At 42.2% G+C, this 1,047,416-nt stretch overlaps 12 protein-coding genes, 6 long non-coding RNA genes and 1 other non-coding gene across 56 annotated transcripts; 7 read left to right on the top strand and 12 right to left on the bottom strand.

Annotated features, from left to right (window-relative positions):
* Positions 1-131,067: 131,067 nt before the first annotated feature.
* GEMIN8 (gem nuclear organelle associated protein 8) lies at positions 131,068-166,599 on the top strand. 2 transcript variants are annotated; one of them, XM_035115701.3, is made up of 4 exons: positions 131,068-131,133; positions 137,844-137,881; positions 142,481-142,919; positions 165,687-166,599. In XM_035115701.3, the coding sequence occupies exons 2-4, from the start codon at positions 137,879-137,881 to the stop codon at positions 165,941-165,943; spliced, it is 699 nt and encodes a 232-aa protein (XP_034971592.1). In that variant the 5' UTR covers positions 131,068-131,133; positions 137,844-137,878; the 3' UTR covers positions 165,944-166,599. The 2 variants fall into 2 exon arrangements, with proteins under 2 accessions (XP_034971592.1, XP_088523864.1); XM_088667738.1 differs by lacking the exon at positions 131,068-131,133 and adding an exon at positions 132,652-132,728.
* Positions 166,600-180,321: 13,722 nt separating this feature from the next.
* Positions 180,322-284,419, top strand: GPM6B (glycoprotein M6B). 8 transcript variants are annotated; one of them, XM_088667731.1, is made up of 8 exons: positions 180,771-181,141; positions 257,560-257,679; positions 273,088-273,274; positions 276,011-276,167; positions 277,233-277,404; positions 279,192-279,265; positions 280,407-280,472; positions 282,541-284,419. In XM_088667731.1, the coding sequence occupies exons 1-8, from the start codon at positions 181,138-181,140 to the stop codon at positions 282,688-282,690; spliced, it is 930 nt and encodes a 309-aa protein (XP_088523857.1). In that variant the 5' UTR covers positions 180,771-181,137; the 3' UTR covers positions 282,691-284,419. The 8 variants fall into 8 exon arrangements, with proteins under 8 accessions (XP_088523861.1, XP_034972724.1, XP_088523857.1 ...); XM_088667732.1 differs by lacking the exon at positions 282,541-284,419 and adding an exon at positions 281,204-281,684; XM_035116836.3 differs by lacking the exon at positions 180,771-181,141 and adding an exon at positions 247,489-247,926.
* OFD1 (OFD1 centriole and centriolar satellite protein) lies at positions 254,230-318,135 on the bottom strand. 12 transcript variants are annotated; one of them, XR_015949518.1, is made up of 24 exons: positions 317,911-318,135; positions 315,067-315,168; positions 314,602-314,802; positions 312,999-313,067; positions 312,386-312,416; positions 307,866-307,970; positions 305,965-306,101; positions 305,216-305,389; positions 302,329-302,435; positions 300,510-300,629; positions 299,204-299,277; positions 299,001-299,092; positions 298,681-298,870; positions 297,656-297,786; positions 297,002-297,113; positions 295,558-296,154; positions 294,801-294,948; positions 293,825-293,946; positions 291,749-291,865; positions 290,629-290,810; positions 288,716-288,880; positions 286,896-286,957; positions 286,347-286,472; positions 254,230-254,248 (listed from the first exon to the last, which is right to left on the bottom strand). XR_015949518.1 is itself a non-coding variant. In XM_035116827.3 (23 exons), exons 2-23 carry the CDS (start codon positions 315,160-315,162, stop codon positions 286,421-286,423), a joined length of 3,084 nt encoding a protein of 1,027 aa, XP_034972718.3. In that variant the 5' UTR covers positions 315,163-315,168; positions 317,911-318,135; the 3' UTR covers positions 286,062-286,420. The 12 variants fall into 12 exon arrangements, 3 of the variants coding, with proteins under 3 accessions (XP_034972718.3, XP_034972720.3, XP_034972719.3); XR_015949519.1 differs by lacking the exon at positions 254,230-254,248 and adding an exon at positions 267,577-267,595; XR_004692681.3 differs by lacking the exon at positions 254,230-254,248 and adding an exon at positions 272,729-272,921.
* A 37-nt stretch (positions 318,136-318,172) lies between these two features.
* On the top strand, positions 318,173-323,797 carry TRAPPC2 (trafficking protein particle complex subunit 2). Of its 2 annotated transcripts, XM_060273497.2 has the most exons (5): positions 318,199-318,280; positions 318,851-318,959; positions 319,355-319,503; positions 320,686-320,767; positions 322,523-323,797. In XM_060273497.2, the coding sequence occupies exons 2-5, from the start codon at positions 318,867-318,869 to the stop codon at positions 322,619-322,621; spliced, it is 423 nt and encodes a 140-aa protein (XP_060129480.1). In that variant the 5' UTR covers positions 318,199-318,280; positions 318,851-318,866; the 3' UTR covers positions 322,622-323,797. The 2 variants fall into 2 exon arrangements, with proteins under 2 accessions (XP_088523863.1, XP_060129480.1); XM_088667737.1 differs by lacking the exon at positions 318,851-318,959 and having other exon boundaries at positions 318,173-318,280.
* A 2,065-nt stretch (positions 323,798-325,862) lies between these two features.
* On the bottom strand, positions 325,863-333,896 carry RAB9A (RAB9A, member RAS oncogene family). Of its 6 annotated transcripts, none has more exons than XM_035115338.3 (4): positions 333,831-333,896; positions 330,684-330,770; positions 328,067-328,108; positions 325,863-327,066 (listed from the first exon to the last, which is right to left on the bottom strand). In XM_035115338.3, the coding sequence occupies exon 4, from the start codon at positions 327,027-327,029 to the stop codon at positions 326,424-326,426; it is 606 nt and encodes a 201-aa protein (XP_034971229.1). In that variant the 5' UTR covers positions 327,030-327,066; positions 328,067-328,108; positions 330,684-330,770; positions 333,831-333,896; the 3' UTR covers positions 325,863-326,423. The 6 variants fall into 6 exon arrangements, with proteins under 6 accessions (XP_034971229.1, XP_034971230.1, XP_034971231.1 ...); XM_035115339.3 differs by having other exon boundaries at positions 333,835-333,896; XM_035115340.3 differs by lacking the exon at positions 333,831-333,896 and adding an exon at positions 333,545-333,593.
* Positions 333,897-338,113: 4,217 nt separating this feature from the next.
* On the bottom strand, positions 338,114-341,669 carry TCEANC (transcription elongation factor A N-terminal and central domain containing). Of its 4 annotated transcripts, none has more exons than XM_035116660.3 (3): positions 341,495-341,669; positions 340,543-340,603; positions 338,114-339,513 (listed from the first exon to the last, which is right to left on the bottom strand). In XM_035116660.3, the coding sequence occupies exon 3, from the start codon at positions 339,503-339,505 to the stop codon at positions 338,450-338,452; it is 1,056 nt and encodes a 351-aa protein (XP_034972551.1). In that variant the 5' UTR covers positions 339,506-339,513; positions 340,543-340,603; positions 341,495-341,669; the 3' UTR covers positions 338,114-338,449. The 4 variants fall into 4 exon arrangements, with proteins under 4 accessions (XP_034972551.1, XP_034972550.1, XP_060129479.1 ...); XM_035116659.3 differs by having other exon boundaries at positions 341,298-341,549; XM_060273496.2 differs by lacking the exon at positions 340,543-340,603 and having other exon boundaries at positions 341,495-341,654.
* Positions 341,670-347,296: 5,627 nt separating this feature from the next.
* EGFL6 (EGF like domain multiple 6) lies at positions 347,297-388,021 on the bottom strand. Of its 2 annotated transcripts, XM_035115536.3 has the most exons (12): positions 387,589-388,021; positions 378,412-378,524; positions 372,364-372,456; positions 369,076-369,195; positions 366,253-366,372; positions 364,306-364,440; positions 362,921-363,043; positions 359,641-359,970; positions 352,836-352,907; positions 351,766-351,852; positions 350,350-350,612; positions 347,297-348,468 (listed from the first exon to the last, which is right to left on the bottom strand). In XM_035115536.3, exons 1-12 carry the CDS (start codon positions 387,666-387,668, stop codon positions 348,358-348,360), a joined length of 1,647 nt encoding a protein of 548 aa, XP_034971427.1. In that variant the 5' UTR covers positions 387,669-388,021; the 3' UTR covers positions 347,297-348,357. The 2 variants fall into 2 exon arrangements, with proteins under 2 accessions (XP_034971427.1, XP_088523855.1); XM_088667729.1 differs by lacking the exon at positions 378,412-378,524 and having other exon boundaries at positions 387,589-387,610.
* Positions 388,022-388,053: 32 nt separating this feature from the next.
* LOC148685906 (uncharacterized) lies at positions 388,054-395,657 on the top strand. Its single transcript, XR_015949515.1, has 4 exons — positions 388,054-388,215; positions 390,729-390,878; positions 392,896-392,960; positions 395,607-395,657. It is a non-coding gene; the product is annotated as an uncharacterized LOC148685906 (long non-coding RNA).
* Positions 395,658-415,366: 19,709 nt separating this feature from the next.
* Positions 415,367-421,574, bottom strand: LOC132591956 (uncharacterized). The gene is made up of 3 exons (XR_009557414.2): positions 421,295-421,574; positions 417,447-417,524; positions 415,367-416,159 (listed from the first exon to the last, which is right to left on the bottom strand). It is a non-coding gene; the product is annotated as an uncharacterized LOC132591956 (long non-coding RNA).
* Positions 421,575-423,841: 2,267 nt separating this feature from the next.
* Positions 423,842-675,340, top strand: LOC118084646 (uncharacterized). The gene is made up of 15 exons (XR_004692539.3): positions 423,842-423,950; positions 425,127-425,237; positions 462,271-462,379; positions 466,656-466,791; positions 472,480-472,539; positions 508,898-509,017; positions 547,252-547,362; positions 592,433-592,499; positions 627,262-627,319; positions 630,844-630,941; positions 653,554-653,716; positions 654,464-654,694; positions 671,403-671,464; positions 672,461-672,557; positions 675,275-675,340. It is a non-coding gene; the product is annotated as an uncharacterized LOC118084646 (long non-coding RNA).
* Positions 480,360-480,433, bottom strand: TRNAT-CGU (transfer RNA threonine (anticodon CGU)). The gene has a single exon. It is a non-coding gene; the product is annotated as a tRNA-Thr (tRNA).
* Positions 507,632-523,704, bottom strand: LOC148685905 (uncharacterized). Its single transcript, XR_015949514.1, has 4 exons — positions 523,348-523,704; positions 521,880-522,041; positions 508,872-508,924; positions 507,632-508,422 (listed from the first exon to the last, which is right to left on the bottom strand). It is a non-coding gene; the product is annotated as an uncharacterized LOC148685905 (long non-coding RNA).
* TMSB4X (thymosin beta 4 X-linked) lies at positions 619,298-621,666 on the bottom strand. Its single transcript, XM_035114293.3, has 3 exons — positions 621,618-621,666; positions 620,177-620,289; positions 619,298-619,773 (listed from the first exon to the last, which is right to left on the bottom strand). Exons 2-3 carry the CDS (start codon positions 620,274-620,276, stop codon positions 619,739-619,741), a joined length of 135 nt encoding a protein of 44 aa, XP_034970184.1. The 5' UTR covers positions 620,277-620,289; positions 621,618-621,666; the 3' UTR covers positions 619,298-619,738.
* Positions 660,707-671,468, bottom strand: TLR7 (toll like receptor 7). The gene is made up of 3 exons (XM_035114294.3): positions 671,241-671,468; positions 669,034-669,118; positions 660,707-666,054 (listed from the first exon to the last, which is right to left on the bottom strand). The coding sequence occupies exons 2-3, from the start codon at positions 669,076-669,078 to the stop codon at positions 662,902-662,904; spliced, it is 3,198 nt and encodes a 1,065-aa protein (XP_034970185.1). The 5' UTR covers positions 669,079-669,118; positions 671,241-671,468; the 3' UTR covers positions 660,707-662,901.
* PRPS2 (phosphoribosyl pyrophosphate synthetase 2) lies at positions 675,329-704,007 on the bottom strand. 2 transcript variants are annotated; one of them, XM_035114295.3, is made up of 8 exons: positions 703,791-704,007; positions 693,423-693,606; positions 691,717-691,731; positions 686,635-686,733; positions 684,254-684,378; positions 681,515-681,688; positions 680,564-680,723; positions 675,329-677,677 (listed from the first exon to the last, which is right to left on the bottom strand). In XM_035114295.3, the coding sequence occupies exons 1-8, from the start codon at positions 703,910-703,912 to the stop codon at positions 677,585-677,587; spliced, it is 972 nt and encodes a 323-aa protein (XP_034970186.1). In that variant the 5' UTR covers positions 703,913-704,007; the 3' UTR covers positions 675,329-677,584. The 2 variants fall into 2 exon arrangements, with proteins under 2 accessions (XP_034970186.1, XP_034970188.1); XM_035114297.3 differs by lacking the exon at positions 691,717-691,731.
* Positions 677,771-691,866, top strand: LOC148685904 (uncharacterized). 2 transcript variants are annotated; one of them, XR_015949513.1, is made up of 3 exons: positions 677,771-679,153; positions 685,853-686,030; positions 688,988-689,328. It is a non-coding gene; the product is annotated as an uncharacterized LOC148685904 (long non-coding RNA). The 2 variants fall into 2 exon arrangements; XR_015949512.1 differs by lacking the exons at positions 677,771-679,153; positions 685,853-686,030 and adding an exon at positions 686,731-687,079 and having other exon boundaries at positions 688,988-691,866.
* Positions 704,008-710,910: 6,903 nt separating the features above from the next.
* On the bottom strand, positions 710,911-1,006,599 carry FRMPD4 (FERM and PDZ domain containing 4). 7 transcript variants are annotated; one of them, XM_088667723.1, is made up of 20 exons: positions 1,006,495-1,006,599; positions 1,001,869-1,001,970; positions 794,034-794,147; positions 771,530-771,690; positions 769,877-769,979; positions 753,213-753,258; positions 743,500-743,604; positions 741,610-741,717; positions 739,302-739,433; positions 735,463-735,582; positions 733,191-733,327; positions 730,457-730,583; positions 727,772-727,861; positions 727,212-727,394; positions 724,176-724,314; positions 722,315-723,379; positions 720,734-722,020; positions 716,600-717,835; positions 714,071-714,192; positions 710,911-711,658 (listed from the first exon to the last, which is right to left on the bottom strand). In XM_088667723.1, the coding sequence occupies exons 2-20, from the start codon at positions 1,001,964-1,001,966 to the stop codon at positions 711,605-711,607; spliced, it is 5,427 nt and encodes a 1,808-aa protein (XP_088523849.1). In that variant the 5' UTR covers positions 1,001,967-1,001,970; positions 1,006,495-1,006,599; the 3' UTR covers positions 710,911-711,604. The 7 variants fall into 7 exon arrangements, with proteins under 7 accessions (XP_088523849.1, XP_088523848.1, XP_088523850.1 ...); XM_088667722.1 differs by having other exon boundaries at positions 710,911-711,598; XM_088667724.1 differs by lacking the exons at positions 1,001,869-1,001,970; positions 1,006,495-1,006,599 and adding an exon at positions 918,222-918,361 and having other exon boundaries at positions 710,911-711,598.
* On the top strand, positions 918,205-930,628 carry LOC148685903 (uncharacterized). Its single transcript, XR_015949511.1, has 2 exons — positions 918,205-918,343; positions 929,428-930,628. It is a non-coding gene; the product is annotated as an uncharacterized LOC148685903 (long non-coding RNA).
* Positions 1,006,600-1,019,975: 13,376 nt separating the features above from the next.
* MSL3 (MSL complex subunit 3) lies at positions 1,019,976-1,038,827 on the bottom strand. The gene is made up of 13 exons (XM_035115973.3): positions 1,038,610-1,038,827; positions 1,034,411-1,034,493; positions 1,033,857-1,033,952; positions 1,032,841-1,032,938; positions 1,031,461-1,031,552; positions 1,030,063-1,030,185; positions 1,029,127-1,029,287; positions 1,027,176-1,027,334; positions 1,026,652-1,026,914; positions 1,025,780-1,025,889; positions 1,025,164-1,025,263; positions 1,024,131-1,024,215; positions 1,019,976-1,021,903 (listed from the first exon to the last, which is right to left on the bottom strand). The coding sequence occupies exons 1-13, from the start codon at positions 1,038,706-1,038,708 to the stop codon at positions 1,021,804-1,021,806; spliced, it is 1,569 nt and encodes a 522-aa protein (XP_034971864.1). The 5' UTR covers positions 1,038,709-1,038,827; the 3' UTR covers positions 1,019,976-1,021,803.
* Positions 1,038,828-1,047,416: the final 8,589 nt, after the last annotated feature.

The following is a 1,047,416-nucleotide window of genomic DNA, read 5'->3' as shown; positions in this document are numbered from 1 at the left end:
CTTTCTAGCAGCTCAGTCCCACAGTTAGCCTTCAACACTGATATGCAACAGATCTCTGTCAGATCAACTGAACTGATAGGATATATGCCTGCCTGCCCCAACCCCCCACCCAGGCTAGACCTCTCAACCCACTATCAAAACAGATCTATGCTGTTCTTTGAATTTTTGTAGCTCAGACCTGTTCTCTACTGCTCCTGACCATTCTCACCATCACCCTTCCAGTGTTTCCATTTGAAAACGTGTTCTTTTGAATGCAACCCTAGTCACAAAAGGCTTTTGTGAATGGTCTCCCTGTTGCCGAGGTGAAACTGATGTACTCAACCATGTTGTGAGTGTGGGAAAGAGAAGGTGATTGGCCCAGAGCCTTTAAGGATCTGTTTGTGTTTGACCACTCAACTGGAAAGTAGTACTTGCAATTTCAGCCTGGGAATCATTTCTGGCGTTATATGAAAAGTTGTGTGGTTTTTGCACCAGGTGAAATTTTGTAACCATTTGCCACATGATTTGGTGAGCTGATCTTCTGCTTATATCATCCACCTAATATGCCAATCACCATTATTTCCCACAAATTGCAGGCAGGCAGAGAAATGCAACGGATATAACTGACATTAGCAATATGGGATGACAACACTATTCCTATCTCAGTTTTGTGAATGGCCTCCATTCTGTGCCAGCTGTAAGCACCCTTGCTGAGACAGACTGGCTTCATGAATGGGGAAACTCTTCAGAGTCTGCACTTTGGGCTCAGAGCTTAATTCTCTTTTGTAAAGCTATAAGAGACCTGGTCACTTTCAACCTGGTCTGAGACATATCTGCTTTGGCAAGAAAAATAAAAGTAGCGGAGGCAATAGTTTATTTTGCTTCCAGCTTACCTGAGATGGAATGAAGTAAATTAAAATGAATCCAGATGCTCCTCTCCCTTTACACTGTCCCCTGTATGATGTCAGATGCAAAATAATTTGTCAAACTATTTCTGGAAAAAACACCCTGAAAAACTCAGATGAAAATCTAGGGGATGGGGAACTAGTGACCTTCCAGAAGCTGTTGGACTGTAACTCCTGCCACCATTATCAGGAATGATGGAAGTTGTAGTTCAACAACATCTCGGAGGGTGGCAATTTCCCAATCCAGTCTCCAGCTGCAGGTTAATAGTTATGCATATCAAGTGATGTCTCTAGATGCATTAAAAAAGATGGTTCCAGCCTATTCAGTGGTGTTCCAATAAGCATCACTATGCAGATTATAGTGTGCATCCAGATGTATATTTCATGAGCTATGCTTGTAGAAGCCTGCTTCTGTGTGTAGATCACACTTGCTGGATTGGGGCAATATGCATTACTTCTTTTAGCATTCTTAATTAAGACTCTCTCCCCTGACATCTGTGTGCTTATAAAACACCCATTCAACAGGGATGAGGAACCTCAAGTCCTTGGTATTTTCCCTAGGCCTCCCTCCAAAAAAAATTCCAGCTTTGTTTGCTTGGCTGGAATATGTTATTGAATTCTGACAATGCTTCTTGCTTGCCTGTATGGAGAATAAAGAGGTCACTGTATAGAAACTAGCTGTCATGGAATGGTTGGACATAGAGGGATGGTGGGAGGAACCAGCTGGGGAACCCCCAAGGGAAGAAGGCTCAGAGCTCGGGGATTGGTGGTGGGACAACAATGCGTGGTCAGAGGGACAAGACTGGGAGGAGAAGATGTCAGAAGCAGAAGAGGTAACAGGGCTTAGCAACTGCTTAATGAGGACCAGAGATGAGTTGCTCTGCTCATTAAGCCTGACACTTCTGTGCAGTTCCTGTTTTTGCTAATAAAGAGTTAACTCCACTTGCTAGATGTGATTTACTGCTGGCTTGCTCCTGCCTACCATACAAAGGTAAAATATGAATTCATTGTTCCGCCCACTTTTGCCTCTGTCCCCCCCCCCCCAGTGGCATACGGCCCTCGGAAGGTTGCCCAGAAGGGAATTTAGCCCTCAGGCTGAAAAAGATCCCCCACTCCTGCCTTACAAGGATCCTATGTTTTCACTGAGAAGACATAATAAACAAAGGCATCTTCATCTGAAAAAGCAAATCAGTTAGAGCACTTTTGCCAAGGAGTGCAGTGCTGCTGCTCTTCTGTTTACACCACAACCTTATTCATATTTACCTGGAAGTAACAGCAGCTCCAAGTAATAGGAGCACCAGTCATAGTACCCAGATATTTGAAAGAAATAAAAGAATTCCATTTACACAAAGAGGCAAGGGTAAATATAGCTAAATGCGTAGTGGAACTGAAGGTAATGAAATGTGTTGCTGCGGTGAACCAGATATATTTTTTTAAAAAATGAATCTTGCCTGCTTCTTGAACTGTATGATAAAAAGTGTAATTGAGCAAAAGAATCTAAAATTAATATCAATTCACCCACCCAGCTTTTAGAAATGAAAAAAAAAACCAAAAACACCGCAAGAGTAATAACTACAGTTCAATTTGCAAAGGCATTAAAGTCACATCCAGGAATAATAAATCTCAGGTTATCTTTCAGGGTAAGGCAATGGCTAATCATTTCAATCACTGATGTCTAATGAAACCAAACATTTCCATTTTTAAAGTAATCATCATCATCCAGGGCTTGCAGTTTGGAGCTAAATCCAACTGCCATCAACACAAAATCCAGGTAGGATGCTAGGGAGATTTCTTGGTGCCAGAGCGTACAAGTCAGGCCCCTTCTCTCTCCATAATCATTGCTGAATTTTGAAACCAACCACAGTTGTTCAAGTGTCTGAGCTGTTTGCTGGGTATTCTTCTTTCTCATCTATTTGTTCTGCTGCTCCCTCCTCAGTCGACTCTGACAATTCTTGCCAGGAGGAACCTCCTCTTTATTTGCCTCATTTCCATCAGGCTGGTAGTTATTTCTGCCCCTAGGGGCCATGACCTGACTACTACTCCCCAAGGCTTTCTTTAGCAGTCTGAGAATGCATGAGCTGACCTCCCCCACCATCACATACCTACAGTGTCAAATACTGTATAAAGTTGTATGTGCCTACTTCCTAAATGTTATTTGTAGTGGTAGATCAAAGTTGAGAGCTGAAGAAAGGTGCTGCCCTACCGAGTCCTGGCAGGCCTTCACCAGCAGTTGGCATTCTTGGGCATATGCCACATATGCACATCGTGGCAGGGGGCCCACTGCCAACCACAGCCAGACTACCAAAGCAGGTAAAGGCCCACCAAAAAGAGAGAGAATAGCTTCAACTCATGCTCTGACAATAGCCTCACCTGTCACTGCTGTATGCAGGAGTAATCTCCCCACTTGGTTCCCTTGCCTGTAGCTTCTACCGCTGGCTCCTTCCATTTTCAGAAATGTGTGTATAGCAGAGGCTGTTACATAGGGTGAGGAGGGGGAGTCATCATCATTCCATGGTGGGGTTTGGACAGAAGGGACGTGGGTGGCAGAGAAAACTGATGCTTCTACACTTCCGGACCACTATCTATCTAGTACCCTTCCAGCAGCACTTCCTCACCACCATTTGCTTAGTCTAGTGTTTCGTAAACTCAGGCTCCTGTTGGAGTAAAACTCCCATCATCCCTGGCCATTGGTCCTGCTAGCTAGGGATGTAGCCCAACAACAACAGCTGGAGAACCACACTTGAGAGGCACTGTATCTTGATCACTCACATTGTCCCTCACCACAGCAGAAGGCACATGAGGGAGCAAGTGGCAACATGGAAAAGCAGCATGGGAAGCAGCTATCACAGATTCTCCAACATAACTCCTTTACTCCGTCCTCTGACTCCCACGTTCTCCCTCAATCTCCCTCACTGTAAGTGATGGAAGTGAGCAAGTGATGATGAGGATGAGCTGCCACCACCACTGCATGCCCATTCCGTGTGGGATGCCAGGTAAGCAAGGGAGGGTCAGTGGAAAGGAGAGGGAGGAAAAGAGGAACTACACATCTTGTCCACCATCAATTGGTGAAAGGCCTGTAAGGGACTTCAATGTGAAGGACACACTCCATCTTCTACGTGGGTACTGAGCACATACAGCCGCTGTCCCCCAACCTGAATCTAGCACTGTTTTTGGATGTCAAATTAGTTTTCATCTCACATGAGAGCAGTTTTATTGGGGCTTTAGCTAACTGCATATTAGCTGAAGCCATTACTTCCAAACACAATAGCACAATGTGAGTCATTACCTTTGCTTGTTTTATTCATAGATCCCACTCTAGGCAACCTTATTCTAAACATGCATATTCTCATTCATCCTTGTTTCTCTTATTTATTAGCATGGGCCCTAAGCAAGGAGAGGCATCTTCACAGAAAGTGTGCAACGTGGAACAAAACTGGAATTCTGATAGGGAAGCAAGCACTCTGTTTTAATATTCCTAATGCAAGATCAGAAGGGGCAAATGACAGGAAATCAGAGCAGAAAGGAGCTGCACAAAAGAGCTGTCTAAAGTAGGACTGATTATGCAGCTAACAAAGAGGTCTTTTGTTATCAGGCTATTAAGATAATTTACCAAGTGAATATTGGATTCCAGAATGCGTCTCCAGGAAAACTCTGTCACAGTTCTTGATTTCATTTCCAGTGATTGCTTTGATCCAGATGGTTCTCATTCATCACTTATAGCCCTGCATAGAACCACAGAGCCACAAAACCATAGAGGTGGAAACAGTGTCTAAGTGATCTGGTCCAATTAACCCAGACCCTAGTGATCAATTTGCCACACATGGCTGGTGGGATGTGCTTGGTGAGTTATAATTCACACAGGTCTGCTACAGGATATGGGGATCAACACAACTCACCTTGCTCTTGGACACCCACCAGTCTGATGGGAGGTGGGGAGATTGCTTCCATATCTAAATATGATAATAAACTAATCTATGACCATATAAGCAAGACCACTATGTTTCTAGTATGTCTACAGCAAGAATTATATTATCTGGTTGGAATACGTTACTACAGGTAACATATCTACAAGTAACATATCTTGGGTAACAGGTCAAATGACACACAGAAGGTGACTTACACTGCAATCGTAACTATGTCTACTCAGAACTGAAGTAAGTGCTATAGAATCCGGTGGATCTTGCTCCTAGGTAAATAGGATTAGGATTGTGGGCCATTAAAATGTATTCCAGTCCCTACACCCAGTGTTGCTGCTAAGAGACTGATTTGTTAACAAAGATATCACTACTCAAAAGTCAGCTCTGCTGTGAGTTTGTTAGGTGGCCTTGAATAAGCACCATCTCCTCACCAAAACCTCCAAATTCAATATGGTATCATAATTATGACTATAATGTATAGCAGGGATGGGGAACCTATAGCCCCCCAGATGTTCCTGGACTCCAACCACTAACTTATTATGGCTGGGGATGATGGGAATTGTAGTTCAACAGCATATGGAGAGCCACAGGTCCCCCACACTTGGTGCATCTAATGTTAAGGATTTCTACAATGTTGTATGTTTTGAATTTTCTAAAGTACTAGATAAATGCTATGCTTTTTCATCATCAAGAGAAGTATTACGCTTTTATCCTTTCATGCAGTACAGTGGCTCAAACACTGCCCTAACTTATCAACAATACACCACAAGCTGATATACGAAACATACCGCAAGGGGTGTTACACACCTGCCACATATACAGCCCAGCAGTAAAGTAACAAATCTCCTTAAAGTTTAACCTCAGAATCCATGTTTCATCCTTTGGGGCTGCCTTCAAAAGAAAAGTACCTGTCTCAAGCATCCTCTGATTTCCCAGAATTATAATGTGGCTTTGCAGCTCCAGCAAGGAACAGCTGATTACCAAAGCCAAACCACAGACAAGATGTCACGGCAGGGATCTGATCTCTGCTATCAATAGAGGAATAAAGAAGTTTGGAACATCACACTGATCAGCTATGAAATGGTAGTGGAAGGGGGGGGGCAGGAATGCAGGCTTTGATGCTCAGAGTAGCCAGCCTTTACTGCCAAGTGAAAGCACACCTATGTTGAGTAAATAGCCATCCTGATTTTGAAAGAGCGACTCTTCTAGGGTATTGCTTTATTTAAAGGCTTCCACTATTTTGCCTACTGACACTGCCAGAAACAGTTGGTGGATTTGCAAGTCCAAACGCACCTCCAGAGTGTCAGTATTTTGCAGGTTCAGGTGCACTAGAACTGAATGTGAACCCCTTGCATGTTCCTGTGAATCATTTGCATTGGGTAAGAAAATATGCTTATTGTACAGCCTGCTGTTCTTCCAGATAACAAATTACCAAATGATCCATATTTGCATCAATTAGTCACACACACACATCCCAAAAAACCCTATGACGCTACAAGTTATTGCTCTACTTTTAGGTCTCATTTGTTTTTGCAGCTAGACAAGTTCACATATTTCATGAGGATGGACACATATGCAGCAATGAGGATATACATTATTCATCACTCTCAAGCCTACAGAGCCAATCAGGTCTAATTGGTTGTGTGCCCTGGCCCTCCCTCCTCCCTCGCTTATTTGGCCACCTTTGTCTCTTGGAAAGTATCAAAGTCTAATTCTGTAGCAATTAATGTCACCCTGGTTTACAAGGCAACCAAAGCAGATATATATGTAACTAGGGCCTGGATCAAGAGCTGGTATTGTCAGGCACCCACAAAGGCCCCTTCCTCTGTAGGGAGGGCACTAGCAACCCCCACAGAGCCCCCTGACCTCCCCTCCTCCTTGCTGTCACTTCCAGTTCACTTCAAGGAAGCTGTAGAGCAGAGCCAGTGAAAGGTGTGGTGGGGAAGGGGTGGGGCTCCTGGTGATTGGTGCTACAGATAGAGCATCATCAAGGCAAGGAGTGCCACGCATAAGTAAATAGTTAAAATAGTAAAATAATAATAGAAACTGTTCTTCACCGATTTTGTAGGTATTGCCTTTAAATCACAATCAGGGTGGGGGGGCAGATCTGCCATGCCCCCATAAACTGCCTAGCTATGCAATGGGCATTCTTCCTCCTGTCACTGCTTGACCTGTTTCACAAGAGATGCAGCAAGTGAGAGAGGGTGAGCAGAGAGAACTGTATAGTTGTACATATTTATGGGTTTTGTATCTATATTAGGGCTTGTGCATGAGCATGTCAATCCAATTTGGGGCCTGGCAAAGGGCTTCAGAGTGGTTCAGTCCAACCCTGGGGCTAACCCATTTCAGATCTGGGCCCTGAATTGACTGGTGGAGGGGCTTGAACAGTCAGCCAGTCAGGATGGGGGAGAAAGAGTTCTTTTTTAATTCTTCTTTTTTTGTCTGTCCTTGTGGGCAGGCTGCTGCTTTTGACAACCCCCAGATCACTGTTTCCTGCTTGGCAGGGGGTTGGACTGGATGGCCCTTGTGGTCTCTTCCAACTCTATGATTCTATGATTCACTCCAGGTGGATCGAGTCCGATCCAGGACAATCTGGAGCTGCCTCAACCTGATCTGACCACATCATCCTGATCCAGTTGAGGATCTGGGATTTAGCCAGATCCGGTGCATGGTCCTAGTATACATCTATCAGCAAGGCACAGTAACCACATGCCCTCCAAGAGTCTCATTTTATGCGGGACATTACAGATTAACAGAAGCTGCCCAGGCTTCTGATCCCAATCTGGGATGTCTCATTTTGGCTCCTGTGCTCTGGCCACTCCAGAGCATGGGACCAAAAGACGGGTGTTTTTTTGTTCCCTCTGTAGTGTGGGTCAGTTGGCTCACACCAGAGTGTGGGAGCAAACAATGGGGAAACAATTGACCCTGCCACTTACCTCCCTTCTTCCATCGAAGAACTTCTGGAAGCTGGCTTCCAGAAGTATGTCCGGGGCACCGGTGGAGGAGGGTGTGGTGGAGGCTGCAGCTTTCCTTAGGCATGCCGGTGGGCTGGTGCAGCCTCCTGCCAGGTCACACCAGCTGGAGCAGCATCTCCTGAGATGGCAGTGGCTAAGGCCTGGGAGGAGGGGGGGGAGAGGAGGAGGCCAGCAGACAAAGCTAGGAGGGGGTCGAGCTGGCAAGCAATGGGGTCAGTGGGAGGGGGGGAATGCCCTTATTTTCCTGCTTGAAATGTGTGTGGGGGGGTAATTAACCAGTGTTTCTATTTACTTGGATGGTGCTTCATAGAGTTGCTATTTAGACTTTATTTTGTATGAATTATTTCATAGTGGGTTTTTAAAAAAATATTTCATTGCAAAAAGCCATGCCGTTAATTCGTTTTTCAAAATGTTAGATCAATAATGAAATAAAAGCTCCTGGGGATGGGGAAAGCAAAAAATTAAAATTGCTTACGAACAAGACATACTTAATCTGCCCACATTTTAGTCAATTATCAGAACGGGTAACTGAGGCTGAGAGGTGAATAATACTTATTTGCAGAAGCACTTATTAAAGGGTCTATAGAAAAATGAGAGAGGGAGATTATTAAAGGTGTTAATTTACTATTTGCTGATATTCTCTGTAAAATAAATTGACTGGTGTGTTGTGTTGTTGTTTTTTAAGTATCTTGTCTGAGTAATAAATTAGTTGAAGCTCCACAGGGGAAAATAGCATCACTCCCCAAAATAACAAGAAGCAACCTTTAAATCTTTGGAAGGAACTATCATTGGCTGATGAATGATTCGAAGGGCAATCCTCTGCTATGTTTAACAGCAATCTCTGAAAGCACATAAACACCTTGTGGTTGGTTGAACATCACACGTTCCTTGCTGATACTCCAAAACTGAAGGTGGGCTAAAAATAATCTTTCCACAAATTGCACATCATCCAAAAAAGAAAAGGAAAAAAAATCAAAAATCCTGGGCTGAATAAATTTAGCAAGGGCATTCCCTTAGGGTTATTCTGGAAGTCCTTAAAAGTACCTAATCCGCAAGCTAACCTGGTAAGGAGGGGGAATGAGCTCCCCACCACATGTCGGCTGCAGCTGAAATGGAAAAGCTGATGACTGTGAAGGAACCCTAATTCAATGTTCCTTTCTTCTTCTTCTTCATATAAACATCTGTTTCTTAGGGCACCTGGACTCAGAGTACCTTGAAAGTATCCAATGACCGTGCTATACCAGCAGCTGCTAATGCAGACAGAATATTGGCCTGATAATGAAATAGGCAATCATGATCCTATGCGCTCCCGGCAGGAGTTGTTGGTTGATGGGAAAACGATACTGCTTTAAACAACTGTATCAATACTGATAGACAATGCAATAGTGTCCATGACAACTCCACCATCACACATCAATCATAGCATTATGTACCATAGACTAGTCAAGCAGAGAAGGAACCAATCAATCAATCTACTGTGAGAGTAAAATCACCCTTTCCTATAACACCTCCATGCTGCACAACATGCTCAAAGCATGCAAATAAGGGATTGCCTGTTTGTGTCAAGGTCTCTTTTGTAGTATGGGTGCACTGAGGCCTGAAAGCATCCTATTGCCATGGTGCACATTCCAGGAAACCTTTGGCTTGATACATGGGACTGGATGGCAGATAAACACATACAATATTAAAACGGCCCATCTAATTCTTCCACCCTTGGAAAGTTAAATATTGCCTATGCAATTGTTCAAATCATTACAGAGCTTCCCACACTCTTCAAGCAAATGCAGTAGGAACACATGGCTCACCAATGGCACATGCACAGGCAGAATGTCATAGTGCAAGCACTATCCAAGACAGCCATTCCGTAGGCCTCAGTTTCTAGGCAGCAGTAATTGGGTCTCCCCTGCCCTTCTAGCCCAATCGTAGCCGCTTAGCAGCAACGGTCTGGTAGTTCAATGGAAAACCCTGCAGTGCTTTGATGTGTAATTCAGTGTGTTGCTTTCAGCCTGTAAAGCCTTGATAACATGGGGCCCTACATCCTACCCTACTTCCTTGCCAATATCTCATCATTGTCTCTAAAGCACTGTGAGCCAGATTTAACCAAGATAACTGGGTAGTCACCCTCCCTACAAGAGGACAATCCATTGGGGAGTTCTCCCTTGCAACTCTTGTGTGAATAAATGAGAGTTGTGCAAGAGCTCTTACATAATACTTATTCACTTCAATCGATTTTGTGCACTATAACTTCCTGGCACTGTTTCTCCCAAATCCAGAGCTCCATTCCATTTCCAGAGATGATGTCACAGAATCATAGAATCACAGAGTTGGAAGGGTTCCTGAGGACCATCTAGTCCCCCCCCCCTGCAATGCAGGAATATGCAGCTATCCTTTGCAGGGATTGAACCAGCAACCTTGCCATTATCAGCACCACGCTCTAACCAACTGAGCTATCAAACATCTTTATCTGTAGAAAACCATTAGATGTGCAAGACTGTTATTTTATATATATATATATATATATATATATATATATATATATATATATATATATATATCTGTGTGTGTGTGTGTGTGTGTGTGTGTGTGTTGGTGGGGGGATAGGCTGTATGCCTAGACCCTTCTAACCCCCTAGATCCAGCAAGTGTTAGAATATAAGCCAGGCTAAATTTCTAGTGAGGTGATAGCCTATGTAATGGGTCCTTAAGAGATCAAAGGAAGTGGCTCAGCAACAGAGGTCAATTGGGTTGGCCCCTCAATTGGCTGCTGGTTAGAAAGACAAAAGTGAGAGTAGAGAGCTGAGGTGTGTGGTTTAAAAGCTAGAAGCAGGTGGAAGCCAGAGAGAGAGAGAAGCTTGATTTCTGCTTGAATCCAATGATGTGGCTATGGGCGAAGCAAGATCCTTTTGGGGTGTTAATGGTGTGAACCCTTCCATCATAGGTTGCATATATCTGTAAATAAACCATATATCATAAAGACTCTACAGTCCCCACTATAACTCATTCCAAAGGAGCCTAACCCTAGGTAAGCGCTGTGAACCCCTGGATTCTCACACTGCTCAGAGATTGGGGTGGCATGCCACAATATATTCATATTTATACCTATTCAATTTATTGATCTTTTAAAGCTCTTTAAAAAAAGAGGCTGCTGCCCATATAGACCTCTTGAGGATTGGGCAGGATATGAATCTCAGGTTTAGAGAAATCATATTTTGCTGTAGCCTAATAAGATCTGAACTATGGATTTGTGTTTAAGCTCAGAAAGCAATTATTCTCACCACAGTTTAATCCCATCAAATTTGTTTTGGCCTTCCCAGGAAGAAAGAAAACAACCACCTCAAAATCATAGCTTTCACTAACAATTGACTCTTGTGCTCTACTGTGAAAGGCCGGTATGAACTTCGAATGTTTTTTTCCCCGTCTAACATTTTACTTCTTTTGCCCTATGACAATGCCTATATAAGGAACAAAGGCACTGAGTTGGTTCTGTAGGAAAAATCCACCTTAATACCTGTGCTTCTGAGTGATTTGCAGGTTTTATAATTTCTTCTTTGCCTTGCATCCTTTTCATGTACCTTTGGGTTGGATATGTTACATTTTTGCAGGAGGGCAAAATAAATATTTTCCATCCTTTTTCCATTTCAGATAATGGCTTTCGGTTTAGTTTGGGCCATTTTCAAGAATTTCCCATTTATCCACTAACTGGCCTGTCATGCCGATAACACTCTGCCATAATCCTCGCTCCACTGCTTTGTAATCCACTGAAAGAGATACTCTGCATTGGCCAAGCCACAGGGCAACTAGGTGAGTGAGCCAATAACCCCTTTGAGAAGGGTATTCAGTAATTCAGCTGCAAGACATATTTGCTGTATAAGCGCCACCTGCTGGTAAACCCATTCCACAGCTAACTTGGTAAGCTCTCTCCCCTTGCTAATACTGCAAAAACACAACAACAAAACCCCCCAAAATGTCACTTCATGAAGGGTATTGATCCATTGCCTAAGAAAGGATTAGCTGCTGCTTTATAATCCTCATAAATTGGTACATCACCATCTGTTTTACCTACAGTCCAAATGAGAGGGGGGTATTACCCCTTCAATCACCACATATTCCTGCAGACTTTTAATTCAAATAGGAACTGCTTGGCATGTAAAACTTGGATGGGGGGGAAAATAACTGAATCCAGCTTTTCTGCTACAGTGTTATTAACAAAATCTGGTCCTGGAGTGAAATCTATTAAATACATCTCAGAAAATAATAATAATAAAATTCTTTGCTGGGTCATTGGCCTGGTTTAGCCTTTAAAATAATTTACTGCTGAAGAAATACAACCTGTGCTGTTAATGATGATTGTCCAACCCGTACAGCACATAGGTGACAATTATTCACACAATTAATATTCTTGTTCAAAAACAAATTTTCACCATTTATCAAGTTTGTGTGAATAAAACAACTACTTACAAAGTGCCATGAAAACTTATAAGCTATATAAAATAAAGTGAACTTGCGATGTCAAATTTTACTAAATTCTTACAACTTCTTGACTCAATTTTTGTTTTTTCTTGTTTTTTAGGTAAGTTCAACAATGTTCCCGGTAGCTGTAAAGTGCAGATGGAAGACAGGGTGCGAGCGTTAAAATTATTTAGGCTCATTCTTCCTTAGCACAGAATGTCAAGCAAGGTTCATATCAGGTAAAGTTGGAAACACCCCCCCCCCCCGGTTCATGTATTTGCTGGAATACTGGGTGCAATGAGTTTAGATTGAAGGCTAAGAAAATGGTCTTGGAGCCCATTATTAGGTCAATTTGGAATTCCTAGATCACGGGGGTACCCATCGGTACCCATAGGGGTAACCACCAGTACCTTCTATGGTACCCAAAGTCAGAAAAGTTTCAGTAAATAGGTTCTCCAAAAAAAAATGTCCACATCTGCCTCTCCTATGTTGAACATCACCCCTTAAACATTTCAAGGGACGTCAGGACTGAATGACTACCTTTCCATTTGATCACTTCTGAACAGAGGACTCAAAGAGCATCCATCTGTGAGCAAGTGTCCCTGTGCCTGATGTAACAGCTGAAGGGGTGAGGACATGCCCACATCATTTTGCATCTTCTTTTCTGGTCTTTTAGAAGTAGCAACCATTATGCCAAACCCCCAACAGCGGCCATTTTGTGTAATGCTATTTCCTCCTGGTGGCACCCTTGTCACGTTCTCAAAAATCCAAATATGCCCACTGGCCCAAAAAGGTTGGCAGCTGCTGATATATATAGTCTCCTTCTCTTTTTTAAGATTTCCAAAGAAAAAAAATGAGAAAGGGTTGTTTTGTCTTTTACATATACCTTTGTTGGGTGTGTGATACTTTTATTTAATTGTCATTTAACCTGATTTATATCCTACCCAATCCTCAAAACCTCTGAGTGGTTTGCATAAAACAATATAAAAATCCATTTTAAAATACCAAAAAAATCACATTACAAACAAATTGACCTAAAAATGTGAAAATATGTGCATACTGTGTGTGTGTGTGTGTGTGTGTGTGTGTGTGTGTGTGTGTGTGTATATATATATATATATATATATATATATATATATATATATATATATATAATTAAATTGCATATTGAAATCACATATCAACATTACATGTCTGGGTAGGCTTGCTTAAATAATTTCTGGGGTTTTTAAAAAATATAGTCTTCAGTATCTTCTGTTCTTGAAGCATTAGGTTTACTCTGAAAGGAACAGTTCCCTCTTGAGTCCTCCCTGGGGGGGGGGAACTCGTATTCTTATATAGCACAAGGTTCATTTCTTTCTTTCTTTTTCCCCCCTCAATACAAAAGGAAAGTATAAACAGACTCTAAGGAACTCCAAGGAGTTAACCTGGTGATGACATGGCATACTCAGTGACCATGGAATGCTAACTGACCAATAAGAGGAGGGCAAGGGGTGAAGTTAAGGATTCTGGAAGAAAGCATCACTGACTGGCTGGGACACTGAACAGGAGCACTCCCCGCTGCAATATTTTGCTGCAGGACCCGCTTGTCCTAACCCAGTGGTTCCCAACAGGTGGTCCGGGGACCCCCAGGGGTCCGTGAGCTATGCCAGAGGGGTCCGCAAGATGCTATTAGAATAAAAAATATATTAAATATATTTTGTATGATAACAGATTTTTTGTTTTGGCCGCTTCCTGCATGAGCAGAGTCTAGCACAAAACTAGAATTAGATGAGGCAGTAGTTCTGCTGTATGCCGTTAGGTGGCGCTTTACAAACACTACTGTTTTGCAAAGAGGCAGCGCGCGCATTCTACTAACGCTCACTTCCTCAAGATGCTTTGCGCGCGTCGGCTTCATTTGTGCGCTACTGCGCAGGTACCCTGTCTTCTCCATTCCCCTCCCTCCTCCCTGGCGCGCACTGCCTCTTTGCAAAACAGTAGTGTTTGTAAACAAAGCGTTGTTTTTCGTGGAAGCTACAGTTTGCGTAGTTAAAAATGGACCGTTGGTTAAAAAGTGGTTCATCTCATTAAGAACTGAAAATTAAAACTAACTGTATACTGATGGAGTACTCTGTTGTAACTGTAAAAAACGTATAAATATAAAATATAAAAAGACTCTTAATTTAGCTCTCACTTTTTAATTTTAGGATTAGGAATTAATGGGGGTCCTTGTCACAATAGCGGCTCGATGAGGGGTCCTCGAGAAAATTTTGTTGGGAACCCCTGTCCTAACCTATGTCCCGTCCCGTGGTTCTTGCATAGCTTGCAGTCTTTTAAAGGCACCATAGCTTTGGGCAAAAAAAGAGAGAGAGAAGTAATGCACTATGCAGATTTCTTATTTCCCCTTATTTTTACTGCTATGTCTTATTATTAAATGCACCTCCAAAATCCTGAGTTTATTCTTAATGTACTAACTGTCAGAGTTTCTTGCTCTTGTATTTGTTGCTCACCCTCCACACTTTTTCTTTTTATCCCATGGAATGGCGTTCACGCTAATCTATCCAAATGAATTCTTGTTCATAATTAATGTACTATAGATATGTTGTAAGACACAAAAACAGATCAAATTAGCACGATGGACTCTGGAACTATGATTAGCCTGTGCAAAGAGACATCACTCTTTGGCCATTCTCCTGAAAAGCAGCCTTGTTCAGTTTTCAAAATAACAGTACTAATATTTTCTCAAATTATAATAGCTGTGTTTTTTTTACATTTTATTTCCTGCAATGATACAACAAGTGGTTTCTTCTCCCCTGGCCCTCTGCAGGTCTCTTAAAAATGATTGCTCAAAGCAGAAAGCAGCAGTGAAACAAATCAGTCTATGCAAACACCCATAGAAGTATTATCATACCAAAGTGTTTTACTGTCACTTGCAAATTAAGTAATTCTACCCTGTGGAGGGACCAATTAGTTACAATCAATTAAAAGCTTGTAAAATCCAGCCATATTGGTTTATGTTATGGGTGCAATTGATTTCCCTTTTCTTTCTTTTTTATTTCCCCCCTTCGACAAGGCCATCAAACTGAGATGCACTACTGAAACTCGTTTCAACAATCAAGATTAATGTGTAAAAACGATACATGGGGAAAATATGAGACATTGTACTACCTTTGTTGGAAGCCACCCAGAGTGGCTGGGGGAACCCGGCCAGATGGGCAGGGTATAAATAATAAATTTATTATTATTATTATTATTTGTAAACTAAGAGAATCCTTAATAAAAATTAACAAAAACAAAAAAACAAAAACAAAAAAAACTGTTCTATTGTCTTGTGGGACAGAAAGATGACTTGGCTCATTATCTCAATGCAGTCTTTATTCAATATTGGCAAATGCAGCACTTTTGGTGAACACTTTCAGCAGCATCAAAAAACAAAAAACAAAAAAAGACCCCCTTTTGGTGACTTTGTTTTAGATTTGCAATGAAAGCGGGCAAAAGCAAGAGCCCATTAAGAATGAGGACAGTAATTCCCGAAGCCTGGTCCATTTGTTCTCAAGGACCTCATCGCCTATGTGTGTGGTTGTGACATTGTTCCATTGATGTTCTGATCTGATTGAATGAGGTCACTTGTCCTTCTCCCAGGAAGAAGAACCCACAAACATAAGGTAAGATTGCAAAGCAGTAGCAGATCAGTAAAACATTGCCAGCACTGAACTGGTTCAATGAAAGCTGAGTATTCTCAGCATTAGGCGGTTTGCCTGGAAATATCAACTCCCCCAAGAGAACTACTTTCACACTGAAACATAAAACAGGCAAACATTAACCCTACTGAGAAGCGCCTCTTTCAAAAACAAAAAAGTGCTATTTTATTAATATATTAATATCCCCCATTCATTTCAATGGGAGTCGTGAAGAAGCTCCCACTGGGTTATGCTATCTGTCATTTACAGAGAGTAGGCATAGACCAGGTGTAGGCAATGTAGTGCCCTCCAGGTGTTCCTGGACTTTAGTACACATCAGCTGACACCGCTGTCCATGCTGATAGGGGCTCATGGGAGCTGAAGTCCACAACCTCTGGAAGCCATCACATTGCCTACCTCTGCCATAGCCCGCTCAAAGACAGAAAATGTCTGCTACATATCCAAGAAAGATGTTACATTTTTTTCTGTATGCCACAACAGCAGCAAGAATATTATTAGCTAAGAATTGGAAGAATGAAGAATTACCAACAATAGATGAATGGCAGAAGAAGACGATGGAATTTATGGAACTGGCAGAGCTAACCGGGAGACTCCAAGACCAGAGGGAAGAAGCGATGGAAGAAGATTGGAAAAAAATTAAAGTGTATTTAAGAAATAATCATATTATTGGAAAGAATTAAAGGAAGTTTAGGAGGTACAGGGAGGTTGTAGAAATAAAAAATGTTTAGATAAATATTGATAGTGAGGTGTAGTTATAAATATGCAATAAGTGTGAGATTTCGTGATATAAGATTAGAAAAAGAATAGTTATATGGTAAATAAGGTATAAGAATAAGATTTAGAAATTACTAAAGATGATATACAATGCAACACAGCTGGAAGGGACATAAGGAAGTCACCAATATTAGATTAGATACAAGTTGAAGTTTTTGTATTTTTTGCTTTTTTGTATTTTGTATTTTTGTATTTTGTATGTTTTTGTTTTTGTGTTTCTGTTTGTTATAAAAATAATAAATTTATTTGAAAAAGAAAAAGAAAATGTCCGCTACAAGGAGATTCTTTGCTTAGCAAGACAGTGGGTTGCAGATTTGCTAATTTGCATTCTTTTCCTTGAACCCATTTCAATCAAGGCTCCAGAGAGTTCACCTGAATAATGGGATTCACACATTCCATCTGAGTCTGGGTAATGGACCCCACTGCTCAGAGGTAACTCACATATGAACCGTCTTGGTCTATGCGAAGAATCTGACAGTCTGTGCTCAACAAGTCACACAAGCCCAAGTCTCTCAGGTTTAATTCTGAGCGGCAGACTCCATTTTGGAGGGTATATGCAGCCAGCTCCTAATAACTGTGGTTATGACTCATCCACCTTATTTTATTCTAATTTCTCTAAAGCATCCTGAGCAAGATTCCTCCTGGGAAGAAACTATCAAAGGCCTCTTGACTCATGGAACTGAGTTGGAAACTTTTTCTGGACATGCATATCTATCCCCTTGAGATTTGAGCTTTTGTCAAACTGCATTGGTACACTCAAACTAAAATGATCATGACTCAAAGTGGTAACTGTAAACAACAGGTTATTTTCAGTATGAAATTGTAAGAAGCATTTCAGGACTCTAAAGAGCAAAAATGTACTTCGGTTTCGTCTTAGCTCCTGGAAAATTGGAGTTTCTTTCTGTACTAAAAAGCAGCACACTGTCCTTTCTAAGCTTGGACACCTTGTCTTGTCCAGATCATGAATCATAAATTGATATGGACATCCATGGGGTCCCTGCAATGTCTTCTCTGACATTAGTTCTCAAGGGCTATTACACCGTGTAAGGATGTTTCAGAATGCCTCAGCACAATAGAAGACTATTGTAGCTTATTTATGAGTTTCTCAACAAGCTTAGAAACTCCTTATAGATGACAGATTGCTACAGCCGCTATAATAGGATGCAAGAGTGGAAGTAGGCTCATACAAATGTTAATGTGCCATATGTAAGCAACATTTTGATTCTCTGCTTGGCAGCACAATTCACAACTCTGTTCAGCAGACTTTGTCGCATGATGTTTCTACCGAAAGGATACCAGTGCTGGATATATATTGAAGACTGATGCTGTATACACCTCTAGAAGCTTTAATTCATCTCATGCTATAAGAACATAAGATGACCCTTCTGGATCAGACCAAAGGCCCATCTGGTCCAGAATCCTGCTTTCTACAATGGCCAAACTATAGATGCTTATGTGAAGGCAATAGCCTTCTCTAACTGCTCCCCCCCTCCAGTATCTGGAGGCATGGTGACTCTGATCCTAAAATGTATCTATCATGACTTGGAGCCACTGATATCCTTACCCTGCATGAATTTTGTCTAATCCCCATTTTTAAACTCATCTATGTTGGTGGTCAGGGACCCAGGTGGCGCTGTGGTTAAACCACTGAGCCTAGGGCTTGCCGATCAGAAGGTCGGTGGTTCGAATCCCTGTGACGGGGTGAGCTCCCGTTGCTTGGTCCCAGCTCCTGCCAACCTAGCAGTTCGAAAGCATGTCAAAATGCAAGTAGATAAATAGGAACCGCTACAGCGGGAAGGTAAACGGCGTTTCCATGTGCTGCTCTGGTTTGCCAGAAGCGGCTTTGTCATGCTGGCCACATGACCTGGAAGCTATACGCCGGCTCCCTCGGCCAATAATGCGAGATGAGCGCGCAACCTCAGAGTCGGTCACAACTGGACCTAATGGTCAGGGGTCCCTTTACCTTTATTATGTTGGTGGTCACTCATGACAACATCTTGTAGTGGAAAATTCCATATGCACTGTATGATGAAGTACGTGTTTTTGCTTTCCCTGGATCTCCCACCATTTAGTTTAATTGGATGAAGACTTGTCCTATTAAAGAGGCAATGAAGCTTCTCTCTGTCCACTTTCTCTACACCAGAGATGGCTATCTCATGGCCCACAGCACAAGTGACAACCAGATTTCCCAGATCTTGCACACTGTATGTGGATTGGGTCTCCTATCCCATCCCACTGCTTGTTAATCAATAGGCAAGACCTGGTGTTCATGCTCATATATTACCAATATGGACAGTTGCTTTGAATCCACAGTCTTGATTTTAAATGTATTTAACAGATATTTAACCTGCCTTTCAGAGTTCCAGCCCTCACAGGGCATTCTACAACCATTATAAATAGTTCAAAAGTCACAATCATATAACTATCAGATAATTATTTTATAATATTTAAACATTAAAAGATAGTAGCATCTAAAAAAACCTTTTCAAACAGGGAAATAAGCAGTCTAAGTTATTGATGAATAAGAACAGTATTCAACAATATCCATGCCTTTTTGAAAAAGAGCAGTATCCAAGTGACAGCATTAGATCAAACAGCATCATATAATGAATAAATTACTTGGCCATGCTTTTCAGTGCCATCCTCTTAATTTTTTTTTCATTCACTAAGTCTCTGATGACCTCTAAGAAATCAATACCTTGAGCAAGTTCATGTTCAATGGGTGACAGCACTAAACTGTTCAACCGCTCTTCACTCATGGTTGACCAGACATGATTCTTCTTTATAAGGGACAGTTCACTGAATGCCCTTTCCCCTTCCACAACACTCAATGCACACTTCAAGAGATACACTCTCAAGCCACAATTTGCCAACGGCGTTCAATAGTCTGCGTGTTCTTCCCCACACACCGAACTTGGCATCAGGCGCAGTTTTTTCAGCATTAAAGTCCTTGCTTTGGTGAAGATGTTAGGTTGTTTGGCTATTTTTCAACCACTCATGACTTTAAATTTCTTAACATGGGATCCATCTATTTCATGTCTGTCACATGCTGTGTTTGCATTTCCATTGAGCTATTCACCACAATCCCAGGATCCCTTTCCTGGACAGTTGCAACAAGGTTAAACTTCATCAGAAAGGTGAACAGGAACATGGTTTTCCCCTCTCCTGCCCCCTGGCAGGGTTCAAAAATCTCATGTCCTCCTTTCCAATCTCATGGCAGTGAACCCCTAGAGGCTGCTACCCTACTCTGTGTAGCTACAGGTTTTGAGTGAGCTGTGATGATACACCTCTCTCGTGAAGATTCTTCCCTGATGAATTGAAATCCACACTTCTGCCATTATTTCCAGAGGGAGGCAACCAGATGTCCTTTATGTGCCTGCAAGTGGGGCATAAAGCTGGTGAATGAAGCATGTTTATGAAAGGCAGCAGATCATGGCAGCCTTTCATATCCATTTACAGTCATACCACGGTTTAAGTACACCTCGGTTTGAGTATTTTCAGTTTAAGTACTCCGCGGACCCGTCTGGAACAGATTAATCCACTCTCCATTACTTTCAATGGGAAAGTTCGCTTCAGGTTAAGTACGCTTCAGTTTAAGTACAGACTTCCGGAACCAATTGTGTTTGTAAACCGAGGTACCACTGTGCAATGCAATGCTATATATGTCTACCCAAGGAGTTTCGTAGCAGGTTAAAAAAAAAAGTTTATGGTTGCAGGCTTACTCTTGGATAGTTTCATTAAAGTCAGTTACTGCTCCATAACAAAGAAGCTGTTGATTGCATCAGAAGGCCACACAGCATCTATTTCACATAATGTTTTCCAGTTAACACAAAATATCAATTTTACCAAGGTCCAATTCTTCCTGGGCTGCTGTGTTGCCCTCCAGACAATTCAAAATGCATTCTGTGCAGTGAGGTTAATAAATATTCCTCACAGGTTCCTGGCTCATGTTTATTTATCACTGACTCTGCCGGGGATATGAATGCTTGGTTATGCGCCTGCGAATTAATCAATGAGGAGGCAATCAAAATTAGTCTTTAAAATTCTGGCAGCTTTTATACTGTTTAGACAGCTTTTATGCTCACTATTATGGAATACTAATTACATTTCAAAATGTTTCCACTAAGCTGAATGGTTTTATTAATTTTGTCAATAAAAAAAACCCATGGTAAATGGTCTTGCAGGAGACTGGCACAATGAGAAACATAGTATTTTTAAAATAGAGTTATATGTACCCCGTTTCTCATTAAGTCCTACTGACTGTTTATCAGCATCCCCTCAGGACAACCGCTGAATTTGGACCTGAAGAGTGCTAATATGCTGTGTGATCTTTTCCGCCCTAGTAGGTTATACTGAAATTGAGACCAGGATTTGCTGCGATATATAGATGAGGGGTGGGGGCTCTTTTGGCCAGATGGGTCAGATGTTTATCTTCCCCATTCCAGCAGACCAACTTTGACAAATGGGCAGGACCACACACCTGTCAATTATCTGACATCATGTTGACATAGGTGATGAATAACTGTGTTGTCCAACCTTTGTGTCAAAACTGGCCCTCCAGGGTGGGGGTGGGTGGGTGATAGAGCCAGAGCAAAACTCCTTGTGTGGGGTGTTCAATCCATCTTTCTGCAGCCATGGCCCTACCTGCCATATCCCCATAATATGACTCCAAAGACATCCCTTGGGAATGTTTTCCATTGCTGCACTGTTCTTCTCCTTACATATTAGCCTCATGCTACTCTAATCCAAATTCAGTATGCTTGCTGTCCATGAGAAACAGGTAGCATTTTCATAAATAGCTTTAAACTGGAGTGATGGGGAACAGAGCTTAACTCTCTGTTGTGGGTAAACTGGTAGAAAACATTATTCAAGATAAAGTTATCAAGCACAGAGAAGGACAAATCTTGTTCATCAAGAAGAATCAACATGGGTTCTACAAAAGCAAGTCCTACCACCTTAAGCCTTTATATTTCTTTGGGTGTGTCAACAAGTATGTGGACGAGGGTAATCCAGTCAACACTGTAGACTGGGCTTTCCCTCACCAAAGGCTTCTGGGTAAACTGAGATGTCATGGGACAAATAAGCAAGGGAAAACTGGGTCTTCCCTGAGTATCTGTAATGGGGCCACTGCTTTTTAAGTGTTTCATGACGACCTGGACCTAGCAATGAGAACAGAATTGTTAAGAAAGAAAGAAAGAAAGAAAGAAAGAAAGAAAGAAAGAAAGAAAGAAAGAAAGAAAGAAAGAAAGAAAGAAAGAAAGGGGAGTGCGAGGACTGGTGACCCAGAAGAGAGATTTTTCTGTTGCAGCACCTAAATTGTGGAAATTCCTGTCCGTAACACGCCCTGGGGGGCCCCACTGCCCCTGGTATGAGACAACCCTCTCCGGGCGTTGTCCGGTGTTGCCCGGGATGGATATCCATCTTCATCCGACACAGGTCGGATGATCCTGTGTGCACGCTATTCATCAGCAGAGTCTGCAGTGACGACTGGAAGTGTGAATGTGAGCATTCTTTATTTTGCAATATTTACAGGGCAAATCATAATGGGGTCTGCTCTCTTCTTCAGCAGCAGACAGACAGAGAGAAACACACTGCACCCACAACATAATGGAAGAGATAATATGTAAGTCCCGTCTCCAGACTTTCCCAGCTCAGGAAAGTGAACACAGACATGTGACATACCAGTCACATATCAGCAATGGAGTAGTGATTTGATAACAATTCCTCCCCCACACACACACACAAAATAGGGGAATATTAGACACTGTAGGCCTCATGAGCTACTCATACCATCCTGCCTTCATCTTTTGTTACTGCTCTCTGAAACTTTTCCAGTTCATCAACAGCTTCTGGAACTGTCATACTCAAAACTGAAATCAATACTGCCTTTGGCACACCACTTGTAATAAAAAGGTGGTTAAGAATTAACCTTTATTGCCACAGCAAAATATACTTCTTGTTGGGGTTTAGATTAGCATTTCACATCTAAATCCATATAGGTGAGTGGTGATGGGTTGGGAGGCGTTTCAGCAGCAAATCTCCCTTGCTGTATCAGGGTAACTATTGGCTCTGGGTAACTACTAGACTGACTTATCTTGTAATTCCTTCAGTAGCACCTTAAAGACCAACTAAGTTTTTATTTTGGTATGAGCTTTCGTGTGCATGCACACTTCTTCAGGTATCTATTTTGCTTCGACTCAGACCAACACGGCTACCTACCTGTAACTTATCTTGTAATGTTCATGATGTGTGTGGCAGCTCCAGAGCTAGCTCAAGACATTTTGCAGTCTGAAGCAAAGGACAAGATGGTAGCCTTCCCCTAAGCATGCACAGGTATTCACTGGTAGCTGAATTCTATTCTGACTCTGGTGAAGGAACGGTTTCTTCTACTGCACTGGAGGGCAGCAGGCTATCATAGGGGGTGCCGGGCAGACCACATGGCATTCACAACTCTGGCCACTCCCTGCACCTTTTGGCTGAAGCTGCTGTTTCACTCTGCCTCGTCACAGGGCTGGCCCTGGGCTGCTCCCATGGTTTTCCATATTATAAAGCTGTTGTGCTGGCTGGGGCTGGTGGCACCTGGAGTCCAACAATATCCAGAGACCCACAAGTTAGCCACTCCTGTTCTAAAGGGGGCTAGCATTTAAGATTCCATACAATAGCTTGCTATGCATGTTATCTCTATATTTTCAGAATGGCAATGTCAAAATGATGGCAGCAACAAAAACAAGCTGCGACTTAAACACACACACACACACCACTAACACATTGTTTCAAAAGATGAAGCTAGAACAACTTCCAAACTATACTATGCAGATTTCAGTCAAGTCACAGGTGCCTGCTCCCTCCTTTAAGTCAACTAATCAATCTTTCTGATCTACTTGTTTACTCTTTATCATGTGCACTGAACTTTCTTGCTTGTTCAAGCTAAATTGTCTCATCTATTATAATTAAAATGTGCGCAAGAGTCATAAACAGAAGTAAATTCTGAAGGATCAGATTGGGGATTCAGCAAACACTCTGAAGACAATGTGAGATAAAGGAGTTGAATTACCCAGAGGAAATATGCAGCCAGAAGATTAAAAAGAAAACAAGCCTTTCTACATCTGAAAGAAATTAAAATATGATTATATGTCCAAATTTATATTATTAGATCATTGAAGACGGGGGCAGCAGGGCTTGGAGATTGTTAGCTACGATGAGACTATTCTCATCGTTTTATTTTGTAAATTCTCCTGCAAAGAGGAATTCTTGGTGTGTGAGCTTTTAAAAACAAACAATGAAATGCTTTTATAAACACAACAAACAAACAAACAAACAAACAAACAAACAAACAATGTTGTATACTATGCATCCAGTGCACTCTCATCACTGGTCTGGGAAGTGGTATGCACACAACATTTGATACAATTTGTATCTATCATGCCATTTCTTAGGAAGTAATTCATTCTGATGTGTCTTGCCCCAAAGCTGCTTCGATCTGAATTGAGAAAAAGGTTAACCTAGCTACATTTTAAACTGGTACTGTGTACACATCCCAAGTTTGCGTAACATCTCTAGGGATTTGGGGGAAATTCGATTTTCTTTACATTTAAATGAAAACTTACCTCATTCACACTTCCTGATACATATGTGAACTGAGACACCAGCACTTTTTGAAAATTGCACTTCTCTGAATTTTGCAATCCAGTTCCCCAGCCAAGTAATGTGTGCAAAAATACATGAACTGGGTGCATATATTAGTGAAAATAACAAACAAAAATGCATTGCATTAGGGGAACTGGCTTTGCAAAAATGTGTACATCAATGCAAAATTGCACACAGACAAAGTTATTAGGATAAACTTCTACCAAAATGCTGATGAATTTTCATGAGAATTTTTTAAATGTTTAAAAATAGGACATGTCTTATTTCACTTGCTTTTATTTACTCCAGTCTCCTACTGAGACAAAGACAGATGATTTTATTTTATTTATTGCATTTCTGTTCCATCTTTCTTCTAAGAGCTCAGGATGATTCTAAACTGTTGCTGCTTTGCAGGCGACATCCAGGCACAAACCAGCTTGTTGTTTAAACTGGATTTGGCCTGCTTGTGCAACAATCCTATCTCCAGCCTTCTAAATTTGGACTTTATGTAGTAAGGAAAGTGATGGGAGAAAATGCACTGGGACATGTGGAACAACAATCATTTGATGTTCCATGTATAACCTCGCTGAATTCAAATAAAAAATTAATGCTAAATCAGTGAACATCATATAACCACCCTGCAAACTTTGTGCAACAAACTAGGATGGATGTTCAACGAACAGATCACCTGGAGGTCATTTAACTCCTAGCTTGACATTCAAAGAACCTTCTTATCTCATTTTTTAAGCAGGTGTGTACTTAAAGCAGGGTACCACTTGTTTTCATTTAATTTTCCTAATTGTTTTGAGATTTTTAAAAAAACTAAAAAAAAAACCCTTGCTGAGTCTAGTTGTACAAATGGCAGACCAAAAAACAAAAACAAAAATTCTTTCGTTACCTTGTGCCCTTTTGGCACCCTGCCACTGTATGCATTATGCCTAACATTTTTGTAATGGGTAAGTAATCAGATTGCTATGTACTGCGATTGCCTGACATCTTAATACACATTGCTCATTAGATGCCTTACAAATGGTCCTCTTTTGATGGAATAATTTGTGCTTTTAAAAATAATAAAAATGACCGCCTGTGTCACAACTCTTCATTGTTCTAATTTAGCATTCCTAAATAAATGACGATGAGTTGCAGAGTGTATACTCGATCAAGTCAGGCTTCCATAAAGTCTCCTTTCATTTGTGTCATCAAACAAATAAAAAGTCACAGGGCCCAAAAATATCTTTCATGTCTACATCTTATAATGTCATGATGGATGCAAGCAATTAGGCAACTCATGACTTGCATTCCCAAAGTAGAACCTCAACTTTTCATCACCACACAATTCCTTAAGTGAGTGATGTGAAGCAGCCAGATACCTATTGCATTATTCCTATAGGTATAATAAAAATGGTGCAGGATAGTTGAGCTTTCATTCTGTGGAGTTCAGTTCTTATGTTGGACTCATCCACACTGGAGCAAAATGTAAATTTGCAGCAGCCTGTCTCCCCATTAATGCAGAGACATCCACATGATGTCCTCCTCATCCCAGAGTTGCCTTGACTTCCCCCCCTTTCAATCTGGAGGTTTGCAATCCTTGGATTATCCAATTTGGGGGAGGGCGGTTGACCCAGATTTAAAATGAGAAAGGTCCAGGACAACATTGGGATACGATGCACATTTTGCTCTGGTGCAGAAAAGTCCCTTGTCAAACTCCACTGGGAAGTCCTCCAACAGAATTCCCACTGAAATGAATGGGACCAGTGAGGTAAGAGAGTTACACTGCTGACTCGTACTTAGCCTGGCATTCACTGTAGCATTTAGTCCTTCTTACCTTTTAAATTTCCCATTACATTTCCCTGTTGCTATAGCCTACTGTTATTTAGTATCTGCCTGCGTGGACCTGATCTCTAAAATGACTGCAATCCCTCCCAGATTTATCCCATTTGGAAGCTTGACAAAATGCCCTCCTCCTCTTTGCCTGATGTCACTGATGAAGTTATCGAGCATCTCCAGTTCCATTGTCTTTATGGACTCCAAATACACACATCAAAGTGCTATGCACCACACATACATGTCGGAAGAACATGTTCCAGGAATATGCTTGAAAATTACATTACCACTGAAAAGCAGTTGATGGCATCTCTAGAAGATTACTGGAAATGTCTGGAAAGAAATACATGCTTTGCATATTTGGAAGCCTTATACAGTGGTACCTCTGTTTATGAACACAATTGGTTCCGGAAGTCTGTTCATAAACTGAAGTGAACTTTCCCATTGAAAGTAATGGAAAGTGGAGTAATCTGTTCCAGACGGTCCATGGAGTACTTAAACTGAAGCGTTCATAAACTGAAGCAAACTTTCCCATTGAAAGTAATGGAAAGTGAATTAATCCGTTCCAGATGGGTCCGCGGGGTTCGTAAACCGAAAATTCATAAACCGAGGTGTTCATAAACCGAGGTTCCACTGCATGTAGTACAGAACATCATGGATGACATCCAATGGTGTCTTCCTGCCTGTGCAACAGGAAATCCGGTTCTGCAATGGGCCTTTTTCTTTCTCTCCTTCCACCTGAAGCCCCTGTCTGGGCCCAAAGTCTGCTCTGGAAAGTCCCCTAACCCCCCCCAACCCCCAACAAAGGTGTGTTAAAGGGGCTGCAGGGGAGATAAGCGGAAAGAGTTGTCCTATTGCACAAGCAGACACCTACCAATGCTTTGTCAAATCTCACTGTATGAGTAAAATGAAATGCAGAATGTGGCGTGTTAAATGCACATATAGACATGAAAGGAAAGAAGTACATACTGTCAGAAAGTTCAAGGGCTTTAAATGTTCACTAGTTTGTGGATCCTACAAATAGTGTGCATAAATCTCCTGACTTCTTTACTACAACTGATTTTTGTGCGAAAAATTGGATACACCATCTCAGCCTAAAACCAGTGTTTACTGCTGATATCAGGTCTGGCAAATGAAGCAGAGCTATTAGGCTATCCTTAATTTAAATTCCTACTTTTTCTTTATCACCAGCATGCAGGTTTTTCTTCCTCAGTAAGTTGTTGTCACTCCAACACTAATTAAATCAGTGTGGGGAAAAACATAAAAGCTTAGGTAAAAATAAATTTGTGTTTTTTTAATAAAAAAATCGGGGGGAAATTCCTGGAACTGAGATTCTCACACAGGGTTTGCCGATGGCTGAAAATGCCATTGTAGAATCTTACAAAACATAGGCACTGCGTTTTACATATTTATTTTTATTATCCTGCTCTTCGGCCAAAAAGGCTCCTGAAGTAGCTTACAAGCAATAGTTTCTTAACAGGAATGCTGCAAACTTAGTTGGAAGGAATGCAGGCAAACTAAGAAGAGCTTCCTTTCTCACCACCCTGGATAACAGCAAGAGGGGGCAGGACCTATCCAACCTCACTGTAATATCGCCTGCTACCACCCATACAGGACGCGGGTGGCGCTGTGGGTTAAACCACTGAGCCTAGGGCTTGCCAATCAGAAGGTCAGTGGTTCAAATCCCCGCGACGGGGTGAACTCCCATTGCTCGATCCCTGCTCCTGCTAACCTAGCAGTTCGAAAGCACATCAAAGTGCAAGTAGATAAATAGGTACCACTCCGGTGGGAAGGTAAACGGCGTTTCCATGTGCTGCTCTGGTTAGCCAGAAGTGGCTTAGTCATGCTGGCCACATGACCTGGAAGCTGTACGCCGGCTCCCTTGGCCAATAAAGCGAGATGAGTGCCGCAACCCCAGAGTCGTCCGCGACTGGACCTAATGGTCAGGGGAACCTTTACCTTTACCACCCATACAGCGCAATTCCTATACTAGAGTGGCTGGTGGGGCAGCATTGGTCACCTGACTTCCTAACATGGAGGTCGCTGGGAGGCAGCAGGGAGGTTGACATGGTTCAGGCAAAATTGCAGAGCCGATCTGATGCCCCTGATGTTGCACCTGAATCAGAAGCACCACCTTCTGAAGCACACTGAAGGGGCCCAATGCAATGACGTTGTGTGCACAGCATCCTGACATTGCTCTGCTCACAGCTCTAACAATGGGGTGGTCTGGCCCTCTCAAAATTAATAAAATGGGGGAGCCCCTCAGTGCCTTGGCACCAGCACCTAGGACCTGAATCATGTTGCCCTCCATGTCACCTCCCCTTCTCCCTTCAGTTACTGGCAATGACCTCCAAATTGAGAAGCCAGTTGACCAACCTCATGCCACGCTGCTCCATCATCTGCTACTAATCCGATACAGTGATTATTTGGGACTAGGCCAGGTTTGATGTTCCTGTGCTAATTCACAAAGCCCTAAACAACTTGGGCCCAAAATACCTCAAGGGCCCTCCGATTCCTTATGCTGCAACTCAATCACCGATATCTTTTGACCACCCACTTTTGGTGGTCTCCCATGTTCCTGAAGCTCAGTCAGCATTCACCAAAGACCAAGCCTTTAGTGTGGCAGGTCCTGACCTGTAGAGTAGCTTGTCAACATAATTCTGGCAGGATTCACCCATCTTCTAGACACCTTTTAAAAACTGTCCTGTTCAGCCCTTTGAAATGTGAATATTTTTACCAACCATCTTTTATTGGTGTTATTGTACTATTGTTTGTTTTATCCTGCACGCCACCTTGTTATATTTTTTAAAATGAAAATGTGGCTTATAAATAGTGAAATAAATAAAATAAATGTCTATTCAGACATGATTCTCATTGAATTCAATGGGGCAGACCCCCAGATAAGCAGGGATATAGGATTGTAGCCTTTGGTGATAAATGTTTGCATTTACTGGGTGGGGCTGCTGTCAAATAGCAGGATTTAACCTTTCAAACTTCCTTCATTTCAGCAGTCAGATGAATATCTCTACCTGATTGCCTCAGATGCCAGGTTTAGAACCTGCAGTGGGTTTCAGTGTTGATGGCTTACCTTGCCCAATAGCCATCATTCACCATGCATTTTGATAACCAACCTTCAAATTACCAGGAAGAGGCAATCTGCAGCACTCCATATGCTGCTGGACTCCAAATCCCATCAGTCCCAACGAGCATGAGCAATGATCAGGGATGGTGGGTGAGTTAGTGTTTCAGAAGCATATGGAAGGCCATGGGATCCTCATCCCTAATTCAGACACTTTTTAAAGGTTTAGGATACAAAGTAACAGATACTTCAGCCTCAGCGTCTTATAAGACGGCATTTTAAAGAGGAATTATTGCCTCCTATTTTAGTTCAAATAGCAAACTTGGTTGAAGGTGTCCTTGTAATACAGCACAGTCACATTTAAGTACCTTCTCGAGATTGCTGTGGTTTTCTATTACCATCAATCAACGCAACACATACTAATTAAGTACATCGCTATGCTCTTGCATGATTTATTAGGTCTTCCTTCATTAATGTGTTTGATCAGAAAAGTAATTAAACAATGAACAGTGGCAGCAACACACACTTTACATCAATTATTAAAAGAAGGTTTCCTAGAATAAAAATCCGATAATTAATATTAACGCTGTCAGGAGTTTCACTTGACGTCAAAATATTTGAACCTCTAGTAGTGCTAATCCTCAGATTTACCATAAATAAACTCTGTACGGCAGTATTAAAATGAACTAGCCTGTGTTTGTTCCTGACATTGACTCTCAAATAATTTAATAGATAGAAGACAGAGCAGATTTCTGGGAACAAAAATGCAAGACCTTATATTTTAAAAAATCATACCTGATCTGTCTCTTCTGTTCATTACAACCAAAGTTCTACAGGAGCATCTATAGTACGGAGGGTAAACAATATGGGCCACAGTCAAATAGCCCAGCATATGGGGAAGAAAGCACAAGGATTCTTCCTAGTGCAAGGGGGCTCTGGAGGATTTTGAGAATCCTCAGAACCACATGCAGGGGGAGAGGGAGGGGGATCATCCTGTCTGGCACGTGGGAATGCTTATATGCTGGCAGAATGATCAGAAGATCCTGGCATTTAATTCCTCCCTATACGATGCATGTGATTTAAAATAACTGTGTGGTGGCTTGAACGGAAGGGAAAATCACACTGCAGATGCCCAGCACAATTATGTGCATGTTTCTTGTACGTTAAGTACATTTAACGGGGCTTGCTCCCATCAGACTTAGGCTGTCAACCTTAAAGCAGACTTTCCTGGGAGGAAGCCTAACTGAACACAATAGACTGTTGCCATTGTTCAAGTGGGATTCAATACATGCTGGGAAATTCAGGATGCCAATTTAAACTGGATTTGTGCTTTCGCATTGCAAACCCACTTCCAAAAAAACAGCTGGACTTTTTGTGGTCAGGAAAGTGACGGGGAAGTGCGCTAGAAAGTGCAGGGTAAAAATTGCTTGACTCTGGATCACAGAACCTCCCCACAAATAAGAAGGAATGCTCTGTTAGCAGCCTGCCTGGGACTCGGCTACATTATTAAAAAAAAACAAAAAAAACTAGCATTTTAAATGTGTTATAAACATGCAACATCAGATGGCGTTGTAGAGCACAAAACATTTCTATGCGATTTTACATAGGTTTTTTCTTTTGTTATAAAGATTTTATTTATTTATAGCGCTTTCCTCCTGTGTGTAGATCCAACCCTAGGAAATTTGTACAAGCAAATTGTGCCGAATACCTTACTTCCAAAGTTAACTTTCACAAGACTTTTCAGTTAAACTAGTTTAAGAGACATTTCCTCTTGCCCGGGATTCCTGAGGACTGTACTTTTTCAGAGGGGGACAGAGATTTCTGTCAGAGGAGGCTCAGCACCCCACCAAACACCCGTGTCTAGCATTCTTTCTTTGTGGGAAGCCGTGGCTGTCAAAGTAGAATAAAGCAAATATAAATTGGTAATTCATCTCTAGGCTTTGACTGTTTTCCATCTAAATTCATGAGTTCTACGAAATAAGTGACTGGGAAAGGGGAACTAACATGGTCCCTGCAGTTTTACACACTGTGGCAGGAGTAAGCTTACCTAGAGTGAGCGCTGCGATGGGAAGGGAGCAAATCTTTGGGTTTTAGCAGACTGACCTGCCACATCACAGCCACACAAACAGCATTATGCCACACATTTTCTAGGGTTTTTTTTTTGGGGGGGGGAGCTGCTGTTGCAAGATTGACCCTACAAACAGCAATCATGTGGTAACACTGAGGAAGCACTGCAGAACAACTAATAAAGTGGAATCATGTGTGGACAGCCCAGGCTAAAGCTACCTTTAATGTGGATATTGTTGCATAAATGACATGTTGCAGGCGGGTCTTCGGTTTCATGAAAGGGAAGCGAATTGTTAGCTATTCATAAAGGTAAAGGTACCCCTGATCATTAGGTCCATTCGTGACTGACTCTGGGGTTGCGGCGCTCATCTCGCTTTATTGGCTGAGGGAGCTGGCATACAGCTTCCAGGTCATGTGGCCAGCATGACTAAGACGCTTCTGGCGAACCAGAGCAGCACACGGAAACGCCATTTACCTTGCTGCTGGAGCGGTACCTATTTATCTACTTGCACTTTGACGTGCTTTCAAACTGCTAGGTAGGCAGGAGCTGGGACCGAGCAACGGGAGCTCACCCTGTTGCAGGGATTTGAACTACCGACCTGATCAGCAAGCCCTAGGCTCTGTGGTTTAACCCACAGCGTCACCCGCCATACACTTAAAGCACTCATATACCACTTTCACAGTCATGACTTCCCCCAAAGAACCCTGGGAGCTGTAATCTCCTTCACAGAGCTATAATTCCCATCACCCCTAACAAACTGCAGTTCCCAGGATTCTTTGGGGGAAGCCGTGACTGTGCAAGTGGTATAAGAATGTTTTAAATGTGCCATGCGGATGTGTCCCACCCTACAATACTTCCAGGACTATAGCTCCCTTTATAAAATACATCTTTCACATTCATTTCACCTTTAATTGCTCAAGTGGAAAACAGCAGAAAATAATAATCTTATCAGTCTTTATTTATGCTTTTCGCAAAATAAATTAAAAACAAATTGCAAAAGAGCACTGTCAATGTCATGTGTAAAAGCATCCAGAATAAAAATATACAAAAAATAACAACAGCCTCACAGCCAAGAGCACCCTGATAATAGGAATATATTTGTTCTTCTCTCCATGTGCCAGGAAAGCAAATATGCTTACTGGATTTATAACTTTCAGGTTAGACTGTGTTTCTAACCGGCCAGCTTTTTTCATTATCTGTCCAAAATTCTTTCCCCCTTTCCCTTTCCTCATTCCTTCATTTCCACTAAAAAGATTTCCGAAATAGCCTGCAGTGTGTCTTTTTGTAAAAACAAACAAACAACAACAACAACCAAAAATACGACACTAAATCAAAAGTTATACAATGAATATAAAAGGCAATTGAACCAAAGATAAAATAAATGCAAGCAGCAAGCAGCAGTCAATAAAGGATTGGTCAATAAATCCAATAGATCTAGTATAACACTGGAAGAACCATCTGACTATCTCAAGCCTTGGTAAATAAAAAGTGCTAACTCGCTGCTTAAGTAACAGTAGTGGATGCACTTCACAAATATGTCTGTTGAGTGTGCCACCACTGAAAAGGCCCTCTCTTGTCACCATTCCTGCCTAATCCCTAAAGGTGGGATACCCACAAATAAAATTTGCTCTGATGCGAACATTAAAGACTGGATTAAATGAGATGGGAGATCGGCATGCTTTCCAGTACCTTAGTCCCCAATAATTTTGCACTTACACATCAAAACCAGCACTTTGAGTTCTGCCTCGAAACAAGCTGGTGGCCCATGTTCCCAGTCTCAAACTGTGCGCAGAGTCTGATCAGTTAAAACTGGCACATCCCAGATAACAGCCTAGCTGCTGCGTTCCAAACCAGCCAAAGTTTCAAGACAGTCTTCAAAGGCAGCAACTCAGATGCAGCACATTAATCTAACTACATGTTGCTAGAGCATGGATAACTGTGCTAGAGGTATCTCTGCCTATTTCACTAGTCTTAAGTTTTCCAAAGACAAAAGGACCGCTTTAGGGAGCTGAGGCATGAAAGTCTTTCCCCACCTACCACCCACCTGCCAAGCAGCTTTCAGGGAGGAATATAAATATTCTTTCCCTTGATAAAGATGAATTTTCAAATTGCACTGGGAACAATGCAAATTCATGCAGCAGCTGGTTTGTGTGTGTGTGTGTGTGTGTGTGTGTGTGTGTGTGTGTGTGTTGTGGTGTCTTTCCTGTGGCTGTATTTGATCCCTTGTTTGTGTGCTCCTGCATGTTCTCCCCTGCGGAATAAATAACAACCTCAACTAAGCATCTCAAACTTGTCCTGGAGGACAACATGCAAATAACTACAGGAGAGCAATTTAGTGGATGAAAACGTTGCAGGAGAAAGGATTGATCTCTTCCATTCAGCACCGCAGCCCCAAACAAATCTAGGGGGGAACAGTTGCTTTTAACCCTTACAAGAAAAGAATGGGAGAGTCGATGATGGATTTCCCAGGTTCATGATGAGTTTACATCACATCTAGATTGGGCCCAATCAGCACTTAAGCAGTAAGTAATATGAGCTCATTTCGTCATATTTTCAAATCACTAGCCTGCCTATGAAGAGGTGAATGAAAGATGCACCAGCTGAATGCATGCCAAAATGGCGGGACAAATGAAAAACTACTTGGAAAGCACAGGGCAAGTGGGAAATCTCTCAGACCCGTGCTTTCCAGGCACAGGGCAAGCAGAAATGTGGATGAGCTTTTAGTCTTCCCAGCATAGAGAGATAAACATACAAGGAGGTGACCACTGACATTTTCAGCAATAAACTTACAGTGCACATACTAAGCTGTCCTGAGTTTTAAGATAGAAGATGATCAAACAGCAGAGAATGGGCAATGCAACCTGCAACCATTTTATATATATTTTAAAAAATAGTCCATGTGCTAATAAATGCAGAGGATGGAGGCAAGTGATGCCACTTAGGCCCCGGCCATCAAGTTCTGAACACTTTCTATTATGATTGGGGTTGGGCAAAACCTCTATTTAAAAACAGCCACAACTTGAAAGCACTTTCAAAAAGGCATTGCCTTTGCAGGAAACTAATATAGCAAGAGGCCTGCCAAGCATGAAAGTGGAAAGAAATATATGTTTGAAGATGTTGCAGTGAGAATGTCCTTATGCTGTCTCTTCCCTAAATTGTTCCTTTCATTCTCGTTTTGTGGCTTCAGTAGGCTGGCAAGGCTATTACGGCTCCAGGTGAATGATGGCACAGGCGAGGGGAAAGCTTTTTAGAGCACTGATCAGAAGAAAACATCACAGACAGCCTCAGATGGGAAAGAGGCAAGCTCTAGGAAAGGTATAGCAGAATCAAACCCTTATGCTTTGTAATATTGCAAAGAACAGAAGTGGCTGCTGGGTTCCCACACCCCACACCCAGTTTTAATTCATGGTGGTAGATGCCATTTCTGCTGTAATGGAAACACATGTTGTGCTGTCCTGGACCTTCAGCCATGGCTCCTAGCCACTACAGGTCTCTTGTGGAATCCTCATGAAACATCTTTACTGAAGAACAGGGGGTGAAATAAAGTAAATATTTGTTAGCCAAGATGTACTTAATTTCTACTGATGTTCACTCACAGGGAAAGGAATAGGGTGGCTACTTTCTGAGCCCCTACTTCCAAGGACTCCTTTCTGAGCCCCATCAGAGGTGTGAGTAGGGCTGCACCTCAGGATGAAAGTCCAGGACACCCTCCCCCCCAAAATCCCTTTCCTTCTTCTCCTTCTGGAAAAGCCAAGGGTTGATCCTGAGACATTCATGCTCCACCACTGAGCCATAGCTCTTGGACCTGGGACCTAAAGCGTGGGCTTTAGCACTTCTGCACCCATCTAGCCTAGTCTAGGAAGTTTTTGAGCAAAGCATGGCTATTTTTCATTATTATTTAGCCACACACTGCCTCTGAATAGACTAGGAATTAGCTATCACGTATAATATCTGCTAAGAGAGATATTAATCTTCCAAGTCATCTGAGCGGATAGCCATTGCTGCTGCCAGCCTTTGTAGATTTATATATATATATATATATATAAAATCCCCATAAAACTTCCAAGGTTCTACTGGAAACGCAATGCCTTGAAGTAAATGTCTACTGGGAATCTCTTTTGTAAATATCAGTTTAAAATATTCTATGAAATTCTAATCTAAGATCACACTACTTATTCAGAAGAAGGTTTTTATATGAATACTTTTTTTGTTCATTCAGGCTCTTCTCAAGGGTGAGACAGAAGGCTCTTTCACTGGCAAAAAGGTCTACAGCATCATGAAATGAAAGCGGTCACAGACCAAAAAAAGAGGACTCTTTGTACCTGATGTGTGCTATAAATCTCTTAGCAGGATGGTACACTAAGCCTACAGATGGCAAGATATGGTTCTTTTTTATCATTCACTTGTAAGACATCTAGACTGGTGGTGAGATGAAGTGCAGCAAGTACAAGTACAAGCAGTTGGAAGTTTAATGCCCGTTAACTTTCTTTTTGCTCAATATTTATGTATTTAAGTCTAGATTATTTCATTTGTAATATTGAATTTATTCTATGTTTGTTAAATGGTTGGTCTTTGCCCTATTTGAATTTCTTGATACATTTTGTAAACCGGTTCCTCTCCCCACCCCACCCCAGTGCTTTGTATTTCAATAATAAGCGGACATTTGTTGTAAACCGCTTTGGACACTGTGTCTTGTGGAAAGGCGGCATATAAATGAACTAAATCAGCCTATCAAACCAAAGTAGTAGTAGTAAAGAGGATCCTGCAATGTATCAGGATCCTGCAATGTACCAGGCTGGTACAGATCCCCTGAAAGTTAAGCAATTTTCTCAGCAATAAATGCACTGAGCTGGTAGGAACCTTACTTCCCGGTAACCTTTATAACCATCAGTTAATAAAATGGCCGCTATGGCTTGTTTCTCTAAACTCAGATTGAAACTGCTTTCCTGAAATCAAAAAGTGAGCTGCATGGGAGGTGACTATTGCTTGCTTATTTATTTATTAAACAAATATAATAAGCTACCAACTGTTCAGGTCCCACTATCGGACAGGGATGATCAAATTACTACAGCCGTAGCTGGATTTTTGAGTGCTGTCCATGCAGAAAGGCTGGGCCATTACAAAGAGAGTTAGTGCTCCTTAATTGGTAGGTGGTGCGGCAGTGTTGGGTTGTAGTATTTATATATATTTATATTCTTCCTGGAGTTAAGGAACTGACTGGGATAAGCCTTGCTCAACTGAGCTTGTATTTTGCATAACTTGTATATAAATTTTATGTGATAATGTGTGGTCTGATATGCCTAATAAAGGATATTTGATTTGAATAGATTGCTTCAGAATATACAGTAAAGCCCTCAAAGTGGTGTACGTGGTAAAAGCAGAATAAAACACATAAATGCAAGCTCTAAGGACAATAAAATCAATCCACCAAATGCCAAAGAATAAAAACATCCATACAAACACTAAGGAGTGTTCACTAAAGCTTTTTCCCCTGCCCACCCCACCGAGATGGATAAGGGGAGGCTTCCTCAGATGCTTCCTCAGCTGTTGCCGCTGGCTCCCTGTGGTGTCACAATTGGGCAAATGGGCTGAAGGGAAAGAAGCAATTACTAGTGGAGGGGGTGCAGGGAAGGAGCAGCCCCAACAGAAGGAAGAGGCAGCTCCAGGGAAGGCAGGGCCATTTAGAGACATACCTGTATGCCTATTTGAGTTGCCAAGATTTTGCTAAGAGCTGTACCTGTCTCATGTACATAAAGGTAAAGGTAAAGGGACCCCTGACCATTAGGTCCAGTCATGACCGACTCTGGGGTTGCGCGCTCATCTCGCATTATTGGCCGAGGGAGCCGGTGTATAGCTTCCAGGTCATGTGGCCAGCATGACAAAGCCGCTTCTGGCAAACCAGAGCAGCACATGGAAACGCCGTTTACCTTCCCGCTGTAGCGGTTCCTATTTATCTACTTGCATTTTGACGTGCTTTCGAACTGCTAGGTTGGCAGGAGTCTCATGTACATAGCTGTCAAAAAATACACAAAAAGGGAAGGGATTTTGGCTCCAATGAGCAGAAGACAGTCTTGCACCCCACATCCCCCATTGTTGTAAGGAGGAGGAACTTCCAGGCATGCAGTCCTTCCCTGCATTTGGCTTCTTTTGGAAGGAGGTCACTCTAAGGCTTATTGTAATTTCCTAATATTTGTGCACCCTTAAAAATACACATACATTATGTGTCCACTGCAGTTCTGCTCCTTGTTACTTTTCGCACAGAAATCTATCTTATCATCCACCCTTCCTCACACAGAGTGCAGGGTGGCTAGCAAACCTAAAAGCAAAATGGAGAATACAATACTCAACACTTAAAGCAATTGGATATATAAGTTATGTGCTCCTGGAGACACCTAGCTTGGTTGTCTTAGGGGATTTTAACATCCATGCCGACACGACCTTACAAGGAGCCGCTCGGGACTTCGTGGAAAGCATGGCCACCATGGGGCTGTCCCTGAATAAGTCTGGCCCAACTCATAGCCACGGACATGCCTTGGACTTGGTGTTTACCTCTATGGATGTTGGTGATCTGACATTAAGTAAAAGCGAAACAAAAGAAGTGCCATGGTCAGATCACTTTCTGGTGCAACTGGACTTCTCCGCAACCCTTCCCCTCTGCAGGGAGGTGGGACCGATTCGGATGGTCCGCCCCCACTACTTAATGGATCCAATTGGCTTCCAGAGAGTGGTAGGGGATGTTTTATCCCATGTCGATGGCCTTTCAGCTGATTCCCTGGTGGCCCGCTGGAATGCGGAGTTAACCAGCGCTATTGACTGTCTGGCTCCGAAGCGCCCTCTCAGATTGCATGGAGCCCGGACAGCCCCGTGGTTTTCCCCGGCGCTGAGGGCGATGAAACAGTCGTTGAGACGGCTAGAGCGCCGGTGGCGGAAAACTCATTTTGAATCAGACCGGACACGGGCTAGAGCTCAACTTCGAGCCTACCAAGTGGCAATGGCGACGGCGAAGAGGACCTTCTTCGCCGTCTCCATCGCATCTGCAGAAAACAGCAGCAGGAGACTCTTCCAGGTGGTTCACAATTTAGCGGAACCACCTGCTCCATCCGGGCCCAGTACGGGCCACATGATCTCCTGCAATGATTTTGCAAAGTTTTTTGCAGATAAAGTCGCTCAGATTCGGGAAGAGGTAGACTCCACCGTGGGAGCACGGCCGGGGCGGGGGAGTGCTAGAGTCCTGTCTAGTCAAGTTTTGTGGGATCAATTTCAATCTGTTACCTCCGAGGATGTGGACAGGCTGCTTCGACGAGTGAAACCAACCACCTGTCTCCTTGATCCTTGCCCATCCTGGCTTATAAAAGCTAGCCAGGAAGGGCTGGGCGATGGGCTTCGCGGGTTGGTAAATGCTTCTCTCCATGAAGGAGCCTTTCCAGACCCGCTGAAAGAGGCGGTTATTAAACCGCTTCTTAAAAAACCATCTTTAGATCCGGCCAATATGGCCAACTATCGCCCAGTCTCAAATCTTCCATTCTTGGGCAAGGTGATTGAGCGAGTGGTTGCTGAACAACTTCAGGCACGCCTGGAAGAAGCGGACCATTTGGATCCCTTCCAGTCAGGATTCAGGCCTCATCATGGGACTGAAACTGCCTTGGTCGCACTGGTCGATGATCTCCGGCGGGCTAGGGACAAAGGTAAGAGCTGTTTCCTTGTTCTGCTGGATCTCTCAGCGGCTTTTGACACCATCGACCATAACATCCTTCTGGATCGTCTAGAGGGTTTGGGAGCTGGGGGCACTGTCATGCAGTGGTTCCGCTCCTTCCTCCTGGGCCGTGTTCAGAAAGTGGTGGTGGGGGATGAGTGTTCAGACCCCTGGGCTCTCACGTGTGGGGTGCCTCAGGGTTCTGTCCTCTCCCCCATGCTTTTTAACATCTATATGCAGCCGCTGGGAGAGATCATCAGGGGGTTTGGGCTGGGTGTCCATCAGTATGCTGATGATACCCAGCTCTACCTCTCTTTTAAATCAGAACCAGTGAAGGCGGTGAAGGTCCTGTGTGAGTGCTTGGAGGCGGTTGGAGGATGGATGGCGGCTAACAGATTGAGATTGAATCCTGACAAGACAGAAGTACTGTTTGTGGGGGACAGGAGGCGGGCGGGTGTGGAGGACTCCCTGGTCCTGAATGGGGTAACTGTGCCCCTGAAAGACCAGGTGCGCAGCCTGGGAGTCATCTTAGACTCACAGCTGTCCATGGAGGCACAGGTCAACTCTGTGTCCAAGACAGCTGTTTATCAGCTCCATCTGGTACGCAGGCTGAGTCCCTACCTGCCCACTGACTGTCTCTCCAGAGTGGTGCATGCTCTAGTTATCTCTCGCTTGGACTACTGCAATGCGCTCTACGTGGGGCTACCTTTGAAGGTGACCCGGAAACTACAACTAATCCAGAATGCGGCCGCTAGACTGGTGACTGGGAGCGGCCGCCGAGACCACATAACACCGGTCCTGAAAGACCTACATTGGCTCCCAGTACGTTTCCGAGCACAATTCATAGTGTTGGTGTTGACCTTTAAAGCCCTAAACGGCCTCGGTCCGGTATACCTGAAGGAGCGTCTCCACCCCCATCGTTCTGCCCGGACACTGAGGTCCAGCTCCGAGGGCCTTCTGGCGGTTCCCTCACTACGAGAAGCCAAGTTACAGGGAACCAGGCAGAGGGCCTTCTCGGTAGTGGCACCCACCCTGTGGAATGCCCTCCCACTAGAGGTCAAAGAGAACAACAATTACCAGACCTTTAGAAGGCATCTCAAGGCAGCCCTGTTTAGGGAAGCTTTTAATGTTTGATGGATTTCTGTATTTTAATGTTTGATGGATTTCTGTATTTTAGAATTTCTGTTTTGTTGGAAGCCGCCCAGAGTGGCTGGGGGAACCCGGCCAGATGGGCGGGGTATAAATAATAAATTATTATTATTATTATATGAATACAGGCAGACCATCCCCTGACCTTTGGGACCATCTTAGTTCCCACAGAGACAAGTCATCTGAATGTTATGGGCTATCAACACTATCTGGTCATGGCTGAGCTATTGGCCAGGTCATCCCACACCGATAGCCCAAATCACAGGAATCTAATACAGGACACACAGGAAAAAGATGCACTGGAGGCTGGTCCATTAGGGTGAATGGGACACTGACTCACTAACCTCAGCCTGCCCTCAATCGGACCTCACCTGCCTGACTTCTTACTTGCATCAGCTTCATTTTCCTTAGCCTCAGTGTTGACCCTGTAGAGCTGAGCAGGGAGAAGGATGGAGACAAAACTCCACCTGTCGATGACCTTGGCTCTGCCTAATGTTGGTCTTCCTGTCTTCTAGAAGCCAGTGGGTGCCGGCCACTACTGCCCCCCACAGAGCTACAACACCCAGCAGCCTTAATGAACTACAGTTCCCAGGATTTCCTCTCTCTTGTGTGTGTGATTTATATGTGCTTTATTTAAATGTCTGGTGTGACAGAGTAGTGGCAGTTCTGTAGCTCTCTTAACATCAAGGGATGTGCATGAATTTTCACCCTTTTGTTCTTCCATTCATTTTCATTATTAGCAACTTCCTTCATTTCATTGTGCGCTTAAACCCTTTCATTTGATTACTCACTCATAAAAACTGCATTTATCATTTATCACATTCATTTTCTTCCTTTATGGCACTGATGCTATCAGAAGTCATTTTATTTCCCCAGGTCTTCTTTCTTCCTGGGGTATTCTGGGGGAACTAGCATCAGCCCAAACAATACATGGCAGTTCCAAACAGCAGACACCATGATTTTGTGGCTGCCACCATTTCTCCCCAGTGTGACCTGTAATGAGACAATTTCAGGGGGATTTTGGAAAGATATAATGGATGGATGGATGGCAGGAGGCAGTCACTGAGAAATCAGCCATCTTGAATGAGTGATGAATGGGTGTGAATTAGGTAATGAAAGTGAAGCCCATTTGCCCCCCCCTTAAATTACCCATGACAGTCATTTTGTAGTGTGGATAATCAGCCCCATTGTTCAATTTTTCAATTGTTCTGAAATTAATGCACACTTCTAGTTGCACCACATACGCACAATTTTAACTATGTGTTATAGCTGCAGAGAAGCTCCAGCTATCAACAGTGTCAACTTTGGAAACGTACTGGATTGAAACGTGTCAACTGAATGTATGTTAGACAATGCAAACTAGTGGGAGAGCAATGGATAACAGAAATGCAGAAAGCAAAGGTCGAATGTTTTGGATGCTGCTCTGATGGGGAAATAACACCACTTGTGGAAGTTGCACTCGAACTGAAACCTGTGAAGATTTTAAAGCTGAAGAGTTGTTAATTTCTTATGTGCAAATCGCTGTCTGAATGTCTTTCTAATTTGGAAGTGTTGCCATTTTCAAAGGATCTGTGGCATTTAAAAAATACTAATGTATACAATTAATATTTAATTGTTAATATTCAGAAGGAAACGGTTTTTTTTCTTCTTCAACATATTCCTTATGCCTTCCTTCCAAATTCCCAATAAATAATTAAAGGAATTGCAGTAAGTTTCCAGCCAAACATCAATAATATGCAGAATCATTTGAATAAAGCCAACTGCACAAAAAGTGTTATTCTTATTGGTGAATGCTCTGCAAAACATATTGAAGACTATTAGAATGATAGAAGAAATGAAAACCATTGGTACGTCCTTCTATTCTACCCATGACATTCTTACCAATAAGTCACATGAGAAAATGCTTCATTAAGGCACAGCAACAGCTCAGCATTCAGTATGTCCTAGACCAGTGTTTCTCAACCAGTGTGCCTCCAGATGTTTTGGGACTACAACTCCCATCATCCCTAGCTAGCAAGACCAGTGGTCAGGAATGATGGGAGTTGTAGTCCCAAAACATCTGGAGGCACACTGGTTGAGAAACACTGTCCTAGACCAGGGATGGGGAAACTGTGACCACCCAGATATTGCTGGTACAACTCCCATCCTTCCTATCCATTGGCTGTGCTGTCTGGGGCTGATGGGAGCTGATCAAACAAAATTACTTCCTTTTCGCTTTTTGATGGAGAAGGGAGTGGAGATGATGATGCAGATGGTGGTCATGATCTGGCATAAACTAGCAAATGCTAACTAGCATTTCAATGAGACAGGTAAATGTACACACTAAAACATCAATGTGACCAACAAATGGATGCTTCATAATCCCTTTAGTTTATTTACAGATGATAGAAATGGCTACTTTTTTAATTATGTCAGAATCAGGAGATAATGAGTTTGTGGGCTTCAGGAGCTGCTACCACTTATTTAGTTAAAGGGCTGGTGCCATGCTATTTTTATTGCAATTGCCAGTTCATTTTAAACTGATTTTATACATGTATATAGTTTTAATTCTATCAATATTCAATTATAATTTAATGATTGATTCTTCTATGTTTTTAGTGGTTCTTGCTTTTATTTGTAGGGTGCCTTGAATCCCTTCAGGGGAAAAGGCGGGGTATAAATATACAACAACAACAACAACAACAACAACAACAACAACAACAACAATTTGGACAGATCCAGGTATGACTTTCTCGCATATTCAGAAAACTTGTGCAAAAAAACCTCACGGGTCCTTTCCAGAACACATGGAAAATAAATGAATGTGGGCATTGCAGCTGACTAGCTGAGTTGCTTAGAGATTTTGTGAGAGATCCAAATTAGCTCTTTTAGATCTTTGCTTTGACGCTGATGTAGCTGACCGTAGACGCCATCCTATGCATACTTCCCTAGGAGCATGCGTCATTGAACATGGCAGGTCTTACGTCTCAGTAATGATGCATAGGATTGCACTGCACATGTGCACTTGTTTCTATGCTCCAAGACATCCGCAGACCCTGAACATTTCTAAATTATAAAAGGGCATTGCAGAGTCGTCACTTGTGTACAATGTTCTCTCCTCTAAAAGGAAACTGATCCCTGTAAAAAGGGGGAGGGGGAAATGCCCAGAACTTCCTGCTTTGCAGAAAAAAACAGGAGTAGAGAACACACACACACACACACACACACACACACACACACACTGGGCAAGTAAGGTTTTTTCCTTTAAAACATAAGAATCTTAATTAGTATGCTGCCACTATCTGACAAACATGACAGTCTCACATTAGGGTATGTGCACATTCCTTCACATCTGGCTTTCTATCATAAACTAGCAGTCCCCAAAGAAAAGCTAGAGCTATATTCTGATATCCACACAAATGGCACAATCTGGTACTGATGTGATGCATTGCACTCACTGCATCACTGAGAGTGATAGCTTCGAAGGACTGAATTATTTATCACTTTTGAACATGGCCATTTTTAGTTCATTCAGCCTTATAATAATTCTGTGAAGTACACTATTAGGAGCTCTCTTTTAGCAATGAATGGAGAACCTAGCTTTAGAACCAAGTCTAGGTTGGTCATTGTATAAATGCTACCCTCCCCAGGATGAACTTTCACTAGAGAGAGCATGGGTGCCCACAGGGAAGGGGGCATGGGCCAGGGCAAAGGCCGGGCCAGGGCAAAGACCTCTTATATACCTGCTGGGATTGACAAGGCACCTGACCCTCACCTTAATCTCATAACTCTACTGACAGGTGATTTGGTCTGCAGCTACAGTGTGGAAATAAAGGATGAGATTGCCTACCAGATACCAGGCACTCTACTATTCAAATTAGGTCCCAGTGTTTTTCTTACACTCCCCTTCTCAATTAAGTAATCAATTTTAATCTAGAATTTAAATTCTCAAAACTTCCTTATTTGTTAATTCAAGCAAGTAAATTACTGCTCTCACTTCATTACAAATAGTATTTCTACCTGCAACACACTTGGGCAAACCTGCTCCTCTTCCTTTCACAGATATTTTGTTGCCATTTGCAACTGTAGCTGCCTCTGATGAGTTATCATTTACAGTCATACCTCCAAACGATTCGACTTCCGAAGGTTTTGACTTCCAAAGTTGACAACCCCGGAAGACTTTTTGTCGTGCGTGCCAGGCGCTCACATTCTGCACCTGCGCAAAGTGGCGCGTGGGGTCGGCGCATGCGCAGAAGTGCAAAATCGCACTTCACACATGCGCAGAAGCAGCACTTCAACAACCGAAGACTTCGACTTACGAAGACGGCCGCAGAACGGATCGTCTTCGTAAGTCGAGGTATCACTGTAACTCTTTGGGAAAATAATAATCACACATCATGTGTATGGAAGTTGCCAAATCAATTAATCAGCTAGAAGGATTACTGTTAACAGCACCAGTTTTTCTATAACTTGATATTGCTGGATAGTTTTGATGAACTGCAAAAGCATTTTTAGTTTGCTTTCTGTTGCCACCCTGGAAATTTTCTTTAGTAGTGCCACTTTGTTTTGTATGATTCCATGCAAATGAAGGAAAACAACTTTTCTGTTTGTATATGTTGATAATATAATTTTGGTTACTGAGAACAAACAAGATTGTACAAAAACAAGATTGGGCACAGGCCTGCCGTCCTGACTGTGACAAAGGTGACCTGTGGCTTGCTTGCTTGCTTGCTTGATTAACAGCTGTTGGAAACTTCAAGGTCCCTGCTCTCCCTTCTTATGGTTTTTGTACTGGACCTGGAGACTCTAATAGAGAGCATTCCATGTCAAGAAGGAGGGCAGTGGGCACCGTATCAAATGACAGGGCAGGAGCTACACGGAGCAGGGCCTTTTCATTGGTGGTTCCCATTTTATGCCTCGGTCTTCCCAGACCTGTTCTCTTTTGGCCTGTATTTTGGAGCTTTATAATTTAGGAAGACTTTCAAAGAACTGGTTGACAAGTCTTATCAGTCGCTGACGTATGAGCGGATTTTATTTGCTGCTCTGGACACATATAGTTTCTTTCATTAAGAATTTTGTTTCAGGACAATTAAAGCAAATTAAAGTAGCACCACTATACAATACCTGTGCCCTGCAACATGGATTAAATGCTTGTTCTTACAACTCTGCCATTTCGTTGCCATTAGTATTTTAATGATTGGTTGCCTTATGTTAGGTAGCAATCATCAGCTCAGTCTACAGAACTTCAAGCAAGGACCAGAGTTCAGTGATAGAGCAGAGGCTTTATCTGCATACCCTGTTTCTCATATTTTAAGACATACCCATAAAATAAGCCATAGAAGGATTTTTAAGCATTCAAGGAATATAAGACATACCCCGAAAATAAGACATAGTGATAGGTACAGCAGCAATGCCGGCCGCGGCAGGAGGAGAAGGAAAAAAATAAGACATCCCTTGAAAATAAGCCATAGTGTGTTTTTTTGAGGAAAAAATAAATATAAGACATGTCTTATAATATGAGAAACACGGTAATGTATTTGCTTCAGCCCCTAGCATCTTTAATTAGAGATCTCAGGTAGCAGAACAGAGGAAGATTAGTGCCTTATACCACAGTGAGTTGTTGCTAGTCCATCCTGGCCTAGATAGATCATTAGTCTGACTCATTGTAAGGCAGCTCTTTATAGATTTCAGAACCTCAGGGTGAATATCAAAGACTGGAGAGCAAAAGTTCCGTCATAATAATTCATGGTGGGTATACACAGTGATTATATCACAATGGCCGGCTTTCCTCCATGCCCTTCAGAAATAAAGGTTGCATACATGCATTCTTAAGTTTTTTGTGGTCTGAATGCATCCATATAGCATTATTATTATAGGAGTGAATGTTGGAACTTACTGTGGTGAGTTCTGTCTCTGCAGGAAGGAAGGGGATCCTGTGTGGGTTCCCATTGCCCACCTCTCTGGCAGGAAGTAAAACTTTCGAGAGGGTATACCTCGTGAGGAGGGCAACCCCCTCGCCAGTTCAATTCATGATTAAGCAAGTAACTGTACAGCCAAAAAATAAACAACTTAACACAGGGCCGGCTCTAGGGGTAGGCTGGGTGGCACGGGGTGTCGAGCTGGCAGGGGGGCACCACGCTGCGCCTGCCCACCAGCCATGGCAAGAAACGGGGCGGGGGGTGCCGGAGCAATCTGCGCACCAGGGCACCAGGGCACCCGACATGCTTAAGACGGCCCTGACTTAACAGAATAGGAAGTGAAATAAACACAACTTATTAGGAGAAATAGTTTTGTGCTTGTGAGAGGTGGGGGACCCCTCAAAGAATAACATGAACTTGGGATAAACGTACGGCAAAGTGCAGACACCTTCCCTAATTCTAGCGCTCAATGACACATGATGCTGCCTTATTGCTTGATCTTCGCACAATTAAATTTCAGGTAGATTTGGAAGGGTACTTTATGTTTTGAAGTAACACACTTAAAAAGATTCAGTGGAATCAGAAGTATAGGGATGGAAAGAGCCTGGAGGTCATCACATACAAGCTGACACAAAAGGGTCCTCTGTCTAAGTAAACGATTGGCTTGTTCTCACCCAAATTATAATATGCCACAGGCAGGAAACAGAGTTGGCCAAGGTGAACCACATCCAGTCAAACGAGCTAAGCCATCTGCTATAGGTGAAGCGAAAAATGTCACTTGCCAATCTGTCTAGTCTTAGCGTTTAATAAATAGAAGAGATGCACATCCAGTCAAGAGCTGCTCAAATGTAATCCCTGCAGATCATCTCAGGATAAAACATTCTAGGCACAGTGAGGCAGCACATTTCCGCAACAAGTGACAAACAGGCAATGGAACACTTCACCCCATAGCTGCCAAGTTTTCCCTTTTCTCACGAGGAAGCCTATTCAGCATAAGGGAAAATCCCTTTAAAAAAGGGATAACTTGGCAGCTATGCTTCACCCCCGCCATGCCTTCACCCCATGCCACCCAAGGCATGGCTGAAATATTACTTGGGGGTGGGCCAATACCCACATAATGTGTTCAGTTTGAGGGAAATATACAGCTAGGAAGGTAAATAAATATAAATAAAAGTCAGAAGCTAGGTTCTGGGGAGATTGGGGTTGGAGAAGGGATTCTGACAAGCAAGTTTTGTGACTTTGCTGGAGTTTCCAGAACCACAGATCTTTTAATCACAGTGGTGGAGAGTGGATACGGGGCTGGTGGGAAGAACTCTCATAGGGATCTGTAAAGCTGATTGAAAAGCATCGTATCTCCTCTGTAGGTAGGTAGCCTAAAGGGACAGCTGAAGTAGCAGTTATTTGCGGCTTTTCCATACAAGTACCATCGTGATGATGCTGGTGTGCAGCCCTGAGCCCTTTTCCTATTTTAACATAAAGCTCATACACTTTACACCTAACTCCACATTCCAGATCTACTGGATATGTTCCAGGGAGTAATTTAGCACAGGTTGCAATGGAGTAATCTGCATCAGGTGGCTGAATCACAACATTGGAAGGGACAGGCTTGAGGGGCGGGTGGTCCTGGGGCAGTTTGCATCATTTACCTCCTCCACCCTGACACCCTAAACGTGTTTGGGGAGTCTTCACCCAACTGAAAAGGCAATCCAACACCATAGAGGTGTTTTGCCCTTTTAGCAGGGTAACTTGCGGCAATAACATTCAAAATGCCTCCAGCCACGATCCCGCTTCCCTTCCATGCTTTGCACAAACTTTCTAGGATCATGGTGTTTTGACACAGAGCCATGAATTTAAAATATATGAGGCTGCATCTTTAAATATTAATAATAGTAGTAATGCTACCAGAATGGGAAAAAGAAAAAGCTGTACACAATCTATTAACGGACTCTAACCCATCAGCCACCGCCTACCATTTTTGTCAATTTCAGCTTGCATATTAATAAGGTATCCCCAACATTTTTGCCCCCCACCCCACTATCCTTAGCATGGAAAAAGGGAAGGCAGTTTCAGCAGATCAGATTCTGTGTTGTGATCTGGTTCTCTTTTCTCATCCAGGCATCTGCTTTCCCATTGATTGACTCTAATTAATATGCTTGTGCTCAGACTCTATAAACCAGCACTGTCAATTTCACTCCTTGTCAATTTGGATCACACCTCTTCTAGCTGCGCTGCTGCTCCCAAAAGCAGATTTGTGGCTTAGATTGCAAGGCAAGGTGTTTATCCTCAACTTGACTCCATTCTCTCTCTCCCTCTCCCCATCTCTCCCTGCCTGCCTGCCTGTCCCTGTTCTTGGTATCACAGCTCTGAATTTCCTCCCACTGTGCCTACAAGGCTAAAAATGTGGTTGAGAACATGCAAGCTACCAAACAAATTGAAATTTAATTGTTTTGAGAAATGAAGCTTCTTTCTGGCGAAAGAAATGATGGCACAGAGATGCCATCTGTGAAATTAAATGGGAATTTACATGGAAGAGTCGGAAAGGCTAGGCAGATTTTATCATTAATGCAAATAATTGCTTTTAAGTGACACACTAAGAATTCCATATGTTTTCGCTTTTGCCTGTGGCTCCATAGTAAACTAATTGGCACTTGAGTGCAAATATATCGTTTTTTCTTTTGTGGTATGTTTGTGAAAACAGTAACATTCTTTTATAAGTCTTTTGATAAGTTAACATTGCTGGCTCTACCACCTCCTCATTGTCCACGGATTTCTTTCTTTGCTTATTATGCTTATAGGCTGAAATGGGCAATCAGTGATCCAAGGTCCAGAGCTAGATCAGTTTCAGACAATTATTTAAGATCACCTACCTGGCCACAATGGGATATCTCTTGCATGTTTAGCAAGGCAGCTGATTTCCATACCTCACTCCTTTCCAGAGCTATGAATGAACCAATGACTAAATCAATGAATGTCAGAGCAGGGGTTCCTAAGAAGACCAGCTGCTTGGCAGCACAAATGGGGAGAACACTGCTGCGCTGCTTTGGGGCTTCCCACAGGCAACTGGTTGGCCATTGTGAGAATATGATGCTGGACTTGATGGTCAATTGGCTTTTATGAATGAATGAGGAAGCAATTGCCAAAAATTCAATGAAGGCTTTTCCTGCCATTAATTCTGTGCTACTTCGGATCTAGGTAAGTGGAAAAAACAGAGGTGGGGGACTTGTGGTTCTTTGGGTATCCCTGGTCTTCAGCTCCCATGATCCCCAATCAGCATGGCCAATGGTCAAGGGAATATGGGAGTTGTAGTACTACAATATCTAGTGGGCCACAGCCTCCCCATCCTTGAGCTTTAATTAGGCCCCATCTTACATTTAAAAAACCCTAAACTTCCATCTAGGGATGAAGCATCCGGTATGAGCAACAGGATGCCAGCTCTGAGTCTCTAAGATTGTTTCATACACAGATTATTTCCCTGTGCATACACACAGCAACAGCATAATGAGTGGAAGCAATCCTTTTGGTTTTTTTTATTTATCTAAAATATGTACATTCCACCCTTCTGTGTGATGACAGATGCCCAATATGGCTGCCAATAAATGAAAATTAATACATAATATAAAGGGTTTTAAAGGCAGCAGTGATTTATAGACTATAGTTAGGGTGGGGTCCCTTAGATGCTGGTGGTGGTTTGGCTGCTTCAGCTCCTGCTCTGCAAAGGTTCTGTAGTGACCACAAGAGCAGAATCTCTTCTCTCCAGTGTGTGCTGCCTAGCAACCCAGGGCCAGGTAGCGCCAGATGTTTTGATCCAGAGAGGCATCTCCTCCGACCAGGCAGCTGGCTATTATCTGCAGCTGCTGGGTCTTGTTTAAGACAGGTAGGGGCTGATAGTAAAGATGGTGATGGTAGAAAGCAATTTTAAAAACACAGAGGGTGTTATCGAATGAAGGCTAAAATCCTAACCCCACTTACCAAGGAACGTGCCCTTCTGAATTCTATTAAACTTATTTCTCAGTAGACATTATTAGGATTGCAGCCTTGGTGATACTCAGATTAGATTCACTGAAATCAATGGGCAAAATACTAAAGTTCATTGATTTCAGTGGGATTACTGTAACTAACATCGCATAACACCCAGGGAATGTCTTCTTGCAAGTCCCTGCACACGGGCAAGCAGTTCCTGTTTTGTGAGCACGTTTAGGAGTTTCAGCTGCAAAACGTACATTAGCCAGATTGTGGCCATTCACAAATCCACATGCAAAGCCTTGTGTCCCCCCCCCTTCCTATTTATATTTTCTTTCTGATTACCTTTAGTACATTTTGGATGCACGGACGCTGTTCCAGAATCTGCTTGATCATTCCACTCACAGAAAGGCTTCTGAAGTTTGGAGGAAGGGTGCAAAAATTGGATTAATAAATTCAGCTCTATGCTCTCTTCCAAAGCACTAGTTCTTGGGGAATGAAAGGAGAATGACCTTTCCAAATGTAACCAGGTATTTTATGTCTTCTTACATGCGCAAGAACTGCTTCTCTCCTTTAAAGCCATATATATAATCTGTTGGGGTCTTCAGCAAGGCACCATGCTTTGGGAAAAAAGCCCAGCTCGTGTCTATTAATGAACACAGGGCATGTACCGTAACTCCACTGCAGTGTGTCCACTTGCCAAAGGCTAGATAAGTTAAAAGGAAGCCCTGTGGGCACAGAAAGATCAAGGAAACACTCAGGAACAACTCCATTTGGAAAACTGCCTGCCAGCACGAGAAAGTGATGTGGAGTCTCATTACACTCAAAGATGGATTAATGTAATATCTTCTGCCCTCTAAATGTTCCACTCAAGAAAATTCTCTGGCTCCATCAATGGATTCAGTCATTCAACCCTCGACAGCCCTTTTTCAGAACGCTGAGGACGAGGCCTGACCTTGAGCATTATTATTTAGAAAGGCAGGTGAATCATTTGGCATGCTAAGCAGGCCATTGCTCACCAACCACAGATTAACCCACATCTGGAAAGATAAATCTCACCGGCACAAGTCAACAGTGGCATGTTGCACAGCTGATGTTGTTCTGTGATGCTATCAATGGAAATAGCCCATTAAAGGCAAGAGAATATTCATGCCATATAAGCATTACAGTTGTGACTTATTAGGTTGACACAGAAATTAAATTCTGTCGAGTCGGCAATGCAAGTTCTCATTACAGTTACCCGTAAGAATGGTTTTTTTTTTCTTTACAGATAAACTTCCTTAAAAGGCTTTGCAGGCTTTTGATTCTTTGGAATCCCTCCTCCCTTGTCAGTCAGCATTACGGATATGTATTAGAGGTAACCTTCGAAGCAGGGAGTGGAGGACAGGGGAAACACACAGCTGCTCTTTCCCCCTACATCATGGAAATATCAGGTTTTCCATGCATTTTATTGGATGAAATAGGCCAGCTAAGTTTGTTGGTTTTTGTTTAGAGCTCTAAACCTGTTTGTCACCTGCTCTGTTGAGGCCTCACTGCCACAAGGATTGGAGCAGCCAAGCCATGCTGCTCAAGGGCCTTTATATAGGACCTAACAACTGACCCCGGCAGTCTGAAGTAGGGATGGGAGGACCTGCCAATTTCACTTCTCTCAGTTTCTCATTTTTCCTATCTTAAATTCCGTTTTCCACATTATGCAGCAATTTGCCGGCATGGGGTGGGGAGGTTTTAAGTCCTAATGAAAATCCATCAACCTCTTTCTACATTATTTTCATGAATATCTTCATTTTTATGTACTTTCCCTTCATATACCGGTATGCACTTTTGTAAACATTGGTTGGATTAAGGCATCACAAAATCCAGGTAACTTCAAATTTTGAAAGAGAGCCATATGTTGATGTTTTTATGACCGTGGTGCTATAAAGTTCATTAGTGGGTCATAAAACACTTGTGGACCCACGCTGCCAAGTTGCAATGGTGCCCAGCCACGTTCCCGCTGTGCCAGTTTAAAATCCTCTTCTTGTATCTAGCAGAGTTACTGCGCAACTGGAACCAGATAGCAGTTTGCCGGTGTCTTCAAGAAAACAAGCACACTGTAGCTTCAAAGACTAACTTAAACTTTATTTACTGAAGCTTAACATAATACATCTAAACCAACTGAACTAAGCTGCATTTTAGCAGCACTCTTATCTCTTAACACTCCTCTCACCTAACTTTCTGCTCTCATGCTCCGACTCAAACTTCACACAGACAGAGAGAGAGAGCATTCTCTTTAGAGCATGATTTATGACTACACGACAATTAGCAATCAGCGCACAGCTGTGGGCTAGCACCCAGAGAAATAAGAACGCCTGAGAGGGTTTTTTAACTCCTTGCTGTCCAGAATCCCAACACCCCCTCTCGTTCGCAATGTCCTGGGTGCGATTTCAACATCAACTCTATCCCATGTTCAACATTTCACAGAACTTATTGTGCTTTTCAAAAGTCAATGGCTTGGTAAACCCGTCAGCAAGGTTTTCCTGACTAGAACAATATCTGAGCCTGATTACATTTGCTCTTACACTTTCACATACATTTTTGAAGCGTATATCCAAGTGTTTTGTTTGTGCTTTAAATTGGCCTGAATCTGCCAATTTTAGGCATGCTTGATTGTCTTCCCATACTGTTACAGGCAGGAAACAATTCTCACATATCTCCCTGACCAGACATGTGTAGAATTCCAGTTCTCTGCACACACCCGAAAGAGCGCTGAATTCTGCCTCAGTCGATGACAAAGCAATGAGGCTTTGACGCTTTGAACGCCAGCCAACCACTGAACCTCCGAACGTTACCACCATTCCGGAGATTGACTTCCTGTCAGAGGTATTGGCCCAATCCGCGTCAGCCCAGCACTGGAGCTGTGTATCACCCTGAGCGGATAATTTTAGGCTGAACTCCTTGGTCTGTTGTAAATACCTAAGGACCCTTTTTATACCATTCCAGGCCACAGTAGAGGGTTTTGAAGCCTCTCGGCTCAGGAGATTGACCGCAAATGCTATGTCGGGTCTACTCCATTGGGACAGGTAAAGCAGACTTCCCAAAGCAGATTGGAACACCTCCTGGTTCTCAAATTCTGGTTTTTTCTCTAACTGGATGTCTTTGAGGAAACACACTTCCATTGGTGTTCTCACACCCTTACAATCTGTCATTTTGAACTTTTGCAGTAATTGCTCTATTTTTGCCTTTTGGCTTAGTAAAAAACTGCCATCATGTTCTCTTTGGATCTGAACTCACAGGACCTAGTTCTTTGAGTCTGAAGTGCTGCTTCAGCTGCCTAGCAAACTCCTGCACCTGTTTGTTTGTCTGGGCAACAAGAATAATGTCATCAACGAACACAAGAGCTAGTTCCTGCTGCGGGCCTGACCCTTTCAGGTACAGGCAGCTGTCTGCCAGACTCTTTTGAAACCCTAGCTTGTTCAGAGCTTCATGGAGACATTGGTTCCAATTTCTGGCCGATTGTTTCAAGCCATAAATGGAACGGTGCAGTCTCCATACCAGTCCCGGCCTATCGCCCTCGAATCCAGGCGGAGGTTGCATATAAATCTCCTCTTGCAGTGGGGAGTTCAAATATGCCACATCAATGTCAAAATGTGCGACCTCTGAACCTCTCTGCGCTGCAACTGTTAGGAGCAACCTCATTGTCTCACTTCTAGCTGTGGGCGCATACACCTGAGAATAATGGACCCCAGGTCGCTGGCTGAAGCCTCTGGCCACCAATCTTGCCTTATATTGTGGCTCTCCACCTGGGGTAGGTTTTAACCTGTACACCCAGCGACAGCCCACTGCCTGCTGGCCAGCCGGCAGGGTTGTGAGTGTGTAAACCCCCAGAGATTCCATGGAACCAATCTCCTTTTCCATGGCTTGTTGCCACTTGCAGAACTCTGCCTGAGGCAATTTCTGCACCTCTGCGAAGCTTTCTGGTTCACACTGTGCAAACCCTGTGTATATATTGGCCATTGAAAAACGATCAGGAGGTTTTCCTTTGGTGGTGCGCTTAGATCGTCTTGGCACCTCAACCAACTCCTCCTCTGACCCAGACGCACCTGTACCGGACTCTGCCTGTGAGTCTGACATACCAGGTGAACCACCACGTGACCTGCTTCTCTTGCCACGTCCCCCTGGACTGGCTCTGGCTGATGGTGACAAGGGAGACCTGTTGCGCTTCTGCCTGCCAGGCCTTGCCTGCGGCGAAGAGAACGGACTCCTGCGGTCTGGCTTCACCTCCCTGTCTAGGCTTGCCCCCTCTGACTTGACACTCTGAACCACATCCTCAGCAGGTTCACTGCCACCAGCTCCATCAGCGTTTTTCTCTGCTGAATCTAAACCACTGATCCAGCTTCTGAGTACCTCAGGGTTCGCATGGATTCTGGTCCAGCCACTCTGTTCGCAAAATTCAGCATTTCGGCTGATTGTCACCTTGGACCGATCACCCCCTGGGTTAATAAACCTCCAGGCCTTGGATCCTGGCTCGTATCCGCAAAAAATCATTTTTCGCGATCTTGGGCCACCCTTCCTGCGCAACGGCCTGGGGATCAATACCCATGCTTCTGCGCCAAATGTTCTGAAATAATGTACTTTAGGCTTTCTGCCGTGAAGCATAAAATACGGCGTGTTTCCTACCACTGAGTTGAACGTCCGGTTCAACGTGAACGCTGCGGCCTTTACAGCTTCTGCCCAATAGCACCTTGGTAGCCCTGAGTCAAACAGTAGAGCTTCCATTGCTTCCTGAAGCACCCTGTTTTTCCGCTCTGAAACTCCATTCTGCTGGGGGGAGTAAGGAGCTGTCATCCTATGCTTGATTCCTTTTGCCCGGAAAAACCCCTGCAAACTAGAGGCCAAGAACTCCGCACCTCTGTCTGTCTGAAACGATTTGACTCGGGTGTCAAATTCCAGCTCAATTGCAATTACCCACTCTCTTATTTCATTGGCTGCCTGACTTTTGTCTTTAAGCGTAAAAACCCAAGACATTCTAGAGAAATCGTCCGTTAGACACAAAATGTAACGGGAATTCCCCATACTAGCCACCGGCATCGGCCCACAAAGATCTGCGTGGACAAGCTCAAATGCTTGCTTCGCCACTCTATCAGATTTTGGAAAACTGGCCGTGTGGACTTTAGATTTCATGCAAGCTCTACACTCCAGGAACTTAGAGCAGTCCTTCATATTGCAGCCAATGGCGCAATCCACCTGCTTGCGCACATACCGCCAGTTTGCATGTGAAAAACGTCGGTGCCATAAATGAAGGCATTTGTCATGTGCGGGAATGTTAGCGCACCTGGCTTCTGCTTTTTTAGACTTAGCACCGCCCACCTCAGCAACTTGCGCCCCCTTTGAGGCGCCACTGTCTGTTTCCAGCACGTACAGACCCTTACGGCCTTGTACCTGGACTAACTGCTCACCATCCTTGGAGATGGTACAGACCTGGTTCCCAAACTGCACCTGAAAACCAGCCTGGTCTAAAGCATAAACAGACAATAACCCACATTCCATGCCATCCAGTACATATACATCAATATCAGATTTTAAACAGGGCATAAACATAACAGCAACTTTTGTAATGTCTCTCTTTGTAGCATCAGCTAAGGTGACTGTAGTCCCAGCTGGAATTTTCCTGCAATTTTTCATCTGGTCACTAGGTGGGGCTAGGTGACTACTCGCTCCACTGTCAATTATCCAGCGTTGTTTACAGTTGGTTTTGGCCTGTCCAACAAAAGCATATGCAGCTGTCCTTTGATGTGTTTGATGTGTTCCAGCACCGCTGCCTCTGCCCCGACGCATCTGGCCTCTTCCAGGACGTGCTCTTCTCCTTATCTCCCGGTTACCATGGAGATTTGCCTTGGGGCAATTTCTCTGCAGGTGTTGCTCAGAGTTACACACATAGCACCTCTTAGCTTCAAACGCATGCACAAAGTTCTCAGCTACTTCTGCACCCCCACGCCTGGGTGCTGGGCAACCTCCCTTCGCAGCTTTCTCTTTCTCTCTTAGCCTTTTGTTCTGATGATCCTCCAATCTGCCTGTCACATAATTTAGATCAAGCTGATCTTGAGGCATGGCTTCCAACGTGAGAGAAAGTGTCTCATAGCTGGGGTCTAAAGAACTCAACAAAATGTAGACTTTCTGCTGCTCTGTAAAGGGTATCTGTAGTTGCCTCAGTTTATTAAACAATGCCAGCATCTGGGATATATGCTGTTTTACGCAGCCCCCTGGCTCCAAACGCAAATCAAACAGCTGCCGGGTAACGTGAATCCTGGCCCCTGCTGTATCACGCTGATATACGCGTTGCAGAGCCTCCCAGATCTCGTGGGCGTTCGTGGCCTGGTCTATGTGCACCATCTGGGATTCATCAATTCCCATGGTTAAATAAGCGACAGTTCTCTGGTCCTCCCTCAGCTCTGCAGCCGCAGTAGCTGGAGGTGCTTGTGCGGGTGGACCCTGTGTACGTGCCCAAAGCCCTTTAGCCACTAAAAAAACCTCCATCTTCTTAGACCAGTCCACCCAATTACTCCCCATCAGTCTTGGGAATGGCACCACGAAAGTTTCCTGAGCCTCAGCCATCTTTCCCCCTGGGGCTGGTGATACTCACACTACTGCCGCTGCACTGTTCTCTCCAGCTTCCAGCTCTCAGCACTCAGCTCCCAGCTCCGGAAAATGGCTTGCTTTCACCAGCGAGTTTCTACTGACCTGTGCCTTAACAGCATGCACAGGCAGGCCTCCAGCTGGGCTTCTCTAAGCTACCGGCTCTTGAAGACACTCCGACCTCCTGTCCTGGCAATCCATCACCTCAGGACGCGCTGCCATCAAAGCGTTGCTATCTTTCCGTGTGCTGGCATAAGCAACCATAACCTGTTGATGTTTTTATGACCGTGGTGCTATAAAGTTCATTAGTGGGTCATAAAACACTTGTGGACCCACGCTGCCAAGTTGCAATGGTGCCCAGCCACGTTCCCGCTGTGCCAGTTTAAAATCCTCTTCTTGTATCTAGCAGAGTTACTGCGCAACTGGAACCAGATAGCAGTTTGCCGGTGTCTTCAAGAAAACAAGCACACTGTAGCTTCAAAGACTAACTTAAACTTTATTTACTGAAGCTTAACATAATACATCTAAACCAACTGAACTAAGCTGCATTTTAGCAGCACTCTTATCTCTTAACACTCCTCTCACCTAACTTTCTGCTCTCATGCTCCGACTCAAACTTCACACAGACAGAGAGAGAGAGCATTCTCTTTAGAGCATGATTTATGACTACACGACAATTAGCAATCAGCGCACAGCTGTGGGCTAGCACCCAGAGAAATAAGAACGCCTGAGAGGGTTTTTTAACTCCTTGCTGTCCAGAATCCCAACATTTTGGTTCACATATTGTTTCAGAAAGTGCGAATTTGGTAGATTTGGCTTTAAATGCTCACTGAATCCAATTTCTCCCCTATCCCTTGTCTGAAGTAGTAACGTCCAGCAAGAACTGCATTGATGTCCATTAACCGCTTGTAGAAAAGAAATGCTAAATCTGATACTAGATTATTATTAAGAAGAATATATTATTAAAGCAAAGATGATTTCACTGAACTGCTTGAACAAAACAACAGTCTTAGATTATTCATAGAAAATTCAAGAAAAGGTGTAAGATGGCCTTTTCTGTGGTGGCCCCTGTCTCTGGAACACTTTCCCTAAGTAAATCAATAGGGCTCCTTCACTGCTTGTACCAAGGAGGGGAGTTAGAACATTTCATTCAGGCTTTTGAGACACCCTAGTTATTTGGTCTGCTGCGAGCTTTACTTGTTTTTTTAGCACTTATTTATATTAGGTGGCGCTGTGGGTTAAACCACAGAGCCTAGGGCTTGCTGATCAGAAGGTTGGCGGTTTGAATCCCTGCAACGGGGTGAGCTCCCATTGCTTGGTCCCTGCTCCTGCCAACCTAGCAGTTCGAAAGCATGTCAAAGTGCAAGTAGATAAATAGGTACCGCTCTGGTGGGAAGGTAAACGGTGTTTCCGTGTGCTGTTCTGGTTCGCCAGAAGCAGCTTAGTCATGCTGGCCACATGACCCAGAAGCTGTACACTGGCTCCTTCGGCCAATAAAGTGAGATGAGTGCCACAACCCCAGAGTTGCCCGCGACTGGACCTAATGGTCAGGGGTCTCTTTACCTTTATATTATAGTTTACTGAAATGTCCTGACCCAGAAACACTGATCTCCTTAGGGAGGAAGAATGGGAAATAATAATAATAATTAATAATAATAATAATAATATGGAAGAACTGATCTGAATGCTTATTCAGATGAGGGTGAGTGTCAGGTTTGAAGGGGGCCTGGGCAAGCATTGCCCTGGTCCGTCACCCACAGTGAGCTTACAAAGAGGTGGAAGATAATGGGGGAGTGGGGATAGACAACAGCAGGAATTTCTGGTGTACACATAGCAAAAATGAAGATGCATCACTCCAAAAGAAGAAGATAAATGGGGGTGCAGATTTACATAAACTGTTTACCTGAATGAGTTGGGGCATTATGGGGTTGAGGTTGGTGCAGGAGCAGCTGCAGGAACACTGAATTGGCTCCACCCTGGCCCTAGAACTGCCTCAGACTTGCCACCACTTTGTCGCACCCCTGTACCATCACAGTACAGGACAGTTCTAGTTACAGGTAGGTAGCCATGTTGGTCTACCATAGTCGAAACACAATAAAAAAATTCTTTCCAGTAGCACCTTAGAGACCAACTAAGTTTGATTTGGTATGAGCTTTCGTGTGCATGCACACTTCTTCAGATACACCAGTACAGGGCAGTGACACCAGTGATGGGAAGCCCGATTATTGGAGACACCCACTTCCCACTAACCACCCCCAGGTAACTGACAGGAATGCCTGTGATACTTTTTATTTGCTCAGGCGAACTTCTCAAGAGTTCAGCTTCCTTACTCCATGCTGCTCTGGTAGCGTTAATGTGCAAGGGGATGCAGAACTAAAAGATGCCTAATTGCCTTCTGCCTGGCTTGATGTGCCCTCACCACAGGTAATTTAGTTAATTGCTGGTATACTTATTGATGTTTAAGCTTGTCTGTGGGGTTCCTATGTAAAAGGCACAGTCAATGTAACTAGAACAACCTAAAGCTGGCTTTGATTTCTTGGGAGGGAGCTACTAAGCAGGAAAATGCTCCCTTTTCATTGCATAGCACCACATGGCTTTAGTCAGGTGTGTGTGTGTGTGTGTGTGTGTGTGTGTTCAAACCCACTTCTGTCCCCAAAAAGAAACCAACAGGAGAAGCTGGAACAATAGGATGCTTCTGCAAAGCTGGTCTTCTGGCACCACATTCTGAGTAGTATGGAAGTGGAGGGGGGTGAGCTGAGGTCACCTGAGGTCACTTATTATTATTGAGGCTGCATAGCGTACCAATGGGAGGGCTGGGTTGGTTTTGCCAGTGCATCTGAACAGCCCCAGCCTCACCACTGCAACACCATACCCTCCAACATTTCTCTGATTAAAAATTGGGACGTCCTTAGGAAAAGCAGGACATTCCAGGATCAAATCAGAAACTGCGATGGCTTCTGAAAATTTTCCAGGGACTGTCCCTGGAAAATAGGGGCACTTGGAGGGTCTGCACCAACTTGGTTTGTGGCAGTAATGCCAGTGTCAGGAGGGGGGCCAGTAATGGAGACAAAAGAGCTGAGGCGGCCGCAATCCAGCAGAGCCCCAAGTAGATAAAAATTCCTTTATTTCAATGGGCTTAAGCGCATGAAAGTCTCCAGCATTTGTAGATACCCTCTATAGTTGGCTCATAGAGAATGAAGAATCTGTAGTGGAGAAACATGAGAATGGTACATGATATGCAAACCATTTGGCCAGCAGTGGTTGGCCAGGAATATTTTCTCTCTTTGTTGTGGCTTGCAGGAAAATTAAGTAGTAATACTGTAAACTGCTTAGAGGTTTTACTCCTATCAAGGGATGTGCACATTGTGTTATTAAATAAATAACTATCCCATGACTAGTTCTTATTTTAGTTTTCTAGTCCTTAAAACGGCCACACAACTATTGCCTCACAGTCTTTCATCTCCCACTGTGATCATTTTAAGGCGATCTACAGTATTTAGCTATGATGTTAAAATCTCACCTTTCTTCCCAGGAGATGTAGGATGCTTATATGTTGCAAACACACATCCACATACTTTATGTCTTCACAGCAACCCTGAGTTGCAGATTACAGAGATGGACTGGCACAAGGTCATTTAGTAACCTTCCTGGTTGAGCAGGGATTTAGTTATAGGCAAATGTATTTATATGACATATTTTCCACAAATACATCTGTGCTCACAGAAGTTCACAAAAAAACCAGTCTAAAAGCCACTGTACATTAACAATGCATAATAAAAAGTATAATATCACTGCAATAGAACACTAAAACAAAAACAACTCCAACGATTAACAGTTCACTTACCACATACAACTTAATTTTCTTTCCATCTCTGGATTTCTTTACCCCTACAATAAAAAATCTGGCCTATAACTTTGATGTGCTTTCAATGCACATCAAAGCATTGTCGCATGTGTGCTCAAACTTAAAATGGGTAGTGGTTGTAGATTTTGTGTGTGTGTGTGTGAGAGAGAGAGAGAGACAGACAGAGCAATTCCACTCCAGCAGAACTGTTTCATCAGTTGTTTGAATTTATATTCTTATTTTTTTGAGCATTCACATAGAAGGCTGTAGTTACATCTCAAGACTGAGAAGCAAAACAAGTTGCAAAGTACTGCATTATTCAAAAGTTTTCTTTCAATGTGGATCATCCCACACAAAAACAACCTACTTTTTAAAATGGCAGAAGGTGGAGGGAGAGAATTTGGGTCTTCCTAGCCAGAGATTCTAACCACCACACCACACTGTATAGTGTACATTGTCTTTATTTAGGTAAGATCTGGTAAGTTAAAACACTTCAATAAATCTTCAGGTGTTATTCTTTTCTATTAGAAACTCCTCAATTTCTGGTTTGTGTCATCCTGGTTTGTTTCTGGTTTGAGAAGATGTGAGATCATCCAATCAATTTGCATCTGATGCCATTGGTCTGGTTGTTCTGCTCATTTAGGCAATGAATGAGGCCCTTTTGCTGTAGGGCTGCTTAAACGGAATGCTATGAAATTTGCAGTGAATGTTCACAGCCTTCCTCACAATGATGCCGAGTGAGTCACACAAGGCATGCAATAGCTTTTAATTTAGTCATGCAAATGGTAGAATATACAGCTGCTCATAGCAATCTGTGTGGATAATAATGTCTGGGTTTTTTTATATTAAAAAATCTTAAAATAATAACTTGAAAAGCTTCACATCCATAGGCTTGGTGTTGCTATTCTTTTTTTTATTTAGGGTAACTGATTTGCACAGGCAAGGGCTATAAACGAGTAGCTGAAAATCCTGCAGTGTTGTGGATATTAAACTGAAAACCATCAAACCTAAAGTCTGCAATTCCTCTGTTGCAATTACTCATTCAGCATTCTTTGGCACAATTGTTAGAGACAAAGACAAAGTTGAGGTAGGGAGAGCGGAGAGGGGAAGCAAAGAAATACCTTAACAGAATGTTAAATTATGAATTATGGAGACCCAAATTTGCATATTTGAGAAAAACAGAAGTTTAGGGGTTTTCAATCATATATATCTTTTTAAAAAACCAAAAAACAAAACCTGTCTTCCTTCATCTTTGTAAAGAAATCTGGGTGAGCAGTAAAGCATCCCTGCTGTGCAGCCCTGGAAATTCACAGAGGAAGGTTGCTTCCTTCTCCTTTTGGTTGATCTCTGATGTTTCTTGCCCCAAAGTGAGCTTCTTTATAGATTTCTAAAGCTTTAAAAATTATTCCTGTTCAGAACAGCACAGATGTGACCTGTTTATGCTGTAAGAATGAGGGGTGGGTGGGGGTGGAATAAATGCTTGAATTCACAAAGTAATGAAGGTGACACCTTTTCATTCAGGAGTTGAGGCTGTAATCTTGTACCTCCTTAGCTGGGAGTAAGCCCTATTAAGCTCAGTGGGACTTATTTCTCAGTAAAGATGGATAGGCTTGTGCTGTGAATGGGTATGCTTTCTCATATAAAGAATGGATGCATCTGTCTCGATCATTTGAGGGGTGGGGATACCCAACTATCCAGAAGATTCTGGAAAAGCAATTCTGTGTTGTGAATGAGGCAGGAAAAAGTAAAGCCGCCATCCTAATTGTGATGATGACAGTGGAAGGACATCCACAGGTGGACACTCTTTGGCAAACAAGCTTGAGCCAACAAGAAATAAGTCTGCAACTGATCATCCTACCCTTTAAACCTATATCAGGGTTTTCATATACCCTTGGTATAGCCATTTGCATCACACTGCAGATGAGGCCAAGATTAGGAAAATATATTATTATCATTTACAGTGGTACCTCAGTTTAAGTACACAATTGGTTCCGGAAGTCTGTACTTAACCTGAAGCGTACTTAACCTGAAGCGAACTTTCCCATTGAAAGTAATGGAAAGTGGATTAATCCATTCCAGACAGGTCCGCAGAGTACTCAACCTGAAGCGTACTTAAACCAAAGTATGAGTGTAATTGGTTCTGGAAGTCTGTACTTAAACTGAAGTGTACTTAACCTGAAATGAACTTTCCCATTGAAAGTAATGGAAAGTGGATTAATCCATTCCAGACAGGTCCGCGGAGTATTTAAACTGAAAGTACTCAAACCAAAGCGTACTTAAACTGAAGTATGACTGTATTTATTAAGTTTCTATACTGTCATTCATCCGAAGATCACAGGGCAGTTTACAAGATAAAAACACAAAATACATACCATAGTAAAAAGCAAAAACAATAAGCACCCCACTTAAAGATACCAGGCGAGCCTCCTTGGGGAGGCCATTCCACAACCAGGGAACCACTGCAAAAAAGGCCATGTTGGTTTTTTTAATCAAAATGTAAAGAGATGAGAGATCCCTGGTTGGATATCCATTGTCTCATCAAGTTTGTCCCTCTGATATATAGCGAAGTCACAACTTTGTTACAGAACCTTTCCCCAACCCCAAGCAAGAGATCAGGCTCCTCAAAAATTATATGAAATCAGCTATTGCTGTTAATGGTGACATTTCATAAGGCAGTTTAGAAAAATGATAAGCTTAATGGAAGGGGGTTCTGCCACAAGGGAAGCCTTATGTGAGCAGTTTCTAAGAAACATGAGAGAAGATTCTACTCTTTTTGGAGCAGTTAACATTTTTGGAAAAAGTGATATTTCATTTCAATGACAATGTTAACTGCCACAGCTGTAATATCTCAATAAATGGGGGAAAACACCAAATGTGCTTGAACACTATCAGAAAGATTCTCTTGGCATTGGCAATTTCTTTTCTTCCTTTAATAGAACCATAAATGAGAGCCTTACTAAAAATGAGCAGAGTCACATTCTAGAAAATATGCCATTGTACCAAAATGAGGACAGCATCATAGGACCCCTGACTTCACTTTGTGAAGAAATGGCCTCCTCTAAAGAATCCTGGGAACTGTTGCTTTTTAGGGGGCTGAGAGTTGTTAGGAGACCCCTCTATTCCCCACACAGAGCTACAATTCTGAGAGTGGTTTAACAGTGAATCCCTCTTCCCAGGAAATGCTGAGAATTGTGGCTCTGTGGGGGGAATAGGAGTCTCCTAATAACTCATGCCACGCTTAACAAACCACAGTGTCCAGGCTTCTTTGGAGAAAGCCATGACTGTTAAAGTGGTATAAGCATAGCTGCCAAGTCTCCCGTATTCCCCGGGAAACCCCCGTTTTTCCAGCTGTCCCCAGCCGAAGAAACAGATTTTTTTGTTTCCCCCCGGTTTATTCTGGCGCGGCGGCCATTTTGGAACTGGGCGGAGCATGCTCAGAAGTGACTTTTGATGCTGCTTTGCCCATTTCCAAAATTGCTGCAGCGTGACTTCTGGTGTGGTGGCCATTTGGAACAGGGCAGAGCAGCATCAAAAGTAGCTTCTGAGCATGCTCCGCCCAGTTCCAAAATGGCAGCGCTACTTCCGGTCTGCTACTTCCGGTCCAGTCCCTTATTTCTCAGGCCCAAACTTGGCAGCTATGGGTATAAGAGCTTTAGACGAATGCCGTGGATTTGACCTTACTCATTTTCTCAAATGGGGCCTCAAAATGCAAAAGGAAGGCATTGGAGAAGTGTGCGGCCACACAAGTGAGCAATGTATGCCAGTAGCATGCAAGGGATTACCACTGAAACAAGACGGGCCTCAACAGAAAGAAATGTTCCTCTAATTTAGAGGAGAGAAAATAAAGGTTAATGCAGCACTCCACTTCATGACAAAAATCAGTAACCTTTTGAGCAGAGCCAGTTCATAAGTCAGCAGCTGAAGATTTGGAAAAGGCTTCTAAAAATCGTATATTACAATACTGCAAAATGCTGTCATAACCCATGACGAGGTTTTATTTTAAAACTCTAAGCCCTTGAGAGGCAAGTAGAAATAGTTTATGCAAAATAAAAGTGCAGGTTCTCTCCCCCACCCAATACACACACTCTTGTATTCAGTGGCATGTCATATTTTATTATACAGAGAAGATGAGATTTATTTATGAGGTACTGCAAAAAGAGCAACATGGCTTTGTAAAACAAGTATTTGGTGCTTTGTGGTGTGTGTAAAAATTGCTGTGTGCCAGTGTCCTCCTTTTAGGGGACACCAGGATGTTTGATGGCAACAATGCAATAGCCTCCTACAATAATTTGACTATTTATAGGACTGGCACGTTTTAACATCCCTTCACATAAGACAAATTTCCATGTTGGGATTTCATTTCATCCAACGCATATTCTAGTTATGGGTATATAAGTCTCTCCTGCATTCTTCATTAGGTTTGTAATGACAGTATAAAACAAATCATTCTGGGAGTGTGGGTGGGTGGGTGGGTGAGGAGCAGTTCTGCAAAACACCAGCAGAGAATTGAAACCAAGGGCAGCAGCTATTCTGTGTTCAGTTATTGCAGTAGGAATATAGGAAGAGCTGTGCTGGATCAAGCCCAAGGCCCATCTCATCCAGCATCCTGTTCTCACAGTGGCCAACCAGATGCTGATGCGAATCTTGAAGGCAGAAGAGGAACAAAGCTGGGAGATAATGGAAGAGGAGGAAGGGGAAAGCAGCAGAGCCGGAGCAGTTGTCTGACACATTATCATTAGAAAGCATTCCAGACCTCCCCCCCCCCATTCTCCTAGGACCTACTTACTTCTCCTACTTACTGTAACAATTTCATGGTGAATACTGGCACCTATTTTTCTAGGGGGGGGGACCACTGGCTGTGTGTACACTCTCCAGTTTCAGAAACAGTATGCTGGGAATACTTGAGAAAACGAGTTGCTCAAAAGGAAAAAAAGTGTCACCAAAAATAGTGAAGATTTGCATAATATTTACATATGCAGATGTATATGTATCTGTACTAATTTAGCTAAGCTAAGTGCTCAATAAATAAACAAAAATCTCATCATAGTGTTGTAGACAAGGACCAAGGCATCTTTGTCCCTGCTCAGGCTGCTGTCCAAGGTGCAACAGTTGATAGGCAATTTCAAGGCCCCTCCTATTCTCATTTTTTATGGTTCTTTACATTTGATCTGGATGTGGGACAGACAGTGCTTCAAATAGAGGGCAGCTTCAAACAAACAGCTGTCTTCTGACAGCCCTTCATGTGCAGGACTTTCCACTATAAAGTAGGACTCAGGGCCACCCTATCTTTTTATATTATTATTAATTTTTATTAAGGATTTTCTTGGTTTACAAAGGTAGTACAATGTCTCGTATTTTTCCCCATGTATCATTTTTACACATTAATCTTGACTGAGTAGAAACTACAAGAGTCAGCTGCTGGGTTCCATCCCACCTCCAGGGCTTCCGAGAGGCATCTGATTGGTCAATGTGGGAAACTAAATGCCAGACTAGAAAGGCCTGTAGTCTAATCCTGCGGGGGTTTTAATGTTTCATTATCCCCTTCCTTCTTTCCTTAGACATACAACGTTCTCATATTTACCATATTTCCCTCTTCCTTTTTCTCTGATCAATATAATCTTCTATTCTTTATAGACTGTCTTCCTTAAAAGGTAAAGGTACCCCTGACAGTTAAGTCCAGTTATGAATGACTTTGGGGTTGCATGCTCATCTCACTCTATAGACTGAGGGAGCCAACGTTTGTCCGCAGACAGCTTCTAGGTCATGTGGCCAGCATGACTAAGCCGCTTCTGATGAACCAGAGCAGCGCACAGAAACACCGTTTACCTTCCCACCTATTTATCTACTTGCACTTTGACGTGCTTTCGAACTGCTAGGTGGACAGGAACTGGGACTGAACAATGGGAGCTCACCGTGTCACGGGGATTCGAACTGCCGACCTTCCAATCGGCAAGCCCTAGGCTCTGTGGTTTAGACCACAGCACCACCTGCATCCCTTACTGTCTTCCTTAACTATGCTTTATTTTATTTTTTTCTACCTCTGCCTCAGAAACTGCACTGTTCTTCAGTCTGTAACTCTCCTTTGGTAGTGAGAGGGAGAAAGAGGCAGGCACCAATAAATGTGATTAAATAAAGGGAAAAACTTCCTTGAAGGAACATGGCCAACACAGATCCGTTCACACTAGTGGGGGAGGGGTTGCCTTCTAACAAGGGATGGGAAGATCTGTCAGTTTCCATTTCTCTCAGTTTCCAATTTTTCCATTTTTTTAGGTTGTTCTCTACATTTCCACATCAGTTTGCAATTTTTAAAAGCAATTCCTCGTGAAATTTCATTGACATTTTAATGTGAAAGTGTAGGATAGCATTTGTTTGGTGCAACATCATCTAACTTCCCTGAAAAAAATCCAAATGTATGTTCAATGAAAAGTGGACATCATTTCACCTCTGCATAAACCTTGTGCAAACAAATCAGGATGAATGATCAAGAAACCAGCCATCTGGAAGTGACCAACATCTACAACACTTGTGAGCATGTAGCTGGAGTTTTTCAAACTGTCACGAAGAGTTTCCTATATACCTCCAAGATCATTCCTGGCAGCAGGTATCAACACCTGTTCTCTCTCTTAGCTCATCCAGTCAACAGCTGCTTCACTAGCAAGGAGAGTTTTAAAGGAGAAATTTATATTTAATCATCCAAGAGAGCAATTGGAACATTCCAGACATCTTTTCCCTTCTTTTCTTTCTTATGACTCCCCACCCCCACCCCCCAAAAAAAACCACACATACATTTTGGCTTAATAAAAACATGCAGCTAAACTGAGCCTCTGATACAAGGTAAGCAGCTGGAACCTTTAAATAGATTTTGAAAGTCAGACCCAGCACAAAATCCACGCTGCCTTGTAAGGAAAAGGTCTGATAGATTTATGCTGCCCCACATGTCAGATAGACTGATGCCAACAATCTAGAGAGCCATCTGCAGATTTCTCAAAGGACGTGGTTTTAGGCTAGCCGGGATAACAGTATAAAGAATGAATTTGAAATGAGTTATAGTAGGCTGTGAATCATTCCTACAATGATCAAAATCTGAAATGTTATGGCATGATAACTCCTCGCTGGTTTGTGGTGAAAGGGGATGCAATGATTGAATGCTGTTTTCTTCATGCGATATGAATGCAAAATAGAAAGTGTAAACAAATCCTTTTGCTCAAACTAGTCACAATCTGACATAAGTTAAACTCAGACTACACTCCTATATGCCCACTAACTTAGAAATAGATCTTATCACAATTGAATTTGCTCGGACTTATGTCTGAAAATACACACATAAAATAAGATTATTGTGATGCCCCACTCTATTACTTTTTTTAAAAAAGTATTTGGTCAACCCAGTCCCAAGCATGATTACAGAAGTCCACTTACCATGCACAGTCAGGCAAGGTTGTGAGATGGAGCCTCCCCACCCCTTTGATCTGAAGGGGAGCATGGCTAGAGGGGTTTTTTCAGGCTGGTGTGACCCCAATTGGTCCTCACACTACCTGGGGAAAGTGGATTGTAGCCTTTCCACAAATTGGCCATACTTACTATGATAAAATAAGTGTGCCCCCCCTCTCTCTCTGGGTGTGGGTGGGTGGGTGGGTGTGGGTGTATTGCATACCTGATGGAAGGGACCTAGCCTTGAGAAAAAAAGATATTGGATCTCACTATACTCTTATGCAACTTTATAATCCTTTGTGAGTCACTCTCACCATAATATGCCACATTTGACACATTTGTCTACCTTTTTCACCTTGTTGAGATGTGAGATGGAACACTGCATGCAATTGAAGTGGTGTGCAGAGAAATCATGGACAGGAACCACATTTATGGGGTAGGGTCATAGCCATTAGTTGAGCATCTGCTTTCCTTTCAGAAGGTTTAATCCCCAGCATCTCCAGGTAGGGCTTGGAACATCCCCTGTCTGAAACGCTGGAGAAACTGCTGTCAATCAGTGTCGAGAATACAGAGCCAGGCAGGAAATTGTCTGACTCTGTGTAAGGCAGCTCCCTGTCTTTCATAGAGTAGAGCTGCCCCTTGGCTCAATAATAACTCACTGCCACCATGAATGAAGGATGCTTTACACTCCAGTAAGATGAAGCACAGATATGGCTAGTGACAAAGTGCTAGAGCCAACAGGGCTTTTGTATGTCTTCTTGACCTGAAGGACCACTGAATTATCCCACTCTGAAGAGGTGACTGAGAACCATTTAACCCCACATGCGAGTTGGATTGGGTTGGTGGAAAACCATGTACAAATAACCTGAATAAGTTGCATTTGCATCTACCTGTGCCACAGCACCTTTCCATCATTGAATTAAATCGTCTACTAGACATTGACTTTGAGAATTAGTCCCATTTCTGCTCGTTGGAAAAGGGGAAACCTTCAAAGAAATTAGACATTTGAGGCAAACTATGTTCCGAGAGCTTCCATATTTTCAATATGCACGTATTTTCACTGACTTCTTGAACAATGCAGCCTATTAAAAATCCTGTGTATACTCCTTGCTTTTAAATTACCCAAAGGTGGAAAAATGGATGGTGCCTATTGGCTTCCAGTAGTAAATCAAATGATGGAAAGGCCCTTCATGGTGCATATAGTTGTTCTTTTCATACCTCTCCATTGTAAGTCCATATACTTTAGTCAGTAAGCTATTTATAGCTGATATACAGCAAGGACATTTGTATGGTGTCAGGTTGTCTGTGACTCTTTTGCCCTCTTTTTTCATTAATGCTTGTTAAAGAATGGAAGCAATTTTATGCTGAAGCTTCCTCTGCACCTAAATAATTTTAACTGCATGATCATCAGAATGCTGTATTATCTATTCCTTCTCTTGTATTAATTATGTTCATATTTGCATTCACAAAGCAGCCTTATCTAAATCCAATTCAAATTGCTATATTTGAAAAGGAAAAAGGTTCTCACCTCACTATTCTCAAAATAATTCCTTGAGGGAATAACGTGCTACTTTCTCTATATTTTATTTAAAGGCCACAATCCACCAGGAAGTTCTCCTGCCCATGCTCCATTGATGAATGCGAGGTGTGCACGGTTGTGTGAGAGACAGCTTCCACAACTTCCATTCATTTCATTGGGAATGGCATACCCTCCAACATTCTTCAGACCAAAATAGGGACATTTTCATTTACAGGGTACATTGCCCAGAAAATTAACACTTTCTGATGCATTTATGAAGTCAAAATGAGTTCAGTGACAGCAATTCAGATACAAGTTGCTGGGAAGTTCTTTTGCACAATTCCATACCTTCTAAGTGCCCAATTTTCCAGGGACAGTTGAGTAGGGTCAGTTGTGAGGAAGTGAGAAACACAGACACCACAGAGGCAACACACCCTTCAGATGAAAATAGGGAACTTCCCAGCAACTTGTATCTGAATTGCTGTCACTGAACTCATTTTGATTTGCATAATTGCATCAGAAAGTGTAAATTTCCGGGGCAATATGACACATATGTGTATGGCCTGCTCCTTTAAAGAGATGGTATGTGAACACTTTTGTACAGATTCTATTCTTTTTCAGTGAAATTGAAAAAGAAGAAGTATCTGAAGAAGTGTGCATGCACACAAAAGCCCATACCAAAATATAAACTTAGTTGGTCTTTAAGGTGCTACTGAAGGACTTTTTTTATTTTGCTTCGATTCAGACCAACACGGCTACCTACCTGTAATCAGTGAAATTGGTTAGTGTCTGATTTTCCTTTACACTACATTTTTTTACTCTAATCTGGGAGTGGGGAACCTGTGACTCTTCAGATGTTGTTGAACATCTGAAGAGCATGGCCAATGGTCAGGAATTATAGGACCTGGACACCTGGAATTTCCCAGTCCCTTCTGTAATTCTAGGAACACTTGGGAACAAGCCCCATAGCTTTAGTGGGAGGTAGATATGCAAAAGATTGCACTGTTAAGCGTATTCCCCAATTAATTGGTTAAAGGACTGCCGCTTTCATTGATACCATAGGAATCTCTTGTGTTGGGGTAATTTTTTATTTTTTTTAAAAAAGAAAATATAGCATTCACATAACAGTCTTTTTAGTCTAAAGTCTGGATTTATACTTTTCGAGCAGCTGCTTAAGAGGAACGGGCTCATATATTTGAATCTGGATACTGTACTTATGGAAAGGTAGGAAAGAAAACCTAAAATCCTGTGCACTGGACAAATGCATTGCATTCTTGCACTGAATTTAATGTAACTAAATTTTTTGAGGGAGTATTAAATGAGTAATTTAAAACTATAGTTAAAGTTTCAGATGAGAGAATTGGAGCCTTTTACAGCATGAAATAACTAATCACTTCTAAGAGGCATTTTTTAAACACCACTTTGCCTGTCAAGAAGTATCTTACATTAGAAGGAAATTGAATCAATAGGAGAATTAATTTGCCACAAGGCAAGCTTATCTGTGGATTTATGGCCTACAGATTATGCCATCTGGAAATGGATGACCTCTTCCTTTAGACAGATAGCCTGTGAACTTGACTTTCCTTTTTCATGGAACCTACTCTTTTCTGTGGGGCTTGTGCTGGAGAACTGAGCACAAATATGTCTTAGAAATGTGTTTTCTCCTTTAGCAGCTGAGATGTGTTAGACTTCCTTTTATGTATGTGAACATTATTAAGCTTTCATTTTGTTTTCATTTATATTGGTTTTGATTTTTGCAATATAAGTCCCTCTGAGGTTCATTTTCTAAAACAAACAACTAATAAGTGCAACGAATGATGATGATGATGAAGATTTAAAGTGAATGATATAACAATCCTTGTTGAATATCCTTCAATGTTTACATTTCAATCTAGACAAATTAATGAATATACTGATTAATGAAGGTATTGATTTGATAACAGCATCCTAAACTGAAAATAGGGAAGAGGAACAAGAGCCTTTAACCTTCCAGACGTTGTTGCTGGACTATGACCCGGCCACCATCCATGTTGGCTAGGGCTGATGGGAGTTGGAATCCCACAACATCTAGAGAGCCACAGATTCTCCATCCCTGACCTGGATGGCTTCAGCTAGCATGGACTTCACCATTCTCTAAAATATCTGAACTGGCTCTCTATGCACATATATTCCTGAAGTGACAAAGAGCACATTGGGCTAAAAGACGTTCTAAAACATGTTCTAAAAGACCTTGCAGATAATACTAATTTCTTGTTTGTCTGCTGTTGAGATGCAAATGACAAGCTTTGGCTATATATATATATATATATATATATATATATATATATATATATAACTTTTGTGTGCAATGCAACAATTAGGGATTATTAATTAGTTGTCTTGGTGAAATGTTTGTGATTTTGTGTGTGTGCTAGGATTTGATGTGCTAGCTTGAGCTTATTTTTTGCCCTCCTTTGCTTCTGTTTTCAATGTGTCTTTGATGCATGTTGTACATAACAAACAAGCCATAAGGATGAAATGGCAAATAAATATTAGAGTTATCATTCTGAGTAATTAAATAAGACTCCCCAAGATGAGGAATGTTAATTATCTCTCCAATGTTCTTTACTTGGTAATTAAGGGCCTGATAATTAGCCAGTTGAAGTCAATGTCAAAACTCCCACTCCTTGCGATAAGAAGATCAGACACATCTTATTATTTTTACTATTGTCTTTGAAATGCAGCTCTTTCAATGGGGATCCTCTTGATTTCATTATTAACACAGGTGGTTCTTTCTTACCCAGGGCCAGACCTGTCATTAGAAAGAGTGAGGTTATCAGCTATAGGGGATGAGGAGTGGCAGTGAGATGATAGAGGACAGAGCTGTGTGCACTCTGCAGCCTGCCTTGCACCCCCTAAGCTGGAGGGTGACAACCCAATGCTACTACTGAGGTCAGATCCACTTGCCACTCCAATCAGCTTCTGCACATGGAGGGAATAATCTTGTCCTTGACATTACAGGAGAAAGGAGTACCAGAAAGAATCCCATTGTGAATGTACTACTCCTTCTGAAGACTACTAAACAGGCACAAATGTTCAAAGAGGGACTCAAGGTCTCAAACTTGGTGGTCTGTCCTCTGGCCAGGAGCTGCGCTGGAGCACAGCATCTGTTCTCCTACACCAGAACCTGAAACAGGCAGACACTTTCATTTCTCCAGTGCAAATATAATAAAGGCACGCATTAGTCCCAGGCAGATTAATTTATATGCCATGCTGTCACATGACTCCACAATGCTGGCGCCCAGACTTCTCCCATCACTGTTTTGCATTTCTGATCCTGCAATTTAGGTTTTCGCTTTCTCAATATGTATGTACCCCCTAATCATTGTGACCCACTGTCTTTCTCACATGTTCATATCACCTACACAAACTTCATTAAGCCACTGAATAAACAACCCTCTTTCTTTCTTTCTAGAAGCCCTAACTTTTCTCTCTCCACACCTTTTCACAAATTACGGGGGGCATCACTTACAACTGCTCATCCAAACACAGGATCAGGTCACCATAAATACTTAAGAACAAGAGGTCGCCTGTGGAGGGTCCTTATCCCCCTGCCAAAAAAACCCCCCATTGACTCTGCTATACATTCCCACAAAAGGACACCTGTCAAATATAGCACTTCTACTTTGTATTTGTGGCATAGTGCCAAAAATATTCTCATTATTGGGCCTCCTATGTGCTGTTTCATATCTGAAAACTCACAAATATGCATTTCTACCTTTTCAGTACAGATGCAGTGTATATCTGCATACATCTCAGTATATATGTTCACTGAGAAGTAACTCCCACTGACTTCAGTGAGACTTTGTTCTCAGGCAAGCACATTTTGGTATGCAGTCACAGGAAGGAAAAGCAGGTTGAATCATTATGCTACAGGAGCCAACACCAATTAGGAGTTAAGTATCAATATACCTGGCCTCATAAAAACAGACACATTTCCAGTTAATTAAGGATTTACTGCTAAATAGCGTTTTTCAAACTGATGTTAACTATTACCCTTGAATTGTTAATACTGCAATTACAGCGTGCACACTGTCTTTTGTATAAAGTAAATCCTCTCTATATATTGTACAAATTGCCTTAATGAATGATCATTCCTCTTGTTGGGCTTTCACTTTTATAGCCCATGGACACGATTCACTTTGGCTTGCCAAGGCCGTGGGTGTGCTCAGTAGTAACTTAGGGTTTTCTCTCTCTTTGAATCCACACACATGCCACATCACAATGTGATGTGGTTTTTACAGCCCATTCTGTTTCAAAAGCAGCTTGGCATGTGGCATGACACGCTGCTCTGGAAAAAAATGCAAACCCAAATTCCTGGGCTTCCAGAATTAATGACTTGGTTCATGGATCACAGGCCATAACTTCTAGAGACAGGCGCTCAAGTGAGAAAGACCTGCTGGGAATAGGGATGAGGGGAAAATTCATTTCACATTTAAAGGTGAATCTAACTGATTTGGACTTCCTAAAAAATATGAGAACTGAAACACATAGGCATGTATCAACATTTGCACTTCTCTGAATTTTGCCACATCGTTCTCCAGCTAAGTAAAGTGCATATCGTAATGCGTGCATAAAGTTTGGTGAAAATATACAAAAATGTTAGCGGAAATTGATTTCCTAAAAATGTGCTTGTTTGGCAAAACTGTACATAGAAATGTGCATATTAGGAGAAAATTGCACTAAAATGCTGATGAATTTTCATGATGTGGAACTTGATTGCAAAGTGATGTGGAAATGGGAAAAACTGAACCTAAGTTTAGAAAAATGAGACTATTAAGACAAACTGAAATTGACAGATTAGCACACCTCCTAGTTGAGACAAAGAGTACTGTGAGTAAGAAGAACAGACTTGAAGAGGAGCTGAAATGAAATGAAACATGAGATGGCAATGGGTTTTTTTAGAGCTGTGTTAATACAATAAAGGAATTTGTCTAAAATTTTGAGGGACAAATATATGTTCATCACTTACAACACAGCTGGTACTGTATACTGTACAGCATTTACTCAAAAGTAAGCCCCAATGTCTTCAATGTGATTTACTGCCTAGTAACTGTATTTAAGACCACAGCCTTAATCTCTCATAGCTTGATCATTCAACAGTTGACTGTGTGAACTACCTCTATTGAGAATCATTATATTACAGGATAAATGAGTGGATGGGTGGATAGAAAGATGTTTGATTGATGAGGACTCTTTCATACATGCAAGACAACAAGTGATGATTATGCATATACTGACTTTGGACATGTCAGTTAGTAGGTCATGGTGCTGCAATGGGTACCATATTGTGTTTGAACTTTAGGAACACAGGTTCAGATCACTGCTCTGCTAGGAGCTTAATGGAGACCCTTCAGTAAGTTATTGTCTGTCAGCTTAACCTACTTCCTATGGTTGTTGTAAGGATAAATGTAATAAAAATAAAAGCACATTTGGAATACTCGAGAGAAATTAGGAATAACAAATATGTTTGCCATTGTTTCATTTGCACTGTGCAATCATCTTCTTAACTCTCAGATTGAAATTATTAGATATTTGCAGTATGTTGGCAGGAATTTGGAGAGTTTGGCAGAAATTGCATTGCATTACTTACTTAGGAATGATTCTTGCATGCATGAAGGACACTTGATCTTTCATGGTTTATCAGCAACTCAGAGCTCAATTGTGAACCACCTACATTAAAAGGCAGAAGTCCAATGTGCTACTCCGTAAAATTAGCAGGAGGGCCCTCAGATGCAGTGGGCTGGCTTATCACATTTTGAAGAATGTAAAACAACACATATTACCATCAAAAGAGAAGGTGCCCTGTAGGACTACGAAACTCGGAGTCTAAAATCATCTAACTGCACCACTAGTCAGGACTGTCAGCCTGGAGTCTACTCAGTGTAACACAGCATTCCACCAGTAAGTGATTCAAGCGGGAACCCTGAAGTCATTTCTCTAGCAAATTCCAAGAGACTATAGAAAGTTCAAAGCACTTAAATTTGACATTTAAGATGAAGGATGAGATCAAAGAAAGCAATGAATTTATGGATTGCCAAAGAGCATTGAAGGTGGTGACCTTGGACAAACTTTTCTATGTGCATTTCTGCATTTACATTTGGACACAGTGGATACTTTGGGAATAAGCCCTGAAACACACAACAGCAAAACTGCCTTTCCAAAGCTAACCCTTGGCCTTTTTGCTTTCAGAGATTAAAAGCTTTGATCCTTCTTTTTCTGGGAGCATTCAAAATCCATTCCTCTGTGCAGCTGTCAATAAATAAACAACATGCATTGTCCTACAGTCCTAGATCATTAGTCTTTCATAAAATGGTAATTTCAGGCAATGAGATAAATCCATAATCCACTGCTTCATCTTTCCAAAACCCCATATTGCTTTATTTACAAGGATTCATTATTGTTCAGTCATCTGGAATATTTATACGGCTTTTTGACAAAAAGCTCTCAAAGCAGATTACTAAAATTTCACTACAGTTTCATTTTCACTCTTCCTTTATGAGTAACTTTAGTCTTCTCATCCTCATCAGGCAAGTTGAATCAGTGACTCCTGGTTCCCAAGACTCTCCATTGGGGAAGCTGGCCAGAGGCGCTTGAGGGTCAGTGCTGTCAAATTTCCTGTTTTGAACCCTCTTGTTGCTCAACAGGCCACAAGGAAGACCTCTCCCGTACAGAGCATGGTCATGCATCCTACTCTACAGAGGAGCACCACATGAGAAGGACTGTCAGAGGAAAGTCATCTATTTGAAGGCATCCTCTGTTTGAAGGGTTGCCTGTCCATTTCAAGTCCAGTTTAGATATAAAAGACCATAAGAAGGGAGAGAAGCGGCCTTGAAGTTGTCCTTTAATGATTTGCACCATGACAGCAGACTGAGCAGGTCTTTTCCACTATGGAGAGATGTACTGTATTTCTAAATTTGCACCTATAAATTAGTATGTGCAAATTTTATGAACACCAGTGCCCTCCTTTTCAGGGGGAAGTTTTTAATATATTTTCTCTCTTTTTTTGGCAATGCATAAGTGACCACCCTACTGAAAATGTTACCAAGCACCAGGCAGAACATGGGGAGTTATCTCATCTGGACAGGTGGTGTCAATAGCTCCTAGCTCTCATAACTTTTGGTGGTGACGGATGTGGGAGGTGCTGGGGAAATAATAATCTGAACAATGGTAGTTCTCACAAACAGTTGGCAATGCCATAAAATTGTGTTTAGACTGTATCATTGCAGAGGGCAGATGATAACTCAATTCCTTCTTCAACCAAATTATTGCCTGCACATGGAATACTAGACTGGGAAAGAAGGGTTCTAGCATATAATTTCCATCCCAAAATGATATTTTTTCAATGTATGGGAACATTTTATTGTGGAGGAGCATTCCCTCCTGTAAGCTTTCATCTGCATTCTGAAATGGTACCATCCATGCATAGGTTTGCATTCTGTTGTTTGTAAGAGTTAGCCCATAACTCTAGTGTGGTTAGAGCCACCATGTTGGCATTTTCTAAAGCAACCAACACACAGCAGGTGTTCATTTCACTGCCCCAATGCCATGGATGCTGGTAGACCAACTGAAACAGAATCCAAACAAGATCAGAGTTCATTCTGCTGGGAGGTACTGTGCCCTGGGAGGATTTACTTTCCTCTGATCACTTGAGTTAGGCTATTAAAGGAATGCTCTAAGATCCTAAAAGTTTACTAAGATCATCCTAACTTCTTTCTCAGGGGTACCCAATATGCCCTCCAGAATCTGTTGGACTACAATGGTCCAACATCGGGAAGGTACCATGTTGACTATCCCAGTCTTTCCTTTCACATACTCATGTAGCAGCCCTGGGTGGGAGAGATAGAGACTGAAAACACACCACTACATGCAACACAACATTCAGTACAACACCAATAATGGAAAAAGGGTCTGTGAACTTGGATTATTTGACTGCTATGATGTGAAGAATGTGTGAAGAGTACCTCAAGGCTTCTTTCCACATTATGTTTCTCTGTCTCACAAAATAGACTCAAGTGGGTGACACTCAGGAGCCCCATCGAAATGAATGGGTGCAAGTAACTTAGTTTGGTACCGTCCCAGATGTTTAAATGGTGCATGTAAAAATGTGGATTTGGAATGCAGCCCTGGGTATTTGGAAGAGTGGCTATCATACAGGTACATGGGTGAAGAGAGGCAGAATTGAGTGAGACTTCCTGTCATGTGCACAGTTGGCGCCACACCCACACTTGTTGCTGCATGGCATGATGTAGATGAAACCCAGAGTCCTTCCTCTTCAGTTGGTGGTTGCTTTGTGTGCAGCTTAGCAAATTTGGGTCACATTTTTGCCACTTGTGCCTGCTTTTTTCCTCCTTTATCTCCTGTGGGTTACTTTTTGATTTTCCTTTTTCTTGAAGATGAATTATATGGGCCATAGTGTTCTAATTCTGTTTGTCCTTGGTGGATCTGTGTGCAACAATGCCTTTGGCAGTTGAAATCATTTTCCTAAGCTCTGTTGAACATAAGCTTTATTACCATCTGTAATAAATAAGTAATGCAATAAAACAGGCAAAAGCATACCCCTGCAATAAGCTATCCGTATCCTCAGAGGCTAGGAACAGCCAGCCCTGCTTCAGCCTCAGGTAACCACAGAGTGGCTGGTGAGATGCTTATTCAATTCTAAGAGAAGCAAACACAGCACTTCTGTTCTCCTAAGTTACATTTTTCAAGGGATGCAATTACATAGTGGCATTTGTTCTCTTTCCTAATTATTACCATTAGTTATTGAAAAGGGCAGAAGTCCTTTTGAATATAAACAGCTGGGTAAATTTAAGTATTCTGCATTACACAAATTCAGTTTCTTCTGCAAAGCAGAAGGATGTGTTCCACTGTTGCTCCTTCCACAAGGTGGGATGTAGGAATGTAAGCCATGATACATGTAATGCAGGTTAAGCATTCCAGTAGCACCTTAGAGACCAACTAAGTTTGTCATAGGTATGAGCTTTCGTGTGCATGCACACTTCTTCAGATACACTGAAACAGAAGTGTATCTGAAGAAGTGTGCATGCACACAAAAGCTCATACCTATGACAAACTTAGTTGGTCTCTAAGGTGCTACTGTAAGGATTTTTTTTTTTTACTACGCCAGACCAACATGGCTACCAACCTGTAACCAGGTTAAGCATGTGAGTGATCTGCTTTTAAGACCAGTCTGGACCTTACATAGATAGCAGGAGCTGCACTGCATGACCAATAATTCCTGGTTGGCACCTGGTTACCTTCGGATACCAACATGGAAACAGATGGAATGGGGTGGGGTGGCTGAAATGCTCCTAAAACCAAGACATAATCAGTACCGGTAGTTAGAGCTCATTTTATCTTGGGTCACCCATGTTGTTTCTGCCAAATCAGTGCTCCCACCGGTCCGTCTGCCAAGTGTGTGTGCCTTGACACCACCTTGGCCCTCTCCCTCTGCATCCCAGTATGCAGTAGTGATGCAGTGGACCAGGAGTCAGACAAAGGTGACTGTCTGCCTTCCGCTAATCATTTGCCCTAGAAGAGGACTGCACAGAAGCACCTGCATTAGGAATGAGTCAAACTGTCTTAGAAAAGAATTCTCTGGCAAAGTTTTGGCTTTCCCCCCTCTTTTTTTAGATCCTCCTCTTGGAGAATTTCAGTGCTCTCTTTGGGAATTGGAACTTTTGGAGAATTTTGGTCCTCCCCCAGAGAATTGTAAACAAGATGGCCTTCTCAATTTTTCTGTCCTTTAATTTTGGGTGCAGCTGCAGATTGGGTTTTATTATTGTTTAATGTTTCTTTGATATTGTTGAAGAACTCAGTGGGTTTGGACCATACACTTTCCAGTCCTCTTCTCATATCCTGCCTGCTTCCTGCATCCAACAACATGAACTGACAACATTAAGTAAATCAAAATGTATATAAAGAGTTTTTTTGAGGAAAAAACACTGGAGAATTCATCCAATGTCTGTGTGCATGGGGAAGCCATTTTGGTTCAGTTTTCCTGTAAGTATCAAATGCTATATCCACATTGCCCTCTACTGAATTATTTCAAGATAAGAAAAGCCTAGCTAGTTCAGATCAGGACTCCACCTAGTCCTGTATTCCATACAAAATGACTCCAAAAAGCATTGCTTTGAAAGTCAGACATACAAGATGCATGATTTGTGACTGTCTGACCTTGCAGAGTTGGAGGGGATCCCAAGGACCATCTAGTCCAACTCCCTGCACAACTTAAGCATCCCTGATAGATAATGTCAACACCTAACAAAAATCAGTGTCAGCATTCAGGTATCAGGGTTCCAAAATGAAATACAAATGTCAGTTCATTCATAAATGGAGGTGTGCCATAGTGGCAAAATGATTAACTTTCCAGATATGCTTTTGTTATGAAGCGCTGCCAATTCTCAGTGAAAACTGCCATTTTCTCAAGTTCCATTACTGATTAGAATGAGGACCAGGAATTGCCACGTATCCAATTTGACAAATATATTCAATCTGGTGCAGGGATACTAGATTGTTATATAATGAATAATTTAATCATATCTGCTACAAAAATAATAGTGTGCCCACCCTAAAAATTATGGGTAGTAGTACATAGTTTTGGGCTGTGATTGATGATTGCATGCCTGGTAATTATTTGGGTTAATTCCCCCACCCCTTGCCAACCAAGGGCTGAGGATAATTCCTTCTGAGACATAGCTACAATCAAAGAATTGCCGTGACCTGCAGGTCAGTCCAATTCTTTCCCTTGCTTTTCAAGGCACTAATATAATGTGTTTCTTGACAAATATTTAGTTTGGGAATTCCACCCTGCTGTGATTTTGGTTTTAATTACTTATTCTATGTGCATACTGTGGAAAGGTCTCACAAGAACTAATGAGGTAATTTGTATACCTGTCAGCATCACTCTTCAAAATCAATACAAAACAGAGGTTCGGGGTAGTGGGAAAGCAGAATCACAAGGGCAGCTGCTACTTCCTCTCCCCCCCCCCCAAAAAAAGATGAAGCCACTCTTACGTGTCAAGTTTGTGCTGGCTAATGTTTGTGGAGAAGGAGGGATGGCAGCCTCTTCCACTTCCAGAACTCTGTAGAGGACATAGGAGCCAACTCCTTGAAGCTGAGGACCCCCCAATAAAATATTTGAGGGGGTCAGTCACCACCTCCCAAAAATGTTGATGGGCATTACCATTCAAATGGTGTGTGTGTGTGTCTGTGTGTGTGTGTGCGCGCGCGCCCGCGCTATGTCTTGTGATCAATTATGCGGGGCAGGGCTTACATGCCCCCCCCAATATTTTATTCAAGTTGGCACCCTTGATAGAAAATAAGGCTATCAATGGCTGCTAGTCAATGCCTATGTTCTACCTCTACTGGTGGGAGACAGTATCTCCCTGAATACCAGTTGCTGGGAATCACAAGAGGAAGAGGCCCTCTTGCACTCAGGTCCTGCTTATGAGCTTCCAATAGACATCTTCTAGTTGCCCTTTGTGAGAATGGGATGCTGGACCAGAAGGCTTGACCCAGCATTGATTTTCTCATGTCCTTGAGATACTTTTGTGGTGTATGTGGTGTTTGAAGGGTTAGAAGGTGATTGACTGCAACCACTGTTCCTCCTCCATTAACTCGGTGGGTGAGGTTTCTGTGGTGTATTTCAGCCTTCTGCCAGTTCAGTTCTGTGTAAGCTGGTCTCGGAGTTTATCCTTTTGTTTAATACGGCAATTATTCTGGTGTTCTCTTGGAATCTGCTGCAATGCATGGCTAACAGAAGTGTGTGCGACTATGCGAGGCGATATACAAGGGACCCACTTAAGAATATTACACCTCTCTTCTTATTACACAACTTTGATGCAACTCACCCTTCCCTGCCCAATCACAATTTCAAGGCCATTTCAGATGTAGAATTGGTATAGGATCAGAGAGTTAGAACCTCTTGACAGCTCTAGTCCAAATCCTCCCCATGCCTGTTTTTCCCCCTCTTTAATATGAAAAGAAGAGCAGAGTTTCAATCACAGAATTGCCATATCTCATCTAATAGTCTCGTATTCTCATCTGGTATACATCACATTTATCCTAGTGTTCTAGCACAGTATAATGTTTCAATAAAATCATTGGAATGATGTATTAGCCCTGTTCTCAAACAGTCCAGTAACTCATTATAAAACTCATTATAAACTATCCTAAATATGGGTGGAATTCAAAGTAGCGCTAAGGAGATCTGTCAGCACAAGCGTTTCGGCTTGTCAAATGGAACCGTCTCCTTTTCCCTCCTCCCATGTGTTCTTCTGGGGGTTCTTTTGACTCCCCAGTCGAAAGATAGGGAGGGGCTGGGTGGAGCAGGATACAGGAAGAGGAGAGGGAGGAAAGACCCATTGCACTAGTGGGACTTGCACTGGCTCCTGCTAGTGCGACTATTTAGTTACATCTGATAGATATGATTTAGATGTTGTCATTGATGATGATGACGACAACAACAACAACGATGATGATCAGACACTCAAGATGTTTAATTTGTCCCTTTTATGAGCAAGGTAACCAGATGCCAAAAGACATGTATCATCAATACTTGTGTGGGCAAAGGGGAGGATTTTCACGCAGGCATCATTTCTGCTGAAATGCCCTTTTATACAACTATTAAAATACAGTGAACCTCATTTACATCTGATCTCCCACGTGTGGGAGGGAGGGAGATCTGACATCTACGTCAACAGAAAAATAAAACATGGGAAGCATCTGTCCAGACGCTCTGCCCAGAAAATATGTAATCTTCAGATCAATTAGTAATATTTTCAAAAACCTAACTTTAAAATTTCCATCCTTGGCTGGATAATTTTGGGCATCGTGCATTCATTGCACCGTCCATTCTTGTATTTTTGCTTCAGTTTCCTATAAAAGGGCTGTGTATCAAGAGATTGGTTAGCAGTTAGCTTGGCAGCTACTAATAAAGCCAACAAGCAGCTTTCCTTCATAAAAAGATGGGTGTTCTAATATCTTAGGGAATTTTACACCTTTGTTAGCCACAGAAGCGCCAAATTTCTGCCCTGAGCAGAAAATGAGCATAGCAGCCAGGTGCCTATGGCCACAAAGTATCTCCTCCTCTTCTTTCCTGCACAATGGGAACTACCATATGCACTAGTTTATCAAGCCTCCATTACTCTCCACAGGTAGGAGCATTGTTTTCCACACAGGAGACACAAAGTAAGCATGCATGCTGCCTATTGTCCATAAACCCCAAAGGCTGGTTAGCTTCAGGTCAGCCACCCATGAAAGCAATAAAGAGCACTGCAGCTTTTGTTGGTGAACACATAAGACTCCATTCCACTTATGGGTCCTCTTGGCCAAAAATGATACCTTGCAGGATCATCTCAGTTCTAGTATGGAATACTGTTAGCTGCTCTAACAGCCAGAAGACCAGTGAAGACATAATGTGGCAGCATGTTTTTTGTATTGTAACATTTGACTTTTAGTAATGCTCCCAAAGTTTCATGGATATATTAATATACGTATTTATATCTTGGAAGGGATGGGGAGTGTGTTTCAATGGCTTCATTTCTCAAGGAGAGGCAAACTGACATTTTGGGGCCAACCCAGAGGACAGAGTGATTAAAGGCAGAATAGAATTCACTTGATTGATTTACCTAATCTCTACATATTTCTCAAGGCTAGAACTTTTGCTTTCACAGTAGGGCATGCAAATATACTATCTGGCTCCAAATTAGATAACTGTGAAAGATAGGGATGAGCTAGCCAATTTTAATGGCATTTATTATGCGACACACATGAACCAATCTCATTACGATCGCTCTTGGCACTGTGAAAAGGAACTTCCGTTATTTTGCACCACTATAGGAAATTGGCAGCATGGCCAACAACGTCACCCTTTATAAATCGAGGACACAGTCTCATTTCTCATACACCATCATTTCTTGAAAAATAAAGGGTGATACGCTATTATATCCGTTTATTCCAATGAGGAAATGAATAAACATATTTTCTTTCAAGTATGAAATAAACCGTAATTGAGATTCCGATTTTGTTACCTTTCTTCGAGATAAACTGAATGGATTAAATGATATCATTATGCATCACCCCCTTGAAAGTAACTAAGAGTCGCCTCGCAGGAGCCTAATGGATGCCATCTGACGTCTATCTACTTTAGAATTGGCATGGGAGGGTTTCCATGACCATCTGTGTGTAAAGGTAGCATGATCAGTTACAACTGAAAGTAGAGCTCAGGACCTTAATGACTATATGCAAGTGGCAATCACAAAACATGCAGTTTTTTCTCATTTGATTCTAACAGCAGCAGAATCAGGGCCAGCTGTAGCGCTGGACAGACTGAGATAGCTGCCTCTGAGAGCAGATATTGAGGGACACAGAGCAGCGAAATGTGTGTGTGTATGTGTGTGTATCAGACAACTGCCCCACACTCCATAAGCTTATCTGAGCTTGGAGAAGGGGAGGAGAGAGGCTTTAGAGTGCAGGGAAGCTAGAGTAACAACTCTGCCTTTCTCAGAGGTGAGCCACTAATGCATTTCAATCTACAGAATGGTAACCAAGATCACAGAGAACGGGACAAACGATAAGGGGATTATCGCTGGAAGAATCTGACTGTAAAAGAGGCTTTACCTGCATGAATTTTTCCACCCGAAAGCTCAGCCAAGGCAGTAAACTAGAAATCTGTTCTTGGCTTCAGTGGAATCTTGATGTCTACATGATATGTGTTTCCTGTTTACAATAGTAAGTAGAATGCGCTTCAGTGGCTTTCTCACAGATAAATACTTCTGATTTATGTTTCTTTTTTGATTCCAACTTTTTTTAAAAAAGGGTGACCTATCGTAAGATATTTCACTGACAAGCAAGGTCAGATCATTAGTTGAATTGAAAGGAAGCCATGACTTATTATAAGAAGGGGCGGAATAATAGTGTTGCTTACATCTAGCATTCATCTGGTATTTAAGCCAAGTGATTGGCAGTCCATGTGCCTGACAGACTTCCATTCTTCTGCTTCAACATACCTTGTTCCTGGACAATAGTTGGAAACAAATGGTTTGTAAAGATGTGAATATAAAAGTTCACATGAATCAGTTCTTCTGGCTCCCTCACAGGGACTAATTAACACTCAGAGCACAAACATGTTTCTCTGGAATAGCTATTTTATGAATTCCCTTCCCAAAAATGTGCATTGTGACAAAGCAACACAGAGTATTTTTCACAGTAGCTTTTGGATTTCGACTGTCCTGCAGGCAGAGAGACGACAGAGCTGCACTACACGGCTTTCTAATGACACACATCAAAAAACTATCAGTGGTTTCTCTCTGGCTGCCTAGGAAGCCACCCAGGATTAAAGAGCTACAGCTTGTCACCTTTAATTGCCATATCATAAAACAGTCTGTAAAGCATGAGACGTTAAGGGATCTCAATCGTTCACTGCCTTTCACATGGGAATGCCCCAAGTTTTGGACAGAGGGCAATGCGCATGATTAATGGAACCCAAGCTGAACAGCAATATGGTCAGCTAATGACCTCCCTTCTGGAAAAGGAGCAGGGGCAAGAAGTACTGTACAAGGATTGGATGTCTATAGGGATTCAGGTGCAAAAAAATGCAGTCATTGTCCAGATTTGTGTAAACTGCCCTGGAAATATTATTGAGGGGTGGTATCAAGATGTGTTTCTTCACTCCCCAGGCTCTCCTCCTCATCACGGAGACTCTAACCTGGGACGTACATTTGCCCAGTGCTTTTTTCCTAGAAAAATAGGTGCCGGTACTAACCATGAAGTTGTTAAAGTGCCACACTTTTTAACAACACAACAAGAGGTGCCAGTACTGCATACCCTTGAGTATCCCCTGAAAAAAGCAGTGTGTTTGCCTGTTGATACACCACTGAAGTCAGCAAAAGATAGAACTGTAGCCTGAATCTTTCTGTCTCGTGAGCTATGGGAACTGATGTCATCTTATTGACTCAAGTTTTATGAAAACTTATAAATAATAAGTAATTTAAGCACATCACCCCTTTGTGTCATCTGTTTGCGGTTCTTTGTCCTTGTTAGGGAGCACTCCTGCTGTGCACTGTACTGTTCTCCCTCGTGTTTTATCAATCTCTTTCTTGTTCCTCATAACATCCTTTCCTAATAACATCACCATGTACCGCAGAAGGTTCCGTTCTTGGGTTTTGTCCTTCCTCATTCTTTTCTCCTTGTCTAAAATCACCTATGAGTTCTGCTCTTCTCTTTTTCCATCCTCACTTTGAGTGATTCCCCCCCCCCCTGTTTCAAGCCCTCTTATTAGTGCTCCTACTATTCCAGCTATTCCATCTCTTCCCCATCCCCCAGTTTATTGGGGGATTTCCCCCCCACACTGACTTTCTCGAGAAAAATGAAAAAGCTGGTACAATTCAGGTGCAATGCAGTTGTGTTTTTTTTAGGAACCCTCCAACTTCTGCTAAATAAGTACTTTTGTTTCAAATCTTCTTGTTAACCAGTGGGAAAATTCAGTATAAACTGGAAGGTCTTAGTGTTACAGGATAGAAGGAGGGTTGTGTTCAATGATGTTTCACTTAGAGTTAGGGATGAGGAGAAAATTCAAGTCAGTTTGCAATGGCGAACCGACCTAATTCACACTTTTACAAAAACAATTTGTGAACCAAAACAAAGCCATCCTTTTATATTCATATTTCTCTGAACTTTGTAGTGCAGTTCTCCAAACAAGGAGCATGGATATCAAGACATATATTAGGGTAAGATGCACATATAAATGCATGTATTAGTGAAAATAACATACAAGAACACATTATAGTATGAAAAACTGCTTTCCAAAAACGTTAGGGGGGAAATGCATAGAAAATGTGCGTATTTGGAAACATTCATACTAAAATGTTAAGGGATTTTCACAGAGACTTTTCTGTTGTAGCAGAATCATGGATTACCTGGGCTAAATAAGTGCCACTGAACTTAATGTATGGCATTGCACTGTTAGGCTGCCAGTGTGAATGACAAAATGCTTCAGAGAATGGAATCCCAGACAGAAAGATGGAGCACAATCAATGTGGTGAAACAAATTGCTGGCTGATCAAGGGATAAAGACAACTTGTTTCTTCTAGTAAGTGCTGAATAATGGCTGCACTCCCTGGCTCTGTCACAGAAAGATTTACCTAGTGCCATATCTCTAGGCAATTACTGGAAAGCAGAGTTTAGCAATAGAAATAAAATAACAGCATTAACACCAAGCTGGTGAAGGAAGGGCCATCTCTCACTCAGATTTGTGTGTGTGTGTGTGTACCACCCTAGATTTTTATTAGTCTTAAAAGTTCACTTAAGAAGAAATGAGGGGAAGCTTGCATCATATTTCTCTATTTAAGGAAGTGAAAAAGCAATAATTCATTGAGGCATGAGCAGGCCTGGTGAGTGAAAGTTCTGCTGTAATGCCCACTCAATTTCATTCAGTGTTTCTTTTTTAAAAAAGAAAAGATAACAGGGAAATAGATTTAAAACATAACTTATAATTTGAGCAAACAAAATATACATGTGGTTATGTGCATATCCAAAGCAGCTACCTGTGAAATCCTTACAATAGACATGGGGAACCTTCAGCCCCAAACCTGTTGGAATAAAACAGTTTTCACCCGCCAGTGGAAGGACAACAAGGAGGGAGCTAGTCTAGCTTCTCTAGGAAGGGAATTCCAAAGACTGGGAACAACCACTGAGAAGGCCTTCTCCTGCATCCCCACCAAAGGTGTGTGAGAGAGAAGGGCCTCCCCTGATTATCTCAGAGCCCAGGCAAGGTTGTATGGGATAATATGGTTCTTCAGATAACATGGGCCTAATCTGTACAGGGCAGGGGGCAAAGCCTAACTATATTCCAAATATAGCTGATATTTCCTCCCTTGACTGCTTTCATACTTCATCTATGAGCTGCTGGCCAAACACAACCAGCTGACAATTAAGTCATACAAAAAAAGATGGAACTGGAACCATGCCTTTGGTCCTCAGTTTTCCAGAAGGCATTAAATGAATGGAAAGGAGGCACAATGCTTAGAAAGGAAAGCACAGAAAACATCCTTCTTGGTTTCAGAAAGGTACCGATTTGCAATTGTAGGCATGCAGACAGAAACACTAAGTTGCCCTGTGCAACTTATGTATTATTATGTAAAAAGGGTAAAGGGGCCCCTGACCATCAGGTCCAGTCGCGTCCGACTCTGGGGTTGCAGCGCTAATCTCGCTCTATAGGCCGAGGGAGCCAGCGTTTGTCCGCAGACAGCTTCCGGGTCATGTGGCCAGCATGACAAAGCTGCTTCTGGTGAACCAGAGCAGCACACGGAAACGGCGTTTACCTTCCCGCCAGAGGAAGGTCATCCCGCACTTTGATGTCCTTTCGAACTGCTAGGTGGGCAGGAGCTGGGACCGAGCAACGGGAGCTCACCCCGTTGCAGGGATTCGAACCGCCGACCTTCTGATCAGCAAGCCCTAGACTCTGTGGTTTAACCCCCAGCGCCACCTGGGTCCCTATGTATTATTATGTATGTATGTATTATTAACAACTTTTATATGCAGGATCTCAAAGCCCCCCCCCACACCCTCCATTTTATTTTCACAACAATCCTGCTGGGTAGGTTAGACCAAAAGATGGAACTTCCTGACAGTAAGAGCTGTTCAACAGTGGAATTTGCTACCAAGGAGTGTAGTGGAGTCTCCTTCTTTGGAGGTCTCTAAGCGGAGGCTTGACAGCCATCTGTCAGGAATGCTTTGATGGTGTTTCCTGCTTGGCAGGGGGTTGGACTGGATGGCCCTTGTGGTCTCTTCCAACTCTATGGCTCAAGATTGTCTATGAGCTTCATGGCCAATTGTGGATCAGAACCTGGCTCTCCCCAGGCTTAGCCCAGGACTGCAATGTCTCACAGACAGTGGGTCTGTCCAGTCTTTGTCCAATAGTTTATCCATTACCCCACACTGGCTCTGTTGCACAGTTTTCTAGGGGTAAACATAGGCAACCATCCCTCGTCTACCTTACCACACAATGTTTCAGCCTATTCCTACCTATGGCCTTGGAGATACCAATGACAGCAAAAACTCGTGATATTTTGAGCTTCTCTTGTGTTTCCATGGAAACAGCGTTTATAGCATTTCAGTTTTATTGGTGGTGGATGGTGGGGGGGAAAGGTTATAAATAATGAAGAGTCTAATGTTGTTTCTCTTGGTCTTGCTGAACTGCTGCAGGCATCAAGACAGATGAAGTCAACAGCAATGGGAGACAGCAGCTGTAAGAGCATTTTAGCAGACTCCATGCTTTATGAGTGGGAAGCCGCATTACTATTAATGCTTCATTAATGTGCTGCTGTTGCGCAGTCGTATATTAACAAATATACTAACTAAAGGGCTAAACCTTTTTCTGAAATAACTGGCAGTGCTGTGCATAATCTAATCTAATTACATAACTCCACAACAATTTTGTTGTTCTTTATTTCCCCCCCCCACACACACACTCACTCACCAGCAATATTTTTCATATGACTGTCAGGAATATCATTAGGAATTTTGGGTTTCTGAACATCCCTCCCATGCAAATTATGCAGGCATTACACAAAACGTCTCAGTTGCATCCACTTTGCAGAATCTCACATTTTTCACACTTTCTCTGGAGAGTGGCTTGTTTTTGTGCCATGAGAAAAACCAGACTCACATTTTCAAGAGGCTACTCTCTCTTCTTTCCTGTTGAGCACATTATTGGGAACGAATCACTCAGATCTATTACACAGTCGACTATATGTTCCTGGTGCTCTGAAATAAGAGTTCCCAAAGCTCCAACAGAACCCAAGACCTGTGGATTCTAAATAGTTATGGAAGTGGGGTGGGGGAAATACCCTGTTACGCATTTGTGGTCTGAAACTCCTCTCAAATCCAGGAGTGCTGAGGATTCTTAGAGACTGTTTAAATTAAAGGCTGCTAACCAGTGGCGTTTGAATGCCGCACCTCCAGGCAACAAAGCCAATAGAAAAAGAGGATGATGATGATTATATTTATTACCCACCCTTTGCTAGCAGGTCGCGGGACAGGTTACAGCCATTTAAAATTAATAAGTAAAAAGAGTTAAAACAAATCACAGTCACAGGAATACAGCAGGTCCTGAAAACACACCAAAGGGGAGTTGTAATATAGCAATATCTGAAGGGGCCAATGGTTAGGATTCTGTTTTAGTTCTTTGTTGGCTTTTAATTGTTCATTTTTGCCTTGTTATTAAGATAATTTGAGAGAGAGATATTTTGTATAACATGACAAACAAATGCTATTATTCTTACTAGAATGTATATCGAGAGGGAAAAGTAACAAAAAGTGGTTATACGACTGCATCCTGAAGGTCATAGACTTTGCTATACACACTGCCGAGATTTCTTGGTAAGATCCACCCATCTTTCATAATCTTATACCTATTTACTCAAATGTAAATCCCACTATGTTTAATGGGGCTTTCTCTTAGGTAAATGTGCACAGGATTACAGCCTAAGGCTCAATGAACTCTAGATCACCCTACTAGCAAATTTTCAAGTAGTTGATTGATATGCAAACCCATTTTAGATTTCAGTCATGTATCACCTGGTATGAATAATGATATCACGTATGTCTTATACTACTGTCATTAATGTCTAAGTGGAGGACTATGAATTTTCAAGCATATTGCCACTATAGGAACATCCAAGTGATACCAAGATCTCATAAAGAAAATTTGTGTCAAAGATAGTCGCTGTAATTTAGCGGACTCTAATGCCTGCTAAATTTTGTATCAATAGTGGGAAGCAGAGGAGATAGCAGGAATCTGGAGGCAGGGTAAAGCAGCTCAGTAAAGAGGCATTGTGGTATAGCAGTTAGAGCACTGGGAGACCAGGTTTCAAACTTGGCCATGAACTTCACTTGGTGATCTTGGACCAGTCACTCGCTCTCAGACTAACCTACCTCACAGGGTTGTCATTTCGGAACCGCAGCTCTTTGACCAATATACTGGCATGCCATGCTCCATTCATTCACACCAGTGGGTGTCATGGGGCACAGCAAACAAATGCCATTGGATAATGTCAGTACTCTCCTGCCCTTTCCACAGATGTGTACTTCTGTCCCCCCATGATTCATTCATGAAAACAGCAGGAAAGAATCATAGACCCCAAATTCTGTCACCTTACTCCCACAACTGCAAAAAGGATTTTTCTGGAAGCAATTAACCAGAAATGAGTGTTAAACTTCCACTGTATTCCACTAGATTTCCAGAAGTGGCTTTTATGTCATGTGAAAGCTCAAATATAATACAGAAATTAACTGTTAGGGAAACATTGGAGAAACTGAATAAATTTCCCTGTGAATTCAGCCTAAAGCTCAACTCTGCCCTTCTCCAAACATTCCAGTCTCTCCTTTCTTTCCTGTTCCTCCCAGATTATTTCTATCTCTTTAACTACAAATACCAACATGCAATTCACCTACCATGATACTATGCTTTTCAACCCCCAAAGAAGGCCACAGTTCTTGGGTGATGGACAGCACGGGATTTTGTGGGTCACAGGTTAAGCAGGCCACATCTAAAACACTATTTAGTTGCTAAGTATTGTTATTAGGAGATTTTAGGTCAGTTGAGGATGAGATAAACATTTAAAGAAAATCAATTCGTTATTACAGGAGAGCAGAAAATGTGGATATTAAACGACTGCGAGACTCTTCCAGCTGTAGATCAACTCATTTAAGCAGCTTGTTAGAATCTATTGCAGTTTTGCTAATTGTGTAGTGAAGCATTGATTTTAGGAAAGAGATAGAGTGGACTATATTAGAAGGCATTTGGACTTTGGCAGCAGTTTAGACTAAGCTGTCAAGACTGCCTTGTACTCCTGTTCCATAGGGGGACCTGTGAACATTTGTTAATTATTGAGGAAGCTTAGCTGTTTGCCTGGGAGACAAGTCCAGATTTCTGAGCACCAGCAAAAGAAAATGAGCTTTGGCATTCTCAGTAAAGAAACCCAGATTTATAATCACCATCATCATCATCCCGCCTAAAGCATTGTTTCTTCTTTCACAGGAAAGGGAAGCATGGCAGAATCTTCATTTCCTAATGTATTGCTTGGATTGCCAAACCATACATTATATAGCTGGAAGAAATCCCATGGGTTTAACCAGTCCATCTCCCTCTCAGCAGCAGAAGTCTTACCTAATCACTTCTATCGGGGGCGGAAAGCAAACCTATCCACCTTCTCCAGTGACAGACACCCTTGAAAAGGCAGCTAAAAATAACTGGGGGGGGGGCCTCATATGTGAACTTCAGGAACGGTTAAAAGCCTGTGTCAGAAAGAGGCAAGCTCCTGGTTTTTAAAGCTGGCAGATTCTAAACCCCACCCTGGTCCAAAAACTGAGCTAAAGAAGAATTCCAGGCTTGCCCTATCTATCCCCTAAGCAATTAAGATGAAAGGACTACTTTGTTCAGTATGCTAAACAACCCTATATGCAACTCATTTCTTTTTAGATGAAAACCTAACAATGACAAGTAAAGATTGTGTGGGGGGGAAAGGGTTTACTAGGTTCATATTTTCAATCTTGTTTTAGTTTGCTGGTCAGGTCCTAAAAGGTAACAGTCTTGAAAAGAGGTGTGCATCTTCCTGGGCATGCATTTTCTGCCCTGTGTCCCATTCACACCAAAGCCCCTTTCATTCATGAGACATCACTGTCCTAGGTTGCCATTCATGGGGCACACTATAGGGCATAGAATGGTGTGCCTCCCTTGTTTATGGTGCCATTCTGTGGTCCATTGCACTGTGGAAAGCAATAAAAATGGGAGCGTCTTTAATCATAAGGAAATACTTGAAAGGTCTTTTAAATCAAGTAGGATTCTAAATATATTTTGTACACATATGCATACCTAGGTCAGTGTCTGCACGGATGGTCTATGGCAGAGTGTGTGATTTATGATTAAGAGAAGATGTGGCTGGATCTCTTTGAACAGTGATGAGAAATCTAAACACAAACAACTAGTAATGACCCAAGGGGGCCCCTGGCATGAGGCTACACTTCTCCCACCACCAGCTGTTTCTAAGGATCCAGCCTATTCCCCACCCCCACATGCAAATTAATGAAGGGATTGCTTCCCAGTAACTTGCACTTGAAAACGTGCACCCCCAGAAACAACTGGGTGTTTTTTTTAATCCCTCCCAGCAAGGACCCTGTTGACCCAAGTGTCCCTGGAGCTGGGCTTCTTCTCAACCAGCCATTTTCACAGATCTAGCACTCTGTGCTTAATAAGGACCTGGGTTGGTTCAGGTTGGAGAAGCTGTGTTGCTGGAAGGACATGCAGGTAGCAGTTGCCACAATCACAATTACTACTCCACCCTGGAAAACGAACATTTGGGAGAAAAGGCTTGCAGCATAAGCACAGCTGTGTTGAGAAGTAATGGGGGAGGGAAGGTATGATACTGCAGGACTGAAGGCACACCCTCTGAAAATATAGTGCAGGCACCCCAAAACTGCGGCCCTCCAGATCTTTTGGCCTACAACTCCCATGATCCCTAGCTAACAGGACCAGTGGTCGGGGAATATGGAGGGCCGAAGTTTGGGGATGCCTGATATAGTGGATAGCTGGTTCTCACGAAAGTTCATAGGGCAAGTGCAATGCAGTAGGTTTTTAAAATGCCGTCACAATAAAGTATATTTAAGGGAATGTGCAGAAGCCAGTTGGGGCATGAGCCCTGTGACTCAGAAACAAACAGGAAGCGCAGAAGGAAAAACACCCTAATGTGGGTTGGGCCCCAATATTCCTAGACTGCTAAATCATGTTCATTTGCACACATATATTGTTCAAAATGTGAAGTTGCTGGTAGGAAAACATGACATCCTGCATTCTAGATCAGCATATGAAAACTGAAACCAACCATAAGGAAACAACCATCACCCACGAACAACTGCAAACACTTGCACCCCAAACTAAACTAATATTCTTTCCCCGTGGAATTTGGCGAAATCAGATTCCACCGAAACTTTCTCTATCCGTGATATTCAGTACGAAATGCAAACCAGGAAACTTTTCACACAGCCTGAATCCAAACAAAATGACACAAAATATCAGCAGGAAATGAAATGATGGCAGTACAGGGTGTATCCTCACATTCCTGGTTGGTTGACAGGTTGGGAAATATGAAGATCGAGAGAAGGAGGGTAAACCTGGGGCGCTCCAGATGTTGTTGGACTCACATCAGTCCCTGTGGTCATGGTCAATGGTCAGGGACGACATGAGTCCAGCAACATCTGGAGGGATGCATCTAGAGAAATAAATAGCACAGTGGCCATATCTGTAGATGGGGACAACTAGTCCATTTGAGCTGAGACATGCAAGCTCAGCACTAACATCACAGGCAAGAATAAGAATTTAAAAGAAAAACTAATGGAACTGAACAAGGATATCCTGCAAGTGAGAGGAAATGCAGGCATTTGGAATGATGTCGAGCTGCGTTTTAAGCAGACGCTTTGCAGGTTGTTCCATTTCTGTTCACTTGCACTATTTTCATTTATTTTTCTTATTTCCATCTCTGTTATCTGACGGGGCCAAACTGTTCAACCTGAGAAGCAAATTAAAAGCTTGCCAATTGCGCCATGTTTACCTCCCGCTGCCTCGTGATGTGATATGATGTGACACACTATACGCACTGCAGTCACATCTGATGTTCTAAAATGGCATAAGTGGGATGTGTCATGGCATGAAATAATAGGAAGTGGATGCATTGCAGATTAATATCTAAAAAAGCAGCAGCAGCAGCAGATGTGCATGCAATGCCTTCCTCAGCAGTGCTTGTGTTCTTGGTGGAACAGTTTCTTATGTCAAACCTCGGCTAAAGCTGGATGTCATTCTCTTTGCATGTATATCAGAACCCGTCAATTCTACTGTGAAGTTTTTAAGATGTTCATTGACCGTGCACAATGCAGATTTCTACACAACATTTAATCGATATGTATTTGTGGTTGGGTTTGTGTTTTTTAATTAAAAAGAAAAGTATTGACTGTAAAAAAAACTTGGAGAACTCAAAAGTGACATATGACTCATCACTTGAATGGGCACCTTCTCTCATAGCAACATTCCCATTTGCTAAGATGGGAATACCATCTCAATCGGAGGTGAAGCTTATAGTAGAATCACCAGAATATAGAGACTAACCCTTGACCACCACAAGATCACTACAAGCCCTGGGTCCAGCCGTTGGAAGGGAGCCCAGAAGGAGGGCTTGGGGTCCCTCCTTTGAGGGAGCCACCCCAGGAGCGGACAGTATGCCCCCCTCCTGCCGCCCCCACCTGCCCTCCTAGCCTTCTATAGAATCAGATAACCCCAAGGGCATCTAGTCCAACCTCCTGCAATACAGAAATCTCAACTGAAGCATCCATGACAGGTGGCCATCCAACCTCTGCTTAAAAACCTCCAGGGAAGAATTCACCACTGCCCTAGGGAGTCCAAGATGGCTGACTTTTTTAGTACTGTTGCCCCAGGTTTGGGATACTATCCCAAAATAGCTACAACTTTGTGGCACTAACTTTGCTATCTTTTAGGCGCCCCCCCCCAAAAAAACCCAGAAACTTAAGAACATTCTAAAACCACCCATAATACCTTAAATGTTTTAAACTTGTGGATTGTATCCAACACTGCCATTCTGTTCATTCAGCAGACTTCTGTATGTGCAACAGAACTTGTCATTATTCTATTAAGGCTCTCCCTTATAGCTTCAGAGGGTTGGGGGGACCCTGTGGGGCAGATTTTGAAGGTGCTCAGGAAGCCCTGCTATAAAGGCAAAATGCTGCTTCCACAGCATGTGACACGGCTTTCTGCTTTTATCTGCTGTTTCTTTTGTTTGTTGCTATTTTCCTTTAATTTCTGTACACTGCCTTGAAATCCATTGACAAAAAGTGGTATATAAATGTTATAAATGAATTATTAATAATAATGCTGATGAAGTCTCTGAAACATGTGAGGGATAATACACATTCTCAAGTTTTTATTTTGATGTCAACATTTCAGAGGTTTTATTTTTTCCATTCCCCTAGGACTTTAGCCATATTTAAGAATTCTAAGGGAAAATAGGGCTGCATTTTTAGCTTCATTGCTTAGGGAAAGTCTCAATCTTATTATTTTTTTCTAATTTCTATTAGCACACTACTATTAGCACACTACTATTGAGAGATACACTATCAAAGGATTCATTGAATTGAGCAAACTAATGACAAGATCTAAAAACAACTGAGAACAACAGGTACAAGGAGAGCCAGCACAGATTGTGCCATTAGTACAACCTAAGAAATGCAGATCCCATAAATGACTCCACTTGCCACAAAATTGGTTTAACTGTAGCTGAAGCAGTAAAACTACTAAAGTCATTGCTTGCACAAACTGCCACTGCCACCAGCTCATGTAGAAATCCAGATATTACAGTGCCTTTGGGGGGAAAAATGGTGGTAATGGAATCTAAGTCAAATACTGTCATTCTTTTGGATTCAAATATTTCCTTGAAAATTCAGTCAGCTTAGAAAACCATCCTTCACACAGCAACCCTTTTGTTCAAACTTCTGCACACCCATCCAAGTAGTCTTCAATGTGTTTGTGCTTCTGACACATGCATTCTTTATATCTGTACCAATGTAATATTTAGCAAAATGGGTATATGCATGCCATAAACAGCCTGAGCCCTATGCTGCACTGTAGCCCTGATACAATATGCATGTGCATCCAACACATTGCGACATAGATTTGAACAATCTAAAGAAATCTGCCTTCCTGATTCCAAATGAATGGACTTTAAATGTGTGTGTGTGTGTGTGTGTGTGTGTGTGTGAGAGAGAGAGAGAGAGAGAGAGAGAGAGAGAGAGAGAGAGAGGAGAGAGATTAGAATTCAAAGCTGTACTAACAAGGTATTCTGTATTTCTGAGTAAATACAATTAGGTTTGGGCTGTAAGTCTCATTGATTTTGGTGGAACATAAATGTGCTTAATGCATCCTTCTATTGTAATGGGTTTCTACCCCCATTAACTGTCCTCCTGCTTTCCCCCTCATGAATTGCAGTGAACTACTGGATTTCTGAGGGAAATAAGGCACAGTAACTGATGTAAACATTTTGTTCGCACAACAAATCTTATATTGTTTAAAGTAACACACCCACACAGACGAAGACCAGTTGAATGGGTCTAATCATAAAATCACCACCCAGCCAAAGAGACATACAGTGGTAACTCGGTTTACAAATGCAATTGGTTCCGGAAGTCTGTACTTAACATGAAGCGTACTTAACTTGAAGCGAACTTTCCCATTGAAAGTAATGGAAAGTGGATTAATCCGTTCCAGACGGTCCGCGGAGTACTTAAACTGAAAATACTCAAACTGAGGCGTACTTAAACTGAGGTATGACTGTATGCAATTACCCATTAATGCCACTGAGACACTGCTTTTCCACTGCTAAGGTAAAGATAAAATGACCCCTGACCATTAGGTCCAGTCGTGACCGACTCTGGGGTTGCGCGCTCATCTCGCATTATTGGCCGAGGGAGCCGGCGTATAGCTTCCAGGTCATGTGGCCAGCATGACAAAGCCGCTTCTGGCAAACCAGAGCAGCACATGGAAACGCCGTTTACCTTCCCGCTGTAGCGGTTCCTATTTATCTACTTGCATTTTGACGTGCTTTCGAACTGCTAGGTTGGCAGGAGCTGGGACCAAGCAACGGGAGCTCACCCCGTCACAGGGATTTGAACCGCTGACCTTCTGATCAGCAAGCCCTAGGCTCAGTGGTTTAAACACAGCGCCACCTGGGTCCACTGCTAGTTGAGTTTAAATGGAAGTATCATTTAGTTGGCCTATTTTGATAAACAATGCCCTTCTCCATCACTAAAATTATCCTGCAATGTTCCTCCAAAAGTAAGTTTTGTTCAGTAACGATTCTCAGCAATATTAGAAAGACTTTAGTTCTTGTAAATTCTGCTCATTTAATTGCTTTCTGATGAGTGTGGGTGGGTGGATTAGTGATTAATAGCCTATTAGCTGCCCAAATGTCAATTCCTGCTCATGAACAGAAGCAGAATAGTGCTATTTTTTTCTTCACACAAAAAGGCAAATAAAGTCGTCGTCTTCGTCCCCCCACTTCCTCACCAGAAACTGATATGGATAATTAAGACAGACTTTTCATAGGGCAATTAGTGGGCTATTTAATTCCAAATCTGTCCTCATCAGGAGGTAATAAACTCTACTCATAGTCCTTAAAGGCCTCAGTAATACTCTGTTTTTCTATTCTAGATAAGCTAGTACTGCAGTTGTTGCCAAAATATCACCACAAATCAGAACTGTAAAGGCACAAATGGAAAACACCAAATACACTGGATGTTGCATAATTTCTCCATAAGACACTTAAGTGGGTGTGCTCTTGCCTTGTGATAAACTTGCTTTGGATAAACTTGGAAATTATCTTGGTTCTTAAAATAATAATAAAAAAATGAAGAAGAACTCGGATAATTTTCTGAACCATTCCAAGATGTGGAAATCCAAGATTCCATCCCTCCATGCCACCGAAACGCCCTCCCTGCCAGCCCCCTCCCTCTCTGGCGGATGACCCAAGGCTCCATAGAAAATAGAGCTAGGGCTAGTGCAGTTGCAACACAACACAGCTAGGAAGAACAATGAAGGGCTGGTGGGAACGGGGAGAGAGAAGCAGTGATTGTTACGTGGTTTGGTGAGCTCTAACTTTTATGAGCCCCTGAAGTTATTGGCCAAGCTCTGTTCAGAAGAAATTCACCAGTATGTCCACCAAAATGTGAGTGAGCAGAGAACAGCAATTCCAGAGAAGTAAAGCAAAGAGGTTTAGCAATGTCTTCACTGCATTCATAATGTACAGTAGTATGCAGGTGTACTTGAAAGTACTTGAAAGTAAGTCTCTTTCTCTTTAACAGGCTTGTTCCCAGGTAAGTGGGTATAGAATGACGATCTATGTTTTGGTTTAGGGCATACCTGCCAAGTTCCGGACGTAAAGATCCGGGATCGGCAGCGCACGCATGACCGGAAGTTGTGTGATGCAACTTCCGGTGGCGCTTCGCCCTTCTATGGGCACCAGAAAATGGCGGCGCCAGCGCCGGAAGTCACTTCCGCACATGACCGTAAACACGTAAAAGCGACTTCCCGCGCCGCCGCCGCCATTTTTTGATGCCCATAGAAGGGCAAAGCGCAACCGGAAGTCGCATCACGCAACTTCCGGTCATGCGCAGAAGCGACTTCCGGTGCCGCCATTTTCTGGTGCCCATAGAAGGGCAAAGCGGCACCAGAAAAATGGCCGCCGGGCCGAAGCCGATTTAAGGGACAATACCGGGATTTTAACCTAAACGGGAGACCGCCGAGAAACGGTAAGAAAAAAGGGGTTTTCCCGGCGGATACGGGATACATGGCAGCTATGGTTTAGGGTTGGTCTTGGGTAGGGATCAGCAATCTTTTTCAGCAGCGGGCTGGTCCACTGTCCCTCAGACCTTGTGGGGCGCCGGACAATATTGGGGGGGGGGGGATGAACAAATTCCTATGCCCCACAGATAATCCAGAGATGCATTTTAAATAAAAGCACACATTCTACTCATGTAAAAACACCAGGCAGGCCCCACAAATAACCCATAAACTACCATATTGATTCTCTTCATCGTACTCTCTCACACACACACTTTTAAAAACCATTTCATTTACTTTGTCCCCTCTGGGGGATTGTCCAGGGCTGTCTTAACCTTATCGGGCACCGTGGTCCAGGGATCCCTCAGGCGCCCCCCACCCCACCCTCACATTTCCCTCCGGAGGGACGGAGACTCCATTTTCCAGAGGCGCCACTCCCCCCCCCCGACGCTGCCATGCCGTACCTTCTGCTTCTCGCCCTCTGTGGGCAGCACCGGCAGCAGTGACGGCGACGCCGGACTCGTGCTCCCCTGGCAGTGCCAGGCATGGCAGGCCATTGGAGGGGGCAGCCTGACAGACGGGGACGCTGCCAGCTGTTCTCCGCCTCCGCCTGCTCTGCCGAAACGGCTGCACGGCACTGCCGTCCAGGGAGCACTGCCTGCCACACTGATGGGAGGCTCGCGGCCGGCTTCCCCACAACGGTGCCCGCAGCCCGAGAAGAGGTGGGCGAGGGTGGCGCTGCCAGCAGAGCACCGCAACTCGAGCCGGAGTGCAGGGAAAGGCTGTCTGGCGGGCGCAGCAGCACGGCGCCCCCTGGTGGCCTGGCGCCCTGGTGCATTGCACCACCCAGCCTTGCCTTAGGGCCGCCCCTGGGATTGTTCCCCCCCTCTGGGGACAATCACACCTTCATTAAAAGACAGCAGGGCCAAGTACAATTGGTGGAGGTGGCATGTGACTCACCAGTTGGCAATTTCTGACAGCCCGTGGCACATTTGCGTGCGGATTGCAGCAGGCTCTGTTCATACACTATGGCAATCCTAAGAGAAATTGTGCGGGTGGTTAGAATTCACTAACTGTAAAAGGTAATGGGACCCCTGACTGTTAAGGTCCAGTCGCGGACTACTCTGGGGTTGCGGCACTCATCTTGCTTTACTGGCCAAGGGAACCAGCGTACAGCTTCCGGGTCATGTGGCCAGCATGACTAAGCCGCTTGTGGCAAACCAGAGCAGTGCATGGAAATGCCGTTTACCTTCCCACTGGAGCAGTACCTATTTGTCTACTTGCACTTGACGTGCTTTTGAACTGCTAGGTTGGCAGGAGCAGGGACCGAGCAACGGGAGCTCACCCCGTCAAGGGGATTCGAACTGCCGACCTTCTGATCGACAAGCCCTGGGCTCTGTGGCTTAGACCACATCGCCACCCACGTCCTGCTCACTAACTGTACTCAGCTGGAATAAGAAAGAAGCAATTATATTTCTAGACTTGGGCTGTGATCAAAACGCACCATTCTGGAAATCAGCTGCATCACCATCAGTAATGTTAGAGTAAAGATGTTTACAATCTGAGTGTTTCAAACTTAGAAGCTGGCTTGACACCAGCTTCTTTTTAACACACACACACACACACACACACACACACACACACACTTTTTAACACACACACACAATATTGAAACTACATGTTGAAATTTTAGGATACATCTTACATTGTTGTGATTCCTGGGTAAATAAACTTGAAACCTGGCTGTCTAAGCAATCTCAGTTCTTACCAAGCTGCCAAAATGTATGACACCTGTAGGAACATGAGGACAGCAGTCTAAATACCCAGAGAACTGCCCAGAGCTTAATGTACAAAGATATCTTCTGACAGTATGTGATGGCATCTTTTACACCTTTCTGTCTCAGCAGACAGGGAGCAACTAAGCCAAAATTGGCTGTGCAAGCCCAGATTCTCTGCTCCGTGGAACAGGTCAAAGGCTGTCACTTTTTGTTGAATAAGTTGTATTTCCTGAGTACTAATACTGACATACTTCTGTGCTGAACTGCTCCTATTGCAAATTGTTCTGATAGTTCAGACACTTTCTTGACGTTAATATGACTGCAATTGACTCTGCAATGGTTTCTGACATGTGAAGAGAGGGATAGCAGGACAGCAAAAAGTATGGGGGAAAGTCATCTGTCCAGGACAGTTTACAATACACACAATGAAGAGAGAGTTGTATTAATAGGGATTGGGTTTGGTGTTTTTTTAGGAAGAACAGCCAAACATCATTAAACCTAAACTTGAGAGATGTCCTTGGGCAAACTTGAAAGTTTCCTGGGACTTCCAGGTATCTGTCAATGATATGTTCAGGCCACAGACTAATTACTCCAAAGCAATTACTTTGACCCCCTCAACAGTAGATATTTGAGGATTGCAGCCTAGCAGCCATGACCTGTATCATCTATTTCATTGTGACAGCAGCATTGTGAGTTGCTTTGGTCATTTGGCAACCTTTGGTGGTGTTCACAACAACCCAATATATTGCAGTCACTAAGTGGTATTTATTACCCAACACAATGAGCCAAAGAAATATATAACAGTGTCATTGTTTAAAAGAGGCACAGTGAAGAATCTGCCCAGGTGTGACACTGTTGAAACTAAGCAGTGACAGGCCTTTTCAGTGCCTAGCTGTGAGAGAGGCAGGGGTAGCTGACGGGGAGGGGCTCTGCCCTGCCCCTCTCATCTCATTAGCAGCATGACTGCACTTAGTGGGAGGGGAGGCGGGATGGGGAGAGGGTCCTAGCTTAGTGGCAGAGCATCTGCTTTGGATGCAGAAGCTCCCAGATTCGATCCCAGGCATCCCCAGAATGGCTCTGTGTGTGCAGCCACACAATGCTGGCCTCCCCAACAGCTTGCCCCTCTCCCTCCCAGTAAGTGTACTGGCATCACTTGTTGGAGGCCAGATGCAGACCAGCACCCCCTCCTTACTCGCTGTCCTTGGGGAGCATCCCTCGGTGAACCCATGGAAGAGCTGGATAGAAATGTAAAAATAACTATTATATTCACCGAGGAGGTGTTTAATTTTGAAAACATTCCCTGTCCTCTTCCGTTTGTATTAAAAACCAGACAATATCATAATTTGCCTCTAGATTGCACAGCCAGAAGGATTTTGCTTCTCGTATGAAACGCTGCGCACATCAGGGTTTAATAATTCTTTGTCTCATCCCTATCTTGTTTCCTTGTGTTGTGCAAATGTGTTGCCAGTCTTCTTCCAAGTGACCCTGCACTGCAGCTGTTTGGTATCAATCCTCCCTTTATAGCCAATGGGCTTACTGCAGCCACCGTGGGATGTTAATCAGCAGAACAGCTGGGCCCAGACAGAATGTAACTGGAATATCGACTGCAATAATGCGGCTCGAGCCTGTATGGATAATGCAATTGGAAAGAAAGAGCATGTTATCAGAGCTTCATGAAGCCATGAGAAGTCATATGAAATCATTTTTATTAAATGTGATGGAAAGAAAACTCAGTTGGTCTAATGTTGTTTCTGTCGAATTCTTCCCGGAAGAGTGAAGAGTGGCCAAAAGGTTTCAGCAACACTTTTCTATAATGCAATTTTTTTATTTGTTTGTTTATACCCTAATCCTACGCAGAGCTTTCCCCAATGTGATGTAGCCAGATTTTCAAATCCAGTTGAATTTATCTGGTACATATTGGCTTTTTTAGACAGACTACTTCCTTGTGGCTATTTGAGCATCCCTACAATGAGCATCTAAGCTACAATTTTCTTGGGTTTAAGGCACAAGAACATAAAAACTAATTCTCTGACTCATCTCTTACAAATTATTCCATTGCTGACCTAAGGGTGCACTAGGGTTGGGTAAGAATACCAAATAATTTGGTTCACAGTGATTGGCAGGGGACTTTTATCCTGCCCCTTCTTGCTAGAACACTACGGGACCAATAATTATGATTGCCAGCTGGAATAGCTGTGGAAGAATTGCCCAACATTCACATCCCTTCACATTCACAGTGCCTGACTACTGAGGTAAAATATATTTTTTTAATGTTAGGCTAATATACCTACTTATTAGGCCCCTCTAGCTGAAGACCCAGGTGGCGCTGTGGTTAAACCACTGAGCCTAGGGCTTGCTGATCAGAAAGTCTGCGGTTCGAATCCCTGTGACGGGGTGAGCTCCCGTTGCTTGGTCCCAGCTCCTGCCAACCTAGCAGTTCGAAAGCATGTCAAAATGCAAGTAGATAAATAGGAACCGCTACAGCGGGAAGGTAAACAGCGTTTCCATGTGCTGCTCTGGTTCGCCAGAAGCGGCTTTGTCATGCTGGCCACATGACCTGGAAGCTGTACACCGGCTCCCTCGGCCAATAATGCGAGATGAGCGCGCAACCCCAGAGTCGGTCACGACTGGACCTAATGGTCAGGGGTCCCTTTACCCTTTACCTTTAGCTGAAGTCTAAGGGCACAATCATCACCTCTGGGGGGCAACAATGGAGTGCAACAAAGCCATCGCTACCATATCCAGAGCCCAGGTGCTCATACTGGCCAGGGTGGAAAGGGAAGGGGAGCACAGCTGTCAACTATCGGATTTGAAAATAAGAGATCAGCAGCAGGCTCACCTGTCCCGGGGACAGTCTATGGTATATCTAACAATCCAGGATAGCAGCGGGGAAACGGCGCTGGAGTAAGGGAATTTCCAGCAAAAAAAGGGGAAGGTTGACAGCTATGAAGGTGAGGGAAAGTCTGCATGTTTGCAAACAATTTTGTATCAGACCCCCTTGGCACAACTTGCTGGTGGCTGCATTGGGCTAGGATGCAGTAGATCCTCAGCAATGCCCCATCCTTATCCTTAAAATGCCCAGTTAAGTAGACTGTGTGTCTGCCTCATTCACTGATATGGGTTTGGATAAGGCTGATCCTGGAATCACTGAAGGAAGAGGCTGCTCCATTGCGAGTGACAACTAAGGAACTACATTCAACCCTCATCCAATGGAGGAAGACCTTCAGGTCTTGTTCTGTCTTTCTAGGAGAGTTGTGTGAGGGGATGCGGGTGGCGCTGTGGTCTAAATCACTGAGCCTCTTGTGCTTGCCGATCGGAAGGTTGGCGGTTCGAATCCCCACGGCGGGGTGAGCTCCCATTGCTCTGTTCCAGCTTCTGCCAACCTAGCAGTTCGAAAGCACACCAGTTGAAGTAGATAAATAGGTACTGCTGTAGTGGGAAGGTAAACAGTGTTTTCATGCACTCTAGCTTCCATCACGGTGTTCCATTGCGCCAGAAGCAGTTTAGTCATGCTGGCCACATGACCCAGAAAGCTGTCTGGAGACAAACGCTGTCTGGAAACAAACACTGGTTCCCTTGGCGTGAAGCAAGCTTACAAGTCCTTGTAATTGTTGAGTACAAGTATGATTTCACTGGACTTAAAACACCTAGTTCTGTGCTGAAAGGTGTTCAAAGTAGCACGGTAAACCAAACAAGTGCTAATAGTTGGGTTGAAAACAATATTTCAAGAATGTCCAGTTACTTGTAACGTTAATCTGATCCCATGAAAAACTAATTTTTTTTATTTACAAAGGGAGTGATAAGAGTTTACCAGAAGAAGAAAATCATTTTAATAAGTGCTTTTCATGCCGTTCTTAATGCAAAAGGGTTTTAAGAACGGTAACTTCGTTTTTCCCCCAATTTTAAACAGATATTACTTTTTAATGCATATGTCCAATATCATTACAGTCACTTTTTAAAATTAAAATGGCCAGGACATCTACATGAGACTTTTCTTTTCTGTTTTTGCTACTGAAAAGGTAATTGCTTTTCAGCACAAGGCATTTTAAGCTTGGTACCATAAGGTGAGTGATATCAGAACAAGTAATCTTGTGTTCCCATTACAGCAAATTAGGAAAGCAGTAGAGCAGAAGAATGACTCGCATGCCTGTCTTTTGAACAGCTTCCAAATCAAAGTATGTAGAAGCATTTTAAGAAGTTGCTGAGAAACCTGTTACAGAAAGGAACTCGCATCTCAGATGTTTCCAGTCTACACTTTTGTATGGATCTCACACACATTTCGATAGTTGATGGCCCTTTGCACAATACGAGGGCACTTTCACAACCCACCTTAGTGAAAGTGGGTACATTGAATGCTGCTGTTCTCTTTGGCCAGTGTGAGAACAGGATACTGGACTAGATTGGCCTTTGGCTGATCCAGCAGAGCTCTTATGATCTTATTGCAAGAAATCACAGTGGCAAAACAATCCATTTTGAAAAACAAATATTGGTGATGGGAAAAGGTGATGGAAAACTACAGTGGGGTAATAGCCACTTGATAGAGACATTGTATAATCTCCACACAAACTTTGTCAAAGTGACTGTTCAATATACTCTTCATTTGGAAGCAACTGTCACCTTGCATTCCTTCAGGAGAGTACTAACAGATATTCATTTCTAGCAGCACCTGAAATGGGAAATGCATTTATTGTTCCGCTCTATATTTCTTTCAGAATCAAAGTTTGCTTTTCAAGTCATTGCTTTAACATTAGTATGCACACCCATTGCAGAATGAGTGGGCTGGAGAAATCAGTTATCTTGAATAAAAATCACATGAAATAATACATTTGCATTGGATGTTCAATGTGGTGCAAAGATCAAACTAGGCCCGAAGAGACCCAGGTTCAAATCCTCACTCAGCCACAAAGTTCACTGAGTGACTTTGGGCTAGTCACCATATTTCAGTCTAAGCTCATAGGACTTTTGTCAGGATAATAGAGTGGTGGTTAGGAGAGCTATGCATGCCACACGGTATGCCTTGGAGAAAATCAATACATAAATAAATGATGGTGAATTGGGCTCCCACAGGCAATAGTAGACTGACTAGGCTAATGCCTATGCAAACGAATCTCAGTCCTGTGCTTAAACCAAAGCAGAATTAATAGCACAAGAATACGCTGTTCCCACATTCCCACAGCATCCCTGGAAACTCCATCCATCACAACACCATCCCACCCCATGACTCAAGCACATAAGCCAGCAACCAGCCAAATGATCCCATCCCATCATGCAATCCATACACCTGTCATATGCAACATCCAGTAGGCAGCCAAGAAGAGACCATAATGCCTTCCCCACTACATGGTGCTAGAGGTATGGGCAATCCAGATATATTCCTGGAGAAGGGTTTTGAGTACCACCTTGGGAACACTGTCTCTGTTTGCACTGCAACATCCTGCCTTTCAGGGCTGCCTCCAGAACTTCCTCTGCACAGAGGCTGATGGGGAAGAGAAACATGTGGCTAATTAGTGGCAGCTCTATGCGGCGCCTGAGCCAAGATTTCTATCCCTGAATACAAAGCAAAGAACAAATCCCCCCAGGAAACCCATTCTTTAAAAACAGGAAACCTTGCTCAAGGCTCCCAAACAATCTGTGAAGGAATGCATGATTACAAATGGAGAGCTCATTTACAGCTTGGCAAAATGCTAATCTTCCCCACCACCTTCTATTCACCATGGGCATTTTTCTTCTGAGATCAAAATAACCCAATTGCTCCTTGGAGATTGTTGCCAGCTGTGCAATCGAAAGGTGGTGCCGAAATGAAGACTTTTTTAAAACATAGTGGCAGGAACACTTGTGTTCAGCAGAAAGCACATATTTTAACCAAAAGGCCAGAGGGCAATAATTCAAGATGGAGAGAAAACCCACAGCATCAGCTCTGAGCTCCCGTGACTCATATGTAAGCCCCACAGAAGCCAGCAGGGGGCACATAAACATAGCTTGTCAGTAGTATGAAAAGCACCCCAAACATATCAAGGAATGGTTTTGGAAATGTTTAACATTTATACTGTTTAACATTTTTAGAGCTAGAATGCTATATCAGCTTGTTATTTTAGGCTGTAAACACTTTGGAGCTGGGAGCTGTCCATTGCGCTTATGATATTCTGTAAAGCTCCATGTTGCACTGAAGGTAAACATCCCCGGGTTGATTACCATTCTAGAGCACAGCGCTGGCAGACTGAGCCAAGACAAAGTCTTCCTGTTCAGAGCTGTTTACTCACACAAGCTCCACTGTGCTAATGGTTCCATGTGCTCCTCTGGCAGCCTCAGCCAGTCGATAAGTGGAGCCAAAGGTTGGAAGGTTCTCTGCAATTACCCCTCTTCTGCCCCCATCTCAGCAAAGGCATAAGGCCAGTTTGGAATGTTAGCCCCTGCCACTTAAGACAAATCGAGCGGCAGGAAAGAGATATAGATTAGCTGTGGGCCAGATTACGCTCATGAACTGCTAATTGGAAAGTGACAGTTTCAACTACTCAAGAGCCATTTCACTATGTCAGCATACATTCCAGCCTTAACAATCTTTAACAGAAGTTCCATTCCTTTTATAGTCTTAGAGTTACTCTGGATTTGAACTAGGATACAGAAACCAAGTCACTTTCCAGAGACACCCGCATGCCTCATTTTTGTAATGCATCAACAGGATCAGACAATACACATACAAAGCTGATAAATGTAAATATTCCTCGTATACAGTGGTGGGGCAGGGGGAGAGAGGTGCATTTTATAGTCGATGTTTTTGTTGTTGAACCCCAGAACAAGTCTCATTAATCTTTGTATACCAAATGCTACCTTAATCTTTTTATTTGCTCATTTATGTTTCATTTCTTTGCATGGAACACACCACAATCACTTACCTTGTAAATACCGTAGTAAAGATAGACAGATAGATAGATAGACAGATAGATAGATAGATAGATAGATAGATAGATAGATAGATAGATAGATGATAGATAGATAGATAGATAGATGATAGATAGATAGATGATAGAGATAGAGAGATAGATATTGTAAATAGAAACAATGGGGATGACAAAGCAATCAGGTTGGGATGGCAGTGAAGAGAAGGTTTTCCATGCCATGATCACTAGTGGCACAGTGGGCAGCTTTTCAGTGTAGTGTAAACTTTTGTTGCGGCCATGACATGAAAAGAAAGCATAAAAAATAATGATCCTGATTTTGATTCTTCTCTCTCTCTCTCTCTCTCTCTCTCTCTCACACACACACACACACACACACACACACTGTACACACACACACAGAGAGAGAGCTTTTCAAAATAAAATAAAATAGTAAATGTGAAAGGTCAAGCTACACACTATTACATGTAGTTTGGTCCTAGATGATATACCAGTCAAAGTGGAATAACTGAGTATGGGTAAAAGAAACAACCTGCTTCCCTACAAAGTTTCTTTTAAAAAAAATCAACCCTCAGAACCTGAAATAGACAGTTCATAGGCATGCTTTGGACAAACTCTCCAACTGGAAAATTAAATGTGTAAAATTGGCCATAACCAATTATTACTGGCACATCCAGGATTTGTATGATTATGCTGGCTTTGTACATATCCTTGTGGAAAAGAAAACCCCGCAGCAAAAGCTGACACAATTGCTTAAGTAAAAAGGCAATTCAGAGGTGGGGGGAAAGTCCCTAACCAATTCCATTTATCACATCACCTCATTCCTTAGGACCATCTCTGCTTCCAACAGACTACACGCTCTGCTAAAACTATGTTTGCATAATTTAGAACCACACTAAAAGCAGTAAAATCTGGGGAATAGGGCAGAATATGACCAGCAGAAAGATAAATGCTGAATGTGGTTTTTTTTAATAAAAACAACAACAACAACAACAACAACAACACATCAATTAATCATTCGGCGAAAAGATGGGAGTTGATGGCATCCCCCTGCACAGATTTAATGAGTTGGATTCAGAATTCCAGAATCTCCAGATAATTTTTTGAAAACCCTCTAAGTGTCTCAGAAGCTTAAGTCAAAATAGTTACTTTGAAATACTGAACGTCAGTAGAACCACAGGCTCCTAAAACTGCCTTCTTTAAACCACTCACATCAGAGTAGTCCTATGGACTTTGATCACTCTACTATGTAGTAAGTAGCTCAAGAAAATGCAAGCTTAGCACATTTCCAAACTGCAGTTTCCAGGAAATATCCTAGACTGAAATCAGTGGGGTTTATTTCTACAGAATGTAGTGTTCCTCAGTTGCATTAAATCACACTCCATTCTAAGCTTACTAAACCTTATCCATACACAACCTAGAGTTTCATAGAACCTCAATCACAGTGGTGGAGAGCCTGTAGCTACAACTCCCATCACCCATGACCATTGGGCCATAGTGGTTGGGGTTGATGGGAGTTGGAGTTCATCAACATCTGGAGGGCCACAAGTATATGGCCTCTTCACATCAGGCTTCACCATTCATAGACCATACTAGACATAAAACACTAGTTCATGTATTTTATGGAACAGATATCCTTCTGCATGGAAAAAATCTCCAGCGTCCCAAGAAATAGATATCCCTTTGAGTTCCTTTGAACCCCATGAAACAGACAACACGAATATGATACCCAGCTTCACAGGCCTTTTGAGCAAAATAGTCAAATGGGGAGAAAAACACAAATGAAGTTCCCACATGGTCCTTGTTTGCCACTTCTTTCCACCTAACACAGACAGTCAAATCACATTCTCAGTTTAATGTACATTCAACCATTTTTAGCATTAGCAATTTGTGCCAACAAAAGTTGGAAAGAAAAATCCCTTGAACCAAGTTCAGTGGGTGAAAGAAAATGCAAGCATTTGATTGCTGTTCTTCAAATACATATAGCCTCTGCACCTGCCATTCTTCATACACACAGAGCTATGCAGTCACTGCCACAGACCACCTGAATGATACTCACAGACAACAAATGGTCTGCAGACCACATTATGAGAACCCCTGTCGTAGCTAATCTCTGAAACTGGAAACAAGCCTGGCTGGAGGAAAAGCACTGAGAAGATGGTGTCAAAGAGGCTTCAATCGCTCCTGACCATGTGCCGTTTCAGCACTTTAAACAGCCCTCCAACCCTCTACCACCATCACATGTTCAGCTTCAGACTCTTATTAGTTTGTGGATATAAAATATCCATATTGGAGAAAGCTTTTACGAGAAGAAGTCACCTTACTAGTCCATGGTTGTCCTTCCAATCCCTTGTATACTCAACTTCTCAGCAATGGTTGTTTGGGTGTCTTATTTTGACCACTGCTCCCTTTTCCAGTGGGGGGCAATGCTCTACACCTGCAACAGAATGAGACGGAAATGAGATGGTAGCGTTCCAAATGACTCACACAATGACACACTGCACATCTTTGAATGCTCCCTTGCATTAAAAAAAATCTCTGTGAGTAGAAAAGCATGGTAACATAATTGGGCTGAACACTTTCCTCTTGCTCTGCTAGTTGTTACCTGCTAGCAAGTTTGTGGTGTTTTATGCTTGTTTGTTTTTACATGGAAAGAGCATTCAGAAATATATTCCTAATATGAATTCTGAAGCAATACAGAATAGCACCTCCAAATTCCTCTACTGCACTCTTCTTCATATCTGGAAATCTATGGACAATGTCCCAGATTCACAGCAGGTTGAGAGAGACAAGAATATGATTCACATGGAAATTTTTCAGTATGTAGTTGGCTGTACAGAAGTTTACTTCGTTCAAATGGAGAGAGAGATTTACACATCATGAGTAGGAGAAATGTTGTTTGATGGTTGATAACTCTATTGAAAGGTGCCAAGAGATCAGCTGGAGGAAAGGTCAGGTATGAGAGCAGGTCAAGCTTCATGCTGATCGTGTCCTCCTCAAAGGTTGCCGCTTCAGAGGTTTCGACTGAAATGTCAACACACATGGCATACTCTTTCAACTGGAGTACATCACTATCAGCTGAAGCTCGACAGCAGTATATTACTGTTACAAAAGTGGCCTGGGGTCCCTTCTGAAAAATGTGAGCTCCCACCTGTTGTTATAGCCCCTCTTTTGTATTGTGGTAAAATTATTGCATTGAAAATATTATTTCACTTCTTTAAAACAAAATAACATAACATTCCATATACCTCAAACAACAAACACACACACACACACACACAAATTCAAATACAAAATCTACATAAATTCCAATCTGGAAAAAAGACAAAGGAAAAAGAAAGGAAAAGAACAGAGCAAAAAAGAAAAAAAGAAGATAAAAAAATCAAGAAAAAAAATCGAAAAACATTAAAACAATTAAAAATTCTTCCGAATGATAACATACCGTTTCCTATGACTCTCTTTGTACCTTGCTTTCTTAATATATTTTATTTTATTATCCATCTTTCGTTGTCTTATTTAATTGAATTCTCTCTTTAAATGATGTTCAATTTAGGCAACTACCAAATCAGTTTTCATACCCTCCTTTTTAAGGTGTTCCTCCACTAGTTTGCACTCTTTTTGTGTTCTCTGCTTGGATATGTTCCTTATAGCAGCTGTCATTTTGTCCAAGTTTTTTTTAAAGAAGGATAAATAAAGATCTTTTTTTAAAAAAAAGTTTTTAATTAAATTTAAAAAACGAAAATATTATTTCACAAATTGTTGTTTTAGGAATTACTTGGTACAAGAAATGGGGAATGGTTCATCCTTCAGATGTTGTTGGAATACAGCTCCCATTATCCTTGACCATTGACCACAGGGGAATTTGAGTCCAACAATATCTGGAGGGCCACAGGTTCCCTACCCCAATTCAAACATTTACCCTCCACATCCCTTCATACCTATAAAACCTGAATATAGCAAACCTTCTCTGAGTTAAAGATATCAACAGATATAGTGGATAACTTGTATAGAGACATCCAGTCTAGATGTGATGTTCACCTTGGCAAATGGACCAACCACCTTTCTTTTGTGAGCATAAACTGAACCACTCAATTCACTGGCACAGTTATGCTTTATAGACCTGGTTAATCAAAACATCCACTCTACTTATCCTGGAGTTAGGGTGGGGGCATTACTAGGCAACATGCTTTATTCAGTTCCATTACAAGAAGTGACTTTATTTTTGCATGGCTACAGCAAATTTGACATATCTTTACAGTGATGTTTGAAGGACAATTTGTGTGTCTGAAAACATTTATTAAACACATAGTTGGTTGAATGTCCTTCCAATAATAAAGAAAAGATGTAATCAAACTACAGTGGAAAAAATCCATCTACATCTAAATCTAGGTCATGTACTCCTCTCCTGTCATATTCCAATCTCTTTTCCAAAGTATCAGAAAAGTGGAATTTTCAGGGCCATGTTTATATGGGCTTGTCCACACTTCCACTTGTGGCATGCCTTGAAAGCATGAGTCCAAGCAGTTTTCTGTTTGACCCACATTTCCTAGGCACAAGTCCAAGCAGTTTCCCCCACTCCTTTCCAAGGGAAAACCCGTCATTTGCTCCAATTGAGTGCTAAAGAGCAGTTTTCCCTGGGGGAAGGCAGCAGAGCAAGAGGAAGTGCAAATAAGCCTTATCTTACATTGACCATCCTTCCCTCCTGCCTAAGAGCAGCCACTGAACTAGCCCTATAACTACTGAATAGTCACTACTTGAAAAGATCACATTTCTGCTTGCACTGAAAACCTTTCAGCATGAAGTTGGAATCCCATTAGGAAGTGTGTACAATTTCTAAAGAAGCAATAACTTCATTAGCTTCTCAGGTTCATTTTGATACATGTCTTGACTGCGTCATGAGCAGCATACCAGTTCATCCCCCACCATTTAGGAAAACCATGATGCCGTGTGACACCAGACAGTGGTTGATACAATACCTCTTTAACATGATTCCTGAGGCTCATTGAGAGCAAGAGGGAAATTGTCTTGTTTCTCATGATCCCATGTTTGTCTTGTTTCCCATGATCAAGTTGTCTTGTTTCCCATGTTTCCCATGATCAAATAGAAATAAAAATCAAATATGAATAATTTGCTACAGAAGCTAAAACTGAAATCAGTAGCCTGATTTTTAAAAAGTTTGTGCCAGCAAAAAGGGGGGGAAATTATGATGGGACATGCCAATAATGTCGCAATGATGCTACATCAATGCAAATGTTTAGGACCAGGATGCAAATATAGCTTTTTAAATGGGTCTTATTGTAAACAACTCCTGTTCTTCTCTGATGCATGTAAACTATAATTAAAATGATGTAGGGTTATTACTGACATGCTGCTGAAACACAAGGTTATCTTGGTCAAGAAAACTCTCTGTGAAGATAATTGTTTCCATATTTTATACCCAAAGGGCTTGCAAGGTTACATGACTGATAACTTGTAGAAATTACCATTACGGATGGGCTGTTTTGCATGTTCCATTGTGATTCAAATCAGTTGTACTGCCTTGACGTCTAACTCTTTCCAAAAAAATTCAGATTGACAAGGTTAATAGGACATTTGGCCTTACTGTTTGAAAGACTAAAGTGAATACATAGTAAAATAACAATTAAAAATACAGGATTTTTTTTTTTGCAAGCTTGAAATAAAATGTTCAAAATTCATAACGGAGAAAGGGTATGAGTTTTAGAAAATCTATAGATATTGCTTATGGATGCAGTACTTAAATATATTTAATGTCTGTTTTAGATCTGACGCACATGCTTATTTATTTGACTAGCCTGATGGAAAACCCACTGCTTTCAGATTAATCAGATATTTGGATATATTGAAGTGCTAATTGCATAGAATTGCACTACAAACAAGGAAAGGAAGGAAAGACAATGACAAGAGGTGTTAGCCATACCACGTAGCTCAAACCATCCAAGACCCAACAGATCCATCACTCTGTCTACAACAAGTGGATGTTTTCTAGAACACATTTTGAGTTACGGAATCAGTGGTATAGTGGTAAATTTTAGCCTGCAAGAGTTCATCTTGACAACCCCCATACCAACATCTCCAAGGAGAGTCCAAAAGTGCAGGCAGTTGTGTTGATCCATTATCCCATCTATCTATCTACCTAGCAGCAATACATAGTACAATACTCATTTATTAGGAGCAACGTACCTGCAGTTCCATGCATAGTTTCCTGGTATTGATCTACCCATTGATCTTAGTGCTGCTTACTTCTGACCGCACAAGATCAACTTGTGAAGCACAATTAGCTTTGGCAAAATAGTTCTTCAGCCAACTAAAATGCAGCTTTTCACTTTTAATTAGAAACACAAACTTGCAAAGAAGTCTTACCATTTAAACCGCTAGAATAATCTAAGTACCTCATCAAAGAAAATGAAAGAAGTTTCCAGCCCCTGCTTGATGGGTTCCCTCATTCTCTGATGTCCTCCATACCAGGGGTGGGGAACCTGTAGCCCTCCAGATGTCATTGGACATCAGCTGGAGACCATCAGCTCATAGATCCCATCATCCCCAACCAACATGGCCAAAGATCAAGGGTGATTATCCAGCAATATCTGGAGGACCACCCTGCTCTATGCCAACCCATCACCAATGAATTTAAAAGTCTCATTATCACCACATTCATTGGCCTTGGAAGCGGGGAGCCCATCAAACACCCTGGTGCTCCAGCAGATGACACCATTACTCCAGCTCTGGAAAACACCATGGTGCTGTGCTCCTCTGCATTTCCCTCCACAACTATATGGGGCTCGTCTTGCTCTCAGCTTTTTGAACTAAAAGGCTTGAATACAACACAGTGGACACATGTTTCACAAAATGGCCACACCTAAAACCACTCCATTGTGCTTTCCCATTGAGCCAGCACAGGCACTTGCTGTGACATGAAGCTCCTCAGCCCGAAATGACTTCCCCAATCATTTTGGTAGATGACGAGACCGTTCCATGCCTACACAGAGGTTGAATGACCCGAACTATGCAGAGCCCTGGGGAATTGACCATATTTCCGTCTAGTTCAGCACTCTGCAAATGGTTCCCTCTGGGACGCCAGCAAGCAGGCTTGAAGACAATAGCTTCCTCCTGCTATTCAGGTTGAAAGCTCTATATAGTCGTTAACATGACTAATAATCTCATCAGTTCATTCATTTAAATACCGTAAATGAGGGTATCTGGAGATACCGAAGCTCTGTGTGAGCTGCAATAAATATGCAAACTCTGGATCAGGTGAAAAACAAGCATTGTTCCCTCATTTGTATAATGTCATACAATATAACTATTACACTGTTTTGTTGTTCGTATTCAATATTTTATAAGCAGTACAGCTTACATATTTTCCAGCAATATTCTTGCTACGGCAAAAAAAAAATTCTGCACTTTGCACTGTTTCATATATTCATATTTACTTAAATATTTATACACTATGGAATTTAGACAAAACATGCTTTTCATATATTCATTTAGGGAAACTCTAAAGTAGGGAAGGCTTGGGCTGATGCAATTGTTCAGGTGGAAGTACGGTAGCTCCAGGATCCTCAAGTGTGAGGCTTAAGGGGATATCTCCCTTACATTAGGAGCTTCCTGTGAATAACTAGCCAATGACCACATCAAATCAGGTGTCGAGAAGGGTTTGTAATAAGCACTAAACCAGTGTGGTATAGTGGAATTTGCCACTTTACGAGCTACAAGCAGCTCCAGTTGACAAAGCGCCTTCACGTTAGCTGACAAAGCGTCGGGGTGAGTTAAGCAGGCATGAAAGGAGAGGGTAAGGAGCACCCAGTTGCTTTGACCCAGCGTGTGGCAGCTGTGGATAAGGTAAATTCCATGCTCGGGGTCATTAGCAAAGGATTTGAAAATAAAACTACCTTTATACAAATCTATACTGAGACCGCATTTGGAATACTGTGCACAGTTCTGATCGCCTCCCCTCAAAAAGTTTATTATAGTGTTGGAAACAATTCAGAAATAGGCAAGCAGACTGATCTATTCTAGAGGATGGAGAAACTCTTCTATAAGGAAATGTTACCGCATGTGGGACTTTTTTAGTTCAGGGCATAGCTGCCAAGTTTTCCCTTTTCTTGCGAGGAAGCCTATTCAGCATAAGGGAAAATCCCTTTAAAAAAGGGATAACTTGGCAGCTATGGTTCAGGGAAAAGGCAAGTAAGAGGTGACATGGCAGAAATTTATACATGACTCAGAAAAAATGGATAGAGGGGAGTTTTTATTCCTCTCTCATGAAACTAGTAGGACTTGCGGACATACAACGAAACTTAATGTTGTGAGAATCAAGACAGGTAAAAGGAAGTACTTCAATAGTTAAACTATGGGAACTAATTCCCATGGGATGTAGGGATGGCCACCAACTTGGATGGCTTTAAAAGAGACAAATTTGTGGAGGCTAAGGCTATGTTCCATCTCTAATGTCAGAGGCAATATGCCTCTGAATACCAGTTACTGGGAATTGCAGGCATGCAGAGTACTGTTGTGCCCAGGTCCTGCTTCACACAGGCATCTAGTTGACCACTATGAGGACAGGATTCTGGACTAGATTGTCCATTGGCCTGACCCAGGAGGCTCATCTTATGTTATTGTGATCCAAGTGGGTAGAGTGACAGACTAGGACCTGGAAGACCAGGGATCAAAATACCACTTTGTCATGAAAGCTACTGGGTGACCTTCAGCCACCAGCTCTCAGCCTAGTCTGCCTCACAGGCTTGTGGTGGGGATAATATGAAGGGGGGGAACCATGGATACACTACCACTGAGCTCCTAAGATGAAAGGTGGTATATACATGCAATTTAAAAATGTAATATTGCTGGTGTAATAATCTTGCAACCCTGGTGTAAAGCAATGCTTCGTCGCTATACTGGTGTGCCATTCTAAGCCTTGGTTTTAGGAGTGGCAATCAAATATGGATGTGCTTTTTAATGTTACATCAAAATGTGGCCGCCATAAATTACATTCAGAAAGCATGCTTACGCATTCCGAGTGTGAATGCCTTCATTCATTGTTTTGCCACTAGCGCACCAAAAACTGAAAGGCATACAAAGAAGAAAGCTTAACACAAAAAAGTGAAATCACAGGAGCTTTTGTGAAATCTATTCGAGAAAGAAGTTGTGATTATATGATGATACAGTAGCTACAATTTCTTAAGGCTTCTGGAAAATGCAAAATCTTATTAAAGTACAGAAAGTTCAACTAAAATTCTCAGTGGACAATAAAACTGAAGAGGGGGTGGTGATGGTAGAAATGATTATGCAATCAGAATGGGAGCGATGGAATTTACATAACCATTGGACGGAAAGCTTTATATAATTTATTTTCAGCCTTCAGTGCTTTTGTCTTTCCCTTGATGCTCTTAATATTCCTCTTATGATGGTGTTTATTTACATGGTGGTTGAAAATGTTTAAGTACTGCTTTTTTATATTAAAGTATCTAAAGCATGTCAATGTATCTGAACTTAATGACTTCTAGTTTTAAACCAAAACCAATGCAGCTTAGAGTAAGAATCCCTTATAAAATAACAAAATGGTATTGTTTTGTTATAAATTGGCAACAACAAGAAGCAATAAAATTAGAGAAAATCATTAAGATAAAGCAAAAGGACAGAAGACTTGACACTGGGGAATCCAAGCATATTAGTATGAGCATAAAGGTAAAGGTAAAGGGGCCCCTGACCATTAGGTCCAGTCGTGACCGACTCTGGGGTTGCGCGCTCATCTCGCATTATTGGCCGAGGGAGCCGGCGTACAGCTTCCAGGTCATGTGGCCAGCATGACAAAGCCGCTTCTGGCAAACCAGAGCAGCACACGGAAACACCGTTTACCTTCCCGCTGTAGCGGTTCCTATTTATCTACTTGTACTTTGATGTGCTTTCGAACTGCTAGGTTGGCAGGAGGTGGGACCAAGCAACGGGAGCTCACCCCGTCGCAGGGATTCGAACCGCCGACCTTCTGATCGGCAAGCCCTAGGCTCTGTGGTTTAACCCACAGCGCCACCTGCGTCCCTAGTATAAGCATACTGTTGACCAATTAGTGAACTCCAAAAGTTAATAAATGGTCCACATCTCATAAACAATGATTTCATATATACATGTACCATTATGAAGCAGACTCCTCTGCAGAATTTCTGTAGGTGCCAATTGAAAGTCCCAAAAGTAATTTAGTACGACAGGCATGCAACTGTCTACCCTCTAACCCAAATGCTCTAAATGATCTCAGGATGGAGATCATTAGAAGCAGTTGAGGGAGAAAGCACAGGCTTCAATTAGCCCCGCTTAGACTGGGGATGTGCATGTTTTGGTAACAATAAAATATCTAGAACATATGGGAAACTACCAAGAAGGAAGGTGAGGCTGGATTTAATCTTAAGTGGTGCTCACTACCTTGTGGGAGACTTCTGTGTTGCTGCATTGATTGGAAATGGTTTCCACTGCACTTTAAGAATGCAAGAAGAGCCTGCAGCAGGATCAGGCCAATGTTCCAGCTAGTTCCAGCATCCTACTCTCACAGTGGCCAACCAGATAGCTATGGACCTGAACACAAGAGCACTCTCAACTCCAGGGGCTTTCAAATTTGACATGCATGTCAGTGAATAACGGCCAGGAAAGTCCAACACAGTCATCATATTTTACTCCACAGTAGGGGACTTCTTAAAAAAACATGAAGGGTTCGGTAAAAATGAAAGTCAAGAGGATCAAATCTTTCCAGAATACTTGGGGGTAAATATAATATATCACAAATTAGGACTGGTACCAGCAAATCTGAGAGAATGTCAGCATTATTAATAGAGTCAAGGAAGCTATTAGAGGCAAAAGGTCTTCCTTTAAAAAATGAAGGTCTTGCCTAAATGAGGAGAGCAAGAAAGGAATTTGAGGAGCACATCACTAAAAGCATATTTTAACAACAATATCCTTAGATGTAACAGAAGTAGGAAACAGATGGAGGGGGGGGTAGTTGGACTGAGGGGAACAGTTGTGGCAAGAAATTAAGTTCTAAATTTCATTAATAAATTAAATATTAAACAGATCACTGGGTCGGGATAGTATCCACCTGAGATAATACTTAATTCAAATGTGAAGATGCTGGTGTTCTCTCTCCCTCTCCCTCTCCCTCTCCCTCTCCCTCTCCCTCTCTCTCTCGTCCTCTCCTTTATGCAGGCCAATCTTAGATGAAACTACCTCATAAAAGTTTTCTTCAAACTGAAGACTATTAAAAGTTATATGGATTGAGGATAATGTTTAAAATCTTAGATACCCCATGGCAATTCATTCTTATGACACCTGGTTTTATATTAAAAGCTCAAGAAATGTTTAAGACTGGAGATGATTAGAACAGAATATTGGAGAAGGAAGAGTTCAAAGGTCACCTAGACATTATGAGAAAGGACCACTTTCATACCCATCACCTGCAAAACTGCCTATCCAGAACACAACAAGTCTTAAACAGAAAGTTCATTAGCAAACAATGCCGGCAGAGCAAGGAGCTCCATATAACCACTTTGGCTATGGCAGGGGTCCCCAGACTTACCGCGCAGTGGGCCGGTGCCCGCCGCGCCGACCACGCGGCGGGCCGGAGGGCAGGGGAGTGCGCGCGCAGCGGGCCGGAGGGCGGGGGAGTGCGCGCCCGTGCGCATGCGCACACGCACACGGGCGGGGGGAAATCGCCGAAAATCGCTTGTGCGCATGCGTATGGGCCTCCCCCGACCCGGAAGTGCATCGGAAATGACCTCTTCTGGGTCGGGAGAGGCCCCCATACGCATGCGCAAAAAGGATTTTCGGTGATTTTTTGCCGATTTTTCTGATCGTCGCCGCGCGCCGTAAGAGCGGGCGGCGGCAGCGGGCGGCGGGGGTCGTCGCAGGCCGGATTGGGAGGCCGATTGGGCCGCATCCGGCCCGGGGGCCGTAGTTTGGGGACCCCTGGGCTATGGGCAACCAATATTCATGAGATGTTGTTGATTTTGAGGTCAAGGATTCTGCCAAGGAGGGCATCTGTCTACTTAACATTTTTTCCTCCCCTCAAATTGTTGTTTTCTTAAGGCATCTTGACATTATTCTCAAAAGAAAAGTCAGCAAACCACAGTTCTTTTTGCTAACAAAAACATTTCCTCCATAGGCCAGGGAAAGCTTGAAGGGAATAAAAGCAGAGATCATCTATTTTAAAACAATGGATAACATTGCCAGCAAGCAGATTTTAAATGCACAAGTTAAAGTAGTTCATGAGTAACATTTCAAACAACACAGTAGCAACAGTCTCCTTATTTCAGTGCTATTAAGTCATTTGTGCACATTGAAACGCCAACTGAAATTTCCTTTATTAGGCAAGCATCTATTCAAGACAGCACCATAGACCCCCCCCCCCCATGGGAATGGAAGTTAATAACCCTATCAGTTGCATAGAAAAATATCTACTTGCTAAGCACTTTGTGGGGTTTTTTTTAAACACTTTGTGAAAAATAAAATTTCAATCAAGCAATGTACAAATTTTAATAAATAAGAACCACCTGCACTATACATTTAAAGTAGTATCATGCCACTTTAAACATTCATGGCTTCCCTCCAAAAACAATGAGGGACAGCAGATGAATGGCTCACCAAAGGGAGAAAACATTTATGATGAGGGCAACCAAGATGATCAAGGGTCTGGAAACCAAGCTTTATGGGGAACAGTTGAAGAAGCTGTGTATGCTTAGCCTGGAAAAGAAGAGACTTGGAGGAAATATTATAGCCATCTTCAAATATCTAAAGGGCTGTCACATGGAGGATGGAGCAAGCTTGCTTTCTCCTGCTCTGGAGGGTAGGACTCGAACCAATGGCTTCAAGTAACAGGAAAGCAGATTCTGACTACGGTAAACATCAGGAAGCACTTTCTGACAGTAAGAGCTGTTTGACAGTGGAATGGACTCCCTTGGGATGTTGTAGATTCTCCTTCACTGGCGGTTTTTAAGCAGAGATTGGATGGCCATCTGTCATGGCTTTCGTTGAGCCTCCTGCATTGCAGGGGGTTGAGCTAAATGACCCTCAGGTTCTCTCCCAACTCTATGATTCTATAATAAAGACACTTACCCAAATGGTGGTCTAAGAACTAGCATATTTATTCCCCTACCCAGTCAATTTTCTTATAGCATAATTATACTCAGAAAATGAGCTGACACTTAGTTTTGGGGTGATGAAAAGAACACTTATCTGCTACTTTTAGAAAAGTCATTTTCTTTGTTGTGGATTATTGTTACACGGGTGGGTTGGGGGTTTTTTAAAAGAAAAATCAACGCTCAGGAAATAAAAATGCTAAAACCTTAAACAATCATGCAAATTAGCAGGAGATGGACGCTTCTGCAATATCTAATTAATGCTCTGGGAACTCATGTCACTTCTAGTTAATTTCAAGTACTTGAGAAAGAAAACATGCTTTCTGATTTTCACGCTTCTGTGTTTTGCAGATCCCCTTCAAATTGGTATCTAAATGGGTAAGCTCGCTTAGGCTTGATTTCGACTGGGACTTGTAATTGCAAGCCAAAGTGGAGACACTTGGGTAAAATGTCTTTTTTCTTTCTCAGGAGCTGTAGAAGTTTTGGTTAGGTTAAAAAAAAACAACCAATCAATCGAGCTTCCAAACCCCATTGAGTCACATCATTGGTTCATCTAGCCCAGCCCAGTAAGCTGACTGGCAGCCGCTCACTGTAATGTATCAGGAAACGGCTTCTCCCACTACGCCACTGCTGAGCCACAAACCTCCAGTAGCAATGGCCGTGCTGCTTCCTCTCCGGTTCCCTCCTTTACAGTGCCTGCTTTGGCCACATAGCAAGGGATGAAAGGGAGGAAGCCACATGCCCCTCTCTCTCTTGTCTCTCTCTGCCTTCCTCTTCAATCATTTCCAGAATCCCTGGTGCTAAGGGGAAGGGATAGTCATCACTACTGGAGCAGTACCCTGTCATTGCAGTAGCCTGCTGGCATGAATCTCCAGAGCAATCTGGGGTTCAACTCGGAACTTGAGCTTTGCCTTCCTTGATTTTGCCTTACTAGAACCTGAACTTTGCCTTCCCAGAAGCTGAGCTTTCCGTTGTGTGACAGTGCCTTGGAAGAACCAAAACTCTTGTCTAGAACCCCCTTCTTGAGCTGAATGACCATCTAGCTGAGGACAAAACACTGCCAGGTATGTGGGTTGATGAATAGGAGGGAGAAGAGGAAATAGTTTAATCCAAGCCAAATAAGAGCCTCACCCTAAGTGCTGCAAGCCAAGGACTTGCAAAGTTTAGCAGAAGTGTCTTGCTGGGTGAGGTAGAGCTATTATACTAGCTTCCTGGTGGGTGGGTTGCTTATAAGGAGAGACAGGTTGGCATGATGCAAACACATTGGCAGAAGCACTGGATTGGTTCCACCAGTGAGTCTGCACCATGACAACCTCCCCACTGCCTTGCCCAACAACAGCAGCAAACCACCTGCTGCCCAGCTAGCACAGCAACTCTGCCCCACCTGGTGTGCCACTTAACTCAGCAACATCTTCTAGTTTGAGTTTGTTAAACAGGAAAGGTGGTGTTCAATCCTTTCAGAGAACCTAGAGAATCTCAGTCTGGAGGCAGCAATGCGTCAGAATACCAGTTGCTGGAGACCATAGGAGGTGAGACTGCTCTTGTGCTCAAATCCTTCTTGTGAGTTATCCACAGGCAAACTGGTTGACCACTTTGAGAACAGGATACTGGACTAGAGGGGTCATTGGCCTGATCTGGAAAGCTTTTACATTCTTAGTTTTGTTTTAATGTATATTGCAGTCTTCAAGAGTTCAGAAACGTTAGGAAAATACACAGGTAAAAGTCCATCTAAGTTGTTATTTCTGATCTCAGTGAGTGGCAGTCAATAGAGCAGGGAGAGGGAATTTGTTCATAAAGCTGTTGTTGGACTGCAACTCCCATCATCCTTGACGATTGGCCAGGCTGTATGGCGTTGATGTTGGGAGGAGGGTCCAACCACATCTGGAAGGCTACAGATTTTCCATTCCTGTGCTTGAGGAGAAGCTTCCTGAATACAGCCATTCAGCTCTGGGACAAACTACCAATAACTGGCCCCAAACATGTACTCAAATGCCATTTAGAAGAAGTAGAAAGGGCCCCAACTGCAAAGGTTTTGAACTTCTGTAAAGCTTTGGTCTGGCATTTTTAGTTTGCAAATTCAGCACTGAAGTGGTCTCCTCCGTCTCTCACATCTTATCCAGACTCTGAGCAACATTTTTAAAATCCCACCTGCAATTTCCACTCTCGGTACTTTAAAATGCCAGGGAAAGTAGATGGTCACACTAATTGTGGCCAGCTGTTACACTAGTTCCCGTGATATGAGAGTCAGGGTCTGTGTGACAAATCATCAGCATTTCAACCAAAACCTATAATCTGAAGGAACACTCTGGCTGAAACCACACTACTGGCATAACTGCTCAGGGGAAATCAGCCCAATCGATAGTTTCAACATTAAGCAAAACAGAGCAACCATTGACATTCAAAATAGGCAAACTGATTGAAATTTGTGAACATGCAAGGTTTATTGCAAGGTTATTCTCTTTTACCACAGTAAACATATTTGTGTGTGTCTATAAATGTCATTTGCTTTGTCTGCATATTTTCTGGTGTGTAACAGTGGCTTGTGCTTAACTGATGGATGACCATAGCTCACAATGTCAAAAATGTGGATGTGTGTGTATTGGCTTTGAAATAGCACTCGAATATAGAAAGCCTAGTCTTGGCTTTCAAATTATGTAGTTTTTATTGAACAACTGTGTGAGAGCTAGCAGGCTGTGGCTCATGGGAGTTGTAGTCCAAAACGCCTGGACAGCACCAGGCTGGGAGAGAGGCTGGTCGAGAAAGGAAGCTGTGAGATGAGATCAACTTGCTACTTGAAACCCCAGGTACATATTTCAGCTCAGCTCACCATCTCCCATCATATTTCGATGTCCATAATACATGACTAACAATGGGCTATTACAAGGCTGTTGCCAGAGTTGCTGAAAGTATATGATGCGCTTAGAAACCTAGAAAGCTGCCTTATACAAAGTCAAACCCTTGGGTCCATCTACCTCAATATTGTCTACACTGACTGGCAGCAGCCCTCCAGGATTTCAGACACAGTTCTCTTCCGATTCTACTGGGTGATGTTGGGGGTAGAACCTAGACCCTTCTGCATGCACAGCAGATGTTTTGCTACTCAACTATGATGGCTTTTTCCTCTCAAGGACTTTTACGTAGCCCTTTTTTCTACACACAGCCCTTTTTCCAAACAGAGTTCTGCTTTGGAGAAAGATAGAAGTAATCATACCAGCCCAATCCTTTTTTTAAAAAAAATGATGAATGCTGCTTCTGAATCCTGGAATCCTCCCCTCAAGTTTTAACATAGGGTAGGAAGCACCGTTTAGGCAAAGCATCACCCAAGTTTCATTCTCACCTTTCATCCTCACAAATCCCTTCTGAGGGGCTGCAGTGGCTGGTGAAGGCAGAGACCAATGAGAAGGAAAACCAGCTAATTCTGGCGTCGTCCCTGTTGGGTTCCACAAAGGTGACACTGAGAATGAGCAGGAGGAGGAATCTGACAGGCAGCGCCACCCATAACAAGGCAGGCGGATGGGGCCTAGCTGAAGCCTAGTTGAGCTTGGTGTGGCTGCAGTCAGACTAATGGGCCAGCCTCCGTGGCTGAGAACCTGCTCAGCTTTTTAAAGATTTTTCTTCCAATCCTTGAGTCTTATCCCTGAAATAGTATAAGGCAAAACATTTCAAGGGTGTTTGAGCCACATTTGTTCCTTTTATTTTCCTGGACACGTGTGTGTGTGTGTGTGTGTGTGTGTGTGGTTGCACACGCACTTCTCCTCATAGCAACAAAACCCAGCCGCCAAGCTACCAAGTTAATGCTGACAATGCTGCCATCTGTTGACCAAAATAGGATACTTTTAATCCAGAACCACTCATAGAATTGTAGAGTTGGACGGGACCCCAGGGGGTCAAGTTGTCCAACAAATCTCAGCTAAAGCATCCACAACAGATGGCCATCCAGCCTCTGCTTAAAAGCCTCCAAGGAAGGGGAGTCCACCACCTTCTAGTGGAGTCTGTTTCACTGTCAAAAAGCTCTTACTGCCAAAAAGTTCTTTCTAATATTTACTTATCATCTCCTTTCTTGTAACCACTAGTTTGGATCCTAGCCTCTGGAGAAGGGGAAACAAGCTTGTGCCACTTCAAGTGACAGTCCTGAAGGTGGCTATCATATCTCCTCAGCCTCCTCTTATCCGGCCTAAACATTCCTAACTTCTTCAACCGTTCCTCATAAGGTTTGGTTTCCAGACCCTTGATAATCTTGGTTGCCCTCCTCTGCACACGCTCCAGTTTTTAAACAACCTTCCTAAATTGTGGTACAGTGGTACCTCGGGTTACAAACACCTCAGGTTACAAACTCCGCTAACCTGGAAGTAGTACCTCGGGTTAAGAACTTTACCTCAGGATGAGAACAGAAATCGTGCGGTGGCAGCGGGAGGCCCCATTAGCTAAAGTGGTACCTCAGGTTAAGAACAGTTTCAGGTTAAGAACGTACCTCCGGAATGAATTAAGTTCTTAACCAGAGGTACCACTGTACCCAGAATTGGACACAGTATTATTCCAAGTGTGGTCTGATCAAGGGAAAATGTTCTGTACTTTATAGAGAAACATTTAATCTCTGTGTACCATTTGTTCAGATATAAAATAAAGCCTGCATACTAAGTTTAAAATCTTAACATTTAAAAGTTAGATTCCCTGTGGAAAGCACATTATTATCCTAATTTTTTTATTAAAAAACCACAAATGTTTAAAGCCATTTTGGAAGCTGCATCTTATCAGCTGTGTGTGCGTTTATAATCCATTGTGCCTTATCTGCTATTTTAATGCGGTGCATTATTTTATGATTTTCTAGCTGCTTTCGTTGCTCTTCTCTTTCTTTCTTTCTTTCTTTAAAAACTTGCAGTCTATCCTGGGAGGGCATATGGTGCAAGATAGAAATTAATACAATGAACAAATAAAGAAACAGGCAGTAAAATTCCAAAAGCAAGGAAGACAAGCAGAGGTGTGTTCATGTACAGACATTAACGAAGAGAGAATAGGAAATAGAAATAATAGTTAATGAAATCGTGTGAGTTTGGTTTCCAGTTTTGTTATCAGAAATGAGAACAACTAAGAAGGAAAGCAGAGCAAATGCTTCTTTATCAAGCAGAGATAAGAAATAAAACAGCAGCATAGTAGGATTCATCGAGACTGTAGGTGGAAAATATAGGGCTGAACTTGGTGCTAGTCCTGCTCAGGCCTCATCTGCACCTTACATTTAAAGCAGTATCGTGCCACTTTAAACTGCCATGCACCCCTCTCCCCAAATATTGGGGACTGTAGTTTATTAAGACCCCTATTCCAGAACACAGAACACAGAGCTGCAGTTCTGAGTGGTTTAACAGTCAATCATTCTATCTGTGGAAGTGCTGCTGGAGACTGTGGCTAGGAGTGCCTTTTAGCAGCCTAGGCTGCACTAGGGATGGCGAAAAAACTCAATTCAATTTGGATTTAAAGGCAAACATACCAAATTTGCAGTTTCTGAAACAACACTTAAACTGGAACACAGCCACCTTTCAAAAGTTCATACTTCCCCAGATTTTGTAATGCCATTCCTTACACCTAGTGTGCAAACAAATGTATAGATTAGTAACAATAACATAAAAAATGCATAATATTAGGGAAATTGCTTTGCAATCATGTATACTAGGCATATTGTATCTTATAAAAGAAACCCAAATGAATAGAATTGCTCATAGCTGATTAATCAGCTACAGTCAGCTCGGTCATGGGTGAATTAACCATGCACATCCAGTCAAATCCAAGTTAGACTTACTTTAACACACTGCACATAGAGCTGCCTTTGAAGAATGTTGCTGCTTGGTTGCTGGTGGGAGCAATTCCACACCAGCTGAACTCATTATTATCAGGTACATTTTGAAGTGCTGCGTTTAACATTTAAGGGTCTATGCAAACAGGTGGGGACTGGGCTATTTGAAGCGCCTGCCTCAGAGGCCCTGCTCATGTGAAATCAATCCAGTGAAATCGATCCAGTTTCAAGGCACAAGGTGAAGGGACTCCTGACCATTAGGTCCAGTCGTGGCCGACTCTGGGGTTGCGGCGCTCATCTCACGTTATTGGCCGAGGGAGCCAGCGTACAGCTTCCAGGTCATGTGGCCAGCATGACAAAGCCGCTTCTGGCGAACCAGAGCAGCGCACAGAAATACCGTTTACCTTCCTGCTGTAAAGGGTAAAGGTAAAGGGGCCCCTGACCATCAGGTCCAGTCGTGTCCGACTCTGGGGTTGCGGCGCTCATCTCGCTCTATAGGCCGAGGGAGCCGGCGTTTGTCTGCAGACAGCTTCCGGGTTATGTGGCCAGCATGACAAAGCTGCTTCTGGCGAACCAGAGCAGCGCACGGAAACGCTGTTTACCTTCCCGCCGGAGCGGTCCCTATTTATCTACTTGCACTTTGATGTGCTTTCGAACTGCTAGGTGGGCAGGAGCTGGGACCGAGCAACGGGAGCTCACCTCGTCGCGGGGATTCGAACCACCAACCTTCTGAGTGGCAAGCCCTAGGTTCTGTGGTTTAACCCACAGCGCCACCCACGTCCCGAGGCACAAGAGACAGGGCCTTTTCTGCACTGTGGAACTCTCTCCCCTTTGTAGTACAGGGTCTCTTAAAAGTTATGGATTTTTGAATGGCTATTTCTCACCCTCAGCTTCTCCAAAACTCTGTCAATGCACCTGCTCAGGGATTTCACAGCATCTCCATGCTTTGTGGATGAAATGAGAGGCAGGGATGGGCATCATCTGCATATTGGTGACACTGAAACCCAAACCTCCAGATGACTTCTCCCAGCAGTTTCATGTAGATGCTAAAGAGCAATGTGGCCAGAATAACCTACTATTGAGGCACACCACAGACTAAAAGGCATGAAGCAGAGCTGGAGTATGTACCACTTTCCTAGTACCATCTTGTTCAGCAATGTCTATACTGAACAGCAGCAGTTCTGAAGGGTTTTAGGCAGGAGTCTTTCCTAGCCTTCCTGGAGATGCCGGGGATCAAGTCTGGGGCATTCCGCATGCAAAGCAGAAGTTCTGCCATTGAGCTACACCCACTCCGCCAAGCAGTGTTGTTGCCGTGATGTGGAGGAGAAGTTGGATACCATGACCCAGTCACATTGGATGTGCATGTCCTTCCACTCTACCAGCAGAAACTCATTGCAAATAATCAAGGCTCCCTGGGGTTTTGGAGGAAGTGGGGAAAGGGCTAAAATCCCAAACCTGAATTTTCTGCTGAACGATGGAGAACTAACATGGCTGTTTGAAGGCGGAAACATGTCAGTTAGCTTAAGCTGGTGATGTCTTAAAAATAAACCTTTAGAACATCAAAGGGAAACTGACAATAGCTTGGTTGTGTCTCAAATAGCTTAAGATTCTGTTTAAGTATTTCTTGTTCCCATGAAAGATGGTTTTGAAGTTTAGAAGCAGGCATGTATTTGAAAGGTGTAATCCTTTTTTACTTTTGGAACACAGATTTAGTAACTGGAGCTGGAGTAAATGTAGGCATAAATGTCTCATTTTTGTCAGTTGTTTTCCTTTAATAAAAGAAACCACAATCTGCGCTTTTGATGTAAGCCTACTTCCCACCAGTTCTCTGAAAACAATAGATACCACATTTTTTCATAGCTGATTTCCTGGTAAAAAGAGCACAGAATGCTTGAATACAGACAAAATGGTTTCTTTAACAGTTTTTTCATTCTTTCTTTTCTGCTTCTTTCCTTCATTACTCTCTCTTCTCTCCCTGTTCCCTCCCTAAAAGGTAAAGGGACCCCTGACCATTAGGTCCAGTCGTGACCGACTCTGGGGTTGCAGCGCTCATCTTGCTTTACTGGCCAAGGGAGCCAGCAGACGTACTTTCGAACTGCTGGGTGGGCAGGAGCTGGGACCGAGCAACAGGAGCTCACCCTGTCACGGGGATTCAAACTGCCGACCTTCTGATCGGCAAGCCCTAGGCTCTGTGGTTTAGACCACAGCGCCACCCGTGTCCCATGTTCCCTCCCTACAGTACTGCAGTTATAAATACAGTATGCTATTCTACATTAAATACCGGTATAAGTCGTTTGTGACACTCCTGAGTCTGTTTGTCCAGGAGACAATTGTTATTGATAGCTTGTTGTAAATGATCATCTCCTAAACTCAGGACTATTAAAAGAAGGTGTTTGGGGGTCATTAGTCCCCCCCTTTTTTTAAAGTAGTGCCATGTTTGCAGAGCTATTAACAGACTGTGAAAGCCAACTCTCCAGTTCCTTGATGTTATACTGCCTCCTGTCTATCGGGCTGAACAGGGTTGATGGGAACTATAGAACCAATTAAAACAAGACCGTAATGATAGACTTTGTTCAATACTCTATTAAAGAAAGTAGAGCGGCTGCCAGGCCTGTAGAGATCAATGATTTCTTTTCAGTTTGCATGCAATTCCACTTCTGTAATTGCTTGGAGACCATTCGGCTGCAAGCAAATGCTGTCTGTATTAGCTTGAAATGTCAGCAGCAATGAACACATCGTCAGAAATATACAGTACAAACATTCAGCTTTAAGTCAGTAGGATTCTCAACAAATGTGCTTACTTATGCAGAGAAGGTCTGCCTTCTCCAACTTAGCTGTTGGGTTTAAACTCTCATCCTCCCAGCCAGCGTTCAATGTCACAAATTAATGGGGTGGTCAAGCAATATTATATATTTATTTCACCCAAAGATGCAAAGATTGCCATTGGCTTTGAGGATAAGCATTCAAAAAGCAGCTCATAACATACCAAGGCATGCCAAGGCTATAAAATGCACCAAAGCAAACATAAACTCGCTAACTAGACCAAAACAGGAGTGGGAAACCTTCCCCACCCCCCTGTTAAGGTCCACAGTCCCTTGGGGGTTAATCTGTCAAAGGGCACATGTTGGTAGTGGGTCGAGTCAGAACCAAGAATGGATTATGTGCCCCTTCTCTCTCTCTCTCTCTCTCTCTCTCTCTCTCTCTCTCTCTCTCTGTTGTGTGTGCTTCCTTTTCTCCCCCTCCTCATTATACACTTGAAATTAAGGTGAAGGTAAAGGGACCCCTGATCATTAGGTCCAGTTGCGGACGACTCTGGGGTTGCGGCGCTCATCTCACTTTACTGGCCGAGGGAACTGGCATACAGCTTCCGGGTCATGTGGTTGTGCAGGAATCCCTGAACAGTTTTGGAACAGAACTCCTCTCTCATTCCTACGCACAGCCTTGTGAAGTGTGGCAATGGTGAAGATTGCCTTTTGTCAGTGATGGGCAGTGATTTTTCCTATAAAAAATGTTTAGGGGCACTCTCATTTTCCTACTCATATTGAAATACTGCCCCGCAAAGAGGCCAAACCTAGATTCACAAAATGTTTAGGGGTATGCGTACCCCTGCGTACCCCCAGAAAAAAATCACTGGTGATGGGTGAGATAGCTTCATCCCCATTCCTGTTTGGCTCGGTCTTTCTGAGCTTCATTGAAACTTTGGACAAAGCTCAGTGTTGTTGCTGTTGTTTGCTTTGGTGTGTGTGTGTGTGCATTCTCTTCAAGCTACAGTATTGTCCTCTGGAAGTCATAGCTTGTAAGTTATGGCACACGAATTCACTTTTTAGTGTGTGCGCACCCACAGACACCAAGCCTGACCATTGGGCTGGGAACCTCTGGCCTTCCAGATGTTGATAGACTACAAATCCCTGCCTGTTGGTCATGCTGACTGAAGCTATTTATTACTATTATTATTAATTAGCTGCCTTTCACTGTTAAGGCGGGTTACGGCATTAAAACACAATGTATTAAAAGCACACACACAAACACAGGAGCTGTAATTTACCCCAGCTGCAATTCCCAGCACCCTGAGCAAACTACAGTCCCCAGAATGTGGGATGTGGGGTGGGTCTTCTTCTTCATACCTGTCAAAATAAGGGATCAGCAGCCTCACCTGTCCTGGGGACAGTATATCTAACAATCCAGGATAGTAACGGGAAACGGCGCTGGAATAAGGGAATTTCCAACAAAAAAAGGGAAGGTTGACAGCTGTGGCTTGGAAAAATGGAGTTTCCCGCAAAAAAGAGGAGGGTTGACAGCTATGTTCTTCTTTGGCGATCACTCGTAGCCAAGTCTTCCATAAACACGGTTTTAGCAATGGGTCCGTAAGTGACTGTGGAGGCCAATTCTGGATCCACACGTCCTTCCACAGTGAGGACATTGGTTTCCAGGCGGGAGTTGATCACGGTGTGGATTTTCCAAGGCAAGCGTGCCTCCTCTTAGCACGTTTCTCCCTTGAACGTGCTTTAAAAGCATGAGGCATGGGCAGGCAATTCTCTTTCCGGGAACAGCGTTACTCGCTTCCCATCCAGCAGATGCCGCCCTCGCCCCGCGAAAGAGACACAGCTCGAGCGCTTGGCTTCCCCGTAGCAACGAGGCTCCACCTCTTCCTTTTCCCCGCCTGCAGGAAGGAAGAGCCGGGCGCGGCGCGGTCTTCAGTTCTTGCTGCGCACCCTGCGCCCTAAGTATGTTTGCCCCGATCCCAGCCGGTTACTTTTGCTTCCTGGGTGGGCAGCGGGGGTGGGGTGGGGGCTTTGCCGCTGCAGCTCCTGAAGCCTCTCCAGCCAGCGGAGAAATAGACCAGGAAGTTCCCAAGGGCAGGCTGCTGCCCACGCTGCTCTGGCCGAGGGGAGGAATCGGATCGTGCGCTTTCCCACATCCTCTTCCTGTCGCCCCATTTACTGGGCGCGTGAAACCTCCTGGGAATTCGCTTCCCTGAGTTAATGGCAGGGCATGCAATGCCTTAGAGACCCAGCCAGACCATTTGGGCCGCTAATCTCTAACTTCGGCTGCGCCAGCCATTCCCAAACAAGATGTTTTGAGCCATGGCTAAGGGTACCCAGTTGAGGAAAGGTGGTCTGTTCTGGGCTCCTGCCCTCAAAATACTTGCAAAATGTATCAAGGATGCTCCTGCTGTTCAAGGTGAAGGGGATTAAGATTGGGCAGCTAGTTTATAAACAGAAGCACTGTATTATTATTATTATTATTATTATATTTTAAAAAATAATTAAGCAGCCCACTTGCTTGGCTAGGGGAAAGCTACCCCTGGTGGACGTCTGCCTCCTAGGCAGCTGTTAATTTATTCCTGGCGTATATTGAGAACAAAAGTGCGATGGCGTGGTTAGATTACAGAACTGAGACTGGAGAGCCAGGTTCAAATTTGTATTCAGCCAGCCCTGAATTTCGCTGGGCGAAGTTGCATATAAAATGGGTGAGGAGAGAACTGTTGCAAGCCACCCTGGTGGAAGGGTGGGTTAAAAATGCAATTAAGTAGATGAAATAAAAAATAAAGTCAGAGGTGCTGTGGGGCATGGAGTCTGGCAAGTTTAGTGTAAGTGACGGTTAAAGTCGCTCTGCATGCAAATTACAAATCTTCAAAACAGAGATACTTGCTTTATTGTTCTACTTATGTTTATGTAAACATCCCATGTATTGAGCAGAACTATTTATGGTTGGTTTCCAGGGCAGGGGTTGTTTGTTTATTTGTTTAGAAATCCAGAATGCAGGAAATGGTATGTGGTATATTTCTTGCGGGTGGCATAATACATATTTTCCATTCTTACGCACATTTATGTCTTGGCCTTGGCATAATAACTCTGCTGTCGTGGTTAGAGCGTTGGACTAGGACCTGGGAGACCAGGGTTCAAATCCCCACGCAGCCATGAAGCTCACTTGGGTGACCCTGGACCGGTCACAGTCGCTTTGCCTGACCTACCTCACAGGGTTGTTGTGAAGATAAAATGGGAAGGGGGGATCATGCCTTGAGCTCCTCTGAGGAAAGGTGCCATATAAATGCAATAATTAAATATAAACCACTAACCTAGTTGGTGGGAAAATAGAGTGAAGGTGACATGGGGCAACTGCTATTTTTAAGTGAGAGATTTTGGCTAGGAACAATTGTATAGTGGTACCTCGGGTTACGAACGCTTCGGGTTACGAACGCTTCGGGTTTTGAACTCCACTCACCTGGAAGTAGCTGCTCCTGGTCGCGAACTTTGCCCCAGGATGCGAACAGAAATCGCGCACCGGAGCCCACATATCAAAGAAATAGGAGATCTAGGTAACATTTTAATTTCCAGTTAAGAAAGCATTGTATTCTCTCTGTCCTGCCCTCCCCCTTTTATGTCTTTCAAAAAACCAAGCAAATGACCATAAATACGGTATTATCCTAGAAGACAATGCAACCAACCTAACTACATTTACTAATTGGATATCTGCCAGTCTTGTGAGGTTTTCGTCGCTACAGTTCAACCTTTAGGCTGCACTCCAGTACCCAATTTCCTGTGAATAAATCCTGTTGAACACACCAGGGCTTGCTTCTGAGTAGACATACATAGGATTGTGCTTGTGTGAGTCAGATTTCCAGTGCCAGTGTTTCAGTAGCCTGAACTACTTGACACTCCTCAAAGCTAACAGAAGCTGAATGAGTTACCCAAATATATATCTGCTCACTTGCCCCTTGCCCCCCCCCAAAGTGTGTGACATATTGCATGGTTCAACTTTTCTTTATGCAAAATTTGGGTCACTTTGGTCCTGGTTTTCCTTTTAAATGCATGTTATGCGCAGTCATGTCATGCTGAGACGAACAGACTTATCTTTTCTGACACAAGAAATGAAATCTGTACAGGATTTAAAGCTGTACAGGGTTTAAATTGGCGCAGCTGTTGGACGTAGCAGTTTCAGAGCATGCGATAATTGATTACATTTACCATCAGATTTAACTTGTGCAGAAATGCAGGGTAAGACTGAATGTTGAGGCCTGACAGAGTTTCTTAGAGCCTCCATTTTGCTTTAGATTTAAATCCCAAGCATTAAAATACAGCAGCCACTTAGAAGATGAATCAGATTTTTCTAGCAATGCTAGCAATTATAGAAATCATAATGGTGAATGAAAGTCCACCGCTGTGTGGTTTTTCTGTTTTTATGAGGGACAAAAAGTTGACATTTGGGCGAGGAACCCACCTCTAGTCTGAGGGAAAAGGTCAGAGACTTCTGATGTCTGTATAATCTAGAGTAGAGCTCTTAAATTGCCTCAGCGGCCTTGTTTACTAGTAAAGTGCTACTTTCTGCAGTTTATGCTGGAGGAGTTCTTCCAATTTGTTACGAATTTGTGCCTCTTTTCTTAAACCAAGTCGCTTGTTCTCATCATGGTGGCTGAAACAGATTAGCAATCTGAACCCTGTCTGCCATTAATCTATTCTCTCTTTCTCCATCCCCGTTAAGCACAGCCAAGACCCACAATTCCACTTCTCAGGAATGTGGTGGTTTTCCCATAAAGCTACAGAACAAGTTCCCTTGCCAGAGTCGTGAATTCCTGAGAGGCCCCGTGTTGGTGTTTATGGTTTTGCAACAGTGGCAATCAGCTGGGATGGAGGAAATGTTGCTTAGAGCAGTGGTTCCCAACAGGTGGTCCGGGGACCCCCAGGGGTCCGCGAGCTATGCCAGAGGGGTCCGCAAGATGCTATTAGAATAAAAAATATATTAAATATATTTCGTATGATAACAGATTTTTTGTTTTGGCCTCTTCCTGCATGAGCAGAGTCTAGTGCAAAACTAGAATTAGATGAGGCAGTAGTTCTGCTGTATGCCGTTAGGTGGCACTTTACAAACACTACTGTTTTGCAAAGAGGCAGCGCGCGCATTCTACTAATGCTCAACTCCCCAAGATGCTTTGCGCGCGTCGGCTTCATTTGTGCGCTACTGCGCAGGTACCCTGTCTTCTCCATTCCCCTCCCTCCTCCCTGGACTCTTATAAAAAGACTCTTAATTTGGCTCTCACTTTTTAATTTTAGGATTAGGAATTAATGGGGGTCCTTGTCACAATAGCGGCTTGATGAGGGGTCCTCGAGAAAATTTTGAGGGGAACCCCTGGCTTAGAGGAAGGATTAAGTGTGTAAAACAATGAGAACTTTTGCCACTGGGTTAATTGCATTTGTATTAAAGTGTTCTGGCACAGCAGATTCCCTTAATATTTTGCAAGGTATCCAGGCTTCAGCCACCAACAGTGGATGAAAACTGCCCTTATCAGCTTCTTTATCAATCTTTTTTGTTTGTCTGAACTTGAGGAGGATACTCTAGAACAGGGCTTCCCAAACTGAAGTCCATAGACCACCAGTTGTCCACAAGCTTCATTCAGGTGGCCCACAGCATCTGTGTAGAAATGCAATTAAAAATCATACAGCATCTAGCAAAGTGCATTACAATACCTACCACAGGTAAAAAAATAAAGAAAAAGAGCCTCAGCAATATTTTTTTTTGGGGGGGGGACAGGTGGGAAGTTTGGGATCCACTACTGTAGGAACGCGGGTGGCACTGTAGGAACCACAGAGCCTAGGGCTTGCCGATCAGAAGGTCGGCGGTTCGAATCCCTGCGACAGGGTGAGCTCCCCTTGCTCGGTCCCAGCTCCTGCCAACCTAGCAGTTCGAAAGCACGTCAAAGTGCAAGTAGATAAATAGGTACCGCTACAGCGGGAAGGTAAACGGCATTTCTGTGTGCTGCTCTGGTTTGCCAGAAGCGGCTTTGTCATGCTGGCCACATGACCTGGAAGCTGTATGCCGGCTCCCTCGGCCAATAACGCAAGATGAGCGCCGCAACCCCAGAGTCGGTCACAACTGGACCTAATGATCAGGGGTCCCTTTACCTTTACCTTTACTGTAGGAAACTCATTGATCTAGTCTTCTGTGATGTATGTGTGGATACATATCCCTGCAGTCATCATCTTAAGCCTTTCATGTGCCTCCACGAGTGGTCTAGAGGGTGGGAATACGAAAACAGGCCTTTTCTGCAGTGGCTCCCCGTTTGTGCAATACTCTCCCCTGAGAGGCTCACCTGGTGCCTTAGTTACATATCTTTAGGTGCCAGGCAGAAACATTTTGTGAGTAGCCCAGTATACCTGAAGGAGCAGCTCCACCCCTATTGTTCAGCCTGGACACTGAGGTCCAGCTCCAAGGGCCTTCCGGGAGTTTCCTCCCTGCCAGAAGTGAAGTTACAGGGAACTAGGCAGAGGGCCTTCTCGGTAGTGGTGCCCGCCCTGTGCAATGCCCTCCCATCATATATCAAGGAAATAAACAACTATCTGACTTTTAGAAGATAACTGAAGGCAGCCCTGTAACGGGAAACTTTTAATGTTTGATGTTTTATCGTATTTTTAATATTTTGTTGGGAGCCGCCCAGGGTGGCTGAGGAAACCCAGCCAGATGGACAAGGTATAAATAATAAATTATTATCATTATTATTCCTCTTCTCCCAGGCCTTTGACTAATTAAACAATCTATGGCCTTTTAAACTGTGAGGGGTATAGTTTTTGTTTGCAGGGAACCAGGCAGAGGGCTTCTCAGTAGTGGCACCTGCCCTGTGGAACGCCCTCCCATCAGATGTCAACGAAAAACAGGTACCAGATTTTTAGAAGACATCTGAAGGTAGTCCTGTTTAGGGAGGCTTTTAATGTTTAATAGATTACTGTATTTTATTTTTCTGTTGGAAGCCGCCCAGAGTGGCTGGGGAAACCCAGCCATATGGGCGGGGTATAAATAAATTATTGTTATTATTATTATTATTATTATGCTATGCATTTTTTGTGGTTTTTTATATTGCAGTTTTATATATTGTGATCTTCAGGTGAAGGGCAGTAAAGAAAATTAATACATAATAAGAATCCACATGGGACCAGATATATTTTTCATTTACATTAGGGATGGGAAATCTGTGTTGGATTTCCATCAGCTCCCACCCTGGATTTATAAAATGAACTCAGACAAGCAGTTCATATAGTTTTGGTGCCACCTTGTGACGGAAATCAAGAGGTCCTGCGCACAGTGGCTTCAACAGCCAGCAGCCGTTCACAAATTAAAACTTTTGAGTCCACACTTACGTTGGCTCCCACCAAGCTGCCAGTTTGTCGAAATGCAAAACGAAAAGTGGAAAACATTTGCCCTTGTCTGAAACTGAGCTCTGCATATTAACTGGGACAATTCAGAGGCGATTCTTTTCGATTCAGTGTATTAATAAAGACGTTTGGTGGGTAGTCAGCTAAGCTTTACTCAGAGTAGAACCCATTGAAATTAATGGACCTAATTTAGTGTTCATTAACTTCAGTTTGTCTACTCTGAGTCAAACTTAGTTGAATGCCACCCTAAGAATAGTCAGGAAACGGGAAAGGCAAATAAAAAAGACTCTCTATCCTAAATGTGGGAAAGGGACCTTGTTACCGGTATACTTATAAGAGCAACCTTCCCAGAGCCCAGATGTGTCATATTAAAGAAATTCAATGAGCATGTATCAACTATGAGAGATGTGGCCAAACTTTAAAAGAGCTGGAGCATGGGAAACAGAATGCTTTGGGACATACAAAATGGAACTGGAGCTTAACGTGCTACAGCTCTGCAGGCTCAGAGTGCAGCAGAGTCTCTGCCGTCTTCTGTTAATAATCACCGCCAGCTTAGTATCCCTGTAGGTTTTTTCTGCTTCCGTTGAAAACTAGGGAGAATGACTCTAAATTCCATCTCCTTAGCATCTTCGGGCCTGAGAAATTTCAGATCTTTTCCCATGCGAGTAGTAGTCTGCAGGCAAGGGTGTATGAACTTCAACACCTTTTGCGGCAATGAGTAATAATCATTCTCTCTTTCTCGCTCGCTTGCTCTTTCTCTCTCAGCTGTACAATTGTGCTAGCTGTGCCTTTGTGCTGCCTTGTAGTAGTGTCCTAATTTGCATTTCAGATGAATGGACACAATCCTGATATCACTCATCTCCTTTCATTCAGATCCACTGGGCTTTAGTGATGGGGGGAGATCCTGCTGCAAAAGATAATTGGAGTTCCTGCTTGCACCCCATGTGGCCAGTATTGCACACCCCTCATTGTTTGAATATAGGGGCACCTACTCAGAGTTTGGCCCCGGACATTTGGGTGATTTGAGTTGCCACAACTACGCCGTAGTGCACTTGAGAGCATGTGCAGAACAGAAGGCCAGAACGGGGAGGGCACCAAATCTTGTTCTTGCCCAGGGCTCCATATTACCAAACTTCACCCCTTAGCCCTGAACCTTCTTGTGTTTTAAAGATCAAAACAAACACCTTGAGTTGAACCTGGAAACCTAACTGGCTACAGGCTTAATTTTGTACTCCTATCTATGTAAACATTTGATTTCTTCACCTTTTTATTTTCTTTTTGCCTTTTAGTTTGTATCGGTCGCTGGTGCACATTCACATAGATCATGGTAAGAATCTTCCTTTCTATTTGTTGATGGTCTTTGGCATGTATCAGCTTGGTATTCAAATTGTGTGCTGCGGTACCTAAATCCACATTAATATATTGTTGTTTGTTCAACACTTTTTACGAAACCTCTCGGAGCACCTTACGAAAGGTTAAAACACAGGAGAACTTCTGTATTTAGACTCCATTGTTACTAAAATTGATATTCACATATGTATAGCCTACCTTGACAAAGGCCCTCTGAAGTGTGAGAAAGGGGAAGAAGCCAGAATAGCCTGGGTGGGATCCTTCTACCACACAGCTCTCAGTAGCTCTGGCCAAGTTGGCTGATGCCTTGCCCAGTACCACCAAAGGGCTACTTACAAATCATAACACCTTGTGTAAAAGGAGGTTGATGGGGAGAGACACACAACAGAGCAGCCCGTCAAGATAACCTGATTGAGGAGGCAGGCATGAAATGAGCAGGCACAAGCATCTATCTCAGCTGCTAATTAGCCAGTGACAAGCATGGAAGGCAGCTACTTCAAGCACAAGTTGTTGATTTTTAACCCCAGTAAAGAGGGCATCAAGGCAGATTTGGAGGAAAGAGAAATGGGGCGTGAGGCGGGTGGGCCTTTGGGACTCAACAAACATTTGTTGGGTTCTTTCTCTGTGTTTATCCCTACAGCATTTGAGTGGTGCTGCAAAACACAAATGCCTCGGGGCAGCTTGCAGCGAATAGTTGCAAAACATGGATAGCAGTTGGTTATAGAGTCCATGGTGCTGATAATGCCAAGGTTGCAGGTTCGATCTTTGTATGGGATGGCTGCATATTCCTGCATTGCAAGGGGGTTGGACTAGATGATCCTCAGGGTCCCTTCCAACTCTGATTCTATGTGATAAAGTGCATGTGCTGCTGAGAACAGTTGAGTCATGTAGGTGGCGTACCTGTATGTAGAGGAATCAGAAATATAGGAGGGGGGATGGATCCTCTGAGGATGGATAAAGCCCCCTCCTATCTTATCAAGGAGAAGTTGATCTCAGGCAGACCTGAGGAAGCCCAAACCTTAGAAGCCCTAACTGAGGAATCTTCCTCTCCCTTCACTCCATTGGAGCCATTTCACAGGTTTGCCTCCAGTGTGGACTTGACAAGAAGCTGCAGCCAACCCTTATTAGGAATTAGTAACTGTGTTTGCAAACGTTTGTTTGCAGTTCTGTTCCACCTATTCATGTGTCCCTCTAAATGACACTTGGCCACTTCTTGCAGGGTATATAAGGAAGCAGCTGGGAATAGGAGTGGGAGCAAAATGCTATTTTTGGCATAATAAATGCACAGACCTAAAACCATGAGTGTTATGTTGCACACATCTTAAGACATGAGATTCTCGAGATAAGAGGTCTGTGAAAAGTAGCACTGCAAGCATAATATACAGCTGTACAGTCGTACCTTGGATCCCGAACGCCTTGCAAGTTGAACGTTTTGGCTCCCGAACGCCGCAAACCCAGAAGTGAGTGTTCCGGATTGCGAACGTTCTTTGGAACCCGAACATCCTCCGCAGCTTCCGATTGGCTGCAGGAGCTTCCTTGGTTTCCGAACGTTTTGGAAGTCAAACGGACTTCCAGAACGGATTCCGTTGGACTTCCAAGGTACCACTGTATACAGCTCAGGAAGGCCATATGTTGTGATGATGAACATGATGATGATGATGATGATGATGTGGGTTGTATCCAATTGAGTTCCTCCACTGATGGAAGGCTCTTTGATCCAGTGAAGACTTCTATGAGCCAAAAGGAGAGAGGGAGGCGATTTTTGCATATTGCCCCTTTCTCTGTGCCACCTGCCATACTGTTCCCCAACCTTCTGGAGCGGATTTTGAGAGGGAACTGCAGAGGAAAGAGGGGAAAATTGAAAATCACTTTCCAGTAACAGAAACCTCGTCTGGGTTACAGAGCCAGTGGAGAGACCCAATTGGAAACAGCCTGATGATGGTGGTGATGTGTAATACAATTGTTTCAACTGATGCAATGTACAATACAATTGATTCAACTGGGCTTTATAGTTCTCTCTCTCTCCCTCTCCCTTTTAAATGTTTTTAAACACCTAGACTTTTTCTTAACATTCCCTGCAGCATTCTGGGGTTTCCCAGGGTCACTTCCACCCCTCCTCCTCCTTCCCTTCCTCCCCCTTCCCTCATTCCCCCTAAAAGAAGTATTTGGCTAAGCATCAGAATCACAATTCTGACTACTTGAAACGATCCTTTGTGTTCCTCTCCTAAATTAACAACAGCTAGGCAAATCAGCCAGCTGTATTCCACTTTCTTTGCTGCAGTCGCCACCAAGATCCGCTTGAGCAACAGTTTGGTTAAAAAGAACAGCTGATAATATTTTGCACTTCAGCAATGCCTTGCTGCAGAGCGGGAATGTGTGTTTGTGTTTGTGTGTGTGTGTGTGTGTGTGTGTGTGTGTGTAAACGGCCACTCGAAACTGTTGGAACTATTGGTGATGTATCCTTAAAAATTCAGTGAGTAAAGCTAACAAACTTTATTAAAACACAGTGCAGTTGCTTTCAAAATGGATACAGTCTTGACTTGGCTATGTGATGAATTCAGAGCTACATAGGTAAAGGTAGCATGTTAGGGAAAAGGTTAAAGTGGTGGACATTTGATGTGGGTCACTTTCAAATGCACAGCCACCCATGTACTTTCTGAGATGATTTAGTTCTGGGACGATTTAGTTCTGAATGGTAGAATCATCACCTGGCATTTTATTTCCATCCAGAATGTGGTATACCAAACCCAGAACCAAATTGATTCGGTTAGATCCAGACTTGGTAATACTTAAGAGTAGACCCACTGAAATAAACAGGGCTTCTACAGCTAAGGCTGCAGTCATAACAAGGAAGTAAGCCCTATTAAATTAAATAAGAGTTGGCATGGTTAGGACTACACTGTACGTCCTGATATCCCCAATATCCTTTTCTGAAATTTTAAATATATACAAAATTGTGAATCCATGAACTTTTTAATTTTAAAAGTTGCATATAAAAATAACTTGGAGCTATTTGCCCTTGTTCTTAAAAGCTGGTTTCAAAAGGCCATTAGGAGCAGTCCAGTGCCATTAAAATAATGGGAATGTTGCCATTGACTTCAGTGGGATGTATATCAAGCCCATTGTCGGGGCTCCGCCCCTCCCCCACCAAAGCCTTTCAGAGATGGGCTGGGAGGGAAGGGAGAGACTTCTACTTGTATTCAAGTATGTCTGACACACAAAAAAGTGCGTCTTATTAGTCCATGGGAACCAGAAAGTGAAACTAGCCATAAACAAAAGGAGACTGACCTCTTAAGACTCATTGTCAAAACTGAATGGCAAGAGTAAACACAATTAGGCTTTTGGAATTCATTTATTCTAAATAGTTTAGGGCGGGATACTCGCGCGATAGAAGTCAATCCTGTCAAATTCTGGAGCGTTTGGGATTTTTGCCTCCAAAATGTAGATTCATAAAGCACGGAGACTCGAGGCTGCTTCATGACCTCGAGTTAATCTTGACAGCTATTTCATGTTGAAATAAGTGTGCAATGTTTCTCGCCATGGTAGTGAATTGGGGTTTTTTGGGGGGGGTGCCTAGTAGGGAGGGGGTGTCAGGGCCTTGGTTCATGTTGCCTTCACTTGATGGAGGATCAGGACACCCCACACACAGATGACATGGCATGTGTTCTTCCATGCCAACGCCAATAGTTTGGAGGATCTGTTCACATGATTTATCTCCTTTGAAAAAGAGGGAGAGAGAAATGGTATGCATGGGGGTCTTTTCAGTTAGAGACCCCCAGGTCATTTGCACAGTGGAGGGGAGAGGCACTAGATAAAGTATAAACTGGGACTGCCTCACTAAATCTCTTGTCAGCTTAAATGCTTGAGGGATCTCTGCACGTTATTTAGCTCTCGACCCATCGCTGTTTAGCTATTTGGGCATCCTTTTTGGCTTAAGCAAATGGGTTGAGTTTGTGCAACCAGGTTCACAAGTGTGTGTTGACTGAGAGAGATATTAATGCTTTATTGAACTGTTGCACGTTGTATCTTGCAGATTAGAGATGGTTTTTTTCCACGGGCAAAGGAGGGTGCACATCTGATTGATTCTTCTGTGTTAACAAATGCTGGATTGAATCGTAGGTTGCCTTGAGCAGAAGAAGGTGGCCAAGGAACAAAAGGATATCCTAGTTATATGAGTGATTCTCTTCTGGCTTGGGTGAATCAAGGGAAATGCTCTCCCTTACTTTAAGGATAGAGTTATAGTAGACACGGAGCAAGGACAACCTGTGGCCCTATCTCTTATCCACTCGGAGCTAGTGAGCTACCCGATTTCAGGCTCCTGGGAGCTTCTGTCCACTTAGGTGATCTTAGGATTGGTGCGAAGCTGCCAGTGCTTTATAAATCAAAATATTTTACCAACCACCTTAATGTGATAACCACATAAAAGCCATGTGTTTGCGACTGAGCTCATAGTAGGGCAGAAAGTTGCAACGCTTTCTGAATTAGTGGCAGGAATGGGCTGCATGAATTAATTGGGAGATGGAGGACATGCTGTAGAAATAATTGCTTTTTAAAAAATCTTTGCTCACGTTCTTAGGGGGATTCAGTGCCTCCAGAGAAAGGACCATGGTATTCCCAAAATGTCTATGCGAGATACTGGAAGCATTACAACCAAGCCATGGAGTGGATGGGCAGGCACCGAAATGCTTACAGGAAAGCCATGGAGTCCTTGTACAATCTGCCATGTCCTCCTTCTGAAAGTCTTCCCAGTGGACGCTACTCTGATTGGGATGGAGGGGAGCCCCTGAGGACCGCGTCCTATTCTGCTTTCACACGAGGGAGCCAACCCAGGCTCCCACCCAGGTCTCAACATGCCCCTCATAATGCTGCAGGCAGAGGGGTAGTGGAGAGCGATTCCGAAACTGACTCCGACTCTGAAGACGAAGGGGATATCGAGTGTGACTTGAGCAACATGGAGATCACAGAAGAGCTCCGCCAGTATTTTGAGCAAACAGAGAAGCACCGGGAAGAGCTGCGTAAGTGCCTTTGACTCATGTCCCCCATGTTATTAATACAGCTACTGCCTTCTCTCTTTCTTTGATCTATAACTATTTATTTATTTTGTGATCGCTTTTTAGCTGCCTTTTAGGTCCAAGCACTCACAGGCCAGCTTAGGTAAAGGGACCCCTGACCATTAGGTCCAGTCACGAACGACCGGGGTTGCGGCGCTCATCTCGCTTTACTGGCCGAGGGAGCTGGCGTACAGCTTCCAGGTCATGTGGCCAGCATGACAAAGCCGCTTCTGGCAAACCAGAGCAGCACATGGAAACACCGTTTACCTTCCCACTGTAGCGGTCCCTATTTATCTACTTGCACTTTGATGTGCTTTCGAACTGCTAGGTTGGCAGAAGCTGGGACCGAGCAACGGGAGCTCACCCCGTCACGGGGATTCAAACCGCCGACCTTCTGATCGGCAAGCCCTAGGCTCTGTGGTTTAACCCACAGCGCCACCCGTGTCCCCCACAGACCAGCTTACACACATATAAAATATAAAAATGGCAATGTTTGGTGAAAAATGCAAATCTCAATAAAATACCATGAAAAACAGCACTGGAAAGTAAATAACAACAAGATTACAATAAAGCGCTAGTAGCAGCTCAGCCCAGAATAACAACTTTTAAAGCAAATCGAGCAATTCTGTAGCAGGTCAAACATGTCCAAGGGGCATACTTTCAAAATCCCACCTCGTCTGAGGAGCTTGGGGTGACAGAATTTGAATCCAGATCTCTCTGGTCCAGGTGTTCTAGCTCACTTAGGTTTTACTCAGAGTACACCCACTGAAATGAATGGGCCTAATTTTAATTGGTCTACTCTTAAGTATGAGTAATGTTGGATTCAAGCCCAAGATCGTAGTTATATACACACACCATATGTTCAAAGTGCTCTCATAGCACTTTTAACAGTCATTGGGTTGCACTAAATGTAGCACTAAGGTGAATATTCTGGCCCCCTCTCCTCCCCATGTGCACACCCCTAAATCTGCTCTGTGTTTTCCCACAACCACCGGGAGCAGTTAGTTGAATGCTGCCCATAGCACCCCCCAAAGAACCCTGGGAATGGTCATTTGTTAAGAGTGCTGTGAGTTTTTTGGAGAACCTTCACAGAGTTGCAATTCCCAGCTTTAAATGTGTCACAAGGATGTTGACCCTGACCTATATCTGAAACACAAAGCTGCATCTTTTTTCTTTAGGTTTACATGCAGGGCATGGGATGGCATGGCATGTTAAAGGAGAGAGGCAGAACTGGCCTAGTGGGCTTTTCTGGGAGGAAAAACCCTGCCATTAAGCAATTCTACCCCTTCTTGAAGTCTTTGATCTAATGGCACTGGAATTCAGAACCTGAATTTGTGCACCTCTATCAGTCTACCACTACAAGGAGCCCCCTGTTAGTCCATTTCTTTTTTTCTTGCTATGCCACCCCACCATCGACCTTATGTCCTTTTGCTGCCTGCACTGCTGCTTCTTCAGTTTCTTTTCCATGGCAGAAACATTCCTAGAAAACCCTCTTCTTGGCTGAGCTTGAAAGCCATAGGGTGCTGTCAGTGTACTTTTTAATACTGTATAGACATATGGATCTGGCACTTTTATGGTTAAGTTTAGCAGATAGTTGGAGCAGCCCAATGGAAATTCCTAGCTGTGTTGTTGGAAGTCTGGAGGAAGCCCTGACATAACTTATAATATGGATCAGCCATTTGCTTTTTTCTTCTTCTTCCTTTGGCTTGATTCCAGGACATCTTTAACCTCTGAGTACTGCAGGAAGTTGGCTTTCTCTCTTTCCAACCCAACTATATTCCACTTTCATAATCGGAATTGTGCTGTATTTGGGGAGAGGAAGCCTTTAGACAAATCAATAGCATCTTGTCTGCGTAATAGTTTGTTAAAATGCCTTGGGGTGAAAAGGGCTTTCGAGAGCTTTTTGGGGTTTTTTTATTGACGTAGTTTTACCATGTGAAGAAGAAGAAGATGAGTTTGGATTTGATATCCCACTTTATCACTACCTGAAGGAGTCTCAAAGCGGCTAACAATCTCCTTTCCCTTCCTCCCCCACAACAGACACCCTGTGAGGTGGGTGGGGCTGAGAGGCTTCAGAGAAGTGTGACTAGCCCAAGGTCACCCAGCAGCTGCATGTGGAGGAGCGGAGACACGAACCCGGTTCCCCAGATTACGAGTCTACAATCATTACTCCCTTGTGCGTTTTATACTGAGGCATTCACAAAATGCAGCGCCTGTTTTCTAGGCTAACAAGAGTCCCTTGCTCAGCAGCAGTTTCGGTCACTAGAGTGTCTATTAAGAATAACAACAAGAGATGGAGGAGGAAGAGTGTCTTTCCGACTCTATTATAGCCTAGAAATGGTGCCCCCCAAGCAGCCCCTTGAGACCTGGGTGTGTGGAAGAGATACACCAAAGCTGCCTTTAATTACAGAGAGCTATTGATTTTGCAGAGTGCAGTTTTTTAAGCAGAACAAAATTTCAGGGCAGAATTTGATTAGGCCAAATGCGATAACCGCATTATCGTGCTTCATCTTTCATTCTCTGCAGAAAACCCCTCGTAATATATTTTGATACTGATGGAACTGTAGACTGTTTAAAAATAAGAAAGAAAAATGCTAGACACCATCACTGTAATCTACACTTCTCCCATGCTCATTGGCTGGAAGAGGTGGGGGGGGGGGAGAGATGGTCTGAAGCAGGGTTGTGCTTGCGGAGGAATCCTTGCACATTTTCTAACCCTGGAAAACTAAAATTCTAGAAAGGCAGGAAGCCTCTATGATCACAGGAGCCAAACTCATAGAGAGTGAGGAGAATGGCAACTGGGGGTGGAGTTTAATGCACCTTCCTCACATCTTTGCTTGACAATAAGAATGACTAAAGAGGGTATTTCTCTTTCCGTTTGTCCTTTTGTCCTGTTCTTTCGAGCCCTCAGCCTATTTTTTCTCAGTCTCAATCCACAGTCTCTAGCCTCTTCACTCTGCATTCATTGATTTTTAGTAGCACACTGACACTGCCCTGGTTCAGCCAACCATGGTCTCCTCTTAAAAGAATGCACTTCTGCTTCTGAACTAAGCACAGTTCCCCATAGCATTAGAACTCAGAAATTGTAGTCCTAAGTGCAGTTAGGTGGTGGTGATCATGCCATGGTTTGAAATCATAGTTTGTTAGCTAACTGCAGCTCCTAAGTTTGGACGTAACAGGGAACTGTGCTTAGTTCAAAAGTTGAAGTTGAAGCCTGTAGCAGGGTGGAGCTTTCTGTAATCCCAATGAGGGCAAATGCTGGGATGACTCTGGTTCTTTTTGCATCCCTAAAATCTACACACACACCCTTTGTGCAACTTACCACTGCTCATTGCCCACTTTACTAGTAGTGGGTGAAAAGTGAGGGCAGTCCAGAAAACTTTGAGGTGCTGTGACAGGTACTGAGGCCTGTGGACCTTGACATCATCACCCTGCAGCAAGACCTCTAGACCAAATCCAGAGTTGTGGACCTCGTCTGGAGTTTTCAGGAGACAGTTGGGGGGGGGGCTATCTTCCAGATTAATTCCCAGAGTTAATTCTGATTGGTAGAGTGGTGGGTTTGCCCATTACTAGTGATGTGTTATGACTTAATACACGATTAGCTGTCTGTGTCCATGGAATGTTCTGGAAAATCCCAAGCGGTTGAGAAGTGTGGTCAAGACTGAATATAATCTTTTTTAAAAAATAAAAAAACACCACAACTTCATATTCTTTGGAGTCAAGAGTAAAGAAAAAAGAACAATAATTGGCCTTAAAATATTTTTCATTCCTTCCTTCCTGCTTTCTGCCCTCACCCCAGGAACCTCTTCAGATTCTGACAGCCTGTGGGCTTCTATACACTGAAGCCTCAGTTCTGTGCGCTGCCTCGACTCCCAACTTTGACAGTGAAGCATTTTTTAAACTGGCAACTCCTGAAACCCTGTGCCTGATTTAGCACTCCAATAAGGATGTGTTGTGTCTCTTCCCCCCCCCCCTCCACCAAACCCACTCTTTTTTACTCTCTCCCTCTCTTCAAACAGCTTTTCTTTTCTTTCTTTGAATTCTTCTCAAGTGCTCTCCAACCCTTTGTAATTCACATCATGTGCTAGGCTCCTAGATGGCCCCCAAACTAGCTGTGCTAACTGTGCTTAGCTGAGCTTTTACAATATACCAAGTTATTTACATCATTGCACTGTAGAGAGTCATATACCGCAGGGCAAAGTGTGGAAACAACTGCTAGAAAGCTACAAAATGATTCCTTCCCAGCAGACCACATCCATTTGCTTGTTGTTGTTGTTTTTCAGTAAGGAAATAAGGCTGCAGTTTTGCACACACATACCTGGGAGTAATCCCCTGTAGGATTCAGTGGGATTTCAAAGTAGACAATGTACATAGCATTGCGGTATAAGACTTTACATCCGCTGATTCTCCCTCCCACCCCCCTATTCAAAATTATTTAATAGCTTACATTATTGCTTTATATTGGCAACTCTTTCTCATTGTTCCTCCAGAACTGGTAATTCTAACCTGCAGGAGACTTTGTGTGGTTGTGTTTAAATGACTTCCCAGAGGCTGTTTATGAAGAGCATGAAGTCATTTTTCCGGGTTATTGCACCTGTCAGATGTATCCAGCATTCTGTTGTGAAGCTTTTCAGAAATGCTGGTTCTAAAGAACACGAGACAGCAAAATAGCCCTCTTAGATTTGCCAAGAAGTTCTTAAAACTGAAAAGAATATAAAACACTGGCAGAAGCTTGCAGAGTTCTCTAATGATGGGTGGCCTCAACTTTCAACACATCCATGCTCAACTTAAGAATTTTCTTTGACTTTGTTTTTCTGCATATTAAATCAAGCAAGACTAAAATAAAAAACATAATAGAAGGCTGCTTATTTGTTGAACAGTAGACCTGATGCCTCCCTGCCCCATTGCAGTAGGAGATTACTAAAGGAGGCTGAGCCCTGAGTTGGGCGAACAATTGGGCATCACTTGCTGCTGCTGCTGCTGCTGCTGCTGCTGCTGCTGCTGCTGCTGCTGCTGCTGCTGCTGCTGCTGCTGCTGCTGCTGCTGCTGCTGCTGCTACATAAGGGCTTTTCTCATTGTGTTCCTTTTTGGAGCAACTGTAGGTTGCAGGACAAGTGAGCCCTGCAGTATATCCAGTCTGATCCTTGTCCTGCCTTGTGTCCAGGCTGAACCTGGCTTTGCCTTGCGCCCGAGTTGGCCTTTGCCTTGCCTCACCATATCACACACAGTGGGATACCCAGAACGTTTTTGCAAATCACGTGTTGCCTTTCTTCAGTGCATAGCGCTATGGCAATTGTTCTTGATCTCCTCAGTATTATTTCTGCCCGTAACTTCTACCAATGTGGGTATCTGCTTTTAAAAAAGAAATAAATAAAATTTGCACATGACTTTTTGCTACCAAAGCCAATGAACAACCACCGGGGGGGGCGTTAATGGCAAGAGATAGTTTGGCAGGAAATTCGCCATGTTTTCTTTCTTTAAAGTAAGGAAAGAGCATGGCCCCAAATACTGTGTTGGGCTCAGGCTACCAAATTAATGTAAGAGACAGCGAACACATTCCACTGGCTATGCTTTGCAGAGCTGAGGTACATGTAAGCGTCATTTCTGAAACAAGCAAAAACGTAATTTAAACAGATTGGCAAGTGGTTGGGGCAGATGCTATATTTAGGGACTGAGGGGAGCTTCGTGTTGATGTCTTCTTGCAGAGAGCAGTAGACAATTCTCAGGATTCTGTACTTTCCCACCATCGGTGTCTTTTCTAAGCTTGGCCTTTTTATGGATTTGCTCTGCTAGTGTCTGCAGCTGCCTTAAGGGCCTCCTGTAATTTTTCTTCCCTTCCATCTTCCTTCAGGGGAGCCTGTGAGAACAGCTGTGGGCGAGGGGAGCAAGCGATATTACTGCCAGGAGCACCTCTCAGGAAAAGTCATTCCCTCCCTCTGAGATTTCTTGTCAGGGCCCCACTCTTGGCCCATAACCTTGAAATCCTGTTTCTCTTTCCTGTGCTTTCTCTTTTCCCAGGAAAGTCCAGCTTTCTCCCAGCTGCTGATTTTACTGTGGTTTGGTTTTTATGAGAGGAAGATCGAACTGCACTCTGTTTGGTCCAAACATTTAAGATTGTAGAGTAGATATCAGTTGCCTGTTCCTCGTTTGTTGCTTCGCATCATGAGACATTTTATGCTTCCTTTTCTTTTATAGTCGTGTATTGCCTTTATTAAAAATAGAGCTCAAAAGCTTGGAAATGATAGATACCTTGAAAAAGGAGAAGAAATAAAGAGGCATCATCAGATGGGGAGGGTATAAATAAATTGTTGTCATTGTTGTTGTTGTTTACCACCCCCCCCCTTCCCAAGACCTGGTGGCCTAACCATTTTTACAAGATGTTGAAGAATACTTCCTTATGTTTTTATCTCATTCAGAAGAGACATTTATTTTGGAAAAAATGTGTCTGAGACTTGAGTAAGCAAGAGAGATTCTACATTTTAATGTTAAATATTTTAATCATAGAATTGTAGGGTTGGAAGGGACCCTGAGGGCCATCTAGTCCAACCCCATGCAATGCAGAATAGGCAGCTGCTCCGTACAGGGATCGAACCTGCAACCTTGGCGTAATCAGCACCACGCTCTAACCAACTGAGCTATCCATGCACTGATGTTAACATATATATTTAATGTTAATCTTTAATATCTCCCTAATGTTAGATTTGGGGACGCAGGTGGCGCTGTGAGTTAAACCACAGAGCCTAGAGCTTGCTGATCAGAAGGTCGGAGGTTCAAATCCCTGCAACGGGATGAGCTCCCATTGCTCAGTCCCAGCTCCTGCCAACCTAGCAGGTCGAAAGCACATCAAAGTGCAAGTAGATAAATAGGTACCACTCCAAGTGGGAAGGTAAACGGCGTTTCCGTGTGCTGCACTGATTCGCCAGAAGCGGCTTTGTCATGCTGGCCACATGACCTGGAAGCTGTACGCCGGCTCCCTCGGCCAGTAAAGCAAGATGAGCGCCGCAACCCCAGAGTCGGTCACGACTGGACCTAATGGTCAGGGGTCCCTTTACCTTTAATGTTAGATTTCCCTAATGTTGTATATCTAACGCCCCCACTGTTAGGTGGTGCTGTCACAATGCCACCCAGGGGACCTGATTGTGTAGCAAAATATGCTTCCGCATTAGTCTAAATTCTGGAAGTCTACTATATATAATCCAGAAATTAAGCATTTGGATGTTACAGTGACATTTCAGATTCCAGGAGAGACAAGTGGGAGGCAACAGCAGTCTTCAAAAGCGAGATCCTGGATTCCAGTCAAGTTTAAATTAGAATCTGTTCTAAGAAGGACCAGATTACTTTAACATGCCAGTTTACTTTAACCAAAAACTTAAGTTTATTCACAGAGCAAATGGAACGTAGAATTTCACTCAAAAAAAAAAACACACAGAGAAAATGTGAATTCTGACTTCTAATGCTTATGTTAACTGATTAGAGAGGCAGTTAATTTAACTCTACACCAGAATATCCTCAGCACCAGGCAGCAGGTTTGAGTTAGAACTAAAAAGTCATCCCCTCTGTCCTTTGGGCAGAAGATGTAACATGGAATCTAGGAAGCATGGCTTTTCTGGTTTGTACCCTTAGCATAAACTTTGCTGTGTATTTATAGGAACTTGTCTGCAGAACTGATGCATGAATGCATGAATGAATAAAATCTTTATTGGTAAACACTATAAGCCGTCACAATTGGTCACAAGGCGTAGAATACAAATAATTAATTTAAAACTGAACAGCAACACCAGCAAAGCAAACATACAAAAATGCAAAAATCTCTGGGTGAAACAGAGGCTGATTACAGACTTTTAGTTATCTGCCGTTTTGTACAAGATAACCTGTTGAATCTTTCTGCAACAGATCCTGTCCAGTGGCTAGGTCCCATGCCACTCTTAATAGTGTTTAAAATTTGAATCGTGCTCTCACTGAAACTTCTCACATGATCTGCCCACCCCATGTGACTAAACCACATCAGATCTTGCCAGCTATGAGCTAAATCAGTTTTGAAGGTAGAATTCATCAGTAATATGTGATGATCTGCCACTTTATAGTAATAAGGCCCATATTTGCTAGTTTTTTAATCTCACCCTTCTTTTAATGAACTTGAAACAACACACATTGTTTGTGCCCCTCTATTTTATTTTCACAATAGTCGGGACCCAGGTGGCGCTGTGAGTTAAACCACAGGATCTAGGGCTTGCTGATCAGAAGGTTGGCGGTTTGAATCCCTGCAACGGGGTGAGCTCCCGTTGCTCGGTCCCAGCTCCTGCCCACCTAGCAGTTCGAAAGTACATCAAAGTGCAAGTAGATAAATAGGGACCGCTCCAGTGGGAAGGTAAATGGTGCTTCCATGCGCTGCTCTGGTTTGTCAGAAGCAGCTTTGTCATGCTGGCCACATGACCCGGAAGCTGTCTGCAGACAAACGCCAGCTCCCTTGGCCTATAGAGCGAGATGAGCGCCGCAATCCCAGAGTCGGACACGACTGGACCTGATGGTCAGGAGCCCCTTTACCTTTACCTTTCATTTCATTTCACAATAGTCACCCAAGGTCACCCGGTGTATGTTATGGCTGTGTGGGGAACTGGACCTTGGGCCATATACCGGTATAGTCCAACATCTGTCCATGTGTATATTCAGTTACAAATGTCACTGTGATTGCTGCTTTCCTCTCCAATGAAAATGGCTCTTTCCTTGCAGAAGAGCAAGGTGTATTTGAGACAGGAAGCTGCCTGATCTTCCCCAAATCAGATTTATTTTGCAAGTGTGTGCTTACTTCTCCAAAGAGAGCTGTTACATTCGTTCCTCGCTACCATAACTTGCCCTTCAACTTTTACCTTCAGTCCCTTGCCAAGTTTAATGTACTTTCTGAATGTAGCTAATTGTTTTAGAATGCTGCAGTGCGTCGCTAAATACAATTAGAAACCAATCTTAAACTTCAGGTTTGAACAGAGTTTTTGTATTGGATTAAATAGTGCCGGTAATGGATATTACAATGTTTATCTAATTCTGTCAAACGTTGTAGTTTGAGGTTTATTAGGAAATGTGTTCCAGATGATTCAGAGCTGCCTTGCCACAGACATCTGAGGATGTTTGCTCCATATTGAGATTGATGGGGAAGCAGGAGAGGAAGAATCCACACACACTGAAAGAGGAGAAAACGCCTGTTTCTTCCGTAGTCCAGTCAGTTTGTAGCTGAGCCAAAAGTTTAAGGGCTAGTTTACAAATTGCTGTTTCTACATAAGGACAGCTCCTAGCCATAGCATCAAGAGTGGCTTATCACTTTGTTCGATACTCGACATCAGGATGTCCTCGATAGAAACCAGTGTGGGAAATGGCTGCCATTTCAGACTTTGTTTTAGGAAAAAGTGTTCCATTCCCACCACCACGGCTGTGTGTTTCAACATTCTCCGGACTCAAGGTGTTCCAGTTAGCAGGGGAGCTTACTGTCCGGCAAAGAAGTCAGGATAAGGTGTCCTTCTGCCATGGCTGCTGGTGCCAAACTGAGCAGCCTCTGCTCCCCTTACCTAGCATGTTATGACATTTTTGAACCAGAGCATATGACAAGTATGGCATCTTCTGCAAGGGTACAGCTTAAGGATGGGAGGTGTCACTGTGCCAGGCAGATAATTGCACTTTCAATATTGGGCTTCTGCTCTGACACGCCATCATCACCTCTACTATTGGAGGCAATTTCGGGAGGCTACAGAGCAGCTAAGATGGAGCAGTCCATGGTCTTGGGGGAGAGGAGGGAGGACATCAGGGCAAAGACCTGTCACAACCCATAGAAAGGCTAACCAAGGCTTTCTGTTTTTAGGCTGGAGTCATTCCAATGTCTGTGCACTAGTAAGAGACTAGTGTGAAGAGAAACTCTTTTCTGAAACACTCGGTTCTGTTGGAGAGTCTTCTGTATTGCCCTAAATACAGGACTAAAGGGTGTTTAATAGATTATTTTATTTCATTCTTCTGTTGGAAGCCGCCCAGAGTGGCTGGGGAAACCCAGCCAGATGGGCAGGGTATAAATAATAAATTATTATTATTATTATTATTATTATTATTATTATTATTATTATTATTATTATTATATTGTGGTGCTGGTAATTCAATGAATGTCTTGGGTTTCTGTGATGTCATGGAAGGTCACCTTTTAACTACTCCAGGGCAGCCAACTTGGTGCCCTCAAGGTATTGCCAGACTGCAGTTCCCAACATCTCTGACCAAGGCTCATGCTGACTGAAGCTGATGGCAGTCGGAGGAACATCTGGAGGGCATGGCTCCCTCCTATACTAAGTGAACAAAGCTGTGGGTGAGCTTTGCTCCCTTGTGCACTCCGTTTTGTGCAAAGAACAAAACCCCTCTCCTAAGCCATCCCTGTAAATGGGGCAGACATTTGTCATGTCTAGTGTGTCTCTCTGTCATGGCTTCTATCTGAAGAAAAAATGAAATGTGTTCATTGTCTTTGAGAGGCCTTTCTGTAGTAAAAGAAGACATGCTTGTAATGGTTACATATTTTTTTTCAGTTGACAGGCTCCAGTGGGCATTGTAGGCTAATATTTCTTTTATTCACTCCAGATCCTGTTTTGGATTTTTGTGTGACACCTCATTCATTCTTGTCAACCTGTCTGTTATTTAAAGACTGGCTGTACGTCCAAGCACACCTGGATGAAGGGGGGGGGGGAGAGACTGAATTGAAACTTGTCGCTTGGGGAGACTTTATGATGAAATATGGCTGGGGACCAGTAAATCAGTCAGACATGTGAAAGCACATTAGCAATACTTGGACAAAGCATCAGCAAAACTGTCCGCTTAGTGATAAAAATGTCACTTAGAATAATTTGCTCTTCATGCTGCAGCTGGATAGCTCCACAGCTGGAAGGCTCATGTTGCCATTGTAAAATGCTGTGACATAATTATATTGTATAGGTTGAAACAGTTGTGCTACTTGGTGGGAACTCTCGTCCTTTGTTTTTCCCAGGGAGATTTCAGAAACTCTGACCAATTCCCTTATTTGTTTGTTTTTATAGAAAGATCCTTCAAGTATAACATTTCAGCTGATGTTCTTGCAGTCAATCAAACTTGAAAGGGGCAGCCTTTCAATCTCCATAGTTATAAAGTGTGATTCTTGGATAGTGTAGTGATCACAAAAATAATGCATTTCAGTAAAATATTGCTCTAATGTCATTGGTCCAATGATAGTGTTACCTGAATATGTATGGGAGGTCACAGTTGGCTCTTGAAACCGAACATCTGTTACGTGCCCAACTGTTACTGGACCATCTCAGTCGGTAGAGCATGAGACTCTTAATCACAGAGTCATGGGTTTGAGCCCCATGTTGTTGTTGTTTATTAAATTTGTATACCGCCCTATACACACAGGTCTCAGGGCAGTTCGCAGGATAAAATCACAATATAAAAACATGAAATACATAATTAAAATAAAAACAAGAACAACTCAATAATTTCTCCCCCCCCCTCATTTTGGGCAAAAGATTCCTGTATTGCACAGGGTTGGACTAGATGAACCTTGGGGTCCCTTCCAACTCTCCATTTCTATGATTCCAGGCTTTGCTGTGGGTCTTTGCAGGCGATTCAGGAGCTTGAGGGTTGCAGAGGAAGCAGGAAATGGCCAGGCCAAGTCAAGTCCAATCAGAGAGCAGACAAGGCCAGGACCTTGGACAGCTCCAAAGCAGCCCTGGTTTGTTCCACCTCTGGCTGGTGAAAACACCCTGGCCCTATTTTGCCATTTGTGAGGCTGGGAAATGGGTCGGGGGGGGGGCTAATCTTCTGAGTCATAGGACAGTAGTGGCCAGGAGGGGCCCAGATAAGATGGTTCTCTATCTTATCTGTTCTCCTTGATGGACCTTTGCCCATTAATTACAATGGGTCTACGCTGGGTATGACCAACACTGGAGACAATCCCAATACTGTATATCGGGGTGGTGAATCTCATAGCCTGCGGGCCCTTGTTACTTTAGAAAAGCACCATTTCTCTCTCTCTCACGTGTAACACCAGCTTTGGAAGGGATTAGATCAACGGACCTGACTAACATGGGTTCTTTAATTTCAGTGTGTCTCCTCCAAGTAGAACACAGTTGACTATGACCCTTGATTTTTCTGTGCCTGTGAGACTCTGAACTTCAGGGTTGTGGGCTTGAGCCCCACCTTGGCCAAAAAAGATGCCTGCATTGCAGGGGGTTGGACTAGATGACCCTCGTGGTCCCTTCCAAATCTACGATTCTGTCATTCTATAAGAACTCTATGAAAACTCTCCATAGATACCAGTGGAGATATCCAGACTTTTATCATAGCACTGGAGTTTCCACGGCCAAACACAAAACAGCAGTAAAGAGAGGAGGGTTCATGCTGTTCTTCCTTTCATATTTTATTTCTTATGATTTATTATTTACTGACTAGTTTTTTAAAAAATAAAAACGGTCCATTATTTTTGCAGGTATGCAGAGGCAGGTATAGCTTGCAGAGCCATGCAACACAGCCTTATGCAATACTCTCCTATTAATATTGCAGAGTGTCGGCTGGGTCGGCTTTTCATGTCAAAAATCCTTCATACAGAACACTCTTCAAACTTGCAATCTTGAAAATTGCCCTCCCAGAATCTCCTCCTAACCCAAACCAGGTAGCATCCTGGCCATACTACGAGCTTCTACGTCTTCGTTGAATTGCATTAATTGTTTTGATGAATTTTTTATTGTTTTGTTTGCTTTATATGCTAAATGTGTTTCATATTATAGCGATTGCAACATTTGTTGCTTTCTTTAATGCTACTGTGATTATTGCAAGCGGCTTTGACCTCATCGTTTGTTGTTGGTTGACCGGGATATAAATATTAACTCAATTCAACACATAGTGCATGTGTTCTATGTTTGTGTGTCAGGGTGCATCGTACCCAAGGCTGGTCAAATTATTGAGGCAGCTAAAGCTGAAAATCCCAGAAGTGCTTCTCCCCTTCAGTGGCCTTAACCATATAATTCACAAGTAAACAGATTAAATAATTAGCATTTGGCTGCCCTTTTGTGACACCCAAAATCAGCTTCTGGAGGCAGACATCTCGCTTCACCTGATATTATGGCCAGCTCTGGAGAGAGTGTTTTGCTTAAGACCTCCTAATGGCAAAATGAGATTGTAGCTCCGTCTTCAGACTTGCTTCCTAAGATGAAGCAAAACAAAGAATTGAGGACAGTAGGACAGTATCCAGGCATCCCTGTGGCCAGATTCCTCCTCTTCCATGTCACACATTTACTGTGTGAGTAAATGGCTATGCACCCATGTTGAGTGGCGGATGCCATTGATTTAACCTGAGGGCTTTTAATTAATGTGTAGATTAAAAAAGAAAGAAAGAAATGAAACCCATATGAAGCTTCGCACAGCTTATCAGTTAAGAGTGATCTGATGGCAAGAAAAACAATATGAAGGACGACTAGAAAGGAGGGACAGGAGGGGGACATAGGATTTCACTGCACAAACTTGTGTGCTTCAATTATAACCCCCTTTGCAAAACTGATGGGCAAGGTGACCGGCTAGGTTGCCAAGAAGCATGGAAACTATTTTATTTTATTTTATTTTATTACTTCCTGAGACCAGCTTTATCCTGATCGGTGGAACTTGCGTTATCCTTTGTCTATGCACCAATAGTTACTCAGACAACTGCTAGACAGCTGGAGGTACTATTCCTGGCGGGAGCATGTTTGTATTTAAAGAAGTAGTAGTTAACAATCACATAGTGTGTTTAACACTTAGAATCTTTTACTGGGGAAATACAGAATATAGTAGGCCATTATATTCCCCCCCCCCAGTTCTGCTTTGTTAAACCTAGCTTCACAAGAATACTCTTTCTTTCATTGTGTGCATATGTGTTTTATGTTTTTGAAAGGCTGGAAAGATACTTTCTAAAACAATTGTCTCGTTTTATGTTGAAGTGACACCCACCCGTCACCTTTACTTACGGATTACATTCTGCTGAAATCAAGTTACTTGAAATCAGCTTCTTCGTTCCTAATTGTGTTTACAACTGTACTGATACTTTATTAATTCAATGATTGCTCTTAAAACGCAGGGAAATATGATTATTGGCCAAATAGTTTCTGGGTTTCAATCATTTTTATTTCAGTATATCGATGCATTATCCTAGTAGAATAGGATAATGCATTATTCTAATAGACTCTGTGCAAAGGATGTGAGTAAAAACACACCAAGATGTGCTGAGTTTAATCCTCCATTAAATGCAGCTACTGGCTTCGTCTGGTATCAGAGCTGTCGACGGAGACAGATTGGAGCCTTGCGGGGGGAGGAGAGACAGTGCAGAGTCAGCTGGTCTACCTGTAATCTTATTGCTGTAGTCTTGATCCTTTCTAAAAGCAACTGTGAATGTCTGATCCTGCATTATTATTATTATTATTATTATTATTATTATTATTATTATTATTAGGGAATAGCTGGAATGTACCGGACCACAGATGTTACAGATTTCATAGTGGCATCTGTGATTTATTGAAGTAAATTGAATGTGTGCTTACCGTCTCTTCTGGAAAGAAGAAGACAATTCCCAGTGGCATAGCATAAGACAAATAATGCTTCTCTGGCCCTTATGGAGGCAAGCAGGAACATCATCATCATTATTAATTATTATTATTTCCATTTCTATCCCACCTTTCCTCCAAGGAGCTCAAAGTGGCTTATGTTTAATCCCCACAACAACCCTGTGAGGTAGGATAGGCTGGGAGGCAATGAATGAGTGGCCTACCGTCACCCTGTGAGCTTCATGGCAGAATTGGGACTTGAACCCTTGTCTCCCAGGTCCTATTCTCTAATATGCTTTCTAATCGGGAACAACCCCTTGACTGTCCAAGGAAAAGCTAATTTTTTTGAAATTTTTCATTTGTGGGGGGGAATGTATTGGCCTGGGGAGGTGTGTGAGTTTATATAATCAAGCTTGCAGTAGTGCAATCAAATCCTCTAAATGTTGTCCTTGGTTCCCACTTCTAAAAGTGGTCCATTTTAGTGCCAGTTACCTGTTGAATCTCCGGCCAGCCTCACTTAGATTTGCTTTTTACTGAGCTGTGTTTTCAAGCTGTGCCCTCCGACGTCCTAGATGGTACTGTACGAAGACAGACTTTGTATATGTGGGCAACTGCAGATGGAAGACATCTTGCACTGTTTAGTATATTGCCCACTATACATTGAACCCAGGAGGCGATTTCTCACCTGACCGTCCATGCAGGAAAGATGTCTCTCCCCGACAGAGAAGGTCCTAAATGCTTCAGTGAACTCATAAAGTCACCCTTTTTGCTTTGGCAGCCATAAAGATCAGAAAGAAGACCCTGGACAAGATAGCAGTGAACTGTAAGGGAGACGCAGAGATCTAAATAGAGACCATTATTTAGGATGTGACACCCCTTTTGCTTGTATTTATTTTTGATTCAGATTTGTCATGGCCAATGGCTAGTACAATAAAGTTATTTGGATTGGATTGGCTTGCAGTGAGAAAAGTGCACAGAGATAATTTCTTTCTCAAATGCTAGAACTGGGGTCACTCATTGGAACTGATGGGTGGTAGGCTGGGGCAGGCAAAGTTAAGTGGAATTAATTGTGGCCCTTGACATGGTTAAGGTGCTTCCACCTGTATCTGGATGAATGAGGTCTAGGTTGCCAAGCTGATACTTGGCTAACACTGGGTTGTATCTAATGCTAGCCCTAAGCAAAGTGGACCCATTGAAGTGAACAAACCTAAGTTAGTAATGTTCATTAATTTCACTGGTTCTGTTCTCAGCAGGACTAGTTGGATTTCCACCCATTGTTCTCTGTTCTCAGCAATGACATCCATTGGTAGGTACATTCTTACAAGCACCTTCTGAACAAGGAAGGTTTCTGAGGTCCACAGAACTTTGCCTATTTCCACCTAATTACACAGGTCAGTTAATCTTCATACTTGGGATTTTCACAGCCCCAACCTGTTGGCAGAAAGCACCAGAAAAGAGCCCTTTGCTTCAAGATTCGCAGCAACATTTGACTGGCTGATCTTAGATTAAAACGTGAACAAGAAGATGCCGCTTGTCAGTTCACAATGGTTTGATAAGAGAAGAGTTAGGCTGACTGACATCAGTATTCCATCATACTGATTTACTGCTGGGGGATTTCCTGCTTAGTATCAGTTTCAGCTATTTAAAATTACAGATCTTTTGAAACACAATACTTCGCCATTTTAAGAAATGGCAGGCAGTGGGCCAATTTGGTTTCACTATCTTCAAATTAGAGATGTTACAAGGACCCAGAAATTCCAGAGTAAACATGGGAAAACCTTTGCGGAAAAGCTCATACTGCCCCCTTTGCCAAGAGAATTAGTAAGTAAATGATATTATTTGATTCTGTCAATGAATAAGAGGAAATTACATTTCAAACACAAATTGGAATGGGATTTGGGGGGAAGTATATTTGATGATGAATGAATCTGATTGTGGGATAATATTGCAAAAAAATTATTAATGTAACACTTGAGAGAGCCTTTTCAAAAGCCCAGTTCCGCTGTTATCTGTCCCCTGATAGAACTGTCAAAATGATATGAAATTCCTAGTACTATACTCAAAAACTCTGCTCTTGCACTATCTTAAATGACGTACTTTGGAAGTGATTGTGTGTTCAGTAACCTCTGCCAGAATCTGTACTGCAGCTGTCTGACACCTGGTGTCCTCCAGCTATTTCTGGACTACAACTCCCATCATCCCTGAGCAACTGGTCATTCTGGCTGGGATTAAGAGGAGTTGGAGTCCAATAATATCTGGAGGACACCAGATAGAGGAAGGCTATGGTACTGTTTCATCATAGAAACAATCAGCCACCAACTCCATCTAATTGGTATAAAACCATTTTGGACACATTTTGCTTAAACAGGCAACTACATAAAAAGGTTTTTTTTTAATCTATATCACATTGGAATGAGTATTTCAATGGTGATGTTCAATTATTTTCTTTATTTACACTTCTGTATGGTTGCTAATCTTTTTGCATTCCAATTTTAAAAGGTGCCCTGGCTGTATTGCACCAGAACCCAAGCCTTCATTGGTTTTACAAACCATTGCTCCCAATGCTGCCAAGCAAGCTAGCTTATTTTGTCCAGGACTACATTTTAATTACTACTTTTAATTGACACGCCTTATTTGGGTAGATGAGAACGATCCTGGCAAACTCACACTTGCTCTGAAGTTCTTGTCAAATGTACACCTTCTAGTGAGACTTGATTTCTCTCCCCCATCCAATGCAACTTTAAATTCCAAGTGTCATTCTAGGTGCATAGACATTAACCCATATGTATTTATAAAGAAGAAAATACGGTGTGTTTTTAAAAAGAAAACATTTTGATTTGATTCCATAGGTGTGTTTTTTTAATCCAAGGATCTTTAAAAGGCCATTAGTTGATTACTCTTTCCAAAGACCCTACAATGTTGCAAAGAAATAACAATTTTGCAGATCAATGCACAGTTATTGCCAATTCCTCTCCCACTCTGCCTGTATTGAAACAGCCATTATGATGATGTCTTATTGACAGCAACTTTCCTTACAGCGGTTTCAATTGTGTGTTTTCCTCTAGGAGTCACTCAGCTTAAAAGGCATACCGTAGTTTGCATTGAATGTACTTGACTTGGAAAATATGGTTTCTGCCATATTGGATTTCCTCATACACCTCTTCCCTCTTTTGCAGGTTAGGTAGCCCACTGTTAGAAATTCCTCCTTGCTTGTTGGTCCAGTAAAACTCTCTGTCTGCCCATCAGCAGGCTCTATAAGCACAACACATTTCTGTTTTGCATTTTGACATTTCCCCTTTAGTTTGGAAAAAAAATTGCCTGGGAAGAACAGTGTGTTGTAATGCCAAACTGATGGTTATTTTGGCCATTTGTGTGTAAATGCATCCTTATCTATAAGGAAAGGAAATGACACGTCTATGAATGGCAAGTTGCCTGCGTTTGTAATCCTTATGGTAGTTTTATCTTACTCATAGCAGTTGGCTTCTACTGCAGTATTGTTGCCATCCTGGACAGCTCATCTATTTAACAGATCATTAAATCCTCATGCTGGCAGTATGATTTAGTGTCCATTCACTGTTAGCATTTTCTTATGGAGGAGTTAGGTAGATCAGCTCCCATCATGGCCAATGATAAGAGACAGTGGGAGTTGTAGTTCAGCAAAACACCTGAGGTTTGAAAGGTTTGCTATCCCTGATTAGATGGGTGCGTCCTGAACAAATAATAATAATAATAATAAACCTCATGGTGCCGATAATGCCAAGGTTGTAGGTTCCATCCCCATATGGAACATCTACATATTCCTGCATTGCAGGCATTGGACGAGATGATCTACAGGATCCCTTCCAGCTGTGCAATTCTATGATTCTATGATGGTGGAAGGACAAAAGTAGGACCTAGCAACAAAAAGTGCTTCTCAAGTGGTACAGATTTGCACACAGAGAATATTAGAAATATACAGGGCAGAGCTATAGCTCAGTGGTAGAGCAGATGTTTTGAAAGCAAAAAGGACTTGGTTCAATCCCCAGGCAAGACTGGGAATCTCCCCTGTCTGAAACCCTGGATACCCACAACCAGCCAGCAATGATGGAATAATGGTGTGAGTATAAGGCAGGTCTCTACATTCCTCTCTTGTAACCCCACCAAACCCGATCTTGTACGTGCCTTGTGCATATAATGCTTTCTGGAAACAAAATCACTTCCTAATTGTAACTAGATGAGGATGGGGCTCTTTAAAGTCATGCACTTTACTGCAATGTGTTTTGGCATTCGGGAAACGAATAAAAATTGCATGCTTCGGAGTTATCCTTCGCTCTAATTCCTGTGTTGCCAGCGATCTTCCATAAGCGTGGTGTAAATAATGCTCTAGGTAGAAATGAATGCTGCCATCCAATTTGTTGGTTCATTTTGTGTGCATTGGCAGAACTTCAGTTTGTTTAATTTGAAATACTGGCCCACAATGAAGTCATTGTATAAACAATGGTGTTCAAAAATCTGTAAGGTTGTTTTTTATGTCGCTACATAGTTCAAATGGCTGTTTCGTATCTGTGGATTAGAAATATAGCCTGTCTCAGAGTTTATTTTAAACATTTTCTGCAATGACAAAAAAAATAAACATCGGGAGAAATTCTCTAGTCCAAAAGTCCCTTAACTGCTGTTCATAGAATCATAGAATTGTAGAGTTTGAAGGACGTCTGACAATCATCTAGTCCAAGTCAGCTTGCAAACACTGGTAAAACATTTTAAGATAGAGATAATCAATATATCTAAAAGCAGCACAGTGGTACCTCAGGTTACAGATGCTTCAGGTTACAGACGCTTCAGGTTACAGACTCTACTAACCCAGAAATAGTACCTCGGGTTAAGAACTTTGCTTCAGGATGAGAACAGAAATTGCAGTGGGAGTCCCCATTAGCTAAAGTGGTACCTCAGGTTAAGAACAGTTTCAGGATAAGAACGGACCTCCAGAACGAATTAAGTTCTTAACCCGAGGTACCACTGTATATAGAAAAGCCATGTCATTCATTGACAGTTGAAAGCTCAGGACTTTACTACAATACAGATACTATACATTTTTACCTCAGTGCTGTCTAGACGGGAAACTTTGTCCTGGCACAAAACAGTGTTCAGCCATCCAAAATTTATTTAAGCACATTATACTGGGGGCTATTAGGCAGAGAATTATTTTCTGGTTTGGGGAAACTTGTGTTAAAAGCTGTGACACAGTAATAAAAGCAAATGGGGAGGAGGTGAAAATCTAAATGCTCTTCAACTGCTTTTCCACCACCAGAAACAATTGTGCTTGTTTGTGCCAATACTGGGGAGATACAGAGAAAATTATGGCAGTATTTAGAGGTGAGGCAAGACTTTCTGTCTGTGAGCGTTGCTTCCCAGCAAAGAAAGGAATCCAGAAATTGAAGTTCCAGATTGTACTGTTTAAATATCTATTGTCCATGGGTGAGGTATAATTTGTCTTGTGAAACAGACAGATTGTCAGTGAGCTGCTACACACAGAAATAGTTTTTTCCACTTCCCCTAGCCTTAAAATATATTGCAGATGTTTTAAAGCAGGTTTTGCAAAACACTTCATTTTGGTATACAATCTGCAGATGATTTCACTGATGAGTGAAATCTGGATGAGTTCTGGTGTTTGTTAATGTGGATTGCACAGTGACCCTCTAAATGGAGCCTTATCTCTCTCTCTATGACTGTGATAAAGATTTTTATCCGAGTCAGTAGCTGTATTGGATTTGAAAATTATTTTTATTTATGCAATTGTTTTTATACATGCTGTTATTATACATCTGTTTTTCAAAGATGAAATAGATAACAGCGAACATCATTACTATTATTATTTTATTAAACACCTTTTAACCACTATCACAATGTGATTTATGTGTAATATCATTAAAAGCAGTTAGAAACACAAAGGCAAGTGTTGGATTTGTGTATTGACGAAGCAGTCACTAAAATGTTTTCGAAACTTCTCTGACTGTTTGTTTGGTTTTTTCCATTCCATTGTTTTAATTGTAGTTTTAATATCTATTGTTAGCCAGTTGGAGAGCTTCTGGGCTGAACAGCAGGGTAGAAATGTTCAAAATAAAATAAATAAAATCAGCCCGTTTCTCATGCAAGATAACAATCTTTCCTGTTCACTGTTGGAGATGGTAACCAAGAACAAAGATGGGCTGTTTCCAGTGTGGCTTTTGGTGCACACAGCTGTTGCTTAAGAAGTTCTACACATCTGGCTGTTTCCTGCAAAGACGCACATTTTTGCAAAAAAAAACCCACCCCACAGTAAAATAGATCAGTGTGCAACCTTTAAGTGATATACATATAAACTTAAAATACAGGCTTATAAAATGTGTATATGCTGATTCTTTTAAAGCTATGTCAGAAAGATCTTTCAGTTGTACAATTAGGTAGAGTTTCTCCCTTTTCCAGCGTGACATCCCTTGTTATTATAATAGAAGTAAAAATGCCATCCTTTTTGAAATCAGCCTTCAACTGGCTTCGTAGAATAAGACTGATTTGTGGATCCAAATTATTTACTGTTTTAATCTGCAGATAAATTTGGGCCACCATCGATTTCCATGGGTGCACAAGGCTGAATATTTAGCAGTCTTAACAAGAAATTAAACTCGCTCAGGCAGTGAAGGATTGAGTGCATCAGCTTGAAGACTGGCAATTCTCGTTTAATACTTTATCACTCTGCTGCTACCACCTTGGGTAGTGTTTAATGGGGGGGGACATGTGTGAGCATTCAGGAGGGTGTCAATTTGGCAGGTGCCTTGACAATGCCAACAGCTGGGTTTCACAAGACAAGCTTAGCTCGGGTATGTGTGGCAGGCTGAGGCTTGTCCTTTCTCTTACCCTGGAGAATGTCAGCCGTTTTCACCAGCAGAGGTTTGGCTAAAGTTACACCGTCCTGTTCTATCATTTCATCGCCACAGCTGCAAAACAATTTAGGCCTGGTGGTCCCATTTTACTGGGGGCGGGTGGGAGGGAGAACCAAGTTTAATTTAACTTCTGTCGTGTATGACGTGTCTGATCTTTCCAGTGCAACATCTGCTCTAATGATTTGTTAACACTCTTATTCTTTTTTTAAGGGTTTGCAACAGGAATAAATGTTATCTCCCCCCCCAGTCCACTTTTGATTCCCTTTGTTATAGTCCTCATCCCCTGCATACTTTCATGTGAGAGCTTCCCCCTCCTTAACTTTAATTTTAAACTACTTTGCAGTGCTCAAGGTGGCAGTTTCTAAAGCATTGAAGCCAATGAAATGCTCAAGAAGATAAGAATGGCAAGAGATTTCTGTTATCTGATGCACCCATGAAGGGCAGCTACAGAAGAATTTTCACCGTGGCAGGTCAAATGCCTGCCTTAATAAGGCTGGTTGTGATGATCAAATGCTGCCATGATGACGAGAACAACAATAGTCTTCCCCAGGCGACATAAAGCAGAGAGAGTTGAGGCCAAATTCCAACAGACTAGATGCAACCGCAGAGGAAGCTTCCTCCTGCATCCTAGCCAGCTCTTGTTTGGGCCACCATTGGGCCACAACCTCCCCAGCAGATCTTAGGAAGCAGGCGTGCTGGCCTGGGAGAAGACAGTCCCTCGGGTATCCTAGCCTCCAGCTATTTATTGCTAAAAACATTGTCCAGTAGCACCTTAGATACCAACTAAGTTTGTTCTGGGTATAAGCTTTTGTGTGCATGTATCTGAAGAAGTGTGCATGCACACGAAAGCTTATACCCAGAACAAACTTAATTGGTCTCTAAGGTGCTACTGGACATTTTTTTCTTTATTTTGACTGCGTAAGACCAACATGGCTACCTACCTGAATCTATCTATTGCTGTGCAGATTATCTGGTGTCCTGTAAAGTGATCTAATTTAGCACATTTATTTTACTTGTATTTAGCAGACAAAAGCGAAACACTCAAAAACCGACAAGCTTGCCTAATATTTGGCATGTATTCATTGTTACTAATGAACTTAGGAAGTGGGGGGGGGCGGGAAAATTCCATGGAAAAACTAAGCACTGGAAAAAAATTCTGTCCTGCATCACTGTGTATGTCTTCAGGTCCACGTATGTGGCCCATGTGTGATTTTAAACCTGTCTGGCATAACTGAGGAGCAGCCTAAGGAGCTGTCTTGTGCTTTGTGCAGGAAAACAGCAGGAGCTTGAAGCAGAACACCAGGACATGTATGTCGAAGCAGACCACGACCTTCACCTATCGACAGGCCGATCGGCACAGCCCCCAGCTGAGAAGCCCGGCGAGAGGAGAGGGGCTGAAATGAAGAAACTCTATGGCTTGGGTGCCAGCAAAATCCAAGCTATGGAGACCACCATGCAACTCAACTTTGATAGGAACTGTGATAAAAAGCAACCCAAGTACTGGCCAATTATTCCCCTGAAACTCTAAGGTTTGCATCCTTTTTCGTTCTAGGAATCTCAGGGCTCCACAAATTGATGCTCGACCGAGCAGACGGATTCAGTGAATGAATCAAGAGTCAGCAAAAGCCCCCTTTTTTATTTTCCTTTCCTCTTTCCAACTCTATTTGAATTTGTCTGCCAGTTTCCAGAGCCCATTCCAACCCAACAGGAAGAGCTGAATTAGTCATTTGTACTGTAGGGGATGGGGAAAATACTCTATAAAAATATATTTCAAGTAATTTGATTTTGGCTTGCCCTGGCCCTGCAGGAAATGAGGAGTAGCATTTGTTTTCACTTAGCTGTGCTGGGGAAAAGGTTAGAGACTGTCCAGATTTAATTTTTTTTACACTTTTTTTAATGTTATCTTAGATTTGCCCTAGATTTAAAATGTGACTTCTTTCCTGTCACTTCCACCAATACCCTGGAGGCAGCTATTGGCCAAGGTACAATATATTAAATGTCTGTAGTTTAACTGCTTGAGGTTTTTCTCAGATGTTCTACCAGTAGAAGAAAGTTCTGTTCGAGACTGAAACCTGGCCTGTGATGTTTCACCTCAGAAGAAACCGTGTGAGCAGCTTTCCCCCACCTCTCCTTTTAGTTTGTTTTTGTTACATGATTAGGCAATAAAGAAGTTTGAGATTAAAAGTGTGTTTTTCAGCTCATTCCAAAGTTGCATTTCCCTCACCAGAAAGCAGGGCAATCTTAAAAGGTCTTGATACTCAGGATGGGTTGGGGGGGGAATAAATATTTCAAAACTGATTCCTGTGCTCAAGGACCACAGTTCAAAAGCCAATCAAGGGCATAGGCTCAGAGGGGGACAAGAATTGTGTCTCTCCATTATGGCTAGGAGCTCACCAACCTACTCTTCTTGCCAAGCGTGCAAGGGAGATGAGGTACAACCCTAAAGACAATTAATTCTGTGATACTGAGATGCCATCTACCCATGCGTACTCATGGACAGATTGTTCCATTGAATAATATTTATATCCCACCTTTCTTGCATTATGAAACCCAAAGCAGCATGTATATTGTTCCCAAGCAGTCTCCCATCCAGGCGTTGACCAAGCCCAGACTTCATCTCAGCAATTTGGTGTCTTCAGACCAATTCCTGGGATCAGTCTACTTCCGGCCCATGGCGCTTTTGAATCTGTTAATCTCCAAGGCCATTCTGGTACATTTCTACATTGATCTGCATTTTTTTTTAAGATTGACCTCTGAAAAATTGCATTGCATGTTTAACATTCCTAAACACAAAATACGCCTTTTTAAACGTTACGACGAAGTACCGCGTTGCAAATTTGCAGGAGTTCTAATTCTGGCTTATCATTTACGTTTTGATCTGCCCATCAATCTGGGAGGTATGTATCAGGTCAGTTCATATCAGAATTTACAAAAACCAAATGCCTCGAGAATCCCTAGCCGTGCGTTTGATTTGGATATATTTGCAGTTCTGTCTCGTGCGTGCCAAAAATATGAACACACGCTAAAAGTGTTAACAGATTTCAGACACCCCTCCATAGAAAAGTATTTCTCCAAAACGCATTGTTTGAAATCCAGGCCACAGCCATGTCTTCCAGGACTTGCTAGTGTGTAATTAACTTCAGTTGACGTTAGCTTGCCTCCTATTCAACTTGCACCAGTTAACCAACATGTTAGAACACACCCTGGATATTAGTAAACATTTTGTAGGCAGGCATTTGTTTGCCAATTTATGTAATTACTATGCCAGCAAGGATTCTAATAAAAAATACATTCGATGTCTCATGGCACATTTTTTTTGTTTAGTTTTTCTTTCTGTTTTTTTGCATATAGATCCTTTGCATCTTTAATGTAATCCAATTCCAGACTTGTAAACATGTTTGATGCCTGTGGTATTTGGTGTACATGTTTACGGATCACATGGTACAATATGTGTCGCAATAATCTCTGCTTCTTTTCCATCACACTTGACTCCTTTAATTGGGGAAAATAGTATTATTTTCCAATATTTACTCAGCAGCACAAATATCCTTTTTGTTGTTTTTGATATATTTATTTCTGCAGACATACACATTTCACACACTTGTTGTGTATCACCTTATCTATGTGTCTGAAGCATAATTGTCACTTAGATCACTATTTTAAGATGCTTTGGGTTGCCCTGGGCAAGATCAAGCAACTAACCAATTTCATAATTAATAATAATTTTTTCTAGAAAAAGGTGTGCCAGAACTCACCATTCTCTTGGAATGGCAATGGCGCCCACCTGAGAGGTGCCGGAACTGAGTTCCAGTGAGTTGCCCCTGGAAAAAAGCCCTGACAACAATAATATTTAGATGTAACAAAAAGCACACTTTCATCAATTCAAATTAACTGCCATATTAGAAAAAGCATACCAAGTCACCCAATTGATCAGATTTTTCCATATTATTCTTTGTCTGAACTAGAGTTATACATACGCAGCATTTTTGCTTGGGCCACCACTTTTTTTGATAGATCCAAGAAATTCCAAAAAAAAATATTTTGGAGTGGGAGAGGCTGAAGACAATTCAATATTAAATTAAAAATGTTTGTTAATACAGAATGGTAGGGGAACTTAGAAACTCAGTGTTCAAGGCTCAGTCTCACATTAGTTCTTAGCTCAGTTTGACAGCTTCCTCCGTACCCCAGGCACAACAAACTTAAAGTGGACCGTGCTTCTCCTTTATCAGTTCCCCTTGACTACAACAGCAGTCTTTTCTTTATTTTTTTCTTGCCTGTTCATGGTGGTTGGGGTCAAATCTCCTTGGCCTCAATTCCGAGGGAGTTTCTCCACCCAAGCTTAACTCTTACATATAGTAATAATAATAATAATAATTTATTATTTATACCCCACCCATCTGGCTGGGGTTGCCCAGCCACTCTGGGCGGCTTCCAACAAAATATTAAAATACAATAGTCTGTTAAACATTAAAAGCCTCCCTAAACAGGGCTGCCTTCAGATGTCTTCTAAAAGTCTGGTAGTTGTTTTTCTCTTTGACATCTGGTGGGAGGGTGTTCCACAGGGCGGACGCCACTACTGAGAAGGCCCTCTGCCTGGTTCCCTGTAACTTGGTTTCTCGCAGCGAGGGAACCACCAGAAGGCCCTCGGCACTGAACCTCAGTGTCTGGGCAGAATGATGGGGATGGAGACGCTCCTTCAGGTATACTGGGCCAAGGCCGTTTTGGGCTTTAAAGGTCAGCACCAACACTTTGAATTGTGCTCGGAAACGTACTGGGAGCCAAAAGGAATGCAATCCAGTATTTCTGACTTTTGACATCAATATGAACCATGCATAGAGTTGAGAGGAGGGGCCTATCTAGACGTCCTGGCAACAGCAAGGCTCATTCTGCTCATTCTGCTAGCTGAAAGGAACAAGCTGCCACCACCACCATTCCATATATAGAAGGGGATTGGACCGGCAGCTGAATCGGCTGCCACAAGCAGCATACTTGTGGGCAGTAGGATAGCACATGGGTGCAGGATAGGCTGGGTGGACCACACAGCTCTATCCAATATCTAATTCCTGCTCACCACTCTGGCAGCTGCTCACTGCCTGTTCAAGTGCTGCAATGCAGCCCCCAGGGTAATTCCTGCATACATTGCCTGGGTGGTGCCTGATGGAATGGTGTGGACTCAGCTGGCTGCTTGCTCACTTTAGACTTCCCCAACGGCACTATTGCCAACTCAGACCAGCAGCAAGCAAGCAATACTGCCTGGGCTTCAGCTCAAGAGGGCGAGAACAGCAGGGAGGGAAGAGCCAAGAGAAGATTTGGCGTCTCCTGCCTGAGCTGGCCACCTCAGTTTGCCTAAGGATAGAACCGGCCTTGTTTCCCACTTAGGCAAGAAAGACCTCGTTCAATCCATTGTTTATCTTGGATTTGGGGTGAATAAAACTTGCTTCCCCAAATCTACAACATCTTCCTTCTGCCACGGCTTTTACCAACAACAGGTTTATTTATTTATTTTGCAATTTCAATGCACAACAGCCATTGCAGCCTAAAAGAATTGCTCATCCTGCTCCAAAAAAAGCTTCAAATTAACATATATATTCATATTCCTCAACATTGAGTAGTATTCTCAAATGGAGCCTGTTCCCTTGGAATTGGTCGAGAATTTTATTTATTTATTTTTTTGCAGTTTCTCTTTATTTCTTTTATCTACTGTCGGAGCAGCTACATTTTGAAGTTGTTACCTCTTGTTTGGGTGCTGGAAGTCAAAACTGAACTTGTGATTTGATGGCAGTCCCCCATTAACAATGGTATGTATAAGCATTGTCTGATGAATTCGCTGCAGGATCCAGTCACAAGAACAGCTGCATTGTTAGCAGGGAAAGTTGTGTCTGCATCATCATCTTTGGTCCCAGCAAAGGAAATGCAAATAATTAGTGGAAGGAGCGTCTGGCAATGTTTTAATGTTCCATCGTGAAAGTCTCTCACAACTCACCTCCGTTCAGCATAAGCTCATTTCTTCTGACTGCAGAACATCTGCCACAGAAAACTTCTAAATAATTAGTTTCTAAAGAAAAGCAAAAAAATAGCTCAGATGATGTACTGAAGCTGTCCTGGGGGAAAGGTACTCTATCTTAGTTGTCCAAAGCAATTAGGTAAATCTTATTAGAAAGAGAGGGGCACAATAGCAGCAATTTTCTCCTGTTATCGCTGTTTTGGACAATTGATTAGTTTTATGGCATGCAAATGTAGCAAAATCAGTTCTTTACACAAGAACACCATTGTTAATTCTTCAATACTTCATTGATGCTGGGTAGAATTAGACAAAATCATAGGCCAAAACATGCATTGCAAAACTGCCCGTCTTCAGTTAAATGGAACAATCTGAATGGGTCCAGAAGGCATGATTTAATCAGAAATGCTGTAATATCCCATGTATGTAATTTTGCAGTGATGAAAAGCAGCTTTGCAACCCAGTATGTATGAAATCACTAATGCAACACAGATTTGACTTGTAAAATTAGCTGACATCACACCATGTTTTTCAAAATCTGACATTACATCAAGTGGGCTTGAAGATGAAATCTCCAAGGAATAAATTAGTGTCAAATAAGGCTGCGTTTTTAGCATACAGTGGGTTAGCTAGGTTATAGTAGCACAACGCACAGAAAGCCAGCATAAAACAACAGAAAAGGTTGCGATAATAGCTCGTTGGGAGAAATGTAGGTTCTTTTGAGGCAAAAAGGAAAAGCCCTCTAAAATGTCAAAAGCTTGCTGGTTTTGAATTTCCACAAATGAATTAATTCAGCAAAAGATACTTTCTTCATTTACTCTGTTGAACAATATTTGTTATTGTATAGCAACAATACTCAGAGAAAATAGCTTTTGTTCATAGCACTACACTCAGTCAGAACAAAACAAGATTGGTTTAAATTTAAATGCCTGGGTGCTGAACTGACCATAGAGAAGGTGTTAGGGGAGCCTCTTTGGGGAAGCTGTTCAATAGCTGAGATCCCAGCACTGGAAAAGCCGCCTCCTTCATGGACATCCACCTCACTTCATTTGGTGAGGTTACCCAGAGCAGGCTTCCGAAGAGGATCTTAAGGTTTGGGTGAAAACACAAGCAGAGCTCTTCTGGATCAGGCCAAAGCCCCATCTATTCCCACATTCTGTTTACACAGTAACCAACCAGATACTTAGAGGAAGCTGACAGGCAGAGGAACAGGACACAAGCACAATAATATAAGCAGAAGATGACAGACTTTCTTCAGCAGTCTTTCACTTGTTCACTTCTTGAATCTTAATTCACTCTCTTCACTGGACTCATAGACACAAGATAAAGACTGCATGCCCTCCAACATTTCTCCAATGAAAACACAGGTGTATTATTATTATTATTCCCTGCCCATCTGACTGGGTTGTGCTAGCTACTCTGGGCAGCTTCCAACATATATAAAAACATAATAAAACATTAAACTTTTTTTAAAAAAGAAAACCCTTCCCTATACAGAGATGTCTTCTAATGGTTGTATAAAATTATACGAAAGCTCATACCAATGACAAACTTAGTTGGTCTCTAAGGTGCTACTGGAAGGAATTTTTAAATTTTGTTTCAACTACGGCAGACCAACACGGCTACCTGCCTGTAACTAGAACAATGGTTGTATAGTTACTTATCTATAGCTTGGGGGTTGCATAACTCCATATCTTCCAACATTCCTCTGGTGAAAATAGGGACGTCCTAAGGAAAAGCAAGACATTCCGGGATCAAATCAGAAACCGAGATGGCTTCTGTAAATCCAGGACTGTCCTTGGAAAATAGGGACACTTGGATGGACTGCATTAGTCCAAAGCTCAGCAAGACGGGCCTTTCAAACATCCACTGTTCCTGTGCAACTACTCAAACTTCTGGTGCCATTATTATTTTCTGTTGAAGGCAATATGCCTCTGAGTACCACTTGCTGTGAATTGCATCTGTGGGCAGTACTGCTGTCCTGGATGTGGGCAATATTAATCTCATTAACCACTGTGAATAGGGGTTGCACATCTCCCAAATAAACATTCATTTTGGGGCTATTCTTAGATTTTTTAAAAAAGAATTTCTTAAAATAAAAAAATGCCCCAACTTGCCATATGCCCGGGTGTGAGGGGCAAGAGATATCGCGAAGCCCCTCCCCTCCTGAGTTCCAGCCCAGCCCCGAGCGAGGCTGAAAAGAGGGAAAGCTCCAGCTCAAGTGGGGAAACAGGAAGTGGTGTCCAAGGCTCTGGCAGGGTAGAAGAGCCATCGTCCCAGGTGGGACAGGAAGGGCGAAGGAAGGGGGGCAGGCCAGTCCCCCCAACTCCGGAACTTCGCAGAAAGCGTCGGGGGAAGAGGATGGGTCTCCCCAAGTTGTTATGCTGGCGCAAGACGCGCCAAAAGCCACTTGGAGGTTCTGATTCAAGCTGAACAGATGTGTCTTTGTAAATAGCACTGCCATTAGCACTGTAAATATTCAGCACCAATAAAAGACAAAATGCAGAGCTGTGTAGAGTCGTTACTCTGAAGTAGCCTTCTCCGGCCACCGTGACACCGGGTTTTCCCAATTCAACAGAAATCTGGCTGAATGTCATTTTTTGGGAAAACCCGGATGTATGGCAGCCATAACTGTGAGAAAAGGATGCTGGACTATGACAGAAATTTGGCCTTATGCAACAGGGCTCTCCTTAAGTTTTTTTTGTTTGTCCCAAATCTGGATAAAATAACCCCATTGAGAGTTTCATCACAACAAAGACTATTTGGGACATTTTGTGGATTCCCTCCAAACCATTTGAGGTTTGATGGCCTTGCCTTGAACAATAAAGCTAAACCCATATGCACAAGCAGTCCAATCCTAATAACCCCAAGTTGAGTTAAATGGGGCTAACTCCTGCATAAACAAAAATGGTGAGGAGTTGGCTGTAGCCTAGAGCTTTAACCATGAACATGTTTTCCTTTCAGTAACCCTCACATTTGTACCACGGCCTGTGACATTAAATGTTGTTTTGCTATCCTCATCTTGAGCACAACATTTAAACCACAAATTCCAATGTAGTTAACATGGAGACAGGTCTGTGCTGTCTTCAAAGGAAATGAAAGGCAGCAGAAATGTTATGCATTTCAGTGGAAACAGCATTTTTAGCATTGGCCGGTACAAGAAGTAAAATCTTTTCCTTTTACTCAGTGGAAGGAATGCTGTCTACTAAGCAAAAGCAGAAGGGTAGGTAATATTATTTGCATAGGAAAAAAAGAACCAAAATAAGCAGACACTAAATATAAAAGAATTTGCAGCTGCTTTTTCCCTTCACAAACCCAGTTCAATCAAGGGTGCTGAAACACACCATTAGCAAACTCCTCTGGCATATCCACCAGTGAGGTGCTGAGTCAGCTTTCAGTTCTAGCTGATTACATTTCCTATATCCATGTCTCTCTCTCTCTTTCTTTGTGGTTTTTCTGGTTTTCTGATGATTACAAGTCCAAAATTACCATTGGAATGCTTGTGCTGACAATTTGCAAAGCAGTAGAGATTGGGCAGGGGGAAAGAGAATTGGATTAAATCATTAGGAATTGAGAGGGAAAGTTTTTTTTAGCTTTCCCTTTCAGAACTGGCACAAAAAAAGAGCCAAGAACGTTGGATAAAGGATCACTCTCCTCACATTTTCCTCACTTGCAGGTGTCTAGAAGACATTCTCCAGGCTTCAGTAGGAATCCTGTAACCGTGAGAAGCTTCATCATGTGTTTAAATGACCCTAGGATATGTGCAGGGGTCAACTGCATTGACGGAATTGGCACCTGATTCATTGGGAACCACCTACACAACTGAACACCTCACCTATGTGGCCAAGTCATTTCCACAAGCTCTTAGCCATTCATAGACTTAGAAACTGCCCATTGTATACCGTAGAGCTGTTTCCAGTTCTTTTAGATTTCGCCCTCACCCCACCCCCCAGCCCCCATAGGGCAAAAGTGAGACGTATCCATAAAAAAATATGAGACCTCTAATTTTAGCACCAGTTCGTTTACCTAGGCTGCAATCTTATGTTGACCATTTGTATTTCTTATGCAGGATACAGAAATAGATTTATTTTTAGGTATTCTTTAGACACTCGTGAGTCACAAATTCATTGTTTTAGCTCCTCTCTGTAGAGATAAGGGCATGCCACTTATTAGTGACAATCTAGTTAGCATGCTGTAATTAACTCTGAAATGGTACTCACTAATTTCCAGATAGAATTAACTATGGTTCATTGGGGAGTGGGGAATTATGCACTCTGTTTAATGTGCAGCCATAATTATTTTAAGCAATCACTGCTCACATTTACCGGTACATACTAAGAAATGATTGAGGGAAATGCAATCTAATACAGTTCTTATGTTCTTTGATTCATTATTTTAATAATAAGTGTTGTTGCCACATGGTTCTTAAGGGTGCAATCCCATACCTACCTACCTGGGAGTAGGTCCCATTTATCTCGATCAGACATTTCTGAGTAGGTATGTATCGGATGGTAGTGTAAATGGTGTTGTTTTTAATTCATTTCTGAAATATGGCTGCTATTTTCATAGATGGTGTCATAGTGAAGACAGCCCACCAAGGAATTCATTAGACGAACATCAGACATGAATATTATGATTTTTCTAAGGTCAATTAAAATTTTAGTGGTACCCAGCAGTTGGAACCAAAAGTTCTAAATGTACCCAACAGCTGGAATCCAAAGTATGATAGCTCATGTTAGAGGTACAGATGTCAACAGAGAGCCTGAATTAGTAATCTTTATCTCAAATGGGTCATCTACTGAGTCCCAAGTGGAGGAGTAAACATTTCTTCATCATATTGCTTAGCAACAGTTATTAGGTGATTAATTCTTAGCAATTGACACTGCCTGAAGAGTGCTGAAGCATTTGAGCTACGTTTGCATTTTGAGCTGTGACTTCCTTCAGAAATGTCTGACTTACTTTCTTTTTCTGGGACTTTTTCTGGCCTTGGCTCCCCCAAATCCTACTCCTTTTGCCCTTCTATTTGTGGCCCTGGGCATAGTAGCTTGTACTGAAAACTTCTGGAGAATGGGCTGTAGCCATGAAAAATATATCTTTATGGTGTCTTAGGGCTGCTTGCAGTTTTTTACCATATGTCTGCCTTCAGCAAATTATGAAATTGCTATGTACCTCTGGCTGAAGTGGTTTCTCTGTGGCTTGCTAAAACAAAAGCCTGAGAAGTAATACAGAGAGCCAGCTTGGCCTAGGGGTTAAGAGTATTGCACTAGGACCTGGGGACTGAGGGTTCTAATCCCCACTCAGCCTTGAAGCTCACTGGGTGACCTTGCATTAGACACAATCTCTCAGGAGTGAGGAAACTCGTGTACACACCTTGACTTCTTTGGAGGAAAGGTAGGGCATAAATACATATAAGTAAGTAAATGAATGAATGAACCTTTCTCTTGATGTCACAGATGACTGCAAAGGAAGGACAGCTGCCAGTGCATGAAGCTACCGGTAGCATGAGTACAGGGCTCTTCTGGAAAGGGCGTAGACAGTCCACTTTTCATCTAATGGGTCTCCGCTTCAGTTTTAAAAATTAAGTTGACTGCAAAACTGTGGGCTACAGAGAGCTTGTTTGCGGCAAGCTGCAGTTGCCATTCCAAATCCTGTTGTGTTCATGTTGAACGCTTCCTGGAGATGGTTGTGTAGGCGTAACAACTGTGGTGTGAAGGGAACCACACTTGTGATTATGAAGCTTAACCAGAAGTTAAATTAATGTTATATGCACAGCTTAAACCTTGCTGTGTAACAAATTATAAGGTTGGAATTAAAAAGAAATCTCAGTTATGTGAGCTCTGTGAGAACAGACCAAATGACATCAGCCAGAACACAAACAACAACAACAACAACAACAACAACAACAACAACAACAACAACTTATTAAATTGAGGGACCACTTTTTCTTGCCAAAGGCAACTCAAAGCAACAGCTTTAATTTCCATAGAAAAAGCCACCCCACCTTCCTGATGTCTTACAACTGCCTATCAACCTCCTCCTCCTCAGCCTAAGTGATGTCCTTGCAGGACTCAGCAGAGAGGAGGATGGATACAAAACTAAAATTGGTTGGCTCTTCCTGTCATTGGCTCTGATTCCACCTATGGTTGGTTTTCTTGTCTTCTGCCCAACCAGTTCCAGTGGGCACCAACCACCACTGAATTTTAAAATACAAAAACTGTAAATCCAGAGCAGATGAACAATAAAATAATGGAGGACAAAGCCAGACTTATTTCTTATAAGGGAAATCCTGATGCTTCTAGATTTCTTTATTCATCGTTGAGAGATTGTCGCTTCAGAGGTGGGCAATACTTCAATGAGCTCCACTTACCCTGCTTTTGCTTTTTATGATTGAAACTTGGAAGTCTCTTTGCTTGTTGAACAACAATATATATTTGAACAGCTGTTCTTTATTTATCCCTTTTAAGAGGTTAAAAAAAGCATGTCTCTGGAAGGGATGTGTGAGAAAATACATATAAATAAAATGTCCTTATTCCTTTTTCTGTGTAATTTATTCCCATAAAGATGAGGCAGCGAGGGACAACTTGGACGTCATTAAAAGAGGATTAGGCAAATTAATGGAGAACAAGGCTATCAATGGCTACTTCCACTGCCAGAGGCAGGATGACCCTGAATGTTAGTTACTGGGATCGTAAGTCAGGAGAATGTTACTGCTTGCAAGGTTCCCCTGGGCATCTACTTGGCCACTGTGAGAACAGGATACCGGAGTAGGTGGGTCTTTGGCCTGATCCAACACGATCCTTCTTATGGTCTTACTTTCTGTCCACCCCTAGCCTACTGGGTGGTTGTTTTTCCACTAGCACTATGACAATATCAGCTCCATCCAAGGAAGAAAGGGGAGAAAGATATGTCCCTTCCAGAAGTTCTAAAGCTAGGACATAGATTTCTCAAATAAGTAATTTGAGATCTGATTTTTCTGTGCATGTCATTGGGACATAAGGGTCCACACACACAGTTTAAGTCTTCTGCTTTTCATAACTATGCAAGTGTTTCCCATCAACACTTGTAGGTGGTCTTTGATGGAATGCTTCCATGCTGTGTTTTCTGGCCCCTTCCGTCAATAACCCACAAGCCTCAATGTAAGCACTGCAATTGCTGTCTCCAACATAGTCTGCCATATTGAGATCTTGAGAAAATAACTCCTTTGAACTGCATTGCAGAAATTAAAATGTGCCTTCAGCATGTGGTAATCGGTGGAAATAAACAGGTTCTTATTCTTCAGGCTACTGGAAACAAATGGCTAGGCTGTGCTCCGGTGAGTAGCACCCACCACAGACAGGGCCAACTTCCCTCCACCAACAACCAAAAAATGCACTAATCGTGGCTGTATAATGGGTTCTTTTTTCCTTAATTGATTTTCCATCATAAGAGGAAATTTGGGTTAAATGTAAAAAAGAGAGTATAGGCTGGCATTTCGATGACAATAGCATTATGTGGACAATGCATTGAACATGTGCATGGATATCACCAATTCCACAATAAACATTTGCATGGAAGCACCCTTTCTGTGGAAACACATCACCTATACTTGACCATGTTCGTAATTATGCAAAGACCCATTTTTCCAACAAAAAGGAATCTGCCAATCAAAGCAGGTCCATTCACTTTGACTGCTTTAGCAGTTTCTTTCTACTATCAGAGTCACAAAATTTTGATGGTGCTTTAACAAAACCCCAACATTTAGTGCAACCCCAAACTTGTAACCATAGAGTGATTGGGGGGGGGGTCGGTCCTCAATGCTGTTTAGACCAACCCCCAATTTTCCCACACTGTACTTTTAACTCGGTAAGTCTTAATGGTTTTACCTGCTGTTTCATTCCTTGAGTCAATATTGCATGGTTTTTTGTTGTTGTTGTTCTGTTTTATTGCTGGAAATTGAAGGGAATTAAACAAATGTATTAAATAATTTTTTATTTCATTTTAATCCATTTTGAAATCACAACACCCATTCCAGTATATGATCTTCCCAGGAACTGCAGTAAGACTTTTCAATTTAATCACATTAAAAGCCACTTTGCTCAATCACCTATTTTTATGAATGTTTTAAATAATAGGTAAAGATGCCTGTGTAGTGATATCTATAAGATCTGGACCACATTTCTGTTTAATAACATTAACTTGCATGCTCCAGTGGCCTCCCCATAAAATTAATCAATGAACCATATAAAATGAGCTACTTTTTTCCTAATTGTACAGAACACAGCATTCCTTTGCCTGCAGGGTTTTGGAATTTTATGTTTTTGCTTCTTATACACTATGAAGCTAACATCTGGTTAAGAATCATGCACTTTCACTATCTATGATCATTATTTCCAGTTTTTCCCAAGTGCTCAGCTCAGCAGTGATAATTTTCAGAACATAATGGAATAACCTTGTAAATATCAATCTCAAAGATGGCTTGCTCTTTCCCTGGCACTCTCTATAATTTGAATTGATATTATGATATGGCATACACACACAATAATTGAACATAATACGGTAGCTGAAAAGTGTAATTGGAAATCACACATTCAGGTGTAGAAACTTCAGGACTATTATCACCCACAGTGTGAACAATGATCTAAAAAGGTAAAATAAAATAAATTAAAATATGTTCTGACTATCAAAGCAAACATAACAATTTGTGTGTGTAACAGCATGTGAACAATTTCTCTCCATGTGGTCTAAAACAGGGGTCAGCAAACTTTTTCAGCAGGGGGCCGGTCCACTGTCCCTCAGACCTTGTGGGGGGCCGGACTATATTTTGAAAAAAAAGATGAACGAATTCCTATGCCCCACAAATAACCCAGAGATGCATTTTTTAAAAAAGGACACATCCTACTCATGTAAAAACACCAGGCAGGCCCCACAAATAACCCAGAGATGCATTTTAAATAAAAGGACACATTCTACTCATGTAAAAACATGCCAATTCCTGGACCATCCGCGGGCCGGATTTAGAAGGTGGTTGGGCTGCATCCGGCCCCCGGGCCTTAGTTTGGGGACCCCTGGTCTAAAATAATAAAAGGTGAATCGGTGACCCCAGGCTAGCAGCATCATTTAGACATCCATCTTAGTCACTTACTGGAATTTTTGCCTTTACTCGAAAGACCATAAGATCAAACAGCAGATTTTTTCTATATTAATTGGAGAATCTGCGCCAGCTGATTTGAACTGGTTTGGTACCATAATTTAGCACATTAGCTTGTCAACATTTCTACTGAGAGTTGTTAGGTGTTCATAATTCTCAGAGTTCCCTAGGAAGAGGGACTGACTGTTAATGCACTCTGAGCTCTATGAGGGAAATAGGGGCGGTTTCCTAATAACTCTCTTCACCCTTAATAAACCAGAGTTCCCAGGATTCTTTGGAGGAAGCCATCATGCCTGTTTAAAATGGTATGATGCTGGGTCACATTGTAACGTGCAGATGAGACTTCCTAGTTTGGTTCGTATTTCTCTGTCTGACAGTGGTGTACCAAACACCTCATTTATGATACAGATAGGTAGCCGTGTTGGTCTACCGTAGTCAAAACAAAATAAAAAATTCCTTCCAGTAGCACCTTAAAGGTAAAGCACCTTAGAGACCAACTAAGTTTGTTATATTGGTATGAGCTTTTGTGTGCATGCACATGAAAGCTCATACCAATAACAAACTTAGTTGGTCTCTAAGGTGCTACTGGAAGGAATTTCTCATTTATGATATTACTCTTATATTCTGCTTTTCCTCCAAGGTTGTCCGTGGTTCTCCTCTCACCCTTTGTAGCCTCACGTCCAGGTGAGGTAAACTCTATGGGCAAGTGGGAGTGATGAACCTCAGTCTCCTCACCTGCCCATCTCCAGTGCTGATAATCTCCAACCAGTGGCACCCCATTACAACAGATGCAGTTTCTTCAAGAACACCCCCTAGCTGCTTTTTATAACTGAAGTACTGACAAACAGAAATTTAACCAGCACAGAATTTCCCCCAAGTCTAGAGATGGGGGAGCTGCAGGTGGAGGGAGGACACAGTGCTGCACCTGAGGAACACCTTTGGCCACACCCACTTCATTAGGTGTGTAGCAGCTCATTGGTGGAGCCTCTGCTGGGCGTGGAGAAGGTCCCAGGTGCCATCTAGAAACCGAGCTAGATGGGCCAATGGGCCGGCTCAACAGTAGGCGCCTTCTTATCTCCTGACGCACCTGAGGGCGCACGCGCGCGCACCACTACAAGCGTGTATTCCTTAGAGGTCCAATGGTGTTACTCGGGAGATATCCTCCCCCAGGAGAGAGAGTTAGCTGCAAGGCGCGTGTAAAGAGCCACGCGATGCCCGGGAAGCTCCAGGCACCTGAAGTCTCCTCGCCCTGCATTGCTGCCCCCCTCATAAAGGCGTCCGAGGCCGAGGGGAAGAGCTGCCTCCGCGGAGCTTCCCTCCTCCCCGGCCTGCGGACCCGCGGCGGGGTCTCCTCTCTCTGAGGCGGCTCCGCGCAGGCCCCGCCCCCTTCGGCCAAGCAGGCGCGAGAGCGCATCCAGGGAGGGAGCGGCGCGCGGAGGAGCAGCTGAAGCGCCTGTTCCGAGAGAGGACGCCACCGGCGGGAGGAGTTTGCTCGTCTCCTTGCAGCCAGCCCGGGAAAGCCAGCCTTGAAGGGCAAGCAGGGAAGTCGCCACTGCCGCCGCCAGCCGAGCCACCTGCACGCCTGCCAGACGCTATGGGTAAGAGAAGGGCTGCTGCTTCGGCTCTTTCAGCGTTGCCTTGAGGTGCTGAGGGAGAGAGGTGCTGAGCATTTGGGAAGAAGTTGGGAGTTGCTTTACCCTTTGAGATCCTTGGGATGCTGAGAGGAGGGAAGGGGAAGCGACAAAATGCAGCCGAGGGAAGGCTTTAACTCCCTTTAACTTCACAGTAAGGTTAGAGCCCCGCTGGCTACAGATCACCCTGCAGAGGAGTTTTCTCTGCTCTGTTAAAGCTTCTGACCAGACACAAAGCAGTGCGAAAGAGCAAGCTTAAGATGCATGTTTTGTTTTGGTACAGGACTTTAAAACTGTAACATGACTTTAAAACTGCAATACTGCCCTGCATATAGTTCATGGACTCTCACACTCTTACTGTGTCCCTTTTTTAAATTGCAACAAAGCAGATCTAATCTGCCTCTGGTGGGTTGGAGCTGTATTTTGGAAAGGGATGATTAGAGGAAAGGCATAAGCAAACCGTTTCGCCTTCTTGAGATCTTGGCTACGGTGTTCACTTTTTTGAATTAAGTGTGTCCACCCAGCCCAAATGAGAATTTATACTTGGCTGTAAGTCATACGTCCCGGCTTGTGTCTTCGTTTAGGCTTGTATGACCTTAAAGCCTGCTTCATTAAACACAATCAATAGATCTACTCTGAAAGTCATGGACCGGGCGGGTGTCCTTGTGGGAAAGGTTTTGCCCGATCTTTGTGTGCAAATGACAACCCTCCCTTCTTTACACCTCCTTTTACTTTACATACCCCCCCCTCCCAGAAAAAGGTATTTAACTACTTTTAAAGCTCTCTTGAGTTATTGAAATAACGATGCACTGGAGCTTAGTCTTGATGGCTAAAAGAATATGGCAAAGATTTCACTAATGCATTCCAGCTGTAGACTGCTTTTTTAAAAAATAAAAAAAGACTCGGGGATTTATTTTTTGGATGAAGTTGTGAGAATTAAGCATGGTATCAGTTCTTTGTGACACGTGTAATAATTTTACAGTCAGCATAAATGTACTAATGCACTCCTGAGATGCTGCTTTACTTATGTGGTCATCAAATAAATAGGTATATAGTACATAGCATATGGAAGGTGTGGTGAATGACTTGAATTAATTTTAGGAAGTCCTTATTTAGTGAAGGTCTGTTATTGCAGGGGGTGGGCAGAGGTAGCGAAAGTGTGGAATACTGATCAGGAAGAGGAGGTATTGTAGGTTAGAGATAACACTGATGTGGCAGGAGAAATAGCCAAGAAAGTTTTTTCCCATTGTGGTGGAGTATATTCACAGTGTATTTTTATGACCAAAACTTCATAGGTATCCTAACAGGAATTTATGCAGAAAAAATATTTATTTAGAGAAGGTCTTTAACACTGGCTGCTCAGAAAGAAAGAAAGAAAGAAAGAAAGAAAGAAAGAAAGAAAGAAAGAAAGAAAGAGAGGAAAGATCTCTAAACATGTACAGGGGGAAAAACACAACTGTGACCGCAATTGTGACCAATTTTAAGGGGATTTCTGGAGTGTGGCAATACTTATAAGTTAAAAAAAGATGTAAAAACTGAAACCAGAAGGGCTTATTCAGAGTTCTTGTTTGATTTTGGTTGTTCTTGTGTCTTTGCAGATACAATTGAGGGGGGGGGCCCTAATATTCTATTTTGGCATTATAAACTTTAATATGTGCAGGATATCTTGGTTCTCAGAATAACTGGAATAATTGAAATTCAGCACACCGGTGGATCTCGGACTATCTATTGTATAGTTTGCTTACAATAAGCCTCTTTGGTTTGGAAGGTTAAAATGAATTCTTTTGGCTCCTGGGTAGAGCAGTTTTGTAAAATGCTGACGCTTCAGATAAAGAAGACCAAGTTGCTCAGTTTTAGACTTTGTATGACCCAATGAACGTTATCAGAGCAAGACTGCTGTTTATCAGTTCATATCCCTATGTTAGTATCCAGATGTTTGTGCTGTGCATCTGGTTTTAGTTTAAATTATATGTCTATATGGTCTTGGTTGGCCAAAGCGGATGTACAGCATCAAATTAGCTGACATTCTCAAACTGCTTTATGGTTTCCACAATTCCTTACACGTTGGGAATGGAGATTAGGCTCCTGAATTGCAGTGCTTGCTTAACTTTGAAAGAAGGGAGGAAGGGAAGGCAGAAGAACTGTCCCTTTTAACCTTGACAAATAGTGAGTGCACTCTCCACTCCAATGAAGTTGATGGGGAAAGTGCCATTTATATTAATGGACTTGTGCTGGCCTTGATCCAGATCTAGTTAAGGACAATTTAGTGCTTCTGGGCGGGGGGGTTGTTAGATTTTTGTATATAAAAATACTTAGCCTGTTCAAATAGGCTTGGATGAGCATTGTGGATCCAGATATTAGATACATTTGTTGGGTGCACAGAAGTTTATTTTGCGCAAGAGCTCAAACAGACTGGCTTTGTATGTATGTGCACGTGGTTCATTTCACAATTCCAAAATGATACAATGTACTCCTATTAACTTTTTTTTAAGCACGCTAAACAGTTTTAAAACTAGTTTCTGCCCATTCATCGAAGATGGTTGCAAGCAATCTGTATCGTTTTGCCCTCTTTGCAGAAGAAATGGGCCACTAAACACAAGCTTGGAGACAGGTCTCATTGAGCTGTGTGCTTAAGAGTTGAAAAGCAAAATGAAACATTGAACTCATTGTACAGGAGCGGGTCAGGTCTGCTAAGCAACTGCAACCTATCCAAGGATACGCGCCTCTTAGTCCTAAAATTGAAAGATTGGCAATTGAAATGGTAGCCAAACCATTAAGGTTCCGGAATGATTTTTTTATTGGCATCCTGTGCTATCTACTTAATTGCTTCTACACATGACTTGAAACTGATTAACTGTTATGGAATTTGGTAGACCATTCTTCTACTAAGATTCATTAATGCAGTAAAACATTAAGACTTTAAACGTTAATTGACTGACTAAATTAAATCATGAGACTAGGGCAGTATTGAAGAATATTGATTAAAATGTGGAAGGGGAGGAGAGAGCCACAAAGAGTACAATCACAATGATAAGCAAGAGTTAGAGAGATGTGAAATGTTTCCTGATTATTGTTGCAATTTGTTCTGATATTGAATCTTGGATATCTTAGTTTTCAGTTTAGATGTTTAATATTACTTGTGGTAAAAAAGGATGTTTTTAAAGTATTATAACATTGATAAAGGGGGGGGACCCTCCCCGGATTAGAAAAACCTTAAGTCATTACCAGCCAGTTGCCAAACTCCCTTTCTTGGGCAAGGGTCTTGAGTGTGTGGCTGCGGATCATATTCAGGTGCCCTTGGAGGAAACAGATTTTCTAGATCTATTTCAATTGGGGGTTAGGCCCTGTTTTGGCAGAGAAACTGCTTGTGTTGCCCTGTATGATGACCTCTTTTTTTTGGGGGGGGGATGTGTCCCTGTTCATTCTCCTCAACCTCTCAGCAGCTTTCAATGCCATTGGCTATGGTATCCTTTTGGAGTGACTCTCCAAGTCTTACATGGATAGTTGTTTCCAGAAAGTGATGATTGGGAGTGCTATTTGGCCCCATGGTTCAGTTTTATCCCTCATGCTGTACAACATCTACATGAAACCGTTAGTGGGGTCATTCAGAGTTTTGGAGCATATTGTCAGCAATATGCTGATGACACATAGCTTTAATTCTCCTTTACATCTGCAGGTGTGATAGTAAATGTGCTAGACTGAGGTCTTGTCTCAGTCTGGATGAGAGCCAACAAACTGAAGCTCAATCCAGATAAGATGGAGGCACTTTTAGTGGGCGGTTCCCTAGACTGTGATGGATTTGGGAGGGGGGTTGCCTGTTCTTGATGGGGTTACACACACTCTCTCTCTGAAGGAGCAGGTACTTTTGGATTTTTTGCTATCACGGCGCTGTGGTTAAACCACTGAGCCTAGGGCTTGCTGATCAGAAGGTCGGCGGTTCGAATCCCTGTGACGGGGTGAGCTCCCGTTGCTGGGTCCCAGCTCCTGCCAACCTTGCAGTTCGAAAGCACGTCAAAATGCAAGTAGATAAATAGGAACCGCTACAGCGGGAAGGTAAACGGCGTTTCCATGTGCTGCTCTGGTTCTCCAGAAGCAGCTTTGTCATGCTGGCCACATAACCTGGAAGCTATACGCCGGCTCCCTCGGCCAATAATGGGAGATGAGCGCGCAACCCCAGAGTCGGTCACGACTGGACCTAATGGTCAGGGGTCCCTTTACCTTTACCTTTAAGGCTCAGGTAGCTTCAGTGGCACAGAGTGGCTTTCATCAGCTTCAGATGACAGCCCAGTTGCACCCCTATCTGGATAGGGATAGCCTAACTTCTGCTGCATTTGCTCTGGTAACCTCTAGGTTATATTGCTGCAATTCAAAGTTCTGGTTTTCACCTATAAAGCCTTAAATGGCTCAGGACCACAATATCTCAAGGACTGTGTCTACCCATATGAACCGACCCCGACCCCGTGCTCATCATCTGAGGCTCTCTTTTGTGTTCCTTCTCCTTGAGAGTTCTGGAGGTGGCAACATGAGAATGGGCCTTGTGGTGGTGGCTCCCCATTTGTGGAATGCTCTCCCCAGGGAGGCTCATCTTGCACCTTTGTTACATAACTTTATACGCCAGGCAAAAAATGTTCCTCTTCTCCCAGCTTTCTAGCTAATTAAATAAGATATGGACTCTTAAATTGGGGTGGGGGTATATTTGCATTTCTGTTGTTTTAATGTGATAACAACAAAGGTTAAAAAAGAAGAAACCTTATATGATCAGTTCTGTAAAGTGTACCTACAGAGATTTGAACCCGGAGACTTAGGGTTGTTTTGACAGTTTTAGACTAGATAAGCAGCATTTGGGAACAGTGACCTACTGTGGGGCAAGACTGAAGTCTTGCTTGCAATAGCAAGCATGTGAAGAAGATAAGCGAAAGGACTGCTGTCCAGAGCAGGATTGGAAGCATCCAGAAACAATGTTGCTTTGGCCAGGGCTGTTAAAGCAACAGTCTTGATCTTTAAGAAGAACGTGATGTTTTAAAACAAAGGCCACTCTAAAACGTTGTTAATGTTCCATCCTGCCTGAAACTGTTAGTTGCGATCAGAACATTTGTTTATTCTATACAGCCATATTGTAAAACATAAAATATCATTGTAAACAATACAAATAATCATTAAATTGACTTGTTAATCAATTTAAACACCCGTGAAGGCCTCTTGGCATGAAAGGGCATTCAAGATACACCTGAAAGCCTGCTAAATCTCTGCTGAGAGAATGTTCCTTCCACAGCACAGGACTAAATGGCACTAAATACCCATCTTCTATTGGACTCCAATCAGGCCTCTGTAACACAAGGGCAACGAACAGTGTTCCTCCCGATGGAGCTCTGAATGCACTTCACCCCACAGCTCACTTATAGAAGTCACACTCTTTCCAATATTCTTATCTACCTGGGCTATTGACTTACCCTTCTGGTGCAAAAGGAGTTGGATAGATTTCACTAGGAAGCTCAGGGAAGTACAGTATAGGATGAGAGTTGGATGAGATACTATTTTCTAATACCAGTGCTTAGCTGGCATAATTGATGCCAATAATTAATGAGAACCTGAACAAGCTTTGATCAGTAAACCACATTAAGGAATGCGCAAACTAACAGGAACTGCCCAGTTATGGTAAGTAGTTACTTGACCCCTGATGTTACCAATTGAGGGGGGGGGGAATGGACTCTTTAAACAGGTCCTCAAAATGCAGTTTGAGTTGTGAATACATTCTCAAAGCACTCTGGATTAGAATAGCCACCTCAACAGGAGCTTCAGTTCCAGACAGGCCCTCATGCTTCTGGTAGCTGTGCAGACACTTGGTTTACCTCTTGCACTGGCAGAGGACGAGGAGTGCGGGGGGGAGCACACCGCCCCCGGCAGCGTGATCCCAGTAGGGTGCCATCGCGGCTGCCCCCCACCTGTGCTGGGCACCCCGCCCCTGCAGGCGGCGCGCCACGCCCCCACAACACGCGTCAGCCCCGCCGCCGTCTGCTCTCCACCCCCTAGTGCCGGAGCTCCGCCACTGACCTCTTGATAGATTTTGAATTATTAGGAAATTTCCTAACTGGCTTATAGACTTAACGACATCAGATGGATTTCTCACTCTCATGTTTGTTTGAATACTAGATCAGGCAAGCCACCATACATTTTTGGGGTTATTGTAGCCTTTGAGTCGAGGGCAGGCGACCCTTTTCAAGTTACTGCAGCATTGCCCAGCAGGGTCCCCTGAACTGCTGCTGAAGGAACATCCAGACTTCAGAGCTGCACCTCAGTTGTTCCCTGTAGACTTTTGGGGCGCCTCCCAGAGGTTTGGATGAAAAGCAGAACTCAAGTATGAATGCCATGCTAAAAGCAAAAAGGACTTGGATATTTCAAGAGAAGGATGTTTTCTTATATACCCCGTTGCTGTCAATAGATACACTGGCAAACCTGCCTTGTGCATGCAAATACCTTTTGTTGACAGAGGATTGTACAACACAGCTCCTCCCTCTAAAGCAGGCTTAGGAAGATCTTGTGCCAGAGGAATACTTGGATCTGGCTGCTTGTTAACTGCCCATGTGTTACTAACTTCCATCCCAACCCCTCCCTTTTCAGTCTAAACCCTGTTACATGCCTGAGAAACAATCTTGTAGCCAGATTCCTTGGCGTGAGACCGACTAAGCTGAATGGGTCTTGAACACTGGGGTTTTCATAAGAGAAGAGGAAATGAGCAGGCCAGTTCCTCCCCCCACTTTTAAAGGACATAGCTGTAGAATACTAAAGAAAAGTTGATTATACAAACATCAGCTCTCTGCATCTCCGTCTCTTCTTGGAAGACTAATGCCACTTTTTGTTTGAGAGAGAAGATGGCACACATTTTTTTCAGCAAACTTTTGAAAAGGTAACTTCAGGAAAATCAACTAAATGGACCTTTGGCCACACTGCTACTGTTGAAAAGTTATGTTAGTTACAAACTCCATGAACAGCCTACTTTTAACTACCTGGAGTTACGGCTCCAACGTTCAGTTTGAACTGGGAAAAGAAAGACAAATCTGTTTGTGTTTAAACTGTGCTTTCTTCTTCTGAACAGCTGGAGGCAAATCCTGAAAGAAAAGCAGCTCTCTTTCTTCCTATTCAACTGTACATTTTGTCCAGGCAGGATTAAAAACCCTTTGTGAGACGCAGTAATGGTCAAATTTGATTAGTATTGGTCATTATAGTTGGCTACATTTCAATTGTGGGATCCTTTGGTCCAGTCCACGCTTAAATCCTTTCTTTTCATATGCATACTTTCCCCCTGATGAACTTAAAAATATTAATTGCTATCTCTCTTTACCTAAATAATCCATTGTTCTTGAAACTTAATTGTGTTTTTGTTTGTTTGTTTCAGATCTCATTTGAATGGTAAACTAAGGGAACCAAGCATTTTTTTTTAAAAAAAAAAAGTCTGTGGTTTTTGTATGTGAACTATCACACAACTGATTCTTTTCTTACAATGTAATGAGTCATAATACGCTTTTAAAGTTAAGCGTGAAAACACACTGGACTGTATTGTTTAAAATATTATGAGGGATCTTGAACTTGCTTTGATCAATGGTTCCTTGAATAAGTTCTCTGTTCAAGTCAGATGACAGAATTTGACACTTTGGATTGTTTTAACTTTAATATATATCATTGCCCTCTGAACATTGTTAGGTTATTTTGCTTGCCTATGTAATGGGAAGATCATAGTGAACACTTGTTCTAAAGTACTAAAGCATTCTGCACTTTCATTTTTTAATGTTCTCAAACTGAGCCTAAATTTCATTGTGTTCAGTTCATGCATGATACCTAAGTTCACATATCAAATCAGCACAGTTACATGAGCATCCACACTGTGGGATACCTTTTAAAGCTTCAAAGGGATGCACTCTGCTGAACTCACAAATGTGAGGGAGGAAGGAAGGATAATATCTAACAAATCTTCTCCTAACATCTGTTCACATCCTTACACACACCCTTGAAGGTTGTCCCCATCTAATCTAATCTATGCAGGGTCAGGACGGGTCACGCAAGGAACTCCCTGCCTAAGGCTGGGATCAATGTTGCCCTTTTACTTACACAGTAACGTAGATAGAGAACATTGATGGCCAATGTGGTTGGTGCCTGTGGGTGCCTGTCTGTACTTCCTAGGGTGCCAGAGAAAGATCTTAGCAAATCATAGAGATTAACTGTAAAGTATTGTGGAGCAGTGGGCAACGCCTTTTCTCCATTGATGTGGGGACACCCCAACACCATTTTGTAGTCCTGCCTCTCTTTCAGATGTGGCAGTTATTGTATACCTCATGGCAGCCATTTTGTGACTGGTGCCCATGGCGCGCTCTCAAAATTCCAGATGTGTTCACGGACCGTAAGAGTTGCTGACCCAGAGCTGCTATTGAATAAGGCTCAAAAAAGATGACTTTGGTTACTACTCTGACGAAACAGAAAATAAAAGGAAGGATGATGAGGGACACTGTACCTCTGAAAAAAGTAAGAGTGTAGTGCTGTCTCCACTGCTTAACTTAGTGGAGGCTATAGTGTGCACTGATCCTGATGTCAGATTTATGTCCATTTATCCATAGGCGTAGGGTTTGGCCTGTTTGTCCAATATAGAGAGCTGAAGGGCACCATTGGCATTTGATGGCATACACAATGTTAGAAGATGAGCAATTAAATAGTCCTGAGATGGTATGTTTGATGTTGTTGGGGCCAGTAATGGTGTTGTCCGGGTGTATGTGGCAGCAAAGTTGGCATCTGGGTTTATTGCAGGCTCTGGTACCAGTGTCCATGTTAAGTCTGGTGGTGGTATTATTGTGGGTGAGGAGTTGTTTAAGATTGGGTGGCTGTCTGTAGGCAATGAAAGGTCTTCCTCCCAGGAATCACAAGACAGAGAAACCAGTAGGAGAACACTTCAGTGTGGTGTAGTGGTTAAGAGCGGTAGACTTGTAATCTGGGGAACCGGGTTCGCGTCTCCGCTCCTCCACATGCAGCTGCTGGGTGACCTTGGGCTAGTCACACTTCTCTGAAGTCTCTCAGCCCCACTCACCTCACAGGGTGTCTGTTGTGGGGGAGGAAGGGAAAGGAGATTGTTAGCCGCTTTGAGACTCCTTCGGGTAGTGATAAAGCGGGATATCAAATCCAAACTCCTCTTCTTCAATCTCCCAGGACATTCTATACAAGATCGCAAAGTAGCTGTTTTATTACAGAAAAATTTCAGAAACAGACTGGAAAGAGAAGTTGCTGAATTGCAACTCATTACCAAGCTTAAAACCACAGAGAGACCTGGTCTGAATAAGGACATTGGATTCTTATCTCATTATACATGATAAAGCTTTCTTTAGCACCTCACCCCTTGCTTTTTTCCTGCGAGACCAATTGCAGTCGTTAACAGTCATCAACAGGTTTACCACTCCTATCAGCCAATCACCCATTCCCACCCCCTTCTGAGTAATACCCCTCCCCACCCTCTGACTATACATAGGGTCTGGTGACTTCTGTTTCAGTGTATCTGAAGAAGTGTGCATACACAAAAACGCTCATACCTACGACAAACTTAGTTGGTCTCTAAGGTGCTACTGGAAGGATTTTTTTTATTTTTTGTTTAAATCATTGTGTAAGTTTGAAAGAGAATAAATGAATACAGAGGATAGAAAGTATCATCTTCCCAAGTGTGACCTTCTGTAAAGTTTTCATTTATGGCTATGTTGGCTTCCCGAGCATGTCATCGTTAGAGGTGACCTGTTCATCCATGGAATTGAATATTATCACCTTCTACCTTTAGTCAGAAAGGTGAAAAACATAAAATTTAATATAAGAGAAAGTGACTTACTGTAGCGCTTCATTAAAACATGGCAGTTCCCAGTCCCATGCTTGCTACACATCTACTAAGCAGTGAGGCAATTTGAGCAGGGATCCTCTGCAGTTTTCCCATGCTGGTTTTTCCCTAGCTAAGGACTCCACCATCTACTAATCAAATGAAGAAAAGCAGTTGGGGGGGGGGGGAGGTTTGCAGGCAATAAGTGGTGGCAGACAAGAAAAGGGTTATGCTTCTTGCTCCACCAAGTGCAACTTCCCAGCAAGTTCCTCCATTACTTCCATTTTGCTCTCTGATAAATAACAAGGAGAATTCTACATTTGCTACTGAATTCCACCACATGGGTCTGTTGTATGCAAGGATGAAAGCGTCTTTATATTTAGGTGTCTCCCTACAACTAACAGGAATCACGGTCCCAATGTTCCATCCTCCTAATATCATTGATTTGATCTATAGTATATTCATGTCTCATTCTTAATTATTATCATTATTATTTATACCCCACTAGGTTTCCCCAGCCACTCAGGGCGACTCCCAATCAAATATTAAAAACACAATACAGCATTAAACATTAAAAACTTCCCTAAACAGGGCTGCCTTCAGATGTCTTTTAAAAGTAGAATAGTTGCTTATTTCCTTGACATCTGATGGGAGGGTGTTCCACAGGGCAGGCGCCACTACCAATAAGGCCCTCTGCCTGGTTCCCTGTAACCCCACTTCTTGTAGTGAGGGAACCGCCAGAAGGCCCTCGGCACTGGATCTCAGTGTCCGGGCTGAACAATGGGGATGGAGACACTCCTTCAGGTATAGCTCAAACCAGCAATAAAGCACACAAAATGCATTAGAACAACACATTCATGTTGATGATTCAGAACTGGAGAACAGTACCATAAAAAGGGAAGATATTCTGGGGAAATAAATGCAGGGTTTGGTATAATCCTGGCAGTGATTTTTTTTTTGCTTAGATTTCAGCCAGCCGATGTTTTTAGGGGGGGGGGAACTACTTGAATAACCCTTCACAAAAAAGTTACATACAACTGTAAACATTGTCTGGAATGCTGATCTGAGGAAATTAAAACTTTGCTTCCCTGTGATGTTTGACACCTATTAACTTCTGTCTAGCTCGACAAGTTGCCAGTAAAAAGGCATCAGTTGTGCACAAATCCATATCTAAATTTTATTCCAAAAGCAGTAATCTGTTTTTAGTCTTCAGGGAGTTGTTCCCTGCTGTGAATAGGAAATGGAGTATAATTCCTACCATATATGATTACTAGATCTTGCAATCAGCTACCATAATTATTGCCACATCTTCATATCCATTATTTTTATCTCACATTTTCATTCCATCCTTCCTCCAAACAGCTCACAACAATGCACATGCATGGAGCTTGCACTTACTCTAACCCAGGCATCCCCAAACTGCAGCCCTCCAGATGTTTTGGCCTACAACTCCCATGATCCCTAATTAACAGGACCAGTGGTCGGGGAAGATGGGAATTGTAGTCCAAAACATCTGGAGGGCCGAAGTTTGGGGATGCCTGGTCTAACCTCACAACAATCCTGTGGAGGAGACCTGGCTGAAAGCATGTGACTGGCCCCAGGTCAACCACTCAGCTTGATGGTAAATAGGGATTTGAACCCAGATTTTCCTAAGCCATGGACACAGTGACTCTTATATTTGTGACAAATTGAAAATAAATATTGCTTGGTGGGAGCAGCTGCTGATGGAAGCTCTGTTTAGGCAAGTACTACTCTTGTGAATTATCCCCATAAGATATATAACAAAGGGATCTGTGGTTTTAACAGCATTATTCCATGGAGGAAAAAAAACATATAAGCACAGCTGGAGCATGGTATTAATCTACACAACACAGGCATATTGAATTCAGAAGAGCAGCAGACTAGTTTCTGTGTATGTCAAATGGATTTCCTTTAAAACAGTGTACCAATGCAGCTGTCCATTTCAGAGGCAGCAGTACAGAATGTAGGATTCAGATTTCCTCCTTGGGCAATTGACTCACAGCTGACGCCCCTTGCATAAAATGCTGAGAGAAGATAGTGCTTAATTGTACCATTTTGTAGGAGAGTTTGGGTGGTCATATTTTGACTTAGTAAGTTGACATATGAAGAAGCCTCCTTGCTCTATATGCAGCACCTGTGTGTGAAGGGGTAAACCAACCAACCAGCCAGGAAATCTTCTTTTAACTAGTTTCTTGTTTTGTCTGAACCAGGAAACTATGGCTAACAGCTTTGCAATGAGTAGACTTCAAACCATGCTTGAATGTTCTGACTTGTTCTGAAGTTGTTGGCCATAATTCCCTGGTTTATAGTTAATGGAGGACCTCCTGTTTGCTTGCTCACTTGTGCAAAGGGGAAAGCAAAGAAGCTTTGTGTGCAGCTGAAAGACTGGTTCATATTTCAGCTTATTATGTCATGCTCTAACAGTCCAAACATGGTGAATGAAAAAGCATGAAGCAAAGTATTAACTGTTTCTCAGAGCAGTCTGGGTGTACCCATCACTGCTCATAAAAGCAGACTAACTTTTGCCTGCAAATGCCTTCCTGGTGTAAAACGTCTTGCTAACATCTCTTCTGAAGTGCCAGATAATGATGTACTTTCACACTTGTGCATAGCTCATTCCCGCTTCATGTGGTTGATGGAGAGAAGCGCATCCTTGTTTTACCTTCTGTTAAAATTGTGTTGGTTTAGCTATGCTTGAGCAGCTCTGGAAACTGTACCCCATGCTGCAATTGTTGCCAGTGGAATTGAGGGTGGAGCCCGTCCATACTTTTGCTTAATGTGGATTTTGCCTACATTAATTCTGGATGAACCTCTAACTTCACACAATCCAGACTTTCACTATGGGACAGTAACATCTGGAAAGGAAGGAAAGTTCTGTCACAAGACACTATTAAGGAGACATAGTTGGTCATTTCCCCTGCATTCTCTTTGGTTTATCTTGAACTCCACCCTTCTCCCGCCATGCCCCACCCACCTTCCTCATCCTTCATGCCTTCTGCTTTAAGGACTTCTTATTCTTGTTTCTGGGAGCAATCTTTTTAAATTTCCAAATGGCTGATGATTTCAGCAGCTGGACATTTATTTATTTTTGTTAGCCCACCCCTTTAATGATTCTTTTGCACTTTTCATAAAACCACAGGCTTGCAGTCATGACTTGTTAGAGAGAGAGAAACCATAATCCTAGGTTTGAATGTAGCACTTAACTGCCTATCTCTTTCCTGGTTTGTACCCCACTCATACAGGAGAAGGACTGAGGCTGAAGCGATCAGGCGTGGTCAGTGCACCACATCCTTGGCTTAGCATTATGTGGAAATACTGTCATTGTTTCAGCACTGACCTGTGGAAATGCCCAAGAAGAGCCATAGCACAGACATGCCCATTGCAGCAATCTTATTGATATAAAATCTAGCTGTGTGTGTGGATGGAAGCACTTAGAACAGGCATCCCCAAACTGCGGCCCTCCAGATGTTTTGGCCTACAACTCCCATGATCCCTAGCTAAGAGGACCAGTGGTCAGGGATGATGGGAATTGTAGTCCAAAACATCTGGAGGGCCGAAGTTTGGGGATGCCTGACTTAGAAAATCTTCTAGTGGTCCAAATGCTGTCATGCATCATGTCTCTCTGTTTTCTTAAGAAAGGTGCAAGAGATATAATAGAATCAGGCGTGCACGTTATTTTGCAGAGCCCCTGGTTTCAGACAAATTGATGTAAGTTTATTAATCAGTTGGTTGTTAGTAGGGAGTCGTATTCAGACAAATGTAAAGTAGCCTTTCTTATGCTTACTCAGTATGGGGATAAGATGGAGATAGTAGTCAGGTTTCTGCAACACACAATGAAGAGTCGTGAATGTTATACAACACTAACAAGTGTTAGATGCAGGTTTTTGATGATTTTTTTTTGTGCCGAACCCTACTGAAATCTTGTAGTAGTAGTAGTAGTAGTAGTAGTAATAATAATAATAATTTTTATTATTTGTACTTCACCCATTTGACTGGGTTGCCCCAGCCACCCTGGGCAGCTTCCAACAAATTTAAAAACATAATAAAGCATCAAACATTGAAAACTTTCCTTTTCAAGGCTGGCTTAAGATGGTACATATGCCAATAAATATTTGAGATCTGAGTAAGAGATGTACTCAGTGCTTTGTTTCCTGGGGATACACAGTTCCCACCTCCCAAAGGTTCAAAGTGTGGCACTTACTGTAATAATTTCATAGTGAGTACCGGCACTTTTTTATTTTTTAGTTGCAGTCCTTTAAAATGTTTCAGTGGACCCATGAGATGAATCTTACAGAACTGTGGCTTCTATCCATTCCATTTAATCTATAGAGGGCACCTAACGAATCTTCACTGTGATCTGGCAACAACTATTCCACCAGGCTATTGCAGATGGAGATACGGGACATTGCCTCGGCTAGCAACTTTTAGAGCAGGGGTCCTCAAACTAAGGCCTGGGGGCCGGATGCAGCCCAATCGCCTTCTAAATCTGGCCTGTGGACGGTCCGGGAATCAGCATGTTTTTACATGAGTAGAATGTGTCCTTTTATTTAAAATGCATCTCTGGGTTATTTGTGGGGCATAGGAATTCATTCTTTTTTCCCCCCTTCAAAATATAGTCTGGCCCCCCACAAGGTCTGAGGGACAGTGGACTGGCCCCCTGCTAAAAAAGTTTGCTGACCCTTGTTTTAGAGCCTCTACTCCTTGAATTCTTCCCATTATAGCAACTCTGTAACTAGGAACTACTGCCTGAGTTTTCTTTCCCCTCTTCTCCTTCCCAGTCACTTTGCCTTTTGTTTGTGCCTTCCAAGATTATGTCTGATTCTTGGTTTTTGTAAGATGCTTTGGGGACTTTTTTTTCCCCTTCAGAAGAGTGGGGGCAAAATGCTTTAAATATGTTGGCTGTTAACTTGAGCAATAGTATGTCAATCGGTTAGTTAAGTACCGGCACATCTACTACTTACTGGCATGTCTTCAGCCTGTTACAACAAGTTTAATGAATGGTAAAGGATTGTAACCCGCTCTGGAACCTTACAGTGAAGGGCAGGTATTAAAATAAATAACATAGAACGTGAGTGGTCCTTAACATATAGTATGAGTCTGTACATTGAAAATTGGCATTTTATCAATGTGTATAATGACAATTTCTTATGTAAAAGTTGCTCTATATGGAAACAAACATGCACCCTGTGACCCCTTTGATGAACTTGGAATCTCTTTATTGCACTTACAAGCTGTATTGCACATGCTCAACATATATCACGTAATTACTTTTGGGTATTCTGCCCATCAGACTATTGCTCCATACTTGTTGAGGCATTCTTTTCCCATCCAGTCCTCTTCTCAGTTCAGAATTGAATTAGTCCTTAATTCTCTTGACTAGTATATACAGGAATTAGCTGGTTGCAGTTACAGTACTGCTTGATTATTTTTAAAAAAAAGAAATGTAAGATGTGCAGTGAATATGATCTTCCTTTATTATTACATCAGATGAGCAGAGTGGTACCTTTATTGAAAATGTAATGTCTTACTAGTGACAGTTTGTGAGGGAGAAGTGGGGGAAGGCAGAGGTAATGGGCTGAATATGAGGAAATGCAGTTATTGGTACCTAGATGCCATTTAAATCAAGACTAAAGAGTTAAGCCAAAAGCTGGCGGGTTTTGAGTTCAGATAGAGGACAATGATGAGGCTGGTAGCAAAAAAATTATTGGAAGGAGCATGTAAGGCTTAGCATTGGGAAATATAGTAATTTAAGTAAGGTGGGAGGCTTGGCTAGAGAAAGGTAGTATAATTGTAAGAGCGAAAAGTGGGAAATGAGGACAGAAAGATAAGGTTGGAGATGTTCACGGGGAGCTTTGAAGGTAAGGACAAGAAGTCTGTGCTGAATCTGTGGAGGGGCATGATTTTGGCAATGCATATTTAACGGAAGTGAAAGAAACTAAGATGAAGGGAGAATTCTAGTAGTCAGATCAGTGTTGACCAGAATTTTAGTTAAAGGGGGTGTGGCAAACTGGTGTATCTACCCCTCTGGCCAATTGGTTCAGGAGAAACATCATCCTAGCTGAATCCCAGCTTACCCCCATCCATACCTGTAGCTGCATATTGAGCATCCAGGGACTGAAATGCATGTGATTTTGGGTTCTGGGTTAGACTCAGCCTGACCCCTGTGTTTTTCTCCCTCATGGCTTGGATTTATGGCCTACTTGAAATGAGGCTGCACTTTAAATTTTAATACTGTATTTTAATCTGTATTTTTAACTAATTTTTTTTTATGTTTTATTGTGGTTCTGTTGGTGTCAGCCACTTATGGCCTACTTGAAATGAGGCTGCACTTTAAATTTTAATACTGTATTTTAATCTGTATTTTAATTAATTGTTATGTTTTATTGTGGTTCTGTTGGTGTCAGCCGCCCTGAGCCCGGTTTTTGACTGGGGAGGGCGGGGTATAAATAAAAATTTATTATTATTATTATTATTTAGGAACATAGAAAGTTGCCTTATACTGAGTCACTTCATGTATTTCTCTAGATCAGTGTTTCCCAACCTTGTGCCTCCAGCTGTTTTCGGACTACGATTCCCATCATTCCTGACCACTGGCCTTGCTAGCTAGGGATGATGGGAGTTGTAGTCCCAAAACATCTGGAGGCACAAGGTTGGGAAACACTGCTCTAGATGACTATTGCCAACACTGAATGGCAGTGGCTATCCAGGGACTCAGGCAGGAGTCTTTCCCTGTCCTGGTTTGGACATGCTGAGGATTAAGCGTGGATTGAATTTCTTCATGAAAATCTTGTCTTCTTCCATTAATTCATGTCCTTTCCCTTTGAGCCACAGCCCTTTCCTAATAAGCCCACCACCGCCACCAAATGACTAGGGAGCTTTGAGAAACTTCAGCTTAGGACACTGAATACCATGGAGGAGATTGTATATGGACATTTCTTATTTTAAGGTTGAAGACAGGAAGACCTAGTTTTAGTATCGGTATTCGAAACTCTCATTGTTCTAAGTGCATTTTGCAACAGGGAATTTCATTAGCGCGAGCACTTTCTGAGCTCTGGGCGCAGTACTGCGCCTAAGATTTCAGATTAAAACTGCAGAGTGGAAGGAAAGGAGCACCTTTTTCTGCCTGCACACTTCCAGCTACTCTCTGAAGACTGGAGAAGAGAATATTAGCAGGGTGGGCAGGGGAAGGACCAGTCACTAGACCATGTTGGGAAATGAACGTGGTAATATTTTAGCTGCAGTTCATTCATTTTCAGCTTTGTATTCTTGTTAAAAAAAAAATACGTGCCTATTCTGTCATTGTGCCCATAACCTAGGTTTAATGTTCCATTTAGCTCCTAGCTTTCATACCTCTGTTTCTAACACTGCCTGGTTTCTGTGGAACCTGTTCGGAAGCATCCTCCCTGTGTCCAGTTCAGACATACATTTTGCTTTTCAGGGCTTATTGGTTTCTAGGCTGCACTCCCAGCAGTGTTGCATGCATCGTGCTTCCAAATGAATGGTCCTGTTCACTGTTCCAGCAGCATAGGGAAATCGTGTGCTCCCTATGTTCCAGCCTAGTAGAACATATGTCGTGTTTGCTTTTTTAAATCAGCGTTGTTTGTTTTCACAGTAGTTAAGAAGTTGACATTGGCATGAATTCCAGTTCTGTAGGAGATGGAATTTAAACAAGTTAGTTGAAGCAGGGTTGCTATCCAGTTCCCTGAACTTACAAGAAATAATCTTTAAAAAAAATCACATCTGAAATAGGAACTCTGTTGTAAGATTTGCCAGTGCATTTCCTCTTAATGTGCTGAAATACAATACTGTGGTAGGACGTGTCTTGTCCTTCTGATTCTTTATTATTTGTTGAACAGTACAATAGTATGATGAAGTTGGCTCTGTGTATAAAGAAGGTAGCCATAATTGCTGCTTATATTTACAGATGTGTGTTCCCCATACTATCTTTAGGCAAGCCAGCAAGAAAACATCTCCCACACTTAATAACTGTTTTCCCAAAGGACCACAGGATGTGGGGCTTTCCCATAACAACAAATATCCTCATCTTCAGTTTAGCTCCCTTCTACATTGTAAAATATTTCAGTTTAAAGGCACTAGATGAAGTTGGCATTTGGCTAATATTTTCTGTCAGAATCAAGATTGTGGCTTCTGGGGACCTCTGAGCCCTTGAGAGATTTAAAACCCGCCCCCGCCCCCAAATGTGAGTCTTTCTTTCTAGCAGTTCAAAAGCATACTACCATGAGTAGATAAATAGGTACCACTGGGGCAGGAAGGTAAATGGCGTTTCCATGCGCTCTGGAACTCGTCAGGGTGTTCTGTTGCACCAGAAGCAGTTTAGTCATGCTGTCCACATGACCAGGAAAACTGTCTGCAGACAAACGCCGGCTCCCTTGGCCTGAAAGCAGAGATGAGCACTGCACCCCATAGTTGAATTTGACTGGACTTAACCATCCAGGGGTCCTTTACCTTTACCTCTGAGATACCTAGTTAAGCTTGGTAATATTTCTCATATTCCATAATCTCTGGACTGCTGCCATCAAGCACTTTTCCTTCAGCTTGTCTGCTTTCTCCTACTCTTCTCCACTTCCCAACTATAGGGAAAAGCAGCTGAGCCCAAGATAACAAGGAAGCAAAATAAACCCCAGAAGAATCTATTTTCTTCTTCCTGGTAACCTATTGAACAAGAGAAGGGTTTGGGGATTTTGTCATACCACCCACAACTTGTTACTGATGCGTTCACAGCAGTCATCTGTTTAGCAGGTTTGCCACACACAAGGGCATCCTATACCAGATGTGGGAAGTTCTTGCTGTTCCCAATGCAGCAGCTTCCTGCCTGGATCCGGCTTCTGAAACAGAAGGGAAATTCATTTGGGGAAGTCTGTTCCATGGATTGTCCTTGGTGATTTGTCTTTCCACTCCCGAGCCCATATATAACTTCGCACGGAGAGATAGAAAATCAGGAGAGTTGTATTTACAAGTAGTTTTCTATTATCTAGGGGGCAGCACTCAAAGTTGGGGTGTCATTCCATTTCTTTTCATATGGACCTTGAACTTGTCCCACTTTTGTTCTGGTGAACATGACTGAGTCTATCCTGATCATCCTGCTTCTCCTCCTCCCTGTGGCCCTCCAAATGTTGTTGGCTTCGAATGATGGGATTTGGAGTCCATTCACATGGTTTAAGGAGTCCTGGTTTAGGAAAATGGAAAAAAGCGCCATTTCTCCACTCTTGAAAAGTTGTTGTTGTTGTTGTTTATTTTTATTTTATTGAATTTATATACTGCCCTATACCCAGAGGTCTCGGGGCGGTTCACAGAATAAAATCTCTCGTTCCACAAGTCAGGACAACAAAATAAGACAACATGTTGGGGGCTGGGATACCCTAAGTATAAGCCAGTTTCTCTCCTCTCTGAACTTGTAGGAGTTTTTAAAATCATATGAAATAGAAGTCTAGTAGCAAGATTTTCTGATGCATTTCTTTTTAAATATTATGATACATAATATGTTGCCCTGGCTTCTTCTAGTAGTTGGTTTGGAGGGATAAACATGAGTGCTAGTTCACACGTAGTGCTAAGCCAGAGCTGTGATTTGTTTCTTCTTGCCTTGGCAAGAGGACTGGTGTGACAGACATGATTTGAGCAGTGTACACTACCAACCTGCTTGTTTATGGTAAGCTGTAGTTTGTTTCAGATGCCTCCTGTTCTCTCTATTGTTCCATATCCCCACTTGTATCTTGCTCTGATTGCAACTTCTGAGTTCTAAATACTGGCAGGTATCCCCTGCTATAATTCTGTAATCATTCCAAATTAGTACCCTGCCTTAGTTACGGTACTTAAATCCTTATTTGTAGACGTATACATGAATTGTATTAAATTATGGCATCTGTCTAAATGACTGCATTTTCTGAAGTGGGAAGAGTCGCACAATCCCTGACATCACTTTAAAGTCATCAGATAGCAGTGTGAGAAGGGGGAGAACTGCAGGCAATTAGACTTGTCATCACCAAATGTGGCCGCTGCTTGTATTATCAACTGCAATAAAGATTGAGAGGACTGAGCCTTCCACCCCTAGCCTCACATCAATGCAAACATATACATTATCTGGGGTAGTAAGGGAAGGACTGTAGCTCAGTAGGCTAGAGCATCTTCTTTGCATGCAATTCCGGGAATCTCCAGGTTGGGTTGGGAATGCATCCTTTCTGAAACCCTGGAGAGCTGCTGCCAGTCAGCACTGAGCTAGGTAGGCAAATAGTGTGACCCGCTGCAAGGCAGCTTCCTATGTGGGATGCACTTTCATAGGGTCTGACTATTTTATGGGGAGCACATGCTTGCTGCTAACCATAGGCTCTTTCAGTAACACCTGTAGAAGAAATGTGTGAAATGGCAACATTGTGTTTGATGTTTCCCTTTCCCTGCTGATTAGCTGCTGCTGCTGCTGCTTGTGGGGCGGCAGAGGAAGTTGGGATAGGTGAATAGGCCGACATCATCTGACACATTTTTACAAGTTGCCATTGGGAGGACATAAGAGATGCCTAGGGTACCACCTTTCTTTCCTTCAAAAATCAAAAAGACAAAAAGGAAAGGAAAGAGAAAAGAACAAGAAAAGTTAAAGAGTAAAAAGAAGAGGAGGAAGCTGAGAGATATATCAAACACAAATATAAAAGTACAGTGGTACCTCAGGTTACAGACGCTTCAGGTTACAGACTCTGCTAACCCAGAAATAGTACCTCGGGTTAAGAACTTTGCTTCAGGATGAGAACAGAAATTGCAGCGGGAGGCCCCATTAGCTAAAGTGGTATCTCAGGTTAAGAACAGTTTCAGGTTAAGAACGGACCTCCAGAACGAATTTAGTTCTTAATCCAAGGTACCACTGTACTGTATATGTATCCTTCTATCATCTTCAACCCACATACAAAGAAGTGAGCCTTCCCATCTCTCGCCTGAAGAAGCTTCACTCTTCCTTGTCCTCACATTGGGTTCCACCAGCTCATCAGGTAAAAGAAAATTCTGGTTAACATTGCAACAGCATGTTTCAATATTAATATTGGTGAATGGAATCTCTCTCTCTCTCTCTCTCTCTCTCTCTCTCTCTCTCTCTCTCTCTCTCTCTCTCTCTCTCTCTCTCTCTCTCTCCCCTAGCTTTAACATTAAAAAACAGTTCAGTTGCAAAATTTACAAAGAGGTTTCTAAGATTACTTCTTATTAGAAAGATACATAGCAAATCCCTACTTCATTCTCCTGTGATCAGTAGAAACTATATTTCAGAGAGAATGGGAAAATTTAAAACACTTCATTGCTTGTGTTCTTCCTTGCATTTCAATTAGTCTCTTTGTTTTATATCTGTTTTGAAGCAAGAAAGGACCTTAGTTCAACTCTGCCTTGTTCTGAAACATGCAGAGTTTGTTCATTAGCACTGCCAGTTTTTTGGATTGGCATCTAAGATGGCTTGGAATGGATACAACTTTCTATGTCCCTTGATAGTAAGAAGTTTAGTTAGAGTTGTCTGCATGAGGGGAACAAAAAGCATGTAAGGCTTGTATGTGTTAAAGAAAAGTTTAAAATACATTTTAGGTCTTAACTATGAAATAACTCTGTGTAATTGGATTAAAAAAATATTGGGTCAACAGCCTCTCAGTAATTTTTAGCTCAAAAATGTCCCCTTTGGCAAACAATCTGCATAGTAAAATATAAAGAGCTAGTAAGAGGGCTGTAATTTGTCCACCACAGATATTTGGATTTAAATAGATTTCTAGGGAGCTATCCTGATCCAGTGAATTGGTGTAATTGACTGAGGACTGCAGGTAGTTATAATGAGGTTATCCCTTATCAATGTGCTTTAATTAGGGTTGTGATTTTCAAACTAAGACCTGTTCCATATTGACTTGTCTGTTGTGGAACCCATAGCATGTTATGGGGAGACTCTGGGGATTTTTTGGGGCATACACAATTCATGCACACAAGGGTGCCATCAGGATTTTCTGGGCACAGTACATTGTGTGTGGGTTGGGCCTTCCACCCCACCCATAGTTTTGCTGGCAAAAATCGCAACTGGTTTAGCATGTTGTGTCAAGTGCTTTCCATGCTCCAGAATGCCTGGAAATCACAGCTTTTAAGTGTGGTGTCCTTAGCAGACACATTATTTAGGTAATGTGGTATGAAATCCTATGTCGTTAGTTTAAGCTTCACCACTACCTTGGAACCGGATAGCTGTTAGTAGCAGAGGAGTGGACCCAAGTCCCAGACTTGTTTGTTCACTGAAATGGTCTTTGTAGATGAATCTACTATTCCAATTTCCACGCATGTGAAAGATGCAACTGTGGGAATCATGCACATGGTTTTAGCCCTGAAATGGAGATATTTGCACCATGGAAATTAGTTTGGAGTCTGTAATCGGTTATTTTCCAAGAGGAGACGATAATCCTGGTGAACCACAGTCAGAAGCAGGGACACTGAGCTTCAGGAACTTTCTGGTCTGCACAGTAGTGCATAACTTCCAACATGCTGCAGAGGAAAATCGGGACACACGTCTTTCGGGGTTGAGTCACATGGCACGTGTCTTTCTCTAAGAGAACTCAGAGAACTGTAGAGTTTGGCGGGCTCCTTGGGGTCATCTTGCCTTAACCCCCTTGTAAGGCCAAAATTTCCAACTCACCCTGGCAGGGCAGGTTTCTTGGAGGCTGAGAGCACACCTTCTCCCCTTAAAGCCGGCTGCTGGTGAGGAACGCAGCCAGTCAGGAGGCAGAAAGGAAGTGGTGGAGGGAGCTGGAGCCTGCTTTCACTTCCTCCAGTGTTGGGCGGAGGTAGCAGCTGTCTAGGCAGCACCACTTGGAGACTGTAGGCGCTCTCTCAGCCACTTGCCTCCCAGCCACGTGCAGTTTCTGCCACCACACACTCTTCTCCACTCACTGCCTGCCCTTGGCACATCCCCACCACCATGCTGAGGTAGCTGACATGCAAGGAAATGCAGGCGCCCAGCAGTGTCCCGAGGAGTTTGGCGGTACCTTCTGGGTACCTCCACTGCCTCCACCACCTCCAAGGGCGAGGGCTGTGGTGCCAAACTCAGGGATGTCCCAATTAAATCAGGACAGCTGATGAGTATGGTAGTGTCCATTGTTGTATCTATTGCTGTGAGCTACTCAGGGCTGCGAAGTGGAGGGAGACCAAAGGGGCAGGATTGGCCTCCTAGAGGAATGCAATTTCCCACTCTCCGATTTAGACATTTTTTCTGGTCATGACCGCTGGGCCTTTGCCTATTCAATAGCTCCCTTCCCTCTCCAGCCTAGTCTTGTTCTCAGTGTCTCTGCCTCTGTTTTTATCTAATCTCCCTGCCCATCTACTTCCTTCCCTATCTGCCTGCCTTTGGCTCCCATTCATTTTTTGTTCTGCCTTTCTCTGGTCAGGCTGTTCAGCTCAGATCCTGGCCTGCAACTGCTTCCACTGCCATGACTGTTCTGTGGATTTGCTTCAGCTTACCACCCCAACACTAGTACACATTTTGCTGGGAATTGCACCTTGAGCTCTCATTATGCTTAGCTGCTTGTGGCCCAGTAATGGAAATCGATATTGAGATGGACTGATCTTTCCGTGTCATGGGAATGTGTAGACTGCTGCTCTTCATGGATTTTAGAACAAGTTCATCCAGACTTTCTGGATGCAGACAGACATTTGACGTAGGCTGAGAAACTGCACCAAAAATATGTGTGCAAATTGTTTCTTCCAAGTAATTGTGTGTTTAGGACCAGACTAATACTAATAGACTATCATCCATCATGAGTAGCTGGCTGAACTGAACATCTCGTGCTAAAGCCAAAATTATTGCATTTTTGGTACGCTCACACACACTTTCTTCCTATGCTACTGCACTGAGGGAAGCCAAGAAATAACTTAAAATCTCAAAGAAATTTCAAATGAGGTCATCACAATGATATAAATCTGACTAACATACCAGTACTTTAAAGTAACTGTGAGGGACAGAAGCTATAGGCAAGTCCCTCCCATCCTGAGTACCAGCTCATCTCCCAGCGCCAGTACCAGTGGGGAGGGAGAGAGCTCTAGCGGAGATTCAGGAAGTGGTGTCCGAGGCTCAGGCAAGGTAGCGGAGCCCATGCTCAGCGTGGGAAGGGAAGCGGGAGGCAAGGGAAGGAGGCCGATCCCGCCCGCCCCGGAATTGCGCCGGAAACGAAGGGGGCGGAGATTCAGTATTCCGAGACTACTTTGATGGAAGAAAACGCCGAACCTCCATTCGGAGGTTCTGACACCTGACTGACAATATGTACACAGTACTGCTCTGCACTGTAAATACTCAGCACTAATAAAAGAATGAAAAGACAACGCGTGGAGGAGTCGTTACTCTAGAGTAGCCGCTAACGCGCCTGTGACAGTAACTATCAAGCCATGATCCCATGTGTGGACTGGGCTAATGCATCCATATTTATCATTTTGTAAGGCAGTGCTATATTATCTCATTACTGCATTTGTGAAACCAGCTATGCCTAATCCGTGTTCCACTATCATCTTGTTTCTAGTGCCTAAAGATGGAAAAAAAAAACCAACAACACGTTGCTTTCCTGGATGAAATTAATATTTTCCTTGTAGGATGCATAGGAGACACTCTGTGCTAGAAATGGATACAGCATTACTATATTCTGTTTTAGTGCTGAGAAACTGATGGGGAACTTCGGAATGAAATTTGGCAGTTTGCCTGGATATATTCAGTTTTTAACAAGTACCGCTTTGTGCGTTGGCACCCCCATGCTTCCCCCCCCCCCAACTTTGGTAGCTGAAGAGACAGGGAGGAGGAGGAGGATAAAAAAGCAGCTGCTAGGAAGAAAATGGGCAGAGAAGGAATGAAAAGAGATGGGGGGAGCAGGGAGCGAGAATTCTTTCACAGCAGCTGTTAGAAGTTGGAGGCATAATTCCTTATTTGCTTCTAAGCTGCAAAAAGTATCTGAAAAACTTTGCTTTATTCTTTCAAACTGCAATACAATTATTTTCGTCCAGCTCACATTCCAGTCATCTGCTAAGCACTATGCTGTCCTTTAAACTCTTACTCTGCAAAAGAAAAAATTGCCATATGCTTCAGAGACGTACATGAAAAGTTCTAGAAAGTTCTCTTTGGGAATTCCAAAGTACCAGACCTTTACACTCTCTAATCCCTCCCCACCCCCATGTTCATGAATGCAGTTTGGTTTTAGAACAAAAACAAAAAAGCTGAAACATATTTCAGAGGTGTAACAATCCTAATCCGAACCAATCAAGGATTATAGGGCTCAAATACTACTGGTATTAGACTGGCCTTCCTTAAAAACTGAATCCTATACCTGCTAACCTGGGACTAAACAGTATTGAACGCAGTGGGGCATACTTTAGAGTATTCAGGTATAAGATTGCACTTTAGATCCTACCTAGCTTCCCCCCCCCCCGTGGTATTTGTTTATGTCTGTTTAGACTGCTGTTGGCCAGGATGTTCAGTTTTCATAAATTCTAGCCAGCTTCTTCTTTTGGTTAAGTGTCCTCCTACCTATCCAGATATTTAGAAAATATCCCCATAACATTCCTCAAAGAAACTGTGGTAACCTTAGATGTCCCACTGTTGTCCTGTGATATCTTCTTTGAAACCTCCTGCTAGAAAGTATTTCCAGGACAATGTGGTCTCTTCTTGTTCTGGACTTTTCTTGCCTATTGCAAGTGCTAATTGAAATGCCTGTCCAGTCTTCTCCTATCACGATTATTCTTCCAATGTTACTTGGGAGTTTCACTGTTATGTATAGCAAGTGGGGCGGGTGCTTTGGCCATATGTTGTTGGCTCTCCATCTTCTATCTGCCCCAGTCAGCATGACCAGCTGTTAGGAGTTACAGGAGTTGTAGCCCAGCCACATCTGGAGGACCACAGATAGTGCATAGGAAAACTTTGGGGCTTCCCCATAGGCATCTTGTTGGCCACTGCAGAAACAGAACATGCATGGGGACATCTGGGTGGCAGACATTGCCTGCTCCCGGCTTTTCACGTATCCAGGTGTTCACCCTTGGCTGCCTTATGCTGGTGCCCTGGGTCAGTGCTACCTGCAAGGGTGCAGGGAGCTAGTCGAACCAGAGCCTATGCAACCACTCACTTTCTGTAATCAATAAAGTTGTGGCCTAAATTCTGCCAAGAACCAAACTAAAATTTGTGTCATGTGTGAATTTATTTAGGGGGGGGGTGTCTCTGGGTCTGAACACGCAAATGGTGGAAGGGACTGCAAAAAGTTCATTTTGGTCTGTTTGTTAGTTGGGTAAAGAAAATCTTCAGTTGCAGTGTACTGCATCGATCAGTTCTACCCACACAGGCCCGGCTCTAGGTATAGTCCCGCTGGCGCGGGGTGCCAGGGCGCCAGGCCAGCAGGGGGGCGCTTGCGGCGAAGCTGTGCTGCGCGCTGTGAGGGCGGGGGCACTGGAGCGATCTCCGCCCCTCAGCGCCAGGGCGTCCAACCTGCTTGAGACGGCCCTGTACCCACAAATGCCCCCATGCAGTTGCACCTCAAGCTGTGCTCATCGCCCTTCAAGGCTCTTTATCTGTGCCTTCCTTCTCAGCTGTGTAGCTACAGCCATATTTGTGACCATTGTCACTAAGGAGTAACATTTCCTTGTAGTACTTCGGTTGCTCATTTCTGCAAAGGTGCAGTAGTTCCTCTACTGGAAACAGACACCAAACTAGACGTGTGGGTTAATTGTAGGAATGCAATTAATATTTTTTTCTGTTATGTAAACAGCAGCCTCAGGACTGCTTATTCCTCTCACTGTCACAGTACCAGTGACAAAGAATCACTTCTCTGTGACTAGTATTTGCATTTCAAGGGAAGCCTTCCATTGGCTTCAGTGGGTCCTTGAAATGCAAATAGAGGCATGTTCCTCCCTGGATGCTACAACATCAAAGATCCCTTGCATATTCTCACAGGTGAAAGTCGGCAGGCAGAAGTTCCATATTGCTTGGAATACAATATTTGTCAAAGGAAACAGTTTCATAAGTGCTGCTGCAAAAGGTGAAGGAAAATGTTCCCTTTCTCCCTTCACCCTGAGCTACTGAAAGCAAGCTCCGCTGTGCTCCTGGAAGAACGGCAGAGTCAACTAAACCCAATGCTTCCTTTCTGAACATCTCCCCCTTTCAGTCATTTTACACCATTATGTTTTTTATTTTAAGTACTGCACTTTCAGGGTGGTGGTGGTGGTGAGCAAACTATACATGCTGCAGGATATCTCTGAACTGAATCTTCTGCATCAAAATAACAGCAGCAGCCACAGGGGCAAATTTGGATCAGGAAAGTGGTGCTGGAGGGTTAGGTCAGGCATCCCCAAACTACGGCCCTCCAGATGTTTTGGACTACAATTCCCATCTTCTCCGACCACTGGTCCTGTTAGCTAGGGATCATGGGAGTTGTAGGCCAAAACATCTGGAGGGCCGCAGTTTGGGGATGCCTGGGTTAGGTTAACCATGCCCTTCCCTATCTCCATAATATGCTACACTTGTGCACGTGGTCCCAAGTGCACACATAGTCAACTGTGTGCACATGCACAGTGTCTCCTACTATAGAGCTTTTAGTCTGAGGAAGAAACATGTGACTTCAGAGGTCTTTGGATTTAGCCTAGGGGTGAAATTTATCTTCCCTCCTAGTAGCCTTTTGGATAACATAAGACTTCAGTTTCTTAGGCTGGTCGGTAGATTCGCTTCAGGAGTTTTAATTGAAGTGCCAGGAAGATCAGTGGTAGTACTTTGGAGAGGAATTGCAGTGCAGATATAAAACTCGTCCATGTGGAAGGATGAGATTCCCATTTGTCATTCTGAGTCTGAATATTTGTGCTGAAAAAAAATTCTGCCTGTAGCCCTGATGTAACATTGTGGTAAATGCTGGTACTGTACGATAAATTATTTTTCTGCTGTGCTGGCTCAGCAAGTTTGTACCACTCTGGGGGAAACGCTTACTTCCCACTACAGCAAGTTGAACGTAGCTATGTGTTCTTTGATTTTGACTTTCATTGGGAATATGAACTTGAGACTATATGGCAGCCTCGTGCGCTTGTGCATGCGCACTTATGTTTCCAGCATTTCACTCTTGCTAGGAAAGGGATGATGTGGGAGGGAATAAGTAACTGCTGTCTCCTTTGAGATAGCAGCAGAGGGAGTTAGCTGTCTGTTGTCCGTGTGCGCAATCTGTTAAGCGGCACATCCTGTTCATCTTATTTTTCTGTTCAACTTATTCTTTTCAGGGGGAGGGGGACAGAATAGTGCATCCTGTTCCAATTGTCACAGCATTTCATTAATTTTAACACAGTGAAAATAAGTAGATAGCTTATATTTCTCCCCCTTGATAGCACTTGAAAGCATAAAGTTACATTTTGTCATACGCAGCCATGGAATTCCTTTATATTGGGAATGTGTGTACACTCCCAATATACTTCAGTGGCAGAGCACTTCGGCAGCAACATAATTCTTAATTTCCTCTGTACCTGGCCTGGGAAAGACTTCTCCTTGAGACCATGGACAGCCACTGCCAGTTAAAATAATCATTACTGGGCCAGTGGTCTGGCTCTGTATACGACAGTCCCTGTGCCCATGAGGTAGATCAGGCATCCCCAAACTTCGGCCCTTCAGATGTTTTGGACTACAATTCCCATCTTCCCTGACCACTGGTCCTTTTAGCTAGAGATCATGGGAGTTGTAGGCCACAATATCTGGAGAGCCGCAGTTTGGGGATGCCTGAGGTAGATGATATAGTTTCTCTCTCCCCTCCCCTGCCTTAATACTTTAAATATTAGAGATACTATGTTTGTTTATATATACTGCACCTAATGTAGACAAAACCTTAGTCGCTATATACCAGTTATGGAAAACCTCCAGCCTGTGAGGCTAATTTGGTCTGTGTCTTCCTTTTCTTAAAGTCACACCCACCTGACATCATATGCAATGTCCCATGCGGGGCAGGTAAAGAGACCGCTACAAAGGAGCAGTTGGGAGCCTTAAAGTGCACTCTCAAATTGTCCTTTTGCAAGCTGAGCTTGTAGCTGGTGCCTTCTGAGGTTGGTTGGCGCCAAATAAAAGCTCACTGTCATTGGTTCAACTTGGGGGCTCCTAAGGAAAGTTGATTCCTGCCAAAAGCAGAGTTTGCGGCCACTGCCGACCAGCTGACAGTGGTGTGTGTGTGTGTGTGTGTGTGTGTGTGTGTGTGAGAGAGAGAGAGAGAGAGAGAGAGAGAGAGAGAGAGAGAGAGAGAGAGAGAGAGAGAGAGAGAGATTGGGGTGACATTAACGAAAAGGTAATTTATTCCTTTTATATAAAAGCTGTTCCCTGCCTCCAGCAAGAAATTCCCTTGGTCTAACTGTTATGATGGCATGGAATGGAACAAATGCTTCTAATTGCTGAAAGAGGGAGAATGAGTCATATAGAGTTGCCTGTAATATAAACAGTGTAGTCGCTGTAAGGGAAGTGGAAAACTTAAGTTTGGTTAGAGAGGAAGATTGCTATACTGGGGCCTAGGGAGAGCGTGGTTTGTGTGTTGTTGACTGGGAGAGAAAATAGGAGAGGAATGCTGGTGTCCGGACTTGAAAGCCTGGTGGGAAAGGGACCTGAAAGGCATGGCAGCTGAGTGAAGGGGTGGCCAAATGCTGGGAGGTTGGTGGCAGTGGATCCAACTATGGGGCCATCAAATGCAAGATGTCCAACACATTTATTTCAAACGTCTTGGTTCATTTCTAGGCATCAACTATTATAACGTGAAAAACAGGGTAGAGTATTGTAATATTGTACCTGGACACTGTAACTCCTGTTGCATGCACAGAATTAAGCGGATACAAAGTGCCATGGTCCACTGCAGATATAGAAAGTACGGGAAATCTGTAGTAGGAAGACTATCTCAGGATAGAGGAAGCCATGAATATTCATCACTTTGTTGACTGCAGACTGCAAGCAGTTCAGAGTGTTTTGCATCATTTTCAATGTGCTGCAAATATTGGAAGAAATTTGGCGGTCCTTAATGAAATCTCACCCCTTGATTTATCTCAGTTATAGCCAAATTCTGGCCTTTCCAGTAGCTTTCTATACAGAGATAAGGGTGGTGAGTCTCCTTTGGTTCTCTCTCTCATTTGAGCATCTTCGTGTAATTTATTGCCTTAGATGCATTGGCTTTGAAAAATATCCCAAATGATAGCTTTTATTGCCTGGACACATTATTCTTCTATAGACATAGTTCATGCCTTCATCCCGAAGCTATTTGGTGCAATGATATCTCAGAGTTTGTAAAAGCTTATACAAACTGGCAGAATTCTGTGGTAAGACAGTTCATATTACAGTAATTAGAACATGGGAAGTGTTAGGAATTAGGGTTTAAACCAATGTATTTGTACATTGTACAATAAGCTTTTAAAAACATTTTGAGTAATGGCTAGCAGCTGAACTGACATTAAAGGAAACAGAGGCATGTGGTTTTTCTGAAAACTGGGCTACAAGTTTAGACTTCCAAAAGGTTTTTTAAGGGTAGGTGATAAGCTGTTTGGAATTCAATATAATAGAGTGCAGTGAAACATAATTAGATTTGTTTTCAGACAAAGTAGCCTTAGCATTAATCAATGTTTGTTTTGAGTATGATGGCTGGACTTGTATAAAATAGAAAGAAAACGTTGCAATGCTGGCTAAAAAGAACACCTATGGTTGAAATGTTAATCACTCCTAGCAGATGGAATATTGTATGTTTTAGAGCACAATGGAAATTATTAGAGAACTAAAGATATTGTTGAGGTATAAGTGTGCAGCTGTTGCATGCCTCTGTAGTATAACTATGTGTGACATTTTGCCAGGTATTTGGGGATCCTGGGCTTCCCCAGAGTCATCTGCATCCTATGGGGTAAGCAGCCATAAGGCCTGTTGTACTCTGCAATTTTGTGCAAATACAGCAAAAAAAGAAGTATGGGTTCAGAGTCTACTTCTCACATGTATATGTCCATGTCTATAGGGCTCCACTGGGAGCAGTGCTGCCACAAAAGGCTTTTCTTTGCCAAGAGTCCACAGTTTCCACTGTTATTGGCACCCAGAAATCTAATTGTCCACTGCAGAAGTAACATTTTGTTAAAAGCTGCTGGCACAATGGGAAGGCAGAAAGCACATCTAGCAAGCAACAGTGTCAAACAGAGTCGAAGGGAAAAGTTAATATGAATGCACACTCTGCTCATTGTTTCTGTTTTATACAACTCTCTTGCTAGGAAACTGGTGCAAAGGGGACACAACTTATGTGTGGTTTTTTGTGTGGGTTTTTTTTTTAGTTGGGAGCAAGAAAGTCCACCTTGCTGGCTACTAGAAACGATGGTTGGCTACTAAGCCCCAGTGAAACGTGGGGCATTATTTTTGTACCCAAACTTCCAGTTGTTACCCACTTCTAAGCTTCTAAGAAGTGTGCATGCCCACGAAAGCTCATACCTATGACATACTTAGTTGGTCTCTAAGGTGCTACTGGAAGGATTTTGTTTGTTTGTTTGTTTCGACTACGTCAGACCAACACGGCTACCTACCTGTAACAAGTTCTAAGCTAAGGTTAGCATAGAACTGGGTGAAACCAACTCTACCTTGCTCACCTACCCAGGTCTCAGTGATACAGACCAGATCAGTCTCCTCATCTTCAATCAGATCATGAAAGCAGGAGGACTTATTCAAAGCCAACCTGACATTCAGCAACAACAGCTGCAGACCCGAGGGATGGCTGATAGGACAACCACAAAGCATTCATTGCACCAGGATTTTGCTGGATTATCTTGAATTCCTGTCTTGCAGCCCCAGACAAGGCAGCAAAACAAGGAGGTTTATTGAGGCCATGACACAGACCTTTATACAAGACAAGTAGGCAACAACTTCAGCTTGGTGCATCACAAGTTGTTCTGGTATTAGAGGATTCCTGCAGCTCCACTCCAGTCATTGGTGTGGCACAGTTTTCTTTTATAGCCCAGTATGGATCGGCATATAACGACCTTGGTGAAAGTATTTGTTTAGCTCCATTATGTTTATAAAATGCAGTGTCTAACTCGGTAATATGTGAAGGTGCACCAGTAGGGGCCCCCAGACACCTACTTTAAACTGGCAAGTAGGAAGACATTTTCATAAATGTAGAAAGATGTTTGTTTTTCAGAAAACTCATGATTTATCTATGCTGAACATTTCAAAAAGTGAAATTTGCAAAATAACTGTTTCAAAAGAACCATGGGAAAGTACTGCTTTCTGAAAAGCAAACAGCTGAGTCTGGTGATTTGCTTTTCATCTGTTTAAGGTAAAGGTAAAGGGACCCCGTGACCGATTCTGGGGTTGCAGCGCACATCTCGCGTTATTGGCTGAGGGAGCCGGCGACCAGCTTCCAGGTCATGTGGCCAGCATGACAAAGCGGCTTCTGGAGAACCAGAGCAGCACACGGAAACAACATTTATCTTCCCGCTGTAGCGGTACCTATTTATCTACTTGCACTTTGATGTGCTTTCGAACTGATGGGTTGGCAGGAGCAGGGACTGAACAATGGGAGCTCACCCTGTCACGGGGATTCGAACCGCCAACCTTCTGATCGGCAAGCCCTAGGCTCAGTGGTTTAACCCACAGCGCCATCTGTTTAGCTGCCTTTTCTTCTTTCTTAAAAGTTAGGTAATATAGGCAATTTGAACTGACATGGGTACTGGTTTAAATATAACTCAGGAGGGTTCTTTTTCCTGGAAATATGTTTTGTCTTTAAAAACAGAAATATAATCTATTTACAAAAGAAGATGTCAAACCATAAATGTGATTCCCCCCCCCCCTTCAAACATGTGTGTGCCTCCTCTCTTGGTAAGCTAGTGTGGAAAAGGTGTATTTTGTAAAATTCAGAATCTCCAAACAATTAAGCCAGGCTGAGATGTCCCTCTTTTGTTCTTCCACTGCATAAATTTAAAATAGGGATGTTGCACTGAAATGAGCCCCATTCTGAAATATATACCCTGTGTGTCATAGTTAAGGAACTTGGAGAATCATGTTTGAAATGCACATTATATTCAGATGGCAGAAATTAGGCCCTCCTTATTGCACCAGCAATGTTGGGCTTTGTGTGTGCAAGTATAACTTGGCATGTCTATATATCCATTGTCACGAATGGACATTGAATTGGTCTGTATTCAGAAGCCTCATTAAGGTATCATCCCAGTAATTGAGTGCATCTGCTTGTCTCTGTCTTTATGCAGCTGGGACCTGGCAAAGGAGAGAATCCAATTAGAGGCTGCCATGCAACAAGTATGAGGGATTTGGCTGTGTGGTGATTCTCCCTTATCTTCCCCCACAACCTAAACCCCAATGTTCTGTGAATGTTAAGGTGGGCCCAAGCAGTTTTTATACATCTGATTCATCTTAAAGGGAAACATACATCAATCTTAGGATTGTCCGCTAGGGCCGCACAGCCCTGGCATCATGGGTTTATACAGTATTTGGCCCCACTGTCTCATTCATATTTTTTCTAATTGCTGCTTAACTCTTAGAAATAATGAAAACATGGATGTAAGGCTTGACCTCAAAGTAATCACGCTGTTCTGGGCTTATGACCTGCCATCTTATAATCATTGTGTGAGCCAAAGTACTTAAGGCTGTTCCATTCCATTTCATCTTCACTCTTTTTATGGTCTCACTGATGACAAATAAGATACATGTATTGCTAAATGCAGTGGCCCTTTGCTCTTCCATTCAGTGCTTGCCTTGTGCTGCTCAGTAGTCTCTCACCCCCACTCCCTCTCACTTGCTGTCATTCACTCGAATGTTGTCACCTGACTCTTTGTTTTGGTGGGCAGGAAACCCAGATCAGATGCTCCCAAATTCCAAAGGTTGTCATTGTTTCCTTTGCCGTGGCATAATAGATCATTGGAGAACCAGGCGTTTCTCCAACTAAGAACTATAATCCTAAGCAATATACAGTAGCAGTACTCCTGGAATTCACAATTTGATGTGCAATAAAACACATGAGATGTTTTAAAAAGTTAATCCGGCTATTAGTTTTCTTCCAGCTCCAGTCATTTCTGGAAAATATATAAAGCACATGACTATAAATACTAGAAATTTACTACAGTGCTAGGAATTGCCAACAGCCCTAGTATTAACTGAGCTGTTAAGTGCTTGCTATCAGCTGACTGTTAATAATTAGGTGCCCAGATGATCATTCATTTGTTCTAAAAATGTCAAACCTTATTAATACATTAAGTGTTGCATTTCTCTCTGAGATATTATGGAAGTCATAAGATACCTACAGTTGTTTACATGATAGAACTCCCTTTTTCACCCTTAAACTGAATGTTCCAAAACTGCATGACCTATGCAACTCAAATAGATGCTTGCATGGAGAATGTACACTTGTACAGTACATTGCAAGTGGAAAATGTTGCTTTTAGAAGTTGACAAGGCTGCATTGTAAAACCAGAAGCCACTCAGATTGTCCATTGTTCTCTTTTTAGTTGGCAGTCAGATGCCAATTCACTGTGTTGTGATTGGGTGCCTTTTAAAATTTGTTTGTTCCATGTCATGAGTTACAGAGCGATGCTTTCTCGCGTCTCTGCAATCTTCGTTAACCACTTGCTGTACATGCTAAAATAGCAATTGTTGGATGCGAAAGCTTTCTGTTGCCTGATTAATTAAAGTTTAATAGATTGATTTACAGTTGAGTAATTTAGAGTGCAATTCTGTACATGTCCACTCAGAAGTAACCCTCGCGAGGCTTACCTTCCCAGGAAACTGAGGATTTACTCAGATTAGTGAAGCAAGAGGAATGATCTGGAGACCATCCATAATATTTACCAACTCCATAGTTTGCATTTTTCCTCTGAGAATAACAGATCAGATGTGACATATGGCATCTCTGTGTTTTTCCCCATGGTGCAAATAGCAGCTTTGTGGGAGGAGTAATTTTGATTGGAGAAAAGAGTGGGGGAAAGGCTTAACTCTCACTCCCCCAGTACTGCAGTCCCAGCTGGATTCCCTGCAGTTGCTATTTTAAACAAATAAAAACTGCAGGAAATCTGATCACAGATTCCCCAATGTCATGCCTAGCTTGGCCCTGAGTAAAACATTGTTTCTAAACTTGCTATGCCTTGATAATTATTCTGGTTGTCATCCTTGTGCACAAGTACAGAGATATGGGTATTACTTACTTCTTCTTTTGCTGCGGGGAGGGAAACTGTCTTGCTCATGAGAGGAACCTTCCATGCAATATTAGTCATCTAAATATTTCTTCAAATGCCTCTTCTAAAACACCTTTTGAAAGTGAAGGACATCTCTAGCTTTCCACAATGTGATTATTTATTTTATTTCAGTTCTGAATAAATCTTCATCAGTGGATAAAACTGTAACTGAAATCACGGAACAGTAAAATCATCCAAATTAGGCTGAAATGAAAACATTTTAGTCCCTTGGAAACTTTGTTAATCATGTTACCTTACTGTTATTTGCCCTAAACTTGATCATAGAGTATTGGGCCCAAGGTAAAGTGATCTTCCTTGAAGAAGGAAACATGTTAGAACATTCACAATATGTCCAACTGTTTGTTTCCTTCTGCATCTTCATAAAACTCCTTCCATTCATTCCCAGTTTGTTGATGGTCCAAAGCAGGCATCCCCAAACTTCGGCCCTCCAGATGTTTTGGACTACAATTCCCATCATCCCTGACTATTGGTCCTCTTAGCTAGGGATCATGGGAGTTGTAGGCCAAAACATCTGGAGGGCCGCAGTTTGGGGATGCCTGGTCCAAAGCATGGGGTTGGATACCATGCCTATCTTGTTTGATAGCTACTGATGTTTGTGGGAGATGAGCCTGAATGTTTCTTGTTCCTGAGCAAAATCCCTTGTTGAGTTTACTAGATGGCATGACCTCCCACTCAGTACTCGTGGGGAAAGGGGTACAAGGATCATTAATGGGTGCTTTGGATGCACTGGCCATTCTCCTCTGCTCACAAATATCCAAAGTATGTGTTGCCGTAGAGGGTGTGTGTGTGTGTGTGATTGAAAGGGAGCACCACATACTCAAAAACCATACTGCCTGCTCTGGTAAATGCATATCTGATAACATCTCATCACAGTCTACTATTCCTGATGTTCTTGCAGGATTTCAGGGAGAGGGAATGCAGGAGCAACTGTTATTGTGAACTTCCCTAGCCATGGTAGGGAAAAGAAGCCTGACATTACTGATCCATTGCCCAGAAATTGTTAGGCTACACTTGTGACTTCAGTAAGGCTGTTTGTTTTTCACAAGTCATTCTTCAGATACAAGACCCTTTTCATAGGACATGATGGAAACTTGGCAGAACAGAGAAAACCAGTGGGACACGGTTATGTCGGGATACAAACTTGATTAGAAGGACAGGGAAGGGTGTGCTGGAGTTGGTGTCATCTTGTGCATCATTGAGTCCAGCAATGCAGAAATCCCCAAAGGAGCAGATTCCCACACAAAATTGTTGTAGGTGGTGATACCAGACCCCAAGAGTAATTTAGTACTGTGGATGTGCTATCACCCCACTTCTAAAATTCTCAGATACTGAGAAGAATGAAATCAAGTAAACATTCAAAAGATGAAATGTTGTAGTAATGTGTGACTTCAGCTACCCTCATATAGATGGGCTATGTATGTATTCCAGTGAAATTTCCATATACTCTAAATGACTGTGCCCTAGAACATTTGAGTCAGTGTCCCCAGACTTACAGACAATGAACCCCACAGACAATGAACCCCACATAGATACCTTAAACCCAGGAGGAGTGAGAAATATATTAAAAAACATTCTGTCCCCTTCTAAAAGGCCACAGAGAGTTGAAGGTCAAATGCCTGGTTATAGAAGGTGTTTTTTTTTTTTGGCCTGGCACCTGAATATATGTTATGATGGTGCCAGGCAAGCCTCCCTGCGAAAAGCATTCCACATATGGGGAGCCACCCCCCAAAAAAGACCTGTTCCCATGTTGCCACCCTCTGGACCTCTCATGGGGGAGGCACACGAAGAAGGGCCTCAGGTGGTGATTGTAGGGTCTGTGTTGGTTTATATGGGGAGAGGTGGTTCTTGAGGTATTGTGGCCCTGAGCCATTTAAGGCTTTATAGGTCAAAAAATTGAATTGGACCCAGAAATTAATTGTTAGCCAGTGCAGTCAGGCCAGGACTGGTATTATACGCTCAAACTGTCTTGTCCTGGTAGAAACCTGTCCGCCGAATTCTGCAGCAGCTGAAGTTTCTAAATCAACTTTAGAGGCAGCCCCACATATAACACATTGCAGTATTAAATCTAGAGGTTACCTGAGCATAGGCAACAGAAGGGGCATGGCTGGGCCACCAGCCGAAGCTAATGAAAGGCACTCTGTGCCTCAGCCTCAAGTAACAGCAATGGATCCAGAAGTCCTCCTCCAAACTGCATACCCACTCATTCAGAGGGAGTGTAACCCCATTAAGAACAGGCAACCTCCCATCCATCTGGTCTAACAGTGCCTCAGTCTTATCTGGATTGAGCTTCAGTTTGTTGTCTGTCATCCAGTCTGTGACGGAGGCAAGACATCAGTCTAGCACATTTACTGCCACACCTGCACATGTAAAGGAGAATTGTAGCTATGTGCACCAGCATATTGCTGACAATGTACTATAAAACTCCAGATCACCCCACTCCCTGGTGGAAAGTATTGTTAAAGATAAAATAACCAAGCATCTAGAACTGCAAGCCTTGCTGAAGCAGAGCCAGCGTGGCTTCTGCAAGGGCAAGTCCTGTCTTATGAACCTAATAGAATTGTATGAGACTGTCAACAAGCATACTATAGTTAGAGGTGATCTGGTTGACATAATGAGCTTGGATTTTCAAAAAGCTTTTGACAAGGTACCTCACCAAAGACTCCTTAGCTGTTATAGAATAAGAGAAGAGCTCTGCTTGTGGATCAGCAGCTGCTTAAGTAACAAGACAAATTCATGGATTAGACAAATTCATGAAGAATAATGCTATCAATGGTTACCAGCCATGATGGCTTGGTTTGGCTTCCATGGTCAAAAACAGTAATGCTTCTGAATACCAGCTGCTTTGTTGTTGTTGTTGTTTAGTCGTTTAGTCGTGTCCGACTCTTCGTGACCCCATGGACCATAGCACGCCAGGCACTCCTGTCTTCCACTGCCTCCCGCAGTTTGGTCAAACTCATGTTCGTAGCTTCGAGAACACTGTCCAACCATCTCGTCCTCTGTCGTCCCCTTCTCCTAATGCCCTCAATATTTCCCAACATCAGGGTCTTTTCCAAGGATTCTTCTCTTCTCATGAGGTGGCCAAAGTATTGGAGCCTCAGCTTCACAATCTGTCCTTCCAGTGAGCTGCTAGAAACCGCAAAAACGAACAGCACGGTTGTGCTCTTGAACTGCTTGTGTTTTTTCCGCAGGAATCTGGTTGGCCACTTTGGGAACAGAATGCTGGACTTGATGGACCATTGACCTGATCCAGCAGGCTGTTCTTATGTCCTGTCCAATATGTCACAATTGCAAACAGGCTGTGGACATGCCCATCCTCCAGGAATTTTTGAAATTTGTTTAATATGGTCCATACCCTCACTGGGAGTCTCTAGTACAGATAATAACTTCTCTTAGCGATGTGTGTTATGAGCTGAAATGTCTAAATTATTTTCGTCCTTACTAATAGGAAAGTGCAGCTGTCAGGCCTGTAAAGAAGTGCCACCCTGTCTTCACAGAATATCCATTCTGTGGTTACATCTCATACTTGCAAAACAAAATGTTCTCAGTAAAAGGCTCTGATGCAGTTGCAATATTTCAAGGCAAGGCTAGAGAGAATTAGCAGTGTTACCAAACTTTCTGAAAAGTGTCTTGTTTTGTGTGGTGGGCAGTAATTTTTAGCTATGTTCAGAAAGTAGAATGAACTCCATTTCAATTAAAAAATAATTTAAATGTATGTAGACAAAGGATTTTATCAGAGAGTTATCAAACTCTTTACTAAGGGAACCCAGCAATTACTGTTTTTCCTCTGCTGATTCTAGTTATTTGTTTCAAACCCTTATAAGGTGTGTAGCTGTCTTCACTGAATAATACGTAGGGCAGATACCTGCACTGACTTTTTCAGGAAGGGAGTCTGAAGAACAGAGACAAATAGCCTTCTAAGAAAAATATATTGCTTATCTCTAAGATTGGCATCTGTACGACTGAAGTAGCACCAAGCTTAAAAAAGGGTTTGAGGATTGTATAGGCTAGCTAACTAGAACATCTTTTTCAGAGGAAAAACTGGTTGAAAGTGTTAATAAGATAAGCTTAACACGCATATAGAAGAACAAGTCTTGCTGAAGAAAGAATCAGCATGGCTTCTGCAAAGGCAATTTCTGTCTCACTAATGCAGAGGTAGGCATTCATCCCCGAGGGTCATATGTATGGGGGTGTCTTCATGCCAGAAAGCAGAGTCCACCAATGCATGAAGATTCAGGACAGACAAAGGAAACTGCTTCTTCACACAGTGCAATATTAAGTAAGATATAGTAATGGCTGCCAATTTATATAACTTTAGAAGAGGATTAGACAAATCTGTTGGAGAATAAAAAGCTACCAGTGGCTTCTAGCATTCATAGCTGTATACTACCTTTAGGAACAGCTGCAGGATGCATCTGAATACCAGTTACAGGGGAACAAGTGAGAGAGATGGTTGTTAAAGGTAACAACTTGCTTGTGGACTTCCTATAGCTTGCTTGTGGGCTTTCTATAGACATCTGATTCACCCCTGCATGGTTGACTTTCAGTCTAATGCAGTAGAGCTTACAAATGCAGCCTGAGACCTTCATTCTCTAAGTCCTAACAGTGTTCTACCCAATAGAAATGGGTTCTTATCCCACACCGTAAGTTTAGCTTCCATAGGATGCAAAATTAAAAGCATGGCATAGACTCATGTGGGTCAGATTCCATAGACCCTTTCCCCCTTTCATCCTTCTGATCTATTCCTGGGACATGAATAAATTCTGCCAGCCATCTTGGCTTTTTTATTTTTAGTTTTTTAGTTACACTTGGAAAGATTAAAACCGTTTGCTCCTTGAATCAAGGAGGCTTGGTAAAATACTTAGTAAAATAACATGTTTACATCTCTGACCTAATATACTTTTATGTTATGTGCTATCTTAAGATATCTTAAAAATACTAGCTTGTTAACTTTTTTAAAATTCTAATAAGGATAGACTTGGTTACCTGCTGTGATATATTTCTAATTTTTCTCCAAACGCAAGTAGATGATGCTGAGTACCATATGCACATCCTGGGCTTGGAGTTCTGTGACTCATAAGTGTCATCTCATGATAAGTGCTGCTGTGTAGTCTTGGCTGCTAGCTTCAGCTATTTAAATAGAAAAGAAAAGATGGGTCTGATGTGGAGTTATTCCAAATGATGATGTTTGTACTCAATCCATCTAGCCCAGGGCGTGAATCCCGTGGCCTTCCACATGTTCTTGTACTACAAGTCCCATCATCCCTGATCTTGAGCATTAGTCATGCTGATGGGAGCAGGAGTCCAGCAACATCTGCAAGGTCAGGTAGACCCCATCGCTGACTGGGGACTCTGCTACACAGCTGCAAATAAAACATTTTAAATGTGCTGTAAAGTCCAATATACAAACGTGACACTGGATGGCAACCGTATGCTATGCCAAACGCAATGTATATTCCCCCCCATTTTTTTTTATTTCACTGTGTTTTTTAAAAAATGTGTGTAGATTCCACCCTAGTCTGTTCAAACACATTTTCCAGAGATCCACATATTTCTATAATGTGGATTGCATGTGGGTCTTTTTGCAGACTCTCCTTGGCTCAGTGGAAACCATTACTTGTGATGATGCCAGCTGAAGAATATATCTAGTCTCTAAAACGTACTACTGTCCAGTCTCTAAAACGTAATACTCTAAATACGTAATACAGTGTGGTGTAGTGATAAAGAGCAGTGGACTCGTAACCTGGTGAACTGGGTTTGATTCCCCGCTCCTCCACATGCAGCTGCTGGGTGACCTTGGACTAGTCACACTTCTCTGAAGTCTCTCAGCCTCACTCACGTCGCAGAGTGTTTGTTGTGGGGTAGGAAGGGAAAGGAGATTGTTAGCCGCTTTGAGACTCCTTAGGGTAGTGATAAAGCAGGATATCAAATCCAAACTATTCTTCCTTCCTTCTCTTCTTTATTGCAAGGTTTCGCTTAACTTACATTCTGTACAGCCCTGTACATTCCCATAAAACTGAATCCCAAACCTCTTTCAGAATGTTCAGATGAGCTGCATGTTATACCCTGCTCTCATAGCAAGCAGTTTAAGAATGGCCTGCCAAAAGTTCCCCAGGTGGATCCCTATTCAAGCTCTGCTAGGGGGCCAGATTCCCTTGGCTTTGGCAGTTGGATTTTGTAGACCTTTCATCTACCTGCACATGACTGGGAAATCCCTAATCTTGCTATGTCCCTGAATTAGCTAAATACAAAAGTTCACATGTTTCAGCCCAAGGGAATATTGCATTCTCTGAGCAAATAAATAAAAATAATTTGTAGATCCCCTTTTATACAAATTGCCCATAGATTTGAGGAGAAAAATCGGCCCCGTCTAAGAACTGAATACTGGGCACATAGTGGCATCTTACCTTGATTAAACAAGAAAATACCTGAGCCTGGGCTTTGGCTTCTTTTAGAATGTATAAGCAAATGAACAGAGCAGCACTGAGAGCATTTGTGAAATTATCTCTAAGGTGTTAAATTTTAAAAAACAAATAAGAATCCTTAAATGGTTTAGGTTGTCACCCTCTTTCCAACAAAATCTAAACCTTCAGTAGTAATGCTCCACTTGGGAACAGGTTCAGCAATTTCAAAGAATAGTACATGTTGAAAAAATTACAAAGCAGATTATCAATTGTAGAATAATATTCTTAATGTTTGCACACTGGTGTTTGAAAGTTTTGGGGGAAGCTTAAAGGTTAATTAAAATATTTTAAAATATAAGTAACTTTGTTTTAGTATAAACCTTGAAGATGAGAAAATTCCTGAAAAACTGACCATGTTTCAGGGCAAACAGTCTTTCTCTAGTCTGCTTTTCTAGTTATTCACATGGTCTTTTAGTATGGGCACTCTGCTGATTTGGTGATGTGTAACTACATTACAGCAATATATGGAAGTCACTATTGATCTACATCACATTCATATCAATAGCTTAGTAATGAAAGCTCTATATTCCTTTCTGTTCCCAGAGCTCCCTATTAATTTAGTGGTGCTTAACTTAGCATCTCTGTCTACATAAAATGTGCTGAATCCCCTATAAATGAGACAAAATTGATTATCATCAAAACAATGTCATGCAACACTGAATTATTGTTCCCTTGTACTGCCCCCCACAGATATCAAATGCTACAGAAATGGACAACTTTGTATAACATTGGGTTCTTTTGCAAGATTTTGAAACAGTATCATTCTTACACATAAGGCAACAATAGTGAATTATGATTGGGCAGCTTATTGCAAACAATAGGAGAGCCTCCATCTCCTATTGTATCAGTTGTTTCAATGAATATACAATGACTTTTTAATCTTTTTTGTCATCTCACGTATTGGGGAAAAAACGTTTAGCTATATAAAGGAAAGCAAACAACTATAGCGTTCTCTAAAAAGACTAGACTTTAACATTTCTTCTTCCTCGATGAATAGGAAGTTGTCATATGTCACTAGCATTTAATTGTACTTATGAATGACATCAACAGAAAAATCCGTCAGTCTGTTGAGTGCACACAAGAGGCAGATGGCACTAATGGCTGGCTACTGGTAGCCAGAGTTTGACTGAAGATTAAGAGCTCAGAGTCATTTGACTACAGCATGAACTCAGCTTGAAATCTGGGCCATGTTTTACCATGCCTTATAGCTCAGCTCCCAAAGCAACTCTAAAGCCAAATTTGAAAATCCAGCCCAAAGATGCAGTGCAATATATATGGGGTGCATGGATGTGTATATGGCAGTCTCTTCTGGCCCCTTGCAGTTGATGGCATGGTGTAGGTTCCAGAGGGGGCAGGGGAAAAGGAGCTGCAGCTTTCCCCTGGTGGTAAAGATGCCAAACCACAGAAGCAGACCTTTTATTGGTCTGCCAGGTTCTTCTGGTTTCTGGCTGCCCACTAAATGTGCACTCTGGGCCAGGCTAGGAGGTGCTGCTATTCATGCCATTATCAGTTGTGTTGAATGGCTTTTTAAAAAGTAAATGGCAGATGCAGTGGTCTCACTCTATATTGGGACCATAAGAAGGGACCATAACTATCACTATCAGGGCCTTGAGCTGGATTGGGGAACTGCATGAGTTGCTAATATCATGAATGGCATCTCATATAGTTTTGTCCTCAGTTGTGAAGTTCTGCATACAGCAAAGCAATTCCATGGCTGATTCATCGCCATATGCCAAGCCTGCTCTCGCTACATTTGCAATAAATCAACTTGTCTTATGATAATTGTCCTCAAATTCATTTTTCACTGTGGTTTAAGATTACGGCGCCATCCAGGACTCCTTCAAGCTACCTGAGCTTCATGAGAGATGCTTTTGTGAGCTTGCTTAAACAAAGTTTTGATCCCCCTATTACCGTAGATTTACAGTCTTGCAGAGCATTCTCAGAAGAAGATTTATGAAGATCAGAATCTTGTTACCACAAAACACATGCACCCACCCACCCACCTAGAATTCACTTGGCATGTTTGACAAATCAAATGTTCCCGTACACACCATAGAAAGCTGGGACTTGTTTAATCCAGACCTCAGTGACTGGCATTGATACTCACTCATGGTGATGCTAGATATTGCTGGTATCCTGGCTCTCCTTGCCAGACTCAGAACTCTTAACTACCAACATGTTTGGAAGTTCTAAATGTTTTATTCATGGAGCCAGTACAGCATCCCAACATGGTTCTACAGATTATAAATGGATACAACATGGCACATCTCTTTGATACATGGCTAGGCTGGAGATAAGACATGAATCCAACACATGCCCACCCCATGCTCTCCTTTTGAAAAGCAGAGCAGGCACAGCTATTTGCACCATTGACTTTCTGACCCTTAGGACTGGGCAAACAAATAAGGTACTCCTCTGTAGAGGCTGGGCATGTGGGGTTTGTTCATGCTGGTATTGTCTCTGCAACTTTGGAGATGGAGTTGGCTCAATGCCAGACATATCCGCAGGCACCTCCACAGAAGGGAAGTGCTCTTCACTGAAGGGGAAGGCACTGTAGCCACCTCAACAGCTTGTGAGATTGCACTTGTGAGGGTTCAGTTTCACAAGAGGAGGATGTGCTTCTGACATCCCATAAGTACATTCCTTTAGACTCAGACTCAAACCACTGGGATGCCGAGACTTTTTCTGGGGTCCCAGATTCTCATCTCCCAACACAATAAGGCCTTTCCCCAAATCATCCTCCAATTGTCCAAACCAGGGGTGTAGCATGGGGGGTGGGGCTGAGGGGGCTGTCGCCCTGGACAGGTTTTTTTTGGGGGGGTGCATCAAGGCACCCTGCCCCATCAAGAGCTGTTGTACCCTTCTTAGCTGAACTCCACCTGGAGGGTGACTGAGAAGGATTCAACAGGCTGCACCCTGGTCCCTGCAAGCCCAGTGCTTCTGTGAGTGGCACTGGGCTCTCAGGGATGGCTCCTTAAGCTGCTGTGTCCTTCTCAACGTGCTGTCCAGCTGGGCAGCACTGAGCGCAGGCGGGGAATGCTCCACCGCTGGTCCAAAGTCCTATTCTTCCTCAACATCCAGTCATCCTCTTCAAGATGTGAACTCAGGACTCACAACAGCTTGGGCAAGCCATACTCCTTAAGCTGCACTTCACATTCTGTGAAATTGGAATTAATGATGGTTTTTATTTTTCCCCATCCCACTTTGTTGTGAAGATGAGTGAGATAAAGAAGCATTTTTCACTAAACCTGGCATCTTTAAGAGCAGGGTGGGATAGAAAGCAAAAGTTGAATAAATAACTTCAGAGAGGACTTATAAACATGTATTAAAATAGAGTGTCTCTAAAAGACAAAAAAAAAATAAGTTCTCGTCCATGGCAACTTCATCAGTGTTGCTTAGCAGCAGCTTTTAAAATAGCTGTATTACTCAGCGGCATCAGCCCACACATAAATGTGCTAAATGACACTTTCTGATTTTGCCATATTGCGAAAGAGATAACCAAATGCCTGAAATGCATCTCTGAGTCTTTGCTAGTGGGTTTTGATGTGACATGGCTTGGAGGCCCTGTGCTGCAGAACAACATGTGTGCACAGACGGCACTACTCCCTGTGGTGCACAAGGCAATCATCCTGCCGCTTGGCTGACAGCCAAGGCTAATGGCTGTGTCAATATGCTAAAGCGCCAGCCTGAACCAGATGCAAAGCCCCTAAAAGCAACAAGCACTGATTCAGAAACTGACCTAGATCATTGTGGTTCTTGCAGGCCAACCCCGCAGAACGCATTCTGGCCATATCATGGCACTGCTGATAACCAGGCAACTGAAGTATCTCTAATTTCTATAGCCTACTGCATGCATATACTTGCTTATTTGAATCCCGGTCGCACGAACCCACCTTTCATGATAGTGGTGAAAAACAAGCAAATTTGTATTTTATTTTTGCCTGGACTATGTAAACAACTATAGATCACTGTTAATGACCCATGAGAGCTTTTGATCTGAAGCAGAAGCATGTCAGCTCATGAAAAGTGTAGCCACTAGATTATCATACATTTTTAAATTTGTGGTATTCCCAAATGTGTTGTTGACTACCCAGTGTTTCCTCAAATTTGTTACGTACAAGAAAGAGAAAATTTTATAAATGCCATTGGCAAGTGCATGCAACCAAATGAACTCTTTAGTTCCTGCATTCCCCACCACCCTGCACTACTGTTTCATCCTGTAGAGCTCAAGCACATGCAGTACCCATTTGCTGGACTTGAAGGATGCAGTGGATTTAGCTTATTTGTGAAGAGAATAGGTACACTTTGCTTTTGATAACGATAGTCCATTTACATGGTACCAAATGGGGCACATGGCAGAGAAGAAATGGAAAGAGAGTTCATAAAGCTATAGGTTATCCTGGAAAGTGTGGAAGTGCAAGGGGCGCACCTCCAGAAATATCTCCATACATGTGTGGAAAAGATCATAGCAATGATTTACCCAGAACTATTGCTGGGTAAAGCATTGCCTATATTCCAATGGTGGTAACACACTGAAATTATGAGCTGCAAACAAGCACAGGCACAATTGAGCCAGCCATTCTGATTATGGGCTTTGGAAATGGAGAGATGTGTACAAATACTAAGGGTCAACATCCTTCTAATTGCATCACTACTCATTATGACATTAAATTGCTGTCACATTAGTCTCTGCAGCCACGAAAGCCAGAAAATTCCTCTTCCGAAAGGGGAGGGAGGGAGAGTAAAAATATACCTAGTGTTCTCAAGACTGTTGGAAGAAAGTGTGTGGGATGAAGTGTGTAGGTTGCCTATGGATTCTTCAGGAGCCTGTGGGCTGTTTAATGGCCAGCCTTGCTCCAAAATGAAAGTGTTTTGCTTTGGAAAACACATTTCAGTACCTACTTTAGCAGCCCAACCAAAGGCTGGAAAAATGCTGCAATTAATACTCTCTAACATTGCCACTATATACTGCTTTTCTGTGAAATGCCTTCACTTTGTTTAGTTCCCAGTTTTAACATGCAGAAATGGGGGTGGGGGATGAAAAAAGGGATTGGTTTTATTGATGTCTAAACAATATGGTGGCCTGGTTAAAGTTTAACCTTGCTAATTTAAAGTTAATGATGAACCGAAAATATATGGTTGCGAAATTACTGGTATATATGTCTCCTGTTAAGTCACTGGTAGGCAACCTGTGGCGCTCTAACTCCTTTGATGTGCCCCCCCCCCAGTCTGAAAAGTGGGAAGGTAGGGAGGGATAAGGGAAGAAAGCAAGACAAAGTGCCACACCCACATTTTGTCTGGGGCCCTCATATGGGCCTTGTCTCCTTTCAAGGAAAAGGTTGCCTGCCGCATGTTCAAGTCATTATTGAAACAAGCTTAGCATGTTCACTATGTAAACTAAGGTGTGTTTTAAGAATATATTGGCAAAAGAAGAGTCGTGCTGGACTGGGCTCATGACCCATCTATTGCAGCTACCTGTTCTCACAGTGGTCCGCCAGATGCTTAAGGGAAACTCGTATTCAGAAGTATACTGCCTTTAACAGCATAGTCATCGTGGCTAGTAGCCATTGCTAGCCTTATCAAAAATGATTTTGTCTAATTTTTGGCAAAAATGCACTATGTTATAGAAGTGGGGCATTCAAGAGCCCTGTGTCATCTCATGTAAGGATGGAAGCCAATTCAGAATGCCTCAAGATTGGTTTCAGGTCAAAGGATAAAAACCCTAACTTCACAAATCTCCAAATAACCTTTTTGTAGAGCATTCTATTTCCCAGAGACCATGTGTGACAAGTACAATGGCTACTCAATTGAAGAACAGTTGACATAGCTTTTGAATCATGCAATGCTTCATGCTGTATCTCTGCTGTATCCACTTTCACATGTCAGGAATTAAGAGAACAGCACTGCCCAGATGTTTATCCCAGTCTTGGATTGAGAATGTGGTCTCTGAATACATAGGCTCCATTTAGCGAACTTCATGCATTTTGGCAGCAGTTATCAAAAGGATCTCTCTCTCTCTCTCTCTCTCTCTCTCTCTCTCTCTCTCTCTCTCTCTCTCTCACACACACACACACACACTCACACTCACACTCACACACACACACCAGTTGGAGACCCCAAGCTTGTTTCTTATGTAGTTATGCCAACTCTTTTATGTTGGGATATAAACCTGGATTAATTTTATTGTTTCTGAAATCAGTGGCATCAAATATTGTGGGTAGTCCTTAATTTTCTCCATTTTTTGTGGACTTGTGGCTGCCCCAAAGGCAATGGAGTGGACCCCCCAAAGAAGTAGGAGCAGAAAGAGTATATCCATTAGTACTGTCTAGTGGGAAACTTTTCACAACTACGTGGCCATACATGTGGTGCATGCACTTCCCTCATTGCACATCTGCCCTCCACTCCTGTTTTCTTTGCCCTTTGGATTTCATGTCATTGCATTTGCAAGTGTTTTGCAGTGGGAACATCCATGCACCTCTACCCATTGGGACATTAGTAAGGGATTTAAGGTCTAATGCTACATCCAGAGGGGAAGATAATGTGCAAATGGTGGTACAAAAGCTTGTGCAAATAGAACAGCATATCTGGATTTCCGTTCACCCACCTCCCCACCCCCACACATTAAATTGAGAAGAGAATTCCATTGTTGTAGGGCAGGGGTGGCCAACTCCCAAGAGACTGTGATCTACTCACAGAGTTTAAAAAGTGGCAGTGATCTACCCCCCCCATTTTGGGGTTCAGGTCAAAGAGCATTTTTTAGGAAGGAGGAAGGCCCTTTTTTCTGGGAGGAGGTAAAATATTGAGCTTTTTTTAGGGGAGCCACAGTTGTTCAGCTTCTTTGGGGGAGCCAATGATCTACCAGTGATCACAATCTACCTGTTGGGACATGCCTGTTGTAGGGCACTGTTGGAGCTAAGCACAATGTATATGACGCTAAACATACCTTTTGAAAGGAAAATGCCTCTTTAAAGGAGAATGCATCTTTTCCCTTCTACAATATACATATTAATACTAGTGTCTAACTGCTTTGCTAGCTGAATTTGGAAGCCTCATATTTAGGGGGGGGGTGTAGTCAAGTTGGGAGCAGTTGTTCAATCCAGAAAGAAGCTTAAAGGATTAAAAAGGAATTAACGTTTTGACATTAGCTAGAAGAGTCTGGGCAATGGACTACTTTCTGTGCAACTGCATGATATTTCTTTGATCAGCATGCTATGAAGGGCATAATCTATACTAGTGGTGAACTCATTTGCCAAGTGTGAGTCTTCACATACTGAAAATGCCGCCCACACACACCCAAGAGGGGAGGTGCCAGCAGGCTCAGGGGAACCCCAAGATTCACAGAAGTACAAACAATCCCTAGGAGAAAAATCTGAGGGGATGGAGACTCCGAGGCAGTACAGTGAGGACTGAGCATGCTCAGTAGCCAAATAACACAGACAATTGGGCTTGAGTATCCTGGAAAACTGTCTGGCTAACTGGCTGACATATTGAATTACAGCATTCTACACTGAAACATTTTGTTGCAGATCTCATTTGTAGTGGTTTAAGTTGGAACCCAAGGAAACAATAGATATCTGCTCCCTCCCCTTGCCTCCACAAGAAGGCTGTTCATTCCTCAATCCGTTCATAATGTGAAATGACTTTTCAATAGTTTCTCCAAGGTCTGTGCTTTTGTTGTGATACACCAGCTCACACCTTGGCAGGATTTAGTTTGAGATGCCAAAGGGTACAATATAATCCTTGGTCAAAACCCTCAGGTGCCTATACATAAGTGCCACACCTTCAGCTCTGAAATTATGGCATTAGAAACTCCTACCATATCTTATCAAACAGTGACTGTTGCTCACTTTCTATTTTGAATGTTGAATGCAATCTTTTCTTCCTCCTCCCCCCCTTGTTCTAAAAATGAATTTAAGCAAGGAAAAGGAAACCTATTGAGAAAGCATTGACGTTTGTTCTCTGAACAGACTATAAATAGCACAACTCATAGGCATATCTCTTCATGTTGCTTTGTGTGAACTCTTTATGTTAAAGGCTATAGCCGGAATCATATGATATGTCCTGGAGGAAACCTTAAAATAAGCATGCAGAATTGCACATGCATAATTAGCCTTGTTGTGCTGCTATGGAACATCTGTTATTTCCAGTGGAATTTTGCAAAAGAGACATTTCCAATTTATTGTGTCCAAAAAGTGCACCTCAGTTACATTCAGTTTTAATTATTTGAGGGCCAAATCAACTGTTAAATATCATTTGCTGCATTTGTATCTCATTATTTTTCCAATGACCCTAGAGTGACATTCTTCTATCTCAACAACATTCTCTAGTCAATGCAGCACAAAACTGCTACTCTTTTGTAATGGCTTAAATTAGATAAGTTCCTTGGATTTTAAATCATTTTGTTCTGCTGGATGAACTACATTTTTAATGGCCATTCATTTTGGGTGGTATAATCAAGTCTTTTTCATTCATTTTTGAAAGCTGGTAAAGGCACTTCCTAGACCCAACCTTATACAGCAGTTCTAGCAGGTGCACAGTGGTACCTCTTGGTTGCGAACGGGATCTGTTCCGGAGCCCCGTTTGCAACATGAGCAGTATGCAACCCGCGCCTGTGCTTCTGCGCACGCGTGGGTCACGATTTGGCGCTTCTGTGCATGCACATGATGTCATTTGACGCTTCTGCGCATGCGCGAACCGCCGAACCAGGAAGTAACCTATTCCGTTACTTCCGGGTTCGGCGCATTCATAACCCGTGTAGTACGCAACCAGCAGCATTCGTATCCAGAGGTATGGCTGTATTCTTTTTTTTTTTTTTTACCCACTGTGTCCTGATTTTTTAAATACCTTGCTTTATCAATATCCTATTTGTTGCTCGTGAGCACCCAAAGAATCTTTCACATACTATTATTCATTTGATATCTCAAGATATAAATATATATCCAAAGAAGTCTATTAAATTTCAATATACAGCTTTATTGTTCTTTTATCAACCAATTATCTTCCTGTACAGATAAACCTTTTCATGAAAATGTCAAATACTTGTAGAAAAAATAGAAGGAAGTACAAAAGTCGGCCTTTCTTCAGCCAGCTATAAAATAAAATATTACCTACTTGCAGAAATATTGCATCAGTTTTACATCTGAGTAAGAACTACTGGGAGGATGCGGGTGGCGCTGTGGGTTAAACCACATAGCCTAGGGCAGTTCGAATCCTCGCGACGGGGTGAGCTCCCATTGCCTGTTCCCAGCTCCTGCCAACCTAGCAGTTCGAAAGCACGTCAAAGTGCAAGTAGATAAATAGGTACCGCTCTGGTGGGAAGGTAAACTGCATTTCCGTGTGCTGCTCTGGTTCGCCAGAAGCGGCTTAGTCATGCTGGCCACATAACCTGGAAGCTGTACACCGGCTTCCTCGGCCAATAAAGCGAGATGAGCGCCGCAACCCCAGAGTCGGTCACGACTGTACCTAATGGTCAGGGGTCCCTTTACCTTTACCTTTAAGAACTACTGGTCTTTGCTATTAATTGTCTCCTTTTAGGGCTATCCAATTCTTTAAATAGTCCAATAGTCCAAGCCAAATGCTTAGTAGCTGGTTTCTACAGCACTCGTAAAAGAGTTGATATTGTTGTCTTATGACTCTCAGAAAGTTCACACATTTGTCAACTTGAAAATTGTTCTGTCCTCATGTGAACAATTATGGAATTGATACATAGTCTGAATGTACTGTGGAACTTAGTCATTCCCAAAGTTTAGAGGTGAGTGTTGAATTAACATAGCCAAAATGTACTTGTGTGATTAAGAACCCTGATCTTCTATACAAGCTGTGTGATGAGAGGGGTGGTAACCCATAGACCTTTTCTCCTTGTTCTACTCTAAAAGTCTTAATTGTACTTTTCATTGGCCTGGTTTGAACATCACTTGAAACCCTAGTTTAACTATGGTTTAATGAAAAAGAGCAGTGTACAGGTGCACAGTTCTTAAAAGTCCACACCTTGCTTCTCTCCTCCTCCTGGTATAGCCACAAGCAATTAACCCCAAGCCTTGGCATATACTGTCATTCAAATCTGTGCTTGTGTTTTGTTTTTCCCAAATAAGCCACAAGCACTAAACCTTGACTACCACTCATGACTTGTTTGGAGAGGAACAAACAACAAGCTCTGGTTTGGACAACACAACAAGCCAAGGTTTGTTGCTCTGTGGCAGGGGAGGAGTGAAGTGACCACTACTTGTTCACATTAACCATAGTTAAACATTACGATGGTTTAATCTGACATGTGAAGAAGGCCATTGATCTTGAGATAAGGATGTAAGATAGAGGCATTACAGCTTGGAAGAGTGGATGATTACATGTTAAGTAATTTTAACTTGCTTAAATACGTAACTGTAAATCTTGGTTAACATGGATGCAAATGTATGGTTTAAAACTGTTTTCACTTTCCTGTCTGCTCAGTATCCTAAATTCTCCAATCTCAGTAAGACAACAGCATATTGAGGTTTCTCAGTGGTCTAGAATTCAGAGATAACAGCAAATTAAAGTTAGCACAAGCTTCCCAGTTTTTCGGCCCCCAATAAACCATGGTTTGTTCAGACCTTCAATCAAATGGTCTGAATTCGGCCAAGCTCTTGCTCAAGCGTTTGTTACAAAACTAGGAACCATTCCCCTTTGGCTTATGGTTCTTTGGCTCCAACCCAAGAATTTGGATGTTAGTCTGGAAAGACTATGCAACACAGTCTGTGTGGCAGAACAACTAGACAAAAACAATTGTTGGTTTGTTTTTTCCCAGGGTCCCACTGACTTTTCTTTGTTCCCCAGCAGCAGTTTTGAGGTTATGTAGCTTCCTTTGATTATCTTTTATTCCTCTTTCTACTGTGATTTTGGTAGGATTTCAGAACACTATATGTAAAAGTAAACTTTCAAGAACAGCATGCTGTGAGAAGGAAAGGGAAGGGTAAAATAACAAACCATTCAAATGTCATTGTGTGTGCCTCTGTTTGGCTAATTCAAACTTTAAATGAGACTGACAATATGAAGTTGCCAATCCCCAAGCATTTAATATGTGACTGTTAATTTATACTGTTATATTTCAGTATACTGTGATGCTAATAGCAAGTGCATACAAAGTTTTACATATAAACAAGATGCATAATTGTGTGTTTTGTCTATCCTCAGTGCAGGGCTTTTAAGATTAATTGCATGTCTCAGTTTGGATAATATGGCGACAAATTGGGTTTGCTACATGTGTAAGACTTGCTGCAACTATGAGAACAGATTTATTTCAAGAGGTCCACAGATTATCCATAGGAAGGTGAAATTCATGCCTAGTGCAAAATGTTTCTCAACAACTAGTAAGACGGGCATTCTGCATTTTAGCAATGTAACAGAAATTGTAGCTACCATTTTACATTTACAGAAGTACATGAGTTTTTACATTATTGAGTACACAAGTATCTGATTATTGAGTTTTATTGTATAAATGATTAAAATGAAATTGTCTAAAGTGGCCTTTGGCTACTGAGTGTTCTGATTAAAGTTCTAGGAAGGAAAACAAAGTGAGTCTGAGCCGAAGAGCATCAGCCCTTTTCCAGCCCTCACCCCAACCCCAACCCCAGCCAGCAGCCTATTGTCCTGCTGAGATGGGGGCAGGCTGACGGCCACCCTGCAGCAAGGTGGGTGGCACCTGGCCGGGTGAGCCCACGTGGTGTCACAAACCCCACCCACCTTTGGAGGGGGTGAGCGGAAATTGTGAACGCTGCACTACTTATGCCTCCCTCTGCCTCCTCAAGTAGCCAGATGAAGAGCTCATTCTAGGACTTTGTGGAAGAAAGTGTTAGGTGCACCTGGTTGCTAGGAGAGCAGAACAACCTCCTGACCATCCTAAGCTCTGTCTTGGAACAAGAAACAGAGTGCCAATATATCATCTCAATACAGTAGATAAGGTATTCCATTCCTTCCACTGATTTTCATGGGGGTTTTCTTAGAGAGGAATAACATGTTGATTTCCTTTCCAATGAGCCTTTAAAGCACACGTTGTACAGTCTCACACTCTTTTTTCCTCTCTATGTTCATGGACTTCTTTTAAGACCAAAGAACAGCAGTGCACCCTGCCAAGTGAAATGTCGTTTCTTAGTCACACAAGGAGATGCACCAATTGTTTTCTTGAACTGGAATGCTGTACTCTGATAAAGATGAGAATCCTTAGTTTGGGAACCCAGCATACGAAATCATATTTCACATGGGTGCATCATAGCTAAGGTAACATTGGCTGTTTCCTATAAAACGCCTTACAAGGACTTAATGGTGCTACTTTGCTGGACTGATAGGGGGTTTAATCCTTGGGGAATTATTGTTGTGGTTGCAGAATCATAAACTCAAGGCCAGTTGGGATGCAGGGTCAATGCACTCTCCTTTGTTTTCTTTCAAGAAAGCCTTGTGTTGAATATTCACCCACAGTTTGCAATATCTTCCCTTCACACGATCAGTTTTCATGCTTAGATGGCAAGCAAGTTAACTGTAAGATTTGTGTCCAAAGCAGCACTAAGTCATTGGTTCTGCTTGTGCAATAGAACTTCTCCCTCTCCACCCCTCCTAAATCTGTTTTGGGGGTTCCCCTAACTTTCTGGAGCTTATTGGGGGGTGGGGTAGGGCATGCACAGCAGGGCGGGGGGGGTGAGAGGGGAAGAATTCCATTGCACAAGAACATATAATTTTGGAAATGGAATGGAGACATCGGATTCCACCCCCAACCTTCTCAGTACTGGCACCTCAGTTAAGAAATCTTCTCTCAGATATGGCTAGTGGCAACTTTGAGTTTTCAGCACCTGCTGAAGTCTCATTCATTCACTGAGGCATTTAGAGGAGGCTGCTGGGTTGTTGATTTTAGGTTGTTCTGTAACTCGTTGTAAAATGTATTTTGTGTTGCTTTTAATGTAGCCCACTCTGGGATTGTCTTGGCAACAAAGAGTGGGTAAGAAATACTATGTTTCAAGACCTGTCAGAATTTTAAATACAGGGTGTATGTACAGCTAGAGCAATCCACTTATGTCGAAAAATCTTGGTGGAAGTGCGAACAAGCAGAATAGCAGAGTCAAGAAGCCTGTGAAGACAGTTTAGATGCATTGTCCAAAGAGACAAAAAAGAACTTAGGAATTGAAATGCTTTAGAATGTCAACAAGCTGGGATATGAAGACACTGTTGCATACAATGATCTGTCTTTGCCAGCACAATACAAAATGTCAGTGGACTTTCTCTGAGCTTTCTCCTTGGAGCACTGTGTGTGAGAGGACTGTCGTACCAAGAGGCCTATGTTGCGGAGAATCGTATGTGCAGATCATGTTAACTGAAGCTTTTACATATTCATTGACAGTGTTTAACAGACAAGACTTTTTAAAAGATACTTGCAACCAGCTTTTACTGATACATTTGACATTTTAAAATGGTTTTCCTGTGTTTTTTTAGGTTGTGTACTGCCTCGTGATGTTTTATAATGAATTCAAGGTTCATAAATATTTATTCACAGCTTCCTTTCTTGGATCATTCATTGGGGTTTAGTCCTTTAGCCTTTATTTTTTTCCACCCATGGCAATGAATACAGCAAAATGATATTGATCTTTGATCAAATCTCCTATCTGAAATGGTCCTTCTTTTCCATGGACCAGCAAACTTGCAACTTTGGGTGGGGAAGGGATACATATACAGAATGGTTGGGGTGGGGGGAAGGATCACTCTCCAAGCCAACCAGGCCAGCTGAATCAACTGGCAATGTCATAGCAAGATGGCATTAATACTAGCTTCCCTGCTGCAAGACTTGTCAACATCATTCTGGGCATATGGCTGTAAGACAACTTGAAACCACTTCGAAAATTGCCGTGCTAGACCAACCCCAAAGAACACATACTGAGGGTTGTATTCTGCATAGCACTATGTGAACGTTCTCTCAGTACAAGGGATTTCTGCTTGTGCAATAGAATGTTCTATCCTGTCCTCCCTGCATGCCCCCCAAATCTGTTCTAGGGGAGAGCACATGGTGTGGAGAAGAGGGAAAGTCCATTTGCACAAATGGAAACCCTTGGATTGAGAGGACGTGTTAGTTGAATACTGCCTATTGTCTGAAGGGGCCACAGGTTCCCCCTCTCTGCTCTAGGCATGGTGACGGCGATAGACATCTTTTGTTGCTTATCCCTTGCATGTGGCACCTGCATAACAGGGAGTTTTTGCTAGTTGTCGCTAACAAGGTGCTACTGCCCTTCCAGACCTCTTTGGCTGCCACTTTGGTTGGGTTTTATGAGCCTGCCTGGTTGTTGATTGTGTAGGCTGGCTTCTGGGTGAGGCAGTGCAAAAGCCAGGGACCCAAGTTAAACCAAACCACCCATCCAGCCCCAAGTGACATCTGTGCACAGAGAGCAGCAGCAACTGTTTCTGCATTGGTTTGCTAGAGGACACAAAGAAGATCCAACACCCCTCCTGTTGCCTTCATACTATTGCAGTGCCAATTTAAAAGTCAGGAACAGGCTGGTGTGTCACCCCAAAAAAAACAACAACCCATTGGATAAAGGATTTTCAATGTTTTTGCTACGTTTATATCCCACATTTCTTCCAGAGTGGCATTTGAATCATCACTAGGAGTCCTTCGTTCCATGCACTGACCAGACCCAAACCTGCTTGGTTTCTGCAAGGTGGAGGTCACCTGTGTTTGGAAGGGCTGTGGTAGAGCACCTGTTTTACCTGCAAAAGGTTCGAGGTACAATTCCCAATCATCTCCAATTAGAGCTGCAGAACCACTTCCAGTCAGTCCACACTTCTGTTTGCCCCATGCCTAGAAAGCAGTTTTCTTCTCGCCCTGCACGTTCTGGGCACAAAGCCAAGTGGTTTCCCCCTTTCCTCCTTTCCTGGGGAAAACCTGCTCTTTAGTGCTGAATCAGAGCAAATCTCAATCCGGAGAGAACCTGAATTGCTGTTTGCTCCAATTGAGTGCTAAAGAGCGGTTTCCCCCGAGGAAAGGCAGTGGGACAAGAGGAAGGAGGCGAAAGCCCAGGACTGAGCTAGATGGACCACTGGTATGGCTTGGTTTACAAAAGCTTCCTGTGTTCTTGCATCTTCAGATAAGACCCTGGGACCAAGTACAATCGGTACTTTATTAACATTGATCATTCTTAATTCTATATAGCGGATAAATTGTATCTACAGTTTACTGCATTCCATTATAAATTAACATTAATTGGTTATATTTATGCCCTCCCCCCCCCAAAAAAACCCTCACTGTAGCGCTTTTCAAAAACAGCAAAAGTCTCCTGTGTTGGAATTGGCTTGGCCTGCAGTGTGGTTTTGATTTTCTGATATTATGCAAACTATGTGACCAATTAAGGTCTGACAATCAACTGATTTCAGTCAGTAACTTGGGGAAGGGTTGCTAATTATGTTGTATAGCCCTGTAAGTGTAGCAGAGTGATATGGAACTGGGGAGATAAGACCCACAAAGAACCCAGCTGGGAGAAAGAAAAATGGCCTGTGACCGTCAGTTTAAATGACTCTCCTTTAAGAGCATAAAAAGAGAGAGAGAGAACCCTCTTCGAGTCATTTGGTTCATATTTAGCTTGTTTTCTTGCTATCATTTTTTATTGTTTGGATTCTGGTAGGACTCTGTCTTGTTTTTGTTTAGTACTTTTCTACTTTTTACTTTATTATTGTCTCATTGCATTGATTGCATTTCCCCAAATGAATTTATTAAACGGATTTGCCCAAAATAGTGGATTTTGTTGCACATATTGTAGCGCAGGAGAGGTGGTTTACAATTCTATTAATGACAATAATTTCCCTCACTGCAAGAAGTGAAGTTACCGGGAACCAGGCAGAGGGCCTTATTGGCAGTGGCACTCTCTCCTGCCAGATGTCAAGGAAATAAAGAACTTTTAGAAGACATCTGAAGGCAGCCCTGTATCAGGAAGTTTTTAATGTTTGATATTTTATTATGTTTTTATATTCCGCTGGAAGCTACCCAGAATGGCTGGGGAAACCCAGCCAGATGGGCAGGGTATAAACTATCTATCTATCTATCTATCTATCTATCTATCTATCTATCTGTTGTTTTTACAGTAAAGTGTCAACACAACTTCACAAAAATAAAATACAGCATAAGAAAATTAGAAAGCAGATAAAATTTTTAAACTCTGAACAATACAAGATACATAAAATGTTCACTCAACAATACAGTAAACTAATAAAGTACCAAGTCCTACCTATGCCACTAAAAGTTGGCCCTTCTATGTACAGTACATGTTTAAATGTGATGAATACTGTAGATAGAACAGGTAGAGAGAAAGGTAGAAAATGCAATGGCAGTTGCAGATGATACTCAACTAAGTCATACTCTATGAGTAAATAAACTGAAACCAGCATGGTGAAGCTACTTGTCCATCAGTTTCAGCAGGTCCAAAGTTGGATTGAACCCTGCATGTTTACATCTGTGCAAAGCCAGCATGGATCACAGATGAGAGAATATGCCAGTTGCCTGCAGCAGCAAAGACAATTGGCTGGCACATCTATGGCGCAGTTTGTTTGCTAAAACACTGTGAGTTTTCTAACCCACAAATAATTTAGCCGCTTCTCATGTACTTTGGGGGCATAGTTGTTACTGAGGTGCTCTCCCTTGAATAGTTACTGGGAGCTGGGCCTTGCTGTCATTTTAGTATCCCTTAAGGTACTGTGGGTTAAACCACAGAGCCTAGGGCTTGCCGATCAGAAGGTCGGCGGTTCAAATCCCTGTGATGTGGTGAGCTCCTGTTGCTCGGTCCCTGCTCCTGCCAACCTAGCAGTTCGAAAGCACACAGTGCAAGTAGATAAGTAGGTACCGCTACAGCGGGAAGGTAAACGGCGTTTCGGTGCGCTGCTCTGGTTCACCAGAAGCGGCTTTGTCATGACCTGGAAGCTGTATGCCGGCTATCTTGGCCAATATGAGTGCCGCAACCCCAGAGTCGGTCACAACTGAACCTAATGGTCAGGGGTCCCTTTACCTTTAAGGTACCTTAAAGTCACTGTCCTCTTGTCTAAAAAGAGAGGTTTTCTTGCCCTGGCTCTGTGAGCAGAAGGCTTAGGGACAGCCCAGGCAAGGAAGTTCTGTTTGTCATTGGGAAATTGTGGGTTCTAGTTTGACACATGGGTATTATAGACGAGGGTAAATCCTTTGGCCCGAACTAAGCCTAAAAATAGGATGTTTCTGTATTGCTGCAGTTTATAGTCTTGTTTCATCCTGTGTTAACTAGAGCCTTCAGGCATTGAGGGGCCTCAAGTAAATGAAGATTGCTCTTTTTATATAAATACAATTGAAGAAGAAAGGAGAACAGCAGCTTTTCTAAACCACATTCCATAGATATGTTTTTTTTTTTTGGCTTTATTTCAGATCAAGTTGTGTTGAACTTCCCATTGAAAACTATCACTAGTTAGCCATTCAGCCATCAGTTCAGGGTGAGGTAAATTGCATTTCATGTGTCTACTGACTAATGCAGTTGGAATGATTTTCTTCCTTGGGCTTCACTTCTCTTTGAAAATTTATCTCCTAATTATTTGAAGTCTAATGCCCTCTTCTAAAATAATTAGGTTTTGTACACTTCCAGACTGTTGCAACTGACAATACAAGAAGGTGGGTAGATGTCTTGCTGTGTACTTAAGCAGTGTTGTGCCTGCCTAGCTTTTTGCGTGAGAAAATGCCAGCATACCACCATTAAGAAAGAAACTTCTGTAAGTATTAAAATGAGTTGCCTAGACTGATTTCTTTAATTCTAAAATAGAATAACTATCACCACAAAGTGGCTCTGAGCATGAAATACAATTATCAATGCAGTAAAGATGAGTTCTAACACCATCACAAGTCAGTAAAATCATCTTAAAGACATTGCATTAAAAAAAAAATCAGTGTTTATCATCCTACTGTTTTCTGTTAGTCAAACTTTCCAACTAAACATATGTCCCTCTTTCATTTTAAAAAAGAAATAAAAATGGGTTAGAGATAAGGCAGACAGATAATTAAACTTCAAACACTGCTGCTACGAAAAGTCTTGCTGCTTTTTGTTTAGGCTTTGAAAATGCAGCAGCTTAAAGCCGCTATTGTATGGAGGGAAAATATGCTAATGTGAAGCACATTTCCCATCAGAATCCCTTTCAGTCATGTCATAGTTGAGATATGAATGATGATAAAAGGGGAAAGAATGGAGAGGCCTGTATTATGAGAGCACTGCTGTTTTGTTGTTATGCATTGAGAAAAGGGATGAATAGAGATGAAGAGTTCAGTCACCCATGAAGACCCATGGCCTCTTGGCTGCTCAGGGATGAGTGGGTTCTCATGGACTCGGTCTGTGCTTCCTTCCCGGCCAGCTCTTCTGGATATCTTCCCTTCTCAGGCATCCCATATCTGGGGCCGCCACACACCTCCCTTAAATACAACAAGGCCATGTACAATTAACTCGTTAAGTTTATGAGCAGGCAAAGTCAAAAGAGGAGACTAGCCCGGCCTGCTAGCTTATTGGCCTTGGTTTTCCTAACAAATGGAAAGGTTAGAAATATATATACAAATAATAATAAAATTGTCCAGTAGCACCTTGGAGACCAACTAAGTTTGTTCTTAGTATGAGCTTTCGTGTGCATGCACACTTCTTCAGATTTTTTATGTATTTCTACTGCGTCAGGCCAACACGGCTACCTACCTGAAATGGAAAGGTTGTATATCCAGATTTGATCACAAATTTTGGAGATTTGAGACTGCAGAAGCTGCTTCATGCATATCTGTGAATGCTTGTACCCAAGCAGGCAACCTTCTTTCTTCAGCAGCCTTTTAAAGAAGAGAGTCTCTGTGTCTATATCACCACACAATTTCAGGCATGTCTTGTCTCTCCTCATGCACATCTTCTCTGTCCACCTCTTCATAAATACATGTGTAATTTTCAAAGAGAAGTGAAGCCCAAGGAAGAAAATCATGTGTTCTTGGCGCCATGCTCAGAATTGACGTGCTAACTCCTGTGCTTGCCATCAATGTATTATTATTTTTCTAAGAGTTAGAGCAGGCATAGGCAACCTTGGCTCTCCAGATGATTTTGGAACTACAACTCCCATGATCCCTAGCTAACAGGGCCAGTGGTCAGGGATCGTGGGAGTTGTAGTTCCGAAACATCTGGGGAGCCAAGGTTGCCTATGCCTGAGTTAGAGCTTCAGGCTGCAATCCTATTCACATTTACCTTGCAAGTAAGCCCCACTAAAAGCAATAGAATTTACTTCTGTGCAGACAAGCATAGAATTTCAGTGCCAGTTATCATAGCATGAAGAATTTTGTGATGCGTTAACTGAGTACCAGAGAAAAACAGGTCCAATTGAGGAACCTGTTTGATGGACTTGAAACATGTCCCACCTCTGATGCGCGGATGGAAATATAATAGTCGCAGATCATGAATTTTGTGTGGCAGGGGGCACAAATATGTGATGATTTTGCCATTGGTTTTAGTGGGAGGTCAAATGCATTTAAGATATAAAAGCAGGTAATATTTATGCAGATTTCTGCCCCGCCCCCAATTTTCTCGGACTCATGTTGAGTTTCCCAAGGAAAGCGTTGACAACCCATGTCTAGAGTAGACAAAATGTTAGAAATAAATACTGTAGGCAATAATCCTACTCTGGCAAGGCAATTTACTAGACAGCCAATCTGGAGATACAGAATCAAGGCTGCTACTCTTGTCCTCAACTCACCCTACAGTGCTTTTGTGTTCAAGTTCATTGTGTATATAAAATCCCCTACTGTTTTGAGATTTGGCAATGCATAGTCCCAGACTAAACATGCAAATTTCTTAGCTTCTGTCACTTCAAGTAGTCCAATATTAAAGTAGACTTAACAAAAAAAAATCACCTGGAGTTTCAAAGAGCATGTTCTACTTGAGTGCATGATACAGTGTTGATGTGAGTGAAAGAGAACTATTAGACTTCAGCTGTCATTATTGATTGCTCCTGATTTGCATTCTCTAGGGCATTGTGAAGGGGAGAAAGAAGAGTTATTTTTTTATGCACACACAGGGGTCCAATCAAGACACAACTTGAGCCTGAGTTTCTTATGCACGAGGTATGAGGGAATGGCAGCTTAGAAGAGGTTGTGGGGAGCGTGGTGATAAGTTGGGAGCTCTGTAATCCAGTATTTTAGTACCGGTAAGAGAATTCGTGAAGAATATTTGAAGGTGGGAAAGTACAGTAAATTGTAAGCAGCTATCAATTATGCAAACTGGTATGTGATCTAATGAAATGAGACTTGATTGGAAGGATGCACACTCCATTTCAGAAAGAGAAGCAGAGGGAGCAAATCCAAGGAAAAAATCACAACAAGCACAGCAGAAGGAAGTGTTTCCCAAGATATTTACAGTATTAAAATGTGAAGTGTACTTGTGTACAGATAGCAGTCTAACAGACGTCTGGATTAAATTCAATGCTGATGACCCACTTTTGATCCAGCAGTGGCATTCGCTAATGCTTACACCATTTTTCACATCCTAGTGCAGCCCTTTACACCCCCTGAAAATACTTATGGAAGGCAGAGGAACCACACAGGTCAGCATAGAAGCTGGAATCGGTGCCTCTAGGTCGGTAGTTGTTCCGTGGGCAGGACGGCATAGCTGGATTTCATCCATCTGTTTCTTTTAATGTCCTGGATATGTAATATACCTGGATTCAAATATGAAGGCCTTGTTTGGATGTTGTGCTAAAATATGGTTTACATTTAATGAACCGGAGTGTTCCTTGGGCTCACGAGCTCCCCTCTACACCTGCAGTGAAGCCACAAGAAGAATGGAAGATTTTATTATTATTTTATTACTAATTTTGGGTTATATGCAGTTTAATTTTATGTCTGAACCCAGAAATGCTGTGGGGGTTAACAATGGTTTATGAAACAGGCATGAAACAGGCATGTTTCAATAAATTGTAGTCTGAATTAGCCATGATGTAACTGACTGCTTGGAAGAGAGGCAGAGTCCTATCTCACTTGCAGAGAAGTTTTGATAAGGAAACAACACTGGAGAAAAATAGTTGCTTCTCTTCTTGCTCAGAGCTCTCTGCCACTGAGCAGCATCCCCACACTCCTCAAAGTCCTTTTTGTTTGCCAGAGTGCTTGGAGGGAGAAGTAGGAGGCTTTAAACATTATTTAAAATTATTTAATCTTGTGGGAAGAATGGTTATTTATCTGCAGATACACACACACACACACAATTACGAAATGCATCCTTAAAAAACAATACAAAAGTATGAAACCAACAAGGCTCTGAAGTTGCTTGCATAGAGGGACAATGTGGTGTTGTGCTTAATGAGTTGGGCTAGGACTGTGAAAGGTACAGTTCAAGTTTCTGCTCAGCTGTGACCCTCACTGGGAGATTTTGGGCCAGTCTATAGTGCTCTCTTGTCTAACCCTCAAGGTGGTTGTGGTGATAGAACTATAGTTTGAAGTAATAGAGTTCATCTATGGAATTTGCTACCACAAGAAGTGGGACCACCTACTTGGATGGCTTTAAGAGGATAAGGCAACATTCCGGTGGAATAGGCTATCAACAGCTACCAGCCATGATGGCAGTGTTGTACTTCGACTGTCAGTTGCTGGGAATCATAAGTAGATGGAGTGCTGTTATGCTTACTTTCTGCTTAGGGGCTTCCCATAGGCTTCTGGCTGGCCACTGTGAGGATGTTGGACTAGATGGGCCACTGTTTTCATGCAGCAGACTCTTCCTATAAGATCGGGGTGGAAGAATCATGAATGCCATCCTTAATTCCTTGGAATAAGCGATGGCTTTAAAAAAAAACACCCCACAATGAGACTGCCATGAAATGGTTTTAGCTGGAAAAGAATGCACTTCCTAATTCTTCTGTCTCGCAATACAACAGCTTCCCTCTCCCTACACTATATTCCGCTAATGTTGGATCAGGGCTTGTTGAAGTTATGGGAAAGGGAGGAGTCATTTCTCTTGGTCTTCAGACGTAATTGTGCACAGACTCTTTGGGGCTGAACTCATCTGGCTACAATGGAGAATAAATTCTCGTGCATGAGGGAAGAAAGCCCTTTGAAGTGTGTGTGTGTGAGAGAGAGAGAGAGGGGAGAGAGAGAGAGAGAGAGAGAGAGAGAGAGAGAGAGAGAGAGAGAGAGAGAGAGAGAGAGAGAGAGAGAGAGAGAGAGAATAATTGGTTACTATCAGGTGACAGATAATCCGTACCATTTTCTGCATGTCCTGTTCCCTTTAACTTTTAGGCAAAAGTTACATTTCTTATGTGAGTCAGTATTCTGGGCCAGTCATAATTTCCCTTCTATTCCACACACGTTGATTTAGACTACCCCTCCCCTTTTTTAATAATGTTGAAGCAGCAAGGTGTAGGGAGCAATCCTCACAGTTGGTTGTGCCATATGTGCCATATAAAATTTCAGATACTGGTACTGACAATGTAAAATATTTAGGCAGAGAGCAGGAGTGCTGATCTAATATACATTTAAGTTGTGCTCATTAATGTAGATATGCTTCTGGAAATTTGAAATACATCTGTTCTAATGTCTTAACTTGCTAGTCCAAGTAGGGTGGTGGCCAGAGAAGAAAATTTGTTTTCTGTTGATGACAAAATTCACAAACTTAGCTCGGTTGTATTGTATGTTATTCTTTAATAGCCTCCTGTAATGCAGACTGATCATTTTGAAAATACTTTGAATTTTGAAGGATGTAAAATTGTGCTTCTTCTCTTTTGTCACTGATTCTCTCCCAAGCCTTGTCATATTATTGTTTCCAAATTTCTCCTGAATTGTGTCACACTTGCTTCCAATTTGGTGTTCCTAGTTTCTGTGGTTTGGCCATGGTTCACTGATGGTATTATTTCTTGCACTTATGGGGGTGAAGAGTTATCTGATCTTTAAGGATACATATCTTTGGACTGGTGCCTGCGAGGGCTCATCCCATCTACCATGGGCTAATGCAGATGTGGGGAACCTTTGGCTTTCTGGTTGTTGCTGAACTACAACTCCTATCATCCTTGGGCCTTGGCCATGCTTGCTAGGACTGATGGGAGTTGAAATTCAGCAACATCCGAAGGGCCAAAGGTTCCCCAACCCTGGGTTAGTGTTTGAAGGAGGGAGTATGTAGGAATCTTTTTTAACATTGTGGTGTGGGGAGAAGTGTAGCTACAGATATAGTGGTGCATCACACAAGGTTTCCTAGGAGGTTGTATGACTGAAAGAGAGCTGTTGCATCTCACACTACCGTAGATGTTCATATCTTGGTAGTCTCCAAGTGATGTTAGAAAATGTCTTTTTAAAAATGGAGTTGGGTTTTAGCAGTAAATATCTAGCTATATCTCATAGGTTTCTCATAGGGAAAGACCATAGGGTGAAACCATAGCACACTGTTCAGATAATGCAATGCTTTGCCATGCACGCAATTTTCAAGGCTCCCGGACACACACATTTGGTGAACTCTGGAAATGGAAAAGGGTTCACAAAAGTAAGGCACCAGTCATGTGTTTTGAAAGGGAAAAAGAACCCATGGGATTAGGTAACCTCAAGCATGTTGAATACTTCATCCCCCACCCATCCACACCCTGGAAGACAGGGGGAGATAAGTGGACACGACAGGTGAGAAGTCCCAGGAGCCATTGTAATTGTGATGAAGTAGGAAAGGGTATCCAACTGTTCTCCTTGATGAATTAGCTGTTCCTTTATGCTGTCTCTTGCGCTGAATTTAGCAGGTTGGTATTTACCTGGGATTTTTGATTTTGTATTTGATAGCTTTGTAGTCTAGTTTACTGCTCTCTGAGGACAGATCTGAGCATTGAAGAAAAAGCTCATGAGACTGTCAGCTCAGAATGCAGGGGGTGAGTGGGAAGAAAACATGTTTGAATGCTGTTGGTCACTGCAGGCAACCTCTGCACATGGAAATCTAGCATGACAGAAGCTCCCCAACTCTCCTTAGATGCTAGGAGTTTATGACTCTGAAGAATACCTTCTAACACACACCACGAAATAAAACACTTCCTCTGGTTTTTCATCATCTGTATTAAACTTGAGAACCCGGTTTGTGTGCAAATGTAACATCTGCCTCAGATCTTTTTCAGACCCCCTGTGCATAGTACAAAACAAACAAAATAACTGGCAAAGAAAATGTTTGACTTTCAAAAATCTTCAAGCCAATGTCTATTACATTGGCTCGGCGAATGATGTGCTATGCTCCGCCATCTCCTGATAAAAATTTGCCTATGACTGGATGAGGACACCCTGTCGTCTTTTTTTAAGCTTCTATTTCAATAAGGACGCTCCTTCGTAAATGGAATATAACTTTGGAACTTGGAAAGTTGAGATCTTATGTACCTCTAGTATTCGTCTCACCTGTGCGCCTCCTCTCTTCACTGGTCATAATAGATTAACTGCCCCAGAGATGTGAGAACCTTCTCACTACCATATAAGCACATGGTACTCACATAGTTATTTGATGGGCATAGATGTGCATTTATTTTCTAAACTGCGTTCAAACCATGCATCCTTCAAGTCAAAACCTAAAACTACAAAGGAAACAGGCATGTTCTTTGTAAGAACTGGGGGCATGTGGAATTAATAAAAATTCCAAGCATAATAAATAGGGGATAATCATGGGAAAGGGAGTCTTGTTGTCATGTGATGCCATGGGCTCTCCTTAGAGATCGCGTATGGTGAGGGGTGAGTGTCATCGCTGAGTCATGCAACAGGAGGGGGCTCTGCTCACTCCCTCAGATACAGCCCCTCTTCTGATGTCACTAATCTATTCTGCACCACAGAATTGATTAACATTCATAGGGAGAACAGGAAAGTAGAGACCATGTGAAAAAAGGGAGGCTAGCTGGATTTATCCCCCCCTTCACGCTCCCATTGCAAACACGAGACAATCGAGCACAGACCTGCTATTTTATAACTGGGGTCTCTGACGTATGGCTGAGTCTTTCCTGGCAGAGATCTTTATGGACCAGTAGGCAGATCGAAACTAAAGCTGACACGACTTTGTGCATTTTGGAAAGGAGCGTAATCTACTGTAGTGAGGAACAGAGCCACTCAATCACTGCGGCGGTAAATAGGAGACAGAAGGGAAGGAAGAAAGAAGGAAGAGAGACTCTTTGCTGGGGGCGGGGAGCGAGAGCATTTTTGGTGGATGGTATAAAGCCAGCCATGGAAACTGCAGCGGAGGAAAATACAGAACAAAGCCAAGAGAAAAAAGGTACCCAGAGGACTGAACAATAGACTGTTTAAATCTTTTTAAGAACCTTAAGTGAAAAGATTTAGGCTATGTTTGTCACTCTCTTTAGAGCAGTGCTTAAATTATCATTATGGCATCTTCTAGCTTCCAGTGGGTTTTATGGTGTATGGCTTGACAGCAGATTAATCGAACAGCCATCTCTCCCAACATTTCTAAGTTGGCGTTTTCAGCCATCTCGAATCCCATGAAAAAACCCGGGCTGTATTTTTTGCAGTTTAGATAAAAACTCTGTGTGTGTGTGTGTGTGTGTGTGTGTGTGTGTGTACACACATACATACATGTCTTATTCACACATTTTGAGTCTGATGGTAGGGGTTTTGGTGATCCAGTATTATTGTAACATGAAGCTTTCTGCCAGTGTAGACATAATGGCTTGTTTTCTTTTTCTTTCTTGTACACCATTTATATGTTGCATTTCTATAATATTTGGGGGAAGAGAATGAGGCAGTAATATTTTGCAAATATTAAAGTGCACAATAGTGTTTAGCAAATGTTCCAATTGAGAGACTTACAGACCAGAAAATGGCAGTGTGGCAAGAGAAATAAAATCTGAATGTTGCTGGTTGTTGTTGTTCTTAATGATCAATGAAACAAAGTTAACAGCCTGCATTATTTCATTCAATTGCACTTCTCTGTAGCAGGCTAGTGTAGTTACGGTATTTAGAAACTTTGCAGCCGTTTACACTTGTATAAAACCACTGACTTGAAAGGGAATGAGCACACACTAAAGGATTGGTTCCAGTATTTTATCTTATTTGAGAAATTCTAAAACTTACAGGACCTGTTATATATGTTGTTACTAGTGGTTTCTTTGTAATGCATCCTAAATTGCTAATGAATACTTCTAAATTAACAGTTTAGAGTGTCCAGAAAAGAATCTGTTAGTTAAATGTACAGTGATGTGATACATATTCTGCAAATTTTAACTGTGTTGCTCAGTGGAACATCTAAAACATACAATATTATAAGAGCTTCAATTTCAATAAAGTAAAATTTGGTGAACAGTTCAACCAGTGTATAAATTAATAGCCTGGATATTCTACCTGAAACATGACAATCCTAAGGAATTAAAACATATCAAAACACTAGTATGCCCATGATGGGGACAAACACCCCAGAAGGTTGTTGCTGTTGTTGTTTCAGTGGATAAAGTTGTTTTTAAAAGGTGCTTCTAATAAAATGAGCCCTCCAAAGTGTGTACAGATCCTTTTTCTTTCCTTTCCTTTTTTTAATATTCTTTACTGAAAATTATTTAAAAGTACACAGATGTACAAAAATATGTTTTAAAAGAATTCTCATACATTTCAACTCATACACATAAGAATAAGATCCTTTTTCAATATTGCTTCATAAGTAGTTGCATTTTGAATTTCAAAAGATACACTCTTCGTTAAGTGAATGGATGAGAAAATTGTGTACCTCCAGGCCAAGAAGTGAATTGTACTTAGAAATGAATGTCCTTGAAATCAATGAAACTTCCACCCGGAGGTCTTTAGGAATGGAGTGTAAGGTATATTCATTATTTCCTTCACCACCCCATCCTTGCAAAGAAAGTTAATTGGTGGCAACTAAAGAACTGCTTAGCCTTTGCACCAGCTTGATGGGATGGATATAATGTATCATCTATCTATCTATCTATCTATCTATCTATCTATCTATCTATCTATCTATCTATCTATCTATCTATCATTATCTACCTACCTACCTACCTACCTCTACATATCTCAATGCCATATTGCAAACCCCTATTGAAAGTTTTCTGTATTCCAGAAGCAGTTTGCTTTGCAACTTGGGATGGGTGTTGTGTTGCTGTTTAAGAAACACAAGTGCGAACTCCCCTTAGGCTCATAGTCTTTTTGATCATGGCCCATGTCTAAAGCATATCAGGACTAGTGCCGTGTATGTGCCTTTAAACATCACCTAAGCTTGCGGAATCGTTCTACGTTTAAGATGACACTTCTGATTTTGCTATTGTTTCCTGACTTTAGTTAGTTTGCTAGATTGCATGGACTTCTTTGGAAGTATACCATTTTCCCTTGATGGTCTGTAAAGGGTGCGGCTTATAAAGTCTTTAAAAGAAAGTAATCACCCACATTATGATGATCCCCTTTGTAAGTGGGTTAGGTCTACAAAGATAAATAAAATATGAATAGTTCCCCTCACCTAAAACTCAGACCAGACTCTGACTATATATGCTTTGGGTATTAATACTATTTTTAAAAAAAATTGATTCCATTTACATTTCTAAATGGCAATTTCAGAGACATTCCCAGCTGAAATAAGGAGGATGTAAGCATTTTACTAGGCTTTTAAATCCTGTCAGGGGTTTTTTTCTCTTTCATTTTTTTAGAATAGAATTTAGATATGCATAATTTCTTTGGGTGGTGTTTTAGATTTTGTTTGTAGTATTTAACACCCAAGGACCTTTATAGATATTACTGTGGGTTGTTTTTCCAACCCCCTTTGCAGTATTATTTACAAGACACATAAGAATTTTGTACTGCTTTCAGGTGTATGACACACCATGGGAACTTAATATGGAGAAAAATGTCAATACACAAACCCTTTCACACTGTTAAAACCTGTATCAGAATCCCTAGATATTTTTTTAGAAAAATATTGCAAATGTTTTCTAAATAATATGACTTTTAAAAATGTAATTATGCCCATTTAAAAGAAAACCTGTCTTAAATTGTAGCATATTTTTTCATTGGTCATCTCTATGAAGCAATTGTTGGTGTGTTATCGAAATGTCCGATATTGAACAAGGAAATATCAGCACACTTGACACTATTAAAATATATAGTTTTGATTATTTTAAATATCCCCTTGTATGCAAATAAAGATTCAAGTGTTGAGGTGATTGAAATAATTGTTGGTACATTTTGAGTGAAATCTTCTGCCCACACCCATAAGACTTCTGCAATTGATTTTCAAAAACAAGTGCAGTGGACCTATTATCCTCATTTTTGTAGCATTCTAGAAACACACAACAGTGTTTCTACAAAAAAACACACACACCACAATGCTTTTTCTTGAATTGTTGAACAGCAATAACCTACTGTCATAGAAAGGAATCCATAGCTGTAAAGATTAGCACACAGAGTGAATAAGTTGGATACCAGAGCAAGTTACTTACACTTTGGTCCTATTGAAATCAACATGAAATTATACTTATGACTAACTTAGGTGTCATTGAAATCAATGGGACTTGCGTGCCATTAACATGATGGTTCTATGCCCATGGTGGCACCATAGTGCATCTACTTTTTCATTCTAATGTACTGTGAAATGTTTTTAAATCCTTGAGACCTTGGCATTTAATTTTTGGTGAATGTGTAATTAAAATACGTTTCAAACTAAGTATGTCTCATACTATAAATCTCTAGAACTGCATGGAAAAAAGATTAGCCAAAAAATACAGAGTGTGATTTGCTGTATCCTTAAGGCTTCCGTTCCTCTGGAGAGGAGCCATTGTGGCATTTGCTGTTCTTTTAATTGGTGAAACTGGGTGACACTCTTGTTAATATGCTGCTTTATTCCGATTATCAAATATCAAAGGAGTAGGGTATGAACATTGTCCGTGGAAATGTTGAGCAGATATTTTACAGGCTGCAAGACAGATTGAGTGCATTTAAAGCTGAAGGTTTATAAATTATTGTAAATGACAGGGTTTATCTTCCAGGCATTAAATTAAATCAAAAAGTGAGGGTGGGGATAGGCGGATTTACTGAGATGGAATAAATGGGTAAAATGAATGCCATTTTGTATCAGCAGAGGAGGAGGAAATACATCCAGATACATATTAACACAGACAAGATGTTTGTATTAATTTGGGGTGGGGATACTATCCCAATAAGTAAAGCACAGGAGAAAAATGTTATGCAGTATTTCTTGTAGATGTCCAGAGCAAACTGGCTAAAAGGTTATGGTATATTTAAAAAGCAAATTCCAAAAGAATTGCTACATTTGAGTAATGTATGAAATGATGCTTGTTTTATACAGCAAGCAAGCAAAACCTGAACACACAAAATACACTGTTTGGGCTGCAGTGCTATGATAACTTCCTTGGGAGTGCACACCATTGAACTCAGTGGTACTTACTTCTGAGAAGACATGCCTATTAAAAGGACTTCAGCATTTGACTATTGACCATCCTGTGAGAAATTGCTGAGAGATTTCAGGTGGAAGGTGCATTGCCATTAAAAATACGGAAAATATGAAATGGTGAAATCGTAGCGAAAAAAAAGAAATAAAATCAGAGTTTTCAGGAATCTAAATTGTAGGCTTACATAGTACAAGCACGTTTAAGTGTGTATATTTGAGATCAGTTTTAATGTTACAGAATCTTTGAATTAACTCCAGCTACTTCTGCTCACCAGCAGTCACAGGTAGGATACTGTTCATGCCCAATCATACTGTTGTCTTCCTATGTGTTTTACATTTTACTGTAGGTCACTGGCACCATATAAAGTTACTTGTATTTTAAGGTTCATTAAGCTTTCAATATTTACTTAGGATTTGTGGCATATTGTGTGATAGCACGGAACCGAGATATGTCAGAAACCATGGTTTAGATCAGGGGTAGAAATTGCAAATTTACCTGATCCTTACAGTGTTTAATAAACTTGGTGAATGCTCATCATTTTTGTTGTTGTTTAGTCATTTAGTCGTTTAGTCGTGTCCGACTCTTCGTGACCCCATGGACCATAGCACGCCAGGCACTCCTGTCTTCCACTGCCTCCCACAGTTTGGTCAGACTCATGTTGGTAGCTTCGAGAACACTGTCCAACCATCTTGTCCTCTGTCGTCCCCTTCTCCTCAATCTTTCCCAACATCAGGGTCTTTTCCAGGGAGTCTTCTCTTCTCATGAGGTGGCCAACGTATTGGAGCCTCAGCTTCAGGATCTGTCCTTCCAGTGAGCACTCAGGGCTGATTTCCTTAAGAATGGATAGGTTTGATCTTCTCACAGTCCCTGGGACTCTCAAGAGTCTCCTCCAGCAGCATAATTCAAAAGCATCAATTCTTCGGCGATCAGCCTTCTTTATGGTCCAGCTCTCACTTCCATACATCACTACTGGGAAAACCATAGCTTTAACTATACAGACCTTTGTCAGCAAGGTGATGTCTCTGCTTTTTAAGATGCTGTCTAGGTTTGTCATTGCTCATCTTTAGAGAATGGGATTAGTTACATAAGTATGGCCAAAAAATAATCAAAACCAATTCTTCCTGGTTTAGCAATTATTCACAGGCATGTGAGCGTTGATGAACACAGTTCCCTTGCCCTGCAAAGGCTATGCTACTTCATTTTACTTTTAAAATGGAGCTGCCCTCTCCAATGAAATGAACATCTCCCCAGACATATTCAGGTTCACACAGAATTCTTGATTTGAGGGATGCTATGACTTCAACTTATCATGTATTGTTTCTCTGCAACTGTCAGGGGGCCCATGATTGATAGGTTGCACCTAGTTGCAATGATGCACAGAGCCATGGAATGACAAAACATGGTGACAGTAAAAATGGCACCATCATGGTCTAACAAGGGTGATAGGTAGAAATGGGTATTCATGCACAGATCACAATTCTAGAGGTGACTGAACAAAGAAACGGGCCAAACATTAGAGTGTGCAGTTGTGCTCTGCACATGCTTCTGTGCTCAAAGGTCACTTCTGCCAAACAGATGGCTGCTGTTTGTCTGCTTTGACAGTGCACAGCACCTGTTTGGGAGGACGGGAGGAGGATTCAGACCCCTTCCATCACAGGTGATTGGTGCTGTCAGCCATCTGTTCAGCCATGCATCACCTGGTGATAAGAGCTGAGCTTCCCCAAAGCATCGCTGCTTTTCTGCATGCATGGATTGCATTTGGAAAAGAAGTCATACAAGAGGAGATTGCTTAGATCAGAGGGGCTCAAATAATTTACAGAGGAAAATGTTAATGAAGTCAATACGCTTACATAATTTAAGTAATATTCTTATGGAAGGCTTTAGCTGTTGCAGCATAACCCTCTGTGGCATACTGTGCAAAACTTGACGTTTATTTACTCTTTATGTACAGAGAGAGAGAGGCCCTTACAACAGGTCTCCCAAGGGATGCAAAATTTGGTGTACCAGCATGGCTAGGACTGTGGGGCACAGGTTTGTGTTAATGGCACCTTCATCTCTTCCTTTTCCATGATGACCCTAGTATGATCTTCTTGCTGTGGTGCAGGAGTCTTTTCCCAGCAGTGATGGAAGGGTTCAGGTGTAGCCTTGTCTTAGCACTGAGTCTGTCCATATGTCCTGCCACAGGCCAAGAACACATTAAAAATCATTTGTTTAAAATAAACCTGTACAAGGGCATTTAAGTAATAGTACACCGTGTTTCCACTTTAGATTACCCCATCCCATCTAGAGAAGAGTAATGCCTCTTAATTGCGCTGTACTGGTCACTAGTTTCCTCAAGGAAAAACTACAACTCTCTGGGCCATAAAAGTGTCTTTAAGAAAGGGAAGGAGCCGCAGGTTGCTTCCATGTTAGCCCTTTTTCTCTGGGATTATTATCTGCTCTCTCACTTTTGAATGTAATCTGGATGTTCTGTTTTTTAAAAAGTGAACAAAGCTTGACCGTTCCAAGTGTGTGTGAGAGAGAGAAAGAAAGAGAGAGAGAGAGAGAGAGAGAGAGAGAGAGAGAGAGTACACAGGTTGTTGTAAGATCACTGCGGTGTTCTCCATGTTTTCCTCCTATGCCTTCTGCCCCACAATCTGATAAATTTTGACTAATTTTCCTGCAATACAATGCAATGGCAACTCCAGCCTGTCAAGTGTGGATAGACAAAGCACTATTAAGATTTTTCCAGGGCTTTTGCGCCTTTAAATTAAACACTTCCTTTTTTCAGGTTCTTCCTGTGTAATTGCTTCCTGTTGATCCCATTCTGAAGGATTTAATGAGTAATTGCCCGTTGAATAGATGCTCTGAATGTTAGTTTCTGTTCACGTCGAGAAATGAATAAGTACCATTTCACTATTAAAATGAAAAGAGAAAGGAAATAAGTAAATAAAGTGTCTCCTTCGGTGGGAACATAAACTGACATCAGGGCAATTCAGAGAGGCTATTCAAGGAGTAATTGCTCACTAACCCCCAGCTGGGATCAATAGGAAGCAATAACAGAGGCTGAACTTGTAAGCAATAAACTATATATAAAGTTGGCAGGGCTGAATGGAACTTACTTGTGAGCAGGCGTGATAGAACTGCTAGTTAACATGGTGCTATGTTTTAATCCTGTGAGGAACCTCCATTTTGATTCTTCCTCCAGCAATTTGTGAAGAAGCAGTGCCCCAGTAATACTAAAGGACGCTAATGTGGAAGCAGTTCGGAGAAGCATAATTACAAAGCTCACATAGAGAGACAACTGCATAACCCATATATGGAAAAAAAAATGCTGCAAATGATCAGCCAGCCCTCCATTTTCTTGTTTGAGATCATGGTCAGCTGCTGTGGCGTCCATTGTTGGCCTAAAGACAGAAGACTGATTGTGCGTTAGGCGGAAACAGCCACAGCTGAATAACATAGACATATGCTCAAGGAAATGTTGATAATTAGCTATCTAAGAGAGGATTTTTCTCTTAGACAGATATAAAAAGTGTATGTATCAAAAATAACTTAGTCCATGGTGGTTAAACTCCTTAGATATTTGCTGCAAGGACTCAGATTCTTTATAGAATCAGCGTTGGCTTTATGAGATAGGTGCAGATGCAAAAGATTTCACTTCCATTTGAAATCCACACACATTTCCTTTAATTTTGTGGTTATATAGCTGCAACCGGGTTGATTTGCTTTTTATTCTCCAGGGAAATCTGAAGCAGTTTAGTTGCCTCAAAACCAAACTGAACTCAAGATTGATTTGCAAGAAGACTTGGAAAAGCTTGAATAGAATATTTAAAGCATGCTCCATAAACACTGCAATGGTGATTTCACAACCTTATTCATTTGAGTGGGATTTCCACTTAAACCCCATAGTAATGAACAGAGATTGTACAGAAGTTATACCATTTGGAAAGCTTGGGTCCTATTTCTCCACAAAACCTGTTGCATGCTCCTTAATAAAGTTTTAATGTCTTAAGAATATGGAACCAAATACTAAAGAACAACAGTGCATTTGAGGAAAGGTCCATCTTGTGTTGATTTCTCCACAATTAAATACACCTGATAATGAAATGCCTTGGTAGTGTTTATCAAAAGCATCTTCCCAACGTTCAGGGCAGTTAGACTTAGATGTTATTTCCTAGTAGAATATAAAGTACTGCATGTTATTGGTTACTATTTAACACTGCTTAACTTAACAACTCCAAGGAGTATGAAGAGAGGGACTTGGTGAAGCTAATGCATAAAATTTTGGCTTAATTTGTAAATCATAAATTATTGTTTGGCTTCTAAATCAGCATTTAGATATTTTGTAATATTTATATTTAATTATTTTTATGTTGATTTCATTGCTATTAGGGATAGAGAAGAAATTTGATTTCGTTAGCATTAAATGGGAAACTACCTAATTCATGCTCCCAAACAAATATGTGAAGTGAAACATAGCTCCTCTTTTCTGAATTTTGCAATGTGTACAAAAATGCAACATAGCATACAAATCTGCATTATATATGAGGAAATTGTTGGCATAAACGTGCATATTAAAACTGCATACAAAAATGTGTTTATTAGGAGAAAATTGCACTAAAATGCTGGTGAATTTCTAAACTGCTTCAGAAATGTGAACAACTGAATTTAAGACGGGAAGAATGAAAAAGAGAGAGAAACCAAACTTGAGAGATTTCTTCATCCCTAATTTATATTGGTCTAATAAATAGCATGCTATCAAATTATCAATGGAACCTGCCAGTGTAACCTCAAACAATTTTGCACAATATGCTACAGCTTTGCCTTATCTACTTGTTTTCTCAAGATGCTAACTGTGTAATACTGCAACAGTTGAAATTGTGCTTTGATTCACCCCCCCCCCACTCCATCTGGGAATGATAATCTTGCTCTGCTGGGTTTAGTGAAAAGTTAAAAATAGTAAATGTAGTTTCCCACAACTAGGATAGAAAAGGTTGCTGTAATCTATCAGCTATAGAATGGATTACAGCCAGTAAAGAAGGGAACAGAGGAATGCATGTGATAAAGGATGGAAATGCCATAAAAACTGAGAACAGCTTTCCCCAACCTTGTGCCCTCCAACTCCTATCAGCCCCAGCCAGCCAGCAGACGGGAGATGTTATCCAAAAAAATATGTGGAGTGAACCAGGTTGGGGAATGCTGTTCTAGAGTACTAGATGCTACTGATATGTCAACATACGAATTTAAATGTGCTCTGAGGAATCTAGCAGGCTTCCTAAATTCTAATAATTGCAGCCCCTAGAATCTAATGCTAGTTATTTCACCCCCTTCTTCTGATTGGTGTGTGGGTGTGGCTGGCTTCTGTTACGAAATCTCAGCATAAATTTATGCGTTCTCGCTCCCTTTCCTGCTTTCTTTGTAGTAAATCTGAATTGAATAAAAGTACTTAAAGTAAAACTGAACTTTGCTGGAGACACTGACTTTTTACCACCTAAAATTGGCAGTGATCACCAGACCAGAAATGGAAATTGGCAGGTACCAATGGATGTACAGGAATTCAAGGCTACACCAGTACCATCATGTGCCAGCATTGAGAGGCAATGTTAGTCCTTTGGGGATTCAAGGTAAATAAAAGGCTGGGGGTCTAATATCTTAACTGGAGAATTTAAATATAATAGCACCATAATAGTCATTTTCCTAGCTGTAGCAAAAATGTTCCTAAATATATATGTTGATGTGCCTGATTCTCACTTGACAGGATATTTTGTTGTCTGTTTCAACGCATTTGTTCAGAACTGTTTTTCAGAGTAAGACATATTTTGCATCACTTACTTGGCTGCTCAGAATAATCTTTAAAACTGCCCATATACAAGAAGTCAAATGGTCTTCCACATAGCCTTTGCAGTCCAGACATTTGACTTCTGTGGTTCTCGAGGGAGTAATATATCCTACTTTAGACTTTATTTACACCCTAGACTTAATTTACACTCATACTTGTTTCTTGGGACTGTTTTCCCATTGGTTCAGTGATTGGTAGTTTCTGTGGAGAGTTGTGAGTTAGGTATCCTTCATAGCAGCCAGCTTTAACTCCGCTCCCTATTGTCGTCGTTGGGCACAAATGCCCATAAGTCCCAGTCAGCATAGCCAACAATTATGGGTGATAGGAGCCATATTTCAACAACAGCTGGAGGGCACCAGGTTGGGAAAAGTTTCATTATAGATATTTAAAATATGTAGTGGTTTTGAATCTGAAGGCATTTTTGACTTGGCCTTCCTCCTTGCTAAAAACAAACTTGCATATTTAATTTGCACCATATGCTCTTTCATAATTTCCCCCCTTCCAAATTCTTTTATCATCCTTAGTGGACAAGAAGGCCTGAAGACCAGAATGTAAGCTTTCCAGCAGTAATGCATAAAGATCTCTGCCTGCTGATTTGCTATGGCACTCAAATTTTACAATCACATTTTTTGCAGCTGGCATGGAACATGTTATTTATTTCATTTTATTTAAGGCATTTCTATTTCACTCATTAGCATTTTTAAGCAGCGCGTTAACTTGGAGGATGAAAATGTCTTAGTTTAAGCAACCAGTAAGAATGTATAGTAAGATAGCAAGGATAAATTTTAAATTGGATCTGAGAAAGCAAGACAAAAAGAGAACAGATATTAGTGTGTCAGTGATTGTCTAATGAAGTTTTGTTGTGCTTAGTCTTGTTTTCTGGGCAGCTTAAAAGCTACAGTAGCCTATTGGTCAACTGGATGTACAGTTCAGTAGATATTTTTTAATTGAGATGTCAGTAATCAGATGCAGATAAATAACATGGATCTGCAAACTATCTCTTCCCTCAGTAATAAAAAGCAGATGGTTTAGATTTTTTAAGCCTAGAAAAATAGCTCCATCACAGTGAATGCTTGCTTTATTATTGATTATGGCTTTGGGGTACATTTTGAGATATGTGAGATCACTGCCTCAGCTGGAAAGATACAGGTATAAGAAAGAAAACCTAGATTGTGGAGGACAGACTTCAGTTTTGTGATATATACTTGTTTTTCTTTTCATCTACCAACAGTAGCCAAGTGTTTACATAGTCAAAGGGAGCAGCATAAACTAGAAGGGGGGGTCTCATTCTCAGCCTTTTCACACTAAAATGCACACCTGGTTTTCCACTAAGCTTTTTTTGTTTCAGCAGCCCAATTAAAACAAGCCTTTCCATTGTTACAGTTGTTAGAACAACTGGAAGTAAGAAACCCTTGGCAGTAAGTAGGGTCCCAGCCTGTCTTTTGCATCCTCCCCAACCTAGGTACTCATCTCCTATGCTAGAGGATTTTTGCCAATTGGCAAAAAAATCTCTTCGGGAAGGAGCCAGAGAGGAACAGATGGGGGAAAAATCACTGTTCTTACCCTGGGTAGGTGTTATACTCTGGAGCTGGGTTGCACCTTATAAAGCCACTGCAGAAGGGATAGAAGGTAACTAATGCTGGAACTTGGCTCCCCTTTGCTTTCCTTATAACAAAGAATCAGTGGCGGACCATAGTGTCTCAAATTTCAATGGTGACTGCCTGATGCCAAAATCTGCCCCCGCCCACCAGCCACTTGCCTTCCATTGGATTTCATGGTTGGGGTTCCTGCTGCAGCATCCCAGAAGCTCCACACTCAGTGCAACTGAACCAGTCACGATTCCCTAGGTCTGCCTTTGAAATTGTGTTGAGGCCCATTAGTTAGGGCTGCCATACACCTGGAATTTCCCTGACGTAGCTGGAATACAGCAGTCGGAAACAGTGTCCGGGCAGAAATCACTTAAATGTCTGGGGAAATCTGGACGTATGGCAACCCATGTTGGAAACCTAGATTTCTGGCAAATTTCCTTAGAATTAGCTCAACAACTTCTCTCTCTCTCTTTAGATTTTGCAATAAAAATTCAACAACTTTGGCCCCCAAAATATGGCAACCTTACCATTAGTAAGGTTGGGTAGTTGCACAAATTTCCTCTATGCCCTCCCTCTTTTCATACCATGCTCCAGGTGGGAGAAACTGTAGGCAGATCTTTGCAGGGCATCTGGGGGCTCCTTATAGTCGTTGCTTTCTCTTCCCCCATAGGATAGGGCTCCCACTCTGTCTAGCACCCTCTACCTCTTCTTACACCAGGTTGGGCAAACAGGGTAGACATTTTACTCATAGATTGTATAGAATTTGCCCTTCGTGAATTATCCCCTCACACAGGCCAAGTCTTTCACTGCTAACCGATTTATTTCATTGATGCCTATTGTCCATGGACTTCCAAGGAGCTGCTTTATGTTATGTTATGGTAAGCAAAGGCAATGAACAAGTTCTGTCCAATTCCAGATGCATATAGCTTTGAAGTGGTTTTTAGATGTATGCTCTTGACTGCAAAATGTTTGACACAGTTGTTGATTCAAGGTCCTTTTAAATTCTTCAGCTTGTAAAGATTTCCTTCCTTTTTTTTCTTTCAGACTCAACATTCAGTTGCAAATGTGAGCAATCTCTTTTATGTGATGGGTTTCTTGCTAGGCTTAAATAAATTGTCTCCATCACAGAGTCATCTTCTCCTTGATCTTCTTTCAAAAACAAACTTTTGAATGGATTAGAAACAGAGCGCAGGGCTTGCATGTCAATGTATTTTTCATTTTTTCCACACTGACATAATAGTCAAGCTATCCTTACAAAGTAAGGAAAGTTGGCAAAATACCCATGTTTTAAATACAGATTTATTTTGAAGGTCACTTAAAACACATCTGTACCTTAATGAGTTTGAAGGTGTAGCTTGTGAAAGGGAATACACACACATTTATCTGCATTGACCTCTGGATAATCTTCTACCTTATTGCTCTGAATGTTTTTGCTTACTGACAGAGATTGGTGTATTCCTTCCCATGTTACAGTCTGCCTTTCCTAAAAGACCCAGTGCGCTCACATATTCTAAAAGTAATGTAGTGAAGTGTCCCTGAGTGAATTCTCCTGTTCAAATATATTGGAAAGCCTTAAAAGAAAAGAAAAAAGGGGGAGAGTCTTTGCAGATTTTTATATTATGGATGTATGTTTTGTATTATTTTATTAATGCTATTGCTTAATACAGGTTTGGCATGACATGTATTGTGAACTGAACTGATAGGCTTTTTAAAACAAATAAAAACAAATATGGAAGCACTTGAAATCTGTTGGATATCCCAGACAGAAAAGTGGTTGCTTACATATAACTGTGTAATGAATATAATTGGAAGCTAGCCCTGAGCTAACTCACCTTACTCTTTCAGTTGGGGGAGAGGCTTCTGTGATGATGCGTTGATGTTTTGTCACGGAATGCACACTTTTGTGATCTTAAAATGGTCTCTGTGCCCTTTGCTAGGAAGGCTGGAGTTGGGTAGGACAGACTTATCCATCGAACACAACCAACAGCAAATAATAATAATAATATACAATGCTTCCCTTTTCTAGTGATATACTTTAAAACAGGATTCTCTCTCTGGTCTGAGACTTTCCCCAAGCCACACCCACTGCCCCACTCTAATCCCTAAGCCTCATTTGCTCCTCACTTCCTCTACAGCACATGCAGAAACTGCCTTCTTGACCACTGGACCTACTATTGGTCTTGTCCCCTCAATCCACCGTAACTTGTCTTTGCATGCAGGGGATGTCTCTGACTCACTGAGGGTTTGAGACCTATTGGCTACACTCACCTGGTTTAGCCGGCCAGTCAAAGCCATTCTCAGGGTGGGGCTGCTGTCACATGCTGACAACTTCAATAGATGACGGGGGGGGGGCAGAGGACAGGGTAATACTGAGAAACCAAGACTGAGAGGTGCTAATGATGGATTGGATGTGGTTACTGGTGCCATGCAGTATCTTAGTGTGTGGTTCCTGGTTGTCTGAACCCTTCAAGTGTTGGTGCTATTTGAAGCAATGTTGTTGTTGTTGTTGTTGTTGTTTCATAACCCACAATTTTAAGCATTTCTCTTTGGTGGGAGTGGGTTCTGAAAGGGCATGTGTTCTGTGAATATTAGGGCATTTTGAAGAAGTTGAGAGCTGTGGGTAGAAAGCCAGTTTGATGTTCTACTGGATTATCATTGTTTGGGGTTATCTGGCCTGATGAAACAAGATGTTCTGTGTACTTCCAGCAGTTGCCCACCCAGGGTTCCAGGCTGCCTGCTGTCACATCGTTTAAAGGGCTTCTTAACCCATGCGCCTACCAGCACTCAGGCATGCAGCATTTACATGCCAGTGGAATACAGGAAGAAGCTGCCTTAAACTGAGTCAGACCATGAGCTCATCTTGTCTATACCCAGAGGCAGAAGCTGTCCAGGGTTGAAAACAGGAATATTTCCCAGCCTTAGCCAGGGATTGAACCTGGGATGTTCTGCATGCATATCAGTTGCTCAATCAGCTCCCTTCCAGGCCATACAGACATAGATGCATCACTGGTGTGTGAACGCTGCATACGTTGGAGCAAGTATTACCGTGTTTCTCCGAAAATAAGCCATACCCCGAAAATAAACCGCACCCCGAAAATAAGCCATACCCAAAAAATAAGCCATAGTGATAGGCAAGGTTAAACTGTACCATACTTAATTTAAAAAATCAGACATCCCCTGAAAATAAGCCACCGTGTTTTTTTTGAGGAAAAATAAATATAAGACGGTCTTATTTTTGGAGAAACACGGTAGGTAGCAGAATCCCTTTAATGGTAGAATTGCACACAAAGAATGACTTTATATTAGCCCAGCACCTCATCTAAATCTATCTTAAGTCTTAGTACTGCTATTTCGGGGTGGGGTGGCTTACCAGCGATAAACTTACCCAAGGCAACTTGTTCCATTTTCTCCTTGCAGAAGTATTTCATGTGGAGGAACAAAAGGATGTGGTATAGCCCAGGAAAGTAATATACAGGCCTTGACCTAATATTTTGAGTTCAAGGCTTTTCAGATTACTCACTCAGTCTACGTCTTCCTAATGCTCTGGGTTGACTTTCCTTTCTTAAAAACAACAACAACAACTTCCTTCTCTAGCAGTTGATCCTAGAAGCAGTTAGGAAATGTGGGGAAACTAGTGAACTCTCTTATTTCTCAAGCTCTTTCCACAAAGTAGTGATATTTCTGGATCGCTACTGAGTTTTCTGTATGTTATTCCTGTGCGGCCTTGTTCTGAGAGCACCACCCAACAGCATGGCAGACCAATATTAGCAATAATAAATGAAACATATTGGCTGAATAGATGTATAGCAACACACTATTCCTATTTCTCTCCCACCCAGCCCCAGTTTAAACGAGAGAAATGTGTATTTTTTGCACAGTATACCTGGATGCCTGATGGAACTATTCTATCAATTACTTTGCCCCATGGAAGCAGCACCCATGTTGAATGTATGTGCTGTAAGTGGCACTGTATGTAATGGCTTCACTACCAATTTATGCATCTTCCTTCTGCCCTAAGGTACAGATAGGGCTGCAACAGCCGTAGGCCTCCCTAGGTAGGATGTTTGGCACAGGTCAGTTAACAGTGGCTGAGGGGACAATATAGGAGGCACCAGGAATGGTAGGATATGGTGGAGAGGATCATTGGGCTAGAAGCTGGCATGGGTGTATATTGGGGCAGGGAGAGGAAGGGTAGAAGCAACAGAATTTGTGAGATGTGCACGGTAGAAGAGAGAAAGTTATGAGAATTTGGGTGGGACTGGCCAGGTATGGGATCCCCACCCTTTTGTTGTTTTTTTTAAAGGCTGTAAGGAATGGAAAGGAAGGTAGCAAAATAGGGGGACATGTTTAGTGAGGAAACACTGAGTATGCAAGAAGGTACTATGCAGAGGAGGGAGGTTCAGGAGCAGGACATGACGTTAGAGTGGCATAGAATGAGCATGCCATACAGAGGTGAGATCTTGGTTTGGATCCAGAGATTGTATTGTGATTAGAACAGAGAGGCAAGTTGTGTGGACAGAACTGCTCGAGAGGCTTTGCAGATCATTTCCGTATGTTACAGGTGGCGAGTTAGGGGCCCATACCTTTCAGTGCTTTGGGGCCCAAAGTCCTTAATTTCCTGATGATCAGACTAACCATAGCAACGGGATATGCTGTTGAATTTACTGTTCTTTAGATGAACGTTTGGGAGCTCTATAAAATACAGTAAATCTGCAGCTTTCAAGTTCCTTTTTAAAGGAGTATGTCAGAAAACATAAATTTGTTGGAAGATAATTGAGCAGCAAATTTCCTCCTGATGTTTTGTGGTACCTTGTGTTGCAAAATAATTTAACCTTTTCAAACACAACAAAGAAGGGCTTATTCAGCTTTGCCTTGCTACCCCAGGTGTGGTAACATTGTCTGACTTTCAGCTCAAGCAGATGGATCAAGAGGACTCTTCTTGCTTATGTTGTCTCATGTGTTGTATAACACAGTATTTTGAGCACTTTTGATGACCTAAACCAGCTAGAGACTTGGATCAATGTTGATGTCAAACATTAGAACAGCTTCTTCCATTTTACAGGCCAGTCTAGGTCCTTCTCTCTCTTAGGTTATTATAATAGAACCCTTTGTCATCAACTGCCAGCTTCATGGCACACTAAATTTATCTGAAAAGGTTAAATAGAAGCATGTAGCTCAGTGTTTACTGCTTTACTTTTTGTAAGAAGGATCCCATTATCACGATTTGAGACAGCAGCCAAGCATTATTGCTGCTATCAAAATGGGAAGATGGATTTGACTGGTTTTGAAGGTATACAGCAGATAATTACAACAACCTTGGTCTGCAACAAGCTTGAAAATCTAAATGAATTGGTATGTGTCCACCAATATGAAGCAGTCATCTTCTGTGGCCACTGTTGTAAGCAGGACCTGTGTTTCTGGAAAAAAATTCTTTAGGCATATGGTGAGCAATCACTTCTGATTTCCAACTTCCCCAGCCTACAATTAATCATGCTAGTTTAATCATGAGGACCTTAACTGTACAGTGTTTATTTTTCTCCAACCATTATCCTTTGTTTGACACCTTGGATGAACTTGCTACTTGTTACTTGTTTCAGTGTTCAAAACTTACTCAATGTGAGCCCATAATATAGGATGCCCTTCCCGTGTTCTACCTTCCTGACAAAGTTGTTCGCCAGCATAGCTCAAAACCAGAAAAATATTGCTTATTATTTGCTATGCATTTACTTTCTTATCTGCCTTTCACCATACGGTCCCAGGGCAGGTTGCAACCATTTAAAAATACAATTTTAAAAACAGCTTAAAGCAAACTGATAATGAATGCCCAGCTGGTCCTTGATGGCTCTTACAAACTGCTTGTTTTACCTTTGCCTCCGAGTCTCTTTCTGTATTTACTGCCACAAACTGTTCTGCACCAATTATTTGGGAATGATGAAGGAATAGGGCTTAATCCTTGGGCACAAAATTGGAGAGCTGAGTTGGCAAGTGTATTGAAGGCAAGGGATTCACGGGATGGGAAGAATAAGAGAAGTTCAGTCATCCTGAGCCCACCTCCCGCCAGGCCTCAACATGTTGTAAAGTTGGAAGTTGATCTCCAGCAACCTCTGCCTGAAACCCCTGCAGAGCATTTATTCACATGCTCACAGTATTTATTTTATTTAATACAGAGACTTCTACCGGTAGTTAAATCATTACATTTTATACATGGCTAAAGATAGTGTTCCATAAGGGGCAAGGGCAAGTCCAAGACTAGCTTCTCATTTAAACTTTCCTTTCCCTGCTGTTTGAAGTTCTGCCAGTAGTTTAATACTAATACACTGTTCCACAGAATCTGCACACCATATTCATATAATATGATAAACTGTAGATTTATATTGGAGCTTGTGAAACAAGAATTCTCCAGTTAGAACTTCAAAACTCAGAATTTCTATTAATTAAGAGCCAACCATTTGTTGGTTAAATTAAGCTTTGTTTGTTCTTGAATTTTTAAGACCTTCTTAACTTGCAGGCTTGTTGCAAACTTTAAAAAAAATTAAATAAAACCATAGATTGTGTTATTGTTATTGTTATTGTTCTGGTGTGGCTGTACATTTATTGTTTTGATGTGTGGTAGTGATCTGTTGGATGCTCTTATATATTTGGGAAATGTCAAGAGTGTAACTCAAGGGTTTCCCAGTGGAGGTGGGCAGCAATCTTGACTGAGGTATTTAGAACTCTTCTTGATATGCTAATCAACCCATGGTGACTTAGAGCAGCCATCCCCAAACTGCAGCCCTCCAGATGTTTTGGCCTACAGCTCCCATGATCCCTAGCTAACAGGACCAGTGGTCGGAAAAGATGGGAATTGTAGCCCAAACATCTGGAGGGCCGAAGTTTGGGGATGCCTGGCTTAGAGCATCCAAATAGTTCTCCGTGTAACTGTGTTGGGACAATTGGCTGTAACTTTTGGTCCCCCTGATGTTGTTGGACTTCCAACTCCCATTGGCTTCAGCCAGAATGGCCAACATCCCATCAGGGATGATGGGAGTTGCATTTATATATTTGTGGAATTTGCATTCCGCCCTTTGACCCAAAGGTTCCCAGGGCGGTGCATAATATTATAATATCTAAATCCAGACAAAAAATAGTAAGAAAACAATTACAAAAACAAACAGAAAACACACACACACAAAAGCAAACAAACAAAATTGCAAACAATCCAGCAGCTGTATCTGGAGGGTCACAGGCTAGCCACCCTCTCCTGAACAACGTTTGTTGCTTTGGGTAATAAGGTGAGTATGGGCAAGGTGCTTTGCCCTCTTTGTAAAGAAGGCTCCATAAATACTTGGCTGTGTGTATGTAGGTGAATGCGGGAATCCATTCTGCATTTTATTCTGTTGACACAATGATAAATAATGACAATTTATTTATACCCTGCTCTACTATTAAAGTGCCAGTATAGACAGCGTTTGAGACCAGACTCACAGCACTAGTCATCTTAAGACAGCGTGTAGGTGGTGATAGTGCAGGATCACTTTTATTTATTGTTTGAATCCACTTGAATCTGCAGGTGACATGCATAACTAAAAATAGCTTTAAAAACAGTCAAAACAACAAACAACTTAAAAGATAGTTTCTAAAACAATACACCCAGCTGGTAAAGCTTATTGGGGGGGGGGAATGTCTTCAGTGGTTTCTATAAAGTACAAGTAATGGTTGCATGTTGTATTCCAACAGGGATACTGTCCCACAGAACAGGGGCAGCCACACTGACAAGTCTTACACCTCCAAGTATGGGTTTTATACTATTGACAGCACCCCTTTGTGCAGGGGTTGCCCATGCTCGAAAAGCATGAGTTTCTCCCAGTGCTTTATGCACCATAGTTAGTTCCTGTTCTTTTTCTTCTATTTGTATTCCTTATAATAAAAAAGTGTGTGCATGTGTGTGTGCACACATCCACTTTAATTTTATACCCTTCCCCAGAGAATACTTTCAGTCCTTTTCTTTTTTCTTTTTTCTTAGTTGGCCTCCTTTTGTGAGTGTGTTAAATCTGCAGCCAGGTTCACCGTTAGCTCTGGGCAAATCACTGAGCTGTTATTAACCTGCTTCCATGGCAACTGCTGCTCACAAGCCTGAGGACAAAAAATTGTTTTTATTCTGAACTGCACAAAAGGTTCTAGTGATGCTTTAGACAAAATGGCCATTGAACGTGAGTTGCATTGATGTGTGTATCTGTACAATTTATATTTAAACTACTTTTACTCTGGTGTGTTAGGGTAGTATTGGACATGCCCAGCATACTTTCAAATTCTGTTTCTAACATCTTCCATCATGTTTTGTAAGGGATGTTAAGGTTTTCCTCTTTTCCAAAAAGTGGGATTCATATAAAGACAAGAGTAGTTCATCTCTCATTGACACTGCTAATATGATACTGTTTGTCCTCATGTTGCCATTTAGTTGCTTCCACACCAATATGATAAATATTGTGTGGTTACGTTTGTTTCAGAATGAGACCAGCAGATAAACCACTTTTTAGCAGAAGAAAACATTTTATGTCATGAGTCAAAAACATAACAAACATCTTTCCAGCAGCACCTTAGAGACCAACTAAGTTTGTCATTGGTATGAGCTTTCGTGTGCATGCACACTTTGCATGCACACGAAAGCTCATACCAATGACAAACTTAGTTGGTCTCTAAGGTGCTGCTGGAAGGATTTTTTAAATTTTGTTTCAACTATGTCAGACCAACACGGGTACCTACCTGTAACTATAACAAACATCCATTTATCTAGATTAGATGTGTTACTAGTTTAAGCACACCACAAATATACTCTACAGAAAGTAAAGTTCAGGCAAGTCTTGATATTCTGCACAGAGGTATATACTGCATCATGGCTTCTGTCTTTTAGCTGTGAAAAGTATGCACATCACCCATGAAAAGTGAACACATGCATGTACTCAAAGCTGTGTGTGACCAGCACTCCCAAGTTTCTTACAGGATAATATTAATATCCCGAGGAAATGACAACCTGTTGAAAATCTCCCAGAGAACAGCATTCCAGCTACTATGGCTGCTGAGGCCGTTATACCAACATTTCCCACAAATATACCATTGCAGGGGTCAGCAAACTTTTTCAGCAGGGGGCCGGTCCACTGTCCCTCAGACCTTGTGGGGGGCCGGACTATATTTTTTTGGGGGGGAAATATGAACGAATTCCTATACCTCACAAATAATCCAGAGATGCATTTTAAATAAAAGGACACATTCTACTCATGTAAAAACATGCTGATTCCTGGACTGTCCGCGGGCCGGATTTAGAAGGTGATTGGGCCGCATCCGGCCCCCAGGTCTTAGTTTGGGGACCCCTGATTGAGAATATCACCTCTAATGTTGCTATAGTGCATCTAGCCATAAGTCTGTCACTTCATAGTTATCCACAATTTCTTCAGGAGTAGTATTGCTACCACCACCTTCAAAAGACCTGGGACCAACTTCTTCTTGAAGCTCAACCACCTATCCCCTCCCTGCCTAATTTTAGAAATCAGGAAGGGGAAGGATTCAAGACACAGGTAGTTGATGGAAACTAACCTTCAACTACCTTGCCCATGATCTCCAGTTTCACCCACTGAAGCTCCTCCAACATCACCAGACACCTCACCAGAATCACCTGCTCCAAGGATGGAATCCAAATCCTGGTTTATGCAAGCAATTTTAACTTCCGAATTCCTCACAAACATGTCACAGCAAGCTTTGGATGAGTCTACTGATGTGTCCTCAGTAATCTACAGCTTCATCTGGACAATGATACTTGCTTCTCACAAGCCTTTGGGTGGATGCCTCCATCCAAGACCTGTTAGAACCAGACCCTGGGGGGGAAACTTGAGCTACCAAGACAACACTAGTACAGGATCTCATACTGTCAGCTGCAACTCCATTGCCCTCATTGTCCAGTGTAAAATCTGCCAACATCTGCCAGTGTGCTCTTCTGCATTCTACACGGAACGAGCAGGCCTGTCTCTGCAAAGCAACAAATGGACACAAATATATCATAAATGGCAATTACAAAAGGCCCGTGGGAGAACTTTTCTGCCTCTCAGGACACTCTGTAACTGGCCCTAATTAAACAAAGCATCTTCAGTGGGAAACTCTAGTGTGCTGAATTACAATTTATGAGGCAATTCCGTTATGGCTTGAAGTACGGCTTGAACTGTTTTATTGCAATTCATGTCTTAATTAGCTGATCAGTGCCAGGATGTTTGTTATCAACATTGCTGTGATATAGTGCAAAATAGTGTTAACTATTTTGTTTTCAAGCTAGCCTTCACAGTTCTTTATACTGTACACATCATTTTCCTCTGACATAAGGGGTGCTGGAGGAATCTGGGAGGTCTGTATCTTGAGCAAACTCACCTGGTCTTGCACCTTCATAAGTAGGTTGAGCTACTTCTTTGAACCCACCCACCCCCATGAAGTTCTGTGAGGTAGTTTGAGTCAGCTGCCTTGTACATTTTTTTTCTTTTTCCCAACTGGTAATAGCTGCTTGGAGTTGCTAGGACAGGTGTCTCCAGTCTGGTGCCCATGGTGCCTGTGAAGGCTTTATCTGGTGTCCAGGCACAGATGCCCCAAACTATGAGCTTTCATTAAAAAAGAAAAGTATTGAGCCCTTCTGGAAAGCAAGTTATTTCTGTGAAATGATAGTGTCGTGGGGTTGCCTTCTATACTTTTTATGGTACTGTTGCTATTAGACTCTCTCTGTGTGTGTCTCTGTATGTGTGTGAAATCTGCACAGTGGGTACCAGGACAAAGCTGACTTTCCACTGTAAGCATAAGGTTGTCAGGGGTGACTGTCTCTCTAGTTTTGTGTTATGCCACCCCATAACAGCTATTTTGTGACTCTTATTTCATCTATCTATTTTAGTGTCTGTCACAAAATAGCTGTTATGGGGTGGCATAACACAGAACTAGAGAGACAGTCACCCAAACAATATTTTACTTTTAAAATCATTTTTTCATATGAAAAAGCTACATAATAAACATTTTTGCTTTATACATTTGTATACCATACTTGAAACAGAGTGGACTGAGGACAGGAGACCCATGGAAAAGGGGAAAGGAATGGAACCTGACTGTTCCTTCCTCTGCTGACATCTCTCTCCCAATGTGCATATATGCTTGCCAATTTAAGATGACACTTCAAGCATCTGATGAAGCAGACCGTGAAAACCTATGCCAAAATACATTTGTTAGCTTTTTAAGGTGCTACGAGACTTCTTTTTTTAACTTCTGCATGGACTTTATTGCTCTATGGATGTGCCCAACTATAATAATTTCTGTGTACAAAGACATCATGTAATGTTTGATTTTATTGGGTAGCAAATAATATATACACCAGAGTTGTACTTACGAGTGCATCTCTTGCCTCCCAGGTTCTCCTTAAATTGGCTTGGATAAACCAACTTTTAATTTTTTTAAAATAAAATAGACTCAGGATGGCACTTGGCTTATTCCAAACCAATCTGGATTTAATCTGAGACTTTGGTACATGAAGCAGATTTCTCCCAATACTCTGATTCTCCGACACACACACAACCTTTGTACACATGACTGCCCCCTCCCACCAATACCCATTCACATTGGGGCTACAGGTCTGGCACAGAGAGGAATGTTTCTCTCTTGTCAGCACCTAGCACCCTGGTTGCCCTGAATTCCTGATGGGAGCTGGAGGCAAACACGTAAGTGGAACAGGTACTGCTTACCTTGCATTTGAAACAACTGTTCCAAGCCACCCTATTTCAAAATGCAATGCTTGGGACTATATATTCTGGCGTCATCTCTAGTGAGAGTAGCATAGCAGTTCTAGGATAATAATTTGGTTAAGTGGTGTCTTGGGCAACTAGATAGTTTATTAGTATGGCGATCAGCAAAATGGCTCCCTCTTCTCTTGAACAAATGAGTGACTGTAAGCATTTGGAGAAGCAGACTCGCAAGTTTTCCAAGTTCTAAGCCAATTCCTTTTATCTTGGGCTGTGTGCTTTTTCAGCCACCGCTTGTTGTTAACAACAGCAGTTCATAAGAACAGCAGGGTGGTTGAGGCACAGTCTGTGTCTTCTCAGAAAGCACCTGGGAGGTCAGATCATTTTAAACTTCCACCATGCCCCAATCTCCCTGTGCATGTGCAAAGCTAGTAGCTGAGAGTGGAATCTGAAACTGAACATTCACTACACTGTGGACTAGACTTAGCAGTTCTGATGTCGCTAATGAATATAAAACTATCCCCTAGAGGACATAGAAATATTTCCAGATACTGAGGGCAAACAAAATATGCAAATAAATCCAGAGGGTTTGCAGCATAGAATCTCCAGTGAAACAGTGTCCCATATGCAATTTAAGGAACTAAGTGGGCTTTTGGGATATTTCTTTTCTACTCTCATGATACACTTCCATGCTTGCTGTATCAGTGATGCTGTAGAATTTGCCATTTTTAGCCATCTAAGACAAATATGAACTGATTCTCCTCTTTTCTTTTTACCTCACCAGTATCTGAAACTCCTCTTCAAGCTATTTATTCTAATTTAGTTGCATCTGAAGTCATGAAGGCATATTCCTCCACTGGAGTAGTGTTGTGCTGTGAAATTAGTTCCCATGCTGGGTTTTGACTCAAGTGGCTAACCTGTGACACATACCCCGGGTTATTTTTGGACACCAGCTCCCATCAGCCTCAGCCAGAAGTCCGGTCAGGAATGGTGGAAATTGTAGTAACAATATCATCCTGAAGGGCCACCCACTTTCCATAGTCTTTTAGGCATTTACTGAAGTGGAAGGGCACCAGTGGTGCTTCTAAGCATGGCATGTGTGTAGCATTTCATTTACCCTAGGGATGCTGCCCTCCAGATGCATTTCCCAGTGGCCTGAGGTGCTGGGAACTGTCGTCCATAGATTCTCCATCCCTATATGTCAATTAACAAGCTTGGGATGTTCTGTATTTGAACATATCTGTATGTTCTTCAGAGAAAGCACAAACTTTTCAGCTGCGTTTACATAGAACCTTTTGAGTACATCACACACCAGTAAACTTTTTAACATCCATGTTGAGTGAACCAGTGTGCTGTCAAATGGGGCCTGAAGTTTTATAAAAGCTGAGTGTGAGTGGATTATTTAAGGCTGTCAAATGAATTTGTGGCTCAGATGAGACTTTTAACTAGAGGGCTTCTGGCTCCCATTCCCCTGCAAAGATGTCTGAAAGGACAGTATAGTGCACTTACGGTAGTTTCAAAGTTTTATTTTTGTTGTCTGTGCTTAAAATAGAAGTGTTAATTTGATGTGTCTGTGGAGAACACACACTCCGTTCTAAAGCATCCTGCACAAGCTTGCTTCATCTGTAGCCTTTGATTTTCATAGAATCTGGGGTGATGTCACTCTTGTACTTTGAGGCGACAGACATAGAGAGGAAGGTCATCTGATGAAAGTAGAAAGTGCAAACCATTAGCTTTGAACAAGTAACTTTGCTAATTGTTCTTACTAGTTTTACCACATGAAGTCCAAATGATGTTGTTCTCATAACTTGCTCTTGTACTTAAATAATGTTGTCTTTGTGTCCCCCTCCCCTTTTCTTTTCTGCTTAGGTTGCTTTGAATGTTGCATTAAGTGCCTGGGAGGAGTTCCATATGCTTCCCTTGTGGCAACTATTCTCTGCTTCTCTGGGGTAGCATTGTTCTGCGGCTGCGGTCATGTGGCTCTCGCCGGGACCGTATCGATCCTCGAACAGCGTTTTTCCACAAATGTTACTGACCATGCTTTGTTATCTGAAGTGTAAGTACAAAACCACTTCTCTTACTCTGTGAAGCAATTGCAGTGATAACTTTAATAATATCAGAGCTAGGAGCGCATGTGTGCATGCCAATTCAGCCTGCAAGGAGGTAAGAGTGGCTGGCAAAACTCAAAATTTGAAGTGAATTTGGAGAGTCTATCTCAAGCAAAACATCTTTTGGATTAGGGCTGTTTTTTATATACAGTATATAGTTGTGAAATTTGTTGGGTGGGTTGGGGAATTTGCAACACTTCCACCAGAAGCCTGCTGCATATATTCAGCATATATTTCGCCCCAAATGTCTTTTCTAGTTCAACAGAGAGAAGGAAAACAAGGGTAGCAATAAATCTCCCAGAGAACATAGTTATTCAGCTCCATAGCAACTGAAGGCAAGAAAAAATAGCTGTTGCCAGGAGATGACAGACCACTAAAAATATACTGGAGAGGTACACAGGAAAGCAATACTGCTAAATCTAAGGATAAAATAATAAATGTTATCACTAACGGCTTGCAATTGAGGCAGTCATGACATTTCTCTCACATGCCACATAACTTCATAGTAGATGTGTTGGGCTATGAATCTAATCTTCTGCCTCCCAGTGAAATAAGCTATATTGGTTTGTGTCTAAAGCATGCTAGTTTTCCTCAACAGGATCTTCCATTGCTGAACTGTTCTTATGGTTAAATTTTCCCGTTATTAACCTCTCATCTACATTATTTAAGCTTAAAACATGTTGCCTCTTCTGTCCTTGGTGAACAGTTTGTCTTCCTTTTCACGTTCTAGATCAGGGGTAGGCAACCTAAGGCGGATGCGGCCCAATCACCTTCTCAATCCGGCCCAGGGATGGTTTTTACATTCAGCATGTTTTTACATGAGTAGAATGTGTGCTTTTATTTAAAATGCATCTCTGGGTTATTTGTGGGGCATAGGAATTCGTTCATCCCCCTCCCAAAAAAATATAGTCTGGCCCCCCACATGGTCTGAGGGACAGTGGACCGGCCCACGGCTGGAAAAGGTTGCTGACCCCTAAAAATTGTTAGCGGCCGTCATTTACTTCACTTCTATAGGAACAGCACTGCATAATTCCTTTGGCATTATGATTTATCTTCTGGATGTCTAGTGGGTCAACTAAAATTCTTTTAATTGTGGTGCATAAAACTGAATCTGAAAGTAACAAATATGGTTTACATACCTCTAGAAGTGCAAACGAATGCACTTTTGCATAGTGCCTTAGATGCAGGGTATTCTGACATTTTGTATGTGGAAAGGGAAACGAAATCTATATTACAGGGTGGTTGTGAGGATACCATGGGGTGCAGTGATGACCAGAAACCAAATTTTGCAGCAAAGGGGGACAATGCAAATTACTCACAAACTTTGGCTACATATTACTTTTAATGGAAAAGATGGCTGGATCCATTACAAAACAGAAATCACTGCAAGTTAATTGCACAAATGAATGGGTAGGTCTTCAGTAGAGCTAGAAGCTGCATTATATTGAGTGATGTGGGCAATGTACCCTACTGCTACTATGAGGAATTTATATTGTGTGGATGCAGTGCACACACTGACAAAAGGCAAAATGAAAGCCCCTTCTTGTTGCTAGATGGCATAGAGGTGTGTTGGTCTGGGTCTCCAGCTTTGCAGCAGTGCTCATTTTGTCTATTTGAGTAGGAGCAGCACCCCTTTAAATGTTTTTCTTGCTGCTGAAACAAAGCAAGAACAAAGCTTCCTTCCCAGAAGAAGCCTGCTGTGGTTCCTTCTGGGATACAGTAAGGGAAAATGTTTGCAGTAAGAAATATTCTATAGTGTCTGGTGAGGGTAGGGCTTGAGGCTATTTAATTATGTGTAAGCATCAGATGCTGCAGCCTTTTTGAAGTTACTGGTGGTGAATTTGGCTGTGTAATAGCTGTAAGGTAAAGGGACCCCTGACCATTAGGTCCAGTCGTGACAGACTGGGGTTGCGGCGCTCATCTCGCGTTATTGGCCAAGGGAACCGGTGTACAGCTTCCAGGTCATGTGGCCAGCATGACTAAGCCACTTCTGGCGAACCAGAGCAACACATGGAAACGCCGTTTACCTTCCCACTGTAGCGGTACCTATTTATCTACTTGCACTTTGACATGCTTTCGAACTGCTAGGTTGGCAGGAGCTGGGACTGAGCAATGGGAGCTCACCCCGTCATGGGGATTCAAACCGCCGACCTTCTGATCGGCAAGGCAAGCCCTAGGCTCTGTGGTTTAACCCACAGCGCCACCCATGTCCCTTTTAATAGCTGTATAGAAGGGCAATAAATACTAGATGTTTTCATCCGAGGATTTGACTGACTAGTTCAGTTCATATGTGAAATTCAGCTTCTCAGACTGCTCCAGTTCCCTTTATTCTTGAATATGAGGTAAAAATCTACAACAGCTTAACCAGTTCCAGTTGACAAGTCATTAAAGAAGAGCAACTGGATCAGAATCTAAACCAGCCTTGGTCAACCTGCTGCTCTCCATATGGTGAAGACTCTAATTCCTATTAGCCTCAACCACCAGCATGGTCCAAGGCCAAATCTTGCAACCTGATGGAAATTATGACCCAAACTACATTGGTTCTTTACGCAACTAGTATATGGTCTCAACTGTGATCTTGCCACTAAGATGTTCATTCTGTCCTTGTGCTCTCAGATGATTAAGAAATGAGACTTTATTTCAGAGTGACAAGAGTCTGATTGCCCCGTTTGTTTCCTTCTCAGAATAAAACTAATGCAGTATGTGATCTATGGCATTGCATCGTTTTTTTTCTTGTATGGAATTATCCTGTTGGCGGAGGGCTTTTATACAACAAGTGCTGTGAAGGAGCTGCATGGTGAATTCAAGACAACCATCTGTGGCCGCTGCATCAGTGGAATGGTGAGCCCATTGCAGGAATATGGATTGCTACTACTCCAGTGGTCCATAGCATTATCTAGTGTTGTTTGCACCAGCTCTTTACGCTCGCCTTTGATAACAGAGAAATCAGTGTCTTTCTAGGCTTTCAGAAAGCCCTAGCTAGAGATGCTAGCAATTGAACCTTAGTCATCCACATGAACAGCAGAGGCTATACCTCTCCCCTTAATGGTCACAAGAGAATTAGATATTAATTCTAGCTTGTTTTCTTATCCCAAGTGAAATTGCCTGCTTTTTCTCTCTCGCATAGTACTTTATTGGAGAGAGGTATAAGGAAAAAATAATTTAGACATAATCCTCTTTTTTACCAAGTTTATTCTTCCAAGAAATTACAACTTTTAAGTGGACCACAGTTCTGTCAAAGTTCTCATTAACACCATTTATAAAAATGCCCAGATTATATATTGTGTGTTTTTGTCCAGTGTTGGGCTTTTTGCAGCCAGGTTGTGCTTTTTGGGGAGGATTTCACTCCCCGCCCCCCACTTAACTGAGAGCACTTCATTTTTAACTTTATAGATTCCGCACCCCCCCCCAACCCAAAATGTAATTAAGTTGTCCCCATCTCTTATTCCAATTTAGCTGGCTGAGGCATGACATTCTTTTCAGCTGGCTCACCCGAGACAACAGGCTGGCACTCCATGTTGTTAGAAGCTATGCCCTCTTATCCTAACTGCGTACAGCAGGAATTGGGAGCTGCCCACAGATATTGTAAGGAAGTCACAGTTCCCAGTAATGAAGTGCCACTCCAATTACAAAGAAGGCATCCCAGAATGACTACTGCTTGGAAAGTCAGGCTGCTTTTTATTTTGCTGACTTAAAACAAAACATCAAGCTTTTAACATCACAACACGGGCTATAGGGAAGGTATCTCTGGAGTGAAAATCCCAGATCACATCAGACATGGAGACTGTGACATGCTCTTGGATTTTAAAATTCAGGAGTGTATGTAGTGTAAATGAGATTAACCCTTGATTTCCTAAATTAATGAGAAAGGGGGTTTCTGTGTGAAATGTGTGCCTGTCTCCTCAGTTTGTTTTCCTGACCTACGTACTGGGGGTGACCTGGCTTGGCGTCTTTGGCTTCTCGGCTGTGCCGGTCTTCATGTTCTATAACATATGGTCAACTTGCGAAGTCATCAGATCACTCCCAGCAAATATGACAGCTTCAGCGGACCAGATCTGTGTGGATATCAGGCAATACGGTACTTATTTTAATCCTGATTAAATGCTTTATCCTCTTTCCTTGTCCTATCTTCAACAGGTTTGTCTTAGCCTTATGAGATGAACCAAAAAGCAACCAAGTATGGAGTCTCTGAACATGTCATTACTTTTTCAATTAATGCAGATTACACTGACCTCTTTCCAGATGCACCCAGTTTAACTGCATTTGGCAAGTCATTTATCTAAAGTGATTTTGTGCCTGTTATCCGCATTATGCTATCAGGCTTAATAATAAAACAATCAGCAAAATAAACTGCTTAAGCAAGCCTGAGCCCATCACCAAATAGTTTGAAAACCTACCATGCTAGTCTCCTGAATTTATCTATATATCTGCATATTCTTACTATTTCTGTAATAATGTGAATTGTGTATGTGCTCGTGCAAAGCGGTTTCATTTATCCTTTTGTTTTGGAATACATTGTCAGAACAGTATGAGGAAGGAACAGGGGTTTAGATTTGTGCACCCAAGAATCACACATTATGGGAGCAGATCTTTTTTACCTGATTAACATCACACACACCATGCAGGTGTTCCTGTCATTAATGCCTATTTGGTGTCAAATACTGTTTAGCCCCCACCCTCCCCTGGGACTGGGATTATTTGTGTGGGATTAGGAGTGAGGGACATGATCACCTCCAAAAAGGAAGGGGAATAGAACACAGGGCAGTTGAACACATAATAGAAGTTGAGTCAATTTACTTCTAGAAGTTCCATCCAGATTCCAGGTATTTTAAGGTTAGTAACATACTTTCTCTGATATTGGCTAAAGAATGGTGCGAATCTTTCAGAAAGGCCGGTGGAAATGAGATGTGCGGGGAGGGCGCAGTAGAGGCGAGCCTGGGAAATAATGGGTTTTTATCCACTGCTAGTCTTCTCAGAGTAAACCCATTGAAGTTAATGGACACAACTCACTTTCATTCAACTTAGTTGGATACAAACCAATAGAACTACTTATAGAGATTACAAGACAAAGTAGCTGTTCGCCTCTGGTCCTGCTGCTTCTGTGCTGCTGTGAGCTATGCCATGACTGTTGAGTTGGCATGTTGCCCAAACCTTGGCTCATAGTTTTTCTCACTCCACATGGCTGAGTGCTACACGCAAACTTATCCAGTGTTTTATAACTCTCATACACATACCTACTGCTGTATAGCTCCCCCCACCCCCCAAAAAGGTCACAGATGAATATATTTGATGAATATCTTCTAGAGTGCAATATGTCAAGGTACTTTGCTGTCACATGGTATACTTCCACCAGGAAGAAAATGGCCTGAAGATCAGTAATGAAGAAAAGGAACAAAGGCTTTAATAAGGCAATGGAGGAAGAGTGTGGCTTGCAGAGATAATTCTGAATAGTTCCTCTGCAATTGATCACAATTGCAATCTCAATCCATGAAGCTTAAGGCAGAGCCTGTAAAGATGCAACCACCCTTTTCAGCAATCCCTTTGCCCATTCAAGCACAGCATATGACAGTGATTAAAAAGAAGAAGAGTGTCCATAGTGACTAAAACAACCATTTGTCCGCCATATGGGAATCCTAGATCTGAGAACATCTCTTGGCAAGGAGAATCTCTCCTGGATGTAGAAAGGGAACACAGTTAAGTGATTTTGTACTTGCTGGTGCCAACTCCAGATTGAACTGGTCAATGTGTGGGTGCTTGTTAAAGGAACACAACTTGTGTGTAGGTGGGTAAGGGAAATGGATTTCAGGAAGGGAGATGACATCAGCTATCAGCTTTAACAATGGCTTTTTGATATTTTAACTTCAGGTATCATCCCTTGGAATGCTGTGCCTGGCAAGGCATGTGGGTCAGCCTTAGCAGATATGTGCAGCACCCCTGAGGTAAACGAGACTACGGCACCCAGTGCTTGTCTTGCATATCTTAACAACTGGGATATAAACAATTGGTCTGCTAAAACATTAATGCTCGTGCCATTTATTTATTTTTTAAAAAAGGTTTCTTAATCATACAGAATGAATGATACAACATTCTGAGGATATAGGTCTGCACTACTTGTTGCAAGGCTAAGCGGTTCTATGGAGAGCGAGTTGAGAGGGAACGGTATTTCTCCTCCCACCCCTTCAGTAGCTGAAATACAGAGTGCTGAAAAATTATTTCATCAAGCCACATCAATTTTGCATCAATATGGTAAACACTAGGATACAGCGTATAGAAGTAATACCACCATATTTTCTTAACAAATCAATGCTTAATTAATATGCCATGCTTCCTTTGAATAAGGAACAACTGCAAAAATAGTGCCATCAAAATACGCTGTCTCCTATCTTTATTGCTAAGGCATCATGCTGACTGGGCATGCATCTCTCCCCCACTGAGTTACAGTGATAGGCATTAACACACAGCTGCCAGTTATAAAAGCAGCTATTCCAGGCAGGTTGGGCAGGTTTGCCTTATTATGCTGTCTTCCATGCCATTCCATGCATGTTGGAAACACAGGCGTACACAGGTTTTTAAATGTGTGGAGCATCCCTCAGTTACAACGGTGGGCTAGAATAATGTTAATAGAGGTTGGAGTGGTGTTGATGGACCTGCCATGGTGGTGGCCCTAGTCTCACTCAGAATAATAATTTTGGATTCGTTCATTCTTTTCTCGTGGCTGGCATGGATAGAAATGGTCCTGAACAAGCTGCACATGAGGTGACCAGCATCCAGTTACTGAGGCTAACATTTTTTTCCAGTCACAATCAGAGGGATGAGTGCAAGTTTCTTGTATGCCTTTAGGTACAACTGGCAGTGTTATGTTGCAGCAACACTGGCACAGACTCCTTGTCTGAATAGCTTGAAGTGCCATAGATTTTGACATTGGACTTGCAGAGTACTCACTATGTCCCCTCAAAAATATTTGTTGGTGCAGTGGCTCATGGAATTGGACCTTCCTCCACATTAAGCAGCCTGCCGAGTTATATTTGTTAATGTGCCATGGAGCTCCTAGGACAATGATTTTCCCCTTTACTGTTATAGTTCTATTTGTCTTACCACCTGTTCATTGTGGCGTGTGCTGGAGCTGGTGCTACTGTCATAGCCCTGGTGAGTACCATCATCCTCTCGCTTTCTCATAAAATAACCACATATTCCCTTTTCAGATGTAATCTTTAAAATATTGTTTAACTTAAACTAAGTAATAATTTTTGTGTTTGTTGGCACCTGATTGTAGTTTTCTCAGGATATTCCAAATAGCAGGCAAGTGCTTACATTTCCCAGTAAAGCTTTGCACCAAAGCAAGCTTTAAAATAGTTCTTTTGGTTTTGTTTTGTTTTTTGCTATTCGTTTACCTCCATCCTGTTGCATGGCCAATTTATGGCATTTTTGGATATAGCTATTTTGCCATTAGTATGTAGAACTTCCCGGGATCAGGACACTTCAGAGGTTCCCTATCTTTGAAAATAGTTTAATTAATACTCCTGTCTTTCCTTCCTTTAAGTCTTTTGGGGAGTATGAAAGGTACCTGAATGTGCTGAAGCTAGTAAGTCTAATTAAAAACAAGACCCATTTGTAGTCAATGAACTGTTGCAGCAACCTGCTTTCAATCTTCTGTTGCCAAATTCATTTAAAGTAATAATTTATCAAGGTACTTCCCACTGAAACAATCAGGGACCCTTGCATAGCTTAGGTAAAGCAGAGCTAGTCAGTTTTGCCATAGCTCTCATTGAAATCCGTGCCTGACACAGTATAAATTTTCATTCTAACACAAAGAACTGCCTAAAAGGCCAATAGAATTTGTTGTCTCTTATACGCTGTGTTTTGTTCTCTTCCACCAGCTGATCTACATGATGGCTACCACATATAACTATGCCGTTTTGAAGTTTAAGAGTCGGGAAGATTGCTGCACTAAATTCTAAATTGCATAAGCCCAGTAAAGAGCTGCACTGTGTAGCTTGAAAAACCACTGACACCCTAGACTAAGGAGTCTAGCTTTTTTGAAGTTTGTTACAGTAAATTGTAAATAGCTTCAGTAAGCATCTTTAAGCATTTTAGATTAATTCAAATTTATTTCTTGTATATGAATAATGATGTGGGTGAGAGCTGGCTATTTTCTATACTATGAGAGGATTGTTATTTTTAGTGATGTTGTAAATCATCCCTTTAAAGGAAGGAGGGCTTTCATTTAACATCAAGCTATATTTTTTTCTAACAATCATCTCTGAAATAATTACTGGATCAATTAAGGGCCTGTAATAAGTTATTTTGTCTCTGCTGTTCACTAATCTGAAAAATAATAAAGCATCTGTTCTACAAATAGATGACACACAAGATACATGCTTGATTCTTGATAACTGTCAGTGCCTACCTTTTAGATTGTTGTCAAAGTGCTCTTCTAAAGTACCACACATTTGCCTCTCTTTACTGTATAACACCAGCCCATTGGGTTTTTACTGGTCAAATGTTTTGAGACAACTAATTAGGCTCATTGAAGAATACCCTTTTCATTAGTTGACATTTTCATTTCCCCAAAAAAATAAGAAACAAAAACCATGCAGTTCTCTAGCAAAAGCATGGAAATTCCACCCCGCCACTGGCCTATGAGAAATAGCCTGTGCCACAAAAGTTGTTGTTTTCTATGTGCTACTAACTTATTTGTCAGTGATCAGCTTCCAAAGTATAACCATGCAGCACACAAAGCAAACCCTTTTATATAAGAAAGCTGCATTTTAGGGGAGAAAAAAACTATTTTTGCCCCAGTGAGTATGGCGGAATGCAACTTTTGGAAGAGGATTACTATAGAAAATTTCCACATTTCAATTTTTCTTTACTCAAGAGAATTGGGGGGGGGGCAGGGAAAGGAAGAAACGACCACAGATTTATCTTGAGTTGCTCTTCTAGGCTTCAGCATGTAAACTTGCAATGTATTTTCAAAGCTTTTCCGTTTCTGTTGTTCTTTCGCATTAACTGCTTTTGTTCCTATTTTCTACTAACTTTTGCCAGTACCTACTTAGTAGAGTTAAGCATGCAAAATTCTAGAGATCTTTAGAAATAATCCTCTTTGCCTTTTTTAATATTTAATAATCTAGAATAACTTTTAAAAATTAATCTTACTAGCTGCCTGCTTTGCCTCTTGACATGCTCACTAGCCATCATGCTCACCCTTCTCTTCCAGATACACTTCCTCATGATACTGTCCTCTAACTGGGCCTACTTAAAGGATGCGAGCAAAATGCAGGCTTACCAGGATATCAAAGCAAAAGAAGAACAGGAGCTTCAGGATATCCAGTCTCGGTCCAAAGAGCAACTCAATTCTTACACATAAATGTTTGCCAGAAGAATTTTGTAGCTCTGACAAATCATCAAGCAGCTGCTCTGCAGAACAGATGCATGTCCAAGCAAATGCAGAAGTATAAAAACTTCACATTCATGCTCCTCTGCCATGATCATAGGGAAAATTTGCAGTGGATATCCTCCATTCCTTTAGCACTGTGGTTGGGGGGGGGGTAGGGAGGGGAGAGAGGTTGTCTCTAGGCCACTTTAGAAAAACCTGTTACCATGTCAAGGATCTTTATGGATATCTCTTGGCAATTATAAAAGAATTACTGAAGGAACACGCTCCTTTCAAAACAGGCTACCACAGTTGGTATCCAGCCCTGCAATGACTAAAAGATTTTAAAGGCTGTATATAATTACACAGATGTAAGTAACTAAGATTCTAGTATGACTAGATAGTTATTCCATTTCTTCTGAATACTGATAGTTGTGCTTATTTGATACGGTTTCAGGAAGTTACAAATAATCTTATTCAGTCTCTGTCAAAATTAAAACTGGATTTTGTGGACTAAATGCCAGAAGTGTTATTTTCTGAGCCACTCCCTTTCCGTTGATGCTGTAATGAGCCACTGTTGTTCTACTGCACTTACCAGAGTAAGCTGGGCGCTGTTGCCCAGTTTTCTTTTAATTTTATACCGTTTGATGGAATGTAGACAGACCCTTGGATCAGGATAATGATCCCCTTCTCAGAAAATAAATGTCAGCTTTGCCTTAATATTTATTTTCTATAAATGTCTGGAGCATTTATATAGCAGTGGGAGATCATTATCATGTATTTTATCAAAGCAGAAAGTGTTACCTTGTTGAAATTATACTGATATAATTGTTTCAAGTGAGCAGATAACAATTTGTAGAACTTAAAAACCCATAGCCATACAGAGCACAGGTCAACCACCCGTCTCAATTTTGGTGCTCAGCACGTTTATAGACAGTGCTTATTTGTTTTAAGAAATTTGGTGTTCATTAAAATATTGGGTGCCATTTTAAGAGTGTTTCCCACAAAATCTGCCTTCTAACATTTTCAGAAACATTCAGTGCTAGCTTGAGTACTAGTGATGGTATCTTTGGTGTGCTTTTTTTAAAAAAAAATATAAATGTTGGATAAACTTTAAGTACATCAGTGAGTTTTAAATCAGTAAAAAAGTCAAGTCATACATCCATGTTAATGTGTGGTTTGATTAGTTTTGAACGTTTGCTGAATATTAACATGCTCCTGTAGATCATACAGAAGTGTATAAAGATAAAGGAAGCACATGTTTCTTTAGAAAGTTTTTAAAGGAAAAAAATATTAATGTGGAAAAAACTTCAGGTATTACCTTGCATTTGAGTTTGTTACATGCCTAATCTGACTTTCTTTTTAAAGAGGCAAAATCTATATAGAGCAGATAAAAATAGCTTAGTGTTTGTTTTTACCTGTTGCATGAAGGAAGCAAATTTCTACAGCAATGCAGGTGATGTTCTTACTAGTCCAGTGTTTGCATAAAGGTAACGGACAGTGTCTTAAAGCCTAATTCTTTTCTAATTCTATGTAGCTATTTACTGGGAGTTTTTTGAAGTTTTGTTTAAGTAGTCTAATATTTTTTATGTAAAGAGCATTAAATTTTGCTATGTATAAATTTTTGTAACCTAACCGTGAATCAATATTTTCTATCAGTGCCAAGGGCTTCCTGTAGTTATATCCAAGTGTTACAATAAATATTTGTAGATAATAGAACCAATATTTGTGTATGCTTATTTTAAGAAAGTTTTGAAACAGTTGTAGCAGTATAGACAGCCATCCCAAAGCTAGTGTTTCGGTGACACATAATTGGAAGTTTTAACATCTACAGTGGAACCTTGGTTTATGAACACCTCGGTTTATGAATTTTCGGTTTATGAACACCGCGGACCCATCTGGAACGGATTAATTCACTTTCCATTACTTTCAATTGGAAAGTTCGCTTCAGTTTATGAACGCTTCAGTTTATGAACAGACTTCCAGAACCAATTACACCCATGCTTCGGGTTAAGTACGCTTCAGGTTGAGTACTCCGCGGACCCGTCTGGAACGGATTAATCCACTTTCCATTACTTTCAATGGGAAAGTTCGCTTCAGTTTATGAACGCTTCAGTTTAAGTACTCCGTGGACCGTCTGGAACGGATTAATTCACTTTCCATTACTTTCAATGGGAAAGTTCGCTTCAGTTTATGAACGCTTCAGTTTATGAACAGACTTCCGGAACCAATTGTGTTCATAAACCGAGGTACCACTGTATTGAAAAATATGGCAACCAATGGACATAGGAAGATAAGACCTTTCCCTGCATCTTATCAATATGTGTGTGCATGTGTGTGTGTACGCACACACAATAAGCTATAACATGTGATATCCTTCAGTGCTAGGGTGCCTCTGGACTGAGTCTGACTTTCAAAAAGTGTGCGCATTATTTGGTATATGGATTTGCCACGATCAGTTTACCTTTGGGGCAAAAAAACACAATATTGTATTTCACAGTTCAGGTTTGATATGGTTTGACATAAACATAAATTTGTTAGTTTCTGTCTCTTAAGAAATGAGAGCAGTCAAATTAGCAAACACAGATATGCAAAAGTATTTTGAAAGATGCTCATCTGCAAGGGTCTGTTCTCAGTAACTGATTTTGAAACAGTACTATTTGCTCAACTTTGTCTTAGGAGAACTGCTGCTTGAGGCATGCCTGGCGTCTCTCATAAGCTCACTCCAAAAAAATCCCATCTATAGTGTGTTTCATTATTGTAGTGCAGCATGGTCAAACTACATGAAGCCAGGATATATTTCAACTTTCAAAATCTCTGGCATTTCAACAAATCAGGTGCCATTGATTAATCTGTACCACCATTTCCCACTAATTACAAAGCTTGTAAAGTGGGTTAATTCTTTCACCACTTTCCCAAGGAACTCTCCTCAAAAATGAGTTGATAATATGATTCAATTTTAGTGAGTTCAGACACAGTTGCCCCAGTTTTTCAGGCCGGTTTCATATTATGACAGCCATTTCCAAAATTCAAACATCATAATAGTGTAAATCATTGTTTACAATACCATGTACTTTTAATAGGAAGTAGTCCCAATTACAAGCACTTAATTTTTAAAGTGTGCTTGACTGAACTATTGCTGATACCCTAGTTTGTTTTTAAAGAGTAGCTAAAGGATGTGCAGCAGCAGGACATTGTAGTCTCACTATTCAATAAAGTCAAAAGCTTCTTAAGCATATTACCCCAAAAGTTAAATGTCTAAACATTGTTTTCATTCTAGAGCTTTGAGCTATGCTTATAAAGACAGCTGGTCAATCATCTGTAAAGTCTGGAAGAAAATATTTCAAATAGATTTAAACACAGAATTTTCTATGACTGCTGCTTTATTTTTTAAAAAAATATTCATTTGTAAAACAAGGTAAACCAACCTGATTTGACTGTTTCCCCCACTGCCTCTATAAAAAGCTATCTTTATTGTACTGGCATATTTTAAACATGTAAAATTGGTTGTTCAAGTAGGAAGCAATTCTCTGAAACATTGTTTCGGTAGCACTGATAGCAACTTTGTGCCAACAAACAGCAATGTTTCACTTTTAGTATGTTTTTCCTGAATTATGCAGATGGTGATATTCCAATGTTCAGAATCTCACCCTAGTTTGTGGTGCTTCCTCTGATGATAAAAAAGTCCACTTTCTCTGGTCAGGTAGCCCCTGCTAATCGATATTCACCAGAAATCATCATCAGGCTCTCCATGAAGAGTGGCTGCAGCACTAAAACTGGAACACAGATAATAATGAATTTTGAAAGTCTAATACACTTCCTTCTTAGGATTCTCATCTACCCTTCCCTCACACACCATACACATCAAATCATAAGTCCCCCAATCAGCTAGAGCAGGTTTTTTTTTAGGGGGAGGGATAATTTGGTGAAATCTCCTTCCCCAATGTCTATCACAAACAATCTATAAATAGAGACCTGCTCAAATAAACTTAGTATGCAATCCATTCTTTTGACATTTGCTTTAAAACTAACATATCTTAATTCAACTGCAATACAGTAAAGATTACCAGACAAGTGTAATTAGTATGCAATTAAAACTGTTTAATGGAAAGGATTTGTTTAAATGCAAAAAGGCCCCACTTGATAAAAAAGCAAAAATAAAATGAACCATACACATCAAGCACTAGAAAGATACATACCTGTCCTCCTTTCCACTACCTGAGAGTTTCTCAGACAATATTTCAGCTTCTTTCTTGAAGTCCTAATAGAGAAAAGAAACTTGTTACTGGTTGCTTTTGTGTGGTCTTCACACTTCTCTGCTACTCAAAAAACATGAATATGATTAGGTACTTAAAATTACCCTAAGTGCTATACAGAGTATAGATAAGACAGGTCACTACCATGATACATTATCATCTAACAGATACAATGCAAAAGGGAGAGGGAATGAAGGCGAACACACACATTCATGTTCTAGCTTGTACATGGCAAGGTGGAATGGCTGCTGGAGTGGGGCAGTTCTTGGGGTGAAGGTGCTAAACGGCAGTTGGTCTTCTTTTCTCTCTGCCTTCAACCAGTTGCAACAGCCACTGATAGAGACGCAATGTTATTGGCTGCAATGGGGGTTTTTTTGTCTTTATTACAAAAATAGCATGCTTATGTCTGAACAGCTTTGTAATGGAATTTGTTATCAGAAATTTTAGTTTGGCATATTTCACGTGTCCTGTTATTGGTTTTCTACCATAGTATGACCTTTTCCAGACAAAATTTTGTGGTCTCCATAGGTCTGCGGGTAATCTTAAACCTGTATGTTTAAACTGTTTAAAACCAGAATGTACACACTAAAGTATTTGCCCACTATTTTTTCTAGTATCATTGCCAAATTCAAATGATCTTGTATTTGTCAAAAGTGATCAGTGAATAAAAGATTAAGAAAGTAGTTTGATGCAAGAATTTGTATGTTACAAGACCAAGCAGAGATCACTGTACTGCAGTGTGATGGACTTACAGTGGTTATCACTGTGTATTACCAATTCAAAATGGCTAACAGAGATCAACAGTAGAACAGATGTGGGGAACCTCCAACAGTTACTGTACTACAAATACCTATTGTTCCTGACCACAGACCAGGAGTTGGGAGTTCAACAGCATCTGGAGGGCCACAGGTAAGCCACCCCCACAGTAGCAAATGATAGCGCTTTCCAGTGATTAGTTCAGATTGCTTATAGCATTCAGTCCTAGATATTGTGATGCACAGACAGGATCTAACATTCTACTGTTCCTTTTTGAATTTGATATCACGCAGCAAAAAAGTGTAGCTATAAACAGCAGGTTTTGCCAAGCTGAACTCGTGTGGCCAATAGAAATTTATTGTATATGCATGAAGCATGACTCATTAAGCCAAAAAGCTATAATCAAGGAAGTATGATGCTTTGGAATCCGTCCTTTTAAGCTAATCATTACTTCAGCTGAAGATGATTAATTCTGGATAACAGCAAAGCAAGCTGCAGAAGTATCAGCTAAACTACAAATAACCACAAGGTTCGCAACAATAATCAAGTACATTAGGAAATTTTTGTTGGTTATTAACCGAAGTAATTTGGCAATACACTGAGTATTAAATGACCTCAAGTGGGGGAAACATAAGGTAGACTTTAAATCCCAAGTTTCTGATACAACAAAAGCTAGAACTCAACATTTTAAATTAATTAGATCTTGTTCTACTCTTTAGTTGGTCGTGTACATGCTATCTTACATGCTTGCTAGTCGTGTGAAAAAGACAAAGGAACTACTGAGATTGTGTGATAGAATACACTCTCCATCTTTGTTCTTGGAGTATGTGAGTTCCAAAACTAATACATCTCAGGTGCATTAAACCACCATCTTGATGACACTAAGCACATCTGGTTCAAAACAGAACCTAGATGGGAGACCTCCTATTAACCACATGCATACTACCTTGGGGTCCATAATGGAAGAAAGCCAGGACATTAGATGTAAGAATAATGGACAACATCACCTCATTTGCAAACTCCTGCTCCCGATTCTGCTGTATTATTTTCATGTATTTTTCCAGCGGATTAGGAATAGCATCACCACCATGCTCTTCAGACTTTGAGATAATGGTTTCCAAATCTGCCACATCTTCATGCTTTTTCTCGGTTTCCACTGACTCTTGCATACACTTATATGAAATCAAAGAACGAACACCGTAAAACATTTTAACAGAGAAGAAAGGAATGCTCCACTTAAATGTGGCCCACTGGTAACATAATCCTACCTACGCATAGCATCCTATACTTTTATAAGGATCTTAAAGGACTATATAAAAGAAACAGCACAAAATTAGTTGCAGCAAATTGCCTACAATAATGTTGTCTCTGAACACACAAGTTAAATCCTCACAGTAATCAATAAGTGGCTTACTTCAACCAGAACTAAACTACATTTGATTATCAAATCCCCCATTTTACAGAAGCACAACTGGCCTCAACTGTTGTGATCCCATGCTATAGAGAACACTATTCCAGCAGATTCAGCAGGCACCCTTGCTATTGACCAGGCATCCCCAAACTTTGGCCCTCCAGATGTTTTGGACTACAATTCCCATCTTCCCCGACCACTGGTCCTGTTAGCTAGGGATCATGGGAGTTGTAGACCAAAACATCTGGAGGGCCGCAGTTTGGGGGTGCCTGCTATTGACTTTCAGGTATCTCTTGAAGGCCTTTTATTAATGTTGAAAGCCCACTGTAGATGCTTAATTTTTGATTTGCCAATGACCTTAACCATTATCTGTATTTTGCTTTCTCAAATGGTGTTTTATGTCTTTAATGTTATACAGTCTTGATATTTTATATGGTGGTTTAGAAATACTTGGATAAAAAAGTAAAACAGCTAAACAGTACTTTTAAAAAGTCAATTCTCCAAGAGAATGTTTCTACTGGTCCCTCTTTCCCCAGAACATATACTGAAAACAACTGATGCAGCTTACTTTCCATCTTTGGTGGTGTCAGATTAATGTGCCATATCTTGGTTTTATTACAGAAATGGTAAGAAATGCTGACCGCTTTGTTCCTCATGAGGAAGTCCACTGGATGGGAAGGACTCCAGCCTGCCATTAGAAGTAGCAGTGCTGCAGCCTCCTATCATCAGAACACCCCAAGACAGCATACTCACAGAAGTGATCATTTATAAAAATTCCTATTCTGCACAAAGAGCTTCAAAAATAGCTGCTCTATAAACCATCTCCTCCTTCCCAAAGGAAATATTCAAAGGTTGTCCAGTTTGTTTTTTTGTAAAACACTTCCCTTTTTCCTAGTACTGAGGCACTATGAATAATCCAACATAATAAATTTGATTTCTGTTCAACCAGGGTGGGTGGGATATAGTGGGGATATAATAGAACAGGGGAAACCCAATTTAATGCAGCATTACAGCAGCTTACTCATATCCCTGGCAAATCAGTATGGTGTTAAAATGGCAGGTGGCAAATAGCTTCTGATCTATCAATCTCCACCAGAAGGAAAACATGAGGGAACCAAAGTTCTGCAGAAATTCTATCAGCCCACTACTGTACAGGCAATGGCCATTCCACAAAACTGCCTCTGAGAATCTGTTGTCTATACAGGCAGCCCCCCGTTTACACAGGGGTTACGTTCCGAGGCACTGCACGCAACGGTTCAATTGCGTTTAACTGAAACCCACTGAAAAAGCCTGCAAACACCCCACTCCCATTCCGCCCTTTAAGTGATGTCTTTATGACATTTCCAGGTCACTTCTGGGTTCGGTGTGATGTGCGTATACAAAACCAAACACATACTGATCGCACATAAATGGGGGACTGCCTGTATCTACAGTCCTAGTCTAGAAAAAGAAAGTACTCTTTAGTTCATAATAACTATTTTAAATCACCAAGACTCTGAAATGCATTACCAATTCTTCATTTGCTTTTTCCAGTTCTCCTTGCTCTCTTTCCAAAGTGTCCTGCCTCTCTTGCTGCCTTTTTCCTTCCCTCTCTTCCCATTTTTGCTGCTCCCGCTCCTCCTCCTCCTCTTCTTCCTCCTCCTGTTCTTCAGGATGCTTTTGTTTCTCCAGGGCTGTTATTTCTGCTCCACCTAATACATAGAGGGCAATATTAAGCAAAGAAAGACAGTTTTGCATTCTGAAGCATTAAATCAAGCACAGTTAAAGTATATGGATGCATATTATTCCAAACAGATAGGTACTTAACAGCACATAGAAAAGACTAATTATCCAGGGAACAGAATATGCCATGTCCTGTACAAACTGTATTCAGCTTCCTTTACCTCCATTTACTGTATATTGGTGATTTTCCAACTCTATGGCTGCCCAATAAACCCTCTACATAAGACTGTGCAAGATCACAAAGCTACAGAAAACCTACTTGTGCCTAGTCATCATGATGGTGCAGTAGGGTACAGAAATATATTAATAGTTAGGATACATTTTGTTGAAATATCACAAAACAAAATCAAATTCCAAGTACAGCAGTTTCAGCTGTATAACAGAAATAGCAGACTTGAGAAGAGGACTGCTGCAGGGTTCCCTGTCACAAATATTACCCTTTCAGCTGCCCCAATATGCAAACAAGAAACGTTACTTCATAGAGCTTCTGTTTCTCTCAACATTTGCCCTCTAGGATCCCTATCTTTCCATACAAATTGTTGAAAGTGGTGCAGTAAGCAGGGAGAATACGGTAGTTACTTTCAAACACTCCCCACCCATCTCGAGTTCCCCTAGGTTCCTTTGTTAAGCTCTATACCCTTGTTGCCTTATCTTCAAACGTCTAACATAATTGTGTGCCTTCCTGTTACAGATATGGAGAAGCTTAAAAATTAAGTTCTTAAGTTGACTGAAGCAGCTCTAAACTGAAATATATTATGAAGATATTCTGTAATGGACAGTAGCCAGTTTAAAATAATACCATTTACTGTGTTTCAGACAAGATGCTGCAAAAGCTTCAGTTTCCATATACTTTGATAAACAAGCCATCTAAAATGGCTATTCACACTTGTTTGAGCTGAAAACTCACTTATGTCCTGCTGTGAAGTGCCCGCTGCTGGCACAGTAGCTGGAACATGGCTTCCACTAACAATGTGAGATGGATGTGACGCATCGCTTTCGAGCTGTTCTGGAATGTCCTCTTGATCTAGAGGAGAAGTAGGAACAATGCCCTCATTATTCTGCAATTATCAAAGCAGGGCAAAGAAATGGACACAGTGTGGGAATGACTGAGTTCAGAATGCATAAGTGTAAGCCATTAATTAAGTGCTCTTCTTGGCCAAGCTAACCATTACCCTAAGAATGAAGAAATTTCAAATGGGCTGTTTTAATCAGAATCATGGGACTGTCTGGCTTGGAAACTAGTTCTTACAATATGTTTCCTAAGCAAAGAGTCAAAACAGCTTCAACTCAATGTGGACTTTGTAGGATTAAAATCCACCAATGAGACACAAGCATGAATGCAAAATATGGGGGGCCTGGTTGCATTTGAGTCACTTCCATAAAACAAAACTTTCAAGTTTCCTATAGTTATGCCTCTTCTCAGGGTGGAGTTTATTAGTGTTTGGTAGGGCTTGCAAGCATCATGTCCTTCTCCAGTTGTTTCAACTCCTCTATCACCATACATAAACACCACTGTAACAGGTTCTGTCAGAAAGCAGCAGTCTGTTATCTTTTAATATCAGGTTTTTCATTATTGTCATTATATACATCTTGTTTTTATAAGGAACAGGAACATCTGAAGGGCCACAACTGCAATCATCCCTAACCAATGGCCACGTAGACTGTAGCTTATGGGAGTTACAGTCCAACACCATCTGAAGTGCCAAAGGTTCTCCATCCCCGATACAGGTTATATCAAAAAATAACCTGGTAATTTACAGGCTCAATATCCAGATGATAAGTTTGAGGTAACTGTCACATGCAGCATGCCACACATCTTACAATTTTTTTGTATAACACGCCCCCCCACCTCCTCAGCCAAGCCTCTGCTGCCAATGATAATGTATACATGTGTACACATGCGCCCATCCATCCTTTCATATCCATCTACAAACACAGAGAATCAACACAAGGAACTGTGTGATACCAGCACAAGCCAATAAGTTAAAGTTGCATGGGGGGGGGGCAAAACTTTAATTTGCACTCCCTCAATAATTCTGTCCAACCAAAATTATACTTTGTATATCCAGTGCTGTAACCCTCTCTTTCATGCACTTACTGGTTTTCCCTGTGCATTATATTCAATTCAAACATTTTCCACTTTCATTAAATCTCATTATTTTACATCACATCTTCTAGGTTTTAAACCAGAGCTTTCCAAACTTTTCATGTTGGTGACACACTTTTTAGACGTGCATCATTTCGCAACACAGTAATTCAGTTTTACAAGCAAACCGGAGGTTAAAGTAATCCCTTTCCAGCCCCGGGAGGAGCGCAAGGAGCATTTGCGCGACACAACTACACACTGCAGCCAACACACTAATGTGTCACGACACAGAGTTTGGAAAGCTCAGTTTTAAACTATCTCTAGTTTTTCATTTCCAGGTTGTGGCAAACATCAGATATACTAGTTACAGGTAGGTAGCCGTGTTGGTCTGCTGTAGTCTAAACAAAATAAAAAAATATTTTGTATCAGATATACTAAAATGTCTATCAGAAGAGTGCCAGAGTTTCCCAAAGCTCTGACTTTATACTTTGCCTATGCCAGCAACGGAGATCTGAAAAGGCCTTACCAATATAACCTGTACAGCTTCTGCATATTTTGCTTTTCTACTAATGTGGGTTCCCAAGCCCAATGGGTAGGTCATACAATGTCCAATACCATTCCCAATAACATTTACACACATACATACACAAGGATTAGGCTAGGCTTCAGTTCTACGCATTTTATATGTTAAGACCATTACACAGTTGCTTGGTAAAAGGGGTGGCTTAAAAGGTACCTCCATTTCGTTAGAACAAGTTGAGAGGTTATGAAAAGCAAACAAAAAACAAAAAACCCCTAAGAGTCATACTTAAGAGATTTCTGGCTTTTAAAAAAAGGTGGCGCCCAGATATAAAATTTCTGCATTGCTTCTTTCTGAAAAATATAGTAAAAACTTACATTTACTGGCAGACTCATCATTTCCAAGGTCGGAGTCATCATTTCCAAGGTTTTTATACAGGAGCTTCTCAGGTTTTGCAGTGTCACTAACACCCTGAATTTCACCTTGTTCTTGATGAAGACTAAAAGGAAGGAAGGAGATGGAGAAAAGTGATTAAATTTAGTTTAGAAAAGTTTCTAAAATGTAAAGTTACTAGTCCTGTGTCACATCTGCAGAGCACACCATGGGCATAACATACAAAGTCATGAACATTAGTTACAAGAAAGGTTTATCAAAGCTCTTTGTTTTGCTCTTGCAGGAGGAGCCTTTATGCACAGTCTTCCCTATGTCAGCATCAATCATCAGAAAACTGAGTTAAGGTTGTATGGAGGGTAAAAACCTTAGCGAGGTTCCTTTGTGAAGTCTGAATGACAGCTTCCATGCTGTCCAAGTGTTCTAATAATTCAGATTTCAGCCACAATATCCAATATCTAAACTCATGATCTCATATTCACAATAGCAAGGTTGCCTCATCATTTTATCAAATTGCATATCACTGTACAGTACTCTCTACCTTCCTCCTGATGCACTATTACCAAATACACTAACACTTAAGGGATACAGCCCTCAAAGTGGAACAACATGGTCAGGATATGGACTCACAAAAGTTAAGCAACCTCTACTCACTCACCACTACCCCCGAGTCTGCATGTTAGAGGTCCACTACTATCTCCATCTTTTTTTGAATGCAAGAGCAGAGCCTTCAGCAGCAAAAAAATAAATACAGCTTGTGTAAGAGTTTAGGAAATGTTTGTTATATCTCCATGTTTCTGTAATGTATTAAAAATGCAGCACACAAAAAGATACTGTAACTACTAAAGTGCCTGAGGATAAACCATGCTCTTGGAAGAATGTTTGATTACGGATATCAACAGGTAACACATAAATATGGGACATGACATAGCTGAAGACCTTTTGCAACTATATAAACATTACCTTAGCTTTTGTTTGCAGGAAGCTGGGGAAGAAGAAACTGATAAATTAGAAGCATGTTCAGGAGATGAAAGGTTGCCTGTTCTTTGAATGGGGGAGAGAGGTTGGTCTGCATTCTGATGAGGGGCAGCAAAAGATGAGGCAACTGTATCTGCAGAACAGAAGGCAACCACATATTACTGTGCAATAGTATCTGAACAGCTACTGTAAAGCAACAAAACGCTTAATACCAGTGATGTACATTGGAAATCGTTCCTGGAAAACCACAGAATACTTTAAGGAGGGGTAAAAACACAGGAACATTGGAAGACTTTGGGTGCTTAAGAGATAGGCTTGGTACTCTCTAACACTGGTTTTCAGATTAGAAAAAATTTGGTTCATTGTGGAAAAAATACAAAAGAATTTTTTTCTGCACAGTACTTCTCAAGTTTATCTCCATGTTTTGATTAAATAGCAAGAGCAAGAGAGTGTTTAATCAGAGTATACTCTGTGTATGTGTGTTTGTGTATGTACATACATACATACATACACACACACAAAGACTACAGAGAGTCAGCAAGTAAAAGACTTAACAGTTTCAATGATAAATAGTGTGGCATTAAAAGGGGTTAGATGAAAAACAGCATTTCCCTATTTGCAGCAAGTAGAAATGGACCAAGGGAAGGAACCATCATGGCAGAAAACTCTTAATATCAGTTGCTCTTGATACCCACACAAAGCAACAACTTCACTCATAATTAATGAATATCAAATTGCTTACCTTCAGAAAACAGCCTGCTACTAATATTTCTCTTTGCTTTGGAAACAGGAGTAGAAGACAGACGTCTAGAAGTAGACTTCTTCCGTGGAGGGGTTAGATGATCTTTCAAGTGATCCCCATTTCCTGGTGTCCATCTATAGTTTTTACTTTTTTGGCAGTGAAAGGGTAATTCTTGTGAATATAGATCATCCTGTGCAAACCAAAGTCTTTGGCGAGATGCCATGGTAAAGTTACTTGCCATAGGTGAAGAGAATGTGGTTTTTGCTGGGCCAGCTGTGGTTTGAATGGCTCTGTATTGGTAATTCCTGTAGGCCTCTTCTAAATATTCAGCTTCTCTCTCCAATTCTTTTATTCTAGCCTTTGTACTAGCTACAAATTCTAAATCAGAATCTTGTGAAGTATTAGGTTTCAGTATGTGGTGATGATGTCTGGGGCTTGTACCATTTCCCATTCCAATAATATCAGCCATTGGCTGTGTTTTCAGGAAAGCACCATCTATATAAATATCAGGAGGTACAGTCTTGTCACCAAACAAGTCAATGACAGAATGATCAACCAAAGAGGGCTTTGGATTCCGATACACTTCATTCTCTAATGCTACAGGCAAGAATTTAATAGAGATAAAGAAAACAATTTAAGACAAATTTTGATTTGGTCATTGTATAATTAGCATGCAAAATTGAAAACTGAATTTACCTTACATTTTAATATAGTTATTCTACACACAAATACAACATGCTTTAATATGGGGGGGATCCTCAAATTTATTTCAGCTTTTTAAAGTTAGTATGATCAAACAAAATGAGTAGAAAATATTCAAATTAAGCTGAAAGTATCAGAGCCACAAAAGATGAGAGTTAGATCCAAAGAGCTGCCCATACCAGAAGGCAGTTACACACACAAGAATGTTTAAAATCAAATGTAGAAGTATAATGAAAGTATTTGCCTAGTCATTTCAAGATTTGAGGAGGAGTATGAGGTCTCTTAAAGCTATAATAAGGTACCCAAGCGGGGGGGGGGGCAAACTACACAGAAAGCCACATTTAAATTGGAATTAACTCGCTCACAAATTATGATTTCAAACAAAGAATGTTGTAACAGAAAGGAATGAAGGGGAGCAAATAAGAAAATCTGAGTTGGGAGCAATAAAATATGGTTATGGAAGGTTTCTGGCTAAAAATTGAATAGACTGTGTTTCTGAACTGTCAGATATTGTCTACATATGGTCAAGATCCTTCTGCATAATAATTTAAAATTTAAATTTAAAATATTTTAAATTTAAAAATTCACAATATCAAATACCAGACTTTTACAAAAAAAACCCAATACATGCCATTTTTCATGTTTATTATTTCAATCTGCTCCAATGCTTAAATAAAATTGCTCTAAACAAAGCCTGATCTTATTCTGTTAGCCCAAAAGTGGAGGAGAGGATTTTTCAAACCTGTCTGTGTCTGTTTCAGTTGTAACTTAAGGTCTTCCATTTGTGCATTTAACTTCCTGATAGTATTTTCACATTCCAACAACTGAGTCTTCAACTGTACACAATGTTCAATCTAAAAAGATTTCAGAGACAAAATGCCTTACTAATTCAAGAGCATTCTTAACACACTGAAGCAACTAATCCATATAATTACAAATGAGCAATCAGCCCCCCAGGTCTCAAATGAATGGACTTGTGGAAGGGAGGCAGGGAGAAACAGATATTTTGATTTTGAGAGTACCAGTTCCTCATCTACAAAAATGAAGAATATGAATGTAGAGTCTACACTTGGCCTTTGTTTGGGAGAATTTAGTTGTCTAATTCCTCAAGTATATTATTAGCACAGTAAACATTTACAACACTAACAATTTACTTAGTGTCATGCAGAGAGTTCTCAATTCAGCAGCAAATACAAGTGTAGAGGGTGTGCACTGCTTTTGCAGGATCAGACTGTATTTTTTACATTGGTTTTAGACTTTAATAATATGGAGTGAGGAAAATGTGGCTGAGGAATTTACTGATTCTATTTTGTTTTTAAAAAGTATTTTAAATAAACTATCTTTGACAAAGGTATTTAGAAAAACGAGCGTAAACAATAACAAAATGGTAGTTTACCTCATTTTGTAACTGTTTTTCCAAGAGCTGCTTATGAGTGTCAGATTCTTCACCTTCAAGCTTCCTAGCATGTTTTGCTCTTTTCAGCTCTGCCTCAAGGACCAAATATTCAGCTGATGGCCGACTCAACTCTATAAATAGGAGGATTTGGAGGGGGGGGGAAATAAAGTTAAAATCTAACCTTGCCAGGAAACACTGCATCTGATGAACAGATACTCTGTAGCAGACCATCCAACTACACTCTTTAAGTGTTCTGTGCTATGATTCAAATGGTTTAAATCCTGGAAAGCCCTGGATGCAGGCAGTCACTATTCTTAGCATTAATCAGGACTTAACAAAAAATTAATAAGGTTCCATCCAATAATCATAAAAACATTGATGTGGGTTTTCCACAATTCAACATGGATACTGAGGACAACAAACCAAGGAGAGGAGCAAATAGTGGACTGCAGATAGGCCTTATGAAGCCCTATTGGTGAATCTCCTTCAAAAACTTGAGTCATTGTTCTGTGCTTTTGGCTATCTTAGCCTCTGGGGCATCAAAATAATCAAGTACATAATATTCACATTGACATTCACAACTTATATTAAGGGCATATAACCAAGCCAATTGAGGTCCCTCTATATCTGAGGTCATCTTTTTAGCTCTTTGCTTGAATCACCATCATTTGTATATAATCAGCAAAGCACATATGATTTAGCCTTTGGCTAGCTGCTACAGATTTTATATCTTGTGCAACACAATTTTTAAAAAGCCCATTGATGTCATAGTCACTATTCAATAGGTGCCAATGACAGTCTTGCAAAGAGATAGGTGCAGATAAATATTTGGGACTTTACATCCTGAAGCACTATGAAAACCCTGAAAAACCCATTTAATTATGACAGAAATTCAAAAGAAAAACAAACAGACATATAACACAGAGAAACAAAAAAGAGCAGACATGCTATTACATTTCTAAAATGTATTTTCTTTGCAAATCTTGCTGATAAAATTTTTCAAAGAATATTAGATTCACACTAACTGTCTCGGAGTTCCAAGTTTTCATTGTGCGCCTCTTCCAACTGTTGTTTGAGTAGCTTATTCTGCACCTGAAGTTCCATTTTCTCTTCTTTTAGTGTTGGATAATCTGAAACTTCTTCCAGTTTTTTTGTCATCAACTGATTTTGCTTGCTTAATAATAAAACTTGAGCCTTGACTGAATCTATTTCCAGCTGGAAATAAATACCATATTAGAAAAAAAGTTAGCAGACCTCTTCCAGGATATAACTAGATAATTTATTTATCTGAATTATGAAGGTAGTAAAAATATATTGCTAAAACAGACATTTTAACTTCAGCTACCTCAAGCTCTTTTGAATGTGATACAGCATGTTCGAATTCTTGCTTTTTTGAATTAAGAGAAATGGTCTCTTCATGCAAAAGCATAGCTTTATCTGGTCAAAAACAGGGAAGTTTTATATTAGACATATTTCATTAAATAAAAGTCAAACATTTGTTTTTGAGTGGTAGGTTTTTTTAAATACAGAGATAGATATAAAAAACACCTTTAATTTTTTTCTCATCTTCAGTAATTTTCTTGGTTCTAGCTAAGTATTCTTCATTTAGTTCAAGCTGATACCTAGGAATAAAAAGTATTGCAAAGTGTTGCCAAATTATTGAAGACTTTTAATTGATTAAGCACTGTCAGCTTCAATTCCATGTGTCTTTATAACTAAAGTCATAGTAGCTTTATCCTGGGTAACTAATAACCATGTTCAATCTTCTGATACAAATCAAGAGGGAGAACCCATATATAAAATTATAGTCCTAAACACAATAGACAGCTAGTTGAATCCAAGCAGTTGAACTAAATTGAATTGCACCCTTGGTTCCTTTTCGTTCAAATGTGGCACAGGAGGGGAAAGGCCAGTATATCTGTGTACCCTGGCCAGCAGCATTTCCTTCAATCATGACATCCCTACAAAATTTAATCTGAGTTTAAATATTTGAGCATCTCCTGATTAAATATTTGAGCATCTCCTTATTAAAATCTAAATCACTAAAACAGCAATTGCTAGCCTTTTTAAGGCAGAGGATCACATTGCCCTTTGGTCAGCACTCCAGGGACTGAAGTATAGAGGTGGGCATATTAATGTGTAAAGTACCGTACTTTTCAGTGTAAAAGACTAGGTTTTTCTCTCTAAAAATCATGCTAAAAAGTGGGGGTCTTCTTATACAAGGGGACTGCATCGGGTGTATGTTTGATTGGTTTCTGCCATGGCTGTCTGCGGCTATTGTGCGTGTTATTGGTTGCTATGTCAAGGGGTGGTGTTTATTGGTCGACGTTGTGGCAATTGGGCAGGCGATTGGCAGCTTCTGCCAGCAAGGGAACAGACAAAAGGTGGATTTTGTGGCATGTGTGGGCTAGTGATTTTCGGCACACCCCCCCTAAGAAAGCTCAACAACTTTGTGCCATCTCCCCCCCCCCATTTTCTTAAATTTGAGTCCCCCAAAATAGGGGGGTCTTATACATGGGGGCATCTTACACAAGGAAAAGTACGGTACAAAAAATATAGGGCAGCAAATATGATCTGGGCTAGTCACCCCTACCCTAGTAGAGTTTCAGGTCATTGCAAGAGGATGAACAAAAAACCTCCTATAGGCTTGCTGCTTCCATTACTCTCCTCTTGTCCATAGGTTAAATGCTCCAAATTCCTTCTCTTCCCATCACACTGACAGACACATCCCTAGTGTATAAAAATGCTCCATAAATGTTTCACTTATTAGTATATTCTGTTCCGTCTTTACTATGCAACTACTTTTCTATGTACATCATATGCAGTCACTGAAGAAGACAGACAAATTACTTACTTTAGGAGTTCGTTCTTTAGCTTCTGGTCGTAAGTCTCTTCAATGTTCTTCACAGTTACCTCTCGATGACGAAGTGCATCTTCTACAGTTTTATTTTTTGATTCTTGAAGGTTTTGAGCTCTGAAGCAAAGAAAGAAAATGCACAATAAAACAATCCTAACAGAACAAATCAGGTGATAGAAGCATTTGAAACATGATGGGAAACTTATTATTACAGTGGAACTCACAACAAAATGCTGCAATATGTGCCTAGGAGTGCTCTTGTCCAAGACCCTGGCCAGTCTAGAACAATAATCTTGGATTAATATTCTAGCCTCTTGGGGAGTGAGGTGCGATGCTGAGGTAAGAAGCAAAAGGATATTCTGCCACCCCATTAGAGGTTTTTTTAAAAAAAGTTCTCTCTTTTTTGTACTTCTGCAACACTAGAGATTTTCACCAAGCTTCCTACCATCTCCCTCATATGTGTATGCAGCCATCTTAAGTACCCACACATGGAGAACTAAGTTTGCTATCTGATTTGTTATTATGTTTTTACTTGGTAGGTTTAAAGTGACTCAGATGACAATGTGTCTTCAGACCCCCACATTTCCCATAATTATATTATAAAGCAATGGCTAATCATATGGACAATAATTTCATATTCACTTCCGTTCTAATCAGTTGTTTATAGCTAGAATAGCAGTAAGGCTGGTTGTTAGCTTCTGCAAATACCCCTCTCCATCCAAACCCTTCCACCCACACTGTGCTTTGCAAAGCTACTTTTAACAGCACAGATGCTACTTCCCATTGCCAATCCCAAACTTATCATCATCTTAATCTCCTTCCCACATGGCACTATTCTCCACCCCAAATTTCTTCATTATGTCAAAACAAAAAACATCCTGGCAGCTTAAACTACCCTGCCATACAACTCTCCAGGGTCACTATTACCCATTCCAGTTTGACTGCAAATGCTGGCAAATTACAAGTTCCACACTCCTTGACACCTGCACTGCATGAGCACAGAGACCTGTATTAAAGCATACTGCAGCAATCACTGGTATGTCAGATAGTTTACAGCATTGCTACCAAGCCCTGACAGATTTAAATGTGGGCTGTGGTAAAGATTAGGCCTTAAATCTGCCAACCCTACTGTTGAACATATACTACTGATTTCAGGAAATCTTGAACAACATTGGCTCAGGAATTAATTATTTAGGACTTCAAATGCTGAAAGTAAAGGAATCACAAGGGAAGATGACGCTTATTCCTCTGTTTCAAAGGTTCACCAGCTCCCTCTTCTGGGTAATCAGAGGGATTTTCATCTATCATTAAACTGAAGGGGAAAGAAAGGGAATTAAAAGGCGACAAACTTAAACTGCCTAATCAGTTAATTATGGATTCAACTATGCTTAAATGTTATTTATTTTATGTATTTAACTAACTAACTAACTAACTAAAGTTACGTAATTATTTGATAGAAATCTTCTAAGCAGTTTACAAACCCATATTCTCCTAAATATAAATCAGGACTAATGGCAAAATATCACCATGCACTGTTGTCAGTATCTCGATGGTTTAATAATAATAATAAAAATTGTCATAACTTCCAGACAAACTGTCAAAGCAATGCCAACTTTTTGATGAAACGCCATAAAACTCAGTTAACAGGGAACAATTCTGCTGCTAAAAGCAGCTGGATAATACTGCTTCTAGAGATGTAACATTACATTTAGTGAAATATGAGTAAATGAAGCTTCATACTAATAGCATTAAGAAGGCCAAGAAAAATATGGGGTTTTCCCCCAAAATAAATTTATATGAATGTTTAGCAACTCACAGTTCAAAAGCTTCTATTCTCTGCTTCAGTTCTACCTCTCGGGATCTTACTGTTTCAATATCTTTCAGCAGGCTTTGCCTTTGCAGATAAATTTCCCTTGCATCAATCTATTGGAAAAAACATATTTGTATTATATGCAGCCCAAAATGTAGCAACAGCAGCATATTCTATGACAGGGGTTCCCAACAAAATTTTCTCGAGGACCCCTCATCGAGCCGCTATTGTGACAAGGACCCCCATTAATTCCTAATCCTAAAATTAAAAAGTGAGAGCCAAATTAAGAGTCTTTTTATAAGAGTCCAGGGAGGAGGGAGGGGAATGGAGAAGACAGGGTACCTGCGCAGTAGCGCACAAATGAAGCCGACGCGCGCAAAGCATCTTGGGGAGGTGAGCGTTAGTAGAATGCACGCGTTGCCTCTTTGCAAAACAGTAGTATTTGTAAAGCGCCACCTAACGGCATACAGCAGAACTACTGCCTCATCTAATTCTAGTTTTGCGCTAGAGTCTGAGATTTGGAGGGCTGTATACACAACTAGCACTCTATTGTTAACTGGTTGCTGGGACTTGCCTGCACTTCGTTATTCAGTTTGCTGATAAAACTAGTTACTACTAGAAGACTTAGCAGTAGTAGTTGTTGTTGTTGTTTAGTCGTGTCCGACTCTTCGTGACCCCATGGACCAGAGCACGCCAGGAATTCCTGTCTTCCACTGTCTCCCGCAGTTTGGTCAAACTCATGTTCATAGCTTCAGGAACACTGTCTAACCATCTCATCCTCTGTCGTCCCCTTCTCCTAGTGCCCTCAATCTTTCCCAACATCTGGGTCGTTTCCAGGGAGTCTTCTCTTCTCAAGAGGTGGCCAAAATATTGGAGCCTCAGCTTCAGGATCTGTCCTTCCAGTGAGCACTCAGGGCTTATTTCCTTCAGAATGGATAGGTTTGATCTTCTTGCAGTCCATGGGACTCTCAAGAGTCTCCTCCAGCACCATAATTCAAAAGCATCAATTATTCAGCGATCAGCCTTCTTTATGGTACAGCTCTCACTTCCATACATCACCACTGGGAAAACCATAGCTTTAACTATACGGACCTTTGTCGGCAAGGTGATGTCTCTGCTTTTTAAGATGCTGTCTAGGTTTGTCCTTGCTTTTCTCCCAAGAAGCAGGCGTCTTTTAATTTCGTGACTGCTGTCACCATCTGCAGTGATCAAGGAGCCCAAGAAAGTAAAATCTCTCACTGCCTCCATTTCTTCCCCTTCTATTTGCCAGGAGGTGATGGGACCAGTGGCCATGATCTTGGTTTTTTCAATGTTGAGCTTCAGACCATATTTTGCGCTCTCCTCTTTCACCCTCATTAAAAGGTTCTTTAATTCCTCCTCACTTTCTGCCATCAAGGTTGTGTCATCTGCATATCTGAGGTTGTTAATATTTCTTCCGGCAATCTTAATTCCGGCTTGGCATTCATCTAGTCCAGCCTTTCGCATGATGAATTCTGCATATAAGTTAAATAAGCAGGGAGACAATATACAGCCTTATTGTACTCCTTTCCCAATTTTGAACCAATCAGTTGTTCCATATCCAGTTCTAACTGTAGCTTCTTGTCCCACATAGATTTCTCATGAGACAGATGAGGTGATCAGGCACTCCCATTTCTTTAAGAACTTGCCATAGTTTGCTGTGGTCGACACAGTCAAAGGCTTTTGCATAGTCAATGAAGCAGAAGTAGACATTTTTCTGGAACTCTCTAGCTTTCTCCATAATCCAGCGCATGTTTGCTATTTGGACTCTGGTTCCTCTGCCCCTTCGAAATCCAGCTTGCACTTCTGGGAGTTCTCAGTCCACATACTGCCTAAGCCTGCCTTGTAGAATTTTAAGCATAACCTTGCTAGCGTGTGAAATGAGCGCAATTGTGCAGTAGTTGGAGCATTCTTTGGCACTGCCCTTCTTTGGGATTGGGATGTAGACTGATCTTCTCCAATCCTCTGGCCATTGCTGAGTTTTCCAAACTTGCTGGCATATTGGGTGTAGCACCTTAACAGCATCATCTTTTAAAATTTTAAATAGTTCAGCTGGAATATCATCACTTCCACTGGCCTTGTTATTAGCAGTGCTTTCTAAGGCCCATTTGACTTCACTCTCCAAGATGTCTGGCTCAAGGTAGCAGTAGTTACAACTAGGTAAATCAGGGACGCGGGTGGTGCTGTGATCTAAACCACAGAGCCTAGGGCTTGCCGATCAGAAGGTCGGTGGTTCGAATCCCCGCGACGGGGTGAGCTCCTGTTGTTCAGTCCCAGCTCCTGCCAACCTAGCAGTTCAAAAGCACATCAAAGTGCAAGTAGATAAATAGGTACCACTCATGTGGGAAGGTAAACGGTGTTTCCGTGCACTGCTCTGGTTTGCCAGAAATGGCTTAGTCATGCTGGCCACATGACCCGGAAGCTGTCTGTGGACAAATGGCGGCTCCCTCGGCCTATAGAGCGAGATGAGCGTGCAACCCGAGAGTCGTCTACGACTGGACCTAATGGTCAGGGGTACATTTACCTTTACAACAGGTATCTTATGAGTTATGGGAAGAGTTCCAGGATTATTTTTTAAGTGGCTAGCAGTGCAAAGGGAATAAGACACAAATATTAGTGCATGGAAGATGCATTTCCACTTTTTCAAATACAGCATCCCACACAATTACTTATGCAGTGCATTTTAATAGCAGGTGGTCACATTTTTCAGCACAAATTGCAGATTAGGAACAAACCACAATGGAAGATATACAGAAGTAACTTGCAAGCAAACTACATACAGTCACTCTCAATACATTTCCCAATATGGCTCTTGATATTGGATAAAACTTCCCAACTCCTCCATTCTATTTAGTTCAAGTTTTTCAAATATTACCTCTTGCTGCTTCTGAAGCCTCTCAATAGCATTTCTTTCTCGAGAGCTCAGAGCCTCTGACTTGGCTCTGTGAACTTTTTCAAATTCTCTACGAAGCTCTGAAATCTCTTTCTGGGATTGTGCTCTCTCGTCCATCTTAATTTTGGCTATTTCAACCTCTTTGAAGTGTCGCAACTGTGGCATTCAAAATAAAATTATAAGTGGCAACTGTCGCATCAAAAGAGTAGATCACAGCTAGATGGCTAATTCTTGTGACTAGCAAATCCCTCCTGTGCAAGAATGTGATAAAGCACCATGGTAAATCCACTGCTCTACAACTAATCAGATCTCCCAATTTTCCTTTTCCTAAAAGCAGTTGTTGGGTGAACAGGCATTTACAGCAAGCACTGCTGCATGCAAGGGGAAAGGATTAAGCCACATTATAGCCCTGATCCAAGTCGCTTACTATAGTTTTTAAAGACAAAGTGATCTAATCACAGATCTGTTTAATGTAAGTTTGGCCGTTAAGTGAGCAAGCAACTGAGACAGAGCATTTAGTTGATCCTGCAACTAATCCATATGATTACTCCTACTAATCATAATGTAAACAGCAATGTCTTGCTCAATAAATGTTTTTGCTTTTCCTTCATGTATTTTGTGTACTCTAAGAAAAAGTAAATTGTTGTACTGACGCAAGCATCAAAATGCAAATTTTCATGTGTCTATAAGACTGACAAAACATCATTGCCTCTCCTCCCATTTCCCTTCACCTTCTGAGACATTTCCTCTTGAAGCTGCTGTTCTACTTCTTTTCTATATTCAACAAGTTTTACTTCAAACGACCCAGATTTGTGGCACTGAGGATACATGTCTGCAAACTGTTCATCAATCAGTTGAAGTTTCTCAGCTATGAAAAAATATATAAAAGGCATTGTTCCATTATATGTGATCATACTGAACAAAAGAAATTTACATTGTTGACATTTTTATAGGGGCCAACTCTCCTACTTCATTTTATTATACTATGATGCCAATGATGATTTATATTTATTGGTTGCTTCACTCATGGGAATGACTCAAAGTAACATACAAACATAATAAAAAATACTAAAACCAGTTACAATAAACAACAACAATAACTCTCCCCATCCCAAATCACACATCTATAGAAATAAGAGACATGTCTTACAGATCGTGCCCCTCCAAAAAGAGCCCACAAATACTTTTTAAAATCTTCAAATTAATGACCTAAAGCTTAGGTTAAAAGGAAGTCTTTGCCTGGTGCTTAACAGATAAATATAGCACCAGACAAAAGTCCTTTTAGAGAGCATTCCACAAGCAGGAAGTAACCACTGAAAAGTGGCAGAGGGCACTCAACGGTGATTGTCAACAGCCTGCACCATTCACATATTACACAAATTAGCCAGGGCCGCAAAAGAAGCACGAGTCATACGAGTCGGAAAATCCCCAAGAGCTACCTGGAATCCATCAGCCTCCAAGGGCAGGCCAACCAAATAGGTCCCCTGTCTCTGCTGAGGAGGAAAGGCTCTGTCTGAAAGCATAAAGCTAAGACTAACCTCTACTAAAAAGAGCGCCAAGGAATAAATGAAAGAGAGAAAACAATATAGAAATAAATCAGATATCTTGCAGCCTGAAACTATGCTCCAGCTTAAATAGATGACACTGTACTCCAGACTACATCTGTATCCCATCCTAACTTCCATTCTATGAATAGATTGCTTGGGCTACCCTAGTATTGTATTTGTGTTCCATCTGTTCATCTGAAATATGTTTTCTGTCCTATGCAGTGTCTTGGAGTACAGTGGTACCTCGGGTTACAGATGCTTCAGGTTACAGACTCCGCTAACCCAGAAATAGTACCTCGGGTTAAGAACTTTGCTTCAGAATGAGAACAGAAATGCCATGACAGCAGCGCAGCAGCAACAGGAGGCCCCATTAGCTAAAGTGGTACCTCAGGTTAAGAACAGTTTCAGGTTAAGAACGGACCTCCAGAACGAATTAAGTTCTTAACCCGAGGTACCACTGTAAGTGATGATAAATGATATTCTGCAATGGCTAAAATGGAAAATAACCTATTTCCCACGACCACAGAGAGAATGCCTGGGCTGCAGTTGCAAGAAGTAGAAGAGGATGATGTGACTGGTGTATGCATTAGTATACTTTTTAACCCTGCAATATTTTTTTTGGGGGGGGGGGAATCTGCTATTTTTGTTCTACACTTGTGCAGCTGGCTAGGTGTCGCAAATTCATTGGACCAGTGTAGTACATACCAATGTAATCACATACCTATCTTTCCAGAGGACTCTCTGTAGAGAAGACACCATTTTTAACGTTTCTGTTTTATCTCAAAGCACCCTATTGTGTTGAAATGCGAACCCATAATCCTGTTTTGATCCACATTTAGAAATTGCAACATATAAATATGTGCAGCTCCTTCTTAGCTAAAAGCTTTCCTAACTTTTTGGAAAGATTGTATGCTTTTCAAAAGTAGCAAGTTGCACATATACAGTATTCCAGTTAGTAAAGCGTTATGTCAGAAGCAGTATGAAAGCAAGGCTACAGAACAGATGCTACAGTATTCTCTTTCTTAAGGCTAAGAAAGTCTGAGGATAAAGTCTGAGGATAAAGCAATTGCGGTAACTCCACTTACCAAGAGATTCTTTACCAGGTGTGGGACTGGTCTGAGTTTCTGTGCTACAGATCTGCTTATGCAGGCTATGGTCTATCAGTTCAGTTAATATCTGTACAAGAAAGCCTTAAGAGATACACCATTAATCACACATCTCTTCTCCAACAAATGACAAGTTTCAAACTCAAGGAATAAGTATTATTTTGCAACAGTAAAAGAATACCAATGAATGGAAGTTGAACAATTCTAAAGAAAAAAAGCTGCCCCTCTTATTTTTAAAATTTCTTCAAAAAGAGCCTATGGTAGCAAATAATACATAAAAATATATTTTTAAAAACATCTGAAACATTCCAAAACAGGTAAAACATTTTAAACATATAACAGGTATATATGGTTGCCAACACCCATATTATGGGGAAGTTGTTTGAGAGTGTGCTTGCAGGCTAGTTCCAGGTACAGTGGTGCCTCGCTAGACAAATGCCCTATAAGATGAATTTTTCGCTTAACGAATAGGTTTTGCGATCGGAGGTTGCCTCGCAAGACGACGAGGTTTTCTATGGCCACTGCTTCGGCTTGCGAAGCGTGGCCATAAAAACCTCCTATCACAAAACCTAGCGAAAGGGGCATTTGTCTAGACTCTAGCAAAAGGGGAACCAGCTGTAGCAAGGGAAGAAGGCGAAGGAAGATCAGCTGAGAGGCACTGCCGGTTGTCGCGAGCAGTGAGGTCTTCCCCCTGCCGCCTGTCCGATCCAGGCGGGAGGCGGCGAGGAGAAGAGCTTCTCCCCGCCGCCTCTCGCCGCGCACAGCCGGCATGGGGCGCAGCTTCGGAGACCTCCGAAGCTGCGTCCCATGCCGGGGAAGGCAGGCGGGAGGCGGCGGTGAGAAGAGCTTCTCCCGCCGCCGCTTCTCGCTGCACACAGCTGGCATGGGGCGCAGCTTTGGAGAAGGCAGGCGGGAGGCGGCGGCGAGGAGAAGAGCTTCTCCCGCCGCCGCCTCTCACCGCGCACAGCCGGCATGGGGCGCAGCTTCGGAGACCTCCGAAGCTGCGCCCCATGCCGGGGAAGGCAGGCGAGGCGGCGGCCAGGAGAAGAGAGATTCTCCCCGCCGCCTCGCACATAGCCGGCATCGGACGGGGCTTCGGAGACCTTCTCCGAAACCCTGTCGCATGCCGCCGCCAGGCCCCCAGAGCCCATAGGAACGCATTGATTAAGTTTCAATGCATTCCTATGGGAAACATGGACTCGCTAGACGAAAAATTGTTCCACGAATTGACCCGTGGAACGAATTAAATTCGTCTAGCAAGACACCACTGTACTCCTGGAGAAAGCAGATTATCTAGACCCATTTCAGTCTGGGTATGAGACTCCATTGGTCTTGATCACCCTGGATGCTCTTTATCAGCAGAGAGATAGGGGTGTACTCTACCACTCAGCTGCTTTTGATACTATCAACAATGCTTTCCTGCTTTGTGAGTTGGGAGCAGGGGACACTCTTATGCAGTGTTACCACTATTTGTGGGGCTGGTTCCACAGATAGCATTAGGTAACAGTTTGTTAGCAGTTATGAAAGGAACCATCTTGTCCCCACTACTATCCAACATCTATATAAAGCTGTTGGGAATGGTCATTAAGGGAGTGCTTCTTATTTCTCTGAATCAGGAGCTGTGCAGATTCAGAATCAGTAACTGAGAGTAGTGGTAGACTAGATGAGGGCCAATAAACAGAAACACAGCAAGATGGAGGCCTTGTGAGTAGGTGGTCCCCAGGTCCAGGAATTAGGCAATTTGCCTGGTCTGGATAAGGCTGCACTTGCTCTGAAGGAGCTGGTCCATAATCCATCATTAACAGTGGAGGCTCATGTGGCTCCAAGGGAAATGAAACAGCCATTCAGAGAAACAGTCTTGCTGCAGTGACCCAGGCACTGGTAACCTCAATACTCTATTAATGCAATGTGTTCTACATGGGGCTGCCATAATATTGGTCTAGAAGTGGTGCAGAATGAAGCAGTTACGTAGGTTACTAGCTGATATGCGTGGGTGCAGACATCTAACACCATTTTTAAAGGAACTGCCCTGGCTGATAATTTGCTACTGCACCAAGTTTTGGATATTAACCTATAAGGCCCTGAACAATTTGGGACCAGGTTATCAAAGTGAACATCTTCACCTGCACAAATCTGCCCATTCCCTAGCATCACCTACACAGGCCCTCATGGATAAGCCACATCCACTTGGATTATCCAGGAAGAGGGCCTTCCCTGGCTGTGTCCACTCTCCCAAACTGTCATCCCTAGAAATAAGGCATGCGCCAACAATGAGGCAACTCCAGCACATACTGAAAACCTTTTTGTTTAGCACGGTTTGCAATGGCTATTTGTATTATATTTTATGATATTGCTGTACACAGGCTTCAGGTGGCCACAAAATGTGCAGTGTTTTGTTTTTCTGTTTAAATATTTATGTATGCTATCCAAAGTTGCTGTTTAAACTCCTGTTCCAAACGGCAGCTTGCCTCTTCAGCAGCAGGATCTGCTTATGTGAAAATGTCAAAGAAACCACTGGTCAATTATTTTAATGTCAAATGTTTCCATCTGTTTCCAACTGCTGTATTTTTATTATTAACATTAAAAAATTAAACTACCCTGGAGGTTTTGAGTTAAATCCAGTTTTGAGTTAACTGTTATTTAAACAATTAAATTGTTTAAACACGTGTGCATAATTTTAAACACACACAGTATCTTTGGACTGTGGCCTACAATCTGAACTTACTTACCGTGTTTCCCCTTTTTTAATACGTACTCATAAAGTAAGCCAGGGCAGCAATTTTAAGCATTTGAGAAATATAAGACATACCCCGAAAATAAGACATACCCCCCTGCCTGCCAGCTCGGGGCCTGGAACCAGCTGCTGCAGTGTGGAACGCTCAGCAGCGGCTGGCAAAGCAAGGAAGCAGAGCGCGGAGATACGTATTAGCTGTAGCGCGGAAATGAGCTGTTCCTGGCTCAGCTGTAGCGCGCGCCTAGCTAAGTCAGCCGTGAGGAGGGAAAATGGCGTTTAAAAACGCCGTTTGAAGTGATTTCAGCCTGCCACCCCGCCGCCCAGAACCGGCTGCTGCAGCGCAGAGCGCTCAGCAGCGCCCGGGTGGAGCGCCCAGCAGCGCAGACGGGAGCGTCCACCGGCGCGGACGGAGTGCTCAGCAGCGCCAGGCGCTGCAAAGCTCCGCACTCACCCCATCCGCCCGACGGGAAAGCGAAGTGGGGAAGAGAAAAAACCGAAGCGGCTCTTTTTCTCTTCCCCACTCCCCCCCCCCGTCGGGCAGATGAAGCGAGTGCAGAGCTTTGCAGAGCGTGCGTCTCCCGCTCGGGCGCTCGCCTCTCCAAGCAAAGTGGGGAAGAGAAAAAGAGCCGCTTCGGTTTTTTCTCTTTTTCTCTTCCCCACTTCGCTTTCCCGTCGGGCGGATGGGGTGAGTGCGGAGCTTTGCAGAGCGCGCGCCTCCCGCTCGGGCTCTCGCCTCTCCAAGCGAAGTGGGGAAGAGAAAAATCAAGTGTGGAAGATCCTCTGTTAATGGTAGAAAATGGGTGGATTTCTTGCCTTTTCCAGTCCTAGAATGCTATGCTTAATATTAATTATGCAAAGCAGTAATATGTATGCAATCATGTGTATGCAAATACCTTTAATTAACATAACTTGCTCAATTGGCATATTTTCTTCTTAACCAAATATTTGAGTATTAGGAGAATTTACAGTTCTTTTGGCAGAGGGTGGTGGAATGGCTGGATGAAATGCATGCATGGGTGGTAATAGGAGAACAAAGATGAAGGGCACAAAGGTGGACCAGGAGGCTAGGAAGAGCCACCCAACCTTACTGCCCTAAGAAGTGTAGCCTTCTGGAGATAAGTGCTCCAATGCAGAAATTTATTGTGGGTGCAGGCTCTCCCATGGGTTAGCATGTTCTCTTGAGCGCATTGATCTTTTCTCTCTACTGAAATTAGTGGAGCATCCTATGCTTATTCGAGTTCTCTGTGTGCATCACATCTCCAGGCTGTGGCTCAGTTGCAAAGCATCTGCTTTGCATGCAGAAGGTCCCAGGTACAATCCCCAGAATCTCCAGGTAGGACTGGGAGAGACTTCCCACCTGAAATCCTGCAGAAGAGCCACTGCCAATCAGTGTAAACAACACTGAGCTAGATTGACAATCGTCTGACTAGGTCTAAGGCAGCTTCTTATGGTCTGGATGGGTATTTTTGGATATTCTCTATAAGAACTAGACACACGTTTTAGAAAAAAGCTAAATTATGCACCTGATGCCATACATACTTCTGTCCATGCATAACTGATGATGGTGATGATGGAGTCATATTTATAGTGGATCACAAACTGGATGTGCCAGAAAGTGTCATGTGTGATTGCACTACTAGAACACCAAGCCTTAAGACATCCCCTGAAAATAAGACACCGTGTGTTTTTTTGAGGAAAAAAAGTTATAAGACGGTGTCTTAAAAAAGGGGAAACACGGTAGAATATATGTACATTATAGCTGTACCTTTTGTATTCTCTTTTTCTGAAGCTGAAATCTGGAAAAACAAAAAAATAATTTAGTCAATTTATACATGAGCTCCAGCTGAAGAGCTGCAAAGTAACTCTGAAGCCCTGCCACTCCCACTGGCCAGGAAAAAAGCTATGGGGCATATCCTTCCCCCTTTTTTGCTGTGTGAATTCCAGGCAGGTGCACCAGAGGAGTCTGAAGATCAGGCAGCATCCCACAGTGCTCCCTTTGTGGCTTTTCTGCAGGCTTCTGCCAGTGGGAGAACCACTAATACCATGTTTCTCCAAAAATAAGACACTGTCTTATATTTATTTTTCCTCAAAAAAAAAAAAAACACCACGGTGGCTTATTTTCAGGGGATGTCTTTTTTTAAAATTAAGTATGGTACAGTTTAACCTACAAGGTTAAACTGCCTATCACTATGGCTTATTTTTGGGGTATGGCTTATTTTCGGAGAAAACGGTTTCGCACTACACAGAGTGCAGTAGGGCCTTCACAGCAGTGCAGCAAAGGGTCTCCACCACCTTATCCTAACCATCTTCCACAGCACAGGTGGAGGATTTTGATTGCTTAACAAAAAATAAGATTGCCAGAAAGAAGATTATTTTACCAGCGCTTTGTAAATATCAGTCTTTGGATTGATCCTCATCAGCTGTAGTAAATCTTGCATGGTGAGTGCCTTTATAAGGAGATAAAGAAACCAGATAACTCTCAATTATACATTTATTTGACAATCCATATTGTCAAAACAAAAAGTTAAACAACTAGGCCAACAAAATCAAAATGAGAATGATTGGGATGTCACATATGCCTTCACTATTTGTATCAAGGCCAATTATTGCATGCCATCATACACACTTTTGCAGTCAAACACATAGGCACTCAGTAGTTAACACATTTTCACAATGATTCTCATTGAGTCTTACAATCACTCACACTCTTGCATACACAAACACAGTTGTTCACACATACACAATGTCTCACCTTCAGAGACTCAGAAACAGTCATTCAGTCATGCATGCACAAAGTCAGACTGCTTCTAAGCCGGATGATCAAACTATAAGTGCAGTAACTGCAATCAGCAGCTTTCATTCTGAAGTTGTTTCTTCTCTGTACTTTAGATGTTTTATAGGACCATTTGACTTTCAGTAGGCACTGAAAAGAAGACCCTACATCAGGCACCCCCAAACTCGGCCCTCCAGATCTTTTGGGACTACAACTCCCATCATCCCTAGCTAACAGGACCAGTGGTCAGGGATGATGGGAATTGTAGTCCCAAAACATCTGGAGGGCTGAGTTGGGGGGGGGGGTGCCTGCCCTACACAGATGAACCTGATCCTGCTGTACATACCCATGATGTGTTCTTCCTGAGATTTCCAAGACTAATTAAAGGTCTGATCCTGGCAGAAACAGATCCTTCTGCCTCTTGCTGCTAGAGAAGTCAACAGGCTTTCCAACACCCACCTTTGGACCATTTGTAGTTACATATAAAATGTACACACACACACACACAGATACTATTATGCTTCTGGGATGGTGGTGTTATAAATTGTTTGAGGATTCTAGGGGTCAATGTGTGCATGGCCTGGTGGGTGTGGGTGGGTGTGTTCCCACACACACACACACACACACACACACTTTGCACATATTATTCATTTTTATTTGTTATTATAGAGCACTGGCATTCAGTAAGATAGTTGGGATTCGCTACTGGGCCACACTTACTTACTTAGTAAAAAATGACAAATTCATTCTTGGACTAAAGATGGTCTAGATAGGTCAGCGTTTCTCAACCGCTGTTCCGCGGCACACTCCGTGAGACGCTGGCTGGTGTGCCGCGACGTGCGGCGACGAGAAGGGTTATTTGCATTGTCACCCGTCGGAAAGCAATATTTCTCCTCCTCTTTCCCAAAGCTCAGTGCAAACGAGCCTGGCGGCCGCCAATACACAACTGACCCGCCGGAAAGCAATATTTGGCAAGTGTTTCTTACAGTCATAATTATAATATAGGGCGGCACAGAGTTAATTTTTTTAACTTTTTAATGGTGGTGTGCCTCGTGATTTTTTTTCACGGAACAAGTGTGCCGTGGCCCAAAAAAGGTTGAGAAACACTGAGATAGGTTGATAGACAATGTAATAACTGCACTGGATAAACAGAACTTCATTTATGTACTGAGCATAATTTCCCACATCCTTCAAAAGAAGGTACTTACCTTATCCTTTTCTAATCCACTTTCTGGATAGAAGACAGACAGTGAATATTCATAGCCACATCTACGCAGGTGATCTGCCACCAGACTGTTAGAAGCACCAATTAACAATGAACTGCATTCACTAGAAACAGCTTGTGGCTGAATTTTTCCACTTAAAATGGGATTCATTAGATCATGTATGAGCTGGTTTCGAAGCTGTGTCTGGCACAAAGAAAAATGTATATTATTGTTATCTGGGATTTCTAGAAGAAAAAGTGAAAAAGAAACATTAAATAAATTGAAAAAAGTTGAAGACTTTGATATGTTAAGTGTACTGAAACCTTGTGTTACACTGGTGTGTATACTGTAATGCTTTACACATTAAACAGTCAAGCAATAAATCAAGAGAAAATCTGGCAGCAATATTTCTTTCAATATATCTTCATGGCTTATATACATACACCTTTGCTTAATTATATCAAATACCTTAAGTGCATCCAAAACACCTCGCTTCTTAAATGTCTGATATAGTCTTCTCCGGAGTTCATCTTGTGACAGAGCCTTAAATTCATCTGAAGACATTAGGATCTGAAAATGTGAGAAAACAATATTGCAATTTTTGCAGACAACCAAATATACAAGCCATGGTAACAGAAATGTTGCCAGCTTTTCAATAACTGCATATCAAAACCTCAAATTTCAAAATTTTAAACTCATAAGTGATTCTTAGCAGCATGCATCAAATCAGCATGTTTATTTGAGTTGCAAATGCAGGGCTATCAATTAGTGAAGTGTAGCTTACATTTACCATCAACAAACATCGTGGCACTTACAAAAACAGTATTCAACAAAGGAAGTAAACAGACATGATTAGTTATATACCTAAGCCACTCTCCTATGTTCTTCTGTTGCCAGCTGTTCTATTCAAAGCACTGAAACTACAATGGCAAAGAACTGGAGACTTGTCAATTTTTTAAAATGCAGGTCTCAAAATTACATCCCAATGGGATAGAAATTTTAAAATGGGTTTGCAAGAAGACTGACTAGGGATTGAGGCAGTGTAAAGGGTAAAAGAAGCAAGTAAGGTTGAAGGTAGGATTGAAACACACATCATAATTAAAGAAGGGTACCTTATTGAAGTCTGAACAGCCTAATGAACTCTCTATAATTATTTTGTTTCTTTAATGCACATGATTCTTTAATGTTATATTCTATATGAATGAAAACCAGTATGTCAAAAGCATACTTTGAATGCCCCTAAAATATACAGAACTAGAATGCAGTCCTATATGTGTTTACCAAGGAACAAGGCCCACAGAATTCAGTGACTTCTGAATAAGTATACTTAGGACCATACATTAAAAAAATGCTCACTTTTACTGTGCACAAAATATGCTAATCAGTATGTAAATTGTAACATTCCATCCCACCTCCCAATATTCTTTCACATTCTAAAATGATCAAGAAACAGAAGTGGGGATTAGGCCAGTACAGCAGATATAATAGGCTCAATTCCCAATGGGTGGGTTGACCAGTGTCACAATGAAGTCAACCCTTGCGTTATACAGCTGTGGTAAGCACAGCAATGCGAGTTGTGTTGCCACAGAGAGTAGCCAGAATGAGGCCCTGAAACAGGGCACTACAAGGGGAGGGGTAGAATTCACTGGATCTTAGTCCCATCCATTCTCTAGAGACGGGTCTGATTTGTGCCCCTCTGCTATGGCAGCTTAGAGCTGCTGCAACAAAAAAGAAAACACCCTCCCTTTTCATCAGTGTTCAAAATTCCCACTGCTCTAGGAGCATTTTGTGACAGGGAAATTAATTAGCGCGAGCAGTTTCTGAGCTCTGGGCGCAATGCTGCACCTAAGATTTCAAATTAAAACTGCAGAGTGGAAGGAGAGGAGGACATTTTTCTGCCTCCCCACTTCCAGCTACTGTCTGAAGACTGGAGAAGAAACCCTCTTAAGAATATTAGGGGGGTTGGCAGGATAAGGACTAGACACCATGTGAAAAATGAACAGAATTATTTTAGTTGTAGCTCATTCATTTTCAGCTTTGTATTCTTTTTTTAAAAAAAGCATGCCTAGACATTCCGTTCTTGTGCCCATAACCTAGGTTTAAGATGCCATTTATCTCCTAACTTTCATATCTCAGTTTCTAAGCACTGCTTTTCATCCTGGTTGGCAAGCCTGCAGCTGTAATTGAGAATTTGTTGTGATCAGCCTCCCAGGGCCGACTCAGATTGTTCTGCCTGTGAAAAATTACGATATGCATAATAACATTCAGAATCAACAGAAAATTGACATATGTGGTGACACAATTGTTTTAAGATTCTAGAATAACAGAACTGAAAGGAATCTGAGATGTCATCTAGACCTGCTCAACACCAGATGAGGAATGCAGGATTACAGCTACAGCACCTGTGACAGCCATCTCTACTTAAACACCTACAAGAACTCACCACCACATAGGTGTAGCCAAGGGGAGGCAGCTGCTCCCCCTAAATCAAGTAAATAAATACAAATACTTAACTAACTGACCAATTGCATCACAGATAGCTCGGTTCCCCCTAACGTAAATCCTGCTCCCCCCACATAAATCCTGGCTATGTGCATGCACCACCACCACCTCCTGAGACAATATGCTCCTCTGTCAAACAGAGGAAGTAAGTTTGTTTGCCTCCCTCTTATTATCTCCATCCAGTGCCCTGGCAAATGGGGAGTGGGGAGCGCAAGAGAAAGAAAATACATCTTCTTGCCCTGGAGGAGGAGCTATTGTCACAGCTGCAGGTATACTAGTTGCCTATTTCATTTAACTACTAGATGCAACCCAATTTAATACAGGGCATGTTAGCAGTGGGGAACCTACCCATTCCCCAATACAGTGTCTGTTCAATTGTGAAACGAACGGGGGCGGGAGTAAGCTAGTCTACAAGTTGAGTCTCCCAACCTTTTTTGTAGACCCTAGGAAACTGCAGACACTTTATAAATATAATAACAATGCGAGTTGTGTGCAGTCCATAGCACATTCTCTTCCGCTTTTTTTTTTTAAACAACCCTTCCTACTAGCCCACCTTTCGCTCCCCGCCTGCTTTCTGGCCGTCCTCGAGAAGCGCACTCCGCTCCCGGCCCGCTTGTTGTATCGCGAGGGCGGCTGCGAAAGGGAGCAGCTACGCTTCTCTGGTAAAGGAGAGGCGCTTCAAGAACCCGGCCAAGCACAACTCTTGAGCCGGGGCGACGGGGCCCTTCTCAGCTCCTCCTCCTCCCGAGTTTCAGGGTCTATTTTGTGGCCAGGAGAGCGGGGAAGTTCTGACACGGGCAGGAAACACACCGAGAAAAAGGGAGGCGGCGGCCGGCCGAGATGTCGCCTCTGAGGCGCGACGAGAGCCTCTTCCAACGGCCTCGCGCAGACGCTCTTCTCAAGGTCCCGCCTCCACTCCCAACGGCCACTCGCTCCCAACCGCCGCTTCCAGACTCTTGTTCGCTCTCGTTGCCGCGGTTACTAGCGCTCAGCCAAGTACGGTAAGTCGCTATTGCAGAACTCTCGCGACAACTCGCCGCTGAGAGAAACGCCCAACAGAATCAACCAATAAAAGGGGCTGTTCTCTATGACGACATCACTACGCGCCGGATGTTTTGGAGGGGAGAGCCTCGCTACCTTCTGTTTTCTCCTCTTCCTGTATCTGCTTTCTGGACCTCAGGTAAAACCTCTTCTTCCTACTCCTGTTAAAACGTCTGCTTGGGAAATAGTAAAACTGGTCCCCGCTGAACGATCGAGGATAGAGGCATTATTGGGGGACACAGGTGGTTCCCCATTGAGGTTGGTTCTGTGCGGTTCATGCCCACTTACCCTGAGACCTGAATATCTGCCAGGATGATAGAATCATATACAGTAATCGCATAGTTGGAAAGGACCTCGAGGGTCATCTAGCCCCTGTGATTTGCAGGAATCTTTTATGCCAATCTGGGGCTCGAACCCACGACCCTGAAATCAAGAGTCACATGCTCTTTTTTGTTGTTGGTATTGGTCTGCCTGGAGATACAATGGAGTGTGCCTCCGGGGTGAAGTTAACTGCTACGTTTGCAGCACTAAAGTGACCACCCCAGGACGCAAGCCTGGGCAATGTGAACGGAGGTTCTGGTCTTCCCCATAAAAGACTCCGCTCTTGGCCTCACTACTGTGGTCCAGAGGAAAGCAGAGCTACTTAGGAAAGGATGGAGAGGAAGACCAGCTTGCCCACTTTAGCTGTATGATCTATGCTCTTTTTCAGGAAGAATATCTTAATCATGTCTGGAAGCTTCTACTTTGTAATTGTGGGTCACCATGATAATCCAGTGTTTGAAATGGAATTTCTACCAGCTGGTAAAGTAGAATCTAAGGTGCGAATTTTTCTATAAATACTGAATTTTTACATAGTCATGAGCATGTCTTAGTCCAGAAAGCTGATAGCTCAGGTTCTGTATTAATTTGATGTCAATAGTTGGTTTCTAATTAAATTTGCTGCCACTGAAAATGTTACTGCCCTTATGTAGGGGTAATGCCTATGTATCTGATTGGTGCTTGATTCCTCCCTCTTCCCTCCCCTCCAGCCCCACTTCATCCCCCAAATCAGGCTGATTCAGCATCCAGTCATACACTGGGTTACCATTTTATGGAGGCAGAAAGAATACTGTCTGTATAGCTGATGCATTACTGACCAAATGTATATTACATTTTGCAGTGCATCACAGCAAGTTATTTTATGCCATACTCAGTTCTGTTTTTTTTTCTCCAGGATGACCATCGCCATCTCAATCAGTTCATAGCTCATGCTGCTCTTGACCTAGTAGATGAGAACATGTGGCTGTCTAATAATATGTACCTGAAGACCGTGGACAAGTTTAATGAATGGTTTGTTTCTGCTTTTGTCACAGCAGGACATATCCTTTTTTGCTGGAACCTCCAACCTGTGGGTATGTCTTGGTCTGCTAAGGGGTCCAATTTGGCATACAGCCATTTTCTCCAAACCATGTCCATCAGCTGACATCACTGATTGTGTCCTACATTAGCTGCAGGATTCTGTTCCCAGTAGGGAACAAGATGGCACAGCCAAGGCAGCAGGCTTTAATCCCAGCTCATCAACTGAATTTGGATCAAAGCCTTGTGCAAAAATGTCTCTTGAAGTAGCTCGTTCATTTACCATACTTCAAAGAGCCTTTTGCAAAGGCTTTACAACAGCTCCTACACTCCTCTTTGAGCCTTCTGGAGGCTCTTAAAGCCTTTTGCAAGTTTCTCCCCTCCCTCTTTCAGTCCCTGATTTCAGAGGCTTAAAGGGGAAGCACGGGGAGACCTGGAAAAGGCTTTGTGAGTCTCCCCATGCTCCCCTTTTAAGCCAATGAGTAAGGCAGATAATGATAAGGAATTGGCTGTAGTCAAATAGGTTCCCCACCCATTTTAGAGCATTTTTGGTTGTTCTGTAGTTAATAAAAGGGACAAATGGATATGATTCATCTTGAGCTAATGCAGAACCAGAGTATTCATTTGAGAATGGGAGGCAACTATGAACTGAAATACATGGTGCCATCTGGAGAGGATTAAAAGTTCCTTTTGGGTCGTACAAGCAGCCCTTCAATTTGTATCCAATGGAAGTATGATTTCATATTTCCAAATGTCATTGCTCACTTGCTTAGGCCATCTTGACCCTCTCATACAAGGTGCACTTGGCTTATGTCTGCCATCTTGTTTCACATACTACAAATCTAGGCAATTCCCTTTTAGTTCAGGAATCAAATTAGAGGACCTTAAGATATGGTCTGACTTGGTACCCTTATCTCTATATTGTACTTGCACTTGTCTGTCTTCATGTTGATAACCTAGTGTGCATGCCTGAGAAGCGAGTGGCAGTCCAGGTAGGGCTACTGGCAGGAGTGAGGGTGGTGGTCTTTCTTCCCCTTTATCCACACATACCTGCTGCCCCCAATAAGTGACAGGGAGTACAGGTTGTGACTGGGGGCAAGCTGTGAGAGGAGGGAAATGATCAGGGATAAAGGGAGGGTGGTTGGCAAACACCCCTAGGCAGCCCCTAGTGTTAAAAAAGTGGTTATTTTCTTAATTTGTTCTACATATGAGATTTATTATGCTTCATGATGTAAGGCAAGAAGATGGAATCAAAAACTTCTTTAGTGATGTCTATGACTTGTATATAAAGGTAAGTATCCATAATAGAGGTAGCTAGCATTGTGCCCTCTGGCTGTTGTTGAACTACAGCTCCCATTAGCGCAAGACACCACAGCTAATGGTCAGGGATTATGGGAGTTGTAACCCAGCAACAGCAGGAGAGCACTATGTCTTCCCTTATTGATCAACTCTTATCTGTGCTAATACAGTGGTACCTTGGTTTAAGAACAGGCCTGTTTACGAATTATTCGGTTTATGAACTCCACAAAACTGGAAGTAGTGTCCCGGTTTGCGAACTTTACCTCAGTCTAAGAACAGAATCCAAACGGTGGAAGGGCACCAGCAGCGGGAGGCCTCATTAGGGAAAGCGCACCTCAGTTTAAGAATGGTTTTGGTTTAAGAATGGACTTCTGGAACAGATTAAGTTTCATAAACCGAGATACCACTGAATAGGAAGCAATGCAGTATTAATATTGGGGGTGTTGGTCTGGAAAAAGCACCCTATCTTACTCAATTTTTACCTAGAGTAGGTTAATTAGCAGTTACTTGTCAAGTCTATGAACAGAACCACATTTAGAAGGAAGCGTAAATTGCTGTTTTAGGCTTATGTTACAAGGACTCCCCCCGCCCCGCCCCCAAAGTGATGGAAAGGGAGATTCCACAGTACAGGTATAACAAGTTGTGTTGACAATGCAGGAAGGCAGGCTGGGCCTCTTCTTATGCTAAGCAACATGTGTCATAGGAGGGAAGGAGTTGTATGCACACCCCTTCTTTCCTGCCAGGTTTTCACAGTAGAAACAAATGATCTGCACTTACTTTGCTTTTCTGGAACAAGAAGCCCTGCTGCCTCATTCAAGGACAGAAAGAATATGATAGCTCACTTTGCACATTGCATTAAACTATGACTTGTGAATGCACACCATGCTAGTCCATGTTGCTGAAAAGCTTAGATTGTGCTCATGGTTTGTTTGGAAAGAAACAGGCCTAGGTTCAGATATCATGGCAAACCTGAAGTTTTTCACAATGGTGGCACAAGCAGGGGAGACGCAGAGAACTCTGTAGCAGTATACTGTGTTTTCACATTGCACCATAGTTTGTTTTAAACTATGGTTTAATATGAAGTACAAACTAGGGCAGTATCAGCCAGCTACGTATGGCTACAGCAGTCATGTAGATCCTGCATTAACCTATTGTCTAAAACGTATTTGGAGATGGTTGATCATAGTGGAAAATAACAGTTGTGCCCACCTGTAGTGGGACTTCTCTCACTAGCCCGTGCACACCAAAATCTGCTTCAGGGTTTGGGGAATCCTGTGAAGATTTTGGAGATACTCAGTTGGAAGAGGAAGTTCCCTCATGTAGTGTTGCATTTTCCTTTTCTTAAAAAACCCTCCTCAACTGAATAGTTATATTTACCTGACTCACAAGCAACACTAAACAAAAACCATTCTCCTCCTGTTGTGTGCTAAGCCATGGTTTGGCATAGCATGTCCAAACCTGGAGTCATGGTTTGTCTTGCTCCAGACAAACCATGAGCTGTAAGCAAAGAGCAATACTTTGCAGTTTGTCTAGAGCAAGATAAATCACAAGACTGGATTCAGATAACGTAATAACCAAACTATGGTCTAGCACACAGCAACAGGAATGGCAGAGGAGCAAAGTGGCTGCAGTTTGGCTTAGCTTTATGTGTGAACTGAACCACTCAAAGTGGTTCAACCGTCCTAGACCTTTTTTTGGCATGTCTTAATTACTAATATGTTCTCACTATGTTAATTTCTTTCCTCAGTTTGCAATGAATCCATTTTATGAACAGAATTCTCAGATTCGATCAACTGCATTTGACAGAAAAGTCCAGTTTCTTGGGAAAAAGCATCTTTTAAGTTGAGTTACTATAACTGTATTAGAACCTAAATAGCCTGCTGTATATCTGACGTTTCTGAAGCTATTAGGCTAATCTTTCCAAAACACACACACTTAAGGTCATCTGTTACCTTGTATGAAAACAAATTTCAGGAGCCTAACAGATGTCTTTATTGTAGGTGATCACTCTAGTTGTGAAACATTTGTATATATCAAAATTAATTTTAAAAATTGAATATTTAAAGCAGCACCTCTGCTAGCTTGGCAAAAGGTTAAATGAAGAAGCTAGGTGTTTTTAAATAACTAAAGCAAGCCAGACCTCAGGATCTTTAGATCAGTGTGAAAGCATTCAGTTCAGGGCTATGTCAGTATTAAGACTAACCAGATAACAGAATGGTGTGTTGAAATAAAAAGGGTATGGATAGCAGAACAGAAACACAACTACCCCTAAACACATAGTTACAAGTGAATCGCCTCAGTTCAACTTGCTACCATTTTATTGGAATAATTGAGCACATAGGTGGGCAGAAACACACTATTTGCTTACAAGTGACTTCATTATCACGTGCACATGTGAATGAAGCAACAGGATGCAAAAAGGGCAATGTGTTTTCCCTGTAAAAAGCATCTTGAGACTTATTTGTAGTAACTTGCTACTCCTCAAGTTTTTACTCAAAGTATTAACACCAAGCAACTTAACTGAAGCTTTAAAGGTCAGAACTAAATCCCACTACTTTGTTTTCTATAATACACTTATTATATTGGGGACAGTCCAATCAAGTTAAGCACTATCCATCCTATTCTAGGTAGATTGAATAGCCTGTATTCTTAATCCTCTAAGTTTGACATCAGTGATGTGTACTGTATATGAAAGACCATATAGCCTTAGCCTGGAAGAGTAAGGAAGAAAGCCAAAAACATCTATAGGTAGTCTGGCTCTCACTAAAGCCTTACATTAAATAACTCATATGTTTCACTTAAGAATTTGCTTAAGCCTATTGAAGTTTCATTGTGCTACATTCCTACTGAGGTGTTACATTTCACTATGTAAACATACAGAAGTGATAGGATAACATATGTGATGTTTGATTCATTTGCAGAGAATAACATTCCAAATAAAATGTAAATTTATAATATATGCATTGATGCTCTCTGAATGGGTCATTAGGTTTTTCGGTTCATTAAACTATTCTGATATTAACTGCTGTCTTGGGTATGTTGTAAGTTAACAGGAGGAATTATTCTACTGAGTATGCTTATCTTTAACCATGTAGGTCTCTTTTCTTTAGTATATGTAAAAAAAAGCATTGGATAACTTGCACAAGTCATTTACAGTAACACAAGTCACAAAACCATTTGGCCCAAGGATTCTGTGACATTGTGTTGTTCAAAAACACACTAAGGGTGGCACCCAAAACTGTGCAGGCAGTGTTCTGCTCGTACAACAGAACTTCAGCTTCCTCTCCCCACCACCCACCAATCTGCTGGATCAGTTTTGGAGAATGCATGAGGGGCTTCAGAAGGGGAGAAAGTTGCTGTTTTACAAGCAACAGTTTGTTGTGCAAGCAAAATGGCAGCACTGGGTACAGCCTATTATAAATAGGCCCAAGACTGAGGTTGGTATTCAACAAAGTTTTACTCTTGAGTGTACCCACTAAATTAATGAACATAAGCTAGGTCCATTGATTTCAATAGGTCTGTGTTGAGTAAAACTTAGCTGAATACCACTCCAAGTTACCGTAATACATACTTGTAGGGTCATTATTTTCTGGGAAACATCTTATTTGAGGAACATAAACGATGTTTTTTTTTTCAAAAGTGTATGTACACGAGTTTAAACACTAAAATAAGTCTGAACAGTAATGAAGCCCTGTAGGTCATATTTACTGATAAAGAGATTGTTTCCTTTTCCACCCAGCTATATACACCAACACACTTCACCCCCTCTACTGAACTCTGCCTGGTGTCCACAGACCTGTAGTTTGACAATATATTCACTGGAATAAGTACATGAGCTCCTTGTCAACCTGCAGCTCAGAGGTCTGTAGGATCCTTCCTGTATTGATGTTAGGCAGATGGGTGGGTGATAGGAAACCTTCTGAGGAAGTATCGCCCTCCCACAAGTTATCCAGTGTTTCTGTTTTCACTGATAACACTAGTATATTGGCCCTCTCAGAGATGTTTATCACCTTAAACAGCATTCATTTTTAATAACTTCACAAAGCTAAGCAAGTATAGGCAAAAGGTATAGCGCTTCCACAAAGTGGTAAAGCAAAATATCTTCTCTATTCAACCATCCAGCCACATACTTGTCTAGCATGCGTGTGAGAGTAGTTCAGATCATATGCCCTTTTCTATGCTAACCACTGAGCATTGCCTAAATATCCAGCTACAGCTCTATTTTCAGTTGATCAAAGTACAAAAAGTCCCATAGATCAAAATCAAATAATTTGTATGAAGTCACGAGCAAGCAGTTGAAGGCAACTGCTCTTTTAATGCTTATGAGAAGATTTGCCTAAGGCATAAGGAATGAGTGAAAAGTTCTCATCCTAAATCCAAGCTGCCCTTTCTCGCACTTACTGAGCTGCATTGTGCTGCAACAACTGCCTGAGAATGGTTGTTATCCATCCCAAGAGCAATCTAACAAAAGGGAGTGCCTAGAGTGGGGAATCTGGCTCTCCAGATGTTTGAGTTCAACTCCCATCAGCCCCAGCCAGTGTGGGCAGGGCTGATGGGTGTTGTAGTCCAACAACCTCTGGAGAGCACAGGTTCACCTTCGCTCATATCAAAAATTGTGGCATTCAAACATACTTCACCTGCTTTAAGATAATGCCATGGAAAACTGCTCAGTGAGAAAGGCAGAGGCAGTGAACCTTTCAACCATCTCTCATACTGGAGCAACTTGCAGCAGAATCCTGTGTTTACTCAAGAGTTAGTCACATTGCTTCCAATACAGATTACTCTCAAGAGAAGTGTGCACAGGATTGCAGCTCTAACTTTTAAAAATGTTGCTACAAAAAATTATTGAATGCTTTCTCACTCGAAGCCTTAAATCCTGTAATCCAAGTAACTGCCAACTGGGGCCAGGATAAACAACTATTTAAGACTGACAATACATAATTAAAATTAAAACCATGCCAAAGGGAAATTTTAGTATCAATGAGAAGCTACATTAAGCCCCTTCTTTTGAAAATTCTTGATACATTCTCCAACCTTATAGAAATCAGGTACAGATGAAAGGGGCAGGAAGAAACAACCAGGCAGGCTCCATGTATGCAGGTTTATTTCCTAACATAAAATCTACAGGCAATTCAGTGTCACTAGGCAAATAGCAAAAGCCCTTAAAATATTTATATTAGCTTTGATTTTTTTAAAAAAAGAAAAATCAATTTAAAGATGAGAACTAGAACAAGACCCTATCACCTACCATTACTGCTTTATGAAAAAAGGATTTTAGTGAAGCAAAACATGGGCTGGTGATCTCATAAAAATATATATGTACACATATAAAAAAATCTATTCTGCATCTGAATTTCAGAACAAGTCCTCCAAGTAGTGCTTCTAGAACTTTCAAGTTTTAGTATATAATTTATTAATTTTCAAATGACACATTTAAATTAAATCAACTCTTCAGCTGGTACCTTCCCAGATGTCAGACTCCACTAACATAGTAACAGGCTACTTATTGGAAATAAGCTTTTCTCTGCTGACACATAAAGCAGTAGAATGTTACATTTTTAATATATTAGTGGCACCCACTGAATCATATTTGATCTATTATTACTTCAAGTTAAGTTATAACTATATATGGCTGGAAAATAAAATAGTCAACAGCATGATGAGCTAGGCTTGGGCTTCCGGTGAAGGTTTACTGTATCAGTTTGAATCAAGTGATCTGACCTATCATCAGTGGCAAGAACTCTTCGAACAGCTTCCTCAAAGGCTGAAGCGACATTAATGGCATCTTTTGCACTGGTTTCAAAGTAAGGATGGTTGCCGTTGTTCCTGCACCAGTTCTGGACTTCTTCTGTAGACACTTGCCTCTCGCTAATATCAACTTTGTTTCCCAGTATCACAAAAGGAAATGTTTCAGGCTCTTTGACATCTGCATAGTAAATGAATTCTTTCTTCCAATTGCCCAGATTCTGGAAGCTCTGAGAGTCATCGACGCTGAAAGTGAGAAGGCAGCAGTCAGAACCTCTATAGAAAGGAGTCCGCAAGCTCCTAAAACGTTCTTGACCAGCCGTGTCCCATATCTGCATTGTGACAAAGTGTCCATCCACTTCCAGGTCTTTATTTAAAAACTCTACACCTATTGTGTGGAACAGCTCTGTATCAAACTTGTTAGTGACGTATCTGTTCATAATCGAACTCTTGCCCACACCTCCATCACCAAGAAGGATTACTTTAAGGAGCGTTGATTTTGCTGACATTGTTGCTTCAAGAACAGATATTTTCTTATGTCCAGTTCTGCAAAATAGAACAGATCTTGTTCATACAAAGAAATTCCCACTTGTTGCACAAATATTTATTTGAGATGGTATTTACTTATTTATTATAGCTGGCCCTTCCTCACAAAAGAGCCGAGGCTAGCAATATTCATAAATACATCCATTAAAATCAGTTGAAAAATAATAAATAGATTAAAATGCAATATAACTGTAAGCAACAACATAGACAGATAAAGCTCTTCTATATGCTAAAGGCCTGCTGTAAATGGTAGCGATTAAATCAAGGGCACTTCAGTTGCTTTCTAAAGCTTAGTCACAAATGGTAGATTGATTTTAATTATATGAAAATCATTCTGTGAATGAGAAATTATCATGCTACACAAACTGACTGCATGCTAACAGCCAGGCTGCCAGTATAAGATCAGGCTTGCTCTCTTCTCCATCCACCCAGACACATCTTACAACCACCATGACCACTGTTAAACTAACTCCATCCTGCTTTTGAACTGACCTTATCCTCATGAAGCATCTCAGAAAACAGTGGTAATTCTAAAATTCCTAACATCTGTCTAAAGGGAAATTTCTGGGATATACCAGTATTCTGCAAAAGAACCACCTCTGCCCTATTTCCTGGTACACCCTCCTCCCCTCGATCTTTCCTCTACTTGAGATTTTAGAAATGCAGAATATGTAAACTGTACATCTAATATTACAGTGGTACCTCGCAAGACAAATGCCCTGCAAGATGAATTTTTCGCAAGACGAATGCATCTTGAGATCTGATGGTGACTCGCAAGACGAATTCATTTTGCGAAAAATTTGTCTTGCGAATCGCCGTTTCCCATAGGAATGCATTGAAATTTAATTAATGCGTTCCTATGGCCAAAAAAAGAAATTTCAATGCATTCCTATGGGAAACCACGATTTGCAAGACGAATTTGTCGCAAAACAAATTGACTCGCGGAATGAATTAAATTTGTCTTGCAAGGCACCACTGTACAAGCATATGAAACACTTACCAAGTAAGTTACCCTTACTGATCAGTCATTGTAATCCAATACCTGTAAAAAAGAGAGACGTATTAACTTTTAGACACAGTATAGCCATGCACTTTAAAAAACAACTACTACTGTTAAGGCCATACACCAGCAAAGGTGCCTTTAGATGTAGTGTTCCACTCTCACCAGCGGAGAAGCCTGCAGACAGAAAAAACATCTCGGGAGGATCCCCCAGTACACCCACAGAAAGCTCAGTAGGTGCAGGTATAACATTGCAGGTGTATCTCTGGTAGGAAAGCTTCAAAGTGGGCAGATCACAAAAACCCCTGGATCTGCAGGGATCGAAAAAGCCTTCATTCCACCAAAATGCCCTATATATCCCCTACCATTTATGTTTGTAAGACGAAAACTTTATTTAAAAGTCAAAATTAGAGAAGAACAAAAAAAGCCAAACTCCCACACCTCCTGGCCAGAGCAAACCAGCAGGGCTTAGGAAGTGGCAGTAGCTCGATCACAGAATAACCCCCCCCCCTTAAGATTACTTGGCAAATAATAAATTATTGTGTAATCATTGTAAGCTTGACCCCCCCCCCCTTTGAGGAAGTGAAACATTCACGTGCTGCTTTTAGAATAACTAGATGGAAAAGAGGAAGCAGAAAAGCAAGGTATGCTTTCACTGTATGCAAGCAAGTTGAGGTTTGGGAGGGAACAGAACAGAAAAATGTAAAGGTGCATTTTCTATAAAAATAAAAATAAACGTGGGTGCAGTAATTTTAAGAATTGACTTTGGGAATATACAATGCCAACTACACAGGCAAAAATGAACAGCTTTGGGAGTCCATTCACAGATACTGAGCTTTTGTGCAGGGCAAGGCAGATATGAAAAAGACTGGACATACAGGACAGAATCACAAACTGAAGAAGTGTCTTCTTAGTATACACCAAAAAGGTTGAAGCAAGTCTCTACAACAGGTGGGGAAACTTTGGCCCTCCAGAAGTTGCTGGACTACAGATCCCATCATTGCTACCACTGACAGGGGCACCTTACCCATAGAGGCTAGTGGTGCGGGGCGCCAAGCTCTGGAGGGCGCCAGGGAAGAGGCGGAGGTTGGACGCGGCACCTCCCAGCATCAGCTCTCAGCCCTTGCCCGCCTCTGCCATGCCATGCCGAAGCAGCGCCGCACCCGGAGCCTCGGTCTGCCGTAGCCACCGCAGCACGAAGCTGCCAGCTGAGCCAGGAGGCGCCGCATCCAGCCTCTGCCTCTTCCACACCGGAGGAGCCACCCTCCATCTGCTGCCCGCCTCCTTCAGCCCCACCGGCAGCGCTGTCCTCCCTAAAAAAACTCTCGAGAGACGGGGGGTGCTGGACGGAGCTTTGCACCATGGCACACCGGATATGCTTAAGACAGCCCTGACCACTGACCATGGTTTTGGGGACTGATACAACTGGAAGACTACAGAAGCCCTACCCCTGCTCTACAATTTTGCTTAAAGTGCACGCCACACTGAAATATGTGAATTTTAGCATAAGCATCAACAGATTTACATATATTAGACTGTCCCCTCCAAAGTCCAGATTATATCATATTTTGATTTGGAATGTTACTTTAATGCCATCATTTGAGCTAACTGCATTTCATATATATTTAGCCATTTAATGTTTTGTAAACCTCCCTAATGTTTTTACCTTTAAAGGTATATATTTTTATTTAAAAAAAGACATTCCAAGCATTTAATTATTTATAGTCTGGTTCTTATGCTTTTTTAATGAAAGTGATTATATACCTGGAAATAAAAACACAAATCTATACATCTCTACCCAGAAGAAAGCAATACCAAATTACAGCACTGCAGCCTCGGTTTAATTAAAATCAGAAGTACTTCTGAGTAATCATTGACAGGATTAGGCTGTACGACTGTTCCTGTTTCTGGTCTATAGCCTTATTGCTTCTCTTATCAAACTTTGTTCAAGTAACCAGATGAAGTAGTAGAAGAAAGGCACTTTGCAGGGGTGTGGGAGTGTGAAAGGTAATTCAGTGTTGGAGGAATGAATCCACTATATTATTTTCCCCAAGTAAAAAAATATCTAACTACTTACAAATCACTTCAAGGGTGCTTTGTAATTTTGGCTTGTAACAATATATTCTGTAGCACCAAATTATTTGTTAAATGAGATTTACTTTAAAGGCAAAGTACTTCAGATGTTTTGTAAAGTATGTAAACAAGTATGTTTGACTACTGAAAGCTAGGGGTTAGGATTACTTTGAAATTCAGAATACCAGCTATCAGGTGTGCTGGACTCTTTTTAAAGTGAGATCTGGGGTTTTGGTCCAATTATTTATGAATGTCTGATTTAATACCAAATAAAGATAGAAACACACATGAGTGTATAGGCATATTTAAAACAGTGGTGTCTGTTGGGTTCCTAAGTTCCCACTGAAGTTAAAGAGGAATTTAAATCATACATGTGCAGGATTATAGCTTATGTGTTTTTCTTGATAGGCAAATCTGATAAGCACTAATTGAAACCGTCCAGTCATGCTTCCATGAAGAAAGCTGGAATTACAGACTCCCATGGTGCAAGCCTGGTCTCTCATAGATAAGAAAATACTATCAGCAGTACAGTATGTAACTTTACCTCATCAGATCCCAAGGCCCCATTCACCATCATCATCTCCCTCTTGTCTGGATCAAGCTATTCCAGAGGAACTTAAAAACTGAAGAGCTGTGTATTCAAGAAGCACTAGTTAGAAGGGACTAGAAAGTTAAGGCCCAATATACTAACTGTACCATATCACAAAATCCATGGGCAGCTATAAACACACACTAAAGGGTAAAGGGGCCCCTGACCACCAGGTCCAGTCGTGTCCGACTCTGGGGTTGCGGCGCTCATCTTGCTCTATAGGCCGAGGGAGCCGGCGTTTGTCCGCAGACAGCTTCCAGGTCATGTGGCCAGCATGACAAAGCTGCTTTTGGCGAACCAGAGCAGCACACGGAAACGCCATTTACCTTCCTGCCGGAGCGGTCCCTATTTATCTACTTGAACTTTGATGTGCTTTCGAACTGCTAGGTGGGCAGGAGCTGGGACCCTGCAACCGCACCTCACCCCGTTACAGGGATTCGAACCGCCGACCTTCTGATCAGCAAGCCCTAGACTCTGTGGTTTAACCCACAGCGCCAACACGCACTACTACCGTATAAACACACACTAGACGTGGAGAACAAACAGCACACATTACAGGAATTTAAAGCTATTTAATCACTGACTCGGAAAATAGGACCATAAAAATCTAAAACCAGAAGGTTTTTGTCCTTCTGATGAAATTAAGCAAAACTTGATGCAGCCCCTTTACACATCAGAACCTGTTCCTCAAAGCTTCCCCAAAGGCTTAAGCATTTTTTTCAAATCTATTTTATCTATAATAGCTTTTGTGCCTACTGTTAGATTCCTTTTCCCTCCTCATGACTGAATTACACGAGTCAGAGCTTCCAATAAAAATATTGGTGAAATTACAATGGCAGGCACAGATCTGCTTGCACTGTGGGGTTGCAGCTCCAGGCCAGTGGAATCAGTAACCAGCTGAAATTTGAAAGTGGCCTTACATCTTGATATTAATAATGGAATATTAATTCTACAATTCTACAATTGTACAATTTTAGAATTAGGTTTAGTCTTTTTTGAGTCTATATTTTGTATTTTAACTCACTTTATCTTATTGTACACCACTTCAATAGCTTCTGGTTGTGAGGCAATTTCTTAATATGTACCGTAAGATAAAATTTAAAAATATGTACAGCTGGGAAAAGATGATATGGCAACCCTGCTGAAACTAGGCAGGTCTGGGTCTGGTCAGTCCCTAGAAACTCCATGGTAAGACACCGTAAGTTCCAAATGAAGGTGGGATAAAAATGTACTAAACAAATACTAATTCTATCCACAAATGAATACTGCAGACACACATAAACATTCTTTAAGCAGCAGGTACGGCGTTTCCGTGTGCTGCTCTGGTTTGCCAGAAGCGGCTTAGTCATGCTGGTCACATGACCTGGACGCTGTCTGCAGACAAACGCTGGATCCCTTGGCCAGTAAAGCGATATAAGCGCCGCAACCTCAGTGTCTTTCGTAACTGGACCTAATAGTCAGGGGTCCCTTTACCTTTACTAAGAGTCATGTGTTCAATAAAACAAGCATCTGCAATTTCCCCACTCCTGGTTGTATGGCAGGAGTGTGTTAATATGACACAACTTTAGCAATAGGTTTGTCAGACTCCTGACACCCCACCCCACCCCCTGCATTAGTGATTTGTGCAATTTAAAAGTGGGATCCCCCACCCCCGCAGCTTGATCTTTTCAGAGATTTTTTTAGAAGTTGACATAAAATATTTCCCCTCTAATTTTAAATTTAAGTTGCAGACAGGCAAGGTTAGCTTAAGTATAAGGAAGTACTTTTTAACTGTAGGTACAGAGAGAGGCAATGTACTAAGCGGCCTAGGAAAACAGTAGAATATCCTTTACTGGAAGTTTTGGCATAATGAAGTTTATCTACAAAGCTTCTTCACCCTAGGACAACTATGAATCTGACACAAGGAAACCAGAGATGTTCAGTTACAGGCTCAGAAAACAGGGCTAAAGAAACTTAAGTCAGACCATTGAATTTTGAAGTTAAGCAGCACTCAGGGTAGTCCTTTACATACCACAAAGTTTCACCTTCATTCAAGTGGCTTTCCAACACAATCAAGAATTACTTTTACTCAATGTTCTGAAAAATTTTCTTAACAGTTTTAAACCAACCCACAGCTGTTATTTTGCCACACAGCTAGACAGACCCAGTACTTCATCGCAATTGGCACTGGATAAGCATAAAGCAAAAGCTCTTTGTTTTCAAGCACAGGTAGGAAGAGTTTATTCACACAAAAAACCAGAAGAGCAGCCAATTAAATGGTATCATACATCATCCTCTCTTGTCAAATGGGAAGGTACGGGGATTTTCCACATGAAAAGCGCCAAAAAAATGAAGGGAGACAAAGGGGACATACATAAGAAGCGGAGCTGTCCTTTGAGCAGTCCAGTGACTTTAATCAGTTCTGTGAAACTGCCCTAGGGAGAAACTGGTCATGTGCCAGCCGATAAGTATAGAAGAGCAGCTATTTCTCAAGCGAACCGCCGCCGCCTGCCTCTCCATCACGGGACCTTTAATCACGCCACCTTTTGCAAGTCAGGCAGGAAAACAGACGGGCAGCATCAGCCGCCTGAGACCCCAGCCCCCGCTCCCCCTCCGAGGAAGTTTCACGAAGCACCTCTATGGGAAGAAGCCTCTCTCGTCATTGCGCAGGAAACGAGCCCATGGCGAAAGCTTTGGACCCTGACACCACCCCACAAAACAACAACGCCCCCCTCTCCAGTACCGCAGTCCTACCACTGGCTTAAAATTAATGAAACATATATACCCATTGCACGGCTGGGTAGCCTGAGGAAGCGACTTAAACTCGGCTTACTTACCCTGCAAAACAACCATTCGTGTTGTTGTTGTTGTTGTTGGGGGGGGGTGTCGCTCGCTCCCTTTTTTGCGACACGGGGAGACCCCAACCACCCTAAAGCCAATAAGCATCCCTCCTCAGCAAGCAAGGCACGAGCCGGCTGCTAGTCCAGCTTGCCCAGTCCCGTAAAGCCCGCCGTGTCCCCCACGAAAGCCCACGGAGACCGCCTTCCTCCTCCTCCTCCTTTCCGCCCGCCGCCCCGAGGAGAGGGGCCCGAGGGTGCCCGGCGTTCGCTCGCGCCCACCTACCTACCACGAAGGCGGCGAGGAACGAGGATGAGGCTCTCTACGAGTCACCCGCAGCCGCCTTCGCAAAGGTGCCAGGGGTGGTGGGGGAGGGGCCGCTTCGGAGGAGAAAAAACAACATGGCGGAGGCTGCGCCACGGGGGCGGGGCCTGGCGTTCACGTGACGCCAGGGGAAGGGCAGCCGCAACTCCGTCCGGTGCGGGCGGGCGGGCTGTTGCTAGGGAGGGGCTGTTGCTAGGTAGAGAGGGGCTCCCCCTCTGCTTCTCACGCCCCACCCCCACCCCGGGGTAGAGTCACCATTTCACGGGAAATGCCACTTAGCAGCAGCCACATATTTGTCCGTAGTCTTGAACGGGCTGCTCTTTTTGGGTCGCCCCTTTTTCCATAAGCTGCGGTGCTGGGGCTTCAAAAAAAGGCTCCTCCTCTGTCTGTCCTCAGACTCCTCATCCACCTTCAGTGTTATGCAGTTGTTTGCACTGTTGACTGCCTCTTGGTTTAGATGTCAACAACTGCGGTCTTACCTGGTTTATCTCCCATCAGATCACTCATTCAAAGCCCCCCCCCCACCGTAGCTCTCAACTTTTCCCCTTTCTGGATGCTTGCAGATGAGTGTTTATTTTGAGATTGGTGTTTCCTCATGCAGACTTTTTTCCCCCCTTTTCACTTGGCATAGTTGGTATCAAAATGCCTGTCTCTATTTTCTCCCTATTTTATCCAGATTTTGCTTTCTGGGCTTTTTTTGTTGTTGTTTTTTAAAGCAACAACCACCTGTTGCCAATTACCTGTTTGCAGTACCTGAATGAACTATTTACAATATCAAGCAATACTGGGGTTTGTTTTCAAATATTCAACAAATATTTGCCCTTCACAAACATTTACATTCAGAGCCTTGGAAGGATGTTCACAAATTGACGATGAAAGCCTTTGTTTACCTAGTCATATTGTCCAATTGGATTCCCATCAACAGTTCAAATAAATCAATTCTAGTTAGCACAATTGAATTTAAACATTAATTGGTAACGGGATGCAGCTTAAAGGAACTCACATGGACTTAACATTTTCTTTCCTCAAATAATGACTACAAGAGCCTAATCACTGTTTATATGCAGTAGTAAGTAAACATACACACACACACACTTTTTCAGTTTCAGGTTCATATCTGCAAAATAGTGATAATGATGTCTAGATGGCTGAAAGAGTTTTGCGGCAACATGGAGACTACCAATTTATTATAGCAGAAGCTTTCATGGACTACAGACCACTTAATCAAATATATGAAGTGTCATCCTGTGTTGCAGGTATACACAGAGAAAGAAAGGAAAATAGATTGTAAGCAGCCAGGTCAGAGGAAAATGAAATGCAGAAAAGTACATATGGTGAGAATTATGTGATTAACATCAGGTCAGGTTTTAAGCAGAGGTTGAGTGGCCATGGCTGTTTTAGTTAAGATTCCTGCAATGCAGGGGGTTGGACTAGACCAGGGGTCGGCAACCTAAGGCCTATGGGCCACAAGCGGCCCATGGGGGTCGTTTAACCAGCCCATGGACCCCCGCCGCCCGCTCAGTCGGCTCCCATGCACCATGCTAAACCGGCATGGAGCAGAGCAAGGACCGCTTTCCACGATACTGGCTGGCTTCCCATTGGCTGCAGGAAGCTCAGTCCACAAGTCACAGCACTGAACCTCTTGATGAATTGTAATTCAGTTGTTTCATATAATTACAATTCATCAGGAGGCTGAATGCCAGTCAGCACAGAAGAGTGTAAGTGAGCTGTGAAGAAGAATCAGGGACAGGACACTCGGTTCCTTTTTCTGAAGAACATAAGATGCCCTTTGCAGCATCATTTGTTAGACCTTTGGGACACTCACTCACGCTCCATGACATAGCATGCTAGAGCATAGCATATTAAGCAGTGCATATTTATTTTGCTAAGATGAAGCACTGGAATAATGTTAGATGATGTGAAAAACCATAGCTCAGGACGAAAGCATATGCTTTTCAGATGCATGGTTCAGATGGTAAGAGCAACAGTGGCAAAGAAAAAAACATTTAGGACACATCATTGGTTAAAGCACAAAGCATCTCTTCTGTTGCTTATTATATAACAGGAAAGCAGAGCCAGCCCACCTATGAGGCAAGGTGAGATGGCAGGATTCATAGGGGCAGCATATCCTAATATACCTCTTCATTCTTCCCTTGTTCCTGTTTATTATTTATTGGATTTCTAGATCGCCCATCATCTAAGGATCTCAGGGCAGTTTACAATACCAAACACAAAAATGCATAACACAGTAACAAACAAAAACATTAAAACCCACACATTGTTTAAAAGGCCATTGATTGTTTAATTAGTCAAAGGCCTGTTGTAGATCTTCACTCATCCCTTCTTCCCTCGTGGGAAGAGGGACACAGCATTTTGTGGGTTCACCTCAGGTGATAAAATGTCTAGGCAGGGGTGGCCATTTGATGCCCTACTCCCCAACCCTTGCAAACGCACCACTTCCAGTGCCCTAAATCCACTGCGCTGGTCCTGCAAGAAAGCTTATAGCTTAAAACTGTCTCCTTCCACTTTTCATTATAAGCACTCTGTTTAAGGGACGCGGATGGGGCTGTGGTGGAAACCACTGAGCCTCTTGGGCTTGCTGATCAGAAGGTCGGTGGTTCGAATCCCCGCGACAGGGTGAGCCCCCGTTGCTCGGTCCCAGTTCCTGTCAACCTAGCAGTTCGAAAGCACGCCAAAAAGTGCAAGTAGATAAATAGGTACCGCTCCGGCGGGAAAGTAAACCAGCTGCTCCGGTTTCAGTGTTTCGTTGCACCAGTAGCGGCTTAGTCATGCTGGCCACATGGCCCGGAAAAACTGTCTGCAGACAAACATCAGCTCCCTCGGCCTGTAAAGCGAGATGAGCACCGCAATCCCAGAGTCATCTGCGACTGGACTTAACTGTCAGGCGTCCTTTACCTTTACCTTTTTTAAACAAATTCACCCCTGTCTAACGATGCAGCCAACTTTGAATGTGGCCTCTTAAAATCATGGTCTCTTATTCTGGTTTGTTGGCCTAAGCCCCAAAAGGAAGTGATCTGACCTTGACAATAGGTTCAAAGTAACCCCCTTCAATCTCCAAATTACAAAAAAAAAACTTGATCAGTTGAAAAACATGAACTCCAAAGTACACCCTGAGGAGTGTGTATAACAGGCTAAATTACACCCATGATTGTCACAGTGGTGATGAAGTAAGTCCTAAGACAGCCTCAGTGAGAATGTCGAGATCCTCCACAACAATAATTTTGGCAGTTTCCAACACCGTACTCAAAACTACTTCTGCCAATTCTAGAAGGGAAACTGAAGGACAGTGGTATGGTTGATATACCAGCAAAATCTCTAATCTGTCTCTCAGATCCGTCACAAAAGTACAAATGCTCAAGATAAGAGCTTGACAATACAGTGGTACCTCGACTTACGAACGACTCAACAACCGAATTTTTGACTTACGAATGGGGGTAATGGCCACGCGCTCACAAATGTCTCGACATTCGGGGGAAAACCGCGGCGGTCTTAGATAGGGATTTTTCGACTTACGAATTTTTAGATAGGGTTGCTTCGACTTACAGATTTTTCCGTTTTCAATGCATTCCTATGGGAAATCGCGTTTCCAATGGCGTTTTTCGACTTACGAAGGTGCCTTTGGAAAGGATTAAATTCGTAAGTCGAGGCACCACTGTATGTAAAATAAGTGCTGTGCTGAATTTCCACACTCAGAAGCTTCAGGGCTCCTTTTGCTTTTCCCTTACACTTTTGATCTTTCCGTACCATTTTAAAGGTTTCCTTCTTTATTGCGATCCCAACCAATCCTGTAATGAACATGAAAGCACCACATAACTTAAAACTCTGGCTACATAACAAAGCCACTCCTTTGTCCTCAGTTTGAACTGATATGAAGGGGAAGTTATATCTCCATTGTCAAGGCAACCACACCACTTTGGCAAAATACAGAATCCTTGTATTGCCACATTGCAAGGACGTCATCCCTGCTCTCAAATGCTTCTTATTCTATTTTGCATCTTTGAGCTACCACTCCATTGGGGGGGGGAGCTAAGGGGTTAGGATTTCAATTAGTGTTTCTAAAGTTCATAAAACTCCTTCCTGTATTTTGGTCCAGCATTACTTAAAATGAGTACAGATTTGCTAGATTTTAAAAATCAGTCTTGATAAAAGTTTTAACTAATATATGCTTGAAATTATTATAGTGACATCAGTCTTAATTGAGAAGTGGGGAGTACTGAGTCATGTTCTGATTTTTTAAATAATATTTACTATTACAATTTATTTACCCGCCCTTCACCCTAAGGTTCCAGGGCTGGTTACAACAATTTACTTTTTACAACAATTAAAACACAACATTAATATTAAAACACAGTATTACACAATATTAAAAATAGTTTTAAACAACTCAAAACTTGATCTCTCAAATAGCTTTATAACCATTTTGCTTCATAATGCTCATCCACTTTTTATTACATTACCAAACATATACCAAAATATACCTTATTCAGATAGCTGCACTTTGGTAATTTCATATTTAATACTTATCTCCTCTGAAGACGTAGGGATTAAAGGATGCATAATCACAAACAAATCCATCTGCTGTGATACCACTGCTCTCCACATTCATTACAAATTACGTAAGTCATCATTTGTTCATCTGGATTTGCATTTCGTACCCAGCCAGGAAGGAAAAGAGCTCCCCTAGCAATTGCAGTAACAGTGCAATCAAATTTTTCACAGCGTCTACATTTTATTTTGTCTGTATGTGTACCACTGATGCTTTGGGGGAGCTGATGCTCCAGAACAGATGATTCTGTATAAGAAGCTCTGAGCTGCTTTAGTTCATCATGTGCCATTTCCATTGTGGACATCTCAGCAAATGTCCTAGGATTCAAAGTCCCTAGAAGCAGGTTACGTTTTAAGTGAGCATTTTTTGGATTCTTCAAGTTAGAAACTTTGCTTCGGATGCAGTTTTTGTATTTTCTGTCGTTTTTAGCATAAAGTACAAAGATATGTTGTTCAACTTCTTCAGCAATCTTGTGGTGCCTTTCACTTGCATTACTTGTTGAGTCAATCAAAGCTTCATAAAGAAGCTCTATACATTTGCATCTCATAGCTGTAGTATGAACCTGAAGTGGGTTTGTTTCACTAACAGAACTCGTGTACTCTTGAAGTGCAGGCTGAATTGCATTGTCTTTTTGCACATTACTTCCAGTATCTTGTGGATGGTTTTCTGATAGCAGGCAACTCTTGGAACTGGCAGGGCCTAATATCACATGCTGATTCAGTTTTCCAGAAGTGTTTGCATCCGCCAGGACTACGTTAAGGTGATCAGAATCTTCTTTTGCATTATCAGGAAATACTGGCTTAACTTGTATGCATTGATTGCAATGATGCTTATAAAGTGTTTTCCACTTCGATAGTAAATGCTTTGCCTTATTTTTCAGTACCACAGAGGGACAGTTCTTGAGGATTCTGAACACAGCTTTGGCAATATCCGTCTCCTGGAGACCATCTACAGTCATATCAACAGTTTCAAGATACACAAGATGACTTCCAATATCTTCGTATTTTTTTTCAGAGAGCAGGTTTTCTATACAATCAGCTCTAGTCATTAGAACTTTTTTGTAAGGCATTTCAGATCCTGTAATGAAAGAAGCAGATTCATCTTTTCTACAGCAACTATAGATTTGTATTGAGGGCAAAAGTATAGCAGAAGAGCTCCGATTCAGATAATTCCTCAGATGACAAAGGGGCTTTCTCAAAACCTATTCTATAAAATGTTCCATAGAAAGGTAGATACGAATGTCATTACAATGTTTGCATCTTCAATAGTGATTAACACACTGGGGCTCTTTAAGGCCTAAAATACAGCGTGCAAACCTTTTAACTACGGTACCGGTACATACGGTAAAATAAAAAGGGCTTGTAATCTTATGCACACTTACTAGGGAATTCACTCACTGAGCTCACCAGGGCTTAATTTTAAGTAAACATAGAACATCTGCACATTATGTAATTGAAGTGTTAATAATTGTGCCCTGTGATATCTTTTAAGCACAGGGTACTGTGATAGGTGTTTCAGCTTTCATAAAGCCATAGTAGAGACGGTCTACCAAGCATAGAACACAACCAAGAGCAAAATGCATCTCATGGGAGCTCTGCAGCTAACAGGAAGAGGAAAAACAGTGGGCTTGGCAACAAATACCCAGCAAACGGTGATTCGAGGGTGTGCTAAATCCTAGTTATATAAACGAACATGGAATCCCAGGACTCCTGCATTTTATCAGGTAGTTATTACAAACTGCTGTTCGCAGAATTCTTAACTCCACCCATGTAAGAAACTGAATGACCGTAAAGCCATTTGCCAACATAATAAAAGCCTGGCAATCCTTGAAAGGAAAACCATTTGCCCCTCAATACTTTTAGACATGGTGATTCTTGAGTCGTGTCACATTTAGAACCGCTTCAAAGATTGCCGTTCTTCATTTGCTCCTTGTACAGAAAGCAAGGCTCGCAGTGTCAAATGGAGGGAACAGATTGGTTGTGTGCAAGCAAAAGCAGAGCTCCAGAGCCTGCTGCCAATACTCTGCTTGCGTAATGTGAAGCAGAGAGGGCCCTTAAGAATGTGCAGAGTACCTTCCACCACAATTTATTAGCATCCATAACTCACTCTTTCATTCACATGGGGAAAGGCGTCTTCAGTGTCAGTGTGACTTCCACAAAGACTCAAGCTGTAAAAAAGAAAGAAAGAAAAGAAAAAGTTTCCCACTTCTATGGGGAAGCTTTCAAACATCTGAAAACTGGTTGGCCAACCAGCGGCAACTTCCACCCTCACTCCATGCTCAGGGAAAAATATTAGAAGTTCTTTAAATGTATTTATTTGGTTTTTCAGATTAAAATTTTACAGTCACATATACAACATACAACATAAAAACAAGATTGCAAGGAATCTCTTTTACTTCCCTCCTCCCATTTGTGAGTCCTATTGTTAATCATTTCCTCCTGCATCTTTTATATTAATCCAAATCTTTTATCTCTCCATTGTGTCCAAAACTCACCATTAAACTACAAGTGATATTCCAACCCTACTAACGATTTTAACTGTTTACAGTGGTCTTTAAGAAAAGTTATACATTTCCCCAATTCCTTATTAATGTTTTGGTCTTCCTGTTTCTAATGGTCATTTTAGCAATTGCATCTCCATGCTTTGGGGGGTGGGGGTGGGATTGGAAGTTCTGCCTCTCAAATAACTCCTTGGCAAAGCCACTTTAGCCTGCCAGGAAAAACAAAACAAAAATAGGTGACAGCCCTGACATTTGAAGGCAGACGATCCATTCCCAGGCTCACTCCTCAGCACAAACCTGGGAGAGAGACCCAAACCCTGGACAGCTGCTTGCAAATAAAATTACATGGGCCTATGCTCACGGTATAAGGCAGCTTCCTCTGTTCGGCGGGCCACATTCCTCCGAGGTGACATCCACAAAGGGCCGGAGCAGCTTCCACCACGGAGGAGGGATTGGGGGCGGAGGCGGGGGCGGGGGCGGGGAGGCCCCACAACACACCGCTGTTGCAAACCTCTTTCCCCGCAAGAGCGTACGTAGCAGCGCGCGCTTTCCGCTTACCTTGCCCGAGCAGCTTCCTCCGCCTTCCCCAGCCCCGCCCTTCTGGGGAAAGGATGCACGGCGCGCGCGCGCTCCCGCTCTCGGACTCGGCTCTGGAGGCGCGCTTGGCACTTCGCGGTACAGTCGAAGTGCACAGGGACTCTTGTTGGCGCGCAGGCGCTGTCTCGCTTTGCCCAAATACTTAACTTAGTGTTGTGGCAGCTCAAACCTACCCCGCCACCAATTCTCGTGCAAGCCGCAACACGTTACTTCGCAACACGTCAAAACACGAAAAGCACAGCACAATTAAGGAGGGTTGTTTTTTTTTGCTGCTCTTAACGATAGAAATACAGACTGCACTCAGACCGTACTCCTCCTCCCCACCGCAAAGAGGTTTATGGAATGAATGAATGAATCTTTATTTGCGTCAGCCATCGGCCATACCAATAAAACTATACGATATACAAAGAACGGAAATAAAAAGCCAATTATATAAAATACATAATAAAAAAATTCCTTCCAGTAGCACCTTAGAGACCAACTAAGTTTGTTACTAGTATGAGCTTTCGTGAGCATGCACACTTGTGCATGCACAAGAAAACTCATAGCAATAACAAACCTAGTTGGTCTTTAGGCGGCCGCTACTGGAAGAATTTTTATTTTGTTTTGTTTCGACTGCGGCAGACCAACACGGCTACCTAACTGTATATGAAATACATGTTAGGGTTTAGAATCAATAGTCAAATAGTGGATCTTATTCTGATTGACCCAGGTAAAAACCTTGCCACCTTTGCTGTCACCTGCTCATCTTGATATGCCAAGAGAAAGGACCTTGTGGCAGTGGTTGGACAACCCGGAATGGACAATAAAAGAGGGGTGATAATTTCATTCCTCAAGTGTTTAGAAAGAGTGCAAGCCAGAAGGGCTTATGTAAAATACAACTACCTTTCCAACCAGTTTAGGAAATTGTACTAACTTCACTTTTTTAGTGCATGCATACTTCTGCAGTTAAAGCTCCATTAAGAAATGATGCTAAAGGTAGTTTCACTTTCTGAGAATTGCAATAAAGACTTCTTACTTTCTTCATTGGGGATACCAACCAAGTTTCTCAAAGGCAAAAAGACCCTTACTGAAATAACTATTTTTTACTATAAAAGCAGTGATCTGGTGCAACATCAGGCGAGAGACAAAACTGTTTTATGTCTTCATCTGCAGGATCGAAGTCTGAATATCTACTGCCCTCTGCTGGTGTTGTATAGTCCAACATTTAGAACAGCTGGAAGCTGCACTAAAATCAGTAAAACTTTGGGAAGTTTTTGCTAAAGGCACTGGTTATTTGCAGGGGAAGCAGAGGATTGCCACGGCTTGCACAATGCATCACTGTATTGTATATCACAATATCAAAATATTATTTACACCTATGCACCAAACAAAGTGGCTTCAAATGTACCAGAATGGAATGGGGATGATAATAATAATAATAATAATAATAATAATAATAATAATAATAATAATAATAATAATAATAATAATTCTTTTATTTTTATCCCACCCATCTGGCAGCCACTCTGGGCGGCTTAGTCAGACATAAAGCTAGGATGCAATACTATACCATCTCACCCGAGTGTAAACTCCATTTAACTCGATTGTGCTTACTTCCAAGTGCACATGTATACTGGCACCACTTCTTTAGCAGAGGTGGGGGAATGGCAGGAGGTGCCCATGAGGGTGTTGCCTCAGGGGTTTCTCCTGCCTAAGGCAGCTACTTCACGCCACTTCAGTGCATGAGGCAGGCCTGGCCAGGACGGAGGAGGCCTGTTAGACCTTCTGGGCTTGACAAGGCGTATGATGCTCAGCTGTCCTGAGCCTACTCCAGCTAAGGCATCACACACCTCCTCCCCAAGCTAGCAAGCCCCACCTGGGCAGTTGGTCCTTGCCTGCCTTCCCTCAAAACTGACAACTGTAAATTCTGGAATCCTGAGTTCAGTGGAGGTATGAGGTATGTTCCATTTTGCCACTTGAGGCAAAACAGGAAGTGCCACCCTGCTCTGCTACACCACCAGAGTGCCAGCTGCCGGTGGCACTGCAGTGCTGGCATTGGAGCCAATTTCCTGAAAGAGCTTGCAAGATCTCACCCAAATCTCGTGAGATCTTCTGCTCTCCTTGACATCTCGCAAGACTTCGATGAGACCTCGCAAGGTCTTGCAGGAAATCAGCACCTATAATGGCACTGCTTCTTTGGCAGAGGTGGGGGCATGGCAGGAGGCACCCATGAGGATGCTGCCTCAGGGGCTTCATATGATTGGAGCATGTTGGCTCAGCTCTCAGTTGACCAATATCTGTGTCATTTTATCCTTCCCTGGAAGAAGACACAGGGAGGGAATAGTTTCTTGGCAGAATTATCCATTTCCCAAATCAAGCAGACACTAGCTGAATGAAAAATCTGTTTGTGACACAGCTGAGAAAATAAATCACTGAGTCTAAAAATTTATTGCCATCATCTTAGGCTCTCTTGTGAATCTAAATCCATTTGCTTGCAATATTATGGAGAACATGCCATTTTTAACCATAGTGCAGAAAGTGCCCATGGACATCAATCCAAACGCAGAAACATTTTTGCATATTATAGTGAGGGTGCAACCAGGGGCGTACCCAGGATCAAAACTAGGGGGTGGCAAAAGAGGGGAAGAGAGAGGGAAGGAAGGAGGGAGGGAGGGAAGAGAAGGAAGGAAGGAAAGGAGTGAGAGAGAGAAGGGAGGGAGGGAGAGAGAGAAAAAAAGGAAGAAAGAGGGGGGGAAGGAAGGATCGAAGGGCTGGAGCTCCCGTCCGCCCCCCCCCCAAACTCAGGCTGCTTCTCGCCCTCCCCATGTTCCGATCTCTGGCTGCAGCCGCGGAGGGGGCGAAAACAGCCCAATTTCCATAACCCACAGCGACTTTTCCCCTTCAGTTTTCGGAGGGAAAAAGTGCGGGTTATGGTCCGTAAAATATGGTTTTTTTGTTTTTTGTTTTGCTTCTGGGTGCAACATTGTGGAGCCTCATGTGAGTTACCACGGACGACTTGACCATAGTTGCTTGTTACATTGGTGGGTACCAGATGAGACAAAGCAAAAAAATAAAAATAAAGGACCCCATCTGGGGCATAGGAGTAACTAAGGAACAGAAAAGGGACATGTGACTCTTCTGATCCACAACTTAAGGAGAAGGATGAGTGGGGAGTTTCAAATGGTTATTCCCTTCCAGCATCTTACTGTCTGGCTTCCTCCTGCTGGTTCCATAATGTATTCTTGTACCTCCCTGCATCTGCACATCTTGCCACAAATTACAATTTACAAATTACATTTTAATTCTCCATATTCCTCCCACAAGCCATCTCTCTCCATCCTTCTGATCTCTTTTCTGATCTCTGTCACCCGTTCACCGAGCAGTTTTCCAGTGCTGGAAAGGCCAGCTGGAGTTGCCGCAGTTGGAGCAGCATAATATCAGGTGCCCATCGCACAGAAAAAGTGATGTGACAGGTGGACAGTGGGCCAGCTCGCAGGCAACCTGGAGAGATCACTAGAACAACAGGAGAAGCCCATGGGTCCCCTGGAGTAGTGGCAGCTGGCAACCATAGATACCAGCACTATACAAACTGCATGATGATATGCAATAGACAAATTAAGATTTCCTTCCATCTTTTCCACTAATTTGGTTGGGTTTAAAAGGGGGTTAGGCAAATTGATGGAGGATAAGCTATCAATGGTTAACTAGGAATGATTGCTATGAATTACCTCCAGTATCGGGACACGGGTGGCGCTGTGGGTTAAACCACAGAGCCTAGGGCTTGCCGATCAAAAGGTCGGCGGTTTGAATCCCCGCGACAGGGTGAGCTCCTGTTGCTTGGCCCCAGCTCCTGCCAACCTAGCAGTTCAAAAGCACGTCAAAGTGCAAGTAGATAAATAGGTACCACTACAGCGGGAAGGTAAACGGCCTTTCCGTGTGCTGCTCTGGTTCGCCAGAAGCGGCTTTGTCATGCTGGCCACATGACCCGGAAGCTATACGCCGGCTCCCTCAGCCAATAACGCAAGATGAGTGCCACAACCCCAGAGTCGGTCATGACTGGACCAAATGGTCAGGGGTCCCGTTACCTCCAGTATCAGGATGTCTCTGCATACCAGTTTCTGAGCATCATGAACATAAATGTGCTGTTGTGCTCATGTCCTGCTTCTGGACTTCTCAAGGCATTCAGAGGGACTTATCTTATGTTCTTGTATTGACAAAAGGAAAATAGCTGCTTTTGCTGTTCCAGAAGAGCTTGTACATTTATACTCCTATGCACAATATCAGCCAAATTCTAATTAAAAGCTGATCAGCATACATAGTTTACAAAGACACACATAAAATAAATGTTTTCTCATGAATTGACTGAATTTTTCAAGTTTGTAATTATCACTTTGTATCACTTAGACATCTTTAGGAAATGTTTTCCCTTTTTAGTTCAAATCTGTCTCCAGATGTGCTATTACACTTTCAAAATGAATCTAGTTATTTATAAAATATAATTGGATAAGTTCCAAGAGCAGTATCTGTAACTCATACACATCATTCAACAGTATTCCTTTTCGCTTATTTTGGTAACCATCCATACATATGAAAATTAATAATTCCTAGGTAATGCTAGCATTTTTTTAAAAACCCCCCCACAAAAAACCATTTATATGTCTTCAGTTTAGAGGAAAATACAGTGGGGGGGCAAATCAGTGTAATTTGTAGATTTTGACATTAAGTATATATTTTCTCCTCCGCAATCATGGATATATATGATCAGCTTAATGATGAATAAATATATATAGTACAAGGCGGAGAGAACCAATACATTGTTTCTCAGCGAAAGGTTGATTTCAATGGCTTCAAGCATATTTATTTCTTATGGCTTCAAGCATATTTATTGTGACCTTCATATTCCCCCCACACACACCCATGAAGCTGCAAAACCACACTGATCCACTTACAAAGTCCTAGCAAGCATGGCCCAACCAATTCACTTTCATGCTTGGGGGAGTCACAAGAATATGTGCACAGCACTGTCTTTCATAATGAAAGAAATAAAAAAGTTTTTGCACATCAGAACTCTTCTCCCAGGCAGTGGCGTAGCTAGCCGCCTGGCTGCCCGGGGCGGCAAACCCGAAGGGGGCGGGGTGTGTGTCGTGCACATGCATCATGACACGCAACGCATGCACACACAGGAGGCATACAACGCACCGGCGCAGCAAACCCCCACGAGCAAGCCACGGTGTGAGGCAGTCTCACTTGCATCGGGGCTTCTCCCCGATGGCGGCCGCCGTGTCGCATGGCAGTGGCCGTCAGAGGTGGTCAGCCCGCCCAGCCTGCCGCCCGGGGCAGCATGCCCCCCGCCCCCCCATTACTATGCCTCTCCTCTGCTCCCAGGTGTTCCTGCAAAAGCAGGAATTGGGAATTATCTGTTTTTGTGACCCAACATTGTTGGCTATGCAAGGGGGAAATGACCTATATGAATGCATATAGTCTCGGTCTGCTTTAACTTGCAACTGTGCTCCATGGGTGCCCAGCACTGTCAATTACAACATAATAATAAACACTAATTTTATTATTTGTACCTCACCCATCTGACTGGGTTGCCCCAGCAACTCAACAATTATTGCTTGGATTACTTTAGGACTGATTTGTGGCCCTATGTGTCTGTGACATCACTTTTACCAAATAATAATAATAATAATAATAATAATAATAATAATAATAATAATTTATTTATACCCCACCCATCTGGCTGAGTTTCCCCATAAAGAAAAGTTTCACCAAAATCAGTATGGTATAGTTTCATTTAATTATAAAAACACTTGCCCCGCCAAATCCACTGGCGCTTTTTTTTTATATAAAGAAAAGCAGCTTTTAAAATAGCTGTAGTTGGATTTACAAGGGAAGTAGAGAAGGTGACTTTTTATTTTAGGGAAAAAAATAAATTCAAACAGTTGCAATATTTAGGCAGTAAAATGATTCCAAAGTCCAGACAAATATTATTGGTGTTTGTGTCAGTTAACATTTAAAGTGTTTTGGGCAGATACTCATCAAGTGACTGTCTGGCCAACATATCCATGTGTTTTTAGAGATATGTATCTCTCTCTTCAGATCCTGAAGCTGAGGCTCCAATACTTTGGCCTCCTCATGAGAAGAGAAGACTCCCTGGAAAGGACCCTGATGTTGGGAAAGATGGAGGGCACAAGGAGAAGGGGACAACAGAGAACGAGATGGTTGGACAGTGTTCTCGAAGCCACCAACATGAGTCTGACCAAACTACGGGAGGCAGTGGAAGACAGGAGTGCCTGGCGTGCTCTGGTCCATGGGGTCACAAAGAGTTGGACACGACTAAACGACTAAACAACAACAACAACAACATCTCTCTCTTATGCTTTACTTATTTACTGCAGCAACCACCAGGCATACACCAGGGTACCCACAGAGCTGTAGCAAACTGTAGGAGTTCTAAGTGTTACAAGAAATGGCATATCCTTTTGAAGATCCTGTTTCACATTCCTGCAGGAGAACTTGGGGAATATACAGCAATAGGCATTTTCTTTCAAAGAAATTATATGTAAAACCTTTTTTTTTGCAAGAAATCTAGGCAAAATATTTTCACATTCTATAAGACCCTGACCACAAATGATATAATACAGTAGAGCTACACATAAACCAAAGTTTAGTATATTTTATATACAAATGTAGTATCTAACTGGAGACATTTTTGTACCTGTCGGTTTATCTGTCTGCACTGAAGTTTGGTTTCCAGATTTGCACTTTATCTAGCTCACAATGATACAAAATTCTGGACCAGGACAACAAATAATATAATAGTATTTAAAATAGTAAGCTCAGATGTCCAATGTCAAATGGTCTTCAGGACACAGACCAGAAAACAGCATAACATTGTCCACTCCAATTTCTCCAGTTTTACCTTTTCCACGTTCTGCCTCAAAGGCGATCTAATAAAATGAGTGGGGGAAACATTATTAACAGAAGTGCAAATTATCAAGAGGTACTAGATGCTCATAAGTTAGAAAACTGAACTGTGCTACATGCACATTATTATTATTATTATTATTATTATTATTATCACCATATCAAAAAATTCACTGAAATAATGAGACATCTTATGCTTCTGTATGGATTAAGATTTTCAAAATAAGATCTAAAGATATAAAATTCAGTTTTACAAACCCAATACAAATAAATACCATATTCAAATTCTGCTCATGTCCTGTAGTATGCTACAATGCAAATATGTCTTCTGTTCTCATGCACATTGAATCAACCGTAACTCTTAAATGGCATTGTCAAGGAATTTGTTGCTTAGTATGTTTTTGGTTTATATTTCCTTATACCGAAACCCCTTTTGATGAGCTAAAAATTAGTGGAATGTATTTGTCACTTTAATGCCTCTCCCTATTTTAAAAGCTAAAACTAAAAACCAAAACCACAACTGCCCCTCTTAACATTCCCATACCATTTCACAAAGCCCAATTCTGCCATTTTGTTATTCCATCTTTGCACAGCATGCCATACTCTTTCTCCTTTGTCCAGATATATTTAATCGGCCCAGTCGTTGGTGGAGATATGGGCAAGAGAAATAAGGTAACAGGCCCAACAAATGTTTCCTACCTCCTCACCTTCCAATGGTCTCTGATGCTAATACTCCAGTCCCCCAATACATTAGAATCATATATATATATATATATATATATATATATATATATATATATATATATATATATACACACACACACACACACACACACACACACACACACACACTGAATTTGCAGTAAGACATTTATCTCTGAAGCCTTGAGATCATCATGCTACAATCAGGTCCAGAGAATAAGAACATAGGAACCACCGTTTGCTGGATCAGACCAACAGATTCATTTAGTCCAGCGTTGTTCTTCCTACAGCAGCAAACTAGATGTCTCCAAGAAACCCACAAGGAGGTCTTGAAGGGCAACAAGACTCTTCCGCTACTTCCCCCAAGCAACTAGTACTCAGTGGCATATTGTCCCTGGACCTTTCTGCGTCCTTTAATACTAGAACCCAGCCACATCCAGTGAAGCTGAATGTTGGAATATTTCAGGGCAGGCTAAAGGAAGTACCTTTGTAATGACCACCAACATGGATGGGTCTTAGACAAATCATAAGAGAACAATGCTATCAATGACTACTTAGCCATGATGGCGGCATACTACCCCCTCCACCATCAGAGGTGGCCTGTCTCTCAATGTCAGTTGCTGGGGAGAATATGTGGGGGAAGAGTGGTGTTTCGATCATGTGCTGCTTATGAGCTTCCCACAGGCATCTGGTTTGCCATTGTGAGAAAAGGATGCTGAACTAACAACAACAACAACAACAACAGTAGTTTCATTATTTATACCCTGCCCAATCTGGTTGGCTTTCCCTCGCAAAATATAAAAATGTGATCAAATGTCAAACATTAAAAACTTCCCAATACAGGGCTGCCTTCAGGTGTCTTCTAAAAGTGTAGTTCTTTATCTCCTTGACATCTGATGGGAGGACGTTCCACAGGGAAGGCGCCACTGAAAAGGCTCTCTGCCTGGTTCCCTGTAACTTCACTTCTTGCAGTGAGGGAATCACCAGAAGACCCTCGGAAGTGGACCTCAGTGTCTGGGCTGAATGATGGGGGTGGAGACGCTCCTTCAGGTATACTGGGCTTTGGTCTGATCCAAGGCACTTCTTACGTTCTTAACCAGAGGTACCATATACAGTAGCCATAATTACAACTTGCCAGCAGTCAGAGCAAACTGCAACTAGTTACACTGGTCATTGCAGGTGGTTTTTGATCTTTAACTTACATTCATTGTTGCTTCAGTCCCTGTGTGGACTTCCATTTGTCCAGTCCTCCACTGTTCATCATCTCCTACACTCTGTGACCAGGAAGGACTGCTGCTGCTGCCTAGGATCACATGTAGTTTCCCTACTCTTTCTCCTGCAAGTCGGTAACTAAAAATCAGACAATATATGCTTTTTGGCTCAAGATCAGTGAGAAGAAGTTTCAAACGACCAACATCCTTCTTGTGACCCACGAACCCCGGCACCGTCATGTAATATCCATCACCTAGAGAGAGAGATATTTGGGGTTTAGAAAGTGAGAAACGGAATGTTACTTTTGTTTCATCTTAAATATTTTGGTTATTTACCACAGGGGAAGGACTATAGTTCAGTGCTCTTGCTTACGCTTTGCATGCAGAAGGTCTCGGGTTCAAATCCTGACATCTCCAGATAAAAATGACCAGGCAGCAGATGAAACCAAAGACATACATTGGTCTGGATCACAAGGGTCTGGAAATTCATGATTTGTTGCACTGATAACAAATATGTTCATGCACTCTCTACTTCCCTCTCACCATCTGTAATACAAATCCTCTGGGGTTTGTTATAAACCAATTTCTCATTACATCTGAACTTGGAAACTGTTGTTTAATGTCTGTCTATAAGATATCTAACCAGGATCACTGGGGCCTCTGATGGCAGGGGGGGCTCTGGAGGGAGGAGGAGGGAGGTGGGGAGAAACTCAACTATGTAATGCAGTGCTCCCCAACCTGTTTATCGCCGCGGACCAGTCAACGTTTGATCATTTTACCGCGGCCCGCTGAGGGGGGACGTTGATTGTTTATATTTTATTTAGATTGTTTTGATTCAATAATTTTAATTTAATTGTATTTAAATGTTCCTTGGGCGGCCCGGTACCAATTGATCCATGGACCTGTACCGGTCCGTGGCCCGGGGGTTGAGAACCACTGATGTAATGGACTGCCTTCGACTGTTCTCTGTTCATGAGACTCTCTTGTGGCAGAAGGGGGCTCGTGGAGGGGGGGGGAGAAGAAGGCAGAATATGTTTTGTATGTCTTTCTTTATTATGTAAAATCAATAAAAATTATTTTTTTAAAAAAGAGAGAGAGAAAAGAAGATATCTAACCAGGATCAAACCATGGTTTATAGCCAGAGATTAAACCACAGTTTCCTGGTTTGGTCATAATGAGAAACAAACCCCGGGGGGAAACGTTGCATTTGAGCATGCAAGGAAAACTCTTGATCTTGGTCCAATACGCCATGGTCTATGTCTGAACTGACCAATTATCTGATATACAAGCACATTTCCTGGGTTTTCTCTATTGATCAAGCTCTACCTCTTAACTGGGAGGGGACACACAGAGGAAGCCAAGCGAGGCCAAGGGATGGGGGAGGCATTGCATATCTAGGAGTATTACCATTATCATGATCTGCAGGATTCCAGTCAAAGTCATCATTTATATCTTGCTGCCAGGCACAAGAGCCTTGCCCAAAGCTGCAGTCCACTTAGGTGAGGTCCAGAAATAGAGACAAGGTATTCAGAGAAAGGAAATACAAGGTGTTGTATTACACATAGTGGATGAAGCATTTTAAACATGCTGTGAAGCAAGGCAAAACTCTCTTCCCTTTCAGTCCTTCTCCCCTAAGATAAGCTATATATATTTATTCACTCAGCTGCATTGGAGCTGTTCATGGACAAACTATTCCCACTTAGCCAGGATAATAATATATTGCACTGAATATATTGCTTCCAGACATAGAACTGTCTGACTTGTTCACACGTTGCTAGCAGTGTGTGTTCCAATATTTGCAAATAATGCAGACATGATGCAGTTCTCTATGTCATCCCTACTACTCTGAGCTGCAAACTAGGATCAGCAAAGCGTGCTAGTTGAACCAATCTCTTGTTGTATCTTTTTGCCCTATTTCCAGGTGAAGTGGAACCCAGTAGAAGGCAATGCTGCCTAGATAAGCTCCGGATAAGCATCTTGGTGTATCAGTGTACCTGTTCTCATATTTCAGTAATATTTCTTGATAAACTGCAGTCAGGCTGAAACCAGCACAGTCAGATTCAATTAAGTTAAATGGTACACATGAGAAACTGGAACCACACACACAAGTAGAGGGCTGACCAGATAGAAGCATAGGAAGATTTATGGGAGGTAACAGATACTATGAGTTTTACTGATGGAGGAACAGGCATGATTGCAGGCCTGTAAAAATATGAGGTTTTATAAACAGACCCATAGAAGATCTTACAAGTTCTTAACTAATCTAAGGCTGCAATTCTGAAGCCACTTACCCAAGAGTGAGCCCAACTGAATTCAATAGGACTTAATTCTGAGTAGATATAGTTAGGATTGCAATGTTGGATTGTGTCTGTCAAAAAAGGCTGTTTATTATCATTTTTTAATGCCCAGTGAAGGATCCCATGAAAAGAAACCACCACTAGATGAAAACAAAAGTAATCCTTTTAAAATCTGCCCACCTTCCAGCTCTGCTCTTTGTACTGGAAGTTTCCTTTGTGCTGGGAGGGGCCCAAACGCAGCAGCTTCTTTAGCTGAATGATTGAAACATATATTGTTAGTTCCAAAACAACAACCAGTTAATACAAATATGAATTAACTGAAATATTTGTACATCACACACCACCAAGCTTTCACAATGTAACAAATTATATGCCACATATACTTACCAGTTGTGTTTACATGACAATTTTTTTTAAAAAAATTAAATTAAAATCTCCAAAACTAACACATGGCTAAGTTATCTCCAGTGTCAAAAACTAACTCATGGCTAAGCTATCTCCAGATAATATCCCTTATTAGATGAAACGCTGCAGACTGTAGGAACTCAAATTCAAATGCACCACCAAAACATGTTCATTCTTTTATGCAATGATCAGGTTTTTGTGCAATGTTTGAGCTACTGATTGGAACATGCATTTTGTGGGACAGGGCAAAATACTGTGTGTTGGCAAAGCAATATTTGTAAGGAGTTATAACTCAAGAGGTACAGTGGTACCTCGGGTTAAAAACTTAATTCGTTCTGGAGGTCAGTTCTTACCCTGAAACTGTTCTTAACCTGAGGTACCACTTTAGCTAATGGGGCCTCCCGCTGCTGCCGCCACGCGATTTCTGTTCTCATCCTGAAGCAAAGTTCTTAACCCGAGGTACTATTTCTGAGTTAGCGGAGTCTGTAACCTGAAGCATCTGTAACCCGATGTACCACTGTATTTCCAATACAGGACCCCAGGACAACCTTATACTTTCTCCTAAAAGCTCAGAGTAGCTTGTGATCCCCTAGGTAGTCTCATCCAGGAATTTTGGGGGGCTATACCCAGTTAGCTTTAGCAGTAGAACTGCAATATGTGCCTAAAGACCACACTCTGAGTTATCACCTCCATGTACATGGATGGGACAAATGGATGGAAGTTTGGTTCAGGCACGCAAACTAACCCAGGGCCTGGTTCGGCAGCAAGCCATCCCCATATAAACATGTGTTAAGGTTCATGGAGATAATTTGGTACATAAGGCTCTTCTTTAGCACTTTGCAAAACTGAAAACTCTTTGGGGCCATATGTGAAACCTTTGACAGATGTTACTTGAAAAGACAAGTACACATGTACAAAGACATAAGAAACCCTCAAGGCAGTTAAATATGCTCAACGGAACGTAGGAAAGATGATCCAGGAAATACTGTATAGAGACTATAATGTATTGCCAAAAGCTTCTCGTCTAGTACCATTGCAAGAGTCATGTTACTAAGACCATGGTATAAATCACCTAGACTTCTGTTACTTGAATTAGAAGGAAGTATACCAAATGTGTAAGCCTCTAAAGAAGTGTTTATTTCATATATCTGTATGAGGTAAGGGAAAGAGCTATGACTAAAATGGAAAGCGACTTAACTACCGTATGAGATACTAAGTTCACTGCACATGGTGGGGATGGGAGCTGTCACAGCAATCACCACGAGTCTTTTCTGACATTTTTCTGCCTTTATTTGCAGTATTTACAACAAGTCATTAGCACGTAATAATCACTCATCAGAGTCACTCAGTTCAGATCTCTGCTGAGGCCTGCGCTGCCTCTTCCAACAACCCAAAAAATGACGATCGCCTTTCAGCCCTCCTCTTTTCTGCACTTCTCACTATTGCTGGGGCAAACCTCTCCCCACCCCCATTCTGAGCTCGAGCTTAACCTTTGCTGCTCCTGTGAACCTCCTGGCTCTCTCGCCTCTAGACTTACTCCAACAGCTCTCCCCTCATCATCTCCCTCCTCCTGGTCCCCCTCCGGGGAACTGGAAACCACTGGCTCATCCCTGACAGTGGGGGTGAGGGAGAGATAACTGAAACACCACCAGTCAGAATTAATTATTACTTCTGAATTACAGAATGCTTTTAAGTGAAGGAAAAATTGCTTGTTGGCGATATTTTATACCTCAATTTGCTGGCATGGCCAACTGTAGTTTCTGAACAACTGTAGAAGAATCTTGATTGTGGATATACCGGTAGGTACAACGGCAATCCTGAATGTAGACTTGATTCAGACATAATGCCAAACCATAGTTTTGCTTTGTCTTCTTTTTGCATGAGCAGGTTTGAGCGGGGGGGGGGGGGGCGGGCGGGCGTTACATGCTTCTTTTTCTCCTCCTCCTCATTAAGATCAATTTTCTTATTTCTGGATTCTCAGCAAACCATAGCTTGCTTTTTCATCTGAATCAGGCAAACTATGGTTTGATCAAAACTTAAGACTCCCTGCAAGCCAGGATCACCAACCACAGTTTGTGCTTCTAGATTACAGACAAACTATGGCTTTAGGAAGCCATAGCTTGTTGGGTTCAAATGTAATGCAAACCATGTCTCGAATCTAAAAATAAATTAAGAAACTGCAGCACTCAAGGTGAATATGGAGAAGGTATGATCCCAAAGTTTGTTGTATGCATAACACAAAACCACAGTTTGGTGTTCCATCTAAAGCATATCAATTAGGTTGCTTAAATCCTATTGATGTTCCTGGGATTCAAGACCTTTAATGCAGCATTTCAGCCAAAATGTCCCTTAGAAACTATGGATATAATCCAGAGAACTGCACAATTTGGCATGTTTGGATTAATTATTCTTAAATAGCAAACATTTGCTCCTCCTCTCTGCAACATCTCACCACAAGCTGTTTTTGATGCTCAGTTTGAAACTCAAAGATATGACATGGGGGCACTGTTGAAGGCAAAAGAAAAAATATATCAGTGAGCATATCTGAGCCCTTGCTTGTACCAAAAGTTGCTGCCTTAAGCCTGGGGGCCTGTGAGTATCAAGGCCTAGTAACAGTTCTAATGGAGGATTTGCATGTAGGACATATCTGAAGGTGAAGCCAGAAATTACTCCTGAAACAGTAATGTTCAGATCAACTGTGTCAGTGACCCCAGTATTTGTTATTAATCACCACTGATGGTGATTTGTGTTCCATTCAAGTGCTTCCTGCTGCCTGATTTCTGTATGTTCTTGGCATCAACTAAAGAGGAGGTCATTTTGGCAAAACATCTGAGGAACCACGAGATTGGGATGACAAACACAGCACAGAATAAATCTTTAGGGCACCATCTGGAAGAGCTTTGGTCAAATTACTTTGTAACACTCTCTGGCACTTCAGCAGGTAAATAAATATAAATTAGACACTTCAATGGAATATGATATAGGACCGATAAAGCAGTATTTTAGCATACAATAACCAGAGCAGTGAGTCATTACAGAACATCCCCCCCCCCTCGGGGATCTCACCCACACCATTAAAAAATGCATTTGATCAAACCTCATGCATCCACTACAACTGTACAAAGCTGGTTTTTAGTGCAAGTTTTACTTATGGAAATACCATAATTTAGTGATAATGGGAGCCTACTATGCTCTGAATTAGTTGTTTTTTTTAAGAGAGAGACATAGGACTGAACACTGCCATTTTATGGTAAGAAAGCTGTCCCAGACGACAGATTGGAGTTACAATAAGTGTAAGAATTCTGCAAGGAGCATTCATTAGTTCAAAAGGTTAATTGGAGTCATGTAAGGAAGAAATCTTAGAATGTGTCTCCACTTTTCATAGCAGAGCTCCATTTTCTTTAAAATACTGGGTGGGAGGGAGGAAACCTTTCTTTCTTTCTTTCTTTCTTTCTTTCTTTCTTTCTTTCTTTTCGGCTGGGATGATTGGCTCTGAGATCATTTTAGGCAGCTTCCTTGTAGCAACCATAACGTGTTTCAGTTCTTAGCTTTGAGTTGTGCGGCACCCTCTCAAGTACCTGCCACATGTTTCTGGCAGCTGCTATGAGCGTTATGGACACAGCAATGCCTGTTTTCAGGCATAACACTAAACTATGGTACTAACTATAGGTAGGTAGCCGTGTTGGTCTGACGTAGTCGAAACAAATTTTTTTTAAAAAAATTGCTTCCAGTAGCACCTTAGATACCAACTAAGTTTGTCATAGGTATGAGCTTCTGTGTGCATGCACACTTCTTCAGATACTAAACTATGGTTTAGCATTATGAGAATAAGCCTTGGCTTCCCCTCCCATTCCCTCCCCTGGTGTGTTTTTTCATCCCTAAACAAGCCAGATTCTCAAACCAGGGCTGCAGCATCTTTCTACAAACTAAAGTTAAAATGAACCACAAGATGTGGTTAATCTAAAACAAAAGTTAAAACTTCCAAAATTCTCCAGAAGGCAGCTCCTTCTTATGTTGCAAAACCATGTTGCAAAACTATGGCTTAACATTAGGTGCTCAAGCTTTGGATTCACAAGTACCCTTCACATTTATCTTTTGGTGCAGTCATGACTCATCTAATCTAATCAGAGTCTGGGGGGCTCTGGCTGATTTTTATTGAGCAAGCCAGGATCATATGCCAGTTTAGACAAGGCTTCTTCAACCTGATGTCTTCCAGATTTTTTGGATTACAACTCCCATCAGCTTCAGCCAGAATAGCCTGGCCAATAGGAGCTGTACTGTACTCTAAAACATCTAGAGCAGTGTTTTCCAAACTTGGGTCTCCAGCTGTTTTTGGACTACAAGTCCCATCATCCCTGACCACTGGCCCTGTTAGTTCGGGATGATGGAAGTTGTAGTCCAAAAATAGCTGGAGACCCAAGTTTAAGAAACACTGGTCTAGAGAGCATCAGGTTGTGAAAAGCTAGTTTAAACTAAGCAGGCTTCCCACATTTGAATGCAAGGGACTGTCAGTTAGCTTAAAAGTGGAAGAGAAAGCTTCTGATCTTCTCTTCATGGCCATACCAGAGGAGGACAAAGTTGAGGAGCAGTAGCATATGAACCTGAAGCTTTTTGCATTTAATGCAAACCATAGCATTATCCAAAAGGCCACTCTATGACATGCTGTTGGAGGAGAACCGAGCCAAAAATAAATGTTCTTGATCCCTCTTCCTTGCTTGGTATATGTCAACAAAGAAACATATTGCAATCACTGAGAAATCATTAAATATCTTACTGTCTGCCTAGTTTTGATAAACGAGGATCATAAGTACCCCTGAGTTTATCCTGGTCCAATCAAAATGCAAAGTCAATCAACAAATATTTGAAAACACTGAAGGCATGTATTGTAAACTGTTTCCTTATTTGTTTAAGCTAACTATGCTCTAAAGCACCAACACTAAAAGGATTTTAAAGGCCGTGATTCAAACAATCTCATTTATCCAGATAGTGTTTTGTTATAGTGATGTGGGCATTTGGATGTTTTCAAGCAAAAGAAATATAATTAGTATAGACAGAAAAACAGTTTGTGCATCACAAAAACGAAACAGTTGATTCTACAAGGATCACTTAAAAAAAACAACCCACACACATATGAATAAAATGGCAGCTTGAAATCCTGAAGATTTAAGTGAAATAAGGGTGGGTTTGCATGACAGATTGTCATGGCCACTGATTTAGTGCTTTCCAACTAAACTAGAAGCAAAGGAAGTGTTTTGAGAAAAGATACACACATCTTTCTTTCAAGGACAGCCCCAAGTTTACACGTGGAAGCCAACCATGCAGTTTGCATAGCCAATTCAGGTCCTGCAAACCTGGTTTCTCTTCCTGATCTACTGCATGTATGGGTGGGGGTAGCAGGACAGACTGGTATCTATATGTTTGCACTGAGGGCTTAGATGCACACTGCATGCATGCCTCATCCTATTTTCAGAGGCTGTATAACCTCTGGTCTACAGTGCTGAGGAAGAAGAGGTGAGAGGAAGTCTGGAATGCTAGGTGCTGGTGTCTTGCAGGAGAGGCAGTGAAAGACTCTTGAATAGGACAAGAAAAATATATACCTGCATTTAATAGGTCCGTAAAGGTTGAAACAGAGGCTTTAACAAAATTCCTCAGTTGTAGTGGGCAAGGGCAATCAGGCAAAATTCTTTTAATAAGGCTCCTCCAAGCTATCTTGGTTTAGTAGTTCTGGTTACAGGTAGGTAGCCGTGTTGGTCTGGATCGAAGTAAAATAAAAAAATTCCTTCAGTAGCACCTTAAAGACCAACTAAGTTTTTATTTTGGTATGAGCTTTCGTGTGCTGAAGAAGTGTGCATGCACGCGTATCTGAAGAAGTGTGCATGCACACGAAAGCTCATACCAAAATAAAAACTTAGTTGGTCTTTAAGGTGCTACTGAAGGAATTTTTTTGGTTTAGTAGTGTAAAATAAGCCAGATTTAAGTAACAAAACATATACCAATTTCAAGAAAGAGCACTATATCACAGTAACCACATGAACTTGTGCACTATATAATCTTGTAATAAATAAGCATGAATATATTTGTCAAATATAGTGGCTATGGCTGAAATTCAACATAGCACTAAGTGGGGTATGTGTGGGGGAATGAGATCTGCTCACAACAATGGGACTTTTCCCTCCTCCCCTCCCCTCCATGCCCCTAACCCTGTTCTAGGTTTCCCCCCCTCCAATCCTCCAGAGCAGATTTAGGGGGCACAGAGAGGTATATGAGGGCAGGAGAGGTGGGGAGTCTCATTGTGTGAGTGGAATTCTGTGTCAGCACACAACAGCTCAGTTGAATCCCACCCTATATCGGAATGGCTTTGTGTCACTCCTATATCCCACAGTTATCAGGGTTCTTGGTAAGTTAAGGGGTTAAACAGTGTACGTGCTATTAAATGGTGGCATTAAATGGTGTAGAAATTGGGTTTTATTGATAAAAGAAAAAACCCATCCCACCATATAATGTATTAAATGCTTCTCCAAATTCATCATCATCTTAGAAACTGGGAGGGGGGGAGCGGGGAATTAAAGATGAAACTTACAAAATACATCTCCTCGAAGTTTCTTCTCATGACCAGTTTGGTTTTCAAGGTCTTCCCTTTCTCCTCCTTTCTCAACTTCCTCTTCCTCTTCTATTTCCCCTTCTCTTCTGACGTCTTGAGTACTTTCCCCCTGTTCTGTGTGCACACCGTCTTCGTAGTCTAACGGTCTTACATGAACTTTAGAAGCTGGGGTCACAGGTGGTTCTGGGATCACATTTTTTATGTCTCCATGCTTCTTCACACTGTTTTTGTGCACAAGCAGCTTCTTGAGTTTCTCTTTGGCAACTCCTGAGATTCTGGGAATGTCTTTCACATAGTTTTCATGAATAACTGGGCAGGGGATGGGGGTAGAGAACCAAGAAAACACAAAATATGCTTGACTTAGCTTACACTTTAAGGGTCTTAGGTTTTAGTGCTTCTCAACATAATGAAACACCAGTTGGCAATGTTTTGATGAAACACCAGTTGGCAATGTTGGAAATGTATTTGAAGTACAATAAATTCAAAGCAATGTCTATTATCTGTAAAGATGCCTCTATGTAGAGCCAAAAGTATACAGAGTAGAAGAATGTTCTCTTTGTCAATCCCATGAAAAAGGTACGTGACTATTTCTTAGTTTTGTGTCTGACCACTGGGTCGGAATAACTTGTCAGCAACAAGTCAAACACAATTCATCAGCATGTATTGTAGTCAGCCAGGTGTCAAGCACCATAGAGCTCAAATCAGCCACAAAGGAAAATAACAAATTCTGCGGAGTATTCCCAGAAGTTGCTCTTCCCTATCAGGAGCCTGCCAATTGTCAATAGAAAGCAAGGACCACTGTCCATGTGGATAAATGGGAATAGCTACATATGGATAGCTGCTTCCAATTATGTCTCCCAGAGGACAAAGTAAGCTTTGGGAACAATCCTTAGCTACTATGGGTGTATGGATCAGTCTTATTTATGGTCCATATCATTTTTGCACATGTCCATTCATTATGGCCATTCTGTCCTGTTTCCACTGTAACCCATGCAGTTAAAAAATCTGCAGGAAAACTAGCATTAAAAAATAAATAAATCAAAACATGCATTTCTAAATACATTTTTATGTTATTTGAGATAAGAACTGTTGCAGCATTCAGAGAAGCATGAAACCTATTGGAAAGCAATGTTCCAATCTGCACATTAGTTTGCAAATCAGGCCAGCTCATACCAGAATTTACAAGCAGTGAATTTCTCAACCATCCCTATTAGCTACCTTTGCCTGTAATAGCACCCAGAAGGCATTCCACCAGTACAGATTTGATTCATTAAGAGGTTAAGATGAGAATCAGCTCTGAGTCTATATGGCTCTGGAATCTCTGGATAACATTCACACTGGCCTGAATCCCCAAGATCTTGCAATGACGTTCTTTGTACTAGAATGACATCCAAGCTAGTGAGAAAAGCAATGCTTTGTGACTTAAACATCAATGTTGACAAAACAGGGCAAGACCATTAAATGAAGCTGAAAAGACAAATATATAGTTATTCCAGCGGCTGACAGATTTGACCTTATGTCATATTTTTAACTTCGTGTGTTTAGAGAAGAAGCTGGATAGTTTCTGCACAGCAAGACATGTCCTTTCCGCTCATGATTAATGTCTGTGACCCATCTGTTCAGGGGAAAATATGATTTCACCATAATTCTAATTCATGGGAATAAAATAGAAAATGTGATATTTCACATAGGCTCATTTGGGTAGCAGCAGTATGGGGAGATAACCTGCTTCAAACCTATATCATACTGTACTCCATATGTACTACTGTACAGAGATAACACTGAGAATATTTGTCTAACATACTTGTTTAGATAATTTCTTCCCAATAAACTAGGACAGAAACAAAAGAAGGCTGTTCTGTTTCACTGGCACATACTGTAACAGCATTCAGTCTTATGAGGCTTTAGTTTCAGTCTTTTAACAAGTTAGAAACTGCAAAGTTAGAAATAGCATTGCAGTTTCCATCTTTCCTATGAACAGTGTTTCCTGGTTAGTTTTGCTGAGATGCCTCCATCTCAGAGTTTTGTTAACCGGCCGCTTACTAGAGAATGGTGTTGTAAAAGATGTTACACTGTGAAATTTAGCCGACATGGTTCACTGAAATCTTTATTCAGGGTACAGGAAGGAAAAATTGACTGGAAACCCCTAATTCCCTACAAATTTCCCCTCAGCAATAAGTAAGGCAAACCCCTAGCGTTTTAATAAAGCATCTGCAGAGGTTTTCAAGACAGAATGAATGCCCAGCAAACCAGAACATCTGCTTGCAGTTCTTACTTTGAAGTCTTTCTATAAGTAATGAAATATTCTTACTGCGCTGCAAAGTTGTTCTGGATTTGGGAAATCAAGGGGGCATGACATGGTGCTCAGTTTGGGGGACTGGATCTAGCACATCCAATCCCTGCAAGTCCACTCATGTCAGATTCCTCAGCCAGACCCAGACAACATTGAAGATGCCACAGTTCATAGGCGGAAACCAATGTTCACTATGTTCACAGTCCTCACCCCACCCCCACCAAATCAGCTTTTTTTTCACCTTGGGTTCTAGCAAGGTAAATCAGTTTGACACGGTAAAAATGTTTGCTCCTCAGGCAATCACGCAAGCCATGTCTAGACTGAACTATGGAAAGGTACGTCAAATGAGATGGAAAGAGCTAATATTCACACTGTAATTGTAAATCCCCCCTTTAGGTGAGATTAAATTCCCACAGTGTGCATCGTTAAATCGGTGTTTAGTATACAGTGTTCGATGAAACCAAAAGCACCATTTATGACGTTGAAGAAATTCTCTGAAAACATTTGTTATGCGATAAATATGGGCCCGATATGGGTCTCTAAGCTGCACCAGACTGGAGATGGCACAGCAACATGGGATAAAACTACCCCATCACCTTTCGCCCTGGCCAGTGTGAGTGGCAGAACTTCAGGTGTTACAGTGCTCAGGCCTTCCACCCACAGATGGGAATTAGGATCGCCCTAAAGTATTTACTAAGATCAGTGCCAGCTCACCCTAAGGCGAGGTAAGGCAACTACATCGGGTAGCAGGATCCACAGCAGATTCCTGTGGATCCCCCCCCCCTAGTGCATTATGTAGCTCTTCACTCACACCTTCTTCCCTAGTGAAATTTAATGATGCTCCTCGACTAGATTCCTGATAGCAGTCAGCTGCTCACAGGATCTTATAGGAAACAAAAAGACATAGTACATTCTGAAAATGTCCCAACTTCCCATCATTTGAGAAAGGTGTTAGAATGCACTTACCAGAGCATTCATATCCATTGCCCCTGTAGCCTGGTTTACATTTGCACTTGAAGGATCCCTGAGTATTGTGGCACTCTGCGTGGAAGTTACACTTAGGTATAGTTGTAGTACATTCATTTATATCTAGAGGAATTGGGGGCGGGCGGGCAGGGGAAAACAAATAATTGAAGACAGAGAGAAGTCAGAGATTTAAAACAAATTAAACATTATTTTCATGCTGAGAAAAGCTGCACCTGTTTAATTCCTGCCTGTCATGCAAGCACAGGAACTGTATCAGATGAAAATGTTGGCAACCTCTTTGTAAGTGCTATGGTTAAAGACTACATTTGTCAATGAATATAAAGAAGGAGGGGATCTTAACAATAAATGAGTATTAATTCAAAAATTATATTTGAACAAACTGCCCGTTCATTGTCTTTCTCTGGTTTACATCACTCTGGGGACTGGAGCCAGACCATTAACGGGGATAAGCATTTGGTCAAAAACTAGTAGGCAGGGGGCAGATAATTCCTAAACAAACTTTTTAAGAATTCTTTTTACAAACTTTGTTGATTTTTTTTATTTAAAAAAAATACAAAGCATAAAGTGTTGTCTGTCAGGACAAATGCATGTACAGATGTTATGTATTGTATGCAGTCATCCACATGGCATCAAAACAGACTTGGAAACTATTTTTCATTAGAAATTAAGCTCACATCCATGGGGCAAACAAACATTAAGATTCCCTAGACTTGATAGTTCACTGATGTTATTCTCTCCTTTGACATTCTAAGCTACAAAGGAATGCTCCATCATTCCTTCAGGTGGTGAGCACCACCAAGCTTGTAGCCAAAACAGGGCCAATGAGAAACAAGGAAGAGATAACAGGTTGGAGGAATTCCCAATGCTTGCAGACGTACAATTTTAAAAAATCAAACCTAAGAAGCCAACACACCCCAAAGTGCCACGAGGATGCACTTTACTGAGTAGCCTCTCAATGTGGGATGATAGCTGAAAACATAAAACTGGAATATTGGATGCAGGAATCGGGGAATGCAAGTTCTGCTTGGTGGGAAAGAGTGGCGGGGACTCTGAAGGAGAGTGCTGCTTTCAGGGGGAGGATACACTGTAATATTGTGTTATAGGTTCCACTTATCAGTCTAGAAAGAGAATATATAAAGAGAGGTGTTTATTTTAATTCATTTGCCACTAGGCAGTAGAGACTCAATAAAGTCCCAAAAGTAATTTCCAGGGCATTTGCTTAGCTTCAATAAGCAAAATTTATACTACAGTTCAAAAATACACAAAAATCAGCCAAGTTTATGAGCAAAGGAAAATATGTGCATATATGTGCATGTGCACACACACACACACACACACACGGAAAACTAGAATCTAATTCTTACCTACACAGTCATATCGGCCACTCACATATTTCAGTTCGTATCCAATTTGACACTTGCAATAATAACTTCCAAATGTGTTGACACATCTGCGGTTGAAAGAACAAACAGCTTTCCCACTGGAGCACTCATTAATATCTAAGATATTAAAATGAAATCTGATAAGGTCAAGGCAACAAATTCTCACCTGTCCCCAAGACCCAATTTTTGTTCCAAATTCTGTCTTAGATGGAAGTCAGCAACAATTCTACATTATTGCCTAAGATATCTGAACCTCGTTCTTAGGCTGTGTAAATAATGTTAGGTATTACCAGGCCAGTTGGTTAGGATTGATTTCTGGAAAGTCAATTAGTAGTTGAGACTCAGAGCTGACACAACATCACATACCAAGAAAAATATGGTATATGTCCACTGTTCTGATACCCAGGCTATGATATGAAGGCACGAAATAGCACAGCAACTTTGTTGAAGCTAAGCAAGTTCGGCCCATACCTGGGAACCCCAATGTATGCTTCCTTGAGTTCCATCAAAGAAAATAGGTGGGATATACATATAATAAATAAATACCCAACAGGTGCATGCCTATTTTATTAAAATTACAGGAATTGAACTCTCAGCAAAATTCACTGATCTCACTGATTTATGTAGCAAATGTTCAAAGCTTTCTAGTCCCTAGTAAATTTAGGTTATGTATTAAATTATTATCCTATGCTTCATTCAAGTTTCTCAGAACAGAAGTGTTTGGGACCTTGCCAAGTCCTTCCCTGCTTCTATTTTACTCTCATCCCTCTTCCTTTCCAGGCTCGGAAGAACTACCCTCTTCTCCTCGTCTCAAGGAGAAGACAGAAACAGTTTATATCAGTGCTTGAATGGGCACAAAAAAGTACAAAACAATTTACACACTGTTCACATGGACTCCTGGCTAGAATTCCCGCCTTCTATAAATACATGAATTATGGATAAATGATTGCAATATACAACAGAAAGTTACAAACTCAGATGTCTATAATTATTTTTAAAGTGCAGTGCTTAATTTGGAATCATCGACTCCCAACCAGACAGGATTATTTTTCTTGCTCCAAGTATAGTGAAGTATTTTATAAATAAAGAAAATGTAAACATAAACAACTAACATGAGTGCATGAGGAACTTAGCTGTTAGATTTCAACTGTGTTTCCTGATTTTAAGCCTCAAATAAACATTAATTAAACGATGGGAGGATGGCAGGGGCAGTAATAATCCCATTTATATAGACAATTCTGGGAGAAGAGGAGCAATGTTTCCTTCTGTGGCATGTTTATCGTTTAACAGCTGAGCCAGGAATCCATAAGGGTTCATTCTATAGTTCCTAAAAATACTCTCATGCCATAAAATCCATGAACAGCTTGCTGTATGACAAAAGTAGCATGCTTTTGCAGAGCTATGCTTCCAGTTTGGTGTGTTTAATGAATAGGCTGCTTGAAAGGTTATGAGTGACTGTAATCACAGCTAAGAGTTCATTTACTGTGCTTGTCAAGATTCACCTAGGTTCTAAAAGATCCCTAGAGCCCATTGGGATGAGGAAGTATCCCCTTTCCAAAAGAATAAAACTTCCAAACCATTTCTCCCAGGGCTTCTCACATAGCTACAGATGGAGAGTGGATATATTAGATGTTTAAAAACATGAAGAAAAACTTCTTTTTAGGGACTTTCAAAAACCCACCAATTTGTGCAGGCAGTTCCAGACCACCTGTTTATTCATCACAATTTGTTTGTGTGAAAGTCAGATGACGCTGCCTCAAAGCTCACCTGCAGGAGTGGGGACAAATAAGGACCTGGCCCACCAAGCCAAAAAGTTTACTCACTCTTGCTCTAAAAGCATAGGCATTCTATGGTGTTCAGCAAGCACAGGGCGGATTCTTGGAACTGCTGTGCTAATGACAGCAAGAGCATAAAAGGATGCTGGTGTACCTATGCATGTTTTTCCATTTGGTGCTAACTGAAGTCCGCTCGATGGACACAAGCATCGCACATCATCTTTCACTTCTTCACAGCCATATTGACAATTCACCATGGCGCAGCTCCTAGAATCTTGAAAAACATGTTACTTGACAAAGCCATAGGTAAAACTGCATAAGAGGGGTTGTTTTATTAACAGATGATATTGATCTTAAAATCTCTTCCCTAAGAGCATTAATGCACCGGCATTGGGGGGGGGAAGGAACATGAGCACATACGTTAGCTATTTGGCTACTGCTATTCCCACTGCCAAATAGACACAAGCCTCTGATGTTAAAAGTGGTTTGTCTCTTTGGCAGTGGGAACCGCTGTGGCAAAACCATACAGCCTGTTTTAAAAACGGCTATATGGGTTGCTGTTCCATGTCACAGGGCACAGTTCAACATAATACCAGCTATCTGTGGAGCTCTAAATAGGTTGGGACCTGCATGCCTGAAGGACCATGTCTACCAGTACATGAGACTCCATGGACCTTAAGTTCTTCATCATATGCCCCAGGTTAGGCACCTGAGCTTAGGCAGGTGGTGACTGGTGAGAGGGCCTTTTCAGTTGTGGCACCTGTAATATAAAAAGGCCTTTCCTTGGTAAGCTTGCCTAATGCTGATCTTGTTTAAATTTTACCCAAGCATTCCAGCATCATTGTTGTTTTCTTAAAAAAAAAAACCTATGGTTTGATCTATATAACAGCTGCTTCGATTATTTCTGCGTTTTAACTTAACATTTTATATGTATATTGGTTTAAATGTTTTCATATGTATCCTACCCTGGGAGTTTTGACAGACACTATGGAAATGCACTAGATAAATAAATAAATAAGCCAACAAATAACAGCGCAATCCTAATAAGGCTGGAGACCAGTAGATCCACCATTGCATTCAAAGTCCTCCCAGCTTGCACCAGCCAGGACAGAAGATGGGGGGCAGGTGGGGAAGAAGGTGGGTTGTTACTGTTGTTGTTATTAGATATACCAGCTCTATGTGAGGGGTTGTAGCCCTTGGGGTACCCCCGGGTCTTGGATCCAGCTGAACCAAAACCTCCAGCAGTTTGCCTGGAAGTGTCCCATTTTGGGTCTTTCTGATGGCTACTGCGAGGGGAAGAACCATCAGCAGCAGCATCGCACCACTTGCCTGAAGCTGGAAAAGCCACCCCCACCCCACCCCAAGAGCTCCTCTCCATTCCCAGAGACAAACCTTCACATCATCCCAACGTATGCACCAGCCCCCAATAGGAGGGGTGGGTATGATTGCCCTAAAAGGCACCAGTTACATATGTGTATCTTCCCTTCTTATACAGTGGTACCTCGACTTATGAACGACTCGACAACCAAATTTTTCGACTCACGAATGGGGGTAATGGCCGTGCGCTTACGAATATCTCGACATCCGGGGGGGGAAACGTGGCGGTTTTAGATAGGGATTTTTAGACTTACGAATTTTTAGATAGGGTTGCTTCGACTTATGAGTTTTTCCGTTTTCAATGCATTCCTATGGGAAATCATGTTTCCAATGGCGTTTTTCGACTTACGAATTTTTCGATTTACGAAGGTGCCTTCAGAACGGATTAAATTTGTAAATTAATCACTGTATTATAGTGATTAAATAGGTTTATCAGGGTATCATCTGCATGGCTTCCGTGGCAACTTAGCTATCTGCTTTCCCCCACTTCTACTCTAAACTGTTCTGTAGCTCGGAAACCACACCTGACAACTCATAAGGAAACATTGCTTCTGGGTATTTATATTTTGCTTTTCAATCTGTCAGCTGCAAGGAAGAGAGTTAGCCCTTATAAAAGGGCAACAAAACTACTAAAAACGTTCTCCTTTTTACTGCTAATACTTCCAAACTAGTAAATTGTACATTTTCATTTATTTATCTCTTTGGGCAGTTTCAACATTGCATTCAGAGAAAATAATCTGGTTAGAAACTTTCTAAATTAGCACCACCCTGCCGGGAAAGCTTCATTTCTCAAGGGGATTTGTAAGTGTGAAATGAAAATCTCTGCAACAGAAAGCTTTGGAAATGTGTTCATAAATCCAAGTCCTCTTTTAAAAGCTCTATTCCGCTTTCAGATGTGGTTCCTTCTGATTTATCTATATGCAGTTTTAAAAAAAGAGGGCAGAGCTAAAAAAAGAAACGCCCCACTACTGGCTCCTAAGGGGTGCAACAACAACAAAAAACACTAATTTGCTGAAGTTTAAAATGCTCCCCAAACTAAACGAGATCTATGTCTCTATATAGTTTTAAGTGTAAACCGTGCTCAGCATATCCTTTAATGCTAATTGCACTGGAGCACTGAAAGATTCCTATGATATTGTTGCACACCACCCCAATCCCCCTGGGTTCCAGGACCTTACCCAGGGTTTGTGTTTCCTTCTGAATGAGGCACAGTGCCGACCATGGTGTCTTTATGATGTATGGTTTATTTACACATATATACAATCTGAACCTATGACTGAGGGGTCCACAGCATGAACACCCCAAGAGGTTCTGCCAGTAGAGAACCCACCCATTTGTCCTCTGGCCCCGAGCCACTTCCTTTGTTCCCTTAATGTCCTATTACATCACCAGGGAGCTAGCCTGGCTTATACTTTAACGCTTGCTGGATCCAAGGGTTAGAAGGGTCTTGGCATACGGTCTACTCCCCACCACCACCTCGTAACAGTATAAATTAACCAGCTGCTTCATACTATGAGGCACAGGTTATTTCATGATTAGTTACAGTATGGACTCGACTCCCATCTCACGTGCTGCATCTTGTTTAATATCCGTCACTTACTTGCGCAGGTGCCGTCGGGCATGAGCATGTACCCATTGAGACAATAGCACTTGTAGCTGCCATGCGTGTTCATACACCTGTGCTCGCAAGGATGTGGCTTCAATCCGCATTCATTGATATCTGCAGAAATCATTGGGGTGGGGGGGTGGGGAATGAGTTTGCAGATCTTTGGAAGAAAACAAAACAGCATACTGCAGTTGCTATTTCACGGCTTAAATTCTCATAGGGAGAAAATGTCTCCAGGATTCGAGCGAGCCAGATTCTTGAAAGAAAGAATTCAGCTGACCATCTGCAGCTAGGCTGTGCGCTAGAAGCACTAGCAGGAAGTTCCCACCGCACCTGACGGAATATAGGGAAGAGTCTTACACCAGGAGATAGATTGTCCTAGGAAGGGAGGAAAGAAAACAGCTGCTACACTGTTGTTTATATGCTAAATGGCCACGTAGACTTGTTTCCACAGCTCAGAGGTTCTCAGTTAGGTATGGCAAATATCTGTAACTGAAAACAAGAAATGTAAACTTCTTCTACAAGCAAACAAGTTAGTTCATTTACCTGGCTGCGGCTGGATGATTTATTAAGGCATTGTAAATCAATGATTAAAGCCAAGCTTGAAGCATCAATTTTATATCAGTGATCTAAATCAACTTTTCTGTTTTGAAGTTCATATACTTCCTGAATAAGCAGGCATACTGCCTGGCTACTAGAACAATGAAAATGCTTATCGTCTGCTATTGATCTTAACCAGTCAGTTATATTTCCTCGTGGTTTCCTTTTATGTAGAAAAGCAGTCTTTAATTCAATCTGATGGACACATTGTCAGGATTCAATTTTCATTTTCAGAGATTACAAATGCGGGTATGCTTTTATTTGTTTTCCTTTTATGCTTTTTTTTTAACAGAGAGATTTTTTTTTAAAAAAAATGCTTTTTAAATCTGTAACGACAAACTGGCATGAAGAAATGCCAGCTTGCCAGTTTTAAATACTTTGTTTTAACCATCTGGCAAATTTGGAGGTCTAGGTTCACTCCTGAGCAAATTTTCATAACCTGAAAATAAATCTTCGCAAAGCAGAAAGATGAAGGGCTGGGGTAGATGGCATTCATGGAGCCACCACGACATTTGAAACAATGCCAGCCAGGGAGGAATGTAGCGCAAAAGGCAGTTTCCCCCCTTTTTGCTGTGGGCTCAGGGACACATGCATGGACTTAAATAGAGGTCCCTCAGTGGACTTTAGCTGGCATCCCATTGGTCTAATTGCACCCAACATCGAGGGACCTGCAATAGGGTGTTGTGACCATCCAAACATTCCCACCCACAACACAGGGTTTGGTTGCCAGGTCACACCACAACATGTGCCCTCTTGTTAGGAAGGACCCGATTTTCCATAGCCTTGCTGTGGTGTGGCTCAGAAGAAGAACATGAGCCGCACATTTCACATGCAAATACAAACAGGCAAGGCAGGACAGGGAGAGCAATTTGGGAGAAAGGGATTTGCAGACAGTATTTTTGTTCCCTTTCCCCATCTGCTGTACCTGCATGAGCCAATTTTATTTTTAATACAGCTGTTTTGCAGAAGAGCAGTTCAACAGAAAACAGCTGTTTTAGCTTTTTCCCCCTTCCCACTGCCAAGGAACCTTCAGCAGCAACCAACAGTAATAGGCATGTGGCACCCTTTCCTTTGTGCTGATGGAGACAAAATGGATAGGTAGAGCTCAAGCGATGAGCAAGTGGAAACAAAGGGTTAGGGTTAGCACCCAGCAAAACATCACCACGTATGTTGAAAAGTCACACCCACACAATTCACTTCTGTGTACCCACACTCAGGTAACCTGAGATTTGACATTAGAACCACCACCACCCCCTGCTTATCCACGGATTAGAAACATCTGAATTAACTGAGTGGAAATGTTAAGCTGCGGACAAAGATGAGGACAAAGCAAAAACATGCACCCATGGGATGCCCTGAATGCAGTTTAAATTGCAGTGTACACAAACATGCATTGCCTAGTGCAAAAATCCATTGCAGGTAATGGGAGGCACATATAGCAGACACTGAGCTCATTCATGTTCGCTCCACATTTCTAGGTATAGGTCCTAAATTGCTGTTTGCTCCAATTCAGCAGTAAAGATTGAGATTTCCTAGGGAAAGCGGCAAGGCAAAAAAAGGGGGGGGGAGGGCTCAGGCATGGACCGCGAATGCAAGGCCATCTGCCTAGAAGGCACAGGAGAAAAGGTAAGTATGGATAAGCCCTCAGTCTAGCCAAGGTTAATCACATGCTCATATTTCTCTCATCAAAATAAATGAAACTTAGAAGCCAAACTTTATGATACTTTGAAGACCTATGAACAGACCTCTTGACATCCTTTTCTTTGATGAAAAGGAGATGAATAAGATTGGAGCCATGGCACTGGGGGCAACTGGCCATTTGTGTGTCATTTCCCTCACTTTAACTGGCGCACAGAGCAGGGGATACACACAGATATATACATATTATAAACGTCTCCCCCTACTTCACTTTGAATACCAGCTTCAGTGAAGGGGTGATTTTAATTCAGGGAAACAGTGCAAAGGGCAAGTACAAAAGGCAGGCGCAGAGGACGACCATTTTTCCACAGCTGCTGTACTGATCCAAAAGTCACACTTCCTCCAGCAGCTGCTTTTAAGCACAGGGAAAAAAGACATGGGGAGGTTTGGCTCTTCTGCCTGTGCTGTCACTTCTTTGCCTACTGCCCGATAGTAAAACATGTAAATTCCATCAGGAAAAATCTAGCATACACCCTTAACGGGACATTGCAGTCACGCAGCTCCTGTAAAGCCATAGTTCTCCTCCTGAGCAGGCCTTCCATTCCGGTCCAGCTTTAATGACATCAGCCTCTGGTGCCTTATTCATGTGGCCTTGCAAGCCAGAGCACAGCTTCTCCTACCCACGGAGAATGCATAGCTCAATAGTGAAATGCCAGAAGTGGCGTTATGTAGAGTTGATTCCAAGATTCCTTAGCCTATAAGTTGTATTTCTTACACTTAGAAAGAGGCGCCAGATGTTCTTATAAGAACACAATGTGCCTATTGTAGTCTCAGGAACCCAAATCACTGCAACTTCATACTCAAATTAAAGGATAGGAGGTCTCTGATCTAAATATAACAGAAATAACCATTTGACCTTTCAAAGGGTCTCCCTGAAATGCAGGGGTGCGCATCTCCGGAAGACTGTGCATGCTGCTGCTGGAGAATAAAGGATGCAACAGCTGAAGCATACCGCTTACAAGAAAAATGATAAATTGTACATACCTTGGCTGCAGGTTTTGCCTGTGAATCCAGGAAAACATTTACATTTGTTTGGCATCATACATTCACCATATTTGCACCCATGTTCACAAGTAGCTGTAGGAGGAGAAGAGAAATAGGAAGTGAAAAAGCAGAAGAAAGATAGCCCAACTAGTATATTCTTCAGTATATATATATATTTTGGAAAACAGTGATAATAAGAAAAGGTTTTAAGAAGACCAAAAACAGAGTTTGTCTAATTCCTTGGTCTGAAAAATGTCCACATGTATTTAGAATCTGGGTAAGTTTTTATTTATTTATTTATTTTTTAAACAAAACCAAATGTGCTCAATACTTTGTACTTTAGCAAATCAAACCAACAGAAACTCACCCCAAGAAAACTTGTAATTTTGTTATATATGATTTGTTCTTTGTAATATACCATTGTCTTTCCCCTACTTCTTTTCTTTCCTATTTACTATGGAATTTAATAAATGTTCTCCAGAAAATGTTCATTTCAACGTAACGTTGCTGATTTGATTTTGTTTTCAATCATTGCCAGATTTGCTTCAGGTTACTGTAGATCCAAATTCTTTCTGGAGTGGCTTCATTTCCCCTGGAAATTATAGTGAGAGCGCAGGAGGAATAAAGAGGCTAACATTTGGACCTGAACACTTTTCCATATCAGAATCTAATATACCACCCAAGCATCACAATGGCTGCTTGCCATAAATCCTACTTTCTGAGAGTTTACAGCTATCTCTCTGAACAACTGAAGTCTTTTCACTTTTATCAGATTTTCTTCCTACAGGGTATGGCTGGGTATGACCAACAGCAAAGTTAATGATGGCTTCCAATATCCCCCCCCCCCCAAAAAAATCCACCCCAATCTGAATTTCAATTAATCTGATGCTTTAGCAGTGGCCTAGTGAAGTATTAGGCATTACATATACAATACACATTCAGACCAACTGGTGACCATGAGCAGTTTTTACTCTTTACCTGTACTGTACTCAGTACCTTTTTTCAATCATGAAGTTGTTATAGTAAGTGCCACACTTTTTAACAACAACAAAAAGAGGTGCCAGTATTTGTATGTCTTTTATTACTAAGCTCATTCATTGCACATTGCCAAAAAAGTGGAAATTCATCACTAGAAAAGGGAGGGCACAGGTATTTGCATATAACCTGCATGTGCTAATGTATATTTATGTCTGTATATGTATAAATAATTACTGTAATTTTAGTAGCAGCTACTCCAGCAGGCTGCTTCGGTGGGAGAGGTGAGAAGCAGGGCTCATTCCATCAGCTCTGCTGAAAGACTCTATCAAGGGCCTCCTGTCCCTGAACTGTGGATTGTTGCCATGCCAAGCACTACTGTTTTGACTTTATTGATGGCAGCTGAGTTTGCTTCCCCCCCTTCCCCTCCACACCCCTTTTCACTGGGTGTTGTATCTTTTAGACCAGGCATCCCCAAACTGCGGCCCTCCAGATGTTTTGGCCTACAACTCCCATGATCCCTAGCTAACAGGACCAGTGGTCAGGGATGATGGGAATTGTAGTCCAAAACATCTGGAGGGCCGAAGTTTGGGGATGCCTGTTTTAGACTGTTAAGCTTGTAAGCAGAGACTATCTTGTTTTAACTCAGGGTTCCCAAACTAGGAACTTCAGCTGTTTTTGGACTGCAACTCCCATCATCTCTACCTAGCAGGACCAGTGGTCAGGGATGATGGGAACTATAGTTCAAAAATAGCTGGAGACCCCAAGTTTGGGAAACCCTGTTTAACTGATACTACCGGTATGTAAGCTGCTCTGGTACACATGCTTTAAATAAATAATTTAATTGAAACAGAAACACATCTCACTGTAAGCACAGAAACCTGGGATCAGGTGACCTGTATGCCTTCTCGGACTGCCACCCAGGTGATGTTATAAATGGGTTAAATTAGACAGTCCTTCAAATAAAGGGTGCCTTCTGACTGAGGACTGTCCTTCTATGCAAATACTTCCATGTGGACCTCTGACTGGCAGCTTCACACTCCTCCTAAGCTGATTGCATGAGGGAGGGGCCACCTGGCTTTTGAGCGAATCCCAAAACATGAAGTAGAGGTGTGAGATGATGAACTAGCTCTGAACTTCTAGAAATTCATGCAGCTAATTGTTTGAAGCACTTGCCTCAACTCTTTCAATGTCCAGCTCCCCACCCTGCAAAAAACTCCAGTCCCATGCTGCATTTTCTCCCATAACATGCTCACATTACCACTTCTGCAGTCAAGGTTAAGTAAAATATGCACCATGTTTCTATATCTCCTATCCATATAGGTAAAGGTAAAGGGACCCCTGACCATTAGGTCCAGTCATGAACGACTCTGGGGTTGCGACGCTCATCTCGCTTTACTGGCCGAGGGAGCCGGCGTACAGCTTCCGGGTCATGTGGCCAGCATGACTAAGCAGCTTCTGGTGAACCAGAGCAGCGCATGGAATCACTGTTTACCTTCCCGCCGGAGCGGTACCTATTTATCTACTTGCTTTTGAACTGCTAGGTTGGCAGGAGCAGGGACCAAACAATGGGAGCTCACCCCATCATGGGGATTTGAACCGCCGACCTTCTTATATACATATCCATATATTTAAATCTATAAGGCTTTTGGTTACAGAATTTAGGTTTCCACTCCCCAGAATAAGAGTGTTCTACATGTGGAATTTAGTTTGTTTTTAGCTGAATTGTAGAAGTCCTTGGCCATTGTTCAGAACTTTCCAAACTTAACATGACTGAATTTCAGAGTCTCCCAAAAAGTTATTCTAAAATCTATTAGACATCAATATCTGGCAATTTAAACCATCATTTGTTCCAAATGGCTTAATGATATTGTGCCAGCAGGAAAAAGGTGTATATTATAAAAATCCTGACCAAAAGTAGTCTAATGAAAGGAACAGTGTAATAAAGAGAAAACAATACAGTCGTACCTTGGTTCTCGAATGTAATCCATTCCGGAAGTCCGTTCAACTTCCAGAAATGTTCAAAAACCAAGGTGTGGCTTCTGATTGGCTGCAGGAGCTTCCTGCACTCAATCGGAAGCCACAGAAGCCGCGTCGAATGTTCAGGTTCCAAAGAACGTTCGGAAACCGGAATACTTACTTCCGGGTTTTCGGCGTTTGGGAGCCAAAAACGTACAAGTACCAAAGCGTTCGAGAACCAAGGTACAACTATACAGCACAGAACGTCTGCATCTTAATTTATATATTCACCATATATCATGCAGGACTCAAACCAGATATCTGCCAAGAGAAGAATGTAAAGCTTTTGAAAAATGGATACTAGTCGGAGATATTCTATTGTTTTTTGGGGGGTGGGAAGCTCTCCTTGCTTTTTTAAAAAGAACTTCACATTATTATCCATTCTTAGCACATCATATACTCAAGAAGCTGAACTGGGGTTATACAAACAATACAAAAAATATTAATAAAGGACTTCTCTATTCAACAGATGGCAATGCTTTCAACTAGAGCTATTATCTGCAACATGCATTAATAAAGGTTCAAGGAGAAAAAGCTCTTTTGGCAGCTATTTTGATTGGACAACAGTCTGGTGAGCATATCAATTATGATGTGAACTTTTGCTCATCTGCCTCATATATTCAAAGCTAAGCTCATCAGGACAGCAGATGCAGCGTCTACGAAAGAGACGACTCCAAGACTCAACATTTTATTAGTTCGTTCAGCTTTGCCAGACTCCAGCTGGAGAAAGATTTCAACCTCTCCCTTGAGTTTTTACTATTTTTTATTAAACTCTTAGCGGTCATTAAATAACCATAGGTTCTTCGTTGAAGTAATTCTCCAGAGGGCTGAAAACAACACAGATAATCCTCAGGTGCATTTGCATTAGGATGTTAGACAGTTAAAAATATAGCAAATACTCCATTTAACGTAAATACCTGAGGACAACATATGCCACTTAATCAAAAGCACCTGGCTATAAATACCTCTGCATGGCTTGCTTAAAGGTTGTGTTTTCCCTGTGGTTTTTTAATTTCTAACACTACAGCTTTGGGGTAAAGACTGAGCATGGAAATCCCATAGTGATCTTCTTAAAATAATAATAATAAAGATTGGTAATGGGTGGAGCTCACGGGTAGAGCCCATAAAAGGTTCTTTTAAAATTTATTCTTAGGTATACAACTACTGCATATGTTCACAGGAATCCTAGCACCAAGCAATACTATACACATATCATACCAGGGCTCCACATATCCCAATGCAAACCAGACTATAACAGTACCAGAATTGGAAAATAACCTGTATGTCTCAAGAAAGTAAGCCAGACCAAACACTACAGGTCAAAGCTCACATATTTATCACACAGCTGAGCATGATGGGGAAAACACATGGAATTCTCAAGGAAATAAGCCTGCAGGAAACACAGTTTGTTTCTTTCTTTCAACAAGCACAGAGAAGATGCTGAGGCCCTTCTTCATGAGCCTCCTCCATGAGAGGTCCAGTGGGCGGCAACATGAGAACAGGCCTTTTCTGTGGTGGGATCTCACTTGTGGAACCTTCTCCCCAGGGAGGTTCACCTGGCACCTTTGTTACATATCTTTAGGCGCTAAGCAAAAACATTCCTCTTCTCCCAGGCCTTCAGCCTATTAAACTGGGGGGAGGGTGCATAGCTGCCAAGTTATCCCTTTTTTACAGGGATTTTCCCTTATGCTGAATAGGCTTCCTCGCAAGAAAAGCGAAAACTTGGCAGCTATGGGAGGGTGTTTTAGTTGTTTCTATGTTATCTATTTTGGTGTTTTAATAGTGTAAACCATCCTGTGATCATCGGATGAAAGGCAATATTGAAATTTAAGAAGATAATTTATAATACTGGGTCTGACCTGAGATGAGCGTTCCTGGCTCTACCTTCCTGACTGTTTAAGCAGTACTCCCTGCCACCACCTTTTCTTTTCCCTAAGTGGGGTGAGGATGCCAGGAGGCACTAGCGAGTCTTCAAATGGTGGTGTCACTGCATTCACTGCCTGCTTTCCTTCCTTCCTTCCTTCCTTCCGTGTCCCCTATCCACCATCTTCAGTAGTACACAGGAGCCCCATTTTAAACTATGCCTGTGTCACATGTGTGCAAAACTGGTTCCACTAGGCCATATCTCCCTGGCACACATGTGCAAATCAAAATGAATGAATGAATGAATGAATGAATGAATGAATGAATGGAGTGTGGCTCTGGTTTATGGCTCTGCTCTATGTTAGCAGCACTGAAGTGACCTGGGCTGCAAGCCTGGGCAGTGTGTATGCCCAGACAAGAAGACCCCACTTTCAGCCTCACTGTTGTTTTCCAGATGAAAGTATAGTATCTGTGGATGTGGGGGGAAATCACCCAAGCCATTTTATTTGCTTCTCTTCTGGCTAGTTGGGCAACTCTATCCTAGGATAAAACTTTTTGTTTTATATTCTGTTCTATTTGTGGACTCTACAAGTCACGCCTTAGACTCCTCCAAGATACGTGGTTCATTTTGTGTAATAGCTGCAGCTCTTTTAATCCATGAGCTATGTTTGTGAAATTGTTATGGAATGAGCCCAGGGAATCAGGTATTTTGGCTACCCTGGAAAGTACCGCATCTGCCCAGGACTAATTGGGGGGGGGAGACACAAGATGAAGCATTATACCATGTTAAAAATAATAATGCAGAAAGTTGCATTTTTTTTCATATAGTATTTGTGATGCTATGTGTTATGGTAATTACTACAATAGTGCTAATATTATATGTATCAGTTAATATAATATTAATGGACTGTTTTCTTCTCATCCATGTATATAAATGGATAGATTATAGTATGTGGCATCTGTTAAATGATTAATAGTTGGTCTGTGCTGTACGGCAAATCAGTTAAAATTATCAGAATACTTTTTTTCTTGCAACAGAACATTTTCACTTAACCCTGTCTTGTCATTTTAAACCATCAAACAGCACTATGCAGCTTTCATTTCTTTATTTTCGAAACCACTGGAAGTCAAATCCATTCAAATTTAGGGATATATTTCTGGAGACAAGGGAATAAAAGGTTTTGCTATTACCTTCACAGAGCCCTTTGCTATTCCTTTTCCAGCCATAGCAGCAGTCAAGCTTAGAGCCATAGCGGCAGATTCCAGGTTGATTCATGGTTAGGAGCTGCCTACGACCTCGTGAGCTGTGCATAAAATAGAACAGATGAATTAATGGATCCCCTACAGATCCAGGACCTGGAAAGATGTTCCATTTCTCCATTGCGTGGGCGGGCCACATTGGTGTTCTGTTGAAGTAACTGAAATTAAACACTCCTGAAGCACCTGAATCGCAAGTGTTATCTGCCTATGTGGTTCACTGCAGCAGAACTGACTTGCTCCCTCCAGCAAAAATGCTGGTTATCTTCTATTTGTTAAGCTTCTAAATCCTCTGCCCCTTTTTCAAGTATTTCAGAGGAACAGGCATGAGGTTCTAAGGCGGCCTTCCATCTATGTCCTGCATATATATGCAAATTTCCTTAACTCCAAAGATTTAAATCAGTTAAGATGTACATCTCTGCCCTTACCAGTCAATGTTGCTGCTAGTTCTCAATTAAATAAACAGGAAACAAAAGCACAAAATCTAATGATTTTCCTCCAGTTCGAATTTGCTGAATTTGAAAGCACACAAAGGCTTTTGGTGCACAGATGTAAGTTTTCAGCATCACACATTGAGCGTCAGCCTATGAAACCTACTAAGAAACCTAGATTCTGTGGTTATAAAACGATGTGCACCCGTTTTCGCAGCCATTTCTGCCACCTTTGCAGTTAAATTCCAATATGAATCTATACATAGCAGCAAGAATAGTGTTCGCATAAAACATTTTAACAAATATCAAGAAAGATGCTGGGGGGAAAAGTTTGTACATAAATAAAATAAGAGGCAAATTGCAAGGTGTCTGTGATTCATTCTCCTATGCCAGGCATCCCCAAACTTCGGCCCTCCAGATGTTTTGGACTACAATTCCCATCATCCCTGACCACTGGTCCTCTTAGCTAGGGATCATGGGAGTTGTAGGCCAAAACATCTGGAGGGCCACAGTTTGGGGAAGCCTATGCTTTGGGGTGGTTTCTTTAAACCAGGCATAGGCAAACTCGGCCCTCCAAATGTTTTGGGACTACAACTCCCATGATCCCTAGGGATGATGGGAATTGTAGTCCCAAAACATCTGAAGGGCCTATGCCTTGTTTAAACCAAAGGCAACCTGAGCACCTGCAAATCCTAGTAGACTTAACCCCTTTCCCTTCTGATCACTTTCCAGGTCAAATCTCCTTCAGCATACTGCCTATTCATGTATGGGGGAGCCTTTATTTGTTCCTCATAAGCAAAGGTTGATTTTGAACTGTGGGGCTAACGTAGAAAGGGTTAAGCCATCCCTTTCTGCCCTCCCCTTGCATCTGTTTGGCGTTCCAGTCTACCCTGGCTGATTTTGGTTGAGGGGGAAAAAATGCAGCGGAGAGAATCACAGAACTCCTCATGATGTTTCCTTTGGCCTTCTCACCATAGAATAGTTATGGACATCCAATTATGAACTTTCTATGAACTTTCATAAAGGTAAAATGAAACCACGGATTGTCCCTGGAGATAAACATGATTAATTCAGCCACAAACCTTATGTGTAGTAGAGCTTCCTTGGGAAAGGAATATGAGAGAAATAAATTGTTTTGTTATGTTTTATATATATATATATATATAAACTTTTTACATGGCTTGGTTAATATGCCTGGATAGAGTTGATAGCAACAGGACAAATCCACTTAATCTTGCTGTCATTCATTCTTAAACAGAGGCTATCGGGAACATTTGTTTTGTGGGTTGTGTTACTATATAACTTTGCTATTAGCAATGGGAAACGCAGAGTGAAAAAAGCATTGGAAAAATAAAACATTCTTATTATGTCTTTAAAAAAAGAAAAGAAAAAATATGGTTTGCTTCCTCCACCCCCCTGAAAAAAATAATCCTTACTATTTTCAAATTTAAATGATAAAGGTTAAATAGGAAAGCTGTACAGTATAGATTTTAAATCCCACTATTATATTATACTTTGTGCTCTATGGTACTATAAAAAAATGTTCACGTCATCAAAGAATCAAAAGCTTCAGCCTGTATGCTAAATCACCAGTGATATTCAGCATGGGATGAAGGAACATTGGACTTGCATCCAAATTGCTAACTGAAATATACCCAGAGGCCTGTAGGATTTTAAGAACACACACACACCTTGAACAGCAGGTGTTTATGCCACGTCATAGTATTTTTTAAATTGTCAACTCAGTTTCAAAAGTGGTTTGCTATGTCAAGGGTGGGGGTATGCATGACTGCCAACTTGTGTGAAGATATAGTTTGCTACTTCCTGGCCATTAAGTACAGGAATTCTGCATGATGCCATGGCTGCCATTATAATTACAGTGGTACCTCTGTTTATGAACACAATTGGTTCCGGAAGTCTGTTCATAAACTGAAGCGTTCATAAACTGAAGCGAACTTTCCCATTGAAAGTAATGGAAAGTGAATTAATCCGTTCCAGATGGGTCCGCAGAGTACTCAACCTGAAGCGTACTTAACCCGAAGCATGGGTGTAATTGGTTTCGGAAGTCTGTTCATAAACTGAAGCATTCATAAACTGAAGCAAAGTTTCCCATTGAAAGTAATGGAAAGTGAATTAATCTGTTCCAGATGGGTCCGCGGCGTTCGTAAACCGAATATTCATAAACCGAGGTGTTCATAAACCGAGGTTCCACTGTACAAGGAAGTCAGCAACAGTTTGACCGAATGATTCTTGTTTCCAAATAAACACGGTGCTATTTTTCTCGAAAAAGAAGTGCCAGAAGTCATCTTGAACCACCTCCCTCTTTCTCTTAAAATGTCAATGGCACACACCTGAGAGGTGCCAGGACTGAGTTTTGGGAAGTTCCAGCTAAAAAAAAAAAGCCCTGAGTAAACACATTTATCATTTCCAGTCTTTTTAAACTGGAAATGATGGCGGGATATTGATGACAATGAAAATTAGAAAAAGCTGCAATGTTGTGCTTCCAAACACTGCTGGTAAACATATTTAGTGCATTAAATCCCCGAAAGTTTCCAAGAGGGGGGGGGGGACACACAACCAAGTCCAAACCTCACAAAAAAGTAATAATAACCAACTGATACTTTAAAAGAAACTTGTGGTTTATTTTCCCTTTTAAAATTAAAAGCAAAAATCACATGTCAGCATCAAATAGCTCCAGATTTTCTTCCAATACGTTTTCAGGCTTAAGGGGAGATACTGTAGACTATCAAAAGGAAACCAGAAACCCTGAAGAGATACTTCTGAGTTGCAGGGGGGTAGTGGTCAATCGAGTAGAAATGACATCTGCATTGCATATAAATAAAACATGCTAAGCACATTAACAGAAAGAAAAGAGTTCCAACATTCCCCACTGCTTAGTCCAGGCATATACATACCAGGATTACTGCTGAACTTCTCACAAGGTAAAATTTAGCAGTATATTTGTGATTCACCAACAGCAGAACCAACTTCAATTTTTTTAAAAAGCCATGCTTGCCAGAATCTGGCAGGTTCCAATTACCTTTGCAGCTGCTAACTGATCAGAAACAAACACATTGGCCTGACTGATCTGCCGCAATTAGTGTGAAGCGACAATGCAGATCTCCATGCATGAAAATCTTCATATACATCTTAAAATGGATTCAACCTACAGAAAAGCTGCCAACCTTGCAGGCTCTGGAATCATTCTTCACACAGCAGGCAAACCATGTGTGTACAATAGGTCCTGTGATAGCACATCACACCGATTCCATCATGCATGCATGCAAAGAAAGCAAAGACTCATATAAAGCGCAACACCTACAAAGTTGGAAAGGGCTGAGAACTTTTCACTCTAGCTTTCCCTTCGACTGCCATTTTTAGTTTAGGTCTGTGCATTTGCTTAGCTTTGGTATTCACTCATTCAGAGTTGCAATGTTGTCAGAGTTGGTCAATTTCCGTGGAATTATGACACATAATTCATGAGGCTTTTCTTACAAGGTCTCAGACTACTTACTTTGTAGGAATTCCATTTATGTCATAAGAACTACTCCAGAGTAAGAAGTTTAAAGTTATTCCTTAAGGTTTTTGACAAACTTGATAGGCTACAAAATTAGAGAAAATGTTTATTTCTTTATTTCATTAAGTTTATATAGTGTTTGATTGTTTTAAAAACCCTCAAAGCTGTTTACAAAAGAAATAAATCAATAAAATTATTAGTATAAACAATTAAAACAATAAAAAATTAAAACCAGCAATAAACTAAACACACACCAGCATTCTGGGTAGATTTGTCTAAACAAAAATGCTTTTAGCAGGCACCAAAAGGAGTACAGTCAAAGCGCCTGCCTTATGTAATATTTATGTCTTTTGAAATCTGCTGCTAAATGCAAATCCTAAGTTTATTGCTTTATTTCCTAGAGGTTTCAAAAAAAACCTTTTATTTATTGTCATTTATCTTCTACAAATTTCCACATTTCCTGTGTTGTTGTTTTTTAAACTTACTCTTTCGAAATTTTGGCCTCACTTTTTCCAAGCTGATTCTAATTGTGTGACTTCCTCCTCTTATTTCCAACCACCCATAGATGGTGATGATTTCTTCATGTTCCTGGTCAAATATTTTTTAACTCATTTATTTAAGGTGCAATCCTAATTAATAGGGCTTACTTCTAAGTAAGTACATACACACTGATTAGAAGGAGGCAGTAGTCTGAATGTTACAAGACGGGTCTGTTGCAGCCATGTGATTCTTGGTTGCAAGACTGAGGTCTGGTCAGCGGAGGTTAATGGAACCAGCAGCATCACGGAAGATTATCTTTTTTTGTTTTGAAGATTATCTTAATGACAGAGGGGTCAACTATCTTTTTTTCCTCAAGGAGGTGCCTCTCAAAGGATGGGTTCTTCAGGAAGAGAACGATTTGGGAGTCAGAGCTTAGTTTACCCTCTTCATCTGGGAAGTGATTTCATCAAAGTGCAGATGTGAAAGTGAGCAATAAACTGGTAGTAAGGGGACTAAGGTGCGGACCCAGGTGGCGCTGTGGGCTAAACCACTGAGCCTAGGGCTTGCCGATCAGAAGGTCGGCGGTTCGAATCCCTGCGACAGGGTGAGCTCCCCTTGCTTGGTCCCAGCTCCTGCTAACCTAGCAGTTCGAAAGCACATCAAAATGCAAGTAGATAAATAGGAACCACTATAGCGGGGAGGTAAACGGCGTTTCCATGTGCTGCTCTGGTTTACCAGAAGCGGCTTTGTCATGCTGGCCACATGACCTGGAAGCTATACGCCGGCTCCCTCGGCCAATAATGCGAGATGAGCACGCAACCCCAGAGTCGGTCACGACTGGACCTAATGGTCAGGGTTCCCTTTACCTTTACCTTTAAGGGGACTAAGGTAGAAAGAGACACAGAGGCCCAACTTGTCCTTTATAAGAATCCTATATTGTGCCGCTGGCAGCCCCTAAAAGAACCATGAATGTGGGAGCAGAATCTCATGGGAGTGTTAATGCTGTGAACCCTTAGCTTATACTCAACCTACATATATGTGAAAATAAACACTTTTACCACAGTAATGCCTCTGGTAACTTCATTTAAAGGAAACCGACTCAAAGTACACACTGAAACCTCTCTCTCTCAGAGCCTATGGTGCATATAGCACAGCTTTATATCTTTGTGAGCTCCAAGTAGCTAAATGATCAACAGCATGGTGTGTTTTATTTATTCTTCCGGGAGAATTTAGAAGAAACTCACATGTTACTCAATTGTCCTTTAGCTCCTTCCACACAGTGCTTGAAATGAAGTAGGAAAACCTCAACTTCCATGGTTTGCCAACCATGCTTCCATTGCCTTATAAAAGCAGTAACTGGAGGGACCAGGCACCTTCAGCTCCCTGTAATTCAAGCACTGCCCCAATACTAGATTTACTGGCTTCAAAACATGTTGATGCAAACTAGAGCAGGGGACCTCTAGGGTCAGGTGAGAGACAAAGGTAGAAAGGAGACAACCAAAGAGGGATGTGATGGAGGAGGTTGCCACATGCTTCTTCAATGTCCAAATGCTTCTGAGCATTCTGCTTCTGAGGAATCGCCAGATGCTGGAAAAGACACTCTTTTTCCATTAGCGGTCTCAAGATGAGAGATTTCCCTTAGAGACCTCTCTTCTTCCAGCTATGCTGATGCTGGGCTCAGAATAGAAACTCCTCCTAGGAATCTTCTTCAAGAGCTTTTCTCACTCCTCCTCCTCCTGCTCCTCCTGGATTGAGGCAGGGGGGTCACCGCCAATTTATTTATGTCAAAATGTGACTTCCCCACTCCCTATTTTAAAAACCTTGCTGTACAGTGGTACCTCTAGATACGTACCCGATCCGTTCCGAGGTGCCATTTGCACCCCAAAAGTATGTATCTAGAGTGGCGCATCTGTGCACATGCGAAGCGCCGATAGAGTGCTTTTGCACATGCACGAAGCGCACAGACCGCTTCTTCGCATGTGCGAAGCGCGCAGGAGTCAGGATGCTTCTGTGCATGCGCGCGCGGCGGAACCAGGAAGTAAACACTTCCGGGTCCGCCGCGTTCTTATCCTGAAAGTACGCAACCTGCAGCGTACTTAACCCGAGGTATGACTGTACAAAGAAAGATAGTGTGATTCTGCTTTCCCTACCCCAAATCCCTTATGGTAGAGAAAACTGTAGTGTGGGGATGGGGATGAATGAAAGGAAGAATGCCAGAGCCCCAATTGGTGTGGAATGCTTCCAGCTCCCATTTTTCTTGAAAGGAGGCAGGAGAAACAGCCAGCAGACAACAGAGGGGAAAAAGAGCTGAGGTTTAGTTAGTTAACAGGAGCAGGAAAGAGTAGAAGAAGCAAGTGGAAGAACTCAGGCAGGTGTACCATTTAAAGAAAGCCCCAGAGCAACAAAATGGGAGGGGATAGCACCAAATAACACTGGGGGTGAGCTTAAGCTGCCTTCCCCCTACCTGGTGCCATCCAGATGTTTTAGGGCTGTGTTGGGTAGGGCTGATGGGAGTCCAAAACATCTGGATGGTGTCAAGTTAAGGAAGTCTGGTTTAGAGCAGGGCTTCCCAAACATCTGAGCTCACTGACGCCTGATGAGCTTAGAAACAAAATTTTTAGAAATGTAAATGAAATATCAATATATAAGCAACCTTTATTAATCACCAATTGTCATTGCTAGGAATCACAACATGTAAGGAATACTGTTGTATTGTGTGGATTCAACTTATTAAATAAAGAGGCTCCTCACTGGCAAGGGAGATGTATTATATATACGGTGCATATGCCCTTTATTTCTCATATGGTAGTTCCTAATCAAAGTTTTTGCACTATACCTCAGAAACTTCTTTTCTACCTCTAGACCCTTTTTGATGCCCTTTGACCCCTTCACATAATCCCATGGATCTCAGGTTGTCAATATTGGCCACTTTGGGAAACTATGGTTTGGAATAAGGGTGGGGAAGCTATGGCTTTTCTGGCAAGCTCAGGAGCAAGCGGGATATAAAGCTAAATGAGTCTATCGATTTCATATGCAGGTTTTTAAAGGTGTACATTTTAAAACATAATGAATGACTCAGACCGCTTCTATAATGGTAATTTGTACTTGTTCTCGAAACTATGTTTTACCAGAGGTTTTTTAACTCACTGACCATACTTATCCACTTTCAGGTTTGATTTTAGTTCACGTATCCCCATGTTTGGGATGCTGCCAAAACATTTTATATACCGTGTGGCCAGGCCAGCAACGCACAGGACAGGACAGTTTCCTGGGAATATCCAATTGCCAACATGCAATTTCAAATGCTGTGTAAGACTGTCTGGTTCCCATGAGGTAGTTATGCTATTGCTTAAGAACACCACCTGCCCCTTTGATTTGGATAGAACTCCTCACACACTTCCAGATCATGCTTAACGTACAACATCTCTTGCAAGGTCCAGCTGCATGTTATGGCATAGAGTATTCTATGGCAAACACGTGAAATCAGCTGCTGGGGAGGCAGGGCACAACTGAGCCGCTCTGCAAGTGGAATAACCATGAAGCAGAATGAGACAATTGTCTCAGGAGACGAACGCAGGAAAGCAGCAAACGGATGCCCCCCCCCAGGTCCACCACTCACTAAATTATTACTCTCTGGTCATGCTGATGACCCACCCAGTGAGGAAGGTGTGTGTGTGTCTTTTCCTCCAAGGAAGACATTCTGGGGGTGGTGGCCAGGAGGGTACTTGTGCCACAAGAGTCAACACACACAGAATGCTAAGGACTCCCCACCCTACCCTGGTCCTTCCTCGGAACAAGGCACTGAGGCAAGACAGAAGAGGTGGAGATAAACTGCCTTCCCACTAATGTGGGAAGGAGAGGAGGAATGGGACAGAGAAGGGCACCACTACCATTCCAGGGGGTTGGACTAGATGACCCTCAGAATCCCTTCCAGCTCTACAATTCTATGATTCTACGAAGAAAGGGAGGGGTGGCAGCAGGAAGAGGAGAAACACGTGTGTGTGTGTGTGTGTGTGTGTGTGCGCGTGCGTGTGTGTGTGTGAGAGAGAGAGAGATGCAATCCCTTACACTGACCCTGGCCCCTCTTCTAAGGTATGCAGCACGCAGACACAACTTCTGATGTTATCTTCTGCACTACTCTCGTGTGGAGCAAAGTGTTAATGCAGCCACACCTTTAAACTACAGTACTGGGTTTTGTTTTTCCCCCAAAAGAGAATTGCTTGCCACCCAAGGTTCTTTCGAACAAAATCCGGCAAGGTGGAAGCCCTGTCTCCTAGATCCACAGGCACGGGCTGTGATCACTTGAAAATGCACTCTGCACGCATTCCCCTCACAGAGCTGCAATTCCCATCTGTATTTCTCACTCAGGCTCTCTGGCACCCAGCGTGAAAAAGCCATAGCAGACCAAGCACTGCAAAGCACCCATCAGAATAAATTTCAGGAGAGGCAGGTCACAGATTGGGCTTCCAGGTGAGTTAAATGCTGGTTTGAACCAGCCCACTCTTTTAATTTATTTAAATCTATTTTATATTAAATTTGTACACCACCCTTCATCCGAAGATCACAGGGCGTCTCGTGACATAAAAATACCAAGCGAGAAACACAAAATATGCATTAAAACAAAAACACTGGCTCCAAAGGGACCCCCATGACCCCCCCCCCTTGCCCCTTTTTGATACTAACCTGACATTTTCAGGGAATCCACCTGCAACAAGGGGCAGCCAGGAAAAAATTAGAAAAGTGTTCCAGGCGAGCAGCACCATGCCTGAGGAAACTGAGGCAGCAACTGGAGGCAGTTGGGTAGAGCTGGGAGGGAGAGAGACAGAAAGAAGTCCTTTAGTTTGAAACTGGAAGGCAAACCTACGCGGGACGATCTAGGGACGCTGCTGCTGCCCACGCCCCCCTCTCTCTGAAGGACCCCGCCTCGCTTCTCGGGGTCTTCTGTTCCTCCGTGGCAGCTGGCTTCGCCGTTCTTCTTCTCCGCAGCTATTGGACTCTTCCAAGCCTTTCCATGGGGCAGAGCTGCCAAGTGCGCAAAGCTGCAGGACCAAGGAGCCCGCCCTAGATCCAGACGGGAAAAGCCACGCTGGAGTCTGAGCTTTGCCTCTCGGGGGTCTGCATGCCTCGGCCTGGGGGCGGGGCGGAGATTTGCATGGGAGACTCCCACGTTGCTCAAAGGCCTTTCCATCCCGCTGCAAACAACGGTTTTATTGCATGGAGAAGAGGTGGGCGACCGGCACTTGCTTGAAATAATCGTAAACACGCTGCTTTGTGCACCTCCAGCTTGGGTGTCCCCAAGCAAGAGATCAGGTAATTAACAAACGAGAAACAAGCAAATGAGAGACAAGCACTGACCATAACAATCAAAATGGGTAAGGGGTTTTCGGGAATAAAGCGTTTATCATATTACTTGAGACAGTAATAGATATGCAGTTTTATTTTTTATTTTTGGCGGCGGATGCAAGGGGAACCTGACCTGCTGCCTTTACAAAAACTGGACTCTAGTGCAGTGCTAGAGCATCTGCATCACATGATGCAGAAGGTCCCAAGTTCAGTCCGTGGCATCCAAAGTTAAAAAGGGCCAAGGCACCTGGAGAGTTGGTGCACATGACTTTCTCCCAAAGGATCCTGGGAGCTGTAGTTTGTTAAGAGTGCTGAGAGTTGTAGCTCTGTGTGGGGTGAACTTCAGTTCCCAGAATTCCGTGGGGGAAGTCATGTGCTTTGAGCATAAGCATAAACTCAAATAGTCTGGACTGCCTTACTGAAGACTCTTCCAAATTACTCCTTTATTGAGCATTCATCCTGATTTGTTTGCATGAAGTTTGTGAGGTGGTTAGGCAATGCCAGCAATTTACTGAGCTGTCGTCATGATGTTGGGAAAAGTTATATGATGTCACATTGAGCGATTGTTTTTCCAAACATTCCATTGCTTTCCCCGTGATTTCCTTGTCACAACAGGTCTGATTTGGGGGGAAGCAGGTTTGTCGTACAACTTGAATTGTGCCATTTGAATTTTGCCAAGATGTAGTTAAACCCTACTCAAAATCAAATCTCCTTAAATAACTTAGAGATCGGGGTATACCTGCACCAGCTCCTTGTTTACCTTTCACTTCATTTAACTATCTCAACTTGCATGAATACCAACATTGCTATATTTCGGTGCTTTCTTTTCAGAATAATTCTGTATTTCTGCTATTAGAGCAGTGTTCAGTGCAGAGATCCACCCTGTTAACTTTGACAGAGTCACTCTACAGCATTAGGCTTGGGACCTCTGTACCTTAAGGAATACCTCTTCTCCTGCAAGTCTGCTCAGACCCTTAGCTCACCTACAGGTGCCTCATCAGAAAGAAATTTGGAGAGTGACAAGGAAGGAGAGGGCTTTCTTAGTGGCTCTTCCCAGTGACGTTTGCCTGGGACAATTCTGAATTTATTCCAGCACCAGTCAAAAACCTTTCTTTACCACCAGGGCATTTGAATGATAGCCAATTGCTTCTCAGAATGGGATCAGCTTTTAATATTAACTGTGTTGTGTGTCAATGGAGAAGAATTTGGCTGGTGACAACAGGACTGCTGCATGTGTCTTCGTTCCAAACTAGCAGGACAAAAAAGTACAATTTTGTGTTCTGCACTGCTGACATAGCAAGAAATTCTCTGGGAAATTGCCTTTCGCTTCCATCCCAGAGACTGAATGCAGCTTAAGTTTCCAGTACTAGGACCATCTCTAGCGAAGGCTGTGGATGCATTCAAGCACACATCTCCATTGAATTGAAATGTTATTGGCGCACTGAGACCTATCTGCCCACAAGTCCCTAAGGACACACCAAGGACTGTCTCTTCTCCTGGTATTTTCTTACTGTATCAATAAAGTTTGAACTCTAGTAAAAGCCCCTTTTGGGATTACATGGAGTTTACATTATGTTCTTCAATGCTTTCCCTGCCTATTCCTTTGCATTGTGTCTACAGGTCATACAAGGAATGGGAGGATGTTCAGGCTTTAAGGATTTGTAAATGGAATCCTCCAGGGCCAAACGAGGCTATATGCTAAATGCATGATTGAATTTAAAGTACCAAGTTCCTCCTGTTTAAATAACAGCAGGCTGTCCTATTCAGGATCAGCACTGTGGCATACAGTGTGGAGGGGTTAACCCTCGCCCTACAGTCCTGACAAAAAACAAAACACTCCAGCTGCTATCCCCCCCCCCGCCCCGGAGAGAAGCTGGTTTGTGTAGAACCCAACACATAATGTCCACCCTCCTTATTTGAACTTTTATTCACCCCCACATTATTATTTTTCAGTTATTTTTTCTGTAAGCCACCCATCCCCTTGGGATCTTCCCAACACTTTTTTTGAATGAATGAAAGAAAAGACTTGTACATGGCTTTCACTAGGAATTTTGGAAAGTATTAATTCATTGCTCTGGACATGGTTTGCCTAGATTTCTGTCACTCTTGCCATCCCCCCTTTATCTCTCTCTCTCTCTCTCTCTCTCTGTGTGTGTGTGTGTGTGTGTTCATTTATTCATATTCATTCATTGTTATTCTAAGTCACTCTGTAACATGGAAAATCCATATACTGTATGGGTAGGTTTTTTTTGCCTATCTGTTTTTCCATATATTACTACAATGAAATGTAGCCTTCTTAACTTCCTTTGAACATCATTCCATGATATTTAAACATGAAAGATGCCTGTAATGTATAGCTGTGCTCTGGCAAGGTTAATGTGCTTCATGTTAACTGATTGTCCCATAACTCAACCCCCTTTGAAACTTAAACCTTACTAATGGCGAGCTTGAACTTCTCTGTCTGTCTGTCTGTCTTACAGAAGAAGGGATCTGGCACTCCATCCCATGCAGGGTCAATCAGGGCCTCCCTGGACGAGAGTGGAGAGATCTGTGTCTCCTCAGCGCTGGCCCTTTTTCAACAAGCTGGCTGAGCCAAAGTATCTGACTGAGGAGGAAAGCAAAAATCATAGGTCAGAGAGACAAGTTGAGGCCAGTACCCAGTATATCAGGACTAGGGAACATATGGCCATCCAGATGTTGGTGAACTACAACTCCATTATCCTGACCTGCCATGCTGTCTGGGGATGATGGGAATTGAAGTCCTATCAGCATTCGGATGGCAGCAGGCATTTCCCATTCCTGCAATAAGTAGGCAGCCCGGGCAAGTGTGAAGAAAGAGGCAGGCAGCAAAACTGGCAAGGGCTTAGGGAAAGGAGCATGTTGTGAGCTGTGTGCAATAGAAACTTTGGCATACAGTCAATTAATAGAACAGAGGCCTGCAGCCCAGAAGCCTGGGGCCTGCAGCACACCCAAGCCACACATCTCTCCTGGGAGTGATGCAGTTGCTCAGGCGCCTCCAGGCTCTGCACTGCACAAAAGGGCAGTGTGGGGCTTGCGTCTGCCCACCGCCTCCCCCTCAGCTGTAGTTTGCCCTGGGCACAGGGTGTGCACGCCGCCCCGGGTGCCCGAGCAGCTAGCTATGCCGTTGGCTTCCCCCAAAGAATCTTGAGAACTGTGGTTTGTTAAGGATACTGAAAGTTGTTAGAAGATTCCTATTCTCCTGACAGAGCTACAATTCCCAGAGTTTCCTGGGAAGAGAGATTGAATTTTAAACCACTCTGGTAATTGCAGCTCTGTGAGGAGAATAGGGCTCTCCTAACAGCTCTCAGCACCTGTAACAAACTGCCCAGGATTATTTGGGGGAAGCCATATCTGTATGGTACCACTTTAAATGCATGGTGCAAGTCCGGCCTTTATCTCTTGCTGGTGGGCCAGAGCCAAATGTCCCCTGTCCTAAGTGCTGTGTACAGCAATACAGTCTTGTTAATTGCCGCGGTTCCTACACAGGCAATGGGGACAGCTCTGTAATGCTAAACAATGGAACTGACATGCTGGATCTTGTGCTCTCATTATACTGCTGTGTAGTGGAATCTGGGATCATGCTGTTAGCTGCCTTTAAAAAAAATGGTCTTTAAAATTGCAGAGACGGGATGGAAAAAGAATGTCCGTCCCTGAATCAGGGCAGTATACAAGGGAGGGAGAGAAGGAAGATACCCTTGGTAGTTTTTCACTGCTGTGTACATGGTTAAGTACTCTTTCAGAAAAGCAGAAAAACCAAGCACCAAAAAACGTTCAATTATCAAAGCTCGTTTACATACACAACACCACTCAAGCAACTGATATTTAGAGGCATAAAGCAGTGAAGGTAGAACATAGCCATCATAACTAGTAGCAATTAATAGCCTTATCTTCCATGAATTTGTCTTAATTATTTTTTAAAGCCATCCAAGTACCCTGGCCATCACTAATGCACTAGATGCACTGATTTAAAGCCTCAACAGCTTCACTGGTGTTAGAAGAAAAGAAGAAATAAAGTTTGGTGTCACCTGGTGATGGCAACATACCTCAAATCCATGGACAACCAGTCCCTGCAGTTTCGCATAGATACAGAATAGCATAGGTGTCATAAGGACACAGCTTTCATTTGCACAGCCTGCTGTCTCTTTCTCCTCTGTGATGATGATTTATGATTTGAACCTAGCCCCGGTGACTGCTTTAGCAGACAGGTAGGTTATATCACCGGCATCCTGTCACTCACAACCACAAGCCAACCAATATCAGGGTCAATATAATGGCAGTCCAGCTGAACAGGCCCGCAACACACATCGTTGAGAGGGGGGCTGCTTCCTAAGAGCCAGTCAATGAAGATTCAGTCAGAAGCATTGCCACACACTGTTTGTACATATTGTGTGGGACGCCCTTCTCCCATCTTGCTTTTAAGGCCAAATGTCCGTACAGTTTAATAAAGTGTTCCATCTAGAGGGCTCCCCGCTTACCCACAATTGTGCGGGCTGCAGAACGTTAACCCTTTCTAGTCCCCCCGCTTCCTCTTCCACCCATTCCTTGCTTTGCTTGGCTCTGCCTTCCAGGTGGCTATTCATAAACATCTGCTCTTTTTTTTTTTGTCCCCCTCGGTGCCTAATGTAGAAAACAACTACTGGATTCATTAAGGACTTTTCATGCTTAGCCTCGACCCACCACCCCTGAGAGAAGTAAGACCTCCCTGCTCTTTTCCTTGAAGTGCCTCATTATTTTTCTCCTCCTGCTCCTCAACGTCTGGTAACGTTGCTCGCCATTTCCCACAGCGCTTGGTAGCGTGCCCACAAGTTTCTTAGTGGGGACCTCTCCCTCTTGCACACATTCCAGTCCTAAAGGCATCGCTTGTTGCATAGGCCCAATAACTAATTGATATTTTAATTAAAATGTTTTTTTCCCCCGAGTGAACACTGAGCACAGTAAAGCCACATACCTGGGGGGAAATATATACAGGGCAAGTTTGATTTCCAGTTTCCGGAACAAAGGTACATTAAAGTAAAAAATAATAATTAAAAATCTGCTAATGCCCATTGTCTTTGGACCACCCTCAAATGCTTGACAAATGTTGCACTCCTCCTGAAGGAGCAGATTAGCACTTTGGGAGTGATTCTGGAATCTGGATCCAGCTCTGGATCCAGTGGCTAGAAGTGCTTTTTACCTACTGCAGCTGGTTCGACAGCTACGGCTATTTCCAGAATGGGAAAGCCTTGCCACAGTAGTTCATGCCCTGGTATACTTCAAGACATGATTACTGCCATGCGCTTTATGTTGGGCTTCCCTTGTGTTGGATTTGCAGTTGGTGCAGAATGCTGCAGCATGATTGCTGCCAGGAGTGAGGCCTTGTCAGCATATGTAGACTCACCCTACTAGCTGCCCCCCCCCCAATTAAATATAGTGGGCCACCTCACGGTACACCAATTAAACGAATGCCTACTATTTACCACAGGCTATCTGGTTGGGGGTCTTGTGTGAGGAAAATTGTGATTCAGGGAGTCTCAGGCAGGAGTTGATCAAACAAGGGCAGTTTTGTTTCATTTAAAAAACAACAACCCAAGAAGTTGGTGAAACAAAGTTGGGTCAGGAGATGCGTTCTTTCAGGTAGAAGTTAACTTATTATTTAAACTAAATATAAAGATGCCAGAGGCTTAAACACAGGCACAGCTTCTCTTAAACTCCCTTTACTCAAAATCAGTTGTTACACTTCCATTTCTGTTACTCGTTTCTAGGTCCTTAGTTCAAGCAGATACTACAGGTCAATGCATTTAACACAGTTTATTAATTTGGTTCACAAGCAAAGGGGCACTGTTTGTCAGTTACCCACTCTCTTAACAATCCTACTCCTGAGGTTTTCTAATGAGTACAACAGACCCAGGGGGTCGCCTCACCCCTGGTTACTGGTTTCGGAGTCTTCTTTACCTAGAACAGGCACATCCAACTCCCGAGAGACTGCAATCTACTCACAGTATAAAAAGACCGGTTGTGAACTACCCATTGTCATTGCCAGTTGTTGTTGACTATGACCGGTTGCAAAAAGCCAACCGTATCTTAGAAAGCTGGCTTGTTTCAGCAAAACATGATTAAGATTAGCCACAGTTTAGGGTTTGGGTGTAAGGCGAAACTGTGGTTAATCTAAAGCAGAATGAAAGCTTCCATACTCCTCTATATAGCTGTGGGAGCCTAAGGCTTATTGCACCTTGTCCTTGTTAATGCTAAACCACGGCTTAGAACTGTGTGCAAGCGCAGCTTTTATGAAAGCAGCCTTGGCCCATGACACTTGCACACATGGAGAGACAGGCCCAGTATTTCCCCTGCAGGAACTCCTTTTACGTAGTGCATTTATTGCTCTTTAAAAGACTGCTTTCCTGTGGAGAAAATCTATTTCCCAGAAGTAGCACTATTCGGCTTAAAAATTATATCTTGGGTCATGATCTAGGAATGGCTTTAAAAACAAAAAAAACAAGAAACCACACAACTACCATAACAAAACAAATGAATTCCAGTGCCAGTTTGCATTTAGTCCTGATTGTTTGAACGAACTCTAGCTCCCAGGTGTGCTGGTAATGGATAAAACAGCACCATGTGAAAAAGAATAACAGGAAATCCAGGAAATGTAAATTGAACAAATCCAGGTCATTTCCCATATAGGTTTACTTTCCTTTATTAGGGTCTGCATGCTATACTGAAAACCACTCTTTTCCTTGGGGGACTGATTGCATTTTGTTTGCCTGGGATGTGGATTGCCCCACCCACCCACCCACTCTTCCGAAAGTGATCAGGTCAATGAGTTTGTGATATGTTCCTAAGCTATTTAAATAGCTGGTCACCCTGTTCTGACACCTTTCAATCTGATGCTTGCTCATAGACTTTTCCTGTTGTTCTCGTGTTCGATGGGCATGAAATAATATAAGACCCACAGAAAATGGTTCTTTGGCTCATCCTGTTTGAAAACGCCAAATATGTTCATCTAACAGAGAAGGCATTTGATATCACTAAACTAATCTAAACTGCACAGTTTTAAGTGGCCTGTCTAAAAACAAAAATGTATGGGGGAAATTGCTTCTTGTGGTGTGCATTCTTGGGTATTCTGATTCTGGAATTCAGCTTGTACATGCTTTGTATGCCAAAACTAACATGTGAAACTGCATGACTGACTGGTTCGCTAATGATGCAGAGCAGACAGAAATATTCAGTCAACTGCGGCGCCTCAACTCTTGTCATACAACATCTTTTTAAATGGCTAATGATAGCTTCCAAATGATGCTTTAGGATAGCTATGGATTCTTCATTTCTCTTGTCTAACCCATAACTTCAATCTCCTTCAGAACACCTTGCTTGTGGGCATAGAAGGCACCTTAAAAATGGAATAGAATCATAAGTATGGTCTATATACAACTTATTTTAGCCGAAGTAAACCTTGTCGGTGGGAAGAGGGGAAGAAAGGGGAAGCAAATTAAAACGGGATCCTGGGGGAGGGAGGATTGAATGTCATGCTTCCATGGGCCTTCCAGAGAAGAATGTTTATTGCAAGTAACAGTAATCATTCTCATCTTGCAATTTAAATGAAACCCAGTTCTCGCACTCCATCCATCAACATACCAGGGATATCATGAGAGTTAGCAGAGAGTTGTTCCAAAGAGCCATATTTAAGTGTTGCCTTGGCAATCAGCAAGAAGATCATTGTGCCTGTACTAATACAGTAGTTATTCTCAATGCCATGAAGAATCCCAGGGTAATTTAGCTAAGCAAAAGCTTCCTTCGCTTTATAGCAGACTTCGTAACAGGACAGCAATTTGTACTGGGGCTGCTTCCACACTGGGAGTGCTTCCACATGTGAGTTTATCATGGGTTTGTTGCTACTCATGAATGGAAGTTTTTCACAGCATCCACCCAACGGCATCTCCATCAAAATGCCACCCACACCCTGTTCCCCGTTTCATCCAAATGGGATATGCAGAGAGTAAGGGTTGCTAGTTTTGGGCAGCATTCCATCCAAATTTAGGCTGCACAATTAAACTTGATTTGGCAACAAATCTCCCCCTCCCCCCAAAAAAGAAAACACAGACCAAGATCATACTTTTTGTGATAAAGAAAGTTATGGGGAAATGCACTGGAAAGTGTTATAATGCTTGCTTGAAGGAACATTGTATGGCGTCCCTATAAACAAATAGAAATGAATGCTTTGCAAATAGCTGGTGTCATCTAATCTCCCCACAAACTTTGTACACAAAGATCAGGATAGGTACAGGGCCGTCTTACAGTACTGTGTTGCAAACACAGTACTGTGGTGCAAAAATCCCTCTGGCGCCCCCTCCCCCCACACATTTCCCTCCCGGTGGGCAGGCTGGAGGGCGGCTCCTCCGGCGGGGAGGAGGCTCCGGGCATGGCAGAGGGCAGCGAGCTGTTGCTGGGAGGCACCGCGTCCAGACTTGCCTCTTCCTTGGCGCCCTCCAGAACTTGGCGCTGTGGTGCCCCGCACAACTAGCTCCTATGGGCAAGACGCCCCTGGATAAATATGCAGCCATTGAGTTAATGATAACATATCCCCGCCACTCCAAACTGGAATGCAGAACTAGAAACAAAGTACAGGCGTACCTTGGAAGTCAAACGGAATCTGTTCCAGAAGTGTTCAACTTCCAAAATGTTCGACTTCCAAGGCGCAGCTTTCAATTGGCTGCAGGAGCATCCTGCAGCCAACCAGAAGCCACAGAAACCGCGCCGGATGTTTGGCTTCCGATAATCATTCGAAAACTGGAACAATCACTTCCTGTTTTTGATCATTCGGGAGCCAAAATGTTCGAGTTTACAGGCGTTCGGTTTCCGAGGTTCCACTGTACAAAGAATAGTAATTGCCACAGGTCACACACCTGCCAGTTCTAACCTTTCATGCTCAACTTAGACCACCCTTAACCCAACCTGGTGCCTTCCAGACGTTTTGGACTACAACTCCCATCTGCAGTTATGAGAACAACAACATAGCCCAGCAATTTCAGTGTGATTGCAGCTAGAAAATGCTTTGAAGATGATCGCCAGAAGGGTGTGTGCATTAAGTGTAATAATTTCCCATCAGGTGGTGTGTTTCCTCTGTCAGCCCCTTTTGCTTTGGGGAAATAGGAACCTGCCTCCCAATAATCCACACTCAGAACTTATTATCTTACAGTTCCCCTAAATGCTTTACATTGTAATTAAATATGCTTGAAATACGAATAACTTTTCAAGACTTTGAACTTTTAAAAACTTCATTTCATATACTTAATCCTCCGCTCTCATTCACAGTTAAAAGGTAAATCTGCATACTTGTGTGTTGCTTTTTTTTTTAAAAAAAAACTCACTCTCCAAAGGCTATACAGTTGCAACTGACAATGTGATTAGCTTGAGAGGCCTTTGTGGATTTGGCTTTTTTTTTTTTGCCTCGTAGATCCCTCTAAAAATAAAAAATAAATAGTAGTCCTAAATATTACAGCAGTCTTGTTCTCGCGAAAGTTAACCCACCCACCCTGATCAGTTGCTTCTTTCTAGATCAACCATTTCAAAGATGAAGGCAAGGCTGAATCATTAGCACACAAGGTGGAAATTGTGGGATATTTTCATGCTCACAGATGCTAGCTTTGTCAAATGTCCTTATATGCAGTTTCATGTCATGAGAAGTTCCACCTACCTTGATGGTGCTAAATGAATAATAAACATATGAATTTTGTCTTGAAGGTCAACACATTTCTTTTAATATAATTTATGGGTTGCTATGTTTTCATTGCAATCTTCTTTAAACCATTCCACATGGCAGTGGTCAACACATGGACAGCTGATCAGGCACCAGTTCACCTCATTGGATCAGATGATTCCCCCCATGTGCCTTCAGATGTTTCCTGCTTGTCATGTTCTGCAGCGTCATGAATAAAGCTTTTGGTCTAGGTGGTGAGCCATTATACTGTAGCTGCTTCGCCATGGGTAACATTTAAGTGGCTGCTGTACTAGGGCTCTTAAAATCATGAACTGAGCGGTGATAAGACTTCAAAGCTCCATAGTATGGCCACAAAGCCATTTTTTCAATGTGAGACTGAAAACCCATTGTTGTTGTTGTTTAGTCGTGTCTGACTCTTCGTGACCCCATGGACCAGAGCATGCCAGGCACTTCTGTCTTTTTTCTGTTAATCTGAAAACCCATTATAGAGGTTCAATTTTACCTGCCAAGCACTTGAAAACAATTCTGGAATTAAACATGCTTTAGAAATCCTCCCCCCATTATATTATTAATATTTGGTATTAAAATGGCTGCATCAAAATTAGAAAGAACATTAAATCTTTTTATAACAACCCTCCTCTCATCTCATTCCAAAGATGGGCATGCCATTCCCAGCAGATACAAAGTCCACTCATGTTTCCTCTAGGTCAAAGTCATTTACTTTCAACTATCCCTTCTTCTTTGTAAATAGAAATAGTACAACTGGCATCCTAGATGGTGATGGTGATTATGATGGTGATTGAATTTATGTCCCGCCCTGCCTCCCAAAGGAGCCCAGGGTAGCAAACACATGAATGATAAAATCATTAAAACTTCTAAAAACAATTCCAACACAGACACAGACTGGGAAATATATCTTCTTAGGCACCAGGCAAAAATGTTCCTCTTCAACAAGGCCTTTGGCCAATTGACATCTCATGCCCTTTTAAATGTGTAGTAGGAAGGGGGATTATTTGTTTGTTTTTGTTTTCAATATGTATTATATGCAGGACACCAGAGCAGTTATAACAGACAGGTATTTTTTTAGTTATGGTGTCTAATGGTCATGAGACCCCCCCCCATCGTATCATTAGCCCCTCAGCATCATATCTCTTGCACCAAATTCCCCAAACAGCTTAACAAACAAACAAGCAAACTGGGGTGAGCATTAAGCCGTTTTGATAGTTCATTGGAGGGAGCTAGCAATTGTTAAAAGGGAAATTTTCAAAACTATGCTTGAACATGTTCTTCAGAATCAATTGCTAGGTTTTCATAAAAGTGATGTATTTTGCAGAATAAAGGATAAATCACTTTGTATTCAGGGACATCTTGATGAATTTCTTGCAACAGTGGTAACAGTAGTTTATGGTTTCGCACTGTAACTAGCACCATGAAAATCCATTTCTGGTCTTGTTTCCAGGATAATTGTGAAAGTCTGATTTAGTACAGTACACATGAGTAAATGGCAACAATCAGTGCATTACCCCTCTGTCTACCCATTGTAAAGTTTGTCTATCTGGCTTTTCTCCAGCATCTTAAGGTTTACCATGTGTCTCTTGCTAGGAGGAGATGATCCGGTCACTGAATTATTACACTGAAATTATTCACCATTCTATTTAAATGATTTATTAGAGACTTCTTTCATAAATCTTAAGATTGACAGGAAAATATCTAATCCAGGCTGTAATAATATTTTTTAGTGGGAGGATGTGGGCTCTTTAAAAACAGGCAAAGTTAGCTTATCTATTCCCCACATTTTAGCAAATTTAGTTCAGTAGGACTAAATTCCATGTAAATGTGATTAGGACAGCAGCCTTCAAGTTCTGGAGCAATATACTGGGGAGATGTAATGACTAAGAAGCCAGTCATCAAACCTACATTGGGCAGTGTGTGTACATCCTAATAACCCGATGGCTCGTGTTTCACTCCTCTCTTCTGGCCAATGGGAAGAAGAAAACATGACCCGTGCCTTCGTGTACAACTAGGGTCTGTTTGAAGTGAAACTAACCATGATGTTCAGCTGAGATTTGTTCTTGACTTGCCAAACATGATTTGATTAAGCAAGCTAAAGAACAATCCCTGGTTCAGATATAACACTAAGCCAGATGCGGATGCGTGTAGCGCTGTGGTCTAAACCACTGAGCCTCTTGGGCTTGCCAATCAGAAGGTTGACGGTTCGAATCCCCATGACAGGGTGAGCTCCTGTTGCTCTGTACCCACTCCTGCCAACCTAGCAGTTCAAAAGCATACCAACGTAAGTAGATAAATAGGTACCACTGCTGCGGGAAGGTAAACAGTGTTTCCGTCCACTCTGGCTTATGTCACAGTGTTCCGTTGCACCAGTAGAGTTTAGTCATGCTGGCCACATGACCCAGAAAGCTGTCTGTGGACAAACACCGGCTCCCTCGACCTGAAAGTGAGATGAGCATCACAACCCCATAGTTGCCTTTGACTGGACTTAACTGTCCAGGGGTCCTTTACCTTTTAAGCCAGATGTTGTGGTTTGTTTCTCTTAGAGGCCAGAGTCAAGAAGTACAGTGGGTGCAATCACCACCTTTCAAGGTAAAACATTGCTGTAATGTGTGAACTGGGCCAATACCTGCAAAGTATATTTGGGGTTATTTGGGATTTTATTATTAAACAATACTGGCCTTAGCTTGAAGCATAACAAAGTCCCTGGATAAAATGGCATTAGAAACCAAGGGATGTCTTTGAGCCAGACCTATTGGCGGTCTGATATGTAACTGGACCTTCTGTGCTTAGCCTGTAAAATGAAAGAGTCACAGTTCAAATAATAATTTAATTCAGCAATCTATTTGACCATGGATACTGGTTGTAGCAGAATGTTGAATTTCCTCGCTTGTGATTAAATGTGAAAACAAGCCAAAACTCTTTCTGGGAGTGAGGAAACAAATGATGATTCAGCTCATAAAAGCCCCCTCTTTCCTTAAAACACTCTGTGCCTGTCTGCTTCGGGATTCCATTTCTTACCCCATTGGCAAACCACAGAATGCTTCTAAAGAGCTTCTTAAGAATGTGCAGTAAAATAATTCAGACACAACATGTAGAGCAAACATTTCATCTTTCAAAAATAGCTTGCACATGCACATTTAATAGCTGTCAATTAGGTCTGAGGGCATTTTCATAACTTTTATCATTATCCAAAGTTATTTTCAATTTAAGGCCTGAGGAAAATGTCATCGTCAGTCACAAACATCACTCCCAGCTCCAGGTGTTCTAGACATTCTGCCTGTAAATGCTTAAACCGTTCTATTGCATTATCCATTAGACTCCAGACAAACTGATTTATCATACAATGAGTTTATCCTTTTGCCTCACTGGGGTGTAGGGTGGCTATGTATCACACGTTACAGAGGATCTGGTCTAACCCCCTGCGCTGCAGGAATCTTTCACCCAATGTGGGGCTGGAACCCATGACCCTGACATTAAGATTCTACCAACTGAGCTTTCCCTCAGGTCTAAAGAAATGGCTTTAACCATGGTTTCAAGTTAGACAAAAGAAAGAACTTCTTTACACAATGCAAAGTTACAGAATTAGCTGCAACATGATGTGGTGATGGCCACTTCCTTAGATGACCCAAACACCAATGGCTGCTACCGGTAGTTGTGCTATTCCAGGTTCAGAGGCAGTAGCTCTCTAGATACCATTCCTGGGAGGAAAGGGTTCTTGCTTTCACGTCCAGCTTGTGGGCCTTCTGAAGATGTCTGGTTGACCACTGGTGGAAAGAAGCAGGACGTTGGAATACGTGCAAGAATGAGCAAGGGCTCTTCTTGTGTTCTTGTGTGCAGCTGCAGTCACAAAGCTGCTTATCCTTCATCTCTAGAAGCCTTTGTGCATGGCCTCTGCTGTAGTAATAATAGCAGACCCTCTTAAGTGTCCCTATTTTCCAGGGATGTCCCTGATTTGGAGAAGCTGTCCCAGTTTCTGATTTGATCCTGGAATGTCCTGCTTTCATTGGAGAAATGTTGGAGACTATGGAGTTATCCAACCCCTAAGCCATCTGAAAGTAATCTTGTATAGGGAAGTCTTTAAATGTTTTATTATGTTTATATATATATATATATTGGAAGCTGCCCAGAGTGGGATATAAATAGTAAAGTTGTCATTACGGAGTGGGACATTCCTATTTTCATCAGAGAAATGTTGGAGGGTATCTAATAGCTATAGCTCTCATGCCAAGTGTAGTCTGCCTGGAGCTCATTCCCAGGTTGAGTGGACTATATGGTAGGGTTGTTTTCTCCATAGTGCAACTGTGGTTTTTAGCATCTTCTATTTGATTACAAAGATATCACCTTAAACAGCAGGATGGGTGTAAAGCAAGAAGCTTGTAATGGACAAGCTGTATAGTATGAACTCACTAAAGTCGACACCAGAACGATGGAAGTAGCTTAATCACAGTTAGAAACGAGTCTATCTCTGCATCCCCAATGTAAGAAGGTGTAACCTCAACCAATCAATTTTCTGGTCATTATTGCTCATTAGTTTGGCTTCAAGTAGTGCTTATCACATGAAGAGGAAATCTGCTGCAATAGAGTTTGAGTAATTACAGGCTGCAACAGGCGATTTATGACTATGCTCTTTGTGTTCTTTTGTAAACACTATCCTGGGGTTCATCACTGGTCCACTCTCAATATGCACTCAAGCATTCCAGAACCAAAGGCCCTGCAGCTCTTAGGCCAGCCAGTTTGCTTTATCGTCAGACATTATAGCTTTCCCTCCCCATTAATTTCTTTCAAAGCAATTTGACTTCTTGCCAAGTATCTGACAGAGGATTCAGTGTGAGGCATTGCTGCCGTTTCTCTAGAAAGTGGTTAATTAGATTCCCTCAGGGCCCCCAAATGAAAAGCCTCTTATCTTTTTTTGTCAGTTTAATTTCTGCTGTATCCATTTGTGCTAGTTCCCCGTGAAAGGGTATTCCTCATTTTTAAAACAAAATTGTTGGGTTTTGCTCTCCCACTACCCTTGTCCATAACATTCTTTCGCATCACTGTTTTCATTCTCACAGTCAGATCGCCCTCAGCAGTCAAGTGCTGTTTGGAATTCTTTCTGTCTTTGGGCCTCTGTTAGGGTTGCCATATTTCAAACAGTGAAAATCCAGGCAGAAAAGTTGTTGAGCTTTTTCAGCAAAATTGCAAAATAATAAACAAAATGTCACCATGTCAGTAATTCAGTTGTCTATAGCAAAGACAGGCTTCCCCAGAGGTTGTTGGATGCCATCTCCCATCAGCCTTAGCCAGCATGGCCAATGGTCAGGAAAGATGGGAGTTTATTTAGTTACTTACTTACTTATTTTATGAATCACTTCCTATGAGGATCCCAAAGCTATTTATAATATAATAACATACATAAAACAGTTAAAACAATGGCAAGTGTAAAACAATTGTGCAACAATTATAATTATAGAAACAGTTTAAAACAAATGCATTTGTGTGCCATGTAGCGTTTGTCCCTTAGATTATGCAGTCCCTTTCCATTCAAAAAGACAAACATTGTTTAAACACAGACACTTTAACTGAACTGGATTCTGGCTCAAGCTAGAGGGTCAAGCACAGTTCTTTCCTTCAGGATATAGTCCTAACAAATGCACCACCGTTGATGGAAATTCAGTGCAATGGCTCACATGTAAAACCACACCTCACTTCGGAGGATTTCCTTCATCAAGTCTTTTTCATATGTATGTCGTTTCCTGTTCCATGCTTGCAAATCTCTGGAAAATCAGCAGACAGCATCAGTAATCTGCTAGCTTCCTTTTGCTAATGTAAACCATACAGTGCAGTGTATGGGAATAAGTCTAAACTTTTGTTACCCGTCATTTACTGGGCGCCTGGCTTGCTAATGGTAGAGGATAGTTGGCTGATACCTTATTGGTGGGTAGCAAATGATAAGAAATGTTCCACTGCATGGCAGTCAGGGGGCTGAGTATTCCCTTTGATATCTCCCTGGCCTCCTTTAGCAGCCCTCATACCAGCCTTTCCCAACTTGGCGGACTCCAGTTGCTATTGGACTACAACTCCCATCACACCCAACCTTCAGCCATGTTGGCTGGAGCTGATAGGAGTTGCCATAGGTTTCTTCCTGGAAGGCAGGGGGTGTAGCTGGTGAGTGCTTCTGAGTCTCCTTGATCATGGCAGAGGCCTTTCTTTAGCTCGGCATAACTAGGTGAATGGTATATCTGTAAATACACCAAATGCCACTGGTGCTTTCCCAAAAGAAACTGAACGGCCCAGGAATGTTTCCCCCTTCACTGAATCGTGAAATATACATTATTCCAGAAGAAGAAAGAAGTTAGAACTCCGAGCTGTGCCTTAGTGAGGAGAGGATGAGAGAAGCAAAGCAACCCAAGCAGAGGATATTAACCGAAATGCTGAGAAAGGTTTTGATATCGCTGCACGGCATAGGATGGCTTCAATACACATCTAAGCCCCAACCCTGCCAATTTGTAAGGGAGTGTTTTAGAGAGGACCCAGATGATTTTTCTGTGCTTTCGCCTGTGCTACTGTTAGTTGGAAGAAGAGTGACACCCAATGGCGAGTCAAAGTTGTGCTTATCTTGTGATTGTTATATAAACCATGGCCTGGCCTCCCCAGCTCCAGGGCTAATTTCAGGCAGATAGCGTTAGCCTTGGTGCCTTTTCAGTTAGTGTGCCAGTGACTCCAACCTGACAGATTTACTTAGTGGCAACTCCCTTTGGATGGCTATTGAGAACAATAAGTCCTGCCACCCTGAGGGCACCCTATGAGAAATCACCTGAAGGCAGATTTTCAGCATCTTGAGATTGGTTCCCCCCCTTTTTTGCCCTTTCCATTGGGTACTTCTCAGTGGGCTTGTGTGTGTGTGTGTGTGTGCGCGCGCGCGCGCCTTTCCAAACCCTGGTGAACCAATGTTAAGGAGTCATTACTGACTTTCCAAGCATTAGGTCTCACAGTGCAAGTGATTGTATTGAAAGTTGCTTTGGAATACCTCATGGGAAGCAAAAACTAAACTACCCTTGAATGGAGGCCTGAAGAGGAGGTGAGCACTGCAGTACCCAGCAGCTTTAAGAAGGGGATAAGTTTTGTTCCATCTTCCATAGCCCATTTATTTGGACCATCTTAAACCATCTGAAGAACACACACCTTTTAGGGAGAGCCAGATGTCAGATGCAAAAGAAAGTACCTTCAAAAGCTGTGTAAAAGAGGGAATTTCAATATGCATGGCAGGCTTAATTTCCCAGAGCTTGTCTTCAGTATTTATGTGCCTGAGCCAGTGCCAGATTTATGTATAGGTTAAGTAGGCTGAAGTCTAGAGCATCTAAATCTAGGGGGCCTCGCCAGCCCGCCCGCTCCCCAGCAGGCAGTCTCCCCTCTCCCAAAATTGCAAACCCAAGACTTCATGTGAGGGCAGGGCAACTCAGGCCTCTAAATTTCGGGGGCCTTGCTAGCCTGCCCGCTCCCCAGTGCCACAGTATCCCCTCTTCCAAAATTTACATGCTAGATTAAAATTGATTACTTCATTGAGAAGGGGGTTGTAAGAAAAACACTCGGGCCTAATTTAAATAGTAAAGTGCCTGGTATCTGGTAGGCAATCTAATCCTTTATTTCCACACTGTGGATGCAGACCAAATCACCCATCAGGAGAACTGTGAGATTCAGGTGAGGGTCAGATGCCTTGTCAATCGCAGCAGGTATATAAGAGGACGACCACCCTGGCCAGGCCTTTGCCCTGGCCACTTCCTTCACTGGGAGCTGGCTGCAAACCTTCGCTGGGGGCTGACTCATTCATGACAAAGAGCAAGTTGATGAACTTGGGTGACCTCATGACTCCCCTCCCTCCTTTATCAAATTATATACAAGGAAAAATTCAGGTGGCCTTTCCTAATGTGGAAGCAATCTTGCAACTAACTGCTTGGGAGAGAGGAGTTTTTCAAGACTCAGAAGAATTAAAAATGAACTAAGAGAGGTTGTCCACACTGAGCATTCTGTACATTGAAAGTGAGAAACTTAGACAAACAATTTTTGATGACATTTTTGATGATTTTGCTATGAGGAAGGCTAGGGGGAGGGACATTTTAGCCTTACTGTATTTCATAGCTGCCAAGTCTCCTGTTTTCCCCCGGGAAAACCCCTTTTTTACCTACCTTTTCCCGGTGGTCCCCCGTATCACTTCATCTCCCGTTTTTCTCCGTTATTTTCTCCTGCCGGCGGCCATTTTTTTCTTTCCGATTTGCCCTTCTATGGGCACAAAAAATGGCCGCCGCCAGCTTCAAAAGCCGCATGTACGCATGTCCGGAAGTGCATAGACGTCACTTCCGGTGTTGGCGGCGGCCATTTTGGTGCCCATAGAAGGGCGGAGCGTCACCGGAAGTTGCATCGGAGCACTTCCTGACATGCGCACAAGCGATTTTCGAAGCCGGCGGCAGCCATTTTGGGTGCCCATAGAAGGGCAAAGCGACACCGGAAGTTACATCGACGCAACTTCCGGTGTCAAATGGCTGCCGGTCCTGGATTCTGCAGTCCGGAACTTGGAAGGTAAGCTGTATTTGATGGTTGTAGTTTACTTCTTAATATGTATTTTAAAAATGACTTTTTAATGACAACATAAAGTAGATTCTAAAAGTCCCACACTGTCAGGTAATCACGATCATATTATTTATACTTCCCAGGCAATTTGTAAACTCAAGGTGTTTTGTTTTTTTAAAGAATAACATAACAACTTTATTTTCCTAAAAAATAATACAAAAGGTTTACAAAGTTCAGTTATTGCAAAAGTTTTTCAGTGTAAATTTTATGCATTCTTTTAAAATCACCATGGTATTTAACAATAACATCTTATGTCTTTTAGAGGAGAAATTTTAAATACCCGTCGCCATGCTTGGCTTCACTCAATTTTGTTTACAACACTCTTCCATTTTCTTCTAGTCGTGAGGGTGAGGGTGGGGTGGGGAGGGGCCTCACAAGTGGAGTAGCCTAGGGCCTCTCTTCATCTAAATCCGGCCCTGTGTGTCTCGCTTTCTGTGTCAATTTTTCCATTAAAACGACTGACCATACTAGTTGGGGCCATTCTGTCATTATGTTGTCACCTAAGTCCTTCCGCCTTCTGGCTTTGTGAATCTCACAGCTGTCAGTGTTTTTTTTTATTTATTAAGTCTATGTGTGATATTTCTCTTGTTCTTCTTCATCAAATATAGCGTTATGGTTCTCTATAGAGCCTCCCCTGCCCCTCAATATGGGAAGAGCTGCATCAGGTTCCTACAGTTGTCATGGGCCTTCAGGTACCCTCTTTCTGCAATCTCACCAGTGTTCGCCATGAGATTTTGAGAAACCTTATTTTTGCTCTCTCAGTCTCACCCACAGGATGTTCTTCCAGAGTTTATACAGATGCAGTGAAATCAATGATGTGGTTCTTCTCTGTGAAAAGGCATCGCTGCAACTCATGTTCTTAGCGCTGTAAATTATGCTTTGAATGTATCAGTGAGAACATGGCCACTGTGCACATCTTATTAAATGTGTTTCCATCCTTTAGGAATACCAAGCTGCGCTTTCTTTACCAGCAGTGGCGAAGCTGCATGCTCTGCTACCGGTGGTGAAGAGCAGGTGGGGGCGTGACTGGCAGTCCCAGGGGTGGTGCACATCCTGGGGGCATGACACATTGCCTGCAGGGGCATGGTGCGCATCCAAGGGGCATGGTATTGTTGTGTATTGAGTCAAAGGATTTTATATCTGTATTATTATTGTCTGTATTTGCATTAGGATAAAGTAACTGCCTTTTGGTTCCAGAGGGTACAGCTACTATTGGTTCATTTAAGCTGCTGTATTTGGATCCTCTGTCTTATTGGTTTCCTCCAAAAGGCAGCACTGTGATTGCTTGATATTGTTCCCTCCAAAATGTATCCCTTCCTAGCTAGTTCCCTGTCCCTATAAATGTAGCTTTCCTCTCCTCAGTCTTCAGTCTTGTTCACTTTAATAAAGAGCTGTTACTAGAGAACTGTCTCCAGCATGTTTTGTCAAGAGAGCTGAAATCACAAACCCCACGTCACAACAACTGGCGACGAAGGTGGGATCCGGAATGCTGAGGAGCGGTTAAACACAACCCTGCCTCAGAGTCCGGATTGCAGCTGAGAACAAGACTCACTGGCCAGCTGAGAAGACGACCCTGCCCGCTAGGACAATGGAGAGTCCAAGGGTATTGGAGCCCTTCCAGCCATCAGAGCCCCACACCTGGGAAGACTACGTCGAACGCTTCGAGTTCTTTGCAGTGGCTCAAGGGATCACCGATGCCAGCAAAAGAAGGGCCACATTCCTGAGCTACTGTGGGCCCGAGACCTTCAAGCTGGCCAAGGCATTACTTGCTCCAGCGAAGCTGAGTGAGACATCTCTCAAAGATATTCTTGCCTGCCTAACAAGCCACTTGGCGCCTACTGAGACCAAGATGGCCCGGCGGATGGAGTTCCATAAGAGGCAGCAGCATGCTGGGGAGTCTGTATCCACATTTCTGGCTGAACTCCGGAAGCTCGCTCAGCACTGCGGCTTCCAAAATCTGGAAGAGACTCTCCTGGATCGGTTTATTGGTGGTCTGAGCAGCAAGAAAGCCAGAAGACGCATCGTGGCTAAAGAAGAGGTTACCCTTGCTTCAGCCTTGAAAGAGGCCACCGCCACGGAGATCAACGGGAGGGCCGTGCAGTTTCCAGCGCAAGGCAAGGCACACGTCAAGGTGAAGATTGAGGGTCAGCAGTGCGACATGGAGGTGGACTCCGGATCCGCATTCACCATCGTGTCGGACCAGACCGCGAAGACATTCTTCCCCAGGGGTAAGTTGCCCCCTCTGGAGCCCTTTCCGGCAACCTTGCAGTCGTACTCAGCAGGCCGCATCCATGTTATGGGAATGTGTGCCGTGAGAGTACAGTTCCGGGACAAACAGGCTGTACTCAAACTGGTGATTGCGAAGGGCAGTCGCCCCAGTCTCCTGGGCACTGACTGGTTCCCTGCATTGGGACTGAGTATCTCAGGGCTTAATTCAATCCAAACCTGCCCTGAGATGAGTGAGGTATTATGCAAGGAATTTGCTGGTCTCTTTAATGGAAAACTGGGTTGTTATAAAGGGCCCCCAGTTGACTTCGAGTTGGACCCCGGGGTGGCTCCAATCCGACTCAAACCAAGGCGAGTGCCATTTGCACTACAACCCAAGATCGAGGCAGAGCTGGATAAATTGGTCAAGCAGGGAGTTCTCTCACCCGTGGACTCTGCTAAGTGGGAGACTCCAATCGTCACACCCCTTAAAGCAAATGGGGAAGTCAGGATATGTGCAGATTACAAATGTACTATCAATAAGGCACTCAGGGGAAACTCATACCCCATTCCAGTCGTATCACATCTGTTGGCTAAACTGGCTGGGGGCAAGGTGTTCGCCAAAATTGACCTGGCACAAGCTTACCAACAGCTGCCAGTAACCCCACAATCAGCGGAAGCACAGACTATTGTCACACATAAAGGGGCGTTCAGAGTTAACAGATTACAGTTCGGAGTTTGTGTGGCCCCAGGGATTTTTCAAGGGCTCATGGAACGCCTGTTAAGAGGTCTGCCGGGGGTCTTGCCATTTTTTGATGATGTTTTGATTGCTGGAAAAGACCCACAGGAACTGGTTGCGCGTGTCCGTGCAGTGTTGCTCAAGTTCAAGGAGGTGGGGTTGCAACTGAAAAAAGAAAAATGCAGTTTTGGGGTGCCAACTGTGGATTTCTTGGGGTTTAAAATTGATGCATCAGGCATCCACCCCACAGATGCTAAGATTAAGGCCATCATCGAGGCACCACGACCACAGAACAAGACGGAGTTGCAGTCATTCCTGGGACTTATTAACTTTTATCATTCGTTCTTACCCCAGAAAGCTTCGGTAGCTGAACCATTACATAGACTATTGCAGAAAAAGAATGTGTGGCGATGGGGGCGGGAGCAGCAGAAGGCTTTTGACTCCTTGCGAGGAATGCTGAGTAGCAGGAGCGTCCTTGCTCATTATGATGAGTCAAAGCCGCTGGTCCTGGCATGTGATGCCTCTCAATACGGTCTGGGGGCTGTGCTGAGTCATAGGGAACCGGATGGGTCGGAAAAGCCCATCTCTTTCTATTCCCGTACGTTGTCGCCCACAGAGCGCAACTATGCTCAAATTGATAAAGAGGCACTGGCTATTGTGTCCGGAATCAAAAGGTTCTATGATTATTTGTACGGTCGCCATTTCTCCATTGAAACGGACCACAAACCACTGTTAGGGTTGTTCAACCCAAACAAACAAACGCCACAAATTCTCTCCCCCAGAATGTTGCGTTGGTCAATATTCCTGAATGGGTTCCAGTACACCTTGACCCATGTGCCGGGGAAACAGTTGTGCCATGCTGATGCGCTGAGTCGATTGCCCCTTCCTGGCGGGAGCAATGAGGATCCTGCTCCGGCGGAGCACATTATGATGCTAGAAACACTTCCGGGGGCTCCTGTAACAGCTACGGATATAGCTGAGAAAACTAGGAAAGATGCTGTTCTCTCCCGTGTGCTCACTTGGGTGGGGAGGGGGTGGCCAGGTGGTCCGCATGAAGAAAAATTCAGGCCTTATGCGACAAGGCAGCACGAATTGTCCATGCATAAGGGTTGTCTCCTATGGGGAGATAGGGTGATAATCCCAGCACCACTGAGAAACAGGGTTCTTGAGACGCTTCACATGGGACACCCGGGAATGGTCAGGATGAAGTCGCTAGCCCGATGTTATGTGTGGTGGCCTGGAATGGACCAGAACATAGAACAATGGGTACGAACATGCAAGGCATGCCAAGAGGTGCGGCCAGAAGTGGCCAGAGCACCAGTCCACTGGTGGGAGCAGTCCAGGACTCCCTGGAGCCGGCTGCACATAGATTTTGCTGGGCCATTCCAAGGGAAGGTCTTTTTGGTTATCGTTGATGCATATTCCAAATGGTTAGAAGTGGCGATGGTCCCTAGCATGGCATCAGCTGCCGTAATCAAGGTGTTGAGGCAGCTGTTTGCTACCCACGGGTTACCTGAGACCATTGTATCAGATAATGGGGCAGCTTTTGTATCCCAAGAATTCAGGGCATTCTTGGCTGATAACTTTATAAGAGGGGTCACATCCGCGCCCTTTCACCCATCCTCCAATGGGCAGGCTGAGCGCATGGTAAGAACAGCCAAAGAATCCATTGCGCGCTTAATGGAGGGTAACTGGTCGGCTCGCATTGCGCGAATGTTATTTTTGCAGCATGCGACGCCATGTACTGCGACGGGCAAGTCGCCAGCCGAGCTGCTCTTAGGTAGAAGACTGGTAACGGTGCTGGATTATGTCCACCCAGATAAAATGCCAAACCGTAATTCAAGAGCAACCCCCCAGGCTGAGACTGACACAACAAGGTATCTCGCCCCTGAAGATCTGGTCTGGGTGAGGAACTATTCACGAGGTCCGCGGTGGGTGGCCGGTGTGATCACCCGGGCTAGTGGACCTGTGTCCTATTATGTGACCTTGGAAAATGGGCAAGTTTGGAAGAGACATATAGATCAGCTGAGGCGCCGGGCGCTCAGCAGGGAGGAGTCAGATAATTCATCCCTGGCTAATGACGCACAGCTGCGAGACCAGAGTGAAAATGGTCCAGAGGTACAGTCACCAGGGGCTTCAGCAAATGAACCAGGGTCTGCTAGTCCTCAGGATGACGAGGTACAGGTCGGGGACCCTGAGATGTCTGGGACTCCATCTGTTCCTGATGAAACCCCTATAGCAGCCCCTCCACCACAGGTAACACCCAATCCAGAACCTGCAACACCTGTTGTCAGGAGATCAGGTAGAAGTTGTAGGACCCCACAGTACCTGAGGGATTACGTCTGCTGTGCTCACTAGGGGGGGAGGGGTGTTGTGTATTGAGTCAAAGGATTTTATATCTGTATTATTATTGTCTGTATTTGCATTAGGATAAAGTAACTGCCTTTTGGTTCCAGAGGGTACAGCTACTATTGGTTCATTTAAGCTGCTGTATTTGGATCCTCTGTCTTATTGGTTTCCTCCAAAAGGCAGCACTGTGATTGCTTGATATTGTTCCCTCCAAAATGTATCCCTTCCTAGCTAGTTCCCTGTCCCTATAAATGTAGCTTTCCTCTCCTCAGTCTTCAGTCTTGTTCACTTTAATAAAGAGCTGTTACTAGAGAACTGTCTCCAGCATGTTTTGTCAAGAGAGCTGAAATCACAAACCCCACGTCACAACAGGTATGCCGCCTGCAAGGGTGTGGCACCGCCTGCAAGGGCATGGCGCATGTTCTGCGGGTGTGGCGTGCCCATAGCTGCCAAGTCTCCCGTTTTCCCCGGGAAATCCCCAGTTTTCCAGCTGTTCCTAGCTGAAAAAATGGGTTTTTTGTTTTTCCCTGGTTTATTCTGGCGCAGCGGCCATTTTGGAACTGGGCGGAGCATGCTCAGAAGCGACTTTTGATGCTGCTCTGCCCAGTTCCAAAATGGCTGCAGTGCGACTTCTGGTGCGGCTGCCATTTTGGAACTGGGCAAAGCAGCATCAAAAGTCGCTTCTGAGCATGCTCCGCCCAGTTCCAAAATGGCGGCAGTGCTACTTCCGGTCTGCTATTTCCGGCCCGGTCCCTTATTTCTCTGACAGCAACTTGGCAGGTATGGGCGTGCCACCTGTGGGGGCGTGGTGCATGGCACGCATGGGGATGTGCGGCACATGTCTGGGGGTCCGCCACGATGGCACCCTACTGGAATAGTGGTGCTGGGGGGTGGTCTGCTCCCTCTGCACTCCTGTTCCTCCACCAGTGTTTACCAGTGGTCAAAAACAGAGTCGTTACTAAGGAACAGACAGTTATTTGCATGGCTTGACTGGTAAGATTGCATTGTGATATTTTATTTACTGTGGCAGGCGCATGTAGCCATTAAAAAAATGTTTCTCAAATGAACAATGCTTTTAGTAATCTGTATCTTGATACTGCCTTCCCACAATAAAGTCTTCTTATGAAGAACATCTTAGAAATTGTTTCCCAAATTATTTTAGCTTTGCCAATTTACAGTCAGTGGTCAGAGACAGATTAAAACCTTGTGTCACACTTCATATGCATCTTTAATCTGCTTAGAGCACATAAAATATCGCAGCAAAGCATGTATGCTATTATTGGGGGGGGGGGCAACAACTGACCTGGCAAATGCTATTCCACAAGAAGACCAATAGATGGCAGCAAGTTCCATTTGTTTATATACAGTAGTAGCTCTGGTTATGAACTTAATCCGTTCCGGAGGTCCGTTCATAACCGGAAACCGCTCGTAACATGAAGTGCGCTTCCACTAATGGTGCCTCCCGCTGTCGCCATGCCGTGGGAATGCGATTTCCGCTCGCATCCCGGGGCAAAGTTTGCAACAAGGGGCATCTACTTCCGGGTTAGCGGAGCGCATAACCCGAAGAATTCGTAAGGGGGACAGTTCACAACACGAGGTACCACTGTACTATCTCAGTGACAGCAAATAAACACTGGGTGAGACATGCTACAAGATTTTGGACCACTCTTGTCCTCCTTTCCTGAAAGGGAACTGTAATCTGTTAGAGACCCCTACTTGAGGTGGTGATGTGTCCTGCATTACAGAGGACAGTACAGTATTCTATCTGAAGGGCTGATTCTTCCAAGTCCAGTTTATAGATGGGGAACCATAAGAAATGAGAGGGGCCTTCAAACCACCCATCTACAGCTAGCAGCAGACTGAGCAGGTACCCAGGTCACCAGATCACAGTCTTTCTCACTATCACACTGTGATGAGATGAATTATGTTTCTTTTAAAATTACAATCATTATAACTTTGCATCTACGCACAACAATCAGTATATGTGAATTGTATGCAAATATGAATCTTTTGGGTGGGGTGAAGGCACTGCTTTTTTTCTTTAAAAAATGTTTAGGGTACAGTGGTACCTCGGGTTACAGATGCTTCAGGTTACAGACTCCGCTAACCCAGAAATAATACCTCGGGTTAAGAACTTTGCTTCAGGATGAGAACAGAAATCATACGGTGGCAGCGGGAGGCCCCATTAGCTAAAGTGGTACCTCAGGTTAAGAACAGTTTCAGCTTAAGAACGGACCTTCGAACGAATAAAGTTCTTAACCCAAGGTACCATTGTACTCTTGTTTTGACTCAAGAAAATCACCATTTTATAGTGATTTATATCGGGGGAAATAAATACAGTAAAAGTACAAAGATTCACAAAATGTTTGGGGGTATGCATACAGCTGCGTACCCCCAGAAAAAAAGCACTGGGTGGGGTATGGTGTTTCCCCCCCTTTCCTTGCAAATGACTCTCTTCTCAATGAACCCTGGCTGTGGAGGGCCTAGGGCAAGGATGGGGAACCTATACGCCCTTCCAGGTGCTGTGGAAGGGCAGGGGGGCAACTGTTTCCCCTAAATCAAGTAAATACATAAAAATACTTAACTAAAAGTAATAATAACCATAATATTTGAAATTGAAATGCTTGCTGCTTTCACTTGAGTGATGAAGCTAAAAGAACCGTGGGCTGTTGTGCTGCCATTGCTTTTTACCCCTCCTATATCCACTCCACTGTGCCTGGGGTTTAGTATACTGCTCATAAGGTACTGCCTATAGCAGAACGGTATTGGAAGGGTGGGAAAGAGACTGCAATCACAAATAGCTTTGTAGACTGAAAGGAGTGCTATCAGTCTCAATACAGGGCATGACCTGACACGTCAAGAAAGATGGCGTTACCCTGGTGTAGTTTAATTTCATAACATATGCTGGTATGTATAATAGTCCAGATAATGAGCAAAATCAGGCATCAGTATTTGGCTCAATCTGCTTGATCTAAATTTAAATTTAAACTTTAATTATTATTTTCACTTAGAACCCGTCCCACATTCATCAATATACCAAGACTTTATATCGTTTCACTGGTAACATAGGGGGGGAAATGAATATTACTCATACTTAATCTAAGCACAAGCACAAGGGCTCCTGATTAGGTATCTGACTGTTATCAGTCAATTCTATCCAATTTCCCCTTTGGTTTTGTTCAAACCAATAATTCACACATTGACCACTAATAATGAACCATATTTCTAGTTACAGGTAGGTAGCCGTGTTGGTCTGACGTAGTTGAAACAAAATAAAAAAAATTCCTTCCAGTATCACCTTAGAGACCAACTAAGTTTGTCATAGGTATCTGAAGAAGTGTGCATGCACACGAATGCTCATACCAATGACAAACTTAGTTGGTCTCTAAGGTGCTACTGGAAGGAATTTTTTTTTATTTTGCATGAACCATATGTCGTAGATATTACTGCAAATTTATTGTGCTATTTCTGTGACATACAAATGACATGAGAAGACTTGATCTATTTATTTGTATCACTTATCCTTTTTATGATCCTTGTTTATAAAACCCATGAAAAGTTATTTTAAGAAAGGTACAGGACGTGACCTTTAACAGTTTCATAAAAAGTGGAACGTTGCTGTTCCTTCCATCATAGCAATGCACTGGTGGAAGAGGCAATGTCTGCAGCGATGCTCATTTTCCCGCAGCAAACAAAGGCACATGAGGCTGAAGTGAAATCTAGAAGGAATAGTGGAACTTTGCTCATTTGTTATGTAGACATGAGCACTCCCCAGAATGTCTCTCTTGGTCCTTAATGCAGATTCAGCTTCTTTAAAAAGACTCCACTGCAGCCAGAAGCGATTAGTCAAAATGGAAAGTGCATAATTCTCCTAGGCTCTGAAATTCTCAGTCTCAGGAGCCGGCTGCTGGTGTGTGAATCTGGTCATTTGTTGTTGTTCTATTGATTCGCTGGCAGCTCTGTACAGCACTCCTTGCCACGCAGAGGGTTGCAGCTGCAAAATTAGATGCACACCCTATGAGATCCCACACCGGCAACTGCTGTAAACGGTGATGTTGTACCCTGAATCAGTGCAAAGCTGTCGCTGATGCAGTTCATTGCACATGCTCGAAAACACCTTTCTCTGCCATTTGCTGCGTAGTAGAGGTTGGGGGCGGAGTGGAAGGAATCTCCACAAACTGCAATCCGAGATGTGCCTTGAGCCAGGAGGGGACGCTCTTTAATCTTCTATGCAATCAGGCTTGGTTCATAAGAGCAGGACGAGGAGCCTGCAGTCTTTGTTTTCTGTTGCAAGGAGGACATAATATTCATTTCAGAGGAACACTACCAGCATTAAGTATACTACCAAAATATACACGTCTAAACATGAAAGACACACACATCCCGCCCCTCATTCTCAGCCCAATGCATGCAGCCCTTTTGAAGAAGACGGCAATAAAGAAACTTAGCTTTGTAACTGAAAGATACTGATGCAAAGGCTAAATAAACGAGACAATATATGTGGGCTTCCCTCAGGCATTTGGTTGCTCGCTGCAAGAAAAAGAACTTGGACTAGAGATGCCATTGGCTCTTACCTTTCTTCAGACATGTTGGGGAGGGGGCCGGGAGATGAAACAAAAGGGGAAGGGAAGAAACAGCACCAGGAATTGGTGTTTCCTGTCTGACCTTATCACTAAGCCATTGCACACAGCCAAAATCATTCAGAGTAGGTTTTCTCTGCCCCAAGATACCTGAGCAAGTGCAGATGTGTGATAAAATGTCCAGTCTGTAACCGCTTAGCATTCTGTCTGACACTACCCTGAGTTGCAAATTACAGGCAACTCCCGATTTACATGGGCATTCAGCATGATGCGTACATGCACGGTCATGCACATATCGGACATGCCTGTAACGGTTGTTGTCTGTAAAATGTATGAAACGCCAGTGCAGGGCAATGTTTATCTAGAGCACTTTTACTAGCCTTGTAACCTCCAGATGTTCTGGACTGCAGGTTCCATCAGCTCCAGACAGCATGAACAACGATCAGAGATGATTGGGCACCTGGAGGCACAGTCAGTCTATGGAGTGTTTGATGTAGACTGGGGCAGCCTAGGCTCAATGCCAGTTCAGCCAGGAAACTGGGTTACGTTCTTTCAGCAGGGTTGTTATGATTATGAAATCCAGGAGGAAGTATGTGCGCTACCCTGGGCATGAAGGGAATTAGAAACCTGATTCAATGAAGCATCTCAAACATTTTTATTTCATAATCTCTCGGTAGGCAAGAGAGCAGGAGGAAATTGCCTTCTTTTGGAGCTTTGATGTGGCAAGTCCCGGTAACATTCATAGATGTGTTTGCTTGCAGCGCTGATAAGTCATGGCTGTGAATGCGCACACGCTTGCAAAAAACTGCCAAATGCTGTCATGCACACCTATAGTGGAAGCAGCAGCAACGGCAGTGGTGTATAAGAACAGCTGTATAGAGAGGCAAAAAGGAAAGGGAAATAATAAGAGGACAAAGGAAAATGGCTGGAGGTATTTCCCTGGAAAACCTAGCAGCATTTATTTCAAAGAAATTACACCATCATGGAATACCTTTCTGAGGGTGTTGTTCATTTGTGCATGCTGTAGCACCATATACTTTTCTTTCTGGAATCTGCAGCCAGCTAGCTCCTGCCCCCAAAAACAAAACAGTTATTTAGCCATATAAGGCAGTGAGTTCCTCCTCTTGTAACCTCATACGTACAGAGAACCACAAAAGGTCTTGTGCTTTGAAAGAAACTGGAGGAATTCATTGTGACTCAGATGAATGGGTCAAGACAAGTTTAGATTTATTTTCTTCCTATACTGGGAGTTTTTGGAATGGATGTGCTTTAGATTGGAAAAGAAACTCCATCTTTCAGTTTAAGTTTTCCAGCAATGTGTTCGTTCAGGATGGCAAATGCTTCATTTGGTAAAAGCATTTGGTTCATTCGATTTAACACAGGAAAGTATATTTAAGTTTTCAGTTTAAAAGTCAAATGGGTAATATTTTCTTTTTTATTCCTCTTTCACATCTGTCTGCCCAAACGCATCCACAAAACATTCACCTCTTTTGACGCTTAGACAATATGATGCTCCTCTTTACTGCCTTCTATTCTGTATCTAGCACAAATTCCTTCTCTTTGCCTTTAAAGCTTCCCATAGCCTTTTCCTATGCTTTCTTTTGACTCAGCTTTTCAGGACTTCTCCCATTTTCTCTTTCTATCCCCTCCTCCCTCATGGTGATGCTATCTCCCTCAGCCTACTTTTGTCCCATTGCCTTTGGCTTCTTAGCCCCTTATCACAACTACAACAAAGCTTTGAAGTTTGCATAAGTGTATTTGCCCACATTCACCACTTTGTAGACCTTTTGGTCAAAAACCAGGTTATAAAGAAACAAACACAATAATAAATCACAGTCAAGCAATAATGAAATCATAACAGTAGCAGCAATGAAATACTTAGCACAGTAAGATGTTGGAACCAGTGAGCTGGATGCAACTAGGTTGTACTTAGCATAGCTGCCAAGTCTCCTGTATTCCCTGGGAAACCCCCGTTTTTCCAGCTGTCCCCAGCCGAAAAAACAGATTTTTTTGTTTCCCCCCGGTTTATTCCGGCGCGGCGGCCATTTTGGAACTGGGTGGAGCATGCTCAGAAGCGACTTTTGATGCTGCTTTGCCCAGTTCCAAAATGGCTGCAGCGCGACTTCTGGTGCGACGGCCATTTTGGAACAGGGCAGAGCAGCATCAAAAGTAGCTTCTGAGCATGCTCCGCCCAGTTCCAAAATGGCGGCAGCGCTACTTCCGGCCTGCTACTTCCGGTCCAGTCCCTTATTTCTCAGGCCGGAACTTGGCAGCTATGGTACTTAGTGAAAGCCAGGATAATGAGTCCTACTAGTGCAATGGGACATTCCCCCCCCCCTCCTGCCTGCTGCATGCCATCCCCACCCCACTCCAATTTGCTCTGCTCAGGAGAATCCCCAGAACAGCAGACAGGGGAGGAGAGGGGGACTTATTCCATCTGGCCAGCAGAAATGCTTGCACTGGAAGAGCAATAATAATAGCAGATATATCCCCTATAGCCTGCAAAATGAAGGAAGGGGACGGTCTGTAGCTCAGTGAGAGCATCCGCATGCAGAAGATCACTGACTATAGTGCAATCCTATACATATCCATTCTGAATTAAGCCCCACTAAGTTATATGAGAATTAAAGGAGGAAGTATTCCATAGTTCTAGATACAGGTAGGTAGCCGTGTTGGTCTGCCATAGTCTGAACAAAACCAAATAATAATAATAATAATAATCTGAAGAAGTGTGCATGCACACGAAAGCTCATACCAATAACTTAGTTGGTCTCCAAGGTGCTACTGGAAGGAATTTTTTTATTTTGTTTTGAGGAGGAAGTATAACACTATAATCTAAATTAGCAAGACTTCCATCCTATGACAGCCATTTTTAAGTGTGCCCATGTCCAGGGTGATCATGTCAAGTCAGTTATCAGTTATGGCTTTTTCTTTTTTGAATTCAGGGGTCATCAACCAGCTGCTATGTTGCCTCTGTGCACCTCCTCCAAACCCTTAAAAAAGGTGGTCTCTCTGCAAGTATTTGCTTCGCTAAGGCAGACATCCCTGGAATGTGGACGCCCCCAGGCTGCTGCTCCAATTTGTCTCTGTGGCTTTGTGTCAACCCCTGTCTTGATGGCAGATCAAAATGCATCTTTGAAACCTTATTGAGATCTACACATGTCCTTGTTTCCTTCTTTTTTAAAATAAAATAAAATAAAATCATGGAACTGTCTTCTGTATATTAACAAAAGCCCCGTTCTGAAAGTTGTACCCCTTCAAAGTATAAAATTCGACCACTTGAATTTTGCATGGGCACAATCCCGCTTATTTTAAGGGTGTTACACTTGAGTAACTAGGTAGGACATTGCAGCCTTTGTGCATCAGCATGGACTATAGTCAAAAGCTCTAGTTACAGGTACGAACTTAATTGGTCTCTAAGATGCTACTGGAAGAATTCTTTTATTTATTTTGTATAGTCAAAAGCGTTCAGCATAAGTAGAAGCTCACATTCCCCACCCCACCCTCTTTTAACGAATTGTAATGTGCAGGCACTAGTCTGGAGTGGTGACCTAGCAAAAACAAAACAAAAACACACACACCCCAAAAAACATTAATGGACCATGACTTTGGAAGAACCTCTTTGTTTTCCTTCTGGCTGCCGGAGACACAAAGCGATGGATGGGCAGTAATGGGAAGCAACTGAGCAATACAGCTGCTGCTGCTGCAGCTGCTGTGGCTCTTAGAAGGAATCTTTGTAGCCTTTACTTTGCCCCTTCCCCCACCAGCATGTGGCTACAGGATACTCTGTCTTTGTTAGCCTCTCCCAGGGATTCCCGATGAATCTCCATTTGAAGCAGGGAGTTTATGGCTCATAAAATACTTGGGTGTGCCGGGCTGTAATAGATCCCCAGGGAGAAGCGGCAGTGTTTGGATAGTGGTTGTGCACACACGTTCCCCCTTAAGGTCTTGTCTCTGCAGCATAGGAAATGGATTATAAACGTCACAAGCAGGAGAACCAATATATTGAATTATAATTCATGTCGAACAGGGCAGACGAAATAATCTGCTCTGTGTTACAGGTTTTCAATATTCTTCCCTTGGCTTGTCTGGAGACATTGAAGAATGTCGCAGTGGTTGAGAATCTACTGGAGGCTTAGAGAGCTAACTCGAGGGGATGTGGCTGCACATACTGCGGCTCCCCCTAATTTTTGAAGGGATATCAATGCATGCAAGCCAGGGTGCAAAAGTTCCACTGAAACAGACCGTTTCACTTTTAACGTTTTAATGAAGAAAATTGAGACACCTGCAACGTTTTGCCAGTTTACCAGTTGCGCATTCTCATGAAGTTTCATCTGACTTTTAGTGCAAATTTCTCCTGATAAAACACATTTTTGTATGCAGTTTTGACTCAAGTAAACATTCTTGCAAACAATTTCCCCTAAAATAATACATTTCTGTATGTTATTTTCAGTCATATATATATATATATATATATATATATATATATATATATATATATATTCTCATTTTTATGCGCATTTCCCCAATATATGAATTTTTGCAAACATAGTTTGGCTGAAAAACCGCAACACAAAATTCATACAATTCTGATTTCCAAAGGATGGCAGCGCCTTGGTTCTTGTATAGTTTTGGAAAGTGAAATTTTCATAGATTCACCTTTAAATGTGAACTGAATTGAATTTCTACCCCATCTCTAGGTGCAAATGGTAGAAATGTTTGTCTCTCACCCAAGCATCTTCTGTGCATGCCAGAAGACTGGAGTGGGGGAAGGAGTTTGTGCTAAATACAAACATTTGCTGGTTAGGCAGCCTAGTCTACTGAACCTTTAAAGTTTACCTCTAGGCCATGAAAACTTGCTGGCTTCTGCAGATCTGTCAGTAGGGCAACCACTCTATTGCTGTTCTGCAGGTTAGTCCAGAATATGTCCCTGAGAGCAGACCTTTGATCATTTTTGTTTGCTGCCCTCTCACCTCACGCAGAAATCACCTTTCCTGCCTCCTGCTTTCGAGTCCCATTGATTTCAATAAGATTTAAGGCAGCTCAAGGACATGTCACCTGACTCTTTGTGACCCTGTGAGTTTGTTTTGCAAGCACAGCCAGGATGTTCTTGCTGTTGACAATGGAACAGCTCATACTTGCTTCTCATTGCTTTCCACACGTGGTTCTCATTACAGTCATTATCAGATTGTGTTGACATTTTCTAACTGATCCGTTGACATTTGTCGTAAAGTTCCACCGTTCTACTAAACGTTCTTTTTCATAGGAAATATTGACTGCTGTTCCACCCCAACCACCAATGCTTTTGTTCATATTTGATCTAGGAAAATACTGTAGTATCCAACCTCAGAAACTCATAATTTATATTTTTGTGTATTTGCTCCCGTCACAGTCAAACAAGGCTGCTTGAGCAACCATGTTAAATATTTTGGTTAGGCAGTTTTTATTAGGTGAGTCCAGGATATTTGTACATTTGGTTTTACTATACTAAGTATAGAGGTTTTGTTTTTGTTTTTAAGCAGCATAAATACTGCCAAGCCAGTGCCTGGATTTATGAAGAATTTGAAAATTTCATTACAGCAACTGCCATCCTTATCCAGCCTCATAACTTTAGCTTCTCATTTCCCCATTTGATTGGAGCATATTATGCTTTCTTGTAGGCTCTCTTTCACCACTCAGGCCTGCTGAGCATAGCCTAGCATCTAAGGAAGTATAATTGGAAGCTGTAGTCTGATTAACTTGAGAGAGCCACTAGAAATATCTGCCCTGAAGAAGAGCACAACATTGTCACACAAAGATCATTCAATATATTAACATCATTAAAAGAACCCCAATTATGTGATGTTTTATTTCCAGTTTGGAAACATTAAATGTGTTTCCAATATGGCGGGTGAAAAGCCAGACATCACAGAATTGTAGAGATGGAAGGGGCCCCAATGGCCATGTAGTCCAACCGTCTGCAACGCATGGTTCTCCATCCAATTTGAAACCACACCAGACCCTGCTTAGCTTTGCAAATGTGCTAGAACAGGGGTCAGCAACCCTTTTCAGCCATGGGCCAGTCCATTTGTTAGGGCGCCAACAGGTTGGCATGCTGAAGGCAGCAGTCAGATGGAGTCTAGGTCTAGGTCCAACAGTCCGGGCCAGGAACCAGCCAAGGTTGGGTATCAGTACCAAGGGTCAGGAGAAGCCGAAGTCAGGAACACTGAAATCAGGAACAGGATGAGCAAGGACAACCATGCACTTCTGCACAGCAGTTGCAGGTGCTGGTGAGGGAAGCAGCTGGCCTTCCTTAAGTAGCCGGTTCATCACCACACCTTTTGCGAGCTGCAGCTGCCTCCAATTGTTCCCTCCGTTTCTCAGCTCTACGCTCTACAGTTAAGAAGGGAGGAGGGGAGGGGGCCTGCCGGCTCCTCTCCTCACAAGGGCCTGATTCTGCCTCAACTCCTTTCTCTTCCTGTTCTGGTCTTCCCTCTTCCCTATCTGATTCTTCCTCTTCTGAGGAGTGCCGCCACCAGTCTTATCCAGGTAGGAACTCCTCTATTTCCCCAGACTCTTCCGTGGTTCCCGCTTCATCTAGGGGGGGCTTGTCACCACTCCTGCTCGTCTGGCTCAAACCATGACATCACCGTCCCTCAAACCATGTGGTGGGCCGAACTATATTTTGAAGGGGGGGAATTAACAAATTCCTATGCCCCACTAATAACCCAGAGATGCATTTTAAATAAAAGCACACATTCTACTCATGTAAAAACACCAGGTAGGCTCCACAAATAACCCATAAATGCATTTTAAATAAAATGACACATTCTACTCATGTAAAAACTGTCTGTGGGCCTGATTGAGAAGGCAATTGGGCCGCATCTGGCCCACGGGCCTTAGGTTGCTTACCCCTGTGCTAGAACTTAGTTGCTGCACCAGGTACCAGCTTGCTCAAAGGCTCAGTGAGGGGGACGTGGCGTGAAACACTTTTAGTTTCACATTGGCCCTTCACCTGCAGCCTAACACAGTCAAGCACATTCAGTCATGAAATGCTGCTGGTGAGGAAGAAGCTTCTATTCAGAATCTGCAGCCTTTACAAACTCCATTGGTAATTCCAGTGCTGATCTCTGGAGCAGTGTGTGTGTGTGTGAGAGAGAGAGAGAGAGAGAGAGAGCGCAATATATTGGGAGTTAACATTGGGAATATGTAGGAATTAGTAGCTATGATTTGCAGATCTATATTCTAAAAACAAAACAACAACCCCCCCCCCTGTGGATAGTAGGCAGAGATAGCTGTGTGCTACTGCAGGTCACATTAACTTTCATATGCAAATTTAAATCTGGGGGAGGAAACTGCTGAATGGTGGTCAATTTATCATTGTGGCATGACCCAGAAGAATGGTGAGCTATTTCCTCCATGTGCAGGGCAAGTGAGCACAAGTATTAATTATGCTGCCTAACAACTGATTCAGCGAGTAAGACCTCATGATACAAAGCTAATGCGGAACTTTGTGGTGAGTCTGTTGCTGTTTTATTATTTTAATGTGAGCAGGAGTATGGAGAATGGGGAGGAAGGTGGTGGTAGTACTTCAAAGTGGGTGTGGTGGTACATAGAAAGACTAATCCACGTCTTTCTTAAGGCATTTCCCTTCAGCTGTACCCAAGGATGGGTCTTGTCTCAGACCCCTTTCCTAGCTAAATGGCGAAATTGTGACGTGGCATGCATGCTTAGTTAATCCAGAAAACATTAGGCAGAGTGACGCACTTGCCTCAGGCAGATCATGCACCAAAGGGGCGGGGAGAGGGGAGGGGGAGCAGCCATGTGGTGCTGAAGAACACAACTGTGCGGTAAGTTGTTTAGAGAGTCTCTTATAGTGTATGAGTAATGTCACAGTCCTCAGCAGCAGCTAGGAGAAAGACACACAACTTTAGATCATCCTCTTAGGGCCAGTTTTAATGTAGCATCTTATAGGTTTGCCGTTGCAGGGCAGAGTGTGCATTGTTTCTTGGATGCGCATTGTTAGAGCACCTGAAACACTGAGGAGCGACTTCTCTCCCAAGTGCTTCCCATGCCCTCCAATCAACACCAGAGGTTTTTTGTGGCATCCTCCACCAGCTATTTATTTTCTTACATTTGCCTCCCGCCTTTTGCCACCCCGTCACGGTAACCAAGGCAGCATTCTAGCGGCCTTCAGGTGATCACCTCCCCAGGCACAGGCTAGGCCTAGACCTGCTTAGCTTTGACAAAGTGGTGATTTCATGTGCCTTCAGACCATACTCTGAGGTCTTTTCTCTTGAAATATGGAGCATGGGTAAGAGAAGCAGGATCCTTCTGGTCATGGCAAGGTTCAATTGCCTGTTCAGTAATTTTCCCTTCCTCAGAAAGCACCATTTAAATTATTTCTGTCACTTGGTAAAGACATGTCTTATCAGGGATGGGAGAGAGCCTAGCTATCAGTTATGTTACTTTCATTGTGCTGCTTTGGCAGGGGGGGGGGGAATCCTTATCTTCTGCTTTATTCGTTATTTGTTGCTGCACTGATATATATATCACCACTTATAATTTTGTTATGATTGTTATCACCGTAATATGCGTCTTATTACACTAGGCCCAAACATATACTTCAGTCATTTTTGCTCAGGGTCTGTGTTCTACAAAGTTATTCACTATAACTCGATTTCTCTCGCAGATATATAGCCATTTCGATGTTGGATTGCCTGGACAAATGCTCATGTGAACACATCCCCTAATTCTATTTGAAGAAGGTTCTCTGCTATCTCAGCTGGCCTAGTCAGACAAGGTCTGTAAATTAATACGTACATAGCAATTACTAAGGATATCGCCTAACCAGACCTCTTCTGCTGGGCAAAAACACATTCATATAATGGTTTTTTGTATGTTTCACTTTCATGTCACACAGTATTATTGCATAGATGTGACAAGTCTGAGATTCACCAATATGTTTGTATGGTTTCTCTGCCTACTCTTTTGGTTCTGTGAGTTTTAATCCTGTTTTGTGACTCAACAATAACAAGACACCTCACACAAGCACAAGCACAATGATCTCCTTCATACCAAACAAAATAATTTGATACACATTTTTTAAATCAATTATTAGTCAGCATAACAATGCTGCTTTGAAAACAGATACATTAGAAGCGGCTTTGTCATGCTAACCACATGACCCAGAAGCTGTACGCCGGCTCCCTCGGCCAGTAAAGTGAGATGAGTGCCGCAACCCCAGAGTCATCCACAACTGGACCTAATGGTCAGGGGTTCCTTTACCTTTAAGAATCTGGCAATTATTATTCATAATCCACATCAGTATAATATTATAGGATAGGGTTGGGAATCTGCATCCCTCCAGATGAAGCTGGATTCCCAACCTGACTATTGGCCATGTTTGCTTGGCCTGATGGGAGTTGAAGTCCAACACATCTGGAAGGCTGCTAGTTCCACCCCTTGCTGTTGAATTACTTAGGATGGCTATTTTGATGGCTGGTTACTGGCATTTTAAGAAATCAGGGTTACTGTCGAACAGTAAAAGGTCAGCTCATGTGATCAGCAGTGCCAGTAACCTCCTTTATTAGGAATAGTTCAACACCATATAATGAGTCAGACATGTACTATGATCATAGAAATTCAGATTAATAAGACTCCAGGAAGCAGTATATTACTGGCAAGGTGTCCTAGAAGATGACAAAGAGAAAACTCTTAAGCTTACTCATTTTTATGCAATACATACAGCCTTTCTCTCTCTCTCTCTTTTTGGTAATATAATTTTTATTAGTTTCCACTTTTACCCCCATACCCAATACAGATAGACAAATAAACCAATGAATGCTAACAGAATCTACCAATCATAATACATCCTTCATATAATTAACAATTACCATTCTTATTCTTTACAAGCATGGAACACATTCCACTTGTCCACCCGCTGCATCTCTCCAGATTTCGCTCTCGGCCTTTCTCAAAGGTCTTCTTTTAAAGCTATCATTGCCAATGTGAGCACCCAGTTTCCACAGACACCTCAAACACTGGGTGCAAATACTTGGCCACTGAAGGGGTCAGGAAGGAAGTTCCATATTGCGCCAGACCTTCCACATGTCCCTATTTTCCAGGGACATCCCTGATTTAGAGAAGCTGTCCTGGTTTCTGATTTGATCCTGGAATGTCCAGCTTTTCCTTAGGGCGTCCCTATTTTCATTGGAGAAATGCTGGAGGGTATGAGGAGTTATCTGACCCCTGAGCTGCCTGGAGGCAATCCTGTATAGAGAATTTTTATTTTTATTTATTTAAAGTATTATGTTTTCTTATGTTTTTGTATATGTTGGAAGCCGCCTAGAGTGGCTGGGGCAACTCAGTAAGATGTGTGGGGTATAAACAGGAAAATTATCATTATGGAGTGGGACGTCCCTCTTTTCATCGGAGAAATGTTGGAGGGTATGAGGCACCACAGCCAGAATATGCCTGACCGTGCAGGCATTTTGCTTTCTTAAGAGAGCAACATTTTTTGTAGCGCTGCCGATGGAAGTGATCTGAGAGGTGTGACCTCTTTGCAGTGTCGGAGACGTTGCTGGGGCACAGCTCTCAAAGAGTTCATATCTCAGTGTCCTTGGTGATATTGCAGAAGAGTTGGGAGGCACACTTTTTCCTGCAGGACAGGCAGCTGAATGGCGAAATGTCATGGGCCTGTACAAGCCACAGCACTCCTGCTTTTCTTTTTCACCTCAGGAGAAAACAACACCACAAACAGAACACACATGAAATAAAGTGACTGCTTTGTACTCACAGAAACTACTCATTAATACTTAACTAAAAAAAACCAAAAACTTTAAGGGCATGGCACTCTGCAAGGTGCACTGAGCCAAACTTCCTGCCCAGGCTGCAATTTACTAAGGCGTTCAGGCAGTTTTGACTAAAAGAACATTACATTCAGTAGAGGCAAACTGGAAAACCTTTTGCTGTGCCAGGTAATCACATATTCAGTGTGTGGGCTGTGACTCCTATTGTCTGACATCTAAACGTGTGTTCTTGGATGCATGCTGGAATATAAAACGGCTCCCTATAAATCCTTGTAATATGGAGCCACAAGACTGCAAATGCTCAGACTGCTTCAGAGCTTGAAAATATATTGTTGGATTTGAAGTGCTGTTACAAAATATTTCTTCACGGTGGGTTCTGCGTGTATATACCGTACAAGTTTCTTCCTCAGGTCTTGTTTTCCTGATACCTTTCATTAGTTCTCACTGTACTGAGTTTGGTGCCTGGAGTTTCCATGGCACATTATCTTCTAAACGGAAATAAGGATTTATTCATTTTATTTAGTTGCATTTACGTCCCGCTGAACTTCCATCAGCCCAAATACCGCAATCCTGGGAACTGAGGTTTCTTCCTCATAGAACTACAATTCCCAGCACCCTTATCAAACTTCAGTTCCCAGGATTCTTTGGGGGAAGCCAGGTGCTTTAAATGTGTGGTGTAGATGTGACCAACAGCATTATTATCACCCTACTGATGCGGGAGGGAAATCTCCCAAAAGATACCCAGCGAGTAAGTCCTCAGTGGCACCTTCTACCTTGTGGGTGAATGGCTGGCTGTCTTGTTGCCTGCGACCATATGACTAGGTTCGACTATTTTTTCCAATTTAAAAGTTGCTGTGGAGGAGTAGTGGCATGCATGAAAGCATGCTGAGTGCCGTACCCTTTTCTTTTAGTGGCACTCACTGCTGTTCTTTTCTACAGTTTGGAATGGCAGCATCATAGGATGCCTTTTCTTTTGTAGCATGCTGAGAAAAAGGTTCATGTAAACTCATTGCCTCTTTGCTAACTACCACAACCCCCCCCCCCCCCCGCGTCTGTCAAAGGTGCCGATTGAGAGGGAGGAAACTGCTCCTTTTCTAAAGAGCACCTCAGCAGCGGCTGCCGGCTTAAAATAAACTCTGAATTACCACATAGGCTGTGTGCTTCTTTGGATTTTAGCAGCCGAGAATGCAAGGATTCCAATATATTACAGGGAAAGGCTGTGGGGTACACAGTGAGGCAGAGTGAGGTAGATGATTCAGGCAGCAGATGCTGCAGGGTGGACAGCAATGGAGTGGTATCTGAGCATATTTCACATGGCCCGTCCTAATCTAGTCAGTATCTCTTGCATGTGACTGCTTAGTAGAAAGTCCCTATTTTTTTAACATCAGTAATCAAGTTTATGGGTAGCGTGGGGAGGGTGGATATATTTTTTCTTGCCTTCCCTTATAATGCTAGAACTTGGATTCACCCAATGGCTGTGAGTCCTGGAAGACCAGCTCCTTGCCTTAAAGGCCTTTTCCCACTTGGCCTGGGAGGACAGGGCCCTGACGGACTCCCGCTACAAAAACTGAGGTTGCTGAGCAGAATCTTGGGCTGGGGTTGTTGCTGCCATTGTTGGTGTGAATTTTTTGTATCTTTTTTGGGAATACCTCTTTGGACATCTGTGGGGTTATATTAACTTACACGTTTAAATTAAGATTTCTGCAGTTATAGTCACTGTATCCAAAATGTGAACTGGTGGTCTGTTGTTTTTACTTTTGTTTTTTTCTTGTTAAATTTGCAAATACAAAATTAATTTTAAAAAAATAGTACTGTGTGTGAGTATCTCGGGCTGCTGCTGGTTACTTCTGCTTCCCATTACTGGAAGGGCAACATTATTATTTCAACAGCCTGCCTGCCCATTAAGTTGTTCCCATTCCCAAGACCGCTTGAAAGTGGGTAGAACAAACAATAGATAGCTTGTGAATTACACATGCAGGCAGAAAATACAGCAGGTGCTGCATAAATATGAAACTGTAACCCGCCCCTACCCATTAGCAACGAAACAATCATTTTCAAGAATCGTCAACAAATTAACCCACATTCCTAACAACTCTTAGTTTATACAGTTGGAATGGAGGGGGGGACACTATAACAAATGATTAGTGCCAGTGTACAAAGAAAACCACACACAAGAGCTCTGCTTTGTGCAGCAGTAAAAGAACACCGAGGTTTTCTTAAGGAACAGGATGCTCATTCCATGCTGCCAAGCAGTGCTATATGTCAGGTCCGCTTCACAGAGGCAGAACAAGTGGTGTTTAAAAAACAAGTATTTTATACATTAATGCTATATTGTGCAAGGTGGGGCAGTACACTCCCATTCTTAATTTCTGTTGCAGAATTACTTTCTTTTTGCTGTTCCTGAACACTGTTGGCTGTTCCTGGTGGGGTGTGAATGGGGGGTAGCATGACGGGGGCGCGTGCGCAGTTATTCAGCAGGTGTTTGAACACACAAGCTTGCATTGGTTGTGCACTTTGTGGCCACATAGGGGGCTGCCTGGCTTTTGGGGAAGGAGAATTTTCAGAGGCAGGACTCACACTTTGCATGCAGATGGTCCCGGGTTTTTTTAACAACAACAAAAGGAGGTGCCAGTCCTCTGTACCCTTGAGCACCCCCTGAGAAAAAGCACTGGGAGATCCAAATCACTGCCTGACTACAGAAGCAAGGCAGGCAAGATGGAATTGTCCGTGATGGATGGTCTGATTGATGTGGCAAACTCACCATTGCTTTTGGATTCCCAGGTGGCAGTAGAGACTGGAGAGTCTGAGGCCCTTACTGCTTGTGACCAGTTCATTTGGTTTATGTGGTAGGGTCCTTTCAGGCCTCTAGTTTTGGACCAAAATTAGAGGGCCAAACTACAGAACCTGAATCTAGTACCCCATGGTGTACGTGCGTCCCCAAATGATGCCACATAGCCAGCTGCAGAAGCAAAACGTCCCGCAGCTGAAGCTCCAGGTCCACCAACCAGGCAACCAGCAGCAGAGCAATGAGGGGGTGGGCTGAGTAATATGGCAAGGCTGGAAGTCACCTTTCTCAAACCTGGTGGCACCCCAATTTTAAGCCAGTCAGGCGGTGAAGGTCCTGTGTGAGTGTCTGGAGGCGGTTGGAGGATGGATAGTGGCTAACAGATTGAGGTTGAATCCTGACAAGACAGAAGTACTGTTTTGGGGGGACAGAAAGCGGGCATGTGTGGTGGAGTCCCTGGTCCTGAATGGGGTAACCGTGCCCCTGAAGGACCAGGTGCGCAGCCTAGGAGTCATTTTGGACTCACAGCTGTCCATGGAGGCGCAGGTTAATTCTGTGTTCAGGGCAGCTGTTTACCAGCTCCATCTGGTATGCAGGCTGAGACCCTATCTGCCCGTGGACTGTCTCGCCAGAGTGGTGCATGCTCTAGTTATCTCTCGCTTGGATTACGGCAATACGCTCTACGTGGGGCTACCTTTGAAGATGACCCAGAAACTACAACTAATCCAGAATGCGGCACCTAGACTGGTGACTGGGAGCGGCCTCCGAGACCACATAACAGAAGGATCTACATTGGCTCCCAGTATGTTTTCGAGCACAATTCAAATTGTTGGTGCTGACCTTTAAAGCCCTAAACGGCCTCGGTACAGTATACCTGAAGGAGCGTCTCCACCCCCATCGTTCTGCCCTGAGATCCAGCACTGAGGGCCTTCTGGCGGTTCCCTCACTGCGAGAAGCCAAGTTACAGGGAACCAGGCAGAGGGCCTTCTCGGTAGTGGCACCTGCCCTGTGGAACGCCCTCCCATCAGATGTCAAAGAGAAAAACAGCTACCAGACTTTTAGAAGAAATCTGAAGGCAGCCCTGTTTAGGGAAGCTTTTAATGTTTAACAGACTATTGTATTTTAATATTTCTGTTGGAAGCCGCCCAGAGTGGCTGGGAAAATAATTTATTATTATTATTATTATTATTATTATTATTATTATTATTAATTATTTAACTGATGTTTGGATAGATATTTTGTAATTGCTCTTTACGTTTGCAAGCTGCCCTGCAAACATAAAACATAAAGTTAATAAAGACAATCTGACTATAAACAGCTTACGATGTTCCAATTGCTCGTGTTTGTCCCCTTTCCCTAAACACACTCCAAGTTTCAGTTTCTGGAGTACAGTTTATCAACCATTTTAATATGGTAGTTGTCTCATTAAACTGGAAGTGCCACAAAATTTCAGATGGAGGGACTCATAATTATAAATGCACTCCTGCCTCCACCCTTTCCTGAGTGGTCATTGAAACAAACTTGACCCTGACAGCAATATTCTCTTCTCCTTTGGCATGTGTTGGCTGCAGTGCAGCCGGTCTTCAAAAGCCCCTATTGACCAGCCAAGAAAGTGCCTGAGGGACCCCATGGAGCTTCAGCCAAAAAGCCTAAGTGAGAGTTCATTGTCCTCCATCAGCACCAGCCTCTAATTCACAAAACACTTCAAAACCTAAAGTAATTGATAATGATGCCATTTTGTCCTTTGTGGGTCTGAGACAGATGGACAGTCACTGTGGGGAACAATAGTGAGTGACCAGAGGCCAGGGAACTGACACTGTCAAATGACCTTTGGAATAAAAGTTCCCTTAACTCTCACAGGGTTTTGTTTATCCTTAATGTGCCTCCTTGCTGATCCCTTCAACATCCAGCAGTTTCATCACTCTTAAGTCCGATGTGCAGAGGTCACCACTTGCCTATAGCCTCCTAAACTGTTTACAACGCGGTCTGAATGGTATCTTTTAAATCCTTCTATTCTTCTTGTGGATTTTTTTTGGGCTCCCTTCAAGGGCAGAGTTGGCTTCAGATAATGAAAGGGTGTTAGAATTTTTATTGTGCTTTTCTTCTCTTGATCAAGCAGAAAATCTTTCACCTTGACTCCTTCTGCAAGAGACTCAGTTGGCATTAAGGAACTTTTTCAACCATTTATTAATTCACGAAGAATTCTTGAGCATTGGAGAAACAGAGATGATGTTTGACTTTAGCCAGATAACTTTTGTAAAACTCAGAACAAATACAAGCTTATTAAAAAACAACAACACACATTTGAATTCTCGCCTAAACATCAATGAAAGAACGGGTAGCATTTGACCTTCAATTGTTCCTGTTTGTCATAAAAAGTGAAGGTTGCAAGGCACAGCTCATACACTCCTTCACAAACCTAGGTCCTCCCTGAACTGTATATCTCATACGAACTGCGGCCTTTGAGTGTCGTGAGCATGGAAGGCAAACAACTCGAGTATGGGTGTATAAGTGCAAGCAACTTCTATGAGTATAGGAAGGACTTGGGGTAGCTGTAGGAAAGAAGGAATCGAGACCATCCTGCTGGACTGTAATCCTTAAGCACACTAACTAGTAAGCCCTGATGAATACTGCAAGATTCTGAGTAAACATACATGAGATTGCACTGTTAAGTCTTAATGATCCTTGTTTTGAAGTTTTGACAAGCTCAGGAACTCAAATATGCTCCTGTATGGGCACAGTGATTGCATTTTTATCATTTTGCTGAATATAGTAAATGCATGATCTTGGTTCTCCTCATGGATATGGTGCTGTTAAGATTCCTTTTCTCTTTTTAGAGACAGAAGGGGTATATAACTTATCTTTGGAGTGGGGTGTTCAAATGGTTCAGCAGGCGTTTTAAAGAAGCAAGTATCAAGGCCTCCTCCAGATACAAAGCTGGTAAGGCAGCCTTCCCAACCTGTTTTGAACTACAGTTCCCATCATCCCAGAGCATTGACCATTCTATACAGGGTTGGTGGGACTTGTAGTCCAAAAGATCTGGAGGGCCCCAGGCTGTAACAGGTCACTGGAGAGCCATTTGTTTTGCAAATAAAGGATACAACATCCTTTCTAAGTAGTTCTATGGAGCTGGGATGTCCTGGAGACAGAGGCATCAATGATAACCTGTGAGAGGTCATGATGTGGTGTAAGGAAAAATTGCCTGCAGGAAAGTAGACACATTGACATCAGAACAGACAACAACTCATCTAGATGAAGTCCATGTGGATCTATCTAGTAGTCATTCCCTGGTTCTGTCACCACTAACTGTTCACACAGTTTCAGCTGTCCTTATCAGTTTGACTAACACGCTTTCACTGCCTTCAGATACAAGGAATTTATGTGAACTAAAAAATATTACTTAAGTCAGGGTGGGGAACTGATATTTTTCCATGACAACTCCCATCATCCCTGACCATTGGCTATGCTGGCTGGAGCTAATGGGAAATTTATTCTAACTCCACACACCCAACTCCCCATCCCACCCACCTCTTTCCCCCCTTCCTCATAATGTCTCAATAAGTAAAATTGATATGTAAAAATGATGCATGAGACACTGCACTACCTTTGTAACCCACGAAAATCCCTACCCCTAATTTAAACAATGTGCCAGCTCTACATTGTATATGCATCAGATAAATAGTATAGCATACAGAGCCAGTGCTGCTACAAGAGATGGCAATTGAGAAACAAGTTCTTCAGACCACGTTTCCTGTGGATGGGTCGTTTTTCTCTACCTGAGGCTGCATCCATTTTTATAAACCGCAAACAGTTCCATCACAGGCACTCTTACTTGGGAGTAAGTCCCATTGAGTTCAGTGGGACCCACAACTGAGTTAAACATGCTTAGGAGTTCACTCGTAGAACTCCAAGAAAAGAGCACGGCTAGCATTTGAAACACATGCATTACAGATTTTCTGCTTGTGTGGGAAAGCCAAAATGACTCTTGAAGTCAGTGGGTCTGGATGTTTGCATAGGGCAGTCACATTTAGCTCAGTGGTAGGCTAATTTATCCCAGTGGACAAAACTAAAAACATACACCAAACACCCAGGTGGTTTCCAGAAATATAAGACAAATGCATATTTATTTTAATTAAAGAGGGAAAGGATCTTTCAGCAATAAAATAAGTACCTTTTTTGTGCTGCAGAAGAATAAAGAAAATCCCCCAAATTGCCATATTTCATCGTTTGTGGAAACAAAGGGTGGACCTTTTGCTCAGCAGCAGGGAGCCCAGAAGACGTCCCTTTTGTTAAAGTTACAGACAGGATAATTAAGGTATGAAACCATTTTGAACTGGGTTAACTATTCCATTTTAATCCCATCTGGCCTCTGAGCAGTTGACCGGCACTTTAGGTTCACAACAAACCCATGAGGCAGGTTATAGTGATAGAGATTGACTTGCCCAAGGCCACCCACAGCCTTCAAAACAGAAGAGAAATTTAAATCAGGGTCTCCCTGTCACATCAGTCATTACACCACAACATTATACCACTCTGGCTCTGATTTTCCCTAATTAGAAAAAGGAAGCTGTTTCCCTTTGAAAGAAAATGGTGGTACATATTATTGTATGTCTTTGAGAAATTTGGAACTGGCATTGATTGAATGGTTGCGTTGTTTATTCAGTGTGATTTTCCTCTTTATATTTCACCCATGTCTTGCTTTCTCTAAAACAAAGATAATTTAAGAAAAGAAGAAGAAGAAGAAAACTAATGACATAATGGACCTGCATAGTATATAATGAAATAGGTCCCTGATTTCCAAAATGAGAAATTCTGGCGCTTAGTCATCATCTCTGTTTTGAAAAATCTGTCCCACCACCTTTCCCAACCTGGTGTCCCCCAAATATTTTTGTCTACAACTCTAATCAGCCCCATCCAGCATGGTAAATAGTTGGGATTATAGGCAGTGCTTTTTTCTGGGGGGATGTAAAGGTACACATACCCATAACATTTTGTGAATCTAAGTTTGGCCTCATTGAGGGACAGTATTTCAATATGAGTAGGAAAATGAGAGTACCCCGAAACATTTTTTTTAATAGAAAAAAAAAAGCACTGATTATAGGAGTTGTAGCCTAAAACATTTAAGAGTACCAGATTGAGGAAGGCTGCTCTGGATGATTAGAGATTGTTTGTAGTTGCTTGGTAAAGAAAAAGAGGTTTTCTTCATGTACTGCATAGCTGATTACACTGAAAACTGCACTGAAAGTCCAGGATCTGGTGAGGTCTAGGACCTAGCTGAAAAGAGTAGAAAATCTACACATGTGATTGAGCTGCCTCATTAAGCTGTTACATTCATTATGGTTATGCATTGCCTTTCCTCTGATGGGCTTAAGGTGATGCTTAAAGTAAAGGTAAAGAACCCCTGACAGTTAAGTCCAGTCGCAAACGACTCTGGGGTTGTGGCGCTCATCTCGCTTTACTGGGTGAGGGAGCCGACAGTTTTTCCGCAGTTTTTCTGCAGACAGTTTTTCCGGGTCATGTAGCCAACATGACTAAGCCACTTCTGGCGAAACCAAAGCAGCGCACGGAAACGCTGTTTATCTTCCTGCCGGAGTGGTACCTATTTATCTACTTGCACTTTGACGTGCTTTCGAACTGCTAGTTTGGCAGGAGCAGGGACCAAGCAATGGGAGCTCACCCCGTCATGGGGACTCGAACCTTCTGGTCGGCAAGCCCTAGGCTCAGTGGTTTAGACCATAGCACCACCCGCATCCCTAAGGTGATGCATATGAGCCTCTAACATTTTGTGCTCAGTCAGCTTTTTACACTGCCAATCACCAAGCATAACTCTGCACAGGTCCTCCAGGCAGTGGGGAGGGACATGTTGTGAGATAGATTAGTCTGAAAGAGTCTGAAAGAGTCATTTAGATTCATGACTGAGTGGTGATTTCAACCTGGAACACCCTAGCCCAAGGCCAAGACCCTAAGCACTATACCATTCTGCTTTCCTTATGACAATGAAAATCATAATTGCTGCCATATGATTACTTGTATCATAGATTCCTATTCTGTGTGATGTCATTGGGTGTGGAGCTAATGGCATTACCACTGCTTAACAGCACAAACATGCCATTTGTTGCTATGTGAACCGATGTGAGGAAAATAACAGCCAGGGAAGAGGAAAAGTCTGCTATAAGTCATTTTTCTCTTAAATGTTCCTCCAACAGGGTTTGTGGGATTTGAAGTTCAATACGCTTCATTTATGAAGTCAAACAAAATCTTACTATGCTGCTATGGAATCCAAAAAGGCAGAGACAGAGGGAGGGACAGAAAGACATAATAGGCAAATATGTTCCATAGTAAAATGTATCTCTGATGCGGTGGGCAGCGGCGTATGGAGCCGCTCAGTCACCCGCGGCAGCAACCCGCTCCGGAGTGCGCACGCGCAACGTCACTATGTAACGTAACGACGCATGCGCACTACGGAGCACGCCAGTGGCATCCCATGCTGACCGTGCATGTGCCGGATCCAGCGTGCGCACAGTCAGCAAGGGGTCACGGTGACCTCACCCTCACCCCGTATGGACTGCGCATGCCCCGTACGGACTTTGTGCAGTCAGCACGGGACGTCGCTGCCGTGTGGCGGCTCCACAGGGCACCGCACACCAGCGGCAGCCCATATGGACTGCGCATTTGCGGGTGGAGGCTAGGGGCGGACCAGGGAGGGCTAAGCTGAGTGTCACCCTCCAGGGTGGCACCCGGGGCGGCCCGTCCCCAACACCCCCTTGCTACGCCCTTGGTGGTGAGCTTTAATCAGGCACAGGTGACAAGTGGGGGAGAGAACTAGCATGAAGAAAGATCTGTCATTGAGAAGATCTAAAAGACTAGATCTCTCCCTCCCTAATCTCTACACAGACCAGAGGAGGGAGGGTGAAAAATAATATTTAAAATGTGTTGTCAGTTGTATATGTGATCTGGCTGTATGGAATTGATCTTGTTTAGAGTGATAGGCTTAGATTGGCACTGTGCTGGTTTGATTATTATTTTTTAATGTTTATTTGATGGTATTTTGTGGGTATTCTTTGTTAAGCTGTTGTTTCTTTATTTGTCACTCAGATAATAAATTAATATCTTTTTTCTCCACTGTTGGAGTGGGGTATAACTGTGCTAACATCCCTATTAAAATGTGAAGATCTGGAGTAAAGACCTACTTTGAGTAAGAGCCAGCTTATACTTAACTATAAACTCTAGTTCAGGCATCCCCAAACTTTGGCCCTCCAGATGTTTTGGACTACAATTCCCATCATCCCTGACCACTGGTCCTCTTAGCTAGGGATCATGGGAGTTGTAGGCCAAAACATCTGGAGGGCCGCAGTTTGGGGATGCCTGCTCTATTTAGTACTAGAAGGAACATTCCTAATTTACACAAATAACCATAGGCTAAAAGAAACACTTAAGGCATACCTGAGCAAGCTCCCTTCAGCAGTGATGAATCTGAACAAATTATCTGAATGTAGATTGTTCTGAAATTCATGTGCTGTTTCTATTAAACAAGTTAATTGAATTAGTCCCAATTTAGGGGGTGCTTCCAGACTGTTGCTATTTCCAGGTACAACTTAATCACAAACCAGAAAATCCAGGTTGCACCATCAAAATTTATTGGGAGGTCTTGTGCAACAAGGATTTAGATTTGGTGGACAGAGTGCCTGAAGAACTATGGATGGAGGCTCGTAACATTATACAGGAGGCAGCAACGAAAACCATCCCAAGGAAAAGGAAATGCAAGAAGGCAAAATGGCTGTCCAACGAGGCCTTACGAATAGCGGAGGAGAGGAGGCAAGCAAAATGCAAGGGAGATAGGGAAAGATACAGGAAACTGAATGCAGATTTCCAAAAAACAGCAAGGAGAGATAAGAGGGTCTTCTTAAATGAGCAATGCAAAGAAATAGAGGAAAACAATAGAATGGGGAAAACCAGAGATCTGTTCAAGAAAATTGGAGATATGAAAGGAACATTTCGTACAAAGATTACCATAATCAAGGACAAAAGTGGTAAGGACCTAACAGAAGCAGAAGACATCAAGAAGAGGTGGCAAGAATACACAGAGGAATTATACCAGAAAGATATGGAGGTCTCGTACACCCCAGGTAGTGTGGTTGCTGACCTTGAGCCAGACATCTTGGAGAGTGAAGTCAAATGGGCCTTAGAAAGCACTGCTAATAACAAAGCCAGTGGAAGTGATGATATTCCAGCTGAACTATTTAAAATTTTAAAAGATGATGCTGTTAAGGTGCTACACCCAATATGCCAGCAAGTTTGGAAAACTCAGCAATGGCCAGAGGATTGGAGAAGATCAGTCTACATCCCAATTCCAAAGAAGGGCAGTGCCAAAGAATGCTCCAACTACCGCACAATTGCGCTCATTTCACACGCTAGCAAGGTTATGCTTAAAATTCTACAAGGCAGGCTTAGGCAGTATGTGGACCGAGAACTCCCAGAAGTGCAAGCTGGATTTCGAAAGGGCAGAGGAACCAGAGACCAAATAGCAAACATGCGCTGGATTATGGAGAAAGCTAGAGAGTTCCAGAAAAACGTCTACTTCTGCTTCATTGACTATGCAAAAGCCTTTGACTGTGTCGACCACAGCAAACTATGGCAAGTTCTTAAAGAAATGGGAGTGCCTGATCACCTCATCTATCTCCTGAGAAATCTCTATGTGGGACAAGAAGCTACAGTTAGAACTGGATATGGAACAACTGATTGGTTCAAAATTGGGAAAGGAGTACGACAAGGTTGTATATTGTCTCCCTGCTTATTTAACTTATATGCAGAATTCATCATGCGAAAGGCTGGACTAGATGAATCCCAAGCAGGAATTAAGATTGCCGGAAGAAATATCAACAACCTCAGATATGCAGATGACACAACCTTGATGGCAGAAAGTGAGGAGGAATTAAAGAACCTTTTAATGAGGGTGAAAGAGGAGAGCGCAAAATATGGTCTGAAGCTCAACATCAAAAAAACCAAGATCATGGCCACTGGTCCCATCACCTCCTGGCAAATAGAAGGGGAAGAAATGGAGGCAGTGAGAGATTTTACTTTCTTGGGCTCCTTGATCACTGCAGATGGTGACAGCAGTCACGAAATTAAAAGACGCCTGCTTCTTGGGAGAAAAGCAATGACAAACCTAGACAGCATCTTAAAAAGCAGAGACATTACCTTGCCGACAAAGGTCCGTATAGTTAAAGCTATGGTTTTCCCAGTAGTGATGTATGGAAGTGAGAGCTGGACCATAAAGAAGGCTGATCGCCGAAGAATTGATGCTTTTGAATTATGGTGCTGGAGGAGACTCTTGAGAGTCCCATGGACTGCTAGAAGATCAAACCTATCAATTCTTAAGGAAATCAGCCCTGAGTGCTCCCTGGAAGGACAGATCGTGAAGCTGAGGCTCCAATACTTTGGCCACCTCATGAGAAGAGAAGAATCCTTGGAAAAGACCCTGATGTTGGGAAAGATTGAGGGCACTAGGAGAAGGGGACGACAGAGGACAAGATGGTTGGACAGTGTTCTCGAAGCTACGAACATGAGTTTGACCAAACTACAGGAGGCAGTGCAAGACAGGAGTGCCTGGCGTGCTATGGTCCATGGGGTCACGAAGAGTTGGACACGACTAAACGACTAAACAACAACGTGCAACAAGCCGGCTTCCCTAAACAACCAAACTTTTGCAACAAGGAAAGTGAACTGGAAAATGTGGGCTAACACTTGCTTGGCCTATCATGACCTAACCTCCTTGCAAACAAATCAGAATGAATGCTGAATAAACAGGTTGCCCAAAAAGCAGCCTTTGTCCCTTTCATATTTCAGCAGTAAAAGTAATATTTAGAATGGAAAGAAGCAGATTGTTACTTATAAGAAACGCAGAAATTACATTCTATCTATTAATAACTTTTATACTTTCTTTCCAAACTCCAGGATTTGTTCAGTAACATTTGTTGATTTTTTTTTACCACCCCATCATTTCCCTGTCATCTCTTAACTTTTCCCTTTTCTACCCACAAATAATCTTATCTTCACATTGGTGGCCAATGTCCAGCATCCCTGCGGGCGTTTCCTTGCACCGTGGTAATTTTAAGACGTTTGCCTTCCAAGCTAGCTGGCAGCCACCACTTACATTAAATTAAAGGAGAGAGGCAGACAAAAGGAAGGAGAAAAAAAGAAACAAAACAAAGAAAAATGACAAAGAAAAGCAACAGTAGCAATCATCATGAAAAGTTGGAGGCCACTGTAATTGCTATAGCATTTCATACTGAAGTCGCATTGATTGTAACTCTTCTATAAATTGCAAGGTGACAGAAGAGATACATATACCATACTGACACATTTTAATCAAATAGTGACTGAAATCATTGAATGGTTACACTAGGCATCCCCAAACTGCAGCCCTCCAGATGTTTTGGCCTACAACTCCCATGATCCCTAGCTAACAGGACCAGTGGTCAGGGAAGATGGGTATTGTAGTCCAAAACATCTGGAGGGCTGAAGTTTGGTGGTGCCGGGGTTACACCCTTAAGGGTTGTAAATTTACCCTTGGTTGAGTCTCACAATGAATAGCTCACAACCTCTTTTCCACCTAGTTTTAAATGTGTTCACAGAACTAGCAAAGTCAGTTGCAAATATAATTGGCATTAGCTTGTGTGTGTGAACCACCATCACTGAAATTCATTGACCACACCAGGAGAATTGGTGTTGGGTAAATATTGGCTTATTTTTTCATTTGGAATAGGTTTGATGGTGCAACTGTTACCATGGGAACAAACAAAGGTCAATAATTAGAATATTAGTCAAGACATTTCCATGTGTCTGTCCAAGAACTGGAAGGAGAAACAAATGAACCAAAACAACAAAACTGATGATAGTAATTTAGCATTTGTTTGTTACTCTGTTTTTATTTTCTCTTTTTTTAAAAAAATACAAAAAAATATGTAATTGTAAAACATGCAATGTTTTGGGCACAAACAGCCCAGTTGGCTGAAAATACCAAATAATGAACTCATCAGTATCATTTTTTATATGCTAGATTACCTTGGGCTCCTGCCAGGAACACAAAAAAGTTATTGCTTAAAGCCTCTATTCTTGGTCTCCAAAAGCTATCAAGGCAAATGCTGAGTGGGTGCATCTGGATCCCATTTTAAACTTCTAATTGAGCTCTTTTGCAGTTTACAAAGGCCGAGGCAATTAATGCCTTTGTCTGTATGTCGTCAGCAAAATATAGACTAATCCCAAGAAGGTGGTCCTGGAAGAGCAACCACCATGAAGACTAAGTAGTAAGTACACTTGCTAGTAGCTTTGCAATTATACCCATCAAATGGTTTAGGGCTGCATCAGTGTCTGTGGAACAAAGTCACAGGGTTAACAATGCAAGATAGGAATCCTAATTTAGGGCTTATCCACACTTCTGTCTCGCTGTTTTTCCTCAGGGGAAACTGCTCTTTAGCGCTCAATTGGAGCAAACAGCAATTTGGATTTTCTCCGGGTTGACATTTGCACCAATTTAGTATGGGGGCGAGCCCTTTAACCTACATCAAATCCGGGGGGGGGGCAATGTACTCTCCGTTGGAGGAGTGGTATGGCCCTAGCCCCGGTCTGGGCATCGGACAAGAGCCATTCCTCCTGGATCCTTTGAACATGGAGGGGCAGGTGGAAGCTACAACCTCTTCTCCAACTAAGACAAGGCTTACCCAATGCCTATCCGCCTTACAAAGTTGTGACGATTGCTATGAGGTAGGCAAAAACCCAATTGGCTGGGCCAATTTGCCAGATGGGAAAAATTCCTGCCCTGCCCTTCGACCGACATTGTCCATGGCAAGGTTGTACCAGCCACAAAGAAAACTAATATGAGGGTGACTGGGTGGGATAACTGATGCAGCGAGAAATAGGCTGAAAGGCCCTGCAAGCTGGGCATTTATTCTTGCTGTTGGCACGGTGCCAAGCGCCATTACTGGAACGCCCCCTAAATTCCTGCCACCATTGGCCAATTCACAGGGGAGGCCTGCGGCCTGCCCACAAAACCTTCCGCCTGAGAAGGGCAAACGAACTTGCCAAAAAAGATACCCAACCAACTGAATAAAAACCACATGAGGTTTGTGTAAAACCCCAAGAACACCTGGATAGACTTGTGGAGATACTGATATTTTTTATATAAGCAAAACACTCGTGGCAAATAGATATAACGGTACCTCTTGTACTACCTCTTTTTAGAAACTTTAGTCTGCTTGAATATCCCACTGTTCAATAAAAGGTTTTATTCTGAACTCTTGCTTCCAATGGAACTAATTTCCATAATTGCCTTCCACTGTTGCACGCTGTTGTTTTGCTCTCAAATTGCTTATCTTTTCAAACCTTTGGGGGTGGAAAGAGTACTGTTTAAAGCTTGATGGATAAAAGCTCTCAGCTCTTCATTGTCCGCTTAGGTAGAGCTTTCTTCCATTTGCTTCAGTCCTCCCAGAAATATTTGCTTGATTTTCTTTAAATAAAAGTGAACGATAATAGAATGGATGTACCTACTGCTGTTATAATTAATTATAAATAATTATAATTCTCTCTTCCAGTAGTAGCTGGTTGGGCTGAATCCTGTCCTGGCTTCCCACGTGTAGAGCTCAGTGTGAGGCAGGCATAGTTGCTGGAGCACCGGATTGGGTCTGCTGCTGTGCCTGCACTGAGCCAAGCCCCCAATTGCCTTGAGCCTTTCTCTCTTGGCAACCAGGAACAGTGTGTGGCTTTGGGAAGCCAGGAGAGCAAGGAAGCCCCTCACCTACAGTCCCACTAGCCACTGCTGCTCTCTCCCTTCCTTCCATCCACTTTCCTTATGTGCAGGAAGGTTTTTCGTTTGTAAACCTTTGGTAATGAACTGGTTTGGAAGTCATGATTAAACCAGGTTTGTCTGCTTCCCTTGTTCTTCAGCCTCAAGGAAGAGACTGGAAGTTTTCACTTCTGTTTTTCAGTAACCATACTTTGTCACCAACATACTGACCAGTATGCTGAAGTTAAGCTCAACTATGGCTTGCTTGAACTGAGCCGAATTCACACCATGGTTTGTGAAGTTGGGTTTGAACTTGGGTTTACTATGCCTTCTCTTCAAAGCATTGTAACAGCCCACAGACATAGAATCATAGAATGATAGCGTTGGAAGAGACCACAAGGGCCATCCAGTCCACCTCCTGCCAAGCAGGAAACACCACCAAAGCTTTCCTGACAGATGGCTGTCAAGACCTCCAAAGAATGAGACTCCACCACACTCCTTGGCAGCAAATTCCACTGTCAAACAGCTCTTACTGTCAGGAAGTTCTTCCTAATGTTTAGGTGGAATCTTCTTTCTTGTAGCTTGAATCCATTGCTCTGTGTCCGCTTCTCTGGAGCAGCAGGAAACAACCTTTCACCCTCTTCTATATGACATCCTTTTATATATTTGAACATGGCTATCATATCACCCCTTAACCTTCTCTTCTCCAGGCTAAACATACCCAGCTCCCTTAGCCATTCTTCATAAGGCATTGTTTCCAGGCCTTTGACCATTTTGGTTGCCCTCCTCTGGACACGTTCCAGCTTGTCAGTATCCTATGTCCTATATGGACATAATTTCCATATTTCTGTTTTAATGTTTTATGTAATGTTTTTCTGGATTCTTTTTCTATTTTGATACTATATATAAATAGATTTATTTATTTTGCTTGTGGTTTCTTTTTGGCTGTGCTTTGTGTGAACTGCTTAGAGATTGTGTTATATTAAGCAGTATATAAGTTATTAAAATGAAAATGAATGAACACTTTAATCAGGGCCTTTGATATTTCCCTCTTTAATTGCCAATTGTAAATGATACTAAGAAAAACACACATGGGAGTTACGTGCAGCTTCAGGAGGCATGATACTGATCCCCTGCTTCCCCTATATTCATTCATTCATACAAAGAATTAATGTTTGGACAAGGTTGATTACTCAAGAATGAATGGGGTTATATCACTTATCCCTTCCCTTTTCAAAAAGAAAAGAAAAGAGATTTCCTTGCTAATCCATATAAACACCAGAGCATCAGGAATGCCAATGCTAATTAAGACAAGAGAGAAGCATTATAAGTCTAGTGGGGGAAAGCATGGAAATGCTGTGCGAGAGCAAAGAGTGTTAATCTGGGAATCTTGAAGTAATCATTTTGCATTTAAAGTAATTTTAATTATGAGAGCTTTATAATTCAGTGCAGGTTAATGGGGGTAAAATTATTACTGTTTTAATAAATGGGTGATAGAGTTTCTATAATTGGCATATTTCCCTATTGTTATCACAACCAAATTTTTCTTCAACCTTTCTTTGCTACCCTTTAATGTTGGTTCAGCCGAGATGTCACACCTGAACCAAACCTAGAGTTGAAACCATAGTTTGCATTCCAAGTATTTAAGTAAGCTTTTTCTCACCTGCCCCCCCCCCATTTTTTTCAGAGGCTACCCCAAACTGCATTGACTTGTTCAGCAGCTAGCAAAATGTCATCATGTGTTGGTGAGCTACCCCAACTGATAGTGTCATGAGAGAGAGAGAGAGAGAGAGAGAGAGAGAGAGAGAGAGAGAGAGAGAGAGAGAGAGAGAGACTTGCTCAGAAACCTTTCGGCAGTTTCCTGTCTTTTCTGCTCAGAAATGCTTCCTCCCCTTCTCCCCTTCTTCAATAGCCTTTTGGAATTTCTCCAATGCCAGTTTCTATTTCTATAGGATAGTATAAAGGTTTTAATTACTAGGATACTCATCTTCCTTTCATATTTTTAAATAGCCAAACCACACTATTTTGCTAAAAAATTAAAAGAAAAATGCAAGGGGAAAAGTAAATGCAGCCTCCTCCAGGGACAAAAACAGGCATTGTGCAATTAATGGCACTTCCAGACTCATTATTTTTGGGTGGGATTTAATCACATACCAGCAAATTTCATTTGAACAATTATAGTTGATTTGGAGGTCTTGCACAACAAACCTGTTTCCCCAAAACATTGGGGTGGTGGTGGTTTGCAGCAAGGAAAGTGATGGGAAAATGTGCTGGAAAGTGTGGAATAGCACTTGGTTTGACACTACATCATCTAATCTCTCCACACACAAAAAAGAATCAGAACTAATGCTCAGTAAATAGCCACTGTCAACTAATCTCCTTGCAAAGAAATCAGAATGAATGCTTAATAAACAGGCCATCTGGAAACATTAAGCTATTCATTCTAAGGGCGATCATGGGACAGTTCATCACTAGTAGCCTAGCTATGCTCAACAGGAGGCAATAAATGGGCAGTATCCACAACATCACATTGATGTGTAAATATTATAGAAGTGTTTGGGGCATGGTGAAAGGACCTGCTGGATAAAAAAGTACTATATTATTAAATACTGTATGGAGCTTTTTCAATTCCATTTATGGTAAGCAATGCCCAATGAGTAGTAAAGGTCTCTAGTGAAGAATCAACCCTTTGAAATGCTTATTTAAAAATAGTATTTTTGTTGATAGTGTGGCTTAGTAGAATTCATGTTTTTGACAAAGTGCCCCAAACATACAGGCATATTTCCTTGTGATGGTACATGCACATCTGATTTTGGCTGTTTCCTCTTTTACTGCTTCATTTGCTAATTTCTGGCATATGAGAATAAACCTGGCTACCAGAAGGGTGCTGTGGTCTAAACCACTGAGCCTCTTGGGCTTGCCGATCGGAAGGTCGGCGGTTCGAATCCCCACGATGGGGTGAGCGCCCGTTGCTTGGTCCCAGCTTCTGCCCACCTAGCAGTTTGAAAGCACATCAAATTGCAAGTAGATAAATAGGTACCGCTCCAGCGGGAAGGTAAACAGCATTTCTGTACGCTTCTTTGTTTTCGCCAGAAGCGACTTAGTCATGCTGGCCACATGACCCGGAAAAACTGTCTGCAGACAAATGTCGGCTCCCTCAGCCTGTAAAGCGAGATGAGTGCCACAACCCCAGAGTCATTCGTGACTGGACTTACCTGTCAGGGGTCCTATACCTTTACCTTTACCAGAAGCACTAAGCTGTCAACACAGACAATACCGCCAGATGTACAAAGTTAACTCAAAACAGAAATATTTTCTCTTTAATCTATTCCCATTGTCATCTTATTCATGAAGGTTTTGGGTAGAAAAGACAGTGTCATTTTTAAGAAAACAGGACCGCCATACTTTAAAGGCCTGATCCCACCAGGACTTAAGAATTTTTCAAGGATTTGGCGAAATTTGAATGGCTGTAGTGTTGAAAGATGTTGTTGAAATCTTGGCTCCCATCAGCTCTGCCAACCAGCAGGGATGATGGAAGTTGTAGTACAAAACATCTGGAAGGCACTAGGTTGAGGAAGAACAAAATGGCACCCTCCCTGCTGTATTCCATGTACAAAATAAGTCTGGGTTCACAGTAGATTCAACACTGGTGACAGACCAACATCCTCCAGGAATCTAAGGGCAGCAGGCTTGCTCAGATGGTCCAAAGTGGGCTGTGTGACACATGCAGTGCTGTCCTCTAATGCCTTGTCCTCTAATGCCACCCCCATCACTTGCCATATGCCATAGGAAGCAGCTACCTCATTCTGGCTAATGACTGTCCCAGCCTTGTGCAGCTTCAGGCAACTGGAACTGTTCCTTCAGCTCATGCTAACGTGGATGAGTGGATAACAGTTCCGCTGGATAGGAGGAGGGGATCAGTCAGTTCTGCAGAGTTGCAGAGAGGTATAACCTGTCAGGTCTGTCTGTGTACTTTTTACATTGAGACAGCATGCAGAGAGACCCTCTCTCACCATTACCTCTTCCCTGAGAAATCCACGACCAAGTGGAAGCCCTGGTGATGTCTGGATCCCTCAGTTGGAGATGGCATGTGAGAAGACTTGTGCTTGCACTGCTTGTGTGATATCTTGGCCTGAGGAGCAGCAGCAGTATCATGCTCCTACGAGGAGCAAAGGGAAGAAAGAGACTTTTCATTCCCTCCCCTTGATGAAACTGCGTGGGTATGATTCCATAATTGACCCATAACTCAAATAATTTACACGATTATGCATCTTGGTCTTCTATGTTTATGCATAATGTACATTTTCTTTTTCGTCACTATAAACTTCCTTTTTCATTAAAAAAGCACACACCTGCATAACATCATGCAAATTTAGCATGCCAACAGAGTATGTCCCACTGCGAATCATGGATGAATAGCTAGGTACAAATACAGCCCTAATATATGCTTGCAAAGGCTTTATGAAAAAGACATTCGAGTCTCCAATTTTTCAATATTGGTGTAGCATAAAAATGTAGACCTGCAACTTTGTGAAAGAAAGAAAGAAAGTCATTTTGCTTCCCTTCCATATATCTCATTTCACTACAAGAATTTCTCAGAAATTAAATTAGCCAGATAGACCCATTAATAATATTAAATTACACCATTCTGCCTTTTCCTGATATTCGCTTGAGAATTTAGAAGTGGGAGGGAGAAATGCCATGGCCTTGTAAAATAAATAAATAAATAAATAAATAAATAAATAAATAAATAAATAAATAAATAAATAAATTCCAGGCTTTAATTATTCCTGAAGTGTGCTTGAGTTTCTAGATAATTCAGTTTAACCCATCACTGGAAAATAGACTGTGAGGGTAACATGCTGTTATTATTATTTTTCTTTTATATATGAATAAACAGAAGAGATCATCAATAAAAGACTGGAAAGAAAGACACTGCCATGCAGAAACAGGGTTTAGTGGCATTTGCACTACACATGATGTAACATAAAAAACAGAACTGAGAAATGTGAGGCAAGTATAGAAGTAGCCGTCTGTAACAGTTGGAGAGGACCAAGAAGTATAGACCAAAGAGTGTCTTTTGGGTAAGGTTTCTCTTCCTGTTTCCAGTATGAATCCACATGTTTCTCTCATCACACAGCACAATGTAAATATTAGTGCAGCACCACATTTCCATTTGACTCAGTTGTGAATGTAAAAGTGTTATGCGGTGTGTGTATTTGTGTGCTACAGTGTCTACACCAGGCATCCCCAAACTTCGGCCCTCCAGATGTTTTGGACTACAATTCCAATTGGACTGTACAATCTTCCCCACAACCCTGAGATTAAGAGTCTCATGGGAGTTGTAGGCCAAAACATCTGGAGGGCCGCAGTTTGGGGAAGCCTGGTCTACACCAATATCTCCCACCCCTTCACATTTTATTCATGGCTGTTGCTTTCCAGATCCGACTGCTGTTTAAGCTCCATTTTTTATTTTGTAGTTGAAAGGGCTTCTTGCTGCATCATTCTAGCTAATTAGGGGCCAGGTAGTCAATACAATGACATCACGACACTCATTGCCAAACAGACTTGGCTGTGTGACATCATAACGGAAGGGGAAATAAACTCTCCTAGAGCCTAACTCAGAAGAGGTTGGGGGAAGGAAAGACAGAACGTATCCCTGTTTAGTATCCATTTTTGGCCTTATCTTCTCACAGGAATAGTATGAGAGAGAACAAGTGCAGATGTACCGGTAGTAACAATGTAGGGGGAAATGGATGTGTGAAGGAAACTTGTCTGGATCTGCCACATCCAAGTCTATGCACCACACTGGATCTTTACTGCTGCTTTTATATCAGCCTCAGAATTGCAAATTTATCTTATGTGCGTGTGTCCTTGGAACATTGGTATTATTCCTTACTCCCTTGTATTCCCCGATGAAACACTGGTGCTGCTTTTTATTTAATCAAGGTTGAACTATATTTGTATATCGACAATACAGAGCTTTTCACTTTAGCCAAAATGCTCCAGGGAAGCAAACTGCTGAGGCTGCTGAGAGATATTGTTCCAGTTTAGATCTGTTAAATGTTTAATCAGTTGCTACTCTGACTTAATTGTAAACATTACCACTGGCTTGTTTGCTTATTGAGACTCCAAAACGAGCAAGTATCTCTGATGCAAGAAGCAAATGGAAAAATTCAACCACAAGGTGTTTTGTAGTTCAAGTGGCACCCATTGGGTGGGTTCTTATTTATTTATTTGGTTTATCATGTTAATGTTTGTTTCAAAACCAGATCTCTATATGTGGAAAACAACGGGAGTACCTAGCATTTGAACACAAGAACCCCTTTGATAGTACTTTCAATGAGTAGTAACCACTGCAGTGCGCCTCTTAATAATATTAGAAGATCTGTGTGGTAGATTTTTGGTACAATTGTATCTTGCCTTTCTTCCACCATGGAAATGAAGGTGGCCTACATGGAATTCCCAGCTAAACAATGACCAGACTCAGACTTGCTTTTCTTCAGCTGGGTGAATGCATCGCTTGTCCTCAAACCACACCCAGGTACTTGGTCGCTCCTTTTTCAACACCATTGTTACCCTCTCCAGAAAACTAGAGCATTTCTGACACAGAGAGGATCCTGTGGTGATTGTAGTAAGTTAGAGACGTTTCCTTACAAGAAACATTCAGATGGTGGTTTAAAGAGGATTCCTGAAAAATAGTGCGAGTGGGTGGAGCTTGACTGGCTGATGGAGCTCCTGCACAAAACCAGTTGATTTTGTTGTATCTGCTTTTTAATAAAAACACTGTGTTAACTCTTGCCTCAGGGTATTGAACCCAAACATATGACAGAGCCCTAGCACAGACTCTTCCTGTATGCTCCAGACCTTACAGCATTGGTAGGAAAGCGCAAGAGAAACACACACTGAAATGATCAAAGTGATCTAAGGACTCTAAAGGGACTGATACTTCATGTTGAAGAACAAATGGTGGGGTGCATATAAGATAGCTAACCTCCTGCTCCCTCATAAAGGTGCTGTGGCTTTAATAGAAATTCAGCAAATGGTACAGTCTTATCACTGCATGTTTATGCCAGAGTGGGAAATAGAATAGCGCGAGTCCCCCTATGCTGGATCCCATCCCATATCTATTATTTTTCTTCTGACCAACAAGGGCAGACTTTGTGGTCCCTACAAAATAAAAAAAATCCAATTGTGCGCCCCCGACGACCCCTGCTGCCCGCTCTCACTGGTGCGCCGTGGTGCAATTGCCTATCTCCGGGTCAGCGCGGTGCCATAAATAGCCCGGTGCCACGCTGACCCGGAAGTGCACCGAAAATGACATCTGCGCAGAAGCCATTTCCGGCACCACCCCACACCAGAAAAGGTGAGTGCACACACGTATGGGAGCACGTTCCCCTGCCCTCCGGCCAGCTGCACAATCGGCGCCGGAGGAACTGGCCCGAAGCCGGGTAAGTTTGGGAACCCCTGCTCTAAGTGGTTTTCAGCTTTAATGATGTCTGCTGCGAAAAAGGTTACTCAATTTGTGACTTATTCACACATTCATTTCTTCTCCCTAGTTAGAGGTGTCTTAAAATACAAAACAACTTTATAACTCAATGCATTAAAAATATTTTTTTAATGAATAGAAAAAGAAGCCCCCAAACAAAAACAAAAACAGCATAATGAAATGAGGACAATAATGCTACCTGTCAGTATCTCCACTATCAGCTGCCAAATGACTTGAATCTAACACCCTCAACCAGGGCAGTCTCGAGCAGGTCGGCCGCCCTGGCGCTGAGGGGCGGAGATCGCTCTGGCGCCCCCGCCCTCACAGGGTGCAGCATGGAGACCGCGCCACCGGGGGTCTACTTAGAGCCGGCCCTGCCCTCAACCCACCTTGAAGGTCGTAAGATAAGTGTAGTGGTGAACCTCCTCTTTGAGGCTGCTCCATAGCCCTCGGGGCTATCACAGTTAAAGCCCTGCTTCTTGCCAAAGCAAGGTCAATGAGGAGACAAGAGCCTCTTAATTGGCAGAAGAAGGCAAAAATGAGAACTGCTCCCTGAGGTCTGTAAGCAAAGGGCTATACACTTTAAAAACGAAAACAAAATGGTGAATTGGTCTCAGAAGCTAACTGGAAATTACGGCAATTGTTACAGAATTGGATGAATCTCCTTCTGCTTTATCTGCCAAAATGCACGCTGCCACTTTCTACATCAATGGAAGCTTCTGAATCATCTACAAGGGTGGCCAAGTGTAAAGCATATTACGGTAGTCGGTCCAAGAGGTTAAGAACGTAAGGAGAGCTCTGCTGGATCAGACCAAAGGCCTATCTAGGTCCACATCCTGTTTCCCACAGTGGCCAGCCAGTTGCTGATAGAAAGCCCTGCAAGCACGTACTTGAGGCCACTAGATATCACGCTGGCTATATTTTCTATTTTGTGCTTAATAGAAGGATTGTTGACAATGCCCTTTTCAGGCACTCTCTGAACTCACGTCTAAGCAGTCATGCGAGGAAGGGGTCAGGGCACTCTGCCAAGCCCTGCCCACTCCAGCACATCATCTTCATTCCATGTGCATCCCCTCTACCAGTTGGAGGTTGAAAATCTGCAGCAGGGAGCCTCCTCCTCTCCTGCAGGGTCCCTGCATGATTCAGAAGCCTGCACAATCAGGGTCTTAAATGATGTGCCAGAGGGGGCAAGGTTTGGCAGTGTGCCTCTGCTCTCTCTTGTTTGATTGCTTACATGAAAACACAGAGAACAGTGCCTGAACAGGGCTAATAAGAAACCATAAATAAATTCAATACAAACCCATTCTAGTATCCTAGAAGCATTTGGGTTTATATTTTCCTGTCTGAATTCAATGGTCCAGGATTAATGTATGAAACACTCGGTGTGTTTTTGACTTTATTTTGTTTAAACTGATGTATGCAATCTATATGCTTGGCTTTGGGGCATTTGTGATGTCAATTATTTTCCACTACATTTAAGCATTAAGCTGTTTGCAGAATGTTTGCATTTAGATCTCTCCATCCATCTCTTGGCACCTCTTATTGAAGCGATTGCCCTAAAGGAATGGCTGGGCAAAACAATTACTGGAGCTGTAATCCCCTCATAGCCCCTTTCAGAAAACATTCCAACCCTTTCAGTTTCCACCTGATTTGAATCGCACAGATTTCCTATCCAACCCTCTCCTCCATCTTCGTTTTTGATCCCACGGTATGTACTGTAGTTTGAAACCCCTAATTCAACACTTAAAAGAAGAGCTCTGTATGAATATGGAGTTCCCCGCTCACTTCAACTGCAAGAATATTATGCATTCGCAACTGGATTGTGTATAATGGGACATTCTTGGATGATGCACACAACTTTGCATGACCATTAGAGTCCCCAGAAGCCTTGGATATGGTGCAATTCAATTAGTTCAAATTATTCTGTATAGGATTGCTGGATTGTTGACAGAAATGTTCTTTATTGTAATAAGCCTCACCCACTGTCCCACTCTGGCAAATGACAGTGCAGTTTAAGCACTGAAATTTGGTTCATTCCCTAGTCCAGTGATAACACAATCTCTGAACAGAAAATTGCCAATTGTAAGGTTTAGTTAATATCTAGAGGCGTGCACTGCACACAATCCACATGAGCACCCCAAGTTTTAAAAGTGTCCTTTTCTGTAGGCGAGCTCAGAGAATATCCAACAGCTTTATAAAAACCCACTCTTAAAAACAACCATTTGGGGATTCTTGGGGAGCACTTTACAAAAGAGGCTTTGGAGCAATGTTAAACATGTGCACATACTCTGCATGTGGCTCTCTGGATATGTAGTGGGCTTAGAACTAAATATTTACCGGCTTGATCCTCCTCCCCCACCCACCCACTGAGGCATCTGTAATGGTTTGGTTGCATGGCTTCCATTTATTTTAATGGGAGTCAGTCAACTATGAATTTTCACAGATGTTTGCTTCTTTCTAGCAGGCAAAATGACTCAGCAGATTTATTGACAGAATGGAGAGAGTTGTAGCTATCTAGACAGATCCATTCTGTGAAATAAAATGTAGAGGCTGATAAACATCAAAGTGTAAAATATGACTACTGTGTGCAGAGGGCAGAAGCTTCAGATGCGGTAAATTCCAGCTGTCAGGGTAATTCAGTATCTCCATGAGCTGATTTGGATGCTATGAAAACATTGGGCTGGATCCAAAGGTGCCCTTTTCTGAATGGAAGGAGCATTTTGGTTCATGGTACTCCCATTCACAGCAGGGGGTTGGATCCAGCAAAAGCTTCTAAGAGATGAAGCACGGAGAAGGCAATTCTAGCCAATTCCTCTTTCTTTCCGTAACCTCCCTGTGGCATCTCCCACACCTTTCAGAAAGGTTCCCTGACCTTACAGCATCAATTGTGGCATGTGGCGCAGGGTGAAGGGAGATGTAAGGACCTCACAAGAGCTCTGCTAGATCAGTGCAAAGGCCCACCTGGTTCAGCATCTCAAGAGTGGCCAACCAGATGCCTAGAGGAAGCCTGAAGGCAGGACCTAAGCGTTCCATGAGTGTTCACAGAATTCTGGGTTCAACCCATTGTATTTGCCCATGATATTGTCATAGTCTGCCTGTCATTGGAGGGGCACTGATGGCTCTCCAAAAAGGAAACCAAAAGGGGAACAGACTGAAAACCATGGTACACTTCTAAATGAATGCAATGTGCAGAGTGTGATGGTATGATAGTGGAAGGTATGAGCATTGTATTAATTATAGGATGAAAGCCAGGGAAGGGAGGGGGTTGGGCTGAACCACTTCCATGTTAGAGGTGGTTTGGTTTCATAGATACACTCTAAATTTTTGTGGTTATCTGATGGCTTTAATGGGGCTCTGGGATAAGAAGTCAGACTAAAGGAGGTGATGGGTGTCATCTATTGTCAACAGAAGAGTGGCTCCCTATGTGGCTGAATTTGAGCGCTTCATAGCTTGAGCTTCGTGCTCAAGCTACTAAGAACTGCACTTGAATTTTTAGCTTCCATGAATAAAATGTGCAGTTTCTTAGATTTCATACCAATTGGCACGGCATGGCTATGTATTGTTTGCTTGTTATATTATTCTTAATATTGTTAATAACTGATTACATTGGAAATGTTGATCAAATATGCCCCTGATTTATATATTGTAACCAAATAAAAATCAATTGATATGTTTTAATGGCCAGTGAAAATGAATTAAAAATGTTATAATATCCATATTATCGTAATGAATTATTTATTTGGATTGCTATGTTCTGAAATGAACTAGCATTTAGAGTGTTACTGCAATGATGTATTGATTTGCATTTCTTGTGGTCACATTCACTGCTGTTTTGAGTACATTTATGTGGAAAAACGGCATACAATTTGAAATAATAGATAAAGATTCTGGTGGTTGGGACATGATTAAAACCACAGCTAATGGCCTGCTTGCTATCTTGCTTGTTGTTGATGATGTATTTTCAAGCATTACATAAACACAAGTCTTTATTTTCCGGTTTGCCAATCTTTAAAGATTTAAGAATACAGTATAAAATGTTCACATATAGAATATGTGTTTAGAAGCACACACTTGCATTTCACTCATTTTACATGTTCCTTAAAGTTACACACTTTCTCTCTTTCTTCAGCTGCTCAAACAAATGCACATAGATTGAGGATGTAGGTGACTGTTATGATTCTATCCTCTCACCCTATACACACAAAAATGCAATTCTTTCTAACTCTATTCCCCACTACCCTTTGCGTTATTTATTTAGAAGATTCTACACTCTGTTTGAATGTCTGAAAAGCCTTTCAAGTCAGTTAAATCACTGCACTGTGAAGGCTTTTCCTAAGGAGAAAATGTAGCAAGCCGTCTCTGTGCCAAGGCAGTGTGGCTGGCTCTTCACCCTTGGAAGGTTCCAGCATGACTAATGGCATTCCAGTAATGAAGGCAAGCTGAGGAGCAGATAAAAGCTTGTCCAGTGTGAGTAATTTCCTGCAAGTGTGCTGAATGCTGAGGCACTGTAACACAGCAGTTCTTTTGGGCTGCCTTATGCTTATACAGAAATTGCATTAATGAAATCTGAAATGTGAGCATTTAATGCTGTAATTCTACATTCCATCCATTCCTCTCTTTCTCTCTCTCTCTTTTTTTAGGCGAAGAATTGACCTTTCTGAAACAATTATATTAAATTATCCTTCTTAGTAAATTATCATGATCTTTCTCGGGACCCCCCATGAAGTAATTCAGCATGTTAAGAAATGGGTAGCTAAATGAGGAGGATGTCTGGGGCAGATTTGGGTCTTTCAAATTTCAGCAGCACCCTGTGTGAGCCCAAAATTTGCCCCCCCCTTTCAATCTGCTCAATTCGCAACAGTCATAGTTGTGGCACCTTGCAGCGCCCCCTAGGCTCAGCACCCAGTGCGGTGGAGCCAGTCGTGCTGCCCTAAATCTTCCTCTGCGGACATAGTTTACTCTTTAGCAAGTTAATTTTGAAAGTCCTGGTCCTTGAAAACATTACATTCATAAGGACCTCAGCTCTTTTCGGGTGCTGCCTCCAAGTGCACAGGAAAGGAGGAGTGGGACTGTGGCAGTGGCCCCGGCGCTTAGCACACTAGCTGGGAAGTCTGCAGAGGCTTCCGACACATGTGGAACTCTTCATGCAAGGGCACTCCACATGATTTGGCATCCTGGGCAACTGGACATCTCACATTGCGTGGAATCCCATGTATGTACAGCACCCTTTGCTAACATGCCACGCACCATATTTTTGGGTCTACAACACCCACCAGCCCCAGCCAGCATGGCTGTACTGGCTAGTACCAATGGGAGCTATTGGTGAATGCTATTGGTGATGCTGTACAGTTCTAAATGCCCAGCAGTCCTGCGGCGAGAAGACCTTATGACTAATGTGCTAGTGGGATGTAGTGCCGCCCCACTCCACATGCATTGACTGTATGCACGGTGAAGGCAACTCCTGAAAGAAGCTACTGTATGAACATTAGTTAAAGGTAAAGGTAAAGGGACCCCTGACCGTTAGGTCCAGTTGTGGACGACTCTGGGGTTGCGACGCTCATCTCGCTTTACTGGCCAAGGGAGCCGGCGTACAGCTTCCGGGTCATGTGGCCAGCATGACTAAGCTGCTTCTGGCAAACCAGAGCAGCGCACAAAAACACCATTTACCTTTCCATCAGAGTGTTACCTATTTATCTACTTGCACTTCGTGCTTTCAAACTTCGTGCTTTCAAAGAGGCTTCCTGTCCCATTCTGTTACGGAGATAATTATAGCAATTCCTTCTTCCCATTTTCTTTCTTGCCTGCAAAAAATATATCTCCTAGTCTTTATTTATTTTTTATGCCGCCCTTCAGTCATACTCCCAGAGCTGTTTACAAAAAGCATGGAACAATTAAGTTGTAAATACAGAAAAATTAAAGAAGAAAGCCCCCCCCCTAATAGTTGTACAAAACAGCCAGCAGGAATAATAATAATAATAATAATAATAATAATAATAATAATAATAATAATAATAACAATAATAATAATAATAATAATAATAATGGTTTTGCCTGGTTCCCAAAGGACAATGGAGAATGTGCCTGGCGGGACATTTCACAGCTGGGGTGACATCACTGGTAGCCACCCATTTCTAGGGATGGGGAGAAAGTCAATTCATGTTTAAAGGTGAACCTACCAAATTTGCACTTTTGGTAATAAGTAAAAATACAGCCATCTTTGAAATTTACACTTCTCCAAATTCTGCAATGTTGTTCTCCAGGCAAGTAACGCATACAAACGTGCATATACCGGTACTAAAGTGTGCATATAAATGCATGTACAGTGGTACCTCGGAAATCAAATGGAATCTGTTCCGGAAGTCCGTTTGACTTCGGCTTACAATTGGCTGTAGGAAGCTCCTGCAGCCAATCGGAAGCCACGTAAGATGCGTTGGATGTTTGGGTTCCAAACAACGTTCACAATCCGGAACACTCGCTTCTGGGTTTGTGGTGTTTGGGAGCCAAAACATTTGACTCACAAGGCATTTGTCAACCAAGGTACGACTGTATTAGTGAAAATAATATGCAAAAAATGGGGAAATTTCTTTGCAAAAATGTATATCTTGTTCAAAATTACATACAAATATTAGCAGAATTCAAACAGAGATGTTGAGGAATTTTCATCTAATCATAGAATTGCAGAGTTGGGAGGTATGCTGAAGATAATCTAGTCCAGGCTTCTTCAAACTTGGCCCTCCAGATGTTTTTGGCCTACAACTCCCATGATCCCTAGCTAGAAGGACCAGTGGCAGGGCTGTCTTAAGGTTGTCGGGCGCCCTGGTGCCGTGATGCGGATATCGCTCCGCCCCCCCGCCCCGTTTCTTGCTGTGGCTGGTGGGCGGGCGCAGCCCAGCACCCTGGCGCCCCGCGCCACCCAGCCTTCCCTTAGAGCCGGCCCTGACCGGTGGTCAGGGATGATGGGAATTGTAGTCTCAAAACATCTGGAGGTCCAAGTTTGAGGAAGCCTGATCTAGTCCAACCCCCTGCAATGCAGGAATATGCAGATTTCCCATATGGGGATTGAACCTATGACCTTGGTGTTATCAGCACCATATGGACAACTTAATTTTCTATTTTTGCTAACTCATGTGGAAATGTGGATCATTGAACTTAAGATTGGGATAACGATAAAACAAATGGACAGGTTCACCCATCCCTAACCACTTCACTGCCAGGAGTCCCTCCACTGATAACTTTAATATAGCAGTAGATAACATATGGAAACTAGTGTTCTTCTGGCATATGAGTCAACCCCTTGAGGAAAAATGTAAGACCAGTGTATGAGTCACCCCCAAATGCTTGTTGTATCCAGTATTTGTTGTGCATGTTGCACAGGCATACGGTATGAATCCCAAGTTTCCTGCAAAGAGCAGCATACAGATATATAGGAAATATAGAGCTGTATTGATACAGAAAAACATTGAAATAGAGCAATAGAGTGACACGGGGCTTTGTGGGGCACCAAATCCAATGGGGGTGAGGCTTTGTTGTAGATATCACACTTTGGAAGGCAGCTCCCTAAATCACCCTGATTCACCTTGCCATTTGATGCACACACAATGCCAATGCTCACTCCTATTAGCCAGCTCTGTGTCCTCATTGAAGCCCTTGTATCCAAACTGAATGCTGGATCAGGGCGGTGGTGTCTTTCTTATAGAATCTTAAGGCAGTTTTAGAAAGAAGATGCTTGGAAATTGGTACTTCAGGCAATGGTGAGGTGGGGGAGATGAGCCCTTTAAACTAAGGTGCACCTGACAGCCTTAATCTTCAGAAATCTTCACAGTTAAGCATGGTCTTGATAACCTTGAGAGATATCCTTCGTGGTGGGACTAACTCGAGCATAGATAATGCAATTTATTGATAAAGCTGCGAGTCTGAGTAGGTCAGCACACAGCACAGAGAAGCTTTTGTACCCGCTGTTTACAGCTCACTTTGTATTCTCTTTCCTCCTCTATAATTCGATCACGGGGGTTGGGTGGGGAATAAAGTGCATTGCTGTCACTGTGTCATTTCCCTCTGACACGTCAAAATTTCTGATGGATTTTACTCTGTAGGGCTCTGTAAATCAGCGACAAGGTCATTGGTGCAAGGGGGGAAGGGTACCCCAGGTACCCCCTCCTTTTCAAAAGCACCCTATTTCAATAGTTTATTTCACTCGACTTAGAAGGCCTTCAATCCTCAACGTGGTTACTCATCTGTATGTCTCACTTGTTTCAGATCCTCTTGCTTATAGGCAAGTGTGTTTAGGAATGCAGCCAAATGGGTTAGTGGGTGATCCTTGCAGGAATGCTAATGAACCTTGCTTCCATGGAGAGAATACAAATCAGCAGACTCAGAGCTGCTATAGAAGGAAAAGGCTTCAAGAAAGTTTGGTTGTCCTCTGTTTACGTGGAGAAGGTTCCCCACCACACACAAACTCATATAGGAAATTGTATATCTATGTTATGCCCTTCCTAAATTTTTAACACCATCAAGTGTAATTTTTTACATTAACATTCCATCCAACATCCCAAGAATTTCAGTGTTGCTGTTGCTGCTTTCTTAGCTCTTAGTCCACAGCAGATGGGTCTACTGGTGTCCTCCTGCAAACATCAACATAGCCTGGGAAACCCACGGCATATTTAGCTCCTCCAAGGTATTGTGTGTTCCAAATGGCTGAGTGTACGTTCTGCCAAGGCTCCTGGCCCTGCAGACAGTTTCAACAGCTCCTGGCCGACAATACATCAGTCTTGGAGTGCCTGGCTGCAGCAGGGTGTATGGAGTTCAGAATTACAACCAGCAATAGCAGGGAGATGCACCTGAAGGAGGAACAGGAAGTAGAGACAGAGGGAGTTGGACAGAGAGGCAAGGAGAGAATATTAGGCTTTGTAACTGCTCTTTGTGAAACAAACTTACAGTGGTACCTCGGTTTACAAACACAATTGGTTCCGGAAGTCTGTACTTAACCTGAAGCGTACTTAACCTGAAGCAAACTTTCCCATCGAAAGTAATGGAAAGTGGATTAATCCGTTCCAGACAGGTCCGCAGAGTACTCAACCTGAAGCGTACTTAACCCGAGGTATGAGTGTAATTGGTTCCGGAAGTCCGTACTTAACCTGAAGCGTACTTAACCTGAAACGAACTTTCCCATTGAAAGTAATGGAAAGTGGATTAATCCATTCCAGACAGGTCCGCGGAGTACTTAAACTGAAAATACTCATGCTGCCCAACGCAGCTGCCTCGCTTGGTCTCACGGCTGGGCCGGCTGTGTATGTACCACAACTCAGCTCACAAGGCCTGCTGCTCATAAAATCACTGCTTGTTTCACACCTTTCTGGTGTACTGCAATTCACCCAGAGATCTATCCCTGCATCCTGATCTACCTTCTACCTCTGTTATCGAGTATGCTGCTTCTCTGCACCCAGTGCTTTTCTGCTGAGTGCCAGGACAAATAAGGCCGGGGGGGAGGAGGTGTCAGCTAAGCATTGTGCCCCATTTCGCTGGATGCTGACACCTGGCCTGAATTCTGGTTTTATGCCACCTAGGCCAAAGCTATTATGGCTGCTCCGACCATTTACAAAGGGCAATGATGGGAGAGTATAGCTGCTGCTGTTGCCCAGTCTCTCGATTCTGGTATGTATCTTGGGCTTGTCAGAGCAGCTTTCTAGAAACAGAATTCTAAAACTAGTGGCATTTTTCGTTGACTTGGTTGCCTTTTGATGGTTGTCCTACGATGGGAATGGTCATTTCCAGCCAGTAACAGACAAAAAGGTTGAAATTTGAGTTCTAAATTACTCAACACATTTTTTCTGAATGCCACCCAATACACAAATGTGTGCCAGGCAAAATATGTAAATAGAAGCATGTCGTTCTCACACATTTTTATTACCAGCATAGTACTGGAAGGTTAGCCATGGCTGAGGGAAGCAATTGCTTCCCTCTCCGCTTTCTGTTTCAGCCTCTGAGAATTTTCCCTAAGTCGGGATCAAACATTGACATTTGGTTGTTGCAATTTCAAAGATAAACAGCTTTAGCCCCATTTCTTCCCCCTACTTTGAATCCCTAGCTGCTGCTGTTGCTGCGGCTGTTGCAATGATGCATCTCATCTGGCTATATTGAGTAACCCAAATTAAAACAATCCTCCTGTCATTCAAGATGAGACGGCTTATTTCCACTGGACTTTTTTCAGAAGTCTTAATCTTTCCATTCAAGTTTTATAAACAACCTTTTGAGAAGTTGTTTTTTTTTTAAGTGCAGTGTAGAAACTGTTTCAGAGGAAACATGTATGGGTATAGAAAAATAATAGCTATGCTTGCAGTAATTAGAAAGATTTGTCCTGGAGGCCGGAGGCCTGCTGAGATGAGTGCCTTCATCCCCAGATCTGTGCCAGCCAGTTGGTTATTTAGCGATGAGCTTGCCCTCTTCCCCACTCCTTGCTGATAGGACTAAAGCAGCTGAGAATGTGTGAAAGTTGGTGCTTTGCTTGGCTGCAATAACTGTGCACTGCTTATGTGTGAGAGTAAGTCTGAGTCAATGATTCACTTGAGCTGCCCCCCCCCTCCATTTTTGCTAGCTACTCCTCTTCACTTATTTGTTCCACATGAGATTTATGAGGGTGGGGGAAGGTGTCTGTGGTGTTAGTAGGGAGGAAAAGGCAGTGAGATAATGCAAGGGCTGGCAGGCAGGAAGTTGCTGACTGGGCCATTGCAGCTCTGAAATGATGCCCTGGGAATATTTGGGGGGGGGGGGAGAAGGAAGCAGAGTGGATGTGCCTCCCTTATTTCTTCTGGAAACAGTGATGCAAGGAAACGACACTGAGTTTATTGGTTGAAGATGAGAGGGCCATGATAAACGAATTAGCAGGACACCTGGTCTTGTTATGTAAGTGGCATGGTTCCACAGAGGCTTCGGTGCATAAAACAGATGTGGGGGTAATGTTGTGTTATCAAGGGACATGCAGAACCAGGGCTGGCTTAAGCGGGTCGGGGGCCCTGGCGCCGTGGTGCACGGATCGCTCCGGCGCCCCCGCCCCACCCCGTTTCTTCCCACGGCTGGTGGGCGGGCACATCACGGTTTCTGCGCGGCTTCGTCGTGCAGCGCCCCCCAGCCGACCTGGTGCCCCGCGCCACCCAGCCTACCCCTAGAGGCGGCCCTGTGCAGAACAGCTCCTAGATGTGTTCCCTGTATTTCTCTGGTCGTTGCAGCTATACAGTTCAACTTATTCTAAGTATCTGGAGCTGGCTACCCTACATTAAAAACTAGGCTGGTGCTGTAATTTAATCTGCAGGACTGTATCTGTAAGATGCCAAATGCAAACATTCTGGGTAAAATTTTATTCATTATATATGAACACCCATTGACAGGCACAATTTCAAACATAAGCAAACCTCTTGTGTTTATTTCCAGCTGCTTCTTGTATCCATCAACTTGGTTTTTTAATTAAAAAACAACAACCCCATAAAGGAATACTACACTGGCAATATATCTCCTACTTCAAAATGCATAGTCTAGCAAAAGATTGTTGGGACTTCAATTAGCAGTTTATGTGCCAATTGACTCTAGTCTACAGGCATTTAGGGGTTAGTCAGAAGAAGGGGTGATTTCTTTAACTACCACGTTATTGTGCTTTAATCTGTTTGATTTACTGTTTGGTTTCAGTTTTATTGCATTTTATTCTGTTCAGTTGAGCTTTCCCCCAGTTCTGTTTCTGTAGTTATTATTACTTCTTCAAGCGTTCATAATAGAATAGCTATAAATCAAGGTATATAAATAAAATACTGTTTTTGTCTCTGGCAGAAATCAATGTCTAATAGGTTGAAGAGAAATGTGATCATGTCCATGATGTGCAATAAAGAAAATATGGCAACTAAATAAATGCTAGCTTGATCCATGCAGCCCATGCCTGTTCGTTTTAAACCACCTTTTAAATAGAATATGTTCTTCTGCCAACAGAGATGATCTTACCTAAGGGGTTCCATGAGTTGAATGACAATACCAAACACATCGTTTGGAGAGAAAAAAAGGGGGAGAGAGAGGAATATGAAGATAGAGAAAAGAAAATGTATGTATTTATTCATTTTGGGAAATTTCAGCACAATTATCTTGAAGCAGCCTACACTTAACATTAATAACACCACAAACACATTTTAAATCAATAATAATAATAATAATACAAATTTAAAAGTAAAAGCACAAAAGCAGCAGGGCCTCATAAACAGAAGATAACATAAATGTGTATCCAGTTTGAAGTTGAAGGAATATTGAGAAAGTACTGTAGATCCATTCTTACATTTATATGCTGCTGCAGATCTGGATCCACAAAATGTAGCACATAAAGGAATCCTAATAAATTGCAAGTCTTCCAAGTCCTGTCTGTAAATCTATGGATCCAAACTACCACTGAGCCTCTATAAGATGAGCCTGCTAGAGATCATGCCAATGGTCCATCTAGTCCAGCCTAAAGGAGACCTGCAAGCAGGATTCGAACACAGGAGCACACTCCCTCCCTGTGGTTTCCTGCAACTGGTATTCAGAAGCATTACTGCCTCTAACTGTGAAGGCACAGCTTAGCCAGCCGTGATGGCTAGCAGCCATCAATATGGTAACAGGGTAGTTTAAATCATGTTGATAACCACTGCCCTTCCAATATGAATGCTAAATTAGAAAGAATGACTCATAGATTGGCTAATTGCATGTTTTGGGAGATGTTATCAATTGCATGTGTGGAAAATCAGGGTAAATGGATACTCATTTATTTTTAACATCTCTTTAGCAGAGGAAAAAGTTAGGCAATTTTGTTTCACGGCCCATGTCACCACAGTTCTCTATCTGTCTCTGTGGCTTAAAAACATACCAAAGGGACTGTGCTGGGTTTCCTGCTGGAGTTTGCATCAAGGGAGATTAGATTGTTTTGTCCCATGTCACACTGGTCTTTACATTTTCAGATAAACATGATACTGTACACTGTAGACTAATATGGTATCAGAAATGAAATGGCTTTCAGGAATTTGTTTATTTATTTGTGGCATTTGCATGTTGTCCCATAGCATGTAGTTCTCCTCCAATAAGAAGAATGCAGATATTAAATAACACAGAATGACATAACATCAAAAATAAATAGATTCAACAAAAATAGCACACGATGCCCCCCAAGATTAAATCACTGAAAGGCCCACTAGCTGCACTAGCTATAGTTTCCTAACCGTCTTCAGAGGCAGCCCTATGTATAATGCATTGCTGTAATCTAACCTTGAGGTTACCAGAGCATAGTCAACAGTAGTTAGGCTATTCCTGTCCAGATAGGGGCATAGCTGGACCACCAGCCGAAGCTGATGGAAGGCACTCCGGGCCACTGAGGCCACCTGAGCCTCGAGCAACAGCAAAGGATCCAGGAGTACCCCCAAGCTACGAAATTTTTCCTTCAGAGGAAGTGTAACCATATCTATCTATCTAGCCTGGTGAACAAGTGATTGCTTCCCCTTGAGCAAGGGTGTTTGTGGTGCTGGGTGCTGGGAGGAGATCAGATATTCTGCATTTTAGTGTAGCTACCGTATGACTTGGTAGCAATATTTTTGTGATGAGTTAGTCCAGGCATCCCCAAACTGCGGCCCTCCAGATGTTTTGGCCTACAACTCCCATGATCCCTAGCTAACAGGACCAGTGGTTGGAGAAGATGGGAATTGTAGTCCAAAACATCTGGAGGGCCGAATCTGGGGATGCCTGAGTTAGTCGGTATGCTGTACACATGAAAGCTCAAATCCTATCTGGAAATAGGATGAGAATTATGGGTAAAGCTTCCTACCAGTGCAAGGAGTGCCTTTCCATAGGTCATGAGTGATGTGGGGACAGCTGTGAATTAAGGTTCACAACAGGGGAAATGTGTTTGCTTGCCGAGTATGAAAAATGACTGAGTGGAAAAAGCCTTTTAAACTAAACAGTCAATATAGTGCCCTCAGGAAAAATGGCATGCTTATTTATTTAAGACTCCTCTACAAAAAAGCAAGGTAACTTTAACAGTAATAATAATAGTAATAGTGATATAAAAATAAAGTAATAAATCAGAACACCTTAAACAAAAAATAAATAATTATCTGCCCCATCTATCTTTAATATTCTACTTCTGTTTTTGATGAAACATTTCAACGTCTTCTCACTTTCAAGGTGACCTACAAATCTGTCTTGATTATTATCATAGCCAAGGCAGAAGCTTATATGATCTAAGTGCACACAGCATTGCCCTCCTAGAAAGTCGATAGCTCTGAAAAAATAATTTGCTTGCTAAGCCATCGATCTGAGACATAGTGATATTGATTTAAAACCAGCTACAACTCTGTATGCATTTGTCTGACATTTTTCTTTTATGGAAGTAAATTCCTACTTCCCTCAGCCCCAAACATAGGCTATATTTTTTAAAAATAATAATAATAATAATACCATCATCATCTCGTATTTCCTGTAAATTACAAATTAGCCTGGTTTCGAAAAACTCTTAGCTCTCTCTAGGTGAACAATTTGAGATAATCCAAATTTAGGGAAATCTTAATCTAATTCAGTGATCAGAGGTCAATCTACTGTAGTCCAGCTCAACTGTTCTTACATCAGGTCCTAATAATGAGAAAATACTGGGTTATGAACTTTGCGAAAACCAAAGGCTAAGCAAGCTAAGAGTTAACAGGTTTCTTTGTTATTGGACAGCATGGATCAACTTATTTAGCTTTTATTTTTATTTAGCCACTATCATATGAGTAGAGGGCATAACCGAGATGTGTGCTAGGCCACAATGAAGATTCAGTGGTTCTAGACCTCATGCTGATAGAATGTTAGCAGCCTTTGCTAATATATAGGAGAGAAAAGATTCTACTGGCCAGAGATTGGGTTTGCCAACACAATTTCAATGGCACCTCCAATCAATAGCTCCAGTTTATTTGTGGTGGTCTCTGTTTACAGATACAAGTTTATCCCATGTGTGCAAATACAAGAACCATATTTAGTCATTTCTGATCATGAGCATCTCTGTATGCCTGCTTTTCAATGGTGTGCTCTCAAACTGTGAGGAGTTTAAAACAAATACATTTCCCTTTTCTATTTGGTTAGTGGGAGCACGAAGTAAAAGCAATTCAATGGTGTTGGTTGTTTCCAGACAAGGAAAGCCCAAAACCTGCAGGAACTACTTTGTAGGAAGGAGGAGGGGGTGGGATTGGTCTGTGGACAGGGCAAAGCTAAGTTTCCTGCCTTTGGTTTTAGCCAGAAATATTTTGTCTGAAGTTGTTTCCACATGGCACTTTATTGTGGACGTAATGCTGCTCACAAATCATCAAAATGGCGCCAGATATGATTTCCCCATTTACCACTCCCACAGAAAATCTGATAAAGAAACAAAGCAATGGGAAAAATAAATTCAGATTAAATTGAGGCGGGGAGAAACCTGCAGCCCCAAGTCCACAATAAACTGCTGTATGGAAGCAGTCTGCTTCCATGCAGCAGTATGATGGCTGTTTGAAAACCAGACCTTACAGGGGCTGATTCTCATGGGGTGTAACTTGCATCTTGTGGATACTGCCCACCATCTTCAAATATTTAATGGGCTGTCACATGGAAGATGGAGCAAGCATGTTTTCTCCTGCTCCAGAGGGTAGGACCCGAACCAATGAATTCAAGTTACCCAAATGGAGATACTGGCTAAACATCAGGAAAAGCTTTCTGAAGGTACGAGCTGTTTGGCCGTGAAATTGACTCTTTTGGGAGGTGGTAGGTTCTCCTTCCTGGGAGGTTTTCAAGCAGAGGTTGAGTGGCCATCTGCCGTGGATGCATTAGTTGAGATTCCTGCATTGCAGGGGGTTGGACTGACTAGACGACCCTCAGGATCACTTCCAACTCTACACTTCTATGATTCTATGACCACAAACTACTTCCCTATGGAGTTCTTCAGTGTAGAGTTGAAAATGGAGGATCCATGTTGTAAGCAGCTCCAATTTCTGCTGAATTGTGTGCGGCAAGCCACTTATTTCTCAACCTCCCCCCCCCCATCTTTAATGTGGTGATAATAGTACCGAGCTGCATTGCAAGGAGTAGTGAAATATTTATGCTCTGAACATTTGAAAAGCCCTATCTAAGTGCTTAGTCCTATTATTGGTTATTTTCTTCTACGTCAAGGTTCGCCAATGTAATGCCCTCCAGATGTTTTGACTCCAACTCCTATCAGTGCCAACCATGGGTGCCACAGGGCAGTATTTTGTCCCCAATGCAGTTATGAATCTGTTAGGAAGTGGTCGTTATGACCAACACTTATTTCTCTACTACATCTGAGCAGTGCTTTTTTTTCCTTAAAAAATGTTTAGGGGTACTCTTATTTTGACTCAAGAAAATCACTGGGAAAGGAGGTGGTAACAGCGAAACTGACCAATCACCGTTCTAGATTCCAACTCCTACTTCACACCGCTCGCTTCCGTCTGAGACTCAGGAAACACCATGACAGTAAGTGAGGCCGCCATCAGGGGTAGCAACGGAACTGACGATTCACCGTGCTATTCAACGGAACTGACGATTCACCATGCTACAGAAGAAACGAAAAAAATATTTTTTAAAAAAGTTTCTTCTCCCGTTAGATTCACAAAATGTTTAGGGGTATCCATACCCCTGCATCCCCCCCAGAAAAAAAGCACTGCATCTGAGTCAGGAGAGACTGTGCAAGCCCTGGACTAGTGCCTGAATGCAGTGATGGACTGGATAATGGTCAATAAACTTAGCTCCCTGATACTTGTAGAAGAAGCATTGGATGTGCATTAGGCATTGATGTTTGCAGAGCAAAGATTACATGAGTAGACTTCTATCGGCATATACTTTCCACATGTTGTAGACCAGGCACCCCCAAACTTCGGCCCTCCAGATGTTTTGGACTACAATTCCCATCTTCCCCGACCACTGGTCCTGTTAGCTAGGGATCATGGGAGTTGTAGGCCAAAACATCTGGAGGGCCGCAGTTTGGGGTGCCTGTTGTAGACCCTGAATCTATAGCGTTCCAAAGCATGTGGTAAGCCTGCACACATAGGCTTTTCCCCACAACCACACAACATATGACATCCTTTCTTTCCTCCTCTCCTTCTTCCACAAGCAACAGACAAAGTGCATATATTTTTAAAGCGAGCTTTTGGAAATATAGGCAGTAAGCTACCACAACCCATAAATCAAATTTTACAAAGCCAGTAAGTTGAAGCAAGGAAGCCAGACTTTTCATTTCATTGCTATTCCCGAATGTTTAATGCAACAGAGAGCTATTATCATTAGCAGTAAATGAAGAGATTGAGCTAGCTGTGTAAAATAGCTCATGAAATTTTCTTATGGGTGGTTAAAAGGGCACTTTCTCTCTTTGCCAGGCACAAAAATGTTCACATAAGTTTGCTAGCTAAGGATCTACTTAAATCATTTTCATGGGTGGTAGGCCAGCCCCCATTATTTTTTTTTGAAAAAATGAACAATGTATTGGTTTCATAGACAAAAACAGATGAGTGTACAGAACCTCATGCAGTCATTCTCTCCAACTTTTCCTTTTCCCGGAAAAGTTTTAGTCTTCCTGTCATTACAGGAAATGTAATGTTTCACTGCCGGTAGGCTACAAAATCACTGCTGGATATCCTGGAATAGATAGATAACCATATGTTTCTACTTATTGGTAAACAAAGATCAGTAAAAGGTTTTGTAGCTTTTGTAGCTGGAGTCTGTCAGGGCCCCACCTTTCCAGGCCAGGTGGGGGGGAAAGCCTGCAAGCCAGGGAGCAGGTTTTCCAGGGCTCACAGCTGAGGTGAACTTCAGACATTCTGACTCCTTTTTAACATGTTCAGCAATTGAGTGAAAATCAGACACTACCCCCTCACACAAACCTTATGCACATTTCAATGTACAGAAAGGTGGCTGGATCATCTGAAAATGGCCATTAATGTTCTCACATCATCACCTCTGGTTACCACCCACCATTGCATATTGTATCATAGGAAGGGGTGATGGGAATGTGTGAGTGTGGGGACCTTCTTATTTGGTGCTAGGGGATGTTTCAAATTTTCTCTTGTGGCTGCCTTAACATATTTTTTACTGATAGTTTTGGGTTTTTTGGTGTTTGGTTTTAATTGTGCCTTGCAAGACACTTTGAGGCTCTCTGGAAAGGCAGGATAGAAACGTCTTAGAGAAAGTCAGGATATAAATGGAGAGAGAAAGAGAACAATGAAGTGTCTTGATAGCTATAAATCTTTCTCCGCTCCCTTCCGACAGCGGAAAGCATAGAATAACAATTTTCTGCCTGGCATTGCATTTGGCAGAGACGGATTTTAGCTGGACTGGAAGCAGCATGGGGCGAGAGAGGTCTGCAGATTAATATTTGGGAATTTGATGCAGGAACAGTGGTTGTACTACCTTGCCATAGGAATATTTTGGCTTCCACTATACTCTGCTCGTATATTTGTAAATATATAAGCAGATATTGCAAGACAACCATAACCCTCCAGTGCTCTCTTATCAAAATAAAATAAACTCCATAGCATTGGACTTATCACTGCTTAAGAGAACTGGAGAGAATTTAGCAATATGTAGGCAAGGCAGATAAAGATCCTTGAGGTTATTTTTTAAAAAAGTTTTAACCCCAACATTTATAATCTGGAATCTGCTTCTCTGTGATCTATATTTATCTTTTCGCTTAACACATAAACAGCTGTTTGATATTGGAACAGCGGGAGAGGATTACGTAGACATCTAATAAACTGGCCTCAATACTGGTATGTGTGTATGTGGTTCATAGTTGTGCCTGATATTTTAGGAATCTGCTGCGATGAGAACTGAGTATTATATCAGGTTTGTTTTTATTTTTTAACTGGTGATTTAAAAATATATATTTATATACTGCTTTATCACTGTGAGAACTGGAGGCTGGATTAGTTGGGCCATTGGCCTGATCCAACAGGAGCCTTCTTATGTTCTTAAAAAGACTGCTTTTTAAAAAGAGAGCCAGTGTGGTATAGTGGTTCAGAGTGGTAGACTTGTAATCTGGTGAACTGGGTTCGCATCTCCGCTCCTCCACATGCAGCTGCTGGGTGACCTTGGGCTAGTCACACTTCTCTGAAGTCTCTCAGCCCCACCCACCTCACAGAGGTGTTTGTTGTGGGGGAGGAAGGGAAAGGAGAATGTTAGCTGCTTTGAGACTCCTTCAGGTAGTGATAAAGCGGGATATCAAATCCAAACTCTTCTTCTTCTTCTTCTTCTTCTTCTTCTTCTTCTTCTTCTTCTGCTTCTGCTTCTGCTTCTGCTTCTGCTTCTGCTTCTGCTTCTGCTTCTGCTTCTGCTTCTGCTTCTGCTTCTTCTCCTTATTCAAAACTCAGAAGGACCGGGGCTCAAGGCTATGCTGCATCTGTGCCCTCTGATCTTAACATTGTGCACCTTAATTTTAGCTGTGTTGGGGCAGGCTATTAAGAATGCAGGTTGCTGCCTTGAGCCAGGTCACACGATTTATCCATCTAATCCTGTACTTTGCAGGGTCTCAGGCAGAGAGAGAGAGAGAGAGAGAGGCGCTTCCCACGATCAGCTGCCTGATTCTTTCAATGTTTGATGCCAAGGACTAAACCTGTTGCCTCCCCTGTTGCTTGCTTTGCTTAGCGAAGCGGAATAGGTCATTTGTATGCATTTGCAGCCCCCCCCTTCCTTTTTTCTTATTGGGTACTTCATCAAACCTGAGTAGTAGTGTAATTCCCTGATTAACACAACTATAAAACACAGAGGAGGATCAGGTCAATTGATTTTCCAGCTGCAGGAATCCTGCAGGGTGGATGGCAGGTATTTATAATCACAACCCCCCACCCTCCTCACAACATAACAATGCATAAAATAGTTTCTCTCCCTTGTGGCTCTCCTGTGCTATTTGTATTCCACCCCCCCAAAAAAGTATACATCAATCTTCTGTGGGGAATGACAGTTGGCTTCTCCCAGCATAATGAGACGGCTTCACAGTCACTGGCAGACAGGAGGCCAGTAAGATAACACTTCCCACAAGCTTTGCATTCCAGCCAAGCTGTTAAGAGACACCCTCTGAATGGAGGGGAGAGAGTGCCGCCTAATGTTGCTGCTGCTGCTGCTGCTCTTGAAAAGAGGATCCATGCAGTCATAGGGAAGAGAATCTGATTTTTTTTTTTGCCCCAGATAACAGTCAAATAGCACCATACTTTCTTTATGGCCCAATGTGACAAATATTGGTTTGTGGCAGTTCCCCTTCCTTTGATTCACTATAATCCAAGATGACATTTGTTGAGACATTACTATACCATAAGGATTGTGTTGCTCTTCCATCCTACTTCTTGACACGCATTCCCTCCCACCAACATGATGTGTTGCTATTAGACATGGGCTTATTATGTGGATGGGGGAGGGGGACCATGCATATGAAAAACTGTGGACCAGAGAGACAGGAGATAATCTACCCTGAGCCCTTCTCTGAAAGCAAACCTTCATGTATTTGTTTTTGCACCTATACTTTGCACCTTGTTTGGGGGCGTAGGTGGCGCTGTGGGTTAAACCACAGAGCCTAGGGCTTGCTGATCGGAAGGTTGGCGGTTCGAATCCCTGCAACGGGGTGAGCTCCCGTTCCTCGGTCCCAGCTCCTGCCAACCTAGTAGTTTGAAAGCATGTCAAAGTGCAAGTAGATAAATAGGTACAGCTACAGCGGGGAGGTAAACGGCGTTTCCGTGCGCTGCTCTGGTTCGCCAGAAGCGGCTTTGCCATGTTGGCCACATGACCTGGAAGCTGTACGCCGGCTCCCTCGGCCAATAACGCGAGATGAGCACTGCAACCCCAGAGTCGGTCAGGGGTCCCTTTACCTTTAGCTTACTGCTATTGTTAGGGTTGAGCTATAGGGAGCAGCTGTAGAGCCAGGGGCCTAGAGTTACACCAGAGAGTCAAATGAAAATAGGAGCCAAAGTCAAGGAACGCACCATAATCAAGAAGTTCATCGTTTCTCTGGCAAAGTGCACTCCCAGACCAAACATGAAACCTTTTATAGTCCTTCCTGTCTAGGAGGACCCAATGGCCAGTGGCTGGGTGTAGCCAGAGCCTGAGAAAACACCATTGCCCAAGGAGATGTCATTGGTGGCTCACCATATGACTGTGAACAGGGGAAGGGCTGCCGTTCTGTGGTAGAGCATCTTGCTTTGCATGCAGAAGGTGCCAGGTTCAGCCCCTGGGATATCCAGGTAAGGCTGGTAGGGTTGCCAGACTCAATACCTCACAGGACTTCTGTGCCTTTAATTGCCCTGCACTCTTTTGAGTCTGGAAACCTTAAAGAGAAACCAGCAGACCCTTTGTTTAATTTCCAAGCAAAGGGTCTGCTGGTTTCTCTTTAAGGTTTCCAGACTCAAAAGAGAGCAAGGCAATTAAAGGCACAGAAGTCCTGTGAGGTATTGAGTCTGGCAACCCTAAAGGCTGGAGAAGCATCCTGCCTGAAACCCTCAAGAACCAGTTGGCGTGTAGACAACACCCAGCTAGATGGACCCATTTGGTGTGAGGCAACTTCTTCTGCTCCCAGTCCCATCTGCTCCTGACAGTCATAATGGAGGATACCGAGAGAAAGATGGTTGTCTTCGTGCTCTTCAGACATGTAGACCACACACAGGCAAAGGCAGAGACAAGCAACCACAACTCCACCATTCCCTTCTAGTTCAGGGGGGAAAGCAGTGGGTGGTTTTGGCTATATGCCTGCACCTGGCAATTGAGCGAAAACAAATCCTAGGCTAAGGGGGCTAGAGAGAGGAAGAGGATCCTCCTCATTTCCTGTAGTTCTAAGACTGAGAGAGGAAGCATCCACTCACCATGCTTGACCTGCAGCTGGCTGAGCAGTCACCATGGCAACCATGGCAGTGGAGACAGCTGAGCTGTGCACACAAACATGTCTTGGGAACTGGCTACCCCACTGACATACTGTTTTCTATGCAGTTTTCTTTGGGTGACCATATACTTTGAGCATTGATCAGCTAATTGATTTCAGCTATGGAAGCTGTACATATGTTGCTGGCAGGGGGGGGGGGCGTGGAGTTGGAAATCAAAGTGGCATTGTTTGAATGATGAATGGAAAACAGATGTAAATAACTCACGGAACTTTGCAGTGATGTTTATGATCGCTTAATTTCTCCACAGAGTCAGCAGTCAAGGAATGATACCTTTCTTCAGCACAGAATCGTTCCAGGCAGTTTTAAGGTATGCATATTGATCACACAGCAAGTTTTGTGACACATTTCCTCTTCAAAAGGAATTAATAGTCATTCCTTCAGCTCAGTCCGACACAAATCAATGCCAGATTCCCCCTCCTTCCCATTTCTGCTCAGCCGTGCAACTCTATACATGTCTACTCAGAAGTAAGTCCCATTGATTTCAATTAGGCTTACTCCCAGATAAGCAAGTACGGGATTGCAGCCTGCCGGCATATGCAAAATCATGAGTGCCTGAAAACTACAGTTGCATGGCCACCCAAGCATGTACATTTCTATTTGGCTATGCATTTGTCAATTTATTCTAAACCTCTCAGTTTAAACTCCTGCCACATTCTGCACCCACAGGGCTCCGGGTGGCTGACAAACCTCTTAAAAATATTACCCGAAGTTATATGCTTGCTCCTAACTCTCTTAAAACCATGAAGTAAATAAGACATACCGTATTTGGGTGTCCAGTTCCACCTGTGTGCCTCTCTGCCCTACATTGGAGGCCTAAGATCGGTAGAGTGGGGCTTGCTGTGTCCAGGGCAGCTGTTTACCAGCTCCATCTGGTACGCAGGCTGCGACCCTATTTGCCCATGGACTGTCTCGCCAGAGTGGTGCATGCTCTAGTTATCTCTCGCTTGGATTACTGCAATGAGCTCTATGTAGGGCTACCTTTGAAGGTGACCTGGAAACTACAACTAATCCAGAATGCAGCAGCTAGACTGGTGACTGGGAGTGGCCGCTGAGACCACATAACACCGGTCTTGAAAGGTCTACATTGGCTCCCAGTACGTTTCCGAGCACAATTCAAAGTGTTGGTGCAGACCTTTAAAGCCCTAAATGGCCTTGGTCCTGTATACCTGAAGGAGCGTCTCCACCCCCATCATTCTGCCCGGACACTGAGGTCCAGCGCCGAGGGCCTTCTGGCGGTTCCCTCGCTGCGAGAAGCCAAGTTACAGTGAACCAGGCAGAGGGCCTCCTCTGTAGTGGCACCCGCCCCGTGGAACACCCTCCCACCAGATGTCAAAGAGAAAAACTACCAGACTTTTAGAAGATATCTGAAGGCATCCCTGTTTCGGGAAGCTTTTAATGTTTGACGGTCTATTGTAGTTTAATATTTTGTTGGAAGCTGCCCGGAGTGGCAATAAATATTGTTGTTGTTGTTGTTGTTCCAAGTTGAGCAAGGAGCTACCACAGGCAGGGGAGGCTTCCTGCTGCAGAGGGTTCCCCTCCAATGTGAGGAAGGTGGTGGGTCACGGAATGGGTACGCAATGGAGAGGGCAGTGGTGCTAGCAAGCACTCCTCTGCTCTTCCTTTTATGATTCTAATTACATGGGGTAGGGATTGAATGCCTGGCTCGGCCTAATATGGTCAAATCAATGTCAAAACCCCAATGAATTTCCATGCCTGATCTTGTTCCTTTCGTTTACCTATCTGAGCTCTTTCCCACCAAAACAAGCCTCTCCCCATTCAGTCTACCCGCTCTCGCCCCAGTCTCTGACCCTCCCATGTTCCAGCACATTACTCAGCTCTCATGGCTCTTAAGAATCAATATGAGTTTTAAGCCTGTGGGCAGGCTGCTTGGACAAGTGAAACCGACCACCTGTCTCAAGGAGGCACTCAAGGAAGATGCAAAGCAGGGCCAGTGAGGAGTGGGGCTTGAGGAGAAGGGTGTGTGGCCTGGGGAGACACCTGAGGGCCAGGTAATGACCCTCTGGCTCCTGGGTCTGAGCTTCCTCATTCCTGCCAAACAGCATTGCTGACTCCCAGCCAGCCAACAAGCACATTACATGCAGCCAGCACCTACAGAAAAATTTCTAGAAAAGAATTAGTTTCCAGTGAAGCACATCACATTTGACGGTAGGAAACGGTTCATTTTTCTCTGTCATTACAGCTGGCTTAAATAATTGCAAGATAAGCAAAGAGGCTAAAGCCACCAAAGGTGAAAATCACATAGAGGTCTAATGTTCCAATATCATCATAAGTTAGTATTAAAAAGTGACATTTTCTTAAATTTAATTTTATCCCTCCATATGTTTTTAATTGTTGGATATCTGAAGTGCTTGGTGCTGGCATTTCCTCAAGACTCACAATCAAATTCGTGTATGGATGGCTTCAGCAGACCAGGATAGGCAAGGAATTCCAGCTATGTCACCCCACCCCCTGTGGAAAAATGCCCTGAATATCTGCATCGATGATGATGATGATGATGATGATGATGATGATGATGAAATTTTATACTGTTCTTTGTGGTTGAGTGCACTGCTATCAATAGGACTAAGTTCACACAAGTGGTTGCATTGTCCACAAGTGTGCTGGCCCTGCTGAGGATCTTTCAAATTCTAGTTGAATTACAAGGTTTTGAGGAATTTAAAAACAAAAACAAATGGGCCCTAATGAGGATCATATGTGTAAGTACACTGGAGAGTTCACAGCTGTTATGTTAACTGGTGTATGCATTCCACCACCAGATGCCAATGCCAACTTAGCTTTGAGGTCTCTGCAGAGCTTTATCAGCAGCCAGCAAGACTTCAGTATTCTGAAGCTGGGGATTTCAACCATGCTGAACGTAAGAAGACTGTGCTCCCAATGTTCTATCAGCATGTTCAATGTGCAACCAGAGGAGACAGGATACTGGACAAGGTCTATTTGAATATAAAATATGGTTACAGGGCTTTACAGCTCCCAGATTTGGGCCAATCTGATGTCTCTATTCCTTGTACCAGCTTACATCACCCTCAGGAAACGGGCTCTCACTATAACAAAGACTGTTAAAATCTGGCCTGAAGGTGCTACTGACCAGCTGCAGGACTGTTTCGAGAGAACAAATTGGGATATTTTCGACCATTCGGACTTGGAGGAGCATACAGCAGGAGTTCTATGCTATATCAATCACTGCACAGATACTGTCACAGTAAACAAATCCATCCGGATTTTTCCCAATCAAAAACCATGGGAAAGAAACAGGGCTTTTAGGCTGGGCGAAGTGCAGCTTTACAGTGCAGCAAGAGCAAACTTGAACAGAGGAATTCAACGTGCAAAGCTGGATTATAGGCAGTGTTTTGTTTTTGTTTTTGTTTTTGTTTGTTTCTTGTTTTTGCTTTTGCTTTTATGGGATAGCATCCAATTTCATTGTAATTACACAATGACAATAAAGAAATCTAATCTAATCTAATCTAAATCCCTTTTTGTGCCCATGAGCAGAGATGGACAGTGAAAGCAATTTTTAAAGAAAGAATTTTTAAAGAAAGGAGACTGGAGCTTTTGAATTAGCCCCAGAATTACTAAGGTCCCCTGTCATCCAGAGCCAGGTACAGATTTTAGCAGCAAATGCAGCAATTAGTTCTGAAGGTATTTTGATTGTCTCTTGACTATGGGAAGTTGAGATGGAAATACCACAGCAAAAGAAAAGGCATTAACATCCACTTCATCCTCTCGTGGTCATTTCCTGACAGGAGGACTTGAGTGGAGGATGATGATGCAGCATTTGCTAATAATAAAATCTAGTGTCTGTCACTTTCAGATCTTATGAAAAGGCCAGTTCAGCAGGCTAAATTGGTGTGGAGGTCTCTAAGTTAGAAATGTATGGCCAACCAGATAAGAGATCACCTCAAAAAGGGGGTTATGTAATTACCAGAATATGCAGTGATTTGACTGGGTAATCAATTATCAAGTTGCATTTTTTGGGGGGGGAAGTGTTTATGGATATTGAATTTGGAGATAATCTCGACACATTTAAATGTATCAAACGCTACTTAGCTACTGTATTTACCTACTTAATAAGAAACTTGGAACCAGTTATTTTCCCATGTCACATGACTGCACAAAAGAGTAAGAGAGATCCACAGCTGGGAGGCCTAGGTGGGGAAATATCTGAGGCCTGAGGAAGGGTTGCCCTCAGCTCCACTTCTTCTCTTCAGAACAGGCATACTGATAAATCTGAAAAAGAAACTGCTGGAAGGATTATGAAAGCCTTTAGAACTGACATTTAAACAAAGGATTAAGGCATGATGTGTATATAAAAGCAGATTTGCTTTGGCATTTTTGTTTACAGACGTTAGATCCAAAATTAACAATGCATTCCAAATAAGCTGTTTGAAAACTCTTTTAAATATGTTAAATAGGCCTTTCCTTGCAGCATTCAATGTGTGTGTGTGTGGGGGGGGGGAGATTCTGTTTCTTGTTCAAGTTTATAAGGACTTGATATTCCTAAATAGGTTTGATCTAAAAGTAAGCCCCAATAGTTTCTAAATTTGGAATGGATGCAACTTCCAAACGATGGCTTAGATCCTAAGATAATGAATGTAAGGGAGTTCACAGAAGAGAGGTTTCTAGTCATCTCCACCCTTGCACCTGCTTGCTCCCCCTGAAAATCTAGTGATCCTCCTGAACGAAGTGGGGGTAGGGGTGTTCAGAAAGGAGAGAATCATTGAAGACTGGACGGAAGTCTGCTAAACCTGGGACAATTGTCCCATCCGAAAAGCCCCAAAGATGCCCTTCCTCACATTGTTATCTAGCCCTCCATGGCAGCTATTTTTTGACTGACACCCACAGAACTCTCTTAAAATCTGAAACATGCCCTCTGGTCCAAAAAGGTTGGCAACTGCTTCCTTACTCTGTATACCAGGGGTGTCAAACTCAAATTCATCGGGGGCCGCATCAGCAGTTTGGTCACCCTCAAAGGGCCGGTAGTATCTGTAGGACTATGTGTCCACTCTTTATTATCATAAATTATTGTCACTGCATTCAATTATTACTGTTTTTTGTAATAATGTAAGTAATAACTAGCTCTGAAAGCAGAAACATAGTCAGAATAATGGCAAGTAGATATTCAAATGTACAATTATTGTACAATTTATTGAAAAATGATTTTTGGTAACTGCACTGGGTGGTGGAGGCTCGCTAGGGTTTCATGCAGGAGCTTTGCAGAGCTACTGGTACCTGGAGATGCTGATTTCCAGGCGCCGAGCCGTGGCAGGAGGAGGAGGATTCAAAGTGCTACAGAGCACTGCTGCGTCGCAGAGGCTTGGGACTCTCCGTGCGGCGCTGCCGGGCGCTGACCCGGCAAGCTGCCTCCTCCTTCTCCTGCTGTGGCTCGGGGTGCTCCACGCAGCGCTGCTCCAGCCGCCTTTCTACCCCCCCAGGCCCCAGCTGTTTGTCGGCGCTTTGTCGGCGTGGCGCTTCAGCAGCAAGGTCCCACTGCTGGGTCCCGCTGGCTGGGGCGCTCGGCGGGCCACATGACGAGGTCTGGCAGGCCGGATTTGGCCCCCGGGCCTTGTGTTTGACACCCGTGCTGTATACTGTTAAAACCTCAGTTGCTATCAAAAATTACCATAGACAGCCTCTGTGATCTGTGGGAATATTTGAACTGTTGCTGCTCATAGGAGCACTTTCCATATGCTGCAAGAGGACTCACACGGAAAGCAGAGTCACACATTTCTGCAGTTGTAAGGGTGGAAATAAGGGACGCAGGTGGCATTGTGGTCTAAACCACAGAGCCTAGGGGATCGGAAGGTTGGCAGTTTGAATCCCTGTGACGGGGTGAGCTCTCGTTGTTCGGTCCCAGCTGTTGCCCACCTAGCAGTTCAAAAGCACGTCAAGTGGACTTCTCTGTGACCTTTCCCCACTGCAGGGAGGTGGGACCAATTCGGATGGTCCGCCCCCGCCACTTAATGGATCCAATTGGCTTCTAGAGAGTGGTGGGGGATGTTTTATCCCATATTGATGGACTTTCAGCTGATTCCCTGGTGGCCCGCTGGAATGCGGAGTTAACCAGGGCTATTGATTGTCTGGCTCCGAAGTGCCCTCTCCAATTGCATGGAGCCCGGACAGCCCCGTGGTTTTCCCTGGAGCTGAGGGTGATAAAACAATCATTGAGACGGCTAGAGCGCTGGTGGCAGAAAACTCATTCTGAATCAGGCCGGACATGGGCTAGAGCTCAACATTGAGCCTACCAAGTGGCGATGGCAATGGCAATGACAAAGAGGACCTTCTTCACCGTTTCTATTGCATCTGCAGAAAGCAGCAGCAGGAGACTTTAAGGCGGTTCGCAATCTATCGGAACCACCTTCGTCACCAGGGCCTGCTTTTGCAAAGTTTTTTTGCAGATAAAGTCACTCAGATTCGGACGGAAGTAGACTTCACCTTGGGAGCAGGGCCAGGGCGGGAGAGTCCTGTCTAGTCATGTTACATGGGATCAATTCCAATCTGTTACCTCCGAGGATGTGGACAGGCTGCTTGGACGAGTGAAACCAACTACCTGTCTCCTTGATTCTTGCCCATCCTGGCTAATAAAAGTGAGCTGGGAAGGGCTGGGCGATGGGCTCTGCGGGGTGGTGAATGCTTCCCTCTATGAGGGAGCCTTCCCAGACCCACTGAAAGAGGCGGTCATTAAACTGCTTCTTAAAAAAACATCTTTAGAACCGGCCAATATGGCCAACTATCGCCCAGTCTCAAATCTACCATTCTTGGGCAAGGTGGTTGAGCAGGTGGTTGCTGAACAACTCCAAGCATGCCTGGGGGATGCGGACCATTTGGCTCCCTTCCAATCGGGATGCAGGCCTCACCATGGGACTGAAACGGCCTTCGTCGTGCTGGTCGATGATCTCCGGTGGGCTAGGGACAAAGGTGAGAGCTGTTTCCTAGTTCTGCTGGATCTCTGTATCGCCAGAGTGGTGCATGCTCCAGTCATCTCCCACTTGGACTACTGCAATGCACTCTACGTGGGGCTACCTTTGAAGGTGATCTGGAAACTTCAATTAATCCAGAATGTGGCAGCTAGACTGCTGAGTGGGAGTGGCCACTAGGTCCACATAACACCGGTCCTGAGAGATCTACATTGGCTCCCAGTACGTTTCCGAGCACAATTCCAAGTGTTGGTGCTGACCTTTAAAGCCCTAAATGGCCTCGGTTAAGTATACCTGAAGGAGCGTCTCCACCCCCATCGTTCAGCCCGGACACTGAGATCCAGCGCCGAGGGCCTTCTAGTGGTTCCCTCATTGCGAGAAGTGAGGTTGCAGGGAAGCAGGCAGAGGGCCTTCTTGGTAGTGGTGCCCGACCTGTGGAACGCCCTCCCATCAGATGTCAAGGAAATAAGCAGCTATCCTATTTTTAAAAGACATCTGAAGGCAGCCCTCTTTAGGGAAGTTTTTAATATTTAATGCTTTATTGTTTTAACACTTGATTCGGAGCCAACCAGAGTGGCTCGGGAAACTCAGCCAGGTGGGCAGGGTATAAATATATATATATATATATATATATATATATATATATATATATATAATTATTATATAAGTGCAAATAGATAAATAGGTACTGCTCTGGCGGGAAGCTAAACGGCGTTTCCATGCACAGCTATGGTTCGCTAGAAGCGGCTTAGTCATGCTGGTCACATGCCCCAGAAGCTGTCTGCGGACAAACGTCGGCTCCCTTGGCCTATAGAGCAAGAAAAGCGTGCAACCCCAGAGTTGTCCACGACTGGACCTGATGGTCAGGGGTATCTTTACCTTTACCTTTTAAAGGTGGAAATATGATTTGCATTGTACAGAGTACCAGAAAGGGTAAAAAGCACATATACCAGAAGTGAAGATCTACCAAGGACAAATATTAATAGATGAAAAGGTGCCACTCAAGGGGGGGGGGTCGTAGATAAGTGACAAACACATGCTTTGTGTGCATAATTCCCCCCAGTGCAATTGGAAGTGGGTAAGATTTCTGCTTGAAACCCCAGAGAGCCACTACCCACCATAGAATCATAGAATTGTAGAGTTGGAAAGAACCATAAGGGTCATTTAGTCCAACCCCTGCAATGCAAGAATCTTTTTCCCAGAGTGGGGCTTAAACCCATGACCCTGAGATTACGAGTCTCATGCTCTACCCACTGAGCTATCTCAGCAGTCAAGATATCACTGAAGATAACACTGAATGGGAAGTATCAATGCTCTGAATCAGTATAAAGCAATTAAGCAACTGGACATATAAAGCAGTATAAAGCACCCGGACAGGGAAATTGCAACACGAACCAGAATTTAACTACAGTCATTGTTTAAGAGCCATCAGTGAGAGAGACAATAGGACATGAACCATTAATACTGAACTAAACAGCGTTCCAGGAGATTTGGCCACTAAGCAGGATTCATTGCATGATTAATTGCACAACTCCCTCTTCTCCCAAAACCCTGTGCTTTTCGAAATATGTTTTCAGATCGACCATATTTCTTTCATTCCTGATTTGGATCTTTTGGTAACAACAAATGGCCTGCCCCATTTTTTTTAGTTCGAGGTGACATCATGCCTTAAGAAGCTGAAGAATTGTCACAAGAGTTTCAGAGAGTTATCTGAAACTTTGGTTTTCCAAATAAGGCATACTCTGCATAGTTCAGCCTCCACCCCCTCCCTTGATTCCTCCAGTTACCAATGATGTTTCCCCCCCTGAGGCATTTGTCTGCTTTCCAGACAAGTAATGAGGACTCAAGATTTAAACCAGCTGTGATCTCATTCAGTACTGATAGAGCTACATTCTTTCTAAAACAGCTTTTAACACCATATGTTCTGGTTGTTAATAGAACAGAATCTTCGCTGAAAGACCTCAGCTACGTGACCAGCAAGTGTCAGTAGCATTTAAACCTAACAAGATTATTTTTTCCAGCATGGAAGTCCATATTAAAATAAAAGCAGAATGAAATAACAATTTTCAACTGTAACCGCATGTTAAAAGTCATGAAATGTGAGTCTCATGCCATCTTCTCTGGGAGGTTTTTTTTTTTTTAATGGTCTCAAAAGTAGGGAGGTGCACTGACCATAAGATTCAGTTTTAACCTCAATTTCATACTTTGGAAATCAGCCTAATGCAGTCTGAAGTGCTTTGAAGGCTGCCCAATTCAATTCAATTCAAGTCCAGATCCTGATTCAGGACAGTGAAGCTTCATCCTTTTCCTATTGGTTATTATGGGGAAACAACAACAACAACACTTATCCCCCCCCCTTTGACAAAGTGGATTACATGTGCAGACATTTTAGCCATTCCCGAATGGACAACGCCTGCCAAATTACAGTCAAATAGGTCCAGGGGTTTTTGTGTGTAGGGTACTTCTAACATTTATTTTAAAGGAATCGTGTATCTCTCTTTTATTGTTAGCAGAAGTAGATGAAATTTGTAGGCATGTTAGCCCCTTCTATGGGGATAAATCCTGCCAGATCTCAGAAGGAAAGACATAGTAATTTTCGGCTAGTAAAACCCACAGTTTGGAAGGTAAGAAATATGTCAAATCAAAAAGAGATCCAGAGATCTTTGTGCTAGGTGTTTTTAAAGTTGGGGGCGGGGGAAGAGAAACTAAAACAGATGTGTTTCCTTTCTTCTGGTTTTGTGGGCAATGATTTTGTTGTGAAAATGGCAGACATTGTTGAGGTGCCCCTAGAAGAGTAATCTGCAAAATATCAGAAGAATGGGCACAAAGACCTGGGGGTTGAGGGGCTTCTTGGAATGGCATGTGATGTGGGGGAAGGTGGCTTCTGCGGGACAAAGAAATGAGAAGAGTTCAGGAGAACTGCCTTGCCTAAGCAAAAGTCCTTTTCTATTCACTTGGATTGGTATCCAAGCCAAAGTAGGATGGTTGCTGGTGTCAAACTGTGAGCTACGAATGAACTATTTTACACATTAGGTGGCAGCAAACCTGAGTTTGACATTGGGTATTCAAGAAATTGCAACTAGTCTTGGCTCTCTGAAATATTTAACAGTTTTTACTAGCGCAATTGCAAAAACATGTCTGTTGTATTCATGGTTTGTATTTTATGACATATGCTTTTTTTAAGTGTACATAGAAAAATGTAAAATTTGAAATGGCCTTCACATTAAGCAAGGAGCATAACTAGAAAAATAGTTTAGAGAACAAAATTATGGTGATATGAATTCGAAAATAATAATAATAATAATAATAATAATAATAATAATAATAATAATAATGAAAGGAACAGATCAATCAGCTGCCAGATGTAAATAGCAATTTGTTCTTAGCCAGAAAAAAAACAACCCATTACAGTGCCACACAGACACAGGTGTGCTCATCAGTTTCTAGATCAGCCTCTTTCTCAGTTGGAAATGGAGTTGCTGGGAATGAAACAAATTTTCTGTATTATTATTATTATTTTAATCCTCTTGTTCCAAACAAGTTGAAATATCATGAAAATTAAAATTAAAATCTCATCCTGTCTCTCAAATTCACTCCCAAAGATTCTGCACGGGAGGCACAAGTATAATATACTGCGCTCTTTAAATCTGAATTAAAATCTGATTTGAGACATAATTTATTTGTGACCAGCTCCCCACCTCTAATTAGCTGTCCTCCTCCAACCCCTGCCCTTGTATGAGGGAGTGCATGTTCGTATGTAAATGCACCATACTTTCATTCAAAACAGCTTGTCTTGCAAACTCTCCATATGAATGCCTTCTCTGTAGGATATAAGGAAACATTCCTTGGGACTCTGGCAAGGGACAGTTGTAGAGCCTAAACCCAAGGGGAAAGAATTGTCAACATCTGCCTGTTACTGCCTAGCAAATGGACAATTATCATCTCCCCCCTGCTTCTGTAAGCCCCGTTAAACAATGGCATGGCGTTGCCTCCTTTGTGTGCCTCTAAGGGTTCCCACCACAGCTTCACTTCTGATATGCTAATAAAGAAGCCATCTTTTTTGTGTTCCTGAAAGGCCCCTTTCCTGCATTCAATCCAAAGTTCGGGCGTGCTGTGTGAGAAGCACAGATCCTAGAAGGAATTCCTCCAGCCCTTTTATAGAAAAAGGAGAGGAATTAACCATCTGCTTGTGTGGGTCCCCTGGAAGAAAATGGCTGAACAAATTGCAACTTGACACAATGGGCTTTGGTATCTTCTTGCTTGACAAGCAATAAGCAAGAGTGGCTCTTTGGCACTTCCATGTCACTTTCTCACTCTGCTCTGCAGAAATTAAGCTTGTGAGGTGAGTGCAAGGATTTTTAAATGAAACAGCAGCATGACGGTCAGGGTGTTTAACATATATAGATACCTTTGCTAATGGCACTTCAGAAATAAAAAAAGTTAATACTATATTCAGCCCGAGATGAAGCTAATTCCTTGGGCTCAGGTTCATTTATGTCAGCTGTGAACATCAAGCCCTGATTTGGGTGCTTACCTCTGCCCTTTCAAAATCTGGTTTCTTTGTTACATGGAAGAGTTCTGTGCAGTGCAGAATCATAGAAAGTCAGGTCAAATGGCAAAATTACAAATGGGCTGTCATATACCTCAGTCTTCATCCAGTTAAGGAATGTAAGGTGCATTCATCCCAACTACTGCAATGTGGGAAAGGGCCTTCATTGTTGTGGCTCCTCAGCTTTGATACTCCCTTCCCCTGGAGGTACTGATGACAGAGACCTTCAGGGATTTCCACACCAGATAAAGTGTTCTCCCAGGCACTAGGAGTTAATCTATTGTACCCAGCCTTGATGCTGGTTCCTGAACTGCTGCATTACTCATTTGGTTATCTATATAAATAAAAATGTAAAATGTCCATGTTTGTGTGTGACCAGTAATCTCCGAAACCGCTTGACCGATTGCGTTGAAATTTTGACACAACGGTGCATTCCAACACGGGAGTGTTTGTATAAACTTAGATTATATAGATGTCACACCTGTCACAGGTAAAAGCATGATTTTGTGTAAAATAGCGCCCTCTATTGGACGTCAAAGGAACAGATGCCATATCCTTTTGTGTAACAATAGTGCCATCTGTTGGACGTCAAAGGAAAAGATCCTATAGAACATTCTTTCCTCCCAGGCTCAGGGAACCCAGTGTGTGGGGGGGAGGGAATTGGAATATAAAACAACAGACCAAGAGTGGCTCAAATACGTGCCGAGGAAGCACGTATTTGTTTTCCTCCCCCCACATGGTCAACAACGTGCAACGATGTTTCCACACTTGCCTACCAACCACGTACACAAGCACACCCCACACACCCCCAGAACTCCCACATCGGGACCCCTGACCGCCTCCATGTTTGACTGGGCCTCCAGCAGCATTGGCAAAATCTCTCTCTCACCCCCCCTCCAAAAGTCCAGCTTCTTCAATAAATTTATTTAAAAGATTTATAAACTGCTTAATTGAAGAGTTTTCTGAGCAGGGTATAAATAAAATGAAGACATTCTGCCACAGGACTATTCTGATTTCCCCCAGTATGCTATTAATTAAAAAACAAAATCAATGCCATGTGAGTTAGTAATAGTGTATTAGATTACTTTTTCATCCATTGGTACAAGTACCATGAAAGGACCAGAAGGATGTGGAATAGACAGTAGTCAAAAGAAGGCAAAGTGTTCAGTCACGTGACCACTGCAGATCAAAGAAAAAGAGGGTTCTAGAAGGTAATGACTGGCCACAGGGCAAGAAAACACTGTGCAGTCCCCTTGTATTATCTTTCCATATCTACTAAGTTTAACAGTTATTATACAATGCCTTTGACGTTTACAACAGCCTCATAAAAGGCAGATGTTGAGCAGGTGGCCTGATTGTAAAATATCAAAAGCTCTCATTGGAGCCTATCAGCATGTTTACAGCCATCTTAATACTGATGATCATTTAAAATTTTGGAAGAACAGTGACCCCCCCCCCCAAAAAAAGAGCGTGGCAGCTCCAAGTGTTCTGTGAACTCAGCAGGATATAATCCCTGAGGAATTCAAGCACTGAATAAGCAAGCCAGTTAAACAGGACAGTGACTTTAAGTGCCCTAAAAGTACTCAGTTTTTGAAGCACCACAAGGAGTGCAGTCCTAGTATATATGCTTACCTGGAAGCAAAGCCAATTGGATTCAAGTGGGGTATATTTCTCAGTAAACATCCTTGGGATTGTGCTGTACCTAAGACTGACATTCTTAGAAGATTAAGTGAGAAGTATCTGCTATATTTTTTGGAAAGGGGCATGTCTGCTTGCCTTCTGTTCTCTTTTGGGTTGGACACCTCCTGAGATATTGTTGCCAAACTTGGCCTTAGGGTTTCCAAGGTGTGGGCAGCTGTCTTCACTGATGTTTGGATGCTGGCTGCCATTTTGAATCAAGTTGACAGACGTCACTTTGGTGTGCCTGGTTTTTTTTTGGCATGGGTTTGATTGCCTGTCGAGATAGCGTTGCCAAACTACGCATGAGGGTTCCCAGAGTGGGGGCAGTTGTCTTCTTCAATGTTTGGCTTCTGAGCACCATTTTGAATCAAGATGGCAGACCATTTAACATTGGCATGACTTGGCATGCCAATTTGGACACCTCCGAAGGTATCTTCACATGATTTTGTTGGATCTTAGGCAAATTTGGCATGACAGTTCCAACTAACATCAATTTAGATGGCTCTCAAGATATTGCCGCCAAACTCGGCACAAGGGTTCCTGAGGTATCCACATGTGGGTCCTGTGTGCCATTTTGAATCAAATTAGCTAAACATTAATTCTCCCTCTTGCCACAAATTGAGTTTGATTTGGGTCAGGTGCTCCCCAGGTCAGATTGGAACCCTAGGCTGGTGTGTGTATGTTTGTGTGTAGAGCCCTAAAACTCACTAATTAAGCTATCAATTTAAAAATCACAATACTTTATGGTTTCTTTTAATTCCTGGGCAGCATAGAACTGGGTACTTCCTGTGTGTGTACGCATGTGCGTATCTAACAAGATACACCACTATCAGATATTAGCAATGTCAACTAGTTGCCATTAACTATAAACTTTAATAATAGCATAATCCCAGAAACAGATTTCATTTCTCTCCTAACATGTTTCAGAGGCATAGGACAGGCAAGGACAGGGGTGTCAAGGCTGGTACGCCCAGACTTCATCATCACCTTCCTCCCGGTAAGTGGCAATGACACCCCTGCAGGGAGACTATTTATAATAGAGTAGGAGCACCATTTCAGTGTTTTGTCTAGACTAGATCATAATCCCACTTAAAGTAGCACATGCTTTAAAACAGGGCTGGCCGCCCTGTGGCCCTCCATAGTTACTTATTTAGAAAAAAACACACCTTTGTATATTTCTTTTCTTTTTGAAAAAGTCAAAGTGGTTTACTACAATGACAATACAGTAAGAACAACACAGAGATTAAAACAGATCACCAGCTGACTGTTATGCAAAATGTCCCCCCCCCCCGAATTGCCTGCATAAGCATAGAAAAGTCTCCAGCAAATGTTTGGAAGTTAATACAGAAGGCACCTGCTGAATGTCTTTTGGAAGAGCATTCCACAAGATAGGATGCTGGGCTCCAGCTTCCTTCAACCCCAGTTGGCATAGCTAATGGTTGAGGAGTGAAAAGAGCTGTAGCCTAAAAATATATGGAAGGCTGCAAGTTAGCACCCTCCTCACCCCCCACTTTAAAACAAATCAAGTAACATTTGTTGAACTCATTGGGTATTTATATATAACACAGTTTCCTGGCTTTTGTTGACTTGTGTCACTGATGTCGTTCTCCAAATGTGAGGGTTTGCCAGTGTGTTGATGAGAAGCCTATGGGCCTCACTATTCTCCCAGCAGATCAGAACTTGCTGCCACATACAATGAGTCATTCAATCTGTGAAAAGATTTAATGACACATAACAGGCAATGCCAACCCACACAAACAGCAGCAACTCTCTGAACCTTGACTTTATTAGATATTGTGGGTGGGAAAAAGCTGTGGAATATATTTTAGAAAATGTCTCACCGATTAATTCAGTAGTACATAAGCTTACATATACACATACGTAGTATCTCAGTACAAACAACAGAGGACCCGAGGGTCTATTTGAGCCCAACCTGGATATGGGAAAATTTACTTTACTATTTAATAAATGGCAACAAATGGTGCAACAGCAACATTTCAGTTGTTATTATTGTTGTTGTTAATGTAGTGGTAGTGGTTGTTTTATTCCCAAGGAGAGAAACTGGTAGGATTATCTACCTCATATGCCAGAATAACTTGGATACTATCAATCAAACATTCGGTCAAACTTGGATGCTCTACACCTTGACTTCAGAACATCTGAAGCATTGAGTTCACTGGGAGCCTACCTACCTTTTCAATCAAACCCTTTAATCTAATTCTCTTGAACTAAGAACAAAATAACCACAAAGGGCAAACATAGTGCTGGCTTCTGTTTAGACACAGTCACTACAGAAATCATTCTTTCTTTGGCAATCACTCGTAGCCAAGTAAGATTGTCTTTCATGAAGATGGTTTTTAACAGTGAGTCTGTATATGACTATGGAGGCCAATTCTGGGTCCACACATCCTTCCACAGTGGGGACATACTGTAGGTTTCCGGACGGGAGTTGATCACAGTGAGGGTTTGCCAAACATACCTTCCTCTTAGCTCATTTCTCCTTTTCACCCCAAGTTTGTGCTTCTTCCAAGTCCACAACAACTTTAGTAAAGGCTGTTCTCCAGTTGGAGTGCTCACAGGCTAGTGTTTCCCAGTTATCAGTGCTTATACTACATTTTAAAAAATATTTGCCTTGAGAGCATGTTTAAACCTCTTTTGTTGTCCACCGGTATTTCGCTTTCCATTCTTATGGTAGGAATAGTGTAGTTGCTTTGGAAGATAATCATGGCACCCGAACAACATGACCAGTCCAACGAAGTTGATGTTGAAGAATCATTGCTTCAGCACTGATGATCTTTGCTTCTTCCAGTACACTGACATTGGTTCGCCTGTCTTCCCAAGTGATGTCTACAAATTTTCGGAGCTACTGTTAATGGCTGAAGAGCTGGAGATGAAATTAACAGCGTCCCTACACCAGTCTCCTGGTGGTGTCAGTCAGAGGCCTCATATTTTGTTTGGGTGGTAGAACTGTCTGCCCCCAATCCCTGTGTGCTATGGAGATTTTGTGGGGGGATATTTAGAGCACAGCTGGGTCTTCTCCTCATCTCTAAGCTCAACTCCTCTATTCATTTTCTTGTCTTAGCTAGCTTCCTTTTGGCCATGAGCTGACAGACATTCTCACTCCTCAGAGTGGCTGAGTAGCACATCCACTGTCTCTTCATCTGTCCAGCTCAGCTGCTTTACTTGCCAGTCATGGCAAAACTTTCAATCCTTTTGGGGTTTGCACAGAATAGAACACACAGCTTGATGGAGATGACTTGGTAACGGTTCTTAGCATCTTTCTGCTTTTCCTCCACTCTCTAGTATTGGCTGAAATGTCTTCATCTCCCACAAGTTGCCTTTAAAAACAAATATAAATCTAAGGAGGTAAACAATCCACTGAGGTGTGAGCATGCTGTAGCATCCACTTTGAAAAGAAAAGAAAAAGGGAAACTGGGTGATGGTGGAATGCCTTTAACTGAGCCTCTTTTATCGTATCCTGTATGAAGGTGTGGTTAACTGGCTAGATTCCTGAAATGGAGCATACCAGGAGGTATGGTTGCACTGCAACATTTTGTAATTACAAGTCCCACTTGTAATTACTAGTCGTGCCATTACATCTACCACTATATTATTATTTATAAAGAAATATGGAAAAACCGCACGCTCTTCTTCAAATTAGAAATCTCCATTGCAGCCTTGAGCATTGCAAGAATCACATCAAAAGTCTCCAGGTGGCTGCAGTATAAATAGAAGGTTTTCCCCCCCTCCCAATTCTAGCACCTAAATCTGCAGTAGTTATCAATATATACCTTTCTGTTTATACTAGGTACTTCATTAATCTCGGTACTATCAGTCTAAAACTGAGAAGTGGAAAATTGTATGCTGCCACGAGTTATTTAATTCCCCCCCCCCATCCCAGTTAGATTCTGTTTGAAAAATAATAATTACTGCACCTTAACTCATACACATAAAAGTACTGAATTGATGTGACAGTAGCATGGCTATGTCTTAACTTGCATATTATTTGAGAGGAAACCACCACATTCCTCTAGCATAGTTACATAATGAAGCTGAACTTTCTGCTTCTTCTGCGGCAATTAATCTTGTTGTGCCTTTGGTGGTAATAATAACAATAATATTTTTTCAATGAACTAGATCGGCTTGTCTAAGACAAGCATATGCCAAAGCCAGCTGAGTCTGAATGTTACCTCTGTTTAGTCACAGGAAATGAGTGTGCTCTCAGAAAGTGATTACCCACCGAGCACAATTCTATTACCTGTGCCAGGGGATGATTCAGACCATTCCTTGGAGAGAATCAGTCTAAAACTGCTTTAGCAGGAAAGCAAGTAGCTAAGAGATAATTGACCCCCATCTGTACTGCGACTTTAAAATTTCATGTTACAAAGGCATGCTAGACAACATGGCATGCAAGGTCATTCTTCCATCTGCCATGAAGCAGAAAAAATACAGCAGTAAAAATAATAAAATATTTACAGAGGTTTGCTTACACCCACTGGCACAGCACATTAGAATGCATCCTTTCTTTAGCTAGATATTCACTTTCGGGCAGACTTTCAAAATTCCTTAAGCTGGTAGCTGCCTCAAGTACAAATACTTGATTCACAATGGACAGCAGAGCTAAAAAGTTACAAGCATTTTATGTCATTATTTTCAATGAGTATTTTCAAAGCACATCTATCAATATGGCCATTAACATATATACCACGGTAAAGTAATCTGGATGAGCAAGCTAACATTTGAATGTGTCTGTACATACACTGTTGTTTCTTCCTGGTTTAAAATAGAATTATTTTAATTTGCAATGCATTCCAACTTCTTATATTCCTTCAAATGCTATTTTTACAAATCAGTTTTGAGGTATTGGAGACTCCCTTTAAACTCTCATTTGGTCCATATTTTATATGCTGTTTTGCTTTGAAGGAACTTAAGCCTCAGCAACCCAGGAGCAGGACTTACCAGCTGGTGGTCCAAATAAGGTAAGGTAAGGTAAAGGTAAGGTAAGGATTCAAATGAACTAGATCGGCTTGTCTAAGACAAGCATATGCCAAAGCCAGCTGAGTCTGAATGTTACCTCTGTTTAGTCACAGGAAATGAGTGTGCTCTCAGAAAGTGATTACCCACCGAGCACAATTCTATTACCTGTGCCAGGGGATGATTCAGACCATTCCTTGGAGAGAATCAGTCTAAAACTGCTTTAGCAGGAAAGCAAGTAGCTAAGAGATAATTGACCCCCATCTGTACTGCGACTTTAAAATTTCATGTTACAAAGGCATGCTAGACAACATGGCATGCAAGGTCATTCTTCCATCTGCCATGAAGCAGAAAAAATACAGCAGTAAAAATAATAAAATATTTACAGAGGTTTGCTTACACCCACTGGCACAGCACATTAGAATGCATCCTTTCTTTAGCTAGATATTCACTTTCGGGCAGACTTTCAAAATTCCTTAAGCTGGTAGCTGCCTCAAGTACAAATACTTGATTCACAATGGACAGCAGAGCTAAAAAGTTACAAGCATTTTATGTCATTATTTTCAATGAGTATTTTCAAAGCACATCTATCAATATGGCCATTAACATATATACCACGGTAAAGTAATCTGGATGAGCAAGCTAACATTTGAATGTGTCTGTACATACACTGTTGTTTCTTCCTGGTTTAAAATAGAATTATTTTAATTTGCAATGCATTCCAACTTCTTATATTCCTTCAAATGCTATTTTTACAAATCAGTTTTGAGGTATTGGAGACTCCCTTTAAACTCTCATTTGGTCCATATTTTATATGCTGTTTTGCTTTGAAGGAACTTAAGCCTCAGCAACCCAGGAGCAGGACTTACCAGCTGGTGGTCCAAATAAGGTAAGGTAAGGTAAAGGTAAGGTAAGGATTCAAACCGCCAAGCTTCTGATCGGCAAGCCCAAGAGGCTCAGTGGTTTAGACCACAGTGCCACGTCCGTCCCATCCAAATAATGTAACCTGGGCTAACAGAGTTGCTTTGGTTTGCATGGAAGCCAAGAACAGATGGAGAGTGTGGAAGGACCATAGCTCGGTGGTAAAGCATCTGCCTAAATGGAAAAGGTCCCAGGTTCAATCCCCAGTATCTCCAGGTAGGGCAGGTAACATCCCCCATCTAAAACCCTGGAAAGCCACTGCCAGCCAGTGTAAACAACAGTGAGCTAGATGTACCAATGGTCTGACTTGGTATAAGGCAGCTTTCATTGTTCTTTGAATGGATTGAATACAATATGAAAGAGAAGAGTGGGCAAAGTTTTGTGGAGCACCTTTAAAAATTATGGAGGGGGAATGTCTTACTTCTGTGATGTTTTCATATATTTTACTATAATCCAGTATGGCTGAGTGGCTAGAAAGATGTTGTGTGTTCATGGTTTAAGGTCTAGAGCATTATTGACCAGATGTCCATGAGGCAGACTGAGGCAGCCACCTCAGGTGGCAGAATCCAAGGGCACCCTGGTGGAGCAGTGAGGAGATGTGGATGCAGCAGCTTTTGGGTTCTGTTAAGAACTCCCAGGGCTCTCACGTGAACCTGGAAGCTGCAGTCGGATGACCCCAGTAAGTGAGGCTTCAGTGGGGGCAACGAGGGCGGTTGATGCCCGGCACATAGACAAGACAGCACCTTCCCATTTTGCCTCAGGTGGCCAAACAGAATGGGCCACCCCTGCTGCCCTGTATTTCATATGAATGGTCCATCTAGCCGAGTATTGTCTACATGGACTAGTGGTGACTAGAGTTTCAGTCTCTGCCAGCCCTACCTAGGTATGCCAGGGATGGAACCTGGAACCTGCTTCATGCAAAGCAGATGATCTACCACTACTGAACTTTTGTACAAAACTTACAAGTATATAGTATGTTTTTATTTTGTAAGCTGCTTTGGGACCAATATGTAGTTGAAAGTGGGGTATGTTTTTATTTATTTTTAATTAATTAAGCATTCCAAGTGCTTCACATGTATCCTATAGTATTCAGGTGTGGCTAAGGTGTGGCCCTTGAGATGCTGCTGGACTCCAGTTCCCATGAGCTCCAGGCATCATGGCCAGTGGTTGGGGGAGATGAAAACCATTGTACAGCAACTTGTGGAGGAACACAGGTTAACCACCCACAACCTAGTTGCAGATCATCCAAAAGTGTCCCTGTTTTCCAGGGACAGCCCCGGATTTACAGACGCTGTCCTGGTTTCTGATTTGATCCCAGAATGTCCCATTTTTCCTTTGGCTGTCCCTATTTTCATTGGAAAAAATGCTGGAGGGTATGTAGTTGTAATCTTTATACAACTGTGCAAGTTAAGAGAGTATTATTGTCCGTCCGTCGCTATTAGGAAATCGGGGATTGAGGGAATAAGAGATGACTTGCTGAATTCAATGCAGAGACAAGATTCAAGCGAGGGACTTCCTGATTTATATCTCAGTCCCTTAGCCACAACTCTCACTGCCCACCTTTGTAAAAAGTACATTTGAACTTGACTATGAACAGTTAAAGAAGGACTCAATCATTTGCCTCTTGTGATTTCCTTCTTAGTTGCTTCTGGGCCAGTTTAATTTTATGAAATGGCTGACTGCCCAAGGTTACTGTGATTAAACCGCACAATCACATTCCACAGTAGAGACAGGCCAGTGAGAGGGGAAGAGGGCAATAAAGATCTACCCCAAGATTACATTCATCTTTTGGGATCCAGTACCCAAACATTTGTGAAACTCTCTCATTCTCACCTCATAAAGCCTTGTTACTATACACAATGTTTTAGAACATGGTTTCTCCTACACATAAATGCATGAATAAGTTGTATTCTATACATGTGAACAGAGAAACAAGCGTCTCATTACAAGTGTAAGATGAAGTGTGTGGACTTCCAGACAATTCATCAGCTCATGGAAGGGTATATCGAAGGGTCAACTTACATTTTATATAAATCACATAATTAGCAACTGTACGGTTGTTGTTTTTCTTTGTTAAATAGCAGCCACAGTGTGAGTTCTCAGGATTGGGGCCTTGGTGTGAGCAGTGTTCCCCCACTCACTATTTAGCGCAAAAAACCCCCAACCTAATTCACAATTGTTAATTATGTGCTGATTGCATGCTTAATATTTTGTTTGGCTCTAAGGCTGCAGTCCTATGCACATTAACCTGGCACAGGCAGACTTTGAGCTCTCAAATTTCAGCGGTGCCCTGTGTTATGCTAAAATCCAGTGTCCTCATCCCCCACCTCCCACGCTCTACTCTACCATACCAGTTGCACCACCCTAAAACCGCCTCTGAAGCTGAGGATAAGACCCACTGAACATAGTACTTATATCTGAGTGAACATGCACAGGATCAGACAATGTGTGCATCCTTCTAAAGTCCAGGAAAGAAAGAAAAACCTAGAGCATAAATTAGACATAAGAAATGTCATTCATTAACTGCGTTCAGGCATAACATGAAATATTGGTTTGTTTAGCTAAACCATGGTTTACTTAGCGTATGGGTTCAACCCTACCTGTAAGGTATGGTTGTTTGGGGCCAACAAAATGAGATCTGAAACCACAGTTAATTCTAACTATGACCTGTTGTTTTCTCTAAATTCACAGACCAATTGCAAACCACAGTTAGAGGTGCCACTGCACTGCCTGATAATAATGCTGCATCTGGGAGGTGGGAGCTAAGAATTTAGGTGAGAAGCTAAATCAGACAAGCAGTTCAAATCCGTGCTTTGCCTCCTGTCCTTCCAGAAACTCAAACTGTGTTGTGGGTTTTTAAGGATGGGTAGCATAAGCCATGGTTTGAGATCTGAAGCCAGCTTTTGTTAGCCAATATAAATAGCAATGGAATGAATTGCATAAAAGTGTAGGGCAGGGAATTGTAGCTCACAGGGCCAAACCCTGGTAACTCTTTCCTCCCAATGCCAATAGCAGCTTCAAAGGAGCAATGTACACCACTGTACGGGAGTCAAGGGTTAAATTCCACCTTCCTGCTTGCTGGAATGTTAAATCCAGGTAATATCAGCATCCTCAGATGCATTACATCTAGTTTGTCCCAGAGTCATCAGGATGAGAAAGAAATTGACCAACACACACTCAATTAGCAGCACAGAGATCTAAAAAGTGGTTTACCTTTGAGTGCACACTTTTTAAAAGACAGCATAATGAGATACAAACTTTTGCAGTGGTATCTTTGTATGTATGTGTTTCAGAGAGAATGCAGATGAAGTTAAAGATTATAATATTGTTGTTTTCCAACAAAATTTCAGACTTGCAGGGAACCAAGACACTGGCTGGGTGCCTGATAGGCACCCATTTTGGCTTCAAAAGGCACACTGTGTAGCAAAGCAGTTAAAATGATAATTATAAAACTGGAGACTGTTGTTGTGTTGTTGTTGTTGTTGTTTAGTCGTTTAGTCGTGTCCGACTCTTCGTGACCCCATGGACTATAGCACGCCAGGCACTCCTGTCTCGCACTGCCTCCCGCAGTTTGGTCAAACTCATGTTCGTAGCTTCGAGAACACTGTCCAACCATCTTGTCCTCTGTCGTCCCCTTCTCCTAGTGCCCTCAATCTTTCCCAACATCAGGGTCTTTTCCAAGGATTCTTCTCTTCTCATGAGGTGGCCAAAGTATTGGAGCCTCAGCTTCACGATCTGTCCTTCCAGGGAGCACTCAGGGCTGATTTCCTTAAGAATGGATAGGTTTGGTCTTCTTGCAGTCCATGGGACTCTCAAGAGTCTCCTCCAGCACCATAATTCAAAAGCATCAATTCTTCGGCGATCAGCCTTCTTTATGGTCCAACTCTCACTTCCATACATCACTACTGGGAAAACCATAGCTTTAACTATACGGACCTTTGTCGGCAAGGTGATGTCTCTGCTTTTTAAGATGCTGTCTAGGTTTGTCATTGCTTTTCTCCCAAGAAGCAGGCGTCTTTTAATTTCGTGACTGCTGTCACCATCTGCAGTGATCAAGGAGCCCAAGAAAGTAAAATCTCTCACTGCCTCCATTTCTTCCCCTTCTATTTGCCAGGAGGTGATGGGACCAGTGGCCATGATCTTGGTTTTTTTGATGTTGAGCTTCAGACCATATTTTGCGCTCTCCTCTTTCACCCTCATTAAAAGGTTCTTTAATTCCTCCTCGCTTTCTGCCATTAAGGTTGTGTCATCTGCATATCTGAGGTTGTTGATATTTCTTCCAGCAATCTTAATTCCGGCTTGGGATTCATCTAGTCCAGCCTTTCGCATGATGAATTCTGCATATAAGTTAAATAAGCAGGGAGACAATATACAACCTTGTCGTACTCCTTTCCCAATTTTGAACCAATCAGTTGTTCCATATCCAGTTCTAACTGTAGCTTCTTGTCCCACATAGAGATTTCTCAGGAGACAGATGAGGTGATCAGGCACTCCCATTTCTTTAAGAACTTGCCATAGTTTGCTGTGGTCGACACAGTCAAAGGCTTTTGCATAGTCAATGAAGCAGAAGTAGACGTTTTTCTGGAACTCTCTAGCTTTCTCCATAATCCAGCGCATGTTTGCTATTTGGTCTCTGGTTCCTCTGCCCCTTCGAAATCCAGCTTGCACTTCTGGGAGTTCTCGGTCCACATACTGCCTAAGCCTGCCTTGTAGAATTTTAAGCATAACCTTGCTAGCGTGTGAAATGAGCGCAATTGTGCGGTAGTTGGAGCATTCTTTGGCACTGCCCTTCTTTGGAATCGGGATGTAGACTGATCTTCTCCAATCCTCTGGCCATTGCTGAGTTTTCCAAACTTGCTGGCATATTGGGTGTAGCACCTTAACAGCATCATCTTTTAAAATTTTAAACAGTTCAGCTGGAATATCATCACTTCCACTGGCCTTGTTATTAGCAATGCTTTCTAAGGCCCATTTGACTTCACTCTCCAGGATGTCTGGCTCAAGGCCAGCAACCACACTACCTGAGGTGTACGAGACCTCCATATCTTTCTGGTATAATTCCTCTGTGTATTCTTGCCACCTCTTCTTGATGTCTTCTGCTTCTGTTAGGTCCTTACCACTTTTGTCCTTGATTATGGTAATCTTTGTACGAAATGTTCCTTTCATATCTCCAATTTTCTTGAACAGATCTCTGGTTTTCCCCATTCTATTGTTTTCCTCTATTTCTTTGCATTGCTCATTTAAGAAGACCCTCTTGTCTCTCCTTGCTGTTTTTTGGAAATCTGCATTCAGTTTCCTGTATCTTTCCCTATCTCCCTTGCATTTTGCTTGCCTCCTCTCCTCCGCTATTTGTAAGGCCTCGTTGGACAGCCATTTTGCTTTCTTGCATTTCCTTTTCCTTGGGATGGTTTTCGTTGCTGCCTCCTGTATAATGTTACGAGCCTCCATCCATAGTTCTTCAGGCACTCTGTCCACCAAATCTAAATCCTTAAACCTGTTCCTCACTTCCACTGTGTATTCATAAGGGATTTGATTCAGATTGTATCTTACTGGCCCAGTGGTTTTTCCTACTTTCTTCAGTTTAAGCTGGAATTTTGCTATAAGAAGCTGATGATCTGAGTTACAGTCAGCTCCAGGTCTTGTTTTTGCTGACTGTATAGAGCTTCTCCATCTTTGGCTGCAGAGAATATAATCAATCTGATTTCGATGCTGTCCATTTGGTGATATCCATGTGTAGAGTCGTCTCTTGTGTTGTTGGAATAGAGTGTTTGTGATGACCAGCTTGTTCTCTTGACAGAACTCTATTAGCCTTTGCCCTGCTTCATTTTGAACTCCAAGGCCAAACTTGCCAGTTGTTCCTTTTATCTCTTGATTCCCTACTTTAGCATTCCAGTCCCCTGTAATGAGAAGAACATCCTTCTTTGGTGTCATTTCTAGAAGGTGTTGTAGGTCTTCATAGAATTGGTCAATTTCATTTTCTTCAGCACTGGTAGTTGGTGCATAAACTTGGATTACTGTGATGTTAAAAGGTCTGCCTTGGATTCGTATCGAGATCATTCTGTCATTTTTGAGATTGCATCCCATTACAGCTTTTGCCACTCTTTTGTTGACTATGAGGGCCACTCCATTTCTGCTACAGGATTCTTGCCCACAGTAGTAGATATGATAGTCATCCGAACTGAATTCGCCCATTCCCTTCCATTTTAGTTCACTGATGCCCAGGATGTCGATATTTATTCTTGTCATCTCATTTTTGACCACATCCAGCTTACCTCCACTCATGGTTCTTACATTCCAGGTTCCTATGCAATATTTTTCTTTACAGCATCGGACTTTCCTTTCGCTTCCAGGCATATCCGCAACTGAGCGTCCTTTCGGCTTTGGCCCAGCCGCTTCATCAGCTCTGAATCTACTTGTACTTGTCCTCCGCTCTTCCTCAGTAGCATGTTGGACGCCTTCCGACCTGAGGGGCTCATCTTCCAGCGTCATAACTTTTATATGCCTGTTGTCTTTGTCCATGGAGTTTTCTTGGCAGGGATACTGGAGTGGCTTGCCAGTTCCTTCTCCAGGTGGATCACGTTTAGTCAAAACTCTCCACTATGACCTGTCCATCTTGGGTGGCCCTGCATGGCATAGCTCATAGCTTCTCTGAGTTATTCAAGCCCCTTCGCCACGACAAGGCATTGATCCATGAAGGGGAAACTGGAGACTACAAAGATCTTTTCTTTGAGGATACAAAGCTCAGGCACGCTGAAGAGAGTGCAAGGCTATCAAATATCAAAGAGATCTTCTCTCAGCTAACTATGGAGGAAGCACCCCAGTGTCACCAAGTGTTGTGCTGAACCGGGGTCATGTAGACCCCCACAGTCAGCGCTGCAGAAACCCTTTTGCTTATACATCCACTCCCCCCTCCCCGCTTTCCAGACATGACACAGAAGGTATTGTGGCTTACCTTCTGCAAACAAACAAAGGACAAATCCTTCAATAGGAATGTTTATATACGTGGAAATGGTAGCAAATTAAGAACAAAAGCTTTTCATACCCTTTAAAATGCATGTACAGTACCTGGTTAACCTCCAAAACCAAAGTGTTGCAGCCAATTCAGGCTACTCAACGCACTGAGCTCTGTGACATTCCAGAGTCAGTTCCCTTGTGGGGAGAGATGAATGGAAACTTGCACCACAATCCAAACCCAAGAGGCATCTTGGGCTTTCGAGATGAGCCCTGGCATAAATCCCAGAACCTGGCTCAGCGGACAGTACATACACCAGCATAAGTCACCCAAATAGGGCATTTTGGGTATATGGCAGGGGCAGGCAGAACAAGGAGGCAGTTTCACCTATTCCAAACCCCTTTCACATGACCCTAGCAACCCAGAGGAACTTAGCCAGCAAAACAATTGGCTGCACAGAGTTTGGAACAGGGATAACATTATCTGGTTTAAGTTACACCAGCTTTCTGTCATTAGGATTGCTCCATGGGATGGTTGCTCCTCACACATGTGAGGCTTTTTTGCAAGTTTTCTCATGACATTGCAGACATCAAAATGTCAACTTGTATTTCCCCCTCATTTAAATCTATATTTACCCTTTGGGGAGACGATCTCTGGAGGATCTCATGTGCTTTGAATGTATGGTGTGGATGTGACTTAATTTTTTCAGCGCACCACACCCACGTGTACGCACACACATCTCCAGATATTTTCCTGCAACTACTACTCAAGGAATATGTCACTTCTCCTTTCACCAACATCTAGCATGAGTCATCCATGAAAATGAATTACTTTCTGGCACATAACATTCATTACTCTGTTTTGACTGCCTCAGAGACTTATTTTACACCCGTATTGTAAAGAACTAGACTGATAACATTTTCTCCTCACTGCAAAAATAATGTCTGAAGACTGGTTGCTACTGACTGTGTGGGCTTATCAACACACTTACCTTTTGCCCTACTCTTTCCAGGCATGGGTCCACACTTAAAAGCTCTGTGTCCGAGTGCTTGGAGTTTTTTGGGTTGTTTTTTTTGTCTCAGAGCTTTTCCTGCAAAAAATCCTCTCTTAATGCTCAGTTGCAGCAAATGTTATTATAGGTTTTCCGTGGATTGCTGTTTGTTCCAGCTGAACATTAAAGAGTGGGGTTTTTTTGTGGGGAAAGCTCCAGAGCAAAAGAAGAGTGTGCTGGGACATGCAGTTTCAAAGCACAGACCATGCTTGGAAAGGGACATGTGGATAAGCCTTGTGTGTTGCATTGCTCCTTGTTTTCTGTATGTTCAGAAGCAGCTGCAAATATCTCTCTAAGGAGCAGAAAAGACTTGCTAGAAGCACATAAAAATGTTGTTTGATGTTTAGTTGGAAAGACTGGGAAGCGGTTGTTTTGGGTGTAACAGAAGGCCAGAAAATTGTTGTTGTTTTTAAGTATTGTTGTATTTTTACTGCCAGACAAGAGGAGATGCATTTGTAGGATTTTCTGCCTCAGGTTGACAAAATAACTTGACTGTGCGCCATGACTTGGGGGGGGGGGGGTGGAGAGTCCCATTTGCTCTTCCACCTCAGGACAAGTGCACAGGCTGGAAGCATCTGCTGTGACAAGTTAAACTATATAACAGCAAGAGGCCTTTGGTATGCATATTTATAGAGTGTGGTCATGTCTCTAACTTTACATTTATAGGCAGAGCAACCCTGATGCGGGTATTTCAGCAGTATTCTGAAAAATCAATAATGCATCTTTGCTGGCAAAAGCCACACAACTGCTAGGTTCTGCAGCCTGTTCTGACAGAATATCTAGGCCACCAACTGGGCCGTAAATAGAAAATTGTTTTAATTTCCCCCCTTCATTTTTAGCTGTTTCAACACATCCTGTTTATGGGGCTTTTAAAAAATCATTTTTGCCCAGCAACATATTTGACAAAAACCTCTTTCTGGCTTCCAAACAACCTATTGAACACAATCTGTTGTTGAATCTGTAATCTCTTTTATAAGGTAAAGGTAAAGGGACCCCTGACCATTACGTCCAGTCGTGACTGACTCTGGGGTTGCGCGCTCATCTCGCATTATTGGCCGAGGGAGCCGGCGTATAGCTTCCAGGTCACGTGGCCAGCATGACAAAGCCGCTTCTGGCAAACCAGAGCAGCACATGGAAACGCCGTTTACCTTCCCGCTGTAGCGGTTCCTATTTATCTACTTGCATTTTGACGTGCTTTCGAACTGCTAGGTTGGCAGGAGCTGGGACCAAGCAACGGGAGCTCACCCCGTCACAGGGATTCGAACCGCCGACCTTCGGATCAGCAAGCCCTAGGCTCAGTGGTTTAACCACAGCGCCACCTGGGTCCCTTAATCTCTTTTATAGCTCTCAATATATTTCTCTCTCATAGTAAAACAGTAAACAAAGAACAATTAAATTATGCCAGAGTGGTGAGCCTATCAGATACAGTACTCAGAAATGACCCCATTTGCTTAGGCTGCACAGACACCATCTATTTAAAGCACATAAGTGTCTCCCAAACACTCCTGGGAACTGCAGTTTGTTAAGAATGCCAGGAACCTTAGCTCTGTGAGTGGTGAACTACAGTTCCCAGAATTCTTTGGGGAAGCCGCGTTCTTTAAATGTGCTTCACTTTTTATTTCTCCAAACACAGCCTGGTTTTTGCAAACTTTTAATACCTCATCAATAACAGTTCCCAATCCCTATACAGTAGTTGCATAAAGAAAGGCTGTTTCTGAATTATTCAAAACTGCCTGTAATAAATATTGCAAACAAACAAACAAACAAACAGCTGAACCCCCATGGAGTGCCAAATATCTAGTCCAGGCATCCCCAAACTTCGGCCCTCCAGATGTTTTGGCCTACAACTCCCATGATCCCTAGCTAACAGGACCAGTGGTCGGGGAAGATGGGAATTGTAGTCCAAAACATCTAGAGGGCCAAAGTTTGGGGATGCCTGACCTAGTCTCTATCCTGGTGGAGCAGGCTCTGGAATACTTTTCACAGGTAGAGTTGAAGCTGTCTGAAGCAGTGAGAAAGAACAGTAGAAGGAGAAACAGGAACTGCAGAGACAGGCAAAGGAGCGAAATGTTGATTTTGTATATTGAACTTAGTTTACGGAGGCCACTTATGCATAGTCAAAAGAAGTGGAAATGCACACTAAAAAAATAGGGAAAGGGTTTGTATAAAATGTGCATCTGCTTTTATATATGCACCAGTACAAATTTTGAACTTGTATGGTGGTTAGAGTGCTGGACTAGGATCTGGGAGACCCAGGGTTCAAATATCCACTCATGAAGCTCACTGGGTGACCCTAAGCCAGGCATCCCCAAATTTTGGCCCTCCAGATGTTTTGGCCTACAACTCCCATGATCCCTAGGTAACAGGACCAGTGGTCGGGGAAAATGGGAATTGTAGTCCAAAACATCCAGAGGGCCAAAGTTTGGGGATGCCTGCCCTAAGCCAATCGCTGCCTCTCAGTCTAACCTACCTCACAGGGTTGATGTGATAATAAACATGGGGAGGGGGATAACAGTGTACACTGCCTTAAGCTCCTTCAAGGAAAGGTGGGATATAACTAGAATAATAAAGAAAATTAAGGACTTGCAAAGTATCTCCTCATATGAGGAAGATTGTGAACAGGTGACCTGTGTCTGCTGAGTCTGCTCTCCACCTGCTAAGTGTCATGGGCCAGGAGTCAGCTTTGCCTGTTGAACAGCAGCCTGAAGGGGGAGAAGGCGGAGTGACTCCACCTGCGGCTGATCAGCCTTCAAGGACACAGAGGAGAAGGAGCTGATGAGAACCAGCTGGCTTCAGCCTTCTTAAGCACAGATTCCAGCAGCAGTCAGATGCTGGTAACAATGTTTGTAGTTCCTGCTGGCCTACCTTGCTGCTTCCTGCTCATCTTGACCCCTGACCACATGATCATTGGATTACCTAACCCCTGGACCATTGGACCATGTGGGATGCTGTTTGCCCAACTCTAGGACTCCACCTGATTTCAGATGTTGACTCTGCCTCCAGGCAAGCACATTTCAGAGACTCTTCTGGTTGGCTAGCCTCCAATCCATGGAGCTCTGCACGTTGTGGCTTAGCAATGAGACTACAACACCAACACTTAATGGTAAGCTTCAAGGCCCCCTTATTTTTAAACAAGACTGATTCTTCACAGCTTCCTAAATAAATAGCACCTTCAAAAAAAGTGTTGTAAAATAAGACCCATGGCCACCCTACTCAAGTGAGAGCCTTTCCTTTTCAATAGGAGGGGTAGGCCCTGCCCTATTCTGGAAGAGTGGTGTTTAGACTTGGCCTACCTGATGTTTCCCTTGAATTAATGCCTGTCACAGTCACTTTGGTGCAATACCCTGAGCTGACTATTCATAGCTCTGTGGTCTTCTTAAAGGCTTTCTGAAGAGGGCAAGCTAGAGGTAGGGGTGGGTGGCCCTGTTAAACCTTTTCCTTTATAAACATCCACACAGAGAGATGCAATATCTTACAAATGGGCTCAAATGATGCAGGAACCTATATCAAAGGATGTTGCAATGAGGCTGGCTACAACAATAGGAAAAAACAGTTTAATGGGGCTATTTAATAATTTGTTAACAGCAGCTGGTTGAAAGATTCAGGAGGACAATCTGATTGGAGCCGCTACTACTAAACTGGTTTAAACATGTCACATTGTGGATCAGTGTATTTGTATTAATTTTGTTGTGTATTTCTAGCAACAGTAACAAATCAGGTAAGTAGCCGTGTTGGTCTGACGCAGTCAAAACAAAATAAAAAAAATCCTTCCAGTAGCACCTTAGAGACCAACTAAGTTTGTCATAGGTATGAGCTTTCACTTCTTCAGATACACTGAAACAGAAGTAACCAATCAGTTTGGTAACTTTGTAAATGGCCCTTTTAAAAATTGCTTTTAAAATCCCACCTGAGTTTTTCCTCCCAGATTAGGCAGGGAAATATAAATGCAAAATGTTAAAATGCTTTTTAAAGGAAGCAGATGTTTCATTCTAACTCATCACAGCCTTTCATTCTACACTTTTCTGAGGACTTGGAATATGTTGCATATTTGATGTAACTTCTGTCAAGTATAGCGCTATCTGTGCCATGTTTCTAAAACTGTGGTTGTGAAATAGCAGCTCCCAGGGTGAATCCCAGAAGTGCTGTTGGATTGTTAAATTAAGACATTCTTTCCATCCTCCCATCTCGGAGTCTTTAAAAATGGTTCAAAATGATCATTGGGTGAAATGCAGTTTTGGATGGATTTTGAACAGAATAACAGTCCAAAGGAGGAGCACACTGTCCCTCTCCAATCCTTGTCTACTTGAAACTTGGTTTCAGAGGCTACCTTCCGTTAAAAAGAGTGAAAGAAATAATATATATGGCTGAGTGTAACATGTAGTTTAGTACTCTTAGGATGCAGTTTGCAATGTGATTGTAGAAACAGTTTGGACTTGGGTTTCTGCCAGAACACCAGAGACTTAGAGAATAGCCTTCTGTTTAGAAAAAAAAACCTCTCTAAGGATCTTGCTTACTAAACCGTTAAACCTTAAAAGAATGGAAAAACTGAATCAGCAGCTATAAGTGGCCGTGTGCTTTCACAGATAAGGCTAGGATGTTTACCTTTTTATGTCTTAATATATTTAACAGACTCACCTAGTCTATTTTTGTGTATTTTATGAAGCTAGTTAAATGTAATGTTTATGAGAAGTTGGATTGCGCCTAGCTTGTGCCAAATTTTAATTCACCATTCCTGTACAGAGATGATATCTGTGGAATGGGAAATTTGCAGTCTGCAACTAATTTAACTGGAGGGCCACTTCAAACATGGGTGGTAGGTCAATCACACCAAAAGGATGAGAAAACCTAGGTCCCTTTAGATGATGATGATGATGACGATGATGATGACGATGATGATGATGATGATGATGATGATGGAATCCGACTCCCATCAGCCCCAGCCAGGATGTCCTATGGTCAGGGATTATGGGAGTTGTAGTCTAACAACAATATCTACCGTAACTATTCCTGTCACAAGTAGGCTAATTGCAAGTTCTACAGCTACAGTCACTGCCACCATTTTTTCCATGCTGCCATTCACAATTAATCCTGGTTGTTAGCTGTGAGCCAGATGCTGTTTTGAGAACTTCATATTGTACAGAGCTAAAAACTGCAGACCTTTCATAAATACAGCTTTGAATGTCATATTTGACACAAATGTGTATTTTTGGCATTGAAAAGGTAATGAGTCTCAGTCTAAGAAGAATTAAAATTGCTGTGAGGAATATGCCTAAACATTAGGAACTTCTTCCTTGAAGGCAGACTAAATGTGGCCCCTCTTAGACTTTGCCCTGTGCAGGGTAGTCCCTGATTCTATATTCTAGGAGAGCATCTCATCCCAGTGAGGCTGAGTACCGACAATGGACCTCAATTTTAAAAAATTGAAACTATGAGGCAATTGAAAATGTAAATAACACATCCAAACCAATACATCTGATAGCCTTCTTGAAATATGTATTTTACAATAACTAAGCACAGGACAGATAACAGTTGTTTGGCTGTGCTGGCACTTGTATACAAGTTTATATCACTTTTAAAAAATAGATTGCTACTGCACAGACCATCCTCGGAGACTTGCTGGTGCTCTGGACATTCCAAAATAAACACAGAGAAAGAGGAAGAATTTTTCTGAGGCTTTAGACAACCCTATCTTTCCCAGCCAATGTTGTAGATTCCCTGTGGACATAATGCCTTTTCAAGAAAGTCTGAAACTTTGGACTTCTGTTACTCAAGATAACCAAATGCCAGGCTTAAAAATACATCAGGAAACACTGAAAAGGGGAAACCCACAAACATATAAAATAGCCTGCTCCCTTGTTTCGGGGGAGAAACACACAAAAAAATGCCTATAATGCTTATTCAAGATGGATATTTAATTAGATTTCATCTGAAAACAACAACTACTAAAGTCCTTACATTGAGAACAAGGCAATATAAGCTACAGTATTTCCACATTTGATTGTTCCTGCAGAATTTAGGTACAGTATCTCATAGTTTCTGTGTTGTTTAAGTGGCAGTCCTAAAGAAACTCAAATTTCTAGAGGCAGTCCTAAAGAAACCCTTTGAAATGAATGGGGACTTTAAAACAAACACTATTAGAACTAGGTTGCAAGGATGAAATCTTAAGTATGTTTATTTAGAAATGAATCCAACGAGCTATAAATAGCAGACATTCTGCAATTCTCCAGCAGGAATACTTATGGATAACTGGTTATAATAAGCCTCCATTCATCAAATGCATAAATAAAACCACATTGGTTTTTAAATACCCATCTGATTGTACACTCATTGGTTGACTAGGAGGAGCAGGAAGACATAGTTTTTATTTTCCCAATTTTGTGGTAAAAAAACACACACAGTAGTGCCGCATTAATTGCAGAAGATGCTTCCATCACTAAGGTTACTGAGAAAATGTTACCAAGACTACTGAAAGCAGAGTTTCGTAGGTGTAGTATCATTAGTGGTTCAGGTCCACGGAGCAGCCAGTCATTGTCCCAGAGAGTGAGTCAGAAGCTTAGCAGCCTGTTATCCTGTGAATGGCTGTGAACTGAGAGCTTGTGCGTATGATAGAAATGAATGGCAAATACTCAAGTGTCTTTCAAAAAGCACTTTAACGATATATTACTTCAGAGTCAGATGCTTCACCAGGATCAAACTACAGTAGATGTGTAATGCATGCAGTTTGTGGGGTATTGATTTTGTTTGTTACTATGTTCTGTATTTTTTTTTATGTTGTAAACCACTCTGTGATGCCCAGATGAATGGTGATATAGAAATGTAATAAATAAATAAATAAATAAACAAATAAATAAATAAATAATACATTAACAGGTGTGCCAGCTGAGCTGAATCTCCAACTGAGCTGGAATGAGGGGCTTGAGTCGGCATAGCCAGAGATTTGTCTATTCTAACCCCCAACCCATCATGCCAACGGCCCTTAGGCTCCATGCAGAAATTCTGCCTTGTGAACTAGCATTTCCTGTGCTGTCTGCTGCATTCTTGCCATTCTCAATGGATACATTTGTAAATATATCGCCCTTTAAGCAAGATACCTTTCCTTGATCCTAGCAGTGTGATTCATGAGCAGAAGTAGGCTTCCATGTAGGAATCTTCTGAATTAGCTCTTGCATGCCCAACGTTGACAGGTATGTACAGGTATGTTGACAGGTATGTTACTCAATACCTAGGGTCATGGTTCTCCTTGTCAGATTGGCACTGCATGGCATCGGTTCCGTCAGCAACAGCACTGTCCCACTTCTCCTTGTTTTCCATGCTGAAAATGCTGACATCCTGCTTGGAGACAGTTCTGTAGTAAAGAGAAGGCACTCTTTCTTATGCCCTTCAGTAGTTACATCTGCTGCTAATAATTCTTCTTCTACCTTGTTTTATGTATGCTTCCTAGTTGAATTTATAAGGTTTTATAACAACTACCAGGACTGAAGATAAACTTGTCAACTGAGATAGAGTGGTTCTCCTCTAGATCTCAGAGTTTACTTAATATACTTTTTCTCATTCAGATTTGATCCAATCTCTGCTTTTGAATAGAACACCATGTGATAAATTGTCAGATATCTCTCTTGGGGTTTACCGCCCACACTTTTCTCTGTGGGAGGAGGGAACCCATCTGGCACCGAGAAATTCAGAGCCACCAAGAAATCAGCATCATCTTATCAGATGGTTGTGTGAAAATTTTTGGGTGCAGAACAGATCATTCCCAAGTAAAATTAATTTCTCTCCCATTGTTCACTGATCATATACTTTAAAAAAAAACAACAAGGAGTCTTGTGGCACATTAAGGATTAACTAATTTAAGATGGTTTTTGTAGACCACAGTTCACTTCACTGAGATGCCTCAGTACACACACACACACACCACCACCACGACTGTGAAATCAGAAGACAAGGAAATGCAAAAGACAGAATGGTACTATATCAAAGCTGAAATGAAAGTCAAATCATTACAGTGGCTATTCAGAAAGCGGGTGGTGCTGTAGGTTAAACCGCAGAGCCTGGGGCTTACCGATCACACTGGAGATTTCCTTTTGACTTCCTTTTTCCAAAATGATCAGTAACAGAGTATCTGTAATGTTTGCATTTCATTTCCCTGTGACCTCACTGCTTACAATTCCTTTACCCCAAACATGTGCACTATATTGCTGAAATTTAGGGTAATGCCTCATACATCTGACAATTCTGTAATACGTTTGCTGGTCTTTAAGGAGCACCAGTTTCTCTGCTGTCTTTCCTCCAACTGGCAAATGCAGCTACCCTTCTAGAAACTGTTAAGATATTGTAATGAGTCTGTGGGTGGAGGCACCCTAAATTACTGTGTTCAGTAAGTGTTAGATCTTTAACCCATCGATAAAATTCTGACTACACTTGCAATTTATGAACAAATTGCTTACAGACATGGACTTTGCATGGACAAGTTTAATGACATTTGGAACACATTTATACAAAATATAGTATGTTAAAAATAAACATATATATGTATGTTGGGATGATAATAATACCTATACATTAGATAAGTATATATGGAATTGTAATTCCTAACTCTTATAATGATATAGTATACCTTTTCTTTTATGTTGTTTGACTATATTGTTCTTTAGAAAATATTTTTTTTTAATATAACAGGTAGAAATAACAGAGAAACAGCTTGAGATGCTGGACAAAATGGAATAGAAGCGGTGGCAAAATAATTTAATGATTGTGAGAATGTATAGAATCATAGAATTGTAGAGTTGGAAGGGACTGTGCAGGAATCTTTTTGCCCAATGTGGGGCTTGAACACACAACCCTGTGATTAAGAGTTGACCCTGAGACTAAGATTAAGAGTCTCATATTCTACCAATTGAGCAGCGCAGAATAATATACAGTCAAACCTTTTCTTACATCCGCCTCTGCTTGCGTCCATTTCGTCCAACATCCGCGGCAAACTCGGACGTAACTGGTGGGTTAGCTGCTGGTTGCGCATGCGCAGAAGCGGCGAACGCCGCCCGCTCCTGTGCACAACGGCGCCTCTCCCAGCGACCCGTTTCAACCTCTGGACAGACCTCCAAAATGGATTATAGTTGCAGGTAGAGGTTCCACTGTAATATGTGAAAAGAGTTCTATTGGATCAGACCTGCCTAGCCCAACATCCTATTGTGGCCAGTCAGATTCCTATGCAGCCAGATGAACAAGCAAGGGCATGGAAGCAATTGCTTTCTCCCCCTGTTGCTCCCAATGTTGCCTCTGGCCTTGGGTGCTTCATATAGCCATCATTACTAGTAACCTTTGGTGGCCTTATCCTTTATGAATTTGTTAATTCCTCTTTTTTAAAAAACAAGGTATTTAAAGAACAAAAGCAGCTAGAAACATAGGGGGAAAGTCCCAATCATTAAGAAAACAATTGAGCATTGATAGTTTTAATTCTATTTATGTATATAACATCTATTAAAAACATACAATCACAGCCACTTAAATTTTTCAGTATGAGCTATTGCTGCAAAAGTAACTTCCAGAAGTTTAGCCCTGTAGTACGTAATTTGTTCCTCACATTTTATATCCTGCTTTTCCTCCAAGGTGAGTTGCTCAGCAATGCTGATACTCCTGGAAAAAGAAAGAAATGAAAAACTACATGGGGTCTGAAACACAGGAGGAGTCTTGACACCTTCCCACCTGCCTTAAATGATGCCTCTGCTGGTAAGTAATAGTAGCTGTTTTGTATCATTCCCAGAAGGGACATGGTTTTCACAGGGACACCATTGCCAAATATCCATCTTCAATGACATATATTTCCTGAATGTAACAAGTATAATGACACACTGTATATATCAAGCGGTGGTGACAGACAAAAGCTGTTAATGGAGTAGAGTCTTTTTCTTCCTTCTGGATCTGGGGTGTTAGCTGCAGTGCTCAGTGATGCCGTTGTCAGCAGAGGTGCTTATGGATAACTATGCTATCCCTATGCATTCTGAAAGTAAGAACTGAATTCTGAAAGGAGCTAATTCTGATAGGAGCAGCATAAGAAGAGCTCATCTCATCCAGCATCCTCTAGCCAGATGCCTGTGAGAAGCCCACAGCCAGATAACTGAGTGCAACAGCACTCTCCTCCCTTGCTTATTCCAAGGAACTGTCATTCAGAGGGATACTGCCTCCGACATTCACTATCATAGCTGTTATGTACTGAGCTGAATCCTAGAACAATAGGATTCAGAATCAGCGGGAGCTACCCAATCCAACTCCAGGTGGAAGTGAATCCTCAACCTGATTGGCCTGCTGGAGCAGCCAATCAGGCGGCTGGCAGAAGTGAATCTGCTACCTGATTGGCCTGTAGGAGCAGCCAATCAGGCTGCAGGCAGAAGTCAATCCACAATATAATTGGCCCACAGGTGTAGCCCTGAAGTAGCCAATCACGCAAGGCCCATTGTGTAAATAATGTATATAAGCAGACGGTTTGGGGACAAGAGCCATTCGTCTTCTCTTCTCCTCCTTGATGACTATGAGCTGAATAAAGAGCATGAAATTCACTCTTGACTCCGAGTATATTTCACTGGCGACGAAGGTGGGATCCTGCTGAGCTGACCGCCACCACGCACTGCACCGCAGCACCGCCACCTGCTGCACCGCTGCATCGCACCGTGCATCCAGGCTTCAGCTCCAGGACCCAAGGAACCCAGAATGGCAACCGACAGCAGCTTCTCGCCATTCAAACCAGCATCAGGAGACTGGGAAGGGTACGCCGCCCGTTTCAACTTCCTCCTGCAAGCGAAAGAAGTCACCAACGATGCCATGAAGAGGGCAACATTCTTCAGCGTCTGTGGAGAGGAGACGTTTGAAATCGCCCGGGCTCTCCTTGCACCTAGAGATGTCGCTACCGTCTCTTACAAAACAATAATGGAACGGCTGAAGGAGCACTTCTCACCACAGCCCTCGGTGGTAGCTTGCCGAAATGCCTTCTACGCAAAGCGGCAAGCCCCGGGGGAAACCATAACTGGGTTTGTGACCTCCCTCCGCCAAGCCGCCCGGTTATGCAACTTCTCAGAATTGGAGAACATGCCTCGTGACCGCCTCGTCGGTGGCCTGAGGGACGAGATGTTGCAACGACGCCTCTACGCCAAAAAAGACCTCACGTTCCAGATTGCTCTGGAGGAAGCCCTGGCAACCGAAGCCGCCGAGAGGTCAACGCAAGAGGCACGACCGTCCCCGCCATCCCAACCGAGGGTCTACCACGAAGACCTCACCGACGAATCCGAATCTGACAGGGAGGAAGTACACCGAGTACAGCGGCGCACTCAAGCAGCACACACACCACAGCAGCCTCGACGAGAAGGAGGGAACTGTGCAAGCTGCGGGGAGAACCACGAGAGGAGGACCTGTCGTTTCCGCAACGCAGAGTGCAGGCAGTGCAGAAAATTGGGACACATCGCCCGGGTGTGTCGGGCTCGACTCACCCGTCGACAAGCATCAGATGACCGACCCAGGAGCCCCAGGTCACACGGCACCATGCACCAAGGCAATTCGACGGAGATCACGGACTACCAGGTATTCCAGTTGCCCCATCCCAGCACAGAGAAAATTTATATAGAGGTACAGATAGAGGGAGCCCCATGCCGCATGGAGCTGGACACGGGTTCAACTCTATCCATAATCTCGGCCCGAACATTAAGGGAACTGTGCCCTAATGGGGGTCCCAAACTAAGGCCGGCCCCATTCACCCTCCGGGACTTCCAGAAACGTAAGGTCCCTACTATGGGGGTGGGGACCTTCAGGGTGCAATATCGAGGGCGAAAGCAACAATTGGACTTGCTGGTAGTTAAGGGCCCCTACGTTAGCTTACTGGGACTGGCATGGTTTGGACCTCTGGGGCTAGCCGTTACCGGGGTGAACCGCACTAGCTTACAAGTGGACGTGGACGCCATATGCAAAGAGTTTCCAGGGGTTTTCGATGGGGCATTGGGACGATATACAGGACCCCCCATTGCCCTACAGCTAGACCCCGCTGTACGACCCATCAGGCACAAGGCCCGCCGGGTCCCGTTCGCCCTGAAACCCCGCATAGACGAGGAATTGGACCGGCTCGTGGAGCAAGGAGTGCTGGAGCCGGTGCCCAACGCCCCCTGGGAAACTCCAATTGTCACACCCGTCAAGCCTAACGGTTCGGTCCGCATCTGTGCAGACTACAAATGCACCATAAACAAGGCTCTCACGGCCCATGCATACCCAGTGCCAGTGGTCAGCCATGTCCTCGCCACCCTGGCTGGGTCAAAAATCTTTGGCAAACTGGACTTGGCCCAAGCGTATCAACAGTTGCCTGTGGACGAAGCCACAGCAGAGGCTCAGACGATTGTGACGCACAGAGGGGCATTCAGAGTTAAGCGGCTGCAATTTGGCGTTAGCGTGGCACCAGGCATATTCCAGAATCTAATGGACTCTCTCCTTAAAGGGATTCCTGGCGTCACCCCCTTCTTCGATGATGTACTGATCGCCGGGCCCACACCAGAGGAATTTGAGGACCGCCTCCGCTCCGTCCTGCACCGTTTCCAGACGGCGGGCCTCAAGGTGAAGCGGGAAAAGTGTTTACTGGGAGTGCCGCAGGTGGACTTTCTGGGATTTAAGGTGGACGCAGAAGGGGTCCATCCAACCGGTGACAAGGTACGGGCCATTTGTGAGGCCCCAGCGCCCAAGAGCAAGCCCGAACTTCAGTCATTCTTGGGACTATTGAACTTTTACCATGCCTTCCTTCCCCATAAGGCAGCGGTAGCGGAGCCCCTACACAGACTCCTAGATAAAAGGGCCCCTTGGGTGTGGGGCCAGCGACAAAGGGCCGCATTCCAGGCAGTCAAGGACTTGCTCGTCTCGAACTCGGTCTTAGCACACTTCGACGAGAGGCTGCCAGTGGTGCTGGCATGCGACGCCTCTCCCTATGGCATCGGCGCTGTCCTGGGACACCAACTCCCGGATGGAAGAGAGGTGCCGGTGGCATACTTCTCCCAGACGCTTGCTGCAGCCGAACGAAACTACTCACAGATTGACAAGGAGGGTCTGGCAATCGTGAAGGGCGTAAAAAAATTCCATGATTTCTTGTACGGCCGGCCCTTTACCATAGTGACTGACCACAAGCCGTTGCTTGGCCTGTTTGCTCCTGAGAAGCAGACCCCCCAAGTGTTGTCTCCACGTGTCCTCAGGTGGTCAATTTTCCTTGCCGGCTACCAGTATGCACTAATCCACCGCCCTGGGAAGGCGATGGGCCACGCAGACGCCCTCAGCAGGCTACCACTACCAGAAACAGGCCCCGACCCAGCGCCTGCGCAAGAGGTTATGACCCTGGAGCTGCTTCCCGACCGACCCATTCAGGCACAAGAAGTTGCGCACCATTCCACAAAAGATAGGGTCATCTCCCGGGTCCTGGACTGGGTGTGGCGAGGATGGCCCAGCAGCAGCCCCGGGCCAGAATTCGCTGGCTACACAAACCGCAAACATGAACTGTCGGCCCACAAGGGGTGCCTGTTATGGGGAAGCAGGGTTGTTGTTCCCCAGCCCCTCCGCAAAAGGGTCCTCACAGCCCTACACGAGACACACCCAGGGGTAGTGAGGATGAAGGCCCTTGCCAGGAGTTATGTGTGGTGGCCGGGGATTGACAGAGAGATAGAGGCCTGGGTCCAACACTGCCAGACCTGCCAAGAATCCCGCCCGGATCCCCCAAGGGCCCCAGTCCAGCCCTGGGAGTCCGCCCGACATCCATGGTCACGCTTGCACGTGGACTTCGCTGGCCCCTTCCAGGGAAAAACATTCTTCATAGTGGTGGATTCCTACACCAAATGGCTGGAGGTCGCACTGGTACCATCCACTTCTACGGCGGCGGCCATCCGGGTACTACGTAAGCTGTTTGCGACCCACGGGCTCCCTGACACCCTCGTCTCGGACAATGGAACCGCATTCACGTCAGAGGAGTTCCAGACCTTCACAGCGCAGAACGCCATCCGCCACATCCGCTCAGCACCATTCCACCCTGCCACCAATGGCCAAGCGGAGCGCATGGTGCGGACCACCAAGGACAGCCTCCGCCGCATGACACAAGGGGACTGGGAATACCGCCTTGCCGCATTTCTTCTAGCACAGCACAGCACCCCAAGCACAACGACGGGCCGGAGCCCAGCTGAATTACTAATGGGCCGGCGCCTTGCAACTAGACTGGACCGACTTCACCCCGACAGAGCTCAGGATGAGGTAGTGGTGGGGAAAGGCAGGAACCCCCGGACATTTGTGGCCCAGGACCCAGTGTATGCAAAGAATTTTGGGGCAGGCCCAGCATGGGTACCCGCCACAGTCACCAAGGTGACCGGTCCCGTGTCGTACGAGGTACTAACGGAAGGGGGGCAATGTTGGCGCCGCCACTGCGACCAGCTACGGCGACGATTCCCAGGAGGAACCCGGGAGGAGAGCGGGACAGAGGGGTCCCAAGGGGACAGCAGGGCAGTGAGGCCTGTAGAGCGAGAGGGGTGGGCAGGGGAAGCAGAAGCAGTAGGCACAGAGGGGCGCCCCGAGGCTGGAAGGACACCGGAACCAGAGCTACAACCTAGTGGTTCAGTGGCGCCAGACCAGACAGCCCTGGCACAGCCAGCAGCCTCGGAACACGAGCCAGAACCAGAACCCCTGACCAAGGAACACCCCAGGCCACAACGCACACGGAGGCGGCCAGCAGACCTTGGGGACTACGAATGCAACTTCCCGGGCAGGACTGGAACTTAGAGGGGAGGGGTGTTATGTACTGAGCTGAATCCTAGAACAATAGGATTCAGAATCAGCGGGAGCTACCCAATCCAACTCCAGGTGGAAGTGAATCCTCAACCTGATTGGCCTGCTGGAGCAGCCAATCAGGCGGCTGGCAGAAGTGAATCTGCTACCTGATTGGCCTGTAGGAGCAGCCAATCAGGCTGCAGGCAGAAGTCAATCCACAATATAATTGGCCCACAGGTGTAGCCCTGAAGTAGCCAATCACGCAAGGCCCATTGTGTAAATAATGTATATAAGCAGACGGTTTGGGGAAAAGAGCCATTCGTCTTCTCTTCTCCTCCTTGATGACTATGAGCTGAATAAAGAGCATGAAATTCACTCTTGACTCCGAGTATATTTCAATAGCTAATAGCCATTGATCATTCTGGCTTCCATGAAAGAAAGCTAGGAACTAGAATGAAGCAAGAACATGCATTGAACATGATACTCAGCTTCTGCCAACCTAGCAGTTCAAAAGCACACCAGTGCAAGTAGATAAATAGATACTGCTGTGGTGGGGAAGGTAAATGGCGTTTCCGTGCACTCTGGCACTCATCACAGTGTCCTATTGTGCCAGAAGCGGTTTAGTCCTGCTGGCCACATGACCCAGAAAGCTGTCTGTGGACAAACGGCGGCTCCCTCGGCCCGGAAGCGAGATGAGTGACGCAACCGCATGGTCGCCTTTGACTGGACTTAACCATCCAGGGGTCCTTTACCATTTACCTCTACAGTATTCTAAGCTGCTGGAATCTAGCAAGAAGCATATACAGTATATGCCTTGTGAGAATACAACACATGTACAGGGAGATCAACATATGCTGTGCTCTGCTTTAATGGCTGCATGCAGTGAAGCTGTCTATAAATCTGCATCATAATATAATAATACTACCACCGGGGGCTGCCTGGTTGGTGGCAGAGCCTTTTCAGTAGTAGTTCCACATTTGTGGAACACCCTCCCTGGTGAAGTGAATCTGTCTTCCTCATTACAGTGGTACCTCGGTTTACAAACATAATTGGTTCCGGAAGTCAGTACTTAACCTGAAGCGTACTTAACCTGAAGCGAACTTTCCCATTGAAAGTAATGAAAAGTGGATTAATCCGTTCTAGACGGGTCCGCGGAGTACTTAAACTGAAAATACTCAAACCGAGGCGTACTTAAACCGAGATATGACTGTATTGACTTTAATGACATTAATATATATATTCCTGTTTACCCAGACATTTGATGGCTGATAAGCCCCAGATCAGTTTTTAAAGAACATTTTAGTTGTTTTTATAATGGTGTTTTAAAATTGTTTCGTTTTTATGGATGCATTTGCCGTCCTGTGCTCTTTTGGGAGGAAGCGTGGGGCATAAATGGAAAAAATAATAAAATAGTAATAATGTACAGGTGGAGAGAGCGGATTCCACCAACCGACCCCACCCTCAACAGCTGTGCACCAACAGCAATGCCCATGTACCTCCAACAACTGCATGTTTAGTAGAATGTCGTGAAGGAGGACAGCCTGTATGAACAAATGCTCTCCTCTCTCATGTTCCACTATAAATGGGTGGCTGTTGGGGCTGGAGGGCTGGGCCTCACTCTCCTCTCCACACAGACTGTATGCATATGGAGCTTAAACTGCAGTTCTGTGAGGTACTCAGACATTCAGCTATAGCAGCAACTATTTTTTTAAATGAATATGTGAACTTTTTTATTCATCTTCACCTATGTAAAAGTTCCCTACCATCCAGACGGAAGTAGATGGAATGATACCACTCAAATCCACCATGTCGTTTTCCTTCTAGCATTTAAGATATTGTTTAGAAAGCATTTCCTTATCAACTCCCAGATGTTTTTTTGGTATCTATCAGCTAGGCCCAGCATTACATGAAGCAATTAATAAGCAGTTCCGAGCACTTACAGAACCTGGCATTTCAAAAATAAAAAATAAAAATTGACTGCAGAAACACCGAGGGGAAGATGAACAAGTGTGGCTTTCACACTGACAGCTGCTGAAAGCTTATGAGATGTTTAAAAATGATCTAGGAAATGCATGTATATAGAGCGAGTACTTCTCTAATGGCTGTAAAAGGCTTCGTAGTGCATTGGAAAGAGCATCATCCCCTCTCCCCACACATTCCTTTGGACTGTAGAATACACACATGCACACTTGTCTAAAAATATCTAGGCCTGAGTTTTCAAATTTTTGTTTTCACCTTAAAAAAATCTGGATTTTCTTTCTGTCCCGCCCCGGCCCAGTCATAGATGTAAGAGCTTATATTTTCTTGCAACCTCAGTACAACACAGCTTTGGCATGTAGCATTTCTAATCTAAAAGCTATGGTCTTCTTCCTCTTTCTGCCAGCAGAAGCAGGGGAAATATTTATCTGAAACGAGAACAGACTATTGTGATTCCTCTGCTTAGTTCTCCATTCACTAATGAAAGAGATAATCCCTGGCCATGTGGCCCAATTTCAGACAATCTTTTATTTTCAAGTTGTTTTGTGTGTGGGTTTTTTTTTGAGATTTTGTGTGTTCCTGTTTGTATCTACTGGGAAGTCCTTGAATAGTAAATAAAATCATTGAGAGGAATGAATCTGCAATGTGTGTGGGGGGGAACCTTTAAACAAAGCAAAACAGCTTGATGCTTGTGGGGGTGTGGGATGGGGGAATTGCTCAAAAACAGGAAGTATTATTTTCTTTTCCATCACATCAGATAATGTCTAATAATTCCATGACAATGAGCCAAGCAGTTTGTTATTTTTGATTGATTAATATTCCGGATGACCTTTCCACAACCTCCTGCTCTGCTGTATTTGTAGCCGTGGAATATGTTTATTAAGTGTGTTTGCTAGAACAGTCCTGCATGTCTTCTCAGAAGTACATCCCATTAAACTCAGTGACACTTACCCCAACGTAAGTGTGCACGGGATTGCAGCAGCCTTTCTGAGACAGGCTATATTTCAATTTCAATTATGCCGCAATTTAGCAAGGGCATAATTTGTGTCAGAATCTTGGATGACATGGCAGATCCAGCCAGGGGGCAGACATTTATCTCTGTGGGATGGAGGTTTCCAAACAGCTGCTGCACTTGTTCCTCTTTATCGTGCAGTTTCAGCAGATACAGGCCGACTCAGAAGGCCAATAGAACTTACTCTCAGGTACCGGTAGGTGTGCAACCTAGCCAGCTAGGAGTGGTGTGTGCTCCACAGTAATCTGCAGGTAAGGACTGATTCACAGTTTGTGAATCAAAGAAAGAACAATGTTAGAGATCCTTAGGATCTTCAACATTGGTCATAGTTTCATTTATCCAGCAAAAGGATCAAACATATCCCCAAATAACCCAGCATAGGAACGCTACATTTTCCTAACAGTAGTGGCCAGTGAGATGGTACTGGTGGGGAATTTTCACTCCCCTGGCTTCCCAACACAGTGGATCAGCCCTGCTTACTGAGAGTGAGGTGTGGGATAATCAGCCTCATATAACCAACATGCTCAAGTCTAATTAACGCGTGAAGGAGTTAATGCCATAGAGTAAGCTGTCCTGCCAGGCTTAGCTAAATCACTCCCTCTCAGCTTAGGAGGAAGTTAGTCAAGCCTATTGTACTTGAGCCATCCTGACAAGCCATTCTTGTGTTCCTATACCAATAATATAGGAACTTTAACCATTGTAACTAAGCCAAGTTTTAAAGCCTGTGCAACATTTCCTGTATGGAAAAGGACATGACTCTGACCTTTGGAGGGAAGGAAACCATTTTTAATTTACCAAATGTGTGGTCATTTTCTATGCTAGGGAAAGAGGGATTGTTTTGGAACTCACAAGGGCATATTTTAAAGGTCTAACAGCCTATATTTCCACTTTTTACTTTGCTGCATGTTTTGTGATTTTTATATGTGCTGGGGTTTTCTTACCAAAGAGTACTCCCCCCACCCAACCTTAATATTGGCATTGAGGGTATACCCACTATTTCCTTGCCACCAACACAAGGTGCAGAGAATCCGCTACTGCTGCCTAGGGTTGAATATAATGAGATGTGTCTGCTGAATCAATGAAAAATAACCATTAACCAGTATACTTTGGTCACTACATGTCAAAGGAGACTGAGGACTCAGCTACATTAGTTAAAAAAACAATGTTTTGAATGTGTTATAAAGATGCAACACCAAATGGTGCCAGAGAGCAAACACATTTTCTATGTGATTTTTACAAAAGGTTTTTTTTAACAGTTTAATTTCTGACTTATTTATAGCGTGTTTTTCCCCTGTGTGTAAATCCACCCAGAGTGTTTCCTGATGGTTTCTCATATTCTCCTCCTTGCTGACACAACTCTAGCCGTCATATGGGCTACAGGTATCAACCTCCATCTTTCTGAAGAACAACCAGTATATGAAACAATCTTACCCATGATTCAGAAATTTAGAAGGATAACCAGGCAGAAGTTTTCAAATACAGTCTTGGAGGGGTAGAAAACTGAAGGATATTTGAGAGATATCAGCTGGATCAGGCTAAAGGCTTATCTATCTAGTCCAGCATTTTGTTCTCAGTGGTCAAGCAGATGCTTTCAGAAACCTATAAGCAGTGTCCAAGTGTATAAAATGATAAAAGACCAGCAATTGAGTGGCAACTAACATTTGAATGGTAATGTAGTTGGTCCTACCCCAACTGCATTTATTTCTCTGAATATGTTGCAGGAAGGAAGTTGCTGATGAACACAGAGCTTATTCCAATGTGTTTGCTTCCGTATAGCCTGAGGTTGTCGGATACAGGAACTGATGTTTCAGGAAGTTTAGTGTGCAGCACTCCCATTCCATTATTACTTCTTGTGTGACACCTTTGTTTTTAGCTGTTCCTATTGTTCTAGACAAGCATTTCTTTATTTTCTCAGAAACTTGAAAACAACTGCAGCCTTTTTGCTGTGTTGACCTTTTCACAAGAAAGGAGAGCCTCAAAAGCTTTTTTTTAAAAATCCATTTTGGAGAACTTGGTTAAAGAGCCATTTCTTAGTTAATGCTCACAGTGCGATTAAACTTTATTGCTTAAGGTTCTCAAAGAGATGCTGTAATGAAGGGCATATTTGAAGATCACTTCTTAGGTTGCATTAAAAAAAAAAGATTAAGGTGGAGGCCTTCTAAAAATGCATGCCAGTGGAGTAATGTGCTACGTGACTAAGGTAATGCATAAAGAAAAGCCTATTTTCCTTAGCAAATTATTATCAGGGGTCAGCAAACTTTTTCAGCAGGGGGCAGGTCCACTGTCCCTCAGACCTTGTGGGGGGCCGGACTATATTTTGAAAAATATATATGAATGAATTCCTATGCCCTACAAATAACCCAGAGATGCATTTTAAATAAAAGGCCACATTCTACTCATGTAAAAACATGCTGATTCCCGGACTGTCCGTGGGCCGGATTTAGAAGGTAATTGGGCCACATCTGGCCCCCGGGCCTTAGTTTGGGGACCCCTGAATGATTATATTTATCCATAATTGTGCCTTACATCACACTAGTGCTCATAGGAGCCAACTCCCCTAGAGGCCAAGGTCCCTTTGGGACCCCCAATAATATATTTGAGGTGGCCACACACACACCCCAGTTGATGACCATTGTCATTCAAATAGTGTGTGTGTGCTGCTTCATTATGATTATGCAGGGCAGGGCATACCTGACCCACCCCTCAGACTTAGAAAAATTCCCATGGAATTCACTGAGATTTACTTCTGAAGTATAAATGGGGGAGAAATTCAATTCATTTTGCGTTTAAAGACAAACACACTTTTTGAAACAATAGGAGAACTAAAACACAGACGTCCTTTGAATTATGCAATACTGTTCTCCAGCCAAGTTATGTGTTGTTGTTGTTTGTTTTTAGATTTATGCATATACATGGGAATAGTTGAGGGAGTTGGGTACGTTTGGCCTGGATGGGAGGAGACTAAGAGGAGATGTGATAGCCATCTTCAGATGTCTAGAGAACTGTCAGGTGAAGATGGAGCAAGCTTGTTTTCTCCTGCCCCAGAGGCTAGGAGCCAAACCAATGGAGTGTGTGTGTGTGTGGTCACATGTATGGGAAGTGAGATTGCAGCAGCAAGCCCTGCACTATACTTGAGCACCTTTATTTGCACATATCTAATGTGCATGCATGTACACAAACCACATGTGCATGTGTGAGTTGGGGATTGCGCCGCCTCATTGTGCATGCTTGATTTACACCAGTTGGATCAATCATGAGGACTTGTGTTAGGTGTTTCCTGCTTGGGAGGGGGGTTGGACTGGATGGCTCTTGAGGTCTCTTCCAACTCTATGATTCTATGATTCTACCCTGCTGCTTTGATCCAGCTAGGACTATATGCATGCAGATGCAGGTCTACGTATGCATAACCCTAGCTTCCTAAGTAACCACACATGCAAATGCATCCTGTCCACATATATCCTCATGCTGAAGTGCCAATTATCTCTTCAGGGACGAGTAAGACATGGGTAGGAAGGGATACAGACATATATCCCTGGCCTTCTCTCCCCTCAGATGGTTTTGTCACTGTTTATTTGCCTAGGGATATGTACATAGCAGCAGCCCGCTGCTACATGTGTATAATGTTGCATCAAGAGGACTACTATATGTACAACACAGCTGACAATTTTTTTTGCCTTCTGCAACAGCTACAAGGTCTGAGGATTTCAGCTGCACAATTAAATACTTCAAAGACTCTGTTTATCAAAGGTATCAGATAACCACCTACGTTCCATGCTCTGCTGGGGCAGGTTTATTATTCAAATTGAATATTTCAAAGACACTTCAACTGGACCATCAAGCCTTTGATGCTATTTGGAGGCTCCATTCTAGGGATACAGTTGGAACAACATCAAAAGTGAGCATTAACTGGTGGCTGGATTGTTGACCCACAAGCTTAAGGAACTAAAAGAGAGAGAGAGAAGCTGCCTTATAGGAAAGCTCTTACATTAAGTCATTTTGATGCAGGAAAGCATATAGCAGAGGCAGTGATTAGTATGCCATGGCCAGGTCTGCATACAACCCAGTGATAAACTTAAGAGGGTCTCATCAATTGATATTATTGAAAAGGAAACTTTTGTGAGAATAGGTATAAGTTTCCTGTCATCTGGCTTCCACCATTCACACTAAAGCTGATTGCGATGTTTTGTGTACCATACACCCTGGTGTGTATGCAGTGATGATGGTACCAGTATATGTATAGTGATGCTGAGAACAGAGGAGCCAAAACAAAAGGACGAAAAGGCCTCATCTCTCTAGCTGAGCTGGTCATAAGTTCACTGAACAGAACCAGTTGCATTTCAACTTGATCAGGCTGCACTGTCCCAAGAGAAAAATTGCATCCATCTTAGCTTGGTAGTGTTTTTGCATTCAAGGGAACAGCAGTTGAGCAAAGCTTCACAAAAGACTTGTAGGAGAAAAATGACAGGAAATACTTTAGGAGTGGGGGGGGGGAGATAAACCCTGGTGTGTTTTTATTCATTTTTTTCAGGTCTCAATTCAAGAAGTTTCATATTGTATATGTATCCCTTCAGCTGTTCCTCTCCATGTGATGGGATTTGTTTTGTTTTCCCCACCTAAAGAAAGCAGAAATCATTGTGGGGTTGACCTTTATCCAGGAAGTTGCCCTCGGCTTGCATGTCTTGCCTTGGCCAGCTGCCAGAAGAGAGGATCATTTTCACAATTAACTGGGGAGGATGTTTGGCTGTGTGTGTGACAATGAAACATTTACTCTCTACAATAAGAGACATCCAACAAAGGGTAATAATCTAACATGTAAATAATGGTGCGTCCACCTACGTTTCTGCAACACAATGGACAAAGGGAGCGATGATGCATCTGTTTTCTCGGGTTTCTAGGTTGCTGTCACTTGGGGAACGGAAGAGAGACCAAATGAACTCTGTGCATCTTTAGCTGAGCTGCAGAGTCCGTTGATTGTGGTGCTGAATTCGTTTCTATGAACTATAAGATAAAGAAAGCCAGCAGAGAACAGTAATGAAATATATCTAACTCTGGTACATTTATTCTCATCTGAGAGAGCCTAGGACTCCATAGCAGTCTCCAGTTGGTCTGAGCCTGCAGGGCCCTTCTTGAAACAATGGCTCGTGTGGAATGAAAACTCCCTTAAATTCACCACCGCGTTAGCAAGCAGAAACTTGGGGGAGGGGAAGGAATTTTTTAAAGTGGTTTTTGTGTGTGTTCATGGGGCACAGGCTTGCCATTGTCAATGGGGAGAGCAGCATGGCTGTGGCCTCTCTTTAACTGCATGAATAAAGATGACTTTCTCATGGCAGCCACAGGCTGGCAGCTGCTGTCCTTCCCCACCAAATAGGCAGCAGTATTCACAATTCCTCTGTTTGCTGGAAATTTGTTCCACAGTATAAATTAAGGCAGGGATGAAGAACCTGTGGCCTTCCAGATGTTGTTGGATTCCAGCTCCCATCAGTCCTGGCCAACAATAGCTCATAATCAGGGATGAGGGAAAGTTGTAGTCCAGCAACAACTGGAGGACCAGAGGTTCCCCACAAAGGCCTAAAGCCATTGAGCACCATTAAAGTTCACCAGTATGTGGCACTGCAGATTTCAACAGGCATCTTCTGTTCTACAGAGGGCAATGGAGCTGCTATTTGCCCTAACATTAAAAAAAGATGATAAAATTGGGGGAAACAACAGTGCCAGTTTCTGCAGTATGCTGAAGAAGCACTTCTTTATCCTGGCCTTTGGCACCTGAGATATGTGTTTTCAGGACCCTTCCTATTCCTGTGACTGTAATTCATTTTAAGGTGTTTTTAATATTTTATTGTTCTAATTCACCGCGAGACCTTCTGGGGAAGGCCAGGTGGTAAATTTAACAACAACAGTTGTATTTCTAAACAAAAGCAAAACAGAGCAATAAATATCTATATGGGGAAGACAATTTCCTACTTTCCCAAAGCATATCGATGGAGATACCGGCAAAATCTCTTCTTCCACACAATGCAAGTGTTTCCAGTCTACAACTACAGTTTACCTACAAATACTCATTCTAATCTATATGCAAAGAAATGCCACACAACCCACTGACTGCAAAATCATCTCAAGTGTACTCTAAAGGGTTTCCTTCACACTGCTGTTGGCACTAGAATGTGAACCAGTTGGGGATTGCCGACAGTTATAATGAGGCAAGGGCCAGTTAGCTCTCTTTAATAGCTTGTTTTTGCTGTACAGAGTTGTTATACATTGTCATCTAAGCACATCTTAGCATACAAAAGGGGATAAAAACATTCACCTGCTTCTCCATTGAAACTGGCTCCCTCCCTCCAGCCCAGACCAGTGTTCACAGACCTGTCCTAGCCTTGGCCACAGGATCAGTTCTGGCAGCTTGAAGTTAGTGCATGAATACTAGTTGCAAGTGCTTTGAGGCATAGGCTGAGTGGACACTGTTTTGATCCTCAGCTATAGGGGAGGGGCAAGATAGAGACCCACCCCACAGTGCCTAACCTCCCAGGTAGATACAGACATGCCCCTGTAGCTCTTGTCTTTACTGTAGGATGAGATTTGTGTTCTTTCCTTTTCCCCTTTAATGAGCACACATGCCTTGCTTCAAATCCAATGTGGTTAAACGTTTATTCAGATCCTCCTTGCTCATCTGGTTTTCTTCTTCTTTTTGAAACGCTGCTGAAGGCAGAGGAAGGGGAAATGACTTCAGAACTGACACAAGGGCCAACCAATCAGCAATTTGCACAGCCACCTTCTATTGAAAAAGAGATGAAGCAGTTGAGCACTGCAAGCTCAGATATTGAGGTAGAGCTAAACATCAAGATCATGTGTCCTGCAGGGGATAGATCAGGCATAGGCAACCTTCGGCCCTCCAGATGTTTTGGACAACAATTCCATCATCCCTGAACACTGGTCCTGTTAGCTAGGGATCATGGGAGTTGTAGGCCAAAACATCTGGAGGGCCAAAGGTTGTCTATGCCTGGGTTAGATCCACACTGGAACACCCATGTATATTCTTGAAATTAATACAGTATTTTATGTTGCTTGTTCTCTACAGTTGGGCAATGAGTCTTGTGACTCATTCCCTTGGTGGTAGTACTAGTAGCACTGACTGAATTGACTAACCAACTGCCTTTCATTGAACCAATTGGGCTCCCATAAACCTTTCCAAATAGTTTAGCTATTTATAGTTTCAAGTGAGAAGCTAATGTTCCAACAAGAGGATGCAATGAGACCTGTCTTGTACATTTCCTAGAGCGGTAGATTAGCCTCCTCCTCCATGGTTGCTTCCGTGTTGCTCTGGTAGCATGTTCATCTTCTGCCCAGGAGCCTAAACCAGTAGAAGTAGCTCATGGTATTCTGCAGGTACTTGCCTGGTCCCCTGATTCTGATGAAGCAGCACCATGGGAACACCATGCAGCACGAAGTGGGGGGGGGGAACAGCTTCTCCTCTTGTTTACACTGCTTCTGTCAGCACTGAAAGTATTCTCCTAGCCAGGTGCTTTAGCATTCCCATCATGCTGCAAATATTTCATCAGTACAGTCTGGAGGCTAAAATAAAATAAAATGCTCGGGGTGAATACCTCAAGGCAGAGCGTTTGCTAAACTGTGGCAAACTTCCTTTCAAGAGAATTTCTTGTTCTGAAAAGTTCAGGTGTCTTCTGCATTTGAAGGCTGCCTCTGTTGCTGTCTTAACTTCTAATTACTATATCTGATTTGGTCATTAATCACTGGGAGAAACTGCATTATGGTACAAACAAAACTTTTGTGCATCACCTGGTAAATATACCCCAGAATAGCTGCTTTTATATGAACAAAACCTTGTGACAACCACACTACCTCCTAAAATGAAAGCTGCAGGAAATGTTTACGTGAAACATATTCATATAGGAACAGTAGCCTCATTTGCACTTAACAATGAACCTTGGTTTGTGGTTTATCAGGCTCTAGTGGTCCACTAATTCACACTGTCCTATCACTCCTGCTTCACTATTCCTTTGGTGGCTTGTTGTCATGTCTGAATGTGGGGTCACAATTTGCTTCTCCCTTAAAAAAAAAATCACTAAATTTTGCTGACTATCTTGTACTTATGGTTTGTTGGGTTGCTGGGTTGTTGACTGTGGTTTGTTAGGGAGAAACAAGCCACAAGCCTGGTTCTGATGGCAAGTCAAGGCTGTGTGGGTTGTTGCTGTAGTTCACATCGTAGGAGAAGCTAAGAGGCAGTGATCGGAGCAATTAGGCAGTGTGCGCTAAGATGCTGCTCAATCCCAGTAAACCATTATCCATGGTTTATTGTTACACACAAAGAATAAACCTATCAAATCAGCCCCCAATTATTTGGACATCAAACATTTTCCTCTTGTTTTTGTCAAGCTCTTGCCCATGTCAGCCTCTGGCCAGCTCATTGTAGCATTTCTGTATGCCACATTCGCTTTGTGGGTTTATTTTTGTCCCTGCACTGTGCTCCTGTCATATGAAAAGTGAAAACGATGGTAAAACATCACGTTCCAGCTTTTCTCAGGAACACACTTCTCTTTTCATGGAGCCAGTTTTTATTTATTTAAAGAAGACAGTCCTTTGAGGGAAGGGTGTTGCTAAAAAGTGATATGCTATGTTGCATGTTCACCTTTCAGCATGGTGTACCTGAGCCAAAATAGGGAACAATATGCTGCTTTCTTTCTTTCTTTCTTTCTTTCTTTCTTTCTTTCTTTCTTTCTTACCTTAGGTGCAAATTAAGTCAAAATACACACCCAAAGTTAATAAGAAGCTGGCTTTCTTTGTCTTGGAATCAGTTTGAAGGAACCTGTTAACTGTGGAATTGTATATCAACCAAAGTAGATTACTTCAGGTTAATTATATACACATCTTGTAAACGATTATGCTTTATTTTAAAAGTATGAAATAGAGAAATTAAGTTCTCCCCCAAAAGGACCTGCCAAGTGCATCTTTAATGATTAAACTCTTGCCACTCCCTCTGCTATGGGACTGCCAATCCAAATATAGGCAGGTGCAGAATACAACTGTTAGGTTTCTCACAAATGCGCAGAAGCACTCATTATGTCATCTCCATTTAATCAACTCCAATAACATCTCACTCCTTTCTGGATCCCATATGGTAGCTACAAATTCTTCGATCTGCTGGTTTTTCAGAAGGGCAGATTGAAACTGCCACAGTTTTTGCAGAGCAGCAGCACGAATAAATTATATGCATCTGGAGCAGTGGGAGTGAGAACGCATGCCAAATGTGACAGAAAGGTTACATCATGAAAGGAAATGGAGAGTTCTTCGGGAGGACATAATGTGTCTTTCCCTTTGACATGAACTTTAAAAACCTAAACCCTTCACTTTCATTTCCATGCATCCTTTATTCATACCCAGAAAATTGGCAGAGCACATGCTTTGTAATAAGATTTCCAAGGAACTGGAAAAAGGGGAGGATTCTGTTAACCAACACTGAAGATTTGTTGAGAACAAACAGAAGTATTAAAAGCTGTACCTGTTAAATATCTTGCCTGACATCCAGCTGTTAAAGACACAGGGGACTCCGGGGCTTTGTATTGTGTGCTGCAAAGGAGCATATAGAAACAGAGGCCCCTAGAGTTCAGCTTCTTCTAGGGCCTTTCAGTGTGTTCATCTATGCTGCAATGAGCCCAAGGACGACTAAGGCAAAATATCTCCATACATACTCAGTGCAGTAGTGGGGAAGGAAAAACAGAAATGGAGATCATTGAACCACGATTTTAAGTGATCACCTACCATGGGATTTCAGACTTTTGTTGTCATGATATGAACATAGCCAGGACATGTGTAGAGTAGCCCCTTTGCTGTCGCCTCTCTCCCGTCCCAAACCAGGAAAGTATCTCAGGGTGGTCTTGCAGATTTGCAGAAGCAAGGTCTGGACTACAGCAGTGGCCATGAGCCAGACTACTGGACTCTTTTCTTGCCAGAACCCTGCCCTAAAGTGAGGTTGGGGACAGGTCATGTTTTTATCAGAAGGCTGAAGGCAGTTTGGCAAAGGATGGTTAAGGATCCTAGGTGATTAGTGTGGAATTGCCATGCTTTGCTCACTGGACCATCCACACATTCCACTCTATTAATTGTTCTGCGATGCTTCCGCAGTGTTGCCACATTTTTGTTATATGGAGGCAGCACTTTTGTGCTGTAGTGCAACAAAAGTAGAGCAACAAACAACCCCCAAGACATTTGTGATATAAGAAGCTACAAGATTTCAGCCAGATGTTATGGGACATGCACCGATTTAAAAGGAAGTATTATGTCTGCCCTAAGACTTTGGCCATGGTAAACAGTCTTGAAAGCAGCATTGCATATAATTGCCCTGATACCATCAAGAACAGAAATAATAATAGTTACAGGTAGGTAGCCGTGTTGGTCTGAGTCGAAACAAAATTAAAAAATTCCTTCAGTAGCGCCTTAAAGACCAACTAAGTTTTTATTTTGGTATGAGCTTTCGTGTGCACGCACACTTCTTCAGATACACTGAAACAGAAGTAACCAGACCCTTATGTATATTCAGAGGGTGGGGGGTGATGGGAATGGGTGATGGGCTGATAGGAGTGCTAAACCTGTTGATGACTGTTGTTGTTGTTTAGTCGTTTAGTCGTGTCCGACTCTTCGTGACCCCATGAACCATAGCACGCCAGGCACTCCTGTCTTGCACTGCCTCCTGCAGTTTGGTCAAACTCATGTTCGTAGCTTCGAGAACACTGTCCAACCATCTCGGTTGATGACTGTTAACGACTATTAATGACTGCAATTGGTCTTGCGGGAAAAAGCAAGGGCTGAGGTGCTAAAGAAAGCTTGATCATGTATAATGAGATAAGAATCCTATGTCTCTGTTCATGCCAGGTGTCTCCGTAGTTTTAAGCTTGGTAATGAGTTGCAATTCAGCAACTTCTCTTTCCAGTCTGTTTCTGAATTTTTTCTGTAATAAAACAGCTGCTTTGAGATCTTGCATAGAATGTCATGGGAGATTGAAGTATTCTCCTACTGGTTTCTCTGTCTTGTGGTTCCTGATGTCAGATTTATGTCCATTTATCCTTTGGCGTAGGGTTTGCATACGAATGTACCATCACAGAGGAACATGTACAGGCCACTTTCCCTTACATTCTCTGGCTTTGACACACATGCCTGACTCCGATGAAGTGCCTTAAATTTGACCCATATCACAATAGTTTGAGAAATCTATGCTTTGCCCTGTTCTTAGCGCCTAACAACTTGGTTCAAATGTGTTTGGAGACTTTAAAGAAAACATTGAATAATGCTTTGTTCCATGTTGAATACTGTTTCAAAAGCAGTGGCCAGAGCGCATGGGGTCTCAGGCGCCCACATAGGGTCTGTGTCCCTTTGGAGAACAGAAGACACTGTGGAGACTCTTGTGCTTTAAGAAATAAGGTTTATTCACCTATTTACACCCTCAGTCTGCATGGAGGGTGTCCAGATCTTACTGCATGGCCCAAAGCATTTCAGGCATTCCTTCCCTCTCCCTCGCCAAGATGGATCTCCACCTTTCTTCCTCTTTCTTCTTCCCAAAAGACCCTTGCTCTCCCCCAGAGCAGTTACCCTGGCAACCTTCCAAATCTCCAGTCTCTGGTCACACCTGGGGCTAGGAGTGCCATTGTCCTGTCAAGGACCCACAATGGCTCTCTTAACAGTCCTAGTTTACCAATATGAGTCTGACCAAACTGCGGGAGGCAGTGGAAGACAGGAGTGCTTGGCGTGCTCTGGTCCATGGGGTCACAATGAGTCAGAGACAACTAAACAACAAAAAACAGTCCTAGTTTAGCCAGGCTATCCAGGAATTCCCTTGCAGCTTATATTCTCCCCTCTTATCACAAATAACCCAAAATCCTAGCATTTATTCATGTTAGTACTTAGGAGGAACACACACACACACCCCGCCAGTTCTGTAACAATACTGTTATGCACTGGGGGTTCACAAACACCACAAGGACCAGCCAATCGGTGCTATTTTGGCTTCTGCTCCAAACCAGAGAAGACGCACACCCACCCACAAGCTAAGTTTGGGCAGGAAGATAATATGTGTGTGCAAAGGAGATCACCACCCCTTTTTATATTCCAGTTCACTTTCTGTCATGGATATGACTCTTGTTTCCCATACCTCAGCACTTCCTCAACCTGGGGCAGATGGGAGTTGTGGTCTAACACATCTGGAGGGTGCCTGGTTGAGAAAGGCTGTCATACCTGAACTTTAGTATAGTAGGGAGGAGTCAATCTAAAGCCTTTTGTGGCTTGAAGGTTGTGTGTGTTTGTTGCTGTTTTCAGTGTGGGGGGTTTGTTTTTTTGCCTTACACATGGAAGTTCATTCTTCCATCCTCAGGCATAGGAAATAACAATAATTATGTGTCACTGAAAATAATGTGCTATGTTAAGATTTTACTAAATAGGGAAGGATGTTGCTATCATGTATTCAGCAGCTAAGGGAAAAAAAACACATCAAGAAACTGATCTTTTAATAATTGAGCTAAGATACTTTTCTGGCATGGTTAATTAATAACCCTTTTCTCCCATGGGTTTGCATCCTGCCCTTCCTTCCTACTGCATAATGTATCACTCCATTGTCGCATCTGAGAACTGATCTACACACTACACACTGAGGAACAAGCAAGTGGCAACTCTCCCCTTGGGCAGCGCAACTTCAGAATGCAGGCAGGGAAATAAATAAGGACCACTTCCTAGCAGAAGCTGGTCACATTTCAATCTGAGTTTGGTGGTGGGGAATTATCTTTCTACTAAGCCGCTGCCCTCTTCGCTTCCACAGCATTTCCCCTCAGCTGTTATCCTTCATGCTCCCTCTGTTCACAGCCCTTAATGCACAGAGATATTTGCCATTGTCTTCCCTTCATTGTCACTTATAATGACATAATCACATTACACATAAGCTTGTTTATTGGATATCCTCTCCACTGAACAAATTTCTTAATAGCTCTTCTCTCAAGGATCTGTCTCCGTGGATACCTCCTATATAAACAACACTTCAGATTGCTGCCGATTCCCTGGGTTCAGGAGATGCTGCTTATCTCTCACTCTCTGATCTTCATTTTGTAAAGCACATGTAAATAAAGAAGACAAGTACGGAATCTTATTTTTATTCATTGTTCAGATAAAAGATCACAGAATCCCCCAGCACCTTTTTTTCAGATACATACATCTTCAACACTGGAGGTAATAAATAGCTGTTCATGACTAGAAGTTGCCTTATCCTCCATGAATTTGTCTAATCCCCTTGTGAAGCCATCTAAGGCTCACGTATCCTCCACATCCAGTTATATGCCCAACACTGGTTTGAGAAGCGGTGCACACACACACAACATTAACCACAATCCATACCTAACCTGTCATTTCTCAGGAAATACTGCATTTTTATGAGTTTTTTTTCCTCCAAATCAGCTTCAATCTGAATTGAGGAAAAGAATGACCTAGCTGCGTTTTACGCCAGTAATGTGTCCACAGCCAAAGTTGGTGACCATGACGACAGATAGTGGAAGCGAATTCTGTATTTGGTAACTATAGGTATCATGGATAAAAATGCTGCTTTTGGTCTGTCCTGAACCATTCAGCTTCATTGGATGATCCTATTGGAGGAAAGGGGAGGAGTTCTTCTCCCTTAATGTTTAGCAGTCCACATGCTTCCCTAACCAGTTTCTGTTGCGCTTAACAATTTTTTAAAAATTGATTTAATGGTTTCAGCAATATGGTTCTCAAATTATTTGCCCACCCCACCCCTTATTATAGAGAGAATAAGAATGCCTTTCCATTATCAAGATGCATCAAATGTGTTAACAAGGGTTGGGGGAGCTTAATTTAAACAGTAATATTTCTGAAGAAACCTTAAAACCACTTGCAACGTTAAAATTGTTTCATCCTTTCGGGAGTTTGTTTTCCTGCCTTGTGCTATCTGATCTTTTTCATTACATTCCTGGCTACTTCCTGCTCTCGAACTTTCACTTGTATGCAAGCATAAGTGGAATAGCTCAAGTGACAATGCTGCTCTGTGAGAAAGTTAGCAAGGAAAAAGGCCATGGCATGAAAACCTAGCTTGTGTTCTCCTGGAATGCTGGCGATTTCTCCTCTCATGCTCTGACTTGTGGTCCAAAGTTCACAGAGAGAGAACGAGAGGGCAGATCTGCAACAGTCTGAAACAGAAAAGCATTTCCTGCTCTGTCCCCTTCAGTGCTTAATTTCTAGCCACAGAGAAGCCAGAGCTCCTGCAACGATCATGCAATGATCTACATAGAAATATGGCTCGCCTTTTTTACTCATAGTGTGGGAAAGGAAGTCAGATTGTGCTCAGAGTCACTTTCATTACCTGCTCTCTTTCATATCCAGGGTGGGGAACCTGTGGCTCTCCAGATGTTGCTGGACTGCAATTCCCATCATCCCTGGTTGTTGACCATGCTGATCAACAGGACTGGTGGGATGTGGAGCTCAACAACATCTGGATGGCCACAGATTTCCCAACCCTCTGGCATCTTGAGTCCTGCAACTGAAAACATTGGCTGGACTTGGCCATGGTAGACTGGGGCCTTGGTCCAGTATACCTGAAGGAGCGTCTCCACCTCCATCGTTCTGCCCGGACACTGAGGTCCAGTGCCGAGGGCCTTCTGGCAGTTCCCTCGCTGCGAGAAGCCAAGTTACAGGGAACAAGGCAGAGGGCCTTCTCGGTAGTGGCACCCACCCTGTGGAACGCCCTCCCACCAGATGTCAAAGAGAAAAACAACTACCAGACTTTTAGAGGACATCTGAAGGCAGTCCTGTTTAGGGAAGTTTTTAATGTTTAAGAAATTATTGTATTTTAATATTTCTGTTGGAAGCCGCCTAGAGTGGCTGGGGAGGCCCGGCCAGATGGGCGGGGTATAAATAATTTCTTCTTCTTCTTCTTCTTCTTCTTCTTCTTCTTCTTCTTCTTCTTCTTCTTCTTCTTCTTCTTCTTCTTCTTCTTCTTCTTCTTCTTCTTCTTCTTCTTCCCTCTGTACCTTCAATGAAATGCAGATGCAGAATCCATTTAAGACTCTGAAACAGATGTACTGCACTGTACTACAGACACAATTCAAGTACACAGCTGATTCTGTCCTCCCATTTGGGGGGCTCAAAACAGCTTCTAAGGGTGATTTGAGGTCTAGAAAATGGCAGGTGGGATGGGTTAACTTCCCCACCCAGCCAGCATCTCTGCTCTAATCAGATAGTTGCATTTCAATATTTTCTGTGTTGCCCTCTTGTGTTTCTTCAGAACTGATCAAAATAACACTAGAAGTAGGTTACACTACCACCAGCTCACATTGGATTGACTTAGAAATTCATGCAAGCTTTTCCAAAAAGGTGGGGGGGGGCGGGAAACGCAGTGATGTCTTGGGTTTCTTTTTTTTTTTTGTAACCAGCCTGACTTCAGAAGTTATCCATCCTACTACCGTGTTTCCCCTTTTTTAAGACACCGTCTTATAACTTTTTTCCCTCAAAAAAACACACAGTGGCTTATTTTCAGGGGGTGTCTTTTTTTAAAAAAAAAAGTGCTGGTACAACTGGGACCCACTGGCTCAGGATGCTCGGTGCTCTCTTCTGCACATTGCTGGGCGCGTTGTTGGCGCTGCCAGTTCCGAGCGCCTGCAGGGTGGGGTGGGGGTGGCAGTGCTTTAAACCCCCAACCCTGTAGAAAGCAATGGAAGTTATGGACTGTAACAATCCTTAAGAGGCGCAGGTCTTAAAAAACCCCTGGTATCACCCTTGAAGCACAGCCTTCCAAAGTCAGGGGGGAATAGGTCTGTTTAGACAAAGGAAAGGATCGGGGGTGATTCTGTGCCCTGGGACCCACAGAACTACTTTAAAAATCCCAACCTGGGGGGGGGGTCAAATAGTGAAGCCCCATAGCCCTGTAGCAACAGAAGGCACATTCTGAAGCACCCGAGCTGTTCGGTTCCATAAAAAATCCAGGAATTGTAAAATTAACAACAATAATGGGGGGGCACTCTATCCAAAGAGTTAAGAAGGAATGGGAAAGTGTTGAGTTATATATGGAAAAATATGGAAAGGAAAGTTAGTTAAAGATAAAAAATAAATAATTATCGCAAGGGGAAAAATAACATCATAAAGGGTAATAATATTAAATATAAAATAGACAACACAACAGAAAAAGCAAGTATATGACTAAATGAGATCGCACAGGAGTGAGGGAAGTGGGGAGAGAGGGAGGGGGGTAAGGAATGGAAGGAGGCAATGGTTGGAGGAGGGTATAGGGGGATGAATTAAAGGAAAATTAAGACTGAGAAGCGCATGGTTTTTGTTTTTTAAAGATGCAAAGGCTTGCAATCAGCCAAAGTATAGAGCCCAACTTCTAGGAGACTGCGATCTACTTGCGGATTTATAAACTGGAGGTGATCTACCCCCGTTATATTGGTGTTCAGGTCAGAGTTGTTTTTAGAGAGAGGAAATATCCCATTTTTGAGGTTAAAGTAAAAGTTCCTGACCTTTTTTTTATAATGAGGAAATGCTGCTAAAACTCCGTTCTTCATTCCACGAAGGGGAGAGGGGGCGGGGCCGGGTGCTCAAAGACAAAAGAAATGGAAAAGGAGATAGCGATCAAATCCAGCCTCGCATTCATGCAGCCGTCGGGAGAGGCAGGGGCTGCAGCCGAGTGCTGCTTCACAAACAAACGGGGGAAAGTGCTTAGAACCCAGAGAATCCAGCTGAAAAACACGAAGCAGCAACAGCAATTGCACACACACCATCCCAAGCCAGCACAGTAACCAAGTCCCAAAAGCAAGAAAGGACTCAGCAAACACTGCTGCGGCCGGCGTTGCTGCTGCTGACTCGGGGAGCTCAGTGATCTCTTCCGCACAGCGCCTATCACTATGGCTTATTTTCGGGGTACGGTTTATATTTCTCAAATGCTTAGAAATGCTGCTATGGCTTATTTTATGACTACGCCTTAAAAAGGGGGAAACACGGTACATTTTCCAAAGGGTGTCTTTATTGGCAGATTACAAGACCACCAGAAAATAGTGGGGACATGTTAGATATCTCATCTTTTATCTTCCTGCAGCCAGGTTGACACCACCAGTGCTGTCTCAGCATATAATAAGGGGAATGATTGGCGATGGGCGTCTGTAGGTGGGAAAGGAAGGAACTAGTTGGGTAGGTGAGCTGGGAATTGTTTCTGGCTTGGATTTTTTATCCAGGCCAGACAAGAATTCAGAGGTCTTGTAATGCTCACCACTTTCTGACCAGATGTCAGCCAAGAATGAATTCATTTAATGCCACAGTGATTCCATTTATAAATGCATGTTGTTGTTTAGTCGTTTAGTCGTGTCCGACTCTTCGTGACCCCATGGACCATAGCACGCCAGGCACTCCTGTCTTGCACTGCCTCCCGCAGTTTGGTCAAACTCATGTTCGTAGCTTCGAGAACACTGTCCAACCATCTTGTCTTCTGACGTCCCCTTCTCCTAGTGCCCTCAATCTTTCCCAACATCAGGGTCTTTTCCAGGGAGTCTTCTCTTCTCATGAGGTGGCCAAAGTATTGGAGCCTCAGCTTCACGATCTGTCCTTCCAGTGAGCACTCGGGGCTGATTTTCTTCGGAATGGATAGGTTTGATCTTCTTGCAGTCCATGGGACTCTCAAGAGTCTCCTCCAGCACCACAATTCAAAAGCATCAATTCTTCGGCGATCAGCCTTCTTTATGGTCCAGCTCTCACTTCCATACATCACTACTGGGAAAACCATAGCTTTAACTATACGGACCTTTGTCGGCAAGGTGATGTCTCTGCTTTTAAAGATGCTGTCTAGGTTTGTCATTGCTTTTCTCCCAAGAAACAGGCACCTTTTAATTTCGTGACTGCTGTCACCATCTGCAGTGATCAAGGAGCCCAAGAAGGTGAAATCTCTCACTGCCTCCATTTCTTCCCCTTCTATTTACCAGGAGGTGATGGGACCAGTGGCCATGATCTTGGTTTTTTTGATGTTGAGCTTCAGACCATATTTTGCGCTCTCCTCTTTCACCCTCATTAAAAGGTTCTTTAATTCTTCCTCGCTTTCTGCCATCAAGGTTGTGTCATCTGCATATCTGAGGTTGTTGATATTTCTTCCGGCAATCTTAATTCCGGCTTGGGATTCATCTAGTCCAGCCTTTCGCATGATGAATTCTGCATACAAGTTAAATAAGCAGGGAGACAATATACAACCTTGTCGTACTCCTTTCCCAATTTTGAACCACTCAGTTGTTCCATATCCAGTTCTAACTGTAGCTTCTTGTCCCACATAGAGATTTCTCAGGAGACAGATGAGGTGATCAGGCACTCCCATTTCTTTAAGAACTTGCCATAGTTTGCTGTGGTCGACACAGTCAAAGGCTTTTGCATAGTCAATGAAGCAGAAGTAGACGTTTTTCTGGAACTCTCTAGCTTTCTCCATAATCCAGCGCATGTTTGCTATTTGGTCTCTGGTTCCTCTGCCCTTTCGAAATCCAGCTTGCACTTCTGGGAGTTCTCGGTCCACATACTGCTTAAGCCTGCCTTGTAGAATTTTAAGCATAACCTTGCTAGCGTGTGAAATGAGCGCAATTGTGCGGTAGTTGGAGCATTCTTTGGCACTGCCCTTCTTTGGAATTGGGATGTAGACAGATCTTCTCCAATCCTCTGGCCATTGCTGAGTTTTCCAAACTTGCTGGCATATTGGGTGTAGCACCTTAACAGCATCATCTTTTAAAATTTTAAATAGTTCAGCTGGAATATCATCACTTCCACTGGCCTTGTTATTAGCAGTGCTTTCTAAGGCCCATTTGACTTCACTCTCCAAGATGTCTGGCTCAAGGTCAGCAACCACACTACCTGGGGTGTACAAGACCTCCATATCTTTCTGGTATAATTCCTCTATGTATTCTTGCCACCTCTTCTTGATGTCTTCTGCTTCTGTTAGGTCCTTACCACTTTTGTCCTTGATTATGGTAATCTTTGTACGAAATGTTCCTTTCATGTCTCCAATTTTCTTGAACAGATCTCTGGTTTTCCCCATTCTATTGTTTTCCTCTGTTTCTTTGCATTGCTCATTTAAGAAGACCCTCTTGTCTCTCCTTGCTGTTTTTTGGAAATCTGCATTCAGTTTCCTGTATCTTTCCCTTTCTCCCTTGCATTTTGCTTGCCTCCTCTCCTCCGCTATTTGTAAGGCCTCGTTGGACAGCCATTTTGCTTTCTTGCATTTCCTTTTCCTTGGGATGGTTTTCGTTGCTGCCTCCTGTATAATGTTACGAGCCTCCATCCATAGTTCTTCAGGCACTCTGTCCACCAAATCTAAATCCTTAAACCTGTTCCTCACTTCCACTGTGTATTCATAAGGGATTTGATTCAGATTGTATCTTACTGGCCCAGTGGTTTTTCCTACTTTCTTCAGTTTAAGCTGGAATTTTGCTATAAGAAGCTGATGATCTGAGTTACAGTCAGCTCCAGGTCTTGTTTTTGCTGACTGTATAGAGCTTCTCCATCTTTGGCTGCAGAGAATATAATCAATCTGATTTCAATGCTGTCCATTTGGTGATATCCATGTGTAGAGTCGTCTCTTGTGTTGTTGGAAGAGAGTGTTTGTGATGACCAGCTTGTTCTCTTGACAGAACTCTATTAGCCTTTGCCCTGCTTCATTTTGAACTCCCAGGCCAAACTTGCCAGTTGTTCCTTTTATCTCTTGATTCCCTACTTTAGCATTCCAATCCCCTGTAATGAGAAGAACATCCTTCTTTGGTGTCATTTCTAGAAGGTGTTGTAGGTCTTCATAGAATTGGTCAATTTCACTTTCTTCAGCTCTGGTAGTTGGTGCATAAACTTGGATTACTGTGATGTTAAAAGGTCTGCCTTGGATTCGTATCGAGATCATTCTGTCATTTTTGAGATTGCATCCCATTACAGCTTTTGCCACTCTTTTGTTGACTATGAGGGCCACTCCATTTCTGCTACAGGATTCTTGCCCACAGTAGTAGATATGATAGTCACCCGAACTGAATTCGCCCATTCCCTTCCATTTTAGTTCACTGATGCCCAGGATGTCGATATTTATTCTTGTCATCTCATTTTTGACCACATCCAGCTTACCTCCATTCATGGTTCTTACATTCCAGGTTCCTATGCAATATTTTTCTTTACAGCATCGGACTTTCCTTTCGCTTCCAGGCATATCCGCAACTGAGCGTCCTTTCGGCTTTGGCCCAGCCACTTCATCAGCTCTGAATCTACTTGTACTTGTCCTCCGCTCTTCCTCAGTAGCATGTTGGACGCATTATAAATGCATATCACACATAATATAGGAAAGCAGCTTTGCAAAGTTAGAGTTCTGCAGCTGGTGAAAACAAGCATGTATTTTACATAGTCCCATAAGATGGAAGTGGGTAGTAACTACCACTACTTCTTCAGCATGTGCCAAAATAACAGGAGGGGGTGGCTGGCGGCAAGGGTTGTTGTTGTTGCTGTAGTCAGGTAGGCATTGTTACTGTCTCATACTTTGAAAAGAAAGAATTCCAGCCAAGAGAAGTCCTACTTTCCCAAGAGCAGGTGCATTTCAGCCCATGGAAATCAAGCTTTCCCTTCCAGAAGATGTTGTGGTTGCTACCAACTTGAAAGGCTTTATAAAAGCATATTAGACAAATGCATTCAGAATAAGGCTGCCAGTGGCTACTGGACATGATGGCTATGTTCTTCCTTGACTTGTTGGAGGAGATATACTTCTGAATACCAGCTGCAGGAAAGAGCAAGTGGGGGAGAGCATTGTTGCACTCAGGCCCTGCTTGTGGGCTTCTGGTTGGCCACTGTGAGAACATGGACTCTTGACCTGATCCAGCAGATGTCTTCTTAGTTTATCTTCACACATCTCACATCTCTGTTTTTAATAAAAGAAGTAGTGGGCTTAAAAAAAACACCACATGAAATAAATATTACTTTGGAGGATTGAAAAGTAATTTGAGTACAAGGTAAGAACAGCAGCATGTGACAATCTAAACAGCAACATTTGAACGAAAGCTCATAAAGAGTTTCGTTCATTTTTCAAAGCAGTCCGAGTGAGAAATATTCAATTACTGTAACTCTTAAACTCTAATGAAATGTGACTCTCTCTAGTTATAATATGCATCAGCAAAGTCTAATTTCATAGACTGATTAACTGATTAGTCACCCTGCCTACTTTGAATATAATTTTCATTAGTAGCTTCTAAAGATGGCTTGCAAATCATCTTACATTCGGAAAGTTCTCTGCAGAAATATACAAATGGAGCAAAAAAAACCCACCCATATTTTGTATATATAGATATAGATATAGATATAGATATAGATATAGATAGTTCATGCATTTACACTTATGATGAAGCAGACAGTAGTTATGCCTTCTGTTTGGCACTTCACTGGATGCAATAATCTCCAAAATTATAGAAACACAAACTTATTCAGTCTCGTTTTTTTTAAAGGGAATGGGGTGAGAGAACAGGAAAGATGCTATCTGTTTGTTTGTTTGCTTGCTTGCTTCTTATAGAACACCCCAGGGGATTAACAAGAAAAAAACAACAATTAAAGTAAAGCCACTCCCCTTTCCCCGGGGGTGGAGTTGTGGGCGGGCATCTGGGACCTCACTGTGACCTGTTAGGGGGCGGAGTGATGCCGTCCGCATCATTGGGACTCCCAGCTGTATCACGCCCCCCAGCTGACCAATCGGGTTAGCCGGGGATGTGGCTGCTACCGTTTAAATCACGGTGCAGCTAGGTGGGGTGGCCTCCTTTCGCCTCCTTCGTTGGACCACCCAGCCCACCCGCCCTCTTTTATGTGTTCTTGACTTTGGCCTTGCTATGGACTAATGTCGGTCGTCTTATTGTTGGAACCAGGTAGGAATTTTTCCACTTGGCAAATTGGCACCAGCCATTTGGTTTTTGCCTACCTTGTAGCAATCGTGACAACTTTGTAAGGTTAGACGGTTAGGAATTGGGTAAGTCTGGCTCATGGGAGGGGAGGTGGTTGCCTCTGCCTGCCCCTCCTCATTAAGGGTATCCCGTTAAAGGGAGCCGAGGGTGTGGATCCTGTCCGAAGCCTGGGCGTGAGCTAGGTCCATGCCACAACCCCATCGGGGACCCTGGGGGGTGCTCTTAATTGATGTGTATCATAGGGCAACCCCTATCGGTGGTTGACCCTTCAGAAACTTCCTGTAGATGGGCAGGAGTCATGATATAGTCGGTTTCACCCAATGCCTAAGGCAAACCGCTCACATCTGTAACCAATGCACACCTATCACCAATAAAGTTGTGGCCTTATTTATTCCATTAACTCAAAATATTTGTTTCTGTGTGTTTATTATCTGAGGGGAGCTTTGGGCCCTGGGGCATCACCACACGAGTGTGTGTGTGTGTGTGTGTGTGTGTGTGAAAGAAATCAAATTCAACACAGATGCAGATTAGGATAGGTATATCCACTTAAATGGGTTGTTGAAAAAGGAAGATCTTCAATAGACGCCATGTTGCCCTAACCATTGGCTTTAGGAGGCATCGTTGGACTGTTCGCACTACTGGAAGAAACATAGCTGTTTGTTTTAAGAAACATTTTTATTCTGTGTTCAAAACAAACATCCATCCATTACGCTGTAATGTTGATAACCTGCTCCTTTGCTCTGTTTTTCAGTGGTGGCAGAGCATAGGACCAGGAGCCTTTGTTGGTGTTGTAAAACAGCACAATCTCCTGCACTGTGAGGAAAGAGGGAGATGTAAAGAGACTGTAGTGCATTGTGCTACGTATATAGCATAGTCGCAAGAGTATGCAGAAAACCTTCAAAGATGAATTTGGGGGCAGATTTGGAGGTTTGGACAAGTTACTCTGAACTTCGAAGGAGGTATTGCAGATTCCATCTGGATATAGATCAAATTCTACATCATCCCAGGTGGTACTAGCTCTGCCCAAGCTCTGCTGCTTCCAGGGTTGAGGGAATTATAGTTTCTATGGGAATCCAGGACCTAAAAAGCCCCACTTAGATGACTCTGTGGGGAAGAATGGGTGGTGATGGAGCTGGTGTGGGGTAAAAAGAATGGGCAACTCCAAGCTTTTCAAATTATTTTATTAAAAAGTAATGGGACCAAATAATAATAATCATTTACAAGAATTTAATTAACCTTGGAGTTGATAGAAATTTGCTACAGTATAACAACAGCACCCAGCTGGTGTTAATTGCACCCAGCAGATGTTTAACTGATCCTCAAGTAGATAACGGCTAGCTTTAAATGCTATGTTTACTTTTAAAACTATAATTTATAGTCTATAAATTATCTATCTTAATCATACAGAACAGGTCCATGGCTATCTTCTTATGGTCTAGCCCTTAATGTTGCAGTATATCTGGAAGTTTTGGAACTAATCTGAAATCTCTATTAGATAAAATGGAAGGATAGCTAATTTTCAGTTATATAATAATGAGAATAATCAAAATTTTGTAGTCCCTTCTTCTGGTAATAAGGTATAATAATAAAACCAGATTATTACACCAAGCACCTGTACTGTAATCTGTTTACCAACTGGAATAATAAATGATAGAGTGAGTGAAAAAACTAAGACATTGAAGCAGAAGGTAAAAAAAATATTGTATATGTGTTTATACCCATTACTGTGTTTTCCATTGAATTTTATTCTGCTTTTAATTTAAAGATAAAGGTAAAAATGCAAAGTAGTCTAGCCTGGTTTCTCACATCCTTAACAAAATCAACAACAGTGCCCAGATAAGACTTCTTGTAAAAGATCTGAAGTATAGTCTGTGATTGTAGTCAGTATGATATCAGGTTTATGGAATGAAGCAAGCCTGTTCCCAAATATGGGAAGAGCCTTTTCATGCATGTCCCTGAATTCTGATTGGACAGGATTATTACATAAAAGTAGTGCATGGCATTTTAACTTTCCTTGCAGAGAAGTTTAGAAATTGGAACATTTAGATCTATCGCATTGTACTTAATGAGCGGTTGGCCTTTTCACTGGTGATGGTCTATTAAGACACAGAAAACCCTGGATTATATCGACACCCTTTTTTTTTTGGCATGCAGAATCTTTTAATGGTGATAGCATATATCGAGTAATGCAGGTATTATAGGAAGCGTACACAGGCTTGCTGATGATTCACTAGGTCATAGTATCCTTATATTATTATGGAAACCAGTATATTGTATATGGTGTGGTGGGGAAACTAGCTAACAAAATTAAGACAGGGGCCTAATAATGGAAGGGGAACCGCTTAAAGTGCAAATCACAGCATGTGGAGGGTTGGGACTGAACATACCACTCTGGTGTAAATGAATATGCCTATTAGAAATTTCAGTTGCTTTTGGATGTTTCTATATGAGGCTGTTGCCTGTAATTGCTCCTGTACTTGTGCAATCAGCGTGTCGTTATCTGCGCTATAGCCAAACTGTTTGGGATTAGGTTAAAGCCTCTTAGATAACTCAGAAATGAATTCCATAGAGCAAGAAGATAACAAACCTAAGCCTGATTTAGTGAAAATAGCAAGGAAGACAGCTATTATTTAACTGTGTGTAGAAATTGCTTATTGCTTCAAAGCATAAGAACTGGTCTGTGTCCAGCAAACTGTCTCCCTCCCCGCCTTTTTTTTTTTTTTTTTTTTGCATGATCTGCTACTGATTTTCATGCATGGAGGAACTGTTGCACTGCATCCTGGATTCTGTTCCTGTGGCATCGTTTGGATGTTCTCCCTGTCACATGGGTGATGCTTCTCTGAGAATAGTGTACATGCAGCTGGTTGACCATTTAAGTGACCCAACAACAAGGATAGGGGCCCAACTGTGTGTCCTAATCTGCTGTTATCAGCCACCTCCCTTTATGAAGCATGAAAAGCTCTCCACGAGGCTCTTAATCTCAGGGTCATCAGTTTGAGCCCCATGTTGGGCAAAAGATACCTGCATTGCATGGGGTTGGACTAGACGACCCTTGTGGCCCCTTCCAACTCTACAACTCTATGATTCTCTGATATTTTCAGGATTAGAATAAGAGAATCACAGAACAGTAAAGTTTGAAGGGACCTTAAGGGGGTCATTTAGTGCATCCCCCTGCAATGCAGGAATCTCAACACTTGGTCCCACATCCAATTTGAAACCATACTGGGCCCTGCTTATCTTTGCAAATGTGCTGCACCCCTAGTGCACCATGCGGTTTAAAGACTGCCTCAAGGCAAATCTTAAAAAAATGTAGTATAAACACTGACAACTGGGAAACCCTGGCCTGCGGGTGCTCCAGTTGGAGAACAGCCTTTATCCCAAAGGTGTCATGGGCTTTGAAGAAACTCGATCCCAGGACACAAGGGAGAAACATGTTAAGAGGAAGGCACGCTTCGCAAATCCACACCATGATCAACTCCCACCTGGAAACCAGTGTCCCCACTGTGGAAGGCTGTGTGGGTCCAGAATTGGCCTCCACAGACACTTACAGACCCATTGTTAAAACGGTGTTTATGGAAGACAATCTTACTTGGAGCCAAAGAAGAAGAAGACTTTCACTGCTCTAGCCTGCTATGGTTTAATCCCTGCTAAACGAACAGATAGTGCCCCAGGTGGCGCTGTGGTTAAACCACTGAGCCTAGGGCTTGCTGATCAGAAGGTCGGCGGTTCGAATCCCTGTGATGGGGTGAGCTCCCGTTGCTTGGTCCCAGCTCCTGCCAACCTAGCAGTTCGAAAGCACGTCAAAATGCAAGTAGATAAATAGGAACCGCTACAGCGGGAAGGTAAACAGCGTTTCCATGTGCTGCTCTGGTTTGCCAGAAGCGGCTTTGTCATGCTGGCCACATGACCTGGAAGCTATACGCTGGCTCCCTCGGCCAATAATGCGAGATGAGCGCACAACCCCAGAGTCAGTCACGACTGGACCTAATGGTCAGGGGTCCCTTTACCTTTTAAACGAACAGATAAGTGCCATATTGTCCTCCCCTCTGCATAGCCCTCCCCCAGCCACTGCTTAGCCTTGCTCTTGTTACTCTCATTGCGAAGGTGTTCAGCTGCCTGCTGCCTGCTGTTATCTCTTAAATGTACCATAATTCTGTCATGCCAAGAGGTTTGGGTTAAGCCAGGGCCTCCCTGAGCAGACTTGCCGAAACACACAGAGTAAGTGACAGCCTTGGCATCAAATGGCAAGTTAAAACAGGATGCAAGGAGTGGGTGTAATGAGAGGCTGTGGCGGGGGGGGGGGCGAAGGTGACAGTGATGGCTGAAGCGACACTACAGGGAGCAGGCAGCCCAGCTGCATACACAATCTAGAAAGGATGTTTTTAAAAAGTTGCAATGTCTTCGCTCCTCACTGTGGTACTGCGTGGTCCTATAAACACAGAATCCCAGCACCTGTTGAGCAGAATATGCTGCTTTCAAATCAAATCAAATACAGTGGTACTGTACCTCTTGCAATGATACTGTACCACCTTGCCTACAAAGGTCCGTATAGTTAAAGCTATGGTTTTCCCAGTAGTGATGTATGGAAGTGAGAGCTGGACCATAAAGAAGGCTGATCGCCGAAGAATTGATGCTTTTGAATTATGGTGCTGGAGGAGACTCTTGAGAGTCCCATGGACTGCAAGAAGATCAAACCTATCCATTCTGAAGGAAATCAGCCCTGAGTGCTCACTGGAAGGACAGATCCTGAAGCTGAGGCTCCAATATTTTGGCCACCTCTTGAGAAGAGAAGACTCCCTGGAAAAGACCCTGATGTTGGGAAAGATGGAGGGCACTAGGAGAAGGGGACGACAGAGGATGAGATGGTTGGACAGTGTTCTCGAAGCTACAAACATGAGTTTGACCAAACTGCGGGAGGCAGTGCAAGACAGGAGTGCCTGGCGTGCTATGGTCCATGGGGTCACGAAGAGTCGGACATGACTAAACAACAACAACTGTACCTCTGGTTACAAACTTAATTCATTCCGGAGGTACGTTCTTAAGCTGAAACCGTTCTTATCCTGAGGCGCACTTTCGCTAATGGGCCTTGCCTCTGGCACGCAATTTTCGGTCACATCCTGGGGCAAAGTTTGCAACCAGGAGCAGCTACGTCTGGGTTAGCAGAGCTCGTAACCTGAAGCATTCTTAACCAGAAGCATTTGTAGGCAGAAGTACCGCTGTACCTTTATTGGCATCACAATATAAAACATTTCAGATATGCTGCTTTCTTTTGAGGTAATACACAGGAAATTCATCCTGGGAGGCTTATCCACACTGTATATAGCACCAGGGTGTTAAATGTAAGGCCTGCTGTCATGCACACACACACCATCTTTTTCAGTTTTGCCCTTATTCCCATTGGTTTTTTTTTCCATTTTACTCCTGTTTCTGTGCTTTTGATTTGCTAACTTGTTTTTCCCTTTTGTTAGCTACCTGAGGAGCAATAAATGCCTTTAAGTGTTTGACTGCAATGAAGCTAGCGTCCCAGAGCCGAGAAATGAATCTTGGGAGACTACTGACATGCTTACTTCCTGTCAAAATGGCTCCTGCTTGCTTCTTTAAATCACCTCAGGGCAAGTGTTTCTCTTGAGGGAGGCAGGCACAAAGACAGTAGTAGCAGTTTGTTTCAGCATGATGGTGTATGGTGTTTGAAGGAAGCGCTCCTACATCTTTAACTTCTAAAAGGAAAGGAATTAGGCATATCAGTGCATCTAAAATGATTACCTCACCCAAGGGCTTCTTCTAGATTCATGTCTAAATTCCTTTTTCAGATTTGTGGATTGGCCACTGAGGAAGACTACAGGGTCAAAATGTGTCTTGCTATGGAAGATTGACTATGGAATATACTTATCTAGCAAAAGCTGTAGATGTTAAGCTACTTTAGAAAATAATACAATACAGTGGTATAATACAGTGTGGTGTAGTGGTTAAGAGTGGTAGACTCGTAATCTGGGGAACCGGGTTCGTGTCTCCGCTCCTCCACATGCAGCTGCTGGGTGACCTTGGGCTAGTCACACTTCTCTGAAGTCTCTCAGCCCCACCCACCTCACAGGGTGTCTGTTGTGGGGGAGGAGGGGAAAGGAGATTGTTAGCCGCTTTGAGACTTCTTCGGGTAGTGATAAAGCGGGATATCAAATCCAAATCCATACTTACGAATAACTCTACTTACGAATGTTTCTACTTACGAATGGAGCTCCGTCCGCCATCTTGGATGCGGTTTAGATAGGATTTTTTCTACTTACCGTGTTTCCCCTTTTTTAAGACACCGTCTTATAACTTTTTTCCCTCAAAAAAACACACAGTGGCTTATTTTCAGGGGGTGTCTTTTTTTAAAAAAAAAAGTGCTGGTACAACTGGGACCCACTGGCTCAGGATGCTCGGTGCTCTCTTCTGCACATTGCTGGGCGCGTTGTTGGCGCTGCCAGTTCCGAGCGCCTGCAGGGTGGGGTGGGGGTGGCAGTGCTTTAAACCCCCAACCCTGTAGAAAGCAATGGAAGTTATGGACTGTAACAATCCTTAAGAGGCGCAGGTCTTAAAAAACCCCTGGTATCACCCTTGAAGCACAGCCTTCCAAAGTCAGGGGGGAATAGGTCTGTTTAGACAAAGGAAAGGATCGGGGGTGATTCTGTGCCCTGGGACCCACAGAACTACTTTAAAAATCCCAACCTGGGGGGGGGGTCAAATAGTGAAGCCCCATAGCCCTGTAGCAACAGAAGGCACATTCTGAAGCACCCGAGCTGTTCGGTTCCATAAAAAATCCAGGAATTGTAAAATTAACAACAATAATGGGGGGGCACTCTATCCAAAGAGTTAAGAAGGAATGGGAAAGTGTTGAGTTATATATGGAAAAATATGGAAAGGAAAGTTAGTTAAAGATAAAAAATAAATAATTATCGCAAGGGGAAAAATAACATCATAAAGGGTAATAATATTAAATATAAAATAGACAACACAACAGAAAAAGCAAGTATATGACTAAATGAGATCGCACAGGAGTGAGGGAAGTGGGGAGAGAGGGAGGGGGGTAAGGAATGGAAGGAGGCAATGGTTGGAGGAGGGTATAGGGGGATGAATTAAAGGAAAATTAAGACTGAGAAGCGCATGGTTTTTGTTTTTTAAAGATGCAAAGGCTTGCAATCAGCCAAAGTATAGAGCCCAACTTCTAGGAGACTGCGATCTACTTGCGGATTTATAAACTGGAGGTGATCTACCCCCGTTATATTGGTGTTCAGGTCAGAGTTGTTTTTAGAGAGAGGAAATATCCCATTTTTGAGGTTAAAGTAAAAGTTCCTGACCTTTTTTTTATAATGAGGAAATGCTGCTAAAACTCCGTTCTTCATTCCACGAAGGGGAGAGGGGGCGGGGCCGGGTGCTCAAAGACAAAAGAAATGGAAAAGGAGATAGCGATCAAATCCAGCCTCGCATTCATGCAGCCGTCGGGAGAGGCAGGGGCTGCAGCCGAGTGCTGCTTCACAAACAAACGGGGGAAAGTGCTTAGAACCCAGAGAATCCAGCTGAAAAACACGAAGCAGCAACAGCAATTGCACACACACCATCCCAAGCCAGCACAGTAACCAAGTCCCAAAAGCAAGAAAGGACTCAGCAAACACTGCTGCGGCCGGCGTTGCTGCTGCTGACTCGGGGAGCTCAGTGATCTCTTCCGCACAGCGCCTATCACTATGGCTTATTTTCGGGGTACGGTTTATATTTCTCAAATGCTTAGAAATGCTGCTATGGCTTATTTTATGACTACGCCTTAAAAAGGGGGAAACACGGTACGAATTTTTAGACAGGGTTGCTTCGACTTACGAATTTTTTCTCCCAATGCATTCTCCAATGCATTCCTATGGGATTCGACTTACAAATTTTTTTCGACTTACAAATGTGCGTTCGTAAGTAGAGGTACCACTGTATAGGGTTGCCATATTTCAAAAAGTGAAAATCCGGAGACAAAAGTTGTTCAAGGTTTTTTTTTGGCAAAATCTCAAGAAGAAGAAGAAGTTTTTGAGCTATTTTAAAGGAAATTTGCCATGGCAAATTTCTGACATGGGTTGCCATACGTCTGGAAATTCCTGGACATTCAGCGACATCTGCCCGGACGCTGTTTCTGGTGGCTGAATCCGAATCTGGGAAATTCTGAACGTAAGACAACCGTAATCCAATATGATTAATGTTACCCATGTTGTGAACACTTTCCCATCAGAGATTTAGCAGGTACCTTTGTTTCCGACTTTCAGGCTTCTCTTGAATACCTTTTTGATGCAGACAGACCTTCATAGCAGCTTCATAGAATGGCGGACTTAGAAGAGAACACCATGGCCCAACCCCTTGCAATGCGGGAACCACAGGTATTTATTATTATTATTATTAGCCAGTGACTTTAATAATTATTTTTCTTTTTAATGGCAATTTATGTTTTAATGTGTAACACGTCCAATATATGTTATGATACACCAGTACAGATACTTTTTATAACTAAATAAAAAAAATACACACTGAATAATTGTGTTTACATGCATAAACTGGTGAATGTGTATTGGGAATTAGACCTAACAGTTAGCAATTGCTGGCTATGACACCTATTTTATGAAGAATTTCTTTTTAAGTTGAATGTTCAGTGCATGGAAATAGATTAGCATTAAAATCTATAGCACACATTGACTTCTGTGTAAGGCACCACTCCAAAGAAGAGAGTCTCAAGAAAGGACACACCGCACATGCTATTTTAAGGCTCCTCAACCTCTGCATGCTCCATTAAGTAGCTGTGGGAGGAAACCAAAGCCTCAAGAATGACAGCTGAACTGCTGCGTACATACTAATGACATTTTAAAAAGGTATGTCCCCCCCCCCCAAAATCTCATCAGTAGCAAAAGTGGGGCAACAGAGGAACATTAAATAAGAGGGATGTTTGCTACACAACGGGGGCTGCCATGGGTAACTAAGCAGGGACAGTTGAAGAATATGTGTGTTGTGTGTTATCAGGAAAAGAATTTGAGGAATTATGTTTATCCAGCAAGCAACATGGCCACTGCGTTGCAGCGAGGAAGGTATTGGGCTTGGTTGCACAACAAGAAGATAAAAATCCTTGCTCAGCCAAAAAGCTCACTGGACAGGCCCCGGGGCAAAGTCACTTACCTTTCAGTCTAAAACAAAAACAAAAAACCTGAGAGAGTTGTTATGAGAAGTGAGGTAAGAATCCCAAGTATTTTCCAAAAGGCCCTGTCTGCAATCCAAGTCTGCAAATTACCTGGTGGTGGTGGTAGTAGTAGTAATAATAATAATAATTAATAATTGTACCCCACCCATTTGACTGGGTTTCTCTAGTCCTGCTCTAGTCAATGGAATGGAGTGGACAAGAATAGGACCTAAGGTGGCCAGGTGGAAAATACCTTTAACTGCTGTGTAAATGAGGAAATTTCCTCTTTCCCCCCTACCTTAAGGGGTAGCGTGTCAATCTTCTTTGTTTTGCACTACCAGGAAGCATGCTATGGAATCACACCATAGCCATTTACTTCCACAAGGCCCCGGGCTTTTTTTAGCCTTTGTTGCAAATGGGCCAGGTTTTATTATTCTGACTGCGTTGGAATCAGTCTATGAATAATGGTGCCTTTACACTAATATACATACACTGATCTTATCAGAGGCACTATCTGTCCTCAAGTACCCTAATGGCAGAACATGCCCCTGCTTTTAAAATCTTGTTTATATTCTCTGTCTTGGTAACTGGAGATCACAAAGGCATTGCTATTAGAACAATCCTGTTTATGTTTCTCCTTTGGATTTTCAGCAGTTGTTAAAAAGTGACACTTTCTTTCTTTTAATAAAAAAAATTATAGCAAGCAGCCTGACAAAAAAATTATTGGTGAAAACAAACCAACAGCATACTATGCTGAGAATGCAAACAGGCTGTCAGGCTGAAAGAGAGAACTATTCCTTAGCAGATACACAGAAGGTTCAGAAATAGAATCCATTGCGTGTTCAGACCTTTAAACCTTCCCCTTAAATGAATTCACACAAGACTCATTATTTTGGTTTGGTTTTTGGCAGAATTTAGGCCACAACTTTATTGATTACAGCAAGTGAGTGGTTGCATAGGCTCTGGTTTGACTAGCTCCCTGCAACGTTGCAGGTAGCGCTGACCCAGGGTTCCAGCATAGGTCAGCCAAGGGTGAACATCTGGAATGGCAGAAAGCCGGGGACATGCTATGTCCACCACCCAGATGTGCCCCTGTACTCAGAAACGGGTACAACCCCTCACAGAGTTGACCAAACCATTGAGTCCCTGAATTCCTTTAACGGAATACTCTTTACATAGGGATGGCGAGAGCATTCTCCCACCCCTATCACCTGAACCAGAGCCTATCCGCAACCTTACAAGTTGTGATGATTTGCTACGTGGCAGGCGAAACCCAAATGGCACTAGCCAGTTAGCCAAGTGGGGGAAATTCCCAACGACGTGCCCCTGTCCCAACGACGGCATAGCGAGGTCAAGCGCACAAGCCCTAAAAGTAGGGAGCGGCGGGTGGGTGTTCTGATGCGCGCACCAAAAGAGGAAGCTCTGGGTCATGTGCATGGGCATATATAGGTCCCTTGATCTGTTTAGCTTGCATCCCATTGGCCTGATTGAATCCAGCATCAAGGGACCTACCAACAGGGTGTTGTGGCTGTCCAATCCTTCCCACCCACAACCCAAGGGTTTGGTTGCCAGGTCTCACCGCAACACGTGCCCTCTTTAAGGGAGTTGATCACGTGTCCTCCCTTAACGAGGGCACGTGTTGCGGTGAGACCTGGCAACCAAACCCTTGGGTTGTGGGTGGGAAGGATTGGACAGCCACAACAAGTCAAACCTGAACAAGTGTTATTTGTGGCTCTTTCATTGCAAAATGCCACATTACAAATGGTCAGATTATGTACTATTATTATACCCTAGCAGTGCTTGAATGCTGCATAATCCAGTGTATACAGTGGTTTATAAGAGTAGGTTATAGTTTACCTTAAATGTGTTAACAGTTTGGAGAAAGAAAAAAAGACCCAAAGGTGACCTTTGCCTTTAAAAATCGAAATGCAGATTCGGTTGTTATTCAGTTGTAATTCAACTGAAGTTATCTCTTTGAAGTTACTTCCTCGAGCTTTACAACCTATGGCCATTGTGGTGTAAATGAAATCTGATGGATAGAATCTTGTTGGAAATTGAATGTGTATTTTAGCATACTGTGGAAAGAGATGAAGAGGCTTAGCTGCTTCCGCACTGGCCATTTACTATGGAATAGGCATGATTTGGTCACTCACTTTTTGCAGGGTATCTGCACACATCTGTGAACAAAACACACCCCTCTCATGTTTTCCTTGTTGAGTTTCCATTATTTTCTGAAGCACAGGCAACCTGTCTTTTTAAAAATCACTGGAATAGCTGTAGATGGCTATCCTGGCTAATAATGGCTTGTATGGCTTGCTGCATTTTTGCTTTCTGTGGCCTGCGTCTCTTCTCTAGGAATCAGCTCTATCACTTTAACCTTTTCCTTTCCAAATAGCATTGCCTTTAAATTTGCAGCAAAGGTTGCAATTATGATGGGGAAGGCAGTTGAGAGGAGAGGGATTGTAACCCTTCCCCAAACGAAAAGCACTTGAGGGGCTCCAGCCCTTGAGGTGCAGAGTGTTTGGAGTCTGAAAGCAGAATAACTATTCTGCTTCCAGCTTAAAGCAGAACAGCACTTGGGGGTTGCTAAGTTGTTCATCCCTGAAAGCACCTTTAGTGTTAATTAATACACTTAGAGAACCATTTATTTCTTGTTTCATAGAACTTCTAGTGTTACCTTTCTTCCCAAGGATGTTTTTCTGCAGCATTAATTAGCAGCTTAATATTCATTCCATTCCATTCCCTCTCTTTCTCTTTCTCTCCCATTGCATTCTATTCTATTCTGGCATGTTTTATTTGTGAAGCATTTATACAAAAAGCTCATGTTTGAATGCTGCTTTATTTTGGTAACCCTGTTTCTTCACTGCTTGAAGAATGAGAGGAAAGTGTGAGGGGAGGCAAGCTTGTAAAACTAAGACTCTGGGTGGCTTTGCAACTTTGGCCTCTAGATTCTGGATTCTATTTACCACACATACACACTCAGCAAGCTGGGGGCATGAGATGACTCTTACACATTCAAATTGCTCCGTATAACAATGCAGACAATGCTACAACCCCCTGTTTATGCCCTTCCTTGCACCACAGCTGCACAAAGCCCTTGTAAGGTAGACCAGTTGTGTCTTAGCTACCCTGTAGCAGCTGCCACCACTACTCTTTCCTGCCACAGCCACCCCCGACTGGAGGGAAATTTGGGGTGCTGAAGAAAATACTAGGGCCCCTGAGACAGTATACTCTGCATTTCACAACCACATCTCTCACTCAGAAAGTATTATTTATTTATTTATTTATTTATACCCCACCCATCTGGCTGGGTTTCCCCCACCACTCTGGGCGGCTTCCAGCAAATACCAAAATACATTAAAATATCACAGATTAAAAACTTCCCTAAACAGGACTGCCTTTAGGTGTTTTCTAAATGTCAGGTAGTTGTTTATCTCCTTGACCTCCGATGGGAGGCCGTTCCACAGGGCGGGCGCCACTACCGAAAAGGCCCTCTGCCTGGTTCCCTGCAACTTGGCTTCTCGCAGTGAGGGAACCGCCAGAAGGCCCCCGGCGCTGGATCTCAGTGTCTGGGCTAAACGATGGGGGTGGAGACGCTCCTTCAGGTATACAGGACCGAGGCCGTTTAGGGCTTTAAAGGTCAGCACCAACACTTTGAATTGTGCTCGAAAACGTACTGGGAGCCAATGTAGGTCTCTTAGGACCGGTGTTATGTGGTCTTGGCGGCCACTCCCAGTCACCAGTCTAGCTGCCGCATTCTGGATTAATTGCAGTTTCCGGGTCACCTTCAAAGGTAGCCCCACGTAGAGCGCATTGCAGTAGTCCAAGCGGGAGATAACTAGAGCATGCACCACTCTGGTGAGGCAGTCTGCAGGCAGGTAGGGTCTCAGCCTGCGTACCAGATGGAGCTGATAGACAGCTGCCCTGGACACAGAATTAACCTGTGGCTCCATGGACAGCTGTGAGTCCAAAATGACTCCCAGGCTGCGCAGCTGGTCTTTCAGGGGCACAGTGACCCCATTCAGGACCAGGGAGTCCCCCACACCCGCCTGCCCCCTGTCCCCCAAAAACAGTACTTCTGTCTTGTCAGGATTCAACCTCAATCTGTTAGCCGCCATCCATCCATGAGTAATGCTCACCCACAGTTGTCTCCCCCAGAGATCAGAGCAACCTGATGGTCTTTTACAACCCTACACTCTTTTAGGGTGTAAAGCAAAGCAAATGGGAGATTACTGGAATCGTGTATTTTTTTCAAACACACACTTCCAACCCCAACAGCCAAATATAAAAAGATTCCCTAAGAATGAAAAAGGGAAGGTAAAGGTAAAGGGACCCCTGACCATTAGGTCCAGTCGCGGACGACTCTGGGGTTGTGGTGCTCATCTCGCTTTCCTGGCCGAGGGAGCCAGCGTACAGCTTCCGGGTCATGTGGCCAGCATGACCTAAGCCGCTTCTGGTGAACTAGAGCAGCGCAGGGAAATGCCATTTACCTTCCTGCTGGAGCGGTACCCATTAATCTACTTGCACTTCGTGTTTTCGAACTGCTGGGTTGGCAGGAGCAGGGACCGAGCAACGGGAGCTCACCCCGTCGCGGGGATTGGAACCGCCGACCTTCTGATCGGCAAGCCCTAGGCTCAGTGGTTTAACCCACAGCGCCACCCGCATCCCAAAAAGGGAAGAGGAGAGGCCAAAGGGAGAAAGCAGGTTAAAAATATCTGGGGCTCTCTAAGTCAGATCTACCTATGTGGACCTAGCTCCTGACAAGCAGGCTGCTTGGTCTGCTCACAAGTGACAAGGCATAAGTGCAGAATTTCCCAATGGTCAAAGATGGACCCCAATGCTAGGGAGGGCCCAAACGGACCCTGATGTGACGGGAGAAAGGCTGTATTATTAAGGACTCCCCCCCCCCCCGCGCGCGCGCATGTTGGTTTGAGTGGCACCTGGCTCCTTTCAACCAATAAGAGCACATGTTGCATTTGGGAAGTAAAGGGAATTGATATCTGTCAGGGAGTGGTAAAGATTATAGACACCTCTTTGGGTTGGCATAGCATAGATCAGGGGTCCCCAGACTTACCTGGCTTTGGGCAAGAGGGCAGTGGAGTGCGTGCCCGTGCGCATGCACACACAGACTTACTGGTGCGGTGGCGTGCTTCCAGGTCGGAAAAAGCGCCGAAAATCATTTGTGCGCATGCGTATGGGCCTCCCCCGCCCTGGAAGTGCACCGGAAATGACCTCTTCTGGGTCGGGAGAGACCCATACGCATGCGCACAAATGATTTTTGGTGCTTTTTTCCAATTTGGAAGTGCGCTGCCGTGCTGCGCACCGTAAGAGCAGGCGGCGGCAGCGGGGGTCGCCGCGGGCCAGATTGGGAGGCCAATTGGGCCACATCTGGCCCGCGGGCCGTAGTCTGGGAACCCCTGGCATAGATGGTCGTTGCCGGAGTCAATCATCACTGGGGTTTCTGAAATTTTCCTGCCAGACAGCACCTTTCCTGAGTTTGTGTGTGGTGGGTGGGAGGGGGGTGCAGGGCAAGAGAAGAGAAACCATGAGTCTTCTTGTGCAAGTGGGTGGACATCACTGGATATTGCCTATGCATGTTTACTCAGAAGTAAAAATTCCACTGGTGCTTCCTCCTACTGAAAACATGTTTTCCCCTGAGATGTAACCCAGTCATTTGTGGAAGATCAGTTTTACGTGTGATGAAATTGTTTCATTGATTTTAGAGTTTGTGTGGATGGCTTTATTGTTTCAGAGTTTATTGAACTTGTAGCTTTTGTTTCTGTGTTTTACCATGTACGTTGTTTTGATGGGTTTATGCTGTGAGACGGTCTATAAATTTGTATAATAACGAAGAAGTAAATCCCATGGGGTTCAATGAGTGAATATTACACTATTAATCTGCTCCATGGGTGCTGCTGTAAATCTAAGCATGAATAGCTCCCACATTTACTTTGAAGGAGTTGTACAAAGTGGAAATGTACAAGAAGGAACTCCATCCTTCTCCAAACGAAGGCATATGATATCTCTGCTGTGTTTCTTTGGGAAACCTCAGGGTGACATGCCAGCAAACTCTTCTGCCAGGTGGTTCATAACACGAACAGCGTATTTATTACTGCAAGAGCGAGAAAATATAATTTGTCTTTTTATTTGGTTTTGTTTGTTTAGCAGTAAAAGACCTCGGGTGGGAGTTTGATTTGAAAAGCTGTTTTCCTTGCTCTTTGAAATCTTATTGGGTGATGTAAGATGACACTGGTAAGTGTGATTCCCTGCTGGGAAGCACAGGAAAGCCCCCAGTTTCAAGCACTTTGAATGAGCTTCTCTGTTGCATTCCTGACCCCATTCTAGGTCTACATAGCACAGAGATTGCACGGGCTTACTTAACATTGTATCAAGTCTGTGTTTTATTTTATTTTTCGTGTATTTTTGTATTTTATATATCTTTTTCATTCTCATAAAATGAATAAATATTATTTAAAAAAATAGAGAGAGGAACCACTGGAAATGAACACAAGCAAACAGGGGTGGGGTGGGGTTTAAACACACATTTAAATTCTAATACAATCTCTTTCTAATATATTCCATCGCTCAAAAGAAACTTCTCATGATGAACAGCTTCCCTCAGAAGTGTGGTGCAGGCTTTGTTTGTTTGTAATGCCTGCCTTAACTCATGAATTAAATAATTAAATCAACATAGAACCATAGAATTGTAGAGTTGGATGGGACCCTGAGAGTCATCTACTCCAACCCCCTGCATTGCAGGAATCTTTTGCCCAACGTGGGGCTTGAACCCACAACCCTTTAGTATTTACTTGTGCAAATCATTGTTTGAAGTTCAGATTTTTCCTACTGCAGTACACTATTTAAAGCATCCAGATGTTGAGAGGCTACAGTTGTGCTGTCTGGGGCTGGTGGGAGTTGAAGTTCAGCAACATCTGGAGGACCGCAGCTCAGTCACCACTATTCTTAAGCATTAAGCTTTCCATTCTTTAGTTTGCACTATTGTTCCTGACCAACATGCGGCTTTCCCATGGCAACTTTGTGATAGGAAGATTATAGGAACATAGAAAGGTGCCTTATACTGATTCAGACCATTGGTCCATCTAGCACACTGTTGTCTACAGTGACTGGCAGCCACTCTCTAGGACTTCAGATATGATGCTCTCCTAGCCTACCTGTAGATGCCACAGGTTGAACATGGGACCTTCTGAATGCAGAGCAGTTGCACTCTTAGTGAGCTATGTCCCTTTCCCAAGGGGCCTTTTGTTGCAACAGAAATGTATTGGCATGTCTCTAATGCCAAGGATCCCTGGGACACTTAGTAATGCTTCACCCGAAACAATTCACTGTTAAATAATAATACAATGCAAAGATGATGGTGTTTGCATCATGAAGATTCAGAAGTTGTTGTCCTCAAACAGCAATCCCTGCCCATGCTAACTGTTAGTAGAGACGTTTAAACAATATGGACGGATTCCAGAGAAAATAAATCCTGACAACATTTGACTGAGGGAAACAATGAAAACAGTGTATAATTTGAGGGAAAAGAAAAAGAGAAGTCCTGTCTTTTAGGGCAAGCATTGTGCAAAACAGGCTTGGATTCAACTGAACATCCAGGGGAAAGCTCCCTCAGCTATGCAGTCAATCAGAGAACATGCAGCCTCCCTGGTTGCTAAAGAACACTTCCGCTCTGTTCTTCTCGAGTTGATTCATTGACATATGAATTCACCCTTAAGTTACAAACTGAATGATCCCTGCTGTTGCACTTCCAGCATGAAACCAAAAACTGGGCAACACGTGACCAAATTCAAACAAACAGGATGTATTTACAACATATGTAATATCAAAAACAAGACTGGAAACTGAACATATCTAATATAATCCACATGAAAACAAATCCTATAGGTCTCTGAAAGTCCCTGTTGATATGAATGGAACCAATATGGCAGAAAGTCATTCAATAAGAAACAAGCTGAAAAGCTTTGTATTGCAAAGTTCCAAAGTAGCTAAAGTAGTCAGCGAACTTGTTGGACAGTGTTTCGTGAGAACTTCAGCGCAGAAACAGAAAATTGACATATTTCATAAACACATCCATCAATGGATAAATATATGCTTGTGGAACAGTGCTCATAGACTCATGTAGTCACTGTGCACTTCCAGCATGAACAACCATACATTGGTGATACATTATTGTTGACTCTTTTTGAGCTACTGTCTGTGTTTCATCTACCAGAGATGACAACCTCATCATTGTGCATATACAGTGGTGCCTCGCTTAACGAATGCCCTGCTTAACGAAATTTCCGCTTAACGAAAGGATTTTTCGAGCGGAGGTTGCCTCGCTAGACGAATTCGTTTTATGAAAAATTCATCTAGCAAATCGCGGTTTCCCATAGGAATGCATTGAAATTCAATTAATGCGTTCCTATGGGCAAAAAAAAAAATGCAAAAAAATTTCAATTCATTCCTATGGGATTCGCTAGACGAATTTTTCATTATAAGAAAAGACCCGTGGAACGAATTAAATTCGTCTAGCGAGGCACCACTGTATATTTGATGTTCCAGAAGAAAGGTCAGATGAGCCTTTGATATTGCCAGGGCTAAGCACAAAAGATAATGCACATGAAAATAAAATAATTCCATGATGGGAAGGGTGGGACAGGTACTGAAAGGTTTAGAATTCCCCAAAAGCTCAACATAACACCAATGATGGTGGAAAATGTGCAGGAAACATCTTTGTTAAATTGAAAGCATATGGAAACACCCATATATCAGGTGAATATATCAAAGCTTGTTTTTTCTCTCATCTGTTTTTTTCTAAGGCCCATACTTGATATAGCTAATATTTGTTTCGCAAATAGTGGGGGAGGTGGGAGCTTCTGTTTAACCCTTTGCCCCTCAACCCTGATGGGAATTGCCTCCTTGCTCCTGCTATTCACAACTGGAGAACTTCAATGGGAGCTATCATTCTACTGCAAATAGCAGAAGTGTGGGGTGGGGGAGTTTATGACTCTTGCACCCACCCACACAGACATCAAATCTAGTTTGGTCCTTAGTTCATATCTGCACAAGCCAGCAAACTCCTTTTCACTGGATGGCTCTTTCACTCTCCTTGGAGGCAGATTTTGAGCTGTTAACCATCTTAAATGGAAGGGAACACGGAAAAGCCCCTCCATCATTATCAAATAAAGGCATATCATTTCTGCAATTGTTCCTTTAGAAAACTTAACAATGGTTTAACAACAAACAGATCTGCAACTGCACTAATGTTTCGCGCAGCTGCCATAGGACTTAAACAATGGGTTTGTTACTGAAAGCACCATAAATCATATTTTGCCTTGCTCACTGCTTTGGGGCTAATTAGAAAGCCATTTAAATGGAAAATAAAGTATGCTGGAAAGAGAAATTGAATTTCTGTGCTACATAATGATTTGACAATAGAACTGCAAATGTTGATCAGAGAAAGGAATGTGCATTCTTGGTTTTTTAAGGCTTCCTTTGTAAAATGCTCCCAGACAGGAACTAACCATATTTTCATTCTGAAGTATCTGTTGCTGCTTGCTCAAATTGTTTTCCCCATTTGTTTGCAAGTGCACAACACTGTATCATCTTTACATATAAGTGAAGGACTGCCATATTTAAATAAACCTCACCAGAAATCACACACTTCAAGGGTGTAAAGATTTATTACTCAAAACTCTGGAGTTTGCTCAGATGCACAAAATAATTGTTCTAATTCACAGCAGGGCTAATGTGAGTCCACCCCACACACAATGGTCAGAGGTAGGCAGACCTACGTAGTATCTGTGTAAAGTATAGATAATGGTCTCAGTAACACATCTGTTTGCTTGGTGTGCTGTTCCTTCCACTATCCAGCTAAGCTAAAGTGCTTTTATTTAAACTAATTTAGTCCTACTCAAGCCAACAGGACATAATTTGCTTAATCATAAATCTCAGCTGAACTGAATTATGGATCAGATTTGTAGTGTATCAGAAGACAATGCCTTTGGGGGAAAGCAATCAGAAGTTGGAACCTAATTAGCTTTTTGTGTCAGAAACATTCCAGAAAAAGATATGGCTGTGCTTCAAGATTCCTAACCTGGACTCACATTCTACATTTCACGTTATTTTGACTAAAATGGGTTTTCAAAACAATTTAAAAACTAGAAAGTGAATTCTTGATTAACAGTATTATTGCAAGGAAAAATTATATCTGGGTTTGTTATGGGCTACTCTCAGCTACACCAGTATTTGAATTAGGAGTTTTGCCTTTGGCAAGCTGTCGCAGGAGCCTTGCCACTCTCCAATTCCGGCTGCAGACTTTGATCATTAGGGAGGGCTCGGTCACAATAACCCTGCTGTCTTGCATACTTACATATCCCAGTCAGATTACTAACCCATGACAAATCCTGTGAGGTATAAAAACTTCCAGGGCAGCCCCTTTACCTGAGCAGTAGGTTAGATAGCTGTGTTGCATTTTCCTGTGGTCTCACTGTCCACTTTTCATCATTATTACTCCTCTTCTTCTTGCTTCTTCTTGTTACCTGAGGACATCCGCTTGCTCTTGAAATTGTTTCTTGCCTGTTCCAGTAGGATGCTAGCAATTGTTCTTAGCTTGCCCAGACATCATATCTGTTCTTCATCACTGGCACCAACATTTTGGCTCCTGAAGCTTGGTCTCTGTTTCTGACCCTGCAACCAAACTCATCTGAAATCATGTGTGAGATCTATTTCACTAAGTATGTGATGTAAATTACATTTGCATAATCATGCAACTGTAATGGGCTTCTCTTCGCCAGTTACTTTGGATGGACAATTGCTTTTCCTACCATGGAGTGAGTTTTAGAAGTCACCTCTAGATCCCTGAACCTGCACACCAGTCTCCAGAAAAAGGAGTGCTGTTGGTAACTTTTTATCCTCGGTTTTCTTTGCGGTTCTTTTGCATCCAAGTGTTAGTGGAATGTTATGCATGTTTCATTATCAATTATGACCTAAGAAATCATTATTAGGTGTTTCTTTCAAACTGATCATGCTCTGGGATATTTAATTTTCCATTAAAACAAAGATAGCACTCCACACTTTTCGTCATGGTGCCTGGAAGAAACAGCATGCTATCAGATGCAAATATCTGATTAATAAAGCCAGTCCAACCAGTCTAACTTTGAGACCTGAGGAAGTTGTTTGGCATGAATTTTTAGTTATGATACATTTTCCGATGACCTAACAATCAAATATGTACTCATGACGATTCCTACCAGTTCTCTGGTCTACAGGCAGCACCACTGTTTCCTGAAACCCACTTAGGCTACAATCATATATTCATTTATGGTACTTGGAATATGCACCACTGAACCTGATATTTGGACATTAGGATCATCACCAAAGTAGCCTCAGGCAATAAGTGGGCTCATTTGGGCTTTGGTTTGGCTGTCCAAGAACAAAAAGGGAAGATACACAAGTGGCTTGTGGCTTGGTCTGATGCCACTCAAAGTGATGCGGATATGCCTTCTGTATTTACAGTCAAAAACCTCGGCACTCATTTCTTAGAACTTCTATTGCTATTCCTAGCACAAAGATTGCATAATATGATAATATAGAGGGTTTTGATTTTGACTCTTCAATGAAGCAGACAAAAGTAATTTAATGGAACAGTTATGTTTTACATCCCTATAACTCAGAATAAATTTATCATCTTTTTTTGGTAGTCAAGTCTATAATTATCTCTTCCCTCGTCTAGATGTCATACGGATGTCATGTGAAACATAGGCAATGTTTTATTGAAGGTGACTTATACTCTGCCATGCATTTGGGCTCCTTACATATGTCCCTGTCACCACAAATTTGTAATTGCTTAGAGACCCCCTCCATGATTTGTAATGGTAGGGTTAATCTAATTCTTTCTTATCTGAGAAAATGCATAGATTAAAAAATAATGTCGTCCCCCATTTTTACTATAACTGAATTATGTCCTCTGGATGAGAACAGGGTCACCACGAAATTCTCTTGGTTCTGTACAATACAATACTTCATTGACATCTTGAATTTGTGCCAGCGTCTTTGCATCAGCATTATAATGCACCTGGGTACTCCCTATGCTGGGATGATACTCTAGGAAGCCAAAATGGTTGGGGTTTGGGACATGGCAGGACCTGGGCAGGGCATAGTTAAACTCCTAGGCTTGCTCATCCCCCTCATCAGAAAAATATTGGGTGGTACTCAACTAAATTTTACTCAAGAGTACACCCATTGAAATTAATGAACAACATCAAACAGTAGAATAGGAAGAAGCTGTTAGAATGGTTGGAGGATTTCTGCTCCCACTGGATAAATTTTCTCCTTGCCCCAGCTTTTCTGCCCACAGACAGGGTGGAGAATTTCAAGTTGCCATTTGCACACACAGCTCTAATGTAAGCAGTTAGTCAAGGGAAGAGTTACAAGGACTTGGTGAGTTTTCCTTGTCTCTATGTTGTACACAAGGAGGATTCTGCTTACACCAGTGTATGACTTTGAAATAACTGGAGGATTTGGTGCAAGAGCTCCTTTTTCCATGACACAATGGTGAAATCGTGGGAAGTTCAAGTGTTCATTTACTCCAAAGTCTGGCTTCCAATTTTGTCACTGCCCCATTGGGATCAGTGCTGGAAGATGCAGGATTCATTTTTAATTCATTGGATGAAATACACAGCATCCTTCTCTTTCTTCATCTCCTCTGATCCACAGTTTGAATTTACCACCATGCCTACATAATATATCTCAGAGCTGAGCTTATGGAAATTCCCTCCCATTACCAACAATGGTCATGATGTTGAAAAACACCGTTCCATGTGATTTAATATTTGTTACTCCTTGCGTTACGAAGTACCTTGGAAAACTCAGCCCTCGTGCAGAAAAAGCCCCCAGACCTGGTTTGCTGGATCATTCATTAAAAGGAGTGGGCACACATTAGTGTCTCTTTCACTTTACCCATGTACAATATTATGCCGTTTCTAATTAAATGTTAGACAGAAAATGCAAAGATAAATGGATGCCTGTTGACCTCCAGCTAATGAAATCCTAGAATAACGTCTGGTTCTCATGAATGTTTATGCTATGTTATCCTCAACCATAAAAAGCCAGAGCAGAAACATGGTGTTGCATTACATTTATATTACATGTAATATTCGTGTTCTTTTATGCAAAATCTCGTTAGGTTTGCTACAGCTTTGACAGTGCCCATTTGCACCAGCAAGCAACTAAGCTGCCCTTTCTGCAGTGTGTCTGTATTGTCCACTGGGTCACACTAGTTGGGAGGACCTTATGAAGTGGTTGCTATGTCTGGCGCCAGGTAGTGGGGGGGGGGGCAAAGAGTCCTAGATAAGAGAGAATGTAATTGTGACATCCAGGATCATGTAGCCTGCACAGTGCAAATCAGAGCCTTCCCACAGAATGGTTCCTCATTCCGAGGTGCTGTGGAGGTGGCAGGGAGGGCGAGCCTAAGATGTAAATGCCACTGCAGGTATCCAGACAAAATAACAAAATCTGTCATGAGCCTTGTGGTCTGTTGGGATTGGGCATGGGTTGGCAGGCTCAGACTGATGAGGAGGAAGCAGAAGGGGGTGGGGGGATTGTGGGAATTGATGGTGAAGATGTAGGCTTTCCTCCTCCTTTTGACTGGGGTCAAAGTGGAGGCATTGACCACTCACTGGAGATGGTTGAACTGGAAGCATAAGAGGCTGAACAGGAGCCAGAAAGGAAGGTTGCAGCCTTGTCACCAAGGACCAGGCACCACCTCTGTAGACAGGAACAGACTCATTCTTCCAGCTGGAGTGTATGTTTACAAACTCTGTATGCTCGCAAGGCAAGAGATTCTTGCAAGCAAGCTCACTGCACCGTGTCTTTAAAAGCTTGGTAGGATTGGCATGGAAACCTGCTGGGACATGTTTGTTGCTTCCACTCAGGTCTGAATTTTTTGCTTGGCTTCTGAACTCTTGACTCTTGATTCCTGCTGCTGAGCCTTTACTTGCAATTATAAGCCCTCTGTTCATTATCAACTCTCTCCACTGCTTCCCCCCCCCCTCCAACATCCAGTGAAAAATCTGGAATGCATAGCAATTTCAAAAGGGAAAGGGGGTGAAGGTGGGTAAATATACTTTCATGACCCTGAAAAAGCAAGCTGCTTCCTGGGAAAGAGTATCATGCAGTAGGTTGCTTAACTTAGCTTTACTGGGGAAGGAATCGCAAAAGCTCTTAAAACACAGGAGAAAATGAACCTCTCTGCACAGATGAAAGGTAAATTATGGACGTGTTTTGTTGAGTGGTTTTGTTGTTGTTTTAACATACCTTGTGTGTGCAACATGTAGGCACAAATCCATAGTCATTGACACTGACATCAACTGACATTAAACTTCAGTTACTTCCTACTACAAGAGTTCCTTCAGCAACTCTTGAATTTACTTTACATGAATTGTCAACAATAGATAACCCTTGTTCAGCTTTAAAGTAGCATTAAATGTTTTCTTTAAAAAATAATAATGGGAGACTAATAAGAATCCCCAGAACATTTGAAGTAATTTAATATGTATTTTGGTGACTGGCGAAAAAAGAAAATTTTAGGGTCCTTTCAGAATGTGTATATTGGACACTGTACATGTTACTTTAACTACACAGCTTTGAAGATGGTCTGGAGTTGTGAACCTATCACCCCCTGTAGAATCTGGCTCAAAATGATATATTAGACTCTGGCTGCAAATGATTTTTTTTTTAAACAAACAAACATTAGATCTGAATTCTAGAAGGGGATCTAACTGCTCCCTCCTTAAGGGCAGTAAGGACCACAGTGTCTCCCAAGAAGGCAGTAACTACCATGGTTCATAGTGAAAGTACAGCCCTGGTTAATTTCAGTAATCAGGAAGAGCAAATACCTACAGAGAAAGTGATAAAGATAAAGGTAAAGGGACCCCTGACCATTAGGTCCAGTCGTGACCGACTCTGGGGTTGCGCGCTCATCTCGCATTATTGGCCGAGGGAGCCGGCGTATAGCTTCCAGGTCATGTGGCCAGCATGACAAAGGCGCTTCTGGCAAACCAGAGCAGCACATGGAAACGCCGTTTACCTTCCCGCTGTAGCGGTTCCTATTTATCTACTTGCATTTTGACATGCTTTCGAACTGCTAGGTTGGCAGGAGCTGGGACCAAGCAACGGGAGCTCACCCCGTCACAAGGATTCGAACCGCCGACCTTCTGATCAGCAAGCCCTAGGCTCAGTGGTTTAACCACAGCGCCACCTGGGTCCCTTAAAGGTAAAGGTAAAGGGACCCCTGACCATTAGGTCCAGTCGTGACCGACTTTGGGGTTGCGCGCTCATCTCACATTATTGGCCTCCATAAAAACTGATTAGATGGCCACACCCATATCTTGACTGCAATTATGATGAAGTCAGTGTGGATATGAGCTATTTTATTCATGGAATGCATCACAAATTGGTCACAGTGAGTTTCCACCAATCGCCACCGTGGGCAGCTAGCATTGTGCAGATGAAATTGGCAGAATGCATTTTCACTGTCACAACTGCCATAGTGTACTCCCTAAAATTAGCTGTGCCCTGTATTCAATTGTATTCACTATGAAGTTCTTGTCATTTGTATTCTAGTTGTCGAATGAATCTTCTGAAACGTTTTAAAAAAACAATAATGTGCATTTCCGTGCTCATTTGAGCCTGAAAAGCCTTGAAAATGTTGTATGTATGATGGGCAAAAGGGAAATTTGGCATACCTGTGTGGCTATGCATATTGCATGTACATTTTCACATATTAAGACTTATTTGCACTTATTGTGCTGATAGGGCAATTATGTGTACAGTATAATATTTGGCAGAGTCAGGTGGCTGAAAACTCTTGAACATACAGTAAACCAAATGTCACAGAAAGCAACTGCAGCGTGCACACAGTATTCAACAGCAACAGGCTGGCTTTCCAAAGTTTTGGGAGTGAAAAGCATCTAAGTCTGGGTGGACTTCTGATCCAATCCAATTTATTATAATTAAAATTTGTATACCATCCTCCATCCGTAGATCTTAGGGCGGTTCACAACCTGTAATTTTAGCCATTTGAAAACTTGGTTGTTTTGCTAATTGTTTATTTTAGCGATAACAAAAATCTGTGCCTAAATAATTCAGAGGAAGAGGAGGGCAATTTTCAAGCCCAGAACTGAATGCTTCCTGATCTTCTACACTTATGAGAAATTCATAAAGTGTTACGTTGTCCTAATTTCATGGGTCTGGTTAAGTAGGCTGTTGTCTGTGGTAGTTGATGTCACAATGATTCATGCAGCTGGATGCTAACTACGGAGAAACATAACTGCTGTTGTGGTATATTATGTCCAAAGGTAATAAATTAATATTTTAAATTTGGCCCCTTGGAAAGGCAGGTTGCCACTTGAAAACTTAGATGCGTGAAATTTGGAACATCAATATATCAAAATGCATGCAATTCAAAGAGAGGTGATGCTAAAATGAACCTTAGGCTGCATACACACTGACCTGTTTGTAGTCCCAAACTGTAGTTTTTCTCAGCTTGGATCCATTCATGCTTGTCTCAACATGCTGCTTTCAATATACAGTAGCTTGATTCTAGACCCTACCACACATACAAGGGGTGTGTGTGCTTACTTTATATACATTTGAAAACCACCCCCCTTATTAGATTATCCGTGCCTTTTCTCCCCCCCTTCTTTAAATTTTATTTAGTTTTTCAGATTTTAGAAATTTACAAACAATTATCCAGAAACCAACATAAAAAGAGAATTCCAAAGAATCTTCTGAACTTCCCTCCTCCCCTTTGTGGGTCCTTATATTTCCTCCTACATCTTTTTTTAAAATTCCAAATCTTTTAAATCTCCATTATACCCAAAATTCAAGATTGAACTACAAGTGTTATTCCAATCCTGCTAATGACTTTAATAGTTTAAAGTGGTTTTTAAGGTAAATTATATTTTTCCCCATTCCTTTTCCACCCTACACATGCCCTAGTCCTAGGTGAATGAGTAAAGAAATGAATGAGAAGTTGATATATGCCCACCCACAACATCATTGTGCAGGTGTAGACACACACACACATACACACACACACACACACACACACACACACACACACCATTGCCCAAACTGTCGACATCTGTTTTCAAATAGATACCCTATGGGTTAATGCAATATCTATCAGCAATGAGCTTTATTTTGGAAATGAAACCAATTTCTCAAGAAGCGCTTTTCAGGGGCAAAACATATGCAATAGATTTAGACTGTGTGTGGACCACATAGAAAAATCAAGTATTCATTCTGGAGTGAAAGGTTGTGTGTATGCTGTTCTCGACTCCTTGGCACCTGAGCTTCTTTCTCCTTACCTCCTCCCTTTGACAAAAAGATATCTTATCTTATCTTATAAACCAGGGAGGGGGACGCTCAGGTTCAAGTGATGAAAGCAGCCCTCCTGGTCCTTCTGTCTGGCCCTTGGGACTATTCCAAGGCTATGCCTCCTCCCAGGCCACAACCCCTCTTCCCAGGCCACACCCCTATTGGTCCTTCTCAGCACATTTATAAGCTGCTTTTGCCTGGCTGGGCTGTGTTCTTGAACTGTGATCATGCTTCTTGCTGTATGTCAGAACCTCTTGCTTTTGCATGGATGAAATGTAGCCTATTGTACAAAGGTATGAGTCACATCTGTTTCTCTAAACCCGGGTTTTGCCTCTTGCCCCACTCACCACTGTCATCTGGCCTCTGGAAGTTCACCTGGGCAAGAAAGTGGCTAGGAAAGTTTTCCTGCTCTTTAAACTCTCCTTCCTGGGCAGAACGCCTGGACTCTGTTGCTCTCAGTCAGGCTATCTGCCCAACATGGAGCTGGATTAACAGCAACCACAGACTACTTTCACTTCAGCAAAGCAAATCAGCTAGAAAGGAAAAACAAATGACATTACGCAGGGTCCTGGCTGGGTGCGACTTCCTCCCCTCTTCTTCAAATACAGCTCAGAGCGCTGCTCCAAGCAGATTGTAGTTGAGAGTCTGTGTCTTGCTAGGCCACTGTGCAGTCTAGTGACACATGGCCAGTGGCGGAGGAACCCTCTCTGTCACCCGGGGCAGGACGCCGAGGGGTGGGGTGAACCGCCCGGTGATGCATGCACGACATCCGTACAGAGTGCGCATGTGCAGCATCCTGTACGGAGTGTGCATGCGCGGCAGCCTCTACAATCACTGTGCGAGAGGCAGCCCATATGGCAGCGCCCATACTGACCACGCGCCCTCAGCCAGTCTACAGCTGGGGGAGGCAGGGGCCATCTTGTAACCCCTCCAGAGTGGCACCCGGGGAGACCCACCCCCTCCGCCCCCCACTTCATAGGCCCCTGCACATGGCATAACCTTCTTTCATCCATTCATGCCTGGCCAAGCTCTGCTTGAACCAAAAAGCAGAATGTCTGGTGTGCTCCTTCTCTCCACCCACCCACCTACCCACCCATGTATCCAGTGCATGTTCTGATGGTTGACAGTGATTCAACAAGCATTTCTTCTTCTTCACTCACTGCATCATCAGTTTCCAAAAGTGCCCTGAAGTATCAGGGAGCAGCTTTTCAACAGCCGTTTGGGCTGCTTTAAAAGATACTGTGGTGCTTTCAGTGAAATCTTTCTGCATGTTTTCTTTTTAATCCTGCCCAAGTTATGTATTCACAGAGCTGAGAGATACAACAACAACAACAACAACAACACTTCTTGAAATATGACTGTATCTGGAGGGTTTAGTCTGGGATGCATCTGGAGGGGTTAGTCTTGGTTGTACTAAAAGTAGACCCAATGACATTAATAGAGACGGCCAATTTAGGTCTATTAATTTTAAAATAAAACTTGGTGGGATAGAACCTTCTGTGTTTCTCTGCTCATATCCAAAGTAGATCAATGTTATTTTACTCAGGGAAGCAAATGAGAGGGAGCAGGAGCCATTTGGCAGGTAGGGCAGAGGTTAACAAGAACAAAGCCCACCAGCCTCTATAATCTGAGTGCATCCTTCATCTACTGTAATTTGAAGATGCTAAGGCTGTTCATTTTTTCCATAAAAAACAGAAGCTTGGGTTTCATTATAACCCTGCTTTTAAAATAAGACCTGCTGTTCTAGATTCCCAGTTTTCCAAAGTAATCAAGATTATTGCCATGGCAACAGCTGGTGGCAAGAGTAGTGTGAGCAGACACACTTCCTTATACTCTCCTGGGAGCTAAGCTAATATGAATGTGCGCCTTTCAAGTATAAATGTTTGTACATGCAAAAATGTGGGTCATGTTTCATCCCCCTCCACCTTTGTCACTGGCTTGAGCTAGAGAGAGTTGACCAAGCTAGGAGGTTGGGGGCGGGGGAGGGGGGGAGGGAGAGGAAAGGTGATGTGGAGAATTATGGTTGACTAAATTAGGACAATGCATGTGTAAATCAGGGCAAAGCCCAGGAGACAGCAGACAGGTCAACTGTTCCACTGGGACAAACAAGGCAGTCTTGTTTTAAAGTAGGTGCATTGTTGTAAAGAAATACACCCCTCTCCTTTTGCGGGGTGGGAAAAGCCCTTCAAAATGATATGCAAGCTATATATGTGAACTTTGGATCTAGCCATTCTCTCTTTTTGACAAAATAAGTAGTTGCTCATAAAGGTGTCCAATTGTCTTCTTGCATATTTGAAATTGAGGTCATTTGTGCACAGCAAGAAACATATATGCAAATTACTTCTATCCTTATTGCTATGCCCAAGAAGAACTAATGAAAATGGTGTGGTTATCTTATAGCGATCGCCCTTCCCCCATTTCTGTATGATACTTTGCCTATTTCCCTGTGAGTCAGATTCAGAAAGCTATTATTATCTACAGTCTACAGAGGGGGAACAATGAAATGTCCCTTAGCTAGGAATTCCCCATGTCCGGAATTTTCTGGACATATCCGGAATAACTGCAGCCGGAAGCAGCGAATTCGCCACAAAAGTTCAACAACTTTAGGCAAAACAAAACAAAATGCTCAACAGCTTTGTCAAAAAAAAGCTCAACAACTTTTCTGTCCAGATTTTCACACAATACCTCCTTGCCAATAGAAAGCATCCCCAACGTGCTAGTTTTCTATGTGCAGGGAAAGTGGTATATATTCAAACCTGTGTCAAAACCTGAAGTAATTTAGTCCAAAAAAGATTGCATCACATGATCCCACGGCATGTGCAGGTCACTTCAATGCACAAAATTACCCCACTTTTGTTAAGTATCCCTAAATCCCTTTAGAGCCGAAAAGAAAAGGAAACCTCACTCAATTTTCAGCAAGGACCTGCCAAAGAACCATGTGAAAACATCAGACCAGGGGAGAAATTGCTCAGTGATTTCCTAACAATGGAAGGCATCCATTTTGTTCTTTGAAGAAGTTGCAATCAGGGTTCAAAGGAAATCCATCTTCCAAACAGGAAGTCGTATAATGATGACTTTCGAGCAACCTAGCCCCTTACATGTGCAGCAGTCACTCACTTAAGAACCTTTTTTTTTTTTTTTGCTTTGATTCAAGCCAAGCTATTATGGGACAGAAACTTAGGTATTTCCTATTTCTCTCTCTTTAAACATACAATTGGTCTGTATGAAACAGATTTTTCTCAAAACAATTAGCTTGTATAATATTAGAAGAGGGTTAATTAAATCAGTCTGTTTTTGTTCGTGGTTTTCCCCCGTTTTCTTTTAAAAGAAGTAAAATATCTTTTGCCCTAGGAAAGTGGCAGGCCTGGCTGAAAATAGCAGAAAATGTGCTGAGGATGTGCTGAGGATGAATTGATAGGAACTACTGCACAGATTGTATATTTAACTGGGGAAGCATCAAGCATGTTCCACACACTTACTATATTCGTGCTTAGCAGAATGGGCTTGCCTTTAGCAGATTGGTTCTGGGGGCGTTGTGGGTTGCACAAGAGGTTTCGAGAGAAACATTTTGTGCCTTTCTCTGAGGAAGCCCGGGCTGTGCAAAATGAACTGAAACTGGGTCTGTCTGGTTTTATTTTCTGTTCTCCTTATTCCTTAGTGATATCATCCAGCAAGCACTGCACAGATCATTGTGCATGCACCACATTCCATAACACAGACAGACACCACCACCATCACAGCAGACCAAATGCCTTTTGGTGTAAAAATGTGTCATTGACTTCTGTCAGAAGTGTTTCTATCAGCAAAGGTAAAGGTAAAGGGACCCCTGACCATTAGGTCCAGTCTTGACCGACTCTGGGGTTGCGCGCTCATCTCGCATTATTGGCCGAGGGAGCCGGCGTATAGCTTCCAGGTCATGTGGCCAGCATGACAAAGGCACTTCTGGCAAACCAGAGCAGCACATGGAAACGCCGTTTACCTTCCCGCTGTAGCGGTTCCTATTTATCTACTTGCATTTTGACGTGCTTTCGAACTGCTAGGTTGGCAGGAGCTGGGACCAAGCAACGGGAGCTCACTCCGTCACAGGGATTCGAACCGCCGACCTTCTGATCAGCAAGCCCTAGGCTCAGTGGTTTAACCACAGCGCCACCTGGGTCCCCTTTATCAGCAAATATGATGCCATTTGCAGGCAACCACTAATTATAATGGTTAAAGAGAAGTGAGTTGTCCCTCTTTTCTTTTTCTTTTGTCCAGACTTTAGCTAGTGCAGGCAGGGCCTGTCTTTTCATAAATCCTTGTCTGGTAGCAAATATTTTTAGGTGCTTTGTTGCAGGTGTTATAATTTCCCTCAGCTGGATGTTGGAGAGCACGCTGCATGCTTCTGCATCAAGGTTTATCCAAAATAAACAATAGTATAGCACATAGTTGGGCTGTGTGCAGAGACCTCAATGAAGGGCATGATGCAGACTTATACGCACAAATAACTGGGAGCAGGTGTGCATCTGCAACAGATTACCCTACGTGTCACAGCAGGATGCAGTTCCTTGATAAACAGGCACAATCCTAACTCTTGCCTCTTCGGAAGTTAGTTCTGTGGATGAGGACTGTAGACTATGGGTTGCAACTCATACAAATCCTGCTCAGAGTAAACCCATTGAAGTTAATGGGCATGCTTAATTTAGGCCCAAGAATCATTGCTTCAACACTGGTGATTTTTTGCTTCATCCAGTACACTGATATTAGTTCGCCTGTCTTCCCAAGTGATGTGTAACATTTTTCGGAGACACCGTTGATGGAATCTTTCAAGAAGTTGGGAGATATGTATGTATATATTATGTAAATATACACAGTTATGGTTACAGTTAATTGTATTTATAATTACAGTTATAGTTATATGGTTATAAAGACCTAGCCAGGACCCCCATTGGTTCCTCAGGTTTCCTGGCCTAGCCAAGTCAATAAGCCACAATACCTTCTCCAGCCACTATATGAATAGCGCTGTGACACAGGTAAAATAAAGGCCTGTTGTCACTTTCAGCCTCCAATCCACTGCCTGGGATCTGCCGCATTTGAATCCCCTGTTTAAATGCCCTGGCAAAGGCTGCTCAAACTTCCTTTTTAGCGAAAGAGCACAATATAATTTGTTGCAAAGTATTCTGAAATCCTTCTTTCAACACTCTGAAATAAATAGATAAACAAAAGCCTTTACAGACAAGAAAACAAGGAAGGATAATTTGCACCAAATATTTAGAGACCAGCACATGAGCAAACAACCTGGCAATTAAACTGTTTTCGGTCTTGATAATGGGCTCTGTAGCAGCTAGTTTCATACTGGAGGAACCTTTCAATATATCTCACAGCAAATAGCAAACAGCTTTTAATAACACACATTATCTAACAATACAGATTAAGCCAACTTCCAATTAACTTTTTATTAATAGTTTTCTATTGAGCAATTAAGCCACATCCATGGATATAACCGCATACAACAATATTGTTAGAGTTTCATATTTAGCTTACTGTAATCTGGGGGTGGGTGGATAGGAGCCATGTAAACCCCTGGTTCCTTTATCTCATAAAAAAAAATCAGTTCATATAAATGGTTTTAGCATATAAGCTTTATTTGAATTCCAAACACATTTAACTGTGTTTTATTTGCATTTTGCCTTTACACATCCCTACCCAATTCAATTTTGAATCTACCGTACTTACTTTTCATCAATGTTGCTGAACCTGATTTTAGCACACACACATATTTATGGCTAACCAGTGTCACTTAAATACTTGTGTTTGAAGTAGAGTACTGTATGTGAGAAATATATGAAGGTCAAATGAGTGAGCAAATAATCATTATAACCCCAAAAGTGAAAACCTTATTGTGGTATAAGATGGAAAGCAAAAAATGAAAAGGGTGCAATTAACTGATCCTATAATTAAAAGTTACCCAGATGATTATCTTCTTCATTATTTCTTTCAGTGGTGGTACAATTTTGCACTCAGGATGCATGTACATTAGGTCCAGTTGCGGACAACTCTGGTGTTCCAGCACTCATCTCGCTTTACTGGCTGAGGGAGCCGGCATACAGCTTCCAGGTCATGTGACCAGCATGACTAAACCGCTTCTGGCGAACCAGAGCAGCGCACGGAAGCAAATTCACTATTTCTTAATGCTGGAAAAGGGAGGATGGGCTATAAATAAAAACAAGGCAACTCAGCCCTGAATGACTGGTAATGCTCCCCCATTCATTACTTCATGTCTTTGTTTTGCAAATTTGCATAGAGCTGCTGCTGGGAGCAAATAATTTCCTGAAATTCATACAAGTGCCCCAAACAGGGTTGTTCGATTCTCAGGACTTCCAAAAATAAATCAAGAGATGAAAAGGGATCCTTTCTCCTCTGAATCTGCCCCCTCCCCAAGTGGGGAGAGAGAGAGAGACCAGTTTGAGTTTGTCCTAAGACTTGCTATACTAGAAAAGGGCAGGTTCACATCACTGCTTACTCCACATCCAGTGTGTTCCCACTGCTAGTTTTTGAAGATGCACTACTAGAAAACTTTGTACATACTTAAGAATGGTGTGTACATTTGAGACAGCCACCATTCATAAATGCACAGATGACAGGAGTTTCAAGGGTGGGGGTGCAAGGGTGGGGGAATCAAAAATATCATGTACATTCAGTGAATACATACTTGCCCCCTTTTCAATGGCTTGAAATGTAACGGGATGGGGTGGGGAAATAACACTGATGCATTTTAAACTGGTCATGTGAACATACCCTTCACTTGTTGTTGTTGTTTAGTCGTTTAGTCATGTCCGACTTTTGTGGCAGTGTATACTTTCTTGTGGGCTCATGCATTGTCACAAAGCATTGTGTATATCAGGCATCCCCAAACTGCGGCCCTCCAGATGTTTTGGCCTACAACTCCCATGATCCCTAGCTAACAGGACCAGTGGTCAGGGAAGATGGGAATAGTAGTCCAAAACATCTGGAGGGCCAAAGTTTGGGGGTGCCTGGTGTATATTTTACCACTCCAGTGACACAGTGCACATGGGTGAGTGGTCATCTGCAGAGAGGGGATGAAGGGACACCACTATCTCCCAACAGCAAGGTTAGATAGTGCAATTGATAAGGTAATATGGACCGTATCTGGTGAAAATGAGAGGGTCTCACTTTGAGTGATCAACCAGAGCCCTGAATCTTACAGGAAGAACTAAATCATACATAGACTAAATCTTACATAGACTAGTACAACCATACCAGCAGATAATGGGTTAAATTTTATGGCTCAAATCCAAACTAAGCTTGTCAAGGATGGTTTAGCCCCATGGAAATCAATTAGTCAAAACTATCTTGATCCATTTACTTCGGCCTCGGCTCAGTATACCTGAAGGAGCGTCTCCACCCCCATCATTCTGCCCGGACACTGAGGTCCAGCGCTGAGGGCCTTCTGGCGGTTCTCTCACTGCAGGAAGCGAAGTTACAGGGAACCAGGCAGAGGACCTTCTCAGTAGTGGTGCCCGCCCTGTGGAATGCAGTCTCACCAGATGTCAAATAAATAAACAACTACCTGAGTTTTAGAAGTCATCTTAAGGCAGCCCTGTTTAGGGAAGCTTTTAATATTTGAATTATTGTATTTTAATATTTTGCTGGAAGCTACCCAGAATGGCTGGGGAAACCCAGCCAGATGGGTGGGGTATAAATAATAAATTATTAATATTCGATTGACTAATCCAATTCAAACCAAAAGGTGGTTGGTTAGTGATGAGTAACTTGGAACCACTGATTTCAGCGTTAAAACGCAGCCTGGATCCAACCCGCTGTGACTATTTTATGGGAACTGACTTATGTGGCTATTGCTTTTGAACTTGGAATGGGAAATTAAATTGAATTTGGAGCAGGGATAATCATAAGAGAGACTCAAAGTCTCTGGTTGTTTCCCCATCCTCCAAGACAGGAAATGCCTAATTTGCTAAAGCAAAGAAAGTGCAGTGTAAGTGCATTTCTCACCTATTTCTGCAATTTAACCAAGCATGTGTTAATGTAAATTTTTCACAGACACTCTGGCTGCCTCTTCCTTTTAAACAGCTACAAATACAGGAAATAACCCAATATAATATAGCAATAATCCCTGGGGATACGAAAGACAGCTTGTGTACCTGGCTCTGCAGGCAATGGTAAAATGCCTTTTTAAAATAAAACACTCAGTGCTTAAAGCAGTAGCCTTTTCCTTGTTAACATAAATGATAAAATCTACAACAGAACTGCATTAATAAGAAGTTAGAAGCTTGAACAAGGAGGGGTGAGCCACATTTTTTTGATGTAGTAAATATTTAGTCCTTCAGAAAACAAACAAAAATGAGTATCAGCCCATCTTGAAGAATAGTTGTCCAAACAAAAGTGTACAACTATTTCTTGTGGAGACAGGGAGGAGAAAATAAGTGGTGTCCCTTTTAGGGGTTCAGCAGCTTTGCGGGACGGCCAGTGTCTCCTTGTCAACGAAGAAGAGCTGGGCATTGGGGGGGGCTGGCTCGGGCTGTTTTAATTCCCTGGGCAGCGGACTTGAGGGAAGCCTGGTGGTTCCCTCAAGCCCCCCCCCCCCGGAGAGCTCTCCTTGCCAGCTTGCCATTGGCCAATTCGGCAGGCTGGCATAGAGCAGGATTTCAAGCTAGAAGCTATAGGCCTGAGCAGCAACAATACAAACCAAATGCACAGCAATTTCAAACTGAAGTTTCCGTGTGTATGTTCCAGCCATCGTTTCTGCCCCTTTGGTTGACATCTTCATTTCACATCCACTCAAAAACAGGAATCAGAACTGCATTTTAAAAGAGGAAGTCAGGTATTAAGGCTTTCCTGAAAAAGATTGAAACATTCCGGGGTTTAGCTTCAGCACTACACTGAGTACCAGGTCCTATCACCACTTAACTGATAGGGTGGTGGGAGGAACATAGGAAGCTTCCTGATACTGAGCAAAACCATTGGTCCATCCTTCTCAGTATTTGTCTACACCAGGCATCCCCAAACTGCTGCCCTCCAGATGTTTTGGCCTACAACTCCCATGATCCCTAGCTAACAGGACCAGTGGTCAGGGATGATGGGAATTGTAGTCCAAAACATCTGGAGGGCCGAAGTTTGGGGATGCCTGGTCTACACAGACCAGCAGTGGCTCTCTAGGGTTTCATACAAGGGACATTCAAAGCCCTACCTGGAGATGCCAGGGGTTGAATCAGAGACTTTCTACATGCAAGCAGGTGCTCAGCCACTGAGCTACTACTGAGCCTTTTGCAGAGAATAGCTGTTTTCTAAATTACTGGCTTGATATGTGCCTTTTCAGAAACAGAAAGAGGAAACATAGAGCCCTCACATGAAATAAAATGGTTGGTTTTTTTTAATATATATATATAAATAATAGAATTGTAGAGTTGGAAGAGACCCCAAGAGCCATCTAGTCCAACCTCCTGTGATGCAGGAATCTCAGCTAAAGCATCTGTGACAAATGGCCATCCAAACTCTGCTTAAAAATATTCAAGGAAGGAGAGCCCACAACTTCCTGAGGGAGACATTTCCACTGTCAAACAGCTCTTACTGTCAGAAGGTTTTTCCTGATGTTTAGTTGGAATCTCCTTTCTTGTAACTTGAAGCCATTGGTTCGAGTCCTACCCTCCAGAGCAGGAGAAAACAAGCTTGCTCCATCCTTCATGTTACAGCCCTTTAGATATCTGAAGATAGCTTTCATATCTTCTCCCAGTCTCCTCTTTTCCTGGCTAAACATACCCAGCTCCTTCAACTGTTCCTCATAAGATTTGTGATCCAACCCCATGGTTGATTAATGATTGATTAAATTGTGCAACTGGGCCAAAGGGATGAGGAAAAGTCTTCCCCATGTTTTGTGGGGTTTTTTTATATTAAAGGGCTGATTTGGTGAGTGAATAGTCAACATTCACAATGAACGTGTTTTAATGGAAGTTCATAAAATGGAGGTCTGGGATTGTGTCTCTCATCAGTAGTGATGCCATAGGCATTATCTGAGCAGTGTGCTGGTGACAGTGCAACCACATTCCACATGGCAACCATATTTTCAGCTGGTTCATCTCCATAGGGGCTGGAATGATTAAATACATTCACCCGGTGACAAAACTGTCAAGAGCCCTGGGAAACTGCAAGAGATCCTTTCCGCCCTCAGAAGCTCCAGCTCTAGGAAAGATGTCTGCAACAAATGAGTAACAGCCGTGCTTTTATTGTGCTATAAACTGTTCATCAAGAACAGCCTTAAGTGGTTTAAACCTGGAGGAAGTAACTCTTGGTTCTACTAGTCTGGCTTTATTGGTTGGCTTACAGAAGACCTTTGGTTAAATCAGTCATGGCATGCTCAGTGGATTCCCGGAGGACAGATCTCTCATCTGATCCATTGTTATGTCTCATGCCTCTTAATTTGTTCCTGTAGTATAATTTGCAGAAGTGTATTGCAGTTGAACAAAGGGCAATAGAAGCAGGAAGGTAAGGAAAACAAAAGCTGAGGAGGGCTAATAGTGTGGATACCCCATCCCTCACCTCCTCCAACAGGTCATGCTAATTTTTGTTTTATTTAAAATATGTTCATCCTGCCTTCTTGCCAAATGTAGCTTGAAAATAAGTGGGGGGGGGGAGCCCATGCTAAAAAAAATACCTGAACTGCTATTACGGTATTTTATCTATACATTAATAGGGATGGCAAAGCCTTCCACATGGTGTTGGACTACAGCTCTCAATAGCTGTGGCCACCATGCATTGCAGGGAGTTGGACTAGACCAGGCACGTCCAACAGGTAGATCGTGATCTACCGGTAGATCACTGGTTGCCTGTGGTAGATCACTGGCTCCTCCCAAAGAAGCTCAACAACTTTAACCTGAACCCCCCAAAAGGGGGTAGATCACTGCTAGCTTTTAAATCTGTGAGTAGATCGCAGTCTCTTGAGAGTTGGCCACCCCTGGACTAGACCCTCAGGGTTCCTTTCAACTCTGCAATTCTGTGATTCTACGGTGTCTAACAACATCTGGTTGGCCACAGATTCCCCATTCCTGTTATGGATAAAATAGTAGCAGTTAAAAGGCTTTTATCCCCCACCCTAGACAAAAGCCCAAACTAAGGACAATTTTAAATACATTGTTTCCAGAGTACACATTTTCTAATCCTGTTTAGAAATGGTTAAGAATAATGTCCTTCATTTTCAGACACACAGCATCCATCCTACTTCTATGCTGATTGCAAGTGGGTATGAAATATCTGCTGCTTTTTCCAGAGTGGATTTGGAATGGTGATTAAGTAGTTGACATTCAGCATTGAGAACTAAACTATTTAAATATTTCAGGGATCTAAGCTTAATTCTGAATTTATAAGGGGTGGGGAGAATAAGGTGTCAGGAGGTATACACAAGTGAACGAAACCTACATTTGCTTTATCTATCTCTCTTTCGATGTGTTGTATTTGTTTCCAAGTATAATATTATGTCCAAAGCTGCAATCCGATGCACTTTTGCTTCAGAGTAAGTCCCAATGAAACTAGTAAAACTAATTCTCGAGTAAATGTGGCCAGGATTGTGCTGCATAAACAGGTTTCTTTTAAAAAAAAATATTATACTACTATATAAACATGGCAACTCCCTCTACTACTTTCTTATCATATTTCACAGTGCTCTGTGGTTGTCTATTTTTTGTAGTCATTTTCCATGAAAAATGAGAAAGCATTTTCCAAAGAATGCAGATCTACAGAGTGTTTGTTTTTGTGGATTAAAATTCCCGCCTGGCACAGTTTATGCACTTGAAATCTTTGACTGCTATATTTATCCAGACATGAAAGAGATGGATAACTTTAAACACAAAAGTGGCCTTTTCTTGGTATCATGGCTCCTGCCTTAATTTAGAAACTGGGGGTAGGATTGACTAATAATTGATCACAGTTCAAGCACTATATTCACAAAATCATACCATTCTTCTGCAGCTTGATAACTTGGAATGGTTACTAACCTCTGGTTCTGCATTCATAACCAACAGGAGCAAATTAGAATCCTCATTCCAATCCATAAAATGAAAAGATGGGGAAATCTACTGTTACGGAGGTTGTGTGCCACCCCCAATCTCTCCTGAGTGGCTGCAAGATTCCAGGTGGTTCCAGGCACTCACCCAGGGTTGTCTTTCCGTTGGGAAAACTGAGGCACAGCAGAAGTTAGTGTCTTTAAGAAATATGGTTTATTGTACACATATTTGCATCAGGAGTCTTAAATGAAGGGGGTGCAGAACATTCCATGTCTCTCATTGCACCTCTCTTAGCTTTTGCAAGCTTGGGACCAGAGCAGCAACCAGTCTGTCATGGAAGCCTACTTCCTGCTTCTCGTCCCTAGAACACCTTTAGATTTCAGAAAGGACAACTTTTCCTGTGACATCACAGGAAACCCCTCCCTACAACACCTTGGCAGCCTTCCAATCTCTGCCCATGCCTGGTTCTCGTGTTGCCACCCTCTGGACCTCTCATGGAGGAAGCACACAAAGAAGGGCCTCACATTATGATCGCAGAGCCTGGGTCGGTTCATATGGGGAGAGGCAGACCTTGCGGTATTTAAATCAGACTTCAAAGTGCTATGGACATATTGGCCACACGTGGTTGCTGTTGTGAGCCCAGTGGAGTTGTGCACTCCACAAATCCAGAAAGGAATAAGTCAGTCTTGTAGAAAAGAAGGGAACGTTCACATCAATAGTTTTGTCAAAATTCAGTGGCATGCTTTGATTTTTAAGACAGTGTTTATAAGACAGTGCATAAAGTAGCTGGTACTGGTTGGGTGAGTTCCATTCAGGCACTGCCCACTCCTTACAGCAAATGGGGATCGAGTGTCATTACTGTTTGTGCAGCCTTCATAACCAGTGTTCCTGTTTTCCTGTTTCTTACCCTGGGAGAAAGAGAAGAGGGTTTTCTCATGGGCTGTCCATCCGTCAAGGCTTGTGTAGGGGAATACTGCCAGATATTCTTCATTATGGGGGAAAATGTGAGTCATGTTTTATCTGGACAGCTCAGATTACATTGTATCAAGTTGTAAATGATTTCTGGGTACATAAAAGGAAGTACACTCATACCTTGGGTTACAGACGCTTCAGGTTGTGCATTTTCGGGTTGCGCACTGCGCCGAACCCGAAAGTACCGGAATGGGTTACTTCTGGGTTTTGGCGCTCGCACATGTGCAGAAACACCAAATCGCAACCCGCACATGCGCAGACGCGGCACTGCGGGTTGCAAACGTGCCTCGCGCACGGATCACGTTCACAATCCGAGCGTCCACTGTACTTATTTGTGCAGTTGAACTATGGAACCCACTCCCACAGGAGGCAAGGATGGCCACCAACTTGAAAGATTGAACAGATTCATGGAGGAGAGGGCTACTTGGCTATGCTCTCCCTTCACAGTTGGAGGAAGCAATGCTTCTGAATACCAGTTGTTGGAAACCACTGGATAGGAGAGCGGTCTTGTACTCAAAAATCCTGCTTGCAGGTTTCCAACAGGAATCTGGTCAGCCATGGGTGAGAACAGGATGCTGGACTACATGGGCCATTGCCCTGATCCAACAGCCTCTTCTTATGTTATGGTATGGGGAGCTAGACATTTATTGCATCTGCCATGCAGCAAGGAAACCTGGGATGTGTTCAAAGTTCTCACCAGCATGGGAGTTCCTGCTGCACAATTGTGCATACTGTATTATTACTGGGTTCACCCGTTGCTGTCAAAATTGTCGCGAGCCAGAACAAAAATCCACAGTTCCCTCAGTTCAAATTATTTTCTCAGCATAAATAAAAGTCTGTTACAGAATGATGTGAGAGACGGAACTACATGGGGTGAGAGAGGAAAAGGAGACAATCATTTCCCACACGTGTTCATTTAGGATATAAAAAAAGGCTTGAATAAGAATGGAAAGATGAGGTCACTTTCTTTTCTTTTTAAGCACATTTTTACAGCTGTTAAAACAATTGCATAGGAAGAAATCAGCATCCTAAAACCCGATCCTCAAAACCTCTGGACTTGTTAAGAGTATACCCTTGGCTCATACCTGCTGAGCCCCCTGGAAGCTTTTCCACTTGACAATGTTTTATTTTCTATTACTGTTGATTTGACCTGCTGACGAGGTCATTCTTGCACATTACATTTTTAAAGGCGAGTGTAAGACGTGCTTGGAGTATACAGTCACACCTCGGGTTGCGATTGCTGTGGGTTGCGCGTTTTCGGGTTATGGATACGCCGAACCCGGAAGTGCCGGAACAGGTTACTTCCAGGTTTCGGTGCTCGCACATGTGCAGAAGCACTAAAATCGCGCAGAAGCGCTGAATCGCATCACGGGCGTGCGCAGACGCAGTGCTGCAGGTTGCAAATGCTGCGGGTTGCGAACGTGCCTCCAGCACGGATCAGGTTCGCAACTCGAGGTTCCACTATACAGTGGTACCTCGGTTTGCGACCGCAATCCATTCCGCGGAGGCGGTCGCTTACTGAAGCGGTCGCTCGCCAAAGGCACGCTTCTGCGCGTGCGCGAATAGAGCGCTTCTGCGCACGCACTGCGCAGATTGCTTCTGCGCATGTGCAAGCTGCGCAGATCGTGTCTGTGCATCCGACACCGCAGAACCCGGATGTAAACACTTCCGGGTCTGTGGCGGTCACTTGCTGAAGCGGTCACTCACCGAAGTAGGTGTAAACCAAGGTTTGACTGTATAGGAAAGGGATGGGTAAAAGTGCAACGAAAATCCAGAGCCAATTTCTCTGTAACTCTCTTCCAACTTACATTTTAAAGATGCAATTCAGGAAGGGTGGGGCTGGTGCTGCTGGGCTAACTAAAGACACAAAGTATTTGTAATGTCAAAACAGCCAGAAGCAAGGCTGACGTATGGAACTGGCATTGGCTGCGCATTGTGCCTCAGGTCCATGTATCATGTGCCTGACTAATGTTAGAGACATTATCATCTGTGCAAAGCTGCAAAGTGTAAAGTGTGGATAAGCCCTGAGACTATGGTTGTTAAATTAAGAGATTTCTTTTACTTCCGTTGCTCACAGTTACATACCCGACTGGTGTTCTTCCTTCCAGAATGCTCTGTAAATTCCTTGAGTGGACCAGTCTATGCTTAGGCCAGAGCACTCAGGAATCCTGGCCTGGATCAAGGAATGAATCTACCCTAGACATTGCCACCAGCTCAGAAACCCTGCAGCAGTGCTGGCTGCAGAGCCTTCTTTAACCAAGTGACTTTGCAAACCACCAATGACTCATTTAGCGCAGGCTGCAGAGAAGCGCAGAAAACAGGAAGTTCCCAGAAAGTCTGTCTGTTTCCTGCAGATCTACCAATTAAAAGTGCACTCTACCATATTCAAGGGCTTCTCTCTTTCACCTTCAATCATAACTACGCACATAGAACCAGGCCTCTAAAATATCAAGCCCATCCACTATTTCAAGAGGAAATCAATTAACTGTCCATCAAGCGGACATGAGGTTCAGAATAATACTGCCAAATTTTATACCTCGGCTAGTCTAATCCTCTTGCTAACAAATTATGCCGCATTCTTGCAAATAATCCTGCTGTGGTGTAACCCAGACTACTGCCTTTTTATTGACCTTGCTGTGGCGCACCTTTAACAGAATTCAGGCATGCTGAAAGCAAGCCAAAGCAGTAAAACAACACATTCATTAGCACCAACTAAAGTTCACAATGTGGCATATAAGCATTGGAGTCACACAGTTCTCCTCTTCAACTGTTGGATGTGCGAACAGTAATGTAAAATAAGTTTCTGGCAGGTGATCATGGTTTTAAACCCAATCTGCAGCTTATGTCAATCTAAAGATGGATATTGGTAAAAGGTCTTGGAAGGTTAATTGGGTTAGAACCATGTCTTGTGCTAAACCTACACAGAGACATGCTGGGGCTGGGAGGAAATGGAACTTTTCCAGGCATGAAGAAATACCCTCCAATATTCCTCAGATGAAAATAGTCTATTATTCTACATCAATATCACTGCTGGGTTTGGGGGGGGGGCACTTTTTGTTTTGTTGTTGCACATAAATATTTTTCTTAAAGTTTTCATGATACAGGCAACCCGCCTGAAGCCCAGCTAGATCCAGCACCAACCCATAACCTTTTTGCCCCCCCCAATCAAACAGCAATCCCACAAGCCTTCCTGTACCCTACCAGCTACACCCTTCTCCCCCACCCCACCAACCCAGGCCCTGCTGGTGCCCAGGTCTCCCCTCCAACCACTGCTTTCTCTTCAAGCCTGACCTTCTCCTTCTTGTTTCTATTTGACATGGCTGGGTGGCTGGGGCCCCATCCGGCCAGAGAGTTGCAGCCTCCCATAGTGGGGACAGTGGCAGCAGAGTCCCCCTTGCCTCATTCCCCATTCCACCTCCTCCTCTTCCCGCTACTGCTGCTGCTCCACTGGCTGGCCGGCTTGGCTCCCTCCCTTGGACCTGACACAAGACTCTTCCTTCTTCCCCGCCACCCAGTCTTCTCCGACTCTCAGGAATGGTGGCAAAGGAAGGGTAGCCTCAGTTGGCAACTCTCTCTTCCCCCCAATGTGAATCCATTTCTGGTTAGCATACCTCAACAAAGGTGGGAAATCAGGATTCTGCATGACAAAGTGGGAAGCTGTGATGGCTTAAGGGTTTTCCTGAGGGCCCTGCAAATTTTGTGGAAGCTGGAAGAGAAGGGTGGGAAGGAAAGAGGCTGCTGCTGCTCAGTTTTAGAGCACAACTTTAGCAAGCAAAAGGTGGGCCCCGCTTCAGGCAAGGGGAAGAAAGACTTGTCTTGTAACTCAGAGCCACACTATCAGTCATGAGAGAAAACAATACTGAACTTGGTAGACCAGGGGTCTGGCCTCAGCTCCAGACATCTTCCTCTTTCCCAAAAGTTGCCTCTCCTAAGCGTCTGGATGTTCAGCGGCCTGAGAGCAGCAAGGAAGCTGGCAACCCTAGCTATGTTTGAATTATAGGGTTCGTTCTTAGGCATGGGGGAGGCTTTTCCGCCTCTTAATGAATCAATCCTGGATGTTTCTTCATTGTAACATTTGGTTTCCAGCAAGCCGCGTGGGAGCCGGGTCTTGCTTCTCCTAGGGTTGTTCTTTTCTCTCCGTGCATAAGACTTGCAGAAAAGCAACAGAGGCAGCTTCCCATACCTTTCCCGACATCCTTTGGTCGATTATGCTGCAGATTTATCTGAGCTATGCCACTTAAATGCTCAAAGGCTGCCACGCCTTTGTGTCCTGTTTCTCCAACCCCCCCCCCCCAACAACCTTTTCACCTCTAACCGTTTTCCCCAGGATGCCAGTAAGTGGAGATCCGGAAATGAAATTTCATTTTGGAATTTCAAGCACTGTTTTGGAAGGCTGCCAGAGCGTACTCAAGAATATAAGGTCTGAAAAGAGGAGGCAAAAGCTTCTTATTTAAATGCAGCTCATGGCTCAGCCCGCGGAAATTCTCTGCTTATAACAATCAATTAAGAATACTGCGCAGAGTATTCTGCAAAGCCCAAGGAAAAGGGAACTACATTCTCTCCCGCCTCCCTCTGCTGCTGTGTCGTTCTATATACGTACCAGCCACAGCTTTAACTCCTCATATGACATGTTCAGCACGGGAAAGAAACGGCTAACCATGTGTTCTCTCTTTGCAAAGCAAGAGAACATCTAACACTGTCAAGCAAGAACACAGAGTACCTTTCGAGCTGCAATTTCAAAAGAAGCCATCTCAACAGAATTGTTTTTTGATTGCTGAACTCTTGTCAAGCAGAAGTTAATATTTCATGAGTTAATGAATTCCGTGAGGGTGAAAAACCCAGTTGGAGTTGTCCTTCATTCCAAAACCTTTTCCAGCAGCAAAGCAGTAATTGTGATCTCACTGACCTTACTTAATTTTGTTACATCTCATCCCCTGAACCCTTTTCTCCAAAGAGCTCAGGGCAAGGGAAATGGTTACCCCACACCCACTTCGTTCATAGACAGATAGATAGATAGATGAATAGATGATAGATGGATATAGATGATAGATAGATATAACATCATTTTCCAATTAACAGTCGGTTAACATTGGACTTCCCCTCCCACCAAAATTCCAAATATTGCTGCCTATTATAGTTATTCTACACCTTATCTCCACCACAATTTTCTCAGAAACAATTTTACTGCTATTCAAAGCCTACTTGCATTTTAACATGTTTACAATATATATTTTTAAACAATACACAAACATTTTCCACTCTTCCTTAAAGTCTGCCTCATCCTGATCTCTAATGCTACTTATAAACTTACCGTGTTTCTCCAAAATTAAGACACCGTCTTATATTTATTTTTCCTCAGAAAACAACAACACTATGGCTTATTTTCAGGGGATGTCTTATTTTTTTCCTCCTCCTCCTGCCGCGACCAGCATTGCTGCTGCGCCTATCACTATGTCTTATTTTCAGGGTATGGCTTATATTCCTTGAATGCTTAAAAATCCTGCTATGGCTTATTTTATGACTACATCTTAAAATAGGGGGAACGGTACCAATTCAGCATATTCCATCCATTTCAGCTGCCAGTCTTCTTTAGTAGGTACCACCGCATCTCACCATTTTTGTGCGTATAGTATTCTCGCTGCAGTTTTTGCATATAAAAATATATATTCATCTACTGTTTTGGTTCATCTACCCCAGTTATCCCTAAGAGAAAGGCTGCTTTTCTTTTGGGAAGAGTCACCTTAAATATTTTCTTTGTCTCATTATAAATCATCTCCCAAAATCCCTTGGCAACAAACTCAGTTTGAGTCACAGCCACCCTGTGAAGTAAGCTAGACTGTAAAATTCAAGCATGCACAACACAAATGCCCCTGATTGATGTCCTATGGTTGACACTTCACGGTGGGAGAAGTGGGTTGTGGGAAGGAGGATAATATAGAGATCATAGGATGAGCTCAGTGAATTAGTTAACCTTTCAGGCTGGAATTCTATGCACACTTACTATGTTTTGTCTTGAGTAAGCAGCACGGGCGGGGGGTGGCGGCTGCTACTGTGCCCAATCACTCAAAATGTGAGAGGTTAGTGCTTTCCCTCGCCTATTTGGCTTTCCCAGTGCTCCGATCTCCTCCTCAACTTGGAGGCTTCATGAATCATAATTGTCAGAAAGGCACCGTGTGTAGCTCACTCGCATACCCATCACATTTTATTCTCTAGTAGGCGCGAAGCACAATGAGCCACATTAATGAAATTGCAGGCGAGTACAGTGGTTTCACAGTTGCGGCCTCATCCATTTCTGCAACTGTATCTAGCAGACAAAAGAACAGAAACTTGCACCTCGCTCTGAGGTAAAAGGAGAGAGTCTCCCTACCAGTCTCTCTCTTTCACTTCCCCCATCAATTGATTGCATTGTCCTTGAGACATCTGCTGACAACAAGGGCTGGTGGGTAAAAGGTGAAAGATGATCCATGCCCATTAGATGTGGATAATTACATCTGAGAAATTGTACATTTCAATTATACCTATAAAGCAACCAAAGTAAACAGGAGTTTATGCTTGTATTTGATTCAGGCAACGGAAAACAAAATTGCAGTGTGACTGCTTATTGCTGTGTATGACTGCATGTGCATTCACACCCACACACCAAATACCTTGCACAGGAAGTTTGCTGCAGTGAAACGCATAAAAATATGGGGTTTTTAAAGGTTTTTCTGCATTGTAAATGTTTGTTTAATGAGGGGCAAAAGGTAATTCAATTATACAGTGGAACCTCGGTTTATGAACACCTCGGTTTATGAATTTTCGGTTTATGAACACTGCAGACCCATCTGGAACGGATTAATTCATTTTCCATTACTTTCAATGGGAAAGTTCGCTTCAGTTTATGAACGCTTCAGTTTATGAACAGACTTCCGGAAGCAATTACACCCATGCTTCAGTTTATGAACGCTTCAGTTTAAGTACTCCACGGACCCGTCTGGAACGGATTAATCCACTTTCCATTACTTTCAATGGGAAAGTTCGCTTCAGTTTATGAACGCTTCAGTTTAAGTACTCCGCGGACCATCTGGAACAGATTAATCCACTTTCCATTACTTTCAATGGGAAAGTTCGCTTCAGTTTATGAACGCTTCAGTTTATGAACAGACTTCCGGAACCAATTGTGTTCATAAACCGAGGTACCACTGTACAGTGGTGCCTTGGTTCTCAAACGGTTTAGTTGCCGAACAAATCGGCTCCCGAATGCCGCAAACCTGGAAGTAAATGTTCCAGTTTGCAAACGTTTTTCAGAAGCCAAAAATCTGACACAGCTTCTGCTTGAGTGCAAGAAGCTCCTGCAGCCAATCGGAAGCCGCCCCTTGTTTGTCAAATGGTTTTGGGAGTTGAACGGACTTGAGAATCAAGGTACCACTGTACCCCCAAGGTGTGCGTGTTTGTGTGATGTGCAGTCCAGTAAATCAAGGGAGGGGTTTTTTGTGGTGCAATTTCTCAGCACTTCTCCCCCAGCTGTTCACATAGCAGGTTCTCTCCATAGGAGAGAGCATGGGTTGCGGCAGGGCTAACAAGACGACCCAGGGCCTTGGGGGGTGGGTCTGATATTGGCTTTGATTGGTGGTTTAATTGTTGCTGGGGATTTTTCCTTGTTGCAATTTGTTGATTGACAGCCCTTGCTTGGTTTAAGCTGAAGGAGCAGTTTGTGCTATCTCTTTGCTGCTCGCTTCGAATCTCCCGCCCACCCTCCGCTTTATTTAGGCCCCTTTGCTTGACCTTGCAGTACCTGTCTAGGTGGTTGCCTGTATTCAGGGGCCTGGTAGGAATTTTGCCATTTGACTGATTGGCTGGTGTCAGGTGGTTTTTGCCTACCATACTGCAATTAGTCACAACTTGTAAGGTTGCGGTTAGTCATTGGTTCAAATAATTGGTCGAGGGGTACGGATTTTGGCTGGGCCTGACCCTCATGTGATTGCTGCTGCCATATAGAAGTATTCCGTTAAAGGAATCCCGGGCTCCACATGTTTGTCTGTTTATCCCCGCTAGGGGTCAGGACCACGCATGAGCCTCGGGGAGCATCTGGGGAGAGGACAAAGAAGGGCTTGTGCCCCCTGCCCCGTCCTCTCTCAGGGGGTGCTTACTTACTGACTCCCCTACTAGGCTAGAGGGAGTCAGATCTGTCCCAGGCGGGAGACAGATGGCTGGGAACCAATGACTAAGCAGCCACTCACATTTAATTGATTGTATTTTAATAAAAAAGTTGTGGCCAAATTTTAATGCCAAAAACCTTAACAAAAATTATGATGTCTGTGTGAGTTATTGGGGGGTCCTCTTGGTGCCTCGGCACGCAACAACACGGCTTAATTAGAGTCAGATTCATTGATAGCAGCAGGAAAACAGAGGTCTACAGATTATTTCAGAAAGTAGGCCAGGTCCTTTGGTGGGTGGCAGTCCTTAAGGCATCCTGGCCCTAAGGCTTTCAGTATCTGAGGCTGTCCTATGGACCACCCCACTATCCTGTGAAAATAGGTGGGCGGTGAATGGTGACTGGAGAGAGGAGGACATACTTATAGTACATGGCTTCCATGGAATGCCCTTCCCAGGGAAGTTTGCCCTTTGTTCCCTTTCCAGCACCAGGCAAGGACATGTTTATTTATCTGGGTACTCTATCACAATGTGACATATAAACTAGCTTATAATGCTAGCTTTATCTGTTCAGCTGAATTTAGGTGCTGGATTTTTGTGCAGATTATTGTGGTATTATATTGATGCTTTCTTATTGTTTTTTCCCTGTTTCCCTGAGAGATTATCACTGAAGGATAACCTTTTAAAAAAATAAAATAAATTAAAAAAATAAGGGAGATAGCCAAATGAATGTCCCAGGGCAGGACATTCCAGAGCCCATGAATGTCAGTACATAACATTTTGGGTATCTTTACCCAGCTTCTTCATCCTTAACCTATAGGGAGGAACCCCCAGCCTTGGCCCTGACATGCTGTGTGCCTTCATGGAACAAATGAGACCACAGTATATATTCAACCCTATACAATAAGCCACGGAATAGTTTGTCACTGACTGATTTAGCTTCATTACAGAATATGGGCTGCCTTGAGTCATGGAAGTAAGCAAAATGCAGTTGTCAGATCAGCAGTGTGTCAAATGGCATGTTTTTTTGTGGGAACGTGTGAAAAATCAGCCAATCACAGGAACATGTTCGGTCAAGGCAGGAGTCATGAATTTTCTTGTTCCCATCACTGATGTGCTTCTCACGCACTCAGGGGACAAAGGAGCACGATGATCTTCTCTGGAGCCTTAAAATAAAAAGGAACTGAGCAGACTTTTGCTTTCTGAAGTGACAGATGGATGTAACTGTAGCTAATCCATAAGAAGTACAGTAGCATAGTGAGGTAGGAAGATCATAGCACTTTCCAGCTGGCCCAAGACATTTTGCTGCCTGAGGCAAAGGACAAGAAGACTTCTTCTCCATATCTCACATACAGAAGCCAGCTGGACCAACAGCTGATTCTTACTGTAATGTGGTGATAGGATTGCATCCTGTACTGCACTGAAGGCAGCAAGGCCTCCTGGACAGACTCTGTTGTATGCAAGCCTCTGTCCTCCAACAGAGGGGGATTTCTTTCGGACCTAGGAGGAATAGCCAGGGCCCAGGGGCTGCCATTTCTGCCCCCCCAGCATATGCTGCCTGAGGCAGCTGCCTCACTTTGTCTAATGGTAGGGCTAGTTCTGATACTTTCTAGTTGCAGGTACGGGAAACCTCCATATAACTTTTTGTTCCCTGGTTCAAGACTCCAAAATGTTGTACGGTTGACTCAGTTGTCTGAAATGCAATTCATGTGGTGTGTGTGTGGGGTGTCTCCCCACCCTGCTGTGCCACTCACACCAATGGCAGGGTGAAAATCACTACAACTATGAACTTTACACCAATAGCTTCTGTGTGGCTCCAAATTCAAGTGGCCACAAACCAACTTGATTAGTGGCTACACACACAAATGAAGACAAAGCTGCCCTGAACCTTCAGCCTTTATGTTTGCAAAGAACATGACAAGGCTGGATAGCTCTGCTGGTTAGAGCATGGTGCTGATAACGCCAAGGTTGTAGGTTCAAGCCCTGTATGGGACAGCTGCGTATTCCTGCATTGCAGGGCCTTGCACCTCAGGGTCCCTTCCAACTTTACGACTATTATTTGATTCTAAGGCACTGCAAAGCAAGATAAGGGCACTGCTTAATTTCCACAGCAAGAGAAAAGGTCACGCCATACTTCCTGGCTGTCACACCTTATGACCTAGACATTCTTCCCTCCAATCCTAGATGTATCTATGAGTGATAGAAAACTACTTTGAACATGCACAGAGGCATTCTCCTCTACACACTATCCCTTGCACAAATTAAGCTTTGGGTTGGCTAGGTCTCCCAGTGCAACTCTTCCCCTTCCCCCACCACATCTGTGCAAAGCTAGTTTTGAAAATACGCTCCAGTGCATGCAGTTGTGATTACTTAAGGTGCCTAAGCAGAGCTCACAAGCATCCAAATATATATTTGTATTATAAATATTGCCTAATAAACTGCCTGCAAACATCAGAGATGGTTTCTTGCTGCTGCTGTAGTTCAGAAAGAAGTATTCATAATGCATACCGTACTTCTGATCCTATCCCGTATTTTATTGCAGCTCCTTCGCTGCTGTTCCCAAGGAGACTTTATTACTCAGTTGACATCATGTTTGCAGTGTGGGTGTGTCCCTGGTACTTAATCCACTTGGGTTCACTTTGTAAACATTCCCGTAACTGATACTTTTAGTTTACTTGATCTTAAATTATTCCTCAGTAATGTAGAAATGAACTGGCCTCTTCCGCATGGGGATTCTACATGGAATTTAGAAATGCTTAAAATACTCCAGTAGAAAGGGAGATGGGCTTTCAATTGGGAATACAGAATTTCGAATATAGCACATTATTATCCATGTTTTACGCATGCGCACGAACTTACTCTTCAGAGATTAATTGCCTTTTTGTTTTTTCGCCTTGGCAATCGAATAACACCCCAAGCCACAATGCTTATATTACTTTGTAAACCCAAGAACTATTCTGGTTTTGTTCAGAAAATTGAACTTTTTAAATGGCACGTCTGTCCACTGACATATTTCCCTCCACTCAGAAACCTCCTTAAACTATTAAGCCAGGTATAACAGAGACAAGATCAGGTACCAGGATAATAGAAAAACCAAGCATAAAAGTACAATAGGATGTTCTGTTTCTATAGAAGTCAAGTTTACATAAACCTGAGGTTTATGCAAGTTTATGCAAATAAGCAAGTTTACATTAACAGTGCTCTTTGCCCTCCTACTACAAGTGCCTATCTTCATCCTAAAGTCTAATAAATGCAGCTGCCAGGTCCAGGGTGCAGTGAGACTTTCTAATATACATGTGTGCAAATCCCACATTTTCAGTTCCTTCTTTTGAATGGTAATACTGGATGGCTGTAGGCCTTTCCTATTTTCCTTAACACTCTTCTCAAGGCATAAATAAGCTAAGCTGCCATCCAAGGCAAGGGCTCCTTTCCTCTGCGGTATCCTAGAACAGCCTCATTTATTTCTACTACCACACAGTTAGGCCACAAGCACAAGACCCTGCCCTTAGGCAACACAGCAACATCTGATAGTGTGCTTCTGGCTGTGTGGGATTGCATTCATTTCCTGCAACAGGGTTCTTTCACAAGCCTCCTAACTAAGCAACCGAAGTCCAGCCTCACCATTTCACAAAAGGAGTTAGACGCCTAGGGAGGTTTGAGGCCATCACCACCCTATTTCCCAAGGCAGCATAGAATCATATAATTGCAGAGTTGGAAGGGACTCTGGGGATCATCTAGTCCAACCCCCTGCCATGCAGGAACATGCAGCTGTCCAGCACGGGGATCAAACCAGCAACCTACAACCTTGGCATTATCAGCACCACACTCTTAACCAATTGATCTATCTAGGCATTCACACTCTACATTTAAAGTACAACCACCCCCACCACCCCCAACCGAAGGTTCTTGGGAACCGTAGCTTTAGGGTGCTGGTAATTGTACTTCTGGGTAGGGTAAACTTCAGTTCCCATGATCTTTTATTTTTGTGGGGGGAGGGGAACAAGCTTTAAATGCAAGATGTGTACACAGTCCAAAAAGCCACATGCATAGACTGTATTCATATATTCTAGCTGTGCAGAGTTACCGGTACTTTTTAAAGGTGAGGCTGGGTTGGGTAGTGAGGGTGGTAATCTGGATGGAACAGTGGCTGACAGGGAAATGATAACCCAGCCATTCAGGGGAAGGGAAGTGTCTGATTCGAGAGCAGCATGTTTGTAGCCCCCTCTCCTGATACAATATGGGGTGCCTTCAGGGCCGGCCATGTCAAATGGCTCTCCAAATGTGGCATTTTTGTTTTTGGTCACACACCCCTCTGTTTCTTCAGCCTTCGAAAACCATTTGTTTGTTTGTTGTGTTTGTTTGTTTGTTTGTTTTGTTTGTTTGTTGTGTTTGCAGCTTATTTATACAGCATGCATTTGCAAAATAGGATCTTTAAGTCTGTATGTATATTCATGCCATATAAACCAGGGGTTCCCAAACAGTGGCCCACAGATCTCCAATAGTCCGCGAGCTACAATTCAGGCGGCCCACAGTGTGACTGTAAAAATACAATTAAAAATCATACAGCGCAGCATATAATTATTTTTTTCTGCCTGCTGTTGAAATTGTAGAGTGGTCTGCCAAGACCCTAAACAAACATCAAGGGGTCCTTGGGGAGGAAGTTTTGGGAACCACTAATATACGTAAGGAGTTTGTTTCAGCTGCTGGATGGATTGTTGAGGAAACAGTCTGCAGCAGACAATCCAAGCCCCTAAATCCAATCCCAGAGTGCTTGTAAAAAACAACAACAGCCATGGGTTGTATTTGCAATTTCTGTTTTACATTTATCTCATTAATAGCTTAGGCTTCTCTCTCTCTCTCTCTCTCTCTCTCTCTCTCTCTCTCTCTCTCTCTCTCTCTCTCTGCCTCTCATCCTAACCTACTTTACAGGGCTGTTGTGAGACTATAGGGGGCGTGTGCAAACGAAAGGTGGTGTGTGTGTGTGTGTGTGTGTGTGTGTGTGTGTGTGAATATAATAAATGATTCATTGTTGTTGTGATAACTGTGGTATTTCCCATTCTTTCTTTTTTCTTGGAGGAAGGGTGAGACATAAATGCAGTAATGATAATGATACAACAATGCTTTCCTTTTTGTTTAATTGATTATAGTAGTCCGCTTCTGCCCTTTCCCATGGGAAGGACAGGGAGTGAGGGAGCCAAATGTATTCCTGTTTCGGTCTTCAGGGCTCCTTGGTCCAGGCTTCTACCCCATCATTTTCCGGCTTCGATTAATTTTATATTGAAGATCATTTCAGGGAGGGGCAGAGATAACAGGGTGAGGTCAGGTTTCCAATGTAAGCCTGCAATTAGGCAGAATCAGTAAGATATTATGTACTGTACTGCACTCTGACCTTCTTTCCCACCCTATTAAGAATCATCAGAGCCATACTGCATTGTGAGGCCCATCTGCCCATCCGCTGCCAGAACCTCTGGAATGGGTGCCAAGTACCTTTCAAGAGGGAAGAATGAGATCTGGCTTTATTTCCCAGCATGCCTGTCACAAGGCATATACATAAATAACTGCCACTTGAAAGGCACTCATCAGGCTTTTGTAGGCAGCCACTCGACCTTTTTGGGGGTTGAGGAAGGTATAGTTAAGTGGGGCAGAAAGGAGAAATAGGGAGAGTTAGTCAAGTAGTTATTGACCCACTCAAGTAGCAGCTCTTTACATACAGGCACCAATAGGCCTGAGCTAGCATAAGGTCTAAAGATGTCCTAAGAAGAAACCTTGTTCTTTATTCTGGCTCAGGATTTTACCACCCCCTGGAAGGTTATGAAACAACGTTGAGAGGTCACAACAGGAAGTGCAATCAGCAGTGAGTAAATAGAGTTTTTCCTTCCTTTTCTATGGTTTTTCAAAACTTCCTTCTCCAGTTCCAAATCCTCTTAGAGCTGTTGCTCTCAAACGTGTGTTGGGGGAGGGCTGAGGAAGGTTTCACATGCCTGGCCTTCTTTTGCAGGGTCTACCTCCTTTCTTGCATCCTGATTTTTCATTTCTGCAAAGCCAGCCGCATCATATTTTCCCATGTGGGCCTAGCTATGTTTAAGACATACCTTTTGTGTGCTTTCTTCTTGGTTTTTTTTTCCAAACTAACTCTTTAAAAACATTTTTAAACCCTTGGGAACTCCTGGGACCTGGCTGCTGATAGAATTCTGCTGCTGCTGCTGCACGAACTAAATGAAAACACAAACGCGTCCTCTTGCAACATATTTGACTGCATGGCGCAATATGTTCTCGACGGCGATGTGCTATAAAAGCTAATCTACCTACCTCATTTTTCATGAAAAACAAGCTGTCAGGAGAGAAATGTCATAACTGAATCTGTCTCTGGAGATGGCTATCAAAGCACTGGCCAAAGGTCAACAAACCAAATTATGCACATCTCATCCTAAGCTCTGTGTGAATTCATGCTGAAACTCTTCTGTTCCTTATATATAACAGACATAAGTGGAATCGTTTCCTCTCTTGAAGCATTTTTCTAGCAGTTTTGATGTAATGTATAAGCTTGTAAAAGAGAATAATCCTGCAGTCGGTTGATTATATATTTGCAACTTCCAAACGGCCAGGTTTTCCAAGCATTCTGCCTGAGCATAAAGAAAATAAAGATATCCTAATCAATAGAAATATTGACATTTTACTCCTATCAAGGTGTGTTTTGTTGGCATCTTTGACCGGTACCATAAATCATGAGCTGGTCTCAGTAGTAACTTTCAAAAGAATGGCTCAAGTAAGATTCAGTGACATACCATGTTTTTTCCTTAAGGGAACGGGCAGCAGCAAGCTTTGGATTTACACAATCCATTCTTCCCTCCTCTGTTCTCCTTCTGTTCTCATCCTGAGATAACCCGAGGTACTATTTCTGGGTTAGCGGAGTCTGTAACCTGAAGCGTATGTAACCCAAGGTACCACTGTACTTTTAGCTCCTGCCCTTTACGTTTACTATTTGATTTGGAGTTTAGAGTTCATATCTCTCACCTTTTCTACACCGAATCCTCCAAATCAGAGTTGACGTTCCTAGAACCTTGTGACTTCTCCAGCTCTTGGCTCCTTAATGCAAACTCTGTAGAAGAGAGTCCTGGGTTTTTGCTTTTGTTTTGTTTTTTTACAAATCTCTAATCTCACATAACATTGAGCTGAGGAAAGAGGGATAGAGTTCAGTAATTTCTATTTGCGTCCCAAATAAAAGCGGGGGAGAGCATGCCATTTCCCAGATAATGAAAGTATAAACAATTCAATTAAAATCCAGTGCTTAATCCTATGACTTTGGGCAGCACATGTTTGATCGGTAGAGCACTTAAGTTCTTAACAGTGTGTACTAGTCGCTAGTGTATCTCAAATGTACACCTAATATTGGAGCATATCTTCCAAATGTACTTTACTTAGCTCAACGTTTCCTTGTTTCATTTCCTTATTTACTAGCATTACAAGCTAGCATGCACAAAGCTTTCATAGGCTGAAATGGATAGGCAAGTCCTCTGCATTCCTTTCCACTCAGTTCACAGCCATTTGCTTTCTGATAAGTGTGCATGTAGCCTTGGGAATGTTTGGGGTCTTAGTTGCGTGTCGAGGTCCCTAAACCACCCCTCAAATAAATTCACACCACAGACAGAATTTTTGTTTTGGTTTTTTGGCATGAATTTGGCCACAACTTTATTAAAATACAAAATATGTGAGTGGTTGCGTAGGCATTGGTTCACCAACTGTCCCCTAAGGACAGAACTGACCTTATGTCAGTCAGGGGAAACCCTCTCGGGAGAGACAGGGAGCCGGGTGTGTCTGGCCCTCCCCTCTCCCTTCAGGCTCCCAGGGGCTCTCGCGCAGCCCCGGGGGTTACGGACAGAGCATGTCGAGCCCCTGTATTCCTGAACGGAATTTCCCCAACACACCGGCATCAACTTGAAGGGGCAGACACAGTCAATCACAACCCCTCATACAACCAACAAAATAACCTATGCCTAACCGCCAACCTTACAAGTTGTGACTATTTCCTATTCAGTAGGCAAAACCAGATGGCACCAGCCAATCAGCCAAATGGAAAAATTCCTACCGGGCCCCTGCCCCAAAAGCAGACTACCCCATGACAGGCACAGCAAGGTCAACACAGAGGCCTAAAAATAGGGAGGGCGGGTGATCCGAAGCATGCAGCCAAAGAGGAGGAACAAACCACGTGCCTGCCTTTTATCCCCCGGGGCTGTCCTTCACAACATGGCAACATGCTCTTTTCCCCAACAACAACCTGGGTCCAATCAAAACGGTGGCCAACTCACAGTCCCGCCCCGGCAACTCAGGAGAAGTTTGCTGGCCCCCACCGCAACACGTGCTCTCCATGAAGGAGAACCCGCAAATATGAACAAGAGAGCAAATTACATGGAGAGATGTAATATCACAAAGGGGGAAATATGAGTGATCCTGGGGTTTTACACAACTGGAAGTTAAAATTGCCCCCCCCCCCAAATCCTTTAGTGGGGCATGCCAGCTTGTCGTTCCTGTGCAAATGTTTAAGATTCCTGCTTCTTGCATCACCATGATTAAGGTGTAAGATAATGTAAAACTAGTACATGTGATCCCAGGAGAGGAAAGAGGAAGCCAGTGTTGGCATGTTATCGTGTATCCTAACCACCTCCCTCCAGATAGAAGTAATTTAGGACTTGACAAGTCTTGTTAAACATCTGTCAAACTGTTAATTTGACTAGTAAAACCATATTCTGGGATAACTGAAGCCTGAAAATTAGTTACTTTTGGAGCCAGCCTAAGACAGGCATCCCCAAACTGCGGCCCTCCAGATGTTTTGGCCTACAACTCCCATGATCCCTAGCTAACAGGACCAGTGGTCGGGGGAAGATGGGAATTGTAGTCCAAAACATCTGAAGGGCTGAAGTTTGGGGATGCCTGGCCTAAGAGATCATTATTGACATTGCCAGGTTGCACCTACTAGCTACTAGATTCCACCAGGCTGGGCACCACCACTTGCACCTCTGCCCACAACCCACCAAGCTCTGCTCTGTTTCTAATGCCCATGATTCATCAAGGTGACGTGCCTGACTAAAACCTTTGTACTGCTTTGGCTTGGTCCCTCTGCTTCACCTGGGAGAATCACCAACTTGTAAAAAGGAAGTGTTGGCAAATCTAGGCATAGCTTTGGAGATATGTAGGACGGTGAAATGGTAGTTTCTGGTGTTTGATACACTCCATGAACTGTGCTATGAGGCCAAGGGGCTTCTGGGGTGCCAGGCTTGAGAATAATTTTGCAGCGGTGCTTCTTCCTAGGGCACGTGTGCCTACCTCAGCTTTGAGTCATAAGAATGATGGGGAGGAGGAGGAGAAGTCAAGCTTTCTCCTGGAGAAGATGCCCAGACCCTGCAAAGGGTTTAATATGAATTTCTAGCTGAGATATAACTTAAGTGCCAGAGGGAAGGAACAAATATGCAAAAGCAAACAAAACAACCACAATACCATTAAACGCCACATGAATATCCTGCATTGATGTTATAGAGTGTCCCTTTCTAAAGCCCATGACTATGTACACCTTGTACATAACAGCAATGGAAATAACCCGCGGCCCATGGTTTTTGTGACTCTTTAAAAAAGAAGTCAAAAACTGTGTTCCATATCAATCAATAAGTACTCCCCGATAAAAATAGACACTGTGTATTCTACCTGGTCTCTTTGTGTTCTCCACACACATTTCTTTTATATGCAGGAATGGGCACCTTGTCAAGTCGGAAAAGCCCGCAGGGCCTTAAACCTCAAAAGAATAAATCTTGGATCATCCAGCAGCTCTGGCAGGAAGCTGGCTGATGATTGCAACTGTATGTACAGCACATCCATGTCCCCAATCGCAACAGGTGTTATTAAACCTGTCGGCAATCTTTACATGGCATATGCATCAAAGCAACCATTAGTAGGAGGGCTTGATTGCACATAGATGGCTCTATATTGTCATAATTTGAAAACGTATATTCATAAAAAAAGAGGACAGGGCAGTCATTCCCTATACCATCTTCTGCATTTGACAGAAAACCGCTGCTGTTGCTGCACACTCTTATGCTCTGTACATATTGGCATTTGCTCTTGCTCCAGCACATTCCCACCACTGGTTTGTGAAGCCGAGTACACACGGCATTAGCCACAGCTTCATTCAATAGCATACCCTCCAACGTTTCCCCAAAGGAAAATAGGGATGTCCTATTCCATCATCATCATCATCATAATTTTATTATTATTTATCCATCCATCTGACTGCCTTGGCCCAGCCATTTTGGGAGGCTTCCAGCATATATTGAAGCATAATAAAACATTGAACATCAAACAAAACCTTCCCTGCACATGACTGCCTTCAAATGAAGTGAACATTGTTATCTGGAAGAGGGTCCCATGAGGTGGAAAAAGGCACATTGATATTAACACCTGATCTTAAATTATTATTAAGGAATGTAATAAAGGGAAATATATCTGCATTGGGATGGGGTGGCAAGGTTTTACCTTCTGTTCTGCTAGATAATAAAGAAATGTTAAATAGGAGTTATAAAACACGAAGGCTTACATTGAACTTGGGATGCTTGAACCTGATACATGCTCATTACATCCAACAATTTATTACCCATTGCTCTAAACTTTGAGGGCACTAGGGAGATGGCTCCATTTGCTAACCAGAGCAACTTTGGCTGCTAACAGCAAACTGGAAAAGCCACCTCATACTGTTAGAAGAGGGGGGTGGTCTGAATATATAAAATTAAGAAGAATAATTGATCCCCAAACTTCTACGTAACTAGACCCATCCGTCCATGATGGATGATACAAGGAGTCTAAATTCACAGCATCATTTTTAGCAAAAGGACTGTATTGTTTACGGATAAGAGGAAAGTATGAGGGCATTGCATCACACTGACTGACAATTTTATCCCACTGACTGACAATTTCTGCTGAGCATGTAGAATTTTGAAGCAATTTGACGGATGGTTGCCCTCCAGTTCCTCTCCATGTATACAGTAAGAGGTACTCTAATGCCAAGGTAAATAATACTTGAGATCACTCTGATAATAAGACCTGTGAACCCACTGTAATAAAAGCAAGGATCCCTCCCCACCCCTCACCGAAATATGCCAGAGCTTCTGGGAAATGTTCATTTATACGAAGCTGCCACAAAAAGTGATATAAAGTGGATATAGCTAGCAAGGAATATAGTGCAGATCCAGTAATTGTGTGGCTGCAGGAGTAGGAAGCGCATATTCACCACAAAAAGGATGGGGGGGGGAACCTAATGAATTCACCACGTTGACGATATCCCTTAAGTGATGCTAGAAGCTATGGCTAGCCATACCATTAGGCACAGTGAGGCAGTCACCTGAGGGTGTTATGAAAGGGCAGCAAGTTGTTAGTTGTTTAATTTATTATTACTGTATTTTTAGTGTCAAGGAGGGGGGAGAGGTGTCTGTGGGATCTGGTGCCTCAGTGGGGGAGGGGATTTGTGCCATTTGCTGCTCCACTTCCGGCAGCGAAATATCTTGGGCCTGGCCTGTGAGACATTGTGTGCTAGAAAGGTAACAGTTCACATTGTTTTGTACCTCCATGCAGAACAAATTTAAACCAAACACAATCACTGCAATGTTAGAGTAAATTTTGGCAAGGGGTCAAACCACAGGATGCCTGAATGAGTTTACATTGCCAGGAAGATTGGAAGCACTAATTGTTTTTATTAGCACAACTTCTCCAGCAGAAATATAATAAACCCTGTCTTAAGGGCTCTTTAAAATATATGTCAGCAGAGACATATTATCAAGAACCTAGGGCTAGACTCTGATAGTACAAGCCAGGGAAATGTTGAGCATAAACACAGGGTCAGTTTCCGTGCTAAGTTTTGGAGGTAGTGACTGCATCATCAGTTGACTTTCCCCAGTAATTTGATCCTTTTAGCCAGGCATCCCCAAACTGCGGCCCTCCAGATGTTTTGGCCTACAACTCCCATGATCCCTAGCTAACCGGACCAGTGGTCAGGGATGATGGGAATTGTAGTCCAAAACATCTGGAGGGCCGAAGTTTGGGGATGCCTGCTTTTAGCCAATCTTCTGAATATTTAGGTTTAAACTGAGATCGCAATTTATCACATCCTGACCCAACACACTTTTTTGGGGGGGGGGATTCTAGGATGTGCTGAGCTGCAATCTCATTAAGTGATGGAACATCCAGAAGAATGCTTGTCTACAAAAATGCAAAGAAAAGAGCATTCCATGGTAAATTTGCTCTCTCTTTAAAAAGGTCACAAATACCAGACTATAATCCTTACATACAGTCCTCCAGTATGGCATAACTACAGATGCCTACTTACAGTTAACTAACTTTATAATTTTCTATAGGCTGCAGGGGCTATAACTACGACTATAACTGGAGGGAGGACGCAGGATGGGTGAGATGAAAAGATCCCCATGCAGATGAGCCTAAGGTGCATTATTATTTCAGTTGGGGCTCAATTGTATTCAGCCATGAGGTAACTCTTGTGACTTCCCTGCATTAGGAAGTTTGGAAATAGAGCCATTTTCCCTGAGGACAATAGCACACGTGTTTTCTTAAGCAGGAGAGTTTTTCAAGTTTCCATGTGCTGCATTAGTCATTTATCAGCCATGAACTAAACAAATGTTGTTCCACACTACATGCTACATCCTGTATTTTACCCGAACCTAAAACTGTTTCTCGCTAGGCAAATCTTGTTTTATCACAAAGAAAATCTGTGAAGGCAGGATGTCTGGATAAGAATTTCTCCCCACCCATCCCCCACAACCTTCTCATCTAGCAGGAGAAATTCCACATTTTTATTACAGGCTTTTCACAACACCCAGAATATGGTACTACTGCTTAAATTCAAGAAAAAAGAAAAAAACACCTGACTGGGTTTTGAAAATATATGAGTTTTTGTATTTGCTAAGTTAAAATGAAGTCCTGGTTTAATGATACAAACTTAGGACTGGTTTCAAGTCTTTGATACTTTTCTCCTCACAGACAGCTACTTTAAATTCATAGATAAATTATTGATCCAAATGGGTGTCACCATGGCACCTCAATATACAGGGTCACCTAATTTAGATCACTTCCTGAAAAAAATGACAATTTCACTCTACTAATATGTTATCAATATATCTGAGGTATATTAGTGGAGTCAGGTGGTGATTTTCAGAAGCACTCAAGAGATTCCAAAAATATTCCACCTTCTTCCACTTCCCTATTAGTTTGAGCCTTTCCTAGTCCAAGAAATTTACAAATCTTCTAGACACCATTATTATTGTGAAAGATGCGACTATCTGTACCCCAGTGCAAGTAGCCATAATCCATGACACATGGAACATTATGTAGTACAACAGCCAAGCAATTTATTACTGTGTCTGTTCTGATGATCCTAAGATCCTTACATATGACGTATTTCTAATTTAAGATACAACCATAAGCCACCAGACTGCAAAAGCAAGACATACTTAGGACACAATTATTGTAACACAAACTACATAAGACAAATAACATAATGTTCCTGGTAGTCACCTACAGCTCTGAACCAAAACAAATACTGCAACTCTTCATAACAGATCTAAAACATATTCTAGAGAACAGCCAAAGTCTCAGAGGGATCAGGGGAGGGGTAGAGTAATGCTGGATACAGACATTATAAACAAGCAACAATACAAAAGAAAACCTATGAGTGAATATTTTAATGTTTCCAGACACTCTGAGTTGCCATTTTCAGAAAGATCAGTTCTGGTGGAAGTTGGGAATGTCACCAGGTTGGGAAGGCTGACATAAGAGATGAGGCAAGAGCTTGTTAACCCATAATGTACAGAATAAACTCTCTCTGGCAGTCCCCACCTCCCTGCCATTCACAGTTTTAGTTGAGTGACACCACCAACAGAGTCTGCAAGAAGTGATCCTCAAAAGGAGTTCAATATGCCCCTAATTAGAACCATGCCCTATTCAGTTAGGTACTTGTGTTCAAGCACTGCTTAAAAGAATGGCTTTGTGTACAGCAATATTTTTACAGCAATATCTTTTAGAGATATAACAGGCACTCTCTCTTTGTAAATCCATCCACAAGGAGAGTGTTTGTTCTGTCAATAAGTGGGCCATATTTCATAGAATACACAAACATAGACACAAACAAATGGTTTATTCCTTGGAATGGCTCCAAGGAGTCCTATGTATGTGCCAACCACAATTCAGTGGAACCAGGTGTAATGACTTAAAAATAATAATAAATAAAACCTCGCTGAATACTAAAAGAAAAACTATCGTTTTATACCACTCCATTTTTTCATCATAAATTAGTTGCATACTATTTATGCCCTGCTGTTTTGTCTAACTAGGAAACTCAGAACTTCTTAGTATGGGATAACAACTGTCTATGATTGGTTCCCGTTTCCGCCTGCAGGAATGGCTGACCTGTTTTCCATCCCTCCGACCTTCATAAGGAATTTGGCGGTTGCTAGGGGAGTAAATGGCAACCCCCCTACCTCTCCGGGGGTTACGGAGAGGGGCCGCTGGCCCGCGATGCCCCCAAACCCACTCCGATTGTTAAAGGAGTGGGGGGGGCTTGGGCTGAAGCACTTATGAGGAATGTCGGAACTCCCGGACGCTAACTTGCATGGTGGGGATTTCCATGATTAAAGAAGATAATTAGGCTTAAATCCATGGACATACTTCAGAAGGAGGGGCAGAAGCTCTGTTTACTGCCGAGGAATTTACGCTGCTGAGGGTGAGGAGTCAAAGGCTGTATTTTATCTGAAAGGAGGATTGATGGGGACGGAACGACAAGGGAAGTGAGTCTTTTTTTTATTTTTTGCATATGAGTTACTTTGTACCTTCCCAGACGTGATGTCCGGGCTTGTTTGGAATGAACGAGAAATAAAAGGTATCTGTGTGAGTTGAATTTTATAAACTGTTGATACTGAGTATATTTTTTGAAGATGTGGAGTTGCTGACGAGAGAAGCCCCCCTCTAGCTGGAGGGAAGGAGTGCCTGGAATGCGTTCGGAGGATTTATGAGATGTGACGCACTTTGAATTTGAACAGCGACCTGAAGCTAAGTTCAGCTATAGGGCAAGGAGAGCCACTAATTTATCAAGAGTCTATGCAGAATGTGATGACTGTATCTTCTGCCTGGAAAAGCTGTAAATTTCATAAAGATCGTTAATCTACATAGTTATGAGAAGAAAATGAAACTGATTTGAGTTTTCTAAGATGGCGCTGCTTCGTGTTGAAAGACCGACGCAACAGGGACGCTCCAGACCAAGAAGATTTATGGGGAGGCTGGACTGATTAACTCACACAGGAGAAAGAACATATGTGAAATCTCGTTTGATATTTATCTCAGCAGCTGGGAAAAAATCGGATGAAAGAGGAAAACATCTATGTGACTGTAAGGGAAAGATCGGGACTATTATAGACTTTGAGTGATGATTTGGACTTTAGAAAAGACAGCAGTGGGCAGTTGCGAGGAATCCCCAATTTCTTGAAGCATGGGAACCCCGAAAATTTTAGATGATTTGGCATAACATTCTGTTTGATTGATATGCATTTGTATAATTTGAAATAATGGATGTGATATAAATGTTTTTAATTGGAAAATTAATAAAAATATATTATAAAAAAACAACTGTCTATGATTGATTATTTATTTATTTTATTTAAAATACATCGAATACATACATACAGTATGTTTTTTTCTAAAAATAATGTTTAGGGGTACTCTCATTTTCCTACTCATATTGAAATACTGCCCCTCATTGAGGCCGAACTTAGATTCACAAAATGTTAGGGGTATGTGTACCCCTGCGTCCCCCCCCAGAAAAAAGCACTGCATACATATATAAAATAAAATAAAACAGTATTTAAAATACATTCTACAACTGCATCATTAACATACACACCCTGAAAACAAAGCAATTAAAAAAAACCAAACAGTTAAAGTATCATTAAAACAATCCAGCAAATATTGAAGTAGCTTGGAAAGTCGTACTGCCTATAAACATAGTACAAGAAATAAAGCCTTGTTTAGTTAAGCACACCGTAGCTTGGCTGTCACTGCTATGCACATACACATATTGTTTTACAATATACAACTTCCCAAAGCCATGCAAACTACAATAGCTCTTGGGCAACTAGACTGAAACCCAAGTATGTAACTGCATTGCTAATGGCAAAGTAAATTTTTGGGCAAGAGATCTTGTTGTATTTCCCTCCCTATCATAATCAAGAACATTATGGTGTGCTCATAGTCTAGTCTTGGCAAATCTGGCAGATATTTCAAAGGGAGAAAAATAATTGAGTGAACTCATAAACGAGTCACCTTTCAAGGTGGGTCTCAGAAGATAAAGTTGCTAAGGAGTCATATCACTACTATACCTGAGTCATCATCAAATAATCGTCTCAGACATTTGTGCAAATATTGCACCTGTGTAAATGCTGCACACACCTCTTAAGCCAGAAGCAATGAGAATTCTGTGTGACATGAAAAGGAGACCTATCCTATGTCTGGTCCAATGATGTCTAAACATATTAGATGCCACAGCACAGAAAAGCTGTAAAATGTGCACAAAGGAATCTTAACAGTGTGTTAGTTTCCAGCGTTTGCTTCAAATGGTTTGGGAATAGCAACCAAAATTGAGCAACATGGCTTATGAGAGCTGGCTCTAGATCTCTCGTGTGCATTAGAATGCCTTTGAACTGAATGCTACTGACACATTCTCAAAGGCTTTCACACAGTTCGCTGTGTATTCAAGAGAGTGCATGTGCTTTTCTTTCACCCCATCCTTCACATGGAGGGGAGAAAACAGCTGTAGGGTGCTCATTGAGTTATAAAGTCATGGCATATCCCTTAGCTACAGTAAGATTGGACTACTCCAGTGTGCTCTACACAAGTCTATCTTTGAAGAACCTTCTATAGAGCTCTTTGCTCTGTAACATGCAAAACCCTCCAAGTCCCCGGAGAGCAAGGGGAAGGAGTGCTAAACAGAACCGATTGAACCTCCTGGCTCCTGTGCATCTGTCACAGCTTCAGCCCCCACCTCCTCCTCAGCTGCCTGTTCTACACCTGCATATCCCCCAACATTTCTCCGATGAAAAATGAAAATAGGGACATCCCATTCCATAATGATAAATTTACTATTTATACCCCACACATCTTACTGGGTTGCCCCAGCCACTCTGGGCAGCTTCCAACATATAGAAAAAACATAATAAAACATCAAACTTTTAAAAACTTCCCTATACTGTACAGGATTGCTTTCAGACAGCTCGGGGGGTTGGATAACTCCATAACCTCCAACATTTGTCCAATGAAAATAGGGACATCCTAAGGAAAAGTGGGACATTCCAGGATCAAATCAGAAACTGGGATGGGTTAACTAAATCAGGGACACTCCTGCAAAATAGGGACACTTGGAGGGTCTGTGTCTGCAGTGTTTTCCATCTCTCTCTGTTGCTTGTCCAGCATCTTCCCATTCTTCCTCTGATCTGTCTTCATTGTCCCACCACCACTTCCCCAGCTTGGAGCCTTCCTCTTCTGAGGCTTCCCTGTGGCAATCTCTGGCTGGAAGCACCCACCACTCCTCATTGTCCAGCCAGTCCCTGACATTAGGTTTCTCTCTTTCATCCAATATCTTAATCTGCTGCAGCTAAGAATATTGGGACAGCCCTGCTGGATCAGACAAAAGGCCCATCTAGTCTAACATCCTGTTCTCACAGAGGCCAGCCAGATGCCTATAGAAAAACAGCCTGTGTCTAGTTTTTATTATTATATTAAATGTGTATTTTAAAGTTGCTTCGGTGTCCTGAGTAAGCACCAGAAGAGCTGCATATACATTTTCATATAAATAAACAAACATATGCACACACACACACACACACACACACACACACGTCACACAATCCATAACCTGCTTTCATCAACATATTTCAGTTGACACTAACAGGACTCATCTGGGGTCAGCCAGTTATCATTTCACCCTAAACGGTTGATCTAACTTCCCTTGAATCCCACAGAGAATTTCACATATTGATTGGAGCAGAGCAAGCCTTCTAAGAACATGTTCCACATCCTTTGATGCAAATTAGTTCTTCCTTAACATCCCTATTAACCCAGCTTTTACTGCAATAAAAGAAAAGTAGGGAAAGAAGGGAAATTTCCCTTTTCTTTTTCATTCATACCATGAGGCAGAAAACGATTGCGATAATAATCTGGTTTTAGTGACTGTGAGTACAGAACAAGGAAGTGGTCTGATTAAGCAGAGCAAAATAGCATGTTCTTCAATGTGTGCCTTCAGACTGAATGCTAACAATTCCCTGTACAGTCTGATCAGCTACGCTGGGGACTTTACAGATAGGGGAACATACACTTGATCAAAGAGTGCTGTGTGCAGCCAACCTTTGCCAGAAGAAATGCTGCTTAGGCAGAAAGAACTGATGTTATCCCTCTTGTCTGTCTCCGATAAAATATGTATTGAGCATACTAAATGTGAGGAGGTGGCCTACTTTTCCTTGCAATACAGAAGAAACACAGTGCACTGCTGGAAACCTGTCTGTTACTAAGTTAAGGGTATTGGATTCCTCCCATAAGGCAGAAACCATCAACAAGAAACAAAATTAACGTGCAGACATGTTGCCTGGGTAGGGCAATTCCTTGGGATCTGATTAAATTTAATGATAGTTTCAGCATGTGTGTGTGCGTGCGTGCGTGCGTATGCGTGTGTGCAAGGCAATGCAGCAGTTGATAAATTATTCATTTTTCTGGAGAACAAAGAACAGGATTTAATCAGAAAATATAAACCGACACAGAAAAGAATCAAACCTAAACTCATGTGAGAAATCGTGTGTGAGTGTGTGTGTGTGTGTGTTCTCTGTGGCTGGAATCTATGGAAATTTCTCCTGTAAAAACTCTTCTCAAACGAGTGGTATTGTGAAAATCTAATCTGCTTAATTGTGCAAGCAAAGGTTGTGATTAATTGTGCCCATAGTCTTCAGCTAACCTTCCTCATATCGCTAGGCTGTGTACACCACACATTTAAAGCACATTTCTCCCCCCACCCCCGCCGCCCAAATCCTGGAAACTGTAGTTTGTTAAGGGTACTGGGAATTATTGCTAGAACTTGGTAGAGTTTACTTTTGTGTAGACATGTGTAATGTTGCACTGCCAGCATGGATGAAGCCAGGGTTTTTGTTAGGGGAGGGCTGGACTTTTGTTGGTGATTGGTCAGTTAGTTAAGCATTTCTATTGTTTTACTGCATATAAGTTAAATAATCAGGGAGACAATATACAACCTTGTCTGAAGCTCAACATCAAAAAAAACAAGATCATGGCCACTGGTCCCATCACCTCCTGGCAAATAGAAGGGGAAGAAATGGAGGCAGTGAGAGATTTTACTTTCTTGGGCTCCTTGATCACTGCAGATGGTGACAGCAGTCACGAAATTAAAAGACGCCTGCTTCTTGGGAGAAAAGCAATGACAATCCTAGACAGCATCTTAAAAAGCAGAGACATCACCTTGCCGACAAAGGTCCGTACTGTATAGTTAAAGCAATGGTTTTCCCAGTAGTGGTGTATGGAAGTGAGAGCTGGACCATAAAGAAGGCTGATCGCCGAAGAATTGATGCTTTTGAATTATGGTGCTGGAGGAGACTCTTGAGAGTCCCATGGACTGCAAGAAGATCAAACCTATCCATTCTGAAGGAAATCGGCCCTGAGCGCTCACTGGAAGGACAGATCGTGAAGATGAGGCTCCAATACTTTGGCCACATCATGAGAAGAGAAGACTCCCTGGGAAAGACCCTGATGTTGGGAAAGATTGAGGGCACTAGGAGAAGGGGATGACAGAGGACGAGATGGTTGGACAGTGTTCTCGAAGCTACGAACTTGAGTTTGACCAAACTGCGGGAGGCAGTGCAAGACAGGAGTGCCTGGCGTGCTCTGGTCCATGGGGTCACAAAGAGTTGGACACGACTAAACGACTAAACAACAACAATTGTTTTACTTGCCTCCCGCCCTCCCTTGGCTACACCCATGACTGCCAACCTCTAAAGCGGAGGTAAAGAGCCTTTTTCAACATGCCTTTGTAAGGAACTTTGCCAATGATGAGCAAGGGCAAGAGCAAAAGTGGGTGGGACAATGGATGAAACTCTCTGAGTCTTACAGTTTGCTACGTTCCAAAATCATGTTTTGGTCCATCCATGCAAGCAGGATGCACGATCACAGTTCAATGATATATTCCCACTAGGCAAAAGGATCACACGGAACTGGGCTGCAGATGCAGGGTTGACCTAGGGAGGTGGAATGACCTTGAAAGTGTGCTGAGGGCCAGAGAGGGAAGCCCAGCGGTCCAGATTTTGCCTGTGTGCCTGAAATATCCTCCCCCTGCTCCAAAGTACCACAGGACTTTTTGCATTCGCATTTTCCTTCTGTGCGTAACACAAGGAAAACTGAAATGATTCAGCGCTCAGTGTTGATCTGCAGAGATGTGGGCGGGAGTTATAACGTGAACAAGTTGCCAGTGGTTACGGCTTGCACTGTAAATAATCTCACTGAATGTCCTTTGCCTCCAGAAATAAGCACATTTACTGCGCAAGGAAGCAAAACCACTGTTCTTGATCCAAAGAGATGATAACCAGGCAATCCTATGCATGTGTCCTCAGAAGGAAATCCTACTGAATTTGGTTGAGCCTACTCCCAGGTAAGCATGTATAGGATTGCATCCTAAGGGCATTTTTCACACATAAAGCCAAAACTGCTGTTGAAGCTCTCCTGCTCTGTTTATGCACACTTAGGTTGCAACCCTCTACACACCTGCCTGAGAATTTAGTGGGATTTACTGCTGAGTAGATATATATGTGGCAGTGCTATTAGGGAAGACAAGCAGTAGAAAGAGAAATAGCCGTCTCCAGATCCAAAGTATGTTGTTGTTGTTGTTGTTGTTGTTGTTGTTGTTGTTTATTAAATCTGTATACCGCCCTTCATCTGAAGAGTACAGGGTGGTGGTTGTTTCGGGTGGAAGTGTGAGGAAAAGACTGGCCATGGATGAAAAACGGTAACCCCATTGTGATGGGGTTAATTCCTTCCCATTTTGCCAGGCCTAATCTTGGAGATGTAGCCTTTAATGCTCCTTTCATTATAACACCTTTGCTCCCTCTTCCCAACCCTGGTCCTGATTTAAAATTTCACCTGCTGTATTTTTATTTTGTTTTGTTTTTTAAACCTGACTAGTCTTTTCAGCTGGATCAGCTTCTGTCTCCTTCTTATCTTGTTTATCTGGAAAGAAGTTGATGTGGGAGGAATGAAGTGTTTTGCTGAGAGAACAGCACATGCAAAACCACCTGGTAACTCATTGTTTTTTTTTGCCAACAAAACAGCACTGGGAATATTATTGACAAAGGCAGCAGCCCTAGCATGGTCATGATCCTTGCATTTACACCTCAGTTCCTCAGGCCTAGCACTGCTTCTGGTTTTCTGCTTCTTCTGCATCTCCAAACTCACTGAAAAAGGCCCATATATACTTCGTGCAGGCCTGGATCTAGGCAGAAGGACCTCTGGGGGCCCCCTCCTCTGTCTGGGGGCTTTGGTAGGCTTTCCTGGCTGTGGTAGCAGCTCTCTGAGCAGTGCTAGGCCACTAGGTTTAGCCACCTTTTGCCATTCCCGCAATACCCCAGCACAATGTTAGGTCAGAGGCACTGTGGGAAATTGAAAAGGGTAGCTGTCTAGCACTGGTCAGAAGGTAGACTAAATCAATAAATAAGGTGGGCTGGCATTAGCAGTGAGTCCCTGCAGCTGTCCAAGAAAGCCAGTTGCTCATGTTGACCTTGGATTTGTGATCATCTGATTGTCCAAGAATATTTGGATACATTGAGCCCTGTAAATCCAGGTGGAGAGGGAGTATGTGTTACTATAATGCAGGAATGGCGAATCTTAGCCTCAGTGCAGTCCTCTAGGCCTCCCTATCTTGCCCTCAGGACTGTCCTCAGACTGCTCACTGTCTTTACAGGCCACAACCCTCACTGGCCCTGCTTTATACCCTGAGTGTTTTGGCCTGGCTGGAACATGTCCTTGAACTCTAATAGCTCCGCTTTCTTGTCTGGATGGAGGATAGAGAGGGGTGTGATCGCCTGAAGAAACTAGCTGACAGGAGTGAGCCAGCAGTAAATCACACTGAGCAAGTTGGAGTTATTAGCAAATATCTGCACAGGAGTGTCAGGCCTAATGACACATCCCCTCAGCTGTCTAAGCCCCCTCCTCTCAACAGTTTGTCCCAAGCAATCTGAGACTGTGCCTGCATGAAGCTAACTTCTCCTCCACCCCTTTCATGCCTTTCTTGGTTCTGGAAGATGAGGAGGGAGGGGGAGCTTTTCACAGCAGGAGGGGGAGACACCTGTACCTCTTCATCAACTGAGTTCATCTCTGCCTCTTGGCTTCCCTCCTCTCCTACTTCAGCTTCTGCCTCTAATTCTGGACTTCTCTTTGCCAGACTCCCCCTGCTCACCATGCCCTGTTACCTCTTCAGCTTCCGACAGCTCCTCCTCCCAGTCTGCTCCCTCTTCTCCCTCTGAACACTCATTGTCATCCCACCACCAATCGCCTTCTTCCCCAGCTGGTTCCTCCCACCATTCCTCTGCATCCAGCCAGTCCATGACACTAGCCTACGATACAAAGATAAGATCCACATCAGTTGCTTCTGCTCCTACTTCGCTGAAATTTCACTTCATGACTCCGACAAAGTCCATACAAGCTTACACCATAATCACATTATTCTCTTTCTTTATGCCTTTAAGATGCTTCAATACCCTTTGTTGTTTTTGCTGCCAGATACTAACATGGCTCCCCATCTGGACATTTGTAATGTGTAGACACCAGTCCCCGACATTTTGAGCAGAACATAGAGCAGGCTGTCCAATAAGCATTTTTTTAAAAATGCACATGGTTGCATTACTTCCCTCTTGTTTATTTAATTTAATTTCTAGCTGCCCCCACCTCTCTCGAAACAAGTTGGCTGCAGGGATTACAAATAAAACAGGACACACACAATAACAACAACATGTCAATTTCCATGTTCTTCCACAGCTGCTTAACCCAGACTCTTGAATGCCGGGCCAAAAAGGAGAGGTTTACATTGGGTAAGAAGTTGCTTAAACTTTGAATGGGAGTAGGCCAGAGCACAGCTGGATATGTGTGTGTTCATGTGTATATGCGCGCGCATGCACATGCACACACACACACACACACACACACGAATGCAACAAGGCTGCCGTATATTTGACCCTTAGGGAGGCACAAAATAGTTACTTCCTTCTGTCTAAAAATATACCAGATTTGTTGTCCACTGTGGATCAAAACAGATGGGCCTCAACCCAGACAGCATTGGGGACTTTCCAGACTGGTTGTTTATTGAGCATTCATGCTGATGTATTAAAAAAAATAATTGTGTGGACCTTATACGGCATTGCCTTCTCATTGAACATTATTCCTGATCAGTTCGTGGGGGGGGGGGTTATATGACACTGCCAGCTTTTGGTTGATAGCTCACACTTCGCAGTGCATAGGAACCCTGATGCATCATACGGAACTGGTTCACAAGTCACAGTACGCCAAACTATAGCTTACCATGACCACTTGAACATGCAGGTAAGGAGCCCACAGCTACTTTGCTCCTTTCTGGTCTGCTTTACTGCACAAAGTAAAGCTAAGGTTTGACCTAGCATCATGCCTTCCGAACCTGGGCCCATGGTTATGCTCCCTCACCAGTAACCACGAGATGTAGCCAAAGAATAAGCCTTGGCACCAAGGTTATATAACTTGTCGTACTGTGATGTGAGAAATGGGCCAGAGTTTGAGGAAGCAGTCAAAGCTTAGGAAGAGGACAATTTCTTGTATTATAAACCCGTTGAAATCTCTGTGCTCTCAGACACAAAGCTGCCTACTGAGTAGAAAGATGGCCTTAGAAAAGCTTCATTGCACTTCCCATCTCATAAGGAAGTGAGAGAGAAACTGTACGGTTAAACTGTGATCTTAAGAAGTCCCCAGTGACTGTGGATCGGTCACTTTCACCCCCAGGGCAAATGGAAAACCTTTTTACTCTGGACAGGGATTCAAAAGAAATGCACTCTTATAAAGGCAGCGACTCCGTCTTGAACTCTAGCCAGGATCATCTGCTTTCATCAGTCATGAGTTGGAGCACATACTTTAATTGGATCAAAATGTAGATAAATGATTTGAACTTTTGTATGAGGATTTGCTGTTTCTCTCCCCCCCCCCCCACATTTACACTTATCTGAACATAAAAAGATATGCTGGATTAAACTAAAGGCTTATTGAGTCCAGCGTTCTGATCTTTTGCACCCATGCCCAGTTTCAAAGCCAGGACATGAGTGCAAAAACACTCACGAGCCCCTGGCACTGGAATTCAGATGCGTAGTGCCTCTGATCCTGCAAGCCAACAAGACAAGTATCCATTGAGTGGTAGCCATTAGCAAGGCCTAGCCCTACTAATAGGCAGGAATGCTCGCTTTCTCTTGTCAAGTGAGATTTCGGCATATCCTGGGAAGAGCCATAGCTCAGGGGCAAACACATCTGCTTTGCATGCAGAAGGTCCCAGGTTCAGTCGTAAACACCTCCAGGTAAGGGGCTAGGAATGCCCTCTGTCAGAAACCCTATATGCAGCATATACTGAGATAGCTGGATCAATGGCCTGACTAAGTATAAAGTAGCTTCCTATGCCTTATTATGCTCTAAATACAGTGTGCACAGGGTGGGTCTTAGGCCAGCGGCTTTGCTGATTGTGTATTATCCCGGCCCTTGCAGAAAAATGGTAGGGATCAGTATGATCACATATTCAACAGCTCTCTAAAGGGCTTCCCTCATCCCACCCTGGGGAACATATTCTGCTGCAGGTGTTATACCAGGGCATATGGGGAGCATGCTTCACTTCCCAGTTCCCACTCAGTTGCTATGAAAAACCACTGGGCAATGCATATCTGGGTGCTTCCTGCAAAAAGATCTGTCTGGTGACTTGCAGAAAGCTTCAGCCTGTCAAGGGATATTATTTGAGCTATTGACGGTGGATATAAATAAAGAAGCTTGATAGAGGGGTTGGCCTTGAGGAGTACATTACCCCCAGCACTCCAGATAATGCACCAGTTTTCTACAGCCTTGTAGACACAATTTCAGAACAGGCAATTATCTTGCAATGGCTGAACTATACAGCCAGTTTACTTCCTTAATTTTATGGCATTGTTCTGTATGAAACAGAAAGGAAAGACAATGCGATTTTTGCAAGGATGCAAATGAGCGTTTTTTTCTAACTGGAAATAACTGCCTCAGAAATGTTTGTTCAAGTGAGTAAGCAGGGGAACAGTCCAGCTTGCTTTTTTTGTAAACTGACAGAAAAACAGAGAAGATCCATACTGTTCAGCCTCTGAAAACTGTTTCTGAATCTGCTTCAAAATGTCCCTGCAAAGTCTGTACTGTACTGTATAAGGTGGGTGTGTGGGTGTGTAGCAGTTTTTGTGAACTTTGCAACAAAGAGAGAAACTTCACCTCTTTTAAAAGATGGGTGGATGTTTCAACTACAGCAGTTGCAACCTGTCAGGCTAGCATTTTGATCTTCAGCATAAGCACTCAGAGGTCACTTTGGTTTTGACAGAATGCAAGGACAGATGGTGAGTGTTTTCGTTCATCCAACATGGGAAAGCACACCATTCCACATAGTGGACTGGGCCTGCACACACACACACACACACACACACACACACACAAAAGCAAATCGCAAATCTGAGTTTTTTCTCTGAAACATACAGAGACATATAAACCAAGGGTAGCCAGTGAGGTGCCCTGCAGATGTTGCTGGACTCCTGACAAAAATGCCCTGATGAAAATAGATTGCACACTCATGAACATGTTCACACTCAAGAACAGGTGAAATTGCCTCTTTAACATACAGTGTAGGTCAGTATTAATTGTTTGTTTGTTTGTTTGTTTGATTGATCTATACCACTATCTTTCAAACAATGAAGATGGCTAATAAAAATTACAGACAAAACTGCACTAAAAGTAATCTAAAAGTAACAACCGAAAAGGTCAGAAGTGGCATAATCATATTTAACAGCAGCAACCAGAGAAAGAAACTCCATGGAGGGGATGCAGGTTTAGAGACAGTGGCTTGCAGAAGGTCGCTTAAATGGTTTCATGGCTGAGGCTTGAAGTCAGGACTTACTGGCACAAAGCTCACCTTCTTAGTCATTCCCATATTAAAATCATATTACTCTGTGCAAATAAAACAACATGCAGCAGCCTCCTTCCAAAGGGTGTCCAACCTTAGTACAAAGAAGTACAAGAAGGTGCAGGTTTAAAGTTCTGAGTGCAGCCAAATTCAGCATCTTGGTCAAGCTCCAGGATGTGGTCTGAAACTGTTGCAGTGCAAAGCTTTCGTTGTGCGATTGTTATCATGTTACACATGCATTGCAAAGACACCTTGACCAAAAGGAGAGGAGGGAAAGAATGATTCTGAAGTTTTGTAAATTGTTTTTTAATCATAGAAGCCTTGTTCTCAAAAGATTGGTGTATATGGAAGTTCGACTGCTGACTATTATTGCTAGTGGCTTCCCATGGGTTTATATGCTCTGCAGAGATAGCTAATCCCTTTGAAAGTTACATTCTGTAGCCACGAACTTCATATGCATTTGGGGAAATCATATTGCTTTTAGTGTGTCTTTATCCTACTATCTCCAAATAGCTTTGGGTAACCCCCCTCCCCAAGAACGGGTTCTTTTCCTTTGTGAATTCTCTCCACACAGCACTAAAAAAAAATCTCTCTGTGGTCATCTTCAGCAATCCCCAAGAAGATGCAAAGTACTTCACATTTCCTTCTCCCACTTCCTGCCATAGTGAAGTGACAACAGTTGGCTGTTGCAGACCAAACCATAATCTCATGCATTAGTCTACCTTGCCACGTAGCCAGGAGATACGGAATGTTGCCTCATAGATTTGCTACTTGTAGCATATGAAAGAGCCCTAAATTGCCTGGAAAGTAATGGCACGAGTAGCTTCACTGTGGCAAACCAACATCGCTGTTGATTTGTATTGGACTTGGTTAAGACTGCCATTTTCTGCCTGGTGTTCAGTGTGGTTTGTGGTGGCACACAAGAGAGTTTGCAGGTGGATGCTCACAATCAACCAGATTGCTACAGAGAAGGAGGCACAATGTTACACATAGCCACCTTGCATCTAATCAGATGATTGTGTGATTGCTCTGTCAGAAATACAAGTTTTTCAGTGGCTCAATAATTCTGCTAAAGATGGACCAGGCAGTGGGTTGTAAAGTGTGTGCTTGGTGAAGCAAAAAGGAAGAAGGAAGGAAGTGAAAACATTGCCACAAATATTCTCACTGGCTAATTGGTCATAAGAATTGCTCCTGGGGTTGCATTGCTGGTTGTGAATGCAAAATGAGAAAGAGGCAGGTTTCTTCAGTTCCCACAATGAGAAAAGCCCACACCTTCTAGAGACTTTAACAACAACAACTTTGGATAAATAAGGGTGGTTATGAAGTATTGTACTGGTTACATTTCTGCCATCTGCTTTGGGTTGGGAGAAAAGTGCCTTTTTTCAATAGCCGAGTAAATGCAATTCACTTTCTGTACATCACATTCTAGCAGTTCTTATGAAAGCTTTGGCAACCAAGACTGATTCCCCAAGAACAGTTTATAATCTGACCTGTTCCCACAAAGAGCACCCAAAGCATGCTGCTTTTAGCTAGAGAAATATTTACATTTCATTTTTGTGTTATTTAGCCAACTCCGCAAGAATCCCATTTTGGGACGGAAACAAAAGTAAACATTTCTCCAATGTCAACACAGACCCCATATGCTCAAGGACATTTCTGATACTCAACAAGAATTCGCTCTGTGGGCTGGTGAGGAGGGGGTAATTTATTTGGGTTTAGCCGTTGAGTAAAATTTTATTTATAGCAAGTCTTTGATAAAATGTGACTCCTTCCTTCATTAGAAAGGAAAACAGAACTGACGTTTTTGTTTTGCTTGTCACAAATTATAAAGATTAAAGAACAGACACATGGTTGACAATAGGTGTCATTTCACAAGCAGAACCAGTTTATAAGCTGCAGAATAGTCTCTAGTCCTGCGGGTGTGTTTTGTACACTGTACAAACATTGCGCACATGGAGCAGGTGTAGCTCGCCTGCAATCCCCTACAGCAAGGGTAGCCAACCTCGTGCCCTCCAAATCTTTTGGATCTAAACTCCCATAATCCCTGACCAATGGTCATGCAAGCTGGGGCTGATGCAAACAGTAGTCTAAAACATCTGGAGGGCTCCATGTTGTCTACCCCTGCTCTCCATGGATGCATCGAGTTTCCACTTGTATAGTGCCCAGTACAATATAGATACTATAGAAATATTTGTTGCTGTTCTTTTCACAAATGATGAAACAGTTGAACTCAGCTGGTTAGAACATGGTGCTGATAACGCAAAGGTTGCAGGTACGATTCCCCGTATGGGATAACTGCAAATTATTGCATTTCAGGGGGTTGTACTAAATGATCCTCAGGGTCCCTTCCAACACTGCAATTCTATGTGGATTGGCAGAATAACTCTACAAAGAGTATTATGCCCTTTTATGAGTGGTGAGCAATATCACTGTCATGCAAATGACCAATCTAGGATGTCTACTCACATCATAGGGAAACACCTGGAAATGCATCTCAGAGCAGATTGAGATTCTGTCATCTGTCTCCAAGCGTCAAAGTATCAATTTGTAAGGATCTTAGCCAGAGAGATCTGTGTGCAAAAGGATTCTCATCCTTGGCCATGAATGGCTAAAACAAATTCATTTTTGGTTTAGTTTAGCACTGCTAGGATGATATGCATTCATTATAATGGATTGCTTGACCTAGCACATCTCTCCCCATTCTTTAGCTCCCTGGAAATGATTTGTCTATTTGAGGCTGTGTAATAGCAATCAACTAAAGTAGACAAAAACCTCACCTTTGCTTTTCATATCTGCACAGTTGCTAAGGAAGTAAGGGTTTCTAAGGAAGTTGCATTATGCCACACATTCCTCTTTGCAGAATAAGAATAATTCTGAAGTCAAAATGCATTAAGTAAGGGGAAGTGCATTTGAATCATTCAGGCAAGAGAATTAATGACTGAAACGGCAGCAGTTTGTTTCATACAATATGTATGCAGGATGCATGCAGAAATCAGCAGCGCTGCATAAGTGTAAAAACCACAGCTAACATTTCTTCTTCCTTCTTCTTCCTTTGGCGATCACACATACTCCCAGTAGCTAACATTTCATATCAAGCCAAAATGGAGAGCTACTTTTCTAGTAGATATGAAGAAGTATCTTAGGCATAATAAAAACCTTATCTACCTGTGCTGAGATTGGGCTAGTGGGGAGCATGGGAGGGAGAGAGCTTGTCATATGCTCCATTAGAAATGTTCTCTACTTATACACAACTAAGGAAATGGTGCCTTTCATTCTGAGTACCCTGTTGAAGAGATTTCCTCCCCATGCAACATAGCAGATAGATGATATATTCAAATGTAGGAACACATACACAAAAAACCCCAAAGCTGTTGGGAAGCCATGCCCAAAACAGGTGGTCCATCTCCAAATGGGAATGATAAATCTGCGTAAAAGTTTCATAAATATGAATAGTCCAGACCAATAAACAGACCAACCAAAGCAATGTCCCTCATTCACAAAGTTGCTCTTGCTTGTTGCTGCACCATCCAAACGTGGTGCTGAGAACACTCCTTTTTAATCCATTTGGGTGGTCAGAATGCAGCTTGCCTAGACGTTGTTTAAAGAGGTTACATTGATGCATAGCTAAGAGAAATGAATGTGAGGCCTGCACTGGAGCTAGCCATTTATGAATATATCAGGTGGTATCCAACTAAGTTTTACTCAGGGTAAACCTAATGACAATGGCTTGTATACCTCAGTGTATGCTGAGGGCCACTGTGCGTATGAATTGTGTGTTGGGTATGAGTAGGGCAGGCTGCTTCAAGCTTCTCCTCTGGGTAACCTTGGTCAGTCAGTGCCACTCAAACTAGACTATACCCCAAGATGGCGAGAAAGTGTTATGTGTGTGTAAAAAGTGATGCGCTTCACACACTAAGTCATATTGTTGCTTGTAAGTCAAGTTCATAATGTCATGAATGAAAGCTGGCATTTATACTGCCTCACACCCTAAACAAAAGCACTGCCTTTTGACCAAAACTGGGTTTTAAAATACCCTCCCCTGCCCTGTCACATATGGAACCAAGTAAAGAATCCAATACTGTACCCTACTTGCAAACTCCCAGTGCACAATGTGAAAAGATACTATTGCTTCATGTGCTGCTTGGGTTAGGAGGGCACGACCTCACTCTTAGTGCCAAACCGCCACAGCCTCATACACAGCTTCAATGCTTTTCAGCTGAGGAAATGCTGCATTGCCTCCACACTTTGGGTTTTAGTCATCGCGCTCTGCATCCTGTTGCTTTCTGATTAAGATCACTAGCAGGGTGGGGTCTCTCAATTGGTATTTTAGGAGTCTCAGCAGAACAATTTCCTGTGGCTTGTTCACAGTTCAAGAGGAAGCAAGCAGGGCTCTCTAGCAGCCCCTTTGTCGATTGCTTTCATTTTGTCGTCAAATTCTTTTTAATGCTCTTTATTAGGACTTGTGTCTCTTAGAACTCTAATTAAACGCTGCGGATCCAGAGAGATGTAAACAGGCCAATCCTGTATTTCCTCAGAAACAACGTTCCAGTGATTTCACTTAAGACTTACTTCTCAGTAAGACAGCAACATATCATATGCCTTGAGGCAAAGGCAAATGGTCTTGGCCCATTGAAATTTTGGATTTTGTTTTTGTCTTTGAACAGCTCTCCCCAACTCCATCTCATATCATAAATTGCCACTTGAAACCCCCCTCCAAATAAAAAGGCATTTACTATGCACCAAGGGGCTTGCTCTGTGAGGAAAAACAACTGTAAAGCTCCCTTGTGAATCTCAGTTCTTGGGTGGATCTTGGCCAATATGCTTAAACGTCTCCATGCATTTGCCAAGAGAATTCATTTTGACATCATTCCAGAGTAATTTTAGGCAGAATTAGGCATACTTAAGCCCATTGATTTGAATGGGTCTAGGTGTACCTAGCTCTGTGCAGGGCTGGGCTGTTAAGCAACCGGTACATCCAGAAGGGAGCAAGTGTGTCTGTAATAACAGTCCACCTACCCATGTTATCCTCCTGCTTCACTCAGCAGTAGAAGCTTAACAAGATTACTTTCAAACTGAACCAAACCCCAAAAGAGGAAGAGACAAATTAAGGAATAAACATAAGCCACCAGGCTTTAGGTGAGGCGGCTTAAATGTTTTACCTTTTTGAGAATGGAGGGAACCCATTGAAATTGTTGAAAGATTAATGAGCAATCACTTGCTTAAAATACATCCAACTTTGAAAGGCAAGATCATATTTGCATGATCTTAAAATACAGCCACTAAGGAGGTTGGAGCCCCTCACTCAATATACTGTACTAAGCACTGCTCAGTGCAGGAGTGGCGAACCTGTGGTCCTCTAGATGTTGCTGGACATCAAATTCAGTAAGCATGGGCAGTGATGGGGATGGTGGGAGTCTGGAAAGCTTGTTCCCCATTCCTAGAATAAGTGGGATTGTGGCATTGAAGACCAAAAAAATATTCATTGGTCCTATGGAAAAGGTTTTCAAACTGTTCTAGGAACCTTGGATATCAATGGCCACCTTATCTGAAAAGGGGGCTTGCTTGTTTTCCTCCTCTGCAATGCACAGCATTGTTAAGAGGTATACTATGGCAGGCACCTTCAACCTTGTCGGACTCAGGACATGGGTCTGAAGCATGCATTTGGGGGCCCATTTCTTATATATTTTGCCATATATTTGCATGGTGGAGATGCTGCTGTTGTGACCTACCTTGGAAGACCAGTGTTTTAGAGCACCCTCATCAATTTGTACCATCTGTAACACCCAGGACTTCCTCTCAGGAGACATGGAAATCAACCCCCCAAATGTAGCATGTTTGAAAGTTGTCACCTTAAGGAATTAACACCATGTCTGGAGCAGCGTGCCATCCAAAGCAGCAGCAGCAGCAGCAATGACATGGCAAGGTGAAAAGTAGTAGTCTTCAAATCATTCACCAACTGGAGGCTGCTGTGATGCACTAAAGACAACCTCCATTGCACAGGCATCCAAAACTGCCAGGTTTTGCTGAACATGATTTTATAAAAGGTTGCAATAAATATATTGCCAAAACACTTGTCCATATAATTTGGTAGTCCAATGCCTTTCGTAACAAAACTTTAAAATATATGTACTGTATTTTAAAAGCACAGTATAGTTCCTGCATAGACCTCTTAGAAATAAATGTGATATTTTAAGTTATTTTTGCAGATTTCCCAATGAATGTTGAATCCTAATATGCAGACTGCTCTGGGCAGACAAAAGCTGGAGGGGAAAAAATGTTTATGCAGGAGTCTATAAAGTCCTATAATCTCATTTTGCTATAGGCACTTATATACTTCCTCCTTTGATAACAATTCTCAAAAAAAATATACCAGATCAGTATAATCCAGATTTTAAAACATTTTATTTTTGCATATTAAAAAAATTGTGCATTCCAATAATTAAAATCATTTGAACAAAAAAAAATGGCACTCGGTTAACTGCATTTTACAGCTTGCGGGACCTTGGTACAGCTTTGCGTATATTCGGGTGTTACTAGATTACTGTAGTCCCTCTTCCCAGGATCTTCTTTCGAGACACATGCAAGCTCTTTCGTGCCACCAGGACCAAGCTGGACAGGCAGATGGAAAGGGCAGCGCCTTCATTCACAGCATCAGTAGTTCTCTCTATTCTTTAGAAAATTTTTGGATGTGAAAGGGGCAGTACAGTCATTCAAACTTTATCCAACCTCTTTGCATCTTACAAAGTTAAAACAGCTAAAAGAAGTAAAATAAGAAGGCAATGCTTGTGGAATGTACAGTGCATAATTTGGAAGGGCCGGTTTCATTACGATTCACCCGCTTGCTTCTCCTGTTCAATTGCTGCAAAAGGGGGAAAGAAGGAGAAAAGAAAGAATAAGAAAAAAGGATTCTGCATTTTGAAATGCAGTTAAATAGGAATCACAATATTTTTTAAAAAAACCTATTCATTTTAAATTCATAAAAATTAGACACTGTTGAATAATTTTTTTTAAAAAATTCCCTTTTGATATATTGTATTTCATGCACACTGTGCTTAAAAGTCCCCTTATTTTCATAAAATATCTTTTATTTTGTGTACTGTATTTAATGCTTCCATTTGTGCATAAATTGCACGGCATCCTGTTCGGCATTGAAACCCCATACACTAAGAGAGGAGGATAGCTGAAGGAGTCTGGGCTCAGCCCTGCCTTCCCTTTGTCTCCAGTGGCCCACGCCCTCTTCTCATTTCCCAAGATCCACTTACTTTCTTTTGAAGGCAGTGGGTTTTTCTCTTGCGTTTCCGTCTTCTTCAACTTAGACTTGTCGAATTTCTCGATTTCAGCCATATCTGGTTTGTCAGACATATCTGCGATTGATCTGCATGCAGACACACACAAAAGAGGGAAAAGAGATGGTTAGAGATTGCACCACCCTTCCTTCCTCCCCCCCACCCCACCCCTTTTCAGAACCGCTTGAATTCACTCCATCTCAGCTCCTCCTTCCTGATTAAGTGCAACACTGCTAACCCCCCTTACTTTAAAAGGCAGGTCTCTATATACTTATATTCATGAGAGCTCATTTTAACTTAAAAAAAATTAAAATTTCACCACTGGAGACTCGGTCTCAAATGATACAGCACGCGGGGGGGGGATAATCGAAAGGCTTTAAAATGAAATTTAAAAAGAAACCTAATTTGTTCCAGGTGAAAATCAATTAATTCGTTTAAAAGAAAAAACAATACTAATTGTTTTAGTGCTGCTGGTGGTGCATCTGCTCCAGTTAAGATCTCCCAACTAGCCTTATTGCATGTGGAAAGAACATTTAGAGAAAACCACACTTAGAAGAAAGCAAGCAAAGGATGATGATGATGGTGAAAAAACGCCTGCGTGTGCGCGCACACAATGCCACCGACCGAAGCGAGCGAGACTATGCTAATCACCTTCTTCCATCTTAGTGTCTGGTCTGCCCAGCACATTTGGAAGGAGTCCTGCATTCTTCCCTCGGCACAAAGAGCTCGAGCTGCAGCTGCAGCCCCAACCACCGCCCTTCCTCTGCCTCTCTCTCGCCCCCTCGCTTTCTCCTTCCCGGAGCCGCCAGATCCACAGCGCCTGCTGCTCGCCGTGAAAACAAAGAGCTGCTCTCTTTTTGTCGCTGAACATGCGGGGCAGCAGCAGCAGCCGATCGTCCGAGGATGCCTCCCTTACCCCTTTCGATCCCCGCCCGCATCTTCCCCTTTCCACCTTTCCGATCACGCCCCAAGTCCCCTCGCCTCCAAGGCTTGAGGTTTTTAAAGCGCGCACACGCACAAAAACGCGTCTCTCCAAGGAAAGCGCAGTAAGCAGGCAAGGAAACCGAACCAAGGTGCCTTGATCTGTCCAACATGCTATTCTCTTCCCCTCCGGCAAATATCAGGGTCCAGGGGGTGGGTGGGCAGGACCTCCTCGCTCAAAATGATAGCAAAATAATAATAATAATAATAGTAACGATGTCTTAAAGCTTGTTTCTCCACGCATTTAAGCCGCCTTCTGGTGCATTCAGGAAGAAGCCCTGGGTGCGTATGCGTTCAACAAAGCGGGTACCAAAATTTCAACTGCCTCGAAAATCCAAGCCTACGGCAACATGCGGACGGGAAAAGGGGTGCTGAGATACCCCTCAAACAACAACCCCCACCACCGGGAAAGAAAGAGAAAAAATCAGAGCCTCACCAGTGATGCGCTCTCTTCAGGTACAATTCCGCTCTTTGCAGCAGCTGCTCTGGACCGTCGTATAAAAGGGCGCTCCCCCTGCGTGACCAGTTATACCCCGATTCTATGCAAATCGCAGTGATGTCATCTTGAATAACTTAACTCTTTCGCCGCCCTTAAAGTTCCCGGCTTCCTCTTTTCTTCGCCCTCGGAGAGAGAGGCATGATGCTACATAGGAAAAGGAAAAGCCAGCGATTAAACCCACACGCGGGGGGGGGGGGAGGAAAGAAGAAGAAAGTCGCATGCAAATTATGATTCGTATACATTCTTGTTCCCCGCAAGGGGGGGGGCTATTTTGCATGCGGGTGTTTCCAGTAAGCGCAATTTTCTTTTCTTTTTAAAAAAATAATAAAATCATGAAAGGCTGCATTTCCTTAGAGAGAGATGCCTTGCACCCGCTGGCTGATAAATGATCACGCCATTCAGGCAGCGGGCCAGTAAGATCCACGGGAGGCCTACCTATGCAGACCTCGACTAGGGATATGCTGCGGTTTTTGCCCAGGCATCCACGAGGCATCCCATGAGCTACATGGAAGGAAGGTTGCGATCTACCCTTTTGTGCTTCCTTTCTTCCAAAAGGGCAAACAATGGCTGCTGGCTGCTCACTTGGAGTGAAACGCAGGCACCGTTTAAATTAACGACTAAGGGTAAAAGTTCCACCCGGCCGGTCAGATATTACCTAGCTTACCTGGCCGGGTGGGGAGGCAGATACACCCTAGCTTACTTGGGGGGGGTGGGGATGACAAGTCATGTTGTCAGACGTGGGTGGGGTTGGGTTAGGGATCGATTGTGTAATTTTGGATACTCTTTTTAAAAAATTTATTTTAAGTATCTGTAAAGATAAGGAAACACCAATATTTTCTTGCAGCTGGCTAATCGTTCCAGTACCCCTGAACCAGCCAGGCATGAAAAGAAATACGAAGCTCAATCCATCCCGTTTCTGAAGGGCATTTCCTTGAAATGATCGGGAAGTTGTGCGAGGAAGCGATGGCACAATATGTTTGAGCGCAGAAAGGAGCCTTGTAAAAAAAAAAAAGACCATTGATGGCTTCGCCTTGTGCTTCTGCTTCCCTGACTGGGGGGTGTCTCTGCCGGCTGCTTCCAGTCATGCTTATGTTGCTCATTTACCCCAAAAGACTGCATACATCTTGCTCTTTTGTGGATTTCCGTTGTTGTTGCTGCTGCTGCTGCTGCTGTTGTTGAGCAACCTCTCCTGACTGATCACATTAGGAAGATTTCCTCATCTTCAACCCACCCACCCACTCAGCCCCCCATCTCCTCCAGATCTTGACTGGCGGCCTCCTGCTGCTGCCTTTGCAGTTTGCTGCTGCCTGCAACCCCTTGCAACCTCATGCGCCATGCTTTCGTTTTTCCCGAGGTTCAGCAGACAATAGCTCTAGTGTAGTGAGGCTGAGGTCTGCCCATCCCCTTCCCTTCCCCCCACCCCCAAGTCCTGCTCCCTCTAACTGGTTATTGCACATCATGCCAGCTTCTTGCATGCTGTCGCTGTCTGTTGCATGGTGGCTGGAGAGATTAGGCTGTAAAAAAGGGAGTGGAGGAAGGATTTCGCAACAGGCAGGCCTTAGCTGAGCCAGATCGAGGTATATTCTTGTTGCGTGCACAAGAATTCAACTGAAGCTGTAGGGAAACATCCAGTCTCTTGTTATGAGAGTCACTAAGGGCTGGGTGTATAATGCTGCTGAGAAGGGCTTCTCCTGGAAGATCAGCAAGAATTAAAAGGAGAGCATTATGGCACACGCAAAAATATTGATGCTAATTTTACTTAGTGAGGCATATGCAAAAACAAAAAAGCTATGAGACTGAGATTCAAGAAACATTCTGAAAAGGACTTTTAGATTAATTTTCTCCAGAGTGACTGTGCCACCTTTCTCCGAAATTATCTGAATTTGTCCATCGAGGATAGGCACACAAAGGTGCAATTGCTCATTGATTAGCACAAAGATTATTGCTTTAAGAGAATGAAAAGTTGGGGGGTGGTTGTTTAAACGGTTACTGGTGGCAACCCAGACTCTGAAGGGTGTGTTCCACACGAAGCATCAGTTTGAATGTTATGCCAGAAGCAGAGGACCTTTCTTCATCTCAAGGGTCACATTCCCTTCTGGCTAACTTCCCAGGGGTCACCTGGAACCTTCTGGGCAGGGCAGGAGGTTCATCGGGAGCAATTTTAGATTTTGCCTTTGTACCTTAGGCTAGTTTCTCCAAACTCGCACCCTCCTATCTTCCAACTAGACACAAAAGAAGCACCAGCTGAGTTAGAGGGCACATTCCAGCCAGGAAAAAAGCAGAATCGGTGGGGGGCGAGGCCTGAGGAGGTTCCAAAGGCCAGTGAGAAGAGAGGCACAGAGGGCTGCATTTCCCCCTTTTCCTTGGTCCTAAGGTTCTCCACTCTTGCATTACTCATTTGATATGGAAAATGTTAATTGAAGGGTGTGTGGGTGTGTTTGCATGCTGCCCCTTGGAAAAAGGAAATCTCTGCAATCAGAAATCTAACCTGTTGCATAGAGCAGTGTTTTCCAACCTTGTGCCTCCATATGTTTTGGGACTACAACTCCCATAATCCCTAGCTAGCAAGACCAGTGGTCAGGAATGATGGGAATTGTAGTCCGAAAACAGCTGGAGGCACAAGGTTGGGAAACACTGGCATAGAGGGCTGGGCTAGGAAACCTGTCTCCCATACATCTAGTTTTCTTTGCACAAATAGGTTTATTTTGCTTTTTAAAAAAAATGAGGGAGATTTATTCAAGGAATTCCCCAACTGCCATCTTAAACTGCTGGAGTCCAAAATCAGTTTTACTGCATGATCTGCTGTTTCTGTAAGCAGGACTGAAAATGTAACAGGAAGACGAGATGGCTTAGAATCTCTTTAACCCAGAGAGGCCGCATTCAAATCTCACTTCTGAGGTGCTCACTTTCAATTTTGTCTCCAGTTGATGAGCAGCCTCAGCCATCCTGGGGAAACTTGAATGAAATGGGGGGGGGAAGGGCATTGAGACAACCAATGAGTAAGAGACAGATGCAGTTTGTAGCAATTCCTGCTGCTGTCAACATCACGGAAAGCTGATGCCCACAAATGTTTCTCCACAAAAAAGGTGGCTGCACATACATGGTCAGGAAGGCTGCTTACATATAGAAAAAATATTCTTGTGTCAACGAGTAGTGGACTGCTGAGATGGCGCGCGCGCACACACACACACACACACACACATACAAAAAAAACAACTTAAAAGATTTTTAATTTTAAGGACAAATTTTGAAATAATGCAGAACATTTTGCATACATACGATACCTTTAAAGCACATTGCTTCCCCCCCCCCCAAGCAAAGGATTCTGGAAACATTTTACCCCTCAGACCTCACAGAGGTACAGTTCATGGCACCCTTAACAATCAACAGTTCCCAGGATCATTTGGGGGGACGGGGGACGGGAATGCACTTTAAATGCTTGGTGCATACTTAGCCTACCTTGAGTAGGATCGTTGGGAGTCAGGGGTGGGGCCAAAGAAGGCCCCTCTATCTTTATTTATGTTTATTTTTGCCTGACTCAGCTCAACTGAGCAAGGGCGATCGTTCTACATACTCAAAAATCTTTAGACCAGTTATCTAAACATCACAGAATTGGCTTGAGAATCACCATTGGGTTTGTTGGCATACTGTGTTTGCAAACATTGCTACAATTCTGTTTGACAGTTTTGCACAGCCTACGGTTGTTTCTACCTACTTTAGAAAGATGATCCTGTATTTGTATGCTTTTTTTTTTTAAAGTGTATTGCAACTTCTTAGGAAACCCCTGAAACCACAAGGCTCACACTTTGTCACAAGAGTTGGCAGCTCTGCTGAAAAGAGAACTCTCTCTGTAGTAATATCTCTTGCAGGCATTCTGTGTACAGTACTGTATTGGAAGGAGAAAAATAAAAGGGCCAAGTCCCTTAACATCAGGGTTGGGGAACTTGTGACCTCCGGGGGGGGGGGGCACTGGACTACAACTCCCATCATCCCTGACCATTGACCATGCTAGCTGGAGCTGATGGGAGTTGAAGTCCAACTATGTTTCCCATCCCAGCCGCAAACACATGACCGAATAACAACAGCAGTAAGAGATTAGCACCAATGCAGTAGTATTATTTTTTTACATTGGTTGTGCATGTGTTTTACTTCCTAGATGAGTAAATCAAGGAAGTTACAACTCTGCCTGATGCATAGTTGTGAGACTGACTTGCTTTTTTAAAAAAAAAATATGAGGGAGATTTATTCAAGGAATTCCCCAACTGCCATCTTAAACTGCTGGAGTCCAAAATCAGTTTTACTGCATGATCTGCTGTTTCTGTAAGCAGGACTGAAAATGTAACAGGAAGACGAGATGGCTTAGAATCTCTTTAACCCAGGGAGGCTGCATTCAAATCTCACTTCTGAGGTGCTCACTTTCAATTTTGTCTCCAGTTGATGAGCAGCCTCAGCCATCCTGGGGAAACTTGAATGAAATGGGGGGGGGGGGAAGACTGAAGTACGGTAGTACCTCTCAGAAGCTCTAGATGAGAAGATTCTTCCCTAACAGCCTTTCTTATTTGTTTGTATCTTGTGCAGCTATTTGATTACAGCCAGTGACATCTCACTCTTTTATTCATTCCTGTGCTTCTAATCACTGAAAATAGCTGCATCATCATCTCTGCCATCACTGCTCTCAATGAGTAATGCACCATCCATACCACACACTCACTACTGCAGTAATCAGGGTTGCCGCGGTTGTGTATAATGTTGCACGCCACCCCAATCTCCGAACGGTGTGAGATTCCAAGGCCAAGGTCACTCACTCAGGGTTCATGTTTCCTTCGGAATGAGGCACAGTGGAGACCATGGTCTCTTTACGATACAGTATATGGTTTATTGACACATATATGCAACCTGAGCCTACGATGGAGGGGTTCACAGCATGAACACCCCAAGAAGGCCTTGCTTCTCCCGTAGCTGCAGCCTTGGATCCAAACAGAAATCAAGTGTGTCTCTCCTCCACAGGCTTCTGCTGCCTGCAGCCTCTACCAGCAAGTTGAGGGAAGGGGGCTCACCCATTTGTTTTCTGGCACAGATCTACTTCCTTTGTTTCCTTAATGGCCCATTACCTTACCAGGAAGCTAACTTGGGTATTCTTTGAATCTGAATCCTTTTAACACTTGCTGGATCCAGGAATTAGAAGAGAGCCCAGGCATACAGCACACACACATCCCAGACTCATAACAATGTAATGCCCAAATTACATAAGTTCTGGAGTACTTGAAAGTTTGCTACTTGTTTTGTCCCTAACAAAAAGATTGTCCAACTCTGGGTTTTGGGGTTCCCCCCCCCCCCGCCCTGCATGGATTGGCACAACTACCTTTGTTTTTATTAATAATTGTGGAATTGTTTCCAACAAAAATTCTGTTTCACAAACATTCTGTATGCTGATGATACAGTACTAACTATTGGCTCTTTCTGAACTGGCCATATGAAAGAAGCTTGTAATTTTAACTGACATTGTAAACTTAATTAAAACAAACTAAAGTTGTTACGTTTGGCCATAAACCAAGTTAAATCTTTTTTTTTCATAGCTCAGGATCACTTTCTCATCAAGTGCCCGAGGAGTAAGATACAAGGTTTAAAATGGAAAGACAGTAAGTCATGACTTGCATTAATTTATATGCTTTGGAAATCAAGAGATGTGCATTTCTGCTGTGGAGGTTTTCATATATAAAACTGCTTGTGTGCTGCCTTTAAGTTGCTGAGGTGTGTGGTCTGGGGATAATAGATCCTTATCATAAATTTATTATGGTCAACAAAATAAAATCAAGATAGAACCATGCAGTGCACCATAATCTTAAACACAGAGCAAAATACAAAGCAAGAAAAGTGCCATAAGTGCCACCAACTCAGAGGCAGGTGTGTGTATGTGTGTGTGTGTGTTTATGTAGGTGTGTGTACACACACACACACACACACAGAGAGAGAGAGAGAGAGAGAGAATCCCCTCCACAAAAAAAGATTATTCCTATTTCAGATGGTTAATTGCCTCCCTGTTCTTTCTCCTACATTAAAGTTTTGTTGTTGTTTTTTACCGGTATTACATTGCACCTGTTGGATTTTATCTCCCAGTGAGTATTTAACACAGGCATCCCCAAACTTCGGCCCTCCAGATGTTTTGGACTACAATTCCCATCTTCCCTGACCACTGGTCCTGTTAGCTAGGGATCATGGGAGTTGTAGGCCAAAACATCTGGAGGGCCGCAGTTTGGGGATGCCTGATTTAACATAAAATTGAACTGACCTTCCTGGTAGCTGGCCCATTAAATGAACGGCAATCATTTGCTGATGAACAATTGCTACAACAGAGTATGTTCCACAGATTCCACCACCTAGTTCAGGCATCCCCAAACTGCGGCCCTCCCAATGTTTTGGCCTACAACTCCCATGATTCCTAGCTAACAGGACCAGTGGTCGGGGAGGATGGGAATTGTAGTCCAAAATATCTGGAGGGCTGAAGTTTGGGGATGCCTGACCTAGTTATTCCAAGGACAACCCTCAAGGAGAAAGTAGCACTAGCATATCTAAGCCCAAGTAACTGAGAATGAAATAATGCCCCTGAATCCTGGAAACTGTAGTTTGTTAAGGGTGCTGGGAACTGTACCTCGGTCAGGGGTAAACTAAAGTTTCCAGGTGTACACAGCTTAAATCTGACGAGATTTAAAATCCTTACGATATTCAACTACTGTACATGAAAACTCCTAAAATGAGCAGTTAACTGAACATAACCATCATTAGAAACGCTTATGGGACAAAGTGAGCAGGTTGTACCTGCATGAAATAAAAAGCCTAAAAAATGCAATATCCCATGGCCCTTGCTCCCCCCCCCCCCAAATCTAAAGCAGAGTCAAGCCCAATGGAAGGAGGTAAAGGCGTGGCAGTCCGATGCAACAAGATGTCTGGGCAACAGATTTGTCCAAACACTGCAATAGCTGTCATCAGGAAGATAAAATAACTACCCTTCTGCTGTTCAAAATACATAAATTTTAAGCCAAAACTTCAGGGCTGCCAGCCAGGCTCTTGCCTCAAAGGAAGATAAATGATACTGAGGTGCAACAATGCCAGTTTTATCTTTTGTTTCGCTGTTCGCCTTCCTCTATACTTCCACTCAGAACTCGGCCTGAGAATTTAGCTATGATTTCCTGTAATCTGGTTACCAGGTTTTTTGATTTATTGCTGGTCAGATATTTTATAACTTGCACAGCTTGTAAATTAGAAATGTTGTTTGAAGTTTACTTGTAGATATTTTCTTCCACTCAAGAGGGCATTCTCAAATCTTACAGTAATTTTGAAGCAATGCGATATTGCCACCATGTTCATCATAACTGCAGCAGCAGGGAGCCTACTGACTCCCCATGTGATGTTGAACTGTCCTGGGGTGATCAGGGATCAGAATCATGCAGGGAGCTTCCAGATACAGTCATACCTCAGGTTACAGACGCTTCAGGTTGCGCGTTTTCGGGTTGCGCACCGCACCGAACCCAGAAGTACCGGAACGGGCTACTTCCGGGTCTCGGCGCTCGCGCATGCGCAGAAACACTAAAATCACACTTTGCGCATGCGCAGAAGAGCCAAATCACGACCCGTGTGTGCGCAGACGCGGCGCTGCGGGTTGCGAACGCTGCGGGTTGCGGACGTGAATCCCACATGGATCATATTCACAACCCGAGTGTCCACTCTATAGGGAAGGCTCCCCCTGCACAAGTTGTGATGGGTGTGGCAGTGATGGCGAGAGGAGCTGCTTTTTTGGGGGGGGTGGAGCTCATCGTGCAGCTCTTGTCACCAAGCTTATTCTTTTCACTGTGAAGATGGCTTTAAAAGGGTGCTTATTTGTCTCATAAACACCCCTTTACACATTTTGTCTCCCCTGTTTCTAAAATAAGGTCATGAAGAGTCACTGCAGAAGAATGCTTTGGTGTATACTCAAACATACAACAAGAACCCAGGTTACGAATGGAGCATCCATACGGCATATGAAAAGGTTCCAAGATCCATACAGCATATGAAAAGGTGGCAATGGAGTATCCAAATGAAAATGAGAAGCAACTCCAAGTGTTGACTCCAAGTTAGTATCTTATCTATGAATGCGATACAGCATTCTACTCACTGAAGAAGCCAGTTCTGGCGAAACAAGGTATATAACCTGGGTAACCTTGTCTCATCTTTTTTGTCACCATCCATTGTTGCTTCTCATTTTCATTTGGATACTCCATTGCCACCGTAATTTGTTACCACATTTGGATGCTCCGTTGTTACCTAGATCCTTATTCATCTACAGTACTTGAAAACATCTTGCAACCTTTTCATATGCCATATGGATGCCCTATATGAGCTGTGTTTAAGACTTGATACTTTTTGGACTGATATTTGGACTGAATCTTGTCATACGTTTTTCTATGATGTTTGAATGTTACATATTCTTGTGTGTATGATTTTGTCATTTGGTGTTACATGTCTATAAATTGGTGACTGAGAAAATCGGCCGGTTACGCTGTTGTATTTCTGTTCTTCCCCCTTGGTGTATACTCATGCATGTGTATTTTAAAAACACACACACAGCTTTGGTCTTTTTGTATTTTAATCCTTGTCTCTGTGTGATGCTTCTCATTTTTCTTACTGTGTAATATTCAGTCTGAAGAAGACGCCAGGGGAACTCAAAAGCTTGCTTATTGCTTGGTGACTTTTAGATGGTTCCAATAAAGATAGGATGACAAGATGGGGGTGGGCTGTGTGTGTGTGTGTGTGAAGGGAATCCCATTTTCTTATCTCCTATAATTCCAGTGCAAAGTTTTCTGATTCCATACAGTTGCCAACCAACTCCAGGCACTCTTGGATGAAACAGGTTTTCTGGATCTATTTCAGTTGGACTATATGCCTGGTTTGGGAAGGGAAACTGCTTCGGTCAGCCTGTGAGATGCCAAAAGAAGAACACGGAGCATATGACTCTGTTGATTCTCTTGGAACTCTCAGTGGTTTTCAGTACCATCAATAGCAGCATCCTTATGGATAGACTGACTGAATTAAAGTTTGAAGGTTCTGCATTGCGGTGGTTCTCCTCCTACTTGAGAAGGTGGTGCTGGTGGAAATTACAATTGCTCTGGCCTTTGGTGTTCCACAGGACTCTGTTTTATCCTCTACATCTGTAGAGATTTGGACCGAAGTATCATCGATATGTGGATGACACACAGCTCTACTTCTCCTGTTCAACTAATCTGGGTGAGGCAATGGGTTTTTTTGGAACCAATGCAGTAATGGACTGAATTAGGGCCAATAAACTGAGGCGCCGTCTAGCTAGGTTTGAGGTTCTATTGGTAGGCTAAATTGAATGGTGTTTAGCTTGCTAAATTGAATGGTGTTTAGCTTGTTTTAGAAGGAACTAAATTCCAATTAAAGCAGGGATGGGGAACCTTTAGGCCCACCAGGCCTTCTTATTTGTTTGTTTTTTCCAGAGTTGGGGCAAATACTCTTTGGTGAGAGCCCCAACAGATATTTACAATCACAAAACATGCTGAAAAGTAAAGTGTGGAAATATAAGTTGTTAGACCTTTAATATACCCCCTTCTAAGTTGCTTCCCAAGTTTCCCACTTCCCTTAGCATAGCAGGAGACCACATGTTTGGTAAGTTAAAACTGATTTACTTACAAACTGTTCAAATGTTTCCATACAGCAGCAAGAAAAGACAAGCAGCAAAACTTAGATTAGTCCCAAAAAGCTAAATGTTTCTAAATTATTTGTACAGAAACACAAAGATGGCTTGCTGGATACAGCATCTATTCATCCAGCTTAGACCTCCTTGCTGGAAGGGCTCACATGGTGGAATAATGGTGAAAAGTGGGAGAACAAAGAGTTTGGTATTCCTTCCTCCCAAGGTGAGGGGATGTGACAGGACATCTTACTCTATGGTCTTAACCCTTCATGCATTAATTAGTGTTAAGCATGTTGGTTATAAGAGGCTGGATATGTCCCACAAATATGATGCCAGATGTTGGATAGGTAAAAACTTGCTTAAGCTGAAAGGAGGTTTCTAGGTACCACGGATCAGTTAAACAACTCTGAGAATTGTAGCTCTGTGAGGGGAATAGGGGGTCTCCTAACAACTACAGTGCCCAGATTATCTGGGGGAAGCCATGACTTTTTAAAGGGGTATAATCTTTAAATGTATGGTACAGATGGTACCTCAAAGAAGTAAGATACCTCTCAGGGCCTAGACTTAGCAATTCTATAAATAATAATACACATTTAACCGGAATCCAGTATTTTATTCCTACTGAAGCCAAAATATATGTTTAAATAAATAAATAGTGGCAATTACTTAATGAGAAAATATCTGTGCATAGACCCTCCCTTGTAATATTTAGTTCAGCTGTGGTGTAATTACATAATTTGATGGCAGTTGGGAAGTTGCTTGTTGTGCAACATCTCACTCATTACAAAATATGACAGGATATAAAAGGGTCCAGAAGTTCATTTTAAGGCTTAGCTTCAGGGATTGATACATTTTGTAAACCGAATACTGGCTGTAGATGCAGATGACCTGCTAATCATTCATTACTTGCGCTGTGTTACTGCATTCTTAGTTTGATTTTAAATCAATTTGTATTCAAACAATTTAATTCAATAGTAGAGTCATGGCATGGTGTGTCCATAAAGCTTCCTCCTAGCATTAGTTGCTAAGAAGTGAGTAATTTGAAAACACATTTCTTTTTGAAAACACAACAACATTTTGTTGTGATTTTGCAGGCATCAAACGTTGTTCTCAAACAGCATTCCATGGACCTCTGGAATTCCTTAGAAAAGGAGTGGCTAAACTTTTAGCCTGAAGGCTGCATTCACCTTTGGCCAACCCTGCAGGGGCAGCATGTTAGTGGTGGATGTGACTAGAAGTGGGTATGGCCACCCCATACTCTCTCACACACAAACACAAACACAAACACAAACAGGCACACAGACCCCCATCATTAGCTGATCCATGAAGAACATCTGAGGTGGAAAAGTATTGGCCAGCCCTGTGCCTACTTGTCAGGAGTGAGTCGGCGGTAAATCACACAGTGCTAATTGGAATTAACTATTTATTAGCAAGAACATGATCTGCACAGACTTGATGGAGTGTCAGGCCTAATGAGCATGGCAGCTCATCCCTAGTAGGTCTTGCCCCATGGATCAGTTGCTGAGACTGAAAAGTCCTCACCTCCCCACAGCCTTCTAAGTCCCCTCCTCTTCAGGGCTTTTTTTAGCAGTCGGATATTGTGCCTGCGATTATCCAACCTCTCCTCCACCCTTTTCATGCCTCTTCCAGGAGACAAGTGGGGAGGGGAGTTTGTCGCAGCAGGAGGGGGGGACACCTGTGACTCTTCATCAGCCTGGCTCATCTCTGCCTCGACCTCCCTCATCCCACCTGCCTGTTTCAGCTTCTGCCTCTGATTCTGGACTTTCCTCTGCCGCAGACCCTCCCAGATCACCAAGCCCCGTTACCCCTTCAGCTTCCGACACCTCCTCTTCCCAGTCTTCTCCCCCTGACCATTCATAGTTGTCCCACCACCATTCCCTGGGCTCTGAGCCTTCTTCCCTTGGGGGTTCCCCAGCTGGTTCGACCCACCATTCCTCTACATCCAACCATTCCATGACACTATATTTGGGTTTGAAGAGACAGGGAAAAAAAGTTGCCGTGGGTGTGGGTGTCCCCAACTGGTGGTTAGCAACCCCTCAGTAGAGACTGATCCATTGGGAGAAGCTAGGCTCTGCCCCACCAAGCTCACACTCTGCCCTCAGTCAGCCCCTACCTGCCTGCACTCTTAGCTGCATCCTGTCCAGGAGTGGCCCTGGGAAACATCTTCCTCCTTAGTCTTAGTCAGGGGTCAGCAAACCTTTTTCAGCAGGGAGTCGGTCCACTGTCCCTCAGACCTTGTGGGGGGCCGGACTATATTTTTTTTGGGGGGGGGGAGATGAACGAATTCCTATGCCCCACAAATAACCCAGAGATGCATTTTAAATAAAAGGACACATTCTACTCATGTAAAAACATGCTGATTCCCGGACCATCCATGGGCCGGATTTAAAAGGCGATTGGGCCGCATCTGGCCCCTGGGCCTTAGTTTGGGGTCCCCTGGTCTTAGTGTTGCCCTTGCAGAACTCTACAGTGAGGAAGATTAGGACAAAACTATAGTTAACTATAACTATAGTTATAGGGACGCGGGTGGCGCTGTGGGTTAAACCACAGAGCCTAGGGCTTGCCAATCAGAAAGTTGGTGGTTCGAATCCCCACGACGGGGTGAGCTCCCGTTGTTCGGTCCCAGCTCCTGCCCACCTAGCAGTTCGAAAGCACGTCAAAGTGCAAGTAGATAAATAGGTACCGCTACAGCGGGAAGGTAAACAGTGTTTCCGTATGCTGCTCTGGTTCGCCAGAAGCAGCTTTGTCATGCTGGCCACATGACCTGGAAGCTGTATGCCGGCTCGCTCAGCCAATAACGCGAGATGAGCGCCACAACCCCAGAGTTGGTCACGACTGGACCTAATGGTCAGGGGTCCCTTTACCTTTACTTATAGTTAATGTGTTCTGCCTGTCCTTGCTTCTGGCTCCACCTGCTGTTTGAGCGCCCTGCCTTCTGCCTGCCGCCAGTCCCAAAGGGCAGCAGCAACCTTTGCCACTCCTGCCTTCAGCTGTGTACAAATTTCTCTGTTTACTCCAGCTCTGGCACCTTCCCACTGTTTGAGGGCACATGACGTTAGCTACAATCCATCTATATCCTGTACTTTCTTGAGAAACTTTGTTGAGTGATCCACTTTCCCTCAAGACAGCTTCCATCCAATTTTAAAACATTGCGGCTAAGCTGAAGGTGTGTACATTCCGGGCATCTGTTGTTGCACATGTGCAGACGACTGCGCATGTGCGGATGAGGGCTTCATTGAATAGGAGCTGGGGGTTACAGGTGCATGGAGATTCTGGCCCCTAAGACCCCACCAATTTCCTGTACAGCAGTGTGAAATGCAACGTGAAACACTGTGAGGGGAAATGACCTCGCTGTGTTTTAAGCCACTGATGTGTGCAAACTTTTAGTAACATAGAAAGAGTCCCATAAGTGGAAACTCAAAAGGAGTGATGCACTTCACCAAAAAGGGAGCTTGCCTACTTCTGTGCCACTGCTCTGCTGGACCTTCGAGGCTTCTATGCTAGATGTGTAAGATTTTTAAAAATATTTTTTATTTGCAGACAAGTGAATGTGGAAATAATATCATAGCTTAGGGCCAGCCCAATGCAATTCACTAACTGAGATGTAAATGTAAATGGTGCCCTATAGCTCCCACCCAAGGTTTTCTTTTCGGCAGCAAAGGCAGAAAATCCCAGCAGTGCCTTCCTTTCTCTACCCTGGGCAGTAAAAACAGAGTAATAACAAATTAAATAACAAACAAATTGCTGCTGTTTCATGACACCCAAAATGGGTGACAAAATGGGTGACAACACGTTTTGTTATATTTCTATTTTTTGGGGGGGGAATACCCTGGGTCTATGATGATTGAAGTGATCACAATAGTTTGTTCAATAACAATAAAGGTTAAAGAAGGCTTCCCAGCTCTCCTTTCTATCTGGAGCAACTGTGCCTCTAATAGTCTTAGGAAAGGCAGAAACTCACAGTAGAAGACATCGTCGTCATCATCATCATTATTATTACTGTCTGCCCTTCACCAGCAAGATCCAGGGTGGATTACAATTTAAAAATTCAGTATTAAAAGCAATTAAAACAAATTATAGTGGCAAGTAGAAGATGAATTCTGTCATGAAAACATGCATCTCAGGTGTCAAAGGCCAAGGTATCATAGAATCATAGAATTGTAGAGTTGGAAGGGACCACGAGGCATAGCTGCCAAGTTATCCCTTTTTTACAGGGATTTTCCCTTATGCTGAATAGGCTTCCTCGCGAGAAAAGGGAAAACTTGGCAGCTATGCCACGAGGGTCATCTAGTCCAACCCCCTGCAATGCAGGAATCTTTTGCCCAGTGTGGTAAAGAATGCACTTATACACTTGCTCTCCATTGCTTACCAACAAAGCAACTTGTTAAAAGTAATAAAACACAATTAAATACATCAACAACTTAAAATAACAATAATATTATCAGTTGTTGTTGTTTAGTCGTTTAGTCGTGTCCGACTCTTCGTGACCCCATGGACCATAGCACGCCAGGCACTCCTGTCTTCCACTGCCTCCCGTAGTTTGGTCAAACTCATGTTCGTAGCTTCGAGAACACTGTCCAACCATCTTGTCCTCTGTCGTCCCCTTCTCCTAGTGCCCTCAATCTTTCCCAACATCAGGGTCTTTTCCAAGGATTCTTCTCTTCTCATGAGGTGGCCAAAGTATTGGAGCCTCAGCTTCACGATCTGTCCTTCCAGGGAGCACTCAGGGCTGATTTCCTTAAGAATGGATAGGTTTGATCTTCTAGCAGTCCATGGGACTCTCAAGAGTCTCCTCCAGCACCATAATTCAAAAGCATCAATTCTTCGGCGATCAGCCTTCTTTATGGTCCAGCTCTCACTTCCATACATCACTACTGGGAAAACCATAGCTTTAACTATACGGACCTTTGTCGGCAAGGTGATGTCTCTGCTTTTTAAGATGCTGTCTAGGTTTGTCATTGCTTTTCTCCCAAGAAGCAGGCGTCTTTTAATTTCGTGACTGCTGTCACCATCTGCAGTGATCAAGGAGCCCAAGAAAGTAAAATCTCTCACTGCCTCCATTTCTTCCCCTTCTATTTGCCAGGAGGTGATGGGACCAGTGGCCATGATCTTGGTTTTTTTGATGTTGAGCTTCAGACCATATTTTGCGCTCTCCTCTTTCACCCTCATTAAAAGGTTCTTTAATTCCTCCTCATTTTCTGCCATCAAGGTTGTGTCATCTGCATATCTGAGGTTGTTGATATTCCTTCCGGCAATCTTAATTCCTGCTTGGGTTTCATCTAGTCCAGCCTTTCGCATGATGAATTCTGCATATAAGTTAAATAAGCAGGGAGACAATATACAACCTTGTCGTACTCCTTTCCCAATTTTGAACCAATCCGTTGTTCCATATCCAGTTCTAACTGTAGCTTCTTGTCCCACATAGAGATTTCTCAGGAGACAGATGAGGTGATCAGGCACTCCCATTTCTTTAAGAACTTGCCATAGTTTGCTGTGGTCGACACAGTCAAAGGCTTTTGCATAGTCAATGAAGCAGAAGTAGATGTTTTTCTGGAACTCTCTAGCTTTCTCCATAATCCAGCGCATGTTTGCTATTTGGTCTCTGGTTCCTCTGCCCTTTCGAAATCCAGCTTGCACTTCTGGGAGTTCTCGGTCCACATACTGCCTAAGCCTGCCTTGTAGAATTTTAAGCATAACCTTGCTAGCGTGTGAAATGAGGGCAATTGTGCGGTAGTTGGAGCATTCTTTGGCACTGCCCTTCTTTGGAATTGGGATGTAGACTGATCTTCTCCAATCCTCTGGCCATTGCTGAGTTTTCCAAACTTGCTGGCATATTGGGTGTAGCACCTTAACAGCATCATCTTTTAAAATTTTAAATAGTTCAGCTGGAATATCATCACTTCCACTGGCCTTGTTATTAGCAGTGCTTTCTAAGGCCCATTTGACTTCACTCTCCAAGATGTCTGGCTCAAGGTCAGCAACCACACTACCTGGGGTGTACGAGACCTCCATATCTTTCTGGTATAATTCCTCTGTGTATTCTTGCCACCTCTTCTTGATGTCTTCTGCTTCTGTTAGGTCCTTACCACTTTTGTCCTTGATTATGGTAATCTTTGTACGAAATGTTCCTTTCATATCTCCAATTTTCTTGAACAGATCTCTGGTTTTCCCCATTCTATTGTTTTCCTCTATTTCTTTGCATTGCTCATTTAAGAAGACCCTCTTGTCTCTCCTTGCTGTTTTTTGGAAATCTGCATTCAGTTTCCTGTATCTTTCCCTATCTCCCTTGCATTTTGCTTGCCTCCTCTCCTCCGCTATTTGTAAGGCCTCGTTGGACAGCCATTTTGCTTTCTTGCATTTCCTTTTCCTTGGGATGGTTTTCGTTGCTGCCTCCTGTATAATGTTACGAGCCTCCATCCATAGTTCTTCAGTGCACTCTGTCCACTCTATTATCAGTACTGGAATGCAAAATAATCTCCAAACTCAGAGCAATCAGAAAAAATAAGTTTCCCCCCTTTTTTCTCTACAATCCCTTTGTAAAAACTGTAGAGTGGGAATTTCACAGCTTGCAAAGAAGGAAGAAGTGGAGCTCAGACAAACTGTTCCCAGCCTATCTCATCTATTTTTGGCTCTATTTCACTCCCCCCAACTCTTGGCCAGTGTAGGAAGAGGACCAACAAAGAGTTCTTTTTTAAATGTGCCAGCTAATAAGTAATTCTGATATATCTGGTATTTACTGTGTAAAAAGCAAGGGAAGCTTTTTTAGTTTTCTATTTATGAAAGAAACTGAACGCTGTGAAGCCACAATCCACTTCTTCTTGAAGGTTCCATTAGTTTGAACTGAATTACTCAAAGTCAGTCTTTGGGTGCCATTCAGATCATTTTTGTTTTGTTTTGACCGCTACCCCATTCATCAGTGGCTGAGGGGGATGGGAGTCATAGTCCAATATACTTAGGAAGCCTCAGGTTGGGGAATGGCTAATTGCATCCAAACACCTTTCTTTCTGAGAAACTCCCATGTGTAGTTTTGCTTCAAAATATCCTGGAATGACACCGTGTCAATTATTATTCGGAAATATAACACAAGATGGAATAAACTCCTTCACGGCCACATTGTTGTGAAAATTTTCTGTCACTCCAGGACGACCTCTATGCTCACTTATTGACTGAAAGGGTTATCCCCTCTTTCTTGACAGAGATTGTGAGAGACTTAGAAAACAGCAACCTCCTTCCCTCCCTTCACCCTGTACAGCCAGTTACATATTGCACTGCAGAGCATCTAAGGATATCTGTTCACATCGGTGGGTATTTCATTTACTTCCCTGACATTTCCGCGGCTTACCTGTGACTCACTTAGACATGGCTTGGGAAGTCTGGGATGGCGGCTAACAGATTGAGGTTGAATCCTGACAAGACAGAAATACTGTTTGTGGGGGACAGGAGGCAGGCAGGTGTGGAGGACTCCCTGGTCCTGAATGGGGTAACTGTGCCCCTGAAGGACCAGGTGCGCAGCCTGGGAGTCATTTTGGACTCATAGCTGTCCATGGAGGCACAGGTCAATTCTGTGTCCAGGGCAGCTGTTTACCAGCTCCATCTGGTACGCAGGCTGAGACCCTATCTACCTGTGGACTGTCTCGCCAGAGTGGTGCATGCTCTAGTTATCTCTTGCTTGGATTACTGCAATGCACTCTATGTGGGGCTACCTTTGAAGGTGACCCAGAAACTACAACTAAATCAGAATGCGGCAGCTAGACTGGTGACTGGGAGCGGCTGCCAAGACCACATAACACCGGTCTTGAAAGACCTACACTGGCTCCCAGTACGTTTCCGAGCACAATTCAAAGTGTTGGTGCTGACCTTTAAAGCCCTAAACGGCCTCGGTACAGTATACCTGAAGGAGCGTCTCCACCCCCATCGTTTTGCCCGGACACTGAGGTCCAGCACAGAGGGCCTTCTGGCGGTTCCCTAGTTGCGAAAAGCCAAGTTACAGGGAACCAGGCAGAGGGCCTTCTCGGTAGTGGCACCCGCCCTGTGGAATGCCCTCCCACCAGATGTCTAAGAGAAAAACAACTACCAGTTAATATTTAATACATTATTTTAATATTCTGTTGGAAGCCACCCAGAGTGGCTGGGGAAACCCAGTCAGATAGGCGGGGTACAAATAAATTATTATTATTATTATTATATTATTATTATTATTATTATTATTATCATCAAAGAGTTGGTAAAAGTCAGTGGGACAGCAGGAGCCTCATAACATTGTGCACCAGATCCACAGTGAATGATGGACTGTGGGAACCAGGCATGTTCTCTTACTTTTACTTTCTGCCCTTCCCTTCTCCCAGGGAGAAAAGAAGGTGGGGTTAATACAATAAACAGCAAAGGGAGGGAAAATGCATTTTGTGCTCCTTTAAAAAAAAAAACTAAAAACCCAATGGGTTCATGACACAGACATACTGTACAGGGTTTGCCATAATGATTTTTGAGATAATATCTGTAAGGCCCTGGGCAATTGATGGCAGCATGAAGAAGTTTTCTGAGGGCAGAGACAGGGCAGGGCGGGTGACTTCAGTATACATTACAGTGGTACCTCGGGTTAAGAACTTAATTCGTTCCGGAGATCTGTTGTTAACCTGAAACTGCTCTTAACCTGAGGTACCACTTTAGCTAATGGGGCCTCCCGGTGCCGCTGTTCTCATCCTGAAGTAAAGTTCTTAACCCGAGGTATTATTTCTGGGTTAGCGGAGTCTGTAACCTGAAGCGTCTGTAACCTGAGGTACCACTGTAAACTATTCTAATGTACTGCAGGCTAGGGAGACCTGGGTTCACATCTCTGGCCAAGTATGAAGTTATTGTGTTGTTCTTCATATTCAACAAAGCTTTCATAAAGGAAAAAGAAAACAACATGAGTTATCCACAAAGATGCATGTGAGCAGACTTTTGCCTTCTCTATGGGTTTCAGAAATGACTGGTTTGCAGAAGTCCTCCTGGGACCAAAAATGATCACCTGAGAAGTAGAATCCACAAAGCCTGCTTCCTGTTTCTGCGGGCTAAAAATGCAGATACGCACTGCATCTGTTGCACTGCATACAAGGGCCACATGAGAAAATGAATTGAGTATCTCCTCCACACCTTAGCGTGTAAACAGAGCTAACTGGATTATAAAGACAAATCCACTGTCAACATTCAGAGTTTATGGAGCAAGAACAATGGGGGAGAAGAATGGGCCATTGTCATCAGCATACTTAGCTTGGTATCTTTGCAAAGATAGGGCTGACTTTGCTTCAGTTTCAGTATACAATGCACACAGAAGCCCCAGGTAGGAGAGCATAGTCCAAAGCAAACCCCCTTTGGAAAAAGAAAATGGCACATAGAATGGGGTTTGCTTTAGCTTCACTGTGTGTGGCTACAGTTTCATACACACCCTATAAAGTAGGAAAGAAAGAAAGAGGACCCCCAAATTTCACAGCAGCCACAGACTGCACATACAGCAAGTTCTTCAGAGATATGCATGCAGTTGTCTGACACAGAGGAGCTGTCCTGCAGCAATGCTGACAAAGCAACGCCACACATTTCTTCACAAGGCTGCCCCTTGCCTGACCAACTACACAGCAATGGCATTTGGCTCTGATGAAGGCCTCCTACAGATCACATTCTTTTCTACGTAACCGCTTTGTAGATAGACAGCGTATATATATATTCTTTCAAAGCACATATTCCCATGTTGTTCACTTACTTCATGCAACACGACAGGGGGCATGTCTGATGGTGAAAGCTGGAATAAAGTGGTGCTGAAGAATATGAGCTATGAGTGAGGAAGCCTGGTTCAAAACCTTACCTTGGTTACAGAGTTGGTAGGAGACCTGAAAGCAAGTCATTAATTTTCAGCCTCAGCTCTTCCATCACAATGTGGGATTGTAAGAGTATGCTACCTTACAGGGTTGTTGTAAAGCAAAGCATATTTTTTAGAAATTCATGCACAAGAAAGAAAGAAAGAAAGAAAGAAAGAAAGAAAGAAAAAAGAAGGAAGGAAGGAAGGAAGGAAGGAAGTCACTCCCCATACATATAGGATTCCTATTATTACTATTTCTTTCTCCCGTCAGTTGGCATGTGTCATTCATGGTCTTGTAGGTACTTCCTCATCATCCTATTTACCATTTATTCAGCATGTTTAATTTCTCATGGATCAAGTTGACAAGGCATGGGAACATGTGCCTTGAAAGCAAATGAATTTTATCATAGGTATGCCACCCATTTCTGAGCTTGATTTTGAAACAGGAACAAAAGGTCTGTTGTTGTTCCCATTTTATCTGTAGGGAACTAAGCTGAGTCACTTCGTGACTTGCAAGGCCATACAATGAGAGCAGCCCGGGATGTTAATTGTGTGCCAAAATGCAGGCAGTGTAAGTCGTGCCGTCTTTTATGGATGGATGCCATTAATGTCCAGAATAGGGAAATGTATCTCCCCAGACATGGGTGGCGCTGTGGGTTAAACCACAGAGCCTAGGGCTTGCTGATCAGAAGGTCGGTGGTTTGAATCCCCGCGACGGGGTGACCTCCCGTTGCTTGGTCCCAGCTCCTGCCAACCTAGCAGTTCGAAAGCACGTCAAAGTGCAAGTAGTTATACAGCAGAGCGGGAAGGTAAACGGCGTTTCCATGTGCTGCTCTGGTTTGCCAGAAGCGGCTTTGTCATGCTGGCCACATGACCTGGAAGCTATACGCCGGCTCCCTCAGCCAGTAAAGCGAGATGAGTGCCACAAGCCCAGAGTCAGTCACGACTGGACCAAATGGTCAGGGGTCCCTTTACCTTTACCTATCTCCCCAGAGGCCTGCGCTTTTGGTGCCGATAAAAGGCAATGTGAAATGTGTGCAAGTTGTACTTCCTGCATCTGAGGAGATGGTAATTATTATTTATTTATAAAGTTTCTATGCTGCCCTTCATCTGAGGATGGCTTGCAATATAAAATATATTGGATATATAACATATAAAACACAATATTTTTTGTGTGTTTGTGTGTGTGTGTGTAAAGATTTGTACGTAACATTTATAAAATATAAAAACACAAAAACATACCATAGCAACAAACAAAAACAATAAGCGCCCCCATAGTATCGTAATAATTATTTATTAAATTTCTATAATTAAGAATATAGAAGCTTAGCTCTGAGCCAAGTCTCCCAAAGACCCCAGTCACTGGCAGAGACTGAAGCTGCGGCATATGACAACTGCTGACAAAGCCTGTTGCCAGCTGATGCGTGGCCTCTTCCACCCATGCAGAATGTGTGGTATCACACACTACTATGTACTTCAGCAGGTCTGGCTGCAGCTGATATATATTTTTTTATATATACATACATACCACACCATAAAGATAAAATAGGAGGAAGCCAGCATGGACTCCCCTTTAGCTCCACTACCCCATGTAGGGTCGTGACCTTAGGTCACATTAGATTTATATGGGTGATAAAGAAAATATGTGCCTCGAGAATTTTGCTGATTGCGGGTCAGAGTCACTGTGTCTGTGTTTGAGCATTGTCTCTTCCCTCTTCATTATTCATAATGAGCCATTGATAACAATCCGGCTGAACTTTAAGGGGAGTCATTTTGCAGGGGCAGTCTTGCGCTTGGTCACTGTGGGCCACCCTTCAAAGGGGTGGTGAGAACTTGGTGACTTTGGACATCTCAGAAGTTAAAAATACTCCATTTCCTGTAGTGTCCAGAGAGCTTTATGAAATTGCTCCTCTCTAACTGACTCTCTAACTCCTCTCTAACTGACTGGCTCACATTCAAGTAAGCACTGGCTTCTATACTTTCAAAGGGACGACAGCCATTCCTTCTTTGCCCTACTGTATGTTGGTAGAAGCTGTCTTCCTTGGCACTTGGCAAAAGCCAGGTTACTCTCACACTGCCGTTTCTGGATGCATGCATGGGTCTGCATGCATGGGTTTGGTTTTTTTGCAACATCTACATTATAACGTCGTCATCAAAATGCCATCCCATATCCTGCCCCGTCCCCTTTTCATGATAACAAACAACAAATAAATAAATAACATGGAACATAATTTTCACAATGACAGTTGTGCATTCTGTCTAGATAGCTCAGCTGGTTAGAATGTGGTTCGATGCTGTGCAAAACATGCAGGAATAAGCAGCGCTCCACAAGAAATTGCCACGCGAAAGCACTCCGAATTTGGCTGCATTTTCCTGACATTCTTACCTGATAATTTTTACATGTTTTGGGTGAACTTTCACACAAAGCAAAAGCCATCTCAGGCAATCTGTCAGACTCTTGTAGAAGTTGAATGTTCATTCCCATGCAAATTGTTTCCGGGGGGGGGGGGGATCAGTTTGAAAACTGTTAATTCAGAAAATTTCTGGAGTTTTGTGCTTCTATTCCACATGATGAAATTTGAGGAGGTATACTAGCATACTGTTCCTTCCTGTCATTTCCAGATCCATCTCTAAGCCCCCCCCCTTTTCTTTTACCACCACTTTCCCCAGGAAAACTTACTTTTAAACACCGAATCAGGAAGAAAACAGCAATTCTGGATGGGTGTATATTGTGAGATGGGGGCTCCACAGGCATCCATGTTTGTTTTGCTGGGTCATATGATGTTATTGGCATCAAAATGTCAGCCTGTATTCCCCCCCCCCAATTTAATCAGGATTTTCCCTTTGTTGGGGAAATAAACAACATGCTATATATATATATATATATATATATATATATACACACACACACACACACACACACACACACACACACTGTTGTCAGTGACCTGTGATATCTTCTGTTTCAGTATATCTGAAGAAGTGTGCATGCACATGAAAGCTCATACCAAAATAAAAACTTAGTTGGTCTTTAAGGTGCTACTGAAGGAATTTTTTAATTCTGTGATATCTTGGTGACTCAGTTGCAATATTAAGCCATTGTCTGGAAGTGCCCTTAGGTCAAATGAAGTGTGGCTTTTAGTTGATCTGCATACAGATTTTCTGTTTCATTTCCTGTGTGGATTTTTGCTAATAGCATCTGTATGCTGTCTGACTGATAATATTTTATTATAAAAGCAAGCAATCGTAAAGTCACTTATTTAATAAATTCATTACTTTAGATTTCAAGCAGATCAATGTTCAAATACTTCATTATCTTTTAATAGTCTGATGCTGTTTCTCCCCCTTCCCCCCCCTCTCTCTCTCTCTCACACACACACACACAGAGAGAGAGAGAGAGAGAGAGAGAGAGAGAGAGAGAGAGAGAGAGAGGAGGCAAAATTCATAACTACAGTGGTTTAAATCAGAAATCTAATTTCAGTAGCAACGAACTGCTGCCACCTACAGGGAGCATGACTGAGGACGTATTTGTTATATTCAAATATTGATACACAAATCATTTTACCTCCAAAACTTAAAATTTGAGCAGCATAAAAATTTGAGCAGCTTTAATCCATAATTAGCCAGCTTTGGACATAAGGCAAAGCTTTTGCATGTCAGAATTCCTATTGTAGCTTTCCATCAGTTATGCGAGAGTGATCAGATAGGCCAGTGGTTAGGCCAAGTTTAATGAAAAGTGAATGCTACATTTACATTTGTAGGGAAGGACAAGAATGCTGTATGATGAAGACAGTTAACAGTGAAATAAAAAAGAAGGCATTTTTTAGGCAGGCATCTTCACCAATCTAAAAGGAGAGTGGGGGCTTTAAACACTGAAGTGTGGTGGTTATTTTGTGATCTAATCATGGCAAGGAACGGAACTAAACACTAGATATAAAAGGGGCATATTTATGGTTCTCCTGAAAATGCACCGTCATGGAAAAATGTGTCCCGCTATCAATATGAATGTTGAAACTATTGGTGGGAAACCTCTGGCCTACAGGCACGATTAGAGCCCTTAGGCTTCCTCATTTGACACATGTGGTCCTTTTGGCCAAACCAGACCCACCGGCCCCACTTGACATCATTACTTTTTGTAAACTGCTTTGAGAGTTCTCCTTGCTTTTTGTTTGTTTTTTACAATCAAGCAGTGCATAAATTTTATGAAATAAATAAAATAAGAAACAGAAATGTGTAGCTCTCTTCACATGATATCACTGGTATACGCTCAGTGTGAGTTAAAAGGAGCTAACCCTTCCTTAGTCTCGTGTCCACGTGATTGCATGTGGAGACCCTTGAACCTAGGCGTAGAAATAAATCCAGGCATGACTCAACATTTTGGTTTGGTTTTTGGCAGAATTTAGGCCACAACTTTATTGATTACAAATCAAGTGAGTGGTTGCATAGGCTCTGCTTCCCAAAGCTACCTAATGTAGCACTGACTCAGGGTGCACCATGAGTCAGCAACCAGGTCCACACCTGGTGGGGGGTCCTGACAGCCGCCAGGCCCTGATTCCCCCATGTGTGCCCTGAACTCTGTAGAGGGAACAACCCTGCTTGGGGGAATACCATCCTGAAGTTCAATGGATTCCTTTAGGAGGAATACCTGGGGATAGGATGGCAAGGGATCATGTTACCCCTATCAGCATGAACCAGAGCCTATCCGCAAACCATACAAGTTGTGACAAATTGCTACACGGCAGGCGAAACCCAAATGGCACCAGCCAATCAGCCAAGTGAGGAAAATTCCTGCCATGCCCCTGCCCCAACAGCAGACTACACACGACGGCATAGCAAGGTCAAGCGAAAGCCCTAAAATTAGGGAGAGGTGGGCGGGTGTTCCGATGCACTGTGCCAGAGAAGGATCTCTATGGACATGTGCAGCGCTTAAATAGTGGTCCATCAGACTCTTTGATTGGCATGCCCTCAGCCCAATTGTGCCCTGTCTGATGGACCACCAATAGGGTGTTGTGGCTGGTCCAATTGTCCCCGCCCCAACACCTAGGCCTGGTTGCTGGGTCCCACCGCAATGCATGCCCTCTCTTGGAGGGAGGACCCGATTTGTCAAAATACCTCTGATTTTTCATCTGTTCCTAAAGCAGATTTAAAAGTTTAACAATGCTTCTGTGCATTGATCAGGTAAACAAACAAGCAAACAAACAAACAAACAAACAAACAAAAACATAATGTGAAAATGTATGTGGAATTCCCCAAAGCTATAAACAAAACAAAAAAGTAAGCCGGGTGAAATTAGTTTCATATCAGTTCTCCCTACCCTCTTTGCAGCCAACAGCTATTAAAAACTGGGGTTATCCTGTGAACCACATGTGACTACAGATGCTCCTGCTTCTGGATGTTTCTGGTAAAGCAGAAAGTGGTAATTTCATGATAAACTAAGAAAGAAAGAAAGAAAGAAAGAAAGAAAGAAAGAAAGAAAGAAAGAAAGAAAGAAAGAAAGAAAGAGCTGGAATGGGCATTTTACAATTCAGTGTATGCTTCATTCTGTGGGGCAGTTTGCATCCTGTTTGGGATCAGGGCTTACAACCACAAATCTGAGCCCACTAGTACCATAATAGCACAGTAAGAGAAGGCCTCAGAGAGGTGATGAGAAAGTACAAAAGCTTCTTTTTTTTTTAAGGTTTAAAAATACTTTATTGAAACTTTAAAATGAACATATATCATTAAAAGACAGATAGATCATAATTCTTAAATCTTAAATCCACTCACTCCACAAAAAAGAAAAAAGCAGAAAAAAGAAAAAAAAGAAACAAAAGAGAGAAAAATTATGTACATATAAATCATATAACTCTTGTAAATCATATAAATCATAAATCATATATAATCCATTCCATTCATACAACTTAATATAACGTTTCACAAAAAATAATAATAATAACAACAACAAAAAAATTAAAAAGAGAAAAGACCGGAGATAGAGGGAAAAATAAGAAGATAAGTTGAGGGTTAAACAGGGGGAAAAAAAGGGGGGAAAGAGAATAAAAAAGAGAAAAAAAAGAAAAAAAAGAACAGTATCAAGAAAAGAACATGATAGTATTGGCTAACCTTCCTACTAATTACTACCCGCTTTCCTTCTTCTCAGCCTATAAACTGCCGTTTCTCCTTTCCCCTATTTTTTTTATAAAATTCTATTCATCTATATATTCTTTCTCACCTTTTATAACTTCAATTTATGCACGTTACTAATCTATTTTCTAAATTCTCTTTTTCCAGAAACTCTTGCACATATTTCCATTCTTCTATTATTTTACATCTAGGAATCTCTCTTATTATCGCCGTTAGTTTTGCCAATTTTAGATACTCTACTAATTTCTCTTGCCAATCTTGGATTGTCGGGGTCTTTTCTTCTTTCCACTTTGCTGCTATTAAGATTCTTGCAGCTGCGCAAGCATATAATAAGATGTTAATTCTATCTTTTGGGAAATCCAATGGGACCATACTTAAGAGGAGTAACTCGGGCTTCTTTTCAAAAGTAAATTTCATCATCTTTTTTAATTTTTCGTAAACCTCATTCCAAAATTTTGCCACCTTTGGGCATGTCCACCAGCAGTGATAGAAGGAACCTGTCTTTTCCCGGCATTTCCAACATTTACCATCTCCCGATTTATAAAATTTCCCAATCTTTTCCGGGGTTATGTACCATCTATAAAACATCTTTAAGATATTTTCTCTAATTGTTATGCATGCAGTAAATTTAGCATCTATTCTCCATAATTTTTCCCACTCACTAATTTGAATTGGTCTTCCAATATCAATTGCCCAGGTTATCATTACTTTTTTTGTCAATTCATCTTTTAATTCCCAATCTAATAAAAATTTATACATTTTGCCTAATGGTTTTTTATCATTATTTATTATTATTTCTTGTAATTTTGACTCCTTACCTGAGAAGCCGATTGCTTTATGTAAATTAAATATACTTTGTATTTGGTTATATTGTAACCAGCTGGAACAATATTTCTTTATTTCTTCATAAGGTTTTAAATTTAGGTTGTTTCCCTCCATCACTACCAGATCTTTATATGTTGGCCATTTCCCATCTCCCCAACTAGGTCTCAACGCTGACATTTCCACGGGGGATGCCCACCAGGGACTCTGTGGTTCCACTAAATTTTTAAACTCTTGCCAAATCTGAAATAATGATTTTTTAACTATGTGGTCTGTGAATTCTCTGTTGTTTCCTTTTTGTTCCATTAATAAGTAATTATGCCAACCTTTGATATTACGAAAACCTTCCACCTCCAACAATTCTTTATTCTCCAAGGTTAGCCATTCTTTGATCCAACAGAAACCCGCAGCCACATAGTATAACCTTAAATCTGGAACTCCCCAGCCACCTCTTTCTTTTATTTCTGTTAATAATTTGTACTGAATCCTGGGTTTCCCTCCTGCCCAGATAAATTTGCTTAAAATTTTTCGCCATTCTTCAAATATCGACTTTTTCCCCACTATCGGAAGAGTTTGGAAGAGAAACATGATCTTAGGCAGCACCACCATTTTTATAGCTGCTATTCTGCCTGAGATTGTTAGAAATAAATTTTTCCACCTTTCCAAATCCACTTTTATCTCTTTCCACAATTTTGAATAATTATTCTCAAATAGGTTTATGTTATTCGTGGTCATTTCTATGCCTAAATATTTCACTTTTTTAACTACTTGCCAGCCTGTCAATTTTTCCAAATTTCCTATCTCTTCTTTTCTTATATTTTTTGTCATAATTTTTGTTTTTTTCACATTTACTTTAAAACCTGAGACAATCCCAAAATCTTCTAATTTTTTCTTTAATTTCAATATTGTTTCTTCTGGATTTTCTAGCATTACTATAATATCGTCCGCGAACGCCCTCACTTTAACTATATGTTTTCTCACCTTTATCCCTTTAATTTCTTCCTCATCTTTGATTTCATTTAATAAACAATCAATAGACATTATGAACAGTAAGGGCGAAAGCGGGCAGCCCTGCCTCGTTCCTTTTCCGATTCCAAACTCCTCCGAAATTCTTCCATTTACAATTAATTTGGCCGTTTGATTTTTATATATAGCATTGATGCCTTTCGCAAAATTCCCCTTGATTCCAATTTTGGTCATTATGTTTTTCATAAAATCCCATGAGAGGCTATCGAAAGCCTTCTCAGCATCTAAAAATACGAAGGCAGCTTTTTTTCCTGGGTTCCAATCTAAAAATTCAAATATATTTAGAAGCATTCTGATGTTATTTGCAATTTTCCTTTTTGGTAAGAAACCTTGTTGATTTTGATTAATTATTCTGTTTAAAACTCTTTTTAATCTCTCTGCCAATATATTCGCATATATTTTATAGTCCACATTTAGAAGCGATATTGGTCTGAAATTCGAGACCAATATCTCCTCCCCTTTTTCTTTTGGCAGTAGGATTATATAGGCCTCTTGCCATGACTGAGGTATATTTCCCTTCTCTAGTGCCTCATTCACTAATTTATGATAAATATCTATTAACTCTTCTTTTAGAATTTTATAGTGTTGACTCCCCAGGCCGTCTGTTCCCGGCGATTTCCCTAATTTTAATTTTTTTATCGCCCAGGTAATTTCTTGTTTCGAAATCGGATCATTTAACAATTTTATTTCCTCCTCTTTTAATACTTCTCCCCTGTACTTCCCCAAATAATTTTTAATTTCCATCTCCTTTCCGGCTTCCCCTTTGTATAATTTTTTATAATACCCAATTAAACATTTTTGTATCTCTTCAATCTTTGTCCAACATTTTCCTTCTTCTCTTACTTTTGTTATGATTTTCTCATTTTGTTTTTTCCTTAATTGCCAAGATAAGAATTTCCCCATTTTATTTCCCTGTTCAAATTGTTTTTGTCTATACCAACTAAATTTTTTCTCCAATTCTTGATCTACCACATTTTCTAATTCTTTTTGGAGTATCTTTATCTGACTTACCAATTTCCCATCTTTCGGATTTCTCCCAAGCTCTTTTTCTTTTTCTTCAATTTTCTTTTTGATCTCCTCTGTTCTTTCTCTCCTTTCTTTTTGTTTCTTACCTTTCTGTTGTATATAAAGGCCTCTTAGGAATGCTTTACTTGCATCCCAAATTGATGTTAATTTTGTCTCATCTCTAACATTTATTTCAAAGAATTCTTTCAATGCGCTTTTCATTTTTCCAACAAAGGCCTCATCTCTTAAAATGTTTTCATCTAATCTCCATCTTTTTGTTTTCTCTCTTTGATCCTCTAATTTAATCATAACTGGGTTATGATCGGAGATTGATTTTGGCAATATGTCACAATCAATTATTCCTCTTGTTAGATTTTTAGTTGACCAAATTGCATCTATTCTAGCTGCTGATTTTTTTTGACTCCGAATAATGTGTAAACTTCCTCCCAGTTGGGTTCCATTCCCTCCAAATGTCTTTCATATCATAGTTTGTGGTCAATTGTTGGAAGCTAGCCGGCAGCTTTCCTCCTTTTTTTCTACTCACATTTGTTCTGTCCAAATCTGGTTTTATGATACCATTCAGGTCGCCTGCCAATATAATCTCCTCCTCTCTCACATTCTCTCCTATCAATTTCTCTACTTGTTTAAAAAAACCCACCTTACAGCCATTTGGGGCGTAGATGTTTACTATTATAATTTCTCCAATAGTTAGTCTAATTCTTACTCCTACTATTCTTCCCTCATTGTCTTGAAATATTTTTTCTGCTTTAAATTTTGGATTCACATATGTCACTACCCCTCTTTTTTTCTTTTTGTCAGCTGAAATAAATTCATTTCCTAATCTTCCATTGTTTAAAATTCTTTCGTGTTTTTTTGAAATATGGGTTTCTTGTATGCAGATTATATCCCAGGCCCCCTTTTTCAACAGATATTCTACTTTATTTCTTTTGCGTTTCTTGTTTAAACCATTTACGTTCCACGAAATCAAATTGAATCTCATTCTTTATTCTTTATTCAATACACTTCAATTTCAAGATTGGCTTTTAATGGCTACTTCTAAAAGCAGAAAATTTTTCTTAAATCAAGAGCAGTTCCTAGACAGATGTTTATGCAGGTTTTCCCCCAAGGAAACAGAAAGTGAGAATAGAGGCAAAAAACCCGGGTCCCCTATCTGGCGCAATTGAATTCAGGTCTATAACCCCTTTTATTCCCCCCCCCTCCTTATAATACATAAAAGAACATTTTTAAATTAACTCAAATTTTCATTACCTCTCCACCCGCCCCCCTTCAGCTCTCAATGCTTCCTTCCCCCTCTTCTTCTTCTCCTAGTTCATTTTTCAATCTTCTTAAAAATTTCTCAGCGTCGTCTTTCGTCTTAATCGTTTTTCTCCTCTCTTTGTAGAAGAAGGTCAGACCCTCAGGGTATTCCCAGAAGAACCATATGCCTTTCTTAATTAAGACCTCTGTTAAATTTTTGTATTTTTCCCTCTTAAGAACAAATCTTTTGGGCGTTTCTTTAAAGATGGCCACTGTCCTGCCCTCAATTATCAGTTCCTCTTGTTTCTTTTTCTGGAGGATTTTATCCTTTAAAAGTCTGGAGTTCAGGATCACCATGCAATCCCCCCGGTCCTCTCTTATTTTTTGACTTATCAGTTCGTATCCTATAAATTTTGTCCACATCAAAGGCAAGGTCTTCCTCTTTCACTTTAAGCCAGGCAGCCAACTCTCTTATAATTTTCTCGTCGATTTGTTCGTTTGGAGATTCCTTTATTCCTCTCATCCTCAACCATAGTGATTTCTGTTTCATTTCTAGCAGAGCAATTTGATCTGCAAGATCTTCCTGCATTTTCTTTATGTTCTGACGTTCCACTTCTTCATCCTCTTGCGTTTCTTTCAGTTCCTTGTTTGCTGTTATGATTTTTTTTATGGAATCTTCTTGCTTGTGAATCTTGGTGTTCAGATCTTTTACTGCTTTGTCTAGCTCTTTGTTCTTTCCATATAGTTCTTTAATTTGGCCTGACATTTCCTGTATCACCTTTGAGTTGTCTTCAATCTTTGTTTCTACTGCCTCCATCCTTGTTTCTACAGCGTCTAATTTATCCCCTAGCGATTTGTTCATCTCAGTGATGAGTTCTTTTATGTCCATCAAAGTATTATTGTCATATTGGGCAGAGTGTCTTCTGTCCGTTGAGGGCTGGGTCCTCTTACTTCCCATCTTTTTCCAGATTTTGTCTTAATGTCTCTATTATATCTTTAATATGTCGCTCCTTTGTTTGTAATTTGTTCTTCTTTTTATCTCTTTTATTCAAGGTATTGGGGATTCCCCTCCTGCAATTCAAAGCGGCGTAGGTGTTATATGTAAAGAGTCTCTACGGTGGGGAGGGGGGGTGGGGTCAGATCTTTTAAAAGAGCATTTTATTCCTGGTTTTCCACCTTCTTTGACTCGCCAGCAGGTGTCGTTGTTCTGAGCTCTTTGTACTTATTGCCTCTTTCCCCCCCTTTTACTATCTTCCGTAAAGAAGGCGGAAATTATGGCTGAGCAGATGGTTTTTCATTAGTCAGTTCTCCACCGCCATTTTCTCTTACCTAGTTTTTCTAAGTTTGCGCTTCCCGGACACCTACTCCCAATTGCCGGTGTTCTTCGCCCCCTCTCTCCTCCCTCTGTCTCTTTTCTTCCTTTAACTTTTCTTTCCTGAAAACTTATTTTTATCTCTCTGTCTCTTTAGCGTTGATTGATTCTTTCCCCCCTTCTGGAGATCGGCCACGTAACTTCTTTTCTCTCCCCTTTCTCTTTCGGCCCTTTAATTGTAACGTATGCTCTTTCTTTCTGTGTTAAATATATTTAAAAGGAGTTCCGCTAGTAAGCAGTATCCCTCCGCGGTAGTAAAATAGTTCCCCGACCCTTCTTTCCGCCTGGGAAGCTTGCAGCATGCAAATTCGAAAGCTGTTTCAATTTCACAGGTCGGTATCTTTTAAATTACCTTTGGTCGAGATGTCCTGGGCGCTGGCTATTTCGAGCTTTGAGGCGCCTCGTCAGTGCGTCTTGAGTCGATGGCGTATGGCTCCTCTCCGTCTCCTCCACCCTTGGTGCTGGGACGAAGTTCCGCCTTTTTACGCCATTTCTCCCCTTTCTCTCCACTCGGTGAGAGACCCGTACTCTCGCCTTCTCTGGGGTGGGTTTTTGGCGCTATACCCCCCCTTTTCGACCGTCACTGACTTTAAAAAAGTCGGAGACCTCGCGGAGCTCCGCTTTTCGGCAGCTCTCCTCTAGCGCGCCCCGACCGGAAGTCGTACAAAAGCTTCTTTCTTTCTTCCTTTCCATCCTCCTAAAACATTTCTCCTTCCCTCTTCAGATGCCAAACAGCACCATAAAGTTCCTGTCCTAGACTGGCTGAAACTCTGAAGACTGAGCACTCTAATGGACATGCAATGCCGACCCACCAATGAGGCAAGGTGAGGCAACTGCCTCAGGTGGCAAGATCCATAGGTGCAGCAGAATGCGATGTAGATCTTTAGGTATGCTGCCTGGCGCTGAACTACATTTCTGTGGCTTTATATCATGCAGAGTTAGAACACACAAGCGGGGAAGTGGGGTAATGATAATAACTAGGCCAGAGCTTTCTGAACATTTCATATGGGTGACACACTTTTTAGACATGTATCATTTCATGACACAGTGATTCAGTTTTCTTGGTATAGCAATTCCATTTTACTAGCAAACTGGAGGTTAAAGTAACCCCTTTCCAGCCCCAGAGGAGCATGGGGAGCGTTTGCGTGATACACCTACATACTGCAGCCAATACACAGTTTGGAAAGCTCTGAACTAGGCAATAGTAATTTGGGGCATAGCAATCTGCTATGTGGCATGTCACCCCTAGGACAAGACCTTTATAGCAACCTTATGACCTGTCCTTGGCAACAGGTCAAGAAAAGCTTTCCCCTGTTGTTGATTTGCTGATGCTGTTTGGCAGCTGTGCATTTCCTCTCCTCCCTGATTAGTCCTTACTCACTGCAGCTGGCTTCAGATTGAGACTGTAAGGGGGAAGCTAAATGGCTTAATGTAAGGGGAGGAGGGGCTTCAACAAGCCTCCTGCTTCCTGTTGGTGTGAAGAGCCAAGCAGAGCCAGCAGGTGGGGAGGAGAAGTTCTGCTGGGGCAATATCTAGCAATCATAGGCAAATCAAGGAACCAATGGTTGACACAAAAGGCAACTGAGGTCACATGGAAGCCAGGCTATTGGTCCATACACTTCTCCCTCTCTCAGGTGCACCTGTGGATGAAAACTCCAGCCTTTGCTCCTGAGTTAGCCCCTCTAACGTCCTGTGGTGATCACAGCCTCCTCACAAACCCCTTGGTGTGCAATGGAGAGGAAGGCAAGGACCCTACAGCATGTTCTTTTTTCTGTCTGCTGGGTGGTTCTAGTCCTGCCTGTTCCCTGAACCCACCCTTGTTTTCCGTTGGCACAAGTGCTGCTGCCTAGCCAGGCATACCTAAGGTGAGTGTGCAACCTTAATTCTACTGTCTTCATTGCTGGGTTCAAACCTGCCACAACTGTTTCCAATTCCAGTGCTCCAGCCTGTGAGCAGCTATGCTGTGGCTTCTCTTGTTGCCCATTATAATGTTTTTAACCATGACTGTTTTTAGACGTGTTCAACTGTAATGGCTTTTAGGATGTTTTAATTTGTTTTAGAGGCACCCTTTGTGTTCTTCACTTGTACATCTGTTTCATAGCTGCCAAGTTTTCCCTTTTCTCGCGAGGAAGCCTATTCAGCATAAGGGAATTTCCCTTAAAAAAGGGAGAACTTGGCAGCTATGATCTGTTTGCCCCCCGGGGCTCCTTGGGGAGGAAAGGGTAACATATGTATTCAATAAGCAATACAATAATTACTGTATTACTCTTTTTCCTTTCTGACAAAAAAGGCCCCTTTGGCTTAGGTGGCATTTCTCCCTTGCTAGGACTTGTCTTAGGACAGCCTAGACGTGCTGTATACCACATAACGCTCTCTCCCAAGTTATTTGGATCCTGTACTGACCTATCCAGCTGTCCTTCCTTGTGTGCTGGCCATTCAGAAGGGGATTGTTGGTTATTTGCAGCTACTATGTGAGAGGGGGTGTATGACAGGGTTCAAAAGCATGGGTGCAGAGTTCCCACTGTTTTCTGAGATCTTGCTGCCTCCTCCCTAGCAATTGCTGTTACAGAGGGTACTTTGGCATCCTTGTGTTGGGTTAGTTGTGCCTTGTGGTTGTGATTGTGATGGTTGTTCTCTTATCACCCTGACTTCATCCATGTATGACACACAAGAAGTTGCATTGACATGTGCTGGTAGTGTTGATGTGGATGCAGATGAGAGTGGCTGGGAGAATTGCTGTAGTTCTGGGTACTTCCACATGACAGTTTATTGTGGTTTCAGTGGTGCTCATGCGTGAACGATTTGCACAGCAGCCACATGATGTTGTCCCCTTCAAAATACCACCCCACATTGTTTTCCCATTAGGCCAGATTTACCGTTTCTGTCAAAAATCCATAAAGTTTTTGTTTAAATCCAGCAGATTAAATGGAGGGAAATATTGGGTGGCATTTTGACGAGGATGCTGCAAAAAAGAGAGTCATGCGTAAAGGAGCTCTGCGTTCTCAATAAACTGCCATGTGGAAGTGTCCTTGGAATGCTACTGTATTTTCCTCAACTTTGCTGCAAGGAGTGAATAGGATCCCAGTTGCACTATGTTGCTGCTGACATGGTGAGATGATAGGATCACTAAAGAGCAGGCATTCCCAAAATGTGGCCTGTGGACGAACCAGTGGCCCACAAGTTTCTTTCAGGTGTGTCTATGGATTTATGGTTGAAGATGGGAGGTGGCACATCCTTTGCATTAAATGTTCATGTTGATTTTTTAAATTGCATTTCATTTCATCTACTGTATTAGATTCCTTTGCCGCATTTCACTCACATGACTCACAAAGCAGTTTACATACATATTTCATTGTTTACTGCATTTATGACTATTCAAAGGGTAGCAAAATGCCATATATAATAACAGACGCAATAAAAATGTAATTAAAAACCACGCAGCATCTAGCGCAGTACATTGCAATGGCTGCAACAGGCAGAAAAAGCACCAAGCCCCTCAGCAAATTTCCAGTGGTTTGTGGGTGAAAAAGTTTTGATAACTGCTGATAGAGGGCTCATCCACACTTCCATTTGTCCGGTGCCTAGAAAGCCTGGGTTTACCTCTTGCTCTGCTTCTTTCTCAGGGAAAACCTACTCTCTAGTGCTCAATCAGAGCAAACATCAATCCGGGAAAATCCCAAATAGCAGTCTGTGCCAATTGAGCACTACAGAGTAGTTTCTGCTCCCCAGGGGTAGGATAATAATAATAATAATAATAATAATAATAATAATAATATATTTATTTATTTATTTATACCCCGCCCATCTGGCTCTCTTTCCCCAGCCAGCTCCCAACAGAATATTGGGCAGCTCCCAACAGAATATTAAAAACACAATAAAACATCAAACATTAAAAACTTCCCTAAACAGGCAGTGGGACCAAAGGAGTGTGGATGATCCCATGTAGAGTAGGAAATGCTGATGTTAAGTCATTGTTAATGGACTGCTGGCATAGCAAGACCATAGGATTGGTACAGAGCAGGAAATGTGACTACTGTATCATACAATCTGTGTTTTGGTTGTTAACTAAAATGCACTGGCCAGCTTCCTCAAACCGGCCACATATACAGTGGTACCTCAAGTTACAAACGCCTCAGGTTACAAACGCTTCAGGTTACAAACTCCACTAACCTGGAAGAGTTACCTCAAGTTGAGAACTTTGCCCCTGGATGAGAATGGAAATCGTGTGCTGGCGGCGCAGCGGCAGCAGCAAGAGGCCCCTTTAGAACAGTTTCAGGTTAAGAATGGACCTCTGGAATGAATAAAGTTCATAACTAGAGGTACCACTGTACTAGCGACAGAAAACACCTTTTGGTTGAATTTAAAGCAGGAGAAGAAGTTAATCTACATGACTAAGAAAAAACAGTAAAAGTTGTTTATAGGCCAGAGAGAGCTTGAAAATGACCAGAATTAGGTTATCTCAAATAGTGACCTTCAATATGTGGGTTCTTTTGACCCACAGTTGGGTCAAAGCTCAAGCAAAGGTGGGTGTCACCAACGACAATATTTTCTTCTTGTTATGGTGCTGAAAGAGCAAATGGAGGATAATGATAGAGGGAGAAAGTTAGACTGGCAGAAGGAAAACAGACAGATAAGGAAAATAAAAGAGAGTCCCATATTGCAGCTTGGAGTTCAAGATGAGAACTGGTTTGAGAGCTTGAAAACTGATTTTGCCTTCCAGATCAGTAGAAGAGAAAGAAGGTTGAAAACAGACTTGGCCCCGCAATACTGGTCTCTATCTTTTCTTTAAAATAATATTTAAAGATCAAAGTGTCAAGTATCCCCATATAAATTAAAAAAATAATACTCTTGTTCAGGTGAAACCCACAAGGTGGACTGATTTTAGGCCATGTCTACATGATAAGTTGTTGTGCTACAACTTGGAATAATTTTAATGAAGTGGAAATACAATAATCCATATATACAGGGCTTTTTTTTGTTAAAGTACTCATCAGTGTGGAATATTATATCTTTTTTGATTTCCATAGCAGCCATTTTGTGCCGGTGTCTACAACACTTTTACCAAGCTGTGAGTATTGGCCGGTGCTTTTTTTTTCTGGGGATACTCAAGGATACACAGCACCTTCCCCCCAATGTTAAAAGTGTGGCACTTACTGTAACACCTTCATGGTGAGTACCCCCCACAAAAAGCACTGGTATCGGCACTTCATTTATTAACCCCCCCCCCAAAAGAGCACTATACATTTAAAACAATGTAGAACACCTGATGCTTTAAACCTCTACCTAGGTATAAACATGTCTTTCTGCTCCCCTACCAAATTTGCAAACAGCTATCAAGAAAAAGAATGTACCAGGCGCACATCAGTAGCGGATGCACTTGACCATATAAGACTGATTCAAATGAACAATTCGACTCTAAAATATTAGATAAGTATACAGTGGTACCTCGGGTTAAGAACTTAATTTGTTCTGGAGGTCCGTTCTTAACCTGAAACTGTTCTTAACCTGAGGTATCACTTTAGCTAATGGGGACTCCCACTGCCGCCGTACCGCCACCGGAGCACGATTTCTGTTCTCATCCTGAATCAAAGTTCTTAACCCGAGATACTATTTCTGGGTTAGCGGAGTCTGTAACTTGAAGCGTCTGTAACCAGGGGCGTACCCAGGATCAAAACTAGGGGGGGGGCAAGCCATGGTCGTTCAGGGGTGGGGCCACAAAGTGGGAACGTGGGTGGGGCTACAGGGCCAGTGGGCCCAATGACATTGCGGCAGCGGCCACTTTGTGCTTCTGGGGCTGGCAGCGGCGGTGGCTACCCTGCTTGGCTGGAGAGGACGGGATGGTCGGGCAGGCGAGAGTGGGTGGCAGGGCGGGCGAGGACGAGGCAAGGCAAGGCACGGCCGCAGTTACGACGGCTCCGAGGCGTTGCTGCATATCAGCATAATATTTCAACCATGTCGTGGGTTCAAGCCCCACCTTGGGAAAAAATTCCTGCATTGCAGGGGGTTGGACTAGATGACCCTTGTGGTCCCTTCCGACTACAAGTCTGTGATTCTATTGATATATTACCATAGTATATGCACCATTCTGCGTTCTTGAATTGTCCTAGGCATAGCAGCCAACTCCTAGAGGCCTAGGTGCCTCCCCCCCCCAATTTCTGGTAAATACCGTATTTGAAAGAGTCATCCCCCCATGTTGATGGGCTTTCTATGTGGGGATTATCTGCCCCCCCCCAAGTATTTTATTAAGGATGGAAGAGGGAGGGAAGGAAGGAAGGAAGAAATAGAGAGAGGGATAACTCACATTTGTGGGTGCCTCTGGGTGATGCTGTGATGCTGGAACTCTGCAGCAAGAGGAAGATACTGGTACGCCTGTACAGGAGCCTTGTAAGCAGCTTTCTCTCTGCTTGATTTAGAGCAGGCACGTCCAACAGGTAGATTGTGATCTACCAGTAGATCACTGGATGTCTGTGGTAGATCACTGCTAGATCACTGGCACCCCTAAAAAAAGCTCACCCAAAATTTTCCTCCTCCCTAAAAAACTATGACCTGAAGCCCTAAACAAAAATGGGCCTCCCTCCCTCCTAAAAGAAGCTCAACAAGTTTGACCTAAACCCGCCAAAACACAGCTTCCCTTCCTTAAAAAAAAACTCAACAGCTTTGACCTGAACCCCCCAAAGGGGGTAGATCACTCCCAGTTTTTAACTCTGTGAGTAGATCAGAGTCTCTTGGAAGTTGGCCACCCCTGATTTACAGTATACAGATGCAGGAGGAGGGGCAGACTGGAACACCACTGTTTTTTATAAACATCACTGTGTCTATCAAAGCTACAGCCCCCCTTTTTTCTTATTCACTTCCTTTTAGCCTTGTAGAGCCACCTCAGTCAAATTGAATCCTCTGCACCCTCATTAAATCGCCAATAGAACTCTTAATGCGATCCCTGAATGCTCATTAACAACTCCCACTGAAGAACAATAGGGTGAAGTGGTGAGCTATCAAATCTTGCCTGAAAGGGGATATCTGCTCCATTGTCATAACTGCTTAATTACCGGTAGCCACTTTGCTTTATTTATTTGATGTGTTTTTGTTACAGCTCTGTCCCCCCCCCAGTAAGCGGAGACCGAGTGGCTCTCGCTAAAGCAAAGCACGTCTCCCGTTTGCCCTTTTCCACTTCAGCTGCCCCCCTGCCCCCCTGGGTACGCCTATGTCTGTAACCTGAGGTACCACTGTACTAGCAGCAGCAGAATCAAAGGAGCAAGAAGTGCCTGAGAAAACAGCACAAACCCAAAGCCCTCAAGGCAAAACAAAGCAAGACTTGAAACCCAGCAGAATAAGAAAGTTTTTAAACTTGGCAGGAGAGATTTCATTACGCTAGTTCATGGTTTTTTCCTCCCCTGTTGGCAAATTTTGCCATAACGTGAGAGATACACAGTATTGCACAAATATATTTTCCCATATGTATAGGATGCAAGAAAGAGACTGAAGCTATGAAGCACATTCTTTCTGCTAAAGAATTCTGCTAAGCAATTCCCAGTAACCCTTTACAAACTGGGCATTGCAATTGGTTGAGGGTTATTGGGAATTGTAATTCAGGGAGGAGTAAACAACAACACCCAGAATTATTTGAGGGAAAGAATGTGGCCTGAATATGCTTGAAAGGTATCGTGAGTACACTTACAGTGCAATCCTAATAATGTCTACTCAGAAGTAAACCTCAACCAAATTCAGTGGGATTTATTCCCAGGTAAGCATTTATAGAATTGCAAAGCAGATGTGTTTAGGATTTGCATTTTGTTAGGGAATTGGAGTATAGCTTTTTGCTCATCTAACATACCCATGGATGGTTGGAGTTCTGCAAATTTATTCTTCTGCAACCAGGAAGAGGTTAAGATAAAGTTTATTGAAAGCTAACACAAGAGTATTCACAACATAGTTAAGTAAAACACTGTTAACAATGCTAACATTACCTTCCACAACAAGCAGATATTTCCACACACAAATAGAAGCCACTCTGGGGACAGAAAAGCAGTAGCAGTTTGTAGTACCACAGAACTGCTTCATGGCACAAAGGGATATACTATTTCTAGTCTTGGACAACTCTTGGACAGCTCAGCATAGTTGAAAATAAGTATTTGTGTTCTGGACCCAGATCTTCCAGATTCTGATGTGGATTGTCCAAATGTCATCGGCAACTAAGATGGTTGGCTAAGAGTGATACTTTTAAAAGTTATTTTTGATAATCCGTTGTGGTGAATTAAACAGCTTCTTATTGTTAGGTTCTACATTAGTATAAGCATTCCAAATAATTATATCAAGAATTTGTATCCAAACCCTGTAAGATAGAACAGTATTGTTAATCTCAAATCACTTTTGGGATCAATGCCAATTGCAGTGGAGGGGAGGAATACCTTTCGGGTTTGGGACCTTAAACTTAAAGAGGACCTCAAATTTTATATTTTGACTTTTGATGTGGCATATTTTCTCATCTTAAAGCTGCAAATCTAAGCCATTAAGAGAAGTAATTTGGTAAAAAAATTATTTGTTTTTTGTTAACTGTTATAGATGCCGTCATATCAAAGAGTTAAAAATGTTCATAAATATTATTAAAATATTTCTGTTTTGATTGCACAAGATCAGACCATGGTGAATAGGTACTCTCAGGCCACCTGAATATGTAAACAAAACACTCTGTTTTATGTCTTATTTTTGCTTTCACATATCACCATTTTTGTTTCTCTTATGGCTAGCGGTCTGAAATGCTGGAAGTAGCCCCCTCTGGGAAGAGGCCTATATAGGAGCTTAGGTGGACATGCCTTGATTATCTTAATTGAGGGCTGAGGTCTACATTCCCTTCTGGGCAATGTTCTGGGGGCTGTGTGCCCTTGGTGAGCGGGGCCAGAGGCAAAATTGGGCAGAGCAACGAGTGCAAATTCTACCTTTCAAACAGTAGGTTAGCTCCTAAGCATAACACACACATCCAGCCTCCATCCGAGCAAGCAAGAGGCGGCGTCAGAGTTCAAGAACCCATTCCAAGCAGGTGGAAATACTCCAGGAAGGTGCCAGGAGGGCTGGTTAAGGAGGAGGGCTGATTAAGAACATGGCTTGGAGAGACTCTCAAGGCTAGGGCACCACATTTGGTCCCTAGGCGAGAGGTCCCTATTCCTGGCTTAGTGCCCCCAATTGAGTTTATAAAATGACTTGAGATTTAAATCAATGGCTTCAAATGTTACCTAGGCACTACACTGCCTAATACACTTTTCAGTCTGAGTAATAATGCATCTTCTAGTTTCTCAAGGATATGTATATACAAGAATTATAAATAGTGGCTTCAGAAGCTTATAGCTACTGTTCTATTTATCTTTCCCACCTCAGATGTTTAAGAGTACAGTGGTACCTTGGTTTATGAACACAATTGGTTCTGGAAGTCTGTTCATAAACTGAAGCGTTCATAAACTGAAGCGAACTTTCCCATTGAAAGTAATGGAAAGTGAATTAATCCGTTCCAGACGGTCCGCGGAGTAAGCGTTCATAAACTGAAGCAAACTTTCCCATTGAAAGTAATGGAAAGTGGATTAATCCGTTCCAGACGGGTCCGTGGAGTACTTAAACTGAAGCGTTCATAAACTGAAGCATGGGTGTAATTGGTTCCGGATGTCTGTTCATAAACTGAAGCATTCATAAACTGAAGCAAACTTTCCCATTGAAAGTAATGGAAAATGAATTAATCCGTTCCAGATGGGTCCGCAGCGTTCATAAACTGAAAATTCATAAACCGAGGTGTTCATAAACCGAGGTTCCACTGTATATACAAATCTGCCACAACCTCCTAGCATATCCCAACATTTAGTATCTAAAAAGTTCAGTTGACAAACTAGGCTTCCTTTGCAGCACTTTTCTCAAATAAGCTAAGCCTCCTATATTCCAGCAGTAGGTGTTGAATGTTCCATGAGCTGCTGCTATTCCATCAAATGTTTAAAAATTTCGCCCGGTGCAAAGGCTGAGATTGAGCCTCATTCCGTTCATTCAGTTCAGTGTGGCTTTAACCTACAGAACTTTTTTGTAGAATGTGACCAAGCTATACCATCTCTTTAAAAAGCTTGTTATAGCTCAAGTCATGGTTTGCTGCTAGTGAATTTCTCAGGCACTGCCAGAAATACCACTGAGACTGAGGGTTAGTTGGCCATTCAAGGACGGACCTGTTACACAATCTTTTCCTGAGGCGGAGATACTTTGAGGTTTGCAAAACCTTTTCAAGGAACACCAGGATGATTACATCAGCTTTTTCATCCACAAGGCGCTGGTGTGCCAAGTAAAAGGTTGTCTTGAAGTTGCCGCTCGAGATATACCTGTTTGTTAGCACGAATACAGTTTTTCTGCTCTCTTGTATACTCTCAGAAAGGTTTTCCAGGACTGGCCGCCCTGGTAGCCAATCTCTGTCTTCCAAACATAGCTTGAATCGTTTCTCTCTGCCATCTTCAAGCTTTTCAAGTAATTCTTTTAGGACCCACTCATTTACAGCTGCATCTTTCTTATCGTAAGCAATGAAAGCATCGTAAATAGCTTTGGATGAAGAGAGGCGTTTATATCCTTTCAAACTGGCAGTGCATAAATGATAGATATACCACACATCCCAGAAATACAAGTGGCTCATTACTGTGACCAGCATCAGAGACATGATGACTGAGACAGTAATTAAGTACAGGATCGAAGAATAGTTCAGCTCGCAGGTATTCTGATCCAAGAAAACCACACTTTTACCTTTCCATGCACCTGGGCCTGCACATGTCACATCTGTTGCTAGTAAAGGAATAGTCACGTTTGTCTTGTTGACCCATGAGACAAACCACACGAGATCACAGTCACATCGGAAAGGATTACCGTGTAAAACTAATGTGTTTAGCTTGTCAATAACGTTCTTGGGGAAGCTGAAATTACTAAGTGTTCTGATTTTGTTAAAACTGAGATCCAAATGTTTCAGCTGAGAGGCACCTTGAAGAAAGTTTTTTGTCAGTTTTCTAATCCTGTTGTTTTGCATGTTGAGGGTTTCCAGGCCCCTGGAGCAGTTGGATAGCTCACGGGGGACTGTAGTCAACTGGTTGTTGCTAAGATCCAAGGTTTTTAGGTTTTCCAGAAGGTAAAGTTTTCCCCAATTAAAACTCTTCATTTTGTTACTTGCCAATATGAACACCTCGAGCATGGGAGGCAAGTTATTGAACACGCCTAAAGGTAAAAAGGTTAGAGAGTTTTCAGAAACGTCAAGAGTCTTTAGGCTGGTCAGGTTCTTGAACAAGGGCCAGAATTCCTCATTCCCATCCTGCCATAAAACATTTAAGCGATTCTTTCTAAATTCCAGAGTTGTGAGTGAACTGCTTGCCATCCCTTTATCAGTGGATGTAGAAATCTCATTCCCGTTCATGAACAACGTTTTGAGATTAATAAGATTACCAATGAAGCCCAACATGTGAGTGATGCCTTCCGCCTTAAAATAGTAACTATTATCACTGAGGTCGAGAACTTCTAGTTTTTCCAGCTCTTTAAAGGCATTTGAATTTAGCAAGTCAATCCGGTTGTTAGAAAAATCCAGGTATTTCAAGTTGGAAAGATATTTGAATTCAGTTCCATTGAGAGTTTGGCTCATAGCATTAGCAGACAAGTTGAGGCACTTGAGGAAAGTGAGGTCCTTGAAATCAGAGGGCTTGATAAAAAACATGTTGTTTCTGCTCAAATCCAGCATTGCTCCATGGCTGCTGCAAGAAGTGTCACCGGCAAAAGGCAATGGATAAGCAGCCTCTCTGTCTTTGCACTTGCAACTTCGGCCATACTCATCGTATCTGAAGTAATGCATATCTTTCAGCACAACACTATTACTTTCAGCTAATGAATGCTTTGGAAGAGAGTTTAAATTACCACTGGATCCACTTGAAATGAGAGATATTTTATTGAAGGAAAGATTTATAACTTTAAGAGCTGGGAAGCTTTTGAACTTAGACACATCAACATTCCTGATGAAATTAGTCCCAAAATCCAGCACGTTAAGATTTTGTAGAGGAATCAAATTGCCTAAAGTATAGTTATTCAGTTCCCAGAAAATTAAACCCCTCAAACCTAAGAATTGAAGATCGGTAAGAGTAGAAAATGTGTCTGGTAGCTTCAGATTTTGGGGATATGACCCCAGATCAAAATTGAAAGACAAATCCAAGCTTACAAGGTTAGGAAGATACTTCAGAAAGTGAGCGCACTCAATTTCTTTAGCCAAATAGTTCTGTGAGAGATCGAGCACTTTAAGTTTCATAGTATTCTTAAACCACTTTGGATCCACTCTGCGAAGGGAGGTGCTGTGCAGCCGCAGAACTTCCAATTGTGTTAAGGAGTCGAAAGCACTGGAATTGATAAAAATACTTGCCTGACCTTCACATTCCACACAGTAATAGGGGGCATTGTGACAGCGAGGGCAGTTGCCGCTTAAGTCCAGGATTTTCAAATTACGAAGGCTGGCTAAATCATCCCCACTAATATTCCGAATTACGTTATTGTAAAGGTAAAGTTCCATTAAGGAGGATGGCAGATTCTCTGGGACTTTTGATATGTTATTAGCTTTTAAGGATAACACAGTTAACTTCCCAAGGGCCTGAAATGCTGTTGCATCAATGCTATAGGAAACATTGCAAGGATTGCGGTAATAGCAGTTCTGACCAAGGAAGAGACTTTCTAGGTTGCTAAGTCCTGACAAATTATTGAGGCTAAAAATGTGGTTTGCTTCGAGACTTAGAAGACGCAAATTTGAAGGCAGATCCAGAGGGATGGCGGATAGTCGATTTCCATCTAAATAGAGTGATTTTAGTTTGTGGAGTTTGGCAAAACTGCCAGGTTTGATTTGGGGAATCGTGGTACACACCTTGTTTTTGGGCCCCAACATAGGAGGCACACAGTTGCACCTGAAATCAATTTCCAGAAGATTCTTGAGGTTGTCAAAATAGCTTTGGGCAATCATTGGGATGTGGTTAATGGCGAGTGTCAGGTTAGTAATGTTGGCAGGCATTTCTTGTGGGAATGTTGGGAATGTTACGAGGCCACGCTCACTGCAGTTTGCTAGCAAATATTCGCTACCAGAAACCATATCGCAAGGCAAGGTTTTGGGGAATTGTGTTGCTGGAACCATCCTTGGAAACAGGAACGTAATGAACATAATGGAGAAAAGCAAACTGCTTGTGTGCTGTAGGTGATTTGCCTAGACAGAAGGGAAAATGCAGTCACAACAAACTCTGCTTAAAAGGCTTCTCTTAGACATTTCAATATTGGTAGCAAAAGCAACAGCGAGTGTTGTAGCACCATAAAGACACACACTAAAACAACGTACGTAGATTGCAGGCTCCTGCTGTGTGAGAGGCTGTGCTTGAAGTATTTATAAAGTTCAGATAATTTCTACAGGATGCACATACCATAGTGGACAGAGATCAGATTTCTACCCCTCTCTCATCATACTAGAAACTATGGCCACCCAGAGAAACAAAATGGTGGGAAATTCAAGGCAGACAAGAGGAAGCACTTTTCCACACTTGTTTTTCCAATCACTTATAAAGCAAGAGGTTGTTTTTTTAATAGAAAGGAGTGCACAGGGAAGCAAAGCCAGCCCTTCCTCTTGCCTTATGTCACTGCACTTGGTTAATATTATGTAGTTCTTCTGCAGCCTGGCTTCAAATGGAAGTGATGAGTCAAGCAGAGAACTGGTTGGTGCTATGGAGTACACAAGGCAAAGCATGGGAGAGGTGGGTTTCACTCCCATTTCAGTCCTTTTTCATGTGCAAACAGAGCAAACACCCTGCCTAAAATGCATGCAGTTGCCCTGTAACATCTAGTCTGGACCCTCGGTGCCACTATAAATGTAATGTTGGAGAGGAGCATTCTCCCATTTCAGAATTATTAATTGCAGCTGCTTCTCAGAGTAGTCAACAAAGTGATGAAACTGACTAGTGTGATCCCTTTTGCGCCTGGGGAAGGAAAATCATTTTGCTGAATGGCAGGCTATATGAGAGGGAGGGAGAGCTTGTATGTTTTCTGTTTCAAGAGCTACTCGTGGTTTTACAAAATCTAAAACACACTTTGGAGACATTAGGAGAGAGTATGTTAGGAGAGAGCTGCTATCCAGTCACTGGTCACGACAATCACATCAAAATACACACATCTGTTGCACGTCCAGAGCTCTGAGGTGCAACTTGGGGGAAAAAAATAGTTGCATGTGGTCAGAAAAAAAAAAGGGTTTACCTATTCTTTTCAAGGTCTACCTTTTCTTTAATAAAACCCTAGTGGTCCACTGTTAGCTTCTAAAAGCAAGAGAACATAGAACTATCTGTGCTGGATTTGAAATAGATTTTATATATGTATTTTTTTAAATTAAAAATGGTTGTATATATCTTTTTTGTTTTTGAATTGATTTATATATGTAATTGTTTTAATCATATTTTAAATCATTTTGAGATGCTTCATAGAAAGCAAGTCATAAATGAAATAATAAAAATAAGAATATAAAACGCTAAGCCACAGTATGTTAGCTCTGCTCTCCTTTCTTCTCTCTTCCTTTGATGTTGCTGTAAGGAGGAGATCGGAAGTACCTGCCTCCATTTCAATGAACTGCAGCTTGTCCTTGGCTCAGTTCACAGGCAACACCAAGCCAAACCATTGCTTAGTGAGAATGCATGGGTGTGCAGGCTCACAGATTGGATACTGCAGCTGTTTTGCTCCCCCAGTCCTACTGCTGCTGCTGCTGCAATGAGCTAAGCCATTGTGCAGTGTGTCATGTGAATCTCTCCTAGACAAACCATAAGCAGTAAGCCATAGAACAAACATTGGCTACAGCTTGTTTGCCTGGGATGAGTCTGTGTGTCAGATGGCAGCTTAAGCCAAGGCATGGTTTAGTTCATGGTAACAGGCCCAGGACCAGAGAAGGAGCAAAGCGGTCACACTTTCCTTGCTGGGGACAAGTACATCTGGGTAATGGCATAATTTATCTCACAGTTATGGGTAGACTGGGTCAATATGTTTGAACCAAGAACTGCAGTTTGTTTTAACTATGACGTATTCCAGAAGTGGGGAAGCTTGTAGCCCAGGGTGGCCAGTTTCAAAAGGCCACTGCAAGCAATAAGCTCAGATGTTTGGCAAGGATTAAGAGAGAGGGAGAGAGAGAGAGAGAGAGAGAGAGAATGGATGATCATGGTTCTTTTTAGCTCTGGATTCTACCATGTGGCCCCTGACAGATTTATCGCTCACCCACCATGACAGAATAAGGCTGCCCACCCCGGTTTCTTTAGACAAGCCAGAATTGTAAACTATGGTTTAATTTTGTATTATCTGGACAAACCATTGCTTAAATTCATAATAGTTTGTCCCAATTTGGGCATAACACATTGGAGATGGGGGGAAATAATTTGCCCTTAATAAATAGTGATCTTGGGTATATGGCAACATTCCATACGTAACACCAAACCATGCCTTTTCTCTTTAAATCTATGTTTTTAATGAGGTTGCTGCTCATATGATTTACCTTTGATTTAAGCACCTGCCCTTGCTGTCTTTATTTGGGTAACAACCTTTTGATTTAGATTTTGGGATTTTACTGTATACAGTAGTTGAATACAGTGGTACTTCGGTTTAAGTACACAATTGGTTCTGGAAGTCTGCACTTAACGTGAAGCATACTTAAACTGAAGCAAACTTTCCCATTGAAAGTAATGGAAAGTGGATTAATCCGTTCCAGACGGTCCACGGAGTACTTAAACCAGGCATCCCCAAACTGCGGCCCTCCAGAAGTTTTTGCCTACAACTCCCATGATCCCTAGCTAACAGGACCCGTGGTCAGGGATGATGGGAATTGTAGTCCAAAACATCTGGAGGGCCAAAGTTTGGGGGTGCCTGACTTAAACTGAAGCGCACTTAACCTGAAGCGAACTTTCCCATTGAAAGTAATGGAAAGTGGATTAATCCATTCCAGACGGGTCTGTGGAGTACTTAAACTGAAAGTACTCGATCTGAAGCGTACTTAAACCGAGGTATGACTGTATTGATAACTAATCTTGCAATTCAACCTCTAATTAGATTTGCAAAGAGCCCAGAACACTATGAAAAATAATTAACTGCACAGGGAGGGAAATGTGGATTAGTAAATGTGAATGCTCAGTTAAGCAGCTTGTCATGTCAGAAGGCAGGTGCTTACCTGGATGCCCATAGGTGTGCACAAGTATTGCCCCTCTCTTTTCATGGTGTGATCAGTTTCTTGCAATGACGAACTAACTGTTGAACTGAGGAGGAAGCAGGAGAGTGCATTTTAGAAATATGTCAGAATAAAATAAATATGGAATTGTTTCTGTGGTAGACTCATAGAACTGTAGAGTTGGGTAGAACTGGGTAAAAAACGATGTGGGGAAATTTTTTTAAAAAAAGTTTTGAAAAATACATTGAATTTTGCATAACTCACTGTCGCCATCTAGTGCCACATTTGTATATTGCACTTTACAACTTTTTATTTGCAGCTGTGTAGCTGAGTCCTTGGAAGGGCCCACAAGGATCATCTAGTTCAGGCATCCCCAAACTTTGGCCCTCCAGATGTTTTGGACTACAATTCCCATCTTCCCCGACCACTGGTCCTGTTAGCTGGGGATCATGGGAGTTGTAGGCCAAAACATCTGGAGGGCCAAAGTTTGGGGATGCCTGATCTAGTTCAACCCCCTGCAATGCAGGATCCTTTTGCCAAACATGGGGCTTGAGCCAACAACTCTGATATTAGGCTGAGTCAAGACGGAAGCACTTTCCTCGCTTTCAGGAATCACTGAATGAGATAACGAGTGATGTTTACGATTCAACACAACTTCTATTATAATGTTTATAATTGTATTTTGACAGTTTGGAAAAATAAATGATTCCAACTCAGAACTGCAGGAGGCTCAGAAAGTGAGGAGACAGACACCCCCTTTAATTTTTTTCCCCAAACAAAATTAGCAACTGCTATTAACAGTGACTTGGCCTGCAGGTGTTAGCAGATGATAATGCATGTCTCCATGCAGTAAGAAGCTTTGCCTGCTACTGTTCTGCAAAGCAAAGTCTTTGGTAAAAGTGCATGAGCAGGCAAAGCTGTGTTGCTGCTTTCTCATCCAATTTAAACTAAGTAGAGATGTGTGGAGGAAGTGGAAGCCTAATGGGAGCATGAGGTGGAGCTGCAAAAATAAGGAACAGTAGAAGTGAAAGGAACTGGCCATACAGAGGGGCAAGGGAGAAGGAGCCGAGTTTTCATGTATCAAATCACTGGGCTCCAGATGTGTTGGATTCCAACTCCTATCACCCCCAGCCAACTGGTGAAGGCTGCTCTAACCTCTGTATGCTTGACTTAGCCAGAGCCAGTCCAAACTGTGCAGTTGGGAACTCCCCCATAGAAGCAGCTAAAGTTTGTTTTCACATCTGCATTGGTTCTTCTAGGGCAGGAATGGAAAACCTGAGGTGCTCCTCATGTTGCTGAGCTCCAGTTGCCATCACCCCCAGCCAGATGGCCAATAGTCAGGGATGATGGATGAACATAAAGACATAAGACGAGCCTACTAGATCAGACCAATGGCCCATTTAGTCCATCATTCTGCACTCACAGTGGCCAACCAGATGTGACTGGTTTCTCATCCCTGTTGTAGGGTGATTTTATTGCCCCTTCCAGTTTATAATAGAAGCAGCCATGTCAGTAAGATAAAGCCAGCTGCAGCGACAATATTTTGTAGACCAGGTGTAGGCAAACTTGGCCCTCCAGATGTTTCGGGACTACAACTCCAATCATTCCTGACCACTGGTCCTGTTAGCTAGGGATCATGGGAGTTGTAGTCCCAAAACATCTGGAGGGCCGAGTTTGCCTATGCCTGTTGTAGACCATCAAACTAGCAAAGTTTTGGGCTTAGAGACCAATCCAACAGGTCCGTCTTCTTGCAAGGATTGTATCTGTCTCACTCTTCTTGCCCAGTTCCAGCTGACTGAATCACAAGTTATAATAAAGCCACACAACACATTATTATTAACTAACAACTCACTTGACCCCTTTTGGTATCTAGATGAGACTAAGGCTGTTATCCTCAATTACTACTGAGTTCAAAGGGATGTTCCGTAATTTTTCTCCAGAGATAAATGTGAGGTTTAGCCTCTGAAGTTTTCTGGTCCCTAACCATTGGTTTGGAAAGTCATTTTTTCCAAACCAACTAACTTATATGTTAACTTCCTGTTTTAAAGATCACTAGTACTCATTAGATGTTTATAAAATACACACCTTAACAGAAGGTAGCAGATAGGAATGGAGAAGAAAATGATACAATTCTCAAAAATACTTATTGCACTCAAGAGCTGCTTCCAGATACAAATGCTTTCAAGAATACAGTTAAAAATTGAACTTACCATTCTATGAAGGGTTTTGCGGAGTGCTGTGTTAGATTGAGAGAACCATGAAATAAGCCCTTCCAACTTCAGGTCAGGTACAAAATACAGGGAGTGAGCACGAGAATTCACCAAGTGAATGATTCTGTCACCTACTTGGGTACTTTTTTCGTTTCTCACCAGGAGACAACTTGCAAAATTAATAATACGTGAGGCAGCTGTCACCAATGCTCACTTCCTCAAAGGTAAAAATAGTGTGGGTTTTGGGTTTTTTTGGTTCTTAAAAAATATATCTTACATTGTCTTCAAAGCACGAACCTGCCATTGCAATGAAAGTGTATCTGGGCCGGGGTGCTTCAGAATGCAGGTTGAGACAAGGCTCAAATGTTCTTCCATACATAAGAATAATAAATAAAACTCCCCAGCATGGGAGGGAGATGGATAGGCTAGAACGCTCCCCACTGACATCTAGATCGTAACTGCATCGTGCTGAGTGAGGAGCATACAGTTCTACAACCCCCCCACGTGCAGGCTGAAGTGGTACAACCCAGACACAGGTTTATGATTTCACGGAGATCTAGGCCATAGTTTTGCCTGCTTATAAAACATAGGTAATATGAATATAAATTGTACTGAGAGGTGTTCATCTGCTAACTTTTATTCTGAGTAGATCCATTGTAGTTAATGTATGTGGCTAAGTTAGGTCCCTTAATTTCAGTGGAACTATGCTGAGTAAGATTTAGTTGATGAATAATCTCCGCTGTGTCGTATCATTGAGAAATGATAACTTCGCACTCATTCAGAGCAATTAGCCTAGGCAAATTTTATATAAAACAGTGTGTAACTGGACAACCAATCCGTCTTGCCCCTAATCCTTTTGTCCCTGAGTCAAGCATCCAAGTAGTATTTCAATGCTTGTGGATAAAATATGTGCTATTGGATTTTGGCCAATCTTTGATACTGCCAATAACTAACTACTGTATAACAACAACAACCCCACTGAAAGCAAGGGAGATCTCAACTGCCAAGTCTTCTTTCCTTTCACATGCTTGCCATTATTTTATTCCTCCCTTCCCCCCTTCCGTGTTTAGAGCAGCTAGCAAGCATCGTTATAGTTTCACTTCTCCGTGAAATGAAACTTAAGTTGTAGAGACATTTACAAGCTAGGCTTTCTTTCCATGCGATAGTCATGCAGGTGTGACACCTCTTGTATAAAAACCTGTAAATCGTGTTTCTTACAGAATCATGTGCTGATTTGAGAAGGATTACAATGGACATCAATAATAGTTCGTCTTATGAAGCCAGTATTTATGATACTGAGGAAATACTCCAGTAAAGGTAAAACTTTCTCTATAGAGCACAGCTCTGAATTGCAACAACTGTGTAAGTTCTGAGGCTGCGAGAAGGGCAGCCTTCTGAGATAATACCTATGAAATAAATAATGGGGATGAAATTATATCCCACCCCTCTTCCCAAAGAAGACCAGGGCAACAAGCAGTGGTGCTTCTTCTTCCTGGCACCATTTTTCTTCTTAGTCCTCAGCCATTCTTAGTCCTTATCTGCCCACTTTGCCACTTAATCTGCCTGCAGTGGTCTTTCTGCCACCCCCTCTTCTCTCTCTTCCAATGGGCTGCCTGGGGGGAGACACAGACCACTCTTGCCAGAAACCTGAGCTTACCACTTGCAAAGGGCTTTTGATAACTGGCTGACAGCGGAATACAGCCTTGATATACCATAGTTAAAACCAGCAGCAGCTCCAAGTTCAAACTTCCTGAGATGGTTTGTGCACAGTGCGAATTCAAACTATGGCCTGGTGTGAGCGTACAAGTGTGCTGACCCCAACAGATTTCTTTCAGAAATAGCTTTTATTAAAGATTTTCTCGGGTTACAAAAGTACGTGCATTGCCTGTTTTCAGGTCATAGGGTCTTTTTCTACATTTTCTCATAAATGTGAGACGTGAAAATTGTATACAATAGAAGGTTGGGGGAGAAGAAAAGTAGGGAGAGAGGGCGGTGGTAAACTTGAATTCTTTTAGTACTTAGTGTATGTGTGCGCCCCCCCTCCCAGCACCATTTGGGTAGCTTTTCTATTTATTTACTAGTTTTCACTGGCAGGGCATGCTTGGTTGCCTTTAGTTGACTGCATTATTTGTTTCCATGAGGGGGGGGGTGTTGTTGGGTCAAGGTAGCCACATTGATTCGTATGCTGTCAGTAGCTCCTTGTTGCGCCGTGTGTGTAACAAAGGGGAGGCCATACCGGGGTGAAGGCGTCCTCTTTTATTTGTCCCTGTGTCAGTTTTAGTTTGTTGGTTAGCTTTTCTAGTAAGGCTGTTTCCCATACAATTTGATACCAGTGGTCCATGTTCACTCCTGACAGGTATCTCCAGTGCCTAGCTATGATGCTTCTGGCTGCTGAGAGTAGGTGGGTTATCAGCTCTTTGTAGTGAGTAGGCATTATTGTCCTGGAAAATATTTAATAGGCTGGAGCAGGCATCCCCAAACTGCGGCCCTCCAGATAGTTTGGCCTACAACTCCCATGATCCCTAGCTAAGAGGACCAGTGGTCAGGGATGATGGGAATTGTAGTCCAAAACATCTGGAGGGCCGCAGTTTGGGGATGCCTGGGCTGGAGCCACAGCCCAACTTAGCTCAGTAAAGTTGAACCATGGCTTATAGTTTGTCTCACAGAAACCACAAGCTGTAGCAGAGGTTTGTTGCACAGCATGTAGAAGCAAAGCAACAGTGGCAATAATCTCTCCAGTCTCACTTTTGTCAGTGCCAGCCCAGCAAGGCATTGGAAAAGGGAGTCTGTGTATCTCTGGTTTGCCCTCCTCACCCACCAAATTTTAGAAGTATCTGTTATTTTACCAGCAGATGCTGTTCTACAGTGTAAGCAAAACTAGTTAAGTCCCTTGTTGAACTGAATTTGCAAAAGATTTGTCTTGTAACATGCCTAAACTGACTGTGCCACATGACTCGTGTGCACTAGGTTGTCAAAGTATTTGCAGGCATGGGAATGGCATGGGGCAGCTGGTTAGGAAATGCATGTCAGTTCCTGCATGAGGAATGCTGTGTAGAGATTTCTCACCCCTCACAGATAACAACTCAGAACTACTTCTTTTATTACCGTAATTCAGAAATAATGGGTTCACTTGCAACATTGTGCGCGTGTGTGCCGATTTGTATATTCAGACTGCTTGACCATGCTTAACAGTATTGCCACATTTCAAGTATGTGCATCTGCTCTCTGGCATGTCGGCACAAGAATATGCATTCAAAAATAAAAAGTAAACCAGATTTTTAAACTCAAATCAAATCTCAGAATGAGAAACATCCCATGCAAAAACCCCTAACAAGGTCATGAAAATTTATGAGTTTACTCATCCGATAAAAAAGTACTTTTCATTAGCAAAACTGTTTTTGTGCTTGTAGCCACAGTTAGTGTGGTTTGCACAATCCACTTTATATTTAGCATGCAAGGGGTGCAAAGCAAGGTGTTCAGGCAGGATACCACAAAGCACCCAGTGCCTGGTTTCACACAGAAGTTTAGAGTTGGAAGGGATCCCAAGGGCCATCTACTCCAACCCCCCTACAATACAGGAATCTCAGCTAAAGAATCTGACAGATGACCATCCAACCTCTGCTTAAAAACCTCCCAAGAAAGGAGAGTCCACCACCATCCATTTTGCTGTCAATCAGGTTGTCAGAAAGTTTTTTCTAATGTTCAGTTGGAATCTCCTTTCTTGTAACTTGAATCCATTGGTTCGGGTCCTACCTTCCTGAGCAGGAGAAAACAAGCTTGCACTATCTTCCATTTGACAGCCTTTCAGATATTTGAAGATGGCTATCATCTCTTTTCCAGGCTAAACATACCCAGCTCCCTCAACCATTCCTCATAAGGCTTCGTTTCCAGACCCTTGATCATGTTGGTTGCCCTCCGCTGCACACATTTCAGCTTGTCACTGCTTCTTGAACATGCTTTTGATAATATTTTTGTATCAGTTTCTGTGACCAGAGTCGCTTAGAATGTGAATGTGTCTATTTATATCCATTTAGGTTCGCATTATTTGCTGCTCCTGAATGAAATAAGAGAGCCGGACACAACTAACAGTCGGTGAGTATAATGCTGTTTCGAGATTTATTGAGAAACTTAAAACACAATAATGGGCAAACCTTTCCTGATGTCATTTGAAACAAACCCAGTCTATAACTTATCAGATATTGAAAGAAAATGGTTTCATTTATTCCAGCTTTGGTATTGGTGGATAAAGAGAGAGATTGAATAAACAATACAAAGAACTAAGGAATCAAATCAAACATTCTTTGGCAAGATAAGTGACAAAAACATTATTACCAAGACTTTAAATCCAAAGCTAGTTAAGCAGATGTAGACTGAAAATGCTTTTTGGTTTAAACTTTACACACTTTTAAGTCTTTTCTGTTTTCTTGTTGCAAAAAGCATTACAGAAGAAATATATGTGAATGTTTAAGAAAGTGGAAGTCATTTTAAAATTCCATACAGATTTTCATCATTGTTCCTTTTTGGGGGCTGTGGAACAAGACCACCAGTTATGGTTTGAAAAGGGATTGCATCCATGAAATGCTACCTTTTGCCACTTACTTCATTCACATAGATTTGGCTCTGTGTTATGAGAAACGCCAAGCTAGGCAGCTGTCTTGATAAACTTTTAGCAATCAGTTTTAACAGTTCAAAATTTGCACAACCAAGTTTTGTACACGATTGTTTCAGTTCCCCTGCAGATGGGGGAGTACACGTGGTCTTGTGGGAATCTTGGTTTTGGAAAGAAAAGCAAAGAAAACCACACCAAATTTTATTTTATACAAGGAAAATGCAGTAAGGCAGATGTTTTTAAATGTCTTTCTTTTTGCCTTCTGCATAATAAATGGACAACTGATTACTGGAAGAAAAGGAAGCTCATGTTTGCACTTTTCAAACAGACTTCCCTAATGCACAACAACTATTAAGAGTTTAAGTGAGGCTTATTGTGAGGGTTTAGGATTGGTCCCTTTTATAACATAGACTAGCACTGAAAATGAAATGTTAGCTGGGAATTAGAGACTCTGGCCCCCTTCACAGCACAGAAGCTGTTGCAGGCGCTGCCCACACCATTCAGGTAATGTCAGCTGGAAGCTCCATATTCGAAGCTCCTCCTTGTGTCAGCATTGCCCCAAGCTTTTCAAGGCAATACTTGTGATATTGGGGTTTGTGGTGCCAAAGGCAGCTGTACTGCATCAGCTCTCGTGTCACAGAATTAACATGGGAAGGGCCCCCAGAGGCACTAGCACAGAATGGCAAAAATAAAACAAAGTTTTATTTTTAAGGATAAAAATAATAAAATTGTAGAGTTGATACATTGCCTTAGGGTTTGGCTCAAGTATTCTGAAGCGCCAGGCACTAAATAAAGTGCTGGAATTGGGAAGTAACAGTTTATTACAGATTGTGTATGTGTGCAGGGTAGAAGGGTGCATTTTGAAAGAACTGCATGTCCTTTGCTGTCCAAGCCAGTGAGCTAAGCATGTGTTGCTCCTCCAGATTGAGGTACCTCATTGGCTGAGACACAAAGAGGGGAAGGGTCATGGCTTAGTGGAGCAGTAGTTTTGCAAGCAGAAGTTCCAGGTATCTCCAGGTAGGACTGGGAATGCCCAGTCTGAAACTCTGGCTATCATACTGCCAGTCAAGTCTAGACAATGCAGAGTGGGATGGACTAATAAGGCTGTTTCCTATGGCTGCAAGAGCAGCCATAACTCAGCAACCCATGAAGCACTGTACTATGCTATCCCAGGTCATAGCTGTTTAGAAGCATTTTGGTGCAGTGATTTCTCAGGATGAGAGGGCAGCCTACGTTCATCATAATGCCAGGGGCACTTTAAGAGGTGCAGAAAATTATTACCCGACCACAAACCATCTGCAAGCTTAAGACAGATTTTGTCAGAAGGGAATTTTGCGGGCCATTTAATCTAAATCTGTAAATGTTTCTGTTCTAAGTGTGGCACAGTTAACTCTCAGCAAGTGCATGCCTCTCAGGTTACGAACCCCGAGCTAACTTCTGGCCTTAGCAAAAATATTGTTTCACTGTTTTTTCTCATATGATATATGCACATCTTAATAAATCACAGGCAAAAAGCATAGTTTTCTCTTTTTAAAAATCCAAAGAGAATTTATAAAAAGTTGTAAGCAAAAATAATACAGATATTTGCCCGGTTTAGTTATTGTCCATATTAAAAGAGGGAACGTAGGTGTGGTTGAGCTGAAGCTTTTCGTAGACATTTTTCTTCATAATGAGCTGCATTATCTGATTGTGTCTCCCCGCCCCCCGAATGCAGCATGCCAAAGGTGGTTTGCAGTTATAGTGGAACGTGGCTGAACAGGTACGACACAGATTCGCCATTGTGTGTTCTTCGGATCGCCTCAGCCAAAATCATAGAAATATCAATAACCTACAAGGAAAAGATAGTGGTGTACTTTGTTATCTGGACATGCCAAAGTGAGTCTCATTCAAAACCTCAATTGTGTTTTTTTTTTTTGGGGGGGGGGAGGAAAGTCGCCAATCAGTGTTGTTGTACTAGCTCTTTTCATAAGACCCTGCAGATACGCTGGAATATCTTGATTAAGTTTCACATTTCCCAAGACTCCAAAAACAGCCATTCTGCAGACTGATGACTAGAGTTAGTAGAGGATACAGTCATAAATTGTCTAAGAGTGGTATGGGTTCATATTGCAATACATTGCACCTGAGAAGGCGCAAGCACCGCTCTGTGAGCTGAAGTGCTATCTGGGCTTGCTCAGCCAGGGGGCAAGAGGCTTCCTGCCTGCCCCCAGCTGAGCAGTTCAAGAAAGCCCCTCCAGCTTGCATGAGCCATAGCAGTATGGGGGCTTTCTAAGGGCTGGGCAATGTATCTTGGCTGCTTCCTCCTCTCCTAAGGTGGGGAGGCAGCAGAGATATATTACAGACATTGTGATATATCAGCATATTTAGCTGCTGATATCTGTTTTTCAACGTTGTGATATACCGTCCAGCCCTACTGATGACATGTGGGTAAGAGACAGAAACTGTGCATAACGGCAATGAGAGTTGTTGCCACTGGAGGGCAGTGAGAACTGATATTTACAACACTTTCCCTCCAAGGCCTGTAGTATTAATTTTTAGTATTTCTCTTGTCGCGTTAACCATGCCCTGACCAGACTTGTTTTGTGGTGTTCCGCAAGGAAGGGGTGCAGTGTGGGATGGGGGCATAGAGCCAGAAGTGCCCACCAAAGGCTGTGTCAGCCAGCCAGGCTCCCCCATGCACTGTACCCAGTGGCAAGGGTTGGGTTGGCGCAGTGGGTTTTGTTTAGCCTCCGTGAACATGTCTGCCCCAGGTGCCATCGAAGGACGCAATGCTGCTGGTGCTTGGTCTCATGTGCCTCCAGACTACACCCCTGAGACAAACAAATACCAAGTAAACTTTATTTAGGGCCCCAGCATCCTTACTCATTTCTTTCTTTGGGGTTTATTAAAGAGTGTTTTAAGCAATCATTTCCCAAATAAGGCACTGCAGAGGCTTTTTAGGTGAGTCACCAGGGATGCCTAGTACAAGCCATAAATCAATTAGGACCTGATTTAGCATGTTTGATATGTATTCAGAATGTAGAATTGACCATAACTATATCTCTCTCCAAGTCTCCAAGCCAAGTCTTAGGATTTATACAGGAGCGGAGGGAGCCTGCTGCAGCCTCACCGGCCCAGCCCTCTGTGGCCGATACCAGCGGACGTGGTATCGGGTTTTCAACATCGTAGTCTGGTGCTGCTGAAACAACAAGCTGCATTGACCCCAGCCGCTGCTCAGGATGACAGGTTGTTCCCAGTGCTGCGGGGCAGAGCGACATTGCTCCCGCCCCTCCAGCTTGCGTGCAGCCATAGCCTACCATCCCAGGTAACAGCAGCCAAGTGCACTCAGGCTCCATTCGGAAAGCTGCCTCTGCCCTGCACGGGCAAGCTACCTTTCTCCAGGGAGGGCATGAAGCCCCCACCTGCGTAGCCCCAATCCTTCTCCTGCTCATTTGCAAGCAGGAGAAGGATTGGGACTCCCCCAACTGGGGAGCAGTTTAACAGAGACCTCGCTGCACTTCTGGTCAGGGACTCCGTAAAACTGCTTAGCTGAGGCAAGGGCAGTGGCACACTCCTCAGCCAAGCAGTTTGAAGAAGTGGAGGGAGGAACAAGCTGTATTGTGCCTCATCGATGCAGCATGTTGCTCCCTCTGTACAAGGGAGTCCCCCTTCACTGAGTCCCCCTGCCTGGACGCAGCTTGTTCTCCCTTGGCACGCTGGTAGCAGAAGGACTCAGGTGCAGCAATATACCGAGTGAAGCTAACACCATGCTCTGCCCAGGCCTAGGAGGCTGTGATGCTGTCATGGGATGAAACAACAAGCTGCATTGGACTATCATGCAATGAAGCTGCCTCACGAGCCAGACTTGAGTGCAACTTCCCTCTTTGCAAATCTGGCCTTGGTGAGGAAGCACCTCATTGCACCTCCCTCAAAAAGATCTACAGTGGTGCCTCGCTTAACGAATGGATTTTGCGATCGGAGGTTGCCTCGCAAGACGAGGTTTTCTATAGAAAAACAAACCTCCGACTGCAAAGTCCAGCGTGCAGCGAAAAATTGCCAGGGCTTTTTGCCGCCTGCCTTCCCCTTGGCCTGGGGAAGGCAGGCGGCAAAACACCCCCACACCGCCGCACTTCGGCTCCGGGGTTCAGAGCCGCTTGTCCCTCCCCCCGCCCGACAGATCCGGCATTTGCCTCTGTCGGGCAGGGGGAGGGAGTAGTGGAGCATCGGACCGTGCCACGAAAAGCTGGCACCGAACGCAACTTCGGAGACCTCCGAAGTTGTGTTCCGTGCCGGGGGAGGCAGGCAAGAGGCGGCGGCGGGGGAAGGTCTTCCCCCGCCGCCGCGAAAAGCCGGCATGGGGCTTGGCAGCGGTGGCGGAAAGGCGCAAGATCGTTCCTTCGCCCACCCCGCCCGACAGAGCCGGATCCGACGAAGCTTCTGAAGCTTCGTCCGATCCGTCTCTGTCGTTGGCAGCAGCAGCGCTTGCTCTCTTGGCTCAGGAAAGCGCCTGCCGCCACCAGTTTAATGCATTCCTATGGGAAACGGTGCCTCGCTAGACGAAATTTTTGTAGGACGAATTAAGTCCTGGAACGAATTAATTTCGTCTAGCGAGGCACCACTGTATCTTGGGGGGTGTCCCCAGGCACACAACTATTTTATCCCCTTAATGTGGCTTGTAAAACTGTTATGTAAAGCTCAAAAAGATGAACTGCTGCTGTAAATCAGCGCACCATACCTGAATCTTGGGACAATGCTTCATTTTTTCGTCCTGTGGGATTGTGTTGGTGACGACGACTGCTTCAAAGGCAGCATTATTGATCCGTGAAATAGCAGGGCCAGAGAAGATCCCGTGAGTGAGAATAGCATAAACCTTAGTTGCTCCTGCAGACACTAATCTATAAAACATAGGAAGGGGGAGAGTGGGAGATGTATGAATGTCAGCACGAATCTAGAGTGCAAGTTTCAGGAAACTACAAGAGTAATTACCCACTCGAGCAAAGGCAGACAGACGCACAGAGCCCGAGACGTGCTTCTCAGGCTCCATGCTCTAGTGGCGGAGCTTGTCTCCAAGGTTCATGTGTGCACATGGCTGCACCCGTGCCAGGGGAGGAGGAGCAAGAGGGCCTGCCCAGCTGCCAGAGGGGCAATAGCCCCAAGTGGCTCCCCCAAACACTACACACCTGTCGTCTGCCTGCCTTCACCCAGGAGGGCAGGCTGCATCTTTCCACCTGGAGCAACTGACCACCCCAGAAGGAAAGACACAGCCTGCTTGCTCGGGTGAAGGCAGGAAGCCCTGATGCCCCTCCTGCTTGCATGAGCCCCAGAGGCTTTGGGGCTTGCTCACTTATCTTGGCTGCTTCTTCCTCCCAACATATCACAATGTTAAAAACCAGTTACAGCCCATCCTGCACAGTTACGATGACTTGGCTGCAAATTTCATCTATATACCTAGGTAGGCTCCGTAGAGTAAATTAACAGGGTATTTCCTAAAACGGTGTATTTCAATTAAGATTGAAGATACCCATAAAAACATACTTAAGTCATGGCAGGCAGAGAAACCAATGTTTTGTGTGGGCAAGATCTCTTTTTCCTGAACTAAAATGAAACCCATACCCCCCCCCAAAAGAAACCTCTGCTGCTACCAGATTCTCTTCAGCATGAAGGTCTCCCTCAGTTTTTTACTTACTTGTCTGCAGCGTGACATATTGTGCCACATGTGTCTGCCATGTCGTCTACAAGAATGGCTACGCGGTTGCTCACATCCCCAACCAAGACCATCCGGTCCACTTCGTTGGCCTTCTTCCTCTCTTTGTGAATCAGGGCAAACTCGACATTCAGTCTGTCAGCAATTGAAGTGACTCTGCATCAAGCGGGAGCAAAACATAGTCAACTCAATTTTTTAGAACCTATAAAAACATTACAACAGCAGCAGATGAAGCAAAATTCAACCCCCACTCCCCTCGATTTAAGGCAGGGCGACATTTATAATCAGGACTTAGATTTGCTTGATGGAGCATTTTAAAAATTAGCTGCATTTGATCACATTAGCTGTCTCAATTTAGCATAATGGGTACGCTTGATAGCGAGAGAGAATCTTTGCTCATTAGAGTGCAGAATTTTGTTAAGTACGTCTCTCCTGGCAAAATGCACATGATGGGCAGCCCTCGCCTGCCTCTAGCACCCAAGTCTTTGTGCATATGGCTGAACCTGTAAAAGCTTGCTTGTGACCCAGAATCCTAGTCATGCAGGATTCCGTGTCCTGTGGATGGAAGCCTTCTGGTATGTGAAGACTCCCATGACCACAGAGGACCTCTGTGCTCTTCCCACAAAGGCTAGGGAGGTTGGGACTACTCAGCACGTTGCTGCCTGTGTTGAATAAAACCAGAGTGCTAATTTCTCAAGGAGGCTTTGGTAACCCACAGACTACCACCAACACACGATGCTGGAGTTGAAAAGACCTGCACTGGCTTCCCATCTGCTGCTGGGCAGCATGTATCCAGAGTAACTTAGAGTATGTACAATCCCAAGTGGACTGCAAGAAGATCAAACCTATCCATTCTTAAGGAAATCAGCCCTGAGTGCTCCCTGGAAGGACAGATCGTGAAGCTGAGGCTCCAATACTTTGGCCACCTCATGAGAAGAGAAGAATCCTTGGAAAAGACCTTGATGTTGGAAAAGATTGAGGGCACTAGGAGAAGGGGACGTCAGAGGACAAGATGGTTGGACAGTGTTCTCAAAGCTACAAACATGAGTTTGACCAAACTGCGGGAGGCAGTGCAAGACAGGAGTGCCTGGCGTGCTATGGTCCATGGGGTCACGAAGAGTCGGACACGACTAAACGACTAAACAACAACAACAATCCCAAGTTTATCACTACCATTATTAGGGGCAGGGTGAAAAGCACTATTAGTGGTTCTCTATCAGCCAGAAGCAAAATTCCTGTCAGTGAGTTGTGCTTTCAGTATAGTGTGCCCGAGTTTCAGGTGCCTGGCCAGACCTAAATGCAAAGGCCTAATCCACGTTTGCCTTGGTGACTGGGCAGCTGAAAGCAGTTTCTACAGATGTCACAGTGGTAACTTTTGCAAGTATGGATTTAGAGGGGTTTAGTGTGTCAAATCCCTAGTCAGCCATGACTTGGTGGCAAGTCACACTGCCTTTCTGCCTCACAGGGTTGCTGTGAGGATAAAATGCAAAGGGTGTGAGCCATGTTTGCCACCATGAGCTCCTTGGAGGAAAAGGTGGTATATAAACATAAACAAGCAAACAAAATGCCAATCAGGTCCCAAGCAGACCTGCCTGGCATGGAAAGAGCTTTAGGCTTTCCAACTTGCTTAGGGGTAAAGGCCCCGCACAGCACTCCAGTTCTGGATGCGGGACATCATTGCAGTCAAACCAACACTTTCATGCTTTGCCAGATGGTCACACGAAGTGGCTGAGGCTCACAGAGCTTTCCTGTAAAATTTGCCAGAGATCACTTCCTTTGTCTGCTCTGGCAGTAAGCGGTAACCCTCCATACATCCTGCCTATATGGGCATCCTCCTCTTTCTTCAAGCTGACGGCACATGCATGTCTGAGCTCTGCAGCCCAGTCACCATATTCGAACTTACATTTTGTACATTTGTAACTTAGATAGCCGTTATAAAAGTGCCTTCATTTTGCTACTGTTAACTGTTTCTTCAAGACCGAGGTTATTTAAGTAAATACATTTTTTACCACTTCACAAAACTGTGTGTGCGATTGTTGTTTTTAAGGGGGAGGAAATAGGCAGTACCAGGGAAAATCCAGTATGCCTTAAAGCATTCTGCATTATTGTTTCTAGGAGGTTACATGAACCTTGCCTTAGCTTCCAAGTTTAAGCTGCAAAGGATGGTACTCTGCTGAACTCGCGTGAGCAAGGAAGGATAACAACAATATATCCTCTCCCAATGTCTAAATCCTTTCCTACACTGGGATGTTCCTGTGGGATCTCACACAAGCATCCCTAGCATTCAGGAGCTGATGCACTCAGTGGGCCTTGCCCACCAAGCAAAGTTCAGAGCTTGAAAATCATCTGGTTGGCCACTGTGAAAACAAGGCTAGATGGCTCTTTGTCCTGATCCAGCAGGACAAAGAAATTATTTTAAGAAGGTAAGATTGCCAGTGAACTGCTTGGAACACACTCCTTTTTTAAAAAAATGTTCCATCTACAGAAGTTAAGCAACCTATCAATCACTTAGATAAACATCAATTGCCAAAGTGGTTTCTGCGCTGTAAAAGGAATGCTGGTGAGATTGTTCCTCCCAGCATATGGTCAGAAGGCTCCTGCGGTCAGCACTTTTCTGAAGCTAAGGATGTAAGCTGCCTTGGCTTCCATAACAGAAAAAAGGTGGGTTCTGCATGTCAGAAACTATATAATACAACAGGTTAGCTGGAGATTGCATTCTACCTTTTTGCTCCTCCTGCATCTGGTGAGACAATGACACAGTTCCTCCAGTCTACAATATTTTCTTTGATCCACTGCAACACAGCTGGTTCTGCATACAGGTTGTCCACTGGGATATCAAAGAAACCCTGGAGATTGCAAGAAAGGAGGCAGCCAGGTATTAATTTACGGAGATACAGATTTTCATACGATTAACAAGCTGCAGAGGTAGGCTAACAACTGCCAAAAACTCATGCAAAATAAGCAAATGAGGAGCTTTCTCTGCCACAGCCACTAGGTAATTTCCTGAGGATTGTAAGCCAGTATTGAGTGGGACCAGTGAAAAAAGTGGGCAGGGTCACAAGCGAAACTGGGCAGAGCAATGGATGAGACTCTTATCTTTGCACCGCAGGCAACACTTCAGCCATGTAGAAGCTGGAAGCTCCCATATGCTCACACATCTTTATCCAGACAAACTAGAGGTACAGTATTGTCCCAGAACAAGGACACATTCCAGCCAGACAAAAGCACCTGAGGGAAGTGTGGAGCAGGGCTGGTGAGGGGTGACACAAGGCACGACCCTGATGAGAGTATATAAAACAAAAGGCAAATACTGTCCAAACATGGGAAGAAGCACATACAACCTTTGCTCCAATATATGTCCAAGCGCAACATCTAAATGGCTGTGGTTGACCATTTTAAATGAGATGCTAGTCATGCAGTCTAGCCTCTAACACTCTTGTTGATATGCCCGTTTCACTGAAATGCTTGAAACAAGAGAGGCAAGGACACCCCAACAGTTGCAAGAAAAAAGCTTATGGAATACATTTCAGCCTGCATCTAAGCAGCCATGTAACAGCCACAGCTTTGTGACAGTGACTAAATTTAGTGACTCCAAAAGGGTGGGTGGTGTTCATTTTAATAAACTGCATCCCAATTCTCATTAGCATCGAGGCTGGTCCTCTGCCTCTCTTGATTCTGTCACTTAAGGGAGCTGCTCTTCACTTCTTTCTTCCTACTGAAAAAGCTGTCACTTTCTGAGAATGAAAGAAGCCATTTGGACCTTCCTACATGATTACGCCCCCTTCACATGCACAGCAAACTCAAGAGTTTGAAGCCCATGGGAGCAAAAAGCAGGTGTCTTACTTGGCCTTGAGAAAACTTCCAAGACTGTGTGTGTGTTGTCTACAGCTGACAGTCAACAACCTGAGGCTTTATGAGAGAGAGCTGGAGAGATAGCAGTTGCTTGTTACATATTTAAAATGCCCCAGCCTGGAATTTAAACAGACCACTGCTGTAACAAAGCCCATGATGCTTCAAAGCAACCCTGGAGACCACAGGATTGCCCAAAGGAAATCACTACACCTGGCTTCAGTTTTAGTAGAGTCAACTGCAACATATGGATCGCTGCAGTGCAGAGCTGTTCTTGAAGGTCCAGATCAGGGTCCCCAAACTAAGGCCCGGGGGCCAGATGTGGCCCAATCACCTTCTAAATCCGGCCCGTGGACAGTCCGGGAATCAGCATGTTTTTACATGAGTAGAATGTGTCCTTTTATTTAAAATGCATCTCTGGGTTATTTGTGGGGCATAGGAATTTGTTCCTATTTTTTATCCAAAATATAGTCCGGCCCCCCCACAAGGTCTGAGAGACAGTGGACCGGCTCCCTGCTGAAAAAGTTTGCTGACCCCTGGTCCAGATGCTCAACAATCGTGCCATCAGCAGCTAGCAGGGTGGATCATATGATGACAGTTGAATATATCCTCTTCACGGGCTGCCAACTTGTCTCCAGGCTCTACTCAGGTTGGTGGCCTTAGTTTTTAAAGCCCTAAATCAGTCTGGAACAAATATTTTCTCAGGAATTGCTTGTCCATTTGAACCGAGTAAAGAACCGCACTCAGCTTCTGAAACCCTTCTTGTTATCAGCCGGGTGAGGGAAAAGGGTCTTTGCCTGTTGTGCTACTCAGATGATGCAGCAATATCCCTAGAGAAGGCCCATACTGCCTACTTTTAAGTAGGCACTGGAGACATGCTGTGAGCATTCAAACTATCATTTTAATGCTTCCACAAGCAAGCTGACTTTTTGTTTACAAAGGTGGGGCACAAATTTTAGTAGACAGATAGAACAAAGGGGGGAATCAAGCTTCTACTCACACAATGGGATTTCACCTTCCTCTCCTCCCATTTACAGCCTCCTATATGCCCCCCCTCCAAAAAAAAAACAAAAAACACTGCACAACCGATGCAGTGGACAGCTGGAGGTGGGAGGAGCAGAAGAGCAAGTGTTTATTCTGCTTGCACACAGACCTACGTAGCTGCACACAACCCAACACATTTTCCTGATGGCAGTACAAACACACAAAGGGAAGCAGCATACAGGAAGGAGAGAAAAAGGAATCCTCATTACCTGTATCTGGGAAGCGTGCAAATCCATGGTGATGATGTGATCTGCTCCAGCAACTGATAACATGTTGGCGACAAGTTTTGCAGATATGGGAGCGCGGCTCTGGAGGGAACAAAAGACAGGTTTTATGAACTTTGGGGTTGTGGGGCAGGTGAGAAGGAAGTCATAAGGTCTCTCGGTTCAAGCGATGCAAGTGGACAGAGATCAGAGCTCTTCCACACTTCTTATAATATCTATGCATCTCTCTATATAAAACAAAATGTTGCAGCTGTATCCTCATCCTAACAGAAGTGCTTCTCCTCAGGGTTCCAGCCTGCCAGCCACACCTTCACCTCTAGCCTCCCTTCCAGTTGCCTTTTTTATATACCTTACACTCAACATCCTGCAGCTCTTAGTATCCACTGAGCATTCTCAGTTCTCATTGGCATCAGGAAGACATTGGCACCAGGTAAGCAGTCCCCAATGTGTGCTTTTCAGGCTTGCAACAAGTATTCAAATCACTTTCTTCACACACTTCAAATGTTACCTGCTGTTGCGCTCAATTCTTGTCCCAACCCAGGGGCAGATATGCACTCATGTTTTTAACGGTAGGAATGGGTTAAGGAAGGGTTGCGGTAACGCAGAGAAAAAAATTACACGTTGCTTTTAACGTTCTTAATGCGTTATTAAAATGTGACACCAGAGGGCGCTGCAGAGCCACCAGCAGCGTTTTGACGAATATAAACCAACAACAAAGTAAGAAAAACGATTTAAATTTAAAGTATGCCCTGTGACATTTTAGAACGATATACCCAATGCCCTCCTAAGAATGTTAGACACGTCAGTGTAGATCCACTCCAGGACTCTGGACACAATTGTTTGGCTTTTCTAAAAGCAAGGGCTTCTGTTTTAGACCTCTTTGGATATTTTTTAAGCCACTTGCTAACTCCAGACATCCAAACTAGTTTAATATAGTCAGGGCCAAACTCCACCTTGTACACAAATGCATGCTGAAAACCACAGCTTCTTATAAGGAAAAACAACTGGGGGGGGGGGGCAATCTGCAGCAGAGACCCTGCACACAATGAACCACTTTTCTCTGCCTTTCCTGTTGTTCCACTGAAACTTCCCTCCCCCAAAACTGCTTTTCTTGGCACTCAAACCCCATTTGCCTTGTGAAGATAATCTGGGGGCAGGGGAGAGATCAGCTCATCCCATTAGTTGTCCCCTACAAACACTTCAACAGTGTTTTTTTTTTTAAATCAAGGGTAGAAAATCTGGGGCCCAACTGATGTTATTGGACTCCAGTTCCCTTAACCCCTGAGCACTGGCCATGCTGGCTGGGGGTGATTGGATTTCATAGAATCACAGAATTGGAAGGGACCCTGAGGATCATCTATAGTCCAACCCCCTGCAATGCAGGAATAGGCAGCTTGTCCCATACAGGGATTGAACCTGCAACCTTGGAATTATCAGCACCACACCATAAACAACTGAACTATCCACCCGGAAGACCACAGGTCCCCAAAGATCTCCCAGGGGAGGAGGCTGTGAGACTCCCAAGAGACCTACTTGTGACAGAGGACTCTGCATTCTTCTCTCTCTCTCTCTCTCTCTCTCTCTCTCTCTCTCTCTCTCTCTCTCTCTCTCTCTCTCTCTCTCTTGTTTAGATTAGTTATTGCATTGTGTTGTATTATGAAAGATCTTAAAATCTTATTTTTAAAAATTCTCCTTCACCCCAAAAGGAAATCTGGTTTCAGGTACCCGGAACAACTAGGGGAGAAACCAGCAGGGCAGAATTTTCAAGGTGTATTATTAATGGCGGCGAGCGCCCCAACCAATTTCAAATGGTCCTATACCCTTGCCCCCCCTCCCCCACATTACATTAAGTGTTGCCTCAGCAAGTGTGTATTTGGAAACATTTGGCTACTGAGGCAACATGTATTTTGGAACTGAACAGTGTGAACAAGTCGTCCCTCTTAAGTAGTAAACACTGACATCATTTCCCCATGTGATGAAGTTTAGCTCATAGGAATGAGGAACCAGATTTAACTGGGAAGTAGGCCTTTCCAAAATGGCATTTAGATACTTTGAAAACACTAAGAAGTGTGGGGGGGGGAATGGAATGCATTCCAGATCACCCCATTTTTTGATGCAAAACACAGTCACAAGTTGATTCCTCTGTAAAAGGTTTGCCTCACCAAGCATGCAATATTTTGGCAGAATGGGACATACAGTATTGCTACTACAGAAATTCGTCTTGCTAAAATGTAGCACTTGAAAATACTTGAAATGCAACTGTTCCACTAAGGGTCAATTCTTCCAAGTACCCCCACGCCCCTAACTTTTTGATTGCTTCTTTTACATTTCACTTTAGGAAGCTAGTCCTAAAATTCCAACACAAATGCAAATGCTCAGGATGCAAAGCAGTTGCAATGCCTGCAGGAAGTGGGAAAAGTCAGGAGAAGAAAGGAGAGTTGTAAAAGGCTGAAAATGGACGAGAGGGGATAGAGAAAGAAGAGACACTCAGAACATAAAAGTAACTGCAGAACAACAGAACTGAGAAAGAACTGCGACAGAAACCACTACCTGCACAGATGATACACAGACAGCAATGTTTTGGGGCTGAGCTCATTTTGGGTGTGGGTTGTTGTTTATTCATTAAAACTGTTGTTTAATGCATTGCAAACTGCTTTTAATAAAGATGTATATGAATTACTGTTAGATTACATGTTAGATTTAACTGAGATGGGGCAATCAGCTTCCCCTTACGCATAGCAGAGTCACACGCATGACACAATCCACCAACTGCTTCTGCCATATGGTACACATTCATTGCAATGCAGTTTGCCCAGAAGTTTTACACCTCTCACAATGAATGAACGGGGGACTGCATAGCAGGCATCCCCAAACTTCGGCCCTCCAGATGTTTTGGACTACAATTCCCATCTCCCCAACCACTGGTCCAAAAGCTACGTCTTGTTAAGACACCAGTGTGACAAGCGCAGATACGGCATCTCTGATAATTAGTAGGAAGTATTTACTTTGCCTCATGGGATGTTCTGGCCTCTCAAAGCCCAACTGTAGATAGGTCACATCCAAGCTATTTATCTGGTTCTCATTAGCAAGGAGAAAAATTGGTCATTAACACTTTCTGAAGATTAAGGTGTCTCCCGTGTGAAGCCATTAATATGTTGTCACTTTTTGAATATTCAGAAAACCACATCCACACACCAGCATAAGATTTACTTCAAATAACAGCTTGTTGATGCTGCCAAATTGTAAGCGCTCTGGGCGGCATCCAGTTTGTGTCAGCCTAACTTGCACAATAGTCTTCTCCTTTCTTTCCTTGAAAGACCTACATTGGCTCCCGGTACGTTTCCGAGCACAATTCAAAGTGTTGGTGCTGACCTTTAAAGCCCTCAATGGCCTCGATCCAGTATACCTGAAGGAGTGTCTCCACCCCCATCGTTCTGCCAGGACACTGAGGTCCAGCACCAAGGGCCTTCTGGCGGTTCCCTCGCTGTGAGAAGCCAAGTTACAGGGAGCCTGGCAGAGGGCCTTCTCGGTAGTGGCGCCCGCCCTGTGGAACGCCCTCCCACCAGATGTCAAAGAGAGGAACAACTACCAGCCTTTTAGAAGACATCTGAAGTGGAGCCCTGTTTAGGGAAGCTTTTAATGTTTAATAGACTATTCTATTTTAATATTTTGTTGGAAGCCGCCCAGAGTGGCTGGGGAAACCCAGCCAGATGGGCAGGGTATAAATAATAAATTGTTGTTGTTGTTATTATTATTTTTCCTCCATCTCTGCCCCAAACTCCCCAAAAACCTGCTCTTCAAGGTTGGATGATACGCAGGTGGAGGAGAAAAAGGGCAAGTGGGTTCAATGTTGGCGATCGCCTTTTAGTACAAACACTGGGCAAGGAGACACTTGCACAATTGGCTTCCACGTCATCTAGATTGCAACATGCCTCCAATCCAAGAGCACCATGACAAAAGGTGCCTGCAGGGAACAGCTTAGCAAGTAAACCCAAGTCACCCAAGTGAACAAGCCAAGTCACACACCACGGAAGAAGGCCCAAAATTTGAGGGCTGTTAGCTAAACTGACCGACAGGGAAATACCTTTGAGGGGGGAAAAGTTGTTCCTTCTCTAATACAGCGAACATTTCCACTTAGCATTTCTTTTTCTGATTGGGGCAAATCAATGCTTCAAAAGGGAACCCAATGAGCCAACAGAAGAACCATTCATAAGTGCTGGTCTGGCTTGTATGTTTCGTGAATAAAATCTGGAAATCAGTTGGGGTTTTTTTTAAAACCCCTCTAAAAACCAAATCCTTGAACCTTCAAGGAGTTAACTACTGGACATTTTGCTCTCTGCTTACAAATTACACTTTAGGATGAAGAGCAAGAGACAAAGCTATTAGTCACAGCTCCTTTATGTAACGCAAACAACAAATATTTCAGAATGACATCAATATTTTTAGAAGATCTGAAACCTGGAAATTTCCAGTTACTTTCTCAGCATCCTATAGAACCATACCCAACTTTTGGGTCTGGACAGGTGAACTTGTCTACCACACTTTTTGGCTTATATGTTTCTAGTGTGTGTGTGTGTGTGTGTGTGTGTGTGTGTGTGTGTGTTTGTGTGTGTGTGTGTGTGTGTGTGTCATGCCTACACAACCCAATTTCCAGTTTTCTCCTTCAAAACTGTGAATAATTTATGCTGCTGCTCCAATAATCAAGGAATTTGCTCTGCATGTGTGGTGAATATCCTATATATATATATATACACATAAGTCTTAAATAGTGGCTTAGATTTAAAACTTTCCTGCTCTGAGTTACTTAATTTTTCGTTTACTTTGGAAAAGGTCTGATATAAACTTCAGTATGAACTTTCTTGTGTTGGCAAAAAGTAGTAATGTTATCTGGAAATGCAAAAATCCCAGTCCCCCCCCCCCTTTCTTGATAAGGGAGGCAGAGCTTGCTCAAATGTAGTAAAATATTATGCAATTTAAACTCAACAAGTTGAGATCAAAATGGGTCAGCTGAGATTCTAATAATCCATGGTACATTTTAAATCAAGATAGCTGTAAAGTACCACTTACCCATCTACCTTGGTCCTATATAGGAAAACACAACAAAAGTCAATTAATGAAATATGCAAATCCTGTTCTCTCATCTGCAAGAATAGGATAAATTTTTAAAATAATTTTAATCAGAATCCCCATTGACCTCTTTCATATGCGGTGAAAAATTTAGTGTTGCAAAAAGAATGTGTATATGGGTTAAATATCAGGTAGTAAGATTCGACATATTGAAAGAAGGATGTTGCATATGATTTGAAGAACTAAAGAGAATATTGCATCCTCAGTGACTTCCCTTTAAGGTAATAAATGATAAAAGTAAAAAATGGAACTCTGAGATCACCTGGATCAGCATCTTTCCCCCCCAACCTTTAAGGCAGCAAAAGGGTCATTATCAAAAACTTGTCATCTTATTGTAAGAGATCTTAAGTAGAAATAAGTTTCATTACTGGGGAAGAATGATCAGCTCTCCAATATTCTAATATGAATAGAATAAAACGTTCCAAAATGGAACAATGAAGCAGGTTTATCTAATTTAAAAAGGGGGGGGGATCACTATAAAGATGTGGGGTATTGTACTCCAAACAAGTTGCATAATATTTATAATGGTAAATCATGACTGGAGATGCAATTTCCCATGGCATTCCCTGCCCTGTCATTCCAAGAGTGTGGTTAGAACTAATTATAACTTATCTCTCAGTCCCAAAACTAATCTCACGTGGTTGTCTAAGCACAATATTTTTCAGAATGTGTTATGCCTCTAACTGATTTGTTCGCAGCTGCAAAAATTGTGGTAGCCAAACACTTGAGCCCAAGAATGCCTATAATTAAAAGAATGCATTACTAAAGTATGGAAAACAGCACAATTAACATAATTGAGTTAAAGAATTAAACTGAGGCAGAAGACACAGCATAGGAAGATTTGCTAGGAGGCATCCTTTTGATTTTTTTAAAGCAAATGTGTAACATTGACATGAATGCATACAATTGTTTATCGGTATCTCAGCATGAAAAATAATGAGAACTATACTGCATACAGTAATAAATTCCTTGCTTCATACTATGCTGCACTATTTTTATGCCAATCACACCCACAGGTACTTACATTTGGATTTTTCAACTGTGTTTGTGGTAGAATTTGCTCAGCTCTCATTTGCAACATTAATATTTGCCGTATCAACTACCAAATATGCCATGTTGATCTCAGGGGCACCATGATGGGTTAGGGAGGAAGAATCCTCTTTGCCAGTTAAGATCAAAATTTACTTGGGAGCAAAGTTGACCAATTTCACTGGAAACTTTGCTTCTAACTAAAAATTCTGCATAGTGCAGGTTTAACTACACTAGGTTGTTCATAATAGTCTAAACCAGGCACCCCCAAACTTCGGCCCTCCAGATGTTTTGGACTACAATTCCCATCATCCCTGACCACTGGTCCTGTTAGCTAGGGATCATGGGAATTCTAGGCCAAAACATCTGGAGGGCCGCAGTTTGGGGATGTCTAGTCTAAACGGAGGGTGGGGAACATTTGGCCCTTCAGATGTTGCTGAACTTAAACTCCTCATCCCTAACCATTGGCCTTGCTTTCTGGGGCCAATCAACATCTGGAGAGCCAAAGGTTCTAAAAACATTTCATAATTTGGCAAATCAGGGCAATTGTACAGGGGCAGGAGAGGATGACTCTTATTTTGATAAGCACCTTCAGAGAGTAACCACCGCTCACCTACCTTGTCTTTCTTATCTTGCCTAGCGTAAGGGAAACATGGGATTACTGCAGTAACTCGGGAGGACGACGCAATCTTGCAAGCATTGATCATGATGAGAAGCTCCATCAAATTGTCGTTTATTTCACCACAACCACTCTGGATGATGTAGACATCTTCCCCTCTTACGCTCTCACCAATCTCTACACTGGAAAGAAAGATGGAGACACAACGATGACATGACCGGGCATGTTAAGTCTATAAAGCAGACAAGTAATACTTAAATTCTGTTCCTAAACAATACATTGTAACTAAGCAGCTTAGCTCTCTGCAGATAATGTACCAGACACAGGCTTACTCGCCAAACTCAAAAATTGCTTTTCAGACAAGAGGGGTCCTTAAAAACCAACAAGTTGTGGCAATGTGATCAGAGGCTTCACGCGTTATCATAGACTTAACCACAGGCTTTGCCTTTATAGGGTGTTGTACTACTTGGCATACTGTTAAGTCTCAACTCACTAGCTCCTGGGAAGAAGAATTGATTGTTAAGCCATTCTGAGAAGTGTAGCTCTCAGCTTCCCAGCAAACTACAGTTTCAAGGATTCTGTGGAGGACGCCATGACTATTTAAAGTGGTGCAGTACTACTTTGTATAGTGCAGACAGGGCCTCAAGAGCGTAAGATTAGTTGAGCACATGCTTCATTATTCCCACTGAAATCAGTTGAGCATAAAAGGGCTTAATTTTGGCTTGATTCTGCCAGGAGTTTGCATCATTTACCTAGTTACAAAAAAATCCACTGTTACAAAAAACTACTAGTTAACGATTAAGATTCCACCCCATCTCTCCGACCCCCCTTGCAAGGTTAAACATCATTCTGCTGTGGTGATACGGATAAAAGGGCAATCAAGCTATATCTTCCCCCAGAAGAACAATGTTTGTTTTATGCAATTTATTAAATCCAGCCATTTGGAACTTTCGGTTCAAGTTCGAAGGGTGACTGGTGCAAAGTGCCCAAACCACTAGACAGCTGAGATTTTATACACAAAGACGCACTTTTAAACCTCCTTATTTCACTTTGAATTTGCACCATTTTATAAAATGCACTGCAGGGACTTCAGCACAATTATCACAACAAATCCCCACCACCCAAAAAATATTACATTCCAAATGGAATCAAAGCTACACAAATCATTACTTCAGCTATACCCTCCTTATGCCATGGTACCTTTGACTCAAATGCACTATGAGTATCGTTCACCTATGACAGAAATAACACACTTATATTTTATTTTGTTTGATTCATAGGTGTGAAGCCCAACAGCTAATGTAAGTTTCATTTGTGGACATGGCCATGGCCTTTAATCTACAGCAGGCATTGGCAACCTCCGGCCCATGGAGGCCGTTTATCCGGCCCACGAGCTGCCCACTCGGCAAGTCCCCACGCCGCGCCAAACCGGCGGACTTGAAGAGTGGCGCCAAAAACAGCATCTGGGCATGCCCAGATGTCAGAAATCACTTCTGCGCATGTCCAGGCATGCGCAGAAGCGATTTCCGATGCCGCGCCGCCCATACCCAGAAGCTGGAAATTGCTTCTGCGCATGTCCAGGATGTGTCCGGCCCACGGACTAGCGTCAGTGGCAATGATCCGGCATACAGCCGGAAAACGTTGCCGACACCTGATCCACAGTATCCAAAAGAGCCGAACCCCCCCCCCCACGCCAAGTCCTAGAGAGAACATTATCGAATGTGGCTCAGTGTGGCAACATGATTCTTTGTCCAAAGGGTAGAGGTCCTCATGCAAGTATTCTAAAACAATTTAGGCACAATTCTCTCTCAGACCCACTCACCACACAGGCCCATGGGTTCTCTTTTCAGCCCACAGGACATTTCTTATGCTAAAGAACTCCCAGGTGATCTAGCCTGGTGCTGATCTGAGCCAGACATGCTTAGCTACTGTCTCCATGATGGGGAAGGTACAGAGGTGAGCAAATGTACACAGATGGGAAGATCAGCTGAACAACAACTACAACTACTACTACTACTACTACTATTACCACCACTACTGAGACCTAGTTGGATGATCTAAGTGACATTAAGCTAGCTCAGTTTATGTCCACCTGGGTACTTGGTGCACCACCTGTCAAGGTCAGAGGAGTAGGCTTGCTATCCTATATAATCAAGTCCTTGTGTCTCTGCATCCAGTCCCTGTGTCTGCGCTACTGCGCATGTGCCCCACGGACACAGGGATTGGACGCAGAGACTTGGAGGGCAGAGACTGGCCCCTCCTCCGCCTCCTCCCGCTGTCCCGAGTGGCGACGGCCTCCTCCACCTCCCTTCTCCTGAGGAGAAGGAAGAGGCCTCTGCCGCCGCCTCCCGCAGCGCGCCTCAGGTAAGCGCGCCGCCCCTCGCTCTCCTGCCTCGCCACTCGGGACAGCGGGAGAAGGCGGAGGAGGGGCCGGTGGGCCTCAGGCGCTCGCCGGCGGGTGGGGTGAGAGCGGGAGCTGCGGCAGGAGAGCAAGGGGCGGCGCGCTTAACTGAGGTGCGCTGCGGGAGGCGGCGGCAGAGACCTCTTCCTTCTCCTCAGGTGAGGAGGAGAAGGCAGGTGGAGGAGGCCGTCACCACTCGGGACAGTGGGAGGAGGCGGAGGAGGGGCCAGTGGGCCTCAGGCACTTGACGGAGGCGACACCTGCGCGGTCCCAGGGCTTCCCCTCCGTTCCCGCCCGGCTAGCGCCCGTTTACTGAACGGGCTGAATGACACTAGTTGTTCATAAAAATGCCATCTCTCTCCTCAGAAGTCCAATCTGAACTGTGTCCGAGTTCAAGGAGATGGCTTGAGGTGTCAGGCTAGAGACAGAAGAGGGAGGTTGATAAGTATACTATCCAGCCTGCTGCACTACAACTTCCCTAGCTGAGCTGGTGGAGGCAGTTTCAGATGTGAAGTTGGGGAATTTCAATATCAGTGTTAGAAACTGAGATATGAAAGCCAGGAGCTAAATGGCACCTTAAACCTAGGTTACAGGATGGAATGTCTAGGCACACTTTTTTATAACAAGAATACAAAGCTGAAAATGAATGAACAGCGCTAAGATATTATGTTCATTTTTCACAGGGTCTAGTCCAGGCATGTCCAAGAGGTAGATCGTGATCTACTGGTAGATCACGGGGTGTTCCTGGTAGATCCTGGTTGATCTCTGCCCCCCCCCAGCGATCTCCCAGCGATCTTACAAGAAAGAAGATTCCACCTCAACATTAGGAAGAACTTCCTGACAGTAAGAGCTGTTTGGCAGTGGAATTTGCTACCAAGGAGTGTGGTGGAGTCTCCTTCTTTGGAGGTCTTTAAGCAGAGGCTTGACAGCCATATGTCAAGAATGCTTTGATGCTGTTTCCTGCTTGGCAGGGGGTTGGACTGGATGGCCCTTGTGGTCTCTTCCAACTCTATGATTCCTTAGAAGAAGCAAAAAAAGCAAAACAACAACAACAACAACAACTTTGGCTTCCTACAAAAGCTAAACAACTCTTGCTTCCTAAGAAAGCTCAAAAACTTTGGGTAGATCACTGCTAGATTTTTTTATGACAATGCGTAGATCACTGCCAGTTTTTTAATACTGCGAGTAGATCGCAGTCTACTGGGAGTAGGACGTCCCTGGTCTAGTCCTTCCCCTGCCCACCCCCCTAATATTCTTAAGAGGGTCTCTTCTCCAGTCTTCAGAGAGTGGCTGGGAGTGGGGAGGCAGAAAAAGCCCCTCCTTTCCTTCCACTCTGCAGTTTTAATCAGAAATCTTAGGCGCAGTACTGCACCCAGAGCTCAGAAACTGCTTGCACCAACGAAATTCCGTCACAAAACACGTCTAGAACAATGGGAATTCCGAACGCTGTTCCAATATCCAATAATTGCAGGATTTCGTGGCCTCCATGACAACCATGGGGATATCTCAGTCCATTGTTGGTACGGTGCATGTAGCTGGACATAGCTTGACCTGGTCATTGCCACAAAATGGATGGGAGGGAGGGCCTCATTGTGAGCCTGCTGTCATGTATGGCTCACTCCCTGGTGAGGTTTAGGCTGAATGTGGCTACTTCATGCTGCAGGGGTGGTCCATCCACAAAGGCTTATGGAATCCAGTGGGTGTTTTTAGAACCCACCCTATTCTCTTGACTATCATTTATTTGAAACTTTTAGTTTCGTATTTTTAAATTGTGATCATCTGCTCTGGAACCTTTTACTGAAGGGTGGGTAAGAAATTTAACTAATTAACAACAACAGCTGCTTCAGCAACTTGCTGTATTATCTGCCCTCAGACCATTGCTTGGGGCAAATGGGACTGAGGCTCCTTTACCATGGGCAGAGTTGAGAGTTCACTACACCTATTATCCCAGAGCTCAGGATCCACACAGTGATTGACAAGAGGTTCAAACAGAAACAATGCACTTTTGGGACTCACTGCCATGAGAAGCTGAATGTAGTGATGGCCAAGGTTTGCTTACACTTGATATCCTTGACTTACGTCCACTAAGCTTGCAATCTTTGTACTTCACCACGCTCCAAACTCAGGCAATAAGCTGTGCCTTTTTTGCAGTAAGCTAAGCAACTGCTTTGGCCCGAGAGAAGGAATGGAACAAGAAAGCAGGAACTTCCCAGGCTGGGCCTGCATGCAGAGCCCTACAACCTCTGCTGCAGCACCAATCACCTATTTATGGGCTGCATCTGGATAGGGAAGGCAGATTCTTTCCTTCTGCTTAATTGGGAAATGCAACTTTCACATTGTACACCATGTAACCATTTACATTTAATGCTGTACTGCTGTAATACCAATATTTCTCACTGAAATGCTATCCCCACATACCCTCCCCTAGTTTTGGGATGTACACCACGCCATTCAATTTGTATGCATTGTATTACTGCGCCTGAACGTAACAGCTCAAATGCAATTATGTGCAATTTTGGCAGCCTAGCTTAGGAGGGCTGGATGCGCTGGCAGCCTATTGACTCTGGAACTTGCCCCCTACGCTGGTCCAACAGAACAAGAGTTTGTTGACCCTCAGGGCAAGGCTTATCAATGTACACAGGCATTTGCCTCAGGGCTTTTCTGGGAGAGGATTACCATATTTTAATACTGAGCCAATTGGTTAATTGTTCACTTCTATTAATGCGTAATGCTGAGCACACACTTGCAAACTCCCAGCGATACTGTTGCAATAAGCACTGAACAAAAAAGAATGCTGCGAGGCCTGTTGGGATATTAATCTGGATGGCCAAACTCATATTTTGCTTGTGTTCAAAAACAAGAATACTTTCACTTAAATTGCACAAGCAATATTTGTTTTTCCAACCACAGTGGGTGGCTGCAGCTCTAAATGTTGTTGGCAGAAAACACGGAATGCTTCACACACATTTAAAGGGACAGACACACAGCATTTAAATGCTATATTTGTGGGGGGAGGGGGGAGTTAACGTATGTGAGCCACTGCATTTATTGTCCAGGTCACATGCAACTTCCTGACATGTGAATATGTGGCAGAAAAACGTGTGTTTGATGACATACAAGGCACTCCAAGGCACAATGTCAACCACCCACCCCTGCTACAGATCAGCACCTTATCATTCCCTACTAAACTGTCAAGTCTTTGCTCTCAGCCTGCTCAAATATCTGAAGTCAACTTGGTCATAGATCCAGTGCTTGAGTGCTGTGCTTGGATGTGGGGAAACCGCAATCCAAACAGCTGGTCAACTAAGATACCGGTAGTATCTCTCAGACTAACTTGAACACAGGATAGTTGCAAAGTTAAAATGGCACTTTGAGCACACCGATGGGATTACACAACCACCATCCCAAGCAAAAGCAGTCTTTTCAACATTCTCAATTATTATTTAGGTCCCATTCTGAATGAGAAGATATTCAAAGTGCTTTTAAAAAAAAGCTGCTAAAGAAATATATCTCATCAGAAAGGAGAGGAGAGAATCACAGTAACTTAAAAATGCTAAATTGTTTTAGTGGCAGGAAATAGAAAGAGCTGTCAATTGGGAAGTTGTGGAGTCTCTTTCCTTGCAGGTTTTTAAGCAGAGGTTGGATGGCCCTTTGTCACCAGATGCTTTTGTTGAGATTCCTGCATTACAGGGAGTCCGCTACAACTCTACAACTCCATGATTCTATGAAAGACTGAATGTGGACTTGCAATGCCAGGAAATCAAATATATTCAAAACAAGAGACATTAAGAATTACGATTTTGTCTCGCAGCAACAAGCTTAAATGCATAGTTAGAACCTGTTCGTGTACGCGGAATGTGCTGCAACGAGCCCACATGCATGCATGCGTTGCCTGTGTTAGCATTAGTGGCACAGCCCGCCAGGAAACAAGGGACAGCAATAAATAGCCAAATAGAACTTAGCTCTTGAGCAGCAAAAAGCAGTTATACGAATGAAACTTCAAAGGGACTAAAATCAGTTTTACACAAATTTAAATCAATGAAACAAATCAATGAAGGAACTTGCACTTTAGCTCAGTTATTTCAACTTTATGTTATTTTATTTTTTGTTTTCACAACTAACCCAATAACACCAAGAGCCATCACTAGCATTGGTGGGGTGTGTGTATGTGTGTGTGTAAAGAAACACAAGCAATAAGCTTCTTTTGTTTACACACGTGAAGCAGATGCGATTAGAGTGCACACAGTGCTTGTTCTAAGCCCCAGGCCAGATCACGTGCTGGAAAATTAGAGAATGCAGCAGCAACAACAGAGAGTTGCTGTGGTCCTCTGAGTCAGTTTAGGACAGCTTAAGGTTAAAATGTTTAGCTTGTATGCTTGAAGTCAATGAGGCTTACTTCCAAGCATGAACTGTTACAATCAGGAGTGCAAGAGAGTCATAGCATCCATACTGTGCTATTCATTTTAAACGTGAATGTTTGCAGTTCCGTAGGATGAACTCCTTAAACCAGGCATCCATCCAGATGTTTTGGACTACAATTCCCATCATCCCTGACCACTAGTTAGCTAGGGATCATGGGAGTTGTAGGCCAAAACATCTGGAGGGCCGCAGTTTGGGGATGCCTGCTTAAACTGATGTCACTTCTCCATTCTAGTGGAGCATCAATGAGATACAAAGTTCTTTGTGCCTTTGACTTATTGTGAGCATGTTTTTTTTTGCTTTCATGCACAAGCAGTACAAGAAAGGCATACTTATCCCTAAACCAAGACTTGCTTAAGTATCTTGGGAGGGACTTCCCTGTATCCCTTGTCCCTCACAGGGACTGGTTGGGCTGTATCCCTTAGTATATACCTAACTTGGGTCCTTAATTAGTGCACTAATTAAGGACCCAAGTTAGGTATATACTAAGGGATACAGCCCAACCACCACAGCTCTTGCACAGAGTAGCATCTCACTTCTAGCTCAGGCATAACTTAGTGTTCAGTTTCCCTGAAATAAACTCGTGTGTACTTCTATATACAGCAGCATGAATAAGCTACAATATTTTGGTTCACCTGGCACATCACTGCTCACTAACTGGAAATGGCTGTTCAGGTTTAAAGCCTTTTGAATCACCTGCTACCCAACCCTTTAACTGGAGATGCTAGGGATTCGGCCTAGGGACAAAGAATATAGGATGACAGGGAAGAATGCCCTGCTACAAAGAAGAAAACCATAGAGTTGCCCATCCTGTTGCTTCCTGTTTTAAATAAAAACTTGTCAATTTTACTTGTACAATCAAGAGCAGAAAAGGGAAACTTATAGGAGTATAGTGGTGCAGCAATAAAATGGTTAGCATATTTGCAAAGCTAAGCAGGGTCCAGTATGGTTTTAATTTGGATAGGGGACTTGTGTGTTGAGATTCCTGTGTTGCAGGAGGTTGCACTAGATGACCCAGAGGGTCCCTTCCAACTCTATGATTCTATAGGAGTCTTCATCTATAAAGTGTCCAATTTTAGTCTCTTAACAAGTTTAGAGAAGCCTCTTAGCTACATTTCTTGCCAAGGTATAATTAGCGAAGAGTTCTATGAACTAAGCCAAACAACGCAGACACCCCTCACAAAAAAAAACCAAACCCAAACCCTGATTCTAGAAAGCATTCTTGAGTTGGTATGCATGCAGCAGAAAATCTTTTTTTCTGTTCCTGTGACATTCTACCAGCCACAACTACATGGCAGACTCATCTGAAATGGTAAGCGGTATCTGACAGAAATAATTATATCTACCCAGGCTCTAAAGTGCTGGGAAAATGAGATAGCACTTCAGGCAAGAGATCTTGGATACTCTACAATGGAAGACAATCAGGAAAGGCTATAGAAGCTGTGATTAACTTTCCCATCTCAAGGAGAAACAGCCACATTCCTATGTCTTATGAGAGGCAACAGAGAAACAGACTGTTCTACGTCAGAGTAGAGTTAGGGGAAAGAGAGAGGAATAGGATATGTATGTGTGATCTAGGACAGCTCGTAAACAGCTTTGGTCCTTGAATATGAAAGGTGTTATTGGACTGATCAAACCACATTTCATATTCAAGGACCAAAGGTGCATGAAGGACCACTTTCTTTTATCTGTCTGGAATCTTCATATGTTCAGCTTAGTCAGAAGTCCACATGTTCCAGTGTTATGAAAGGAAGAAAAACTTTTCTCTATCCACTTTCTCCATGCCATGCAAAATTTTATAGAATTCTATCATGTCATCTCTTTTTGGTTGCTCTTTTCCAACTCTACAATATCCTTTTTGAGGGGAGGTGACCAGAACTGTACACAGCCACACCATAGATTTGCATAATGGCAATATGCTATTGGCAGTTCAGTTTTTAATTGATTTCTTAATGATTTCCTAACACAGAATTTGCCTTTTTCACAGCTGCTGCACATTGGGTCAACATCTTCACTAAGCTATCTATTAAGACCCCAAGGTCTCATTCTTGGTCAGTTCAGACCTTATAAGTGCATATGAAATTAAGGAGAGGATTTTTTGGCACCAATGTGTGTACTTGACACTAGTTTACACCAAATTGCATTTACCATTTTACTGCTTGTTCAGTCAGTTTGCACAGATCCCTTGGGAGCTCTTTAGTCTCTCTTTAACAATTTAGGGCAGTTATTGTAAGCAAACATGGCCACCTCACTGCTCAGCCTTAACTCTAGATTATTTATGATCAGTAGGGCCTTTTAAACACTCTTTTGTCCTGTCACGATCAAGGTTGTCAGAGTGGAGGAAAAGGGCAGCCTATAGGCTTTCAAGACATGCTTACAGGCAAACACAGATTATCGGTGAAGTGCAGACTCACAATCAGATTAACAAGTGACGGTACTCTTACTAAGATATGGTAGTTACTCAGAATTTGTTAATAGTACAACCAGGCATGTGGACTTTCAGATTCTGCATTTAGGCACACTTTGAGAGAGCCAAGAACTGGTGCAATCATTCTAAACAACAGGCTAATAATTCACACATTATGTTTTAAAACGTGAATAAGGCATTTCATGTGTAAACTAGAGATGTGAAGGCCCAGAATGCATGCCTCAAATCCCCACTATGGACAAATGTAAATCATCCTCATCACCACCTCTAGTCCAAACATTAAGCTATAAAAGCAAAGGAAGAAAAAGAAAACCACATGCAAAGGCATATGTAACAGACGCTTCTGAGTAGCTTCACCTGGCTACAAGTGCCTGCTGAATCTACAATTGGGGGCCCTGAGAAATAAAGCATGCAGAGAGAAAAGCGACAAGAGTACATTTTGTTTTGTTCTTCCTAAAACGGGGCAATGAAAGCGTGGCCAGAGCTAAGCATACACTCGAGGCCTCAGATATCTATCTACAGTATCTATTATCTAGTTTGTAGGCCTCAGACAAATATATTAAACCACCCGCTTAGGGCAGAACAATTAATTATCCTGCGACACAGAGGACGCCCTTTTCCCGCGCAGGTTTATGAGCAAACAGGAGAGTGTCCAGTTCGCATTAGCCTTTCCATACTTTGCATACACACACAAAACACGCAACGGAGAGGAAAGCGCGCTTAAGCTTTCAAGGGGCTTCTTTCTCCCGCATCCCCACGCCCCCACAATCCCACTATGGCCGTCCTTTCACCCCTCGCTTTCTCAAGACAGGAAGATCTTCTCCCGCCCGTGTCCCTCTCTACGCGGCCCCCAGTCAGGGCGAACGCAGGAGTTGGAAGGGATCGCGAGGGTCATCTAGCCCAACCCTCTGCAAATGCAGGAGTCACTTGCCCAACGTGGGGCTCGAACCCACGACGCTGGGATTCAGGGCCTCAGTTGTTGTTGCTTTCAGGGAGGGGGGGCACAGGAAATGGCTTGCAATGGAGGCGCTGAGCCGCCTACGCCAGCTCGCCTCTCCTCCTCCTCCTCCACATATCCACCCCCCCCCAACATCCCCAATCCGCTTTCAACGCCTCACCTGGTCTCCTGGTTGCTGAATTTCTTCGTCACCACTTTCCCCAGATCCAGCCCCAGCCGGTCGGCCACGCGCTGGGATAGATCTTGGTGCGAGCTGCCGCTGAAGAGCACGATGTTGGGCATGGCTGGGCGCGCAGGGGCCGCGGCAAGAGCAGCGGTGGCGGCGGCGAAAAACAGGAGGAGGAGGGGGAACGGCGAGGAGACGAAGAAAGAGAGAGAACGGGCGCGAGCGGCCAGCGGGTCAAATAGCCGCGGCCACGCCCCCTCAGCGCCGCGGCCACGCCCCCCACCGGCGTTCGCTCGCGCGCTCTTTCACCCGCGCGCGCCCCTCTCAAGAGGGCGGGGACTAAGTGGGCGGAGCTACCGGGCGAGAAGGACGTCACTCACGCTGTGAGGTGGTGAGTAAGTGGAAGAAGGTTCCTCCAAGCGAGGTTTCCAGTGTGGGGAAACCAGAGATAAGAATGAAGAGGAGCCAAACTTCCGGTAAAGAGTGAAACACCAAGAGCTGTCGAGCGGAGTCGCTAAAGGGATACGAAAGGGGGGAAGCTGAGTTAAACAGGCTGTATGGTTTACATCGGGCACGGAAGATTTGTCGGGATCATCTCAGATGCGCCTAACCTTGTTTCCAATGGATTCTACATTTTTTCCTATCTCTATGGGTGGAGCAGTGCATTGTGGGCTGATGGATATTAGGGAAGGGCGCAGAGCGATCCTAATCCTTTTCCCTCGGGGAGGGAGTCCCTCTGAACTGTGCAGGGGGTTTCTCGCTTGTTTAAATTTACACACACACACAGGGTGGCTGAAGTACCAGTAACAGAACAGTTCTGTATAGAGCAAGTAAAGCTCCTCCCCAAAATCTAAACACTAACGTTGAAACCATCTCATCACCTAAAAGCTTTTTTTGAAGGGTCATTGGTATCGCAGGAGCTCTGCCCATGGCTAAGCAGGAGAGACTTCTTTTTTAGGACGAACTAAAATGGCACAAAGTAAGTCAGCAAAACTTCAGGTCCTTCAGGCTGGGTCACAGTCTAGTAGTGTCATGTGCAATAGTTATAATCCTCATGTTTCTGGAGTGTGACATACAGTACAACAGATAACAACTACCCACTCAAACCACAGACACAGATGGCTCAGTTCCACAATCTGACCCTGCCTGGCCAAAATGGCAAACTGCAGTCTTCGTAGGCGCAGGAGTTGTTAATCAAAACCTATTCCAGAAAGTATTGTAGTACAATAAGCCCGCAACTTATGTTGGGGAGGGGGGGTTAGACTCCGGGGCTCACGCACCTAAAGCCACAACACAATGGGTGCACTGGTGGGTGGGATTGGCAAAGTATTTTTTTTCTCAGATGCCTGCCACCCCTTTTTTGTGTGTGCCAAGCACGTAAAGCTGAATGCACACAAGTTAAATGTGGCAGAATCCAGCCAGCCGACACAGACCTTGGATCATCCCAGTCTCGCAAAGTGGTGCAGGGCTGGCTGGGTGGCATGAGGAACCCCCTTTAAAAATGCACCTGGGGACCATCACCCCGGCAGACCCCCCCCTCGTCTTCATACAAACTTCAAACAAACAACTGTCACAATTCTATTACAATTATTTGCTCTTTAAAAGCAAGGCAGGGTGAGAATAATGTTTAAAAATGCCTCCCAGTCTGAGGCAGCATAATTTATTTTGCCTATTCCTTTGCCGTCATACCTAAGACACGCATAACTTGGATGTGAATAGTCCCTATAAAAGGGGAAAGAGAGTGTGATATGGGCCTTTAAGTAACACATAAGGCAGCTCCCCCCCCCCCCCCGGATATTGCTGCAAAGCACACACCAGACTTCCTAGTAGTAGGGCAGTCTCTGAATTGCTGGGAATTTCAGGTGGGCAGTGTTGCTCCCTGATGTTGGGAAAGTTGGAGGGCACTAGGAGAAGGGGATGACAGAGGACAAGATGGTTGGACAGTGTTCTCGAAGCTACGGACATGTTTGACCAAACTGTGGGAGGCAGTGGAAGACAGGAGTGCCTTGTGTGCTCTGGTCCATGGGGTCACGAAGACACAACTAAACAACTAAACAACAACAAGTGTTGCTCCTGGCATCTGGTTGGTCACTGAGGATAGGATGCTAGTCTAGATGGGTCATTTGCCTGATCCAGCAGGGCTTATGTGCTATGCCACTGAGTTGTGGGACCACCTCTCCACTGTTATGTTATAAATTGGGTACTTCAAACTTGGGCAATTATTCGATACATCTTGCCTTCTACTGCTGGCCTGCAGCCACATCATATGCATACAAAGGTATGCATGCAATTGTAACTTTACAGTGAAAGCCTGTGGAAGCAAAATAAAAAAATTCCTTCAGTAGCACCTTAAAGACCAACTAAGTTTATATTTTGGTATGAGCTTTCGTGTGCATGCACACGAAAGCTCATACCAAAATATAAACTTAGTTGGTCTTTAAGGTGCTACTGAAGGAATTTTTTTATTTTGCTTCGACTCAGACCAACACGGCTACCTACCTGCAAGTGAAAGCCTGTATTTGTCTATTCAGAAGCCCCACTGAGTTCAAAGGGACCTAAAGTCAAACCTCGGTTTGCGACCGCCTCGGGGAGCGACCGCTTCGGTTTCTGACCACCGCAGACCTGGAAGTGTTTACATCCGGGTTCCACGGCGCTCAGATGCGCAGAAGCCTTCAGCAAGCGACCGATTCGGGGAGCGACCGCCTCTGCGGAATGGATTGCGCTCGCAAACCGAGGTACCACTGCACTTCTTACCAAGTGTCTTTAGAATTGCAGCCTTAACCAGAATTGTGGTCACTCTTCATGTTAGCTGGCAAATGTTTCAAAAGGAATCAATAAAAAATAGACTAAGAGAAACAAAAATATAGTAGGCAAAAACAAAGGTTTTTTTTATCCATCTCATGCCAGGACTAATAATTGCTTTGGTGGGGAAAGGGAAAACGTTACAGACACAACTGAACTGTATGTTCAATTTCCTGCATGCTTCATCGTAATTTTGCAGAGCAAATGGTTAGATGTGTATTAACAACTAAGAGCTTCTGAAACTCCCCAAAAATAATTAGATGAATGGATGATCCTCCTCTATTGGGCCTTTCTTTCCTGTTGCCTGCTGAGAGTCTTATGCTTCTCATGTGAATTTTTTTTCTGGAAAGTTTCAAAACTTGTATTGTAAGAGAGAACCTCGTGCTTGTAAACTAAAGCATGGATGAAACAACGTTTCCATAAGCGGGTTTTAAAAACATCTCTATTATAGCCAATTGTGTGAAAGTGAATTAAATATAAAACAAAATTTTTGGATAATGTTCTCTCTTTTCTCTCTCAAAAGTCCTGTTTAAAATCTTTGCCAGGAAGTAATCAAAATGTGTCTATTGTGGGGTTATATTATTTTCCTATTGTTTTTTAGAGTGCGGTGTGGTCCACCAGATATTGTTGGATTCCCAACTCTCATCAGCTCCAGCCAGCATGGCCAATGCTGATGAATGATGCGAGTTGTGGTCCCAGCAACATTTGACGTGCCACAGATACCCAAAGCCTTGCTTTCGAGCAAAGACTGGATTAAGGACTTGTGCCGGTTGAAGAATGATTGTGAGCTGCTTTCCCTCTTATTGCATGAAAATGATTATTTTGAGTCTCTTATGGGATATTGAATCATGGAAGAGCAATAATATCACAGGCTCAAATCCAAAAGAGAGCAGGTCTGGGAAGAGTGAGGCATAAAATGGGCTCCACCAATAAAAAGGCCCTGCTCCGTGTAGCTCCTGCCCTGTCATTTGATAGGGTGCCCACTTTCCCTCCTTCTTGACATAGAATGCTCTCTATTGGAGTCTCCAGGTCCAGTATGAAGACCATAAGAAGGGAGAGCAGGTACCTTGAAGTTCCCAACAGCAGACAAATTGTTTTCCTTCATTTGCAAGGAATCGTACAAAACAAAGTGGCACTACTAAAGAAAAGTTCCAGGGTGGCAACAGAAAGCAAACTAAAAATGCTTTTGCAGTTCATCAGAACTATCCAGCAATATCAAGTTATAGGAAAACTGGTGCTATTAACAGTAACCCTTCTAGTTGCTTAATTGGTTCGGCAACTTCCATGCACATGACGTGTGATGCTAATTATTTCCCAAAAGAGTTAAATGATAACTAATCAGAAATAGCTACAGTTGCAAATGGCAACAAAATAACCTGTGAAAGGAAGAGAAGCAGGTTTGCTCAAGTGTGTTGCAGGTAGAAATACTGTTTGTAATGAAGTGAGAGCAGTAGTTTACTTGCTCGAATTAACAAATAAGGAAGTTTTGAGAATTTAAATTCTAGATTAAAATTGATTACATAATTTAGAAGGGGATTGTAACAAAAACACTGGGGCCTAATTTGAAAACTGGAGTGCCTGGTATCTGGTGGGCAATCTCATCCTTTATTTCCACACTGTGGATGCAGACCAAAGCACTTGCCAGGAGAGATATGAGATTCAGGTGAGGGTCAAATGCCTTGTCAATCTCAGAAGGTATATAACAGGAAGACCCGGCCTGCCCAGGCCTCAAAAGGCTTACAAGATTTTTACAAAGTTCAGTTATTGCAAAAGTTTTTCAGTGTTAATTTTATGCATTTTTTAAAAAAACCACCATGGTATTTGACAATAATATCTTATGTTCTTTAAAGGGGAAATTGTGAATTGCATAATTTTAAATACCCATCATCATCCTTGGCAGGGCCGTCTTAAGCATATCTGGCGCCCTGGCGCGAAGATCCCTCCGGCGCCCCCCGGCCCCGTTTCCCAGCACAGCTGTCTGGCAGGCGCTGCACGCAGTGCGGCTGCCACAGGCACAGCAGCGCGGCGCCCCCGCTGGCGTCCCAGCGCCCTGCGCCACCCAGCCTTGCCATCAGGCCGGCCTGATCCTTGGCTTCACTCAGTTTTGTTTATAACACTCTTCCATTTTCTTCTAGTTGTGAGGGTGGGGGAGGGGCCTCACAAGTTAGTAGCCTAGGGCCTCTCTTCATCTAAATCCGGCCCTGCATCCACCCCTCTTCTTGGTTCTGTGCAAACCTTTTCAAGGAGTTCAGATGTGTATATTTACTCCCAAGTAAGCTTCAACAAGATTCCTTTCAATTTTATTTTTGTTTGATTACTCATTTTAGGAAATGATAATTTTGTAGTCATTTTAGGTTCCATGTAAGGTGAAGAAATGCTTTTTGCAAGTCTAAAGTAGAAAGCGCCCTTCTATTACAATCCTAATGCCGCCGGGCTGACCAGAGCTTGCCAGAGAACTGCCTCTGGCAAGAAAAATGCTCACATACCCCTTAATTTCCTGTTTGTAGATCATGTATAGTCTGTTAAATGGCTCAACCTTAACTATTTAAACACATTCAAGTTCTGAAGGGATCATAGTATCATAGAATTGTAGAGTTGGTAGGGACCCCAAGGATCAAGTCCCACCGATTCTCTTCCTCAGCTTCCCGCCCCTCTCTCTGTCCCTCCAGAATTTCTTTCTCACACAGTAGCAAACCCACAGGGGATCCTATCTTGTGGTTCGTAAATGAGCCTCCTTCAGCTTCATGGGGAAAGAGGAAGGATGGAGCTCACGGCTGCCGTTCACTTTTTCATATTTCTCTCTGGCTGAAGCCCAGACATGCTGGGTGGCTGGGAGCCTCAATAGCACCCCTCTGGAGGCTTCACCCAAGGCAGAAACCCTGGCTAGACCCACCCCTCAGCTATGGCTCTGCATTAGGTGTGGGGAGATGGGCTCCACTGAGGGAATAGACTAGGCTGCTCCTGAAAGTCAGGCCCTTTAGCTATTAGCTTTTGCCAGCAAGGGACAAGCATAAAGGAAGTGATGCAGCATAAATGCTTACAAAACTCCAAATTGCTTTTCTTTCAGAAAGAGCCAGGAAATGGCCTTGGATATATTTGCAAGGTCTGGGACCCAGGTGGCGCTGTGGTTAAACCACTGAGCCTAGGGCTTGCTGATCAGAAGGTCGGCGGTTCGAATCCCTGTTACGGGGTGAGCTCCCGTTGCTTGGTCCCAGCTCCTGCCAACCTAGCAGTTCGAAAGCACGTCAAAGTGCAAGTAGATAAATAGGAACCACTACAGCGGGAAGGTAAACGGTGTTTCCGTGTGCTGCTCTGGTTTGCCAGAAGCGGCTTTGTCATGCTGGCCACATGACCTGGAAGCTATACGCCGGCTCCCTAGGCCAATAATGCGAGATGGACCTAATGGTCAGGGGTCCCTTTACCTTTATATTTGCAAGGGAGAAACAGCAGTAGATGTTAAGCACCGCCACCACCTGCCTACCGAATGTCCAACCTCTACATCAGGCATCCCCAAACTTCAGCCTTCCAGATGTTTTTGACTACAATTCCCATCTTCCCCAACCACTGGTCCTGTTAGCTAGGGATCTTAGGAGTTGTAGGCCAAAACATCTGAAGGGCTGCAGTTTGGGGATGCCTGCTCTACATTAACCATCATTCATGTGTTTGGGGGGACACATTTTTGCTAGTATAACAATTCTGTCTTTATGTGGAAAACCATGAGTCACTGTCATTGTATTGCATAAAATAATATTCTTAGGAGATGACTGCACTTGGATATTTCATTTTACTTTACTTTATATAAGTGGCTGCTTATACAAAATTTATCCTGAAAATATTTAGTCATGAAGTAATTGACATCTATACTGTTCGTACCATCCCTTCAGAGGGTTTAAGCTACTGTTGTTTCCTACTGGTCTTACATCTGCATTTGAAATACCATGACTATCCTGTATTCTCATGAAAAACAGAGGCTACTGTCTTGGGGGGGGGGACAAACACGCTAGTGAACTGCCTCCACTGTTACTGCCAGAAGTTGTTCTACCATCTCAATCATCCCAGGTGAAAGGATTGCAAATTACTATTGGATTCGCCACAGTAATTGAATGCCAATTACCACTGGTAGGGTGTGAATCTTAAAGCAGCTGGAGCTCCAACCAGTTCCAGTTCTCATAGAACAAGGATGTCCCAATAGTCTGCAATCTACTTACAGTATAAAAAAAACTGGCAGTGATTTACCCATTGTCATAAGAACACTGGCAGTGATCTACCCCCAAAGCTGTGAAGCTTTTTTTTAGGAAGCCAGAGTTGGTGGGTTTTTGTTTTTTTTGTAAGGAGATTGCTGAGGGGCCCGAGATCAACCAGGATCTACCAGGAGCACCCTGTAATCTACCAGTAGATCACGATCTACCTCTTGGACATGCCTGTCATAAAACATTAGCAGCAAAGGAACTCACAGACTCAAAGCCAACACAACACAACACAACACAACACAACAGAACACAAGGAGGAGCTAGGTATCCTTCTTAGTCACAGCAACAGTGTTTAAAGAAGTATTAAAACCTTGTAAATCCCTACGGCACTCTCTCAGAGGCTGTTTCTTCTACCTCCCATCATGGAAAAAGCAGGGAAAGAGTAAATTTGACTTGTCAAGGTTTCCTCTTTTCATCACAACGAATGGCAGGATAACTCATCAAGCTTTTCCCAAAAATTCTCAAGCACTTCTATTTCTCACTATCCCACTAACCACTTCTGATGCATCGTGATGTGGGTCAGACAAGCGTGCTTTACAACTGTACATGAAAAACTGATATCAGCATCCTCTCCCCCCTCCCCCGCCCCCCCAGGGAAATGGCTCTAATATTAGACTCGGAAGCAATTACCTTGAGACAGTGCTCCAGGGGCTGTGCATTTAGCCAGGGAAAGGATCAGATGCTCGCCAGTACCCCTCTGCTGTCAGGTTCTCTCAGGAGAGATGACATAGCAATGTGCAGGTGGTTAGGCTGATCTCACGGTTTAAGAGTAAAATGCACAGGGGAAATGAGGACCACAGAAGGCTGGTGCTGTGCCAATAAGTGCATCATAGGCATTCCGATTAATGTATTTGACTCCAAGCATTCCCACAGCATAACTGGGCAGTTTAATTAGCAATTCAATCCCTAGAAACATGTGCCACTAGGACTTATTTTATGGTAAGAATGCTTAGGATTGCAACAACTGACATGTGGCATGCAACTTCCAAGCAAGCCTGAGCCTCTGCACTTTAAAAGAAACTAAACAATGTTTAAGATATATCAGGACTGTGTATAATTCATCTCCACCCCCTTTCTTTCCTTTTTTTGTTTTAAAAAGAATTGAACCAACATTCTCTCTTATTCACGGACGGACTGAAATTTATAATAAAAGTATTTTCATAAGAAGCAATTTATCCAGCTCTTAATGTTTATCTTAATACATTATACGTGATTAGATAAATAAGCATTTGTGCTCATTACTGCATGAAAACTGCCACATCTGTACAATGGAATCATTCCTTTATTATTGTTGCTGTCATTTCTTTCATGGAAGACTTGAAACCTGAATGTGTATTAAGCTTTCAGAGTAAGGCTATAAATGATTTGTGTTAATTGAGTTCTGCGTAGTGCGCTAACAAATCTGAAGTATGAATTAGCTCTCCATTTATTCAAATTGTCAGTACGATTGAATCGCTGAAGGTTTTGAAAGTAAAATGTGTGTGTATACCTATACCTATATCTAAAGGTAAAGGGACCCCTGACTGTTAGGTCCAGCCGCAGACTCTGGGGTTGAGTGCTCATCTCACTTTATTGGCCGAGGGAGCCAGCGTACAGCTTCCAGGTCATGTGGCCAGCATGACTAAGCCGCTTCTGGCGAAACCAGAGCAGCACACGGAAACGCCTTTACCTTCCTGCCGGAGCGGTCCCTATTTATCTACTTGCACTTTGACGTGCTTTCGAACTGTTATCCCTTTTTTAAAGGGAAATTCCCTTATGCTGAATAGGCTTCCTCGTGAGAAAAGGGAAAACTTGGCAGCTATGCTGCTAGGTGGGCAGGAGCTGGGACCGAACAATGGGAGCTCACCCCGTCGTGGGGATTCGAACCTTCTGATCGACAAGCCCTAGGCTCCATGGTTTAGACCACAGTGCCACACGCGTCCATATATCTATACTGTATCTAGCTTCCTTTAAATCTATGGGGCTTCTTTCTAAGAAAGCATCTACATGATGTTAGACTCATTTCCCAATCCAAAAGGTTTAAGGAAGGGGTGGCCTCTGTGGTTATCCAGATGCTATCCCTCCCCCAGCTTCCATCAGCCCCAGCTAGCCAATGGTCAGAAATGATGGAAAGTGGAACATAAATTTAATTGGGAGGAAGGGTGAGATGTACATTTCATAAATGAATAAATTGTCCAGCAACATCTGGGATGCTCCCAGGAGCTCCTTCCCTGGTTTAATGGGTTCCAAAGCATATTAATTCAATGCTGCACAGCGGTCTGTTTGGGTATTTTCACAGTGAAGGGAAACAGTGCACAAGAAAAGATATAGATTTTGCTCTTGCACAGCTCCATATTAGAGCACCCATATTTGTCCATAGTTGGGATCAGATTTCCACACACAAAATTTGAGCAATGCCTACCAGGAAGATCTACTGTGCAGCATGGGAACAGAGCAAATATATTCTGACCCGAAAACACATTCTTCCAGATTGGTCCACAGAGCGCTGGCTCTGTTGGGCCAGGCAGAAGGACTCTTTGATCTGCAAGTAGGTGTTTTACTGTCTGCAACAGTGGCTGGACCAGCAGCAGAGGGAACTCTAATTGATATTGGCTCATTTAATAGAGCAGGTTCCTTTCCAATTTCTCCCCCAGATGCTGTGGTCGTCTCCCTGGAGTTGCTTCTCAAAGAAGACCCCCAAGAGTCTCCCTTTAGCATCATTTCTAGCATTGTGCTAGAAAAGGGGTGTGGGGACCTGGTGGACTCTGGCTCCCAACATTAAAAGTTGTGTTTATTATTTATCAAATTTGTATACTGCCCTATATTCTCAGGGAAGTTACAACATAAAGTCACAATATAAAAAACACAAAATACATAACAAAAACAAAAACAACCTAATAACCCCCTTCCTTCCGCAACACCTTTTAAAAGGGCATTGGATGTCATTCAGCCAAAGGCCTGGTTAAAGAGGAACGTTTTTGCCTGGTGCCTAAAAGTGGATAATGAAGGTGTCAGGTGAACCTCCTTGGAGAGAACATTCCACAAATGGGGAGCCACTGCAGAAAAGGCCCATTCTCGTGTTGCCACCCTCTGGACCTCTCGTGGAGGAGACACCTGAAGAAGCGCCTCAGAAGATGATCTCAGGGTCCGGATAGGTTCATGTGGAAAGAATTAACGCCTTCATCTCCTTTTCCACTCACAACCATCATGTTTGGTAATCTGCAGCTTTTAAATAAAACATACCTTTGTTAAATGCTTGCATTCTTGGGTTGCCATCTTCAGTAGAGCTTTTTTTGATGTGAATGAGACCTCTTCCATATAATTGTCCTGACCCATCCAGAGGCCATCTGCATGGAAGCATGTTTCTGTACATGGAATTGTACATTAAAATGAATTTCCTAGGCTGATTCAAAAGCTGGAACTATGAAATACATCATCAGTCGTGCAATTCAGCTGTTTGGGAGGAAGAGGGGCTGGGATTGTGTCTTCCTCACTCTGCTTCCCGACAAACTGCTGATTGACACACAGTGGTAATTTATCTGATTGGAAAACACAAGCAAGATTGATGTGAAAGGCTGGTGACTACAAGTTGAGCAGTCGGATCTTAGATGTTAGCCTGAGAAGCCTAAAACCTTGAAGACAGATTCTAGCTGTTGAGAAACGCTTGAAAACAGTGTCTGGCATGTACCCAAAGGGCACAAATAGCCTTTAGACAAAAAACTAAGACTTCTCAATAAATATCTCATTTGTTCCTCAGATAACTATGGTATGTTGACTGTCTCTGCTGTGTGTGCTCTGGGATCAGCTGTTTCTATGCAGCAATGTGCTCTCATCCTCTCTTCTCACCAGTGTTAAGCACACGAGTGTGTACACCCCACATGGTACACACCGTAGTTTACTAGCATCCTATGGAGAGAGAAAAGACCATTTGTATGAGAGAACCAGTTTAAGTAGGCACATCAGTTAATGCTGGAAATGGTCCAGATTTATCAAGCTAAAATGGATAAAATAAATGAAGAATGCAATCATATTGCCGTTGATTAATACTTCACTGCATTACTTGTTCTTCGTGAGCTGGAAATATGCACCATATTGTTCTGAATATTGCTTAGATCTGAGATGGGGAGATCTATGGTACTTCAGATATTCCTGTTGGACTCCAACTCCCATCAGCCTGAGCCAACATGGGCTGATGGAAGTTGTAGTCTAGCAACAATTGGAGGACCAAAGGTTTCCCTTCATATACACTGATATGTTCCCAAGCTTTAAAGGTAATCACTGATTACTACAAGTCTGAAATGTTCATAGGATAACTGATGTGCCAGGAAATTACAAGTTGGTTATATGACATCCTTTCAAAGCTCTATATATTGACCCATTTGAGCAAAGAGCAGAGCAGGAAAACAGACCACAAATCACCAAGATGATACAAAGGAGTAAGAAGACTAGGAGATGCCTTAAAAAGCCTATATATAGAAATCAAGTCACTCTGTTCAAACTGTCCAGGAAGTTATTTCATGTAATGCACAGAGATATCTGTGGCGATATTGCTTTTGATTCGTTTTCAAAGGGTTGGGTATCTTAAATCCTCTTGGGATTCAAATGAAGGTGTTCCCCACATATACCAGCTTTCATGACGCACCATCTTGACATGGCAGACTAACCAAAACAACTTTGAGCAAGTGCTTAAAGCCACAGCATTGAAAAAAGTCTCAGTGAGAAGCTGTGCCTAGATGTGGATATAAGGCCAAGCTGCCCTTTATTTTCATAGGAGGAATTGCTACCAGGGAGGATGTGTGTGGAGAGACAGTGGGGCAAGCTTCTCTACCTGTTCTAAACCAGCCCCTTTTACAGGGAACCTTATATTAAAAAAAGCTGCTGTCTGGAATGTAACTTAAGGGCAGTTATTGTCCCTCCCTGAAGGTCATAAGCTGCATTTACGTGTTTGAATTTTGTATTTGCATTAAACATTTGGGAGCAGTCCTGCAGGCCTTTTTGATTGAGCAGTGGCACAGAAATAAACTACCAATGTAACAGATGCATCAAGCAAGCAGTATGAACAAAAGAGTAATTTATTATGCGCATATATATACACATATGTATATATATATATTTATATATATATAATCTATTCAGTCACAATAGTCTCTGGGTTTTAAAATGTATTTTTTTGCTATATTCAATGCTTTAAAAATTATAATTCAAACATTAAATACTGTTATATACATTATGATTCTTAGTTCTAACCATGAACAGTATAGTTCCCAAGTATAAACTTGGAGGGGGAAAGGAAGTAAATCCTCTAGCATTGCAGTCTTAAGAAATTAAGATCAAACACCTGTAGATTTGACTATGGAAAAAGTCAAACTTCCAAATGCTTTTATATAGTTTTTATCCTTCAAAAAGAAAGAAAGAAAGAAAGAAAGAAAGAAAGAAAGAAAGAAAGAAAGAAAGAAAGAAAGAAAGAGGAGGATAGAACTGGTCAGAAGTCCCATAGTTGTTTTTGTTTTTTATATCTCATACCTATTTTATATAAAATAACAAAATATACAGAGAGAGCGTCAAGGTGGTTTTTTTAAACATTATTTCATACACGTACAATTAATAAAAGTTTTTTTTTAATGTATGGCTTTGCAAAGGTAGATTATGAAGTGACTTCTGTTTATTTATTTAAAAGCATTTTAAGAGAACGTGTTAGTGTGCTTACGATAGTGGCCATGGTGGTCGAATTACGAGCCAAGAGTTTAATGCTAGAGTTACTGGAGGTCTTACCAGATACTGCTTCCGCAGCTTTTAGAAGACAAATGTAGTTTATTACAACCTCATCTATTTTAGCTACAATTTCCTCCTGCTGTGTTTCAGAGTTCATGATTTTAACTAATCGCATGCAGGCTTCTGTTAAGCAACAGAGTACTTGAAAGCTGGAAGTCATAGCTACAAGCATTTCCTCTGGGCTTTTTTCAGCCATGGCCATTTTCCTGCAGGCACTTCCCAACTGTCTCGATTCTACAGATAACAGTTGTTTATACTGAGAAAGTTTAAGGTCATATGCTTCTGAATGATCCTCCCTCTTCCCCATACTCGATCGGACCAAACAGAGGAGCTCATTGGCATCTTTTTGTGCTGCAAGAAATCCATCAGGCACTGCATAATTCTTCTCCTTCATTACGCCGAGTCTCGCTATTTGTGCATCGAAGGACATGTCGCTGAGATTCCTATCGGTTTGACCATCCTGGTCTCCACGAGTGCTTTTGCTGCTTGGGCTGCTTTCGGCATCGCTGGCAGTCTTTGTGCCCTCCTTCCCATTCTCCTCACTTTCAATGGAAGGAGGCCGAGGGGACAATTCTGCTACCTGGCACTGTATCTCAGGACGATAGAGGAACGAGAGCTGGGCACCACCTCTGCGTTCGTCTTCATCCTCGTCCTCTTCAGCATTTCCTCTCGCTAGGAAACAATAGCTAAAGGGTCCACGGCATTTCCAATTGCTGGCATCCAGCTTTCGTAAGGGCAACGTTCTGTACTGCTTGGACTCCTTCCGGATGGCATTCAAGACAGGAGATCTCTTGCTGCCCATGCTGCTGACATTCACAGAGCTCTGGGAATAACTTTTTGATAATGTTTTGCCCAGAGGAAGTTCTCCTCTTTTTTCCGATTTTGTTGAGCCACCTGCTTCAGCGATGTCTGTACATAACACACTGACTGCGGCTTTCTTCTTCTCGAGAAACATCTCGAGGCTTGTCGATTCTGCAGTGACGCTACTGCTTCGTCGCAGAACTTTCCTGTTGTGCGGCATCCTGAGGCTTCCCCCCATCATCTCATATGGCCATAAACTAACCGCTACCCCACCTGACTGGTTGACTTTGGGAACATCAAAAGAGTCTTGGTTTCGAATTGGCACCTTTGATTCTGAGTGAATGTGGGATGATAGCGTGATGGAATCAGCTCTGGGCTGGTTAGGAAAAGCTGAAGACATGCTTCCTTGTCTTCCAGTCACAGGCTCTGTGAAAGCTACACTAGGGGGAGTAGAAGAACAAAGGGAATAATTAAGCACCACCTCAAAAAGCCATTTAGTGGCTGAGCATTTCAGCCGTATAGTCTTAACTGTTGCTTTAGAAATTTTAAAAAGGAAAGGTTTAATATTATGAATACACATTTTTCAGACCCCACATGCAATCACAAATCTTTCAGGAAATTTGCAGTTCATCAAAACATTTTTTTTTTAAAAAAAAATCTTTACATCCATTAGAGAATTGTAGAGTTGGAAGGGACCCTTAGGATCATCTAATCTAACGCCCTGCAATGCAGGAATATGCAGCTGCCCCATACAGGGATTGAACCTGCAACCTTGGTGCTATCAGCACCATGCCCTAAACCAGGCATCCCCAAACTTCGGCCCTCCAGATGTTTTGGACCACAATTCCCATCTTCCCCGACCACTGGTCCTGTTAGCTAGGGATCATGGGAGTTGTAGGCCAAAACATCTGGAGGGCCGAAGTTTGGGGGTGCCTGCCCTAAACAACTGAGCTAACAGTTCTTTCCGTATAACTTTGATGGAGAAGACAGATATAGGCTGGATCTACATTGATCTAAAAACAAACAAAACAACCCTAAGAAAAAAGTTATATACAGTGGTACCTCAGTTTTCAAACGCTGACAAACATTTCAGTTCTTGAACGCCGTAAATGCCAAAAGTAAATGCTTCTGTTTTCGAACATGCCTCAGAAGTCGAACATGCCACGCGGCTTCTGCTGAGTGCAAGATCCCGAGGCCTAGCTGTCAGCTATTGAGTTTTTGGTTTTCGGACGTTTCAGAACTCAAACTGTCTTCCGGAACTGATTATGTTCAAAAACTGAGGTACCACTGTAGCTCTCAATGCAATTTTCCATTTACTGCTGTACATTTTTATAACTCATTTAACTCACCAGTATAGATTAGTCTGTGGTGTAAAAAGAGAAAACGCACAACCTCTGCTGTGAAGCTGCCTCACAGTTTGAAGTGCACTTGTCATAGGAGTGACGAATTGAATGCTTGTTTATCTGTTGGGTTTGTCCTTTCCCCTGCTTGAAGGATGTCTCCCGCCCCGACTTTAGGAATCAGCACCACGTTACTCTGTTCATTCAATGTCTTGCTCCATTCTCAGAACTACAATTCCAGGAGTTTCATGTGAAGAAGGATTGATTGTGAAACCAGCTGGGAATTGTAGCTCCGTGAGGGGAAATAGGGGTTTCCTAACAACTCTCAGCGCCCTTAGCAAACCATACTTTCCAGGATTCTCCGGAGGGGGGGGGGGCGCGGGCTATGGTTTTTAAAGTGGCATAAATGTATGATGCATATGAAGCCTTTAAGGAAAAAGCAACAAACGGCATGCATCACAAGGTTTGGGTTTCAAGCAGGACTTAATCAATGCAGTAACATCTCCAGCTCTGGCCAACAGAGGAAGGAACTGCAAGGAAACAACATTGCCAAATAATAATAAAAGCTTTGTGGCTCTGATAGGCCTGAATGGGAGCTTTTGCAATCCTATACACACTCACCTAGGAGTGAATCCAATTCTGCTCAAGGGGGTTAATTCTGAGTAGGCATGTGCAGGATTGCACAGTAAGAGGCTTGTTAATACTGCCTGCCAGCACACTTTTGCCTTCTTCCTCCCTATCTTGCTTTGCTTTGCCTACCCACGGTTGGCCAGGTCTAACTGGTACTTCAACTTCCCTTCAGTTGGTCTCTGGGTTCCTGCTACAGCCTCTCATTTCAGTATTTCCAATTCAAAATATTCTTCTGAAGAGTTTGACTCTTTCATTCGTAGGGCTCGATCCCCCACTTCTGAGGAAATCAGACAATTGTGCATGTGGCCCAAAGCAGATAATGTAGCATGTGTTTTGGATATGCACAAAGTCTACATTCCACTGGACAGGTGGGATTTCTAGAGTAGCGACTGTGTGAAACCATGCTAAGGCCACACTCTTAACACTTGAAGTACTGTCAGGGCTCTGAGGAGTGGGGTGGGGGAAGAGATATTGGGGCCAGAGGCTGATCCAGGAGCCCTATCTATAACTGAAGGAGCATCTCCACCCCCATTGTTTATCCTGGACACTGAGGTCCAGCTCCGAGGGTCTTCTGGTGTTTCTCTCATTGCTAGAAGCCCGTTCTCGGTAGTGGTGCCCTCCCTGTGGAACACCCTCCCTTCAGATGTCAAGGAGAAAAAGAATTGCACAACTTTTAGATGACACCTGAAGGCAGCCCTGTATTGAGAAGTTTTTTTAATGTTTGGTGTTTTATCATGTTTTTGTATGTGTTGGAAACCACTCAGAGTGGCTGGAGCAACATAGTCAGGGTGGGATATAAATAATAAAATTATTATTATTATAAAGGGGTAACGAGTTATGGGATGTTGTGCCCCCCCCATGAGGCAGGAGCCAGAGCTGGAAGATGGGGAAGGGTCTGAGCAGTCAGAGATGGGGGAGGAAGGACAGGACGTGCCAGAAGTGGGTGGAGAGATGGCGCCTCAAGGGAGGGGGCTAGCAGAATCCCTTCCCCTGCTGTCCCCCAGGACCAGGAGGGCCTTAAAAAGGCAGACACAGTGACATTTCCGAGTAGGAGAAGTTGCAGGTTATTGTGCTCTTGCCATCAGACAAAGGTACTTACGTTTGCATGCAAGCATGGTCCCATCATTGCTCCAACTAAGAGCACAAGCCTGCAAAGGGGTGCCAGATACCTAGCTACCAGGAGCATGTGCGTGCATGTTTAGTGTGCTTCAGGAGCTACTGTTAAGTTTGTGCTGGTTGTTTGCCCTCCTTGGGCTGTGTGTGCTCTGGACGGTCACTTCATTCAAATTTTATTTTTACGGTTTAAAAAATGCCACCCACGTCTCTTACACACATTCAGATTAACCCTTTGGTGCTGCCGTACCTGTAGTTTCTTTAATCTTGGGGATCCTGTGACATCCATCTCTCAACGTGCCGAAGAGTGGGTCAGCGGAATTGACTGTGGGATGCATAACAGGCACTGCCATTCTGTGGCACACAGTTTCAGGCTGCTGGTGCAGCTCCTTGTACGTTGCTCCGTGGCTGGAGAGCATGGCAGCTCTTTCGTCTGCTGGAATAATGTAGCTGAGGCCCTTTCCTGCTGAGTCAGGGATAATGTGCTTTGCGTCAGAGGTGCAAAGAGGAGATTCGACCGGGGTTCCGCACGTGCTGCTGCCTGTGCTGCACCCTGCATCCACTGAGGAGCACTGCGAGCTTTGCAGAGAAAAGTGGCCTTCGCTCTGCAGGGATGACATGCGCTTAGCTAGGTGATACTCACATAATCTAGTCATGCTCTGCTCTGCTTCCAGGAGCTTTGGGAGGTGGCCATTGCCAGGTGAATTAGCATCTTCAGAGTCATTGCGCTCCTTGGGTGAAGAGAGAGTAGTCACATCTGAAACAAAATGTTCATCTGGCCCATGCCCTAAAGCACCACTAGGACTAATCTCAGGGTGCACTTCCTCTTTACAGTCCACCTCTGTTTTCCCAAGGCTTGAAACTCTCGGAACTGCCTTTCCGTTCACCGTTTCTGAATTTGGCTTCTCTGCCGCTCCCTCATCCGAAGCAGCATACCATCTTTGGCCATCCTTGCGAAAGGCAGTTCTTTCCACATTAAAAGTGCTTATGCGCTGACCCTCTCTTGAGGAGAGAGTGCTGACTTTGCCCTTTTGCTCATCGGCTTCTGTCTTTTTAGCCCCCACATGTTTTTTCATAACAACATTGCCATCAGGGGTTGCTTTCCCTTCCCCTTCGGCCGCCTTATTTTTCCGTTTGGTAGTGCAAGAATATATCACGGACCCCATGTGCAGCTTGCTGAAATATTCAGTAACAGACTTTGTTTCCATGGTTTCCGGTTCCATCTCCATGTTATCTGAATGGAGAATCTGCTTGGAAGGCACAACTTTTGACTGTAGCTCTGCAACTTGCTGATTGGCTGAAGACTGTACGGATTTCAGCAGCAGGCCTCCAGCCTGGCTCTTGGTGATGGAGAACTCAGCCTGCTGCTCCACAAGCGGTTGATAACCTTCGTTAGTGGGCAGAAACAGGCGCGTGGCATTTTCAGACAGTTTCTGTGCTGTGGCCAATTCAGAAGTTTCAGTCATTTCGGAAGAGTTAGTCTCATTGCCAGAATCTGAGGATGATTCGGGGCTATATGCTCTCAAGATGGCTACACCTGCATGCCGTAAAAAATAAGAGCCAATTAATGAAATCATGTCAGGCACTTCATTTTTTTTTTAATGGTTCTAGAATACTGATTCACATATTGCATAGTTTCCAAGAAAGGCAACTTAACATTATGGTAGTTCTATCACATGGTATGTGTAGGTGATGGAGGAAAAACAAAAACAAAAAATAATAATGAAATGTTTCCCCCAAAAAAGGGCTAATGATGAAAAGGCAAAATGGTGAAAATGGATGGAATGGTATGGTTTGTTTCAGTGAATAAACGTAACAGTGATGTAAGAACCTGAGTTGTCATTTGTCTGCTGTTCCTCCGAAGCAGCCAAGGCCTCCAGTGCTTGAAGAGTAGAAACCACAGCATCATCCAGACCCTTTTCACATTTTCCTTCAGTATTTGTAGGAACAGCATCAATAAGCGACACTGGAATATCATCACTCCCTGCATTATTAGTCTCCTCCCTGTCCTCTCCATACTGTACTGTGTGATTCTGAGAGTCTTCTTCATCAGAGCTATCCCTGAATCCAGGGGGAGGAGCTGCAATGGCCATGTTCAGAGAATGCAAGAGGAAGTCGTCTTCATTGTCATCCCCTTCCGGAGGTGGGAGTGATGTCAAGTCAATGATGTCATCACTGGAACCCGAAAGGCTGAGAAGAGTAGGCCTGTTGATCTCTCCCACAATCATGTCTTCCTCACAGCTTACGTCGTCCTCATCTTCGGCATCATCTGTGTTCTCTGCATAGCAAATGTCATGCAGCAAGGGCTCCTCTATTCCTTCTGCAGCTCCAAATATTTTGCCATCATTCAAACCTGCAAAAACGGAATTTGCAGCAAACTGAATGCTTTCAGCATCAGGGGACAACTCCAAACTCTTGATGTCATTGGCATGGCTTATATAAAGAGCTCTCTGCCTTTCCAGTGCTTCTGGACTTTCATCCATTAGTCTTTCATAGCCAAGGGTTTGGGGGTTAATGCCGTCCAAACTGTGATCTCCAAAAATAAAGGATACTTTTGCAGCTCTTGGAGATCCCTGCGTTTTCTTGCTTGATTCTATTCCTCCTGAGTATGACAGTGCAGATTGCTGGTTTAAATTTTGGTTCTCTTCTTCTGCCTCTGCAGAGTCCTCTTGTTTGGCCAGCTGCTGATCAAGGACACTAGAATTATAAACACTCTCTATGTACAAGTGCCTGTGTTCTTTTGGGCAGAAGGTGCTGTCATTAGCATCTGCAGTTTTTTGTCTTGAGTCTATATACATGTGCACCTCCTGCGCTCCTTCCGCTGGGAATGTCGTCGTTTTCGCTACACAGTTCCACTCAGGGCCATGGAGGTTATGCTTCCCCTTAATTTCAGTCCCTAAAAATGGAAGAGGGGGGTAGAGAGGAAAGGCGAAATATCAAATCAATTTATGCTATCTCGCCTACATCAGATTAGATTGCTATTCCTAAACAACCATGTTTTTAGATCGATCCTTTTCATGTAACCTTGAAATAAGTTTCTAAAGGTAAAGGGACCCCTGACCATTAGGTCCAGTCATGACCGACTCTGGGGTTGCGACGCTCATCTCACATTATTGGCCGAGGGAGCCGGCGTACAGCTTCCAGGTCATGTGGCCAGCATGACTAAGCTGCTTCTGGCGATTTATCTACTTGCACTTTGACGTGCTTTCGAACTGCTAGGTTGGCAGGAAGAGGGACCGAGCAACGGGAGCTCACCCCGTCGCGGGGATTCGAACTGCCGACCTTCTGATCGGCAAGCCCTAGGCTCTATGGTTTAACCCACAGCGGCACCCACGTCCCTGAAATAAGTTTCTAGCAGTTGCCTATTCTTAGGCTACTCCTTACTTCTCAAAGAAGTCACACACTGAATTCTTATTGTGAGAATAAATCAAAAACTCAACCCATTTTGATTGCATATCCTAACAAGCAGACTGAATAATTCTACTTGGGTTGGTTGACACAGATACATATAAGGGAATTTATATGGATCTGAAGTCACTTTCAAGTTCAGCATGCCACCTGCAAATCAGATTTGCCAAGATACAAACTTTTGCTTTCCTAGAAGGTCTCTGCTGACTGGAAGCAAAACTTACCTGAAAAGTTAACATCATTTTGTATGTCTGTGTATTCATCACATGATAAGTATACATTACCTGCTTCGCGGCTTCCAATATTTTTCTTGCAGGCCATGTTAAATATTGAACGTCTGGAATCAACTAAAAGTCTATAATATCCAGCAGTTAAACAGGCAAGATTCATGGCATCTGACGATTCCATTAGCAAAGTGATTGGCTAAGGGAAAGAAAAAATGGACAGCAGAGTCATTATAAAGTCAAGGCTATAATCTTTGGTGGGGTGCTAGATTTAGAGCACAATTTGGTTGGTTTGTTTGTTTAAAAAAAGAAAAATGGTAAGAAAATATGCTAGGTGGAATTAAATTGGTATAATCCTAAGGTAAAGGTAAAGGTACCCTTGACCATTAGGTCCAGTCACAGACAACTCTGGGGTTGCAGCGCTCATCTCGCTCTATAGGCTGAGGGAGCCGGCGTTTGTTTAGCATGACAAAGCAGCTTCTGGTGAACCAGAGCTTCTGGTGAACCTTCCCGCCGGAGTGGTACCTATTTATCTACTGATACTTTGACGTGCTTTCGAACTGCTAGGTTGCCAGGAGCTGGGACCAAACAATGGCAGCTCACCCTGTTGCGTGGATTCGAACTGCCAACCTTCTGATCGGCAAGCCCTAGGCTCAGTGTTTTAGACCACAGCGCCACCTGTGTCCCTTTAGTATGACCCTAACCAAGCTTAACCAGAAGCAGGGCCAGCTCTAGGGGTAGTCTGGGTGGTGCAGGGCGCCGGCCCGGTAGGGGGGAGCCGTGCGGAAACCATGCTGCGCCCTGCGCCCGCCCACCAGCCGCAGCAAGAAAGGGAACGGGGCGGGGGTGCCGGAGCAATCTCCGCACCACGGCACGGGGGCGCCCGACGTGCTTCAGACGGCCCTGACCAGAAGCAATTCCCACTAAGTTGAATGGGATTTCCATGAATTTGAGAGAGGCATCTTTATATGTCAGACCTATCCCTGCCACTCTGTCTGTGTCTTCTAGGCACAACATCAAAATAATAGCAGTAGAAGGTGCAAAGACTTAAAAGGTGTTCCAGAATGGACACTTGAAATTATGAATGTTCATTTTTTAGGTTGAACTGCTAATTGAGGCAAATTGAGATTGAGGCAATTTTCTTAATCCCACCCCCCAATTATTGGTCCAGGACCATTGTGGCTCTCCTAATTAATGACTGTGCTTTCTTCTGTCCCAGTTCACATGGGATAAGTAGTAGAGATAAATTGAGACAAATTAAGGCCATGCATCAATTCCTTTAAATAAGAATCTCACACCTAACAATTCTATAACTGTATATGGGACTGGATGCTATTAGAAATCTACCACAGTTCAGTATGAAGATAGTATTTTGCTAACTTTTGCCTCTGTGCCATTCCCACAATGGTAGAGCATGTAAAATATTAGCTCATATGAAAAACACATTTTCTGCTCGCTTTTGGTCAAAAAGTTTCACTTCAAAACAGTCATTTATTTTATGCTGAATGACAAGAGTTTTGTTCTAAAGCCACTCAGAGCTGTCTGGGGGGGGGGGGAGTTAACAAAATATGGTGAATTCTTAGTTTGATGGTTTAGAAAGAGCAAGGCTGCATTTTATTTTTCAAAGTCTGAAAAAGGTTTGTTGATATTTATTTTTCTGAGGAGATGTACAGAGGTTAATGTTTCCCAAATGCTTTATCGTGTCCTCCCTTAAAGAGGGCATGTGTCATGGTATGACATGGTAACCGAACCCTGGGTGGGTATGATTGGATAGCCACAACACCCTATTGGTAGGTCCCTTGATGCTGTGTTGAATCAGGCCAATGGGACGCTAGCCAAACTGATCAAGGGTCCTATATACAGTGGTACCTCTACTTACGAATAACTCTACTTACGAATGTTTCTACTTACGAATGGAGCTCCGTCCGCCATCTTGGATGTGGTTTAGATAGGATTTTTTTCTACTTATGAATTTTTAGATAGGGTTGCTTCTACTTATGAATTTTTTCTCCCAATGCATTCCTATAGGATTTGACTTACAATTTTTTCAACTTACAAATGTGCGTTCGGAATGCATTAAATTCGTAAGTAGAGGTACCACTGTATGCCCATGCACTTGACTCAGAGCTTCCTCTTTTGGTCAGTGCATCGGCACACCTGCCCACCTCTCCCTACTTTTAGGGCTTGTGCGCTTGACCTTGCTATGCCGTTGTCTGTCGTCTGTCATTGGGACAGGGGCACGGCAGGAATTTTCCCCACTTGGCTGATTGGCTGGTGCCATTTGGGTTTCGCCTGCCGCATAGCAAATCTTCACAACTTTTAAGGCTGCGGATAGGCTCTGGTTCAGGTGATAGGGATGGGGAACGCTCTCGCCATCCCTATGTGAAGCGTATTCCGTTAAAGGAATCCAGGGACTCAATGGTTTGGTCAACCCTGAGAGGGGTTGGGCACGTGCCTGAGTCCTGCGTGACATCGGGGTGACAGACATAGCATGTCCCCAACTTTCCGCCATCCCAGGTGCTCACCCTAGGCTGACCTATGCTGGTGCCCTGGGTCAGTGCTACCTGCAACGGTGCAGGGAGCTAGTCGAACCAGAGCCTATGCAGCCACTCACTTTCTGTAATCAATAAAGTTGTGGCCTAAATTCTGCCAAAAACCAAACCAAAATTTGAGTCTTGTCTAAATTTATTTATAGGGTTAAAGGTCTAAACACACAACAAAATCCACTGGAGCATTATGCAAATAAACCGTTGCTGGTCACTTCTTTCACAAAAGAAGTACTGAGACTGAAAATAAACATTAAAAAGCAGAGAAAAACAAATATTCTTCAAAATAATAATTGCAATTATGTTACTTCTAATCAGAGAATAAAGTTCAAACATAAGCTTGTTTACAACTACATAGTGAACTTTGACAGTAACTAAGATTATTATTCCAAGGTACGGCAAGAAAATGAAAAGAAAGGCTAATTGAACTAGACCTGATGCTGAATTTGATGGATCACCAAATTTAAAGGGATAATTGAACTCTCCTTTTTATTCTTTATTCAATGCAGAGCTGAGAGTCTTACTGAAACAATTGTGACATTCAACTTACTTTTACATCTAGCACATGAAGCTCAACTCGAACAATAGTTTCATCTTCTGTAAACATCTCAATTCTGTTCACGTGGCTGAAATCTGCCAGCAGAGCTACCAGATTTGTTTTGGTGTTTATTACGTGGCTGATACCATATCGCGGCCCCACTAACAGTGTCACCTCGGAACGTTTTTCACCCTGCTGCAACACAGGAAGCAAAAAGAAGAGGCTTTCACAAAGCAAGGAAATACATGTGGATTTAAATCGGTTTACCTCCACTTAAATCAACATTATGCATCAAATCCACATTATCTAACTTAACCAGCTAGGTTGTTGATCCTCACAGAAATTAATTTTACAAGATTTTCATCAGTGTGTATACTTGGTACCAAGGGATGAAAAAATATATTTAAAAAGTACTGGTACCTAATTGAAATGAGCCTGCTGAAAGCTGTACTAAAGCTATTGCATGAATTGGCTCAATATTACTTGTGAAGCAAATAATTAATTGTCTCATTAATTAGCCACTTGAAGAATACTCAGCAAACATTAAAAAATGATGGTGAGGGAAAGCCTACCAATAACGTTGCTTTGAATACACGGCCCCCATAAAGCCGCAGATCACTGAGGAACTTGAGATAGTGTACCTTGGCTTGCAGAGCAGAAAGCTGAAGATAAAGAGAGAAAACAATCAAATGACCACAGGAGTTAGGCGCAATGGTGACTATAATTCATTATAATTTTATTACACACCCCAGGCAAGCTGTTAATAAGGACTTCTCAAAGCCCATGGGTAAGCCATTCTTTAGAGAACTTCCTAAGGGCAGAAATTACTTTTAGATCTTGAAATTAGAAGTCTTATTTCATCCAATCAGATGTAGTTCAAACCGTATCGGCAGCAGTGCTTGAGAACTAGAAATGATCTAGTGCAAGACAGATCTAAATGACTCATTGAAGTATTTTGGAGGTAGAACACAGCATTCCAAATAGTCAGAACTAGCCCCCTTTGTGAAAAGTTTTAGAGTAGTAATATACCAGATCTTTAAAACCACGTGGTGGCAACAATTCCCCAAATGTCTATTGATTAATCCCTCTGTGAGTATCTCTCATTGCTACATATGTTATATGGACTGGATGAAGCTCATAGCAACCGTACTTTACCGTGTATAAGACTAGGTGTTTTTTTTTTAAACTCAAAAATAAGGTTTAAAAACTGGGGGTGTCTTATACACGGGTAGTGGGTATGGGTGACGGGTGATTGTTTGCAGCTGCGAGCTGCAGATTGTCACTGGCGATTTGTATTGGCTGTGGGAAACGGGTGTGTGATTGGTTGCTGCATCAAGAGCTGCTGAGGATTGGCTGCCACTGTGGCAATTGCGCTTGCTATTTACTTTTGCTGTTGGTGATTGGGCAGATGCTTGTAGCAGACACGAGCGACTGCAAGCACTGGGTTAGTGATTTACTGCAACCCCCCCCCAAAAAATAGAGGTCCCCCAAAATAGTGTGTTATACAAGGAAAAGTACGGTACTTTAAAAAAAAAATTTTTTTTATCCACAGTTAAAAAGAAAAGCCTGATACTATTCCACCTTCAGCTCCTGCAATCCACTCAAACTGAGGCTTGAACTGCATCAGCTACAGCAACATTCAACCCAAGGAAACTGGGGTATAGCTGTGTTTCGCCTCTCCTCTGACGCTTCCACAGATCCTTCTAACCACCTCATAACTTTCTGCTAGCACCACAGTAATAAAGTGGAAGGCATTGTTCACACAGGCCTTAAGATGCCATACAACCGTATCCTTTAATGTGGGACCTTTTCTTCCCAATACTATTGGAATATTTCAGTGCAGAATGAGATGCCTCTACCCAGCAGAATGAAGTCTTAAGACACTTAGGTACCTTTTAAATAGTGCCACAGACACTACTTTTTCTGTGGTTCCATCCCACGGTGCTGTTGTAATGTTTAAAAGTCTTCAGACTGTGTAGACAGGGCCAAATGTGTGGGTCTCTCCCACTGAATTAGCACCCCACTGAGGAAAGGCTGTGGGTCTTTAAAATTACAGCAGCGGCGTGAGGTCAAACCACAGAAAGGTGCCTTCCACCGCATGAAACTTGCAGCCCTCCAGATGTAGTTGAAGTCCAACTCCCATCAGCCCTGGTGAGGAATTATGAAAGTTGAAGTCCAACAGATTCCTCCACCCCCGATTGAGAAGTTCCTTGACTGATGAAGGAACTGATAATGGACAGTCACATGCTGGCTACTGGTGTGATTTACAAATGAGGCATAATCCTGTGATTTCCCCCCACTTCAGAAGCCAGAATAAGTAGACTGGCAAGAAGGGCAAGTCTAAGGGATGTGTGCTCTTTGCCCCCCCCCCCCCCACGCTATGTTTTGCCCACAGGAAAATCAATATGGTGGTAGGTGCCACATCTGCTTCACATGGTGTCTTCCTTTTCAATGCCAGGTTGAGCACTGGTGCCTATCCCCACTACTTCCCACCTTCTTCCTACCCCTTGGTATTCTCACCAGAGCAGCAGCAGGTAGTAGTGTGTGTGTGTGTGTGTTTTTAAAAAAGCCCTGTGTTCTAATCCCCCCCCATATTTTGCCAAACTGAGTGTTCAAAGTGGTCCAAAAATATAGGACATGATCTAGTCTAACTGATGCATTTTAAAGCCTAATAATTTCAGGAGGAGAGAGCTAAGTATGTACTTAAGTCTCACATGGCAATTGAATTAATGGAACTTAAAATTGCTTCCGTTCAGCTGAACTGTGTCTTAAAAGTATGAATAAAATTTCAAATGTATCCAATGTGATGTGCATCTCAAGGAGCCATGCCCATTAATGCCAAAGGCAGATCAATGGGCCGGGATATTTCACAGAAATGAATGCATGGCATGGCGAAGATGTGTGGCTGTGGGAGACTCCTAGGGTAGTGCGATTCAGAACAGAGAAAGCCATTTCCCAGCAATTGTGTTATGAAACGTAGAAGCAAAATGAATGCAGGTAGAAGGAAAGTGTCATGCCCCTGTGGTTAACTAGCAATTTCCTACCATTTTCAAGATAAAATAATGGTTTTGCTAAACTAATTCCTTTTAATTGTTCTTGAAAAAATGGCAATAAGCAGTGCGCATTGTACAGGCTGGCAATCTCTGAAAAATACATTGGCGACTTATTTCTCTGAAGGATGGGACGGAAAATCTCTCCGTCAGATGCAGTCCTCCTGATTATGAAAATCTATTTCTATTAAGATGCAAATGCATTACCTTTTTACCCGGAGGAACTAGGTTTTGATTTGCTTTGACAAGGTGCGAAAGTGCTTTCTTTATGTTCTTTTCTTTCATGCTTTGCAGTACAGCAGATGGGAGGAAAGTCTCCAGGCCCCATTCTTTTCTGCAATACAAGGCACAACTTTAATTCCACAGTCCTCTGACAATTACCTCTTCTAAAAGGTACCCCACAAGGTTGAGGAAACATGGATGGAGAAACCAACTGGGGGCACCTGCACCCAGCAGATGCTATTATCACATAGAAAAATAAAAGAATTTCAACGCTAGAAAAATGAATAAAAGGTCATTTTGAGAAATGGCTTTTGTTCTAAAGACACAAAGCATGATTGTGTGTTGGAATATGTGATGGAAACAAATTGTTGATTCACATGTGCAGCCTTCAGCGTGGCCCAAACTGAAGGGGCTGCAGATAAAGGCTCCCTAAGCCATTCAGAAAGTTTGCTTGCAATTGGAACCCTCACACTGGGGATTTTGATGATCTGGATAATCCACATGGGAAGCTTCTCATGCAACTGGCTTACCCTTGCACAGTTCCGTTTCAAGTGTCCATAGCGGCTGCCATGGGCCCACGAAGCCTCAAGTGTGCCCCATTTAAATGCTTTGGTTGTGGACACTGAACTGCAGCTATTAATCCTTGCTTAGAAATCCTGGTTGGGCTACTTGTTTAGGCCAATAGGACTATGAGCAAGGACTCATTTGGAACAGTATACGTATTAACATAAATTACATGACAGCTTGTGTGATTAGAGATGCTATGGGAACCCAACAGAGTCAATTTCCAGTGTAGATTTTATAGTCTGGTTATTATAGTTCCACCAGTGTGGAAGTGTATCCCAGACTCTCCCTTCTGCCCAATTCTCTGATTTAATTTCCATTAAGGGTTTAATAACTTATTGGCAGCTGGATGCATAATGTTTTGCACAAGCTTAGAGATTTGTGTTCTTAGTTTGCAGAGTGACAGGATCGATGTTCCCAAACCTGGTTCTCTTAAGGCATTTTGGAGTGTAAATCTCATCAGGTGGAGAAGGCGGGGCAATAAAAAAAAGTGTGGACAAGCCCCAAATCTACAATTCTTTGATAACTTAGGAAGTTCAGAGATGGAATGCTATACCCCAAACCATATGCTTCAGGGGCTCCTCTCTTCCAGGGAGGCTTTTCAGTGGCCACAGTAAGGGATGCCAATTGTTTCCAGGCAAGCAGCTATACATTTGTTTGTCCCTAAAGGCTAGTCACTGTTTTATTGTGGCAATGGTTTGATATGAAATAGTTCTGACACTAGGCATAGGAGACTTTTAAAGTATTGTTGCCATCTCAACAGTGCCATTTTAAGGGTCAGTCAGCACACTACCCCAACCACATGGAGGCTAGCTAAAATAAGTTCTGTCTGGCCACTTTTCTATGCCATTGGTGTGACATTATTCAAGGAACCCAGGTTCCTTCTTCTGAATTGGATTGCAGAAGCTTCAGAACTGGCAAGTGGAACCATAGTGGAGTTTGCCACTCCCAAGGTGCAATGGCCACCACATTAGATGGTTCTGTGAAGGAATTAGACATGGAGGACAAATCTATCAATCAGTATTAGTCCCAATAGCCTTACGGATCAGAAGTACCATGCTTCTGAAAACCAGTTGCTGAGGAACTTACAGCAGGAAAAGGGTATTACACTCAGGTTTTGCTTGCCATAGGTTTCTGGTTTGCCATTGCGGAGAACAAGATGCTGGACACGAAAATGTCATGGATGTATCTAAGGCATCACAGCAGCTATTTTGTCAATGGCACCCCCAGCATTCTCATGAAATTAAAAATGTTACCACTGGTCCAAAGAGGATGGCAACCCCTGATATACTGTATGACTCAAAGTAGGATGAATCTTACCTTATTCATCTATGATTATATAAATAAGGCAGCTGTTGGACATACAAACAGGATGCTTCCGCTATGTTAGCAAACAGGATGCTTCCGCCTTATCACAGCATTTAGTCATAACCATCAAGGAGAACCCTATTTTATACACTAGACCACACCACTGAGTGTTTTGCCAAAAGAAATATTGAAAGGCAGGATGCAGGGGGGAATAATCACACAGGCTCTAGAGATACTGACCTCCCCCCTCCCCCAGTATTAACAGATTAGTTTGATGAAAACAGTTGTCTAGCTGTTATCCAGTTTGTGCATGAGTTGTGTGCATATTTAATGTGCAGCTGCTGTAACAGAGGACAGAGCCCTGTAACTCAGCATGGTTGTTTGACTCGTGAGTGACCTTGTGAGTAGAAGGCAATGGTGTCATTTCAACAGCTGATATAAATTAAACAGTAAAAAAGAAGCAGTGCTAGTGGAGAACTAGTAGTATGGTAAGACATACTGACTTAGCAACTGTCTCAAAGTTTAACTTTAAGGTTATTAGGAGGGTTTTGCTGAGAAATTAGCACCACAATCCTAACATGTCTACTCAGAAGTAAGTCCCACTTAAATGAGGTTGGACTGTAACCTAAGGCTGCAATCATAACCCCACTAACCTGGGAGTGAGCCCCAATGAAATCAATAGGACTTACCTCTGAGAGGAGATGGTTAGGATTGTGCTGATACTGAAAGTATCAAATTTTACTTGCGGTTTGCAGTTGTTTCATTTCCACCACAAATTCAGCTTGCACATCAACAGACCGCATAAATGGTAACCACAGATATTACAAGGTTTGCATTCTATACTTACTCAATGTATTTGAGAGAGATTTTCTGCGTGTGCTTTGTGGTCACGGTTGCAATATACATTTGTAACGCAGCCAGTCTCAGTGCAATATCATACTTGAGCTCAGGTCCAAACCTCTCTTGAACCACATCGTTACAGCTCTGTCAAATAACCAGCAGAGGGAGTATCAAGCTCAGAAATCTCTGATTTTGAACATAAACACCGCATTATGACTAATTCTTCTTTAAAAGGCAAGCTTATAATAATTAACAAGAACTGTGACTGCCAGATGAGCCATCCATAAATCCTTGAAGAACACAGAATGAGGAATGGCTGGGAAGACACATGAAAATGTTGATACGTAACATGGAGCTTCTAAAGTGGGAGTGAGCAGAAAATCACCCCGCTTCCTTTCCATGGCACGTGACAGAGAACCTCGGCTGTTCTAACTAGTGTGCTGGGTACGGCAGGTCAGAATCTAGTCATATTCAAGGACTAGGAGCAAGGAATCTAATTCTCTTTATTATCCTTTCTCCATCCCAAGTGGTGCTCCTTAGCCAATTCATTGTGAGTGAAAGGGCAGGTGACAAATCTACCACTTGGCTTCAGCAAATTAATATGCTACAAGGTCCTAACACTGTAGCTCCTCATGCACGAAAAGGCCTGAGAGTTTGCACAACCTCTTTTGGCAGAACCAGGAAGAAGGAGCACAATTGATAGGTTCAGGAATGCGGATTATAGGATGAGCATACATGCCAAATAATGAAAAGAAAACATGCACACACACTGGCATCCTCTTACAAGAGCTTTTGGTAGGCTGAGGAGCTCACTGCAAATCAGCAACTGCTTTGCATGTGGAAGGTTCAGTCCCTGGCATCTCAACATGGGGCTGGGAATGACTCTTGGAGAGTCGCTTACATCAGTTTAGACAAGACTGAGCTTGATGGACCAGTTGTCTGACTTGGTATAAAGCTGTTTCCTATGATCCTCACTGAATGACCTTAGCCAATCATTCTGTCATAGTACCTCCTCTGATTGTTAAAAGGATGAGATGGGCACATGCTGTCCTAGGGTCCTTGTAGGAAGGGTTGAACAACAGATAAAAATAGTCAGCAAGGAAACTGTCAGAGGTTCTTGCAGCTACTCTTGAGTAACGACGCTCCACACCTCCTTGTCTTTACGGTGTCTTTATTGTGCATATTATTTACAGTGCAAAGCGTCTGGGAAACATGTCTGCTCAGTCCAAGTCAGAACCCCGCAACGGCTTCTTTCTGTTTCGCGCCCAACATAACAGCTTGGGAACCCCAAAGCGCCTCCCTCTTGCCCTAGGGGGTGCCGTGCACCTCAATTCAGGCGTTGGGGGGAAGGGTCGTCCTTCTGACTGCTCTCCAGTGGCGAATCCCGTCATTTCCTCCCCAGCTGCTTCCTTCTCTACTCGGTGTTGAGGCTCTCGCATGCTGTCAGAGCCTCTCTCCTCCCTCTCTACTTCCTGATTCCTGTAATCTGATCCGCTACTGGACTTGCTGCTCTGCGAAGAACTCGACCTGATGAGGGGGGGCTGTTCCCTATAAGCCCTCCCCCTTACAGAAACCTAGGCAGTTTCATCCATGCTTGTTATTTCAAGAACATCAGTGATCCTGGAAACTAGAGGTGGTTAACCTGTGGTCCCCCCAGATGCTACTGGATCCCGGATCCTATCAGCCCCAGGCAGCATAGCCAATTGCCAGAGGAACTACTTAAAGGGGTAACTGCTGTGCACACAGCTTTGTGAGCCCTGTGAATCAATCCAGAAGGCAACTTCAGTGGTGGATGGGTGGGTGAACTAAAGCCTGCTTTCTGCAAGCACTGGCTCTCTTGTTCAGCTGATTGAGCAGGCTTTGGTTTTCCTGCCCATCAGCTGGGGTTGGGGAACCGAGACCTGCTTTCCCTTGCAAATGCACCATCGCCCGTGCACTTTAAGGCTCCCAATTGTGCATGGGCAGCCACAACTCCACCTGGGCACACCTGATGTCACATGAGATGTTGACTGTGGAGCCGGTGGGCATGGTTTGGAGAAAATGGGCTGAATTTGAACCACTAGCAAGAGGCCAGGTTTGGCCCATGAGCCGGAGGTTTCCCACCCCTGATCTAAACCCTTGTGCTGTTTTCCTGCTATTCCCATCATAAACAAAATGTTGCTTTTTATTTTAAGAAATATTCTTTTCTCTGCTCACATGTCAGCTGAGGATGTCTTTAAAAAACGTTCTCTTAAGGAAGCCCAAATTGCCCTGATTTATAGTAAACCCATCCAACTCACCTGTACATACAGATATTCAAAGGCAACTGCATCCCTTCGTAAAAGGTCAATGGGATCCTTTGGGACAAAACTGATTCTGAAGAGACATCTCATCTTGTGGGAGCTTGGCCTCTGGGTCACCTGGAACAACAAAATGCATGTGTGGAATTCCTGACATTGCATCTTATTTTGCAACACACAAACCTTGAGATGACTAGAGGGAAATTCTAACAAAGGGTGTCTAGGTGGCAAATAAGCAATCCGAGAGCCAATGTTTGTGCTTAAATCTCTCCTATTGAAGCCAATAGGAGATAAAGATGCTTAACTTTGGCTGAATTGTGCCCAACTTTGATTGACAGGAAATTGGCAGCATTGTTCTTCAGTCTTTTTTTCTCTTCAGCGCCCATAATACAGTCTCCTAATTCATAATACAGTCCTCTGCTTTCCTTGCTCTAACGAGCTACTTCCTAATCATCAAAAGGAGGCAGGCAAACACACAAAGAAAAAAGTACTAACAAGCTATTGGTGAGCTTTTGAAATGTCTTTCCAAAACAAATAACAAAGAAAATAACAATTGATTCCAGTGACAGCAGAATTAGGCCAGAACCAACAGATTCTAAGAATCCCACACTGCTGTTTCCACAATGAGCTTAATCTTCCTTAATGATCTAATAAATGAAGTCACCCAACAGTGTTTTCTGCATCACCATTTATCACCGCAGAAGTGGATGGATTATGGCATTACTGAAACAATCAAGGAACAGGTTTTGTTTGAGCAGGCTTGAGGAAACATATTCAGTGGTGTGTGTGTGTGTGTGTGTGTGTGTGTGTGTGTGTGTGTGTGTGTAAAACGAGGAAGACTCTGTAGCTAAGAGATCAGGTAGGAGATACAGGCAGGGGTTTTTAATTCTCTGTTTAATGCTACTGTTCTGCAGCACAACACACAAAAGGGACGGAAGAAGATGCAGTGGCGTCACAATGGAGGGCAGTACGCCCTGGGTTCCATGTCTGCGGGGTGACAAGAAGCCACCCCGTGGGGGCTTGTGGTGGTGCGGCAGACACCTTTGGAGGATCCTCCGTTCACAGCTGTAGCCGCAAGCAGAGGATCCCGGCACTGGCAGAAATCAGCTAAGTATAGCGCATGTGCGGCATTGCATGCATGTGCTGTATGTAGCAACGCCGCACACGCACTGTAGAGCAGTTTGCCGCCGGCGCCACTCCAGCACCACTCCAGTGCCAGGATCCCTTTGTTTTTTTTTTTATAATTATATTTATTGAAATTTTTGCAATAAAAAAAATACCACACAAAAATACAAAAGCTTAAAAAGTAGAAGAGAAATATTAAGAAAAACAAAAGAAAAAGCACAAAAGGAAAAAAAGAGAAAAAAGAAAAGTAATATCTCTAACAATATCTTGTCCCCGACTTCCCCGTCCCTCCCCTCCCGGGTCTATTCCGTATCAAATTTCACAACTTCTTTTTTTACCCCACACAACAATTTCTATTAAATTTTAAACTACATTACTTTTAACTATTTCTAATAATTTCCTTTAGCCTATAATTTCCCCCTAAAAAGATAAACTATTTCCTGATTCAAATTCTATCCAATCTTATAGCTAAACCTCAAATCCCACCCCCTCCCTCCCCAGGTAGCAGTTTCCCCTTTTCCCCGGCCAGCGTCTTCATACTGTCCAATTTCAAGCCTTTTGATCCATCCATTCATCTACTTTATATTCCTTCTTTACCCCACACCCACTCTTAGCCATTCTAAACCACCCCATTCCTCCTTCTTCCCCTTCTGTTGTTTTAATTCTTCCACCAGCCTCCCACCCTCATCTTTATTTCCAGTATCCCCTATTTCCAATCCTCTGTCTGGTCTGCGTCCCCTCACTCTCACTGGGGGGGCAATGGCCAGACTCTTTCCTCCCTCCTCAGTTTCTTTGTTTCTATCTGGGATCTGGTCGCCCTCTCTCACTGGGCAGACCAGGTCCCAGAGTCCATCTTGTTCCTTAGCATCCAAAGTCACGTAGGTGGTCAATGCTTCCTCTCTCACAGGTTGCATTGATTTCTCAGTCCATTGCTCCTTATTTTCAGTCCGTTGTTCAATGATTTCTTCTTCTTCTCCCATTTCTAAAATTTCCGTTGGGGATATCTGTTGTTGGTCTTCTTTTAAAGTCTGGATGTTAACTTTGCCATAACGTACTTCCTTTGTCATTTCTCTAATAAAGTCTAAAATATGTTGCAGCTCAACCTCCTCCATTTGTAAGCGGGTTGTTTTGGCTGGCAGCCTTCCTTGTCCTTCTGTGTTCCCGTGGGAATTATAACCTGATCCGCCAGAGATGGTGCTGTAATGACCAAACTAATTCCTTTGTTTGTTTCCAACCATATTTGTCATTTATAATTCAAATTCTTAACTCAAATTTTCCAATTCTCCACTTTGTCACGTCAATCAACTTAAATATAATCCAAAATATAATCCAAAAAAGAAAGATCACAGAATCGCAGCAATTACTCTTTATAAATCCTTATGTTGTCAACTGGTCGCGGCTTTAGGCTCCTGCCCCCGGTTTCCGGGAGGGGGTTCTTGATCACGATATCAAATTTACCAACACAGTCTAATATATATATATTCCCCCCCTTAGTTCTGCCTTCTAAGGGGGGATACAAGTTCAATTTTCAGGGGGATCCGCGCCCCTTCTCTTCAATCGGCTGCAGGCAAGTTAGTTGTGGCACAGCCTTCCGGGTAGGGGGGGGGAACGACCTCCGTTTTTTATTCCCCTCCCAAGTCCAAATTCTTCTTTTAAAATCAAATTGAATTATCTTACTCACAGTCCAGATCTTAATTTGAAGGTATCTGCCGCTCCTCTGTCTCCGGCTCGGAGCTTCCCGCTACCGGGGTAGCAATGGACCCAAGGCTCCGCCATGTACAGCCTGCTCTCGGAGGCTCCAACGGGGGCTCTCCGGGCGGTTTCCATGGCTTTTTTGGAGCGCTGCTGGGTATCAGCCCCCAGAACGCACAATCTGGGGATTCTCCGGGAGGTCGCGGCGCCCGCGCGACTCTCCCCCTCCCCGGTAGCGGCGGGTGTCTCGGAGACCGAAACGAACCCCGCCGGCGGCTGATGGCGGCAGACCGGAAGTCCTCTGTTGCCACTGCAGCCGCGAATGTGTAGCGGCGACGGAGGGATCCCGCCATCAACCGTACGGTGCTAGAGCGGCACCAGCAGCAAACCGCTATACATACGTATGGGCCATACGTAGCGAAGCTGCACATGCACCCTACATAGTGACACCCACCCCAGGTGTCACACTGCCTTCCTTTGCCCCTGAGGAGATCCCACACAATACAGCACCTACATAGCTGGGCAGAGCACACCCCTGGGATACTAGCTGGACACCCATCTGGGGAGGGGAAGGCTCCTTTTCCAAGCAGCCAAGGGCAGGGGGGAGAACATGCAACAAGGGCAGCCACAGACACACACACTGTCATCAGAAACCGGAATGTAGGAGATAGATTGGGTCCCAACAGAGGCAAAGGAGCAACCTTTTTTGCATGATGAGGGTGGGAGCAGAGACTCCTGCCAGGAGCTAGAGTTGCAGAGCTCCCAAGATGTAAATCCACACTGCAGACTTCACAGAGCAGTTCCCTAGCCACTTCAGCTACGGCAGCAGGATGGAAGTTTCTGCTTATAGCACCATCTTTGATTTAAGTCTGGTTCATTCCATTATATCTAAACACATTTATATGCTAACAGTAGTTATCTGACACTGCTCTAGAAATAATAACAATACTATATTCCAGAAACTTTATTTCAGGATCCACAATGCTTCATTGTTGCATGCATAGTTGCATTATTGCACAAACCTGAGTAAGAGTCTCTTGTTCATGTAGCAAGAGAAGTTTGGTTCCAGACCCATCAGCCTTCTGCTCCAGCATCAGGGAAAAGTGTTCAATACACTTAATTGAGAGCTTCTCTTGAAGTGTTAAGATGACATCCTTCAAAAGAGAACAGATTGAAAACAACCACCCAGAAGAAAAGAAACGGATAGAATGGGGACCTTTTTTTCTCTCACTCTGAAATGTAATTTCTCAGTCCAAAGGGGTAGGAGTCTGTGAGCCAGACCTGGAGTTGCTCACCTGCCAATCACATGATGTCACACTGATGTCCTGTGCAAGGCACTTTGAAGTCCCAAGGTCAGGACTTCAAAGCACCTTGCAAGGCATTGCTAAAAGGTTTTCAAGAATCTCCTGCTAAAATGATGGTTAACAACCCCAGCTCTCCAAGCAGGAGATTCAGATACACACTCTTTCCTAATTTGGCTGAGAACTGCCTGCAAAAAGTGAGGGGTTTCCCCCCCCCCTGCTTTAGCTGAAGTCCACTTTATGGCAATGTTGCTGTCATAAAAAATGGTTTCCATCTTTTCAAAAGACATTTTTTCAGCAGTAACATTCTTGTTATCTTCCCACTGCTAAACATCTGAGTGGATATTTTTGAACAAGCTTTTGTATCAATCTCTACCTTCTGCTACTACTTCTAAAATGACAATTAAATGCCAGTTTGCCTAAATGCAGTTCTGACCACCCATCCGTAAAGATCCGCGTTATTTTCATTTTATTTCTGAAGGATATATATAAGTTATCCTTGCCACTTGTCAAAATTTTTGTTTGGTGAGCTCAGTATTAGAAATTGATACCTAGTAAACTGAACATAAGAATGCTGGTTCACAAAATCATTATTGATGCTAGGGAGATATAAATGAATTATTGAAGCAGTTAAATGGTTCCAAAGATTTTTTAAATATATGACTGAGACCTAGATGCATCTCAGACATATGGATGGCCCTTACTCGCAAGTTCATTGTATGCTAAACACTTATTTTTAGGTCAGAAGTTGGGCAAAAATGCACACACTGAGTATATAACTAAGGAAAAATGACTGTAGAAAGGACAACACATTGCTGCAAATGTGAAGTTTGAGAGGTTAGGAAAGTCAGTAGGAAACCAGAGCGAAGTCTGTATTCTCAGAAAAATAAATAAGTCTCAATGTTGATTAAACGGCATCATATAATCTGCATTTATCAACATGCTTAAGTTGTGCTAATACATTATGGGTCAGAGTCGGATGAAGGCTTTGCTTTCCACAAAAAGCCTTTGATGAAAGTGGCGGAGACTGTAGCAGGGTTAGTCCACCCATGAGGTGAGGCCACCCATGAGGTGAGGCAACTGCCTTGAGAGGCAGGATCTGGCCTCTGAAGAGTGCATCACCTGCTGCCGCCGCCTCTGCCATGGTGGCAGCGACTGCTACAGCATGCACCTTGGGAGCCCAGATGTGCCTCCTCCTTGGCAGCCCTACCCCAATGCCGCCTCTATTGTGGCTTCTCCGCAAATAAGAGGCACTGCTAGTCTCCTCCCACTCAGGAAATGGCATGGGCTGCTCGCTGGGGGGGGGGGTCTCCTGGGGTCTGCACCTGCCCGGCATGATTTAGAGCAGGCCCATTTCCCTCTGCACCGACCTTTGATTCCCAAGAGGGTGTACCATTTTGTGGTTTGCCTCCGGTGCCAAAATATCTTGGTCCAGGCCTGGACAGTAGGCTGCTACTTTTGCTGACTTCCCCCTCCTACTGCATCCCAAATGCTGCCTCCCGCACCGTTCCAGAGGATCTCTAAAGCCAGAGTGGCTCCCGGCTCCCATTAGTACCATTCCTATTGTGAATTTTATTTCACAATATCACTTATTCTTTTAGCCTGTGGTCTACTTACTAGTACTGTAATACAATTCACTGCTGGCATAACCCTAACATACCCATTTCTCATATTATTGACCCATATTTGTTGCAAGTTATTCAATTAGCAATCAATATCTTAATTTCAGCTGGCACAGCATGCTGACTTCTGGCAGCATATCATGACTTCTTAGTGAGGTCCATGTAATTTTAATTAAGTTGCAGTAATTAAAGCCGTCACCCCTATTTTTGAATCACTAGCGCCACATTAGAGTTTATGAGCATAAAATTCATTTTAATCCACAAAATTCGCCACAAGGAAGCCTTATAGTACAGGCTTGGATCCTGCATACAAAAAAATTATTGTAAGGCTTGCTGGAACTTTTATTCATTTATTTTTGCAGTCTTAAGATGCAACGTACGTTGAAGATTCTGAGCAGCGAGCCTACCTTTATTGAAGTGCTGCAATCAAACCGAAAAGATTTGGTCTGCCCATTTTCAAGATACACTTTCAGAACGTTTGGCATGAAAAGAAGTGAATTATCTTTAACAGTTTCCTGTCAGAGAGTAAAAACAATGAACACAATCAGAGCTCCCATATAACAAGGCTTTAAATTAGCCTAGAACTCCGATTCAGGGGAAGGAACCACACAAGCTGACTTGACACTTGAAATCAAGGACTCTGGATCCCCCCTAAGCAAACTAAATTATTATATTTACCACTAATATTGAGTTATGTTCTGGTGGCCTTCACATGGAGGGATGGTGCTCAAGTTGTCCTTACGCCACTGATGTTACAATCCTGGTACTTATTACCAGCGCTGAACTGCCCATGAGGCTGACTGAAGCAAGTGCCTTGGGTGGCAGAATCCCATGGGGCAATGATCCTGCAGGTGTGCCCCTGCCACCACTTGGGTCGTGCAGTTGCAGCTTCCAGCAAGATCTCATGAGAGTTCCACAAGAGCTCACTGGAAGCAGCTGGCCCGCAACCCTGGAAAGTGAGGGTTTGGCCTTCCTATTTCACCTCAGTTGATGAAACAGGATGGGCTGCCCCTGCTCATTACTGATTAGTCTAAAAAGAGTTAGAGAAAAAGATGCATGTGTTCATTTGGGGGGAAGGAGTGATTGCAAATCCACCTGCTGCTTGCATGTTGTTCTTTGATTGTGCACATCCCAGGGTTTATTTGTTTTATTGCCCACAGATTGAATTCTGATCTGAATAGGTCACTAGTGTGACCCAGCGTGGCAATTATTATATTCCACTTCTTTTATAAAATTACAAATAGGAATGTGCAACTGAGAGGCCATGTTGCAGGGATTAGTTTATGGAAAGGACGAGTAAATGATTAACACAGTCCTGGCTAATTGGTGCTCGTTCTTCACAGGGATGAGCAAAGGTAAAAGTTGGAAGCTTGAAATTCAAAGAAACTAGATACAAAATTAAGCAATGGTGATCTATTTTTAAAGCACAGCATTTATAATACAATATTTATAATATAGCTCCTATATTAGGAGATGATGCCTATGAAATATTAATGCAGAGATGTTGTTTACTTTGCCAAGAACCAAAGATTTCATTGTGCCCTTGGTTTCATAACGGGATTCTTTAAATTATTAAGAAGGATCAAGGAATAAAAAACATACTGTTTCATTTTCTGAAACACCTTCTTACTCAGCGTAGGCAATCGTGGGGCCTGTGTGTATGCAGGAAGGACAGCCCTCCCCCCTCCCCCCTCCCCCCTCCCCCGAGTCTCTTCTCAACTGCCAAGAAACCTTTATTATGGCTCAGGTGCAACCATTCAGTTAATTACACAGGAAGGCCCTTTCACATGATTTCACATGTTGAGTTGCTCGCTCGAAAATACTCTCTGTCAAAACCAAGAACCTTGTGAAGAGTTTATAGATTTGTGAGAGAGAATGCTTTCCATCTTAAGAACTTGTGTGTCATAATGGATGTTCACTGTCTGTTATGTAAGCTTTGCACATGATGTATAATTTCAACACAGAGATATTTCCAAACAAGCAGCGTTGAATAAAATACGCAATGGTACAGAGGAGCATAGGGACTATAACATGCCACTGATTATATGCTTGAATTGATCATTAGAATCCTGAATAACTTCGCTTTCTTTCTTTTTTAAGGCATTAATTTCCACCCCAAATCTTGGCATGGTTTGGATATAATGTTTATATTGAATATATTGATCACACATATCTAGGCAATTTATCATACTATTGTCCATTTAAAGCTTTAGAGAGTGATTTTTTAATGAATCTCTCTCTCTCTCTCTCAGAGGGGAATTATACTTAAAAATAAAGAAATAAATTTTTACACTCACAGAAACCTGGCCATTAATAATGACCTCTTCCGAGAATCGCACTTTGACAGGATTCGACTTCAATCTGGCCTTTTTCGCAGCGCTGATAAATGCCGATTTAGGAGACTAGAAAGAAGGGATGAGTGGAAAAGGCAAAGATGACTTGACTGACAGTTAACTGCCAACCACTGCTATAGATCTCCTGACCAAGTCTCATTTGATCCCATCTGTCAGAAATATTACTGCTTCTGCCCAATGCTATTTATTGTATAATGGAAATAAAAGCAAACCACACTTTTCTGTCAGTGGTATGGAAAAATGTAAACACAGACAGTCAGATGCAACAGGGATAGGCTGACATTCTTTCAGTGACATGAAGGTGTGCAACATTAACCCCGCCATATGGGAATCCCTTGAAGACGATCATAGTGCCTGGAGGCAAACCATCAGGTTGTGTAGCCACAGCAGTGACCGGAGGAGGAATGGTTGGTGGAGGAGCACAGAAAGAAGAAACAGCACAGTGCACCTGTAGCAGCACAACTGGGCACCTCCATCTCCTCCACCTGAAATAAAACATGTGTCTCCTGTATCACCCTCCACAGCCATAGTTGGCACTGTAGCTCTCCAATGATTTGATTTTACCTCCAAAGGGGCACTCTTCCACTGTCTCCCGAGACAGATGGAGGCCAACAACACTGTCCGTAAGAGGGTATGAAAAATATTTTCACCAGTGTAGGCTTTTGAAAATGGAGCAGCTGTAGTAACTGGATCTTCACGTGGAAAGAGAAATTCATAGGCGATTAAGTCTCTTTGGTTTCAGGGATTTTAATTTTTTTAATATAGTACAACTGCATTGATCTATCAGGCTGCAATGGTTTGCTGCCATAGTCTGTTGCACCTTCAGTTCTGCTGCAGACTTGCATTCAGGATGTAAAATGATGCACCAAACTTCTTTCCAATGAATTAATTGGTAAGGGGCATGTGAAACAACGTACTGCACAATGTGCAGCGGGAAAACTGTCTATTACCATATGTATGCCCCCATTTTAGGTGGGACCAATATGTGCATGATTGTGCACAGAGCCAAACCTGGAACTAACCTGGAAATATCATAAAATACATCACTAAAAGGGTGTAACGTGGGTGGAGGCTGAACAGGGGCACAATGGGGCAGAGTGGGGGCGGAGTGGGGTGTTTCAATTGCATGTGATTTCACACAAGTGTGCAATGACTCTGAATGCAATCCCTGCATATCTGTGTGTGTATGTAGGTGTGTGCCTTTAAGAAAATAAGTTGGTGTTGTTATTTTATGCCATGGAGAAACAAAAGAATCACAAGAATCCCCAAGTTGTGACCTTCATCTAAATGACTGGGCAAAAAGGTCATTACAGCTGTTTTGCTAATTAACAGAGTATGGCTGCTGTCAAAGTAGCATGTTTTATATCCTTTTAAAAGGTTCTGTAGTGCAAGTAAAAAGTTTTTCTTTGGATTAGGATAAGAGAATGGCATCTCTGGTAATTTTAATATTTTCTTTCTCCTGCCATGGAAATCTAATGCAAATGTCCAGAGTGCAGGTGGGTGATTGTAATGCTGATAATGTTAATAGTTCGTGTCTGGACAGAGGATAGAGAGGGATGTGTGAGTTCATTGGAACTAGCCTCTTGTACAAAGGTAAAATTCATATCTATTTCACTGCCCATGTTTGCCTTTGGTACCACTGACCTGTGTCCCCTGGAAGGTTGTCTATATGGCCTTGAGAAGAAAAAGGATTCCCCACCACCACCACTCCTGCATTAGATGACCCAGGCTTATCAGATGCATTGCATCCATCATATTTGGTGATTCATGCTAAATACAAAATTCGTAACACAAACTTTCCCAATGATCTAGGGTCAAATGCTTAAATATTGTTGTTTCAGAATCTGAACAGCAATATCACCGAAGGTTGCTGCTTCAGCTTTTAAATGTTTTAAAAGGTGCTTCTCTTACTAAAAGAACTTGATTTATATTTTTTTAGAGCTCATGTGTCCAACAAAATAAGTCAGCAATAAAACTGAAACTGATATGTTGCAACAATTTCTATTTTAATACCTTCATATTCATATGTGAGTATAAGAGTGATTAACGGTTCATGGACAGACTAGTTCATTTTTTTTAATGAAAGCACTTCTTTTTAGCTAAATAGAAGACATTATTTTCATTTAATGACCTTAAGCAGGAGCTTAAGCAATGCATTTGTCAGGGAATGCAGAATATAGAATATTTATAGGGTTTGTAAGATATAGTCTGTAATAAAATCAGCAATAAAGCCAGTCTCATTAGCACTATGTTGTTGGGAGTAGGAAGAATGAGAAAATTCTAATACGGTACCTTACTGTAACCAATGCCAGCAAGAACTCTTCTGTGTGGACCAATGACATTTTTTTCATGGCCACAAGTGTGGAAGCAAATTTATTATGATAGTATGAACACAACGGTAGGAATGAAAGACCACTACAATTGTACCTTGGTTTTCGAACAGCCTAGTTCTCGAATGTTTTGGCTCCCAAATGATCAAAACCTGGAGCTTCCTGCAGCCAATCAGAAGCCGCCCTTTGGTTTTTGAATGTTTTGGAAGTTGAATGGACTTCCGGAACAGATTCCGTTCTACTTCCAAGGTACAACTGTATTCCAAACCACCCTCACGTGCTTCATTTGTTTGCTTTATGAAACTCACAGTTACAAAAACATATTAACCCACTACAAATCTGTTAACTGCAACCGGCGCACAGAATACAACAGTAGCAACTTAAGGAAGCTTCCTTATTCCATAGCTGCCAAGTTATCCCTTTTTTTTTAAGGGAAATTCCCTTATGCTGAATAGGCTTCCTCGTGAGAAAAGGGAAAACTTGGCAGCTATGCCTTATTCTGAGTTAGACTATTGATCCATTTAGCTCAATATTGTTTACACTGACTGGCAGAGGCTCTCCAGCCTGGTTGGGAGATGCCAGAGATTGAACCTGGAGCTTTCCATGCAAAACATGATGTACTCTACAGCCCGGTTAAGTCCATAGATAACTGTGCACTTAATGTTCAAAAGACATTGACTGCACAAATGCAAACTGCCTATCCACAATATCTTAACCTAGAGTTACTGGTTCCCATAAGGGATCTGATACCATATCATGTTGCTACAGACCTTGTGACAAATATTGTCCCCTTTCTTTTCCACTACTGTTATTTATAGGATTGTGAAAGTTTCTAAAAGGCATATATGGTTGCATATAAAAAAATACAAAGGGGTTTTAGCTTAATAACAATGAAATGGATTACAGCACATGTATTAGGTGGGAGAGAAAGTTATGTGGAATTTCATACTTTAACATTCACTGAGAATAAGACAGTGAAATCAGATATAATAAAAGATGAGCAAGAAGTTTGCATATCTTCTTAGATGCTCACATTAAATATGCTATTAAATGAACTTCATCATTACATAACAGTAAACACAGTAACTATGGTAATTAATAGCCACAAGCTACACGCCGGCTAGTTTACAGGAATAAGAATTGGTACACTGGGAAATTAAAACAATAAGAATTGAGAAGACACATGTCTGCAGTCTTTATTGTGAGGCAGGCTCCCCCCCCTTCTTTTTTTGAGAAAAGGTTGCTTAGATTTCCACAACAAATTTATGTCCCTAGTACTTATCCCCATGTCATTCATTCTCTCTTCACAGCACTATCCATCATGGCCAACTTTTTCTTGACTAATAATTACGCAGCAGTTGCTGACTACCAATATGGCTCCAAGGCTGGGATATTTGTCAATATTTATTTTAATGAAAGCAATATGTTAAGGCAGTGAATTATCTCCAGGCAAATAAAAGTACATAGCTAGTATACACTTTTTACTGGGGTAGACCTCAGAATTCCATGGAAAAACAAAGTGTGTGTGTGATGTTCACACATCCAACAGAGGGAAGAGCACAATGATGTTTAAGTGAAAGTTATAATGTCTAATGATATCAATAATTAGGCTTTCCCTAAGAGCTTAAAACACTTTACACAATTCTTTCTGTGGCATTAGAATCCTTACAACAAAACTGCAATGCAGGCCAGCATTATTATATATCCATAGGACTGACAGCACGTGGGGGGAGTGAGTCTGCAAGACACCCAGATCTGAACTGGGGGAATCCCTGGTCCACCACCAGGTACTGGAATGTTTTTAATAAAGTACGACTGAGCACCACAATGTATTTGAAAACAGTCAAGGAGTGTATGAAGGAGGACTGGTGAGGAATGTGCAGTGGAGAGAGTTCTGAGGGGCATAAATGCCTGGAGGGCCACATTTGGCCACTGGGGCTGAGGTCACCTGCCCTCCACCTGCCCAATATGAAGAAACAGAATCAGGAAATAAAGAAAAAAAATCCTTCAAGCAGCACCTTAGAGACCAACTAAGTTTGTCATTGGTATGAGCTTTTGTGTGCATGCACACGAAAGCTCATACCAATGACAAACTTAGTTGGTCTCTAAGGTGCTGCTTGAAGGATTTTTTTTAAAATTTTGTATCGACTACATCAGACCAACATGGCTACCTACCTGTAACAGAAAACAAAGAGAGAGGCAGAAATTCAGGAGCAACCAGAAGTGAAGTAGAAAGCAGCCGTGGTAAGAGATCAAGCCACTCTGCCCTTTGGCCCCAGGCTAATTCATTGACTCTCCCTCTCTCTACCCTGAGCAAACTCTATTTTCTTACAGCAGGATTTGCTGGTAAATCTTCAACTTCACTTCGCGGCAATAATTTGGAGCAAATAAAGACTGCCATGCCTACCCCAGCATGGAAGAAAATGCTTGATTTTCTAGCAAACATCTCTGGATATCTGGGGGTGCGCAGGAGTGGGGATGAAGACCAGAGCTGTTTTCCTGATTAGGTCTATATCAAAATGCATTCCCACAATAATTTCAAAACACCAAATAATCGTAAACCCACAGAACAAACCACATGCCGAAATCAGTTTGTATAACTGTGTATACTTTATTGTTTATCTGTATAGACGTTGAGCTTTTACAGTAAAAGGAACATGGGGATGATTAAAGGGTCTCCTTCCATTGCCAGCCTCAGTAGAAGCAAAGACTTGCTTATGCTGTTCCCTCACAGCAAGATACCTTCTTAGGATTTTAATAGCTTTCCAGAATGATGGCTTATCAGACCCTCAATTGAAATTTATTCTCCAAGCCTGAATGCACAGCACAATGGATAAATGATCTAATTGGAAGTATGCCTAAGCCTAATAAACTACCCATTGCAATGATAACCCATTTACAAAACAAAATGTTTTCAACAGATAATCAAATAAACTTCCCGAAAAGTGAAACTTCAAAGTGCTCCAAGTGATTAAGCTCTTAAATCCTTTCCTTATCAGCACAGATGACATTCAAATTAACCTGAGAAAGATTTATTAGATTGACAGGAAGCACAAAAGAAGAGTGTTTGGCTTTGGTTGTAATTAAACTGAAAATGAATAAGCTTAAGCAAAACTAATCTGGAAGACACTGAGTGAATTATGCTCAGCAGATGACCAGAGTACTGTAATTCTATAATAGTGTAAGTTTCACCGAGTTGTTTTCATGATGGGTTAGTAGCAAGCGTACATATACTACTGGTTTTATCCAATTCAGAATACACCTTTGCTCTCTCTTCTCTTTACACAACTGTTGGATAGACAACACTTCCTCAGGTGATCAAAACAAATTTGCAAAACAAAAGGGGGGCAATTATACTTCATTTAAGACCATCTCTACCTTGAAGCAAAGAAAATAAAATATTTCTGCTGTGGTATCTGCTTTGAACACATACAGCACCGGAGTCAGATTTTTTTTTAAAAAAACAACAAACTCATCTGGTAAAACCCATGAGCTGAGAAAACACCATCTACTTACTAGCACACTACCTAAGAGCAATGTTACTGGCAATCGTTTTTTGTGTGCCTACTCAGTCTCCTGCCCAGATACTGTTGAGGTCTGTAAGTCCTGGAAGACCTGCTCCCTTCCTTGCAGGTCTTATATCCAACTGACCTGGGAGGGCAGGGCCCGGACCGACTTCAGCTACAAAACCTGAGGCTGCTGAACAGACATCTGGGCTGGATTGCGTATGGGAATTTGTTGAGGAAGGGCTGTTGCTGTTGGCATTTTGTATCTTTATGTTAGACTTTGTGGTTTATGTGGAAATTGTTCGGTTCAGTTGTGTATTTTTTAATGTTCTGTTTATTGCTCACAACTACTTTTATTATGTTGTAGTTATGTATTTTGTTATGTTGTCAGCCACCTTGAGCATGGTTTGAACTGTGGAAAGGCGGCATAAAAATAAAACTATGTTTGTAAGTATGTATGTTAGGGGCAAGTTCAGAGGCTCTGCTTTTATTTCCTTTGGTTCTTTATTTTAATTCAGACTTGGGCTGGACAGCCCTTCAAAGGCAGGACTGTCCTCTGTAAACTAGGAAGCATGGCCACTCTAAAACGGTTCGTATTGTTTTGTTTCAGCCAATGAGAAAATTCAGTACAAATAACAGGAGAATTTTAAATACACACACAGAGTAATGCATTAGGTCCTTCTGAGGTTATTGTAGTGGTATGGGTACATCTGAAGCTTCAAGTTAACTACCTTGGTTTGTTTATTCTTGCAGTTGACCTAATATGCTTCTGCTTTTGTTTTTTTAAAAAAACCATGTAACAGTTCATTCTGAGTACACAGCCAGTTACTGTTTCAGCATTCTAAATCTCAGGAGCATTATAAGTGTACAAGAAAAGGATTGCTGCCACCCAATCAGAGGTAGCATGGCCTCAGGCCAGGAATAAAATTTATAACATGCATCCCTCTGATTGCATTTAGCACTATAAGAATGTCTCCAAGCTGCATACAGCTTCACTGCAGGCTGTATATTTTTGCTTTCTATGTTATTAAATCCAATAATGGAACAAGCGGTTGTGTTTCTTAATAATAAAACGTGGAATGAATTTCCTAAAAACCATGGCATCAAACGTACAGTACTGTGAGTTTAATTCTGATGCCATTTTATACTAACTTACAAACCTTCAATGGATCCCTGCTATGACTTCAATTAACTGGAGTCAAAAGGAATAAGGTACATCAAAGACACAGACTTTAGGCCACAAATAGATCTCTGTTTACATAATAATTTGGTGCAAACATGATATATTCCTTGCTGCTAGCTTTAGCTACCTGGAAAAGATGTGGAATAAAGGCAAGGGGATATATTATTACCATTTAAATAGGGGGCTGTCCAAGCATGAAGGACACGACTCACTTAGGAGAATTCTGCATAATGAGTTCTGAAATCTATGAGCCAGATTTCTTCCATCATTTGCTCACCACAGTGAAAGCTACAATTTTACCACATAGTGTAAATAAAATGCCATGTAAATTAATAAGCACATTAAATAAAATGCCAGTAGGCTAAATTGTGTAGATAATGCTAAAGGGAAAGAGAATTATGCAATATTTTATGGTAGAATGAGAAGTGTCAGAGCATCATAAAGGTAAAGGGACCCCTGACCAATAGGTCCAGTTGTGACCGACTCTGGGGTTGCGGCGGTCATCTCGCGTTATTGGCCGAGGGAGCCGGTATACAGCTTCCAGGTCATGTGGCCAGCATGACAAAGCCGCTTCTGGCAAACCAGAGCAGCACATGGAAACGCCGTTTACCTTCCCGCTATAGCGGTTCCTATTTATCTACTTGCATTTTGATGTGCTTTCGAACTGCTAGGTTGGCAGGAGCTGGGACCAAGCAATGGGAGCTCACCCCGTCACAGGGATTTGAACCGCCGACCTTCTGATCAGCAAGCCCTAGGCTCAGTGGTTTAGCCCACAGCGCCACCTGGGTCCCTACCTTCCCGCTGTAGCGGTACCTATTTATCTACTTGCACTTTGACGTGCTTTCGAACTGCTAGGTTGGCAGAAGCTGGGACCAAGCAACGGCAGCTCACTCCATCGTGGGGATTCGAACCGCCGACCTTCTGATCGGCAAGCCCTAGGCTCTGTGGTTTAACCCACAACGCCGCCAACATCCCATCATAGGAAGTGCCTATATCTCAATCTATCAAGCACTTGCTTGGTCAGAATCAGGGATGGAGCTGGACTCACCTGATCCCCACACTTCTCAGGTCAATGTAAAAATCAGACTGTGACCTTGTTCAGAATCTGCACCGGACCAAATTCCGAAGTTAGGTGGATCTGAGAGCTTTAAAATTGTTTCCCCTCCCTTTTGGATGACTTGTACTCAGAAAGGTATACTTTTTTCTTTTTTAAAAAAAAGACAAATTAATGTGAACATCCCAGGCACTCACCACCCAGAGGAAACACTTGCTGTGTGGGTTGCAAACAGGGTCACAAATTCCTCTGGGAGTATTGGGGTGCAATAATGTCCCATCCTTTTCAGAGACATTATATAGGGAGGAAGCATGATGGCCACATTGGAGGCGCAGGATGTCATCACAGCCTGACACTCTTAGGGGCATTTGTAGACCATGCTGCAGCAGCTACACTTGTTAGCTGATCCAGGCAGCCAGCTTATAAAGTTGGGAGAGAGAGAGCTTTAATGCTCTCGGATGACCTTCATAAGTACTTACTTTTTGTTATATCCAGACAACTCTATGAGGCCAAGGTGTCTTCACCTCTGCTGGCAGGGAGCCAAGCCCCCTCAATGTTGGGGGGGGGGGCTGAGCGTGGAGCCAAGCATGGCATGGTTCAGTGATTGGCTTGCTCCATGCGCCCACAATCTTGGGCACAGGACTGCACCTCTGGTTATATCTATGCAGGTTATTTGCCAGGGAGGGCAGCCTGCATATTAACTGCAGCAATGGGACTGGACTGTTTATATCCAAAACCAAAATGAACAAGAACTACGGTAGGTTTGGAGAGATCTATTCACCTGTAGTCAGTATGTCATTGTCCACATTTTTATCTTGGGCACTCACAGTCTCCTCTTAGCTTAAAGCACTCAGTTGTCTGGAAAATGGACGTCATATGTACCCCAGGCACTTTTGGAGGATTCTTCCCACCTGTTTAAGACAGGCCTGTATTTTGCACTGTTGCATGTGAATAAAGGGATCTTGCCTGCCACATGCCTATGCACTTGCCCGTACTGCATAAAAACAGGCAAATGTTGCTTTTGTGTCTTACAGTCTGCGGGGGTGGGGGATACCATGAATTGCCACATCACTTTTTGCTCCATTACTTATCTAAGCTCTAGCTGGGTCTTTAGTTTGCTTGGGTCTTGCTCAAGGGGAATAAATGCAGCCCCCTGTCACCAAAAAAGGGGAAAGACCCCCTAGTCATTTAAAACCCACTGAAAAGGAATATAATCACGGTGTTGCTGGACAAGATATGACAAGGGGGAAAAGGGAAGCCAAGAAAAGAAGACACAAAAAGATTGGCTAGTATACTTGTGAAATGTATTGGAGCAGAATTCAATATCCTTGTCCCTCTGCCCCCAAGAAGCACTCCTCATACATACTGGAACATATCCATATTTATTTAAATTACACTTACATTGTTCCACTTCTGTCTAGAGTAGTATATAATCATCACATTTATCTTCAAAGACACAGCTCGTACTTCACTTGTGCTATTGGTTATGCAGATAAGGAAGACACACACACAGAGAGAATAGGCAGACAAAAGCAGTAAATGTTGCTAGGAAACTAATTCTAAAAAACATGATAACTACTTACAGGATAAGGCTGAATAACAGTAAGGAGGATCGATTCTTTGCAGCTTCTGTAAAAAAGGAGATGAGAGTGATGATTCATATTTTTATGCTCCAGAGATAACAAGGTTTTCTTTTTAGTGGAGAGAATTGGGATCTTGTAACAGGACATTTGTTAACAACAACACGAAGAGTATTGAGAACAAAGCTGAGCCAAGACAAACAGCAGTTTCCCCAGGTATTTTTGGCTACAATGAAATGTCCATACCCTACATGCTTTCTCTGAAACAGGGTGACAGTTTGCCCACCAAGAACGAAGGCAATTCTGGTGCAGGGAGTCTTCATTCTGACTTATCTTTCTTTGCCCTCAACGGTGTTATTACACGGTCAAATCTGATTAGTTATAGAGTATCCTGGTATCACTCCATCTGCTATATGGTTCCACACTAGCTGGGGACCCAGAAAATAGACACATGGGGACCGGCGATTGTGCCAAAGCAGTAACGACTGATACTGCATTCAGATCTAACTTTATTCCATCTTCACAGCATTGACTTACCTGTTCATTTATGCTATCTTTAACATGACATAAAAGTCACTTCTGGAAACCTAGTGGAATCTAATGAAAGTTTAGCACTAATTTCCATTTTCATTGTTTCCATAGAAAAATCTGCTTGCAACCTCCTTAACTCAGAAAATTGGGGGAGTTTTTATGTTGCTGAAATTTCAGGTGGTATGCAGTTCCCCCAGCAATTTATGGCAGTATATTGATTTTAAAAAGGCCACAGTTCCATAACACAACAAGGTACAGTACTGCAGTTTAAAGGAACATTAGAAATCAAGACAGAAGCACAAGCATTATAACCAGTAAACCCCATGCAGCCGGAGGGGGGTGGGGTGGGGAAAGCAGCAAAGAAGAAGAAAGTAAATATTACTACATTATAGTGGCTTTTAAGGTATTTCAAGCTCCCCCCACTTCTTGCAGTCCATAGACAAACAGACCAACATCTGATAAAGCCAGATTGACAGCAAAACAAATGAACATACATACATACATCATAGCAGTCCAACTTGTATATTATTACAGTACTTATTTTTCTAATGAGAACCAATAGTGTCATATGCCTGTACACAGATGTTATCTGGTGTTTGCTTTCAAAGTGGAACAGACTCCTTTGGGAGGCTGTGGACTCTCCTTCCCTGGAGGTTTTGAAGCAGAGGTTAGATGGCCATCTGTCATGGATGCTTTAGCTGAGATTCCTGCATTGCAGGGGGTTGGACTAGATGACCGCTGGGTCTCTTCCAATTCCAATGATTATTTGAGTCAACACTTAGGTTGCAATCCTGATGCTCAATTTTCTTGGGAGTAAGCCCCATTAAACACTGTGGGGCTGACTGCCAAGGAAACATGCATAAACTTGCACTTTTAAAGCATGGATAAGATATTTGCAAGGCCCTGTTAGGATTTTCAGATGTTTGTAGCATGGTACGTGGAAAAGATGTCTTTAATTCTTTGTGCATTTGCTGCCAGAAATGCACGCCAAACATGTTTGCCGCATCAGGTGTGCAGCTGCCCTAAGAAAATGTGTTTGCACATAGTTAACAGTAATTTTGGGTCACACAAGGGAAGACTCAGCCATTCAAATCCTTCAGCATCCTCTAAAGCTTAAGAGGAAAGATTCTGAGGAAAACCACAGTCATAATCATCTACTTATAATTAATTTAAAGTAATTAATTGATAGCTTTCTGAAAAGTTGAACCAGTACATTGGTAAAGCAGCAAAATGGGGCACAGAGATTGCAAAAAGCCTGTGCTGGAGCATTCAAAGCTTTTGCCGAGGAACTGTTATGAGGTGTTAATCTCACTGAGTATCTCAGAAACACATAGATAAATGCATATTTATTTGCCATGTAAACACCCTCAAAGCCAATATTTGTTTTATTACATCAAGGGGCTGTTTTTCTTTTTATCATTTGGGAAAGGTTAGTTGCCACTTGATGGTGATGAACTTGAGTTTCTGTTGGCTCCCCCGATTTCCAATGCAATTAATTGCCTGCTTCTGAGATTTATTGCCAGGTTGACTGAAGTGCAACTAATTTGCATGCCAGTGCTGCTCAGTTGGAAAAACAAAATAAATCACCACCACTGCATTAGCCTGAATGAGTGCAAAGCCCCAAAGAGTTTATTCATGAATAATCCAGCAGGTGAAGTAACTGGGGACTCCTGGCAAGTGGTTCCACATTTGCAACTTACGTGACTGGTCTTAAAACACTATTGATCTCTCTATCCCATTCAGTCTAGAACAACTCCACAAAAAGCAACCATGTGTCAGGAAAGCATTCTGGTAGCAGCTCTTCCTTAAGGAACATGACACACACTCTGTACCCCCACTCCCACCCAAGGGACAAAGTCTTTTTCAGTCTTTTCAGCCACAGTGGAAGGGAAAGAAAAGGTACTGATCCCTTTAACTTTAGGGAGAGGAAATAAAAATTCAGAGAAAGGCCCATTTGTGAGTAGCTCTTTGGCTAAAAGGGAGGCTTTCAATGTGACACTGTCTGGATGGAAAACATGAACTTGAAGATTTTGTGGTAGTTGTGTACTGGATGAAATCACTGTATTGTCATGCTGCTTTGTGTAGCTCTTTGGACAAAGACAGAATAGCCCTACTCTTTTATATAGCTGTGGAGTGAAATATTCCATTGGAGGTTTATAGGACACCTCATCTGTGGTTATCTTTGTGGTAGCAGCTTGTGAAATCATGCAGCTGGTTAGGATAGGCAAACATGGTCAAGTGTGACAGGTTATCATGGGCTGATCAGTGGATGGACAATTTATTTCAAAAGCGAAGAATGTTGTAGGGCTGAGACACATAAACTTATGAGGCACCACCAGAGTTCACTGTAATGCTATACTTGCCATTTTTCAAACCCATGAAGAACACAATTGGATATTCCTGTTTTACAAGCTATTCTTGATTGATTAAGACTTGAGAAATACATCTCCTGCCTCAGTCAGTCAATACAGTGAACCTTGCACCAAATGTTACTAAGAACCACAGCAAATGCTATTAAATTCAGCCCTAGAACTTAAGAATCAAAATCTCCCTTTGCTGCTGTTTCCATCCCTTTGCTAGCTATGCCTCCCTAGATACAGGCAGAGCGGTGTAAATGTATATTCCACTCTGAACAAAGGCAGATTAGAAAAGAAACCAGAGATCATAAAGTGGCTTTAGTTAATATGCTCTTTGTCTAGCTAACAAAGAATCCAGATGCCAATAACCAGATTTTCTTTATTTCCAGAGAATTAACACTTGCTTAACAACAGCAACAACCTGAATGAGGATTTTTCTAAGATTAGGGGGATTTCAGGGCCATCCACTTTACATTTACAGTGCATTCCACTTTGACTGTATTTGGCAGTTCTACCCCGTTTCATAGAGATACTTAACATGCAAGAAATGTGGAACATAAAGGTGAATAGAAGTATCAGATGATGGAACATTACCAAGGTCAAAGCAGTATTGCTAAGTATTATCTGTCTCGGACTACACGAAGCATGGGAATTTTAATATAAAATTTGCCATTGACTTTGTCTGTGAACTTGCAGGTGCAGAGGTCTCCCCCCTTTCTACTTATTCAGTGGAGAAGGAAAGAAAGAACTTTTGAGAAGAATGTTCCTGCATAGAGATGAAACATGAAATAGCTGACTCTGAATCATATTCTGATGACAAATGACTTATGAGACATTAGTGGGATAGGAGGCCTGGTCCTAACAAAAGGCACTAGAAAATATGAAGGGCATTGATGGGTATTGGCCAACACGGAACAAGAATCCAATCTTTATGGGTCAAAAAAGACACACAGAATAGATAAGGCTGTTGTCAGTGCAACAGGAGATAATTCCATGTGTTACTTAAGAGTTCATTCTCTTAATGCTAAAATGATCTAGCCAAGAGGGGACTGGTGCAGGTACTGCTCAGCAGCCAAGCAGAGTGGGATGATCTATATTGAGGTAGCATGTGTTCTGACTGGCTGCATTGTTCTGATGGAGTTTTGCTCTGTACGTTTGGTCAAATGACACCCTGGTATGTACAACGCCCAAAAATAAGAAAGGCAAAATTATTCCTTTCTCTTCAAATTATTCTCTGTTTTTCTTCGTTTTTCTTAGGAAAGCCTTCTCGAGACTCTTGTCTCCGGATTCAGATTGCATTACTTAAGTGACTTTGCTCACAAAAGAAAGGGGGCAAGCAAGGAATAATGTGTGTGAGAGGGGATATACAGACTTCAGGGATAATTTCACAATGCAAATTCAGTATGATACATTGCACAGGAGACAACATATTTCTCTAGAGATCTTGACATTTACAGGCAATCTTAATAAGAGAACGAAGTTAGAGAACAAACATAAAATTTATTTGCATGATATAAATCCTAATTATTATGAAAAACATGCAGAGGGCCTTTTGGGTAGTAACACTCCAGTTATGGAACAGTCCCCACAGAGAGGCTTTCCTGGTACCTTCTTTATTATTCTGCTTAAGGGCTCATCCATACTGCCACTTGTCCCACTGCTTTCCTCCAGAAAACCTGCTCCTTAGTGCTAAATCGGATGAAATGTCAATCTGGATAAAACTGGCATATGCTCCAATTAGCAATAAAGAATGGTTTCCCTGGAGGAAAGCAGTGGGACAAGTGGCAGTATGGCTGAGCCCTTAAGCAGAATTCTTGATAAGGGCTGGATGGCTTGGATTCACCACTTGAATCTCCTGCAGTGTCCCAGAATGACTCTTCTGGGGCATTGTGGAAAATCTAAATGGCAGCTCCCAGTGCCAGGTACTTTGTAAAAGGAGATCCTAAGCTAGGCATGAAAAACGAGCCCTGTCGCTGCCCAAGGATACAGTGCTTTGAATTCCTTTGGGTAAGAAAATGCTGGATCCTTATGGTCTATTAGTAATCAGGGCCGTCTTAAGCTTATCTGGCGCCGTGGTGCAAGGATCCCTCCGGTGCCCCCCACCCCCCCTCTGGGCGGGCAGCAGCTGGAGGGCGGCCCTGCATTGCTCCCTTGAACGCCAAGATGGGTCATGGTAGGGGGTGGCTGATTTAACCATCCTCATCCTCTGCCTATCCACACTTTCCAGTTGGAAAAGACTGGGGAAGGGATGAAACTCAGCGATATAGCATCTGCATTGCAGGTCCTAGCTTTAATCCCCAGTGTCTCCTGGCAGGGGTGGGAGACACCCCTGTCTGAAACTCTGGAGAGCCCTTGCCAGTCAGTGTAGACAATACTGAGCTAAGATGGACCAAGGGTCTGACTCAGTTTAAGGCAGCTACCTATGTTCCTCTTCCCAGGGTGAAAGCAGAAGGAATGGATGGAATATCACAGACAAAATTTATAAGCCATTCCTACAAAGTCAAGACGTAATCCACTTTCACCACTGCTAAGAAAATTCAATCTCTTTTCCCCAAAGGGTTGTTCATATATTAACTCAACCACAACAGCAGTTACCATTACAGAACCTGTTCTCTGTAATATTCACACACCACATTAGTAGCTAGTCTTGGTAAATATTTCTGGGCCTGCATTGTGCTTATTATCTCATTTCATGAAAGCAAAACGATAGAATTTTCTATCATGGGAATTCTGCAAGTTCAGATGCTTAACCATCAAATGCTCTGGTTAATTAGCACAGGGACATTCCCAGAAGTGGTGGGCCTGAGAATTAAGTGCACTCCTGCTTATTTTGTGAGGCTAATTTGGCTCTGCTGCAAAAAAATAACAACAAAAGTGAAAAGCGAAAGGTGGCTGCCACTCACTGTTATATGGAAAGGCAATGTTGGCAATAGTACTATGAACCTTAGGTACAAGGGGTGTGATCCAATGTCTCAGGTAGCCATTCTACGGTACCTTCAAAACTGGAAACAAATCTGAGACAGTTTATTTATTTCTTGCCTTAGCAGCCCACCTTTTTTTTCCCTCCAAGGAGCTCAAGGTGGCATATAAATGGCCCCTACCCCCTTCCTCTAGGTTAGGCTGGAAGATGGGTGACTGGTCCAAGACTGGCAGAGCAAGCTTCATGGCCGAGTGGGGATTTGAACCCTGGACTCCCAGGTTCTAGTCCAACACTCTAACCTTTCTTAGACTTTGGGACCCCAGATGTTGTTGGACTACAACTCCCATTGTCCCCTAGCTAGCAGGACCAGTGGTTAGGGTCCAACAACATCATCTGGGGACCCAAAGTCTGAGAAAGGTGGCTCTAACCACTGCACCATGCTGGCTCTCATAGACTCCCATTGCTGTCCAAGGGCCTTACAGACAGGTCCAGCCCAAGACATTTTGGCCCCTGAGGCAGACCCCAGGATGAAGCCCCTCCACTCCTAAGTCCCAACCAGGGAGGAAAGGGGTGAAAGAAGATCTCTGTCAGGAACAAGGGGATGTAGTGGGGAAACCGCCATTGGGGTAAACTGCCCTGGCGGATGCTGCCACCTGAGGTGGTCACCTCACCTGGCTTTATGGGTGAGCCGGCTCTGAATAAAGCTCTACATGGGGATGTGCTGTCCTTGTGGACCCTGCCGCCCGAGGCAGTCACATCACCTGCCCTCATGGTGGGCTTACAGGTAAGTAAGTGGGCATGCATGGGGCAGGCTCAGCCCTCAGGTGCCACTTGCCCCTCTTTTCCTGTGCCCATCCCCTCAGGAGGGGGAGGACCATTTCAATACAGTGCTTCTCCCCTCTCCTTCACCCAGCAGCTCCAGTGCAACAGTCTGGCAGTAAGAGCTGCTCAGCAGTGGGCGGACTCCCTGGAGAAGCGGCGGACTCTCCTTCCGGGAAGGCTTTGAAACAAAGGTTGGAGGACCATTTGCCAATGGATACGTGAGTTGAGATTCCTGCATTGCAGGGCAATGAACTAGATGACCCCTGGGTGCATTCCAATTCCACCCCATTCCATGGTTCTATGACGCCTCTCTTAGAGCATAAGAAAAGGCATGCTGATTTTAATAGTTCATCAAGAACCTAACAGAAGAAGAAGACCAAACCTTCATTCCAAAGCAAAACACTGCAATCCATTGTCAGATGGAATAAATCAGATGATTCCGCCCAGCAAAGAAACTTGCTGGCTCAAAGGGTGCAGATTAAAAATAGACATTAGAACAGAGTCAGATCACAGGAAGCAGAACAACCAGCTCCTTGATCCCATCTAATCTCTTATCTAAATGCCACCTTATCTACATTGTTCAAAAATGTCTCCATCATTTCACTATAAAGAACTGGAATCTAAGTGTTGGGGGTGCTGAGCTGAGCTGGGCCAACTGCCTCTTGCTTGTTCCAAGCAAAATAAACATGTCCTAATTATTTGCAATGAGAAGCAGGGTTATCCTAGGGGAGGTACAGGGCACTGGGCAAATCACATTGTGTGGGGCCCCCTGGGGCCTTTATATCCACCCCCTCCTCATAGTGATGCCAAAGGAAAGAGCCCTCCTCCCCACAGGTTTCTTCTTCTTCTTCTTCTTCTTCTTCTTCTTCTTCTTCTTCTTCTTCTTCTTCTTCTTCTTCTTCTTCTTCTTCTTCTTCTTCTTCTTCTTCTTCTTCTCACACCCCTCTCTCTACTCCCCCCCACAGCTTACGTTTTTCTATTTTGCCACTGATAAGTGCCTCTAAGACCCTTGTTGTTGTTGTTTAGTCGTGTCCGACTCTTCGTGACCCCATGGACCATAGCACGCCAGGCACTCCTGTCTTCCACTTCCTCCCGCAGTTTGGTCAAACTCATGTTCGTAGCTTCGAGAACGATGTCCAACCATCTCGTCCTCTGTCGTCCCCTTCTCCTAGTGCCCTCAATCTTTCTCAACATCAAGGTCTTTTCCAGGGAGTCTTCTCTTCTCATGAGGTGGCCAAAGCTTTATTGAGTGACCCTTAGGGGTCACTCAATAAAGCTTTTCAAACTCAGGATTTATTCAAGGCTTTAAGATGTGAATTGCCCTGAGATCTGCAGGTATAGGGCAGTATGCAAAATAATAATAATAATAATAATAATAATAATAATAATAATGTCTTTCCTACAGACAGACCTTATCATGAGATGTTCCGTTTCCTAGATTATCAACATACACAGCATTAGAGAAAGCCAAGGTGAGTTGCCAAGTTAGGAAAGAAGATTCTCATTTCAAAAGAATGAGCGAGTTTTTCAGGTGTCAAATGCTTTGGAAATCTTCTCCTATGGATTGGCAACACACACACACACACACTCATGTAAAGTTTTATGTTTCCCTCCATCTCCAGCATAGAGTGCAAGCCAATATAAGAGAAGGTAGGATTGGCTCCCAGTTGACTTAAAGGTCAACTGAATGAGGGCAGAAAGCTCTCAGAAAATCAACCATCTATTCTAACCACAGAGAAAACTCAATTAAAACTAGAAAATGTGCTGGTTTCTTGGCGTACTTTGAGGAGACAAACAACCAGATCCACAAACCACCTGAGGCATTCCCTAACTAAGGTCACATCCAGAAGCTAAACATATGAGACAAAGCACTATGTCATTTAACCCTTAATTCACACTACACCAACAAGCTCCCCCACCTTTCCTAATTCTTGGAATATACAGGCTATCTTCCTGGTGAGGTGATCATCTGAGTGATGGGCCATTAAGGGGAACAAAGGAAGTGGATTTGTGCAAGACAGCCCCTCTCCCCCAACTCATGGGTAGTTAGAAAGACAAAGTTGAGAGCCAAGAATTGGACTGATGTGAGCTACGGTAGAAGCAAACCAACAAGCTGTGGAGATAGACACAGAACAATTTTTGATTTCTGTTTGAATCTAAGGCTGTGACTGTGGGCAAAGCAAGGGCCTCTTGGGGTGGTAAAACTACGAACCCCTCCATCATAGGCTCAGGTTGTAGATATGCGTAAATAAACCATATAGACATCACAGACTCTATGGAACCTCATTCCATGGGGAAGTGCCCCTGGAACTCCTGGAATCTCGCACTGCTCGGAGATATGATTCCAGTAATACAGATGTCTAGGTAGACAAAAAACAAAACAAAACATTTTATCTGCAGCTACACACCACCATAAACAATGAAGGAATGGCATAATATTTTATCAGACCTTTTGAAAGCTCTAGCTTTCTGAGAGACAAACTCTATGGGAACTTCTACCCCTCACAATGTAAACGTCTCTGAAAAGAATCGGAACAACAGCAGTTAGAGGAAATGGGTAAAGCTTCCCCTACCTAGGGTCCAAATCTGGATCAGGCCCACTCTGCCTCCATTTGGCTTCGTAAGAGCCATTTATTGTGCAGATGGCATCCCTTCTAGTTTAGATCTGAGAATATCCTGAAGTTAAGATTGGCTGGCTTGTGGCAGGTTTTACGAACCCCTGCAAAGGCCATTTGAACATACATGACATCAAGGTAAGTGCACACACCACAAGCAACAATGCCTCTTTCAGATCACTTTCAAGCCTCTGAAACAGCTACCGTCTGTCTGCTTTCTAAGTTCTGCATATTCTTCCACAGTTAAATCCAGCTATTTCTGTGAGTATCTGACAAATGCAGGGAGCACATGCTGTTTGCCTTGAGCCAAATGGTGCACAGCTCTCCTCTTTCCTCTCTTTTGCACTAATTAACCTATTTCCTTTTTTCTGTATTAATTAAAAATTGGCTCTTTTGGCAAAATATGTATTAACTTTAGATTACTGAATTTTTCCTCTTTTTAATGAAACCTCTCTCTCTCTCTCCCTTTTTAGCTATTTCCCACATTTGAGAATAATTTTCAGAATCAAGGCTAGTTAAAGAAAGAATAGCTCCCCCCCCCGGCCTTTAGAATTCTCTGCAGCTTGCTCAGGAGGAACTTTCCTGTATACTTGGTAAAATTAAAGGACCCCGGATGGTTAAGTCCAGTCAAAGGTGACTATGGGGTGTGGCGTTCATCCTGCTTCAAGCCAAGGGAGCTGGCCTTTGCCCACAGACAGCTTTCCAGGTCATGTGGCCCGCATGACTAAACCACTTCTGGCACAATGGGACACCATGACGGAAGGCATAGCACACGGAAACGCCATTTACCTTCCCTCTGCATCAGTATCTATTTATCTACTTGCACTTTTGTGTGCTTTTGAACTGCTAGGTTGGCAGAAGCTGGAACAGAGCAATGGGTGCTCACCCCATCTCGCAGTTTCGAACTGCCAACCTTCTGATCAGCAAGCCCAAGAGGCTCAGTGGTTTAGACCACAGTGCCACTCACACCCCCTCATATACTTAGTACTGACATATGTAGTACTACAATCAAATGCATTAACATGAATCAACACTATTCTAGGTTGCATCAACAGAAGTATAGTGTCCCAATTAAGGGAAGTAATAGTCCTGCTGTATTCTGCCTTGGTCAGACCACACTTGGAGTACTGTGTCCAGTTCTTGGCACCACAACTTAAGAAGGATATTGACAAGCTGGAATGTGTGCAGAGGAAGGTGACCAAGATGCTAAAGGGTTTGGAAGAAGAACAGTTGAGTGAACTGGGTATGTTTAGCTTCTAAAGAGGAGACTGAGAAGAGATGCCATAGCCATCTTCAAAAATCTAAAGGGTTGTTACATGGAGGATGGCACTAGGCTAGGACCTAAAATGATGGAATCAAGTTATAAGAAAGATGATTCTGCCTAAACATCAGGAAGAACTTTCTTACAGTAAGAACTGTTCGCCAAAGAACAGACTCCCATAAGAGGTAGTGGGCTCTCTTTCCTTTGGACACTTTTAAGCAGAAGTTGGATGGCCATCTGTCAGGCGTGATCTACTTGAGATTCCTGCATTGCAAGGAGTTGGATGACATGACCCTTATTCAATGATTCTGTTATTCAAGGATTCTATGAAATCTTTTAGTCACTATTTTCAAAACTTTCACTAATACTCTAAAAAAGTATGGAATTTATGTCAATTTTTTTGCCAAAATCAGATTTGTTCCTTTGCTTATTACAAGCTATATCAAAGTACTACACAAATACCACGGTATCTAGGGTTAGTCTACTATATTTTGGTTCCTAAAAGCTTTCACACAATTCTATGCAGTCAAATGAAATAATAGTCTTTCAACATCCTGTGAAACCTCATGTGTTCAACAACAAGCACAATTAGTGTCAAATAAATCCATGGTTATGATTCAAATGCAGACTCCAGGTTCTTTAATTGTTTGGGAAAACAACACAGAGAACCATAGGGATATATGCTAAACAATGTGGCAATTTGTTTTAGAGGAGTGTTACTCACTTTTCTTGTGTGTGAAATAAAACTGACAGCACAGAGATTCAAATGAGGAATCAAAATGTTCTCAACTGTGCCACATTAGCAATTAGACTATGTCGTGGCAAACTGGGAAAAATTGAAAACTTTCTTAAAACAGTAAATTAGTCTCAGAGAGACCGTTTCAGTTTCTCCCAGCAAAAGTACTCATCTAATGATTGATTGGTCTATAAAACATTAAGAACACTACTTTTCCTAGGGATCCAACAGGCTTGAACCAGGAACTCTGTCAGTGAGAGTCAAGTGTTTTACTCCCTGTGCAATGGGCAGTTCTCAGGTAAGAGAACCTGGACTCATATTGCTGCTATAAAAGACTATCCAGATAATGGCCAGAAAGATGTAGTGCAGTCTATCAGCCCAGGCCATGTGGACCCAGGAGCCAATAGGGGACCAGCTAGTCTTATATACCGGTAATTGCTCCCTCCTCAGGAAAGAAATCAGACAGAATAGCTGCTTCCCTTCCACTGCAATGCTGCCTTTGCGATATCAGCCACCTGTCTGCCTGTACTATACAGGGTAGACAGAGGTTAGATTGGGATCTATGAGTAGATAACTGGATTATTTTTGTAGATTTGAAAGGTTGACTCCTGTAGTATAAGCCTGTACAGTACTTGAATATACAGGTCATCCAACTAGCACCTGGCGTCACTCTTGAGCCATTATTTTGGACCTGGCTCTACCCCTCAAACTGCTAAAATGCCCATAATAGTCATAAAGTCTGAAGCTTAAGCCAGATAAGGCAGATTCAGCTTTAAGTCCCCTAGCATCACAAATCTGTGGATCTCTAACTTCATTCCATCACTCCAACAGGTCTGTCAGTCAAGTCCCCTTGGCCATTAGGTGGATGCTACACCTAATGAGTGCAGGATACTGAGTAGTATCCTCAGCTGTCCCTGGAATCCAGCGGCAGGAGCACATAGTCAAGCACTGTTTGCTCAGGATATTTGTGCAAGAAAAAACATTCACAAAGGATAGAAAGGATAAGTGGTCACACTTTCTTTGTGTGGATATATTTCGTTATAGGGTTTGGAAGCTGGTTTCAATGCTGCCTGTAGGTCTCAACCAAGCCTGTGGTTTTCTATCTACAAGAGGGGAGTTTGTAGTAGAAGGAACTGCTGAACTGGTCAGAGCAGCTTGTTTGCCAGGCTAATATGCCATAGGTCAGGCATGTCAAACCTGCGGCCCTCCAGATGTTTTGAACTACAATTCCCATCTTCCCCAACCACTGGTCCTGCTAGCTAGGGATCATGGGAGTTGTAGGCCAAAACATCTGGAGGGCTGCAGGTTTGATATGCCTGCCATAGGTGGACCTGTAAGCAGGCCATGTTGCCAGAGAGATAAATGGGTGAGCCTTCCCCTTTCTCACCTGGTGGAGTGTTAAATCATCCTAGAGGCAGAAGAACAATAGCCAGGGCTAGCCCCTGGGTGAGGTTGGCTGGGGCTGGAAGGTGGAAACGGAGAGGCTTGATTTTCTCTCTGTGCTAAAATGATAGCTACGGTATGGCTTTGCAAACCCACCTGGAAGCCTTCTGGGGAGGCAGGATCTGTTGGAATGTTATTGCAGTGAGCCCTTCCATCTAATGCTCAAGGGCTGCCACCTGTCCTGTACAATACAGGATTGTCCCATATTTCAATATAAAATGCTGCGTCCTGCATTGATACAGTTTTGTCCTGTATTTTAGGTCTTTTCTCTCTCCCCCCCCTCTCGTTCTGCCAAGTTATGGATCCTCTCCAAAATGCATGTGTTTGGAAGGGTGCAGGAAAGTTAAAGTATTTAAGCTCTGGGTAGCCATGCACAGACAGATTTATAAATTCATGTGTATGTGTGCACACGACCAATTCCAGAGGGGCCATCCTGTTAGGCTGAAATAGACTTTAACAGATTGCTTTGAAGTCACTTCAGTACCAGATTGAAAACAAAAACAAAAACCCAACCGCCTTGTCCTTTATCTTGCCAGAACAACCCTAGTTCAAACTGTATATCTGTGTAAATGAAGACATATATCTTACAGACACCACAGTTGCCACTGACCTTCATTCCAAGGAAACCAAACCTGGGTTAGTGCTCAAACCCCTGAAGCCTCTCATTCCCTTCAGTCATTATTTTGTATTGTACACTTTGCAGCATGCTGGACATGGAAGAAATGGAGTATTTTTTTGGGGGGGGGATGCAGAAGTCTGCTCTGGTGTGTGTTGATACATACATACATACATACATACATACATACATACATACATACATACATACATACGGTGGTACCTCAGGTTACTAATGCTTCAGGTTACAAATGCTTCAGGTTACAGACTCCTCTAACCCAGAAATAGTACCTCGGGTTAAGAACTTTGCTTCAGGATGAGAACAGAAATCGTGGTCCGGCGGCACGGCGGCAGCAGGAGGCCCCATTAGCTAAAGTGGTACTTCAGGTTAAGAACGGACCTCCGGAACGAATTAAGTTCTTAACCAGAGGTACCACTGTACATACATATTTAAAACCACTCTAATTCCAAACTATACTGTGATTAACTTTAAGACACCAAAACAGGCACCACCAGCATAATAAAATCATCATCAGCTGCTGCTACATAGCAACACAGCAGGTTCTTTAAATAGACCTCAGCTGCTTGGCATGCACGTTACCCACTCTCCTTCTGCAGTTTATTAATATAGTAAGAACTGAGCTTGGCTTTTGGAAGCAACTTATTCCCTGTTTCTTTGCTTGTAAAGGAAGCACCCTCTGTCCCTCATTGTAAAGCACAAGTCTGGTTTACAGATACTGATATAAGCAAGCCGTTTTCTTATTTTTTTTGTCCATGGGGGGGGGGACTCAGCAGAGCAAAACGCAAGAAGAAGGGCAGTTCAGTATGCCAAGGAATAATGAGAGCTTACCGATGCAAACTATACTATAACACTATCTGAGCAACTGGGCTTCAAAAGGCGACGAACACTCTAATTAAGCATGGTCAGCATAGCAGGAGCCCAGTAAAATGAGAAATGTGGATGAACCACAGTTCATTATTTTTTAATGAATCTACTTGGTAGTCTCCAGACCTTTAACTTCACATTCTACCAGAGAGAGTTTTCCTACAAGAAGGCTGATCAGCAAGAACCATGATAGACTCTCAGTCAAAATGCACACATTCAAAAATATCACTTCATATACAGTATAAAGTTGGACTACAGCTGGAGGATCATATTTGTAAATCTTCTGGGTCCAAAAACTACTTGCCTATGGATACCTAGGACAAGAGTTCCTGACCAGCTGCTTCAGTGACATGTCGCTTTTCTATGATATTTTTTCACCTGTTAAGCAGTAAATAATGTACTCATGTAATAGCCAGCAAATAGCCAATTATATGTAGAGTGGATATATATAAGATGAAGCATTAGAGGAGAGCTATTATGTTATTGGCTCGGTATGCCAAACATTTAGAAAATTGCAAACACTTTGCACCTTCCTGGTTTTGCTTGCTGCTACACTGCCAGAAGCTAAGCTATGGTTTCACTTCATACAAACCTGGGCCCTGTGGTGTGTCTATCCCAAACCCTGGTTAAAACTCATGGTTTGTTTAGAGAAAGACAAAACACGAACCCAGGTTTGCATGTAACATTAAGCCAAACCATGGCTTTGCTCCCAGTAGCAAAGCAGCAGCAGGGGAGGAGTGAACCAGCCCTGGTTTCCTAAATGTGCACCAACATGTTTGCACATTCATATTATGCCATACTTTTATTACCTGCCAACCAGGCCATAGTTTCATTTTGTTAACTTTCATTGTTTTGTGCAGAAAAATCCTACCCCTTGGATTAATGTGTCTTTCAAGTTAATTTTTTTAAAGAGAGAACTGGGGGTGCAGGAATGGGGGAAGGAAGGGAAGCCCAATTTCTAAATACATAAAAGTACCCAAACCATTTATAATCTTGGGCTATGTTGCCTCGCAGAAGGGATGCCTCATCACATTGTCACCATGGATTACTTTTTGCCATGATGTGGTGATTGTACTGTACTTTTCCTAATCATTCCAGATGTCCCCATTGAGACGATAGTAAGCTCTTTATGTGGAATGAAGTATTATGTAACGGTAATACAGCTCACTGAAACTCATTAAAGGGAAGACAACTGCTGTCAAAAGTCCCAGCGGCAGGCAGACATGGGAAATAAAGGGTAGCCCTCTACAGTATAAGGACATCACCACTGCAGTATTCCTCCAAGAATTCAGTACCACTTACAGGATCCATTTACAATTGCCTGACTAAATCGGTATCAAAGGGGTTACACGCAGAATTAGCCCTGGAAAATGCATGGCTCATCTAGGATTCTAGAATGACAGAGGTTTGCTTAAAAGACCTACAATCAACTGCCTGAATTCGCCTGCAGGAAACTGCATATACTCCAGGATTGCATACACTCCCTGCAACCATTGCTTTGAAGCATAAAAAGAATCTGATGCCTAGGATGGAGTACAGACTCCCGAGACTCTCTGCTTTCATTTAAAAACTGAATGTCTCCAGTTCTTATGGAGGCTGAGAAAATCATGGAAGTCACAACAGGACAAAGTAAAAAGTCCAAGGGGGGTTCTGTTCACAGCAAAACTCCTTGTTCTTCCTTCATAGTCTCCTTGAAGCTGGCCTCAGTAAGTTCCCAGTTTCCATGGCTCTTTTTCTTATAATCCTTCTGTCTTTGTCAAGATGATTCTAATACACAAGTACATATAACTAGCTATTAATTTCAGACTTGTCACCTGCCAAGCTGTTTCACTAGTAATTTGTTCAAGTTGACAGCTTTTGTGTCTGCCATAGTCAGACTGTTAACCTGTATAAAATCCCTGCTTGTCACAGGTGGTCTTGGGGAGTAAAAGAAAGAAAGAAAAGCCATAGATAGCTTTTAAATATATTTTCTTTTTATAGACTACAGTTTTTCATCATTCCCTAACATCACCAACACTTGGGCAACCTAATTCCAATATATGTAGAATAGGAACAATGAACGTACCATATACAGCCATATATAATATTTAAAAGCTTCTTCCCCACACAGAGTTACAGATCCCAGAATGGTAATAATCCATCCATCTGGGAAATATAGCTCTATGAAGGGAATATGGGTCTCCAAACAACTTTTAGCACCCACAAGAAACTATAGTTCTTGGAATAATTTGAGGGAACACATGACTTTTGAAAACAGTATAAGGGTTTAAAAGCTGAATTTGTAGCTCAGGTTTGAGTGTGGGGGTAGGGTTGGGAGTGTGGGGGTTAGGGTTCTGTCTTATGGCTTATAGCTAAACGAATAAAATTATTACCCACCTATGAATACTACTAATACTGAACGCAAAAGTGAAATGGTGTTTATCAAACCACAGCTTGATAAAGTAGTTTATTACTCAAAATAAAACAAAAACAAACAACTACCTGACAAGGTCGATGACTCTCTCCCTTGGAGCAGTGTTGACAGGCTCATCATTAATCATTATGATCTGATCTCCCGGTATAAGTTTTCCTTCAGAGGGACCCCCTATAAACATATGACATTCAAGTACAGATTATACATCATTGCAAATGTACCAATAAAACATCTCTGTTAGGCAGATAGTAGATATTCATTATATATTACTATGATGGAGATGTGAAGTACCTTCTACATCCAGATCATCCTTGTTGAAGGCTAGTTTTAATAATTCAAAAATATTAATTCACTTTGCTTTTAAATTGCCCTTCATGAAAAACAGATCCCCGGGTGGCTTACAAAATATTATATAAAACAGAACCCAATCTCAACAACAGAAACAATGCAGTACTGTTGATTCTATCATAAAACCGTAACATCATCAACAAGCAAGTGAGAAAACGGTGTTTTTAAAAACATCATTTCAATAGATTCAGCGGCAGTACATCATAACAGTAAGATCATGATCAAAATGATAAATTCGCACCAAAAACTTGGGTGAACAGACATGTCTTTAACTAGATGCTGCAAATCTAGACGTAGATCTAGAATTCCACATTTGGGGATCCACTAAGGAGAAGGTCCTATTCCACTTCACCACACAGTGAGCTACACTCACCAGTGGGACACCCAAAAGGACCATCTCTACAGATCCTGGGCTAGCTCAGCTGATATGGAAGGCAGAACTCCTTCAAGCATTTTGCATTGGAGATAACAAATATCAGTGGGAAAGCAATGATCTCTGCCCCCTCCACGTGAGATGTATAGATATACAAGCAAAACTTGCTGACAGATCAAAGAATTGTACCAATAGTAGTTTTAGTATCAATTTCAGCTTCTTATTTCAGACTTCTGAAATTCCCTAGTGGCACATGAAGCAGGGATAAAGCAGGGATGGACAGAAGCTAGACCAGGGTCTACTGGTAGATCACTGGGTGATTTGCAGTAGATACAATTCTGACTTCCAAGGAACAGCAACATTATTATTATTTTTTACTTTTCAAATTAGCCTGCTAAAATGAAGAAACAAGGCAAAAATAGGAATGGATTATGAGCTTTGTTCAGGTCCTAAAAGCAAGAATTCCTGAGCGCTTTCTTAATTCCAAGTGTATGTCCATTTTGCATTTGTACTTGATTCCAGCAGGTTGACCTAGGGGTCCTAAGGGTGGGAGGAAGGACCGAAGTAGACCCTGGAAGCTGGACGTCTGCCTGCTCAAGGCTCTGCCTAACCACAGATAACCATCCCCCCTTGCAGACTTCCCAGAAGTGTGGTCCTTGTGCTTTAAGAAGCATCCAAGATATCTCAGATCCTGAGGTACTGAGTAGGGTAAAAAGCGGGTCAGGTCTGTGAGATACTGCTCTGCATTATTAAGTGACAGCCACAGTGGACGAATGATTGATTGTAATGTGCCACCTGCTAATTCATTTAGGATGAGGGAAAGAGCCAACCTAGTCACCAATATAAGCTTTAATGTTGATTATGGCTGTACATTAGAAGGATTCACAGCAGAAAGCAGAAATGTTGAAATCACAATGCAGTCAGTTACACACAATAATCAGATCCATTCTCCTGCCAGGTCATAAGTTTTAGAATAACTCAAACATAGAAGGAACCATACCTGGTGTGACAGAGCGCACCACCACGGGCTTTTCACTGCCAGCCACAAAACCAAATCCCAGCACTGGATCTCGCCTCATTTCCACTTTCCGAGGAGCTGGAGGTGTGATTTGGCAGCTGTCTAATCGTGGGTCATCAAAAGGGGCAGACTGCGTTATGTGACTAAGGGGAAAAGAAACATAAAATATATATGTTTGTTATCTGTTAAAGGTTACCTACCTAGGTGACAGAGTGACATGGTGATAAACTGAGGACAACCTCATATTACTCTAAAATTCATCATCTTATGTTGGATAAATGAGGAATATAACTTCAAATCTGCATAACCCCCCCCCCCAAGTACATATCAGCAGAACACTCATAATTGGGTTCACCTTGTGCCTTCTTGGTGTTTACACAATACATGCAAGTCCAGTCGAAGTGTTCCAGAGAGTAATAACAGTAGTAAGGTTACACTTCAATTAGAGGCAGATACATCAGCATGGAAACTTTCTTACCTAGTACGTAACACACAGGTGGACCAACAGATACGGCACTGGTAAACTGAATTCAAATTTTGTCTCCTAAACCAAAATGTAGGTATTATAAAGAGAATTCATAATAGACACCAGCTATGTGAGAGAAGATGTTCAGGAGCAGTCACATCAATGGCATTCCACCCATCAGCCAGGAAACTCCCCAGAGCTATCTGGAAGCCATCTGGATCAGTCAGCTTCCAGGTGTGGAATATTCCTATGTGTCAACAGAATGTTACCTGCCCATGGCAAGGAGACAGTTGTAAAATCTCCCACTTTCAGGTCACCCTCTCTTCTTGCCTGGTTGACAAAACCAAATCCAAAATGTGTCAGCATGAATACTGGCATTCCCCAGGACTAAACATGGGGGTGCTCAGCACCATGCCCAAGGCAGCAATCTGTCCTGCACACCCAACACAAATTACAAACATTCAGCCAGACAGGAAGCTTGGAAAGAGTGATAGATGGACTTCTCATAAACTACCAAAACCCTATATCCTACCCTGATTAAAATTTTGTACCGTTAAATTTGTATAGTATTTAGATCTCTTTTCAAAGTCAACTTAGACCTGCCTGTTAAAGTATTAAAACCAGGAGGAATAAAATAGGAACACTGGAATAATGTGTTTGTACAAACTAATACCACACAACAAACCATTAGTATTTGGCAATCAAATAAGTACCGTGAAGTTAACATCTTCTGATCATTTAAGGAAAATGCCCACTGGGTGTAAAGCAAAGCAAATTATCATGAGGACTCTTGTATGAATACTTTGTCTGCTCAATCAGCTAAAAAAATATTCATTTCTAAAAGTCAACTTCTCCTTTCCACAATTCTGCATTTATAATCTTCATTTTCTGCCCTTTCTCTAGGAAGCTCAAGGTGGTGTATATATGGAGTCTTCAGATGTTCTTACATCAAGGCAACAATTAGGCCCAGACCAGATTACATTCAAAATGGCTGCTTCATTGTCAGGTGCCTCTCATGCCCTGGTTCCTGCATTTTCATCCTTACAGTGTTTTACTCAATATATTTACTCAATATATAGGCTATAAGACAACCGCATCAGGTGAATGGGAAACTTTGCAGCAAAGCAAGGGGAGGGGAATTCAGATTTCCCCCCCTTTTCTGACAAAGTGTAAATTCTATTTGTTCATAAGCTTCTTCAGCGATTAAATCCTCTGAAGTTAGGTCATTTTATAGCGCTCTATAAGTAGAAGCCATCTGGATGAGCATATGGTAGAAATGTAATTAGAAAGGGGTGGGGGAAAGGATCTGTTTTTTTATATATAAAGTCCATTTTCTTTTTTAAATAAAGTCACGTACAGCTTTTTCATAAAATTGATCTTGGTCAAATCAATCATATACAAGCATGCCAAAAGCTGCCTTGCCTTCCTCATACAAAATGTAGAACATCTAGAACTAAACACAAGAAAGCAAAAATACATCTATAAGCCTGAACAGAGAAATGGTGCATAATGACTTATAACTGGGGGCTTGGGTATTTGTTTTTTCTATATTGCAATTTCCCGGATACTTCTGAACCCCACATAAATATAACTCATCTCTCTCTGGCGGATACTAGTGAAGTTGTTGTAGGGTGCCAAGGGTGACAGAAGAACTCTTCAGTGAGTTAAGAGGTCCTTACGAAAGTAGGAATCTCCTCCTGTGAGTGGAAATGCCTTCCGTTACATCTCACGTAATTTTTATTGTTTGGAAGCCACCCTGGCAAATTTAATTTGAAGGTTGGGATAAAAAAACTATTTAAACCTGAAGTTTCTATTCACAGAATGAAAATGTTGGACCCAGCCAATTATGTCATCGAGTCACCACGCTTAGTAATTGGACGGAATGGCAATCACTCTGAAAGGGCATCAAGGTGTACATGGGCATGCCCAGATCACATCACACCGTGCATTGCATATGTAGTGCATACCTTCATGTGGAGTACTTCTAAATTTGAAATTGTGTGAACACAAGCCTTTGAGGATTCTTCTCTATTCACATTACTGCTGGTACATGCTTATGCCATCTTCCTACATTATTAGTCAACAAACTTATGCTTTAGAAAAGAAATTGGCCTGGGAAGAAAGAGACTCATAAAAATGCATTGGTGAACCTGGTTGCAGAGTCTTAATGAAATGCAGTTTACAAGATAAAGCAGAGTAAAGTGGGCTGGAGAAGTGAAAACACAAGGTAAATTAATTGAGGTTGAAGGGCTCTGTACTAAAGTGGAATGAACAATTCTTGTTAGTTGTGTCTGTGACAGGTTTCATTTTAAGGGGAATGACAGCAACACATCTGCTTAAATTGAACCTCAGTCTACAAACAGAACTCCAATATGCCTTCAGGTGATGTTCTTGAGCTTTTCTCCATCATGAAGAATAAGGCACTGATGTGTTTAATCATGAAAAAACGCCGTTAAGCACAGCAAAACTGATATACATGCATACAGACGTGTGTTTGTGTGGCCTAGGCATTAGAAGACTAGAGTACACATCAAATGCTTCTGACATCAGGCATGGATAGTTCCCAAACCAGTAGCATGTAATCAGAATGCTCTTTTAACATTTTTGCGGCGATCCCAGGCAAATATACTCATCAGTCACTTTAGCGACAAGAGAAGAGACGATTATCACACTTGACATTGCATGTAGACAAAGTTCAGGTTTTTAAAAATGCAAACTGCCTCAGCTGTGGGAGGGGCTGGTATTAATGAGAACAATGGGGAATTCTCCCTCCCCAAAGATTCCGAAGAGAGGTTTTTCTCAGGCCTGCTCTGAAATGTCTAGTGCAGTTTGGCTCTTAGATTGCTGTCAATAGAAAATCTAAACAGTTGTAATAAAGTAACTCTTATTTATTCCTCTCCTTAATGTCTATTTGCATATAAGTTAAGTGCAGAGATAAACTCCAATAATAAATACATATTGTATATTTAACAAGACAGAGATCACTGTGCTTAAAGACCTTTGCAAACATTAGCTCAGCAAATCTATAGGACAGGCCAGTATCCCCATATTATGAGTTGCTTTAATGGATTTTGAAATTTATGCATTGCCTTCTTATTAATTTATGTTTCAACTACTGAGATACTGGAGGCTGATTGTTTATGATTTTATGCATTGCAATACTTTTGACAGTTTGATGTAAACTACCCTGAGCATATATGGAAAGGGAATATACAAATAAAACTGGTGTTTGCATTATCAGAAAAGTGGGGATAACGGCTTGCCTAAGTGAGTTCACTGGAAAGCTTAGACCAGGCATCCCCAAACTTCGGCCCTCCAGATGTTTTGGACTACAATTCCCATCATCCCTGACCACTGGTCCTCTTAGCTAGGGATCATGGGAGTTGTAGGCCAAAACATCTGGAGGGCCGCGGTTTGGGGATGCCTGGCTTAGACTCTTCTCTGCGTGTTTGTGTACACATGCATGTAACTGCTATGCAACTGAGGTTTCCAGCTTACAATGTGAAAGGGAAAAGTCCAAGGACATCCAAACAGGTGAGCACAGTCATCCATGCAAAGAGGCTTGTTGGACTGTAACAGTGTAAATGGCTTGGATATGCTGTACTGTAAAATGTCAGGAAACTATAGCCAATGCTGCTGTTTAGGCTCCAGATACTACTTGTGTATAACTTACTTCCCCTCCAGCCAGTTTTTCTTCTTTCCACTCCTTCTCTAACAGTTACTTCAAAATAATTGAACTGGAAGTAATGTGGCATTTGGATCTTGACATTTACATTTGGGGTAATCAAGGAAGCATTGCAACTCTCTAATGAAACAAACAAAACAAGAAATGAGAATAAGATAATTCAAGTTATTTCAGGGTTTGGGTTGAGTTCTTTTTTAAAAACAAACAAACAAAGAAACCAACTTCTAGAGCAAAATATGCTACCCAACTGTTTTCCATTAAAATTGTGAATCCTTCTCTTCCAACCTTTCTCAAAGTCAAAAGCAAATAGTTTTATTATATTGCATTTGGAAGAGAGCCACATTTCGGAGCTGGGAAAATCCTAAATAGACTGCATCAATTTTTGTTATGGGCTGTGACAATGATATTTTGAGAATTATATTCCACTGGAGTCATCTGTACTGGGTAAACTTTTGAACACTCAAGACTGGGAAGTCTAAAGTTTCAAATGTCTTAAAAATGCCATAAGTCCTGTGGATATGTAATGGCGAGAAACATCAGATCCTGAGGTGGAATGGGAGGAGCCCAGAGAATTGAAACTGGGTGACCCTGGGGAGGGTCCTAGCAGGATGAAGGAGGTGAGTCTGAAGAGGGGTTCAGTAGTCCAGGGAGTGGAGAGCTGGATGCAGGAGAGGGACCAAGCAGGTTAGCAGAGGAATGTCCTTTTTCTGTGACACTGGAGACCTCCTGCCAATGAGAAATCTCCTCCTTTGGAGGAGGCAACTGAGAGTAAATCTGATGAGATGGTGCCACCTTTGCCTCTGTATCCAAGGACACAGAAAGACCAGTATTGGCATGAACAAACTTTGCAAACCCAGACCACTTGAGGTATGCCCATTTGGTTGCCCAGTCCTGGGACAATGGCCACTTGTAATGCTAAATGCTATGCCCACCCTGTCTTTCAAAAGAAAAGTACTGGGGTGTGTTACTTGTTGGATCAGTGTCTTAGTTTGCTCTTAGTCATGCATCTGTACCTCTCCTGCACTTGTTGCCCTGTGGAAACTGAGCTTTGCCTATGCACTGTTTTGATTAATGCATCAGGGCTTTCGGCAGAAGCCGAGTCCGTAGTTCCAATTCTTCATCCAGCAGTGAGGGCCAGGACATAAAAGAATAAAATGAAATAATATAATTCTGATGAAATATGCACAAGATTTAAGTATATTAACTTGTAGATTTTTGAATTGCTTGGTGAAGTCCAAATGAAAATGAACAGCATAATTGGCAGAACAACACTTTTAATTAATGGTGACATATTTAAGTTGCTCAAGTTAAATAACATATTAATATCAGGAAATCTAATGATTTATTAATCCCCAATTAAATTAGCATGCCTCCTTATTAACCCTAATTTAACAGAAACTTTCTAATGTAATTGATCATGACCACCACCAAATGCATGTCATTTACTGAATTCAATCATAACTTTATGATAAAATATTTCTCAGAATTAGGGTCTCAAATCCAGAGTTCTTTAACATTGGTGCATTGTACTTCAGCAAAAAGTAGGAGATAGGAAAGCCCTATTCTACAAGCAGAAATCTGTTCATGGTAGTTAGGATCAAAGCCAGAAAATTTTGCTGTCATTTCCTCCTCCTGTGATGGCCAAATTACCTGTGATGCTAAACATGTCATTAGAAAGCCCATCTGCTTAAATGATAATAATAATAACAGCAACTGGGAATTAATTTTCAATTGGCACTCTAGCATATGGGGTAAGCCTTCTTTCCCCAGCTACAGTGCAGATGAAAATTCTTATTCTGAGCTGCCTCTAATGAAATTATTATATACAGTAGTTGCAATATAATTGTGTTATCAATAAATAATCTGTGACCTTGAGAATACCGACATGTAACTCATTGCTTCATTTGTAATCACAGGTATAAGACTTTATGGACATTTAATGTCATGCTCTAGAATAAGTCAAAGGATGTCTTAGCAACTAGGACCTTAAAACTTGCCTTACTGAGAAAATCCTGCAAACTTATCACTTAAGCAACTGTGCTTATCACCATGAATAATGAGCCCACAGTTCCATCACATGCAGCCCTTAAATCGTTATTCACAAAAGTAGGATTTTCTTACTTTCCTGCATATTGACAAAAGGTTTATAGCACAACCCATTCAAAGATAAAGCATAAGCAAAATACACTGAAGTTGAGGTGCTGTTTTCTGTAGTTTCTACTTAAACACTTCTGCATAGAAAAAAAGGGGAAAGGCTACCATATGAGACCTAACCTCAAGTTACTAAGTAGAAGAATTGTTGCAGCGGCACAAATCTATACAAAGATGGGCCTCAGTAACCAAGATAACAAGCCAAACAAGTTCATGTAAACTTAGTATATAAATAAGACAAACCTTTTGAGTTTAGAAAAACAAACAGTAGTTAATAAAATATGCAAAACACACTTTCATCAAGGCATGCAGAAGATATGATAACATTGGTCTAAGCAGCTATTTCCCCCCCCCACACACACACAATCTAGCGTATAAACCAAACAAACTGAATAAAAAGTGAACCTGGAAGATAAAACCAGTATATTTTTCACTCTGTCACAGAATCCATAAATTTAGTTGGACAGTGATATCATTTTATGAAGCCGCATTTCATTTCATTTTCTTTTGTGAAAACCTTGACAAAGTATTTGACAAAGAACTGATTTTGCTTTCTCATCTCCATAGAAACTACAGCCCCCAGGAATTAGCAGAATCCTTTTTGTCTTCAGACCACAAACTTGTCAGAAACAGAGAAAAAAGCCTATCCCAAGCTGGCCTGAGAGTTGGAGTGTGCAAACTGGGCAGTAGTAGGCTAAATGTTTTTAACCTTGTTTTGCAGCCCAGTTTGCTTTAAAAGAAGCATTTTGAGTGCATGACATAAGTAGGGCTTGCCAGTTGACCAGAAAAACCAACTGTATAAGATGTAGCACACCATCACTTCCAGAAAATGCTGGCTCCTAAATCTGTAAGGTCAGATGTCTGAGTAGATGTGTGTTCAAGTGCAGACTCAACAAAATCAGAAGCAGCTTATGCAGTACGGACACAGGGAAATGAGCCTTTCAGGGGGCTTCTTGGCAACCTGTTCATTGTTGTTGTATTATTATTACACTTATTAATTGCTTTGTAAACCACCATTGCAAGGCAAGTTACACATAAAAACCACAACTGCATTTAAAACAAGATGAAAGCCCTAACACATGGAAAGGTAAAGGTAAAGGGACCCCTGACCATTAGGTCCAGTCGTGACCGACTCTGGGGTTGCAGCGCTCATCTCGCATTATTGGCCGAGGGAGCCGGCGTATAGCTTCCAGGTCATGTGGCCAGCATGACAAAGCCGCTTCTGGCAAACCAGAGCAGCACATGGAAATGCCGTTTACCTTCCCGCTGTAGCGGTTCCTATTTATCTACTTGCATTTTGACATGCTTTCGAACTGCTAGGTTGGCAGGAGCTGGGACCAAGCAACGGGAGCTCACCCTGTCACAGGGATTCGAACCGCCGACCTTCTGATCAGCAAGCCCTAGGCTCAGTGGTTTAACCACAGCGCCACATGGAAACACGTGGTAAATACTGGTTTAGCCAGTTGGGAAAGCTTGTCAGAACAAAAATGTCTTCACCTGTTTCCAGGAAGTGCAGATAGTGGGTACCTGTTGTATCTCAGCAGGAATGCTACTCCACAGAACTGGGGAAGCCACACTAAAAGTTCTTTGGAGGGTCGAGGTTGAGGAAACCTGGATTAGGCAGTCTGTTTATTGCAGTGTTTCCCAACCTTGTGCCTCCAGCTGTTTTCGGACTACAATTCCCATCATTCCTGACCACTGGTCCTGCTAGCTAGGGATCATGGGAGTTGTAGGCCAAAAACATCTGGAGGCACAAGGTTGGGAAACACTGGTTTATTGAACATTCATTCTGCTTCCTTTGGAGGTTAAATAACCATCTGCTTGTGTCCCGTAACCTGAATCTCATTCAAACTGGGGCTGATGGGTGTACTGCCAGAATTTATTGACATATCTTTAAACTTGAAAGTGTAAATAAAGGGAGGGGGCATTCATTGAATGCCCCCCTTAGAAGTATGCTATCTTCTTATAGCAAAAAAAGTCTGGTCTTTTGAGGGAAGTGGGGTTGTTGCACAAGACCTTCCAATCAATAATTGTGCAACCAGAATTTGTCAGTATGTGATTTTCACCTCAAAATAGCAACCGCCTGGAAGTGCCCTAAGTCCCTAGTCACATGCATTCTTTATAACGGGCTGAAGTGTCATCCTCATTTGCTTTTGGTGCTCTCAGGTTGCATCAGCTACTTTTGCTTACTGAGTTCTCTCCTTCCTAAATCCTTCCAGCCATTTCAACAATACCAATGTAATCTTCAGGTGAAATGAAAACAGTCCTAGCCATGCTGAAAGCACTTAATTTGCTTTCCAAATCATGATGCAAATGCTTTCTTCCCCTTCCTGGGGGTTGGACGAGTAGGGCAAGGAGAAAAGCAGAAGGAAGAACAATTAATCCTTTCTGTCAGTATAAGAGTGTGCAGCAATGTTTTGATCAGACTCTCAGAGTCACAAAGTGAAGGAGTATTTGTGATTCATAGCAGGCAAATTCTCTGCAGCAAAATTAGCTATTCATCTCCAATCTTAAAGGAGCAAAACGGGTTGCAGCCAAACTGTGGGCCTCTACAGTCTGTTAAATCATTCTGAATGCTGGACTGCACTGAGAACAGGCACCCGGTAGTGATTAGTTGTCAGTAATCGGTACTGTTGAGTATTTTAAAAATAGAGAAAGAGAGAGGATCCCATTATAAAATCCTGCATTAAAAAACCATCCTAAGCAGATGCAAGGATTTGTGTTTATTTTTATGACTGCATTTTGAAGAGTTATTTGTTCATAAAATAAATCATGAGACACAAAACAATCTTTGAAGCCAAGAAGCCAAGACAGCCATACTCACTAAGAATTCTTAAGGCAATTCTATTCAGGTTATCCTAGCACCACACCCAATATTACTAAGGTGCAGTTGGCATTGCTAGTATTGCCCCTTCCCTTTTGATTTCTTGGCCAATGGTGTGTGGTTGATTAGTCTGAGGAAGTACAACACACAACCTTCAGAAGAGAAGACCTATCACTTTTTTAGTTTATATCAGTCAAACATAGATTGTATGAAGTGTAGCTGTTGTGCCAGAAAAATGTTCTATCCTCCACTAGGCTGCACCAGTTCAAAATGCAGGTGGGAGATTGCAGGTGAAATGTCCCTGTCCTGTTCCCTGGACTCCAGCTACAACATATTTTGCTTCTCAAAAGAAATACAGTACTTAAAAAACCCGATATTTGAGAAATGAAGTTTGCACTTCAGTATCAAACCAATCCACGTATGCTGCTGTACTCTTAAAACTCCTATATGGCTTTCTGTTACACTTATATCAGCAGCAAGTGTCATCTGTCCCAGAGCATAAGTAGGGAAGGAGAAAGAGGGAGCATCCATCTGCCCTAGCAGGCTTTTGGAATTCAAAACAGTGTACAATATATTCACAGTGGTTAAAATAGTGTTTAATTATGTAGGTCAGGATCCATGTGTCAGCAATTATTTTATCTGGGCAGGCAGAAGATGGCAGCATACAAACCTGGATATGTTAATTGACTTGTTACTGCTGCTCCTATTTGTGCAATTGTGTAAACTTCCAAAACGCCAATAAAATTTTTGCTGATGCACTGAATTTCTTGTCCAAACATTTATAGCCCATTTTACTGCTTTTATTTTAATAAGATTGCAGGTGTACTTCCTTTTTAACTTGAAAGAAAATTGCTGGATTTTTTCTCTTGCCCATTTCCCCCCATAAATAAATGAGAAACTACATTTCCGCAGCTGCCTTTCGATGGTGGCAAAATGGCTTTTTGGCAGAGCTGTCATCCATCATATTGTAACACACTGCATTTAGCAACTACTATTTATAGTGTGTCTGATGCTAAAGCAATTTTTCAGAGCATGCACTGACTTGAGAAATGTTATTGTACAAATCCATTGGTCCAAACGTGCATTGGCAATTACCTGTAGCTCAAATTTATTTTGTGTAAAATAATGGCTTCCCTTCATTGGGGTCACTTAATATAGTTATGTTTTCTAGAGACAAATCACTAAGATTCTAGGATAACAAAACAGAACTAAGACTGACAGAAATATATATACTCCACTGTGACCAATTCAAATGCTATTTGCAGAATTACAGCTTGGTAGCTTACAGAAAGAAAGAAAGAAAGAAAGAAAGAAAGAAAGAAAGAAAGAAAGAAAGAAAGAAAGAAAGAAAGAAAGAAAGAAAGAATCACATTAGCGATTTTGAAAAAAGGAAACCATGCTCCCAGTCCTGACAAAATCTTGGTACTTGAAAAGTGGAATAAAAATCCCAAAGCAGATTAGTCAAACTACAATGTGCATGTGCAGAGTGGACACAATAAGCAGAGCAGGCTCTTATAGGGGCTCTCCTTATCATCCTCTTCCCAAACATGTTACCTCCAGGTTTCCTGTGCCTTGGCAAGCTGGTTACTGTTTTTTTTTTTTTTATAAAAAATAAAGTTTATTGTAGATTTAAACATATACAACAATAAAAAAGAAAAAAGAAATTCCAACTAAACAGAACAGGCCCAAAAACACAATCCCCCCTCCCCCCTACCTCCAGAGTCCCCCTTCCCCTCCCCTGCCCTTACCCCCAACCCTATTCCTTCACAACCTAAATTAGACTTATCTATGTTATAATTATTTTCATCACACACACATTATTACAATTTTGTACAATTAGAAACAAAATCCAAATTGAAAATAATAATGCAGAATATTACCATCCAAATAATATCCAGATAATTATAAACTTATCTACATTATCCTTGAGTCTTACTGTCTCGGAAAGAGAATAAGTATAATCCACATATACACATATACATTTGAAACTAGAAATATGACATCCATAACTTTAATCCTTTTCTTCTTTATTCTAGAATCCTGCTACGTCGGAGAGAAGAGACGGATTATCTATGTGTGTACTAAGATAAATGGTAAGTGGTTCCCAATTTTTTAATTTATCCTTCACATTTGTTTCCTTCAATAATTCGTGTTTTCTTGCTAAATTGTAATATAATATTAATTTATGTAACCAGTCCTCCTTCTTTGGAATCTCTTGAGATTTCCATGCTCTTGCCACTAAGAGTCTAGCTGCCACCGTTGCATAACTCACTACACATCTATCATTCGGTTTTATGTCCTCTCCTAACATCCCTAATAAAAAGATCTCAGGTTGTTTCTTAAAAGAGTATTTCACGATTTTCTTTAACTCTTTATAGACTAGTTCCCAGAAATCTTTAATGAGGTCACAGCTCCACCAAATATGAACGTATGTCCCGACTTCTTTACAGCATCTCCAGCAGATATTGCTTACATTTGGGTACATTTTAGCCAGTTTAGCCGGTGTTAAATGCCATTGATTTTGCATTTTAAATATATTCTCAATCAGATCATAATTTGGCGTAAATCTAGAATCTCTTTTCCACAATTGTTCCCATTTTTGCATACTAATTGTTTTTCCCAAATCCTGGCTCCATTTAATCATATAATTTTTTGTTAGCTCCTCTTCTGTTTCCCACTTTAATAGTATCTGATATAAGTTCGAAATATATTTACCTTCCTTATCGATTAAAATTTCCTCCAGATTCGATTTATTCTTTTCAAATCCCACTTTCTTATCCAATTGTAATCTCTGATTAATTTGAAAATAATCTAACCACGTATTTAAGTGGTGTTTTATTTCTTCATATTCTCTCAATTTCAACGTTCCTTCCTTTTCTTCCAAGAGCATACGGTATGTGGGCCAGGTGTTATTCATATTACGTCTTCTCACCGCCAATAGTTCGGCTGGAGAAAGCCACCAAGGGGTTTTTGGTTCAAAGAATCTCCTATATTTTAACCAAACTTTAAATAAAGATTTTCTGATCATATGGAACATGAAAAAATTCTTCTTGTCTATCCTATCTTTCATCAAATAATAATGCCAGCCGTGTCCTAGCCCATCACCTTCTAAATCTAATAGATCCGAATTTTTTAAAACTACCCATTCTTTAATCCAGACTAATGCCGCTGAATCATGAAAAATTTCCAGATCTGGGAGGCCATAACCCCCTCTGTCCTTATGGTCTATCAGGATCTTATGTTTTATACGGGGTTTTTTCCCGTTCCAAATGAACTCCGCAATGTCCCTTTTCCAATCCCTAAAATATTTCTCCATCCCCAACAATGGAAGGTTTTGGAAAAGGAAGTTCATCTTAGGCACCACGCACATCTTTACGGCTGAGATTCTACCCATAAATGTTAATTTTAATTTCCTCCAAACGTCAAATTTCTTCCTAATTTGCTTCCACGTTTCTATATAGTTATCCTGAATCAGGTCGATTGCTTTTGTTGTCATCTCAATTCCTAAATATTTCATTTTTTTACTAATTTTGAGATTTGTGGTTTCTTGCAACATTTTTTCCTCATTTACTTCAAGATTTTTGACTAACAATTTTGTCTTGTTATAATTTATTTTCAAGCCTGCCAATTCCCCGTATTCTTCTATCAGCCGGATGGCGCTGGGAATGCTTGTAATCGGGTCCTCTGATGTTATTATAATATCGTCGGCAAAGGCCTTTACTTTATAACTTTTATTGCCCACCACAATTCCTTTAATTTCCTCGCTTTTCCTAATTGTATTTAATAAAATTTCGAGCGTGATGATAAATAAGATGGGGGACAGAGGGCACCCCTGTCTTGTCCCCCTTGTGATGTTAATTTTATTCGTGAATTTTCCATTAATAATTAATTTAGCATTTTGCGAAATGTAAATGGCCTTTATTGCCCTTTCTAATCTATCCCCCATTTTTACCTCTTCTAGCAATCTTAGCATGAAGTCCCAGGCCACCCTGTCAAAAGCCTTTTCCGCATCCACGGCCAGAATTGCGGCTTGTTTGTCTCTTCTATTTTCTAGAAGTTCTATAATATTAATAACATTTCTTATATTATCTTTGGCGAATCTGCCTTTCACAAAGCCCACCTGATCCTTTTGTATTATATCTTCTAAAATGGAGGATAATCTGTTCGCTAACAATTTTGCAAATATCTTGTAGTCGCTATTCAGAAGCGAGATTGGTCTAAAGTCGTTCGGGGTTGGAGTTTCTAGCTTTGATTTTGGAATTAAGATTATTTGCGCTTCTTCCCAAGAGTGTGGGATAGTACCTTTATCCAGTATTAAATTGAATAATTCTTTCAGAGGGGCCAACATTACTTCATCCAGGGACTTATATAATTCCGTAGGGAGGCCATCTGGCAAGCTGGTTACTGTTAAGACTTTTCCATGCATCACACATTATGGCATCCAACAGAATGCTTCTCCCCCAGACTCCCAGCTGCTCTCACCAAATTGGGATCTTTCCCATCTTGGATCATGGCAAGTTTAGAGCTCCAGTCTCCCCCTTCCCCCTCCTATGGCTGCTACAACAGTCCCTTACCTCTGCCAGCCTTTCTCACATTTTTATTGTTAACACGCAGATAGTCACACTTGCACCTTCGTTGTTTATTCATGGTTTGCATGTTTATATCTGCACACACACACACACACACACACACACACACCTGCATTAGCCCAAGGAACATCAGAGCAGGAGAAATTGTGATATCAGCAGGAAAGGAGATGACTGGCCATAGCAGAACATCCAGGGGAGAAACAGCATTCCTGCCAGTTTTCCAAAACCCCTAACCTCATCATCACAGCTCCCTAGATTATGTTGCTCCTCTCCCTCTATACAGCACTGCAGGTATAAGGAGGAGGAGGAGTTTGGATTTGATATCCCGCTTTATCACTACCCAAAGGATTCTCAAAGCGGCTAACAATCTCCTTTCCCCTCCTCCCCCACAACAGACACCCTGTGAGGTGGGTGGGGCTGAGAGACTTCAGAGAAGTGTGACTAGCCCAAGGTCACCCAGCAGCTAAATGTGGAGGAGCGGAAACGCGAACCCGGTTTCCCAGATTAGGAATCTACCACTCTTAACCACTACACCAGTAAGATTCAATCTGAATCAAATCCCTTATGAATATACAGTGGAAGTGAGGAACAGGTTTAAGGATTTAGATCTGGTGGACAGAGTGCCTGAAGAACTATGGATGGAGGCTCGTAACATTATACAGGAGGCAGCAACGAAAACCATCCCAAGGAAAAGGAACTGCAAGAAAGCAAAATGGCTGTCCAACGAGGCCTTACAAATAGCGGAGGAGAGGAGGCAAGCAAAATGCAAGGGAGATAGGGAAAGATACAGGAAACTGAATGCAGATTTCCAAAAAACAGCAAGAAGAGACAAGAAGGTCTTCTTAAATGAGCAATGCAAAAAAAAAAAAATAGAGGAAAACAATAGAATGGGGAAAACCAGAGATCAGTTCAAGAAAATTGGAGATATGAAAGGAACATTTCGTACAAAGATTACCACAATCAAGGACAAAAGTGGTAAGGACCTAACAGAAGCAGAAGACATCAAGAAGAGGTGGCAAGAATACACAGAGGAATTATACCAGAAAGATATGGAGGTCTCGTACACCCCAGGTAGTGTGGTTGCTGACCTTGAGCCAGACATCTTGGAGAGTGAAGTCAAATGGGCCTTAGAAAGCATTGCTAATAACAAGACCAGTGGAAGTGATGATATTCCAGCTGAACTATTTAAAATTTTAAAAGATGATGCTGTTAAGGTGCTACACCCAATATGCCAGCAAGTTTGGAAAACTCAGCAATGGCCAGAGGATTGGAGAAGATCTGTCTACATCCCAATTCCAAAGAAGGGCAGTGCCAAAGAATGCTCCAACTACCGCACAATTGCGCTCATTTCACACGCTAGCAAGGTTATGTTTAAATTCTACAAGGCAGGCTTAGGCAGTATGTGGACCGAGAACTCCCAGAAGTGCAAGCTGGATTTCGAAAGGGCAGAGGAACCAGAGACCAAATAGCAAACATGCGCTGGATTATGGAGAAAGCTAGAGTTCCAGAAAAACGTCTACTTCTGCTTCATTGACTATGCAAAAGCCTTTGACTGTGTCGACCACAGCAAACTATGGCAAGTTCTTAAAGAAATGGGAGTGCCTGATCACCTCATCTGTCTCCTGAGAAATCTCTATGTGGGACAAGAAACTACAGTTAGAACTGGATATGGAACAACTGATTGGTTCAAAATTGGGAAAGGAGTACGACAAGGTTGTATATTGTCCCCCTGCTTATTTAACTTATATGCAGAATTCATCATGCGAAAGGCTGGACTAGATGAATCCCAAGCCGGAATTAAGATTGCTGGAAGAAATATCAACAACCTCAGATATGCAGATGACACAACCTTGATGGCAGAAAGCGAGGAGGAATTAAAGAACCTTTTAATGAGGGTGAAAGAGGAGAGCGCAAAATATGGTCTGAAGCTCAACATCAAAAAAACCAAAATCATGGCCACTGGTCCCATCACCTCCTGGCAAATAGAAGGGGAAGAAATGGAGGCAGTGAGAGATTTTACTTTCTTGGGCTCCTTGATCACTGCAGATGGTGACAGCAGTCACGAAATTAAAAGACGCCTGCTTCTTGGGAGAAAAGCAATGACAAACCTAGACAGCATCTTAAAAAGCAGAGACATCACCTTGCCGACAAAGGTCCGTATAGTTAAAGCTATGGTTTTCCCAGTAGTGATGTATGGAAGTGAGAGCTGGACCATAAAGAAGGCTGATCGCCGAAGAATTGATGCTTTTGAATTATGGTGCTGGAGGAGACTCTTGAGAGTCCCATGGACTGCAAGAAGATCAAACCTATCCATTCTTAAGGAAATCGGCCCTGAGCGCTCCCTGGAAGGACAGATTGTGAAGCTGAGGCTCCAATACTTTGGCCACCTCATGAGAAGAGAAGAATCCTTGGAAAAGACCCTGATGTTGGGAAAGATTGAGGGCACTAGGAGAAGGGGACGACAGAGGACAAGATGGTTGGACAGTGTTCTCGAAGCTACGAACATGAGTTTGACCAAACTGCGGGAGGCAGTGCAAGACAGGAGTGCCTGGCGTGCTATGGTCCATGGGGTCACGAAGAGTCGGACACGACTAAACAACAACAACCACTACACCACACTGGCTCTCGTATAACTTCAAAAGGCTTCAAAATGTCATGTGCTGGCATTTTGTTGTTGTTGTTGTTTAGTCGTTTAGTGACCCCATGGACCAGAGCATGCCAGGCACTCCTGTATTCCACTGCCTCCCGCAGTTTGGTCAAACTCATACCAGTAGCTTCGAGAACACTGTCCAACCACCTCGTCCTCTGTCGTCCCCTTCTCCTTGTGCCCTCAATCTTTCCCAACATAAGGGTCTTTTCCAGGGAGTCTTCTCTTCTCACGAGGTGGCCAAAGTACTGGAGCCTCAGCTTCAGGATCTGTCCTTCTAGTGAACACTCAGGGCTGGATAGGTTTGTTCTTCTTGCAGTCCATGGGACTCTCAAGAGTCTCCTCCAGCACCATAAATCAAAAGCATCAATTCTTCGGTGATCAAGCTTTTTTATGGTCCAGCTCTCACTTCCATACATCGCTACTGGGAAAACCATACCTTTAACTATATGGACCTTTGTTGGCAAGGTGATGTCTCTGCTTTTTAAGAGGCTGTCTAGGTTTGTCATCACTTTTCTCCCAAGAAGCAGGCGTCTTTTAATTTCGTGACTGCTGTCACCATCTGCAGTGATCATGGAGCCCCAAAAAGTAAAATCTCTCACTGCCTCCATTTCTTCCCCTTCTATTTGCCAGAAGGTGATGGGACCAGTAGCCATGATCTTAGTTTTTTTGATGTTGAGCTTCAGACCATATTTTGCGCTCTCCTCTTTCACCCTCATTAAGAGGTTCTTTAATTCCTCCTCACTTTCTGCCATCAAGGTTGTGTCATCTGCATATCTGAGGTTGTTGATATTTCTTCCGACAATCTTAATTCCAGCTTGGGATTCATCCAGTCCAGCCTTTCACTTGATGAATTCTGCATATAAGTTAAATAAGCAGGGAGACAATATACAGCCTTGTCGTACTCCTTTCCCAATTTTGAACCAATCGGTTCTAACTGTACCTTCTTGTCCCAAATAGAGATTTCTCAGGAGACAGATGAGGTGATCAGGCATTCCCATTTCTTTAAGACCTGGCATTAGGCAAGCAGTATTTTGGCACCAGCGAGGTTTGGTCCAAGTAAGAACTGTGCAGGCATGCAGATGCTACATGCATATGGGGAAGAGCAATTCAGACGTAATGCCAGATGTGTTGGGGTCATTTACACAAGTAATGCTTTTGGCAGATACCACCAGGCTTCTCACACATTTAAATCAGCTTTCAGTGACCTGAATGCACAAAACTGACCCTGATGGATACACTGCTACACCTACTTGCATATGTGCTTAAGAACAATGAAGGCAATAGACTTAACCACACCTCATAAGGCATAAGGCCGTACTCCAAGCAAAACATATAGTTAGCATAATATACAACAAATTCTCTCTCTCTCTCTCTCTCTCTCTCTCTCTCTCTCTCTCTCTCTCTCTCTCTCACACACACACACACACACACACACAATATTAGATTCCTCATATGCATTTATTTTCACCATAGGTGGCTTTATTGTTCTTCTGAACTATATTGAGGCACAAACATTATTACTGTGCATGTTTTCTGCATCCTAAAATAAAACACAAACCTTGATTTTAATTATGGGGAAATGATTAAGCCCCAAGGAAGTACATCTACATTTCTGTCTGCCTTGTTCCTATTTGTAACCCCAGCTACCAGTAATTACTTCCCTTGTCAGAAAAAAATATTCTCTGAAGTCCTAAGACACAGGAGAAACACTTCAGTTCCTTTTATTTTGTATGAAACAGGTTGGATGAAGTTAGGTGCATTTGTGGCTTATTGACTGACAAAACCAAAAAGGCACTCACTAATAGTTCCTCGTCATCCTGGATAATTTATGGGTTAATTGCAGCAAATTAGCTCCTCCTCAAGGTTGACCAGAGATATTTTGCCACCTGGAGAAAAGGTTAAGATGATGCCCCCTTATGCATTCCTCATAAGCCAGCTGGCAGCTTAATCTTATTTCAGCACCAGTAATGGGACAAAACCCTCTCCCTGTATGCCACCCCCCCTCTCTGTGGGGGAGCCCACAGAGCAGGTTTTGAGGGGTCAGGGTGCATCAGAAGAGGAGAGGGTAAGTTCTGATGAGCAGACAAAAACCTTTGTACTAGCAGAATTTAATTGAATACAGTCCAATACATAGCTGCCAAGTTATCCCCTTTTTTAAGGGATTTTCCCTTATGCTGAATAGGCTTCCTCGTGAGAAAAGGGAAAACTTGGCAGCTATGGTCCAATATGGTTTTCATTACATATTCTAAATCTCCACATTCACTTTGAAGTTATATTTATCCATCTGCATTACTGAATGATAAACAGCTGTATGAGTTTACTGACACCACTGACAAATACTTGAAGTGAGCTGAGGTTATATGAAAGCACTGTGCATCTTTGGAATTTCCCCAGAATTATGTAATGACGAGAACGGAAAATTTCCAAGTTTTCTATAAATCATGTTGCTCTGATCTCACCAAGGCAGAGGAATCTTCTAAACTGCATCTGTGAGGCTTTTGTTTAACTTTTCTAGCCTGTAAATTTCTGCACAGTAACTGACATGATGTGGACAAAGTATGTTTAGCAATCTCTCTCTCTCTCTCTCTCTCTCTCTCTCTCTATATATATATATATATATACGGTATATATATGTGCGCACTGAAGGTATAACTATTCTAAGAAAATTACTGCATAGAATGTGGTATTTGTTTGTTTGTTTACAATCAAAGAATTTGCAAAGGATGCACATTCACTTCAAACATCATTCATAACAACACTGGGTCTTAAAAAGAATTGTACTGCCCATGTAAACAAACCTCAGGGGTATCCAGGATTACAGATGTTAAGTAGCAACTAGGAATATCCCTGATTCTGTGAACAAGACAAAAAGCAGCAAATATATATATACAAAATTCGAGCGGAACAAACATTTGGGCCTGGTATTAGGAAAAGGAGGCAATGTATAATGTATGCCTAATAAAATATATGAAAACACAGCTGCAGAGCTGGAAACTATAAGTAGATGGGAGTCAAAAACCTTGACCTTCTCATTTGTTCACTATTGATCTTGAAGCATAAATTGATGAGTATGTTTGTGAGCCTCTGTGTTGAATACTGTAGGTGTTATTAGTAGTTAGGGAGCATCGCCAACCAGTGACATGCCATTAATAATATAAATGATGGAGTTTGGCTCTCTCAGAGCCAAGGAAAGCTGCATTTACAATAAAGAAAAACAAAACAAAACTCATTTGGTTGCATCTGCTTGGGTAATTGCATGGCTTCTTCAAGGCGCTTAAAGAAATACAAGGCAGACACAATTAAAGAACAAAAGGAAGCATTGTAGCGAATGTACTACTTTATTACAATTCACTTCTTTGGGCTATATATGAAATTAAATTCTATCACTGTGAGTCCCAGTGCAGAGAAATGAAGGCTGTTGTGTCTGAGAGTCTCAGTACCCAACACAGACGCTTTTGCATACTCATCTGCATGGCTTGAGAATTTAATCCAAATTTATGAACTGCCAATACTGGTTACAAACCACTGTGCCTTTTTCATAATACTGTTGTGAGTTTGGGGTGGGTGTAGGCTGTATGTCTGTGTCCCTTCTAATTCCTGGATCCAACAAGGATTCAATTGTTGGAATAGCCAGACAAGTTTCTTTATACAGTGGGACCCCACTTTATACAGTGGGAGCTCCTCGACATCTGACGTTTTCGACTTTCGAGTGGAAAAAGTGGCCACGTGCTTATGATTTTCTCGACATCCGAACGGGAAACCCGTTCGCGGCTAGATGTGGTTTCCTCGACTTAACGAATTTTTCCGTTTCCAATGCATTCCTATGGGAAACCACTTTTCCTATGGGAAACTAGACTTACGAAGTTTTCGACCTACGAGTGTGCATTTGGAACGGATTAAATTCATAAGTCGGGGTCCCACTGTAATGGCCCCTAAATATGGGTCATTAAGATAACAGACAACAAGTGGGTGGGGGCCCTTCCCTCACCTGGCTGTTAGTGTGAAGTACAAAGGCCAGAGTTGTGTGTGAGAGCTAGAAGCAGGCTGGGCAGATGAGAGACAGAGCCAGACCTTTAGAAGGCATCTCAAGGCAGCCCTGTTTAGGGAAGCTTTTAATGTTTGATGGATATCTGTATTTTGATATTTTGTTGGAAGCCGCCCAGAGTGGCTGGGGGAACCTGGCCAGATGGGCGGGGTATAAATAATAAATTATTATTATTATTATTATTATTATTATTATTATTATTATTATTATTATTTCTGCTGGAATCCAAGGCTGTGGCCATAGGAGAAGCAAGAACTTCTTGGGTCATTAAAGCTATGAGCCGTTTTACAGTGGGCTTAGGTTGTATATATTTGTAAATAAACGATATATCCTAAAGACACAACAGTCTCTGCTGTTCTTCATGCCGAGGAAACTGAATCCAGGTAAACACCTGGAATCTCACACCACTCGGAGACTGGGATGAGATGCAACAATATACTCCTTCTCAGAAGAGGTTTTCAATCCTCTGGACACTCCCACTAATAGATGTAGCAAATACAATTTCCTGCTTACCCCTGCAGCCCCTTACACTGGCTTACATACTGTCCTGGAAGGTATTCCAACTCTCTGGGGAATATTTCTGTGGGGTGAAATTAGCTGCAGAGAGGAGGGAGGTCCAGTGAAAACTACCTTTACATGAAAACATGCTGGAAGTGTCCTTCTCATGAGTAGAACCCCATTCATGGGATCCTTGAATCCAACCCATTACCACCATCAGCATCACTAACAGACCCAAGCCTTTTAGACCTATAGAGCACACTTCACCATGCAGGGCTAAAGCTAAACTCAGGTTACAATAAAACCTATGGCTTTCACCCTGTTGGTCAAAAAAGAGGTCACAGAAACTGAGACTGCTCCCCTTCCCATAGACTCAGAATGCTCTGGGGCAGTGAAGGCTGGTCCATTAGGATGAATGGGACACTCCCCGACCCACCTCAGCCTCCACCTGCTTGCCTTCTTACTTACACAAGGACAGTGGGAGCCTTTGGCTCTGGTTTCACCCCATTTTGGTCTCCTTGCCCTTCTACCCTACCAGTCCCAACGGGCACTGCCTACCACTGCTCTTAGGTATAACTAACATTTATGTATCCCAATCCTTCTGTTTATATCTCAAAGTACATTCACACACACACACACACACACACCCCAAGAATCCTGGGAATTGTAGCTTGTTGAGGGTTCTGGGCATTGTAGCTGTGTAACGGGTAAACTACAATGCCCAGGATTTTTTGGGGGGGCGGGGGGAGGAATGTGCTTTAAATGAGCTTTAAATATATCATGCACATGCAGCCTTAGAGCTCTCTCAGTGGATTGGTATTAAGGCTTTTGGGCTTTTGATGCACCTGATAAAGCAGAAGTACAGCAGCAAAGCACGTACAAATGCTCTCCCAGCATTTGTATGTCCGCAATGTACAGCCACTAGGAACTGAAACCTCAAAAAGGAGATGAAACAACACACATGTCTTCCTTTTTTATTGTCCCTGTTCTGGAACACCACCACCTTTTTTCCCTTTCAGCTGAATGCTTTGAGTAGAGACTTCTTTTACATTCACAGTGCTGAATATATGGCCTTGGCCAATTAACTATATTTCAGACATTACCTCTGCACCCCGGGACCTTCAAATCAGAAACGCTTATTTGAAAACAAGGAGCACTCTGGCACATAATGGAGACCAGCAAAACTAAAATGTAACACGCTGCATGCTTGGTATACATTACTGAATTCAACAAGCCTACACCTTGCCTGAAGCCTTTCATATTTGTTCAGGGACAACCTGACATAGGCACAATGGACATAGGAAGAAAAGTAGCTGTGTTATATTGGTGAGAATGCACTAACTTCAGATGAACAGACTAAAAAAACATGTTTTACATGTTTTAAATGTCCAGATTTCAAACAATGAGATGTTGTTGTTTTTTACAATACACATGTAAGACTCTTTGTGGAAGATGCTGTATACAGTTCATGTTAACATATAACCTATTGGCTAACAAATTTGCAGCTAGCACATAGCATACTTAGGTTTAAACTCTACATTTCAGCCTGCATGCAAAACTCATCAAGCAGTAACCTACTTGAAGTAGTCTCTCCCATCTCTGTTTGCCGTCATCTCCCATCCATAGGAAGATCCCTGGTTCAAGGTCCAGGTTCCTGAAGGGGGAGGCCAGCCTGAAGACTTGGTTCTGTGGCTAAAAACAAATGAAAATCATTAGTATTTCAAAATGAGCCTGATCCATTCAATCCAACAGTGACTTTTCTGTATTTCTGAGTGCAAGTGAATTCATGTTAAATCCTATTATATGTGTGGAATTGTGACATAAGCCAGTAGTAACTAACATAGCCATAACACACTTTAGGACCTAAATGTTTAGATGCACTTTGTTGAATAATCATAGGACTCATTGTTTTATTAAAATCTAGACTTAATTTGATTTTGGCAGACCAACTAGCTTTACACCTGCGACCTTAAAGAGAGGCTGTTTCAGGAAGACTCTTTTGGGAGGCTCATATAACCACCCTTGCATATTAACAGCGGGAACTGTGTGAAGGGGCCTTACATACATACCAATGCACATAAATAGGGTTCCTGCATGGAGGACCAGTGTGCACCTACAACCCTTTCACACAGCTGCCAAATGCATGGCTTGTGCACATGCCACCATAAGTGGCAGAGTAGCTGGTATGACCCCCAAGACCCACTCATGGGCACCTTCAACCATTGGGAAGGTTGTATGAACCTCTTCCATGTTGTGCACACATGATAAGAAATAGACCTAAACTGGGTTTGGGGAAATACATAATGTGAAGTAAGGACCACTCAGCTTCTTCCCCAGTAAATGTCGTACTGAGCGCCCTCATGCTCTCCAAGTATTAGTCACCTTTGACCATTTCCTGAAGAATAAAAAGGATGAATAATTCATGAATAGATTCATCATAGTACACGCTGTAGGAACATAATTCCACAAAAGAGCGTTTGCCCTTTAAAAAAGGTGCCACGGTTGCTGAAAATCTCAATGGGGGGGGGGGAGTTCTTGAGCTCAGGTCCCACTGCAGGCTTTCCATAGGCATCTGGTTGGCCACTGTGAGAACAGGATGCTGGACTAGATGGGCCATTTGCCACATCCAGAAGACTCTTCCTATGTCTTTATGGCATTGACCCATTTCTAAGGTGCTACTAAAATACATATGGCAAAAATCTTAACTGCAGTCATAGCTGCCAAGTTATCCCCTTTTTTCAGGGATTTTCCATTATGCTGAATAGGCTTCCTCGCGAGAAAAGGGAAAACTTGGCAGCTATGACTGCAGTGTCAATTTAATCTGGATGTGCTCAGTGCAGAAGAAAAGCAGAGAAAGACAAAAAATAACTGAGCCGAACTGGATACCCTCCTGATCTTTTTTTTTTAAAAAAAGGAAAAATCAACACAAATTATTTAAACACTAACATAATTTATCTTCACTCTTCACATCCGTAATTATTAGTTACTTTACAGGGATTTATTTTGCATTTCCCATTGGTGGATATAAACAGTAGCAGGATTATGTTATAATCTCCTTTGAAAGCAATCCTTCAAACGCCAAAGTGCACCACTAAGAGGCTGTAAAATGTGCACAACAACTCTCTGTGTTGTATGCCAGTGTTTACAATGCTGTTGTATACTTAGAACTAAAAGAAGCGACATTACTCATGTAGTACCCTAGAAGTCTCCATACACATAAATGGCATAGCTTCTAGGAGAGAGGCTATTGTTGGCTGTTATGCATGCAGAAAATTCCATGCTCAATCCCTGGCATTTCCAGGTAGGGCTGGGAGATACAGTGGTGCCTCGACTTATGAATTTAATCCGTTCCGAAGGCACCTTCGTAAGGCGAAAAATTCATAAGTCAAAAAACGCCATTGGAAACGCGATTTCCCATAGGAATGCATTGGAAACGGAAAAATTTGTAAATCGAAGCAACCCTATCTAAAAATTCGCAAGTCGAAAAATCCCTTTATAAAACCGCTGCGGTTTCCCCCCGGATGTTGAGACATTTGTAAGCGCGCGGCCATTACCCCCATTCGTAAGTGGAAAAATTCGGTTGTCGAGTTGTTCGTAAGTCGAGGTACCACTGTATCCCTGCATGAAACCCTGGACAGCGGCTGCCATTCTGTTTTGACAATACTGAGCTAAATGGGCCAACACAGACTGAGGTCAGTCAAAAGGAAGCATAGCTAAAACTACAGAATTCACCAGCACAAAGATGTAGCAATGGTCATCAACTTGGATGACTTGAAAAGAGAACTGAACAAATTCACGGAGGTCAAGGCGATCAATGGCTTCTAGGCACGATTGCTACATGATCAGAAGCAGTAACCTCTAAGGGCAGTTGCTGTGGTATGTGATTTCTGAACTGCTCTGAGATTTTACTGGCATATGCATGAGTTTAAATCAATAAAATCCTAGGTATGTTTACTCAGATGTTTCATTGTGACTGAGGAGTTGGACAGAGCAGCCCATGTCCCCCTTCTGCCAGGTGGGAAAGGGAGCTGGGTTGAACGAAGGCGTCCCTCCACCTAGCTCTTCCACTTAAACCAGTTTCCAACTGGCTGACAACAACGGACTGATGAAATTCTCACTCCATCAGTGTGGCAACTCCCCCTACTACCAGCAGTACACAGCAGAAGGTCCTGAAACAGGGCATTTCAAATTCTGCAAGGACTGAGTCCCCCTTCAATCTGTCGGATCCTTACTGTTTTACTGCCACTGCACAATGGCATCCAGAACAAAACAGCCTGATAGCTCTGTAAAAGCCACACTGGCAGGGAGGGGGGAAACTGTATCTTAAGCCTGTTTTAGTGCTGAAAGCTAAGAAGCTGACCTTTGTGACAAAGCAGTTTATGACACCATCTGATATAAAGAAGGACTCCAATCTTAGTACACACTGCTCAAAAAGGAGGAGTGAAAATTTAAGGCAAACAAAAATATGACAGCAGTAAAAGAAGACTCTCTCATCCAGTGAGGTGAGATGCAAAGAAATGGTTAAAGATATAAAACATTGAAAAATGGCATTGTTTCTGTGGAAAACAAGGAGAACTCACTCCTAAATCTGCTTTCATCACATGCTTTGATGTGTTATATTCTCTCCATGTAATCTTCAGGTTTGATCCGACCATTAATATTTACAATCGTATCAATTATGAAATAGATTCAAGCACTCAAAACTATGACAGTAGTAGTGATTGCCACTGAAAATGTTCTTGTATGAAGGAAGAAATAAAAGATATTCTGAAAACTATGCTGCAGATGAACAAAAAATTACATTCCAAGTGCATTTAAATCAATACACCTTTAATATGCTTCCTTGTTCTTGTTTAGCGTCATCTGCTATAACTGCATTTCAGATAAAGATGGCTTTAATATGGACGTACAGATCACCTTATAAAGAAGGAATAACAAACAGCACGACAACATTTGCAATGTTCATTCCAGCATCATACACAGCATGGTACAAAGTGCTGTCTTTCACAGTTCCTCACATTTTAGCAGATTTTAGCAGCTTGCCCCCCAGAGTTTAGAGATCTTCCCTGAGGAACAAGGATTGATTTCTACTGAAAACATATATGCCAAAGCTGTAGGATAGCAGTTCTCAAACTTTTTGAGACCACTTGGAAATTGTTGAGTGGTTCAGTAGATCACTTAATAAACTTATTTTTGTTCTACAAATCAAAGTAGTATGCAACACATATTTTAATAACCAGTTTTGACTTTCTAATGTGATGGCTATGTTTGTTGTCAGTGTCGGCCCTAACATTAGGCGGAGCAAAGTGGCTACCTCAGGCAGCAAATTTGAGGGGTTGGGCAGAGCAACCCATGGTGGCGGCAGAGAATAATGGCAATATATTAGAGTTGTGTGTGCCGTGTGACCTGATGACACTCCCTAAGCTAGCCTGCTGCCCTCAAGTGATGGAAGATATGCCTTTTATGCTGTGAACCACCCTGATATCTTCAGAACTTGATTTCCCTGTATGAGTTTTGCAACGCATTTAAGTGAAACACTTATTTGATGTGTCTAGATCCAGCCTGGATTAGGAGGGGAGGACACCATTTTGTCCATGGGTAGGCAAACTAAGGCCTGGGGGTCGGATCTGGCCCAATCGCCTTCTAAATCCGACCCGCGGACAGTCCGGGAATCAGCGTGTTTTTACATGAGTAGAATGTGTGCTTTTATTTAAAATGCATCTCTGGGTTATTTGTGGGGCATAGGAATTCATTCATTTTCCCCCCTTCAAAATATAGTCCGCCCCCCCCCACAAGGTCTGAGGGAAAATGGACCGCCCCCCCCCCTGCTGAAAAAGTTTGCTGACCCCTGATCTTGTCCTTTGCCTTCGACAAAAAAACCATTTTGGGATTATGGGCTGGCTCTGCTTCTGATTCTGAGTAGATTCTTTTCTGAGTAAATAAATCAAAGAGCAGGACCAAATGAATATGTTTTTGACTGTTCTGCAACCTTTCAGCTGACCACCAGTGGTTCCTGGAGCACAAGTTTAGGACCTCTCTTTTACGGGGGGTGGGGGACACACAAAGTGCTTCCATGTTAGAAAGCTAGTCATCATGACAATCCTTAAGTCCATTCCTGGGGGGCAGTGTCACTCTACCAAGCAACATCCCTTACTTTGGAGTTTCAAATGTAAAGATTAGTTACTGCCTTCTCCCCCCCCAGCAGTTTTTCAACTCAAAATTATCTCCTCTAATGCTGCTTTTATTTAAGAAAATAAGTCATTTGACTCCTTTAATTAATGCACAGTTATCCCTTAATGGTCATTACTTTAGGGTCTTTGCTGAAGATATGAAAGCTTCCTAGCTAATATCTATTTCTATGGTGCTCATTGTTTATCACCACAGAAATGCAGGATCCTGTGCTTAAAGAGGTCACCACTACACATGCCTAATGATGCACAAGATGAAGATTTGTTTTTACACCTTTTCACAGTTACTGACAGCACTTGGGAATGGCAAATTGTTGTTTAGATAGTCAATGTTTAGAGACTGTCAGACTGAGTTGTGATTACATTGAATATACAGAGGATGTAAATATGCCTATGTTGACTTCAATTAAAATTAATTTTCCTTACTGAATTGTTATTAAGCAGGTTAGTTCATGGTTGTTGTTTTTAAAAAGAGATAGTCTTTGAACAAAAGCATTTCCCGCCTGTTCAAAACGTACCAAGCTATCTGCCCCACTTACTTTTCAAAACTATGGTCCTGCTAATAAAAAGAGAAAAGAAGATGATGATGACAGGAGGAGAAAAAAATTAAGATTCACTCTAATTATACAACACATACACACAGCTTTAACATCTTGCCATTGCTCCCTGCCAGCAGCCTCTTGAATTTGCTGCCTGAGGCAGCCACTTCACTCTGCCTAATGATAGGGCTGGCCCTGACATACTGAGTAATTCAAAGTCTGTCTGTCCCCAGATTGCTTTCCCATTTAGTGCTGAGTTATCCCGCTTTGCTGATAAAATTAGGGACTGATAAGAGCAATATCCTTATGAAAATGAGCAGGCTTCTTGTTTTTGAACTGCTCTGAAATGGGAACTTGAACATGCTCTAGAAGTGGGGGTTTCCCCCCCCTTACTTTCCTTGGGAGTTAAGAATTTCAGAAATAAAAAGTATTCTCCCTGATACTGATATACGAGAAAGATTTTCTAGCTATTTTCTTGGTAGCATATTGACTAGAAAACAGGAGTTGTTACATGACGGATATACATACTGTAGGAAAGCATTCATCTCATGAAGCTTAGGAAAGCCTATGACAAACTACAAATGTTTATCAGCTTGTACCTCTGTGACATAGGTTTCTTGGAAATCATAGGCTTTCTATATAAAAAAAAACGTACTAAGAGTTTAAAAAAACAACTCTCGTTTTTTAAAGCCCCTCGTCATAAACACAAGTCTCAAGATTCATAATGGACTCAACACAGAGTCTGATAGACCCCCAGATCCCCTTACGCAACTACAGTTCTTAGGGTTCCCTAGCTAAAGGGAAATACTGATAATCTGTAAGTCTGTAATATCATTAACCCCTCAGGTGCCAAAGCACTTTTTATTCAGAAGTTCTTGTAAGGAAAGGAATTATTCTTTATAGAGCTCGGAAATTCAAATGCTTTTAAAAAACAAACAAAAATGCTGTTTAAAATCATACTTCACCTCTGAGGCAGTCTTTTGACACCCTTATTTTCTGTTTAGCTGAGAATGTAGAAGAAAATATTGTAGGGGGGTGGTGGAGGAGGGCTAAAATCAGGATGTGATAAATGGGTACTGCAGAAACTGCCCTATTTTCAAGCTGAAGGGAAAAGCTTTGAATGATGCACCATAAGGAGTATTAATCTTAAACAGCTCATTCTCTTTTCCCTTTGACAAATGGTAAAGTTAGTAGGCTCTTTTCACCTCTGCAAGAATAACTACAAGCTAAAATATTCCTTCAGGCACCCACACAGGTCATTTTCACTTTTTCCTATAGCGGAATGATTTACTGTACATTTGCTTTGTTATTGTTTCCAGCACTGTAAGAACGTAGGGAGGAATGTGAGGGAAGAAATGGAAGCTCTCAGACCAACTAAATGCATAAGGCGCCTGGAGCTCCTGTAAATCTGCACAAGGTGGAGAATGCATAAGGCAAGTCAGGTTGAGAAGAAAAAAGACAAAACCATTTTTTAAAAAACTTTTTTAAAAAATGACCTTGTAATAAATTCTGAGGGGGCAGGGGAATGAAACAAAATGTGGAGGGCTTCAGAATTGGCTGCTATCTCAGGCTCTCCTGTGGTGATTTTGATTTAAACAAAATAATTGTGCTTATTAAATGAGTCACTACTGTGGAGCTATGAGCTTTTACTGATTGCCGCTGATGATCTGCTGAGAAGCTACGTTGTTTATTTATTTGTTAATTTACTGAGCTGGGCATAACTGAAGCTCCTAGAAGGCATTCTATAAATGCTAAGCGTTATTTTGTATTTAGAACTTGTGCAGAACCTCTGGAGTGTTCAGAGTGATTTTGGGTACATTATCTCAGTTGTTCTCTTACCACCTCCCTGCAAGGTAGGCCTGCTTTATTATTCCCGTACCACAAAAGGTTAGCCTTCCCCAACCTTGTGTTTCAAGAGGTTGTTGAACCACACATTCTATCTCAGCCAGGGTGGCTGAGGATTAAAAGAACTGGAGTAAAACAACATGTGAGGAACGCTGCCATGATGACTATAGGGTGCTTTGTACTGAAAGATCTCTCAGCTCATAATTTTGGGCACACCACAAGGGTTTTTTAAAAATGCAATTTCCAGACATCATGTATCACCAGGGGAGGGGAAATGATTTAATCATAATCCATCAGTTTAAACCAATGAGCCTTCAACAGAGGCCAGATGTTCCTACCAGTGAACTATTTTGGGGGGGAGGGGGAGGAACCTGTGGCGCAATGGGTCAGTGTGTCAGACTGTTAACCAGAAGGTTGGTGGTTTGAGCCCACCCAGGAACAGCTGCGGGCAGGATTTCTGCATTGCTAGGGGTTGGGCTAGATAATCTTTGGGGTCCCTTCCAACTTTACAATTCTACGATTCTATGATTCTGTTTCACAGACCGACTCTTATTTCTACCATGGTCACTTGGAGCACAGTTCTTCAATCTTGGTTCCCCATATGCTGTTAAACTACAACTTCCACCATCCCAGACCAGTTTAGCCAAGGATCAGGGGTGATGGGAAATGTAGTCCAACAACATCTGGGGCCCCAGGGTTGATGAAAGCCAACTTAGTACATTTGTTCAGTCAGATATTAATGCAATGTTACTGTCAACAGCGCACAAAAAAACCCCACACCCTTACAAAAATATATATTAAAATCCATCATTGACCCCGAAATGTGCCAGTTCAAGAATTGCATCATACACAGAAGGTGGCTTTAAAAAAATCAAAAAGAGCTTGCAGGTGCATAACAATTTCACTTTTCATCATTCTCTGTAAACAAATGCCGCTATTACTTATCTGAACACATGTCAAATGGTTTGCAAGATGCATTTCACATTTTCCAGTGAGTGTTAATTTGTTTCTCTTATCCTCTACAATTATTGTCTTAATTGCATATGGCTATTCATAAAATGCGAATAAGTTTTAAGGATTCTGAACATTCTTTCATTTTTGAAGACTGTAGAAGGCTCCCCACCATGCCTGTCCCATTGACAGTCCTAGTCGCATTAAGCTTTATTGTGGTGCAGCTGAGAGTAAGGGGCCATGCAGAAACGCAATGCAATAAAGGTATGTTGAAACAGCCAAGAAATGAAAAACAGAGAACAAAGTTTCCCTCTGTCTTATCCTTAAGTGAATCTTTTTTTCTAGAAATATACTAAAAAGGGGATATGTTTGATGGCAAAATACCTGTATTTAAATGCAGGCTTGTCCCAATCATGGGTATATCAAGGGTCAAAATACAAAATGGGCACAAGATGAGTGTATGTGTCCTGAATTCCTTCCCCTTGTATCCTGGTCCGTCCGTCCCCCATCACCTATCCTCAAAGATATTCTTACTCCAGTAACCAGATGTGACCCTGGGCAAAGGGGAAAACTGGCCTGGAGTCAGTATGAAGGGGAGATTGCCATGGTAATAAGGAGGATTCAACACTGCTACCTGATCTCCTGTTTTGTACTTTATATCAGTACCCTCAGTCTTGAAACCTTCAGTTTAGATACTTGGCTGAAGGATATTTGCATTTGATGATATGATTGGCCCACAAAGAGCCCTTGGTGTTGTATTACATTAGTCCTTTCTGCAATTAAATTCCAATTTGCAAATATGGCATTCCACTACAATAAGAACCTTTTGGCTGTGCATATGAATAACCCTTGAACCCCCCCCCCAAAAAAAAAATCAAATGAAAAATGCTAAGTTATGTAAGAACTACCCATCTAGTCTTGTAGGTTGTGCCCATTCAGCTAGAATCAATACAAAGAGCCACAGTAAGTGCACACAGAAAGGAGAAAATAATTAACACGTGTACTCTTGAGCGCCATTCATGTCATAATGCCACATAACAGAAAATACAAACACACAGCAGATTCTGAACGCTGTATCAGAAATATGGCAAAAGCCTTGTGATTCACAGCAACACAAAAACAACCACCCAAAAGCTGGCAAGGGAGTAGCATTAAATACACAAAGCAATGGGGGCCTAATTATCAGAGAAATGTGTAAGGATTTAAACACGAAGGCCTTTTTCCCGGCGAGAAGTAAGGAGTAAATGTTCATGTATTCGAGAAACAATCAAAAACTTTCCACAAGAATGTATGAGAGTTCATGATTGGAGGGACTAAAAAGATACACAAACACATATTTATCAGTTATTAAGAGAAAGGTAAAGGGGCCCCTGACCGTTAGGTCCAGTCACAGACGACTCTGGAGTAGCAGCACTCATCTAGCTTTACTGGCCAAGGGAGCCGGCGTACAGTCATGTGGCCAGCATGACTAAGCCGCTTCTGGTGAACCAGAATGGCGCACGGAAACGGCATTTACCTTCCCACTGGAGCGGTACCTATTTATCTACTTGCACTTTGACGTGCTTTCAAACTGCTAGGTTGGCAGGAGCTGGGACTGAGCAACGGGAGCTCAGCCCGTCGCGGGGATTCGAACCGCCGACCTTCTGATCGGCAAGCCCTAGGCAGAGCAGTCCCTTAATCTCTACTGAAGGCACTATGGAGGGAGATAAATTGTTCAAGCTCCTTTCTCACTACTAAGAAAGCCAGTGGAACAGTTTGCTAAGGAAGTGAACATCTGTCAGGTAGCTACTGTGCAACTTGGGGGGAAAGCCTTAGGAAAGACACATGTATTGAGCTTGAAAATAGCCTGCTACTACTACCAAAAAAATCAAACTTGCAAGGTATTGAGATAACGCTCCATGGTACAATCATAATTTACAGTACTAAACAAAAGCCTTGTTATTTAATCTGAAAGCAGAGATTCTTATTGCAGATAGCAGTTATATACGGAAGAAGAGTTAGACAAATAAAGGCTTATTCATGGCAGAATAATACATGTCCCCTCATAACAATTTACCAAAAACCAAAAACCCCAATCCAGGCATTTCTTTCGATTACCTCTTCATTTTTGGTGTGATTTCCCTTTCCAGGGTTCTGTGAGACAAACATTTTCACAGTTCGGCTCATGCTGTGAGTTGTCTGTGCTCACCTTCAAAATCTTAGACTGTGGTGGCAGAAGGCAGCATTAATAATTCATTTCTATAAATAAATGAAAAATTAATAGCCGGTCTAGTATTCCAGGATAGCCACTTAAAGACCTGGAGCTACACCACAGGATCATCACAACCCCCAAAGTATACAAAGTGGTTTATTTGTGAAACAAGTAATGCTCACAGGATTTATGTCCAGCCAATGTTTCAGTATATACATTAGGAGTCTGATCCTATCAGTCCCTTGCATGCATCATTTAGCTATGAGCTGTTTCTCTCCTACAGGAAAAAGAAAAAGAAATCGATGAAGGCTTGCCAAGGGAAGTCAAGGTTGGTGGAAAAATATACCCAGGGGTGGAGCAGTGACACTGAATGGGGAGGGGTGCAGCGGGTGGTTCAAGCAGACCCTTTGAAGCTACTGAAAACTAGTTTAAAACAGGATTTACTTCTAAAAAGTATTGTAAATAGCCTGGGAAAATGTGTTTTGAATTTACTATTTTTAATCAAAACATAGTTATTTAGGAGAATGCAGTTTTAGGCTATGATCCAAGAAGGAACAGCAATTTTACAATAGACACATCCTTCCCCTTTTAAAGAGCTACCTTTGCAAAAGCATCCCCCTAACTCATAGCTCACTTGGTTAGAGCGTGGTGCTGATAACGCCAAGGTTGCAGGTTCGATCCCAGTATGGGGCAGTTGCATATTCCTGCATTGCAGGGGGTTAGAAGGGACCCTGAGTATCATCTAGTCCAACTCTACAATTCTGTGATCATCGTTTAAAATTCAATCCACATAAGACAGAGTTTCTCCCAATAGGTGCTTCCCTCCCTCCCACAGCTGAGTGGTGTTCAATGTGTTCTTGAGGGAGGTACACCCCCCCAAAGGATCAGGTTTATAGTAGGGGGGTGCTCATAGATTCAGCATTGCCACTGGAGGTGCAAGTAGCCTTCATAGAGAGATATACAAATATAATAAATAAAATAAAATGCTGTTTGAAGTGCTCAGACATCAGGAACTAATTGCTTTCTCTTTCAAGTATCATTGGGAAAAAGCTATTTAAGGGGTTACACTTTGATTACGCAAAGAAAAATCTTCTGAAAACGTTGGTTGGAGAAAAAAGCCTAAGAATTAATCAAGGATTAAATATACATAACTAAAACCATGGCACAAAAAATAAAAATGAGAAAATAGATATTTTAAGACATATTTGATTATCTGTAAGTTTCTGCTAACTTTAATGAGTTTTACAATCCAAGATTAGTCTGTGGAGTTCAAAGTTTTATAAAATGTCTAAGTTCCTTCTTTCTATGCTTTCACTGTAATTAGAACAGAACAATGGGCTCTGAGATACTAAAATATATATGCTGCGAAAAAACCTTCTCTTTAGAAAAACTATTTTGCAACTTACCAACAGACTGAGAAGCCCCTTCATGTATGCCTTTGATGTAAATGTACAATCAAATTCCTAATACATTTAAAGAACAGGCATAGTTTATAAAACCAGGCTGCGCTTTTTAAAAAAAAACAAATGTGGAACAATAACATTTATCTAGAACTTTTTACAACTTCCATAGCATTCAATTTTTTAAAAAAATAAAATAAAATAAAGTGTTGACACATAGTTTGAAACTTTACCAATGAAGTGTTGCATTGCGTTGCACTGGAAAGTTACAGGTAGGGCTCTTTTGAATTTTGTGAATTTTTATGTTAAGGTTACCTTGATCAGCATCTCCTAAATTAATGTGGCATATCGGAATGTGATTATGCTTCAGATTTCACACTTTGTATGATACAGTGCTCAGCTCAGAAGCATACCATGAATACATATTAAGTGCATTTTCCTGTGATAAAATGAGTCTAGTAATGCGTACTTTCAAATGAACATCTCATGATAAAATACCTATTTAAATCTAAATATGAATTTTAATGTAGCTCTTTAATTAGTTGTTAAAATAATTAAAGTAAAAAAATGCAGATTAAAATGGAAACAGGATGCAGCAAATTTATAAATAAACATAGGCAAAATTGGTACAGACCAAAAATAGTCCACTATACCTATCCTTTGTTGCAGTTCAGATCTCTTCTCATTGGTTTGTCTTTGGCAATTCCCCTTCCCCCAGCCTGATCTACCTCACTGAATTTTGTGAGAATAAAATACATAAACCTTAGGCTTTTTGAAGGAAGTATGAGAGCTTGAATTATCAAGCTCTTTGAAAATTCACAGAACAGAAAGGTAAGGAAGTGCTTTAAAAAGAAAAGGAAAAAAACAGGATAAATTGGGGAAGTAAAACTAACCACAGAGATTTTAGTCACTCAAGTAGCAACCGACCCAAAGGCTACATGGTATACAGGCCCTCCACTATATGTTTCATTACTGGGAAATCAAATCCTTAATTTCAGAGGAAGTTTTCCAATAGGAAAAAAATTACTTCAGTTGAGAAATGTGAAAAGTAACAGTTCTGCAGCATTAAGCCTGTAGTCCGTGACGTTAATCTTGCAAATGGTGCCTATGTGCATCAATGGAAATCCTGCAAAATAGAACCTCGGAAAACATACCTCAAAGGAGAAAGTAAAGCAAATATTGTTCCTACCTCTGCCTGTCCCTTTAAGAGAATGCCTCTTTGCCTGGACCATGCCATTAACTATAGCCAGCCACCTCTAAAGCATCTCCCTCCCATCTTCACATCCACAGGTGGTGTCCTTTCCCTAATCCACTCCCGCCCCCCTGCCCCAACCCCTACCCTGCACAGTTACCTGACAGGAAAAAAAGAAAGAGGAGATTGGCCTCACTGACATGCATTGTTTCAACAAGCTTGAAAACACAAACGACAAAATTCCCCTCTGAGTATGTGATAAGTTCTCCAGGATGCTAAGTAGAGTTGGCTTTCCTGGATTGGTGGATCACCTTCATACCTTTTAATCTGCAGGCCCTTCCCTTTTGCAACTGCAGAGATAAAAAAAAGAGCATAGCTTCCAGTGTTCTTCATCTCCCATTTGTGTGCCTTCGATGAATCACCTGGGATGACCCATACGGTTTTGCACGTCAACTGAACATATTTTTTTGTCAGTTGCTAAGACAACCTCAGATAGTGGGTATGTGTTTTCTTTTCCTTTAAAGCCACTTCCTACTCCTTTCACTCTCTTGTACTGATTTAAATAATTCTGCTCTTTTGATCCAAACTCAGAAGTGGACAACCATTTTGCCTAGTCAAAGGACCTGGTGTTACTTATCTTGCCTCCCGGTTCAAGCTTCCAAGGAGAGGGACTGGGAACTGCAAGCTGTACTCTGGCTGCCCCCCTCTCAGATCACTCTTACCCCTTTAAGTCCATACCTCTTTCCCCTTTAACCCGTCTTTGTCTCTGGGTGGGAAATTGGGGTTGGTGCTACCCAGGAGTAAAAAACTGAAAGAGAGCACCAGTCCTACATTACATGTGTGAATGTTTCCTTGGTGTTCCATAAAGATTTTGACATAACACAAAACTGATTTTTTTTAAAAAAACAACAACCAAAACCGGGCAGGGCTGGCCCTATCATTATGCAGAGTAAGGTGGGCACCTTAAACGGCACATGCACAGGGAATGATAGGTAATGGTGACAAAGTATTGGATGACAGAGCTGTGTTTGCCATATGCCTGTCCTGTGCCCCATAAACAAATCTGCTGCTCTCAGGTATGGTGAAGGATGTGCCCTGTCACTAGTGTTGAAAGAAGATTCAAATGAGAAGATTCAGCTATCATTCTGGTCAGCTTCTATACATGAAATGAGAAGGGGCACCTTCTTGTCATTCACCTCAGGCAACAAAATGTATTGGGCTGGTTCTGCAACATAAGCCAAAGGTGGCGGCTATCTAGCATTTGGTTTTACAGTCAAACCTCGGTTTGCGACCGCCTCCGTTTGCAACCGCTTCGGTTTCCGACCACCGCGGAACCGGAAGTGTTTACATCTGGGTTCTGTGGCGCTCGGTTGCACAGAAGCGATCTGCACAGCCTGCTTGTGCGCAGAAGCGCTCTATCAGCACAAACGTGCCTTGGCGAGCGACCAATTCGGGGAGCAACTGGCTCCGCAGAACGGATTGCAGTCGCAAACTGAGGTACCACTGTATTGGGCTCCCTTCCTCTTTTCTTTGCCCCACTTCTTCAATGTGTGCAACACTAGGACCTCAGTATACTGCTTCATTGGACTGCATAGATGCAGTATTGTAGGTATGGCATAGGACTAAAGCCGTTGCTTGATTGTGTATTACCAGGACAACGGGCAACCCATGAGGGGTCTTTTTTATGCAGCTTGTTGTCAAAGCCAACTTTTACTCAGAAAGGCTTTTTCAATCCTCTGCTAAGATGCATTGAAGACTGTAGCATTTCCTTCCCCCGACCAAGGAATCCATGCTGGCTGAATTAATGAGAAGGCCTTAATTAAAGGAGTTCATACTTAGTTGCTTATGTATTCTGAATGTTGAGGTCTCTTATGGGTTACATTGGAAATCAGTACAGTTTCATTTATATGCTGCCTAACTCCTACCGACCATAGACCTCTAATAGCTCAGCTGTTTCCAAATCTAGGAAAAATAACTTGCTTTTCATGAACATTTTCAATAAGTCTATTTTATAACAACTACCAATGTCAGATGCTTGTCCAGCATTTCCCTCCTCTTGCTGGAGCACCATAATGTAGGTAGGCTATTCCTTCTCGATATATAATCAATTGAAATGTGTCCAGATTTCTATCAAAAGCATGCTATGTTCTACTGGTGACCAAGCATCACACATTTTTAATATGATTAGCTGGTTCTCCATTCATACAGCTATTTTGTTTTTGTTTTTTTTTAAAGGAAATCCATAGCTTTGTTTCTTCTCTGTGTGCAAATTTTCTGTTTTTTTAAATTATTGGCTCATTCCTCGATTGGCATATTTTCAGATTGAATGGTTACTATTGACTGTGTTTTCTGTTCATTTTGGGTTCAGAAGGGGAGGGGGGTAAATAATACCCTAATGTGCAATTGGATTCCATTTTTGTTATGCTCTAATGCTCCAGAAAAGAATGAACTGCAAAACAAGCTGTGAAAGCAGCGATTTCAACAAGGTTTTTCTGCTTTACTTTAATATGAATGTAGGTCATTGCATCAGATGCGCACTAGTTGAAAAGAATGAAGAGGAGAAAAGAGAAACTGCTGGAATCGCCATCTATAATGCCGCCTAGTAAACTGATAAATATTCTGCAAAAGAGGGTTGTAGAGTCAGGGGACTCATGTCACAGTCCAAAGAACCACAAGCACTGCATCATCATCATCATCAACAACAACAACAACATTTGTATACTCACCTTCAGTCAAGGATCACAACAATGCACATATTTTCTGAGGGACTTTACTTAGAAGCACTTTGCCAAGACAATTTGACACACCTCTGTAATTATTAATTTTGTTTTATTGTATTTTGCTATGATTTTGACTGTGAGCCACCTTGAAATGTCCTTGGTTCTAAAATTAGCATAACATTATTTTAAATAAACAAACAAATTTAATCTTCTTTCATTGTACAGATGCCTGTGTTGCCCATATTAGGTAGCTCTTTACATAAAAACTTGCCTCCCTAGGAATTAATATCAGTATCAAAGGCCTTGATTTCAGTATCTTGGAAATTTAGTTAGTGAGCATGAAAGGTAGGGTCTTTCTGTGGTGCTGCAACTCTGAAAATCTATCCCAAACTAAAGTGTCAGACTCACTCACAGTTTCTCTTTTGCCAGATATTGAAGGCACTTTTATTTTGATGGACAACGAAGACAAACTATTAACTATATGAAGCTCTCAATGTAGATTTCAAAAACAGGAGAGACAACAAACCGGAAAGAGGGAAGGGAGCAGCAAGAATAAGGGGTACGTGCAATTATACACACCAGGGAGAAACTATTGTTTAGTGGTAGAGAGCATGTTTTGATGCAGAAAATCCATGGCGTCTCCAATAAACAGAACCACAGGTAACAGAACTGTAAAGGACCTAAACCTGAGACTTTGGAGGGATGAGGCCAGTCATTGGCTATTGTATTGGGATAGATCAGTGGTCTGACTCAGGATATGACAGTGTGTACAGTGATTCTGAAGCACTCTTTGAAAGAAATTTGAGCATTCGTTCCCCTTGTTTGCTATTTGCTGCCAGAGTTCTCCACTCTCAAACTCAGAGTAAGACATGGAGTGGGAGCATGCACCACTCAATGAACTAAAGCTTCTCATTCTGGCATTTTCCAAGCTGGAAAACACGGTTTTACTCGACGGCACACATCCCCATGCAGTTCTGACGGAAGCATGCCATGGGAGCCAATGGATATAGAATCAGGCAACACCACTTTTTAAAAAATACAGACCAATTCTCAACTGGGATAGGGTCCAAAGTGGTCCCAGGTGAGCCAGCCTTCAGAAGGCCCCAGTCTTCTGCTGAGGTGACTGTTCTCCCTTATGTGAGTGAAAACACTCCAGCCAGCACCTTCCAGAATGCTCTGTCCAGGGTCCTGACAGATTCTGCCTTGTCTGTCACGATCCTCCTCCTATTTCAGCTTCCCTTAAGCTTCACGCCATAACCCATAGGATAGGACACAGTTTTGCCATTATTTTCCTAAAGGAAAATATAAGGCCACGCCACATATTATATTTTTAAGGGTTTGCCTCAGTTATGTTATGTGTGCCTGAAAGAGACTTCATTGGAAGGTGGTGAGCTCTCATTCATTGGAGGTTTTTAAGCAGAGGCTGCTTTAGTTGACTTTCCAGCATTGGAGAGGGTCCCTTCCAGCTCTACAATTCTATGATTCTTTGAATGCTTCTACTGTACAGTTACAATTGACAGGAAATCATGACAGGAAGACAGCAACTTATTGAGTGCACACAGTGGCAAGCCTGGCTTGCTTCTGCTAGGTGTGTGAGGTAGCCCTCAGTGATTACAGCAACATAACCCCATGTATCAAAATGGATTCTATTGCCATTCAATCTCGGCCAGGGGCAAAACTAACTACATTAGGGTTGAATATATAAAACTCTTGTTTACTACAGGAATGAAAAGTATCATTTTATTCGACACGATATGTCATGGAATAAATGCAACCTGCACACTGAATTTATATAGCTTGCTTCTTGCTGAACATTTCTGAAGGGTCACAATGTGCACTTTATAGCATATTATTCTGCTTATTATAGTCCCTCTTTTCATCCTTCTTGAAAATTATTAGTGCTTTTCAGACTAAGGATAATAATTTTAAGGAGGGTTTATATTATACCGATCAATATCTGGCTAATGACTTAACTCTGACCTTTTACAAACATTTAAAAGAGCAGCCTGTTTTTATTATAAACATTATTAATTTTGTGGTGTGTAATTGTCATAACTTTTATGGCTGGCCATAAAAGGCATGTGAATTACTTCCTCGGGAGCCAAAAGAGCTAGTTTCTAGAAATGAAACATTGCAAAGGCTTTCAGTCAAGCCATAAATAACCAAATCGAGGTTAACTCTCAAATGACCCTTCTGGCCTAGAAAGACAGGGCCCTTTGTCACTATGACAAAGATTGCTGTTGGAGGCGGGAGACTGGAGGCCATGTTGGAGAAGGAAGTAGCTCATTATCTCCCTTGCAACAGGCAAGGTATTGAGATACATTCAACCAACCAAGGTCTCACATGGGCAACAAGGAGGCAATAGCCTGTCTCCCATCTGAGCAGCCAGTAGACAGGGTAGAAAAGGAGCTGTTTGTGGTGGCAACACCATAATGGATGCCAAGACCATTGAGAAATATAGCTTCTCATGGCTTCCAGTTGCACTTTGGTATCCAGTGCCTTTACCTCCCTTGGGTTGGTCCCAAAGCGGAGGCAATGACTATAAATGTTTGGTCAAACCCTGAGCCCTGATGTTTCTAGCCCCTGTTGGCATGCTGACAAATTCTAATGAATCCCTATGGCTTCTGTGAGGATGCACCTCTACTTTTGGGTACATCAATAACATATTATTTCACTTAACCAGATGGTAAAAGAAGAATAACCCATGCACACTTCAAATAGATGTGATGTGTCAGAGCAGGGGTCAGAAATACAGCAGGCAGGTATTAACTGCTCTTCAATGGCAAATGTCAAGATACATTGGCCAAAGATATAAAAATTTTATGAACAAGAGTGCAATACATTTTAAGCAGGTTTTATGACAGGGAATTTTATATTTAGCAACAGATTCCTGCCAGATGTCATGTTAGAGGTTAGAAAATGCCTGACTTTTGCTCTCCTTTACAGCATTTCGGAATTATGATACTTTGTTAACTATGATTACTGGCATCATAAAATAATTGGGGTAGACTTGAAAGTGGAACCACAGGGATACACTATGAGGGGACATGGCAGGCGTTTAAAAAAAAGTATGCATTGGGGGCGAGGAGAAACTTTTTTTTACCCATCTCTCATGATAGAAGTCAGGGAAACCCAATGGAACTGATCAGCAAAAGATTCAGGACACACAAAATAGTTATCCACACAGCACATAATAATTGGTTATGGAGTTCATTGACACAAAGCATGCTAATGACTACTAGGTGCAATACTAAGTATGTGTACTCAGAAGTAAGACCTATTGAATTCAATGGGCTTCTTCCCAGGCAAGTGGAAATAGAATTGCCATTTTAGATCCCTTAACTGAGGAGCTTGAATAACCCATGGAGAATAAATCTACCATTGGCTACTAGTTGTGGTGGCAATGTGTTAAGTTCAGAGGCAACATGCCAGTAAGTACTAGTTGTTTGAAAGGAATAATAGAAGAGGGATATCACATTCATGAGCTGCTTATAGGCTTCTCAGAAGCATATGAGAAACGTAATGAATAAATACATAAATAAATAAAATAAATCTGAGTGTCCACCGTGAGAAACAGAATGCTATACTACTGTATGTGCCAAGTTGGTCCAATACAGCAGGATTCTTATGATCACAGGGTTCTAGAAAGCAACTCTGAGCAACTTCATGGCAAATTACTCTAAGACAGTAATTTGCACACTACTGCACCACTGGTGGTGTGTAGTCCAAGAAAAAAAAATATTACTCAGTAACTCACAAAGGTTCGGTTATCCCAGACTTCTCACCCACAGAGAAGTCTCTTGCTGAACTTCTGCATTATTTCCTTTTCTATCCCCATCTGTATCATTCCATCATTCCCAGTATACAGATATTTCCAGAACTGAATGACTGCGGAATCTCTTCTGTTCTGCTCATCCCTAGCGCTAACTCTTACACACTCAAAAAATAATTCTCTGTGTGCATTTGCATGTGTTTAATTTTTAAATGCCCTTAATTAGATTCAAGCAAAACAATAATTTTCCAGAAGCATAATTCTAGTAAATTATTCTTCCAGTTTTAACTCTGAAGAAAACACTACAACAAGATTTAGGCTGCAATCCTGTACACACTTTCCTGGGAGCAAGTGCCATTGAACCTAGCAAGGACATAACATTATGGAAACATGATCGGATTGCAACGATCACTTTAAACCCCACAGAATATACACATCTACACAATTCTGTTTGCTATCTCTCTCTTGCATAGTTACTTATGGAGAAAGTTTCACTACACAGAGGAAGTAGCATACAATCCAATCATGTGAAAGAAAATGAATGCTTAATAGAGAGCAATTTGTGATTGAAATAATATATGATAAGAGAACAAACATGAAAGAAAAACACTACCAGCTTGTTAGAAACACCTAAGTTATGTGCAACACAGAACTGGAAATCTCCAGTCATTAACCAATTTTGCATTGGATTCATAAAGTACTGGGTATAGCGGCAATGGAAAAGCATAGCGCAGGAACTAGCCAACATTAAGCTGTTTTAATGACATTCCATTCATGGGACATTTTTAACACACACTTGTTGCAATCAACGGAACTTTAAAATACTCAAGTATGGCTGGCTCAGGATCCTGCTGCCTGAGCATGACAAAAGAATGAAACACAGGGCTGTGCACACACTATACTGTACTTCACAAGCACATTTGAAGGACATTATTCCCACCTCAATGAATTCTGGACACTGTAGTTTGTTAAGGGTTGCTGGGGATTGTAACACTTTGAGGGCTAAGCTACATTGCCCATAATTCTTCAAAGCAAACATGCTTTGAAGGTATAGTGTGTGTGTGCAGCCATAGGCTGCAAATCTCCAGAAGAAAATACATTTTAATTACTATATAGAATAGCTATATAGAATAGCTACATTCACTTGCAGAAGTTGAAAGAACATCTCTCCCCACCTCCTTGACTTTATAAAGCTGATTTGGGATAATCATTCAACTAAAATTGTTTTATTGCCTTGTTTGTGGAGAATTTCAGCTGTTAAATCATATACTTGGTTGGAGTTCAAATAGCTGCCAAATGCCTATAAAAGAATCCACAATACATGCTATTTTTCCTGTCGTACCTTAGTAGGCTTAGTTAATGGATTGCATAAGTGGTATCACAAACTATTTTCCATCACATGAATGGGCCGTGAACCCAGTCAGCACACTTGGATCAATTTGCAATGAAAACATTTCATTAAAGAAGAATACATAGAATAAAGGTGCTTTGTCAAAGAAAAACTATTATACATTCTAATGCTTTCAAAAGATACTTACACTCTTGAAGTCTGAAGGAAAGCATGAACTCTGAGTTCCACAGCTCTATAACAGCCACTAATAATGTCTTACCACATGTGATAGTTCTGGGTTGTATCCAACATGAGTTCTACTCAGAGGAGACCCATTGAAATGAATAGGCATGCTGATAATAAGGCATGCAGGGAGAGAGAGAGAGCTGCAGCCCAAGATAGGAAAAGAAGTGTTAATGGAACCCTTAGCAACTGGAAATGAATTCAAATCTGCAGAGCCTGATGAACTGCATCCATGGCTACTTAAGGAATTTGCAAATGTAGTCTCAGAGCCTCTGTCTATAATTGTTGACAATAGGTGAGGTCCCCACAGATGGGAGGTGCGCAAATGTTGTCCCTATCTTCAAAAGGGTGCAGGGAGAAGACCCAGGCAACTACTGACTGGTTAGCTTGATGTTGATACCAGGAAAGGTGACCTATATTTCCTAAGGAAGGAGCTATTATTTGCTTTTTAGTCCAGAACCAAGCCTTGTAAGAAAGCTGAAGCCCCATTACATGTCCAAGAAGTCTTCCTAGAAACCACTCAATGCTGAAGGTCACTGTGGATGCTTGTCTCATATTCCAACCCCCCAGTACAGCAATAAAACATGGCAAAACGTCAGCAGGAAAGAGATTAGGCCACAAGAGATTCACACGTAATAGGGAGCAACCTAGTTGCCACCATGAACTCCATGAACTGAGCAAGGATCTGAGCCTTTCCGTCAACTCTTTCAACAATAGCTTTAGCCAAACCCCACTCACTTCATTCTCATCCCAAATCTATAATTTCAGTGGTGCCCATTATGTTTGGTCCCAGATATTGTCTTATTTTTTCTTTCAAGGTAATGCCACTGCAGCTCATTAATCTTTCCAAGACAAGAAAAAACTCAAGCAAAACTGGCATCCACTACCCCTTGAACTTGTCTGTCCGATAGTGACAATCCAACCTAATATCCAAAGCCTGAGTCCTGATAAATAGTTCTTGGGGAAAAGGGCAAAGGAAGATTGCACAAGTTTTCATCTATCTCAAGGCTAAACATTATTGAGTCCTAAAATAAATTGTCACTGGTACACATCAACACATGATGGGATATACAAAGCTTAGACTTTGTAAACTTCTGCATTGTTATCTTCCCCATGCTATGCAAGAAAGCCATTTAACTGGTGCATTAAATACAGCCTTTAGGAATGCCAGCCCACATATACCACCTCAAGCTGAAAAGCATGGTGGGGATGCTCATCTGCAAAATGATAATTCACAGTTGCACAGCATGCGTGTGTGTTTATAACAAGCTCTCATATTTCAAACTCATGCAAAAGACCACTGTGCTTATGGAAAATGTAATTGAGCTTGTGAAGTCAAGATGGACTATGCCGTTCCCTACACCCTGAATATAAATGACTCAGCAAGAAACTTAATGCCATGAAGCTTTTAGCTTCAGACTAATATTATCAATCAAATGTTCAGTAGGAATTTTTCCTGTCTGTAAATACTAACAGTGATTTGAATCTAGATCACCTGTCTGAGAGGGCTCATCTGCACTTTTCCTGCACTTAGTCCTAGTTAACGTTTGTTCTGATTCAGTGGTGAACACTAAGTTTTCTCGAGGAAAGTGGAATGACCCAAAACAAAACAAACCTGATTAGACCCTTGCCTACGAATCATGGACTGTGTCTAGAAATCACGGCATAGATGGAAGTGTGGGTGACCCCTGTGTCATAACACTCCCTCTACTACACCACATGTGTATGCCACAAAATATACTGTCCCAAATAATATTTATTTTAAAAGGAATTTTAAGGCATTTCTATCATAACTGCATGGAGACTACCAGATAACTACAATCAAAGCTTTCAGACACCATGTCATGCTTTTACATGAGGGAACAGGTTGACTCTTCCATACCTAACAATTTTCTAAATGTAGCAACTTAATGTAAAATACTTTTTATGGCACCATTTTTATTGTTTAAGTTGCAAGTTCTATGCAAGAGGAATAGAATTCACTGGACACGAATTAATGCCAGGGTACCACTTGACAAAATTGTCTGTGTTGCAAGATGGAGAGTTTAAGAGGTATTTGGTAATTGACAAGGCTTCTATAATTTAGGTTAGGTAGTTGCTTCAAGCAATTTCAAACATCTCTCTTGGAGTCTCTGTACTGTGCTCATATACATATAAATTTATTTTATTGCACAAAAATCACAATTCAGCACAGAGGGAAAGAGAGAGATAACTGGATGCCATATAGCCAGCCTCAATTGCAGAGGGCTGTCAAGCTGAACCTGCCATGGAAAGATAAAAAACTGTAAAGCAAGGGATATGCACAGTTCAGGAGGTAAGGAGTATAGTAATTGACTATTAATCAGTTATCCAAATTGCTTCCATTTAAGCAAGATGCAAGATGGGAATGCATTGCTATGAAAGGCAGCCAAATTTGGGGTTATGTCCGCTTTTCTCAGTTAAATGAATCAGAAAAGTACTCAGCAAGTGTACTGTCCATTTGGGAGCTGGCAGTCTTTCCAAGGTTCAAGGTAGCTCTGTTGGGAATGGATACTTAAAGAATCAACAATCCTACAAATCACAAGAGGAGAAAAACCACTGCAACAGTGCAGATGGGGGAACATCCACTCACCCCAAAACCTGGGGAAAGAGGTGCATCTTGACCCAGTGCCAAAAACTATACAACACTGGTGCAAAATTCAGCTTGGAGGGGAGGGCATTCCACAACCTGGAAACAACAGAGAAGGCCCTCTCACACAACACATATCCCTCAAACAACAACATGTGGCAGTTCTGCTAACAGGGCTTCTTCTGTCCATCTTAACACAGAGAAGCAGGCTAATAATGAGATAAGTGCTCCTTCAGATATTTGAGGCCCAAGTTGTTTAGAGATTTGTGTGTCAACTCTGTGTGTGTGTGTGTGTGTGTGTGTGTTTATAATATAATATAATATAATATAATATAATATAATATAATATAATATAATATAATATAATATAATATAATATTGAAGACATGACGCCTTAGTCTATATGCATATGGATGTATATTCTACAATGCATTCATTATAACTTAAAGGCAGAAAGAACTTCTGTGAAAGAAAAGTAGTTTTTTTAGTTACCACATTTTAAAAAGGTGGCATTCTTCATGTGACTGATACTTTGAGAATTGAGGTTTTATAGTTTTGCCTTTTTGTATGTGGCATACTGTAATTAATGTTAGATTTTGAGCATTTAAGCTTCATGTGCTGTACATATTGTGATAATATACTGTACTATTTGTTGCATTCAATTTCTTATATTGGGTTTTTGGCTTTCTTAAGTGTATAATGTTATCTCTGCTTTTAAATACATTTCCCCTTGATAGATAGTTTCCTTGATGCACAAATCCACCCAGGCACCTTTATTTCCCATAACTACTTATTAACTGAATGTGTCGTAAAAGAATTCAGGTAATTTATATGCAGTTCTTTTATTTGTCATATAGCCACCTGAAGTATTTATGTTATTCTAATACATTGCCTCAAACCAAACATCTATCTTTGTGAAATATATTTGCTTTTAGTGGGTCACAGTTAAAGGGGACAGAATTTGCAAAGCAATTTATATTAACCTGGGTTGCCTTTGATCAATATGGAGCTATGAAGCCACACAATTTGTCCTTGCATTTAAAATAGCTGTAAGCCATTTAGAGCTAGAAAGTAACACAGAAATGCAACCATAACAACAGGTGAGGCAAACAGAAGCTATGGATAAATTTTGTTGCGGTGCTTCACATTAGGGAGAAAGATTTTTCATTTAACAAAAGTGAATGATGGTAAACTCAAATTCTATGCAGGAGAAGCCAAACAGCATGGTGGCTAACCTACCTGCAAATTATATTATGATTGGAAATTCTTAGGATGGTTTTGCTTTTTATTTTGAAAGAGATTCATGATGAGAGACAAATAAATGACTTATTTGCTCAGGTAATTGGTTTCACATGGAACATGGAAACCATTTGCAGCAATAACACAAAACAAAACAATAAAAATGTATCTTTGCTCAGTTCCATGCCACACAGTGACAACATAAAGATCAACCCTTTTGTCTGCAAAAGAGGTCACAATAGCCAATAGCAATTAGCAGCATTGGTTTGTGACCTGGACATAAATTAGATAGCTCAGGGTACCGGCTGTGCAGTAATGATATATTGTCTGCAGTATTTAAGTGTGCTGAAATAATACCTTCTCTCTCTTCCCAGGTTAGCTTTCCCTTTGAAATTTACACAGCTCTCTTTTACTCAGGAGATTTCTAAATACTTTCCCCACACAGCCAGTTATCCTGTGTAAGAACTCCTGGAATAACTTAAAACTCTGCTTTGCTTACACATTTGAATCAGAAGCTTTCCTGAGCTGAAAAGGTGCAAAATCAGGGTATTCTTTGTCAATCTGGGGTAATTGGTGATATAAAACAGTAGCATGATTATTATGTCTAGAATGCAAATGGTTGTAGAAACATGGTAACCTCTGTACCGGTAAGTGGCCCATGAAAGGAGTTCATGTTTTGTTTCTGTTCATTCATGTCTCCCACATTTTGTTTATGCTGTAATGTGCTGTTTTTAAAAATAAAAAATAAAGCTCACACACAAAAAATCCATTTAGATACACATTCAATGCTAAAAGTATGTTTTATCTTAAAAGATGCATTTTAAAGCACATTTTTGTACATTTTCAAGCAGAGAACTGTATTATAAAATTTGGAGGCCTGTAAAATCTGAAGGATCATGGTGTTTGCCTTCTGTAAATTTGTCTGGAAAGTGTCGATCAGGGTTAATTTGCATCAGAATTCACAGAAATTAGAGTGACGAAGAAAGCCCAAAACACATAGTATAAGGAATTATTTGTATGGCTAGTGCAAAATGCAGCAACTAGGAAGCTCAGTTGTGCATCCTTACCACACTCATGATGCTGTGTTAAAGGAATTACACTGGCTGCTGATTAGCTACTGAACAGAGTTTAAGGTTTTGTTGCTAACGTTTGGTGTTCTGGATGTCTTAGGACCAGGCTATCTGAGAGAACACCTCCTTCTGTACAATCCAGTCCATTCACTGAGATCATTGGAGGAAGCTGTTCTCATCACACCATGCCTAGAGATTTGACTACCTGAGGAAGGACCTTCTCCACAGTGGCCTCCATACTGCTCTATGGAGCAGTCTTTCCCAAGAGATAGTGCAAGGCACTTACAGGAATGCTGGTCCACTGACTGACTGACATATACTTATTCATGAGATCATTCACAAACATTAGCTTTTAGTACTGGTTTTATTAGAATTTCCAGATATATGTGGGTATTTGTGGCTTGGTTTTGTCTTTAGTAATTTATTGTCTTCTGCATTCCATCCTTGTAAATTTATATGAAACTGGCTTGCCCTGCCACGCGTTGCTGTGGGTTATTTGTGTGATTTCCCTTCCCTTGTGCCGATCCATGACGTATCCCTATGATTCCCCCACTCCTCCCCTCACCCCCCGGATTATCCCTGTGATTCCCCCCTCATCCCCCTCCCTCATCCCTGTGAATCCCTCAACTCTGTCCTGATCCATGACCTATTATGCCCCCCTTCCCCCCACCCCCAGCTTATCCCTGTGATTTCCCCCCTCCTCCCCCTAACCCCCCTCACTTACCCCTGTGATTTCCCTCCTCTCCTCCATCCAACACCCCCCCTCCCGGGGTATCCCTGTGACCCCTTCATTTTGCACACAATCATTCCCCCAATGCGCGTGTTCTGTAAATTTTTGCCCTGTCCCAACCCTGACTCCCCTACCCATGTGTGTTATGTGAAATAACATTTATTCTACCCAAAGGCATGGCCCTGTAAAAGACTCATATTCAGTTGATTCTATGCTGCGGCCTATTCGGTCCCCCATCCCCCCCCCCGGCAGGCCCCTAAATCCACTCAGCCTAGTCTGCTAAGCCGAGGCGAGATACTGTGGAGAGGGCAGGTTTCATCCCTGTGTCTCCCCCCACCCTGTCCTGACCCATTACCTATCCTTGCCCCCTATTCGGCCCAACCCAACCCCCCAGGCAGGCCCCTACCTCCACTTGGCAATGTTGGGCCTTGTTGCTGCAAAAGGCCTGTTTTCAGTTGGTTGGGCCTTATTGCTGCAAAAGGCCTGTTTTCAGTTGGTTGTTGTGGAATTTTGTGATGTCATCTGGTGGCGTGGCTTTCGAGGCAGCAGTGGGCGATCTGCCTTTCTGTTGGATGCTGCTGGAGTCTTTAGAGCTTCTGCTGGTGACGTCTAATCACTGTTTTGTGTTTAATCATTATTTTAGGTATGAAAGGTTTGCTTTGGGGGGGGGGAATATGCCAGATCCTCACTGATGGGCATGGAACATTGTGGCCAAATTTGTTACATTACAGTTCAGCGGTTGCGGAGAAAGGCTGTGACCTTTGCGCACGCAATGCCTACATTTATATATATATAGATCATCAATGGATGATTTAATGAACATATAAAATACTGTTGTTTCAGGATGGCAACTCAGGTCTAATTCAAGATCACAGATCATACATCAGAGACAGAAAGAGGCTTCATATCACTGCTCTTCACAACAGCATAGATTCAAAAATCTGCAGAAAGCATTTCTGCTCATTCAACACGACCTTCTTGACCCCCTTCCTCCTACAGTCTCTTATTTCCTTCCTTCTTAGGTTGTTCCTAAGAAGTAGAGAATTTGGCACTGGGAATCTGGGGTAGAATTGGCAGAAATCATGTGTACGTTCTGCTCCTGCAAGGCACTCTTTGGAGTCCATATTTTTCAGTGGAGGCAGCAACTGACACATTCATCTGTTAAGGTACTAGCTGACTGAGCTCTTAGCAATGGGAACGTAAATGATCTACATAGGTATATGAATCAGCACTACAGCGACAGCCACTAAAACCCTTGATCATGAAACCATGATTTAAATCTAGAGAAATTGGTTTTGGAAGTGAACGATTTGCCTGCACTTAATACCAGACATATCCAGCACACTGCGTCTGGCACCAAGAAAGAGAAAGACAGGCAGAAAATGATTTAACAATGAAACTCTACTTCCTGTAGAGGCCACTTTGGTTCAAAGTGTCAACATTTTTCATAGGAAGCAGATTTATTATTTCCAACTCTATGCTCCTTAATCACATTATCATGAAAGAGACAGGATTCCTTCATTTTTCATAAGCTGTTTACAGTATGTATTGGAGAGAGAGAGAGAGAGAGAGAGAGAGAGAGAGAGAGAGAAATACCCCACAACCTGAGGAACCAGTAGGAACTATAATGTGCACAAGGCTTTGCCATCTGCAATGCTGACAGATTCACAGAGCTGTCCCAATACTACAGTGCTGACAGTTACCTTACTGTGTTTCATAAGAGCCAACTCCTAGGATCAGAGGTCTCTTCACCACCACCCCAATAAAATATATGAGGAGGCCAGGGCCTCCCCCAAGTTGATTGCCATTCAAATGGGGGGGTGCACCACAGCTTGTGATCAGTTATGTGGGGTGAGGCTTACCTGTCCCCCCCCCAATATTTTATTCAAGCTGGCACCCTTTCTGTGTTTGTCTATATACACATAAAACTTTTGCATCACAATAGCAGATGTCTAATTGCATCTGCTAGTGCAGGGGTGGCCAACTCCCAAGAGACTGTGATCTACTAGAGTTAAAAACTGGCAGTGATCTACCCCCTTTTTGAGCTTTTTTAGGAAGGCCCATTTGGGAGGGGGGTTCGGGTCAAAGTTGTTGAGTTTTTTCCAGGGAGGAGGTAAAATGTTGAGCTTTTTTTTAGAGGATCCACAGTTGTTCAGCTTCTTGGGGGGGGGGAGCCAGTGATCTACCAGTGATCTACCGTGGACACCCAGATCACGATCTACCTGTTGGACATGCCTGTGCTAGTGGATCAAACTTATGTTTCTGGAACAGGATTTCTGCTTTCTTTCCTACCCCCTGCATGTGTTGCCAAATCTACTCTAGAAGGTCTTATTGTGGAGTGATATGGCATTCACCAATCACCAACAGCAGCAGCAGGTTGCCATGACAACTCAGGATTTGCCAGAGGAGGGATGGGTCAGCAGAGGCCACAGCCTTCAATTGTCTGTCACCTTTTCACTTTTCCAGGTCAAGGCAACCCACAACACCATAAATCCCTTTGTCCATGATCTGGGCAACCTTGTCTTCTCCCTTTCCCTCCAGCAATTCCACTCTGCCATGCACATAATTCACACATCACTGTGTCAAGGTCAAAACTACTTGTGGGTAAACTATGCAATTCTGTCACCACCAGCAGCAGTAAGATATTACAAATACTGTAAGTTAGAATTCATCACCACAGAGATACCAAAGATCTTAAGAGCATACTTTAATTAGATTAAATAAATAAATATTCAAAGTCCTTTTAAGATCATCAATTTCATAAAATGCTATTAGTTTTGAGGTAGGAAATGATGGCAAAATAAACTGGAATTGCCTTTATAGTCAGATGTAGCTTGTAACAGAAATGCTTGCCAACAGGTAATCACAGCAGTGCCTATGTGGATGATGTGTTTAAATTAAATTATAACAGAAATGGAAGAGTCGCAGTAATGGTTGCTACTTTTTACCAAAGTTCTGCTGTAAATCAAGATGGGGAGTTTACAGAATCACAGAATAGTATGCTTAGAAGCAACCGGAGAGATCTGATGAAGTTCCAGCTCTTTCCTTGAAAGTGGAGCATCTTAAACCTAACACATCTTTGACAGCTGCCTGCCAGGTTCTCCTCAGATGTGGAAGGCAAGCATGGGAGCCTATAAAGCAGCTTTGGAGCTTCCACTAAGGTTACTGGACATCACATTAATCTTACTTTGTCTATACAATTTTCCTTTAATAGTTTGGTTCTAGGATATATTTAGGATTCAGTGGCTTCCCTCAGTTCTGACAATGTACACAGAAATTGTAATATAGAACAAGGTGGTAGGGAACATATTAGCTACCCAGGATGCTCTGTAACTAACCGTAAGGTGGCCATCCTTGAGCGGACAAACTTCAAAGGGAGACTGCAACATGAAAACATTGAACTACAATACACAAGAGGCTCAGCACTATCACTTCTGGACTAAATCAGCATTATGGATTTTAAAATTCCACTATATGTATTAATTGGATTCTAAATGCCAGGATGTCTATGTTATTCACTTTTTGTGAATGACCAGTGTTAATAAGGTACCGTAATTATCACTGTCTATACATTTTGACATTTCCTTTCCTTCTGACAGTTCCTTCCACTGTTGACAAACACCCACACACACGTAAAGAGAATGAAAACAAGTAATGTACCTGCAAATCAGGATAGCACTCCACGTATCTGATGAAAGACTGTAATGAATTGAAGTTTATGCCTTAATAAATTCATTAAGGTGCCACAAGTCTCTTCTTTGTTTTGATGCAAGAGACTAAAACAGCTATGCATCTGGAAACTGTGGCATCAGTTTGTGAGATGAAAGGGATGGGGAGAAAATGCAAGATATAGAAGTAATAATAAATATTCCAGAAATGTATCTCATGGACAGTAACTGGTTCCAACGTGTTGAGCTCTGTTTCAAGAAACATATCTGTTATGGAAGAGCCTCAGTATTTGGGATGGAATTTGGGAGTGGCAGATTCCATAAGCATCACTAGTTATCGTCCATTGTTATGGGCATTTCCTAAATATGACTATTATTAATAATTAGTATAATATCATCATCAATGAATGAATCGCCTTCTAAAAATTCATTGCAAGATGATTTACACTGAAGATAATTTAAAGCAATTAAAAAAACAAATACAACAAATACATTTGAAGCAAGACTAAAACCATACAAGTAGACACTTGTGGGGGGGGGAACCCCTTTTTATCCAGCAGGGATAATGGGCTCAATGACAGTGAAGAGGTCAATACTTTCAAGCCTAATAGTGTCACCAGTCTCCTCCTTTGAGTTATGGATAGGCAAAATGATGGAGCTCAGTTTGCGATTTGAGAATCTTATGGTAGGTGAAAGACTTAACCCACATTGTTATTTGACAGATGTTTGCTACTTTGTTTCAGTTGGTTTGAAACGTGCCTTAGGGAAGTTTAGCGACCAATGCAACACCGAATTGTTAACAATTAATTTTGCCAAAACTAAAATTGTACGTTTTGACCGATCCTTTAAGAAAGACAATTGGAGTATAAAGGGAAACGCCATAGAACAAACTAAGATCTTCCAATATTTAGGCATAACCTTCTCCTACAATGCCAAATTATCAACACACTTGACCGCATCAACTACTTCAGCAGGAAGAAGTGCAAACGCCATCCTTAGATTATTCAGAAGGAAAGGCGCCGGTTTCCTTCCTATGGCCCTAAAAGTCTTTCAGGCAAAATCTTTAGCCCAGCTCCTGTATCACTCTCAAATCGGACCTTCTGCCAATCTTAAGACCCTTGAAACAGTACAATCAAAATTTTTAAGATCACTATTCGGTACCCCAAAGAGCACACCTAATGCAGTGTTAAGGCAAGAGGCAGGACTTCCCAGAGTGGAACTTAAAGTATGGGAGCAAGCAATATCCCTCTGGTTGAAAATCCATTACAATCCAAAGGGAATGCTACCTCATTTCCTGGCCGCAGTTCCCTACCCACCCTGGCTTATGCAAATAACTAACAAGATCAAACAAATTGGCCTAAATCCTGAAGATCTCTTCAATGGAACTCTGAACAAGGCAAAAATAATTATTACTCAGAGACTTTACGATGTCGAATTACAACAAGAAGATGCCTTACTCCCGGAGAATTATAGATGTCTAAAATCGTGGCCTAATTTTACAACTGCCCCTTATTTATCTAACATCACTAACGAAGCTTATAGATGGGCCTTCTCTAGAGCCCGCTTTGAGGCAATGCCCTCAGCGGTGCTGTACGGTAAATTTATGCGGGTACCAATTCATGAGCGCCTTTGCCCTTGCATGTCTAACAAGGTAGAATCTGTGACTCACATTCTTTTATTTTGTGAATTTTATAGTGAAGAACGAGCTCGACTTATTTTACCCCTTTTATCAAAATTTACACCCTTGAAATATTGTTTGGAATTTCCCCCCAAACTCTTACGAAAATTCCTTCTGGAAGATTCCTCAAGCCCAGTGTCATATGACGTGGCTAAATTCTGCACTTTAGCTATCAAGAAACTTAAATCCCTTCTATTGACACATTGCTAATTCCTATTATGTAATTGTTTTATTTCTGGTGATGTTATTGCTGATTTTCTTTCGTTTGGAATTATGATATTCTTTATTGCTGGCTTTTGCTGTAATAAAAATTGAACTGAACTGAGCTACTTTGTTTCAGCACTGAGACTCATGTAAAAACATAGAAACATAGGAAGCTGACTTGTCTTATACAGAGTCATAATACCATTGGGTCATCTAGCCTGGTAACGTCTACAATGATGGGCAGTGTAATTATTAGCTCTTATGAAGTCAAATACTGTATAACAGCTTCCCAAACTAAGTATTATAAATAAAAAGCATCAAAAACACCAGGTGCACTATACTTTGTATATATTGACATTATGTAACTTCAATGATAATGCCACTAAGTTTCTACCAGTTATATTTCTTTTTAAATAATAATAATAATTAAGTAATTTAAATGATCTTGTGAATATATGTTATATAAACTGTCATTAAATGCTCACAAATAAACTGCAAAGAGGATGAAAGTGTCAGCAATCAAACCCTGGCAGAACAGTGTCATTTTTATTTATCTTATTTGGGAAGAAAAGGTTTATTTTTGCTGAGTACCTGAGCCCAGGACTGAGTACTGCTAGCAGAAATTGCAGTGGTGGGATTTGATTTTTATTTGGTTGCATAAATTATATTTATAGTTTATCTGGTTTTATCTGGTTTTTATATTAAAGCTCTACTAATCCAACAACATTGACTTAATTCTACCAGTAATTAACATTAAAATAACTCAACATTTTTATTTCATGGGGTAGTCTGAATCACTAATGTGAACAAATATATAACTAGACTCTGCTTTTCTTTTCACAATCATACCGCCTCCAGAAAGCCCAGTCACAAATTATCTTAACAAGATTTTGGTAAATATGCCTTTAAAACAGTATATGTTTCACAGTACAGCTGGATAACAACAATAATCCATGAAAATTTATGTCTGGGCTTTGATAGCAAGTTGTGCCTGTTCAATGGTCAATTCCCAATCTCTCCCAATGGTAGATTTTATGCCTGCACAGTAGATAGCTGGTTGTCTGAGCTTTCGAAATACCATCCTATAGCAGGTTAGAAACACAGTGTGCTCCAGATACCGTGTTAAATAAGCATTCTGCTAGTTTGCAAAATTCGTACACTATATTGGATCTATACTTAGTCTAGCAAAGACCCACTGTACTCTAAATCATGACTAAACTAACACTGATTCTGAAGACCTCCTCCAAAGTTTGCTGCAAACAACCCATAAATCAATTTCAATGAAAGTTTATCTTTAAAAAACGTAAAAAATAATGTGTAGATTCATCACATATAGCACATTGCCTCCAAGTAGGATAGAAATATAAACTGTAAAATATTATCATCATCATCATCAACAACAACAACAATGGCACATAGGTCTTCTAGACAGCAATGAGATACACTGAATCAATGTTAACAAACAACTTAGCTACATACAACACTTTCAACCAGTATTCTTTTTTCAAAAAACAAGAATGCTAAAAGGTGTGCTATCTTGGTGATTGACACATTTATAAACAAGCAGGGTGCATTCTGTTGTTCTTGCCTGCATGAGTAACTACAATCACTATTATGGATTGTTCCTAGTTTGAGAGCTCTGTCCATATTAAGTAGGTAAATTTAACAGAGCTCTGGAAAGAACAATTCAGCAGAATAAGAAGAATAATGGGTGGAGTTTGACCCTCTTTTTATGAGGAGGATACAATTTCGTGTCTGAAGAAACTTATGTGTTTAGTTTTAAAGCCATGTATTAAATACAGGAGGCAAAGAGCAATCACTACTATCCTTCAAGAATAAAGCTACAAACAAGGGCAGATTACCTTGTAGAAATATAGGGCAACATACAGTTGTATCAGTTTAGACATACAATGGATGTTCTGCACAAATGAATTCATCATCCCGCTCCTCTCCCTGCAGCCCCTTATACACACCTAGATCTGCTCCAGAGGGTTGAAGGACCCTCCAGAAACTATCGGGGGGGGGGGGAGAGGAAGGGGAAGTCCCACTACATGTCTACAAACATGATATTGCCCATAAGGTTTTAGTGGATAAGATAAAGTCTTATTTGGTGAAGCTCAAGAATAGATGTTTTCTGTATTACTTGTTTTAAAAGCTGAAATTGCTGAGCCATTCAATAATAGGGTCAATGTGCATATTAGCTATGGTGGTCACACTCTGCTTCCATGGTAGTAATGCTTCTGAATACCAGTTGCTGGAAACCACACAAGGGGAGAGTGCTCTTATGCTCAGGTCCTGCTTGTGGATTTTCCCACAGTCACATGGTTGGCCACTATGAGCACAGGTTGCTGGACTAGATGGGCTATTGGTCAGATGTAGCAGGTTCTTATACATACATGACCCAACAGCCATTGAAAAAGATGGTTGCAACAAACTTTTAATATCCTATTTTGCCAGCAGTGGTAAATGGCTAGACTGACTATAGTGTACCAAGTGAGAAGGTGAAGTCTTATGGAGATGGGTAATTCAGCAAATGTGCAGAGTACTTCTATGTTGTAGACAATGCAGGCTTCCCATATCTACTTTGGATATCTGCTCTGGGAAGAAGCCTCTCCTATGATTCATTGTCCTGTGCCATTTTATAGCCACCTTCTGTCACCTTCTCAGTTTGCTGCAAACTAATAGTTCCTCACCCTTTTTACCACGATCCATTATTACAGTCTCCTGAAATTTAATCTGCCATTTAGTCCTTGGAAAATGGAACAGAACAGAGTGATTAATTGTTGTTTTTACAGCAATATCATCATCTCATCCTCATTCTACCCTTTGGATGAGGCATAGGTAGTCGTCTATGCAAAACTTAAGCGATTCAAGGACAGTTTTTGAACATCAAGTGCTCTCAGCTCCATTTTCCTGCATTTAAAAAATTCTTCAAACCCGTCTCATAATGAAGGACTTTTATTATTTTAAACTGGTGTTTTAATGCAAAGATTGTGTTTTCAAAATAAATATCATTTTAAAGTACAGTAGTACCAAGGCACCTTTGGATAATTTTCTATGTAAATGAAAAATTACATATATGTGTTTTATCTTCATTATTGCATCTAAACCTTTTCATTTATACTCCTCCCACAAAAGATTTATTTTCCCATGATCTCTATAGCTCTTTAGTTACCAAGGAGATCTGTTCCTTTGTCAGCTGTGAAATACGGCCCATGATATTTTATTGATCTGGTGTAAACCTGCCAACATCCCAATACAGCATGAAAGAAACTTATATTTCAACATAATCTAATGGAACATCAATAAAATAAAATCAAACCTTTCTCTAGTTACTCTCAAAATGAACTATTTGCATAATTCATTTCAGCATGAAAGTCCTTAGAACAATGTTATTTTATTGAATTTCTATGCAAGGACCTTTAATATCTGCATAGAAATGTGTTTCATGCTTCACCAGGATGATATTGTTCGAAATGAGAAGCCCTAAATTTATACTGAGATTAACACGTTCCACAAAAGAGAAATATGTGTGGCTATTGACTAAATACTTGAGCCACTGAACTCTCCAAAACTCTAGCTTCATATGACTTTCGCCATTCATGGAACTTGGCACAGATTAGTTCCAAAACTACTGCAGCTATTTGAACTAATTTTCCAGTTTTCTGTAAATGTGAACCAGCTCAAAGAGTATACCCCCCCCCCGCTCACCCCAAACACCTTACAGTTTAGAAATACCTGTAGGAGGTGAACTTATTTTTGAGAACAAGAACTGCTCTTGCGCTACAGTGACTTAATTCCGCTGCTCCACTGGAATCACAAAAACTGTATTTGCAATTGCTGAGCTACATGCTCAGCAAATTCATATTCTTGAGTTGCACCTGGGGTATTTTGATTCAGACTGCACATAAGGAACTGTATTTTTGAAGGTAAAGAAAGCTAGCACTTGATAGAAACAAGGTCCTATTAAAGCACACCAGCCCAAAGAGCGAAATGGTAGGTTGATCATTATACCCTTATATAATTATACCCTTTCCCCCAGTACAGTCGTATCTTGGTTTTGGAACAGCTTAGTTCCCGAATGTTTTGGCTCCCGAACGCCACAAACCAGGAAGTGGCTGTTCCAGTTTGCTAACAATTTTGGGAAGCCGAACATCCGACAGGGCTTCCACAGCTTCCAGTTGGCTGCAGGAGCTTCCAACCCCCTGCAATGCAGGAATCTTTTGCCCAACATGGGGCTCCAAAGAAAACGCTAAGGAGTAAACCCTGCACAAATCCAAAGTGGAGTCTCTAAGATGATTGAATGGCACCTTGTTCGCCTCCTTCTCGCAACTTCTGCAGCTAAGCAGGTGCCAAACATATTGTTATGATTTCCTTTTGGACCACATCAGTGGGGCTGAGAGTGGGGTTTTGTTGTCTGGGAAGCCCAGGATCTCCATATGCACTGCCCAGGCTTGCACCCCAGAGAAGTCACTTTGGTGCCGCTAATGCCACAAAAACAATGCAGGAGGGAGCAGTTACAAGTTAGCTTTCTCTGCAGCCACAACAGGTGCTGTGATTCTCCAGCGGTTTGACTTCACCCCTGGAGGCGCACTCCACTGTCTCTTGAGGCAGATGGATGCCAACAAACCACTTAATATTTTGAAAATCTTTAAGCAGTGTGTACAACATAAAAAACAGTAAACAATCTCACTAAAAACAACAAGAACATTAAAAACCCAGTAAAATTGTAGTATAAAAAAGCATATAAAAACATAGCAGGGATTCGGGGAACTCATACAGATAAAAACAGGGTCTGGTCTTATGGCCTAGGCAAAAAGATATGTCTGTACAAAATGTCTGAAGCAACTGAGGGTTGCTGCTTCATGTATTGTGTCAAATTTATGATCCTGACCCTGGCATGAAACATTTTGCTGAGTTAGTTTGGCCTTGTTCTTTCTGTTACTTTATCATGCTGCTATTCATAAAAATGGGATTTTATAGGTATAATACAATATTTCTATGTATTGGAGATGAAAAGATTTCCCCTACCAGTTGCATTGTTGTTATGCGGCTTTGCTCTCCCAAATCTTCACTGTCCTCTTCCTAATTTAACATGGAGACTGTCCGAACTTAAATCCTGGGAATGGTACACGGCAGATTTGGGAATTGCACCACTTTCCATCTTTTGCATGAAAAATGACACTAGCTTTCACTTATGCCCAGGGCTTTTTTTCAGCCAGAACTCGCCAGAATGCAATTGCCATGATAAGAGAACAAGGGAGCAGTTCGTGGTGAGTTCTGGCACCTATTTTTCTAGAAAAAAATAGCACCAATTATACATATTGAACAAGGAATACCAGATGCTACCTGGAATTCCAACATGATAATCCCTATGGTCCAACTAAGCCACAAAGGGCTCATCTACACTTCTGCTTGTTCTGTGCCTAGAAAGCATGGGTCCGAAATGTTTTGTGTTTTCCCCAGTTTCCCCCTGGAAAATACACCCTTTAACGCCGAATTAGACCATAGGACAGTCTGTGGATTGCTGTTGGTCTGATTTAAGAGTAAACCCCAGGTTTTCCCAGGGGCAAATGGTGTGGCAAACAGAGGTGGGGTCTAGCCGGTGTACCGTAGCCACAATCCTACACCAAATCTAACAGAAATGACAGCTGTAGAAACTAAATCTAAACAAACGAGTACTTGCAGACTTTGCCATGTACCATCCTTGAAAACTGCATAGCCACCATTCAATCATGGTGTTATTGCCAATGAGACCCTCATGCATAATCATGCATGGATTTACCCATCAATGTGCAGCAAGAGCAGGGAAGCCACAATGATGCCACCCTTTCTAATGTGCATGTTTGTGTGTGTGCACGTGCACACCCAACCCATGCACACACACAGAGGCCTTAATAGTACTACTGTATTCCAACCTGGAGTACTGTGTCCAGTTCTGGGCACCACAGTTCAAGGATACTGACAAGCTGAAACGTGTCCAGAAGAGGGCCTGGAAACAATGCCTTATGAGGAACGGCTTAGGGAGCTGGGTATGTTTAGCTTGGATAAGAGAAGGTTAAGGCACGATATGATAGCCATGTTCAAATATATAAAAGGATGTCATATAGAGAAGGGAGAAAGGTTGTTTTCTGCTGCTCCAGAGAAGCGGACACGGAGCAATGGATTCAAACTGACAGTAAGAGCTGTAAGAGCTGTTCGGCAGTGGAATTTGCTGCCAAGGAGAAGAAGTCTCCTTCTTTGGAGGTCTTTAAGCGGAGGCTTGACGGCCATTATGTCAGGAATGCTTTGATGGTGTTTCCTGCTTGGCAGGGGGTTGGACTGGATGGCCCTTGTGGTCTCTTCCAACTCTATGATTCTATTATTCTAATCTGTGCCAAGTTCCATGAATGGCAAAAGTCATATGAAGCTAGAGATGTACGACCTGTGTTGGAGACTTCAGTGGCTCAAGTATTTAGTCAATGGCCACACATATTTCTCTTTTGTGGAACATGTTAATCTCAGGGGAAGAATATTTTTTATGAGGGAAAAGGAAGGAAGACACATTCATTTCCTTTCAAGGAAGAAAGGAAACCGAAGCATATAGGCTCTACAGGAAGCAAAATGCTGGCACCCCATTTATTTTGTGGCACCCCATTCCTTCCTCTTTCTGCCATTCCCATCCCCTCCTCTATTTTAATTTGCTTCCTGAAATTGGGTCACAAAATCTCCAGCCTTGTCTTAGGACATGAGAACTTTGGGACAAGCCTGTCCCTGTACATCTGGCATACACTGGGGATAGCAAGCCAAGCAACAGGGCAAATCCTTCCACCTCCATTTTCCAGCCAGGGTAATAATAATAATAATAATAATTATTATTATTATTATTATTATTATTATTATTTATACCCTGCCCATCTGGCTGGGTTTCCCCAGCCACTCTGGGCGGCTTCCAACAAAATATTAACATAGTCCATCAAACATTAAAAGCTTCCCAAACAGGGCTGCCTTCAGATGTCTTCTAAAAGTCTGGTAGTTGTTTTTCTCTTTGACATCTGATGGGAGGGCGTTCGTCAGGGCGGGCGCCACTACCGAGAAGGCCCTCTGCCTAGTTCCCTGCAACTTGTCTTCTCGCAACGAGGGAACCGCCAGAAGGCCCTCGGTGCTGGACCTCAGTGTGGCTAGTTTCCAACGATACACAAATTACTGTGCCTAGTGGCTGGATGAAACTGTTCTCCAAACCACATCCCTGCAAAGGACACAGGGTATTTATTACCCTGTGTAGTGTTGATCACTCACTGAAAATATGCAACGATTCATTTTGGTGTTGCTTTGGGTGTTGGTGTTGCTTTGGGTATATATTCTTGCTGAATATATACGCTGCCTACTATGTGAAAGGTAGAGTGCTATTTATATAAGAGCATGTCTTAGGTTTTGGAACCACTTGTTTCCATTATCATGTCTGCTAATGGCAAAATATTATTATTTAATTTCTCCTCATATTCTCAGTGAGAATATACTTTCCTTTTTTAAATATCACAATTCCCAGTTTCCATACTGTTCAATATAAAGAATAATAAGACAGTGCAATGTTGGAAATAAGGAACTTTCATAGCATTGTAAACAAGGAAATCACACCTCCAAACAAAAACATTAAGGCATAGATTCCAGAAAAGTAAGTTTCTGCCATTAAGGCCTGCACTTTTTTTCAGCAAAACGTTAAAAATATTTAAACACATGTATATTACCAAGACAAATGTAAGCACTTTTAAAATGTATTTGTTTCAGTCGGAGAAATTCAATAATGCACTTAAACCCTTCCACTGAAATCAATGGGACTTAAGGATAACCCTGACTTGATCATCTCCATTCAAAAAGGCTAAAAAGTGAAATTTGAGAAAGCTCATTGTTAATATGAGGCAAAAGTTTAACCGGAACTTTACAAAACCTCACCTTGCTGCTAATACAGAACAGAACATGGAGCACACAGAAAGAACATTCCCTTACCTCAGAAGTCTTTAATGGGTTGGAACAATTTGGATTGTCTCTTGCCCTTTTTCTATGCACAACCATAAAATTTTAAAAGATCTCTTTGCCAGTCTCCACTGCACCAGATAAAAACAAAATGCACAAGCTAGAGCATTTGACAAATGGAGGTACCAATGAAATCCCTCACACTAATTTATTGCCAGACAACTTGTCACTTTCTCCCTCTCTTTTCTTATTGGATCCTTCTTGGAATGTGAGCCAGCTCACATTCACATCAACCTAAAGCAGCAGAAATAGCAAAACAGTCTCACAGGTCTTTTTAAAAAATGTTTCATATGACAACAGTTCACATAATCATTTGTCATCCAGAAAAATAGCTCATTCTGAAAAATTCACCAGGGCATTAATTTACTAGTGCAGCGGGCTCTGTTTATTTAGAATTTGTGGTCCTCAAGTATAGGACTGCCACAGGTATTCTATCAGTCTTAAACACGGATTAAATCTACTTTCATGCAATAAATGGAAAACAGCCCCTTATGATACTCCTTTCCCAGTGTGCATGAAATAAATTGCAGGCTATGACTAGGTTGTAATATTTTAAAAGAGGAGTCCAGTCAGTAAACACGAGGATATAGGAACTGAACTTATACTAGGCTGAACTCATATCCAGAGAATATATCTACTCAAATAGGAGTGACATGAGGCTTCTTACACAGTTTTGCAGCTGCTCTTTCAGGCACACCAATCAAGTAGTTCCGATGGCAAGGCATGTTACTCATTAGTGAAATTCTTCAGCAACGCAGTGTGTGTACAAGTGTGTACATACACTCCTGTGTGCATACATTTTTAATCTGAAACTTTTTGTTCCTTACAGGAAATAAATTTTCACCAGCGAACTCTGCAGATTCATAATAAACTGAGTATTAGCAGCAAACATTTTCTACAGATTTCTGTCTCTGAAATATCATTTTCATCCTTTGCATAAAATAACAGTATTGCAGTGCTATAGAATATACTTTTTGGCTCAGTGAAACTTGAGGCCTCTTTAGTAATGCAAGTTGCCTAATGTTCAAGGAGGAAAACAAAATGAGAAGCAAATCCTCACAAACATCGTGTATCCCAAGTGCAATCACTTCCAAAAGAGTAATTTCTCTTTTCTCTCAATATAGCTGCAAATTCTGAAGCCGAATAAGTTTGAAACATGCATGTGTCTGGAAGTTACACAGAACATTAATCTTAATCTTCTTGTTATTATCTAGTACTCTCATTCATTTGCTGTGCCAAATTAATACTGTTTCTAAAATATCAAGTAAAGAAGCAAGACGATACCCATAGCCCATTGCAAACAAACACCTGATTCCACTTAAATGAAGAATTCAGTGCAATACTGAAGAAACAATCAAGTCTAGGATTGCTTCTCTGTATATTAAGCTTCCATGGCTATGAACGCCCAATGACAAAAAAGCATGTCTCTAAGGTGTACTTTTGTTCACAAAAAAATATTGCTTTGGGATAGTCATATCAAACATTCTCATTTACAGTCTCATTTCATTTCAGCACTAAAATATAGAAGTACAGGAGGGGGATGAGAGAGAAAAAGAGGGAAGGAGGAGGGAAAGAGAGAGGGGAAATGAATGAGAACGCTGCAGTGCTGTTACAATTTTAAGAAGCAAAATGAAGAAGGAAAACCTGGAAAGACATTTGAATCCTTTGTGGCCCCTGACACAACACTATCCATTCCATAGAATGCTACAACAGGTGACGTTGTGACGAATGCAACTTTGTAAAGCAGTTATTGGTTAAATTTTGTCCAGACCTGGGCTATGCAGAAATCTGTAATCTTGCCAAACGATTCTTTGAAGAATGCCTTCAGCGTGCAAAAAGACCAGCAAATAAACATCCAGTAAAATAGCAGGGTAAGTAGCTGACAGCTTTAACCTTTCCTCCCTGCTCCCAATAAACCAGTAGATAAATAAATAAATAGACAGACAAGCAGACAGACTGTTCCCTGTTTGCTCAAGATGCTTCTCCTTCCAACATTCAATTTGAATGAGCCAGTGCAAATGCACTGCTCATCCTCTCATGAGGCCAGGATGCATTTATGTGAAACATGAGGAGAATGCCTAATGCTGAAACATACTCTCTGCATCTTCAATGAGATTTCATTACAAGGCTCTCTTTTCACTTCACTAGCACATACGGTACTATGGTACCCTGCAAGTAGTCTCTATCTTCCCTCGTCATTCATTGCAGATGCAGGGAAATGTCACTTTCAGATACGTTAACTATGTCCTCTGCAAACACCAAGCAACTACCATTCCCAGCACCCTTAACAAACCACATTTTCCAGGACACTTTTGGATCTCTCAGTGGCCTTTGACACCATTGGTCATAACATCCTTCTGTACCGCCTAGAGGGGCTAGGAGCTGGGGGCACTGTTCTACAGTGGTTCCGCTTCTTTCTCCTGGGCCGTGTCCAGAAAGTGGTGGTGGGGGGGATGAGTGTTCAGACCCCTGGGCTCTCACTTGTGGGATGCCTCAGGGTTCCGTCCTCTCCAGGCCCAGCTCTAGGGGTAGTCTCGGTGGTGCGGGGCGCCAGGGTGCTGGGCTGGCAAGAGGGCACTGTGCAGCAAAGCCGCGCAGAAGCCCTGCTGCACGCTGCGCCCGCCCACCAGGGCGGGGCGCCGGAGCAATCTCCGCGCCACGGCGCCAGTGCGCCCGACCGGCTTGAGAGGGCCCTGGTCCTCTCCCCTATGCTCTTTAACATCTACATGAAGCCGCTGGGGGAGATCATCAGGGGGTTTGGGCTGGGTGTTCGTCAATATGCAGATGATATCTAGCTCTACCTCTCTTTCAAATCAGAACCAGTGAAGGCAGTGAAGGTCCTGTGTGAGTGTCTGAAGGCAGTTGGAGGATGGATGGCAGCTAACGGATTGAGGTTGAATCCTGACAAGACAGAAGTACTGTTCTTGGGGGACAGAGGGCAGGATGGTGTGGAGAACTTCCTGGTCCTGAATGGGGTAACTGTGACCCTGAAGGACCAGGTGCGCAGCCTGGGAGTCATTTTGGACTCACAGCTGTCCATGGAGACGCAGGTTAATTCTGTGTCCAGGGCAGCTGTCTACCAGCTCCATCTGGTACGCAGGCTGAGACCCTACCTGTCCACAGACTGTCTTGACAGAGTGGTGCATGCTCTAGTTATCTCCTGTTTGAACTACTGCAATGCGCTCTACGTGGGGTTACCTTTGAAGGTGACTCGGAAACTGCAATTGATCCAGAATACGGCAGCTAGACTGGTGACTGGGAGTGGCCGCCAAGACCATATAACACCGGTCCTGAGAGATCTGCATTGGCTCCCAGGACGTTCCCAAGCACAATTCAAAGTGTTGGTGCTGACCTTTAAAGCCCTAAACGGCCTCGGTCCTGTATCCCTAAAGGAGCGTCTCCACCCCCATCGTCCAGCCCGGACACTGAGGTCTAGTGCCAAGGGCCTTCTGACGGTTCCCTTGCTGTGAGAAGTGAGGTTACAGTGAACCAGGCAGAGGGCCTTCTTGGTAGTGGCCTTGCCCTGTGGAACACCCTCCCAGCAGGTGTCAAGGCAATAAGCAACTATCTTACTTTTAGAAGACATCTGAAGGCAGCCCTGCTTAGGGACGTTTTTAATGTTTAATGATGTATTGTGTTTTTAATATTCGGTTGGAGGCCGCCCACAATGGCTGGGGAAACCCAGCCAGATGGGCAGGGTATAAATAAATTATGATGATGATGATGAGGAGGAGGAGGAGGAGGAGGAAGAGGAAGATGATGATGTTTTTATATGTGTTGGAACCTACCCAGAGTGGCTGGGGCAACCCATACAGATGGGTGGGGTATAGTAGAATTAGCAAAATTATGAGGAGCTATTTGGGAAGGTCGCCTGGGGTGTGCCATTCTAGTGGCATTTACTATGCATGTGTAAGAAGATGAAATGTGCTGAAGATCTAATTGTTGCTAAAATCTATCATTGCAGAGAACATAGAGAACAGCAGAGGACTTTCCCAGCCCCCGTTGGAGAAGGGGAAAATGTAGGTTAGGGTGATTGCTTAGAACCATTTCATAATCACAGTATTTTCTATCTGAAGAAATATTTATTCATATCCACTTCCCCTATACAGTAATGGAAAACCTGTTGACTGAGACACTGTATTGCTGCCTTTATAGTGCCTGGTACTAGACCCTTATTTAGCAGCAGCTTATAATGGTGACAAATTCCACAAGTTGTAGGGACACCTTGAGGATAACTCTCTTATTTTCATCGACCAGAAGCCTGCAGGCAACATTTATTCCTTTTTAGCACAATCACAGCACAGTGCCTGACATTTGAAGCACATAATTTCTTCTTCTTTTATTATCTGACTTCAGGTGTTCTAAACTGCTTCCTCTGAAGGAAAAGATTATACTGCACATGTGGAACAGGCCCATGCACTATAAAAAATATGGAAACATGTCGACCTTTGGAAGTTCCATATACACATTTGATTTTGACTCTGGTTAGGGGAGAGATTTCAGGCAAAGTGTTGAAGATAAGTTTCAAGGGAGGACTTCATTATCATTGCATCCACCTGCCACTATAGTGAAAGATAAATCCTATTTTTATTGCAAGAAAGTGGACTGTAGCCCTACAATTTATGCTTATAGCAACCTTCTTGATTATGGTGCCCTCAATATGTTTTGGATTGCTGGGATTGCTCAATTGGTAGATTAATCTCAGGGTCATGGGGTTGAGCCCCATATTGCAGGATGATGACCCTCGTGGTCCCTTCCAACTCTACCATTCTATGATTCTATCAGCATTCCGGTCAAGATACAACAGGAAACAACTTGAGACATTTTTGTTCCAACAAGCTATTCACGGTCAGATTGCTATTTCTCTGCCATGGGTCTACACTTTGTTTTGTTTGTAAATTCATCATCATGTTATTTTATATGCTGTTTTTAATCGTATTTGGTACCCTGCCTTGGGATATATGTGGAAGGCAATTAATAACCACCACTGCGGATAATAATAATAATAATCAGCCCAAACCACCATGGGGCTAATGGGATTTCAGATCCAAAACATCTGGAGAGTCCAGCTTGGAGACGGCTGGTTTATAGCAATATTTAGGCTACAGCTTAAACTGGATATGTGGGCATCTTAGTAAAGTAAGTCATTTTCATGAAATTTGATTGTGGCACGGGATCTTAATCCACCTAAACAAATTGACCCAAATATAATATAATCAGCTTTTTTTTTGCCACCTTCCATTCTTACTTTCTTTTTAAAAAATGATTCTGGGACTTGGCCATAAATGTAAAGCATAGCAGTTCTGAAAACTGAATGAATTTGTATCCATGTCTACTCAGTAACAAGCCTGATTAAGTTCCATGTGGTTTAATGCCAAACATGCAAGTTATCAAATTGCAGACTACTTCTTGATCAGCGTACTCTGATCATTTCTTCTACTCCTTTCCAAGCCTCAGTCCTTTTCTTTGATATTATTTACATAGTCATAAAACAGTAACTATTGTCCAAGGGTGAACATCAATGACTGCACAATATAAGTAGATATTAAAGATTAAAGGAGCCTGTATTAAAGTTTTTTATGTCTACAAAATAATACTACTAATAATAATATACACAGTTCTTTAGAGTTCTTATACAAACTTTCCCATATACCATGCTGCATTGAACATGCCTCTGAAATGCAAGTTAAAGTTTCCAGTAACAGCATATTCCATAGAACATATTCCAAATTCTTTGTAGCCTTCATTTAATTTGTACACTATGCCTCTCCTTTTCCTTTTCAGATCATTTTATCCTTTCCAGGTTGCTTTCCCATACTGAGGGATGTGAATTCTGTTTGAAGCTGGATGTGTGGAGGGTTGTGTGCATCTACTTTATACAGCTGCTCTTGTACCACTGCTTCCCTCCAATGGCCTAGATCAGACAGAGTTGGTCCAAGTTTATAAAAGCCTGCCCACTGCCATAGTTCATTACCTTGGGCATGGTGTAAAGCAAGAAAAGGGACTTTAAAAAACTTACCAAGGTACTGAAATCAGTATTGTGTAAGACATCAAGCAAGGAAGAAATTAAATACAGATCTGCAGCTAAAATGCAGCAACCCCCCCACCTTTTGTTTTACAACAAATACAAAACATAGATTTACCGTAAATTATTCCACACATCATGTTTTGACTCTCCTCCTCCACTTTCTGCAGTTTCTTATACTGTATTTATACTACTTTTTTTTTACTGCATTTCCAAGTTAACCTATTTTTTTTTATCCCAGATAATCAATATGTTTTCTGTTACTGCACGTTTTTACTTTAATCCTGCTAATGTCTTAATTTGTTTACAATAATTTTGTAAATATTCAATAAACGGTTTCCATTCTATATTAAAAAGTTTATCATCTTGGTTTCTTATTCTTCCAGTAAATTTAGACGCTTCTGAGTATTCTAATAGCTTCTGTTGCCATTCTTCTTTGGTCAACATTTTCTTCTTTCCATCTTTGGGCAAAAATCACTTGAGCGGCAGTGGTCGCATAAATAAATATTTATCTATATTGCTTAAAGGTAAAGGGGCTCCTGACCATCAGGTTCAGTCGTCTCCGACTCTGAGGTTGCGGTGCTCATCTTGCTCTATAGGCCGAGGGAGCCGGCGTTTGTCCGCAGACAGCTTCCGGGTCATGTGGCCAGCATGACAAAGCTGCTTCTGGCGAACCAGAGCAGCGCACGGAAACGCCGTTTTCCATCCCGCCAGAGCGGTCCCTATTTATCTACTTGCACTTTGATGTGCTTTTGAACTGCTAGGTGGGCAGGAGCTGGGACCGAGCAATGGGAGCTCACCCCATTGCAGGGATTCGAACCACCGATCTTCTGATCAGCAAGCCCTAGACTCTGTGGTTTAACCCACAGCGCCACCTGGGTCCCTTGCTTAGGTATTGCCTAGGTAACTCTAATCCACATAATTCCCGCAGCAAACATGGTGGAAATTGAGACCAGTCTCCAATCTACGTAGAACAGCAGGATAGTGCTTTCAGTAGAGAGACTTTGCTAATTATGAGACACATTGCTAATGGGTAGTGTGGCAAATAATTCTTCCACTGCCTGTACCCTGTGCTAACCTTCCAAATTGCTGCAAGCAATTGACTGGTGCAAGAAAAAAAAAACCCATTGTGCTGCTGAAATATTATGCAACAATCCCACAAGCTCATCAGTGAGGGAAGGAACGGCCTGATTCCATCCATCCCCCCTCCCTTTTGATTGGCAATTATGAGAGAAATGAGAGAAATGGTTATGTGCTGAAAGTAGGCTTTACTGACAAAAGAAAAGTACAGGTAACATTCCTCAGGTCCCCCCCTCATATCTGATGACAGCATGGGGACAGGTGCCTAGACTTTACCAGGCCAGGAACCTTTTGACATTCTTGGACAACATGGCCCAATGCATACCCTCTCAGTTCCCTCTGGACTGGGGCAACTGCATTGCTAGGACTCCATGGAAACCATGGAGTCTTCTACTCTCTGATTAGAAGATTATTCTCTTCCTTGGAGAATAGAAGTCTTCCATTACAAGCAGCTGCTATTTCCACAATAATTTCCTTTTAACAATAATAGCTATGGTCTGGCAGCTCCATCAATTTAGATGACCAATGCATTACTCCAATATAGTTTCAGCTACTCCTAAGTGTTCAAAGTACACCAAGCTCTATAGTTTAACAGGCTTCGGGTTCTTAAAACTGAGGGTCTTGGGAGCAATCCAAGCAGGAACAAGGGGAGAAGATTTTATGAATGCTCATCTTTGGCCAAGAGTATAGAGAAACTCAATATAGAAGCCAAGTTGCCTGGGCCAATCTGTATGCAAAGATCAGATTTAACTGCAAGGGGCTTCTTCTCACTTGCCAGAGTCCCCCCCCCCCAATAAATTCTAGGGATTTGTTCTGACTGTGTGATTTGCAGTGCTGTTTGCACATCAAGTATGTGTGCAATCCATGCATTTAGCTCTATGCATGAAAAGGAGAATAACAGCAGAAGAATAAGAGTGATTCCTTTCTTCCAGCTGTCTCAGAGGATGCTGTGCTTCATGCAAGTGAGCTGCAGCAAATCAGGTGGTAAATCAGAAGCTTGAGTGCTCTTAACCTTTGAAGAGTTGGTCAGACAATCTAGAATTTGATTGACAGTCAAGCCTGGGGCTGCAACCAGGCCCTTAAAATTAGAATTTCAGCAGGATCTTTCATAGTTTAGCAGCAAGACAGGTCACCTTGAGGTATCCTGTTGTCTTCTCTCTGCAGATAGCTTGCTCTTGAAGAAATGATTGTCAGCTCACTGAATTGTCCATCGAAAGCCCAGTGACTCTTTTAGTCTTCTTCTATTAGTTGCTCTGTGATTTCAGACAGCAATCAGGATAAACACCTCAGCCCCATGTACTGTATAAACTTCCAACAGCACCCTCCTTTGCTTACCTTCCAAGTCCCGGACTGCAGAATCTGGGACCGGCAGCCGTGTGACACCGGAAGTTGCGCCGACGTAACTTCCGGTGTCGCTTTGCCCTTCTATGGGCACCAAAAATGGCCGCCGCCGGCTTCGAAAGTCACTTGTACGCATGTCAGGAAGTGCGTCGACGCAACTTCCGGTGTCGCTCCGCCCATCTATGGGCACAAAAAATGGCCGCTGCCGACACCGGAAGTCGCTTCTATGCACTTCCGGACATGCGTAGATGCGACTTTTGAAGCTGGCGGTGGCCATTTTTGTTGCCCATAGAAGGGCAAATCGGGAAGAAAAAAATGGCCGCCGGCAGGAGAAAATAACGGAGAAAAACGGGAGATGAAGTGATACGGGGGAGCACCGGGAAAAGGTAAGTAAAAATGGGGGTTTCCCGGGGAAAACGGGGTACTTGGCAGCTATGCTCCTTTGCTCTTTAGCGCTGGTATAGTTATGAGGAGGTTTAGTCTTTCCTCATGCAGATCACTCTCTAAGAAGCTGAGCCACACTCTATATCCCAAACAAAGTTTTCTAAAGCAGAGAGTAATCTTAACTCTGAAACAGACCATTCACTAATCGCTAACCCAATTCCCATGGCTCTTCTGAATTCCCTCCCCCTCCTTCTTACACTGTTTCTTCCCTCAAATGCTTATATCATGGTACATACCAACACAGAACAAACACAATATAAGTTGGATTATAACAGAAAATGCTTGAAATAAAACTGTTGGTGTCATTAAGTCTTCTGAGGAACAGAAAAATACAGAAATGTTCTCTGACATTTATTGCCAAATTCCAGCCATAGGTATATATATAAAAAGAACAAATTCGTCCAAGGCTCTTAACTATGGTGGAATTTACACACATATAAAAAAGTTCTGAAAATGCTTTTTTACAAAGCGTTTTTAAAAATACAGTACTTGGAATTTACCATAAGGCTCACCGTTGCCATCTAGTATCACATTGTATATTGCACTTAAAACACACTTAAAACGTTGTATTTGCAGCTGTATAGCCCATTCCTATATGTTACGTATAGGTTAAGTGTTTTGCTTTTGTCACAAAGCAAGTGAATTTTTTAAAATAGACAATTTTCCTAGGTTGAGAAAGGCAATTCCTTTTTTAAAGACTACAATAAATTGCTAGTTTTTCAAAGCTTAAACAAAGCACACAATGTGAATACATACAAAAAGTTAAATTTGCGTGGTTCTGTTGGAAACACAGTGGTGCCTCGACTTACGAATTTAATCTGGCACCTTCGTAGGTTGAAAAATTCGTAAGTCAAAAAGCGCCATTGGAAACGTGATTTCCCGTAGGAATGCATTGGAAATGGAAAAATTCGCAAGTTGAAGCAACCCCATCTAAAAATTCGTAAGTTGAAAAAACCCTATCTAAAACTGCCGCGGTTTCCGTTCGGATGTCAAGAAATTCGTAAGCGTGTGGCCATTTGCCCCATTCGTAAGTCGAAAAATTCGGTTGTCGAGTCGTTCGTAAGTCGAGGTACCACTGCATATTGATAGTTAATACAGTGTAAACAGATGCCTAAAATGTTATGAACTAATGGTTCATGTTTGGGAACAGGCATTTTATTTTTACTGAGTACAGTAAAAGCTATCATACCAAAAAAGGTGAATTCCTTTAAAAGTTTCTGTTCTTTAGTATCTTTGGTTTGCTTCAGATGTATTACACACCATGGAATTCAGCCTCTGGGAGCATGCCCCTCCCCCACCTCCTTTCTCTGGAGCAGGGATGGGAACCTGTGGCCCTCCAGATGATTTTAGACTCCAACTCCCATCAACCCCTGCAAGCATGGCAAATAGTCAGGGAAGATGGGAGATGTAGTTCAGCAACTTCTGGAAGCTCGCAGGCTCTCCATGCCTGCCCTAGGGCAACACTTTTCCATGACTTTTCCATCCTGACATTGAACATTATTTTACCTTACACAGGTGCTGATAACCATAGATTAAGGGCAGGGAACCATTTCTAGCTAAAGGGTCACATTACATTATGGGAAACATTTCAGGGATTTCATGCCTGTGGGGTATATAGCCAAAGGTATAAATAGCCAGACATGACTTTTACTTTTTTATTGTAGGTTTCATTTCAGCCATGCAAGAATCAGAGGTTTCTGCCCACCCACAGATACCTCTCCATTCTCCACCCAAGTAAGCAGCATACATTAATAGGTGAATTCCAGCCTGGAAAAGGTACTCAAGGAAGGTAAAGAGAAAGGCTGGTGAGGGGTGTGGCTTGGGGAAAGGGGTGTGGCTTGGGCCAGAAGGCCAGAGAAATTTTTTTTGAGGGTCTTATTTGGATCCCAGACCTGAAGTTTCCTATTCCTGCCATTGTTAATACCAAACATGTAGACTTAAACCTATGGTTTAAAAGCTGCTATTGTATCATTTAAAATCTACTATGGAATCATTTTATGATGGAACCATGGATTGCATTAGCTTGCATGTTGAAAGTCTATGCTTCAACAAAGGCAAAAAACCGCATGCCTTTTTTCTCCGGAATTCAAACGTTTTAGTCTTAGGCAACTGAGGGGAAATGCAACAGCTAGGTCAAAAGACTTAGTAAGCAGAAAGCCAATCTGCCTGCTAATACATTTTTTCCAAGTCCTTCAGATAAGATCACTTTACCCTACTCTATTACCCTATTAAGATCAATGAGGCTCAAATTTAAATTGGCCAGTTCTAGCACATCTTTCTTATGAATCAAATAGCTGAAGCAGTCTTTGTCCAGAACACAGAGGTATATTCACAGAAGCATGTTTGGAAAAGTCTAATTCATAATCTGATTAACTAGGACCTTCTCTTTAATCTCTGGATCACAGCAAGGACACTGCCTCTGTAACAAGCCAACAACCCAATTGCTATTCTTTATTGCACAGCTCCATTGGATTTGATATCTGATTTGATGTTCCCATCACTCAATCTACTTGCACATTCCTCAAATGAATACACTGCATTTCCTAAACTGACTTGGCTATTAACCCTTAACAATTATGTCCCCTTCCAATCTCTGCCAAAAAGCTGGAATGGCACAATGCTAATATTTACCTCCCCACCTTTTGCTACTATCTATTTAAATTCTTACAGACATTTTGAAATTATAATGAACTTAAAAATAATAATAATCAATGTCCATTTGTTACCATGCCTTTGAGTAAGCACATTTCAACATCATGGAAAAAGTCGGGAGGCCACCAATCAATGATTATTGCTTAGAGCGTAATCACTGTGGACTTGTGTGTGTGTGTGTGTGTGTGTGTGTGTGTTTAACCATATAAGTAGGTCTCGGCTCTCTGCAGGACAGAGATTTGCCACACAAACAAATGCACCACATACATTATCCAACAGATGTTATTTGAAAACTATTAGCCGTGACATTCCAGGTGATCTTTCTTGTTTGCTTCACAATCAAAAAAAGCAAGCACTGGCAGATTAATATTTTTTAACACAAAACCTTACATCTGCTCACAACAGATGGCTCAGTTTTCAGCTTCTTTTATGCACATGTTGTGTTTCTTCCATATTTAAGTGTTGCATAAATAAAAGCTCTTTCATGATATTGGAAAGTTACTTTCAAAGTGCATATGCGTGGGCAGGGGCAATTATAGGAATAGCATACCCATTTCTATTTAACTTTAGAAAAGAGAGGTTTTAATCTCTCCCTGCACAGAATACTGGTCAAGGTTAGTTAGCATACAATAAGCCAGGTGTTGCACACCTTGTCCCAATGCACCCTAGCATGATTCCCTTGACCACACTCGTGAGTATCCAAGCCTAAAATACTTCAATGAGTTATCTCTGCCCATCCTACTCCCCTCAACTTCACATATACAGGTGAAACTCGGAAAATTAGAATATCGTTGAAAAGTGCATTTATTTTAGTAATGCAGCTTAAAAAGTGAAACCAATATATAAGATAGATGCATGACATGCAAAGCAAGATATGTCAAGCCTTTATTTGTTGACATTGTAATTATTTGTCATTGGGTGGGTCAATTACAAATGGAATGAAATTAATGAAATGTAATAGTGATGTTTATTTTTGTATTATTGTAGAAGGAAATGTGCTTCACAAAGACATGAGGACATAGTATGCACTGAATTAGAAACACACCTACTATTTGAGGGTGGGGGGCAGTCTCATTTTCTTAACAGTGTGCAGTCCTGCCTCAAAAACACCAATCTGAGTATGGAGTTATTGCATCTGCCTCTCATGTTCCGCTAGTGGCCAATCATTCCCAGAGCCCAAACATTTTACGCCCATACTCTGTAAGTGCAACAATCACCACATAGTTGACACCCTAGGGCTTATCACATATGCATGCTGACCAAGAGCTTACTCTTTGGGCTGTTTTATTGGCCAGTACCAAGTTTAAGTTGGGTTCACAAATGGCCAATTGGACATGCCCATACAAGCAGTTGCTATGACAGCATGAACCTTAAAGGCAAGTTGCTGACACACTGCTGCAATAAGAGTGGCGGGACGTGGGGGGAGATCCAAAAGAAAACAATATGTTGATTTAACACTTAGATGTCTGAAAACAAGTGCAATTAACATATTAAGAGTTCTCTATAACTCTATGATGCTGAACATCAAAACAAAATTACTTTTGACTGAATAGCCTTGAAAGACCATAAGGTCAGGACCCTTTCATATACAGTGTTACCTCGGTTTAAGAAAAGTCCGGTTTAAGAACAATTTGGTTTACGAACTCCGCAAAACTGGAAATAGTGTCTTGGTCTGAGAACTTTACCTTGCTCTAAGAACAGAATCTGAACTGTGGAAGGGCACCAGTGGCGGGAGGCTTCATTAGGGAAAGCGTGCCTCAGTTTAAGAACAGTTTTGGTTTAAGAACGGACTTCCGGAATGGATTAAATTAGTAAACCAAGGTACCACTGTACATATATACTGCAATCCATTTACTTCAACTTGGTAATAGCCAGCCAAGCTGCTTCTTTTAACTGCAGCACAATAGGCTTTTATTTTAGCATTCCATAAATATTCATGTACTTCCTCATTTTCTGAAGTTGTACCTTATACAATGAATAATACAAGTCATTTTAGTCTAAACGAAGCCCTGCTTGGTCATTTGGTAGCAGGTTAAAAAGCAGCCAAAGCAGGCATTGAGGATGTATCGGCTACACTGCATCATGAAGAAGGACGTAACATGATTTCTTCCCTCGGGGCTTTCTTCTGACTGAGCCAAGGAAGGAAGCTGCAACTTGGCAAATAAAATGGCTGCCTAGGAGCCAAGCAAGGAAGTGGATTGAAACATGAAATGCTGCCAAGATTTGTTCAGCTTCCCAGATATGAAAATTAATTGAGTAAGGAAAATGAACCCCAATATAGTTATTATAAGCATGTTTTAGTAATAAACCATATAATGGAATTTTAACCCCTTGCACCACATTTTATTTTTTCTTATAAAATGTTTGTTTCACACCTCACCACCTCCATGTAGCTCTCCCAACCCTCTTGAGAGTTTGCACACTATTGTGGAACCCAGCACCTTGAAAGTATTGAGCGGGTGATCATCAAAGAGGGGTGTCCAATGCTACTGAAACCAGAATTGTATTCAAGATGACCTTCGCAGACTGGAGAACTGTGCCAAAACCAACCAAATGAATTTCAATAAGGATGAATGTAATGTTCTATACTTAGGTAGGAAGAACCCTCTACACCCATGCAAGATGGGGGACACCTGGCTTGCCAGTAGTAAGTGTGAAAATGATCTAGGGGTCTGAGGAGACCACAAGCTTAACATGACAGTGTGATGCAGCAGCAAAAAAAAGCAAAAAGCTAATGCTATTCTAGGCTGCATCAACAGAAGTATAATGTCTGATTTAGGCCTTGGTGAGACCACACCTGAAGTAATGTGTCTAGTTCTGGGCATCACAGTTTAAAAAGGATATTGACAAGTTGGGACATGTTCAGAGGAGGGTGACCCAGATGATCAAGGGTCTGGAAACCAAGCCTTATGGGGAAAGGTTGAGGGAATTGAGTATGTTTAGTCTGGTGAAGAGGAGACTGAGAGGAGATATGATAACCATTTTCAAATATTTAAGGGCTAATGAAAAAAAAATGATTGCAAACTTTATTCATCAGGGCAAGAGACCTAGACTGCAACTAATTGTATTATATCAATATTCCCAGAGAGAGGATATGGTTTTTTTTGGGGGGGGGACACACCATAATGTCATTAGTATGATATACAATGTAATGGAGAAGATTTGGATGCAATTACAATTCTGATTAACCAGTGCAACACATATTACCAGGAACCATTCCATTTTTGATTCATAACAAAACTATCTTAGAAATGATAACAAGTCCATTTGCAAAATTTTCAAGGAAAAGTCTATATCTAAAGGGCTGACACAAGCTTGTTTTCTCCAGCTCCCAGATTCAAGTTGCAAGAAAGGAGATTCTGACTAAACATCAGGAATAACTTTCTAACATTAAGAGCTGTTGGACAGTGGAGAAGATTCCAATGAGAGGTGATGGACTTTCCTTGCTTGGAAGTTTTTAAGCAGAGGTTGGATGGCCATTTGTCAGGTATGATCTAGTTATAATTCCTGCAACTCTACAATTCTATGACCACAAATCAACCTCCACTAAATCCCTGTCCACATGCTCTCTTTACTTGTGTGTAAATAAGTGTGTGAGGACCAGTTGGGGTCAAGGTCTGAAGCAGGGAGCTTGCTCTACCCTTGGGAGGTTCCCTGCATGATTAAACCCCCAGATTGTGCAGGTCACATATTTCCAATTACTCTGTTCTTAACAAAATCACATTCATCACTTAACATAGAAGAATCAGGGGCACGAAGCCAAAGCAGCTATAAAATAAAAGGCAAATGTGTCTGATTGACAGCTATGAAGTTATGTTTTACAACTGAGTGAAGCCTTTATCACAAAACAGGCTGAACCAACATGTTAGCCAAAAGCCTTCGGCAAACAAAACATGTAAAAGGAAAATAATTTCCTACCCATTAATTTTATTTACTAGTAAATCATTTAAACATTGAAACATGTCACCAGGGTTTCCCAAGGGCTTATAAATCTATTATGCCTCTATTATACAGGCTTGTCATCATATATTTTACCCAGCTATAAGAAATGTTTTCACCTAAGTGACTAGAAGTCTTGTGAAGTGTTCTAAATAATATCATATTTATCCAACATAGCAATCAAGTTAAGCTTTCAAGTGTCTCATGGAAAATATAAAATATTTATCAATCTGAACAACCAAAATTTGCATGTATTTATACGTCACAGAGCAGCCTTTGGGGTGACGTGGAAATGCCACTTACCCCAAGCTCATGGAGAGTCATAGGTCAAGCACATTTGTCTATTGCTCGTGAATAAACAAAATGCAAGGCTAATGAGTCAATGAGCATCAGCTATATAGTAGCCTACATCACTAGATGATAAGTAAACCTTCGCTGTAATTTCCTTTCCATTACAGTCTAAGTAGATGTTAAATTTGCTATTAATGAGGTGATGAGTAGACTAAGGAAATGATGTGGCTGATTTGAACTAAATAAGCACTTAAACATCAACATTCTGCTGCAGATCTTCTGCATGATGAAGTCTACGACCTTCTTGGTTTGGATCACAGGATACAATTTGTCAGTTGATGTGCAATGCAGCATTGTATCACGTGCGGAAAGACTTAGGATATCTATACCGACTTTCCACTTGATAAGAGATGGCATCCTTGAATAGCAATTCTCCACACATTAGGCCTTCAGTAGAAACTTATTGAAGCAACTTTATGCCTATTACAGGTGCAAATCAAATCAAGCTAATTTTCTCTTTTGTGTTCTCAAATGCATATAGGAAATTAATTAGCTGGGAATTCAGATTAGGTATTTTTGGTATCCACACTTCCTAGGAGTGATTTGTAAGTGTCACAATATTTGATTTATTTGACAACCTCAGAAATATACATCCTTTAAATAGATTCAGCAGGAAATTGCATCAAGATTCATGACACCGACACATTGAGGCACCGTGTGCAGGAGCTTTATAAATTCTTAAGCAAAAAAAACAATTAGAAGAACCTTGGAAATTCTTCAACAAATTGTTCATAAGTTTCCTAATTGTTCTTCTTGGTACTTATCAGTCAACTTTAATTTTGAAGTGGCTGAAAAATTGTTTCCCTATGTCTATGACACAGCAAATGTTTTTCTGCAATTACCTGCGGTAACCACCGCAGAAAAGGCCTGCTTTCATGTTGCCACCCTCTAGACATCTTGTGGAGAAGTCCTGAGATAATAATGGCAGGGTCCAGGTTGGTTCATATGGGAAGAGGTGGTCCTTAAATCATGGCAGTCCTAAGCTGTTGGTTTAATCAAATCTAGTTGTAATGAAGTAGCATGTTGTTGATTACAATGGGGGGGCAATTTTTATGTGGTAATGCCAATATATAAAGGCACATTTATTTTGATAGTTTTGTTATTGTGACTTCAAAAGAAAAACATCAAAGGCAGCACTTTGGAAAGGAATGGTGACTTTTGTGTATTAAACAGCATCTCATTCAGCATCTCAAGCAAGGCACCTAAACTGAGTTTTTACTTATATGCAAATTTTAATAGACTGGTAATTAAGCAGTTAATATTATTTAACTGATAGAGTGCCATCATAATGGTGGAAACAGACCTAACCATCACCATCATCTTCCATATTCTATACTAGCGCACTGCAGGGCACTCAAAGCAAAAAGAATAAAACATTTGGGCTGTTAAGTAGCAATTTGCTGCTCGACACTCAGAAAGACAGACTTCAAATATGAAAGCCTGTCCTGAGGGTTTCCTCTAGTCTGAGGGAAGCCAGAGAAACTTGGAAAATGTGGCCTGAGGACACCTGAAGAGCAAGAGTTATGGTGGAAAAGTTACATTGGGGGGGGGGAATGAAGCTACTTGCCAATCACGCACTGCCCAAAAGGAGAAAAAATGCAACCACACAAAAATTGCATATCCTAATTCATACAAATGCAGATTTAGAAATAATTGCTATAATTTAAACAGAAATATTTTACATACTATCATAGTAGGGACAACTGTGCCTAGGTGACCTCTGTGCCTGCTTGGTCGGCTTTCCATGTGCTTAATGCTAATGGACAATATCCAGGCCTCTGCTCCACTTCCTTATGGTTCTTTATCTTTAAACCAGACTTCCAAGAGGTGACTGGCCTCCATAAAGAGTGCTGGCCTCTATAAAGTAGGACATGTGGCTATCCTATATCACATCTCTATGGTATTAACTATTTTTCACATTTTATCCTGGCCCTGAGCACTAAACATTTTGACAGGGCATATATTACAGGCTAAGCAGGAGAGAGAAACTACGGTAGCCTCCTCCTTTCAGGGGGAGGAACAGGCCATGGACCTAGGCCTCCACCATTGCTGGTTTCTGGGTTTGGCTATAGCCAAACCCACAAATTGCAATATTTAAATAATATCCTGAATGTACCGTAGGCTGGTTTTCCAAGCAACCCAGGTTAAAGCCCAGCCTTTGGAAAATCTGAGCTGAAGACACAGATAGCCTGCCACAGATGTTCCCTTTGCAATGCTTAGGCCAAATCAGCCTAGCTAGCCCTCTGTTTGAATAAAGTCAGTGCCTTGCAGTATTACTAAAATCCTATGCAATACTAAAATCCTATGCAATACACAGTGGTTTCTTGGAGGATGTGTGGAGATTCCTTGGAAGCATGAAACCTACTGATCAAGGATGTATACTAGGAAGTATGATTGGAGGGTAGAACAGTGCTTAATTTGCTTTTTTAAAAATTATATTTGAAATATTCGTTTCATTTGGAATATTTATAAACTGCTTAACATTCTAAAATACCAGAGAGGCATAGAATAGTGAAAAGCAAAACAAGTTACAAAAATAGTACAGTTCAACAGTTCTCAAATAAATAATAAATCCATCCTTCAGTGAAAACTCGAATTTTACAAAATGTTTTTAGCATCTGGTGAAATGTGTACAAAACTAAAGCCTGACTAACTTCAGCAGGCACTGTGTTCCTTTTTATTTTTTTAAGATCAATACCGCATTTGTCAACATGCTTAGTTGGAAAGTCCCATTGATTTCAGTGTTTGCAAATAAGTGTTCTTAGGATTAAAGCAGAAGGACTAGGTGTTCTTGTCTTAGACGAAACATGAAAAGTTTTGACATACTGATTGATTCCATCAGCAAGAACATTTGTCAACAAGACTAGCAGGATTCTGCTTGTATGCGAACACACCCTAAATATCCAGTTCAGTTGTACAGTAATTCCTCCACTGCGGGAGGCAGTGAAAGACAGGAGTGCCTGGCGTGCTATGGTCCATGGGGTCACGAAGAGTCGGACACGACTAAACGACTAAACAACAACACTTAAACCATCCCCTACAGCTCAGTTGGCTGGCCCCACTTGTTTCCCTGAAATCAGGAGCACTTCCTAGGTTCAAGCAACACCAGTGAAGACTGGCTGCATTTAAAATAGCTTGTTCTATATTTAACTGACAGGAGTTCATTTCCCCCTGTAATGAGTGCAGGTGCAGGGCCACTCAGAGAGCAGGAAAAAAGAGCAAAACATTTGGGCAATTAGGAAAATTCCAGTGCCTGAGGCGTAGAAACCCATGTGTTCACTGTGAAAAGCCCGAGGTTTTCCAGTAATCCAAGGGAAAGCCAGGGAAACTTGAACACAGTTCGTATTTCTCATCACCATTCCAATGAGCAATCAGTTCTTCAGAAGACAAAATACTCCCCAGGGACACCAAAAAGGGGAGAGGTGATATAGATTAGTCATTCTGTGCAAACAATATAATGGGTTATATTCAAATTCACACCAGAAGGCAACTTGCACAACTGATCTCTCTCTTCTTCACTTCCCCTGCTGCAGCCCCCAAATCCTCTCCATAGCATTTTTTCAAGGGGTGTGTGCATGCAATAACCTGAGCTATGTGTGCTTTGTTGTAAGGGTCTGCAGTGGGAGGATGAAGAAGCACCTGAAATTAGGAAGAGGAACCTTACCTAAGTACTCCCTGCCCACCTGTTGATAGAACGTACAAGTCTTTCTGACCAGCAATAAGGTGTAAGGTTAAAATGCGTGTCCACAGTTTGTTTAAAGTTTCCTCCTCAAGAAATGGGGGAATAATTTTGCAGCTCATCTGCAAATGTTCCCTTGCCACACATTATACTGGAGGCAAGTTGGGACCATGTAATTTCTCATTCTCTCCTACGGTAAGTGATCATACGCAAACAAAACTCTTTTCTCCTTCCCCAACCTTGTTCTGTATATAACACCTACTGTCTCACATACCTATGTAACTGATATATGGAAAAGACTTTACAACCTGAGAAAAGAGATAATGCATGTACTTTCATAAACAGAGAAGATATTTATTTTTTAAAAAATCCACTGAAGCGTTTCTCTCTCTCTCTCTTTTTAAAGGATGTCGCATGCAGAAAAGCACCCTTAAGTTTTCTGAGGAGTCATTCAGTTCAAGCAGAAAAGCAGCACAAACCCTGCAATTCATATTTTCATTTTGTATCTTCATGTCACAAACCACCCTGGGATCTTTGGATGAAGGGCGGTACATAAATTTAGTAAATAATAATAACTGGTACCAAGCAACTTTTCACAGTCATTTCTCTAGTGGCAGCTTTCTCTTTTGATGATTATTTTAAAAAGCATTTCAGCAACATGTTCCAGTAGGAAACTTCTGAGGATTCTCACTATTATGCATTCATGTCAGTGGCCTAAGGGAATCCCTCTATGCTTAGAAACATGCTTACCAAGAGTTGGCGGTGGAGTGGGCAGTGGCAGTGTGTATAAGGAGGAAGCTATTTTTTCATTATTTTTTATGAAAGGAAGAACTGCACACACACACACACACACATGTGGATGGCTCCAGTGAGGGGATGTTAAAAAACATGCTAGAACAAAAATAAATAAGTAAATGAAATTGTTCAAACATTGCTGGAAGGAGCTCTCCAATGGAAGGTCATCATAGCTCCATTATTATGGGCCACATAACAAAATCATTTAGCCCAAATTATGCACTGCATAGATTTTGTGCTCCATTAGAGTGCTTTATCAACAAATGGAGCACTATGCTCCAGTAAAGCAGAAAGTTGTTCTAGTTTCAACATGCACCACTGAACGTATTAGCCTACTTTCCTGTTTTCCGCTACTACATCTCTATTTCCACAGCCTACCTTTTCTTTATACTGCCTATATACAAATGCTGCCTAAGGCCTCTGTTATTCATATTATTATTATTTATTATTATTATTATTAGACATGTCAAAAGTGATTGTATCACATAAATTGATGTTTCCTCCCTTGGAAAATATTCATTCTTCAAAACAATTCAAACCTTTGATACTTTTTATGTACCTCCACATTACTATAATTTACTGACAGTATAGGTACTTGCCATTGTTTCATGAGTTGAGGAGATCTGCCAATCCAAAACAAATGCTTACATGAATCTTCTCCCTCAAAAGTACATGAATTGAGGAATCTAAGGAGCACTTACTTCTGAGCTCCCACATCTGCAGCAAATCTTTGGACTGTGATGAGCATGTCTATAGAAGATTCTTCTTTAAAAGATATGCTCCTGTGCACATTTTTGGTAAAACAGTCCAGGCTGCTTTGAGTGTGGGTTGAATAAAGCCCTTTCCTAATAAAAATAAGAAATTGCTGTATCCCATTATATGAGACACAACATTTATTGTAAGGTATTAGTTTTAATAGCCAGCTTATTTAAATAGTGTTTTGTTGGGTATTTCATGCAATGGAAAACTGTCATCCTCTCATATATAAAAGAGATTCTCCTTTTTAATGAGGTACTTTGAACATAACTTGTTCCATGAAAACTGTCAATCAAAATAACTACGGTATATTGTTTTTTTGAAGGATGACTCACAGTTTACTTTGCAAATAGTAGAAAGCCCACGTCTTGGTTTCTGGGAATTTTATACATAGAGAAATTGAAAAGCAAACATGAGCTATAGTATAGACAGTGATGCGCTGTGTATGTTGTTGAAGCTCTGACACTGATTCTCATTGCTATAGCTCTGAATATATTCCTATCTGAAGCATCATTGGTGATGCTAGTAGTTGTGTCACAGGTCAAGTATTTTGCTCTTTGCTGTCACGCACATGTCTTGGAAACACTGTTCTTACTGTACTCAAAATGACAGCTGTTTCCTCCGGAGACTGGATATATTGCACACAGTAGTGTCGACCATGACACAAGCGTTAAATGATATGTGGTTTGTGTGTGTGTATTTCTGCATTACTGCCACAAGCTCAGATTGTTGTTTACTCCTGGGATGGGGGGAGACACATTTCTGCTGCTTTATGCATATCAGAACAGGCTCTGCATCTGTATGAACACTGCCGGGAGTGCTTAAAAATATATTTCAAACTTTAAAACCAACTTCTTGGGGAACATCATACAGCTCATACAACATACAACGCATCAATTTGGCAGTGACGACAGAAATGCTCCATGATGTCAACGTTAGGGTAGAGCGGCCCTCCACTTGTTTTGGGACTACAACTCCCATCATCCCTAGCTAACAGGACCAGTGGTCGGGGATGATGGGAGTTGTAGTACCAAAACATCTGGAGGGCCGAGTTTGCCTATGCCTGGGGTAGAGTTTGACAACAAGCATGTAGAAGCTAATGAGTCAACTAAAACTACTGAAATATCTATAGTAAAATTTAAACAAAAATAAAGACATTTCAAGATGAGAGGTAGGTAGGTAGGTAGGTAAGTATACATTTCTAACCAAGAGGAATAAATTAGAAAGTTCAGACCAAACCAAATATACACATGGAGAATTATCAGGAACAGCTAAAAAGTGAAAGTCAGGCTATAGAAAAGCCCAAACAGACTGTGCTGAAAGTAGCGTAATACTGTATACAACGCATATAAAATGAATATAAATCCTGACCCATTTTCAGTAGGTCAGAAATTTACCAACATACGAAATTCCAAGTTCAAACCCAAAGAAAATATTTGTGCTCTATTTCAATAGAGCAGAGAAGTTTTGGCATTTACTTAAATATGCTCTGTCTTATTGCTCATTCTCTTGCTCAGCCTGAGGAAATTATTGTGGAACTATGCACAGTTTGCTTGGGATTTAACCTACCTAAATCATCTGGTAACATTTGTAAGCTAGGGTACCTTATTATGAGCTAGTTCACTTTAATCAATCCATTTTTAAAGGTGTGATACAGTAATTATTATCCATTTAGCCACCATACTTTCTATGGTTTAATCACTACCGTATGTGTTGTTGTTGTTTAGTCGTTTATTCGTGTCCGACTCTTTGTGACCCCATGGACCATAGCACGCCAGGCACTCCTTTCTTCTATTGCCTCCCGCAGTTTGGTCAAAATCATGTTTGTAGCTTCAAGAACACTGTCCAGCCATCTTGTCCTCTGTCGTCCCCTTCTCCTTGTGCCCTCAATCTTTCCCAACATCAGGGTCTTTTCCAGGGAGTCTTCTCTTCTCATGAGGTGGCCAAAGTATTGGAGCCTCAGCTTCACGATCTGTCCTTCCAGTGAGCACTCGGGGCTGATTTCCTTCAGAATGGATAGATTTGATCTTCTTGCAGTCCATGGGACTCTCGGGAGTCTCCTCCAGCACCAAAATTCAAAAGCATCAATTCTTCAGCGATCAGCCTTCTTTATGGTCCAGCTCACACTTCCATACATCACTACTGGGAAAACCATAGCTTTAACTATACGGACCTTTGTTGGCCGTATGTATTAGTGGGGCTCTTTCTTTCTTTCTTTCTCTCTCTCTCTCTCTCTCTCTCTCTCTCTCTCTCTCTCTCACACACACACACACACACACACAGAGAGAGAGAGAGAGAGAGAGAGAGAGAGAGAGAATGTTCTCAATGGTAATTATTTGTATTCAAATTTGCCAACAACACTGTAGCACAACTAAACCTCAACCAGTAGCTCATAATAAGACACATTGGATGTTTTGATTGTTGGCCAACCTGTATGCAGCTGAAAGTGGTTTATCCATACGTTTCATCTTTAAAAATAACATAAGAAATAACTTCTGCAGTGCTATTTATATTTCTTGTTAGAAATTGTGCTTTTCAGTGATGTGGCTGAGTGATAGGCCTTTGCATACATCTGCAAAAATTCAGTGAAGAATCTGGCAGATGCTGGCTTAATGATTTTTAAATGGATAAACAATGCAAATTGATTACAGTAAAAAAAAAATTAGCATAGTAAGAATGGATATGCTAAATATGCACCCTGAAGCAAGCAGTAACTTATGTGACAACAAGTTATAACGCAGTTTTAAATATACACATTGGAGCCAGGCATCAAATGCACGTGGCAATCACACTCTATGCATAATTCAAAATGCTAATTATGAATACTGTGCATCTTAATATTTTAACTACATATCTTTCCTGATGAAGAAAAATGATGTTTAAATTGAGCTTTGCCCTTAGCTTTTTATCTGCGTTAAACCTTTTCATGGAATATATTTTCAAAGTCACATCCTAGAGGTAAACCTGCAAAACAGAAATTTCAGTGCCTATATGGAATAGAACAGGGTTGTATCCAATGCTGCACAAATGGAGTTCTGCTTGTAAATGGGACTTCCCTCTCCTCTTATGCCCCCCCAAACTGCTCCAAAGGTTCCCCAAACTCTCTGGTGCAGAAGTGGATGGTGCATGGGCGGGACTACAGGAGAGAGGTGATGAGGGGGAAATTCCATTGTGCAAGTAGAAGTCTGTTGCATAGGATGAAAAGCAGTGAAGGATTCAACTCAAATAACTCAGAGCAGGGCTTTCACTGTGGCTGCCCCTGTTCTGTGGAATAGCATTCCTGTTGATATATGACAGGTGTCCACTCTAAACTCCCTGAAACAAATGAAGATGTTTTTGCTCCAGGAGTCTTCCCCAGCTGGATACATGGGACTTTGCCATGAGTATCTATTTTGTATTGTTTTCATTTGAATTGGAAAGTGCATTTTTCTGTGTTTTTAACTTTTTTTGCTGTTTTTTGCTGTTTTAACTGTACATTGCCTTGAGATAATCATGTAGAAGGCTATTATAGGCTGCTGCTGCTGTTGTTGTTTATTAATCTATCAACAACCAGAGTCACTTGTGGTTTGCAATAATACAGGAAATAAACATGTTTTGGGGTGGCATCCCTAAAGCTACTTGCTATGAAATACAGTGGTACCTCGGTTTACAAACACAATTGGTTCCGGAAGTCTGTACTTAACCTGAAGCGTACTTAACCTGAAGCGAACTTTCCCATTGAAAGTAACGGAAAGTGGATTAATCTGTTTCAGACGGGTCCGCGGAGTACTTAAACTGAAAATACGCAAACCGAGGCGTACTTAAACCGAGGTATTATTGGTACAATTCAATAATGCACCTTACCATCTTGGAAGTTACACCAGAAGAGTACAAAGCTGCATGCTATTGAATAACAGACTCCATTGCAATGCATTAGCAAGTAAAAATAATATTGTTTCTCCTATGACCTGCTTTCACATGTCTTAAATTTCACATACTTGGGGACATAGCCTAAAGAAAAAAAGTCATATTCATCCCACTGAATTCATTGTAATTAATTAATTTTCCATTACACATTCTTTGTAGACTTCACACAGGGTTATGTTTGAAGGTCTAATGCAAAAATATCTCATTCAGGATTGTTGCAGGTCATATATGCTGATACATTTCCTCCTACAAGATAATGGGTTTTATAGTATTTATGTTGTTATGCTAAATTATGTGACAAATAACTTCCAAAGGAAGTGAACTAAATTCCAGACACGCAGCATTCAAAATGAGTTAACTGGGGAAATAGCTATACTGGAAAGTAAATAAAAGTCACTTTAAAAGATTCAAATATATCTTTAAAGAAATGAGAGCATAATTTTCATTGATATCAAAGGCAACTGACCTTTTTCTGGCCCTCCAAAACAAATAAACGAACCTGTGTTTATATCCATTTTCTGTCTTGCAATAAAGTCTTTTAGTACAGCATGTTAAGTGGCCCAATTACTTTCCATTTTTGTTTCTTTCAGTGTCAGCAGATAATTTAATCCATGACTCATCCTAGATATATGCCACATTTGATGTTCTGCATAGATCTCCCCAGTAATAGTTTTTTTATTTAAAAAAAGCAGAATAGCTATTCCTCCCTCCAATTCTGTTCACTCTTTTGACAACACTACTTTAGTCCCTAAACCTTTTTTAAAAATTCCCGATGATCCTATGCTAAATTTCAAGACACATGTGGATACAGTCCAGATAACATTAAATTCTTATATTCCATTAAGTGGGTGGAGAGTTCGTTCTTTAACATTTTCCTATTGAAATGATAGTACTTGAAAGTGCTTCATTTTGTCTGTATCACAACCTACAGGTCTATTATGTCTCATGGGAAAGTAAGAAGTCAATATTCTCTCCTATGTCCCCATACCCCTTTATTTGGGTTCCGTATTACTATTATTACTACTACTATTGAAAACAACATGATTGTTTCTCAGTTGTAAAACAAATGTGAGTGGTAGAAAGGGTGATTAAAGAGCCCTGTGCTTATTTTGCAAAACTTTACTTCTGTGAAGCTGGGGAGATAGCAGCCCTGCAAGGGACGGATCATCTGAATCAGGCAATGGTAGTGGTCTCTCTTTTGACTTGGAGGACCCATGCCCCCACCCAGGGAAGCAGCCTGAACCTCACCCTATTCAGAGTCATTTGCCACTTTAAAAGATTCTTTCAAGAAAACTTCACAGAGCCAATTGGGTTTTTAAAATGCATTAGCACTGCTACTGTCGAGTCTTGCTGCTGTGCCCCTATGCTTCCTGGTCATTCAGCTGACTTTTTTAATAAAAAAACCCCCAAAACACAGGCAGTGTATATTTATATGTCTCTTTCCTGCACAAGGAACTTGCCCTGAAAAAGCTGGCAACCTTGAACATATTGCTGCAAAGTGAAAGGGACAAGTGCACAGCCATAACCACAACAAATGCTGAAAGGTCTGGTCCTAGCCATTTTCTCTTTTTTTGCTATTAAGGGGTTTGAAAAATAAAGACCACTGATCTCAGCCAGGCACGTCCAACTCCCAAGAGACTGTGATCTACTCCCAGTATTTAAAAAAACCTGGAAGTGATCATAGTTGTTGAGCTTTTTTAGGGGGGCATGGCCAGAGTTGTTCCAACTCCCTACTGAGATAACATCCTCAACACGAGCTGTCCGAGGTCCTGCCTTTGCCTCTTTGCCCTGTGAGCCTCGAGCTCCCATGGAATTGGAAACCAAGGCAGCCAGAACCAGGTAAAAACAATTATTCCCTTCCAGCTCTGTTGTTGTTTTGTTAGTTCTAACTGAAAATATTGTAATCATTATATGGACATTGCCCAAAAATGATTGTAAAAGCGCCTTTCTTCTCAATGGCCATTTAATTAATGGTCTTCTGGTGAACCCTACAAAAAGCCAAACAGTGTCCTCCTCTGTCAGTTGTTGCTCCATTTCCTGATTAAAATCATTTCTGGGCAATAAAACTCATTAAATAGCGGGGTGGAAACTTCAACACTTTTGAAAAGTCATCTTAAACCAGAAATCTATTGTTGTCCATACATATGCTTAACTGCAGCACTAAGACTACAATCTAATAAACACCTACCTAGGAGTAAGGCCCACTGAACTCAGCATACATACACACAACACCAGTGGGTATTACTCATGTGCTCATTTTTGCCTTTTACATGCAAGTATATTTAATAAACTATAATACAAAGATCTAATTAAGATGTTAAAATAGATGGTCAGCTATTTAAATCTTGAGGGAACAAATACAAAATACTACAATTTGTGAGATTTACATCTTCTGCCAAGCACAGGGAATGTAGTCACTGTGTGAAAATGCTGCCATTGATTTTATGGACAAATACATTATTAATACCTTTCAACGTTTATGTCTTAACAAGGGATTCATTATATCCTGATGACAAAACCTTATTATCCTACTGTTTATATATTGATTTAAAATATTTATGCCCTATCTTTTTACCCTAGCACTGAAGACCACTAACACATATAAAATCCTATGGAATCCCTTCATAATTCAAAATAATTCAAAAATAATTTAACAGAACAGAAGGGTAGCAGTAATTTTTAAAAGTTTATTTCTAAAATTCCCACCTTAAAAAACCAAAAATATCTGGCTTGACACTGGAGTGATAAAAGGGAGTGAGTAGCCTGGATTTCAAGAAGGGATTTTCAAGGTAAACTACTATATGATTGGGAAAATCAATCACCTTGTGATCAGAAATGGTTAATTGTGATTAGTTTCTCCTTCCTCCTCCTCCCATTCATTTTTCCTCTAAATGTACATTCTGAACATTTTTTATCACTGTGCCTTTTCTTTAAGACCGTGCACACAAACATGAAACTGGGAACATTTGACATTCCCCTTCCCACTCCAAACTCCCCTCAACTACTACCAGTAATACACAGAAGCTGCAAACCTTTGGGTCCTGCTGCCAAAAGATGATTTGCAATATCAAAGGCAACATGATGACCACAAACCATATACAATATGAAAATCTTTATGGAATTCCTGAAAACATCAAAAGTAATAAACTGAAATCTTTGAAAATATCTTAAGGTCTCTGAAAGTCTTTAAACGAGGTGCAATGCCAAACTTTATCCAATGGCAAACAAGCTGTGAAGCTTTTTACAATCAGCAAATATGATGTCCAACTCTGAACAGTGATTCCGGATAATGCCAACTGTTTCGTAGAACTCTTCATCAGCCCAGTGGAAGGATAAAGAATTGCTTCATTAAACTGAAAATAGATTTTAAAAAGATGACCTGTACATACATAACAAGTTACAATAACAAAGAATATAAACTGAAATATAAACTGTTATATCAAAGAGTACATACCCAATCTTCTTTTCTATTAGATGTGTATGACAAATGCTATGGAGCAGTGCTCATATAATTATGTAGTCACTGCTACTAACAACATTATTTGAAATATATATAAAGCCGTCTCCAGGTGGTGCTAATAACAAGGAGGTTGAGTTGAAAGACCTTAAGATATTTTCAAAGATTTCAGTTTATTACTTTTGATGTTTTGAGGAATTCCATAAAGATTTTCATATTGTATACGGTTTATGGTCATCGTGTTGCCTTTGATATTGTTGACCTACTTTTTGCAACACAGGGGTTTGTTTGGTTACTAAAAGATGATTTGCAGCAGCTAAACTCTTCAAATGGGCAACATTGTCTTGCCATTTTGGTCTTCTGCTGCTAGGCAAGCCTTGCAATGAAAGGGATTTATATTCAAGAAAGAAACTTTTAAGGACATGACTTTGAAGCACATCACCAAAGATAAATAGTGGCATCTTATTTTCGAACACTGATAAAATAAGATTCAGAATCACAGATGCTATGATATTTCCCATCATGTAAGTGTTGTGTTACTGCCAGGCAGTTATACAGTTCACAGGCTAAAATAAATGTCTTCCAACAAGGCTTGACATGACAAACACTATGTTTACTTGCCAGATTCAACAGCTACAGTGAGAGGAACAAACAATGGCATATAACTGTAGCTCTCAAGTTGGCCTGAGATACAAACTAGGTATTCTGTCCTTTTCTGCAGAACATTGGCACTGCTCTTCATTCTTCTCTCCTCCATTTTTTCCATCACAGTGCTATCCCATCTATGTGTCAGTCACAAACCTCTATTTAATCACTGACTATCTTCTTTATCTTGCAGTAGAAAAATACGGCAATTTTCAAAGCAAACCAGTACAGTATATCTAAATACAAGAAGCTCAATCCCAAACCTGGATCTCAGCACAGACCAAATTGCCAAAAATACCGGTAATTCTGTACTGCAGAAGTGGGGAAATTCAGGTCCAGAAGCAAACTGTGGACCTCCATGCCTCTCTGTCTGGCCCCTGGGGCTTATGCCCATCCCCAAGTTTCACCCATTCTTCCCAGACCACACTTTTCATTGGCCTGCTTTACTACTTTTGCCTGACTGGAATGTGTACTTGAACTGTAGTAATGCCTTTTGCTTATCTTGATTGAGAAATGCATGTATGTGTTTGTGTATGTGTAGAAACATCTGACTTTGGGCTGAAATGTAGTCTACATAGCTGCCAAGTTTTCCCTTTTCTCGCGAGGAAGCCTATTCAGCATAAGGGAAAATCCCTTATAAAAAGGGATAACTTGGCAGCTATGGTAGTCTACTGTACAAAGGTTAGAGTCACCTCAGTTGTTCTACCCATTTTTGCCTCTGACGCTGTGCACCACTGGCATGCAGCTCGTGGGAGGTTGCCCATAAGGAGATATGACCCTATGTCTGAAAAATGTTTCCCATCCCTGTTGTGCTGCCTGAGCTGAGAGCCTCTACATATGTAGCAGAGGAAAGCTTTAACTGAGTTTACAGGAATCACATGGAACTACTAGTCAGCTGTTAGATAACAGAATGAGGGTCAAATTTCATGTTTCATAGCGGCTACATATAATATTGCTAAAAGGTCCATTTTCTATGCAAATCAGGATGATTATATGACCCAAATCAGGATTATATGGTTATATTATATGATTCTATGCAAATCAGGATGATTATATGATTATATGACCCAGGTGGCGGAAGGGACCCAGGTGGCGCTGTGGGTTAAACCACAGAGTCTAGGGCTTGCTGATCAGAAGGTCGGCGGTTTGAATCCCTGCAATGGGGTGAGCTCCCGTTGCTCGGTCCCAGCTCCTGCCCACTTAGCAGTTCGAAAGCACATCAAAGTGCAAGTAGATAAATAGGGACCGCTCCGGCGGGAAGGTAAATGGTGTTTCTGTGCGCTGCTCTGGTTCGCCAGAAGCAGCTTTGTCATGCTGGCCACATGACCCGGAAGCTGTCTGCGGACAAACGCCGGCTCCCTCGGCCTATAGAGCGAGATGAGCGCCGCAACCCCAGAGTCAGACACGATTGGACCTGATGGTCAGGGGCCCCTTTACATTTACATACCTTGAACCACATTAAGTAATGCAGGCCCTTGAGAACAGAGGAAGGAGGCAGGTTATAAAGAGGCAGATGAGGCAGCAGATGGAGGTAAGAGCCAAAAGTTTAGCAGAGCTGAAATTTCTCAGTTATTTTTTTCTGAGAATTCCAAGATTCCCCCCCCCCAACCTCCCCACTCTGAAAAAGGCCACTTTGCAGATTTTACTCTGAAAACTTTCCACCACAATTTGGGGGCAACCCCACCCACCAAAATGCCCTAAAACATCTCTGAGGGTGGGGCTTTGCAGCGGTGGGGTGGTATTGTTTTGTTTGTTATTATGGTATGCATTTTTGTGTTTCTATATTGTAAACTGCCCTATGACCTTTGGATGAAGGGCAGTATATAAATTTCATAAATAATAAATAAAATAAATCAGGGTGGATTTGATTTAAATCAAACTGATTTAAATCATGATTTAAATCACGATTTAAATCACTAGTCAGTAAGGCTTGATTTAAATCATAGTTTCTACATAAAGACTAATTCTTGCTGGTATAACTTTAATATGCAAGTAGATGAAGATTTTTAGAATAACAACTTTTCATATTAGTTTTTTATCCCCAGTTTAATAGGTTAATCATTCATATTTGGACAACTTTACTGTTGTACTTAGGAAGGAGAAAAATAATCATTACCTTAATAATAACAATTTAAATAGATTTATTCAACTGAAACAATAACATTACAACATATGTTATATGCTTAAACAAACATCCATGTTTGTTAACTAATTTGGCTAAACAAAAACAAAATATATATATTTTAAGAAACTTAGACTGTCAGCCCAGCCTACACATGAAAAACTTAAATACTGTCCACTCCAAACAATCAGAAAAATATTGTTTCTATTCTATTCACTGAACTTCTTGAAACTTAGCCCTGAAGGGGTTGTTTCTGTATTCATAGGTTTGTAGAACAATAGGATTAAGGTATTTTTCTCAACTCTGTTCGTGTTATAACATTTTTGCTGTGAAGAAGAGGCATGTGATCTCTGTTGAGTCAAATTCAGTTTTGAGAACTACAAAAGTAAACCAAGCACCTGTGATAATATCTTGTAGGCAGAGAAACTGCCCAATAATCTTACAAAAACCTCTGGAAGAGCATGACATTGTGAATGGATTAATGGAATTTATTTACCCCCAAAATTAAACATATACAAACTTATTCTACATAAATAAAAAACTAAACTTTATTTCATGATGGAATAACCTTTGGATGGTAATATATTTCCCTCAAAAAGCATTTTATTTAAAAAAATCCTATTTAAATCAAAAAAATCGATTTAAATCAAAAAAATCCGATTTAAATCAAAAAAATCCGATTTTTTTGATTTTTTTAAAAAATCATTGATTTTTATCCACCCTGAAATAAATACATAATGATAAAAGGTAGTTGGGATGCTTACCTGAATTTTCCCCAAAGCAAGCTAAGCCACACTGTTCTTCTTGGGTGATGCAACAGTATTCCCCCAGTGCTACAGTACTTATCAGGCCTGGTGTTGTTGTTGTTGTTGTTTAGTCGTTTAGTCGTGTCCGACTCTTCGTGACCCCATGGACCATAGCACGCCAGGCACTCCTGTCTTGCACTGCCTCCCGCAGTTTGGTCAAACTCATGTTGGTAGCTTCGAGAACACTGTCCAACCATCTTGTCCTCTGACGTCCCCTTCTCCTAGTGCCCTCAATCTTTCCCAACATCAGGGTCTTTTCCAAGGATTCTTCTCTTCTCATGAGGTGGCCAAAGTATTGGAGCCTCAGCTTCACGATCTGTCCTTCCAGGGAGCACTCAGGGCTGATTTCCTTAAGAATGGATAGGTTTGATCTTCTTGCAGTCCATGGGACTCTCAAGAGTCTCCTCCAGCACCATAATTCAAAAGCATCAATTCTTCGGTGATCAGCCTTCTTTATGGTCCAACTCTCACTTCCATACATCACTACTGGGAAAACCATAGCTTTAACTATACGGACCTTTGTCGGCAAGGTGATGTCTCTGCTTTTTAAGATGCTGTCTAGGTTTGTCATTGCTTTTCTCCCAAGAAGCAGGCGTCTTTTAATTTCGTGACTGCTGTCACCATCTGCAGTGATCAAGGAGCCCAAGAAGGTAAAATCTCTCACTGCCTCCATTTCTTCCCCTTCTATTTGCCAGGAGGTGATGGGACCAGTGGCCATGATCTTGGTTTTTTTGATGTTGAGCTTCAGACCATATTTTGCGCTCTCCTCTTTCACCCTCATTAAAAGGTTCTTTAATTCCTCCTCGCTTTCTGCCATCAAGGTTGTGTCATCTGCATATCTGAGGTTGTTGATATTTCTTCCGGCAATCTTAATTCCGGCTTGGGATTCATCTAGTCCAGCCTTTCGCATGATGAATTCTGCATATAAGTTAAATAAGCAGGGAGACAATATACAACCTTGTCGTACTCCTTTCCCAATTTTGAACCACTCAGTTGTTCCATATCCAGTTCTAACTGTAGCTTCTTGTCCCACATAGAGATTTCTCAGGAGACAGATGAGGTGATCAGGCACTCCCATTTCTTTAAGAACTTGCCATAGTTTGCTGTGGTCGACACAGTCAAAGGCTTTTGCATAGTCAATGAAGCAGAAGTAGACGTTTTTCTGGAACTCTCTAGCTTTCTCCATAATCCAGCGCATGTTTGCTATTTGGTCTCTGGTTCCTCTGCCCTTTCGAAATCCAGCTTGCACTTCTGGGAGTTCTCGGTCCACATACTGCTTAAGCCTGCCTTGTAGAATTTTAAGCATAACCTTGCTAGCGTGTGAAATGAGCGCAATTGTGCGGTAGTTGGAGCATTCTTTGGCACTGCCCTTCTTTGGAATTGGGATGTAGACTGATCTTCTCCAATCCTCTGGCCATTGCTGAGTTTTCCAAACTTGCTGGCATATTGGGTGTAGCACCTTAACAGCATCATCTTTTAAAATTTTAAATAGTTCAGCTGGAATATCATCACTTCCACTGGCCTTGTTATTAGCAGTGCTTTCTAAGGCCCATTTGACTTCACTCTCCAAGATGTCTGGCTCAAGGTCAGCAACCACACTACCTGGGGTGTACAAAACCTCCATGTCTTTCTGGTATAATTCCTCTGTGTATTCTTGCCACCTCTTCTTGATGTCTTCTGCTTCTGTTAGGTCCTTACCAGGACCTAACAGGCCTGACCTAATATCAGGCCTGGTATTTCTCTTAAATCGAGCCAAAAACTATACAGCATCTCGCAAATCTAACCTAAAAATCATCCTGTTATGGTTATGACAGTCAGTTTTATGTGAGTTCCCTTGAGCCAGTCTGTCTGCTATGCCTTATTCTTTTTACAGTCTCCTATTACATCAATAAATCATAATATGCATTCTGTCATCTCTCCTGCCTGGCGTATGCTATAAAGAGCAGGTAGCTTTGAAGCTCCCTTCTGTAAGAATCTCTCTCTGCTCCCCACTCCCCACCACCTTCAGACCAGAATATCTGTTCACTTAAAGCAATATACTATATTTTGAGCCCACACTAGGATATAATTCTGATGCAAAAACAACTTTAATTGGTACACTGCCAAGATAGTATAAGATGTTAAAACGTTGCCTATCTTACATGCAACTTCATGCACAGGAAGAGTATGTATCTGAATACCAGTTGCTCAAAATCACAAATGGGGAGAGTTTTACAGCATTCATGTCTTACTTCTGGGGTTCCCATAGACCTCTGACTGGGCAAAATGAACACAGGATGCTGTAGTAGTAGGTGTGCCTTTGGCCTCATCCAACAGACTTCTTATTATATTCTTATGAGATAGGAGAATCAATAGGAAAATCTGAAAATGAATTTATATCTTCCAAGATTGGTAGTGATGTGATTCTGTGTTAGGGTTTGTACAGTACAGACCTGAACCAAGGCTTTTGTGAACTGAGCAGCCAAGGAGTCCCTTGTGTCTTCTTCACATGAACACCACCCATTTTAAGAAGAAAAGTTACCACCTGGGACTTGGTTTTTATTTGGAACTGTTATTTGCTGCTTTTGCTGATAGAACAGGCTGCCCATAGACCAGTAACAGCATCAGCCTTGACATCAGTTTTATAATTCTGACAACTGAATGTCTGGGGGAAATATGGGTTTGGGAACATCAGCAAGAAGAATGTCATTGAAGTAGAAATATAATTTAAAAGAAATTACAGATTGAAAGCTTCTGTTCAACAGACAGATGTGCCATCAAAAAGGCATAGCATTTATCTTTGGTGGACTGGCACTGCTTGGCACAGTTAAGGACCGGTTTATTGACAATACATTAAAAAGCCAGTTCCCAAGGTTCTTCCATCACACTCTAGCAGTACATCAAGATGTGAAACTTAGAGAGCAATAAATAGGTGCAGGTGTAGGGGCATGAAGAATGGAAATGATTCAGTATGTGCAACACAACACACACAAACACACAAAAAACACTTTATTGTGGTCCACAGACCCAAAATGCTCAGTACAACAAAATATTATATTAACCCCAGTATGGGGCAGTGTCTGTCAGGGCCATTAGGAATTCCTCTAAGTCATTTTTTAAAAGATTATACAATAGGGGAGCAAAAATCCTGTCTGACACCTCTTGACATCATGATTTTGTTAGAGGGTTGTCACAGTGGACCATATCTTACCTGCTTGTTACTATCACTATATAAGGCAGGCATAGGCAAACTCAGTCCTCCAGATGTTTTGGGACTACAACTCCCATCATCCCTGCCCACTGGTCCTGTTAGCTAGGGGTGATGGGAGTTGTAGTCCCAAAACATCTGGAGGACTGAGTTTGCCTATGCTTGATATAATGTATAGGAGCATTTTGTCCTCCATCACCAAATACAACTTTTACCATAATTTGGAACTTGGGGTGGAATCAAAGGCATATTTTAGGTCCATAAAGGCCACGTATAAATGGCCTTGGAGTAGTCAAGTATATTTTTCTGCTAGGTGCGACAGTGGTCAGATCTTGAGTAGTTCACACGGAAAGCAGCTTCAGAGATTAGCAACACAATCACATAACTACTAAATGTTAGTTTAGGGTTAGTGTGTGCAATTCTCATGACTTTATAACCACGTATAAGCTGCATATCTTTGTTATACTACCCATCCGGAAGTATGACAGGCAAAATTCAACTGATGCAGTTTTCATCACCAAGAATAGCTCCAATGCTAGTAAACTTTGCACTTGTTGAATATCTTTCCTGGGATGTCACCAGCAGGCAGGGACGTCACAACTACAGTTGTAGTTCAAGTTAGTTCCCCCTTTATAGCTACCCCACTCTGCTTATCTTGTTATGTTCACTGAATAAAAGCGGCCTAGCTCAACTCCAGCCTTCATGTCTGTCCCTTTATTTGTTCACCAGGACACAAGTTTTGTGTTTTTCATTTTTTCTACAACACACCTGTTTTTCAAAATTGAAAGGGGAGCAAGGGGGAGGCAGTGCAAGTAGTTAGGCTTGCCTAGGGTGCAAAAATAACCCGACACCAACACAGTCTACAACACAACAAATCCTTAATGTGGGGGGGGGGGATGGGAGAATGTTGTGACACTCTGGGCAGATAACCATCTTACAGAGTCTTCAAATCAAATCATTATTCACAGTGGACAAGCATTCCAGGAGGGTACACTCAGTTCATATTATAAATTACTACCTCATAAATGGGAACCAACCACTAGATTTTTGAGGGTCATGTTTAAAGGTGAAATGCAGCACTACTGCAGAAAAGTAAGGTTATTTCACATTTATGATTAATAGGCATGTTCCGATACACATTAACATACCCAATTAATGGGAACGGTCTGTCATCTTTGGTATCTTGGGTATTATGTATATACCATAAATGTCACTCTCTGGACCAAACTAGATAATATTAGGGAGATCCCTCTCATCATTTTTCAAAAAAACAGTGATGTGCCAACGCAGATCAGGATTGTGAGCTGGAAGAGAGGGGAAAGTTGGCCTTACATGGCAGGCCGACTGCTTTTGGCCTTGGACGGCTATGAGGGGCAATCAGATAGCCCACTCAAAATAGTCAGCCACTGATCATCCCTCCCACCCACTGGGCACATTTGGCCCTGTTCTGAAAGTAACTGGGCAAAGTGTGTATGTGACCTTGCTGTGGAGTTAAGTGGTTGCCTGCTGGAATCAGGGAGCAAGCAAACAAATTAGGCCCATTTGCCTTCCTCATAGCAACTATCACAACTTTTGGTGAAAAAGCCATTGGCCTAGTCCACTCCAGGGGGTTGAGAGGGAGCCTCACCCTTTATACAAGTCAAAATCTCAGTACAAGGGTCTGGGTGAAGGTTCTGTCTGAAGGTCCAGAAAGGGGCAGATGGGGCAGATAGAACTTCACAGTTGGCAGCCTTAAGTGGGGGGAAGGATCACCTTCATTGACTTTCATTTTGAGGGGATCTTTAACCCAGGACAGACCCTTTTGAAGAATCAACCAGGAGTTGGGCTGGTTGGTTCAGGATACTTATCCAATTGCGATTCCAAAGCCTCCTGTTATCTGTAATCAATAAAGTTGCGGTCATTTCAATTCAAATATGTTGTAATGTCATTTTTGCTGCTTCTATCTCCTACTTCCCCACTGGTTTTACAGGGCTCACTGCAGTTGGGTCCACAAAGCTAAGGACCATGCTAACTCACTCACCCATTAAGGACTTTCTCTCTCTCCTATTCACTCCATGATGCGTACATAGACACATTATCCATCCATCCCTCTCTCATACACACACACACTCACACACATTAACTCAGGAATTAATCTTGCAATTTTATATTGTCCAAAGAGCCTCATTCTATCAGCTAATACTGCCAGGAAAGGAAGTGTTTCAAGTGAATGCAAAGGCACTTTTGATATTAAAAGAGTGCATTCACGGCAAATGAAACAGCAAATGAAACTTGATACAAATGACAGCGAGAATGAATTAATGCAGAGCAACTCATCTTTTCAAAGCAATGAGCAATCTGAATATTATTTTTTTCCTTTACGGTACTGACAGTTTTCAGCTTCAGTCACTTAGCCTTCTTCAAGCAATATCCCATAGTGTGTGTGTGTGTGTGTGCTCAGAACTGTTTTTACCTGAGACATTTTTACTAAAATTTGTTGCTTCTGTTAGATTAAAATTTGCAGAAGATATTCTTAAAGTAAGCAAGTATGGTAGCAACTGTTCCATGTTATTTTACTAATCTGACAATACTGTATTTCTTTCAGTCTGCTCACATAGAATAATCATCAACATGTATGCAATATTTTTGGAACAATGATGGAAACACCTCATTGCAGAGGGTGATTGTCAAACCATCACAACATTCCTCAAACATGTTAACTCAGGAAGGTTCAGAATTTTGCCCAGAGGTAAGAAGTAACATCCACTTTATGGCAGTGCATTCACCCCCTAAAAGCTTGCAGCATGTCAACAATGACTTCATGTTTCATAGAAATAGTGTATGCATGCCCTGCTCCCACTGCAAACAAGGCACTTTCTTTTCCTGTCTCCGAGGGTGAGAGGCTGGAAGGTGAAAGGAAAGATCCCAGGTGAGAGCTCAGAGGAGCTACTGTCCTCTGTGGGTGGTAAAGGCCAAGAATTACTTGGACTCCATATTTTACTTAATCAATTTGTAATTTCTGTAGTTGTAATTTTACTGCATTATGGGAAAACCTTAATAAAAAATCCACTTTATTTCCCAATGACTCAACAGGACACACTGTCAAATCCCAAATCTTTTAAAACTGGCTATCCACTACTAATTGTGTGGTTATTATTTTTCAAACACTGCAGTCTAGTGTAATTCCTTCCTATTTTGAGGCAAAGACAGCTATGACTCACAGTGTAACCAACAAACCATTTACTCCACCAAAGTCCTGCTGGTTTGGCTCTGGTTTAATTATCATGGCCTATTTCTTAACACTGCTTTAAAGAGCTGGTTTAAAAAAAAATTGGTATAAGAAAAGTCCTGAAAATGTCTTTACCTTTTCCATCAAAATATTTTAATGAGAAACAAATATCTCAATAATTTAGGAGTGTTATGACTCCGTGCCACATTGAGGTTTACACTATACCTCTAATTACTTTCAGAGCCACAATGGAATCTAACTGCAAACAAAAAACAAAAAACCCCACCAGGCTCTCCACTCCCCTATACAGTACACAACTTTTTATTTTATTTTATGGGGAAAAGAGTCCAATGTCTAGAACATCTGCTGTAAATCACAAGGATTATTCAAAGATGACAGAATGCCCAGACCCACTGAAATTAAATGTTGCTTCCTCATCCATGATCCCCAACAGCATATTGCTCATGTTCACCATATTACTAATCCTCACGTGCTCACAAAAGAAGCCTGCACAGAACATATGGTAATGTTATTACACAGTTACCTGTTGCAGCAAACCCTAAGAAGAATATTAAAGTTAATTTTTAAGTGTCATATATAAAGAAGAAAACAAAGATATATTTTTAAAGGACAGGAGGAAAGCACACACTGCTGGCAAACATATAAGTGCATGAATGCTCTCCAGATAGCTTTCCACAGAAAACTGGTGTATATGAAAAATACATGCAAAAGCAGCCAGGGGAGTAAGGTCCTCAGAGTATTGCATAATAGATAGTGAGTATTTAGCCTTCCAGGCTTAAAGTAGAAGTCTCAAGGGCTTACAACACCCACTTTTGTTTGTTACTGATATGCCCAGTTATTTGTCAGTCAGTTTTATGATTTTGGATCATACAAAGGGGTTGAATTAATAAACATGTAGTAAGTATTTACTTTTTCTTTCATGGAACACGATGCATCCGTTCCATTATGAATTGTACAAGGAAGTGCTGAGACAGGAAAAAATGAATCACTACCATTTCCTTCCTCTTACTCCTTCTTACCCTGAGGGGCAGATGTGGCTCATCAACCTCACAAGACAGGTGGATGCCAACAAGAAACCCCTTCCCCTAAAAGATTCTTCAATACACATACCCACTTATCCTCAGTTGTTACAGGAACAAGGAGTGGGAGAACTCTCCAGAACCCTGTCATTTGTTTGGAGAAAGACCAGAAAATATTGCTCTGAGTGATCAACACCTCCACATTTACTAAAATTATTAATTAGTCCATTGCAGCAAGTGTAGAAGCCAGATGGCCAAATGGAGGAAGCTTCACAATGATTTGGAAGCAATTTGATACATGGTTCCTTACAAGTGTTTTAAATCAAAACTCATCTAAGAAAACAAGGCTTTCAAGCTTTTCATCCTTACAATGTATTTTTCTCTCCCAAATGTAGGACAGGAGCTTTCAAATTGTGGCATAATTTCTCTCTCTCTCTCTCTCTCTCTCTCTCTCTCTCTCTCTCTCTCTCTCTGTGTGTGTGTGTGTGTGTGTGTGTGTTTAAAAAAAAGCTTTAAAAATAGTTTGGGTTTCCTAAGGGTATAATTGAGAAGACACAAAAGACAGATCACATGGCTGGCAGAACTCTTTTTCCATCTCTCATCACTGCCTTGGAAAGAAAGGAATATGCAAAGGCATATGGGCTGGCCAAATGTTTCATGGTTCCCAGTGGGAAACTGCACAGTAGCAGAGCAGTTTAAAAAGTGGCAACTTCCCCACCCCATCTCCTTCAAACATAGAACCAAGCCCAGAGGGAGCCCTATGCAAGTGGACCCAAACATATGCTCCCCACAGACAACTTAAATGATTTTTTTCTGCCTGCTGTAGCAATTGTAACATTCTGTATGAGATTCTGTATGTTTATTCTTTTATTTCTTATATACTGTATTTTATTGGATTACAATTCGAACTCCATAGACTCATAGAATCATAGAGTTGGAAGAGACCACAAGGGCCATCCAGTCCAACCCCCTGCCAAGCAGGAAACACCATCAAAGCATTCCTGACATATGGCTGTCAAGCCTCTGCTTAAAGACCTCACATACAATTAAAAATCATTATGGATATTGAATCTACATCCAATGCCACGGAGTACCTGAATGAAGCTTACAGACCGCTGGTGGTCTGTGGACCACAACTTCAGAAGACCCTGCCTAAATAAGTTCCTCTATGTTTTTATATATGCTGCAAGTCGCCCAGAGTGGCTGGGGAAACCCACCAGATGGGTGGGGTATAAATAATAAAATGATGGTGACGATGATGATGAGTAACTCAGGTGGTGAATGCCAACATTAGAGCCGAAATGGGGCTAGTGAAAAAAGGGAATTTTTTAAATAAAAAAATAGACATTAAAACCTGTCCAATGATGTTGTGTGACAGTAGGAAAAGAAAAAGCATAACATTGGTTGGTGGAGGAGGAAGGGGGAACTGAATGGAATATTCTTGAGCGAGAAATGGAACCCTGAACAGATACGCTGGATACACTGCAACATTTTGTTGTAAGACCATTTGTTATACATCTTGGGACGATATTATGGTATGGAGAACATTGTCCCCTTGAACACAATTGAGCTGAAACACAGCTGAAGTGGTAAGATTTGAGAGCTTGCATTTCTTCCTTAGAAACTGTCTATGTACCATTTCCTTAAGGAGGCCTATATATTATTTTGACAGCTATAGATATGGAAACACAGCAGTTATTTAATTTCACTATAAGAGAAGACATGTGATTTCATTTTAAGAGAAGACACTGTTATAGAATCGTATTGGGAAAAGTGTTGAGAATACCTTGTATCTGCCATACACCCCTTTTATACTGAGCATAAAAACTCCAAGCGACATCCTCTTGCAGAATGGACACTTTCCAGTTTCTCCCCCCTGTAGTGCCTGAAAATCTGGTCCCCAACGCTCTACAACAGATTTTGGGGGTGCACTGGGGGTGGGACTGCAGAGAGGAGAGGAAGAATCACCGCTTCATGAGCTACTGCGTGGACACACATCACACCTATGGATGTATAATCAAAGGTTCCCCGATGACTTCTTGAAAAAAAAGATAAATGCAGAAATGTAAATACTAAAAATATGGAGTGAAGTAATGCAATTACATCTAGCCTAACACTTTGGGAGAGAGTTTATCCTTCAACACCTATGCCAGATCAGCCTACATAACCATGCCAGCAGTGTGCCAGTGCAATATGGGTGGGTGTTCTATTGCCTGCCGTCATCTTCACTGAGGTCAGAGTTTTTCTTCCTTTGGGAAAGTATGTTTTCTGTCAAAGGAAAGGAGGGACAGAAGTGCAGTATGATGCAGTTCTGGTGAGGCTCTATTTGGAATTGTGATCAAACTGAATTTAGACTGCTTTCATTGAACATTTACCATAACAAACGTTCAGTGTCACCCCCCTCCCCCCATTTTTATTTTTGCATATTCCAACCTAAGATGTCATGGGCAAGACTACCTTACAAGTCTTCCCCTACAAAGCTAAGTTCCGTACATGTGCAAAGGACCTTGTGTGAAGAAATGTTCGTCGGAGATTTGAAATGGCACAAGAAGATTATGAGATAAAGCTTTCAGTTCAGAGCACACAGTTACTAATGGATGCCATAGGAATAGGGAAAGACAACATCTTTTGACACCATGTGGGAATAAGCTGATACATATTCCTTGAGAAAGAACCACCCAGCCAATACATAATTTAAGATATACTCATTTTACAGGTATACTCCAGCTCTGAAACACAGAACTCTGAAAGTTATAAAATATGGACAATTACCTTATATACAATTAAAGGTCAATCACCTGGATGAAGAGATGACATGCCCTGTCTCAGCTGAGGAACTCACAGACGGAATTGGCTTCTTTGGATTTTATTCCAGATCACTTTTCTGAGTAGCAGCACTTTATACAGCAATAATCCACAATGAGCTTGGTAATTTTCATGTTGAACAAAAGCTGTGCACGATTTTACACTTACTCTATCAGGTGGGCTTAGTTAACAAATCCTTTAAGAGAAATTTGGAATAGATAGATACTTAAACGATTTTCCCCCCCTGCTCAGTCTGCAGTTTGAACTTGAACAAAATGGGTACTTGGGTGCAGCAATATTCAGGTGACATTAACAAGTTGTCATTTTGAGATCGGTAAAGTGCTCACCTGAGCATTTGTGAAGGGCATAGATATTGCTATAAGAAAGCTTATGCTTGAAGTGAGCCCTTGGATGATTTATTCTTAATAACAGAAGCGTAACTGAGATTTATGTGGGGAGTTTGAATCCAAGAGGTATATAGGCCATGCCATTTTTATTTCCCCATAAATAAAGTTGGGATGATGAAGATAATGAAAGTAAAGTACAAACCACCAAGATTAAAAATTTAATAAGATCATCACTTGAAGTTTTGCATTCAAAGCAGAAGCGTAGGCATGAGATAGAGGCAGAGTGGGGTGGAGAGTTGAGATGACCTGGAATAATCAATGAAAGGGTATGTGTAATATATTTAACTTGTGGGCCTTGTAGCTTGTATACTCCTGGTATTATGATGCCAAATTGGTATATCACAACAGAATCAAACTCTAATATAGCTGTTTAAAATATTGCCTTCAAATGCTACAGTTCTACATTTTAACTTAATGCTGTACCCATTAAATCTGCTAAAGTATCAGGATATTAAATCTCATTCATATATATATATATATATATATATATATATATATATATATATGGATTGTGCCTGTGACTTACTGTCTCTTAACTCTTATTTGAGCTGCCATGTCATGTCATAGGCAAAGGTAACCTGACCATTAGGTCCAGTCATGACCGAATGGGGTTGTGGCACTCATCTCGCGTTATTGGCCGAGGGAGCTGACGTACAGCTTCTGGTTCATGTGGCCAGCATGACTAAGCCGCTTTTGGCGAACCAGAGCAGCACACGGAAACGCCGTTTACCTTCCTGCTGTAGCGGTCCCTATTTATCTACTTGCACTTTGATGTGCTTTCGAACTGCTAGGTTGGCAGGAGCTGGGACCGAGCAACGGGAGCTCATCCCGTTGTGGGGATTCGAACAGACGACCTTCTGATTGGCAAGCCCTAGGCTCTGTGGTTTAACCCACAGCACCACCCGTGTCATGTCATACTGATACACAATTGTATATGCTTGTAACAACCGATTCATGAATACTGATGCATGATGCTGTGCGTCTTCTCATCGTGTGTTGATATATATGGGAATCAAAGTTCCTGGAATTTCTTTTTAAAGGAGAAGTCAAAGCCAAAATTGACACATTTGTTGCATGCATTGTGTAATCTAGGCAATGAAAAAGGCTGGCCAGCCCTCTTGGCATGGACATGTGAATTGGTTGTTACCATAAACAGAAGGGCAAAAAAGATTTATGCAATTATCATTTTTTATAAAAGTTCTGAACTCCATCTGGATTACGATTAAATGAACCCTGTGGGAATATATATTCATGTGATGCTTTTGAAGTCGCAGTGAATTTGGTAATGAAATATGTTTTTGGGTCTGAATGATGTTTCGTTAGCAAGAGCTTCTGGATTGCAATTCATTTTAACAGTACTGTTTACAGTTCTGCTCATGGGATTTTTTTAAAGGGTCCATTGCATGTAGTTACATTTTTTAACAAGAAACTACAGTTGAAAGTAGTAACATGAGTACAATGAAAAGAATGTTTTGCAGAATAAATTTTTTGCTATACATTTTAAAGGACCTGATTTATATCCATGAGCAAGTTTACATTGTTTTACAACAATGCAATCAGAAACTGTAGTGTATGCTTTTCCCTAAACACTTTCATCTAAACTTAGCTTGTAAAGTATACGCAGCAGGTAGTAACCATTACATTTAAGAAATCATTTTTGTTTGGTATTCTTAAATATAAATATTTTAATAAAACAAACAAACAAACATGGATATCTGGCTTTTTGATTTTACAGAATCTCCCCTGGCAGCTCTTTTAACAAATATGCAAAGTAGGAATTAAAAGTAATAAAACAAATACAACAATGTAAGAAAAAAAATCAACAGAAACTCTTAGCAATTTTGGCAATAATAATAAAACACCTTCTTTAATACATGGTAGAGATGGATTTTTTTTTTTGGTGGCAGGAGGTTGGGTATATTTTATGTCTCATCTTTTACCAGCAGATGGGAGAGCATTAAAGGCAAAGTAATGTCTAAATTAGAGCTATAAATTTGGTATCTTGAACTTTGACTTCATAATGAAATAATTGTTTATTTGTTTTATTGTTTTCCTTAGCCGTTCTGTTTAGACCTTTAGCCTCCACCATTCATTATAAAAACAGGTTTGTAAACAATGCTAATAGAGTTTGCTTCATGTTACAGCTGGCTACAACATGTTTTTGAAGAGATGTTACATTGGCCAACTTGTGATTTGTTCAATATTAGGATTTGTTATACTCAGTCATGTCCTATGGCAACCTCCAAATATTTGCAAGTATGAATACACGAACACACACACACTTGCATGAAGGAAACACCATTGGATAAAATTGCCTCCAGGGTTATGGAAGTGGATCCCCTTAACAGGGCTTATTCTGAAATCTCAGAAATGTTGATTCTGAGTAAAGGTAAAGGTAAAGCGTAAAGGGACCCCTGACCATTAGGTCCAGTTGCATATGACTCTGGGGTTGCTGCGCTCATCTTGCTTTACTGGCCGAGGGAGCCGGCGTTTGTCCGCAGACAGCTTCCGGGGTTATGTGGCCAGCATTACTAAGCCACTTCTGGCGAACCAGAGCAGCGCACGGAAACGCCGTTTACCTTCCCGTCGGAGCGGTACCTATTTATCTACTTACACTTGACATGCTTTTGAACTGCTAGGTTGGCAAGGGCAGGGAGCTGCCCCCAAATTAAGAAATATCTTTCTATGGGCACAAGTTTGAGAGTTAGCATCCTTCAGAACCATTATAGACGCTCCATTTGGGGAATACATATCTCAAGATTTGAAGGGTTTTTATCTTGTGTGGAATGAGTTATTTATTCAATGCTAGTTTTGATTTTGTCGTGTTCGTTCTGAAGATAGTAAAAACATTAATAATTAAGAGTCTAGAACTTTTTATTATTCAGTTTTAAAACACAATCAGGAAACTACTTCCTCTGAATCCAGGGATATTTTCTGGGTGATTTTCCTACATCTGTGCACATAATATACAGCACAGATGGGATAGATACCACATACAGACTTGAGTGAAGAACAGGTCATAGCTACATTGAATTGATCATTTCCTTTAGCTGATTTAACATTCTATGGACTTCAAAATGTGTTTGTGAGAGGGACATTATGGGTTTATTTTTGTTTTATAAAATATTTTGTGTTGTCATCTGTTGTTTTCAACAGAGTAGGATTAAGAGAGCAGGATGAATAGGTACTGCTCCAGAGGGAAGGTAATAATAATAATAATAATAATAATAATAATAATAATAATAATAATAATTTATTATTATTTATACGCCGCCCATCTGGCTGGGTTTCCCCAGCCACTCTGGGCGGCTTTCAACCGAATATTAAAAACAGTACAGCATCAAACATTAAAAACTTCCCTAAAGAGGACCGCCTTCAGTTGTCTTCTAAAAGAGGGAGGGCGTTCCACAGGGCGGGTGCCACTACCGAGAAGGCCCTCTGTAACCTCACTTCTCGCAATTAGGGAACTGCCAGAAGGCCCTCGGTGCTGGATCTCAGTGTCCGGGGTGAATGATGGGGGTGGAGATGCTCCTTCAGGTATACAGGACCGAGGCCGTTTAGGGCTTTAAAGGTCAGTACCAACACTTTGAATTGTGCTCGGAAACGTACTGGAAGCCAGTGTAGATCTCTCAGGACTGGTGTTATGTGGTCCCAGAGGCCAGTCACTAATCTAGCTGCCGCATTCTGGATTAATTGCAGTTTCTGAGTTACCTTCAAAGGTAGCCCCACGTAGAGCGCTACATTTATCATTAAATACTACCTTGATCATTAAATCAAACACTACCTTGATCATTAAATCAAAATGGCGTTTCCATTTTTATACATTACTCTAGAGATCTCTCTTTATCATCAGCTATTGGGGGGAAGTAGACTGCCTCCAAAAAACATTCAAGACAGCATTCTTCAAATGGATCACTCCAATTAATGGCCATTATAAATTAACTTCACTGTGTGAAATTTTATTTGTGGGCCTATCAGAGTGTTTTACAAAGCTATGCTACATTCAACAAACACCAAGCTACATTCCAAACAATCTCAATGTAAGGAGCTAAAACTATTAATTTAGAGGTACAATAATTCAATTTGATACAAATGTCAAGCTATTAGACAAGACCTATAAAACAAAAAGCAAGTAACCTGAAGCAAAATAAAAGCTAGTAAATAGTAGCATTACTGCAATGCAATATGACTGGCCACTTGAAAATAAATAAAATGCACTCTATGCAATAGAGAACTCTTAAGAGAAACATATTCACAAACTAAAATATAAATCACAGCTAAAGAGACAGTTTTATTGTATTCTTTTCTGAATACTTCACTGCCTTTAGTATCAGTGAACCTATTTTAATACATGCATTATTGTTTCACATTATGATGTTAAAAGTGCCTGCAAAAAAGAAAGGGTTTTTAAAAAGCAGATATGCTTGTCTCTCTGCAAGGCCCTGCAGATGTTGCTGAACTAAAACTCAGATCATCCCTAGCCCCTGCCCATGCTTGTTGGGGCTGATGGGAGTTAAACACCTGGAGGGTCAAATATTCCCTACATCAGCTCTGGACACAATAACAGCTTTATCGGTCAGTCATTAAGATACACAACTGCACCAAATAAGACTACCATAGAAATACAAATTATTTCAAGAAGGTCAACTGGGTCACTTCAATATTGCTCATTCAAGCAGTTTTCAAGTCAGATTGGCCTGTAATTTTCCCCTCCTGCCTACATGCAGCAAATGTATCATTAAATCAAAATGTTATGAACTATTAAGCAGTCCATATTTTAAATATATTTGGTGCTAGGTTTTTTTTCCTTTAGAGAAGCTTATATTGATTTACCATCATTGGGTGTTTGCAGAGTTTTCTCTGCAATCCTCTTAATGCTGTCATATTCTTTTCCTGCATTATTAAACTTGAATCATACTCTAGGTATTTTTAGTGGGTAAGGCTTCATGAATTATGCTTGGCTACTGCTCATTTGTCATGACCCAAGACAAGGATATGACGACACAAAGGGAGGAAGGGAAAAGGTGTGCTGTGAGAATGACTCCCATAGCAAAACTCCAGAAGATGCCACTCTGCCAGAAACTTCTGTGAGGCAAGTACCCGAGAAGCTAGTGCCAACTACACATAAGCAACCCAACTCTGCCTTCCATGTATTCTGAAGACTCCAAACTCCAAACCTTTGGAACAGCAAGGGCTTCCCTGCCCTCATCTCCTCCACTAGAGACAATGCCAGAAGAATCAATAATAGCCTCTTTAAGCACCAATAGCTTCCTCAGAGCAAAATAAAAAAAATTCCTTCCAGCAGCACCTTAAAGACCAAGTAAGGTTTTATTTTTGTATGAGCTTTCCTGTGCATGCACACTCCTCAGAGCAGTGCAGTTAGAAACACTTGCCATCGCCTACAACTTCAGGCCTTTATTCCAGCTGTATTAGGAGCTGTCCATGGTTCTGCTTCCCTTACTCATATATGACTTGTATCTGGATAACCATGAAAATGTTACAATGAGGTCATAAGTGATCTAATTATTATAATTAAAAATAAAAGGCTTGATTTGGCATAGAAACAGATCTAGGCTGTTTCACAATCCACATCCTTCTCTCTGTGCAATAATGGTTTTTACAATAATTATTAGCTCTACTCAGGCACTCAGCCAAACTTGCAAAGGTACAAACTGTATAGTGGGCACAGAGCTATGTGTGCCCACCAATTCCACCCACCCCCACTGTATGTGAGCTCAACCTCTTCCACTGCAAACCTTCATGAGGACAGAATACAGCTTGTGAAGATTGGGGGAGGGGGGCAGGACTAGTATGCTGTCTGTGCCATTTATTATTCATCAGTTACATACAACGAAATTTACATAAGAAATTCTCCAATGCTTGTGGGTGTTGGTTAGTGAACAAACTATCAGCAAGTATGCAAGGACCAATGTATCACAAAAATATTTATTCATGGGGGTTTTGCTCAAATGACAACGTTCATTCTACAGCCTCTATTAGCCCAACACATTTCAAGTCTTATGACTCTTCCTCAGGGGCAATCCATTTTGAAGCCATTTAAAAGATAACCAAAACTGTCTGTCACACTGTCTCAATGCAACTCTGAGGTCTCCTTTCTTTTTGTTTTTATATATGCATCCTCCTTTCCCCTCTTCTCTGATGATGCCGACTTAAACATTCAAGTTAGCTGTGGCTATTTTGTGCACTGTGCAAATTTGTACACCATGCATTGTACCACTGCATATTGTTCAGTTCTGTGCAGACCTATTATTTAATCTGAATCCACCTAACAGGAGTTGCAATGATGTTTGTAAAACCAGGAGTTCCATCCTACAGCTCAGTTCAAGCTACGATCACTTACCCAAGAATTCTGTGAATATGCCATAGTCTCAGTACACACAGAAAAATCCCTTTTATAAAGCATTAGTTCATTCTCTAGGTTTTTTTTTTAATGTCCTGACTGCTCTGTGCCCTAATAATCTATTGGAGATTAGCAACATTACACAGCCTTGCAGAACTGCTCAGTAATTGCTCTGATATGCCGTGTCAGAATGATGTTATATAATAAGACACCAACTCAGCAGAACATCTGAATTTATTTCAATTTCATTCTGGGGTTTGTTCTCCAATAATTATTTCCCACTACTCTTACTTAGGTATCACCACTGGCATTTAATACAAAACATTGAAATCAAGTATAATAAATTCTTGGTGATATATTCTTTTTTTGACAGACTCAGAACTAAAACACTGTACACTGAAACCAAGTATTTATCATTTTAAAAACATTGGAAATAATATGAAATTAAAACTATTGCATTAGACTTTAATACTTTACTCGGTGTAAGCTTTAATACACACACCAAACCATTTCTTCTACTAAGCTTCATGTTTTAACTTTGCGTTAGAATCATTCCCTTCCTTTTAAAAATTCCACCAAAAATGTGGAAAATACCTTTTGTCTAAAAGAAGAAACAAACATATGTATTTCAGTTTTAATTTTTCACTTTAAAGAAGAATCCTTTATCCAGAATAAAGTTTGATTCCACTTCTCTCCTGATAAGACCCAGAGAGCTAGAAACATTCCCTTTTGCTGCTATGGTTACCTGAAAAGTTAAGCTTGAAAGCTGTCCAAATTGACGCAATTATTTACAACTACTTAAAATGTGTCCAACATGTCATTATTTATCCTTGCAGAGATCAAGGTAAATAATAATAATGAGCATAAGCACCCTCCCAGTATTTACCAAAGGGCCACAATACCCTTTTCTCATAGAAGCTTGTCTCTCCCACTGGTTTTAATGGGAAGGAAGAACTTATATGGGTGACACAATTGCAGAAGAGAAAGAAAATGCCCATACACAAGTCAGTGGTGACCACTGTTGACAACTTATTCGGGACCTGAACTCCAGAGAAAGAATGCATGGATCCTAAAGTGTCTCCATGTTAAATCATAGTTAGTTTACCAATTTATATGCCATGTTTACATGGTGGCTGCTATTTAAATCTGGAGCCATCCCATGCTGTACTGTTGGGTATGCATAGCAGCTATCATTCAACACTGTAACCAAAAGCTTGGGAAGTACCCTTCCACCATCCATCCATTGCAGTTCCAGAATACATGCCTGCACAACAGGACTTCCTCTCCCTTTGCTCTACCATCCCAAAATCTGTTCTGAAACATTGGTAAGAAATACAGAACACATTTGGGGGAGTGCAGGGAACATGCAAAGAAAGAAGAAATCCCATTGCACAGGCAGACCCAACAAGACAAATTTGTTGGATATAGCCTACTAAATTTCCAGCAAAATCCCTCTAAATATAGAAAAATAATCCTTCTAGTCATGTGCACAATTGTTTATTCCCCATAGTCCTATCAAAATAGGACCTGTGGAGTCAAAGAAATCTGTCCTAAATCAGACCACAGAGCTTCAAACACTCCATCATAAGGCCTTCAGTAACATTCAAAACGAAGAACCACCACAAAATAAAGCAGTGAATTCTATGTCCAAACAATACAAAAGGCCATTTAGAAATATACATATAAAACCTTATCAAATAAATATGAATGCAATCTACCAAGGTAGCAACGACCTAAAAACCACTCATTTCAGATCAAAAAGGCAATCATATCAAATCATTTGATTTTTATGCTGTGCTCCATCACAGATTTCCGAACAGGTGGCTACATACTTCAGATGAATCAAAGGAAGAATAATGGAAAATACTTTGCAAAGCAAACATCAATCCTGGTAGACTACATTAAAACACCAAAGAGATGATCAAAAGAAAATAGCCTGCTCTAATTTCTAGAAGAAATGTTCTGTTCTTTTTAACAAAGCATATGTATTCAAACAGAATGCACAGAAAAATGCCCCAACAGGTCTCAAAGAACTAGTTAAAATATATTCATGCAAACCTTTGTTATGGCTTCATGTATGTCTATTGTGGTTTGTGGAGGGTGTCTGTGTATGTGTGTGGACCAGGATAGTATGTGCTTGTTCTCCATTATGCATTCAATACAACTCTTCTCGAGTATGCTAGGATAACCAGCTCTGTACAGCTGTATGGATGGAGGTTCTTTCAGACTTTATAATGAACAAACGGAGGTTAAGACAAATTAATCCACCGCTTACACATAGTCATATGATGTCCGAATAGAACATTATTAATGTCTTCTATTATCCCTAACATTATAGTGTATCCCTAAACTTGAATGGGTAATTGTTAAAGAAACTTTAAACTTGTACGTTTAGCCACCACCATCGGCCCTCCAGATGTTTTGGACTACAATTCCCATCTTCCCAACCACTGGTCCTGTTAGCTAGGGATCATGGGGGTTGTGGTCCAAAACATCTGCAGGGCCGCAGTTTGGGGATGCCTGTCCTAGGCTGAGAGATAATATGAAAACCAAGCACAAGAAAAAATCATAATTATATCCAGAAGCAAAACCTCAGGGTGATCCATAGCTACTGAAAAGTTTCATGCTACTCCTTTTTTCACAAGACAGGGACATACTTCTTTTTCTATCACAACAGGATAGAATACAATGAAAGAAAAGTATGACTGCATGGATCTACCCTAAAGTATCCAGTATAAAAACTGATAGTACTTATGTTTTGAATTGTGCACACTTCACTTTTTCCACAGTGCGAACTCAAGACATTTCGCTGCCTGGTGCATAGCATCAAATTTTAAAAAATCATAGCTACAATTCCAAATGATCTGTGGTGAGGAGCCAATATAGAGCTGTAGAATGGGTTTCACTGGGTGGTTTATAAACATTAAAACATTTGTTAACTCATGCATCAAGAGGAATAGGATTTTAAAATCAAAATTAGAAAGACTGTTTAACTTTACCACCAAGCATTTGGAGTGAAATGAACTTTTCAAGCCTGCCATTATCAAAGTAATATTGCTTTAATCTGTATTTTGTGTTAATGCTTGTATAGGTACAGATTACAGTTTGACTTTGAGGGGAAACCTACTGAGCATTTTGTATCTGAATAAGCTAACTATGCAGTTTTCACTTTTTCTCCCTTGAAAGGTGACAGACTGACTAAATTGTGAAGCCAAGTGCTTTCCTTATAGATTTTTTTATATTATGAGAAATATCTACATAACCAGCTGACCTTGCATGTTTTCTTCCCTTGCAAAATGTAGTATGTAATGAAAGTTTCACTAAACCAATTAAAACAAATCACCTCTTCTTACTATGAAAAGCATGAGGTGAAAAGCTGCATTTTCCTGCTGATGTGAATTTTGGGCACATTGATCGGAATCAATTTTTTGAAAATACTTTTATTCAGTCCCAGAGTAATTTCAGCTTGAGATATACATATATATCTTTTCTTCTGATGGCCTTCCAAAAAAGAAAGAGAAAAGGATTGGAAGTAGACTTATAGTCAGTCCACTCTGCTTGAGGCTAGCTGTTCATAAGACATTTGGCATTGGAGAAACACAAAACATATTTAGTTATTCCAGATGACTTGTAAATTTAAATGTTACACAGGTTAAAATAATAAGTTGGATAATATTCTTTACTACTTTTATTTCTACAAGTTTCAGTGTAACCTGCAATTTGAGTTCACATTTTTTATCTGGTTAAAAGGAAGAAACAGATAGCACCACAAAAACACATGTTTATATATGAGCTGTACTTGCTTGCAATTACACGGCCAGTTGGCACATCCTGTTTTGCATCCACATACACTACACTTAAGCAAACCTCAAGAATACGGCCAATTTTTTCAAAAACAGGAGTGAGACCTCTTTCCCTTCTTTCCAGCCTCAGCTCATCGGCTATAGTAATCAAATTTCCGCAAGGCGAACACTCTCCCCATAAGGCACCTCATATGATGAAGCAAGAAGGCTTTGTGAGGTGGGAGGGGCAATGTTTCTGGTTTCTTAATGTTACCAAATAGTGCTGCACCAAAACAAGCAGCAAAAAAAGTGACTTTCAATTACATACAACACAAATATTAACCATTAAATAAGTTCTAAACCTACAACCTCATGACAAATTCATCAACATATCTTGCAGCCTTGTCCTAAAGTGACCCAGTACCAAATGGGAAGAAAAGCTTTTCAGGTTGCTCGTGTGCTTTCTGTACTAACTGCTGATCTAAGATTTTTTTTTAAAAAAAACCACCTCAAGATAAAAGTCTAAGTTCTTAATTTAACATGCCAAACACAATGCAGGTCACTTAGTTATACTTCCAATTCTTTCCTCTTTCTTTTTTGGAAAGCCATCAGAAGAAAAGAAAAAAGCTGAAATTACAATGGTATCAGCTTCTACCTGTGACAGCTTTAGTTGTGCTATGTTTATAGATAGATTATTCAGCACCACATTCTTTCAACTTTGAATCCTTAAAAATGACAACAGTGAGGTTCTCATAAAAGGATACAGAGAAAGTCAGATCTGCTATACATTCAGGCAATACCAAATAGTTTCCAGTTCTGTGGCAGAGGGGCATTCTTGTTCTCAATAACTGATCGTGCTGGCATGGAGGTCTGCATGTTTTTGACTAGTGCAAACCTTAATTTGTTTTGTTTTGTTTTTCTCAGAAGCTGTCGAACAAAGTATCAGCTTGCTTGGACACTGAGTCCTTGTTCAACTGTTGAACAAAAATATTGACAAAATCCCTAAATGTGTTTGCTTCTGATGTCTTACTCAATGCAATCACCATTGCCTGCCCATCAATTACTAGAAGAATGAAATCAGTGACATGTTCCACAATTCTTGGACAATCAATGTCAGCTTTAAGTGGGTGTAAAAGTGGCACCTTCTCTGTCTTGGACATCACTGTTCATTTCTATCAATGGTACAAATACAGGCAGAAGTTCATGCTTTAATATTGGTTGCAAGACAATGTGCCTTCCAGACTCATATGCCACTATTAGATGATGTAGACTGTTCCTGTCAGACTAGATTTCTTTCTTCACAGTCCTTGATGGTTTCACTTTGAGAGTCTTTAAGACATAAAGCTAGGGGTCTTTTCTAATGGCTTGAGATAACTGACATTGGGCTGTCCATCTTCTATCAATGCAAGTCACTAACAAAATTCATAACTTGCTCTTCTGGCATTCAATGAATTAGTCTATTTTTGTTTCTGTCCTTTTTTTCCCTTTTTCTTTACTATTCAAGTACATCGAATAGTACTTCAGTACATTGATTTTTTAGGTAAGTTTGTTTCAATTTCTCCTAAGCTCCTATACAGTCATATAAATGAGAAGCACTAGTTCAAGACATCAGCTTGTATTCAGGGCTTCCAACTGAGAAATCAACCTGGAAACTGTGGTTCTCATATTTTTAATGGTCAAATTAGTCTGTAAAAACAACCTTTCATTGTTTTCCAAACAATTTCTAAGAAATATAGCCAAGACTAACTTTTCCCAGTCTGGAGAGCACCATATTGAGGAAGACTATTATTTTGAAGTAGTCTTGCTCTGGTCTTCAGCCAAAAAGGCTCCCAGAATAGCTTATACAGTACTAAAATCAGTAAGAATGACCCTTAATTAAAAATGGATGTTTGAAGAAGTGGGGATGGTGACGGCAGCTTTCCTCTGCTTCCAATGGCCAATGTGAGGTGAGGTGGGTCCAATCATAGCTGGTGTAGCAGCAGCAGGTGGAGAAGGCAATGACTGCATCTTTTGCTCTCCCAATTCTCCTGAATCCTGGAGAATTTCTAAAATTAATTCCAAAAACTGGAACATGAGCAGGTTGGCACAGATTTCTGTTCTCCTCTGAGTTACCACATGCTCACAGATAGAGCAGAATACAAAAGAAACAACATTGGCATGCTAGTAAGTACAATTTCATTAATATTCTTATTTGAACAGTGTTTTATTGATCCTGCACACTCTTGCACACCAGTAAAACACATACAAAAAATTGTGAACTGCATGTACTATCAAATCATATGTGCTTCTTTAAAGTGTTCCCAGTGCATCATAAAACACCACTTAAAGAATATTGAGGGAATCACACCTATGATCAGCTGGATGAGGAGAGGGCAGAGGCTGGAGAAGGAATGTCACTCCTGGCAATGGTAGAGGAGTTCCTGGGCTGGGTCATTGCAGCATTCTCAGGAAGAGCCTGATATTTTCTCTCCAAATAATTCTTCAAAAACATTCTGAATTTAGATGTCAGATTTCACCCATCACCACCTTGCATTAATTTCAATTTATAAAGCAATCACATAATGGAATGGCCATGTCACATGGAGGTTCAATTTTAAAGCTAGTTGTTGATCTGCAGGAATCTTGATTATACCTAGTTAACTACTTAATAATGTATTTTTTTGCATTTTAAAACGTATGACATTATAATATACTATTTCAAAATTCGCTAAGGTTTTACACTTGAATGGAAATGGATGCTCCCTATCCCAAACTACAAAATTTCCCTCCACCATTTTCATCCTTCTGCTTCCTGACTACAGATTGAAGAAAACTGAATAAAATCAGATTAAGTTAATCTGAAGCAGTTTGTCTGAAGTCATCTCTTCATGCACTTGGCTTTTAAAGCCCCAGATTAGCAAACCAAAGAAAACTTTTTCTGAGCTGCCATTTCAGTGTCATATCTACACATTTGTGTATTATTAAAATAAGCATAAATATATTGTTTTATATTGCTGCACATGGTCCAGAGTAGCTTCTCCCTCTACCCATTACAATCTTTAATAAATTGGTGAGGATGAGGGATTGTCCTCATAAAAAGAGGATAGACTGGCACAGGAAAGAAAAGGCAATTTGGCAGAGTCTCAGCAAATGCAGATTAAAACATGCAAGCTACTGCAGACAAGTACCAGGATAAATAACTCATTACTGCTTAGAGAAGAGACAATAGTTAAAGGCACAACATATAAAGCTTATGTAAGAAAATCACATTCCCAGCTGCATCAGCTTTCGGTATTCATTACTGCAAAGTTCATTTTGTGTACGTACTAATATTGGGGGCGGGGATTTAAAAATTAATTCAACACTGTTTAGCTCTTGCATTGCAGCACACACAGCTCTTTTCTAAACAATTTGGAGATGCTCACGTGCTATTACACTTAATTTGTTTCCTTTCATTGTTGCAGGAGAAAATCAAACCAAAATAAAAATACTAAACTAACTGTAGTTGCTTTGTCATTTGGTATATGGAGCATTAAGAGTAAAGGAACACCTGTTAAGTAACCAATTAAATTGTGCATTGAAGTAGAAGTACCCCCAAAAAATCTGATCATCCCCCCTCCTTCCCCCAAAATTCCACTATAGCTTAAACTAAGCCACAGTCATCAAATCCTTTAGCTTATGTGGGTCTATCCCAACAGTAGATGGGTCCATTAACCTAAGGTTTGCCTACTTTTTTAAGGCCTTCTACATTCTGACAAATTTTATTTGGCTTGTGCTTATAGCTTTAAACAACCTCCACCATTTCCTTTATAGCATGCAGTTTATCTTATCTATTACAGGCAATGTTTTTTTTCTGGGGCTACTCAAGGGTACACAGTACTGGCACCTTTCTTCCTAGAAGAAAAGCACTGATTACAGGAGTCACTACTGTATAAGAAAAGGGGTTCTTCCCGAAGGTATGCCCTACCTATTGTAAGGTTTTATACTCCTTCCATCACTCTCATGGTTGGGTTCTTTCAAATATCCCTGTATGTGTTTTCCTTAAAGTCAGTTAGCATTTCAGAAAACTGGTTAAGCACAGAGGTGGATTTGAATCAGAATCATACTGGTCTAGAGTATTTGATGGCCAGTATGTTTTTTTATCAAGAACACAAAGAGATAGGAAAACATTCCAAACAAATCCAACTCAAAAGAAAAAATGGTACCAGCACTTCTTTTTTTCACTAGGTCTACATCGGTGTTACCAAACTGAGCTAGTCTGCAGACTTAAAGGTTATTCGGTTAAGGCTTACAGGTCCTGTTTGTGGGCTTCCCATAAACATCTGGTTGGCCACTGTAAGAACATGACGCCAGGCTAGATGGGGCCCCTGGCCTGATCCAGGAGGCCCTTCTAAAGGAACTCTAGCTTCAGCTGAAGTACTGTCATAGGCCACCATGACTGTCCATGTGACTTGTTAATATAACACCTGATCCGAGGAACTGCTTTGGCTAGCGTTCCCAAATCTAGTCTTCCACCACCACCTTTAAGAACACTGTTGGCTGCCTTAAAGCATTTCTTATTATCTCTCTTCCAAAGGAAACAAAGCCCAAAGAAGACCTTCCCCAAGCACTTCTCACCACTGGAGAAGGTGGGACATGTTGAACAATATTCAGCACCATGTGATAGAATGAATGAAACTAAATTAGTAGTTTAAATACACACACACCACATACTACTAATGTCCCTGTGGCAAACAGTATTCACATGGCTTAAAGATGCAACAAGGCTCATCTTCTGAAATGCCACAAGTTACCCTGTCCTGGAAATAATGGAATAATCATTCAATCTTCTACCTACCCTTATTTATGTAGATTAAGCAAACCCAATGTGACCAGTGTTTCATTAGTCTCAAAGTATGTACTTAATGCAGAATTCTAGTCTCTATTTTGCCTTGTACTAACTTCATTCATACATTTAGCTATATTTTGTCCAAAGAAGTTACCCTTTTTTACTTGTTTTAATTACTGTGCTGTAATCGCAGGCAGCAAGGCAGACCCACTCCTGATACAACAGAACCTGTAATTGGATCCTATTCTATGGCATTCAATACAAGGATTAATCCCGGCCATTGCTAAACCTCTTAATGCTGCATGTGAGCACAGTACTTTTGTTCCTAAAGTAGATCCTATACAGTGGTGCACAATGGAAAATTAGCCAAACAGAAAGCTTGGGGTAGATTTATATCTTTGTCTTCCTCCTGCCAACCACTCCTCTCAAATCCCAAAACACATGACGGTAGCAGCAACCTCCTGATTCAGTCGCCAATTATTTAACATGCAACTTGCACAGTACATGCTGACTGACCATCATTGCTCTCAGCTCTCTGCCCTTCTTTTGATTTTCAGTTCTTTTCCTTTAAGGTTGTTCAAACATTTCTAGACATCTGGAATGCCCCTTCTTTGCTACTTTTATGCTTAGCATCCACAATAGAAGGGCCGTGAAGTAGTAATTTAAAAGTCTGATTAGCATGACACTCTCAACGATGCCTTGCTGTCTTAAGCTAATTTCAATTTTTATTGCTCCAAAACAAAAGCAAGTGCCACTGTAATGACTAGCTTTCCAAAAGGGAGGCCATAATTACGCCTTCCATGGAGCTGCCAACTTTTTTTTTTTTAAGTCATGAATTTCCAAGGCATGCAACATGCTTTTTCAAATGTTGCTGGAGTAAAATCACCACATAGAAATATGTAAATACAAATATAATATTGCATTTTATATACATGTGCGCTCTGCCTTGTCTAGACACAGCTCTCTTTAGGACTTCTCCAATGCTTTTCAGTCTATCCACTTTGGGCTTCTGCCATATGCCCACTAGTATAAAAGATGTTTGAGCATTACTCTATAGCAGCATTAGAATATGAAGCAATATAGTTACATATTGCTTCAATACATACTGCGTCTCTTTCATACCATGAAAAAGGATAAAATAGGTATAGCAACAGAGATACAGGAACCATTTCACTGTCATGCCCCTAAATGGTGATCAGCTGCAGTCCCAAGTAACTAGGAGAAACATTCCCTTTAATTCTTTACTAATTTAGGAAGTAGTACCCAAATTATATTCCTTCTGCTGCTGCTGGAGCTTTCCACTCTCCCTAATTATTGGAGGACCAGGACCTTAAACATCAGAAGGGAGTAGCAGTATTCTGTAATGGAATCTGGTTATCAACAGATGTTGTGTGTTGTGTTCTGATAATTTAGCAAGGAATGTAAATTTATTCTCTAATCAACCAACCTGGAAAGTTGGAAACAACACATCATCATCTCTTTCTTCTGCTCCGCCCATCTGACTGGGTTGCCCCAGCAACTCTGAGCAACTTCCAACAAAATATAAAGGGACTCAACAAAACATCAAACACAAAAAGCTCCCCCGGAACAGGCAGCAGCCTTCCTATGTCTATGAAAAGTCGTATGATTGTTTCTCTCTTTGACATCTGAGGGAAGGGCATTCAACAGGACCAGGTGCAACTACCAAGAAGGCATTGCACACAATCACTTTTGACAATCTTTAGATAGTGCTAGAATGCATTTCATCATTGTCTGTCAATTCTAGTTTTTGATGCTGCAAGGAGCCTAATATGCAATGATCCATTAAAAAGACAAAGTAAACAGAAGTTTGGACAGGAGATTTATTTATTTCATAAAATGCATATGCTACTTGACTGTAAAATAAATAAATCTGAGAACAGTATGTAAGAAAACCCTGCTGGATCATGTAAGATGGGCAAGTAACCCATCTCCTCTAGCATCCTGTTCTCACAGTGGCCAATCGGATGCCTATGGAAGGCCCACGAGGATGACCCAAGTATTTTGCTCTTTATTTGGAATAAAATATCTCCCTTATCCCTAGGCAGGTAGTGAGGCTAACCATGCAGCTTCCTAACTTGCTATTTCAACACATAGGAGAGATTTCTGTGAACGTACCTTTGATTTCTCCTGAGCTTGAACCATTGTGGGAAGGGGAAGGGGAATGAATCAAAAATAAATAGTAGAGCCCTTTACAATGCTGTCTGCCCCACTGGTGGTTATGCACACATCAGCAGCACAGGGGGCAGGACTAGCCCTTACAAGCCCCCCCCCACCCCACCTTTTCATATGCACACAAGCCTTTCTATGTTCTTCATGTTTTTAACTAAAGAGACTGTGCACAATGCAGGTTGGCTAACCCTTGTGACAATCACAACATCTCCTCCTATTCTCTCTGGAAAAGATTTTCAAATAATAATAAAAAATCCATCTGGTACTGTGTGCAAGACAGAGCATGGGATAGGAGGAGGGAGAAAGAGAAAGGAAATTGCATTTGATTTGGGGGAAGTATGCATGCCGTCTGGAAAGCAAAATGGAAGGAAAGCTGGACTTAAACCAGAAAACAGCACACTGGACCATGTGTAGATACATCTGAACACACCAAATGTCCCTGTGCATTTTGCATTATTTACACTGTACATTTGATTGATAGATATCTATGCTGTAATCCCATAAAGCCAAGTTGAAGAATCTAGGGATTTGTGTTTTTTTTACTTCAGCAATTTAATCACATTTTATATGTGAAGTAATGGGTACTGAAAACGTTAGCCTCAAGACAGGAGGCAATCCATCATTCCTTCAATTTTACTAAGCCTGACACAATAAATCTTCATAAGACTAAATGTATTTGCTGACCTTATTATGCTTAATTGCAAATTACTGTAGCAAAAGTATCAGGGTATCTGGTCAAATCATGTAAAGCTACATCTTATCTGTTCCAAGGCAAAGCAGTGAAATAAGCGAATGTTCTACTCTGTCACTCTGCTTCATGCTGAGTAACACTATGCATTAGTGCCAAAGGATATGAAATTAACCTGTGTCACCTCCATTGATCCCTGCTGATAAAACATTTTTTGACATGTAAACCTCACAGTGTTTTCAGGATGGATGTTTTGGGTCTTAACCATTCCTTCCTGGGAATATTTACTATCTCTCTTTCACTCTCACTCACTCATTTGTACAGAGTTAGGAAAAAAGATAATTGGAAAGAGTCTGGGCTGTTAAACATCACCACTTGAAGATAAAGAAATGTCTACCATCAACTTTCCTCCAGGATACTGCAGCACACATCCTTTAAAAGTAACAGTCGATCCAATGTGTTAACGAACAGTGGGTGCAGTGTTTTAAACTGCCACTACACTTTCCTAAGAATTATGCTTTAAACACCAACCCATGTGGGCACATGTTCAGTTTATTTTGCTGTTCTTAATACATGTGTCTGCCTGATTATGAAATATGTTCAGATTCTGGTGTTTTCTACATTAGCCTAGAATTAGTGGTGGAGCAGCCTATTCTCATGTAGCCAGTACAGGTCAACTCTTGCTCTGCGGACTACCCCACTGGGAAATGCTCTGCCTTCTGCTCTCTCTCTCTGTTCGGGGGGGGGGGGAGCCTAGAGGATGAGAAGGAGGGTTAGAGAAGAAGAAAAATTGAAATAGATAAAGTGGGAGGAGCCAGGAATCAGTTCCTATTTGTATTTATGGAAGGGGAATGGTGAGGCAGCTGAAACAGGCAGAGAGGAAATGAGAGAGAGAGAGCACTATGACATTCTGCAATGTTGCAACCACCACACATATTTGATGGGGACTCTGAATCCATCTGGTACACGCGCTGCCTTTTTATGCTTCCCACTGCAAACCACGGACTCTAGCACATATCTGAGAACTGAGTCCATTCCTTTGCTCAAACTTGTATAGAGCAGCACCAAGTCAACAAGAGTAAAGCTGAAAACAAATGGAATGGAATGCAACAAGAACTCAAACTTAGTATCTTTCATAGTTGCAGTAAGGGAATGAATACAATTATCTCCAAGTTGCAGGAATTCCATGTTAGATAGATTAGATAGATAGATAGATAGATCTCAACAGATATTAAAGGGAGGAAAGTGGTCAGGCCGGCTTTAATTCCTTTCAGTTGCACTCATATATGTACCTGCACTTTTCATAGCATGAGCTTCCCTGGCAGCAGTTCAGGCTCAGTTAACTCCTTTCTGATTTGTGCTCCATCTATTGGTTTAGCAAGGAAACATCAGGCAATCAAGCAACTATCAATTAATTTGCTGCCATTAAGAACTGAATTACACTGAAAGAATAAAGATTTTATAAACAGCAGAACACTTTCCACAGAATGTAAGCTGATAAGGGCAAAATCAAGGCAGGGACCTTAAATATAACACTTGTACAAAGAGTCAACGAGCAGGCAGTTTGTTTCAATGGAGCATTAAGATACTTAACATATGAAGAGATTTGAGCCCTACCTACTGAATCATGCAGAGGGATCACAGACTAGTCATGGTGCTTCTAAAACTAATACTTCGTGCACAATATGGTAAAGAATCCCCTTCTTAACTAGACACCATATTGTAAATGTGTCTTCACAATACATTTATAAAATAGTAATGGAGTGGATTAAGTCTGGATTGAACCCATTATGCTATTTCCCATTTCATTTTCCATCGTTTTCCTAAATTATTCTTTTGTAAATTGTAGCTGTAAGCACAATAAGTTGCTTAATTCAACGTGCTTTCTGCCTTAACATCACAGTACTATCTTTTTTTCCTTAGGTGGTCTGTTTTCAAGAGCATTTCTACTACCAATAGGTTGAAGGAAAACCAATGCTATGCTAGATGCAGTGATTAATTCTACCTTCAAACACTGGAATTGTCTTTAATGATAGCGAACTAAATCATATACCTATGAATAACTAACTTCATACATCCCAGAGTAATCTTCTCATGGAACACTGTAGGTTGGGGAAATAAACACAAGGTGTTGTATCCAATGCTGCTGTTTCACGTGTGTAAAAGAACATCCCCCTCCTCTTCCCTGCATCTGTATGCACACCCTCAAGGTAAGCTCCAGAGGACTGAGGGATCCTCTGGAGAAGACTGGGGGAATCACAAGGAGAGGGAGAGGGAGAGGGAGAGGGAGAGGGAGAAGGAGAAGGAGGAGAAGGAGAAGGAGGGGGAGAAGGAGAAGGAGGAAAAGGAAAAGGAAAAGGAAAGGGAAATTCCCATTGCATGAGGGGAATAGTGCACAGCATTGGATATAACCCAAGGAGTCAGGCAAGAGGAAAGCATATCCACCAAATTGTTCCTTGACAAAAAGTACAATTTCCACTAGCAACTTGATTTTCCAAACTAAAAGGGTGAAACCTGGTTGTGATTTACTGCACAAAAGAACAACCCACTGAAGTGGGGAGAATTTCACATCTGCCAAAGCACTGGGAAGCATTTTAGCTGCATCAGTTAATTCATCTGATAAAAGGTAAAGGTAAAGGGACCCCTGACCATTAGGTCCAGTCGTGACCGACTCTGGGGTTGCGCGCTCATCTCGCATTATTGGCCGAGGGAGCCGGCGTATAGCTTCCAGGTCATGTGGCCAGCATGACAAAGCCGCTTCTGGCAAACCAAAGCAGCACATGGAAACACCGTTTACCTTCCCGCTGTAGCGGTTCCTATTTATCTACTTGCATTTTGACGTGCTTTCGAACTGCTAGGTTGGCAGGAGCTGGGACCGAGCAACGGGAGCTCACCCCGTCACAGGGATTTGAACCGCCGACCTTCTGATCAGCAAGCCCTAGGCTCAGTGGTTTAACCACAGCGCCACCTGGGTTGCTGCATCAGTTAATTCATCTGATACCAGGCAGCAAAGACAAGACCTGGATGGAAATAGATGTGTCAGGATCAAAGGATGCAAAATTAAGTAATGTGTACACATTGTGCGCTTATGACATATAAAACAAGGAATCCAAATTAATCTGGAGCCAGTACCTCCTGATACTTGTGTTGAATCATCCACCCTTCTACAAAGTGGTCAAGAGATACAATTTAGGGATTGGGAAGAAAAGGGACTGTACTGGTGTAGGAACTTAAATAACACTCATCCAGTCACAGATGATGAACTGACCAACTGATTAATCAATATCCAAGTCAACTGATTTAATTAATCATATCAGTTATTTTATTTCCAACAGGAATATTCAGGAACAAGCTAGTGAATGTCTCATGCCTGTTAAGGCCTCAGTTTGGGCACAGATGATGAGTCAAGGGAACTGGTTTCAAAAAAATACCCTGCATTTTTTTTACTTGTGGGGGTGGGAAAGCTTGGCATTTAATGACTTGATTAAATTCATATTAGTTGCTGTCAGGCTCATATTAACAACAGAAGAGAAATAGGACTCTTACTATATATCTTGGGAAAGGTAAACTTTGGGAAGCTGCCACTGCAGAGACACAGACATATATGCTGTTTATATGACATCTCCCTGGTCCAGAATGCAGTTTTGTTTTTCATACTTAGACTGGCAGTACAAGGACACTTAAAATATGTGTCAAACTTCAAAAAAATAATGGTCCACTAATGAGAAAGAATGTGCTAGCTCAGCTACCATGCCATTGAAGTTTCTCTGCTCTGGAGTTTTGTTTATTAAAGTTTGTTTTAAACATGTAACTAATGTAGTACTCAAAACATTAATATTAATAAAAAGAAGGAAGCCCAGCACATTTGGGGCACAAGCACCTCTTCAGCAGGGGGGATCTGAGCTTTAGTGTAGCATGGTAGTTGAAGTGTTGGACTGGGAACTGAGAGACCAGGTTGCAAATCCACCTTCGGCCATGAAGCTCCAGGAGCAACACTGGGCCAGTCCCTGTCCTTCACTTACCTCACAGGAAGTTTTAGAGCATACAGTGGGGAGGAGGAGATCCATGTATACCACCTTGAGCTCCTTATAATACCATATTTCATGTAACTAATAATAAACTCTGTGTTTAGTAGGTATAATATTTCAAATATAGGACTGTATCCAAAGTTGCACTAAGTAACTGCTTGCATGATGAGCAGAATGCCTTCCACTTGCAGTGCAGTATTTTCCCTTTACCCCTCACCTCATGCGCCTCCTAAATATGTTCTAGGTTTTTTCCCATCCAGAGAAATCTCCCTCTGGAGCAGATCTGGGCATGGTGCAGGTACACATGGGGAGACGAGAGTACATTGTGTAAGCAGAGGTTGCTCCTCTCACACTTTAGTTGGATACCACCCACAGCGCCAATGAAGTGCATGGTTTTACCAACAGAAATTCTTGGTGAGGGACTTTCGAGTCCAAATAATACTACAGCTTACTACTACTGCTGCTATTTCCTTTTTTCTTCTTCAACTCAATAGTCTGTTTTTATACTCTACAACAGGCATCTCCAAACTTCGGCCCTCCAGATGTTTTGGAATACAATTCCCATCTTCCCCGACCACTGGTCCTGTTAGCTTGGTTGTAGGCCAAAACATCTGGAGGGCCGCAGTTTGGGGATGCCTGCTGTACAACTTAGGGCTTTTAAATAAACCACAATCAACCACAACCATAAATCAACTTAAAATCAATCATAATATTAGAAAAAAGATACTCCCTACTCTAGTGATCTTAAATATAGAATTAAAGTGTTGCTCTGAGTGCTCACTGGAAGGACAGATCGTGAAGCTGAGGCTCCAATACTTTGGCCACCTCATGAGAAGAGAAGACTCCCTGGAAAAGACCCTGATGTTGGGAAAGATGGAGGGCACCAGGAGAAGGGTACGACAGAGGATGAGATGGTTGGACAGTGTTCTCGAAGCTACGAATATGTGTTTGACCAAACTGCGGGAGGCAGTGCAAGACAGGAGTGCCTGGCGTGCTATGGTCCATGGGGTCACGAAGAGTCGGACACTAAACAACAACAACAACAGAGTGCTAACAGAAATGAAGGTTTGCCTCAATGCCAGATCTGGAAGAGGCAAACTTCACTGGCTTCTGTTTTGGACTCTGTCCCATCACCTACTGCTGACAGATGGGTAACAAACCAATAATATTCCCAAGCTCCATTGGCTATGCCAAATTTATTGTTATAAATGCTGATAAATGTTCTTTATCAGCTGCTAAATAAAAGCCAAAAAAACCTGAAGTAATTCTTGATAATATTTTTTTTCTATCAGAAATTAAAAGCAATTCTCTGCTTCGTTTCAAATATGTCTTAAATAAGCAGAGAAAACAGATTTTTTTATCTGAACTGACTCAAACATCAAAAAGCTTGAGGGTAGAAGTTGTTCAGCTTTTTTACTTTTCAATTAGGATGATATGCTTCACTAGAGGTCTATTTTCAGAAAGCAATGTTTTCCGGTACTATAGTCTTCTCAAGTCCTTTTGGTAAAAACTGTCAAATATTTTGACAGCTATGTTCTTTTGAGCGCTGTTCGATTTGGAATCAGATGCATTTTGTTTGGCCTTGTCCAGCAGTAAATGTGAACATTTCTTATCTTTTCCAATCTACTAGAAAAGCTATTTCTGCAGGTTTTAGACGCCCATAGCAGTGAAAAGAGAGAACAATTCCTATATTGCTCTGTGAAATTTTAGAAAGGCCTAGGCTGGAATATGCAGGTGCTACCAGGTAAAAAAACTGTACAAGCAGGAAATGTGTGTCTTGCTGTTAAAATGCATCCTATTGACTCTTCCAACATAAGAAAATACATAAGGATTACAGTGAATTTTATTACAGCAAGAATGACTGCATTACGTCGACCTTTCTTTTTTAAAAAGGTTCCATCATTGTATTTTAAAAGGTACAGAACTGAATCTATGATTCAATAGGCCAAAAATATATAGAATATTGCATTGGAAATCTGGGAAACTTATAGAAAAGTACACACACATTTTCTTTAAGCATAGTTGGGAAAATAAGCAGTATGAATAGAACTTATCCAGGCATATCCTGGAAGTGTCAAAAAGAAAGGGGAATTATGATATATGGTAGGAGCATAGTTAGGTTTAAAAGGGGGGGGGATCAAATACGTAATAATTTCTATAGCATGTTTTTGTTTGGGCAAGCTGGTTTGAAACTGCACCTGCCTAGCACTACCAATTAACAATTGATTTGATTTTGATTTATTATATTTTCTATGCCGCTTTTTATTCAAATGAATCCCAAAGCAGCTAGCAAATACAGTATAAATCATATAGAGTAATTAACAAATGAATGAGAGAATTACAATCTAGGTAAAGGTAAAGGACCCCTAAACGGTTAAGTCCAGTAAAAGGCGACTATGGGGTGCAGCACTCATCTCGCTTAAGGTCGAGGGAGCTGGCGTTCATTCAAAGACAGCTTTCCAGGTCATGTGGCCAGCAGGACTAAACCACTACCGGCCCATGGAGGACCGTGACGAGTGTCAGAGCGCACAGAAATGCCAGATTCCAAGAGCTTGAAATACAGCAAGGATCAAACTCTACCAGGTTGATGCTAATTTCCATATCATTTGTTCCCAGTGACTTTGACCAATGCAGATAGGAAAGAGAAGTCATGACTCCTTCCCCTTAAACCATTTCCCCACTCAAAATCATCCCCTTTGATTGCTTTTGACTGTGGAGAACAAAAAGCAGCTAGGGAGGCATGATTTTGGGGGAAACCAACACAAACCAGAAATGGGTAAGGACACCACTGCCCAGTACCAATTTCCACTTTTTTGCCTTAGCTCCACTTTATTGGGTGCAAATTACACATTACTAAGTATCACATGTAGCCTAGCCCTGAAAAGTCATGCCAATATGACTCTCTAAATTATCTTTTAGATGGAGAATTCATTTTGCTAACAGAACTCATTACCACGAAGGGTCTATTGCAAATGGGATTCTTCTTCCGGATACTCTTTCAAATGAAAGAAAAAGAATATATCGAAGTGACACCAACAAATTATTTATAATATGTTTCTGATAATTAATGTCTACCTTCCCTCCCCCACCCCAAAAGACAACCTCTTATACCATATTGTGTTTGGGACACATGTTTTGAGGGGTGGATGATTAATACTAGTCTACTAAGCAAATTCCAGCATTCATTAATATGACAAACACCATGAACTAACAAGCTATCCTGATTACACAGTGTGGCTGAAATGAAGATTTGGCAGAATAAAGCTGATTGAGTGGGCTGAGGGGGGGGGACTAATGAAGGACAAAGAAAGTAGGGCACTATGAAAGAAAACCAAGCAGTTAAGTGTACTAGAAAAAGAGAAATAGCAGAGAGGAAAGCAACGTATTCCACATGATTGCTTTTGCACACAATAAAATGTGAAGATCTCGCTGATTTATTCTGCAAGATTAGATCATCTTCCTTCAAAGGTAGGACTTCTGTTGAAGAGATACCACATTCTGCAACTACCTGTAACACATAATTTTATTTTAAAAAATTCCTTCCAGTAGCACCTTAGAGACCAACTAAGTTTGTCATTGGTATGAGCTTTCATGTGCATGCACACTTCTTCAGATACACTGAAACAGACGTCACCAGACCCTTATATGTAGTGAGAGGGCAGGGAGGGGTATTACTCAGAAGGGTGGTGGTGCTACTGGAAGGATTTTTTTTATAATTTTGTTTCGACTACGTCCAACCAACATGGCTACCTACTTGTAAACAGAATTTTATATTGCAGAAAGGGCACTCCTCCCCACTTCACACACCAACTAGTATTGTGTCCATCATATGAAATGTAATTGCTTGAGTCACAGGTACCTACTGGATATTGCCGACAAATGAATGAAAATAAATGAATCAATCCCCACTTGATTGTGCCGTTTTCTGAAGTTGTATTATTGGCAGTGCAAACCCATAAATATGTACTCAGAATTCAACCCCATTCCGTTCCAAGGTACCAACTCTCAGGCAAATATATAGAGAGCTGCATATACAATGTTTCTTTTAACACATTAAAAACAGAGCATCCCTATGCACTATCATCTGCATAGAACAGGGCAGATAGCAGCAGTATTCAAAGATATCGGAAGCAACAGAAATTAATTGGCACTAGAGGAAACAATGTGACTAGGGGAACTGTATTTTTAGCTGCCATTTGGGTTGGGATGTTGAGCAACTGGAATTCAAGTTACAAATAAGAGAGACCCTGCTAGAATATCTGGACGCCATATTTATCATTTATGGTAATGCAGGTTATCACACCATTTGACCCATAATACCCAAATGGGGGCTTTTCTGGGATTTCAAAATGGGTGTGTATTAAGAATCTGGTTGTCACAATACACAGCTGGCAAAATACAATTGCCTTCGTGCAATACCAGGACAGGCCTGCTATAATGAGACTAATAGGTCATGAATTTGAACAGAAAAACATTAGCAGTGGAAGAAATAGAGTTTCTGTAAAGTGAGAAATGTGTTTATTCATACAACTGCAAAGATGACTGCAGAGAATACAGTCGAATTCTCACTGTTAACATTATCTTCCATGTCATCAGAGGTACATAATCATGACATGCATAACCATAATAATGACCTTTAACAGTGAACAAACTGATAGCATTTTTTAAAAAGCACATTATATTATGGTTTAAGGAAAGCCTTGGAAAACATAACCAGTGCATGATGTTTATAGAAAAATTATTTCAATTAATGGAAAAATAAAAAGGTGCTGATGAAACAAAGTGAGATTTCAAGCTACTCTATAGTGAAGGGTTTAAACTTTCTCAAACATGATGAAACTTCACAAAGTTGTTTCCTCAAATCACCTGCAGCCAGTGTGATAAAATCCACATTATACAAATATAATGCTTACTTCTGAAAAAGTTACGTTACATAAAATCTGTATTTCTTTGGGATTACATTCAAGTAGACACAAGAGGCTTGGTTAGCACAACTTTTGTATGCAGTATCAAAGGTGCATTCATTACCAGATGTCTGCAAACGAAAACAGTTAAAATGAGAAGCAGGAAGCAGAAGGAGGAAGGCAGAGATGGGGTAACTGTGACTCTCCGGATGTTGCTGGACAACAACATCCTTAGGGCTATGCTGTTTGAGGCTGATAGGAGTTGGAATTCAACCACAGCCCCTGGAGGTCCACAGGTTCCCCTTCTCTGAACTAGGGACATAAAATATTTGATATATATTTCAACATACAGTGGAACCTCGGTTTACGAACACCTCGGTTTACAAATTTTCGGTTTACAAACCCGGTTTACAAACCCGCGGACCCATCTGGAATGGATTAATTCACTTTCCATTACTTTCAATGGGAAAGTTCGCTTCAGTTTATGAACGCTTCAGTTTAAGTACTCCGCGGACCATCTGGAACAGATTAATCCACTTTCCATTACTTTCAATGGGAAAGTTCACTTCAGTTTATGAACAGACTTCCGGAACCAATTGTGTTCATAAACCGAGGTACCACTGTATATAAATCCACACAAGAACTAAAGTGAAGTAGAAACACTAGCTAATCTTGACACTGAAAAATAGCATGTCAGGAGTTTATTTCAAATTACTGACCATGCATATATTTTCCTTTCAAAACCAGACAACCCAGCTTGCTTTATCACTACAGAACTGTGTAACAAAGGTGAACTTAGTGGCTAAGCTTCCACACCCAACCCAACATACATTGTGTTCTACTAAGACACTCACCTCCTGCATCCTGCTTCCAGAGAAAAAGATAATGTCCACGCTCAGGTATGCGTACCACTAAACCATGGTTTCAAGGTGACTTCCCCCCCCCCAAACAAATCAGTTCATCATAACCACAGTTTGCTGATTTAGACAACACAACAAGATGTTGTTGAGTAAACATGGAAGCTTCTGGAGCCCTCCTGATAACCAGGCCAGAGGAAAAGAGAGGTGGTTAGAATGTGCAAGCCTAATATTAGCTTAGCCTCATACACACATCTCACTAAACGATGTGATGCACGAATGCATCTACTTTGTTAAAATATATTTGAATAATATTTAGAATCTACAAAAGGCCAGGATGACACTTCCAGTGATCATGAGATTCCTCCTATGCTCCTAAGATCTCCCCTATCCTTTTCTACCCCTGTACATTCACCTACCCAATTTTACCAAAATCCCACCACAGAATTATGCCTTAGGAGTTTAGCTTATGCCATCACACAATCAAACTCCAGGCATGACTACGATTTTAGCTAGCACATCTACAGTTCTCTACAAAAAGTAATTTGATCAGTGGTAAAACAGAACGGCACTAGGGCAAAATAAACAAACAAAAACCTGATCTCATTCATATACATACATACATATATATATGACAGCTGCTGATTGGTTCATCCATTTGACTAGATAACGCTGAAAATGAGGAATTCATCATAAAAACCATACACTCTATTTTTAGTGCTTATAGCACTAATGTTCTTGGTAATGGTCTGCATGAAATATCATAGTAAGTGCACTACTGTATACTATATGAAGCTAAGATGGTTAAGGCAATCCTAAAAACCAATCCCTTGCTAGATTTTTGCATCAGCACCCTTATGCACTGGATTGCAAATCTATATTTCTAAGATCCCTTTCTCCTACCGGTAGGGTTTAAATACGGTAGTCGAGTGCGACAGTTGTAGAAAAAACAAGGTGCATAAATGCAAGCTGCACACAAAGCTGTAACAGAACTTACTGCCACTGAGTTGAAGCATGTTTATCAGGGTTTGTAAACCTACATAGAATTTGCTAGTGAAATATCTAAATGCACACACACACACACACACACACACACACACACTATACTAGAACAATTTGCTACAGATGAAAAAGAGAAAAGAAGCAGTGCCTCAGAAAAGTCCTTGCCATAAGTAACATTCTTGGATTTCTTCACCTTTTATAAAGCCTTCCGAACCTTGCAAGTCACACATAGCACTTGGGTTAAAATTATTTGTAAAAGTCTCAAAAATTCCCATAGGACCACAATAGTTTGGCTGCAGGACCTCCAAATCCTCTGTTAGCTGCCCAGCAGCCCTCATGACAAAGTTATACTATCCTTAGAAATAGTTCCTTAATGGAAAGATCGGTACACACTTTCCACACCCCAGCAATGACAGAGATGTTGGGGTGCAAGGAAGTTCACATATCACTGTGAAATAATTTAAGAATTACAGTTACAATAGCAATTCCAGTCTAGCAACCATATACTGTACTGTAGATTCTAGGAGTCACACATGCACTGAAACAAAAGATCAGTGGGGCAAACCTCCTATGGAAGAGACAGAATATCCTTTGACAATAATTCCCCCCCCCCCCAAAAAAAAACAATTGTTCAAAAATCCATCCATGATACTTTAGGTGTCTCTCACAAGAAGCGGAAGCGTCCCACAGACTGTTTAACAACTCATCACATTTCCTTCAGAAACCCTATATTTAAGGGTTGTGCACATTTTAAGGTAAGATGTGCAATGGGTAATTCTTAAATAATTTGTGAGTGAGGTTTTTTTTTTGTATAACTATAACTTTATTAATCAAAGTTTGGCGCAAGCTATAGAACAAAGGTGAAAGAAAATGTTTTCAACAAGCATTGATGAAAAATGATGCACACAAAATTCAAAGTCAAACCAGAAATAACTTTTTCCAGTTATTGGTGACTCATACCTTCTTAAGCCCTACTTTGCTCGTTCATAAAAATTCCAATTAAAGTTTCATATGGCATATCTGGAACTGAATTTTTTATCTACAGTTTCCTTGAAAAATGGACTTAATATATATTTTTTACAAAATCTCTGGAGTCTCATTTGGAGTCTCCAAAAAATTTCTACCAAGACTAAAAGGAATAATTCCTTGAAGATATGGGGAGTTTAGTGAGCTTCTTACCCCTAGCCCACGTGTATGCTATCAAGCAGTCCTACTTTCTAACAGCTTCCTTCTTCATAACTGCTTCACCTTTTTACCTGAATTTACCAGAACAATGTACCCATTTCCCCCTTTCAAGCTTTTGAAGTCCACTAATTGCAGTAAAAGCTAGAAGAAACTGGTTGTCTCTAGCAGATATGCTGCTAAAAGAAAACAGCATTTGCACCCTGAAACTTTACTTATAAAGCCTTTATTATAAAGCAAATCCTCACCTGAGAGATGTTCTTCCTTTGCTCATAATCATTATTTGGCCCTGTTGTGGAAGCTCCAAATTTTTCTAGTAGCAATTTCCTTTGCGGACAACAGCATAATAATCCCCCCAGCTCCTTCAGAAAGAGAAACTCATTAATCCCTAGTGCTTAACAAGAAAATCTCCTGTTTAAAGAGCATCCTATCCCCTCCCCAACCCCATCCCAGGTCTTAAATCATTAGATAATGAAGAAATATTTAGGGTGCGTTGATGCCACTGGGACTAGCACAGCAGCTAACAGTAGATGGAGCCAATGACAGGTAGAGTCAAATAATTCTGGTTTTGTCTCCATTCCCCCTCCCTGCTATGTTCTACAAGGGCAACACTGAGATGAGGAAGCTGATAGCTAAGGACTCTGGGGTTGCGCGCTCATCTCGCATTATTGGCCGAGGGAGCCGGCGTATAGCTTCCAGGTCATGTGGCCAGCATGACAAAGCCGCTTCTGGCAAACCAGAGCAGCACATGGAAACGCCGTTTACCTTCCCGCTGTAGCGGTTCCTATTTATCTACTTGCACTTTGAGGTGCTTTCGAACTGCTAGGTTGGCAGGAGCTGGGACCAAGCAACGGGAGCTCACCCCATCACAGGGATTCGAACCGCCGACCTTCTGATCAGCAAGCCCTAGGCTCAGTGGTTTAACCACAGCGCCACCTGGGTCCCATAGCTAAGGTTTGGCTGCAAGTAAAAAGGCAGGAAGGTGTGGGTGGTTAAGGGCAAACTAATGTTGGTGGGGCACTCCCTCATTCACTCTAATGGATCAGCCTATACTATGGATAGTAATACCAGATTCTTCTCTATAGCATGCTCAATACATTTGTGCTTCCAACAGCTTTTAAAGATGAAAACAACTATTCCTGTCAACACACTACCCAAAATCCCCACCAACTCAACAGAGAACACAATAGACTTGTTCGGAATAAGGTGTCCCAAAAATTGTGTCCAAGTGGAGAAATTCATAAGAATGGGACTCATGCGCATTAGCAGGTAAGCAAAAAAAAGGAGGGAGGGCACCATTTTGAAGATTAGCTGCATATTAGGGAAGTGTCGGATGCTTGTTTCTTCAGGCTATGCCTCCTATAATCTATATGAGAGTAACATAAACCTCATAAACTGCATGAGGTAGTAGCATAAGTAAAATGTTTTCAGCCCTCCAAACAAATAAGCACTGAACAACAGTCTGTTGTACTGCACAGGAAGCATAATTCAATGCACATTTACTGGGAAGCAACTAGAGATGGGAAGGCCAATTTTTCTCCAGGCCTTCCCATCTCTAGAAGCAATTGAGCTTGGGGCAGGAGGTTACTCTCCAACAACTGTGTTTAGGATTGCATTCATAAAACGGGAAAGGCACCAGAAGACCTCAAAGAATGAATTTGTATGAGGATCTTACACTGGCAAGCATATATGGTTTAGATGTCTGGAATGCAAAAAGTGCATTAACACTTGAGGTTTGTTAATGCGCTCGATACAGCAGGGGCAGACCTTGGTAATATAGCGCCCTGTGCAAGACCAATATTTGACACACATACACACCTCACCCATCCCAAAGCTGCCTTCCCAGAGTCAGGTAAGGGAGGCGCCAGGCTTTGGAAAGGAGGAGAGAGGCTCTGGCAGGGTCATAGTGCCCTTGCACCTCCTTTCCAGAGCTGCATAAGTGCTTAACTAGGCTTTGAGAAGAAGCAAGGCAGTGCCCACTTGGCCCCTGCAGCCTGTGCTGGGGAACCGGTTGTGCTGCCCTAAATCTGCCTCTGCTTCCAGTTCAAAGTGTTTGGGAAGGGTTATATTGATTTCCAAAGCTATGCTGTTGAATAAAATGCAGTCTGTGATGGTTACAGCTTGCAATCTTGACCCAGCTCTGTAGAAAAGGTGAATTTGGTTCTATTTTGCATTCATCCGTTCTGCTGAACTCGAATAGTAAAATTTCAGTCTAGTTGTCTTTTCCTTAAAATTAATTACACACTGTAACCCAAGCAGCAAAATTGTTCCAGAAGAACATAACTGCCCCAAGGCCAAGAGTATACAGTATGGCTTCTCTCATCCTTCTAAGTTTCTGCCTTAGGGTTGTTGCCTTTTTCCTCTGTGGATTATGAAAATTCACATCTACTTTCAATATATATTATATTTTAAACTTTTTACAAAATGTTGCCTCTTCTGGCACTTGAGGAAACTCACCATGTTTACAAATAGGTCTAACACTTCAATTTAATATATGTTAGTAGATTTATAATATGAGGATTAGTTTATTAATTGATTAATCAAGCTACTGTAAATATTTTATATAAGTTATATATTATGCATTTCAACTACATGAATTCAAGGTGGCTTACAGCATAGATGAGAATTTTAAAAAAATATATACACAAATTGCACAATAAAATCAAAGTTTGATGTAAGGGTTAGCTGATAAAAAGTGAAGAAATGAAAGATTCTACTGAACGTGTTTGATCCTAGTCAGTGTGCTCATGCTCTGCTATTAATCCAATCCAAAATCTTCAATGTCTATCATTTAAATATAACATTTTGAGGAATGATAATGTTATTGTTTTTAGAACTTATCCAACTATCAAGCTGCAATCCTAAACCCCATTGAATTCAGCAAAACGTTCTTCTGTGTAGGCCTGGTTAGGAGTGTGTCATTTATAGAGACTTCCGGTTCATCGCGGCGGTGAGAAGGACGCAGGGACTTTCGCGTGCCGAGGTCCCTGGCTTCTCGGAGGGGGGGGAAGTCCGCAGAGCGAGCGGACTCCCCGTAAAAACATCGGATCGAGAGTTCCGATGACTCAGGAGCCCAGCGGCCGCTCCGTTTGGCGGATCCCCCGCCGCCCGAGAGCTCAATAGAGCGATCGTGAGCCGGCGGGGTTGAACCGCGGGAGCCATTTTGGGCCACATCTTGCCTCCGGGAAGCGAAGCTCCGAGTCCTGACCCGGCAAGCGGCGGATTCTTCCGATTTGAAACTAAAGATTCCTAAAGAAGTAAGTGGAACTTTGATTTGGACCTTAAATTTGCTGATTGGAAAATAGGAGAGACTTTAAAGAAACGGAAGCCGGTCTCTTCCTAATGGGAAACTGGGAGGCGTTTGGAAAAAAAAAATCCTAAGCCGAATAACAAAAGAATTTGAAACTGTGGACCCGAGAGGGAAAAAAGACTTTTTGGAACCATCTCAGCCCCTGAGTCCGGCACCCCTTGAGGTACAGCGGTATTAAAGAGAAGAGCGTTTTGACAGCTGTCAAAAGCTGTCAAACTGTCAAAAGACCGGGTGGATTGATTGCACTGCTGTGAACAGGAAAAATTGTTTGGAATTGTCAAAGAATTACTTAAATTGGAAGTAAGAATGGATTTGGGACTGAGTTAAGAACTAAGAAAAAGAACAGCCAAAATGGAGTTGATCGTCTGAGAAAGGAATTTTCCAGTACCCATTGTTCCCTACACCCTGTTTATCTGCGGTTACGAGAGGTATGAAAACAAAACTTTCTCGAGCCTTCCAGGAGACTGTGCTGAACTACTTGCTGTCATGGGAAGATTTTTACAAGGAACGGCAACATCCCAGCTCACCACCAGTTGAGATTGAAGTCCAAGTCCAGGACTTAGAGGTTAATTCAAATTTGGAGATTATTGACTCTGAGACTGTGGGTGATAAGAAACAATTTGAAGAGGACTTGGACTATGACAAATTTGTTTGGGATGAAGCAAAAGATGACCTCCAAAAGGGAGAAAAACAAGCAGAACAAGAAGATGAGAGACAAAGGGACTTAAAGTCTAATGGAATTGAAGATCCTGGAAGGGTTAAAATGTGGAGTGGGGTTTTTGTGGGATGGGAAGGACAGGGGCAAAGGGGGGCAAAGGTCTGGAGATGGATTTGGGAAAGAATGGGTGTGGGGTAAAAACTTTAGTTAAAAGGCACTGTTTTGGTCTCTGAAAGACGGTTTTCGAAATCTTGGCTTGACAATGGAAACGCTGAACCAATTGGGGGAAAAAGACTTGGGGAGAGGAAACGGAATGCAAAAAGAAAGGGAAAAAAAAGTTATGTTTCCTTAAGGGAGTATAAGAATGGTTGGGAAAGAACTTTTAAGTGATTGTAAATTATTGCAGGTTAAGTGAGGTGTTTAGGCAGAAAGCTGCCCACCCTCCTCTTCTTATTCTGAGGCACTCAGTGGCAGGGGGTGCCCAGATGGGTGAGGAGGAAATGGAACCTTGGAAGTGCTGTTACCCTGCAGGTACCTCTTGTGGCAGGAGGGGACCTGTGGGGGGACAGCATGAAAAAGGAGGAGGATTGAGTCAATATTATAAGATTAAGATTTGAAACTGAGTTGGAAAATTCGCCACAAGTAATCAGTTTTTGTTGGAAAACCATCAGGAAGACCACCGAGGGAGTCGCAATTAAGATGTTAAAATAATAAGAACTGGGAAGTTTGAATTCTTCCCAATTTTTTTCTTCTGTTTTTTCTTTTGTTTTTTCTTTCTTTCTTTCTCTTTTAGGTTTGTTAATATGATTAAGAAAGAGTTGGGGGATGCAGATCCCCATAACTCTTCCCTACCTGTTCTCTCAGTGGCAGGGGGGGGGATATGGGGGGAGGAGGGAGGGGGGAAGCAGAACTCAATTCATAATTGGACCCCTTTGATTCTTAAAGCACACGGGTCCTACTGGTGGCAGAAGTGGACCGGTGTGTGGAGGGAAAAAGAAGGGACAGGGTTATACTGTATGTTTTGTTCTGTAAAATCAATAAAAATTTCTTTAAAAAAAAAAGGAGTGTGTCATTTATAATTACTGTGTTGTTACTTTTATTTATTTACGTTTATCTCAGCTATCTTCTACACTAGGAAAATACTGAAGCTGAGTTTCAGAAAACACTAGAACATTTGTAAAACTTTACTTAAGATTAGTCAGTATATTTTATACTGGTGACACTGTGGGTTAAACCACAGAGCCTAGAAGCTTGCTGATCAGAAGGTCAGCGGTTCGAATCCCCGTGATGGGGTGAGCTTCCGTTGCTCAGTCGCAGCTCCTGCTAACCTAGCTGTTCGAAAGCACATCAAAGTGCAAATAGATAAATAGATACCGCTCCAAGCGGGAAGGTAAATGGTGTTTCCGTGCACTGCTCTGGTTCACCAGAAGCGGCTTAGTCATGCTGGCCACATGACCTGGAAGCTGTACGCCAGCTCCCTCAGCCAATAACGCGAGATAAGCACCGCAACCCCAGAGTCGGTCACGACTGGACCTATTGGTCAGGGGTCCCTTTACCTTTTACAGTATATTTTATGATGTTTCCATTGCAGTATATACTCTTAAGCACACTCAGGGGAAATTCAGTTCAGTTCAGGGGGACTTCTGAAAAAGCTTGCACCATATAGGTTCTAACTGAAAGTGATTTCCCTTCTCAATTCTTCTTACCAGTGGAGATCCTCTGCTTAGATGATAGCCAGTTGGCGCTTTTGTGCATGGTCATGTGCTTATCTTGCATACATTTGATTGGTGTAGATGCCAAGAGCTGTACATACTGCATTTCATGGTGTTCTACTCCCATATTACATTTCTTTCCTCTACAATCATGCAACATTAGACACATACATGACAGAGAATAAGCTCCCATGCATCATTTTGTGGCCCTATTCCACAACCGCTCATGCCACCATAAACTGGATAAGGTGCTGTGGAGCATTACAGATTACAGATTGAAGCAGAATATATTTTTAGTTGTTCACCATGTTACTCCAAGGAAATTGCAGATAAAAGAAGGAGGGCTCTTTAAGGAATGATGTCCCTCAACTGTATATAAACATATCTAAAGAGTAGGCCTACTTGTTTGAAGAGTCCCTTTTTTTCTACCCTTTTCATATTTGATCTTGTGCATTAATTCGCTTTATACATAGTAATGCACTGTCAGTTTAGAGAATAAAGAGTGGATCTTTACATGTACCCACTCTGGGTTTTTTACTTTCATCACTTAGATGCTAAATTGTGATATACACAGTAATCCCCATTTCAGAAAATTGTTGAGAATGCAATAGAACATCAATTCTTTCCAGAAGACCTGAGAATATCTACAATCCATTTATAATTTCAGGCTCAGGCTTAAAATACAATTGGCTGGCATACCATAATAACTGAAAATGACACTAAATAAGAAAAACCTACCTTCAAAGTGTCTCCATGTTACAGGCAATGAAAAGCACCCTTAGCACTAAAATCGTCTTGGTCAATTTAACAGTGCTAAGTGCAGAACAAATTGATCCTAAATAGAACCAAGCCCTTTCCTGGCATATGCCTACACTGAATAAAATCCAGCAAATCCCATGCAACCCTTTCCCCTCTTTATCAAACATTCCATAATGGCCAAGCTAGATTAAATGCTATCATATAATGCTTGAACCAAATGGCACACAAAGTTGGCAGTAAAATCAGTTAGTTCAAAGTCACTGGTCAAATACCGGTATGTCCCCTTCTAGCATTGCAGAAGACCTGTTCTCAATTACTGAATGACAGAAGTATGTGGAAATGAAAGAAGGCTAAACAACATAGCCCTTTGGGGCTAAATTTGCTTATAAACCTATTTATGTCGTGGCTTCCATATAAGAAAAACACAAAACAAACCAGAAAATTTTAGGTGGCAACACAAAAAAGGAAACACAGGGCAGCTCAAAATAAAGCACCAGTAGATATTCCAGCAGCTGAAAAATTAAACATTCAAAAAAAGTTCTTTTATGTGTGTTCATAAAATAAAAATCTAAATCAGGAAAAAGCAGCCCAAAAGAAATAATTTTCCAAGGTTCACTTAAAGATTTGCACAGCTGAAAATCTGCAGAGTTCTACACTTCCATGGAAAGGGAGTCCTGTAATCTTGGAGTCACTACAAAAAAAGGTCTTGTTTTTCTTTTTTTACTTCACAAAAAGTTTTGGCACCACAACTTTAACAAACACAATTAAAGGCTTTATCTTCACTATCCTTTAAATACAACATATATGGCACACCAACAAAATACAACTTAGAATGTTATGCTACATGTGCAAAGCTTCGATGTTGAGCATTCTATAGCATTTCTTCGGCTTAATAAGTTATGTGTGTGTAGTTTATTTAGCAACTGGAGACAGAAATGCTTCAAGATAAATCCAGCATAAACAGCAATTACTCAGAAGCAAGTCCCATTGCATTCTTTGGGGCTTGCTCCCACATAAATACCTCAGCATAGGATTGAAGATTTAAACTACAATCCTACATGTAATTTCCTGGAAGTAGGTTCAGCTGAACTCAATGGAGCTTACCTCTGAACAAATAAACCATGTGATAGGACTTTAACAGTGCAATCTATGTAGCACAATATATCTTTCATCAAAACTCCCTAGCTTGTATCTATAGTGAGAGAAGTTGCATTGGTGCTGATACAGCAGCTTATAAACAGCCGCTCCACCTGGGAAAGCTAATAAACTGGAAAAGTTGTTTCTTCTTTTATTGAGTCATTACTGTGTCATTAATTAAGTATTAATTATGTGTGGGCAGGCAATCAACTACCAATTTCAATTGTATTCACAAAGCTTAATTATGTCCAGAATATTGCCATGTCTGAATGAAGGCTTTCAAAACAACTGAATGAGGGAAGGGGGTCACCCCAAACCACTTCTGCTTCCAGAGACATCAAGGGGGCATCTTATCCAGGCTTCATTCCCTGTGTCAGGTCATTAACACCTATGTGGATAACTCTAGAATCCATCCGCCAGCAGTTTTCCTTTCTTTAAAGACACATTTTATTTTTACAGTATTTTTAATAGAAACAATTTTATAAATCAAAATGCAAGCAAATTGGCCATTGAAATTAGCATTATGCTCCCTCAAAAGAAGATATGTTGTTAATTCCATTATGGAAAAAAATAAAATGCAATCAATTGTGAAGTTATTCCCAGGCCATGGGGGGGGGATCATTTACTTATAACATTTTCTCATACATGCACACTGTTTATTTATTTATTCACTTAATCAATCTCCATAGCTCAGTAGCAGAGCACATGCTTTGTATGCAGAAAGTCCCAGGTTTGATCCCTGGCATCTCCAGTAAGAATTGATAAAGTATCTGGTCTAAAATCCTTGACAGATGCTGTTATTCTAGACTAGATGGACCAACAATTTGACTTGATATAAGGCAACATGTGCAATGTGACACAAAGGCCAACTGTATTCATCACAACTTGCTACAGAACAATTTCTTCCTGTTTTATGGTCCTAAAATGGTAGAAAACTACCCATGAAATGATCGAGGACTGCTAGATCTCAGATCAACTATCATAAAAAAAATTAATAAGGGTCTGCTGCTTAAGTTCCATGGAAACTTGGGAGTACGCCTCATTAAAACCAATGCATTTGAGTTCAAGTAATTTGAATTAGTTTGCATGTAAGGAACAACCCACACCACCAGACAACACTTAACAAAACTAAACTTTTAGGCAAAAAAGAGACCATTTTTTAGTTAGACCTATATTAGTATTTGTAGATGCACACAACCAGTTCACATATGGAAGTTTTTATCCTAATTCACAGATGCTCCTTGCATATGAAGAAGACTGTCCATGGTAATTGATAAATTTATGTATTATTTATTAAATTTATATACTGCCCTATACCCGCTTGTCGTAGGGAAGTTTACAGAATAAAATCAAAATATAAAACCACAAAAATCCATAATCAAAATACAAACAACAATCCAATAACCCCTCCCCCCACAAAAAACCCCCACATCTTAAAAGGACATAGGATGTCAACTGATAGACCTAATGCCATGACTATACCAGTTATCACTTGAAGCAATCCTGTGTCTTAAAGAATAATTCATCAGCTTTTTTATTATTAAACGTGTTTCATGCACAGAAAATTAGAAATAGGCCTTATGGGTTCACAATCCTGCATCTGAGTTCAACTCTGTTTTCTCCCATCTAAGTATGTCTAGGATAACTGCATTGTGAGGGATCAGTCTCACATGTGAATCCATGTACAGTACAAGCCTAAAAACAAACTAGAATTCTAATTGTATGCTCACTTATGTGAACATACGTCCCACCGATTTCAATTAAATTTATGTCAAAGTAAGTATGCTTAGAATTTTGACGCACACACAACAAGGAATAACTACCAGTAGTAAAATGCCTATCAAATGATGGAAGTGTGTGTTCATGGAAACATGGCCATAAAAAGACTACTTCTTAACTGACTGGCAAGTGCCACCCTCAATTCATACCTCCTGAGGACTTTGCCCCACATTTTCCCACGACTTCCCCAGTCTCAAGTCCTCCTCCCATAGAACTTTTGCTTCCATCATTCTTCTTTGCCCCTCCCCCACCACCTCATCTGCTCCCCTTCAGTCAGGTCTCTGCTGTCCTCCACCTCTTCATTGTTCCTTTGCTCCCCTCTACCTCCAAGTTCTCTCCTCCTTTTCTGGATTTTCATTCAATTTTTAGTCAGCTGATCCCCATTATTCAAATTCAGATGATTGCAATATTAACCACCACCATCAAATTTGATGGCCATAAAATATTATACACCTCGAACAAGGAATACCAGATGTATTTTAGGAGCCAATTTATACCTCTACATTTTTTCCCTGGTGTGCTGTATTTCTATCTGTAGATTTTTAGAGCATGCAAGTCTGAGGACGAGATCAGCCATTCCATTATACACATGATAATTGTTATAATTATCATTTAAGACTCTGAAAGCATAAAATGGATATAAGGTTGCACATCATAGGTCAGGTCCTTTCACAACATTAAGCAACTTTGTAAATATCACATGAGAGGTATAGCTTCAAACCTGATGATTACCTCACCCTCAGAAGGCCATTTATAGTATACCAAAGTAGCTTCTGAGATGGGTTAGGTTAACCACACAGCTTAAAAACCTTAGCAATTGCCACAGGAAGATGTAATGGGGATATTTTGGGGTAGAAATAATTTGAAAATACTGGGGGGGAGGGGTGGTATAAAGACAATGGCTTTTTGGGTTGCTTTTACTGGAGAGGCAGTTTGGCTTAATATGGTTTCACACCTGTGGCATTTTCCAACTTTAATACACACTGTACTATAAAGGAACCATTTGTCAATTTGGCAGGTGGCACAACCTGTAAAATCCTGATATAACGTATCTGCTTTTTATTTCTGCAACAAGAGTTTTCTTCTCTGACTACATCTCATTCCAGTCAGAACCTCAGAAATGGCTAAAGAAAGATCAGTGGTAAATATGGCATGTTAACCAGCATATATGAACACAGTAGCAACTTGGAGTGTGTTGCAATCTAGAGAAAACTCTTCAGTAAGATTATCCTTATAAAAAAAAAAACCATGAAAGTGGTGGACCACTTTCACACCACAACCTTGAGAATGTCTGTGGTTTCCATGACACCTTTTTCCAAGAAAGCCTACTCCTGTTTTTTAACCACAATGAAATGGCTTTCAATGGTCTCAGCCTGTTTGTGCATGCATATCTCTGTAGCCTTAGGCCTAACTTTTCTCTAAAGAGCTTTCCTTTCTACAGCAATAGATCAACATTCAGCTACTATTGGGAGAAGAGATGAGATATCTACGCATAGGGAGGTGGAATGTATCAGACACATAAATTCATCCTCTGGAAAGATGCATTTCCCACCTGCTATGCTAAGTAAGGACACAATTAACTCCTCAGCACTGATCAGCTGGTACCAATGCAAGGCAGAACTGAAAGTCCTGAGCATTGGTGCACATCTTCTCTTTAAAAAACCACAACTCTTAGTGCGCAACATTTCTAATTTACTAATGCCATCTTGATAACCAAGGAGCACCACCATAGTTCAGTAACCAAGTTGAGGGTAGCTAGTTAACCAAGACTGGATTGCAAGTTAATTCACAAGATTTCTAAAAACTATATAATGCTTTCCGTAAGATTGTGGATCCACCTCCCTTCCCATCCAAGCAGGGCTTCAGGGCATCTCAATTAAGGCTGGGGGGGGGCTTTCTCCACCTAGGGTCACCCTACCAGCTTTTGGGGTGCTGGTGCGGGAATCGCCCATGAACTAAGGAGAACCTACATCTGGAGCTCAGCCAAAGAGTTCTGACACCACTGCTGCCCCATGTCCAAGCCCCCCGCCCCACATTCCCCTTCCGAGGAGCATCATCAACATGATGATCCATGCAGCGCACATAGGGAGCCGCTGGCTGTATGACATGAGCCCAGAGCAGATGCCGCGGGCAGGAGGAGGGAGGGGGCGCCCTCCGTCAGCAAACGCAGGACCTCCGCTGGAGCGGCGAGGAAGTTGAAGGGGCTTCGCGGACTCACCTCTCACTCCCTTCCGCTTCTCCAGCGCCAAACGCCCATCATCGCCCCAAATGGACCAGAGAGACCAAGAGAGGAGGAGGAAGCAGCAGCAGCAGCAGCAGCAGCTGAAAGAATTCGAGATAACCCAAGAAAGACCCAGTGAAGAGAGGAGAGGAGGAGGACCTACCCGGAGAGCTTGGCAATCTTGACAAAGCTAAACACATCCATCCATGCAGCGGCCGGAGCTCTGCCTTGCTTCGTGCCCCGCTCGCCCGCTCACTCCAGCAGCAGCTCCATGTCAGGAAGAAGGTGAGGCATGGCTGTTCTCTTCCAGCACCAGCAGCAATCCTTGCCTCGGAAGAAGGAGCTAGCGACGAAGGCGATGGCAGTGGCTGCTGTTGCTGCTGTTGCCGCTGCTGCTGCTACCCCCCTCCGGCCGGGAGCTGAGCGTGCAGCATCTCCCAGCGGCAGCACCATCGATGGCAGTGAAAATGCTGCTGCTGCTGCTGCTGCTGCCGCTGCTGCTGCCGCTGCTGCCGCCGCCGCCGCCGCCGCCGCCTGGGCTGCTTGCTTGCTTACTCGCGCACGCGCGCCCTCGTCAGCCCGGCCAGCTCTGGGGCTAAGCCGGCGAGGCGTCGGGCCGGCTAGGCGAAGGGAGGAAGCGCCTCCGCGTCTGCGCAGAGGCCAGCTCCGCGCAGGAACGAAGCAGGCAGCCTCCTCGCCGTGGCGCGAGCAGCCTCCTCGCAGGGGGCGGGAAAAAAAAGGCGCCTCGCTCGGCCCGGAGCCTCAACAGCTGGGGAAGCAGCAGCTGTTGCTAATCCCGTGCACCTGCCGACAGGGCCCACCAGCTGCCTCGCGCCCGCCACTGCCTTCCCTCAGGCGCGCAGGGCTTCTGCTCCATTTGGTGGTGGTAGTGGGTGATGCCATCTTGGAGGGGGCTGCTCAGTGGTGACACTTTGTGTAGGCATGGAGGCACACGGTGTTTCTCATTTGTTCCTGCAAGACACTTGCACCGTGACAAACAAGTCCCCGGGAGAGATGCAAGCGAGCTCCTTCTCAAAATGCAGCTGTGCTTGCAGATGCAAGATTGAGAGTCAACCGGCACCATACAAGCCAACTCCTAGGGGCCAAGCAGGGCAAGGGGGAAGCTAAATAAATAAAAATCAATAAAAATACTTAACTGACTGGGGTGCTGCCCCCTAACACAAATCCTGTCTATGCCCATGTGCCCCCATAAAATATTTGAGGGTGCTTGGGGCCCCCAAAGTTAATGGACATTGCCATGCAATTTGTGTGCTTGCACTGTATCTTGTGATGGATTATATGGTGCGGGGCTTACCTTCTCCCCCAATATTTTATTCACGTTGCCACCCTGACGGGTGCTTTATTTTTAAGCACCCTGAGTGCTTCACAGCCTCTCTCATTTTGAAGGAAAAGCAGATCAGGAGCTCTTGCTGGTTTGGAAAGACAATAGAAGCAGTAAACCCCCCCCCCCCACACAATCCCTCCTTCCTCAGAGGGAAAGCAATGTGAGGTGGAAAGAGCCCCAGCCAGGAATTCCCTTAGAAGCAATCAGGGCCGGCCCTAAGGCAAGGCTGGGTGGCGCAATGTGCCGGGCCGCCAGACAGCCGGGCCGCCTTCTTACTCGCCCTGCTTCTTGCCTCCCTCCAGCCCACCCGCCGCGGGTTCAAGTCCTGGCCTCAGCCTGGCGGGTCTGGTCGGGGGCAGGAGGAGGACAAGAGGCCGGGCGCTGCGCGGCACCGCCCTCCCCCCAACAGAGGCCTCCACGCAGGAGGAGGCGGCGCCGGCGCCCTGGAGGACAACCAGGCAGCCCGGCCCACCCGCTGCGGCGCCCCTGAGCCCGGCCTGCCCTCAGCGCCTGGCCCGCCTATGCCATGTCCCTCTTCTGCTTCTGTGGTGAGTTGGGGGGGGGGGGAGGCGGTGGAGGGACCTTTGCTCGATGTGATTAAGACGGGCCTGGAAGCAATCCCTGCTGGGTGCACCTTGGGGAACAGCTGCAGCTTTGGATGGCGAAGGCCTCAGGTAGAGTCTCTGGCATCTCCAGCTAAGTTTGGGAGAGATACCTGCCTGGAATCTGGATTAGCCCCTGCCAGTCAGTTCAGACGTGCCTGAGTTAGATGGATCTAGCCTTTGAGTTGGTTTAAGGCTGCTTCCTTTATCCCTCTTCCTCTGAGCTCTGCCACTTCCAGGGAAGCCTGCTGGTCCCACCTCCACAGTCTTGTTCACCCTCTCTCTCGGCACTGTAGCAGGAGGGATTGGGGCCATGGTGCTACCTAAAGAGAAACTGTGAGCAGCCACTTGTGCCTCCTCGCCGGCTCACTCCCCTGCTGTTGGGCCTGTGGTATAGACTGGGTGGCACAATGGTTGGGATTCTGCCCACCATGCTGCCCACAAGTGAAGACAAGTGGAGGGCTGGGCAAATGATAGTTGCTACTACTGCCCTTGATAATTGCCCACTTGCCCTCTTCCTGCCAGAATGCTCCCTCTGCTCACATCCCTCCCTCTGTCTTCTGGGATTGAAGCAAGAAGGGCTGAGTCCAGCAGATGCCATCCAGAGGGAGCCTGTTGGCAAAAGAAGGCAAGCCGCCCTCTCTCGCTGTGTGGTGAGGATGGCAGGATTGGGGTTTTGGACCCAGTTCCAACCACTGCACCCACCTAGAGGGAGAGTACAGGTAAGAATAAAGAGGCTGTTCCTTCCATAACTAACATTCTGGGCCAGGGATGGGGGAACCGGCTGTAGCCCTTGAGAAGTTGTTGGGCTCCATCTTTCATCAGCCCCCAGCCAGCATGGGATTATGAGAGTTGTTGTACAACAACATCTGGGCGGCCCAAGCCTCCCTTCCCATTTCTCTGTGCGGCACCAGATGGAGGAAGATGCTCATAATGGACCCAGTCCTCCCTGCTATGGTGCCCAGGGAGGATGAGAAGAAGAGGAAAGGGAAGCAGCCACTATATAATGATGATGATGATGATGATGATGATGATGATGATGATGATATTGTACCCCACCCATCTGACTGGATTGCCCCAGCCACTCTGGGCAGCTTGTGACATACATAAAACATAACAAACAATGCACATTAAAAAGCCACAATCTTTTTCTTGCTTGCATACTTCCCTGACACCAAGTGGAACAGAACGGGTGAGGAAGTGCAGCTGGGAGGTGAGTGCCTGGGTGTCTTCCTGACTGGGGGCTTGTGTGGGTGCCTGTCCTTTCAGCCTTTTGCCTTATTCATGGCAAAGGAAAGGCCGAGAGGTTGCTATTTTTTGCTTCCCGTTTGATCTCCTCTCCTCACCAGCAACAGCTGCTGATTGGCTCCCCCCCCCCCCGCACCCTCCACTTCCAAAATGTTGTGAGCTTGTCTCTACTGAGAAATTGAAAGGCGTGATCTAGAAGATGAGGCTGTGTGCAGTCAGACTGTGGGAGGTGGTGTTGCTCATCTATTTGGGAAAGTGGGGAGGGGGAGGCTTGATTGTCCCTCCTCGTACACATATACACACAAATGTAGAATTGCTGTCTTGCTTGCTTTTAAAAACCAAGGTTGATTTTAAAGAAATGTGTGCTTTCTGCTGTGTGTGTGAGAGAGAGAGAGAGTCACCCACCACCAGTGGCCTGCAGCTTCCCAATGCAGCCCTCAAGCTAAAAAGCAAGGTTAGCGACCCCTGTTTTAATTGCTGTGTGGTAAGAAAATGTTTGTTAGGTGCAGATTATTCTGTCTCTGTGGCACTGTGTATGGGGAAATCCGCCTATTCTATATGAAGTGGTCCTATTTTGTCAGACTAATGATCCACCTCTAGGTTAGCATAAAATCTGCCAACAGTTAGTAGCTCTGTAAAGCAGCCTTCTCCAGTGGGGTTTTCTTTGGAGATGACATGGATAGGACATAGGTACTTCCATTAAATCTGTATTGCGTCTGATAGTGTGGACTGTACATTAACTAACCTATCATCCTCCACTAATGTCTTCTCAATGCCTGTGTGCAGTAGTGAAGGGACAGGCTTCAATACATACAAGTAAAGTAGGGGTGTGTGAAGCAGCCTCAGGAACACTAAAGTGCACATCTGTAACAGGAGTGGAGAACCTTTTGAAACTTCTCAGCAACCACCTGAGGGACGCATGCCAGTGGTGAGAGGCAAATGTGGGGGCAGAGCTATAGATGTAACGTTTTGTGTGTTGTACAATAGGCTACTTTCTACACACACACACACACACACACACACACACACACACACACACACACACACATACACACCTCTGTCGTCCATCAAGGCAACCGAGAGGCATTATCAGGTTCAAGGATACATTCTGGCCAAGCAAAAGCGCCCAGAGTGCAAATCAAGGGCGAGTGAGGGGGGTATGTGGCTTGGGGAGAGTCCTGAGAACCAGAGTCCTGAATGGCCATTTTTGGTCCCAGGGCCTGAGGTTTCCCACCCCTGGTCTATAAGCTGAAGCCAGAATATTAATACTGGAACTTTCTCACACAGCCTAAATCAGTCCAGGATGTGGAGTCTTACAATAAAACAAAACTGAGATCCTCCCACACCACCTACATATAGCCTGAAGAGAACAAGGAAACAAATAGATGGGAAATCATGAAATACCTGAGGATGGGAGTTATGGAAGAGAGCACCATCCATCATTGGGATATTGTTGACAGAATCTACCCAGCACCCTCTAATATTTTTGGAGTGGTTTATATAGGGATCCATAGGTGGGAGGGTCTTTTCTGCTTCAGGCACCCAAGTAAGAGGATTGATTAATTGTTTCCTGTTGTAATTTCTGCTTGACAAGAAGACTTGTAGCCGGTCTGTGCCTGAGCTTCATGATCTTTCCCATAATCCATGCTGTGGAGATACATGCTAGTGTACAGTCCTTTTTCTCCCAAAAAGTTCATTTGAACATTAAAAAAAAAAGTTCACAGGTTTATCCGTCTCCTCAGCCAGCTTTCTACCACATGTAAGCCATATCTGCTACCGTTCTGCTCAATGCCCCCTTCCTCATCTTGGAACACCCCATTTTTCTTCAGATGAACATGTTTACAACTCATGCGTGCTAAATACGGATGTAATCAATTTAGAGTTGGGTAGTTTTCTTCATAGTAGATAAACTATGCAGTCTAAAATAGTCTAAAATAGTCTTTTCAGACTGCAGGAGCAAATCTTGCCCCAACTCGTCTTTTTATGCTCATCTATATGGGATATATAAGGGATGTGGGTGTCGCTGTGGTCTAAACCACATATTCCAGGGCTTGCCAATCAGAAGGTCGCCGGTTTGAATCCCCGTGATGGGGTGAACTCCTGCCAACCTAGCAGTTCGAAAGCATGTCAAAGTGCAAGTAGATAAATAGGTACCGCTCCAGCAGGAAGGTAAACAGCATTTCCGTGGGCTGCTCTGGTTCGCCAGAAGCAGCTTAATCATGCTGGCTACATGACCCAGAAGTTGTACGCCGGCTCCCTCGGCCAATAAAGCGAGATGAGCGCCTCAACCCCAGAGTTGTCCACGACTGGACCTAATGATCAGGGGTCCCTTTACCCTTACCTATATGGGATGCATCTTCATTTAAAGCCCCTTCACCAAAGCTATGGGACCTGGTAAGATCTAACCACTGCATCCTTGAAAGATCCAGCAGATCCTTATTCGTGTTCAGAAAGGTACTGGGTTAAAGAGGAACATTTTGTACAAACACACAAGGTACTGTTGGTTTCGTGCTATTCTATTATTTAAAGCAACAAAGAAGAATGATTGACTGCCTCCTTACCTTATGAGAACTCTGAGCAGCTCAGACAAGAAACACCCATTCATCTTAGAAACATACCACGGGCAATTACACAGCATAGCATTTAATTTAATGTTTGTGCTCAGGATCTGAAAACTTCCCAATTAAATCTTCTTTTATCAATTCAGAATTAGAATTGTACAAAAATTAAATTAAAACTACAGAATCTTGGCATGTCATTTATCTTAGGACTGATTCACAAACATGTACTCAAGAAGATCCAATTTTGCCTACAGCAGTAATATCAGACGCAATACAGATTTAATTCTGCACACACACAAATGCCCTCCGCTTCCAAGTTTGGGACAGGAACCTCTTTTCACATCTCTCCATTCCATGATCTCACATGCATGCACAGCTTATCCAATTTTCATAGATATATTCCTGAACACCAATGTGATTTCCCTTCTTTCTCTGATCTGAGACCAGTGCACATGTGTGAAAGAGGAATGCTTTTACCTTTACCTTGCATCTGCCACAGTTATTATCAGAGCTCTCAACCCACATCATGACCCCTAAGAATCACAAGAAATGGAGTTTCTGAAATATTAGGTCTTTTCAGGCAACCACCAATTTTCTCACTTGTTAACACTCCCATAGGTTAGAAAAGAAGATAATTCCAGAGGACATTTTCTCAAGATGTGCCAAGCATTCAACAGTGCTAGACCTAGCACATTATGATACATAGCATATGTTATAAAATATATTTAGATATTTAGGACATTATCAGAGTACATTTCCAAAGGGGCAAGATTTCATTTTAATTCACCAAGCAATTTTTGTTGTTTTTCAGGATATATCTAGGAAACTCTAGATAATTTCATTGCACTTTTGACTCTACAGCAGATGAAAACTAATTAAGTCAGTTTGAACGTAAATACTTTTCATAACTTCCAATTTGCTTTAGTCCCAGAGAAGCAATTAAAAGCTCATTTTCATAATACAAGCTTTTTATTTTGTTACTATTAAATACACCTTTGAGCATTTCTTTTTCATGGCAGAGCTGTTGATTGAAAAATACTGTTTAACAGAACATAATCCAAGCTGGATGAAGAGCCAAACAGCAAACTCAAACTCCTTTTGCTTCTATATCATTTTTGTGTATACCACTACATAGTCCCTGGTTTATCTATTGTACATTTATAACATTGTTGTGCACACCCCAAACTCTGAGAGGCAAGAGAATTGAATCCAGGGTTCAATTTCCTCCGAATGAAGGTCACTGAAGACGGTGCCGTTAATGTAGATGGTTTTGTGTATGTGTAGATATGTGAATATATATCCTGAGTATAGGGTGGAAGGGCTCACAACATTAACTATCCAACCTATCTTGCTTCCCCATTAGGTTTCAAGGGAGAGGGGTTCCCCAAAGCCATAGCTTTGGATTCAGCACACAGAGCAACTCAAGTCAGCAGCAGTTCTATTTAGCTGATTGTAGCTTCTGGGAGCTCATGACCTGGACTTGTAAACAGGGGCGTTTGTGAGGGCATTTTTGGGGGTTGGGGCGGAGTAAGGTAACTGGCAGGTGGATTTGTAGCTGGTTGACTGGCCAAACAAAAACTGACAAGTGGGGTGCTGCAGGGTTCTGTCCGGGGCCTGCTGTTGTTCAACCATTTTAAGAACAACTTGAATGCAGGAATTGAGGAGGTGCTCATCAAATTTGCAGGCTTAGAATAAGAAATTACTGCCTAGCTGCTAGCTGGTGCACCTTTTATCCACCTCCTTACCTTAGCTGGCTTGTGGGCACTACTTCTGCTGTTTCTGCAGTTTGTATCCTGGCTCCAGTTTTAACCTTCCTTCCTAAGTGAATAGCTCCTCTGTCAAGCTCATGGCTCCAGGCCTGACAGTTCTTGTATTGGCAGGAGTAGGATAGTTTGCTGGGAATAGTGAGCAGGAGAAGCCAGTTATTTAGATAGTGCAGAATGGTGAATGGGAAAACCAGGCTGAAGCAGGGCTAAGATGCAGGAAGAAATGAGATGCAGACTGGTGACAGCAGTGAAACACACAAAGATATAAATGCCATGAGTAAATAAAGAAATAAGACCTCTCGCCATAATATGACAGCTTCCATTCTCACTCAAGCAGCTCATTTAGTATGGCAATACAAAACTGGCAATGTGTGGGGATGGGAGGGACGTATCGCAGCAAAAATGAAACAATTAGCTTGTGAGGATGGGTGGGTGTTGAGCTAGGGTACCTGTGTTGGAACGTGCCACCTGCCGATCTTGCAAAGCCCAAATCTGATACTTTTGAAGTCGAAATGAGAACTGACCCAGCCTAGGTGCAGCTTGTGAGTGTCAGAGCAGGCAAGATCTAAGGGAGGGTTAACAATAATACAAACAAAACAAATACAAATACAAACAAACAAACAAAAACAGGAATATACAATCTTGTAAAGACAATGGGTGGTCTAGAAACAGTATTCTATTTCTCTTCCGCTAATGCTCGGTCCCAGCTCCTGCCAACCTAGCAGTTCGAAAGCACGTCAAAGTGCAAGTAGATAAATAGGTACCACTACAGCGGGAAGGTAAACGGCGTTTCCGTGTGCTGCTCTGGTTCGCCAGAAGCGGCTTTGTCGTGCTGGCCACATGACCCGGAAGCTGTACGCCGGCTCCCTCAACCAATAATGCAAGATGAGCGCCACAACCCCAGAGTCGGTCACGACTGGACCTAATGGTCAGGGGTCCCTTTACCTTTAATGACAGTTTACTAGAGGTGAGATCACTAAGGAGACTTCTGAAGCCATCCTGAGTGTAGCAGCTCAGCCATGATTGCTGGACAGCTCCCCCGGAAGGACTGTGGCTTTCAAGGCAGGTTTCACCCTCGGCAATTACCATTTCGTAATCCCCAGAATTTGTAGGACCATTACACTTTAACAAATTGATCTTTAAAACCCTGGACAAATAACTGAGACACAACACCTGCTGATACACTGTATTGCAAAGAAACTGACAAACAAACCTTGCGCAAATAGATCTGACCTATGACAAGTACTAAACACGTTAGCTGTGTTTCATTTGGAGTGTACATGTGAGGTTGCAATGACATGTCAGGCATAGAAAGTAAGAAATTGGTGCAAAAAATTACAATTTGTGCTGGAGAATGAGATTTATTTCCTAACAAATGAGCAAGATTGGTAGGATAGGTTAAGGACATGAATGCTTGTGTTTGTGAATAATGTATCAAAAGGGGCATTATCCTGCCGCATACAGCTTAGTCGGTAAAGCATGAAACTCTTCATTTCAGGGTTGTGAGTTCAAGCCCCAAGCTGGGCAAAAGATTCCTGCATTGCAGGGGATTGTTCTAGATGACCCCTGTGGTCCCCTCCAACTCTACAATTCTATGATTTTAGGAAATAAAATGGCACCAGTCACTGGAGTCTCACTCTCCTCACCCCCACTGGGGTTGCAATTTCATTAATGGATAGGACCAAGAGAGGAAGGGCTATAGAGAGGAAGGATTATGTAAAAAGAGATTGTGCCTTTCAGTTGCCAGGGTCAAGGGACAGCATGACTGAAGGCCCACTGAGAAGAGCTCCCTGGACCTGCTCCTCTTCTTCACTACAGTGGTACCTTGGGTTACAAACACTTCAGGTTACAAACGCTTCAGGTTACAGACTCCGCTAACCTAGAAATAGTACCTCAGGTTAAGAACTTTGCTTCAGGATGAGAACAGAAATCGTGCTCTGGTGACGCGGCAGCAGCAGGAGGCCCCATTATCTAAAGTGGTGCTTCAGGTTAAGAACAGTTTCAGGTTAAGAACAGACCTCCGGAACAAATTAAGTTCTTAACCAGAGGTACCACTGTACTGCAATTTGCCTGTTTGTTCACCTGCCTCCCAGTGGAAATGAGAAGAAGGAGCTATGGCTGCCATTACTTGCTTGCTCATTGGCTCTGCTTGGCAAGCAAGCAGGTGAAAGCCCTAGAGCTGAAGAATGAGGGAACCAAGTTTGCTGGTGACACTAAAAGGTTAAAACAAAAAGGGATTGCTAAGAGCGCCAAAAGGAACACATCCAAAATGAGCAAATAGGCAGTAAAATGTCTAATGCAATTCAATGTAGATAAATGTTAAGTGATGCATGTTGGGGGGGGTCTCAGGGGGACTCCCTACAGGGACCCTCCCCCAGTCATCCTGACCAGCACTTTGCCCAGTGATAGCGCAAGCAGCGGGTCAGGAAGAGGGAATGAGGAATGGAGCGGAATAGAGAGGGGGCTCCAAGGCGCATCAGAGGAGGAAGGACAGCACAGCAAGGTGTCGGAGCCTCTGCAACGCTCCAGCCAAAGGACGGGAGAAGGAACGCAGCCCCTTCCGGCGCCCACGTTGGGGCACACACCCAGATGTAGGGCAAGGGGGTGGCATGTTGGGGTCCCCAGACTATTATGCTGGCACAAAAACAGACAAGCGCCATTGCTGGGTTCTGAATCAGAATAGGCAGTCATGTTTTCTGATTACAGGTAGGTAGCCGTGTTAGTCTGGGTCGAAGTAAAATAAAAAAATTCCTTCAGTAGCACCTTAAAGACCAACTAAGTTTTTATTTTGGTATGAGCTTTCGTGTGCATGCACACTTCTTCAGATACGTGTGCATGCACACGAAAGCTCATACCAAAATAAAAACTTAGTTGGTCTTTAAGGTGCTACTGAAGGATTTTTTTTATGTTTTCTGATGTCTCTGTACTGTAAATGTATGCACAATAAAGCTCTTAAAGACAGAGCAGACTGGAGCGTCTTTACTCGAGAGTAGCTGCAACAATCCCCTGACAGGGGGGGGGGTGTATCTTAATTTCATATATATGCTCATGGGGTCTGGACTGGTGAACCAGGAATGAGGCATTTGGGCAATGAAGATGTCAACACAGCTGTATGTGGGGCAGCTGTGGAACAGGTGAATTCCATAGTGGAGATCCTTAGAAAAGGAACTGAAAATAAAATTGCTGATATCATGATACCATTTTACAAATCTATGGTACAACCACACTTGGAATACTGTGTACAGCTCTGGTCACCTCACCTCACAAAGGATATTGTCGAATTGTAAAAGGTTCAGATAATGGCAGAGGGTGGACCAACTACCCTATGAGGAAAGGTTGCAGCATTTAGGGCTTTTGGGTTTAGAGAAGAAGTGAGTAAGAGAAGACATGATAGACGTTTATAAAATTAGGCATAGCATAATTTTCACCCTCTCTTATAACACTGGAACTCAGATACATCCAATGAAGCTGAATTTTGAAAAGGTTCAGGACAGATAAAAGAAAGTGCTTCCTCACTTAGTATTGTAACTGCAGATACCTGGTAATCTAAATGGCTTAATAAAAACACTCCTGAGATAAATAACTATGGTTACTAAACAAAGCTTGATATGCTATCTTGTTCAGACACTGGACTATACATTCTTATCCAAGTCAAGTGCTGTGTGAGTTTTATTTTTCTAAAATGGTTTTGATAGCTCTATATTTGCCTTAATAAATAACTTTTTTGTTATGCTACGAGCTACAGTATTGCACTTCTGGCTCCTGAGTGGTTCACTGATATTATCTGTGACTATGCAAAGAACTGTGTAACAAGTCTGCTAATATGCCACTCTCTATTTTGTCTTAGGTTAACCAGGCTGAAGGGAGCCAAGGAATAAGATGCGTCCTGGACCCAAACAAAGTTTACTATATACCCTCAGGTATGGAAAATGCCTGGTTACAAAGAACAGTTCTGACAGCAGCACAGAGATCCTTGTGCAGCCTCCATCCTGAGCACCTGAGAGAGTTAATTCTAGTCATGGAGTGGAGCAGTGATGGGCATGTGAATTTATTGCTGGGGGATTCTGCATGCAAATGACAACATGTGGAGAACAGAAGAACGGCAGAAAACTTCACAGCCTGTCAAACCAAACAATGCTAAATGGAGCTGAAAGCAAATTCCAAAGCAACAAGTAAAATATTCTACTGTTTTTCATTTTCTTGGAGCAAACAGTTTGACATCACCGCAATATGGAAATAAATGCATGTGCATGCCTCTGCAGTGACAGATAAGTTCAAGATCTCCTCAGTTTAAGGGCCAAACTAGATATTACATGTAGATCTGTGCAACTCCCCCCCCCAGTTCATTTGAAAAGCAAAGTAACCAACACCAAGGAAAGGAGGGCACAAGCAGGAGCAGAGGAACTGCATGGGGAGCTGGCACTTAAACTCTTTCCATTCTAACCATTTAGCTGTTCCAAATTGCCGTCTACTGCTTCCTGCTAGCTTCAGAGTTCTAAATGTGGGCACACATGCTGGAAATATAAGGAGCGGTTGCTTTGCCGAGAGAGAGTCTCAATCACAATAGATTGATTGATAGATAGATCAATCAATCTATAGATGATAGATAGAGATTTCGAGACAGCATTCAAGAAACCGTGTCTTCAGTGTATCCAAGCAAATTACCAAATGAGAGTGGCCCAAGTCCTTAAAAAGAAATGGCTTCAACTGGCTCTCTGCCAATGCTTCATTTACATAGTGGTATGGTATGTGTGTTCAAATAGTCTCAGAATGCCACTCTACATGCAAATCACTCCACACAATGCACAATTAAATTAATATTAGTATGCAGAGGACACAGAAATTGTATAAAGTTGTAAATTGCCTGGTCAATTGTTATTAATTGATACAAAGCATGACAAGGTGACAATGCTGTCTGCCAATTTGAATCTGCTTCCCCATTTCTGTGATTCTTTGTGATGTGTTGTGTATGTACTTTTGCAAGGCAATGGGGAACTGCCAAGTGTGACATGTTAATCTACAAAATAAAGGAAATTGGTTCATTAAAAGTGGCTTCCAATGTTATCTTTCCTCCAGCAAACTCAACTGAATTGTCTTGTCTCACACTTAAAAGTATGCAATAGGCATATATTATTTAAAGTTATGAAATACCATCTAAAGCCACTTATGGATTCAGTATACTACCACGTTGCAAATAGTACAGCTCACATTTTCACTAGCCTGCCATCCCCCACATACTGTACTTGTTTTAACCACTTGAGGAATATTGACAAGCTAAATGAAAATGCAGACAACCAGCTACATGTTGATTTATGATCCTGTACACTAGTAAAGGTGGTCCAAAGCGATAGACCATGACTGCAGCTGCTTCAAAAAAGAAAAGGACTTAGCAGAACATAAAGGGAAAAATAAGTTTGCATCAACAAACACATCTACAAGGCAGGCAAACTCAAGTCAGGAACAACCACTGCATCCAGGATTCAAATTACCAAATGGAAAGCCAGCACACTGGTTATCTGAGCAGATAGGTGTAGCAGATAGAGCATTGGACTAGCGGTGGGAAACCCAGATTCAAGTCGCTTGTTCAGCCACAGACTTCACTGGCAGGTCCATAGCAGCAGCATCATGGAGTGTGCCTAGTGAGCAAGTTCTAACAAGGGAAATTAACCAAGGCCTTTTGAGCTTTGGCCTCCAACCCCTCTTTCCTAGGCTCCTCTATTCCTCTGGTGCAAATGTCAGGAGATATAGACCGCATTGTGACATCCAAATGCAACAACTATGACAACATTCCGGTTGATTTTGTTAAGCAGTGCAACGACTCAGCCCCAGCTCTCCATTAGATCATTTTAAAGATGGCTTTGCAAATGAGCTCTGCTGGACTTCCCTATACCCTCTTTTTCCTGAATACATGCACAGTAATCTTCTACACAAACCCTTACTTGGATGAGCAGTTCAGGCCGAGAGATGGGGTTAACAGCTATACAACTGGGCAGTTTTTCATAACCTTGAGAAACTCCACTGAAATCAGTAAGATTATTCTGGAAGAATTGGTTAGATGATTGCAGTCTCAGTATCATAGGACCCCGAGCTCTTGATGCTGTCATTAAAATCATTCTGAATCCCAAATTTTGTAGCAAAAGAGAACCCCGGTTTTTCCAATGTTCATAGGCAATGTTCATAGGCAATGCTGGGGAGTAATGAAAGCCAGAACCTGCAGATGTCTGAAGTTTACCCAAAATGTTATGCGTGTTGTATTAAAATTTGACTCACCCACTTCTGATAGGATAGGAATAGACTTGCACTTTATTTATTTATTTTTTCTGTAGCTGACATTGTCATCTTTTTTCTGGTGAATCGGGTTCCCGTATCTGCTCCTCCACATGCAGCTGCTGGGTGACCTTGGGCTACTTACACTTCTTTGAAGTCTCTCAGCCCCACTCACCTCACAGAGTGTTTGTTGTGGGGAGGAAGGGAAAGGAGAATGTTAGCCGCCTTGAGACTTCTTCGGGTAGTGATAAAGCGGGATATCAAATCCAAACTCTTCTTCTTCTGTGCAAGCTCACGTCATTGCCAAGAAAAAAAGCAAACATGCTGAACAGCAGCAAATTCATTCAGTGCCTGCATTTCAAAGGGAAGTGTTTCACCCCATGGAGAAGAGTAAATATTAGGAAATAGTTCCTCAAGATTCATTTGTAAATTTCCCTTTGTGACAGCTTGTTATTTTATCATTTTCTTCTGTAGCAGCTTGTTAGGAGAGCAATTGAAACCATAGGGGATTTTATTATATTTCCCCCATCTTTGAAACTATACAAAAATGGCAAGACAGATGTTTCACTGCAGATTTGTTTCAGGCCACAGCAATTTTAAACTGACAAAAAATGTAATACTCCCAGAATGTAGCAGTTAGGAATTATAATAATGAGAGACTATTAACTGCACTACAGACAAGAAAAGAGCATAATAAAAAATAAAAAAGGAAACAAAAAACCCACTAGATTAGGCAGAGGGAGGATGTTTTTAGAAGAATGTAAATGTATGTGAAGCAGTAAATTTTTCTGCTCTCTCAATTAAGCCGTAAGAGCCAGAGTTAGACTTGGAACAGAGAGACCTGGGTTCAGCTCAGCATCTTGGGCCAAACACTATCTCTCAGCCTAACCTACTTCATTAGGTTATTGAGAGCATGAAATGATGTAAAAAAGGTAAAGGTAAAGGAACCCTGAACAGTTCACTCAAAGGTGACTATGGGGTTGCGGCGCTTATCTTGCTTTCAGGCCGAGGGAGCCAGTGTTTGTCCACAGACAGCTTTCCGGGTCATGTGATCAGCATGACTAAACTGCTTCTGGCACAATGGAACACCATCACGGAAACCAGAGCGCACAGAAATGCCATTTACCTTCCCATTTATCTACTTGCAATGGTGTGCTTTCAAACTGCTAGGTTGGCAGGAGCTGGGACAGAGCAACGGGAGCTCACTCAATCACAGGGATTTGAACTGCTGACCTTCTGATCAGCAAGCCCAAGAGGCTCAGTGGTTTAGACCACAGCACCACCTGCATAATCCCATGAGTACCACCATGAGCACCAAGAGGCAGGGAAGAGGATGTAAGCATGAGCTGTGCATTCTGTTTTAACATGGCATTGTAACACTAGGCAGGGAAATTGCATGTGGGAAATATATAACCAATTTCACCACTCAGAGGCCCCTGTTCAAGTTCATTTTCTAACATTACCTTTCCTCTGCAAGAATTGAAATTATTTAATGGAAATTACAACTCTCCTACCCTTTATGTGCAATGTTTGAAGCTCTGCCAATGTATACAATAATGGCACATACAATGGGTTGGATCTAGAGTTAATCATGGTTTCATGAAACCATTGGTTTCAGCGGATCTGCTCTAAGCATGGCTAAGTCTGGAGCCAACCTATGATTGTCATAATACCAATGCATTGCAGGGGTTTGGGCTATATAACCATTTGGGTCCCTTCCAACTCTGCAACTCTATGATTCCCTATTATGTTAAAAGTGTTATTTTTGCAGCCACATTATTTACCTCTTTCCTTATTTGCTATAACATGTATAATTCATCATTCCATCATTGGCCCTCAGGATGACTGATGAAAATAAAAGTTTAAACAGTCAATAAAAACTGAACAGTGAGGCTTAAAAAAAGAGAAGCCACCAAAAACAGAGATAAAATAGTGAAAAGCTTTACGCAGCACAGCAGACAATTCTGATCAAAGGCTTTAGTAAAAAGGCAAGCTTGGCAGCATACGTAAATGCAAGAAGCATATCAGCATATCAGCCTCTCTATGAAAGGCATTCCACCACTTCAAGAAAGCCCTGTATCATGCCTCTGCCTACTAAACTTCAGACAGCAGCACAGCAAACAACGTGGTCTTGAGTGCTGAGGGTATCACCCATGCTGCTTCATATGGAAACATATGTTTCTTGAGATGAACTGGTCTCAGATACTCAAGACCAACACTTTGAATTGGGCTCAGAAGCCAACTGCCACCTAGTCCAGAATAATTAGCAAGATAAGAATTAGCAGAAGTATTAGCAGGTTCACAGTTTTCCTCTCAAAGCTCATACGCCAAGGTGACCAAGGTAGATTTGAACCCCCAACCAGGCCAGATGTTTGCTGGAACCTCACCCTTTCGTAAAGAGGCATTTTAAACTTTCAGCAACCAAGATGTGATGCTATCCCAAAGTTTAATCAGTTTGCAGGATGGTGCAAGTGGTCCATCTCACTTCTCCAAGAATCCTGACCACATCTCAGAACCATATGCATGTTTAGAACAAGAAGAAACCACATGAACGTAGCTGTCAAGTTTTCCCTTTTCTCGTGAGGAAGCCTATTCAGCATAAGGGAATTTCCCTTTAAAAAAAGGGAGAACTTGACAACTATGCCATATGAATGATTAGAAACCACATCTCTAACTCTGCAGTCCAACTTGGAACAGATGTGAGTGACTTTAACAGTAAGTTGTACTACAACCTGATCACAACAAGGACACCACCATCTCCCCATATGAGCAGTATGAAACAGATGCCTGCCTGTCCATTAAAGTTCTACTGCATGGCCCTAAGAAGATGCAACAGTGGTAGGAAAATGATCTCTTCACCTCCACCATTGCCCAAGCTTGTTTTTGTGGTATTTCCTCCACATTCGCTTTTGCCAACATTACAGGCAAAAACACAGTTGCACACACTTAAGATCAAGAAACCATCTGCTAATGGTTTGGTGTTTTTGTTTTTAAAGTTCATTTTCTCATCTAAATAATGATGAAATACATTTATGAAATATACCTGCTAAAACTGCCATATGTACAAAAAGGAATTTGTTCTTTCTTTGGCCAAGAAAAGTCTCACTCTCTAAACACCAACACTAGCTTGACATAGTTACAAGAGCCATATTGAAAATCAGATTCTACTTTCTGCAAAGGAATAAGCTGCTCCATGCACTAAGTAAAAATGTACTTCTTTAAACACAGGATAACTACTCTGGTGAGTGACCATTCCAAACACAGAAGGCCTATGTTTTATTTCTGCAGTTGTGGCTGCCAATAAACAGCATGACATGTCTCGGACAGATGTTTGCTGCCGGCTCCAAACATTGATGCTGATGAGTAAAAAGGTCTGAAAGAACTGTGCTGTCAAACAAGATGATAACCCTTCAGCAGGTTGCCTTCTGCTTCCATGTGACACAGATACAGAACAGTACTGCATACAATGGAATGACTCTGCTTCATCCTGCATCTGGGAAAAGAGCTTTCTAAAACTGACAGCTCTTCTCCAAAGTACCAGGTAGTTATCATCATAGTGAGAGCTATGGTCCATAATTTGAAGAGTAAAACCAATAAAGATGGAAGAGATCTGAATTTGAAATCCAGCTTTGAATGCCTTTGAATAAAGTGGTCTCAGTACAGTTACAAAAAGCTAGAATTTCAGTACTGATGAGCTATGCTCAGAGGTATGTGGATGATATCATATTTGGTTCCCAATTCCTTAAGCTTATTAAGCCCCAGTTTATGATTGCATAAACCTGTGTTATAAGGAGCTGGAGGTTGCACAAATTCCCCCCCCCCATTACAGTTCAAAAGAAATGAACCTACGAAAGGATTACAACAAAAACAGATATCAAGCAGATCATAAAAGAAGATATGAATTCTCTGTGTGTGTATGGATCTTCATTGGAAAGCATAGTTTGAAATGGCAATAATAATAATAATAATAATAATAATAATAATAATAATAATAATAATGGCAACGATAACAACAACTATCTGCTGTATGAGGAAGCTGCAGTTTCTTATTTTCACAATAATTCCTTTTGGTACAGCTAGTACTGATTACTGCATACTGCTTTCTGAGTTCCAACTCGCGACAACTGTCCCAAAACCAAGCCTATCGAAGGGCTCCTCAGCTTGTTGCCCTTTTACAGGGGAAGCACCCACACAGCCCTAAATCCAGCGTCGCTGAAAGAGTCCAGCATGAGATCAGTGCAAAATGTGCAGACCACAAGAGTCACCTGTCCTCATTCTAGTAGAAAGTGCTCCCTTTCCTGGGAACATTTCCTCTATTTTACAGAAGTGCCCAATTTAAGGAGAAGACAGCAGGAAAGAGAGCTGGAGAGCCAGGAAAAAATAGGCATATAGAAGCTTTTTAGAGGGTGCTCCCCATTTTATGCAATTTCGCTTATGTTCAAGGGGCTCCAAAATGAATTCTCCGTATTGGGGGGGGGGCTGTACATTATTCTGATTGAATCCTGGGAACAGTATTCACCCTTATGTTTCTTTTGTGTCTGAATCAGAAGGAGGACAACTGTTATGTAACTGAGTTAAAAAAGAGAGAGCATGTGTCAAGGGAGTTTCAATGAGTTTTAGCACTGAGCTTGGCCGGGCATACACAAAGCGGGAAGTACTTAACCGTATGTCAGGTTGGAGGATAAACAACTCGCAGCAAAAGAATAATATATCAAGGACTTAGGCCCCATTTTTTGCACACTGTCTCAAAATGTCAAAATTGCACAAGGATGGAGTCCTTACTTTAATGCTCTTCTGCGGAACAATTTGAACAGATGTGCAAATGTTTGGCCTCGACAGCCACTTCTTTAAGGCATATTGGGAAAAGAGATTATCATGCAGTATGTCATAACTCATAACTAAGTGGAACTGAACTCTAAATTATTTTCTCTCTCTCCCCCACTTCCCTGATAGCACACCTCTCAGTGCCTCATAAGTACTTGCTATCACATCCTTCAAGTCTTAGTACTTCACAGAGAAAGATAATTGGACGTTCACATTTTCCTTTGACATCAGTGATTGACATTGCTATTAACAGTGACAGCCGACCTTCAAAGTCTTGGACTTGAAGTTCATATGGGAATGTTTGTAGGATTCTCAGACACAAATAAGAAGTAGATGTGCATTGTTTAGTGCACCTCTGTCTACCTTCCAGAAGTGGGTTGGCAGTGGTGAACCAACCATGGAAATACTTCAAGAAGGCTGGACAATCAGATGGTGAAAGAAGAAGCTAGAATCACCATAGGGAACTGAGCCTCAGGATCCTTTGCACCCTGATCAGTACTCTTCTCTGGCTGGTAAATGAATCAGAGTGTGTCAGAGAAAGAGATCTTTCCATTACTCATGCATTCCCCACTAGATATCTATTGATGACACCTGTTGGGAGTCACCCAGAGTGGTTGGGGAAACCCAGCCAGATGGGTGGGGTATAAATAAATAAATATATTATTATCACCATCATCAATTTTATATAATAATAATAAGTGAGAGAAAGAAGTGAGAGCTGGACCATAAAGAAGGCTGATCGCCGAAGAATTGATGCTTTTGAATTATGGTGCTGGAGGAGACTCTTGAGAGTCCCATGGACTGCAAGAAGATCAAACCTATCCATTCTGAAGGAAATCAGCCCTGAGTGCTTACTGGAAGGACAGATCCTGAAGCTGAGGCTCCAATACTTTGGCCACCTCATGAGAAGAGAAGACTCCCTGGAAAAGACCCTGATGTTGGGAAAGATTGAGGGCACTAGGAGAAGGGGACGACAGAGGACGAGATGGCTAGACAGTGTTCTTGAAGCTACCAACATGAGTTTGACCAAGCTGCAGGAGGTAGTGGAAGACAGGAGTGCCTGGCATGCTATGGTCCATGGGGTCACGAAGAGTCGGACACGACTAAACGACTAAACAACAACAATTATATAATTACACTTGCTTAGGGCTGAAATTTGTTAACAAACTTTGTTAAGAAAATTTGCAACAATATCTTTTCACCCCCCTATATTCTGCCACAATCTTGGAATCCAACTAGCAGTGATTATCTACCTGCTATGTATTTAGCAACATTAAATAGTCCTGGACACAGGAGATCATTTCTAATGATGGGGTTCAATGCTATGCCATCAGCTCTTATGGAAGGAAAGTTTGGCAGGTTGCCTTGGCAATTGGGAGTTTCTTCTTATGAAAGTGACTCAGCCAAGATATTGGCCCATGTTCTACAGGGGTTGCCAACCTTTTTGGACCAATGGGCACATTCTGAATTTTGAGCTGTAGTCCTACTCACAAAATGACTACCCTTGGGGTTTAGTATAAGGCAACATTCAAGACAATACAGTCATTGCTGCTAACCCCCATGCCCGAGAATCTCAAGCTTACTATGGGAAGTCAGCTGTGTCCTGCTGGTCTTAATTATTTCTGGAGTTAACTCCAGTAAAATTACCAAGAATGTATAAAAATAAAGATAGTAATTGTTGGAAATGTAAATCAGCAGAAGGGACATTTTTTCATATGTGGTGGGATTGTAAAAATTGTTCAGAAGTACTGGGAAAAGATTTATAATGAATTGAAGAAGATGTTTAAAATAAAATTTGCTTAAAAGCTAGAAGCTTTCCTACTAGGTATTACAGGAGTGGATATACCAAGATCACAAAAAGACTTATTTAAGTATGCAATGACTGCCACGCGAATATTATTAGCACAACATTGGAAAGAAGAAGGTGTCCCAGCTAAAGAAGATTGGCAAGTGAAGTTAATGGAATATGCTGAAATGGCAAAATTGACTTTGAAATTAAGAGGAAGAGATGACAATGAATTTAAAGAAGATTGGAAGGATTTTTATTGCATATATGCAGAAGCAATGTACACAGGTTAATACATTAGCAGGATTTTTAAAAGACTTGTAAAGACATTATGACTGGACAATAAGTAATTTTAATTATTTTATAATTTAAAATGGACATGCAGTATGATGATAAACAATGGAACCAGGGAAGGGAACAGGGGAAAGTCAGATTTATTTTTTTCTATGTTTGAATATGTATTGTTGCTTTTATTTTTTGTTGTTTTTGGAAAATTAATAAAATAATATTTTAAAAAAATAATTAAGTATTTGTGATTATTTGTGGATTTTGTTATACTTTTGTTTTAAGAAGAAAGGTGTGTGTGTGTGTGTGTGATCTACCATCACCACTGCAGTTGTGGTGAAAACTATATATTGTATTTTATGCTCTGTAGACCAAATATACTAAAATGTGGATCACTAAGATCACTCTTAGAGCCATGCAAATATATATTGTTGTCTCTCCACAAAGAAAACCAGGAGCTTTGTTTGAGTACCATCTTTGGTGTGCCCAGACATGCTAACTGTGGCTGCTGCGCGGGAGCAGGAGTAACGGGTGAATAACGTTATGCAGGCAGGCAGCTCCAACACTGAAAAGAGGCTTTAGGAATTTAATGAAATGATTAACTCAACTGTCACTAACCAGTGGGATCATTAGCATTAAATTGATCTGCTGCCATTCACCTATCTTGCTATTCAATTGCCCTTCTACTGAACTATTGCTATTGAACTAACAGGTTGCTAGTGCTGTTAGGAACCTAGGGCCATCCAGATTATTATTACTGTATTATTATTATTATTATTATTGAGTCATCTATAACCATTGATGCTAAAGGCCTACATTGTGTTCTCTAAAACTAGCTCATGCATAAGTAAATTGGTGTAGATTATGGTGATGTACACATGGAGCTTCATGCGTCTGTAGGCTAGGCACGCTTGGCAAATCCACACCATGATCAGCTCCAGCCTGGAAACCAATGTCCCCACTGTGGAAGGACGTGTGGATCCAGAATTGGCCTCCGCAGTCACTTACGGACCCATTGTTAAAATCAGGTTTATGGAAGACAATCTTACTCAGCTACGAGTGATTGCCTAAGAAGAAGAAGATACCAGGCAGTAGCCTAGAACTTATTGAGGTTCTTTGATTCCACAACAGTTAAAGGGATGCTCTATGGGAAATATATATTGGGAGCCCCTGCTGATATTTTGCCTTTCCTCAGTATAACATTTAGCCAAAGCAACTAGTAGGAATGCTCATGCTATCCCCTTCTTAGTTAATGGCAAACTAAAGAACCACCAGTGACATATAGCTATATTGATGACCTTGTTGTGATATATTATATTTTTGTTACCCTACAGCTGTTTTAACAGTGCTTTGCCCACCATTTGAACTTTGCCATAATTTAAAGTAATATCCTAAGTGTCTATACAATTTCCAAAAGGTGTGTTTTAAAAAAGATTTAGTAGCGCAATTTCAGAAATATTTCCTTCTTTCTCTGTGTGATACACTGACCTAGGTCTGGGAATGGGCCATATACATTTCAGGTGTTGTGATATGATATGTTTACTGTCTTATATTGCAACCCATCAGGGACAGGAATGAAAGTTTTACTGCTGTGTGAATGGGAAAGAGCCAGCTTTGCAATGGAAAAATGCACCATTGTGATTGATTCCAGACTGCTAGACCACACACAAAAATAATCCACTGATGCAATATTAAAGTGTCCTTTGAGATATTAAGCAATAAATCCCTCTAAAACTTGTATAGTCCAAGTAATATTATTAATATGGGCTTTGTAAGGCAGAAAGATACCCAAACCTTCAATGAAACTGTTTTTTGTATGTTGACTAGTCAAGCTTTACCACATATGACAAGGATGGGGAATCTGTATCTCTTTATACAGTCCACTGCCATTGACCATTCTGACTGGGCTGGTGGGATTTGGCATCCAACAATCTTGAGGGCCACAGATTCCCAATTAAATTCTCTATCAACAGATGAGCTGAAGATATGCATCCACAGAACATATACTCATAGCTGCCAAGTTTTCCCTTTTCTCATGAGGAAGCCTATTGAGCATAAGGGAAAATCCCTTTAAAAAAAGGATAACTTGGCAGCTATGCATATACTGTTACCAACAATGAAATCCTGTCACTTAACAACTATGACAAAATGATTGCGTGGATGGTCATAATAAGTCATAGCAAAAGAATATACATGCAAAAACTGCTGGGTTTAGGGGGAGGAAATTCTTACGAGTTATGCTTTTTTTTCTTGCATTCTGGAGAGCACACAGAATCCTAGACTTAATCCTGGGGGAAAGTTTAACTGGTTAGGTACAATCCTCTTTGCTTGAGAGATGCCATTCTTAAAAATGAAGGACTAGGACCACAGAGATCAGAGTAACATTGGCCAGTCACCATCTCTCAACCAAACCATCCTCACAGGGCTGTTGTGGAGTTAAAAGACGGAGGAGGAGAACCATGTTGTTGAGAATAAAATGAAGTGGGGAACACCTTGTATATTTCCTGAGATCCCTCAAGGAAGTGTGTGATTAAAAAAAAGGTAATAACCAAAAAGGCAGCAGCAACCTAAAATTCAAGTGAGCAAATTTATCAGGTTGAGAAATCTTTTCCCCCTCTACTGACAAAAACAAATTACTGTAACTTGGTCCTACAAATGTAGGGGAAAATCCTTCATGACACTGAAGACCATGGAAACTCAAATGTTTCCCTCTTGTACTAGTCACCAGTGAGCATAAGCTCACTGATTAGAGTCTGATTAGTGTTGAATTGGCTAGATTTTCCTTCATTATACTTTTGACAGCTGAAATCTTTAGTCAACACAAGCCTCAATATATGAAAGTGCAGACACTTAGATCAAATAAGAAAGGGTTGAACCACAAGAGGAGCAACCAAGAAAGATGACTCAGGAAAAACATTGATCACCTGCAGACACAGTCATGAACCTATCCTGGTGGCCTTGCAAGTATTTATCTCTTTGGAAAAACAAAGGAAGCACATTGTTTCCCATTTATTACGTACAGATCCATTACACTGATTCCATTATTAATTTAAAAATCTATCAAAGAACAAAATATTCCAATATCATCATCAACGGTTGCTGTGTCAGTTCCTGCAATTCCTGTATACTAGATGATAAATATGCCTTTTGGGTTATCCATGGGAAATGCATAATTTTCAAGTTTATCTTCCTTTAAGTGATTGTTTTGATGTATGATTTTTTAAAAAAATATTTCTTGAAATTCCTTTAAGACAAACAAGTTGATATTTTTTATTTAAAAAAAGGGAAGTCTATGTGCCAAATATACTGCTAGTAAGAAAAGAAAGCACAAAATGCTATACAAAGTGACAGTAAGCAATGAATTGATGGATTCTTACTTAACATATTAGAATTTTTTACTATTTTACTTTTTCCACTTGCCTGGGAGTAAGCCCTATTTAACTTAATGGGGATTACTTCTAAGTAGACGTGCATAAGATTTCATTGTTAGTTAATTGTGTCCTAAGCACCAACAAACAGAAGACAATGCACCTATTTTCAGTAGATTCCCTTCTGCCTTTTTTGTGTAATTCTTTAGCTACTGTATCGCAAGCTTAATCTTCCTCCCACATAACTATTTCCTTAGTTACCCATCTTCCCCCACTCAGTGAATGCTGTATGCTTAATTCCTGGATATCGGGGGGGGGGGAGGACCCACAATGGCCATGGTCTTTTGCAAATGTTTTGATGAGGATGAAGGTATCATGAATACATATACACAGCATTTATGCCAAAGAATACACATTCAATTAACCAGCTATCTTAAATCCTATATTAGACACTTCAGTGTTTCACACTTCTTTATGTGCCCTTTGATCTTGGCCTACATCTTCTTCTTAAAGTACTCCTGTTCATAACATTTCTTGGCAAGTGTATTTCACAGGCTCCTTTGGGATGAAGGGTGTGGGGTATACGTTAAATAGATGACTATTCACAAGACGGAAACGACAGAGCAGTATAGGTGCTACTACCTAAGTCAGGAATAGTCAATTCCTGTTTCCTTCATTTCTCATTTTTCCAATCTTGAATTCATTCCTCCACATTCACATCAGTTTGCAAACTTTCAATTCCTCGTGAAAATTCATCACTATTTTTGTGTGAATTTCTCCTAATACACACGTTTTATGCAATTTTACTTAATATACTGTACACAGTTTTATAAGTGATTTTCCCTAATATGATACATTTTTGTATGCTTCTTTTTTTTTTACAAATATGTGCATTTTTATGCATACCGTACTTTATCGCAGTAAATGCATTTTTGTATACAGTACCTAGCTGGAGAAATGCACTGCAAAATTCAGAGGTGTGAATTCAGCTACATTTCAGTTTGCATATTTTTCAGGAAGTCAGAATTGAGTATTTACCCCTTTTAATGTAAACCAAACCAATTATCTACACCATCCTTACTCTCAACACACATCTGACAAGCACTGTAGCAGTGACATGCATCTATATCCACATCTATGATGGTTGGTGTCACCTGCTATCATGTTGGAAAAGTTTGTACTAGGAGTGCACAAAAGATCTGGATGAATCAAGAATGGAAGCAGCCAGCTTAAGGCAAATTTGTGGCATGTCTAAGTCGAAGTGGAATCTCTCTGAAGTGCTTCAGGCCCAAGCACTTCATGGTGCTTCAGAGATTTGGATGTTTTAAAACTGCTGCAAACAGCATGCCTCTGAAATTTGAAAAGTTTCTCTCCAAACTTGCCATATGAGGAAAATACCAGGGAGGAGAGAGGTGGGGAGTAAGTAAGATTTTTTTTGTGGTTAATAGTTCCAGCTTCTAATCACAGAGTGCTGAGCATACTATATAACTGGGTGATCCAGCAAAGGCACAAAGATTGTTTCAGACTGATAGACTTTTGGGGAGACATGTTTAAGTAATGTATCACCATGTTCTTGTCTGTACTGTGCTCGTAAATAGCTGGACCTGCAAGTCTTTCTGACTGCACCACATGCCCACCCATCCATTCCACTCAAATCATCCTTACACTTAGTTTCTGTGGCTTTTGGCACCAGCTGAACAGAGCACAAGCCTGAAGCTCAGATTATTTTTCCCCCATTCAACATTACTCCCTAGCTCCTGCCGTTATCCTGAAATTTTGCAGCTTACTTTCCTGGGGGCACCAATACTATGAATGGCGTTTTCATAATAAAACTGTAGTCTAGAAAATCACAGGGAGAGGGGCAAACTTGTTTTAAAGGCATCAAGCAGACACAAAAAAGCAATTTTCCTGTAATCTGCCAGTTTTCTTACCAGGGATGGCTCTCCTGTGTCTGAAAATTTCAGACTAATTGCCCACAAAACATTAGGGGACATTAAATGTTAATTTTTCCTTTTTCCTTTTTTATGTGTGGCAAACTGTAACCGTTGCCCTTAGCCGCTACAGCTATCCTTCCAAAATGTGTCAGGCTTCATCCCCTCAGATGCAACTTCCATGCCTGCATATTTCATCCGGTTATGCCCCAAAATAAAGAAGTTTCTGAACTACAATTCCTATCACGTCTGACTATCAATGCTGAATGGGACTGATCAAAACTGGAGTCCAAAAACAGCTTCCCCATTCCTGATTTACTGTGTGTGTGTGTGTGTGTGTGTGTGTGTGTGTGTGTGTGTGTAACAATTGAGAAAATGAGGTAGTTAACACAGCATCTGTAACTCCATTGACAGTGGGCATGTTTACATATCACACTGAGCAAAGGGTACAAATGGTCTCTACACTTGTAACAGCATTCGTGCAAAAGTGTGTACACTTACTGATTACATAGGTACACAGACTCCACACTCATTGAATGTACGTAATGTGTAACCATTTCTAGACATAAACACCTACAAATGTTAGACCTAGAAATCTAGCATCAGTAGAGCATGACTATGCTGTACAATGCAGACAAACAAGGGCAAAAGAAACCTTTAGTGAAAACGTACACACGTATACATTTAATATTGCTGACTGAAGCTCTGCTTTCCCACTGATGTATAATTCCAGTCATTCAATTCATGTGGGGGAGAGGCAGTAAAATGAAGTGCATTGAATCACTTAAGATACAGAGTGTGATACAACTGATAAGAGCAGCTAAAAAAAGATGACCAGACTCCGCCCCTGCCCGCCCCCAGTTATAGGAGAAAAACAAACTGAAGGTCAGATGTTTCCAGTTAGTGATTAGTGAGGTCGATGGTCAGCTGACCATCTACTGCCAAGAAATGTCTTTAGCAGGGGCCATTATTGTATTAAATTCCAGGAACATAATACCTTAAGTTTTTCTACTTAGCAAAAGTTTAGTCAGGATATTCATATAACTCGGTATGTACAATTATGCCTGTATCCCAAGGGGATTCATTTTTAGCTGATGTCTCCCATTGCTGAATATGCCCTTCATCCTTTTCCATCTAAACAAGCCTGGTGGAGGCCATTTCAATAGATATTATTATTATTATTATTATTAAGTCATTTATTTATAATAAATAATGATAGTAAAAACAAACAAAACCTCAAAGCAGTTTACAAAAGATAAAACAGTAAAATCCAATGCACACATTATTGTATGCAGGATAAATTATTAGGGCCAATCCTTTCGCATTGAACTCTGATAACAGAGCATCGAACATAAGATATCTTGATGCTGAAGACAGCTAACTCTGTTCTAGCCCAAGTGTTGCAGCCTGTGACACTGAGATAATGCCAACATGTCCCTATATGTTAGGGACTTACTGTGCTGCACTCCAAAGATGGGAAGGAGTTGGGGTGGGGAGGAAGGTGGAATTGTTGATGGCCTACAGCATGGATGGGAAAACCAGGTCCTTCCCAGATGTTGCTGTACTACAACTTCCACCTTCCATGTTGATTGGCTGTTCTTGCTGAGGCTGATGGAATCGAACAACACCCAGAGGTAAATCATTTTTAGCTTACCAAATGTGTGCTCTTTTTCTATGCTAGGGGAAGAGGGAAGTTTCTGGAACTCTCAAGGACATATTTTAAAGATCGAACAGCCTATATTTCCATGCTTTACTTTGATGCATGTTTTGTTATTTTAGATCTCTGTTGGGGTTCCCTCTCCAAAGAGTACTGGTCCCATACCTGGATTTTGGCATCCAGGAAATTCTCGTTTCTATATTTTGTTTCTTTCTTGCAGCAACATACAGTAAGCCTGCTTACCTCTCTCCCCTGCCCAACTCCAGAGGGCCTCTTGGGTGGTTCTTGTATTCCATCTAGCTGGTCAAAATATTATTGGACTCCAGTTGCCACCATTCGTCAAGCTGACAGTGACTAGAACAGATGAGAGTTGGAAACCAAAAACATCTGGACAGTCTCAAGTCTCCCAGCTCTGAAATCTAGCAGCTCCTCATCTGCACTGGCTTCTGACCCTTCATTGCAGGCAGATGCACAGCAGACTCTTAAAGCTGCAGTAAGAGTAGCTTAGTACACATTGGATCACAACCTTAGATGGCTAATTTACATTGAATAACTAAGAATAACTCTTCAATATCGGGGGGAAAAACGTATGGGGGAGGTGATTTAATGTGTACTGCTTTCATAAATACACGAATGCCTCTGAAAAATAAGAGAACTGGTATTTATGATAACAATCTAGGATTAGGGAGATTTTCCTTTCCCTGCTGAGCAAAGGCACTTGGATGGCACAGAGCCTAGAACTGGATTACCTTTAGAACGTTCTGTGTTATGTCCATGAAACTGGGCTTTATTGTACCTTTGCAAATTGGAGCACTGCCTAGAAATTATAACAGGTCTCACTACTCTTTCTACGTCAAAAGACAACGGCCCTTCTGCTGACAGCGAACTTTTCTGTAAGACCTTCCACCAACAAGACCAATGAAGCTAAGATTTGTGACCTTTGCCATGAAGAAAAACTGCTAATCTTTTTCATGGAAGTAAGCTCTTAACTGCAAGATTTGGAATAATGAAGAGCAGGTTTGTTTACAAAGAACACCAGGAGTGTAAACTAGGGATAAGGAACCTCTGGTTGTTGAACTCCAACCCTCATCAGTTCCAATTGGCATGGACAGGAATGATGAGAGTTGTAGTCTAGTTGACCACAGGTTCCCCATCCCTGTGTTGTTTTTTCCTCCCAGGGAAGTGTGTAGGATTGCAGCCTCAATGTTTGGTTTAGATGATGTGGGGTGTTTTTTTTGTTTTGTTTTTTTTGTAAAGTACAAATTTCTCTGGATCACAAACAGAAAAAGGTCTACAGAGCAATAGACTTCCTAAGCAGCATCTACTTTCTCCACTCAATTTTTCATATCTATCAACTCAAATTAATAATATTTTGATATAGTGCCCATAACAATTTAAGCATATAATTCCTTCTTGCAACAGTTTTCTGTTTAAGTGTTCACCAAGCTTGAAGCAATGCTTATTTTTTTAAATTACATTTTGATATTTTTTTAAAATGAAAATGGAGCATGGACAGAAAATCTTTTTTCATTTCTTAACCAAAGGTAGCACTCGCAGTCAGTATACTGTGAAAGCCAGCCTGTCACTAGTCTTTCCAGATGGGTAGCTGCCAAATGATCAAATTATAGAGAGCAGTGGGTTGTAAGGTCTTGGCCCCCTCCCTTTTTGTGGTGCCCTGCTTTTAGAAAGCTATGGCCTAGCAAAAATTCAGGTGAATCAGGGCAGGAGGTGTGTAGACTTCACAGTACCTGTAGTGAAATGCCCCGCTGCTGCCCATGCTACATTCTGCCTCATGGGCTCTGCAATTTCATAGAGTCTCTGTCAGGAATGAGCCAGCTCCGAGCGAAGGTTTGCAGCCAACGGCAGAAAGCAGCCAGGAACAAAGAGACTTTGATGTTAGTCAGACAGGGGAGAGCCGACAGCTGCAGATTTTGGCTCTGCCTGACCTTGACAGGCTGGCTGATGAGGCAGAGGCTGAGAGCAGGCTAGAACATAGTCAAAGCTTGCCAGAAGCACAATCAGGCACGAATAAACTCAGAGACAAGTGCAAGTAGACAAATAGGTACTGCTACAGCAGGGAGGTAAATGGCGTTTCCGTATGCTGCTCTGGTTTGCCAGAAGCGGTTTAGTCATGCTGGCCACATGACCTGGAAGCTGTACGCCGGCTCCCTCGGCCAATAATGCAAGAAGAGCACCGCAACCCCAGAGTCACTCACAACTGGACCTAACAGTCAGGGTCCCTTTACCTTTACAACATCATTAAAATACAATCACAATTATACGCAACAACAGCAGCAAGGACGATAATTGCGAAAACCTGGAAAGAATCAAGTATACCAACGAGAGGAAAATGGATTGACAAACTCTGTGAATACTTAGAACTAGCTAAATTAACAGATCTGATACGCAACAAACCTAGAGATAAAATCAAGAACCAGTGGGAATGCCTAAATGAATATGTAAGGAAATTAGGAGTGGGGAATAGAACATGGTTGTGTCTAGAATAACTGTGCAGGAATGTGTGTAAGAAAAATACTTAGAGTGTTTTTGTTTCTTTAGTATATGTGATTATAATTGGCAACTAGGGGACAATATATAGAAGTACTGAAGGATAAATTTCTGTGTATAGTGCGGTGGAAGTGATAGAGGTTGTAAGGAACTTAGGTAAGAGATGACTGTTGAGTCAGTCAGTTATGTCTTGCTTCTATCCTTTTTTTCTTTTTCTTTTTTTCCTTTTTCTTTGATTTTCTTTCCTTTGTCCTTTTCTTTCTATTTTCTCTTCTTCTCAATTTAATGGTATACTTCATAGCTGCCAAGTTATTCCTTTTTTTAAGGGATTTTCCCTTATGCTAAATAGGCTTCCTCGCGAGAAAAGGGAAAACTTGGCAGCTATGGTATACTTTAATGGTATACTTTACCTTTCGTCTTTCGTTCTTCCATCAGAACTGGAAGAAGTTGAAGCTGGATCCAATAAGTCTGAGGAGTCGGTGAATGGGAGGGTTGTTAGACAGGAAGCAAAACAAGAGACGTAAGGGTCGTAAGTTCAATATCTGCTGGAGACGCCAGAAGGAGTCTTCAGAAGGCTCATCTTGAGTAAAGATGCCAGAGGCTTTGTTAGAGCCAACCAGAGCTATCTGTTTGTTTTTGCAACAAATCCTCCTTTTTAATTAGCTACGCTTACTGTGCTATCAAGCTGGGAACCTGAACTCCTGACAGTCTCACTATGGCTTCCCTCAAAGCTTTGAGCATGGTTATTATTCACTCTGACCATCAGTGACTCTCCAAGGGTCACAGACAGATGCCTTACTACCTGAGACCCTCTTAAATTGTATCTGCATTGCAGACATTGATTACAGATGGTGATGCCCCCCTTTTTGTTGACAGAGCACTGCATGCCAGAAAAATCCAGGAAACTGCGGCTCTTTTGTTGGCTTGACAAATAGTTTATTGTTCTTATCCAGCAAGGCAGTTGTTTTGTTCTTTTGTGGAATAACCCCAACTTGGAAAGCGCCATCAAACATGCATTTGTTTTGGACAGAATTTAGCCTGCTAGTATTAGCCAGAATTCAGTTGCTACTTGAAGTTCATACACTTCTTTCTTGCTACAAGGAGCTCCCACCCACTGGTTGAGCTACTAACTCTAAAGCTCCAATCAGCTAGTAACAATATGTAAGCCACCCTCCCTCAACCAAGTGCCATTGGACTACAACCCTCCATCATCATCAGGCAACATGGCCAATGGTTAAGGATGATGTCCAGCAACTTCTGGAGGGCTGGCCTTTTTTAATCTGGTCACCACAGTTAGAATCTTTAGTATGTAGCCAGCAAGAGCTATGGCTTTCTCACCATCATCTGCTTGCCCTTGTTTTCCTAGACTTTGTCAACTATCCTTCCTCACTGGCTCCTTTTCTTGCCTGAGCCTCCTTGTTGGTTAACAGGATATCAACCTCCACAACCTTCAACAAGACTTCATTCCTAGGATTAATCTACATCATGGATTTTGTGGCCTAACTCAAACAAAGCCCAGTGGCCCACAACTATTTACAGCTTGGGACCAGGATACCCTAAAGATCATCTCAGCCCCTATATACCCAACCCACCACTGTGCTCTGCAGAAGAGGGGTTCCTGCAGATATCTTCTCATCAGGAGGTCCATTCCATATACTGTAATGCAGGAATTGGACCCTCAGAGTGTGGCAGCACCTACCTTTTCGAACTCTGTCCCACTGCTTTCTGATTGGTGTAATCCCTACCCTACTATCTCTTGAAAACCTTTCTTTTCCAACAAGCCTTTTATGAAGATGCTGTTATCCCACGATAAAACTGCATTCAGCTAGAAATTGTATTTTTGTTGAATTTTTAAATTATTAATCACTTCAAGATGTTTCATGGGAAGTGATTACTAAATGAAATAAATGGCTTTGCAGCTAATGCCCAGGCTTCTGGGCAAAATGTTGGATAAGATTTGAGAGGAAGCACTCCCTTCCTGGTATATAGAAAGGCTCGCCAAACACTTGTCTGAAATGCAAGAATGTATTGTGGAAATTTTCTTGCTTTGCAAAGCTGTTCAAATTCAACGTAAGACCTTGCACTAAGTTCAAGGTACCATCAGTCAGAAAGTCAGCTGGTATAAACTAGCAGAGATTAATTTTGTCCCAAACCCTGAGCCATATATTTCTGTCATTGAAATCTCCTTTCTCTACAGTAGTACTTAACCTCTTCTGCCGTTGCACAAGCCTCAGCTAATTCAGCCACTTTGGGATTTGGGATATTCACAAGAATACTAATACAGAGCTGAAGAATCTTATCTCGTATTTAGCATCTGCAAAATATTTGCATACTAGGAGCTAGTTCATACCTTACTGTGGGGAGGTTTTATTTTCTTAGAGTTGTCATCAGCTTGCATGAACAATACAGCTTTATTACTGTTGATTAAGATAAAAGGGGATTAGACAAATTCTTGGGCTTGGTCCTAACAAGACTTCTGCTTGTGGAAGCATCCCCTGAGTGGGATTCAACTCTTGGGACACTCCCACCAATGGAAAGTGGGGAGGCAACTTTTACTGATTCCCCTTTCCCCTGTAGCTCCTTGAAAATCTTCTCTTGAGGTCCGTGGATTCTACTGGAGTAGCCTGAGGGTGCTGCAGTGGTGACGGGAAACAATCAAAAAGAGCACCCCAACTTTTAGTTAGTGGGATACTTTGCTATATTATATCTCACTCCTATCCATGAACAGAGGGAAAGCTTCCGTACAATAGCATTGGTGTACAACATCATAGGGACACAGGTGGCACTGTGGGTTAAACCACTGAGCCTAGGGCTTGCCAATCAGAAGGTCGGCGGTTTGAATCCCTGCAATGGGGTGAGCTCCTGTTGTTTGGTCCCAGCTCCTGCCAACCTAGCAGTTCGAAAGCACGTCAAAGTGCAAGTAGATAAATAGGTATCACTACAGCGGGAAGGTAAACGGCATTTCCATGTGCTGCTCTGGTTCGCCAGAAGCGGTTTTGTCATGCTGGCCACATGACCTGGAAGCTGTATGCCGGCTCCCTCAGCCAATAATGCGAGATGAGCACCGCAACCCCAGAGTCCGTCACGACTGGACCTAACGGTCAGGGGTCCCTTTACCTTTACAACATCATTAAAATACAATCACCTCAGAACACTAAAACTTTAAATCGAGTATTATTGTGAGGATAGAAACCATTCCCTCACACTGCTGTTGATAGCCTCTTGAAAGAGGGCATTTAGCAACACAGGAAGGTCTTATACCAGATTAGATTATTTATCCAGCAGAGTGTTGTGTACTCTGACTTGCAGCAGCTCTTTAGAGTCTTAAGCTGTGGACTTTTCTATGAACCACTGCTTTGAACTCAAGGCACTCTTGGTTAAACCTGGGGCATTCTACAATAACCTTCCCCCTATAGCTCTTTTGGATCAGAGCTCCCATCAGTCCAGCAGAGTCTGGCTGAGAGGTGCCGCCCAGGGCTGGGTTTGGTGAAAACTGTTTGACAGACATAAAAATTGCTCTACAGTGAGTTACCATGTTGAAAGACGAATCAGTTGTGCACAGTTTGGTCCTCAGGCAGTTTTGGCTGCTATCTTGCACTCTGTGTAATCTGAGCAAGATGCAGAGCATCCTCAAAAATAAAAGAAATCAGTGCAACCTGCCAGCCAGGGCAAGTGAGCAATTAGTACTCTGCTCTCAATGGATACCCTTCTGTGTCACCTCACATCACATATCCCACAGCCCAGCTTTTATTCTGCTTTGATTAGAAGTAGCCACATGCTCTGGTCTTGGGGAAAATTGGGCTGTTGGGTGACCCTGACGTCAGACATTTAGAGCAGGGATGGGGGGTGGGCTGTGGCCCTCCAGATGCTTATGGGTGATACAGTTCCCATCATCCCTGACCATAAGCCATGCTGGCTGAGGCTGATAGAAGTTGGAGTTCAACAGCATCCAAAGAGACATTAGTTTCCTATCATAGATTTTGAAATATGAAGCTGCTGAGATGCAATGCACTTGGAATAGCAGTGATGCACTAAGTAGACAGCTGCAGGGGCTTCTTACAAGAGGCCACTGAGCCTCCTTCTCCGCTTAGACAGGTTGCAGGATTCCATCTTTTCATGGCAACATTTGAATAGATTTTCAGTGATAACAAATTTGTCCCTGCAGAGGGTAACACATTTTTCTGTAGCCTGATAAAATGAAAGCAATAAACTACTTCCAGGATGCCAAGAAGAAGAAGAAAAGACCGGGGCTACGGTAAGAAAAATGTTCCCAAGTCAATTTTTTTTAAAAGCATCTCTACCTATCCCTTTTTAGGTAGAAATTAAAACTGAAAGAGTTTTTGAAATGAAAGAGCTCTATGTTTCTATGCTGTGAAGCAGAAACAAGGAACACCATATGCTATCACTGTCTAAACTGGTTACGCCAACTTACTAAATGTGATATGTGCAAATGAATATCTGAAAGCAAAAAAAGGAACAGCACTGCCACTCTGTCCTGCACCTCCACTTCAAGTGAGGGCAATAGGAAGGCTTCATTAGCCCTTAATAATGTCACCAAATCTGGTTGACTGCATGATGCCATCACACTGGTCACATTCACTTTGTGATCTCCTATAGTCTTGGATCATGCAGAGAAGAAGCCCTTGCAAGTTTTGTTTTGTTTCAAGATGATGTTCCAAAAGCAGCAGCAGCAGATTTCTGAAAGAATGGCTATGAACGATGGAGTCAACACGAATAAAAGCTAAATAAGTCAAGCTTGTGCTTCCTGTGATGTGTCAAAAGTTAACCAAGCCAGGACTAGCCTCCTGTATGAGGCAAAAGCCTGGAAGGTAATGAGAGATTAGGATGACAAAGGATCAAGAGCAAATCTCATTTGCAAATGAGTGGGCTCCCTCAACTGAGAGTTCCTTTAAAAGTTTAAAAGACAATGCCAGTTGTTAAGAGTTTTAGGATTGCAGTTAGGAATTATGCAATCAAGTTAGCAAGCAGTGGGCTGGAGAGATAGTCAGAGAGCAACATTTGAGAGCAATGGTTGGGGTTAAGTCCAAGACTATTGGTGAAGCTACAACTCTTGGGGTGTTAAGGTTGTGAACACCTCCATCATAGGCAAAGGTAAAGGTAGAGGGACCCCTGATCATTAGGTCCAGTCATGACCGACTCTGGTGTTGTGGCGCTCATCTCACTTTATTGGCCGAGGAAGCCGGCATACAGCTTCCAGGTCATGTGGCCAGTATGACTAAGCCGCTTCTGGTGAACCAGACCAGCGCACAGAAACACCGTTTACCTTCCCGCTGTAGCGGTACCTATTTATCTACTTGCACTTTGATGTGCTTTCGAACTGCTTGGTTGGCAGGGACAGGAACCAAGCAACAGGAGCTCACCCTGTCGCGGGGGTTCGAACCGCCGACGGCAAGCTGATCGGCAAGCCCTAGGCTCTGTGGTTTAACCCACAGCGCCACCCACTGTTTGTAAATAAACCATATATCATTTTTATATGTATGTAAATAAACCATATATCATAAAGACACCACAGTCTCTTCTGTGCCTCATTTCAAAAAAGAAACATGAACCCTCGGTAAGACCCTGGAAGCCCTTGATTCTCATACTGCTGTGGAGATTGGGAAGGGTGTAACACAGAGAAAATATTCATGGATTTGGTATGTGTGTGATTTTATCAGTGTGGTATAAAGCCGAAGCACTTGGCATTAAGGCACCAGTGATTCCTAACTTTCACTACTTTGTTCATTCCATTGTGTCAGTGGTGGTGGTGAGATACCAGTTCTCTTTTTCATATTTGCATCTCCCAGACCCTTATGACATTCATTTGTGTTTCCTGTTTCTTCAGCATGTGACAAATTATGCCACCCCACTCCAGTTATTTAGCAGAATACAGAGAGAGCAGTAGGAAAATAAGGTTTATTCGATATACATCTTGCACTTTCATTTGACTATGAAATTGCTGCTCTTTTTCTTTTAGATTTCTAGCCGTTTGACTGGGGGCTATAAATAGTTCCTGCACAGCTCTAATATTGCCTAGCTCCTCAAACTTAGGATAACTACCTTTAAAATTGTGCCAATAATTCTCCCCTGAAAACCGAATCTTTTGTCTACCCTATTGATCTGAGATTACTACAACAAGCAATGGCTTGTGTCCAGTTGTGCCCTTTTGCTTCAGCAGAGGCCTCTGTGAATGCAAGTCTGGTGGAGGATATTGTAACAGTTTTCAGCTATTTCCTGCAGCATCCTGCACATAGCTGTCAACTTCTGGATTGGAAAATAAGGGATCAGCAGCCTCACCCAGCGGCGCGGCACCGGAAATCGGTTCTGCGCATGTCCAGACATGTGCAGACATCCGCAGAAGTGACTTCCAGTGCCGGCTCTGCCCATGTCCTGGGCACCGGAAATCGGTTCTGTGCATGTCATGTGCAGAAGCGATTTCTGGTGCCCAGACATGGGCAGAGAGGCACCGGGCATGCACAGAGGCGATTTCAGGCAGCACTCGGCAAGTGAGCGAGTAGCCAGCTGCCGAGCGAGGCGTTTTACCGGGCGGTGGCTGGCTGCTTGCTCACGGGGGGGGGGGGGTGCAGAGTGGACCCTCCCTGACCAGCAGGGAGGGAGAAAAGCTGCTTCCTTTGAAATCTGGGGAAATTACGGGATATCTAATGATGAGGAAGAAGAAGAGTTTGGATTTGATATCCCACTTTATCACTACCTGAAGGAGTCTCAAAGCGTCTAACAATCTCCTTTCCCCTCCTCCCCCACAATAGACACCCTGTGAGGTGGGAGGGGCTGAGAGTGTGACTAGCCCAAGGTCACCCAGCAGCTGCATGTGGAGGAGTGGAGATGCGAACCCGGTTCACCAGATTACGAGTCTACCGCTCTTAACCACTACACCACATTGGCGATCCATGATAGCTGCGGGAAATTGATTGAAATAAGGGAGTTTCCTGCAAAAAACGGGAGGGTTGACATCTATGATCCTGCACCATTTTTCAACTCTCCTGAGATGGTTTTGGGGTGGTACCAGAGGAGGCTGCAGGAGGAAGGGAGAATCCGCAAAGATCTCTGCAAATTGAGATTTTATACCTGCTGTTTTCTTATGTGTCCCTAATAGAGGGGAAACAAATTGCTAAGCACACTTTCTGATTGCTTTGCAAATGTTGTATCTGTAGACTTCCAGTAGGCTGCTTGTTGCTATTGTGGTCACTTTCAGACAACCCGTTTATTGAGCATTCATCATGATTTGTCTGCACAAAGTTTGTGGGGAGTTTAGATGTCATCAGCTATTGACTGAGCACACATTCTGATTTGTTTTGTTTGCGGGGAGATTATACAATGTTGGATGAAGCGTTATCCTACACATTCTAATGCATTTTCCCAGAATGTCAGATTCTTTTGGGAAGTGGGTTTGTTGTGTAACAGATGCAAAAGAATGATGATTGTGCAACCTCGATTTGCTAGTATAGTATGTGATTGAATATCACACACACACACACACACACACACACACACACACACACCAAAAATAGTGGCAGCCTGGAAGCATGCAGTATGTAACTAATTAAGAGATAATAAAAATGTAAACAGCTCTAAGGAAGGATCATAATTGAACCAAACTAAATTGAGTTTTGGATTAGATTATCAATAAGGTAGCCTCTGGCAAAAATAGAATAGAATAGTGCAAGCTCAGTGACAAACCTAATCACCATCAGGATTTTTTCCACCTAATAAATGCAATCAAATATATTACAAGTATTCAAATATGGTGTTGAGTGAACTATTTCAATAACTGCAGTGAGCCAAAACATTCCCAAAATTTCCCCTGTAAACAGCTAAAGAAAGAAGGTTGCAAATCCAGTTTTCACCTACCAGCCTGTAGTATCTGTCCAATCGCTGCTGCATGCATGGCTCTGTGATGGAGTTTAACTGGCCTGATTAGAGAACGGAGGTCACTCATCATCATCCCCATTAGGCAGGTGAGAGTTTTTTTGTGGGCTTTTTTTTAAGAGAGAGAGCTCATTAAGCCTGCCAAAAGCTGCATTAAATAATCCGCTCTGCATCACATTTATAGGCACCGTAAAATCACGGTACAAACTATAATAAAGACTGGGAGATTGGTTGTTGATCTGACTCTAAGGCTACAATCCTATGCATGCTTACCTGGGAAAGTAATTGATTTTAGCGACTTCTAAATAAACATGCATAGGACTGGGCAGAATAGCAAAGAAAAGCACATCCCTTCTAAGTTTACTTTAATCATGGAAAAGGTAAGCTACTTGAAATCTGAAGATGTTATTTTTGTGATTTGGGTCTTTTTTGTTTCTTTGTTCTTTTTACGGAGGTGGGTAGATAAATTTAACAAATGAAAATTTATATTTAAGTTCACCTTCCGCCTGCCATATGGGCAACCATAAGATAATTAAGTAAATCATGTGATGCCTGGGGCTTATGAGAACTGAGTTTGCATTGTATAGACCAGGTGACAGCTTAAAATCTGATTATATATTCCCTAGTAATTTGCATTCTTCTGATCTCTATGACAGGGAGATCTGTACAGCTGGCTTCAAAAGACTGGCATTAAATAGTTTTTGAATAGTCACTCTACTACATCTCTAGTTCTGCTCCTAAAGTGACGAATTAGTGATGGCACTAAAGCCTGTGATTTTCTGATCCAGAATACCAATTTGTGCCATTCAGACACCGCAGATGGCATAGGAATTATCACAATTTCATAAAAGCTCAGTAATCTTCCAACTGCCCATCTTCTAACCGATTATCAACTTGACCCAGTCACCCTGGCCACACCAAGTACAGTATAGCACACTTATACAGATTTAGGCAAAATACGTCCTATAAAGATAATATGTAATATGCTACATATACAGAATGTTGTATGAATTATCCCGTTATGAAATGGATATTGGAACACAGTGAAATATTAGTGTGAGCTCAATCTTATTACAATATCAGGCCTTTTCTGAAATATGGCAGAAAATAGCTTCCTGCTTCTTCAAGCCAAAGAAGTGTTGATCAGGAAAGAAATCCACATGAAATTTTATCCTATGACAAAGCGTTGCTGTGATGCTATCAAACATTTTATAAGTTAACCAAGCAGAAAGAGAGGGTGTTAAAACAAGATCTATATTGCTGCAATTGTTATCAGAATATTCTCAAGATCTTTCAAATAATTTGTAACAGTTAACAGTAACCAGTCACTGCTCAGAAGATCTTGAAACAGTGCTCTTGTAAGTATGAATACATATACATTAAAATATCCATGCCCTTAAAAATGAGAAGTACCAAATACAAAAGTATTATCTTACTCACTGAATCACAGTAAATATTCCCAATGGCTTATCATTAACATCCATTGTATTTAAAGTAGATTGCAGAAGCAGAAAGGTCCTTTATTGAAACCTCTGTCTCTGGTCTCTCGCACACTCAAGATCTTCTGGGTCTATCCAGTTCCCTTCTCCAAATGAAGTCAACCACAACACGGTTGGTACTGTATTTGTGGCTTAAAAGTAAAAATAACCGATGCCCGCTAGGCAGAGGACTGCTATTGTGTCACACTTCACATTGCATCTCTCTGTCAATATAGCAGACATGAGGGGAATCAATGCAAAAGCCATTGTCCCAATGCTCTGTGCTATGACAATTATGTGACAATTTAAAAGCATTTAAACTCAACCTTGAAACTTGCTTTGAGATTAACCCAAACACATGCAGTGTGATGTACAGTTTTGACTGGAGGACATAATGACTATAGGTGTGTGTGTGTGTGTGTGAGAGAGAGAGAGAGAGAGAGAGAGAGAGAGAGAGAGAGAGAGAGAGAGAGAGAGAGAGATGTGTTTCCATGCAGAAAGTGAGAGTGGGCTTTTATTATATATGATATCTACTATTCACTGCCTTTAGTAGTAGAATTTTCTCTTAGGCTGCAATCTTCTGCACACTTTCCTCAGAGTAAGTCCCATTGAATACAGTAGGATTTACTCTCAACTAGGTAAACTAGCCTAGGATCGCACTGCTAACACATTATGATGGATCTGTGCTTTAATGTCTCCAGAGCTGTGTCGCTGAGGTTCCACGGGCACAATGGGACTTCCATTTCCTCTCCTCCCCCATGTGTTCCAAAAATCTTCTCCAGAGAATCCCTCCAGCCTCCATACTTGGGCTGGAATAGGAGAGGGAGAGGAAGCCCTGCTGTGTTTGCAGAAATCTGTTGTGCCAGTAGAATCCAGTGTACACAAATGCTCCACTTTCTGGGATTTAGCACAATGCCAGCGGGTGGAAGAAAAAAGCAGCATCAGTAACTGAGGCATCTAGCACAGTTTTGTTTTGTTTTTAATAAAGAGGAAGCAGCTATTTACTGCTGCTCCAGCAGAAGCTCATATGTGCAAGAATATTCAATTATATAATAATAAAAAAATCCCTGCCAGTTTAAGATCAGAGTTAAAGCTATCTGATGCTGGCTCAGGCTCCACAAAGCCAGGAAATTGGAAGCTAAGACTGATGCCATAACTGATGTGCCCTGTGATCAGTAATAAAGTAGTGCAATGTCACAAATTGTGTTTGCTTACATATATTGCTTCCACATATTAGCCCAACAGATGCCATTTTTATAAGCTGTAGAACTCCGAGGCTTATAATAATGGAACCTTGTTATTGCCACTTGCCTTAACTATAGGACAACTTCAGAAGTAAGACATGAGCATAATAGCCCTCCCCTGCTCAAGAAACACAAGAACACCCTGGGATCGGGCCAGAATAGAGGGGGCCAGGTCATTTTGAGTGGGGCCTACTCTGAGTCCCCCTAGAAAAGGCAAATGGGGACCCTTTGGTAAATATTATTGAAATTCAGCCCACATTTCCCATCTGGCCTGGATCTATTACCAGTTTTGCATGGTCCTACCTGGGCTCAAAAATCTGATGAAGGGCGGTCTAGAAATCAAAATACTAATTAGCAAAGGACCACGAATCAGTTCACATAACACATTCATTGTCAGATCAAACAGTCTATGATCGGCCCAAGAAGGTGCTTGCATGGGCAAACGGGCGATTTGATTTTCATTACTGCTGCAGCTGAATAAATTGAACCACTGCTGGCTATGTCTTTTACAACAAAGTCCACAAAATACATTCATCCACATGAATGTGCTGAGCAAGGAGGGCAGCCTGTTGATGTATTGGAATGTATTGTGGGAACAGACCTAGATCCAGGACTCAGCTACATTCGTAAAGATAAAGTGTTTTATATGTGTTGTAACACTGTGACACCAGATGGTGCTGTGGAGTCCCGTCTTTCGCCTACGGGATTTCCCTGTATGAAGTTTACAATGTGTTTAACTGAATCACTTCTTTGATTTGTCTAGATCCAGCCCCAGAGTAGGTGGTAGTACTGACCACCTGATGTTTGGGGCTCAGAGGGGGAACATTTTGCTAGGGATACCATCACAGTAGAACTTTGCCTTTCACCCAGTTCTTAAAGGTACAGGAGCCTACTCTGTACATATTATCTAGCAAAGCTTTACATGACAGGGACAATACAGCTTCTCCAGGCAGGTGATTCCCATAGTGATCCAAAGAACTAATTAATAAAAGAGGTAATAATCTAAAGAACTAATTAATAAAAGAGATAAGAATCCAAACAACTTCATTAGGATATGATATGGCAAATTAAGCTGTTTCCCCCACTTTGCAAAAAGCAGAACGTAGAATGGCGATAATTGCAAACTTTGGGAGAATTCTGGTTCTTTCATTTTTCATTTTTCTTAGCATGGACCCAGGCATCCCTCTGAAAGCACTGAGCTGGCTCCCTTACAGTGAGGCGCTATCTAAGCAATTACAAATCCGGGACAGTTCAATTTTTCAGATTTGCGTATCTTAGACCCAGTATGCTACAAACACAGTCTATGAGGGATGCACATATTTTTGATTGGACAGCGATTTCCTACGTGGTTGTGTTAGCACAGAGATGCTAACTTCACTGCACACCTCTAATTACTCAATCACCAACTCTAATGAATGATCTTGTATGAAAAGCAAGCTCTTAAGAAATGACCACAATAGTTCAGTGAACCAAATGGAAACCCCAGGAACTGAAATTACCACCATGCTGTTTTAAGAGGTGTGCTTGTTCATATTGGTAAGTGGCTGAACTACAAGGTCTGAACATCAAGCATTTTGTCTCAATGACTAGAGATGATTATTGCAGAATTGAATGGCGCACAGCTGTGCCATAATAGTCATTATGGTACAAGCCCCGAGAACTGGCACGGCTGAAGCTTGATTCAGAGAACACAGTTAATGGATGAAATTCTACAGCTCCATCTGATAGTAGCAGGTGATGTGTGTAACAAATGAGATCAATAATATTAATGCTAATAATTTTAAATAAAGTAACATGTTTACAGTTACAAAGAAACAAGGCATGTTAATAATTACAATAAACCAAAACATATACAAGGTTGAATATTGTCTAGACTAGAGCATCAGAAATGAGTTATACTGTATCCAGAACATCACAATTAAAACTGGCTTTCTACAAATTTATTCTGCCACTTTTCATTACTTGCTCTCAATGCAATATGTTAGTTTAGATAGTATTACTATACTCCATGTTCTAGTAAACCATTCAGAAATTATTTGAGTGTTGTTTTTCAAAAAGCAAAGCAAAAAAAAAACCCAGCAACAACATATTTTTAACCAATGTAGACAGGAATCATTCTGCCGACTCTAATTGGAAGCATATAGAAGCCCATTACTTATCATGGTAGGTTCCAAAGACAAATCCTTTCTTGTATTTCAAGGACAGACATTGCTGGTGCAGGTGCAATAAAAATTCTTTCCTGTTCTTATAATTGCCACAGTCTAGAGCAAGAGTTATGTGGGTGAGATAATAAGATTTGTTCACACTCCTGGGGGATTGGGGAGTGCACAGTATTCTTGCTGCTAGAGCTGCCTGTCTCTGGGGATCTTGGTGTGCTGGCCAAAAGAGGCTTAACCTGGCCCTCAGGAGGACTGTAGGAGTTCAGCAGGACACATTTGGGTCTCTCCAGGTGCCTTCAAGAGAGCTGTCAGGTGATCAGGGGCAAAGAAGAAGGACTTACATTTCCACCTCAAGACTGATAATTTTAATACCATAGATTTTTTTTACTCTTCCTTTCAGTGAAGAATCAATCTGAATATTTAAGACTATGTTTAACTGAAATAATAAGGCTGGGATCACCTGTACATTATCATTTCCTGGTAACTGCAGATCACACTAGCATTTTTTCCTGCACTAGTCACTTGTAGGGCAATCCCAAATACAAAGAGCTTCTGACTCTGCTCCTGGTGCTATGTCCTTCACTGACCCTTCTCCTTCACTGTCCACACATTCTGCATGTTCTGGCTAGGGTACTTATTAGATCTCATATAATCCCTGTTTTAATACAGCTGCACCTGCTGCAGTTCCCCTCCCCCAAGTCCCCCTATTTTCCAGGGATGTCCCTGATAGTATAAATAGTAAAATTATCATTATGGAATGGGACATCCCTATCTTCATCGGAGAAATGTTGGAGGGTATGCTGTTGCCCATTCATTTCTGGGCCCAATTCAAGGTGGTTACAATAGTGTTTAAAGTACTAAATGACTTAGGACCCAAACATCTGAAAGGCTGTCTCCTTCCCTACACACCCTCTTGGTGCTAAGGGCAGCAGAGAAGGTAGTTCCGCCACCTTCAGAGGCTTGGTGGGGGAGCAGGCATAATCTGTGGAAGCCCCCAAGTCATGGAATTCCCTTCTCCACAAAGGTACGTCCAGCACCTTCACTATGCAGTTTCTGGCAAATGCTGAAGACACACCTCTTTAGCTTGGCTTTTGACACTTGAAGCATGTATTTTTAAGTCCCACCTTGCTTTTGTGACTGTGGGTTGTTTTCAACCATTTCTAATGTTGTGTTTTAATGTTGTAATCCGCCCTGGGACCTTAGGGTCAAGGGCAGGTTAATAATAATAATAATAATAATAATAATAATAATAATAATAATAGTAATTTGGGACTGATATATTTAAAGAACCTTATTTAGTCACATGCCCTAGCCCACTCACTGCAATTGATGTACGAAGCCCTGCTTTGTGTCCTGTTGCCATTGGAGGGTTGGCTGGCCAAAATACAGGAGGAGGCATATTCAGGTGCAGCGCCGGGGTTATAGAACCCCACCCCCACCTCAGAACCCCCAATTGCCCCGCTCTTTCTAGGTGTTTTGTCACATGCCCAAAATGTGGATATCTTCAACTGGGTTAAGTTTCCCCCTCCCTCCCTCCTTTTAATATCAGGCTTGGTCTTTCAGCTTTTGTTTAGTATTTATGTTTTTACGGCATGCATATTGTTTTAATTCATATTCTGAGCCACTTTGGAGTGATGGTTGGCATGAGGGCCTGAAATTAATTGATATGTAAAATGCCTCATAGTCTCTGCATAGGTTCTGATCAGAGTCTAAAACAAATATGCATGGATTTTCCAGTTAAGGAAGACTATGGTGCTAAAATGCCTTATTAAAAAGATCCTTCTTGTAGGTAACCGACAGCGGTATAAAATAGATTTTTTAAAAAATTCCTAAGCCAATTAACTCTTACCACTTATGGCCATGTTATTCTATGTGTGCATCTACGTCTAGGAAGACAATGAAATCGGGCTAATTGCCTTTATTCTACTCTGTGCTGTAATTAGTTTCTCATAAGGGAGGGAAGTGTGGCTGTATTTACATTTTCAAAACAACAAGGGAATGTTTAATCCAACTCTCTTATTCCCTAAAAGCCTTACTTACCTCTTCCAGTATTAATGAATCATAGATATCTATCTATACAATCTATGTTAGGCTTTCCTTAATGATCCAGAAATAACTGCTGTGATTTACATTCAGAATGTTCTTGGTTTTAAGCCTCTTGAGAAGCTTTCTCTAGCAACTGCTGCAACTACCTGGAGCAAGGCTTTCTCCCTCTTACATCCTGTTAGGAAGAGGAACACAGGAAACTGCCTTATGCCAAATTAGACTGTTGGGTCCATCCAGCTCAGTCCACTGATTAACAGCAGTTTCAGGCAAGGAATCTTTCTAGCCTGACCTGCAGATGCGAGGGATTGAATTTGAGACCTTCTGCATGCAAAGCAGATCCAGTGAAATAAATAATACACATTCTGGTTATGCTCTCGAATTCCCTGTTGCAACCCCTTCCAACAGAAATTCTTTTTGCCTTCCTTGGAGGTCCCTGGTGAACATGGCAGAGCTGAGACCCTGACCTATTAGTTCTGTCCTAGTTGAACTTTGCACTAGCTTGTTTTGTTTAAGAACTCTAGTTCCATGAGTGTGTGAGAAAATTTTACAGCAAATCTGAGTGTATGCTCTTTTAAAAAATAAAAAATGCAATTTGTAAGCATTCGGTGTTCAATAAATGAAGGATAAAAATAGTAACTTGTGAGCTATTATCTCTGATTACTCTTACATATAAATTATATGCAAATCAATGCTAGTCAGCTATAGCGCAGCCTTTGATGACTTAATTGCTGTGTGTGTGCCATTTTCTCTATAAGAAATAAGGACAATAAAACTTGACCGTGTGAGCCACATGACACTCCCATAGACAACAGCTTCCTAAATCATCAATAGCGGAATCATATACAGTTGACAGGACAATTATTGAGCAATAGGATGGGTAGTTCGGTAGGAAAAGCCCATGCTAGCATGTCAGTTAGCTCTAATGAGGACAAAAAAGCAGACTGCATCAAGCTGAAAACATTAATAGGTTTCAGCTCCGCATTTCCTGTTTTTGGCTTTAGGTTTAAATAGATCTTCCCTGCACAATAAGTGCGTTTATTCCTCTGCTAAGTAAGCTACAGTGCATCCCAAAATATGGTTTCATACTATTGTACTCCTCCATAATTAGCCTGATTGTTCAAGTAGGTCAGCACCCAACTGCTCCCATCGAGAACAGGAACAATTAGAGGCTGAGTACTTTTGAAAATTGGCTCTCTCTCTTGTTTATGCTCTCTGCTTTTAAGCAAAGTCTTCCATTCTTTATCTTAATAAAGAATAACCTTTCTTCCTACATTATTTTAGGACTTATTAGTGCAGTTAACTTTAGAATGGATAGATAGATAGATAGATAGATAGATAGATAGATAGATAGATAGATAGATAGATATAGATAGAGACATTGTATCCTGAATGCGGTGATCAGCTTTCTGGACCATAATCCCTAGATGGAAAATTCAGCACCCCTGGGGTCTACTTGTTTTGCCCAGCTTTTTAACTATAATATACAGGCACATTTATCAACAAAAACACAAAGATGTCAAACTGTCCTGATTTAAACTTGAACATTCAAACTGATGAGCTTTGTCAGAGTTAGACTCTGTACATCTGGAAAATTGCTCTCCAAGCTCTCAGATAAAAAGCAAAAGGAGGCAGAATGTGCTACCCCTGTGCCACTGAGGAAACATTAAGCTCTCTGGAGACACCTGAAGAGAATGTAGAACAGCTACAACAGAGGGCAAGGGTGGGGGAGCATTTCCCACCCAAGGGGCATAAGGACAAACTTCTAAAGGTTGTATGCCAGTACTGGTTGGGGCCTGAGGTAGATGTAGGAAAAGAGAGTCCTGAGGACTAGTTAGAGAGGACTGGAAGGCTGCATTCAGCCCCTGACCTAATGTTCTTCATCTCTTTCTAAGGCTAAGAAGAGGTACTGAAATGAAAACCTCCAGAAAAAAAGATCATAATTATGTGAGCAATTTATAAGAACTCCGGACAGCAACATGAGGTTATCCCATTTTATTCTGACAATAGGATATGAACAAGTCATGGCTTGGTTGTTTTTCACATGCAAGGGAGATATAAAACAAATCAGAATGACCTCCCCTCAGTAAATGACAATATGGCTTATCTTGCCCAGATCCGAAGTGCTTTTGGGGGGAAAGGCAAAAACATTTTTGCCTTCATTCTATTTTACTTTTACTTATTTATTTCATGAGATTTATATACTGCTTGATTGTAATGAAGCCTCTAAGCGATTTACAAAACAAAAGAGAGCAATATGATTTTCAGTAAAAATAAAAATGAAAGGTTAAACGCAACTATTTAAAGCGTTCAGAAAATAATGAAAATTGACATAAGCTGAAAACCAGATGAAAGCACGTGTCAACATTCTATACGTTGACGAAATGCACCATATTTTAATATGTTGACAAAAACAGGCACCCCAAAGAGTACATCGAAGGTGCCTGCCACCTGTCAATAAGGAGATTTTTATTTTTAACCACAAATTCAAGAGCAAAAGAATATAATGGCCCTGCCAGATCAGGTGAAAGGCCCATCTAGTCCAGCATCCCTTTCTCATATTGGTCAACCATATGCCTATGGAAAGTCCACAAGCAGGAGCTGAGTGCAACAGCAGTCTCCCCATTTGGGGTTCCCAGCAGCTGATATTGAGAGGCATACTGCCTCCAAGAGTGGAGGCAGAACATATCTGTCATGGGTAGCATTTTGTTCTCTTTTTTTGGACAAGACTTCCATTTTCTGAAAGAAGTCTTCTTGTCTGCCACAGTGTCCTTGACTCTGCTCATTAACCACAGAGGCACCCTCTTGGCGCTGGGGGTATCTTTCCTGATCTGCAGTGTGCATTCCCACTTGGCTTCTCTTACTGTGGTTTTGAACAACCCCCAAGCAATCTGGAAAGATTTGACCTTCTTCACTTTCCCTTTTAACTTCCGTCTCCCCAATCCTTTCATTCAGGGGAAGTTTCCTCTCCTTTTTTGAAGTAAAATGTGACTGTGAGCACAGAGCTTATATTTTCAGGCTGTCACAAGAATTTGTTCCTCTGTACGACTGGGCTTGCTTCATTGCTTTTTATTTTCAATTCAAGTGCCTACAGAGTTCAGCCATTCTTCGCTTGTGAGATGACACGGAATCGCAGTTTAAGGAAGTAGCACTGGGGAGAAACACTAGCATTGCTCAGCATGATGACTGGGACGCCATTTTTTTTGTTTCCAAAAACATAGCTGATAATTGTCACCTGCAAATAATCAGTTACGACAATGACTATAACCTGCCTTAACGTTATTTAAACTACAGAACCTCAAACCACAGAAAATACCATGCAATGTTCTCAGCCTTTTAAACCAGCATTTATTCGATCCTTTAGACCAGGTTTGCACAAACTACAAACTTTCTGAAACAGTATTTTACTGGTTTAAAATTGTAGATACATTTGTTGGTTGGTTGGTTGGTTGGCTGGCTGGTTTGTATAAAAATCCCCAGCCCCACACTTGTAGTGTTCATTCATCTCTCAGGGTGGCTCAGGGTCGCCAACTTGAATAAAATAGGGGTGGCAGATAAGCCCCGCCCCACATAATCGATTACATGACACGGTGCGCACACACTATTTGAATGGCAGTGCTCATCAACTTGGGGAGGGCACAGCCCCCTGAAACATTTTATTGGAGGGGGGTGAAGACACCACAGCCCCTAGAAGTTGGATCCTATGGGGTGGGCTATAACATTTTAATATCAAAATACATATCTATCTATCTATGTATCTATACATGCATATGTACGTACGTACATGTACACTCAACTCACAACTTGTGCAGGGGTTAGGTTCCAAAGATTGCACGTAAAGCTGAAATTGCATTTAGCCAGAACAATCCTGGAATTTCTCCCTACCCCCAGCCGCTACAACTATTTCTACCTTTCCAGAACTGGTGTGCTGAGCAGGCCTTGCCCTGTGCCCCCCAAGGCAGAGAGCTTTTAAACTCTCCAAATTCCTTACCAGGCTCTGGAAAGGTTTCATGCCTGCTGTAGGAGGCTCCTGCAAAATCCTCCAAAAACCTCCCAGAACCCACAAAATACCTTTCCAGAGCCCAATAAACAATGCGGAGAGGGTTTTTAAAAATTACATATTGGTGAAACCTGGCACAGAAAGAGCTTTTAAGCTCTCCGCCTTGCATACTGGGCTCTGGAAAGCTATTGTGTGGGTTCTGTAGGCCTTCACAAGACCTTCCCATAGCTTGGTAAGCAGGGCAGAGAGCTTCCTCTCTCCCTTAAAAACCCTGCAGGAACCGCTGCTGTTGTTTTCTCTAGCAAGCTGCCTCACCAACCACGGCTTGTGACCATGACACTCTGAAAGATGCAGACATTTGTACAGCCTTTCCTTCTCAAAGCAGAAGCAGGAGGGAATCGACATTTAAAATGGTTTATTTTTCAGTTAAGGATCAGCCATCTTCTGTTCAGCCATCCAGAAATAAACTCTCTCCAGCCCACTGATTGATTTTTAAGCTATTTAGTTTTGCTAGCAGAGTACAGTTGGATGTAGTGCATTGTACAGACTAGTTTCAGGGAGAGATGTCACATTCTGCTACAACAGTTCATAAAGCATTCTATCTTTTTATTGGAGCTTGTTTCCTACAACACTTTAGAAAGGCCATTTCCACCCCATTAATCTCAGTGTGGAATCTTCCGTTGACCGGTAAGGTCTCCAAATGAATTATACCAGAAATATTTTTCTCTTCTTATTTCATTCTGTATGCCCAGCAATTTAAATTAATTAGTACCAAATTCTCATGTGTGTCTCAATATTGTGAAGGAATTTATTTAATGCATCTATTCGGTGTGGCACAGGTTCACTTTCAGAGCTCTGCCAGTTAGCTAGGGTACTCATTCTTAATTTGTGTCAAGATGCTCTTGCCTAAGATCTAAAGGTCTAAAGATGTAGTCAATTGGCTTCATCAGCCTTTGGAATAGGCAGTGCTCCACAGTTGTTTTTTTCTTTGAAACCTATGCACAATCCTCAAACTGAATCATATTTTGACTCAGGAAGAGTTGTACTGGTGTTGAGATCAAGTCAAGCTTTCATGCCAATCTTCTTGGTCCTGTTTCAGCACCTCAACATCACCTGTTGTTTCAGATCAGCTGCAGCCCAACTGATTGCTGGGGCTAATTACCAAATGTCCTTAGAAATTCAAGTAAGCGTCAGAAACCCCTAGAACTTTTGGTGGTAGTGTTTCTGGTTTCAAGAGTGTTTCTGTTTGTATGGCTTCCCTTTCCCGCTTGCTTCTGAAACTGCATCTGCTTGCCTGTCCTGTTTGCTTAACCATTTTGGGAAGCTGGAATTCTGATCTTGCCTTGGTTGTCTAGAGTTTCCGGAACTTTGCTCTGTAGAGACTGTTGGATTTGCACTGGGTTCCATTGCCTTGGCTCTACTCCCATGTGTCAACACGCCTCATGATTATCTCTCTACAGTATTCATATAGTCCTGCTGATAATGATGGCTCCAATCTACTTGAAGGTTTTTGTTAGCCTTCCAATATCGTAAGACTAGCTGGATTGCGTCTGGATTGTTAGAGCAGGAAAACCTGATATATTTAAAATATGCTGCTTCATTTACATGCTTAATTTGCTGAGATTGTACAGTGAAGAGTTGAAGATTATGAAAGTCATCTTAGGCAGAATGGTAATTGAATTGACCAATAATTCCATTGCCATTTTTTAAAAAAATCATTGCCCAGAAACCAAAGTCTTATTTATTACCCTGATATATTCAGCCCATAAATGAAGCCTTTGCTATTGCTCTATAGACACTTCCTCGGTGGCTGGGATCCAGGAGTTCTTGTGAGCAGAACACTGCTCTCAGTGGTGGAAAGGGGTGGGTGGGATGATTTTTGTGAATTCCTCATCCTAACCCCTTTATGCCCCCTAATATTTGACAAGTGGTGTGTGTTTTGCAGGGAACTGCAAAATCCACCCCTTTCACCTGTGAAAATCACTGTTAGATTATAGTGTGATCTGAAAACAGAATGAGTTCCTCCATCTATTGAAACACAATCCATGGTCTAACTCAGCAGGCTAATTATTTTGCTTGAAATAATTTCCTTGTTTGCACCATGTCATATAGGTATGTATTTTTAAAAACCCCAAATTCCTTATCAAAACATTGTGACAACTTCAGTAAACCATGAAATGAGGAATATTTCATTTGATATTTGTTCAGCTGGAACAAATCACTGAATTCCAGGAATAGTTACTGTACATCTAATAAGAATTTATACAATGAAGCCGCAGCAGACTTTTGATATACAACTGAATATGCAATGATTCCCATGCAGCTGTTCTTAGCTAGAAGAGGGCAATCACATTTTAAGCCTTCTTTTTAGATCTGTATTATTATTATTATTATTATTATTATTATTATTCAACAATATTCAAATTTTACAATTTGGAATTTGAATTCAGCATTCAAATTTTATGAGTCACATATTCTGTCAAAATTCAAAATCTGACTGAGATTTACTCCTTTTGAGATTGGGTAAATGAACGAACAGAGCATAAAATAACAAACTCCATGGCAAATGTAATTTGTCAGATAATGTTAAACAACTGTTGCAACACACCAGCTGTCAGATACTGCCAAATGCTGACGATTTCTGAAACATCACTCAATGTCAAATGCTGAGATTAAGTATGTTCTTATATTTCTACAGCCAGGGAATAGGCATTGTCTACATTCATGGGACACGGGTGGTGATGTGGGTTAAACCGATCAGAAGGTCGGCAGTTCGAATCCCTGTGACAGGGTGAGCTCCCGTTGCTCGGTCCCTGCTCCTGCTCGGTCCCTAGCAGTTCAAAAGCACTTCAAAATGCAAGTAGATAAATAGGTACCGCTCCAAGTGGGAAGGTAAACGGCGTTTCCGTGTGCTGCTCTGGTTCGCCAGAAGCTGGCCACATGACCTGGAAGCTGTATGCCGGCTCCCTCGGCCAATAATGTGAGATGAGCGCCGCAACCCCAGAGTCTGTCACGACTGGACCTAATGGTCAGAGGTCCCTTTACCTTTAACCTTTACACTCACAGAGGACAGCATTGAATGGAGTTTTGGGGTAGAAAACGTTTCTTGTGTGCAGGGTGTTAAATGGCCAAGTTATGAGGAAACAGTTTCAAATCAATCTCACCCTGGGGCAGCAGCTCCTGTCTTTACGACTACTGGAATGGTATAAATTTCATCCGAATATCTTTTAAAGGCCAGACCTTGCCATTGAGCTCTGTGAAGCAGTCACTTTCGGTAGCAAAGGGAATGTGTCATAACAGCAACCAGGAATTATTTAGATCAATCCCCAGAGCTTTTCTCTTGGTATCACTGCAGTGACTTGCCAGAAGAAGAATTCCCTGGCCTGTAATCCACCCCACTTAGGCACCACTTATGCCACAGGCTTTAGAGGGACAGGGCATCTGTAGCTCCATGGTAGACAGACCCAAGGCATGTTGCTGCCCAAGGCAAAGAACTGACTGCTACCTATTTGCATCCCATGTACAAAAGCCAACCAGACTGGCAACTGAATCTTACTTCAACACTGGTGATGGGATCTCCACTGCATCTGAGGGCAGCAGGCTAGCTTAATGGGTGCAGATCAAGATTGCCGTTCCCAACCTCTCAACATATGTTGTCTTAGGCAGCTGCCTAATGGCAGCAGAGCACATAATATGCATGCAAAAGGTCCCAGATTCAACTCCTGGCATCTTCAGGCAGGCGAAGGCTGTTCTCTGAAAGAGCCCCTGTTGGTCAGTAGAGACAACACTGTTAGATGGACAACTATAAGGCAGAATCTTCTTCTTCTTCTTCTTCTTCTTCTTCTTCTTCTTCTTCTTCTTCTTCTTCGGCAATCACTCGTAGCCGAGTAAGATTGTCTTCCATAAACACGATTTTAACAATGGATCCGTAAGTGACTGTGGAGGCCAATTCTGGATCCATACGTCCTTTGCTTCTTCCAGTACACTGATATTAGTTTGCCTGTCATCACTTACAAGTGATGTGTAAAAATTTTCGGAGGCATCGTTGATGGAATCTTTCTAGGAGTTGGAGATGGCGTTTATAAGTGGTCCATGTTTCACAAGCATATAGTAAGGTTGGTAGTGCATATAGTAAGGTTAGTAGCTTTGTAAAGAAGCACTTTGGTTTCCCTGCGAATGTCCTGGTCCTCAAACACTCTGCACTTCAATCGGGAGAAAGCCGCACTTGCAGAGCTCAGGCATTGCTGGATTTAGAATGTTTGTAAGGAAATGCTTCCACTTGCTTGTCAGGTGACCCCATGGGGTTTTGTCTGGCTCTATCAAGGCTTAGGGTTTGGTCCAGTTTCTTCAGCTTGGGAACTTGTCTTTAGGAAAAAGAGACTTAGCTGATGATATGAGACTACCTCTCCCCACCATCCTGTCCGCTCATTGGTGCCTGACTTTCTTCTTCCCTGAGTTTCCAGACTTCGTGCCTTGACATAAGCCCCTGTGAAAATATCACATTACCAGATGCTGGGGAGAACTGCAACGTGAAAGAAGAGATAGAGTGAGGGGGGAGAGAGAAGAATGAAGAGAAGAGAACATTTCAGCTGACAGCATGTTCTGTCAGCAGAATCATATTTCTAATTTAGCAGCGTGCACCACATGGATATTTCAGCAGGGAACTCATGCCTGCAATGCCATAGCTGCCAAGTTTTCCCTTTTCTCGCGAGGAAGCCTATTCAGCATAAGGGGAAATCCCTGTAAAAAAGGGATAACTTGGCAGCTATGCTGCAATGCACACATGTTACCCGTGGGATTGGACACTTTCCTTCTTTCAAAAGCAACATAAGAATCAATGGCAAAAAAAAATTATAGTGTGTTTAAAAAGCAAGGAAATGTGGGGTTGAGCAATTCCTCTGCTCGGTGGATAAGCAGCAGCCTTAACTAGGATATGTGACATAAAACAGTAGAAAGAATCCACTCCTAGCCAGCATAACCAATGACCAGGGCTGATGGGAGTTGTAGTCCAGCAGCATTTAGCAGGCCAGAGTTTCCCCATCCCTGCTCTACCATCTTGAGAAGGGTGCCTGCCTCATGCCTTAAATCTGTGCTTAATGTGTCTGCCAATGAATATGCCAGCGAAGTCCAGGATAGCTAAGCAGCGTTTCCAGTTGTGGCACACAGAATGATTAGTGTTGTCAGGCTCAGACGGTAACTTATTTTGCCCTCATTATAACCTTGGGAGGGGGCGCTGAAGTAGTTTATAATTATGCTGCTTGATTATTGAGCTCTCTTCTGTTGCATTTCAGAACTTCCCAGCCTGTTTTAAGCATTTAACACTCTGCACTGAAGCATCTCTCAGGTCACCTCTAACGATCCTTAAATATTGATTCTTTCTAATGAGCTTTGCATAAGTCACAAGGGAGACTTTCCAATTAAAATATACTTTTGGAATACACTAAGCAAAAGAGGCTAATTCTGCACCAGTTAATTCAGGGGCTAATTGATCTAAATTTATTTCCTGAACCTTTTCGAGAAGAAATAGATCAGATTACTCGGTTCTAGCCACCTTTGGTGTGACTGGCAATTCTTTCCACTTCAAGTATGATGCACCCCTTCCTACATACAGTATGTTGTCAACATTTTTACATTTTTACATTCGTTAATTTGATTTTTTTTATTTAAAAAAGTGAAAAGTTATGCCTTTAACAGCTCTGAACAAAATTTGTGAATGTAGTATTTTTTTTTTAAAAAAAAGCCATCTGCTGTTAAATAGTGCAGTGCATTGTTGAAGTTTATGCCACAGTTGGTTTTCTCTAAATATGAAGCAGCATGAGCTACTGGGCTCTGCTTTTGAAAGTTATCCTTGACTTATTTCCTGTGCTGCAAAAAAGCCCATAGAAAGTCATGGAATCAATATGTTTTCGCCTGCCCAACCCCTCCTCCTTTATTCCATTATGAATCAAAAAGATACCCAACAAATTGGTAATGAAATTAATCAGAAATAGAAGTTTTAATTAAAAGTAACAATGGTTGGCATTTTTAAATGTACATCACTTGGTGCGTATACTAGCAAAATTGTGAGCCATATATTTTAATCAAGATGATCCTAACATAAGCATGTGAGAGAGCTGTTTCTACTATCCTAGCAGCTAGGTTATTTATTTCAGTTTACTTTTGCAAGATTGTTATGCTTCCTTGATGTATACAATGCAGGGCAAAAGCATAAAGGAAATTCAAGCATATTGAAAAAGAATTTCAAATTAATTTCCTGGCATCACAGATGCAGATCCCAGTGGGATGTTAATGTAAATGCCATTTCTTTTGAAACATAATGTGAGTCTGTTTAATCTTTCATCATTAATCTTCATTAAAAAAATGAGTTAGCAGAAGAGGCAAGGAAGAAGAATCCTTACCACATCCTGCTATTTATAACATCATGCAGCTTCCTTCAAACAAGCAAAAATATTATCAATTTCCTCCCATTTACTCTCTCAATTGCCACATTTAAGCAACAGATTTTGTTGTACAATATACAAGCAATGTGGTGGGTTCCAAAATTAATCTGTGCACTGTCATAAAAACTGCATTTCTGATATACATACCATTTGAGTCATGGACTCCTCTGTAACCAGACAGCTAATCTTAAACAGCTCTTTATGCCTGAGAACTGTTGCCACAAATTTTTAATGCCCTAACCCTGCTCTTGATTGGAAAATAGGATTCTACAAGTAGGAGCATGTTGAAATTCACAGATGGGGGCGGGGGGGAGAGATTTGCATAGCCTCTCTGTGTTTTAGCTAACGATGGATATTATACCTACCTACTTTACCCAGTGCTGTTCCTATTGCCACACCCCACTCACCCTCCTAGCCTTTCCAAAATATTCACCCCATTCAAACAGATACAAATTCCAGTCATAGTAACAAGAGAAGACATGGCTGAAGGAAGACAGTAGAATCCTTAAACAAATGGGTCAGCACATCTGGCTGTTTACCAGAAGGTTGGTGGTTCAAGTCCACCCCGGGGTTGGCTGTGGGCAGGATTCCTGCATTGCAGGGGGTTGGATTAGATGACCCTCAATGTCCCTTCCAACTCTACAATTCTATGGTTCTTTTATTCTAACCTCTGCAGCCAGTTTATCTGTGTAGGATTGCATGAACTATGTAATTGGTCATATGTAATGGATATTCGTTGCCTAGTTTTTAAAGGTAAGAAAAAGTCAAGGATAATAGGTCTGTGCCCTAGCACATTGGTCACAAGAGCTAAATAGAACCTCCACATATATCTCCAAGTACCAGGTGCTAGAGGAATGATTTACTTGCAAACTTCCTGGACACATCTGGCTGGTCACTATTAGAGACTGAAGATGGGATTAGAGGGACCCTGGATTAGGTGTGTCCCAAGCAATGAGCATGTACACCACCAAATGTCTTGTGCAAACAAGCCAACATGTGCTGTAGCATGCAGAGGAAGGTGACATCACTCAACACTTAAATTTAAGCTGCAGTAGCACTTTGAAAATGCAAATACATTTGAGTCCATCTCAGTACATGTTTCCATGTCTCCTTCCATTATGTATTCATCTTATGATGCCTATTATTTCCATTCCGTGAACTTTTCTATAAGGCAATGCTGCGTGTGTGTCATAACGGTTAAAGCTTCTCAAGATGATTTTGCCCTAGACTGCAAACTATGTGCCAATCATGTGCTTTTATATCTCTGTGTGAAAGACCTGACTTAGTTAACAAGGCATGTCTGCTATTGTTATGGAAACGGCATTTTTATGAGCACATTCTCTAGCATTAAAATAGCTCTGTGCTTACACTTTGGGGAGAGTACGGTTAAGATTTCTTATCACGAAATAGAGACTCTAATATTCTGAAAGCGATTCTCTCTTTAGGAAATTGGAGAGGAAGATAGTAAAAAAATTATAGGTATCTCTACTCTACTTGTCTTAAAAAGCCTTCTTTACCTGCAGTAGCAGAAGTTTCTTTTTGTGCCATATCAGCAGATTCCTGTCTACAGAGAGCCAGTGCAGTATAGTGGTTAAAGTGCTGAACTAGAATATGGGAGTCCAAGGATTAGATCCCTACTCAAGCTTGAAGATCACTGGATAACCAAGGACCAGTCATTTGGTTGTATCTTAGTTCTACTCAGAGTAATTGGCATTATTAAATTAGGTCCATTAATTTCAATGGGTCTGCTCTAAGTAGAACTTAGATATAACTTGTCTCTTGACCCAATTAACCGCATAGGGCTGTTGTGAGGATACAATACTAAATTCATTATTGTTATATTTGCATCCCACGTTGAGCTCATTGGAAGAAAAGTGGGGTACAAATGTAGTAATATTGATAATGATGCAGGCCTGGACTCTCTATAGCACATTTTAAGACCATAACAGTATCCCAGATCCCTGAAAAATGTAACACAAGTACTTTGGGGAAAACATTTTTGTATCCCAATATAAATTCAAATGTATCTTGGGATAATAAAGGACTCAAAACAAAGTCGTTGTGTGTTGTGTCAGAAGAAGGCGCCTTAAATCTTTTACTTTGGAATCTGTTTTTGTTCAAAAAAAGGGGGGGCACAGGCCATTATTATCCCAATAACATTAGCTGGTAAAAGAAAGCACCCCAGTGGCAGATTCCTTGAGATATTGGTTGCCCCAGGTCTTTGTTTTGTTTTCAGAAAAAGAAAACTGCTTGAGGCTGAATTATAGAGTTGGAGAGAGACCACGAGGGTCATCTAGAGAAACTCCCTGCAATGCAGGAATCTTTTTGCCCGACATGGGGCTTGAACCCACAACCTTGAGATTAAGAGTCTCATGCTCTACTAGCTGAGCTATCAGAGATAAAGAGCAGCTTTCATTAGAATTTTTTTACCTCAGCATTGGCTAGGGTGAAAAGCATTCCACATGTAAAAATCAGTTGGTTTCATTCTGATATCCCGCCCCTCCCAGCATTTCGTTGTGTGCTTTTTGTGTACAGAAAGAAAACTGTAAATGAGAAGAGGCTGAAATTTGGGGATGTTCTTACTGCTGTGCAGGTGACCATGTCCTAGAATACTATGCGATAGGTCGACTTCTGTGTAAATGGGATGATGAAAAGTGCACCAGCAAAAGTAATTGCACTGCAAGGTCTGGGTTAGGGCTATATCACAATCATGGTTTTCTTTCTGTTGATGAAGTGAAAGAGCATGAAAAACTTTCAGCTTCCAGTGCATTCTGTAGATCTTAGGAACTCCAACAGAACAACTTGCAAACAAGGTACCGTTCAATATAACCCCAGCAGAGCCAGCTCAATACATTTTGCTACCTGTGTGACACACACAGCTCTGCCTACTTCCTGCCCCTGAACACCTGCCAACCCTAATTCATGCACGCAATCTTGACTTAGCATCAACATGTGGGTTCCCAACATAGGAGATTGTGGCTGCTACCTTCCTCCCTGGTTCCTCTTGATGCTGCACTGCTAAGCTATGGTTTGGGTTAATATGTTATCCACACCCAAACTCATGGCTTGTCTCCTCCAGACAAACCATGATATCAAGTTTGGATGATGTACTAAACCAAACCATGGCTTAGCCCAACTCAGTCAGTAACTTCAAAATCTCATGCTTTAGTTGTAAAGAGCAATAAGCTTTCATTTTTAGAAACCAGATACAATGCATGAGGTGTAAATTACGGAAAGAATGGCAGCCCTAATGGAATAACTTTAGTATACTACAGAATTGAGAACTTTCAAGGTACCAGATAAAATACGTACACACACAAACACACAAACACACACACACGTACGTTTAAAGCATTATTTTACCTTACATAACAAAATGCATTGAGCCCATATAATAGAGAAAGGCAATACCAATTGCAGGCAATAATAAGATCATGTAGGGACATCTGGGCTACAGCAGATCTCTCACTCCAATATGTCATAGCTCATGAGAGTTACTCTTGTGAAGAGATGAATCAATCTGCCAAAGAGCTAAGCATCCTCACTTCTCAGTGGCCAGCAAAAAAAAAAAAGGGACATTTGAGCCCTATGATTTACTTACCAGTCCTATCCTGATATCTAGCCAAGGCAGGAGAATTGTGCCCAAATGTATTGACCTCTGTCTTACATATATGGGGACAGAAGAACATAGAGAACCAAGGAAGTGTCACTTCAGATCAGGTTGTGTGATGAATGGACATTTCACAGGCTGGCTTGAGACATCTCAAAATGGAATCGCTTATTCACAGATGAAATGCTGCTCTTTCTCCCATCAATTTTTAACTTCCTTGAAGGGAAAGCATCTTTTCTTGGAGCAGAATTACTTATATATTTTAAAGTGCCTTTTTTGTATTATAGATATAGGCAACCCACACTGCTTAGAAGTGTGTACTCATTTTAGAAAGGTCGCTAAAGTCTTTGCCTTGGTTACTAACATCTTATGGCAATGATTTCAAGAGGGTAATTAGCCCTTTAATTTACAACAGTTTGTAATTTAGAAACCCTTTGTGCTAAACTATTTAGTAATTTAGAAACTTCAAGCTTTGTTGGTCTTCTATCATATGCTGTGTATAAACAGAACAGCCTGATGCCATGATGGCTAAGGACCTTTTTCTACACACCTGCTCATTCCAAAACACTTGCTTAGTAAAGTGAAGTGTTTTGAGAGCTTTAAGTCTCCCTTCTGAATGGATAAATCTTTTATACACCCTTACAGTTTTGTTGATAATGTTAGCTCTTTACATGTGATGGCCTGACCTGGCCAGTTAGCTGGCATATATTTGGACCTTGTTGGTACAGTTTAGTGGGTATAGGCTGGGAACAGAATTTCACTCTTAGCACAGTATAGTAGTTAGAAAAGACAAAGGTCAGAGCTGAGGTGTGTGAGCTAGAAGCTAGAAGCAGACAGAAGTTAGAGAGAGAGAGAGAGATACTTGATTTCTGCTTATATCCAATACTGCGGCTATGGAGTACTAATGTGAACCCCTCCATCATAGGCCAAGGTTGTATATCTGAGTAAATAAACCATATATCACAAACAGCTTCATCTCTGCTTTTCCTCATTCCAAAGGAAACACGAACCCTGGGTAAGTGCCTGGAAGCCCTGGAATCTTGCAACGCTCAGAGATTGGGGAAGCATGCAACAAACAGTATGTATGCTTAACCAAGAAACAAAACACATAAATGTTTACTACCTTTAACGAAACAAAAGCAATTACATTTGTTGTTATATGTTCATACAACAAGATTCTCTTAAAGTTTGGTCAGCATTTTTAAGTTGCTCATCTGCTTGTAGTTCATTCTACTGATTCCTTCAGGACAAATTTATTTTCTTTTTCATATCTTTAGAATATATTTGGCCAAAAAACCACACCCTTTTATACCATTTTATACCAATGATTCTGCTCTTGGCTAATCAGATACCCTCTTATTCTGCCTTTCCCCTTTCATTAACCTAGATAAGATTTTCCTTTAAAATGTCTGTTCCAGCCAATGGTTGTGCAGTTATCAACTCCACAAAGCTGTTATGTGGCTTGTTGCATTGGTAAGCAATTATTACTTAGCTGTGAGCTTCATTGCATTTGCAGGAACAAATACCAATCTGTAATGGTAAAGTTACAAATACAGTCTGTAATTCTCTTCAACAAATCAGTTGCTATAGCTTTGATTTGGAACTGTGATTGCCTTGGCCACAATCCTTGTGCCAAAAAATTATACTAACTTGTTAGATAATGATCAGAGCATACCAAAGATAATAAGAATTTGGGACCACCAGGCTACCTCACACACTAAAACTTTGGCCAGGCAACCCAGCCCATGCTCCCTCATTTACCAGAATGATTTTTTTCCAGTTTTCAGCCCCAAATCCTGCTAAGCTGATTGATTGTTACATGGCCTTTCTGTACTTTTTCTTCTTTCCTTCTCTACCTGCCACTGCTTCTCCCTCCCACCAGCTTATTTGACATTCACATTTCCTATCTTTTCTGCCACTGTTTAGCAACATATCACAAGTTATGAAGCCTGCATATGCCCCAGTAATATGGTATGTGCTAACAGATATTCCCAGACAAGGGTGTGATCTTTTATCCAGAGCTGTAGCTTGCCATGGAACGATGCACTGTATTCTTAATTACTTGGTTGCGGTCAAAGCTAGGGGGCTGGAAAGCACCATTGCTGATCAGAACATTGCAAGTTTCTCACCACAGTATGGCTGGGCAACCTTAGAAGGCAAAGGTGAGGGTCATGACCCATGAGCCAAAAAAGAAGTTTGAGTCTTCTACCTCTATAGCGGATTTGAACTGGAGTGGCCAAGATGTGACACATGCTGAATGGAGGTAGAAGAACTTGGCCTTAAGAAAGTGAAATGACTACCCATTAAGTTGCTGGAGGCTTTCGTCATGACCAAATGTTTGTGTTGGCAAACAGATCAAGCACATACATAGGGCATTGAATTAGCATGCATCTATAGAGTTCTTGCTCCTCCACATCCAATGAGGACAAGTTTGTCTGCTAGCAGTAAATATAGCTGGTGTATGCAGAGGTTTGCTTCCTCTTTATCCTTGGAAAAAGCCAGCACTCATTGTACAGAGAGCTAAAGAGCAAAGCTAAAAAGGCCAAAGCGTACAGGTGCCAGCTGAGCTGAGCACCTTGATAACATCCATGAATACAGTATTTACGCTGTTGGCTACCCTACTTTATACAAGGACAGTCCATGGGCAAAAATATCTAGTCAACCAGAGCAGGGAGTACAGAATCTTGGCACTTTTTTATTTCTTCACCTGTGAACCTATTAATGCACACATCCAGAATCTCAAACAGCACTACTATAATTACTCAGAAACCCACAGAAGAGTGTAAAGTGCCTACATCCCATTTGTCAGGCTACTTCACAGAATACCGTATAACATCTTAGAGCAGACAGTACAAATTAATAAAATGTACATCTTTAGACTACATTAAAGCCAGCACTTGAATTCCAATCTTTCACTCTCCTTCTTGCAACCGTTCCCTTCACACCTCCTCCAGCCAGCTCTGACAAAGCAAAATATCAAGATGGATTGTTTTCTTAGCACCCTCGGGGCATTACTAAATGTGGATAGTACATTGCAAGAGAACCATGCTGAATTTGAGAAATGTGTGTCTAATGCAGTTAGTTTACTAATGCGGACAGGCTGTTGACAAGATAGCTGTTTCCTTCTCCTAGTGTGCATGAACACCATAAGTGGTTGCAATTATTGAAGAGTTCACATAAGGAAACAAAATCTAAGGCTACAGATAGCCAAGATGTTTTATTTTTCTGTGCAGACTTCTGTCAAATTATCAGCTGCAACTCCCATTTCAATTGGGCTTGCAAAGAACTAAGTAGCAGAAATGTGCTGTTTGAAATGGAAGGGTTAGTGTTCCCTATACCACCCAAATAACAGATCTTAAAGTACAGGCATCAGGTCAGCACAGCCTTTGGGATGAATATTGCCATCTAGTGAATAAGGCTAAAAAGCCCATGGTGTTATTCTAATAGCAGCAGGCTACAAATCAAGGATGGGACCCAGGTGGCGCTGTGGTTAAACCACTGAGCCTAGGACTTGCTGATCAGAAGGTCGGCGGTTCGAATCCCTGTGACGGGGTGAGCTCCCGTTGCTTGGTCCCAGCTCCTGCCAACCTAGCAGTTCGAAAGCACGTCAAAATGCAAGTAGATAAATAGGAACTGCTACAGCAGGAAGGTAAACGGCGTTTCCATGTGCTGCTCTGGTTTGCCAGAAGCGGCTTTGTCATGCTGGCCACATGACCTGGAAGCTATACGCCGGCTCCCTCGGCCAATAATGCGAGATGAGCGCGCAACCCCAGAGTCGGTCAGGGGTCCCTTTACCTTACAAATCAAGGGAGTGTGGCTTTTGTGGGCCAAACCTCACCAGTGCATGCTGTAAAATTCTCCCCTATGTATTTTTGTATTTAGCAAAAGATAAAATGTGACTATGGCCCCTAAAGAAAAGCAACAAGTATATATACATAATTGTGCATTACAGTGGGTGAAAATCACCACACACCCCATTCCACTGACAGATGCTTCCATGGAGCTTTCTGCCAGTGTGATATACATCACTGGATACAATCCTAAGTATTTTGCTAGGTGTTATGTATTTGCTCTATTCAAGTGAGACGTTTTCTAGAGCAGTGTTTTCAAACCGCTTTGCAGTTTCAGGTTCCTTGGAAGCTTGTCAGCAATAATTACTCAATGGGAAGATCAATAATGGTCAACGTTCCTTGAAAGTTTTCCCACTGTGACCAATCTTCCTTAGCTTGTATTTATTTAACAAATTTTATATACAGTGGACGCTCTCGGGGTGTGAACGTGATTTGTGTGGGAGGCACATTCGCAACCCGCAGCATTCGCAACCCGTGTCTGCGCATCTGCGCATGTGCAGGTTACGATTCGGCGCTTCTGCACATGCACAAAGAGCGATTTAGTGCTTCTGCACATGTGCGGGCACCAAAAGCCGTTCCAGTACTTCCGGGTTCAGCACGGAGTGCAACCCGAAAAGACGCAACCTGAAGCGGCTGTAACCCGAGGTATGGCTGTACTGCTTCATTGTAAGAAAACTTCTGAGAGGTTTAGAAAAAGTATATTAAAAACATTAAAATTATTGATAGAGAACAGTTAAACACAATGTTTCGGTATGAGGAATATATTTAAATACCTGGTTTTAAGTGTGCAGACTCATTTCACAGAGGGCAATGAGAAATCCTAGCAGGCCTGGCCAGGGCATTAATTGAATGTGCATCCTAAACATGGCCAGAATCCTTTAACGTATGTATTGCCAAAGCTCCATGAAAAATATATATGCAGGAGTTCTTTTGCAAATGTGTTGATATAAAAGCCATGTTGGCATATAAGCTGTGCTTAAATTAATAAATGATAATACTGTTACAGGCCACCCTAATCTCTGAGAGGTGCAAGATTCCAGGGGTTCAGGCACTTACTCAGGGTAAGTGGAAATAAGGAATCGTGGAGACGGTGGTGTCCGCATGATATATGGTTTATTGGCGCATATATACAACCTGAGCCTATTATGGAGGGGCTTTTACAGTACAGTATCACACTCTGAGAGTTCTCACTCTGTCTTGGATGCCAGCAGAAATCAGCCATGGCCCCCTGACCCCCTGTCCCAACTTGCTGCTTACAAAATAACACCTCCCCCTGCCCTGTAGCTCATATCAGGCAAACTACAATCTTAAACACAACTCTGCTAACTACCTGAGAGCTGGAGAAGCGACCCCACCCCTCTGACACCTGGCATAGAGTCTCTGCTAATGGCGCATATCCCTGCCTTTGTTTGCTCAATGACTTGGCCATTGTCAGCAATTGAATCCCTGCATCTGGGAAAATCAGGGGCCTTGGTTAAATTCTAACCCTTTGCTGGTTCTCAGAATTTAGGGGACTCTTAACAATATGTTTCCTTGAAGGAGAACAGGGTTGGTGAAGCTGTGGTCCTTCAGGAGTTGTTGGACTATTACTCTCATCATTCCTGACCAATGACCATGGTGGCAGGGGCTGATGGGAATTGAAGTCCAACAACTCCTGAAGGACCACAAGTTCCCCGTCCCTGTGGTAGTGCATTAAAAAAAACCACTTCCCAAGCATTAAAAAATCTAGAAAGTGTGGGCTTCCAAGCGCTACCATAGTATAAGAATCAGTAGCAAAAAAAAGTACTGATTTTTTTTCCAGCAGGCAGCTTTCTGAGCCCCCATCCCCCCATTTCTTTAAGTAACTCAAACACCAGTAGTGATTTGCTATGTTAAACTATAGGTCTTTCTGGAATTCTACCATTTCATGGGCTATTGACTTGAAAATGTTGCCATCAGTCCGATATGACATATGGTCTTCCACCATAGGAAAACACTAGCACAACAGATGCACATTTTCACAGGGTAGCTATAGCAGCAGGAAATAATACTTAACCAGCAGCAAATAATAATGCGCTGGAATGAAGGCGAACATATGGTATTTTGACATACTACTCAGCTGAAAAACGTGTCAATAGGACCCTGCCCTCCACACTCCCAAACGAATAATGGGCTTACTCTTTAATGGAAGGGTGCTAATTGTATAAAATTGAGTGTTGAGTGTAATTCAGCCCCTTATCACAAAATTATGCAAAGACGTATGACCCTTAAACTAGCTAAACTTTATGATTCATCCTGTTTTATGAATACTTGCAATTCAACAAATAATCACATTTTTATCTCCTTGTGCTGATAAGAACATGATTGTGGGTGTGTACATAGACCTAAAACATTTGTTTAATAATAAGTATATTTAACACAGAAATGTTTTCCCCCTTTTGGTGGTCATTCCGCAATGTAACTGAGTTCATTTCTATTTAATTAAGCAATCACTAGAATTCTATTATGCATGAAATATAAAGTCAGATCTAGCTTTGAAGAGTGTGGTTTTTTAAGTCCTCCACTTTTTAGACATAAAAACAGTTGACTTAAAACAAGTTGTTGTTGTTTAGTCTTCGTGACCCCATGGACCATAGCACGCCAGGCACTCCTGTCTTGCACTGCCTCCCGCAGTTTGGTCAAACTCATGTTCGTAGCTTCGAGAACACTGTCCAACCATCTTGTCCTCTGTCGTCCCCTTCTCCTAGTGCCCTCAATCTTTCCCAACATCAGGGTCTTTTCCAAGGATTCTTCTCTTCTCATGAGGTGGCCAAAGTATTGGAGCCTCAGCTTCACGATCTGTCCTTCCAGGGACTCTGATTTTCTTAAGAATGGATATGTTTGATCTTCTAGCAGTCCATGGGACTCTCAAGAGTCTCCTCCAGCACCATAATTCAAAAGCATCAATTCTTTGGCGATCAGCCTTCTTTATGATCCAGCTCTCACTTCCATACATCACTACTGGGAAAACCATAGCTTTAACTATACGGACCTTTGTCGGCAAGGTGATGTCTCTGCTTTTTAAGATGCTGTCTAGGTTTGTCATTGCTTTTCTCCCAAGAAGCAGGCGTCTTTTAATTTCGTGACTGCTGTCACCATCTGCAGTGATCAAGGAGCCCAAGAAAGTAAAATCTCTCACTGCCTCCATTTCTTCCCCTTCTATTTGCCAGGAGGTGATGGGACCAGTGGCCATGATCTTGGTTTTTTTGATGTTGAGCTTCAGACCATATTTTGCGCTCTCCTCTTTCACCCTCATTAAAAGGTTCTTTAATTCCTCCTCGCTTTCTGCCATCAAGGTTGTGTCATCTGCATATCTGAGGTTGTTGATATTTCTTCCGGCAATCTTAATTCCGGCTTGGGATTCATCTAGTCCAGCCTTTCGCATGATGAATTCTGCATATAAGTTAAATAAGCAGGGAGACAATATACAACCTTGTCGTACTCCTTTCCCAATTTTGAACCAATCAGTTGTTCCATATCCAGTTCTAACTGTAGCTTCTTGTCCCACATAGAGATTTCTCAGGAGACAGATGAGGTGATCAGGCACTCCCATTTCTTTAAGAACTTGCCATAGTTTGCTGTGGTCGACACAGTCAAAGGCTTTTGCATAGTCAATGAAGCAGAAGTAGACATTTTTCTGGAACTCTCTAGCTTTCTCCATAATCCAGCGCATGTTTGCTATTTGGTCTCTGGTTCCTCTGCCCTTTCGAAATCCAGCTTGCACTTCTGGGAGTTCTCGATCCACATACTGCCTAAGCCTGCCTTGTAGAATTTTAAGCATAACCTTGCTAGCGTGTGAAATGAGCGCAATTGTGCGGTAGTTGGAGCATTCTTTGGCACTGCCCTTCTTTGGAATTGGGATGTAGACTGATCTTCTCCAATCCTCTGGCCATTGCTGAGTTTTCCAAACTTGCTGGCATATTGGGTGTAGCACCTTAACAGCATCATCTTTTAAAATTTTAAATAGTTCAGCTGGAATATCATCACTTCCACTGGCCTTGTTATTAGCAGTGCTTTCTAAGGCCCATTTGACTTCACTCTCCAAGATGTCTGGCTCAAGGTCAGCAACCACACTACCTGGGGTGTACGAGACCTCCATATCTTTCTGATATAATTCCTCTGTGTATTCTTGCCACCTCTTCTTGATGTCTTCTGCTTCTGTTAGGTCCTTACCACTTTTGTCCTTGATTATGGTAATCTTTGTACGAAATGTTCCTTTCATATCTCCAATTTTCTTGAACAGATCTCTGGTTTTCCCCATTCTATTGTTTTCCTCTATTTCTTTGCATTGCTCATTTAAGAAGACCCTCTTGTCTCTCCTTGCTGTTTTTTGGAAATCTGCATTCAGTTTCCTGTATCTTTCCCTATCTCCCTTGCATTTTGCAAGTTAAGCCCAATTAAAACCAAATAAAACTGTGTTATCTGGGAGCTCCGGAATCAGCTAGCTCAATGTTATGTTGACTGGAAGCTGCATATATTCCAATGTCTCTGCCTTGTTTTGTTTTTTAAAGTCATGTATCCAGATATTCCTATCTGATCCAACACATAGCTTTTATGGACTCTCCCACACACTTTCTCATGATGTTGTGATGGACAAATAATAAGTTAGATCCAGAGGAACATCCTCTGATAGAGCAAACTCCTCTGGATCAGACCCAATGAGTCCTCTCTTTTCTCACGGCAGTTGAAAATCTATTTTCCTGTGAAAAGTGTTGAATAATGCTGTCATAGATATCACTCTTGATGGTTGATGTGGATGCCAATTCCAGTAGCAGTGGAGAAGGGCCATAGCACAGCAGTGGGACAACTGCTCTGCATGCAGATTCAATTTCCAGGTAAGACTTGAAAATATCATGTCTGAAACATTGGAGAGCCACTGCTGGGCATTCTGAGCTAGATAGGCCAATGGCCTGACTTGGTATAAGTCAACTTCCTCTGTTCCTCCTACTCCAGCCAAAGACAAAGTATTTAAATCCCACTGGTTTCTATGGGAAATACTTAAGATGGACTCCAACATCAATGTGACTTGGCGCTACAAAGGAGTGAATGTTCTCACATTTAGGCAGCTATCTTGTCAGGTTGATGTGTTGTTGTTTTCTAAAGGATAGTCAAGAATGAAATCATGTGCCTGTTGCAATATGATCACTGTGTAGAAATGTTGCAGTCAGTCCTATTATCCAATTGGGACAAAAGCCAGACCAGTGAATGCTGGAGTATTGGATCAGATGTTTCCCTAACGCTAATTGAAAATACATCAGCAGGGAGGCAACCATTAGTTAAATGAGAAACATTATAGAAGCTCCTTGAGCTACATGCCAGATCTGTACTTAATAAATTTGGCTTGTGAAGCAATACTTTTTCATAATTAATGTCAAACTATTAACAAGCTTTGCTAATTCAAATTTACCAAAGATACTGGGTTTTAATCACAACCAAGCATATAGCCTGCCATGGAATTCAGTTATCCTCAAAACTACCTTGCAGCTTCTTATAGGGTTCAAATTTAGCAGGCAGTGTACTTTTCAGGGGGCTTTTTTAGAAAATGCATTGCAGACTGCTAGTTTTCTCCAGGCACCATGACATTTAGTAGCATAGCTGCCAAGTTTTCCCTTTTCTCACGAGGAAGCCTATTCAGCATAAGGGGAAATCCCTTTAAAAAAGGGATAACTTGGCAGCTATGTTTAGTAGGCATAAAGGGGAGGTTACTAAGCAGAATTAGGTAGTCTTGAAGGGATTGCTGTATATACGAGACCCCAAGGCCATAATAGTCTAACATACCAACACCAAGGTAGTTGTAATAATTTGCTGCCTTTGTGATACATTGGCTTCTAACTGCTTTGTAACCATAAAATGAACCTAGTATTGGAAAGAAATGATTTCTGTTTATTCAGTACCCGATTGATTTTATATCCAACCACTTCCACAAGATGGGCAGGAAACTTACAACAGAAATAAAACTCAATTATGCATGTAGCCCTGAGTATCGCTCTGGAATGAAGGCATAAAACTTTTGTAAGTTAACATAAAGCAATTACGGGAAATCTAGAAAACTGTTATACAGTATATTAAAACAACAACCTTAGCACCAAACAAGTACTTAGACCAGGGGTGATGAATCTTTGGCCCTTTTAGACGATGCTGGACTGCAACTCCCATCAGCCCTAGCATGCAGGGCCAATAGCTAGGGATGATGGGAGTTGTAGTTCAGCAACACTTCTGCCTCCCCAGGACAAGTTTGCATACAGAGAGAGGGAGAGGGAGACCTTGAGCTCTTAACTAAAGGTTACCAGACGTCCCCGTTTCCCAGGGATGGTCCCCTGACAAAATCCATCTATTTAGTAGGAAGTTGAAAAGTATCCCCGGATTCACTGAAAAAAAATCTGGTAACCTTATCTTAACTGTGTGTTTTATTTGTGGGCTCTTCTAGTTTTGAAAGATGGCAGCTGCTAGTGAATACCCAGATGTATTTCCACGCACCCATATCTGGAAATGTCTTCCATTGAAACCAATGTTACCTTCTTCCAAATTATGGAGGTGTAAAGTTCACCCAGCTTAACAATGAAAAGAACAATTAATTAGCCAATCTTGTTTGTCACAGCAAGAATCCAGCAGCTGACTGGACACTGTGTCAAAGCAACCTGAGCATTTAAGCTTCATATTAATCAATGTCTATTTTGATTCTCATTAGATTCAAGGTCAAAAATGGCATTATGACCCTGTCTTATATGGTGCAGTGCAGAACTATGGGGTCAGAGTTATTGAAGGAAACCACGTTTCCCCCACTCCAAATAATACCGAGTAATAGAGGAATAAATAGTACATTATAACAATATGTTCTTCATTCTTAAGCAGGGGTTTGGTTTTTGCTTTTTGCTTTTGTTTTGTGTCTTGAATGCTCTGGAAAGGCCAGCATTCCCCCATATGCATGAAAGCATTTTCTTTTTTCTTTTCTTTTTCTGGCAGAGGCAACCATCAGACCTCAGAGATATTCCTGACAATGCTCTTTGGTATTGTGAAAAATAAAACCCCACTGTGGAAATACGGGGTGTTTGCGGAGGCAGGAAAGATGCAAGATGCAGTCGGTACAAACAGCCTGGTTTTGCTGAAATGCAGCGGTATTTGGAAATCGTCCAAAGCCACTCCTAAACTGTCAGGTTTCTCGGATCCCTTGGCTGTTCCTCTCTGTAAAATGCTATATTTGGCTGCACAGCTTCTGACTCACCAGGCTGAAAGCAACCCACCAGCCATATATACAGAAGCTGCCAGGTGCCTGACATGAGTATATACTACCTCCAGGATCAGAAGCACCATCCCAATCCCTGTGGAGCAGTCCCAGGTGGGGCTGCTACCCATACGTCCAGCTTCCCAGACACACCCTGGTTAGCCACTGTGGGAATGGGATGCTGGAATAGGTAGGCCTTTTGTCTGATCCAGCAAGACTCTCCCTGCGTCCTTATGAATCCCCCTTGCTTCTTTTGCATCCCTGGGCAGACAGCAGGAGCAGGAGCATTAGCTCCTGTTGTGAGTAGCGACTGCTGATGTGTTCATGTTTTGGTTGCCATTTTTGTCATGCGCGCTGCGATGCATATGGAAAAGTGGCATCTTGGCAAAGTGACTATTGCAAAGAAGGGGCCCTGATCTCTGTCCTTCATTCTGCCTTAGGAAAGAAGTCATGTTTCCTCTCAAATCCACAAGTTGTTGCTCTGTCAGAGGGACAGAGAAATCCTGTGGCAGTCAGCACTGTGACAGCATCTCCCCAACTTCCCCAAAGGTGTCAAACCTCTACCTGCTGGATGTGACATGGCCTTGTCTGCCTGCGCCGGCTCCTGAGCCCACCTTTAACCAGACTGTATGCCAGACTGTATGCCTCTGCGACTGGCCAGAATCTGACAGGTCCTTATTTGTGTATATGACATTCAAATTCCCATGATAAGATAGGTAGAACAAATATTTCAAGCATCTTGTAAAAGGAGGTGTGTGCAAATGTAGAAGAGTTTTCAAATACTTGAAACTGGCATTCATGATGGCCTCTTCAAAGACAAAAAGGCACAATCAAAGCCACAACTATAATTACAAAGCTTCGCATTCCAAGAATCAGAAACTCAAGAATGCATGGATGGTACACTAATGGTCTATCCAAAACTTCAAGCAACAACACACAACCAGGGAGGACATAACAACATGTAGAAAATAAATTCTTAGAGCAAAAAAAAAATCTCTCTTTGAATGGCTATTCATCTCTTAATAGCAATCAGATTCGCCCTCCCCCCTCAAGTACATAATTTCCTGCTTTTCACCTTCTGCAATTATACGCATCACAAAGCAATGAAAGAGATGCGGATCGGGAATGTATTTCAGATAGATTTGTGTGTCAATGAGAGACTGTTCTATAGACTGAGAAACAAAATTTTTCTCTGGCTGGTTACAATTGAATGAAATTGGCTATCATTATGCTAGCTGTGTATATATATTGGAATGGTACTTTGCAAGTAACTCCACCAACCCAGTTACACACAAAAAAGCTCTAGAAGCGGCAGTTATTGGAATGAGAAGAGGATAAGGTGCAGTATAGGATCACTAGACTGTTTTTCATGATAATCAAAATAATGTATATCTGTGGAGACAACTAAAAAGGAGACATAGCTCCACTTGATACTGAGTAGTTCCCAGGATTTGGTGTGTGATGAATTGACCAGGAACAATGACCATGGTGATGTTAAATGTGTGTGTATGGCAAGGGCCTAGAAGGTCAACCTTTACTAATTTAAGGAATGTACAGACTACCTTTTAAGCACCAAGTTCATTAAGTGGTTCACAACAGTATGTATCAATAAGCAAGCTATAAAGTTTTAAAACCATGTGAAACCAACTATAACATTGCATTTCAAATAGCTCAAAATATTACTAAATCAGGACAAAACAGCATTACTCAGCAATTCATGCCCATACTAAGAAGCAAGACACTTCCACAAACAGTAAAAGACTTTGTGGTCCATTTAAAAATGTTTAAAGATGGAGTCATGGAGCAGATCCACACTGTACATTTAAAGTAAACCCAACACACAAAGCATTCTGGGTACTGTAGTTTTGTTAAGTATGCTTAACAAAGTATGCTGGGAGGGGAAAACTATTGATACGCACACGCTTCTATAGCCACTAGGCAGCAGACCCTCCAAGTGTCCCTGTTTTCCAGGGTATACTCCTGGATTTACAGAAGCCATCATGGTTTCTAATTTGATCCCGGAATGTCCTGCTTTTTCCCTATTTTCACTGGGGAAATGTTGGAATATATGGAGCTCTGTGACCTTTGAGCCAAGGAGATAAGTAACTAAACAACTTTTAGAAGACATATAAAGGCAATTATGAATAAGGAAGGTTTTTTTAATGTTTATTGTTTTATTGTGTTTTTATATGTGTTGGAAGCCCCAGAGTGGCTGGGGCAACCCAGTCAGATAGGTGGGGTATAAATAATGTTGTTGTTGTTGTTGTTGTTGTTGTTGTTGTTGTTGTTGTTGTTGTTGTTGCTGAATAGGATGACCCCTGTTTTCAATGGAGAAATGTTGGAGGGTATTAGACCAGTGGCTGCTACTGAAGCAGAAATCCATGTAGAAGCAGACATGCAAATAATATAAAAGTATAAATGGTGGAAGATTTTTTAAAACTGAAAGATTTTGCATGTGGTATGAATCTACCATGGCAATTTTTCTAAACGGGTCTCAGTTATTGCTGCTGCTTTTTAAATAAGCATTCTTTGTAAGTTTAGCATGGAAATAAGAGTTATGTAACATCACAGATGAAACTAAGAATTTGAGCACTGTGGGGGTGTGCTGATAAAGTATTTGATTTTAACATTTAACCAGTTAGCTTCATAAACGAAATACATACACACAGTGTGTTTTGGAAATATGTGGAAATAAAATATGGCAAGAAATAAAACACAGTGAAAATTGTTTTTTTAATAAAAATAAAAATAAATCAGACCCAGAAGAATCTCAGGCTTGCCTTGGGTGTCGTTAGTAACACTGGCAAATGTGCAGCTCACTCCTCCTGAAATCCTCAAAGGAGCCCTCACACAATATGTACCCGTATATTCCGGCATAGAAGACGACTGGGCGTATAAAACGACCCCCAACTTTTCCAGTTAAAATATAGAGTTTGGGATATACTTGCCACATAAAAAATACGACCCGGCGTATAAGACGACCCCTGACTTTTGAGGAGATTTTCCTGGGTTAAAAAGTAGTCTTATACGCAGGAATATACAGTACATATTTGAAATCTGCACAAATCTGTTATGCCTCTGCAGGCATTACCACAGCAACTCAAGATTTGGAAGCATGATCAGTGAATCTGGTTAAGGTTTATGAAACTTCTCTCTCTCTCTCTCTCTCTCTCTGTGCGTGTGTGTGTGTGTGTGTGTGTGTGTGCGTGTGTCTTAAAGTATATTTGGTTTTCTACCCCAGTAAATTCATCTTGCTATACCGGGAAAAGGTAATCTTGATTCTGTATACAATGGGCATCACAAATGAGAATACTGTGGACACGACACATGAACTGCTTTTGGACTGCCAGCTGGTATCTGTTTCAAGTAATATCTGACATCTGTTGCAAGAAAAAAATAGATTTTGCTGGAGTTGTTGTGATTTACACTCCAAAATACGTGAAAGGCACCAGGTTGGTGAATGCCTATACTGTATTCAAAAGTATCCATAAATTGAAGTTCTGAGGTTGCAAATAAACCTAAGGATTATTAATCTCATCCTCAGAGAAGCATGTTCAGTTTTCTGTACACAAGACTGGGGAAAATACATTGCAGGGGGGGGAACAACCCATAACTATACGCTTCTCCAGCTTGGGGTTGTTCCCTTTGAGATACAGCTCTGTTCTGCCTTGTTAACTTTTCTGAATACAAAGCTCAAACCAGACAGTACCTTTGTTCTGCTTTCAGATGTCACAAGGGGAGACTTTTTCTGCAAACAACAGCAAAAGCAGATAAATTATTTAAAAATACATATATTTTTTTGAAAAGTGCCTGCTGCTGAAAAGGAGAAGCAAAAAAACAAAAACAAAACAAAACCCCAAACAACTGAAAAACTATCTTCTGCAGAAGTTAACTTGATTTTCACTAAACTTCTAGCTTGAAAAATCATATGATGTGGCTTATATCTTGGAGGAAATAATATAGATGAAAATGAAATTTATACAGGAACCAGTCTTAGAAAGCCAGTTTGCCATTGCTTTTATGGGAGAGGTGGAGAGCATGCAACCCTCCAAATGATCATGGCCAATGGTCATGGATGGTCATGGATGATGGCAATTATGGTCCAACATAAGCTAAGGTCACAGGTTCTCAATCTCTGTTGTATGGTATAAACTGGGTTGGGAAACTTCAGCCCTAGGATGGGATGAAGGCCACACACATACACATACTTTCTAGGCTATTGACTTTGGTTGACACACTCCATACCTGGAATTTGTCATTTGACCATAATAATGCCTTTGGGTTAGTTGCTTGGAGAAGTAGGTTTCTCACTCCCCCCCCCCCCCCCGTGTGTGTGCATGTGCAGAACCCTCTAATCTTTGTGTGATTGTAATGTACCTTACAGAAGGAAAAGTTGACTCTATTACTCCATCTACTTCCCCTTCTATCATTGCTGACCCTGCCCACTGAAAGGTTATCCAGGAAGAAACGAAGGCTTTAGGCTGGGGGAAAAAAACTTCCCCACCCCTGGAATAAAAGGTGAAAATTATTGCACCAGGTACAAGTATTGTAGGGCCAGATTATTATTATTATTATTATTATTATTATTATTATTATTATTATTATTTAACATGGATGGCAGGCTCCTTCCTTTCCCAGAGGAGAAGTAAAGCTCACAGCTTCTATAATGTGTTAAAGGGGGAAATATCCAAAAAAAGACATCTAAACTGAATTTATGTTGAATTTTGTTTCCTGGTACCAATACTCATCATGGCTAAACACAGGAAAAAAGTGAATTACTGTTGAGGCACATAATGAATCTGAATGCCTTACAAGTTTTTAAGGTGAAATACAGCTTCCAGTTCTTTTGAGATACAATCTGTCATCACTCCCAGGAGTTCTAGTCCAAAACAGCTGGAGGGAACCAGGTTGGGGGCAGCTAATCTAATAGTTACAAGACATACTTCTAGGTTCCTGTTGCGTGTGGAGACCCTTTAACCTGGCCTAGAAATAAATTCAGACAGGACTCGAATTTTGGTTTGGTTTTTGGCAGAATTTAGGCCACAACTTTATTGATTACAAATCAAGTGAGTGGTTGCATAGGCTCTGGTTCAGCTAGCTCCTGCAGTGTTGCAGGACGCGCTGACTACGGTTAGCAACCATCAGTCAGACTTGGGTGAACACCTGGGACAGAGGCAGGCAGGGGTGTCTGTCACACCTCCCCCAGATGAGCTCAGGCTCAGGGCACAACCCCGTCCGGGGAAGACCAACCATGAGTCCTTGGATTCCTTTTACAGGAATACCCATGCATAGGGATTGCTAGGAATCCTGCCACCCCTATCAACAAGAACCAGAGCCTATCCGCCAACCTTACAAGTTGTGACGATTTGCTACGTGGCAGACGAAACCCAAGTGGCACCAGCCAATCAGCCAAGTGGGGAAAATTCCTGCCGTGCCACTGTCCCAACGACAGACGACACACGATGGCATAGCAAGGTCAAGCACACAAGCCCTAAATATAGGGAGAGGTGGGCGGGTGTTCCGGTGCACTGTGACCCGAACAGAGGATCTCTAGGTCACGTGCAGGGAATATATAGTGGTCCCTCTAACTCTTTGACTGGCATGCCAATAGCCCAATTACTCCCCATTAGAGGGACCACCAATAGAGTGTTGTGTTGTGGCTGCTCCAATTGTCCCCGCCCCAACACCTAGGCCTGATTGCTGGGTCCCACCGCAACACGTGCCCTCTCTTGCAGGGAGGACCCGATTTACCTGTATAAGCAACCATTATGTGGCCGGGGAGACTCAGACAGATGGGCGGGGTATCAATACTATTATTATTATTATTAATAATTATTATTAAATGGGCAAAGTAACAAGAGGGAGCACGAAATCAGGATATATGGACACAGATTTTCATGGTATACCTGCTTTCTTCATAGATGTCAGGAAATTGCTTTTAAAGTAATACCAACAAGGTATCCTCATTAGGGTGATGACTTTTTTACAACCTCATTTCCCTGTATCATAATTTTATGAGCTTTCATTAAAGATTAGATAAAATCTTACTTTCAAAGAGATTTGATAAAGAAAACCTCATGCACAAAATGATTTAAAAAAAAATTATTTATCAGTCTTCTGACCATTTTTGAAGTCACTGTAAGCAGATATAAAATTGAACCCAAGGTTTAGAGCAGGAGTCCCCAAACTAAGGCCCGGGGGCCGAATGTGGCCCAATCGCCTTCTAAATCTGGCCCGCGGACGGTCTGGGAATACCATGTTTTTACATGAGTGGAATGTGTCCTTTTATTTAAAATGCATCTCTGGATTACTTGTGGGGCCTGCCTGGTGTTTTTACATGAGTAGAATGTGTCCTGTTATTTAAAATGCATCTCTGGGTTATTTGTGGGGCATAGGAATTTGTTCATTTTTTCCCTCCAAAATATAGTCCAGCCCTCCACAAGGTCTGAGGGACAGTGGACCGGCCCCCTGCCGAAAAAGTTTGCTGACCCCTGGTTTAGAGTCACATATATACAACATTATATAGGGTCATCAAACACACAAGGAAGCTTTTTTAGCTTCAATAACAGTATAGACGCCGCTAGAGGATGATGTTTTTCTACCTCTCCTGTAGGTTCTTTTCCCAGCATGCCCAACAGGGTCTGCTGGCTGAGTTTTGAGGTTCCAAAAAGGGGCTTTTACCTTGCGCAGATGTGACATTTGTATACCCTATGTTGCTAAGAACACTCCCCATTGTGGAATGTGGTGTTGTGTCCAAATTTGAAACGAAATATATATATATAGAATTGTTAATACAATTTTATGAAATGGTAAGACGGCATACAAAAAAATTAAAAACGCTTTGTGCGTGACCTTTTTTAATATTTCAATGGAATATACCTCATTTTAGTCATTAATAGGCACAAGTTCATCCATTTGTGCTACAGGAAATAATTTTTGAGAAAAAAATGAAAAAGTCATCACCCTAATCCTCATAGCATGGTAAAAAAATTGTTCCAATAACATAACAAAATCCTAGTAAGTGTTGGAACAGCCATGGCAACAGAGAAACTACCTACATCTTTGGTGGCAATGCCCAAATGAAATCTGACATTGGGCAAGTTTCCTTAGCTGAATCAATAGGCCTTTTGTTAGGAACAGCCCAGTTTCAACTGGCATTATGATGGAGATTCCTATAGGTTCAACCTATTAATCAGTATTTTAACAAAGAATAGGAATCGAAAAGGAGCCAAGATACTAACACAAGCAACAGCTTCCATCTTTCACTGTGCTTTTTTTCTTTTTCTTTCTTTTCTTTTTAGCACTGACCCATTTTAAATGCTTTTATCTACTACACGCCACCCCACGTTTTCCACCTCAGGACAAAAGAAAGGGTATTGTAATGAACAAAACATAATCTGTGCAATTGGGAGCCCTAATTTCAAGGATGATTTATTGAAAATGCGGTTCCTGTTTCTGATATCTGTTGACTCAAAAGATGGATTTGGAAAAGCCCTGTCCTTGTGATACTGCGAATTTTATACACATAAACAAATCAAGGCCCCCCACCCCCACCCCAACATCCTTTTTTATTGTGCATTGATGATGAGTTGTTATCATGAAGGAATCAGGCAGTTATAAACCATCCCATTGACAACACTGCTTGCACCTGCAAATGTTTTGGGATGGTAATTACTTTGTTTCTAATCAGTGCATGTCCCTTAACTTCCCTCTGAATCATATGACTGTAGACACCACAAATTTTCAAGGGTTTGGGTTTTTTTGTCCTGCTTTTTTGCACTATAGTTCAGGAGAATCACTTCAGACAGCAATAATGCAGTGACAATGGTGAGCGATTGCAAAACAACTAAAGTTGTGTCAATTACATACTGTAGAGTATGCCTTCAAAAAACCAAAGTGAGACCAAAAAAAACCCCCCACCAATTTGGAGGGGCCTGAAGTTTTAAAAATGAAGACGATGCAATTCTGAACAGAGACTTTCAATTAATTTGATCTCTGCTAACTCTGAAAAGAGAATATGTAAGTGAAAATTGGTGCTTATGTTTGAAATCAAAGGTTAATGAAATATTGGTCCATGTGATGTTCATCTGTAATTGAAAAATCTTCAAATATAATAGTTTTTAAAATGACAAGTTTCTCCTGAAAGCTTTTGCTATATTAGAGTAAGTCAAATATTTCCCTTTACCATTCAGCCATTTAAAAAACAAACAAACAACAATCTCAAAGGTAAAGTGGGGTGATTTGAGTGTTCCTCAGCCTGGACTCTTTCTATCCTAATGGATTCAAGAAAGAGGCAACCAATTTAAACAGGATAATTTAAACAGGATTAATAGTATTGAAGGCACACCTGTTTAGGTGCATTCCCCTGAGCTTGGACTTCCTGATCTAATTGTTTTAACCCCTTTAATCCAGGATAACCTTTCAGTGGGCAGGGTCAGCAATGATAGAAGGGGAAGTAGATGGAGCAATAGAGGGTTCCACACACACACACACACACACACACACAGAGAGAGAGAGAGAGAGAGAGAGAGAGAGAGAGAGAGAGAGAGAGAGAGAGAGAGAGCTACTTCTCCAAGCAACTAACCTTCCCACTCCTGGAATAAAAGGTGATAAATTATTGCACCAGGTACTTCCCCAGCATCAAGTTTTGTAGGGCCAGATTATTATTATTTTTTAACATGGATGGCAGGATCCTTCCAGAGCTGTACTGCCTTGAAATCTATGACCTCATGCAGGACATAATAATAATAATAATAATTTATTATTTATACCCCACCCATCTGGCTGGGTTTCCCCAGCCACTCTGGGCGGCTTCCAACCGAATATTAAAAACATTAAACGTTAAAAACTTCCCTAAACGGGACCGCCTTCAGTTGTCTTCTAAATGTAAAATAGTTGTTTATTGCCTTGACATCTCCTGGGAAGGCGTTCCACAGGGCGGGTGCCACTACCGAGAAGGCCCTCTGTTGGTAGTGTCACTCTGTCACCCACATTAGCAGCAATCTGCCATAGAGTTAGACCCATTTAAATCCAATGAAATAATGCCCCTCTCTTTGGATTGCATGTTAACTACAATAAGGCTTTAATACCATCTATCAAAGTTTGTGAGAAGGAAGTACCACCAAACAAATGCAGCCTATAGGTAGGAAATTGCAAGGCCTTCAGATGCAGAGAGTTCAAGTTTCCGCAGCCTTCTCTCCCTTCCTCTGCTTCTCAGTCAAGATAAATGATCTATTAAATCACAGAAATCCCCGGCTCTTCAGTTCCTGCTCTCTGGGAGGATTGCATTAAACCCAGTCAGCAATTATCTGTAATGTGAGATAAAAATCTTTACTCTAAAAGCAAGCTCTAAAAGGTCAAAATGTAATCACTGCCTTCAAAGGGGACTTTTTACTGTATGTTTGGCTGAACGAAGACAGCAATATAAAACGCATTCAACTTCCAGGCCTGCATTTCACAACATGAAATCCTTTAGCTTGTCAGAGTTGTGGGAAATGTAATGATAGAACTCTTTTAATACTATCTGTAATGCTATCTGAAATATTCTAGGCTTTTGTGGCCTTCTTATTTGGAGTCTTTACATCTAATAACAAGAAAAACAGAATGGACCTTTGAGAAATGGAAAGTCATGACAACAGGGCAGTTGGAAATTAAGTTTCTTTTTCTTCTTACAGGGCCAAACTAGAGGTTACCTGGGAATGCACAGATTATTCTGTTAGCCAAAACATATGTGGACATGTAAACTTAAACTGGTGGGCAAGCCAGCAGCTTCAAGTGTGTGATCTTCATTATTCAGCCCGGACACTGAGGTCCAGTGTTGAGGGCCTTCTAGCGCTTCCTTCACTGCAAGAAGTGAGGTTACAGGGAACCAGGCAGAGGGCCTTCTTGGTAGTGGCGCCCGCCCTGTGGAATGCCGTCCCATCAGATGTCAAGGAAATAAACAACTATCCGGCTTTTAGAAGACATCTGAAGGCAGCCCTGTTTAGGGAAGTTTTTAATGTTTGAAGTTTTATTCTGTTTTTAATGTTCTGTGGAAAGCCACCCAGAGTGGCTGGGGAAACCCAGCCAGATGGGCAGGGTAGAAATAAATTTATTATTATTATTATTATTATTATTATTATTATTATTAGTTTGCCCCCTTCCCCACTCTGCTACAGACTTGATCCCCTACCCACAATCTGCTATTTTCAAAAATTTAAAGAGACTGGAGTGCTATTTATAGCAGTGGTGCTGCCTAATTGGGTCGTTCAAAGTTAAGCATCTCATCTCAAGGTTCTGCCGAAAACAATGGCTGCCACCATTTTATTTTTCATTCAATTTTTCTGTTGTTACAATGGTGATGAGAATTACACAAACACACAAAACAAATCAACTCAGTTGAAGTCTGAATGCAGCATTCTATTACCAGACAATAAGGGCATATGGATGAATAACCAGAAGTTGAATGCAGACAAGATGATAGCTGGCAACACATAATGAGCAATGAAATTGATAGAGGTCACTTACAGTGCAATCCTATACATGTTGGCTCGTTTCTCCCATTGTTCTCAATGGGGATCTCTCCCAGTTAAGTGTGTGTACCATGCCTTTTATATTCACAGTCAAGTTCAATTCCATAAATGAATGGGTTGGTAAGGAACGAAGTTCAAACTAGACATAAGTTGTGGTGGTATAATGGTTTTGTGCATGTAGTACCCTAAGGGGTATATGAGGTGCTAGGGGATGGGTACCTCTGGAGAAGGCCATGTTGTGGTGCTTCTGGGGTAGGTTGTCCATCTTTGGTCCCCACTCTGCACTAAGCTCTCACCTGTGGCTCCTAGAAACTGTCAGCAGGTGACACTGGCCACACCCTGGGAAACAGCTTTGACTGGCTGGCAAAACCAGCTGCAGGTAGCTGATCAATCTCAAACCCTCAGTAAAATAGGGACTTCCCTCCATGTGAAGACAGGCTCCATTGGACTGAGCAGACAAGACTAAAAGTGGGTCCAGTGGTCAAGGAGAAGATTTCTGCATGTTCTGTAGAGAGAAGTCAGGGACAGGTGGGGCACGTCAACCTGGGAAGGTAGCCCATCTAGGAGAAGGAAAACTCTGATCCTAAACCTCCACTGCCTTGTGGGCTATCTTTGGGAGAAGAAAAGGTTAAGGAGTAAACCCGACACAAATCTGGAGTGGAGTTCCTAAGATGGTTGGATGGCGTGTTGTACGCTTTCTTCTGGCAACTCCTGCAGCCAAGCTGGTGCCAAATATATTGCTCTGCATTCCTTTGGACCAGTTCAGTGAGGCTGAGAGGGGTTTTTTGTCATCTGAGCAGCCCAGCAGCTCCATACACACTTCCCAGACTTGTGCCCTGGCGAGGTTACTTCAATGCTGCTACTGCAGTGGTTTGACTTATGTTAGAATTACTGGCAGGTAGGATCAGTCGCAGTAGATGGGTTCACACCTCCATTAAGAATGGGAGAGAAATTCAGTTCAGTTTGCATTTCAAGATAAATCTACCTACTTCACACTTTCTGAAATGCTAGGTGGAACCAAAACACAACCATCCTTAGAAGTTCATACTTCTCCGAATTTTGCAATGCAGCTTACCAACCAAGTAATTGTACAGAAATGCATATACTATGAACACATATTAGTGCAAAATGCATTATATCAGGAGAAATATGCACTGCAAAAATATGAGTGCTAAGAGAAATCTGTAATAAAATGCTGGTGAACTTTCATGAGGACTTTAAAAAAAGGAATTCTCTAACTGATGCGGAAATGTAAAGAACTGAACTTCAGATTTTATTTAAAAAGAGAAACAGAGAGAAATGAAAATTGACAGTTTTGCCCATCCCTATTCCTCATCTCTGTTAGAAATAATCATAGCAGCTCAAGTATATTTTATACTTAGGGAATACGAAATGCTTCTGCAGTGTTCTCTAGACAGTTTCTCGGGGCTAGTTCTGCATCAAGTATTGAAATACTGCCTGGGAAATGTGAAGCTCTCAATGCAGGATCACCCTCTTTTACAAACAAATTATCTGCCTTAACATGGCAGGCAGCTACTGCTGAGGAACTATTGACAATACACCTCCAAACTCTATTTTTATTCTCTGTCTGCCTCTGCTGCTTGGCAGGCGTCACATGCAAAAGCCAATGCAAAGATGGCAAAGTGGGAAGAGACTGCCTGCTACTAAGGTTTGTACAAAAAAATTCTTGACAAGTTTAGAGGGGAGGGCTAAGGATGGAGCTGTGTTTGCGGTGCTCATTTAAAAAACCAATTCAAGGGAAATGGATAAGGGGAGGCAATGCAGTGGAAGCAAAAGTTCAGACATTGAAGGAAAAACCAGAGCAATCCACTGATCTCAGAAGCAGAAGGGTAGTGTAGATAAAGTACTTGGCTTAGGTTGGAGAGCTCCAGGTTCAACTATGTGTTCAGACATGAAGCTCTCTATCTGACCTCTCTATCTGGAAAAGACCCTGATGTTGGGAAAGATTGAGGGCACTAGGAGAAGGGGACGACAGAGGGCGAGATGGTTGGACAGTGTTCTCGAAGCTATGAACATGAGTTTGACCAAGCTGCAGGAGGCAGTGGAAGACAGGAGTGCCTGGCGTGCTCTAGTCCATGGGGTCACGAAGAGTCGGACACGACTAAACGACTAAACAAGAACAACAACAATCTGACCTCAGCTACTTGTCTTTTATTCACCTATCTTATCTCACAAGGTTGTTGTGTGGATAAAATTGGAGGGCACCATGTGTGCTACCCTGGAGGCAAAAGGGGGGGTGATAAAAATAGAATATATAATTATAATAAATAAAGAAGTTTGGAATCGGGAGGATTTTTTTTAGTTCTAATTTTTAGAAATAAAACCAATCCATCTAACTTATTTTTCTGCAGTTCTGTCAAGCAGCAGACAGAAGATGCCTGGATCAAAATAAATGACAGCGTTAGCAATTTCTGAGGTAGCAAATATGCCACAGTCCCTCTATTACATTTTTTTCATTTACCGGAAAAGTACATCCATTCATTGCTACTGCTTAGATTTAAATAAATAGAAAAAAAACACATGCATCAGCATGTGCACGGCCATTTGTTAAGAAAATAAATGCACTGGCATATTTTGTACTGATCAAAACAGACATCAGCAATTACTATTGAATTTTTCAAAATAGTGCTGCACTTTTTTTTGGTACAAAATTAAAATGTAAGGAAAACATGACATTGAAATAGCATTGCTCTGTCAATCTCCTGCCTTCCTGGCTTCATATTTGCAGCTGCATTAACCACACATATCCCGTGAAAGCATGCAGACTATTCTTATGCATATTGATACAAAGGGAAAAGAAGTTGTGAGTAAATAATGTATCCATATTTCGCAAGAAACTACTTTATTGAAAAATATTGAAGAGAAATAATTTATACAACCACTATTATTCCACAGAGCAGTAGCAACTAATTTACTTTCATTCATTCTTAATTCTGTGTGTGCATGCTATACAGTTTGCATGATGTGTACAAATGGAAGCACCCACCAGATAGGACAATGAACTGATATCGTTCTCTCTTGAGAACATCATCTCTAATTGCACTCATCAGCAGTTACATACAATGCAAAGGGCCAAAAGTACTTTTCTGCTTGTTTGTATCCCTCATGTTGATTGTGCTGTGATGCATCATATAGAAATCATGAAAAGGACGTTATAAAATTAAATATTTTTACTCACTGACAAAACTGCTTCTCATCTTCATCTGTGACTTTGCCAGTGTCCCAGGGAAGCGGGAGGGTCTGTTGAATTTCTTCTTCAATGAAATTTCTCTCCATGATCCTTAGAAGTACAGAAATTAATTTAGTCAATATATTTGCTCTTCATTAGACCAACAAGAAAGACGCCTTTGTTACTGGTATTATTCAGAAGGACAGCAGCTAAAGTTCTTTACTGGTGAAAAGAGACAGCCACAAAAATAGCGAAGAGTGCAAGCATGGCTGTGGCACAGAGACTAGGAAAACAGAGGCAATAAGAGCTTGGAGACCAATCATATTTCATTATTCTGCTGAGTAGAAACAAGATATGCTTAAGAGGTCATGTGCTTTGAGTGCCTTTACAGAAGCAAAGGCTCTGATAAGATGTCTCCTCACCCTTAATAGAAATATGGCTTTCTATTAACGGTCAGATCTGATGGTCAGACGTACAGATTTCCATCAAAACATCCAGGATGGCATCAAAATGCTGAGCTACTTTAAAAAAAAATGTTTTTAAACCCTAAATGGTTTTTTTTCTCGGCTTGCTTAGCAAAGCTTAGGATTTCTGCCCTTCTGTAGCATACTTGAAGTCGCTAAAGCAGAAAGTGGAACGGTGGGACCAAATACCTCTGCCAGATAAGGAAAACTTTATTGAGCAAGAGCAATTTACCACAGGGATAAAGAAAGAGCAGAAATTTAGAGCTTCAAGACTGTCCTCTCAAGGAAGGCATCAGAGTTCAGCTGTACAGAGAATTAAGCTTCGTTTAAAATACACAGCACTATCAAACCACTTACAGACTATTCTGATTCCTCACAATAATCCTAAAAGGAAGGGGGTTCAGAATTGCTTCTATTCTAATAAAACCTTTGAAAAACAAACAAACCAAGGAACTGTACAATATTTTAAAAACCTGGAATTAAAAAGAACAAGAAATAATAGCAACATATAGGCTTATATTTTATATACACAAGAAGGATCGGAGAATGGGAAACATGTGAATATCTGTTCTCGTTTGATAAGTAAATTATTTAAGGATATAGATGTGCATGCAAAAGTGAAATGGAAGATTCTGTTTGCCAATCATGTAACAGCGCAATTAAATAAAAGGCCGAATTTGTATGTATTCTTTCTGCTGTTGTGAGTGGTTAAAAAACAAAGGTGTACATGCAGACTCTTTGCGCAGTCAGGCGGAGTCCCCCCAGCCCCCCAGGGCAGCCCCAAGTGGAATAATGACACAGGACCACGTATTTATGGGATTAAAAATTGGCCACAACTTTATTAAAAATTCAGATGTAGGAAGACCTTGGCGCAGGCATTGGGCGTATATCCCTCCCAGCCCCCAGCAGGGGGTGGGGTGATCTTCAGGGTTGTCCAGCATGAGTGGGGGTTGGGCTAACTCTGGAGAACATATGTTCAAGCAGATAGCCCGCCCCCCCGATCGCTGCCGCTGGAAGGGGGGGGCAATAACCAGCCAAGTGGCATCGCCAAATGCCCCCCCCCTTGATGCCCGATTACGGGAACCCTGTTATCGCCGCCGCCATAGGGCGGGGGGTCACCGCCCCCACGCCCCTCCCCTTTATGTAAATGACTAAAGGATTCCGCCCAAGGCCTGCATCCGCCAAAGTTGTGACGAATTGCTACGGGAAAGGCGAAACCTGCCAATGCAGGGAAAGTCCTTTCCAGCCCTTTAACAGCGACCGGTCGTAGCAGCGCCTGCGTGCGTGTACGCCTGTGGAAGAAAAACCTGAAACGCAAGAGGCCTGTGGAAGAAAACCTGCAAAGCAAGAAGCCTGTGGAAGGAAATATTTTTATTTATTTATTTAATTTTATTATTATTATTATTATTTTTCACTTTATTTTTATTTATTTTTATTTATTTTTATGTTTTTTATTTATTTTCTTTTCTATGGACCTGAAAAGCAAGCAAAAGGTTAGGGAGTGGAGGGTGGGAAAGCTCTGAATCCGTCGGCTGCTTCCCAAGAATGGCTCCTCTTCTTTGTGTGCAGGTAAGCCTACCTGATCCTACCTGGCCAATCCCCCTGGCACTCCCCCTTCGGCCGGATTGGTCGGCTGATGGAGTGGGCGGTGCCTCCAGCCTCCAGCCTCAGGTAGGCAGTGCCAGCCTCCAAACTCATAGGTCTGCCCTAGGGTTCCCAAGGGGGCTGCACGCGACTGCGCAAAATGCGCCTCCCCTTTATGTTGGGGAAGCGGTCATTGCAGCATTCTGTCTTCCTATAATTATGAAATGCTTCATATAATTATTTATTTTTTTGTGAATCATTTCCCGTGACACGTCCCTCATGTGTGTGTGTGTGTGTGTGTGTGTGTGTGTAATATATACAGTATACACACACACACACACACACACACACACACACACACACACAGGGGGGCACAAAACAGCAATCACTAGTGTATAAATTCAGTTCAAATCCAAAGAGACACAAACTAGAATAAATAAATAAAAACACCTCCACTAAGGTTTGTTCAAAGATGGACATCTTCAACAGGTGCCAAAATGTATGTATGTATGTATGTATGTATGTATGTATGTATGTATGTATGTATGTATACAAGGGAGATTTTTTTTAACCAATTAATATTTATTTGTTTTTCCAAGTTTTTAATGAATCAATGCCAAATTACATCAAATGTAATACAAAAAGTTGACTTCCAAGTCTTCATCATAGATGTGTCCCTGTTTTTTCCCTCTTTGCTGCTTAATATTTACAAGGGGAGATTCTAACTGCTGATATTGATATTCCCTTTGCATAGAAAACAACAACAAAGGTCTTGTATGAATAATGATCTGAGCGTAAACCAGAGCTGCTGAATTATAGCCAATAGCTAGGATGTTGGTATTTTTCAGAATGACAACAGCTAGAGTTATTGACTAGTGAAAAGGGGCACCACACAAGGAGCAAAGTGTAGGATCAGATGTGCATGCAAAGTGTGCCTGTGTGTGCACATTAAGCTGCTCTTATTTTTCTTCCAATATACACATGGGGGGAGTGGTATATTCAAAGGCCCAAGGGTTCAGGTGTGAATTTTTAAGAAGTTGCCACAAAGTTAACTGGCAAAACAAAACCATAAGTGTACATATGAAACCTGCGGGCCTAAAGAGACTCCGTAGAGTCAGAAGACCATGTGGGATATTTTAAGTGCCTCTACTAGAAGCATCAGTTACTATAATGTAAAAAGTTGACCTTCAGAATTAGCAATGTCTATATTCCATATTCCGTGCTTTTTTATTATGACAACACCACAAGTGCTCACTAATTATACATTGTAGAAGTTCAGCTGTGATGTCATGACAAAGTCAGAGCCAGCACATCCAGTGTTTCAAGGTCTAGGACAAAGTGACAGGCTAAAAATTCCTCTATTTTCTCACAGAAAATAAATAAGTAATTATGAAGCAAATGGTTGTGCACTATGCATTTGAAATGAAAAGCATAGACACCCCAACTTTTCAAATTCTGTACAGTGGCAGAGGAAGCAGAGGAAATATTTGGGGGTATCCAATCACCCAACTGATTTTTCACCTTCCCCCTTCTCCCCCACAGTCCCATCCAGAAGTTCAGGGGGCTGAACGGGGCATGAGAGGTGTTATGCAAGAACAGGTAAAGGTAAAAGGTAAAGGGATCCCTGACCATTAGGTCCAGTCGTGACCGACTCTGGGGTTGTGCGCTCATCCCTCATTATTGGCCAAGGGAGCCGGCGTATAGCTTCCAGGTCCTGTGGCCAGCATGACAAAGCCACTTCTGGCAAACCAGAGCAGCACATGGAAACGCCGTTTACCTTCCCGCTGTAGCGGTTCCTATTTATCTACTTGCATTTTGACATACTTTCAAACTGCTAGGTTGGCAGGAGCTGGGACCAAGCAACGGGAGCTCACCTCATCACAGGAATTCGAACCGCCGACCTTCTGATCAGCAAGCCCTAGGCTCAGTGGTTTAACCCACAGGGCCACCTGGGTCCCTTATGCAAGAACAGACTCTTCTGCAATCATATGGAGATAAGCCAAAATATGCAGCCCCATATTGAACACCCCTCACTCTTTGGGGAAGGACAGAGGATTCTACATCATATTTGAAATGAAAATGTGAATTTCCTTATTCTTGGGGCTACCGTTCTACAATTCAGGCCCAGCTCAGCAAACAATGATCAATGTCAAACCTAAAGCAGAGGAGTTAGAAGCATTTTACCACTGGGCCTAATGTTCTTCCTGTTCATGCCAGTATTTTTCAGAGTTCTACCCATAAAACATATTGTATATGGCAGTGGTTCCAAAACTTCTTTTCTCTGTGGACCGCTTGAAAATTGCTGAGGGTCTTGGCAGACCATTTAATAACGTTTCTGCCTGTTGTGGCTATGGTAATGCACTGTGCTATATGCTGTATGTTATTTAATTGCTCCTTTTATTGCATTACATTGCATTTTATTGTAGTACAGTTTTAATGCTATACCTTGAAGGGTTGTTGCGAGAATAAATCAGATCATTAGTGTAAGCCCTGTGCTTTATTAAGGAGTCTTATAGAAATGATTAGCAATTTAAACAGTAATAATAAACGAAACATCAGCAGTACCTGTTCAGCATACAGAACCTACCGTCTAGCACTTGTAATGTTGATTCAATAGAAACGGGCATCATCACCTTCTTCCAAGACAACTAGATCCGCTAAAGCAGGCTGGGATGCTGGAGGCTCCTTTGTTTATACCTGTGGAGTAAATTTAGAATGTTCAGTTGCAGGTGAGCAGCATATTGTGCCCAAACCTTTTGAAATATGATCTAACCCCCCCCCCCCCCCGTTGCAGACTTCTGCAGTAAGGAAAATGCATTGACAAGTGCAAGATAACTTCCCACTATGGAAGTTTTGGGCTTGATAATCCACTTTTGTCCCATTTGTATTAGCCTGGACTAATCCCCATACACATGTATTTGAATTTGCATTCATCGTCGAAAAAAATAAAAAAATAAACCGAGAACTGAATTTGTATCAAAATGGGAGGCCTTCAGAACATATCTTAAACAAAATTATACCATGTTAAGATCTGTAGCAGCTTTTGAGTGATCCCAGCAGTTTTTAGCAATTGTTTATATAAACATAAATATTTATAAATTATGAAAATATTAACACAAAAATATTATAAATATTTATAACATAAATATAATATTTATAATATTATAAATATTTATAATATTTCTAATATAAATATAATATAAATATTTATAAATTATGAAAATATTAACACAAAAAAGTATTTTTGTATGGCAGTAAAGATATGTAAAAAGAATTAAGGAATAAATGGGAGGTCGGGTATAAAAGATAATGAGATTTTAGTTTTTATTGCAACATGAAATTGTAATCACGAATTTATGTCATACTTTTTATCTTAATAACAGATTGTGTAAGTTTTATTTTTTTCCTTTTCCCTTCCCTTCTTAAGTTGCACCCTTTTTCAGTTTTGTTTTTTGTATTTTTTCTTGGTTATGTAACAAGCAAGGAAAAAAATTAAAATTATATTAAAAAAAAAAGAATTTGCATTCACTGGGCAACTTTGGCCTTTCCTATTCATACCAGTAGGCACTTACTTTTGTGCTTGCTCCTGGCTTCAGATATATTGTTTCTGTTATGGCAATTAAGTACCAACAGGGAATGCATGCATGTGCACCTACAGTACTTAAAGAATCCCCACCTAAGAAGGGTGGTAATGCAGAGTCAGGCAATGGTAAATTTGCTTGTGCAGTTTACTAGTTTTGTGCAAATCTGAGGGCTGGTTCTATACAGCAAATGAAATCTCCAATAGGATTTAAAAGGACTGCTAGCAACAATTTGGACTGACAGCCTAATCTTATATGGAGAACTCACTGTGTGATTTGATTGAATTAATTGATTATTTAATTTCTATACCTCTTAATATATTAAAAATATCCCTAAGCAGTGTACAAAAAAAACTGAAGCAGCAACCAACTTAAAATATTACAAAAATACACAGTTACATTAAAAAATTTCATTAATACAAAGCTACTAATATATACAGCCTCCCTCTCAGTCTCTAGATTTGATTTCCAACTTACAGTGTGTTTTATTTATGGGTTTCATGGATCATTCAAATTAAGGCAATTTAAGAGAAGGCTATCTCCTGCTATTGGAATGAAATGTATTTCTTCTCTTCCCTAATATCGCCTCCTTCTTAACTATTGGTTTTTATGCTGGCTGGGACTGATGGGAGTTAGAGTACAAGCAACAGCATGTGGAAGACAACCATTCTCTAAACAAGAGGATGGGAAAAATTTTCATCAGATATTCAGATGATGCAAAACAGGGAGGAACAGCTTACATAACCAAATACAGGGATAAAATTCAACATGACCTTGACAAAACACAAAATTGGGCTGAAACCTACAGAATAAAATTCAACAAAGAAATACAGCATTCTGCATGTAGGCAAACAAGCAGGTAAACAGGCATAGAATGGGAGATATCTTACTTTGCAGTAATGCCTATGAAAAATATCTGGGGATTGTAGTCTCTCATAAGAGGAACATAATCAGCAGTGTTCTGTGGCTGCATAAAAGGCTAATGTAATTTTAGGTAACTGCCTAGACTCCAAAGACTCCTCTGAAGAGAGTAAAGTTATGGAGAAAATATTTCTTAATCTATCTGTCTTTTACATGGTTATTTCATCAATCTTCACTGACTTTATTTTAAGATGCAATTGATCTAAGTGATTAGTGAAGCAAATTGAGCAGCGTGATCTACATTAAAAAGAAAATAATTAACACATTTTAACTTTTAATTAATTTATCAAAAGCCAGCAGCAAAGCCAGGCATTTAGTGTTTCCCCTCAACAGCAGAAAGATCAGGGGAGGACGTTATGCGTGGGTGAGACCTCCAGACTGTGCCCTCCCGCAATCCGTTTAGGATGGTCAGGAAAACCTTCAGAACAGTTCATTGGGGGGTGGGATAGATTACACTGATGGCATCTGTATAAAGAAAAAGATCTGACACAAGTTATTCAGTACTACTAAATGCACTGCAAGAATACTGAACGGTGGTGTTGAGGGAATTATGACATGGTTTCCTGCTTGCTACCTTGAAATCTGTTCCCAGAAGCATTTAAATACAAGCTCTCTCACATATTTGTTTTGGTAGATGCAATTTAATTGACCCAGGTGCTTACTAGAGTTGTGTTTAATTTCACAGTCCAGCAGCTAAAGATGAAAAGGAAAAGAAGCAAAAGAAATATATTCTTAGATATGCCATAACCTGGCAACTGCAGTGCTAAATATTTCCAGTGCCTCACTAAATGAGCAAGCATATAAATATACAGATATTCACTGGGTTTTACCCCTTATTCCCAATTTTGCTCCTTAAAATGCAGCAAATGTCTCTTTCCTTGGCTGCATATACTTAGTAATACATGGAAAGACTAAAGGCTTTACTGTGAAGGACTGGGCATATGCAAAGTCATGAGAAAAGCAAACCAGATTTATTTATTTTTTTAAGCAGCTCCATTGTACTTAATCACAGGATATACTTTGACTATGAAAACTGCAAGAGCCAGCGTGGTGTAGTGGTTTTACGGTGGACTCGTAATCTGGTGAACTGGGTTTGCTTCCCCGCTCCTCCACATGCAGCTGCTGAGCGACCTTGGGCTAGTCACACTTCTCTGAAGTCTCTCAGCCTCACTCACCTCACAGAGTGTTTGTTGTGGGGGAGGAAGGGAAAGGAGATTGTTATCCGCTTTGAGACTCCTTGGGAGGAGTGAAAGGCGGGATATCAAGTCCAAACTCTTCTTCTTCTACAATGAAAGCCAGTTGGTTTCTAGTGCTGAAGGAAGTCTACCAAAGTCAATGCACAAAAATAAGACACACAGACAACCTCATCTTTGAAATAAATATACATAGAAACATAATCCATTATATGTAGTTCCAAGATGTGGGCATAAGCATAAGAACACAAGAAAAGGCCCACCATATCAGACCAGATGAGCCAACCAGTTCAGCATCCAACCACAAGCTTCCAGGGAGCCTGAAAGAATGCAAATTGCTTTCTTATGCCAACCCTAGTCAGGCATCTGATAACCTGCAGGTAAGAAATCCATTAAGGGTCCAGTGAAAATATGAGAGCGTTAACCTCACTCCACTCAGTGCCATTGTACATGCTGGTCACAGCCCTGGTAATCATGCTCAGTGTCCATCTGAAGGAGGGTCACTTCTACACCCATAGGGTTTCCAAATTTGGCCAGGATTGTGGTTTTTGTTCTCATGAAGGAAACCACATGTTTGTACAAGTAACCCCCTTCAAACAGTTGTTTATTATCATGGTATGTGGTCAGCTTATGCAGAAACATCAAGAGCGTGGAACCCTTCCCATTCAGGCCCGGCCCTACGTGCAGGCTGGGTGGCGCAGGGCACCATGGCGCCGGCCCGCCAGGAGGGCACCGCGAGTTGCGCCCACCCGCTGGCCGACCGGTCCGCCGCGCAGCCGCGCCTGCCCGCCCGCCTGCCGCGCAGCAGCGCCGGTTGCACCCGCCCACCGCGCTGGGAAACGGGGTGGGAGGGCGCCGGAACGGGGCGGGAGGGCGCCGGAGGGATCCGGCACACTACGGCGCCGGGAGCGCTTAAGACGGCGCTGTTCCCATTCCTACTGATCTCTTCCCAAGTTTGGTATCCATGGTTACAAGATGCCTGAATATGGCCTGCTGTTGCTCCCAGTAACTGGTACTGCCACTGAAGACAGACATTTCATGTTCCAGAGAGTCTCATAGATTGCATACTAAGTATCAAGGCTTTACTCTTCATAATGAATTTGCACTGAGCAGAAATTTGTTGATAATCGGATAGAACAATATATCCAACTGTAGAGATTATATTTATCTATCTCTGTTTTCACTCACTGCACACACCTCAGAGCAGCTAGGTTTACACCTGCTGTTTGCCACAATAGTCTTATTCTTGCAGATCTGCTGTACTGACCTGTAAATGGCATCATCCAAGCCATCAGATTAGATCATTATTACTAATAAATGACAAAGTGTGCTGGAACCTAAGCCAAGGTTTTCCTTGCTGGTATTTTACTACTATACTAACAACAACCTATTACAATATTAGTCATATATCAAGATCAGACTTGTAACTAGCTATTTTTGTTCTATATTCAGAACAGGCTCCATACCCCCCCATTAGGCACACCACACAGATTCAAAATGACTGTCCTGCCTTCTCAAAGGTTATATTGCTATTATTATGTCCCTTTAACGAAATCAGCATTGATTTGGGACAGGAAGAGATTAAAGAGTGTACATGGTTTCCTTTCATACCATTATAGCTCATGAACAGCTGGTGTGTTATCATTAAGAGTGTTTGACTAGTTAGAAACCAAATGAACAGAAATTTCAGGTTCAAATCTCCGCTAAACCACTAAGATCAATGGGAGAGCTCTCTCTCTCTCTCTCTCTCTCTCTCTCTCTCTCTCTCTCTCTCTCTCTCTCTCTCTCTCTGTGTGTGTGTGTTTGTGTGTGTGTGTGTGTGTGTCTGTGACCTCAGACGATTGATATGAGGATGAATGCACAAATACCATATTCCTCCTCACTTGGGGGAAAGGCAGGATAAAAATGTAATAAAATGCTTGCATCAAAATGAATGCCTGCTTCAAAGTGCCATGCACTTAAACTACTCAGGTTCTTCTTCCTTAAATAAATATACCACAGAATTTAATATAAAGCATTAAACCATTACATCCCCCAGAAGTACATAACAAAACCACCATCCGCAGAGCTTAAAGGTCAGAAGCAAAGTGGGCATTAAGTATCTACTCTCAGTTCAATGTGGTTTACATTTCTTGTTCTTTACTTTACAGTACTTTTATTGAGCAGTCCAGGCTACTCCCATATTCAATCAATTTCTTCCTGTCTTGACTTCAGTTTATTTATAGATTTAAAGTTAGCAGTCCCCATGTCTAACTGGGCCTTTAGCTTTTCATTTAACTTCTGTACTTAAGAAAAGGTGGAAATCTATAGTCATACACTCCTGCAAACAGTATGTGAAACATAGAGTGCAAGAGGATCTGTCTACTGAGCCAGTGATGACTCACTGCTACCACATTCCACTGTCAAATCCTTACTTCTTCTGTCACCTAATGCACACCTTTATAAAATATCGTGAAAGAGCACCTACACAAAACACTTTCTATTCATCAATGTAGACCTCTAACAATATATTGCAGTAAAATAAAAAAATTCCTTCAGTAGCACCTTAAAGACCAACTAAGTTTTTATTTTGGTATGAGCTTTCGTGTGCATGCACACTTCTTCAGATACAGTGAAATGCTATATATTGCAGTGTATTCGCACTCCCTGAGGGTCTCTCCATACATCCTTTCTGTTGCAATTCATGACAATTTGTGCTCATGACGCTAATGGGGCAGTAAATGTGATCCCACTTTCAATACTTGTTTGCACCTGCAAAAGTTTTTGGATGGTCACACAACTTCATTTCCAATTGGTGCATAGACTTCATGCTGAAATTCCGTAACTTTTTATAACGCTAATGCTCTGTTTATTTTTGTCCCACTTTTGTTGTGCTATAGCCACTATGAACAACAGCAATGTGGTAGCAGAACAAACCAAAGCAGAATAAATCACCACTAATGCCCTACCAAGCTGGTTAATTCACCTCTTCCTACTACTTTTTATTTTCCACTGCACTCAATATTCCATGGTTTGCCCCCTCGCGATTTTTCCCCACTCAAAAGATTTCTGCTTCTGCCTCACTGCTGTGCCGACATTGCATATAATTTTGTGTGTGTGTGCATCACTTGAGTTGAGTGAGTTTATGGATTTCAGCAGCAGCACATGTGCCTATCTGCACATGGTTCCCTCTCTGTTCCCTCTCCAGCACAAGATCCAGAAAATCAAAGAAACACCGACAGGCATCACGGCTGTAGCAGAATCTTGATAGGCACACACATTAAACAATTTCAGTGATAATGATAATAAAAGCATACTTGCAGCTTAAAAAAATACTTGCAAAGACTAGCATATTATACCTTTTATCTCTCAAATACTTTTTAAAGAGAAATATAAAAATGTACATGCATCTTACAATGCCATTAAAATGTGGTGGTGGTGATTTTCTAAATACAAATAAGTATACAAGCTCAGTTTTTATTGGGCTGCTGAACAGGGTAGTTTATTTGTCTAATACATAGCCATCAAGACCAGATTTGAATTTCCAAAAGTTGTGTGTGTGTTTGTTTAAAGAAAACCTCAATAACCACTCATGCCTATAAGCAGTGCTTTTTTTCTTTAAAAAAATGTTTAGGGGTACTCTCATTTTCCTATTCATACTGAAATACTGCCCCTCAATGAGGCCAAACTTAGATTCACAAAATGCGTACCCCCAATGGGGGGGGAAGCACTGCTTATAGGGGTTAAACCAGGGTCTCCTTTAAGGATAGGGATAGGAGGGAGATAACTGAGTTAGTTAGTTTACTCAATTTACTCATAAGCGCAGCACTCACAAATGGCAAAGGTAGGAAGTTCGCTTCACCCGCACAACTGGGGAATAAAGAGAGACTGTGGCTTTATTCTAGGAAGGGCTTTTTAGAAGCTGAACTGTATTTCAACTCCCTGTCAATATCATTGTCTCCATAGTACCATGTAATCACACAAATCGATAGTCTACCATTTCACATTCTTGTCATTATGAACAGAATCTTTCTTTTCTTCTCCGCAGTAAGCATATTAGCTTTTCTATTGTGTAGTAAAAACCTGCATGTTGTGAAACCCTGTGGCTGCCCCCCAAAAGTCAAGGCACTGAAACTAGATTTAAAGCCGATGATTAGATGTGATACAATCACCACAGAAAAGCAAGATATGAAAAATGAAGATGCTGTAAAAATGACTCACGGATGAATTATTTATCACACTGGTGATCTTGAAGTCCATTAATAGCTATAGGTCCACAAAGTACCTGAAATTACTCAAAGTGACAGTCTTGGAGCAATTCTGTATAACTAGAAATGAATCTATGGACACCAAAAGACATCAGCAAACATATTTAAGCGAAGTGTGGTTGGCCAACAAGCTACTGAACTTTTCCATAATACTACTAAATGAAGCTTATCCCCTTCAAGAATTGATGTATGCTTTTAGTGCCGCCTTCTTCAAATAGTTGTCTGAAGTAAGCCAGGCACTATCTAAAGTACAGCCAGACATGCTTTGTAATAGAATACTAGATTCTATTTTTAAGTTCATTTTATCTATAAATAAATAAAATAAAGCCTATTTTCAAATAACGAACAGTATATTTTAGTCTGTGTGCTTACCAATTTCAGCATTTTAAAAATACTTTGATCATTTTTCGGTACTCTTAATTCTGCCCCTCTCCATTTTTCCTATGGAAGATTTACAGGTGTCTTCCTTGCATCATTTCCAGTAATGCCTGGTGACCCAGAAATACTTTTAACTATTTTTCGACAGGTCAAGAAAACTTTCCACTATTCTTTTCCTGTCAGGTTCCTCTCTAGGTTCTTAGAAGAACCTAGAGACACTACAAGTAAAGACCTCTTCGGGCTTTAACAAGCGCATGGTGATAACTGAAGGAGGAGAGTCTCTCTCTCTCTCTAGACTCAGATCATGACAGGATCATGGAGGCTGCCCCCTAGAGCTGAAATCCTGAATGCTCCGAGTTCCAGCTCACGGGAGGCTTGCCTGGCATCTTCATTATACATCTTTAGACGCCAGGCGAGAAAAGGTTTCTCTAGAACCAGGCCTTTGGCTGATTAACATTCAAAGTTTTTTTCGGGGGGGGGGGGGTTGTGGGCTTGTATTTGTATTATTATGTATTTAGCGTTCTCATTTTCTATTTTTATGTTGTGAAGCTGTATTTTAATTCAAAAAGGAGCCATATACCAAACAAAATGAACTTATTCTCTCTGGCCTACCACCCCCTCCTCCACCACTGGGCAAAATTGTCTGTCATTAATCACTCCTTATTTTGACTGAAGTGAGAGATTTTGAGATTTTGCCCGGACCAAACAAACTTATTCCATTTGTGTCAGTCTATCAATTTTATATTGACATACAATACCTCACATACGTTACAGGCACTTTTCTTCCTCCAAAGCTACTGAAGCTAATGGAATCACAGCAATCAATCAGATTTGCTTTGCACCTGCTGCTCACAAACATATCAAATTCCGCTCCTTATTACTAACATTCTATTTAACCATTAGAGTAATTTACCTAGTATATAATCCCTGAGGGAAAAGTACAAACAATCCATCTCCCCAGCTATCAAAATAGTATAGTGTTTCACAAACTCTCAGTGTTAAACGCAAAAAGAACAAAACACTCCTGTCACAAGGTAACAAAAGCTGAGGTGCACCACAAACACATTCAGGTTCACACATCACCTCAGTGACTCACTACTGCTTGCTCTATTATTAACTATTATTATTAGATTTATTACCTTCCCAAGAAGGTTCAGGGCTGGGTTACAGCATTATAAAATGCAGCATTAAAAGAGTTTAAAAACAAATTACAATCACAACTAAAAATATCTCTGAAGTATCAAAGGGTAAGGAACTGCATCTTCAGCACATAAACAAGTTACCTGAAGGATTTGAACTGCATTTGTGGCATGATGATAAGAAGTTACCACAGCTGACATTTATGAGCAGGCCTGAGGTAAATTGTGAGCCAACCCTTAGGTCTGCAGTAGGAAAACCTTATGGAGGAATGAGAGAATAGCCAAACAAAACAACTCATCTCACAGGTTCCCAGAAGGTAATTTACAGTGCAATCCTAAGCAAATCTACTCAGAGCCAATTTCTATTGAATTCAGTGGGGTTTACTCCCAGCTAAGTGGGGTTAAGATTACTGCCTAACAGATCAGGAGTGAGAAAGTTGTAGCCTCCCTGATGTTGTTAGATTTTGATTTCAATCCCAGCCATGATGGGAGTATCTGGAGGACACAGGTTCCTCAATCATCGCCTTTAGGGCTATGCTGGAAAAGGGACAAGTTATTCGTATATAGGCATCAATCGGATGGACTCTGAAATATTTTGAAACCTGAAAAGAAACAGTTCCCTTGAACACAGAAAAAGAACTGTTATGTCAACACATCAACATACTTGGTTTCTGTAGAGAGACATAAAAGCACCCATTGCCTTTCAAGTAGGCAAGTTCAAGACACAACTGGCACTCCATCTGCTGGAATCTCACAACCAAATTCTTTTATCTGTCTTTGGAGACATTGCAGAGATGCTGTGTTAACTTCTGCCTTCAATGTTCTTAGGTGGCTGGAGAGAGACTGTGATGTGTAGGAGCATAAAGCTTGAAAACGTGGGTCTCCTCTTGTTCTCTACATCAATTGGCAGAGCATTTTTCATGCCAGTGTTCTCAGGATGTGCAGCAGCCTTCCTTTTGCAGATGCCAGTCTCAGAAGAGTTGTCAAGACCACAGCCAGACATCTACACCTTTACTATCCCCAAACGTTATTTAACCATAGAGTGTTAACAATTGTGAAATGAACAAAACCATGACTGCAATGGGAAATCTATATTCTAGGGATTTTTTTCAAAGTGCTTAACAATTCGCATACACTGAAAAGCATGGAAGTCATGCTAAACTTGAGAGCATTCCACAGCAGGAATGGGGGACACCTGTAGCCCTTTACCTAATGTCATGTGGGTGAGTGGGGCATGGATGGCAAAGGAGCTATCTGCCTTCCACCAGCAGCATGATGGGCAAAGAGGAATGGGGTAGGAGTCAGGGGCAACAGAAAACAGGGAAAGGTAAAAGGGTGACCCCACCCACACCTGTCTGTCCATCCAACCACCAGCTTCAGCCTTGTCTACATGCATTAACTCTGAAGAAATGCCCAGGGCTGTCTGTGGCCCTTGGTACATAGGTTGCCCTCTGCTGTATCTTTTCTTCTCACTGATTCTTAAAATATATGCCAATAGCCCATCATGAGAGTGTGTAACTTGTCACTGGACACAGGGTTTTCACTGGGAGGAGTAGAAGGTTAGGCATGAGTCTGTTACTTTTGGTCAGGAGAAAGAAGACCGAAGGGGGAAAGAGAGTACTAGCAAGCAGTGGTTGTCCAGCGGAAGTGAAGAAGACAGCAGCAGATAGCTGCAAATCGATGCTGGGAGGATCTGCAGGAAGAGTTTGTGCAGCTGTCGTCCAACACAGCTGTAGCCACATTTATGAGCTATAAGAAGTTCAACAAGGAAGCTGAGAGTCTGCATAGCTGCGAGACCAATTCAGGTGATTCAGGTGGCTGTGTTCTAGTTCCATGGCTGAAGGACTATGCTTCTGAATACCATTTGCTGGGAATCACAAGCAAGGAGAGTTCTGTTGTACTCACCTTCCACTTGTGGGCTTCTGAGGGGCATCTGGTAAGTCACTGCGAGAACAGGATATTGGACAAAACAGGGTTCAGCAAACTTTTTCAGCAGGGGGCTGGTCCACCACTGTCCCTCAGACCTTGTGAGGGGCCGGACTATATTTTTTTTGGGGGGGGTGAACAAATTCCTATGCCCCACAAATAACCCAGAGGTGCATTTTAAATAAAAGGGCACATTCTACTCATGTAAAAACACGCTGATTCCCAGATTGTCCGCGGGCCAGATTTTGAAGGCAATTGGGCCGGATCCAACCCCTGGGCCTTAGTTTGCCTACGCATGGACTAAACTGACATTTTGCCTGATCCAGCAGGCTCTTATGATGTTTTCACACACATCCTGCATCAAAGTGCAATGGCACTAACTCTCTGCCTGAGCCAGATCAGGGCCTCCGCAAATCCTCATGTTGCTATGCCATTTTTGTACTTTTCTGTCCTGTATGTTTACCTATATCTATTTCTCTAGGTCCATGAGCTTTGCAAATGAGGCTGTGAAATGTTGTCTGTGGAGCACTGAGCAGCTCTATACTGTGTGTGTGTTTTTAAACACACAGCAGTGGAAGACTTAAAAAGAGGTAACAGCTTCATTTAAGTTTTAAAAATCCTATACTGCTAAGCTTCACGAAAAAGTTCACAGGAGCTTTTAAGAATACTGCATGCAGCATTCCAGACAGCCTCACATTTTAAGGCCTATCAGAGGACACAAACAAACCGAAAAAGTGTACAAGCAAGAACACACCCCTTTACTGCCTCTTAAATATTTTAGCATAAAAGTAAGACATAAAAGCCCCCCTTCCCTCTGATAAGGGATTATGAAGGAAAGTGAATCCCTTTTACTTCCCTCGGGGGGGGGGGGGACCCCAAAGAGCTATGTGTCTCCAATCTGTCAAGCTTAATTCACTCTTAATCCACATATACATGCACACACTCAATAGATAACTGCTGGTAAGTAAGCAAAGCCCAATTCTACCGTAATATCTAACCTGTTAAGTAATTGTGTTTAATAATTTGGTTCATCCTTAAATAAATAATCTTGTTCTTCTGGACACCCTTTAGCTTGACTCAGCTACTGTTTTAAAGAGGAATATGGAACTGTACCAAAAATGGTTGCTGGCTGCATAATGTGAAATTAGGTTCACTTTTGCATAATGGCGAGGATTTTTCTAAGCATAAACACTTCATACATAGCAACAATTGGTTGGATATAAAAGCTACCATATTTTGATGTCAGTATGAATACAGCAGCAGCATTATAAACTTCAACAAGCAGTGGGACTCACAATACTGTAGCATAATTTATCACCCAGTTTCCCACACCAACTTCAAAAGCAGCTTAGCTGGAATGGTTTATAGACCAGCTAACTTAATTGGTGTCAAGAGTTCGTCATTACAGCTGCAAAACCAGATTGATGCGTGTCAGGTTGCTTCCCTGTAAATAGGAAAAACGATGTTCTAAGATGGGGTTTTGTTTCACAACTGTTTCATGTTTCAGTCTCAAGGTGTGTGTTTTTTCCTTCCTTCACTCAAAAGCTTGCTGGCTCTTAAGCAGTTAGTGCTTCATCATAATTATAAATGTATTTTCATATTTTCCTCAATGCCCGCTGGATGCATTCTGTACTCTAGGATCATCACACAGATGGAGGAAAGACTAATTGTCAGGCGGAGGAAATATATGATGGCAGCAGAATTACCGATCTAGGTCTACTCTCACTCACACAAACAAGTTGGCCACTTCTATTAATATTCTGTTGTTAGAAGGCTACTTAATCTTCTGTTGTTAGAAAGGGCATCAGTACATAATTCAGTGATTTTTATCTCAGATACAGGGGTCATCCACACTGCTGCTTCTCCTGTGCCTAGAAAGCACAGGTACAGGAGATTTTCTGCTTGTCCTGTCACTTTCCTGCTTTCCCCTGGAAAACTCAACTGACATTTCTTCGATTCAGCCATCAAGAGTTGGGTTTCCCTGGGGGAAAGCAGGGCGACAAGCGGATGTGTGGACAAGCCTAGTCATGGAAAAAGTTGTGGCTTCTCATGTGTATTTTTTGCATTTCCTTAGAAATAGATATACATAGTAACAGAGCAGTGCTTTGTTTTCTGTATATGTGCATGAGTACATACCTGGGTAAACAACTATGTAGAATAACTTAATCAGGGGCAGATGAGGCCAGTGAGTTATCAAGGTAATCTGAAGAAAGCCAGAAAAAAGGCTTCCTCTTTAAAGTCATAAGTTTAAAGTTTCTCTACGTAGAAGTAGACCCCCTTTTCAGTTTTGTGAAAGAGCATTGTGGTTATAAGTACCCATACTCTGGGTTACATGCAAGAAAATGTTAAGAAAGAACTGGATATGGACTGGATCTTTTGAGTGAAGTACCCAGAAAACAGGATGGACACAATCCTTTTGAACAGGGCTTTTAACTACCATGCTGCACTAGCAAATTAACAGATACACAAAGTAGTATTTTGGGCTCCCAAATATGCCTTTTTTTACAGTTTAACAGCAACTACACAGGAATGGTTCACTTTTGGTAATTAAGGAGAAGCAGCTTCACAAGGATTAAATAAGATCCAATGGGGGGGGGAGTGTATAGAAGTCAAAGAGTGTAAGTTAAACAATGATAATTGATGTACTAAGATATGTAAAATGCATAAATGAATAAAGGAATGGTTCACTTCAGCCGTTTTATTTCTTTACACTGAATACAACAAAAGTCATTTGCCAAACAGCTGAACACACAATGGAAGGAATTACATATCAAGTTTTTCTATTCTATATTAACTTATTAATTATTTTAACCATTTTGTACAAACAATATTTACATCAAGGCTATCAAATGCTTTTGTCATTATAAAACTTCAAACTGGAGACCAAAATCATTCAAAGCACTTTAGGTCCTATAGTCGGAAAGCAAACCTGTGTGGAACCAATACATTTATCAAACTCTAGCACCCAAAACAGCAATAGTCCACAAATTAAATGGCCCCACCACACCTTGCAACCGTTCTACCCGCAGTTGTCTCCTGCCTGCACAAGCCAACCTGTTACAACAGTAGGCCTGCTATCTGTGTCAATCGGGTCAGAGTCTAAACGTATTTTCGCTGAAACTTCAAAATTATTAACTGACTAGGCTCACAACCTGGGACTTTGTTTAATAAAACAGGGTGCAATCATTTGTTAGGGAGAAGTCATCTAGGTGAATTATCCCAACATTTGGGAGCAATGACACAAGTGTTAAGTATTTTGGTGCCTTAACCAATTGCTGCTGCTGCTACAAATTTATGGGCAACTTAGTATTCAGGTAACTCTGTCCCATGGAAATATTAAATTCTTAATTCATAAGTTGAGCTGACCAATACAAAGCCTAATAAAATTAGGGGGTGGGGTTCAAGTAGTGTGGATACAGTATCAGACTACTTAAGTGATAGTGTCAGCCCTTCTTATTTGCCTACTGGCTTTCTCAATTACAGAGGCTAAATTAAAGTATTTTAATTGAGCAAGCTATTTTTGCTGGCATAGGCATATGAGTTTAACTCTAAAGGTTATTTAAGTCTAGTTAGTATATGAAACAAAATCTATTTCATTTATATATCATCAGACGTTACCACGTTAAGATAACGCCAGCAGGCAACTGTATGTCCAGATCTCTACCTATGTAGCAGCACACATACTCCTAAACTAATCTAAACAAAATCTGCACCTCAAGCTGAACAACCCATACCAGAGATTCATTTAGCAGCCACTGTTGGTTTTCAGAACTCTTGCCAAAGTAATTGTCACTGTGGCATTCTTCATTCCCGAGAACAAGTACACCCTGTTCTTAACAATTGCTGACAAAAATAAATAAATCACCAAAGCAATTCAAATCACGTATGGGGTGCATTAATCCAAATCCAAGCTATTCAGGCATTGCCAACACACCTACCGTGGGAAAATGCAAGTGCATCCTTAAAAGCAATCCTGGGTTCTTCCTCCCCCAACCACAGAAATCTTAAACTGAGATCATGCTAATACAACCCTTGCATATTCTTTCTTCTGTAAATATCACTTTATGTCAAAATAGTTTCATGTAATGAGGTACAAATTCCAAATGAGAAAAACTTGTAGAATTGCCACTCCTAGATTCACCTTAAATGGAGGTGGTGTTCCAGGAATTCAAGGTGAAGCAAGCTCATGTTAAAGTGGAACGCACCATGGTTAGTTCTCGTGAAGTCTGTTCTAATGCATCTATTCCTTTTCATCGCTGTATTGGTATGCAGTTCTATGCATCAGCAGTCAATGCAGAGCTTCTTTTATCTAGAAGTGAAGGTTATCTGGTGCTAGAATGCAATGTCAGCATACCTCTGAAATGAAATGTGATTCTCTTATGTCAAAAGAATGACTTAGAGGAACTCCCTTTGTAATATTACAACAAAGTATTTTGATTTTTCTCTTGAAGTAGTGAAGTAAAGTAGTAGCCATGGAGTATGTACAGTTGGTTATGTGAATATGGATTGCTTCAGTAGATGGCTCGTGGATTTTTTGTACTATAGTAGGCCTCACAGGCAGCGACATAAGATGATTCTGGGAAAAAGTCGTCATGGTATTCTGCCAAAAACCTGGAAAATCAGAATATGTATTGAGAGTTCTGTAATTCTCTAACATACCTACATAGGTAATTTTTCAAACATCCAACACAGAATATTACAAAAATCAATTTCCTTAATGGGAGTCACACCTTCAAGATTTTAGAGTCTTGTTGCCACATTTCCAGCGATGCTGCTGAAGATCAAAATTAGTCAGTTCACAACTCAAATCTGCTGAGCTTGTAATTCTCTAATGTATTACTTGCTGACTTCAAGCCAAGTATTCTTGTAATTCAGAGATATGTTACAATTTATATTTCCTGGTTTCTGAGACTAAGCAACTAAAGTCTACCATCACTGAACATGCAGTTATTTGTTGTTGCAACCCTTTCCTTTTTGGTTTCCCAAGGACATTAAAATGCCATTTGTAATACACAGGAAATGGTTTTAATTTAACCCTTTGGTGTTCTCCTTGAATCTGCAATACACTTACAACAAGCACTCATTCTTGTTGCTGGCATTTACTCAGCTTCTGCAGTCTCTACTTATGAATCCCATTTCATGCCAGTAAAGTACTGAGATACACATGTGGAAAAATTCAAAGGTATCTCTCAAGATTTGGATTTGGAACTTGGCAATCAAATTACAATAAGATCAGACAACCCGTCACTACATTTCAACAAGTCATTATGCTAAAGTAAAAATGGCACTGCCATAACACAGAGAATTATATTTCAAGTTAGAGATATCTGTTTGTGTAGCCTAACTGTGTAGCCTAATTTTCGTATTAGCCAGGCAGTCACTTTGGGCGGGTTGGTGTTATTAAGCGGAGCAACGAGTGTCAGTGAAAACTAATTTCCAGAGGTGCAGCTGTCTTGCCGCAGCTGTCTTGAACACAGCCGCTCCCAATTAGCCAGGGACTGCTTGTGCCAATCCAACTTGGTCTGGAATTGAGGAAAGGGCAGAGCCAACTGTCAGCCAGGCTGGCCCCCTTTAAAGTGCTTTAAAGTCTCTTTGCCCTCTCTCTCCTCTGAGGGATCAACAGAGTGCTAGGCTCTCCACAGGACATGGTGCCACCTCCACTGTGTCCACACGGTTTCTCTCTCAAATCACAGGGATAAGGAGAAGAAGAGACGGTGGGAACTATTGTTTTCAAACCTCCCTGCCTTCTCTGAGCAGGGAGGATGAAAAAATAGGCTGGTAGGTGTGCCAACAGTGAGGTTTGTTCTACACAGCTCTACTTTTTGGCATAAATAGGAGCAGCAATCTCACTTTCATAGGCCACTAAAGCTGCCTCATGCAGAGCCCTTTAATCCATTGACACAGAATGGAAGTGGCAGAAGTCCTTCCCAGCCCAACTGGAGATGGCAGGGACTGAGCTAGATATGTGTTATATGATGGTTTCATGCTGCAGTGCGAGAAATAAAAATAAAGCTCATTTATTTTTTTTAAATCAATTTTACGTCATCTCTCGGTTCCAGCTTCTGACGATACTATCCTACACATGTCTACTAAGAAGTAAGCCCACTGGGTCTAATGGGGCTTACTCCCAAGTAACTGGGCAGGGGGTTACAGCCTAAAAATACTCTAGTTTCTCTAACTAAGGCTTAACTGAATATACTTGCAGCCTCTCAGGCAGCTAATGTTGCCTGGCACTGTATTAACTGCGTATTGGTACAGACTAGTGGTCACATATCATTATTGCAAATTGAATTCCACAGTGCCTACTCCTCGTACAAATAAGACTAGCTGCAAACTCAAATCAGAAGAATGATCAAGTTAGTAGTATATGGTAGAAATGCTAATTCAGTTTTCTATATAATGAACAAATATCAATTCTGAATGGCAACTGTGTGTGCACCGCATAGATGGTAGGCCAATCTGAAGCACTGGTGTATCGAGAATGGATGCTAAGGACAGCAATGGACATCATATAATGCAGGTATAGGGTGACCATGCACACATCCTGTTGTGCATCTAAAGCACTCCTTACACCAAAGTTCCCACTTCACTTAAGTGCAATCGGAGGATACACAAATGAAACAATGTGTCAGCTTCTTATTATACAAAACGTTAACAGGAAGCCCTTTGTGAAGGTAGAATTAACTTGTTGGGCACACCCTCTCACTTTTCTTACAGACGAAGCTAAACAGTCACATAGCACAGGTCTCTTCCATTATTAAAACGATTGCTCTTGCAGTTACTAGGTGCCCTTGAATATTTAGACTTAAAGACTTTCTATAATTCACGGTCAAGTTACCTTAGGAACAACTCAAAGTGCTTTACTAATGCCTTTAGGTTTTTGTCAGGAAAGCTCATCTTCCCAAGTATCTCAGGAAGCTTTACTGTAGAAACAAAATGGGGGGGGACATTATTATAGTTAATTTTTAATCCGTTTCTATGCAACTGTGCAAAGACAAAAGAAAAATGTGATTTTTTAAAGTTAAGTTTCCCATTGCTCAATACAATAATCTATGAGTATAGAATACTCTGGTGGTTTTCTTCCATTTGTAAAAGTATATTGATCCTCAAGGCATACAGAATGGCTTGTGGCTCAGCCCGTAACAGTTTCTGATGAAGATAGTGAATGTGCCCTGCTATGCTGTTCATCAGAATTTGATACAACTAGATCAAGTCAAGAGGTGCCCCTAGATAATTGGACAAGTGATTTTTTAAATTTTTAATTTTTTGAACAAAAATGTGTTAATAGAAGTACTTAAATCAAATGACAAATATGCTGCAAGGATACGCAGGTCAATTTGATTGCTAAAATAGCTTGTCTTCCAGTTTGGAGCTGCACTACCAGCTTTTCGTAACACTTCAACAAGTGACAGTTCAGGTGCATCTGCAGTGACCTGCAACAAATTCATGTGATGCTTAAAACAACAGCCACTGTATCCCATCCTTATTTCTCCCCCAGCACAACAGTTAGTAGAAATGAACTAGCTGAGCTTCCCACATTAGCACCCAGTTTGAACAAATGTATGTTTTTAAAATGACCTGCTTGAGATTTAGTAAGCCAATACTAGTTTAACAGGAAACACTCAGTATTTGAATTCTTGCACCAGGGTCAGAAGATGGAGTAGATAAAGTATATCTGGATATGGGAGAATACAGTACCTAAAAGAGAAACTCAAATTCTCTCAAGAGCTCAAATTGCTTATTTGGAAGTGTTACTGTAGAAATCCAATCCAAACTTCATTGGGACAAAGTGTTATTTACATCCAAGTAACTGTGTATAGGACCTTAGCACTATACAGAGTCTATTTTTAAAGTAAAAAAATGTATTTTACCAAACATGCGTAGCAAATGCTGAGATCCATAAATGTAAGAAGGTGGTGGTGGCTGATCACCTGGGGGATAGCTCTCTGGCATAAGTTTCCATGACAACACCTAAACATAAAATTAGCACGTTTAAGAATACATCAAGGCATGGTCCATAATAATATCCCCAAGTGATTATATAGGCCCAGCTCGTACAACACAACAAACCATAATTAACGGTTTATTATGAATGTAGATCTCTGTCTCACTGTGTTCCTCACCTAGCATCAGTGGGACCAAAAAAACACAATCCCTGCTTCAAATGACATCTGAACCAGGGATCTCAGCTTGTTTTGCTCAAACAAACCACAATTAGTAATTCAAGATCAAACCTTGGCTCTATGCTATGTTTCATTTGGAGAAAAACAAGCCATAAAGTCTGTTTGGACACAATAATCTTGTCTGGAACTCAGAGATTGTGGTGTATTGTTTCCGCTCATGCTAGGGAAGCAGCAAAGTGGGAGCCATGTGTACATTTGCAGGTGCTCTTTTTCTAGAGAGACTAAGGACAACTTGGGTTCACAGCTAAATTTAGTTCTTTTAACGAAATTTAATCTTAAGAACCTGCTAAGACTAAGAGCTTACCTCATTTAATTCATTGTTTCTTCTGCCTTCAAAACCAGGAAATACTGCGCCACCCTCTTTGCTAGGAGTCAACGTGATGGGTGACGATGACCCACTGTGGACAGGAGTTTCTTCAAAAGAAAAGCAGAGAGCTATATTATTCACTGATGCATCAGGAACAGAACTTTTATTCGCCTGTGTGAGGCTTCTTCCAGCTGTAATCAAAAGCTCCTCAGGACTTTTTTGGTCATTACCTTCTAGGGAAAGCGCTCACCCAGGCATGAGCCTCTGAACTTGGCTTTGGTATCTTTCAGGTCACATGTCAAAAATAATAATAATCTGTTTTCCAGGAATTGATCAGGTGACCAGGAAGAAATTATTTTCAGATGACCTTGTATCAACACAATTCATGCATGATTTATTATTATTATTTTGTTATTTATTAAACTTGTATACTGCCCTTCATTGGAAGATCACAAGAAGGTTCACAACATAAAAATACAAAACGAGAACACAAAATACATAATAAAAACAAGAACAAGACCACACCAATAACCCATCCCATGGACACATTTAATAGGACATAGAACATTAATCAGTCAAAGGCTGATTATTCTGGGCTTTATTCTATGTTTGAAGCAAGTCTACTTAAGCAGAGTGGGGAGTGAAGGCAGTTGAAATTATATGCATCCAAGCTACCTACCCAGAGGGAAAGGTTTCAGTGCCACCAGTACCTACTTTCCTTCCACTACTACTATAACACTCAGCATGCACATGACAAATGTCCTTCCCTACTTCTTAAAAAGTAACAGATGACAAATAATGTTTACAACAAAATGGTGTCTGCCACTTCCCCCACTAAATAATTTCTCCACCTTGCTACAACGACATACTCTTTTCAAGGTGCAAAAACAATTTTGGCATTGAAGTGGGACCCTCAATGTTCCGTCGTTTTGGTTGTGGCGAAGAACTGCTTTCCGACAATCTGTCACAGTTGGATGTGTGACGTGTGGAGCGCCTTAGGGACTGCAGTATTTCAGGTTCGGTTTTTCGGCGTTTTGGTGTTGCTGACTCTCCCGTCACAGGCTGACTATCCGTGGACTGGGGAGTCGACGGGTTCAGAAGTGGTGGGCTTGGGGAAAGCTCTTCTTGATTTCTGAAGAAAGAGAAAAATAAAAGTGCACTAAAGTGGTAAGTGCTTACCGACGCAACTGTATGTTATGCAGAAAAAAAGTATTAGCTATAGTAACAATGGGACTTCCATGTTTTTCAAAACTACTGTCTTCTACTTGTTCTTAGCCTACTTGAAACCAATCTCACTATCACAAAAAGCAAGCAAAGGTTAAACACACTGCAGTTACACCATCTACTTAAAAATATACTCCAGAGAAGAGAACAAAAGAAGCACCCAACCTACCTGTTAGTGTTTGCTACACTCTCTTTGATTGGAAGAAAAAATTTGGAGGAAGTCACCTTCTTAAACTGTGCTTGCTCATAGGGATACAGAAGAATCAGAGGAAGAGTGAAGTCGAATGTTATTCTTAGCCCATCCACCATTTCTTTACACAATTCAACACTAGAAAGTTAAGGTTGCAAAAGAAATGAATAAATATTTTCTATAATTAACTAAATATGTTTATGTTAACATGTCATAAGGCAGACAATTTTAACAGAAATGGTAAATGAATGTACATTTTAAGTTATCTGAACTCTAGGGAATTCTCTAGGGAACTGGGTGGTCACGGGGCCTCGACACGCAAGAGCACAAATTCATGAACATTTACGCTTCTTGAGTACAGGTCCACAAATTTTGGAATGCCTTCCTTGACAGCCAACCAAAATTTGAAGTCACCAAGGTTCTTCCCCTGTGGAGGAATGGATGGGTCTCACATCACACCACATGGAAGTGCTTCTGAAGCACAGCATGAGATTGAGGACAATTCCCTTCCTTTCCCTTCCCCACCCCAAAGCTCTGGAGAAGAGCTGGATTCATTGATATTTCACTGTGTTTATGAACTGGCCAGAGCTTCTCTAAGCTATCACAAGCCCCAGCTCTTGCTCCAGGCTGGAAGCTGGGGACTATATCTCTGAAGTTTTACAGGGATGATGCTGAGAATAGAAAGTCAGATTTATAGGAAGTCAATTCCCCACTAAACACAGAGTAGCCAGCATACATTGTAGAAACAACTGTGTCACATTATCACAAGTATAAAGGGTGTGAAAGTATATGAAACAAGCAAGGACAAAGATACAACACTGTAACTGAACCAAACACCTTGTCAGGTGAAAATATTATTTACGCAATGTGGGAAGAAAATAGCAGGCTGCCTGGGGAAGCCGGAAAGCTAAGGTCTGGGAAGCTGGAATTATGAAAAGAGGGCTCAGAAAAATGGTTGCTGAAGGAAGGGGAAGAGTAGATCATATGCTGAGAATAAACAGACTTGAGGGAAAGGGGTGACGGCAGGGGAAGTCAAAGTAGGACTGGGAAAAATTCACATAGATCTTAGGGACAGGATGAGCTAAGTACTGCTGGCAGGCAGAGAGGTGAGGTCATTTGAGGCGAGCAGTGAGCTTAGAAGGTTTTGGAAACAACTTAAAACTTATTGAGTTAAGAATTTAGACTGCTAGCATGAAACATCTGTTTTGATACTATCTTCTTGCAAGAGATGTATCTGGTGAGGGAAACTGCATTTAGATATTATGGCTTGGTAAACAACCAAATCAACAAACACCCAGGCAAAACACCACACACCCTTTAAATAACACAGCGAAGATTTAAACCCTCTGCTACATCTTCACTCTGCTTACTATCTTAACTATACAAAACAAAATTTTAAAAAATGAATTTTTATTTTCTTCCAGTAGCACCTTAGAGACCAACTAAGTTTGTCATTAACTATACAAGATGACTTTATATAAACATAAATGACATACAGAAAAGGCTCTATATGTACCTGGTGTTTCCTGAGAGCTGCCATTTAGGGAACCTTAAATTTTGGAGCTTATGCTCAGGGACAGAAAATGAGGTTGCTACTAAAAGGCCTGCTAAACGTATCTCTATTTAAAAACAATTGCCTTTTACTTCCAAGACAAAACCTGCCCAAACCAACTCCTTACGTTGTATCTACATTACCTCTACTACAAAGGTAATTTTAACAGCTCCTACGATGGCCTTTACAGCTCAATGAGATCCATCTCCATATTGCATTTTCAAGCATTATATTTGCTTGTGTCAGCTAACCTTTCACTTTATCCTCAGAGTGACCAAGTTCATTTGTAAGTGAGCACATACTGCTTTGAAAACTTATGCCTTCATTTCAAGCAGGATACTTTAGATACATAAAACAAAAAAGCGCTTGCTTACTTACTTCTTTTCTGGTGGGATATAGTGCACATTCAAGTTGGTGTGTGAAGACATCTGATGGTGCCGTGATCTTTCATTGGCTGAAAAAGCTGCATTGATGGCAAAATGCTTCACGTACGATTCCAAGATGGTTATTATATTTGTCTGACATGGCAGTTTCACCAGCTAGATGAATCAATCAATGGCCAAATTGAAGGAATTATTTATGCAACAAGATAATACAAGTTCATGATATCTGAGATCTGCTTACCCCCATTCTTTTGAAATACACATTTAAGTAGACAAGCCTGAACTCAGAAAAATAAAGTGTACAGGAGAAACTTTGCATCCAACCTTCTCTGTTTGGAGAGTAAAGCAGCCATAGAAATTCCAGTAGCAGCAGCTAACTACTGACCACCAATAAAACCTATACTCATTTTACTTCCATGTTCCAGAGTCTAAATGTTCAGTGGGATCAAACTTACTCTTTTGTATCCACACATTTGCTGCATTGTCTATGTGAGTGGTATAAAAAGGGATATGTACATATACCCCACCACCTAATTTGAATCCATTGGTTTGGGTCCTGCTGTCCGGAGCAACTGAAAACAAGCTTGTTCCATTTTCCATGTGACAGCCCTTCTGATACTTGAATATGGCTATCATATTGCCTCTTAGAGCTACAGAGCTTAGCAGCACAAACCGTATTTTCCTCAGGCTATAACCTCACTCTGGGATAGCATGGAAGAAGTGATCAGAAATAATACTCTTGCAGAATTCGGGTTATTTTTAAAAAATACTCCTTCTGCAATATAAATTAGCTATTCATCATCAATCCAGAACTCTTTCACTAGCTTCCATAAAGCTTATGAAACAAATAACTAAAATGGTTCAATCTTCTGAATACAAGAATTTGATATAAGTGCTTTCAAGCATCTTCATTTGATTACGTTATTCATACCCGTTTTCTCCTATTAATATAGTAACAATCTTCTTCAAGCTTTTTTTTCAAGATTTCAGGAATTTCAATGTTTATTGCTCTCTCTTCCATGTCCCGTTTAGTATGAGTCTCTTGCTCTTCTTTCTGTACAAATACATACAAGATTTTTTAAAAGTCTTTTCATATATTGTAGCTGAGGTAAATTACACAGAGAGAAACACTGGAATTATTTATAACATATGAACCAGAACTGATGCTAGTAGCATAACCAACTTATGTCCACTAATTTCATTGGGGATACTCCACGTATCTTAGCTGCATCATCCACTTAAAACAACTGCGTACTAACACTTTTTTTGCACAGAAATGTTAAATTCATTTAAAACATGTTGGGGTTTTTTTAAAAAAAAACGTAACACCGCTCATCATTTTAAGAGCAAGTCACATTACATTTAGGTTGTACTTTGAAACAACACACCTCTGTGATCAGTGCAAAAAACAATTCTGGAGTTATATGGTATACTACAAAAATGGGAAACTGGATCCAAACAATGGGCCAGATCCTGATGTTCTCTAGCCCCTATGAGCCACTTTGACAGATGGATGGAACCACCCACTTCTCGGCCACCTGACATCAGATTTAATATTTTCCTTTGTGGACTGGCTTGAATTCAATGTGGCAGGAATCAGCTCCTGAGTGGAGCTCCCAGGTGAAACAAGTCCCATTGGAGCTTGCTTGGATATTAGCGATCTGTGAAATATTAAGTGGTATATATTTAATGGGCATAGCTTGGGAAGAACTAGGCTCCTGTGTCCAAGGTTTACCACCACTGGTCTGCTGAGATATACCAGTGACAAAAACCATAGGGTACAAAGTACCTTGTTTTTACACTGTATACAAATTTTAAGCCAGGCGTCAGCAAACTTTTTCAGCAGGGGGCAGGTCCTCTGTCCCTCAGACCTTGTGGGGGGGGGGCGGATTATCTTGGAAAAAAATATGAACGAATTCCTATACCCCACAAATAACCCAGAGATAGATTTTAAATAAAAGGACACATTCTACTCATGTAAAAACACCAGGCAGGCCCCACAAATAACCCAGAGATGCATTTTAAATAAAAGGACACATTCTACCCATGTAAAAACACCAGGCAGGCCCCACAAATAACCCAGAGATGCATTTTAAATAAAAGGACACATTCTACTCATGTAAAAACATGCTGATTCCTGGACCCTTTAGAAGACGATTGGGCCGCATCCGGCCCCCAGGCCTTAGTTTGGGAACCCCTGCATTAAGCTAATCTTTTGCAAGTAAGAAACTGTCTCTACACTTTATACCCAGAAAATTCTCATAGTTGCCCATGAAGTATTTTATAGCTTATCACTTATTTGCTGGTCAAGATAGCTGTATTGGCATACCATTTCTATTTTGTCATCCACGTCACTTTCTTCACTCTTTATTTCTTCATCTGTGCCTTCATCACTGTCATCAGAAGAAGAACTACTTATAGCTGTATAAGAAAAAATGAGTTACCTTTGACATTTAGCACACTTACCCACTCAATAATAATAATAATAATTTATTTATACCCTGCCCACTCTGGGTGGCTTCAAACAGAGATTAAAATACATTAAAATATCACACATTAAAAACTTCCCTGAACAGGGCTGCCTTCAGATGTTTTCTGAATGTCAGGTAGTTGTTTATCTCCTTAACATCTGATGGGAGGGCATTCCACAAGGTGGGTGCACTCACTTCATTTGACAAAAGGAGATGTACCAGTAATCCTCAAGCTAGATTTATCTGCCTATTTAAAAACTTTATCAATCTTCCTTTTAACTAATTAAACACATTTAAACACACCACAAACTTGTTTTATATAATCAACTTTTTTCCCCTGTGTATATCGCAATGTTTTTTGTTGCCATGGCCGACAGCTGATGCAAATAAAATTTCATTCATTCATGACAAAATGGGAAAGGTTTCTTAATATCAGTGAAAAATAACTATAATTGGGAAACTTCTTAGTACAATGCTTCAATAATTGGAAATTTACAGAAAATAAATTGGTTTCACAAGGAACAATAAGTTGGACATTACCCAACAAAGATTCTGAATAGTTCTAATTGCTGAAGCATCAGAACAAGCAGGATGTATGGTAAACCTTCCTTATTACCACTACCAGTGTTGAAAAGCTTAAATATATGATGTGCTTTTAAGGCTACGGTTCCATTCCATTTCCAAATATGTTCATTTCCAAAACCTGAACTCAGAAATGTTGCCAAATTCCTTACAGGTGAATGTACTTTTTAGCAGGACATACACTATCATCAACAAAAAGCAATTCAAACCAAAAATAGTCAAAGTTTTTCTGTACATAAGACTTACATGTGAAGTTTAACCCATAGTAAAGCTGTTCTGTTTTCTCCCTCCTTTCCCTTATTAGCTTAAGGCTGTAAGCTTCTTAGGACTAGAGATAAATCTTTTTGTGCTGATAAAGTTGATATATAAATACAGTCATACCTCGGGTTACAGCTGCTTCAGGCTGCATTTTTTCAGGTTGCACTCCGCGCCAAACCCAGAAGTACCAAAACAGTTTACTTCCGGGTTTCGGTGTGCGCGCATACGCAGAAGGGCTAAATCCCGCTTTGCGCATGCACAGAAGTGCCGAATTGCGACCCGCACGTGCACAGACATGGGTTGTGAATGCTGCGGGTTGTGAATGTGCCTCCCGCACGGATCACGTTCGCAACCTGAGCGTCCACTGTACTTAAGCAGAGAAAACAGACACCACTTACATTTTTCACTGCTTTTATCATTCTCTTCAGCAGGAAGGATCTTCAATACAGAATCAACACCAGGCAGTCTGCAACGCCCTTTCTTTCCTTTTCTTCTCCTAAAAGAAATTTAAGAAAGCCTACCATTCAACCTAACATTTTGTTATTTTACTTAAAGCAGTAAGAGTACAAAAATACCATACAAACATAAATCTTTAGGATATACCTGTGTTTTGCCATTCACCTGAACATGAATGGATTCAAAGACATAGGTACTGATGCATACATAGCGCTAGCTATAGGTTGTTGCTACACAAAAAAGCCTTGGCAGATTATTATTATTATCATATGCTTCCTCCTTTCCTTGTGTGTTGCAGTCCCCTCCCTTGCTGGCAGTAAACCATAGTTTACTCATTCACCCAAACCAGTTAACTATGGTTAGTGCTCACCATGTAAAGCAGAAGCTATGATTTGATCCTGGAGTTTCAATTCTAGTTTTTTAAGGACTACTGCAGCAATAGGTTGAGAGAAGACTGAGTGGTTTGCTGGTGCCTTTTCTCACTACCAAGGAGAATAGCAAGCTATAAAAGCAGTAGCTCCCACTATTGCTGGGGGCGGGGATCCTTCATCTATATAGGTATGTGGCTTCTCTCATGAAAACAAAAGGTATTGCTTTAAAAAGTTAGCTATAGCTAAATAAATCACACAAGCGGGGCAGAAATAGTAGTGGTCCATTCTTCTAAAAAGCACGGCGCAGAGCACTGTCACCCACCACAACTGTTCTGACTACTAGTGGTAGGAAGTTTTAAGAATGTTAGCTTTTAGAGCTTTTTTTCCTTTTTAGAATTCCCAGTGGGAACAAATTGACTCCCATCCATGTGCTAAAAGAGTTTAGTGAAAAGCCTGGTTAAAAAATATAACTTGGAAGTACAGAAATAGCTACATCTACCTCAACAGGTATAAAGTCACAATTGTATGTAAAAGGAATATGCATTTAACAGATATGACTATTGGTGCAAACTTTGTTTTATCCTTACATGCGAGCCACAGCTTTTCTTGCCAATCTACGTTGTAATCTGCGGTTTTCATCAGAGTCACGAAGAACATGATCTTCAGCTGCCCATCTGTCCCAACTGAGTATTTTATTTAAAAAGCATGAGAATGTAAGATTACAGCAGGGAGTAGTATTTGAAACAATACATATGATTTCAGGTCAGTTCATAATTAAAAGGCTTATTGGGATATAGTTAATGTTGATTTTTAGTTTGATATCCAAGTTAGTGAGATCATGCATACATTTTTTGTATGAGTGGATGCACAAAATATTGCACAAAGCAGTTAAGTTGACATGCCTCCTCTTACACCGATGGCAGGTCCTCACAATCTGGCCATGGACATTGTTATTTAGGAGCAAATCCAATTTCAGTGACATTTACTTCAAGATAAGCATGATTAAAACTGCTGTCTGACTTTCAGGTAGGCATTACAGGTACCAATCCCTGCAAAGGTGTGATTATTTGAAATTTTATTTATTTGTGAATTATTAAAAGAACTTGCAGCACTATGCACAATGTACTAAATACATCCTCACCTTCGGTTCCAACCATTAAAATGGATCAGATATTCTGGAATCTTTCTTCCTTTCTCATCCTTTCCAATAACAATGTCAACAATCTGAAATTATTAACATTTGTGCATTATTATATAAACATGGGAATAGATTCTACAGGTTGGTACTTCATACCAAGAGAATTAGTTTCATTTCCAAATAAGCTTGTTTATTTTGAAGGCTGACAGACAATATCATATGTGAAAGCAATAGCTGTTTCAGAAAGGAGTTGGGGAACCAAGCCAAGAATACCACCCAGAGACAATACATTTAGCAACTGAGAATGTGTAGGGGATTGCTGAGTGGCTCTCTTTTCAAATGCATTGTTTTGAGGATGGATCACCAATTGCTATTTGTCACAACACAGACACTGGATTTCTAGCCCAATACTAAGAAAGGAACTGGTGCTGTATTCAAATCCTGCAGAAGAAACGGCAGACAATGCACTTAGGGACTGCAGTTTTCGCCGGGGGAGCGGGCAGAATGTAACCGGTTTGTGTAGCCAGTGGTGCTGCTACATATGAAGAAACCCTGGGCTGACCATCATCTGGGATTCCTATGCCATTGTAGCCAGTCTCTCTCACCTGCACCACCCTGGCGACTCTGCTTCTTCCTCCACTTCCCACTGCACTGAGTAAAAACAAAGCAAACACCTTGACATTGCTTCACACCTTTGTACTTTTTCAGCCTTAACAGTACAATTCAAAACATGCCATTGAGTTTAATGGGCCTTGCTCCTAGGGAAAAGAAGGTGGCAGCCTTATTAATAACCAGTATTGCCAGACAGTGTTTGAAACTCCCATTGTTCTAGGCAAAATTTGTGACAGGGAATTTCATTAGTGTGAGCAGTTTCTGAGCTCTGGGCGCAGTACTGCACCTAAGATTTCAGATTAAAACTGCAGAGTGAAAGGAAAGGAGGACCTTTTTCTGCCTCCTCACTTTTTTCTGCCTCCTCACAGTCTCTGAAGACTGGAGAATAGACCTTCTTAAGAATAATAGGGGGGGTGGGCAGGGGAAGGACTACTAGACCATGTGAAAAATGAACGCAATATTTAGCTGCAGTTCATTCATTTTCAGCTTTGTATTCTAGTTATTTTAAAAAAGCACGCCTAGACATTCCATTTTTGCACCCACAACCTAGGTTTAAGGTGCCATTTAGCTCCTAGCTTTCATATCTCAGTTTTTAACACTGTTGCCAGATCTGTGGAACTTCTGCCACGCATAGCCGTGAAGTTTTCCCTTTTCTCACGAGGAAGCCTACTCAACATAAGGGAATTTCCCTTTAAAAAAGGGAGAACTTGACAGCTATGCTGCCAGGGGTGTGTTGAAAATAGGGCTGAGATGGGCAAAACATTTGCGGATCAAAGCCAATCAGGCACTTGTCATAAACAGAGAAGACTGAGTAAGAAAACCAATGCAGAAAAGAGGAAGAACCTGATTGTGCGTATTCTGGCTGTTTGCTTCTGCACCCCAGTGTGCTAAAACTCTCCTCCATCATCACTTCCTATGGGAGCTGTCAAACCCCCGCACATGCCACACTACCCTCGTCCTGGTGCTCTCCCCACCCCACCCCCATCAGGTGTCATCAAGAATTGACCCTCCTTTCCTTTAATCAGAACTTCCTTTTCTTTTCCTTGTTTTAAAAAAAAAAATTTAACCTTCTCCCTTTCTGACATACCATCTGGCAAGCTGGGATAAGGGAAATTGTCCAGCCTGCTGTCACACCCGACTCGCCAGATAGCACACAATGGTGTGCTGTTCAGACAAGTGATGGAGTCTGCTCACACCTTTTAAAAAATAAATAAAACAACCCTGCTTCTTCCTGACACCAGTTTGGAAAGGGAGTGGGGGTGTTTGTGTAAAGAAATAATAGCAAGGTAAATCCTAGTTTTACTCTGCTTTCCCCCCATCCCCTTACCAGGTGGTGTCATGTAGGGCCATAGTTTCTCTTTCCTGTTGTAGCTGCAGTGAAACTCCTGAGCTGACTCTAGCTATACTGTATTCACCTGCTACCATCCTTGTTTTCCAAGGTGCCCAGACTAGACACACTCTGGGAAACAAAGGAGGTGACAGGTGCAGCAGGCTTGGCAGGTGTTTTGCTGAACAGTATGCCTGCTACTGAAGATCCATTTTAAAAAGCAAATGAAGGTATGTTGCCACCTGTCTCTAACAGTCATCATCAATACACACACAATTTCATTCAAAAGCCACAAAACAAGGGAAAGAATACCACCACAACAATATGCAGGGTTAAGTATACTAAAGCCCTTTGATTCCAATGACTTAGGTGTAACCAACTCTGCATAGGATTAGGCTGCAGAGTATAAAAGCAATATAACAGTTTTTCCAGTTATTTCCTTTGCCGTTCCCTATAAAATTTATGGCTACAATCCTAAGCACACGAGTCTATATATCTTTCACCAGGCTTACTTCCAGCTAAATAAAGTATACACAGAATTTGGCTGCGTAATCTAGTTTGGACTAACAGGAATTGGAAGAATCTGGTGTACATAACAGGGAATTGCCATCACTGTATTCAATATTAAGCTACAGTCCTAAGCTATTTTGCAATATATTTTCCAAGCATTTGAAATGGTTTCAAATATGCCTGAGATTACAGCCAAATATATTATTTTCAGTCCTACACGGTAGATGGTAAAGAATTATCCTACCAGTTTGTTTCAATATATAGATTACCTTAAATGTTTTAAGTAAGCCTCATTTATAGCTTATAAATATTACTATAAAACAAAGTATGCTTGTCGTCTTTTTTTAAAAAAGCAGTTCTCATTCACTATAAACAAGATTATTTATGCTATGTCCTTTTCTTAAAGGTCTTTGATTTTCAATGCATGGGGAGGGTGTAGAAAGTCCATTTTGAATACATATACGACAAATCCATCCATGCTAAAAAGTTGGTAGTGCCCTCATTGTCCAAAGTACTATTTATTTTAATAGAACTTGGGTCCAGTTCAAACATTACAAAATGCATGAGGCAGTTTTGTTTTTCCACCTGAACACCCAAGTAGCACACTCTGGTTAGCTGCAAAGGGTCATGCCGTCCAGTGCCTCTGCGGTCAGTGAATAAACTGAACTTGAGTTACATGCAAAATACTACATGGAAGCGATTTCCACATGGGGCTTTTAAGAATATGTAACATTTGAATAAATATTACTTCCAAGTAAACTAGCATGGAATTGAGATACTTGTTTCTAGTGTTGCCAAAATAAACCAGCTTTCTTATAGGAAGCCCACAGCTAAGAAGTCGTTGGGAAGGCCTTTCTCTCCTATAGAGAACAGTGGAATTGGCCTTGCCATGCAGAAAAGGCGCAGCTGCAGCCTTCTATATAACCTTTGCAGCAGCTTGAGCTGATAATATTCGGTGAACAGAGGCCAGGCCATAAAATGCAATCCCCATTTAAGTGGGAATAAGCCCCACTGAACTCGGTATGGCTTACTTCTAAGCTGATATGGTTAGCGTTGTTCTACAGCTACAAAATAGAGCCAGTCGGTAGTAAACACGGTGGTATTGTCTTCTAAAACGTGGGGACAATTTTCCCAGAGACCCTGTACCTGATCCGAGAAATCTCCAGGCGCTGGTAAGACCCACCCCTTCCCCTCAAGAGAACACGGACAGCCAACTTGGGAAGCGGTTACCCCACATACACGTGTATCAAGTTGTCACTTAAAAGGACAGCCCCTGGTCACCAGGTAACCTATACTAGAAAAGCGTCAAAATAAGACGAGGAGACTAGCGGGGGGGGGGAGGACTGGCGCCTATTTTTGCGTTGTCTCCTTTCTCGTTCAACGGTATATGCAATGGAACAAAATAAAATAATATATGCTCCAATAAGATGTGCCCCTTTAGATGGGGCCAAGCGAGGTGGAGGAGCCCAAGGAAGCTGCTTTGCACCTAAGCCCCTCTGGCTTTGGGGAGTGGGGCTGAGTTGCGGGGTGGGGGCAGCCAAACAGAGCTGGGTTCCCCAGCCACCCAGAGGGGAAAGGAAACAGCTGCAACACCCGGAAGCGCCACCGAAGAAAGAGGCCGCCGCTTCCGTTAGCGGGCGGGTTGTTCGGAGGAGGGGGGCGCCGCGCGCGCGCGCGCACGGGAAAGAGGGGAGCGGGGGCGAGACGGCAAGGCGCGCGTGCCCGCCCTCCCTCCCGGCGGAGGAATCCTCACCTTGGCATCATAGAGCACCTTCGCCTTGGTCGGGTCCGGCTCGAAGCAGAGAACTCTCTCGCCTTTGCGGAATTTAAATTTCATTCCCCGCGAGGTCATTTGTTCATCATGGCGAAAGGGAAGACTCAGCCACGCCTCGCGGCAGAAGGGCGGAGGGAAAGGCAGGCAGGCGGCTCGGCTGAGCCCGCCCCCTCCTCTTCCTCCTCGTCTTCTCCTCCGCGCTGAAAAACAGTCCGCGAGCGAAGAAAGAACGCGCGCCGCACGCGCGAGAGCAGCAACAAAGCAGCGGGGCGCCCTCCTGAGCAAGCAAGCGCGGTTGCAATGCTACGTTTCGCTAGGCGTGTGGGTGGGATGTGCTGTAAGGAAGGGAGGGATGCTACCGCTGTCGCTGCTGTTCGCGCGATGAGCGGGGAACAAATCTCCGCTCAGCCATGGAGCCCGCTGGACCACCGGTCGCTTAACCTCTTGCATCATAACTGTTGTGCAGAAACCGTAACATTCATACCTACCCTCCCAACATTTCTCCGATGAAAATAGGGACGTCCCATTCCATAATATTAATAATAATAGTCCATTTTGTTATTAATACCCCAGCCACTCAGGGCAGCTTCCAGCATACATAAAAACAAAATTCTAAACATTTTTAACATTTAATATTCAGATGTCTTCTAACAGTCTCCATGGCTCAGGGGACGCATAGCTCCATAGCTCTTCCAACATTTCTCTTATGAAAATAGGGACGTTCAAAGGAAATGCAGGACATTCCAGGATCGAATCAGAAACCGGAGGGCTTCTGTAAATTTGGAACTGTTCCTGGAAAATAGGGACATTTGGAGGGTCTGTATATACCTTGCCTTGAGCTTCTTAGAGAAAGGTGTGGCGGGGAAAATATAATAGAGAAACAATAATGAATACATACACCATACATTCTGGATTTCAGTGTGAAGCTGCCCTAACTCTAGGCCTTAGAGCTGCCAAAATGGATGCGAATTCTCCCATTTGTAAACATGCATTGAAATTGTATGCTTTATTCAATGCACAGTTTGGTTTAAATAATAATAAAAAGGCCACCTGTTTATTCAGCTGTTCTCCAGTGTCATGGACAGGCTGGATACAGAGGCACCAGCTGGGGAACCCCCTCAGAGCCCAGGAAGTGGTCACAGGGAGAAGAGGGAGCAGACTGAAAGAGGTGTCAGAAAGTGAAGAGGTAAAAGGGTTTAGTGAGCAGGAAGAGTCTGTGGCAGACAGAAGTGCAGAAGCAGGAGGGGAGGGGGGCCCAGAGGCAGAGATGAATCAGGCCGCTGAAGAAGCCAAGGGGCCTCCCCCTCCTGCTGCTGCTAGCTCCCCTCTCCCCTGTCTCCCAGAAGCAGGAGAGGCATGAAAATGGCAGAACGATTGGCTGCATGCAGGTGCAGTCTCTGTTTGCTTGGAAAAAGTCCTGGAGAGGAGGAGATTTAGGCAGATGTGGGAAGGAAGGGGTCTTCAGCCTCCGCAACTGCCTCATGGGGCAAGACCTACTGAGAAGAGTTGCTGTGCTCATTAGGCCTGGCTCCTCTGAGCTGGCCTGGTTTCTGCTAATAAAGAGTTAATTTCACGGACTCCATGTGATTTATAGCTGGCATCCAGTTTTGCTTGCCCAAAGCTTAAGTGGTGATTAGACTATGCCTGGTCTTTATTGAACATTTGTTCTGGTTTGTTACGGGTCACCCTACATTCATCCTAATTTGCTTGTGTGTGCTTACATGTCTTCCAGTTAATTATTCGTTCATTGTTGCACTTTTCAACACATTTCCACCTCACTTTCCAAATCGCAAAAAGTCCAGTTTTTAAAACGCTATTTGATTGCACCTCCAAGATAGAAAGCAATTGGCCTAATATTTGCTGTGCTGACCAGAAGTGGTTTATTGCAGATCAGTCCAGCAGTACCAAGTGATATGAGAAACCAATAAAAACCTTGCTGGTTATAACTCTTTATTCAGTGCTTAATCTGAACCATTTTTAGACCCCACCCCCCGGCTAATCATTTGTCAGTTTAATTCCTCAGGAGTTTAACAGGCACTATATATAAACTTTTGTTTTCAATCAAGACTTTTAAGTTATTTATTGCTGCTGTTTTAGGCTTCTACTGTTTTATGATTCAAGACCTTAGTCATGTTTAATTATTTTGCTGCAGCTCTTCTGTTTCACTATTGGGCTTTTACTGTTAGTTGGTTAATTATTTTATATCTGTCACCTTGACTACCTTGGCAGAAAGGTGAATAATATGTTAAATATAGCCTCAAGCTTCGGATACCAGTTTCTCTTGCATCTTTAAAAACATACACACACTTGTGGTTATAAGAATTGTATAACCATTGAAGACTCCTATTCCCACACATCTTGTGGGATACAAATAAAATTCAAAAAATTCCTTCCAGTAGCACCTTAGAGACCAACTAAGTTTGTCATAGGTATGAGCTTTCGTGTGCATGCACACTTCTTCAGATACACTGAAACAGAAGTCACCAGACCCTTATGTATAGTCAGAGGGTGGGGAGGGGTATTACTCAGAAGGGTGGTGGGAATGGGTGATTGGCTGATAGGAGTGGTAAACCTGTTAACGACTGTTAACTACAGCAATTGGTCTTGCAAGAAAAAGCAAGGGGTGAGATGGCTAAAGAAAGCTTTATCATGTATAATGAGATAAGAATCCAATGTCCTTATTCAGACCAGGTCTCTCCATGCTTTTAAGCTTGGTAATGAGTTGCAATTCAGCAACTTCTCTTTCCAGTCTGTTTCTGAATTTTTTCTGTAATAAGACAGAAATCAAGATACGTTGAAATCTTGTATAGAATGTCCTGGGAGATTGAAGTGTTCTCCTACTGGTTTCTCTGTCTTGTGATTCCTGATGTCAGATTTATGTACATTTATCCATAGGCATAGGGTTTGGCCTGTTTGCCCAATATAGAGAGCTGAAGGGCACTATTGGCATTTGATGGCATACACAATGTTAGAAGATGAGCAGTTAAATAGTCCTGAGATGGTATGTTTGATGTTGTTGGGGCCAGTAATGGTGTTGTCCGGGTGTATGTGGCAGCAAAGTTGGCATCTGGATTTATAGCAGGCTCTGGTACCAGTATCCATGTTAAGTCATGTTAAGTCTGGTGATATAAAATTGTTATCTTTGAGGGCTAGCTTTCTGCTGGCAAGTAGGAGCTACCTGAGTCTAGTGTACAACTACGGTACTAGATATGACTGACTAACTAGCCTAACTCCTGAAGCCTTTCCACAGTGACCCACCAAATACCGATTCTGTGAAACTGAATTAAATCTCCAATCCATTTTTGCTCCTGCTTTCCATGTAAGAGAGCCAACTTCTGTCCTTTACTAGTCTTAATACCTATTTATTCATCCCATATTGCTGCATATTAAATTTTGATAACTGCTTTCGCCTCTTGGCTTTCTCAATTTCATTGAAACTTATTTTAAAAATTAACTGTTCCTTTTGTCAAAACCCAGCTGTGCAACCACAATGTTCTAGTAGAAGCATTCAGAAGAAACTCAAGGGTGGGAATTAGCACAGCATTTTTTTTCTGGGAAATGGGATGAGGTCATTTGTTTGGAAACAATCCTGAACTTGTGACAAAGAATGAGTACTCAAGGGGCGGAGTACATTTTAGCAAACGAAATGCTGTTTGTATGTTTTCGGGAAATTCCAAAGACATGATGGAATTATTTTAGTTTGATCTGTTATTATGTATATAGAAAATGCAGAGAAAAGAAGACAATCTTTTGAACTAATTTGCCAAATGTACTTGTTCCCATTTTAAGTCAAATGAGACAATCCATACAGTGGTACCTTGCAAGACAAAATTAATTCGTTCCACGAGTTGTTTTGTGTTGCGATAATTTCGTCTTGCGAAGTGCGGTTTCCCATATGAATGCATTGAAATTTAATCAATGCGTTCCTATGGGGGGGAGTGCAAAAAAAGGCACCGACTCACCCGCCATGGCCGCTCCGGAAGTTCCTAAGTCTCTGGGAAGGTGGAAGGAGGAGGAGGGACAGGGAGAGGCTCCCTCCCTCCTTCCCCAGCAGCCGGACCCTCACGCCCAAGCAGACAGACAGCCCGTTCGCGTGCAGGCAGGCAGGCTTAAGGTGAATGAGGGGGGATCCGGCTGCTGCGGAAGCCAGGCGATGGCGGGCGGCAGAAGCACAAGGCGGCTGGGCTCCAGGCAATGGCGGCGGAAGCGCGAGGCGCCCGGGACTTTCATCTTGTGAAGTTTTCTATGGCACGGCCATAGAAAACTTCGTCTTCCGAGTCTACCTAAAAATCGCAAAACGTTGTTGTCTTGCAATTGTTCGTGCCGCTAGGCGTTCGTCTAGCGAGGTACCACTGTATTTATAAGAGAAAGCTTACTTGCTTTCAAAGCCTCTTATGGTACGTATTTAATATCCTGTCTAAATCCGTACCAAGTTCAGGTCTTTATAAAATAAGGCAACTTATGTTATTATGCATAAACAACAAACTAACAGTGGGTAAAAGAAACCAAACTACCAATTCTTATGTGCAACAGCAGATCACGAACAGGGACGGGACCTGCGCAACAGAAGAAATATAGCCCCATGGAACACATCGTATAATCAGATTTATGGTCTTCACCGTTTATGGTATTATATTTTGTTTTTCAAGTGGACTTCAGAAAGCAGTTTACGTAAAACCAGTGCTATTTTTCTGGAAAAAGAGGTGCCGGAACTCACCACAAATACTTCCCTTGTTCTCTTATAACCTCTCTTATGACCTGAGAGGTGCCTGAACTGAGTTCCAACTGAAAAAGCCCTGCATAAAGTTATTAAAACAATTAGCATCAACACTATACAGTACAATGAAATATAATGATAAAAAACCACCCACTATTGTCATTGAAGAAACTGCTTCTGCTTTTTCTCCCTACTCCTAAGGGAAGGATGAGTATATTAAAAGTCCTTAAAACAGCAGTTGGGGAAGGAAAGAGTAATATTCAATGGTGGTTTTACACCAGGCTCCTGCAGGTGGCCTGTTTATTGAGCATTCATTCTGATTTGTTTGCATGGTGATACAGAATCATAGAACTGTGGAGTTAGAAGGTATCCCTGAGGGCCTTCTAGCCCATCCTCCTGCAATGCAGGAATCTCAGCTAGATCATACATGAGAGTCGAGATGGCCATCCAACCGCTACTTAAAAGCCTCCAAGGAAGGGCAGTCCACCATCTCTCATGGTCTGTTCCACTGCCAAACAGCTCTTGCCATCAGAAAATTCTTCCTGATGTCTAGTCAGAGTCTCCTTTCTTGTAACTTGAATCTATTGGTTCGGGTCCTACCCTCCAGAGCAGGGGAAAACAACTTTGCTCTATCTTCCATGTGACAGCCTATTAAATATTTGAAGGTGGCTATATATCTTCTCTGTCTCCTCTTTTCCAGGCTAAACATACCCAGCTCCTCCAACTGTTCCTCATAAGACTCGGCTTCCAGACCCTTGAACATCTTGATTGCCCTCCTCTGAACAGCTAGACGATATCCTTCTTTAATTGTGGTATCTACAACTGGACACAGAACTCCAGGTGTGGTCTGATCAAGGCAGAATAGAGCAGGACTATGACTTTCTTTGATTGGGACCCTAAACTTCAGTTGATGCAGCCTAGAATGGCGTCAGATTTTTTTGCTGCTGCATCACACTGTTGACTCATGTTACGCTTGTGGTCCCAGGAACGGAAGCTGGAACCTTCTATGTGCAAAGCTTTACCGCTGAGCTACAACCATTATCCAAGATAACCCCTGGCTTAATCATTCATTCACTTAATCATGCATTCACTTTTTAATGCATTTCCCCATCACTTTATTGGTTATTTAAGGCTAGCCTGGAGTAGCAGCCATTTTACAACTTTCCACATTCCTCTCATGAAGTACATGAACCTGAAGTTTTGAGAGGTTCACCTTACAGCCGGAAATCTTCCCATCTAGAAAATGTCTTTCTTCTTTATATTGCAATCAACTTTGTCTGCCTATTGCTATTACAATACAATTGTTGTACATTACCTGGAATCCAAGTGTGTGATTTCCATACAGGATGCAGTTCTTTTTGCTTCCCACTAGATGGCCTGGGTACCTTCCTTGTTTTTCCAGAAAGAAAATGAAAAATACTTACGTATTTCATAAAGCAGTAGGTTGGACTAACCACATGGATTATTGGAGCAATGAAACTGTTGAAAATGAATAACAGCTGTCTCTTCTTCTTTTTTTAAGACGTAAAAAAGAAGAAGAAAAAGAACCCTGGATTCTCAGAAGCAGTACTATTGTTTTCCTGTGAATATTTCCCTGCCCTTATAAAAGCAAGATGATTGTTTTGGTAGGTTAGAAGTACTCCAATCTTTACACACTTAGCTTTTATATATTTTGGAAAATTAAGGTATACAGAAGAGCATAAAATCCATCTGGGGGCCAATTCTGTACCATGAATAATCGATAGGCACGTGGCATCGTTGTTGTTGTTGTTGTTGTTGTTGTTAATGAATCAATTAAATTTCTACACCACCCTTCATCCGAAAATCACAGGGCAGTTTACAATATTAAGCAGGGGCAACAACTTGAGCCCCAGATTATGGGTGCCCAATGGCACCAGGGATGTAATGTGCCATCATGACGTCATATTACATCAGCAGCACTTTAGAGGCCTTGCAAAGCCTCAGAGATCATGTCCGAAGCCTCATGAGACCTCTGACACAACTTCTGGTTTCTCCTGGAATTCGCATTGAAGGTCTGGCAGTGCCTCAGATGTTGCTTCCAAGGCCTTGCGGACCCTTGGAGGTCAAGTTGGGGGCCTCACAAGACCTCCAACATGACTTCTGGAAAGTGCATTTGAGGCTTTGCAGGGCCTCTGAGATTGTGTTAGGCCTCTGACACAACTTCCGGTAGAAACCAGAAGTCACATTGGAGTCCCATAGTAAAATTGTGCGTGCCCGGGGCCCCTGTAGTTTGCACCAGTGATATTAAGGTAGATGTGGGCACTAATTCGGAACCCAACCTGAGTTCTCTCTTACTGGACAGAGATCCTGTTTTCCTGACTAAGGGTGGTGCTATCCAAAGCTCTTTTCCAGTAAGATGCAAAGGAGACATTGGTAGCAGCTGTGAGTCTCCTATATCACTGTAGTGTATTCTCTGCTTCTTCCACCTTCATTTAATTTTTGTCTCTCCCTTCTGTGGGTAGGTTGACCTTAGAGCTCCTAAGCCCATTTCCCTTGCCTTTGGCTTCCCATACTCTGCCTACTATGTTGTTGTCTAGGGTAGCAAAATCAAATGAAAAGTAAGAGGACTTTCTTTTCAGATTGAAAGTGGGTTCTTGAGGACTGAGGCAACATGTTATCGTCACTGTGGGTTGTGGCCCAAACTTTTCAGAAAGCAATGTGACGCGCTTGCTTTAGACTGCAAATTCCAGAAAAGATTCAAAATAGCCAAGCCTGAAACTCTAAATCTTGTCACTTATCTGCCACATACTTTCAGGCTGCACTAAGGTAGTTTAGGAATATTTAATAGCATGATGCTTATGGAAATAAATAAATAAATAAAAAATTGCCCAGTAGCACTTTAGAGACCAACTAAGTTTGTTCTGGGTATAAGCCTTTGTGTGCACGCACACTTCTTCAGATACCTTTTTTTAAAAAAATTGTCCAGTAGCACCTTAGAGACCAACTATGTTTGTTCTGGGTATAAGCTTTCTGAAACGTATCTAGAACATATCTGAAGAAGTGTGCATGCACACAAAAGCTTATTCCCAGAACAAACTTAGTTGGTCTCTAAGGTGCCACTGGACAATTTTTTAAATCTTTTTCATTTATTTTGATTGCGTCAGACCAACATGGCTACCTACCTGAATCTAGAATGATGCTTATGTGATAGTTGATATTATATTGATAACCCGTATCACATTGAGGGAAATGAGTGGCCGGGGTATATAATTAAGTACTTTGTGCTGAAAGTTCTGTAGAGACGAAGCAAAGGCACTGAACTAAATGTTCTGATCCTTCATATGCTGTTCTCTTTTACATGTACAATTGACACAAACTGCCTACAGTGCCTTTGTTTCAAGGTGTCCCCAAGGGTTGGGCAGCTGTACACTTTGGCAATATTGCAAAAAAAAAAAGCATGTCTCTTCCTGCCCCTTATTGCAAATGTTCTTCAGAAAGTTTATGACCTGCTGTGACTCAATCATGACTGAATGTTTGCTATATTTGTTATCAATAATGAATAGGAAATGTCAATTAAGCATTAAATTCAATACTATATTTGGCCCACTTAGCAAAAGGAACAAGTTTGTCATCAGCAGAAGCTGGTGTGCAATAACAAGGGCTGCTTCAGATAAAATGCATCACTTTCCCCCCCAAACAGGAAATGCCTCGTTATAGTGACTGTGGCTACCTTGATCCATTGGTAGCTTTTGTACAAGTTTACAGCTCAATTAGCATTTTATTGGATATGATACACCAGGCTACCTCATAATGTTGGGAGGCATAGATTTATCCTTTTGTGTACTGTATGCCATATTTCGGTGATACTAGAGGTGTTACGGTATAGCCATCTTTACTGTTTGCTGCTAAAACAGTGCAAAGAAAAGTGCTGATGCCCACATCCCATTTATTGGACTAATTTCAAAGCTGGCCTGCCTCTTTTTTTTAATCAATGTGTTCAGTGAGTGATCCAGGTTTGCCACATGTCTTGATCATCAATAGGACTAGGACCAGCCATGTTTGTATCATTTTTAATAGAGGCACCTTGCTATACGGTGAACCTTCTCAA

Source organism: Zootoca vivipara, chromosome 4 (genome assembly GCF_965207765.1).
Source record: "Zootoca vivipara chromosome 4, rZooViv2.hap1.1, whole genome shotgun sequence".
Classification (NCBI taxonomy): Eukaryota; Metazoa; Chordata; class Lepidosauria; order Squamata; family Lacertidae; genus Zootoca; species Zootoca vivipara.
Note: the sequence above shows the minus strand (reverse complement) of the source record. Positions and strands in the feature narration are given on the sequence as shown.

Coding starts and splice junctions, on each gene's coding strand:
- GEMIN8 (XM_035115701.3), top strand. Junction 142,920..165,686: donor GAAGCACCGGGAAGAGCTGC/GTAAGTGCCTTT, acceptor TGCTTTGTGCAG/GAAAACAGCAGGAGCTTGAA.
- GPM6B (XM_035116836.3), top strand. CDS start 247,878: ATGGAAACTGCAGCGGAGGAAAATACAGAACAAAGCCAAGAGAAAAAA. Junction 279,266..280,406: donor ATATGTGCAGCACCCCTGAG/GTAAACGAGACT, acceptor TTACTGTTATAG/TTCTATTTGTCTTACCACCT. Junction 280,473..282,540: donor GTGCTACTGTCATAGCCCTG/GTGAGTACCATC, acceptor CTTCTCTTCCAG/ATACACTTCCTCATGATACT.
- OFD1 (XM_035116827.3), bottom strand. CDS start 315,162: ATGTCTTCAGATGAATTTAAGGCTCTGTCACAAGATGAACTCCGGAGA. Junction 300,630..302,328: donor AGAATAGAAGCTTTTGAACT/GTGAGTTGCTAA, acceptor TCTTTGCTTCAG/AGCTCAAAACCTTCAAGAAT. Junction 299,278..300,509: donor CTAAAGAACGAACTCCTAAA/GTAAGTAATTTG, acceptor TTTTATTCCTAG/GTATCAGCTTGAACTAAATG.
- TRAPPC2 (XM_088667737.1), top strand. CDS start 318,188: ATGACGACATCACTACGCGCCGGATGTTTTGGAGGGGAGAGCCTCGCT. Junction 318,281..319,354: donor ATCTGCTTTCTGGACCTCAG/GTAAAACCTCTT, acceptor TTTTTTCTCCAG/GATGACCATCGCCATCTCAA. Junction 320,768..322,522: donor TCTATGACTTGTATATAAAG/GTAAGTATCCAT, acceptor TTCTTTCCTCAG/TTTGCAATGAATCCATTTTA.
- RAB9A (XM_035115338.3), bottom strand. CDS start 327,029: ATGTCAGCAAAATCAACGCTCCTTAAAGTAATCCTTCTTGGTGATGGA.
- TCEANC (XM_035116657.3), bottom strand. CDS start 341,349: ATGTCACCTCGGAGGAATGTGGCCCGCCGAACAGAGGAAGCTGCCTTA. Junction 339,514..341,297: donor AGAGGAAGCTGCCTTATACC/GTGAGCATAGGC, acceptor CTTTCATTACAG/GATCTGAAATGCCTTACAAA.
- EGFL6 (XM_035115536.3), bottom strand. CDS start 387,668: ATGGTGCTGCTCGCCTGGAACACTTTTCTAATTTTTTCCTGGCTGCCC. Junction 378,525..387,588: donor GGATTCCCTGAAAATGTCAG/GTTAGTATCAAA, acceptor TTTTATGCACAG/CTCACGAGGTCGTAGGCAGC. Junction 359,971..362,920: donor CAATGGATATGAATGCTCTG/GTAAGTGCATTC, acceptor TCCCCTGCCCAG/TTATTCATGAAAACTATGTG.
- TMSB4X (XM_035114293.3), bottom strand. CDS start 620,276: ATGTCTGACAAACCAGATATGGCTGAAATCGAGAAATTCGACAAGTCT. Junction 619,774..620,176: donor CCCACTGCCTTCAAAAGAAA/GTAAGTGGATCT, acceptor CCCCTTTTGCAG/CAATTGAACAGGAGAAGCAA.
- TLR7 (XM_035114294.3), bottom strand. CDS start 669,078: ATGAAAAGAGAGGGGCAATACTTGTGCACACCTATGGGCATCCAG. Junction 666,055..669,033: donor GCACACCTATGGGCATCCAG/GTAAGCACCTGC, acceptor CCTTCTGTCTAG/GCAAATCACCTACAGCACAC.
- PRPS2 (XM_035114295.3), bottom strand. CDS start 703,912: ATGCCCAACATCGTGCTCTTCAGCGGCAGCTCGCACCAAGATCTATCC. Junction 681,689..684,253: donor GATGCAGGAGGAGCAAAAAG/GTAGAATGCAAT, acceptor CGCTTGATGCAG/AGTCACTTCAATTGCTGACA. Junction 677,678..680,563: donor AGCATTGTCCCAAGATTCAG/GTATGGTGCGCT, acceptor TTTTCCTTGTAG/GTTATTGATATTTCTATGAT.
- FRMPD4 (XM_088667722.1), bottom strand. CDS start 1,001,966: ATGGAGAGAAATTTCATTGAAGAAGAAATTCAACAGACCCTCCCGCTT. Junction 743,605..753,212: donor CTGTTATTCAGCCTTATCCT/GTAAGTAGTTAT, acceptor CCTTCTTTCTAG/TCTCCTAAATCGGCATTTAT. Junction 711,599..714,070: donor AATGCAAGCATTTAACAAAG/GTATGTTTTATT, acceptor CCGTGAGATCAG/CCTAACCACCTGCACATTGC.
- MSL3 (XM_035115973.3), bottom strand. CDS start 1,038,708: ATGACCTCGCGGGGAATGAAATTTAAATTCCGCAAAGGCGAGAGAGTT. Junction 1,027,335..1,029,126: donor TATATCCCACCAGAAAAGAA/GTAAGTAAGCAA, acceptor TTAACTTTCTAG/TGTTGAATTGTGTAAAGAAA. Junction 1,024,216..1,025,163: donor GCATTTGCTACGCATGTTTG/GTAAAATACATT, acceptor TTGTTTCTACAG/TAAAGCTTCCTGAGATACTT.